The 973,044-nt window shown below is 49.1% G+C and overlaps 366 protein-coding genes and 5 non-coding genes across 371 annotated transcripts; 169 read left to right on the top strand and 202 right to left on the bottom strand.

Moving 5' to 3' along the window:
- Nucleotides 1–491: 491 nt before the first annotated feature.
- Nucleotides 492–3,866, top strand: Pdw03_3450 (Autophagy protein Atg13, putative; the record flags this gene model as incomplete). The annotated part of the gene is made up of 5 exons (XM_014676691.2): nt 492–575; nt 633–686; nt 753–998; nt 1,072–1,170; nt 1,266–3,866. The coding sequence occupies 5 exons, from the start codon at nt 492–494 to the stop codon at nt 3,864–3,866; spliced, it is 3,084 nt and encodes a 1,027-aa protein (XP_014532177.2).
- A 1,279-nt stretch (nt 3,867–5,145) lies between these two features.
- Nucleotides 5,146–7,138, bottom strand: Pdw03_3449 (6-phosphogluconate dehydrogenase, decarboxylating; the record flags this gene model as incomplete). Its single annotated transcript, XM_014676692.1, has 5 exons — nt 5,146–5,586; nt 5,647–6,075; nt 6,134–6,585; nt 6,648–6,784; nt 7,122–7,138. 5 exons carry the CDS (start codon nt 7,136–7,138, stop codon nt 5,146–5,148), a joined length of 1,476 nt encoding a protein of 491 aa, XP_014532178.1.
- A 1,104-nt stretch (nt 7,139–8,242) lies between these two features.
- On the top strand, nt 8,243–9,304 carry Pdw03_3448 (RNA recognition motif-related; the record flags this gene model as incomplete). Its single annotated transcript, XM_014676693.1, has 1 exon — nt 8,243–9,304. One exon carries the CDS (start codon nt 8,243–8,245, stop codon nt 9,302–9,304), a length of 1,062 nt encoding a protein of 353 aa, XP_014532179.1.
- A 2,164-nt stretch (nt 9,305–11,468) lies between these two features.
- Nucleotides 11,469–16,118, bottom strand: Pdw03_3447 (Mediator complex, subunit Med13; the record flags this gene model as incomplete). Its single annotated transcript, XM_014676696.1, has 5 exons — nt 11,469–12,106; nt 12,169–12,819; nt 12,868–15,675; nt 15,734–16,019; nt 16,077–16,118. The coding sequence occupies 5 exons, from the start codon at nt 16,116–16,118 to the stop codon at nt 11,469–11,471; spliced, it is 4,425 nt and encodes a 1,474-aa protein (XP_014532182.1).
- A 506-nt stretch (nt 16,119–16,624) lies between these two features.
- Pdw03_3446 (WD repeat protein) lies at nt 16,625–18,875 on the top strand (the record flags this gene model as incomplete). Its single annotated transcript, XM_014676697.1, has 2 exons — nt 16,625–16,841; nt 16,903–18,875. The coding sequence occupies 2 exons, from the start codon at nt 16,625–16,627 to the stop codon at nt 18,873–18,875; spliced, it is 2,190 nt and encodes a 729-aa protein (XP_014532183.1).
- Nucleotides 18,876–24,391: 5,516 nt separating this feature from the next.
- Nucleotides 24,392–25,375, top strand: Pdw03_3445 (Integral membrane protein; the record flags this gene model as incomplete). The annotated part of the gene is made up of 1 exon (XM_014676698.1): nt 24,392–25,375. One exon carries the CDS (start codon nt 24,392–24,394, stop codon nt 25,373–25,375), a length of 984 nt encoding a protein of 327 aa, XP_014532184.1.
- A 3,405-nt stretch (nt 25,376–28,780) lies between these two features.
- Nucleotides 28,781–29,390, top strand: Pdw03_3444 (Thioesterase family protein; the record flags this gene model as incomplete). Its single annotated transcript, XM_014676700.1, has 2 exons — nt 28,781–28,860; nt 28,922–29,390. 2 exons carry the CDS (start codon nt 28,781–28,783, stop codon nt 29,388–29,390), a joined length of 549 nt encoding a protein of 182 aa, XP_014532186.1.
- A 562-nt stretch (nt 29,391–29,952) lies between these two features.
- On the bottom strand, nt 29,953–30,447 carry Pdw03_3443 (pyranose 2-oxidase; the record flags this gene model as incomplete). The annotated part of the gene is made up of 1 exon (XM_014676701.1): nt 29,953–30,447. The coding sequence occupies one exon, from the start codon at nt 30,445–30,447 to the stop codon at nt 29,953–29,955; it is 495 nt and encodes a 164-aa protein (XP_014532187.1).
- A 2,686-nt stretch (nt 30,448–33,133) lies between these two features.
- Nucleotides 33,134–33,494, bottom strand: Pdw03_3442 (uncharacterized protein; the record flags this gene model as incomplete). Its single annotated transcript, XM_066100494.1, has 3 exons — nt 33,134–33,179; nt 33,247–33,355; nt 33,431–33,494. 3 exons carry the CDS (start codon nt 33,492–33,494, stop codon nt 33,134–33,136), a joined length of 219 nt encoding a protein of 72 aa, XP_065955894.1.
- A 1,067-nt stretch (nt 33,495–34,561) lies between these two features.
- On the top strand, nt 34,562–34,915 carry Pdw03_3441 (Alpha/beta hydrolase fold-1; the record flags this gene model as incomplete). The annotated part of the gene is made up of 1 exon (XM_066100493.1): nt 34,562–34,915. The coding sequence occupies one exon, from the start codon at nt 34,562–34,564 to the stop codon at nt 34,913–34,915; it is 354 nt and encodes a 117-aa protein (XP_065955893.1).
- Nucleotides 34,916–37,335: 2,420 nt separating this feature from the next.
- Pdw03_3440 (Amino acid transporter, transmembrane) lies at nt 37,336–39,270 on the top strand (the record flags this gene model as incomplete). Its single annotated transcript, XM_066100492.1, has 4 exons — nt 37,336–38,308; nt 38,375–38,572; nt 38,632–38,817; nt 38,879–39,270. 4 exons carry the CDS (start codon nt 37,336–37,338, stop codon nt 39,268–39,270), a joined length of 1,749 nt encoding a protein of 582 aa, XP_065955892.1.
- A 1,861-nt stretch (nt 39,271–41,131) lies between these two features.
- Pdw03_3439 (Major facilitator superfamily domain, general substrate transporter) lies at nt 41,132–42,750 on the bottom strand (the record flags this gene model as incomplete). Its single annotated transcript, XM_014676703.2, has 2 exons — nt 41,132–42,627; nt 42,681–42,750. The coding sequence occupies 2 exons, from the start codon at nt 42,748–42,750 to the stop codon at nt 41,132–41,134; spliced, it is 1,566 nt and encodes a 521-aa protein (XP_014532189.2).
- A 1,571-nt stretch (nt 42,751–44,321) lies between these two features.
- On the bottom strand, nt 44,322–45,802 carry Pdw03_3438 (Heat shock protein DnaJ, N-terminal; the record flags this gene model as incomplete). The annotated part of the gene is made up of 4 exons (XM_066100491.1): nt 44,322–44,877; nt 44,937–45,586; nt 45,647–45,705; nt 45,766–45,802. 4 exons carry the CDS (start codon nt 45,800–45,802, stop codon nt 44,322–44,324), a joined length of 1,302 nt encoding a protein of 433 aa, XP_065955891.1.
- Nucleotides 45,803–46,081: 279 nt separating this feature from the next.
- Pdw03_3437 (Aminoacyl-tRNA synthetase, class I, anticodon-binding domain, subdomain 2) lies at nt 46,082–48,215 on the top strand (the record flags this gene model as incomplete). Its single annotated transcript, XM_066100490.1, has 7 exons — nt 46,082–46,327; nt 46,375–46,447; nt 46,510–46,547; nt 46,611–47,027; nt 47,090–47,347; nt 47,407–47,573; nt 47,642–48,215. The coding sequence occupies 7 exons, from the start codon at nt 46,082–46,084 to the stop codon at nt 48,213–48,215; spliced, it is 1,773 nt and encodes a 590-aa protein (XP_065955890.1).
- A 1,316-nt stretch (nt 48,216–49,531) lies between these two features.
- Pdw03_3436 (Microtubule associated protein (Ase1), putative) lies at nt 49,532–52,032 on the bottom strand (the record flags this gene model as incomplete). Its single annotated transcript, XM_014676706.1, has 4 exons — nt 49,532–51,483; nt 51,538–51,752; nt 51,806–51,858; nt 51,916–52,032. 4 exons carry the CDS (start codon nt 52,030–52,032, stop codon nt 49,532–49,534), a joined length of 2,337 nt encoding a protein of 778 aa, XP_014532192.1.
- Nucleotides 52,033–52,595: 563 nt separating this feature from the next.
- On the top strand, nt 52,596–53,656 carry Pdw03_3435 (COP9 signalosome complex subunit 5; the record flags this gene model as incomplete). The annotated part of the gene is made up of 2 exons (XM_014676707.1): nt 52,596–52,620; nt 52,680–53,656. The coding sequence occupies 2 exons, from the start codon at nt 52,596–52,598 to the stop codon at nt 53,654–53,656; spliced, it is 1,002 nt and encodes a 333-aa protein (XP_014532193.1).
- A 1,141-nt stretch (nt 53,657–54,797) lies between these two features.
- On the bottom strand, nt 54,798–58,833 carry Pdw03_3434 (Cell division control protein Cdc25, putative; the record flags this gene model as incomplete). The annotated part of the gene is made up of 4 exons (XM_014676708.2): nt 54,798–54,825; nt 55,062–55,329; nt 55,407–55,623; nt 55,681–58,833. 4 exons carry the CDS (start codon nt 58,831–58,833, stop codon nt 54,798–54,800), a joined length of 3,666 nt encoding a protein of 1,221 aa, XP_014532194.2.
- Nucleotides 58,834–66,405: 7,572 nt separating this feature from the next.
- Pdw03_3433 (Zinc finger, C2H2) lies at nt 66,406–68,840 on the top strand (the record flags this gene model as incomplete). Its single annotated transcript, XM_066100489.1, has 4 exons — nt 66,406–66,538; nt 66,597–66,824; nt 66,885–68,646; nt 68,699–68,840. 4 exons carry the CDS (start codon nt 66,406–66,408, stop codon nt 68,838–68,840), a joined length of 2,265 nt encoding a protein of 754 aa, XP_065955889.1.
- Nucleotides 68,841–69,673: 833 nt separating this feature from the next.
- Nucleotides 69,674–70,718, bottom strand: Pdw03_3432 (Uracil phosphoribosyltransferase; the record flags this gene model as incomplete). The annotated part of the gene is made up of 3 exons (XM_014676712.1): nt 69,674–70,107; nt 70,377–70,476; nt 70,545–70,718. 3 exons carry the CDS (start codon nt 70,716–70,718, stop codon nt 69,674–69,676), a joined length of 708 nt encoding a protein of 235 aa, XP_014532198.1.
- Nucleotides 70,719–70,954: 236 nt separating this feature from the next.
- Pdw03_3431 (Chromosome condensation protein (CrcB), putative) lies at nt 70,955–72,193 on the top strand (the record flags this gene model as incomplete). The annotated part of the gene is made up of 1 exon (XM_014676713.1): nt 70,955–72,193. One exon carries the CDS (start codon nt 70,955–70,957, stop codon nt 72,191–72,193), a length of 1,239 nt encoding a protein of 412 aa, XP_014532199.1.
- A 1,007-nt stretch (nt 72,194–73,200) lies between these two features.
- Nucleotides 73,201–73,509, bottom strand: Pdw03_3430 (uncharacterized protein; the record flags this gene model as incomplete). Its single annotated transcript, XM_014676714.1, has 1 exon — nt 73,201–73,509. One exon carries the CDS (start codon nt 73,507–73,509, stop codon nt 73,201–73,203), a length of 309 nt encoding a protein of 102 aa, XP_014532200.1.
- Nucleotides 73,510–74,412: 903 nt separating this feature from the next.
- Pdw03_3429 (uncharacterized protein) lies at nt 74,413–75,207 on the bottom strand (the record flags this gene model as incomplete). Its single annotated transcript, XM_014676715.1, has 1 exon — nt 74,413–75,207. The coding sequence occupies one exon, from the start codon at nt 75,205–75,207 to the stop codon at nt 74,413–74,415; it is 795 nt and encodes a 264-aa protein (XP_014532201.1).
- A 2,979-nt stretch (nt 75,208–78,186) lies between these two features.
- Nucleotides 78,187–79,926, bottom strand: Pdw03_3428 (DNA-directed RNA polymerase III RPC4, putative; the record flags this gene model as incomplete). The annotated part of the gene is made up of 1 exon (XM_014676716.1): nt 78,187–79,926. One exon carries the CDS (start codon nt 79,924–79,926, stop codon nt 78,187–78,189), a length of 1,740 nt encoding a protein of 579 aa, XP_014532202.1.
- A 911-nt stretch (nt 79,927–80,837) lies between these two features.
- Pdw03_3427 (Fungal transcriptional regulatory protein, N-terminal) lies at nt 80,838–82,835 on the bottom strand (the record flags this gene model as incomplete). The annotated part of the gene is made up of 2 exons (XM_014676717.1): nt 80,838–82,028; nt 82,098–82,835. The coding sequence occupies 2 exons, from the start codon at nt 82,833–82,835 to the stop codon at nt 80,838–80,840; spliced, it is 1,929 nt and encodes a 642-aa protein (XP_014532203.1).
- Nucleotides 82,836–86,110: 3,275 nt separating this feature from the next.
- Nucleotides 86,111–88,057, top strand: Pdw03_3426 (G2/mitotic-specific cyclin (Clb3), putative; the record flags this gene model as incomplete). Its single annotated transcript, XM_014676718.1, has 4 exons — nt 86,111–86,122; nt 86,297–87,166; nt 87,221–87,760; nt 87,815–88,057. The coding sequence occupies 4 exons, from the start codon at nt 86,111–86,113 to the stop codon at nt 88,055–88,057; spliced, it is 1,665 nt and encodes a 554-aa protein (XP_014532204.1).
- Nucleotides 88,058–88,944: 887 nt separating this feature from the next.
- Pdw03_3425 (DEAD/DEAH box helicase, putative) lies at nt 88,945–93,102 on the bottom strand (the record flags this gene model as incomplete). The annotated part of the gene is made up of 3 exons (XM_066100488.1): nt 88,945–89,207; nt 89,271–92,787; nt 92,872–93,102. 3 exons carry the CDS (start codon nt 93,100–93,102, stop codon nt 88,945–88,947), a joined length of 4,011 nt encoding a protein of 1,336 aa, XP_065955888.1.
- A 254-nt stretch (nt 93,103–93,356) lies between these two features.
- Nucleotides 93,357–94,240, top strand: Pdw03_3424 (Aprataxin-like protein; the record flags this gene model as incomplete). Its single annotated transcript, XM_014676720.1, has 2 exons — nt 93,357–93,432; nt 93,489–94,240. 2 exons carry the CDS (start codon nt 93,357–93,359, stop codon nt 94,238–94,240), a joined length of 828 nt encoding a protein of 275 aa, XP_014532206.1.
- A 455-nt stretch (nt 94,241–94,695) lies between these two features.
- Pdw03_3423 (Translocon-associated protein, alpha subunit, putative) lies at nt 94,696–95,615 on the bottom strand (the record flags this gene model as incomplete). The annotated part of the gene is made up of 3 exons (XM_014676721.1): nt 94,696–94,981; nt 95,043–95,464; nt 95,544–95,615. The coding sequence occupies 3 exons, from the start codon at nt 95,613–95,615 to the stop codon at nt 94,696–94,698; spliced, it is 780 nt and encodes a 259-aa protein (XP_014532207.1).
- A 1,560-nt stretch (nt 95,616–97,175) lies between these two features.
- On the top strand, nt 97,176–98,771 carry Pdw03_3422 (CCCH zinc finger protein; the record flags this gene model as incomplete). The annotated part of the gene is made up of 4 exons (XM_066100487.1): nt 97,176–97,250; nt 97,306–97,449; nt 97,513–97,855; nt 97,909–98,771. The coding sequence occupies 4 exons, from the start codon at nt 97,176–97,178 to the stop codon at nt 98,769–98,771; spliced, it is 1,425 nt and encodes a 474-aa protein (XP_065955887.1).
- A 378-nt stretch (nt 98,772–99,149) lies between these two features.
- Nucleotides 99,150–101,052, bottom strand: Pdw03_3421 (Telomere end binding protein; the record flags this gene model as incomplete). Its single annotated transcript, XM_014676723.1, has 3 exons — nt 99,150–99,802; nt 99,853–100,744; nt 100,795–101,052. 3 exons carry the CDS (start codon nt 101,050–101,052, stop codon nt 99,150–99,152), a joined length of 1,803 nt encoding a protein of 600 aa, XP_014532209.1.
- A 369-nt stretch (nt 101,053–101,421) lies between these two features.
- Pdw03_3420 (Karyopherin alpha subunit, putative) lies at nt 101,422–103,353 on the top strand (the record flags this gene model as incomplete). The annotated part of the gene is made up of 2 exons (XM_014676724.1): nt 101,422–101,658; nt 101,932–103,353. The coding sequence occupies 2 exons, from the start codon at nt 101,422–101,424 to the stop codon at nt 103,351–103,353; spliced, it is 1,659 nt and encodes a 552-aa protein (XP_014532210.1).
- Nucleotides 103,354–104,434: 1,081 nt separating this feature from the next.
- Nucleotides 104,435–108,037, bottom strand: Pdw03_3419 (Nuclear cohesin complex subunit (Psc3), putative; the record flags this gene model as incomplete). Its single annotated transcript, XM_014676725.1, has 2 exons — nt 104,435–107,511; nt 107,572–108,037. The coding sequence occupies 2 exons, from the start codon at nt 108,035–108,037 to the stop codon at nt 104,435–104,437; spliced, it is 3,543 nt and encodes a 1,180-aa protein (XP_014532211.1).
- A 622-nt stretch (nt 108,038–108,659) lies between these two features.
- Nucleotides 108,660–109,804, bottom strand: Pdw03_3418 (cytochrome P450; the record flags this gene model as incomplete). Its single annotated transcript, XM_066100486.1, has 8 exons — nt 108,660–108,700; nt 108,769–108,814; nt 108,866–108,944; nt 109,119–109,145; nt 109,215–109,273; nt 109,346–109,408; nt 109,546–109,711; nt 109,794–109,804. 8 exons carry the CDS (start codon nt 109,802–109,804, stop codon nt 108,660–108,662), a joined length of 492 nt encoding a protein of 163 aa, XP_065955886.1.
- Nucleotides 109,805–113,268: 3,464 nt separating this feature from the next.
- Nucleotides 113,269–114,468, top strand: Pdw03_3417 (Urease accessory protein UreD; the record flags this gene model as incomplete). The annotated part of the gene is made up of 1 exon (XM_014676726.1): nt 113,269–114,468. One exon carries the CDS (start codon nt 113,269–113,271, stop codon nt 114,466–114,468), a length of 1,200 nt encoding a protein of 399 aa, XP_014532212.1.
- A 632-nt stretch (nt 114,469–115,100) lies between these two features.
- Pdw03_3416 (Nucleic acid-binding, OB-fold) lies at nt 115,101–116,498 on the bottom strand (the record flags this gene model as incomplete). The annotated part of the gene is made up of 2 exons (XM_066100485.1): nt 115,101–116,166; nt 116,230–116,498. 2 exons carry the CDS (start codon nt 116,496–116,498, stop codon nt 115,101–115,103), a joined length of 1,335 nt encoding a protein of 444 aa, XP_065955885.1.
- Nucleotides 116,499–116,816: 318 nt separating this feature from the next.
- Pdw03_3415 (RRNA biogenesis protein RRP5, putative) lies at nt 116,817–122,336 on the bottom strand (the record flags this gene model as incomplete). The annotated part of the gene is made up of 3 exons (XM_014676727.2): nt 116,817–117,362; nt 117,420–121,817; nt 121,866–122,336. 3 exons carry the CDS (start codon nt 122,334–122,336, stop codon nt 116,817–116,819), a joined length of 5,415 nt encoding a protein of 1,804 aa, XP_014532213.2.
- Nucleotides 122,337–133,576: 11,240 nt separating this feature from the next.
- On the bottom strand, nt 133,577–134,994 carry Pdw03_3414 (Sucrose/H+ symporter, plant; the record flags this gene model as incomplete). The annotated part of the gene is made up of 11 exons (XM_066100484.1): nt 133,577–133,626; nt 133,690–133,797; nt 133,857–133,908; nt 133,962–134,015; nt 134,064–134,223; nt 134,276–134,346; nt 134,399–134,452; nt 134,506–134,587; nt 134,640–134,719; nt 134,769–134,846; nt 134,905–134,994. 11 exons carry the CDS (start codon nt 134,992–134,994, stop codon nt 133,577–133,579), a joined length of 879 nt encoding a protein of 292 aa, XP_065955884.1.
- Nucleotides 134,995–137,775: 2,781 nt separating this feature from the next.
- On the top strand, nt 137,776–138,231 carry Pdw03_3413 (NAD(P)-binding domain; the record flags this gene model as incomplete). The annotated part of the gene is made up of 1 exon (XM_014676728.2): nt 137,776–138,231. The coding sequence occupies one exon, from the start codon at nt 137,776–137,778 to the stop codon at nt 138,229–138,231; it is 456 nt and encodes a 151-aa protein (XP_014532214.2).
- Nucleotides 138,232–139,308: 1,077 nt separating this feature from the next.
- Pdw03_3412 (WD40/YVTN repeat-like-containing domain) lies at nt 139,309–141,539 on the top strand (the record flags this gene model as incomplete). Its single annotated transcript, XM_014676729.2, has 3 exons — nt 139,309–139,927; nt 139,978–140,091; nt 140,143–141,539. The coding sequence occupies 3 exons, from the start codon at nt 139,309–139,311 to the stop codon at nt 141,537–141,539; spliced, it is 2,130 nt and encodes a 709-aa protein (XP_014532215.2).
- A 371-nt stretch (nt 141,540–141,910) lies between these two features.
- Pdw03_3411 (UPF0653 protein C607.02c) lies at nt 141,911–142,969 on the top strand (the record flags this gene model as incomplete). The annotated part of the gene is made up of 2 exons (XM_014676730.2): nt 141,911–141,951; nt 142,015–142,969. The coding sequence occupies 2 exons, from the start codon at nt 141,911–141,913 to the stop codon at nt 142,967–142,969; spliced, it is 996 nt and encodes a 331-aa protein (XP_014532216.2).
- Nucleotides 142,970–143,145: 176 nt separating this feature from the next.
- On the bottom strand, nt 143,146–145,140 carry Pdw03_3410 (T-complex protein 1 subunit alpha; the record flags this gene model as incomplete). Its single annotated transcript, XM_014676731.1, has 6 exons — nt 143,146–143,529; nt 143,590–144,624; nt 144,686–144,790; nt 144,845–144,930; nt 144,990–145,037; nt 145,098–145,140. The coding sequence occupies 6 exons, from the start codon at nt 145,138–145,140 to the stop codon at nt 143,146–143,148; spliced, it is 1,701 nt and encodes a 566-aa protein (XP_014532217.1).
- Nucleotides 145,141–145,371: 231 nt separating this feature from the next.
- On the top strand, nt 145,372–147,407 carry Pdw03_3409 (Prolyl-tRNA synthetase; the record flags this gene model as incomplete). Its single annotated transcript, XM_014676732.1, has 5 exons — nt 145,372–145,901; nt 145,971–146,101; nt 146,154–146,214; nt 146,268–147,328; nt 147,397–147,407. The coding sequence occupies 5 exons, from the start codon at nt 145,372–145,374 to the stop codon at nt 147,405–147,407; spliced, it is 1,794 nt and encodes a 597-aa protein (XP_014532218.1).
- Nucleotides 147,408–148,443: 1,036 nt separating this feature from the next.
- Nucleotides 148,444–150,567, bottom strand: Pdw03_3408 (uncharacterized protein; the record flags this gene model as incomplete). Its single annotated transcript, XM_014676733.1, has 1 exon — nt 148,444–150,567. The coding sequence occupies one exon, from the start codon at nt 150,565–150,567 to the stop codon at nt 148,444–148,446; it is 2,124 nt and encodes a 707-aa protein (XP_014532219.1).
- Nucleotides 150,568–152,917: 2,350 nt separating this feature from the next.
- On the bottom strand, nt 152,918–153,925 carry Pdw03_3407 (3' exoribonuclease family protein; the record flags this gene model as incomplete). Its single annotated transcript, XM_014676734.1, has 2 exons — nt 152,918–153,735; nt 153,790–153,925. 2 exons carry the CDS (start codon nt 153,923–153,925, stop codon nt 152,918–152,920), a joined length of 954 nt encoding a protein of 317 aa, XP_014532220.1.
- Nucleotides 153,926–155,967: 2,042 nt separating this feature from the next.
- On the bottom strand, nt 155,968–159,147 carry Pdw03_3406 (Phosphatidylethanolamine N-methyltransferase; the record flags this gene model as incomplete). Its single annotated transcript, XM_014676737.1, has 4 exons — nt 155,968–156,030; nt 156,095–156,185; nt 156,249–158,853; nt 158,973–159,147. The coding sequence occupies 4 exons, from the start codon at nt 159,145–159,147 to the stop codon at nt 155,968–155,970; spliced, it is 2,934 nt and encodes a 977-aa protein (XP_014532223.1).
- Nucleotides 159,148–162,188: 3,041 nt separating this feature from the next.
- Pdw03_3405 (Nucleotide binding protein Nbp35, putative) lies at nt 162,189–163,270 on the top strand (the record flags this gene model as incomplete). Its single annotated transcript, XM_014676738.1, has 2 exons — nt 162,189–162,273; nt 162,324–163,270. The coding sequence occupies 2 exons, from the start codon at nt 162,189–162,191 to the stop codon at nt 163,268–163,270; spliced, it is 1,032 nt and encodes a 343-aa protein (XP_014532224.1).
- Nucleotides 163,271–164,785: 1,515 nt separating this feature from the next.
- Nucleotides 164,786–165,553, bottom strand: Pdw03_3404 (FluG domain-containing protein; the record flags this gene model as incomplete). Its single annotated transcript, XM_066100483.1, has 3 exons — nt 164,786–165,194; nt 165,258–165,279; nt 165,418–165,553. The coding sequence occupies 3 exons, from the start codon at nt 165,551–165,553 to the stop codon at nt 164,786–164,788; spliced, it is 567 nt and encodes a 188-aa protein (XP_065955883.1).
- A 1,656-nt stretch (nt 165,554–167,209) lies between these two features.
- On the top strand, nt 167,210–167,650 carry Pdw03_3403 (putative mitochondrial carrier protein pet8; the record flags this gene model as incomplete). The annotated part of the gene is made up of 3 exons (XM_014676739.1): nt 167,210–167,327; nt 167,380–167,492; nt 167,552–167,650. The coding sequence occupies 3 exons, from the start codon at nt 167,210–167,212 to the stop codon at nt 167,648–167,650; spliced, it is 330 nt and encodes a 109-aa protein (XP_014532225.1).
- Nucleotides 167,651–168,052: 402 nt separating this feature from the next.
- On the bottom strand, nt 168,053–168,859 carry Pdw03_3402 (SNARE complex subunit (Syn8), putative; the record flags this gene model as incomplete). Its single annotated transcript, XM_014676740.1, has 1 exon — nt 168,053–168,859. The coding sequence occupies one exon, from the start codon at nt 168,857–168,859 to the stop codon at nt 168,053–168,055; it is 807 nt and encodes a 268-aa protein (XP_014532226.1).
- Nucleotides 168,860–169,350: 491 nt separating this feature from the next.
- On the top strand, nt 169,351–170,771 carry Pdw03_3401 (Zinc finger, RING-type; the record flags this gene model as incomplete). The annotated part of the gene is made up of 2 exons (XM_014676741.2): nt 169,351–169,881; nt 169,944–170,771. 2 exons carry the CDS (start codon nt 169,351–169,353, stop codon nt 170,769–170,771), a joined length of 1,359 nt encoding a protein of 452 aa, XP_014532227.2.
- A 735-nt stretch (nt 170,772–171,506) lies between these two features.
- Nucleotides 171,507–171,579, bottom strand: Pdw03_tRNA6. The gene has a single exon. It is a non-coding gene; the product is annotated as a tRNA-Lys (tRNA).
- A 720-nt stretch (nt 171,580–172,299) lies between these two features.
- Nucleotides 172,300–172,677, bottom strand: Pdw03_3400 (Multicopper oxidase, copper-binding site; the record flags this gene model as incomplete). The annotated part of the gene is made up of 2 exons (XM_014676744.2): nt 172,300–172,543; nt 172,592–172,677. 2 exons carry the CDS (start codon nt 172,675–172,677, stop codon nt 172,300–172,302), a joined length of 330 nt encoding a protein of 109 aa, XP_014532230.2.
- An 871-nt stretch (nt 172,678–173,548) lies between these two features.
- Pdw03_3399 (Heterokaryon incompatibility Het-C) lies at nt 173,549–176,082 on the bottom strand (the record flags this gene model as incomplete). The annotated part of the gene is made up of 3 exons (XM_066100482.1): nt 173,549–175,592; nt 175,648–175,806; nt 175,859–176,082. 3 exons carry the CDS (start codon nt 176,080–176,082, stop codon nt 173,549–173,551), a joined length of 2,427 nt encoding a protein of 808 aa, XP_065955882.1.
- A 499-nt stretch (nt 176,083–176,581) lies between these two features.
- Pdw03_3398 (Phytanoyl-CoA dioxygenase family protein) lies at nt 176,582–177,532 on the top strand (the record flags this gene model as incomplete). The annotated part of the gene is made up of 3 exons (XM_066100481.1): nt 176,582–176,656; nt 176,713–176,783; nt 176,839–177,532. The coding sequence occupies 3 exons, from the start codon at nt 176,582–176,584 to the stop codon at nt 177,530–177,532; spliced, it is 840 nt and encodes a 279-aa protein (XP_065955881.1).
- Nucleotides 177,533–180,075: 2,543 nt separating this feature from the next.
- On the top strand, nt 180,076–181,631 carry Pdw03_3397 (Oleate activated transcription factor 3; the record flags this gene model as incomplete). The annotated part of the gene is made up of 3 exons (XM_014676749.1): nt 180,076–180,147; nt 180,240–180,843; nt 180,901–181,631. The coding sequence occupies 3 exons, from the start codon at nt 180,076–180,078 to the stop codon at nt 181,629–181,631; spliced, it is 1,407 nt and encodes a 468-aa protein (XP_014532235.1).
- A 468-nt stretch (nt 181,632–182,099) lies between these two features.
- On the bottom strand, nt 182,100–183,387 carry Pdw03_3396 (Methyltransferase type 12; the record flags this gene model as incomplete). Its single annotated transcript, XM_066100480.1, has 3 exons — nt 182,100–182,378; nt 182,430–183,143; nt 183,349–183,387. 3 exons carry the CDS (start codon nt 183,385–183,387, stop codon nt 182,100–182,102), a joined length of 1,032 nt encoding a protein of 343 aa, XP_065955880.1.
- Nucleotides 183,388–186,395: 3,008 nt separating this feature from the next.
- On the bottom strand, nt 186,396–189,627 carry Pdw03_3395 (Importin beta-5 subunit, putative; the record flags this gene model as incomplete). Its single annotated transcript, XM_014676751.1, has 3 exons — nt 186,396–188,166; nt 188,222–188,751; nt 188,812–189,627. The coding sequence occupies 3 exons, from the start codon at nt 189,625–189,627 to the stop codon at nt 186,396–186,398; spliced, it is 3,117 nt and encodes a 1,038-aa protein (XP_014532237.1).
- A 3,928-nt stretch (nt 189,628–193,555) lies between these two features.
- Pdw03_3394 (Mitotic spindle checkpoint protein (Mad2B), putative) lies at nt 193,556–194,389 on the top strand (the record flags this gene model as incomplete). The annotated part of the gene is made up of 1 exon (XM_014676752.2): nt 193,556–194,389. One exon carries the CDS (start codon nt 193,556–193,558, stop codon nt 194,387–194,389), a length of 834 nt encoding a protein of 277 aa, XP_014532238.2.
- A 2,299-nt stretch (nt 194,390–196,688) lies between these two features.
- Nucleotides 196,689–197,840, top strand: Pdw03_3393 (Acyl-CoA N-acyltransferase; the record flags this gene model as incomplete). Its single annotated transcript, XM_014676753.1, has 1 exon — nt 196,689–197,840. One exon carries the CDS (start codon nt 196,689–196,691, stop codon nt 197,838–197,840), a length of 1,152 nt encoding a protein of 383 aa, XP_014532239.1.
- A 192-nt stretch (nt 197,841–198,032) lies between these two features.
- Nucleotides 198,033–199,485, bottom strand: Pdw03_3392 (Sister chromatid cohesion protein DCC1; the record flags this gene model as incomplete). Its single annotated transcript, XM_066100479.1, has 4 exons — nt 198,033–198,185; nt 198,241–198,407; nt 198,481–199,238; nt 199,367–199,485. The coding sequence occupies 4 exons, from the start codon at nt 199,483–199,485 to the stop codon at nt 198,033–198,035; spliced, it is 1,197 nt and encodes a 398-aa protein (XP_065955879.1).
- Nucleotides 199,486–200,348: 863 nt separating this feature from the next.
- On the bottom strand, nt 200,349–201,994 carry Pdw03_3391 (Anp1; the record flags this gene model as incomplete). The annotated part of the gene is made up of 4 exons (XM_014676755.2): nt 200,349–200,693; nt 200,744–201,063; nt 201,118–201,800; nt 201,921–201,994. 4 exons carry the CDS (start codon nt 201,992–201,994, stop codon nt 200,349–200,351), a joined length of 1,422 nt encoding a protein of 473 aa, XP_014532241.2.
- A 442-nt stretch (nt 201,995–202,436) lies between these two features.
- On the bottom strand, nt 202,437–203,555 carry Pdw03_3390 (Short-chain dehydrogenase/reductase SDR; the record flags this gene model as incomplete). Its single annotated transcript, XM_066100478.1, has 2 exons — nt 202,437–202,859; nt 202,923–203,555. 2 exons carry the CDS (start codon nt 203,553–203,555, stop codon nt 202,437–202,439), a joined length of 1,056 nt encoding a protein of 351 aa, XP_065955878.1.
- A 1,724-nt stretch (nt 203,556–205,279) lies between these two features.
- On the bottom strand, nt 205,280–205,840 carry Pdw03_3389 (Basic-leucine zipper (bZIP) transcription factor; the record flags this gene model as incomplete). Its single annotated transcript, XM_014676756.1, has 2 exons — nt 205,280–205,590; nt 205,642–205,840. 2 exons carry the CDS (start codon nt 205,838–205,840, stop codon nt 205,280–205,282), a joined length of 510 nt encoding a protein of 169 aa, XP_014532242.1.
- Nucleotides 205,841–207,853: 2,013 nt separating this feature from the next.
- Nucleotides 207,854–208,546, top strand: Pdw03_3388 (Cyclin-like F-box; the record flags this gene model as incomplete). Its single annotated transcript, XM_014676757.2, has 1 exon — nt 207,854–208,546. One exon carries the CDS (start codon nt 207,854–207,856, stop codon nt 208,544–208,546), a length of 693 nt encoding a protein of 230 aa, XP_014532243.2.
- Nucleotides 208,547–210,155: 1,609 nt separating this feature from the next.
- On the top strand, nt 210,156–211,490 carry Pdw03_3387 (Nucleic acid-binding, OB-fold; the record flags this gene model as incomplete). Its single annotated transcript, XM_014676758.1, has 1 exon — nt 210,156–211,490. The coding sequence occupies one exon, from the start codon at nt 210,156–210,158 to the stop codon at nt 211,488–211,490; it is 1,335 nt and encodes a 444-aa protein (XP_014532244.1).
- Nucleotides 211,491–211,714: 224 nt separating this feature from the next.
- On the bottom strand, nt 211,715–213,139 carry Pdw03_3386 (Putative aspergillopepsin A-like aspartic endopeptidase; the record flags this gene model as incomplete). The annotated part of the gene is made up of 3 exons (XM_014676759.1): nt 211,715–211,842; nt 211,910–212,673; nt 212,799–213,139. The coding sequence occupies 3 exons, from the start codon at nt 213,137–213,139 to the stop codon at nt 211,715–211,717; spliced, it is 1,233 nt and encodes a 410-aa protein (XP_014532245.1).
- A 2,477-nt stretch (nt 213,140–215,616) lies between these two features.
- Nucleotides 215,617–216,331, bottom strand: Pdw03_3385 (uncharacterized protein; the record flags this gene model as incomplete). The annotated part of the gene is made up of 2 exons (XM_014676760.1): nt 215,617–215,931; nt 216,053–216,331. 2 exons carry the CDS (start codon nt 216,329–216,331, stop codon nt 215,617–215,619), a joined length of 594 nt encoding a protein of 197 aa, XP_014532246.1.
- A 4,193-nt stretch (nt 216,332–220,524) lies between these two features.
- On the bottom strand, nt 220,525–221,557 carry Pdw03_3384 (RNA polymerase II holoenzyme cyclin-like subunit; the record flags this gene model as incomplete). Its single annotated transcript, XM_014676761.1, has 3 exons — nt 220,525–221,069; nt 221,125–221,334; nt 221,398–221,557. The coding sequence occupies 3 exons, from the start codon at nt 221,555–221,557 to the stop codon at nt 220,525–220,527; spliced, it is 915 nt and encodes a 304-aa protein (XP_014532247.1).
- A 477-nt stretch (nt 221,558–222,034) lies between these two features.
- On the top strand, nt 222,035–224,231 carry Pdw03_3383 (Mitochondrial substrate carrier; the record flags this gene model as incomplete). The annotated part of the gene is made up of 9 exons (XM_066100477.1): nt 222,035–222,164; nt 222,222–222,302; nt 222,386–222,593; nt 222,668–222,792; nt 223,063–223,284; nt 223,335–223,396; nt 223,456–223,559; nt 223,622–223,654; nt 223,712–224,231. 9 exons carry the CDS (start codon nt 222,035–222,037, stop codon nt 224,229–224,231), a joined length of 1,485 nt encoding a protein of 494 aa, XP_065955877.1.
- Nucleotides 224,232–224,848: 617 nt separating this feature from the next.
- Nucleotides 224,849–226,114, bottom strand: Pdw03_3382 (Cell wall biogenesis protein/glutathione transferase (Gto1), putative; the record flags this gene model as incomplete). The annotated part of the gene is made up of 5 exons (XM_014676764.1): nt 224,849–225,445; nt 225,504–225,682; nt 225,736–225,822; nt 225,879–226,047; nt 226,109–226,114. The coding sequence occupies 5 exons, from the start codon at nt 226,112–226,114 to the stop codon at nt 224,849–224,851; spliced, it is 1,038 nt and encodes a 345-aa protein (XP_014532250.1).
- Nucleotides 226,115–226,544: 430 nt separating this feature from the next.
- Pdw03_3381 (Ubiquitin-activating enzyme E1) lies at nt 226,545–230,297 on the bottom strand (the record flags this gene model as incomplete). The annotated part of the gene is made up of 7 exons (XM_014676765.2): nt 226,545–226,683; nt 226,744–229,525; nt 229,587–229,672; nt 229,735–229,823; nt 229,879–229,932; nt 230,061–230,067; nt 230,239–230,297. The coding sequence occupies 7 exons, from the start codon at nt 230,295–230,297 to the stop codon at nt 226,545–226,547; spliced, it is 3,216 nt and encodes a 1,071-aa protein (XP_014532251.2).
- Nucleotides 230,298–230,463: 166 nt separating this feature from the next.
- On the top strand, nt 230,464–233,056 carry Pdw03_3380 (Gamma-tubulin complex component GCP4, putative; the record flags this gene model as incomplete). Its single annotated transcript, XM_014676766.2, has 3 exons — nt 230,464–230,612; nt 230,666–230,674; nt 230,734–233,056. The coding sequence occupies 3 exons, from the start codon at nt 230,464–230,466 to the stop codon at nt 233,054–233,056; spliced, it is 2,481 nt and encodes an 826-aa protein (XP_014532252.2).
- Nucleotides 233,057–235,624: 2,568 nt separating this feature from the next.
- On the top strand, nt 235,625–241,350 carry Pdw03_3379 (DEAD/DEAH box helicase, putative; the record flags this gene model as incomplete). Its single annotated transcript, XM_014676768.1, has 4 exons — nt 235,625–235,650; nt 235,713–236,370; nt 236,423–238,194; nt 238,248–241,350. 4 exons carry the CDS (start codon nt 235,625–235,627, stop codon nt 241,348–241,350), a joined length of 5,559 nt encoding a protein of 1,852 aa, XP_014532254.1.
- A 1,199-nt stretch (nt 241,351–242,549) lies between these two features.
- Pdw03_3378 (Integral membrane protein) lies at nt 242,550–243,821 on the bottom strand (the record flags this gene model as incomplete). Its single annotated transcript, XM_014676769.1, has 5 exons — nt 242,550–242,887; nt 242,940–243,004; nt 243,061–243,440; nt 243,504–243,571; nt 243,626–243,821. 5 exons carry the CDS (start codon nt 243,819–243,821, stop codon nt 242,550–242,552), a joined length of 1,047 nt encoding a protein of 348 aa, XP_014532255.1.
- Nucleotides 243,822–244,414: 593 nt separating this feature from the next.
- Pdw03_3377 (Isoamyl alcohol oxidase, putative) lies at nt 244,415–246,115 on the top strand (the record flags this gene model as incomplete). The annotated part of the gene is made up of 1 exon (XM_014676770.1): nt 244,415–246,115. One exon carries the CDS (start codon nt 244,415–244,417, stop codon nt 246,113–246,115), a length of 1,701 nt encoding a protein of 566 aa, XP_014532256.1.
- A 1,460-nt stretch (nt 246,116–247,575) lies between these two features.
- On the bottom strand, nt 247,576–249,346 carry Pdw03_3376 (MFS transporter, putative; the record flags this gene model as incomplete). The annotated part of the gene is made up of 4 exons (XM_014676771.1): nt 247,576–248,212; nt 248,266–248,333; nt 248,388–249,043; nt 249,115–249,346. 4 exons carry the CDS (start codon nt 249,344–249,346, stop codon nt 247,576–247,578), a joined length of 1,593 nt encoding a protein of 530 aa, XP_014532257.1.
- Nucleotides 249,347–249,979: 633 nt separating this feature from the next.
- Nucleotides 249,980–251,058, bottom strand: Pdw03_3375 (major facilitator superfamily MFS_1; the record flags this gene model as incomplete). The annotated part of the gene is made up of 3 exons (XM_014676772.1): nt 249,980–250,512; nt 250,570–250,944; nt 251,028–251,058. The coding sequence occupies 3 exons, from the start codon at nt 251,056–251,058 to the stop codon at nt 249,980–249,982; spliced, it is 939 nt and encodes a 312-aa protein (XP_014532258.1).
- Nucleotides 251,059–251,478: 420 nt separating this feature from the next.
- Nucleotides 251,479–252,501, bottom strand: Pdw03_3374 (Gamma interferon inducible lysosomal thiol reductase GILT; the record flags this gene model as incomplete). Its single annotated transcript, XM_014676773.1, has 2 exons — nt 251,479–252,001; nt 252,089–252,501. 2 exons carry the CDS (start codon nt 252,499–252,501, stop codon nt 251,479–251,481), a joined length of 936 nt encoding a protein of 311 aa, XP_014532259.1.
- A 2,774-nt stretch (nt 252,502–255,275) lies between these two features.
- On the bottom strand, nt 255,276–255,737 carry Pdw03_3373 (uncharacterized protein; the record flags this gene model as incomplete). The annotated part of the gene is made up of 1 exon (XM_066100476.1): nt 255,276–255,737. The coding sequence occupies one exon, from the start codon at nt 255,735–255,737 to the stop codon at nt 255,276–255,278; it is 462 nt and encodes a 153-aa protein (XP_065955876.1).
- A 491-nt stretch (nt 255,738–256,228) lies between these two features.
- On the bottom strand, nt 256,229–256,487 carry Pdw03_3372 (uncharacterized protein; the record flags this gene model as incomplete). The annotated part of the gene is made up of 2 exons (XM_066100475.1): nt 256,229–256,271; nt 256,324–256,487. 2 exons carry the CDS (start codon nt 256,485–256,487, stop codon nt 256,229–256,231), a joined length of 207 nt encoding a protein of 68 aa, XP_065955875.1.
- A 515-nt stretch (nt 256,488–257,002) lies between these two features.
- Nucleotides 257,003–259,540, top strand: Pdw03_3371 (Protein kinase-like domain; the record flags this gene model as incomplete). The annotated part of the gene is made up of 2 exons (XM_066100474.1): nt 257,003–259,173; nt 259,234–259,540. The coding sequence occupies 2 exons, from the start codon at nt 257,003–257,005 to the stop codon at nt 259,538–259,540; spliced, it is 2,478 nt and encodes an 825-aa protein (XP_065955874.1).
- An 810-nt stretch (nt 259,541–260,350) lies between these two features.
- On the top strand, nt 260,351–261,056 carry Pdw03_3370 (Tyrosine-protein kinase, receptor SEA; the record flags this gene model as incomplete). The annotated part of the gene is made up of 3 exons (XM_066100473.1): nt 260,351–260,389; nt 260,455–260,538; nt 260,619–261,056. The coding sequence occupies 3 exons, from the start codon at nt 260,351–260,353 to the stop codon at nt 261,054–261,056; spliced, it is 561 nt and encodes a 186-aa protein (XP_065955873.1).
- Nucleotides 261,057–262,971: 1,915 nt separating this feature from the next.
- On the top strand, nt 262,972–264,951 carry Pdw03_3369 (Hexokinase family protein XprF, putative; the record flags this gene model as incomplete). Its single annotated transcript, XM_014676774.1, has 2 exons — nt 262,972–263,609; nt 263,709–264,951. The coding sequence occupies 2 exons, from the start codon at nt 262,972–262,974 to the stop codon at nt 264,949–264,951; spliced, it is 1,881 nt and encodes a 626-aa protein (XP_014532260.1).
- A 941-nt stretch (nt 264,952–265,892) lies between these two features.
- Pdw03_3368 (uncharacterized protein) lies at nt 265,893–266,324 on the bottom strand (the record flags this gene model as incomplete). The annotated part of the gene is made up of 2 exons (XM_066100472.1): nt 265,893–266,146; nt 266,207–266,324. 2 exons carry the CDS (start codon nt 266,322–266,324, stop codon nt 265,893–265,895), a joined length of 372 nt encoding a protein of 123 aa, XP_065955872.1.
- A 59-nt stretch (nt 266,325–266,383) lies between these two features.
- Pdw03_3367 (Transcription initiation factor IIA, gamma subunit) lies at nt 266,384–267,045 on the top strand (the record flags this gene model as incomplete). Its single annotated transcript, XM_014676776.2, has 4 exons — nt 266,384–266,499; nt 266,553–266,594; nt 266,652–266,799; nt 266,899–267,045. 4 exons carry the CDS (start codon nt 266,384–266,386, stop codon nt 267,043–267,045), a joined length of 453 nt encoding a protein of 150 aa, XP_014532262.2.
- A 372-nt stretch (nt 267,046–267,417) lies between these two features.
- Pdw03_3366 (Transcription initiation factor IIA, gamma subunit) lies at nt 267,418–268,643 on the top strand (the record flags this gene model as incomplete). Its single annotated transcript, XM_014676777.2, has 3 exons — nt 267,418–267,577; nt 267,636–267,681; nt 267,740–268,643. 3 exons carry the CDS (start codon nt 267,418–267,420, stop codon nt 268,641–268,643), a joined length of 1,110 nt encoding a protein of 369 aa, XP_014532263.2.
- Nucleotides 268,644–268,694: 51 nt separating this feature from the next.
- Nucleotides 268,695–269,198, bottom strand: Pdw03_3365 (uncharacterized protein; the record flags this gene model as incomplete). Its single annotated transcript, XM_014676778.1, has 2 exons — nt 268,695–269,051; nt 269,124–269,198. 2 exons carry the CDS (start codon nt 269,196–269,198, stop codon nt 268,695–268,697), a joined length of 432 nt encoding a protein of 143 aa, XP_014532264.1.
- A 93-nt stretch (nt 269,199–269,291) lies between these two features.
- On the top strand, nt 269,292–270,300 carry Pdw03_3364 (uncharacterized protein; the record flags this gene model as incomplete). The annotated part of the gene is made up of 5 exons (XM_066100471.1): nt 269,292–269,307; nt 269,365–269,482; nt 269,584–269,706; nt 270,203–270,232; nt 270,285–270,300. 5 exons carry the CDS (start codon nt 269,292–269,294, stop codon nt 270,298–270,300), a joined length of 303 nt encoding a protein of 100 aa, XP_065955871.1.
- Nucleotides 270,301–272,350: 2,050 nt separating this feature from the next.
- Nucleotides 272,351–272,839, bottom strand: Pdw03_3363 (Dimeric alpha-beta barrel; the record flags this gene model as incomplete). Its single annotated transcript, XM_014676779.2, has 3 exons — nt 272,351–272,506; nt 272,577–272,687; nt 272,774–272,839. The coding sequence occupies 3 exons, from the start codon at nt 272,837–272,839 to the stop codon at nt 272,351–272,353; spliced, it is 333 nt and encodes a 110-aa protein (XP_014532265.2).
- A 745-nt stretch (nt 272,840–273,584) lies between these two features.
- Pdw03_3362 (nonribosomal peptide synthetase TdiA) lies at nt 273,585–276,351 on the bottom strand (the record flags this gene model as incomplete). The annotated part of the gene is made up of 2 exons (XM_066100470.1): nt 273,585–273,635; nt 273,688–276,351. 2 exons carry the CDS (start codon nt 276,349–276,351, stop codon nt 273,585–273,587), a joined length of 2,715 nt encoding a protein of 904 aa, XP_065955870.1.
- Nucleotides 276,352–276,667: 316 nt separating this feature from the next.
- Pdw03_3361 (uncharacterized protein) lies at nt 276,668–278,053 on the top strand (the record flags this gene model as incomplete). Its single annotated transcript, XM_066100469.1, has 3 exons — nt 276,668–276,880; nt 276,942–277,456; nt 277,657–278,053. 3 exons carry the CDS (start codon nt 276,668–276,670, stop codon nt 278,051–278,053), a joined length of 1,125 nt encoding a protein of 374 aa, XP_065955869.1.
- Nucleotides 278,054–278,360: 307 nt separating this feature from the next.
- Pdw03_3360 (Rad4 transglutaminase-like domain family protein) lies at nt 278,361–279,326 on the bottom strand (the record flags this gene model as incomplete). The annotated part of the gene is made up of 2 exons (XM_066100468.1): nt 278,361–279,146; nt 279,198–279,326. The coding sequence occupies 2 exons, from the start codon at nt 279,324–279,326 to the stop codon at nt 278,361–278,363; spliced, it is 915 nt and encodes a 304-aa protein (XP_065955868.1).
- Nucleotides 279,327–279,704: 378 nt separating this feature from the next.
- Pdw03_3359 (Sterigmatocystin 8-O-methyltransferase) lies at nt 279,705–281,189 on the bottom strand (the record flags this gene model as incomplete). The annotated part of the gene is made up of 4 exons (XM_066100467.1): nt 279,705–280,394; nt 280,459–280,509; nt 280,581–280,862; nt 280,956–281,189. The coding sequence occupies 4 exons, from the start codon at nt 281,187–281,189 to the stop codon at nt 279,705–279,707; spliced, it is 1,257 nt and encodes a 418-aa protein (XP_065955867.1).
- A 356-nt stretch (nt 281,190–281,545) lies between these two features.
- Pdw03_3358 (mitochondrial 54S ribosomal protein mL38) lies at nt 281,546–282,359 on the bottom strand (the record flags this gene model as incomplete). The annotated part of the gene is made up of 2 exons (XM_014676784.1): nt 281,546–282,111; nt 282,185–282,359. The coding sequence occupies 2 exons, from the start codon at nt 282,357–282,359 to the stop codon at nt 281,546–281,548; spliced, it is 741 nt and encodes a 246-aa protein (XP_014532270.1).
- Nucleotides 282,360–283,855: 1,496 nt separating this feature from the next.
- Nucleotides 283,856–283,927, bottom strand: Pdw03_tRNA5. Its single transcript has one exon. It is a non-coding gene; the product is annotated as a tRNA-Arg (tRNA).
- A 546-nt stretch (nt 283,928–284,473) lies between these two features.
- On the bottom strand, nt 284,474–285,542 carry Pdw03_3357 (RNA ligase/cyclic nucleotide phosphodiesterase; the record flags this gene model as incomplete). Its single annotated transcript, XM_014676785.1, has 3 exons — nt 284,474–285,087; nt 285,166–285,409; nt 285,474–285,542. 3 exons carry the CDS (start codon nt 285,540–285,542, stop codon nt 284,474–284,476), a joined length of 927 nt encoding a protein of 308 aa, XP_014532271.1.
- Nucleotides 285,543–286,082: 540 nt separating this feature from the next.
- Nucleotides 286,083–287,616, bottom strand: Pdw03_3356 (Aldehyde dehydrogenase family protein, putative; the record flags this gene model as incomplete). The annotated part of the gene is made up of 3 exons (XM_014676786.1): nt 286,083–286,196; nt 286,256–287,140; nt 287,200–287,616. 3 exons carry the CDS (start codon nt 287,614–287,616, stop codon nt 286,083–286,085), a joined length of 1,416 nt encoding a protein of 471 aa, XP_014532272.1.
- A 186-nt stretch (nt 287,617–287,802) lies between these two features.
- Nucleotides 287,803–290,640, bottom strand: Pdw03_3355 (Sulphatase-modifying factor; the record flags this gene model as incomplete). The annotated part of the gene is made up of 7 exons (XM_014676787.1): nt 287,803–287,869; nt 287,923–288,004; nt 288,058–288,293; nt 288,345–289,242; nt 289,303–289,518; nt 289,579–290,258; nt 290,342–290,640. 7 exons carry the CDS (start codon nt 290,638–290,640, stop codon nt 287,803–287,805), a joined length of 2,478 nt encoding a protein of 825 aa, XP_014532273.1.
- A 3,511-nt stretch (nt 290,641–294,151) lies between these two features.
- Pdw03_3354 (uncharacterized protein) lies at nt 294,152–295,516 on the top strand (the record flags this gene model as incomplete). Its single annotated transcript, XM_014676788.1, has 1 exon — nt 294,152–295,516. One exon carries the CDS (start codon nt 294,152–294,154, stop codon nt 295,514–295,516), a length of 1,365 nt encoding a protein of 454 aa, XP_014532274.1.
- Nucleotides 295,517–295,826: 310 nt separating this feature from the next.
- Nucleotides 295,827–295,918, top strand: Pdw03_tRNA54. Its single transcript has one exon. It is a non-coding gene; the product is annotated as a tRNA-Val (tRNA).
- Nucleotides 295,919–296,203: 285 nt separating this feature from the next.
- Pdw03_3353 (Sodium/phosphate symporter, putative) lies at nt 296,204–298,127 on the bottom strand (the record flags this gene model as incomplete). Its single annotated transcript, XM_014676789.1, has 3 exons — nt 296,204–296,496; nt 296,560–297,990; nt 298,049–298,127. 3 exons carry the CDS (start codon nt 298,125–298,127, stop codon nt 296,204–296,206), a joined length of 1,803 nt encoding a protein of 600 aa, XP_014532275.1.
- Nucleotides 298,128–299,206: 1,079 nt separating this feature from the next.
- Nucleotides 299,207–300,040, top strand: Pdw03_3352 (uncharacterized protein; the record flags this gene model as incomplete). Its single annotated transcript, XM_066100466.1, has 5 exons — nt 299,207–299,268; nt 299,342–299,362; nt 299,435–299,439; nt 299,589–299,804; nt 299,862–300,040. 5 exons carry the CDS (start codon nt 299,207–299,209, stop codon nt 300,038–300,040), a joined length of 483 nt encoding a protein of 160 aa, XP_065955866.1.
- Nucleotides 300,041–300,626: 586 nt separating this feature from the next.
- Pdw03_3351 (ATPase, P-type, K/Mg/Cd/Cu/Zn/Na/Ca/Na/H-transporter) lies at nt 300,627–303,938 on the bottom strand (the record flags this gene model as incomplete). The annotated part of the gene is made up of 4 exons (XM_066100465.1): nt 300,627–300,912; nt 300,962–301,344; nt 301,409–303,832; nt 303,885–303,938. The coding sequence occupies 4 exons, from the start codon at nt 303,936–303,938 to the stop codon at nt 300,627–300,629; spliced, it is 3,147 nt and encodes a 1,048-aa protein (XP_065955865.1).
- Nucleotides 303,939–304,675: 737 nt separating this feature from the next.
- Nucleotides 304,676–306,061, bottom strand: Pdw03_3350 (Tetratricopeptide TPR-4; the record flags this gene model as incomplete). Its single annotated transcript, XM_066100464.1, has 1 exon — nt 304,676–306,061. One exon carries the CDS (start codon nt 306,059–306,061, stop codon nt 304,676–304,678), a length of 1,386 nt encoding a protein of 461 aa, XP_065955864.1.
- Nucleotides 306,062–306,776: 715 nt separating this feature from the next.
- Nucleotides 306,777–308,191, top strand: Pdw03_3349 (Sodium/calcium exchanger membrane region; the record flags this gene model as incomplete). The annotated part of the gene is made up of 4 exons (XM_066100463.1): nt 306,777–307,142; nt 307,198–307,281; nt 307,349–308,094; nt 308,155–308,191. The coding sequence occupies 4 exons, from the start codon at nt 306,777–306,779 to the stop codon at nt 308,189–308,191; spliced, it is 1,233 nt and encodes a 410-aa protein (XP_065955863.1).
- An 85-nt stretch (nt 308,192–308,276) lies between these two features.
- On the bottom strand, nt 308,277–309,622 carry Pdw03_3348 (Sodium/calcium exchanger membrane region; the record flags this gene model as incomplete). Its single annotated transcript, XM_014676792.2, has 4 exons — nt 308,277–308,349; nt 308,417–309,192; nt 309,252–309,335; nt 309,392–309,622. 4 exons carry the CDS (start codon nt 309,620–309,622, stop codon nt 308,277–308,279), a joined length of 1,164 nt encoding a protein of 387 aa, XP_014532278.2.
- A 377-nt stretch (nt 309,623–309,999) lies between these two features.
- On the top strand, nt 310,000–311,503 carry Pdw03_3347 (Sodium/calcium exchanger membrane region; the record flags this gene model as incomplete). The annotated part of the gene is made up of 4 exons (XM_066100462.1): nt 310,000–310,455; nt 310,517–310,600; nt 310,666–311,384; nt 311,440–311,503. 4 exons carry the CDS (start codon nt 310,000–310,002, stop codon nt 311,501–311,503), a joined length of 1,323 nt encoding a protein of 440 aa, XP_065955862.1.
- A 2,245-nt stretch (nt 311,504–313,748) lies between these two features.
- Nucleotides 313,749–315,217, bottom strand: Pdw03_3346 (signal peptide-containing protein; the record flags this gene model as incomplete). Its single annotated transcript, XM_066100461.1, has 3 exons — nt 313,749–313,918; nt 313,982–314,851; nt 314,905–315,217. The coding sequence occupies 3 exons, from the start codon at nt 315,215–315,217 to the stop codon at nt 313,749–313,751; spliced, it is 1,353 nt and encodes a 450-aa protein (XP_065955861.1).
- Nucleotides 315,218–315,702: 485 nt separating this feature from the next.
- Nucleotides 315,703–316,966, bottom strand: Pdw03_3345 (DUF92 domain protein; the record flags this gene model as incomplete). Its single annotated transcript, XM_066100460.1, has 4 exons — nt 315,703–315,969; nt 316,030–316,390; nt 316,469–316,683; nt 316,781–316,966. The coding sequence occupies 4 exons, from the start codon at nt 316,964–316,966 to the stop codon at nt 315,703–315,705; spliced, it is 1,029 nt and encodes a 342-aa protein (XP_065955860.1).
- A 1,032-nt stretch (nt 316,967–317,998) lies between these two features.
- Nucleotides 317,999–320,900, bottom strand: Pdw03_3344 (C6 transcription factor, putative; the record flags this gene model as incomplete). The annotated part of the gene is made up of 3 exons (XM_066100459.1): nt 317,999–318,142; nt 318,196–320,483; nt 320,546–320,900. 3 exons carry the CDS (start codon nt 320,898–320,900, stop codon nt 317,999–318,001), a joined length of 2,787 nt encoding a protein of 928 aa, XP_065955859.1.
- A 1,803-nt stretch (nt 320,901–322,703) lies between these two features.
- On the bottom strand, nt 322,704–326,625 carry Pdw03_3343 (DNA-directed RNA polymerase; the record flags this gene model as incomplete). The annotated part of the gene is made up of 2 exons (XM_014676797.1): nt 322,704–326,057; nt 326,113–326,625. The coding sequence occupies 2 exons, from the start codon at nt 326,623–326,625 to the stop codon at nt 322,704–322,706; spliced, it is 3,867 nt and encodes a 1,288-aa protein (XP_014532283.1).
- An 813-nt stretch (nt 326,626–327,438) lies between these two features.
- Nucleotides 327,439–328,537, bottom strand: Pdw03_3342 (DNA-directed RNA polymerase III subunit Rpc5; the record flags this gene model as incomplete). Its single annotated transcript, XM_014676798.1, has 3 exons — nt 327,439–327,651; nt 327,715–327,983; nt 328,051–328,537. The coding sequence occupies 3 exons, from the start codon at nt 328,535–328,537 to the stop codon at nt 327,439–327,441; spliced, it is 969 nt and encodes a 322-aa protein (XP_014532284.1).
- A 1,759-nt stretch (nt 328,538–330,296) lies between these two features.
- Nucleotides 330,297–330,771, bottom strand: Pdw03_3341 (uncharacterized protein; the record flags this gene model as incomplete). The annotated part of the gene is made up of 3 exons (XM_014676799.1): nt 330,297–330,355; nt 330,410–330,489; nt 330,551–330,771. The coding sequence occupies 3 exons, from the start codon at nt 330,769–330,771 to the stop codon at nt 330,297–330,299; spliced, it is 360 nt and encodes a 119-aa protein (XP_014532285.1).
- A 591-nt stretch (nt 330,772–331,362) lies between these two features.
- Pdw03_3340 (Alpha/beta hydrolase fold-3) lies at nt 331,363–332,490 on the bottom strand (the record flags this gene model as incomplete). The annotated part of the gene is made up of 1 exon (XM_014676801.1): nt 331,363–332,490. The coding sequence occupies one exon, from the start codon at nt 332,488–332,490 to the stop codon at nt 331,363–331,365; it is 1,128 nt and encodes a 375-aa protein (XP_014532287.1).
- A 487-nt stretch (nt 332,491–332,977) lies between these two features.
- On the bottom strand, nt 332,978–337,750 carry Pdw03_3339 (Transketolase, C-terminal/Pyruvate-ferredoxin oxidoreductase, domain II; the record flags this gene model as incomplete). Its single annotated transcript, XM_014676802.1, has 4 exons — nt 332,978–333,004; nt 333,061–337,446; nt 337,502–337,638; nt 337,720–337,750. 4 exons carry the CDS (start codon nt 337,748–337,750, stop codon nt 332,978–332,980), a joined length of 4,581 nt encoding a protein of 1,526 aa, XP_014532288.1.
- A 1,549-nt stretch (nt 337,751–339,299) lies between these two features.
- Nucleotides 339,300–340,391, bottom strand: Pdw03_3338 (Putative UPF0596 Golgi apparatus membrane protein c; the record flags this gene model as incomplete). Its single annotated transcript, XM_014676803.2, has 2 exons — nt 339,300–340,292; nt 340,350–340,391. 2 exons carry the CDS (start codon nt 340,389–340,391, stop codon nt 339,300–339,302), a joined length of 1,035 nt encoding a protein of 344 aa, XP_014532289.2.
- A 902-nt stretch (nt 340,392–341,293) lies between these two features.
- On the top strand, nt 341,294–341,615 carry Pdw03_3337 (MmgE/PrpD; the record flags this gene model as incomplete). Its single annotated transcript, XM_014676804.2, has 2 exons — nt 341,294–341,529; nt 341,600–341,615. 2 exons carry the CDS (start codon nt 341,294–341,296, stop codon nt 341,613–341,615), a joined length of 252 nt encoding a protein of 83 aa, XP_014532290.2.
- Nucleotides 341,616–343,209: 1,594 nt separating this feature from the next.
- Pdw03_3336 (Ras-related protein Rab-6B) lies at nt 343,210–344,139 on the bottom strand (the record flags this gene model as incomplete). The annotated part of the gene is made up of 5 exons (XM_014676806.1): nt 343,210–343,268; nt 343,328–343,730; nt 343,830–343,918; nt 344,002–344,027; nt 344,087–344,139. 5 exons carry the CDS (start codon nt 344,137–344,139, stop codon nt 343,210–343,212), a joined length of 630 nt encoding a protein of 209 aa, XP_014532292.1.
- A 352-nt stretch (nt 344,140–344,491) lies between these two features.
- Pdw03_3335 (V-ATPase proteolipid subunit Ppa1, putative) lies at nt 344,492–345,342 on the top strand (the record flags this gene model as incomplete). Its single annotated transcript, XM_014676807.1, has 5 exons — nt 344,492–344,549; nt 344,609–344,643; nt 344,706–344,797; nt 344,857–345,165; nt 345,234–345,342. 5 exons carry the CDS (start codon nt 344,492–344,494, stop codon nt 345,340–345,342), a joined length of 603 nt encoding a protein of 200 aa, XP_014532293.1.
- A 739-nt stretch (nt 345,343–346,081) lies between these two features.
- Nucleotides 346,082–348,382, top strand: Pdw03_3334 (Molybdenum cofactor biosynthesis protein; the record flags this gene model as incomplete). The annotated part of the gene is made up of 4 exons (XM_066100458.1): nt 346,082–346,342; nt 346,395–346,435; nt 346,493–346,530; nt 346,605–348,382. 4 exons carry the CDS (start codon nt 346,082–346,084, stop codon nt 348,380–348,382), a joined length of 2,118 nt encoding a protein of 705 aa, XP_065955858.1.
- Nucleotides 348,383–348,730: 348 nt separating this feature from the next.
- Pdw03_3333 (DDHD) lies at nt 348,731–351,823 on the bottom strand (the record flags this gene model as incomplete). Its single annotated transcript, XM_014676809.1, has 4 exons — nt 348,731–349,203; nt 349,277–349,414; nt 349,464–350,745; nt 350,798–351,823. The coding sequence occupies 4 exons, from the start codon at nt 351,821–351,823 to the stop codon at nt 348,731–348,733; spliced, it is 2,919 nt and encodes a 972-aa protein (XP_014532295.1).
- Nucleotides 351,824–353,052: 1,229 nt separating this feature from the next.
- Pdw03_3332 (uncharacterized protein) lies at nt 353,053–355,748 on the bottom strand (the record flags this gene model as incomplete). Its single annotated transcript, XM_014676810.2, has 3 exons — nt 353,053–353,631; nt 353,695–355,422; nt 355,503–355,748. The coding sequence occupies 3 exons, from the start codon at nt 355,746–355,748 to the stop codon at nt 353,053–353,055; spliced, it is 2,553 nt and encodes an 850-aa protein (XP_014532296.2).
- Nucleotides 355,749–357,936: 2,188 nt separating this feature from the next.
- Nucleotides 357,937–359,955, top strand: Pdw03_3331 (Aromatic-ring hydroxylase-like; the record flags this gene model as incomplete). Its single annotated transcript, XM_066100457.1, has 3 exons — nt 357,937–358,584; nt 358,642–358,935; nt 358,993–359,955. 3 exons carry the CDS (start codon nt 357,937–357,939, stop codon nt 359,953–359,955), a joined length of 1,905 nt encoding a protein of 634 aa, XP_065955857.1.
- Nucleotides 359,956–360,296: 341 nt separating this feature from the next.
- On the top strand, nt 360,297–361,188 carry Pdw03_3330 (Putative DUF866 domain protein; the record flags this gene model as incomplete). Its single annotated transcript, XM_014676813.1, has 5 exons — nt 360,297–360,331; nt 360,481–360,595; nt 360,669–360,734; nt 360,873–360,995; nt 361,048–361,188. The coding sequence occupies 5 exons, from the start codon at nt 360,297–360,299 to the stop codon at nt 361,186–361,188; spliced, it is 480 nt and encodes a 159-aa protein (XP_014532299.1).
- A 531-nt stretch (nt 361,189–361,719) lies between these two features.
- Nucleotides 361,720–362,313, top strand: Pdw03_3329 (Small nuclear ribonucleoprotein SmF, putative; the record flags this gene model as incomplete). Its single annotated transcript, XM_014676814.1, has 4 exons — nt 361,720–361,725; nt 361,840–361,877; nt 362,007–362,162; nt 362,247–362,313. 4 exons carry the CDS (start codon nt 361,720–361,722, stop codon nt 362,311–362,313), a joined length of 267 nt encoding a protein of 88 aa, XP_014532300.1.
- A 1,904-nt stretch (nt 362,314–364,217) lies between these two features.
- On the top strand, nt 364,218–364,469 carry Pdw03_3328 (uncharacterized protein; the record flags this gene model as incomplete). The annotated part of the gene is made up of 1 exon (XM_014676815.1): nt 364,218–364,469. One exon carries the CDS (start codon nt 364,218–364,220, stop codon nt 364,467–364,469), a length of 252 nt encoding a protein of 83 aa, XP_014532301.1.
- A 1,426-nt stretch (nt 364,470–365,895) lies between these two features.
- Pdw03_3327 (RTA1 like protein) lies at nt 365,896–366,832 on the bottom strand (the record flags this gene model as incomplete). Its single annotated transcript, XM_014676816.2, has 4 exons — nt 365,896–366,311; nt 366,390–366,615; nt 366,672–366,694; nt 366,781–366,832. The coding sequence occupies 4 exons, from the start codon at nt 366,830–366,832 to the stop codon at nt 365,896–365,898; spliced, it is 717 nt and encodes a 238-aa protein (XP_014532302.2).
- Nucleotides 366,833–369,902: 3,070 nt separating this feature from the next.
- Nucleotides 369,903–370,382, top strand: Pdw03_3326 (DASH complex, subunit Dad1; the record flags this gene model as incomplete). Its single annotated transcript, XM_014676817.1, has 3 exons — nt 369,903–370,001; nt 370,079–370,141; nt 370,194–370,382. 3 exons carry the CDS (start codon nt 369,903–369,905, stop codon nt 370,380–370,382), a joined length of 351 nt encoding a protein of 116 aa, XP_014532303.1.
- Nucleotides 370,383–370,988: 606 nt separating this feature from the next.
- Pdw03_3325 (Rho GTPase Rho4, putative) lies at nt 370,989–371,981 on the bottom strand (the record flags this gene model as incomplete). The annotated part of the gene is made up of 3 exons (XM_014676818.1): nt 370,989–371,366; nt 371,441–371,644; nt 371,697–371,981. 3 exons carry the CDS (start codon nt 371,979–371,981, stop codon nt 370,989–370,991), a joined length of 867 nt encoding a protein of 288 aa, XP_014532304.1.
- A 1,416-nt stretch (nt 371,982–373,397) lies between these two features.
- Pdw03_3324 (Phosphatidic acid phosphatase type 2/haloperoxidase) lies at nt 373,398–375,222 on the top strand (the record flags this gene model as incomplete). The annotated part of the gene is made up of 5 exons (XM_014676820.2): nt 373,398–373,449; nt 373,527–373,743; nt 373,818–374,579; nt 374,632–375,098; nt 375,155–375,222. 5 exons carry the CDS (start codon nt 373,398–373,400, stop codon nt 375,220–375,222), a joined length of 1,566 nt encoding a protein of 521 aa, XP_014532306.2.
- Nucleotides 375,223–376,061: 839 nt separating this feature from the next.
- Nucleotides 376,062–377,486, top strand: Pdw03_3323 (Ulp1 protease family protein; the record flags this gene model as incomplete). Its single annotated transcript, XM_066100456.1, has 2 exons — nt 376,062–376,182; nt 376,237–377,486. 2 exons carry the CDS (start codon nt 376,062–376,064, stop codon nt 377,484–377,486), a joined length of 1,371 nt encoding a protein of 456 aa, XP_065955856.1.
- A 1,015-nt stretch (nt 377,487–378,501) lies between these two features.
- Pdw03_3322 (Endo-1,3(4)-beta-glucanase, putative) lies at nt 378,502–379,851 on the bottom strand (the record flags this gene model as incomplete). Its single annotated transcript, XM_014676822.1, has 1 exon — nt 378,502–379,851. The coding sequence occupies one exon, from the start codon at nt 379,849–379,851 to the stop codon at nt 378,502–378,504; it is 1,350 nt and encodes a 449-aa protein (XP_014532308.1).
- Nucleotides 379,852–380,161: 310 nt separating this feature from the next.
- Nucleotides 380,162–381,504, bottom strand: Pdw03_3321 (Zinc finger, HIT-type; the record flags this gene model as incomplete). The annotated part of the gene is made up of 3 exons (XM_014676823.1): nt 380,162–380,894; nt 380,957–381,400; nt 381,461–381,504. 3 exons carry the CDS (start codon nt 381,502–381,504, stop codon nt 380,162–380,164), a joined length of 1,221 nt encoding a protein of 406 aa, XP_014532309.1.
- A 399-nt stretch (nt 381,505–381,903) lies between these two features.
- Pdw03_3320 (Oxidoreductase, short chain dehydrogenase/reductase family) lies at nt 381,904–382,846 on the top strand (the record flags this gene model as incomplete). The annotated part of the gene is made up of 4 exons (XM_014676824.1): nt 381,904–381,951; nt 382,008–382,303; nt 382,406–382,706; nt 382,757–382,846. 4 exons carry the CDS (start codon nt 381,904–381,906, stop codon nt 382,844–382,846), a joined length of 735 nt encoding a protein of 244 aa, XP_014532310.1.
- Nucleotides 382,847–383,350: 504 nt separating this feature from the next.
- On the top strand, nt 383,351–384,613 carry Pdw03_3319 (Endo-1,3(4)-beta-glucanase, putative; the record flags this gene model as incomplete). Its single annotated transcript, XM_014676825.1, has 1 exon — nt 383,351–384,613. The coding sequence occupies one exon, from the start codon at nt 383,351–383,353 to the stop codon at nt 384,611–384,613; it is 1,263 nt and encodes a 420-aa protein (XP_014532311.1).
- Nucleotides 384,614–385,208: 595 nt separating this feature from the next.
- Pdw03_3318 (WD40/YVTN repeat-like-containing domain) lies at nt 385,209–390,240 on the bottom strand (the record flags this gene model as incomplete). Its single annotated transcript, XM_014676826.1, has 5 exons — nt 385,209–388,477; nt 388,533–389,308; nt 389,361–389,669; nt 389,726–389,849; nt 389,913–390,240. 5 exons carry the CDS (start codon nt 390,238–390,240, stop codon nt 385,209–385,211), a joined length of 4,806 nt encoding a protein of 1,601 aa, XP_014532312.1.
- A 2,967-nt stretch (nt 390,241–393,207) lies between these two features.
- Pdw03_3317 (DNA breaking-rejoining enzyme, catalytic core) lies at nt 393,208–393,583 on the top strand (the record flags this gene model as incomplete). The annotated part of the gene is made up of 2 exons (XM_066100455.1): nt 393,208–393,351; nt 393,404–393,583. The coding sequence occupies 2 exons, from the start codon at nt 393,208–393,210 to the stop codon at nt 393,581–393,583; spliced, it is 324 nt and encodes a 107-aa protein (XP_065955855.1).
- Nucleotides 393,584–393,983: 400 nt separating this feature from the next.
- Pdw03_3316 (uncharacterized protein) lies at nt 393,984–397,505 on the bottom strand (the record flags this gene model as incomplete). Its single annotated transcript, XM_066100454.1, has 1 exon — nt 393,984–397,505. One exon carries the CDS (start codon nt 397,503–397,505, stop codon nt 393,984–393,986), a length of 3,522 nt encoding a protein of 1,173 aa, XP_065955854.1.
- Nucleotides 397,506–398,003: 498 nt separating this feature from the next.
- On the top strand, nt 398,004–399,260 carry Pdw03_3315 (DNA breaking-rejoining enzyme, catalytic core; the record flags this gene model as incomplete). The annotated part of the gene is made up of 1 exon (XM_014676828.1): nt 398,004–399,260. The coding sequence occupies one exon, from the start codon at nt 398,004–398,006 to the stop codon at nt 399,258–399,260; it is 1,257 nt and encodes a 418-aa protein (XP_014532314.1).
- Nucleotides 399,261–400,376: 1,116 nt separating this feature from the next.
- Nucleotides 400,377–400,902, top strand: Pdw03_3314 (Protein kinase-like domain; the record flags this gene model as incomplete). Its single annotated transcript, XM_066100453.1, has 2 exons — nt 400,377–400,786; nt 400,845–400,902. 2 exons carry the CDS (start codon nt 400,377–400,379, stop codon nt 400,900–400,902), a joined length of 468 nt encoding a protein of 155 aa, XP_065955853.1.
- A 452-nt stretch (nt 400,903–401,354) lies between these two features.
- Nucleotides 401,355–402,795, bottom strand: Pdw03_3313 (uncharacterized protein; the record flags this gene model as incomplete). Its single annotated transcript, XM_066100452.1, has 3 exons — nt 401,355–402,214; nt 402,354–402,539; nt 402,606–402,795. The coding sequence occupies 3 exons, from the start codon at nt 402,793–402,795 to the stop codon at nt 401,355–401,357; spliced, it is 1,236 nt and encodes a 411-aa protein (XP_065955852.1).
- Nucleotides 402,796–403,109: 314 nt separating this feature from the next.
- Pdw03_3312 (uncharacterized protein) lies at nt 403,110–403,408 on the bottom strand (the record flags this gene model as incomplete). The annotated part of the gene is made up of 2 exons (XM_066100451.1): nt 403,110–403,120; nt 403,186–403,408. 2 exons carry the CDS (start codon nt 403,406–403,408, stop codon nt 403,110–403,112), a joined length of 234 nt encoding a protein of 77 aa, XP_065955851.1.
- Nucleotides 403,409–404,074: 666 nt separating this feature from the next.
- Pdw03_3311 (FAD dependent oxidoreductase superfamily) lies at nt 404,075–405,328 on the top strand (the record flags this gene model as incomplete). Its single annotated transcript, XM_014676830.1, has 3 exons — nt 404,075–404,103; nt 404,216–404,802; nt 404,898–405,328. The coding sequence occupies 3 exons, from the start codon at nt 404,075–404,077 to the stop codon at nt 405,326–405,328; spliced, it is 1,047 nt and encodes a 348-aa protein (XP_014532316.1).
- A 509-nt stretch (nt 405,329–405,837) lies between these two features.
- Nucleotides 405,838–407,045, bottom strand: Pdw03_3310 (Zinc finger, CCCH-type; the record flags this gene model as incomplete). Its single annotated transcript, XM_014676831.1, has 3 exons — nt 405,838–406,282; nt 406,338–406,888; nt 406,971–407,045. 3 exons carry the CDS (start codon nt 407,043–407,045, stop codon nt 405,838–405,840), a joined length of 1,071 nt encoding a protein of 356 aa, XP_014532317.1.
- Nucleotides 407,046–408,196: 1,151 nt separating this feature from the next.
- Nucleotides 408,197–409,137, bottom strand: Pdw03_3309 (Hsp90 binding co-chaperone (Sba1), putative; the record flags this gene model as incomplete). Its single annotated transcript, XM_014676832.1, has 4 exons — nt 408,197–408,262; nt 408,318–408,557; nt 408,612–408,937; nt 409,113–409,137. The coding sequence occupies 4 exons, from the start codon at nt 409,135–409,137 to the stop codon at nt 408,197–408,199; spliced, it is 657 nt and encodes a 218-aa protein (XP_014532318.1).
- A 553-nt stretch (nt 409,138–409,690) lies between these two features.
- Pdw03_3308 (Snf7) lies at nt 409,691–410,453 on the top strand (the record flags this gene model as incomplete). Its single annotated transcript, XM_014676833.1, has 2 exons — nt 409,691–409,738; nt 409,803–410,453. The coding sequence occupies 2 exons, from the start codon at nt 409,691–409,693 to the stop codon at nt 410,451–410,453; spliced, it is 699 nt and encodes a 232-aa protein (XP_014532319.1).
- A 574-nt stretch (nt 410,454–411,027) lies between these two features.
- Pdw03_3307 (Nucleotide-binding, alpha-beta plait) lies at nt 411,028–412,886 on the top strand (the record flags this gene model as incomplete). Its single annotated transcript, XM_014676834.1, has 5 exons — nt 411,028–411,243; nt 411,297–411,326; nt 412,264–412,428; nt 412,486–412,556; nt 412,610–412,886. The coding sequence occupies 5 exons, from the start codon at nt 411,028–411,030 to the stop codon at nt 412,884–412,886; spliced, it is 759 nt and encodes a 252-aa protein (XP_014532320.1).
- A 418-nt stretch (nt 412,887–413,304) lies between these two features.
- Pdw03_3306 (EF-hand superfamily Ca2+-modulated protein) lies at nt 413,305–414,053 on the bottom strand (the record flags this gene model as incomplete). Its single annotated transcript, XM_014676835.1, has 3 exons — nt 413,305–413,671; nt 413,787–413,998; nt 414,051–414,053. The coding sequence occupies 3 exons, from the start codon at nt 414,051–414,053 to the stop codon at nt 413,305–413,307; spliced, it is 582 nt and encodes a 193-aa protein (XP_014532321.1).
- Nucleotides 414,054–414,592: 539 nt separating this feature from the next.
- Pdw03_3305 (Thioredoxin, putative) lies at nt 414,593–416,513 on the top strand (the record flags this gene model as incomplete). The annotated part of the gene is made up of 4 exons (XM_014676836.2): nt 414,593–414,628; nt 414,680–414,694; nt 414,742–414,963; nt 415,014–416,513. 4 exons carry the CDS (start codon nt 414,593–414,595, stop codon nt 416,511–416,513), a joined length of 1,773 nt encoding a protein of 590 aa, XP_014532322.2.
- A 158-nt stretch (nt 416,514–416,671) lies between these two features.
- Pdw03_3304 (uncharacterized protein) lies at nt 416,672–416,929 on the top strand (the record flags this gene model as incomplete). The annotated part of the gene is made up of 2 exons (XM_066100450.1): nt 416,672–416,805; nt 416,854–416,929. The coding sequence occupies 2 exons, from the start codon at nt 416,672–416,674 to the stop codon at nt 416,927–416,929; spliced, it is 210 nt and encodes a 69-aa protein (XP_065955850.1).
- A 1,180-nt stretch (nt 416,930–418,109) lies between these two features.
- Pdw03_3303 (D-isomer specific 2-hydroxyacid dehydrogenase, catalytic domain) lies at nt 418,110–418,535 on the top strand (the record flags this gene model as incomplete). Its single annotated transcript, XM_014676837.2, has 1 exon — nt 418,110–418,535. One exon carries the CDS (start codon nt 418,110–418,112, stop codon nt 418,533–418,535), a length of 426 nt encoding a protein of 141 aa, XP_014532323.2.
- Nucleotides 418,536–423,460: 4,925 nt separating this feature from the next.
- Nucleotides 423,461–424,069, bottom strand: Pdw03_3302 (Putative OefB; the record flags this gene model as incomplete). Its single annotated transcript, XM_014676839.1, has 1 exon — nt 423,461–424,069. One exon carries the CDS (start codon nt 424,067–424,069, stop codon nt 423,461–423,463), a length of 609 nt encoding a protein of 202 aa, XP_014532325.1.
- A 4,856-nt stretch (nt 424,070–428,925) lies between these two features.
- Nucleotides 428,926–429,930, bottom strand: Pdw03_3301 (MFS transporter, putative; the record flags this gene model as incomplete). The annotated part of the gene is made up of 1 exon (XM_014676841.1): nt 428,926–429,930. The coding sequence occupies one exon, from the start codon at nt 429,928–429,930 to the stop codon at nt 428,926–428,928; it is 1,005 nt and encodes a 334-aa protein (XP_014532327.1).
- A 721-nt stretch (nt 429,931–430,651) lies between these two features.
- Nucleotides 430,652–432,745, bottom strand: Pdw03_3300 (Ubiquitin Carboxy-terminal hydrolase, putative; the record flags this gene model as incomplete). Its single annotated transcript, XM_014676842.1, has 1 exon — nt 430,652–432,745. One exon carries the CDS (start codon nt 432,743–432,745, stop codon nt 430,652–430,654), a length of 2,094 nt encoding a protein of 697 aa, XP_014532328.1.
- Nucleotides 432,746–432,975: 230 nt separating this feature from the next.
- Nucleotides 432,976–433,612, top strand: Pdw03_3299 (Ribosome biogenesis protein Alb1; the record flags this gene model as incomplete). Its single annotated transcript, XM_014676843.1, has 3 exons — nt 432,976–432,991; nt 433,049–433,341; nt 433,397–433,612. The coding sequence occupies 3 exons, from the start codon at nt 432,976–432,978 to the stop codon at nt 433,610–433,612; spliced, it is 525 nt and encodes a 174-aa protein (XP_014532329.1).
- A 50-nt stretch (nt 433,613–433,662) lies between these two features.
- Pdw03_3298 (Vacuolar protein sorting vps16, putative) lies at nt 433,663–436,464 on the bottom strand (the record flags this gene model as incomplete). Its single annotated transcript, XM_014676844.1, has 7 exons — nt 433,663–433,911; nt 433,964–435,234; nt 435,285–435,379; nt 435,431–435,924; nt 435,983–436,111; nt 436,166–436,272; nt 436,323–436,464. The coding sequence occupies 7 exons, from the start codon at nt 436,462–436,464 to the stop codon at nt 433,663–433,665; spliced, it is 2,487 nt and encodes an 828-aa protein (XP_014532330.1).
- Nucleotides 436,465–436,680: 216 nt separating this feature from the next.
- Pdw03_3297 (GTP-binding protein rhoC domain protein) lies at nt 436,681–438,135 on the top strand (the record flags this gene model as incomplete). The annotated part of the gene is made up of 7 exons (XM_014676845.1): nt 436,681–436,824; nt 436,873–437,016; nt 437,076–437,222; nt 437,275–437,397; nt 437,457–437,612; nt 437,698–437,852; nt 437,919–438,135. The coding sequence occupies 7 exons, from the start codon at nt 436,681–436,683 to the stop codon at nt 438,133–438,135; spliced, it is 1,086 nt and encodes a 361-aa protein (XP_014532331.1).
- A 309-nt stretch (nt 438,136–438,444) lies between these two features.
- Pdw03_3296 (Bestrophin-like) lies at nt 438,445–439,841 on the bottom strand (the record flags this gene model as incomplete). The annotated part of the gene is made up of 4 exons (XM_014676846.2): nt 438,445–438,847; nt 438,915–439,471; nt 439,524–439,665; nt 439,720–439,841. 4 exons carry the CDS (start codon nt 439,839–439,841, stop codon nt 438,445–438,447), a joined length of 1,224 nt encoding a protein of 407 aa, XP_014532332.2.
- An 804-nt stretch (nt 439,842–440,645) lies between these two features.
- On the top strand, nt 440,646–441,146 carry Pdw03_3295 (uncharacterized protein; the record flags this gene model as incomplete). The annotated part of the gene is made up of 2 exons (XM_014676847.2): nt 440,646–441,005; nt 441,057–441,146. 2 exons carry the CDS (start codon nt 440,646–440,648, stop codon nt 441,144–441,146), a joined length of 450 nt encoding a protein of 149 aa, XP_014532333.2.
- A 465-nt stretch (nt 441,147–441,611) lies between these two features.
- Nucleotides 441,612–443,381, bottom strand: Pdw03_3294 (Zinc finger, RING-type; the record flags this gene model as incomplete). The annotated part of the gene is made up of 3 exons (XM_014676848.1): nt 441,612–442,187; nt 442,240–442,336; nt 442,390–443,381. The coding sequence occupies 3 exons, from the start codon at nt 443,379–443,381 to the stop codon at nt 441,612–441,614; spliced, it is 1,665 nt and encodes a 554-aa protein (XP_014532334.1).
- A 1,673-nt stretch (nt 443,382–445,054) lies between these two features.
- Pdw03_3293 (Vac8p) lies at nt 445,055–447,168 on the top strand (the record flags this gene model as incomplete). The annotated part of the gene is made up of 6 exons (XM_014676849.1): nt 445,055–445,228; nt 445,352–445,472; nt 445,532–445,645; nt 445,711–445,956; nt 446,018–446,767; nt 446,837–447,168. 6 exons carry the CDS (start codon nt 445,055–445,057, stop codon nt 447,166–447,168), a joined length of 1,737 nt encoding a protein of 578 aa, XP_014532335.1.
- Nucleotides 447,169–447,676: 508 nt separating this feature from the next.
- Pdw03_3292 (Exosome complex subunit Csl4, putative) lies at nt 447,677–448,417 on the top strand (the record flags this gene model as incomplete). Its single annotated transcript, XM_014676850.1, has 1 exon — nt 447,677–448,417. The coding sequence occupies one exon, from the start codon at nt 447,677–447,679 to the stop codon at nt 448,415–448,417; it is 741 nt and encodes a 246-aa protein (XP_014532336.1).
- An 882-nt stretch (nt 448,418–449,299) lies between these two features.
- On the bottom strand, nt 449,300–452,918 carry Pdw03_3291 (Translation elongation/initiation factor/Ribosomal, beta-barrel; the record flags this gene model as incomplete). Its single annotated transcript, XM_014676851.2, has 6 exons — nt 449,300–449,679; nt 449,790–450,103; nt 450,169–451,689; nt 451,745–452,685; nt 452,767–452,787; nt 452,856–452,918. The coding sequence occupies 6 exons, from the start codon at nt 452,916–452,918 to the stop codon at nt 449,300–449,302; spliced, it is 3,240 nt and encodes a 1,079-aa protein (XP_014532337.2).
- Nucleotides 452,919–453,299: 381 nt separating this feature from the next.
- Pdw03_3290 (ribosome assembly protein 1) lies at nt 453,300–453,829 on the bottom strand (the record flags this gene model as incomplete). Its single annotated transcript, XM_014676852.1, has 2 exons — nt 453,300–453,745; nt 453,802–453,829. 2 exons carry the CDS (start codon nt 453,827–453,829, stop codon nt 453,300–453,302), a joined length of 474 nt encoding a protein of 157 aa, XP_014532338.1.
- A 463-nt stretch (nt 453,830–454,292) lies between these two features.
- Nucleotides 454,293–455,962, top strand: Pdw03_3289 (Cell cycle control protein (Cwf8), putative; the record flags this gene model as incomplete). The annotated part of the gene is made up of 5 exons (XM_014676853.1): nt 454,293–454,305; nt 454,380–454,424; nt 454,478–454,913; nt 454,974–455,437; nt 455,496–455,962. 5 exons carry the CDS (start codon nt 454,293–454,295, stop codon nt 455,960–455,962), a joined length of 1,425 nt encoding a protein of 474 aa, XP_014532339.1.
- Nucleotides 455,963–456,459: 497 nt separating this feature from the next.
- Pdw03_3288 (Zinc finger, RING/FYVE/PHD-type) lies at nt 456,460–457,578 on the top strand (the record flags this gene model as incomplete). The annotated part of the gene is made up of 4 exons (XM_014676854.2): nt 456,460–456,504; nt 456,597–457,406; nt 457,467–457,495; nt 457,554–457,578. The coding sequence occupies 4 exons, from the start codon at nt 456,460–456,462 to the stop codon at nt 457,576–457,578; spliced, it is 909 nt and encodes a 302-aa protein (XP_014532340.2).
- Nucleotides 457,579–459,192: 1,614 nt separating this feature from the next.
- Nucleotides 459,193–459,898, bottom strand: Pdw03_3287 (Tyrosine-protein kinase, receptor SEA; the record flags this gene model as incomplete). The annotated part of the gene is made up of 3 exons (XM_066100449.1): nt 459,193–459,630; nt 459,711–459,794; nt 459,860–459,898. The coding sequence occupies 3 exons, from the start codon at nt 459,896–459,898 to the stop codon at nt 459,193–459,195; spliced, it is 561 nt and encodes a 186-aa protein (XP_065955849.1).
- An 810-nt stretch (nt 459,899–460,708) lies between these two features.
- On the bottom strand, nt 460,709–463,099 carry Pdw03_3286 (Protein kinase-like domain; the record flags this gene model as incomplete). The annotated part of the gene is made up of 2 exons (XM_066100448.1): nt 460,709–461,015; nt 461,076–463,099. 2 exons carry the CDS (start codon nt 463,097–463,099, stop codon nt 460,709–460,711), a joined length of 2,331 nt encoding a protein of 776 aa, XP_065955848.1.
- Nucleotides 463,100–463,614: 515 nt separating this feature from the next.
- On the top strand, nt 463,615–463,873 carry Pdw03_3285 (uncharacterized protein; the record flags this gene model as incomplete). Its single annotated transcript, XM_066100447.1, has 2 exons — nt 463,615–463,778; nt 463,831–463,873. 2 exons carry the CDS (start codon nt 463,615–463,617, stop codon nt 463,871–463,873), a joined length of 207 nt encoding a protein of 68 aa, XP_065955847.1.
- Nucleotides 463,874–464,364: 491 nt separating this feature from the next.
- Nucleotides 464,365–464,826, top strand: Pdw03_3284 (uncharacterized protein; the record flags this gene model as incomplete). Its single annotated transcript, XM_066100446.1, has 1 exon — nt 464,365–464,826. The coding sequence occupies one exon, from the start codon at nt 464,365–464,367 to the stop codon at nt 464,824–464,826; it is 462 nt and encodes a 153-aa protein (XP_065955846.1).
- A 2,016-nt stretch (nt 464,827–466,842) lies between these two features.
- On the bottom strand, nt 466,843–467,382 carry Pdw03_3283 (mitochondrial 54S ribosomal protein mL43; the record flags this gene model as incomplete). The annotated part of the gene is made up of 3 exons (XM_014676858.1): nt 466,843–467,134; nt 467,202–467,284; nt 467,344–467,382. 3 exons carry the CDS (start codon nt 467,380–467,382, stop codon nt 466,843–466,845), a joined length of 414 nt encoding a protein of 137 aa, XP_014532344.1.
- A 252-nt stretch (nt 467,383–467,634) lies between these two features.
- Pdw03_3282 (Nucleotide-binding, alpha-beta plait) lies at nt 467,635–469,081 on the top strand (the record flags this gene model as incomplete). The annotated part of the gene is made up of 4 exons (XM_014676859.1): nt 467,635–467,896; nt 467,960–468,087; nt 468,147–468,240; nt 468,339–469,081. 4 exons carry the CDS (start codon nt 467,635–467,637, stop codon nt 469,079–469,081), a joined length of 1,227 nt encoding a protein of 408 aa, XP_014532345.1.
- An 849-nt stretch (nt 469,082–469,930) lies between these two features.
- On the bottom strand, nt 469,931–470,814 carry Pdw03_3281 (60S acidic ribosomal protein P0, putative; the record flags this gene model as incomplete). Its single annotated transcript, XM_014676860.1, has 2 exons — nt 469,931–470,477; nt 470,621–470,814. 2 exons carry the CDS (start codon nt 470,812–470,814, stop codon nt 469,931–469,933), a joined length of 741 nt encoding a protein of 246 aa, XP_014532346.1.
- A 251-nt stretch (nt 470,815–471,065) lies between these two features.
- Nucleotides 471,066–472,599, top strand: Pdw03_3280 (Mitochondrial distribution and morphology protein 10; the record flags this gene model as incomplete). Its single annotated transcript, XM_014676861.1, has 2 exons — nt 471,066–471,162; nt 471,236–472,599. The coding sequence occupies 2 exons, from the start codon at nt 471,066–471,068 to the stop codon at nt 472,597–472,599; spliced, it is 1,461 nt and encodes a 486-aa protein (XP_014532347.1).
- A 263-nt stretch (nt 472,600–472,862) lies between these two features.
- Nucleotides 472,863–474,061, bottom strand: Pdw03_3279 (Triosephosphate isomerase; the record flags this gene model as incomplete). Its single annotated transcript, XM_014676862.1, has 6 exons — nt 472,863–472,891; nt 472,959–473,173; nt 473,241–473,353; nt 473,465–473,539; nt 473,643–473,922; nt 474,024–474,061. 6 exons carry the CDS (start codon nt 474,059–474,061, stop codon nt 472,863–472,865), a joined length of 750 nt encoding a protein of 249 aa, XP_014532348.1.
- A 3,289-nt stretch (nt 474,062–477,350) lies between these two features.
- On the bottom strand, nt 477,351–477,499 carry Pdw03_tRNA4. The gene has a single exon. It is a non-coding gene; the product is annotated as a tRNA-Tyr (tRNA).
- Nucleotides 477,500–478,457: 958 nt separating this feature from the next.
- Nucleotides 478,458–479,249, bottom strand: Pdw03_3278 (uncharacterized protein; the record flags this gene model as incomplete). The annotated part of the gene is made up of 1 exon (XM_066100445.1): nt 478,458–479,249. The coding sequence occupies one exon, from the start codon at nt 479,247–479,249 to the stop codon at nt 478,458–478,460; it is 792 nt and encodes a 263-aa protein (XP_065955845.1).
- A 1,120-nt stretch (nt 479,250–480,369) lies between these two features.
- On the top strand, nt 480,370–482,231 carry Pdw03_3277 (Tyrosine-protein kinase, active site; the record flags this gene model as incomplete). The annotated part of the gene is made up of 3 exons (XM_066100444.1): nt 480,370–480,572; nt 480,735–480,832; nt 480,898–482,231. The coding sequence occupies 3 exons, from the start codon at nt 480,370–480,372 to the stop codon at nt 482,229–482,231; spliced, it is 1,635 nt and encodes a 544-aa protein (XP_065955844.1).
- Nucleotides 482,232–482,567: 336 nt separating this feature from the next.
- Nucleotides 482,568–483,495, bottom strand: Pdw03_3276 (SNF7 family protein; the record flags this gene model as incomplete). The annotated part of the gene is made up of 5 exons (XM_014676866.1): nt 482,568–482,696; nt 482,761–483,021; nt 483,093–483,153; nt 483,218–483,432; nt 483,490–483,495. The coding sequence occupies 5 exons, from the start codon at nt 483,493–483,495 to the stop codon at nt 482,568–482,570; spliced, it is 672 nt and encodes a 223-aa protein (XP_014532352.1).
- Nucleotides 483,496–483,758: 263 nt separating this feature from the next.
- Nucleotides 483,759–486,726, top strand: Pdw03_3275 (Transmembrane GTPase Fzo1, putative; the record flags this gene model as incomplete). Its single annotated transcript, XM_014676867.1, has 4 exons — nt 483,759–484,068; nt 484,143–484,191; nt 484,254–486,307; nt 486,362–486,726. The coding sequence occupies 4 exons, from the start codon at nt 483,759–483,761 to the stop codon at nt 486,724–486,726; spliced, it is 2,778 nt and encodes a 925-aa protein (XP_014532353.1).
- A 608-nt stretch (nt 486,727–487,334) lies between these two features.
- Pdw03_3274 (BRCT) lies at nt 487,335–490,090 on the bottom strand (the record flags this gene model as incomplete). The annotated part of the gene is made up of 6 exons (XM_066100443.1): nt 487,335–488,542; nt 488,591–488,867; nt 488,920–489,545; nt 489,597–489,873; nt 489,946–490,007; nt 490,069–490,090. 6 exons carry the CDS (start codon nt 490,088–490,090, stop codon nt 487,335–487,337), a joined length of 2,472 nt encoding a protein of 823 aa, XP_065955843.1.
- Nucleotides 490,091–490,849: 759 nt separating this feature from the next.
- Pdw03_3273 (Mitochondrial DNA helicase (Pif1), putative) lies at nt 490,850–493,109 on the top strand (the record flags this gene model as incomplete). The annotated part of the gene is made up of 3 exons (XM_014676869.1): nt 490,850–491,794; nt 491,844–492,262; nt 492,311–493,109. 3 exons carry the CDS (start codon nt 490,850–490,852, stop codon nt 493,107–493,109), a joined length of 2,163 nt encoding a protein of 720 aa, XP_014532355.1.
- Nucleotides 493,110–493,437: 328 nt separating this feature from the next.
- Nucleotides 493,438–495,632, top strand: Pdw03_3272 (NAD(P)H-hydrate epimerase; the record flags this gene model as incomplete). Its single annotated transcript, XM_066100442.1, has 4 exons — nt 493,438–493,552; nt 493,609–493,932; nt 493,990–495,327; nt 495,385–495,632. 4 exons carry the CDS (start codon nt 493,438–493,440, stop codon nt 495,630–495,632), a joined length of 2,025 nt encoding a protein of 674 aa, XP_065955842.1.
- A 490-nt stretch (nt 495,633–496,122) lies between these two features.
- On the top strand, nt 496,123–498,039 carry Pdw03_3271 (Peptidyl-prolyl cis-trans isomerase-like 2; the record flags this gene model as incomplete). The annotated part of the gene is made up of 4 exons (XM_014676871.1): nt 496,123–496,132; nt 496,190–496,206; nt 496,290–497,473; nt 497,529–498,039. The coding sequence occupies 4 exons, from the start codon at nt 496,123–496,125 to the stop codon at nt 498,037–498,039; spliced, it is 1,722 nt and encodes a 573-aa protein (XP_014532357.1).
- Nucleotides 498,040–498,510: 471 nt separating this feature from the next.
- Nucleotides 498,511–499,762, bottom strand: Pdw03_3270 (Aminoglycoside phosphotransferase; the record flags this gene model as incomplete). Its single annotated transcript, XM_014676872.2, has 3 exons — nt 498,511–499,291; nt 499,353–499,439; nt 499,509–499,762. 3 exons carry the CDS (start codon nt 499,760–499,762, stop codon nt 498,511–498,513), a joined length of 1,122 nt encoding a protein of 373 aa, XP_014532358.2.
- Nucleotides 499,763–502,111: 2,349 nt separating this feature from the next.
- Pdw03_3269 (Protein phosphatase 2C, putative) lies at nt 502,112–503,909 on the top strand (the record flags this gene model as incomplete). Its single annotated transcript, XM_014676873.1, has 2 exons — nt 502,112–503,383; nt 503,442–503,909. 2 exons carry the CDS (start codon nt 502,112–502,114, stop codon nt 503,907–503,909), a joined length of 1,740 nt encoding a protein of 579 aa, XP_014532359.1.
- An 848-nt stretch (nt 503,910–504,757) lies between these two features.
- Pdw03_3268 (mitochondrial 54S ribosomal protein mL67) lies at nt 504,758–505,878 on the bottom strand (the record flags this gene model as incomplete). The annotated part of the gene is made up of 2 exons (XM_014676874.1): nt 504,758–505,486; nt 505,609–505,878. 2 exons carry the CDS (start codon nt 505,876–505,878, stop codon nt 504,758–504,760), a joined length of 999 nt encoding a protein of 332 aa, XP_014532360.1.
- A 312-nt stretch (nt 505,879–506,190) lies between these two features.
- On the top strand, nt 506,191–508,127 carry Pdw03_3267 (UV radiation resistance protein/autophagy-related protein 14; the record flags this gene model as incomplete). Its single annotated transcript, XM_014676875.2, has 4 exons — nt 506,191–506,253; nt 506,310–507,951; nt 508,032–508,050; nt 508,103–508,127. 4 exons carry the CDS (start codon nt 506,191–506,193, stop codon nt 508,125–508,127), a joined length of 1,749 nt encoding a protein of 582 aa, XP_014532361.2.
- A 444-nt stretch (nt 508,128–508,571) lies between these two features.
- Pdw03_3266 (C6 transcription factor, putative) lies at nt 508,572–511,862 on the top strand (the record flags this gene model as incomplete). Its single annotated transcript, XM_066100441.1, has 5 exons — nt 508,572–508,680; nt 508,742–510,574; nt 510,624–510,671; nt 510,724–511,037; nt 511,092–511,862. 5 exons carry the CDS (start codon nt 508,572–508,574, stop codon nt 511,860–511,862), a joined length of 3,075 nt encoding a protein of 1,024 aa, XP_065955841.1.
- A 1,816-nt stretch (nt 511,863–513,678) lies between these two features.
- Nucleotides 513,679–514,993, top strand: Pdw03_3265 (Aspartic protease pep1; the record flags this gene model as incomplete). The annotated part of the gene is made up of 3 exons (XM_014676877.1): nt 513,679–514,007; nt 514,070–514,593; nt 514,656–514,993. 3 exons carry the CDS (start codon nt 513,679–513,681, stop codon nt 514,991–514,993), a joined length of 1,191 nt encoding a protein of 396 aa, XP_014532363.1.
- Nucleotides 514,994–515,628: 635 nt separating this feature from the next.
- Pdw03_3264 (PalH) lies at nt 515,629–518,027 on the top strand (the record flags this gene model as incomplete). Its single annotated transcript, XM_066100440.1, has 2 exons — nt 515,629–515,737; nt 515,863–518,027. The coding sequence occupies 2 exons, from the start codon at nt 515,629–515,631 to the stop codon at nt 518,025–518,027; spliced, it is 2,274 nt and encodes a 757-aa protein (XP_065955840.1).
- A 433-nt stretch (nt 518,028–518,460) lies between these two features.
- Pdw03_3263 (extradiol ring-cleavage dioxygenase) lies at nt 518,461–520,689 on the top strand (the record flags this gene model as incomplete). The annotated part of the gene is made up of 2 exons (XM_014676879.1): nt 518,461–518,568; nt 518,620–520,689. 2 exons carry the CDS (start codon nt 518,461–518,463, stop codon nt 520,687–520,689), a joined length of 2,178 nt encoding a protein of 725 aa, XP_014532365.1.
- A 4,516-nt stretch (nt 520,690–525,205) lies between these two features.
- Nucleotides 525,206–525,799, bottom strand: Pdw03_3262 (uncharacterized protein; the record flags this gene model as incomplete). The annotated part of the gene is made up of 4 exons (XM_066100439.1): nt 525,206–525,221; nt 525,292–525,445; nt 525,503–525,559; nt 525,739–525,799. 4 exons carry the CDS (start codon nt 525,797–525,799, stop codon nt 525,206–525,208), a joined length of 288 nt encoding a protein of 95 aa, XP_065955839.1.
- Nucleotides 525,800–526,227: 428 nt separating this feature from the next.
- On the top strand, nt 526,228–526,498 carry Pdw03_3261 (uncharacterized protein; the record flags this gene model as incomplete). Its single annotated transcript, XM_014676880.2, has 2 exons — nt 526,228–526,332; nt 526,385–526,498. 2 exons carry the CDS (start codon nt 526,228–526,230, stop codon nt 526,496–526,498), a joined length of 219 nt encoding a protein of 72 aa, XP_014532366.2.
- A 918-nt stretch (nt 526,499–527,416) lies between these two features.
- Nucleotides 527,417–529,542, top strand: Pdw03_3260 (Phytanoyl-CoA dioxygenase; the record flags this gene model as incomplete). Its single annotated transcript, XM_066100438.1, has 8 exons — nt 527,417–527,496; nt 527,543–527,626; nt 527,678–527,910; nt 527,963–527,993; nt 528,053–528,520; nt 528,582–528,656; nt 528,711–529,292; nt 529,341–529,542. 8 exons carry the CDS (start codon nt 527,417–527,419, stop codon nt 529,540–529,542), a joined length of 1,755 nt encoding a protein of 584 aa, XP_065955838.1.
- A 628-nt stretch (nt 529,543–530,170) lies between these two features.
- Nucleotides 530,171–530,878, top strand: Pdw03_3259 (Zinc metallopeptidase, putative; the record flags this gene model as incomplete). The annotated part of the gene is made up of 1 exon (XM_014676884.1): nt 530,171–530,878. One exon carries the CDS (start codon nt 530,171–530,173, stop codon nt 530,876–530,878), a length of 708 nt encoding a protein of 235 aa, XP_014532370.1.
- A 580-nt stretch (nt 530,879–531,458) lies between these two features.
- Pdw03_3258 (Putative Hydroxyindole-O-methyltransferase-related SAM-dependent methyltransferase) lies at nt 531,459–532,166 on the bottom strand (the record flags this gene model as incomplete). The annotated part of the gene is made up of 1 exon (XM_014676885.1): nt 531,459–532,166. The coding sequence occupies one exon, from the start codon at nt 532,164–532,166 to the stop codon at nt 531,459–531,461; it is 708 nt and encodes a 235-aa protein (XP_014532371.1).
- Nucleotides 532,167–532,779: 613 nt separating this feature from the next.
- Nucleotides 532,780–534,389, top strand: Pdw03_3257 (putative sugar phosphate/phosphate translocator At3g17430; the record flags this gene model as incomplete). Its single annotated transcript, XM_014676886.1, has 8 exons — nt 532,780–532,868; nt 532,927–532,994; nt 533,063–533,068; nt 533,141–533,258; nt 533,353–533,452; nt 533,545–533,695; nt 533,753–534,009; nt 534,060–534,389. 8 exons carry the CDS (start codon nt 532,780–532,782, stop codon nt 534,387–534,389), a joined length of 1,119 nt encoding a protein of 372 aa, XP_014532372.1.
- An 879-nt stretch (nt 534,390–535,268) lies between these two features.
- Nucleotides 535,269–536,863, top strand: Pdw03_3256 (LPPG:FO 2-phospho-L-lactate transferase CofD/UPF0052; the record flags this gene model as incomplete). The annotated part of the gene is made up of 2 exons (XM_014676887.1): nt 535,269–535,458; nt 535,512–536,863. 2 exons carry the CDS (start codon nt 535,269–535,271, stop codon nt 536,861–536,863), a joined length of 1,542 nt encoding a protein of 513 aa, XP_014532373.1.
- A 257-nt stretch (nt 536,864–537,120) lies between these two features.
- Nucleotides 537,121–537,804, bottom strand: Pdw03_3255 (Zinc finger, RING-type; the record flags this gene model as incomplete). The annotated part of the gene is made up of 2 exons (XM_066100437.1): nt 537,121–537,329; nt 537,399–537,804. The coding sequence occupies 2 exons, from the start codon at nt 537,802–537,804 to the stop codon at nt 537,121–537,123; spliced, it is 615 nt and encodes a 204-aa protein (XP_065955837.1).
- A 57-nt stretch (nt 537,805–537,861) lies between these two features.
- Pdw03_3254 (uncharacterized protein) lies at nt 537,862–538,110 on the bottom strand (the record flags this gene model as incomplete). Its single annotated transcript, XM_066100436.1, has 1 exon — nt 537,862–538,110. The coding sequence occupies one exon, from the start codon at nt 538,108–538,110 to the stop codon at nt 537,862–537,864; it is 249 nt and encodes an 82-aa protein (XP_065955836.1).
- Nucleotides 538,111–538,476: 366 nt separating this feature from the next.
- Pdw03_3253 (DNA polymerase gamma) lies at nt 538,477–541,962 on the top strand (the record flags this gene model as incomplete). Its single annotated transcript, XM_066100435.1, has 2 exons — nt 538,477–538,639; nt 538,709–541,962. The coding sequence occupies 2 exons, from the start codon at nt 538,477–538,479 to the stop codon at nt 541,960–541,962; spliced, it is 3,417 nt and encodes a 1,138-aa protein (XP_065955835.1).
- Nucleotides 541,963–542,744: 782 nt separating this feature from the next.
- On the top strand, nt 542,745–544,855 carry Pdw03_3252 (CorA family metal ion transporter, putative; the record flags this gene model as incomplete). The annotated part of the gene is made up of 5 exons (XM_014676890.1): nt 542,745–544,380; nt 544,435–544,508; nt 544,554–544,606; nt 544,656–544,709; nt 544,762–544,855. The coding sequence occupies 5 exons, from the start codon at nt 542,745–542,747 to the stop codon at nt 544,853–544,855; spliced, it is 1,911 nt and encodes a 636-aa protein (XP_014532376.1).
- Nucleotides 544,856–545,180: 325 nt separating this feature from the next.
- Nucleotides 545,181–546,447, bottom strand: Pdw03_3251 (Squalene/phytoene synthase; the record flags this gene model as incomplete). The annotated part of the gene is made up of 2 exons (XM_014676891.2): nt 545,181–546,186; nt 546,278–546,447. The coding sequence occupies 2 exons, from the start codon at nt 546,445–546,447 to the stop codon at nt 545,181–545,183; spliced, it is 1,176 nt and encodes a 391-aa protein (XP_014532377.2).
- Nucleotides 546,448–546,794: 347 nt separating this feature from the next.
- Pdw03_3250 (DNA repair protein rad5) lies at nt 546,795–550,457 on the top strand (the record flags this gene model as incomplete). The annotated part of the gene is made up of 1 exon (XM_014676892.1): nt 546,795–550,457. The coding sequence occupies one exon, from the start codon at nt 546,795–546,797 to the stop codon at nt 550,455–550,457; it is 3,663 nt and encodes a 1,220-aa protein (XP_014532378.1).
- A 359-nt stretch (nt 550,458–550,816) lies between these two features.
- On the bottom strand, nt 550,817–551,714 carry Pdw03_3249 (Solid-state culture expressed protein (Aos23), putative; the record flags this gene model as incomplete). Its single annotated transcript, XM_014676893.1, has 3 exons — nt 550,817–550,962; nt 551,037–551,447; nt 551,561–551,714. The coding sequence occupies 3 exons, from the start codon at nt 551,712–551,714 to the stop codon at nt 550,817–550,819; spliced, it is 711 nt and encodes a 236-aa protein (XP_014532379.1).
- Nucleotides 551,715–552,346: 632 nt separating this feature from the next.
- On the bottom strand, nt 552,347–554,335 carry Pdw03_3248 (Translation elongation/initiation factor/Ribosomal, beta-barrel; the record flags this gene model as incomplete). The annotated part of the gene is made up of 3 exons (XM_014676894.1): nt 552,347–552,660; nt 552,708–554,226; nt 554,285–554,335. The coding sequence occupies 3 exons, from the start codon at nt 554,333–554,335 to the stop codon at nt 552,347–552,349; spliced, it is 1,884 nt and encodes a 627-aa protein (XP_014532380.1).
- Nucleotides 554,336–554,920: 585 nt separating this feature from the next.
- Nucleotides 554,921–555,387, bottom strand: Pdw03_3247 (U6 small nuclear ribonucleoprotein (Lsm3), putative; the record flags this gene model as incomplete). The annotated part of the gene is made up of 4 exons (XM_014676895.1): nt 554,921–554,955; nt 555,009–555,045; nt 555,111–555,203; nt 555,262–555,387. 4 exons carry the CDS (start codon nt 555,385–555,387, stop codon nt 554,921–554,923), a joined length of 291 nt encoding a protein of 96 aa, XP_014532381.1.
- A 464-nt stretch (nt 555,388–555,851) lies between these two features.
- Pdw03_3246 (ATPase expression protein 2, mitochondrial) lies at nt 555,852–558,140 on the top strand (the record flags this gene model as incomplete). The annotated part of the gene is made up of 1 exon (XM_014676896.2): nt 555,852–558,140. One exon carries the CDS (start codon nt 555,852–555,854, stop codon nt 558,138–558,140), a length of 2,289 nt encoding a protein of 762 aa, XP_014532382.2.
- Nucleotides 558,141–558,537: 397 nt separating this feature from the next.
- On the bottom strand, nt 558,538–559,461 carry Pdw03_3245 (N-acetylglucosaminyl-phosphatidylinositol deacetylase, putative; the record flags this gene model as incomplete). Its single annotated transcript, XM_014676897.1, has 1 exon — nt 558,538–559,461. One exon carries the CDS (start codon nt 559,459–559,461, stop codon nt 558,538–558,540), a length of 924 nt encoding a protein of 307 aa, XP_014532383.1.
- A 5,268-nt stretch (nt 559,462–564,729) lies between these two features.
- On the top strand, nt 564,730–566,388 carry Pdw03_3244 (LDB19, N-terminal; the record flags this gene model as incomplete). The annotated part of the gene is made up of 1 exon (XM_014676898.1): nt 564,730–566,388. The coding sequence occupies one exon, from the start codon at nt 564,730–564,732 to the stop codon at nt 566,386–566,388; it is 1,659 nt and encodes a 552-aa protein (XP_014532384.1).
- Nucleotides 566,389–567,785: 1,397 nt separating this feature from the next.
- On the bottom strand, nt 567,786–568,966 carry Pdw03_3243 (Ribosomal RNA methyltransferase RrmJ/FtsJ; the record flags this gene model as incomplete). Its single annotated transcript, XM_014676899.1, has 2 exons — nt 567,786–568,724; nt 568,781–568,966. The coding sequence occupies 2 exons, from the start codon at nt 568,964–568,966 to the stop codon at nt 567,786–567,788; spliced, it is 1,125 nt and encodes a 374-aa protein (XP_014532385.1).
- A 656-nt stretch (nt 568,967–569,622) lies between these two features.
- On the bottom strand, nt 569,623–571,658 carry Pdw03_3242 (Cell division control protein Cdc6, putative; the record flags this gene model as incomplete). Its single annotated transcript, XM_066100434.1, has 3 exons — nt 569,623–571,250; nt 571,305–571,547; nt 571,610–571,658. 3 exons carry the CDS (start codon nt 571,656–571,658, stop codon nt 569,623–569,625), a joined length of 1,920 nt encoding a protein of 639 aa, XP_065955834.1.
- Nucleotides 571,659–571,892: 234 nt separating this feature from the next.
- On the top strand, nt 571,893–573,777 carry Pdw03_3241 (Uncharacterized conserved protein UCP037991, UAS, UBX; the record flags this gene model as incomplete). Its single annotated transcript, XM_014676901.2, has 4 exons — nt 571,893–572,031; nt 572,102–572,107; nt 572,167–572,643; nt 572,702–573,777. The coding sequence occupies 4 exons, from the start codon at nt 571,893–571,895 to the stop codon at nt 573,775–573,777; spliced, it is 1,698 nt and encodes a 565-aa protein (XP_014532387.2).
- A 2,772-nt stretch (nt 573,778–576,549) lies between these two features.
- Nucleotides 576,550–578,746, top strand: Pdw03_3240 (Ste20-like serine/threonine protein kinase, putative; the record flags this gene model as incomplete). The annotated part of the gene is made up of 5 exons (XM_066100433.1): nt 576,550–576,601; nt 576,669–576,699; nt 576,754–577,070; nt 577,137–578,101; nt 578,237–578,746. 5 exons carry the CDS (start codon nt 576,550–576,552, stop codon nt 578,744–578,746), a joined length of 1,875 nt encoding a protein of 624 aa, XP_065955833.1.
- Nucleotides 578,747–578,877: 131 nt separating this feature from the next.
- Pdw03_3239 (uncharacterized protein) lies at nt 578,878–579,508 on the bottom strand (the record flags this gene model as incomplete). Its single annotated transcript, XM_066100432.1, has 6 exons — nt 578,878–578,899; nt 578,978–579,050; nt 579,152–579,158; nt 579,225–579,238; nt 579,284–579,289; nt 579,349–579,508. 6 exons carry the CDS (start codon nt 579,506–579,508, stop codon nt 578,878–578,880), a joined length of 282 nt encoding a protein of 93 aa, XP_065955832.1.
- A 1,944-nt stretch (nt 579,509–581,452) lies between these two features.
- Nucleotides 581,453–584,524, bottom strand: Pdw03_3238 (Fungal transcriptional regulatory protein, N-terminal; the record flags this gene model as incomplete). Its single annotated transcript, XM_066100431.1, has 7 exons — nt 581,453–581,487; nt 581,619–581,632; nt 581,877–582,596; nt 582,654–584,028; nt 584,084–584,200; nt 584,256–584,290; nt 584,358–584,524. 7 exons carry the CDS (start codon nt 584,522–584,524, stop codon nt 581,453–581,455), a joined length of 2,463 nt encoding a protein of 820 aa, XP_065955831.1.
- A 2,187-nt stretch (nt 584,525–586,711) lies between these two features.
- On the top strand, nt 586,712–588,105 carry Pdw03_3237 (Mandelate racemase/muconate lactonizing enzyme, C-terminal; the record flags this gene model as incomplete). Its single annotated transcript, XM_014676907.1, has 3 exons — nt 586,712–586,798; nt 586,856–587,078; nt 587,141–588,105. The coding sequence occupies 3 exons, from the start codon at nt 586,712–586,714 to the stop codon at nt 588,103–588,105; spliced, it is 1,275 nt and encodes a 424-aa protein (XP_014532393.1).
- Nucleotides 588,106–589,077: 972 nt separating this feature from the next.
- Pdw03_3236 (Alcohol dehydrogenase) lies at nt 589,078–589,999 on the top strand (the record flags this gene model as incomplete). The annotated part of the gene is made up of 3 exons (XM_014676908.1): nt 589,078–589,146; nt 589,207–589,472; nt 589,531–589,999. 3 exons carry the CDS (start codon nt 589,078–589,080, stop codon nt 589,997–589,999), a joined length of 804 nt encoding a protein of 267 aa, XP_014532394.1.
- A 91-nt stretch (nt 590,000–590,090) lies between these two features.
- On the bottom strand, nt 590,091–591,229 carry Pdw03_3235 (Amidohydrolase 2; the record flags this gene model as incomplete). The annotated part of the gene is made up of 2 exons (XM_014676909.1): nt 590,091–590,509; nt 590,572–591,229. The coding sequence occupies 2 exons, from the start codon at nt 591,227–591,229 to the stop codon at nt 590,091–590,093; spliced, it is 1,077 nt and encodes a 358-aa protein (XP_014532395.1).
- Nucleotides 591,230–592,056: 827 nt separating this feature from the next.
- Nucleotides 592,057–594,968, bottom strand: Pdw03_3234 (Fps/Fes/Fer/CIP4 homology; the record flags this gene model as incomplete). The annotated part of the gene is made up of 5 exons (XM_066100430.1): nt 592,057–593,066; nt 593,120–593,305; nt 593,363–593,458; nt 593,516–594,668; nt 594,738–594,968. The coding sequence occupies 5 exons, from the start codon at nt 594,966–594,968 to the stop codon at nt 592,057–592,059; spliced, it is 2,676 nt and encodes an 891-aa protein (XP_065955830.1).
- Nucleotides 594,969–596,192: 1,224 nt separating this feature from the next.
- On the bottom strand, nt 596,193–598,057 carry Pdw03_3233 (Amino acid permease (Gap1), putative; the record flags this gene model as incomplete). Its single annotated transcript, XM_014676911.1, has 3 exons — nt 596,193–597,255; nt 597,311–597,728; nt 597,787–598,057. 3 exons carry the CDS (start codon nt 598,055–598,057, stop codon nt 596,193–596,195), a joined length of 1,752 nt encoding a protein of 583 aa, XP_014532397.1.
- A 3,976-nt stretch (nt 598,058–602,033) lies between these two features.
- Pdw03_3232 (Like-Sm (LSM) domain) lies at nt 602,034–602,667 on the bottom strand (the record flags this gene model as incomplete). The annotated part of the gene is made up of 6 exons (XM_014676912.2): nt 602,034–602,072; nt 602,127–602,190; nt 602,353–602,380; nt 602,436–602,474; nt 602,534–602,590; nt 602,643–602,667. The coding sequence occupies 6 exons, from the start codon at nt 602,665–602,667 to the stop codon at nt 602,034–602,036; spliced, it is 252 nt and encodes an 83-aa protein (XP_014532398.2).
- A 363-nt stretch (nt 602,668–603,030) lies between these two features.
- Pdw03_3231 (Ribonuclease H-like domain) lies at nt 603,031–606,853 on the top strand (the record flags this gene model as incomplete). The annotated part of the gene is made up of 3 exons (XM_014676913.2): nt 603,031–603,155; nt 603,211–606,623; nt 606,687–606,853. 3 exons carry the CDS (start codon nt 603,031–603,033, stop codon nt 606,851–606,853), a joined length of 3,705 nt encoding a protein of 1,234 aa, XP_014532399.2.
- Nucleotides 606,854–607,286: 433 nt separating this feature from the next.
- Nucleotides 607,287–608,414, bottom strand: Pdw03_3230 (Peroxin 10; the record flags this gene model as incomplete). The annotated part of the gene is made up of 1 exon (XM_014676914.1): nt 607,287–608,414. One exon carries the CDS (start codon nt 608,412–608,414, stop codon nt 607,287–607,289), a length of 1,128 nt encoding a protein of 375 aa, XP_014532400.1.
- Nucleotides 608,415–609,280: 866 nt separating this feature from the next.
- Nucleotides 609,281–610,785, top strand: Pdw03_3229 (Protein-ER retention protein (Erd1), putative; the record flags this gene model as incomplete). The annotated part of the gene is made up of 5 exons (XM_014676915.1): nt 609,281–609,365; nt 609,432–609,481; nt 609,548–610,233; nt 610,288–610,604; nt 610,712–610,785. 5 exons carry the CDS (start codon nt 609,281–609,283, stop codon nt 610,783–610,785), a joined length of 1,212 nt encoding a protein of 403 aa, XP_014532401.1.
- Nucleotides 610,786–612,059: 1,274 nt separating this feature from the next.
- Pdw03_3228 (Cyclopropane-fatty-acyl-phospholipid synthase, putative) lies at nt 612,060–613,816 on the bottom strand (the record flags this gene model as incomplete). Its single annotated transcript, XM_014676916.1, has 4 exons — nt 612,060–612,266; nt 612,344–613,095; nt 613,146–613,632; nt 613,709–613,816. The coding sequence occupies 4 exons, from the start codon at nt 613,814–613,816 to the stop codon at nt 612,060–612,062; spliced, it is 1,554 nt and encodes a 517-aa protein (XP_014532402.1).
- Nucleotides 613,817–614,519: 703 nt separating this feature from the next.
- On the bottom strand, nt 614,520–615,875 carry Pdw03_3227 (Cyclopropane-fatty-acyl-phospholipid synthase; the record flags this gene model as incomplete). Its single annotated transcript, XM_014676917.1, has 3 exons — nt 614,520–615,289; nt 615,348–615,581; nt 615,659–615,875. The coding sequence occupies 3 exons, from the start codon at nt 615,873–615,875 to the stop codon at nt 614,520–614,522; spliced, it is 1,221 nt and encodes a 406-aa protein (XP_014532403.1).
- A 449-nt stretch (nt 615,876–616,324) lies between these two features.
- Pdw03_3226 (Tropomyosin, putative) lies at nt 616,325–617,012 on the top strand (the record flags this gene model as incomplete). The annotated part of the gene is made up of 3 exons (XM_014676918.1): nt 616,325–616,342; nt 616,490–616,794; nt 616,850–617,012. 3 exons carry the CDS (start codon nt 616,325–616,327, stop codon nt 617,010–617,012), a joined length of 486 nt encoding a protein of 161 aa, XP_014532404.1.
- Nucleotides 617,013–617,332: 320 nt separating this feature from the next.
- Nucleotides 617,333–618,041, bottom strand: Pdw03_3225 (Protein required for cell viability Rrp17, putative; the record flags this gene model as incomplete). The annotated part of the gene is made up of 2 exons (XM_014676919.1): nt 617,333–617,803; nt 617,853–618,041. 2 exons carry the CDS (start codon nt 618,039–618,041, stop codon nt 617,333–617,335), a joined length of 660 nt encoding a protein of 219 aa, XP_014532405.1.
- Nucleotides 618,042–618,259: 218 nt separating this feature from the next.
- On the top strand, nt 618,260–619,362 carry Pdw03_3224 (BIG/ATPase V1 complex, subunit S1; the record flags this gene model as incomplete). The annotated part of the gene is made up of 5 exons (XM_014676920.1): nt 618,260–618,354; nt 618,408–618,706; nt 618,777–618,881; nt 618,930–619,169; nt 619,223–619,362. 5 exons carry the CDS (start codon nt 618,260–618,262, stop codon nt 619,360–619,362), a joined length of 879 nt encoding a protein of 292 aa, XP_014532406.1.
- Nucleotides 619,363–619,964: 602 nt separating this feature from the next.
- Nucleotides 619,965–621,047, top strand: Pdw03_3223 (vacuolar membrane protein KLLA0F03465g; the record flags this gene model as incomplete). Its single annotated transcript, XM_014676921.1, has 1 exon — nt 619,965–621,047. One exon carries the CDS (start codon nt 619,965–619,967, stop codon nt 621,045–621,047), a length of 1,083 nt encoding a protein of 360 aa, XP_014532407.1.
- A 556-nt stretch (nt 621,048–621,603) lies between these two features.
- On the bottom strand, nt 621,604–623,825 carry Pdw03_3222 (Copper amine oxidase; the record flags this gene model as incomplete). The annotated part of the gene is made up of 4 exons (XM_066100429.1): nt 621,604–621,839; nt 621,900–622,808; nt 622,871–623,450; nt 623,511–623,825. 4 exons carry the CDS (start codon nt 623,823–623,825, stop codon nt 621,604–621,606), a joined length of 2,040 nt encoding a protein of 679 aa, XP_065955829.1.
- Nucleotides 623,826–624,492: 667 nt separating this feature from the next.
- Nucleotides 624,493–626,450, top strand: Pdw03_3221 (Fungal transcriptional regulatory protein, N-terminal; the record flags this gene model as incomplete). The annotated part of the gene is made up of 4 exons (XM_066100428.1): nt 624,493–624,662; nt 624,709–625,521; nt 625,581–625,787; nt 625,853–626,450. 4 exons carry the CDS (start codon nt 624,493–624,495, stop codon nt 626,448–626,450), a joined length of 1,788 nt encoding a protein of 595 aa, XP_065955828.1.
- Nucleotides 626,451–627,229: 779 nt separating this feature from the next.
- On the top strand, nt 627,230–628,750 carry Pdw03_3220 (MFS allantoate transporter, putative; the record flags this gene model as incomplete). Its single annotated transcript, XM_014676924.1, has 1 exon — nt 627,230–628,750. The coding sequence occupies one exon, from the start codon at nt 627,230–627,232 to the stop codon at nt 628,748–628,750; it is 1,521 nt and encodes a 506-aa protein (XP_014532410.1).
- A 1,868-nt stretch (nt 628,751–630,618) lies between these two features.
- Pdw03_3219 (Peroxin 23) lies at nt 630,619–632,503 on the bottom strand (the record flags this gene model as incomplete). The annotated part of the gene is made up of 3 exons (XM_014676925.2): nt 630,619–631,170; nt 631,226–632,436; nt 632,491–632,503. 3 exons carry the CDS (start codon nt 632,501–632,503, stop codon nt 630,619–630,621), a joined length of 1,776 nt encoding a protein of 591 aa, XP_014532411.2.
- A 415-nt stretch (nt 632,504–632,918) lies between these two features.
- On the top strand, nt 632,919–633,386 carry Pdw03_3218 (Cochaperone Pam16; the record flags this gene model as incomplete). The annotated part of the gene is made up of 2 exons (XM_014676926.1): nt 632,919–632,921; nt 632,982–633,386. 2 exons carry the CDS (start codon nt 632,919–632,921, stop codon nt 633,384–633,386), a joined length of 408 nt encoding a protein of 135 aa, XP_014532412.1.
- Nucleotides 633,387–634,228: 842 nt separating this feature from the next.
- On the top strand, nt 634,229–635,647 carry Pdw03_3217 (Aldo/keto reductase; the record flags this gene model as incomplete). Its single annotated transcript, XM_014676927.1, has 1 exon — nt 634,229–635,647. One exon carries the CDS (start codon nt 634,229–634,231, stop codon nt 635,645–635,647), a length of 1,419 nt encoding a protein of 472 aa, XP_014532413.1.
- Nucleotides 635,648–636,586: 939 nt separating this feature from the next.
- Nucleotides 636,587–638,855, bottom strand: Pdw03_3216 (Topoisomerase family protein TRF4, putative; the record flags this gene model as incomplete). Its single annotated transcript, XM_014676928.2, has 3 exons — nt 636,587–637,285; nt 637,343–638,033; nt 638,095–638,855. The coding sequence occupies 3 exons, from the start codon at nt 638,853–638,855 to the stop codon at nt 636,587–636,589; spliced, it is 2,151 nt and encodes a 716-aa protein (XP_014532414.2).
- A 4,835-nt stretch (nt 638,856–643,690) lies between these two features.
- On the bottom strand, nt 643,691–645,579 carry Pdw03_3215 (Protein kinase C substrate, putative; the record flags this gene model as incomplete). The annotated part of the gene is made up of 3 exons (XM_014676932.1): nt 643,691–644,343; nt 644,402–645,352; nt 645,480–645,579. The coding sequence occupies 3 exons, from the start codon at nt 645,577–645,579 to the stop codon at nt 643,691–643,693; spliced, it is 1,704 nt and encodes a 567-aa protein (XP_014532418.1).
- Nucleotides 645,580–645,742: 163 nt separating this feature from the next.
- Pdw03_3214 (Zinc finger, RING/FYVE/PHD-type) lies at nt 645,743–646,829 on the top strand (the record flags this gene model as incomplete). Its single annotated transcript, XM_014676933.1, has 3 exons — nt 645,743–645,762; nt 645,824–646,310; nt 646,365–646,829. 3 exons carry the CDS (start codon nt 645,743–645,745, stop codon nt 646,827–646,829), a joined length of 972 nt encoding a protein of 323 aa, XP_014532419.1.
- Nucleotides 646,830–647,189: 360 nt separating this feature from the next.
- Nucleotides 647,190–648,488, bottom strand: Pdw03_3213 (Thiolase, C-terminal; the record flags this gene model as incomplete). The annotated part of the gene is made up of 3 exons (XM_014676934.1): nt 647,190–647,537; nt 647,600–647,990; nt 648,091–648,488. The coding sequence occupies 3 exons, from the start codon at nt 648,486–648,488 to the stop codon at nt 647,190–647,192; spliced, it is 1,137 nt and encodes a 378-aa protein (XP_014532420.1).
- Nucleotides 648,489–648,909: 421 nt separating this feature from the next.
- Nucleotides 648,910–650,151, bottom strand: Pdw03_3212 (3-ketoacyl-CoA thiolase (POT1), putative; the record flags this gene model as incomplete). Its single annotated transcript, XM_014676935.1, has 1 exon — nt 648,910–650,151. The coding sequence occupies one exon, from the start codon at nt 650,149–650,151 to the stop codon at nt 648,910–648,912; it is 1,242 nt and encodes a 413-aa protein (XP_014532421.1).
- A 651-nt stretch (nt 650,152–650,802) lies between these two features.
- Nucleotides 650,803–651,796, bottom strand: Pdw03_3211 (Polynucleotidyl transferase, ribonuclease H fold; the record flags this gene model as incomplete). Its single annotated transcript, XM_014676936.2, has 2 exons — nt 650,803–651,552; nt 651,653–651,796. The coding sequence occupies 2 exons, from the start codon at nt 651,794–651,796 to the stop codon at nt 650,803–650,805; spliced, it is 894 nt and encodes a 297-aa protein (XP_014532422.2).
- A 638-nt stretch (nt 651,797–652,434) lies between these two features.
- On the bottom strand, nt 652,435–653,191 carry Pdw03_3210 (uncharacterized protein; the record flags this gene model as incomplete). Its single annotated transcript, XM_066100427.1, has 2 exons — nt 652,435–653,087; nt 653,137–653,191. The coding sequence occupies 2 exons, from the start codon at nt 653,189–653,191 to the stop codon at nt 652,435–652,437; spliced, it is 708 nt and encodes a 235-aa protein (XP_065955827.1).
- A 783-nt stretch (nt 653,192–653,974) lies between these two features.
- Nucleotides 653,975–655,225, top strand: Pdw03_3209 (Phospho-2-dehydro-3-deoxyheptonate aldolase; the record flags this gene model as incomplete). The annotated part of the gene is made up of 3 exons (XM_014676938.1): nt 653,975–654,017; nt 654,085–654,140; nt 654,230–655,225. The coding sequence occupies 3 exons, from the start codon at nt 653,975–653,977 to the stop codon at nt 655,223–655,225; spliced, it is 1,095 nt and encodes a 364-aa protein (XP_014532424.1).
- A 1,014-nt stretch (nt 655,226–656,239) lies between these two features.
- On the bottom strand, nt 656,240–657,196 carry Pdw03_3208 (cytochrome oxidase c assembly-domain-containing protein; the record flags this gene model as incomplete). Its single annotated transcript, XM_014676939.1, has 2 exons — nt 656,240–656,736; nt 656,884–657,196. The coding sequence occupies 2 exons, from the start codon at nt 657,194–657,196 to the stop codon at nt 656,240–656,242; spliced, it is 810 nt and encodes a 269-aa protein (XP_014532425.1).
- A 528-nt stretch (nt 657,197–657,724) lies between these two features.
- Pdw03_3207 (ATP synthase subunit beta protein) lies at nt 657,725–659,316 on the top strand (the record flags this gene model as incomplete). Its single annotated transcript, XM_014676940.2, has 7 exons — nt 657,725–658,140; nt 658,207–658,246; nt 658,299–658,572; nt 658,980–659,000; nt 659,060–659,120; nt 659,188–659,211; nt 659,259–659,316. The coding sequence occupies 7 exons, from the start codon at nt 657,725–657,727 to the stop codon at nt 659,314–659,316; spliced, it is 894 nt and encodes a 297-aa protein (XP_014532426.2).
- A 221-nt stretch (nt 659,317–659,537) lies between these two features.
- Pdw03_3206 (Aflatoxin biosynthesis regulatory protein) lies at nt 659,538–661,407 on the top strand (the record flags this gene model as incomplete). The annotated part of the gene is made up of 2 exons (XM_014676941.2): nt 659,538–659,750; nt 659,800–661,407. 2 exons carry the CDS (start codon nt 659,538–659,540, stop codon nt 661,405–661,407), a joined length of 1,821 nt encoding a protein of 606 aa, XP_014532427.2.
- A 1,330-nt stretch (nt 661,408–662,737) lies between these two features.
- Pdw03_3205 (Cysteine dioxygenase type I) lies at nt 662,738–663,516 on the top strand (the record flags this gene model as incomplete). Its single annotated transcript, XM_014676942.1, has 3 exons — nt 662,738–663,019; nt 663,094–663,352; nt 663,410–663,516. The coding sequence occupies 3 exons, from the start codon at nt 662,738–662,740 to the stop codon at nt 663,514–663,516; spliced, it is 648 nt and encodes a 215-aa protein (XP_014532428.1).
- Nucleotides 663,517–669,811: 6,295 nt separating this feature from the next.
- Nucleotides 669,812–671,428, top strand: Pdw03_3204 (Hexokinase-1; the record flags this gene model as incomplete). Its single annotated transcript, XM_014676943.1, has 1 exon — nt 669,812–671,428. The coding sequence occupies one exon, from the start codon at nt 669,812–669,814 to the stop codon at nt 671,426–671,428; it is 1,617 nt and encodes a 538-aa protein (XP_014532429.1).
- Nucleotides 671,429–672,349: 921 nt separating this feature from the next.
- On the bottom strand, nt 672,350–675,441 carry Pdw03_3203 (Polyketide synthase, putative; the record flags this gene model as incomplete). Its single annotated transcript, XM_066100426.1, has 5 exons — nt 672,350–672,712; nt 672,771–673,013; nt 673,078–674,223; nt 674,344–675,351; nt 675,406–675,441. The coding sequence occupies 5 exons, from the start codon at nt 675,439–675,441 to the stop codon at nt 672,350–672,352; spliced, it is 2,796 nt and encodes a 931-aa protein (XP_065955826.1).
- Nucleotides 675,442–675,669: 228 nt separating this feature from the next.
- On the bottom strand, nt 675,670–676,077 carry Pdw03_3202 (Polyketide synthase, putative; the record flags this gene model as incomplete). The annotated part of the gene is made up of 1 exon (XM_066100425.1): nt 675,670–676,077. The coding sequence occupies one exon, from the start codon at nt 676,075–676,077 to the stop codon at nt 675,670–675,672; it is 408 nt and encodes a 135-aa protein (XP_065955825.1).
- Nucleotides 676,078–676,239: 162 nt separating this feature from the next.
- On the bottom strand, nt 676,240–678,399 carry Pdw03_3201 (Mycocerosic acid synthase; the record flags this gene model as incomplete). Its single annotated transcript, XM_014676946.1, has 3 exons — nt 676,240–677,174; nt 677,225–677,637; nt 677,705–678,399. The coding sequence occupies 3 exons, from the start codon at nt 678,397–678,399 to the stop codon at nt 676,240–676,242; spliced, it is 2,043 nt and encodes a 680-aa protein (XP_014532432.1).
- Nucleotides 678,400–679,405: 1,006 nt separating this feature from the next.
- On the top strand, nt 679,406–679,889 carry Pdw03_3200 (Serine hydrolase FSH; the record flags this gene model as incomplete). Its single annotated transcript, XM_066100424.1, has 2 exons — nt 679,406–679,664; nt 679,711–679,889. The coding sequence occupies 2 exons, from the start codon at nt 679,406–679,408 to the stop codon at nt 679,887–679,889; spliced, it is 438 nt and encodes a 145-aa protein (XP_065955824.1).
- Nucleotides 679,890–680,726: 837 nt separating this feature from the next.
- Pdw03_3199 (Cutinase) lies at nt 680,727–681,655 on the top strand (the record flags this gene model as incomplete). The annotated part of the gene is made up of 4 exons (XM_014676948.2): nt 680,727–681,083; nt 681,172–681,262; nt 681,316–681,398; nt 681,458–681,655. 4 exons carry the CDS (start codon nt 680,727–680,729, stop codon nt 681,653–681,655), a joined length of 729 nt encoding a protein of 242 aa, XP_014532434.2.
- Nucleotides 681,656–682,579: 924 nt separating this feature from the next.
- Nucleotides 682,580–682,952, top strand: Pdw03_3198 (uncharacterized protein; the record flags this gene model as incomplete). Its single annotated transcript, XM_066100423.1, has 3 exons — nt 682,580–682,595; nt 682,664–682,852; nt 682,909–682,952. The coding sequence occupies 3 exons, from the start codon at nt 682,580–682,582 to the stop codon at nt 682,950–682,952; spliced, it is 249 nt and encodes an 82-aa protein (XP_065955823.1).
- Nucleotides 682,953–683,028: 76 nt separating this feature from the next.
- Nucleotides 683,029–683,658, top strand: Pdw03_3197 (Uridylate kinase Ura6; the record flags this gene model as incomplete). The annotated part of the gene is made up of 1 exon (XM_014676949.1): nt 683,029–683,658. One exon carries the CDS (start codon nt 683,029–683,031, stop codon nt 683,656–683,658), a length of 630 nt encoding a protein of 209 aa, XP_014532435.1.
- A 475-nt stretch (nt 683,659–684,133) lies between these two features.
- Nucleotides 684,134–685,596, bottom strand: Pdw03_3196 (Eukaryotic translation initiation factor 3 subunit M; the record flags this gene model as incomplete). The annotated part of the gene is made up of 2 exons (XM_014676950.1): nt 684,134–685,248; nt 685,356–685,596. 2 exons carry the CDS (start codon nt 685,594–685,596, stop codon nt 684,134–684,136), a joined length of 1,356 nt encoding a protein of 451 aa, XP_014532436.1.
- Nucleotides 685,597–686,138: 542 nt separating this feature from the next.
- Nucleotides 686,139–686,851, bottom strand: Pdw03_3195 (Glucosidase II beta subunit-like family protein; the record flags this gene model as incomplete). The annotated part of the gene is made up of 3 exons (XM_014676951.1): nt 686,139–686,549; nt 686,603–686,679; nt 686,731–686,851. The coding sequence occupies 3 exons, from the start codon at nt 686,849–686,851 to the stop codon at nt 686,139–686,141; spliced, it is 609 nt and encodes a 202-aa protein (XP_014532437.1).
- A 967-nt stretch (nt 686,852–687,818) lies between these two features.
- On the top strand, nt 687,819–688,514 carry Pdw03_3194 (Thioesterase family protein; the record flags this gene model as incomplete). The annotated part of the gene is made up of 1 exon (XM_014676952.1): nt 687,819–688,514. The coding sequence occupies one exon, from the start codon at nt 687,819–687,821 to the stop codon at nt 688,512–688,514; it is 696 nt and encodes a 231-aa protein (XP_014532438.1).
- A 1,664-nt stretch (nt 688,515–690,178) lies between these two features.
- On the bottom strand, nt 690,179–691,981 carry Pdw03_3193 (thioesterase-like superfamily-domain-containing protein; the record flags this gene model as incomplete). Its single annotated transcript, XM_066100422.1, has 4 exons — nt 690,179–690,367; nt 690,588–690,791; nt 690,919–691,820; nt 691,879–691,981. The coding sequence occupies 4 exons, from the start codon at nt 691,979–691,981 to the stop codon at nt 690,179–690,181; spliced, it is 1,398 nt and encodes a 465-aa protein (XP_065955822.1).
- Nucleotides 691,982–694,037: 2,056 nt separating this feature from the next.
- Nucleotides 694,038–696,952, bottom strand: Pdw03_3192 (Alpha,alpha-trehalose phosphate synthase subunit TPS3, putative; the record flags this gene model as incomplete). The annotated part of the gene is made up of 3 exons (XM_014676955.1): nt 694,038–694,105; nt 694,164–696,871; nt 696,930–696,952. The coding sequence occupies 3 exons, from the start codon at nt 696,950–696,952 to the stop codon at nt 694,038–694,040; spliced, it is 2,799 nt and encodes a 932-aa protein (XP_014532441.1).
- Nucleotides 696,953–697,505: 553 nt separating this feature from the next.
- Nucleotides 697,506–698,697, top strand: Pdw03_3191 (Serine-threonine protein kinase 19; the record flags this gene model as incomplete). Its single annotated transcript, XM_014676956.1, has 2 exons — nt 697,506–698,058; nt 698,111–698,697. The coding sequence occupies 2 exons, from the start codon at nt 697,506–697,508 to the stop codon at nt 698,695–698,697; spliced, it is 1,140 nt and encodes a 379-aa protein (XP_014532442.1).
- A 305-nt stretch (nt 698,698–699,002) lies between these two features.
- Nucleotides 699,003–700,104, top strand: Pdw03_3190 (Serine-threonine protein kinase 19; the record flags this gene model as incomplete). Its single annotated transcript, XM_066100421.1, has 2 exons — nt 699,003–699,498; nt 699,569–700,104. 2 exons carry the CDS (start codon nt 699,003–699,005, stop codon nt 700,102–700,104), a joined length of 1,032 nt encoding a protein of 343 aa, XP_065955821.1.
- Nucleotides 700,105–700,301: 197 nt separating this feature from the next.
- Nucleotides 700,302–700,856, bottom strand: Pdw03_3189 (polyamine oxidase; the record flags this gene model as incomplete). Its single annotated transcript, XM_066100420.1, has 4 exons — nt 700,302–700,498; nt 700,550–700,574; nt 700,651–700,740; nt 700,794–700,856. 4 exons carry the CDS (start codon nt 700,854–700,856, stop codon nt 700,302–700,304), a joined length of 375 nt encoding a protein of 124 aa, XP_065955820.1.
- Nucleotides 700,857–702,157: 1,301 nt separating this feature from the next.
- Pdw03_3188 (C2H2 zinc finger protein) lies at nt 702,158–703,732 on the bottom strand (the record flags this gene model as incomplete). Its single annotated transcript, XM_014676960.2, has 1 exon — nt 702,158–703,732. The coding sequence occupies one exon, from the start codon at nt 703,730–703,732 to the stop codon at nt 702,158–702,160; it is 1,575 nt and encodes a 524-aa protein (XP_014532446.2).
- Nucleotides 703,733–704,730: 998 nt separating this feature from the next.
- Pdw03_3187 (uncharacterized protein) lies at nt 704,731–705,820 on the top strand (the record flags this gene model as incomplete). Its single annotated transcript, XM_066100419.1, has 3 exons — nt 704,731–704,759; nt 705,565–705,632; nt 705,780–705,820. The coding sequence occupies 3 exons, from the start codon at nt 704,731–704,733 to the stop codon at nt 705,818–705,820; spliced, it is 138 nt and encodes a 45-aa protein (XP_065955819.1).
- Nucleotides 705,821–707,971: 2,151 nt separating this feature from the next.
- Nucleotides 707,972–709,540, top strand: Pdw03_3186 (DNA-directed RNA polymerase II subunit RPB1; the record flags this gene model as incomplete). Its single annotated transcript, XM_014676961.1, has 2 exons — nt 707,972–708,448; nt 708,503–709,540. The coding sequence occupies 2 exons, from the start codon at nt 707,972–707,974 to the stop codon at nt 709,538–709,540; spliced, it is 1,515 nt and encodes a 504-aa protein (XP_014532447.1).
- Nucleotides 709,541–711,721: 2,181 nt separating this feature from the next.
- On the bottom strand, nt 711,722–714,424 carry Pdw03_3185 (Condensin complex subunit 2; the record flags this gene model as incomplete). The annotated part of the gene is made up of 3 exons (XM_014676963.1): nt 711,722–713,677; nt 713,733–714,303; nt 714,351–714,424. 3 exons carry the CDS (start codon nt 714,422–714,424, stop codon nt 711,722–711,724), a joined length of 2,601 nt encoding a protein of 866 aa, XP_014532449.1.
- A 576-nt stretch (nt 714,425–715,000) lies between these two features.
- On the top strand, nt 715,001–718,169 carry Pdw03_3184 (Sodium/calcium exchanger membrane region; the record flags this gene model as incomplete). Its single annotated transcript, XM_066100418.1, has 3 exons — nt 715,001–715,204; nt 715,281–716,903; nt 716,967–718,169. The coding sequence occupies 3 exons, from the start codon at nt 715,001–715,003 to the stop codon at nt 718,167–718,169; spliced, it is 3,030 nt and encodes a 1,009-aa protein (XP_065955818.1).
- Nucleotides 718,170–719,045: 876 nt separating this feature from the next.
- Pdw03_3183 (Cyclic peptide transporter) lies at nt 719,046–723,060 on the bottom strand (the record flags this gene model as incomplete). Its single annotated transcript, XM_066100417.1, has 5 exons — nt 719,046–719,769; nt 719,814–720,295; nt 720,362–720,861; nt 720,920–722,870; nt 722,944–723,060. The coding sequence occupies 5 exons, from the start codon at nt 723,058–723,060 to the stop codon at nt 719,046–719,048; spliced, it is 3,774 nt and encodes a 1,257-aa protein (XP_065955817.1).
- Nucleotides 723,061–723,833: 773 nt separating this feature from the next.
- Pdw03_3182 (Actin cytoskeleton-regulatory complex protein PAN1) lies at nt 723,834–728,369 on the bottom strand (the record flags this gene model as incomplete). The annotated part of the gene is made up of 4 exons (XM_014676966.1): nt 723,834–724,962; nt 725,021–725,551; nt 725,603–727,712; nt 727,781–728,369. The coding sequence occupies 4 exons, from the start codon at nt 728,367–728,369 to the stop codon at nt 723,834–723,836; spliced, it is 4,359 nt and encodes a 1,452-aa protein (XP_014532452.1).
- Nucleotides 728,370–728,837: 468 nt separating this feature from the next.
- On the bottom strand, nt 728,838–729,989 carry Pdw03_3181 (DNA-directed RNA polymerase II subunit RPB11; the record flags this gene model as incomplete). The annotated part of the gene is made up of 4 exons (XM_014676967.1): nt 728,838–729,035; nt 729,099–729,208; nt 729,264–729,322; nt 729,973–729,989. The coding sequence occupies 4 exons, from the start codon at nt 729,987–729,989 to the stop codon at nt 728,838–728,840; spliced, it is 384 nt and encodes a 127-aa protein (XP_014532453.1).
- A 1,563-nt stretch (nt 729,990–731,552) lies between these two features.
- Nucleotides 731,553–734,435, bottom strand: Pdw03_3180 (RPB11 subunit of Eukaryotic RNA polymerase II; the record flags this gene model as incomplete). Its single annotated transcript, XM_066100416.1, has 4 exons — nt 731,553–731,950; nt 732,020–733,742; nt 733,797–734,193; nt 734,254–734,435. 4 exons carry the CDS (start codon nt 734,433–734,435, stop codon nt 731,553–731,555), a joined length of 2,700 nt encoding a protein of 899 aa, XP_065955816.1.
- Nucleotides 734,436–736,076: 1,641 nt separating this feature from the next.
- Pdw03_3179 (Mannosyltransferase PMTI) lies at nt 736,077–738,562 on the bottom strand (the record flags this gene model as incomplete). The annotated part of the gene is made up of 3 exons (XM_014676969.1): nt 736,077–736,537; nt 736,609–738,250; nt 738,335–738,562. The coding sequence occupies 3 exons, from the start codon at nt 738,560–738,562 to the stop codon at nt 736,077–736,079; spliced, it is 2,331 nt and encodes a 776-aa protein (XP_014532455.1).
- A 39-nt stretch (nt 738,563–738,601) lies between these two features.
- Pdw03_3178 (uncharacterized protein) lies at nt 738,602–740,175 on the bottom strand (the record flags this gene model as incomplete). The annotated part of the gene is made up of 3 exons (XM_014676970.2): nt 738,602–738,616; nt 738,686–738,732; nt 739,260–740,175. 3 exons carry the CDS (start codon nt 740,173–740,175, stop codon nt 738,602–738,604), a joined length of 978 nt encoding a protein of 325 aa, XP_014532456.2.
- A 332-nt stretch (nt 740,176–740,507) lies between these two features.
- On the top strand, nt 740,508–742,879 carry Pdw03_3177 (reverse transcriptase; the record flags this gene model as incomplete). Its single annotated transcript, XM_066100415.1, has 4 exons — nt 740,508–740,598; nt 740,654–741,046; nt 741,115–741,971; nt 742,352–742,879. The coding sequence occupies 4 exons, from the start codon at nt 740,508–740,510 to the stop codon at nt 742,877–742,879; spliced, it is 1,869 nt and encodes a 622-aa protein (XP_065955815.1).
- A 149-nt stretch (nt 742,880–743,028) lies between these two features.
- On the bottom strand, nt 743,029–744,153 carry Pdw03_3176 (uncharacterized protein; the record flags this gene model as incomplete). Its single annotated transcript, XM_014676972.1, has 1 exon — nt 743,029–744,153. One exon carries the CDS (start codon nt 744,151–744,153, stop codon nt 743,029–743,031), a length of 1,125 nt encoding a protein of 374 aa, XP_014532458.1.
- Nucleotides 744,154–744,907: 754 nt separating this feature from the next.
- Pdw03_3175 (Fungal transcriptional regulatory protein, N-terminal) lies at nt 744,908–745,204 on the bottom strand (the record flags this gene model as incomplete). The annotated part of the gene is made up of 2 exons (XM_066100414.1): nt 744,908–744,962; nt 745,020–745,204. 2 exons carry the CDS (start codon nt 745,202–745,204, stop codon nt 744,908–744,910), a joined length of 240 nt encoding a protein of 79 aa, XP_065955814.1.
- A 1,355-nt stretch (nt 745,205–746,559) lies between these two features.
- Pdw03_3174 (MFS transporter, putative) lies at nt 746,560–748,263 on the top strand (the record flags this gene model as incomplete). Its single annotated transcript, XM_014676973.2, has 4 exons — nt 746,560–747,609; nt 747,660–748,024; nt 748,077–748,176; nt 748,240–748,263. 4 exons carry the CDS (start codon nt 746,560–746,562, stop codon nt 748,261–748,263), a joined length of 1,539 nt encoding a protein of 512 aa, XP_014532459.2.
- Nucleotides 748,264–748,469: 206 nt separating this feature from the next.
- On the top strand, nt 748,470–748,721 carry Pdw03_3173 (uncharacterized protein; the record flags this gene model as incomplete). The annotated part of the gene is made up of 1 exon (XM_066100413.1): nt 748,470–748,721. One exon carries the CDS (start codon nt 748,470–748,472, stop codon nt 748,719–748,721), a length of 252 nt encoding a protein of 83 aa, XP_065955813.1.
- Nucleotides 748,722–750,179: 1,458 nt separating this feature from the next.
- On the top strand, nt 750,180–752,297 carry Pdw03_3172 (Beta-N-hexosaminidase, putative; the record flags this gene model as incomplete). Its single annotated transcript, XM_014676974.1, has 1 exon — nt 750,180–752,297. One exon carries the CDS (start codon nt 750,180–750,182, stop codon nt 752,295–752,297), a length of 2,118 nt encoding a protein of 705 aa, XP_014532460.1.
- A 2,379-nt stretch (nt 752,298–754,676) lies between these two features.
- Nucleotides 754,677–755,895, top strand: Pdw03_3171 (uncharacterized protein; the record flags this gene model as incomplete). The annotated part of the gene is made up of 4 exons (XM_066100412.1): nt 754,677–754,770; nt 754,816–754,865; nt 754,915–755,365; nt 755,417–755,895. 4 exons carry the CDS (start codon nt 754,677–754,679, stop codon nt 755,893–755,895), a joined length of 1,074 nt encoding a protein of 357 aa, XP_065955812.1.
- A 118-nt stretch (nt 755,896–756,013) lies between these two features.
- Nucleotides 756,014–757,121, bottom strand: Pdw03_3170 (oxaloacetate hydrolase; the record flags this gene model as incomplete). The annotated part of the gene is made up of 3 exons (XM_014676976.1): nt 756,014–756,636; nt 756,707–756,854; nt 756,912–757,121. 3 exons carry the CDS (start codon nt 757,119–757,121, stop codon nt 756,014–756,016), a joined length of 981 nt encoding a protein of 326 aa, XP_014532462.1.
- Nucleotides 757,122–758,195: 1,074 nt separating this feature from the next.
- On the top strand, nt 758,196–758,642 carry Pdw03_3169 (EKC/KEOPS complex, subunit Pcc1; the record flags this gene model as incomplete). Its single annotated transcript, XM_014676977.1, has 2 exons — nt 758,196–758,239; nt 758,321–758,642. 2 exons carry the CDS (start codon nt 758,196–758,198, stop codon nt 758,640–758,642), a joined length of 366 nt encoding a protein of 121 aa, XP_014532463.1.
- Nucleotides 758,643–759,296: 654 nt separating this feature from the next.
- On the top strand, nt 759,297–760,365 carry Pdw03_3168 (DUF1275 domain protein; the record flags this gene model as incomplete). The annotated part of the gene is made up of 5 exons (XM_014676978.2): nt 759,297–759,429; nt 759,491–759,520; nt 759,587–760,123; nt 760,174–760,184; nt 760,282–760,365. The coding sequence occupies 5 exons, from the start codon at nt 759,297–759,299 to the stop codon at nt 760,363–760,365; spliced, it is 795 nt and encodes a 264-aa protein (XP_014532464.2).
- Nucleotides 760,366–761,969: 1,604 nt separating this feature from the next.
- Nucleotides 761,970–763,633, top strand: Pdw03_3167 (Aldehyde dehydrogenase, putative; the record flags this gene model as incomplete). The annotated part of the gene is made up of 4 exons (XM_014676979.1): nt 761,970–762,018; nt 762,065–762,515; nt 762,581–763,286; nt 763,349–763,633. The coding sequence occupies 4 exons, from the start codon at nt 761,970–761,972 to the stop codon at nt 763,631–763,633; spliced, it is 1,491 nt and encodes a 496-aa protein (XP_014532465.1).
- Nucleotides 763,634–763,892: 259 nt separating this feature from the next.
- Nucleotides 763,893–765,434, bottom strand: Pdw03_3166 (FAD linked oxidase, N-terminal; the record flags this gene model as incomplete). The annotated part of the gene is made up of 3 exons (XM_014676980.1): nt 763,893–764,032; nt 764,091–765,252; nt 765,303–765,434. The coding sequence occupies 3 exons, from the start codon at nt 765,432–765,434 to the stop codon at nt 763,893–763,895; spliced, it is 1,434 nt and encodes a 477-aa protein (XP_014532466.1).
- Nucleotides 765,435–766,523: 1,089 nt separating this feature from the next.
- On the bottom strand, nt 766,524–767,846 carry Pdw03_3165 (Oxidoreductase, 2OG-Fe(II) oxygenase family, putative; the record flags this gene model as incomplete). The annotated part of the gene is made up of 6 exons (XM_014676981.1): nt 766,524–766,628; nt 766,679–766,858; nt 766,917–767,303; nt 767,353–767,433; nt 767,495–767,647; nt 767,706–767,846. The coding sequence occupies 6 exons, from the start codon at nt 767,844–767,846 to the stop codon at nt 766,524–766,526; spliced, it is 1,047 nt and encodes a 348-aa protein (XP_014532467.1).
- Nucleotides 767,847–768,879: 1,033 nt separating this feature from the next.
- Pdw03_3164 (Pectin lyase fold/virulence factor) lies at nt 768,880–770,093 on the top strand (the record flags this gene model as incomplete). The annotated part of the gene is made up of 5 exons (XM_014676982.1): nt 768,880–768,990; nt 769,057–769,283; nt 769,335–769,420; nt 769,484–769,569; nt 769,629–770,093. The coding sequence occupies 5 exons, from the start codon at nt 768,880–768,882 to the stop codon at nt 770,091–770,093; spliced, it is 975 nt and encodes a 324-aa protein (XP_014532468.1).
- A 651-nt stretch (nt 770,094–770,744) lies between these two features.
- On the bottom strand, nt 770,745–772,150 carry Pdw03_3163 (Salicylate hydroxylase; the record flags this gene model as incomplete). The annotated part of the gene is made up of 2 exons (XM_014676983.1): nt 770,745–771,104; nt 771,164–772,150. 2 exons carry the CDS (start codon nt 772,148–772,150, stop codon nt 770,745–770,747), a joined length of 1,347 nt encoding a protein of 448 aa, XP_014532469.1.
- A 1,479-nt stretch (nt 772,151–773,629) lies between these two features.
- On the bottom strand, nt 773,630–774,119 carry Pdw03_3162 (Major facilitator superfamily domain, general substrate transporter; the record flags this gene model as incomplete). Its single annotated transcript, XM_066100411.1, has 2 exons — nt 773,630–773,665; nt 773,727–774,119. 2 exons carry the CDS (start codon nt 774,117–774,119, stop codon nt 773,630–773,632), a joined length of 429 nt encoding a protein of 142 aa, XP_065955811.1.
- A 1,344-nt stretch (nt 774,120–775,463) lies between these two features.
- On the bottom strand, nt 775,464–775,850 carry Pdw03_3161 (nuclear transport factor 2 family protein; the record flags this gene model as incomplete). The annotated part of the gene is made up of 2 exons (XM_066100410.1): nt 775,464–775,765; nt 775,826–775,850. 2 exons carry the CDS (start codon nt 775,848–775,850, stop codon nt 775,464–775,466), a joined length of 327 nt encoding a protein of 108 aa, XP_065955810.1.
- A 20-nt stretch (nt 775,851–775,870) lies between these two features.
- On the bottom strand, nt 775,871–776,170 carry Pdw03_3160 (uncharacterized protein; the record flags this gene model as incomplete). Its single annotated transcript, XM_066100409.1, has 2 exons — nt 775,871–776,007; nt 776,077–776,170. The coding sequence occupies 2 exons, from the start codon at nt 776,168–776,170 to the stop codon at nt 775,871–775,873; spliced, it is 231 nt and encodes a 76-aa protein (XP_065955809.1).
- Nucleotides 776,171–778,068: 1,898 nt separating this feature from the next.
- Pdw03_tRNA3 lies at nt 778,069–778,150 on the bottom strand. Its single transcript has one exon. It is a non-coding gene; the product is annotated as a tRNA-Ser (tRNA).
- Nucleotides 778,151–780,140: 1,990 nt separating this feature from the next.
- Nucleotides 780,141–781,405, top strand: Pdw03_3159 (Purine nucleoside permease, putative; the record flags this gene model as incomplete). The annotated part of the gene is made up of 2 exons (XM_014676985.1): nt 780,141–780,278; nt 780,329–781,405. 2 exons carry the CDS (start codon nt 780,141–780,143, stop codon nt 781,403–781,405), a joined length of 1,215 nt encoding a protein of 404 aa, XP_014532471.1.
- A 141-nt stretch (nt 781,406–781,546) lies between these two features.
- Nucleotides 781,547–783,029, bottom strand: Pdw03_3158 (Extracellular GDSL-like lipase/acylhydrolase, putative; the record flags this gene model as incomplete). Its single annotated transcript, XM_014676986.1, has 4 exons — nt 781,547–782,123; nt 782,176–782,286; nt 782,353–782,789; nt 782,859–783,029. The coding sequence occupies 4 exons, from the start codon at nt 783,027–783,029 to the stop codon at nt 781,547–781,549; spliced, it is 1,296 nt and encodes a 431-aa protein (XP_014532472.1).
- Nucleotides 783,030–784,223: 1,194 nt separating this feature from the next.
- Nucleotides 784,224–785,850, top strand: Pdw03_3157 (MFS transporter, putative; the record flags this gene model as incomplete). The annotated part of the gene is made up of 3 exons (XM_066100408.1): nt 784,224–784,428; nt 784,474–784,536; nt 784,592–785,850. 3 exons carry the CDS (start codon nt 784,224–784,226, stop codon nt 785,848–785,850), a joined length of 1,527 nt encoding a protein of 508 aa, XP_065955808.1.
- A 1,180-nt stretch (nt 785,851–787,030) lies between these two features.
- Nucleotides 787,031–787,369, top strand: Pdw03_3156 (Alpha/beta hydrolase, putative; the record flags this gene model as incomplete). The annotated part of the gene is made up of 1 exon (XM_014676988.2): nt 787,031–787,369. One exon carries the CDS (start codon nt 787,031–787,033, stop codon nt 787,367–787,369), a length of 339 nt encoding a protein of 112 aa, XP_014532474.2.
- Nucleotides 787,370–787,397: 28 nt separating this feature from the next.
- Pdw03_3155 (catalytic protein) lies at nt 787,398–787,655 on the top strand (the record flags this gene model as incomplete). Its single annotated transcript, XM_066100407.1, has 1 exon — nt 787,398–787,655. The coding sequence occupies one exon, from the start codon at nt 787,398–787,400 to the stop codon at nt 787,653–787,655; it is 258 nt and encodes an 85-aa protein (XP_065955807.1).
- Nucleotides 787,656–789,164: 1,509 nt separating this feature from the next.
- Pdw03_3154 (Cupin 2, conserved barrel) lies at nt 789,165–789,731 on the top strand (the record flags this gene model as incomplete). The annotated part of the gene is made up of 1 exon (XM_014676989.1): nt 789,165–789,731. The coding sequence occupies one exon, from the start codon at nt 789,165–789,167 to the stop codon at nt 789,729–789,731; it is 567 nt and encodes a 188-aa protein (XP_014532475.1).
- Nucleotides 789,732–789,799: 68 nt separating this feature from the next.
- Pdw03_3153 (Alcohol dehydrogenase superfamily, zinc-containing) lies at nt 789,800–790,966 on the bottom strand (the record flags this gene model as incomplete). The annotated part of the gene is made up of 3 exons (XM_014676990.2): nt 789,800–790,269; nt 790,326–790,772; nt 790,828–790,966. The coding sequence occupies 3 exons, from the start codon at nt 790,964–790,966 to the stop codon at nt 789,800–789,802; spliced, it is 1,056 nt and encodes a 351-aa protein (XP_014532476.2).
- Nucleotides 790,967–791,375: 409 nt separating this feature from the next.
- On the top strand, nt 791,376–792,565 carry Pdw03_3152 (Glycerophosphoryl diester phosphodiesterase; the record flags this gene model as incomplete). Its single annotated transcript, XM_066100406.1, has 4 exons — nt 791,376–791,427; nt 791,478–791,665; nt 791,713–791,892; nt 791,972–792,565. The coding sequence occupies 4 exons, from the start codon at nt 791,376–791,378 to the stop codon at nt 792,563–792,565; spliced, it is 1,014 nt and encodes a 337-aa protein (XP_065955806.1).
- A 506-nt stretch (nt 792,566–793,071) lies between these two features.
- On the bottom strand, nt 793,072–794,862 carry Pdw03_3151 (Paxillin-like protein; the record flags this gene model as incomplete). Its single annotated transcript, XM_066100405.1, has 2 exons — nt 793,072–793,646; nt 794,238–794,862. 2 exons carry the CDS (start codon nt 794,860–794,862, stop codon nt 793,072–793,074), a joined length of 1,200 nt encoding a protein of 399 aa, XP_065955805.1.
- Nucleotides 794,863–795,023: 161 nt separating this feature from the next.
- Pdw03_3150 (Zinc finger, LIM-type) lies at nt 795,024–795,536 on the bottom strand (the record flags this gene model as incomplete). The annotated part of the gene is made up of 4 exons (XM_066100404.1): nt 795,024–795,053; nt 795,109–795,281; nt 795,336–795,449; nt 795,503–795,536. 4 exons carry the CDS (start codon nt 795,534–795,536, stop codon nt 795,024–795,026), a joined length of 351 nt encoding a protein of 116 aa, XP_065955804.1.
- Nucleotides 795,537–796,771: 1,235 nt separating this feature from the next.
- On the bottom strand, nt 796,772–798,860 carry Pdw03_3149 (Zn(2)-C6 fungal-type DNA-binding domain; the record flags this gene model as incomplete). Its single annotated transcript, XM_066100403.1, has 9 exons — nt 796,772–796,902; nt 796,962–797,061; nt 797,145–797,251; nt 797,341–797,784; nt 797,841–798,102; nt 798,163–798,482; nt 798,540–798,692; nt 798,744–798,772; nt 798,832–798,860. The coding sequence occupies 9 exons, from the start codon at nt 798,858–798,860 to the stop codon at nt 796,772–796,774; spliced, it is 1,575 nt and encodes a 524-aa protein (XP_065955803.1).
- A 2,391-nt stretch (nt 798,861–801,251) lies between these two features.
- Nucleotides 801,252–803,406, top strand: Pdw03_3148 (Myo-inositol-1-phosphate synthase; the record flags this gene model as incomplete). The annotated part of the gene is made up of 4 exons (XM_014676994.2): nt 801,252–801,315; nt 801,374–801,379; nt 801,607–801,615; nt 801,674–803,406. 4 exons carry the CDS (start codon nt 801,252–801,254, stop codon nt 803,404–803,406), a joined length of 1,812 nt encoding a protein of 603 aa, XP_014532480.2.
- A 159-nt stretch (nt 803,407–803,565) lies between these two features.
- Pdw03_3147 (1-aminocyclopropane-1-carboxylate deaminase, putative) lies at nt 803,566–804,663 on the bottom strand (the record flags this gene model as incomplete). The annotated part of the gene is made up of 1 exon (XM_014676995.1): nt 803,566–804,663. The coding sequence occupies one exon, from the start codon at nt 804,661–804,663 to the stop codon at nt 803,566–803,568; it is 1,098 nt and encodes a 365-aa protein (XP_014532481.1).
- Nucleotides 804,664–805,522: 859 nt separating this feature from the next.
- Pdw03_3146 (Formaldehyde dehydrogenase) lies at nt 805,523–807,418 on the bottom strand (the record flags this gene model as incomplete). The annotated part of the gene is made up of 9 exons (XM_014676996.2): nt 805,523–805,737; nt 805,800–806,437; nt 806,487–806,622; nt 806,721–806,835; nt 806,924–806,938; nt 807,019–807,054; nt 807,115–807,158; nt 807,238–807,269; nt 807,414–807,418. The coding sequence occupies 9 exons, from the start codon at nt 807,416–807,418 to the stop codon at nt 805,523–805,525; spliced, it is 1,236 nt and encodes a 411-aa protein (XP_014532482.2).
- A 1,244-nt stretch (nt 807,419–808,662) lies between these two features.
- Pdw03_3145 (Mitochondrial import inner membrane translocase subunit tim9) lies at nt 808,663–809,165 on the bottom strand (the record flags this gene model as incomplete). The annotated part of the gene is made up of 3 exons (XM_014676997.1): nt 808,663–808,857; nt 808,986–809,055; nt 809,158–809,165. The coding sequence occupies 3 exons, from the start codon at nt 809,163–809,165 to the stop codon at nt 808,663–808,665; spliced, it is 273 nt and encodes a 90-aa protein (XP_014532483.1).
- Nucleotides 809,166–810,875: 1,710 nt separating this feature from the next.
- On the top strand, nt 810,876–813,821 carry Pdw03_3144 (Rho GTPase activator (Sac7), putative; the record flags this gene model as incomplete). Its single annotated transcript, XM_014676998.1, has 3 exons — nt 810,876–811,032; nt 811,273–811,428; nt 811,486–813,821. 3 exons carry the CDS (start codon nt 810,876–810,878, stop codon nt 813,819–813,821), a joined length of 2,649 nt encoding a protein of 882 aa, XP_014532484.1.
- Nucleotides 813,822–815,198: 1,377 nt separating this feature from the next.
- Nucleotides 815,199–817,107, bottom strand: Pdw03_3143 (Major facilitator superfamily domain, general substrate transporter; the record flags this gene model as incomplete). Its single annotated transcript, XM_066100402.1, has 10 exons — nt 815,199–815,346; nt 815,396–815,538; nt 815,600–815,733; nt 815,785–815,876; nt 815,928–816,028; nt 816,083–816,220; nt 816,271–816,730; nt 816,782–816,831; nt 816,886–816,966; nt 817,021–817,107. 10 exons carry the CDS (start codon nt 817,105–817,107, stop codon nt 815,199–815,201), a joined length of 1,434 nt encoding a protein of 477 aa, XP_065955802.1.
- A 522-nt stretch (nt 817,108–817,629) lies between these two features.
- Nucleotides 817,630–818,613, top strand: Pdw03_3142 (Peptidase C45, acyl-coenzyme A:6-aminopenicillanic acid acyl-transferase; the record flags this gene model as incomplete). Its single annotated transcript, XM_066100401.1, has 3 exons — nt 817,630–817,769; nt 817,819–818,463; nt 818,544–818,613. The coding sequence occupies 3 exons, from the start codon at nt 817,630–817,632 to the stop codon at nt 818,611–818,613; spliced, it is 855 nt and encodes a 284-aa protein (XP_065955801.1).
- Nucleotides 818,614–818,989: 376 nt separating this feature from the next.
- Pdw03_3141 (Transcription factor) lies at nt 818,990–821,025 on the bottom strand (the record flags this gene model as incomplete). The annotated part of the gene is made up of 7 exons (XM_014677002.2): nt 818,990–819,748; nt 819,807–820,142; nt 820,198–820,233; nt 820,320–820,329; nt 820,397–820,793; nt 820,859–820,907; nt 820,960–821,025. The coding sequence occupies 7 exons, from the start codon at nt 821,023–821,025 to the stop codon at nt 818,990–818,992; spliced, it is 1,653 nt and encodes a 550-aa protein (XP_014532488.2).
- Nucleotides 821,026–821,571: 546 nt separating this feature from the next.
- Nucleotides 821,572–822,558, top strand: Pdw03_3140 (GPI-anchor biosynthesis protein (Pig-F), putative; the record flags this gene model as incomplete). Its single annotated transcript, XM_014677003.1, has 3 exons — nt 821,572–821,991; nt 822,057–822,343; nt 822,405–822,558. 3 exons carry the CDS (start codon nt 821,572–821,574, stop codon nt 822,556–822,558), a joined length of 861 nt encoding a protein of 286 aa, XP_014532489.1.
- A 180-nt stretch (nt 822,559–822,738) lies between these two features.
- Pdw03_3139 (Crotonase, core) lies at nt 822,739–823,320 on the bottom strand (the record flags this gene model as incomplete). The annotated part of the gene is made up of 2 exons (XM_066100400.1): nt 822,739–823,182; nt 823,258–823,320. 2 exons carry the CDS (start codon nt 823,318–823,320, stop codon nt 822,739–822,741), a joined length of 507 nt encoding a protein of 168 aa, XP_065955800.1.
- Nucleotides 823,321–823,689: 369 nt separating this feature from the next.
- On the top strand, nt 823,690–825,733 carry Pdw03_3138 (C6 transcription factor, putative; the record flags this gene model as incomplete). The annotated part of the gene is made up of 4 exons (XM_066100399.1): nt 823,690–823,725; nt 823,780–823,844; nt 823,895–824,702; nt 824,753–825,733. The coding sequence occupies 4 exons, from the start codon at nt 823,690–823,692 to the stop codon at nt 825,731–825,733; spliced, it is 1,890 nt and encodes a 629-aa protein (XP_065955799.1).
- Nucleotides 825,734–826,249: 516 nt separating this feature from the next.
- Pdw03_3137 (Acyl-CoA oxidase/dehydrogenase, type 1) lies at nt 826,250–826,777 on the bottom strand (the record flags this gene model as incomplete). Its single annotated transcript, XM_014677005.1, has 1 exon — nt 826,250–826,777. One exon carries the CDS (start codon nt 826,775–826,777, stop codon nt 826,250–826,252), a length of 528 nt encoding a protein of 175 aa, XP_014532491.1.
- Nucleotides 826,778–827,179: 402 nt separating this feature from the next.
- Pdw03_3136 (Acyl-CoA oxidase/dehydrogenase, type1/2, C-terminal) lies at nt 827,180–828,475 on the bottom strand (the record flags this gene model as incomplete). Its single annotated transcript, XM_066100398.1, has 7 exons — nt 827,180–827,517; nt 827,568–827,758; nt 827,813–827,875; nt 827,928–828,020; nt 828,092–828,145; nt 828,200–828,219; nt 828,467–828,475. The coding sequence occupies 7 exons, from the start codon at nt 828,473–828,475 to the stop codon at nt 827,180–827,182; spliced, it is 768 nt and encodes a 255-aa protein (XP_065955798.1).
- Nucleotides 828,476–828,705: 230 nt separating this feature from the next.
- Nucleotides 828,706–830,011, bottom strand: Pdw03_3135 (Class V chitinase, putative; the record flags this gene model as incomplete). Its single annotated transcript, XM_014677006.1, has 4 exons — nt 828,706–829,352; nt 829,418–829,652; nt 829,717–829,741; nt 829,824–830,011. 4 exons carry the CDS (start codon nt 830,009–830,011, stop codon nt 828,706–828,708), a joined length of 1,095 nt encoding a protein of 364 aa, XP_014532492.1.
- Nucleotides 830,012–830,687: 676 nt separating this feature from the next.
- Nucleotides 830,688–831,075, top strand: Pdw03_3134 (uncharacterized protein; the record flags this gene model as incomplete). Its single annotated transcript, XM_066100397.1, has 3 exons — nt 830,688–830,718; nt 830,779–830,813; nt 830,878–831,075. 3 exons carry the CDS (start codon nt 830,688–830,690, stop codon nt 831,073–831,075), a joined length of 264 nt encoding a protein of 87 aa, XP_065955797.1.
- A 1,380-nt stretch (nt 831,076–832,455) lies between these two features.
- On the top strand, nt 832,456–832,805 carry Pdw03_3133 (NAD-dependent epimerase/dehydratase; the record flags this gene model as incomplete). Its single annotated transcript, XM_066100396.1, has 2 exons — nt 832,456–832,690; nt 832,750–832,805. The coding sequence occupies 2 exons, from the start codon at nt 832,456–832,458 to the stop codon at nt 832,803–832,805; spliced, it is 291 nt and encodes a 96-aa protein (XP_065955796.1).
- A 182-nt stretch (nt 832,806–832,987) lies between these two features.
- Pdw03_3132 (Reductase, putative) lies at nt 832,988–833,308 on the top strand (the record flags this gene model as incomplete). The annotated part of the gene is made up of 1 exon (XM_014677008.2): nt 832,988–833,308. One exon carries the CDS (start codon nt 832,988–832,990, stop codon nt 833,306–833,308), a length of 321 nt encoding a protein of 106 aa, XP_014532494.2.
- Nucleotides 833,309–833,903: 595 nt separating this feature from the next.
- On the top strand, nt 833,904–834,668 carry Pdw03_3131 (Zinc finger, CCCH-type; the record flags this gene model as incomplete). The annotated part of the gene is made up of 1 exon (XM_014677009.2): nt 833,904–834,668. One exon carries the CDS (start codon nt 833,904–833,906, stop codon nt 834,666–834,668), a length of 765 nt encoding a protein of 254 aa, XP_014532495.2.
- Nucleotides 834,669–835,594: 926 nt separating this feature from the next.
- Pdw03_3130 (NADH-quinone oxidoreductase Pst2, putative) lies at nt 835,595–836,540 on the top strand (the record flags this gene model as incomplete). The annotated part of the gene is made up of 5 exons (XM_014677010.2): nt 835,595–835,621; nt 835,677–835,762; nt 835,821–836,217; nt 836,274–836,360; nt 836,421–836,540. The coding sequence occupies 5 exons, from the start codon at nt 835,595–835,597 to the stop codon at nt 836,538–836,540; spliced, it is 717 nt and encodes a 238-aa protein (XP_014532496.2).
- A 1,675-nt stretch (nt 836,541–838,215) lies between these two features.
- Nucleotides 838,216–840,376, top strand: Pdw03_3129 (Endoplasmic reticulum and nuclear membrane proteinc Npl4, putative; the record flags this gene model as incomplete). Its single annotated transcript, XM_066100395.1, has 5 exons — nt 838,216–838,308; nt 838,384–838,514; nt 838,578–840,036; nt 840,100–840,211; nt 840,372–840,376. 5 exons carry the CDS (start codon nt 838,216–838,218, stop codon nt 840,374–840,376), a joined length of 1,800 nt encoding a protein of 599 aa, XP_065955795.1.
- Nucleotides 840,377–841,066: 690 nt separating this feature from the next.
- On the bottom strand, nt 841,067–842,735 carry Pdw03_3128 (Mitochondrial integral membrane protein; the record flags this gene model as incomplete). The annotated part of the gene is made up of 3 exons (XM_066100394.1): nt 841,067–841,833; nt 841,930–842,494; nt 842,565–842,735. The coding sequence occupies 3 exons, from the start codon at nt 842,733–842,735 to the stop codon at nt 841,067–841,069; spliced, it is 1,503 nt and encodes a 500-aa protein (XP_065955794.1).
- Nucleotides 842,736–843,208: 473 nt separating this feature from the next.
- Pdw03_3127 (Aldehyde dehydrogenase) lies at nt 843,209–844,863 on the bottom strand (the record flags this gene model as incomplete). The annotated part of the gene is made up of 3 exons (XM_014677013.1): nt 843,209–844,664; nt 844,720–844,761; nt 844,811–844,863. 3 exons carry the CDS (start codon nt 844,861–844,863, stop codon nt 843,209–843,211), a joined length of 1,551 nt encoding a protein of 516 aa, XP_014532499.1.
- A 1,344-nt stretch (nt 844,864–846,207) lies between these two features.
- Pdw03_3126 (RNA exonuclease, putative) lies at nt 846,208–847,083 on the top strand (the record flags this gene model as incomplete). The annotated part of the gene is made up of 1 exon (XM_014677014.1): nt 846,208–847,083. The coding sequence occupies one exon, from the start codon at nt 846,208–846,210 to the stop codon at nt 847,081–847,083; it is 876 nt and encodes a 291-aa protein (XP_014532500.1).
- A 5,506-nt stretch (nt 847,084–852,589) lies between these two features.
- Pdw03_3125 (NRPS-like enzyme, putative) lies at nt 852,590–855,861 on the bottom strand (the record flags this gene model as incomplete). The annotated part of the gene is made up of 3 exons (XM_014677015.2): nt 852,590–853,000; nt 853,065–855,527; nt 855,577–855,861. The coding sequence occupies 3 exons, from the start codon at nt 855,859–855,861 to the stop codon at nt 852,590–852,592; spliced, it is 3,159 nt and encodes a 1,052-aa protein (XP_014532501.2).
- A 1,902-nt stretch (nt 855,862–857,763) lies between these two features.
- On the top strand, nt 857,764–865,515 carry Pdw03_3124 (polyketide synthase; the record flags this gene model as incomplete). The annotated part of the gene is made up of 11 exons (XM_014677017.2): nt 857,764–857,822; nt 857,889–857,934; nt 857,992–858,174; nt 858,234–858,378; nt 858,441–858,709; nt 858,774–859,136; nt 859,210–860,149; nt 860,216–862,587; nt 862,774–864,561; nt 864,618–865,284; nt 865,349–865,515. The coding sequence occupies 11 exons, from the start codon at nt 857,764–857,766 to the stop codon at nt 865,513–865,515; spliced, it is 6,999 nt and encodes a 2,332-aa protein (XP_014532503.2).
- A 693-nt stretch (nt 865,516–866,208) lies between these two features.
- On the top strand, nt 866,209–867,775 carry Pdw03_3123 (Protein phosphatase methylesterase 1; the record flags this gene model as incomplete). Its single annotated transcript, XM_014677018.2, has 5 exons — nt 866,209–866,396; nt 866,500–867,038; nt 867,097–867,187; nt 867,243–867,496; nt 867,567–867,775. The coding sequence occupies 5 exons, from the start codon at nt 866,209–866,211 to the stop codon at nt 867,773–867,775; spliced, it is 1,281 nt and encodes a 426-aa protein (XP_014532504.2).
- A 533-nt stretch (nt 867,776–868,308) lies between these two features.
- Nucleotides 868,309–871,714, bottom strand: Pdw03_3122 (LisH dimerization motif; the record flags this gene model as incomplete). The annotated part of the gene is made up of 5 exons (XM_066100393.1): nt 868,309–869,347; nt 869,402–870,216; nt 870,267–870,310; nt 870,365–870,503; nt 871,526–871,714. 5 exons carry the CDS (start codon nt 871,712–871,714, stop codon nt 868,309–868,311), a joined length of 2,226 nt encoding a protein of 741 aa, XP_065955793.1.
- A 422-nt stretch (nt 871,715–872,136) lies between these two features.
- On the top strand, nt 872,137–872,736 carry Pdw03_3121 (Mediator complex, subunit Med11; the record flags this gene model as incomplete). The annotated part of the gene is made up of 2 exons (XM_014677020.1): nt 872,137–872,217; nt 872,272–872,736. The coding sequence occupies 2 exons, from the start codon at nt 872,137–872,139 to the stop codon at nt 872,734–872,736; spliced, it is 546 nt and encodes a 181-aa protein (XP_014532506.1).
- Nucleotides 872,737–873,035: 299 nt separating this feature from the next.
- On the bottom strand, nt 873,036–874,173 carry Pdw03_3120 (F-actin capping protein beta subunit; the record flags this gene model as incomplete). Its single annotated transcript, XM_014677021.1, has 5 exons — nt 873,036–873,109; nt 873,164–873,211; nt 873,283–873,552; nt 873,622–874,001; nt 874,145–874,173. The coding sequence occupies 5 exons, from the start codon at nt 874,171–874,173 to the stop codon at nt 873,036–873,038; spliced, it is 801 nt and encodes a 266-aa protein (XP_014532507.1).
- A 377-nt stretch (nt 874,174–874,550) lies between these two features.
- Nucleotides 874,551–875,258, bottom strand: Pdw03_3119 (HD superfamily hydrolase, putative; the record flags this gene model as incomplete). The annotated part of the gene is made up of 1 exon (XM_014677022.1): nt 874,551–875,258. The coding sequence occupies one exon, from the start codon at nt 875,256–875,258 to the stop codon at nt 874,551–874,553; it is 708 nt and encodes a 235-aa protein (XP_014532508.1).
- Nucleotides 875,259–875,929: 671 nt separating this feature from the next.
- On the bottom strand, nt 875,930–876,622 carry Pdw03_3118 (Metal-dependent phosphohydrolase, HD domain; the record flags this gene model as incomplete). Its single annotated transcript, XM_066100392.1, has 3 exons — nt 875,930–876,105; nt 876,160–876,441; nt 876,505–876,622. 3 exons carry the CDS (start codon nt 876,620–876,622, stop codon nt 875,930–875,932), a joined length of 576 nt encoding a protein of 191 aa, XP_065955792.1.
- A 929-nt stretch (nt 876,623–877,551) lies between these two features.
- Pdw03_3117 (DEAD box helicase Mph1, putative) lies at nt 877,552–880,878 on the top strand (the record flags this gene model as incomplete). The annotated part of the gene is made up of 3 exons (XM_066100391.1): nt 877,552–879,482; nt 879,546–880,462; nt 880,526–880,878. 3 exons carry the CDS (start codon nt 877,552–877,554, stop codon nt 880,876–880,878), a joined length of 3,201 nt encoding a protein of 1,066 aa, XP_065955791.1.
- Nucleotides 880,879–881,772: 894 nt separating this feature from the next.
- Pdw03_3116 (WD40 repeat-like-containing domain) lies at nt 881,773–885,147 on the bottom strand (the record flags this gene model as incomplete). The annotated part of the gene is made up of 2 exons (XM_066100390.1): nt 881,773–884,893; nt 884,963–885,147. The coding sequence occupies 2 exons, from the start codon at nt 885,145–885,147 to the stop codon at nt 881,773–881,775; spliced, it is 3,306 nt and encodes a 1,101-aa protein (XP_065955790.1).
- Nucleotides 885,148–885,248: 101 nt separating this feature from the next.
- Pdw03_3115 (uncharacterized protein) lies at nt 885,249–886,046 on the bottom strand (the record flags this gene model as incomplete). The annotated part of the gene is made up of 3 exons (XM_066100389.1): nt 885,249–885,310; nt 885,371–885,391; nt 885,839–886,046. The coding sequence occupies 3 exons, from the start codon at nt 886,044–886,046 to the stop codon at nt 885,249–885,251; spliced, it is 291 nt and encodes a 96-aa protein (XP_065955789.1).
- A 413-nt stretch (nt 886,047–886,459) lies between these two features.
- Nucleotides 886,460–886,840, bottom strand: Pdw03_3114 (Dolichol phosphate-mannose biosynthesis regulatory protein Dpm2, putative; the record flags this gene model as incomplete). Its single annotated transcript, XM_014677026.1, has 3 exons — nt 886,460–886,645; nt 886,706–886,786; nt 886,838–886,840. 3 exons carry the CDS (start codon nt 886,838–886,840, stop codon nt 886,460–886,462), a joined length of 270 nt encoding a protein of 89 aa, XP_014532512.1.
- A 262-nt stretch (nt 886,841–887,102) lies between these two features.
- On the top strand, nt 887,103–889,646 carry Pdw03_3113 (Initiation factor eIF-4 gamma, MA3; the record flags this gene model as incomplete). The annotated part of the gene is made up of 1 exon (XM_066100388.1): nt 887,103–889,646. The coding sequence occupies one exon, from the start codon at nt 887,103–887,105 to the stop codon at nt 889,644–889,646; it is 2,544 nt and encodes an 847-aa protein (XP_065955788.1).
- A 369-nt stretch (nt 889,647–890,015) lies between these two features.
- On the bottom strand, nt 890,016–891,707 carry Pdw03_3112 (Protein phosphatase methylesterase, eukaryotic; the record flags this gene model as incomplete). The annotated part of the gene is made up of 1 exon (XM_014677028.1): nt 890,016–891,707. One exon carries the CDS (start codon nt 891,705–891,707, stop codon nt 890,016–890,018), a length of 1,692 nt encoding a protein of 563 aa, XP_014532514.1.
- Nucleotides 891,708–893,067: 1,360 nt separating this feature from the next.
- On the bottom strand, nt 893,068–896,522 carry Pdw03_3111 (WD repeat-containing protein; the record flags this gene model as incomplete). The annotated part of the gene is made up of 5 exons (XM_014677029.1): nt 893,068–893,076; nt 893,124–893,246; nt 893,301–893,557; nt 893,607–896,266; nt 896,365–896,522. 5 exons carry the CDS (start codon nt 896,520–896,522, stop codon nt 893,068–893,070), a joined length of 3,207 nt encoding a protein of 1,068 aa, XP_014532515.1.
- Nucleotides 896,523–897,030: 508 nt separating this feature from the next.
- Nucleotides 897,031–898,746, bottom strand: Pdw03_3110 (WD repeat protein; the record flags this gene model as incomplete). The annotated part of the gene is made up of 3 exons (XM_066100387.1): nt 897,031–897,090; nt 897,147–898,595; nt 898,699–898,746. The coding sequence occupies 3 exons, from the start codon at nt 898,744–898,746 to the stop codon at nt 897,031–897,033; spliced, it is 1,557 nt and encodes a 518-aa protein (XP_065955787.1).
- Nucleotides 898,747–900,998: 2,252 nt separating this feature from the next.
- Pdw03_3109 (uncharacterized protein) lies at nt 900,999–905,204 on the bottom strand (the record flags this gene model as incomplete). Its single annotated transcript, XM_066100386.1, has 4 exons — nt 900,999–901,058; nt 901,129–901,907; nt 902,559–904,693; nt 905,005–905,204. 4 exons carry the CDS (start codon nt 905,202–905,204, stop codon nt 900,999–901,001), a joined length of 3,174 nt encoding a protein of 1,057 aa, XP_065955786.1.
- A 267-nt stretch (nt 905,205–905,471) lies between these two features.
- Nucleotides 905,472–905,699, bottom strand: Pdw03_3108 (uncharacterized protein; the record flags this gene model as incomplete). The annotated part of the gene is made up of 1 exon (XM_066100385.1): nt 905,472–905,699. The coding sequence occupies one exon, from the start codon at nt 905,697–905,699 to the stop codon at nt 905,472–905,474; it is 228 nt and encodes a 75-aa protein (XP_065955785.1).
- A 3,235-nt stretch (nt 905,700–908,934) lies between these two features.
- On the top strand, nt 908,935–910,351 carry Pdw03_3107 (Sarcosine oxidase; the record flags this gene model as incomplete). Its single annotated transcript, XM_066100384.1, has 4 exons — nt 908,935–909,742; nt 909,793–909,878; nt 909,933–910,036; nt 910,087–910,351. 4 exons carry the CDS (start codon nt 908,935–908,937, stop codon nt 910,349–910,351), a joined length of 1,263 nt encoding a protein of 420 aa, XP_065955784.1.
- Nucleotides 910,352–910,893: 542 nt separating this feature from the next.
- On the bottom strand, nt 910,894–911,694 carry Pdw03_3106 (6-phosphogluconolactonase, putative; the record flags this gene model as incomplete). Its single annotated transcript, XM_014677033.1, has 1 exon — nt 910,894–911,694. One exon carries the CDS (start codon nt 911,692–911,694, stop codon nt 910,894–910,896), a length of 801 nt encoding a protein of 266 aa, XP_014532519.1.
- A 3,412-nt stretch (nt 911,695–915,106) lies between these two features.
- Pdw03_3105 (uncharacterized protein) lies at nt 915,107–915,697 on the top strand (the record flags this gene model as incomplete). Its single annotated transcript, XM_066100383.1, has 3 exons — nt 915,107–915,154; nt 915,358–915,408; nt 915,563–915,697. 3 exons carry the CDS (start codon nt 915,107–915,109, stop codon nt 915,695–915,697), a joined length of 234 nt encoding a protein of 77 aa, XP_065955783.1.
- A 53-nt stretch (nt 915,698–915,750) lies between these two features.
- On the top strand, nt 915,751–917,105 carry Pdw03_3104 (Nucleotide-binding, alpha-beta plait; the record flags this gene model as incomplete). The annotated part of the gene is made up of 4 exons (XM_014677036.2): nt 915,751–915,828; nt 915,883–916,039; nt 916,091–916,283; nt 916,343–917,105. The coding sequence occupies 4 exons, from the start codon at nt 915,751–915,753 to the stop codon at nt 917,103–917,105; spliced, it is 1,191 nt and encodes a 396-aa protein (XP_014532522.2).
- Nucleotides 917,106–917,441: 336 nt separating this feature from the next.
- On the bottom strand, nt 917,442–918,848 carry Pdw03_3103 (Cytochrome P450; the record flags this gene model as incomplete). The annotated part of the gene is made up of 1 exon (XM_014677038.1): nt 917,442–918,848. One exon carries the CDS (start codon nt 918,846–918,848, stop codon nt 917,442–917,444), a length of 1,407 nt encoding a protein of 468 aa, XP_014532524.1.
- A 591-nt stretch (nt 918,849–919,439) lies between these two features.
- On the bottom strand, nt 919,440–920,877 carry Pdw03_3102 (RabGAP/TBC; the record flags this gene model as incomplete). Its single annotated transcript, XM_066100382.1, has 3 exons — nt 919,440–919,563; nt 919,617–920,374; nt 920,431–920,877. The coding sequence occupies 3 exons, from the start codon at nt 920,875–920,877 to the stop codon at nt 919,440–919,442; spliced, it is 1,329 nt and encodes a 442-aa protein (XP_065955782.1).
- A 382-nt stretch (nt 920,878–921,259) lies between these two features.
- Pdw03_3101 (Calmodulin, putative) lies at nt 921,260–922,284 on the bottom strand (the record flags this gene model as incomplete). The annotated part of the gene is made up of 3 exons (XM_014677040.1): nt 921,260–921,684; nt 921,752–922,223; nt 922,282–922,284. The coding sequence occupies 3 exons, from the start codon at nt 922,282–922,284 to the stop codon at nt 921,260–921,262; spliced, it is 900 nt and encodes a 299-aa protein (XP_014532526.1).
- An 842-nt stretch (nt 922,285–923,126) lies between these two features.
- On the top strand, nt 923,127–925,595 carry Pdw03_3100 (Protein mesA; the record flags this gene model as incomplete). The annotated part of the gene is made up of 3 exons (XM_014677041.1): nt 923,127–923,737; nt 923,786–923,846; nt 923,904–925,595. The coding sequence occupies 3 exons, from the start codon at nt 923,127–923,129 to the stop codon at nt 925,593–925,595; spliced, it is 2,364 nt and encodes a 787-aa protein (XP_014532527.1).
- Nucleotides 925,596–926,135: 540 nt separating this feature from the next.
- On the bottom strand, nt 926,136–927,005 carry Pdw03_3099 (C6 transcription factor, putative; the record flags this gene model as incomplete). The annotated part of the gene is made up of 1 exon (XM_014677042.1): nt 926,136–927,005. One exon carries the CDS (start codon nt 927,003–927,005, stop codon nt 926,136–926,138), a length of 870 nt encoding a protein of 289 aa, XP_014532528.1.
- A 1,049-nt stretch (nt 927,006–928,054) lies between these two features.
- Pdw03_3098 (Phosphomethylpyrimidine kinase type-1) lies at nt 928,055–929,451 on the top strand (the record flags this gene model as incomplete). The annotated part of the gene is made up of 6 exons (XM_066100381.1): nt 928,055–928,102; nt 928,152–928,162; nt 928,237–928,316; nt 928,371–928,583; nt 928,638–928,755; nt 928,815–929,451. 6 exons carry the CDS (start codon nt 928,055–928,057, stop codon nt 929,449–929,451), a joined length of 1,107 nt encoding a protein of 368 aa, XP_065955781.1.
- Nucleotides 929,452–929,742: 291 nt separating this feature from the next.
- On the bottom strand, nt 929,743–930,472 carry Pdw03_3097 (Deoxyuridine 5'-triphosphate nucleotidohydrolase; the record flags this gene model as incomplete). The annotated part of the gene is made up of 3 exons (XM_014677044.1): nt 929,743–929,826; nt 929,882–930,054; nt 930,163–930,472. The coding sequence occupies 3 exons, from the start codon at nt 930,470–930,472 to the stop codon at nt 929,743–929,745; spliced, it is 567 nt and encodes a 188-aa protein (XP_014532530.1).
- Nucleotides 930,473–930,851: 379 nt separating this feature from the next.
- On the top strand, nt 930,852–932,076 carry Pdw03_3096 (Protein kinase-like domain; the record flags this gene model as incomplete). The annotated part of the gene is made up of 3 exons (XM_066100380.1): nt 930,852–930,950; nt 931,020–931,315; nt 931,383–932,076. The coding sequence occupies 3 exons, from the start codon at nt 930,852–930,854 to the stop codon at nt 932,074–932,076; spliced, it is 1,089 nt and encodes a 362-aa protein (XP_065955780.1).
- A 2,606-nt stretch (nt 932,077–934,682) lies between these two features.
- On the top strand, nt 934,683–936,245 carry Pdw03_3095 (Zinc finger, C2H2-like; the record flags this gene model as incomplete). The annotated part of the gene is made up of 4 exons (XM_066100379.1): nt 934,683–934,791; nt 934,882–935,818; nt 935,871–936,068; nt 936,128–936,245. 4 exons carry the CDS (start codon nt 934,683–934,685, stop codon nt 936,243–936,245), a joined length of 1,362 nt encoding a protein of 453 aa, XP_065955779.1.
- Nucleotides 936,246–937,885: 1,640 nt separating this feature from the next.
- Nucleotides 937,886–939,044, top strand: Pdw03_3094 (GPI inositol-deacylase PGAP1-like; the record flags this gene model as incomplete). The annotated part of the gene is made up of 3 exons (XM_014677047.2): nt 937,886–937,941; nt 937,989–938,051; nt 938,141–939,044. The coding sequence occupies 3 exons, from the start codon at nt 937,886–937,888 to the stop codon at nt 939,042–939,044; spliced, it is 1,023 nt and encodes a 340-aa protein (XP_014532533.2).
- Nucleotides 939,045–940,532: 1,488 nt separating this feature from the next.
- Pdw03_3093 (Zinc finger protein GLI2) lies at nt 940,533–941,669 on the bottom strand (the record flags this gene model as incomplete). Its single annotated transcript, XM_014677048.1, has 1 exon — nt 940,533–941,669. One exon carries the CDS (start codon nt 941,667–941,669, stop codon nt 940,533–940,535), a length of 1,137 nt encoding a protein of 378 aa, XP_014532534.1.
- Nucleotides 941,670–943,512: 1,843 nt separating this feature from the next.
- Nucleotides 943,513–944,601, bottom strand: Pdw03_3092 (L-cystine transporter, putative; the record flags this gene model as incomplete). The annotated part of the gene is made up of 4 exons (XM_014677049.1): nt 943,513–943,881; nt 943,964–944,402; nt 944,474–944,491; nt 944,561–944,601. 4 exons carry the CDS (start codon nt 944,599–944,601, stop codon nt 943,513–943,515), a joined length of 867 nt encoding a protein of 288 aa, XP_014532535.1.
- Nucleotides 944,602–945,248: 647 nt separating this feature from the next.
- Pdw03_3091 (Cytochrome b561/ferric reductase transmembrane) lies at nt 945,249–947,632 on the top strand (the record flags this gene model as incomplete). Its single annotated transcript, XM_014677050.1, has 3 exons — nt 945,249–945,396; nt 945,451–945,818; nt 945,869–947,632. 3 exons carry the CDS (start codon nt 945,249–945,251, stop codon nt 947,630–947,632), a joined length of 2,280 nt encoding a protein of 759 aa, XP_014532536.1.
- A 2,442-nt stretch (nt 947,633–950,074) lies between these two features.
- Pdw03_3090 (uncharacterized protein) lies at nt 950,075–951,520 on the bottom strand (the record flags this gene model as incomplete). The annotated part of the gene is made up of 1 exon (XM_014677052.1): nt 950,075–951,520. The coding sequence occupies one exon, from the start codon at nt 951,518–951,520 to the stop codon at nt 950,075–950,077; it is 1,446 nt and encodes a 481-aa protein (XP_014532538.1).
- Nucleotides 951,521–951,754: 234 nt separating this feature from the next.
- On the bottom strand, nt 951,755–952,598 carry Pdw03_3089 (ATP synthase delta chain, mitochondrial, putative; the record flags this gene model as incomplete). The annotated part of the gene is made up of 6 exons (XM_014677053.1): nt 951,755–951,787; nt 951,842–951,931; nt 951,989–952,077; nt 952,162–952,292; nt 952,374–952,396; nt 952,467–952,598. The coding sequence occupies 6 exons, from the start codon at nt 952,596–952,598 to the stop codon at nt 951,755–951,757; spliced, it is 498 nt and encodes a 165-aa protein (XP_014532539.1).
- A 2,057-nt stretch (nt 952,599–954,655) lies between these two features.
- On the bottom strand, nt 954,656–956,259 carry Pdw03_3088 (LisH dimerization motif; the record flags this gene model as incomplete). Its single annotated transcript, XM_014677056.1, has 2 exons — nt 954,656–955,893; nt 956,001–956,259. 2 exons carry the CDS (start codon nt 956,257–956,259, stop codon nt 954,656–954,658), a joined length of 1,497 nt encoding a protein of 498 aa, XP_014532542.1.
- A 310-nt stretch (nt 956,260–956,569) lies between these two features.
- Pdw03_3087 (Nucleotide-binding, alpha-beta plait) lies at nt 956,570–957,965 on the bottom strand (the record flags this gene model as incomplete). Its single annotated transcript, XM_014677057.1, has 2 exons — nt 956,570–957,805; nt 957,870–957,965. The coding sequence occupies 2 exons, from the start codon at nt 957,963–957,965 to the stop codon at nt 956,570–956,572; spliced, it is 1,332 nt and encodes a 443-aa protein (XP_014532543.1).
- A 2,631-nt stretch (nt 957,966–960,596) lies between these two features.
- On the top strand, nt 960,597–962,497 carry Pdw03_3086 (Glycosyl hydrolase, putative; the record flags this gene model as incomplete). The annotated part of the gene is made up of 4 exons (XM_014677059.1): nt 960,597–960,607; nt 960,673–961,105; nt 961,275–961,404; nt 961,476–962,497. 4 exons carry the CDS (start codon nt 960,597–960,599, stop codon nt 962,495–962,497), a joined length of 1,596 nt encoding a protein of 531 aa, XP_014532545.1.
- A 4,056-nt stretch (nt 962,498–966,553) lies between these two features.
- On the bottom strand, nt 966,554–967,501 carry Pdw03_3085 (MYB family conidiophore development protein FlbD, putative; the record flags this gene model as incomplete). The annotated part of the gene is made up of 1 exon (XM_014677060.1): nt 966,554–967,501. The coding sequence occupies one exon, from the start codon at nt 967,499–967,501 to the stop codon at nt 966,554–966,556; it is 948 nt and encodes a 315-aa protein (XP_014532546.1).
- Nucleotides 967,502–973,044: the final 5,543 nt, after the last annotated feature.

Genomic DNA, 973,044 nt, shown 5'->3' with positions numbered 1-973,044 from the left:
TTTCCTCCATAGAGACATTTTGATATCACGCCTTGTAAGTCGTGATCGGGTGCTTATCGGGGGTACCTTGCCCGGGCATGGCGATCCTTGCGACCGTGCATAGTACCCGGCTTGTGCAACAGCCTGTTTCTAAGTAAAAAAAAAAGGCAAGAGATATTTCAGGAGAGATTAGACGAAGATCGTGTGAAAGAGGCAGCAAACCCCCGTGTTTGCATCATCTGTGTGGCGTTCTAGGCGGACTAGGACAACTCGAGACCTGTCGAGTCACCGGATGTGCGTCACGAACTATCTTCATTATCATCACCCTTTCTCTCTCTTTCTCAGCATCCATCTTTTTGATCTTTGTTTTTTTTTTTTTTTCAACTGGCTTTCTCAAATCTCTCTCGCTTCTCTACGCCTTACAAGGCGATCTCAACTAACTGCATTTGCCCGTGCGGAGAAGCTCTAGACTTGCTCCGAAGGTCCCAGGCCGGAGAGTCGCCCCAGACCACATGCTGGCCGTCCATTGTCCTATCGTGAATTTCTTAGCGTCTCAGATTCAGGAACGCCCCCAGAAGATCTCATTCTGCTCTTCTGTTAGCATGGCATTCAGTCCTGGACCTATCGCTGCCCGATTGCGTTCCTGATAACAGATTCCGGCGGTGATAACACTCCTATCCAGCACTCCTTGGGCCCGCTTCATCAGGGTAATACCGTTCTTTTCTCTTGTTCGCATCCGTGTCGATGATCGCTAACCACGCCTTCGCAATTAGCCGCCCACCATGCACCAACATCCCCGATCATCGGCGGTGCCGTCTCCGGCGCCTAACTTTCCACTCAGACCGACAGCTCGGGACGACCGCAGAGAGCAGGAAGCTTCCCCGAGCTCACCAACGGTCGATATGGGGTCTAATTCTGCCAGAGGGTTAGGGATAGAGCCGGGAAATCATCCATCCGAGCAGGGGAGGAATGCGGCACTGGGCAAGGAGGCCCTGACCCGGTTAAATCAAATAATATCGGTATCGTCATTCAGGTCGCCCCTCCAATGGCTTATCAGGACGCCTTGTTGATGGCTGACCCATCTTTCAACAGAATTACCACACAAAAGCCGCGTTGATCATCCTACATTCACGAGTTGCACTGCCTCCCTCCTTCAACAAGGGCTCCGAGTCCCCTAGAGTCAATCGCTGGGTACGTTTCCATCTCATGTTCGGATTTGCGATGCGTTTTGGAACGGCCAACCATATGAAAGAGGGCAGGCGCTAACTCTATTTGTTTCACCCCAGTTCAACGTTGAATTAGATGATACCGATGTCCTTCGGGAACCCCTGCGACCTTGGAGAACGTGCGATGCAACGGACAATCGACCACCACCACTCGTTATCGAAACATACTTAGACACAAAGGGTCTCACAAATAATCAAAGTCTGGTGGTTCTTGATGAGAATGGGAAGCGGTGGGATGTGCGTGAGTCGCTCGCGGAACTTCAAGGCGCCCGTGCAAAGCCATACCAATCGGAAAATGACGAGATTATTTTGGAGCGGTGGAGAATCGAGTTGGGAGGGTCGTCAAGCAGTCCTCCGGCAGATTTGGGCTCTATCTTGCCGACTGTGTATAAGAAAAGCATTGTGCTTTTCCGATCCTTATTCACCTACTCCAAGTTCTTGCCTGCATGGAGATTCTCTAAACGCAACAAAAAGTTACGGCAGAGTCCAGCTCTCCAGATCAAGTACCGTGTGGTAGATGGGGGCGTTGCTCGTGATAACCCCTCACTGGATCATTTGACAGCCCCGTTGAGTGAGGGAAGCGAAAAAGTGGTGGACACCTACAGCTTTGGGGTCACGGAGTCACCCGCGGGTCCCTTTTCAGTTCAAGTCACGTATCGGACGAACTGTGATTTCCGCGTTGATGACTCGGAAGCGTTACTGAGCTCGCGGTTCATGGGTGCTGACGATGAGATATTCCGTCCATCGTTGCCTTCAGATGATGTCAACCGCCCAAATCCTGAAGTCGGATCCGTGCCAGTGGAGAGAAGGACCGTTGAGAATCCAGATTGCACCCGTGCATACGGCAGTCTCTCTACCTTCCATCAGGTTGGCCCAACAACAGGTGTAAGTCCTATATCAGCACTTCGTGCAATGAGAGATTCGGGCGCAGGGTCTCCTTCTCCGACAGACTCACCTAAGAGACTCCATCCTTCTGCGAAAGTCGTACCCGTTGGGCGTGCTGCGCAGATTGCTAGTGAAGGTGGCGCTTCAAGTTTACCACGCCGTCCCTCCGTTTCATTCCAACCCTTCAAAGCTCCCCCTCTTTCTGCCTCCCCGGCTTTAGCAGACTCTCCTCTGGGGGTATCCCCCCGCAATATGACTTCACGCATCCCTACAGGAACATCTGCCGATTCACGCATCATGCCGCCTCCTTCTTCTGCTGCTTCAGCGCGCAAACCTATAACTATCGCATCTGAACAAGCTATATCATCGTCTAATTCCGCATCCCCCAAACCGGCTCCTATCTCCCGGTACAGCAGCTCCTTTAGCCACCGACGAGGACGCCTTTCTGCAGGGGCAAACAGATTGGAGGACGACAATTCCGGCGGCCGAGCGAGCGCAACATCATCCAATGCACAGCCCGGGTCCGGGCTCCTCACGGAAGCTACAGGCACGAGTGCGGAGTCCATCCACGCAGATGACGAGAATATCTCCGAATTCTTAAAGATGCTTGACTCAAAGAAGGATTTAATGAATTCATCCACCTCTGCATCTATTCAGCCTGGCCCTAGGCAGCCCAACCCCACCGCAGCAGCTCTGGCTCGCTTTCGCGGCATGCGAGATTCGAATGCCGCGTTGTCCGACTCAATGTCACAGTCTATGCACATGCATCGCTCTTCCTTATCTTCGAGCAAACAACTGTCCGGAGTCCCACCGATGGTTGCGGGCACCTCCATATCCACAGCTTCTTCTCCGGGGAAACCCGTATCCCCCCACACTCCCCACACCCCCCATACCCCTGCCATCCGCTCTCGTTTGAGCTCAAACAGCGTTGCTGATGAGATTGAAATCGACCATCGTTCAAGAATTCCCCGCACACGGCATGACTCGACACTAGAAGAACGTCCCGGTACAGAAAATTCGCGAGGAACTTCCTCTGCCGCAGGTGCTATTGACATCCCAACCTCGCCGCGGATCTTCAATCCAGCTTACCGCCGATCGAGCTCCGCAGCCGTGCGCCGGCCGATCGTTACAGGCGAAGACGACGAAATCTTCCCATTCGGCATGCGCAGCCTCAGTCTGGGGGCCGATGAGCCTTCACACGCTACCCTGGGTGCCACCCAACGGCAGAATGAATCCCAGAAAAGCCCCCAATCACTGGCCGAGCACCCAAGCGGCCCATCCGGCTCTGCAACAGGTCCGTATCGGGACAGTACATCCCTTCGCGGGCAGATGTCTGGACCAACCAGTGCCTCAGCCTCCTCTAACCCCCATGTCTATCAGCCCCGGTTCGCCAGCTCCCGCGGGCGCGGCTACTCGGGCGGGCATTCTCTCAGTTCAGCATCCAGCAGCCTTGCCCGGGGTGCCAATCTCGCTCCTCACTTGGCGGAACGCGAGCAGGACCGCGATGGCAATGCCAGTGGAAGTAACAGCGGCAACTCTACGCTAGAGATTCGTCGGGGTTCTGCGCAGCGGCCAAGCATGGGTCGGGGGCTGTCCACACAAGCGCCCGAAGACGACGAGCCGCTGCTCTTTGCTATGAGCGACTTCGGCGCCTCGCGGCGCAGCCTGGATGAAGGTAGGAACGGGAACCACGGTGGGGCTGAAATGGTTGCCGGATCCCGGCGTGGCAGTGGGAGACGGGGAGCAGGGCTTCCGGGCTTCCATGTTTGGTCGTGAAAAATAGTATACATGGGCATCCCAACGCTGCTCTATTTTGGTTTTTCGTTTTATATTAACCGCCTAGGCCCCTCGCACTTCCCTTGCCTGTCTCTCGACCGTTCGTCTTATACCTTGGCGATTGCTTAGGCGATTGGACCCCCATTCGATTCAATTTTTGATTCTTGCTTTGCCTTTACACCATTTCCTACTTGCGCGGATGGCTGATTCTAATAGACTGAATACTCCACTCACAGATTGATTACTGCGATTTGCATAGAGATTGGATCTTTCTGTTTTGTTTTGGGCGTTTTTGATTCTGTTAATTTTCTATTTTCTTTCTTCACTTTCACTTTCACTTCACTTTATTTTCCGAAGTTCTGGGGTTGCTTTGCTCATTTAGCATATTCCCTGCATGACTGATATGACTTGATGGTTACTTGGGGACCAACGCTTTTTTTTTCTCTTACGACTATATGATTCTTGATCTATTTGATCATATTGGTGGATTTTCACTTGCTAGAGTTGAATTACTTATTAAAAAAAAAAATTGAACCCATTGTTCGTATTCACTACTGGGTGAGACAAAAATGTTAGCAAGACAAGACCATGACTAGCATAGCAGCGGACGGACAGCGCGAGTGAAGCGACATCTGAACCAGAATGAGTATGTAGGGGCACTTTCAGGGCCTTCCACGCCCAGGACCGCGCTGTGGAAGGTGGCGGGGCCGACTAGGTCAGAATGAAGGGGTCCAGGACTATCTAGAGATGACTCATGGAGATAGCTTTGGAGACCAGGGGGAGGAAGAGAGAAAGAAACGAAAACCCAAGCCCTTACAAGTCCCAAAGCCAGATCTTAGCCCCGAATTTAGAATTTGGGCAAACAGACATCCTCACGCTCTTGAATTTAGCAAGTGACAAAAATTGATTTTCCCGAAGCTCGAAAAGGTGAGGGTCTCGAGTTTAGTGCTCTTGATTGCGGTAGACAACGAATGACATGCAAACATATGCTATGGGAGTTGAAGTTGAAGGTCGGTGAAATCGGTGATAATTCTCATGAACCGGCCTCGAATACTGTCATGAGACATAGCCAGTAGCATGCTTGTTGGTTTGAACGCGCACCTTGTTCCTTGTATTGGCCCGCGCTGAGCAGGGGCTCACTTAATCATAGACCGCAAAGAGATGTGTTGAAGGAAAAAACAAGTGACTTCGTTACGGATCATGGGCATTCCATGGAGACTTCTAAATACATTGAACATCCAAATTTTTTACCCTGCTAGGAAACCTCAACTTAACACGCTCATGCGATGTAGGTCGAGGCCGACACATCACCACCACGGCCAGTCCAGTTAACGTGGATATCCTTGCCCTCGGGGAAGGTCTCGCTGGCGTTCTCGGGCTTGATGCGGAAAGTGTGGGCACCGAAGTAGTCACGCTGGGCCTGGAGCAGGTTGGCGGGCAGGTTCTTAGAACGGTATCCGTCGTAGAAGCTGAGAGCGGTGGAGAAAGCCGGGGCGGGGATACCCCACAGAGCGGTCTTGCTGATCACGTTACGCCAGCCGCTCTGGGCATTGTTAATGGCCTTGTTGAAGAAGTCGTCGAACAGCAGGTTCTCAAGGTCGGGGTTGTTGCGGTAGGCATTGGTAATGTCCTTAAGGAAGACGGAGCGGATGATGCAGCCACCGCGCCACATGAGGGCAATGGAAGGCTTGTTCAGCTTCCACTTGTACTCCTTGGCGGCCTAATTTGGGGACCAGAGTTAGAAACTGACTATCGGTGAACCTGAAAAAAAAAGACTCACGTTCTGAATGAGCATGAAGCCCTGAGCGTAGGAGATAATCTTGGAAGCGTAAAGGGCCTGCTCAAGGTCGTCGACGAAAGCCTGCTTGTCGCCCTCGAACTTGGGAGTAGGACCGCTCAGGATGCTGCTGGCGCGGCCACGCTCGTCCTTGAGAGCACTGAGGCAGCGGGAGAAGACAGCCTCACCGATCAGGGTAACGGGCATGCCGAGATCCAGAGCGTTGATGGCGGTCCACTTGCCGGTACCCTTCTGGCCAGCCTTGTCGAGAATCTTATCAACAAGGGGAGTTCCATCGTTGTCGTTGTAGTAGAGGATATCACGGGTGATCTCGATCAGGAAGGAGTCGAGAACACCGGTGTTCCACTTGGCGAAAACATCACCAATCTCCTTGGAGGAGAGACCGACACCGCGCTTCAAGATATCGTAGGCCTAAAATGATCTCAGCAGTTGCCCGAGCATGTTTTTTCAGCTTTGAACGTGGCCTTACCTCGCAGATTAGTTGCATGTCACCGTACTCAATGCCGTTGTGGACCATCTTGACGTAGTGACCAGCACCCTCGTCACCAACCCAGTCGCAGCAGGCCTCGCCGTCGCTCTTGGCGGAGATGCTCTGGAAAATGTCCTTAATGTGGGGCCAGGCCTCCTCGTTACCGCCGGGCATGAGAGAAGGTCCGTAACGGGCACCCTCCTCACCGCCGGAGACACCGCTGCCAACGAAGCTGATGCCCTTGGAGGTGAGGTATTGAGTGCGGCGGTTGCTGTCGGGGAAGTGGGAGTTACCGCCGTCAATGATGATATCACCCTTCTCGAGGAAAGGCAGGAGGGACTCGATGAAGTCATCAACAGGCTTGCCGGCCATAACGAGGAGCATGATACGACGGGGGCGCTTGAGCTTGGCGCAGAACTCCTGGATGGAGTGAGCACCAACGATGGACTTGCCTGTTATCATAATGAGCATTTTTGCAAAAGGGCCAGAACCTGTTATTCTCTGTGGAGCTTACCCTTGGCCTCGTTCTCCAAGAAACGGTCAACCTTGGCAGTTGTACGGTTGTAAGCGCAAACGGTGAAACCGTGATCAGCAACGTTCAGGATCAGGTTCTGGCCCATGACGGCCAGACCGATGAGGCCGAAATCAGCACTGGGGGAAAAATGCGCCGGAGCGCCGACATTGATGCCGGCGAGACGGGCGCTATAGTCAGCGATCAATGTCTCTCTTCAACAACTGGCTAAAAAAGATCACGATGGGAACCAAAAGAAGGAGAAATCCGCGAGCTTCCGAAAAGTGATCAGACTCGCAGTAGCATAGCTCCATTGGTATAACTTGCACGAGCGTCTATAGGGATTTGGTGTTCCATATAGCATGATGCCTGAGCAGCATAGGGGATCGATGCGCCCTGGTATCATTGCAATATGCAGGGACATGTAACCGCTGGGATGCTGGAATTGGTGAAGTGGGGGCAAGGTAGAGAACTTACACAGCTTGGTCAGCCATAACGATTATATGTGAGATATGAGGGTATTGAGGAAGGGAACTGTGAATCTAGAGAAGGGAAGAAAATGAAGAAGGAGAGGAGGGGAAGAAGAAGAAGTAGCCCCAACCGGCTGACGGAGCAACTCTTCCGTCATCGTTGGTGGGACATGCCGGCGGGGGTACCATGTACAAGCGTTGTTCTTACTGTCTCCGGTGTAGTGCCAAGTATTGGGTACAGGAGCAGAGTCGTCCGGTGCCAACCCACTCGGGTTCTGTTAGAATTTGGAAAAGCAATATCCGACCCGGTTTTCGATTCCCCATGTGCAACATTCTTTGTATACGATGGACTTTCCTTTAATAATATACAGGTGTAGTTGTGATTGGCATTGCAGCTTTTACTTGCGTATGATAGCGGGGCATAGAGGGGTACTTGGACTGAAGAATTTGTATATATCATAGCAAGTATGCATATTGTAGGTATCGAGTAGACAATGATGAAATAGCAGAAACCCAACCGAAGCTTCTTGTACCATCGAAACCACCCCAACCCCCCATCCCACCTTGTCCATGCATCGGTGAACTGTTCTGGTGGACGACGGAGAAATCACTTGCCGATGCGTTCATACCCGGCTGCACACGAGCTAGGCCTTTTTGGGACTAAAGTGGGGGTCACTGAGCCCCGGGGCCGGCAGTAGGAATGACTCAGCAGGTCTCTCTGCTTATGTCATGACTGAGTCAGGAAACCTCACACGAGTCATGTGACACAGCCATCGCCAACAGCCTAGCCAGCGCATTCAGAGACAGAAAAAAAGTCATCTCTGATATCTCCTCCCCTTTTAATTAAAACAATAACAATTTTGCGGTCCAGTGTAGTGTTTAAAGGCACGCATTTTCAAAGTCTTCCACGCTTCTCACTGTGGCCATTTTCAAGCTGCGCAACGAATCGCCTCTTACAAGTGCTCATCCTTCGGGTGCCTCTCTCAAGCGTGACGTCTGGCGAATGACTGCGGCGTCAGTCAGGCCCTGAAGGTACGTTTGCTATTGCTACTTTGCATCTAGCACTATTGTCTCTTGCATCACATCTCTCTCTCTCTCTCTCTTCCTTATTTGAATATCCCATTCATCATGTCCCTTCCGCCTCCTCCAGGTCTCAGACAGACTCCCTCGTCACTTCCGCCCCGCCCACCTCCATCCGCCAACGCCGCGCAGCCTCCCATCGTAAATCCTGCAGGCCATGGCGGTAGATCCCGACAAACAGGCTACAGCGCCTTCACAGCGTTCCAGCCGCGCGCGGTAGCCTCCAATCAACCGCATCGCGCTAATATCCACTCGGTCTCAACTCCGCCAGTCTCTGCTGCAGGGTATGCAACCCCCACCAACAGCTATGTCAACCACTATCAACAACCTCAAACATATCAGAGTGTGCCTTCCTATTATGGTCAACCTCAATACGCTGAAAACACATACGGCCCGACCGTCCCACACATTGCGAACCCGTTCGGATCTACGCCCAATCAGGCAAACACAGGGTTCCCACAGAATGGCAACGCCCCCGGCTTTGATGCAGAGACTGAAGCTCAAATTGCGCAGTGGCAGAGCGCCTACAACAAACCCACCGAAGACTCCAAAAACCAACCTGGTTCAGGCGTGAACACGGGAACTGGAACCCCAACCTTCGGCACCAGCACCCCTGCCCCGCAGTCCGATTCACAAAAAACTGTCATTCGTTCTGGTGGTGGTGAGACATGGACCGACTCGACCTTATTGGAGTGGGACCCGGCACATTTCCGCCTTTTTGTGGGCAACCTTGCAGGCGAAGTGACGGATGAGTCTCTGCTGAAGGCCTTTTCTCGCTACACATCGGTCCAGAAAGCGCGTGTGGTCCGAGAGAAACGAACTCAAAAGAGCCAAGGATATGGGTTTGTCAGCTTCAGTGGAAGTGATGACTACTTCAAAGCGGGACGAGAAATGCAAGGAAAGTACATTGGTTCGCATCCAATCTTGCTGCGCCGAGCCATGACCGAGGTTCGTCCCGCTTCAAACCCCAAGTATGGAAAGCATGGGAAGAAACAAGGCAAGGGCAAGGGTCCTAAGGGAGACAGCGCCGGTGGAGCTGGTGGAAAGGTGAAGCAGGACGGTATCAAAAAGCCAGCCAAAACCAAGGGAGGATTGAAAATTCTAGGCTAAGTCTTTGGATGTAAGCGGTGGTTCATGTAGAGAACGATCCTATCTTTACATAGCAAGACTAATTACGATACTTTTCCGTCATTACATACGCTATTACTGAATTCGAAATGGTTTCAGATCTGTTTGCTTCGTCCTCGAATGAAGGCTTTTCCAGATGTTGACGATCGTGGCCACGTGATGGTATTGGTGGCCTTGGGCAGGTTTGCCTCCTCAGCATCACCCGTGGACTTGTACTTCCAAGGTATTAGGTATCTTCCATCGAGCACCTTGTAATGAAGTGCTTTAGTCAACTTTTTCTAGCCTGCCCGTAATGCGCATACCATGCACAGAGTATTCCGAACACCTAGCCACATTACAGAGTACGTGGTTAGTCCATTGAGTTCCCAGCCCCTCTAAAAGCACATGGCTGGGGGAAAAAAAGTCCAGTTTAAAACCCATGCACATTCCAGCTGACCCTTATTTCTCACTTTCCCTTCTCACATTTCGATCTTCCGTTTCATTCTCCTTGTAAAAGGAGAGTTGTGTGTTGCGCAAAGAGCCAGCCCGACGAGGCTGTTGACGTCCGTGTATACAAATCCCCAACGCATTGCTGCCTGCATACGGCCTCCTGCCCAAGCCTTCACGCTTTATTTTGGGCTTTACCTACCCTGCCATCAGCTTAACAACGATCAAAGCTCTCTACACATCTCGTCAAATCATTCACCTCTCTGCCACGATCTGCTGATCGTCGCCACTCAAGATGGTTAAGCGCAACATCACCATCGCGATCATCATCATCATCCTCTTCCTCCTCTTTGCTTTTGCTGTATATGCCATTTGGGCAGTAAAAAACAACGTCTCGCTGTTCTCCAAGAAGAAGGAGGTTGACATGGAGAGTGCCGATGGGTGACAAGGCAAGGTAGCAGCAGCAAACGCTGCACCCTTGGCCTTGGGCTCTCTTGATCTCGGTTTTACCGACATTGATGGCTTCCTTTTTCGAGGCATACACATGCATACGATCATGTACATCATCACCTACGATCACGACATATTCTGCAACACGATACCCTTTCTGTTGGCATTATTATCTGCCACAATGACGAGCTGCGTTACGAGATTCTTACGTTGAAACACGGATTTTTTTTTTAAACCACTGTTGGCGATTGAAAGCTGTCAGCACATATGTTGCTTTCGGTGCATCTTTCTTTCTGGGAGTCTTTTTAGTGTGGAATTGGAGGTCTTTTGCCGAGTCCTTTTCTTTCTTGGGTATACTTTAGATGGCTTTATTCGGGGTACATTCTTTGCCTTTTTGGAACTCGATGGTGCATATTTCTATTGATAATTTGAAAATATTCGAAGTTGGTAAAATGTAAAAAAACATTGACCTATCCCCTACATCTTTCCAAGGCCCTAGAAGAAGTGAGTGTCTAGGGTAGTTTTCTAAAGACGCTTTTTTTTTCTTTCCTGTGATTCAAAATTCAGTACATTTCGTGCTCGTGGTATAGTAGCGGTTTCCGTTTCTTCTTTTCGTGTCAGGCAGAGATGTGTCACTACTTCCCTTCCTCGTTTATCCAGACCTTTCTTGCTACACTTTTTCGACCTCGCTACCTATCTCGATGCTGCGTCAAACCCACTAGAACGAGATTTAGTTACAACTTCAGGTGCGGGGTTCTTCCTCTTCTTGTCGAAATATTTCAAATCCCGCTAGATCTACAGAAGTTCATCGGCGCCGCTTTCAAGATACGCAAGTTCTCGTCATGGAGTAATTTGAATCCAGCCCATTGATCCTCTGAATATTGAAGATGTACATACTTATGGCCAACAAAAGTGATGATATCCTCCAGCTACCCTCTCGTTTGATGTGCCGTCGGCCCATCAGATATGGATGAAAGAAAGAGGTATATTGTAGATTATCACAGTAATAAAAGTTCCATAATTTGAAACTCTGAATGTAGAGACTTGGAAAATAGAGAAGAATCGTCAGCCACGAATGGCGGATGTCAAGAGATGTGAGAGGTATGATTCTAACATTCTCGCTACTTTGACAACCATGCACAATTAACAAGGGTATACATATCTACCCAAACTAGGTACTAAAACATCCCACCACTGAGGAAGCCTTAACATACATGAGATCCCAAGTAGACAAAGAAACCACAACGCCCCAAGTAACAAAAAAATTCGCTCAAAAAACATAACTCAAAAGCTCTTGTCCACGGAGAGCCGTGGCGACATGCCAAGGCAGTGTGTTGTTTTGTACACTGCATATGCCCTTGGCCCGGGCAAGACAACCCAGGTCCCGATACATACTTAAGGTATCTTTCAGGACGTTATCGTAGGATGCGGGCGGACGCGGGGAATAGATGAGATTGACCGTGATTGCAAACACACCGTCGCCATCAGCAGCTCCCCTGCGGCGGAGGAGGTACCCGCTGGAAAGGGCGGGTCGGAATTCGGTGAGGTGTGGAGAACTGTTGAGGCGGTGTGATAAGATGGCTAGCCAGGAATCGTCGCAGATGTCAGCAAGGACGGCTTCTGAATCTGTTTCAAGTGACAAATCCGTTGGCGTCGGAGCAGTGCAAGCGGCCGGACCGGCGCTGGTTGGCGTAGCTGCGTTGCCTGATTGTTCGGGGGATGCAACGCTGGCACTTGCATTAGGAGTCGAGACAGGGGTAGAGGAAGACAGTATATTCAGCATTGCCATCGAGATAGGTGGGACTGGTGGCTCAAGGATCAAGTCGGGAATAGTGTTGACTGCCAAAATGGTCAATTCCAAGGACCCGGGGTTTAACTTATTGTGATGGTCTGCTAGACTAGACCAGGCTGTAAATGTCTTAGCAAATTTGCCCTCAATACTAAAAATTTCGGGATTTTTTGAAGAGTACCTTCAACCTCATCGGTTTCTATAGGCTCGGTGGTTGCAAGCTGAACTTTCCAGCGTGCTTGGAATTTATCCATAATATGTTTCGTCGTAGCCCAGATTTCATTCCTTATCTCGGAAATCGGTCTGGCACCACCCGACTGACGATACCGTAGGCAGTATGACATAGTTCTTTGTATCGAACCTGGCAAATCAGACCATGCCACCGATATCCAGCGTTGATCAAGACTTTTGGAGTAAGCAATATGAAGACTTCGTCCATCTTGAAGCGGCGAAGATCTTTCAGGTGCAAGTCGGAAACTAATGGCTCTAGGAAGAGCGTCGGCCAGAAGCATTGGTGGCGCACAGAGCAGGGGGCTCATATCCACATCGTTTGGGCGACATCGACTGTAGACTTCTAGGGCCAAATTTAAATAGTCCGTCTGGGGAGGTGCAACCATCGTTTCACTTGACATGATAAACTCCAGCGGGATTATCTGCAGAACAAGCTCGTTGGAAATTTGAGTCTGTCTTCGTTCGGAACCAGCTACCAATTGTTGGAAGAGGTACCAGAAGGCGGAACAAATGTCTGCTAGTGCCGCAGCGTGAGTAAATGGGTTGATGATATAGACAACATGGTTATCAGTAGTCGCTGGGGATTGTGAGAGCTCCGAGCCTTGAGGATCGTTAGTAAAAGTATGTGGCCGTCAGAGAAAACACGTACCAAGCTGCTCGCAAATTCTCTTCAAAACCTGCATCATAGATTCGTAACTAGATGTTTCGGATTTCCATAGCTTCAGTCCTTCTTCAAATGCCACAGAATCTTCTCCTCTGGCATGAGTCCCAAGACTGCAACTTTGGTAAAGAAGACCAAACCGTCTCAGAAACACATCTGCCGCTTTTGACGCAGCTTGTGGGTGAATGCAATAAGCAGAGATGTTCTTCGGTCCGTAAGCAGGCTCAAGACCAAACGTCTCCCAAAAGGATACAGCTGGGGGAAGAGCCTCTAGGTATTCTTTCCCTCGACGCACACGAATGTGAGGCGCCGGTAACTTTGAAATAATGCTTTTTGGGGTGTCTTTGGGCGGCGGCGAATGCTGTTGCAATTGATTCGCAAAAAATTCATCCTGCAGTGATATGTATCTCTTGAAGTCCATTTTCGAGGCCTCACTCAAGAGCGTTGTGTCGTCGGGGGCTTGCAGTGACAAGGGCTCGCTCTCGAGATCAAAAAGGCCAATTTTTCCATCAAGTGGATGCTTAAGAGAGGACTGCGTGATTTGGTCAACCAGAAGTTGGGCAATTTCAAGTTGACCTTCACGGCGAATAATTACAGGGTGTTGTTGAGGTGGAAGAGCAGAGAAATAACCGGTTAACGTCCAATCGGAAAAGTTGGCCAAGAAGTTACCGAGGAACGTAGAATTCTCGGCTGCGTATCCGGGAGTTGCTTCTGTGCCAGGCAATGACTTCTCTTGGGACGCAACCGACATGATATCAGATTCCGAAGAAGCTCGTTTGCGCTTTAAAGAGTGCATCGAGGGCATGGCTGCCGGTGTTGGGACGTGCTCCGAGATAATATCGATGCTCTCATCGCTGCTGTCACTGCTCACCGAGGCTGATCGTAGTCCATTTTCTGACGGAATCAGAGATAGGCTGGTCTTGTTAAGTTCTTTGGAGGAGCCGAGTGCGTTGGCACTGCTTCGGGCGCGGCGAGGAATGCCAATAGTGGGAATTTCAGATGTGTGATTCAACGCGTCCAATGAGCCACCACTGGAGAACCAGAATTTGCCAGCTGCTCCGTACTTCTGATCCCAATCACCAAGTTTCTTCTCGAATACCACTGGGTGGTAATGCCCTTGCCCCCGGTTGTCTGTAGATTGTTGATGATCGCCTGCCTCGGGCCCCGGGAACAAAATCCTTTTCACTTCTACTGGGCTCAAAGGCGGGCTTATTGTTTGGCCTGCGCGATCCGTAGGTGAATGAGCTGGTTCTTCGGGGGCCAAGAGCTCTTCTGATAACTGTGGGGCTTCGAGGTATATCGGAGAGGCGTGTACCTCAAGTGCTTCGACATGAGTTGAAATTCCCGGTGGCTGGTTGGGGGAGTGCTCTGCGTCAACCATGGCTTCCGCCTCCGGTTCGCTCTGAGGATGTAAAGCTTCAAGGGCTTCATCTGCATCATCTACACGAGAGCCACCCTCCATGCCATCGAAATCAGGGTCATCAAAAAAGCTGAAGTCCGCATCGGTGATACCTTTCGACCCGAAATCTCTTTCATTCATTTCCCCAAAGAGATCTTCTTCATCACTTGCATCATATCGGCCAGTGCCAATTCCAATGCCACTATTCTGAACAGGCGAAATATCAGATCCTGGCGCATTTCTTCTCGAGTTTCGTTGCAATAAATGGGGTGGTCCAAAGTCAGAATCGTCGGTGAAAGCCTCGGGGGGATTTGAATTGTTCAATCCGACTACAGCAGCTCCATCTGGGGGAGTCGGGTAAACAAGATTTGTGCTTTGCAAATCAGGATATTGCGCAATTCGTGACAAACTCTCTATGCTATCGAGAGGTTCGGCCTTGGGTGACAGCATTTCTTGGTCTTTTGATTGTGGGTCTTGAGTGATAGAGGTGTTTTGAGCAGTGTGGGCAATTTGATCTAGCTTGAGAGAGCTCGCCATTGCAGACCATCGCTCTGCAAAATCTAGGGGTTCGTCAAGAAGGGAAGGTTGAGCCTCGGAAGAGAGATTTGATGAGCTAGCCCTTCTGAAGCAAAATCGAGCTGGCCATAGCATGCGCTTCAGCGGCAATGCGGATTGACTGTCATCACTCTGTCGCCATGCTTCCCCAGCAAGCCTCGCGAAAAAAGGCTCCCAGACCTCCACTTCAACCCAGTGTTCTTCATCAATTGAGTCAACATTCAACCCAAAATTCCGCAGCCACTGCACAACATCTAATTTCCACTGTATTCTTTTTGCAGACAGATTCCCAGGGGCTGGGTAGCCCAAAGAAAGAACATTTGACGAGTCAACATCAGCCGTGACAAGCCTAGCGATAGTCCCATTCGGACAAAGCCAAAGATCAGTCCCAGGCTGCGCGTCAATTATTTCGGCAGTGTCTTCGCATGGACTGCACAGTCGAATTATACCCGTTTGAGGTACAGTCTGGGCGGAAACGGTTATTGTTCCGCTCATAGTTAACTGGATATTGAGTGTGGTCAAGCAAGAAGTGGAGAGGATGCTTTCATTGTTGATTTGGGGACTTTCGTATCCCGACTTTTCGATGGCAGTGAAAAGGGTGCGTGATCCAAGGGGTAGAGCAGCATGGCGTCGAATAATCTGGAGGCTGATTGAACCAGCAACAGCAGATATAAATGATGCATAAATGGCCGCTGAACTGCTATAGCCATCTTGACGGCGAGATGGCAGTTGGCTCTGATGTGGCCGTTGCTGCCCAGCGGGTTGGGTACCGTGCTGACTCTGGGTGTCGGACGACAGCCCTTTCACCAAGTCCAGTGAGGAGACACTTCCTAAAGCAGACACTATAATAATAGGATTAACCAGGTCCAAAATAACTATATGAGCCGGCCATAGACATACCTTTCAAAGTTGTTGTGCCGACGACAATCCTACTTGACTCTGGGTCACTTTCCCTCACATACAGAGCATTCAGGCTTTCGAACTCAGGGGTAGGGGAGAACACCCAAAGCCCTAGACGCCTCGGACATGATGCCAGACAATTTAAACCTCTCAATCGAGCCTCTAAATCTTTGAGACGACTCAAGTGCTTGAGAATGGTGTAGCCATTGGCGGGGCTTTCCTGTGGATTGTTTGCGATACTAGCTTCTTCTGTGTAGATTCTCCAGTAAATATTGGTGAATCCATCCTGATATGATGCGTCAGTATAGACGCGAATGCACTTCAAAATATTACGATAACTCACAATAAGATGTATGTTGGTGTTTGCGCCGCCAGGGAAGTCCATAATTCAACGGTCGCGGACAGCCCCGGGAGCCTTTAAATATAGAAGAAATTTTGAAGATGACTCTGAAAGTCATTTCCAATCATAGGTTGCATGGTCTGTGACAAGGAGTGATAGCGCATAGCAGAGAGATCAACAAGCAGCGAATACATTAGCTGATTGATACCATGATGGGCGGAAGTGATCAACAAAGACTAGAAGGTCTGGCACAACACTCTCACTTAAATGAAATCAGCGCACCAAATGAAACAGTAATGAGTTTAACCACAAGGCTTATTGCATGAAGTCAACAGAAAGTTGAAATGCGTAATTCCGGGGGACGTTTGCCAGGGACACTTGGGCCAATCACCAGGCCCAGTTGTCACGTGATCGCTATCAGCAGCTTTTTATCGCAATTTTTTTTTTAATCTTTTGCAGGTTTGCTTTCGCCGACACTGATAAGTTGCAAACAAGTTGCAGACTACCTCAAAACAACTGGCTTCGCCTTGTTAACGCCAGAATATACCAGCATGAAGCTGTCCAATCCGTCTGAAGTCCCGGTATATACCATCTCGGGCTCAGACAGTGCTCGCCCGCTTCCCGAATGGCTTGCTAGACGGCGAAAGCGCAGCTTGAAAAATGATCCCGAGTATGCCAATCGAGTTGAACTACTGCAAGACTTTGAATTTGAGGAAGCGAGTCACTGTGTTCGGGTCAGTGAGGATGGAGAATGGGTTATGAGCACAGGTTCGTACTAGTGATCCTCATCTTTTCTTGAAAGCGCATGCCCTAACAATATTGCTTGCAGGAACTTACAAGCCACAAATTCATACTCATTATCTTCCACAATTGTCCCTTTCATGGGCGCGCCATACCAGTTCGCTCAACACCACATTCATCCTACTGTCTTCCGATTATACCAAGTCCCTCCACCTCCAGTCTGATCGATCTCTCGAGTTCCACACTCCCTCGGGCTGTCACTACACCACCAGACTTCCCAGATATGGACGTGACATTGTCTACGACCGCCAGTCGACTGAAGTGCTTATTCCTGCAGTTGGTGTTAATCAGGATGGCATGGGAGAGGTATACCGATTGAACTTGGAGCTAGGTCGATACATGCGGAGTTTTGAGGTTGATGTCGGAGGTGACGATTTTACATCCACGGGTGGTGGAACTCTCCAAGGTGGAATCAACACAGGCTCTGTTAACACCGGTGCTATTGCGGAACAGAGTCACAATTTGTTGGCATTCGGAACTTCATTGGGGACAGTTGAGCTGTGGGACCCTAGGGCTAAGGGACGCGCTGGGGTGCTGTCTACACCCACCCAAGTTGGACTTTATGATGAGCGCTCAGAGATCACAGCTCTAGAATTCAATCGCTCCGGCATGAGCCTCGGAACCGGCTCATCTAATGGTCTCATTCACCTCTATGACTTGCGTTCCCCCGTTCCCTTCCAGATCAAGGATCAAGGATACGGGTTCCCTATTCACACTCTCCAATTCCTCGAACAGTCGTCTGCAACACAAGCTGCGACAATCGAACCCAAGTTGCTCTCGGCCGATAAGCGTATCATCAAGCTCTGGGATATCGAAGATCAAAAGCCTTGGACCTCTGTTGAACCGGCGGTGGATCTCAACTCGGTCGCTTGGTGCAAGGATAGCGGCATGCTCCTCACAGCCAATGAAGGCCGACAGCAACACTCATTTTTCATTCCGCAGCTTGGCCCCGCGCCGAGGTGGTGCTCATTCTTGGACAATCTGGTTGAAGAGATGGCTGAGGATCCAAACGACCCCAGTGCGTTCAAGTCTGCCCAGTCTAGTTCCGTCTGGCCCGGATTCACGCTTGTGCCCAGTGAGGAGGTCGCTAAATGGGATGCCAAGCTTATCAAGGCAGGCGGAGAACCCATTGATTTGGCGTCCTACATGCAGTCAGGAAAGATGGTACCTTACTCGAAGGGTTACCAAGTATCGAACTTTGTTTATAACTCTATAACTGGGTTGTTCCCCGACACAGAAAACCCCAGAGCGAAGAAGGTGGCAGAAATTATGAACAAGGAGCGGGAAAGCCGCATCCGCGGCAAGAAGAAGGTTGCCGTCAAGGTGAACAGGAGACTGGCCGAAAGGATGCTGAACGCGGAGGAGAAGAGAGAGCGCAAGCATGCCAAACGCCTATTGGAAGGCTCGGGCGACCAGGAAATGGTCGATGCCACTTCTTCCGCAGCCGTGGACAAGAATGTATTGGGCGGTGGCCGTTTCGCCCAGCTGTTCGAGGACCAAGACTTTGCTGTCGACGAGACTTCACGCGAATTCCAGTTGCTGAATCCCAGTACGGTTCCCCAGGCTGCTGCCCCATCTGCTTCGAGAAAGGAGCGTGGCTTGACGGCAGTCGAGCAAGAAGCCATCGACGACGTGCCCGGTTCAAGCTCCGATTCCGATTCCGACAGCGAGACGGAAAAGCCTACCAAGACAGTGACTTCCAAAAAGATCTCTTCTGCAGACTACAAGCGGACGAAGCGCCCTCCGCCTCGGATGCAAGTATCGTCTTCGAATCAAGCCAACTCCACCCGAGACCGCTCCTTCGGCTCCCGCGCGCAGAATATGAAGTCGAGACAAAAGCCTGCACGACGAGTTGGTGTCGTCGGCGAGCAAGAGATGAGCTTCAACCCGGCCGGGAAGCCGAAGCGTGCTGCCCCCGAAGTGCGCTACGACAAGACCGACACATCGTTCCGGGCCAAGGAACGCCGCAGTGCTTCTGGAAACACTTTCCGCAAGATGTAACATGTCTTGCCAGTTATGGCCTTTTCTTGTGCCATGCCCTTGATGCTACTTTCGTGACGCCGTACAGTCTTGTCCACCCAGGAAGTTTTCCCGCTCAACTACGAACCGTTTTGTTGGCTTTTTCACCTTCCTCGTTAGGCAAAGCCTTGATACGGGCACACCTGTCTTCTTCTGACTGAAGCACTACTGAACACCAGCCAATCTCATTGGCAGCCTTTGTTGCCCCGATGTGCAATTAGGTGCCGTGCGAGGTGCTGCTGTTGATTCCAGGGCCGCAGGTTTTGAACCTACGGTAACTTTCTCAATACCCTATTTGCACACTTTCTCATCATAGACAGCTTTGTTGTGATGCCGCCTGAGATTTCAAAGCTCTGGTGCCCTTTTTTTGAATGACCACTCTGTATCCTAATGTCTCAAAAGCGATGCCAACAATCTTGAATCTCTTTCAGCAATTTTTTCCCGTTGCTCTTCAGACCCCCTTTCAAAATTATTCCTAGTCAGACATCGTCTGGCCTTCAACCCATGCATTGCTACAGAGGTAGTAACGAAGAAATTGATAGATTCCCATCTCGCACCAGTAGACCCATTTTTGATCTGAATGCACATTTTCCCAACCTCTCACTCTGCACCACTCCACTTCTTGTCGCTTTCCACATACACACATACGCCATATAGATGGGTCAACCCCTGCAACCTCAAGATCAAATACCAGCTGATGATCCACATACTGTAAACGTCTAAATTGAACAAGAAGGGCCCATGACTCGTCCAAATACCGATGAGCAGATGGCAACACTAGCAACGTAGAGGACATGAACATGAACAACGAAATATAGGTTGAGGTCTTGCATTACCAAACTGAGAAGCTTAGTACTATTTATACAGTAGAATTTCCAAGGGTTCAAGGTCAAGGTTTTGTTCAAAAAAAGGACCCCTAAAGGTCTAATCCTTCTTTAGGAACTTCGATCGTTCTATCTAGGTAACTCGTCAGAGGCTTCCGAGGTACATAGATAAACACTGCCCGATGTATTCCTACACCTTTAACACAAGGATGTCTCTTCTTAGCCGTCTTGAAGTGTCAACGGTAGCAATGACCCTTTTTACCATCTTCTAGTCTTGCTCGTCAATTCCCCCGCCCGCTGTTTTTGACTATAGAGATCCTGCTTAGTGAGAGGGAAACGACACGCAGAAACGGACGCCAATATGGCCAATTCGAGACAATTCTCTACTTCCCCTGATAACGATAGTCCTTTGCGAACATACGAGGCTCGTTAAGATTAATAAGATAGGTCAAGGAGTACCCTTTCCTCCATGCGCCACAATGTCCCACTGCACCCTTACCTGAGATTTCTTTGGCGAAGATGGTCGTGTGGACATGCGAGTTGGATTGCGACTCAGTAGCAGATTTAAATAGCCGATGGATACCCGGTTGGCAACATATGCCAAATTTGTTTCGTTCGTGATATCAGCTGGACTGGGGTTTTACCCGATCGGCCGAGACCCTGTTGAAATAATGTCTTACATGGTGCGCAATCCGAGCCTAGTTGCGCGCATAAATAGCCTGCTGGTGGACGGTTTTTTTTTTAACAGAAGCGAGCTTCGATGGCCGAGATCCTAGAAGGTTGCTGGCGGCCACTATCGACCTCATTGCTTATGCCAATTAAGACATCTATCGCTTCATTGGGGCTAGGTCGCGGAACTAAATTACTAGACAGGTGATGGATACAAGATGGGCTGAGACAGAGAGCGTCATGTGGATGGACCCTGTGCGCACATGCGGAGTAGATGTCTCCGTAGCGGATTTGTGTTCTTTGTCTGATGGGTTCTAGGCGTGTAGCTACATTTGCACCTGCATTCAGTGTCGCACCATTCTTCCTATCTTTTGCAACTTCAATCCGCTGGTATTCAGACGAAATTCAACCCTTCTCTGTTGTGTGGAGAAGTGCAACCGGAGAACAAGACTTTCAAATCTCCCCTACATGACTCGGCAGTACCGGGGTTCTCACCTCTTTCCCCGTTACGTTTTCCCAACAATAAATCACACATCGGCTGTACTGGTACTTTTGATGCTGATGGCTTGTAGGTGTGTGTCCCTGGCTCTCAATGATTGGCCACACGTGGCCTTCATCTCAGAGGAGCCTGCATTTCTCCTGTAGGTAGCAGGTGATATCAAACGGTGCTAATAATAAAATTCAGAAATTTTTCTCTAGGGATTTTCAAGAAAGGTTACTAACTTAGTATAGTAGAGCACGAATGTCACGGCGATTTCACTACTATTACAGGGGTTAATCCTGGAAGTGAAGACTACCCGAGCACCTATCTCTCAACCCAAGTGTTGTTTCTCGTGGTATCACCGTCGTAAAGAAACAGAGCCCCTTAACCGCCCTAACCATTTAGTGCTTCTATAATTTACTCTATACTCGGTCCTATTTAAATTCTCCGTATTACTACCTCTAAATATATAAACTACAAAACCTAGATTGTCAGGGTGCGGGCTGGCAGGACGGTATGATGGGAGATGACTGGCAGGGACAGGTCGTAACAGATCAGATTCTCATTGACAGGTACAGGCACAGGCAGGGGCAGGCTAATATACAAGACGTAGCTCGAAGAGCTACAACAGGATCTAGAACTGAAGTTCAAGATAAACAGGTCGGAGATCACGTGCCGTGATCTTCCTCTAACTAAGCATCACGGTTCGCACCGTGACATAGATAGGGCTAATTTACTTAGGTGAACGAAGGTACCTATAGTGATAATTTTATATATCTAAGCAAGTAGCTTATTTAGACTAGGCTAGAGAGTATAGAGGTATTATATAGAAATCTATAGAGTAAGAATAGTTATTTCTTCTAGTATTATTCACTAGAAACTTTTAGCTAATTTACTATGAGTAAAAGGAATATTTATAATAATAACTTTTAGCACTCTATCCTTAGTATTATAGCTCTTCAGGAGATCTATTAGGATCATTTACTAAAACACTTTAATTAAGGTTTAAATACAAGAAGTATCTTGTTAAACTTTAAGTTATTATCGATAAAATAGCTAGAGTTATTGTCAGGGTGCGGGCTGGCAGGACGGTATGATAGGAGATGACTGGTAGGAACAGGTCATAACAGATCAGATTCCACTTGACAGGTACAGGCAGGGGCAGGCTATTATACAAGACGTAGCTCGAAGAGCTACAACAGGATCTAGAACTGAAGTTCAGATAAACAGGTCGGAGATCACGTGCCGTGATCTTCCTCTAACTAAGCATCACGGTTCGCACCGTGACAGTTATTCTAATAAAAGCTTAAGCGAAAGATAAGGTCTAGTAATGAAGGATAACTAATAGTTTTATATTAGAATAGAATCTCTAAAGGATACTCTTTAAACTAAGTTTAAAGCTTTAACCAAAAGAGATTAGAATCAATAGACAGTTTATTAGGACATAGAATTTTAATCATAGGACACTTAGTTAACCTAAGTAAATTAGCCCTATCTAAGTTATACAGTTTAATAGAGGCATTTTGTCAGGGTGCGGGCTGGCAGGACGGTGATAGGAGATGACTGGCAGGGACAGGTCGTAACAGATCAGATTCTCATTGACAGGTACAGGCACAGGCAGGGGCAGGCTAATATACAAGACGTAGCTCGAAGAGCTACAACAGGATCTAGAACTGAAGTTCAGATAAACAGGTCGGAGATCACGTGCCGTGATCTTCCTCTAACTAAGCATCACGGTTCGCACCGTGACACATTTTATTTAGAGGTAGCAATACGGAGAATTTAAATAGGACTAAATATAGAGTAAATTATAGAAGCACTAAATGACTAGGGCGCTTAAGGGGCTCTGTTTTTTTTTGCGACGGTGATACCACGAGAAATAACACTTGGGTTGAGAGATAGGTGCTCGGGTAGTCTTCACTTCACCAGGATTAACCCCTGTAATGGTAGCGCTCTACTTTATCACAATGTGGCCAGAAGCAACGAAAGACGACGGAAAGGGGTTGAGCAAAATAGCAGTTTAGACTATGCTGCCTAAAGGATGTCAATTGAAGGCAAGTTCTTGATACAATTTCTACTAGATCGCTAGGCTCTAGATTGATGCTGGGTATGGTTATTTGATAGGTGGTAGATAATTCTACCTCCATTCTACAATGTAACCCTCCTCCTTTCTCTGCTTTTGGCCTAGTGTGTTGTAAGCTCGACATTTTTTCAACTTTGACTACCCGACATCGATTGAATTGACTCTAGATGCTTATCTGGGATTAAATTAAACCTTCCTTATAGCTTTCGAGCTTTCGATGCTATTGAGATTATATAGTTTGATTTTAAACTGACACGCACTTCAAGGGCTTCAAGGCTGGCCTCGAAAACGACTTGATTGAGAGTCTGAAGGGCCGCACTCGTAGGGTGGCAGGGTTTTCTGTAAATCTGAAACCTAGTGATTATGTAGATATTTTCTCTTACGAGGCTCTCCTTCTTGATCATACTCGAATTATGATAATCTCCAAGAAATAATACTAGAAACACTACGGAGTTTGCCCGTGGAAACCCACTTTATTATGTTGTAGACAAGCATTTGAACTTGGACGACATGTCACATTCCTCTAATATCTTTTCCACTGACGCACCTGCCCAATTTGGAACTGCCTCATGTGTAATGGTTGTAGCCTTTCGTTTTGTTTTTTTTTTCTTAGCGCTTTATGTGGGCCAGGACTGCAGGCAAATAATAAAGGTACCTGACCAGGGTTCGATCGAATCTAGCAGCCTTCCGAGACCCAGGGTTTGGGCGTTTATCGCACTCGTATTTCCACACTCCTGTTACAGTGGGGCTGTGGCGCAACAGACAACACTTGGACATTCACTTCTCACCTTTGTCTATGTAAAAGTTAGCACAATTGCAAGCCTCGATTGTACAATGGACACGCTAGATGACCGGGTTGAAAAAGAGAGGGGGGGGGAATGGAACCACGACAAACTCTCGCCTGGTTTATACAGCCGATTCCGGTCAGTCTGACACCTTCAGGTGTGGATAGCTTGGTCTAGCTTGGTGGATTGGGGAATGATATTACACCTTTGTTATATGGCTGCCTTAATGCTGATGGTCCAGCATGTATCGACTGAACAGGGGATTTCTTTCATTGAAGGGTCGGCCTTAAGATACTCTCAAAGCACTATAAATTAATTTGTGCACCCTTTGAAAGCACAAAGAGGTCATTGCTTGAACTGCGTGACACGCCTCAATCTTCTCTGTCGCGTTTCCATAATCGAAGATGAAGATGATCTATACAGTCGAGGTGGCATCCATCGATAAAATCCCTCCTTTGGTGGTTGGATCCATTCAATCCTTCTTGTACAGTCCTATTCTTCCGTCTCTGTTATCTTTATTTTATCTCTTTTGCACAGGCTCTTTGTTCTTCGATGCAGTCCATTACATGCTACATCAAACCAACAAATCATCTCATCCTCTTCTCCGACGTCTCGCACACATTCACCATTTCCACCATCTCTATTTTACTCGGCATATGAACTTCGATAATAAATATGCCTGGCAAAATATGACTCAAGCGCTGCCGCTTGAGTTGGGCCTTCAAGTCTCTGGGACCGCACTAGGTTATGTCTTCGCGACTTTGGTGACTCCTATCGGCCTTGTGTGGACAACACAAAGTCATCTCTGGTCAATCATTGGCATTCAAATCCTCAGAACAACCTTTGTTATGCTTGCGAGTGGCCGCGACTCGAATCATGTGGTATATAAAACTGCCCCCAAAGATCCGAATTGGATATTTGCTGGCCCGGAGTACCACGCCCTCCATCATGTTTACCCTGATCGCTACATGGGTTCATTTATCAAACTATTCGACTGGGTATGGGGTACTGCTTACTCCGTTCGAGGGAAACGATTCGTGATTACGGGCGGAGGCGGAGCTTTGGGTCAAGCTATTGTTGCAGAGCTTGAACAAGAAGGAGTACAGAACATTCGCAGCTTGGAGTTCGGCGTCGATTGGGATCATCAGCACTTCGCAAAGGCTATCGCAGCGCTTTCTGCGTGTGACGTCCTCATCTTAGCCCACGGTACCCAAGGCCAAGATGCAGTGGAATCGAATTGCAATTCAGCAGTCCAACTGGTGCGGCTATTCAAACAGAACAGATCTTTCAACCAAACCAGTCCCACGCTTCCGGAAGTGTGGTACATTGGTAGCGAAATCGAACTTCATCCATCTTTTGGAAAAGAACAGTTACAACGTTACTCCCAATCCAAACGGCGCTTTCTCCCACATGCTCGCTCTTTCTTTGACGATCCTGATATTATTTATCGCCATATTGTCCCATCAGTTTTTCAGTCACCCCTGGGGCTTGTTCCAGCAAGCTTGGTAGCTAGTTATACGATGTGCTGGATCCGGAGAGGTGCCCGGTACATCCCTGTTACATATACGGGAGTTGCATATCTGAACTATTTCAAGTTGATGTATTGGGTTCCTCGCGCGCAGGACACCGATCAAATGTGAAAACGCAGTGAAATTTCAAACCTTTCTCATGTTGTTCTATATTTTGTTATTAGAGGTTTTAAATGTTCAAATTTCAGTACAGATGCCATTTACAGCATTCTATCATTCTATCATCATGTATCTACACTTGTCTTTTTTACTGGATCCTTCATGGAATTACACAACGAAGTGGCTGCTTGCAAAGAGCTGTACCAGGTCTACTAGGGCTGTGATGTCAACTTGAATCATGCTGTGTTGAAGATGGTGTATGGACTCAGGATTGAAGTATTCAAGTTCCGGTGGCAAACAGGGGGAGAAATCGGATGCCCTGCTGTGATAGCCGAATGTTTCCGCTTGTTAAATATGTATGAATCCCTTTAAACCCGAGGGAATACAGGAGAAAGTGCGGACCGGACACATTAGAACCAATTGCACTTCGGTTGAGTCCCTAACGATCGCCATCAAAAATGCGCGATCAACAGCAGAACCCACTGTATCCAATTTCTCCACGTTCCTGTTCCTCCGATTTACAGATAACATCCAAACTTTAGGGGGCTGAAAGATTCAGATCCTGGTTTGAGCTGGGTTGATTCGTCTCGATGACATCAAACTAGAAAAGAGGGCTGTTATTAGATTTATGTAAGGTTCAATATATGAACATCTTCAAGCTCCACCGTCGATTGAATTGTAAGTCTACCCCCATCGTAGCAAGGCGTCAAATGGAAATCGCACGCAGAAGTGGTGTCCCTTTCACACCCAAGTGGAATCATGCACTAGTTGTCGGCACGTTGATTAAAGATCATCTACTCGGAACACGATTCTTTCTGCAGCGGGCTTTTTCATATTGAACAGTGCGCGTTCGGAAAAGCAAAGTCCCAGATCGTCCTATGAGTAGCACCTGTAACCACGTATTTGACCCGAGCACAAAGTTATAAATTCGAGCAATCTCAGCGGCTATGCTCTCATTCACTCTACGGGCGATCTATACATCCAGTCTTCGCAGTTGCAGCTTCTACAAGCTGTAAATCTCACCCAATATATCAAGCCGGTGTTTTGCAGACAAATGGCAGGCACTCAGCCAGCCAATCCAGAGGACCCTCATAAAAACTGCCTCTGCAGCCTCGTCGTAGGTGGTGAAGACTTCATGTCTGGTGAGAGCAATGACAGCTTCTTGAGATCAAGCGCAAGTAAGACATGAAAGTATGTTTAACTGGAGCGGTCTGAGTAGTGATGTGTGGAGCTTTCACCTGAAAACAGATAAAACTTTCGGACAATCTAAATTTGAATCTGCCACTTTATCGAAGGGGTTTGAGACTTGAGGAAAGTCTGGGTCCTAGTCTGTTGCACTCAATACTAGCTGGCACTCTCTTCTCACGGATTGTCGATTCCTATTTTCTCTCCTCTTTGATCTTCTGGGATTCATAGTTGGTGTTATAACTAGAATCGAAGAATCAGACATTCTAGCAACTAGTCGCAAATTTGCTAGAGATGTCCGTATACTCCTCCCTAAGATCTTCCAAGAGTGGCATAAGCTTCTTGTTCTCAGCCTTGGTTTGACCAGGAACAGTGTTCCCTTCTTAAAATTCACAGCCCTAAGCACCGAGTCATCACCGATATAACTATGACTCCCAGCTATATATCCATTTAACACACAGCAATCTCCAATAACAACGTTATCAAGAATGATGCATCGCGTGATCCGAGTACCGCTGTAAATCTTGGAGTTTAGGCCAATGCAAGATGCCTTAATAACAGAATTTCTCTCAATAATCACATTAAATCCAAGGAGGCAGTCTATTTTAAATCCATACCAGTTTGGACTCACAAATTCAGCGGAGGTGATCGTTCAGTCGTGGGAAAATGGAGACCGAGAAGCTCCATGTTCAGCCTCCTCAATGGATTGATTCTATTGTGGCTAGACGAAGAGATGTAGATAAAGATATAGCGGGGTGGTCAACTCGACATACAAGTACCGTAGATCCTGTATGAAGATATGCTAGGAGAGGTGGTGCGTTCGGGATGTTGTTTTGTGGTGGATGGTGGGTGATAGTACTCAATTCTCGGTAGACTTTCTCTTCGTGGCTTTCGTTCTGCTGGCTCAAGCGAGTATCCAGTCCTAGCTTCTCACACAGTCCCCGCTGCCATGCAGACTTGGCCCCGAACCCAATAACGTCTTCGCTAATAGGCAATAGTCTTTACTGACGCCGTGCGAGATCCGTGACCCAGAAGGGGAAAATGTAAAGGTGTGCATCGCGGTAGCCAGTCAACATTTTGGCTTGTGTGGATGGTCGCTGGGCAGCCGAATGAAGAAGAAGAAGAAACCCCTTTACCATGTTCGAGGTTTCTTTACACAGTGTCCATCTCGGTAGACATGAGCAGCTTCAAAAGCCTGTGACTCGATCTTGCAGATACCTTGGTCTGCCGCAGAAGTTCAACGGCTATCGGATCCAAGACCTTGTCCTTTGTGGCATCTCCTGCATGACAATACACACAAAGATCGCCTCGTTGGTGCGTTTTTTTTTTCCTCGGTCATTACGGTCTGACCTTGAGGTGATATTCACATCTGCAATAGGTATGTGCCCTCGATTTCACAGACGAGATCACAAGACAGGAGGAAGAAGGCGGTTTCAATGCAAGACTGCACCTCGGGAAGGCGAAGCAACTGTGCCGTTGCCATTGTGGCTTGCAGGTCTTGAGGGGCGAGGACTTTTGGCATCGGAAGTGATTTCTAACATGGGGTTTACAACAAAGTAGACTTGATATGAGGAAGGGCAGAGGGGTGTATAATCAGTGTGACATCTGAATTAACGAGCCAACACTGGAAATGATCAGAATTTTGCGGTTCCAATAATCTAAAATCACCACTTATATCTGATATCTCACAGAACTTCAGCAAATAATGTATCAACGGTCTGTTGGCGATTAGGACTAGATATTTCGGGGTCTTGTCCTGATCAAGAAGAGTTCCAAAGGAGGCCCTAGGACCGCACAAGATCAGAGCTTGAAGCCCAGCTCTAGGTGGAAGAGCTCCCATTGTCTTGTCGATAGACTATAGCGAGATTTCTCGACGCACGTAGGATTACACGGTTGCTAAAAAGAGGAACAATTGTATGACGAAGACCGTTCTCCAAATGAAACTCCATACGCCCTGGTCTTCATATAGAAAGAGACACAAGTAATGATATACGATGAAAGCCTCGATGTTTCTCTACTTCTTTGTCGCTGGAGGTGGATCAGATGAAAGACAAGTGGATCACAGAAGCCCTGGGGCCCCGCCTGCCATCAAAGTTACCTAATCACCAACAGACCGAGGTCCGCGCAGAGAACCTGGAGAACCTTGGAACATTCCTGCTATATCAAGCTTGGAAGCATAAACAAATCTATTTGAGTGATCCAAACTGACCATCCCATTAAAAAGAAAAGAAAATGGCCACCCCAGAGTCCCAGGTCATGAGGCAACGCAAGCGCAGCGACTATGGCTTCCACCAAGTACACCAGACCCGATGGTCAGTAGCAGGACCACCGAACGGGCACCCGCCAACCAGATACTAACACCCACACTCACAGGTTTGATAACGATATGTATGCACACCTCAACAACGCAGTGTACACCCACCTGTTCGACACAATCGCGAATACGTACTTGATCCAACACTGCGGCATGGATCCCTTTAGTGTGAACAACCCAACTCCAGCGCCAACTCACGGACAGCCGTCCCATTTCCCCTCCCCATCGAATTTGACAGCTGGTACAGACCAAATTGGGTTGATTGTCTCGACACAGGCGCACTTCTTCGCCTCGGTGCGCTTCCCGGATCTGCTGGAGGTCGGGCTGCGCGTTAATAGGCTTAGCAAATCTAGCGTTACCTGGGAAGTGGGTATTTTCCGTAAGGGTGAGGAGGATGTTAAGATGGTTGGGACTTATACACATGTTTTTGTGTTGAGGAAGACCATGCGGGTTGGGAAGATGGGGATGGAGGAGCGGACCAGGCAGGGCTTGAAGAAGTTGCTTGTTAGAGCTGAGGCGAAATTGTGAGGCAAAAAATGTGAATTTCGGGCGATGGGCTGGGCTTGTAAATCATTTTCTTATCGGGATATGGGTAGCAACTTGCATTCCATGACAGTCGGATTAATTTCGGGTAATTGTTAGAAGGGATCCTAGATTTCAGATTGATCAAATGATCTTTGACAGAAATTCAAGAGAAAGTAAGCGATGTATAGCTCAGCAAAACGCTCTATCAATTGGTATGGAACAAATCACCCTAGGGATGCGAGACGCCGATGTGAGAAAAAGACAAAACCTTGCGCCTTGTCGATCAAGTAGATCATTTAAACCCCTGAATCGTTATAAGTCTATTCTAACCTTGGATCTATGAAACAAAAAGAACCCTAAAAAAAACGTATCCATCACCATGATTTAAAAATACAAGAACCGAACCGAAAACTTTTTGTGAGTTGTCATAAGAGTAAAAGAGACACGCTAAATCGCTTCACAATATCGAAAAGCGCCACAGAATGGGTATACATATATGATGGAATTTCCAATCATCATTTGAGGGATTGCCATCTGACAATTTCAGGGGTAATTTGTGACAAGCTCAGTCAAATTTGCCAGCGATGATGCTGCTGCAACGGGACACGTTGATACTGGAGGGAGGTGAGGCACCACGGCGCATGGTGCGTCCATCTTCATCGAGCCACCATTTGGGATAAGGGCCAAGAATTAGACTGCCCTGGGCATCCCAGCCAGCAACCCAGTGAATGCCGTCATCGAGGAGGAAAAAGCGCAGCTTTTCCGGACGGCCGCCCTTGTGTAGCGGGGTATCGAACCAGCGACAGCGTTCTTCCAGTTCGGATTCGAACATGTAGCGGTGGAGGATGCGGCAGTAGACTAGCGCAGCAGGGACTTTTTCATCTTTTTTGCACCCATCCCGACGGATGAGGTGCCATCCACGACCAGGAAGGAACTTGTATGTTCCCGGCACGGGGGATTGCCAGTGTTGTTCCTTAAGATCGCCATCGCGATGGCCTTTTTGGAACCAGTAGGTTGGGCAGAAAATGGCTCGCGCACAGAGGAAGAGGTTGGGGGCCATGATTGAGGATTGTGTCAAGGTCGAAAAGGGTATCTGGAAGGATGGTTTGTCCAAGAAGATGGAGGGGGGATGTCCAAGTTGATATAGAAACAGCACTGGAGTACAAAGGATCTCAAGGGCTAGAACGGTCTACAAGTCGACAGTCATGGTGAAAAGTCATGAAAATATCAATTGGTCAAAATCCAAGCAGAAATGGGAATTCGACGGGTCTCCCGCGTTCACAAAAGCTCGGTGAAGGCCCCCTGAGAACCTTTCGGGATGCAAAGAATGTGGAACGGCAGGCACCCGTGGCACGGGGTTGTAATCTGAGGCAAGGACTGGTTGAGAATGTCCAATTCAAATAGCACTGACCAGACAGCAAGGTGTATTCGTTATCGATGCGGTGAGGGGGTGGTGTGTTTCTAAGTCGGGAAAAGGGGGTCGTGATAAGATTGGAGGATTGTAGTTTTGGAGCTTGGGAGCCTTGAAGGGACAGCTTTATCCCTGGTCGCGGGAAAAGAGGATGGGAAGCGAATAGGGATGAAAAGGGCTTTGACTTGCGTCAATCGGCAGGACGCAGTAGAACTCGCACGGCCGGTGTTAGAGCTCAACGAGAGCGTGTGCTATAGATGGGGCATTTAACTGGAGGAATGTCGCCATGGTGATTCGTAGGCATATATGGAGAAAACAAATTAAGAATGTGTGTGATATATATTTGGCGGTCAGATGGTGGAACAAGAAAAAGTCAATCGACCCGCTCAGTTTGATCCGAGAGGTTGAGCCACAACTACGTAGCTCTGGGACTTTCCCGCGCCTTCAAGTGGCTGAGATGACTGAAACTGTGGATTATCTAACCGCTGACCTGAGAGATTTTCAGGTGCGGGACCTGCCGAGACTTAGCACTACCATCCTTTGGCTCGCGGGGGTTTTTTTCCTTCTCCCCTCATTATCCCGTTTAGGGCTGATCCCTTTCCTTTTCGTCATAGGCCCCCCCCCCCCCCCCCCCAATTGATTTCCGACAGTTTCCAGAATCTTTTCTGACTCAAAAACAAAAGCCTCGAACACTTGGCACATATTCCCCAACGGGGAATCTCCAGGCTGCAAGATTTTTTTTTGTGGCGCAGCTATTCTTGAGGTTCAGCCCTATGTTATGTCTGCTTGGCCTTGTCTCAGCTTGCAAGACTGACCGAGTTCTATTCTAGCCTGGTCTATTTGAAGCTGATGGTCTAGTTTCTCATTCCTCAGGAAAGCGTTGTTGTCACGATCTTCGATTATTTGCGATGTACCGCTCGCTATGACCAGCATCACTGATTGGTGGTGTGTTGACTGCGTGCCGCATTTTTACAAGTTCATTATTACCATCAAGGCTTATTGTAATTCTTTCTACAGATACTCCGTATGCATGATCGCAATTCTGACTGTCGTGTCAATAAAACCAAAAATCATCGCTGTGCCACCTGGTCCAGAGCCTCGCAGCTACAGGCGATCGTCATGCCAACCCTTTCCAAATTTACAACATAACATGACGCAAGGCGTTTACAATAATCGAAACCTCTACTCCGTAGGAGCACGGAGTAGAGGAAAAGAGAGTTGTCTCCAAAACTATCTCCTTTAAGCAAGATAATGTGATGCCAATTTCTGTGATATCCCAAAGACTACTTCGTAGTCTTTTTTTGCTCTCCATCCTTCGAGCCCTTTCGAGTCATCAGGCTTTTTTTTTCAAACGGCCCAGCCCTGAACACAAGATGGATTTATCCCATCCAATGCATTTACTTCTAGTACTACGGTTGGCCCTTTTTCCTTTCCTACATGGGCCAAGAGTGCTCTAAACTCATTAAATTGAGTGCATGGCCAAGTCTAAAGAGGAATTCTAGACCACCACCATACTAGAATAACAAGAAATCCTGCGCCAAAACAAATCACTAGCACCTTTGTCAAGAGAAACGACCGGTCTGACTATCGTAGTATCACTGTTCAGCCAACCCTATACAACCCAAAGTTAATGTGGTGCAAATCGGTGTTGCTGTGAGAGTATAAGATAATATACGCACCAGATTTCAACGAGGCGCAAGGAAATGGGGCCCACTTTTGTTGAAGAATCCCACTCGACTAAAAAAGCCTACGTGTACAATATACGGAGTAGAGTCGTGTGAAACCCTGTTTCACCGTGCGCTCCCATTGACACATCAATGTCTCACTCCCTTTCGATGGAAGCCCTCGAGGGTCCAGGACGCCTCGTCTCACTTCCCGCAAGATTCTCCATGTCATCAGCCGAATACCAGCGATACTTCTTGCCTCTGAGCGGCATTTCTCTGCCCACGCCGTCAACCCCACCACCCTCCACACCAGTGGCGCCATAATCCATCCGGACCGCTTGTCGAAATCTTCGACCCCGTCTGGGCTATGCGCCAACCGGAGCGGAAATCGACCCGGTTCATCCATCGTGGCGTCCACGCGCCATACAGGGGCCAGCCCCAGAATGCAAGGTAGTTGCCTAAATGTGGATATGAGGACCGTGCCGGCGTGAGGTATGTGCGGAACCTGTTGGTCAGCGCCCATGTCCCAATTAAGCGTCACACCCGTCTGCGGTCCTGCGATGGATCCCTGAATTCACATGTCGACAGCTAGAAACCTCGCGGCGCCGAAAGCATCCTGTATTTGAAACCATCTTGGGTCTCGAGGCAAGGTTAGAGCTCGTCAGCGAGGCTCAACCCGATAGCGAAGAAGAGAAAGAGCGAGACGTAGCCCTGCAGCTAGAATCTTGGCGATGAGCACCAGGTCATTCCAGCCCTTGGCGGCCAGCGCCATAGTCTGTCTTACAGACGGCTCTCACCGCTGCCTCGCCCGCCGCTAGAAAAAGGCGATGACTGCACATTGGCGGGACCGTTGGAGCAAGTGGGATGAACACCGAGGCCATGGACTGGCAGACCTGAGTTGCCCGGAGACAGCGCTTGCTTTAGACTCATGTACTCGTCGTGCCATACGGGCATTTTGCCAAACTTGCCTCCGAATGAAGCTTGACAATGTAGCTTTGAGTGCCGATGGGCCAATGGGCCAGTATGCAACATATACAAGATCGCCTAAGAAAGGAGCGCAATCGCTGTGTGGGCCAAGGTCAGGAACATGACATGTGGCGTGCCGGAGGGTGCCGGAGGCGGATTTGATCTGTCTCAATCTTTTCTTCACTTCACAATTTCTCCCGGTCCTTCATCAAGGAATAATTAGAGGCATGACCATCTGTCGGGTCTGGTTCTCCTGTCAAAATTGGTTTTGGTCCTTGAAAATCGCTTGGATATGGAAGACCTTAAGTCGTCTAGGGCGAGAAGCATTCTCATGTTGCGTGCGGGTGAGATTGCGGGGTTTTATAGGGCGAACGTCATCATCTGCGCCTTGTTTGGGGCCATACTTTAAAAGCTTTCAAGTTGATATGCTCAAACTAGGACACATTAAATAGGCTCCGCATGGCCGTAGCGCCCTCTACATAGTGCCCCTGAACTTGTACAAAATTCCCCACATTTGGCTCATCGTGGTAATTCTAGGTCCTGCGGTTTTACTCTCATCGAAATAGTCTGTTTATGCTTCGTTATAGATGATTGTTTTCTTCATGCGGGAAGAGATAAATATCCCGAGGTCGTCTGTCAACTTACCCCAAAGAATGAAAGATATACTGACCATTATCTATTTATTTCTTTCCTGGCTTCATCCTGACTTTATACTGACTTAGATCAAGATAGTTGGTATGAGCCGAATCTACTGAATAGGAGCCACCAGCCTATGACTGTAATGTGAGTAAATCACGGCAAAATGTCATTTTTGCTGAGTCGCTGAAAGTTCTATACTTTTTCGCGAGGTCACAATCAAGAACCCAAAGCGAACCCAATGGGAAAAAATCTTTGAAAGTCAAACTCGTCCATTTCATCATGTGCCTCACCTTTGAAAATATCCTCTCACGGTCGAAGGCGTTAGCCTCAACCCATCAACGACCCATAGCCTCAACTTCAACCGGCCAATTCTCTGCCATCGCGGCTTTGGTTCCAGCAAAGAAGATCTCACCGATCTAACCATTCAGCCATAAACAAAACACAATGGCTTAATCGCCTAGGATGCCCCTGGCTGCGGCCACTCAGCAAGCAACATGCTTTCCGCAACAAATATCTCATTCCTTGTGGTGACCACTGAAGCCTTGCTCGCGCGCTTCAAGATAGGCAAATTCCACCTGCTGGGCCACTCAATGGGCGGGTTAACAGCCCTTCTCCTCGCTGATCAGCATCTAGACCATGTCCACAGCTCCGTGAACATCCAAGGCAACCTCGTACCAAAAGAGTACTTCCTCAGTCGTCAGATCTTCATATCATCAGCTGATTACAACGAGGCATTTATGGATGCTTTTGACGAGCGCACGCGCACCTTGGGCTCGCTTGCTAATGTTATTTATACAAGCACCCTGCGCGCCCGAGTCCGGGCTACTGCGGTCTGCCGGTATCTTTGAATCTATGGTGGAGATGACTGATCACGGGGACTTTATGGATAAGTTATTTGCATTATCATGCCCGTATAAGATTATGTTCGGGGAGGAAATGCGTGTTTTGTTGCCTCTGCCGTTACAACTTAGGGAGGGAGGGTATTGAATTGGCTGATGTTGTTGGGGGCTGGGCATTCCCGTGTGTGTGCTAACCCGGTAGAGATGTATCGCCGCATTTCGGTGTTCTTGGACCGGGACGCAGAGTGAGATCACATATACCGGAGTGCTCCGTATTCCGTCCCGTTGATTGAATTGTAGTAAAATCGGGTTCATCGTGGTAAGCCCACCACACCAACACCGGGTAGGTGTTGGTGGGCCCCAGCGGGTAACAAATTCTCACCGGATCACAAATTGCATATTAAGTTTCTTTTGTATATTGACTTCATATAAAAGATACTTATTCGCAAACAAGTTATCCTCTCGGTTTGCTTAACCCTTAGACTAATAAAGGATAATTTAAGAACGAAATACAGAGTAGAGTGTCAAGGAAATCTTAACAATATGGTATTAATCTTAGTAAGAATAATCAACTATGCTTTCAGGAAGAGAATAGTTCACCTCTGGTATAAAAAAAATTCGGATAAATCGAATTTTCACAAGACACTATTTCGACCTCTATGTTGTATGTAATTTTTTTTACAGTCTCTAAGATATCGATAAAAACTAATCTATATAAGGTTCTGGTCTTCTTATTTTACCTGAGCTAGTCTGAATCTTGAGCAAACCGAGAGGACAACTTATTTGCGAATAAGTATCTTTTATATGAAGTCAACATCCAAAAGAAACTTAATATGCAATTTGTGATCCGGTGAGAATTTGTTACCCGCTGGGGCCCACCAACACCGGGTAGGTGATGATGGGCTTGGCATTTCACAAAGAATTGAGAGCACGGTGAGATATTCGTCAAATCTAGATGCCATATAAAAGATCTCCATATTTTTGGAATCTTCCTAGCTTGCATAAAAATTTATGCTCCAAAGAGGGCTCTAATGCCACTCTATTTCTCATCCTTATTTCTGCTAACCCTTTCTGTCTACGGAGACCTAATCCCATTAATTATAAACTACTCTCGTAGAGCCACCTTCTAGAAGGTTAAGATCGATCGGTAAGGTATTTTTAATTGGTTGTGTGGTCCCTTCCGAAGGCTAGGGCCTGATGTAAATACGGCAGCGTGTGGTTACAGGTTGAAATTGACATAGTGTCACGTGTTCAAAGCAACCCGGCATTATGATTGGATCAAGAGGGGGAAAATTACGTGACAAACCCGCAACATGACGAATTTATGGGGAAGGAATGGTGCAGTGAATTTTGAACTGCGGCGGTATTGATGTGTTAAAACCGAGTGTTCGGGTATACCGTTGAAGCCTTGACCCAAACGAACGTTTCTGTTAATCGTCCTTCGTGGATATGCCAAGGGATCCGTGGATACTAAGGTTGCTCCTGAAGACTTTATGCTCTGGGTGAAAAAGCTTTTTTTTTTTTGAGGCCTCAGGCAAGGCACTGTACATGATTCAGGATAAACTTGACGTTGTAACTGGACATCCAAAGGTGTATCAGTCCGAGTGCCACCGGGGCATTTTACGGATATTTACATAAAAAGATTTGTTAACTTGGTATCTTTCGGCTGAATTCTCCTCCGAGGGCGGCACTTGAACAGAGTGGCCTACGGCCTGTGCAGATACTCTGTATTACCGAGTGTGACAAAGATCCATTCGCCAAGCCATCATGGTCTGATTCGCCATTAAAAAGAGACTATTCAAGTGGATCGGCCCCGACACGGTACGCCGTAGGTTGCCCTCACAGCCGCACATGATACCGGCTCAACCGGAATCGATGAATCGTAAGCGTTGGATCCGAGTGCAAATGAATCACCAAAAGAGTCTCATAAGCCAAAGTAAGATAGACGGTCTCCGTTGGACCTCCGCAGCTGAACTAGCCGCAATCAGTGCGGGGACATCACGATTGGGCTTTCAGGTGCATTATCGCCAGTTTGGATTCTGAGACAAGCTTTTGCCGAGTTCTGGGTGGAGCCCCGGTGGAATGAGGGCTAACTTCGTAGCCACTTGAGGAGGCCGCACATTGACGAAGCTTTGATTTTTGGTGGCAGATGGGGCCATGTTACATCTGGCGTGGAGTGGGTGGCTAATACCTGATAACTTGCCTTGGAGGTATTGGACGGACCATTTGCTCACGGTCGTGAAAATGGTCCACGCAATTTCCATGTCCAATCGATTCTTTGGGCACGCGGTATTGCCACTTCCGGTTGGACAACATGATGATTCTGTTTTTTCTCTGTATATGAACAGTATTCCGTACCGTCCGGGACTCCCACTCTTTTTCCTGCATCTTATTTTTTTACATTTTGTGAGGTCTGTCGGATTCTCATCATGGCAGACAGCATCTCCGGCTATACTTTAGATGCCGAGGCCGATGCTCATCTGGGTGACGAAAAATCGTACAACAAGGAGCGTGCCGTCTCGGTTTCTAACGAGGATCCATCTGCCGTTTTGGATACCAGTCAATCGTTTTACGTCGATTCTAGCATCACCTTTGAGAACTATGTCCACTGGGCCAAGCGGTCGCGCGAGGTTGAGAAGCACATTCGGACCGACAATGTGGGATTTGAGTACTGGTTTAGGAAGTTTTTTGATAAAAATTTTGATCCTTCAGTGACACCGACAAGTGAGGCCCAGGGACAGGGTTCTCCTGTCACTGACCCTAACGCCAACCCTTCCAGCAAAGCAAACGGCGAGAGCACAACCGATGATTGGGGCATCACCGAGACAGAATGGGAACAAGCGCAACGGGCCGCGCGAACGGCAACCTGGGGTTCGATCTTCTATCTCATTTCCACCGACATCTTAGGGCCGACCAACGTCCCTTGGGCAATCAGTCAGATGGGCTTCGGCCCAGGAGCTGTGCTTTACACTGTCTTCGGAGCCATGGCTTGTTACTCCGGCATGCAACTGTGGAGGATCTTCATCGGTCTTGACTCCACTCGATTCCCGATGCGCAACTATGGCGATGTGGCTTTCCGCATCTACGGTAACTGGGCTCGCATTTTCGTGAACGTCCTGCAAAGTTTCCAGTTCTTCCTCAATGTGACCCTGCTCATTGTAAGCAATGGACAAGGACTCGCGCAGATGGCTCTCGGGTCCAGTGGCCATGGGTACCTGTGTTTCATCGCTGCCGAGGTTATCTTCATGGTCGCCGGCTTTTTGTTTGGGCAGATCCGTACCCTGCAGCGCCTTTCTTATTTGTCGAACATTGCGGTCTGGCTGAACATCATTGTCATCGTCATGACGATGGCTGTGGTGTACAAGTATCCACCCAACTACGAAGCCTCGCTGGCTAGTTATGGTACGCCAAAGGGACCTGTGAAGACAACCGGGTACTGGCCTAAGAGCTCAACTCTTGACGACAAAGTGAATGCTATGATGAACGCTGTATTCGCGTACGGTGGCGCAACCCTCTTCAATGAGCTCATGGCTGAGATGAGACGGCCCTACGATTTCTGGAAGGGCTTCATCATTGCCGAGGTCTTCATCTACGTTTGCTACCTTATCTCGGGCATGGTTGTGTACAGTGCCCAGGGCCAATTTACTTTCAATCCTGCCTATCAAGGTAAGCAACGTAACATCCAAGGGAGATCTTGAGATTGCTCACCATTTTTTTTGTAACAGGTATTCCCAACTCTGCCTACAATTTCCAGACTCTGGGCAACGCTATTTCATTTATCACCGGCATCATCGCAGCACTGCTGTATGGTAACATTGGTATCAAAGTGTTTTACTCTGCCGTGTTCCGCGATGTCTTCCGTTTCCCCGAATTGAACAGCCGAACTGGAAAGTTGATGTGGATTGGGCTCGGTAAGTCAAGATCTAGCTTCCCAATGCTCCATTTGTAACTAACCAGTAACAATCCCTCTAGTGCCGGTGTACTGGATTCTTGCCTGGGTGATTGGCGCCGCAATCCCACAAATCAGTAATCTGACTTCCTTCGTGGGAGCCGCCTGCATCCTGCAGTTTTCTTACACCTTCCCGCCTCTGCTTCTGGTTGGGTTCAACGTCCAGAATGATGCGATACTCCCCGAAGAGGAATTCAATCCCACCACTGGCCAGGTGCAGCGCGTGGACAGTGGAATCAAGCGGATTATCAGAGGATATAAAAAGAAGTTCGTTTGGAACACTTTCGATCTCATCTACTCACTAGCTTCCTTGTCCGCCGCCGGTCTGGGAATCTGGTCTTCAGTTACTGCCATGAACACGAGTTTCAATTCGGGCAAACTGACCCCTTTCACTTGCAAGAACCCGGCTGGATAAATTGGGGTTCGGAGGATGAGTTATGTGTCTGGAGGCTTGTTTTTGAACCTTGACAAGTTTTGTAGGTCAATGGGTGCTTATGCGAATGATTTTGTTTTCCTCTCCCTCTTATGTGTGAAATGAAGATGTATAGATTTTTGTTGAGACACCCACAGTGGTTGTGAATGCCTTGTTTGCTAGGCTTCCTATAATATTTAGCTAGTTAGCCCGCTTCAGTTTGTAAAAGAATACAAATTCTTGGTATACTTCACTCGTGTCTGGTCCTGAGCTCTAAACGGCTCATTCCTATACTATATAGCCCTTTGGTTCTCATCCGAATTTTCATCGTTTTCGTCGTTTGAATGGTTAGCTCGCCTTATAAGCGGCTGCCTTGACGAACCATATCTCTCGATGAATGACGCATGGAGCACCACCCCTCCTTGGGGAAAGCCCAATCGATCGCTCAAACCAGTGGGCTCTCAAATTCCGGCACTTGCACCCTTTGCAAATTCGATAACATTCTCGAATGCAAAGATGAGCACGGAGTAGAAATCCAGCACTTTCTAAAGAAGGAGGCGTTGCAACAAGCCGATGAGTCCTTTATCGGACGCGATGGGGTATAACCACACGCTATGGTCTTCTATTTCCTAATTATTTCCTTTCGAGATATGAAGTATCTTTCCCGCCTACCAGCCTTCTGGCAGTACACCGGTGAGATCTCATCTGTTCACCCCCAAGTAAAGTACTGTATTGCCCCAACTCCCAGGCGCAGGCCGAAGTATCGAGCATCTTTCCTCTATGCAGGTCGGGAACACTATATTTGATACAATTCGACAACTGATCTCGAGGGAAATTTACAAAATGGGATCAAGCTATCAGGCGAAGGTTACCCCTTTTACCGCTATTGTGTAAGACTGTCACCGCACCTTACAGGGGAAGACATTATGTAGACTTGAAAAAAAAAAAACGGCAATTCTTCGCGCCACTTTTGCAGGCCTCGCCAGGGTGAAACGGACATGTATGTTGATTGGATGCCCTATAAAAACTATGAACCCATACAATTATCGTACACATCTTACTATTCAGTTGGCTAGCCGCTTAGATCCCTCTAAACCGGTGACAATATTAGGGATGTAAGGGGGAACAATCCCTGGGTGCAGCCGGGGAACTTTCATGCTCTCACGTTGCATTCTATCGTCTCCTGGAGGTGTCCCGATAATTCCCTGTCGCCAATCCCGACGAAAGGGTCTTTTACATCTTGATAACTTAGTTCACTTTATCTTTGGTGGCTTTCTTGTTTACCACAGACAGGATTCGGATACATTCGGCGCGGAATAGCTTGTCGCTTAAGGCGGGAAAGATATGTAGACCTACTCTGGATTTTTCTTTTTCTCGCGGGAAATAAAATTGGAAGTGACGAAGGAGCTAGGGATTTCATCTCACCCCCGTCGGGTAGCTCGGGTAGAAGTTAATAAGGAAAACGCTACGGAGAACTGGAACCGATGACTTTCCCAGCGGTGCCGGGTGTCTCACCGTAATTCCCACATTCCCACTTTCCGATTGCCGACTTCCGTCGGCTGCAGGGAGTGGCCAGTCTAGAAAGGGTTGCCGTTTTCATTTTCGCTAGAGATACACACAGACTCGGACTTTGATTTCGACTTCAAAGTTGGCGTGCTTATTTTGTCTATCAAATGGCAAAGATGTTGATTCACACACGCACATGAGGAGAAGATGGTATGAGAGCCGAACACCAAATTGTCACGTAAATTCTATCAAGATAATTAGCGAGGCTGATGTACAGAAGGGAAAGCGACCCTTACAAAATAACTAAGATGCAAGATGCGTATCCGAAAGATGCCACCTGACAAGTTCTAAAATCTATCTATCTCGCACCATTCTCAGCTTCCACACCGTGTACTTCTTTGTGATACGAGGTGACAGCGCCATCAAAGGAACGCTTGCTTTCGTTTGCAGTTTCAATATCACGCAATCGGCCAAAGGCATGGAACTTCTCAAAGAGAATATCCATCTCCTCGAGGGAGCGACCCTTGGTTTCCCTGACGATCAGGAAAACCCAAAGGGCCATGGCAAAGCAGAAGCAACCGAACATGATGAAGGTTCGCCAGCCAAGGTTGCTGATGGCTGCAGGAGTTACATAGGTAACTACAAAGTTGAAAAGCCATTGCGTTGCCGATCCGCAACCAACACCGTACGCACGAAGGCGAGTCGGGAAAATTTCAGAAACGTAAACCCATGGAATCGGTCCCCAGGAGGCGGAATATCCAATGACGTAGAAGTAGATCATGACGATCATCGCAAGGGATGCCGAGGAAATACCACCGTGGCCGCTAGGGTTCGGAGGATAGGATACCAGAACACCACCCAAGATGAACATCATCGTGGACATCCAAATTGCGCCAGCAATAAGAGACCATCGTCGACCAACCTTGTCGATGCCAATGAGGAGGAAGATTGCGGTAGTCACTACCTTGACGATGCCATAGATCCCCGTTGTGAACAGACTGGTGTTGCCTCCGGCCACTCCGACGGTCTGGAACAACTGAGGAGCATAGTATCCGATACTGTTGGTGCCGGTCCACTGCTGCCAGAACATCATCAAGACGCAATTGGCAAAGCGAATGCGGTTGCCAGGTAGGAAGAGTTCTCGCCAGGTAAGTCCCTGGGTGGCCTCAACTTCGTGTTCAACGGCCGCTTTGATTTCCGCCATCTCGATCTGGACCTCAGGGCTCGTGGTTGGCTCGGACCGCATGTATGCAAGGGCTTCCAGGGCTTCCTCGAAGCGATTTTCTTTGGCTAACCAGCGAGGAGATTCGGTCAAAAAGAATAAGCCAGTCATCATAAGACCGCCGGGTACAAGCTGGAATCCAATAGGGATGCGCCATTGCTTGGTTGTGGGGGCGATGGTTTCAGCTACGCCATAGCAAAGCCAGTATGCAACAGTGACACCGATGACGAGGAATTCTTGGAAGAGACCAGCAACACGACCGCGAATCGCCGGGGGGCAATTCTCAGACACGAAGACCGGAGTGATAGCTGACATGCCTCCGATCCCGAAGCCTGCAATCACGCGTCCACCATACAGATATGACAACGAGCCATGCGCGGCGGTTTGGACAGCAGAACCAACAAGGAAGAACATCAGGAATCCCATGATGGAATAGCGACGGCCAAATTTCTCGTTGGCAAAGGAGGCAAGGATTGCACCGAAAAAGCATCCGGCAGTGAGAAGCGAAACGACATTCGACGAGACTTTGGCATTTTTGGCATTTGAGAAGCCAGAACTTCCTTCTTTCAGTCCAAAGTCGGCCTTGAAACTTGAAAGCTCCAGAACACTTCCCATCACACCTGTGTCATATCCTTGGAACATCTTAGCATACGGTATTTGATAGCCAAGAGAGCTTTGGTCTTACCGAATAGGAATGAACCCGTATATGCTACCGTGGCGAGCACGTAGACGCGACTATTTTTGAAGATACTCATTTTGCAATTCTCCCCGAGCATATGAAGTGAAGAGAAGTCTGAGGGGCACACCGGATTGAATAAATAAAGCCCTGGAAAGAATGTAGCACACCCCTCATACAGCCAAATCTTGGAAATGTGCTCATTAAATTCCACTAGGGACTAAGCACTAGGGACTAAGTACCCCGGACCCATTATGCCCTGGGGTTCAGATGCCGAAATGTGGGGAATCGTGGAGAAATGAAGTTCGCTGTTTGGTCCATCCGATTGCATCCACCTTGCATAAATGTCGACGGAGAAATTAAATCCACGGCTAAAGACGGTTGGACACTTTTCCCACTAAACACAATGAGGATCCCATGGGGCCCTGGAAGTGTAGCTCGACAAACCCGGAGTCAGGACAATCTGTGAGAGCCGGAAAATTTGGGGATTCGCTTTGACGCTCTTGAATCATCTTCATTGAGCTCCTTGGCTTCTATTCAACCATTCTCCCAAGTATCATAATTCTCCACGCCTTGCTTAGCGGTTAAACCAGGTAGTGACTTCCCAGATAGACTTGATGTCATTCCTTGGCATCTGCAAAGGTTCCAGGGTCAGCTTCCCGGGGGGCTCAATTCCAAGGCTGCCGATACCCATCCCCATTCCACAAGGCAACACGGGGATCCCCAGGCCCGTGGATGGACTCAAATGTTAAACAAATCCCTTGGCCCGAATGGCTTGTACGGCTTGGGCTCCCGGCATTGTGCTGTTCAGTATCTCCGCATTTGGCGTTCATTTCCCCACATCCGCTTGTTTCATTTACGCCCCCCCCCCCACATATCCAGTTGGAACCTCTATGGTGATACCGGGGTTCCCCACATTGCGCAACACGCTTCTACTGAACAGTCTACTGAACAGCATCAAGCAAAGCAACGGCCTCAATAAACTGATCAACCTCGCCAAGGTCTCTTGCACGGCGTTTGGCTCACTCGGAATCTTTAGATCACGACTGACGCCGGATTTCCTTATCTCCAATCAAAATAACAACTTGACGCCCATTTGAATCTGCTCAAATCCGACCACCATCACAACGAAGCGTAAGGCTCCCTCCATATGTTGCTTCGGGGCTATGCACTCGGGGCAGAAGCGGACGTGCTGGAATGGCGGCCGTCACCGATGCAGGGAAGTGAGGTGATTTGATATTGACCTTTTAGTTGAAATTTGTGTAGTGGAAGCTATTGACTCTACTATAGAGACTGATGGTATATCTTGGAATGATTCCAAGTTAAAGAGATGAGGGAAGCCGAAATCGAAGCCGAAAGGTGCCAAGGCCGACCCGGAAGTCCTGCATCCCGGTCTCGAATTTAGCATTGGGGATGGGTTAGATGCCCCTATTTATCCGAAGGACGAATAGAGATGAGTGTGTATTTGTACTTTGTGTACAATGTCCACTGCACGCTATCCACACCGATCCACTCATTCTGGGGGTGGAATTGGTTCCATGTGCCCTACATTAGTCCATTATGTGTTTTGCAGTCAAGAGCGTTATTCTATTCACATATCCCCTATTAATAAAAAGCCCCAGACGCCATGCCATCTATGCAAAAATAATTTTACTGAGCTGCGCACTGCGCCGGTTCATCGTCATCTTCCTCGTCTTCCCATGCTGATGCGTTCTGGCCATCCTGCGCCCCGAATTCTTCCATCTGACCCTTGGGGTCGTATTCAACTTCGTCCACAGTGTCAGCCTTGATGGGAGGACTAGGTTTGGGGAGGATTTCCTTGAGCTTCTCCAGCATCTCAGGGGTAGGCTTCCACTTGTGATCAGGAAACTTGACGTCAACAACCAAGTACAGGTCGCCACGGGCATCGGTACGCTTCATCGGCATTCCCTCTCCGGGAACCTTGAGGACCTGTCCGGGTGAGAGAATAGCACCGGCGGTGAGAGGGTGATTAAGCTCAATGCCACGGCCATCGAGGTGCTTGATCACGACACGGGAGAACCCGGTCAAGGATTCAGCAAGAGTGATGTCAATAGTTGCACGGAGATCCGAGCCCGCACGTGTAAACACAGGGTGTTCCTCCTCGATGATTTTGAAAATAATGTCGCCGGGCTCTTGATCGGGCACCTGATCGGCCTCGCCTTCCAACACAATCCTGTCTCCTTCCCTATAGCACAGTAAGTATGTGATTTCGTTGAATAGCACCAAAAAAAAAGGAGATCTGACCTCGCGCCTCGGGGAATGTAGATCTCCAGGATCTTCTTCGCCTCGGTCGTCCTCGTGCCCTTGCACTTCTTACACTTATCCTTCGGGGCAAAGTATGAGCCTTCTCCGTTACATGTGGTACAGATAACCGTCTGCTGAGTCACAAACTGCCCCATGCGCTGCAAGACCTCCTTGTGACCATGGCCACCGCAAGTCGAGCACTTTTTGGCAGTGGCCTTTTCCTTGCCGCCCTTGCCCTTGCAATGTGAACAAATGATGTTCTTGACGCTGGAAAACCGAACAGTTTTCCCCTTGTAAAGATCCTCCAGGCTGACTTCGTAATCTTGCTCTTCGCTGGGGCTCTTGCGCGGTTTGTTAGGGCGACCACCAGGCATTCCTCCCATGCCTCCCATGCCAGGCATCCCGCCCATACCCCCCATACCGCCCATGCCACTACCGAACATCTGTGCCAGCAAGTCATCCAGGTCAGGCTGTCCTGCCATACCCGGCTCACCCGAGCCGTTGAAAGCAGACATTCCGTGTGTGTCGTAGAGGTGTCGCTTGTCATCATCGTAGAGAATGTCATAGGCCTCTTGCACAGCTTTGAACCGGATTGAGGCTTCTTCACGCTCGGCTTCAGGGACTTTGTCAGGGTGGTTGGTCAAGGCCGCCTATTGGCAAACCAACTGTCAGTATCGCTAGAATATGGATACGATCGGGGTTTGTCTTGCCTTGCGGTATGCCTTGCGAATGTCCTCTTTGGTTGAGCTCCGATGGATCTCTAGGACCTCTGTATGAATGCAACACTCATCAATACGGATTTTTTATAGTTGAAGCACCAATAACGTACCGTAGAGGTCGACTCCAGCTGTAGCCACTAAGAACATTGTTAATAGAGTCTTGAAAAAAACACAACTTTCCAACTTACTTTTCAGCGTTTAGTTGTATAAAGTACGATCGAACTTTTCTTCGGTAGGACGAGGCCGTCAGCTCGAGCCCAACAGTGAAAAACGAGAGGTTGAACGAGAAGTGAGAGCGGGAGTTGTTTGATCCAAAAAAGTTGAGAAATTTTGTTCGGGAGCTCCGCGCCGCAACTCCGCAACTCCGCAACATCTCAAAGAGATCGGCCATTCCTCTATTTCTTTAGATAATTGGACCGTTTCGCAATGAGAAGTCCTCAAGGGCTATTTGCCAGGCGATGGATCCTTCAATGCAGAGCATTTTCTTCATCTCCAGCTACTCAGGCACCTAATTCGAAGAACAAACTGCCCAATGGCCCTGCGCGCACCCGTTTTGCGCCCTCGCCCACCGGATACCTCCATCTAGGCTCTCTACGGACAGCACTCTTCAACTACTTGCTGGCAAAACGCACCGGTGGTCAATTCCTTCTGCGCATTGAGGATACGGATCAGGTTCGTGGATTGCGCTCCGTTGGATGGACCACGACTGATTACAGTAGAAACGGACGATCCCCGGAGCGGAACAGCGACTTTACGATGATCTCAAATGGGCAGGATTAAATTGGGATGAAGGTCGGTTTGAAATACAAAAAAAAAAAATTGAGGAACATTGCTGACTCTCAATATCCTGACAGGTCCCATCGTTGGTGGTCCCTATGGACCTTACAGACAAGTAATTTAAGACACTCCTTTGTCGCAAACACAAAATTATTCCTAACAACTTGTTCCCGTGTAGTCTGAACGAACAGCTTTATATCAGTCCTACGCCAGTGATCTTATATCCAACGGCCATGCATACCGATGCTTCTGCTCCGCAGAACGGTTGGATTCAATCGCTCGTCACCGCAGTCAAGCAGGACTGGCGCCAGGCTATGACCGCAAATGCGTCGATATATCTGCCGAGGAATCGGAAGATCGAGCAGCCAAGGGAGAGGCACATATTATTCGATTGAGAGTGGAGGAATATCCCATGTTCAACGATCTGGTTTATGGCAAATCTGGTCAGAATCGACCAAACAACTCGAAGTTGGATTTCATCGACCGTGTATACAACGACCCAGTTCTGATCAAATCGGACGGACACCCCACGTACCACTTGGCAAATGTTGTGGATGATCATTGCATGAAGATCACTCATGTTATCCGAGGAACAGTGAGTTTACTTGGCACATTAATAACCATCTAGTCACAAGGTACTGAACTAGCATCTATTAGGAATGGATGGCATCCACACCTATGCACATGGCGCTATACAATGCCTTCGAATGGACGCCACCGAGCTTTGCTCATGTCCCTTTGCTCGTCGACCGGAGTGGACAAAAGCTTAGCAAGCGCAACGCAGATATCGACCTCTCGTCATTCAAGGATCAGCAGGGGATTCTCCCATCTACCTTGGTGAACTTTGCTTCGCTCCTTGGCTGGTCTCATTCGGAGAAATCTGATGTGTTAAGTCTGAATGAGCTGGAACAGATTGTGTGTTCTTCTCAGATATCAAGGATTCATCGGTATTCCGCTGCTAACGATGTTAACAGTTCAATTTGAAAATCACTAGAGGCAACACTGTCGTCTCCTTTGAAAAACTTCAGTTCCTTCAGAAGGCACACATCCAACGGTTTGCCAAAAGCGGTGGGCCTGAGTTCGAAGAGATGGTGAAGAAGGTGACCTCTGTGGTGGAAGAAAGCCACCCTGTTGACGAACTGTAAGTCGTTCACCAGCCGTGATAGAACTCACGCGTGGATTACGTACCAAATGACTAACACCTAGCAGCACCACGATCCTCAAGGGTCGCACGCTCTCCGAATACATCGCGCCCCTCATCCGCGCAGATGCCAACAGCTATACAAATGCAAAGGAGTTCGCCCAACGTAACTCCATCTTCTTTACTCCAAAACTCAACAGAGCCCCTTACAAACCGGCCTCACACCAACCTTCCCCAGAAGTCCCAATTCAAGCCCTGCACACCGCAGCAGCTGCTTTAACCCTCGTCCCACCCGCAGCCTGGAACATCGACACGCACCGCGACAACATTAACAGCTATGATGGCTCGGGAAGTGTAGTCCTCTCCGCATCTGAGTCAGAGACGCCGGTTGGCTCCAATAACGCAGAAAAAGCGTTCAAGAAGGAGCTGTATCACTACCTCCGCTGGGCGCTGTCAGCTTCTGCGCCTGGACCTGGAATCTCAGAGACTATGGTAGTCCTTGGGAGAGATGAGACGCTTCGCCGAGTGCAGGACGCCAAGGCATTGACACAGTCCCTTGTTCCTCCTGCTGGCCAGAGAGTGCCTAAGGGAACTTTGCCTGAGGATCAGAGTTGGATGGGGACTCTTGCGACCAACCGTTAAACGCAGAATGGCAAAATCGAGTAACTGTGCCATAGCTGTCTCGGATATAACTCAATTCCAATGTGTATTTGCTGAAGCTAGAAATTTTTGCGTACAACTTGATGAGATCGGATCAATCAGAGCTCCTGTGAAGTTACCATTGACTACTCCAATTGATGCAGGCTTGTGAACACGTCTTTGTTCGCCAGCAATTCCGAGGGACGTCCCTCTGAACTTGCTCGCAATGTCGGCATATGTGGAGACTGCCCAGGTGCCCAGATACCGGAAACATGTCCCTGTAAAGTCGAGCTCTCCACGACAACCACGTTGACTAACCACAGGCCCAGATAGGCTGTCACATGTGTCCCGGGCGGATGCCATTGCACCTCTCGAGCTTCGGTGTGTGTTGAAAAATCTTGAAACTGGATTAAACGGATGAAATCAAGCCGCCTAGAAGGCGAGAGGCTTATTCGGTAGTAGCCCTGATAACGGATACCCCAACTCCGTACGAAGTAGTCCGTCATGAGCAGGGACATTATTTGTCCTGCCTGGTTGTTCATGCTGCATTCCAAGCACCTCAGTTCAGCAGACGGCTAGGCTAGCCCTTAAGTAGTCAAATGTCGCGGCAAAAGACATACATAGGTATCTGTCGATGATATTATTTCCAAGGTTAAGACAGTTCAAAAGCTTCGAGAATCAGAGAATAAGATTAACAACACTATATCAAAATACTGGACTTCGCTGACGATTACGCAGAAAAACGGTGAAAATCAAGGACAAAATCCGACTCCCAAAACCGGAGATCGAAGAGGGAATAATTGAGCCATAAGCACCAAGCCAAGGAAAACCATAAGTGACAAAGAAATAAAGGCAGAAATAACACCATGCCAAAGAGACCAGAAAAAGGCGAAGATTAAGCGCAGTGTGAATTGAAACAGCGAGGGGAGTAAGTCAAGTAAGGTGTGACTGACAGCAATCCTCATAAGGAGGCAGCCTGACACAGTCAGGCGCAGGGTTTGGCTCAATAACATCAACATATGAAGGAAAGCATGAGCAAGGATGGCATGACAAACTCGTAATTTTAAACAGGAAGAGAAGTTGGAGTGGACCCCTCGGGAAATAGCGTTTGTGGAGATGGAAGAAAACTGCCCATAAGGTGTAGAATTCAAGGGGGCTCAGTCGTGATAGGGAAGCCAAGGTTTATCATGGGCCGTGCAGAATCCAGTCGTAGGACCATGAAAGATCAACAGTTGCGGAACTGTTAAACATTCGAGGCGCCGAGAGGTGAAATGCAAAAGATGAGATGCATTACGGGAAGAGAGGCGATGTCAGGACGTTTAGTAAGTCTCGTAGTCATCGGCCCACTCGTGGTCACTGCCAGCAACACGCAGGACCTGCCCGGGATGCGGACCATCTGGACTGACACTACGAATACCCCTGGCTTTCTTGCCAGTGAGATCGGACCCATCCTCGGGTGCAAATCGCTTTCCTCCGTGCGCATCACGCAATTTGGAATAGTAAATGTCACTGGGATCGGCTTCTGACCCCGAGCCGTCCTCAAAGGTCTCCCAGTTTTCGGACCCAGAGGTTGTAGTGTTGACTGTGGAGGAGTTGGAGACCTGACGGGCAGCTGGGGGCGGAGCTGCATGCTGCAGGTACGGGTTAGGTCGGGGGAAAGTCTGGCTAGATGAGTTCAGAGACAATGAGGACTGTGAGGATTGAGATGAATGAGAAAATCCGGTGGATCTTTGCGAGTTCGAGAATCCTGAATTGCTCATGAAGGATCGCTGCCGGTCATCATAGACATCTTCTGGGCTAACAGGCCGCACATAAGCACTAGACATAGCGCTGTTGCAGCGAGGGGGGTCCATAAGGTGGCTGAAGCGGTCTTCCCTTGATTCAATCGTTAAGGCACGCATCCGTGGAGGGGGTCCACGTGGGGGCGGCATCTTTCCAGTGAGTGTGCTAGACGAGTACGCGCCGGGTTGGATACGACGCTCAGGGGAGTTGTTTCCATGGGGCATGTTTCCCAGCGGGACGCGGGCGGGAAGCTTTGAAGGGGATGTTGCACCAGCTCTTGAAGTAGCCCCAGCTCTAGAGGCCCCGTAGCCAATGGTATTGTGTTTAACTGGGCCGCTGCTAGTGGGGGTCTTGATGGCTGAGCGGGGGGTAGGCAGGCCTCTCAAGGAACTTGCGGGGCGAAGAGGCGGGTGTTGTCTTGTTGTGCTTGCTTTAGTAGATGAAGGTGGTGCAGATGGTGTCTTTGAGCGTGGTGGAAGCATTGACTTGACAGGTGTCAACGAATCAAGATATCGTTCTCCATGAACCAGGAATGGACGGTCGAATTCATCTTCCCAGTGTTCAAGCTCTTTCCGCAGGTCAGCTTCAAGCTTCGGCAATTCTTTGGCAATTCTCTTGCGCAGCTTCTCCTCTCTCAGCAGCTTTCCAGGGTCTCGCTTCTCTCCTTTGCTCCCGCGGCCCATGAGGCGGGATGCATCTTGGCTTGACGTTGCAAGTGCCTCGCGGTCTGCCAGAAGAGAGCGGTGTCTTTCAATCATTTCGAGAGTGGGAGCGCGCTGTTCCTTAATGACCTCCAATCGTGCAATTTCGGCCTCATGAGCCTCGAGCAAAGCATCACTGCACACATCTGAGAATGCAGGTGTGAAATCAAGCATATCCTCTTCGGAGAAGAGAAGAGTGTCCCAAAGTTCCTGCAATCGACAGCGAGCATCTTCCACAAACAGGTGGAGGTTCTGTCTCTTCAGTTCGTTGAGGCGTGACAACTCCTCTTCGAGGTCGTTGATTGTACGCAACCCGCAACCACGATTTGCAGCCAAGAATGCCTTGCGATCAGTCTCCTCAACACCGAAGCGATCCCAAAGAGAGATCACAGTATTTCTGAGATCATTGATCTTGCGCTCGCGACTCTTCTTTTCTTCTACCAAGTTATTGCGCTTGGCGATAAGGTTGGCAACATCCTCTTCATGCAGCCCCAGTTGCTCAGGCGATTCGCGATAACACTTCAAAATTGTGGAGTCTGTTTGCGCCTGGGGTGTCCCGAGCTCGGCCCAGAGCTTGATCATTTCTTCGCAGGCAGATTGGACCTTGGCGATGCGGCGATGGTACTCTTCGTAGACGTGGGTGAATTCGGCATCCAGTGCTGTCACATACAAGGGCGAGAGGTCGAAGCTCGGAGGAATTGAAGATCCTGGCGCAGTGGGAGGAAGTTCGAGCTTGACAAATGATGGTTCGAGGTGTGAGGAATATGATTCAAGCGCGTCCACAAGTTCTATTGGATGTCAGCAAAGGGGCGTCAGCGACACATTCCACAGATGACACTCACTCTTAACCTGCTCGAAGCGCTCACGATGCAACTTGCTCATCGAGTCGTTCTTCTCGCGTAAGAATGCAATACATTTGTTGAGGGGGTAGGTCACACAAAGGTCATCGCGGTTAAGCTCATATTGGCCATTGGCCCGTTCGTCGCTCAGGGACGACTCCATTTGTTGAATAGCCGTAATTAATCGTTCCGCTTCGTGCCTCATATCCTCTCTCTCCCTGAACACGGGATTAGCAAGCCTCCAAATGGTCTGTTTGTGGATGCGACTCACTCATCAACAACCTTGAGATGGTTGTTTAAGGTCTCTGACAGGGCGCTGAAGAGCTGTATCACTATTTTAGCCACGCGACAATGCCGTTGTTACAACTAGGTCAAGCTAACCTCCGCTTCGCGGGACTCGCGCTCGCGCGCAGGAACTCCAATTTCGTCGTAAATCCCATGGAGCTGGGCGACGATGTTGTTGACCTGAGTGGTTAAATAGCCGGTGTCTACCGCCATTGTAAAGTAAACCCCTTAATTAGGGTGACAAAACTGGAGATTGATAACAAAGAATGGGTTGTACCCAGTCCAGTGACACAGTGCCGAGCGAAGCTGCGGCAGGGTGACCTATGTCGGGATCAAAACAAGAGAGCCTGACACACAGGGTTCTCAGCACACAAGGTGCGACGGAAATAAACGAAAGTAAATGTTCGCCAAAACACTTAAAGCAGCGACATGCGACAGCGAGCACACTGTTGTTTATGAGGGGGTGGGGGGGGGGGGGGAAGTCCTGTAGTCGCAGATGATAGATGACACCAAGTTTCCGAGGTCGCAAGTGGTGTTTGGACGCGATCGTCGTCCTGGGCAACGGCTGACTCAGCAAGTCCGACCGCCCAATACTGCCAATCAATGATCAACCCCACGGCCTACTTTGCCTCATGCATTTATTCATTGACTTTTGATACTATTTGCTCTCCAGTCCTTGCAGGACTCTCATTCACTTAAGCCTTGCCTCAACTAGTCTGATCACTTCAATACATTGTTCACCCTTTTACTATCTGCCCCATCCTCATCTATCCACAATGCAGGCTGCCCAGCAGGCCTGGGGTGAGTCCCTATAACCCCATATGGCCTCCAGATTGTAATTAACCAATGTCCACGCACAGAGCTCGAGAACGCGATAAGCGTCTTTGATCCTCAACGAGACGCCCTCTACGAATACAATGCCGACACAGAAAAAGCCCTCAACGACACGCGACCATGGGCTACCGACCCTTACTATTTCAAGCACGTCCGAATCTCCGCTACAGCACTATTGAAGATGGTGATGCACGCCCGCTCGGGTGGCTCGCTAGAGATTATGGGTCTGATGCAAGGCTACATCCTACCTAATACCTTTGTGGTGACAGATGCGTTCCGGTTGCCAGTCGAAGGCACCGAGACTCGAGTGAATGCACAGGACGAGGCAAACGAGTACATGGTATCATATTTGCAGTCGTGTCGAGACGCGGGCCGGATGGAAAATGCTGTTGGATGGTATCACAGTCACCCTGGCTATGGGTGCTGGCTGTCTGGGATCGATGTGGCCACCCAGCAAACACAGCAAATGACTGGACCGTTTGTCGCCGTCGTCATTGATCCGGACCGCACCATCTCCGCGGGTCGTGTTGAGATCGGTGCTTTCCGCACATTTCCATCAAACTTTACCCCGCAGAAGGAGGCTCATGAGGACGACGAGTATCAGACCATTCCCCTTGGAAAGGCAGAAGACTTCGGTGCACATGCCAATCAATACTACTCTCTTGATGTCAATCATTTCAAGAGCACTCTTGATACGCAAATACTGTCCCTTCTATGGAATAAGTACTGGGTCGCGACTCTCAGCCAGAGTCCGCTGTTCACCTCTCGTGACTTTGGTAACAAGCAGATCATGGATCTCAGCCAAAAAGTGCGAAAAGCCGCGCGTGGAATGGAGATCACTGGTCCTCGTGTTGGTGGAGCCAACACCAAAGATCAACATCTGGACAAGGCTATCCGGGGCGGACAGCGGATTGTTGCAGAGGAAGTAAAGGGCCTACTGGCATCTGAAACGAAGATGAAGCTCTTCCACGGCATCGGAAATCAGACTCCTTTGACAGATTGATTCGGCCCAAGTGACGAGGGGTCCTCAATCCCATACATTTTGACATGACTGCACGCTCTTTCCTTTTAGCTTAAACTGTTGTATTTGGCGCTCAGCGGGTTAACGTTCCTCTATTTCTTTTCCTCGCCATATTTGCTGGCATTTCTTGGGTCTTGCCATGTGCAGCCATCTTCCTCGATTCTCAGGATCATCGAATATCAACATCGCTTTCTGTGAATGAACAAATTTTATGACTTCATGTCTAGCCGTTTGTGCACCTCCCCAATAAACGACAACTACTGTCCCCCTGGGGCAAATAGCAACTTCGCTAGGCCAAGCAGTTTAAGATAAATCAAGAGAATCAACCTCTATTGGCGCGGAACGCGACATTCCGGGCAAGAATGGAACAAGTAGTGGAACACTGTATATAATGAAGTGGAAAGGACTGAGCCAACTCCACCGGACAACATCCATCAGACAGGAACAAAGTCTCGAGTCGTTCGTGACGTTCATTATTCAGAAAATGACGTGGAGGACATAAGCTTGAAAGGGAAAAAAAAGATCGCCCAAACCTGGCGACAACACAAGGGGATATGTTGAAAGATAATCGAAAAGAATAGAAGCGAAATTAGGGCCAAAAAACGTACGCCGGGAAGTTGGCCAGAATATGTCACAGTCAGTACAGAGAAGAGGTGAGTTCAAGGTGGCCAAAGAAGCAAGTAATCTCATCTGAGAGATAAGAGATGGAAGAAGGAAAAGGGGGGAAGATACAAGAAATGCCAACCAATGGAACAGGTCTATCGGGAAAGTGGTATATCGAGAATCAAGATACGGAACACTCCGTATTTGCCGGTGCAATGAGACATCCACCTAGGGGGGCTGCAACGGAGATTGTTCAAAGATGTGGGTCTTGGACAGACATTCACATGCATGCGAGGAGTCGATCTCCAAGTATCCTTGCTTTGAAGGTGAGAAACAGAGGTAGGGTGGAGACCAGGATAGCCTAAACGAGGTCACGAGACCTGCAGATATCCCAAAAGGAATCGGTTTAGTCTCCGTTGGTAAAAAAAAATCAAACAGTGGCGCCGATTGGAGCGCGAATCGCGGGTTTGTCGAACCCAGTTGGTGGGCGGGGACGTAACTTGACAGGGATCTTCATGGGTTACAGGAAGCCGGACTCAGATAGTAATCTACGAAATTCAGAATCAAAATTGGTTAGTCTCAACAGCCGAACAGTTTTGAGAGGGAAAAAAATGCAGAGTTGTCTTGGCCCAAAAAAGAGGAGAATAGGAGGTCAAATTTGGGTATCGCCGATCAAGTGCCAAACGCCATTTAAACAAAACAAAAAATCCAAAATTATCGCAAAACAGCGACAGTGGACGCAAGCAATAAGGAGCCCTTGTCTCTGCTTGTGGTCTCAGCATACCTTGCAATCTTTTCATCCTCGCGCTCCCTAGGCTCGATTTCCAAACTTCGTTCGTACATGTCGTGTACATCGCCAGCGCCTTGGAGATTACTGAGAATGTAATCTTGAAGTTCACCGACAGGCTGCAAAAGATACGGCACGTTCTGGTATTGTTGGATATCCCGAATGACTTCTGCGGTCTTGGCCCGCTTATTGAAGTTGATCAATTCTGAAGGCGTTAGAGACGGAATACCGTCTTCAATGAAGGTCAAATCCGTAAGATAGACACCTAGGATATGTGTTAGACACAAATAAACTGAGTGGGACACTTCAAGACAAATTGCTTGAAATGTTCGTGATGCGCACCGAAAAAAGGAATACAGGGCGGGTTAGCGAGATGCAGGGTTTCTCGATATTCGCCAAAGTTCTTCGTACTAGCCATAAGCCGGCGCATCTGTTCCAGAACTGCCGAGGTGCGTCCACTGACCTGGCCCCACGTCCTACCCAGACGATGGATGGGTGCGGTTCCAAGAGCCGAGATGATGGATGTCAGGGTAGAGTAATTGTTCAGATTGCGACATTTCTGTATAATCGAGTTAGCAAAGTCAAAATGTTTGAAACAAACACAGAAGACACATACATCAGCCACGTTCACAAAGTGTTTGATCACTACAACACGCTTCTTGACATCCCCTTGAGCAAGAATCATTTCGGCGACCCAGTTTGTAAGCTGGTTCGAGTGCAAAATCAAGGCCTTGACATTAGGAGATGGTTCCGGCTCATCAGGCCCGACCTTCTTCTGCCATGTCTTGTTCAAACACTCGGTGGGTCGGATTTTGGAGTACAGACGCGACTCGATAATGGTCAGCTGCCGAGCAAACTCCGTTGGATCAATGTCGAGGAACTTCAGCTTCTTCATATTCTTAGGGACGATTGGTGTTGGTGCAGCAGTACTCTGAGTCGGAACAAGGCGCTTGACAGTTGTGTCTTGTCCCCGAAGTCGTTGTTCGATAACGGCCAATAAAGTAGGTGTGCCTGGGGTTTTTGTAGTAGCGATCGAGTCGCTGGTAAAAGTATGAACACGTCGCAGGAGATCCATGTGCAGTTCGTCATTAGGCTCCATCCAGAAATGATCGAACCAACTCTTAAGAATGTTGACAACACGGAATCTAATCGGCCTCTGTTTCCGATCGATCCACATTTGCATGTCATCTTGATTCAGACCAAAGGGAGGCTGAATGTTGAACCGCTGAACAAGCATTTCAAATAATTCGGTAGCAGTAGTGAAAGAGCGATAGGTGAGGAGGAAGGTGTTGTTGAAGGATGCATCAAGCTTATCGTGCCGGGTTAGGTGCTCAACTAATCCTGCGAGTGTTCCACATTTGAGGATTGGCAAGTCTCCCTTGGTGTCGTAGAAAACTTCGCTTTCATGGGCCATTTTCAAGAACCAGGGAGTCTCTTCGGGTTCACGCACTGGCTCTCGGATTGGCTCCCGGGTGATAGCTGTTGGGGGTGCCTGGCCGAAGAATCGTTGTGCCTTGTCCATATTTCTTCGCACTTTATCGGAGCCACTTTCCTTTTCAGGGGCGTAGGAGGACGGAATTCCGATCGATTCCGTGGCAATCTTGGCCTTGGACTCGGCTCGCTTATGCATGCTCTTGTACGACTCATCTTCCACTTCTTGACGGGTCTCATGTTGTGGGGATGATACTGGCTCGGTGGGAATTTGCTCGAGGAGCAGCGACAGTGAGAAGCCAATCTGGGAGACGTAGTTCTCCAACTGCCTGGCGATGCCTCTCACAGCATTCACACGATCGTCAAGTGAATTACCACGAAGCTCGGCCCACTCATCAGCCAGAGGGGCAGAGACCGCCTGACAGCTCAGCACGAAATCTCCAATAGCATCGTAGACTCTTTGCTTTTGCAAGCTGAAGTCTACTAGCTGGGGGTTCTGAAAGCTAGTCCCCAACGGAGCTAAATTGATCGACTCAACAGAGGAGATCCATGGGCGAAACTGTTCAATGACCTTGATTGCAGCAGCTGAGATTGCATCTGCAATACCTCCATGCTCCTCCACAGTAACAATCTTCCGGTTTACAACCAACCGTTCCTCTAGTCGCCGAATGCTACCAACAAAAGATCTCCTGAGAATGTCAATCGAATCCAAAGACGCAATGTCAAGGGAGACCGATGGCTCTGCTCGCGAGTCGCCTCCGTCTGGGACAAGGAATGATGTCGGAGCAGAAGCACTCACGGAAACACCGTTGTTTTGCCAGCCACCACCCGAAGAGCTACCACTGATGAAGCCAGGCACAATGCGAGGGATCGTATCACCGCGCTGTTGTTGAGCCACTTCCACGTAGCCATACACACCCTGCATAACTCCGTCGGCCTCCTGCAGACATTTATTGGCCGAGTCGGCACCAGGCCAATCAGCGGCGGCAATGTGTGATGAAAGAACCAGTTTGGAAAACTTGGACATCATGTCCCGGAAGTGAGGATAAAGGGCTTTGTTCGTGGAAATGATAGATGGGTTGCCGGAGTGATTATCCGTCGTGTCAGATCCAGCAGCCAGCAGCATGCGAAGATGGTCGGATATGTCCTCAGCCTTTCTTACATACTCTGCACGCTCACCCTTGAAAAGTGTCTGGCGGTAAGCTTCCACAGCAAATCGCATATTGTCGACAAGCAAAGGCCAAGTTATTGGTAGTGAGAGGCCATCGTCGACAAAGCGCTGATGGGGGTAGGAGGAAATAGAAGGTCTGGATAAGCTTTCGGTCACAGATGTGCTGGCACTGTTCCCGCCCAGGCTGTATTTTTTTTGCAAGCTCTTGCTCGGGGGTTGCGACGCTTTGAGATCTTTAGATCCCGGGGCGTACAAGGAATCCATGGACGTGGCAGGGGACACTCCATCCATCACGGACGGGCGTCGGCGAGAAATCGAGCCATGCGATCCTATCATCAATGACTCTCCTTCTGCCTCTGATGCAGATCCATCGTACTCGTCTTCATCTCGCTCAAAGCCACGCGCCATCAGCTCCGGGGGTGGCCGTGTCTGGTCGGGAACAAAGAAATTATTTCGATCTCGTGGGCCAGGTTCGATGGTTGCGGTCGGGTTCTCAAAAGGGAGCTCCATGGTGGAATATCCGGTGAGGGTATTGAAGTAGAACAGACGGCCGTCGGGGGTCGCCTGGGGGATCCAGAATGCGGCCTCTTCCTGCTCCTTGGGCGCTGGGATACCCTCAGTGGGGAGAATCGGGTGTGATTCTCGAGAGTTGTTCTCGGAGTTCACTTCATCCTCTTCGTGTCCATCTCCATAATCATCTTCAAGTCCGGAGTCCGCGCTGAGGTCGGTTTCGTGGTGGGCGTGGGCTAACTGGTTGCTGAAATCGTCTGTTTCCGTGATTGGGGTACAATAGTTACTTGGGAACCAACCTCGAACGTCATCGATGACTCCATCCCACCATCCGGTTTCTAACTGGTTGAGGACCTGGATAATGTCGCCACGGCGGAAACTCAGGCTAGTGTGATCGTCGGCGTCATAATCGTACATGGCCCGTACGAAGAGCGCCGGCGGCTCCGGGCTGAGTGCATATCCAGAGGCCATTTTGACCGGGGAATGATTGACGTGATTATGATTTCGTGATACACTATTTCCCCGACCGCGATAGTGGGATAGGGCTGTGGGCGTGGTCACTTGTTCGTCGGTATACTCGAATGCGGTCGCAACAGTCCCGGACTTGGCTAGCGCAGTTGTTTCGACGGCTAAATCTGCCGCACGGATATCAAACATCGAGGATTCACAGGGCCACAGTCCAGAGAGCTTCTGGAGGGGTTGAGGGGGGGTGTTGAGCTCAATATCCGCTCATGGCTGTGCATTCGACGTTGAGGAGGGGGAAATGTGGGTGGGGAGTCACTTCTTATTCAACCAGAAAAAAGGATGCGTAGTTTCAACGATGATTCAACACAGCAATTCTGCCATCAATAAGTTATAACAAAAGAAACCCTGGAGAAATGGTAAGTGGGATTGAATTAGGGGGAGTTGCACCAGGTGGAGGCGGGACGGGCGCATGCAATACCGGTATTAATACCAGATGGAGAAGGCTTTTTGAGGGGAACCAAGAGGGATAATACAGTAGATATTACAATACCTTACTGAACTGCCAGTGGTTTCATGAACACGATGTCCAATGACACCAATATCAACACCAATGAGATGAGGTCTTCAAATGTCATGTAGTTGGATATCCACAGCCTTACAGATACCGCAAACCATTTGGCATTTAAGTACTCCGTAACTCGACTTGCATATGGCATTGATCTTTCAAGTCCTCCGGAGCCCCTCAGAATAAATGGGGCTAGCTGTCCCATGCCCTAGAGACATCTAGAGCCCCAGGCCACTCAACATTATTATATGCTTGATTTGGTGTCAATTTTTTGACGACATGGTGTTCCCCACTGTATATGTGTCTGTGTGATGAAATAACCGCTTACCACCCGGGCATGCCCAGACATACTTACACGCTTACGGTCTCATCTCCTCATCCATAACGGGTTGAAGCAGTCAGCCTGGTAGGGTTATGACACATGTAGTTCGATGGATGACCTCAAGGTTGGTGACAAATGCCAAAATTTTAGAATATGCTCCGTACTCCATGCAAGACTGTGGTCTATGGCCCACAAGTGCAATTTTCAACCGCGGTTATTGGACCTTGAAGACATGTATCTATCAACTTTACAACCGTGAAGAATGACATGAAATATCCGAGCTGCAAGCTTCCCGTATTTGAAAGATTACATGTACCTCAACTCCATCCACAACTCACCATCATCTTCATTCTTCAATAATTGATCAAGGGCATCCTGGCTTGAGCCAGTAAGGGGTATCAAAGCCTCACACCCTTAGTTTGCATCTCGGGGAGCCGATAATGCGTAAATTTGGGCAAGATGGTGTCTCAGCAAGAATGGGGAGTGGCCCATGTGCTCGGACCATATCCAACGAGACCAAATGCCCAGCCCCAATGGAGTGTGACAAACGGCACTTATTTTCCCTTTCCAAGGAAGTTGTTTCGTGTCAAGTAATGTACGGAGTATATATCCATAGAACTCTTTCGGATGACCATCAGAAAAGACGACTATCCAATCAATCATTAGGGCTAAAGTGGTTCTAGAAGACGGTTTTTAATCTATTAAATTGGAGTTCCCACTTTCCAGGCTCGGGTTGGATCGTGCTAATGCTCGCCCCAGTACAATACATGGTACATGGTATTGTACGGAGTACAAAACACATGTTCTACAGATGATATACTCCGTACATGTATTATAGTTGAAGATAGGTCCGCGCGTGGTTGATGCAAGCATGGGTAGATGCAGAAGCATCACTTGAGCGTCTTTTGGTGATCTTGCTGGCATGATACAGCCTCGTTCCAAACCCCGGCTTTCAAGATCAGTTTGACACGAGATCATCGCGTTCAACGTACACTTTGGTAGTTCTGTATAATTATCAGTACGGGCGAGCTTGACGAGACATTCAATGTTGTATAAAAAACCTTGGGCCCCTCAAACGGGGCGTATTGGCAGCACATGGCATGATCTCGAGAACCAATCCACACACATCACCGCGGCCCACTCAGTCTTCCAACTTGAACCCTGGTACTATTCCGTACGGAGCATCGTACATCTCCACCAGGGCAATTTCCAGTTTCGCATGAAACTACCTAGGCATCATGAACCTTTCAAAATGAGCACTCGCCCCTGATAGGATTTCTATTGTATATAAAATCGCTGGTAATCAGCACCCAGAGCCATGCACAATGGACCCGGGGGCTTGGGAAGCTATCTGCTTAGCAACGGACCGTTTCTCCTCGTGAGGATGACCATCATTGAAAGAGGTGTGGACTCATGAGCGGCGCGCAATGAGTCTGCAGAGAAGGTTCGTGTCTCAGGTAAGATAAAGGATTCATGCATTCCGGTCAAGCAATAGCATTAAATCCATTGCAACACGTTGTTAAACTCGGCTCGGTTCCATGTAGACGTGAAAAGGAAATGTAAGGCTTACAAAACGTGCATATCAGGACGCACCTGAAGAAAGTCCTCTTTATACCGACATCAGCATATTCAAACTTTCAGTCTTTCATTGCGACGAGCCAACGTGGAGGATAAATTGGAACGCCAGTTCAGAAATCGACTCCTGATTAGCTTTGCACGATTTATTTAACATCAGGGCCTCGATGTGGGACTTGCCTCTATGTGATCTTCACTCTTCGCTAAGGATATAGTAAATTCAAGCATATTATGAGGTTGTTGGTAGAAAGTCGTTCGTATGGACAAGAGAATATGTAGACGAATACTTGGGTTGATGGGTAGCTAATGTGTATACCTCACAACCACAGTTTGAGAAAGTCCACCATAATCTCAATGTTGCTATTAAATCCCGAGTAGCAGTACCTCATCCTCTTAAGTTCAACATCTCTGCATAGTCTGGAGCATTCGCTGTTGACTAAAGCAAGTCAGACAAAGATCAAGAGATTTATTACCAAACGGAGAGGTGACTGGCCCAATTGACCTTGGAAGAACTTCGTATACTGCACACGGAGCAACTCTGGGCAAACCGGATGGCAAACCACACGGCCTTCAAATTAAAAAAAAGCCGCCACCATGACCCCTTGTTCCTTGCAGTCGGACATTGCGCGAGTCGCAGGAACCTAGACAGAAGACAATCATCACCGGTCACAAGCCGCCCCAACTGGAGAAATTCCCACTTGCCGAGACCCAATCCTACCGTTTGGTGCAGGACACATCCAATCGCGACCCCATCCCCATTTCCTTGTTTAACCAAAATCTCGGGTCTCCGATGATCTCCTACTCCCCCTTTTCTTCCTTTTGCCTTCAAATTTTTTTTTTAATTTCCACCTCGATTTCAATGTAACACAAGACACGCCCAGCTCCCAACCTAAATACAATTCCCGCCTCAATTTCTATCGTATGTTGCATAGAGTAACACGCCCCTAGTCAACCCGATGATGGAAATCGATCTATTGGTAATTCCATTATTCTCGAGGTCGGGCGCGTCCTACGTTAAACCTTGATGAATTTCAAGCAACCAAGTCGCGATACAAACAAAGCAAGTTCTCCGGGCTCTCCGGGCCCTCTGTTCTTCGTCTCTTTCCCACATTAGCCCTCTGAGCCCGGTGTCCACATTTTTCGAGAAAATTCCGCGGGAGCACCTCCACGCGGGGGGAGGAGAGGACCTTCTCCGGTGGATAAGTAAGAGTTCAGCAATATTACAAGCCCGGCGAAATGATATTGAATGTTATTGCCGATGGGATGAAGTCCTGCTCTCGTGTGTGGTGTGTTCCCTACATCGGAGGGACTGTCCAATGAACGCAGCCACGTCGCCACCGCGACAGAAGGGGGAGGGGTTGAGAGAGGCATTTGCGCTATATGCACGGCACTATATGTATGTACAGACACATATAGAAGATGCAGCACCGACTGGCTGAATCGAGTGTAGCTCAATCTGTTTCGCAGGCAAAGTGGCGCAGAACAGAATTATGACCCGTCCATCTGATATCAGAACGTGAAGTTCACCAAGATCCAGACGGGAGGTGAACCATGGACCAGAAGGTCTTCCCCGGGCCATCCCCTTCTGTCACGATTCAGGGGTAGGGCGATCGCATCTGCAATTGACCATGTTTCCATGGTTCAAAACAAGGTCCTGGATGAACAGGCCTGTCATGCAATCGCTGATCATCGACATGCATGTTGTGTGTTGTAATATAGTTCCCTGATTTTTCTACAGATTGCCAATTGTCACTTGGACCACACAGTGCTCCGCACAGAGGATCTAGATGAGGGGGTTCAGTTCCCTGCTTTCAAGTTTAATTCAATATCCACACGCTGTACGCTGCACGAAAAGCTTCGGTTAACCCGTGTCTCTGGATATGGTTAGAGGATGTGGGCGCCCGAAGTCTAGACTCATGTTCCTCGGGACGGCCGGTGCGAACGCAGGGTTCAGAAGTGGGCTTCTTGGATCAAGTACTCCATAGGCAGGCTCCTTTGACACAACACACTCCGTAAGAAGCTTCAACATAAAAAGCACGCGTTAAGTGGAGAGGAACTCGAGTGGTCCTTGTCTGTGGGTTGCCGACGCTGGGATGTTGGGGGTCCTCTTCGAGGACCCATTATTTAGCGAAAGTACGGAGTAAATCGGTGATAGCGCACACAATGGGGACCCTCGGTTTCAGGGCGAAAATTCAATTTTGATTTACACGATCAATGATGCTCACACCGTCCAGCCAGTTGAAGTTGAAACCAGTTGAACCCGCTTATTTGGTAGATTTCTTCTCTCTTGCAGAAGCGGTGAAGATAAAACGTATTGACACGAAACAGGCTTCACCGACATCTTTAGCATGGAGACGGCTGGGTTGGGCTTACTTACAGAACACAACACAGGATCCGAGTTGGGTGATTCCAGACCGTAATCCTGGCGTCCGCGGCGGAGACACCGGACCTTGGCCATGAAGTTTTCGGGACGATGGGCTCCAGCCAAGCCCGTCTGTCGGCGTCCACTAGCTCAAGGGCGCCGGGAAAGAGGTTCCTGAAATTCTTGTTCCAGTAGCGGGCTCGCTAGTGTGGAGCAGAGCCCGAAGGGAAAATGGTCGAAGAGGTCTGATTCGTAACTGGTCCGATTGGATCCTGAATGCAGATCCATAATTGGGTGGGTTTTCGATAGACATGGTGCTTTTGTCCAGCGTGCTTTTGACCGCTTGGAGGGGTATGGAATGAAAGACATATCCGGGGTTTGCGGCCCAAGGGATTGGGAATGGTGGATCGTCTGGTGTAATAGCTTTCGAGGCAAGGAATCAATCAAGTTATTTGCCAGGCGTTCAAGTCACCGATTCCTACGGTATAACCGCCATGGGCCTGGTTTTAGGTTCCTGAGTCGAGAGCGTTAGACAGGGTCGGTCCGTTGTATCGGGAAGCGGACCGAGCAAAAGCTCGAAGGATGTCGACTGGTTGGGTTTGCAACAGGAATCATGGACTGTAGGGATCTCTTTGTAAAAAGTGCAAGCCGCCCAGATTTACCGTCGCTGGAGCTTGAAGCGCGCTGATAGTCTAGATCGAAGTCCGGGAGAGTATTTAGAGACTTTGCTTGCGCAAATCAAGGGGGTACTCAGGGACATAGAGGTTAATATGGAGCGGTATGGCCGAGATTGATTTGTCCCGATGTATATCAAAGGCGATCTTGCGCCGTGTTCCACGCGAAGCGCGTTTCCCAAGTAACCGCGTCGGTGCTCCGCGCTCGGGATCTTCGGGCTGCAATGATGTAAGTGGTGGATTCGTCCCACCGATAGGACCCGGGAACTCGCGATGCTCAACTTGCAGCTCCGCAGTGATAGGAAACGGTGTGCGAAGTACAGAGTACCCCGTACGTTGTACTTTGTCAAATGTAAGGACAACTGAGCTTTTGCGGTGCATTAAACTGTAACTTCATCTGGGTGGAGCCTAGATGGCGTTGAAAACTACAACATACAACATATACGGAGTAACTTCATGGGCATTCGGTGGTATCCCGTTTGTAGCACAGTCAGGCGTCTTCTTTTGTGCTGGCAATGCATAAACTTAAAGAAGCAAATCGAAAGTTGATCTCTGATCCAATGCTCCGATTTGCATTTTTGGTCTGCACGCCAATCTTTCCTCCATGCAGTTCGGCAGGTGATTCCTCAAGGACAACACAGGGTACATACATCGATCCTCTGCATTACTAATGCAGTCGTCCATGGCGTGATGGGGGCACATACAACATCCTCTCAAACGTGGCACAGTCAAACAAATTTACAGCCACACGGCGGAGACTATCAGAGGGTCAGAGGGCCAGAGGTGAGACTAAATCTGGACCAGTCAATTTGTGAGGCAACAAAAGTACCGAAGGATGATCTGTCAGGAGATGGGACTGATGGGCACCCCAGTATACTTCATACATGGACAAGTCCCTGATTTGATGCCATCTGGATCGATCTACTCTTCCCCATTGATAAAACTATTCCAATAGTGGGATATACTGACCACGCAGTAACGTCCTCATTCTCAACTTTGGCATTCTCACATTCAAGGCAAGACCAATGCAACTCTCGATATGAGACTATTTATCCCTGTCCCATTCCCTAGCTCTACGGTCGGAGATGTTGTGACCAGACTTTGATCTTGTCTACCAACAGGTCTTCTAAAAGGGTAGAAATCAAAGTGATGCATCTCAATGGGAGATTTGTATTTACAATGTAGATCTTGGGAGGAGGGGAGGAGGGGTAGAGACGGATGTGAACCATGGTTGAGATCTATCACGACCTTCGCTTTGATATCAGAAAAAGACGTATGGCTGCGTTGCAGATGAGACGGATATCATCCCCCTGTAGGGGGGGGGGGGGAAATCTGAAAGTAGAGAGAATCAGGGGCTATCATCACAGCCTCTCCAAGTGTGCCACGATCGAATCACCCACCTCACATGCCACATAATTAAAGAACTTGAGAAACCAAGGGCTTTCCCCTCCGTCCCCATAATCTGAGCGAGGGGCACGATTCAATAAAAATAACCCACCAGAGGACATTGAAATGCACCCTCGCAGGAAATTCCTAATTAAAACATTTCAACGATCGACCCTGTCGTGTTTAATTATCTAATTAAGATCCAAGGGGGAAACCAAAATTGAACCATGTGGGCTTGCGATCGGGACAAATCTATACAACTTAGGGCTTTTCATAATTACGTGTCGATTTCGTATGGTAAAGTGCGTAAAGAAAGAGAAAGGGGAAGAAAAGTGAGTGGTTGAAGGAAGAAAGAGTGCGTGGCCGGATAGGGAGGCTGGGTAGAAATTCCCTGTTAGTTCCGCTCTGATGGTCTTTTGAGCTGTGATCGGTCCCACTTTCGCCCCTCTGTTGCCCAGGTGGTCTTTGCTTTCAATCAAGGGAATCAGCTTAGGTCCACGTCCTTCCCCCCCCCCCCCTCCCTCAATGTTCCCCTCCCCCAAAAACCAAAAATCCCAATTTCCTTCTTATTCTACTCATCCTCCTTCCCCTCTCTTTTTCCCCTCCCCTTCCTTCATCTAATCGCGGTTGATCATCCCGCCCTTCTTTATTTTTTGGTTTTTTTTTTAACAAAAAACAGCGTTCGCTTCTTTAATATTTCCTATTTGTGGCTGGTCACCACTTTCTCAACACACTTTACTTCCTTTCCCCCCCACTCAAGGAATGATCAGACATCCAAACGAACTTCTGTCATCGACACGCCTACAGCACCGGTGCGAGCTTACCCAGGGGACAATACCACCGTCACTTTCGTCCTTGTTATAAGAGACAGCCCGCACATATGGCTCCTTCCGCACCCGGGACGGCCAATCCACCGGCCAAAAAAACATCGGCCCCAGAGAAGAAATACAAATGCCAATTTTGCAATCGTGCATTCAGCAGAAGTGAACATCGCAGTCGGCATGAGCGCTCACGTAAGATTTGAAGAATCCTCCGACGCGTCTTTTCCTCTGATTAATTCGAAATATATAGACACGAAAGAAAGACCCTTCAAGTGTTTAAAATGTCGTAGTACCTTTGTCCGTCGGGATCTTCTTCTGCGACATGACCGAACCGTTCACGCCAAGGACGGTGGAATCCCTCTGGTCGCAGAGGGGCGCAGACGTGGTGGAGGGGTTCAGAAAAACTCATCTGCTCCGGCTAAGCCGTCGGTCACCATTGACCCGACGACGCTGGAGCAGATTGAGGCAAGCAGCGATGGTATGGTCGACCTTGAAACTGCAGCCATGTTGATGACAGATTTCCAACATAAGGCTGCAGCAGCGGCGACCGGTCAGGTCTCCGAGCGTTCCGAATCGCTTTCGCCAGGACGCGGCTCCTTCGATCCCTACCTCTCGGGTAACGCTACTCTACCTCAGATGCCTTGGGACACACTCGTCTCCCCCGCGGAACCGGGGTCAATGCCCACCCTCGTCGATCGCCATGGCCCCGTCGGGGACGTTCTCTTGTCTAACTCGCTGTCTATGTCTGGGCACTCTACCCCGAATGCTCTCTCGCCCTACCCCTCGATGATGGGCCCCGTGAGTCCGGTTAACTACCGCCGCTCGCCCGGCCCAAGTCAGGCGCTGACTCTTCCCAAGGCCCCTCAGCTGGCCAATGATATGGAACGTAACTATGTAGTGGACCGAGTTCAGGGATCCGACAGCCTTGGTGCGCTACCCGATACTTTCCAGCTTCCTTCCACGGTTGCGCTGAACCGGTATTTGTCTACCTACTTTAATCTGTACCATCCCCACTTGCCGTTCCTGCACCAAGAATCATTTAAGCCCTCCCAAGTTCCGGCACCACTGTTGCTGGCAGTGTTATCCATTGGTGCTCTTTACACTTTCGAGCGTGAGCACGCCTTCATGCTCCATGTCGGCTCCAAGGTCCTGGTCAACCAATTCTTGCAACACAAGGATAACTTCGATTCCCGCAAGTGCCCCTTGTCGCTGATGCAGGCTACGTTGTTGAACATGGTATTTGAGAGCTGGAGCGGTGACCCGAAGGGCCTTGAATGGACTTGTTCAATCAAGAGTCTCCTGGCCAACATGGTTGCCGGCAACCGCTACCAGCTCAAGTTGCGGACCCAAGCTCGCCAGAATGTCCCGCCATCGCGCGAGGAGTGGATCGAGGACGAATCCTGCCGTCGTACATATTTCGCCGTGTACATTTTCTTCGGCTTGTTGACGCTCACATTCAACCACACTCCCGCTATGAGCTTCGATGAGTTTGACGACTTGGAGCTCCCATCTTCAGAGTCTCTCTGGAACTTGGACGCGGCTGATGATGAGTCTTGGCGCCGTGGCACAGTCTCGAGTGCCTTAACTGTGCGCGAGGCCCACGACTTCCTTTTCCAGGGCGAACAGACCCGCTACAGTGCTTTCGCAACTCGTGTTCTCATCAACGCCTTGTTCCTTCAAGTCTGGAGCCACAAGCGCAGCTTTGAAGCGCTTCAAGACGTGGTTACTGAATACAAGCTGCGCCTGGCTCTTGAGACTTGGGAGAACTCTCTCGAGGTTTGCGAGCCGGAAACAATCGTCGTCCCGCTTAGCACTCCTCAGAAGGGTCACCCTTTGATCTTCAACTCGATGGCGGTCTACCGCAACACCCGCGCGCGCCTGGAAGTTGACCTTAAGTCCATCCAGGAGGCGATGCGGTACCACTCTTCATACGAGGTTGCGGCTGCCATGACCGTCGCTCGTGAGAAGGTCAAGCGCTCGCAAGAGATGAACAAGGTCATCCAACAATGCTTCGAATGCATTGAGATTGCCGCTATCCAAGGTATCAATTGGGTTGCCAAAACTTCCGCTACCAACTGGAGCGTGGAGCATCCTCTCTGCGGCCTGGATCTGATGGTCATTCTGAGCCTTTGGCTCTACCGCCTGGAACATGACGATGAGCCGGCAACTGAGGCTGAAATGGCCCTCTACAACAAAGTCCGCAATCTATTTGACGATGATGCCATCGACGCCTTTGGGAAACTCAGCTCCACCGTTGCCCGTGTATGGGGTAACATCCTAGACGGCGTGGTTGTCTGGGGGTACGTTTTTTTTTTCCTAACTTTGATGACCCAATTACTAACTGCTTTACAGAATCACCAAGTTGATGGGCGAATCATTCAAGCTTCATTCCCAGGCCCTAGTCGGCTACGAAGATTCTCTTCGTGTTGGCAAGGATCAGCCAATCCATGCGGTGCCACATAAGTCGCTTGCTAGCGTCGGCACCGCATACTGAAACTTTCTTTCATCAATCTCCTTGAGTTGATCTGCTTTTTTTCTCTTTCTTTGCCTTTGTTTTTTTTGAATCTCGCATTTCGATTTCTTACTCTCGTTTTTTTGGACGCTTTCATTGGGACACTACGGAATTAGGACTGGACATGCCAGTGGGCAGGCGGGGTGTTGGGCTTTTCTGGAATACTTCGCCTTTTGATATCCCTCTCGGTCGTTCCTGGTCTTTTGCTTTTGCTTTTTTTGTTTTTGTTTTTTCTGCATCTTCCCTGCTTTTTTTATTGCACCAGGGAGTCCAGTATGGTGTTTCTGCTTTCCGTCTTCGACACCTGGCTGGTCCTGTGTGTACTTTCGCACTCCGTGGAGTTTGACTTTGTGGTTCATACTAACCCCTAATCGTGCCCCCCGTCCATCTGATTTTGATGCTTTCGATACCTTTTGACATTTTCATACGTTCGCGTTGCGTTTTGTTTCTTTTTCTCTTTTTTTTCTTTTTCTCTCATATCTTGCCATCTGCTTCTGCTTCTTTGGTTGGTTTCAACCGTTGTACTTGACGTTAATTGCCTGCATGCTTCGCCACCTCGTTTTTGCTTTCTATGGTTTTTACGCTCATCGTTGCTTTTGAAAGTTCTCGCATCTGTCTCACCTGCACATGTTTTATGCCGTTTCCATGTACTATACGTTATCGATGAATTACCTGGCGGGGACAACCTCTTTTCCTGAACCCTCGTTGTAGCCTTGATCATTCATAGCCAGTCTGTAGTTGTTGTCGGCACAGAACCATCTCTAGTATCGAAGTTGGAAACAGCCATGCCTTACTGCTGATAGTAATGCCCAGGCCTACTTTCCAACAGCAACAAACAATCGATCACCAATATCACCAATACCGGGCACGATCATGCCTTTCTCGTCCACGCCCTTGTCAATACCACCAACCCAAACCTCAACCTCACTCCAAGTCCCCGCTGCACGCTTCACCCCGTCTTCCGATGCAAGCAAACTAAGCATAATTACCTTCTTGACACCCCAATCGCGCAGCAATTGAATCGCTGCCTCGGCCGTTGCACCAGTCGCGATAACCGGGTCCAGCAGCACAGCCAGGCTTGCAGCTGCAGTGTTGGTGGTAGGGTTCAGAGAGGCTGGTGAAGCCGGTGACAGCTCCGACCGGTGGAAGGGGAGGTTATTGTAATATTCTACGGGTTGAAGAGAGACCTTTTCGCGGAACAGGCCCAGGTGGTAGACTGGGACTGGGGTAGGGAGGAGGTCATTTAAGGCTGGGGGCTGTGTAAGCGGGGTTTTAGATGGTCCACAGGTTAGGAGTGGGGGAGTGGGGAGAAAGGGGGGGGGATAGAGATAGAAGACGATAAACTGGAAATACAAATCGAATTGTAACTGTGAGGTTTGGATCTGGGATTGGGGGTTGGAAAGGAGAACTCGGGAATAGAAGAGTACATGATAAGGTCACATCGCAGGGAATAACATGGGTTACAGTTGCAGTGGTTTGCGGGGGGGGCTTTGTGGAAATCGATTGAGAATCACCTACCGTCAACCATTCCTAGGCCGGATCGGAGAATTGGCACTAGAGCTAGGTCTGCTGGAACAATGCCCTGGGTTTCATACTCGATTCCGAGGGGCGTTGTGTCCTTGGAATGAGGATTAGGAGATCTAGTACTGGTGATAGATAGAGGCTTAGCCTTGGGGATGTATTTACCGTTCCTGTTTTAACCGTTTTCAGCCCTGAGAAGGCTTCCACGCCGAGGATGTTGGCAATGTCATGGACCAAGCCTCTTGTCTCACGCGGTGTGGTGGAAGATGAGCGGATTAGGGAAAGCTTGGCTTGGAGACAGGGGTGGAAGGAGACGTGGACATTGGATGGAAGAGACATAGTGAGATATAGATTATGATGTGACGAGGGAAGAGGATAAAGGGAAGAGGATAAAGGGAAGAGGATAGAGGGAAGAGAGAAGAAGAGTCAACAGTTAAGTATCAACTTGGACTTCCCTTGTTATCTTCCCCTCATATACAAGACCCAGGCGCTAACCGAATCGGATAGATCTCCAGTCTCCGGTTTCTTGGCAAACTTTTCCCTTGATCTTATTCTCCATGCTCTCACCCTTCGCAATGCTATCAACTACCGAAGATGGAGATAATCCCTCAAAGGATTCCGACCCTTTAGATGAGGCCCAAGCGAACCCAAACGGAACATGGCCAAGCTCGGGTGACCGCGTAGCACCTGCACCACAACCCGCATGTGCTGCGCAACCCCTCTCCAAACGCGTAACCCATATCTACACCGGCTCCTATTTAATCCTCTTCTCGCTCCTGGGAACACTGGCCCGCCTAGGCCTACAGGCACTGACATTCTACACAGGCGCTCCTGTCGTGACAGGGGTGCTATGGGCAAATGTAGCTGGAAGCCTGATCATGGGTTTCCTGAGCGAAGACCAGAAGTTGTTCCGCGAAGAGTGGGGGTTAAATCCAGCCAAGGAACCAGCTATAGACGCAGTTGGGGACGAGTCCAAGATCAAGAACAAGAAACACATGGCTGTGAAAAAGACCATCCCCCTGTACATTGGGTTGACGACAGGGTTCTGCGGTTGCTTCACCTCCTTCTCGTCCTTTATACGGGACGTCTTCCTCGCTCTGGCAAATGTCCTTCCCGATCCGTCGCGGCCTACCGGATCCCACCCGACCTCCCGCAATGGCGGGTATAGCTTCATGGCGCTGGTCGCTGTGATTCTACTCACCGTATCGCTGAGTCTGTCGGCGCTTATCGTCGGTGCACATCTTGCCCTGGCTCTACAACGCGTGACACCCACCGTGCCCTTTGCGTTCATGCGACGAGTCCTCGACCGAGTTGTGGTCGTGCTGGCCTGGGGATGTTGGCTTGGAGCTGTGTTCCTAGCCATCTGGCCGCCAGACAGACATGATGGCCCAGATGTGTGGCGCGGCCGGGCGGTATTCGCTCTCGTCTTTGCGCCCCTTGGCTGTCTTCTTCGGTTTTACGTCTCGCTGCACCTGAATAGTAGGATTCCCACCTTCCCACTCGGTACGTTTGCGGTTAATATCTTTGGAACTATTATTGAGGGTCTTTGCTATGACTTGCAGCACGTTAATGGTCTTGGGGCGGTGGGTCCTGCTGCTATGACGGGTTGCCAGGTGCTGCAGGGTGTTATGGATGGATTCTGTGGGAGCTTGACCACTATCAGTACTTGGGTTGCCGAGTTGAAAGGACTGGCTCATCGGCGCCATGCGTATTTGTATGGAAGTGTCAGCATAGTTGTCGCCCTTGGGTTTTTGGTTGTTATCATGGGTTCGTTGTTGTGGACGCGTGGGTTTGCCGAGCCCGTGTGTGGATAGAGAGCTGGTGATCTTATGATATAATGTGTAATAATACCAAAATGACTCACAATGATTCAAAAATGAAACAACCATGTGAGAAGACCGGAATAGCCGGTTGACGTGTATAATTTCGAGCCCTTGATACAACACAACCTATATCATCATAAATCCCATCATACCTTCGCAGATGAAAATGAAAGATCCCTCTTTCTACTCCGTAGTGGTGGTTCCAAAATCAATGTGGAGGGCAGACTAGGAATCTGACGGCTCTCGAAGTCTTTGCCTCCGCCCTAGTAGTGAGCTGTTTGCTCGCTGGCAGTCAAATGGAAACGGAAGAAAAAGGGAGTTCTTTCAACCATTCAACCAATCGTCACAGTGAGAACGAAGATCACAACATCCCCGGATGTTCTTGGAGGGTGGAACTTTGAATCTCGAGCGACAAAGAAAGCCACCCCTTGCCCGAGTCCCACCATGAAAAAGGCGTAGACTAACGAAAGCAAAGTCTGAAAGAAGATCCAGAGCAGTGAAAGTCAAAAGATTAAGTCAGTTCGTATTGGCCATATCTGTATGTACTAATTAAGTAAATCCCATGTGCTCCGTACACACGGGAAAATCTGCATCAGCAACAAGAAGGTATCATGTACAACGTGCGACTCTAGTTATACTCCCAACAGTACCAAGTGCATACGGAGTAAGGTACCTCAGCAATTCGGGGAATACAGTAGAAAAACAGGGAGCTCAAAGATCCTTTCCCACGGCGGAACACACGGTCAGGGATGCAAAATTATCAAAATAGCAAAATCTGCAGCAAGAGACCGCAAGAAAATGAGGAAGGGTCGCAGACATATGTCGAGCGGAGAATAAGAAAAACAAATTTCGAGCGGTGCTCGGCGTTTCACGTGTCGTATCAAGAGTAAAAAGAAGTAGGTCGAAGCGGAAATAAAGGTGTATGGGTCGAAGGTCAAATGGCGGAAGAATCTCAAGCGGGGAGGGGGGGTTCGTTTCAAGGCATGCCAGATCACCAATCACCCTAGCATCACAGCCGCCAGAGCAGTAAAGGTCAACCCGATAGCCATGCCAATCCACGGGGTCTGGCCGAGGGAACCCTCACTGCGCGCCTGGAGAATATAGTGAGAAGCAAGCAAGCGCATCTCATCCAACGGTAGATCGCGGTCCGCGGACGGAGCGAACGGTTCCCGCGCAGCGAGTTCCGGTAATGAAACGGCGGGTGAGTTGTGCGCGAAGTCGGAGGAGAGGCTGGCGCCAGCGGCGGATGGTTGTGAGTCGGCTAGAACGACCGGGGCGAGGAAGGCCAGGAAGATGGATGGTTTCATGGTGAAGAGATTATAGGTGTATAGTATAGAAATAAACTGGCGCGCAAATGCTTTGCGTTGTTGCTTACGAGGAAATAAGCAACGCCAAGCTGACTGGTGTGGGGACCGGGGATCTGGAGTTGGCAAGGCAACAGTGCTGCAGATGGAGGTGGAGAAGAGGTTGGAAGGATAGGACACGGATAAATGGCTTCACAAATAGGAGCTCCGAGGGTCTCAGAGCATGGCACTTAAGTTCAGGTGTTCGAGTGGGTTGTATTGGATTGTCGCAATCAGGCAACCGGGGGAATAGGGGGCCAAACACGGGGAGAGGGCAATTTCCAGGGTTGCCTCTACTCTCTCAATTGTCAAAATCCAACTCACACTTAGTACGGAGTAGAAGAAAGAGAAAAGAGAAAACAGAAAGAAACAAAAAAGCCCCCAACACTCGAAACAGCCCAAGGGGGGGAAAGGGAGATTAAAGGAAAATCAAGATGAAGCCAGTCAGGGCGAGGGTTTGATTGGCCACTCGTTTTGGCTCCGTGGGGACCTCGGGACTGTCCCTGAATTCTGCGGGCTCTGATTGGCTACCCGGGTTTCCTATGAGAGGTCTAGGTCATCGTCATCTCCTGGATTTAATTTCAGACTCACAACAGATGCATCTCTGTAGTATACATACCTTACTCTAAAATTCAACTACATAGAATCACCATCCATTCCATCAAGTTCTAATTAGAGCCTCAAACCCCCCCGAGGCTTAATTGGATGGCGCCACAAATGATCATCAATACAAGCGCGAAATTAGAACGGATAGGCGAGCACGCAGGACGACGACGCGCATGTATGGGCGATACCCCATATCAAAATTTTGAAGAACCCTTGCTCTTGGCATTGACTAGATTAAGGGAAATCAACCCAACTTTAGCTTTAGGGGCCTGGCGTGTGTACTTCGGTTTTACAGAGCGCGCAAGTGTGTGCGGTACTGTCCGTGGGAGTTTTCATTGGTGTAGCTTCTCCATCCTGCGGAGTGACCGGGGACGGCGACATTTTTGATAGATTGGCCCGCAGGTTTTTCAGCCTGACCTGCTCTCGCGATCTGCGAACTGCAAGGCGTATCTCACTCGGCAGGGAATCGGTTTGCACCAAACAATCTGCACAGGCGCGGCAGTAATACCCGGCGTAGGCGTTCTTCGACTCGACGAGTCGACGCTTGCTGCTGGGGGCGGTAATTTCCCCGCAGTGGACACAGGGGCTTTTCAAGACTCGGGGATTGTTTTGCATGCGGGTCGCTCTGAGCTTTCTAAGCGCTGCGATTTTGACGGTGCTTGGCAGGGAGTCGGTTTCAAGTAGAGACCGCGTACATGGCTGGCAGTAATAACCTGCCGCGGGATTCTGAGGCTCAACGAGCCTACGTTTGCTGCTGGAGATGGTTATGTCGCCGCAGTGCATGCAAGGGTATTCATCGCGGCTCTGTTTCATCTGTTTGGTAGATGAAACAGAGCCGGAGGTGTGGTGAGGCATTGGTTCTCTCTTCCAAACGTCTGATGCACTAGGGTAAGGACGTCGTTTCCGTATCCTTTTGCGGTACTCGAACGCTGCAAGATCCTGCTCGGTTGGAAGGCTGCCGTGATGATTGATATGCCGGACGCACGTGCGGCAGTGAAACCCAGCGGAAGGGTTGTTGGCATCAACAAATTTACGGCTGCTTCTCGGGGCAGTCATTGTGCCGCAGTGCCTGCATGGGCTCATTTTACTGGCCTCTCCGCTCGCCCTCATCCGTCTTCGCCTATAGATCGATTGAAGCTGCTCCTCGTTTGGCAAATGGCCATAGGCACGGGTGATTCGAACACACGCTTTACAGTGCCAGCCGCTGGAATTGTTGCCAGGTTCGACGTGTCTTCTAGCCTTGTGGGTCGTTTTTCCACCGCAGTGCACACAGAGCTCTAATGGCTTGGCTGCAGAGGTCTCATGGCGGCACTGTTGAGTCTGTGATCCCTTCCCATGACTGTGGAGAGTACGTGCAGGTCGCAAGAGATCACTGAGAAAGCTCCGAAGCGAGAACGAAGCTTTGCTGGCATGGTGTGGACTTGTCGCAGACCAGCGATGTGCGCAATGAGTGTCGCGTGATCGAGAAAAGGATCTTAGGTGTTGTGTTATGGTATGTCTTGTTTGGGGTCCAGTGCGGAAGAATTGCGCGTAGGATATGTTGCATTGATATCCGAGAGGACGCAACGCCATGGCTAAGGTTCGTGTGGCACCGGAGACACTCGATGTGGCCTATGCAGGCATTGTTGAGGGAAGGCGTATAGTTTAGTTGGGCCGACTTGTGGCTTGTGATCGACCGTGATTGCTTTTGGGCATGGAGGATGTAATGGCGACCAAATACTCAGAATTCAACATGCGCAGACAAAATTCGTAGTAGCTTGGCCAGGGCAGATATCTAGGCCTTGGCATTGTTGGTGCCTTGATTCTCAGGCCAATAAAGAAATTAACGTAATTCCCAAGCGAGCTGGCCACCCAAGCGAGCTGGCCACCCCAACCAAAACACGTCCATGAATTAGATCTTAGTTAGTTCAACCACCCACCATGCCACCAATTCGTACTCAATCCTCTCGAAATTCAATAGAGCAGGAGGGCAGGATCTTACTAGCTATCCAGGCTTTTAAGAATCAAGAAATCTCTTCAATTCGTGAAGTGGCGCGCCGTTTTAACGTCCCAAGATCCACCCTTTCAACCCGCCTGAATGGTATACAACACCGCGCGATTTCTCGCGCCAACTCTCATAAATTGACCGATACTGAAGAGGAATCTCTTCAGAAATGGATACTCTCTATGGACGCTCGTGGTTCAGCTCCACGACCTTCAATGGTGCAAGAAATGGCGAATGTTCTACTTTCGCATCGCGGAATCAACCCATCATCTACAGTCGGCAAAAATTGGGTCACTAATTACATTAAACGACATCCCAATCTATCCTCGAGATTCTCCAGACGTTACAATTACGAACGTGCTAAATGTGAAGATCCAAAAATCATTGGTGAATGGTTTACACTTGTTCAAAAAACGATTCTTCAATACGGCATTGACAACGATGACATTTATAACTTCGATGAGACTGGTTTTGCAATGGGATTAACCGCAACTGCTAAAGTCATTACGAGATCTGAATACTACGGTCGGCGATCACTTTTACAACCTGGAAATCGCGAATGGGTGACTGCAATTGAATGTACAAATGCTTCAGGTTGGGCACTACCTCCATGCATTATTTTCAAAGGCAAAGTATTCATTGAATCTTGGTTCGACAATCTTCCAAATGATTGGCGCTTTGAAGTCAGTCCCAATGGATGGACCTGTGATGAAATTGGCCTTCGATGGCTTGAAAAACTATTCATTCCATCGACTTATTCACGGACAAAAGGTCAATATCGACTTTTGATACTTGACGGACATGGAAGTCATTTGACCCCGAAATTCGATGAACTTTGCGAAAAAAACAACATCATTCCAATCTGTGTGCCTGCACATTCATCTCATCTTTTACAGCCACTTGATATTGGTTGTTTTGCGGTATTAAAACGCTCTTACGGTCAACTTGTTGAAAAGAAAATGCGTCTTGGCGTCAACCATATCGACAAACTTGATTTTCTTGAAGCATATCCAGTTGCACGACTTGAAGCTTTCAAATCAGAAACTATTCAAAACAGCTTTACAGCTGCTGGTTTAGTTCCTCTTTGTCCAGATCGAGTGTTATCTAAGCTCAATATTCAACTTCGAACTCCGACTCCCCCATCTAGTCGAGGTAGTGAATGGGAGCCAAAAACACCACCAAATCACATTCAATTATTGAAACAAGCATCCTCAATCAAAGCATTACTTCGTCAAAGATCCCGAAGCCCGCCAAGTCCACTCAATTCAGCGATAAACCAGGTTTTGAAAGCTTGCCAAATGACGATGCAATCAGCAGCGATTCTTGAGAAAGAAGTTCACGATCTACGATCGGAAAACGAGAAAAAGAAGCAGAAAAAAACTCGATCTCGAAAGCAGATACCTGCTATAGAGGGCTTATCAGTTCAGGAAGCTACTGCTTTAATTGTGCAACCAGAGGAAGTGATTGAACCTCCCCGCCCCCAGGTCCGCGCGCACAGGGAAGCACCTTTATTACCAAGAACAAGGGCATTACCGAAATGCGGTGCATGTGGAAATCAGGGCCATAGAAGAGATGCATGTCCAGATAGACCTAGAATTTAGCTGATTGAATTTGATGGAGTTTTGGTTGAAATAAATGCGTTTAAAATTAATAGGCTGGTTGGGGTGGCCAGCTCGCTTGGGAATTACGTTAACGTAACGTAACTAAATAACTAACTATTGACCTTGATCAGGCGGCCATTGGGAGTTAGTACACAACGCAAGAGATAGAACGTGCAGTTCATGGGCTATCAATGAGAGACTTGTCAGGAAAAGAAAGAGGTGAGAGGATGGACAGCTAACTATCTCTACCGAAGTCCTGCACAAATGTGCAGGGTCGCGTGACTACGTGTTCAAACAGAAAGCTTGCGCCTCTTTGATATGCACTTTTTAATCTAAAAGACCCCGGTCTAATTTTAGTTGTTGCCAAGGTAATCCATAACCAAAAGGAAAATTGCAAAACTTTGGTTCGATTTTCTTTCCGTTCATTATTAGGTCCCGTTGGTGTAGGATTCAAAGCATCTCATCCCAGTTCGGTGTGACTGTGAACTTGCCAGACAACTGGCCCATGGACCAAACATGTTTTGGTGTGTCTTCCTCTGACTCCAATGGCACCTTTGACAGGATGACGGCTTCCTGGACGAAACCAACTGGTGCTCCACGATCCAATTCCATACTAATTCCACCCCAGTCTAGAGTCACACGGCCTGACTGGTGTACGTTCAATTTGCCGACACGGCCTGTGGGTAGAGACCATGGCTGGCCAGCTGTGATAATGCTGTTTTCCTTCAATTCGGTTGGCTGCGTGTTTTCAACAATCTCCACATCGTCACCTGCTTCACGCTTGATCTCGTTCTGAGGAGGTGCAGTTGCGGCTGTGACTGCAGCTGAGTGTTGGTTGTCTGGGGCAGAACCGGCGACCCTGAGGTAGGGAGTCATTGGCGGGAATTGCATGAGGAACATTTGGCCATGTAGAGGGTTGTCCTCTTCCTGTTCTTCCTTCTCTTCACTCGCTTGGCCACCTTCCTGTCCTTCTACTGCGGCCAGTTTGTCTTCGGCAGCTCCTTCGGTAGATTCTGCTTCTGTGGTGGCCTTCTTTGGCTCCTTGGGAACAAGAAGATCCCTGATGATAGCCAAATCTTCCATGTGCCGGTCATATTCGTCGATTTCCTCTTTGGTGTGAAGTAGGCTGCGTGGGTCAGGGATTTCAGGCTCAGGAGTGGGTTGAGTTGATCGTAGTTCTGTTGTGCTCCTCTTTGTTGGGCTCATGCTCTGAGCCGAGCGCACACGGACGTTATGCTCCGGGAGGAAGTCATCGTCATCTGCATGTGGAATAGCATCTGGCATGGTTATGTCGTCGTCTTGAGGTTCGGGTTTGACCTTGGTAGGCGTACGGCCAACATCCTTCGCGGCCTTCTCCTTCTCCTTTTGTGCTTTTATGCGGAGATCGGCGGTTCTACTTGTGCTGGATTCCATGTTGACGCTGATGACTCTTTCCTCGTGTTCATGTCGCTCAACACGGACAGGACGAAGTCCACGTTCGCCGCTTGACCTGCTAGGTTGTTTGCCCTTGAAATCTTTTGGCATATCCCAGTCCTCCTCGTCGCTGTCGAGGTTGATATGATCGATGCTGACTCGGAGCGCGTTCTCTTCGTCGTCTGAAGAATCATATGCACGCCCGCGGTTGCCCCCAGTAAGGCCAGACCGATTGTATCCAGAACCTGCACCGCCTGGACCTCCTCCATATCCACCGCCTCCGCCGCCACCATAACCACCACGACCTCGCTTGCCGCCTCGTCCACCAAATCCACTCATACCCATGGCCATGGGTCCACCACGGCCACGGAATCCACCACGACGAGCAGTACCACCACGGCCACGCTGAATAGCGGCTGCCTCCTTCAGACGCTCATTGTATCGTTCTTGTTCAAGTCTCTCGATCTCATCTCGCTCCTGCTTGCTGCGACGCCCAACGGCCTTCGGTTTGTGTTTCAGGATTGGTTTGGGCGGCTCGCCACCAAGCGCAGACGGCGGCCGACTAATGGGCGCAATGCTGCCGGAAGGTGTGCGTTTGTTCAGTGTTTGAAGCCGTTGCACTGAAGCTCGACTCGCAGGACTAGGCGCGCCAGTTGTGGTGGGAGCATTTTGCGCAGTGCCCCCGCCAGCGGGAGTCGGAGTAGTTGTGTCAGTTCGGGCACCACGGTTGGCGGCCCCTTCACGGGCGCTCCCACGAGGGGCGGCTTTGGGGGGCATTGTCGCTGCTTTTCAGACAAGGCGCTGAATGCGGCTTGCCGGGCGGTTGGAGAAAAGTTCGTGTAGAGGAGCTGGTTGGCACACCGCGTTACATGCAGACTCAGTGTTAAAGTTGTTTGGTTCTGCTACTGTTGGCACACGACAATGCGACTGAAGTTAAGCAAAGCGTCGTTTCGTAGAGGAACTGTGAGCGTTTTGAGGTTCGAGAAAGTTGAGCTCTTCAAAAAAGTTGCGGGGCCAGCTACACCGCCCTTGTCAGGTGACTCGTCCCACCGGATATCTATCGCTGATCGACATTGTCCTCTGTAGCTATGTAGACGATGATGATTTGACTAAATGATACCTTGAATGATTGAAGTACACGGAAAATTTGAACCACTTTCACTGAATCTTTAACTACTTAGCGGACTAAGTTGAGCAAGATTGGAATATCTTCTACAAATTTTCATGCTTTGACTCCTTTGTCCTGGGATACATATATAACTTTTGCTACTAGTCGACCATACACCACAAACATGAAACCGACATATACAATGATGAATAACCCAGTAGCATTGATTCCTAATGAGCGAGTGGATGTGACAAGAAGCATATGGCCCACAGAAACACTAAGACGCCAAAGGAACACAACAACAGATCAACCGCTTGGCAGTGTATGATGGAGGGAGCATGGCTTGTAACCAGAGAAGGGAATGTGGTGTGAAAATGGCAAATGATGTTAGTATGCTAACATAAGGACTGACTCTGGCGCTGGCCAGATGAGGGCGAAAGGAGAGATTGAGGGCAGATGAGATTGGCCCATAGTGAGGATGGCAAGATGAATGAGTGATCCCATGGTCATGCAGAAAGTTGGAGGTGCGAAACGGTTCGGCCCTTAGAGATAGCGAGAGCAATCGCATCCTGCAGCTCCACTAGCGCTTCCGCTTCTTATTCTTGTCTGCTATAGATGAAGAGATAGGAGGGGTCGTGGGCGTTAATGAAAACTCCTCATCTTCATCCATCTCTTCCCCGTTCTTCTTCACGGGGACACCCATATGGCGACCATAACGCCCTTTGCGGCCATTGCCCTCATCCTCACTGACACAGCCGTCAATTCCAATGCCTGCATCCTTGCAACGTCCACAGGGGCGCTGACGGTCACAGCCCTTTTTGCTCTTGCGGCACCGCTGGCAACGAGGCTTGGTAGAAAGATCTTCCTCATCCGCACCGAGCTGGTGCTGGAAGTTGACCGAGCCACCCGAGACCTTTCGGGAAGACGCCGGGCTGAGAGGTGGACCAGGCGCGGCTGACTTCTCGGATGGTTTGCGAGGCGCTGGCATAGCAATCTTGCTTTTGTTCGGTTTCGCAGCTGCAGGCTTCTGGCTGCGAACCTTGAAAGACGTGGGGCGGCTCTTTGGCTTCTTTGCCTTCGGTGCAAGCTCTTTGTAAAGAACATCCTCCTCAGCTTCACTTTTGATACCATCATCTGCACCATCGGAGCTGTGATCACTACTATCAGCGCTGGGAAGGATGTCATCCAAGCCCTTGAGGTGGCGCTTGATGGTTCCGGGTGGCAGCATTGGGCTTGAGTCCAACCTCTGGCGACGAGCTGGCAAATCATCCTCATCCTCGCTAAACTCTTCCCCATCGCTAGTAGCACCAGTGGAAGAAGCAGCGTCAGCGGCACCACTGAAGGCATCGTCCAATGTCGAGGCAGAGGTGCGTCCATGAGAGAAATTGGACGCATCACCTAGGCGTATCAATTGCATCGCCACATCCTCATCGGATATGCAGCTTGCGATAGTGGGATCAGGTGTGGGCAATATACCTGAACCACTTACTCGGCTAGCCGAGTTGTTATAGACTCCTGTGTCGCGCATGCGATTTCCATGGTCCGGAACCACGGGAGTCGCATAAATCGTATTACGCCCCGAGTGCACACCATATTCGCTGTGGCCATAGCTTTGAGGTGACGGAAGCGCATGGTGATAGCTATATGGGCGTTGCGGTGGGCGTGCAAAAGGCGACCCAGCGCCTTCCTGGCCAATCGATCTACGTTGGGGAGAGATGGAGGAGGTGGAGGTAGTGAGGGGCACTTGTGGAGGAACGAACAGCGGTAGTTCCTAAGGGGAACAGATTGATTAGCGACAAGTCTTTATCAAGAGGAGAGTCGTCTCGCATGAGTCACTCACGGAGCTATCGAACTTGGGTCGTTTCCGACGACCATCTTGTAGTATATTCTCCATGCTAATGTCAGAGCTGGCAAATAGTTCGTTGCGAGCCCTGCGAGCATAGGCGCTCTCGGTATCGCTATAGTCATCATCATCATGGAAACCGCCATGGGCGCTCGAGGCCCGGCTTTTGTTGCCTGCACGAGAGGGGGGCTTGTGCTGAGAAGCGCTGCGGAGACTCCGGTTCGACGGAGAGGTGCTGCGCTTTCTCGCAAGACGAGAGGCTGGCCGTGATGGCTGATCCAACACCGGCACCGCCCCATCTACCATCTGGAAAGGCTCTGCCAGACTGGGCCGCTTGCGAGGCTCGACATTGAAGCCGTTATAGAAGTGATCCCCATATGGTTGAATAGGAATGACTCGCACGTATACAGTCCTATTGTTCTTGAGATTCTCGTACCTTGCGATGAGGGTGGTCCCATGTTCATCCTCGAAGCTGACCCCACTGGCAGTACCGTCATATATTCCATAGAAATTTTTGACCGTTGTGACGATCGAATCCGTGGTATCATGAGGATAGATTTGAACGCGCATTGGAATACGAGCTCGGACTTTGGAGTTCTCATCAAGAAGCAACTCAAAGGCGATGTTCTTGGGTGCTGGGCCTTTAAGCGACAGATCTCGAGCTACAGTGGCAGAGTCTGCCAGACCCGCCTGCTCGACCAGGCCAGAGAGCCCTTCATGCTGAACCGCTTGCATATCAAAGTGTTCTAAATTGAAGAATACTCCACTGCTATACCAAAGATTGCATCAACCCACTGCTTATGTGCCGTAGAGGGCGGGAATGTGATCCATGGCAAGACACAGAGGAAGGGCAGATGTAGAGGGAAGAATCCATCAAACCTACCACAATTGTTGAATTCGAATTATCAGGCTGGTGGATGGACCACCTCCGGGTCTTGATGTGTAGTAACTGTCAAGGAAAAACCTTCGATGGAGGTGGGAGGGGAATCTGCCGTCGCAAGAGCCGGAAGCGACTCAAAATGGGAAACGTGGGAAATCTGAAGAAAAATGGATCATACGAGTTAGCACAACCGGGTTCTAAGCGCTCGAATATACAACAAGGATGGGACTTGTCTTGGAAGATGATATATGAATGTGTCGCTAACCGAGTCCGGCCGACCTTGGGAGCGAGCAGGCTTGGGGGGAAGCAAGCGAGATGACCCGGAAAAGATTGGAGAGACTTGAACACACCTAATTCAACTCAAACAGAGTCCTCTAGTATCGCAGATATCTGGATTGTCTAGGACGGGGCGAAGGGTCGAAGGATGGGTCGGTCGAGGCCGAGAGGGGATTGTCGATTCTACGAAGCGCTGAGGCTATGTCAGCGGTGGCATCTCCAGGATTGAAACGGGGCCAGGGGAGTAAAAAGTGAGATTGAACAAGAGCAGAGATACATACCCAATACTGCTGATGGCGCTGATGGCGATTTGTTCGAGGGGTTGTTGGATGGAAGGAAGAAGGTTGAAGTGGGTGCGTACGATGGTTTCACCTAAAGCGAGAAAACGACCTGCCCGGGTCGGTGACATGGCGATTTGCGCTTCCGGTGCCCATCGCAGCAGCCATCACATTCCATGGCATTTATGAATCTATATAAAATGTTCTATTGATTTGCAACTATTCTATGCATCGAAAAAAGCTGTCTGTGAAACCATTCCAGTGCTGTCTCTTTTCGCAGAGGCGCAATGCAATAGCTGTCGCAAGCCGGATGCCATTGCGCCGAGTGACGGAGCACTTTGTCTAACCCTCCTTCTTGCATATGATGTACGAAATTGAGATTATGATCCGATCTTTAAGTCTTCAGGGATCAAGTGTAAGTGAATGTGGGCTACCTAGGACTGTTGGGTGGAGGATGCAGCGCTTCACACAAAACAGGTAGCTTAGGTACCTCGGTCGCTACAAGTATTTAGAGTGTCGAGGGCCGAAGGCGCAAAAAGAGAGAATGAAATAGCACCCAATAGATTTATGGGTTTGCAGCTAGTTTTTAGCTTGACCACGTAGCAACCCATACCTTTTTTTGGTCTGTTGTGGAGGTGTGCGCTTGGACAGAATTGACATTGTCCGGTCATTTTCCCACCACCTCTCTTGTCGCATTGCTCATTTACTATGCGAATTGGAAAATACTAGATACTGCGACACTTTTGATGTGGTTTGATATCAAAATCACCAGCGTAGGGTGATTGCTATACGTTTTGTTGCTGCGCCTTTAGGGCCGGACCTGGAGATTTATACTCAACCGAGAAGAGATCACCAAGAGAACCAAACCGATTCAATTCCCCTAATAACCCCTTTCATAATATCGCATGACTCTAAGGAGTTGTCTCGCATGATCTGCAACTTGGATTTACCCCTCCTCGGACCTATGTAAGGTTAAAATGGAATCCCGCATCGGCGTTACAGAGCATTCATTTCTCCTTGGAACCTGGCTACAAAAGGGAGATCGGAATATAGCAAATCCGTGATCCCACAATTTAATTGATTTCTTAAGAAAATAGCCGATGAAAAGGGGGGAACATTTCTGCTTGGTGGAGTCAGGCGGTGATGCTGAGAGACTGGGCGCAAAAGGTCCTTTAAATGTGAATTGACGATGAAGATCACCGGATCCAAGAACATGGGTATTGTCTATATAGTTTACCCCAAAACTGTCCATTTCCTCTGATCTGAAGCCCCGCATCACCCGGCGAGACTGAAAAAGCCGACAACCGTCGCAGCGATAGGAGTGGGTTTCGGTTGATCACAAAGCTGCCAAACAGGAACCGCTTGATTCCGGGTGTCCCACCTCTTGTGACGGCGGTGTGGCTCTCACGTGGTCTCGTGTTGACAGCGCGTCAGATCTTGATTGTGCCATAAAAGGGCGATCGAACTCGCAAATATGAATTGTTTAAAGATTATTTTATCGGAGTCTATAGAGGAATGGTAAATATACCAATAGATAGTTTTGTGTATTCTTTCATCTTGTTTGGGGTGTCCTTGAATCTAAAATAATGTTCAACGGACGTCGAAGGAGACGCGCCGATAAGGTTAATGACGTCAAATCATCAACAAACAGTGCAAACCCAACCCTTTATCAACGTCCCGAGTCCCGACCTCGGGATGCCCCAACCTTGGAACCTTGGGTTGATATCAACTTGGCAAGTTACGTATATCTGGAAAGCCTCAATTACATACTCTCACTACCTGTAGCCAAAAAAAAGCAAAACCAAAGCCCTAGAACTGAACAAAGTCAGACGCTAGTTGGAGGTGCAATACTTTGTCTTACGGATCGATCTACTTGGGTTGTTAGGCCTACTCCAAAATTTCAATCAGAACGCCGGGAAATCAGGTTTAAAAAATCCATATCTTAATTCCTTCGTCAAGCGTAGTACATTGAAAGGTTGCTTGGTACATCTTGAGCCGTCTTTTGCACCTATTTCTGGCTTCAACACTGACAAGGGGGAAATACCTAAACGAACAATTACTAAAAAGATCACCAAAAAGATGTAACATGGCCAAACATGCGGCCAACTATCCTTGTTTTGTATAAATCAAAATTTCCGTAAGACTTTGAGCCTAGCACAAGATGAGACAGGCGTATATAGGGTGTGCACGGTAGGAAGGTATGCACGACCGTAGCTTCCGATTTAGGAATAGCGTACATTGCCAAGAAGGCACATCTTCAAGAACAAGGGACAACGCAACCTCCCTTCATCGCGGTAACTGTCACTTCGGATCTCATTCATTCATTTTCTTTCATCCAGTTCCAGCATCACATACTCTGCCTAGGTAACAAATCTCAACTGACGTTCAACTGACGAGCTTGGGATAATTCGGGAAGGGACGACTGAGCGGATCCAAACGGACTGTTTGTTTTGCCTGGGTCAGCCAATCACGCAGGGCAACTCCGCTCCCCCAACTGAGCAAAAAGTAAACAACATCCATTTACCATCTTCAAGATAGATTTGACAGCACGTCTTGCAACTTCATTTTCCGCGATCATGAATGCCAAAGTGAGTTAGGTTTTTGCTGATGCTCTGGTTTCCCCAATTTCTTAATTTTTACGCGTCAATTGCGCGTAAAACGGCACCGCGTTCAATATCACATCATCATGTATTTTCCCACTCAGTCTAGAGTTGCTTGATTCCTTACAAAATTGAAGATATTGATGCTAACTCGGATTGTAGCCACAGCGCTTTCGAGCTATTGGGGATGAGAATGTGCCCCCTCCGTCCCTGCATCAAACCCACAAGGTCATCCATCAACGAAACAAGTCAAGCCCTGCGCTGAGTATGGCGGCTCAGAACAATGCTGGCCGACGCGCGTTTGTGGATGTCAGCAACACCAAGGACATTAGCCGCGCTAGTCGGGACGACTCTGGCGTTAGTGGAAAGCCTGCTCTAATGGAAGTTAGGGGTCCTGGGCTGTCCCAGCCAGCCCAGCGCCGCATGACCTTGTCAGGAACCAAGGGCCCTGTTGAAAACGCTACCACAACAAAGCCTATGATCCATGCTGGCAAGGCACCACTGACGTACAAATCGAAGCGAAACAATGCGATATACAAAGACCAACTGCACACTGTTCCCGAGAAGGTCCCATCCAAGGAAACCACCAAAGATACGGAGGCCAAGGCCAGCCACAAGGGAGCGGAGAAAGGACGCCACGCGAATAACATTGTGGCAGAGCCTTCACATGGGCTGAACGTGGATATCGCCAGCCTTGTTGAGTCTGATGCCACCGTATCTGAGACCGAAGATATGAAAGAGCACGCACATGCCAAGGAACTTGTGCCAGCGGTATCAGAGCCTGAGGAATGGGATGGGGATGATACCGAGTATCATGTTGCACCCACCTACTTCTCTCGTGGGGATAACACCGACGGAACTACTACCGTCATTTATCCATTCATGAACAATGTAACCACTCGTGAGATGTTCCGGGCGAAGGACATTGTTAAAAGCGAGCAAGTACAAGAAGACATTGATGAGGAATGGCTGGATACAACCATGGTCGCGGAGTATGGCGACGAGATTTTTCTTCATTTAAGGAAGAAAGAGGTATGTTTTACTTTCATTGCCGGTTAATCAAATTGAACTAATCCAAGTCTGTAGATTGAGATGCTTCCGGTCCCCGATTACATGGCCCGTCAAAGCGAACTCCAGTGGTCGATGCGCTCAGTATTGATGGACTGGCTAGTTCAAGTTCACCAGCGCTTCAACTTGCTCCCTGAAACCCTGTTTCTCACGGTCAACTACATTGACCGTTTCTTGTCGTACAAGGTGGTTTCCATGGGCAAGTTGCAGCTTGTTGGTGCGACTGCGATCTTTATTGCTGCAAAGTTCGAGGAGATCACAGCTCCGTCTGTGCAAGAGATCGTTTACATGGTTGACAGTGGATATTCCGTCGACGAGATTCTAAAAGCAGAACGGTTCATGCTCACCATCCTCGATTTTGATCTTGGATGGCCTGGCCCTATGAGCTTCCTTCGCCGCATTAGCAAGGCTGATGAATATGATCTTGAAACTCGTACTGTTGCGAAGTACTTTCTTGAGCTGGCTATTATGGATGAGCGCTTTGTCTGCACTCCCCCCAGCTTCATTGCGGCAGGTGCCCATTGCCTGTCTCGCCTGCTGCTTAACAAAGGCAACTGGGTACGTTTGGCTCTCCATTTACTACATTGGAACACTGCTAACATTCAGCCATAGACACCGGCACACGCCTTTTACAGTGGCTATCTCTATTCCCAGCTGATTCCGGTGCTAAGCACACTGATTGAATGCTGTGAGAACCCTCGCCGCCACCACGCCGCCATCTTTGAAAAGTATTCGGATCGTCGCTTTAAACGTGCTTCGATGTTTGTTGAAGCAGAACTTGCCATGGATTTCGTTCTGCCCGAAGCCTCTGCTCTCAATGATCCAGATCGCTTGGACGGCTATGCAAACTACTAATACCTTGCCTCAGACTAATACCTCGGTGCCCTGCAAATACCATGCATAGCTGGCTTTCATAATTGCTGGTGCTAACCACCACCCACGATCTCTAAACTTATTCATCGTTTTTTTCCCGGTCAACATGGCGTTTTTTGTCTCTCGGTGTGGACTGGCGGATCGGTTCTTTTAATGCATGGCGTTTGCGCGTTATTCCGGTCTTTTCCACCATCTTCATTCTATCACTTGTTTTGTTCCTTTTGATTTCCTCCTAGCTCTACTGGGCTGACGACGAGATGACTTGACGCCACCAATTTCCGAACATGAGAGCAAATGATCGGAAGGCGTTGACGATGGTCTGTTTCTCGCCGGGCGTTCCAACTGCCTCTTTATTTTTGTTCTGGGGACACGGCTTGTTGGTGGTAACTGGGCTAACCGTTGATACACTCTCTATCTACACAAGTCACCTGACTGGCTCTACGCCACCTTCTGTATGTTGTACTGTCCTAGTAATAGTCTAATATGACGTCATATTTCTACAACTACATAACCTGAGTTATGGAGTATAATCCCTTAGGTAGTAGCTACCTGAATTTGTCCATATGATACATCCATTTTAATAGTTCTCTATGTGGTATCAAATCTAGCGATATCTACTTCCTTGGTCTGAACAACAAATTTCAAGCGAGATCTATATTTTGCAGACCTCTTTTCGCAACACAAGAATGGAAACCCTTCCACGTGGGATTACACAGCATCGATAGAACCATATCATACCTAGATTTCCCTGGAAATAATAATATCGAATACACATTCAAGGATGCCTTGGAAGTCATTTCGATTGTCTATCCATCTAAAATGATACATGGGCTGTATGTGTTTTCAACCCAAGACTCCACCAGTGCAGATCACTGATCAAGCCCATTAAACTCAATCAACTTCTTAACAGCCTGAATCACCCTATCAGTAAGACTGCTGCCATCGGAGATAACCGAGGGATTATCAAATCGATCCGTCAGGGCCTCATCCAGCATGGTGCGAAGCCGCGAAACGAGCACGCCGATCCGGGCCCAACCGCGTAGACGGAGCCAGCCGTCCACAACTAGTCCGCGACCTACAGTGTCAAGTTCTATCGAGCCGCAGAAGAGAAGTAGGGAGTATGCGTTGAAAGCTATAAGAAAGAAAAATCACGTTAGGAGCTGGTGTCTCGAGGGACAAAAGAGGAGTAACTCACGGGTGAGATCGCGAATGAAGACCTTGCTGGTAGCCATCTTGGTAAAGTAGCTGAGATACGTCGCGGAACTGGGGTAGCCAGCCGCAGAGAAGAGGATGGAGCTTGGGTGAATGAACACACGGCCGTTCTCCTGATTGAAGTATTTGATAGTGCGAGCATCCGGGTCGACCTCGACGGTACCAGTAACCGAGCTGGCGAACTTCTTATCTGGGAATGAGATCTGCGCGACCTGCGGCTGGAAGGCTCCAGCAACAAGGGCGCGGATCAAGTTGCGATTGGCTGCGTTGCGGTTCCAAGCCGTAGCCGATGAATCAGAATACTGGACTGGCAGAATGCCTGCATCTTTGAGAGAGGTGATGAACTGCGCGCGGTTGGAGGAGATATCGCGCAGCGTCTGATGGGAAAGGAAGTTGGTGGCACACCATGACTGGGTACCCCAGTAGCCACCCTGGGCGCGGGTTAGTTCGGACCAGGCCTGGTATGCCGAGAGGTCGGTGAGGAGGTCGCCGTCACCCGGGCGGGAGAAGCTTCCTTTGGCGGCGTTTGCTTCGTCGCGCTTCTCACGCGGTGAGACGAAGGGGCTCTTGACTGTTAGCATGGCTGCAATTGTGAGGCAGGGTTCCATGCAGCCGAAGATGGAGCCATAGATCATGAGCTTGGCGCAGCGGAGGTCTGCCGGAATCATGGAGAGGTAGCGGCCCAGGGCTGTTAGTCTATCGTGGTCTAGAGCGCCTACGCGATGCAAGAAGTTCAGTGCACCTTCAACGGCTATGCTTTCTGGTGGGGTGATGGTGTTGGCTAGGAAGGTGGCGACGTCCTCGATTCCTTTCATGGATTTAACGGATAGGCACAGCTGCTCCAGGGGAACACGGCGGATTTCTGGGTCTGGTCGTGGGGCCATGTTTGCTTCAGCTTTACGGGTGTATAGCTTATAGCAGATACCTGCGCGGACACGGCCTGCCCGGCCACGACGCTGTTTGCAGGCGGCCTGTGATGCCCATACTTCTTGGAGACGGACCATGTTGTCCTTGGGGTCGTAGCTCGTTTCCTTGACTCGACCGGTGTCAATTACGGCAACAACATCCTCGATTGTGATTGAGGTTTCTGCGACGTTTGTAGCCGCAATAACCTTTCTCTTCCCTTTTGGTGCGGTCTGGAATACTCTTCGTTGTTCGGCTGGGAGCAAGGAGGCATGTAATGGCAGTGGATGCATGTCGGGGATCCTCTTGACTGCGTTCAGACACCTATCAATCTCTAAAGTACCAGGGAGGAAGATCAATATGCCTCCTGGCTGGTCTCCTAGCTGAGCATCGATGTATTCGACAGTTGCTGCGATCAAATCGTAATTGATTCCCATACCCAAACTTCGTAGTGCTTTCCCAAGTGTTTCTTCACCCCGTGAGGGTTCTTCCTCATCCTCATAACCTTCGGCAAGTTCTGGCGCAAATGATGTGCACCGAATAACGTCATCCAAGTAATAGTCTTCGACAGGGAATGTTCGGCCGGGAATGTTCACCAGTCCAACAGATCTCTGACCGCCAAAATATCTCATGAAGATGCCAGCATCGAGAGTGGCACTCATGAGAATCACTTTCAGGTCTTTACGGAAATTCAGAACATCCCTTAGCAGCGCCAGTAAGAAGTCTGTATCCAGACTTCGCTCGTGGACCTCGTCGACCACCACATGGGAAACGTCTGCAAGGGAGCTTGCGACGTTGCCATCTGCATCGCCACCCGATTGTATCCGGCGAAGCAAGACACCAGTAGTCACGAAGGTAATCTTTGTTGAACCAGGCTTGGCTTTCGACTCGCCTCGGATCACATATCCGACTTCATCACCGACTACGGCGCATCGCTCATCACTGACTCTGTCGGCAAGACCTAGGGCTGAGATTCGCCGTGGCTGCGTGCAGATGATGTTGGCAGCACCTCCCAGTCCTCGCTGGATCATGTCGTCTAGCACAAACTGTACGGATTGTGTACTTTTACCACTACCAGTCTCACCTGAGATGATAGTCACCTGGTTTGAGTTGATAGCGTGGATAATTTCATGTTGGATGTTCCATGCAGGAAGCGCTTTCCTTTTGCGGATCATCTCGATCTGCGGCGCAGTATCTTGTTTGGCCTCCCAAGCATCGCGGATCGCCAAGCTTCGCTCTGAGTCGACCGTCCAGTCTATACCTCTACGATTCTTCCGAGCTGACCGCAGAGGAATTTGGTGCGTCTCAGCTGCCGACGAGACTGTCACAGCGGAAATCTCTCGCAATTTGCCCGGGTTCTCCATGACGCTCGGCAGGTTGACTTCCAGCCAATCCATAATGTTGAAAATCATGGATTCACCTTTAAAGTTTTCCTCGGCATACTGCACTGCCCGACGGATTGCACTCAGACGTATATAAGCTGGGACACCCTTAGCCTGGATTGATATAATAGGGGGCGTAGTTGGGTAGTGGGCGGTGGGCTTTTGGAAGCGGAAAATTGTGCTTTGTGGAATGTCCGGTGCCTCGCTATTGATCTCGCAGACCTTGGCTGATATTCGGTGGTAACGTTCTCCGAAGATGGCCTCCAGCGTAATTGCTTCTTCTGCCCAAGCCTCTTCGTCTTCGTCCGCCACTGATGGGGCCGAAAATTGAGTTCCATGAACTAAAGTGCCCTGCAAATGCTCAGCAGCCGCCAATTCGTCGCCATTCTTGCTGTCCAAAATTCGAGAGCACATGTCGGCTGGATAGCCAACAGATGCCAGCCGTTTGATTTTGCCCTCACGAGCAAGATCACCGGAACCAAGACTGACTCCAGCTGAATATCCTTCCGGTAGAGACCACCGTGGGAGGTCATCATCAGGAACATAGATAAGAAGCCACTCCAAGACCTCTTCGCGGTCTTTGCATTCCGCTGTAGCTTCTTCCACATGGCTGCGACGGAACCCTAGACCAGTAAATTCGTCCACGATGATTTTCTTTTGGGTTTCGGGTATCTTCACGCCATATGGATTCCAAATCGTATGTTGCCGCAAAAGGCCTTCAATGTCTCGCCGAATCCGTGTGCCCATGTCCACCTTGGGCGCTTGCGACCAGATCCGTTTACTCCTGGCATCTCCATTTCCTAGCCCTAGTTCTGCACTTGAGGCCTTTTCCTTTGCCTGGGCTTTTTCACGATCTGCTCGCTTCTTTGCCAAATCGGCGGCCGCGCTCTCTCTTTCTTGCATGGCTAAGAATGGATCTGCCTCGTACATCCAGCCCTTGCCTTCCCGAGTCTCTGCTGCTTTAATTTCTCCAAAGTCCTCCTTCCATAATTTCTTGTATGTTGGGGGCATCATCATATGGATATTGCGCATATTGCATACTCGGAACAGGGCAAACGCTGCACCGAAATGGCGCGCTTCGAGGGCTGTCGGCTGCCCAGCGAGTTGCTTATGGGAAGGAGGTAGCTTAACTGGTGGGATCACAATCAATTCCTTGGTCTTAGGATCTATCTTTTTCATCGTTACGGATGAGACAAAGCCGTCGGCGGTTTTAACCTGCAATTGTCGCAATCTATCAGCATGTGGGTTGGTAAATGTGTTTATAGACACGCGATGAGCGCCATGAGAAGTTTTGATTACCATGCTGTACTCAGGCTTTTCCCATTTTTGCTTCTGACAGTGCTCCGCCAACATATTGACTGGTAGCTTCCCTGTCCATGATGCGCCGCCAATGACATCCTTTACGGACGGTTTCTTGGGCTCCTCCGGCGTTTGCTTCTTTACTTCGCTGGCTTTCTCTGCGAACGCTTTGGCTTGTTTCGTACCCGGTTTGGGACCGCCCTTACCATCGCCTTTCTTCTTAGGTGGCATTTCGTGTGTGGTAAGTGTTTGCGCAAAAGATAACTTTCGGAGCTTCAGGCAAAATAGTGACCCGCACTAAACCGCTTTGGGATTGCGGGGAGCATACGGAGGAGTGCAGCGACCATTGGAGACTTAACTCTCAACAGGCGGATGACCTGCACTCTTACTTGGTCCACCGATGTAAGGCTTTGACTTTATTGCTCAAAGGCAATGCTGCAGCTAATATCTATTGTACAACGAGTCAATCTTCTACACGAACCATCATGTCCGGGAAGCGCTCCAATCCGAGCAAGGGTGACCAAAAGGTGAAAACCGGGGCATCGGAGAAGAGGAATGCCTGTAAGGCACCGAGAGTCTTGTTACCGAACACTATCACTGATCTATCGGTTTGACAGTTACCGAACTTCTGGCTCCCAAAAGCAAGCAACCCAAGCACGCGACCAAAACCCCGTCTGATCGCAATGCGGCAAAGGGCAGGACTGCATTTGGTGTCCGCGATGGACTGGGCGCCTACATCTCAAAACCTGAGACATACTCTCCTGATATCTTAGTTTACCATAATGACGACTTCGTGGCGATCCATGACATGTTCCCAAAGTCATCGCTACACCTCCTCCTTCTCCCCCGCGACCAGACCAAAACGCGCATGCATCCATTTGACGCTTTCGAGGACGCCAAGTTCCTAGCAAAAGTGAAGGCCGAAACTCGAACCCTCCGCAAGTTGGCAGCGAGCGAGCTGCGACGCAAATATGGCAAGGATTCTGTGCAGGAGCAAGCGAGACAGGCGGCGCTGAGCGCTGATCCGCCGCCCGATAAGCTACCGCAGGGTCGGGACTGGGAACAGGAGATCGAGGTCGGCGTGCATGCGGTACCATCTATGAACCACTTGCACATTCATGTATTGTCAGTGGATAGGTATAGCGAGCGCTTAAAGCACCGGAAACACTACAATAGCTTTTCAACACCATTCTTCGTGCCAATTGAGGACTTCCCGCTGTCGAAAGATGATGTGCGACGGAATCCGACGGAAGAGGGGTATCTAAAGCGAGATTTTACTTGCTGGCGCTGTGGCCGAGGCTTTGGGAATCGGTTTGCAGAACTGAAGCAACATCTGGAGCAAGAGTTTAAAGAATGGAGAAAATTGTGACCTATAGGTGTGCTTGTGAAGATATCCCTGGTTTTGTATAGAAAAGTCCATTTCATATAAGATGCCTCTTTTCGGTTATTTTTCTGTTGGCATCCGGACAAAATATCTGCGAAATAAAGTGCAGAGGGACACCCAGAAAGACTAACTTACAAGGCGTCCCAAGGCCGCAAACGCGGCCTCCAATTCTTGCACCAGTACTGCCAAAACAGGCACAGCATAGTAAACAGTGGATCGGTCTCTCCAGAAGTGATCCTGTTGGGCATCCATGGAAGCTAAACTAGGCCAAAATCTTCTATTTGGTAGATATACATGTCCCTTATGACAAGCAGCAGCGAACGGTGCATTTTCAGCACGTGCCCAAGGCTGCTCCACACTAGACAAAACCTCACACAATGATGTCCATTGAAAAGAATTGTCCCTTTCCCCTGTCCAAGATATAGATGTCGCGTGTGCATTTACGCTCGGGCCTTAGAGCGGCCCTTGACCTTGCGGGCCTCGGGGCGGTTGATGTGGTGAGAGGGGATCCAATCAGCGTTGTAGGCGCTAGCAGAAGAAACCGCAGCACCGGCGGAAGGCTCCTCAGTAACCGGGGACTCAGCGCGTTTTGAGCTAGTCTGGGCGCGCTTTTCGCTGATCTTTCCGGACTTGCGCTTCTGGGGGAAGTAGGGAGCGACCCAAACGGTGTAGAAGAAGTAGCCAGTACCAGAGACACAAGCAAGCAGGAAAAAGTAGAGGAAGATGCTGATTGTAATTGTTAGTCCAATTGTCCTCACATGACTAAGGTAAGAGGGGGGTGTCATACATCTGGGGGTCGAAGATGCTGGTATCCGCTTCCACGATGCTAACGGTGCCATTATGGGCAAGGATAGGAATCAGGTGGCCCTCGCTGTCTGTAACGATGGCAGACAAAATCATCTGGAGATCCTGGGGGTGCATCTCGGTGGTGAAGCTGTAACTGATTGTCTCCTTCTCGCCAGCGGGAACCTCGATAGCATAACGAGTCGCAGTCAAATTGCGGACAATTTGGGCCTGGTCATCGGGTTTGCGAAGACTGCCACCGATAAAGTTCACCGTGATAGGGTTCGGCTCATCATTGGAGATGGCGATCAGCGCCTGTGTAGGGTGACCGTTGACAAGCTTGATACCGAAGATCTCAGAAGCAGGGAAAGAGGCCTGGGCTGAGATAGCCAGAGTGGGAACCTCTGCTTCAGTTTTCTCAGTATCCTGCATGTTCAAAACCAAATAATTAGTCAATTGAGTCATGCGACGCAGTCCTTGAGACAAAGGAAGACGAAAAACATACAGCAGCAATGCCGGTGCCAATGAAAGCTTGGAGAGAGAGTAGAGCCACAGAGAGGAGACCAAAGCGAGTCATCTTGATACCTTGAATGAGATAACAAAGAGAAAAAGAAAAAAAGAAATGTCAACGTCAACTTGAGGTGAAGGAGAATATTTGGCTCCACGTATGCAAAACCGGGGGCTGACTCAGCCAGACAAGAGGACCTCGCCTCGGGAGTTTCCATGGACAACTAGCACAGACAATCTCCTCCTTTCTTATCCATTTTAGTTCAACCATTTTAATCTCATTAGATTTCTATAATGTTCTTATTGAGGAATAGAGCAATGACTGGTCTTTCTGGCTAGAGCAAATTTCATCTGCTCAAACTCTGGTTCCGGCCTTCGACCAGCGGTCATCAACCTCACTCAGGTTAAGGCTTTGGAAGTGTCATCTATTTTTGTCCAAACTTTCGATTAGAAGGCCTGGAAACCAGGCCAAATTACATCCAGATCTTCCTTCCCTTTTCGAGGGTAACATATAGAAATGTCGTTTGGCACATTTTGAGCCGTTTAAATCGCTTGTTTTCTAGCCACAACACCGATAAGGGGGAATGTCTACTAAACTGAGTGCTTTTAAAAATCGACAGTTCAAAAGTCTACTTGAAGATCACCAAAAAGGGTGTAACAAGGTCGAATTCGCCCTAGTCTGTCAGGAACTTTACGGTCTTGAACTTGGTGTTTAGAGGGACTGTGCCCCCGTTTGACAGCGTTCAAGGATGATCCCAGCGAATGCTGAATGCAAACACCATCCAGGACAATGCCGAAGAACGAGCAAATCATGTTCGCGCGGCACTTGCCGGGCTGGGTGATGCGGCGTAAGCTATTTGGCTGGAGCATGGTTAAGAGAAGTGGATCCGCTACTTCAAGAGCATCCACAGCATCTTTCCATTGCTGAAAGGGCTTGCTGCAAAGCTCTGCGCACTGTTTACGGATTGCAGTGTTCTTCCCTAACTTTCTTCAAGCGAGCATTCACGCCTTGGCTCGGGTTAGGAGGCTAGCCGGATCCTATAGCAGTCAACAGGCAGAAAATCCGCTGAAGGTGGAGAAAACTCACTTGCAACACCAAGTACAACATACAGGGATAGGTTACCTAACTAAGGCTATGCAACTGAGGCAATCAATACCTAAGGCAGCACTTGATGGAACTTAAAGTTAAGCGAAGGGCCTTGGCGTCAATTATGTAATCATCTCGTATGTCCACGGGTCCACTATGTGCTCGCTGTCAAGGGCAACCAATGAAAGTATCTCAAAAAGGATTGAGTCACGTGATGAAACTAATATGCTGCATTGGGGCTCGCGGTCTTGGATTTTCTTTGAAGCAAAGAAGAGTGACTATAAATTCTCTATGTCAATTAATTTAATAGAGGCAGGTGGGCACTGATCATTGGCGATAACATTGATTTCAACACTTGACACACTTTGTAGATTGTCACCTCCTGCAAGAGCCTGCCCACCGGAATTTCCCTGTTGTCTTTGATCAGACTTGAAACTTGCTTCTCTCCCTTACTTTCTTTCTTCCTTATTTTCTGTCGCATTCATCCTCTTCGCGATTTCAACCATTTTCATATCTTCAGGCAATACTTATCGATCTACAAAAATGGCGACCCATGCTTATTTAGAGCGCTATCGCCAGCTAAGTGCTCTGGACCAGCAGAAGAATGACTTCATTGAGGTACCAACAATCCTTCCCTTAGTCCCTGATTCATTCTAATCAGACCCATGATTAGGAACTCCTTCAACGTGTGACCGCCCTAGAGAGTTCGTTCCAACAAGAGAAACTCGACCATGAGCGCGAAACCCGGTTCAATCGTGAGGTTCAGGTGCATGAAATGGAGCTGATGGACCAGATATCAGTTGTCAAGAAAATGATGGTGAGCAAAGTTGTGGACACATTGTCTGAGCTCGGGCTAACACATTCTTTTTTTCCCTCTCAGGACCGCGAACCATTCGTCGTATTGCTTTTAGACGGCGAAGGAATAATATTCAAGGACGAATTTTTGCAACTAGGAGAACAAGGCGGACGCAATGCGGCCAAGCAACTTTGGAAATCTCTCCAGGGCTATGTTACGACAATTCTTTCCACTATCACCGAGCCGAAGATAATGACCAAGATCTATCTTAATGTGAAGGGACTTGTGGAGACTTATTTCCGGGGCGGAATCGCCCTAGAGGCCTCCACAGTCAGTGAATTTATCCGTGGATTCAATGAGAGTGCATCATTCTTCGAAATTGTGGATGTTGGAACTGGCAAAAACAAAGCACATGATAAAATCAAGGGTATGTGGTGCAACCTAACATAACAGAGGCCGGTGCTGATTCGCTCCCTCCAGAGGCATTCAAGCTTTACTTATACAATTGCCACTGCCACCAACTCTTCCTTGGCTGTCCCTCCAATGAAGAATATGCCCGGTCATTGACAGAACTCATCTCTGGTGCAAATTATAAAGGCCGAGTCTCGCTGGTTGAGGGTCTTCCACTCGAGAAGGAATTTGATTATTTCCGAGAGCAGGACTATCGAATCACTCAGTTCCCAGATGTGTTCCGAACCACCAAGATTGCTCCAATTACATTGACTGCACAAATCGCACCAAATGCACCGTCTTGGGCTGCTCCCTGGAAAAGCGCAATCCCTTCGCGGACCTTGCTGACACCATCGCCAACCCAGCAATTCCAAACACCTGCTCCACCGTCACGAACCTCTACGAGTACCAGTGTGTCAAACTTGGGTGCCCCATTGGCCCCAGTCACAAATAAACCGGAGTCCTCTGATTTCCAGGTTGTTCGTTCCAAGCCGCCTGGTGCATCCCCTCCGAAGACGGTAGAGCGGAATAAATTTGGCCAACGTGTTGATCGGCTCGATTTCAAGAGCATTCCTCGCGATGATCTTAACAAACTGAAGAAGCTCAAGCTTTGCAATTATCATTTTTTGCTCGGTGAATGCCCTAATGAAGAGAATTGCTATCATGACCACGATCGCAAATTGACCCGCCAAGATCTGCATATTCTGTCTGCCATTGCTCGCATGACACCCTGTCGCTTTGGTCTAGAGTGCGATGACGTCGAGTGTATCTATGGTCATCGTTGCCCTCAGAGCGAGCCTGGTAAAAAGACTTGCTTTCGAGGCGACAGCTGCCGCTTTGAGCCCGTGGCGCATGGTATTGACACCAACATTGTCAAAGTTACGAAAATTTGAGTGGCCATCTGGCAATATTAAGCTCACCTCGGGCGACCTGAACCTTTTGCACTTGCAACAAGGTCCCAAAAATATTGTCCGAGTTTGGCGTGACCGGGTTTGAGGTTTCACGGGAAAAGGTTCAAGGGAAGCACCCATGACATTATCAGAATTCGGGAGTTATGGACGGTGCAAGAGAGCAGGCTTGCTATACGGCCCTTGAGAATTAATCGATGTTTTTTTTATCTTTTCCACGGGAGTGAAAAAGACGGTTCCAGGCGCAAAAGACTTAACTATCTATCGATTGATTCGAAAATTTTAAATTGTATTAGTATTAAGGATCAATTCATACAAGATTTATTTAGTGGTATTACAAGACCTTCAAGACTGGGCTAGAATTCATGTGTGGATAGTCGTACCGAACATGGCAAATCGTCTCTCCCATCCAAAGCAATCAGAGTGAGTGCACGCCTCGCTATCGACATCCATGACGTTGGGGTTTTTGCCATGGGTGCACTGAACGCCATATTCCTTAATGCAACACTCGAATGGGCACGACTTTACTGGTCCCCAATTCTGTTGACCAGAAGCCATGGCTTTCGATTTTTCCTCTTCGAGATTGCCCCATAGGAGAAAAAGCTTCTCTTTGATTGCTTCTAGTCTTCGCGGATTGTCGCGGAGGTTGAATGCATTATCGTCAAGAAGACAATCACCATCTTCACCGCACACATAGAGCTTCATCACCTCTCGAGGCTGTTGCTTGGAAGATTTGGGCTCAACCCCTTCCACAAGAAGACAAAACCGCCATTCCCAACCAAATTTAGGATCGATGGCACCTTTTCTATTACTGAATAAGGCAGCGCTAGTGGTTTGGACGGCGAAGTCTTCTACCCTTGGGGGAAAGAAATCGACCACTCTGACTTGAGAATGATAATTGACGTTTTGAAAGGGAAGCCGGTACACAATTCCTCCTGGAGCATTATTTATGTGGGTTTCTGCCAACAAAATCTTTTCGAGAGGGAGAATAGGCACTGTGTAGTTTCTAGTTTTGACTAAATAATTATCAGCTGATGGGCTTTTCTTATGCAGATAACCAACTCACCATGTTGATTCACCTTGATTCGTGATGCTGCTGGCATGGTCAGTTGGCCTTCTTCTGTCCGAGCCTCCTTTTTCTGCTCGACTCTTTTGTTCTTTTTTTTGGCCTTTCTGGTTTCTGCCTTGGGTTCGCCGTGTATCTTCCAATATTCTGTCCGACGGTTCATTAATTCGTGAACACGATCGTCATTTGCACCATTCATATTGCGGACATGGATCTTCTCCGGGAATCGTCTGTCTTCATGGACGGCAGCTTCCAAGCCACCACGGCCTTCCTTGATGCGGGCATAGGTCAATAAAGCAATGTCACCTGCCTTGAGGTGTTCCCGAGCATAGGTGGCATGCGGTTCCCATAAAGTCACCTGAATGGTCAATTTGCCCCATGGGCCTGGCCAGTTCTTTGCCTTCTGTACATAATTGAATCGATCCCCTTCAGGACCTGATTCCTCGTCATCTTCTCCGGGTTTCTTGTAATTGACAAGGTCATCATTCTCAGTAAAATCAGTCAAGTATAGTACGGATTTCTCGCTGTCATAAGTATTGAGGCTCACAACTTGGCCAAGTAACTGGCACAATAGGCGAACCTTGGCAAACTGAATAGGGATACACGGTAATCCTCCGGGGTTTGAAGCCGGGCCGGATGCATGAACGTGAGAAGACTGCTGAAAGGCGGATATACTGGCTGGCTTGGGTTGTTGCACAGAGATTCCTTTGGCAGATACACGATCCAGAAGTGTTTGTGCCTGGTCCTTTTCCTTCAAACTCGGCTCGAAAGGGAAAGGACCACTGGTGATGAATGGGCTGGAACTCAAACTTGGTTCTGGTCGGAAAATCACCCATGGCACATTGGAGTGCTGAGAAACAACCCCTGTTGGCTTGTTCTGGTAAATTGCCACCTGAATCGTATAAGCTTACTGTGCTGCTGCATTCATGCAAATTCACTCACCGGGATGTTTCGTAGTAGGACTGCATCATTGAGCTTGACATTGGGAAGGTGACTCTCATCATCATTGAAATATTTAACTTTGAGACCACCTTGCCAGGTCGGACCATCAAAATCGGAGTCTTTTATGGTGAATGTGATGCAAGCCGACGAGCCTCTGGTCCGATAGAGTGGTAAAGTATCAACCACCACTCCTAGAACATTGAAATTCCCTTGTGAAGAACATGCAGTGGTAATATCCACTAGTTCACCTGAAGCCATGTCTTTAGTATAGAATAGCTTGGGTTGGACGTCTTGCAAGCTCCCGATGGGATACTACAAGCCGCTCAGAAGTTGTGTACGTCTTTGTTAATGGAAATTCATGAATTATTCCTAGGAATGAACGTCCAAAGAAAGAGAATACCAGAGCTTAAAGAGGAAGAGGTCGGTGACAAAACCTATGGATGTAAATAAAATGAAGGAGTCACGTGATAACACCGTTTCCCCTCCCACAGAAGTCTTCTCCCCCACATCAGATCCCTCTCTCTTCTTTCTTCCTACTCTCCTTCCATCCCCCAGCGCGCCCACTTAATATCAACTACAAACAATCGATTACCGCGGCGCGCTTAATTTCCTCTTCTTATCTTCATCATGGCGGAACGCTATATTCCCGAACATCGCCGCACGCAGTTCAAGGCCAAGAACCAGTTCAAGCCCGACGAGCTCCGCCGCCGCCGTGAAGAACAGCAGGTTGAGATTCGCAAGGCGAAGCGTGATGAGAACTTGGCCAAGAGACGTGGCATCCAAACTCAGGATGGTAAAATCGGTGTTGGTGGCATGGCTGCCGCCACTGAGAGTGATGATGAGGCCAGTGCTATTGAGAGTGAGGTACGCCGTTGAATTTTCTTCGAACCCTTTAGATTTCTTCCATTCTATATCCCTTTTGAAATTCTACGGGCTTATGGTGTGGTTGCCACCCCCTGAGGTTCTTCTGAGATTTCTTTGTTTTTATGATGCGATCATCAACAAGGAATTTTTTTCACCGCCCTGTTGCCATGGCCCACGAAGCCCCTCCAACTCGGATCTTCGAGCCCGCGCCCCACTGCAAAAAAAAAAAAAAACAATGTGAAAATTACCAAGCTAACATAATGGATTCTTTAGCTCAATGTCGAGCTCCCCCAGATGGTGAAGGGAGTTTTCTCCGATCAGGTTGAGGAGCAGATTCAGGCCACTACCAAGTTCCGCAAATTGCTTTCCAAGGAGCGCAACCCGCCTATCGAGCGTGTTATCGAGACCGGTGTCGTTGCCCGTTTCGTCGAGTTCCTTCGCTCGCCTCACACCCTGGTTCAGTTTGAGTCTGCCTGGGCTTTGACCAACATTGCCTCCGGTTCCGCCCAGCAGACTCAGGTCGTCATTGAGGCTGGTGCTGTCCCCATCTTCGTCGAGTTGCTTAGCAGCCCTGAGCCCGATGTTCGTGAACAAGCCGTGTGGGCCCTCGGAAACATTGCCGGTGACAGCCCTCACTGCCGTGACTTTGTTCTGGGTGCTGGTGCTCTGCGCCCCCTTCTTAACCTCATCAACGATGGCCGTAAGCTGAGCATGCTCCGCAATGCTACCTGGACTCTTAGCAACTTCTGCCGTGGCAAGACCCCCCAGCCTGACTGGAACACCATTGCCCCTGCCCTTCCCGTCCTTTCAAAGCTTATCTATATGCTGGACGACGAGGTCCTGATTGACGCATGCTGGGCTATCTCTTATTTGTCCGATGGTGCCAACGACAAGATTCAGGCCGTTATTGAGGCCGGTATCCCCCGTCGCCTGGTGGAGCTCCTTATGCACGCTTCTACCTCCGTCCAGACCCCCGCACTCCGTTCCGTTGGTAATATCGTCACTGGTGATGACGTCCAGACCCAAGTGATCATCAACTGTGGTTCTCTTCCTGCTCTGCTCTCCCTCCTGAGCTCCACCAAGGATGGTATTCGCAAGGAAGCTTGCTGGACTATCTCCAACGTCACTGCTGGCAACTCCAGCCAGATCCAGGCAGTCATCGACGCTGGCATCATTGCTCCTCTTATCAATCTGCTTGCCAACGGTGACTTCAAGACCCGCAAGGAGGCTTGCTGGGCTATCTCCAACGCCACTTCCGGTGGACTTCAGAAGCCAGATCAGATCCGCTACCTCGTTTCCCAAGGGTGCATCAAGCCCCTATGCGATCTCCTGGCCTGCCCTGACAACAAGATCATCCAGGTTGCTCTCGATGGTCTTGAGAACATCCTCAAGGTCGGAGACATGGACAAGGAGGCTGGTCAGCCCGGTGAGGCTCGCGTCAACCGCTACGCTCTCTTCATCGAAGAGGCCGGTGGCATGGAAAAGATCCACGATTGCCAGAACAACGCCAACGAGGAGATCTACATGAAGGCTTACAACATCATCGAGAAGTACTTCTCTGACGAGGACGAGGCCGGTGGTGACATCGAGGAGCTTGCTCCCCAACAGACCCAGACCGGATTCTCTCTCGGCACTGGCCAGCAGCAACCAGGTGGCTTCAACTTCGGCAACGGCGGTGATACCATGGATATGTAAAGACTCTTCTTTCCCATGCACTACTTTCTGTATCTTCTTCCTTTTTCCAACCATATGTCGAAGCTGCGCCCAACGCATCCTTGCATGGGCAGGGCACCACAGGCTATCACGAGGCCGGGTTGCTCGCACACAGCCTCGACGCCTCTCGTGCGCTTCGACCAAGTTACTTCCGTCTGGCGTTGCGTCCAAACAGTTTCTGGTGCTCATTTGATTCCCTCATCTCCTCTTGTCACGAATTTCACTTCCCAATTCTTTTTCTTTTTTTTGATTTTACGATAAACAAGATTCACCATCATGTATCCCCTCCCCTACCCCTTTAGCATCCTCATACAGGCGCAATTGTTTGCCGGATCGGTTTTCTCTCTCCAGTTACGTTAATGTCCCCTGACTATGGTGTTCCTTGACGGGGCATTGGTCTCCTGAGCGGGATCTTCCTCACTCACTGGCAACAGGGTGTGTGATGGCACATTTTGCTCGTACACCGCTCATAATCTGCTCAGATCATGCCTTTGAAAATCTTATTACGTTATTCTCGTAGTACACTTTGCAGTTCGCCAGGAAAAATGCCAAATTTCACTCGAAAAATATTTCTTCCTGTAGTATATTAGTACCTTTCTCATCTTGGAAATTTTTATTTTCCTTGTTTCCTCTTTAAAGGACACCGATTTGATGCCAATCTTGTGAGCTGCAAGTGTCTAACATAATACAGCAAGCCCCAAGGCAGTGAAAAATAAAATACAATCAGTCTACTCGTACAATGCTACAAATCTATAACAAGATTCCAAGAAATTATAACGAAAAACAGAGGGGAATAGATTGCGGTCAAGTCAGCGAAGTAGCAGCAAAGCAAAAATCATGAGAAGTGTATAAGATACAGGTTGAAAAGAAGTCCATATCCACGCAAACGGGAGCAAAGAAGAAAGACACAGCTAATTCAAGCCATAATCCATGAGAGGGCGAATAAAATAGAGGGAGAAAAGAAAGGAACAAGAAAAGAAAGGAAACAAGCATTAAGGCGGCAGCAAAAAAACGAGATCATATTGTTCAGGCGCACGTTAAATGTCAAATAAGGCGGACTAGATCAGTCACCCATCACCTCATCTTCATCAGCCTCAGGTGCAGGAGTAAGTTCCTCGTCCTCGTCCCCATTCTCATGTTCAACATCCTCTTCGACAAGTCCACGCGCACGTAGATCTTCCTCATCATCTTCCTCAATAGGCTCAGGCTGGTCATGCTCATCGTCATCATCAATTTGCTCAGCAGACTTGGATCCCTTGGCAGGGGAAGCAGCAGGCTTTGCAGGTTGCTTGCCCTTGGAACGAGGGGCATTGCGGGCCTTGCGCTCTTCCAGAAAAGAGAGGACCTCTCGGTAGTTGAGGCCGAGGGAGGCCTTATTGCGGAGGAGACGCTTTTTCAGCGCGCCACGCTTAGAGCCGGAGGCATCGATGGTGCGGGCTATGATGGCAAGGACGAGCTTGCCTGTCAGCTCACAGAGGCGCTGTTCGGCTATAATGCTGCTGCGGAGGCGATCATTGATGATTGCTTCGTCTTCGGAGTCGCTGGCTTCATCCTCAGAGTCGAGCTCGTCTTCTGAGGCTGGGGCGTCGTCGTCTGCTGGCTCAAGGTTGAGTCTTGATTTCTTGGCGAATGTGCGCTCGGCTGTACCGTGGATCTTGGTGATGAGGGCTTGGATGTCAGGCCCGATTTCATGGATTAGGCCTTGGGTTTGAAATAGTACGTCTTCATCGTTGCCGTTGCCTTGGCCGATGTTGCGGAGCGTGCTGAACAGGGTTTGCAGATCCAGGTATGTTGTAGTTGCTGCAAAGCAGATGTCATTCAACCCGGGGCGCGTTTCCATGATGTTGACCAACGTCAAGGCGAAAGTTTCTCGGCTTTTTGTCAGTGCTTCAAAGTAGGATGTGCTGAAGGAGGCCTTTCCGTCATTTAAAGCTGTGGACAGTGCCTGCACCTTCCACATAAAATAGAAAAGCAACGACCTGATGCTGCTCGATACCAGCTCGTTCTCCGCCTTGGCGGTATCTTCATCGCCATCTTCGTTGCGCAGACCACGTTTGGCAAGATGAATGAGGGTGTTGAATGGGGCCTCAGTGTGGTCCTTCTTGGATTGCGATCGTGAGTTGGGGGCAGTCTCTAGAATGGAGGTGCAGTCTGTGATACCGGCGAGGTTCGAAATTCGAGAGACAGTATTGGTCAGGTCGGTGAGAGTGGGATCGGATATTGAGCCACCTTCCTGGACATCCTTCTTCCGAGAAAAGACAGCTAGTGCATCCACCATATCGTCCCATAGCTCTTGGACCTTGCTCTCTAGCGCCTCTCGCATCTCCTCGGAGCTCTTGGCATGCAAGAAAGCCACACTAGCTTCAGCCAGGACATCTTGATCGGAATGAGTCAAGAATTGCTTGTTGATATCATTGAGCAAAGATGTATAGGCCGTAGCGTCTTTTTGGAGATCCTGGATTGTGTTCAGGTCGACAAGGTGTTCTAGTCGCAGAACGGCAGAAGCAGCTTCTGGCGTGGAACCAAATTTGTTGAGAAGCCCTGGGATTATCTGAGCAAGGTTGTGAGAAAGTTCCTCTTGGAGCTCGGAAGTCTTGGCTGACAGAGCCTTTGTTTTGCGCCCACGCTTGTCGATATCAAACTTGGCGATGTCAAGAACACGGAGCTTGACTGCAGCACAGAGCACCTCTAGAAGGATAGTTTCTTGCCCCTCTTGCATTTTGTACGTGTTCTTTACAACCCCGGCAGCATCATCTTCAGATGGCGTATCGGTGATTTGAGAGTGATCATAAAGCAGATAACCAGCCAGAGATGGCCATTGAGAAAGCTCTTCCAGGTGGGGGAAGACAGCCTCAGTCGCGAGGGCAAAGCGCGACTCTACAGCTGTTCCCAGCAGTGTGACCCGAGAAATTGGCTCTGGTTGCTGTTCGGCTTGTTGTGCATCGTAGGCCTGGAACAGCTCGGTGAGGCATTTGAACTTGATCCATGAGTGCTTAGGCAATTCATAGTCGTCTTCATCATCATCGGCCAGCAATTCCGTGATCTCCTCTCCCAACCCTTCAGTGATTGACTCATATGCATCTTGAACGTTGGCAACAAAGAAGCGTCCAGCTGTTTTCCGAATTCGGGGATCCAAATCAAACACCAGTCGACCGACAGCATCAATATCGTTTGGCTCAAGTAAGCCCCCTTCACGAAGGTGGTTAAGCAGCTCAATCGCAGCCATGCGCACCGAAACATCAGCATCTTGAACAGCGATCTCCACGATTCGCTGCCGGAATCGATCAGTGAAAGAGTGTAAACCAGCGAGGTTGTCACGGTTCTCATAAAGACTCAAAAGCTCAGTCAAGGCAACCAGTCTGGTCTGCGCAATGACATCGGCGAGGGTCCATCCCAGATATCGCAGATACTGGCCCTCAAAGAACATTTCTCGGTATGTACGAATCCATCCGCCTAGGGCTGTCAGACACTCGGCACGGATCTGACCGTCAATGTCCCGGTAACGATGGACAAATACAGTGTCGAATCCATCCTGCAGGAACTCGTCTAGTCGCTCCACCTTCTGTTCACCCTCTGAGACAGCCGTTTTAATTGCTTCCACACGACCCTTGTTTACCGTCTTCTTTTTCTTTTCACTTTCAAGTTGTTTTCTGGAAGTAGATACGCTTGTCGTCACCTCACTTGCAATTTCACATAAGGCGTTCATGATTGCGAGAGAGATCAAGGTCGCCGTGTGCCGGAATGGTCGGCATTTTGATGTTGACATGGAAGAGATCCATATCTGAATGTTTTCGAGCAGGGTATCATCGGTGTACAAGATGGAAGAGGCATGGAAAGTTTGGATCAGTGCGACAGTGAATTCTTCAAGGAGGACCGAGAACGCTCTGAACTTCTTCGCTTTGGAGATGATTGGGTATTCGGTGATGCCTTGCGCTTGGTAAAGGTTCTGCAAATCTCCGATTCGGCCCGGAGCATTGTCAATGTCTTCCACTTCATTAATGTCGATCTCAAGATCGGTACCCGTGCATCGTAGGATGAAGTTGACGAGGTCCCGCATAGCCTGCCCATTGTTACGCTGGTATTGAGACAACCACTGAGCGGCCACTGTATCGGCATCGCTGCTTTTTCCAAAGACCTCAGCTAACTCTAGTATTAGCCATGGGATTTGGGTTTGCATGCACAAAGAAATTTATCACTCACCGAACAATCCGCGTTCACCCGCCGCGAGACTAGGCCGTACGTTCGGTTTCCGGGGACGAGCAGCGGGTAGTCGGCTATTGGTGGCTGGTCGGAAGGCGAGCTGTCTCCCTAACCCGTTACTTGCAACCTTGGCTTTCTTCGAAGCATGCAATCCCTTGGTCTTAGGTTTAGATTTGGATTTCTTAGCACCAGGTCGACGTGCGGCGCGTCGCTTCTCTTTAAATTCCTCCTCATCGGCCTCGTCGTCGCCAACATCATCACTGTCGGACTCAGACGCGTCCTCATCGCTATCCTCGCGCGCCTCGCCTCGCTTGCGCTTTCCACCGGCAGCTTGTTCTTCGGCAGAATATGTGGTCTGTGAGAATACTTCGGGCCGTCGCGTCTGTCGACCGGATTTGCGTCGGTCTTCGGCGGGGGTTGATGACAGGCCACGGGGGCTTGATAAAGGTGGGTTGTCGATATCCATGATGTCGTTCAGGTGTATTATATTGGTATGCGATCGGATAGATAGGCCTGCTGACCAGATCAATGGCTTTGAACCCAGTTGGCAGATGTCGCTGCAGTTCAGGTCGGGGACGCGCTCGTGCGACGCGCGGGTCTGGTATGACCAAGCAAAACAAAGTTGGTAGTTAGTTATTAAGGAGGCCTGCAATTCCAGACGTCAAATTTTCACGATACGCGCTCTGACCGTGTTGAGACGATGTCAATCAAACGGAAGCACTTGGGTAGAAAACGGTCCGGCGTGGGGGAAGACGCGACATCGTGCCTTGAGGCCTGAGGTTGGCAGGATTACGTAACAAAACAGGGCAACGTAACTAACGTAGTTCAGGAGCCTCAAACATTTGATTGTTGTCGAACAAAACCTCCCCCCCCCAATACTATGTTCTTTTTTCTCCTCTCCCCTGTCAGTTTTCTCCATCTTGTGACCTCTCTAAATGCTTAAACACATATGACTAAGAGCAGTATTTCTGCCAAAAGTGTTCGGCCCTGGAAATATACCCACACCGGCTGATTCTCCCAGATGATGTAGCTTTTGGCCTTATCCCAATCCGCGGCATGGGGATCTAGGCGGATATCAAAGTAGCACATTATAAGGCAGAGTGGTAGACGCATTTCTGCGTATGCGAGGCTAGTTAATTCAGAAGATGTTCTAGGAGAACGAATTTAGCTAGTATCGGGCAGTGGCAATGAGCTTACTTGCGACCCAGGCACGAGCGTAGACCCATGGAAAATAGTTATAGAGCTTCTCGCATGTCAACTTTGAATCGTAGGTCTGCATTGACAGGAAGCTTACGCTCAGGATAAACCGATTTTGGTTTTGCAAAGTTGGACGTGCCGCGGATGCTTGAGTTGTGGGCAACGGAGACGGGGGTCTGGAATGTGAGACAAGATGCAGAGTTAACACCCACAGGATTCTCGATTCAAACTTATTTGAGACAGAAACATCTATCCTCTCCCAGAATGACCTTCTCCGGCAGGTGTTGGCTGCAGACCAGGGCTCCCCCTGCACCTAATTTAGAAGAGCGATGCACTGGAGGAGCCATGACCGATGAGGGTGCGAGAGAAACAGGTTTCTGGGGCTGCTTTTCAGCTTGGTCTTTTATTTCACCAGTTCGTGGCTTTGGTGGACCGGCCAAACTGACTGAATTCTCAGAAGCGGGTTGATTTTGAGCTCCCGGGGTCCACTGGCCGGCACGGGGGCCTACGTTCGCAGGCCTTCTTCGATTACCGCGTTCAAATACGGCAGTCAAACAACATTAGATAACCTCCTCACATTTTTAGAGCTGAAAGAGATGCGGACTTCCTTGGAAAGTTGTCGATAGCAGCCTGGGTTCGTCTAAAAGATAGAATTAACAAAACTGCTAGTGCTGTGGCGGTGGATGATACTGTGAGTCTTTCAGGCACCCAAAGGGCTCACCAAAAGCCAGATCGCCAATGATGTCAAAATTTCAAAGGTCAGGAAGTTCAACCTACTAGATTTATGGGTTTACCCTCATTCTCAATGTTGGCATATTCTTCTAATCGGCGAATGAAGATGTCGATGTTCCCAAGAATCGGCTTCTCCTGGTCGCGCAACGATCGCTCCGAAAACGCATGAGCTAACAGCCGCTTCTGCCGTAAATAACCTGTATCACCGGCACTAATTAGATTAGCAGCACCGCCACTAGAGGGAGGAATGTAGAGATGAGGATCCTAGTTAAAAGAAGGAGCTCTGGACTTACGATGCAAGCATATGTCCATGATCAATTCGCTGGTGGTCTATTTTCAGTGGCCTGTTTTCAATGCCGTAGGCAAGGCTTCTGGGGAGGACCAAAAACTGTCTTGCGCATGCTGTATTCAGCCTAGCTAGGATTATCTTGACCAGAGTATCTGTCTATCACCTAGTATTATATGTGGGTGAGACCTCAGGACCTTGTACATAGTAGTGGTAAATGCTCTCATAAACGTTGGACAACCAACGGTTTATTTACATGGGCATGACAATAGTGCAATAATGTATGATATACCTTCCAACAATCCTAAAAATGTAGTACCTAATATTTCAATCTGTACCGACGTAGTAGCTTCCTGGGGACTTTTTATTTATAGCTGCAATGAAGGGGCAGGAACCCCCTCTGCTGATTGGGGAGGAGGGTTCCTAGCCTTTGTGAAGAACAGAACCAAGCTATTATTTTCTGAACATGGATGATTTTTTTCCCCGGAGACTCTGTCACCGTTTCACCGATGTAGTGATTCTATAGAGCTACTTACTGATCTGTTCTACCAGCACCTCTAGCGTGGTTAGAATAGCCGAGAAATTGCAGATACCTAGCCTTTTTTTCAGCAGGTACTTCACCTAATCAACTGCTTTCAGCCTCAGAGGTAGTGCTATCCTTTGGCCCTGACACTGAAAATTTCCCTCACCGTGGCTCTGGGGCATTGGGCGTGGCCTTTCTGGTGGGCAAAGTTCACTAGCTACGTGGAGGTTGAATCCGAAAGTCCCTAGAATGGCATTAAAGCTGCGGCCCCCTAGTGACCCTAGAATTAGGAGGACACGTAGCTCTCTTCCTCGGGAATCAGATAGTCCGGGGAAACTGACCGAGTATAGAAGAAAATGGCCGGCGTCAATCCTACATTGGGTTAAGCATGTCCGCTCGCTCAAAGCTGCTGATGAGGTGGATGACCACGAATTCTTGTTCATCATCGGAAGCATCTGCCATGCCGGCGCCGATATCATCACCACGTATCTTCTTGAGAGAGATGATATTCAGTCTACAAATGAAGCTGTAGATGAAACTGGAGATCTCTGGATGCGCTGTAGAAGAGAGAAGCTATCTACAGGTTTAGCTAGACTAAGTACTAGGAGCAAACAAAGAAGTCATGTGACTACTAACACTTCTTCTATTCCTGATGGCAGCCATTTTGCAGCCGGCAGATATTGAGACTGCGCAGGTTAAGTTGGATCAGGTCTTCGGCCAAAACAAAATCCCCGGGCCTCCAGGACTTTGGGAACTTGCCATGCACTGAGGCTTTTCGAAGTGCTTCGCTGGCGTCCGCTTGCCGCTCAGATTCAGAGGCCAAGATGTCTCTCCTCCGGGACCGTTGAATATCCCTTTCATTGAAAACCTTCACTGATACCCTAAGTATTCACTTCGCTACGTATCGACGCAATGGCACAAGAAATATGGCCCAAGCATCCGAGTTCAGTTGGGCTGACCAACGATGATCAGCCTGGGAAGACTGGAGGTTGCCATGGACCTCCTGAGGAGACGAGGCCGTGTGTATAGCTTATATCCTCCATTTCTCATGGCAGCAGTCTACTTGACCCGTGGAATTTATACTGGACTCATTATCTACGGCCCTCGGTGGCGGGCACACAATCGGATTGACCTGTCTCTCTTAGGCCCACGCAAGACTCAACATTACCAAGAAGTTATCGATAGAGAATTTACCCGCACCCTTCATGATCTTTTACATGGCACCGACTTCCTATGGCCTTTTATCTGCTTTTCGTCGAGTGTCATCTGGGCTTTGCCATATGGAAAGGAATTGGCTGGTGATGAGGCTAACTTTCAGGAAATGCGAGCGGTTATAAATCAATTCACCGGCGCTGTTTCTGTAGGGGCGTGGCTATTTGATATGTTTCCGATCCCGAACATTCTTCCTAAGTGGTTAACCCCGTGGAAACGCACGGCGATGAGTTCCATACCCGCGCATCCCGGCTATTCAACAAGAACAATATGGCTGCCTTGAAGATTGACTCCTGGAACTTTGCTCGGCACATCATTGAAGCGGAGGACACAACGGGGTTGTCACGAGAGGAAGTACCATAAATACTGGGCGTTTTGCTGAAAGGCGGAATCAACACACCGTCTACTGCCCTCTGCAACGTCGTTCTCGCATGCATCTCTTGCCCTAATGTGACTCAACTGGCGCAATCAGAGCTTGACCGTGTATTTTGGCACGACGTGGCTCCCTTGCGCGGACGATTTATCGCATCATCGCTTTGTGAGGGCCTTCATCCGCGAAGTGCTGCGCTGGCGTTCGTTGGTCTCAAACGGCGTGCTGCGCTGTATCTCTGATGAAGAAAGATCCTTGCCGAGGGTATCACAGTAAAAAGAGTCCGATAGTTATGTTCAATCACTGGGCAGCTCATCTAGACGAAGATGTCTACTCGGATGCCACAGTAGTAGAACCAGAGCGCTGGATTCAACCCCCTAACCTCCCACTTCGGCCATTCGGTGTAGGTCTAAGAGCACACCCGGGATAACATCTCCCTCAAGCCTCCCTTAGTACTATGATACCTCCAATTCTGTGGGCGTTCAATTTTGAGCATGGTCGTATAGATGGCGTGCCGATCGATTTTGAGCCGTTAAACCTGACGCAAACAGGGACTTTGCTCTAACCGAGTCCATTCAGGGCAATCACTAACACTTCGAGATGAGCACGCTACGGCAGTGCTCCACCGTAAATTCCATTCCCAGGACAGGAACATCAACACTTTCCTTGATCGTATTGGGTCAGTAGTTGGCTATCTATTCCACAAGAAAGAAAGGCACGATAATTCCCAGTCGATCATATAACATCAGTCAACTGGCAAATGTTGAATTTGAAGTTCTTCATCAGTCACCTCAATAGACAGCTGATGATGACCAGGGACGTTCATAGCGAGTTTTCCGCTCTCCATTGACTTGTTCTATCTTACCTTTTATCACGTACAGAAGTATCGGTTCAACAATGTCATATATTACTCTCACTCGAATGACCCATCTGAGAATTTCCAAAGATGCCAACTTGTAAAAGCCCTACCCCAATGGCTTAAAGGTCATGGCCGTGCAGATCAGGCTGACATAAACGAGCACTGCCAAGAGGTGACCCTCCGACACCACAGAGATACTCTTTGTCATAGAAACTTCAGCCCTTCATTCTCTGTGATCTGATGTTATGCTCCGGAATTCTCATTCAGAAAGCCAAGGGAAGGTTGTTCGGGATTATTCCCCTTGACAAGTCGGGATGCCTGTGACTCAGGAGTTGTCATTTTCCCTTTCTATAGACCAAGTCCCTCTAACAGTCCCCCTCTAACTCGGACATGGCCTGGCTTCATTGCTCAATACAATCATTGTACGATCAAATGCATTCTTCATATTTCCAACCCTACTAGCTCATCACACTGTTTGCTATTCCACCTTTGCGCTCCAAAATCCCACATCTATCGCCATGCGACAACCAGCAAAGCCCATTCCGTCGCCCTTCCAGTCTTCCATTGCGAAGCCAGGGCAGGGCACAGTCGTCCTTTCTCTCCTCCCACCAAATAACCCAACCTTCACAACCCTCACCTACAAATACCCCTTGAAACTAGTTCCACGCACCGGCGGCTTCGTCCCATCCCCAGACTCCTCCGCCTTCTCAGACACACGTCCCTCCAACCCCGTCCACCTTTACCTCCTCACCTATGGCGGTGGGCTTCTGCCAGGTGATCAAATTGCAGTATCCATCAGGCTCGAGCCCAAGACACGAATGGTGGTAACGACGCCACAAGGCAGCACCAAGATCTTCAAAACAACACCAAACAACACCGGCACCGCCCCAAATGTCATCAAAGGCCACCGTGATCCAAGGCCCGCAAACGACCACCTCTTCAACATGAGCCAGCAAACCCTCGACGTCAATATCGCCCGCCAAGCAGCCCTCTGCTACCTCCCAGACCCCTCCGTCCCCTTCCAACACAGCCGCTACGCCCAAATCCAAACCTTTACTTTAGACGCCACAGCAAAAGGCATCGAGCGCAGCAGCCTCTGCGTCCTAGACTGGGTAACTCAAGGCCGCACCTCGCGCGGCGAAGACTGGAATTTCCACTTCTGGCGTGGACGCAACGAAGTCTGGGCCGAAGATGACAAAGGCAAACGCCGACTCCTCCTGCGCGACTCGGTCATCCTTGACGATGAATCCGGAGACCTGAAAGATATCTCCAAATCCGACGAGATCGGGATCAAAAACGACAAGACCACCCATACCGGTCTAGAAACCCCCGTCAACATACCGCCGCCGGCGCCGGCCGGCCTAACGCCGCTGAATCTCATTGCGGAGCGCACGCGCCCGCACGGCGTCATCGGCACGCTTATCCTCTTCGGGCCTGTGTTCGAGGCGCTTGGTTCGTTCATGCTGAATCTGTTCCAGTCGCAGCCGCGCATCGGCAGTCGCAATTGGTCAGACCATGCGCCGTCGTCGGTGCCGGGGCCTTCGATTGGCCAAAATGCTGATGTTACGTGGACAGCAGCGCGCGTGCGCGCTGGCTTCGTGCTTGTCAAATTCGGTGCTAAGGAGTTTGAGACGGCGAAGCGCTGGCTTGGTGGTCTGATTCGGGAAGAAGGGAGTGTTATCCGCGAATTCGGTGAAGAGGCGCTCTGCTGTCTATGAGATCTGATATCCACGAGTTTTTTCATGTCTGATGTGTTTCGTTGCTGTTGAGATGCCTCTCCGCTGGTCGAAGGCCCTATTTTTTATTTTTATTTTCTATTTTTTTCAAATCTCAGATTAGTTTCAGGTTATGTGGGGATTGTGTCCTTTGGTTCATGTATGTTAATTTGATCTTGCTGGAAATCTACAAGGCGTCAATACTGGATATTGGCCATCAAGGGTATTGGGAAACACGACCCGGATTGAGGAAACAACATCATCGCTTATGTGCTAAATGCGACAGACACCAAAATTGAATTTTTAGCGAATTTGAACTGAAGAATTGTTCCCACAAGCTATATTCTCTTCTGTCTCTTTTGTTTACCAAACTAGCATCGGTACCCGAACTTGAAAAGCTGCATCTACATTTTGATTGATGCGTAGCACCATTGAGAGATGAAGCAAGTAGTCTATCGACAAAATGAAGCAAGAACGCCGAAGAAAAAAACAGGCGAGGTATCGTAAATCGGACAAGAAAGCTCCAACGCTAGTTGAATCCAGCCCATAATCCCATATTTTATCAAAAGTATGAGCAAAAAGAAAGGAAGAAAATAATTTAAAAAAAAACGTCACCACCTATCAGTGCGTAGCCATCATGGCCACCAATCTAAAACCTTGGTATTCCAATCCCCCTTAGTAGCATCAACCAGATCATCGACATTTAGAATATCCACACCCTCCTGCGCAAGCACGCGCCAGATATGATTCCGCAGACTGCGAGGCCAGCTTGGCAGCGCCCAGTAGCGCACTTTCAACCCGTGCTGGTGCGCAACGCGCACCTGGCTGCGGATGCGGTCCATCTGGCGCTGGGTGAAATGGAAAGGCCAGGGACGGCCGATGGCTTTTTTGAAAGACACAGACGCATAGAAGCTGTTCGAAGTGTTGAAGGTAGATGCAGCGATGATAGCCGGCATACCAGATTGGCCTTGGCCTAGGTCTGTGCCCGGGATGAGGGCTGCGTCTAGCTGGGGGTGGGTATCTGGTTGGTCAGCGTCGACGAGTTTATCGAGCGGGGCGTCGAAGAAGATATCGCGGTAAGTGGTATTTGCGGTGACAACATTGAAGGGTGTATTTCCTGTTCCGACGATGGTGACGGGACCTTGGATGAGGTCATCGCCGTTGAAGTGAGTTAGATAGCCGCGGTCACGGAGCGGAGCGAGCTGCTTCATGACGGCGCGCCAGGTTGCCGGGCCTTCGGTTTTAAAGTCGATTAGAAGGATGAGCGACTGGGCCGGGTCTGTGTCGAAGACACCGTGCGCAGGGCTGGTGCCTCCTTGGCTGAATTTGTTGGTTGGATTCTGGCGCTCGAGGATGGTTACTAGCGGGTCAATGTACATCGATTGTAGGGTTCTGCGTTCTGTCAGAGATGAAGTACTGTGACCGACGTAGAGCTCGTCGTCGAAGAGCCAGACATCGGCTTCGACACCTATGCATCCCGCTTGCAGTGCAGAGTACAGTGGTACTCGGCGCCAGTAGTCGTTATGAGAGTGGCAGCCAACAGGAACGATGTCGCGCGTGAGGTCGGTCGGCCAGCGCGTGTTATCTACGGTGCTGATGCTGTCGGCGCTAGCTAGCCAATACTGAACTGCGCGGTCGTATTCATCCGGGAAGAACGAAAGGACGATACCACAGGTAATGGAGATGAATTGGATGATGCCTCTGTCATGACAGATTAGTGGGTGGGTTTCATCGATACGGTCTGCCTAGTTCTTGAAAACTCACAGCATGATCAAGATTCCAATAATTGCACGCCGTAGACTATGCAAGTATCGCGATCGACAAGATCGCTTGCGCTTGGATGGGTCCGATAGCACGGGTGTAGAAGACCAAGCCAAGGCCGTCCAGACTTGACACCATGAGCGGGTCGGATGCCCCACTCGCTCAACAGGGTCAGGCCCATTGAGGTTCGGGACTGTATCCAATGAGTCTTTGTATGGATCGAAGTGCAAACTAGAGACTGAATGGCTCTGAAAAAGGCGGAAATAGGACATCGTGAATTTGAAAGCTAGAAAGATTAAACCAAAAAAAAAAAAATTCCCAAAATTTATAAGCAAACGAAGGCAGCCATAATTAGCGGGGGGGATTCGGACTCCAGGCAACCTTGGATTGTGTTTTGGTTACATCTACTTGACGATAGTACACGTGTTGGATAGTTGATGCTGATTGACCCGTTGGGGAATTAAATTCCCCCCCCCCCCACAAAAAAACCCCCGATTTCCCTATATACAAGTACACAAGTACACAAATTCAATCCCCCCAAAACACCGATGGGTTCAGATGAACACACTTTGTTTTTTTTTTTTATAGATTTACTCCTGAAGAGACTTGACATAGGTAACAGCCCGTGCCTTGACCTCCTCAACCATCTTCTCATCTCCATCGGTAGCCAAACCCTCCTCAAAGGAAAGCCATTTCTTAAAGAGGAAGCGGGCCTGCTTAGGCTTAAGCTTCTTGCTAGCGTCCACGCTAACGGGACCCTTCTTGCCACCCTGTAGGCCAAGAACGCGCTCGAAGAGACGGCGGACTTGTTCCGCATCTCCGACCTTGATCTCTAGGTCCAGAAGTACGTTCCACAAGTCAATACGTTTGGGGAACGAGGACAGGAGACCCTCGAAGATGGTACGACCGCGTTCGACATCTCCATTAGCGGAGCGGAATTCAAGCTGGGCGAACTTGGAGGTTGTCTCGACGTGGGTGTGAGCAGGGAGGGACTGAAGGGCACGCGGAAGCAGAGCCCGAGCGCGGTCGGGGGAGGCCATGGTGTCGAAGAGGAAGCTGGCGTAGTTGTAGAAGAACTTGGGGGACTGGGAGGAAACCTTCTTCTTGAGAGCGTCATAGAAGAGATCGCTTGCTTTCTGTAAAAAATCGTGAGCATTTGGAAAGAGTAAAAGTCGAAATAGATGTAGTCATACCTGGTTCTTGCCGGATTGGATGTAGATACTGATCATCCGCTCGTAGATCTCCTGGGGGTCGTTGTACTGGCAGGCACGCTTGAATACCTCCTCCAGACTGTCGTCGTCACCGTAGGTGTTCTCCATGTTCAGCAACGCAACCCAGATGTTCAACTTCTCGGCATCCTGGCCCATGGTGATAGTGCGCAAAGCACGCTCAGCAATGGCGCGAGCCTTCTCGGTCTCACCCAGCTCCAGCTGGAAAGCCATGTACTGCAGCCACAGCAGCGAGGAGTCGGGCTCACCAAGAAGGAGTCGCTCGAAGTCGGCAACAGATTGAGGGCCATTGGCGTCCAAGTCGCCGGTCCGATCCACCTGGATCTCGGCCTTGCGGCTCTTCTTCTTCTTCTTATTGGAACCCTCATCGTCGCTATCAGAGCGCGCGGCGGCATCGATCTGGGCGGTGCCGCTCCAGTCGAAACCGCTCGAACCAAGACCTCCGTTCTTGCTAGGCTTCTGCATCGGGACATCTTCATCGCCATCCACAGATTCGTCGTCCTCACTGCTATCCTCCACATCAACACCCCCCATGGACTCATCATCATCATCTTTGTCTTCGCTGTCGTCCTCACCAAGTTCAACACCCCCAAGACCGTCAATGCTCATGCTGTCCTCATCCTCGCTGTCCATTTCCTCTTCATCCTGGAAGTGAGAAGCCTTCAGTGAGAACGAGATCTTTTTAGACTCAAGGTCGATCTTAATGACCTTGGCCTTGACAGCATCCCCTTCGTCATATAGCTTGCGAGCATCTTCCACACGCTTCTCGGCCATCTCACTGCGGTGGCAGAGACCGCTGATGTTTGAAGATCCGTCTATGACAATGAAAGCACCGAACTCCTCAACCTTGCGAACCTTGCCGGTTACAATCTGACCGACCTTGAGGTCCTTGAGGGCGATGGGAGCCTTGAAGTTGGGGTCTAGAACGGACTCCTTCAAGCTCAACTGCAGCTTGCCTTGCTCGGCGTCAACAAACGTGACCTTACCCTTGACGAGCTGATCCGGCTGGAAGGAGTCCTTCCATTCCTTGAGGTACGAATCAGAAAGATCAGACACGCGGACGTAGGCGGTGATATCGTTGCTGACTGCCACAAAGAGACCGGAATCGGTGACCCGTCGGACGAAGCCGCGAATGATGTCGTTGAGCTTGACATCCTTGAGCGATGAGATCTCACGGTCCTGCACGGGGAGAGAAGAGCTCATGACCTTGGAGGGGCGCAGCGACAAGGCAATCTTCTTGTTGGACTTGTCAACTGCAATAACGCATGCTCGGAGAACCTCGTTCTTGTTGTGTACGGTAGGGTTGGCCTTGGAGTAGTCATCTGCGATGTCGGTCAGGTTGACCGCGCCGACAAGTGACTCGCCGAGCTGCATAATGAGTTGGCGCTCAGTGACCTTGGTAATGCGACCGGGCAAGACCATGCCGACGGAGATATCTCCAAATGTAAGCTTGTCATATCCCTGCTTGGCGGAGAGATTGAGGTGGCCCTTCTCGGTGTTGACAGCGGTAACCTGGACCTTCAAAGCAGAGCCGATGGGGAAGTTCTTCTCGATTTCAGTCAACAAGGACAGGTCGTCTGATGCATCCATGAAGCGGAGTCTGCCACGCACGTTGGGAGACAAGTTGACCCAGAGGCAGTCATCAGCGACATTGTTGACGAAGCCTACCCAAGAGGATCCGACTTGAACCTGCTCCATATTGAGAGGAGCAGGGTTGGTAGCCTTGACGTAGCTTGGCTTAAGAGAGAGCTCGAACACAGGGTACTTTCCAGTGCGGTGACTGATGGGGAGGAACTTGTGGTTACGGGCATCGTGAACACCAAGAAGGATTCTGGCAGAGAGGGTCTGCTTGGCCTTGAAGAATCGCAAGGGCTGCTTGCGATCTTTGATGTCTTTCCAGTCGTCGAATATTTCGGACACATCAATGCGACCCTGAACGTTGTCTGCGAGCTGAACATTGATCTGGGTTGCCTTGATGGAGACGACCTTGCACTCAACGATTCTCCCGAATGTGAAGTCAGACATGCTCTCGATGCTGTCATCGATGGGGTTGACGACAGTCTCGTCAGTCTGCTTGGCCACTTTTTTGGGAGCGGCCTGGGTAGCCTGAACGGGTTTCATGCTCAGAATGAAGCGCTTGAGATCCTGATCTACAGACTGCACATTGACAACAATCGTTTGCGCCTTTGACAACCCGTAGTGAGGCTGCTCAAGGTTAGCGTCTTCGATAAGACGCTTGGGGAGCAAGCCAGTGAGGCCGCCGAGGAACTCAACAAAGACACCGTCGGGTGTGATGTTGCGGATAAATCCTGTGACAAGAGAACCCTCTTGGACTTCCTCGAACTGCCCCGGAATGTTCTTCTGCTTGGCAGCTTTCTTCAAGCTGGCCCTGCTGGAAACCTTGATGAGACGGTGGGCGCGCTGGATGTTGAGGACCAAGAGGTCGTTCAGCTTCTGGCCCACGCGGAGCTTAGAGAGCATCGAATTCTGCTTAGATGGAGGGCCGTCGATGAGGTGCGCAGCATCGAGACGAGCGACGAGGCCGGACTCGTCAAGTTTGAGAAGTACATCATCATTGGACTTCTCGAAAACGACACCGGTAACAAGGTGGCCAGGATGAAGGTTTTCAAAGGCTTCGCGATACTTCTCGGTAAATGTCGAGGGGTCCTTACAAGAGACAGCAAGTCTTCCAAGGGATGCATCCACGCTCAAAGCGTGAACATTAACGACCTGGCCAAGTCTGAAGTGCTGGGCTGGATCCTGGATGTAGGCTTCACTCATCTCAGAGACAGGAAGGAAGCCACGGACCTCACCGTAGAACTGCACAACAGCACCATGACTCTGAAGGTTGACAATGGTACCAGGAGACTGAGCTGAAGGGGTGATATCTTTGTAGTCCTTCCAAATAGTAGACTCGCTGTTGAGCAAGCTTTTCTTCAGGGTCAAGCGAATTTGGCGTTTTTCGAGGTTAACAGAGAGGATTCTCAGCGAAAGCTTCTGACCCTCGCGGAACTTCTTCTCTGGGAACTGGAGCATGGTATCCGCAAAGTGCATGGAGGGAACAAGACCAGTGATTCCATCGGCCAGGTTTACAATCAATCCATTCATACCATCGGCACCAATAAGAAGCTTCTCGACCTTTCCTTTGACAATAGCACCCACATTGACATCCTCGACGCGAAGGAAAGGCTGCTCGATAACGCTTTTCTCGAATGAGAGAATGTAGAGGTTGTCAATCGAGTTGTACCCGATAACTCTTGCCTCGTGAACAGCATCCAGCTGGAAAGCTCCAGAACTTTCATCAATTGTTTCGACCTTTCCATCAGAGAGTCTCGACATGTGAACGAAGCCCATATGTTTGGTTTCTCCAATACGAGCATACACACCCAGGCCGTGATCAACCTTCACGACCTTGACCTCGGGGATGATTGCGGAAATGGCAGGCGCATCATCAGAAGAACCAGGACCGCGAGCATCGGAAGAGAGCTTGAGGATGTGATCGAGCATAGAAAAGCTGACCTTGAGCGGCTCAGCAGCCGGGAAAGTCGAAATAATACGGCCCTTAATTTTGGCGCCAATCTTGTATTTCTTCTCCAGATCAATCTTGCCGTTAATGCTAGACTGGACCAGATCGACGGTTGCGTCGAGCATTCCCATAATTTTTCCGATCATTCCGTTCGATGTGACTTCCGTGAGGAGAATTTCTGCGGCGGTACCGGGGAGGAACGTGTTGATGGTAGGCGCCGAGCTGAGGTAGTTAGACTTCTTGATCGAGGCGGATGTTTGGAAGTTGGAGGACAGCTTGATGACATTGCCGCTGGCGTTCTGACCAGTGACCATGCAAAGAAAAACAGAGCCTTCCTTGATGCTAGAATAATCCACATTGGGGTCGGTCTCCTTGGAGGACATAAAGCCCTTCAGCTCTGAGCCTTCGATGCCAAGATCCATGACCACACCGTGATCTTCCACACTGACAACGGACGCTTGGACAGCCGAGTTCACAACAAGATCGGACTTCGAGAAGCCTGTGTTTGTTTGTCTAGGGTCGACCGAAAGCTCAATTCGCTTCTTGCTCTTTGCCTTGGGATCATCGGGATTGCTGCCAGTAGACACGACGAATGCCCGTAGATATTGACCCAGATAGAAGTGGTCTTTCAAGTCAAATGACTCGTCGTCGGAGCTGTCCTCGGCATCGTCGTCTTCGCCTTCATCGTTCAACATTTTTTCAAGTCTGTCTTCGAGGCCCTTCGAAACGGATGTGAGAGGGACGTAGCCGGTTAGGTTGTTGGGCAGCGAAAGGCCGATATCGTGGGCGTTGATACTCGAGACCTGACCCAGAATCATAGCTCCAGGTACAATGCGCTGCAATTGTTAGAGTGATGCGAGATGGAAACTTTTTCTAGCACGTACCTTGAAGCTAAGACCCTCGATGCGAACATCTTGCTTGTCATTAGCTTCCTTGTCTGCGGACTTCTTGCTCTTTGACTTCTTCTTGCGCGACTTCTTGGTAGTCGTGGTGGTTTCTTCGTCCTCCATTTCAACATCGTTGTCGCTCTCCTCGGCGAATTCGTTGGAAGGTGTCTTCTGTGAAGATTTCTTGTTTCCAGATTCTTTCTGTTCGAACAAAACATCTCTGTTGGCCTGGATCTGAATTTGCTTGCGCTCCAATGGTGTCAGGACACTTGCCCCACCACGAGGGAATGAGGGCTCGTCATCGCGCAGCACAGAAAGTTCCGAAACTTTCCCAGCAATGGATGTAGTGGTATCGTTTGACTTCTTATGGTCTTTCTTGACCTCCTCCGCTCCCACTTTAGCACGTTTTTGGGGCTGGCGAGCAGTGTTTTCTTCGGGAGCATTCCCCTTGCGCTTGATCGGCGCCATTCTTTAACTGGCAAACCCGAATCGTGCAGTTGCAGATTGCGGTCTAATTCCTCAAGAGAAGAGATTAAAAAAAAAATTCCGCGGACGCGGCAGAACCTTCTGAGCGGTGTAAAGAGATGGGCTCATGAGTCAGCAAGCTTATGCCTGAATTCCAAGGACAAACACCCTGAATCCCGCCCAGATCTCCGAACCCACCTATTTACTGCATCGACCATCCCAACTACGCCCTTACAATATCGCCCAGAAATAGAAAAACCGCGCTCTTAGACCGACTCACTTAATATTTCTCTTAAGCAATCTTTGTCCAAAATTTCTTCGAAATGCCGTACAGATTCGTAAGTGTCTTCACGACACGTTTCCCAACGCGTTGTAGCAGACGCCTTTGTCGGACCTCACCAAACTATACCGAGTCTATAGACGATAATATTTTCTTTCCACGACACGACAAGGCCCGAAATTACAGGAGAGTCTCTTCGGATTATTGCAGTTTTCCCATGTTGTTTTGAGGCTTCCTTTGCTCATCAACAATGTCTGAGATGAATGACTTCCATCATAGGTCGGACGACTCACCGCGCTCAGCCCTCCCCTTCCTCTTTTCGCACCTCGCTTGCCATTTAAAGATAATAAAGATGCTAACAAAAAGCACAGAAGCTAAGACAGAAAGACCAAGATAGAGCTTTGCGCCAATGTGCCAATGGGGTGCTTGCGCGGCAGGATATGCGGCAATAGGTAAGAATGCACTAAACAAGTATGAGAACAGAGTCCCGGTCGCAAATAGAACCGTTCGAACTTGAGGTTCTTTCTCGAGATGTGCAGACGCCCAAGCGCAAAGGAGCATAGTTGAAACCCTGTCCCAGTCAGAAGGAATGAACTACATTTGTATCGAGAGCGTTGTAATACTTACGCTCCAACATAGTTCATATACCAGCCAGCCATGTAGGCACTCTCACTTTCAGGTCGTTTAATCAAAATAATCAGCGACGTGATGTTTATCACCTAAAGCTTGAATCAGTATCGGGCTCTTTACTCTGCTGTAATGCCTTACTGAGTGAAGAAGCAAAAATGGCAACCGAGAGCCAAGATAGTTGTTAGAGATACTAGAGATCTACGATGAATGTAGATGTAACTGGAAATCTCTTGATGCGTTGAGAGAGAGAGAAACTATCTACATGCTATGACTGAGACTAAGTACTGGGAGCAAACAGTGGTGGTCACGTGACCTTCCAACACCCCCCACGACTAGCACTATTAGTCGACAGCATAGTTTAAACAACCCCAATTCTCCATGTAAAAAACCAGTTTTTGACCTTCATTAACCCCCCATTTGTAGTATGCAAACCGTAAATTATCCATTCAGCGCGTTTTTATAGACCGTGAGGCCCATTTGGATGATCCAGCGCTTGAATAGCGTTTTGCCAAGGGGTTTTGTCAGTCCATCCGCTGCCATATCAGCAGTCGGGATCTTGACGAAAGCCACGAGCAACAAGCCGTGCCTTGTAGGTACCGTCATGCTTAACTTTGAACACCCATCGGAGGGTAAGAGGTTTCTTCTTGCTCTTAGTCCTGGACATCACTCTCCAGGTGCCGTTAACAAGATGACGATGTAGTTCTTTGTGAGCAGCGACTAGCCATTTGTCTTTCTCGACACAGGACATAGCTTGTTCCCAACTGTTAGGTTCAAAGCCTATGTCTTTAGGCGTCAGTTTGGATACAGCGTACTGCTCATTCGAGGTAGCATTTGCGAAAAGACTGACTAGGATCTCTGGCTGTTCAGCGAGCAACCGAAGAACATTGGAATCAAAGAATGACTTGCTAGCCAGGCTTTCAATGTAAGCTCTGCTAGGATTCTTGATCCGTGTTGATCGTCGTAACTGGCCAGTTTCTGGCTGAATGGGCTGAATGGGTTGAACATAGCTTTGATCTCGACTCCTGTCATCCGGTACCGGATCTAGGCGAGAGAAATTATGTTCAAAAGTTACTTGATCATGCTGTAATGGTGATTGATCATGATCCTCGTCATCTTGCAGAGGATTTTCCTGAGATAGATCAATGGTTGTTTCCAGGGGAATGTCCATATTAACAACCTGTCGGGAAACAGGCTGTGGTTCGACGAGAACCCCTCGCCCACCTGCTTCAAAGTGGGCACCAGTATCCACCCTTTGTTCCACCACACACCTGCCAAAACTGCCCGCCATTTCATCATTTGACCACGCAAGATCTTCTTCAAAGAGCGCGGGATTCGACGGGTCGAGAGCATTCGGAGCCCTCGTTTGATCCTCGGGATCATCTTCGACCGTAGGAGAGGGTGGGGAGGTAGATCGTATGTTAAACGGATTCTCGAGGTGAGGCCGTAGGAAATCGATTGGGATATGACGATCCTGCGAATCATGTTCATGTTCTTGGTTCATGCCTGTAATATTAAGATCATAGGCAGGGTCAGGCAGATTTGCCGGAGAAGGATTCTCATTGAAAATGACGTTCCGTGAACGTTCAATCTTCTTGGTACGGACGTTGTAGACCACATAGTTGTCTCCTTCGTCGTACGCGAGCAGCCTTGCCTCCTCCATGTGAGGATCTAGCTTTGTATTTCGCTTCTCTTTTGGGATGAGAAACCAGCATTGACAACCGAGAGCACGAAGGTTTGAGAGATTTGGCTTCTTGCCGAACAAGGCTTCGTAAGGAGACATGCCAATCTTCGACGCGTAGAGGCGATTCATGGTGTAATTGATTCCACCAAGAAGAAGTCCCCAAAGATATTTTGGAAGCTGATACTCGGCCATAACAGCGACTAACGGCTCAACAAGATGACGATTTTTGATCTCGGCGACACCATTCAGTTGCTTGGTGTAGGGAGGAGTTGGATCCCATACCGTTCCCTTGCTAGCAAGGTAAGCAGCAAGTGGTTTATGCTCTGGAGCATCATCGCCGTGGACCTTCTTGATGACGTAGTTAAACTGAGTCTTCAAATAGGTCTCCAATTGTATGTAGACCTCGGTGACTTGAGATCGTGATTTTAGTAGAAACAGCCATGTAAATCGGGTCGCATCATCCGTAAACGTCACGAAATAATGCTCACCTCCGTGAGACGCGATAGAGATCGGTCCCCAGACGTCTAGATGAATGAACTCGCCAGGCTTTGATCTAATAGATCGTTCTTTGCCAAAAGGTAATGCGTGGCCCTTACCCTTAATGCAAGGAGCACAAGGAAAGGTGACGCCGGCGCCTTTCTTTAGCTTGACGCCGTCAGCAAATTTCTCCATCTTTCGTACACGCTCCTCGCCGGCGTGACAAGCTCGACGATGTGCCAGATCGATGGAGATAGGTATGATCTCTCTCTGTGTAGCAAAGACAGAGTTTGGAGAGCCAGTAACAAGATTACAGTCAATCATATGATCAATCTTGTCAATGCCAGCGCAGTTCAACCAGTAATGTTCTCCTTCACAGGTAGCAAAACCAATGGTAGACTCTGGGCCATAGAAATCTTGATGTTTGAATGTCATCATGCCATTCTTTGTCCATGTGCCAATGTCTGCCTTGTCGAGAGCAGACATAGAGATCAAGCTGGAGCGAAGATCTAGCGCAAGCCACACTTTCTGGAGAGTGAGAGGGGCAATTTGTCCTGATGAATATTGATCCAGCAGGTGTAGGATTACATCTCCATATCCCTCAGTGTAGAAGACATCCCCAGTGGCTGTCGAAACAGGCAATACACACCGTCTAAAGTTGACAAAGACAGATCTGTGGGGAGTCATATGTGTGCTAGTACCGGAATCGATCATCCAGCGGGTAACATCATTGTTGTCGTTAGCCAATAGGCCTTCCTTCGACACAATATGGGAACCATGAACTGCATTTGCCTGGATACCGGCAAAGAGCACATTCGTAAAGAGATTGTTATACCGCGCTAGGGGATCCCCCGATGGAGGGCCTTTTTGCGGTACGGTGGGGTAGGATGCTGGCGCAAAGATTGCATTCGCTCCCTGGCGAGGCTGTTGTTGCGGTAGAGAAAGGATCCGACCTTGGTTGTCAACCTGGCCTATGATTTGGCCTGGTTGAGGGACTGCAACCTGTTGAAAAAGAGGTTGCTGCTGAGGTTGTTGAATGGTAGTGGCGTTTGCCGAATTCTTTAGCAAGGGACACTTGTTGGAGTAATGATTTCCAAGAGTCCCATGATGTCTGCAAAGGATGACGTTCTCTTCTCTGACGAAGTCGGTCTTCTTCTTCGAGGGTTTGTCCTTGTTGTTATTATTACTCGATGAGTTATTCGAATTGGATTGCTTGTCATTGCCTCCTTTCTTTGTGTCTTTCTTCTTGTCATTGTGCGACGACGACGAGGTTTGAACAGTAGTCGAGTTTGCGTTGTAGGAAGGGTTCATAGACCGGTTATGGATGTCTACCTCGAGGAATTCGGCGTAGACTTGGTCCATGAGATTGACATCCTTCTCATCAACCCTAAGGTTCTGGAGAAAGGCATAACACTTGGGGTTTTCATTAATGGCTTTCTTGAACTGGCATAGTACATATACCGAGTTTATCTTGCCATCAATAGATGTGAGATCACGAAGAGTTTCCTGGAACTTGCGTACAAACTCGCTAGCAGTTCCATTCTTAAAGCGAAGATCAGTCCACTTGGTATAGCGGGCGAATGAATGTTGATGGGATGTAACAGCGTACGTCGCACGCAGTTTCTTAAATGAGTCCCGTACATCAGTGTTTTGAGCGATATGAGAAAAAGGCTCTGGAGAAAGAGTGCCTCTTAGTAAGAGATTCGCTCTCGAATTGCACAGATCCCAGTTTGTACATTTCAAGTTATACTCTTTTCGGAGTACAATGTTTGACTCGATGACTTGCTTCACACGATCACGAATTTCAGCAACAGAGATGACAACTGTTGTAGTATGATCACCTGCAAGATCCTGAGCTTCTTCAATAAGAAGATTGCGAACAGCTTCAGGACTGGAGTCCTGATACTCGGGGATCTTTGGGATTGGGATCCCATTAGAAATCATGTATGTGTAGTAACGGTTGTTAGCTGCAAGAGCTATGTAGAGAGCGGTTTCCCAGTCTCTGAAGTTGGATTGTCCCTTCAATTTTGGGACGGCAGATGAGATGTCAATCTCATGGCTGTTGATGGTAAAGTCCTCAATATTGTATGAGGCCTGCATGACGTCTTCTTCCGCACCGATGTGCTCGTCAAGAGAGGTATGTGATTGGCTCGCTACAGCGGGTAGCGAGTGGAATGTGGGGTTCGACGGTCCGATTTTCGGGTTGTCGAGGGTTGTCGGCGACGTGATTTGACGGCGACGAGGTAGGATCCACCTACAATGGATGAAGATCCCAAGGGGTAGGCGAGGTGTTAATCTCGTCCAATAGGGTGATGAAAACTCTGGTTTGTGGGGTCAAAACGAGACCACAGAGGTTCCACAGTGGGGTGGTGCGACGCAGTACACCAATGGGAGGAAAACCAGGGTTTCGAGTCTGTACAGTTATGTAGAGGACTCGAAAGCGCGAGGCTCATAACCTGTTAGAGATACTAGAGATCTACGATGAATGTAGATGTAACTGGAAATCTCTTGATGCGTTGAGAGAGAGAGAAACTATCTACATGCTATGACTGAGACTAAGTACTGGGAGCAAACAGTGGTGGTCACGTGACCTTCCAACAATAGTCACTGAAACCGCTGAACAAGAGCTCCGCAACTAATTGGAGTGCTTGGCCTGCAATTGGCAGATAGTTGAGCATACCAACCGAGCTAGATGCCTAATCAGTGCTAGCGCTTAAGACATGATGTAGTACTCACTATTTCAAGCTCCCATCGGCCTTTTCTAGGGACTTCAGCCAAAGGTTAATGTCGAGATGTGTGGTGCCACCCTGAGACATGAACAAATGCCTCAATGGCGTCATGCCGAGACAGATAAACTATATGTGATGTTTAGTCAGCATTGTCCGCACAGATTGCTTAAAAGGCGCGGACCTTGTCATTATTTAGAAGAAATTCAGAGTATTTTTTCATACCATTTCAAGTGTTCTACAATCTCTTTCAGTTATGAGCCCGGCTTTGTTCCATTAAAAAGAAAAGATCATTTTTCCTCCTCGCCCTCGGTACACATAAGAGAATTCATCTCAAATCACCGAGGCAACCCCTGAAACCGAAGTAAAGAAACGGAGATAAATCAACAACAACGACGAAGACATGGATGATCATCTCTCCGCGGGAGTATCCACCCGCGTCATCCTAAAGGATACAACGACGTGGGATTCATGGCTACCCTACATAAAGTCAATTGCAACCATATACAATGTGTGGGAGTTGTGTGATCCATCCCAAGAAACGGCACCATTGCCGTTGACACCACCTGCCGAAGTGCTCTCCATTGACGAAGCAAGAGCAAAGTACAAAGATGACTGGGTCGACGTGAAGAGACTTCTTCAAGACGAATGGGTCGCAAAGAATGCGATCTATACCCAAAAGAAAAAAGGGTTAGGATTGGTAGTCGCAGCGATTAGGAGCACAGTTCACCCAACATATCAACCCATGATTGTCGAGTATGAAACTCCATGGGATTTGCTTCACAATTTGTCTCAAAGATTCGCTCCAGAAAACGATCCGACGTACGTCGCTGGGCTTCGTCAGCAATGGCGCCAACTAGACCGAGGACTAGATCGAAACACCGATATCGACAAGTGGCTTACCAGTTGGGAGACAATGCAAAAGTGGTGCAAGCGAGCCAAAATGCCAGAAGCAAACGATGTTAAGAACCAATTTCTTGATGCAATCTCCGTCATGTCACCTAACTTTCATGAGACATGGGTCTTGAGATTGCAAGACAAGGGTGACATCGAATTCACTGAGCTTCTTAATCGGTATAAAGCTCATTGGAAGATCACATACGGCAAGCAAGCTAGCCAAAGGGGGATCTCAAAAGCAGTCTTTGCAACATGGCAAGGTCATGAAGAAGTGAAGCCCAATGAAACAAAGCAAGAAGAGACACCCCTAGGAGACAGAGCATGCCCTTGCGGAAGGGGTTTCAAAAAACACCAACCATGGAAATGCTGGGAAATCTTTGAAGACATACGACCAAAGAACTACAAACCAGTAGCGTCAGCAAGACAGAAATGGGAGAAAGCTATGAAAGCGAACCCTACCTGGAAAGCTCTTGTTGAAAAGGAGAGAACAGAAATGAGCCAGAGCAAGAAACCCACCGAACAAGCAAATGTTACGCTTGGAGGAGAAGCTTTTGGTTTTTTCACCACCCCGGCCATACCCACCAAAATCAGTGAGATACCAACCGAAAAAAGGTGGGTAGTCGACACCGGCGCACAGGTTCATGTGTGCAATGACCGAAGGTTATTTGTGACTTTCGAGGACGCCCAGAGCGTAGTGAAGGTAGGTGACACAGAAACAAGTGTCAAAGGAATCGGCACTATAGTCATCTATGGTGTTAGCCCGGTCACAAAGAACCCAGTGAGGATGGAGTTGTATAACACAAGATACTCTCCGAACTTCCACAGTAATCTGATATCCCATGGATTGATGATGAAAGCCAGCTTGCTCGTTAATTTCAGGAGCAACTGCATTGAAACCACTGAAGGGAGACAGGTATACCAAGTGTACCAGGACCAGAAGTTGACTTGGCTAACACAGCCAAAGGGTTTTCAATACCCTAAGTTGTCACCTGAAAACTTGATCCTCGCCACGAAGAAATCAGCTCAAGAACCAAGATCCGAAGGATCTATTCATACCTGGCATAGACGCCTTGGTCACGTTGGGACCGAGCGTATCGAAAAGCTTGCAGAGATGACTGAGGGCATCACCATTGAAAGCAACCCTGGCAAGAAGAAGCAGGTATGTGAAGCTTGTCAATTGGCAGATGCGCCAAAGCAGATCTCTCGCAGGAAGATAGGCCAAGCATATGGTGTGTTCGGAAGGGTACACTTCGACTTGGTACAAAACCAAACAGCACACAATGGTCATATTTGGTTAACGCACTTCTATCTTGATGGTATTAGATGCCACTTTGTGTTCACACACACAAAGAAGAACGAGTGTCAAATGGCCGTCAGAAAATTCATAGCACTAGTGAAAAACTGGTTAAAGATTGAAATCAGGGTCTTTCACTATGACAATGAAAGAAGTGCTGGCAACGAAGTGGAATCCATGATAGAGGCCGAAGGGTGTACCATTGAACACTCACCACCAGGCCTACCAGAGATGAATGGTCCCGCCGAAAGATCTGGGGGAGTGGTTGTACGAACTGCAAGAGCCCTCATCAATGACACCGATCTTCCCCGACACCTTTGGCCTGAAGCAGTGTACGCAGCAGCGTATATACTGAACAGAGTACCCACAAAAATGAACAACAAGTGGATGATTCCATGGAATGAATTGCTAAAGCATGCCGCACCAGATGGTGTTAAGGATCAAGTGATTAACCTCTCGAATGTGAGGTTATATGGCTGCTTGGTGTACTCGAGAATCCTAAAGCGAGTGCAGTCAGAAAAAATGGCGCCAAGAGCGGAGATAGGATATCTTGTCGGGTATGTCTCGAAAAATCTATACAAGATCTGGTTTCCACACAAAGGAAAAACCGGTATTGGAAAGGTTGAAATTGTCAGAGATGCTGTGTTTGACGAAACAAGACGGTATTCAAAATCGAGGCCACTACCTGACTCAGAAGACGCTATTAGTACCATGTCACAGGGACTAGGCGTGCAGCCAACCGTGCTTACCATGGAAGAAGCACAAGTTGAAATGAGCATCCAATCGAGGATGCCAAAGTCAATAGCAAGGATAGCTCTTCATGATGAAACCGAGCATACCAATCAAGGAGAAGACACAGAGGTGGTGGAGAGAGAAAGAACCCCAGTGCTAGCAAGTTCAAAAGCAGCATCCGATCTCCCATTGACCCCGCAGTCCACTATGAGACCAAGGGAGCAAACAAGAAGTGAGGATACACCAAGAGATGCCTCACCACATCTCTCACCACTACAACCATCACCGCCATCATCACCAATAGTTTCAACCTCTCCAATTTTGTCAACCCAAATCCCAGCATCAGTGCCAGATCCGATCTCTGTTCCACAATCAACCGGATCTGGGGGAGTGGAGACAGTCGATGAAGAAGAGGAGATCGAGAGACAACTCCAGAGAGAGATGATATACTCACCAACACCAGAGTTGTCATCTCAACAACGAGCACCGAGAGACATCTCAGCGAGCATTGAAACATCGAATATCGTCACTGGCACAAGAAGCAGGAAGCCGAGGATCGATCCAGACTATGCAACATACCTCTCACTTGCTCAAGAAGAGCCACCAAGCCTACTTTATGCATTCACAACAAGCATGAATCAAAGGTTTAAAACGAAACCACACAGAGAGGATCTTCCACCACCACCTGAGAACTGGATCCAAATGAAGAACCATCGATTTGCCAAGGAATTCATGGCAGCAGCAAGCTTCGAGGTACAGACATTGAAAAAAAAAGAGACATACACAGAAGTTCAGACACCGAACCGAAAAAACACACAGGTCCTACCCTTGAAGTGGGTGTTCACATATAAATTTGACGCCAATGGTGTGCTCGAGAAGTTCAAAGCACGAATCTGTGTTCGAGGTGACTTACAATGGTTGTCTACCGACGAAAAGAGAGCTGCCACACTAGCAGTTAAAACTGCGAGAGCTGTATTTGCACTGGTCGCTGCCTTCGACCTCGACATGAGACAGCGAGATGTGGTGACGGCATTCTTAAACTCGTCCCTACAAAGTGAAACCTACACCAAGTGCCCCCCAGGATTCGAACGGGAAGGGCACTGCTGGATGCTTCACCGAGCACTGTATGGTCTTCGGATGTCCCCAAGACTATGGCAACAGGAAGCAACACGGGTACTAGTCAACCTAAGGCTTACCCCAGTACCAGAAGACCCCTGCATTTTTACAACAAATGGCATCATTGTCTTCTTTTATGTTGACGACATCATCATTGTTAACCATCCCAACTTCGCCAAGCAAGCTACGAAGTTGGATCAAGATCTAAAGAAGGAATGGGAAATGCGAGAATTGGATGCCACCTGGTTTCTGAATATCCGCATTCTCAGAGACAGAGATCAGAAGAAGCTATGGCTCTGCCAAGATAGCTACATTGAGAGCATGACGAACAAGTACAACCTCGTCACCACAAGAAAGGTTGGCTCCCCACTAGGAGTTGAACCTCTTGTCCCATATGATGGAGTGGCTACACCGAGCCAGATACATGGATACCAAGCCAAAGTTGGATCTGCTCAGTATGCCACTACCATTTCAAGACCAGATGCCGCAAAAGCAACATCCAAAGTGGCAGAATTCCTGACGAATCCCGGCCCCAAGCATATGGATGCTATCGATCGGATCATCCAGTACCTCTATGAGACCAGGTATTGGGCTATTGAGTACGGTACTCGACCACGTGATGCTTATCCAACACAGTCCGAAAACAATCCTGGCCTATCCCTTGCTGCGAAGTCAATTGAATTCGCAAGTGATGCTTCTTTTGGTGACAACCGAGACCGGAAGAGCTCGGAAGGTTACCTTTGTAAGCTGTACGGGGGCCCCATTGACTGGAAAGCGTCTAAACAACAGACTGTTACGACATCGACCACAGAAGCAGAACTTCTTGCCCTCGCAGAAGCAGGAAAAACCATCCAATGGTGGCGCCGAGTCCTCCATTCATTAGGATTCGAACCAGATCACCCACTCTCCATCATGTGCGACAACCAGCAAACCGTCGATCTATTGACAAAGGAGGGGGCAGCAATGCATACGAAGCTTCGACATGTGGACATTAACCGATGCTGGATGAAACAAGAAGTTAGTGAAGGCCGAGTCAATGTGGACTGGGTTCCCACTGCAGCTATGCCAGCAGATGGGCTCACCAAGGTGCTACCAAAGCAGAAGCAACACGTGTTTCGGGAGCTGCTTGGTATGCGTGAAATTCGCGACAGAATCATCCCAGAAAGTGATGGAAGAAGCAGTTCTTGAAGCTCTGAATAGCTTCAAAAACTGGGGGGTGTGTCGAGATGTGTGGTGCCACCCTGAGACATGAACAAATGCCTCAATGGCGTCATGCCGAGACAGATAAACTATATGTGATGTTTAGTCAGCATTGTCCGCACAGATTGCTTAAAAGGCGCGGACCTTGTCATTATTTAGAAGAAATTCAGAGTATTTTTTCATACCATTTCAAGTGTTCTACAATCTCTTTCAGTTAAAATAATTTGAAGGCGTGGTGTTGGTTCCGATAGACCAAGCAACTATGAAAAAAACGTGGTTAGATCATCCGACTCTCCTTCAAACGAGATCCTGAATTGACTCACGTGAAAACAACCAGATATGCCAAAACTTGAAGCAGCGCAGGAAAGTTTTGATGTTAATTCCAATCTGTGGATCACGGCCTATCCTGCGAGTTCGCGCTTCAGCGACAGCTTCAATGGAATATTAGCAAACCCTTGCTGAATGCAAATCTCAGAGTGTATTTCCATACCGATATCGCGAGGCCTGAGATAAAATTTGGCAAGAGGGTTTGGGCGGTCCGGCTAGATATATCCTGTCAGTCCAAAACAGGGGATGACAAGAAGTCGGTTCGTACAAAGCCCGGTAAAAGCGTGAAGGCCAGTAAGGCGATGAAGATAGTGCAAACCCCCTGTAGAATTAGTACCATTCTATCGAAACTCGCTAATTTTATGCTTACATCGATGATAAATGCCCATCGCCAGCCGGTTCGACCAAGGGCACCTTCCAGGTTCGTTGAAAGTGCGCCTTGCATCGCGCCAGATAACATAGCCCCAACAGGTTGTGCAATGTTGTAAAGACTCATTCGGAGAGCCATTTCATGAGGCAAATACCATTGGCTACAGCGCAGAGTTAGCATGCGTGCTTCTTAGAGCATTGTGGAGAATTGACCTGATAATGGTAAAATAGCCTGGCCAAGTTGCGCCTTCAAAAAAGCCGATAAGGAAGCGAAGGCCATAGACCTAAAGGAGATACCGTCAATTGAGATGGAATGAATGGATCTGTTTTCACTACCTGTTTTGCTTTGGTGACCGTGGATAAGCAGCAAGTCAATATACCCCACATGACCTGAAAACTTCGTTCAGCGTTTTTTGAATAGCATAAACTGATTTTAATCTTACCTCGCAGGTGGGTAGCCAAATTGAAGGTCCAATGTGAGAAATAATGATGCATGAGGGATAAAGCATGATCATGTAGCCAATGCTGTTGTTACTGTCAAGAAGAGTGTCCCATAAATAGAGCACTGACGACTTACTTGAAGAAAGTGGTAAAGTAATTCAGCTCATTTCCATAAAGTTCCAAATCAGTTTCCATTCCAGAAACATAGGCATTGCTCTGATGGGCCATCAGAAAGGATGTTTCTCGGGGCTGCAAAGAAACTTACAATGTTGGTTTGATCTAAGTATTTAAATGTATAGCCCAGAAAGCCAATCGTCAAGAAGAATATATCCAAGCGCCATACCTGTGTTAAACAAATCAGAATTACAGTTGTACGAATAGGAAAAGGGTGATAGAAATACCAAAGACCTCTCTTCTTTGGGGTCAATTTCTGCGAATGGAGTAATGGTGCTAGTAGCGTTCTTCGTGTTAGCGACTTTTTGAGTACTCATGTCTTGGTCTTTCTATAAGGTCTGCTATGAAAGGCACATTGAGAAAGCGGAATTATGCCTGTGACGCCAAGGGATGAAGGTTCCCTTTAAGAGAAATGTGAAACGATTTTATCGGTGTACTTCTGCACTATTGCTAGGAAGACTTCCTTTTCGCTCTGCAATCTATTGAGCATTCTTGTAGACATTGATATGGGGGCGGAATGGCATCATCCAAATACCTAAAGGCGTTTCTGATGCTTGTCTTGATTAAGACTTAGCGCTTGTACGCATTAACCTCAAGATCGTTTTAAATAGATTGTAAGCAATTTCGAAGATAGAGCAGTAGCCTACATTCGCCTCGTTTCTTTTTGTCCATTCCATTCATCTATCTAAAGATTCCAAAAGTGCGTAGCGGTTGACATCGGCTGAGGAGGTGCATGGCACCATAATAGTCACGATGGTGAGGTCGTGGAAGATAGCCTAGCGTCACTTCATTAGAGCAGCAGTCTTACACTCATATTACGCCATAGGACTGTTCATGCGCCTTATGCCTGGTTTACTACTAAGATACCTACAAATTAAATTGCAAACATTAAAAATCCCGCACCCGATCGCCAAAAAAAGATGATACCTCTTAAGGGTCATCTGAATATGCTCGATCCCTACAAATTCTTCGGCGTCTTATAAAGCCATGGTTTTGTAGTAATTTACAAGTCACATCATGGAATTCTCCAACCTACAATCATTTGCTTTCACTATCAAAAGTAAGACCCATCCGCTATCTGCCGAAGACGTAGTAAGTGAGCTAGCCGGTGTGTAGTGAGCTTTGTCCGCACATCTTTAACGCATTTGTCCAGGGAAATTAGTGGGACTTGCTCTCTAGACTACAAATAAAAATCACCTACCAAGGGCGGCATCGCATTACGCCGAGTCCACTTTTTAGCTAGCATGACAAACCTTGCAAGTGCCCGAATTATGGAAAGAATGAGATTGGAAAAGTTCGGAATTGCTCGCTAGCATGTACGGTTGCGAAAGTTCAACTAATCGGGAAAATCGAAGTTGGCAAAGACTAACCTCCTAGGAGTGATTCCGAGAATTTGATGAGGGACACACTCGGCTTTAGCCTAGAACAGGATCGTTGGGACAACGCTGTAAGAGCTATGGCGAGATTAAGGCCTAAGAGACCAAGACTTGCACATCGAACCAAGGTTTCTGCGATTTAGTATGATGGTATGAAAGCAACAAGTTGCTAGAAGAGTGACGACAACTTTGATCTTGTGAGAATATCATCTTGGAGTAGATTTGAAAGAACTTTCAGGATGTTAAGAAAATTGCGAGAAATCTTAGGAAGACACAAGAATGATCGGTAGAAACATATATCATTGGCGTAACATAGCAACCAAACTACATGTTAGGAATTATAGCACATTTCTAAACGCAACACTTACAGAACTTCAACATGCTCAGTTTAGTCGACTTAAGCAACCTTTTAGCTTTTTAGGTATCCTATGATATCTGCCTTACAATCCAGCGAATTTCGTATCTTCCAGAACAACTAGTCAATCTCTTCGAATGATCTCCCCTCGACATCCAGACATACAAAATTATACCAAAGCACTCGAGGGGGCTTAATGAGATTTCCCAACTTTGATGACCTGATACATGTGAATATTGCCCTGTGTAGAGGAAACCTCGGCATTGTGACCACACAACGGCTTGCAGAGGATGAAAAAGTACCATCGGTGAACTAACCTTACATGTCCTTTGGCATACCACTTTTAAAAAAGCTGACGATGACACTATCGAGTTTGGTTCCTGGTGACTACCCATTTTGGGGGTATTCTGGAATATACCCACCGCGAATTATAGTCGATTGGCTAATACATCCGCGAGCTGCTTCGGGAAGCTCGTTCTTGTCATGGCGGAGTCAAGCTTTTGCGACGAGGAAAGCCCCTCGAAGATATTCGCACGAGCTTCTGTGGAAGTTGTAATGACATGACGGATGGGCGAGTCGATCATAATAGAATGAAATGAGCCCATATTGACCAGGGTAATCACAGTTAAGAGTCACAATTGTATTGAGTGGAATTGGTATTAATCATCTCGTCACTATTCGCAGACGACGGGATATCGGCAATAATTTCAGCTCGGGTTGTAGCCTTCCTGGGTAAAAGCATGGTATGCTTTTGTGGATGCATCTTGAATAGACTGGAAATGATAGGTCGCATCGCTATTTGGCTGATTTGCACGCCTTACGAGACTTCCACCGCGAAGCTGTGCTTTGAGCTTCAGTGAGAAGCATCTTCACCTCTTAGAGACTTCTGCTTCTCGAAGGAAAGGTGGAGGAAGAGAGATGTTCCAGGCCTGTTAGTGGGTCTGGGGCGGAACTCCGTCAGTGAGGCTTTGGTTCACCAATCAAAAGTCGCTCCTGGATACAGTGGCGAACCGAGTGGAGTTCTATATGCATAAAAGTGTCAACTGTCAACGTGGACATAGTGTGGTACATAATGTAGCACAAATTCAATGTAGAACTTGCAAGCTAAAGGCCTCACCATACTCTTCGAATTTCAAACGTCTTCTCCGCCCATATTCGTCTGCGGCGCCACCGGTACTCAGGGCGGCGCATTGGTCGACCATCTGCTCAAAACTGATGTCAAAATACATGCCATTACGTGCACCCCTGACTCGGCTGCTGCTCATTATCTCAAATCACTTGGTGTAATCATCACGAAAGGCAATCTTGACAACACTGATCCCCTCAGAAGGCCCGTGGCCAATTGCACAACCCTTTTCCTAGACTTGATGCCAGCGTTGACAGATTTTAACACAAGTTTCGAACAAACGTGCCGACTTCTCAAAACTGCCAAGGAAGCTGGCATCAAATTAGTATTTTACGCTAGTGCCTTGTCTGCCAATGATCCCCGACACCTCAAATCATGGGATCCGACCAGCATCATAAGCACCAAGATGCTCGACAAATCGGCTATTGAAGATATATTTGGCAAAGCGGGATTCAAAAGCTGGACAATTTTGCGCCCGGGGAGCTTCCTGAACAACTTCTTGTTCCCAAAGACAATGATGTACCAGGGCTTCACGGAAACCGGTGCATTAGCCACTGCTTTCGCTCCGGAAACTTTGTTGCCCATTGTTGCTCACAACCACATCGTCCAGTTTGCAGCAGCAGCAGTCTTCGATCCTGTCAAGTTCAATCACCAAGACATTGAGGTCGATTCGGAGTTTTGGGGGTCGACACCGTAATCCACTCTTTATCCCGAGACACTGGAAGGGAGATGAGCATTGTCTAAATGTCAGACGAGGAAATCGGCGAACAGAAGGCCACCAATCCCTTCATTGCTGGTCAATTCATGGCCTACGAGCTAGAATCATTTGTGAATTTGGACAAGGTCAAGGCTTGGAATCTTCCGCTAGGGATCTTTGGTCAATACGGCGTCACGTCAACTTTATCATCTATGTATTTTTTTCACCTCCTCTTGTAAGACTATCACAAGCCCTGAAGATTAGTCCTCCCGGTCCCAATCGGAGTCAAACAAATAAGAGCCTAGCATTAAGGAATTCTCTAAGAAAGGGAGAACGTTCGTGGAACAAGCTACGTCTGCTCTCATCGAAGTTCCATCCCACACTGAGGAATAGTGCATATAAGGTGTATATTGTATGCCCTTGCCTCGAGAAACAGTCATCCTTCCCAGACTCTTATTCTGTGTTACAAGAAGCTTCTTCTCCTCTTCGACACCATCTACACTTTTGATAGGTGAAAGGTGACCCTCGTCTCGACCCAAAACCACCGCATTACATAATCTGCTATTTTTACCTCGGGGCCGGATTTGGGCAAGTTAGAAGCCTGTCTGGGAGTACCCTATGTACACTAAATGAAAATTGTTGGGCTGCTTGCTTAAGAGCACTATAGGCCATTTCAATTTGTAAGCCAGGTGAAATGTCTGATGTTCTTTATGTTCCATGAATAGGTAATTTAGCATATAATGTAGTTGAATGGTGTTGACATCAAGATTGTCCAGATACGTTTTGAGATAAAAATCCCAAAAGATTTGAGCCAAGGAATTATTCCAAGCCAATTTAGGCGCTAGGTAGCCGTTGAGGGAGGAATAGTTTGTATTGAAGGAGTCCCAGACGACATTGAAAGTGGAGGGAGAGGTGGGTAAAATGCCTTGCCTTGACACGATCGCGTCACGTCGCGACACGAAAAAAGATCCTACTTCCCCGATTCATCTCCGATCCTCTTTAGACAGCCCGTCCAGACCTCCACCCATGCATCCATAGCTCTTTTTTTTTCCTTTCTGCTTTTTTGTTAAACGCACAATGGACATCTCCAATCTCCCGGAGGTACCCAGGTCGGAGCCTCTTTTTCCTCCTCCAGAGCCTCCCTCATCCCCGCCGTCTACTGCTTCCGATACTCGCAGAACCAGAAAGCCACCCACTGTAACGCCTCGGTCATTCCGTCGATTCTTTACCCCGCGTTCTTTACTACCAACTGGGGATATTTCTATCACACCCTCAACCAGCCGCCAGGCATTACGGGCATTAACATCGCCTGCGGTAAATCGTCTGGGACCAGCCTTTTCGAGAACTTCCAAGGCTGGCAGTACCAGAAGCCCTTACGATGGCTTACCAGAAGACTTTATTCGTACTCCGAGCAGAAAAAGAAAAAATTCATTCTCCTCAGTCGTTTCCCCGCAATCCTCGCCTCTGAAGAGAGTTCGTGTCCGATCTCCGATGCAGGATGTGGAACAAGATCTTAAAAGTCCAAACATCGACATCCGTCCTGGTGCATTAGCCCCGCCGAGTCCACCCAAGCGAAAAATACCCGTGGCCCCTGTGCGCCGCTCCCAGGCATTGCAATCACCTGGTGCTTTGTTTATGCGAACTGTGGGGGGGGCTCGGGCAAATAAAGTGACCCTACGATCTAACTCTGGCGTTGGTTAGTATTCATCCCATGGTTTAGTCGTATACCTCTAATCTCCTCTCTAGGCTGGCAAGATCTTACTTCAAACTTCTATTCCTTATCCCAAGATCGTCACATGTGTAGTAGCTACGCATCGGAGGGTTCAGTGGCCCTCCCATTCTGTAATGCCTCATGCAACAGTAAGTCATGTTGTAATTAACCGCTCCCCATACTTGCTAACAAATGGGAAGCAAATTCTCTAGTTGCAGTGGGCGATGAAGAGGGTGGAATTCGGCTCTTGGATTCATCGATGGATGAGGATGCCGGGTTCTGCAACGCATACCTTGGTTTCCGTCCACACATGAATTCGATCATGGACCTCGAGTTCTCATCGGACGACATGCTACTGGCTACGGCATCTGGCGACCAAACGTCTCTTATCATTGATATGACAACACAACGACCCATCCACTGCCTATCAAATCACTCATCCTCCGTTAAGCGCGTCCAATTCCAACCGGCGTCAAACAACAAGGTTCTTGCTACGTGCAGTCGGGATGGAAATGTCAATATTTGGGATCTCCGCTGCAAAGGATTTGAACGGCCTGCGTTGCAAGTCCAATGCTCCCTGGAATCTGAAACCGAAAACGCCGCGACCACTGCACCTCGAAAGATGTTATACCCACACGTTCTGAATACCATTGAAGGCGCCCATGCATATACAACCTCTCATAAACCCACCATGGATAAAAACGATACGCTACCAATTGGTCGGACCGATATTACCGTCACTTCCCTCGCTTTTCTCTCGCCTGGCCGCGAAAATCTTTTTGTTACGGCTTCTGAGGCTAGTGCAAGTGTCAGACTTTGGGACTTGCGAACAGCACATAACAATCGTCGTGGTCGACCCGTCATCCCTCTATCTACAACACAAGAGCCAGAAAGCCATGTGAAGTATCGACGCTTTGGCCTGACTTCTATGGCATTTGGAGGAGATGGCTCTCGATTGTACACACTTTGCCGAGACAACACCATTTACGCATATTCGACATCTCACTTAATTCTTGGGCATGCGCCTGAACTTTCACTCAATAACAACCGTTCTCGAAGGACTGGAGGCTCCGACAAGGACGGTCTTGGGCCTCTCTATGGATTCCGCCACCCTCGCCTCCAAATTTCCTCATTCTATGTAAAGTTAGCCGTGCGCAAAGCAAACCACGATCATCCAGAGATGCTGGCTACTGGGAGCAGCGATCACTGCCCCATTCTTTTCCCTACCGATGAAAGGTACCTCACTTCTCCCGTTATAAAACCAGCCGAATCTCTGCCTAGCAGAACTTCCCTCTTCCCTACCCGCTCAGCACTTCGTCGCACCAACTCTGGAATCGGCCTGTCTGGGCGTCTCGAGGATACCATCCCAATCCACCAATCAGGCACTCCTCTTATTGAAGGTCATCAGAAAGAGGTCACTGGTCTGTCCTGGACCCCATCTGGCGAACTTGTTACTGTAAGTGATGACTACTCCGCTCGGTGCTGGCGTGAGGGATCTGAGGCTCGCGAGCTTCGAAACGGTGGTGAAGCTGAGGGCAAACGCTGGATGTGTGGCTGGGCTGATATGAAAGACTCAATTGATGACGAAGACGAATGATTCCCTGGCGTCTGCTGTGTTTTTTTTAATTGTTTTTCATTTTCCGAGGTGTCTGAATGTTTCTATTCTTTTTTTGCCTGTGGGCATCTTACTGGCGTTTAGGAAGGGCATATTAACTGGCGTAGCATACCCTTTTTTTCGGGCCTATTTGTACTATCTGACTGAATCAAAAATATCCCTCATTCATCGAGTCCAATGCTGTAATAGATTTCCTCTAGAATGGGCTATTAAACTGATACTTTCAAAAGCGAATTTGAAGTAGACTTGCCCGAGGTCGCCCATGTGAAGCGATAAGATAAGGCCAACCTCAATGAAAAAAGTTCCGCCAACAACGCCAATCCTCCAATCTTCCACTGCAAAACCACCCAAAAATGCCTCACAAACACAAGAGACGCGGCGAAGCCGACAAAGCGTGAGCACTGGAAATACAATATATCTTTTCAATGCCCAAAACTAACGACTTCCTTCGTGTCAGCCACTTCGATCTCCCACCCTCAGAGATCGCAAAAGCACTTCCAGTCCGTGATCTAGTCAAGCCCAAGCTAGGCAAGAATGGCAAAAAGCTCAAGAACCAAGGCAAAGACCAAAACCAAAGCGCCAACAAAGCACCCACCCACCGCCTCAAGAATGTCACCGAAGACGACACCCCGAGAGCATTCCGCCGCCTGATGCAATACCAGCAGACAGGGCGACGGGCACCATCAGGACTAGAGACGGGCGAGCGCCCGAACAAGCGCAAGCGCAATGCCACAGAAGACGCAACGACGTCATCGAAGAAGCCCGCGGAAACGCAAAACCCCAAACCCGCTGCCATGGAGAAGACTGAAATGCCCAAGATCATGCCTGGCGAGAGGCTAGCCGAATTTGTAGCACGTGTTGACCGCGAAATGCCATTGTCGCAGATGACCAAGTCGGTTAAGACTGGCGATGCTAAGAACAAGGAGCAGCACAAGCGGACGAAGCATGAGAAGCATCTGCTGCGACTGCAGAAGGGGTGGCGTGAGGAGGACGCTAGGATCCGGGAGAGAGAGCAGGAGGAGCGGGAAGAGCGGGAGGATGATATGGAGGCTGAGTTGCGGCAGTGGAAGGAGTGGGAGATTGAGGCTGCCGGCGGGAAGAAGAAGGCCGCTTCAAAGAAAAACAAGAAGAAGGGGACGAATGCCGATGATAGTGGAGATGATGATCCCGACCCTTGGGCCAAGCTGAAGAAGCGCGATGAGGAGCGGAAGAAGAATCCGTTTGAGGTTGCGAAGGCGCCGCCTCAGTTGGTTAAACCCCGGGAGATCTTTAAGGTGCGTGGTGGGGCTAAGGTTGATGTTGCCAATGTGCCTGCTGCGGTTGGAAGTTTGAGACGTCGTGAGGAGTTGGCTGGTGAGCGGAGGAATATCGTCGAGGAATACCGGAAGCTGATGGCCGCCAAGCGGCAGTGAGAGATGTAGATCTAGTAGAATGGATGTTCAGGGCTACGGATTTCATGTATCTACTTTGAAATTAATTGGTTCATATGCAGTTGCAGCAGAAATGAGAATTTACTACTGCTGATCATCTATGTCACATCATATTACTGCCTTTTTTGGGGTTTGGGGTAGTCAAAATGAGATCAGGCTTAGTGGCCGTGGCCATCATCCTGCGGCTGTTCGGGGTCCAGCTTGATGATCGTGTCAATGCGCATGATGGATATGCAAGCCTCCACAGCACTCTTGAGCTGCTTGATCTTGCTCATGCTGGGCTCCAGGACACCGGCCTTCAGAGTGTCGTGAACCCGTCCCTTTGTCAGATCCAAACCGTAGTTGCGGTAAGTCTTCTTCTTGGCAATCGCCTTCTCCTCCTCGTTAGCATCCCCGTCCTGCACACGCTGTGACAGGGCGTGGCGGACACGAAGCTGAGCAACGAGCTCAGATGAATCCTTAGCTGCGTTGACTGCCAGAGTCTTGGGGATGACAAGAAGAGACTGTGCGAACTCGCCAATGGCCAGTTGCTCACGGGAACCCTGTAATGAAAATGTTAGACACCGATATAAAAGAAAAGAAGAGCGAACAATGCTACTTACAACTGTGACTGCAAATTCTTCGAGGTAGATGTGAAGTGCGGTTTCCACGGCACCACCACCAGGAACAATACTTCCGCTCTCCAAAGTGCGCTTGATGGCACAGAGAGTGTCGTGAACAGAGCGCTCCATCTCGTCCAAGCTGTACTCGTTGGCACCACGGAGAATAATGGAAGCCGCAGTGTGGATCTTGGTACCCCTGATCAGGATACATTCGTCGTCCGAGATACGTTCTTGCGAAACCGACTCTGCGTGTCCAAGGTTTGATGCATCGAACTTCTCATCTCCATTGAGATCAGAGAGAGTGCTGACCATGGTAGCACCGGTGGCCCTAGCAATGCGGCGCAGGTCCTCCTTCTTGCAACGACGGACAGCCATGGCTCCCTTCTCAACGAAGAGCTTGAGAACCATATCGTCGATACCCTTAGTCGTGAGGACGACATTGGCTCCAGACTTCAGGATCATATCAACACGCTCCATAACAATGCCGGACTCCCGTTGACGGATTTTCTCCAATTGATCGGGGTCTTCCACTGTAATCTGAACACCAAGCTTCATCCGCTCCTTCTGCAGGTTCATGTCGAGAATGGCGATCTTCGCATCCGCAACGTGGGTTGTCATGGCCTGGGAAGCAACAGTGCAGTTCAACGCGTAGCCGTCCACGAGTACGGACTCGTTGCCACTCTTTCCGTGGGCCTTAAGAAGGTTCACGGCCTTGACTGGGTATTTGACCTCGCCTCTCTGGTTCACAGACTTCACCTGCAGCATTGCGTCTACACACATGTTCGCAAAGAAATCGGAATCGGAACCGATGATCTTGCTGGACATGGAAGTCTTCGCAATGTTGACCAAGCTTTCCTTTCCGATATTATCCACCTTAGTTGTAACATTTTCATTCATATACTTGACGGCTTCGCGCAGAGCAAGTCGGTATCCGTTGATGATCGTGGTAGGGTGTATGCGGTTCTTCATCAACTCATTACCTCTCCGGAGAAGCTCAGCGGCGATCAGAACAACTGAGGTGGTACCGTCTCCGACCTATTTTAATTCGTTTTATCAGCGTGTGTGACTGTAATTTATGTGTTGTAGAGCCGTGTACCTCCTTGTCCTGTTGTTGAGCCAGATCAACGAGGATCTTGCCCGCAGGGTGCTCAATGTCGAGGAGAGACAGAATGGTAGCGCCATCGTTCGTCACAGTCACATCCTGTCAGATATTAGAAGCTGCAACCAAACTCTGCGGAGTTTATCGTTTCCGTACCCCTATGTCGTCCACCATCATTTTGTCCAAACCAGACGGGCCGAAGGAGGATTTGATGACATTGGCGATCGCCTGTGTTGCCAGAACTGCAAGGAATCAGCTACCAAACCCTAACGAAGACAAATAGATCATGAATTCAACATACCATTTTGCTCACGGACATCAGCACCGGTGATTTTCTGCCCACCCAAGACTGTGCGAGACTGGTCAGTTTATTGCAACGGAAACGATAATCAATCAGATTAAAACCTACAGAGCGTATCCGCATTCCGCGGCGCCTCAAAAATGCCTGCCATATTTAAAACAGACGATGTAATATGAGCTGTTCGAGTGCGATGGCAGAGCTGTCTGGCTTCGGGGGGGGGGTGCTGTGGGCACTAAAAGTTCTGCCGGGGCGGTGTGCTAGTAATTTTCGATATCGCATCCCACTTTACGGAGGGAGTCATACTCCGATTTCGCTTGCTTCCAATCCTTTTTCCGTCTTGGGTTTCCCTTTCATTGTCTAGTCAGACACTTGCTTGTTCAATATGGCTAGCCAGAACCCCAGCGATACCCCCGCCTTCGAGGGCACTGCCCCCCAGACCCTGCCTGACCGCACTCAAGCCCCCGCTGATGGCGAGGCGGGTGAGTCAAAAAACGCCGCCAAAAAAGCCGCGAAGCTCGCGAAACTGAAGGCGGATAAGGCCGATAAGAAGGCCTCGAACAAGGGAGAGAAGGGCATTGGCAAGCAAGAGGCCAAGAAATCTTCTAAGAAGAAGGTTGATGGTGCTGCTTTGATTGGCATTGATGTCTTGAAAGAGGAGGACTTCTCCGGCTGGTACCAGCAGGTTCTCACCAAGGGTGATTTGCTGGACTACTATGATGTCTCCGGTTGCTTTATTCTCAAACCTGCGTTGTTCTTCATCTGGGAGCAGATCCAGGAATACTTCAACAAAGCCATTAAGGGAATGGGTGTCAAGAACTGCTCTTTCCCTCTGTTCGTGTCCGAGGATGTCCTGCAGCGGGAGAAGGACCACATCGAGGGCTTTGCCGCTGAAGTCGCCTGGGTCACGCATGCGTACGCCGTCCCCCAACCTTGTAATACCTTCGCATACTACCGCTGAACTGCACTAACAGATACTTATAGTGGTTCGACCCCCCTCGAGAAGAAGATTGCCATTCGCCCTACTTCTGAGACTGTCATGTACCCCTACTATGCCAAGTGGATTCGCAGTCACCGTGATCTCCCTCTTCGTCTCAACCAGTGGAACTCTGTCGGTGCGGCCTCCGTTCTGTCTCCATGCTCTTGAAATGTTACTAACATCAACAGTGAGATGGGAGTTCAAGCACCCCCAACCACTCCTCCGGTCACGAGAGTTCCTTTGGCAAGAGTATGTTTACGACCCTATTTTCGGTTTAAAACTGACATGCTAACAATGTGCAGAGGTCACACCGCTCACCTGACTGAAGGTGCCGCCCGCGAGGAAGTTCTGAGCATCCTTGACTACTACGCCAAGATTTACAAGGAACTTCTTGCCGTGCCTGTCGTCAAGGGCCAGAAGACCGAGAAGGAGAAGTTCGCTGGCGGTAATTACACCACCACTGTCGAAGGCTACATTCCCGCCACTGGCCGTGGTATTCAGGGCGGTACATCTCACGGATTGGGCCAGAACTTTAGCAAGATGTTCGGCATCACTGTTGAGGATCCCACCGCTACAATCGATGAGAAGAAGCCCCCTCTGCACGTCTGGCAGAACTCCTGGGGTTTGTCCACCCGCTCACTAGGTGTCATGGTCATGATTCACAGTGACAACAAGGGTCTGGTCCTGCCTCCTCGTGTGGCTGAGGTCCAGGTTATTATTGTCCCAGTCGGTCTCACTGCCAAGACCACCGAAGAGGAGCGCGAGAAGCTTAATGCTGAGGTCGACGGTCTCGTCGCCGTCCTCGTCGCTGCCGGTGTCCGTGCCGACAGCGACAAGAGCAGCTACTCCCCCGGCTGGAAGTTCAACCAGTACGAGCTCCGCGGTGTGCCTCTGCGCATTGAGTTCGGCCCCGGCGAGTCTGCCGGCCACTTTGTTACCACCGCCCGCCGTGATATCCCCGGCAAGGATGGCAAGGGCAGCATCCCAATCTCCGAGCTGGCTACTGGCGTTCCTGCTCTCCTTGAGACCATCCAGTCTGACCTGTACAAACGCGCTGATGAGCAGTTCAAGGCTCATCGCATCAAGATCACCAAGTGGGATGACTTTGTTCCTGCTCTGAACAACAAGAACATTTGCGTCATTCCCCACTGCTTGACCGAGGAGTGCGAGGACCAGATCAAGGACATGAGTGCCCGTAAGGCTGAGGAAGACTCCGGTGAAGCTGAGGATGCCAAGGCCCCCAGCATGGGTGCCAAATCTCTGTGCATTCCTTTCGAGCAGCCCGAGGGTCTTGAGCAAGGTGTCACTCCCTGCTGCAACCCCAAGTGCCAGCGTCTTGCTGAGAAATGGTGCATGTTTGGCCGTAAGTTTCTAACTCCCTGTTTCTCCCCTCTTATGACTCCCGACAAAACACTAACTAACTCGATATAGGCTCTTATTAAGCTGCTACGTTGCATTCATATCAGGTCTTTCATCTGCTGCCGGTAAAATCACCATGCATTCTGAAGCACTGGTGGTCATTACTGGCGAGTACTGAAGGCATTGCTTTCCAGTGCACAGTGAAACAAGGTTGAAGTATCAGACTATACGGCATTTTCTTCTGTGGATTCCAAGGCGTCCCTTCAATATGTTGATTTGTCAATGTGGAGTTTAAGGGGAAAGGGCAGGTACTCCGTAGTGGCAATGATATAATGAAAATGAGACATGTCATTAGTATTTATTTTTTAAGATCTCGTTTCCTCTGTCCATGTCGTGTCTGTGCGGTTTTTGATATCCGCAACCCCGTAAACTAGAATCGAGCTAATCCTAAATAGCACACAAATAGCGCTAGATGTCCCCCCTAGCGGATCTTAGTTCCGATCACTGAGGGCAAAACGCGGAGCCTCCATGCCCGACGATAACCAAGAAGCAACAAAGAGATCAATGTAGTGAATATTATGGTGTGAATTTATCAAAGTACGTATAGAACTAGGAGGTAATCTAACCAACTTCAGAGTGCTAATTTTTTGAGGAAATAGACAGCTGTCTGAAGAGCGAGTAGCATGATATTGATACATAAACACAGGATAGAGCCGTCACCACGCAGCTTTAATATACAATGCTGATAATAATTACAGTATCTCCGACCAAATGCAAGCGTGATATTGATACAAGAGAAGAGAATAGTTGGATAGCAGGGTCGGAGATACAAAACAAAATGAGAAAGGGTGAGATAAAACAGGGATATTAAAGGCGATCTAAATGGATACAAAGTGTATGAGCGTGACAGAGAAAAGAATTGACAAATGCCACATTGAAGCGTAGTTCAACATGGCCAAGGGGAAAAGAAAAGACTGGAAAGGATTGAAGGGCTCTATTGGAGGAACCAAGAAGGCGAGCAAGAGGAAGAAAGTCATGAGAGGATCGTTATCATGCGGTAAAATATAAACATTCCCGGCTGAGTCGGCGAATCGTCCCAAAAGAACGTTGAGATACTAGTCAGTCAACTGAGCGCAAACCTCGAAGCTGCATACGAGCACGAGACAACGGAGAAAGACTACTCCCGTAAGGACTGGAGGCACGGCCACGGCGAAACTGCTGGGGCCAATGCAAAAGTTTCTGCGCCTCATCCGGCGAAGCAGCATCGATGATATAGCGGATGTTTTTCTCGTCGACACCTTCGATCTGCACACGCGGCGTGGGACTCGGGTTAGGAAGTTCAATGATTTCATCGTCACTGTCTTCATGCGAGGAATTGCTCGAAGGAGCCGAGTGAGCTTGCATGCGGTGGACGGTCCCGGGGACAAAAGACACAACAGGGCGCGAGCAGGCCATAGCGGCGAGGTTGCCGACGGATTCCGAGTGTCCTCGTTTGTGAGATGCAGAGTGGCTTGCGCAGCTGCCGGTTGAGATAGGTTGCTGTCCACTGCTGGCGTGCAGCACGTCCAAGTAGGTGATTGGCTCTTTAGATCCGGCACGAGTGATGACGGGCTCTTTTTGGGCTTGGATTTCGGCCAGGAAGCCTGGGGTTGGGGCTGGGGCGTCCGTGTGTCGGCGGCGAGCGGAGGCGCCCGAGACTTTTCGTAGGAGGCGGTCGTAGCTCACGCTTGTTGAGATGCTACGGCGGGTTTCGGGGTTACTTTTGTGCTTGGATGAGCTCTTATTCATGAGCCGGCTCTTCGCTGAGCGGCTTCGGTGGAGTGAGTTTGCTGGTCGGAATTCGTTGCTGAACTCGTCTTGGTCCGACACGGGCGTGAATGGAGGCCCTGGGGAGGGCACGGGGACTCGGCGGAATGCCTCGTGGGAATTGACATCGCGGACTATGGCGTCCTGCAGTGTCTCGTGTGTTGGGTGGAAGCTCTGAATGGATTTACAAGCCTTAGTTAAAAAGTCCATCACGTCTGAGGCTTTAAAGCGCGAACATGATTCTGTGAGACTGATTGGGGTGGAAACTGGCAGGGGACTGTCCATCACTTCTGCGATGCTGGGAGCCCGCTTCAATTCGCTGGTGGAGGGTGTTGGCGGCCGAATGGCACGGTGCGCATTTTTGGGGCGTCCTTGAGTAGCTAACTGTGTATTGATTGAGAGACCTCGCGCATTCTTTTTGGAGCTTGGCTCTCGTGACTGTACCGGAAAGAGCGATCTTTGTGTGCTGCGAACTATTGTATCAGGTGGTCGCACCGCAGGAGTCTCGGTGGTGCTGTTACGATTACCCATGGGGATAGGAATTGTAGGGCTATCAGGCAGAGGTGTGTTGCTCCACCTTCTTCCTTGTTTATAGGCAGGAGGAACACCTAAGCACTGAACAGAAGCTGGGGGTGCATCTTCTTCTGGGACAAAGTCTTCGTCTGCAGTGAGGCTCGGCGCTGATCTCTGTGGTCTCAGGCAATTGCCAAGGTGGGACTGCGATCGTGGAGATAAATTGCCCGAACCATTCTCTGGGGAGAGCTTTGTTCGTAGATTTTCTGCTGACGCCCAGCTTGGCTTACCAGGAAATCGCTTCCTGGCATTGCGACGTTGGCTTTCTGGAATCCGCACTCCACCGGGCGCAGCTGGCGAAGACCGAGAGCCCAAGTGAGACAAAGAGCGACCAGGGCTGCTATATTTCACAATGTTTCTGTCGGCCACATCCTCTTGGTATAGGGCCGAAAGTATACCCGACTTGGCAAGTCCATTCCGGTATTGGATCCGTATAAACCGGGTCATGTTTCGTTCCGCAACATCTTCGTTGTATGGGCTGACAGGTGGCGAAAGTGGTTCCGAGGCGGTCGTTTGATAATGCTCCGTAGAGAACAGAGCATCCATCAAGTCGATATGCCGGCCATTTTTAGGTTTGGGCGCGAAATGGGAGCTACCAGGCCACACTTGGGACTTGGAAGATGTCGACCGTCCCAGTTGATCATGTAGATCTTCGAATTGCTTCTCAATCTGATCAAAATGATGGGCCACATTTAGTGACTGCGAGTCTCCGGACGGGAAACCACCCTCGAAGTGACTTTGTGTCGGCGAGTCAACCGCCATGTGAAAGTAGGGTTGATCTGCGCCACAGTCCTCGGGTCCCAGGCTGATTGCCGGACGAGAAAGAGCCTTCTCCGCCGACAATAGTTTCTTCAACCCAACCATTTTGAAGATTTGAAGTAGATATCAACCCCAAAACAGACGCGCAGTTGGAAAACGAAGGGTAGTGGCAGTATCGACAAGGGGGGGGAATAGAATAAAATGGTGTCAAGGTAATGGTCAAGGTAGCGACGAGATCAGCGGTCATAAAGATTTGAGGTTGATCTCATAGTATCCAAGCTCGAAGAATTGAAGGCCGTCACACGCTTCAGGTGTCAAACCACAGTTGAAAAACGAGAGAAAGAATAAAGTCAAGTCACAAAGCCCCCCAAAGTACGGAGTACGGAGTTGACTAGGGCTCCAAATTGTCAAAGCAGAGTGCAGATCACCGGTCTTGTGCCTCGGTCAGGGGAAATGACCCTTCTCCATGATCCTGAGATGAGGCCGGTCCCAACGCTAAAAGGTTAAGAAGATCCGCACACTGCCCTTTTCTTTGTTTTGGGGGGGGGGGGGGGGGGGTTTCAGCACTCTTCTTCGGAAATTGCATCTCCAGTCTTTTTCTCCTTTTCGAGACCCTTTTGGGGGATTTCCTTTACCCAAAACACTGCTTTAAGAGGTCCAGAGCTCCATCGGAATGGGTCGATCCTGCGGCGAGTGGAAATTTCCTTGCTCTCAGGAAACTGTCAGGCTGCATCATAGGCTGAGAGCTTAAGAGCTGCCCCATCCGAGGCTGTGATCCACATGAAGTTTTTTTGACAGGATCTATATTGGGTGAAAGACGATAATTTGTTCTGGTGATTTCCCTGTGGCATCCACCAGCGGTTGTGCGCCAATCAACGATTCACCGAGGGGCTCCAATGTCTAATTACGTCGAACAAGAGAGAGCGATAGTGGATTCGGGGCTTGAATTGTGGCATGCGATGGAGCTCCCAATTTCCGCGCGAGCCGGTAATTGGTACGGCGAGGTGATCGCCAGACCATAAGCCGTCTACTTAGCGCACGAACCGAACACCACCGTTTGGCCGGGCTCTGGTTATTTGAAGGAAGCAAAGTGTGAACAACCCGGTATGGAGCCTTGGATTCAAGAGACAAGGAAAAAGCACACGTCTTAAATGGATCTCGTATTCATTTGCGCAGTGCAGAGTAATGTGTGGTCACTTCATAAATGCTGACCTAGATACTCCGTACAACAAATGGTACTACGGAGTATCCATACAACTTATATCGTACTCTGTTCACTACTCTCAGGGGCAAATTGCACACACTAGTATACCTATCTTTCACGTTCGACCTTGGAAACCACTGTGGAGTTCTCGACTCCTTCAACGTCAAATGTTGTACTCCATTGTCCGTACTTTGTGCGACACACTGGACGGAGCACGATGTACCCATATGTGGTATATCACGAACTCCTTAGATCCGATATCCCACGATCGATCGATTTCCTTTTTCCTCGATTCCGATGGGTCTTGCACTAGATCGGCATAACTTGATTTAAGGGGAAGCCGGGCATTTAAACGTCGAACGTTCAACTTTATCTGCCCCCTTTTTGGACTTTGACCGAATTTTTTTAGAACCATCAAATGCAATCTCGCGATTAATTTGACTTATATTGTGTATTGAACCCCGCACGGAATGTTTTGTTCACAAGAAAAGGAGGAAACAGACAGGTGTTTTGCCCAACTCAACGCTGTGGCAGTGGCATATCGTGTGTCTGAATGAATGTTAGTGCCACTCTGTCTCTAATTTGATATCCAGGTAATAGGTGTAAAATAGATTGCCTGGTGATATGAGAAGCAGTCCACCCGTACCCGGTAGTTGGACTTCTCCACTTGTTGGCGTTTTGAGAAGCAAAGCACTTCACAGCCAGTCTTGAAGGTCGAGGGCTGCCAAGCATTTTACTACAACATTGATTATTCTGACCCGAGTGCAGAACCCCCTTTTGTTTGTTGTGTACGTATCGGTGTGACACATTGCTGAAGAGATAAAAGCCACCAAATGTTTCATTCTGTGTGCTTGGCATTATGTGTGGTATACGTAGTCAAAGGGGTCCTGATCATCAAAAGCCCCTCACTCCACCTTTTGCACAGCCCAGGAAGCCAAGGGTTCATGTCCGACAAGTTTTTTGTTTCTAGCAAAACAATAGACGAGTCATAAGAGATACAAATAGGCGGCAGAGGTGAGTTATATGAAGGGATTGCGGTCACGGCAGACATCACGAACGTTGTCAAAGGGTGGTGATGCTGGCTGCACCTAGGGCCAAATGCTACATCTTGCTTTTTAGGGCACCATCTAGTCCTGTGACACGGCTTCAAATTGAGCTTTCAACCGATTCACCAAAACCAGCTTTGATACTACATCAGATAGATCCTGTACGGAGTAAACTTCATTCAATCGTTATGGGGTGTGACTATCTTTAGACTGAAGCAAAAGACCTGGCAATAGATTCCCTCACAGCCTCAGCCAAGACAGTGTTAGCGCCACGAGCCGCATCCACAGCGCCGTCAATCAACGCTTCATGGCCCGTACGCCCGTCGTCCTTTTCAAGAGCCGCCCTTGAACTATCACCCTTGAGCCAGAGTTCAGTAATCTCATCGCGCGCCGGCATGTATGCCACCACACAAGCCGACAGAATCGATCGATGTTCCGCGGGATCAATGTCAAGCATGAGTCGCGGGGCAGATGATGCGGACTGATCTGGGTCATCTGAAACCAGAGCAGCGACACCACCAGATACAAGATCAAGACAGTCAATGTGGGCATCTGCAATGGCAGCAGAAGCCGCTGTGATACACCCGGCGAGAACGTTCATCATTCCCCATGACGCATCGTGTGAGTCTGGGGCATCGCCCCACCAACGGTCGTCTTCTGCTTCAATGATTGTAAGAGTGATATCCAGACCACTCTTGGGCCAGCGGTCGGCAATGATTGCGCCACGGAGGGCGGTCTCTAGATGTACACCAAGGTCACGCTCGCTGGCATCACGGATATGTCCTTTCCGCTTGCGGGCGGCAAATGGCGCATACTTGACATGAGTGGTGAGAACAAGGTTCGGTGAGAATGCAGCAGAGCGGGGGAGTGGCTTTGGTCCGTGGACAGTACAAGCCAGCTTCAGTGCTGAGGAGGGTGGGATCAGAGATTTGGGGTTGGAGCGGGCGGCGGCGAGGGAAGCGGATGGTTCAAATTCAAGGTATGAAGAGCCTGAGGCAGTTGGAATCAATCCTGTTTTGAGAACTAGAGCATTGAAGGTTAGCTGTGATCAATAAGAAGCTTGCCGGCGATTCATACAGATTTTCCGTAATTCGGTGGGTTGGCGCTGGCGCTGGGCGCGATTTGCAACGCCTGTCGAGGATTCTTGAAGGGATGCAAAGACTGGGGGTCTTGTACCACCAGGTGGCCCATTGATACGTCTTCTATCAGCCATTTTAGGTAATTCGACGCAACACTGAAGCTGTAGAGAGATCGCAATGGTTGCAAGTCCCAGAAACGGAAATCTTGGGAGTTTGCACTGTTTGGAGGCCCCACCGCTTAGCGCCGTTTGGCGACTTTTCTTCAATTTTTTGCTCTTCCCCTTCCTCTCTCTTTTCCACACACATCCTCTAATCGGGAAAACTCCATTCAATGTCAATGGAGTTGACTTTTGATGGTAGTTGATATCTTACCACCAAATCCACAACTAACTTGCTACATGTGAGTGCCCTTCAATCCCTCCAACCCTGTCTACATGATCGAGAGAGTTCCAACTCCTGTTTGGCGACGAAAAATGGGCCATGAACAAACATGCATCACCATCTGATAATGACAATCACTTCAATATTGTTTTGCAACATTCCACTGCTATTCATCTGGAACTAACAGTTAGTTTAAAGACAGGAAGAAAAGCCATCTCTGTGCTTGTTTTAGAGCACACTGGGAGGCCACATGAAAATCCGAAACTAATGGTAAGACAACACCTATCCTTTTGCCTTTGCCATCTGCACTCTTTGTGATGAGAAAACATTTTCAGTTCTGCTTCTGCAAAATTTTTGAAGATAACAAAATACCTTACCAAAAACTCCTGATCCTCCTTGAGTCATTATCAATGTCTTTCAATAATCCTGTCAGTGACATGCATGCTGACAAGTCAAAAGATCTAGCTGTAATCCATGGCATTGATGCTCTGTCTCATCTATTTAAAAGGTACATCGTTGTCTTACTTTGCACTTCATGTTCCCCCCCAGTTATTATGATGACAACCAGTCTATCCATTCAACGACCTCTCTGAGGACCGCCCCTCAGGTTGCACCCAAGCCGTACGGCATTGTGAGGAATACAGGCGTCGATCCAATGTTTTCCACATCCCTTATACCAGACCCTTGTGCCTTCGGGTGTGAACGGGAGGAAGGTTGTGGAGCCTGGAGGCTTTGGGCTCGTCGATGTCTGATTCCGTTCTTTGCATTGTTGTCTTGTCCGCGGCATGGTACTGCTATACTTGGCTTGTGTTGGTTTCCTAATGCTGAGCTGCTTATCCGTCTTGGGTGACAGTTTGGTGCGAGGGGCCAACAGGGGATGGGATGAGTTAACCGGCTTGACTGAATACTTTTATATGCTCCCACTTTTGCTTACAATCGTGGAGCTAATCGTGCTTGCTTTGATCCTCCGGGTCTTTTGGACTTTTGCTGACAGCATTCCAAGCTTTACCTAGGTCTGCACATGAGAGTACCATGATATAATTAAATATGTAATTGATCATGTCTGCATAAAATCACACTGTTGCATCACAATGAACCTGTTTGTACGGAGTAGTACGTACGTGTAGAGATCGAGCTTGAATGTTAATCTGATGAGGACGCTTGACTAGCTCTTGGCTGGATGGGGAAGCTGCATCTCTGTGGGACGTATAACTGATAGAAAGGTGGGAGAAGATGGTTTAGTTTGCTTTGAAAGCCCTTGGGTTGTAGGTACTTGGTAGTCCTCTCGAACTAAGAATCATACAAGCCCGGATGAAGATGGCACGTTTACGAGTCATTCTCCCAAAAGGCCTGGAACACAAAGTCAATCAGCACAATTTAAGAAATCGATTTCTCATAAAGCTATGTACGACGAAGTAAATAAAAAAATGTAATCGGCCTATAGCCAAAACGTCCCCCAAAGTCAAGACACATGAAAATCACCACTGCCACCCAACCCTGGAAATCGAAACAAAACCATCATGGGAATTATTACTCCGTACCTTGAATCTCGCATGGTCAACTACGCGCAAAGCAAAGAAAAGTAAAACAGGACAACTCCTCTTTTCTTCAGAACATGATTTTTCTGAATTGTGACATCTTTCTTTCTTGGTGATTTTGATTTTGTTTTTGCTGTCAAGCATCAATCGGCGAGGGCCAAATCCACTTGACATGTGTCGTTCAACCCAGGTCATTTCTTGCCATCATAAATGTATGTATGACTGGGTTGGACATATCGTGAATCTGCCTCGAGGAATCATTCTTTGCTCTCCTCAAGCGGTGTCGTCGTTCCATTGGATCTTGACATGCTATAGGGAGCCTGCATCATTGACAAGTTAGCGTTGATCCGATCATCAAACTCCAGTCAGCATTTTGATACGTACGAGTACTTTCTTAGCATTGCAGATTCTCCAAGCCAGATTCCGCACGTTGCCATCAGCTTTCACAACCTCAGGGGCTAACTCGATACCGAACCTGCGTGGCGAAGGAGTCAGATCTGAGATAGAATCGGAAGGACCATCAAGAAAGGGAACTCACATCTGATGAACAGCAAAGACGACTCGCTTGGCAAACTTGCCATCCCGTTCCACAAGGCTACCAAACTGCTCATCAACAGTCTCCGGAGCGATTTCAGGATCACGATCGAAACAGTTACGAACGACGGGCAACAGAGCATTCTCAACAGCCGGTTCCACGAGAGAATCCACATTGGCAATAGTTTCATCCTCATCCGACCGGCGAATGCGAATCTCAAATGGTCTCGAGATAGCCATGACATTGTGCATGCCGTTGTGATGATAGCGAAGTTCAAAGACACCCTGGGTCCAGAAGAGCTTGTCGCCAGAAAGAAGAATCTCGCCAGATGCGAACTCGCAGGGCTCCTGGCCGTGACGCTCGGTCGATGGGATAACAACATCACTAGTAAGGATCCCCTTTTCACAGGTCGAGTTGTCATAAGCGCCTTCATTGGTTGCGACCCAGCGGCCTTGCGATGATACACGAGTGACCTCTCGTGATGTGTTGTCTGTGACCCGGTAAAGACCAATCCAATCCTTCTTGCTGTGGTGGAGCGGGGCAGTCCATTTGACCTTGATCGGGGAGCCGTATTCAAATGTCAAGTCCTTTAGATCACCACGGCGGTCCAAGGGCATACGCGCGTTTACACCTTCACGGCCCTTGTTCTTTTCGCTCTCCTCGAATGGCAGAGCATTCGTACCTTCCACGGATAGAGAATAATCGCGGACATCGAATCCAGCCAGGTCCGCATCAATTCGGGAAATGGTGACGCGAGCGGGGTACTTTTGGAAGAGCGCAGTCGTATCTTTAACAAAAGTGTTGACACCCGCGGCGAGTTTGGGTCGGGCGTTGTCAAGCATCTCCTCAATGAACTCGAAGGAGTCGTCGAACATCTTGTCCACACTTCCGTGCAAGTGCTTGAGAGAGGGTGGCAGGGACCGCTTCAGACTCTTAACGAGACCCGCATCCTGGCGAAGACTACGACCGTACAGCTTCTGCATATGAGGACGTTCGACGAATTGAATGAAAGCCAGACTAAGGATGTGGCTCAGCAATGCGAGGAAAGTGACAGCTCCGCTACTGGTGATGAGAACAGCACCCCACACGCCTGCAAGGCCTAGAACGCGCTCTGGGTTGTTGAGAAAGCGGTAAATGCCATTATAGGTGAGCTTGGGTGAGTCGTCAAAGAAGAAATCCCCGTAGAACCAGCCAAATTCACCGAGAGACTCGTAGATGCTGACCGAAGTCCAAATTTGCAGACTGATCAGGCCAGCTCCGAGCACATGTCGGAACAGAACCAGGCCATATCCCCAATCGGCCGGGAGTGTGTACATCTTCCACACGGCAGCTATGAAGCTAGAGTAACACAAGACCATGCTGAGATGGTAGGTGCCCTTCCATTGGTTCCACGCTTCCTGCGGCGTGTCGCCATACTTGACGAAGTGCCTTGTCCAAGACTTGGTGTTGGATTGGTTCCGAAGGATACACCCAACGCCTACGGAATACCAGATTCTGGAAGCAGCAGCAATGACCACAAACAGCAACTGATACCCCGGTGTAGACGGTGTCAAAGTTGTGATAGAGAATACAAGAAGCTGAACCAGCACAATCGATGAATCCGTGGTTCTATACAAATCCAAGTTGTGCAATCCCAAGAGGTTGTGCACGGACTGCGGCGGCTTGGCCGAATACGAAAATGTCGCGTTGGGAGCCTGGTCTTCAGACGGAGTTGGCGCTGTCGGAGTGTCTAGATCGGTGGGCAAGTTGGAAGAAGAATCCACACAGGCAGGTGAGCGCTTTCTGGGTGGTGGCGGATTATAAGTTTTGTCAATGTGTGGATTCTCCACAAGAACGAGGAAAATGAATTGTGCTGCATGGGCAATGATCGAGATGAGCAGCACTTTATAGCTGGCTGCCATAAGGGAGATTCCGTAGTAGCCCGCATAGCCAACCGAGTACATGGGATGAGGTGCCATTTCGAACACGCCGTCGAAAGTCAATTCTTGGTCAATCAGGTAGAAAAAATCACCCCAATACCAGGCATAGTCCTTGACCACTCGATGCGCATCTAGTTTGACCCAGAGGTTAAACAGCACTAACACAATACCTGCGGACCACCGGAGGACAGTCATGAGCACACTCTCATCAACGGGTTGGTGGCCACAAGCTATCGCGAAAAGGCAGTAAGAAGTGAAGTCACACATGAGAATCAAGTCCACCAGACGTCTAAAGACAAGCCAGGTGTTGTATTCAATTGGAGCATTGTCGAACGAGTAATCCTGCGGGATCTTAGTCTCCAGTTCCCGCTTGATCCAATTATACAATTTAGGGTGGGGGTTTTCCCCAGTGGCTGGGTTGACAAAGACTTTGGTCTTCTCTGCCCATCGAATTAGTGTCTTGTGGTGCGACTGATTGTGAAGCAGCCACCCGATTCCTGCATTGTAAGCCAAGCGCCAGAAGAGGTAGGTGACCGCAAAGACCGGGATTTTGGCGCCTGCGGGGAGTGCCCAGAGAAACCAAATATGACCCGCCAATAGAATCAACACCACAAGATCACCATAATTCTTTGGTTCGGAAGGCAAAAGCAATTGGGAGACCATGTCATGAGTCTGGGGAACTGTAAACACTATGAACATGCATCGAACCCGGTTAGCAGCGGGCTCTTGACAAGATACGGAGGGTTTTGGTGCATCCAATTAAGTCCTCTATTCAATTCTAAACGTAACTAACACAGAACAAGCTTACCTGTTCCATCGGGAGTTCTCCCAAAGGTCTTCGATTTTTTGCCATCTTTGTCTTCAATCTCCACTTCGCCAACGGCTGGTAAAGCCTCGCGACCGACTGTTGAATCGACGCGTGTGTTTCTCTCACGTAGTCCATCAAAATCTTGATGGGCCCCTGTTGAAAGGCCTTGATCCATGGTATGCCACTTTACAAAGGTGTTGAGTGAGTGAAAACTGTTGAGACGGAATGTGACGACAGAAGCATGTGATAGTCGAAAAGGCGGAACTGCGCTTAGTCAGTGGGGAAACAGAGGTTCACCTTTGTGTCCAAGGGAGGTCTCTCTCTTTAGAAAGACAAAGAGAAGAAATTACTGAGGAGATCAATCTCTTTTTTAAATCAATCCCGAGCAAGAGTGGAACCCTTGAGACTCGTGAGGCCTTTCAAGAGATGCGCGCCTTCGAATGGAGCGGAAGAAGAAAGAAACGGGGGCTTGATCAACCAACGCCAAGTAGCTCTAGTCCGCTTTTTCGATACGGATTGTTGGGAAAAACTCTCTCCAAGTGCGGCAGCCTGTGCAAGTTGTGCGCTCCAAAGGCACATCCTATCCCATGTACACTTACCGCCTACATATAAAATGCATTGTGATCGTGTCCGTAGGTTCCACAGGCGAATGGGATGATCCACGACCAGTGGGGTACTTGACATCATCCAATTCAAACCCCTGGTTGATGATCGGGGTCAGAACTGAAACCCTTTGTGTGGCGTGTTGCGTGTTGTACGATGTACGGGTTGATAATGCATAGTTGTACTTCTAGTAGCGCACTACAATATCCCTACCGCACTAGGTTGTGTTCACTACGCGATATGCGACAAGAGGTGATCCAATCTAAGCTGCAGCCCAGAGACCCCGCTTCTTGTCCTAGCAGGGTCCTGGATGCAGCCTTTTGATCTGTTCCACGATGATGATGATGATGAATTCATTGACCCGATTTAGCTCGCTTTACATACATGCTGCTATGCGGGGGTTGCGTCCCAGAGCCCGCTCCCGACGATAAATGGTGGTGCATTCCCAGTATGCAGATCCACCCTGTGAGCAGGACTCGATTTCTCGAGGTCCTGCCACCTGAAAAGTAAGGCCACAAACCGGCCGGCGTAATGCAAACAAGACAAAAGAAATGTAAAGAAAGTCAATCCATCTGCCCGGTGTAGATGGTTTCCCGTAGTCCCCGCGGGCGCAGAGTGTCCCCTTCTTTCTCTGCAATGCACCTTCCACTTCTTCACTTCTCTACCTCCACTTCTTCATCCAGCTCCCCGAGTCACCGAGTCCCTGTATCACCAGGACTGCCAGGTCTACTTGCTGCATCACTCCGGCAGGTCGAACACGAATAGGTTCGGGTCATGGGGTCTGTTCCACTAGGCCACGTCTATCCTACTGCAGTAGAGGTTCTAGATCAAGACTCTTGTCCCCTAGTTAAGTGCTGACAGGGCTCGGAAGCCTTTTAACCCTGTGGGGCTACTTGTTATCGAGTAGTTTCATGTTTTCACGGGTAAGACTTGGATTCCCAAAATGTAAATTAACCCGCCTCGGCCTGAACAGGCGTACAAACGACAACACATGTACTCTGGCGTCCTCTAAGACTTGTTTAGTGCTTATTTCAGCTTTGTGGGATCCATCCCAGTGTCATATACATAAAACCAAGGAAGTCACAACGATAGAGACTTCAAGACCTGGCTTAAACGGTCCCGTGTTGATCGAACTGATGCCTTGCCCCGCTGGAAGGTGCTGCCTTGAGGCCCCGAGGCAGACCTGGAGCCTATATCCTCGTGTTTATTCGCCTTCAAACTCCAGAGTACTCACATGTAAGGAATGTGAATGTATAAAGTCTGGATGAGATGGCGACTTCTCAATTCGAGCGAGGCCGAAACGGGAGAAGTACAACGGGAGTATGGCCAGCATCACAGCAATTGATCGTCATGCACCTCCATTACTTCACCTTTGCAAGCTAAAAGCACTTTATGTCCGAAAAAAATCATAGAAGAGTGGATCCATATTTGATGGGATCATTGAATGGGATGTTGAAACCCAATTGGTATTCAACCGTATTGTTGCGCCAATCATCTCACAAATGGGAAATTGGGAGTCTGAGCAATTGCTACGAAGACGTATTGGAGGTATGAAGAACTGCATAGGGTACTTCAAAAAGGCTTAAAACACCGCAACACTACGGCATCGACAGTGAACGATCAAAGCTCGCGCACGCATGCCATGATCGAACTAGAACTCGTTTCCAAGGAGCTTCTCAAGGCGCGCGACAAGGTGTTTGAGGGGCAATCTGAGCTTGTTCCTGCGAAAACATGCAACAGATGCTTATATCGAGGAACTACATCGCGCAATTGTCCCGACAGAAGAGGGAGGACTCGTTCCAAATCCTGAATATCAAGTGGATCAAGCAGCCGTAAATGCTGCAGAGGCATTAAAATGCCGAGTTTGAAGCTCACTTAAAAGACTCAGAGAAACTTGTGTTTGTAGATCTAGCTGGCGCTGAGTTCCTTGCCAGTTCGACCGGGTCTGCGCTTGAACAAACCCCACAGGAGAAGCAAGAAGGGGGGCAGACAAAATCCGACCTTCTTAGGTTGAAGAAGTGATTTGAGCTCGACTGAGCAAGAAATTCCATATATCATACTGTTCCTCTCTGTTGACTGTGGTGCTGCGGGAGCACTTCGGGGCATCGGCCGATGCTCATTCGGCCATTATCTTAAATGTCTCGCTGGAGGCCAGTCAATGTACTGCAGGTATGAATACACTTAATAATGGAGATATGATGGGCTTGGCAAATGGACACAAGAGATATTTGGGTATGCATCATCCATAGTGGTTGGTTATGCATGTTGGATTCTCCACCCATCCTTAATTCTTTACTTCATCTCTCCGTTAATGGTACGATATACCCGTGATTCTTGACTGTTACAAATCTTAGCCATATAGTATAGTGATGATGTTGAAAGGAGTATCTCACTTTCGACTTTCATACACTTTGCTTTGCTTGCAAGGGCTCCGACACCGCAGATACGCCTTGCCCCGCCAATCGCAGCGGGTTTTTAGTCATCCCCGCTTATCAAGCATCAATCCGCCACCGGACGTCGAATTTCTCTGTTTCTTGCGACTACGTAACATCCATTTTCTGATTTTCCGTCGCTTGGCCTCATTTGCTTTGCCACACGGAGCCGCAATCTAAAATGGCGCCCTACGTGGAGGAATTCGCTGAAGAGTCCCTAGCAGTGTCGTCCAAGGTGACACCCAGCCTTGTCGCTCCCGAACCAGGTAAGCATGCGCAGATTCACTAACAGAACACACACACTCATTCTCTACAGAACACTGCCCAGGCCCTGAATCTGAGCAAGCTGGTCAAGGCGATGCCTGTGCCGGTTGCCCAAACCAACAGATCTGCGCCACTGCGCCCAAAGGCCCCGACCCCGACATCCCAATCATCACCGAACGACTCTCCCAGATACGACACAAGATCCTTGTTCTCTCCGGAAAGGGAGGAGTGGGCAAATCTACGTTCTCAACCCTCCTCGCACACGCCTTCGCCGCCAACCCAGACTCCACTGTCGGCATCATGGACACCGATATCTGCGGGCCGTCGATCCCCAAGATGATGGGCGTGGAGTCAGAGACTATTCACATTAGTAACGCCGGCTGGAGTCCCGTCTGGGTGACAGATAATCTGGGTGCGATGAGCGTGCAGTTCATGCTACCCAACCGGGACGATGCGGTGATCTGGCGCGGGCCCAAGAAGAACGGACTGATCAAGCAATTCCTCAAAGATGTGGACTGGGGCGAGCTAGATTATTTGATTGTCGATACGCCTCCCGGGACCTCTGACGAGCATCTGTCCGTCAACTCTTTGCTGAAAGAGTCTGGCGTTGACGGTGCCGTGGTCGTGACTACCCCGCAGGAGGTCTCATTGCTGGATGTTCGCAAAGAGGTCGACTTCTGCCGCAAGGCTGGCATCAAGGTGTTGGGCTTGGTAGAGAACATGTCTGGATTTGTCTGTCCTAACTGCACCCACGAGTCGCAAATCTTCCGAGCGACAACTGGCGGCGGTCGCCGGCTTGCGAAGAAAATGGGCATTCCTTTCCTAGGCTCTGTCCCTCTGGATCCTCGCGTTGGAATGGCATGCGACTTTGGTGAGAGCTTTGTGGATAACTTCCCGGACAGTCCCGCATCCAAGGCAATCAAGCGCGTCGTGCGCCTGGTGGGACAAGCGGTTGGGGAGAACCCGAATGATGTTCTCCCAGAAGATATGATTGATTAAAGGTCTCTTTCTTTTTGGCTTCATTACACAACGCGATGCATAAGGGCAGATTTCTGAGAGATACCACGGCGTTTGGAACATACCTAGCATAAATCATGACTTGACACGATTGGCCAAAATGGCAAAGGAACACATGAATATTCACCACAAATTTGGATTCACACGTAAGGTAATCGCTTTTCATGTTCCTTGTTATGCTGCGTATACCAAAGCCAATTGCTCAATCTCGTCCTCGCCTTGTCTCTTGAAACCCATAACCGCAAAGCCATCCGTGGCAGTAAACGTCTGATAAGTATCAGTTGAGGTGCCTTCCCGCAAGGTGTTACCAGTACTGGTAATAGCCTTGATGTAAAAGTTGCGATTATGGCTATGATACTGTCGGGTACAGAGCTTGGTCTCTGTCCAATACTCCCCGGCGTCCAGGGCAAGGGAGACCCTAGTGCCACCAGGTCCTCCAGGACTTTACCAAGTGGACAATCTCATTTCGGTGATGATGCCGGCAGTGCATGGACATTTATTCACAATGTGTTTTCAAAAAGGGCATTGGACTCGAAAAATTGTGACAGTCATTCGTTTTGACTTAACAACTAGTAGCCTGGTTTGGACTAGTGGCACTCTGAATGCTGAACAGAGTCTCGCTCGCTCTCGGCTAGACTAATTTCCGGATAGCCCATGGGAGGGGCGATAAATGAAAATAGCTTCCTAAACCAGTATATCGTAGGTTAACCAGGAAAACAGTTGGCTGGGTTTAGACCAGAACAAGACGAGCAAACGCAATTAAGTGCGGCGGTGTTGAAGCATTGAGAGGCCGCTCATTTTCGGCGGCGTTCGAGGCCGGTTCAACGTGTTTGAGCTCTTGTCATAGTGGAGTCAGGAAACGAAGTGCCCTTCAAGAAAAAATGATTGTGGAGTTCGGGTGTATTGGTTGGTCCTGGAAGTGTGTTAACCATTGCACACGACGAACTCGAATAATGATGAACCAGTAGGAAGTCAAGTTGTTGGCAGTATAAATGTTTTACTTGTGTAGGGAAACCTATTCTTTTCAATAATCACCTTAGTAGAAAGGAAAGATGGTGTTTATTAGATTTTATTGGCTTATTAGTCTCCACTTGCTCCAATGTCCGTGCATTCCCTTATACCCCTGTCGCAACCCCACGTCTACCAGTGAGAATTTCATCTTTGCCTTGTTATATATCCTGGCAGATTTTCAGCCATGCCACTCGTTAGCATACTATACGGACTAGCCAAGGTATATTCTCACCTAGACTTAAGAGCCCGGTTCTAAAGTCGCTCAACGTTTCTTTGTGTGTGCTATGTTCTGCTGCCCTTTTCGCTATTCACCGTATGTTTGTATTTGACCGGGCGCTTTGATAACTCGTTCGAGCCACATATGGCTGTTCCTCTTTAATCCTAAGAGGAACGATTGTCTAAACTGCGAGCTAACCCGATTCCAAGATTTAAGCTTCAGCGGCGAAGGATTTTACAGATAGTTAGCTCTGTTGCAAGAAATTCCATCTATAGTAGCGAACATGGATCCATCATATCGCGTTCGGCATGTAACATACTGTTGACTTCATTTGCCGTCCAGCGGCGGAAATTGTATTGTCCAACATCGTCTTCGAATCTAGCATCTCGACCCAACTCCTTGAGCGCATGCCGATTTGAATCATAAGTCATTGGCAAAGATCCATCGAGTCCGTAGCCGTATGGGGTGCGTTCAATACATCGAAGGAAGGGTACATTAAGAACTTCGGGCTTCCACCGGAGGGGAAGAGATGGAATGCCCCTTGAAACTCGTAGCCGCCAAATGAGCTCTAGTGTGAGGTCGGTATTGGCAAAAGCCCCATCGTGGAAAGCGAAGGCAGTGATTTGAGCTATCGGGCAATATGCCAATCGATAATCGCCGTGCATGAAGAATTTGGTTCTATTGGCAAGGATCAGTATTGACGTTGCTCCATGAGAAATTCAAATCAAAATTTCAACTTACCCGTCCGCACCTTCCGGTCGACCTTTGAGATTGCGAAACTCGATGATGGCACAGAGCACATCGCGTTTACTTTAAATGTCTTTCAAGTAGAAAATTTCAACATCGCCATAGTAGACCGAGTCCGGAAGATTTTTCAAGGAAATTTGCTTTGGAAGATCACTCTGGAAGGTGTTATCCCGTTTGCGTTTGCCCAAAACTGGATTGCCCGGCGACGAAGTGTCTTGAGGAAGCAAGACGCCAGGCCGCGTGCCTATAATGGCGGACCAGAGCTGGACTGTAGCAAACTGAACAATCATGCTCCCGTGACGAAAGAATCTCGAATGGACCGATTATCAGTATGGCGAACGCGAGATGTGGGGACACTTGCGACAAAGATGGATCGATGATGCAAACGAGCCTAACTGTACAGTGCAGCCACCAGATTTTGAATTTGAAAGCTTGACCCATGCCAAACACCGGTTCGAAAGATGGACAGTAAATTTTAACCGCTGGGTCCCAAGACCCCCAGCTATTCAAGAGGACCTCGAGGGCTGTGGTCTCCCTGTAGGTAATGAAGACTATCACGATGTCAAGATCTCAAAGAACTCGGTCTTTGCGCACCCGAAAAGTGGAACTAACTTATATCATATCACGACTGCAATGGGAGTTATCATCCTCAGAAACGTTGCCAGATATGATGGACCTTGGTGGAGCCAAGTCGCCCTTGCACAGTACGATGTTCATGTTGCCCGGAATCTCTTGAGACACATCTACCTCGAAAATTTCATCAACGAAGATACCAGGAACGTTATACACACAATTTGGGCCAAACCCCAGCCACCTGGTTCCCAAGGGTTTCAGCTATCTCCTACATCAGTAAATCAAGTAATCTGGAATTTCGATCCCCCCGAATATAAGGCCATTCTAGGCACAGAGCTTGGTAAGGGAGTGGCTGCTATTGTTTTATCAGCATTCCCCAGAGGTACATATCGTATCCCCAGCATCGTTGTCTGGAAGAAGTCTAGCATGCAGATCCGATTTGATATTGAGGAAAAAGCTTAGCTGTAAAATGGCGGAGGCCAATAGGAACCTCGTGCATCCATTCAGCAGCTCCCCGGTCTACACAAGCGCTCTTACCGTGCATACAAACAGAATCTGTTAGCTTTATGGATATATGGAGCTGCTTCTCTGTGCCTGAGATCCAGTCGCTAAGTTAGTCTTCTAATGAGTCATGAGTTTTTTTTTCATGGAGCGCTTCAAAATGTAGATAATTGTTTTTCCCCGAACTAGGTGCATCCTCCAATGCTGCCACATCAGCGACAATGTGCTCACAACCACCCTCCCAATGTATAGTCCACGGTTTTGAAGTTTAGACGACTATTTCGGCCAAGGAAACCGATTAAAACTAACACGGAGGAAGCCATTTTCCGTAGATTTCTAGATCATATCTAAAGCATATAGATCGTTTCACCTATGATGTTCCTATCTCGCAATTAAAGTATTTTTAACGCACTATGAAATTTTTCTGTCTAGAAGGCTACCACTTGTATTGACAACTATTTTGTTAAAATCAGGAGAATCAAATTCAGTTCAGAAAGTGCGCAAGTCTGAACACTTTTTACGCGAGATTCTATGTCGACGTAGAATATCCAAAACAACAGTTCTCACGGAGCATGTCAAAAGCCCCAAGGCTTTTGAAAAAGCGGAAAGAATAGTCTTGACGAGATTCTCTAGACTGCACTAGTACAAGCTGTGTACTCCATATTTGTCCCGTAGATCTACCAACCTGATGATGTCATCTAGCATCAGGAGCCCAGAACCAGATGAAGACCTGCTCTCTTAAATTTGCCGGAAAGAACTTCCAATTACTTGGTCTCAAATACTTTTCTTCCATATTTCAAAATCTACCTTGGCTTGCACAATCGTTACTCTATCATTCTATCCATACTCACCTCAACATCAATACCATCACTATGTCATTCCTCGCCACCATCCGTGTCTCCTCCCGTCAAGCTATCCGAACCAACTTCGCTGTGCCAGCTTCCACATTCCACTCTTCGGCAGTTCGAAACTTGAACGAGGATGATCGGAGTCAGTATGCCACTATGGCCGACTTGTCCCAGTCACACTAACCCTCAAACAGGCCGTGAGAACCTTTCCTACCACTATGAATTCCATAAGCAAGAAGGCATCAAGAACACCAAGGAGGGCAAGGGAAAGTGGAAGTCTGAGTTGGCTAGTAACAGCGAGGCAGGCGTAAGCATTGAATCCTAGAACTCCTCTTGAATCGGTGCTAACATGTTTGATTTACTCAGGTCAAAGCAGATCGCGGTGAGTTAGACGATGATATGTCTTTCCGGGAGATGCAGGAGAAAACAAAACATGTGAAAACCGAGAAGATCAACAAGCAATAAGTAAAGCCTATCGGCGGTTTGCAACTTTTCGATCACAGCCTGAGTTTATTCCTCGTGTGTACTTTGTTGGGGCAGTGGGTGCGGCTGCTGGGGGGTCTTTGGTGGTTCAATCTAGTTTTAACGCATTTCCTCAAATGTCAATTGAGACTATCCACATTTTCAGAGCAGAGAATTGGATATGAAAGGAAGCTTATGATCTAGGGTAGACTTGTATATGTATGTTCAGGTCCAACCAAGAGTCTAGGAGCGACTCCATTGCCTTTAAACGCCTCAAGCCACTGTAAAAAGACAGAAGAATCAATTGTCCCGTGCTCAGTAAATTTGTAAACGCCCGCTTGCCAAAGAAAGTAAAACATGATAGCGATAAAAGAACAGCCTCCCATCATCCACCCGTCGGGGGTATCATTTCAGGATCACGATCAAGATGACCAGAATTATGATCAATCCAACAATAGTCATCATGCTCCAGTTGTCTCCCGTCTTTCGACGGATCCTATCTATCCGCCGTCTGGCGCCGTCCAGTCGGGTCTGATGACGCTCGACGTCCCCATCCATTCCATCCAAAAGTTGAACATGGCCATCCAGCTCATCTCCAATCTGAATACTCAGCTGGTGTTGTCTGCCAATTGATTCACCAAGACGATCCAACTGGTCATCCTGATCACGCATGGTTTGAGCATGGTGGTCATAAATCTGCTGGTTGTCCATGTTTGACTGATCCGGTCGCGGCGATGGTTCATCGCGGTATGGGCGGAAGAGATTGCTGCGGTTGCGCTCGTTTTCCTCGTCGATCTCATCTTGCACGGCTGCGGCGGCGGAGCTGTCCATAAAGCGGACTGATTTGGACGGTGGATGTTGTGGGATGGGCTGCTTGAGATCGGGAGTGGCGGGTTTCGACGCCTGCGTCATGTTGTTGTCCGATGGCTCACCGCCTGCGCCGTAGAACTGTGTCGAAAGTTCTTTGTATTGGGCTTGAAGGGGGGTGAGTTGGTCTTTCAGGGCAGCAGCGCCTGCGCTGTCGTGCGAGTTGGCTAGCCGGGTTTGTTCGGCTACTAGGCCCTCTATGCTCTCTCGGAGGGACTCGAGAGACCAAGAGATCTCTCCATCTTGGGAATTGGGCTCAAGGTCAAGTGAGATTGCCCTTTCGCGCTCCAAAAGGGATAATTTGATGTGATCGGCGAGTAGGAATAGCTGGGAAGGGCTCGACATGATGAAGTGCGTGGAATCAATATGTCAGGCTGTTTAGATGTATAAATCGCAGGCGTTTGGACGGTCAGTACGAAGAAAGACCTCCGATCAGCCAAGTAAGGTAAAGTCAGACTGTTTGAGGTGTTTACGAAGTTGAAGGTGGAGATTGTAAGACGAGGAATCTCGAGCGGAGGCAACAGTGCGGATCAACCGCATTCCGCCTTTGGCCTCCCCTTGATCCCCCGCAGTCATCCCGTTTTCTCTTCAGCTTGGAAATCTTAGTATGTCTATGTCTTGCAATCTTCTGCTTCCGATCGCTCAGCTGATTGTTTTCTGAGTGCCATCCTCATGGAACAAGACTATTCAGTCTTCCTTGCTATCTAGCGCCAAGCTGCCGGAACCCGCGCACCGATTCCGCATTCCAAGAAAGCAACAACACAGAGAATAAAAAGTCCATTGGTACCTTGCATATTATTTTGGGGGCCTCTTGACAGGCCCCAAGTCAGCGCAAAATGAATCTACAAGACTTTCTGGCTATGGAGGAATGCCGCGACCGCAACGAGCTAATCGATCTCCGCAGCCTTGATCTCGTCTCCGAGTACGACTCGCACCTGATGTGCCCGATCTGCCACTGTCCCTTCGTTGATCCCGTTCGTCTCCAATGCGACCATGTTTTCTGCGGGAGTTGCCTCAGTTCGGCCATCACTAGCTTCCGCTCAGCCGACTCGGGCGAGTTCCCATGTCCCTCTTGCCGAAATCCCACCCAGAAAGTGTCAGCTAGCGTGCCCCGCCTGCTGATCAATATGTGCGACGAGATCCGGGTGCGATGCCCGTTGATTACGGAGGGATGTCAGGAAATTATACCCCGAGGTCATGTCCAGTCGCATGTCGAGAAGTACTGTGGATACCGGCTATTGCCGTGCCCGGATAATTCATGCGATCAGATGACGCGAAGCAAGGACATTGGGGTGGATCGGAAGTGCATTCATAGAGTGCAACGGTGCTCTTTTTGCGAAGGGGACGTCCTAGAGCATGAATACGAGGTTTGTTGCCCTTTTGAGTCTCTTGGAGTTTGATAGATGCTGACCAGAAACGCCCATGTTAGGAGCATGAGAAAGAGCTTTGTCCAGTTCTCGAAGTCGCATGTGTTGACTGCGGAACAGTTGTCACTAGAGGGGCACTGCGGGAGCACACAGAATCATGTCCAGAGGTCGCAATTCCTTGCGAGGCATCCAAGTACGCATGTCCTGTTAAGATACGACGGGCAGACATTGCAGCACATGAGAAAAGCTGCCCCATAGTCGCAATGGTCCCGTACTTTGAGATGCAAAACACCCGGCTCAATTCCCTAGAATCAAGTATGCGACATCTACAGCAGCGGAATGAAATCTTTGAGGATGGGCTCGCCAATATTCGGTCCACTCTCGTTGAGTCCGCACGCTTGGGTGCGAACGGTCATAGTGGTGGACAATCTACCCAATCTGGCCGAGAACAGCAACCGTCCACTCGCGTTGACGTCCACTCAGATGATCCTGCAGACACTGCTGCGAGTGTATTTTCTTCTAATGCCACGACCTATCTACTTTCTCTGCACGAATCTCTACGGGAAGAGGTCAGCCAACTTTCGTACGCTATCACAGACCTAGATGCTCGCGCCAGCATGGCTATCATGAATGAATGCATGCGTATCAAGGAAGACATGGCCCACACGAATGCAGCAGTCAACAGTGTCCGCATGCAGGTTCAATGGCTCATGAACCCTCGCCTTCACCAGGGGACGCGCGGGAAATCTGTGCGCACTGCAGACAACGAGGGAACACGGACACAGTTGATGTCGTCAGCGGCTGGGCCGAGCCATGCTGCTGGTCAGTCCCTGGGGCCTCTTCGGCCTAGACGTCCCAGTGATAGTGGACGCGAGGGAACGAAGTTGTGAAAGTGCATTTTAGGTGTAATTTGGAGTGCTGTATTTTCCCCGTCTGGTACGAAGAGGATAATGGCCTTCATGTGTATCTTGTAGCTTATGATATGACTGATCTTTGAGTTGTCTTGGTGTAGGGCCGTCATAGTTGACAGAGATAAACGGCTTTAGTTACATCAATGGAGGAGGGGTATTGTTTATTATACCTCCTTTCTGGATGCTCTCACCTCTCCCCCTCCCTTTTCCCCTGCCCGAAATTCCAGTCCCATCTTCCTGAATGGGTGCGACTATAACTTCTGCCTTGCATTCTCTGCCCACTCCAATTTCCGAATGTTGTATATAGAAAAGTCCATTTCACGATGTAAGAGATCTATCTGCTTTTTACTGCTGTCTACCTACGTAACTGACGGGGATAAAACATTTATAGAAGAAAGCCATCTTGACATGCTAACCAAAAATACGTTACCCGACCGCAAGCACGGCGGACTATTCTTGTGTATAGTACAAAAAATCGTATTGTCTGGGTAGCTCAGTGCTTAGGGACACGATAATAGAGCTAGTGCTTTATACTAAACCACCATCACCTATGAAGATGATGGAAACTAATAGATTGGGAAGAAGTATGTATCAAGGTGGGATTAGCACCTTATTAACAAGGTATATTTAAAACCCTTTGAAAACCCTCTTTCATCAAAAGAATTATCCAACAAGAAAGACAAAAAAGAAATCTCAGGTTTGGTTTGTAGGAATAGCCGAACGCGGGGGTCGAACCCGCAGCCTTAAGATTAAGAGTCTTACGCTCTACCGATTGAGCTAGCCCGGCTGGGCTGTTGAAAGGAAGAGCAAACTAATGTAACATATGGCAAGTTGGGTAGTGCCAGTTACAATGGAGTCAGTATCAAGGTAAGTCGTGGTTCAGACTATTGGAAAGAAAGTCTTGTTGTAGTAAAAAGCGGAACTCGAAATAATTTCTAAATTCTCAAAGTCCAGTCTCTTAGCTAGGGCTCGGTCGTTTGGTGACTAGGAAGTTGTCACCTAGGGGCAAAGAGCTGCAGTCGTAGAGGAGAACGGGGAAAGGAGAAAAGAAGAAAGTACCACATGGGAAGGCGAAGAGAAGATAACGGTGAGGAGAATTATGCAAAAGAGAAGGGGGGAGAGCAGATGTATACTTTTACAACGGGGATTGGTGGAAAGCTGGTCGGATAAACTGGGAACCCCTGAGATAAATATATCTACACTTAATATATTTTATGCTAAGAAACATTCATTTTCAAGTCTGAACATCCAGGGTAATTCTTCCTAATTAATATGCCTTTGGAAGCTTTTAACGCCAAACCCCAATTAAATTCATGCATACGCCAAAGCTCTCACGGAATTGAGATTAGCGGCGATGCAGTTTAATGCCTCTATCAGATATTCAACCAGGCCTTCCACTGACTCTCGATCCATGCTTGCTTTAGCTCGATACGATTTATTAGCACCGGGTGACCAGCAGGAACCGTTCAATACCCTGGGTCTGCTTCACAGTCTCCTGGATCTGAATTTACTGGGAGCTGTAGTGGGTGTTGAACCCGCGCGTCCAATCCTGGTCGGCGTCAGACTCTGCGAGGTCGGCGCATAAGGTCCAGATGAGGTGGTTCTCGTTGATCCACTCGCTAACCATCGTCCGTGGACAGGCAGTACTGTGTTCTCTGCTCACATGGCTCCGCACAGATGCCCGAGGAGTGATCTGCAGATCTTCAAGACCTTCAATTGATCTGCCGCGGAGCACTGCAACCCGTGCCCACCTGTGAAGCTCGTCAGTTGACATAATGGTATACGGCTGTCAGGCTCACGCAACCGAGTGCAGCTGGGGATTGGGTTGAATGTGGACTTTTGACTTTGAAGCAGTGTAGACAAGTATATTTTCGGTGAATTCCATTTTAAACACAAAGAGGGAAGGATATATATGGCCTCCGGCAGTCTGGCACTAGACTCGAGACAAAATGGCTTCCTAAGACACGAAAGAAATCAAAGGCATCAAAATGATTCTTCATCTGAAGTTGTGTCAGGACATTCGATGATATTTTCATTGCGAATGAACTTTTTTCTTTGTTCGACGAGGCCCAGAATACCCAACAAAGCCTTGCGAGGAATGTAAGAATCTTTTCTACACGACTATGTCCCTATCCAGAAACCAAGAAGAAGGGAATACCCAAGCACCCCGACCCATCAGCGAGGTTGCCTCCTATCACCAAGCCTGGGTTGTTGATCATCGCGAAGAGATTCCTGATCTCTCTTAGCCGGGTTGTGTAAAAGCATACGATCTCCCGTGCAAATGCTTGTTTGTTTCCCAGGCCTCCCCTACTCCAGATGTTTGTCAAAGGCTCCGAGACCTGACGTCCAAGGGCTCTTTCCGATGTGTTCTTCTCTTCTTCCATCCTAGATATTTCATTGAAATGAGAAAAGCCACGATGAAGAACAATATGATATGACAGACTCCCGGCAAAGCATACAGATAACCCGTGCTATTGGCTGGGGAAGAATCCAACAAATTAAAATCAATCACCCCAGTGAAGGCCTGGTTTCTAAGACTACGAGATGAGGAATCTCAACAGCCCATTTACGTCCAAAGAAAACCCAAGTTGATTCAAAGTCACGAATTCCACACGCGCTTTTATAAAAGAAAGTGTAACTTCCAATTCTCTGAATCCATCCGATTTCAAAAAATACAACACAATCTTCCATCCCACATTCACTTGCTCTCTGCATTTTCAGCCAAATCATTTAATTTTCGTCTTTTCATCCGATCTTCAAAAGCCCGGATGACCATGTTCATACCCGTGACCATGTCCATATTCCTGGCCCTGTCCAGATCCATCATGCCAGCCTGGATGCGAACCATGTGGTGGGCCATGCTGAGCACCATGCGGCTGCGGATGGCCGAAGGGGTCATCCTGTTGTCTATGGGACGAAGGGTTCTGCGAGCTGCCATAATGCTGTTCATGATGTTGATTTGGCTGGTAGCCGTGACTTTGTTGAGGTACGTACTGAGGCTGGTAGTAGTCTCCTTGCTGTTGTGGGGGAGGGTACGAGGCGTCGTACCTACCCCCTGCCTCATGACTTGGGTATGAGCTGGGCTGGCTTTGTTGGGTTCCTCGGTCGTTGAAATCGCGTGACAAGCCGCCAGGAAGGAAGTTGGAGATTTTGCTTTCGAGTTTGCTCAGGTTTGACAAGCCGGGGATGCTGGAGAGCTTGTCCCAGGGCAAGCCAGAGGAGCTGCTGTTTGAGTGTTGCTGGTGGTTCTGGTTCTGGTTCTGTTGAGGGAGAAATGATGACAATCCACCAAATAAACCTCCGCCATTGCTACTGTGTCCGTGGCTGTGGCTTTGGTTGTGACTCTGGCTTTGGCCGTGGGAGGCACCACCCAAGGCCGCAAATCCACCATGACCACCGCTGTGAGTGTGACTCACTCCACCAGTGTTACGACCGGATCTCACGCCCTCGGAACTGAGGATAGAGTCAAGGGAAGCGCCGCGGTCTGGGCGGGCGTGGGCCCATTTTTCAACGGCCTCGAACATTGTACGATGAGCATCATTGCGCATGTTGCGCAACACTGGGTGGTGGAACACTTGCATGCAGTCATTGAGGACCTCGTCCACGGAGACATCGGTATGTTGCCAAGCGTAAAGAACACGAGGTGCGATATACTCCACGATTGCAGAGGCAACCCGTCCAGCGGGCTCATTTAGGATGTTGGCAAAGTGATCCTTGGATAGCAACGAGTGGGTGGGGTCTGTGCAGTGCGGATCGGTCCATGGTTCGTACTGGTGCTTGCCAGAGGCATCAATAACATCTGCTGATCCATTTTGCATGGACGTGGAAGCGGCTTTGATCAGAGGTCGAATGAAAGGCGACAGGAGCGACATGACGACAACGGTCAAAGTCTCAGAGATCTTCTCGACAAGTGACTCCAAGCCTGGGACCCTTTCAATGATCGAGTTCAAGCTTCGCATTACTTTATCCCGGAATGCCAGGATAGGATAAATCTTGGCTACTGTCGCCTGGGGGTTGAGATCAGGCATTCCGTTGAGTCCAGAGCTAGGCTTCGAGCCACTGCCTGACGACTGAGTTGGCCCGGCACGGGACCGCTCGTGGCTGTCGGAAGAAGACTGCGCATAACCGGTCGCAGCACTACGGCTCCGGTTGTCCATTTCTTGTGCCGCCGCCGACCTCCTGAGACCCTCGGCCTCGTTGACAAGCTCCTTGGTACCGGGGATCTTGCCCAAGAGCCCAGTCAAGGCGTCAAGAGAATTGTTCGACTGCGCATTTGATTCGGCATTACCGAGCGCAATATCCATCTCGTTGACCTCGGTTTGAGTGACATGATCATTTGCCTCTCCCATCACGGAATGGAAGAAATCGACCATCCCAAAGGTTCCCGTCACCAACGGGAAAACGCAATGTCCTTGAAGGTTGATCTGGGTGGCAGTGCCTGTGTGCGGGAATACGTTCTTCAACCCCATCTCGCGCAATACCAGCTCAACATAGTTGGTATGTGCGGCAAAATCCTCCAGCGTGTGTAGTCCCTGGCCTAGACATCGGAGTGCTTCACACAGGTCCTCTTCGTTGCCCTTCCTTTGTCCACCATTGGTGTAGGTCCGTCCATAGTGGATACTGCGACTGAGACTGAACTTGACAAAGCCGGTGCTGGTGGCCCAATCGCCTCGCTCATTGGCAATATAGTTCTTCATGCCGGTGTTGGGGTCGATTTCAAGCTCAACAGCACGTACAGGTGGGCGCAACCGCTTGTCGTATTGGCGTGCATCTGCGTTGTCGGCATAATCCTTGGGGTTACTGCGAAAAGGAAAGCATTTAGCACCATCAAGAATAAAGCTAAAGCCGAACTTACTCGATATGTTCCTCGGGACGGTAGACACCCAATCGATCCGAAGTTACCTCAAATTCACCCGTAGCGTAGCCGAAGCTCATGAACGAGAGGACCCACACCAAAACACGGATCGTATCAGCCTGCAAATTTTTAAGAGTTCCAACGTCCATTGCCTGCGAACTACAGAAGTTGTCAGAATACTATTCCATCGTTTGTTTTTCGGATAACTCACTAATCACGCAACCAGTTACCAAAATAAACGCGCTGGATCATGGTGGAGGTCCATTTGTGGCCAGAGATAAAAGCCAGCGTCTTGAGGACATCTTCGATATCACCATGGCGCCAGTTCTTGCCTTCGACAGCGGAGATAGAGGCGATATTTCCAGCTCCAAAGGCTTGAACTTGTGGGAGTATCAAGAGCAGTACTAGCAGGGCGGAGCCCGCGTGGAGGGGCATGGCGGGGTGATATCTGCGTGGTATTTTCCTCGCAATGTGAGAGGATGATATGGAAAATGCCAAACGACCAGAAGCCAAAAGAAGCAAGTGCAAGTAAAAAGAGTTTCAAAAGGGAAAAAAAGATGAAGTGCAATCTCAAACTGTGGCAGAGGACTTAGCCCTCTGGCTCTTGGCTATTCTTGGCATTCGGTGATCCCCATGACGTCCATGGGTTGAAACTAAGGATTGCATTGAATTTGTCAAGACCTTTGAATTCGTTGTTTGAAATCAAAATCATAACTACTAATTACGATAGCATGATGGATATAGCCATAGATATCGAAGACCGGTCACATCTACAACATAGAGATCGGCAGCATCGTATGAGACACTGTTGCGTTGTTTCTGGGGGGTTTTAGGCTGTTTCAACCCCGCAGACATAAATTTCAACCTTAATCCTCAGATATTTCCCAGATCTCCAGGTACTCAAGATCTCTCTTTCAACTATTCCTCTAGTTAAATGTCCACCCCAAATCTAGACGCCCTCAAACGCGATGGCTTCGTAGTAGTCCGCAACCTCCTAACCCCCACCGAGGTATCGCAATACCGCGAAATCGCTACAAAAGCAACAACTCTAACTCGCAACGGCAGCTGGCCACACTTTCGCACTGTCCCAAAACAATTCCCACCCTGGCCGACAATCGCACCGCCCGCCTCGGAGGGTGGCATCTGGGGCGTGCAGCACCTCCTGCACCCCGAGATGCCAGGACGGGACAGTTTCGCACGATGCTACTTCTCTCCCACAATCCTCTCCGTAGCGGAAGAGCTAATGGGCATTGCAAATACCACCGGCGGCGAGACTGAGCCTCTCGTCATGGAATTATTTAATCTGCTCGTGGCGCCCGAAACCAAAGACTTCGAACTCCGCTGGCACCGAGACGATATCTCCGAGCACGCAACTGCCGAGGAAGAACTCGCTCAGCTTGCAGCGAAGGCGCCTGAAGGCCGTCAGTCACATTGTCAGTATAACTTAGCGCTGTGTCCTGATGCGTCGTTGATTGTTATGCCGGGGACGCATGCGCGCGCGCGAACGCAGGTCGAGCGTGAGGCTGATCCTTATGCGGCTGAGTTGCCAGATCAGTTGGTTGTTCAGTTAGAGCCTGGAGATGCTGTATTTTATAATAGTAACATCTTGCATCGCGGGGTTTACCGGGGGAAGAGTGAGGGTGGGACTGAGACGCGGTTGACGTTGCATGGAAGTCTGGGGTTGAAGGCTTGTGGAGGTGGGGGGGATGATGCTGAGGAACAGAAGAAGAGGGTTAGATCTACTGCTGTGTTACAGCATGGAGTTGGGGCTTGGGTTAATCGTGAAGATGCTGCTTTTGGGCTTGGGGAGAGGGCGGAAAGAATGAGGGCTAATCTTGTTGAGATGGGGACTGGTGAGGGGGTTGGATTTTCTTTACAAGGGTAGGCTTTTTAAAGTCTTTTTGGGAAATTTAGGCTGTTTGCATGTTTCTACTGCTGGCTATGCTCATCTTATTTGTAGGGCAGAATGTACAACTGAAGAAGCTTTGCCACTGCGGGCTTTCTATCACTGCTAGATGAAGGCTCAGGTGTCTGTTTCTTCCAGTCTATTGTTTAAGTCTCTTCATATTAAGGACGAATTTGCTTCTTGTCTTTTAGATCTTTGACAAAGATGTTCTCCTCAGGCAGGGTCGCACCTGCACCTCTATATTGTATACAAAAGTACAGACCCACAGTTGGTCACGTGTATTTAAGCTCAGGTGTTGAGTTACACGCTAACCCATATCTAGTCTAGCTCAACTCTTTGTTTGCCAGACGGACTCCACTCGGCCATCCAAAGATCTGCCCTAAACTTCACACATTCCTCAATGATAGCTTTGTCCTTACTTTGAGTTAAGCGACTCCCTGCCGGATTGCTCGAGTGACCTAAAGTGTAATGATTCCAGGTAGTATCAGCTCCACCATGGCATTTAGCATGCTAAAGCCCACACTTGGCAGCAAGACTAACATATCCGACAGAGGACTCAAAGTCAGCTTAGCACCATCGCCTGTTGCCACCACATGTTCGACCTGGGAGCCAGAGACACTACATTCAGTCACACAAAAATCAGACGGAGTATCAAAAACTGTCCCGATAGAGTTAGTCTTAGTGCAGCTTTCAGGCTGCGAATTATGGTAGACCTTGGCAACATGAGAATCGAGCTGGATCTCGATAGTAGAGTCGATAGTTGAAACCTCGTCAGCGACGATATCGTGTGCACCATACTTGCAGCCAGGTCACGATGACAGACCAAGGCGCGAGGGAAACGGTCGTCGTGGCCGCATTGGCTCCGCCATTCAGCATGGTCAGAAGTCTGTCTAGATTATCCATGGACCAGAACAAGACGGCGAAGGTGCCGTTGCGACTAACGAGAGGAGATTGCTGCTCCAAAGGGCCCTAGTTCATGGCGACGAGGGCCTTGTTGTTGGGGAATGTGATTTTCTCGTCCGAGGGGGAGCGAATAATAAAGCTGAAAACCAGTGGCGTGCCAATGGAAGCCACGAGCACGAACTGAGATTCTTCTCGTTCTGAGAAAGGATCGGGTAGTCTGAAATTAGTGATTCCGGATCGTTGTAGTAGTCTGGTTGTTGGTAGTACAATAGACGCGCGTAAATGTCGTAGTTGTACAGTACGCTATGCCAGGCACTGCCATCTTTGGAGTATACAAGCACAGCAGCCGAGTGGGATCCAGTCCATGACGATTCCCTAACCTGTCGTATCCCCTTTGAAACCGTGTATGGGCGGAATAGAATAATACAAGCAGATTAGGCACGGAACCCAGCACATCGTGCCACGCCGTGAGCGGCCTTTCTCGGCATAGACAGTGCATCTATCGGGCTTAAGGTAGTTGATGCCCCAGCTATCAAACAATTCGGCACTCTGCATCTCGTGTCCATGAGAGCCTATATAGCCGCCGCAAATCCAATTCCTGAGACCTTGATAACTGCCGAGGTGAAAGACTTTGCATTTCACGTAGTCGGCGAGCCAGGGGACGCCATGCGAGAACTTGGCGATATTCTACTCTAGGGGTCATCATCGGTACGGTCGTGGAGCATCCAACAGTAATCCAATGCGAGGCGGCCATAGCCTATGTCAAAAAGACCGCGCTTAAGCATTGCTTGCGCTGTTTCGGTAAAGGGCGTCTTGTCTGAATTGCACTCAAAGCACGCCCAACTGTTGAAACCCATTTGGGGCGCTGGGCCCAGCTTGAATTCTCAGTGGAGGCTTGTAATTTTAGCAGTGAGAATATCGCCAGGCTGACCATGCCCCGGGCAGCCCGGCTTACGGGCGAGAGTGACTTCGTGGTGTCTTTGCAATAGGGGATGATAGGCAAGGTGAGATATAATGTCATGTGCTTTGATGGCGCAGGCTTATGATCGGCTGAGGCGTAAGTTGCACATCACACCTGGCCATTTATGCTATGCTGCACCCCTTCGCGTAACTTCACTTCCTTCACTGGCTCACTTTCAAGGATTCCCCGCACCGACGTCGCATCTACAACGCACTTGGATCTGCTGTAATCGCGGTGGACATGCTAATCATTGCAACGGTACCCTCGGCAGCATATATCTGCAGACAACACAAGAGTTGCTCGAAGGGAACACTTCCAAGATCTGCAAGACCCGCCGATCTTCATGAGAAGACAATACCAGAATGTATCCAACCAGAGTGCGACAGAGCTTCGGCGCAGAGCCAAAGAGAGATATAAAAAAAAAACTGGATCTGAAATAAGATCCATCACATTTTCCTCTGGAAGTTAAGTTGTGGCACAGCTGAGTATGCATGGGATAGGATGCAAAAATCCGGACTTTTTTTGAGTGGAACCCCTCCCCCCCGCGCGCCCTGAACTTCAACGGTTTCTTCGATTTCTCTGATTTTCCTCTGGGGAATTGGTCATTTATACATCATTGCACCTACAGTAATACCACGGGTAGAGTGGAATTCTTGCAATGCCCTCGGAATCCAAGACAAAGACACGCCCGCAGCAGTCGTGCCTCAGATGTCGCGAGCGCAAAGTGAAGGTACCCGGATAGCTCTATCTCTTGACACTCTTGCTATCTCGACTCGCACCTTTTAATTAACCTGCAAGCCACTAATCAACCCTCCATCGTAGTGCGACCGCTCTATTCCATGCCACGCCTGCATTATCCGCGGCCTCGAAGCAGAATGCACTTACCTAACTTCGGCCGAAGATCGCGCCCACATTAGCCAATCCGAGATTATCAACCAACTCCGCCGCGAAGTCGCACAGCTGCGGGGACGCCTAAACCAAGCCTCACGAGAGCCCGGTCATAGTCAGAGCCAGAGTCAGCGTCAGCGCTCGCACCCGGACCAAGCGGCCGGGCCTTTCCCGGAGAACGGTCAGAGTTGGACACAATATGCGCCTGCGCACACGGGCTGCAATTACGACAGCCATGGCTATAGCAATAACTCTGGGTATGCGACCGGCGCTGGCGCTGGTTCTGCCTCAGCTAGAGGTACTCCAGATACTGTTGAAGGCAGCGGGAGCGGGTCGTCGCCATCCTCATCGATCACGACCATGACAAACTCTGTGACTGTTACGAGTCCTGACAGCACGGGGAGTGAGAGTGGGACTGGGTCAATGTCTACTTCGTCGTGGTCGGCTTCGGCTTCGGCTTATCCCATCGCAACGGGGTATGCGACGCAGGTTGCGGAACTAGACGGATCGACTACAAGTGAATCGTATGCTTTTGGAAGTATGTCTTGCTTTCCTTCCACTTGCTTTTTTTGGCTCTTGTGTTAACCTTGGGTAGATACTCTAGGAGATGCGACGATGCCAGGATATTATACAGGATGCACGACCTTTGCTCCGGACACGCCCGGAACAATCCCAGTACCGATGCAAAGTCTCCCAGTGCATGGCTTACACGCACAGGATGCAATGTTAGGGATGCACCACCCGCCGGTATACGGAGCTAATAGCGATGTTTATATGCTTGACGAAGGCAAAGCACTGACGCACTTACAACACACTGGTTATCCCGCGCCCATACCAACGGCAACACCTTATAGGGAGGAGTCTTCAATCTTCAATCAAGATTATAGACCTCATGCAGATCATCAATGGGAGCAGGATGCATGTGGGAATCCAAATACAAGTCCGAACCAATTTCCGTACATGCAGATATACCAAATCCCGTCTCATTATTCAACTGTCAACACCGCCACCACCATCACAAAATTCAACGTCTATGCAGATGCACCCTTCTCCCTACCGACTCCAACCCCTATGGCAGGCGATACTTCCAGCAATGCCAGCCCCAGTTCCCAGGACCGACCTTCCTCAACAACCATCATGAACTCATTGCCCAGCTCCTGGAAAGGCGAGGGGAAACAACAACTACTGGAGATATTGCTGGAAACAATTGCCAGCTGTGACGAGCTATTTTTACCTCAGGTGATTCAGGTCTTGCGAACAAGTCCTTCACCCGAGGAAGCTGTTTCAGGAGTCTGTCAAGTTCTCGGGATCGGGACTGGGCGGTGACAACGGCGTAAAGGCACACTTAACCCGGGCACCGGAAATGGATCTAGGTCTGCTGTTGTGTGCATCAGCCGAATTCGTTGGAATCGAAAGGTGTGGGACAGGGCCAGAGCTGGATCTCTGGAAGTCCCCCTTGGTGGATATGTCCACCGCATAGCCCGGAGCCGCTGGTCGATACCAGGCAAGTAAAGTCATTGTAAGATCGTCTGAGGCAGAATCACTGCGGTGCACCACATATCAGATTCCCATCCTGTCATGCGTCACGATATCGTCTTATCGCCCACATGAATGTGAACAGAAATGGAGCAAACAAACTAGCACAGATCAGCCTTTATTAATGCGCAGAATTATAGTGGTCCAGCTGTGTTTCATGTCGACGGAGATTGGAGAAGTTCAAGAGGGACAAAATTGTTCTCAATCTCAGCTTTATCTTTTAGGTCGTGGGGTTTCATGATCTCATAATCATCGTTATCACAGTCCCACGTCTGAAGATGCCTCGGACCCAGTGTAATCATCGTCGAAAGGCCGCTGGCCGTAGACAAAGTGAAAACGCACATAGAGATGATGCGAATTGCTCATCAGCTCCGCCCGCGCCCTCTCCATGTGCTCCTGTGCATCCTGATACGAAAGCCCCAGGACACGGGTGAAGAGAGCCAGCGAGTAGGGCTCGATAATTTCCATGGTAGACACCTTGGCGATGCGACCGATCTCTTTGTAGCGGCGGTTCTTGGGCCAGCCACCAACCGGACTCTGAACGTAAGTCAGCAAGGGAAACCACAGCCGGAAAAATAGTGACTATGCCTTATAAACATCATCGGTGACATTTGCAAACCCCTGCCCAACCATCCACTGCGCAATCTTCGCTGCAACATCCATTGGCTTCCCAAACTTCTTACTAGACTGAGTCAACAATTCCGCCCAGTTATTAACAGACGTAGCGCGTTCGTGAGTCCCATCGTCAGAGCACAGACAGCTCTCAAACTCCTGCGCTTCAAACCAGCCACCCGGTTTAAGATGCTGATAAGCCTGCTTCAGCAGCCTCGGCCAATCCCCAATTCCACCGGCCAAAGTCCTCGCATGGATATAGTCGAATGTCTCACCGGGCGAGAAAGTCCAATCACTCTCGGCATCATCAATGAAGAAGCGGCAATTGGGCGGTGCCCAGTTCGGCTGGATAGGGCTGAGATCGGTGCCCATGATATCCGCTTGCGGGTAGTTTTCGGCCATTTCCAGGGCCCATTCGCCAGAGCCGGTACCGATGTCTAAAATATGCCGCGGATTGGAGTGACGTATTGGTGCGCGGTGTAGATCCCCGCCCGTGAGTAGTTTGAAGAGGTGGTGCGTAAGTGCTAAGCGGTCTTGTTCTTCTTGGTCGTTCGGGAAGGGGTATTGGCCATGACGGTAGGCATGGTAGCGTCGGCCGTTTTCGTAGTAATAGTCGCGGACGGATGAGGCAAAGGAAAAGTTTGAGCCTGACACGGTTTGGATTTCAAAGAGAGAGTCGTCATCGCTTGTCTGGGGATTGTTAGTTGGTGTTGGGGATTTGGAGATTTTCAATGATTAATTTGGGAAGAGTAGCAAGTGGAGTTGGGAGATCAGTGGGTGCCCTGGTTTTTTTTTTCCTGGAGGGGGGGGGGGGGGGGGAAGGTGCTGGCAAGATACAGGGGGTATGGGGTAGGAAGGGAACCCAAGAAGAGATGAGATGGAATGACCTACTTACGTCAACTTGAATGCGTTCATTGAGATTGGGTTGTGACATGGCGAGACAGGGGTAGAGAGAGTGGAAGAAGAGAAAGGGGTAGAAAAAGAGAGAGAGAGAGAGAGAGAGGGGGCAATTTCTCCCCGTGACGAAAGTCGAAGAGGGGGAAATGAAATCAAAAGCTATCAAAGCCCAACAAATCCAAGAGACCCAAGGAAACTAAGAAAACCCGAGAGAGAGGATACCGAGCCCTAGCGTAGCCACTTAATTTTTTTTTTTCTTCCACCTGGCCGGTTCCGTACCTTTGCTTTTGCTAACCCCGCAGTGGGAAATCCGACAGCCTGGGACGGGGAAGTTGCCCATTCCAAATCGGTCGGTGGCGGGATTTAAATCGTTGATTAGCGCATTTCTCATTTAGTCCCCGGGAGTTCACTCCTGGTTGACTGGAGTACCGCTGATCAGGGCTATACCACAGGATACCTTGATAAGGATCCGGATGTTGGATGATTTGAAATGAGCGGATGGAAACGGTTCAAGGGAGAAGTGTGGAATTCGGTAACTCGACAGCCGTTGGACAGGGTTCTGTAAGAGGGGAAATTTTTCCTGGATATTAGCAATCTAGATATCACTTGACTATTCAAAAGGAAGACCCTGCGTGAGACTTCACATTTTCAGATGCGTTGATGTCATGATGATCCGCTTATCTACGTCTCCACAGAGGTTCTGCCCCGTGTGTGGAGAGACTGACCGCTGGTTATCCACAGGAGCTCATAGTGAGTACAACATAGAGATCACGTCTTTTTTCTAGAATGGTTACCTCCCCAAACACCAAGTGATCTGGAAGATCTGAATAAAGGGGAGGTGGGTCATATTCTGGTCTGTCGATCACCTCAATTCTGATCACTGGTCTTTTTTGTCGCTCGGAATCCTTAAATCACAGGTCTCCGATTCTTTCCGCCATGCCATGGATAGCCCCGCAGAGCCCCCTCTACGGGCGGGTATTCCGAAACATGGACCTGCCACTGCCTATATTGTGGATACGCGATCAGCTATCGTTCTGGACAGCAAGTTAGTGATGTGCGGGTAAAGTCGGTTTGAGTACCTTGGACCCCCAAAGGCCCCAAGTTGTGAGCTGTTGCGGTCACCAGGGCTTGATTGGGCCCAATCAGCTTTCAACATGGAAAGCGACAGTGATGCTGAAACCCTCCACGCTTGGCACAGAATAGGGAATGAAGATGCTCAAGTCCCATAATGATCCTGCGGTCCTTAGGAGGCACTCAATTCAGTGGACTCTATACGACTGGCTCAGCTAACTAGTCACCTAGTCAGTGTGGGTATGAGTGCATTTATTTACGCCGATCCCTCACAACTACGCGATGTGCAGGCGACCACAACTCTCTAGATCCTTGGCTCTATGTATAGTCCTTCAAAAGACTGGGATCCTCGCCAAGGCCTGTTGTGGTATTTTTTTTTTTTTACCTTTGTGCGCTTCTCTTACTTGCAGGTCCTCATAGCTGCGATTGCTAGGGAAGGCTGCCGAAAGGAGCGACGTGGGAACTCAGATGCTTCTCCCGGAGAAAGGCGCAGGGACGTTCCCAGGTGACTCTGCGTGAGATCTATGGAACAAATCGGCTTGAGGCGAACGGGTCGATCCTCTCGGACCACACCGCCAAGCTTGTCTTTTCCATGTCCATATTTTTTTGAACAGCTGTTAATTTCTTGAACATCGTCAAGATTCCCACTACAAGCAAGGTCTTTGCGTCAATGCAAAAATTCAACGTGTCGGAGCTATGGCAATAGATTGGGGGAGACGCTCCGGGCGGAACAACCAGAGAGCTTCTCAAACCTTGACGGCTAACTTGATTTAGTAAATATAACATCCTTGAAAGTCAAGAGCGCGATTGATAATTGATAAACCCACTGTAATTTGATTCATTTTCGCGGTGAGTCGTGTCGCGTTTTCTTGTGAGTTCACCCCTCAGTCATCCAGTCTAGAATGCCTGTCTTGATCATCTCATATAACTTTTGTTATATTGATGAAGAAATGCATCCTCGCTAGCAGGGAATGGATAGGATCAGTTGCCACACCAAGATACGATACAGACAAATACCCTCTCATTCTGGGGAGATCAAAAGTGCTGGAAATTGTACAACACTGGAGGGGTGGTGCGTTGTAGTTACCTGCCCAGTCCTATCGAGGCTGATTGACTAACCCAGCATCATCTTCAGGGCTGGAGCCCTGACGGGAATGGCGTGCTCAGTTCTACCAAATGACTACAAAGTAGTTAAATGTGAGCCTTGACACAAAAAGGGAAGCCAAGAGACAGATACTGTAGGTATGCCCAAGCTAGATAAGTTAGAGCCCAACTCAGCAGGGAATAGATCCGTAAAGAAAAGGAAACAGTTGCCAGAAGAAACCGAAAAAGAGGCAAACCCACAAGCAAGAATCATCCCTGGACTTGTTCCTGGCCGTCTGGTACACCCCCACACGGGATCCATAAGCCCTGGGTGGTTGTGACTGGAATGGGGAGTGTCTGCGGAGTAAAGGGTGTCCTAACTCTTTGCGTCGCCTTTCTATAGGTCTATAGGTACCAAGTTAATTTCTCTTTCCAGTGTTGTGAATCAAGGCAGTAAACCTTGGAAAAGTCACTATACGTGTCTACATATATTAAAATAATGATAAAATCCCCTCTAATTATCTGTCAATAGCTCTTGTCAGAGCCTGAAGAGTTCAAATGGCTAGACCTCTAGCCCAAAGTTGCTTTTGGGCTTGGGAGGGGCAGGGGCGCAGACAAAAAACCGGCATTCGTGGAAATCATCAATTCGGTCCAAACCGGAACCTTTCAATGTCCCTACCACCATGGTTGCTAATACTCATTCTACAGTACGATAGATAACAAGAGAGAATTGAAAAAAAAAATGAAAAAAGGGGGTGTTTACGCCGTACAAGCGACAGATACAAGCCCTTGCTTGTTGTATTGACATCCATGCATCAAACCATTAATGACCTGGGCCCCGGGGAAGGGTACTTGCAACCACAGCCTTGAGTAAAATTTCTCGCGCTTTCCTCACAGACTTTGCAGTTTAGCCTGCTCATCCGCATTTAGTGCCGCATACAATTCCTGGAAACCAGGCTGCGTGAAGGCCTGTCGGAAGAAATCCGCCAGGAAGCCCTGCGTTTCATCGTCTCGGCGTCGCACACCAAAGACACTCTCGGAGCCGCCCTCGCCGAAGCTCATCAGTCCCTGTTTTGTGGCTCCGATGCCGAGGTCCAGGACCTGCCCGGGGAGATCCTCCCAGTCGTCATCACCGTCGTCACTGTCAGCTTCGTCCAGGGCTGCCGCGGTGGCGGCGTCGATTTCCTTATTTCCGGATGCTGCGCCCAGCTCTTCGACTAGAACCTTAATGATCTTCAGTGGTGCGGGCACGGTGGTGAATTGGTCTGGGTTTTTGCGTGCCTGCGAGCGGGTCTTGATTCGGCCGGTGTCCTGAATGATGAGGTCGCCTTTGACAGGCACCTCGGCCACACGTGCGTCGGCGAGCTCGTAAAGTCGTGCCAGGGCGAAGATGTTCTGTTTGATCTCGTCGTAGCCGGCGAAGTTGACAGAGTTCTCAAGCCACTTGCTGAGGACCACGGTGAGTCCGCTCTGGCCGCCCAGGTTCACCTGGGCCAGGAAGTCCACCACCTCGCGTGCGCTGATAAGAGTGAGTCGCGCGAAGACGAGGATAAGACTTTGAATGAATTGTGCTTGCTGTGCTGTCGCCAGTCGCTGCGCCACGGCTTGCAGGAGCTGCGGTAGGTAGGGTCCGAGGCGCTCGGAGCCGGCTCGTTCGACCAACTCTGCTGCTAACTGGCCGACCTCTGTGGCTGCGTTGTCATTCACGCCCGGGCCCAGCAGGCGGTCAATGATGATCAAAACCACTTCAAGTGCTTCCTTTCCAGACTGAGGATCACGCCAGACAACAAACTGTGCAAAGTCATGAGAGAGCATGTGTCGTACGGCCTCCGTGGCGGGCCGGATCAATTTGGCCTCATCAGAGTCCAGCAGCAGGCGATTCAACTTGGGCATCACCGTCTCCACAAAACCAGCGGGCATCGGCTCGGGACTCCGCTCGGCTAGAGCGCGAAGAAGATCGACAGCGAAGTTTGTCAAAGCATTTTCTTCAGTTAGGTTGCCCACATCAATCGCACCCATCAACGATGGAAGCACCTTCTCGCAAAGACGCATGTAAGAGTCGGGGCCGTTGTCGGTAATTTGGTCCACAATATCCTCAAATGCCTCTGTGACTGTTAAGGTCAGTTGGAAGTTTTCGGCTCCACTACTAGCAATGTTGAACAGCACGTCAATGGCGGTAGAAGATAGAACCACACTAGTGTCAGCCATAATAGTGTCCCGGAGGGTTTCTGCCAACGTAACCTTGAGATCATCAGAATCAGTCTGTTCGCGAAGGTCGTGTGTAGAGATGAATTCTGATATGGCCGCAATCACCGCAGGCTGGAAGGGGCGCGCCAAGCTCGTCGGCAAAGCGGGCATCAGATCTTGTAGCACTCGGATACAAGCCACTTGGACCACTTCAGTGGGGTCTTCGGCAATCGCCTTTAGAGTAGCCTCCAAATAGGATGATGTGGTCTGGTGGAATGCCTCGCCGGCGACTTTGGACAAAGCGCCAGCCACAAGGTAGCCTCGAGCGCGCAAGAGCTCCTGCTCTTGTTGGGTCGCATATTGCACGAATTGGGTGAAGTGGGATGACAGCTCAGGTGAGATCTCTTGGTCCACTTCTCCAAAGTCTCGAAGCAAACAGTTGAGAATGTAGAGAGAGGCTTCCCGTGATTTCCACCTATTTGAGTCAAGGTCAATAAATTTCCCCGGCCTAAATGTAGAGTGATACTTACGAAACAGACGAATCGGCAAAGATGATATTCATATGGCTTAGGAGACCCTCGGCGGCTGTACCCTTCAGCCATTCTCCAGCCTTGATCGCTAGATCTCCACTGCAAGTTCGAGGTGTGTAGTTGGCCGTGACAGAAGTCTCCTCCGAGAGGAAAAGGTTCACATCAATCTCCCATAGAGCCTCCTCCTCTGCTGTAATCTGTGCATAGGAACTGGCGAGCTTCATAATTTCCGGAAGCCAGCTGGACGTGCTGGCAGTCGCACCAGCATTTTGAAGTTGCTGCTGCAGCTCTGCCTTCACCGGGGGTGCCTTCAAGAGAGCCTGGATAATATCAAGCTCCTCCAAAACAAGGAAATCGAGTGAGTGGGGAAGTCCGTCCCCATCCTCCAAACGACTCTGCCTCCCCCCTTCAATGTAGAAGTTCTGGTAGATCGGCAATGCATTGGTGAGTTCCGCCCAGACTGTTGAGAAAAAAAGTGGGCTTTGTGCTGTCAGAAGAGCAGGGAACACCATGCGGATTTTCATGAGAGTCTATTAATCAAATATCGTGTCAGCGAAAGCCTAACGAAACCCAAATGAAACACCAGATACCTTGACGACTTGCAACTTTAATCCAACAATTCCCCTCCATTGGGATGCAATCTCCCCCTGTTTGTGTTCCTCTTCCTCGCTGGGTGGCTGCGGCAGGGGTGCCTTTAAAGCTGTGCCGAAGAACGGCGACCATGCACTTAGTACCTCATCCATGAATTGCTTGATCGCTGTCTTGTGTTGTTCCAGAACCATTTCAAGAGTATCAAAGCAGGAACGGAAGACTGCAACAGCCAGAGCGCGCAGCATTGGCCGTCTGGACTCAGAGGTAGCCACGGCGAAAAGGGACGAAACGAGATCACGGGCGACATTGAAAAACTGCTCCTCACTGAACCCTGTATCGACAAGATCCAAGAGAACCTTCAGCGCACCGTGCATCTGGCCATCAGTACTGGCAGAGTCATTGATGATACGGAGCAGTGAGGGGAGCAGCTCGGGCCAATCGTCCGGGAAGTCGGCACTAGCGATCTTGCTGACAGCGTAACTTGCAGAGTTCTTCACCTTGCGCTGAGGAGTATCGTTTGTGGCGAGGATCAATAGCGCCTGGCGGACGTTGGCTTTGTTCGCATCGTTGATGAGGATTTGTCCTTTAAACTCGTCGAGAATTGGGGACCAGGTGGCGGCAATGAAGGTACGCAAGACTGAGAGGGCAGACTGGCGTAGGTTGACCGGAACTGACTCGTGTGAGGCGATTGCTGTGAGTGAGATTGCGAAGGAATTGTGGGAATAAAGGTTTCCCAACTGTGACTCTGCGGCCCTTCTGGTATCAGCCTTCGGTGACTGAGTATCTGCCAGGAGCGACAGGAGTTCTTGCTCCATGGCGAAAAAAGTGTAATCAATGAGGCCTGGGGTCTGGGATGTCTTTCGGGAAGAGACGAAAGAGAGTTGACGGAAGGGCTTGAAGCCAATGGGTGTCACGAAATTTGGGAATCCAATGTTTTGCGCGCCGACAGATAAGGAGACGCGGAGGAGGGGCAGTTCGAAAGGCGGTCGGACCAACAATCGTAAATCGTCCCGGTCTTCACACCATTGTAAGCTTCGTCTTTTATTGGACTTGGTTTACTTGTGTGTGTTATAAGAGCTATTATCAATTACACTACTACTTTATTCCTGTTTTGGATCATCTTTAAATATGTCCCGTATCCTCGAGTGTGTGTTTAGCATGTCCCGTTTCTACAGTGCGTTTTATACATCTCGTACATCGTAGAGGATAGGCCCGGCACGTCAACTGTTCCTGGCGACGTTGTAGCTTACTGTTATCCTTTGGCTATGAAACTGAGAGGAAAGAAGTTTTGATAACCCCCCAGAAAGCTATCTAAAGAGAACTTTCAAAAAGACACTGGCGTGTTACCCTTAACGTTTAAATGATACCATCTTGAGCGAGATGCACTGACTTCGTCAAGGACAGAGGCAACATACGCAGCCTACAATTCTTGTCGCAAATCATTGCATTTCTACATTCACACGTGCTAGCCTATCTAATGTGAAAATGCTTGAGGTCTTAAGATGTCAAGATCTACATCAAGTGTATCTATGCATGTTATAGGAATAAACCCAACTTGCGGAGTACGTTGTAGTTTGATAGACACCATTGCCCATTTATTAGAGAGTAAAAATTCTCTGACACTCGGTTGTATCAAGTATGTACCTATGCTGTACAAAATAAATGCTTAGGTAGGCTCATTTACATTGAAAATCTATCTCTACTGCCGACTCAAATCAAGCTCGAGAGAAAATTTTTAGCCTCCAAAATTGAACACAGCCAATTCGTCTTCGAAGCAGGATATCACCCCGATCTGCAATGGCATCCAGGCAAATAGATATATCAGGCAGCAAGGTCAAATGGAGTGGACAGTGTGGAAAAACGTGAATTTGTCGACAAGGGTCGACCTCAAAATCCACATGCGTCCTTTTCCCTCTTACTTGCTTTCTTGCTGGCAGAGGCTTAAGATGTCTATTGTATGTAGGGCACATTAGGAATTGAGAGACCTTCGGGTATTCATAGTTTAACGCTTAATTTAGAATTCAAGCTCAGTTTTCTCTCCAACGGCATCCCAGAATAGTTCAACGCCGGGAAACTCCAGAGATCAGCCCTCTGTGGAGGTCGATGAGACATCCAGTGGACATGACCCATTAAGGAGTAGTGGATTACCGTTCACAATTTCGGGGCCTGTGCCGAATGTGGAATTGGTAACCGGATTGAACTAGCTCGATCTTCCGTTAAGATCCAAATAAAATCTAACCTTTTTTGTCAATTATATTGGGTCATACGGGAGTCCCACTGAACTGACTCCGTGGCGTTTTGGGGGAACTATGGGTTCGAAGTTAAAACGGCCACACAGCTCGGGAAATGAGATCATCAAGAGGACTAAAATTCAGAATAGATAGAATGTGCGGAGTATAACATGGTTAATAATCAAGTGACCTCAAGAGGGTGGTTTTACCTGTAGTAGCTACCAATTAGTGTAGCCCTAGAGTCTAGCATCCCATATTTATGCACATATATCCATCCCATCGTAAAGCTCTGTGAAACGACAAAGAGAAACACCCGTGGACATTGTACAAGTAAATGGAAGAAATTGATATTCTAGCACAAGAAAGATATCTCGTACGCTGAACCTGCATGAATTTTTAAAGTACAAATGACGGAGCATAGATGACACTGTCCCCGGGGAAGTGTACCCTGGTCCTATGACCGCCACTGCCGTCATTGTAGGAAGGTTATCGGATAAGCCAGCGAAGAGAGTGGATAAGCGTACGATGTAGTACAGTGTACCCGGTACTTCGCTGGTACCCCAGGTAGGCTCACTATTATACATGTCAATGTATAATGTACGAATTAGATCAACCAACTAGTTTTATGTGCATACATATTAAACTTGCCACCATCTACTATATGTGCTACAGTTTTCTTGTATATTTGTCCACACAACATTCTGTAATCTTCAAAGGTTGGTGAGTAAGGTGCTGGAATATGTTGAGAATCCTAGTTAATTCTTCATAATTGACATGGCATTGGGTTTCAACGCTAACCCTAACTCGATAATCTCTGCATACTAAGAACCCCGAGGAGATACGGAATCGAGATTAGCGCCGTTAATTTAGTTTAATATCTTTATCACTAGTTTCTACTCCGTATATAGAAACCATGTCCTTCCGAGTCATACGTTGGCATTCTAATTCGGCCTACTTTGAGTCAAATCGAAGTTGATAGATTAAGTGATAATAATTCTTTATATTTCTCTTATAAATAAATGAGGGATTTTCATGTATCTTATAGGGGTGGAAGAGAAGCTGTAAATTTAGCTTCAATTCCATGTCTAAAGAGATTAGATAGTTCACAATTTTTATTGCTGGCACTATTCACATAGTTCCAATTAATTCATGGAAGATTTCCCAGATGTTTCCATACTGCTTAGTATGCTATTCGAGAGAACGCAATATGACCAAATTCTGCTCAGCTATTCGTTGCTTCTTCGGTCTGACACCATAGCAGTTACATGGGGGCTTTTTTATATACTACATAGGTACACTAGCTTATGTGTAGGTATTTCCGCCTTTCTCTTGCCCTTTTTTAGTCATGATCGTCCCTCTCATAGTATTCATCCACTTCATAGTGGACAGTGGGGAAGAAAAAAGAGCGGCAAAAAGCTGTGTGCACTTCTTTTCTCCATACAAATATGGTGAAATGCTAAAAATTGTACACTGCATACTGCACACCGTATTTTTCAATTTCGGGGTTTTTTTTCTTCACTTCCAGCAGATATTCTGCTCTGTAAGCCATGCTGAATTGCGGCGCACACAAGATTCGGGCAGGCAAATATTTACACACTGAGACATGTATGAAAACACATAATACAAAGCTATACACATTCCTAAACAGCCAAAAGCGAACATTGACGGGATTCTGCAGACCCATGACGCACGTGACAGGAACCAGGACCCTTCCAACTTACGTCCGTCTTGTCCGCCTTTCTTCTGCTTTTCCCCTCGATGAGCAAGAGAGTGAGGTACATCCCATCAATTCATCTCTATAACCTCTTGCTTTTCTCGTTATTTTTCAACTTGGGCTCAGCCCCTTTTACCCCCTAAAATCATTCCTCTCAAGGGTTACTGTCTCTCAAAACTTCTCCTCTTTCCCTTCGCTTTAACACCCCTCCTCGAATTCCCCTCCCCAAGGGTTCTTGAATCTAAAAAAGTGATCACGCTCTTGCACTTGGATCGTCGCTCAGAGGTTAAATGGTTTTTCTTTCCCTCGTGATCTGAGGTTTGCTTCTATTCGTCGTTTTGTCCACCCAAGTGTGCGTTTCGGATTTCCTTTACAACACAACAAAACCCCCCTCCAACGCATTATATACCCAACCATCTTTCTTTCCCTCATAGACCTCACTTCCATGCCGCTTCAAGTGACTACTTTCTGTTATTCTAATCACCCTGACCTAATCGGCCACCCTTATCCTGCGGATCATTGCGTCCGCCAAACCGCTGGCCGGAGTTCGGGGAAACCAAAAAACTTTGACCGATTCTAAAACACAACAACTTTTGACACTTGATCGGACGTGACGTTGACCGATGGCTTAGAAAGGCAGAGCGATGAATAGCTTTAGGGTGGAACATCATTCAGATTCTTCGAGACCCCGCCAAAATCACCCTCACCGCGGAAACGAAACCGGATCGTTCGACGGCAATGCCGATTGCCAGTGAGAGCAGTAGCACAACCACCACAACCACCACCACCACCACCACCATGACCACATTCTCTGCTCCGGTGCCTGCTACCAAATCGCTGCCTACAAACCAGTCAGCGTTAGCAGCTTCCTTTACCAATTTCCTCACCGTCTCCGTCCATCAAATCTTGTTTCTGCGCTCCGTCTATCCGCGCGCAACCTTTCTCCCTGTGCGGGCATACAACTACCCTGTCCGACAATCGCGTCACCCAAAAGTTTGTGATTACATCAACGATGCTGCAATCGCAGTTGGAACGGAGATTCTCAAAGGCACAATCACCGCAGTCAGTATCATAATTTCATCTCTTCGCACAAGCCAACCCCTCGAACGATATGCCTTTGATTTGTCGGGCTTTCCGCGTGCCCCTACGGGAGAGGTGAATACTACATTTGAGGACAGAAATGAAGATTCATCTGATACAGGTGCCCCTGTCCCAGACCAGGGCCCCGCACCAACCTCAGTTGACCTCGAGGCACAATTCCGGGCATGCCTAGCAAGACTGGCCTCAGCCTGTGCCCGGTTGACCCCACTTCCCCGTGATGATGAGTTCAGTTTCACCGTCTGCATTGAAGTGCGGGAAGATGCTTTACCACCGGCAGGGACCACCACGGAAGAACAAACTTGGATTGTGGCGGAACCGGGCAAAGTGCACCTACGATCGTGTACCGCACCATTTTCCGTCTCTAAAGTGCGGAACGGCGAATCCCAGCAAGCAGCCCCCAAGGTCTCGAATGGTCGTGCCAAAACAGTACCTGTACGACGTGTCGAAGCCGGTGAGCTTCGGTTAGAGTTGTGGGTGGAAGAGGCACGGCAGAAATTCAACGAACCGGAGGACTCAGAGCAGCCTTCATGACCTCGAAATTCTCCTATCCTATTTCAGGCCATGGGGGGAATTCACGCTCTTTGTTTTTGTGTTTTTTTTTTTTTCAAAAACTCCCTTTCTCTTTTTTACCTTCTCTTGTTCCCCCCTGATCACCCTCAAATTCTGTTTCATTCTTGATTTAGCGTGACCAACGATCGAACATACATTATGGACGAAGGAATTTCCGGTACTGCCGTCCACAAGACGTGGCGCAAATACATAAAACGGGGAGCGGACGACTTTTGAGACTTGCACGGCATTTATTTACATAGATCAGGTTCATTTCTTTCCTTTTGGTGCTTCATTTCCAAGTGCTCATTTTTCACTACTCTTCTTTCCACTCTTACTCTTATGCCGCTCCTTCTTCATCCTTATTTTCTTCTTTTTCCCTCGGTTTTTTTTCATAGCTTTCCATTTACTTCATTTTGCATCTCGTCTGGTTGCCTGGGCTCTATCTCTTAGCTTTTTTTTTTTCTCACTACGGTCCGGCCTCTTTTTTTTTCATACCATCTCCCATCTTTCCGCTGAATTTCACCTGTCTCCTTTGTTGAAATCAACTACAAGATTCTCTTTTCTAGCAAATTCGACTATAATAACAACTAGTTCCCAATATCGCTTCGTTGTCTTCTCATTTTGGCGTTTTTCTGTGTCTGCTCTCATGCTGATGAGCCGAGCGAAAAGATTGCGTTCAAAACGAAGGTCCCCTTATGCCATCCACAATGTCTGGTTTGCCATAAAGTTTTGTTTGATTTGGGATTTATGTTCGTGTCATTTGATTTCCATTTCAACTGCTCTATGTTTGCTACACTTCTGCTGGATATCCTGATCTGCCTGTTGAAAACAGGCCGCTAGGCCTTCGGGGGCGACTTTGTAAGAGTGCTAGTCAAATATCCAATGCAGGTGAGAGGATACCGTTGAAGGAGAAAGATAGAAAACTATGTTATTGTGCTTGGTCTATTTCTGAGAACATATCTACTTTGTGGGATGAAAGTAAAGAGAGAGAGAGAGAGAGAGCTCTGGCATAAAGGTGAGACTGAGCAAACATTCTGACAAGATGAATAGGGCTAAGACATTTGACAGCAACTATTTGAATCATATGTTTCTCGAGACGCTACTTGGGCTTCCAGTGAGGTTTTCCGGATGAAAATGCGTGGCCGCGGATGTGTGAGTAGAGTAAACCAATATTAAAAAAAATCACAAGAACTAGTGGGGTTCACCGGGGGAAGTAAGACAACGAGAAACTCAACCAACCCTATGCGAGCTGACATGCCCTATTCACCGCTCAATAGGGCTTTTAAACTACCGGTGTATAATTACCGTGCGAAGTCTAGCTGTGTTTCTTGATCTTTAGTAGAGAGCCGTGAGTCGAGGGATGATTAGAAGACATATCCCTATTTTGGTAAGTGAAGGCAACATTAAATCCTATTATAAGGTTCCAAAATTCTGATCGAAGTAAGAAGGCTGTTGGGTTCGGGGATGGAAGACAGGTCTAACTCGCCGGTATAGTTCTATGATCGAGTTACCAAGGAACAGTAATATATAAAAAAAAATTAAAAATAGTCACATGAGCTCCAGCCCCCCACTCAGGGAAGCTTCATATGCAATCTCCATCTGGAACGTCAGAGCATTAATTTAAATGGAGATCGACACGACAGTTACGCGTGTCCTTGGTATATAAATAAAACATTGACATAATCGCTAAGGCTCACATGACTCGTTGAAACTCCACCAAAGACCGGTCCCGGGGTTCTTACGTCAACCTTGGAAGGGTCCTAGTAAATTAGTTAGTTATAAGGACTAACGCAAACCCTGTGTCGCTTGCCGTCGCTTTGCTTCGGGCCATTAACAAGGAGAAACACGGGTCTTTTTTTTTTTAAAAAAAAAAAATTTATTTGCCAGTATGAGGCAGGCATATCCGGCCCTGCTCGTGATGAATGCACGAAGGTGAGAGGGAAATAGGAATGAATGGTGTGTGATTGGTCTGTAATGATTTAGATCGGGAGAATACACTCCGTACGATCATAGAGGTTCGTGTGACCCAAGGTCATAATCTTGACCAGATGGGAGTAGAAAGTTCGAAAATGACCGGTCTATTATGGCATCGGGGCTCCGTCGGTGTTCACGGGGATCTTCCAAGCTGAGTTTTGTTGTGTCTTCGGAACATCTTTTAATTTTGGACTTCATAACCCCGGATTTCACTTTTCTCCGATATCGTTGCACCTGCACTTGGGGGGTTTTCTCATTTCTGCATCCCCAATTTCGAGAACTCACACTTGAACCTCAATTCAATATGATTGCCGCAGAAATCCCCACCCTTCCTGCGGGGGAATCACCAGATCTGATTCTAGTCCCAGCCACAGCATCAGAGCGCATTGCCTCAATCAAGCTCAACAGCGTCGCCTGGAAAGGGCCACTAGACGTGGAAACATATATAGAACGCGAGAATCATCTCCTCCAGCAACGACTGACGCGCGACGGCCTAACCTGCTGGATCTTAGTGGATCGCAATGAGCCCGAGGATGAGCGCACAATCCTCAGCTCGTGTGAGTCATACCGGAAGACAGCACTGCTCGCGTACGACGGGCAGGTAGAGACGGTTTCCACGCACGGCGTGGGGAGTGTCTACTGCCGGCCTGATTTCCGCGGGAAAGGATACGCGAAGCGAATGCTAGAGGAGCTGAGCACTAGACTCGAGAAGTGGGAGATGGAGAAAGAGCCACGACGGATGTCGTTGTTTACGGTACTTTTCTCGGACATTGGGAAGAAGTTTTACGCCCATTTTGGGTGGCGGCCATTCTTGTCTTCCCATATGTCGTTACCGGCTACTACGGGCGGGCTAGAGAAGGCTGTCACGAGGGATCTATTTGCTGAAGATGTTCAGAAGTGTATGTGCAGTGAGACTGTCCTTGCCAAGCTGCGCGACCAGATGCGTCTGGCGTCGCAGAAGACGAGTGGTGCTAAGATTGCCATTTTACCCAACTTTGATCACTTTGCCTGGCATTGGGCTCGAGAGGAGTTTTATGCCGAGAACTTGATTCCCGAACACTCCCCCCCTGTAGTCAAGGGAGCTGGTGATGACCAGGCTCGCGTGTATTGCGCTTGGAACCGGAACTTCGGCGAGACACCCGAGGACAATGTCCTCTACATTCTTCGGTGGGTGTATGATGACCCCACATCTCCGGCGGAGGAGCAGGCCACTGTCCAGGCTATGGCTGCTATCCTCCGGCGAGCACAACAAGAGGCGCGCGAGTGGAACATGAGCAAGGTTGAATTCTGGAACCCTACTCCCCTTTTGCAGAAGGCGGTGGCTTTGATAGACCCAAAGGCTGAACTCGTGCACCGTGAAAAGGAGAGCATCTCCAGTTTACGTTGGACTGGCGAGGAGCAAGGATTGGGCAAGGATGTAGAGTGGTGGTTGAATGAGAAGTACACTTGGTGCTAATCATTCCTTCATTGGAGCAGTGTGTCGAGGTTTGTTTCTTTGATTGCTCGGGATTCTTCGCATTCCTTTCTGAAAATGCAGATCGAGGCAAGTTTGGGCGGCAGATATGATCGTGATGCTTCTAGAGATGCACGCATCATAGAATAGATGCTATGGCAGTCCACGAAGCAAGTGGGCTAGTTCTTTTCGCAATCAACGACGGCTTTTGAGCAGTTCGTGCCAATTTCTAGCATTCTTGGCCTTCGCAGCTGTGGCAGGTGCAGAGGCGGATTTGTTCGTTGGCTGTCGTTGCAAGGGCTCAACAAAGCAGATAGTCGTGGGGTCAGGACTGTTGTAGCAGCCATTCTGTAGTCAAGGTCAGCTATTGCGCCACAGCTCATGTGGGGAAAGAGCGACTTGCCGGTAACTTTGACAGCGTTGCTTCTCCTCTCCATGTCTCAGGTAGACAGTCTCTCCATGCGCGAAGAAATTCACTTCTTCCAACAGCAGACGACGGAGTCGGAGCAGTGGCAGCCAAGTAAGTCTCGCCAACCCACTGTGTGCACTCGGTCTTGTCAAAGCTCGCCCCTAGAGAACAGCACAAAAGGCATTAGCAAGTTCAATACCTGCAACCAGATCTCACCGTCCATTTTGGACTCACATTGAATATCATCCGACAAAGGCGGCCGTTCATCTGAAATGCATATGCGCCTCACAACAGCCTCTAGCAACGCGCGTGGAAACGGCGGCTCCATCTCATCATCATCATCATCATCTAGGACGGACTTCCACAAGTCCCCAACAAGAAACTGCTTCTCAAGATCAATGCCCTGTAAAACAGCACCCTCGACCAACCGCTTCCAAACAGCCAATCGAGACCGCGCCGAGGGCCGCCAACACGCCACCTCCTCAGTCCCATCTACGAACGCGCAAAGCTCCAACCAGCCCTGCTCACACTGCGCCGTTGACACTGGAATATCCTGACACAAATTCTCCCTGGCTGTGCGCATCTCCTTTGATCCCAGCAGGCCCGTGGATTCAGCGATACCGCCCATTGCGAGATCCCCATCATCGTCACAGCGCCGGTCATAAAGCCGCAGACTCTTCTCTAAAAACGGGACGGCTGAGAATCCTCCCGGTGGGACATGCAGTTCCAGTGTGGAGGAACACTTTGCAATGTCCGTTACAGCTTCATCTGGAAGGTTCAACGAGCCACTTTCGCCGGCTTCCTCTTCAACAACTTTGATGTCCGCTTGAGAGATTTCTCCGCGGCTTGGACGGAGGATATGCAGGGAATTTGAGGATTGGACTTGGCGGATGCGGTAGGTTTGTGTAGGTGTGCATAGGTTGACGTAGTCGTGGGCGGTGGGATCGATTATTGCTTGTGCAAGGGCTGTAGAGGGCGATTTGAGTTCAAGTCTGATGGGCGTCGCGAGTTAGTGGAGGGCTGCTAATTAAGGACGAGGGGGGTCTGTTTTGAAAAAAAAAAAAGCAGCGCATGGGTTGCTTCCGGTCTGCTTGAACCCCTGTTCATTGCATCAACTTACGCCGGTGCATCTTTCGATGTCAGTAGTTCTTCCAACTCTGGGGTAAGTTCTAGCAACCGGAACCCTTCCTGAGGGCGAGTATGTGTGAACAGAATCCCGCGTGAGTCTTGAGTAGACATTGCAGGTTACAATGTGAGCAAGGTATGTAACTCGAAGCAGAGTACGATTCAGGGAAATGAATTGGCTTCGGACGCGTTTGAAGCGAAGTGGCGACACACGGACCACGGGCTAAGAGGGATTCGGCTTCATCCGATGTACATAGTAGCCCTGAAGGGTTGGAAGGTCTTTATGTTACAGTTGGATAATTAGGCCGATTTAAAAGTTACCGACTAAATTATATCGCATGCATAGAAAAATTAGTTCTCGCCCGTCACATCCTTTTTACCGCGTATATTCTACTCCGTTCCTTGTGCGGCTAATTCTTTCTGTACGGAGTGCTTCTAGCCACAACAACAAGGGGATGAAACAGTCAATAAAAACGATAAGCCAAAAACAAGCACAACTGAGAAAGGATCTAAAAGGACAAGGTAAAGTGTCTTAAATGTAAAGTCCTGTATATAATCTTAGGCTAAACAGGTCTAATGAGAACTACCTCGTCAAGGACAGAGTCCGTCTAAGCGGCCAACTACTCAGTACTGTGTAGTAGACATTAAAATCAAGACTATCCGTGGGTTGCGCTTGAATGGCCAAACAATAGCTCTCCATGACACGTCAACCGCTATACTTCGTTGTGATTCCGTGAAAAAAAAAAAAAAAAAAGAAATCCCCCAAAATCATAAAAAAAAACATGTGCAAGAACGGAACAAAAATGAAAAAGCAAAGCTCCTACACTCCTAGAGCTTGGGCATATAAATGCCCCAGTCTAAACAGACAAATAGTCTTCCCCGACAGGGATATGAGACATTCAAGGCGCAGGTGAGAATGCAAATGCCTAATCCAGCCGGCTGGATCAAAGAAGCGAGGAGGGAAAGCCAGCTAAGAATCAGAGTTTGGCTTTCTTAACTACTTCAGCTTTCTCGGCGTGGTCGACGGTTTCAGCTTGGGCTTTCAAGTGACCTTGGGCCTCTACGGTGTCTTTCATGGGCTGGCCAACCGGGCCATCAGCAGAGCCTTGCACTTCTTCACCGTTCACAATGTGATCGGTATCGAGTGGCATGGACTGGGTGCTGTCCTTTTGCTCAGCTCGCTCTTGTTCTTCTTTTTCGCGAGCCAGTCGTTCTACCTCCATTTCTTCCATATGCCGGAGGTCATCGACACTGGGCTCGTATAGATGCCAAATGGTGTAGTGTGGTAGTCCAATTACCGAGAACTTCATCCGTTTAGCCATCTAGGAAATTTTAGCAAAGGTAACCACCGCTTCGTTGATAACCGTCTTACCTTGCCAAACCCTTCCGTCTCGGCATGCTTCTCGAAACTAAAGGCTGGGAAGTGCACACCAGCACGGAAGACCCGGGCTTTGGCCAGGATACTAACACCTCCAATCCCGTCCAGCTCCATCTCCATGTCTGGATCGCCGTAGGGGTCGCGGAGGTAAGCAAGGTGAGGTCTCCACGTAGCGTACTCGGCATATCCTTCCACAATGACAGCATCCTCGTCCAAGGTATCCGCAAGTGCCAACGCCGTCTCGGATTCTTGCCAGGAATTCAAATCGTAAGGCTGCTCTCCGCCAAGCCAATCTGGAAGCGGGCGCCAGACATCTACAAAGTCCGTTAGTAGATAACCGATACACTCGGGCAATAGCCACTACTCACTAGGGACTATAACATCCTTGTTATGCCGCATGAGATCCTCAATTATGGTGAACGGAGCAGTCTCCACGTCCGCATCTCTCCAGTAGACCCAGCTGTGGGTTGGACGCAGCGTTGCGCTCAGCAACCAATTCCTGGCCTGCGCCATCAGCTTACGTCGGCTCGCCTGCGCCTCGAATCCATGTCGACTTTCAACGTCCTGTTGGACTTTCTGGCCGAAATCCTTCTGAATCACGGAAATCTCCCCAAAGGGCATTTTAGGGTCCGGGTCTTTTTGTGTATCCTCCAACATGCGTGATAGGATGCCTAGGGTGTCATCCCGAGAGTCTGATACCAGAAAGGCCAGATCGATGAGGTGGTGCGGGTATGTGAGGTTTCGAAGGTGCGAGAAAAACATCGGGAGGTGCGATGAGGCATCCCGGAGCGGGGTGCACATCAGAACACGCTCTTCACGTTCCCAACCCTTCTCCGTCCCTTGCACTTCAGATAAATCATAATATCGGACCGTCTGTAGGTGTAGATCTCCGGGGTAAGAGAGAAGGCCGAGTGAGATGGTGGGAAGGATGGCGGCGCGCCAGGAGGGAAAGATCAAGAGGAATAGCACTAGCGACACACCGCCAAGGAGGCAGAGGCGCTGGAAGAGCTGCCGGCGTCTCCGAAGGGCAGGTGGCGAGCGAGGCTGGAACCTGTGAGCGAAGGGAAACTAGTCAGTCTCGATTTCAAGCTTGATGAGCTGGCATGACAACGGGGCTCCGAGCTCGGACAATGAGAAGCGAGCTTAGCTCGGACTGGGTACTCGGCTTTACCTATTCGGTGAAATTGAAAATGCAGAACCCCTTGGATAGGCAGAGTGGCCCTTTTCGAGGACGTGTCGGTTCATCACTGCGGGCGCTGTCACAGGCCGTCGAAGCGCTTATGTCGGGGGCCAAGAACTGATGCAACGGCCAGACCCCTAGTGACAGCCCCGAATTTGTAGGGGTTCAAAAAAAAAGAGCCAAATCGTAGCAGGCTCAAGTACAGGAAATGAGATTCTTACGGGAATATTGGAATAGCGAAAGGAAACAAAAATGAAAGAAGCAAAAGAAGCTGACAGGAACCTCCGAAGACTTGATGTGATCCAATTGTCTTAGATTGTGGTCACCAAATCCGGTCATCCGCTTGCAGTGCCTGGTTTCTTCTACATGAGGTTCTAGGCACTATTTACCATAAATGAGGATAGACGTACATAAATAAATGCAGTACTGTTCCAAGAGGCTTTGTTACTTTGATTAAAGTAGTTTTAAAATTCCCCCCTGCTAGTATTACTAGATAAGTTCCTCCCTTCATCGGGAAAGCATAGGAGGCGAGATCATACTCAGTTGAGGTCGAAGAGGAGCAGGAGAATCCATCTGCTTTGTTTCCACTTCAATCATTTGCATCATCTGTATTAAGAGTTTGTTCACTTTTTCCCCATCACGCAAGCTCAGCAAGACGGATGCGGCCTCATAATCGCTGTCGAGAATAAAATAGTGTTCCTTTTGCCAGTTCCCCACCGTGTCGATGTGGAATGCGACTCTGGCGATCGCCTTAGCTGGACCCCTCGCCTTATTCATGGAACTTCGGGATACCATGCGCAAGAATGGCCGAAGCCCGGACCGAGTCTGATGTGCGACTCTGACCGACATGGGCGCCTTGGTCCGCAGAGTACTCTGGCCAGTCATGCCTCCAGGATCCAAGGTGAAGATATCAAGCGATATATTGCCGGTCTATAAATAGATTTCTTAGTTGGCAATCGGGGGGGGGGCTCTAACTCCGAATTGTCAACTTACCCAGATCAAGCTCCGCCTCAATGCATACAATGCGACACTCGCCATTAACTTGCTGCTCCTAAACCGAAGATTCTCTTCCTTTGCGCTCAGCGTAGTGCCCGGTCGCCTGCCGTTTCTTCCATAGTCGCGGTCGAAGTAATCCAACCTCCCGGAAGACATTGCAGAACAGCCGATATTGATCACCTTCGCTCCGCTTTTTGGTGTACCATCTCCGGCCCGGAATGCCTCGAGCAGACCAATAGTCAATAAAAAGGGAGATAAGCAATTTGTCTGATACACAGGATCGTAGCCATCTGATGTGAGATCCTCAATAACGTAAGATGTCGCCACAGCAGAGTGGATCAGACTGGTTACAGGCGGAATGTCTCTGAGGCGAACACGGTCGACAGTGGCTTTGGCGAAGGATGCGACGGATTTCAGATCGGTCAGATCAAGGGTAAGAACCTCGATCGACCTGGGGCCGATCAAGCGGATCTTCCCCATCACATCGCGGACATCATCGGTTCTTATCTCCTTTGCCGTCAACAATAGATGGACGAAAGGTTGCTTCTTCGCGATCTCTATAGCGATCTTTGAACCCAACAATCCATCTCCACCCGTGATAATCACCGTTTCTGTTAGTGGCGTACCCATCACGGCGACCTTTTGTTAGGCAGGAATTCCCAAGGGTCTGGGTGTAGGCAGGGTTGCACAGTAGAAACAAAATTGGCCAGAAGAGAACTTATGGTCCAGGGTGTTCGATTCCAAATATAGAGATGAGAGAGATAGTGGGATATTGGAGGACAAGGGGATTTAGAACTGAAAAGGGAGTTGTCACAGCGTAGTCCAAGTGAAAAAAAAGGCCTTATATACCTAAACGGTGGGATCTAAACGTCCTCCAACTCGCCCATGCCTATGGATCCAATGCAGTAGAATGGGCCAATGAATTATATCGGATATGGACGGTGTCACGTCTCGTCTCACAGCTAAGGCGTGGGGTTTTCCAGAAAACGACGACATGAGATGAATCAGATTCGTGCACTGACGTGATGCGTTGGTGTCAAATTATGAATGGCCAACCGCCCCCCCCCCCCCCCCCCCCCTTCCCCCTACGATCTTACTGCTTGATGCGTGGCATGACCAAAAGTTCCTCTACGGAGTACCCTTGGAGTAAAGATCGCATAATTCGAACAAAAAAAGGAGGGGAAGGGATCGATACCTGATACTGAGATAGGTTGGCAAGTTCGCATTGACCTGGGACTTGTGCGCAACTCCATCTACAGATCTAGGAAATGTCTCAAATGGAGGTATAACTACGTTGCAGCACTCCGTACTCCATAGTCAACAGTCGGGAGTCGGGATCTTTAGCCGGGTGTCAAGTAACAGACTCTCCCTATTGTCCGCAGTAAGCATCTTTCCCCAACATCACTCAGGGTGGCCATGGAATCACCCCACGTTGTTCGCATTCCTGCGGCCAAGTAACAATAGGAATGCACAACACTGCCAGACCCACTCGAAAGCGGCTGCATCAACGTTTTAAAGGAACACAGAAATGAAAGAAAAAGGAAAAAGGGAGAGGAAATGAATAGAGATGAAACAATGGGAGTTTCAAGACGAGATCAATCCAAAAAGAAATGGTGCCACTCGGAGCTAGTACAGATTGAGTCTAATGTGCGCATTGTTGCGATCAGGGCACCTGCGGTTGTGAGAGTTGCTCAACATTTTGCAGTGGAACAACGATGCACCAAGTTGAATTTTGTGAGATGGAATTGGAATTACCTGGTTCTTAGGATTTTACAACGTAAGGCTAAATGGCGATAGAATGGAGCTAGGGTTGTTGGACCAACAGGCAGCCATCTCGGTCCGTAGCGCAACGATGACAGCGCGAAGGCAAAAACGGCCAAGTGCCGGCAATGAGACACTTAGAGCCGAGTTTCACCAAAGTCCTATCTGAACGATTCCTATATCATTGTGTGGTTATGGGTGAAATATGTTGGGTGGAAGGCCAACGATTGTACCACCATGTGATCAGATCAAAAGCCAGACAATACTTCAAGGACAGAAGTTCTGTCGATGGCTCGGCTGAGCTGACTGGATCCCTACTGCATCTCAGACAAGATCCGACTTGCCCCGAAGTACCCGAGCGAGACTCCCCCGGTTTTATATCGCATAGCTAGCATGTGCAAAGCTTGGTGCGTAGTTCGGATAGTTAGTAGAGTATTGAGTGATTACAGGTGATCAAAACTAAACATTGAAAATCCCCTGCAGAGACACTCAGGAGCGAACCCGGTGCTTCATGCAAATGTGTCAACCCCGCAACGCTGGGGTCGACCGCTTTAACTGCATCACTGAACTCATTTCAATTCTCGAGGACCCAACTATGTATCTTTGCTTTTGCGGGTGAGAAGACCCTTCAAAGCATCCGTTTCACCTTCAAGCTTTGAACACCGAAGTTTCCAATCATCTCTTTCCTTCCGGACCTTCTCTAACTCGGCTTCGAGTTCCTTCATCCGATCCACACGTCTCTGTCGACATCTCCGCGCTGCAAGGGTATTAAGTTTGCGCTTTTCCACTCGTGACGTCTCAACGCGGCTTATATTATCATCGCCTTGGGAAGTAGAAGGGCTGGAGAGAGAAATGGAGACGAGAGCAGGGAATGGAGATAGAGGGGAATGATACAAGTGGCCATCTTTTAAACGGTAAGAACAAGACCCCTTCAAATTGGAGAGCATGATCATACCTGGCGAATTGGAGAAGCTAGGAGCTAGAGGCACATAGCTTTGGTGCTCGATTGATCCGGAGTCCGAAAGAGAGTTCGAAGCCGAGACAGACCCATACCCAAGATCCATGACGGAGACATCGCCACCGTCATGGCCAGGAGGGTACGGCATCAGATGATCAACAGATAAGAAATTCCAATCGGTATCGGCAAAGAACATATCGGGTTCTGCCCAGAGTGCCGACTCGTGCGGGGGGTCCTCAAATGATGGACAGACTGGCACAGCCGAGGGAAAGCCTTCCAGCGGCGGCGCCAGCGTTGAGAAGAGGTCGTTATCACTGTACGGATGAAGACTCGCCCATGGCGAATATTCAGCAGGCCCTTGAAGGCGTTCCTGCGTGCCAGTGCTGGGCGGGTTGGAACTAGTAAGTGGAGATCTGGATCGCCGCCGCGGCGCTCGAACAACTGCAGGCGGACATCGCTGGATTGCTTAGACGGGCCTTTGCAGACCCGTGACGCTTTTATCTCAAGACAAAGAGAGGAAAGCCTAGGATAACTGTCGATAGAGGCCTAGGATAACTGTCGATAGAGGGTCGACTCTGTAGGAGTCCTAAGGAAGAAATTGAAGGGCATGGCCAGGCCATAAATAAGAATCGGAAGACCACGGGATGAACCGCAGCACCACATGGGCCCACAGTGAGCATCATGTGATTGGTTGTCCATAGATCGTTGCCTCAAGACTCGCCTCAAGACTCATTATGACTCATTTTAGTGTCACTCAATTGACCAATCACAGAATCTCTGGAGTCCGCTGTGTGTATAGGTAGGACATGATTAGCGAACACCCCCAAGGCTGACGGTTACATTTTAACATCCAAGCTCCTTGGGTTGAACTTTTGCATAAAAGATTCACTAGTAAACATGCTCGCGAGATGGACTGCTGAGAATACCTGAATCTACTGTTGAACAGCTGCCATTGAGATTCAATCATTACAAGATTGGATAAGTTCAGAGTGGCTATGGTAGTCCACAATGACCACCCACACCACAAGGTATCATACCAAGGTAAAGATCGATTATTGCATAATGATCAGCTCTAAAGCTTCCATATATGTGATACCTATCATCAATACCTCCCTTAAGCACGCATCCACTACTGGGGGGTAAACACTATGTTGTTCAATCCTGCTCCGTTGGAGTCCACGAGGATTACGACAATCGAAGCAGCATGCAGATTTTTTGGATACCTCCATGCAAACCCTCGGTGGTCCCTCAAGATCACGCCCGATGAGGTGGAGCTGATCTATTTCATTGTTCTGAATCATTCAGGCCCAGGACAGACTGGCACCGACGACTCTGTGGTGTCTTTTTCCACCCATCTAAACCTTGTGTCAACCCACTTCGCTTTCCCGAGGTCATGGTTGACTATTAAAGGACGAGCGCAAAGGGCAGCGCAAATCTTTCTCCAAGACGCCAAGCAAATGTTCTTCATGACAGATGCTTTTCATGATTGGAAAAAACAACTCTTCACAACATCAATACTTAATCTGCCCAATGAGTTATTGCAGCGCATTGCAGCTCTGTTGCCGATGAAGTTTCTCGTTAGACTCTGTCGACTGAATCGCCGTCTCTCTAACGTGATAGGATCTGAGCTCTGGAGACCGCTAGACAGGGCTCTCAAGGCACTGGCGTGGAGCTTGAAACACTGCCATGTGACAGTTTTGAAAAGGCAGTCGAAAGACTCTCGAATGTTCCTGAAAGTATGTCCAATGATTCTACGTGGGAATTGTTTCCTGCGACGGACACCAACAATATCCACATGTTGGAGTGTATGGCTTCAAAGGGCGGTTTTGTTGGGAAATTGTATCGCCAATTCCTTACAGACACGCTACGTTACAATCTGGAATGGCGAAACCCCGGATTTCTATCCGTTGAAGGGCTCCTTAAACTAGGGGTGGATCCGAATTGTCTAACTGTCATTGGTGACCCCGTTCTTCGCGAGTTAAACCTTGGGCGTGTTCCAATACTGTTGCTGGCAATCTGTGGTTGCCGCAATCTTTGCGCTGATATCTTGAAGCGGTTGAAGGGATATGAGCACAACAAATACAGTGTTTCAAAGCAAAGAAGAAGCGTCAATTATGTTCACCTTTTGCTCGAATACGGGGCTGATCCAAATACCCACTTATCCGACAGAACATCGCCACTTCATGTGGCAGCCTCCCTGTGCAAGACCATGGGCAAGCCACAAATTGTGACAAAACTGATCAGATATGGCTCCAATGCCAACGCGATTGGCCCCCATGGTAAAACACCTCTTCACGTGGCTGTCGGTCGAAATCATTGTTACAAGTCCCACGCTCCCTGCAAAGACACAATCAATGCCCTTCTTCAAGCTCCAGGGATTGACCTCGACCCACGTGACGAGAATGGGCGTACGCCCTTGAGCATTGCTGTTGGCCTTAACATGTCCGTCTCTGTTTGGTTTGTTGAAACAATGCTTAACAACCCCAACGTTGATATCAATTCCCAAGACATTCATGGGAAGACGGTATTATATCATTCGGTGGAGAGCCGAAACATCAGAGCTGCTGAGCTGTTGCTATCGCAGAGTCACATCAACCCGAATCTAAATACTACGTACTTGCCCTTGTTTTTCGCCGTTTCGAATCGGATGGAAGCGATGGTGAAGAGTTTGCTAAGCACAAAGGCAACTGACCCAAACCGGAAAGACAGCAGAGGGCGTCTCGCTTTGACGCTGCCAACATCAAATGAGATAATCAAGCTGCTTATCAAAGCCGGTACCAAGCTGGACATTCCAGATAGCACAGGTCTGACCGCACGGGAAACAATCTTCCAGGCGGGCATCGATATTGAGCAGCTAATGCGCGCAAGTGAAATAGGGAAAAAGAAGAGTCGACGTTACTAGCTACATTCGTACCCCCTTTCAGTGCTATGTTGTTTTGGGCTTCAGTGTAATGGGTGCTAGACGGTTGCTGGAATTGTTTAGGTCTACTTTCTCAATTGAATATTTCGCAATTCCAGTGTTCTCAGAGGAACAGGTATCAAATTACCACTTAAGCATAGCTCTTTCCCTAGTATTCTCCTCATTACTGCCTCATTGCGACCGCAGCCTCTTTAAAGAGTTCAGACCGAATCGTACTTAATTCTTATCTCCCAGACCTACCCAAAGACGTGATCCGTTTCGCCCACCTTCTCGGAGCCTTCTTTCAAACAGAGAACTCATGGACCGCATGCCAGACAAGGTCGATTCAACCCTCAAGACAGTGAGGGGAGAACATCGCTTTGGGCCTGCATCGCCGTCAGCCAGTTTGAAATGGCTCGTCCCCTCCTATCACAGGATAGACTTGATCCAAGTCTTGGTCCAGCAGAGGCTTTTCTATAATTGCTTGCTGTTGGTCTTAATCAGCAACAGATAGTGGAGCATTTGCTAGAATCGAGGCGACTCGATATCAACAAGCAAACTAGCACGTGGCAACCCGCTCTGTTGAAAATTATTGATGTAGGCAATAAGGAAGTCATTAGGATGCTTGCTAAAGCTGGTGCCAGCCCGAATGTTGGAATGAGCAAAGGCAAAACAGCACGACAGCAGATTATGGCCGTAGGTGTTCGTGTCAAATGGAAGACTCGCCTAGTATAAATTGAAGTTCAATAGCGCCCTTACTCCGTTGCTTCGTTGCTTCGTTACTTCTGGTCCCTTTTTTATTCGTGCTTTGTAGTTGATGGATTGTGATGAAACAAGCAAAACAGAAGAAAGAAAAAAGAAATTCCCTGTTAGCTATAAATCACCTATCATTGTGGAAGTGTAACCTATACTACCCCTGGTCAATAGCTCTGAATCTCTCTTGTTTCCAAGTCAAAATTGGAGCTTCACCGCACAGTTCCTGGTTGGTGTGCATAACAAGTGGGGCATATCCTTTTGGTTCGCTTTGTCGATAGAGGTGTAGACATTGAGTCTGCCGTGTGACAGTTGATATGTTTTAGAAATTTGGCCGATCCCTGTTCAACATAAGCCAAGGTTATATATAGGAATAACTGCTGAAGATGGAGACCTCTAGACCTCTCTCCGTTGTTGAGGATAGTTTACTCTTGCTCTTCTTGAAGGCTACATTAGGCACTTCGGTCTTCTAATAGTGGGATGTAGTCATCGCTTAGGATTTCATGACCAAAATGCATTGTATTAAACCCAGACAATGAGAGATCAAGGTCAAATCCTCTTGTGACAGGCCCATGGTCTGACTACTGGGCAGCGGCTGAGTCAGCCAGCACAGCACGGCCATCTGGGTAGAAAATGACAAAATCCAAAGCCCAGTACTTTGACTGCAAAGAATTAAAAAAAAAGCACTTAATTCTCACCAGATCCCTAAAGAAAAGGGATCTTCGTCAAGCTGAATTCTCTGAGGTCGACCCTATTGCGGGCCCGACTAACAACATCGCGGGTCCATTCGTTGACACAGATCCGTGCCCCTCCTCGATTTTCTCTTCTTCCACTCTCAACCCCCCCACGAACATACACCATGGCCACGGCAGCAGCTCCCGAGACCTCTCTCCTCTCTCTTCTTTACCGGTCGTACCCTGCCGTCATCTCTTCCGATTCGACCGAGCCTGACTATCTCCACGCCTCCGCCAAGATCTTCCCCCAGGTCACCTTCAATGAGGCAGAGGAAGCTGACATCAAGCAATGGCTCAACACCGTCTCTGGCCTGAAGAATTCTCTCGCTCATGACCAAAAGGATGTCACCGCTGGAATTCTTGATCAGCTGAACATCCACCTCGCCACTCGCACCACCCTCCTCGGCGCGAAGCCTTCGGTCGCCGACGTTGCCATCTACGCTCTCCTGGCCCCCGTCGTTGAGAAATGGACCCCCGAAGAGCGCACCGGAGAGAAGGGTTACCACCACATCGTGCGTCACCTCGACTTCGTGCAGAACGGCCGCCTGTTCTCGCTCCAGATCCCCGAGGAGGAGAAGGTCGCCATCGACCTGAACGACGTCAAGTTTGTGCCCAAGCCCGTCGACCCCAAGGAGGAGAAGGAGCGCAAGAAGCGTGAAAAAGCCAACGCCCAAACCCCCGATGCCAACAACGAGTCTAAGCCCCTCGTGATCGGCCAAGGCAAGGCCGAGCAAGCCGCCAAGGCCCAGACACAGGCCGGTGCCGACGGCGTCCCCGTGAAAACCAACAAAAAGGAAAAGAAGGAGAAGAAAGAAAAGGCCCCCAAGCCCGCTCCTGCCCCCGCTGCACCCCCGGCCCCATCACTGATTGACCTGCGTGTCGGACACATCCTGCGCGCGATCAACCACCCGAACGCGGACTCGCTGTACGTGTCCACAATCGATTGCGGCGATGCCCCCGGCAGCGAAAATACCTCTCTTGATGAGGAGACCGGCAAAACCGTGCGGACCGTGTGCTCAGGACTGAACGGACTGATCCCGCTGGAGGAGATGCAGGGCCGCAAGATCGTTGCAGTGTGCAACCTGAAGCCTGTGACCATGCGTGGCGTCAAGTCTTGCGCTATGGTTCTCGCTGCCTCCCCACGTGTTGCAGAGGGCGAGGACTCGCATGCCGGTCCCGTCGAGCTCGTTAACCCACCTGCCGATGCTCCTGCCGGTGAGCGTATCTGCTTTGAGGGCTGGAATGATGGCCAGCCTGAGAAGCAGCTTAACCCCAAGAAGAAGGTCTGGGAGACTTTCCAGCCGGGTTTCACTACCACTGCGGACCGTGAGGTTGCCTTTGACAGCAGTGCTGTTCCCTCTGTCCATGGACAGGAAGGCAAGCCTGCTCTTGGAAAGCTGGTTGCTGCCTCTGGTGGTATCTGTACTGTGAAAAGCTTGACTAATGCTACCGTGCGGTAAGGGTTGTGAAGGTGTTCGGTGTATCTGAGAATAAAACTAAACGCATACCCATGAGAATATGAAGAAATCAAAATTTCCAAGTTCATAAGTATTATTGTGCATCTTAATGGAGCTTCGTCTTGTGTCGCTATGGATTTTATTAAAAAATTGAACAAGATGGATTTGATTTTTCTAATCTGTACATCGCACCACTTGGGGAGCTGATAGATCTTAGCCTCTGTTGCTTAAGCAGGCGCCGCGAATCCCAGAGAAGGCCCTCGTTGATCAAAGACCACAAACAGTGCCTTCAAGAATACATCGCCATAGATCGCCATAGTTGAGCTTCCGCTCGACTGAAGGCCACCATAGCACACTATCCCAAAAAAAAGGTTAGATCAGATCTCACGCCACAAAACTTGGACGAGAAAGGAAAAACTCACCTGTTTCGCCAGTGGTTGTGTTGGTTCCGACCTCGGACCACTTCATGAACGATCCAGGGATGGTAACCAAATATCCGCTCCCAATCGCAATGGATAGGGTGGGCAAGCTCGAAGTGCAGGGGAAGATATACCCGTTGGCATTACTCGCGTACAATCCGCCATCAACTTGCTTATAATACGCGTCCGCAACCTCGGGGCTAACCATCATAAGCGAGGTGCCAGTGTCAGCGATGGCCTGGGGTGCCTGAGTGATCGGGTGCAAGGGACCTCCCCCTACGGCGTATTGTGCCGAGTCGAACTGCCAGAATCCATTGGATGAATCCACGCTGACATTGGCCAAAACGCCTTGGTATTTTTGGGGATCCACGGTTCCAAATTCGTACTCACCGACGCCGTTGCTGAGCAATCGAACGGTGAAGACCGGCTCGTCGAGGTTGGGGGCGACGTTGTCGAAGAACGTATTCTGTCGCTCTGGCGTGACAGTGTTGATTGAAGAAAAGCCAAGACCGACGAGTCCGTCAGACTTGATGTCATCGGCAAATGTTTGCGAAACATCCGTCGGAAGGCCGAATGATTGCCCGATGACTTTGACACCGCCAATCGAGACAACATCCTTCCCTACTCCACCATTGGCATATGACGAGTCACCGTATCGTATCTTGAATGTGCTGTTGACGAGTTCTTCAAATGTGCTGGAGTTGCTTGGTTCGTACACTGTTCGGCTATTTCGCAGTGGCTTTGGAAGTCTCGAGCTCAACACCCACCTATATGGCAATTGATTAGCTCGGTATATTCCTTTCGTCGGCTGGGGTATGAAGATCTATCGCTAGCCAGCCAATCCTCCAACGTAAGGAGCAAATTGGGGGAGGGGAGGGGACAAGAAGCTTACATATCAGCAGAGCCACTGTCAAAATTCATATCGAGGATTTGGCCTCCTATATTCACCGGCGAGACAAATTCTACGTCTCCATCAACAGAAGTGGTATCCACGGCACCGATTTGTTCAGAATCCGCCACATCTTCCTTTTCGATTTTCACAGAAGCGGTATGCTTCGTTTCGAAGGGCTGGAAGTCGGACACGTCCACCCCATTGAGGGCTGTTGTGTCAATTCCGAACTTGCGGTATGCCTTGCGCAATAATGCAGGTCCGTGGGCAATATGGTCACTGCGCTTGACTCTCTCCACCTTGAAGGACCGGCATTGAAGGTGTTTCGGAGGAGCCACGGGCATGGAAAGAGCGTTAAAGCTCAACGAAAAGAAGACAAGAAAACAAACGAACTGCATCTTGCCCCAAGCCCCAACTGGGGATATCAGAATCGAAAAAAAAGGGAGTGATTAAATCAGGACCAGCCTGAAGATTCGATATTAAGGAATGCAATGGACAAGAAACACAAGGATGATAGACAAGACAAAAGGAAGGTAAACTCTCAGCAGACCCTCAGATCTGCTAAAGGCAGGCTTGTTCTGAATGAATGGGAAGACAATGCCAATGTCTCAAAATGAAAGTCAGCAGGCAGTGGTCCAAACTGGAATACCTACATCCAATGGAAAAGAAAAGCGAATAATGCAATATGAACAATATGGACGATATGGACAATGCAGAAGAGCAACGACGAGAACAATAAGACCAAAAGCAACTTGAAGAGCAATAACAAGACAAGACAAAGTGAAACCTCATTGGAAATAACCCCCAAGGTAATAACGACCCGAACGCGGTACGTATATTGAAGCATAAGCGTTTCTGCTCACCTTGGGCACATCCACCTATCGGAGGCAAGTGCGGTCCTGTCCCCTGGCCCAGGGCATGGTTCACGGCAGACTCGGTCCAAGACCTATCCTCCATAGACCCGGGGATATGTCAGGTCTAGGTAAGGGGGCTCGTAGCGCCGGACCTGAATGGGACATGGTATGGAGTAGAGTACGTAGATATCTATATGTGGATTACCCTGCTACTCCGTAATTTGTTTGTTACGCAACGTCTTAAATTAGTGGGGGGATTGTTCTGCTGGTTTTGATGTATGAGACCTTAGGCCCTTCATCTTGAAACAAGGGCCCGCGGGTAGAGACCCAATCATGTATGCTGTCCGACTTACTTGAAACATATTGGAAAGGTTATAGAGATTGCTCATTGTGGCAGTGTGGCTTGGATTTTTTTTTTTAGCTTGGCTTTTCCGGTAGTCTGGAAAAATGGCATTGCGTTGGCATAGAATGAATGGCATATTCGCCTCACATTGATCTGCAGGCGATCGAGCCGTTGAGACAATTGTTAATCAGAGTTCCGATCCTAAATTGTGGGTAGCACATGTTGACGGGTACCAGTTTTTCTGCAAGCTATTTGTTCTCTCAGCCAGACAAATGTATCTCCTTACACTTACAATCATATCTTTCTGTGAAGACAGGGCCAAAGAAACTTCAAATCTCAACACCTACTAGCCTTGGCATACTGCCCAGCCAATGCAAAGATCCGAACCAGAGTGACATCGAGACGCGAGTGAAGGACCATATGTTTGGCATTGAATCGGGGCAGATTGCGCGGAAACACATCTAGATGGCCAGCAGCAAAGAAAGCAAATCGGAACGCATTCTACACCCTAATCATGCCAGAGTCGCAAGATAAAACGAATTAGAGATGTGATTGAACGTGATAGTAGGCAAGAATCAAAGTAAATCAACTTCATACAATGTCATAACTCTGCGAGAGTTTCCAATAAAAGTAGTAACAGAGATAAGAACCAAAGAAGAGATGAAAGGAGAGTAGTAATGAAAGCATTTTAGGTGCATGATGGTCTAGACTCGCATACCGCGAGAGACCCCAAGGATATCGATTTCAAACAGAAACAACTCCACATCCCATGGTTTCACTACCATACCCAACCAGCCACATACCAGTAAGCAAGGAAGTGTTGTTCACTAATCCCCAAATTCCATGTACAGAGAAACAATCCGTAAAAGATGAGAAAAGTAGAAGATAACAAAGCAATAAAAAAAAGCAACCCAAGATATTCAACAGTGCCCAAGCAATGCAGACGTGTATCGTTTCCGCCTCTAGATCCTTGAAAATGATATCCATTCCCGCCCCGGTAAAAAAAACCCCCCAAAGAAAGAGATCATAGAAAGAAAATAAAAAAAAGGCGCCGCAGCATAAGTGTATCTGGCAAAGTCATTTGCACGCAAAACCCTCACAAGAAAAAGGTAAAATCAACTCCAAAGGTCATGAACATGCAACGTCAAGTAGCAATGTCACTGCACGTGTGTTCTGTACATCATCGGTGGCCCGACCGGAAAAAAGAAACATGGGCCGAAGAAAGTATTCGTCCCTCCCTGAGAGACGAAAGAGGTATCGTAGGAAATGGTATTGAATCGCAGGCGCCGTCGCTCGCAACAAGCTAAGAGTGTTGCAAAGGATCTAGAATATGAGGCGAAGGTGGTCGTAATCGGCGAGGAGGAGTGGGTATGTACATGTCGGTTTTTTGTTTTCGAATTTTTGAAATTTTTTTGGTCGCCGTGTTTGTGGAACAAATTATTTTTCCAGGTTGTGTGTCGTGTCGAATGCAATAGACGTATCGAACAAGAATGCAAGTGGAGGAAAAAAACATTAGGACCTGCGAGTAAGGGACCCTGATGATGCAGAACAGCTGTAATAACGGACGTGCAATAGACAGATGGAGATGTAGGGTGCCGGCCTACGACTTTGGCAGATGGCACCCTTACCATCGACGCTGAGCAGTCTGCATCATCGCAGGCGAGATCGATGAAGGTGGGCTCGACAGGGTCATTCCGGTCGAGGGGTTAATGATCGGAATGACCTTACGGGTCCGGTTCGCAGGCTGCTGTTGCTGGTAGTTGACATGATTAGGGTTGCCGGCAACACCAGGGTGAACATATGAGTTGGTTTGGGCCGGGGACAAAGAGATGGACGGGGTCACCTGCTGCACCGGTTGGATTTGGTGCTGCATGGGCGAGGTGTCCGGTGAGCCGCTGGAAAGAGAAGAGCGGTCGGAAGCAGAGTGGATGGAGTGCAGCTAGAAATAAGAACATGTCAACAAAACTGGCCCCCTTGTGGTGTATCCGAATTGAGATTTGTGACGATCTTGAAAGGGGTAGACGAATTAGGGGGTTGAAAATTCGCCAATAATGACATACATCATCCTCAGTCAGGAGACCAGGGCAGAACTCCAGGTCGTCATCTAGATCAAAGGACCGACCAGCCTCGAATCTTGCACGGAAGGCCGTCACAGCCGGAGCTTCCGCCAATTCCCGCATACTTTTGACTCCTCGGAACTGACGCTGAGCATTCTGCGAGGCCATCTTTGGGGCACGACGAGAGCGCCCATGGTGGGTATTTGATGCAGATTGCATATGAGCACCATGGTGAGGGTGTTGCTGGTGTTGCTGGTGTTGGTTATAGAAGTAGGCAGACATTGTGTTGTTGTGAGAAGCCAGCAGCTAACAGAGAGAAGAGGGAATATAAGACGGAAGTCGAAAAAAAAGATGAATATAGAAAATAGAGGAAAGAACGATGGGATTGAAAGATGAAGGATTAGTGAGAATGGGAGTGTGTGGGAAGAGGCGAAGGGAAAAAGAGGGGAGGGGTGTGCTATGGAATATGGTTACTACTATTACCATTCAATACCTTTCAATACCATTTTAAAGGGGCATGGAGTGATCAACCTTAATAATTACCGTTATGTATTGTCCGTCATAAAAAGACACTTACATCGACGCACCAACCAGACCAAGGCGCTGACAGAGTGGCAATTGCTTCATATCCAATGAGAACTCGCAGATCCTCTTAAAATGGGACCTTCAACGGCCCACCAAAATACTGGAAAAACGTGACGTCGTCGACAATTGGAACGTTCCCCGATTAGGAAAATCTCTTAGTGATGACCGCCACTGCCTACATACCAAGGGCCATTGGGCGAACTCTACCTAAGACTTTACTTAGGCCCTAGAACAATGATGATTGTTGCATTTTTTGGGGGACTTTTGTTTTTCATCCAGATCCAACACTGCTGAATTGCCAACTTTTACTTGAGGTCTGATCGACAATAAATGCAGTGAAGCTATCCGGAAAAGTAACTCCCCAGACTCCCGTTCCTCATCGGGGGCGGTTGGGGAAGTTGAAATATTTCTTAGCCCCTCGGGTCCCCTTTTTGCTGTAGGCTGTGCAGGGCATAGCTCTCCCAGGCACATTCCCCTCTATGCCTCCTATAGGGTGCCCGAATCGGCAGTGGCTGCTGATCTTGCGTTTATCGGCTCCCCGTACGGAGTACGGCGTATGAAAATCCCAATCCTTCGAGACGTAGCGCAAAGACCCCCGAGACAAAGAACCTTGTTGGTCTCGAGACACACCCACGGCACTAGCTGCAGATGAACCCGCCTATCATTGGCAGGGGGCTTTGAGATCCTACCTTGTCAGCTCCCACCATTTGAAATTGAGTTCATCAATGCGGAATCCGGACTAGGATAGGGGGGCCTCAGGCGCCTTTTCGCTTTTTCGCTGGGTAGCAGTGCCTACCCACGACTCGCTACATTTTCCCGACCGAATAAAAAATCCCCTGTGAGTTTCCACTCTTCAACGTGTGGTATTTGACGTTAGACCTGGGACCTATTTCCGTATTATCTATTTATCGTGGTACTTTGTTCCTGAGTGGGATATGCCCTCGAACAGGAAATGCGCTCTCAGCGCCTATGTTGTACTGGAACACAACCCTGTGATATTTGAGGTGCCGATCTTCCATCTCCCACCAGTGATAACTTTCAGTCTATTCAACGGCGCCAAAAAGGATCAAAGCCCAAACTCTCCTAGAAACATCGTAGCACAGTAGGCTGTCTCTCGAGTGTTCGGCTTCACCGCCCCTTTTTATCTGGGACACAATCTCACGAGGCGCAGTCGCACGCACCTGCCGAGGTCGGATATGTCACATGTAGTGCCCCGTAAACGTTGCCCCGAAGCTTGAATTATGCAGCTGATCTATCTAACATCTATGCAGCGTGTATACTTTGGTATGTGCGTGAGATCTCGGGTCCCACTGCATGGAATATGTAATTCAGTGAGGGACTACTCCGTACTTTGTACAGTCTCCTGCGATCCGATCCCCAGATGCGCTGCGTAAGGGACTTGCACACACGATCTTCAACCATTCTAGTCGCCCTGGTTGGATTACAAATATGTGAGATCTATTGCATCGTGGCAAATGTTTCTGTGCTTCAAGTCGGAAGGTGGTTTCGGACTCTGGGCGATATTGAAATCGCGATGAACGGAGTAGAGGCCACCCTTATTGTACAGCATGACAGCATGACAGCGTGACAGCAAGATAAACAGACAAGTCTAGATTCTGACTCTCTTTCAACAGTCTTTGGGTTGAGTTTATCGTTATTACACTTGAGTAGTCTTGATATCTGAAGGGAGTAGTGCCATTATCAAGATAGAATCTCAGGTTGGAATGTGCATGCCCAATTTGTCAGGTCACACATGCGAAATCTAACTATCTTGATCTCTCTAACATTTCTCCCCATATATACCCATTGTGGCAAGTTGATCTCTTCATACAAAATCGTTCAAGCTAGCGGTTGGTATTTGGAATGTAGACTTAAGGATGGGTCTCATGCTCTTGCCTCGAGAGTTCAACGGGTTTCTACCACCGTACAACCGTTTTCTTTGTCTAGAAACTCTTAACCTAATCTTGATAATGCTAGGGATATACCATCCATGCGATACTGGGAGAACAGTACGCCGAGGTTTTAATTTCCTCCTAGAGCCATGCCACAAAAGATGAGTAGTTATAACAGCCAAACACACTGAAACAGATTTATGTATCCAGTAAACAGAGGTCATAACACGCTGGACGACTATGGGAACTCCTATTCGACGTATCTCAAGCGACACCAATCCACGTAATATATGTAAGGACCATGTCGCTGTACCAGCATCAATCATCGAACGGTATCATGGTGGCCTGAGGCTCCATGATGCTGCGATCCATGGATTGGGAAGGCGCTACGTCTCCACCTGCAAGTCTAACCCCCCCCCCCTCTCTTTCTCTTCACCTTTCCTCGTCCGAATGTGTATCGTTTTGGATCTCAAGAAGTTTTGTATTTTGTAAAGAAGTATAATAGAGATGCATTTCGTTCCGAAAGCCGCCAGGCGATCCGCCTCTCATGTCTATGAAGCTTGGTGACAGGTCAGCAACGACCATGTATGAGGACAATTGAGGACCTTGACGAAATCCGATTTACTACGCAAAGCCAAATGATACAAGGACGGGAAGCTAACTCTGAGTACCGTCAGAGCCCTTTTAATTCCCCATGATGCATCGTTTCTTTGGATTGGTGCCGATGGCTTGAATACGGGTGGCCGGCAGTGTCGAAGTAGCCGTGTCCGACTTCTCCTTAGTTCAACATCCATGTCACGGTGCGAACCGTGATGCTTAGTAAGAGGAATATTACGACACGTGATCTCCGACCTGTTTATCTGAACTTCAGTTCTAGATCCTGTTGTAGCTCTGGGAGCTACGTCTTGTATAATAGCCTGCCCCTGCCTGTACCTGTCAAGTGGAATCGGATCTGTTATGACCTGTTCCTACCAGTCATCTCCTATCATACCGTCCTGCCAGCCCGCACCCTGACACGTATACTATTACTTTTTTTTAAATAAACGCGCTAATTACCTTAGATTAGGTAGGAGAGAAACCAGATATAGAGAAGGTAGGGTTTATTTCTAGGGGCCTTAACTAGCGTTAGCTAATTCGTGGTGACGGTTAGGGAGGTTATAAGAGTGATCGCTCGTTCGCCTATACCTAGAGATTAAAAAGTATCCTATATATCGGCAGCGTCTTGTATCTGCCGCAGCCGAAGCTGACCAAATCGTTATTCGAGAGAGCAACCGCAACCGGCTTGGTCACTGTGGATTTTGAAGAAACTCATCAGAACTGAGCAAAGTGTGTTAGACGTCAGGGTAAAGACTAGGAGAGGGGATACTGAAACATCATTGCAAGCAGACTACTAGTCAGGGGGTATGGGACATTCAACAGACCCGATTGATTATGAAGTCCTATGCGATATCCTTGAGATGAGTGTACTTGAAGGGAAGTCATCCAACCTGTTAGAAATATATGCAAGCGAGAGAGCAAATGCATTTCGAAAGTTCATTGACCCTCAAAGTACGCAGAATAAACTTCGAGTCCAAAGTGACCCAGCATTCGCCCGCGAGATTTGATTGCTCCAGCAGCTGAACAACGCGTCTCCCAAGTTTCCGGAAGAATTTGGATTGCTATTTTTCCAACAGTGGAGGGTGGATATAAAGGAGGCAATCGTACAGAGACTGTAGTGTTCTTTATTGTTCTCAAGTTTGGCCATAATCACACATTGCAACGCTTGTCCTCATGCTGAAAGTTGATTGCCGCTGCGATCATTCCGGTCGATGCCTTGTTGACCTGGAACCCTTATTAGCAGCCATAACTAACTAGGTCGATAGGCAGTAAAAAGTGTTCACAAAATGAGAAAAAGATCCAGTCAAAACTATATTAGAAATATATGGACCAGCTGCGCATCTGGAACAACGAGACACCGATGCACAAGGGTCGTATTAAAGTACAACATGCGGGACGGTATCACTTGTCCAAGTTCTTGCTCTTGACCATCCTCCCAAGCAACTCCTTGCAGTTCTTCTCGCTATATTGCTCCCAAACCTCGTACAACGAGACCAGCTCTTGTGTACATTCGATGACAGCTTTGATATCGACTTCACTTTCCGCTAGCCAGCTGACAAGCTTTTGAATTTTAGGAGGCGGACCAGATCCAGTTTTATCCGATAAAGCGGTCAACATCTGCATGCCGCCTCCATCTCTCATAGAGCCTGCCAAAGCCGATTGGCTGGTTCCAGGGTAGGCGGATGGATGGGTAGGTTTGAACACAAGAGCAACGATGATTGCCATGATTGCAATAACGTGAGGCGGGTGTAGAAGTGGCAGATCTGTCAGATAATGATCGTTGATAACCGACCAGGCTAGAGCGACCTCATCCGAGGTGAGTGATAGTTCGGGTTGGAGTTCGGCCAAAGTCCGATAAGGATGATGGACGATAAGTTGCGAGCTCAGTTCGGATATTAAGGAAAATTCGCATTCTCCGAGCTTTGCCACATCCGGGGTAATAAATTCTGTGAATAGTTGGTATTTGGTTGCTTTGTAGCTTCAATACACAGATGCACATACCTGGCCACAGACCGCGTGCTTCGCCGACCACAAAGCGGATATGCTGTGGACACTCTTCCATCTTGCAAGCGAGATAAAAGGCTGTGGCGAGTACAAGGTATGGACTTGTCTGTCGAATCTCATTCTTGGTATAGAATCTCTTGAGATACACCTGCGCTGTTGCAATGGCCTGCTGTCTGGTGGACATACGTTTGCCAAGCTTGATGAGCTCTTAAAATTTGAATTAGCCTGAAGTTATTCTCGAAACAAGCGGTATATTGAGAAAAAACCTACGCTGGTTAAAGTAGATATTCAGTAGTCGTTGATCCGGCAGAGGGAACTGCGCATGGGCAACTTTATCCTTCTCCCGCAATCCCTCACGGATATCTGCTAGCTTCTCTCTGGAGAATAGCCAGTGTCGACGCTGGGTTGATGCCCAGTAGTTGGCTGCCATCTTGAAAGTACGATGATGCAAAGCTCACAAATCAAAAGCTGTCATGACATGGTCCGAAGTCCGGCGGGGGCTATATAGCTGACTCCGCAGATCACGTATTAAAATGAAATGCGATGTAGACCTAACACAACAGGAATAAAACCAAAAAATGTAACAACTTAATAAATTATAAACGAATCAACTCATCTAATGTGAAGTCAGGTTGTAATTCCAAAAAGGGATAGTAGGGCTTGGCCCTGGTCCCGTGCAAGATAATCCGATGGCGTCAAAGCCCTTGGAAGGTCAAATCGCCGGGCGCCGGTTGATCACCTGGCTTGTCCAGACCTCGGGAGCTTTCAGATTCATAACTTTCACCTCACGTCATCCTTTTATGTTCCCCTCGATCTTTTTCCCCTCAACTTCCAGGGGTCTCGGGTCTTCTAAATACCCCTTATAACGAGCATCAAAGATAATGGTTGCTCGGTAACAACTTTCACTATGGCATCCGGAGAGTCAAAAGATGAGCGCGACGAAAGAGTCGCCAAACTCTGGGAAACCCTGGACACCCGAAAAGAGGGCCATATCGACCTAACTGGATTAAAGAAGGGTTTAAAGAAAATCGACCATCGTGGGTTTGACCTGGTTCGTTGCTACATATTGGCGCCCTTGTCTAATCTCTTCTTAGCTCTAAAAAATGCAGACGATATGGTACTCAGTGTCGTGCGGGAAGTTGACACGAATGGCGATGGACGTATTGACCAAGCGGGTAAGCTCACGAGAACTGCCTAGGCGCATGCTCGGAGAAGGGGTGCCCTGGCCAATCTTTTGTCCAATTCTAATCGCCACCAGAATTTCGAGCATTTCTCAACCACACCGAGGACGGGTTATGGAAAATGTTCCAGAGCATCGATCGAGATCACAACGGAGAAATTGACAAGATGGAATTGCGGAATGCCTTTTCACGTTCCGGAGTAACAGTCTCGAGCGCCAAGTTGGACCGATTTTTCGCCGAGGTCGACAAGAACAATGACGGGGTGATCTCTTACACAGAGTGGAGGTACATGCATTCTCACCGGTCAAGTTCAGTCTGAACAGCTGAGGCTGACATATACTCTCTTTTGTTCTCTTTAGGGACTTCCTTCTTTTCCTCCCTCTCCACTCCCCATCCGACCTACACGCAGTCCTTTCATACTACACGGCCACGGGCAATCTAAACCCGGAAGGAGATGTCAATATCAATGACCTGCAGGGTTTAGGTACAGACCATCCGTTTCCTTCACCTTACATTCTAGCAATCCAACATTTTTTGTACAACATTTTGTCCCTCCCCGCTTTGGCCCCCCTCCTTCCCTCGGCGCACGCGCAAACCAGCCATATCTCAAAGCTAGGACCCGTTTTCGAGCATGGGTTTGTCTCGCTTGACGCCGATTTGGAGTTGGAGTGGTTGGCTCTTCCCCAGACTACCGCCATGCGGATGTTTTTCCGATATTATGGACGGAAGTTGACCGAAAATACCCCTCAACTAGGCTACTTCCTTGCGGGTGGAACTGCGGGTGCCGTGTCAAGAACGGCCACCGCCCCCCTCGATCGTCTCAAAGTTTATCTCATTGCACAGACTGGCGTCAAATCAAGGGTCCAGGCGGCGAAGGAAGGAGCCCCGCTGGCTGCGGCGGGGAACGCTTCCAAAACGCTGTTCGACGCGCTCAAGGAATTATGGCGGGCTGGAGGAATACGGAGTTTGTTCGCAGGTTCGTATTGCCGACCAGGAAACAAAGCCACAACGACTAACTATAATTAGGAAATGGCTTGAACGTGGTGAAGGTTATGCCTGAATCTGCGATTAAATTTGGCGCCTATGAGGTTTGTACTCGACATCTGATTTCATCTACACAACTGGACGAACGCTGACTCGGGAGCAGTCTGCGAAACGGGCATTTGCACAACTCGAAGGGCATAACGATCCCAAGCGACTCCTTCCCACTTCACAATTCATGTCGGGTGGATTTGGTGGAATGGTTGCCCAGTAGGTCTTGCGTATCATTGCACATCATTGATGAAAGGAAACTTGGTTCTGATTCGGACTAGATGTTTTGTTTACCCCCTCGATACCCTAAAATTGTGAGTACATCGATCTGAATGAAGTTTTAGAGCATCGTGGCTTACACTTCTCACTAGTCGCATGCAGTGTGAAACTGTGAAAGATGGCCCGAAAGGTAATCAACTCATCGCAGCTACCGCGAGAAAGGTTTGGAACAAGAATGGCTTGGTTGGCTTCTTCCGAGGGCTCCCGCTTGGACTTGTAGGAATGTTCCCCTACGCCGCAATCGACCTATCGACATTTGAATACCTCAAACGGACACTTCTAGCCAAAAAGGCTCGTGACTGTGGTTGTCATGAGGATGACGTACCCCTCGGCAACTTCGCGACAGGCGCAATTGGCGCTATGAGTGGAGGATTTAGTGCTTCGATTGTCTACCCTCTCAATGTTCTCCGCACTCGACTTCAAACTCAGGGCACGATCATGCATCCGCCCACATACACAGGGATCGGCGAGGTCCTAAGGATTACACTCAAAACCGAGGGACCCCGTGGTCTTTACAAAGGTCTCACACCTAACCTTCTCAAAGTCGCACCGGCCATGTCAATCAGCTACGTAGTCTACGAGAACGCGAAACGGATCCTTAGCCTACGATGATCTGCCAGTCCAAAGAAGTCCTCACTTCCACTTTCTCCTTGCATACCCCCGCGGACACTACACAGCTATTTGCGTGCATTTTCGACCTTCGCCCTGGCACATTCACTCTGGTGCCTTGGATCGATCTTTCCTATTTGCTGGCTTCACATTTAGAGGCGTTGTCCCCAAGATACCCACAAAAGCCATTGACAGGCATGGCACACCCCCTCGCTCATGGATGCATCTCAAATGCACCCCATCATCATTTTTAATATCTTTGCCACGTCATGAGAGATCACAACATTGGCTTCTTTTTTGCATTCACCTTGGTTGATTTCTACCAGGCTTCACTGTAATTTTTTTTTGCTTTCTACTGCTTATGTTGCGCTCACTTGAGACAACTATACTTTTGACCCACCTTTGATACAGGGCACTGGGAAACCCACCCTCAACCACATCAGCATGGCAAGGCGTCGATACAATACCACGGGACTTTTTGATTTCCATTTTGCTTATTACCACAAGATGATCTTCACGATTGGATATTACAAACTGGAAAATTTCTTGAATGATATTCTGATTGCTCTTAAATTGCCCAGTTCGCAAATTGCAAACAGGCATACATGGTGATTACCCTTTCAGGGACCAAACCCTTTTTTAGCCTCCTGCACAGCCCTAACCTCCTCATCCCGAGGAAGGATATCCGGCACGGGTCCCAGAGGAGTGATACCAAACTGATTAATCTGCTTGTGACTTTTAGTGTAATGGAGCTTGATATGCTCAAAGTCCGTGGTATCCCGGAAAGCAGGAACATCCCAATACAGCCTGCGCACCCATCGGTGGATAGCCGGGAAACCAGAGCGGATATCACGCAGATTACACTTAAAATGCTGCACGTAGACGGGGTCAAACCGAACGATGGTGGTGTAGAGTCTGATATCAGCCTCGGTAATCTCATCGCCGAAGAAATATTGCTTCGAGGCTGCTTCCTGCTTGGCAAGGTGAGTTTCGACCTTGTCAAGCGAGGAGAAAAGCGTTGTTACGGCTTTCTCGTAGGCTTCTTGCGTGGTTGCGAAACCGGATTTGTATACGCCATTATTAATGTCGTTGTAGATCCATTCATTGGAGGCATCGATCTCGGCTTGTAGAGCCTTGGGGAAGAGGTCGATGTTCTTGTATTGCTCGGGAAGGATATCGTCGAATTCATGGTAAAGCATACGAATGATTTCGGAGCTCTGGATTTGTAAGGATTTGGAATTGAAGGTGGCTTCGTTTGGAAAACTTGTTTCGTACCTCGTTGCTTACGATCAGCTTGGTCTTCTTGTCGAAGAGAACTGGGACGGTGAACCGGCCCGTGTAATCTGGGTCGTTGGAGAAGTAGATCTGTCGGATATGGGTGAATTCCGGGTGTAGAGGATCCGGAATGGTGTTTTCCCCGGGCAGTTTCTCATCGGGGGTAGCAAATCGCCAACCTAGAAGAGTCAGAACTATACGATAATATCACGAATTGTTGGAAAGCTCTGACCTTCCGCTCCAAGATGCCAATGCACCGAAGAGAAAGAGATGAAGTCCTCCAGACCCTTGAGCTTTCGGGTAATTAAAGTCCGGTGAGCTAGTCGATAATTAGTTGCTGACCGAGTGAAAAGTCAACTGGAAGCTTCCTCATACCCCAAGGACAGGCATAAGATACATAAAGATGGTATCGGCCCTTCTCCGGAGGGAATTGGGCGCCGGCCTCTCTAGAGATCCAGTTGCGGAAGACAGATTGCTGACGTTTGAATTCGCCCGACTTGTCGCCTGGCTTCACCCAATCGGTGATTTTCATGGAATTTCCGGTCTTGAATTAGAAGTCAGCGTAGTCACTGGAGCCATTGTAGGTGACTTCTTCTATTTCTTACGGCCATATTGGAGTTGATGATTAGTGATGTGGGGAACACAAAGCTCCGATAAGCTGCACGAAGAGGCCCGGGAAGAATTGGACGTGAAAGATGCCGTAATAATTGAGATCTCAACGGAGCAAAGAACATAAGCGGCAGATATAGTGAAATAGATACTCTTATATAGAGGCACGAATTTAAAATGTCGTCTTTGCGGGGTTGTGACAATTCATGACCAAGTGCTGAGTCATATTTACCTATCGGAAGCTCAGCTTTGACAAAGCAATCTGGACCCTGTAGACCTCGGGAAGGCCCTGACAAAGCCTATGATTTGATGTTAATTGGTACTAGTCTACGTGTATATCCGTGAGGAGGCTATGGAGAGTGGAATAAATCATGAAATCTAACTGTACTAGCAAATATGTAGCCGATTGGCTTTCCGTGAATTGTGATAGCCTTAATGTGTGAGCTTGACCATCACGTAAGGAATCTCGACATCCTCCTCTGTCTGATCCTCGGCGGTCACCTCAAAGATGATGTTTTTCTGGTGTTCAGGGACTGGCTTCTTGCTGACGTGCTCCACAAGCTTGCTCATACTGCAAGGTATAATATTAGTACTTGAGTTGCCACATGGGGTTACAGAAGAAGACACTCACGGAAGAGGAAGGCGATCCTTGACCTTCGATGGGGGATAGAAGCTGGCATACAACAGGCTGACTCCAGAGCTGACCATCGTGATTTCCAACCCCTTTTCGGCGAAAAAGTCCAGGAAGTCCTGGAGGGGAAGGTCTTCCACCTCAAATCGGTCCCAAAGCTTGTCAATTGTGACCTCGCCTTGCTTGCCTTGATATTTGCCCTTTTCGCTACCGATCGGCTCACTGAAGCTAAATAGCGGAAGGGCCAAATTAACGAAGCCGTTTTTGTATTGCTCGATGTCGTCCTTGCCGTCAACAATTTTGTACATTTCGAGGGCAACAAGACCGGTGGCCAGGGCAGTAGTGGTGGCAATTGCCGGGATGATCTTTCCAGCGATAAATTTGGTCTTGTGTCGGTCAGCCTGAGGAATCTCGTAGTTATCTGCACGGAGGTTGCTAGCCGCAGTGATGAAGTCGATGTGGTGGTTGGTGTCATCGTCCTTCTCAAACTCAACTGGCTGCAAGCGGAATCCAGCAAGAGACTTGGGCGAGGGAAGAGACGCCACCAGTTTCTGGATTTCTTCCTCGTCAGTAGACGAACCAGCTGGCTGCGCATTCGGATCAGGATCGTTTTCATTGGCCTGAATCTTGACATTCGAGCTCGGCGTGAACTCGGGAACAATCATGTCATCAACTACCCTACGGTAGTAGTCCTTGTCCGCACCGGGGTTCTTGATACCGTAGTTGAACGCATGGAGGTTAGCACCAGCAACAACAAATCCGAGATGAGTGGGATTAGTGCTATCGAACTTTAAGGGTGTAGGGGCACGCTTAGGCCCAGACCAGAATAATTGACCGGTTGAAGTTTTGGAGTCTCGGGGGAAGTTGTAGAGAAGCTGCTGGATCGCGTTGTTGTACTGTGCTTCAAATTGTTGGCGAGCCCACACAATACAATCATCGAAAGTCAGAGGTTTTTCAGTGACCAAGAAGTCACGCAGGTGCTCCAAGGTTTGCTTTTCGTTACCCGCCTGCTTAAGGGTCTGCTGAATGTAATCGGATTGCGAGAGATACATGTTGACTGATTCGGGTGGGCCAACGAAGTAGGTTTGGAAGACATCCCGTGCCCATGCAATGGTGTGCTCAATTCGGTTCGGGAAACTCTTCAGGGTACACATAGGGAATGACTTTTCTGGGGGATCCTGGGAGCTGGAGTAGGACTCCGTGATAAAAGGAAGCACGACCTGGGTGTTGCACTTGGTGCCCAGGGTACCACTCTCTAGCAATGGCTTGCGGAAGAAGACACAGCGGCGATCAACATATGTCCGTGCATCCAAATTGTCCAGAGCGTTTGTCACACCATCCAGGCCGTTCCAGAAATCCTCATTGAAGACGTGTTCAGTGTCGGCACCAACGCGATCACGAAGAGTGACAATCTTATCTTTCAATTCTCGGTTCATTGCTTGAGCGGCTGCAGATGCGCATTCACTCTTGAGTCTACCGACGTCTTTGGGACGGAAGAGGAACTGGCGGTTGAGGTTGCTCTTCTCAATCTGGTCCATATCGGTGACGTAAAGCTTTCCTTTAGGACCCGTCCCCAGACCCATCATGGCCCAATTCTTCAGCGTCTCGCAACCGATAGCACCGGAACCGACCAAAAATTGGGTGACATTAGCAAGTTTTTCTTGGTATTCCTTGCCAAATACCGCAATTTGACCATCGTAGCGGATACCAAGAGGTTTACAGCTTTCTTCGGATCGAGTGACCGATGTAGGCAAGGACTCCAAAGAGTCAAAGTACAACCACTGATGCACAGGACTGAACTTGCCGGAGACAGCCTTGAGAACTTCCTGGGCGGCGATGCCACCGAAGAAAGCTGCTAACGGATTCAGATCACCGCGGGCCTGGTAGCTCAGCTCCTTGATAATCTTTTCATCCAGTTCAATTTTTTCCTCACCGGCCGCAGCAAGATCGTTAGCGATCTTTAGGACCTCCTGGGCATCGCTATCACTGTGGGGACGAGGCAACTGGCCATCATGAGTCTCCGCAAACTTATGAAGAGCCTGGATACCAATGTGTAGTTGTTGTGGTCTGTCAAACTTGGCAGAGTCAGAGATGAGAAGCTCAGGCTTTTTAAGTTGGTCCTCTAGTGGCTGGAAATCAATAAACTTGGGCATCTTGACCTGAGTAAATAGACCACCGCCCTTATAGGATCCTAGACTAGAGACGTCGCCAATAGTGAAAGTGTAGGGACCTTTCACAGTGACTTTGCGAGGATCACTGTTATTTAGGCCATCCATACCCTTGACTTCAGTGAAAGTGACAAAGTCTCCATCCTCAAGTCCATGTCTTGTCTCATCGAGCGCCGAAACCAACCCTTCGTCATTGATATCCGCTACAATCCCACCAGCTGGCTCTTCGCCGTTTGGATCACCCACAGTGAAGTTTTTTCCAAAGTCATTGAAGATATAGCCAAAGAGACCGAAGGTATCCGTTATTGTGAGGTAAATTTTGTTCTGGTGGCAGAAGTCGGCAATCACCAGTTGCTCCTTCAAAGGAGTCTGTGTGAGCACCACTGCCTGGTAGCGCTTTAGTTGTTCGAGATCGCCCACGAGGCTCTTGCTCTCATGGACTGTAACGGGGACATAGGAGTTCAACTCGGCAACCCTTGGGGCGGTAACTTCAGCACGGGGCTTGCCGACGTCCTCTGGCTGAAGGAAAAACTGCGAAGACAGATCCGAGATAGCGACTGGTGCGGGATCGTATAGGGTCAGAGACTTGACGCCAGCGAGGGCGATGTTCTTGGCTAGTAAGACAATCAGACGTTGCGATGAAAGCAAATTTTGATTAATAGTTGAATCACATACCGATTTCCACACCCAGGCCCTTGAGGCCTACAATCAGAACATTGGAAGATCCCATACGCTTCATGGCCTCGTGGCCAAGAACATATCTCTAATGTGTCAGTACATGCTCGGGATTTTAATGTTATAGAGGGATGCCGGGGGGACTTACAGCTGCCGACTATACAATGATTCGTCGATCTCCCCATGCTTGATTGCTTCGATGGTTTCTTGCGGATTCTCAACCTGCATCTTGATGTCCTTCGATGACACAAATTAGTGATAATCTTATCTCTAAAATCAAGAATAACCATACCGTCATGGTTCTTTTCTCTGGCCGAGCTCCGACGTTGTCTTCAGAGGCTCTGCGCTTTCCGGGCTTAGCCGCTTCTCGAACAGAAATGTTTGAATGAATGATGAAAGTCAGGAGTTGAAAGCCTTGCGATAAAGCAAGTCTTTCAACAGTAATGATAAATCAAGTTGTAACGCCCAGCGTACCAGGTTTCTAGCTCAACGAGCACGGAGAAGAGTAGCAATCCGAACGCAGTCGACGGATAATAGAGTATAATAGAAAAGAAAAAAAATTGAACGGTGTGTGAGGTAGGAGGCGCGAATAGGTAAAGGACAAGTCAATACAAAGTAGGAGAGAGATGGAGAGAGGGACACCGACACCGACGTAAGAGGGGGGCCAACAGCTAAGAGATGACTAACGGGCGGTGAGAGGGCGATTGGCATTTAGCCCCACGATACTTCAATACACTACTTGGAGCTGTTGTGCTCGAGCCACAGAGTGTCTTGTTCAGAGTTGGAAGCTGTGATACATCTGGATGAGATTGGGGTCGACTCTGGAGAATGAAAACAGCCCATTTCTTCTCCGATTGGTTCTGACACCTGCTATTCCATGCGCGACGTTTTATGCATCTCGGTATCAACGCGAAGCTTGGTGCCGTCAAACGACCTACTTCATATGTGTCGCTTTGAATTTGTGGGGCGCGGTCTATTATACTGGCAGCGCACTAACTGTTCAGTGGAGGGAAGACGTTTCTCTAGGTGAGTTTTCTGCATTATACGCCTCTGATGAACTCGTGACTGATATCCGATAGGGAACTTTCGTCAGAATGCTCCATGAGATCCTACTCTCCCTCTCCGGCCAGCCATCCCCCCTCTTCAGTATCCAAAAGGGGGAGAACGCTGTCACTCAAGACGACTTTCCCCTTCTTTCACCTCCGGAGAAAGCCCTCCTCGCCTCCGTTGCCCATCTGAGCCGATTACACGCGCAGCTGCGGAAATGTGCCTCCGACATATCCTCCACGAGCCCATCTGTCATATGCCGCTCGGTCTCTACGGCTATTGTTGGAACACATCTAGCTCAATTTCAAGAGAAAATCCTGGAGGTTGAGAGGGCAATCCTTGCTGAGGATAGTGAATATGTCGGAGGGTATGGTATAGTCCCACTGTCGACCATCGTTGGAGAATTTGCACCATGGTCTCGGCGCATGGAGTGGCTTTGGGCTGTTAATCGGTTCATTCAACCCGAAAGGAAAAGCACCGACATGTTGCATGGTTGCAAGGGGGCAGCGCTCATGGATCATCTGCGGACCGAAGCTCAGACAGGATATCTCGATATCAAGGAGATGGCCCTGCAATTGGCTACAGCGGCTGAGACGGCATGGATGAAACAGCTATCGATGTGGTTACTTTATGGGAATCTTCCAATCTACGGGAAGGAAGACTTTTTCATCCAGGAGGATGCTGAAAATGAGAATGACGAGGCACGATTCAGCGTAAACGTCCGATTGCTGCCAAATTTTGTCACGGCACAAACTGCAAGCTCAATACTATTCATTGGAAAATCCCTAAATCATATTCGGACGAAACGGAAAATTTCAATAGCAGGAACCTCTACTGCGCCGGTGACGTTATTTCGGGAGCACATCGAGCAACTTGCGGGCCTGAAATCACCAATCTCGCCTTCAAAATTGACTACCGCCGTTGACTTCATTCGCCTGTCCCTCTCTCAATCAACCTTGTCGAAATTGCTGCCCCTCCCGAAAATCCTGGAAATTCTCACTTTACTTCACAATTTCCTTTTACTAGGACGAGGGGAATTTGCGGTGGCTCTTGTAGCACATGCAGATTCCCGCATCGAAGAAAGTCGACGCCGACGCCTATCAACGACTCGACCACAGGGAAAACTTGGCGTTCTTACCGTCAAAGAAGGTGATGTTACAGCATCTCTAGCTGAAGCATGGGCAGAGCTCTCCTCACTACAAAAGGAGGAGGACCCAGCCGACGAAGAACTTGAACTTGCCCGGGACCTTCTTTGTCTGTCCATCAGTGGCCGCAAAAGTGGCCGACCGATGACCCCTGCTCAAACTCCCAATCTGATATCCCAAATCTCCAAGGTCTCATTTGAAGACCTGCTCTTCCCCACGGCCACAAACCTCACCGCGTATATCCGAGCTCCATTAGACCTCTTCATTTCGAGCTCTGATATTGTCATATATTCTAAGATCCATTCTTATCTCCTGGGAATACGGCGGGCTCAGATCAGGCTTGGAGATCTCTGGAAACAAACTCCGTTGCGGCGAAATCACCCTACACCATGGGGACCCCCCAGAAGCAGCAGTGTCTTTGGCCAAGCTAGGCTAAAGGCTAGAAGAGATAGAGACAATGTTCGTGTTCGCCAAATGCGTCATATCTGGGCCACTGGAAGTGCTTGTTTGTTTATGCTTTCCGAGATTGGTGGCTTTTTCCAAGGGGATGTCGTCAATGAGTCGTGGCAGCACCTTCGCCAATGGATTGAAGGATGCTCTTCGTCCCCAGCATCAGCCCCTGTATCCCGACCTGGAACTGCATCCTCTGCTAAATCGCGTCATATTTCCAACACAGTATCTCACGATCGCATGTCCATCAGAGATTTCCCAGGGGCAGCCCAGCAGACCATGGGACGACACGATCCCGAAGCTCTCACGGTTGCCCATCGGCGGCACTTGTCATCTCTGGTGCAATCTCTCTTTTTGACTGAACTGCCCTTCACAAACACCATGAGAGGCCTTCTCACAAATGTTGACCGCTTCGTCGCCCTTGTGATTCGGCTGGAAACCATCCAACGCAACATCGATCTGGAAACAGACGAAGGCGTGGAAGACGCCTTGGTAGATTATGCCCATGAAGAACGCGAGGTATGGGAAGAACTACGTGCCACTCGAAATGATGTCGAGACGGGCATTAAGAATCTTATTGGTAGCCTGCGGGACATTGACGACAGTCGCTCGGGAGAAGGCCAGGGATATGTGGAACTAGCAACGAACTTTGGTCAGATGTGGCCTGGCTCCCGTCGAGATGACAGCGTGAGCCCCGGCTTCAGCCATTACGTGCCCCACAAAGTCGCCGGGGTAGATCGTCTGCTCATGAAACTAGATTTCGGCAGCCTTCGCAGCGGATTTGGACCCGAAACAACTGCGGGCTTAGCGGGCAGGCCATCTGCGTGAGTCGGCGGGGGGTTCTGTCATTTTCTCGCACTATTTCTTTATGGCGCTCTTCGCAACTTCTATTTTCTATGAAGTCGAATTCGGCACATCCATTACTGCGAGATAGGGTCATGTGTCTGCCTGGCTCTTCATTTGAGAAATAGCCGCAGGAGTAAGGGATACATACACCGTGTGGCTCGCACATTGCGTTGCTTGCTTTTTTACTATTAGAAATACCACCCACCCCTTAGTTATCTGTACTAAGTACTCTACAAGCAACAGGTGGCCTGAATTTAGTACGCACGCCATCCAGCAGGGCGTTTGAGATCACATTAGATCCTTTAATAGCCCTTGTCTACTCCGTAGTGGCACCTGCCTTCCAGTCTTTTAGTTTCCGGCGATAGAGAAAGCTTGAGAGAAGGGACGCAGTCCAACTCCCTTGCCGATTATCATAATAAGCACAAAAGAAAGACATAAAAGATCTTAGTCAGGGTGAAGAATCTATAGAGCTGTTGAAGTATCCCTTTGGCGAGAGTCGGTGCAAGATGTGAGAAAGGATTACCGGATTAGGAAATCCCGGGCTTGAATGTCTGAGATTTCATTAAGCTCATGGCGGTCTCTCCTATCCTAAAAATAAGACCAAAAATGTCAATTAGAGCTCGGGACTGGTCACCCTGTGGGTTCAAGTGGATTTCATGTGGAACTCGGAGGGTCTAGAGGCCCGGGACGCCGGGAAAGAAGAGAAACGAATTATCGCACTGACTGGTCACTGGCTCGTCACTGCCCACTAATTTTCTGCGGAACTCGGAGCCTTTTGGTTCTCTTTTATGTTGTATGGACTGGTGTCAAGCAAGAAAATCGAAAATGCATAATCCTGCCAATTTGCCGTGTAAAGCCGAGTGTCTCATTGGGCCGGGTGGGCCATTTCATCGAAGCCCCCGACGTTCTCGGTCAATTCATAGGCTCTCCAAGTACCGGTCTAGCTCCTGGGCATAAAACAATTTTATCACCTGGACGCCGTGGAATGAGTGCGGTGAACTCGTTGATGGAATCAGTACTTATTGGCACTTCTTCTTTCACGGCTATTGGTATCCATGCTCCATGCTATCTCCTCCCAAATTTCTCTCACTCTATGTATGCCCTGATGTCTTGATTCACCATGGCTGTTATTCCCCACGCATTGGTTCCCGCTCGTACACGGCTAGCTGGGATTGTCGTCACTGCCCCTCGTGTCCTTTTGTCCTCATCAATCAGCTTGTACTCTAGCTCTACTAGCTCGGCCCTCAAGATTTCCACAGTAGAACTCACAGCCCGGACCATATCCAATCAAAGACGCCGGTGAAGGAACTTTCGCACAACAATCGCCGTTTCGGCGAATTTCCAAAGCGGATTTCTCAACTGGCAGATCATTCGCACCAGAGCCAAGGTTGAGTGAACAGTACGAATATGTTTGGCTAAAAGGTTTGAAGAAAGCGGGCTGGCATTGGCGGTGAATTCTGCACAAAAAAGTGCACTCACCATCAGACAATGTCCCTTGTGCATTAACCACCTATCTTAGTCCGGAATGTTTTTCTAGCTCTACTACACAAGCATGAATTGAACACTATTGACATGGCATTTGTCTTGTTGGCCTCACAACCGGACCAAGAAGTCTCTAGCGATTTCGCGTCCATCTGGGTGTGGTTTGATACCTTCAAAAGTCCTAGTAAAAAGCCCTTGACCTTCTTCGCTCTACAGACATACCTAAGCATGTCCTACTGTATCATCCATTACTCTCGAACGCGATATCGTTCGTGAAATGATACCCACGTTGGCTATTCATAATCTAGAGCCCCCTCCGGCAAGGGGGCATTGCAGTGCATAGCGACCACTCAGGACTTTTCTCCTATTGGCTTTTGTTGCTAGCAGAGAATTAGCCACCTGCCCACCAAGCTTCAAACAATAGTCCCAAAAAAAAAAAAAAAAAACCAGGTATTTTCCCCTATAAAAGCCTCACAAATTTGTATTTTCAATGGGAAAATGCACAAGAACATACATAAGCTTTGCATACAAATGCTTGCCACATACTTCAAGTCTTCATTCTCACCAATTTCGGATGTCTGCTCCGATCTGATCCATCATGGATGTTGTATACTGCCGTACATCGTATACTGGATAAGGCGGTCGTCGACTTTTCTGCCCGAAATCCCTTCACGATTGTGAACCCAGATGTATCAAGAGCCCACCTTTTTATTAACTAATTGAGATTCTGTACGCCACGAAAAGGAATAGGAAATGAGTCAGAGTTCCGTCACACTGCACAATATCCTAGGTAAGCTGTTCGTTGGATCTTGAATTGACCAGTACAATCCCCACATATCCTGTTTGATGCCCCTCCTCTTGATTGCTCGCATTTCATTTTCTCCCTGGCCATCCCAATCTTCGATTTCACTCACTTCTTGTCCCCTGTGCTGCATGTTTTCTCTTTGCTCTGCTACTTTAGCTTATCCGCTTCATCATGTTCGTGCCTCAAAACTTCGATCCTCCGGTCTTGATCCTAATACTCTATATCTAGCCATCTAGGTGAACTACCGAAATATTGAGAAGAGAATGGATCGTCATGTTGTACTAGATTGGTGAGCTCTGGCTTTGCAGCTCTTGGAGCCAGCTCGTTTTTTTACTAATGCTTAAACAAAAGGTACAATAACCTAGACTCTCGAGTCGTTGACCTCGTCGGTGACTTTGTTGGTGACGAGCTTTTCATAATTGAAGGCGATTCCCTTCTACTTGAATGCTTTGCCAACGAGAAACTGGATTTCAACCCGGGCTTCCAGGTCTTGCATGCGACTTATCTTGCAGAAAAGTTGTTACAAAAGCTTCAGCAGCGCAAATGTTTCTTCGAGGTTGTCTTTTTCGCCGAGAATGCCTCATTATGCATTCCGAGAGGAGTCCACAGAGATCTTCACGCGAGGTACCTCCTTGCTCGTGAAGTAATCATACAGCATCTTATTTCTGTTCGCGTCCAGCCATCGAGATTCTTCCAGGCTCTGAGGTTTGATAGCTTCCAGTCCGATGCGTTCAAAGCTCATCTGATAAGTTCGGGAGCCTATTTGTTCATGTGTCATGACGGCGCTTCTTGCGAGCAAAACAAGGATGATGCTGCTAGTGATCTAGACAGCAGCGATGATGATAGTGATTCTGACAGCAGCGACCACGAAGATGATGACCAGAAAGGTTCTTTTGTCGACAAGCGAGGCGAGATCTCAAGATTCAAGCTCCGTGCGATGATCTACTGGTTTGTTGTCCACGGATACAACCTTGCGCTCATGAATAGTCTTGAGTTCCGTGACACAAAAGTAGGTTTTTTAAAACGCGGATGGCTAGACTCTGTACTCACAATAAACGCAGGTTATGGCAATGGTGATTGAAAGCTCCATCAAGACGAATCCCTTGTCAACTGGCCCAGAAACAGACGATCCAAATCAACTGTGGAATTCCCTATCCCAATTGGGGATTGAAGACAGCCAAGACCAAGCGGAGGATGCGGTGGAATACGACTTGAATGAATCGGCAAACCAGGCACAAACAGGCAAGTTGCTTGAACAGGTACTTCTTGAGAAGCCGGAGTTGTCGCAACGCCAATGTCTTGTGGTTGCTACTCTCAGCGCCATGCTGTTGGGCGGCGAGGCAGACAACCTCGAAAACAAGATTGGGGCACAATCTATGCTTTTACACATCGCACTTTTGCAAAACACCCAATTGTCAAATCGGTCAATCCAAACAACTGCGCCCAAAAACCTCACGTTTTTCAATGAATTCGTGAACACCGCGCAGGCGTTGCTAAGCTCAAAGCATTGGGAGAGAGCAATGAGAGACCATAACCTGCCTTGCGATCTATCTGACCTTGTGGATGGAACATTGTTTCTCCAAGTCCGGCAGATAGTTGAGAAACTGGGCATCCAAACAGTAATCTCATCAGTCACACAACCCCCTTTCAACGCTCTTGCGTGTCTGGTCGACCGCATTTGTGGCACAACACTGCAATGTGAAGTGATTGGGGGAGCTGGCGCTGCTTCTAAAGATTACATTCATAAAAGCATCTCCAAGCCTCATCAAGGCTTTGAAAAGGTGCTTCCATTTAACAATGCAGTGTTTGATAAACTTCTGAAGCCTGTTCATCTCGCAATTGACGAATCTGCCGATGCGAAGAGTGATTCCCAAGTTTTCAAAGAGTTCAAAGAAGACAGCCACTGGCATAGCTCCAGGCCCCTTGATCAAAAGAAAGTCATCCTAACACCCCAAGAGGTCGAGCGAAATCACAAACGGAACCAGCGTTTTATGGCCGAGATGAGAGATTATGCTGCAAGTCTCTCAGGATCACTGCCGGAGCCGATTGTCGTTGAATCTTCCAGCAGTTCACGTCAAAAGTCTCAACAAAACCCTCCAGCAAGCAGAGACATTGGAACACACTTGACGGTCTCGAAGCCAGAAAAGAAGTCTCACTCTAAATCCGGCAAACAATCCACCAAAGAGAAGGCCGCAGCTTTCGTTCACCAAAAAGCATTGGAAGTCACCCAAAAACAGAGACAGAAGTGGAAAAATGTGTACAACGATGAATTCGCTCTCATCGATGATCTGGTGACTCGTTTTACAAAGCTCAACGGATACTTGAGCAGTCTGCCCAAAGACAGTCGACAGGTTCTGGAACCTGAAATCCTGACTTGCATGATCGATACATTGCTACGGCTTCTTTTTGTTGAACGCACAAATGTGCAGAGTGAAAAGCACATGTTGGTCGTGACGCGCATTTGGGAGATCGTCACTTGCCTCGTGAAAATTAAGCAAGGCATCTCATCCGACATTATTGCATATGTTTCAACAGTCTGTCAAATTCTTGGTTTGCCGGCGGCTCAGCTTCATGCCGACAGTGAACAGAAATTATCTTTCCCGTCATTCAAGATTCCCAAAGCAGCACCCAGCATGAGTATCGAGATGAGCCCAGTTGAATTCCAGCTTCTGCACGGTGGCCCCTTCATGGAGCGTAGCATAGACTCATTGCCCGACTCCCGGACGCCGGATTTTGCGCCCGATCGTTGGCAGCGTGAAGTATTGGACCAGATCGATGCAAAGAAGAGCGCATTCATTGTGGCCCCGACGAGTGCAGGAAAAACATTTATCTCGTAAGTCGCAATGTGTCCTGACTGGAAATCACGATCATGCTAACCTTCGTCAGCTTCTATGCAATGAGACAGATTTTGAAAGAAGACAACGATGGAATTCTCGTTTATGTTGCCCCCACAAAGGCTCTTGTCAATCAGATCGCAGCTGAGGTGCAGGCCCGATTTTCCAAATCTTTCCCTGCCAAAACCAGTGGGAAATCGGTTTGGGCCATCCACACAAGAGACTACCGCATCAATAACCCCCAGGGATGTCAAATTCTCATCACAGTTCCCCAGATTCTTCAGATCATGCTGCTCAACCCCTCAAACGCCAATGCATGGACTCCCCGCTTGAGACGTATCATCTTCGATGAGATTCATTGTATCGGCCAGGCCGAGGATGGTGTCGTTTGGGAACAACTGCTTCTGATGTCGCCATGCCCGATTATAGCCCTCTCGGCTACCGTCGGAAACCCCCAGGAATTCTACAACTGGCTAGATTTTGCCCAGAGAACCAACGGATTTGACCTTAGGATGATCCAGCATCAGCACCGTTATTCAGATTTACGAAAGTACGTGTATCAGCCTCGTGGTGACTACTCTTTCAAAGGGTTTTCCAATACTCCTAGCTTAGCCCGTTTGGGCCTCGATGGATCAGATGATATGACATTCGTGCATCCTGTCACCAGCCTGCTGGACCGTACCAGATCGATACCCGATGATCTTGACTTTGAACCACGTGACTGCTTCACTTTGTGGAAAGCAATGAAGGACCTTCAAACAGAGCAGTTCCCTGTTGATCCATCTCTGGATCCGTCCGTCTTTTTCTCGAATGTTGTCATCCAAAAAGTGCACGTCATAGCATGGCAGACACAACTGAAAAATTTGTTAGGAGAGTGGATGAAAGACCTAGAATCTCCATTTGAGAAACTCTTGCTCAAACTTGACCATCCAGCTGGGTTTGTAGTTGAAAAGGAAAAGGATCTGTCGAAACAGGTATCTCGGATGAATGGCTTATCTGACACCCTAAGCGGTAACTTGGTCGACACAACCCTCCCTTTGATATCCTCGCTACACGCTCAGAATGCTCTTCCCGCGCTATTCTTCAATTATGACCGCGGTAGATGTGAAGATATATGCCAAGAGCTGTTGACACAGCTACAAAACGCCGAGACCAAATGGAAAGAAGAGAGTCCAGTATGGAAATCCAAGATTGCCAAATGGGAAATTTGGAAGACGTCAAAGCTGTCAGCAAAGAAGAAGCTCGAAAGGGCTACCAAGAAGAAACCAAGTGGAAACGCCGACGAAGAGCCAACTTCTAAGGCAGAGCAAGCCAAAGAATCAGCATCGACTGATTTCGGCTGGCTGGATCTCTTTGACCCGAAGAGGCCGGTGGATGGATTCCACTTGGCTGACTTCAAGAAAGTTCCCGCTTCCGAGTTCCTTGTCTATTCTAAGCAGCTGCAGTGGCGCTCGGTGCCTCAGTGGTTAATAGATGCCTTGGAGCGAGGAATCGGTGTCCACCATGCTGGTATGAATCGCAAGTACCGTCAAGTTTGTGAGATCCTCTTCAGGAAAGGCTTTTTGCGTGTTGTGATTGCAACCGGCACTTTGGCCTTGGGTATCAACATGCCTTGCAAGACAGTCGTTTTTTCGGGTGATTCTATTTTCTTGACAGCCCTGAATTTCCGACAAGCTGCCGGAAGAGCAGGTCGCCGTGGATTTGACGTCCTTGGAAATGTTGTTTTCCAGCAGGTTCCACCATCCAAGGTACAACGCCTGATGAGCTCGAGACTCCCAAGTCTCAGTGGACATTTCCCCATAACAACCAGTTTGGTTTTACGGCTGTTCATCTTGCTACATGGCTCAAAGCAAGCTCCATCTGCTGTGAAATCAATTAACTCGATACTCTCGAGTTCTCGCATCCACCTCGGTGGCCCTGAGATGAAGCAAACGGTACTCCACCATCTCCGAATCTCTATCGAATACCTCCGACGAAACAATCTTCTCGGCGTTACAGGTATGGCTTTAAATTTTGCGGGCTGTATCTCTCATCTGTACTACACGGAGAATTCCAGTTTTGCCTTCCATGCCCTCTTGCATTCGGGATACCTCCAAGATCTCTGTCAAGACATCGAGACTAAGCCTAAAAGGACTGTTCAAACTCTGATGCTGGTTATGGCCCATTTGTTTGGGCGTATTCCCCTGCGGGTGTCCACTTTGGAATGGTTCCAAAACGCAGAAAAGAAGCCTTCCTCGATCGTGGCCCTTCCTCCTTTACCAAGAAAGGCCGTATCCGCCTTGCGTGCTCACAACAAGCAGGTGCTTGACATCTACACTGGCTACGTCTCCAATTTTGTCAAGCAGCATATCAACGAACCGGATTGTTTGCTCCCATTCAGTGGGATCAAGTGCGGCGGGGAAAGTACCTTGGAGAAACTCGGTTTCTCGCAGTTCGACCACATCTCTCCATCAATCGTCTCTCCGTTTTTCGCTCTTTCAGGAAATGGAGACCAATGCAATTCCGTCTTTGAGCTCAGTCAGATGGTTCGCAGTGGCGTTTGGATTGAGGATTCCGTCATTCCATATGTGGCTGTTGATCCCAACGAGAACGCGGTCCCTCTCAATGCGTACCTGTATGACTTCTTCAAGCACGGAAATGTTTCTCAGTTGGAAACTGCAAACCGCATCCGCCGCGGGGATATCTGGTTTGTGCTTAATGACTTCTCATTAACCCTGGCCACTATCAAGACTAGCATTGAGGGCTTCCTCAAGCCCGGAGGCAACATTGGCGCAGACATGCTCGATGTTGCTGGCGGAGGTGACGACTATGAGAATCTTGTGGACGACAAGGCCGTTGATCGGATTGAGGCTGAAAATGCTGGAAAGTTGGATGTGAAGCTAGATAAAAAGCAAGCGATTCCTGCTGCCCCCCTCCCTACCTCTCGCCCCCGGGTGAAGAAGGTTGTGATGGATAGCTGGGAGGATGAGATGGATGACGAAGACGATGAAAGTGAGGATGAAGTCATCAGTGCTGCTAAAGACACGACCACCAGCTCCAAAACTCCTCAAGAACAGCCAGTGGACAACTCTCACAGATCCATGTTCTTGGTAGCCAAGGCCTTCAAAGAACTACACAACGAATTTGATGGCAAGTTCAAGGCTATGTGGGCTTAACAATAGCTCACGCAGGGTGAGATCCTAAAATTCAATGTCAAATTGAGAAAGATTACAAATGAGAGATTTCTGAAGTAAGAGAGATATCTCATAGCATTAAACATCAGACGGGTATAGTGACCCATCCTTATAGATATCAGCCCCAGCAGAGTTATTTGAGTCCTTGCATCAATCATGTATAAAGACCCTTGGACTTCATAGCCACAATCAATTTCGGGCCGGAGACAGGTTGCTTTCCACCCGTGGACAAGGGGTAGAAACTGTAAGCAAGCGTGTGGACCTAGAGGGGAAGGTTAGACTTCTCATATGTTGTCGACTAATCTAGTGTTGACTGTCTGTCACAACTTGTATCATCACACAAGAACTCCTCTGAATTGAACATCCATTGGCTCAGTCTTGTCCCTGATGTAACGCCCACGCGTGGGGTTTTGCTCATGACAGGCTCGTACAAGAGAGAAGAACATGCCCGATGTGTCTTTTGCAGCGACAACGTAGATCAACACACGATCATATACGTAGTATACTTACTGCAGGATATCCTTGACACGCTGCTATTCCATTCTACCATGTGGTTGACTTGTGGACAACGCAGATTTGACCCAGCCCCGAAGCAGCGAGACACGTCACTATGGAAGACTGCTGCAAGATGACCTCCACGAACCTGATCTTGATTTGAATTCGCCCTCAGGGGAATTTTGGGGGGAAATTAAGGAGTCATCAGAGGTCTGCTGTGCCTTATAATCAATCCTTCGCTTCGTTCTGAAGCTGGATGTTTGGGAGGCATTTCATTGCTTTCCAAATGCGGTAATCCATCCTCAAGGCCTCACTCGTTACCAATCACACCAACACCTTTCAGCGTCAATCTCAATTATGTCAATGCCTCGCACTCCTTTCCCTCACATCCATGGCTTTGGCCGGCTCTTCCAGGTTTACCGACACCGGTCAAGACATTGATGGCGACGGACCAACTTTATGAGCACAGTACTAAGGGAGGTAGAATGGCCAGCTCAGGTTGAAGCGCACTTGACATGACCCGGTGCATCAAGAACAACAAGGACAAGCTGACGGTAAAAAGATCAATCCGAAAGACTCGGACAAAAACTCTGGCAAATTTTGGAATCAATCTAGGGGGGAGTTGGGGGGAATTGGGGGGAGTGGAAATAAGTGTTGCCGATGAGCATTAATTGGGTATTTAAGAATTACGAGGCCATGATATTGTTGAACCGCCCGTCCACATTACGCCGATTATTCTCTAAATCGGAGCTCTGTTGATTTGCCGCAGCCATGGCCTTGCGGCCATGTTCGTGCGCCGACTCCCCACAATCACTATCGAGCTCTCGGAAATCGCCTTTATTTCCCCGCAACGTGTGTAAATAGAGGTTAGATCCAGTCGAACGTTGAGAATGATATTTCGATGCCTCACTTCTGACTTTGCTGCGGACCCCTTGGACAAGTGGATTCAGAAATGGCAGACAGCCACAAATGATGGCTACATCGAGCTCGAGGCAAGTCCAGATGGACTCTTTGGCGCTGGAGGCTGTATGAAGTTAGTTGGGCGTCATTGCACCAGTGGAGGATAGGGTACGAACCCGCAAGGTCGGTGAGTTGAAATTCGCGGAATTCAATCAGGCGCATCAGACTGAAGATACAGACACTGCGAGATGTCATTAGAAGGACGCACTCATCTCATGTTATGAAGGGGTCACGCACAGTCCCCCCAGCGAAAACACCAGGGTTAATGCTAATTTCTGCCGATTGTTGATCTGTAACCTCCAAAACACCGGAATTGGTAGACAGAGAATGATCACGTCTTCAACCAATGCGATTGAGCCCATAGCTTGGAAGAATTGAACCTGTCCCGACATACAGTGTCCTTTCAAATCTTTGTTATAGTAATACTGCACCGGTATGCATTGGAAGATATTGGTCAACAGGGCTGCGAGGGCCCATGCGGTGATAAATCCGATGAGGCAGTAGGAAATCACAACGTATGCCCGGATCGTTCCAAAGAGCCGTTTGACAAAGATGACAATGGAGATCTTGACAAATGCCATTGCAGGAGCCCAGAATTTTTGTATCATCCATGATCCCTGCGAAATGTTAGATCCTCCGATTCACAATCCTCCGATTCACAATCCTCCGCTACTACATACGAATTGAATCCGCTGCCGTTCATGTTTGGGGAGCGATGCGATCGGTAGACCAACGCCATTGAATGCGGCTGTTCAATTAGCCTCGTTCGAGTCCTTGATCTAGAAGTAGAGAGCGTACTCACTATCTACCACAAACGCCGTCACTGCGAAGGAGATGATCAGACCAGCTCCCATTAGATAATCTTCCAACAGAAGCCCCACCGCTTTCATCCGCCGGCCATAGAGACGCAACAGGTAGGTCATGGTAGCCAGCCCAGCCCCTACGAAGGGTACAATGATCAGGACGTTTTTCCAATATGTATTGACTTGATGCACCATCTTGATATTTGGAAAACCAAAAGAAGAAACAAAAGAACCAAAAGAACCAAAAGAACCAAAAGAACCAAAAGAACCAAAAGAAGAATCGAATCACCTCCCAAAAAAAAAAAAAACCGCAGAATCTAAAACAGAAAACATCAAGAACCGAGTAGCTTTGTATAGCGAACAGGGGGATCGGCGTTCCCATGTAACCTTGAAGTCACCACCTCCAGTCCCTTTTGACCCATTGGATCAGCTTCTCCAGGAAGTGGACTGAGTCAAGTAAAATTGGCGGATTGGGTGGAATTGGGGAAATTACCCAATTCTATTCTCGATCATCGAGATTCAAAGTTTGTAAGATGACTCCATTAATCTATGTATTGGCCAATGATATAGATCAGGGACCGATATTCGGGGATCTGTTACCTAACTCAGTCTCTTTCTTAGTTCTACGGAGATTGGTTCATGCGTCCCTTTTCTAGTGCGTCTGAATCGATCTTAGTGTGTCTCAGTCCTTTCGTTTAGGATTTTCCGTCTGGGTTATACTTTTTGGGGGGGGGGGGGAGTTTTTTTTCATTTCGTGCTTTGCATCCTTCATTCTGCAATCGCCAAGAATGATATTGGTCAAATTATCCGGTCTGGTCCTATTGGCCTTGGTAAACTTTACCGCGGCAAAAGATTGCACTTTGGATAGCTTCAATGCAACAGTTGGAGGGCGTGCCAAGCTTTTAACCCCTTTTGCCTTGCCCTGCTTCTCCAGCTACAATGGGGAACCGGTGGCTCGCGACGATGCTGCCTGTGCTGCCATTCAGGCGAACTACTCGGATCCCTGGCTACGAACAAATGCCCCTAATGGGTATATGAACAACCAGGATGAGATGTGGGCGTCCGATCCTAGGGATCAGTGTCTCCTCGACAGCGGCAACCCCAGGGATCCCCTAGCGTTCGTGAATACCACTTGTCGTCAGGGCAATCTACCCTCTCACTATCTGGAAGTGCAGAGTAAAAAGGATGTGATCAAAGCTTTCAAGTTCTCCAAATGCTCCGGCAAGAAGCTCGTCATCAAAAACAGTGGCCATGATTACCTCACCCGCAGCAGTGGCCGGGATACGCTAGCCCTTTGGACACGAAACCTTCAATCGATGCACTACAGGGCAGACTTTGCTCCCCACGGCTCCAAACAGGCCGATCGCAGATACAAAGCTATCACCGTCGGCGCCGGAGTTAACTTCGATGAGGCGTACGAATTTGCACAGAGACACAACGTAACTTTAATCGGTGGCTACTCCCCCACCGTCGGCGTATCCGGTGGCTGGATCCAAAACGGCGGCCATTCCATCTTGAGCCCCGTGTACGGTCTCGGCGTTGACCGTGTCCTCGAGTTCAAGGTCGTGACCCCTGACGGGGTCTACCGCACCGCCAACGAATTCAAGAACCCCGACCTCTTCTGGGCCCTTCGTGGTGGCGGTGGTGGAACGTTTGGCGTAGTTCTCAAAAGCACGCATCAAGTCGAACCTGCGATCCGCTTTGTCGCTGCCATCATCAAATTCCCCGCCAACTCCACCAACATGCTTCCTTTCATGGAGCTTGTCGTCAACAATACTCTGAAATGGGGCCAGGAAGGATGGGGTGGCCACATCACCGGTAATACCCTCGTCAATATCTCTCCTTTCCTCTCCGTTGCGGAAGCCGAGGTCTCCCTGGCAAGCGTAATCACCTACGCCAACGCCAACGGCGGCTCCGCCACTGTCGAAGAGTTCACTTCTTGGTACCCCTTTTACGAAAAATACGTCAAGACCAGCTCCGTCGCTGTCGGCGTCACTCGCTTCCCTGGAAGCCGCCTGATTCCCCGCTCCATCTTCGAAACCGTTGAGGGCCGCAAGAACCTCATGGATTACTTTGCAACCATTCAATCACTGGGTCAGACGCCGTATATCCCCGTCGTCGGACCGGTGTTGTACAACTACACCGAGGGATCGACCAGTGCGTCTCCCGCCTGGCGTGAGGCTATCTGGGAGTTGGGATCCGGTGCCTCCTGGCAGTGGAACGCGACCCTTCCCACCCGGAAACAGAAGATCCAGTCCATTCAGAACATGACGGCCATTATTGAGGGCATTACCCCTGGCAGTGGTGCGTACAGCAACGAAGCCAACCCGTTCACGACTGATTGGGTCGAGGCGTGGTGGGGTGATAACTACGAGCGATTGGTGAGCATTAAGAACAAATATGATCCCAATGGTTTGTTGAGTTGCTGGAAGTGTGTGGGCTGGAATGACTCGCAGGTTGCTGAATCGCCCTTTGCTGCGCTTCTTTGATGCCAAAACGGCCCAATTTTTTCCCCTTGAGCGTCCCCCCCCCCTGTACATATCATATATCCTGTATACACCATGTGCACATTCGGCGCGACTATGACTCCATATGCAATTCTCGCCTCAATCAAAGTCTCGGAGGTTTCCTACTCTCTTCTTTCTTACCTTGTTGTGATTCCTTTTCATCTCTTACTATTCCACTCGGCCTGGCCAGGTGAGTAACAGGGCATTTGACGTTCCTCTTCTTCCCAACCAGCAGAAAATTGGATTTTCACTTGTCCTCGCGTGTCAGATTCTTTGATCCCCTCCATGTCGAATGATTTTAGTGGCAGGCTTGTTGACATTCGACCACGGCCATTTCTCCGCGGACCCCACGGCTTTCTACGCCAACCATCTTTTAGTCTATCCTCCAAAGCTACCCTGTTAATTTCAAACTAGGTGGCGTAGATCGGCTCCTCACGGCCACACTAGAGCAAGATCCGTGGAACCGTGCCCCGCCATGGATGCAGGCAAAGCCTCCGCTTCTATTGAATGACGGCAAAATGCTGGAGGAGCTCGTACAGGATCTTCAGACCAAAGTCCTTGCAGCAAAATGACGGACGACAATTCTAAGCTACTCAATGAACAGGCGATGATGATAGTCTAGGAGCATATATCTGTGATGCATCGTCTCCTAGGTACCATTTTCGAGGGTGAAACTCCAAGTGTCCCACATAGAGAGGCTGACCAAATCGCGGCATCTGCGCGGGCCTACAGCCGAGCTGGTCGCAGATAGAAGTGGGTCGAAGCAAGGGTCGGAAACTTTAACTCCACCGGACAATCAACGTTGTGGGAAAGTCTGTACGGAGTATACGAGGTCTGAATTTTAGGAAGACAGAGTACAGGCAGAAGAGGAGATCCTGGAATATGGGTTCATTGGGTGTGGGCATCGGAAGAAGCGCCAAGACTGCTCTCCTCGTCGAAGCGAATGTGTTCCTGTCAGTTAGCCTCTACTTGGACCTACGTGATACATGGATAGTGGCTACTGCGACCACAGAGGATCCCCAAGACGACGAATGATACAGAAGCATCCAATGGATGGGATGGGCAAGGAGAGGCAAGATCATCAAGGACAGCGACGCAAATTCACGGAGTCCTACTGCAAGACCGCAAAGCAACTCTAAAAGCGGCCGATTGTACAGCAGCGGGATAAAAGGAAGCGGGATCGGTAACGACAAAAGAGAGCGGCGGCGACACGTGAAAGAACGAATGATCTGCGTGGTGATATATGATATTCAATGGAGATGAAGGACAAGAATCCCTTCCAAGGGATTCAAGGCCAACACCCCCCCAAGAGAGCAAAGTGAGAGGAGAACATGCTGAGTCAAGCGCTGCGGACATAAAAGAGGAAGGGAGCTTAATCGCAACCCTGGTAGGGTTTAATCTTCCCAAAGCGGAGGAACCTCAAGCGGTGGTTGCTGTATCAACTAGATGATGTACTCCAGTCTTCTATCCCCAGTAGAATGCTCTAGATCACCCCTCCTCCCACCACCCATAAGCACATCCCGCTCTTCCCCCGGATCAACAGGACCAGCCTGTTCAATGGTATAGGTCGAGTCCACGGCCGCCCGATTCATCCTCCGTAGAAGGATCCGCAGTCCCACTGCCAACCCCGCTACAACAACCATGAAAAACGAGCAAGTTGCCATGCCCCGAATGTACCACGGCCCATCAGTCTCGGGATACAGTCTCGTCCCGAGCAAGGGCCCACACTGTCCGATGATATTGAGAATAGCAATGCTAGCGCCCTTGCCTTCCTTTTCGACGCGGTTATCCATTGACCATGTGATGATGAGAGTGATTGCGGAGAAGAACCCGGCCGTGGCCGGGTAGACGCACATGTAGCGAATAAATGTGTGAAGCCATGGTGACAGGTGTGAGTGGAAGTAACCCGTTACTGCGATCGCGAAGTAAGCGAGTGATGAGATAAGGGCGTGGGCTATCAAATATGGGCTTCTGGAGCGGCTGCGGTCTGACGCGTATGCGGTAAGCAGGACCACCGCAAATGCGACGAGATAGGGAGGTGCTGAGAGGGCTTGGGCTTGTAAGGAGGAATATCCCATGCTGTGAGGGATGTAAGTTAGCTGTAGATGAATTGATTCTTGGAAGGGACATACTCTTTGATGATAGTGGGCAAAAAGACAGGCATTGAACTGAAAGCAACGTTACAACTGAAGAACATGAACTGTAGTGGATGGGTTAGAACCTTTGCACAATCTCAAATAGAGATCATACTCACGGCAGCCATATAAGCCTTGGGATCAGATGCAGTCTTCCAAATTTCTCGCCAGTTGAATCGACTTCTGTACGATTGCCGATAGTCGGAGGTGCTCTCCTCAAGGCGCTGCTGAGCTACCACCCTTTGCCGACGATTCAAAAATCGAGCCCGACCAGGGGAGTCCGGAATCAGGAACCAGGCAAATACCGCAACAATTACACTTGGGAACCCCTCCACGAGGAACAGAGTTCGCCACGGCGAGATCGGGCCGTCACTGCTAAACCTGACAATCAAGTAGGCCAAACTGCTAGCAAAAGATGTCGCCAGCGGCGCCGCTGAGATAAACAATCCGTTACGGAAAGCCAGCTCATGTCGGCGATAGAACAAAGACAGGTAAAACGGAACACCCGGGCCAAAAGCCGCCTCGGTGATGCCAAGCAATGCTCGGAGAACGACCAAGCCCCCAAAAGAAGTAGCTAGACACTGGAAAGATGCGACGAGACCCCATCCACATACACATAGAGAGATATAAATATGCGGGGGAACAACGCGGTACATCAGCGTCATCCATTCGAAGAGAATGTAAGTGATGTAAAATGCAGTAAGTAGCCCTTCATATTGCGAAGATGAAAGTTGTAGATCGTCTTTGAGTCCTGCTATCTTTGCATTTCCAATGTCTGAGTAAACTATCAGTACCTGCATGCATTTACAGGGGAGACGTTCTGCTGTGGGAAGTAGCCGAACATACTCGAGCGGTCCAAGAAGGAGAGCAAGTAGAGAAGGGCCAGAAATGGAACCAGCCTTCGATCAAATCTCCTCACCACCTCGCTCTCCTCCTCTAGCGTGTATCTCGGTCCCAACCCGCCGCGCGGCTGTTTACCCTCAAGCTCCCTGTTGGTATCAAAGTTGCCGTCGTTTTCGAAATTGGAGATAGGGTCGCCGCCGTCTTGGTGGTCATCAAAGTTGGTCTGCAGTCGCATTAGGCCTGTGGTTAATTCTATAGGCCCTGACACTGCATTTTCTTCGTCTGAGGCATAGGATACTGGAGTAGATCGTGTGTTTGAGGACGTGCTGGAGCTGGGGGAAGATACATTCCTCCCCGCGGCGGAGGAATGAAGGTCTACCATTTCCCAGGGGAGACACGTTTTGTAGTCGTTCTAGATGCTTGATCAAGAAGGTGTTCTCTCCATGGGGACAAAAATAACTGAATCCCTGAACGAAAGGAAAAAAAAATCACCACTCTATTCGCGAAACCGGATGACCGATGTTGATCCCCTGAGCATATATGTCTTTAGGGGCCCCCGGGGCCTTCTGGGACTGGTTATGTCATGTGTGCACGCGGGTTTCTAATTTGCGCTAAGATGAGAGCGGCTTAGCGCGAATCTTAGTTTCTATTGTAGATGCTGGGCTGCGATTTCATACTTCAACTGTCAACTGATCTACAAGTAGGAGGTTCTTGCTTGTGGAATTGAGTTAGTGAATTGATTTGAGGCTGATATTTTAGTTTTCTGGCACATGCAGGTGTGTGCTTTTCCGAAGTAGGAGTGTGGAAAAGGCTGCCCTTGCAATTAAGAGCGTATCCTTTGACCAGGACCTCAGAACCCGCAGCGAGCTTAGGGACGGTACGAGTCTAGGGTACGACTATCCCATCCACCCTTGTGGCTATGATCCCATGTGACGCTGTCAGGGACATATCGGTCCCGACGATTGTGTCTTCCGCGCTGGTCTCCATAGCATCCGTAGGGTTTGTAGGGGCTGAGGCTTGGGCTGCCCCTAGAGTCGTTTTCCAAGTGCTCAAATTTTCGCTTGCGACCACCGGCTAGTTGGTTTGCATGTGCCTGGCTGACCTGAATGATGTCCTCAATTTCAGGAATCAGATCGTGGTCTTTGTCGGCTGACATCAGGTATCGCAGGAGATTCTCGGCCGTGTCACGGAGAAATCGGACACTATTGGTTCGCTCGCGGTGGCTCTCAGTGACCTCGAGGATGTAGTAATCGGCTTTGGCCTTTTGGTATACCTGGATGAGCTTGTCGAGATGTTGTAGCTTGGATGTGCCAGAGCTTTGTGACGACTTGCTGGTCTGGATATCTTCGGTGATGCCTTCCATGTTATCGGTTGCAATGATTGGAATTTCAGACATAGGGCCTGCAAGGTCATGTTAGAATAATTGAAAATTGATTTTATCAAGACGCAGTGACAGACCATTGTCGAGAATGCGCTGGGCAGCAAAGTGGGCAGCAATGACAGAGTTGTTTTCCCCCAGTGAGTGACAGTTCTTAGTTCCCAGATACTCGGTCAGGTAGAATTCAAGCAGACCGTAGTGTTGCATAGTGTGTCCTTCATCATAGAGACGAAGCAGAACACGGTCGTAGATTGTGACCTGGCCATCGTCGTAGGATTGCGAGCGGTGGCGGATAGACTTGACTTGGCGCCTCAATCCATGGAAGAGGGTTCGAGCATGCTCGCGGTTGCTGACAAGCTCTTTTAGGAGTTCGCTTGGATTCATCACCACACTCCACTTGAGGTACAAGTTGTCCTCTTTACCACGCACCCCATGCGACATGACACGCTTGGTCTCTATGAAAGCCATTCCGTTAGCATGATAGGGTCATGGTAATGAAGTCGAATACGAGTGGGCCTCGGGGCTAGAAGCAACTTACCGCGCTGTTTGGGATGAGCAAATGGCGGCATTGCGAAGCTCCACGCGGTTGAAGAAAGATGGCCGCGTGGTGTTGATTAAAGCGGCTGAAGGAGGGAGAGAGGAAAGAGAAGGAAGAAGTTCTGAGAGCTCACCAAACAAAACAATGGCAACGGAAGCGGGTAGATGGCCACACTGTGAGTGACTCGGCTAATAAGGATCGTTTGTCAACTACGCGAGAGAGGAACATCGTTTTCAATACATGACGTGGAGTCAGGTTTACCAAACGTAGGAGTCCTTCTGGGGGTTTCATAGCTTTAGCATTAAAGTGGAATGGAGAGAATTTCTATGGTGCGGGTGCACTCTGATAACATGTAGGGGACTATTAGTTGCATTTATCGAGTCTCATGGGCATATGTCCTATAGGATTGGAATGAATGCATGGTACACACGATGAAGCATTCATCTTGAACTCAATTTCTCTCCTTCCAGAGCTTTTCGACTTGGTCGACCAGCGCCGAGGGTTGGCTGCCTTCTCCATTCTGGGCGCAGTTTTTCCATTCGTCGCTATCACGGATGCACCAGACATCATCATCAAGACGCACTGTGCAACTTATCTTGACGCCAATTTGTTCGCCGTGCATAGCGCTTTCGCGTAGTAGCGCAATGCCACTGAGTGGTGGTCCGCCGTCATTGCCATCGTTCGGGTCATCATTCTGCTGGCTTGCACATTTGTTTAGAGCGTCAAAGTCAATCCCATGCTCCAATGCACAGTGATGTACGAATTCCCGGTCTGGGATCCGGGAAAATTCATTGATCAGACAGTTTGCAAATCCTAGCGACCGGATAATCGGGGTCCGGGGGTACTGAGATGGAAGAGACGCTTCGTCCGCAGTGGGAGGGAAAGGAAGGTTGGCCGCACAGAGCATGAGCATGTCACCGATGCATTCACCTGGGCCATGCTTGCATTCTATGTCTTCGGAATCTTTAGACACGCTATGGTTCAAGTATCAGTCAAATGTTTAGGATAGAACCTGGTGCGGAATACCATCAGTTCTTCTCCACAGATATTTCAATGCTCACCTAGCAATAAATGATAGTTTGAAGTCCACCTTACCGCTGATTCTTTCCATGGCTGGTAGAACCAGTTTTTGCAAGCAGTCCTGGGCATCTGGGCATTTGCTCATGATGTGGGCCTCCAGCGGTATCTTTGTTTGCTCAGGTGTCTGGTGTGTATCAGAAGCAACGCGTCCCAGCTGTAAGTAGTTTTCATACTCTTCTTGGACCTCAGCTCTATAGCTCTCCATTTGTAGAGCTATGCCGGTACATCGTGGGGAAGAAGGCCTTAGAAGCAAAATGTAACCGATACAGAACAACGCGATGACACCAATGCGACATAAGTAGGTAGGTGTGCCGGGACGCACACGACGATGAGGCTTGTTCAGGTCAAGGGTATCCCCATATCCCTCCTTGGAGTGGATCGGTAGTTTCTCCATGCTGAGATAAAACCAGAAGGTGACGTTATTTTGATAAGATCATGAGTTCGGGCGGAGCTCTGGAGGGGTGCCAAGGCCATTATGTAAGATCCACCCTTGGCCCTTTGTGGATAGTCAAGGAAGGTGCTTCGTACACATATCTAGGTGGGATTTAGCTGGGCTCCGACTTCGGAGGCGATTTGGATGGGGCATCGACTACTCCGTAGCTTAAATTTCAAATAGGCCCAAGTCTAGAATCACTGGCCTTGGTTGTGGTCTCTGGAAAGACCGTACAGATAAGTTACAATGGCTTGGGATCGCGTGCTTTCAAGGATCGTACATGAAACCTTCGTTAATCAATTCCATAGTAGATTTTTGCCACACACGAGAAGCTTCTGACCATTTGCTGATGGGCAAATGAACAACTATGGGCAACACCCAGCTAAGGTATTTTGAACTGGCGGCAGTCATCTCTGACAGCTTGTGGCGGGTGACAGCGAATGATCGAGACCGAGAGTATGCAAACAGGTTCGTTCCTGTTAGGTCAAAAGATAGATGCGCCTGCATCTGAATACGGGCATGTCCGGTCCGATCACCACGCGAGTGCCACGAGTAGTGTGTATGTGTGTCGAACTTTGGCGAGTCTCGTATTGAAGGAATAGCAGCATTGGAACACCATCCACTGCACAGAGTACTTTGACGCATTATCCCAAGCCAACGGCCATACTCAGCCACTTCCTTCGAAGCAGTTCTCCCATTCTCCCAAAAGGGCCCACAAGAGGCATTGACATTGGCACGGATATAAAGTAGCCTCGGGGTTATTCTGATGAAAGAGAGCCCTAGACTGCGGCAAACTGTACTATTGACCTGGGTTGTGTTTTGTTTCCTCATTCTTGTCTATTTGCTACCTGGAAGCCAATGGTGTTTTCAGTCCCATATTTTATGCATACCACACTCGAGCCTACATCATCATTTTGAAGATGATAAAGCTGCAATGATCAACTCATCCTCAAAATTAGCCACATACAATCACATTCAAGTGTGCCACTCTTTGAATTTGTGATGTGTTTAAGAAATTTAAGTCATGGATATTGCAGGACCTACCTCTCTAAACTACATAGTTGGGTATTTACATTGTACTGAACCTCGGGCTAGTAGTTTTTTATTACCATCTTTGAATGATTTTGATCGTAAATTATGACTGCCAGCAAAACGCACACGACAACTGACACTTTTCATGACGCCGTCTATAGTTTGAAGTGGACAGCAGCAGCGGCTGCTCCTTGCCTTTGTTTAGAAAAATCAGGGCATACAAGGTCTTTGATTTTATCCAAAACCGGAAGACCGTGAAATTGAAGAAGAGAGCAAAGAAAGTGACTCTCAGCCGAGGGAAAATGGTTGAGAGAAATAGTATCCAAAATCTCCCGAAGTGATGGGGTCATTTCGCTCTTCACCTACTACATTGATTTGGCCGGTAGGCATTTGAACTAGCGCTGGTATTGGCAATTCTAGGCGTTTTTTTTTGGTTCTTTCCACGTGAGTATGCCCATCACGGACATATGAGGAGAGATTGTTGCTTCATGCCATTGCAAAGGTCATGCTTAGCTGGTGGTGTGGCTCAGTTCCTCCAAAAAACTACAGTTGGCATGATTGCGAGGGGAGTATTTGTCTATAATGTTTGAAACACTACAAAGCACATATATATCAAGTCATCTCACCCATCTTAGGGTCTTTTTTTTTGTCTGGACTATTCCCAGGTTGGCTGTTGAGCCGTATAAGATTTTCTTTGGACACGAGTATGATGGTAGTAGTAGAGACTCCTTTCATGTTAGACTAAGCTTGTTGCTGACGAGCTTTTGAGACAACTTTGGCCAAGCCTGACTTTTATACCGGAAGCCTGATCAACTAGTAAGCCAAATTTTTGAGACATGCCAACGTTTAGATCTAAATGAACATAACTAAAGACTTTGCAGATCTCCGGATTAAGCCAAGACATGTCTCTTCTCGATATGCAGCTTCCTTTTGCCTGTGGCATGACTCTTCAGAGTGCAATATCTCTTTCCCTCCACCGTTAACATATCACCAACTGCTAATTACCGACTAGACTTCTTGTCTTGTTTTGCCCCAGGGGCCTCAACCGCTACGGGATCAGGCTACTTGTCTGTCATACTTCCCTTCTGTATCATTGCAGTATGGACTATCCAGGATTTCTACTTGCATGGTTCACGACAAATCAGACTTCTCTTCACACCCAATTTATAAACCACAGAGGGTCTCACTACAGTGGTGCATGTAATTGGTAATATCGATTTGCAGAACAAAACACCGAGCTTCTCAACCCGTTCCCAACGAGAAGCCCCATTCTAAATTTCCCATATCTAAAATTCACTTAATTCTTCCAGGCTCTGTCCGTGAAGATAGTCCCTTACGTTTCCTTTGAAAAACCATATCAGCAATTGATGATTCGGAGATTAGATCTGCTCTGAAGGGCGTCGAACTTTGGAATCAGATTGGCAACCATGGTGGCCTTACGTGCGAATTCTGATTCAATCCGTCTTTAAACGACGGAAAGCAGATCTTCCATATTGCCTGTGCTCTTCTATAACCTAGTGAAGTTGTTATCATGGATGAGTCTATGGATGGGTTTGGTGAACACACAGCCACATGATGTCTTCGTATGCGGCTGAAAGGTCAGACTATCATCTCGATAACCCAGGAAGTGGCATCAACAGCCATGTCGGAGCGACTGCTGGAACACCTGCACCGCAGACCAACAGACTCGATACAAAACGGACTCAGAACATGGGCACATCAAGCACTTCGACAGTACATGCGGTAGAGCTCAGAGGATTAGTCCTGGCACTGCAGATAATTCTCGACACGCCGCCGACGTCTGTACCGCCGAATAAACGCGCCGTTATATTCACCGACAACCAGGCTGCATCCAAGCCATCCGAAACCCCAAGCATTCGTCCGGCCAGTACAAGTTGGTCGAAGCGGTACAAGCGCTTGACGAGGCCCAAAGCCAAGGATGGCAGGTGCGATTTCGATGGATCCAGGGACACGTCGGAGTGCACGGTAACGATGCGGTGGATCAAACTGCGAAAGATGCTGCTAAGGTTGATTTGAACGCAAGAGCGAACGCCAAACTGCCACCAGAACCAGACTCCCTGCAAACACTCACAGCAACCGCCAAGTCTACCATTCACCGAGCGATGAGAAACGAGTGAGACCTGGCTTGGGAGAAATGCAAACATGACAGAGAGCTCTTTAGGCTTTGAATGCGACCGGGAAAAGCGATATTCGATACACAATAGAGTAATTAGCTCGGCAATCACACAGATGCGTACAGGCAAATGTCAGTGTGGCCATGGGCAGGCAAGCCTCAATGCATTGACATCAAGCACGTTCTCTGTAGCCCACCAATGGCAGTACAGACAGCTAAGGTGATCCCAGGGACAGAACTACTAGGGCAATTCCGGGCAGTGCCGTCCACGGTACTCACATACACATAGCGAAGACGCAGACGAGTGATTTGATTTTTGGTATATCTAAGTAGAGCGGGGCCAGGAAAGGCCCGACAGGCACATAGAAACAGAACGATCACTAAGATCACGAGGGGGGAGGTAACTTACTGGATCGGACGGAGAAGTCATTCGTGCCAGCAACGACACCTGTACCTATAGTCACACGCTGCATAGCTGCCAATAATTCGGCGGCTGGGACTGTCTACGAATAGATCAATCAATCAATCAATCTGCTTCGGAATCCTTGGACCGACTGAATTGACTCTAGGAATGTGTCAGTCAGCCCTGGGAGCCTTATTCTCCTAGAGCGCTATACCTAGAGGCAGCTGTACGCTCCCCCGGGATCGAGTGGAGTGTCTGCCAGGTCAGTCCCTTCATACATACAGAGCAATTGCCATGAGGCGTAGAAAGTTGGGAGATGGTATCCAGGCAAAGTACTATCCGGGTTTCATTTTCCTGCTTAGTCCATCTCCGAAGCATGTTGGGATATCGCACGTAGTGTAGTAAGCGACAGCGATGACGCTCAATGTTTTGATGGTACTGCTGCTAATCGGTGGTGGCGCTCGCTGGAGGTACAAAATGTCAAATCCAAAAGAAACACACGCCCTCAAGAATGAAAGGACATGAATTTGATGACCGTCAGCCCATAAAGCCTGTTCCGGAAATGACCGATTCAGAGAAAGTTGTGGTAGGAAGAGCTTTTTTTGATGGAAGAGATTGTCTTGCTTGCCATCTTGACTAAATTTTTTTGCGATGATGCTCGATTCTACCTGTCCACGAATTATCATCAAGCATCAAGATGGGATGGAGCGATAAAATTATGACTCTAACGTTGTACAACATGGTTGAAATGTTTTGAGAATCAACACTTTTGTGGGGAACATTTCACGGAAAAACACATCTACCGGGAGCCTTGATCAGCTGACCTCATTCTCCTGGATGAATTCCGTCGAGCCCAGTCACAACAAACTACTATTATCCCCTTTCCAACCGCCATGGCCGACCACAACTCCCCAGACTACAAATTTCTTTATCTTCAGACGGAAGAGAGACGGAGGCAGGCTGAAGATGAAGGCCGACAGGAGAAAGAGAGACGAGAGCGAGCTGAAGAGGAAGGCCGACAGGAGAAAGAGAGACGAGAGCGAGCTGAAGAGGAAGGCCGGCAGGAGAAAGAGAGACGAGAGCGAGCTGAAGAGAGACGAGAGCGAGCTGAAGAGAGACGAGAGCGAGCTGAAGAGAGACGAGAGCGAGCTGAAGAGGAAGGCCGACAGGAGAAAGAGAGACGAGAGCGAGCTGAAGAGGAAGGCCGGCAGGAGAAAGAGAGACGAGAGCGAGCTGAAGAGGAAGGCCGGCAGGAGAAAGAGAGACGAGAGCGAGCTGAAGAGGAAGGCCGGCAGGAGAAAGAGAGACGAGAGCGAGCTGAAGAGGAAGGCCGGCAGGAGAAAGAGAGACGAGAGCGAGCTGAAGAGCGAACTCAGCCAACCACTTTCGTGGATTTCTTGCGACTTTCCCACAACTTGCTCTCCCGACCCTTGAGGGTCGAGACACCATCTCGCTCGACTAGAGGGAAAGTCCCCTTGCCCACTGGCAAATACTGCCCGACACGATTAGAGCATTGGACGGACTGTTCAGAACAACAGTCGGTTCTCTATAGGACCGTCTGTAGCTTCCTACAGTTGGTACCGGGGGGGGCGCCGCGTCTATTCTCTTCTTTGCAAGAGCTAGAAGGGTTAGCTCAACAATTTAGCTACACACCTATAAGCAGCGAGCAAGAACTGGAGGCTTATGAGAGACTCGCAGTGGAGAAACACGTCTACCATATTATAGCGGAGCTATGCAAAATACCTGCTGCTTGTGAAGAGTTCGGCCTTGGCCATGGCATTCGGCTCAGCAACCACACCAACTCCTTGACCGAGAATACAGCTATTGAGACGGATACGAGCCAACCTTCAAGCACATACCACCCAAGACCCGATCAAATCTATATCCATCGTGCCGATGGTATCACCGAAACTATCCTTACGACAGTCGAATATAAGCCACCGCATAAGCTTCCGGTTGCAGCCCTTCGAACCGGACTTCGGCCAATGAATTTATGGAATGATTTAGTCCGGTCGAATAAGATACCCACAAACCAGGAAGCAAAATTGAGGTACAATGCAGCTCGACTTAGTTGCTCTGCTCTTGTCCAGGAGTATCATGTGATGATCCAAGAAGGGCTTGAATTTTCCTACGTGACTAACGGGATCGCTCGGGTTCTCCTCCGTGTTCCCTATGATAATCCTAGCACGCTTGAATACTTTTTATGTGATCCTAATAGCGAGATAATTTCCGAAGACGGAGATTTTTTCCAGCAACCGCGAACTTCCGTTGCACGGACTCTATGCCTATGTTTGATGGCTTTCCGTTCGCCTATTCGCGACCAGGAATGGAGGAATTCCGTGCGACCTCGTCTTCGTACTTGGGAGACTAGTTTTAACCACGCTCGTTCTCAACTTTCCAATACAGAATTAGAGCAGATTGCTATACATTCCGACAGTACAACTATGGATTTCCCGAGTCCAGAATCTGGCTCATCTTACGCGCTACCGTCATCTTCACCGGATTCGCCCACAACGGACGGCCGTCGAGTGCCCACTAGATCCTATGCTACCTGTGCACCTCCTAATGAGCAACACCGCTCCCAGTCGCCGGAGCTATCTGACTCCGATCCGAACCACGCAACGGGAAGGAAGCGCGGATTCAGTCAAGTCATGTCCTCACCGTCTGCCCGACAAGCTACAGGTCGTTCCGAATCCAGTCAATATCAGTGCAATCAGTCACAGCGCCACAATGCGCAGTTTTGCACACAGCAGTGCTTGCTTGGGCTGCAGACTGGAGGCATTCTGGATGACCGTTGCCCAAATGTAACACTCCATCGTCAAGGCGGAGATACCTTCAAGCATCTTATCAAATCAGAGGATCTGGTGAACCTGATAAAAGCAGAATTAGACGAAAACATTGACCGATGTATACCCTTTGGAAGGCGCGGATCATACGGTGCTCCCTTTAAATTGACCTGTGCCGCATATGGCTATACTGTTATCGGGAAAGGAACCACGTCTGGATTGTGGAAAGAGGTCTCCGGGGAAGCGCAGGTATATCATATCCTACGGAAAGTTCAAGGGTCGGCCGTCCCCGTTTTTTTAGGCACAGTCGACTTGGCGAAAATTTACTTTCTTCATAGAGCCGGGGAAATCCGTCACATGCTTCTCATGGGATGGGGTGGCGAAAGTATATCTACGATGGAGCTATCGCCTTTGCTTCGCGAAGAGATCCGCAAATCTTGCAAGGAAATCAGATCTTTGGGAATTATCCACGAAGATTTTCGGCATGACAATGTCCTTTGGAATGAGGAACTAGGACGGGCCTTGATCATCGACTTTCACCGTATTTCTTTGAGAAATCGGCCAAATCGGCATCGACTCCAAAACTCCAAGCGACGACACTGTGGAACGGAGGCGAAACCTACGAAACGTCTTCGTGTCCCCTGAAACGTGACGATTCGCGTCTTTTCTTCTATTTGTTTCATTCCAATATCTTTGTACTCGCTACTCGCTTCTAAATGCCGTTCCCCGCCTCCTTCGACCTAATGTCGATATTTTCAATGACTTGTTGTTCTCCGTGACAGATTGCTTCTCTCATATGCTATATGTTCTTATCAAAGTCGGGCTTTCTTTCGAGCCACAACTGTTTACGTAGAAAATGGCATGTACCCAATGTGTGCTTATTCCCGCCTGCGTATTCAGAACATAACCCTTGAGCCAGCCTCAGGCAACACACGGCATGTCCATCGCGTTAGCAGCTCGATCAGTAGCTCGATTAGTAGTTATAGTGGAAGGTCAATCGAACTGACCCCTGAAAGAACATGCGTTTACTTCCAAAAGAATTCATTATACATCCACAATAAATCCACACCGGGCCGCCCCGCTGCCAGCAGTGCTCTTTACGGGGCTCATTTTGGTGGGCTGTGCCTACTAATGAAGTACTCTGTCCAAAATTGGACGTTCGCTCCAAACAAAGGAAGAGATATAAAAGATTTAGGGGCCCTGGCTTCAGCTGAGGGAGACCGATTAACTCACACAAGGTGGAAGGCTCAGCTAATCAGGAAGACGCCCAATGACTGGGCTTCGTCGGATTAGTGGGAGTGGGGGCGGGATTTCACCAAGTTTATCGGGTTTGACATTTATACTCCTGAATTATGATCACCCCTCGTCCTGTATGTCATTCGATCTCGCCTTTTTATGACCTGTCTCGACCTGATCCCATTCCCCCTCATTGCAGGAAGCCAAATGGCCGGCATCATGTCCCAGAGTTTGAACTCGTTCCAGCAACTGGAAAAGGTTCGCACCTTCCTAGATTCCCTGTGTGAATCTTTTGTCATCATATAGGGGGCGTGAGAATTCAGAAAATACCCCAAGAATGGTCCATAAAGGGTCAAGTTGACCCCGCCAACCGTGGCCCCAGCTGGGTGAAGGCACCTATGCAATGGGTGGGTATCCCCCATCAGTTTGATACCCCCGGGAAAAGCTTCAATCGTACTGCGAGAATATCTATTCATAAGAAGATTAGGTCCATAAAGGTCGAAACAACCAGATTAATGAGTTGGTTGCCTTGAAGGAGATTCACCTCCACACCGAAGAAGGGACGCCATCCACTGCGATCCGGGAAATCTCCTTGATCAAGGAGCTCAATCACGAGAACATTCTGGCCTTGTGCGATGTGATCTCCACCGTGGAAAAGCTCATCATGGTGTCGGAGTACAGGGACAAAAATCTCAAGCGCTTAATGGACGACCGGGGTGATGCCCTTGATCTCCCTACCAACAAGCACTTTGAATACCACATAACCTACTGTCATGAGAATAAGATCTTGCATCGGGATCCAAAACCTCAAAATCTGCTGAATAGCCGGGGCGGAGGTCTGAAGCTGGCAGATTTTAGCCTTGCCCGCGCCTTTAGCATTCCCGTCGACATTTTCTCGAACGAGGTGCTTACTCTCTGGTCTTGACCTTCAGTTGTGCTCTTGGGGAGCCGCTCTTACAATACCAGCCTCGATATCTGGTCAGCGGGCTGCATCATTGCCGAGACGTACACCGGCCACTTTTTGTTTCCGGGTGCCACCCATGATCAACTGCTCAAGATCTTTCAAGTGAGAGGCACCCCATCCGAGGAAAATTGGCCGGGAATCAATCAGCTACCAGATTTTGAGCCTGGTTTTCCTGTCTACCCAACCCAAGACCTGCGATATCTGATATCCGGGCTGGAGCCTCTCGGGGCGGGTCTGCTAGAGCACAAGCTGCAATTGCGACCAGAGCTGTGGATCAGCGCCACCGATGCGCTACACCATTCATGGTTCCAGAGTCTTCGTTTTGACAGTCATGGCGCTACTGTATCAGAGCCACCATCAAGCGAACCAGAGGGAAAATGACAGGAAGAAATCAAGCTTCCCTGGAGTGTATTTCCGATCGATCCAGGGAATACTCAGATAGTGAAATGTAAGATTTGCATGATTGAACGCTCCTATTTCTCGAAAGAATGTTCTGCAAGTTATAATTACAGCAGCATGTTAAGGGCTACAGTGCCGAACCATGGGCTTGACTAAACCTCACAGGCCATCTTCGTTGCTTAGTAATAGCAACCGGATTGATCAGCCCGCTCGCGAGCTCAAATAAAATGCAATCTACTATGACCCTCAATCCAATCTCCTTGCGGTCAGCAGCAAGTGTAGCATGTCAACGCAGCAGAATCCTTTGACCTCACCGACGTTCCTCGTAAAAAAGTGTGTTGGTCTCCAATCAATGGGAACTCCCCTCGAAATACCGCATAAGCTTGTGTTTAGTCGAGTCCCGAGACTGCCAAGAATGAGGAAACTGGCTTGGCTCTCTGGGATAATACTCTCTACTCGTAAAAGGTTGGGAAAGGGGATTTAGCCGGATGGGGTTTAAAGAAGGGTTACATAGACCTTCAGAGTTGATTTTAGAAATATGCGCAAGAGGGGGATATCAAAAGTGGCATTTTCTCCAATCGAAAGTTGTAGGGAAATTTAGCTTGCCCCGAACAACGTCGTATCGCCTCGTGCCGTCCGATGGTCGCATCTCATCTCTTCTATATTCTCACTATTTTTCTTTCTTAAAACTTTTCAAGCTTATGATCCGTGTTTCTGGATTTTTCGATCTAATCACATATCATATCTGATATCTGATCGGAAGCATACATCCCTCTCTCCCTCCCCCCCCCACTTCTGACCTCCGACTGTTCTCCGACACTATTCTTCCAATCACCGCAATACTTACTCCGTACTTCAGCCAAAACAGAAAAGGTACTTCCGAACAAATTCTCTAGAACCTTTCAGTTATTTCTGTTTCCTCTTTTGCTTTTCCTCCCATCTTCAAGCAGGAAGCTATATAATTCCATTCTTCAACAACTCCCTCGAGACCATCTAGGGATATTTCCCGTCAACATAGCCCAAAGATCCCCCGCATAGTCTATCATCTCCCCCCTCTTCCCTGAGAAATATTATCTCCGTGATCAGCGCAATCAGTGCGGACCAAAATTCCAGGGTATGTATGGAATAAAGCATAGATGAAGATTCCCCCTTCTGGCATGACCATCATGATTTTTTTTTTTCCCCGCAGCCCAAACGACCTGCGGACCGCGTCACCGACATGTTCCCTTCCCCTTATTGCAACCTCGCTAACACAACAAGTCTAGCTCTTGGGGCATGGGATTAGCTTCCTCGGTAGCTTTGTCCCCGCAATTCAAGGATTTCAAAGACATGCCGCCCTGCCTCTGTCCCTAAACATTCCAGACCCCCTACACGTCACCACTGACATAGCTGTGTTAGCTCAATTTGCCTGGTATTCTCACCCCATTTGGCCTAGTGATTGTTTTTTTTTCTTGGGATTTATCTTCCATCTTCTATCATGACTTTGGTGGATTTAAAATCGTCCGAGAAGGATGAGGACGAGGAACACGAAACTATGCACGACGATTTGATTGAAGATGAGGAACATGAGGATGACAGTTCGGAACTAGACGCCATTCAACAAGAATATTTGGCGCACCATCAGCAATTGGAAGATTTCTTGTCACCAATGTCCCTGGATGAGGCTGTGCTGTACAAACTGGCCCGGCGCTTTTCCACCACATACCGCAATCTGGCCCTGACATCGGACCAGCAGTTTTTGCCAACACCCGTAACTCAACTTCCTACTGGTCGGGAGACGGGTCGCTATTTAGCGATTGATGTAGGTGGTAGCAATCTTCGGGTTGCTTTCATCGAATTGCTCGGAGAAGCCGTGGATTCCGATGTTCGACCTACAGATGCCACGGAGAGATCACGGGACACCATCCGGAAAGCCCAGCGCCAACGAGTCAAGCGAACGCTGGAACGAGCTTGGCCTATTCAAGATCATTTGAAGATGGACAAGGCGGAAGATCTCTTTTCTTGGATCGGTGATTGCATTGCGGAGGTGGTAGCGGAGAGTCTATCATCAGATGCCACTAAGAAGGATATGCCGGCCGAACTAGATATGGGAATTACATTCAGTTTCCCTATAATGTGAGTTATTTTTTTCCCAAGGTTGTTGTGTTGCTGAGTTGTCCTGATTCTGCGGCTCCTGTTACGAAAGTCAGTTAGTTTTGTGCTAACTTATCCCAGGCAAGAATCATTGGCAGAGGCCACATTAATGCCCATGGGGAAAGGCTTCGCTATCTCATCAAATCTCAATCTTGGCAACATCCTTCTGAATGGATATGAAAAACACACAAGGCGGCCGGATGATGAAGACGAACCCTCAACCAAACGTCGAAAGCTCTTCGCATTACCAAAACTGAAAATCCAAGCTATCACCAATGACACAGTGGCCACGTTGGCTTCCCTTGCATACAAGGTCAAATCTCTACCAAACAGCAGAGTCGCCATGGGCATCATTGTAGGCACTGGTTGCAACGCGACCATCCCGATGAAACTCAGTGCACTGCACAAATCTAAAGCCAAGAGTGTGAATGTAATGGAACCCAGCGCTGTGGAGACTATTGTTAACACAGAGTGGACTATTTTTGGTGCTGCGCCACCACTCAAGGAGCTCAATGTGACCACAAAATGGGACATTGAACTGGACCGGGCCTGTGCACGTCCAGGCTTCCAGCCATTCGAATACATGACCGGAGGCCGCTACATCGGTGAACTGATTCGCTTGATCCTATTCGACTATCTCACAACAGTCGCTGAGTTATCAAAACGCTCCCTGCCTGCAAACCTCATCCAAGAATACGCCCTAACAACAACATACATCTCCGACCTTGTCGCCAAAGCCCGATCTGACAGCGAACTCGCCAAAGCCTTGAATAAATCCCTCCCTCCACCAGAGAGCAGTGACTGGCGCTGGGATGCCCGAGCTGCAGGAGCATTCCGAAAGATCGCCCGCGCGGTACAGAGACGGTCAGCTGGGCTGATTGCCGCTGCGGTGGTTGGCCTCCTTGCCTGTGCTCGCGAGATCGAGCTGAAGGAAGACAGCAACAGCAGCTCACCCGAGAATCCCGCTTCACCTCAGAGCAACGGCGACGCCATCACCGAGTTCGTTGGTGTACCGAACGCTACGGCTGTAAATCTCAACTCTGCCGCTGTCGCTGTCAACCACGCCGCCCAGGAACATGTCGTCCCTATCCTCAATCCTACGCCAATAGATTGGCAGTCCGGTCCTGAAGAACTCGTCGTGGCTTACACTGGTGGCATAATCCAACATTACCCGCAGTTCAAGGAGATGTGCCAACAATATATAGACCGTCTCATCATGCGGACTGGTCCGCAACGAGGTGGGAAATCGGTTTTCTTACGGGAAGCCTCCGACGGTGGTGTCATTGGCGCCGGTGTTTTGGCTGGCATGGTTGTGAGAAAATGAGATTCTTGTGAAACGCTAGCAAGCATTTGTTTGTTTGCCTTTTCTCCCCCTTCTTTGGGTGGAATTCGTCAATGCGAAAATATTTCGAAACTAGGAGTTAATTGGGACAATGTCTGTTTCTTTTTGAATTCGAGTTGGGGCTCACGGCATAGAAATGAGACATGATTTCTGCCACTGAATTCCTATTTTGGGCTTTGGTAATTTCGTTAATCTACGCTTTGATTGGGGTTGGACAAGTCCATTTCAGGTCCCCATAATATGGCTTGCTGTGTTCATGGTCTTGCACATTTTCCGGTTGAAGTCCAGCCCCGAGCGATGTTTCACTGTCGATCAAAGCGTGATGATTGAAGCCTAACCTATGAGGCATTGCTACAAGCATTGACATGATATACACGCAGCGCTATCGCTATCGCTGTCACCCAGGACCCTGCGCATTGCAATGAAGTCGCACCCAACCAGGAAATGAAAATGTTCCAATGGCACATACCTAGGAATGTTCCAATTATCGAAAGTCAAGAAGTTAAGATGAGAGCACCATGACAGATTGCGCGGCTCGAACCAAGGAAGCGCAATTAGAGAATGCAGGCGCACCCGGAGAGTGGAATGCATTCGATTAGGCATGGCCGTCTCTTCTTATCAAAGAAACGTCACATGCAAATGCTCGGAATACCAATTAGGCAAACTCAACCAAAGCCAAGCGCGAGAATTCTTGTCTGTTGTCGGAAACGAAGTTTCAAGAGTCTAATCTTGATGGATGCCTGCAGCTATCGGGGGCAGAAGAGAACGATGAGCTCACAACATTCCTTCACCGCGTCCATTGCCAAAGCATCCGGAGCCAAGCCTGCATTACAGGATATGACGCCTCGCTCGAATTTAAATATGTAACATTTGAGAGATGATCAAGGTTTGTTCTTGTGAATGTTGATGTCGAAAAATTGTTTTCAAATTAATCGGAACATGTTGTTTCGCACGCCGCGCTTCATTGCATTCGGTTTGCCGTCTTCGTACTCAATTCCACAGGCTCCTCCTGCTCCAGACAATTGTTCGAGTCGCTCGCGAAGCTCAGCGTCGGCTTGGGAGACAGTTTTGGCCTTGAGTGGAAGCGTGTGACGGTTGTTATCTTGGTTCGAGGAGTTCTCTGAAATTTGATTGGCTTCCTCTTGCTTCGATTCGGTATTTTGGCTACTTTGGAGATCTATAATTCCAAGGCAATGCACATTAGCTTGAGGTGGGCTTTTGGGCGGTACTGACCAACCTTGAGCTTCTAATGCCCTGAACAAGGTTGTTGACAAGTATCGCGCACCAGGGACATGCAATTGACTGGATAATGTTTTATTTAGGATGGACGGAGGTCCGAAAATCTTCACATTCATGCTGTGATATTTTTCGAGCTTGTTGTATGTTTACTGAGGAATTTGTGAGGTCAAAGAACATGCATTCAATTTATCTGACTGACGCAATTCAAGATAATGATTCACACGTGACTTTTGTAGATCACGTGCTGACGGCCGCCCCCGCGATTTGGCCGGCGATCTTGAACTTGCTCTTGTAATTCACACCTCCAATACTCTTTCGACGAGTCCGCTCTCATTTCATCTCAGAATGGCATCTGTAGCTTACTATGAGCTTTACCGTGGCAGCAGGTAATGTACCCGATGAAGCAAACCCAAAGCTCCAAAGTTGACTCAAAGAACATCCAGCCTCGGATTATCCCTCACCGACACCCTTGACGACCTGATCAATGAAGGCCGCATCGAGCCCCAACTGGCGATGAAGATCCTTGGTACTTTTGACAAGATTGTGACTGAAGTCTTGGCGGACAAGGTTCGGGCCAGACTCACCTTTAAGGTAACTCATGTCACATTCAAAGCACGCCCTTGGCCAAATGGGCCATGGTTCGATCATTGTTCGACGAAGCTAACCTGTACATTCCTCTACCGCTTTTAGGGCCACCTGGACACCTACCGATTCTGCGACGAAGTCTGGACCTTCCTAATTAAAGATGTCTCGTTCAAGCTGGACAACCAGACAACTGTGTCCGCAGATAAGGTGAAAATCGTGAGCTGCAACAGCAAGCGGCCTGGCGAGGTGTGAGGGGAGCCTTGCATGGGCGGAGATACTGGCGTTTAATTTTTTTTCCCTCAAATGGTTGGATGGGCGTTCTACCGGCAGTCCGTTATTGATTTCGATGAGATGTCCTGCATGAGGCGTTTGAGGCGGTCCCAGTTATTTTCATCTTGTATTACGAATATCGAAAATGGCATTAGATACCCAAATGAACGAGGTTAATACTTGCAAATCTTGTACTTTGTAGTGGAGCCCCAACTTGTGTTGCGCGGAATGCGGATGACCTCACCTTATCGGCCATGGATGCCTATCTGCAGCTCTCTTTCGCTCGACATAATCTTTTGCTGAGATCACGACACCAAGCCACGTCTTGGTTTTCCTCTTTAATAATCTTAAATAATGCCTAGGACATTGCCCTGGCTTCTTACTAAGAATAATATCCGTGTGAAAAAAGAGTCAACACCACGGAAGCGCATGAAAAAGGAACCCAGTCCTGATCGCAACCTCACCCCCAAAAATCTTCGAGCTTCTCCCCCAAGGCACGATTTCTTCAGATCCTGTAGGTTTTGAACTTGGAGAATATCTGACCTCATCCCCATTCTGAATGCTTTTTACAGCACAAAGCCCGCCGACCTCTCCTATCAGACGCTGTCCCTCCGAAGAGTACGATTGCAAGCAGGCCCCGCGCAACTAGAGGAAGTCGCTAATTGGCACCTTGTAGATTCTTAATCGAAGGAGTTCAACGCGATGATGGCTGGGTTATGGTAGAAGACGAATTCTACGCTGTCGCGCAAGCATTCACTCAACATCTACATCATGCGGAGTACCTGCGACGGAGAAAGCAAGTGAAAGCCGAAACTGCAGCCGGAATAAGAGAAATTGAGAGACCTACAGACAGCCGTACTTCAATTTTAAACGAAGTTGAGCAACGAAGAAAGGCCGAAACGCTGAGGGGGCGACATAAAGCTGGACTCGCGCAGATCGGACACGGAGGAGACGACGAGAAAGATGAAGCTGAGGATGATGAGAGATGGGTTGGAACACATCTTCATGATCTGATGACGAGTCCACGAAAAATACGATCCTTAGCAGGAGTTCACGCACCCAAGTCCTCTACTAGAGCTGCTGCGGGCTTCGGGCAGACGCCTACTTTAGGTACTGGACGAGCCCGGGTGGACAGTATAGGGAGTGTGACTGCATCATCAAGAGTATCAAAAGTTCCATGCATTGAACAGGATGAAGAGACGGCCTCGGGCTCAGATGACGACCTTGACTTGGAAACCAAGCCAGTCGTGCTGCCACCGCCCAAAAGAAAAAATGCCGCTCTACGAACAAGGCTGGCTCACGGTCAGGCAATGCCACGAGCCCAGCAGCAATCTAAAATACAAAGCACTTCTACATCAAAACCGGGACATGGGCGACCCAGTCCAGCGAACGCGTATAAATCACGAGTTCAATCGCTTTTTGATGACCTCGATGAACTACCAGAGTCATCTCGGCCAAAAAACCCTATTTCTAACAGGTCCAAGGAACCTCCTTCGAGTCTCTCACCACCAAAAGGCGGAGGGAGTGATTTAGATGCAAAAAATTCCCGGCGCAGTGAAGTGCCGACTTTCTTGTTGTGACCATTCACGGACCAATCCACAATCTTTCTGTCAACCCGACACTTTGGCGATTCACATTTCCTGCACCTTAATTGACTTGGCCGAGGCCTCAATTTCATAGCTTGCAACTGGGCTCAATTTCCACCACCGGTGTAACTTCACGCGGTCTCGGAAGCGGAGGACAGTCTCACGCTCATCCTTCGAGCATGGGCCCGCACCTTGCCTTTCGTCAACGATGGTAGAGCTACCATTTTGATCATCATGCTGTCTTTCTCCGCGATCGGTGTGCGACTGTCCTGGGACGTAACCGTCCTGTGATTGATTGGTCAGATGTGATCGTTCTGTCGGAATTTGACAAGGCGAGAGAACTGACTCAGCATCAGAGAAGTAAGCAGGCAATTCTTCTTTTCGGAAGTCAGTGGGAGGACCCTGTTTCATAACTTTGTCAGCGACAGTCTTTTTCAAACGACCAAGCCTTTCCCGGGCTTTTGCTCAACTTACAATTTCAATGATCTTTCCCTTGTCGCGTCTGAGAGGTGCCTTCAAGCACCGGAAAATTTGCCGAGGGCATTCCATGTCAGATCGATGGCGTTTTGATTGATCCGATCGGCGGACACGAAGCTCTTATGAAGAGCTGGGGGGGGGGGGGGTTCACAGAGTATTTGAATAATGTTGATTCCAGCTAGTATGTCCTTGATTGTGAACAAGGAATTGAAAGGAACAAAGGGTAAAGCTTGGATAGGAAACAAATACTATACAACGAGTGACAAGGCGAAACGAGAGGATGAGGATGACAGCACCCAAATAAAGGAAAAGAAGCAGGAAAAAAAATCCGGACACAACTGCTCTACACCATTGAGGTGTGTTTAGGGAATGAGGGTGTCAAACGACAGGTCGGGCGAGAGTGCAAATATTAGTATGTACGGAGTTATGCAAATCTACGCTACTCCCGGCGTGTCAGGGACAACCCGATCCACAGTCTCGCCCCAGTCGAACTAGGCGACAGCTGTACCTTTGGCATGGACAGGATGACAGGCTCGGCAGGACGCCAATCTAGCAGCAGTTCGCTCCCCTGGCGGCAGCAGTGGGTCCTCCCTGGGGGGGGGGGGCCTGGATTGCTTGGGATTGGCTAGGACAAAGAGTCCCGAATGCTTAGAGTCTTTTTTTTTACCTCTTCTGGCTCTACTCCATACTGGGAATTCAAATGTGTATCACTCGACCCGACCGTTTTTACGGGTGTCTATCTATCTCTCTGTGTGCGGACAATATACCCCACGATCTGCTGCAACTCATCGGATGCAACACAGCAGATGGGCATTACAGGCGGCAATCATGATCTGCAGGCTGCAGGGAAGATGCTCTGGCATTGAAGGCCCATGGAAATTAGGTATACGACCCTCAGTGGATCGAGTGGAAAGCGGCCCAGACCAAAGGGGTAAAGGGGAGAAGAAGCAAAGAGAACCCTCGTGGTCTGGCGAACCATATTTCATTCTTAGTGTTTCTTTTTCTATTTAAGGGACTAGAGAGTCATCTCTAAAGTTCTTTATAACCTGTTTTGTCCCGAGTACAGGATGTTTCAGTCACACTAAAGTCACCGTTTACCGGGTCGGGTAAGTGCATATATTTAACCCTGCGAGGGTCTTGGAAGCTCATGGGAAACAGGATTCCTTGTCCCTAGCTCTGGGACAACTCGATTTTTGTTTTCTTGTGCAGACTCACTAGCTCAGTTGGAATGTCATTTTGCCTCGCCTTCTTTGTCAATGTCTTGGAAACTAGGCGGTCATGAGACCCTGTTCTCGGCAAGCGATTTTAGACATTTCTTTCAAGGATGCATCGTTAATCACCGATTAATTCTGTAGCTGTGTGGATCGTTCATGAATTTGAAACTGACAGGGGTGATCTTACAGGTTATTATGTTAATCAGGGGGGGGGGGGGGGCTACATCCGGAGTAGCTCCTCCAACTACGGTGTATTTGGTAGACCTGATCTTGGAGGTCAAGTGTATACCCTATCTCAGAGACAATTAAGACAGATTCAAGTCCTTTTCTGTAATATTATGAGTGAACTATCGCTACATGCACAAGTAGCAGCCACATTGGCAATTCCGAAACAAGGCAGGCTCCTCGACTTGATTTCCTTTGTTTCACTATATTAATAACTCCGGGCCTAAAAGGTTATAGAAATGCCATCAATTCAATTGAAACAGAAAGACCTTGCGGGTGGCTGCGAGGCTCGGGAATGGTTGGCGTGTTTTTCTTATTTCGCGCCTCCCTTGCATTGGAACAATGCCGAGTCAAAGAACAGCTTACAAAGGCTAGTGTAGCTTCGCACCTGTTTGGGATAGTATATCGTACGTATTCTAATATTCTCAATCTCAAGGCAGAAGACACAAGGACCTATTCAACTCTACTTTTTGGTTTCTACCGTCTCTTCATGTTGAACAATTGTTGTTGATTGTTATATCTGGGCCAACGGAGTCGAGCCCTAACTTGAATTGAACCGTAGGGATAGGGAATTCTCGGACCTTTGGCTACGTCTGAGTAGAAGCATGAATAGCATAAAGATACCGCCGTCGAAATACACTTACAGGAGCTCAGTTTAACTATTTGTCGAATCCTAGTGTGTCCTAGGTTTCAAGTGTATGCTATTCTGGTAAACGTGAAGCCCACGAAGAAGTACTACAACTGTACCAAGTTTGGCAGTGGTATGCATCACCGTCCTCGCAATGTCTGAATCTGGGGTTTTCATCCAAAGGGCCCAATAGCGTTCTGAATAAACATTACTATTGACGTATCGGCCAGTTCCGGTGGAGTGCCTCTCTAAGCCTGAAGCTTGGCTTACATTCCTGACTATTAAATTTACTGGCAAATTGAAGCATTGCAATCGTATCCCGGAATGTGTTGCCATACACTGGAGATCCATTCTTATGGGACCTTTCTACACGAAGGGCGTGACACATTGTGGAGCAACCCACAACCGCTCCAAGTTCATGATCTTAAAAGCTCAGGTCTGCATACTCCCTTGATTCGAGTGAGCGCCTGAGCGGCAGCTGACTGGTTGGATGATTTCGCAAAGGATGACCTCGGTTACATGACGGAGCCATGGAGGGATAGATAAGGTGGAGAAAGGGCACAACCCACGGAGAGGTGACGGGCCATGACATTCGTTCTGGTGAAGTTTTCTATGTGTTGAGTGTATTTTTTTTTCTTCATTTCCATGTACAAGGGTCTGAACCCCACTTTGCAAGTTTCATAAAACGGCCGGGCTAGCAACCTTTCTAGTTGTCGGCGGGCCTAACAGCACTCCCTTATGGCAGCGGAGCAGCATACGTTCGGAGCAAGCTACAGTGGGCGAACGGATTTATCCAAAATGTCTTTCTTGTCCTGTTGACTCGTTTCACCTGCCATTTTGTCTGAGCTGAGGGGCTTGGCCCAGAGAAAATTCAATGCATTGGCGCCGTCAATGCAGTCTGACATTCCCAGCACCACTAAAGAGATTAAAAGGGTTTGTAATTTACCCTCTGGCGTTATTTTTTACAGTTTTGTTCGGCATCTTTCGAGAGGAAGATTGAAAGACCAGGATATAGGTGACTGTAAACTGATCTGTGGGTATATGTTTGCATCGAGTATGACACACGGTCGATTCTCTCCCAGATTCTATAAAAGCCAAGACTCCAAGTCCAATCCAATTAGCCGATGTGTGGGCACTTGAAGTTATGATTGTGATGTTCAGAGAACTCCATCAGTGAAGTCAATGACTTGTACTTTCTCCACGAGTCCATCAAGAGTTTTGACGAAGGCCAGATGAGACGGATCGCTTTGTACATAATAGTCTCGATCTGCAGCACTTTCAAACTCTACGATAAATGCGTGTGTCATTCCACTCTATCCGGAGTGAGTCAGATTTTCTCGAAAGATTCTGTCCTCCAGACTCTCAAGAGAAACAGAAACTCACTTGGATGCCTTCGGGGGAGTTATCCTTCCCACCGGACGTCGACTTGATATAGGGCTGCTTAGAGGTATGGTGAACGCACTTGTCCTTGAGAGCAAGCATACGCTCACAGGTCTTTTGGGGGTGATTGTTAACATCCACTATGAAGTTCTTGCTCGCGGTCAAGTCCATCTGCGTTGGAATCTTTTGGCAAAACGTACATCCTGGACAATCTCCGCGGTCACTTCTAACTTGAACTGAAAAAGAACGATATGAGTAATCGACATACTGGGCCCTTCTAGGTGACATATAATCTTGGAAGAGAGTCAAAAAGGAAGGCCGTTGTTGGGAGCGGGGTTAGATCACAAGTTGGATCACATGATCGAGTAATTTTTTTTTTTTTTAGTTGGCGGTGTCTTTCAGAAGATGCAAGAGGATATGATATTGGTTGACGGGGTTGGAAGAATAGAGAGAGAGTCCTTGACAAGAGCACAAGTCCAAAGGCACTGGCACCCCCTTCTCAATTACCGAGTAACGACTTGCGAACTATGAATTCAACCATTTCTAAACCCCTCGATTTTGGTCATTGTCATCTCTACAAGATCAACCCTGTCTCATTCACCCGGCCTGTTAAATGAGGTGGACCAAAAATCGAATGCTGCCGAAAATAGCCCATGTCCCGCACTTCAAATTATCAGATCTGTCATGCGACTGAAGAGCTTGGCCTTGCATCCTTTGGATTATGGGCCACAAGTTTAATTCGGCTGTCTAACAGAGAGTGGCTTTGAAAAACCATAGAACGCTATATCAGTGAGATCAAGGTATGAGATTTCCCTTCTATATCCGTCAAAATAGTTAATCTTCTTGATCATAGCAGCTGAAACCATCAGACCAACCTTTCACTTCAGTCTATTTATACTCCCCTTTCAGACAAGACCCTCCTCAAAATCAAACCCAAAGAATTAACATGCTCCTGCCCCAACATATCTGCATGTCGGCCCTCACACTGATGCACCGCCATTCCCAACCGACTTAACTCCTCCCACTGTCCCAGATAATCCCGCACCCATACCTGCCTTTGATCTGTCACCGTCAACAATGGCTCGACGACAAAAACATCAACCACAGCCCCCACCTTCCCACGGGGCACGTATCCTCCCGCTGCCCGGCAAAATCCAGCCGTAACCTCCGTCACCTGCGTCAACTCTCTCTTATCCAACCCCAAAACCTGGACTCTCCGTTGATCTGCTTCGCCAAGAATAACATTCAGCGCCATCTCGGCCTCCTTGACTCTCAATTCCGGCATAAGCTCTAGAGACCTCTTCTCCGAGATCAATTCATAGAAATGCCCAATCATCACCAAAGCCTCCGACCAAGTTAAATGTCCCACCAGCGGGGAGATATCAGGCGGCCCATCTAACGCACCCAGAAACCGGACTTCGGCACCGGATGACTCCAGCCTCTTCGCAATCTCAAAAGCAACACTGCTCCCGAGCGAATACCCTGCGATGGCATACGGGCCCTGGGGCTGGGTGCGTAGGAGGGCAGTAGTGTAGAGATCAGCCATTTCGTTCATGCTGGTGAAGAGGGGCTCGCCAGGTCGAGTGCCGCGGGCACGGAAGGCGTAGATAGGGCGGTCGTGAAAGGCACGCGCGAGGGCAGTGAAGATGAGGACGTTTCCTGACGCAGGGTGGACTAGCCAGAGCGGAACCGTGGAGCCGTGTGGCTGAAGGGGGATCACGGGATCGTATTCTGCGGTTCTTGTGGTGATGCCAGTGGAGATGGAGATCTGGTGGGCGAGGCCAGAGATGGTGGGGTCGGAGAGTAGGTCTGGGAGGGTGAGATGGGCGTGGAAGATCCGGTGCAAGTCCTGGGTGATGGTGTAGAAATCAAGGGAGGAGAGGCCGAGTTGGAATAAATTGGTTGTGACGCTGACGTCGTTTGGGTCGGTGGAGAGGTGCGTGCAGACGAGATCTAGGATGGTTTGCTCAGTCGGCGAGCGTGGCGGCTGTCGGTGAACCTGGCGATAAGCTCGCAGGTGAGCCATATGGAAGGCTCGCTCGGTCTCGAGTGTGCCGTTCTCGAAGAGACGCCGGAAATGGGCGCGAGATAACTTGCCTAGGGAGGTCTTTTCGAAGTAGTGACGAGGGATAGGAAGGACTGCGGCGGGCTTGACATGCACTACTAAACTCGCAATACGCTCGATGGCGTCGGTGGTCTGGGCTCTGGTTTCGTCGTCATCTGGGTCATAGCTGGCAAGGTACACGACACAATACGACTCCGTGAATGCGCCAGGAGGCCGGTGGGCGAAGACCAGCGTATAGCTTGGCGTGAGGCCCGGAATACGTGCTTGCTCGAGGCTGTGTTCGACCTCTACGGCAAAGATGGTGAGCCCGTTAATGAGCAAGGTATCCTTGGTCCGTCCAGTGATGTACAGCCGACCATGCTCGTCTATATAGGCATTGTCACCGGTGATGAACCAGCCATCGGCCGTAAATGCTGCACGCGTGGCTGCAGGGTCACGATAATACCGATCGAACATGACAGTACCACGCAATTCCAGCATACCCTCTTCACCCACAGCAGCCGGCTTCATTCCATTTGTCTCATGCACAACGCGCATCTGCACTCCGGGAATGGGCAGGCCACAGGCGAGGAATTCGCCAGAAGCACCGTCCAGGCTCTCCAGCGTGTGGTCGACAATATCCCAGACTATACCGGCGCACGACTCGGTCAATCCGTAGCCAGCGCAGATAAATGGTCGAGCCCCGTGGTGTTGCAGTGAGCGCATGAGATCCACTGCTGTCTGCCGTACGGTGGGCTCCCCGCCGGAGAAGACGCAACGCAAGCACGATAGATCCCAGACCGGGGGTTCTCTTTCAAAGTCTGGATGGGACACCCGTTCACGGAGTAGAGTGAGGAAGAAATTTGGAGCAAAGCTGAGGGATACTCGATGCCGGTCGATCAAGTCAAGGAATAGGCGGGGGTCTGTCAGTACCCGTTCCGTGGCTACCTGGATTTGTTCTGCTCCGAGGAACATGGCATGCAGGTGCATCTCGACCAGATTGACCACATGGTCTAATGAAATCCAGCTTAGAAACACATCCTCCGACGTGGCCCGACAGTGATACGCCTTGCCAGCTACCGCTGCCAGCATCTGGGGTTGTCGCAGACACACGGCCTTGGAGAACCCAGTGCTACCAGAAGTGAGCATCAGAGCTCCAAGGTCATCGTCGCGTTGATTTTGCACCACTGGCGCAAGACTAGGACTAGAGAATGTGGAAATCGGTATGAGATCGTCCACGCGATACAGACTAGGAGTCTCTACGCCATTGAAGGCGCATGCCATACGGTCGTTGGTGAGGATAACTGGGGAGTTGAGCAACCGCAGGATATGCTCTGCTTGGGCAATACGCCTGTCACTAGAGACGGCAAATTTTGGCACAATACAGGGAACATAGCCCGCTGCCGTCGTAGCCCAAAACCAGCGGATATTCTCCTCGTGCGTGTCAAAGTGTAGCAAAATAACAGTCTCCCGCTGTAAATCTAGGACGGAGTTCTGCAGCCATGCTGCATCACGCCGAGACTGGTCGAGCAGCTCTTGGTAAGATATACGCTTTGGGTTGCTTTTTCCAGAATCATGTGCATTGTAGAATGTGATCCCAGCTGAGGTTGCTGCTGCTCTCTGAAGAAGCTCTAACACACTGGTTAATGGGGGTTCAGTTTTGATGATTTTCCGGTCTTTTCCTGGCCCTGGATTGGTAAAATTGAAAGGAGAAGCAACTCTGGATTGGAACATGGCCAAAAAGAAAGAAAAAAAAGGTCTTGAAGAAACAAGAACGATCAAATCTCACGCTGACTGAAATAGTTTTTTTTTTTCTCCCCCTCTTCTCCCATTTCCAGTGCTGACTGAACCAAGTCTTTTCGTTTCTTACCCCATCCTCCATGGGAGGCTTCACTAATTCTGCCCCCACCCCCTTGGGGTCACGGCCATGCAACATGGCATCCCTGCCATCATCACCTGCTTTGACGCCGGTTAGGCAAAGGGGGTATTTATTATTGTCTGATCTCGCCTATTGTCTTTCTTCAAGAGTCTTTCCACGATTACCTTCAACATGTCGAAAACGATGACCTCTAGTTCCGCTTTCTTATACTCCCTCACGGCGTCCGAGAAGGCGGAGTGGTCCCAGTCCCTCAAGGCCGTCGTGTTAGGACTAAGCATCACAATGCTGGTGCTCGGTAATCTTGGCGTCGTGCTGCGTATTTGGGCTCAATGGCGTATCGAGAAGCGTCCGATGGCAGAGGATTATTGGCTGGTTGTCGCTGTAGTATGTTCCATATTCGTGCATGACAATTCTCCCTCTGTCCTTTTCTGACTGATCGATTCAGCTGTTTGCCAGCGTGGTTTCGGTAGCCACCATTGTGGCCGTGCATTATGGCCTGGGATACCATTTATTCCGAGTGGAAGCCTCGGATGCTTCGGGGCAGGCTCTCAAGAAAATTTTTATGTGTGTCTGGCTGACGGCCACGTTCAATGGACCTTCCATGCTGGCCACGAAGATCGCTCTCCTACTCTGGTATCGCCGATTGTTCATCGTCCAGCAGATGTGGTTGAAGATCTTCTGGTGGGTCAACGTGGTATACATCGTCCTCTGGGCCATTGGCTCCACTATTTCCTACATGTTCTCCTGCGTCCCCATCAACTATTACTGGGAACGTTTCAACCCCCAATCTACTATGCATGGCATCTGCCGCAATACCACTAATGCAGACGGTCTCCCGCTGATCCTGGATCTGGTGTCCGATGTGGTCATTCTGGTCCTTCCGATTACTACCATTGCCACTCTGCAAATGCCGCTCGCCCGCAAGGCAGCGTTAATGATTGTTTTCTCTGTGGGGTTACTGTACGTTTCACCCCACTCCCGGCCTCCCTGTTTCCCATTTTCCCGTGAAAAACACAGATATCATGAATAATCCAAGGAATTTCCGTCCTACGAGCTTGAATCCATAATTCTAAACATGGAAACATGGGGGCTTAAGGGGGGTTCTTTCCACTCCCCACCCCCCAAAAAAAAATTTACTACGCACGACTAACCCATCCCAGCGCTGTCGTGTCGGCCGTGGCTCGCGTCATAGTGCTCTACCTTGCCACAGATCTGCACTCCGACTTCACTTACGCCGCCGCTCCCTTTGAACTACTGGATGTAATTCAACTCAACATAGCCATTATTTGCGCGACTGCCGTCCCTATTTTCTCTCGCATACGCAAGGCTGTACGAGATTCCCACACTAAGAATCAGTCCACCACCGGTCTGAGCTCATGCAGCCATTCATCCAGACCGTCCTTGCGCTGGGCCCGAGCTCGGCTGGGGGAATCATCAAGCAGTACGGAATTGGTGCAAGTCGGCCAATCTAGTGCCAACTGCACTTCGGATATTAAGTCGCAGGGATCCATGGAAATGAAGGGGATCGTGGTTAAAATGGATGTGGAAATTCGCTAAAAAAAATTCGTTTCCGGCAATGTCTGTCATTCAACTATGTTAACTACGTTGCATGTTGTACGGAGTACACACTGATGATCAACTGGTTCCCAATTCCCCCCCTCCCCCTTATAATGCTCAATTGACCTGCAGTAATTGAAGTTTATACATTGCATGATGCAACAGTGAAACGTCGGCATCCATGCCTGTTTAGGTTATCCAGCAATTTTAAGGTATTCAGTTTTCAAAACAAGATCATATGGTGTCCACAGCAGATTGATTGATTTTTTTTTTATTTTTGCACTTGAGCTGGCAGTGGAAGAAAATTTCACCCAGACAATCTGGTGGCACACCACCAGATGACTCTAGCATTCGAGTCTACAAAACTCATTCCCTGCATCTTGGTCGTCGTCTCGCCAACCTCCAAACTCCCCTCGATGTCCCACTTTTGTCCTGTCCTCTGCTGAATATCAAACCACAGACCCTTCAGGCTCTCAACATTATGCCGATAGTGATGCGTCTCCAGTAAGCCGGTCATCTCATACTCCCCAGCCAATACACTTCCCATTTGTCTGCCACAGAGAATTACTCCCTCTCCCTCACGACACAACCCAATCAACCGAAGGAGTGACTGCACCTGGCCCTCATGATCCCAGAAATGCAGCAATGAGCCCGCCCACACGACATCAATTTTCCCCCGCATAGTATCTACAACCGGTGAGGTTTCCCATTCAGCATCCTTCGTCCCCAGATCCGCTGGCAGCAGAGTCGCTGGGAATTTCGTAGCATCATCGCGGAAAAGTTTGTATCCGAGATCAAAAAACCCGGATTCTAGATCAAACCCATACAGGTTCCGAGCCGGGATGTTGGCACGATGTACCATGTAGCGGAGCTCCTGGCCGACGCAACATCCTGCATCGAGGAATCCTGCTGAGGCGTGGGCCTGGAGGCGAGCGAGCACCCGCGGATAGAACGGAAGGCGCGCGAGGTGACAGCTCAAAAACCGCATTTGCCCGATGCAGGGGTACGGGAAGATTTTGAATGCCTCATCTCGCTGATTGGGGGTTTCTAGTGCGTTAGTCTGTTGCAGAATCATAGATTGCATTGTTCCAACCTAACTGAACGGGATCATGGGCGCTTCTACACCCGCAGGGGGCGAACTTACTAGCGCCAGAACATGGGGCAGGACCTCATCGGATTGAAACCCACTGTATTCTTCCAGAAGCGATCGGGCCTCAGGGTCGATGGTTGTTACGTTGGATTGGTACCAACCTGGGGTTGCAGGATCTGCCATCTTGGGATGAAAGAGGGGATCACTGATCTTTGAAGGAATTCACTGTGCATACCCCAAAAAGTCTACACGATCCATTATCAAAGGTGGGAAACAAAGAAACCTCCCCCTCCTCCCCTTTTTATAAATTGCAGGACCTGAGATCTTCACTAGTGAGGACTGGTCTGCAAGGCTTAAGCTGATAAGCCCCGTCTACCCGCTCTGGCCACACTGCACAGTCACCTGGACTACGCTTCACTGGGCCCATCGTAGCCCAAACGGGCTCCCCACGGCCATCTAGTCTCACAGCTTACCACTAGCGGCCGTCCTTTCAGAGATAGAACGAGAAGAAAAGGATTGAAATTGGCCCCCTTTGCCCCTTCTGACGAGGCCCCACTCATGTTACCCCTCCCAGATCGCCTCCACCACCGCCAACGAACTCCCCGCCGGCCTCCGCACCCCAACCCAAGTGAACCGCGCATCCGCACATTGTAGCAAAGTCCGCCACATCACCTCATCCCTTTCCTGTGCATTCAACAATATCAACATATTCAAATTCATCGCACTCTCTAACCTCCGCCTCCACATCGGCTGCTTCTGGCGCTCCAAAACATGCTCATGAATCAGCACGCGCGTCCCCCGACGCATCCCTGGTACTAACCCTTGAAGAATTTTAATTGCATGCACGTCCCCCCAGTTATGCAAGACGTGTCTGAGATAGAATACGGCAACCTCGCGGAGCGGCTGTGGAGTGAAAAAGTCATGCGCCTGGAACTTCACGCTTCGGTCCGGGCACTGGTCATGTGGGGCGCGTGCGATGACGTCAGGGAGATCTTGAACGACATAGCGGAGGTGCGGATAGGTTGCAGCAGTGGCAATGGAGCATGATCCGTGTGCTCCGCCCACGTCAACGAAGAGGGAACCCGGGGAGAGGCCAGTCAGGGTCGGGCGATAGGCGTCAAGGAAGGCGGTAGGGTGGAAAGCAGGACCGGAGGTGTAACCTCGTTTGCTGGCAGCGAATGTTGCCGCTCGTTGGGGGCATTGGGCGAGGGCGGCGTAGAGAGTGAGATTGTTGTTGGCAAGAGCGAAGCCCTATTCATTGGCTCCAGTCATTAAAAGGGGGCCGTTGGGTGGGGGTGGTAGGGCGAGAACTCACCGATTGAGTGGGATCTGAGGAGCCGGGAAAACGTTTCAATGATTCCATTGTCTATGTTGAGATGTGGTTTTTTTTTTTAGAGAGATGATAAAGATTGTAATGGGTTAGGAAGGAGCACTAACCTTAGTTGCACCAGGCCAGGCATTCTCGCAGGTTGATCCAATCCAGCCATGGATGCCTTCTTCGCGGAGGAGCATGCTGGCTCGCGTGTGCACCACCTCATTGTCGCGAGGTTCATCGAATATTCGGATGGTCATTGCGTGGCGGAGGAGACGGCATACGTCCGCCTCGGGTAGCCCACATTGATCGGCAAGAGCCGCGAAGGTGATGGCCCCACCGCTAGTGGGCACAAGCTGAGCGACGTTGAACTGTTGGATGAAATGCAACGACACTAGATGGGCATGCTGTTGGTAGAATGTCTGGTTAGATGTTTGGAGACCAGGGTATCTTGTTCCCCCCCAAAACGCAGAGAGGGAAAAAGGACTCGGTTGACTGACCGTAGCATATGTTCGCAAGAGATCCGCCGGGTCGAGAAGAAGATCCTGGATCTCGCACGCTGCATGCAGAAGAGCATTTCGCGCGGCATCTACTGCTGGTGGTAGGGCTATCGAGATTGGGCAGTCCGCAGCGAAAGAAGGCTCCTCAAGGCTATGTTCCGCTAGCAAAGTGCGGAGCTCGTGGGCCGATTCGGCAATGACGCTTGCCAGAGACTCAATCCGCGATGAGACCATTATCTACTCAGCTGTGGGCTTCAGGTGGTCAAGACAATCAACAGCCATTGAGAGAGATAATAGACGAAAGGCAAAAATGCCAACAGGCTACGTTCAAGGGATTTGGGGCTAACGTACGGTATTTCTTGCACTGCATCTCATCCCGAGTACCAATGGGAGGCACTGAAGTCTTGTTTAATTTTCCCAATCTAGGCTAAGCATGGATTGTAAGCCCTATGTGGGACTACGCTGGACTAGCTGGTTTAGTGCAAATGACCGAATGTAACCACGACTCCGGTACTCCGTGCGGGGGGGCCTACAGGTGACATTCAATTAGCTGTACTGTACATTTTGTTCGATGACAAGCATAAACGGACTTAAATAGTAAGAACTGCTGCTCCCACTAGGGCCAGTGCACCCGCCAGATAATGGCTGGCCACTATCTTGATGGCTGCCCCACTAAAGGCGCTACTGGTGGTGGTGCCAGTGGTGATGGTGCCAGTGGTGGCACCAGTGCTAATAGTGCCAGTGCTTGTGCCGTTTCTCGCCATAACACGAAAGTAATTGGCTGCAACCGGTGTTCCCAGTCCCGTCTGGTTGATGAAACTCTCTAGGGGCAGGTTCAATCGGTTGATTGGGGTTTGATCGGTCGTCTCCATGAATGATTCGTAGTAGACGGGCATATTAAAGTTGGAGGGTTGATTGAAGAGGAACAAAGTGTAATTGTGTGTTCCGGACTTGGGCTGGGGAGCAACATATGTCGCGATAACGTTCTCCTTGCTACTGCTGTTGATACTTCTGGTCAGGTTGGCGACAACGGTGTGCACAATTACCGATGGAGGAGTAGTTTGATTCCAGTCGGGATCAACCATCAGCAGAAGGTAGCGACTGGTTCTACTCGACCCCAACTCCTGCAGGTGCGGCTTGGGTGCATTCTTGGAGACTGGAGTTTGGAAACTTCTAGTCAACTTGAATATTTATACCTTGGAGGAACCTCGGAGGCTTTTCTTGCATACCGGTTGTATTGAGGAAATCACCCGGCTTGAAGCTGACTTCGGATGATCCTACAGAATATGTCACATTCAAAACGGTGGGTGGCTCGCCGATGACTGCCAGTTCGGGGGGGACCGTGCTAGCAGATGCTGCAGTGATAGCCGCTGCAATCGCGAAGAGAGCAAGAGCCAGACGCATTCCGGTTGAAGTAATAGTCAGAGAGGGATTAACGGATTAATTGAACACCAAGACGCAGGAGGAAGAGAGAATAAATGACCTGACGTGGTAAGGTGGGGGGGGGGGGGATTCGTTTAAGTAGAGACAGCTGGCCCCTTTCTCAGTCGCCAAACGCTTTGCCAACAATCCATGGCCAGACGGAAGAATGTGGTTTGATCATTGTCGGTCTGACTGGCTAGCGGTTGGGTCGCTTGCCCGGGGGACAAAGCATACAACAAATAGAATCAAAGTACAAATCATAGAAAGATAACGAATAGATTAGATTCTCCTGGTTGAGTGCTTTGCTACTTTTGCTACTGTATTTTCTTTGTTCACTAAAAGGGGCTGTGGTCTCTATACAGTTTCAAATTGATACAACTGGTACAGCTTCAAGGTTATTTAAAGGTGATTTTATACTATTCTTAGTAATTTGACAGAAACCAATCGGTATTAGATACTCCCTAGGATCGCATCTGTCACGATTATAGCTCTATAGGGCTTCCGAATCCCTTCATAGAAATGTAGTTGTTATAATAACCCCCGTACTCATAGAAGTACAAAGAACGTTATAACAAAGGACCCTAAAGCACTGATTGAATCGTGGGCTTAGTAGGGGCCTAATAAGGGCCCATGATGGGCCGAAGGTCACACTTGGGCCTGAAGGTTCGACCCCTGGCCTGCCCCGTGGGAGGCTTTTAGGCCCGGGCCCCGGGCCCGAGGTTGGGCTGTGCGGAAGCCAATTTTCGGCCATGAATTGCATTTGATGATTTGACAAGATAGTCGTGTAACAAGGCCATTGATTCGAACAGATTGCTTGTATAAACAGAGATAATATAAAAACCTAAATGGTCAATGTACTCCGTCACATTCGATAGTGCTTCCTGCCCACAACCCGTTCCAGTGCTCTTACATAACCGTGACTTGTCAATTTCCATAACTAGCAACTACCCCGTAGAGTATAAGAAGGTAAAGGGTTTCTTATGCACTCTTAGCAAATTGAAGGTCTTAGGGAAGATCAAGGAGTGTAGCATGAATAGTATCGACTTAGCTTGAAATACACAGCATAAGAATGGCTAGAAGCATTGATCCAAGCACAAGCTCGCCATTCCGGAAATCGAATACCATTCATCATGACGATACTTGCTAGTTCCCTTGAAATTTAGCATACCATATATCAGTACGAAACAAAAACAGCCTACATTCCACACTGCTACCCTGTCACCAAGAACAAATTTGGCAGCGACGAGCGAACGGAACAGACTTGCAGTTCCAAAGAGAGTGAAATATATCGGCATTTGATCTCCTAGCCTTTTTTGACCAAGATTCAACGGATTTTTAATCTCTCGTGGTTAAGGGCAGTCCGCTTCGTTCATCATAAGAATATCACCATCACTTTTTAAAATCAGCCAAGAGACTGGCGTTTCAGTAGTTTCTACTCGGGTTCTTGCTCGGGTAGACTTGCACTGAACAAAAAAGATTGACCGACGCAGGGATCGAACCTGCAATCTCTTGATTCGTAGTCAAGCGCCTTGCCATTGGGCCAGCCGGCCTTACTTATTGGAAAGGAGATTTTGTTTGTGCGCTAGAAGCAAAAGCCTGAAATAGGACAATTCCACCTGCAATCTGACGACCGCTATGGTCAATGATTTGACTTCAGTAGGCGTGGGTCGGCCCTTTTTCCATCAATCTTAACCCGCCATTGGAGCATGTCACCAAAAATAGCGTTTGCATTGGTTCTTTTGCTTCAATTTCGAGGAATCGTGGCATCATGTGACTTCCATAATCTGGCCATGCTGGGTGCCTCAGGCTCTCGATCACGAATCTGTTAGATAGGGAGAGTGGTGGCTTTGAGGAAGCATACAACTCTACGATGATGTCCATATGTCGCCAAACAATTTTGATCTGAGTCTAATTTTTTTAAACCATCTATGCATTAGGTGATAATTCCTACACTGGATGCAAAACCTGGCAAGCGTTAGAACGACTCGCGCAGGGGAAGGTCTGGTTAAGGACAGTAGCGTCGGCGCGCCCAGAGTCAACATGCAAACCCCTTCTAGAACTAGGAGAATAGATCTTGATCTGCTTCAAACAAACATCTAGTCAAGCGGCACATACTCGCCGCCTCCATACCAGAGACGGCCTCTCCGAATGACTAGGCCCTCTTGCCCAACAATCCATTCCCCCCCCTTCCCGATGGCACCCTCTTTGGGCCAGTACTCATCTTCCAACTTCTGATTAATTTCCCCAATTTTATCAATCAACAGTTGAACACGCGAAGGATCGATCTTCTCTGCGCCATCTGATTCGCTGACCAGAAACCCGTCCTGGGATATGAACCTTGCAATGGTGAGATGTGCCGAGGGAACAATGTAACGCGAAGCAACAGGGACCTTGGTTTGTCGCACCATATCAAAGATATCTCGGCGAAGATGGTGGTATGTGTAGTGCTCATTATCGCTACTGGATTGCGCTTCTAGGCACTCACCAGCAGCCGGAACAAAGCTGAGCGCTAGTGCGGCGGAATCAAAGCTTACCATTGGCTTGATAAGACGTGTAGGGTGACTGCGTGGGTATCCTGCAATATCTGCCGTGGTGACATCCTTTGATGACAGGAGGATCTGGACAAGTTCCTCGATTTGTTGTTCTGTCAGGGAATGAGCAGCTTCCAAGACAGTAATGTGAAGGTTTTCAGGCGGCATTAGCCAGAGCGCTACGGCCACTCATGTTAATGACATAGATAGCTACATGGGAAGTTCCTCATCAGAGAATTTCATTCTGGTGAACTTACAAGGAGAAATGCTCTTTAACTCATTTTGAATAAAGCAGATGAGGTCGCGAACTTGAGGCGAGGGTCTGGCCCAAATGACAAGACAATTTCGAGGATCGACAAACCCATCTTCCTTTTCAGGGCCATCAAGTCGCTTCAGAATCTCGTCAAGGGACCAGCCAGGAAAGCTGTCGGCTAGGATCTTCGCGCTTTGCTGGCTATTGCGAGCCACTCGGTGGTTCTCGTATCGAGATTGTAGTTTCGCCTATCATTCGAGCAAAAGATGGTTAAGCTGCTGATAATATATCACAATTCGAGCATCCACCCACCGAATCGTCGTTTGCCTCCGCAATTAAGGACTGGAAGGAGTTGTCCTCTGATACTGGGATTGGAATCATGACGAAGACGTGGAAAGTTGATCGATTTGTATTAAAAGGTTGATATCAGGGGGTGGGGAGTGAGTCAACTACAACCTTGGCAGTCGGGAGGCTAAAAATACACATCTCATTCAAGAATCAAACAGGCTAAAATAGCCGGCAAAAGGCAAAATTTGCCTGTTTAAGACAAGGAGGAGAACATCGAGCCCGAGGCGACGGGTTAATAAATCGAAGCATTGAATGATAGCATTTGGTTCCGAGGTGCAACTGTGATTGGATTTTTGAGGCTGGTGCTTTTCATGCCGAAAGGACCTGAGCACCCCTGAACTATTTTATAGAATCAGCTTGAAATGGGCTACAGAGAATAGCGGACTTTCCGTAGATTTAAGGATCGGAGTAAGATCACTGATATACAACATACAAGAGAATTAGAACGCCACCTGGCACATGATGACATCCGGTCGTCTAAGCTCATGTCATACTCATGACTTTAAAGTGGTGATATATAACAAAAACCATTCCGCTAGCTGGCAAAATCTAACGTATTTCACATGCACATGTCTATTTGGGGTAATCCTTGATGTGGTGGCTCTTCAGTTTGACAAACTGCTCGAACCCGAATCGACTTAGGGTAACACCGCGGCCAGAGTTCTTCCAGCCTGTCCAGGCGAGGTCCTACAAGATACTTCGGTTAGTGAAAGGCGACAATAGTAGATGGAAGGAACAGGACTTACAGGGCTGGGGTAGTCAGATCGGTTGACAAAAACGGTGCCAGCCTCAACCCGCTCAACCAGCTTCTCGGCCGCAGTAACATCCTTGCTCCAAATACTGGCAGTAAGGCCGAAATCGCTATCGTTCATCAGACGAACGGCCTCGTCGTCACCCGAGACCTTCATTACGGGAATCACAGGCCCAAAGGTTTCATCCCTCATCACGGCCATATCATGATTAACGCCGGTCAGCAGGGTAGGCTTGACGTAATTTCCATTTGAAGGGAAGTTCTCAAAGTTCTGATTGGCAGGGGTTTCGTTCTTCGCACCCTTCTGCACAGCGTCTTCGATTTGCGCGATGATGGCCTCCTTTGCACGCTTAGATACAACAGGTCCAATTTGGGTCTTGGGGTCAGAAGGCTCGCCAACACGGTAATTGCTCAAGACCTTTTTCACCTCAGTAATGAAACCATCGTGGACCTTCGCATGGACATAGACACGCTCGATCGCGCAGCAGCTCTGTCCACTGTTGAATATAGCGCCATCCACGACTTCTTCAGCGGCCCAGGCGAGATCTACATCATCTCGCACGTAAGCCGGGTCCTTACCGCCAAGTTCTAGACCAACATTCACAATCCGATCGGAGGCTGCCTTTTGCACTGCAAGGCCACCAGCTTCGGAGCCCGTGAAACAGATATGATTCACTAGCGGGGAGCGTATCAAGGTCTCAATGAATGTGAAAGATCCGCAGTGGAAGAATTGAAGCACATTTTCGGGAAGACCGGCCGCAGCAAAAGCAGAGGCAAATTGCTCAACGATTGTTGGAGTCTGGGGAGAGGGCTTGAGAATTACAGCGTTTCCAGCGAGAATGGCGGGAATCAAGCTGTTGACAAGGGTGAGGTAAGGGTACTATGTATCGACTTATCAGCGTCTGCAAGTATACCAACATCTTGACAAATTGGACTCACGTTCCATGGGAAGATGATCAGCACCACACCGACAGGCGAACGCTTGATGTACCGTCTAAATCCCTTTTCCTCTTCTCCAGGCACAACTCCTTGCTCGCCTAGCACGGAGCTACTAATGCGGATCAAGTAACGACTACGCTTGATGGCGGTCGCGACTTCGGCACCTGTATAGGCGATGGGCCGGCCCATCTGCTCAGTAACTTCACGTGCCAATTCATCCTTCTTTTTCTCCAAAACATCAAGAGCACTTTCCACGATTTTCTGTCTCTGTTCCAATGTTGTGGACTGTGAGAATAGCCTGAAAGCTGCTTGGGCGGCCACCGTAATCTGTTTCAACTCATCCGGCGAGACACCGGTGCGGGTTACAACAGGCTCATTGGTGACAGGGGAGATGGTTGTAATAGTTTCCAGCGACATAATGCAAGGTTTTTATGATTCAACTTATACAAAAAGAAGAAAGGAATTGGAGAAGATGTTGGGGAGGGATGAGGGGCAGTCACGTTACGCTCCAGCGGTTTATCTCTTATCGCGAGAATGAGGTCATCGTCATTGAGCACTCCCAAGGCACATCTCCAGGGCTCATTACGATTGCTCAAGCTCTGTCTAAATATCTCTAACTAGTCGTGCACCCGCCCATGCATAGCGGTAGTTATGCTGGTACCAATTGACACTAAAAACTGTTAGTTGCTTCAGCTTGCTTCACATTACAGGGCTTGTGCTCACAAAGTAGTCCTGCCAGCAATGCGAGGCAGAGTTGCCCACGAGCCACCGAGAACAATATTGTGTTTTCCATCAAAGAAGTCCGCTGTCAAGATCGATGAGTTTAAGTTCGGATTTGATGCTCAAGGTATCACTTACATGTGTATCCAGGGTAAATGTCCATAGCTTTGAAGTCATCGTGCGGCATCAATGGTGTGCTGGTCCATTCCCAGACACCTCCCATTTCACCCTGGCCAGCTAACTGATCCCCATTGGATGTGACAGGGATAGGGTGCCAGTTATTGAAACCAACATTACAACCAGTGAGATCACGGAAAACAGTCTGATCGGTAGAATTGGGCTTGCTATCATTAGCAAGCCCGTTGACCCCATTCCTATTTGATAGATTAGTTTCTGCTATTTCACAAATACGTTTCTTCCCATACCTGTGATCATTTGTTACTCGATCACCTTTGAGTTGGTCCGAGTAATGATAGATACTCCTGGTCTCTTCAAACGTCGGGATCCTGCATTTCATGCACTTTGCATAGCTCGCCACCTCATCGTAGGAAGCAGCCAATGGCCAGTCTTGTGCAACTTCAAGAGCCACAGGCCCGAACACAGTTCGAACTGTGATGTCTTTCAGAGAGAGTCCTGCGGGACTGGAGCTCGAACCGGCCTGAGCATCTGAAGAGCTGATTCCCTTGGAAACGGGATTGTCTTGGCTTGGCTTGAACACCCAAGACGCGGGATAGGTTTTAATGCCCTTATCCTGTATATACTTGGCATACTCACCATTGGTGATGGGCCGAGCTTGAGCTTCAAAGGCATGCACGGTGACTTTTCTTTGGGGCTTCTCGTTGTCCCAGCCAAAGGATTGATTTGGCACAACTTCTTCATTGGAATCATTCAATCCAATTTCAATAGTCTGCCGTGGAATTCTGAACCACTTGTTTGGCTTTTTGTTTATCTTCGCTTGGCGATTGATTTGCTCAAAGTCCGGGCGATCAACACCTGTGGGAGGAAGAGTCTTATCACTCTGGATCAGCATGTAGAGGAAGGTCTCGAGGTGCATTGCTTCGTGCTCATAGCCAATCCAAAGAGCTTCTCCAAGAGCACGGTCTTGCGACGCATATCCCTGTTGTAGGATTGAGAGCGCACGATTCCGCACTCTATCTTGGTAATCAAGAATTTCGTCCAGTGGCGGCCACTCATCGGGTATCTCGCTGTGGCTGTGGCATTGCTGTGGATCTTCAACGTCCGGATCAATGCCGCGCTCAAAAATTGTTTTATAATTACTAGGCTCAGTTGATTCCTCTTGCAAAGCCCGCGTCAGGTGAATATCTGGGTTCCAATTTGATTAGCATTGAGCACGACAAGCAAGATGCAAGATTGAAGACACACCAAGAAATGTCGGAATATGACCAAAATAAAAGATCAACGCATTTCTGAGCTTGATCGGTTGAGACAAAAGCTCCTCGTGAGGGACCATGGTTCTAGTTGCGAGATCCCACGCAGTCCACAGAGACTGAAAGTTTTCAATGCTCGGGATCGGTTGGGCTGCATACTTTGAAGGGTTCATAGACAGATCGAGCGCAGCAGGTGATAGCAGATGCAGGTCTGTTCAAACACAAGTCAGTAGGTCCACAGGAAAGGTTTGACTGAAAGATCAAGGCTCACGATAATCATCTGTCGAGTTTCCGAATTCGACCTGAGAGATGAGGTTTGCATTACGCCACAGCTGATCCCGTTCGTTGCGACCGTACTTCCATGCCTCTTCAAAGATGAGCTTTTCTCCTTTGCGAATCTTGATCCCATTGATGATCACATCAACTTTCGAAACATAAAAGGCTTGATGCCGTCCCTCGCGGTTATCGTAATCGGTCAAAATCTCCCATTCATCAGCTTTGAAGGCCTTGAATCCAAGGACCCTGTTGGCATGCAGGAGGCCATTCTCATAGAATTTTCGAGTAATGCCCTTGCTGTCGTTATATGCCCTAAACACCTTTTCCGGGTTTTTGCATGCATCCAATCCGACAAGTAGAAAATCGGACGGGCCTAATAGCTTGGAAAAACCACCAAGGAAGTCTGCAGCATCCGGGGGACTGAAATTGCCCATGGATGATCCCATTGACAATACCAGTGTCGGTCGCTTCCGATTTTCTGGGCTTTTTAGCCAGCCGACAGCATCATCGTACGTTCCATGAAGACCATGGAATCCTACATGGATGAAGCTTTCGGGCGAGATTTCGGAAAATGTTCGCTGCAATTCCCCCAATGAAAGGTCCAAAGCATAGTAATCTACTTTCTTTTCACTCCGTTCACATTCTCGAAGTAGAATCTCGATCTTGCGCAGGTTTCTAAAAAAAAGATTTGGTCAGAACTTTGCACAAAATTATTTAGGCGCGCGAAGCGACGGAGACAGGGTGTATGGGTCACAGACCCACTGCCGAGCTCCACCAACTGTGCATTTTCTGGAATATGTGCGACTATCTTCTTCGCATGCTTTTTCAATATCTCGATTTCAGTGTTGGTAAGGTAATACTCATCCAAGTAAGTGATCTCCTCAAAGAGCTTCAATCCCTTGGCGTCGTAGAGTAGGAGGGTAGGGAACGTGCGCTGTTTTCCAGCTGGTGGGTCCAGATTCTTGTACACATCATCCACCAAGGAGAATTCCATGTCACATTGGTGGATGTTCACAATTTCAACTGTGTCGACATTCCTGAGCAAGGTAGGAGACATGACTGCGAGTGCATCAATGTCAGTTCGTCAGTTCAGAAGCGGAAGCAGTAGAAACAAAGCAGGACTTTTTTATATCGGGAATTTGTCAAACAAAAACAGGTGGAAGAGGTCAAGCCGGCGTACCTGCCAAAAACAATCTCTATGACAAATAATTAGAGAACGTAGAGAGCGGGTAAGGCCCACAAGTTATAGGTGATGTGACGAATTGATCGACAAGGGAGTAGGAAAATAAAGGAGATACGTAACTGCATAGAGAAACTACGCAGACTTTATAATTGACCTTCCAGGAGCAGATTGGCTTCTAACCCGGTTTTGCCTGGGTGAACATGTTTGCAACACCCCCACAAGTCTAGATTCATGGCCTAATCTCATGAGTGGATAATTGCGAAAAGATCTGTAGTCTTAGATTGGGCAAAATTGGATCAGACAAATAGTTGACTCACCCTACCCGTGCCATTTTACATCGGAGTCCGAGTTAATCTACTTCGAACTAATTTTACTTGCAGCACACTCTGCCGCTAACCCAATTCGAGTATGTCCACTGCAGCCAGCTGTGGATATTCCCAAAGTAGCTTCTCAACTTTCCCGTAGTTCTTCTGTTCCACTTCATGTTTGCATCTTGCCAGTCGAGATGCTGTAGATACAGAGAAGAGTTACAGGAGCAGGTGAAGTCACAGGTGAAGTCATAGGTGAAGTCACAGGTGGATGTTTGCCTTGTTTGTGTTTGTTGAGCTTGTCTGTTTGCAGCCTTTGTTCAGTTTGCACTTAGTTGCTAAAGAAATCAAGCGATAATAGTGGCAAGCCCACACAAGGCGATAGTTCAGCTGAGCCCTGTGGGCCAAGCTGAGGTGACCGGTGGCCCACCAAAATCCAGGACGCAGTTCAGCTGACCTTTGTGGGCTGGGCTGAATTGACCGGTGTGTGCTCCCGAGAGGATTGCAGGGTTGCATACTCTCGGCGCCTGAGGCCGCTACTCAGCGGCGCTCGGACCAAGCAATTGGTCACAGGAAAAAGGGGTTTCATGTTGGATAAGCGAGGGCTTGGCATGTTATGTAATAACTCTACATTATAACTGGTGTTTAGCACTATCCAATAGAAACCATGCGATCCTTACAGAATCTCAGGTGTGATCGGAAAAACCACGTGATCTAGACATTTCTTATCTCCACCGGTCAGTTTCTTTCAGCCCACAGGAGTCCGCTGAACGGCGTCCTAAGCCTACACCAATACCTTCAGACCCGGTGTTGGTGGGCTCCAGCAGACAACAAACTCTCATCGGATCACAAATTGCGAAATCAAGTAGCTTTTATATGACAACTTCCATACAGAAGATACTTTTACATCATGAATCGTACTCTCAATTTTCTCAACCCTTAGACTGGTTAGACTCAAAGAAGGGATATATGTTGTAGGACATAAATAAACTCTTGATCATAAGACATCAAATTAAGTGGGCTTTGAAAAAAAAAAACTGTTGAAATTTGTATACAATCCTTTGACATGTGCCTAACTAGTACTCTTCAAAGACGCCCTTTATACCTCTATTTAAAAATTTCAGCACTAACTCTAGTAGTAGATCAATAAACGCTAACCCATATTAGGTCTTTGTTTTCCTCCTTAAACTTGAGCTAATGTTAGTTTTGAGAAAATTGAGGGTACGACTTTGTCGCACAAGAATCGTCTGAATTTAGTTGCCATATGAAAAAGCTTTATTTTGCAGTTTGCTATCCGCTGGGGCCCACACCAACACCTAACTACCCGGCGTTGGTGTGGGCTTGCCACGATTACTGAAGTAATAGCACAGTAGTTACGTGGTTGAAAACAGGGTGTAATACCCGGAAAAATACCCGGACTGCCATGATGGCGTAGTCTATACAAATTGTATGTTGTGTTTTGTTAGCAATTGTCCGTACAGATTGGAAAAAGCGCGGATTTTGTCATTTAGTTAGAGAACCCAGAGAGCTTTTTTATGCCTACGCATTGAACGTCCCAAACAGTGTTGCACCAGAAATTTCCGTCACTTAATTAACCTTCGACACAGCCTTGCTTTTAGTGTTGCAAGTCTATATATCTAGTACTCCGTAAAAAGGTATAGGACAACACATGTTTCGAAAAAAGGTCTTTTTGTGTTCAGCATTACAACAAAATTGCTTTTCTAAGAAACAAAGATTGTTTCTTCATCAGTGTTTGGGGGGGGGGGGGGGGGGGGGGGGGGGGGGGGTTGTCCTTCGAAGCCATCCCGGCAACCGCTCGACGGACATGTATACAAACCCTGAAAGAATCATCTTAAATCAACTACCATCAGCTTAAGAGCATCATAACAAGCTATTCCTATACCAAAATGGCCAACGTTTTTCGACGTCTCCGCCAAGGCATCAAGTCTTGCCAATATGCCAAACTTTTTAATTTAGATCAAGAGTTGGCTTGAGCCATCAACGAACTGTGTGACTTTCAGATACAACCCGCGGTGTACACTTTCAGAATCGACCACACTACCTCAATTGACACTACTTCCGCAATTTCCCTTTCTCAATCTGATCCCCAATCTCTATCTAACATGTCTAGAACAATTTCGCTAACAGGAACAATGCCTACCTGTATCGGTGATATCTGGCTCTGTTCATACACTGACTCATTACTGGTAGACACCGAAGAGCGATGGCGACATGATATTTGGAAAGGATTTATAGCGAGAGTTGGATTATTTGGGGGGGATTATTTGAGAGCATGGTGCTTGGGCGCTTTGCAATGTCATACATTAAGGGTAATAGATAGGTCCTCGGGTTGAGGAAATTTGTTCTTGGAATGTCTTGGGGTGATATTCTCAGGCTGGTGAGGCGCCCTTGGGCAAAACGGATCCAAGAACTACAACTTCACAATTCGAATTTCAGTTCGAGTAAAGTGGGACAGAACTCCAGGGAATTTTGCCTACATAGATTACTTCCCATCGTGACTAGTATAACTGCCACAGTTGTATCTACCTGAAACATTCGTCTTTACCGAGCCAAAGCCACACATCTTGGGTTAGGTGAAAGATCTATATGCACAGTCGTACCATTTAGTTTATTCAGTTCTTACTCTTTTTATGCATATTGGGCCATAAATTGGACAAAGCGGGAAAAAAAAAATGATAGGGCCGTTTTAGTTTCAGCGAGGTTAAACCATGAGATTGGGAGAAACAAAGGAAAGGACGACCTAAGTCTCGGTTTCCCTTTTCAGACGAAGATCTTTGTTTCGAATTGTCTTTTGATCTAACTCCCAATCTCTTTTTCAATGCGTTTGTTGTCTTTCTTGTCGTGTCTGTGAGGTACTTAAGGGCCACTGTTTCTTGCTTTGCCATCTTCCTTCAACATCCAAGATACCAGATGCCAAAATTCTCTTCCTTCTCTTTCTATCCCATAAAAAGTCTTTAAATCATAGCAAGTCCACCTGCAACCAGATCGCAACTTCTTCACGGATTTACCTGTATCAATCCCCACGACTTTGTTGGGAGCAAGACAGTATTTCGATCATGCCCATCGACATTGACCACGCGAGAAATTATGCAAGCTCCAGGCAGACCACGACTCCTCTCTCTTCTCAAGAAGAGAAAGATCTCATACTGGAAGCCCTCGCTTTGCGAAAAGAAAAGCTCAGAGCTCTTGCAAGTATCGTTAACAACATGTCTGCCGAGCTGACTGATAGAGAGATCGTCCATATGTACTATCGGGTGGAGGTTGGCTCTTATCTCTTACCAGCTTCGAACTTCATCGCCAACGAGAATCCCTCCGAAGCCGAGGCTATGGTCAAGCTTGCTAGAGAATCTGCAAATAAATCCAAAAATCCGCTCCTGGTTGCCAAGTGTGAATTCTGGATGGGTCGAGTTGAGTTTCTACGCGGAAACATGCGCAAAGCTCACGAGCACTTCGTAAAAGCGAATCTTTGCGCCATGGATCCGAAAGAGGGCGTCGAATGTCAGGACTTGAGCTTTTTTCTGGATATTACCAGGCATGGAATTAGTGAGCAAACTCGGGCTGCAAGACTACGTGCTCATGAGGAGGCTATCGCTGCGCACGTGCGATTTGACAAGACTACGAACAACTCTGTCTCGACCGAAGTTAAACGCAAGCGACCATTGAGAACATGGAAAGGGGCTCTCGTCAAACTACAGCTACCATTGGTCAAGCAACGCCCACTTGCTAAAATCAGAAAGCCCCGGTGTAAGGTGCCGACTCGACGAAAGGTGGACGAGAAACATCTGCAGCAAGAGATCGACGATGAGACAAGCTTGAAGAACGAGGTTCTTGGAAAGGTCCTTGCAGAAGAGCTTGGGTACGAGACTTGGAGCGATTCTGAGGATGACACCGATACCGATACTGATAATGAGTCTGATGACGATCACAGCGGAGACCCTGCAGATGGTACAGATGACACCGCAGATGAGAAAGCAGAAAAATCTCCAGATGCTCCTGATAAGCCCCGAGAATCAGAGCCCTCCATTGACCCACCCACGGCCCCGGTCAAAGTTCCGTCTGATCAAGCCGCGTATGAAATGCCCAAGCCGGGATCGGCCCGGGCCCGGTTCAGACAAGAGTGTTTCCATATGGGCCTCACATCAGTCCTCAACGGAGAACCCTATGAGCGTCCGAAAGAACCATTTGTGTTTGGAATCCCCCACGAACCGACAAAGCAAACCCAGTTTCGGCTTGGGTTTTTCAAGGTTGGCCTCGCAAAACGCTGCCGCCCAATGACCATTTTTCCAAAGCAGGATGGTGAAATCACTATTTCTCCCGAGGAATGGAAATCTATCGAACATGATGCTCGTAATAAGATTGTGACCTATGAATACTTGCGGAGGGAGAGATATGAACTAATTAAGGTTGCCGAGGAGATGTGACTTGGGGGCTGATGGAAAACTGCAGATCTCTGTGTGGCATATGTGTCTAGATGTATGTGGGAATATATGTATGAATAGATTGGTTCAAAATTTTTTTTTCCCTTTCAACACTGGTTCAGACGGTATAGTATCAAGTAAGGGGCTGAAAGAATAAAGCAACAAAAGAATCCCTGCAATTCAATTCATCTCTAGGGTGTGCTACTGTTCCAAACCATAGCAGCTGGTGTGAGCGAAGTCCATTAAAAAAAACCTTTGAGATATAGATTTGATTCCAGTCCTCGATTCCATCAATTGGCCTAAATAGCTGAACAGTTTCCTGGTCTAGCGGTTATGATTTTCCGTTAACAAATGCGATAAGCATGTGTTCCGGAAAGGTTCTGGGTTCGATTCCCAGGGAAACTATTTTTGGACTCTTTTTCGGGTTACCTTTTTTTTTTACATCAAAATCAAACTTGTTCATCTCAGTCAAAGGCACTACTTTTGAGTGAAAAGTGTAGGATGCATTGTTTCGATTGAATGTCTTCTATCTCCAAAATGGCATGACAGCGCCACTGAACCTTCTAAAACTTTTGTCTGAATAATTCGACCCACTGTCCAAGATTTAAAAAATTGGGATTTCAAATGAAAAATTAAGTAAAATAAGTGCGCTTCCAAAGAATGATCATGAGGGAATCAAAATATCAAAATCTAAACAGTGAGGAAATGGGGAGCGTTAAGGACCAATCCCATCAAGCATCCACCGATCGTTCCAGCGATGGGAATGGTCATGATCCAAGCAACCAACAAAAGACCGACACGCTGGAAGTTGACGGCCTTGTAAGTTCCATTGCAAAGTCCCACACCGACTGTAGCGCCAGTAATGCACATGGAGGTGGAAACGGGCAGGGAGAACTGCGAGAAGACTAGAACCGTGATGGCAGCACCCATCTCCATGGAGGAGCCACGGGACGGGGAGTGGTAAGTGATCTTGTTGCCCATGACTAAGTGTGCAGTTAGTAAAAAAAAAATTGAAGAGTGGCAAAAGGATAGAAGGGTGTGCTCACCTTTCATGATGTTGTAGCCGTAAGTGCACAGGCCGATGGAAATGCAGATGGCTAGGACGGCGAGCTGCCAGATAGGCACGGGGGACTTGGATGCAGCGGGGGTTCCGGTGGACCAGGCCGAGTAAATGGCAGCCCAGGGGCCAACGGAGTTGCCAATATCGTTAGCACCGTGAGCGAACGAAGCAGTGCAGGCAGTGATGATCTGGATGAAGGAGTAGGTGTGCTCAACCTCGTTAGGGTATTTTATGGCATTGGCGTAGACACGCTTCATGCGCTCACCCTCCGGAGTACCCTCATTACCACTCTGGGCAGTGTGAATGTCGTAGTGGAAACCATAGAGAAGGCCGACCGTGATGATAGCGGGCAGGCGCTTGGCCATGCGCTTCATGTTGCGGAACTCATAGATCTCTCCGGCGCCCATGGGGTTGTCGCGGAGAAGACGCATAGCCCAACCAATGGGACCACGGCTTTGGAGGAGCTTGGCGTTGTGACGTTCCTCGGACTGCGCCATAATTTCACGGTAGGTGAGCTGGTTGGCCTCGACCCTATCAACGGATCGCTCCTCCGTAGAGCCCGGGATGGAGGCAACACCGGTCTTGGCCTCCTTCTCATCGACAGGCAGGTGAGACTCGTGGTACTCGTCTTCCTCTTGTACCACAGCATAGTTGGGGATCTGAGCGACCTCGGAATCGGTAGGAACGGGACGGTTGAAGAGCAGAGGGCCCTGGATGACCGTCCACCATTTCACACTGGGGTCCTTCTTGATGATGCGGGCGTGGAGGAAAGGAACGAAGAAGATGGCGGACAAGAGGCAGACACCACCACCAGTGCCCATAGTGACAGCAGCAACGTACCAGCCGGGCTTCTTGTTCAAACCCAGCTTGGGAGAGCCCTTGTACACAATGGAGAGGGTGCAAATGGTAGCAGCAACCAGGAAGAAGAACGGAGCACTCCAGACGGCCCAGGCGATAGGGTTTCTGCGTACATGTACGGTGTACTTAATCAACAGGAAGATGATGGCAGCGAAGCAACCGGAGATGACAGGAGCCATGCCAAGACCAGCGAAAATGGCACCGAGACCTTTGCCATCGTTCCAACCCCACTGAACCTGCGAGGCACCAACCGTTGCAACACCGACACCGGCGACAGCAGAGATAAGAGAGTAGGTGGAGGAAACGTGGGCGGAGTTTTTGGTACACCACATTACCCATGAGGATGCAGCGGCAAGGGCACATGTGAAAGCAAGCATTTGAACGCCGGCATTGCCTTTGAAGGCTGAGTTGGGAATGATGCCGTTCTTGATAGTATCAGCGGTGCGAGCACCGACAGCGACAGCTCCGACGAATTCGAAAATGGTGCCGAGGACCATGGCCTGTCGGTAGGAGATAGATCGAGAAGAGACACTGGTGGCCCATGAATTGGCAACATCGTCTATGAAGATTCAAAGGTTAGAGGTCAACCCGTCGAAGATAAGCTCTGTGCTACTCACTTGCACCGTTGTTGAATGCATCTAGCATCGCGAACAACGTGCCGATGGCAAAGATGTAATCATATTGGTGGAGATACATCTTGATGGCTTGTACCAATTCAAATGATTCCCAACCAAGTGAAAGCTTAGCGTTAGACTTTCGGTTGCTCTGATAAAAGAAGAGAAACAAAAGGGTAAAGTGAGAAGACAGCCTTCTTATGTATGCATCGAAGATTTTCAAAGGTTGATACGGGCCCCTCTGCTCTCTACGCACGACAAGCCCTGTGGCAAGTGTTCTACACCCAGGAGAACTTCCCGTTTGGGATACTCCGACCACACGTGCTGGTCCTACTCGCAATGGAAGCCCATGAATCACCGTTCGTGGGCTTGGCACAAAGTAAATGTAGCAAGGCCTAGCCAGGAGGGAAAATATCACGTTTCCGCAAGCCTGTGATCTCAAGCAAATTGGACGATGTCTTGGCAGTAACCTGGGCGGAACTTTGTATGTTGAGATATACTATGGAAGAGATCCAGATTCGGTCTAGATCCAGTGGAATTCGATGGAAATGACATCTGATTGGCTCAGAGGACACGGCCATTGGAGGGTTGAGGCTCTTGGCGGGGGTGGGGGTATACGGCCCGCCTCTGCCTATGAGAGCACTGTAAGTCCACACGTGGGTGTGCAAGAGGCCTGTCCCCGGAATATCTCTCGAGGTCTCTCGCATGGCTTGCTTATCTTCTAGAATTTATCCTTGCTGTTTGCAGGTTTTACTCTTGCCAAGCTGGTGGATCGGGTGTTCCGAGGCGAGCGCACGTGCCCTTCGCGTTGTAGGAATCTACAACGGTTGACATCCAGAAGCAATTTGTAGCGATGAAAAGGAAAAAAAAAGGACCAGTGAGGTATCTGACTCTCAGTTCGGTACCCCAATTCCAAGGTATTTGCCAGCCCAATCCAATTTCATCTGCAAGATAACCATCTGTCCACGTGCAAGGTACATAGGACTACATATCACGAATGAGAACCGAAATATTAATAATATCAAACGATGGAAGATAACAGAAGAGAGCATACGATAATCCCTGCGTGAATTTCTATGCTTTTGCCCCACTCATTAGAGGCGTTCGTACCTGTTCAATTCTCCGACCTAGAGCTGGTCGACCTCAGCTATGCTTTTCGCCATGCTGGATTTTGGTAATCCCCTTAAGAGCAACAGAGCAGAGGGCTCAGATGGCATTCCCAAGTGATTCAAACAGAACACCTTGGCTAGCCTCAACCAAAGAAGCGGGCAAACCGAACAGTTACGCATTTGTTAGATCATCATTGAACAGTGGAAAGTATGGCAAGATATTGCTTCTTGTGAATTCAGACACATCGAAGCATTTCATATTGGGATTGACTCAATACAGGCTGAGTAAATATGCTTTGTCAGCTCTACAGCCACACTCTCGCTCACCGGAATGGCCCTTCTCAACACCCACGCGAACCGTATTCTTAACTCGATCCTTCCCGTTGTTCACATATCAAATGTCGTCTCATGAACATCACCTTCGTCACGTATAGGCTGCTTTGCCGACCGAGGAATCGACCAAAGGCCAATCGTCCAGGTGTCGTCTGAGCATGATTCAGATCTATCAATTTTTGCCGCAGACTTCGAAGCTCGCAATGCTGGGAGTGAAAGAGCAACAGAAACGGCGCTAATCTCTGACCACCACAACGTACGGAGAATGAAGGTGCGCCCATCCGAGTGTTGGAGGGCGACTAACAATTCTGTGCTCTGTGAGTTAGCAGGCAGTGGTCGAGAAAATGGCAATTGCTTACAACATTGCACTAAAGGGATCGATGTTACCAATTCCATTTCGTTCCCTGCCCATGAAAAAAAGAACAAGAACCGACGCACAGAGCTCCCACGCAAAGTAAAAACGGCAGGGCTGGCTCTCTTGATAGCTTTTCCAGCAGCGAGAAGACAACGCAATCGAGTCGCAGACAACAGTGAGCACAAAAGTCGAAACTGAAGAAAATCACCGAGCTCGTGCATTTGCCCCCTGCGCCGCTTCACAGAGCAGCGAAGGGTACACTATACAGAGCGACAATTATTGTCTGCAATACAGACACATCCGTTACAAAAGCGAAGTTAAAACGAAGATAGGAGGTGAATCGCGAGATGAATCGCGAAAGGAACATACACACAAGTTGAGCTCCGACAAGCTACTTGGACAAGTGCACCAAGGTTTCCCAGTATTTGTTTATGCTGCAGGATGCTGGCCAGAGCCGAAGGCGTAAGACTAACTGAAAATGCTCTTTATCGATTGATATTTGATCTAATGCTGTCTCTATCGATCGGTCGTTCTCAGAGTCAACATTTCCATTGTAGTGGGGAGCTGGGTACAGAAATGCCCCAGCCGCAACCTTGCTCACTCACTTTGAGCGACTCAAACTAAGAGTGATCCTGATAAGGGACTACAATATCGAGAAAGTGAATGCTAGAAAAGAGTGGGTATTCAAAATCCAGTTACGGCTATTCCGTCCGAATGGCCTTGCAAGATTCAAAAATGTTCGTGCAATTAATCGAAAAAAGGAAGAAAGGAAAAGAAAGGGAAATCACCGACCGCGCAAGCGGTCCCGCAGCCTCCCGCAGCCTGTCATTGGTTTCTCAACAACGGCAGTGGGAATAGCTTGCAAAAGGAACCCGATGGGAATAGAGATTGCACCAAGCACGATAGAATATGCCCATTGGTCGCCAGTCAACTGCGTGATTGAGAATGCCCGCCCGCCAACGAACATAATCAGGATTTGAGCGCCCATCATGACAGAAGTAATTGCTATGAAGAGCCAGTTGTGATGAATTCCTTCGACGAGGTTAAATGATCGCTCAACTTGTCGATTGCTGTTTTTGTGTTAGCAATGCCCCAAAAATTAAGGCAGTCTTAGCATACTTGTACATGTTGAATATCTGCATCCAGACATATGTGTTGAAAACAGCAGTATGTAACTGTGATGTTTGAATAGTGTTTTTATAGGAGAAGATAGAAGAGCCCGCGAAGTACAGAACGAGTGTTACTATCATCTGATACACAGATTGACCAATGATCATCTTCCACATGGTAGGAGTAATCAAAGGTGTCGATATTGGTTCAGGTTTACGGTCAAGGATCCGGCGAGGAGGAGGGTCGGTTGCTAGTGCCAGAGCTGCTAGCGTGTCTTGAAACAGGTTTACCCACATGAGCTGCACTGGTGTCAGTACCGACTCCTGCGATGAGTTGGCCACCGCCGAGACAAATGCCAGACCCACGGAGGTGAAGGTGATGGTAATTTGAAACTGAAAGAAGGATATCAGATCAACCGGATAATTCTACGATTTGTTGATAAAACTTTTAGCTTACCTGCAAAAACTTTTTGACGGCATCGTTGACTGCCCTTCCCCACATGATAGCCTTGACAATCGAAGAAAATGTATCATCCATCAAGACAATAGAGGAAGCTTCGCGAGCAATTTCAGTGCCAGAAATTCCCATCGAGAATCCGACATCAGCAGCTGCGAGGGCAGGGGCATCGTTGGTGCCGTCTCCAGTGACGGCAACGATTCTTCCAAGATCCTTCAGACGCTGTACCAGAACCCGCTTATCATCTGGACGAGATCGAGCAAGGACCTTGAGACGTGGAACTAGCTCCCTCTGTTGTGATTCATCGAGCATACGGAACTTATCGCCTTCCATCACAAGATCATTTGGACTGCTGATGATTCCACATTCTTCTGCAATGGCTCTTGCTGTAAGAAGGTTATCACCGGTAACCATGCGCACAGCGACACCTGCTTTATGACTGGTCTCTACGGCGCCCAAAGCCTCTGCCCGGAGAGGGTCTCGCAGGCCCAGAATTCCTTGAAATGTAAGCCCTTTCACCAACTCCTCGAAGTCGACGGTTTCTTCCTCGCGTCTGAAGGGCAAAAATTCCACATCCCGGAAGCAAATCGCAATTGTGCGCAAGGATCTTGATGCATATTGAGAAATCGCCTGGCGTATCTCGTCAATGCAATCTTCCCTAACAGGAGCGGTACTCAGCCCTTGCATTGGCTGTACAACTGTGGCTGTGCACTTTTCAAGGAGAATCTCAGGAGCACCTTTCACATATGATCGATATAAGCCACTGGCCAGTTTGACAACTGTGATCATATATTTGCGAGAAGTATCAAAAGGTAAAAGACCAACAACGTCCGCACTAGCACGATCAAAGTCAAGCTGACCTAACTCGAGATAATCCCGGGAGAATCTCAGTAAGGCGGCCTCAGTTTGGGATCCAAGAAACTCCCGGCCTCCATCATATTGGCTTTCAATTGCGGTTGAGTTGATCGCGATAGACTGCCTCAATAGCGACTTCGATTGACCAGAGAAACGACTCATGCACTTTGCCACAGACGAGAACTTATCTTCATCAAAAAAAATTGGACTGCTAGCCCGATCAGTATACTGCAGGGTAGCACCGAAGAAACCCGAGACGACAGTCATCTCATTCTGTGTCAACGTCCCCGTTTTATCTGAACAGATATCCGTGGCTTGTCCCATCGTCTCGCATGCTCGGAGCTGTCGAACCAAGTTGTTGTCTCTCATCATTCGAGTAGTGGCAAATGACAACGCAAGTGTAACTGCCAAGGGAAGTCCTTCCGGGACTGCGATCACAACGACGGTCAAAGCCAGAATGAAGACATTCAAAAAAGATTGTCCCCTTTCCGAGGCGGACTCGGTGCTATTCCGGAGGCCAACGCAGAATTTGATGAACAAGATTACGAACAATACAAGCGCCGCAAGTGCACCAAAGCGGGCGATATTCTTTGCAAGATTACTGAGCCGTACTTGAAGCGGAGTGAACCCTGGATCTGTGTCAAGAGAGAGAAGGATTCTTCCGTAGCTTGATTTCGTGCCTGTAGCCAAGACGAGGTACGCGCCGACGCCTTCCACGATCTTAGTGTGAGAAAGAATGAAGGGATCGATCTCATGAGAGTCTTTAGGGAGAGCTGTCTCGACAGCGCTCTTAGCGACCGGATCAGACTCGCCAGTTGCCGAGGACTCATCGCATTTCACCTGATGACCCCATATCAATACCCCATCAGCAGGCACGATGTCCCCTGGACTGATGTGGACAACATCACCAACAACAACCTCAGAGATGGGAACTTCATCAACCCTCGCAGATCGAAGGACCCAAACATTACGATCTTGCTGCTTCTTATTCAATTTCCGGAATTTGTGCTCCTTTTGGAAGTCATTCGCGGCACCGGCGAGAGTAATGACGATGATGGCGACAAGGATGGCAACACCCTCCACCCATTCAACGGGCGGGTCATCAGCAGTATGCTTGGTTCCGAATGTCTGGTACAGTCCCAAAGCAAGTGAGATAACAGCAGCCCCAGTCAGAAGAAATAGGACGTGGTCGTTATAGGCTGCCCACATCAATGACAGGAAGCTCGGGGACGGTTTTGTAGGCAGGCGGTTGTCCCCGAAGAATTTCTTTCTATCGACGAATACATCATAACAAAGCTCTGTCGGGATAGAGAGCTCAGCGGCAGTAGTATTTTCTATTGGCGCAGTGCTTGTAGTACTAGCAGCACCTAGGCAGGTCTCGTCCAGGCTCAGGCCGGTGCGGATGTCGGTTCGCAGTCCTTCCTCCAAACCTTTTATCCCACCGAGTGAATGAAACTTCTGGAGATCTTTGGATTGTACAAGGTCGCTTAACTTCTCAGGATCAAGGGAAAATGCCGAAAAAGTCGACCGAGTGGATTGTTCCGTGACACGTTCTGATCGCGGGCTCTTCTGTGTATGGTCAGTAAGATGAATTTTCAGGTCTCATCATCGTTGAACTTGCTATTCGTGACCAAAAAGGCATAGAAGACCCATTGGTCCCTGAAGCCGGCATCATTTCATTGAGAATGTCATCGGGGGGAACTAGATAGATAAAATGAGATAGGATATCTGGAAGTGAATGATTGCTCTGGCAAAAATACAAATACGTGTTAAGGGAAAGACATCGTAAAATACAGCTCGGTGCATCTTGGGGGATTTCAAATTGGTTGCCATGTACAGATCAGTAAGGTCTATAATAATTATTAACAATGATCCAAAGAACATGATACAGGTTGTCAATTTTGGTTTCAATTTTTTCATGATACGTTAGTTTGTGCTCATACAGTGACATCTGGGAGACATGCTACGCTACCTGGGGTCCACACCATTCTGTGTATATGATCAAGGGCGTATATCAACCGGAGATCATTCAGTCGGTCATTAAGTTAGTGCCTTCCCTTTTAGGTCTTTTGACTAGCCATGCCGATGTTCGGGCATGCAGCTTGACTATCTACCAAAATCCATTCCAAGGTAGGCAACTAGGTATCTCACAGGGATATGCTGTCTATTGCACGTCCTTCAGGCAAGCCTCAGAGATTACACAAAAGGACAGGTCTTGGCAAGGAGGCTGTGCAAAACAGAAGACAAGTCAATGCCCAAGGCTAGCTGACCCCCTCAGCCCAAGTGGATCAAAAGCTGACATTTTGTCCTTGAGCTCAAATGATTCAAAATGGACAACATTGGTCAATACTGGCTAGGTATAGACTAGGTCATTCGGAAACGCGCCTCCACATTCCAAGCCCCAGAAAGAGTCTAATTCAACGTGCGCTGTGCATTCTGATCTGCCGCCTTTACCCACGCCACTCTCCTTAAATCCTCCAGCGCCGCTATGGTATCTGGATGGTCTGTTCCAAATGCTCTTTCCCTGCGAGAATATACCGTTTCAGCCATTCTACTAGCGATCTCCCACTTGCTTTGCGACTGATATATGAAGCCCAGATTGGCCATCGCGCTGAGTGTGTGCGGATGGTCTTTGCCAATCGTCTCTTCCATCAAACGCAGAGACTGAGCGGCGAGGATCTCGGCATCTGGCGATTTTCTCATCATTTGGTATGTGACTGCAAGATCCACCATAGCTACCAGTGTGTGTGGGTGACGTTCCCCAAGGACCTCTTTCATCCCAGCTATTGCTTTCCCTCCAAGATCTTTGGCTTCTTCTAGGCGACCCTGATTGCGATATGTTGAGGCAAGGTTGCTGATAGACATTAGGGTTTGGGGGTGTGTTTCGCCGAGCACGGCCTCACTGCTAGCCACAACTTCTTTCTCAAGGCGCTCAGCATCCGACCACCGGGCTTGTTCACGACATGTCGATGCTAGATTGGCCATAGAGGTCAAAGTGAAGGGATGGGCTGTCCCAAATATGTCACGACTGACAGCAACGACCTCCCGTTCTAGCTGTTCGGCGGAATCCAGCCTCCCCTGGTCTCGGTAGGTCGACGCAAGTGTAAGTTTCCAGTTTAACAGCGAGGCATCGGTCGGAAATAGTTCTCTTTCCCCAATTTCGACCAGTTTGCGCGAAATTGACTCAGCCTCTTGATACCGACCGAGATTGGCATACGATATAGCCAAGTTAGACATTGACCCCAAGGTGGATGGATGCCTAGGACCAATAGTATTCCTCTTCAACTCGACAATCCTCGCATCAAGTTTCTGAGCATCCAGCCAAAGCCCTTGACTCCGATACGTGCAAGCTAGATTCGTCATCGAAGTCAATGTCTGGGGGTGCGTCTCGCCAAGAGTCTTTTGTCTCAACTTGGTCACCCGGGCAGAGAGAGCAGCAGCCTGATCCAGGTGCCCTCGACCCCAATACGCCGAAGCAAGATTGTGCATCGCTGTCATAGTCATGAAGTCTTGTTCTCCTTTTAGGCTCTTGCAGGAGTCCAGCACCAGAGTGGCCAGATCTTCGGCAACAATCCATGATTTGGCTTGCATCCACGTTTTCACACAAGCTGCTAGCTCTTCGAGTGTTATTGTTGTTGCATCAGAACCCGTTCCTGCTGCGAGTATCCTATTCCCCGCTGTTGTCATTGCCGACTCCAGGTCTGTGGCCTCGGTCGTCCAACTTCGGCCATGGTAGGTGGCTGTGAGTTCACTGACCTCCCTCTGGAGCGACTCGAGGGAGGGAGGGCGGTTATCCATAGATCACAGGCAGGGCAGCAAGGAGTTTTCAACTCTGGGGCAGTTTGATGGTTTTTTTTTTTTGTGTGGATGGCCTGATAGGCGGGTTCTTGATCACTTACCCGTAATGGAGGTTCTTTGGGGTTGTCGATTGATTAGATCGTGATGAAGACAGGCTTGCGCGACCGATCTGCGACTCTTTCAAAGGAGAATAACGATTATGAGCCGTAAACGCATTGACAAGGTGGGTGTGGGGAGACACGAACGCTCCGGTTAATGACAATACAGAGCAGAGAGGGGTCAAATGGAGACGGTGTTCGCCGAGTAATCATTGTAAGGTAATGTAGCGATCGTCATTCCACATAATCGAAACATTTATAGCTCAACCCTGCATAGTATCTTATAAGGCTGAGAACTGTATTCCCTATAGGAAATGCTGTTGCCTGACAGCTGCATACCGTATGTATACACAACACTGCACCAAACGGGCAAATGCCGGCTTCAGCCCTATCAGGTAATCCAAAGTCCACATGTGGAGACGAGGTAATTCAGTTTCGCGCTAGTAATAGGGCTGTAACTTCAATTAAGGCTGAAAGTAACTAGTACCCGATTTTGTACCGTGGTAACGTTTGAAACAGAACTGTCGGGGACGAACATCTGAACTCAGGTGATCCCCGGGTCGCATCTTACTCAAGTTTCAGCATTCAGAGGTTGCCCGGATTCCTTCAGATTCATCATGTCTCGCCGAGGCACCCACCCAGAGTCTTGTGGACCAGAGTCCAGTCACCAATCGCGTCAACAAATTCAAGATGCAGAGATAGACCCGTGGACTCACATCCAGGGGTTCTTCAAGATGCCATTGCAAACAGGACTGAATACACTGAATAAAAATCATGGATGGCTGGTGATGGCCCTGGTACCTCTGGCTGGTCTTGCAAAGATCCTTCATTGGAACCCGATCATAGTTCTCGTGGTGAATATCGTTGCCGTCATCTTTTTGTCGCAGGCAATATCTATCTCATCCGATGAGCTCTCTGCACATCTCGGAGAGCTGCAAGGGGCACTGCTCAGTGCTACATTTGGAAATACAGTAGAGCTCACGGTGAGTCGCAATTTTGCTCCGAATGTCGAAACGCCAGAATGCTCACTCAGCCCAGGCAGGAATTCTGGCTCTGGTTCATGGAGAGATTCCATTTGCGCAGTCTGTTATGGTTGGCAGTATTCTCTCGGACATTCTACTTGTAAAGTCTCAACAATTTTGGATATCCCAATGCAGACCAAGATCATCCGACTGACAGCCAAATCTAGGTCTTCGGCTGTTGTCTCGTCACAGCTTCGTACAACAAGGAAGTTTTGGAGTTCAACAGCGCTCTTGCAAAGACCCTGTCTTCTTTGATGATGATCACAGCCGTGGCGATGCTTCTTCCAACGGCTCTGTACTCGACTTTCCCGGCATCCGAGATCGATGACAGAGTGCTATCTTTCTCACGAGGAACGTCATTCGTGATGCTTGCGCTCTACGGAGGTTACCTCTACTTCTACCTCGGGACTCACAAGCACCTCTTTCTTTCCAATGAGAGCGAATCTAGTGATGCTGATGAAAACCACGGAGATTCATCCCCCGCCGCCAGCCCAGCCGGCTTGGCTTCATCAATGATCCGATTGATAACTGCCGTGGCTGCAACCGTCTTTTGCACAGAGCTCCTGCTAGAAAGTATCGGCGACATGACACAGACGCTCGGACTCTCTGAAGTTTTCATCGCGATCGTTTTAATTCCAATTGCTAGCAATAGCACCGAGGGAGTTACTGTCGTTACGGCATCCCGTACAGGAGACACAGACTCTGCAATCCGGGTTATCATTGACAGTCTCCTGCAGATTGGTCTATTTGTCATACCCTTCTTGGTGATTATCGGCTGGTGCATTGCTGAACCGATGACGCTTTTCTTCGACTCGTTCCAGACGGTTGCCATGTTCCTTGCAATTCTGGTAGTAAATCATCTACTTCGTGATGGACAGTATGCTTCCATCCATGGTGCGATGCTAATTGCACTGTAAGTCTCCCTAGATTCTTTGCCGAGGTCTAATCATCCTTTGCTCATACTTAATTATAGATACTCTAGTCTAGTTGTGGCGTTCTACGCGCGCTAGATTGGCCAAGGGGTTTGCCATCTCAATTCAACTTTAGGAGATACGCCAAGTAACGAATGATGTAATATATCAGGACTGGAGGAGCCTAGGCGCCTAGGAAAATCACATTGACCGGTACCTCAGGCCTAACAAAGAACGAGAAAGTGATGATTATGTATCTGTTAAGAGAAAGCCAAGTTAGAATCGACGAACACCAAGCTCAACAAAGCGATACGAGCGACTCACGTTCCAATCAACATCAACCCCTCGAAGTAATTGCTCCGCCCATCAGACATGAGATAAGTCATTACCACAACACTAAGTAAAAGCGTCGTAGCTTCAAATCCATCAAACCTGAGAATGAGCGGCTGGTCGAAAGCCCAACCAATGAGAACCAACAGCGGAGCAATAAGCATTGTGACCCGCAAAACATTGTTAATAACCGCTCTAATCCCAAGTTCAATCTGACTGTAAGACCGAGATCCCACCACAATGGAGTGATACTTGACCGAGTTCCCGAGTAGGGGAACAAGCGTTACAGCAAGGAAAGACTGGTTCATACCCGTGATTGCAGCAGCCCCGTTCAAATTGACGACTATGAAATAAGTGCACGCCAGCGCAGAAGTGGACGCAGCTACTAGGAATATAGCTGCTGCACCCTTGGCGATATACGGCTGCGGGATCTGGACCTCGACGATCTGGCTTTGGCGAGACTGATGGCCGCTGTGGGTGTGATCTCGCTGACTGAATGGGGTGCTGGCAAACATGACTGCATGGGTGCCGAGCCGGAAGACGAGAAACGTAAGGTGTAGAAGGGTGAGGATAATGGCTGTCACGCGTTGCGTTAAGAGGAGTTGGTCTTCCGAGGTGGTTTTGGCGGATGGAAAGACGTCCATGATGGTTGGGAGCGCGAGGAGGATGAAGACAACCATCATGAGGGATGAGAGGACTGTTGTGAGGGTTCGATCAAACCAGAGACGCTTTTGGTCATAGCCCGAGACGAAGATGGTGCTGCCAAGCACCTAGATGCACAGTTTGTATCAACATGGCATCAGTGTTTAGATTTGATGCCGGGATTTACCAGTAATAAATTGCTCAAGACACTTCCAAGTATCACGGACTGAGAAATATGTGGTTGCTTCTGGAGGATCGCATTGATTCCTATCTGGAGAAACGTCGTCAGTCTATGGTTGAATTGAAGATGGAGTTCCGGGGCATCACCATCAATTCGACTGAGTTTCCCAGTGTTGATTTCACTACTTCAATGACAGCTCGGCTACCACCTAGAGCCAGCGCATTGACTGATCTGTTAATCCATAATGTAAGTGGAATTAGAGAGACAATGTTGAGAGTGAAGATGGCAGCACTGTTCCACTTCAGGGCTCCTCCAGTGATACCAATGAGAGGCATCAAAAGTGACAAGAGGCCTAGGTGGTGCTGGACCTGTGCCATGATGGAGTTGCAATATACCATAGTTGAGCCTCGATTGGGAGACATGATCCATCGAGGGAAAAAGGTGCAGTTGAGAGAATTCGCCCGTCTTTCCAAAGTGCACACCAGTAAATGAGGCCCGGTGTATCACCGTAATATTTCCAACCACATCCTGTCACGTCTTGTAATAAATGGTAATAATCCGTTACCGACCAAAACATACCTGTATTTTAATCTGCAGGGGTCTTGAAGTAGAACAATCTTACGCAATCCCCCAGTTACACTAGTGTGTACGCAGATGCCTAGGACTCAAAAGGCAGGGGAGTATTACATGTACATCATCCCCCTCACCCTTCCGAGGTCGACCCCGATGTTTCTTAGTCTCTTTCCTCACCGTGATGAATAACACAGCTCACCCCCGGCTGCGAAAGTCAACCAAGATGGGCACCGAAATCATGGCTGCCTCTCTGGAATCAAGTATGGCAGCCCATGAGCAAGATGCATTACTCAGAGACGAGCCTGGACGCGAAAACAATGGAGAGGAACCTGCAGAGTTGCGTGACACAAACGACCCCGACTCGAAGCGCGTTCTGTTCGTAAGCAACTCTGTTTTACGTGTGATTAAGACTACAATGGGATGCAGCTATTCCAATTTGCTACTGCCGTTTGTGTTTTTAGGTTTAATTGCGGGGAGTCAAGGATGGGGTGACTCGATTTCCTTCGTGTTCAACTTCCTGGCGATTCTTCCTCTCGCTGCGTTGCTGTCATTCGCTACAGAGGAACTAGCCAAAAGCGTCGGACACACCATCGGAGGGCTTATAAATGCGACGTTTGGAAATGCCGTCGAAATGATTGTAAGTGTCTGGACATTTGATCCGCTGTTGAAGTGCGAAATTGACGTTAGCCATTGCACAGGTGGGAATCACTGCGGTCCGGCAAGGAGAAATCAGCATTGTGCAGTCAAGTATGGTGGGCAGTATCCTTTCAGGAAATCTTCTGGTAGGTTTGGTTTTTTGGTGCATGCTCACTGCCTCGGTTGTCTTGTCTACTTACCCGACATTTAGATCTTCGGTGTTTCCCTGTTCTGCGGCGGCTATGGAAAAGATGTGGTGAAATTCAACGTGGATGTCAGTGGGATCCTATCCTCCTTGATGGTGGTCTCCTCTGCAACATTGATCATTCCATCTGTCCTTTATTCAACCATACCGTCCAAGTCCCACGACGTGCAAGCCAGCGTCCTGGGTCTCTCCCGTGCTGCTTCCGTGGTCCTACTCATATTCTACCTGGTCTACCTCTACTTTCAACTGAGGAGTCACTCCGAGCTATTCCTCGACGATACACAAGAAGAGGAAGAAGATCGAGTGTTGGGTCCCTGGTCGGCAAGCCTCATTTTGATCCTTGCCACTCTTGGGGTCACAGTCTGCTCTGATCGTCTGGTGGACAGTGTCGATGGCTTTGTAGAACGGTGGCACGTGAGCCGGGCTTTCATCGGCTTGATTGTGGTTCCCATTGTCGGTAATGCAGGAGAGTTCAATACTGTTGTGAATTCTTCGATCAAGGGGAACATGGACCTCGCGATTGGTGTGATTGTGGGAAGTACGTTGCAAATCGCATTGTTTGTGAGTCCATTCCTGGTCATGTGTGGCTTGGTTATCGGGCAGCCCATGTCCTTGCGCTACAGTCCCTTCGAAACGGTGGTATTCTTCATCTCGGTAATAATCATGGACTGTTTGATCCGTGGAGGTCGATCAAATTATTACGAAGGATCTTTATTGGTTGGAACGTGAGTGCCTGCAAGAGTGTTCTGGATGCCCTCAGTCCTAATGGTTTTCTTCTAGGTATCTGATAATCGCAATTGCATTCTACGTCCACCCAGACGCAGTCGATGCACCCTTTGTTTAGCATGCTGCAGGGTGGTTACGATAAAATCTTCCCAGACATATCACATTCGGCCAACGTAGGAAATCTAAACCTGTCGCGAATGCCCCAAATATCAGAATATAGAAGCAAACTGATCTTAGAGCCACGGGCATCGACAGCCAAAGTGGAGTCACCTCGTAGGGCTGAAACTTGGCGCTGTGACCAGATGCACCATCTTCAATTTAACCAATCATCTTGATCGGCCCTCTTGACTCGGCTTTTGTCCGGATATTCCGGTGGAGACCGAACCGGAAATTCCAGGTGCAATGCCTCAAATACCTTTGGTATCAGTTCAAAGAAGCCTATCTTCAAGAGACATTCGAGCATCATTCACATCTGCAAGGATAAATTCCCCGGCTCACCGAGGGGGTGATCGGGCTGCAGACTTCCAGTTTTGTTAATTCTCTTAGACTCGTCATCTTGTGATCAGCTGCAGTAATTTGGTCTCACGAAATTATTGCTTAAGATGTTCAATGTCACATGCACCTCAGCTTAAACAGATCCATTTATAGAACTGCATCGCACGCCTTCCAAAGTACTGCCGAAACTTCAGTCAGGTACGATCAATCACAATTGCAGCGCTTAGTGTGGACTCAGAAAGGATGTTTTTCATTTAGGAAAAGTAGTCAACGGCCTGGTGTTTCCATATCCAATTTAGTACACCCCATAGGCTGGTCACCAACCAAAGAGCATCATTTAGCGCTGCGAAATGGCCCAGAATCATGTAGAATGCACCCATGGCCGAGTCACACAGAGTCAGGGCCTTGAGCAGGTCGGGGTATAAGAGTCCCTCCACTCACTCAGTCAAGGTATGTTCCTTTATCCCCCAGGGACCCGTCGACACTATTTTCTGATTGTAATCACATTCTGTGGGATCTCGATCTCTGCTCCCTATTCCTATTCCTACACTCCAGTCTTTCTCATCATGGGTCTTGTAAAGATCTTACTCAAAGTGATCCTCGTCCCAATCGTTATCCTCGTTGTCATTGCTGTCATAGTTTTCCTTCTCATAAAAATGCGCTGCGATCGCAAAAGGAAAGAAACAGAACTGGAGAAATCTTTCCAACCACCCCCTATACAGCAATGGGTGCCGTACGCCCCAGTCCGGCAACCAGCCCCAGCATATGTCAAAACACCGGGAGCGATGGAGCAAGGAATCGGAAATAGACCTTAATGGACTTTTCTTTTGTTTGGTAAGGATGTATTCAAAAGGATATTGATTATATTTGCTAACTGAGTGCTGGAAACTATTTCAGGCAACACACCATGGATGGACCGCCTCTACAAATTGAGGATTTTGTGTGAATTCTTGTCATTGAACGTTTAACTATTGATTCAAAATATAAGGGCAGATACATTGAATGCATTAGCAGTCATTGCACCTGTGTGGGTGGCTCTGTTTCACACTGCTGAAACTTGCACGACCTAGAGAGAACACCAATATTAATCCATGGCATCTTTGCTGTCGAAATGCAGCCTGTACATGGAATTCTGCGCTGTGTGATTGTGCACCTGTTAGGTTAGGAGTGTAGGTTATACGCGATATACAACGCCACGAGTCAGCAAGTCCAAAGGCCATTACCATCTTATGGCGTTGGTATTCTCCAAGTGGCGGGTACGGTACCCAAGAGTCTTGAGGCGAAAAATGATATTTGCCTCCGGGGATGGTGTCATTTACGAGACCAGTCAGGCTACTTTCACTGGCTATTTGCCCGAAGCGCTAGTCTAGAGGGCTCACCAGGTGGCCCTTTCCCCGTAGATTGTGTCAACTAAGCCTGGGCGCTCTTATGAAAGTGGCGGTAGCTCAGATATCTTACATAGATTTATATACCCCAGATGTAGAAAAGTGACTCCAGACTTTGCATCTCGTGGGATCCGCGTGTGGACCAGCCAGATAGATTCAAGGTACAAAGAACCCCTTGATGAATGATGCATGGACGAATAAGGATTTCATGTGATCATTGTAATCATTATGGGAGAATCGCAGAGTGCATTACATTGACATGAAAGTAGATGTTCACGCGGTCCTAACTTAAGACATTAAAGTCGCAAAAGAGAAGAGTTGATCTCAAATTCAATCCAACAGAACTAATGGCGTCCCAAGGTACAAAAGACCTGCTGGTCACCACAATAGTCTGCCCCGACCATAATTTCAGGTCCCCAAGATCCAAACCACAACGACCGCAAATCCATGGTGAGAAACAAGCAGGATCGAAGCAGGACAATTTTAAAAGGAGACTTGCTCAATGGTGTCACGACGCAGAACCTCGGCGTCTTCAGGCAACAAAAATCCGGCTTCAATCTGTCGCTGGATAGCTTCTCCCGCTTGACGACGATAGTTGGCTACCGTTTTGTAAATAGCCCACAATTTGACATCTTTAAAAGGGACCTCGGTGCCTTTCAATATATCAACTAGGTTAGACCAATTGAAAAGGAATATCGGGGACATGAGAGAATTACCAGTGTGCCAATGCGGATGTGGCTGAGGGGTCACATCAATGATCTTGGCAGTAGGGACGTCTGTATGAACGGTTCTGACTCCAGCAAGCGCATTTCCATACTCATCTCGCTCAACCTCCCCGGAAACGTCGATTTCAATCGTGGTACCACGCGGGGGAGCAACGCCCGTCGTTATCCATTTGTTCATAGCACCGAAGAGAGCATGGTAAACAAAGGAATTGGCAAATGTGCTCCACTGGGCGCCTTCCAGATCAATAACCGACAGACGCTTCTTGTCGGCCATGGAGAGGTATCGAGTCTCGCGATGAGACATACCTGAAACTTCGTAGAGCCGGAATGATCTGCTATCGGCACGGCGATGGGGAAGGTTCTCGCTTCCGTCGTAGAGTGCTTTGATATAAATGAGTTCGAATTCACCTAAAACCTCAATAATCTTTGCATCGCGCAAATCTGGAAGTGGGTTTCCACCATCGCATTGGCATGGCATGAATCCCTCAAATGGGGTGCCTCCATCGGGAAGTCGGAGATGGGTAGACTCGACGATGAACTTTCTTATCAAGTCTGCAGTTTGTGAAAGACCAGTCAGCACGACGTTCTCGGCCTTGAGACTTAGCTGTCCTGATCTCAAGGCATGTGATGCAGCTACAAGAATCTCCGGCGACTGCAAAGTGGCAGCCCACCACCTTTCCTTGAAGATCCTGTAGTTATCCCACAGCTCTTCGGCATTAGAGAAGGTGGGGATCTTGCTAGAGAACTCCTCCAGGGTACGACAAGGGATAAAGTGCATGTCTTTGTAGCGTTCGGGATCAACGTTTTTGATCTGGTCAATTGCCGCGGGTGCCTGCGAATCAACTTCCAGCCAGGCATGGCCTTTCGACTATTAGCTCAGAAAACGGGTCAAACTAGAACGCATGACAACTCACCATTGCGCATCAGCCATCGATTAATGAGGCGCCATATGGTTGTTCCACCCCACAGATGAGATGGTTCCGCGATAACGAGACCGGAAAATTTGCTAGGATCCGCAGGGCGACGAAGAAGAAGGCGTGTGCAGTACGAGTTGGCAACGGCAATGCCGGTCATCAGATATTCCTGGGAGACGAAATCATACACAGGAAGCAAGTCACTGTGATGGAGGTCATATGTGACGATCTTGGATGTTTCGGTCTCGGGTAGGAAAGAGACACTTGGCTTTGTAACTCTCACGTGCATTCCGCGTTCTTCCTCAGTTGCCATCTTGCCCGGCGTAATCTGTTCGTCTCTATTATGCTAAGGCTGCTGTTTTTTAGTTCTCCGAGTCTCAAATGGAGCATAGGGACACTCGGCACGTGTGATGCTTAGACGGACTCACGAACTAGGGTCAACAGTGACACGTGATGAATCGCGTCAGTTGGGTCAAGCTCGTGTTGGCCTTGCCTGAATAGGCCGGTGTCATTGAGAGTCGAAAGGAACACCGAAAGAAAAAAGAGGGAAGTGGAAGAGAAAAAAAAACCAAACTCGTCGATGAGGAAAGGTGGGAAGAGGACGGGTTGGAAGCTGGGACAAACAAAAAGACCACACCTTCCTCAAAAGCAGAGATATTCAAAAGACCAGGAGAGGTAAAGACATGTGTTCGTCATTTTTTCATCTAAATCAACACGAATATTTAAACTGCCAGATGGAGCACGTTCGAGAATTGGATTAGTTCAATATTTTACCAGACCGAAGAATATCTGCAGAATTTACACCAGCAAATCGAGCACATCCAGCCCCCAGAACCACTGTGAAATACCCATAGCCCCAACACTCATAGTCGCAGCCATGAGGAGGTTGACGCCATTGTTATCTAGCCAGTCGTGACCAGTTTCAAGACAACGACTTTCCTGAGTTTCCTCGGGGACATGTGTCACCTGGATGCCACGCAATGCAGCGTTGTGAATGCTACCAGTGGTTTTGGCAGTGCGATCACCAGTAAGAACCGACTTACCAGTGGAAGGGTGAATGAGAACCTAGAAAACTGGATTAGAACGTTGGAAACAGTGACCAGGGACACACAATCGTGAACTCACCTTCCTGCCACCATTCCCCTCTACAACCTTCCCGCTCCTCTTATCGACAACACTAGCCTGCAAAAGTCCACCAAGAACACTATCAAGGACACTACCCAATGTACCCCAAAGAGTCAAAGCGACGGTCCACAGAGCCCGATCCTTTAATCCGGCACTAGCGCAGAACGGAAGTACTGCAGCAGATGTCGCGGAAACAATGAACGACCCCAGAAGACCAGCCCCAAGACCAGTCGCGGTAACGCCACCATTTGTACCGGGAGGGACTTGACGTAGACTCAACGAAGTAATCAGGCGGGGTTTAGATTTCGAGAGAATGCCGAGCTCGGAGGAGAAGGTGTCTGCAGCGACAGCGGCGTAGTTTCTGCGGAGAGGAACATATTAGTTACATGATCTAGAAGAGAGGGAGTGCAGATATGGAATGTGAGATTGAGTGACTTACGCTACAATTCCGACGATTAAGATGTCAGCTGCATTCTGGCCGAGTGAGAAACATGATTTAGGGCCCGCTGTGTGGGCCAGAATAATCGCATGAGCGATTGACAATATGGTAGCGACAATGGAGTTTGCCAGAACTTGGAGATGGTTCCGGGGGCCTTCGCCGCCTGCTGTGCCGGTTGCCGAAAGTGTCAGACGAGACTTGACCTCTTGTTTTACCTGTCATCGCGATCTTGTAAGCTGCGCCCACGACATAGGATGTAGGCCGAAAATGTGACAACATGCAGCTTCGCTCGACATGTAGGTAGCTTCATACCTTTGTGACCTTAGTCCCGCCAAGATAGAATACTGCAAGAAGCGCGACTGGTGCCGACCATGGATGGAGAGCGTGTGCAAAGGCTGAACATCCCGCAACTACCAAACCGAGCGAGGTAAGGGACTTGCGCGACCAAGCTCGATAGACGAGTCCAAGCACAAGAGGTATAGCTATATATGGTTGCATTTCGTTGGTCTTGTGAGCTCGAGTACCGTCATCTGTTGGGATAGATGGTGAGGTTGAAGAGGCGTAAATGAAGAGGCACGGAGCTTGGGTGGAGTCCGAGATAAGACCATCCGCGAAGGGGCCAAAGGTCCAATGCCTGATTTGCAGGGTTGATGCCTTGAAACGCCCGAATTCTAGACCGCCTTCGACACCGCTCTATGCCGTGTACTGTGAATTGAAGCTATTTCCTACCACAGATACAAACTGCTATTCCTGCCCTACAAATCATCAATTTCTTCGAATCCCCGGCGCTAAAAATCCGATCCTGGAATTCTAGGATTTATCTAGCGTCAATAGCTTCATTTTCTCACCAGAGAGATTTGGTCGATCGCAATAGCTTCAACGCCTAAAAGTAGGTATATATAAGGGATTTGTGTGGGGGAATATTAGCTTTGATCTGTGAAAAGAGAGATTTTGCTTGTTAAGCCTCCTGTCATCGTGATTCAGGTATTTTTCTGACAGTCTAAAAGTGAGGCATAACTCAGGCATCAAACCCTGCAAATCAGGCATTGGACCTTTGGCTACTCTGCCCTTCGCAACCATCACATGATACCTTACAATTGAAGGACTGGACAACAGCAACAAAAGCAAAACTAGAGATTGCGAAGATTGTGTGGCTCAATTGTGGGCTATGATCTATTGGAGTTGGATGAACCCACCCAGCAAAGAGCGTAAAGCTCTTGATGGCGTCCGAACAAGGAAACAAGCCCCCCTGTAGGCGGAATAGAAAAAAAAAAAAATATTCTACCAGAAGGATGTTCCCCAAATCAATCAGTATCAATATTTAAGTAGGTATGGTATGTTCCGAGTCAATGTATAAACATCAAAAAAGTGTGCGCCTTTTCGCTCCTCGGGGTATGTCCAAAATCCAGGAAAATTAGTATACAGAACAAAAATCAAATCAAAATCAATGGCCAAGAAAACGGTAGCAAATCCAAAAGCGAAAAGAGAAGTTGCAGCTGTAAAGACCTCGGCATTTACTCGGCGGTCTGATCAAAGTGCGAGGCCGCTGCCGTCGCCGCTCCAGCGGTAAAGGGCTAGCACCTCGCGCCTCCGGGACTGTTGCTCGCCGAAATCCTCTGGGACACGGCCGCGGACTTGAGCCAGTGCCGAGCGCATCACTTTTCGGAACGTTCTCTGTAGAAAATTAGCTTCTGCGAATGTCAGCCTTGTTCAGGGGGAAACCATACCTGATATTCAGTGTTCAAAGTCACCACGCAGGCCTCATGCGCTCGTACGATTGTTTCGCAGGCTCGAACAACACTGGGACTGGCATCTCCTTGTAGTTTATCTGCAGTCAAGAGTAGCAAGAAGCTACCTTGCAAAAGATATATGCCAAAGAAGAAGGGCATGAAGCTCAAATCGGGGTCATATTCCAAAATGTCCGAGGCCGCCTCAGCAGAGCTGACTGCATGGCCCATGGCAGTGATAAACGACTCAGAAGAGATCCAGAGATCGTTATCGTCAAGCAGGTTGATAGGATCCCACTTTCCAGTCAGCAGAATGTGGAGCACATGCATAATGTGAGTGCCATAGGCAACCACCATCTTCGTATGAACAATGGACTCGCTCACATGTGATCCTACTGTGCTACTTGAACGACCCGAGGGACTGACGTGGTTGATATTGGAGCCTTCCCTTGTGGTGTCAGGCTCACCAGTCCCGAGAGTGATAGAGCTGGTACATCGAGCCTCGAACTCTTTCAGGCTCTGGGCGTAGACATCGAGCTGGCAGCTGATTTCCATTGCCTGACTTTCCCACTCGCCGCTGTTCCGAAAATGAAGACCGAAGCGAGGGTGGTTACGGGCATGTTGTAGATCCACAATCTCACCCAGGATGGACATCAGGGGCAAAAAATATCCAAACATGCTATGGCCAGTGCATTCCGATGATGGGCCAGCACGGCGATAGTTGAGAGAAGAAAAGTCGCCCGCTTGCCAGATGTCGTCGTTCATCGGCTGCAACAATCCCTCGCACTCTTTATCCAGCAAAGTCAAGGGTCGATTGTAACAAAGCGCCAGATGGCGATCTGTCGCATACAATAGCCACCAGATCCGCCGACGCTCCTCGCGTTCTTCCTCTGTGAGATTATTCACAGAGTTGCTTGGACCGTGGCCCAGTAAAGAAGACGGTTGCCTTTTGTTGCCATTCACATCAATATCCCCCTCACTATCCATTTCGCCGTCTTGACGGGTCGTCGCATTAGGCGGTAGTTCGCGGCCGAGTTTCAACTCTCGCGCGAGAGACCAGGCAGCTGTCCACCATCGCATACTTGCAGCCTTATATTCACTAGCAGACACGACAGTCGCCAAGTGAACATATGTAGCGACGTCATCCACTGCGCCAGTGGCACTACTCTGAGCACCCAGTTGATCCATGGAGACCCCAAAGCCACCGAGAGCCACCCCGTTGATCACCATATTAGCTGGATAATTGGGAGATGTTTCTCCAGTGGCAGGGCCATGGATTAGTGGCCGTAGTAAGCCAATAGTCAGCTCCAGAAGCTTTTGGCAGACTCGGCCTCGAGCTGAGGGGGGAGATGTCAAAAAAGCAGCTTCACTTGTTTGAGCTGCAACCCACAGCATGCTGGCAAGAAGTCCAGGGGTGCACGATCGCGGCTTTGTGGGATGTAGGAACGATTGCTTGCGGAAGACATAGCCAACCACATAGGGCGATGACGGAGAAAGATGTGAGGATGATGAGCTAGTGAAAAAGACATCAAGGAGATCGCAGGCGAGAGATTGAGGGATAATAGACATGATATGCGGAAGGACTGGTTGCAAGACCGGGTATCTCAATGAGCTGGAGAAAGGGGGCATACTGAAGGAAGGGAAGTTTGCGGGTGATGGGGAAGGGAGTGGCAACCAGCTAGGCGACTGCGCTGGAGGAGAGAAGCCCATAAAAGAAGCAGATGCGTTATCCGTCGAGTTTCCAATGCGGAAGTGGTTCATGGAGCTCGGATTCGCGTCTTGCGCATTCATCAAAGGATATGCACCATCGCTATACCCCGCAAACCCTTGAGGTTGAAGCATTGAAACCGGCGACCGAGGGTTCCCAGTTGAATTTTGCATCATTTGTATGGAGCGCATATCCGACACGGACATCAAGGGTCGGTGGGGTTCTTGGAGTGTTGCGTAGTTATTAAATGGCATGCCCGCCATGTTGGAACCCATCTGCTGCTGAGAAGGTGGTTGGACAGACGCTTGATTTTGTCGCATGGAAGATAAGCCAGCCATCTCCGTGTTGTGCAACCGAGATTGTGCGCCTTCAGCTAAAGTCCGCGCGACATCAAAGGCGCGATCGTAATGCTCGTTGGATTCATGCAGAGACTGTCCATTCGAAGACTGTCCTTTGACATACGTATTGTTTTTGTCGCCGCCTGCATCACTTTCGGTAATTCCAGTAGCGGCTATATCCTTTTTCGACGCTTTCCCACGCTTCTTGCGCTCGCGGGCGTACTCGCAGCTTAGTCCAAACTCTGGGAACTGTCAGTTCAACCAATGCGCAAATAGAGAGAGTCCGCTGGAAGGAAACCCGTACCAACACAATGCGCACAGGGGTTATGGCCATCACATTTGGTTCGCAATTGATTGCACTGGTCGCAGGCCCGGCTAATTCTTCGACGCGCCGGTGTGGCAGATGAATTTTTGCGAATAGCGGAGCGCGCCTCAGCAAGGGAGTCACGCAGTTCAGGATCCTTCAGACCTGAGTTGGAATCGTTGTTTTCGCTAAAGAGGACATGATGGGAATGTTGTAACGTCTTCAAGGCGAGATTGTTACTAGGGTCGGTCGGTAGGTCGGCAGCATTAGCCTCACGTGCTAGCTGGAGCCGTTCCAGCGCATATTGCGACCCCTCCGCAAGTGTGTCCAGCCCGTGTGATTGGGATTGTGTCATCCGTTCGGCTTGAGACGAAAAGGGAGAGTACAAATTGGCAGAGGAGAGGGAGGTCATCGACATGCTTCTCCGAGAAGGCGAAAACAGGGCTATGGAGACATAGAGGTACAGACCAATGGCATCTGGAATCTCTAGTCTATCAGATACAAAATTCCTGAGTCAAAGGTAGTAAATAGGGCGACCGAGAAGTCACAACGGCATTGCAGAAAGATGCGGAGAGAACGGCGAGTCGACCTCGGGCCTTTTTTTTTCTCCCCTCAGCGCTGCAAAGCTAGAGTTTCGCACAGTTTAGAAAGCCAGAGGCAAAGGATCAGAAAGATCAGACAAAACAAAAAGTCCCAACAAAAAACGGGAAGATCAGAAAAGTGAAGATTAAAAAAAAAAAAAAAAAACAGAATATCCTTAGAGAAGATCTGGGGAAGTTGCAAAGGCGGGGGGGGGTCAGCGGCACGTGGTACGATGTCACGATGTGGTGTATAAAAAGTAGCTCTCTCTTTCTTTCTTTCTCTCTTCTATCCATATCAATTAAACCCTTTTGATAACGTATGTTCAGACCTCAAACTTGTCTCTAGCCCCATAGATGCCTTTTGTTTCAACTGAAATTGTAGAGTCTCGTTTCGGCCTTCGCTTATATCCGTGATCCCCACATTTTCTCCCGAACATCCTAGTTGTCCACGACTGTAAACACCGCTGCCTCTGTCTTCCAGCCCCAGAGAAATTCGAATGAGTACAGGTAAATCTGTTGTGAAACTAAGTCTGATTTCGGACCTGAATCCTTTCATCTGGCCACGGTTATGTCGCCGCCCTACCGCCCCATGCCTTTTCTAGGTATCGGTCCGTCGCGTTGAATAGAAACTGCGAGATTTGGGTATCTTTTGCATCTCTTATATAACATGTTCACATTAAAGGGGCCTACACCCAATACCTTCTTTTCTTAATTCCCCCACTAGCCAAATGATAAATAAAAGTAAAAAAAATGATAGAAGACGGGTTTCATTGATTTCCTGCTAACCTCGATTACAGATTTCAAAGATGGAGATTCAAAGACCTTGTCTGAAAAATACTAGAAATACGAGATTCAATTATGTAGTTATGTAGAAGCAAAATTGCTCTAGCACTTAAACTATACTTGATGCTTCTTCTTTACGCTATTAAATTAAAGACACCTCCTTTATAGTAGATATGATAGGTGGAAAGGTGTCGGGGCAGGACGGCCACCCCAGTCTTGGCACGGGGGGGTCAGAGGTCATCAAGGTACAGGGGCTCTGGATATAGTCCTCATGCAGACCAGGTCATTCGCATGTCTATAGGGTACAAGGTGCAATCTTGATTGTGCGTGAACCTGACTATTCTGATATTCCTCGGCGTCTGAAGCCTATGGATTGTGCATCAGGCTCTTTTTCTATAGGGAGCTTTGAACATCGTTGCACGGCTAGATTCGCGTTTTTTGACCGATTAAATTTTGACTAAATTCACTTGAGGAATTCTGCAGGTATTTGCGTTGAAGTTGGTCATCTATAGAGTTGTGAAGAGCCAGAAAATAGAGAGGGTAGTTCTAGAAGTTTGATATCATATTCATACAGGTAGTATATACTGTTTCTTCTCCCATGTGGTAATAATGTACAGATGCAACCATTGAAGCCCGGAAAAGAAACCGGGTAGAAAATATATAGAAAATTTAAAAAGTCAGCCACATGAATCCCAAAGTCACTCCTCCACAGCACTCCGGACATGAATAAACAAAGACATAGAAGCATGCACAAGCGCCAGCGGAATGCGGTAATTGCCAGAGAAATAAGAGCATCATGAGAAGAAGTATTCACTTTCACGAATTCGGGTCAGGTCCCAGTCGCCCTTTTTAGGAACGGGACGGAAGTTCAGAGGCATCCATAACCACGTGGTTAAGTGGCGCGACTTGCTGTTGTTGGACCGCGCAGAGCTTTGGGACTGTTCGTTCTGCTCCGGTTGCTCGGTCTGATCGAAGGGTTCACCATGGATATCGTCCTCGACTTTGGACATCTCACCACGGGATATCTGCTTCGCCTCAAACATCTCGAGGTCGCCAACCAGGCTCTCAATAGCCGGGTCGTTGGTGTCGATTGAACATCCTATCGGCATCCGTTCTTGATCTGGAATGATTTCTGGAATGTGCCCAATCGCGTTCGTTCCCATGGTTTTGTAGGTGGTGAGGTCAGAGTCTGTACCCCCCAAAGATTCAAAGAGACTGCAGGGTGTCACCATAGCACGACCCTCGGCCTGATCGTCCGGATCTTCCGAGTTGAGTAGAGTCTGCCGTCGATGTTCGTTGATCAACTCTTGGAGTTTGGTAATCCTGGTGCGGCTGCGATGATTGAAGATCGCCCGACCCAAGGGGCCGAAGCGAGAAATTCGTGCCAGGAACATATTCTTGCCATATCGCACTTTGAATTCAGCGCCAAGGCGCCCAACAACATCATCAGAGTGCATGCGAACGAAGGCATCTCGAAGGATGAGGTTCATCTGGTCGATATCGGCAGCATGAGTCCAGAATGAATCATGGACAGCGGAAAATGTTAAACCCGCTTCATGGCATGCATTGGCGGACATGATCATATGTGTGGCATCAAGAGAATGGATGAAGTTCGGCGGGAAGGCCTGAAGCTGCTTGCGCTTTGAAACAACATCATCAGAGCCGGGATCAACGAGACTGATGTCTTGTAAGCTGGTCTGAACACGCCGTGTCTTGCGAGTGCGATAGGGCTGGACTACTGGGAGACCCAGGGGGGTCGTCCAAATCACAGTGGATCGGAAGGATTTCTCCGGGTCAGTAGATGTCGCAAAATTGTCGTCGCGTTCATCCTTGGGTACTAATGCTGCTTGCGTGAGCTCCTCAATTTGCTCTGGTGTCACAGACTGTGTAATGCGTTGGGCACAATCGCCAAGCCAATACTGGATCTCATGGGCTCCATTAAACATGGACCCGAGAGCGCCAAAGATCTTTGTTGCGATGTAAAAGGCCGCCTTGTTCCTCTCTGTGTTGCTTAGATCAGGGAGATAGTCGATAAGCTGCCTTTTAACCTGTCTGGTCGCCCCCAAAAAGGTCACGCCGTAGACGTTAGTCATGACCGTCTGCTTTACAATCTTTCTAGTGACTCTGCCGTCGAGACGCTGAGCTAAACGATCGCCATTGGCTGCGTCCTGCGCAATGGCTTCCTTAACGAACTCGCACACACCGGTGTAGACGTCTGAAGGGCGATCGGATGGTTCAAGATTGACCTGCTGGGCGCCGACACGGTCACCACCCAGAGCGGCATAATGTTGAAGTCCATTGCAAGAGCCATCTTGGTGAATTGGAAGATGGGAGACATATTCCGTGGGCTTAGAGAGCTGCAAGGCGTTGCGTAGCTCGCAACACGCTGCCAAAAGCTGCCATGGATCCTCAGCCTGGAGCCACCACCGTCGTCCATGGAGTCCTGCATTGGCAGAGTCGAGAACATCGTCCAAATGGTTCATTGTGAATTGCTCCCGTTCAGACATGCTCGCTTTATCAAATCCAAACAGGTTTGCAATCTGAATTTTCAACCAGCGCATGCCGGATTCCCCAAGTGCCTTGCCCTTATCGAAAAGAAGCAACCCTCTTGAGTTATCAGCCCCCATCTGATTCATGTAAGGAGGGAGTGGGTAAGCTCTCCCGCGGAAATCCATGTTGTGAGGCAGATAAAAGACCTCTTTCCGGAAGGCTCGCGCTACCTCAAGCTGAAAGTTCTGGAAGCATCGAACAGAATGGAATCCGGAGCGAAGATTTTCAATTTCACGAACCTTGTGATGCCACTGCTTTTGGGTTGCGTAGTCGGCGTCCGGGCTTGGTTGTTCTGGCACCTGCAGGTCTGGATTCAAGGGGGCGAGTTTTCCCACAGCTCCACCGTCATTCCAGGCTTCAAGCATCACGTCAAAAACCTGTTGATTGATCTTCCATCCAGTGGCACCAAGAACATCAAGGCCTGCTCGGATCTCTTTCAACCCATCATCTTTCAAGACAGCTTTGAGGTACGCTGGTTGCAGTAGTTCACCAGGAGTAGTGCGCACTAGGTTGGACTCGTAAACCTTGTACCCGCCAGATCTTGGCCCTGTCCATGGTCTAGGTTTGCAAACCATGGGGAGGTGGCGGGCCAACAGCTCAGCGGGTGGCTCCCTGGCAACAATCTCCACGAGTTTACTATTCATGTGGATATGACCGGATCGTTTTCCGAAATTGATCTGGTAAGAGTGATCGAAGGCAGGTTGCATAGTGAGGATCCTTTTTTTGGTGGCAGGATCCTCGGTCCAAACTGGGGCTTTCGAAACTTCGACCAACATGCTCATCAAGACAGCACCGATTTTGACCTGTGAGCGAGAGCCCCATAGGATTGATTCATTTTCTGCATTGATCTTTTCAACAAGCGAGCGCCATCGAAGTCGGCCTTGTTTGTCTTTGCGGTTTGCGAGAGTCTGCTTCAGTGCCTTGAGGCGACTGGAATCCATAGACTTGTTCCTTTTCAAAAAGGTGTCGGCAATGAGTTCATCTTGCAACTCTTTTCCGACTACCGAAGCGAGGATAGAGAGTTTGATTCCCTTGTCCATCCCCTGGCGACTGAAAGTAGACATCACAGATAAGAGAGTGAGTGCAGCTAGTCGGTCGGGATCGAGGGCTTGCAAAAAAACCCCATATTCACAGCGCTCTTTCTGCTCCAAACTTACGATACGGGCCGCAAGTGCCTCTTTAACGAGCACCAACTCCTTCTTGATTCTTGCCACAAGGTCGGTGTGCCACTGGCTCATGATTCCATTGAGCCTTTTCTCATCGGAGGCAACGTTCAGCCCAAATTTTTGTCTCTCTGCATTGTCTTCTCGCCAACGCCAGAGGGCCGAATCGAGACTGTCGGTTTCCAGTCGTTGTTGCCTCAGATCCGCAAGCAGTTGCTTTCCTTCATCCTCGGTACCTGTGAAATTTTCGGGCAAACGGACTTCGAAATTGCCAGAGAAGAGGGATAGAGACTGTTTCAGAGATGCCAGTCCCAATCCCTTTTGGTCGGCAGCTTGCACTTCGGGGGTATTATCGATGACGGCGGAAGACGCTTCAGTAGCTTCGGGGAATTTCATATATTTCGAGACCAAGTCCAGCATGTCTGAGGAGCAAATCTAAATTGGGAACATCAGCATGATTTCAAAGTACGGGCTAGACGTGTAAACTCACCTTAGACAGCTCACCAACATCAGAGTCCTCAAGAACCTCAATGCCGACAAGCTCTTCCTCCAAGCCCGCGTTTTGAGCAAGTTCCCAGTATCGACGAACGGTTCTGTCGCGCTTCGATCCATGTAGCATACGCAGGGCCATTCGAATCATAATCGCGAAACTGCTGGCATCTGGGGTCACGCCACCGGCAGGCATATCAACTTCGAACCATTTCTGCAAAGGCAGAATCATGTCTTGCTCTCGGTGGAGGATCATGTGCGCCACCATGTGTCTCATAAAACGGTTATGAATAACGAGATACTCATCCGAGCCAGGCGGATGATAATGGCCAAGGCGAGTGATCAACGCAGAGGCTCGTTCAAATTCCCCAATTTTCAATGACAGCTCTAAGTTCGCCTTCATCTCCATTTCATCACCGCCAACACCATGCCTCCTGCGGAAAATTTTTGATTGCGATTGTGGCGTCGAGTCGAGGATGATCAGGGATGATGCATCGAAGCTCTCGTATGGCATGTGCACGAAGTGATCATAAGTCTCGGGCGAATGTCCATCGATGCTGGAGTGGTCGGCGGCTGTAGCAAGATGGCGTTCTGATTGCGGAGACGGGTTGCGTGGGCGATCGTGAATCGAGTTGCTCGACAAATTCAAGAGTGGATTTCGATTACTTGAATGAAACCGTGTTGTTGGCAAATGGAACGATGCTCGGAAGGCCCGCGTCCTCCGCAAATGAAGGAAAGCATTTTTTTGACAAGCCACGCGAGATAACATCGTGCATGAAATCGGCGCTTTTGGGGGGTTTAAATCGAAAGTCAGAGGTAAAGCATGAATGAGAAGATAATGAATCCAAAAAGAAAAGATATTAAGGGTAAATTATAAGATAGATGCTTTCAACGATGATGGCCAGAAAAACACAACACCGCAATGATGGATGTTATGTTGGACCAATGCGATTGTTCCGCTATAGAAGAGGGATAACAGTCGCCCTGACACGCTGTCCTGCAACCCTCGACTGAACTGAAAAAAGGGAAACGGAAAAAAAATATGAAAAACACGAATACAATGTGAGAGAGAGGGAGATTTATCGGCCCTGTCGCGATGAAGCGGAGATGGCAGAAAAACCGAGCAGGCACGTGACCACGTGCAATCTCTTGTCATGATTGGCGGACAAGCATGAGTGGCATAGCCTGGGAAAAGATGAACCTTCTCATGGTCTTTGTTAAACTAACGTGAAGTAGGCGTGACCTTATTGTATTTGATTACTCTCAAATATTATGATAAGCGTCCGCTATAAATTGACTATTTGGTATCGTACAATATCACCTCCCGCTATTGAGCCTCGTTACCTGCTTGACCGTCTCTTTGTCTCCGGCGATTTTCCTTCATAGCCCAACCAGTCAGGTCGGGGCGGGCAGGATCAATCCTAGGAGCGCTCATTTTATCGAGGTAGTCTTCCGAATCAATGATTGATTCTAAGGACGGGAGATCTTCGGTATCCTTGTGAATCATAAAGCTCTCATATGTGTCCCAAGAATCCTCGGCCTGCGATCGGTAACAGTTAGCGAGAAAAACGGACCAAGAAGCCCTATTAAAGAGAGAACATACCTCGGCGTCAAACCAACCGAAGGTTTTCCATTTCTCATCTTGCATTTGCTTAAGAAGGTCTAGATTGCCAGCGTTTGCAGCCGCTTCACCATCTTCAGCGGCCTTGACTTTAATATCAATTGCACGTGCTTCACTCTCGATAGGACGGTCATCGTCATCCTTCTTAGCACGTGCGCCTTTTCCTTTTGGCATCTCATCCAAAGCATCGAGGTGGTGAAGTTGAGGGTGAAACTGGACAACCGATGTGACAGGTGAGAGATGCAGGTTTTCTAAGAACGCGTATTAGGATCGAACGTTGCCACCAGAAAAGAAAGCGATGGAATAAAGTCAACGTACTATCTGTGAAGGTGGCCAGCATATAAACGGGATCGCCTTCTTCAGAAGGCTTTATCCGACCTCCGAGTGACTGCACTCGCATCAATGATGCAGAATCCACGGCCCTCTTATTATCCAATATCTCCACATCCCCATTTGCTTCCATCTTAACTCTTCCCCCTGCAGTTGCAGTTCCACTACCAGCGGTGAAGCCACCTGCCATACCATAAGCGCCTCCATCGCGCGCTGAACGGCTCTTCTTCACCGCATCGCCGTAGCGCATTCCCTTGTTAACGTCGTAATTTTCTCGGGTGCTGATGGGTACTTCTATTTCAACAAGCCCGGTGCGCGGTTTGAGTCGAAGTTGAATCGGTCGTTGATTTTGTTGGTCATTGTAGGGACGGTCATGCTCTCGATCAACGTATTGGAAGACATAGCGAGAAATATCCGAGTCAGTGAGGAGAACGTCGTAGGAGGCGACGACAGGATCATCATCGGAGCAAGTCATGCTGAATAGGCAAAGAAGTATATTAAATGAGCAAAGGATCAAAAAGAGAGAAGTAGCAATAACTGTAAAAAAGACTTGAATTGACAACTTTTTTTTTTTAATCGAAATTCATCGGCGGGGATGTGGCAGAAAGACAGCTATCGGTTCACCGCCATTTTTTGCTCCCCGGTCCCGGGCGCTGGTACAAAATCAACATCGCCCGCTTGTTCACTTCTTTTCTTCTCGAGGACTATTGAGTTGTGCGGAGAAAGCTACCATGCTATTCGTTCTCTCATGACCAAGCACTCTCCCCTGAGGTCGAGGCTCTTCCAGCTTCCGTCATCATCGAGCACGCCAATTCGACATTGATGCTTTCCTACAACATAGCGTGAGAGACGTACCCCTTGCTCAAATCTTCCTGTATTCCATCGATTTGCGAACCATTCGTTCATCCTCACATCAACCCGCCACTATGACTTGAGGGCGTCTGAATCATTCGTGCCAACAAGATGTCTGAAACAGTTTGAATTGCAGACACTCGCGGTTCGTTTTAATCAAGGTAGCCAATAAGACGTAAGTCGATATTGAAATGCGCCTGAATGGGGTAGTCGCAAGAAGAGGGATGTCCCGGCCACCCGGAGCGGGCAGGCGGATTCGTCCCATCGGGACCCAGTCGGTCACCATTCAGCATTGGAAGCGGTCACGATGACCAACCAACCAGACAGGGGTTTCTCACCCTTACCTAAAACCCTAAAGAGCGCAGCCGGCATATATGAATTTACAGAATCTACATAATGTCGGTTGCAATCATGTGAGAAATGATACCTTAAGAGGCTAACGTGGCCCGGCGCACCTCACGAAGAATCCTTCAGGAGGATCTCATGGCGCGGGTCAGGATGCTTGGGGGTTGGATGATTGGTGCGATATCGATTGATAGAGATGGTTGGGGTTGAGCAGGATTGCGATGCAGTTAGCTGACTCTCAGATCTCTGTGGGATTTGCACGTCAACATAGAGTTGTTTGACTAAATCCTCGTTTCCCGTATGCTTTTTAGGGTTGCATCTGGCTTGATACAACATAGGTCCGTCGCCCAGAATCAGGTCTGGTAGATTACACATGGCGATGCTGTCTGCTTAAGATTTTCATAGCAATGGCTACAACTAAGAGTAGTCAGGCACAATTAATCTGGGAGGATTGGGGTTCCACCTTGACACAACGAAATAACAGTCCAAGAAGTGCCGTCCGATCATGATCCCCTATTCCTGGAACTGTAGGGTGCAAAAATCGATATGCAGATACCCTCACAATCCCACGTAGACCTCAACATGTTCTATCACCCTGGCTAGGAAAAATCCATACTTTTTTTTATCAAGTTTTGGCCCTTTTCACCTTGCACACGCTACAGCCAAATTGTCCCTATGTCTGCTTGCACAAAGTAGGACAACGTCCGGTGATGTATAGTATGTTATAGAACTAAGATGCTTTACTCTTGATGCCGACTTACATTGCACATAACTTCCTCCACTTGGTTTGTGCTGAGTTGACTGTTTTTCTTCAACACAAAAATCTTCATTCCTAAAACGCCCAAATCCATATTTGACCCAGTCTCATTACAAAATTCGTCACATCAGGCTCAGACCTCAAGTACCAAACTTATAGTCTGATCTACCAAGTTTCACATAACAGCTACAATCCCATGAAAAAGTTGATAGCCGACGAGAGAGCAGGGGGTATTGGTCTGACTGTCCTGTTCCCCAACAGCTGTATATGCTCCTCCGTGTCAGACACCACTGAGGGTAATGGCAGCATGGCAGGCCAGAATGAAACAAATCCAACCATCTATGTTGATCATGAGTCGGGTACATAGCAAGACATATGTATGTCTCCACATACCTGAGCGGGGTTCCTCAGCCGTATCTAGATACTCAGCGTCCTTCATCTTATCCTCGGGAGATGTAATTTGCCGCGGATACCTGCATGACCAACTCAAATCAGTGACCCCGCGCAATCACAAATAGGATAGTTGTCATATACCTGTGTCTTCCCCAGAAACAAAAGTGGGCGATGATGCCCACCACGATAATCGCAAAAAGAACACTGGCAATGACCACGAGCAAAAAAGTCCACTCCCGGAACTCGTGAGAGATGTTTTCCTGCTTGCTGTAGTTGGCGTGCGCACCGTAGTCTGTCCAGGATATGCCGTACTGACTCTCAAACTCAGCTGCTTCGCGAATCATTACTGGGATAGGTGCCATTTTCGACTGCGACGGTGCGTAGACGACTACCTGATGGCGATAAAGCTATTGGCGTCTTCAGAATCTCAGGGGCTTTGCTATTGCTGTTAACGTATTAACGCACTGAGGGTTGGGGTTGATGGAGGTCGATGGCCGATAGCGTCGGCGATTTTGCATGAGATCACGGTACTGATCAACGTGGAGTCGAATCTGATAGTAACGAGAATAGGAGTCTCGGTATAGGTTGCAAGTTGTGATGGGTACGGGAGTCTGCTTTGATGAGAGGAAAGAGATTGAAAGAGAAGAGGAAAATGGGAGAGATTCATGTCTGAAGAAATTGGAGACTGTCTGGTCATTGACAAACAAATCATTTCCAGTTGAAATAAATTTAATGGAAGGCGGTATTGGTCATTTCGACCAAACGTATGTCGAGATGAAAAGAAGCAGTGTTCAGATGGAAGTGGCTATCATGAGGCCTTTCTAATAAGCCCGAGAGAATCCGTAGTCTCTCTCTCTAAAAAGCAGTCGTTCTGTCAGGTTGTCAGAAAATTCATCTCAAATAGCAATACCTAGGTAGCATGAGGGTGCACCCAAAGGGCATACATAAAAACATCATCGTGACTCAAAAGCCACAGAAGGGACATCAGTCCCATCCTCCTCTGATTGAGACTGCATCCTCGTCAAGAACATCCCAGCGTTAACTGCACACTGATCAGCCTCTTTTCGAAAGTTCAGAATCCAAGCTACCATAAGTATATCATGCGGCAAATGATCCTGTACGAAATACTCCACTCGACCTTCATTTTGCTGTATTTTACTCAAATGTCTCGACAACCGATCATGTTCCTGACACATAACCTCTCTGCCACCAGAAACAATCAAAACAGGCGAAGGCAGGACGAAAGGATGCCAGATTGGCGCGAGATACGGCCCGACCTCGCTAGTAATCTGCAGGTTACCGATGAAATGCTTCGCACCCCATGCGGGGAACGAGGGCGGAATGTAATCCGTCCGTACATTTGGCGTGTTATCCCAGAGATGCTTGTTGCGAGAGCCGGGGATATCGCACCAGGGCGAGAAAAGCCACGAGCAGGTGGGTGGGGGGAGGATGGTCTCGTCGTCATATTCGGTGATGTAACGCAGGAGTGCGAGGGCAAGGTGGCCACCTGCGCTGTCGCCACTGATAACAATGCGAGATGCCGGGATGTGCAGCGTGTAGAGTAGGTATGAGTAGGCAGAGATGGCATCTTGGAGTTGGGCAGGGAAACGGCCATTGGGGTTGCAAGCTAGACGGTATTGTAGGCTGAAGACATGACTTATTGGGGTGTGCTGTAGCAAATTGTTGGCGAGGAACTTGCAAGATGATGTGCGGCCGTCGCCAAGTATGTAAGAGCCGCCGTGGAAGTGGAGGACGACGTGCTTGTCTTGGGTAGTTGTTGTGCTGTATTGGTAGAGTGATGGGAACCAGGTACCTCCTACGGTCACTGGCTGGATTTCATCGTCTACTGTGATGCCGGTGTAGAGCTCCGGTGCCCCGGGTTCTATCACAACGAAGCGGTCTCCATCTAGACCCGGCTTGAGAGAAAGTGGTGGTCTTGTGCGAAAAACCACAAAAATGCGTAGAAAGAGTTTCATGAAAGTGTTTGCCAATGCTTGTCGATACGACCAGTCTTGGTCTTGACGAAACCGAGGGCGTAGATAGAGCAGCGGCGCAAAAGGTGCGGATAGAATCGAATTCATATTGATCATAGAAACCCGTTGAAACTGAAATGGACGTTAACGAAAGTGTTAGATGTGACAAAGTTCAAGTGAACATCGAAACTTTGAATGTTGAGGCCAAAGAGGCACGAGGGGTGATGTCAACCCTACATCAGCTGCCCGAGGTCAACGCCCCCCTGGGCTAATTCCACGGTTGGCCACCTTTTGATGCCCAGATTTAGAGGATTGGTTCAAGTGGTTTGGAGATGATTGGAAAAATGATATCATTTGGAGTGTAATTGTATGAGCAGACTGGAGCCGTCACTGAAATTCACATGAAGAAAAGGAAGAGAAGAGAAAACGAGATCTAACATTTTTGCATAAAATCAAACAATCGCCAAGACATCAATGCATTACGACGTGGGACAAAGACGTAAGAATATCCAATTAGAAGGGTGAGATGTCAAAATTTTGATCCCATGAGAGTCATAAAAATCCGAGACTATGTGTAACTGCTGTGTTCAGCATTTTACTCTTCTTCCTCGTCTTCGGCAACCTGTAGAAGAACTTGTTAGAATCAATGGTGTGGACATCATGGAAGGAATTGCTTACGCCATCGTGGAAGTTCTGTCCGTCAGTAGTGGCTTTGATGACACCAGCGCGGATACACCAATCACCGAAACGCTCGGGGGTCTCGCCGTCGGTATCGCGCTCAAGAGAGTATCGCTTGAGGAGGCCTTTCATGATGTCAATGATCTCATCCTCCTTGATGGAAGAGCGGTAACGCTTGTTGAGGCGCTGGCCGTGGTAGCCACCGCCCAGGTACATGTTGTATGCACCGTAGGCCTTTCCGACAAAGGCAACCTCGGCGAGCCAGGGACGAGCACAACCGTTGGGGCAACCAGTCATACGCATAACGATGCTGTCACGAGCAAGACCACACTCCTCAAGGGTGGACTCGAGCTTGGAGATCAAAACGGGGAGGTAGCGCTCAGACTCTGCCATAGCCAAGCCACAGGTAGGGAAGGCAACACAGGCAGAGGAAGACAGACGCAAGCCGGAGAAAGCAGTGTTGTCAAGCTTGTACTTGGCCATGTGCTCCTTGATCGCAGGAAGGTCTTCGTCGGCGATGCGAGAAATTATGAGGTGTTGATTACCGGTGAGACGGAACTCGCCCTTGCCCATCTGAGCAAGCTCGCGAAGACCAGTGCGCATCTTGAAATCGGCAGAATCCTCGATACGACCGTTCTCAATGAAAAAGGTGAAGTGGTTGAGACCAGCATCATCCTTGATCCAGCCGAAGGTATCAACGTTCGACTTGAACTCGAAGGGACGGGGTTCGCCGAACTTAAGGCCGCCCGGAAGAAGCTTCTCAACTTCGCTACGGAAAGTCTCAACACCCATATCGTCGATGGTGTACTTCATACGGGCGTGCTTGCGGTTCTTGCGGTCACCGTTGTCACGCTGAACGAGCATGATCTTCTCGCAGGCGAGGTGAATCTTGTCGGCAGGAATGTATCCGAACATACGACCAGTCTGAGGGTAGGTCTTGGTGTTGTTGTGAGTGGTACCCATACCACCACCAGCAAGAACGTTGAAGCCTTCGAGGTGGCCATCGGCGCCTTTGATTGCAATCAAGCCAATGTCGTGGGCATATACATCAGTATCGTTGCGAGGAGGAATGGCAATGGTGATCTTGAACTTGCGGGGGAGGTAGGTTGGGCCGTAGATGGGTTCGTGGTCAACGATAGCATCTCCAGCAACTTGAACTTTCTTGTCGTTGTCATCCTTCAACCAAATCTCGTGGTAGGCAGAGGTTGAGGGTAGCAGGTGCTGACTGATCTTGGTAGAGATGGCCCAGGTCTCACGGTGGAAAGACGACAGCTCGGGGAGAGAGCTGCACATGACGTTACGGTTCACATCACCGCAAGCAGCGAGTGTGTCCATCATGGAACTGTTGATGGCACGCATGGCACTCCGAAGGTTGCGCTTTATCACACCGTGGAACTGGAAGGTCTGTCTGGTGGTGAGCTTCATAGTCTCGTTACCGTATGAGCTACTAATGGCGTCCATCTGCAACCACTGCTTGGGGGTGGCAACACCACCAGGCAGACGGCAGCGAATCATGAAGCTATAAGCAGGCTCAAGACCTTGGGCCTTGCGCTCATCACGGAGATCACGGTCATCTTGCATGTATGTACCGTGGAACTTAGTCAGCTGTTGGTCACTAGCTGGGATAGAGCCTGTGCTCTCATCAAGAAGAGCCTCAGCGATGGTGCCGCGTAGGAAATTGGAGCCAACCTTAATATCCTCGTTGGTGATCGGGGCAGGCTCCTCGGGAAGACCTTCCACCTTGTCAACACCCAGAGACTTCCACAGGCGAGGCTCCCATTCGGAGTACCCGGTCTGGTAGGCATCTGGGTCCTGGTCATCACCGAGGCCAATGTCAGTCAGCTTACGACCGCCCAAGAAGGCGACACGATCATCAAGGTCCTTGCCAGGCTTGTTGTAGTAGATCTTGTCCTCCTTGCGGGGCCAGTAGTGGCTGTCACCAAGACCGAAAACGGAGTAGTTGATGGCGGACAGATCGAGATCACCGGTGTTCTTGACATACTCCCAAAGAGCACGACCGTTCACGGGGAATTCACCCTGGCCTGCAGTACTAGTTATGAATACCACGTTTTCCTCAGTAGGCAAGTCCTCAAGAGGGAATTCATCCATAGCAATGACCATAGTCTTCAGGCCTCTGGCACGACCACGGTTGCCAAGGCGCTTAGCAATGTTTTGGGCATTACCACCGTCTGACGCGAAGAGAATGGTAAGGGGAGCACCGAATAGACCATCCAAGAGCTTCTCGTAGGAGTCCTTGGCGTTTCTTTTCTGCAGAGCACGAACCTCGGTGCCATAGGACTCAGATAGGACAGGGGCGTACTTGGGGTGGCGGTTCATGAGCTGGGTAAGCTGGTTGTCCCGGCGGAGGAATTCTTCAAGATCACGCTTGATACGTTCGGAGTCAAGGGAAAACTTTGGCTCACCCTTCTCCTCGTTGTCAGGGTTCCAGCGGTACAAGGGCCAGTAGCCAAGATCGATGGCCTTCTTGGTCTCCTGCAGCACGGTGAGTGCTGAGTCGTTTTCCTTGTTGTAGGGCAGGTAAGCGACAACAACCGAGGGACCCTTGAACTGCTGGGCCTCAGACATGGCCTGAAGAACCTGGGTGTACGAGCTGTAAACAGCGACCGAGGCGACGTATGCGTTACCTCTGTTCATGGCATAGAGACCAATGTCCTTCTTGCGGCGAGTGGCGTCAGATGCAGCACGCTCAGAGAAGGGTTGAGAGTCGATGATGAGCATGTTCACATTTGCACCCGAAGCGAGAACGTGATGAACACCGGAGTTACCAAAATCGTAGGCCCAGGCGTCAGAGCCGATCAGCCAGTCAGACTCCTCGTAGAAGAAGTTCTTGGACTGGAGGAGTTGGCGGGAAAGCGCAGAGCCATCGGTAGAGAGACGACTAATCACATCAGGAGCCAGTTTGTTAGCCTTGGCGGCTTCCTTCACATTCAGAGCCCAGCGGGACAACCAAGTCTTGGGGGCGTCAGTAGCAAAGGCGCTGGACTTGGTAGCTTCCTCAACCTCCCGAATGAAACGCTGGCGGTGCTCCTGGCGAGCGAGCAGCGAACCAAATCCAAACTCGGGGCTTGCAGCAATAATGCTTGAGACACCAGCGTTATTGGATCCAAGCTGGTTGGCAATATGGAGGCGCTCACCAAAGAGCTGGTTCAAGATCTTCAAGTAAGCGTTCTCAATGCGAGGCTGCTCGAGAGCCTGTTGAACGGTAGGAACCTGAGAGCTTCCGATGTCGAGGTTCTGGATGGGAGAAGCGGAGTTTAGGTTCTGCAAGACACCGCGAAGGGCCTGGACAGCGGTAGAGGACTCAATATATCCGAGACAGTATCCGACAAGTTGAGGAGCCTGAACGCGAGCGCCAGAGGGCGTCAGGCTGGACAATAAGTCCATGAAGGAAGGACCCCATCGGGTGGTCTTGCGAACTTGCTCGAGAACGGCGATCTTTTCAATGGAACTAGGGATAGAGTTGGAAATCTGTCCACCGACCCAGGGGCGGTAGAGGCGAGCAGTGATCAAGCCAATGTTCTCCAACTCTGGGTTGGCACCGACGTTGGCGAGAGCATCCACGAAGACTCCGGTAGAGCCAAAGACGAAGATAGCAGACTTAGCATCGGAAACACCAGTGTACTCAATGGCATTGTATCTACGGCCCACTTCCTCGAACAGAGTGTTCCAAATCCGAGCCGTCCATTCGAAAATATCGCCCGCGTGAATAGGCCGAACGACGACGCTGTCAACAGTCGTCGCAGTCGAGCTCGCGACGTCACTGCCTGCACTGCTGTCTCTCCGCGAGGAGCCAACTGAAGAGTTGTCGACGCTCGCGTTGAAAGGAGTTTGAGGTTGAGATGGCACCGTCAAATTCGCTGGCTCGGGCTGGCCCGTGGGTGAACTACCTACGGTCTCCTCCGTGACAGTGGCCACACGACCGGAGTCGGCGTAGAGAGTTTGGGTTCCAGCAGAGATGGCCGTATTTCCACCAACGCTGAGAACCTTCTTCACGACCTCGACATCCTCCTCGGGAATAGAAGGGTCCTTGGCGGAGTTAAAGGGGTCGAAGAAGTGGATGACACCCTTCCCAGTCTTTTGAGAAAGCGCGTGGGCTGTGATAGCAATGTCCTGGGCCTCTTGTACGGTCTCTGAGTGGAGGAATGTGAAACCGGACTGGCGGATGGAGCTAATCACGGAGTAATCGGGGAATGGAGAGGGCTCCAGAGCAACGTGGATGACCACAGGGCTGTTGGCGAGACGGTAAAGGTGAGGGACGGCGGTAATTAGTACAGAGGAGCTGGTGACGACAGAGGTGGTCTCGCCGTTCTGAAGGGGAGTGAAGGCGGATAGAAGGGGATCTTCATTATAGCGCACGGCTTGGACCTGGATATAGTATCAGTTGGGCTCCGGTCTGGCAAACCTAACAATTCCAACTCACCTCGGTGGCTTTTGACGAGAGGCTCCTCGTCTTTTTGGCCTTGAGGGCCTTGAGTGATTTGGAGAACAATGAGTCATCTTGCAACGAGGGCTGCACGGAGATAACGGTATCACTGGTGAGGTATGCGATTCTTGCCACTATACAATCGCTTGGTGATCAGCCATCGCCCTCACTTTTCAAAGACAATAACCAAAAAGTTTTAAAAGTAAACAACGTACCTGCCTCAGCAGCGCTTGAAATGGATGCCATTTTTGTGATAATTGGCTGTAAAGTTCACAGCACAAGTGGGATGATTCAATCGCGATATATCTTATCAGTATGTATGCAGCGATCTCCCACTCGCAGCACAGAACCGAAGAGAAATAGTAACGAGTGAGAGGAGACAATTAAATATGATGTCTTTCAGCTCCCTTAGAATTCTCTTTCTAAACAAGAAGGGAAAAAAGCCAGTAGTTTTCTTTCCCTCGCTCATTTCTCCGTCGTCGGGGGTTAGATCAGCAATCTGCTGATTGGTGTTCGATCACGACATCAATGCAAACACTCAGAGTTGAAATTGCAAACCTTCCGTTTTGAGCCCAGCGCGGGGGATCCCGTGATGTTGTCGAGCACGTCAGCGCCGGGGTTTGCCTCCAAGATACTCGTGCGGTGCCTGGCAATCAAGAGAACCACGTCAATCATCTATGAAATACATTAAATCTCGGGATTCTCAAGGGATCTGCTTGATCCACGGGATTATGTGAAGTCCAAGAATCCCGATTTATCCTGTGATCAACCCACAGCGCATCGATTAGGGCAATTTTCTTTATGCTTTCAGCGTACCAATAACGCCACGGCAATTACCCATGCCCAATAAATGCATTTCACTCGGGATATTCCCACCTATTCTACTCCGTAGAAGGAAATCCCTGCTTGAACAAGACTACCGGTCAAATGCCGAAGGTTAAGGGGTTTCACCGATCTCGCTCGAGGATAATACAACTCTAGCCAATAAGCTTTATCATGATAACTCGGCCGAGTACGTCGAGGTTTGAGTCTTGTCAAAAAGAAACCTTCTAAAAGGAGAACTTCATCTACTAATCTCATTTCGGACCACTCCGTACGGAGTACGGAGAACTTGAAGGATTAATGGACTCTTAACAATTCAGTATTACTGGCCACCTTCTCTTGACACACCACTAAGAAGAAATTATGCTGTAATTATGTGTGAGGTATATCCAAAAGCAATTGTGTACAAAACAAGACATGAAACGTCGCGGGGAAATATGCAGAACCCCATTTTAGATGAGCAATATACAGATCCATGTCCCGACGCCAAAATCGTGGATGTCAAATGGATGACTATGAGCGTGATTATCAACCAAGACTCATTTTGAGTTAAAGCGCCCCAATTCCCATGAAGGGATTCAAAACGCCTTCCAGACCCAGACGGGAGGGATCCAGATATCGATTAATGGCACCGAGCGGTTTGATCATTGCCATATACCTGGACCCTTTCCAAATTCATATATGCAGTTTATCGTAAGTATCGAGCCAAAGGGGCTCGGGCTTCGTGATGGTGGAGGATCGAATGAAGGCAAAGGATCGGGTATCCGATTCAGTGACCTCATTATAAAGATGGGACAGACACAAGAGCCAAGATGGATTGTGTCCCCTGGCTGGACACAGTCGACTTCGTTGCATTCAGTGCAGATGGCCAGGCAGAAGATAAGGGGGTTGAAGAGATTGAGCCGAGTCCAAGCAAGGACTGTACATTAGTGTGACTGATATTTTTCAATAGCCGCTAAGACAAGCGTAAAGATTATCGAGGTGCGTTCCAATCTTGCATCTTCACATTCATGCCACCAGGTGCATGCTCAGAAATTGGCTGCTGAAGGACAGCAGATCGAACAATAGATGGCGACGGTGCTGGGGGACCCGTTCCAGAGCGTCGTCTCCTCTCTCTTTCCAGTGCACCGGGCAGCTCCGTATTATTCGAACGGTGGCGGAACTTGTGGTTTATGCCGCTGAGCCAGTTACCGTCCTCCTCTTCGCCCAACCAGTAACTGTGGCCGATGCTGATCATCACCCGACCCAGCTTGCCTTGCCAGCCCTGGCCGTCGGGGCTATAGGGCGAGAAAGGATCCTGATCGATGTCGGCGACGCTGGCGACTGAAACGTTACGACTGTGAGTCGGAAGTTGGGTGTGCCGGGGAATCGCAACCCAAAGGCGAAGGGACTGGCGTGCAAAAGCGAGCATCACCAGAACAAAATAGACGCGGATCACCCACAAAAGGCAGATGAAGATGATGCTCGGGAGACTCTCGGGCTGAAGGACGACATTGCTGAGATCTTCGGCGGCACGCGGGGGATGAGCGACGAAGTTGTTTCCGTCTTTTGTGTTCTGAATTTCGACGTAGGCCGTATCGTACTTGGGGCTGGTGAAGCCAGCCGTCTGGGCAATCGTGTTGCCTCCCGGCCCCGCGGCTTTGCCACTGTCGTAATGTTGCGATACCACCAAGAACCAAGTCACACCGAAAGCGGCGGTGTACGCGGCGTTAATCAGGCTGTCGAATACATAGAGATAGGTGAGGGCGAGACATTGTAAAGGCGACTGTTTGCGAATGTGTGGGAACAGGAGTGCAGCGAGTCCGAGGGCGATGAGGGACCAAAGGTACATTGACAGTTGGACGGGGGACAGGTGGTAGCCTGTCAAAAGGGCCAGCAGGCCATAGAGACCACTGATTTTATTCAACAGCAGTGAAAGCGTGATCAATGAGGCACCAGTCTCTAAGCTCATCACATAGAGAAAGGACTTTGACAAAATGAGTTAGCTCCAGAGGGCAATGGATAAGATTCGGTCTTGACTCACCTCTGGCCGCGGAATGCGGAGAAAACGGGAAGCAAACCCCATGAGTGTGTGTTAGAGCCTCTGGCCAAGAATGTGCGTTATCGAGATGAAATTCGTGATGGAAATGTGGTTGGCTATATACACGGGCAAAGCAAGGGAAGAGGAAAAAGGCTGGGTGTATGGCACCGCAGATGGCCCAGGGGCGCCATTTTCCGGGCGATCCGCCCGCAGATCAATTTCCGAATTCCGTTTCGGATGGGATGCATTGTTCTCACTTTTTAAATGACCTCATCTTAAATCCAAGTCTTGAATCCAGTGTGATTCTTAACTATATCTCTATTGATTACATCTGGTTTGGTCAATACTTATATATATATATATCCATGTGGCCTAGGTAATGCGCAACAGAAAACTGCATTTTCATGCCTAAGTGGCTTGCCCCCTTACCTGACTGATCCTTTTTATGCAAATTTATGAAGTTAATCATTGCCTTACAGCCAAGGCATCAATGCTTGTATTTAGGCAACAGTCAAGATGTACAACATACAACATATGCTTGCCAGTTCGGATTTGAACTTTGAACGGTTTATACAAAAAATTGGAATGATTACCGTTCTGATTGAGGGACATTCTGACTAAAGGTCCATCCAACACACTAAAGCCCTTTTTTTTTAAAAAAAAAACTCTCTCATTGGCTTCATGGGCCTTTTGTATACCGTGGGAATTAGCATGTGACACACTCTTGGAAAACAGGTACGTAAATGACCAAAGTGTCCCCTACCCATCATTTTTTCCCACGTATACTTGGAGGTCAAACATCAAGTTGAGTATCAAGACATTTCAATCCCTCTGTCATGTAACCCGTCTCTTGGAATCTGCGCCATGACCATCCGATCGCCAAGAGATTGAAACTGATCGATCGGTAAAATGGGCCGCCAGCCTCAAGCACAACCACTTTTCTGATAATGTGGTCCAAGGGCACCGGTGATTTCTTCAAAGATACCCTGGGCTGTGCCATGGCCAGTCGGAGCCACTCTGCTGTTTCCGCAATGGTGCGCTTTGCAGCTCAAATGGACCCATCGAATGGGAAGAGCGAACTAGTTGATGGCTCCCAATCCCACACCACTAGTCCGGCATGTGCCATTCTGATTAATGCTGCTGCATCCTATGTGGTTGAGTGCGATGATCTGCAAAAATCGAAGTATCATCACAATTCTTATTTGACTTTTCGGCAATTGTAATTACTCCAGCTGTTCTAACAGCATCTCAAGACATCGGGGCAAGTAGTGACGATTTTACTACTGCTTACGTGGGTGGTTAGGAAGTCGGTTGTCGCGTTGATGAGTATCTGAGGAAGAGCAGTTATGAGGTCAGCTTTAGCGGGAGTCCATGAATATCCTCCATCAAAGCAATTTAAAAGTATTAAACTGCGCCATAGAAACTCCATCTTACCGAGACAGGCGGAGACCTTGGAGTTGCAGCAGCTGTAGCCCACCTTCTAAAGCGTATGCAAACCAGACACCATTAGCAGTTGGAATCAGCTGGAACTCAGGCCGCAGGATCATGGCAATTCTTGATGAAACCTACTCAACGTCAATGCACACAGCAAAGACCCGCTTCAACGGTGTATTCGCTGCCTATTCTGCTCATGATGGCTTTCAAGGCCTAGATGCTTGGAACGACCGTATGCAATCAAAGCTGCTCTAGTGCCGGGTAAAACCCTTGCTGTTGTTCGTTCGAGCGTTAAATGACATGCCAAGAACTAGGTTGCTTTCGACGACATTGACTCTGTCCTTGTTCTCGCATACTAGGCTGCTATTAATGCACTTAGCCTCTGTGGGAATGGCGACACAATTCATCAAAGCAAGTTATCCATGGGCTTTATACTGGCCAATGCGGCGAAAAAAGGCCAAGTTATAATAATCGATTATACTGAAGCAGATCTGAGGCAGCCTCTCTGCGCGGACTTCAGAATCGAGTGTAGAGATTGATTATCGGTTGCCAGAGAGGTGGCAAGGGACTGTTGCTTCTACCGGCAAGTCTGGAAAGTCTTTGACGGAATCAGTCACATTTGCAAAGGGAGACCCGGACTTTCCCTTGGCAAGGTATGCTTTTCACATCTTCAAAAGACGATTTAAATACATTCTGACCGGAAATCGCCAAGTCTGAAATCGAGGCAAAAACTCCTGCGCTTGCGAAATATGGCGAAATCACAGATAACAACAAGCTCGACTTCTTGACCATGATAGCGTATAGTTTGGAGCACGAGAAGGATACTCAAGGGCTTGTCTTCTAGGGCTTGCCCCTTTGAAGCCATCAGATGAATTGGAAACCCGTCGAGATGAAGTATACTTGGGACGGATGAAGCAGATTGTGGCTATTTCTGACAAGCACACCAGAACACCACATTTGTCTGAATTTTGAAAAAAGGGTCTAGTTAATGAGTATGATAGTGTCGAGTTCAAATTTCATTGATATCGGACATGCAGTTCGTTATCCAGAAGGGACATGCCACATTATACAGCTTCATGAATTAAAGTATATCAGGCATATCAGACATGTAAGCCAAAGCTGCCAGAGCGGTAATCAGAAGACCCCCCAAAGGAAGTCAACCGAAGTATTTTCAACTGCCACAAAAAAAAACGTATGATGCTGGTTAAACGGAAATCAAAAACACCTAGTCTCCTCCCACAAGCTCAGAAAATAAACAGGATACAACCGCATTCGGCACTGAAAGATCTAGACACACGCTATCGTCTCAAGGAGCAAGCAAAGGAAAGAAGAAACATGTACATCTTCGAAAAATTGTAGGATATCATGGACGGCCTCGACTTCATCGAGGCAGGGCACTCAGGGGCGGCAGAATGGACGCAGGGAAATCTTAACAGGCACAACCATCGTTGGTGGTGGTCTCCTTGGGACTGATGTTGACATCAATCACTAGCACAGGCCATAGTCAGTATAAGAAGTCCTTGGATTAAACATGAGATTGAACATACTTGTGCTCTCGCCTTGCTTGGCCTCGCCTTCCATTCCAGGAAGAGCCTGAGCGATTCTCCGGAAAAGCTGCTTCACGTTGTGCCCGACCTTTGCGCTGGTCTCGATAAACATCAATCCGTTCTTCTTTGCCTCTTCCTCGCCCTGTGCAGTGGTGACTTCCCGCTTGTCGTTCAAATCAGTCTTGTTACCCACGAGCACAATAATCACATCATTCCCACGCTCTCCGCGCACATCATCAATCCATTTTCGCGTGTTTTGGAAGGATTTAGCATTCGAAATATCATAGACCACCACGGCAACACTCGAATCTCGGATGTAGGAAGGAATCAAGGAACGGAATCGCTCCTGGCCGGCGGTATCCCAAAGCTGAAGACGGACAGTCCGATCTTCAAGGTACATAGTCTAGATACGATGGTTAGCCATGACATTTATGTATAGATAGCTTCCCAGGGTAGTGCCCAAATTCATTGGAACCCCTGTGCGGGGTATGAGGTGGCGTACCTTGGACAAAAAGTCAATGCCAATAGTTGCTTGGTATGTGTTGTCAAACGAGTCATACATGAATCGAGTGATCAATGATGTTTTGCCGACTGCAGTTATGTTAGACATCCTGAGCCAGCCTCTCGTTGACCAGAGCGCATGAGGTAGAGGTATGAAGTAATGAGATACTTACCACTCTGTTCGCCTAGGAACACCAGCCTACACATCACCATTAGCCATGCATTCTGAATTCCAAATTGCGCTGTCCAAATTCTTACTTGAACTTTTTCAAGGGGTTCGAATACGACCCAACCCCGGAGGAAGACGCCATTGTCACGGAGATGTTGATGCGGTTGAAATTCAGGGGCAGTAAAGCGGCACAGAATTAGGCCAAGGATTTGAAACTGCGTGAAAGACACACGAACAGGGCAGATGAGAACAGGGAAGGTAAAGACAAGCGTTTTCCCTTAAAAGAACAGTTGGAAACAGATCGTCCAAAACGTCTGGGGAAGCACACACCGCAAGGTCACCGCCTGAACGGAGCAGTTAATCCGCTCCGGCCACCGAGTCCCCCATCATCTGCTTCCATCCCAAAGCTTCAGCTACCTTATCGGCTGCGTTTTCTACGTCTGCGATCATCCTGACCTTATCATTCACTCGTCATCAGGCTCATAGAGGTTGCCATGGCTTACCTCTATCCGGCCGGTGTCTCCACCATCGCTCTCATAGTGGTAGGATTGTGTATGTTTCAATGAATCTGAGGTGCGATCTGGCAGCTAATGAGAGGGTCTGGATTCTAGATCTACTCTTCCATGGAGAGGGAGAAGCGTTCAATGTACGGAGCTCACGCTCATTCAAGCGATTTGCTCAAAAATTTTCTAACCTGATATGCAATAGGTTGGCCGTTTCCTGGAGGAAGTTTCTCCTTATGCTTGGGCAAATTTCGGAATCGCTTCGTGTATCGGCTTCTCAGTTGTTGGCGCAGCATGGTAAGCCGATCCCCGTTGACGCAATCCGGCATTGCGATATTGACTCCATGTTTTTCTAGGGGAATTTTCCTTACCGGCTCATCGATTGTTGGCGGCGGTGTCCGAGCACCCCGTATTCGAACCAAGAACTTGATCTCTATCATTTTCTGTGAAGTTGTCGCTATCTACGGTGTCATTATGGCCATTGTCTTCTCCTCAAAGCTCAGCCCGGTACCGGAAGGCGGAATACACACCTCTAGCAACTACTACACTGGATACGCGGTCTTCTGGGGAGGAATCACAGTGGGTGTCTGCAACCTTATTTGCGGTATCTCCGTTGGTATCAATGGAAGTGGTGCTGCCCTGGCCGATGCAGCCGACCCCAGCCTGTAAGTGATTCTCGTGGCAATGTTAAAAAGATATTTAGAGCTGTTACTAACATTGTTTGCCTTTACAGATTCGTCAAGATTCTTGTCGTCGAGATTTTCAGCTCAGTCCTTGGTCTTTTCGGTTTGATTGTCGGTCTTCTCGTGGCCCAAAAGGCGTCGGTGCTAGAAGCGGCCTGAACCTGAGCCTTTGAGAAAGAAGAGCTCCAAGTTTGGGCGGCAAGCAGATATTGGCAGCTCGAAACATATGCCCCAGGCGATCCGCTTCGTCTATCATTCTCGAATTCATTTTTTTATCTTCATGCTTCGATATACTCCGCATTGTGGCGTCTGGGGTCAACCACGTAGAGCCACATTGGTTTTGCTAGATTGCATCAATCACCTGGAGATCATATGTATCAGATTTGAGGCTGCGTGAGCTCGTTCTAGCTTGTTACATTATGGATATGAACAAATCTTTGTAGAAACCGTTACCAGAAGAAATAACTCTCACCTTACATTCACATGTGCTTAATGTAATCTCCAGTTATTTAGCCTAACTTTTGACAATCTCACTAGAACATGGAAACCTGTCATTTCAACGGGTTTAAAAGCCAGACTACATATAGTCACATAAGTCATATAGATTTCAATACAGTTGGGCTAAGTTGATTGAGGTTGCACTCACTCGTTGGCCTACAAGGACGGGATAATTCGAATGAAATAAATAATGAAAATTTGGGCAAGAGACTAGCATTACAAAAAGGATTACAGTTAGCACACACGAAAAGCAGTATTGGCACTGATTTCATCAATCGCACCATACAGCTTAATTGACATCGGGGTTTGGTGATAGCCCGATATTTTGCTCATTTTCCCATGACAGAACTTTCCCCGCCAAAACATCCACTTCCCCAGACTTATATGCACAGCGCACATCATGGCGACAAAACTAAAAGCTGCAATCCTGATTGTCTCAGACACTGCCTCGAAAGACCCTGCTTCTGACAAGGTTGTCGATGCACTTGCGCCTATCTTGGCTGCAGAGGGGAAGTGGGAACCCCCCGCATACAGGATCGTCCCGGACAGCGTGCTGGAGATCCAGCAATCGGTATACGACTGGGCCGACAGCTCTAGTTGGTACAACCTCATCCTACTAAGTGGAGGGACAGGATTTGCCGTCAAGGACAACACCCCTGAAGTTTGTGATTCTGATCTGCTTGACCGTTACCTTTTGCTCATGAAATCACCAGGCCGTGTCCCCCCTAATCCAACGCCATGCGCCAGGACTAGTGTGAGTCGGATACCCTGGATGCCCCATTGACACTAGTAAACTAACCAAGACTTTAAGACACGGCATGATTGCTGCCTCCTTAAAAGTAACACCTTGTGAGCATGACATCAAGGGCGCTGCCATGGTGCTTCTCTTTGACTATGTTTGCTTCGGCTAATTCCCCGTGCAGTTGCTATGATGGCAAGACCAGTTGCTGGTGTTCGTAATAAGACTTTGATTATTACCTTACCTGGTTCACCCAAAGGGGCTATGGAGAACCTCGAGGCTGTTATCAAGCTTCTTCCACACGCCTGTCTACAGTCTGCTGGGGCCAATTCAAGGGACCTCCATGCTGGAGGCGTAAAGAAGCTGGAATCAGAGGCCGGTGTTGGTGTGCATCAGCATCACCACCATAGTCACCACCATCATGGCCATGGCCATGGACATGGGCACAAGGTCCCCAAAGCGCACACGTCGCCCTCTGAGAGACCACAGTCTAACGACCCTAGCGCAGGCCCTAACCGGCGCTATCGCTCCTCACCCTACCCGATGCTATCTGTGGATGAAGCTCTTCGGCGGATAATTGAGCAAACTCCCGAGCCAGACGTCGTTGAGGTCCCAACTACCACATCCTTGATTGGCTCAGTGATCGCCGAAGACGTCTACGCCGCAGAGGCTGTACCAGCATACAGAGCTAGTATCGTCGATGGCTATGCTATCATTGCACCAGATTCTAGCGCTTCCGGCCAGTTCACGAAAGGGATCTTCCCCGTAGCATCAATAGCCCATGCCAATATCGGCGGGAATCTAGAGCCGTTGCAACCAGGGACCATCGCTAGAATTACCACTGGCGCCCCTCTCCCCCCAAATGCAAATGCCGTAGTCATGGTCGAGGATACGACGTTGGATTCGTGCACACCTGATGGGAAGGAGGAAGCGACAGTCGAAATCCTCGCTGAGGATATTGAGCCCGGTGAGAATGTGCGCGAGCCTGGCAGCGATGTCGCGTTGGGCTCCCAAATTGTCGCCCGCGGCGACCTGATCTCTCCCGTTGGCGGAGAGATTGGCTTACTGGCATCAACCGGCACCAAGACTGTCAAGGTCTACCGAAAACCACGCGTAGGCGTTTTGAGCACTGGCGACGAGCTCGTGGAGCACAATGACCCACGTCCTCTCACGGGCGGCCAAATCCGCGACTCCAACCGCCCATCTCTTCTCTCATGCCTGAAGTCATGGGGTTTCGAAACTGTTGACCTTGGCATTGCTCGCGACACACCTGCCAGTGAGCTCGAGAACGCCCTCCGTGACTCCCTTCGCGGTGTAGGCCGAGCCTCCACCGGTGTCGACGTGATAATCACAACCGGCGGTGTCTCAATGGGCGAGCTTGACCTCCTCAAGCCGACAATCGAGCGCTCCCTCGGCGGCACCATCCACTTCGGCCGCGTTGCCATGAAACCGGGCAAGCCCACCACCTTCGCAACCGTCCCTTTCAAACCAACCGGCGACGCCACATCCTCTCAGCAGGAGCGCCAATCAAAACTCATCTTCTCGCTCCCTGGAAATCCGGCCTCTGCCCTTGTCACTCTCAACCTATTTGTCCTCCCTTCGCTACACAAGCTCGCCGGCCTGGGACACAGCTCTCAGGCCCTCGGCTCTAAGCCCTGGCTCGCGCCCCAGCTTGGTCTCCCGCGTGTCGCTGTCGTTCTGACACATGACTTCCCGCTTGATCCCAAGCGCACAGAGTACCACCGTGCTGTGGTTACGGCATCGCGCTCGGATGGTCGGCTGTACGCGACGAGCACGGGGGTCGAGGGTGCTGGACAGCGGTCTTCGAAAGTAGGTAGTCTGGCCAAAGCAAATGCATTGGTGGTTTTACAGGCTGGACGGGGCGTTGAGACCAAGGGTGAGACCGTGGAGGCTTTGTTGATGGGGGCCGTTCATGGCTCGGATACCCAGGTCGTTTGCTAGAGATGTGACACGATGTATGATTTATGCCCAGACGGAGACTATATCTCCTGAAAACTACTTGTCTCTTGGTTTCTTATCTGCGTTCTCTGAGGTTTGTGTATCTCTTGCCCTCTCAGTCTTTTCTTCGCCATTTTTCGATCCTCTTCTTGAACAGACGATATGTGGTGGTCAATAGCTGTAAGTTTCCATCTTTGTAGAGAATAACATCACAATGTGGTTTTCTACATAGAACGAGCCAAGTTGTATGTTTGTATGCGAATATTACAACTACGCAAGGTACCCATTCTATCTTCAGAGCACAAAAATAACAGAAAGCTATAGTAAAGCAATAGATAGCCCGAAATTAAATCACCCTTTCAAATTCTTCCATCCCTTCTTCTTCTCAGACCGGAAAGCAGGCAGCGTCCCTTCTCTCCCCGGCTTTCTCGCAATCTCCACTACCAAAAACCGCACAAAATCACCCAGTGTCCAGTAACTGCTATGTGCGCTCAGCATGTTGAGGTACTGGATATTCAACGGGCCGCCACCACCCGAGAGATAGTAATCAACTTGCCCGTTGTCATTGAGTAGAAGCATGCGTTTTTCAGCGATCTCTTCGCGAGTAAAGTCGTGGATCTCGAGTTCAACATTAGATGGGAGCTTGGAGACTGCTGCAGGGCGGGTAGGGGCTGTGGAGGACAATGATGTTGACGGGGTTGTGCTCCAGCGGAAGACGCTTCCGATGGATTGCCAGAAGGTGGAGGTGGAGCTGGGGATAGAGCCCATTTTGAGGGAGTTGGAGAGGTCTGAATCTACAGTTGCATTGACTCGGTACGCGATTGCTAGAAAGGGTTGTTAGCACAGAAGGCAAAGATAATGCAGAAATCGATTGAGGAGGTTAGACAATCAACTTACGGTCCGTTGTGTGCATGATGTTGTAGAGATTGTCTACGGCGAGACAGCCGTATTGACCAGCTTCGCCGGCTACGCCATGAAGTAAATCATCGCCATTGCTGCCCGGCTTGTCTTTACCTTTTCGGGGAACAAGACTAGCTGCGAGGATGTTAGATACAAGGCAGAATGATGTAACAGTCAAACATACCCTTATTGAGAAGTAAAAAGAAGCCGACTGGACTTCCGCAGAGAAATAAATGTCTAGTATCAAACTCGAACACATCGCTTTGTAAAGCTGTATTGGAAAAGTCAAACCGAGGAACATGTGTTGGCTGATTGCTAAGAATGTCTACAGCCATCACGCTTCCGAGCGAATGAGCGATGAGATGTACGCGGCCATGGTCTTGGAACCCCTGGTTGTTTTTACACCAGAGGCGATACACACGGTTCGCTTCTCTAATCACCGCCTTGACCATCTTCGGCTTGTGGTGTGACAAATAGTAAGGGATGTCAAGCATCACATCGCTGATCAGGGATCTAATCGCAGGAAGAGTCTGGGGCGTGATATCTGTAAGTGAAAATTTGTTGGTAGCTGGGTCTTCGATACCAGTCTCAAGTTCGGGGTCATCCAATGACAAGTTCGTGCGCCAATTCACAGGAAGTACCATGATTCCTCCATGATCTTGGCGCACGTGCGGCCAGACAGGTTCATTATTAAGCTCCATGTTCACCTCTCGCCGAAACGCATTGATAGCATGAGTGAAGTGGAAGCTTTCCATCCTCTCCGATAACTTTTGCCCGATGCCGTGTATAACAAGAACCAAGTCCGTTGGACGTGGCCGGGACTCTTCCATCTTGCATGCATAGCAGATTTGTTCACCTCGCGCAGAAGGAACGTTCGACTGAGCCTTGCGAATATAATGGCGCACATCAATGGGATTCGGCTTTGATGGGTGCAGTTGTTCCCATCGTTTTCGACTAAAGCCGCGAATCACAGGTATGCCTATCTGACGGCCTTTCCTGATTGCACTAAGGGGCCGTCGTCCCCTCGACACCGAGGGAAGTAAGCTGGGGCGAAGCACTTGAGCATTTGTTGCATCGACATAGATGGCACTGGATGTGTAGTATGTCTTGATACTTTCAGATTGAACAGAAGTGCCACCAGCAGCTCGATTTTCGGCGAATACAAAGGGATCCTCTGCCTCATCCACAGGCGAATCACGACTATGTGGCGCTTTTGCAGCTGTAGGCCGACTGTCTTGTTTTGTCCATAGCGGATGAACAATTTTCAACTCGGCATCGGCCCCGTTTTCTACGCAACTATTCAGTTCATCTTGCCAAGTGTCGCTCCATGGCTTCAAGTAAACGTAGCCTTCCTCCAATTTGTTCGCAAGTTCAGTCTCCACAGGCAGCATGGTATTCTTGTAGAACCAAGTAGCTCGGACCACACTTGATATGTCTTGAAGAGGGCTCCAGTAGATTGGTTTCATCTACAAAGGGCGTTGTTAAAACTTTAAATCCCAGCATAGAAAGTGTACTCACCTTGAGACTCGGCAACTCGACTAGATGAAGCCGTGAGACACCAACTGGAATCTTTGACTGGGTGTTTGGCTCCTCTATCCTCTCCCGCTGCAATTCCTGGGTCACTTTATCGAGGCTCACAGTCATTCTGAGGCCCGAAAGTTTTGGAGCACCTTGAAAAGCAGCACCGGTTCGGAGTTCTGCCTGCCCTTCGCCTCCTTCTCTTGACGAAGACGACTCCAGTGAGCGACCAAGCGGTGTTTGAGGCTGAGATGCCGGCGCCCGTATAAAAGGAGAGCCACTCATGCTTGCATCGTGAGAACGGTCAGCTCGTAGACTTCCAATCCCCTCGTCGCCTTCGCCCACGTTCTCGGCTTCCAGTTGAGAACTGCCTCTTCGTTTGGTAACACTGGACTCATTGATGGAAGACGAGCGCACTCTTTTCCGATCGATGGCAATTTCCCTCGTAGTGTTGTAGATAGACCCATCACCCAGTGGAGAGTCCAATCGATTTTCCTTGCCGAGTTCACGGGTTCTGATTGCAGCACCGCTGGTAGCGCAAGTGAGGTGCCTCTTGTAACTGCGATAGGGTAGGTCATCCGGGAATGATACAGGGTTGCTCAGAGTGCTTCCTCTACTGTCAACCAATGAGGGGTCCTCTTGGTTGGCTGCCTTGCGGCGTTCGACGTTCGAGACCGATTCATGACCAGGCACCTCTATCTCAGGGGGTCCCGTCGACGTATTTGGCCTGGATCTGTAGTTCCCAGGGACTTTGGTCTTTCTCGCTTCCCGAAGATCACGCCAAGCTTCCTCTAAGGCGATGTTATCCCTGGCCGAGAATGGCGTGGGAGAATGTCTCTCATTGCCGGTACCCTGGCTTGCCGGTGGAGGTAGAGGAGCCAGTGGATCATCGATCGGTAATGATGACATATAGAAGAACTGTGCCCGGAATTCTGGTGGTGATTGAAGCGATTGAAATCGGGTGAGGTCCTGCTCTTCATCCACAAGCAGGCAACTCGGACCATAGGTGTGGATCAGGCCCGCCATTCGGATGTTTGTACGGAGCCGGGCCCCTGTATTTGAGCTGGTATTGATCTCCACCCCCTAATATGGAGGCTAAACGCGGGATTAATTGACGGTCATTGGGGGCCGGACTGTTCCAGTCCACAACACGTTCTGTCGGAAACACCCACACAGAAGTTCTCTCATTTACAAGAGGTGGTTCAAGAACTTCGTCCAATGCAGAGCGGTGACTGCCTGACACCCGTGATCCTACAAGTCGATGACGTCGCCCCACGTGTTTCGTGCACAACTTCCCGTTTCTGTCAAGTTCTTACAGACCCTGGACCATGTTGAATTAAGATCGTTCGAAGATTGATTCATCGATGATTGGCAAATGCCAAGAGATCAAGTAAAAAACATGCAGGAATGCATAACCTCCATTGTTTTATTGCATGGCAGCTCGAAAGAGCGATTGGTTCGGCATGTTCCTATTGTGCAACCATCTCTAGCCCCATACTAACAATCTGTAGAATCAATCTTCTTTGGAGGCGGCGTCTCATCTGCCAGCCATCGATTTGTGTTGGGATATTCTCTTTGGGAAATTAACCTAAATCAAGGTAAAATCTAGTTGAAATTGCTTCAATCGATGTATACTCCGTTGGCAAATACAGCATTTCAGGTAACACTAGCTACAGGATTGGCCAGGTTAGATTATAATTTTATCAGCCAGCACAGCTTTACCTCCTATTTACATACGAATATTGGCATTCTCCTTGAATTTTTTTTTTTTAAAAAATCCATGGTAACAATGCAACCCCAGCAAACCTACTCCTGGTTTCCTCCACGATGAAATTATGTGTGAGAAGTTGTATTGAACATGTACGTTCTCTCTATCTATAATTTTCATGCAGTATCACAAGGCACCGTTGCACGAGATATCCCACCCTGGTCCGTGTGGAAGAGCACATAGCTATGTTCACGCGTGCTGTCAGTTGATCTATTAAGAAAAGTAAAGGATGTATTTGGGATCAGTAGGATTTGAACTAAGCTGGACTGAACTAGTTGATCCATTAATTACTGGTAAAACACGCAGAAAAGACAGAAACAGAAGAGCAAAAGCGAAAACGAAATTGGCTCAAAGCGAAACTGATAACGGCGAGTTCCTGGAACAGAACAGTCGAGATAGAATCGCAAAAAGCGAAAACGAAAGCGAGATAAGAATGGGGAATAAGCCAAATCAAACATAGGACAACTTCAAATAAGCAAAGTAGAAATCAAGAGCGAGAGTTTCCAGAGGTCTGAGTATCTCGGTAGTGTTGCATCACCTCATGTTTCTTTAGCTCTCCACGAATGTGCGCATTGAGGGCCATAATCAACTCAAGGTGGCATCGATCAGCATTCAAAATCTCCAAGAGATCCAGGATATCGTGAATGTGCTTCTTGACTACCGAATCGGGGGCCACAAAGGTGCGGATGCTCATGTTCTTGCAGATCTTTTTCCAGTTACCCAGAACGGTGTTCGGGCCAAGGCCGTTGGTGGTTTCGCCGAAGCTGAGATGATTGCGGTTTGCGCTGATAAGACGATACTGGGTAGTTTGGTCGAAACGGAATTCCGGGACACCAGGCATGTGCCTCTTCTCCCATCTTCGTTTCACCTTGAGGAGAGAACTAGTGCTGAGGTGGCCTTCGTAATACTCCTTCATCAGGAATTCATTGGCTGCGTGGGTAATCATGTTTTCAATCTCGGCGTACAGAATTGACTGTACCCCGGTGTTCAGAGTGATGGAGGCAGTGTTCTCAGTGACGATGCTGGGCTTGGATGAGCCGATCAAAGCTCGATTCTCATCCCAAAACTATCAAAAAAACAAAGTTAGTAACTGTATCATTTCTCAAAAGCCACGTCACGTAGCACGTACCATTCCCTTGATATTGCCAATGGTTGAATGTCCCTTTTCGAGAGCCTCCTTCAGAAAGCGGAATCTCTTGTCGCGTGGCCCCTCGTTGTCTTCTAGATATCCTTTCTTCCCAAAGAGATTCTTGGTAAATCGCTTGCGCTTGATTCCACGCGAGTCTTCAGAGCCCTCAGAGCTACTGACATCAGGACTTTGGGTGATACGACTCGGAGTTGCGGTGGTGGGGGTGTTGTCGACATCATTGTTGACGAAGGAAGCCGTGCGGCTATGTCCACCATTGGTAGACTCAGGCACGTGGATGGCTGTCTGATGCAGAGATACTTCGCGGACGGGGACATCCATGGTGAAGGTAGTTTTGCTCTTGTTCACGTTCAATTGCTGTGGGACAAGAGATTGCTCGACGTTGCCAATGTTGGCTCTATCATCTCTCGGTCGTCTCGGATAGCTAACAGGAGATGAAATGTAATCTGGGCGGAAAGTAAGCGGCGTCAGCCGGAGATCGTGGGGAATCTGAGATGGATGAATTCCAACCCGAGGCACATCGGCATGGGAATATTCACGAAGATTACTGGGACGACGCTCGGGAGAAGGATCAGCTGGAGCAGGAGGTAGAGGTGAATCCAGTAGAGGTGAGCCAGGAGTAGTGTAGTCCCAAGCAAACACATGCTCAAAGGGTACAACAAAGTCAGCGTCAATCTCGCTGGCATTGTCCGAACGCCAAGTGAAATCTTCTTGCAGAGAAGCGGCCTGGGGAGGGGACGAAGGCAACAGAGGTGATTCATGCAAAGGTAAATTGGAATCAGACCGTTCCCGTTCAAACTGGGGCTCAGGAGACGCAGCAATTTCAGTCTCCGATTCGTCAGAGGACCAATAGCAACATCCTTCGGGACAATAAGATGAAATTTGAGGCGGGGACCACACAGGCGTTGCAGGTGTATCTTCGTGAATGGGACCGGGGCTCACAAATAAAGGACTCTCAGCGTTACGAATGAGGGAGCCAGGGGGCTGGGAACCAGGACCAGAGCATTGGTCCGCGTGGTAGATGTCCATAGATGCCGAATTTAGGGGAGCGAGACGGTAGGTAGAATATGAACCTCCTGGGTTGTGATTTTCATTTGCAAGGCGATCGTTTTCCTTTTCCTGATTGATTAAGGCGAGAAGTTCATCTATGGTTACTCCCACTTCAGTGAATTGATTTTCTTGCTTGATTTCGGGGTCTAGAGTCGCGTTGGAAGCCACTGCAACCTGAGTGTCCGGAGAAGATTTGTGGCCATTGGGTAAAGCCTCGTACCATGAAGTTGTGCTGCAACCATTGTGATGAGAACTGGGATTGGCTTGAGCATGAGGAGCCTCGAACGTAGGAGCAGCATGATCCAAGTGGTGGGAATAAGAGGAGTCACTAGTGTCGGAGGCTTGCGCATTGTAGCAGTGATGCGAAAGGGGTGATAGAGTCGGCTCAAATTCTCTGGGTTGAGTTGAAGAAGTCTCGTCATCGTATCCTGGAAGCTTGCATTCCTTGAGAAGCGCCTTCTGGTCAACCTTGGTAGCAGGCTGAGAGACTTCTTGTTGAGCAAAAGAAGTTTTGTCGTGGTGGCCTTGCATGTTTGATCTGTCAAGGACATAATAAATGCTCATCTTGTTGATATCGCGATCAGAACGTTGAAAAAAATCATCCTGAGTAACCGTAGTGGCCGGCTGAGGATCTTCCTGTTGAGGAATTGGTGGCAATGGCTTGAAGAATCTGTTCCATATTAGATTTTACGTTCAGCAACTTTAGGTAATGATGGCACTTGCACATCGTTTTTATTCACAGCAGTTCCGTTCCGACGAGCTGCACCGCGTTCCGCAATACCACGAAGGTCTTTAGCCATGCTGGGACCCCGGTCTGTGAAGACATGTTGACTCCTATTACGACTCCTCTTTTCCGTTCGAGGAACAGTATTTGGATGCTGTCGAAACCATTGCTGGCGTTCATCTTCATAGAGGATCCCTGACTCGTGATCCCGGTCAATGGCACTGAGAGTTGCCCAGGGACGGACTGGTGGATATTGAGACATTGTTGCGATTAAAGTTTCAATTCGCAGTCCTGTTCAAAGAAATACTTAGAAGCGCAGAAAAATAAACGCAAAAGGACCGGAAACAGAAGTGCAAGGAATATCCAGAAGTATGGGAAGAAAGAAGGAATTGGACAGGGGAAAGAGGATCTTTATGCATCGCTGTCGTCGGAATCTATGGCTACAATGTGCATCATTACAGTAGCAGTTTGATTCTTATTCAAGACTGCCGAATGAAGCATAGTGTAAAAACCAAGGCTATTGTTGTGACTGAAAAGAGTATGTTGGGACCACACGGCCTGCAACAATAGGATCAGTCCTATTATGTGGCCGGCAATGTCTCAAGACAATAGAATCGAGTATGGTAGAAACCAAGAGAGGGCAAAATAAACAATATTGGAACAAAGAAAATACATTGAAACCTATGATGAATGAACAATGAATGAACAAACGCACAAAAAAAAATAAAATGTGTTATTCCTGATCAAGGAGGTTGTTGATAGACCGACCAATCAAACACCCATCCATCACATGTTCCTATTTGCATGAGTCAACTCTAAAAAGACGGTGTGATGTTACAGCATACATTCTATGTAGGCATGTAACTACATAGCGCTTTAGCATGAACATCTGGATAGGCATATTGCAACATCACAGAATGCCGATACTCGCCCACCCGCCTAACCTGCGAGAACTATCAGACAAAAAGCCAGGCGTGACTGATAGTACGTGAACTCAAGACTGGTACTATGCCTTTTGTGTATAATCCCCCGTCTATCACTCTGGCAGTAAGAGCATTACATGATGTGGCGAGACACATTATACTTACCCTATATGCAATGCCTACTTAATGAAGTGTGGACAAAAGGTTCAAGTTATTTCCCAGTGCCAGTTTTTTTTCCGAAGCTCACGAAAAACTTGTGTGTTCAGTCCTAATATGTTGTCTCCATTTTAAGCATGTGGTTCATGCACATAGCATAGTTCGGAGCGGTACAACTTGTACCCGACCCAAACTCTTTCGTCATTGCTGCCTCAGGTGTCAACCTTTTTAAGCCAAGAGATTACGGATCACTGAAGCTGTGCTACCTGTAATACTATACATAGAATTGATATCAAGCACATAAAGTGCTATTGTTATGAATATGTAGCAAAGCTTCCAGATTTGTTTTTGACCAAATGATGGAGGGAACCGATTCATCTCCGATGGACCAGTCCGAGGAAACAACATTGGAAAAGAGGTCAGACCTGGTGGATCTTTCTTATCCGCAGGGTAAGTACCAGGTTGAACTACGAGGCCTTGGTCGGGGAGATAAGGCGGCATGGCTTCAGTAATCTCGGCAGAATAGAAGGGGAAAAAATTGAACAAGCAAACATGTAAACATGTAGACAATGATACTGGATATGGCAGTCAGCTAGCTAGTTCTCTACTTGGATTAGGCAATTTCCGCCCAACGATTTAGTACGGAGTATGGACATTGGAGGTACATAGCCAAGCCCTTGAGGGTCTTCTCCGTACTGCGTACAAAGTAGAGACATAGATCCCGGCCAAGGATGTAATCCCGAAGACAAATCAGGCCGCTACTTGCAGCGGCGTAGATATTAGGCCCTAACATCCGTTAGGGACCACAAGGATGCCGAGGCGGGGTCACGTGACCACTCGTCCGCTTACCGAGATCGTTTCCGGGTGGAGCAGAGGAAAAGGAGCAATCCAGTTAGACAAGAGCCCTACGGCTACCATCTCGGGATCAACGACGGTAGTATGGACATTATATTGACTTTGCGAAAAGCCAGTTCTTCCCCCCACACGGCGCTTGCTTCTCCGATTACAAATCGTCCATGACTCCGTTTCTGGCGAACCTGATTGGCTGCCCCAACCCTCCAACCGGTGCTCCCCATGATTCCGCCGACTCTGAATGCCGTGGATGTTCTCCGTTGCTTCAGTTGAACACCAAATCCGTCCCCTTAGCCCAACTCCCGGACAGTATATAGAGGCAGCCATGGCCCCCATTCCTTTTCTTTTGGCCATCGTGCAGGGAGACACTCTGATCTATCCTGCCTTTCTTTCGGGTTGTACATACAATTATTTACGCTGATATTAACTCCATTTTCCATTTAATCCATACCTGCACCCCCCCCCCCCCCCCCCCACACACACACACTTTGATCCCTGTGTTTGCTTTTAGCCGCCAGCATGGTCCAGCAAGAGAATTATGACATTGTCATTGTGGGCGCCGGCCCCGTCGGTCTGCTCTTGTCCCTGTGTATGTCACGATGGGGTTACAAGGTGAAGCACATTGACAACCGCCCAGTGCCGACCGCTACTGGTCGCGCCGACGGTATCCAGCCGCGATCTACCGAGATACTGCGCAACCTAGGGTTGAAGCGCTCGATCATGGCTTACGAGCCTGCCAAGGTGTACGACGTTGCCTTCTGGGATCCAAGGGGTGATGGCTCTGGCATTGGCCGTACCGGCAGCTGGCCTAGTTGCCCCCGTTTCATTGACACCCGCTACCCTTTCACTACCCTGGTCCACCAGGGCAAGATCGAGCGTGTGTTCTTGGATGAAATCAAGAAGGCCGGCACAACCGTTGAGCGGCCATGGACTATCGTTGGCTTCAAGAACGATGGCGCGAACGCCGATTACCCTGTTGAGGTCAACTTGAAGTGCCTGGATACCAATGTCATCGAGAACGTACGCGCAAAGTACTTATTCAGTGGTGAGGGTGCCCGTAGCTTCGTCCGTGAGCAGCTTGGCATCAAGATCCACCACAAGGATCCTATTGCCTATGTTTGGGGTGTCATGGACGGTGTTGTGCGCACAAACTTCCCCGACATCGAGGTAAGCATACCCGAAAATACCTACTCTCACATCCTTCTCTAAAGCATGTATATATAGACAAAATGCACCATCCACTCCGACGCTGGCTCAATTATGGTCATTCCCCGCGAGGACAACATGGTCCGCCTCTATGTCCAGATCGCCTCTTCCACCGATGCTGATTGGAACCCACGAAAGACTGCCACTGCCGAGGAGGTCCAGCAGACTGCAAAAAATATTCTAAAGCCATACTGGATTGAGTGGGACCGGGTTGAATGGTACTCTGTCTACCCAATTGGACAGGGTATTGCTGAAAAGTACACCCTTGACGAGCGAGTCTTCATGGGTGGTGATGCCTGCCACACTCACAGCGTAAGTTCTTCTTTTTGAGGCCTTTGTTGTTCTGAAAACATAGCTAACACCCTAAAGCCCAAGGCTGGCCAGGGAATGAACACTGCTTTCCATGACGCACTCAACATGGCCTGGAAGATCCACGCCGTGGAGAGTGGCTTTGCCAACCGTTCTATTCTCAGCACCTACGAGAGCGAGCGCAAGGATATCGCTGAGACTTTGTTGAACTTCGATGCCAAGTACGCAGCACTGTTCTCCAAGCGCCGTCCTTCTGCTGGCGAAGTTGGTTCTGCCAGTCACACCACTGTGGGTGCTGGTGGGGAGGAGAACGAATTCGTCAAGACCTTTAAGTCATCTTGTGAGTTCACCAGTGGATACGGAGTGGCCTACCAACCCAACATCTTCACCTGGGACGCAAGCCACCCTGCCAAGTCTGCTCTATTCAAGATCCCAGGCGTTCACCTGATTCCAGGTCGCGCTTTTACCCCGACCACCGTCACCCGTCTTGCGGATGCCAACTTTGTCGAGCTTGAGCAGGAAGTGCCCGCCAATGGTGCATTCCGCATCTTCATCTTCGCTGGCAACCAGTCCAAAACCAAGAAGGCCATTGCCGACCTTGCTGCCAACCTAGAGAAAGAGCGCTCGTTCCTTTCGGTGTACCGCCGGTCTGACATTGCCGATGTATCATTCTTCGAGCGCCACAACCCTCACTCCAAACTCTTCACCCTGTCGGTGATCTACGCAGGCTCCAAGAACACCATCGATGTGGACTCTATCCCCCAGGTTCTGCGTGACTACCACCACCACCTCTATGCCGATGATATCCCTGATGTGCGTGTTCCCCTGGCTCAATTTGCAGCTCACGAGAAGCTAGGCTTCGATTCCGAGAAGGGTGGTGTTGTCGTCACCCGCCCCGATAGCCATGTAGCTTGCACTGTGCAGCTAGTTGAGGGAAGTGGCACTGTTGACGCTCTCAACGACTTCTTCAACGCGTTCTCGACGAAGCCGCTGGGCCAGGAGTCTCAACAGAGCCGTCTATGAGGATGTTGGCTTGTTGTGAGTCTGTATTTTACCATCGAGATGTATGTAGCTCGTTTGATTCGTTCGTTGCGGGCGACAGATAGCTTGAGCATGGCCGGCGTTTATTTTTTAATTCTAAATGAATCAATTTTCAATTCAAACACACAACTTCCTCCTCGCACTTCAATTCTTTGTATTTCATAGTCTGGATGACCTCAATGTTTATAGAGTGGTCACATGCCAAGCCTCGATCTACGTTGGGTATTTTCCATCTCCACCCCGCATCACCTGTTGAAAATATCTTCGACTTCTGCCATCACAACTCAGGATCAAGGTCACCCCCTTGATTTCAAAAGCCAAGAATGCTCACTCTTTCGGTCGAAGCTCAGCTGGAGGGGTAAGTGCCCCTACCTTAGATGTCTGATTATTGAGCCTTTGCAGGCGCCTGGATCTCCCCGCACTGCACTCCAATTCCAGGAACGCCGCGCGGGCAGATCCTTTCAGCCACCATTATTAAATATTCAACTAGCTGATATCATGATACAGCGTTACTTCCCTTCTTCCCACAGACACTGAGGAAAATCCCTACTTCTACACTTTCCGAGTGCAATGCACCTCCTGCCACGAGACACACCCGAACTGGGTCAGCTTCAACCGTTTCGTACGTGGAACAACTACAAACTGCTCTCCGTTTTATTCTGATTGAATGGCTTATTAAATGAGTTGATGTATAGGACGTGCACGAAATCCCTGGTAGCCGAGGCGAGGCTAATTTCGTATGGAAGTGCCGCCTATGCACGGTAAGTATGCTTTTTTTTTCTAATTTGACGTGAAATCGTTTCATGACTGTCTTTTTCGCGAGTTACTTCCGTTTTGTCGGCATCAATCATTTGGGCCTCCGTGACTTTTCCATGATTACACGGCTCATGACCTTATAGAAAACCCACACTGCCTCCATCACTAGCGGACCTAAGCCTTATGAAGTCCAGGAAAAGCAGAACTTCCAGACGATTATCGAAATGGACTGTCGTGGCCTCGAGTTCATCGAGTTCAAGCCCGATGTGAGTGAATCCCAACTTCTGGTAATTCTATGTGCTGACGAAGACACTCCAGGGTGAATGGGAAGCCAAGGCTATTGAGTCAACCACCACCTTCTCTGGCATTGACCTTTCAGAGGGTGAGTGGTATGACTACGATGAGAAGAAGGGTGAGGAAGTCAGCATCAAAGAAATCACCTGGACCGTTGGCCGTTAAGTGAAGATCTACTTGACGGCGATGATTGCCAAAGGGCTGAATCTATGAAACTCCGATGAAATCTGATTATGTACTTCATTGTATTATTACTGGTGTCTGTTGATGAGCTTAATTTGGGAAGCTGTGGTGGGAATGAGGGTACGGAGCATGTTGAAAATGGGAGATATGCCAATGATGAGACGATGAGCCATAAACAGAATTGAATTCCTTTATTCCCTTCATCTTAGCTGTGATGAGTTCCCGCGGGGCATTCACCTACCGCAAAAGCCATTGCGTTCATCCAAACACTTTGCTCCCCACTGCCCATCTGTTCTTGAGCTCGAGGGCGGTGAGAGGTTACGGACGCTGATTGGCCACCGGCACCGCCCCGTTCACCTCACATTTTCGCCGACTCCGATGTCAACGTAGCTAACAACACGAACAGCACGATCAACCAGCAGAGTCAAAGACTTTGCTTGCGCTTCTGCTGTCATCTAATCCTCAACTTCTTCCTTAATCCAACAAACCAAAAAAAGCCACACTCAAATCACAATGAGTGTATGTCTCTCTCCCCTCAAGCTCAGCTCGGTTTCAAGCTCAAGATCTCGCTCACTAGCACCTGAATCTAAGCGCTATTCCCAGAAGAACAACAGCTAACTTGCACTTTTGAAGGTTCAACCGGTTAATCCCCGTCCCTTCCTCCAGGCTCGGTATGCGACCCGCTCACAGCCCACTCCGGACCCCATCAAGCAGCCCCAAGCAGCATCTCTATTTCTCAAGACATATGCACATTTGTATAGTGGATGTCATACACTTTGCTAACCTCTCTGTCTCTACAGCGTGGGCACTGAAGTCCTCATCCGGCTGAAGTGGGGCCAGACCGAATACAAGGGCATTCTCGAGAGTGTTGATTCATACATAAACGTTCTGCTGCGCGACACGCAAGAGTTTATCGACGGAAAGCCCACCGGCGCATTGGGTCTTGTTCTGATCAGGTATGTGATACGCGCTTGAACCAGCTCGGCGTCGGGCTGATACTTGTGATCCTACTTTGGCTGACTCTCTACCCCCCCGCATAGATGCAACAACATCCTCTGGATGGGCTCTGCCGATGCAATTGAAATGACGGATATGGAATTTAAATAATATGTTGCACACCCTAGAATGGAGATATGATGCAGTGCGGTACATGAGGGGGAGTGGAGGGAGATGACGACCGTTCTTATGTGTCTGGAAGTGAGATGTGCTTAGGTGCTGTGTCTTTGAAGCAGTGTATCTGGCACAGTCGGATTCTTGTTCCCCTGAATGGATGAGTTACTTGATCTGGGGTACGTACCCTCAGATTCCTACGGTGCCTGCCAGGCACCCGGAGACGCGACCCCTACCAAGCTCGGCGCTGCACAGATAGAGACTGGGGATCGATCTACTGAGTGTAACAGGTCTGTTGGAACTCGGGTGTGTGTCCCTACAATTTCAAATTATTACGCGGCGTTTGTTTATGGCTTTTCAAAGAGGGGAATGTGCATTGGCCTCTGACCAAAATTGAATCACTTACTTTCTGCACCAGTCTAAGAGGCACACGTAGTTGGGTTCTTTCTTCGTGGGTTTGAGAGCAGCGCGAGAGTCTGCTGTGCCATAAAGTGTCCAGTGTGATAGTGGTTTATGGCTCAGGCGCGGCGCAGCGACCTCGGGTTACTCTCCTCTGTTCAGCCCAAAGGCCTCCGTGAGAAAAAAGGGGAACCACAGCCGAAATCCAATGGGGATCGACAGATTTCGAATGGCCATGTACGCCGATGCACTGAAGGAGTGACAAGACACTATGACCCAGGGCGATCAGTTTCTCAACAGGAAATTGGTTGTAATAGCTTTCAAGTGCTGCGGTGATTTGTCTTTGGGGCCGGAGTATGGTCCCCACTCTCGACGGGCCTCCCCTGGAGATACCTGTCTCGCACAGTCCGTGCAATGATCCGGCCCTGAGCAAATCTCCGATGGGGGCGAACCCACTTGCGACGAACCCACTTGCGTATACGAACACCCCTGTTCCTCTTGACGCGGTTCCCTGTTGTATGTACACACTTTTACCATATTAATGCTATTGAAAGAGATTGAATTCTGTGGCAGTTCTTTCTTATAGACGGACCACATGGCGCACTTCCGACCTTGTGGATGCAAAACACAGACTTAAGAGCCGATCACCCATGGACCTATTTGCCCCTCTACAGTGACCACTTGGTTTGTCAACCCATAAGAAAGATTGTTTTACTCTCAACGTCATGGCGCGTAAAGGATGGCATCCACAATGGTAAGCCACGACGAATAATGCACCGCCGGGTTATCAAAATCATTTCAGAGTCGAGGGGCCTTGTCCACAGAAGGGGGGGACGGAGCATCTGATCTTCGTAGATCATAGACCCAATTTGTGATCCGTTCGTATCAGGTGCTTCCCCATATGTCTAGACGAATCATCATAGTTCTTCATCGTGTTCGAACGCCACCAAAGTAGTTGCCGATCATCCCCGCAGCTAAATCCAAATCGGGCTCGTGCGTTTATGTACGGAGGACGGAGCATGCACTCAACTTAGGGGGGGATTTCGAGCCGTGAGGGGGAAAAGTTGCCTTGGATAGTACACAGTGACTCGTAATTTTTCTTCTACAAGGAAAAAAAGGGGGGGGAAAATCGAAGAAACACAACGATCATGGTTCATAGGCCAATTGTATAGACGAAGCACTATTTTGTACTCCACTGATCTTCGGTACGGCAGACATTCAGATTTCCTTTTTGGCTGTCGGAAGCCATCCCCATGAATAAATTTTTTTTTATAAAACCCCTCTCATGTTCTTCTTTTGTCGTTCTCTCCAAAACTTGAAACATCCAAATTTCCACCAGTCTGCAGTCTGCCTAAAACTGCAACGCTCTTTGTCTCATCTGGCGCTTGAATCCAAATTAAGTCATACATCCTCGTGACCTCTGAACTTCCTACTACTAAATTCGACATCAAAAAACTCCCCATCCTCCGCCAGATCACCCCAAAAAAGCCATCGTTTACACAATGCGCGACACAGCCTCCAAGTTCGTCGAGATCCTCGATCCTAAGGACCTTTCTCTACGCATGTCCGCCTCCGACGTCCGCCTCGAGGATGTCCTCGCCGACCATGAAGCAACCATCAACAACCGAGTCCGTTCCTCTACACAGTCCTCCACAAAACCAGACAAATCCATGTCTCGTGGAATCACGACATCCCCCACCCCGCGCTGGAAACGTTTGAGCAATATTCTCGCGCAACCCCGCCGGAACTCTTAACAAACTACTCCGTACACCCCCGCCCTACCGTGATGTGTCTCGGTCTTACTATACTCCACTCTACTTTTATGTCTCAGGCACCTGTTCGGATCAGGGTGCACGAGGCCGAACACACTTCTTGCCATGTGAAACCATGTCAAAATGATGAGAAAAAAGGAAAAAAGGAAAAAAAGAACCCCCCCCCCCCCCCCCCCCCCCCACAACACCAAATGAATTTCATGGCTACATTTACGACTTGACCGGCGAATTTGGATCTATGTTTCGTGCCCGGGGCACGGTGACATGGACTGAGAATTATGGATTGCAAACGAGATTACGAATTGAAATGATACAAAGTGATATGCGCAACGACGCTGGCTTGATTGCTACTCGGGTGTTATCGAAGGTTGGCTTCGGACTGCTTTTCGTCTGCTTTGCTGGCACTGGCCCGGTTGACAAGGGGGCATGATTTTGACCCCGCTTTGATGATTTGATGATTTGATGAGTGTGCACCTTGTCTAGTTGGGGATTTGGATTTGGATTGGGGTCTGGATCTGGCTCTGAGATGTATGCAATTAGGATCTGGATTGGTCCTCTCTAGCACATGTATAGAAACCAAATTCCTCAAAACACGAAGACCGCGAACGGTCTGAGACCTGCGTCGATCTAATATGCGCTTCTTAACCTCCTATGGTGTATGACTTCCCTGCTACTTGTCCCTGCCGCTTTGAGCCAGGGCACCTTTGACGCCTGATGTAGCCCTAAGTGGAACCCGGTATCTAGTCTGAATCTTGCCTCGGAAGCGACAACCACCGAAATTCAATTTGACCCGATGGTTTGTCCTAGAACTTTGTACCTGGAAAATATTAAATCTGACGGGGTCTTAGGTCGGGCCCTGGAATGAAAGTACTCACTACCTGTCCGGCTTGTATCATTTAAAGCACAGGACCCTGGACCCTCGGAGTGGAACATTTGTGCTACGAGGCCAATCTCTCTTGGACTGGCCCAATCAAAAGAGCTTTGCTGGAACTGTTTCAAAAAATTAGGAACGCATGTCGGTCAAGCTGGGATAGCTTTTTCATTTTTCCCATGGCCGAGCACAACAGCTCTCGGTGCCAGGTAATACGACTGGTGACTGGGTGCTGTATCGGCCTCCGTCCCTGCGCCGGACCCTTCGGACCTTCAAACATGAACTAAATAGCGTGCACCTAGAGCTATACGCGAGACCTGCGGACGTGGATTGAAATCTAAATAGTCTCAAGTTGAAAAGCGAACTGTAGCAAAACGACAGAGAATGTCGGACAGCCTTCAAAACTAAGAGCGTGCCCTTTTTAATTTGGATGAAGTGGTATGAACCCTAGCTCGATCTATCCTTTTGAGACAGTGTGAGTCGGTCCGATCGACTATCCCCGGAGATTTCCCGGCATCCTAAGCCCAGTCATCTCAATCATCTAATCAGCTCCATCCCATCCCTGCCTTTCCTCTCTTCTATCAACCGGCTAATCTCGGCCGGATGTACCACGTTAAACGCGGCCATCACCAACAGCATAAGAGTGGCATCAAACATGTAACTCCAGAGCTCATGCTGGAGCAATGCCCCGCTACGTCCCTCGTTGTACTCGATGTATCGGAAGATGGAACGGACGAAAATCAACAGACTACTGGTGTTTAACACGGTCTGGTGTTTTTGCCAGGGGACTTCCTGCTGCTGCAGCACCCTTGACCCGTTTCTCCCAAGTTTGACGTGAAAAATGACACTGGTGATGATGAAGATTCCAAAAAAGACAATCTGGATGATCAAGCCGACTTTGATCATCTTTCCGCCTTTTGCTGCTGTGCTGGCTCTGACGAGCATTCCGGCTCCTACATTGTTGCAATACCGCGTTAGTCAATCGGGAGATACAAGATAGTGTGGACTCGTTCAAAGATCATGGATCTTACCTCCTGCCTGCACAAAAAATGACACCATATCCCCAACCACAAAGATCTTCGTCAACCACGAGCGTCGGATTGGCGACAAACGTTCTCCGCCAGTGACAATCATGATGCGGCCAAGTTCCATATAAATACTTGCGGCGAGCAGTGACGGTGCGACGAGGACAAAGATGGCTTGGATGGCCAGAGGAGGAATGGTATATCTCGGGTATTCGTTGGAAGAAACGGCACGCTAACATGGTGAGCCTTTTCCCTATCTGGCTTGATCGAGCATTGACATTGGCTTACGCCTGTATATCCAATGATCTCGACTGCAGAAACATTGTGTTAAAAAGACCCAGAAACTAGCCCGACGAAAGGTTCCAACAGCAAGTGGGTGCATTGAACTGGGACTCACATATTCCTCCGAATATGAAAGCAGTGAAGAACCAGGTCCGACCACGGAACATTTGCCAACAATGCAGGAGGGTTAAGATCCCAAATAAAACAATGAAGATCACTGCAGCTGGTATTGATGGTATGTAGTCATACTCTCCCATATACTTAACTTCAACCATCTTTGAGCTTGTCTAGATCAAGAAATAGACTACAAGATCAACTTGAGCAGGGCCCACGCAAATCACCGATCAGTTAGCTATCTTCATTCTCCAGGGAATTTCCCACTGATTCGAAACGTTGAAGCCTATTGTATATTTGGATATAAGCTCCAGACATCTGAAACAGTGATAGTGCTCGTACAACGTTCCCGGCTGGACTTGTCATTTCCATGTGTCCCCAAAGTGCTCGTTTATCTTCCACTCGGCTCAACTTGCTGCTCCTTCCAAAACAACTATCACGGTCCTCTGTATGAATGTGATGAAATTCCTTTCTTATCGAAATCCAGTTTTGGTGATTCAGGACACCAGGACACGTTCAGACGATTCTGGGGATCCTTTTGCTAGTGTCAATACAAAATGCATGTAGACTGCCATTTTCAGACATCAAAGCAGACAGTAGAGCAGGTTGTCGAAACCTATGCCCCATCACTCCGTCCGTGCTTGAGAACAGGGGCATAAATTCTCAGAGCATACTCGGGCTGTCATAATAGCGCAGTCTATACAAAATTGCCTATCCCCTGATCGTCCCCTACCTTGTTGGACCATCGATTTCGGTCACAAAAAGAACCCCCTTTCTTACAACACCTACATTCCACCGACTCTGTCCTTTTGACTCCGTGACTTTCACCTCTTCCCTGCTCTCACAATTGTCTGGAGCTCATCATGGAAGCGAAACCCCCTTCCGGTTCCTCTTAACCAGACCACCCCTATGGGTCGCATACTGGAACCCACAAGGTTCTACGAACATTCACTCTGGTATGCCCGCCCGTTTCCAACCCTTAGATGTTAATTGCTAACCCGCAAGGTGACGGTTTGCGCTCGGTGCTCTCGCATCTTTCAATCTATTTGCTTTTGTTTGTCATCACTACTGTGATGCAGATTCATGTCGATAATACCGCCGGAGCATGATGTTCCTTACATTCTTCCTTTCCTTCAAGGATGGGATTTGGGACCACGGCGCCAAAAAGCATGCAGCGTAGAGCAGGCAACGAGAGAAACGCGCGTTGCGAAATGAGAAAACACCGATATCTCCCTCATGAAACAGCGGGTGGAGAAAAGATTTCCGGATTCGAGCCTGTGTTTATCCCTTTCTAGCCACGTCCTTACAATGCATTTTGACCGCCTCTTTATCACAATCGTGCTCTCCTTCGGGTGGAAACCAATTGTCAAATGAAGATGAGAACAACCGCGAAAGGGCATTGTCAGTGCCGAAGAATGACTTTGACAAATAAGGAATGCCCCGGTGTGTAGTAGACGGAGGCTTTCAGCATGATTGTCAGATCCTCCAGGGCCCTGACACATGTGATTTCAAAGCAACATCAACTCGACAGCCCTCACAGTCAACGAGAATGCTTTCAGTCATTCCCTCAAGTTCTGGGTCTTTGGCCTGCCTTTTCGACCCGGTTAGGTCGACTATTACGGTCGGCCCAGTTCGAGCATCAGTACAGACGGATGACAAAAAGAAAACCCATGATGAACCTGACCTATAAAGGTTTCCATTTCGGTGAGACCGTCACCCCCGTCAAACTGAAACCCTAGGAACCCGACCGTACCTTACAGATCGACTTTGACAAATACGAGTGGGCACAGTCTGAATTCCAACGCTACGCGGTGCCACCTCTCAGATCATTTCTTTTGGAAAAGATGCGAGGATCGTGTAACAGGACTTTTGGCGTTGCCCGGGACGTTTCGAGGACGGAAAGACCCTGTATTTTCTTCACTTGAGGGACCTTTGGAACCTACTTGTGTCCTACCCATATAATGGGAGTGATGTACGTGCGTTGGAGGTAGAATAACTCCACCAGCGACCATTCTATGGCAAGTCATGATCCTTGCCTGTCATCAATTCACCTCTTCTTTTTTTTTCGCATTCCACATAAGCACGGTCTCGCGGGCGTCGTAGCTAAGAAACTCACAGACACTTCGTCCCTAGGTTCTATGCGGTCTGAGCTTCTCGCCCCAGTACCCGTCAGCATCGATTTCTCTCTTGTTTTTTTTTTTTTTTTTTTTTTTTGATATTCCCCCACCCCCAAACTCTCCGTTGGAATAAGAAGGCAAGACATCCTGGATCGTTTCATTGGAATTCTTCATTCGACGCGGTTTATTCTCAAACATCACCACCTGTTTCTTTGCTGCGGTATCTCTTCCATGGCCGTGGTAGAAGGGTCAGCCCCTGGTTATGTACCTGAGGACCTGTGGTTTCTAAATCGCCGAGGATCAAGACAACAAAACTCGAGCTTGCCACAGAGTAGTAGGCTCTGTGGCAGTCAAATACCATTTTAGAGAACTATCATTCCTAAAGGCTGCCAATAGTGTTGTGTTGGGCGCTTGACACGGCTAGGAGAAACGAGGAGAACAACTGTGCAAGTCGAGCGCCAACATCAGGACCGGAGGATGACTAAAAAGTGCTGAGGTGCAGGACAGTGGGTGTTGTAGGGCTGTGGGCGGTCAAGGGGTAGTACAGTCACGGGGTGGCAAGGCGGTCGTTTGTGGCCTCAAAAAGGCGGTCATTTGCGGCGTTGAATCCATAGGTCCTCATGTTCGAGTTGAATGAATTCCTCAAGTTGAACAGAGTGATGGCATACAACGCATAAAGAGAAGTTGTTACATTGAAGCTCTTCAAAGTCGATCTCTTATCAAATCTGCCCCACATCAACATCCCCCATCACCTCAAATTATCCCAAATCCCAACTGCAGCAACTCGGTAGCTGGGACGGTGATAGGAGATTCCCCTTCAAAACACCCGCATCCAGTCCAAAATCGAACGCCAAGCAACTAGCTTCTGCGACGCTCTTCGAAACCCCAACCGTCGCGTCGGTGAGCGCGTGTCCGAACGTGCCAAGTCGAATCATTCCACGCTTGTCACCTCATCTAGCCCAACCCGGATTCCCAGAAGTCCTCCCCCCCCCCCCCCCCTTCCAAAATGGCTTGGCTCCAGCAAACACCGGGTACGGGTGATCGTGCCGCCTCCCCTACAGTCTTTGAGCAGCAGCGCGAGGAACTTGTCCGGGAGATCGCAGTGGTATGTACCATGTCTACGAACTCTCCCCTCGGGAATCCTCATCAGTCACCACAACCGATGTTAACTGATTGGAGCAGGGCATGGAGCAAGTACTTCAAAACATGAACCGTTTGAATCGGAATCTAGAGAGCGTGATTGCGGTAAGCTTGAGTCCTCAATGATGAAAAGGGCAGCTGCTAATGATTTTGGTAGGTGGGGAATGAATTTGGATCTGTGGAAGCTCTATGGTCCCAGTTTGAAAACTTTATGGGCCGACCCGAAGAACAAGGCGTGGGGGCTGGCAACGGCACTGGGAAGCGGAAGGTCAGCGAGGAGAGTGATGCGAGTAAGTCAGGAGTAAAGCGTGAAAACGACGAGGGTGACTCAATAGTCATGCAGTGATGGTTTACATTTTGGTCTGCATGATGGGTTTCGGCGTCGGGCGGGGTTTCCTTTTTTTTCCTTAGATACCCTTCAAAGTTCGAGTTACGTTTACCCGGATATAAAAGAAACACGAATTACTATGGGCAGATGTTGATAAACACAAAAGGTCAAATGTATTCAGTAACACATAGAACGTCGCTTTCGCCAACGGAACAGATCAGATAACATAATCGAGAACACCACTCCCATGCATGCCAATGGAAAAGGGCAAAGGCCCGAGTCATGAGAGACATCAGATGGAATAAGGGGGACAAGGGCTGTGAAAAGGGCCAAAAAGAACACAGGGGAACAGAGGTGGAGTAGAAGGAACAGCCTCCAGCAAAAAAAAAAAAAAAAAAAAAAAAAACGAATCAGGGTCATTGTAAGGGCCGCACAGCGTATCGATACTAATGAAAAGGGTTAAGAAAGTCATGTCTAGCTTTGCCCAGCTTGCGGTGACATGTCACATACACAGGCGAGCGGGCAAGCAAGCCGACGAAGCAACCAGGCTTATGGTCCGGCCAAGAGAGAAAGGAAGCAAAGGGGTTCGAGAATGGAAGAAAGTACAGATCGAGAAGAATCAGTCTAAAGAATCTTGCAAGTACGCTTCTTAACCTTCTTGCCGGGGCGGGGGCCTCCTCCTGAAGGCGCGGCACTGGCACGATTGTTGCGGTTATTACGGCCGGCCGGTTGCTGGGCTGTCCCGCCTTGTTCTTCGATTGAGATGACCGAATCAACGGCCTTGGCGAAGACTTCATCCACACCCCGCATCTCCTTACTACTGCATTCGGCGTATGCTGCTCCCATCCGTGTAGCGACATTTCCACCTTGCTCTGGTGTGATGGGTGTCAGACCTTGTGTCTTGAGGAGTTCAATGCAGGTTCGCTTATTGCGCAGGTCGGACTTCAAGCCAACGAGAATAATGGGTGTGGTGGGACAGAAGTGCAAAACCTCAGGATACCACTAAAAAAAGAGAGAGGAAAACGATGTTAGACAAATCGAGCAAACGCAGATGTGGTTCTCCGTTTAGGACTCACTTTGTCAACGACATTCTCCAATGATGCGGGGCAATCGATAGCAAAGCAGACAAATAGCAGATCAGTCTCGGGATAGGACAGTGGACGCAAACGGTCATATTCCTCCTGTCCAGCAGTATCCCAGAGGGCTAATTCAACGGTCTTGCCAGAAGCCCGATGCGTCGTTTGGGTAATATAGTTCTCAAACACCGTGGGGACATATTTCTGTCTGATAATCAGCACCAGGGACACATCATCTTTCCTAGGTTGAACGTACCTCTGGGAAGTAACCTTGGGAATAACTGATCAACAAACAGGTCTTGCCACATCCGCCATCGCCTACCACTACAAACTTCTTTGAGAATGAGGGTGGCTGAGTGATATTTGTTGCCTCAGACATCCGTCCACTGGAGACACTAGTGTTGGTGCTGGCTGTGCCGTGGCTGACTCGGATGCTGTCGCTGCGCGCACGACTGTGACGCGGTGTTGAAGATGGAGGAGGGGGAGTGAGGGAGTGGCGGCGCGATGCTGCATGGCATTGATCTTCGTACATAGCACTCATGGTGAGTGGGTAGAGGAAGGGGGTGGAATGTCCCTTGTATGTAATGTGATTCTGGGAAGAACGAGGCTTGGAGGTCTGCTGATAGGATAGAATTGTTGATCGGGAATGAGAGGTAAGAGTGAAGAAAAAGAGAAGATAGATCTAAAAAAAAAAAGATCTAGAGGATCGATAGAGCAAGAGGGTCTGGCGAGACCCGTGAAACCCGTGTTTACATGGGGGCTACCATAGCAACGGCCGTGCCTCCATGACGCCAGGGCTCCGCTTCCTACGATCAAAGGCCTCGATATGCTGTATCCTGACATTTACTGGTTTTACCTCAACCCTGTTTTGGTTTCGACCCCACTAATCTATTTCTTATTCTCCACCGTTCAGCTCACTGTGGCACAGCTTTTGTATGTAATTTCCCCCGAGGTCATGTGATTTGCAGATCTTTCCTGAGAGATGAGGTCTTCTCTAGAATGGGGCCTGGATATCACCTATCTGTGGTTCTTGTACGGAGTATACGGTTTATACCTACGAAGTATATGGAGAAGGGACGGTTGAACATTGCGGAACCAAGTTAATATAAAATGTGAAATCATAGGGGCTTTGACCACGCTAACTCTGCATCTCATCCTTTTCGGCATTATTCAACGAAAAAGACCGACATCCCGGGCTAAACAGCCTCAGCTACCAGTTGACAATAAACTTTTCTCTCTTTTTTGAACCGGGATTCAATCATCGTTAATGGCTTATTCCTTTGATTTTCTAGGAGATTTCAGTTTCAACCCTGTATCAAGATTGGAAGGAGAGAGAAACGGATTCGTCTCAACCAAAGTCAAGAGCTGCAATGTCTCGTACAAAATGTAGCATCCCCAGGTCAGAATGAAAGGAGGAGGTTGTACGGAGTAAACTGCTCAAAGATCTCAAGCCGTACAGTCTGCCAGGGATGATCAATCAACAGTGGCGGTACATGAATGTTGGCGACCTTGAGGACTACATATATCTAGTCGATGACAAAGGCATATGTTGTAAATCTCTACATCGAACACATTTGACTCCATTAAGAGAAAGCAGCTATATAAATGAGAGAGTGTATCTCAATCAATCAGTAGAACCGTTTTGCATGTTGCAAAGATGTAAAGCACCCACCTGGGCATTCATGGATGGCCCCAATGCAAAATGACTAAGCACACACATGGCGGCCTCGGGTATAGGGGTTTGAGCCGCAGATGATCTCCCCGTCAACTTTGGAGGATAATCCCGTTCGACCTCGAGTTCTCCATTATATCATTTGTCTCGATCTAACTTCAATTCGCTCTTTATGTTCTGAACCCCCTATAACCCTAAACCACTCACACGGACCGGCAGGCAGCGGCCTGTCCGTCCATGGAATTTATCCGATTGTGATACTGCCTGGACCGAGAACATTGCATCATGGGCAGCAAAAAGGACCAGCCCGATGCTGGACTGAGGAGTCTGAATCACTGTATGCAAGAGGCTTCTTTTCTAATCCACCCGTGGCTTATCGGGATGTCCGCTAACCGGTACGCGTTTGCGACATAGATTCGAACCGATTGCCTCTCTGGCGATATTGGCCACGACAAAAGCTCATCCCATTGATCCGATATGAGACGCCCTATTTGGCTTGGGTGCAGGAGAAAGTCCGCACGCCAACTCTTGACTCGTATTTCGCGTTTACGGCCAACCTCGGCACTCATACCTTCTTTATGGTCTTCTTGCCCTTCCTCTTCTGGTGTGGTTCTCCCAGTATGGGTCGAGGGTGGGTTTCATTTTTTTTTTTTTGGAATTGACATCGCAGGTGGAAGTTTGTGGCTGACCAAACAACGTCCATAGATTGGTACACATCCTAGCATCGGGCGTCTTTTGGAGCGGCTTCCTCAAGGATCTACTATGTCTTCCTCGGCCTCTGTCTCCGCCACTCCAGCGAATTACTATGTCCGGCTCTGCAGCACTGGAATATGGATTCCCTTCGACACACTCCACCAACGCTGTCTCCGTTGCGGTCTATGCTTTGGCCCTGTTAGGTTCACCCGATTTAACTCTTAGCGCGCAGGTCACTCTCTTACTCCAAGCAATCACCTACATCTACGTCGTGTCCATTGTAGTGGGTCGACTGTACTGCGGAATGCATGGGATGCTGGACTGTACTGTTGGGTGTGCTTTAGGTGCGGCCATCGGCCTAGTACAATTCCATTACGGACCTGCCTTTGAGGACTTCATTTTATCCGCGTCGCTGAAGGAAATTTCCCTGTTGGGGCTTCTTATTATATTCCTTGTCCGCGTCCATCCGGAGCCGGCGGATGATTGCCCATGCTTCGACGATAGTGTTTCATTCGCAGGAGTTATGCTAGGCGTGGATGTGTCTTCATGGCACTTCGCCGATATTTGGGTCGGTTATCCTCCTGGATCAATTCCCTACGATCTCGAGACCGTGGGCTGGATTAAGACTGTCATACGTCTGGTCGTGGGCGTTTTGTGCGTGTTTGCTTGGAGAAATGTAACAAAACCGGCTTTGCTGCGCATACTGCCACCTATCTTCCGGACCCTGGAGAAGCTTGGTCTTTTGCTCCCTCGACGTTTCTTCACCACCGCATCGTACGTTTGAAAGTACTTCCTGTTTGTGGAAGTTATGCTAACCTGTCCTTAGTGAATACACCACCATTCCCTACAACCTCAAGGATCACGATGTGCTTCCCAACTTTTCTGAAATCCCAGACATCATAACCACAATGCGCCATCCTCGCCGCCGAGCCGTTTCGATTGGCCCTCAGTCCGAAGCTGATGCGTATGAGACACTGGCGTACCGGGAAAAGCGCCGACGCGAAAGTCAATCTGGGAGCAATCACCCTTCCCCAGTCGTCGAGGATCAACTCAAGCCCAATGGAACGCCCGCCTTGCCCAGAAAGACGGCATCACTGGATGATTATGAAGGCATGATGGGCAAGGGCAGCCCCAGTTCATCCGCAGTGGATGTCAATTTTGACACGCCGACACCTTTCCCTTCGCTAGATTTCGAGGCTGGGGAGCGGGACGAAAAAGAAGTGTTCTCCCAGATCAAGAAACCCCGCGTGCGGTACGACGTGGAGGTAGTGACAAAACTAGTTGTATATGCGGGCACGTCAAAACCTCAGATTTTGACACTACACTTGCTGATACCGGTCTCTTTTTAGGTATTCCATGGGTGGTCATCGAAGTCGCACCTCTGTTGTTCGATCTAATCGGGCTTGGAACCCGATGATATCGTGGATGAGAAACGTATTGATAAAAGTGTGACTCGTCTTGCAGCCTTTCTCTGCTTAGCTCTACCAACCCCTCGGCCTGCTTCTAGCTCAGCGGGCTGTGCTTGAACAGGTTGCCCTAGAATCATGCTTTACGTTGTTCATGTGCATATGCATTGAAAGCAGTAGGTCTCCATAGGTCTTCTTCGGTCTGGTCAGACATCCTGTTCAAACACAGGTAGGGGACCAGCTTCATGAACCACGACATACAAGACACTGAATGAAAGAATAATAGCGGGCAATCAAGCAAAGAGGTGCAATAGCAACCTTCTCTTTCAAGTTGTCGCGTTGTGATGACTGTTCTTTGTCTGTCACAAGACAATGATTAGATGAAACACAGCACTTGAGGCCAGAGTAAAAGATAACTACACATAGCAGAAGCTGAAGAATAAAATCAAAAGAAAATCCTCTCAAAAAAAGGGCCGACAAAGAGTGGTAATGTATACACTTGTGTATGTCAAAGCGACAACAAGGGAGGCTAGGCCAGGGAAGATGTGCTGAGTCAGCAGAATGATGAACGAACCCAGTGTACCGCGTCGGCTCATATTGTTCCCATCCCATACCTCTTCCACTGCGGGATATCTGCCTTCGATTCTGGGTTCGGGATAGATATTCCAGTCATGCCCAATGATGGATCTTTAAGTCTTGTCTTCATCTACCCTCTCATTCCTCCATTTTCACATCCTCAACGTTCATTCAACCACCGTCAATCTACTTGAAAGCGCGTCATCGGACGAGTAGATCGCTCTGGACTTTCTTGCCCCCACTTGTTCGGCGTGGCTTTCTGTTTCGCAATAATATGGGGTTCTTCCGTTGGCCTCGGTGCAAGCGACGCGCCTCCCCTCCGAAGCCCACGGAGTCCTCGTTCAAGATTCCCAATCCCTTTGAGGCCTCAAAGCCTTCCTTTGACGTCCGCGACAGTATGGCAGCACCTACTTGGATGTTCAAGTCGCGTAAACTAAACTACAACCCAGCCTTAGAACCTTTCCAGTTGCCCATCCCAGGGGCCTTCCCATTAACTCCTCCTGAATCACCTACCCTTGTTGTGTCACAAGGCCCGACCATCGAGGAGGAAGATGTCCCACCGAAGGGGTGGGAACTTATGGACATGGATGCCCGCACAACACCAGCACTCGTTACGGATCTCGGCATACATCTCCACCCTCGATTACCGCCATACCTCCCTCCCCCTCCGAGTGCCAGGCGCATTCTATCGCCAAGACCAACCAAAGCCCTCAAGCCTGTTGAAGACGATCTTATGGACATTGATGACCCATGGGATCAACAAGCTCAACAAGATGCAAGGCTTCCTCATGGACCCGTTTCCGCTGTACAATTATTTTACCCCAACAGGAGGCCGATTCCTGCCAATCGCTTTGCATCGTGGTACGAGGCGGAATTCGAGAAGCGGGAGAAAGAAAGATTGGCCCGGGAGCGTGATCTCCAACGCCCAACCAGAGTGATTCCAACGGGTTATCCCGTACGTCTGATTTCGCCCGAGTGGCTTGCCAAACTCCAACGCGCCGTGCAGAGTGGACAAGGACATTCCGTCGCCAAGTCATTAGCCGGAGACGATCTGTATCAGCGGGATATCATCACATGTATTCGACCTGAGGCCTGGCTCAATGATGAGATCATCAATGCCTACCTTAGTTTGCTCGTTCATTACCTCCGTCAATCGCATGGAAACCTCGGACCTGGTGATCGGCCACTCTTCCACGCCTTCAACACCTTTTTCTACTCTACCCTCCGTGACAAGGGCTACGAGGGCGTGCAGCGGTGGGCAAAACGGGCGAAGATCGGTGGCGAAGGACTGCTTAATGTCGACACCGTTTTTATTCCTGTCCATGAGTCAAGTCATTGGACTCTCATGGTGGTACGACCCGCAGAACGTACAATCGAGTATTTCGACTCCCTGGGTTCCCGTGGTCCTCGCCAAGTGAAGAATGTCAAGCAATGGCTCCGTGGGGAGCTTGGGTCACAATATAACGATGCACAGTGGACTGTTCTGCCATCCGTCTCTTCTCAGCAGGATAACGGAAGTGACTGCGGTGTCTTCCTTCTCACAAATGCCAAAGCAATTACTGTTGGGGTTGAACCAACTGCCATTGGTCCGAGCCACATTACGCTTCTCCGCAGAAAGATTGTTGCAGAGCTTATGAATGGTGGTCTTCATGGCGAGTTCAACCCACATGACAAAGGAACAGGTGCGGTGTTGCTCTGAACGAACACACAAGGACCGGATGCCCAACGACAGAAGCATCGCCTTTTCTTGTCGATCTCACACAGTGAAGTTGGGGCTCTGTTCATCCTCCTACCTAATCTCACATACCCTTATCCTCCCTCAACTCACAAATATCCATATCAAGCACCACCAAGGCGTTTTCGGTCACTATTACACGGTATCTGCTATTTTGGCGCGCAAGGCGAACAACACGGAAAAGATGAAAAAAGGACAAGGAATTTTCTTTTGGCGCGCTCTTTCGATGCGATGTTTGCAATGAATCTGAATGATACCCCACGGTCACCATCATCATGGTGACTTAGTTGATACAAAAAATCCCTTTCTCACGCACTGATTTCATTAATTTTCTTTGTTTTCCTGGTTCCTTCTTATTTCCTTTTGGGGTCGTTTTATATATCACATAGCATCTGATTTCTCTGCTACTTGCAGAGTTCTGTATTTCTATTGTACTACTGTTCTGCTCTTCCATCTGACTTTGAGATTCTACTCTACCCATTAGCATTATACGTACTTGGAGCAAAGCATGGGCCAGTCACCCGAGCAACTTCGCCGAAACTGGCTATTTCAGCCCTCGAATGATCGATCTCATCAAAGAGCTCCAAAGGAAGGTGGGCGCCTTTGTGAAAACCGGTTGCATAGTTGCCTCTGGCCCCAGAGTAATCAAGTCAGGTATCCAAATTGACGCCCTCTTACAGCAGGCCTTGCGGTTCACCCACTAGAGAAAGGCCCAGAAGAACAAAAAGAGTAAGTACTAGACTATCCAGGGTCGAGAGTGGAGAGTTCTTCTTTCATCGTCGTGACATACTGGCTTACAGAAGATTGGACTGTAAAAATGATACCAAATCCTGGGTAACATCCATTTTCTCTGATTAAACCATGTCATTCTGTCCAAACAGTAGAATGCACCATTTCAGGCAAAGCCAAAAATTCACAGCAAAAAAAAAAAAGGACTGCCCTAAACTGATAATAATACCCAAGTCTGCTAGAATAGCTCTTAAAGTTCATCAATGTTGCATGGTCTCTGACATGATTCATGAAGAGGCCTGTTCCTCCACTTCTTTCTTCTGCACTCGCGGCCCTGCCTACCTGGCTTGCACTTTTCATGGTTTTGATCTGGCTCCAAAGGATTCCAATTACCAAGAGAACCATTTTTTGGTGGATCCCTTTGATGGCCGCCATGGTTTTGTGAAAGAGACACATAAGGGCCCCTGAAAGCATCAGAAGAACGGTTGTAGATCAGCTCGATGTATTCAATGCCCATGTATATACTGTCACCAATTCTCATGTCGCCAGTCCAGAGTCCACCGTCACTCCAAAGATTGAGAATAATCATACTCTCTAGGTCAGGAACCCTGTATGATTTGGCATCCTGTATCTGATTGTTGACATACCACCGTGACATGTCCGAGAGCCAGTCTAAGCGATGTGTGGACCACGTTGTCCACGGAATAGGAAGATCGGCAATGGTACTCGCACCGGGGATCTCATGATCAGCGGTAAAATCATAATCGGGCTGATTGGCATAGTGCACGCGATGAGATGGGTCCTTAGTCAAAATCTCAATGTCGGATTCACAGGTTTGGTCATGGTAAGTGAATATGCCAGCACAAGCGCCGTCAGGTGGCCTGCCATCACGGGGCGGGGTTGTCTTATTCAAAGGCACGGTGGGATGTCGTTTTGGGTCCCGCGGCGGCCATTCTTTATGCTGAGGTGGTTGAGACACGACGGAGCCAGCTGGCAATAAACGCAGCCGGACACGTACCGAGCACCGGTAGATATTGCGTATGCGAGTTTCGATCTCCGCGGTGGAGGTGTATTCTGAAAAGCGGGTGGTGCGCAGAACGAGATACGTCGCATGGGGATCATTTTGCTCACGGTCCCGGGTGAGAAAGACGTTGTGCTTCGAATTTACCATGAGGACCGGGGCTATAGGAGTGCCTCGGCGTTCCCAGTTCTGACTGCTCCAGTCTCTCTCAAAGGAGGACTTGTAGAATACCAGTGATCTAGGATCCGAGTCCTTTTCATCATGGACTCCGGACGAGAGGTGGCTGTTTTGCGGATCTTCGTCGTCGCCCACATCGTCATCATCCCAGTCCTCGTCACCATAATCAATGGGTTCTGACAGATTGAGATTGGCATGCTTCTTCAAATCCACCGCCCGAAAGTCCCAGAGCTTGTAGTGCTGGAAGTATCCTGGATCGGGCCCGGATATCGTGTAGCAATCGCATCCGTACGGACGTTTCTTGACCGGTAACGGCGGCGGTGCTCTGGCAACTGATACAGCTGATGCCACCGTGCCGAGATAGATCACGGCGATTCCGAATGATAAAACGTTGATTCTCATGGTGGCACTAATAGCCCTGGAGGATTTTACATTCCCAAGATGGACCTGGATGAAGTGAAGGTGTTCTCGGAAGGTCTTTGTCTCAACAGGAAGCCGTGATGGTTGTGATTTCCTCTTTTGGTCGCTATGTCACTAGCAAGCTCTTTGTGGCTTTCAGTAAAGATGCCTGCGTCTGAGCCTCGTATTTCTTCCGAGTAATTGACTCTTTGTACAATTGACTGAAAATTCGCTGTCCCTAGGTATTGTACATTGTCTTGTAGATGTGCCAATTTGGTCATCATCTTTTTTTTTTCCTTCTTACCAAAGCCATTCATGCCGCTGGTCCAGTCTCCGGCACTGGCTCAAATAGGTCTTTCTTCAAAACCTCCAACACCAGGTTCTCGTCGACATCTTGAAGATTCACCGAAGAACCACGGAGCGCATCATTTCCAGCCGCGTCATCATTGTCCCTCGTGGTCAAAGACTGGCCGATCTCATCCGGCCCAGCGGTGCGAAGATAGTCTTCCTCCAGTATGAATTTGGAGTTCTCTTTGTCTGCAAACAGTGTCTCCGCTGACTCTGGTAGTGCATAGATCGTAGGGAATTCCAGGACCGTCCGATTGCGCAGAACAGTACTGAGCGTTGAGGTTTGCAACAGAGGAGTTAAGACTGGCTTTTTGGTTGTGGACCGTGGACGGTGAAGATAGAAATAAAGACCGCGATGAGGTGCGATGGTCTGATTTGGTGCTGTATCCGTTTGCTCAGTTGAGGCATCCACCAGATCCTTTGCTGGGTCTTTGGTCGGAGATGGGAGTGGTTTTGTATCTGCCTCTTCAACCACTGTGGTGACAGGATCACCGGATGCAGCGGTAGTTATGTTGAGGGGGTCCAAATCCTCTTTCTTCTCTTCTCTAACTGGCTCGATAGCTGCCTCTTGATCCTTCGGGCGTGGGCGACATCGGTTATACGCTTCTGCGATAGAGCATGTATCGATGACAGAATCACGAATAGTCTTCACTCCATCAGCCGTAATCCACTCTATGGTCCAAGCAAGACGCTTATGCCTTGAGAAATGGCCAAGTCAGTAAATTTCTGAATCAAAAGACATGAGAGACCTCCAACTCACTTGGGATGCAAACGCGAACCATTTTGCTTATTCCTTGACATCCCCTTGGGAGCTCGAAGAACTTTCACACGAGCAGTCTCCGCACCACGCAAGAACGCAGCCTCGCCCTTGGCAAGGCCTTGGTTCGGGTGCTTCCTCTTACAGCCAGCACTCGAATGCTGGAAGCCTTCGAAATTGCCATCGTCGGTCTGGGTACTACCTGCAAGATCAATCCCGCGGTTATCGATTTCTCGCTCCGCGCGCTCGAGGGTGCGCTCGATGCCGGTAATGAAATTAAAGTCGCGGTCGAACGCAGATTCAGTGATTAATTCATTGCGCTTTAGATAGGCGGCAGGATCGCGCACGCCGGAGCATTGTGACCAGAGTTTATGGCGACGTGTGCAAGGTAGAGAGCAGCTACGTGTTGAACAGCGTGGGCAGCGGTATTTGGGAGGATTGGCATGGCTGTACGAACACAGGTTAGATTCAAGGTACACCGGAGAGTAGTGTTTTTCGTGGGCATACCATATTGAGCAGAGCTCACTCAACAAAGGATCTGAGTCGGCCATCTTGGTTGTTTGATTCGATGAGGAGTTCGAGAGTCGGAGATTCGATGGGAAATTTATGTGTCTTATCGATAACGGCCTGAGGCAGAAATTTGGAACCAACTATACTAGTCACATTTCCCTAACAAGTTTGGTTTCTCCAAGCTCTAGGGGACTCTGCTGAGCCATCAGGATTATTCATCTTTGGATGGTCTAATTTTCACATGGATGTTGTCTTTGCGGGGAAACACCAGTCCCGTTCTCTGCAGATGATATCATCTGTGGACGTGATGATCAATTCCCGTTGCATTTCTAAGCTTAGGTGATATCTTCCGAGCCGACTGCCAGTATTTAGTTGTTCGGATTCCTTCATTTTATTCTGACTTAAAAAAACAAGACATTCAAATTCTTCTCAAATCAAGCATGGCTTCCAAAGCACTCGCGATCATTGCTGGCGTTGGCCCCGGCACAGTACGGTCTCGATCCCTGACTCTATGCAAGGCAGGTCTGGCTAACAAAATAAACAGGGTGCCTCAATCGCCAGGAGATTTGCAAAGTCATATTCTGTTGTGGTTCTTGCTCGAAACCCAGACAACTACGACCCAGTCGTTCAAGAAATTAATTCCAGCGGTGGCCAGGCCTTCGGCATTAGCACTGATGTCTCCGACTCGAAGAGTGTGAATGCTGCTTTTGACAAGATTCGGGTTCAGTATCCTTCCTCAAAGGTAGCTGTTGCTGTTTTCAACTCAGGTGGCGGCTTCGTGGTCAAGCCATTCCTCGAGCTCACGGAAGAAGATTACTCGAATGCACTAAAGTCACAGGCGTAAGTATTTGCTGGCTTTTGTATCCACCCGATCCACTTCGAGGTTTAAGATAGTGCACATCATCCTTCAGGATTTTGCTGGGTTGTTGACACCCACATCAGACAGGGCGCCTTCAATTTTGCCCAACGGGCTATTCCGCTGCTCCTAGAAGCTCGCGAATCTTCGGAATACCCGCCCACTTTGATCTTCACGGGAGCTACCGCTAGTCTCAAGGGTTCTGCTAAATTTGCTGCGTTTGCTTCGAGCAAGTTTGCACTGCGTGCGTTGGCGCAATCACTTGCTCGTGAGTTTGGGCCGCAGGGCGTACATGTCTCGCATACTGTCATTGACGGTATCATTGATATTCCACGTACCAAAGCCTGGGTATTTGAGCATGAAGATGCTAAATTAAGCCCCGATGCCGTAGGTTTGGCTTGATTGGTTGATTCGTTTCGGACACTTACTGTTTATAGATTGCGGATTCATATTGGCATTTGCATACTCAACCTCGCACGACATTTGCATTCGAGTTGGACCTCCGACCTTATATTGAGAAGTGGTAGAAGGCTTCTTCTCCGACGCTTTCTGGGGTCTTTTGAGGCATTGAACAGGATCAATATACTTTGAAGATCAGAATATGCAGAATAAAGATAGCTAGAATGCACCATCGCCACATCTACATTAGAGATTTAATTTATTGAACGATTCAAATTCAAATTCAATATCTAGTGGCCCATCAGGTAGATATCGGTGACACCCTAATGTTGCTTATGCATTTGAAATCAGGTAGGATGTGCTTTGTACATAATATCAACTTTTGTGTCTAGCTCATAATCGAAAGATGGTACGCTACTCAAGTCAACATCGCTGACAGCTAAATGTACACCCATGAGTAGGTAGAAAGACTGTTCCCACAGGTTTGGCAGCTGATGGATAAGGCTTTATGCAAATGATGAGTCAGCATACAACGTCACCGTCTGGGGTCACTCCAGAAGTCGGCACAGCCAAGCTCCCCCGAGCTCTCTCACCTGTCACCCGAACCTACTTCAACATTCGCCACACTTACCATGAGCTCCGAAAACGCTTTGCCGCAGGCGGGCCAAAATCATAACGACAGTTCCTCAAACAACTCCTCCCGAGCCCTCCCTGGCCACAACCCCGCGATCGCGAAATACAACAAGGTCCAGCTCCGACCAGAGTCAATTGTGAAGCCTGATCTTTTCACATTGTACTTTGGATTTTTCGGCACAGCAGCATGGACGCAAAAGGTCTCGCGCACGGTGAACGAGCGAGTGGAGAACCACTATGTGCTGACAGCACGATCCCCGACCCAAGATGAATTCGATGCAATTGTCGAGCACGGAACGCGATGCTTGTACTACGCACGGACAGGTGTGCCCGTAAGCTCATTTCTCGGAACAGCATTCCTCTACAATCAAGCACGAAAGTCGCCAATGTTCCCGCGCAATCCCACGCCTGCGACACTGTTCAACGCGGTGCGTACTATGTGGAGCGATACCGCCTTGAGAGGCAACATCGGATCCGCGGCATTCAAAATGCTCTTCATCATCACTCTCGGCGGCATGGCATCGAGTGCTTACGCCGTTTCCAAAGATGCCATGTGTATGTTGACGGATCCGCGATTGAAAGGGTTTATCGAGGACGTGCGCAAGGCGAACCCTGAGGATGTGCGCAAGCGCAAGATCCAGGCCGCTAGTGAACGTCTCCGCAGTATACGCAGCGGTGAGCAAGATATCGGATCCCAGATGAAACAGGCTATCGGCACGTCTAGCGGATATGTTAGCGGCGATGAGTACCAACAGGAGCAGGCGCCTGATTCTTCCCCGCAAACAAATTCGTACTCTGAATATTTGACCTCAAATGATACCCAGAGAGAATTTCAGTCCGCTTCCTACGAGTCGTCTACACCGAGTTTGAATGGTGGTGCGCTCTGGGCACGTGGCAGGGGCACTCAACCCGAGTCAAAATCGGCTTTGGATTTCATGGATGAGGATGATGCTAGCCCCACAGCTGCAGAGTACCGGAATACAAACATTGAGGGTTCATCGACTACTGGTAGTGCTTGGGACCGGATCAGACGACAGAATGCCGGAGCGCGCTCTCAACCTGGCCAGCAGCCTAGCATGTCAAGACCTTCACCAAACCCTTACTCTTACTCTGCTGAGCTAGGTCAGAGTGATCAAGAAAGGTATGATTCCAATCAGAAGACTGAAAGGGATCAAGCACAGGCGGATTTTGATCGGATGATTGAGGCGGAGAGGAACGTTGGCAGTGACGGATCACCTCAAAACCGAGGTTGGGGATCTTAAGGATATCTCAGGATTTTTTTCTATTGACATTTGCATGTACAACCATGTGATTTTCAGCTTTTGAACATCTACTCCCAAATCAAAACATTTAAATTAAGCAACAACTGGTACCGTTATCATTAAGACTTTACAGGCATATGTGTTTAGCTAGTGGGCCCTGATAAAGAGAACATAAGCCAATGGAAGCGAGGTTTGAAAAGGCATCGATGTCTGCAATCTTGAAATGGAAAATATCGAAATCAGAGACTAGGAAATTGTGCATTCAATCAACCGTAGGATTAGGGATGGTGACAGGATACGGCATTTGAAATATACCCTGGGGCATAGAATTCGGAAAACATCAAACAAGCAGAACGAGAGAGGGTATGAGCCCTTAAACAGGGGTAGTATCAAACGGAAGCCAGTGGGCAGCGAAAACATGATGCGTGAAGCGTTGATATCCCAAACATTGCAATTTCATGACAAAACCAAGAACGATCAGAAAAGGGGGCTCATGGTGCAAAAGAGAGGCGAGAAGAACAATAACAAAAACCAGCAAAGGACAAAAAAAAAAAAAGGGAACCCTTGTTCTCATCAGTCAGTCAAGTCCAAGGGCTTAAACATAGTTCGAATCTGGCGGGACATAGCTCTGACTTGGCAGAACATAGTTCGAGTTCGACCCAGCAATATGTGGGTTCAGACTCTCATAGAGACCCATCTCCGCCTCATGAGTCTGCATCCAAGGCTCGACACTGCGACTGTTGTTGCGCATCCGAGTCAAGTTGCGCAGCTTGTTCGTGAAGCTCTCGTTTGAGCTACGGTTTCGGCGATGGTCAAAGGACATACGCTGATCACCCGATTGATGGGAATCCGTCCCATGACCGCCTACATTGAGAGCCGGGGCGGCTGTCATGGCGCGAGGGAGAAGATGACCGAGGCCTTCATTGTTGTCGATGGCGATATCGATTGTCGCAGACGACTCACGGGGCGAGACGGGCGTTGCGGAAAATGGGAATGGGGGGGGTGGTGGTGGTGGGGTGTTGAGATGCTGCAGTTCTGGGAGGATTGGTGGGGCTGGTGGAAGCGTTGTCTCATACTGTGCTGACGTTCCTCCTTGCATTGCGTGCTCGATTGTCTCTTCGATGCTCACCTGGACGTGGGGGGAAGTGCCAGAGACGTAGCTGCCGGAGCTGGTGCGATTAAGGCTTTTCGCGCGGCTGCGGCTGCTGGACCGGCTCCGGGGGAGGGTTGGGTTAAACCGGGGATGCATGGGGAGGTCGTTGGGCATCGAAGGGGTGCTGTGCTGTCCTTCTGGTACGGGGACGGACATCGATCGTTCGATCATCTCGGCATTTCCTTGATACCGGACATTGCTAAGGAACACACTGTTGTCTGTGGGAATTATAGGCACAGAAGGAGGGCGGTCTTCGTCTTGTGCGGTTCCTCCGTACTTGGGATGCCGCATGGCTCGAGGAGTTGCCGGAAGCCCACCGGGCATTCCAGAGCGTGAGGAGTTCGAGTCAGAACTGCTGAGGTAGTCGATAGATACTTTGTTCTGGGACACGTTGTTCCGCGATGGAGCCCGTTGGAAGTATGAGCTTGTACCGGAGAAAGGTGGGGAAGCTTCATGGGGACTTCTTGCGCTTTGTAGCTCGCCAGGGAAGGGGATGTTTGGCGCTGATGGATTGCGGGCGAGTGACAATCTGCGTGCTTCTAATTCAGCAGCAGCAATCTCTCTTCGCTTTCTCTCCGCGAGGGTGACGAATGGTGTCCTTGGGGACTCATTGCCTTGCGAATCAGTGGCTATCAAGCTTGGTTGTTCATTAGAATATCCATTAGACGTGTCTCCTTGGCCAAAGACCTTGCTGCTCAACTGCTCCGGCACCGATTCCTGTTGTGCCCAGGGGTCTAATGTCGGCCCTGTTTGGATCACAGAAAGACTCTGCGATGTTTTGTGTCTAGTTTCTGAAGAGCCCTCGCTTTTGGAAGTTGTTCCTTTCTCGGTACGACGGCGACTAGCACTTCGGTGGCGAGATCGCAGTCTCTTTTGGTTGCCTTCGACAAGTCTTAAAGGGTTGTCAAAATCCTGGGAAGATTCCGCTGTGGGATATTCCATTGGAAGAGGCGATGATGGCGATCGAACGCTGGATCCCTGTCTGTCATTACTGCGACCTCGAATTGAGGCGTCTAGTTTGTCTTTTCCGATGCGGCTTGCAGTATGTCGACTTGAAGAGCGCTGACGGTTTTGAGAACCTGGTCCTCTCACCTTGCTAGAGCTTCTAGTGCGAGACTTTGACTTCCGTGTTCCAGCTGGGGTTTCAGCCTCTACGTTGTGGTATCGAGCCAACTCTTCAGGAGACATAGGCACCGGCGATGAAGGAGAGCGCTTTGCGGGTTGAATGTATCGACGCTCGCTCAGACCGCGGGCATCTCGGGAGGTATCACGAGATTGATTGACCCTCGAGCTCTGGCTGGCAGTGTCATCTGGGTTCCGTCTTCCACGGCCTGGGGTATGTGGATGGAGCTTCCGCGCATGGTAGTTTGCTTCATCAAGACTACTGATGTATTGATCGATACTACGGCCACTAACACTGGGGCTTCTAGCCACAGCATAGCTATTCACCGTCGATGCGGTGCTTTTGGCACTGGGAAGCAAATCGGAGCGGTCCTGTGGATTTCTTTCACCTTCCAATGTCTCGATTTGAAGGCCGTTGGGTTTTCGATCTCGGGACCCGTTGCGATGATCGTCATTTGTGAGATCATCGAATACACCAGCAGCTGGTGATGGAAGCCCTTTGATTGTGGCAAACTTGTCTGTCCCCTGCACTGCAGTCTGGGGACTGGGCTTGAGAGAGTCTAGACTGGGGTTGTATTTCGCGGCTGACAAAGTGAGAAGACCGCTGTTGCTCTCCTTCTCATCTTGACTCTGCTCGTGTCCACTCATTTCGTTTTCGGAGGTGGAAATATACTCATTCTGGCTGTAAGAGTTCGACCGTGAGAAGCTTGGAGGGTGCACATCCACTGGTGTCTCTCCTATGGAGGGTAAACGACGCCGATTGAATGATGGAGTGTTTGTTCGAGAAGCCATAGCGTGGCTCAGGCTTTGTATGTTGTTTAGTCTATAAGAACCAAACCCACCAGGGGACATTGCAGACTCAGGAATAGCGGATTCAGCAATCGGAGTAATTCCAGGTGCATTTGTTGGCGTCCGATCATCAGACTTTAAGCCAGGGAAGCGGAAACGCCCTGGCTGTGCATCAAAGGAAGTAATGAGCTTTAGGGCCGGCGTTTTCACTGCAGGTTTCGAGTTCGATGTAGATCTTGGCCGGATTGGTGGTAGTATCATATTGGCCTGTGGAAGCTCCGACGAGGCGAGAGGAGACTTGGCACGAATCATCTCCGCAAAAGATGAAGTTTGTTGAGCAGATGGGGATGCCCATGGCTCTGATGGTTCCGCTCCCGTGCACATGAAACAGCGAATGGCGAGCTGTTGCTGGGAGTGAGTAACGACATGTTCGCCCCATCGACGAACTAGATAAGACTGGCGCTGCCAGTCCGAAGGAAATAAAAGACAAGTCACGAGGATAGCTTCCATGAAGTGATTGCGAGAAACGTAAACCTCGATGGCATCGTTGCTGTCCCCAAGACCAAGTAAGATCGCGGCCGAGGTGTGTATGTCCCCGATCTCAAGCAGCTTCTGTACAAATGCCTGTCCGACCTTGTTTGCCTGTGCTTGGCCACTCATCTGACTCAAAGCAAGAATCAACCAGTCAGAGGTTGTTACCTGCCCAGAACCAATCATCGAAGCCATTTCATCTGTGTCGTTTTCGCCAAGCCATTGCGTTAAGAGAATGGCGCTTTGGCTGCCCACAGCGTGGCGGCTCACTAAAAGCTGTCAAAAGCTGTCTCTGTGGGATAGAAGATGCGGGCTAATACATACACTCATCTGTGATCAATTCTTGAATGTCTCCATCCCAGCCAAAGACCACGTTCAACATCTGCAGACGAAGATCATCCGAAGTTAGATTCTTCTCATCAATAGTCGGCTGCTGTTTGTAAGGCACATCCATCAAGCGAGCCCGAGTGAATGGAAATAGATCCACAATGTTCTTATCGGCAGGGCTGAGATGAACCTCATTCCGTAGTCGTGATGCCGCTCTCGAACTTCTCACAGATGACATTGAGACCGAGGACGGATACGCGAATGAAGCAGAAGCCTGCGGTGTATCACGACCACCCGACGTCATGGAAAAAGTCGTAGCACTCTGGCCAGAGCGACTCGGCGGAGAGAAGGGTCTTATGTTATACTTCCCGGAGGATGCCTTTGAGCTCACCGATTCTGTCCGACTGCGCGATGAAGCAGGGCTCGTCAGATCTGCCCTCTGTCTGAGACTCTCAATGCTGTTTGCGTCAAATGGCGTTCGCCTAGCTGCGCCTGGTGGCTCTCGGATATCAGGAGCATCCTGTAAGCGCCGCGGGGAGATTGTTTGTGATCGACTGCCTTCCACTGTGCCAGGCCGGGGGATGATTGGAAGGTGTTGCACATTTTTAACCAATGCTGGGGTTTCCAAATCATACTGTTGGACAGAATGCTGAGGGCCGAGTGTGAATAAAGTGGCAGTAGGACCGTAGTTTGCGATGCCGCGGACACCATCAATTGTAGGAATTGGATCGTAAGTAACATGCTTTGTTCGAACATCCCAAGACCAAGTTTCCCTATAATTAATTGTTAGCAAATTCGCAAAAATTCTCTCAAGGCGTTGCACACCCTTCCAAATATTGTACTAGTCTTCCATTCTTCGACCAGCCCATCCATTTGGGATCAGAGGAGTTTGAATCAGATCGTTTCAAAACCCTAATCACTCGAGGTGACTCTTTCCCTGGAGGCTTTGCCACACTCCAAACTCGTAGATCGCCATTCGACGATTGCGTTGCCAGCATGTCTGACTTCTGTTTCGATGAGGATGCATGCCAAGCTAAGGAAATGATTGGCGATGGTCCCCGCGATGTAGTCAAAGTGTGAAGAATGGTGAATTGAGGAAGTAAAGTCGCGATCAATATTGAACCATTTTGATATCTGAAACCCGTTAGCTTTCAAGTTCTAGAACCACTTCATCGAGCCATTTCACTTACCCAATTGCATAAGTGCGGCAATCAGCGGCGGGTGCAAGAGCAGTGATTGGGTCGAAGATAGTGCGTGCAGAGATGTGCTCTGACGTGGGAGGTTCGAACAGGATCACCTCACCCTTGCCATTTCCTTATTTTAATCAGCAAAATTAAGTCAACTTTCGTTAGGGATAAGATGTGATGATTCTCTTACCAAATGCAACGTTACCATTACGCATCCACGAAGCTATTCGCAAGTGATCAAAGGAAGCAAAGCGGGCAATCTCCGTTCCTGTGAAGATATCCCAAATAATAGCCGTCTGCCCTACATCGTAACTCACCACCAATCTCCCTGCACCCCGCTCACTAACATTATCGACCGATATGAAGTCAATATTTTCCTGGTGGCTCTGGAAACGTCGCTCGATTGCCAATGTGTCATGATGCAAACACAGGATTGCTGAGCCCTGAGCATAGAGGAATAAGGATGCTGTTGAAGCACAGGCCTCGAAGTGAGGCTGGACAGCTGGTGCAGGTGCCATTACTATGACGGTTCTTGAGGGTCGTGATTCTGTCCACAAGCTCCTATTCCATGTCAAATCAACCATTACATTTGCCAAGATGCATACGAGACGATTTGCGGGGAACTTGATTTGCTAGATGGGGATTTGTTCAAGACAGAAGCCCCAAATGAGATGTATTCAGGACAAAAAGGAAGACAAAAAACGTAAATCTAAGCAATTTTGGGCCACTGACCTCTGTTTAAGCCAGATATCTTTCCAATCGACCACGACCCTGAGTGCCAGTCAAGGTGAAAGAGGGGAATTTCCAGGATATCTCAAGGCACATTTGGGTCGGAGGAGAGTTAGCGCCTGACAAGGAATGTGACCAAGATGAAAGCAGGCGCGAAGATCCGAGCCATTTAAATGAAAAGGGTGAGATGTAAGATGTGTAAGAAATATGCGAGAAGGCAAGGGAAAAAAAAGGGAAGATGCAAGCCGTTAGAATAGGGGGGGGGGGGAAGAGAAATTGAAAAAGAGAAACAAGATATTATAGTGTGGCGATTGAAGCTAGGAAATTGAAATGACTCGCTTGCACGCTCATCACATAGAAAACGTGACGGAGGGGGCTTAAGTTTGTGATAGGATGTAGGACTGGTTTTTATAACACTAATATACACCTCAACCCTATCTGTACAGTAAATAGCAGAGTAAAATGAGTAAAATGAGTAAAATGAGTAAAATGAGTAAAATGAGTAAAATGAGTAAAATGAAGAACTTTCCCCAAAAAGAAGGGAGCATCGAGGACTGCTAAGTACTGGTTGGCGCTCGGGGGGTTTGTTAGACGCTTTCATTTCCTAGCCGGACCATACATCTATCTCGTTTCTGACGTTCCAGACGAACTGGAGCGTGACCCGGGATTAAACCCACCATACGGATTATTCAACACAAAATTAGCGGAGATGGTGAGATCGAGCCTTCTTGGTGGCTGGGTTATCCTGCGGGATCTGCACCAACGAGCATACAGAACCTGAGTAGAGAAAAAAGACTTAACCCAGGCTAGATGCAGACAAGTTCCGGAATCACGGGCTTCATGAAGAGAATCCCTGGCACTTGCACTATCTTTTACTGCCCTGTACGTCGATCACTCGGAGGTAATTCAACGGGCTACTAGTACTTCACATAGTTGAAAGTACATAACCCTAGCACCCACTTGTTTTGATATCTTCCTAGCTGCAAGGAACCGCCCAATTTCCAAATGATAGAAAACTTAGTGAGATGCAAACTGAAACTACTCATAATGTGATCCGAAACAGCAGTGTGATTGGGATCCGTGCCGTCGTTCTCCAGCTGCAGCTTCGTCACTTCACCTGGCCAATCACCATCCATCACTGCTGATCCCTCGGCGCTTATACAACCACCCCTCAGCCAATACCTGCACTCATTTAGCCATTTTATAACGGTCTGCAGTCGACCGAAAAACGGTCTAAAATGGCTGTACTGGCCTCTAGCAGCCCTCTTCTGGGCTTGGGTTCAAAGAATTCCAAGTTCAGAAGTTTCATACTTGAACTAGTGTTTCCGATGTCTATCCATAACCATTTCCTTTTCTTTTCTTTTCTTTTCTTCTTCTTCTACAAGAATTGGATTGAAAAGCGGAGTACTTCAACTTGGCTCTGCACTTTGGTTCCTGTGATGTGACTGAAATGCAAAGATATGCAGTTATCCCTGCACAAAAAGACATCGTCGAATATCCTGGAGCTTGGGCCCTGTGATAGTATCGGGGGCACGCCGGTTAAGTTTTTAATCGAGCTTGGGCAATCAGAAGGAGAGTTCAAGTCGTACTGGATGCACTAGATCAATCCCGATCCGTGCAATGATGTACGAGTCACAAGAATAGTGCAGGCCAAGGAAAGACTGCAAAAATGGTGAAAATTGGAATCTAGAGAGCAAATCATACGATTCTATTTCTAGAGCTGTATACTCCGTAGAGGAATTTATATATCGATCCTAATCCTCGTGCTACCCGCCCTATCCCGTTTCCATGTATGGGCCTGTCCCACTAAACATTGCAAGAATTGGGTATCTTTTGTATCGCATGTTCATACAAAAGGTACATGCACCCAACACCTTCTTTTCCCAATTCTCTCACTAGCCAAACGACAAATCAAAATATAAATACTAGAAGTCAGGGGTTTGTTGGTTTTCAGTGAACGTCGATTTTGGAGATTACACCACAACGCTAATTGACGGTAAATCGGCTGCCGTAAATGGCTACCTTGGACGCCGGTTTAAGCTCCCTTTTTACCAAAATCTTAGTCATCACAACATCACGTGCGCATAATGTACTTTTGATCACTGAGCACTCAGGGCTGCTCAGTGATCTGCTCACCCTTCGCTCAGTATGCTCAGGGCAATTGATCAGTGATGACGTGATGCTCAGTATCCTTCAGTCCGTTTGTAGCCGCTCCAGACAAAGATGATAAATCGTCTGTCTTGCGGAGCCATCAAGACCGGTTCCCAATATTTAAATGGTCGCCCCCTCCCCATCAACTCGTAGCCATTCTACAGTCCACCTCACCAGCAACAGTCTTTTCTACATTGTATCTCTCCAACCTTTCTTCTGGGCAACTGTCATTATCGCCATACCAACCAGCTTCTTTCCCATTCAATTTCCTGAAGTGTGCCACTATTCTCTGGCATCTGCTAGGCTTATTGCTACCTGAAGCCATGACTGTTTCAGACTCTTACGCTTCCCGCATTAAGGCAAAGATAGTACCTAGCCCGGAGTATTATGTTCAGCGCCGCCGACAACTAGAGAAGAGCATAATTCAAAAGCGACATGCTGTATCCACGAAGAACAACATTGAATACATCAAAAGAAGATGGATTGAATAGGCGCCTTTTTTATCATATCCAGGAATACCGCGCTGATCAAAGCCCAGGCATTGTGACTTTCTAGGGAAAAAGGAGTACTCGAAGTCCCTCCACGCAGCAAGGAAAGAGGACGTGATGATATTTCTTGAGTGGATCCTGCACAACTCTAAAATAAAAAAGCTCAGCAGCCTGCACGAAAACTGGCGGTTATGGTGCCAGCTCTATCGCAAAGCGGTGGGGCGTAGCCTCCACGCGAAAAGCTGCCAGGATATCAATGATGTGGGTTTTTCTTGCTCTCTGCTCTTTTTATTTTCTGACAGAAGGGTGATAGTACATGAACAAAGACCTGGTTGAACGTTTCAATCTGGATAGGTCTGTTGAGGAAAAGCCTGTCATGAACGTCGATGATTTGTACATTGTGCTTCATTACCACTGGACGAAAGATAGTACGCCATATCCGGACGGCCGGCAAATCATCCAGCTCGCTTTCGTCTTACTCGTGTCGGCTTAAACTGCAAGCCGACCGGGGGCATTGGTGTATGTTGAAAAGAACGAGCAGACTAATGTCCAGCACTTCTTTGGAAGTGTTAATGAGGTTGACGCCACTGAAACCGATAAAATGGATGAATGGGATCTCTGAGACGAGAATCTCAAAACACTTTGCTACGGCCAGATAAGCCTGATACTTTGATGCAAATACAATGATAGTATGTATGCAGGTAAAACAGTATTCAATTGGATGGACGGGGAGAGAGAGAAGGTGAGAGTGGAAGGAAGACTATCTAGTTGGTCTATCCTACATGTGATGCCTGAGGCATCCAACATCCCCCTCATAGACCATGTTCCATCAAACTCCCCGAATTCTGATTTTCATAGTAAAATCCTGCAAATCATGCATTTCAAATATGCATTTAAATCATGCCGATCAAACCAACAAAAGTCTCAAATTGCTCCTTTGCCAATGCTTTTGTAAAACCGTCAGCTGCGTTCTTCTTCGTGTCCACTCGTCTAATGTCCACATGTCCCTGTGCGACAGCATCCTTAACAAAGAACCATCGTAGATCGAGCCATCTATTCGCGGATTTGCCACCTTTCTTAGTGAGCAGCAATTGCGAATTGATATTGTCTGTATGAATCTCAATGGGACGCTGCTCTGGCAGCATAAACGAGCGAGCAATCTTGCCTAGCCACATTGCATCCCGAGTAGGTTGATCTAGTGCACACCATTCTGCGACAGTGGTCGAATTGGCAGTGATGGTTTGCTTCTTTGTAGTCCATATGACTGGAGAGCCGGCGAAGTACCATATACTTCCTTCGGTTGACTTGCTATCCTCCCAGTCCGCATGAGATGCGTCCACATGCGCATAGAATCGAAGTTCTGGCGTACGACCAAGTGTAATGCCAACGTCAGGCATATGTCTCAGGTACTTGACGACGTGTTGCATGGCGTGAAGGTCTTCAAATGTAGGGTTCGCCAAACGATGTTGCAAGCGAGTAACTGCGAAGCGAATGTCTGGCCTAGTCTTGACTGCTAGCCAGTTTAACATGCCGACAACTGATTGATATTGATCAAATGAATCGTCATCTAGCACATTGGATGCATTGGCAGGTGACTCTCTCCATGCGGCTGGCAATGGTGTATCCTTCCATCCAGAACCTGCATTTGCAGTACGTAGAACCTTCTGAATATAGGCTTCCTGAGACATAGTGATCGTGCAATTGTCATAGTCTCTGTGTAGTGCACAGTTCAGATACTGCTTTGGTTCTCCGAGGTCCTTCAAATCAGTAGGTACTCCGTTGACTAGCATTGATCCCGTATCATCGTTATCGTCATCTCCGGGTTGTGGAAAGCCAACATCACGAGATACCACTAGTTTCCTAGTAGCTGGATCCCATACTTTGTAAACATGACCACCGTCCCCCTCATAACCAACGAGCTTTCCTTTCCATGCTCTGGGTGCTGCTTTCCTAGCCTGAATCCTCTTAGGCTTCGGAATATGAACGTATGCAGTTGTTCCCCATGGTTTAAGGTGCTTCAAAGAAGGCTCTGCGTTTGGAATCTCGAGCTCTTGACGCCAATGTGTTAGCGGCGAGATCTTGGTTTTCGGATTGATCAGTCTGTTGTAGATGTAGATGGCTGTGTCTGTCGCATATGGCCACATCTCTTCCGTCATCTTTGCATCAATAATCATCGTTCTCTGGATGTCGTTGATATGTCCACCGAAGCGCTCCACAGTGCCATTTGGTTCAGCAGTGTATGGTGGTGTGATCTCGAAAGTCATACCATGCTTCTCACCCCATTTGATGAACTCTTTGAACTCTGTGCCACCATCCATTCGCCAGATGCCTGGGTATCTGCCAGTGAGCAATTTGATCTTCTCACAGAACGCAGTAAGCTTATAGTAGGCATCACTTTTGTTCTTCAACATGATTCCCTCGATCAGTCGAGATGCATCGTCGACGACTGGCAACCAGTAGTTCTCTCCATTTGGTCCGGTAGGCTTCATTGGTTGTGTATCTACGTGGAATTTCCATGCCACATCCTGCACCCTTGCCTGTGGTTGACGAGAAATTTTGAGCTTTGATTTACCTTGGAAACAGGCATCACAGTCGAAATGCTCCGTGCCGTATTGTTCATCATCACCTAGCTGTTCAGCATGTTGTAATGTGGAGGCAATTCGTGCTTTTCCAGCATGTCCGAGACGTCGGTGGATCTCGTACGCAGTCACTTTGTTCACGAATCCAATTTCTTCATCATCAGAATCGGAATCTATGTCAGATTTGACCTCATTGGGGTCATCGTCGTCTTTTGGACTGACAAGGTACGGGACACCAGTTGATGTATCTCCATACCCCACAATGTCACCCTCACCATTTGTGAGATACTTAGTACGTGTGTCATAAGAGATGTCTTGCTCTTCAAGAAGCTTTTGCATGCCTAATAGCTTGCCGTGTCCTCCTTGAGTATAGTAACCAGTTGTCATAAACGAGTGCGTCTTACCATTTCTCCCTGGCAGAGCAGTTCTCACAATGATTTGACCATGACCTAGCGTGACAACTCTATTGCCAGAGTAGTCTTTGTACGCATAGGCAGTGTCAGGATGATCCAGTTGGTATGTGTGAAAGTCTTCGATGTCATGCGTCAATGTCTTGTCAGATCCAGTGTCAAGCAACCAATCGTTCCTCCTATCAACAGAATTGGCAGCTGCAACAACCATATTGTTTTGTCCATCTTGACGTTGGGCTCTCTGGATTGCCTTTGAATAGGCCCAGAGGTTGCCGGACGGTTCCCACGAAACTGGAGGGTTCTCACTGAGATAGGCACATCTCTTCGCAGTGTGTGGTCCAAAGCCACAGAATGAGCACATGTTGTTGTCATCCTTTTGTGTGCCATTACGCATCTCATTTGCGTATTCATGAATGTCTTTGCCATCGGCAGGCTGCTTGCGAAGACCCTTCTTCTTCTTCTTTTTAGCAGTAGCTGTATCATCCTCGACGGCATTGGTATCTTTGTTGGATTGGGTGTTGTCGTCATTGTGACCGTTGTTGTTTTGACCACCTCGGCCACCTCGGTTTCCTCCACGACCACCTCTTCCATTGCCTCGGCCTCGGCCGGCATTGTTGTTGTAAGTAGCATTAGCGACACCTTCCATGTCAGCTGCTGCTTGAAGTGCTCTCCAGTACTCCTCCACCTTGTCGAGGGTGAGTTTCTTAGGCTCCAGACTTGCAACTTCCTCCCTAATGAACTGTACTTTCATGACTTCCAGTTCAATGTTTTGAAGAACTTGTGATAAGCCGTGTGATGGGTGTGGTGCTGCTTTGAATCTAGCTAGCACGTGGTACTGTCGCTGGTATTCCTCAATGTACTCGCTTGCCGAGTTGTAGTCCGATCGTTTCATCTTGTCGAACTTCCGCATCTCGATAAACGCTGTCTGCATCCGATCACTTCCTTGTGTCATTGACATGAGTTCGTCATACAGTTGATCGGCATATTTAGGCATCTTGGACAGGTTGCGTAGTTTGTTCTGTAGGGTGACGTCGATCTGGTTGTACATCCAGCTAGCAACCAAGCGAGACCAGTACTTCCATCTTCCGAATGAAGCATGCGACTTGTGAGGTCTGGGAATGTTGCTGTCTAACAACCATTCCAATGCATATGGGATCAGCTGGTAAGCCAGTGCCTGTTTCCAACCACTTGGATCAGTGTCATTGTGTTCCAGTGTCCGAACTTTCTGGATTTTGGTCATTGCAATCGCTGGAAGACCATGTCCCTGATGGGGCGGTGTGTTGTCCTCATCCTCACTATCACTGTCATCCTGTGTGAATTGGATCGGATTGGTAAAGGACGGGATCTGGGGTTCCAATGGGTTGGTCGATGCATCAAGCGGGTGAGGGTTGGTGTCCCCCTCGTTGTCCGTCTCGGTGTCGGCCATGATTGGATGTTAAAGCTAAACGGAGCTTTTGCCGGCGGGGCTCGAAGGATTTCCTAGATGTTATTGGCTGGATCTGAATGTTGTGTCACACACAGAGGTGGGTCCACAGTGGGGTCAGATCGTCAAAAGTCTCCAGTTGAAAATGGCTTCAGAGAAAAGAGTTGCTAGTGGTCCAGCTAGCAGAAGAGGCTCATAACCTGATGCAAATACAATGATAGTATGTATGCAGGTAAAACAGTATTCAATTGGATGGACGGGGAGAGAGAGAAGGTGAGAGTGGAAGGAAGACTATCTAGTTGGTCTATCCTACATGTGATGCCTGAGGCATCCAACATACTTCTACCGAATCCTGGTGGTATTCGTGATCATCTCGTGATGGAAGTTGATTTAAAACATACCAAGGCCCATGATAAAAGACCAAAAAAGTGAGTGCAGATCCATTAGGTACCCTGCCTTTCCTATGCGAGGCTAATCACAAGGTAAAGGAAAATATTCTTAATGTCTGAAGTGAAACAGCCATTCTTTGACATTGTCATGCTTGTGGTCGCTATGGCCTTCCTCGATGGAGCGTTCGAGAGCAAAATTCGCTCGATCGAGGACATTTTTGCCTCCCGGGTAGAACCGCCGCGCTACTCCTTGCAGTTGAGGTTTGTGAAAGAAAAGCTCAATGTGCCTATCTGTCGTCAGCCGATATCGACCCATTGTGGTATCAGCACCCATGAGATCAAACCCCTAAAATACCACACGTATCTATATTATCTTGAAAGGTTGAGTTTCGCAGTGGGCATTCCCCGTGCTATGAAACCTTACGATCTCCGGCGTGGCACCGGTGAGGCTGTTGAAAGTAAGTTCCTATACAACATAAATTGTAATTCCCAAGCTGACGCAGGCACTCTGTTCAGAAACTGCACCTCTTCCTTTGCTCCAACAGGTGATGGGCCATGTAATGCTAGCACCTTTCAGACATATATGAATCAGCGTGTCCAGTCCCATGTTCAAGCCGCATTTCTTGGGATACCTTCGGAGGACACATTGATGAACATTCTGAGTCACCAAAGCCGCTATATCGTCCCTCGAGCTCCTTCTCATTACGACGATTTGCCTGCCACTACGCGAGCTTCACTTTCAACTCACCCTGAGATAGTTGGCCTGCAAGAAATGCGCGATTCTCTTGCCAAAGAAGCCAAAGAGATGTATGGATCTATGAAGAACGCGGCTGGCACCAAAATTGGAGAGCTCAAAGCCAAGACGGAAGCTGCATTGCGATGTGCCAAGGCAAAATTGAAGAAAGACACATTTGAAGAAGGAGCTCGCGGTGAATTCTTTTCCACGATCGATACTCTTGAGATCAACAGACAGCTCGATCCCTCGCTTTTGGATATTGACAAGCAGGCTTATTTGCCCGAGAAGAACGTTTATCGTTTGGATGAGCGTCGCCAGGTAGCGGAATTGATGCAAATCTCCATGCAAGATCTTTCAGAGAAAAATGATATGGCACAGCGAGTCACTCTGGTCAATGCTCTGATTGAGCTTGGCCGCGTTCGGAAAGTACCACCCGAAAGATTTAACCCTGAGAGACAAACCGAATATGCCATCAGCAGCAACATAGTTTCGCTACCAAAAGAACTGCCTTCGGCGGAAACAGAGTCTTCTTCATCACCAGAACCCCAAGGCTGTCCCATCTCGCTCACCAATCGACATTGCCTTTTCTGTATCTTTGAACCGCAGTACCAGTGCTACTTTGCCTCATCCTGAAAAGCTCGAGAACATTTCGAAAACATCTTCGGAAATACAAGCCAACTGAGCCCATAACCTGTCCTGACAGATATTGCCAGCTTGTGATGAGTGGACATAAAGCGCTCAAACGCCATACGGAAGATGTTCGCCATGTTCGCTACTTTACAGAAGCCCAACGTATTCAGGCCGGTTTCTAGGTTTTCTCGGGATCGAAGAAAAAAAAGCCTTTGAGTATGCTTTACTGGGAAATCGCGCCATAGCATAATTGCTTCATATACCTTTTCTGTTCAGTTCACAATGTACATCGGATAATTTCTCTACAAATCAGGGCGTAGAAGATGATCAAGTGGCAGTATAATGCATGGGGTTTAGCACCTTTCTACCCAATCGAAACGCCCGCGTAGTAAAGACATTCTAGGTTGTCCTTTTCTTGCTCTATAGTCGACCATCTCCCCCTCCAACAAGCCCAAAGCCTTCGATCAGAAAAATCATGACATGAACTAGGGGTCTACAGTATGTTCAAAATTTCTCAGAGATGATATCTGTCAGGGTGCGGGCTGGCAGGACGGTATGATAGGAGATGACTGGTAGGAACAGGTCGTAACAGATCAGATTTTACTTGACAGGTACAGGCAGGGGCAGGCTATTATAAAAGACGTAGCTCGAAGAGCTACAACAGGATCTAGAACTGAAGTTCAGATAAACAGGTCGGAGATCACGTGCCGTGATCTTCCTCTAACTAAGCATCACGGTTCGCACCGTGACAATAGTCGATGGGGCGGCCTCAAGCACCCGCCTTCTCGTTTCAGTCTTAGAGGGCGCTTACATGCAGCCACTGAAACCGACCCACTCTGAGATTTCCTCCCACCAGCGGCAGCGTAGTGGATTTGATTCGCGAGGTCTGGGATTTGGGATCCACATGACCCAGAGTCTAACTTACATAATCCGGCTATTAGTAACCAAGACCTATCCCTTTTTGTTGCCTGACCTGCTTCAACCTCTTTGGAAAGGTAACTTTCCAATAGGACAACAATGCATCTAAGAAGTGCTTCCTTAACGGACATGGATCCCTCCAAAATCAATATAGTCAGGGAGATTACGTGCTCTGATGCGTCTTCAATATTCGAGGCAGATATGGATGGACAAAAGTATGCTTTGAAGCTTTTCCACGACAACGGCGACCCTGGATATACCGAAAAAGGTCGTGATTTGAACCGATTTCGCTGCGAACTCAATGCACATAAGAAGCTTTTTGCCTGTGGTGTTTGTGCGCGCAGTTTCGTTCCAAAATTCTACGGCTACATCAATCGAATGGATCCCGCAGCATTTCATCCTGCTTTCCAACATTTCTCTCAAGACAAGCTCAAGCCTAGAGCAATATTGCTAGAGTACCTCCCAAATGCAGAGAGTTTAAACTGCATTAACTACTCGGATACGCTCTATCCTCAGGCAATTGAGGGCATGAAGGAGATACACAGGGCGGGCGTTCACCACAGAGACCTCTACCCGAGAAATCTTCTCCTTGTTCGTGGACAAACTGATAGGTTGGTCTGGACTGACTTTGATGTTTCAACGACCTTCACCGACTTTGGGCCTGAACAGTTGGCCCGCTGTGACTACGAAATTGCCCTCGTGGAGGGATTTGGAGAAGCACTGGTAAGGACTCCGCTGCTCCCTATGTTGGAAGCAGTTAGCGTGCTAGAGGTTCCAAAAATAGGATTATCTGGGTCGCCTTGGTCGAACTTTCATTCTGCGCGTTACATCTCGGTAGAGATAGTCGACGATATCTGCTATTATTGGAAGCTAATAAAAACACGTGAGAGGTTCACGGCCAGCTCGATTGTCACCTTTCAATGCATATACATTTCGTTTGCTGCATAATTCTTTGTAGTCAATCGCCTTCCAAGATCAGTTCGTAGGTATAAGTCTCTAGCGCCAATTTTGGAAGGTAGAAGATTTTGACCTATGTTTGATGTGCATATTGAAGAGAAAATACCAGTCTCTACACTACGTAAGCTCTAGCAGGTCTCTATACGGACTTCTACTTCACCAAAAAACTGTATCATGTAATCGGTGCAAGAAGTCTCAACTCGCTGAATATAGGCTCGGTATCTACATAGAGAACTCCTCAGAAGAAACACAACCTTCTGCTCTAATGATATTGTAGCATTGACCGTCTTTCGCATTTGCAGAAGATATATTGCCGCCCAAAGACCCTATGCCGGTCTTACCACCAGAAAAAAATACAGTGGGGCGGACTTGGGCATTACCGAGGTCACGGAGTCGGGGATCAATGGAATCCAACTTTAATGCATTATCACCGCAATGATTCCTTGCACGCGAGGGGTACCTTCGGTGGTGCTCGACTTCGCTCCTCATATTTTTGACCTGGTGAGGTTGGCCTAGCCTAGGGCTTCTTCGGATCTTTGATGTGTACTTTGGTTGCCGACCAGCGCTGACCGATTGGCTCCCCTTACTCGAAAAAGCTTCCAAATGCTTGGAAGTCTCCCGAGAGTATTGGCTCCTGAGTGCATTCATAGTTCTTTCGGCGAACGAATCGCGAATACTACTCCATGACAGCTTTTGAGAGTCTTTCAACCTCAAGAGTCGACGCCCATCTTCGGGGGTCCACTTCCTGCGGGTAAAACCTGGCCGTGGTTTTACAGTCGTAGCCTCTCGCACTGAATTTTCCATTGCTGTGGTGCTTGTTGCGATGATGCCGTATGCGTGTTGTAGCGTTTTTGTTGCAAGCTGAAGCACTGCAAGGTTCTCTTTGAGAATTTCTGCACCCGCGAGGTCGTCAGAAAATTTGGCCTCAGCAGTGACTACACTGTAAGCGCGCTTCAAATATCCGATCGAGTTCCTTAGGCCTGCGAGATTGCCCGCGGAATCGCCCTCTGTGATTTCGCTTGGCAGATTTCCGGCTCCTGATTTATGTGCTCGTCTTCCTCGCGGCTTGTTCGCATTTGTGACTGTAGAAGTCCGGTGCCGGCGTCGTTTCGGAGAGGATATAATTGAATATTCCAAAGCTCGCTTCCTTTCGTTTGGATTACAATCTCTGTAATTCCCCCCCCCCCCCCCCCCCCCCCCCCCCGTCGCTTTGTCTGGTACCATCGTCCTCAAAGACATCGAAGACTCTCGTCGTGCCAGGGCCTTCTAAGCCAGTCACGGAGGCAGTATCTCGGGAGGAAGGATAAAGAGCGACTTCCTCGGGGTAGTCAGGATAATTTCCAGCGGCTGATGCTGCATCATTGAGATAGAGTTCAGGCGAATTGGCTCGAGGGGGCTCGCCGGGTTCTAAGATTGGAGAGACCGTATTAATTCCAAGGGGCATGGGAGGAGGGTGTTTAAAATATGTCTTACCGAGACTCAATGTACTGCGTTCTTCTTGTGGCACATTATTCCCCAGGGTGTAGTCTACTTCATTTCTTTCTTCTGGGGCGTCCGATTGCCTCACTACATCGGTAGTCTGGGTTTCTGAGCCGGTGGAAGAGCGTCTCACTGAAGCTCTTGGTAATGGCTGCCAAAATCTTTGATGGTTCAGCGTTACCATGGTAGGTAGATTCAAGAGGTTCTGAATGAATGGGAATCAAAGCAGGAGGCAGTAAAATTCACGTTCGATGATATTTCAAACAAATGCTGCAAAGGGGGGATAGTTGGGACTATTTTATTTGTTTCGATTCATCGTTTCAATCAGCCCGTGAGATAGAGCAGCGAATTGTCGACAGAACCGGCATAGATTCTGGATCTATCGACAAGGCCCCAGTATTCGCTGCAGCCAATCGCAGAGCCATTTCTAGCTGCGAGGGATCAGTTATAGGAAAGGGTTCCTAGGAATGCTAGCTTAATTCATTCAGTGGCAGATCTCTAGCCCGAAACTAAACTAGATCCGTCAGCCGATGTCGTCGACTTGCGTCACACGGCGCGGCGAGTTGTTCGAGACCTAGGTATACCACACAAAAAGAGGTTGCCCGAAGGCTGGTGCGAATGTTGTTCCTGGGATCAAATTGGCACAGTAAATGGAGGAACGAGGACAACGGTGAATTTTCGTGGATCGTTTGCTGGGTGGTGTCGGCAGCGTTAGCGAGAGAACGTGTAGCGACGTGGGAATACGTCATCTCCAGACCAGAACTCCCAGGAACACCGGTAGGCAGTGCGGTTACCATCGGAGCAGGCGAAAGCTAGAAGGCAAGACGGAGGGTGAAGGGGCTGATCAGGGGAGAGCACCGGGGTGAGCACCGGGGTGAGCGATCAGGTCGCTCAGTGGGCAGCTTAGGGCGGCGGGGTGACTAACTCACCCTGGAATCCGGGAGCCGATCACTTCCCGAGGCGGCAATGTTACCGTCAACATTATTACAGATGAAAAACACTAGACGACATCCGATAAGCACTGTCCATGAAAGATCTTGGTAGAAAAATAAATGATCAATCACTTAGATCTTAACTACACAATACTTTTTCTCTGCACGAAATTAAATAAAAAAGGCTCTTCGTAATGAATAACCACTTAAATCAATTTTAATGGTGAAAAAATTCCTACTTCAAGTTCCAAGATTTTAGGTACGATTTGTATAGGCATGTCATTTCAAAGGTACCTTTTTTTTTTAGAATTTAGTCCATACCAGGAAAAGGTATGGGAGCGGTAGGACGGCTACACTTCCTGGACGCCGGTTATCATCTGAGCGCGGGGGTCTTGTCGCCTTCCCCAAACCCTTGACTACATACATGGTTACTCATCCAATAATCTCCTCAGACAAATCTTGGAGCTTGTCTATATGTTGTTCCTATAAATTCTGTGTTAATCTCTTGCGACAGCTTCCAATACTATCAAAATGTCAAACGACACAATTGTAGTGATCGGGTCAGTCTAATACTCCCCGCACATATAATACATTGGAACACATCCATCCTCAAAAGAGAAGGGGGGGCGGGGAAACCATCACAAGACAACATAAATCAGCTGACAATACCAGAGCCGGCGTCATTGGCCTTTCCACCGCTCTTTATATCCAACACCATATCACTCCGACCCAATCCATCCTCCTCGTAGCTCGCGACTTCCCCTCAGAGACTTCCGTCAACTATGCCTCACCATGGGCAGGAGCCCACTACCGCCCGGTGCCGGGCTCCTCGCCGCAGACCCTGAAGGAGGCGGGTCAAGCGCAGCGCACGTATGAGTTCATGAAGCGGACTGCGGCTGCTGAGCCCAGCGCAGGCATCAAGTTCATCGAGGGCGTTGAGCACCTCGAGGCTCCGCCACCCGAATACTTAGATCAGCGGAGTTTGCCCAATGTCTACTCGCATCTGGATGGGTTTCAAGCTCTGGGGAAAGAGGAGGTCCCGGCTGGCGTGGTGTGGGGTGTGAAATACGCGACGTATGTGATCAACCCGCCTGTCTACTGTGCGTATTTGCTGCGCAAGTTCATTCTCAGGGGTGGTGATACGAGGCAGTATACGCTCACAAATTTAAAGGAGGCGTTTACTATGGCGGGAAATGTGAAGACTGTGGTCAACTGCTCTGGAAGTGGGTTTGAGGATCCGAAGTCTTTTATTATCAAAGGTATGTGTGTGCACATATGTGTGTGTACAATAAGAACGATGGTGATGGTTGTGTTTGAGATGCGCTTGAACGGATGCGTTCTGAATGTCCTTTAGGTCAAACCTGTCTCGTCCGTAATCCCGTCTCGAAGACCATTACTCGACAGAATGCAGATGGCTCGTGGTCCTTCTGTATTCCACGCCCCCTTCAAGGCGGAACTATCATTGGAGGCACGAAGGAGCCGAATAACTGGGACCCGAACCCGTCGCTGGAAACCAGGCAGAGGCTCCTCGCCAACGCAACCAAGTGGTTTCCTTTCACGCCCGAAAGCGGCGGGCAGTTCGATGTGATTCGCGATATTGTTGGTCGACGGCCGGCCCGAGAGGGCGGTCTGCGTATTGAGGCAGAGAAGCTCGCCGATGATCAATATGTAGTCCATGGATATGGTGCTGGTGGTCGCGGGTTTGAACTGTCTCGTGGTGTAGCGGAAGATATCGTCTCCGTGATGCTCGAGAAGAGGCTGCTGCAGGCCAAACCCTTGCTGTAAACCTATTTGTTGGCATTTGCGAGCGCATGCACTGTTTATAGAGAGCATTTTTTGCACAAATTTCTTGAGTTTGTAGATCTTACTGTGCAATCCGATCCATGGAAAATTAAAGGCTTCAGGATCATTTGAATGAACGAACTTTTTGCTACCAACAAAGTAATGAGGTGCTATCATAAGGTATCTCGGCCGTTGATTCTTCCGTCACATGGGACACAAATGACTCCTAAAGCCTTTGTGCCCCCGTGGCTAGCCAGCCTTGCCCTTTCCCTCTACGCATGACATTTTTAGAACACACGTATAGAGGTTGGAAAGAAAAGGCGACCAGCCGAGCCCTCAGTGATGAGCGAGGTTGCATACAAAGCAAGCAGTTTGGGCAAGCGATTGCAGCGATCGCTCGAAATCGAGATCCGACTCCATGGCAATACGAAACAATATTAAGATTGTATGTGGCCGGGGGAGAGAGGTCCTCAAGGGCCCACGAATCTAGTATCGTGAAGATATGGAGGGACTCAACCCACAGCTTCAGGTGTGACAGCTTCGGGTATACTAGTGGGTATGCTTGTGGGTAGCATACCACCACCGAGCATGAGCAGACGTTCTTCTTCCTTCTGTTCACGCAACCGCTCGGTCTCTCGCCGCAGGGCTAACAAGTTCCAGGTTCCATCCCCATCCTCGCCCTCCTCGGCCTCACTATCCTCCTCGTCCCAGTTGCCGCTCTCGAAGAGTGTACGACCAGTAGCCTCCTTAGCCTGCTGTGCTTGAGCCTCGGCGGCCTTCTTGTCCATACGTTCCTTCTTCCACTTGGCGAAGGTCTCCTCGTTGACGGGCGTAAGCGTGCCAGTGAGTTTGTGACGCTCAGAATCGAGCCAGTCCTCTAGAGTGAGGGCGTTCAAGGCCGATTTGTCCTTGAGAGCCTTCTCAGCGGCTCTCTGCTCCCTGGTCTTCAGAATGAATCTATTCAGGCTGTTAGTATTGCGTACAAGGTAAACATCAGTGGCAGAAAACATACCCTGCTGGTAAGCTGTGCTTGTACATGCACTTGTTTCCTCCATTTGGACAGGCCCAGAACCAACCGTACTTCTGGTTCTCCACTGCTTCAATGAAGAATTTGCACACCTTGTCGGTGGTTGTGCGCGGGTTGCCATGTTTGCTCAAAACGACACTGCGTAGCTTTTCCTCGTCCCAGTCATCCATGGTATCCTTTTGCTTCTTCTCGTCTTCGTCGACCTTCTCATCACGGGTGTCGGTGTACAGATCCTTCTTGGCTGCTTTGCGCTCGACATTGGGGTCGTGTGAGAATTTGCACTTCCGACCCTTTTCGCAGTGACCCTGCTTAAAGAAAATGCATAGTACAGTTTTCGGATCAACACCAAAGGCAACCTTCTGGACCTGCACGGGCTTGAACAGCTCAAGGTTCTCTTTCCTGGCCCGTTCAGCGGCGGCCTTCTCGGCCTCACGCTTCTGTTTTTCGGCGGCCTTCTTCTTCTCATCTAGATTCTTGTTGCTTGCGGCTTGTGCTTGCAACTGTTGGATCTGCTTCTTGGCGGCACCACCTTTTTTCTAGTTTAAACATTAGGACATGTTGGGGTATATCGCGAGCGGGTTCGCTTTTCGAAGGCTTCGAATCGAGGGTATGACGTACATTCTTCATACCAAAGGACTTGTCTTCAACGGTGGCCTTCTTCTTCTTAGGCTGATCGACCTTCTTTGGAGGCATTGCGACGGTTGGGCGGACGTAACGTCGCGGTTTCGGGGAAGAATAAAATTGTGAAAATGCGCCTGTCCAATGTGCGCCTCAGTTGGTGGCGATGATATAAAGCAAAGACGCTGATGAAACCCGAAAGAATGACAGGGAGATCCGAAGAAGAAGATGTCGAGTGCTGCGCAGTAATGCCAGGGTTGTTGTAGAGTGAAATGTTCTCGAAAACGAGGGGTGTGAGAGTGTGACGGTAATTTTTGGTTAACCAATGACGGTGCGGGTCCTGTACTCCGTTGGCTGCGACTCGAAATGTAAGAGACTGAACTGATGTTTGTAGAATTGTCTTCGGGTTCAATGTTTTAATGGAGAATCACGATTTCCTTCAACTTATATTACCAGTGTATACAATCGAGTTCGAGCAGGTGCTCTTCATCGTGGCATGCGTTCTGTGCCGCCTAATATTTGCCACACCCACAATAGGGCCCTCGCCATGCAAATATCAGTACGGCCTGCAAGAGTCTTACATGGAGCTCCATCGAGACAGTTTACCGGTTGAACTCCTTTATGGATGCATAGATGTTAGGCTTTCGCCACCCATCATTTTAAAAAAAAAGATGGATAGATGCCAAACAAGAGACATTCGACTTGCCAAATCCACCTGTTGTAGGGAGAGTGTGTCCTGAAGGAACACCTCCGTTACAGAGGCCACTTTCTATGAGGTTGGTTTTTCATTGCTTTCTTTTAAGGATTAACAACTCACATCCATATAACCATCATCGCGCCCCGGGGCCGCCCAAGAAGTCTAATCACAATCGTCGAGGCGTCATCTGTATACCTTCATCTACATTATACAAACTTACCGTGGAACCTACATACGTGTGTAGGGAGGTGAACCTACTGGTAACATAACTCTACGCGGGCACCTGGGCGCCTGCAATGACCACTCCTCACGCTTCATCAATCATTGGGATGTTTTCAATGAGATAGATCTACCATGTGTAAAGGTTGGCCTTGAATCAAAGCTGCCTGGTCAGAATAGCCTTGCAGTCAATGGGCGGCGAAAACTCAAGCAAATCCCTGTCTCAAACCATCATCCCGTGGGCGTCTTAAAGCACCCTCATTTTCGTTTCTGGTCGTCATAGATTTCACAGAAAGCAAGCTTCTCACATTCAAGAAACCTCCTGGATCTTGGTGGACTTTTGGCCCTCGGCCTCTTCGAGCTCGGGGAGATCCTCCTGCAGTATTGTATTAGTAGATGATAACAGATCCTCGATAGGAGAGTAAACTTACATCATCTTCTTCGGCACCCTCATCACCGGGGATGCCGCCCATACCGTCAGCCAGAGCACTGAGATCGGGCATACCACCCATGCCACCCATGCCGGCCATGCCGCCAAGCTTGGAGAAGTCGATGTTGCCTAGGCCACCGGCACCGGCACTGGGGTCACCACCACCCTCGCCACCGAAACCACCGAAGTTGTTGGCGTAGTCATCCTCACCAGCCTCATCCTGCTCATCCTCGTCCACCCACTGCATCCAATTAGTCAACATGCATCATAGACTAGAAAGAAAGCGCAAGCATACTTTGTCAAAGTTGGTTTTCAAGAAATGCATCTTCTGCTTGTTCTCGAGAAGGCGGGGCCAGAACTCCTCCTTAAGCTCCTTCTTCCGGAGAACAAGCTCGACGTCGCGGTCAGTGTGGTTGACTTTGGAGTTCTCGGGGTCGATCTCGGCAAAGAGGTCCAGAGAAACGTTGTATGTTACGCCCTTTCTGGAGGTGCCCTTGAAAGAGACATTCTTCTCCGTGATGCTGAGAGTAGCGTCGGCCTTGGGAACCTCGGCAACCTTGATGTTGACGTAAAGGAAGTTGCGCTCAGGGTCCGAGTCGGATGAACGCTGGGCCCATGTAACTTAGAGAATGCAGCATGTCAGCGCCTCGATCTCACTTAGAAACGAAATTGTAGAATTGCCATAGTGGATATTTCAAAACAGTCTTAAACATTGGATAACGTCATAGTAGATTCCATGCAAAATGTGCAGTCCCGCGTTCGAGAGTGGGGAAGCAGTAGAGCAGTCACGACATACCTTCGGGAGTCAAGGCTTGAGACATGGTGAATTAGAAATGGAAAGATAATTGGTAGAACTATGGAAAGGAAGGGAGATAGAAAGTGTGGTCAAAGAGAGGAGAAGAAGTGTAGAAGAAGCTCGTTCACGACCTATCCAAGTGCCGTGTTGTAGAAACTGGTAGAAGCGTGCCTCAGGCGCGAATTTTGTGGGACATCGTATTACGTCAGAGCTGACTCAGTTTCCGCTCCCGGCGGCTAGACGCCGAGCGTGGCACTTCCAGGTACCACTAGGCTTGAAATTTGACAGTCACATCAGTGTGTACTGATTTGAAGGCTGAGCCGAAGACCTTGCAATTCTGGTCTTCAAGAAGACTCTGCCATACATTACCTCGAGGGGTTAAAAACCACGCCAACATAGGCAACGAATTAGCCTTGCCCCACCCATCTCAAAGACGATGTCCTGGGCATGAGCCTTAATCGCTGATCACACCTCATTCCGAGACTGATCTCATTTTTCGAACACTCCCCACGCTTTTGATTTGCTTGGTTGTCTTTTTTTCCGCCGCTTTCAATTTCTATAGCCGCAATTTTACATTCATGGAGAGCCTCAAGGCGGTATTCTTTGGGCCCGACCCGCAAGCCCAGGTAGGCAGCTGGTGTAGCTCGTTAAGGATTGGAAATAAGACACTGACGAAGACTTACCTGTCAGATGAGAAAATGCAATGCTTTAATACGCACAAACACACGGCAACTCGACCGCGATCTAGCCCGGCTAAAACTCAGTGACAGCCAGACTCGCCAGCACATTGTCAATGCCTCGAAACGGGCCCAGCGAAACCCATCCCAGGCCAAGCAGGCTAATAATGACACCAAAGTCTTTGCAAGGGAGCTGGTGCGCATTCGGAAACAGACCACACGGTTAAATACCAGCCGGGCCCAACTACAAAGTGTGGGAATGCAGGTCAATGAAGCCTTCTCGGCGCGCAAAATCCAGGGTAGTCTTCAAAAGTCAACCGGGATCATGAAAGATGTGAACACACTGGTCCGACTGCCTCAATTATCTGCGACCATGCACCAACTATCTTCGGAACTTGTCAGAGCAGGCATTATCGAAGAGATGGTTGATGACGCCACTATGGACCCTTCGGTCTTTGAAGATGAGGAAGACGAAGCAGAGTCGGAGATTGAGAAGATCCTGCAGGAAGTTTTGCAAGGCAAACTTTCTCAGGCACAGCCCGTCACGGCACCACCTTTGGCCAAAATCTCAGAGCCAGAACCTCCCCAAGCCGAGGAGGAATTCGAAGACCAAGAAGCCACCCTCGCGCAGATGCGCGGCCGGCTGGAGGCTCTCAAGAGCTAGTACATATTACAAACCTAAAGCGTTATTCTTGTTTTTTTTGTTACTGAGTCGTCTGCTCCACGACTGTCGCGTTTGGAGTTGGGTGTGTGTTTTTCCATAGGCCATTCTCCAAGGCTGGGCCTGCACATAATGAATTTCCGCTTGTTTTAAAACAGTGCACAGTTGTATTCAATCTCACATCAATCTCACACGCAATAGGACAGCAAGTCAATTTAGATAACAAGAAAAACAAAGATGAGATCATTAGGTACTTTGGATCTCTTTGGGGCTCAGTAGCATTCATCCCGTCAAATTTGTTGATGTTGTTTGCACTGGGCCTGCCACAAAGGGTTTAGCGCAAAATCAGGCTACAACTTGCCCCCTCTCCTCACTCTCTCAATCCTTCCTTCTTTCAAGAATCATCCTTTTCAACTCCATAAACATACCTGCTTCATCCCGTTTTGAGAATCCACTGTGATCTTAAATTTTTCTTTGCACGCGACTTGAAATCCTAGGTTGCATACCATCCACGACACGTTCACCTAGTGACTTTTGCCGAACTTGCAAATCGCCAGCTTTGCTATTAGTCGCAATCATGTCTGCCAACCTTGATAAGTCCCTTGATGATCTTGTCGGCAGCCGTCGTCAGACTGCTCGCCACACTGCTCGCCGTCGTGGTGGATCCCGCCGCGCTGCGACCAAGCCATCCGCCGTTGGAGGTGTGAAGAAATCCACCAAGGCTGCTCCCAAGGCTGCTCACCCAGCCCCTGTCGCCCAGACTGGTTCTAGCAAGATTCTTGTCAGCGGATTGGTAAGTTGTTGCTCTTCTTGCGTATGTACTTGTCCATGTGCTAATCTCATCAGCCTTCCGATGTGTCCGAGGCCAATGTCAAGGTATGTTGATCTAAAGGCTCTCATGTTGGCTTCCACCGCCATCTCCTTTCTCGAGAACACTGCGGCGCAAACGATTTTGACCGGCCTTCCGACCTCTGTCTACCTCTCCCATCAATGGATATTCCTTGATGCATGGCACACACAGTTCGCTCCTACGTGTCTCTGCATATTATTCACATTGCTGGCGCTCTGCGAGACAACAAGACAAACTGTGTTGTAGTACGGTGAAAGGATGTACATTGCTCGTGTTGATTTCCAAATGGAAATTTACGCGCCTTGTGCTCTGAGTACGGTGCCGAGGATGATTGATGGACATTCATCATCCTGACCTCTCTTCAATCCCGCGCATTTTCTTCATGTCATTATTCTTTGAGATCCATACGGGCATCAGCGAGCGCATCAGTGGAACAGTGGTCAACAGGTTCAGAGGGCAGACTGAAACCTACCTACTTGAGACACCAATCTCAAGTCTCTCCGTTAGGAGTTTTGCTGCTATGGGGTGATTACCCATTTCAGTGACTTGGAGAAGACTGAACTATGTCTGGCATGGGCCTATTTTGTTTAGATGACACATTCATGGGCACAAGGATTACAGTTGACAAACTCTGCCTAACGGCAGCGACTTGAAAGGCTGCTTTTGTTGAAGAACTTGTTGTGGTGGTTTGATGGATTAATGGATGGAATATATACCTCATATCACTATGGATGTTTGTTGGTGTATTATATTCCATTGCGGGGAGCCGGATGGGGCTACAATTCCGGGGTTACATGATTCAATGTCAGGATGAAACAGATGATGGATTGATGCTGTGTGCTCGCTGATGCTCTCTCACCTTTGGCCGTGGTCGTTTGCGCCACCTTACGTCCGACACTCGAGAACCGCGCTCTCACTGAAACTTTCTGACGAAAATACTGATCGTCTTTGTTTGCGCTATAGGAATACTTCAACAAGTCTGCTGGCCCCGTGAGACGGGTCATGCTCACCTACAACCAGAATGGTACTAGCCGTGGCATCGCCTCCATCCAGTTCAACAGGGCAGACACCGCTGCCAAAGCCACCAAGGAGCTCAACGGACTCCTCGTCGATGGCCGCCCCATGAAGGTAAATCCTCTTGCTCTGGCTAACCACCAATGTGACATTAATTGACCTATATAACAGATCGAAGTTGTCTATGATGCGTCTCACGTTCCTACAGTCCCTGCTTCTAAGCCTCTCACTGAGCGCGTTGCGTGAGTTGATGTCCATTCTAGCTGTCCGCATTCACATACTGATTCATCTACAGTCAGAAGGCTCAGCCCAAGTCCGCCGCTACCCCCAAGACCAAGGAAAACAAGAACGCCGCTACTGACAAGGGAAGCCGCCGCGGAAAGGGCCCTGCTCGCCCCCGTGGCCGCAACGCTGGCCGTGGAAAGCCCAAGACTGTTGAGGAGCTGGATGCTGAGATGATTGACTACTTCAACACTGATGTCCCCCCAGCTGAAGGCACTGCTCCTGTCAGTGGCACTGTCTCTGCGGCCAACGCCAGTCAGGACATCGGCATGGCCGACGAGATTTCCTAGACGGTTCAAAGGCTATGTTTTTACTTTCCTCCATTGCGGCTCCTGCATGACACAAGTTTCGCAAATATTCTCGGGAGTTCTTTATGGTTGATGCGCGGGTCATATCTCCTTCTTTGCTTCTTTTGTTTACTGGCTGTGTTTCTCTACTCCTTTATCTTCTTTTTTTTTGCTAGTACCAGCAGGCTTAATTCTTTCATGTCTTTCGCAGAAGCCGGTGGGGGAAAGCATGTATCTACACTCACAATGGAACATTACAAATGATAGTCGATTTTTGAACAAGCTTGGAATCCCTTCAAAAGTTCCAAACCTCAGACTCCCTGCTAAAATAAAACTGCCATGCCAAACGCCGAATCCGACCCTTATATCCATCAAAATTAGAAATGCTGTTCCATCATAGATCTACACAGATCCACCACCTTTAAAACACACCAGCTCTGGTCATGACATCATGGAACTGCTCCAAAGTAACTCCAGCGCTCAACCCAGCACCCCCATTCCCTTCAAGAATCATATCCTTGAGCAGGTCATCACCCACACTATCCTCCTTCAAGTCGCGCGCAATGCGCCGCAGATGCGACAGTGTGATGGGGCCATCCGTGCCGCGCGTAAATAGCTGATACGCATCGTCCACCTCAGCAGCAATGGCGTCATCATCGCGCGACCGCAATTTGGCCGCTGCTATTGAGATAAAGGGACTGTAGGGCACGTATCCGCTTAGAGTTGGATCGAGGGCGGAAAGGATTTCTGCGAGTTCGGTTGAATCGGTGGGTGGGAGGCCGAGGGCACTGTTGAAGGGAAACTTGTTAGTGCGTTATATTCATAGATTGAGGGTAAGTAATTAAGGAAAGGGGCAGAGTAGCAGGTAGTGTCGATTGTCGTAGAGGTTAAGGGAAATCCTACACCAGTGCCTTGCGCACATCTTCGCGAGGAATGACTCCCTCCTTCTCGTCTGGGAAGTCTGTATTCTTGGCGGAGAATAGGTGGAAGACTTCTTTGATTTCGTTTTCTTCTTCAGCCGTGATGTTGTTCTCCTTGGCGAGTTTGGATGCGCGCCCGCGCTTTGGCGCTGCCGGTGCGGAAGAGCTAGCTGTGCCTCCGCGCTTTTTGGGAGGCTGCAAGGGAGTCAGATTTGGTTGGGTATTGAGGATATCGGGTTTTTCTTACCATGTGGGTATCGCTGACAGAAATTATGACTTTACAAGGATGTTGGCACGGACAAATGAGGACTTGTCCCCGGAGGTGATGAAGGGGATGGTGGCGATTGGGAAAACGATCTACGGATGCAGCACTTCAGCTTCACAGCTTTGTTATACACAATTTTGCGCACAACTGCTTCTTGAACGTTTTTGAAAATTGCGCACTCCTTTTTTTATCGGACTCCTAATCTACTAAGTATAGAAAATTCTACGATTGAAGCAGGTCAACATTCACGGGTATACGATCAGCGACTAGTCCTGTAGGTAGCAAAGCAAGAAATGAGATCGCGTCAATGAACAATTCTATACTCCTTTTGACGAATTAGAAAGATCAAGTGCCAAATATCAAATCCATACAAAGTGTAATAGAACACGATCGAAGGTGATGGCAGGCATCTTGCCGGTGCTGACGTTATCGGATTGGAGCCTACCCAGGTCGCACTCCAAGGATTCTTTGATCTCAATTTTCACTTCGAAGGGCTCTCTTCTATATCAGATACCTGTTTCATCATGGATGTCTCACTATATGTCTACGACCTTTCTAAGGCAAGCTTTCCAGTTCGGCAAGCGTTAAATGTCAACTAATGTTGAATATAGGGTTTGGCCCGAATGGTATGGTCGACGTGCCACTGAAAGCGAGCATTCTCTAATTTGTACAGTACTCCCTTACCCTGACAGGGACACAGATGGATGCCATATATCATACATCTATTGTTCTCAACGGGGTCGAATACTACTTCGGCCAGGGGATCCAGACCGCTGCTCCAGGGAGTACCCATCATGGACAGCCCATGGAGGTCGTGAAGTTGGGCACCACGGAGCTTCCAAATGACGTTATTGAGGAGTATCTGGGCTCATTGGCAACCATTTATACGCCTGAGGTTTGTTCATGAACAACTTCAGCAACGGAGCTATGGCTAATCAATTTTAGTCATACGACCTTTTCCTTCACAACTGCAATAATTTTACTCAAGACTTTTCAATGTTTCTTGTAGGTAAAAGTATCCCGGACCACATTATCAATCTGCCTCGCACTTTTTTGGAAACCCCATTTGGGCAAATGATGAAACCTCAAATCGAGATGGCTCTCAAAGGCGTCACTCAAGGCACTGGAACGGGTCCTGCTCCTGGGCCATGTGCTCAACCGACCACAGCGAAAGCTGTCCCTTCCGCACCCCAGCCATTGGCACATCCAGGAGCGGGCACAGTCCGCATAGTGAGCAATCTCAGTCAGCTACAAAGCGAGTTGTCTGGCGCTTCCCATTCCTGCGCTGTCATTTTCTTCACATCATCAACATGTCCACCATGCAAGGCTGTCTATCCAACATATGACCAACTCGCGGCGGAAGCGGGTGAGCGAGGTACTCTTATCAAAGTCGACATCGGCGTAGCTCGCGATGTTGGCATGAAGTACAGCGTGCGCTCGACCCCTACCTTTATGACCTTTTTGAAAGGTCAAAAAATGGATGAATGGAGCGGTGCGACCCCGGCCAAACTAGTGGGAAATATTCGTATGTTACTAGAGATGGCACACCCTGCCCACCCCCATCGTCAATTACGACTTCCTAGTCTTCAGCGAGAGATTACGACCTTTGTCATGTATAAGAAGGTTCCACCAATCGAAAAACTCCTCCAAAAACTCCCTGTCGCATTCAGGGAAGCCCACGGTGTCGCACAAGTCATTGAATTTGTGAAACTGCGCCACTCAACCACCGGACCTGTCGCCGATATCAGAGTCCCCGACTTGCATACATTTGCTACAACATTGACCTCCACGTACTCGACGCTTCCCAGTGGCAGTCATTTTGCTGTGGTTGATCTAGTTCGTCTGCTTCTGCTTGACCCACGTGCAAGTGGCTACTTCGCCGAAGAAGCCCAACATGCAACCCTTCTAACTCTCCTTGCACCGCTATCCCAAGACGATCTATCCTCATGTCCATACAATCTCCGCATCGTGGCCCTCCAACTAGCCTGCAATCTTTTTAGCACACCTCTATATCCGGAGCAACTCATATCCTCCTCATCCCCACTCCGCGAGACCTGCCTGCGTCTCGCGACCAACTCCCTCCTAGACTCACAAACCAGCCTCCGCGTTGTCGCCGCCTCTTTTGCATACAATCTTGCCTCGTTCAATCACAATGCTCGTTTCGACGGAAAGCCTGATCCTCTGTCTGAGGAAGATCAGGTAGAATTGACCGCGTCATTGCTTGAGGCTATCTCGCGTGAGGATGAGAGCGTGGAATCCTTGCGTGGGTTGTTGTTTGCTCTTGGCCTTCTTGTTTACGAAGCTCCGATGGATGGGTCTCTAATTGATCTTTGTCGCGCTATGGGTGTTGCGGAAACGATTTCCCGAAAGAAAAAGGTTGAGGCTGTGCAGAAGGAGCCGCTGCTCAAAGAGATAGGAGGAGAACTTTTTAGCAAGGGACTTTAAATATTGAATGCGTCCATAATGTCTAATCGAAATACACATCAACGCGAATTTCTCGAAACATCGGCAACAAAGTACTGAGCCACATCTTTGATTTTTCTTTCTAGCAACCTGTGTGCTGTTTAATCAACAAATAAACTCCCTTCCGCTACTAATGCAGCATGGGCAGCGAGTTTGATAGTGGACATCCTCTTCCCGTCCTCATCCAAGAGCATATCTACAATGATAGAGATATCCCCTCCCTGATCAATCTAGATATGATGACTCCACCCTTCTGGCCATTCGATAGTGCAAGGTAAGCCCCAAAAGAACATCCACCCCTACCACTAACAGGATCCTCTAGATTAATTACGCTCATGCACACCCGAAGATCTCAAAGCACCAAATCTCCCTCCGTACGTGATACAAGGTGCTGGTGATATGTGGCCCCGGTCAATGACAATGACCATCCCTCATCGAGATCAAGCTCTGGATTTCCACCGGGCACCACACTGGCGATGAAGCTTTTTCTTTCAGTCAGATATATCAGGGCATGTGTGACAGTGTCGACTACAGATGCTACTGGTGACATATCTGCAAAGCCCTGCAGATCCGAACCCGAACTCAGACTTGCTTGAACAGACAGGGTATGGCTGGCTGTCGCATCCGACCAGTGTATTTGAATCTTGTGTGGAATCTCAGCAGAGACAACCTCCTTGGCTGTATCATCCATGATATCGGAACCGGTCCTGCTTTGGTAATTACAGTGAGGGTGTTTGAGCGATTGGGAGCATCGGCCAATACCTAGCGGAAGAGAAAGTGGTCAGCGCTAATGATGGGATTGCCAACAAACTACATCTCGTTGGCACGTGAGAAGATGTCTACATGGTGGTTCCTATCCCCTGCGACGAGATATAAGAACACTGTGTCGAAGAAGTTGGGGTCCTTGGCGATTAGCTGTTTTTGTTCTTGTGACAAATTGACATCGCTGAGCTTCACAATGGCCACAGGGTTGCTTTTGAACCTGATTAAGTCGATTAGTTGCCATTTGTTCACCCGCTTTAATCCGACAAATGGAACTATGCCTCTGTGATTTGAGCACGTTAAGGGTGAGTAGAGAAGAATTGGCGCGTACCAGTTTGGCATCATTCTGGACTTTCATACCACATGGTGTCTTTTCGTCCCGAGATGATGGCAATTATCTTACAAAAGAAAAGCTTGCCAGAATAGTTTTAATAAGAATTGCTTTGAAGGATTAGGGCTGCAGTTGTGATTGCCAAGCAGAAGAGTTGATGTCGGCTATCATCGGTCCAGTCTAAGCTGCATACAACGTCATGCGGGGAGCAATAGTTCAACTCCGACACATGCTCATTGCTGTATTGGACAGGGCGCAAGTCAGCTTTTCAAATTCAAGAGCACAAGCTTGGAGGAATCTTCCCGGATAAGATCATTCGACCCCTTCACCGACAACATCTCGGTATTGTCCTGAGACCCATCTCGGCTACTCTCGGTATCAGTCATCACACACTGGACGTAGCCCTCAAGAGATCTACGGCGGGGAAACCAGTTGAAGATCTTGAACGCCAACAGCACATGCTCTGTCTCCCCTTATCCATGATCATGGCAGAGAATCTAACCCACCATATCGTTGCCGTTGAGGCTGTCCATTGCCCAATCCCTGAATTTGATCTGCCAGGCCCACATACTCGCGCAGTCCACCGATGGACCGATCCTGTTGATCTGCCCAGCCGCGTCAAAGATGCTACAATCATCGCGACAACGACGACGCGCCTAACGGCGGAGACACTCAGCGCCGAAGTCACCCCCAAGCTCCGCCTCATAGCAATCATGGCGACTGGCACAGACTGCGTTGATGTAGCAGCTGCGTCCGCACGAGGAATCACCGTGTGCAACTGTCCCGGCTCGAACATTGACAGTGTCAGTGAACACGCCATTGGGCTTTCCTTCGCCACTCGACGGAAGTTCATTGAGCTCCATAATGCCACAGTTGCAGTTCATGTGGACTTATCGCTTGATACTGAGTGAAAGACAAACGGCTCATTACTCAGTCGAGTTCGTGCACCTGATGGAAAGGCTCTGTTGTTGTGCAGTGATGAAACCATGTGTATTGTTGGATACGGATCACTAGGCAAACGAATCGAGGCCCTGGCAAAGGGCCTTGGTATGAACGTGATTGTCGCAGAGCGTAAGGGTGTATCTCCTCGAGCGGGCCGAGTTATGTTCGAAGATGGCTTAAAAAAGTCGATTGTGGTTGTTTTGTGCTTACCCCGAAGCGTGGAGACGCTCAACATGATCTCTACAGCGGAGTTGCAAAATTATGTCCCCCCGTGCTGTGTTGGTGAATGTTGCAAGAGATGGAATTGTCGATGAGCAAGCACTGCTCGAAGCACTCAAATGTGGGGTGATTTCAGGTGCGGCCACAGATGTTTACACTACAGAACCTGCTGGGAGAGGCGATTCCCCATTGTTAAGCCCAGAAGCAGCCGGGTTGAATTTGGTACTGACACCTCACCTAACCTGGTATTCTGAAAGGACGTTGCAAAACCTGCAGACTTTGCTGAAGAGCACGGTTGAGAAGTGGTGTGTCGGTGAGATCATCAACCAGGTGCGATGATGACCAAGAAACTTCGGCCATTTGTGAATACATTTGGCACATGGATTATAATCGACTACCCTGTACAGAACTTGGAGATCTGGGGGAAAATTATACCGGTCACCTTGGATGAATGAACACAGAACGCTATACGACGGCCTAAGATGCAAACATAGAGAGATATACCAATGACACATGTGATAGACGGCATGAATCCAGTGGCAACCTCATGGCAGGACCAGTACAAAAAACAGCCCACACTTAGTCAACTTGGGCACCTAGGAGTGATTTGCTTCAAGCACTAGGAGGACTAAAATATCTGCCTGAAGTCACGATACTACAAAAAACGCACCCATGAATATTGACAAGATCGAAGGCGCACCTTCATACCAATCGGGGTAATCCAGGTGCAAGGGCACTTAGACACCCCGGATTATTCCAATGAGCAATGTAGGGCTATTGCTTTGAGAACCCTACCAAGATATGGATTGATCGGTTCTGATGATGGTAATCTCCGCTGCATACTTTGTCCGAGCAACCAGGTGTTTCATGAAGGTCAAATCTGTGTGCCACCATCAGGTGCACTTGGTTAATTGTAAGCGATTGACTGGAGACGTGTCGTAGCGGTGGTCGAGTGCAACTCCCACTATGTTCCATTTAAGGTAGGGTCAGATCATACGCAAGCTGGCCCCGTCGCAATCGTTCCTCCTCACTTGCATCCTCAAAGGAAGTGAGAGAAGGTATCTAGATGATATGCTATGAAGTTGTATATGAAACTTGAAATCTTTGTCATGCGTGGAGAGAGAGAGAGAGAGAGAAACTATCTACAGGCACTAGCTAGATAGACTAAGGTACCGGGTCCGGGAGCAAACAGGGAAGTCACATGACTTCCAATAGTTAAGATGGCGAGCCAGATCTGCAAAAGCGATTCCATATGGCTCTGCAGTATTGCAGTACTCTAGCAGTGACTCAAGTATCATTACCAGAACGGTTCTACCGAAATAATGAAGTGGTGAGCTGAAACGGATTGCCTACACCCACATGAGTCAGCTCATCACATGCCTCCACCATCTTGCTCGCCCTCACCCCAAGGCTTGCGAGTTCCTAACGATAGCGACTCACCGTCACCAGTCCTCCCTAGAAGGTTTTTTGGACTTCTCAATACCATTGTCATTAACACTTAAACAGCATGAGTTGGTAAGGAACCTGGTGATCACGCTTGTACGGCATTATAGCTCCGAGAAGAACATTCGGAAGGGCTATCGGCCTGCGGCACTTATCTAGGCTACTCTCGAGCACGTTACATCGCCCGATACCTTTATGACTTTCTTCCTCACTACGGGGTCGTCGGCCTTTAATTGGCGGTGCTTTGACACTTCTAAGCATTCTTTAAATTGGAAGAGATTCGCGAGATGGTACTCTTGTTACAACCAGCGGCCTATACCATCTTAGTTATAGATAGTTCGCCACTGTGGATCATATCATAGATAAGCTCATGGAGCCATCTTTAGTTGGACCACTCGTGCTAGATTGTCAAGTGCGCCTCCCGAGGAAAGCTACTTCGGATGAGGGGCATGGAGATGTCGCATGTAATGAATTTACAAGGTAATACATGCTTGAAATTACTATGTGCCCTACGTACGAGGAAATACCCATCCAACTGTCGGAATAACTCCCAACATCGACTAGTGTTTCTTGGCAGTAGGGCTTAATAATCAATAATTAGTGTAGGCGGTTGCACCAGTTTCGGGACGTACTGTATCGTGCAGTAGATGCTTAGATATGTAGTTGTATACACGGAAATCCAAAAACATAGAAAAACATCCTCTCATATACTGGCAATTTTGCATAGACCAATCGATAAGATTCTTACAACATAGTTGAGTAATCCCTACATAGATTCTATGCTTACGGGCTAACTTATCACGCACTGCATTCTCACTATCATTTTCTTACAATTTACTTTCGTCTGTTTAACGATATATTAAAGAATTAGAGATTGCGACACGCCACCCCCTAGGTCTTTGTCCTATCTTTATCCGACCTTATAACGTCTATAGGGCTTGGGACGAAGTCAGCGTATCCAATCCATTCGAATTGCCTCTCGCTCTATAACCGCTCGCTTCCGGCGCGGGCCTTTTTTTAGAACCCTTTCTTTAGGGTCTACCTAGCTATCTATCTAGGAGCGTAACGTATAAGCTATAAAATCGATAATAACTCCTGAGTTTAAGGATTTTCTTAGCTAACCGCGAAGAAAGTGGGCTCGATAAGTTAGTGCGAATATTATAACTAGTCTAGTGAGTGATAATCTTTGATGGTAGAAGCTTTAAAGAATTAGATAGTAACAGCGTTAGGTTCTAACTACTATCTAGGCGCGCTATCATCTGGTAATTGATGTGTGATTTCAATTATAATCTGCCGAGATAATTTGGAGTTGGTAAACCAGAACAGCAGAGTAGAATCGTATGCCCGACCAACCTCATAAAATGGGGTGCCCAGCCTACTTGACATCGAATCTTTACCCTATGGAGTGGCGTAACACCTCCACGACAAATAGCATTAAAGGCAGAAGAAATGAACCAAGAACGATGGCAACAGCGGATAGCAATGTTAATAGCGAGGCGGCTACTGCGGGCAACCCGGCTTTCTCGAAAATCCCACAACACCGGACTTGTACGGAACTTCTCCTTGTGATAGATTAGAGACCAGGAGCGGTAAAATCCAAGCTATCAACCAGTGCCATTTAGACTTCCAGGCTAAGTGCCAACTCCGGATGTACATTTCTTATTTAACCGCAGCCGACTAATCCCGTCCAGAGGGTGAGGGTGCCAGAGGGTGAGGGTGGAAGTCAGCATGATCGGAACGGTGAAGTCGGGTAATGTTGGGAGGGCCCTAAATTGGACGAAAACAACCGAACCCCAACCCCAACCGTAACTGAGTGGTATTCTGCGCTCTAATTAAACATTAATGTACAGGTACACAAAGTCCATGATTATCAATCATTTGGCCCCGTCGCCGATTGACAAAGCCGCCACAATCTCACTGTTGCACTGTTAGTTTAGCAATGACGATGGCCAGTGGGGCATCATGGTATACATAGGCAGCAATAAGCTGTTAAAGCCTCACAGCTCGGGGTTCCGGGCTCGACGCTGACCGAGGTGAGGCGGTTACTCAAGCGGGGGGACACGAGGCGGGCAGGACTGGCGATCGGCTATTGGATTGTTCTGTGTCAAGGGTGTACGATTTTCGGGCGATAGGTTACATCTACATCAACGTGGCAAGGACTTGGCTGGGGTAGAGAGAGGAAATTTGATGTGTAGTTGGATTAAGGGATGTTGGATCAGATTGCTACTTTGGCTTATTTTAGGCTGCTAGGTTTATGTGGTGATTCGGAATGATACTCTTGTTTCAAGATATGGTCAATGGGCTTAGTTCAGGCTACCTAATGTACTAAGAACGGCTACTGACAACTGTGATATGGTGCATATGGCAATCTTCCGAGAGTAGATCACAGAGGTCTGGAACGCGGTTGAAAATTGCAAAAGATCACAAAACGCCGATAACGAAAAACAAATGATGGGGTATACAAGGCGGGGTATCTGAACAAAGCGCTGGGAAAGACAGGTTCATAAAAAAAAAAAAAAAACACCCGAGAGCAATCAAAAGAAAAGAAGAAAGAAACACCGGGTCTCCATGGATGCAAGCCTGAGGGTAGGCAAAAAAAAGGTAAATGATGTCTGAATCAGGCGCTGCAACTCCATGCGAAAACATGATCCTCGTGGGTTGGGGGAGATAACGGATTCGCTGAAAAGGAAAAAAAAGGAAGGAAAAACAGAACACAAATGAGAGAGTTGGAAAATGAGTCAGAAAGCCAAATAAACCAGCGGTGTGTGCAAAGGGCAAGATGGAAGTGGCAAGAGGTGACAACCTTGGAAGTGCCCAGGTGGGATTTCTGGAAGCGCCGACAGCGAGAAATTAGGTAAGCGCGGGGGGGACAATGGACCCATGGATGACCAGATGGGTCCCGAAGTCGGCCCGTGCAGGGCCTAGGTAAGGTCGCATTCAGAAAATACCACCCGGTAAAGCTTAGATGTGGCTGACGATCGACCGTGGCATGCTGTGCTTGGGAGATTGGGATCCCAATGTGATTCGTAAGTTGGAATGAGGCGATTTCGCGGGTATCACGGTTGTAGGAGAAAAATGAATTGGAAGTAGGCACCGCTTGGTGTGGGTCTCTGCAACCCTCGGAGGGATGCGGGGTGAAATTAAAAGATAAGGCGAGGTAATGACATGACTGTGAAGAGAATGTGGCGTTATTCGAAGAGCGCCTGCGCTGCACCGGGAATCACCGGTGAGCTTATTGACTGAGCACCTTGGATGCCGAGTGAGCACGTCGTTTCGGAGTGGGCGCGACGCGGCGCTTCTTGCGCTTTGACATCTCGCGCTCTACCACAATGCCCTGCTTTGCTGTACGGAGGGCTTGGGTTGCACGGGCGTGGGCTTCAACCTTAGCGAGGAAGTTGGCCCGATCTTCTTGCTCGGCGATGGCGCGCAAGCGCTGAAGTTGCTGCTCCATGGTTACGGAGCAGATGGTAGCGGCGTCCTGGTTAATGACTTCGTCCACTGCCTGCTCAGCTGCCGAATTCTCTGGCATCCATAGGAGGTCGTCGTCGGAGAGAAAGGCGCTGGCACATGAATCGGTGGAGTTGTTGCTGGAAAGCGAGGGACGGTTGGGCCAGGAGGGGAAGGCATATGCCGCTCCCATCTCGCTAGAGGAAGAGGACTTGCGTGGGCTGATATCGAGAAGGGAGTCGCTGGGAGTTGGTGGAGGAGCGAAAGGACTTGACATGGACGAAGAGGCGCTGCCAGTCCAGGTAAAGGTGGGTTGCGCTGGATCTGTGCTTGCGATAGGAGCCGCTGCCTTGGGGAGCGACATCTCAAGTAGACGTGACTGAATGGGAATCATGGTGGCGGATGTGATAGGTAAATATTGGAAAAGGGTTGGCGGTACCAGGGCCCAGTGGGTGAGAGAGACAACAGTGTGATGGTGCAAGGCAAAGTGAAAATTTTGCGGAAAGGTCGAGGGGGGTTGTTTATCAATGATCGGTGAGAAGGGTAATAGATATCAAAACCCAAAGCCGGGGAAAGACTTCTTAGACTTCCCGATACCCTTGCAGTCGAGAAATCAAATTGCCAAAATGAAAAAAAAAAACCAAAAAAAAACAATGGGATGAGAGTTCCAAATTAGGAAAAAAAATAATGAAAAAAAAGATAAACGAGTGAAAAAAAAAAGAAAAAGAAAAGAAAAGAAATCAGAACAATCGGAAGGAGATTTCCGCAAACCAAGGGCTGTCGATCAACCTTCCAACCTTGGAACAACTGATCCTAAGCCCAAAAAATAAAAATATAAAAATAAATTCCCCTTTTGGGAATTTATTTGTATTTTGATGTGACAATTTCCAGATGTATCGAATCCCTGGATTTCTGACACACGGGGACAGAACGGATCCCCGGTTTAGCGCTTTTATCCTGCCTCCGACTCGGACAAGTCTGACACAGAGATTTGTATGAATACAAGAGCAAATCTGATATCAGCAAAAAAACCGAATTTCCACAATTCCCCCTTGCGGCAGGAGATCGAGGTTTCCCCGAAAGGGCTGCCCAACAATCTTAGAAAGCTCAAGATCTGGTCTGATCTTAAAATCGGATTGTTTGGAGTGTTTCCCAGTCCCGATGATAATTCTCCAATGATCATGCCTCGGATTCACCGCTTCGTGCTGGAAAAAGTTGCGGGAGCTGCAGGGTTATAGGAATTTGCAGCCCTAATCACCGGTTTGAGGAATCAGGTTTGTTGGGCGTTTGGCGGTCACGATCCAACACGTCAACACCGTTGTAGGTCGAAAGTAATTGTGGTCAGTTGAAGAGAAATCTGCCCACGGGAAAATGGACTATCCACAGTCTTTTAAACAACGGAGTTGGGTAGAAGGAAGTGTGTCTCCACATTCGGGCCAAGTCCTCCGTGGATTCGATTTCAAGTCTAGAAGCAATTAGTCTACAGTCTAAAAAAAAAAAAAAGGAACCGCCAAAATGAAACTAACGGCTACTACTCCCTTGGCACTTCTCCTGTTTGCCCAGCTTTGAAGCGGATAAATACAGTTCGGCATTTTTTTTTTTTTTTTTTTTTTTAATTTACCACCAGTTACCATTCAATGTTGTACACACCGCACGAAGTGCTCCTTAGAGTTCTAGAGAATCTATTCGATTCCATATCCCGAGTCTAATTTTCGCACAAATCATAGGCCACCCCACAGTTGCACCGAGGCTCTGGCTCTTTGTTCAAAAAAGTGTCGAGTCTAGATCGTCCAAGTCTAGACTCACATCATCTATCAACTGCTTATCAAGATCTGTTCCCCCGGAATTTCATACTCCTGTTCAATCTGTCAATTGTCACGTCGTTGTGATCTTTCGGATGCACCAGATGACTTGCCTAATGCAAGACTAGCGCCTACGGGGAAGACTGTGACGCTCTTCCCCGGTCCAAGTGGATCAATCCGTGATCCTGGGTGTCCCATCGACCAATTTCCACTCCCCCCTCCTCCCCCCCCCCGTTCGGATGTTCGTCCGATGTTCCGTATCATACTCATCATATCCAAGGGGGCGTCAGATGTATATGTTGTATGTTGTATTCCATACTTCGTACTCTTTACCTCTTTGAAGCTTACTAACGACAGACAAGAGTACTTTGGCAAATCTATATATCTCATAGTACCACCATTGGACTGTGATATGCAAATACCCCCCACGCCGCCTGCGTCCTCTCCCTCCGTAATTCATGCTTCCGTGTCCCGGCCCGCCGGGGAACCTTGGAAATTTTTTTTTTGGAAAGGGGTCAAGCGGTGGGGGGCCAAACGAATGGCCCAGGAAATCTAATTCAGATCGAAATGACAGCTTCGTGGTACGCCGTTGAACTGAGTACTCCGTACTCCACTCGCAAATGAAACCATATTGAACATACATGCTCCGTAGTTCACGCGGCATGTAAGAAGCGTGTTGGATGAGGGGCGGACCGCGGTTCACGATCAAGCACATTGTGTTCAAACCATTGCCCCCTTTCCAGGTTCTCGGTGCTTCCACAGATTTTCAATGCAGGACCTGTTACCTGTCTCCTGGGTTTCATGGTGGAGATCGATTATTCGGCGCTGGAAGACTAGTGTGTTAAAGCTACTGTGTTAATTTGACTTAAAAGCACGTTAATCTCCCGGAGAATGCTCGGTCTATTGGGCACAAAAGCCCTGTTTCAGTGAAAGCTCGGGCTCAGTAAATCGGTTCTGCCTTGGCTACTGGGGGTTGTTTCGCCGTGTGAGATTGAGCTCAACGACTGAAGGATACGTAGGTTTGCATGCACATCTTTGTGGATCGGTCCTTGTAGACGAAATCCACATCCGGAGTACGAAAGTAAATGCAAAGGTTGAAGGGAGGTTAGTTCGCAGGTGGAAAGATGCCTGTTCTAGCCCCCTTTGAAAACCAAAATCCAATATTGGAGCTCAGACCCATAGCCCCTTCCAGCCCCGGGTTTCCCTGCAGTTAAGACGACGCGCCTCGTATGCACTTCACATGCAGTTCATCTGCAAGATCTCTTGCAAGGGCACGGATCGGGTCTGCTTTTTACATACATAAATAGCACCAAGGAAGAGTGGTTGACAATTGAATCCACACTGTCTACAGAGTAGAAGGGACCAATTTTAATCCGTTTCACTCCGTAATTCGTATTTCGTATATCAACTCCGAGGTCGAACTTCTGTAAACAGAGGAGTAAACGCAACGTGACAGAATCGAGATCCGACTTGATTCACCGATTCAGTCCTTCGACTTTAGTTGAGTTTGCCACATTCTGCACGAATTCTCGAGGGATGCAACCCATCCAGGGTTGTCGGCACTTGAGATGAAGATCCTTTTTTTTTTTGGTGAATGGAAAAGATATCCACCCCATGGGGATCCGACCCACATTTCGCCGGAGGATTTGAAGAATGTGAGATGGCACATTTCGTCGCTATGGACACGGTCCTTTTTCCTTGAACCGTGTGAGTAACCCAAGGTCCTTCCGGGACACCGTCCGCAGTCTCGGCTGCATTGATCAACAAAGGTGTGATGACAGTGGCGGGTTGACGGTGTACCCGAGACGTGTCCATAGGGCGTGACTGTCGATTTGGATCAGATTTCGAACATATCCCAGAGCAAGCAACGTCCCCTTATTCATCACAGGGACTGGGCTCACAGGGATTAGAACCGCACGGATAGCACAATCGCAGGCCCATCATCTAGACCGACGCCAACAGTGTGATGGTTGCGAGATCAGACAGCCCATCTCTTGAGACCGCTACAGCAACCATCGCCATTGGATACAACCTGTAGCTATTATCTTTTCTGCTGACTCCAATTAAAAATCATCTTCAGAACCTGAGACCTACTCACAACCTATAGACCAACATTTGCCTTGACCGATATTTGAGACCGGGGTACGATGCGGTCACCACGGTCGCCTTCCCGGACACGATTTAGGAAAGACAAAGAAACAAGTCAGGCGGGGGAAGAGTTATCTCCATTGAACAGAGATCATTCTACCTCCAGTTCAAAATCTGTTTTTTTTTCCAGAACGTTTCGACACACCACAATGCACCACGGCTTATGTCCCAAGCCGAAGAACCTGCGGTAGGCCGTGAACCCGCGTTAGCATTGTAGACACGTCTTTACTATAATTCTTTGACTTGCCTACTTGGGCGTAACCAGCAATCTCTTTGTCCGATCGAGCCGTTGTTCCTGTACGATGCCGAGCATGAATGCTTCGGGCGTATCGTTTCAATCTGCGCTGGGTACATCCGCGCTCGCGTCTAGATGCTACGGTGAATCTTGACCGCCAAAAGTAATATCCTGGTCGTACAGGCTGGCAACATCGTCTGCCCGACCGAGGATGGACCATATCCGAACAGGGTCGTTGATAGTGTTATCCCGTGACGATCCTAGTTGTGCTAAAGTGACATGGGTTCGTTGCCTTATCCCCGATGCACAGGATAGACTGGCGGTGAATTGTGTTTCCTTCCTATTTGGCTCTTTCGATATGCACCTGAAATTTGCGAGGGGTTGACGAGGTTGGGACTGCTATTGGGATTTGCGATATTGTTTGCTTTGACGTCGTTGTCTCGGATCCTCCCCTTGTACACTGTGTTGTGATCTGGGGCGTGAATCCAGCGGGATATTTTGCCATACAGAGCTGGTCTGTTGAGGCTTTGATAGTCCCTGTTCTCTATTAAACCCTAGAATCTGATTAAAAAACTAAACTGTTTCTAGCTTCGAATTCCTCACACAAGTATCATTCTTGAACCCTTTTACTACATCTGATTACTCCACAGAGCCATAAAATTCGTTGCGAAATAGTAGGGGACTCACTTCTCACACTGGAACCCGTAATGGAGTTATAAATGAGCCCTGAACCCGAAGAAGTCTCAAGAAGTTGACGCTGACTTGGTGAAGTGCTGTGCAAATTGAGCCTTAGTCCAATCCTAAGGACCCTAAAGACAACGACTCCCTTTCCGTATACGGGACCACAGCAGTCGCGACTAAAAGAATCAAGCTCATCGATCGGACGGACTAGAGAGGATCCTGAGTGCGTCTAATAGAGATTTGACTGTTTTGACATCTTTCTGATAAGCAAAGGCAACAGTGGGAGGTTTTTTTTATTCAAAATCTCTCTGAAAGAGTTGAACTACACGCCTGTTCGGGCAGAGCCTTCCACTATAACCCCCCCCCCCCCCCCCCCCCCTTCTCCTAGAGAGACAACGAACCCGAAGACACGGAAGACGAATCTGAAGCCTCGGATGCGTCACTCAACATTGGAACAAGAGGAGTAGCAGAACAAGGCCTAAGGATCCATCGCCGATCAGCACCAACCCCTTTGATGGGAATCCAAGAGTGATTGATATGCTTCCGTCCAACCTCCACCCGACATTCCCCAAACGCTTTCTGCAGTCGACGATCGAGTTTGCTCTCCCTATGAACTCGATCCGCGCCCTGGAAAAGCATCTGTCTCCGTTCAGATACAATCACCACGCCGCAATCAAAATCATTTAAATACATCGATCCCACCTCTAGCCGGAGACTATCCCAATCGATATTTTCTGGGATCCATTCCTGGACTGGCCGTAGGGTACTTGGTTCATAGACCCACTTGGGCGTCCAGCATTCGAAGTTCAAGGGCATTACACGGGATCGCCCGCTCCACAGGATCCATTTGTTGCGGGTTGGAACGAGGGTGCTTCCCCGTTCGAGGAGGGTCAAGAGATGACCCATCCGCAGGAATTGATTGGGGCTGACGGATAACTTGGTGAATTCAGAATCTGATTTTTTGATGATTTCAATGACTCCGATTGATGCTGTCGGTGGTTGTTGAAGTAACATTCGTTTCCAACTGGCGTCTTTTCGCAGGTAATTCTTAAGCTTGCGACGCTCAGGTTCCCCGAGCGGAAATCTGCTTACTTCGGTCTTTTTTGACTCTGAGGTTCGTTGTTGTTTGAGGAAGAATTGAGCCCAGAGAATATCTTCTAGGAGCGGATTGCGAAGACGCTGTGAGGGATCCGAGATCTCGAATTTGGAGGGTTTGAAGAAGAGGGACTCTTGGAGTTGAACTGATGTTCGTATCATGGTGTTCCAGACACGAGATACGCGTTGAGCAGAGGTTAATAGAGTTCTCATGTCTGTATGGAGAAGAACGTTCTCCAGTAGCTCATTGATGAGGAAGATATCATGTGGTCGTGAGGATTTGCTGATAGACATTATTGAAGACCTTTAAAATCGAATACTGCTGAAGTAGATTAGGAACCATCAACTGTGCCAAGTATGGGAGACAATATCCTACCCTATGACGATCAGATACGAAATGAGGACCCCGGGGACCTTCGGGATCTATACCGACTCGGGTGCAACTCCCAACGATATCCAACGTCAATCTGAGAAGTTACTTCTGTTGGAGTTACAATTGCTTGCCAGTAGAGCTCACGGAATGGATAAAGAGGGTTCAAATGTAATTTTGCGAGAAAGAGGGTCTTGATGTAGTTTTGTGCTGTGGTGGCCCCAAGGTACTTGATGAGGTGATGCCGGACCACCACCCGTGCTGTGTCGCCTTTCACAAGGTGCTCATGTCTAAATGCGGGGATCCTATCTCCAGAAGCTGCATCTTCAACGCGCGCTGTCACTATTCACCTAAGAGATTGACGGTGACTGAATTGCGATGAACGCACCTACGGAATTACATGTAAGTCAGGCCGAAGCCAATCGAAACGGGAATGTAACAAGTCATCTCTCGCATCACAATTCTCATAGTGGTACAATAATTTACACAAAATACTCCCCAAACACAGTGGAGCTCAAATCAACGCCTCAGATGGAACGTGGTATCGGGTATCATGATGATGCAGTAGCCGGTCACAGGGCACGGCTATGCGGGCAAAGACAAAAGAAAAAAAAAAGAGTAAGAAAACATATGATGCAGAGGTGATCATGCAATGATAGTAGAGAGTGAGTCAAGTTTATCATTCCGTTCAGCATCAGTGTCAATCACGGTTGAGATCTTCAAAGGCTGGTCGACAGGAAGGAAGTCATCCATCGGCAACGAGATGCTGGTTTCACGGGAGGTGGTAGATTCGAAGTCGGTGACAGTGGATGGAGCTGAAATGGTATTTGGCATAGCTAGGTTGCATGAGTCTTCACTTCCAACCCGAATAGACTCTGCGCATCTGTCGTGTAAGTCATTTTCTGGAGTTGCAGATCGAGTCGAGCACGGCGAGAAGGAATCATCCATAGCTTCGTAGAACAGCATAAAAGCACCTCCTTGGGCCATCACATGGCCCTCACTAACCATCTGCACGTCATCGTCGCTGAGGCGCCACCAACGTTCGGGCTTGTCCTCATCACCCTCAGCTTGAAGGATTTCGTCCGGTGCAGGGGCTGTGAATTCCGATGTCGGATACTTACGATAGCAAATATAGTGCCCATTCTCATGTCGACCGTAATGGGTGATGATTGCGCGTAATTGATATTGTCTGCTAGGGACATGAATTAATTCCCCAGGTTGCGGAAGCATGGACCGCGAGGGGTTTGTTTCCCAATGCTCGGAATTGTCGCCAGATTCGTTGGGAGCTTGGGTGCCAAGACACCAATTGTTCAAATCGATCATTTGAGGAAAGGAGACTGCTGCGAGATTCTTCTCCAACGTCCCAGTGTACTCGTCGAAAACACTGCGGTTGATGTGGATGGCAAGACAGCGGGGAGCCCGCGCTATGACAGCTTGTCGAGATTTTGTGGTTGAGATTCGGTTCTTTGAATTGATATGGCACTTACTTGCCAAGGTATTTTCGCTGAAATCATTGCCATCCAAAGCTGTCTTGACAGCCTCTAACCGCGAGTAGGCTGACAGTTTCACAGCATCAAATGGTTGAGGTTCGTCGGAGCTGTCTGACCGACTATCATCGGCTTCGAATCCCTTGATCAAATTGACAAGCTGCTCCTGTCGATGCAACAGCGTGCACTTCGAGCATTCCACGCCTTCAATAGGCTCAAGGGTCATGTAATGGTCCAAACATTCGCGAACATCATACGAAGATCTTTTGCCCAGAGGAACTGTGAGGCAATTGAAAGGTATCAACGAAAGCCCCTCGCTCCATCCGCATTCCATGCACCCAACCCGTTGAGCAAGTAGACCTTCAAGAGGATTACAAGATGAAACCCTATCAAGATAAAGCTTATCTGTCGATGGAAGCGATTCGGGTTCACCGGGTGTCACCGGGTCGTCACAGTCACTGTCTCGAAAAATGTTTTCATCGGGTCCTGCAATTTTCAATCCCATGTTCAAAGTCTCTCCACGTGAGCATAGCTCGGCCTCGTGGTCAATTTGATTGAGCAACTTGGAAAAATACTCTTGCGCATCTTGCTGTTGCCAGCTACTCATGGACTTGAGCGGCCCAGAGATCCACAGCTTGGTTCCACTTTTGGGGGCGCTATTCAGACGGTCGATGAGGTCTAGTAGTGCCCTGTGCGTCGAGACGGAAGCCTTACCCGAGAGATTGTCCACGTTGTGTCCCAGAAACTCAGAAAGATATTTTAAAGAAGCCAATCCCTGTATTATGCTGTTCTGAAAACATGAGTTATTCCAGTTTCCGAGCCCTGGGGGTGTGACTCCTTTGGTGTTTCCTAGCAGCGCATTTCCGAAGATGGAGAGTGATCTTGACCGGGAGAAGAAGGGGTTGTTGTCTAAGCCAAGAATCCGTTTCATCGCGTCACTTTTATCCTGGGAGGACAAAGGCAACGAGGCTAGGGAGTTAGGGTCGGAGGTAGATGTTCGAGGATCCAAAGTGACTACAATTCGAGAGGGTGTAAAATAGACAAAGAGTTCCCAGGGGAGCTGGAATAGCGATATGGGAACAAGTCCGAGGTATCCAAGAAAGATTGGAATCGAGATGAGCGCAACAAAGAAGTACACTAGCGCTTGGTTGTTTTGTAAAGTTGTGAGGGCGGTTTCATAATGACTGTTGTGACTTGCGTGTTGATCGGGGCGGTTGGAAAAGATCGCGGAGCGCCCGTCGCGGGTGTTCATTTTCAATAAAACCCGGACAAAATTATGTGGCAACAGAAATCTTCCAGCATGAGCAGTAGCATGGATTGATAGAAAGTGTGGGAATGTCAAAGCGCGTGTCGAGCAAAACATGAAGGTATACATGTTTGCCCGGAAATGGTGCACCTTTGGTCATCGTGGTCCGCCGTAAATTTTTTTTTATCGATAGCGATTTCACCCCACGAGATTGACGAATCTTCAAAATAACAACCATGGCGAAGAGCAAAAGTAGGTTGACTACAAATTTTACATACATTGATATTTGAGTATCTAATACTTGAACAGACCAGTCCCAGCGTTCCCGTGCAGCACGGAGGGCAGCGTCCCCGAGTCTCGACCTTGACAAGTCGGTGACTTCGCTACCCCGAGCGGAATCTCCTACCACAACAAGGCCTTCAGTTCTGGCTGACCGCGCCACTTCCGGGATCCAGAAAAAGCAGAAGAAGAACGACAAGCTTTCAAGGGCGCAGCGATTAAGGCAACAAAAGGGAATGGATCGAGCCGAGGCCGTGATGGATCAATTGGAAATCAAGAAGGCTAAAAGTGTGGCTCGCGGCAAGACTGTCAACTCCCGAAGAGTATGAAAATAGATGGCCGCCTCGTTTTGGCGTACAGGTGCTCACACTGAACTAGGCTGATTGGGAAGACACAAATCGCAAAACCTTGGCGTTCAGCGCTCTTCAACAAGATAACGACGAGGAGGATGACGAAGATGACGAGGTGATGGCCGAAGATTCCGCACCTACCACCATTACTGTCGCAAATAACGTCTTCCAAATCGCAACCGAAGGCTCTAATCCCGCAATTGATGACTCTACAACTGTCGATGAAGCCGACGAGATCACCTGACCAATTTTGGAGCGGGCCTGTGTGGTATATGTTAAACATTGTTGGTGGGCTCATTTCCTTGGCCTTAGTTGATTGATCATGCGCTCGATTTCTGTGACTGCGGGGCCAGATGCTTTAGTGCGGAGGATTTCCAGGGTGTTAAGGTCCTTGGTCTTTTGTGCTTCTTCTCCGGCCTTCACGATCATACCGCACTTCACCCACATCTCGATTCTCTCAGCAGGTGGCAAGTGGGTGCACTTTGGCACGAATCCTGAAGCAAGTTTTGTGTTTCCAGCACCCAGAATTTCGTTGTAGAAAGGCTGCCTTTTGTGAGCGTCCATTCCAGTAGCTTAGGATTATCGACGATCTTACCTCCCATCCGATTGGGGATTTCTTGAGTTTAGCGATTTCCTCCAATTCGCCCCAGTCACGTTTAGCCACCAAAGCTCTCAATCTCAACCACCAAAATGATTTTTCGGGCATTTTGAATTCACTTTGGATTTTGTGTGCTCTTTTACCGTAACCACCTCGGACAAGTCTGTAGACTGTCTCGTTCAGACTGAGACCCAGGAACTCGCTGTGGTCCGCCAAGTCTTTATCCAATGCGTCTTGCGCTTTCAAAAGTTGGGAGGCCTCAGAGACTAATTTTTGGTTTAGTACCACTGTCGGTTCCTTAGAATCAGACAAGAGGCGAGAGGCTAATTGGAGCTTCTCGGTTTGGCGTGTCAAATCCGTATCGCGCAATGCTTCTGACAGTAGCACATTAGCGCCATCAATGGGTCGATCGTCTTGGTAGAACAAGTCTTTTAGTAACTCGATGTCTTCGCCTCGTGCAGCAGTCTCCACAAGTGCAGAAGCCATTGGGCGGGTGTTGATCATTCGGAAGAAGCTTGCCAAAGGAAGCTTGCTCTTAAGATGTAGAAGCACGTAGTTCACCAAGTCATCATCACCGCTCTCAATCGCCTTATCAAGAGCGAGCTCATCTTCCTCCATGTTCAAAAGCAGAGGAACCTGCTTGCCGGCCCGTGGTTCATAATTGAGCAATAGGGTAGCCAGGTGAGACCGACCTTCATCAAAAGCCGCCTGAGCGATAACCTCAAACGAAATTCCTGGTTTTCCATCGAGTCTTTGGACAATAAGCTTGCATACAGCTTCGTCATCAACATTCGAGACCTTCACCTTCTGGCTTGCCCAATGAACATAAATTTTGTCTGCGGGAATCTGTAGATATTCCGAAATCCGTATCGCAAGCAGATATTCATGTCGGCTGATTAGGCGTTCGATAAGTCCTTCTGGTGTGAGGCGCAGATATTGTTCGTATGATAATGGCAGCCCAATCTTATAGTCTCTCAATGCTTTCAGAACACGCAGTTTCTCGGTCATTTCAACGAACTCATCGCTATTGTAAAGTTCAAGGACAGATTTGCCAAATGATGCAGCTTTCAACAGGCGTTTCTGCCAGTAGGCGTCAAATTCTTGGCCCGCTGCTTTGATGCAAGTGTCAACTGCTGATGGCAAACTCGATCGGATGCGCTGAATGTTCTCATCAGCCTTGGGCGATTTTTTCTCCAGTTGGTCTACCGAATCCAGTAGGACAGAAGCGGGAGAAAACGATCCAAGACGGAATATCTCCTCGGTGACATCTGGAAATGATCAATGATAGTCTGGCTGTTTCCTTGGAGTGGCAACTCACTGGCAACCTTGTGTACAAATTCGCATGTGTCATTAGTCATGAGACGAACTCCATCAAACTCAGGGATGACATGAACGCGGCCTTCGTAGTAGTATCTAGGATTATTAGATTGTGCTTGCAGATCTTGCACAAAATAGACAACTCACTTTGATGCGACTCCGTTGGGTCCAACAAGATGAATTTCATCTTCCCATCCAAGTATGACAGCATCATCGCCACACCAATTCACGGTATTTGGCGGAACCCGGGATTTTGAATCATACTCGCTGAACTTGTTTTGGAAGTCATTGCTGACTACCCATAACTTTCCTTCTGCGGTGAAAAGTGCAACAAAGCGTCCTGTTGGGGACACACTAATGTGTTTGAAAGGACCATCCTGCAGAATCTTATCTTCAGCTTCTGTTGGGTCGATTAAAAAGACTGTCTTGTCAACAGCTAGCAGAACCTCAACAGAGCGTGAGAGTGTATGGGCTGGTGGAATTAGAGCCCATGATGATACCTCGCCTTCTGGGCACGTTGCCAAGAGCCGCGGACGCGGCTCATCATATTTGGATACAGCAATTAGCTGGTTATTGGACAGCAATGCAACGAGGCCTGATGACCAAAACTGGCAGGCTCTCACGCCATACTCTTCAGCACTCTGTCACATTGTCAGATTTTGCACAGTTTGGCCAGGGCAGACAGTCACTCAGTCTCACATTTCCGAGAGAGAAGGATGTAAACTCGCCGTCCAATCCGAAGTAACGTCGAACTGTCCCGTCCTCAGAGACGACCAGGAGCTCTTCCTTATCAGACCAGCCTATTCCGCGAATGGTGGCTTTTTCCCACTAAAATGAGTTAGTAATCATCCAATCTGATTCAACCACAACGCGTAAACAAACATTTATACGATTGATTTTCTGCCCAGAGCATGAGTAAACATCAATTGCGGGACGGGAGCCCTGTCCATCCCGAAGCCTGAATGGCTTGCTTTCATCGCGATAAAGCGCTGGTTTTCACATTAGCCCAGAACTGCGGTTCTCCAAAATGAGGACTTACCAATAGCTCCTCCGTAGGGTGCGCCCGCGACAATGTAGTTCTCTAACTCGACGTCGTCGTCAAAGATGGCGTCATACACAGCGATTTTGCGATAGAAGCTGTTTCCGACCTTTTCCCAGTTTGCGAGTGGATTGGGTGGCATGACTGTGGATCTGATCAAAGAGGAGGCACTGAATCCTCCATCTAGGCAGTTGTTGGATGTTCGAGTTGTTGATCGGGAGGACGGTGTCACACATGCTAGACCTGATCGGGTATTATTTTCGCCTTGATTATCAGGCGGCGATTCTCCACTACAATCCTCAACTTCGCCTGATAGTTGCTGCATCTTCATTGGCCAACTTGGTCCTCTTTTCAAAGCATGGATTATACAGATCTCGTTGATATTGCTCGACAACAATCTGACCTTGAAGTGGCCATTTTACTTTGCCTTGCTGCCCGCGAACATTGCTTGATCGAGACCACCAGCCACTGTATTAATGACCTCGCTAAAGAACTGGCCTTAGTATGTCAATGCACCCAGAACATTGAGATTATATCTAATGCAAGACAGATTGGCTCAACTACATTCAATTACTCATACTGTATCCTTGACTGTTCATCTGCAACATCTATTGACGACATCTTCAACGATGTCCTCACGCCGGATGCACGCGCAAACTATCTCCCATCGCGTCCATGGCTGAATACTGGATCGGTATGTCAACATTTCAAATGTTGGCTATCACTACCATTCTTATAGACTAATGAAATCAGCCAAGCAAAAATTCTTCCTATAAAAGTCTTGGGGATTACAGCAAATCACCAACTCCCTTCTCACTACTCAGCAGTAACGTTGTCAATGTTGTAATCGCCAAGAACTTCAATTTTGTCAGTGATGATATCCAAATGCACATGCTGCAGGTATGCATTCCGATCGAAAGCTTAGTGCAGACAATGCTGATATGCGGGATAGTTAATGCGAGTGGGGGAGTTGGTAACTGAGAGTGGGACGCTGAGTGCGCCTCAAGACTTTCTTTTCATCCCCCTTGTAGCACGAGATTCCAATCAGCTTCAACCACCTTTGAAGCCACATATGGTAAGTGCTTTGTACACGCCCACGTTTTGGCTGCTTTGCTTTGGCTGACGCTACGGTAGAATGACAATCTCTTCATTTCTCATTTCCATAGCCAGGAGGATGGGTATACGTACCTCGAAGAGAATGACTGGCTTTCAAATGGAGAACTTTCGGCTTCCTCTGTTATTCATAATTCAAAGGGCAAGCAAACGAAGAATACTACGATCAGCCCGTTGGTAAGCTCGATATCATCTCAATCCATTACGATTTTGGATCATGGACTGAACATAGCAATCTAATACCGGGCTCATGGACTTACAGGTGATTGACCAACTCCGAGAAAAAGGTGCGTCGGTGAGCACTAACGCAGAAGTTATTCGATACATTCAGGATATCGTTGTATTTTTGCGGCTCAGTCGCGCTGTTGCGGGTGGTGTGTCTGCCAACGCGAACGTTCAATTTTCCCGGTTTGCACGGTGAGTCCGAATTTGTTCTTCACCAGACTTTTACCTTCAGTCTGTCTTATTGATTTTGCTCTGCAGACTTCTAGCTCCTCTGCATGGTATCGATTATCTGACTCCATCCATCGTGGCCCTAGCCGCCAGGAAAGTCTTTCGCCATCGCATTATTGTCACACCCCCTGGCGAAGACCGCAGTCTGCAGTATGGAAGTGATTTACGTGCGGTGTCTGTTATTCTCGCCGATGTGACGCCAGACTCAATTCTGGATGGCGTTCTAGCGCTCGAGCCGCCTTTATAAGATTTCAATGGACCTGCTTGGCTATTCTTGATTGCCGCATTAGATACCCAACTGATTTAAATTCAAAGCTGCGTGCTTATAATCATTCAATTCGTGGCGAGGCGCATCCCATCATGTCAAATTCAGTATCGTAGCCTACAGTGGAACCAGCGAGACTCGAGCGGCAGTCGTGGGTATATTCAGACCATGAAGAAGACTACCCGGGCTTCTAGTTCTCAAGTAGATTGAAGTTTCTAATTCTCAACTAAGACTATTTATGTACATACTCATGCCATTTTTACACCCGATAGGTATTCTATATCCAGACTTTCACCTGCTATCACTCGGTCTCAATCTCAAGAACAAGTCTGGGGGCGTATACTTCCCGTCCACACATCCGTTTGCAGATTCATTTTGATCAGGCATTAAACATAAGTCACCATGAACTGCACCAGCGGGCTGTTCTTTCAATGCCTCCATGGCTTTCGAGTGCGTGCGCCACTCAGACAAAACAACATCAATTTCAGTTTTGGAGTCACCGACGATAGCATCCATCTTGATGTCATTCCTGTCGTAGCCAAATGGATCTTCCAATTGCGAGCCTATTCCCTCAATGCCATAAAGTGTGAAGATGACAAGGCTGACAATGGGGATGGCCCACCATCCCATCTCATCGACCATGGCAAACGGTAAAACACAGCCAAACAGGGCGAGGACTTGCCTTTGGTGGATCCTGTTTTAGAGTCAGGAATTGACACATACAAACCGAACTTGAGATGCATTAGAGCCATTAAACTTACAGGTGGGCCACTGGCATCGGAGTCAACTTGATCGTTTCCATCCTCCCATATGCATCAGTCAAGGTATTCAACTGAGCCTGCATCTGACTAGCACCAGGCGCAGGATACCATCCGCGCTCTTCGCCACGCTTGATAAACCCATCGACGAAGAAAGTTAACTGGAAAGGAAGACCTAATCCCTCATCTTCATGGCCTTCAAGGCCTGCAGGTAACAGGTTGGCATATTCGGGGTTGTAAAGGGTGGATGGATGCATGTTTAGATCCTCATCGACGGCATGACCAAAAGCCCAAGCAGCGCCCCACTCGGCACGTAAATGGTTTTTTACGGCATACGGAATAGCCATAAGAATGCGAACAGTGCGCTCGATATCCTCGCGCTCTGCGGCAGTGGGTGGTCCCCGCTTTGAATTGTAACTATTTGTTGCGATTGTGCGGACGAGGTTACGCACACAGGTGTTGAGTGTGTTCATTCCGTTCCGCCCATCCCAGAATCGGTTGTAGGATGTTTGGTTGCGGAAGACAAGCATCAGACCTACGACAATAGATAAAGATGGGATCTGTGGGGCTATGTTTAGTTGCTGTCTTGTCTCATTAATTGGAGATACATACGATTGTGGTAGGTAGACCGACAGTCTCGAATACGTAGTTATCCAGGTAAACAACAAAGGCTGTGAATAAAGCATGCAGAAAGACGGGTACTAAAATGGCACCATGGATTGCACCTTTGATAAAGCGGAAGACAAGTGGCCATCTACTCAATATTAGTACATGCGGATGATTAGCAGATACCGATTAGTTAGCTCACCTTCTTGGCTTTGCCCGCGTTGATAGCCGATGGGGATGAGTGCCACGCCTTTGATGACCTTGTATGACAGTATTTTGGCGACTCAAGGTCGGAGTAGGTGACTCGCTAAAATTCAACCTCATCTTGTTTAAGATCTGAACCGATCGCCTTCAATCTGTGAGGCTGACCCCTGTCAGTGGATCTGGGAAGATGGTGTCTCTTTTTCCACCAAGCCCTCAAATCCGGGGGGAATTGAAATCGAGTCCAGGATGGTCAACATCCCAAAGGTTGAAAGCGGGTCCAGCGAACTCTTTGATTCCGGACCCACTTGGCATCTCTCGCGCCATCGGTCACGTGGGAGTATCTACACTAGTTGGCCATTTTGGATGTCACACGTCGGTGTGGATTAAAAGGGAAACTGAGTGTTTAAAGGTGGTTGATTAGAAGGGAGTTGAGGACTGTTGAGGAGTGGGTGAAGCTTTCATTGGGAGGCTACTCTCCCTCCAAGTTGTGATAACTGTCAGGTTAAAAAAATATATATATATATAGGCAGTCCGTTGGGGTAGTTGTATGCAGTCAACTTCCTGGTTGTTTCGATAACTCCCAAAAAAATTTAGAATTTCTGTTTTTCGTTAGGATGACAATACAACTTTAGTAGGCCTGGATTGTCCCAGTGGTAACGATTGCCATGAGCGAGAGAAGAGACTGTTGTCAATTTCCATCACAATCCAACCACAGCCAATAGGGCCTCGAGGGGGCCATCGAGAGACCCAAAAGAGGGGTAAGTACAGACAAGACAAGGACCTTTCACTTGATGATTCTAAATTAAGATGGTTTCCTTACTTGATCTACCAGCCGAGATTCGCCTGATCGTTTACACTCATTTACTCAAACCAAATGAATATGTGAAGAGCTATCGAAAGCTAAGGGACCCCGGGTCATTAGCCATGGGCGGTCCTCTTTGCGTCATTCCTCGACCTTATGTGAAGCGATGTACCCAGTCCATTCTTCTCCTCAACAAAGAGATTACCAAAGAAGTTCTTCACCATCTATATCGAATACCCCTCAACCTCTACGGCACTCCCAGTGCACATATCATCATGTGCCAGATGGATATTACAGAATTCATCAGCAAGCATTACCTGCAGAGAATCCATCACGGTGTCCTGCGGCTGAAGCATGCCAACAAGCAGTTTGTCCTTTCGCTCTTAGACATCTGGGGTGCCGAGAACCGACTAGAACGACTTGATGTGTATCGTCCCAGGACCGGCCTTGATAGTCAACACTGGAAAGTAGTAGAAAGCCGGGTGAGTCATGCTGCTCAGAAACATAGAAAATCTTCTGATGACCTTAAATAGCTCTGGGACTTCTCGAAAGGGGTTCCAGTCGTGTTTCACGAGGTCGATAATCCGCTTATAGTGGGGGCCTCCGAGGCTACCTGGGTGTGAGACAGGCAGGGAAAAGAATGCGGTACCAGGAGATGAGCCAAGAACGTGTCATTACCGAGTTGTAACTAAAAGGAATCAAAAGCGTTCCGAGGCTAACGAAAGAGTGTTCCTGGTTCATCAGATGTGCCGATATTCAAAATAACAGTCCAGATCTCGAATGGGTATCAGTAGGTTATCGGACAGGGGATAAAAGAAGGAGAAAAGAAAAGAATTGCGGGGACTGCCACGATGAGTCAAATTAGATAATAAAGGTGAGCGATATTGAACAATGCAAACGGTGTATATAGGGTGTGTACCCGGAGAAGTCAACGCAGGCTTGCTTCCTTGCACTTGTGATATTGTAGAATGCGCAGATGATAAACCCCTACAGGAGGGTAAATTTTGAGGCCAAAACAGAGGATTAAGATGTATTGGGATGCTTAAAGCCTTCGTTTCCCAGAAATTAGTTCGATCCGAAGCGACGCATTACGGCATTCCTGCTCTGCCATCGAAGGCCAAAGGCCCCGAGTCATTTCGCGGGGTCAACGGGTTATCATCAGATGTTGGCGTCTCAGATCTTAGTTGTGATGGGCGACCGGACGGCACATTGACTGGTGGCGTCGGTTGCCACCCGGGGATGTTGACTGTGGCGCTGCGGGCGAGGTCATCGGTGCTTGAGTGAGGGGCTGGCGAGGCTGAGCTTCGAGTGTCATCCGTTTGCTGGTCATCTTGTAGATGCAGGTTCTCAACATTGTTGACCAGGTTTTCTTCTTCGGGAAGATCTCCGAGCTGATCTGAGGGCCGTTCCATGCCGTTTGTTTCGACGGCCGAAGGCGCCTCTGTTTCAGGCCGTTCGGCAGAGGATGTCCGGTTTTCTACCGGCTCCTTCTCTCGTTTTTCCTCCACGTCATTCGAGTCATCAACTTCGGCGCTGAGATCGGTGAATGCACGACAGTTGGGGCATTGGAACATTGGGTAATCGGGGGAGTGGAGTAAACGACTGATACATTTGTAATGCCAGACATGCGCGCAGGCCGCCATAAACAAACACTGATAAGGTCGCTTCATTATAGTTAGTAGATGAAGAATTAACGGGAAAAGGGAAGGAACGAACCAAGACCGAGCCAAGGCAAATCGAGCATTCACGACAACCCGAATAGTCAGCCGTCTCACCCTTGCCCAAGTTTTTAATAAGGCTTTCTGTATTTTTGCTGGAATGATTGTTAGCATCACAAGACATTTGGGACAATAGGTAGGATCCCACTTGAACTCGTTAGGCTTCTGCTGCCACGATCGATTGCACTCAATTCGAATCCGAACGCATCGGAAGATCATTTCTTCTCCCCCTCGGAAGTCTATACCCAACTGCACGATGTCGCCGTCTTTGATGGAGTACAGACGAGACACCATGTTTGGCTGACTCAAACGCATGTGGTTCAAAAAGGTTCCCGAAGAACTACCAACATCCTTAATGTGCCACTGTCCATTCATGTATAGAAACTCGCAATGTTTCCGGCTAACGACCTTGGATTTGAACCCTACGGGAGAATCTGAAGGTTCGGTCGGGTTAGGGCGGGGCACACCATCACGCTCCGAGTATCGACCGACGCGAATAACACAGCTCTCTGATGGAAGGGTACGGGCGACTGGGACGAAAGGCAACGAGGGCCTCGAACTCTGAAGGGCATCCTGGTAGGGGAAAAACCGAATAGTCGCCTTGGTCTCCGATTTGGGAAGAGTCACCTGTCCATCGGCAGCAGCGCTGGTGGGTTCGGTCGCATTGCTTTGAACAGCGCCCGGTTCAAGGGACGGGGTGATCTCTTGAGAGTTGTTTGTGGCACGATCCAACGTGCGAGGTGGCGGACGATGGGCGGCCGAGGTGCTCCTCAGGCGCGCCATGGGATTGGGCGATTGAATAGGGTCGTTGGAAGGTGTGGAAGCGGCGGAATCGGTGGATGACACTTGACTATTGAGTTCGGTACCAAAACCGTAACTCGGGGCGGGTGCAGAAGTGTAACGAGAGAGAATTGGGTGGTCACTTTCCGGACATGGAGCTGGGGAGGTCGCTGTCGGAGAGATGGAGCCCGGATTCGAGAGCCGCCAGTGAATTCGGCTACTCAAACTGTGTCTATACGAGTGCTGCCCGCTGGGCGAGGTGGGTGGATTCTGATTGTAGGTTCGTAGACTGAAGCGGCGCAAGCGACTGGGGCGAGGGCAGTCAGGGAGGGAGGTGGAGGCGGTGACTGAAGTAGACATGGATTCGGATTTGGCGACCATGAAAGAATTCAACAGAGAAATTAAATAATGCCCAGAGATGGAGAAGGGTACGTCACAGGTGGGATATGCAACTGGGCTGATGCTATTCAATGGGTTTACCAAGACATCATATGATGAGGATAAAGGGATGAGATCTTGAAAAAGAGAGGAGCCCTTGGAAAGTCCAAAAAAAAAAAAAAAAAGGAACGAACAAAGAAGTGAAAGAAGATCGGAAGATGAAAGAAGAGTCGGAAAGGTTAGCCCTTTGTGATGGTATATGTTCTCTCTTTGTCTCTATGTCTCTTTCTCTCTTTCTCTCTTTCCCCCTGCGGGACTGTCTGGGTATTTGCCCATTTTTCCATCGGCTACTGCCCAGTCAGCATTTCTTGGCGGAGATGCTATTTCCCCGCACAGCCGAGCACACTAACAGATATAAATGAAGAGAATGCGATATTAAATTACCATTACTATCTAGATGCATAACCCACGAGAGAAGCACATGATTATATAAGGATGGAAAATTGGAAGAAAAGAACGTGACTATGTACTGACTCGATATGCAGGCCATAAACTGACAGCCTCGGTCTGCACATTTAAGCGTCCTTGCTTCATGTACAACATAAAACAGCATAACTAGATTGCCAAGTGGTCCATGCTTTCACATAATCTGTATTCCATACTCCATGTGTGTTATGCCGATATTGAAAGATGAAACAAAGGGTATTTGGCAAGTCAGAATTCGGTTAATACGTTTTGACCTAAACGGAACTAGTCTTTCGGAAAACAATATCAATTTCCATCTGTGTACAGAGTACTGACAGAGTGCTCCTGGAGTACTCTGTAGTATTCCATATGATACTTAGTGCCCATGTCAATCTCCGAAGAGTACTGACGTGCCCCCACTCATGACTTTAACTGGTGATCATCTGCATCACTTGGGAAATCACAAGAGCAAAAGTGATATGCCTTCATTGGTCGTGTGGTCACGGACCCTCGGGAGGCTGGAAAGTGCACTTCCGACGGCCCGAGTAGGTAAAAAGGCGTTGAACCCGATCTGAGAATATCGAGTAAGTGATATAGTGATATAGACGGTATTCTCACCTCTAGAGAGTAACAAGTAGTGTAGAGATATAAGGTGTGGAGTGCACGATGGTGAATTACTGTACTTTGTACTCCGTAGATGCAGTTGATCTCCTTTTTCGGATTGGTCAGCCCAGAGCTATCCCCGGGATGATGTATGCGTTGGAGCTCTAAAAAGAATTGTTACAAAACCTTTACTTGGAGATAACGAAGATGATGCAAGAAAAAGAAAAAGAACAAGATTGAAAGAGTCAATTCAATCACAGAGGGTTTACATATCGACATCGATATATCTCTAGGTTATAGAAAGCCATTGAATCCAAAGTTTCTGCCTGAGGAGACTAGTTCGATCTCGATCTCTCTTCCCCCTCCCTTGATGAAACGCTTGGAACTTCCTTCCTTCAAGCATCAGGAGGCTTCTCTCCAAAAGTGCCTTTTTTTGGTTTCTCACGCACCAGCCTTCTCTTTGTGTTTCCCTCCGAAGCTTTGACTTTATTCGACTTCCTTAATCTCACCTCCCCAGACCGCTCATCTTTTGCCTCTATCTCCGACCTCACCGTAAGACCGTGCCCGATGCGGGCCTGCTAGCCAGCATGAGTGGAATTGCGACTGTCTGTCTGTCTTGCCTTTCAGTAGTGGACCGATGGTGTCATATTACAGCTTGTCTCGGTCCCATCGGAGCTCGTTCTCGAGACGGTATCTACGAAACCACCTTGGCCGACAATGAGCGAGAAGCGGTATCAGACCTTCTGGGCTATTTGGAGAACGTACGTGCAAGACAATTTATCATTCTATATCGCTACAATTCTCTTCCCTGAATCAGAATATTGAGACTTGGATTATCTGGATACCGCGATACCTCAAGCATACCGCTAACTTTTACTTGACAGCGCGCAGAGACCGACTTCTTCCACGGCGAGCCACTACGAGCCTTAAGTACTCTAGTTTACTCCGAAAACGTTGACCTGCAAAGAAGCGCTAGCTTGACTTTTGCTGAGATCACAGAGCGAGGTGCGTATCGCCGTCTGGGCGACAATGATGCAATAGCTGACCTTTCGTCTGGTCTGCAGATGTGCGCGAGGTCGATCGTAATACCCTCGAACCAATCCTCTTCCTACTTCAAAGCTCAGATATCGAAGTTCAACGGGCTGCTAGTGCAGCGCTGGGCAATCTCGCCGTGAATGGTTGGTCTCAATCCCCGTCATCTATCTGCTTTCCTGCGTCCCACACGGTCGCTAACTCAGTGCAGCTGAGAACAAGGTCTTGATCGTCACCCTCGGGGGGCTGTCTCCCCTGATTCGTCAGATGATGTCGCCCAATGTAGAGGTACAATGCAATGCGGTCGGTTGTATTACCAATCTCGCGACGCATGAGGAGAACAAGGCCAAAATTGCTCGCTCTGGCGCTCTAGGTCCTCTCATTCGCCTGGCTAAGTCGAAGGACATGCGTGTCCAGCGAAATGCGACGGGCGCACTGCTCAATATGACCCATTCGGGTAAGCGATTTCGACTGTTTCACCGGGGGAAAAAATTGCTGTTCTCTAACACAAAAACCAGATGATAACCGGCAACAACTTGTCAATGCCGGCGCCATTCCCGTGCTCGTGCATCTCCTCTCATCCCCCGACGTTGACGTTCAGTACTACTGCACAACCGCTCTTAGCAATATCGCCGTTGACTCGACCAATCGCAAGCGACTCGCACAAACCGAGTCGCGCCTCGTGCAATCATTGGTTCATCTTATGGATTCATCCACCCCCAAGGTCCAATGCCAAGCGGCACTCGCCTTGCGTAACCTCGCCTCTGATGAGAAATACCAGCTTGAAATCGTTCGGGCGAAGGGTCTTTCCCCACTTCTACGACTGCTACAATCTTCCTACCTTCCTCTCATCTTATCTGCCGTCGCTTGTATCCGCAACATATCTATTCATCCTCTTAATGAATCCCCTATTATCGAAGCAGGTTTCTTGAAGCCGTTGGTGGATCTCTTAGGCTCGACTGACAATGAAGAGATTCAATGCCATGCCATATCCACGCTTCGCAACCTTGCAGCTAGCTCCGATCGCAACAAAGAACTTGTCCTGCAGGCCGGAGCAGTACAGAAGTGTAAGGACTTGGTCCTCCGTGTTCCCCTCACAGTCCAATCTGAGATGACTGCTGCAATCGCTGTCCTGGCCCTCAGCGAAGAGTTGAAGCCGCATCTTCTCAATCTAGGAGTCTTTGACGTCTTGATTCCTCTAACCAACTCCGAAAGCATTGAGGTGCAAGGCAACAGCGCGGCTGCTTTGGGCAATCTGTCCTCGAAAGGTATTCTACTTTCCCCTTGACGCTCCTTGTCTTTTGGTGTCCTGTCATCATCTGCTAACAAAACTGCAGTTGGCGATTATTCGATGTTCGTTCGCGACTGGGCTGACGCCAATGGTGGCATTCATGGTTACCTTCATCGCTTCCTTGCCAGTGGAGATCCAACATTCCAGCACATTGCCATCTGGACTCTCCTCCAACTGCTAGAGTCCGAAGACAAGAAGCTCATTGGGTATATTTCACGATCCGAAGACATTGTGCAATTGGTCAAGATCATCTCCGACAAGAATATCGAATCGGACGAAGAAGATGTGGATGACAGTGATGGAGAAGTTATTACGCTTGCTCGTCGCTGCCTTGAGCTGGTTGGAGCTGGTCCTAAACAGACCCTGGTGGAAGCTTGAACCCTCTATTTCGTCTGATCATTCCATTGTTTTATTATTTTTCGGTTATGTGCCATGTCAGCCTTTCTTTGTGATCCTCTTTCTTTCCCCACCAAGGGGTACTGTACGGACAATAAATCCACTTATTCACTATCGTCAGCGGGAATTTGGAGTGATGCGGACTTTTCTTTATTATCTCTTCTCTTGTTGTTACATGTCCACGTGATTTCTGGGCCGGTGCCGCTGTCTCTGTTGTTCCAACGCATACTCTGTTTTTTCATCTTAGGTATGGGCTCTATAATTAATTTCCTGGAAAAAAGACGGAATTTTCCATGGACAAATTGTAATCGAGCCAAGTAGATCAAGTTGTTTGAAGGTGTGTTTGAGAGGTGTGGATATAATCTATTTCGGGATAACTTAAACCCGGGCCGCAGAAGAGCTCCCTAAAAAAAAAGCTCCAGAAATCTCGCTGCCTTTGCAAACCCAAGAACTCTTCCACTCTAAATTGGCCCAACCCCAATTTTGCAAGATGGCTTCTCTACCTCCTATCGCTATTCCTGGGCAACGCCTCGGCCCTTTATCTACATACTGTGCAGGCCCCGGCACACATGTTCAGCAATCCTTCATCTACGCGTCCATTGCCGGTCCCGTGGTTGCAGACCCTGCACAGCCGAAGTCACAAACAAGACCAACCATCAGAGTGTTACGAGTGACATCCCCCAAGGCCCAAGCGGGCTCAAACCCAGCTGTTCCCGCCGCGTCGTCCACGACGCCGAAGCCCCGCTACAACACCCTCCCCGCCGTAGACTCCATCGTTCTCGCTCGAGTGACCCGCGTGCAGAAACGGCAAGCCACAGTCTCCATCCTCGTCGTAATAGATGAATCAAAGTCACAATTGCAAGACCCATCACGAACAGACTCAGACAACGACAACGTCGCCTCCATCCTCACATCTGCGGCTAACCCAGAGAACCATAGCAGCACCGACGAGCTACGCTTCCAGGCACTTATCCGAAAGGAGGATGTACGGGCCGTAGAGAAGGATCGTGTCGTCATGGATGAGATGTTCCGTGTCGGCGATATTGTTCGTGGCTCTGTTATCTCGCTTGGCGATCAGAGCTTCTATTACATCACCACCGCGCGCAATGATCTCGGTGTTGTCATGGCTCGCAGTGACGCTGGCAACATGATGTTCCCTGTTAGCTGGAAAGAAATGAGAGATCCTGTCACTGGAACAAGTGAGCAGAGGAAGGTCGCCAGGCCGTTCTGAGAACATGAACTTGTTCGAACTCGGTCCCCTTCCTTGCGTGGCTGTTGGCTTTCTATTCGAATGACCGATAGTTTACCTCAAAATATAACTGGCCATATAGTGGTTCAGCAAACAGCAACAAAGCAGACTCTGCCCCTACACCCATGTGTCAGTAACAGAGCTGCTCATCCCCCGAGAGCAGTGTCTTTCTACCTCCGGGATCTATGGGTGTCTGGGTGTCAAACAAAAGTTCACTCCCAAAACTCGCTGCGAAAGACGCTTCTCAAGCTCCCACACTTGTTCCATGCTCTCAAGCAGCAGGATCCCGCTTGGGCATGACGACTTCCATGTTTCACAAAGCTGGGAACCCGTCCCCATTTGACACGATCAAATTACACCAATGTGTACTTCTGGACATGTGTATCGTTGACAGTGATAACGATTTCAGAATAAAGATTCCGAACGGAGACAGGATTGAAAAATCCATGTCATTCACGCCCTTTCTTTTCCTTCGATCCTCGACCACAGTCTGCCATGCTGTGGTCACTTTTTTCTTCGCCTGGCGTTCCAAGTAGAGAGGCGTCACCGCTGCTACTCGTAGACCCTACTGGGTAACCCTCCTTAGTATACACGGTCGAGACCTATGCCATGTCGGACTGTGTTTGTCAAGAGAGGGAGATTGAAGTTTCTTTTTTGAAGAGCACGCAGAGGACTCTCATCTTCTGTGAACCTCCAATTTTTCATCTGTTGTGCCGAAGTCTACTCAGTGCGACTCAACAGATGTTTTCGGAGTGACATCCCCAATCCATGCATCACATCCATGGCAATCCTAGAAACCCCCCAAAATGAAATGCACTTAAATTTCCCATTTTTGACTCTACCAGAGTAAATCCTACACCGACTTTACTTCTTCAATGTCTTCTGTTTCTCCGCGTCAATCAACTTACGTCCTTGAACAACCAAACCCTTGCGATTGCGCACAGCATCCATATACCGCTTAGCAACATTCTGCTTATCCGCTAGTTCACCCAGATCCTCAAGTTCTTCTTCGGTAGCAGGCACCCAGAATGGATCCTCGTCGAGAGCCTCGAAGCCTGCAAAAATCAGTTGCGGTTGCGCGGCGCCGGACGTCCGCTTGCGGATCTCCTCGGCGAACCCGAATGACTCGGCGACGGGGAGGAGAGCGAGAATTGTGAAGAATGGCGTGCCTTCTTTCATGATTTCGGAGAGAATGCGGCCTCGGCGGCGGGTGATTACTGCGTAGACGCGGCCTAGGACTTCGGCTTTGGTGGTGAAGATGGCGTGTCAGTTGTGGGTTTGTTTTTGCATGTGGGGTATAGAATGGTGTGAAGGTAGGTTAGGCAATAAGAAGGGAAAGATAAAAGATACTGACTGGTAGCTTGGATCTCGCAACTGTACATTGCGAGCATGATGCGAGGACTCCAGTCTAGGAAACCAGCCGAGATGCCTTCACGGACCAGTCTGATTGACTCGCCCGTCAATCGGCCCATGTCAAGCTCATCGCTTGCATTAGACTGAACAGATAGGTCTTCCAGGAACACGGCCACACCTTGCATAGGCTCCTGGCACAAGGGGCCTTGGCCCGTTGCGAGCTGGAAGGCATATGCGATCTTGTCGTTGAAGTCCCGAACGAGTAGTGCTTGTTGGTTTTCAGCATCAATCTGTTGCTTGGCGTCATCAACCAAGCTAGAAAGGAGATGTTAGATTCGAATGACAAGCGCAGTGCTTTTTGAACCTCTCTATATACTCACAATTTCTCGCATGTGTTGACTGCAGTTGCATCAACAAGAATGTTAGGACCGACTCTTCGGGGTCCAAAAGCGGTGATTCGGTTGACGACGTTCTTCCATAGTTCCTTGTCTTCCTTGACCTCCTCGTTGAACAACTTGTCTAATCCCTCGCGGAAGTCCTGCTTTGAGAGAATTTGGCCTTCAGGCGCCTCGCCAGTACCGTCAACGACAGCTTCGGCTGCGTTCTCGGTCTCTGTCTTGCCTTCAGCCTCTGAGCGCTTCTCCAATTGGAGCTGCTTAATAGTTCCGACTTGTTTGGTCAGGAATTCCGTCACGGCCTCTGGCATCGGAACCACGCGCAGACGAAGGGTCATTTGCTTAGAAGCGGAAACCGTCAAAACGGCTCCACGTCCTAGCTCAGGATTCTTGGGTGCGGCCATCTCGGGGCCATAAACAATAGTTTCACGGTAGGGAACGATAGCCTCGCCGGTCTGGATTTCGCAACGCGCGAAACGCTCCCGTAGATCTGTCACACAACGCTCCAAATGCAGTTCACCTGCTGTGAGGATAACATGTTCACCGCTAGGGAGCACTTCGTACTGCGCACAAGGATCACTCTGTTCCAGCAAGCGCAGACCGTTGACCATTTTGCTCAGGTCTGCTGGATTGACTGGTTCCAGCGCGACTCGGACGATGGGCGGCATACTCAGTGAAACGCCGGCCAAGTTGATACTTCCATCCAATCGGCTGCAGAGGGTACCTGTCTTCAAGACGTGGCCTGCAAGACCTCCAATTCCGAACACCACACCGGCTGGTACGGACTTAAGGGGCTCGAGAGCCCGGCCCATCATCAGGTACAAGTCCGTGACTGTGACTTTCTTTGGCTCCGGGCTGGCGTGCGGGTGGGCTGGGGAGAACTTGGGCGGGAGAACATAGATCTCATCACCAACTGAAAGAGTTCCAGAATAGAGTCGGGCGAAACCAATGAGATGGTCAGGGTCGTCCTTCTCCACTGGCTCTTCTGGTTCCTCGGTCGTTTCAGTGATCAATGAGGTGGTTTCGAAATATGATGTCATGCGCTCAAAGTCATCCTCCTGTCCATTACTGCGGGCCTCTGCCTGCATCTTTGCAATTTCCTCTCGCTTCCGGCGCGCAAGCTCAAGGGCTTCGGCCGCAGTCATGGCACCTTCGCTACGCTTCTTGTTAGATAGAAGCTCGCTCTCCGGGATCGCAACCATCTTGCTGACGTATGCCACCACAGGTTGTTCAGGTCCTGTCTTGAAATCCACCATGGCAGTCTTGATATCATCGGCAATGAAAGCAGCACCGGGGGATGTCTTGATCATTTCCGGTAGTCGAGCAGCTTGCGCAGCGGGGGGACTGGGGAGATACTCAATGACGGAAACCAGCAGGGCAGTAGATAGTGGCAGCCATTGAGAGAACAGTGCATTCATAATGTTCCTCGGATCACGTCCGCGCAAGACATATACTGGGATGTTAATGTTGAGTGATTTGGTGATCTTCTCCAACAATATTGGGTCGCTAGGAAAGGTCAATATCAGCGTAGACACGATGGCTAGATTCATTATCAACTTACCCTTTGCCCTTATCACCCCCTGTGGTGGCTTGGTAAGCTGCCCAAATACTATCCAAGACCAATTGAACGAACATGGGCTTCAAAGCACGTCCCTTCAGATGCTTCACACCCAAGACACGCTTCGTTTTGGGGTCCAAGTAATAATCACCCCAAAGCACTTTTTCCAGAACTGTTCGTTTAATCCCGAGTTTCCTCTCGTAAATAGAGGCGAACTGCCGGATTGTGAAAGCCCAGCCATCGACAGCACTGCAGAAGATGACGTTGTTTTTCTCGGGTGCGAAATAAAGATCCTCGTCATCGCGCTCCTCAAATTCAGTTCCTTCATTGATGCTCTGTGCAGACTCATCCTCTGTCGACGGCTTTTTGCTGTCCTGGTCTCGAGCAGCTGCAGCGTTGAGACGGTCTTCCATACGTTCACGCCACTGCAAATCTTCTTCCATGCGTTCACCCTGGTAGAAACTACCGATGACAGCATTGACCTGTTCCAACAGTCGACTAAGATGCGAGAAAGCCTCAGCAGGGCTCATCTTCAGCTCTGTTACCAAGCGGTCCATCTTGTTTATAACCAGGATCGGCTTCAACTGCTCGACCCAAGTCTGTCGCAACACAGTCACGGTCTGACTACAGACACCTTCGACTGCGTCAACGAGCACAACTGCACCATCGCAAAGACGAGATGCAGTTGAGACCTCGCTGCTAAAATCAATGTGACCAGGCGAATCGATCAGGTTGATCAGATACTCCTTGGGCACTGGCTCTGCGTCCGGGCTTGGACGGCGGAGCATCGAGAAGAACAGTGAGATGGCTGAAGACTCCATTGTGATCCCTCGAAGCTGCTCATCTGGACGAGAGTCCAGATAGCGGATCTTACCGGCCAGCTTTGGTGAGATGATGCCATTTGTGGCAATAAGACTATCTGTCAATGATGTCTTGCCGTGATCCTAGAAATGCAAAAGAAAAGGTGATGAGGATTTTTTTAAATTCGTGTAGGACAAAAATCGGTGTGTAGTTCTCTGACTTACAACGTGTGCCAAAATGCAGATCTGGTGGCTTGAGATTAGTATAGGGCCCTGACATCAGAGATCAGAGTGGGATGGAGGGGCACACGCACATTTCTTATGTCCTCGGGCTGCCGTTGTAGGCGGACCAACTGGTCGACATTAACAACAGGCATCTCGGCTGATACTGAGACCCAGAGCAGGTTTGTAAAGAAGAAAGGCGACTGGATCCCGCAAGAGAAAAAAAAAAGTTGCAAAAAAAGTTGCTGATAAAGATGCATGCGCCCTTGGCCCAGACCGTCAACAGCACTCTAATTTTTTTTTTTCAGTCCGATTCTTGAGCTGGGTGGATTTATATCTTGTAGACTGGATATTGACATTACTACCAGGGTATTCTTCTACGTGATGACATTGACCTTAACAGTACATAGAATCTCCGTTGTGACTGGATCCTGGTTCTATTGACTCATCATGAGTCCTCAAATATTTCCACTGAGTCAAAGGTTCAAGACCTGGAAACTGGGGCAAATACTCTGATTCTCAGCTTCGCTCGGCTTTCATTCCTCGTCGAAGGATAGCTTGATCTTCTTAGGCTTCTTAGATTTCTTCGAAGCCGCCTTGGGCTGGACTTCTTTAGCTTCGGCCTTGTCCTCACCCACCACCTTGGCCTGTTTTCGTTTCCTCTGACCCCCAATCTCAGTGAGATTATTCTGTTTGCTGATGGAAGCTTCTGTTTGGGATTTCACATGATCGCCAGTGGAGTTGTCCATCGCTGAGTCTCCGGCCTCCCCCTCTTCTTTTGGGCCACTTTCACCAACCATTGCCTTGTATTCCTCTTTGGAAATCACTTCGTTGCTGTCTTCATCGATGTAGGTAGGCTCGTCATCATCGTCGTCATTATTGACTTTGAGTCTGGTCGGTCGTAAGGCAGGTCGCTCCAAGCGACCGGTGTTGTCTCCATACTGGCCCCGGAGTTTCTGGAGGAACGCAGGCTGCTTTGCATCTGTATAACAGATCAGATTGATATAGCATACACAAGAGAGGCGGGAAAAGACATACCATATTCAAACTTTGGGTTCTTAGGCATGGTGGGAATGTTGCATTCGACTGCTAGCTTTCCAGTGAAGCTTTGTACTTGTGCTGCCCTGCACCTATCTTGTAGATCATTGAGAAAAGTATATTTTGCCCATGAAAAAAGACAAGTAGAGGCTTTATGTGCAAAAGCAAGAATTGGATGATTGCAAAAGTCGATAGCTGCTGGCCTCTACAGCGGGGTTTTGCGATTGTCCAGATTCTGAACCCCGATTGGTTCGAAACTCTCACCGCGGGGCTCTCCGCCTTTATACCACTTACATTTCGATACGAAGCGCTCGATTTCTCTGCCGGACAGTGTTTGCCAGACTTACGTCACTGCTGGTCGGAATATCCCATCCTACTACACCGCCCTCAACTCAAAACGCTAAACCGCAATAGGACACATCAAAAAGTCCAAGGAGCCGCTCCGCGTCAAGTCCTCTCCATCAACCCTCATCAATCAATCTCAAATAACTATGCTTTGTGCTAGTGAGTGACTTACAGTCAATCGCAATTTGTCATTCTTCTTTGAACAGAGTTTTCTAACCAATCTTTTCTCATAGTCTCCGGAGAAGCACCCCAAGTGCCCGTCGTCTCTACCAAGAGTGGTACGTACTCCAAGTCACCTTGCGCGCACGACATTAATCTCATAATGAAACAGGCAGTGTGTTTGAAAAGCGCCTCATTGAGGCTTACATTACTGAGCATGGCAAAGATCCCGTGAACGGCGAGGAGCTTACCACCGACAATCTGATCGATCTCAAGTCGCAACGCGTTGTCCGACCCCGACCCCCTACCCTCACATCTATCCCGTCTCTTCTCGGCGTTTTCCAAGAAGAATGGGATGCTTTGGCCCTAGAAACCTTCACTTTGCAGCAAAATCTGGCACAGACAAGACGTGAGCTAAGTTTGGCGCTCTATCAGCACGATGCCGCAGTGCGGGTGATCGCGCGCCTGACGCAGGAGAGGGATGAGGCCCGCGAGGCACTTTCGAATGTTTCCGTTGATACTACTCGCGCTGGAGGCGAAGCTATGCAGGTGGACTCCACGGGCTTGCCCCAGGCAATGTTGGAGCGGATTGAGAACACACAGGCAGCGTATGTGGAACTGCTCTTTGACCTTGTGTACTTTTGGACCAACGGCTAATGATTAGACAGGCTACAAAAGACCCGGCGTAAGCGTGCAGTCCCTGAGGGCTGGGCCTCCAGTGAGACTGTTTCCACATTCAAACCAACTGAGACCTCCGAGCCTCTCTACCCCGGTGGCCGCACTTTGGCTATCAACTCGACTGGTGAGCTGGCCCTCGTTGGTGGTGTTGATGGTGTGGTTGGTGTATACTCGCTCTCCCAGAAGAGTGTGGTACAGACCCTCAAGACAGATGGCCCAGTCACGGATGCGACATGGGCAGGAAACAAGGCTGTTGTGGGCTCCTCCACGGGCTCCGTCAAGGTCTTTGAGAATGACGCCGAGGTTGTGAGCTTCGCCTCCCACGCTGGTGAGGTTACAGCTGTCACAGTTCACGCTACTGGTGACATTGTTGCCTCAGTTGGTGTCGACAAGAGTTATGTGCTTTATGATCTCACCACGAACACTGTGGTTTCCCAAATTTTCTGCGATGCAGGTAAGAGGTCACCGTATAGAATACATGTTCAAGCGTGAAACTAATCACTTTTGCTCAGCTCTACTGTCTGTCAACTTCCACCCCGACGGCCACTTGATCGCAGCCGGTGGCGCAGACGGACAAGTCAAGATCTTCGATGTCAAGACTGGTGGCGCTGCTGCGGACTATGCAATGTCGGGCCCAGTCAAATGCTTGTTCTTCTCTGAGAACGGTACATACCTCGCTGCGGTGGCCGCGCAGTCTACTACTGTCTCGATCTGGGATCTTCGCAGCTCCAAGGAAACCAAGGTGCTGGACACAGGAAGCCAGATTGACTCGATCTTCTGGGACTACACTGGCCAGTTCCTCTTGACTGGTGGACCCAGCGGGGTGACTGTCCAACAATACTCCAAGGCATCCAAGGCGTGGTCAGAGCCTCTGCGGAGTGCAGTCCCTGCTACCTCAGTTGCTTGGGGATCAGCTGCTCAGAGCATTGTCGCATTGAATGAGGCGGGTGTGGTCACAGTGCTGACAGCACAGTCATGATCACCAGGAAAATACTGTAATACTAGAGCATGCTATCTTCTGGATTTTCTATGGTGTTTGTTTTGAAACTGCAGCTCTTAATGCGACACAATTCACAGACAGTGGATCCATGGATATTCCAAGGTCACAGGTATACTTAAGTCATGAATGAAAAGCCACATCGTGAATTCTTTTTCTCACTCACATATTGCTATAAAACTATAAAACTTGTGGAACACTCCTTATGGATAACCACAAATCTCTACAGAAACGAGTTAAATATCTGCTGCCAGAGCCACTTCGTCTTGTCAACTTTGGAATGCGCTCAACACCACCCGTCAGGCAAACCTTACTAATGAGCCTACACCGCATTATAGCCCTGGCAGAACTCGACCGCCTTGCGACTCGGCCTAGAAACAAAGATGGGCTCTAATCTTGCCATTTTACCTCCCTGGTGGCCTCCAATTTCTCCTTTGTCTGTGAACCCCCATTCTTTGACTTCAGGAACAGGCCCTGAAATGAGTGAAAACTCTGGCGTCCAGTTTATGGGCGCCAGGACCAAGGTAAGCCTTCATCCATCGTGAAACGGGCGGGGCACCTGATCAGATCACCAAGAACCTTGGAACCCAGCTAACGAGATTCCTATTTCTCTCAGCGAACACATCGCCAAATGGCCAGTGAAAACGATGGAAGTGGCGATGCCGCTTGGGAGCAGCATTTTCACCCCCGTCGCTCCGACCACGCTCGATCTGAATCTACCCGCTTGCCACCCAGAAGACATCGAGATGGGTTCGATTACCGACGGCCAGCGATACTATCCCCTGGAAACAATGTCGTTATCGACTTGACAAATGACCCAGACTCTCCTCCTTCACGAAATGTGACATCATTTCCCGGTCCTCTACACACCCCACACCCGCACCGTCCGAGATTACGATTTCCACGAGATTTGATGAACCACACGACCCCTGCGACTGATCGCCCGACAGTGATTGATCTGGAAGCGGAGACAATGGGTGGATCAGTAGATTTTTCGCCGAACAATGGAGATGTTCAGATTGTCGGCTCTTCTTCCGTCAGACCGAGACCAATAGAACCCAGATATCTCGACAACAATGGTATTCCAATGCACTTTCGTCCTCTCATACAGCCTTCGAGAGTATTGGAACTTGGGCGAGCTAGAAGAGGAATGCCCGCAAGGTCGTACTTTCGTTCGGAGGAGGACCTACTTTCGCTCGTGTCTGACACTCTTCGTTATGGAGTACCCGCCCTTGACTATAATCCACCTAGTCAGCCGGCACCCCAGTCTCGCCGATCATCATATAAAGGACTAAGCCCAGCGCCCGAAGGATTTACTCGCCTCTTGGCAGAAGATGACGTGCCTCTCTGCCCGAACTGCCAGGACGAGTTGGGAACCGGAGAAGGGCTGAAACAACAGATTCACATTGCAAAGCCGTGTGGCCATGTGAGTATTTTTCATCTTGAGTTGATGAAAACCATCACCTAAACTAACGTTTTCAATCAGGTCTATTGTGGCGAGTGTGCTGGGAATCGGTCCATCTCCAGGTCCAAAAAGAGAACTTCAAAGACTAAGCCGTTCTCAAGGTGCCAGGTTGCAGGTTGTAATAAACCTGTAAGCAGCCCGACAGCCATGTACCACCTTTATCTGTGATTTACCCTGGGCATTGATTTTTCGGGCACTCATTTGCATTCCGGTGTTATGGCCATCTTCTTTTCTCATTCTGTCGATACCCAAAATGCATTGAACTGGCAGGCGTTTTTTTTTTTCAACAATGATTTGTTCGGGTCTCCCGTGACTTACACATGGCGTTATGACCTCAGGAGTTTCGCAACTCATCATTCATCTTATGCAGAACGTTATGAATTCCGTCGTTCAATCGGGTACCTGGTATATAGGCACCTCTACAATGCTGTACATAGCATAATTCTTCTGCTAGGGCTTTCCATCATCTTACTTTCCATTTTAGCTGCCTCAAAGTCACGGCTCAGTGCCATCACGTGACGGATCCATGACCTAAATCGTTGTGATGGCGTACCTGGGCCCAAGTTCACTTGACCGCTTCTAAACTTAGGTAGAGGTCAAAGCGACATCATTTGGTGATACTGAACATTTGCAATACTTTTCCCCGAGCTTTGCCACTTGCGAAGTAGACGAATACGTGAAAGCCGTGTCAGAACGTTGTCCTAGTTCCGTGTTGGAGAGTACGCGGTTTTCTCTTAAGAAAGTGGAGAAGTAGGTCATTGACGATCCTATCAAGAAGATAGCGATAACCTGAAACCCCTACAACGAGAGAGTTGATGACTACTTGCATCAATATATGCTCGATATCACCACCTGTGTGCTGCACAGCGGGTCACATCATTACAGTTTGCCGCAGTCTAGGGCTCTCTTTCATCAGAATAACCCCGAGGCTACTTTATATCCGTGCCAATGTCAATGCCTCTTGTGGGCCCTTTTGGGAGAATGGGAGAACTGCTTCGAAGGAAGTGGCTGAGTATGGCCGTGCTGCGTTGACATGCTACACTTGCTGCTGACCGCAAAGAGATTGGATTGAGGGTCATAGTAGATTGCAATTTATTTGAGCTCGCGAGCGGGCTGATCAATCCGGTTGCTATTACTAAGCAACGAAGATGGCCTGTGAGGTCCCATGGTTCGGCACTGTAGCCCTTAACATGCTGCTGTAATTATAACTTGCAGAACATTCTTTCGAGAAATAGGAGCGTTCAATCATGCGAATCTTACATTTCACTATCTGAGTATTCCCTGGATCGATCGGAAATACACTCCAGGGAAGCTTGATTTCTTCCTGTCATTTTCCCTCTGGTTCGCTTGATGGTGGCTCTGATACAGTAGCGCCATGACTGTCAAAACGAAGACTCTGGAACCATGAATGGTGTAGCGCATCGGTGGCGCTGATCCACAGCTCTGGTCGCAATTGCAGCTTGTGCTCTAGCAGACCCGCCCCGAGAGGCTCCAGCCCGGATATCAGATATCGCAGGTCTTGGGTTGGGTAGACAGGAAAACCAGGCTCAAAATCTGGTAGCTGATTGATTCCCGGCCAATTTTCCTCGGATGGGGTGCCTCTCACTTGAAAGATCTTGAGCAGTTGATCATGGGTGGCACCCGGAAACAAAAAGTGGCCGGTGTACGTCTCGGCAATGATGCAGCCCGCTGACCAGATATCGAGGCTGGTATTGTAAGAGCGGCTCCCCAAGAGCACAACTGAAGGTCAAGGCCAGAGAGTAAGCACCTCGTTCGAGAAAATGTCGACGGGAATGCTAAAGGCGCGGGCAAGGCTAAAATCTGCCAGCTTCAGACCTCCGCCCCGGCTATTCAGCAGATTTTGAGGTTTTGGATCCCGATGCAAGATCTTATTCTCATGACAGTAGGTTATGTGGTATTCAAAGTGCTTGTTGGTAGGGAGATCAAGGGCATCACCCCGGTCGTCCATTAAGCGCTTGAGATTTTTGTCCCTGTACTCCGACACCATGATGAGCTTTTCCACGGTGGAGATCACATCGCACAAGGCCAGAATGTTCTCGTGATTGAGCTCCTTGATCAAGGAGATTTCCCGGATCGCAGTGGATGGCGTCCCTTCTTCGGTGTGGAGGTGAATCTCCTTCAAGGCAACCAACTCATTAATCTGGTTGTTTCGACCTTTATGGACCTAATCTTCTTATGAATAGATATTCTCGCAGTACGATTGAAGCTTTTCCCGGGGGTATCAAACTGATGGGGGATACCCACCCATTGCATAGGTGCCTTCACCCAGCTGGGGCCACGGTTGGCGGGGTCAACTTGACCCTTTATGGACCATTCTTGGGGTATTTTCTGAATTCTCACGCCCCCTATATGATGACAAAAGATTCACACAGGGAATCTAGGAAGGTGCGAACCTTTTCCAGTTGCTGGAACGAGTTCAAACTCTGGGACATGATGCCGGCCATTTGGCTTCCTGCAATGAGGGGGAATGGGATCAGGTCGAGACAGGTCATAAAAAGGCGAGATCGAATGACATACAGGACGAGGGGTGATCATAATTCAGGAGTATAAATGTCAAACCCGATAAACTTGGTGAAATCCCGCCCCCACTCCCACTAATCCGACGAAGCCCAGTCATTGGGCGTCTTCCTGATTAGCTGAGCCTTCCACCTTGTGTGAGTTAATCGGTCTCCCTCAGCTGAAGCCAGGGCCCCTAAATCTTTTATATCTCTTCCTTTGTTTGGAGCGAACGTCCAATTTTGGACAGAGTACTTCATTAGTAGGCACAGCCCACCAAAATGAGCCCCGTAAAGAGCACTGCTGGCAGCGGGGCGGCCCGGTGTGGATTTATTGTGGATGTATAATGAATTCTTTTGGAAGTAAACGCATGTTCTTTCAGGGGTCAGTTCGATTGACCTTCCACTATAACTACTAATCGAGCTACTGATCGAGCTGCTAACGCGATGGACATGCCGTGTGTTGCCTGAGGCTGGCTCAAGGGTTATGTTCTGAATACGCAGGCGGGAATAAGCACACATTGGGTACATGCCATTTTCTACGTAAACAGTTGTGGCTCGAAAGAAAGCCCGACTTTGATAAGAACATATAGCATATGAGAGAAGCAATCTGTCACGGAGAACAACAAGTCATTGAAAATATCGACATTAGGTCGAAGGAGGCGGGGAACGGCATTTAGAAGCGAGTAGCGAGTACAAAGATATTGGAATGAAACAAATAGAAGAAAAGACGCGAATCGTCACGTTTCAGGGGACACGAAGACGTTTCGTAGGTTTCGCCTCCGTTCCACAGTGTCGTCGCTTGGAGTTTTGGAGTCGATGCCGATTTGGCCGATTTCTCAAAGAAATACGGTGAAAGTCGATGATCAAGGCCCGTCCTAGTTCCTCATTCCAAAGGACATTGTCATGCCGAAAATCTTCGTGGATAATTCCCAAAGATCTGATTTCCTTGCAAGATTTGCGGATCTCTTCGCGAAGCAAAGGCGATAGCTCCATCGTAGATATACTTTCGCCACCCCATCCCATGAGAAGCATGTGACGGATTTCCCCGGCTCTATGAAGAAAGTAAATTTTCGCCAAGTCGACTGTGCCTAAAAAAACGGGGACGGCCGACCCTTGAACTTTCCGTAGGATATGATATACCTGCGCTTCCCCGGAGACCTCTTTCCACAATCCAGACGTGGTTCCTTTCCCGATAACAGTATAGCCATATGCGGCACAGGTCAATTTAAAGGGAGCACCGTATGATCCGCGCCTTCCAAAGGGTATACATCGGTCAATGTTTTCGTCTAATTCTGCTTTTATCAGGTTCACCAGATCCTCTGATTTGATAAGATGCTTGAAGGTATCTCCGCCTTGACGATGGAGTGTTACATTTGGGCAACGGTCATCCAGAATGCCTCCAGTCTGCAGCCCAAGCAAGCACTGCTGTGTGCAAAACTGCGCATTGTGGCGCTGTGACTGATTGCACTGATATTGACTGGATTCGGAACGACCTGTAGCTTGTCGGGCAGACGGTGAGGACATGACTTGACTGAATCCGCGCTTCCTTCCCGTTGCGTGGTTCGGATCGGAGTCAGATAGCTCCGGCGACTGGGAGCGGTGTTGCTCATTAGGAGGTGCACAGGTAGCATAGGATCTAGTGGGCACTCGACGGCCGTCCGTTGTGGGCGAATCCGGTGAAGATGACGGTAGCGCGTAAGATGAGCCAGATTCTGGACTCGGGAAATCCATAGTTGTACTGTCGGAATGTATAGCAATCTGCTCTAATTCTGTATTGGAAAGTTGAGAACGAGCGTGGTTAAAACTAGTCTCCCAAGTACGAAGACGAGGTCGCACGGAATTCCTCCATTCCTGGTCGCGAATAGGCGAACGGAAAGCCATCAAACATAGGCATAGAGTCCGTGCAACGGAAGTTCGCGGTTGCTGGAAAAAATCTCCGTCTTCGGAAATTATCTCGCTATTAGGATCACATAAAAAGTATTCAAGCGTGCTAGGATTATCATAGGGAACACGGAGGAGAACCCGAGCGATCCCGTTAGTCACGTAGGAAAATTCAAGCCCTTCTTGGATCATCACATGATACTCCTGGACAAGAGCAGAGCAACTAAGTCGAGCTGCATTGTACCTCAATTTTGCTTCCTGGTTTGTGGGTATCTTATTCGACCGGACTAAATCATTCCATAAATTCATTGGCCGAAGTCCGGTTCGAAGGGCTGCAACCGGAAGCTTATGCGGTGGCTTATATTCGACTGTCGTAAGGATAGTTTCGGTGATACCATCGGCACGATGGATATAGATTTGATCGGGTCTTGGGTGGTATGTGCTTGAAGGTTGGCTCGTATCCGTCTCAATAGCTGTATTCTCGGTCAAGGAGTTGGTGTGGTTGCTGAGCCGAATGCCATGGCCAAGGCCGAACTCTTCACAAGCAGCAGGTATTTTGCATAGCTCCGCTATAATATGGTAGACGTGTTTCTCCACTGCGAGTCTCTCATAAGCCTCCAGTTCTTGCTCGCTGCTTATAGGTGTGTAGCTAAATTGTTGAGCTAACCCTTCTAGCTCTTGCAAAGAAGAGAATAGACGCGGCGCCCCCCCCGGTACCAACTGTAGGAAGCTACAGACGGTCCTATAGAGAACCGACTGTTGTTCTGAACAGTCCGTCCAATGCTCTAATCGTGTCGGGCAGTATTTGCCAGTGGGCAAGGGGACTTTCCCTCTAGTCGAGCGAGATGGTGTCTCGACCCTCAAGGGTCGGGAGAGCAAGTTGTGGGAAAGTCGCAAGAAATCCACGAAAGTGGTTGGCTGAGTTCGCTCTTCAGCTCGCTCTCGTCTCTCTTTCTCCTGCCGGCCTTCCTCTTCAGCTCGCTCTCGTCTCTCTTTCTCCTGCCGGCCTTCCTCTTCAGCTCGCTCTCGTCTCTCTTTCTCCTGCCGGCCTTCCTCTTCAGCTCGCTCTCGTCTCTCTTTCTCCTGCCGGCCTTCCTCTTCAGCTCGCTCTCGTCTCTCTTTCTCCTGCCGGCCTTCCTCTTCAGCTCGCTCTCGTCTCTCTTTCTCCTGTCGGCCTTCCTCTTCAGCCTGCCTCCGTCTCTCTTCCGTCTGAAGATAAAGAAATTTGTAGTCTGGGGAGTTGTGGTCGGCCATGGCGGTTGGAAAGGGGATAATAGTAGTTTGTTGTGACTGGGCTCGACGGAATTCATCCAGGAGAATGAGGTCAGCTGATCAAGGCTCCCGGTAGAGGTGTTTTTCCGTGAAATGTTCCCCACAAAAGTGTTGATTCTCAAAACATTTCAACCATGTTGTACAACGTTAGAGTCATAATTTTATCGCTCCATCCCATCTTGATGCTTGATGATAATTCGTGGACAGGTAGAATCGAGCATCATCGCAAAAAAATTTAGTCAAGATGGCAAGCAAGACAATCTCTTCCATCAAAAAAAGCTCTTCCTACCACAACTTTCTCTGAATCGGTCATTTCCGGAACAGGCTTTATGGGCTGACGGTCATCAAATTCATGTCCTTTCATTCTTGAGGGCGTGTGTTTCTTTTGGATTTGACATTTTGTACCTCCAGCGAGCGCCACCACCGATTAGCAGCAGTACCATCAAAACATTGAGCGTCATCGCTGTCGCTTACTACACTACGTGCGATATCCCAACATGCTTCGGAGATGGACTAAGCAGGAAAATGAAACCCGGATAGTACTTTGCCTGGATACCATCTCCCAACTTTCTACGCCTCATGGCAATTGCTCTGTATGTATGAAGGGACTGACCTGGCAGACACTCCACTCGATCCCGGGGGAGCGTACAGCTGCCTCTAGGTATAGCGCTCTAGGAGAATAAGGCTCCCAGGGCTGACTGACACATTCCTAGAGTCAATTCAGTCGGTCCAAGGATTCCGAAGCAGATTGATTGATTGATTGATCTATTCGTAGACAGTCCCAGCTGCCGAATTATTGGCAGCTATGCAGCGTGTGACTATAGGTACAGGTGTCGTTGCTGGCACGAATGACTTCTCCGTCCGATCCAGTAAGTTACCTCCCCCCTCGTGATCTTAGTGATCGTTCTGTTTCTATGTGCCTGTCGGGCCTTTCCTGGCCCCGCTCTACTTAGATATACCAAAAATCAAATCACTCGTCTGCGTCTTCGCTATGTGTATGTGAGTACCGTGGACGGCACTGCCCGGAATTGCCCTAGTAGTTCTGTCCCTGGGATCACCTTAGCTGTCTGTACTGCCATTGGTGGGCTACAGAGAACGTGCTTGATGTCAATGCATTGAGGCTTGCCTGCCCATGGCCACACTGACATTTGCCTGTACGCATCTGTGTGATTGCCGAGCTAATTACTCTATTGTGTATCGAATATCGCTTTTCCCGGTCGCATTCAAAGCCTAAAGAGCTCTCTGTCATGTTTGCATTTCTCCCAAGCCAGGTCTCACTCGTTTCTCATCGCTCGGTGAATGGTAGACTTGGCGGTTGCTGTGAGTGTTTGCAGGGAGTCTGGTTCTGGTGGCAGTTTGGCGTTCGCTCTTGCGTTCAAATCAACCTTAGCAGCATCTTTCGCAGTTTGATCCACCGCATCGTTACCGTGCACTCCGACGTGTCCCTGGATCCATCGAAATCGCACCTGCCATCCTTGGCTTTGGGCCTCGTCAAGCGCTTGTACCGCTTCGACCAACTTGTACTGGCCGGACGAATGCTTGGGGTTTCGGATGGCTTGGATGCAGCCTGGTTGTCGGTGAATATAACGGCGCGTTTATTCGGCGGTACAGACGTCGGCGGCGTGTCGAGAATTATCTGCAGTGCCAGGACTAATCCTCTGAGCTCTACCGCATGTACTGTCGAAGTGCTTGATGTGCCCATGTTCTGAGTCCGTTTTGTATCGAGTCTGTTGGTCTGCGGTGCAGGTGTTCCAGCAGTCGCTCCGACATGGCTGTTGATGCCACTTCCTGGGTTATCGAGATGATAGTCTGACCTTTCAGCCGCATACGAAGACATCATGTGGCTGTGTGTTCACCAAACCCATCCGTAGACTCATCCATGATAACAACTTCACTAGGTTATAGAAGAGCACAGGCAATATGGAAGATCTGCTTTCCGTCGTTTAATAGACGGATCGAATCAGAATTCGCACGTAAGGCCACCATGGTTGCCAATCTGATTCCAAAGTTCGACGCCCTTCAGAGCAGATCTAATCTCCGAATCATCAATTGCTGATATGGTTTTTCAAAGGAAACGTAAGGGACTATCTTCACGGACAGAGCCTGGAAGAATTAAGTGATTTTTAGATATGGGAAATTTAGAATGGGGCTTCTCGTTGGGAACGGGTTGAGAAGCTCGGTGTTTTGTTCTGCAAATCGATATTACCAATTACATGCACCACTGTAGTGAGACCCTCTGTGGTTTATAAATTGGGTGTGAAGAGAAGTCTGATTTGTCGTGAACCATGCAAGTAGAAATCCTGGATAGTCCATACTGCAATGATACAGAAGGGAAGTATGACAGACAAGTAGCCTGATCCCGTAGCGGTTGAGGCCCCTGGGGCAAAACAAGACAAGAAGTCTAGTCGGTAATTAGCAGTTGGTGATATGTTAACGGTGGAGGGAAAGAGATATTGCACTCTGAAGAGTCATGCCACAGGCAAAAGGAAGCTGCATATCGAGAAGAGACATGTCTTGGCTTAATCCGGAGATCTGCAAAGTCTTTAGTTATGTTCATTTAGATCTAAACGTTGGCATGTCTCAAAAATTTGGCTTACTAGTTGATCAGGCTTCCGGTATAAAAGTCAGGCTTGGCCAAAGTTGTCTCAAAAGCTCGTCAGCAACAAGCTTAGTCTAACATGAAAGGAGTCTCTACTACTACCATCATACTCGTGTCCAAAGAAAATCTTATACGGCTCAACAGCCAACCTGGGAATAGTCCAGACAAAAAAAAAGACCCTAAGATGGGTGAGATGACTTGATATATATGTGCTTTGTAGTGTTTCAAACATTATAGACAAATACTCCCCTCGCAATCATGCCAACTGTAGTTTTTTGGAGGAACTGAGCCACACCACCAGCTAAGCATGACCTTTGCAATGGCATGAAGCAACAATCTCTCCTCATATGTCCGTGATGGGCATACTCACGTGGAAAGAACCCAAAAAAAAACGCCTAGAATTGCCAATACCAGCGCTAGTTCAAATGCCTACCGGCCAAATCAATGTAGTAGGTGAAGAGCGAAATGACCCCATCACTTCGGGAGATTTTGGATACTATTTCTCTCAACCATTTTCCCTCGGCTGAGAGTCACTTTCTTTGCTCTCTTCTTCAATTTCACGGTCTTCCGGTTTTGGATAAAATCAAAGACCTTGTATGCCCTGATTTTTCTAAACAAAGGCAAGGAGCAGCCGCTGCTGCTGTCCACTTCAAACTATAGACGGCGTCATGAAAAGTGTCAGTTGTCGTGTGCGTTTTGCTGGCAGTCATAATTTACGATCAAAATCATTCAAAGATGGTAATAAAAAACTACTAGCCCGAGGTTCAGTACAATGTAAATACCCAACTATGTAGTTTAGAGAGGTAGGTCCTGCAATATCCATGACTTAAATTTCTTAAACACATCACAAATTCAAAGAGTGGCACACTTGAATGTGATTGTATGTGGCTAATTTGAGGATGAGTTGATCATTGCAGCTTTATCATCTTCAAAATGATGATGTAGGCTCGAGTGTGGTATGCATAAAATATGGGACTGAAAACACCATTGGCTTCCAGGTAGCAAATAGACAAGAATGAGGAAATAAAACACAACCCAGGTCAATAGTACAGTAGGCTGCAGTGGGGGTACCTGATAGTCGCCACCGCGGAGAGAACAAGAACCGTGAAAAGCAAAACACCTCCGTCTAGACACCCCGAAGATCACCGTGGTATGGTGACCAGATACCACGCACACTCTCATTCAAACTTGTGACTGGCTTCTTGACCCGCTTCAACTTCTCTCCACTGGCTTCCTTGAGAAGATTTGCCTTCTTCAGGATTTCGTGAGGCTCCATATTCCGTACACATACGGGTTTCTCACGGCCGTTGATGTAGAGGCCCTTAATCAGAGGGTGCTTCTGGGGTCGGGGGGAGACTCGGATCTCAATCTGAGGGTTTTCGCGAGCGAAGGCGGGGAGGTTTTTCTCCAAGAAAGCACTGGGACGTTCCATGTTAGTACGGATATTTCTGGAAAGGGAGTTTCCACCATTTAGGAGACACCTACACCATGCCCTTTGAGCTGCCCGCCCAGTTGCAGTAATGGAAGTCAAGGCGTTTGCATTGTAGGATGAAGGCACCGGCGCCGTTCTAAGCAGATCACCTGGGTCAGCTCGGCAATTGATTTCAAAAATCTGGACTTCACCTACCCTGGCTGCCGTAGATGTTCTAATTCCACGCAACGGCATCGTTCTGGTCGTCAACAGTTATCGTCGGAGTTCACAAGTCGCAATGGCTCTCCGGGGCATTTTGTGGTGCACGTGACTGGCAAGGGCGGTGAGTCACACGCACCAATGGGATGGATGTACAGCGATTTCCATCATTTGGCGCTAAGACCAGAACTGCGACGCGAAGCTCTCACTCCTGAGGTTTCACTGAACTTCCACACATCATCTTTTCTTCACGTCCTGACTCTGTCTGCCTTGGGTTCACAACTCAGCATGACAGATAAGCTACCCCCGCCACTTTTGGCGCTATTCCAGCCCCGCCCACCCCTTCGATATCTGCCTCCTAGCGATCGTGCACCAGATGACTGCCAAAAGAGCACTATTTCTGGAGTGGCCCAGTTCCTTGCCGACGCTAAAACTTTCGCCGATGAAGTTCCCTACAATGCAACTGAAAGCTGGGTGCATCGCAAATTGCGCGAGAAAACCGAGAAGAAAGAGCAGCTAGAGAAGCAGATAGCGGAAGGACTGAAAAACTGTACGTTTTACATTTCACAATTGGACTTGTATTCCAAGAGGCTAACCTAGATATGTCTTACAGACAAGCCGAAAGAAAATCCTCAAGCTCGAGGTGACCCATTCAAGACTCTCTTTGTTGGACGTCTCAATTATGAAGCCAAAGAAGCCGACCTGGAACGAGAGTTCGGCCGATTTGGCCCTATTGAAAGAGTATGCCTTATTCTACCTGTGCTTCGTAAAGACAACCAGCGCTAACATCATGGTGACAGATTTCTATTGTCAAAGACACAGTATCAGACAAGAAAAAGAAACCCCACCGAGGCTATGCATTTGTCGTGTTCGAGCGCGAGAAGGATATGAGAGGTATCACTACCATGCTGATTTACTTGGCACTTAACCCATTTGTTTGTTCTGTTTTACGGTAAGAAAAATGCTGACACTAGTTCTTTCCCCCATATCAGCGGCCTACAAAGAAACAGAAAGCCTCAGAATCAAAGGACGACTAGCCGTGGTGGATGTCGAACGTGGCCGCACCACCAAGGGGTGGAAGCCCCGTCGTCTTGGTGGCGGTCTCGGAGGGCGCGGATACACCAAACTCTCGGTGCCCCCTCGCGGTGGACCCGGTGGTTTCAATAACGCACCATCTGGACCGGGTGGGTATGGAGGATTCCGCGGAAGTCACGGTGGCAGAGGTGGAGGTGGTGGTTTCCGCGGTGGGGGATTCCGCGGTGGCGGTGACCGCTTTGGAGGTTCTCGCGGTGGTATCGGATACCAGGGCAACCGTGGCGGCTTCGGTGGACAGGCACCTCCTAACGCGCCCTCCGGCCCTGGCGGTGGACGCAGCGGAGGTTTCAGAGGTGGTAGCTTCGGCGGCGATCGTGGTGACCGCGGCGGTGGCGCTGGTGGTAGATTCGACCGTGGTGCAACTGGCAGCAATTCGGAGCCTGTGCGGCCTCGAGATAGCTATGCTGACCGTGACCGCCGCGACTATGACCGCGAAGACCGTTATAGAGATCGTGACCGTGACCGCATGGCAGACCGAAATGGAGACCGATTCCGCGACCGGGATCGTGAACGTGGTGACAGGTATGGTGGCAGCAGCCGCGATGGTGGTCGTGATGGCGGTCGTGAAGATTATGGACGCAAACGAAACCGTGAGGATGAACCTGGACACGATGATCCCCGTTCCAGGAGAAGGTACTAGGCCTTCACTTATCCCCCGAATCTCACCTCTTTCCTATAAAGTCTGGGTTTGCTAGTGGGTATGACTGATCTACCCAGTTTTCATCGCTCTTTCTCAAGGGTAAGGGGGTAATTCCTGGATTGGCCCATGTGCAATTCAGTCCGTTTCAACGATCACAACCGTCAATCTTTTCCACCTCATGCCATGATATCAACATCGGAACTCGATGTCAAAGTGGTGATTCTATACATCCTCTGCTCGGTCCACCTAAACTCCCCGGCAGACGAAGACTCTCATGAATTGTGCTTGTATTCCCCGTTCTATCTATCTTTCTATCCCTTTGTGTCTTCTTTCTTCACTTGTGTTCCTAAGTTTTTTGTTCTTTTTTCCTCGTCTTCCCTCTTGGTCTGGATGAGATTTGGTTCTCTCTACAGGGGTAAGTATTTGTATTTTAGTCGGTCCTCTTCCGATCGAAATGGAATCTGGTAAACCATCAGGTACGACCAGGTAAGGCCCATGTGAAATGACTAAAAGCAGGTATCTTGCTAGGTAGATGAAGGTCTAGGCAATACAGCTAGCAGCTCTGCACTACGGTTGATCAACGTCCAAGAATGAAGTAAATTTATAGACCTTTTTCGACCTGGCATCCGAATCTTGTCATAGGCTCATAATCCAGCAGGAGGGAGGGAAAGCCCCCCATTTAAGGACGGGAGAAAGAGAGATAAAACACACAAGTCTTCAATATATTTGCAAAGAAAGCGCCCTCACCAAACTCCATAAGATGCCCATCAGAGTTCTTTTTTCAACCACACGGAAGCCGAATGAGAAAGAGAAGAAATAAAAAAAACGGAAAAACATAAAGATCCCCATCTATGCATCAACATCCATTCCACCCTCAGTCTCGAGGAGCTTGACCTCCCCAGTACTCCGCGTCCAGTAGGCCTTGAGATCGACCTTGAACTCAGACGAGGTGATACCGAACATCTTCAACAATGTAGTCTGTCGTGAGTCCAGAGTCTCTCCCTCTTTGCATACGGGGTAGCCCTCCTGACCCTCAGTCAATTCAAGCATGACCTTGCCCTTCACCAGACGGGTGGGGACACCAAGCTTGCGGAGCGCGGGCTCAATGGTGTGACTGACAGGCTCATCCTGCTCGGCAGGAATCTCGCCGCCCCGAGCAGTGACCAGGCCGTTGGGGATGGTGAAAGAACGGGTAGCTTCAGTTCCAGCGCGGGCGAAGTCCTGGGGGCGGAAGTTCTCAAAGTATTCGATCACAGATTCCGGAGTGCGGGAGGTGAAGAGCAAACCGACGGCGCCGGCGAGGAAAGGAGTGAGTTTGCGCACATTGGGAGCGGCTTCGCTTTCGACATCAGTGCCAAGGGCTTTGCCCATGACCTTGGTCTTACCGAAGAAAACCCTGGAATAACGTGATTAGATAACTGATCTTGGATTGAAGGATTTGCATATATCAGTGATTGATATCAGATCCACCGCTGATATTCAAGCGCTTTTTCCGATTCAACATCTCAAGCAAATTCCAATTGGAATGATTGTGCTTACCGGCTATCGCCGAATTCAGTGCGCACATCCTTCAAATAGGTGTTCCGCATGTTATCGACCGCAAAGACAAAAAGGTGATCATATTCCTCGATACATTCCCGGATGTTGGCGAAGAGCCGGCGGGTCTGCTCCTTGTGATCTTTCTTGGTAGTCTTCGACTCGTGGACGACGCGCGCACGCTTTGAACGAGGCATGATGAATGATGGTTTTAGAATCGGTGGTTCAATGAATTCAGACAGAAGGTTGGATGTTTCCCCCACAGACATTTTTTCTTCGCTGATAACCGGATTAACCTACCGCCGGGCTTATCCAACGCTAACCTGAATGGGGAAATCAGCTGTGATCTCTCAGGGTCGGTTCACCTCGATTGCATTAGCTTCAAGTATCATTTGTTTGATATTACAGTGCTACTCCTACTGTCGTCTGCAGGGGCAGAGTCCGGAAAATGCTGGACTTTATGGACTACATCCAGCTATCCTTCGCCGAGGCGACCCACTGGAATCGCGACAACTCGTACTCGTCACTCAACACCACCGCCCAGTGTACGTAATTGATTTATCACTGAAAATCTCTTTATGCGATAGAGATATTGCTAATCTAACGTATTTGGCACAGCGATTTTGGATTTCTCGACCCCTGAACGATTGCGCGTTCACCTTTCGTCACTATCCACTCCCCATTTTGCGACCAGTTACACACTCGGCACCGTTGGACTACTCGATGGATCTGTCTCGTACCTATTTAGTACTGTGCCATTCAATAATCTACCAAGTGGAAGTGCGTCAATCCCACTTCGAAAGATATGCCCGGGATACCGCCAAGTGCAGGCCCCCGCGGCCCCGATCCAGACCTGGGGAGGGGACTCGCTATTAGACGGCGTGAGCAGTCCCGGGCTCAAAGATGGGAGTCGTCTACAACCACCAGACCCAAATGCTGGACAAATTGCCATAGAAAGTGAGGCAAAGCAGAAAGCTACTCTGCTTCATGCTTCTCTCCATCTTCCACCTCCCTCCACTCTATATGCGCTGTTTCTACGCAGAATATCAACCAATATGCAACTATCACTAGCAGTCTGCTCAAGTCAAGGACCGCCGCAATCTAAATCTGCGCCACAGGCCTCTGTGCTCACCCAGCTATCCCACGACACCGGCAAGTACAGCAACGAGTACCTCTTCAGCACAGATAACGCCCTGTTCGGTTGGCGCGGACTCTGGAACTTCGGCCCAGATCCTCGATACACTCGTGACGTTCCGCCGCCGTTGTCCCTCCTTTCCGCAGGCGCAGAAGCATACTATTCCCCGGTCTCATCACTGATCGGCATGTCAACCGGCCTGCGATTCACCACAATACCCGCGGCCGCCGTGGCCCAGCAATCATCATCACCTTCCAACACTCGAACACCCATCTCAACCTTCCCCTACACTCTAACACTAACACTAACCCCGCTTGTGGGCTCTATGTCCACAACTTACTCCCTCCGTGCCTCGCCTAACCTCGCCTTCAGCTCTCGCTTTGACTTTAATTTCTACAGCTGGGAAAGCGAAATGGTCGCTGGCTGCGAGCTGTGGCGTCAATCCAAGAAACCCGGCTCCCCCAGTGACGACGATCTCGAATGGGCCCGCCGCAAAATGCGCATGCATGACTTCAGCGTTTCCCTGCCTGGCTCGCCGGGCTCCTCGCTACTAGAGGATCCGGCTCGTCCTAGGGGCCCGGTGCGCACCAGCGCTCACAGCGAGGCCGAGACGGGTGACTCTGTCATTAAGCTACGCATTGATCAGTCTTGGAATGTGCGGCTTCTTTGGGAAGGTCGGGTTAAGGAGCTTTTGGTGAGCGCGGGCGTCGGGCTGGGTCCGGGTTCGTTCTCGTTGTCGCCTTCTGTCTCTTCGGCTTCAGGCAGTGGCTCGGCCCAGAGTGGAGGCGGGAGCCCCGGGATGTCGTATTGGCGTGGGGTTGGGGTCTCGGTGCTGTACTCCTCATAGATTATGTGCTATGTAGGACTACTTGTGTCATCTAGGCGTATATCATTGGGCAGTCTGCTTGGCCCTGGAAACAAATGCTGCGCGGGAGTAGCAACGATTATGTGTTCTCGGAACAAACATACTTTAAAAATTGTACATAGATTCGTGATCATATACTGGGCATTCCAAGCAACTGTCTTCTATCTGATGCCTCCCTCCATCACAGAGCTATTTACTCTGACGATCGGGGCACTATGGGGGTATAAATTTCTTTCGGAAACCCCTTAGATGCGGGCGTTGATGATGTCGACGACTATGGATGTTGGTTAGTGCCAACTTTGTGACTAGTTTCAGTAGATGGGCATGTGAGAAGAACTTACAGGCAGGCTTCAAGCTGGCACCGCCAACCAGGAAACCGTCAACATCGGGCTGGGTGGCGAGCTCGCGGCAGTTCTTCTCGCTGACGGAGCCACCGTAGATGATGCGGACGTTCTCCTGAGCCTGGGCGGAGATGGACTCGGCAAGCCACTTGCGGATAGCAGCGTGGACTTCCTGAGCCTGCTCAGTGGTGGCGACCTTTCCAGTACCGATAGCCCTACACATGCATGTCAGATATGTCTAGGGGTATGTTGATAATAGAAAGAATAGGGTGGGGTTCATACCAGACGGGCTCGTAGGCGATGACGACCTTCTCCCACTGCTCTGCGCTCAGCTCCTTGGCGACAGCGTTAAGCTGGCGGGTGACCACCTCGATGGTCTTGTTGGCCTCGCGCTCCTGTAAAAGAAATCGGGTGTGAGCGGGATACATTAGAAAACACATAGCCGGTCTTGACCCGATGACCCACTATCGGGACGAAAATGGGAAAACCGGGTAGTAATGACGTACCTCGAGGGTCTCTCCGATGCAGAAGATGACAGATACACCACCCTCAATGGCGGCCTTAGTCTTGCGGGCAATGAACTATTGAGATTTGGTCAGTCTATGCTCCATTTGCGTGTAGTGTTTGTGGATAGTTGGGAGTTTGGGGAGGGAGGGAGGAGGGGGGCACAGCGGGTATGCATACCTCATCAGTTTCCTTCAGGATCACTCGGCGCTCGCTGTGGCCAATGACAGCCCAGTTAATCTTGATATCGCGGAGCTGCTCGACGCTGATCTCGCCAGTGAAAGCACCGTTGGGCTTGTCGTAGACGTTCTGGGCAGCAACACCGATCTTGGAATCGGCGAGCTCGCGGGTCAGAGCGAGGTAGACAGCGGGGGGAGAGATGACGACCTCGGTACTGTCGTCGAGCTTGGCGGTGTTGAGGTTCTTCACGATGTCGGTGATGCTTTGGGCAACACCGTTCCTTTATAGGGTTAATTGCGCGGTCTTTCATGAAAAGAGTTGGAATAGGTAGAAGGATTGAAGGGCTCGAGACCGCGGGGTAGTGAAGCTCGAATAACGTACATCTTGAAGTTACCACCGACGAAGAATTGGCGAGGCATATTGAATGATTATGTGAAGATTGAAGAGAGGAAGAAGGAGTCTGAGAGAGATGTTGATAGCTATGGAAGAGGAAGAAGACAAGGAAAGTAAATGTAGGAGGGGCACGATGGTCTGCCTGAAATATTAGGTGTCACTGATGACATCGGTTTCCCTCGGGGCTCACCGGGGGAGATCTATTTACAACGTACGTTCTAATTTCTCAATTTGACCGGACATCATATGTTTGGACTTACATTCGTATCAGCTTTTAGCATTTATTATTCTATCTCTTTTCTACTTCCGGAAAATCCGTCTTCTAAATCATTCCCCTACCTGAAACCCATCTCCTATTCTTAGCCAAGCTTCTCTAGGACCGGTGTCATTTGCGCTATTTAACGATATGACTGAAAGCACCGCGTTCATTTGCGGCATATTAGCAAAGGGTTTCTGTTACTTCCTGTCTGACTTTTCCTTATGCCATTCCCAGTATTTCAAAGTTCTTTACTGTCGAGACAACTGTACGCTACAGACCGGTCAACTTTCGTCTTTGTTCGATAAGCAGTGCTTTAGCCCCGGAGGTACTCAAAGTAGTTATAGATCTGATCACATTTAGATTGTGTAGTCATTTACGCCAATTCCAAGAGCAGTTGATTTATCTGGTGCTGATGTTTATCAACGTTCATACATTCTCAAAGACGGAATTGAATGTATTTGAGTCAATTCTGCAAAGTAAGTCTATATGATGCCGCCTTTTCTCTTTTACGCAGTTTTGAAATCATGAATATTCTTTTTTTGCCTGCATGACTAGTTCCAATGTTTTTTTTTGAGGGGGGGGGGGGGGAACTGGGTTGGGCAAAATTTCCGGGAGCTTGGACAGTTCATCAGGCTGCAACCAACTTCTTTGAGATTTGTCAAGGCCGTATATAAGGAATCCTCGGTCACGGTCGGAATTCGGGGATCAACAGCACGAAAGTACGCAACTCTGTTGTCACAAGCGCTGCAGGTAAAGTGAGGCAGTGAGAACCGAGGAGGGTTGTGAATCGTCCAGCGCGCGCGATTTTCTCTCACTTGCATTTCGGACACTTTACAAGGACTATTGAGGCGCTATCATTCAAGTCTGAGACTAAACGAAGCAAAGCAAAGAACACGATCGCACCTTGTTCAACTCTAAGCGCTTTATCAACTCGTTTTTGGATCGGGGCCACACAATCCTGTCAAGCATCGGTAGGGATAGTGGACAGGATTCCCTTACAACCAAGCCACCCACAGCCATTTTTTTGAGACTTGATTAATGGCGATGACACATCTCTCTGGCTTGTCTTTGCACAAAAGCGGAATGGCATCATCAAGAGCGAACACGTTGCATACACTACATTTCCATTTCAGCACCTACCCAGGGCTTCCCGGGATAGTGATATCCGCGATGAATGGTGGTTAGGTGATTTAATTGCCTGGGTATATCTAGATACCACCTTAACCGCACCATTTACATCAAGAGAATTGGCCACATCAAAGGATGCAATGGCACTGTTGCTCCCGTTATGGAAAAGCCAATAGACCATTTCAAGCATGCCTCGGTTTGAAAATGTCTCTAATTCTCAAGCCTTCTTGGGATTGAAACTAGTTCAAAATCTCTTTAGGGAAAGCCTTCCCAGGTGAAGCATTCTCGTTCGATTTCCTGAAGACCATGCTCACTGGTGAACCAGTTTCCTTGGAGAAGTTCCTCAACGTTTGTGGTGATTTCTAATAATTTATCCTGTCTCTGATTATGCCAAGATTCTAGTATCCTATCTCTGATTATGACAAGATTCCAGTTAATCCGTTGGTGATTTTGCTTTTGTTTGGAAAGGTTTCAGGAAGTAGGAAAGCCTGAACTACTTACCGGCTCATCCTGCGAGATACTTCCCGGTGAGTATCTAACCGTGGGCTTCAAGGAATGTTCGGCCAATCCTCAGAGGATACTTTGCTTTCTTGAAGCCCTCCTTTTCGGTTAAACACTACGCTCCATTTACCGCTGTGGGAAAGCTGCTTGCAATGCCTTCCTGGCGTGCAAAAGGTTTTTCTTTTTAGGACATTCCTGTTGGCGGAAAATTCAATTGTGTTTGCAAGATGGATGATCTGTCTGAAGAAAATTGACATGTAAATTAGTTCCAATACTAGCCAACCGCCTGACAATAGTTGACGCTTGATCTTGGGCTTTTCTGAAGTTCCTGCAGGCCTCGGGCCCGACCTTGGCTATTCCACTTCTCATAGAGAATTATGGATAATAGACGGGGAGAATGAAACTTGTGATCTTGAGATAGAGGTAGGTATTGATACAGCTCAGAGAGTTCAGTCTCACTTAGAAACCCACCGTTTGGGGTCGTCAAGGGAAAGATCCCGAAAAGGTGAAAAGAGAGACTAACGGGTTCTGACTCTCTTGGTTTCATGATGCAATGGCCTTGGAAAGTAGCGTGTAAAAAGAGTCATGTGGGAAAAACTCACAGGAAGCCTCTAGCGGCGTCACAGTTCAAATAGACAGCCCTAGAGTTAGCAACTACTTGAGGGAACTGCTCGGTCAACGGCGGGCAACGGAAAGTCAAGGTTGTCATTTCCTGAACCAAGACACTAGCTTCCATAAGCCGTTGCACTTTACTTCGTGAAAGTCTTGAAGAAATTCTGGAACCTTTCTCGGGCCTAATAAGCAATCCTTCAGAGAAGATCCTGTCTGTAAGCAAGTGGGTGGAAAAGTCACCCACCCAATCTAAGTCCCTAGGGTAGCACATACATCCGATGGACTGCCATTGATGTGGATGGGTCGACTGTTCAAGTCGTTTATACAAGCTATTTGTACGAGTTCCTACGTGACATATGGATGTTACGTATGTGTATACTAGGTAGGTAGATTCTGAATGTTCTGAATGTTGTTGTGTGGACTCGCAAATGCGGACTACATAGGCAGAGTGATAGATACTACTCTGTTATGCGGAACCTGTTTAGAATTGACAGTTTAGCTTTTCATTTCAAGCAAAAGAAAAAGAAGGAAATAAAAAAAAAAGTACCATTGAACGAATGAAATACGTTTTGGGAGAATCCCATCAAGGAGATTTCGTCAAAGCGGAGCATAACTACGTGGCATTTGATAGTAAACACATGTTGTACATAGCCTCCAGAACCATAGTATTTCATCCCAATGAGTAAATACCATTGAATTCTAGGACCAGGATAGCTTTTTTTGGGTATTTTACATCAATCCTGGCCGCTGATTCTGTTTGATCGTTTTAGCTGTTTGAGTCGAAGAGAGAGAAGCAAAAAACAAGAAAAAGATAACGTCAGCACTAGGGTTCGAACCTAGGATCACGAATGAACTAGATAACTCGAATGGATGTTCACTGTCAGGAGGTTAGTCGATGATTCGAGTGGAGCTTCACACGAAGGATACATACAGTCTAGCGCGTTAACCACTCCGCCATACTGACTTTAAGGCTACCATAAGTGACGAGCTATTGTCTTTCATATCAAATGGCCTCAAGAGACGAAAACCACCTATTTAAATAGCCAAAGCTGCACAAATAACTCCCACTTCTATGCTGTAGCATCCATTCCGGCGGCTCCAGCTGGGGGTGGGGAAGTGACCAATTCCAGTTAGAAGTTCCGTAGCATCCATGGTATTTTCAGAGTAGAACTCCATCGATCTAAAATCTTATTTCCACCTTCTGTTGTGGTTTTGTTGGAGCACAAGTACACCATTGGCAACGATGACATCCGTTTCTAATCTCCATGCCCATCTCTGGACATATCTTAGTCCCTTAACAGATCGGGGAAGGCATGTCATTTCTTATTAGTCTACTTCTCTGCCTCGTTCTTATTGTCCGAGAGTGGTGGTTACAGAAGTGCTAGGATGGTCCCGGCATAACATTTTGTGTCATCAGGCCCAGAGCGCTCAGCAACATAAATCTATGGGTAGAACAAGAATATGGGATGATCACTGGATGTATGTGATTCTCTGATTTGAATGACAAAACCGCTTTTTTTCCAATCGGGACAAAGCTGACTAAAACAAAACATGCAACTTAGATGGACATCGTGCCGGTCCGAGTATTTTCCGGGGTTTCCTGTCCTGTTTTCACCCCTATCGTATCAGATTCGACACTCAGCCCTAAAAGTCATGGCGCCCCAGAAGGTGCCGGGATGAGTGGATGGAAAAAGGGATCTAGTTTAACATGGCTGGCACTAAAAAAAACATTCTGCTGATATTGAATAACTATTCAAACTGCGCAATTGAAAACAATTCTTCTGATGGTAGGGAGAAACCCGTCGTCATCGAGATCCAATGTAAAAGAACGCATCAGTCACTGAGCTTCTTTCTTCTCCTTGATCGCACAACGACAGGTATTACTACACACTGCAAGCGGATTCCTCACGGGCAGAAGAAGCTCAAGTTAATGCATCTCGGCAAAAGGTTCTCTTCAGCCATTGCTCCCGATGTCCAAGACTTGCTTCACGGTGATCAAGGATTCGGCTTCGGATCTCATTGTCGTTCATCAACTGCAAGAGATATGTTTTACCAGTCACTGAGCCTGATCGAGCCCTCTCAGCCAGTCTTGGTCTAAGTATCCTGGCTGGAGGTACCTCAAACTGGTCGCCAATGGGATAATTTCTGTCCTGTCTTCTGTCAAGGCGATGGCTGTGGGACTTACGGCGAGAATAAGGCCCATGGCTGGAATCGCGATGGTAAGGACAAGCATTCTGTTGTCGGAAAGAGGCCTGATTCAGCTGCGGCTGTTGACGCTCGGCCTCAATCTCAGTCTCCATGCTTTCTGTGTCGTCTGTGGCAGATGTTTCGTCGGATTCGTCAGAAATCACAGATGCATCATCTGAGTCGCTGTTCATTTCCAATGGATAGTCCGAAATATCCTTAAGACTCATGTCGCTGCTGTATGTGGCACCGGAGGCTGGACTTGCTGGTCTGTCGTTGATGGTTGCGGCTGACCGGGTGGATTCACGCAGCTGATCCCGCGATCCTGCGGGGTGACCGGTCTCAACGTCTGGATATGTAGAGAAAAATTGGTCATTTGAATACTTATAGGCAGGGCCCTGGGTTGGATTCAACCGTGCAAAGGGATTCATTGCTTGGGTCAGTTGGGAAGGCAGCTTTTGCAATGTGGGCTGCAAAATATGCTCATTTTGATCTGGCGTGAGATGATGGCCTCTGCAGTCAGACCACATAGTTGCAGTCTTGGTTTCCAACCGAAAGGGCCTCCCCAAAGCCACCAAACCACCCATAGAGATCCTGCAATGTGCTTGGGTCTTCATGGACCTTTGCATGATGATGACGTCCATGGAGATTACTTCATAATCCCTACGACGAGAATGCCGAGCCTTGGATTTCTTTGTGTGTTCTTTGATGTGAACGCAGCTCCACTCAACAAATGGATTCTTGTGCCTTTGTTCGTCAATCAACTGGTTTATATGAACGCGCCTGATGTCAGAGGACCCTGGTATTGCTGCACGGGGGATGTTTGATCTGCCCTCGTCTGAACCATTTTGACGTATTCATCTTGGTTTAGATGCATGACTGTCCGTTTCACACAAGTCCAGGTTGCACCTTGCTTGGGCATAGCCTTGGAAAAGGTGAAGCCCTCATAAACAGGACTGATTGATTTGAAGCCAGGATATTTCTGGACAGATTGAAAAGGATCGACCGGAGACAATGGGATTGTGTTTTGGTTGTCTTTTGGGAGCTGCATCGAATTGTTGTCGGGGTTTAGGGCAGACATTGTTTTGGAGGGACCTCTTTATTTCTTTGAAGGGTTAGTTGGCTATTAGAAGGAATCTGATGATTTGAGAAGAAGACCCGTCGCTATTTATGAATCGGTTTGCTCGTATGTGTGACCTTTATCTGGATTCCCACAGTTCACCCGGGTGCACTGAGGCTGAAATCGGCCCCGAATGCGGCACACCATGAACTTCCAGTGTTGTTCAGCCGTACAACTGGAGTCGCCCGGGTGAATTTTATTATGGACACATTAATTTACTAATACCTTTACGTGTGTCATCTGATAAATATAAGAACCGAGCGACTTTGATATAATTCGTTGGGTTTTGCATGGGTCGGTCACTTTGGGCTCATTGTCCATTCTAAAAAAGGGAACATCTCTTTGATGTTCAGTAGAGTATCATTTCGGGGGATTTCTTTCATTTCGTAGAATTTTAGCCTCTCTTTTCTGAGGACAACACGTCGAACCTTTCTTTGAAGGCTGTACATAAATGACCTTCTTCGCCCTTGGAGCCTTTTTCGTACATTCCCACACCACTTTTCTTCATTTGACTAATTTAATCATACATAATGACTGAACAGATAATCGTTAATCCGCAGGACCCTTATGCTTTTGACCATCTCCTAGGGAGAGATATGGGCGCAATCAAGGGGAATCACACATTACATCGTCAGTTGTCGCAAATCCGCGAATTCAAACACAAGGACTACAGCAACAGCTTCTCTTATAATGCTGAAGAGCTTTTAGACCCCTCGAGCCAATTGTTCCAAAGGTATCCCCAAGTGAGCCAGGTTCTTCGAGATCGTCTAGGGGTAGCATTTGCCAAGCGGAACAACGAGGAATTCTCAAGGTGTAATTGTCGGGACGATTTAGGTCATAGATGCGACAGTGAAGTGTTTCAAAAACGCACTCATACTTCTTATGACGATTTCAGACGTTTGAGTGCTGATGGGAAGACCACTGCCAAAGCAGTGTGCCTTTGCCCGGACCTTAACGAGCGAGTGCAAATATATGGATTCATAGGCGCAGGAAGTAAGGCCCTTCCCTCCTCTTAATCAAAAGTCTTGTGTCTGGGTAAATTACTAATCTGATAACAGCATTTGGAGCTACGTTCATTGCTCGCGAGAAAGGTGTTGCGGGTGCTTCCCTGGATGACCTTGAACAATACGCAATCAAATCTCAAGTCCACACAACACAGTGGATGGACAGGGTATCACGCACAAATGCTCAGATGGCGCCCTTTTGTGAGCCTGGCGGAGAGAAACGATATATGCCAGAAGAAGCACTTCTTCTGATCTATCTCGATGAGAGCAAAAGGTTCCCGCGGCTCAACTCGGTCTACACTCACGGAATGCTAACAGCGATTCTCATGACTCCCTGTGTTGATCCTAGCTATGAAGCCATTTCAATCATTGATGAGGGCCATTTTGACCGAATCAAGTTCAAGGGACCAGTCCCGCCGCGCATCCGGAAGAGATATCCTCCATTTCCAGCCTTTGATGGCAGTTATCTCATGTCCGCAGCCACCAAAGAACCTCAACTGGGGGAAACAGAAGGCAGCAAAGTGGCTTCACAGCTTCTCCAAGCTATGATCGAATTAGCTGATATGAAGGTCTGCCATGCTGATATCTCAGTGACAAATTTTCTAATGGACCAAAACCTCAACGTTCAACTGATCGATCTTGGAGTGCTCACCTTCTCGCTTGAGAGCACAGATATACTTGACATAGACCATTTCATCCCCTACCAAGAGTACCAGATGATGCCTGAGCGAGCCATTGAACTGGAGAAGTACGATATTTGGAGGGATCCATCCCACGATGATGTCTGTATTGAAAGTATCTACTTGCCCGTTGACCAGCGGGAAATTTGCCTGTGGAAATACTCAACGCTCATATACGGGTTTCTGCATGGCTTTTGGCCCTGGGATGAGCCTAAGCCAGTGCCGAGACATTTAGATTGGCATGCTGGGTATGATGGTCCTTACAATGACCCGTTATACCCAGTAGTCAAACGCAGACGAAAGAGAATGATCAATGAGGATGTAGCAATCAGCGAATCACTCTCCCAGGACTGCAGGGATGTGTTACAAGCCACACTGTCCAGAGAAAAGTTCGAGCGGCCGTCGTTGGAAGAGTTATCGTCCTTTCCTTGGTTTTCTCGCTGGTCTGCTGAAGAACTCGAGTCTGGTCGCCCTTTGAAAAGACCGTTTGTCAAGGATTTCCATGATAAATGCCGTGCAAATGGTCGAAGGGGTTTCCCGTGGCCAAGTGTATCACTGGACCAAGACATGTCGTTTCCGATTCTTAAGAACCCAAAAACTAATTCCTCTGATTCCTCTGAATACTCTTCTGATTCTTCTACATATTCTGATGAATCTGACAAGAATGGATACGAACAAGTCTCCCCACCTTTAAAGGCATCACTTTGAGGCTTCCATCTTGTTTAAAATTACTATGGGAGTATTAGAGTCGGGAGTTGAATTGAATTTGATAACAATCCAAGATTTTGACATGTGAATACTTTCATGCCGCTGAGCGTATTATGTGGTTTTGTGTAAGATTATCTAGTTCACGGCTAGACGCCCTTGGCATGTTGAAAAAAATGCGAAGAGTTGAAAGGAGATGGATTGGCATGTAAGTAGCAGGAATATCTTGCAAGGCATGCTAATAATAACAGCAAGACGGGTAGACTCAATTAGGGCTCAAGACAGCAGGTCAAATTATCACCATTGTTATCAGTGGCATATAAGAAAAAAAAATCGTAATCATCGCCGAAGGCTGTCAAGCCTAGCTTGGAGGTCATCATCACTTGTATTGCCTCCGCCTCCAATGGCTTGCGCAACTCGAGTTTCATTCACTGGTGCTTTCTGTATGTGTTCGGGTGTGTCACCAAGCTGTTGATGGAATTTGTTAGTCTGCTGGGTCCATCTTTTGATAGTTGGGGCCGGGAAAACAAACCGCCTGGTTCAGATCGACGCCTATCTCATCCAAAATCTCCTTCAAAATATCTTCTCCTTCCTCCTCTTCACCTTCCATTCCTGTGGCCTCATCGATCGCATCATCCATCATCTCTTGCCGTTGGTCCATAACGTCATTTTCTCGTTCAAATTCCATCGCAATCCGTTGCAGTGCTGGGAGATTCATCTGTCTATTCATACTACCCAGAAGCATTGTGGCTCCTTTCATCGATTGCATCATCTGCTCATTGCTTCGGACGGTCTTGGAAGCAGGCAACAGTCAGCGCATCATCATAGGACTAAGAGGGGCAGTGAAGGACAGCTTGCGCCTACCTGGATGCGTAGGGAAATAGCCTGTAATTGCGTGCGCATTTGATAGAACTTCTGAATGTATCTGTTGTTGCCCCATCCAGTCAGCCAATGCTGCTGCGATCAGTAAACAATCAAGATAAACCGACCTCCGTGTCCGAACCAGGTCCTTGGCCTGGATCTTGCAGGCTCCAACTTGTCCATTTTTGGCACTCTTCTTGATGTCTTGTACCAGCTTCTTCTCTTGGTTCTCCAGTTTCACTCGCTCTCGGTCAAGCTCCCGCTGTGTTCGGTCCAAGGCACGCTGGTGTTTACGCAGACGCTCCGCGGGGGTCATGCGCTTTCCGAAAGCCCACTCAACGATCTGGGGGAGCTCGTGTGAGTAAAATGGTCATATTCAAGGATTTGATATGCGCCTTACATTCATGATTGCGGGTAAAAATGGGTTGTGAATTCAAGACAAGAAGTAAATTCAAGTACAGTGCAGGAGCCTGAGTAGAAACAGTGACATCAATGGCAGTATGGTAAAATTACGTGATATTACTTTAATACCAGGTCACATGTGCGCTAAACCACTTTTGGACCGACGTCATCTGAAACCTTGCAAGCACGATCATTTCATAACCAAACTACCAAAAACACAACTTCTCTTGGATGGAGTCGCCCCCACGTTGAGGGTTTTCATTCGTCATGAGTCAGGAATATCACCCTGTTGAAGGCTCGTCTTCCGGAGCTGGTTCGTCCAGGTTCTCAGGCGAGGAAGAATTTCCCGAGAAGAATCCTTTTTTCCGTCCCCCGCCGACCTATATGACAGTGGGCAACGGTTCGACTTCAGACAGCGCCACAGCCTTGATGACTTCGCTGAACCAAGATTCTGGCTATGGAGGCAGCGTTGCCAATACGGAGGACGATGCGAACTCTGCTTGGCGTGCAGGATTGATGGAGGATAGGCCGACTCCGGTGCACACTCCAACGCGCCCTGGAGAATGGAATCCCGCAGGTAGGTGGCTGGTGTCTATGCAACGGCTTGATTAATAGGGGATAATAATTTACCTAATGAACCTTGGGATACAGCTGAGCATGAGAAGCAAGTGGTTGCAAGTCATGTCTCTCAACTTCTCTAGTATGTCTCGCCTGCCCACAAACAACCCATTCATTGAAATCCAAGGCTAACAGTATTTTCAGCAACTCAAATCGAACCAAACTCGCTCGTGCGATCTCCCGGACGATCGACACACTGAAAGAGCTTCAGGACATGAACCGCCAATGGCCCGCCCACTATCCCTCCGTGCAAAGCACATCTTTTTCTCCCATGGACCGACGACCATCCCTGAACCAAACTCAATCCGAATTTGGAGACAATAATAGCAGACCTAGCACACCGCCCCGACCAGAGCTGAGGCGCGCAGCCACCTTGATGGGTAGCGATGAAATGGGAGAATCCAGTGCCTCGGCCCAACACCGCATCACATCAGAGCCTAGATTGATGACTCCGCAGATTGCGCAAGAGTTCTCTATTCTTAAATTGGATCTAAAGCTCGGCGCACTTTCGCAGGCAGAGCTAGTGCATTCGTTGGAAAAGGCATCGATTGCTGCCCTGCTGGATGGAAAGATCAGCCAAAGCATGAAGCATCTCCTTTCGCTGCGAGACAGAATTGAGGATACCTCAAGTAAGGTCCTGATTACAGGAGACTTGAACGCAGGCAAATCGACATTCTGCAATGCTCTCCTGCGCCGGAAGGTGTTGCCAGAGGACCAGCAGCCTTGTACCAGCATCTTCTGCGAGGTTCTCGATGCTCGCGAAAACTGCAGCGTTGAAGAAGTCCACGCCGTTCACAAAGATACGCCTTACAACCGCAATGACGAAAGCACTTTTGATGTCTACTCTCTCGCCGAACTCGAAAACATCGTTGTCGAAAACACGAAGTACATGCAATGCAAGGTGTATGTCAAAGATGTACGGTCCATTGACGAATCTCTGCTCAACAACGGCGTGGTTGACATCGCTTTGATCGATGCACCGGGCTTAAACTCGGACTCGTTGAAAACCACGGCTGTCTTTGCTCGGCAGGAGGAGATTGATGTCGTTGTATTTGTGGTTTCCGCCGCAAATCATTTCACGTTGTCTGCAAAAGAGTTCATCTTGAATGCTGCACATGAGAAGGCATATATCTTCGTGGTAGTCAACGGATTTGATCAAATTCGTGACAAACAGCGCTGCGAACGCATGATCTTAGATCAGATTGGCAAACTCAGCCCTCGCACGTACAAAGAGGCTGCCGAACTAGTTCATTTCGTTTCAAGCAACGCTATACCTGTTGCACCTGCTATCTCGCAGTCTGGCTCAGGTGGTGGTGACGGTGGTGGCTCAGATCCTCATGATGACGATGATGATAGGGACCCGAAGAATAAGGGCAAGGGCAAAGAACAGGAGAAACTCCAAGACTTCGAGAACCTTGAAGGCGCCCTGCGACGTTTCGTCCTTGAAAAGCGCTCCCGGTCCAAGCTTGCGCCTGCCAGAACTTACCTTCTGAATCTTTTAGCTGACCTTAGCTCTCTTGCCACGGTAAACCGTGATGTTGCACAATCGGAGCTCACTCGAGTGACCGATGAATTGGCGGAGATTATACCGGCATTCGAGAACGGCAAGAAAAAGAAGGGAGAGCTTGCAGAGGGTGTCAACAAGGCCATCGACGACTCATGTGATGACGTCTACGGTCATACTCGTTCGACATTGACTAACACAATCGCGCGTGTTTCTGATGCAGACCTCGGTGTTGAGTATCCCGGCATCTTTTCGGCGTTCCAGTACGCCGAGGAATTGAAGCTGGCGATGCTGGATCAGATCGCCTCATCTGTTGCCGACTGCGAGGACTACGCCCGTGAGAAGACAGTTCAAGGAGTTGGTTTCATCCAGAACATCGGTCTTCTGCACATTGGTGAAGACAAATTTACTCCACTCAATTTCCGTGCGGATGCTATGTTCCGCCGTGGCCGTCGCCACACGTTCGGCCGACAAGTCGACACCGAAGTTGAGCTGTGGGATTTCTTCGACATTGCTGGTCTCTGGGAACGCCAAGAGAAGATGGCAGGAACAGGCGTTGCAATGACTGTGGTCACTGTTCTTGGTAGTAGGGCATTGGGCGGATTTAGTTGGTTGGATAGTGCCTTGAGTGCTGTCAAAGTCATTGGACCGAACAATATACGCCGGCTATTCATCCCTGGACTCCTCGCTGCGGGTAGGTTTTTCGATTTTTTCGCTCAAAAAGAACAGCAAACTAACTTTAAACCAGCTGTTCTGACTACAGCTTATGTGCTCAGCTCCATCCCGACAACTCTTCCCCCACGCCTGTCGCGGAAGATCGCCGCCACTCTTGCCGAGATGGACTATGTCCACTCAAATGCCAATCGAATCTCAACTGAAGTTCGCCGTATGCTGCGCATGCCTGCTAACAATCTTCAAACCTGTCTCTCTCAGGATATCGAGGATCTCGGCAGACGCAAGCAAGAGGTCACCAAAATTAAGCAGGAGAGCGATGTTGCCACTAAGTATTTCTCTAACCTGTTCCGGGACAGCAGCGAGAACCGCCGTTCTATCGAAAACCTGGATCTTGATGCTCCCTTGCCTGGCGGAATGGCTGCAGCAATGCAAGCATAAGACTATGTCCACCTTTGTACAACCACTCATGATTCCTACGATTTTTCGTTTTCACTCTTTTTCTTCTACCTCCTAACTTGTACAGTTCACATCTTTCTCTTCCCCGTTCTCCATATTCCTACTAAAATCCTCACGTCATGATCCCTCACGTTGGCTTAACGGTCCCTTCTGCCCTGGGTTATCTTGCCTCGTCGACTTCCATTGTATTTCATGGCGTGATGGTGTGCACCAGAGGGAGTCTAATCCTTACCCAAGATTCCCCTTTGAATTAAGATTGCATCTAGTTGAAATTTTCTCTTGCTAGTAGCCTCAGAATCGCGAGTTTTACTTCGTCTTTCTTTTTGCCCCCAAAATGTCGGGTATCAGAATGCAGCTTCCACTCGGGTTCTCGAGACAATACATCACCCACCCACCACTCCCATCATAGGCCTGAGGATATGTAGCTTGTTTGATCTTGAGCTGAATTGGATTATCACTTCAAAATTTTAGATATCGCTTTTTCAAAACAATAAAGAGACCAAATAGGGCGCCATTCGCAATGCAGTGTCATGCCTTCGCCGCTGAAAACCAAAAAAAACGCCCAAGACCTCTGTGCCATGTGCAAAAAATTAAATATCATCCACTTTCACGGGCTGCTTCCTCGTCCTCCGCCCAGATCCCCATCCAACATCTTCCAGCTCCCGCACTTCACCGACAATCAATCCCGAGCTATCGGCCTTCGTTGTCTTGCCAGACAACTTCCCAGCATCCCTCAGGAACTCCGCCCTCATGGCAGCCGCATCAGGATCTTCATAATCCAGCTGCGTCATCTGCGGTGCTTGATTTTCCTCATCTTCGTCCTCGGTATGAGGTGGAAATTTATCGTTTAGGAAATCAAATTTCCCACCGCTGAGCATGGATGATAGACTCTGTTCGGCACGGCTGTTACTGCGGGATGTGGAATTGTCTCTAGTCGGGTGAGCGCTTTCCAAGGCGCAGCCAAGGCCGTCGTCATTTAGTGTGTCGATCGAGCTGGCGCGTGAGACGGGGCGCGGGCCTTCTAACACTTGAGCTGAAGAGTGGGAGGGGGCGCGTCCGAGGAGCGGCTTGCGCTTTCGTCGGGGTGGAATTCCGTCATCATTGGTCGTGATGTTCTCGGACTGATGTCGTGACTTGGCGGCGCGGGCTTGCTGTAGGAGCCCGCTCAGGGCGGTATCCAGTGCGGATGGACCAGTGGGTGGTGCTGAGTCGGTACTTGGCGTGGTGTGTTTGGTATTCGGTTCCTCCGAGGTTTGTCTGTCGAGTATCCTGGCCGGGGTTGGAGATCGAGACTCTGGGACAGAGGGTTTTGGTGCATCGGTCTCAAAGCCGTCGCCAACTATGGGTATTGTTCGACTTGCGGCGATGTTCCCTAAACTTCGCTTCTCGCTCCTACCACCATTCGTGGACTCGGTAGAAATGTTATACGGGGAACCCGCTTTGCGTTCATCAACATGTCTGTCCGGTTGCTTTCTTTTAGCAGACGAGGAACCTAATTTCTCCGTGCTGTTAGCATTTTGGGGTAATTGTCGTCGGACAATGTATGGCTCGAATGCTTTCTTTTGGCCGGTTTGGATAGATATCCAGAGCCAGTCAGCAGACACTGCTGGAACGCCCCACTCGGCAGTATGCCGCAGTTTATCCACACTGGCTGTTTGGGGGTCATTGCAAATCAAAACGGATGCTTTCTGCGTTAGGAAATCTCCGTATGTGGCACCCATCAACTCTACCAATTTGCGTAGATGTAAAAGATCAATACGCCCAAAGCCGGTGGAAGAAATCCGCAATTCCGAAAATCCTAATATCATTAGAACATGTCTGAATCTTGCATTTAGTTGGGCATCACCTGGTATTGGGAACTTGGGGAACGGAGTGCTCGCCACATGAGACTCGGGTAGAACAAAAGCTCGAGCATCAATGCATCTTTCCAGCCACATCTCCGTCACGACCTCACATTCAAATGCCATTTCATCCGTTGACGGAATTGCTGTAGTGGGAGTCTGATATGGCACCATAATGAATAGCCCATGCCCTGTTTTGGGAATAGTAGGGCTAGAAAACTCATTCAGTGAATCCACCAACTGAGCTCCGTTGTAAGTGAGATGCTCACGCAGAACTTTAGACTAAAGGTTGCATTAGTTTTAAAGTACTGTAGACAAGAGAATGAGCACAAACCTGCTTGGAAGTGAATCCATTAATGAAGAAATAAGTCGCGTGTAAAAATCCATGGTCTTTTGATGGAGCAGCCGGTCGTGGAAGACGAGATTGGGTGCTTTCAGAAAATGTAGTCTCGCTGGCGAATGACTGATATGCCTGTATGACAGGCTTCGACGCTTCGGGTGGTTCATGTCCGTGTGTGTTCCTTTGAGGCCCAGTCGTTTCGTTATTATCGAATCCTGTTCCGACAATGTCTCCCCATATGCTTTCGTTTTGATCTACCAACTTTGTACTTGCAATCCTGCGTAATTTTCGAGGTCGTGGGTTCAAAGAGTTCTCTTTGGTAGTGCTATCCCTTCGAAGAGGCTCTCTCTCTGTCGGCGAGGATCGATTCCACGCCCCAATACCTTGTTCTGTAGGGGGCATCAGCGGATGATATTTTTGCTCGTCCAAGATCATTCCACGCTCGATACTGTCTGTAAACCATTTTACGGAAACAACTTTGATGTTCCATTGTGTTGCGAATTTGTACTTCTCGCCCTCCGAGTTGCGCGCAATAAGATGCGTCACAGTTTTGGTCAGGTCTTTCCGATATTCGGCCCCATTCTCCTCGGTTGTCTTCTGCATGTAGGCTCGGAAAGGAACTGCGGCGAATTTGTTAACGTTGCTCAATTTGTGAAAACCAGCCAACTCACGGTCCGAGAACCCAGTGATGCAGATTTTGAGGCCATGCAATGTTGCCAGTCTGAATTGTTTTTCCAGCACCTGTATGTCTATGTCTTCTCCCTGAGTCCATGAGTGTCGCACGGCCTCAATCCATTCCGGGTTCATTGCCACCACGTCGTTCCGTTCTCTGGCAACAAATTTATACTTGTCGCTGTTTGTATCGCCCACAAGCAAATGGGTTACGTCCGAAGTAAGATGGATGCTGTGCATCGCGCCCATTTGTTCCGCCATTTTGGTCAATGGGGTCTGTGAGATGGAAACGCAGGTCAGCTTGCGCTTGAGGCTTCACAGGTTGATAAATCTCTATCTGACACATACTCTCTTCTCAATTTGTACGGATGTAAAGCAGATGACTACACCCGTCAGAGGGTAGTCTTTGTCTATAACATTGCCTGTTAGCTAATCGTGATCAAGGTTCAAAATAAAAGCTACTTCACATACTCAAAACGGCCATCCCTGCCATCCCGCATGATCGCAGGGTGCAAGTTGCTCCAGTATTGTGTGATTGGCAAGAAAATCTAGCGACTGGTGGTTGGTAATGCCTGGGTTCTGCATTCTCGTCCCGCGTGTTTTGCGGCGCTTGGTGATCACGTGACGTGATGTCCCTCGCATGCTTTTGAGCATATTTAAACGCCCGTATTAAAACCTACACTTAAGTAGGTTGATAGTATGATTTGTTGTATCTGATTGCATGGTTTTATGTAGTAACTCGTAGGTTAAGGTTGTTTGGGGGTCAGTGTGTTGTGCATATGCAGATTGAACGATTGATCCGAAGTAAATAATTAAGACGAATTGCCATAATGCAATCACCAGTTGTCAATAAATGCTTTACTGTTTCGTACATAAATTAATCAATTCAATCCAGTAAAGTCCATAACATTCCATAACATAGGATAAATACAAACCTACTAGTGAGACAATTGCTTGATCAATATTGTTTGAACATGGACCTCGGTGGAGCTGTTATCCTTATCAATGCCCGTCACGTGTAGATAAGCGCGTCCGTTACGCGTTGCAGAATTTCGATCTACGTCCCTGTCGGAATTGTCTGGCGCGAGCTCAATGTCTTGGTTAGCATTCTGCATTTCATTTTATGCATGTTGCCAGAATTAGGGTGCGGGGCATACACATAATTCGATCGCTCTGTTTGACTTGCCCAAGGAGACCCCCGAGTTCATTTGCGTATTCATCCTCATCTCGACCCGCTACAGCCCCCGAGAAAATGTTCAAGAAAGCCCTCCAAGACCACCCGGGTAGTGGGACAAAACCTCTTCGCCAGACTGACTTATTGCGTGCCAATGCAACAGCCCCTTCGAAGCCAAAACCACAATCACAATCCGGTGGAGTCAAGCGAAAAATCGAAGTGACCGAGTCCTCGCTGGGGTCCCTTCATAACGCGGTGTATTTCGATGAAAATGACTTCGACGATGATCTGGATCTTGATGAGCCACAGCCATTGATTGCCCCGAGTGTGATTGGCTCCACCATCTCCAAAACAGTCACATATCCAAGCCTTGACACTACGTCAAGAATTGGCCAGTCTGTTAACAGCAACGAACATCCAACAGATGTCAATTACCCTGATCTTCCATCCATATCCCAAGAAGAAGCAGCTCCTCCTAGTAGCATGCAGTTACCGTGGTCCTCATCGCCGCCTTCCCATTTCCAACCACCCGTGAGGAAACCTCGTACCCTTCCGTGGACCATAGAAGAAGAGGACCCCCACGAAGACATGAAAAAGAGCTTTGTGGCTCCTAAACGTTCAAGGCCCACAGAACCGTGGAACAAGTCCGAGAGCACTATCAAGGCGGAACAGAAAGAGTTGCGACAAGAATATAAGAAGACCCAAAAAAGCGACGGGAACCCGAAACCACAGGACAATTCGAAGATTGCCTCTGTTTTCTTGAGTGACGAGCAAAGAGCTGTTCTTGAAGCTGTGGTAGACCGCGGGAAGAGCATGTTCTTCACCGGTTCTGCAGGAACGGGAAAATCGGTGCTCATGAGAGAAATAATTGCGAAGTTGCGCAACAAATATCGCAAGGAACCCGATAGAATTGCAGTCACAGCATCAACAGGTCTTGCGGCCTGCAATATCGGGGGTGTGACTCTCCACAGTTTTGCTGGGATTGGTCTAGGCAAAGAGCCAGTGCCCGAATTAGTGAAAAAGGTAGAGGTTTTCAACTCTCCCAGGAGTCGCTGATGCTAACAAACCCCAGATTAAGAAAAACCAGAAAGCTCGAAATCGCTGGCTACGTACGAAAGTCCTTGTTGTTGATGAAGTCTCCATGGTAGACGGGGATCTGTTCGATAAGCTCGAAGAGATTGCCCGACGGATTCGCAACAATGGCCGTCCCTTTGGGGGAATCCAGCTTGTTGTAACAGGCGACTTCTTCCAACTACCTCCCGTGCCAGACGGAAGCAACCGAGAAGCTAAATTTGCATTTGCAGCTGCTTCCTGGACGACTTGCATCCAACATACCATTCTTTTAACCAACATCTTCCGCCAACGAGATCCCGAGTTTGCTGATATGCTGAATGAGATGCGACTTGGAAAAATCACTCCTCGCACAATCGAGGCTTTTAGACGGCTGTCTCGGCCCCTTGATGTCAAAGACCAGATTGAAGCAACAGAACTGTATGTTTTACAATATAATTATGCTGTACTTAAGCTAACCCTTGACAGGTTCCCTACGCGCGCCGAAGTGGATGGTGCCAACTCTGCACGGATGGCGAGACTTTCTGGCGAGGTCATGAGGTTCAACGCTGTGGATTCTGGGACAATCCAGGACCCTCAGCATCGCGAGAGACTGCTGGCAAACTGCATGGCCCCTCCTATGATTCAGTTGAAGAAGGGTGCTCAAGTGATGCTCATTAAGAATATGGAAGATTCGCTCGTCAATGGCTCTATTGGAAAAGTGGTGGCCTTCATGAGTGAAGACTACTTTGATTCCTACAAGGAAAACGACAAAAATTTTGCCGACGATGCGACTGCAAGCGATAATGAGCGGGCTCATCGAGCTCGGAAAAAGCTCAAACCTATGGGGTACAAGGAGGGTCCAGCCTCAATGGCTCGGAAATGGCCGCTAGTGTCTTTCCTTCAGCCTGATGGCTCAGAGCGTCACTTATTGTGTCAACCGGAGACATGGAAGATTGAGCTCCCTAACGGAGAAGTGCAAGCTCAGCGTCAACAAGTTCCGTTGATATTGGCGTGGGCTCTGTCCATCCACAAGGCCCAGGGCCAGACTCTCCAACGTGTGAAAGTTGATTTGGGCCGAGTGTTTGAAAAGGGCCAGGCTTACGTTGCACTGAGTCGAGCGGTATCGCAGGAGGGACTGCAGGTTACTCGATTTGAGCCTCGCAAGGTGATGGTGCATCCGAAAGTGGTGGAGTTCTACTCCAACCTCATCACGATCACAGAGGTCAACCAGTACAAAACGTCAAGTGCTTTGAACCCAGATGACTTTGATGACGAATTCTTTTGATATATATAAGATTGCGAGATTTCTCATTCTTTCACATTCACGTCAGAAATAACATCAACTTCCAAGACATCAGATTTCATATCCATAATACGCAAACTACTTCAAACCACGTACCCACGGACTTTGATGGATTTGCATCGTAAGTGCTCCCCACGGCTCGTCTCTTATCTCTTATCGATAAATCACGTGACACGCGATTGAGCTGTGTTTCACAGCTCTTTCGTCCCGCCTCCGCCGCAAGGTCTTCTGAAGTTTGACGCGCCTTCCAAGCAAATACATTTGCACACTTAATGGCTGTTTAGCTGGACTCAGAAATCTCGAAATTATCATGGCTTCCGAATTTATTGGCTACAATGTGCTTGTGACATTGAGAGAGCCACACGGTGGAAAGCTGGTTGGCCAGGTCGCTAATGTGTTTGGGCAGCGCTTGCTGCTCCAGGATGGTGAGCTGTGAATGAGTTTAACATGCATCTTATATTACTAACCTTTTGAATTCCAGTCACATTTTTCTGGAACGGTCAACGCCTACCTCAATATTCTATTGATGCCTCTGCTATCATCGACCTCTCTCTTGAAACCAATACTCAGGCTCCCTCGCAGCGTCAGCAACTACCCCAGCACCAAATTAATCCCCAGCTTCAACCTTATGCAGCAATGCCTTTACCCCCAGCTCCCACTCAGTCTACTCCAACACAGCAACAATTTAACGACCCGGCTATTCTGAGTTTTTCAAAGGCCCCTCTCGTTTCTAACCCGTTTATTGAAACTGCTTCGACAGCCGTGCCCGCCAACCAAATCCCTGGGGTAGTTTCAGCCTCTCTGAGTGAGCCATTTAGCAGCCTGGAATTGAATGCAGATAGTGACAAGGCCGGAATACAAGGGACCTCCCACAAGAAATTACCCCGAAGCCCGCAGGAATTGTCACCTTTAAAGCAGACACCAAAGCGGAATCGACGTGGCAACCAAGAAAATATACGGGAAGAGAGAGGATATGTGGCCAAACATGGCGCCGCAGCAAGCACCAATCCAAAGAGCAAAGGCTGGCGCCAAACTGCATTCGTAGAGCCAGCTGCTCCTGCACTCCAGGATTCACCTGAAGCTAGGAGCCGGTCTGGAATTAAACTTCGCAAAAAGAAGTCACGCCGTTATGCCGAGGATCCAAGTGGATGGGCAACTGAAGATGCTACCGATATCCAAGAGCTGGGTGAATTCGACTTTGAAAGCAACCTGTCCAAATTTGACAAGCGGACTGTGTTTGAACAAATTCGAAACGACGACACTACCGCAGACGAGGAGCGTCTGGTGAGCTTCAATCGAAAAGTCAAGCCAGGCACTAACGGCGGAAAGAACCTACACTGGACGGAGAATGTGCTCGATAGCCCACAGAACAGCGATACCGGGGATGATATTGAAGGAATGAGTGAGATTAAACTGAGCAGCGATACCCTCTCTACACGCGAGCGGTCAAGGGCGCCTACACACACACAACCTCCTCGCAAAGACAGCGCGATACAGGCTCCGCCAATGGTGCCACAGCTCAGTGCGCTTGGTCGCAGTCAGCTTCACGTCAACATTTCTCGCACAACCAGCCCTCGGCCAAGCCGATCGTCAGTGTCGCCTATGATTGCTCCCAATGTTTCTGGCTCTGGATGCCTCCGGCTCACAACCACGAATCGTAGCTGTCCTACGGTAAGCCCCTTGCAGACTCTGGAGATCGAGCAAATCTCGGTCGCCGAGTTTGGATTGGCCGATGAAATCATCACAGAGAATGCAGGTCGGGGAATAGCAGAAGCTGCTGTGGCTCTTCTGTCCAATGATGCTGCTGCACCCACTCTGCTTATCCTTACTGGAAACCATCGTACTGGGGCAAGGGCTATTGCTGCTGCTCGCCATCTACGTAACCGGGGTCACCGGGTTACGGTCTGTTTGCTCGGGCTCGAACACGAAGCTGAATTACTGGAGAACTGTCGTAAACAACTTGATATTTTCCGCAAGGTCGGGGGACGCGTGCTTAAATGGGAAGATTTATCCGCTCGTTTAGCCACCTCAGACCTGGGCCCCGACTTGATTATTGACGCCTTATTTGGCATACATCTGTCCTTTGACGATCTTCGGACCGACGACCAAGGCGTGGCTTTTGAGATGATTTCCTGGATAAACCGCAGCAATGTCGATGTGTTGTCTGTGGATGTCCCCTCCGGACTTAATGCTTCTACTGGTAAGTAGTTACGGAAATCAATCTGAACCGATTTGACTAACACAGAAAAATCCACAGGCGAGGTTACCCTGGCTGAAGGTGGCCGGCTTTGCGTCAATGCCACATCCGTGGTGTGCCTCGGAGCGCCCAAGACCGGTGTGCTGAATGCTCTTCTGTCTGGTGAAAGACTCTCCTGGAATTTGGCAGTTGCCGACATCGGAATTCCTCAGATCGTCTGGAGAAAGTACGGTACCCGTCGTCGGCATGGAATTGATTTCGGAAACAAATGGGTCGTGCCATTAAAGTACCAGCCCTTGCTTTCCTAAACACAACAACTCTTTTCAAATAATATGAATTACCACGATCTACATTGTCACCGGAGGCGTTTTCAATTTACGTAACTATTCGGGCGGAGCTGGTAGCTCCGTCAACAGCGTTTGTTTTGATGATGCATGGGCTTCCGGGATTTCCAACGGGGAGGATAGCACTTGTACATGTATGATTATCCACTGGCCTTCTTCTGGCCTCCGGATCAGGACATCGTGGCCCACAAAACTAGTCGAACTCAGATAACAAAAATGGAATTATAAGCTCGTGCTTTGTAAAAGTTGGTGATGTGCGTACTTCGGTTCACTCGAGTGAGTCAATTGACCTTACCGACTTTTTCTCCGCCTGATGATGTGTGTGATTTTCTGCGGCAATATTCTTAGCCTGCACAGTCTGCCTGTGCTCTATTCTCAAAGCGGTAAGTGTCCTGCCGTCATATCATTTCCGCGGATTGCGCGAAAGTTGCTGGAAACAGCTTGATCTTCAATTATGGGAAAAGGTATGTCTTGTGTGAGCTTCTCTTTGGAAGTAATTAGACTAAAATCGTTGGCTACAGGAACTGATAAGCTTTACGTATGCGACATCACCTTCTTTTCCACATCCCAACACTCCTCTATCGCATCTTGAATCCCCACTGATTATCAAGATTGATTTAGATCACACACTCCGAGTGGGCATCCGAAGATGCTTTCTCGGCCAGTGCTGGCGCTGGTGTTTCTAAGGCCAAGAAGGGTGGTCCCCACGCTGCGTTCAAGCGCTTGCCGTTCAATTTCTGTTCTCTATCCCTCCAGCCATTTTCACACCCGGTTTGCACGCCCACAGGAACACTCTTTGACCTCACAAATATTCTACCATGGATCAAGAAGCATGGGACCAATCCTGTCGACGGGGCCCCGTTGAAGAGCTCAGACTTGATTAAGCTGACTCTCGCCAAGAACGAGGATGGCGACTACGTCGACCCGGTGACCTACAAGATTCTTACAGATAATACACACATCGTCGCTTTACGGAATACAGGGAATGTATTCTCCTGGGATACTGTGGAGCGACTTAACATCAAGGGAAAATTGTGGCGCGACTTGGTCACGGATGAGGAATTCAGCCGAAAAGATATCATCACCTTACAGGACCCACAGAACATCGAATCGCGCAACCTCAGCTCGTTCAACTACATCAAGGAGGGGGAGACGGGAATCCTGGATGGCCAACAGACCTCTGGGAGCGTCAACACCAGTGCGCTTGGCAGCTCAGCGAAGATCCTGAAAGCGAAAGAGGCAGTTGCAAAGGCACGGTCCGAACGCGCTCAGCAGGCTGGCTCTGCTGCGACCGGTTCGAAAGCAGTTTCAAAGACTGGAGCTACGAATGTGGCTTCCAAGGCGCAACCGGGAAAGCCAACACCCTACAACGCTGCACGATTCACCACGGGCAAGGCGGCTGCCTCGTTCACTAGCACAGGGCTGACACCGCACACGTCTGCCGAACTAGCGGTACTGTCTGAGGAGGAATACATGCTCAAGCGGGGTCGCGTGAAGGCCAAGGCTTACGCGCGCATTGTGACAACCGCCGGGCATCTTAATCTGGAGTTGTATCCTGAGCATGCGCCCAAAACCGTATGGAACTTCCTTCAGTTGGCCAAAAAGGGCTATTATACAGATGTGCCATTTCACCGTAATATCAAGGGCTTCATGCTCCAGGGTGGTGATCCAACTGGCACTGGACGAGGCGGCGAGAGTATCTGGGGCAAATACTTTGCAGATGAATTCGAGGGGCCTTTGAAGCATGATGCCCGAGGCACGCTGAGCATGGCCAATAAGGGCAAAAACACAAATAGTAGTCAATTGTACGTGAACCCTTGCGATTCACTTGGCTCTATGAGCGCTAACCTGTGCTTTCAGCTTCATCGCCTATCGAGCCCTGCCTCATCTTAACCTCAAGCACACCGTCTTCGGCCGTCTCATCGACGACCCAACTCCTTCATCCACTACTTTGAATACTCTAGAGATCCATCCGGTGGAATCAAGTACGAACCGTCCTACTCCCGACATTCGCATCAAGGAAATTACGGTCTTCGTAGATCCCTTCGAGGACTTCCTGGCCCAGAAGCGCGCCGAACAAGCGCGGGCCACAGGTGCCACGGGTCCTTCTGCAGAAGAGGAAGATGAGACTGCTCGCCGCGCGGAAGATGACCGTATCACTTGGACTGGAAAACGGGTCCGCGGTGCTGAGGCAGACTCAAGTAACGGCGGTGCCTCGGGTGTTGGAAAGTACTTGAAGGCAGTACTGGCAGACCGGGATGGACAGGAAGAGGATGAGATTGTGGAATCTCCGGACGAGGAGGTTGTGCCTGAGCCCGCTCGCAAAAAGGCCAAGGGGCCTGGAGGCTTTGGAAACTTTAGTTCGTGGTGATCTATCTACTTGTCAAATGCCTTTTTCGATCTCAAGTTTTGTTTTTAGTCTAGTACGAAAATTTGTGATCACCCCCTGCAACATATGATCCCATAATTAAATCCACTGCATACGAATCGGAGGTTAGGCCGCACTCAATACCTAGGCGGGGGCACTTCGGTGGATGGCCCCGGATGACTGAAGATGATGTTGACATTTACCATGGCCTTTTAGATAACTCAAGACTTAAAGGGCGTGAGATCCTATACGGTAGTATTCCCCTTTTCACAAATGTGTCACTACAGAAGATGGATGCCGACAGCTTTTTCTTCTAGATGTCCCTTGGAACACATGTATACCTTGCACTGTCTCTCACTTTGGTATAATTCATCACGTTGTTCGAATCTCTGCCTTCACTGGAATTAAACGGCTAATCTTGCAAACTCCGTGAACACCATATCTGCACCAGCCTCATCCACTTCAACTTGTATATTACCCGATCTCCGTCCCCTTGATCTCGCTTTCTTCCGTTTCAGCCTTCTTTCTTGCAATATCTATTTGGCCCAGTGTATATTCGTCCGGATCCCACGCCAATACTCTGCTCTTCATGTTTTCCAGTTGCTGGGAAACAACCTGTTCCATGTCATGTTTCTCCTCGGCATTCAAATACTTTGGTCTCTCCCTCCATGCATCCGCAGGGTCAGAACATCTAGTTGGTCCGAAAAATCGCCTATCGATCTTTTGCCAATATATCGCATCAAAAGCAAAATTGTTCCTTGCAGCGTACGCAACCCAGAAATCTCCACTCTCCCAACTCTCTCGCATGGGGCCGGAAAGTCGCCGATTTTCTTTCAGTTGACACTTCCTGATCGCTTCGTCCTCGCGGCTAATCATAGCTCTTAGGAATGTCTGGAGTTGACATTCATACTCTCCACACCAGTCTTCAAGACCGCCATCTGTGGGCCAGTATTCGGGCTTTTCAATAAGAAGCCACCAAGGTGGCGCGTACGAGAACTCAACAGGGGCGGCACATGTGAACTCCCAGTCCACAACTGCGGCAATTTTGAAATCCTTGTTGAGAAGGACATTACCTGGTCGGAAATCGTCGCACCAGAATTTAAAGGGGCCATTTTCAAAAGCTGCCCACCGCTCTGTGAGTTTTCGCTCTCGGGTGAGCTTCCGGAAGAGATACCTAGCGACGAACTTTCGTCTGCAGTCATCGGCTGAGTCAATAGCGTCGTTTCTTTGGTTCATAGGATGTACAATAGCTCTGCTAAGCTTTCAAAATATGATAACGCTGTGTCGAATGTGGTATCTAAGCTCGGTAAACATACTTAAGGTAGCGACCCAATCGAATAAGTTCATTCATAGGCATCGAGAGAGGTCGGTGTGTGACTTTCCAGGTAAAATCATCAATCTGGCTAAGTGATCCTATATGGCAAAGAGAGGGTTAAGAAAGCTGAAGTAGAATATATGCTAGCTCTCCGTACAGCTGCTCGAGTTCATCCTCATCAAAGTCTGGGTCAAGAATGCCACGGTATGCCCGTGAGCGACCTAGCATATTGAGGACATCGTACATGTTTGTGTGGTGATCCATGAATTCCATGATCATATACTGACCTAGCTCGAAAGGGCTATCCTTCCGAGTCCCCCAATCCAGGACGAAAGGAGCTGGGATTGAAGTTTGGTCATGAATGTATCTTATAATAGCAACCTCGTTACGGACTTTTTCTTTGGGAAACATAATGGCACCTGGTTGTGGGAGACGGATGATAGCGGAACTAGAATTTTTTGGATGCCATCTCAAAAGAAATATTGAAAGCACCTTTTCCCAAAAAAATCAAATAAGTCGGGCTTGCCGGGTTCGTGGTGTCTAACAAGGAAACGTCCAAGTTCCCTCAAGATGTTGAGGTCGGTGAACTGGGCGATCCAGGCTTCAGAGATTTCTTCGCTTTTCTCCCAAGCGGCGTCATCATAGCACATGCGTGGTTGCATATTTGGTACAAAATATGTGATTTTGGAGGCGGTCCACATTATCGCGGCCTGTATAGATCAACTTGGGGGAAATAGGGGAAGACCCAAAAATGAGCCCTCAGTTAGGCCTGATCACATGATTTCTAAAAAGGTCCGGTGAGATTCTGTAAGGATCGCATGGTTTCTATTAGGTACCCGGTCCTCGCTAACGCATTTCACCAGTGAGTGGACCACCCACCCCGACCTACGAATTTCAAATGTAAAAATACACTAAAATCATCTATCTAACCGGGTATCTGTTAAATCTATACCCGGTTTCTCTACACCCACTATACCTTAGTGTGGCCTATATATATATGGTTCTAAATGTCACGGTGTGAACCGTAATGCTTAGTAAAAGGAAGATCACGACACGTGATCTCCGACCTGTTTATCTTGAACTTCAGTTCTAGATCCTGTTGTAGCTCTTCGAGCTACGTCTTGTATATTAGCCTGCCCCTGCCTGTACCTGCCTGTCAATGGGAATCTGATCTGTTACGACCTGTCCCTGCCAGTCATCTCCTATCATACCGTCCTGCCAGCCCGCACCCTGACAACAGGCAAGTATAATCAGGGAAGCTCCAACATAACTGTGACCAGTTAGGCAGTGCGTAACATAGATGAAACTAGATATCTCTAGATGCGTTATAAGAGAGAGAAGATATCTATAGGTTAGCTAGACTAAGTACTAGGAGTAAATGAAGAAGTTATGTGACTTCTAACAGATGTATGTATAGATAAGATACGCGCAGGGTTAGGGGGATCACATGCAATACAGACCGGATCCGGATAAACGGCCCGTATTACGGAGGTCACGTGTCAGGTAAATTCTGCCACCAATCAGAGGCCAGATCTCAAATCTGAAAGGCGGGGATTTAGACCTAGTAATTAAGAAATTGAATGTTTAGTATATTTGCTTCGCTTCGTTCAGCAAAATTAGGGAGTAGCGGCCTGATTTATCTTCGGGATTATAGTGGGGGGTGTGAGAGTCATGTGACTTCCCTATTTGCTCCCAGTGCTTTAGTCTAGCTAGTGCCTATAGATAGCTTCTCTCTTTCACCACGCACATATATAGAGATTTCTAGTTTCATCTATAATTTAATTTGTAGATAGCCTACCATCTCTCTCAGCAACATACAATTTACGTGGTTAAATCCACCACTGGTTAAACATTTACACACACATAAATAAAAGTGGCAACGTTGAACGACAAGCAGAAACAAGTCCATAGCGTCATCGACCAAATGCGGAGAGTGAGAAGACGTTTACTGCAAAAGTCCTCAACTGGGATCCTACACACTTCAATATTCTCTGAAATAAAATATCGGCAACATATGCAACACCCCATATATCAGATCTAAGATTTCCACCCCGATAGTCTTGGCTCTCTCCGCCCAGTGCCGTGTGAGCCGTCAGCGGAAGCTGACTTGGGTGATCTTCCTCTTTGACCTTTTTCGATCTTTCATCTTTCACCTCTACTCACAATCCTATTCTATGTCAATCTTCACTAGTAAGTCTGTTCCTTTTTATAAATTCCATCTGATACCAACTACCCTCTCTGTTGCTTTGTTGGGAAGTGTTCAGACCATCAGATGCGCTACACATGACCAATGGTGCAAATTTGCATTATACCTGTTTTGCAGGATTGATGCGTTTCAAATATTTGAATCGCTCTGATTGGCCTTTTTTTTCTTAATTGTGGTTTCTGTTTTATGTATTGGAAGTGAGATCGCTTCCCCTCGTGATCCTACTATGCGGCCCCCCAATGCTCTGTGCCGCTCACTGCCTAAACCATCTTCCTCCTGTACTTCTGCTTCCTCTTACTTATCTCTTGTTTCAGGCACCTTTTGCGCCTAGAAATATTCATCGCTAATCTCATCAGCGCTTACAGCCTAATTCCTCCCACTTCCGCCTTGACCGACTGAATCCCTACGTCAGCCTCGTAGCGCCCCCCTCCGTGTTCGCCCCGCCCATCACTAAACCACCACCCCGATACACCAATTCCTCTTGAAGGGATACAATCAAGCTGGCAGGAAATAAGCGCCGCAGTTTTTCTTCTCAGGGTGGGTTACTGAGCAGAATGTTCAGTGGCTCCTCGAGCCCACCCAAAGATAGAGTGGACGCACTCCCAGAGGCTGGCCTCGACCCCAACTCCTTGACCCTCCAAACTGATACAATCGGTACCAGTCCACGTGAGAAGAGGTTCTCTCCGCCTAGCGCTGGATTTTTCAACCGTCGGCAAAGTGAGGAACAGGGTACCGTTGGCGAGAAGAAGCGCAGGAGTAGTACCGTCACCAAAGCGGCCAACTTCTTCAGTAACGCCAAAAGCTCCCTGAGCTTGAACGGCCGAGATAGTTCTGCGATTAGTACCAGTCCCTCGATCTCGGAAAGCCCGCTACACAAGCTTGGAAAGATGGACCCAGCTCTCAGCGTCCCTCAAGGGTCGTTCAATAACTCCGCCGGTGAATCCGCGCCGACTGCTCGGTCATCCTTCCGTGTTGGTGTTACGGAAGACCGGAATCGCAAATGTCGCCGGACAATGGAGGATACACATGCCTATCTCTACAATTTCCTAGGCACCCCTGCCCCGACTGCACTAGAAACAAATGGTGCTAGTTCCCCTAAGGGCAGCCCGGCGCAGTCACCAGAAGACTCGTCTACCGTTGTAGAAACAGATAATGGCTATTTCGCAATTTTTGACGGACATGCCGGCACCTTTGCTGCAGAGTGGTGTGGAAAGAAGTTGCATTTGATTCTCGAGGAAGTCATGCGCAAAAGCCCAACCACTCCCGTCCCGGAACTCCTTGATCAGACTTTTACCAGTGTGGACCAGCAGTTGGAGAAATTGCCCGTCAAGAACTCTGGGTGTACAGCCGTTACGGCCGTGCTTCGGTGGGAAGATCGTGTACCAAACTCACAGTCGGCCACTGGTTCTTCTGCCCTTGGCCCGGCAGCCGCCGCCGCGACGAAGGCGGATACAAATTCAGAGAATATCGAAACCCCGACTCAAGCTACCCCAGGCACCCCTGCCATTCTGCCTAAATTGCAGGACAAGGCTATTCGGCAACGGGTTTTGTACACAGCCAACGTCGGCGACGCACGCATTGTGTTATGTCGTAATGGGAAAGCACTCCGTTTGTCCTATGACCACAAGGGTAGCGACGAGAATGAAGGGAGGAGAGTTGCCAACGCTGGTGGGCTAATCCTGAACAACCGCGTGAATGGAGTTCTAGCTGTCACCCGTGCCTTGGGCGATGCATACTTGAAAGACCTTGTGACTGGGCATCCCTACACAACAGAGACAGTCATCCAGCCAGATGCTGATGAGTTTATCATCTTGGCCTGCGATGGTGTAAGTTTGTGATCTATTCAATGTCGATGATACAAGGACACTAACTATAATTTAACAGCTGTGGGACGTTTGCAGTGACCAGGAATCTGTCGATCTTATTCGGAACGTTCAAGATGCCCAACAAGCCTCAAAGATTCTTGTCGATCATGCACTTGCACGGTTCAGCACCGATAACCTGTCTTGCATGGTGATTCGCCTTGACTCCAACCGTGTGAAGGACCTTATCAACAATCATACGGGACTGATAGGAGTGGACGGGGATCCGCATACCAAAGTCGCTGGGGGCGTGAGTGAAGCTGACAAGATTGTCGAGAGAGCACAGAAGAGCCTTGTCTCTTCCGGTCTTGCAGATAATCAGGTCGCGGCAGAGAAGGCCAATGAAGAGACTATTCATAGAATGGCCTGCAGCAATCGCAAACAAGAACCCGGGCCTGCGATGTCAATTAAGGAGAGTAACGACCTTCCCTCTGTGGACATTCTGAGTCCGAATCAGAGCCCTGATGACCCTTCAGGCTCGACTCAGTGATTTTACGACATGTTATGAAGCCGAAATACCGTTCTGAAGCTGTGAAAACGAAATGATAGAACGTGTCGATTTCTTTCTTTTCGTCTACTATCGACCTCTGGTGCTTCTGGGAGCAATGTATCCAACCCGGAATATCTTCTGGAGTTTCCCTTTCTGTCGCTTACTTATTACAATGGCGTCAATGGTGCACACCTGTTGCCCGTTGTCTCCAATTTTCTACCTTTTGTTTATTACGAGATCAGACTTGGTGGTCTTGATGTCTTTTGTTAGCATAAGTCTTTCTATTATTAGGATCTTTGTCCTGAATTTGGCCTCTGAGAAATTAGGCTCTTATGTTGTTTTCTATCCAATTATTGTTCGAACTAAAGACCTGTTTTGTATCCATCTGTTGTATTCGCTGCTGCTGTAGGGTGACTATGATCAGTGATGATGAGGCGATAGCCCTGGTTTTCCATCTTAAAATCAACAGTCACTTTTTGTTCGCTATAAACTCAATGAAGACATTGGTTTGAAAAATTCCGTAATCAGTCGTCGAAGCCACTTGTGTTTTATGTTGTATCCAAAAGATGAGATGGCTTGAAAGATGAGACATGAAGGACCACAAAGAAGATGTCAAAAGAAGAGACCACTTCGAGATGGCCGTATCTTCTTGTGTTTTGATATATCTAAAAGTACAATTTATGAATGCTAGGATAAGCTAGACTTAAAGACAAGAGAGAAAATACAAAAAGCACCAACCATCAGGCTAAAGCCAGAGGGAAGTGGATATCAACACCCCCAAACGTCCCGTCTCGGTCTAGAATGAGCAACGGACAGAAGAGAAGAAGAGCCTCAATGACGCCAAACGTCTACGCCTGCTCAAACGAACCGTTGGCGATGATCTCCTCACTAGGAACCGGAAGGTCCTCCTGGCCAATCGTGTGGTTTCGAGTCCAGCGCAGCTGACCGTGCTCAATGTAATCCGGCCAGTGCTTCGCGAACTGCGCATCGTATGTATCCTGCCACAAGATCTTGACAGTATGCTCCTTCGGAGCGTTGTGATCCGTGCTGATCTTAACCTGTAGCTGCTCCTCGAGCGACGCAACCTCGCCCGCACGTGCCTTGGCCTGCTCAGCCTCCTGCAGGAGAGCCGCACGCCTGCGCCTACGGGCCTTGAGAGTCTTGTACCCAGACTTGGTGCTCTCCGGCAAACCCTCCACGATGTGGTCCCTGTGCTTCTGCAGAACGAAAGCAATGTCGGCAATCGCGGTGGCCTTCTGGTTCATGAGGGCGTAAGCACGCTCCTTCTTCATCATTATCTGGCCCACTCTTCCCATGTTCTCCTTGTCCCATTGTTTCTGGTCCCGGAGGTCTACCGGCCGCTTTGAGTCGAGGTACTCTTTTGTCACAGTGATCATTTCCTTGGGCGGGGAGAGTTGGCGCAGCAGCGCGAATTGTCGAAGGTGATTATAGACGTTCAATCCGACTTGCGCCTCGTTGAAGTGCACGGAGAAGTATGGAACCCACATATCCTTGCGGACTGTGGCTGGGATGGTCTTCTTGCCGTGGTTGACACATTGCTTGAGGAGGTTGGTTTTCTAGAGGTCCGACAAATTAGAAAATTGCGACATGACGGGCTGGAAGAATACGGCAACATGGTGTGTTTTTGCTAGAGACCGAAGCTCTCCAAGTCCTCCCCCGTATATGGAAATACACTCACCTCCAGATAACGAGTCAATGAGTACACGACCTGTTTCGTACGGATGTTGTTGTACACGAAGATGTTCTTGCCGTGGGTGACGGAGTTCAAGGCCTTCTGTAACCGTCGACCCTCCTTGTCCTGGTGGTCTTTGAATGCATTTGAGCCCGGTACTCGGGGCTTCCCTTGAATTGGTGTTTTCGGATCAATCGGTGGCCGGCGGATGAATTTCGTAGCCGCAAGTGCTGTTGAATCCAGCACTTTCTGGAAAGACTTGGCGTTGGAGGCCATTTCGGCCGGACCGAGGCTGCGTACAGTCGATCTGAGAAAAATTGGGGTAGCAAGAGATGCGGGTTTATTGCATTGGTGGGAGGCGCCAGACGATGTTGATCAAGAGAGACGGGAGGTCGATTTTTTGACGGGGAACGCTGAGGTCTTGGCGCTTGCTCTCCGCATCAACTCTTATCAGCTCACTACTCTCTCTTTCGCCATTGCAATTGCTTCCAACTGTGCTTTGTCTATTTCTGTTCTCTTTAATATGAACGGCTTGATCTATTTGTGACGCACCAACTAACCACCGTGCTCTCCCGCAGCGCTGGCGTTATGGACAAGGAGACGGAGCATGATACAGGTGCCCGTAGAGAGAGGCCATGGCTTTATGCATGGGTATGTACAGAAAAAGAAAGAGAACGCGATGGTGCTAGATGCTGACAAGATACTAGAACCGTAGGCTTCGTCATCTGCAGGGAATTTCCATACGAAACTTGGTTGTGACGCCTCCCCCGACTAGAGCTCGTGGCAAGACCACTGATGACGACGATATCCCGAATACCTTAAAGACACCATCGAAGACCCTATCGCAGAGCAACAATCACACCTTGCATCCCTCACGATCATTCACTGATCTCAAGTCGCATTCGAGTCAACATGACATTGCAAATAAGCCTGCGATGCGTCCGTCGCGTCGCAAAAGTACATTGTTCTGGAACGACCCCAATCCTCGAACTAGGCAGGTAAAACTAGAAGATATCACCAACAGCCGCATGGCGGATACGTTTTTCTCACTTCATTGCGATGGCCTTGATGGGCCGGTGTATATTAGCGAAACGGTTGACCGTGCAAACAATCCGAGTTTCCAGTCATTCGACTTGAATCTATGTGGCCCACATGTCTCTCGAATGGATGAGTTGACTCTGAGGGTCTGGACAAAGATTGGCGACGTTACCGAGTTTATTCTACTAGTTGAACTGCATCTGCATTTGCGATCACTTCAGTTCTTGGGGAGGACATTGGAGAGCTTCCACCAACCTCTTCCTGCGAACTCGATCCTTTTCCACTTCCCAGACGGAGTGTATTGCAACCTTACTGACCTTCCACCGGTCGAAACATCGCTCCAAGCCGCAGGACAGAAGGTCACTGCAGACGGTACCGTCTTGCCATCCTCGTCGTATGACGCGTTGATGAAATTGGCCAATTTGGACGAATGTGTACAGGATGCATTGGCTACCAGGGAGAAATTGGAAGCTCAGATTGGCTCCATTCTACGGCAGAATGAGCGCTTACTGAATGTAGCAAGCGATGCAGCTGCGGCACAGGAAAAGCTTGCTCTTACCAAGCAGTATGTCGCCACGGAGCGCAAACGCGTCCGCACCGCTGTCAGGCGCAAAGAGGAGCTCATTGCCAGTATCAAAGCTCGTCAAGAAGCCATGGAACAAGGTCGTAGTGCTCAGGAAAAGACACGCAGTCATCTTCCCGAGGCTCAGGAGAGGTTAGTTTCCAGCGAGCAATTGCTTGGGCAAAACGAGGAGGACACCAAAGGTCAGCTCCGACGTATTGCTGAAGACCTTCTCGCGATCTACCCTATTGAACCCATCCCCGATCAACCCCTGGTATTCACCATCGCCGGGCTAGCCCTTCCAAACTCGGACTTCGAGGGTATCGACCGTGAGGTAGTCGCAGCGGCATTGGGACACACAGCTCACTTGGTCTATCTGCTCTCATTCTACCTGTCGGTGCATCTCCCATACTCGATCAACGCGAACGGGTCAACATCGTTCATACAGGACCCCATCTCCGCATCACTCCCACAGCGCACCTACCCGCTCTACCCAGTAAGTGTGCAGTACCGGTTCGAGTACGCAGTCTTCCTCCTCAACAAAGACATTGAATACATCCTCATCAAACAAGGATTACGCGTCTTGGATATCCGACACACCCTTCCCAACCTCAAGTACCTCCTTTATGTTCTTACATCTGGTGACTCGGTGATCCCCGCCCGTAAAGTTGGTGGTGTCCGAGCTCTTGTTGCTGGGTTATCCACTCCCAATCTATCACGACGTGGTAGTGTGGACAGTGGTGCATCTGGTGAGCTGGTGCAGCCACGCAAAGCTTGGGAGTCAATGTCCCGAATGAACGTCAGCCTCGCCTCACATAAGGTGAAATAGTCATGGTCCCTGCCAAGAAGTAAATATCTCTCTCTCTCTCTGTTTCTCTCTCTATTATTGATGATTTTCAGATGGTTGAAAATGTCTTCTAAGTGAACATTGGCCCCGATTTTGGACAGTGACATCGCCCTTGATTTCCTCGGTTTCAGAAGCACTGGACATAAACATGAACATTTTGATCTCTCACAAACACTTGTAAATTTTCAATTTCGAAAAATCTTGTTTGTAAGGTAATCATATGTACATGCACATAGTGTGGATAGTTATCTCTAGATTCCGTGTCTTACCCCGCAGAGGTCTCATTATACTCGTTGAACGAAAGCCATCCGGTCCAGTGACAAGGAGAAAACTCTGACATCCATTGCTATTTCGACTGAGATATCTTTTGGCAATTATAAGTCCAATTCCATCTACTATCTCCATTCTATTCTATTGTGCTTTTGCCCGAGTTGTCGGAGTCAGAACACCCCCACCGCCTTTTTAGGCTTATCTCGCTTTCCATCGCTTTGTATCGGGGATTTCCCTATTGCTATCCACGAAATGGGGGATAGTAGTGTGTACAGCAAGGCGGAGTCTGATGCACACCATCGCCGAGGATATCAGGCCTGTGATCCATGTCGCAAACGCAAGGTCAAATGTGACCTAGGAAGTATGGGCCCATTCCCTTTCATCATGCTGCTTGACTGATCACCACCCAAAAATTTTTTAAGGTGTCGATAATCCTCGCCCCCCACCCTGTGTTCGATGTCGTCGCGAAAGTAAACGATGTGAATTTTCAGCAACTCGCCGTAAGCGCAAGACCTCCGATGCTGAGGAAGATGAAGTGAAGGCAGCGGCGATCCTCCATCGCGACAAGCGAATGATGATTGGGGAGGTGGCTAAAACTGAAAGTCCAGTTGAAGGCCCGCCATTTGCGCCTTCCGATCCGCCTCCGTTCGGACATGAAGCCGTGCTTGCCCAACAAAGATGGTCCGAGGCGCCTGCACCTCACGCACCTCCAGCACCTTCAGCACCTCCAGCCCCGCGTTACACGCCCAGTGTGCCAACAACACGAGCTCCCACATACCCCGTCAGCGAACGCCCCGCGCCACCAAGTTATGGTGGACCTCCGATGATGAACCGCACTGCGGTGGAGTTGCTGTCACCTGCAATTACAAATACCCATGACGCTTTGCATCTTCTCTCTGAAGCTGCGGGCAGAACAGAGGACCTCAACCGCCAGAGCCTCGAGAATCGGCTTGCTGCACGGCAGTCTGTCTCGTCTTTTAACTCGGGGCCGTCCCCTCTACCTCAAGGCAGCTCGCCTCGGAGCTTGGGTGGGTCCTTTGTGCGGACACCTCGATCAGGAATGTCTATGGGCGGGTCTACATACTACCCGGCTGGTGCTTCGGGGCCGGTAGATCCTCAGATCGCCGATCCTGGTCTCCAAAGGGAAAGCCCAGTCAACAACTCTCCCCCGGAGCCGAATTTCCTTGATGCAATTCGAGCTTGGTCGCGATTACGATTCGTCCGTGCCGGTTGGCTTACAGTGGAGGAGGGCATGGACTATGTGGAGTATTACTATGAACACCTCGCACCGATGAGCCCTGTTGTAATCCCTGATTTCTCTCATCCCTCAACGCACCGCACAATGCTTACCGATGAGCCGGTCTTGGCGGTTACAATCCTCACAATCGCGTCTAGACACCTGAAACCGAAGGGTGAGGGTGCTAATACGCGGGCGTTCTATATTCACGACCGTCTCTGGGCATATCTACGCAGCATGATAGAACGCCTGTTCTGGGGCCAAGAGAAATTTGACGCTGGGACATCGGGCATTGGCCGACCTCGATCGCTTGACTTGAGTTCATCAATGTCAGGCAAAGGTAGTGTGGGTGGGCAACTGAGGTCGTTGGGCACTGTAGAAGCTATGCTACTTCTTACAGAGTGGCACCCACGAAACCTGCACTTTCCACCGGGGGACGATGAAAATTCTCTTTTGGACACGGATCCCCAGACATACAGCCGGGCCGATAACCCCTTGGATCAAGACAGCGAGAATACCAGCAAAGGCTCAGAGGGAAGGGTCGCGTTTCAAAAATGGCTGGAACCGGCCTGGCGGTCAGACCGGATGTCATGGATGCTACTGAGTACGGCGCAAGCTCTGGCTTTTGAACTTGGCGTCTTCGACCCTAAAGGAGATGCCAAGGTGACCAATGAGCCACTATCCGAGCAAACACGGAAACGTCGACTGCGGCGTTTGATCCTTGTGTTTATTACGCACAGTAGTGGGCGCCTAGGGATTCCATCTATGCTCCCATTGCCTCAATGGGGGCAGGATACCACGCCGACGTCTGCCGATGCGAAGGATGCTGATGCCAATCTTGATCGGATGCAGGATTGCTGGATCAGCATTTCGAAAATTGTCTATCAGGCCAATCATTTGTTGTTTGCATCCAGCGATCAGACTATGGATTTGATCCGGAGTGGAAGATATCGTGAGCAGATCGACCGCTTTCAACCGTATCTACGGGAGTTCCGGCAGCAGCTGGACAGTGTTACTCGTAAGTCAACTGCTCGTTAGTAGAGGATAGGGAAGCTAACATAAAGAAGTCTCACCGGCTATGCGGAGTGTTTTGCAGATTGAGCTTGAGTACACCCGTAAGTTGACCCAGCTTGATCTGCCGAAGTCAAATTGCTAATATGGCCTTAGGCCTTTATATAAATTCCCTCGCTCTGCAAGCGGTCGTTGACCGATGGACTACCATGTCCAATGAGTCCGCTCAGAGTCAAAACCAGACACAAAATAGCCAACCAGTATCGGGGCCCTCTAACAGCAGCAACAGTTGGTTTCAAACGTTGAATGAGCTCTACCGTGTCAATGAGCATTATATTCAGGAAGTCATCGATTCCTCGCGCAAAATTCTGCAGACTGTATTGGAAGGCCTCGTCCCCGAAGGTCGTCTGAGACACGCACCTATTCGAACTTTTTTCCGAATCTTGTCTGGAATGATCTTCATCTTGAAGGTATGTTCTTTGGCGGAACCCCCCAGGAAGCATAATTCTGACTCCCAATTATAGACTTTCACTTTGGGTGCTAGAGAAGACGATGTGCGAGTGTCTCTAGACCTGCAGGACCGTACGGTGGAGGCACTGCGCAATTATGTCGTGGATGATGTGCACCTGAGCAACACGGTAGCTCGGCTTCTCGAGCTTCTCACTAGCAGCATTCGGACGCGTTTTCTGCGCTTTGCACCGCATGACCGGGGCGCAGACGGAGAGGGACATGATCGTACCTCGGGGCCTCATTCGCCATCGCGTGACCATTCAACAACTCGTCGTGACGGCCCGAATGCACCTTGGTCCGCTAACCAGGGCCATGATACAACGTCGGGCGGGTCGGGCCTAGGATATACGGACACTCCTAGCACTGGCCACCCGATAGTGTCAGGGCATGATCCACTGGCGAACATCCCTGCCCAGCCGATCAACTCATCCAACCTCAATGTATCCTTCATGCCGCCTCCGCCGTCCGTGTACCACAACTACTATGAGTCAAACTCGACATTTCCCGCCAACGAGATGGACAGATCATCGCCAAATCAAGCCACGTCATCACAGACCATGGGCGACAGCCACCATTCTGCCTCCGGTGCGCTTCCGGATTGGTTTGCTCTGCCTCTTGATCAATTCTTCAACAGCTCCACGGGGGTTGTTGACCAGGGTCTGGGTGGGACTGGACCCATGCTTGGTGAGTTCGATATGCTCGAGGTACTCCTCAATGAGGGGTATGATGGGAACACTAACGGTGAGGGTGAGACCGGGGCCGGACTATCGTCCCAGTATCTGTGACGAAGATAATGATGATTACGAATATTTTGGTGGTAACTTTTTTTTTTAATGTCTTACGCTTTGATCTTGGAGTCTCTTTGGAGTCTAGCTTATGGGGCTGTACCTTGGCCTCTTTTTTCCTACAACATATACCCTTGCGGGATTCGCTCGGCGGTTCTTCAACATACAACATACGAAATCACTCGCAGTTTGCTTGAAACCGATTCCTGAATTCTCTGATTGCCTGACAAGTCTGCCGATGGTGTTATCATTGCAGCCCATCGTCGACAACATAGTCCATTGCGAATCACTATACGGGTTAATTCCGGCGGTGTCCGTCGGGGCATTAGATTGCGGGGTCTCTACGGAGTAGTTTAATGAAGAAAGTAGGTCCTCTTTGCATTCACCTGGTATTTTATCAATCTCTTGGACCGCAGAGGAAGCTTTTGGGTGGTGGCTTTGGCTCTGGAGTACAACATATGTTGTACTCCGTTCTCCGTGCTGACGATGTGTGGATAATGTAAATTTAGTCCCCTGAAGACAACTCCCGCATAGGGTTACTGTGTGTACTCCGTAGTTCATTCAAAGAGATGATTACCGGACTTTCCAGTGTCTCTAAGACAGTCACTTCCCTGTACAGCATACTTTATCACTACAACATACTGGACTCTCTTCCAAGGAACGGAAGTTTTAATTATTAAATTTTTTTTGACAGCTGATCCTCGCGTTGAACTGCTCGCCATATCGATAACCGTTAGATCCTTCGATTCTTTCAATGCAGGCAACAAGAGCCGCTATTGGATCGTTCTCCGGGGGGGAGGAGCCACATCTTCTGATATCGAGCACGCGACGTTAATGTTGCAGGGATTAGTAAAACATGCAATACAGGGACGGATCCCCGTCGGAGATTGTACTTTTATTTCTCGTTTTCATTGAGAGCTAACAGAGCCAGAATCTCGGCGGACAACCCTTCTCGACCCAAGTTTAAACCCAAAAAGGTTCACCCACCGAATGTCTCACCTAATGAGGCCCGCTAATTGCTTAATAGAGCGATGTGACCTTGTTTGCGCCCTCGAGCAGATGATTGGCCGACGTGGAGATAACGGTGATCGTCAGGGCGCTTAGTGTCTCAATGGTCCGAACAATTAGAACAATCCCATGCAACGTGACTAATCTGTCAACAAGACAATCTTTTACGGAGTCGTGGGATTACTCCGTACTCGCTATCGGGGTAACCCAATGAGAGCCTAGTGTTCTCTTACACAAGGATCACCAAGGATGGCGATTGGCCAGCCTTCACCCAATGAGTACCAAGATGCAGTCCTCCAAAACAACGCTTTGCCTTGGCTGGACTTCTCCATTCAGATAGCTTGTCATAACCAAGCTCCCTAGGTATCTTGCTTAAATCGTATTGCGTGCATCTTCTATCCCCCCCCGTGCGCTGGCCACGCTAGTCCTCTCATGTCCATCGACACCCTCTAGGTTTTTGAGACTTGGTTACTATGTCGCTTTTGGCTTGACCCCTCAATAGCCTGCGTGGCGGACTCCGTTGCGCAATCCTGGATGGCCGATGGCTTTCATGACGATCTCGAAGTTTCCCCTCGACTTGACTACATTCTGCTGGATCGTCATGCTTCCTTCCTAGAAGAGCAGTGTCACCTTTTCCGGGATGTTGTGATGGTCAGCCCTGTTGATGTCTTCCACTCTCGGACGCCGGCGGTTGGCTTCTATGTAGAAAAGCTATAAAGGAGGCCTTCCCTCCAGCGGTTTGTGGAATCCATCTTCTCCTGCATTGGCTTCATTCCTATAAGATCCATCCTTCTCTACAACCATCATCATGGTTGTCTTCAGCAAAGTTACGGCCGCTCTCACTTGCTTCTCGGTCGCTGCCTCGGCTGCAGCTGTGCCAGTCAAGAGCCCCCGTCAGGCCTTCACTGTAAGCCAGGTGAAGAAGACTACTACCGGCGCTAAGACTGTCAACTTGCCCGCTTTGTACGCCAAAGCACTGTCCAAGTATGGTGCACCGGTCCCGGCCGCAGTTCGCGCTGCTGCTGTGAGTGGCTCTGCCATTACCACCCCTGAAGGCAACGACGATGAGTACCTCACGCCAGTCAAGATTGGCGAAACCACCTTGAACTTGGACTTCGACACTGGCTCTGCTGACCTGTAAGTTGTTTTTTTTTTTTTTTTTCATATTTCCCTCCAGGACCGCAACTAACAGTTGATAGCTGGGTTTTCTCTTCCGAACTCAGTCCATCGGACCAGAATGGCCACGACGTCTACCAGATTGGCAGCTCCGGCACTAAGCTGTGGGGTTCTAGCTGGTCTATCTCTTACGGTGATGGCAGCAGTGCCAGTGGTGATGTCTACAAGGACACTGTCACCGTTGGTGGAGTCAGGGCCATTGGCCAAGCCGTTGAGGCTGCCCAGCAGATCAGCGAGGAGTTCGTGCAGGACACAAGCAACGACGGCCTGCTGGGTCTGGCTTTCAGCTCCATCAACACCGTCACCCCCGTGCCTCAGACTACTTTCTTCGACACCGTCAAGTCCAGCCTCGACCAGCCCCTGTTTGCTGTGACTCTCAAGCACGGTGCCCCTGGCACCTATGACTTCGGTTTCATTGACGAGAATAAGTTCATTGGATCTGTTGCCTTCACCGACGTTGACAACTCCGATGGATTCTGGTCCTTCACCACCGACAGCCACAAGATCGGCTCCGGTTCTACTGGCGGCCCTATCACCGGTATTGCCGGTGAGTTACATCTTTTCTTTGGACATCCATGACTGGTTCAGCACTGATTGTTTGAATTATAGATACCGGTACCACCCTTCTCCTGCTCCCTGACTCTGTCGTCGACGCCTACTACAGACAGGTTAAGGGCGCCCGGAACAGCGACTCTGCGGGTGGCTATGTCTTCCCTTGCTCTGCCAACCTGCCTGACTTCACTGTGACCATCAGTGGCTACGACGCCGTGGTTCCCGGAAGCCTCATCAACTACGCTTCCGTCAACCCTGGTAGCTCCTCCTGCTTCGGTGGTATCCAGAGCAACACTGGCCTTGGCTTCTCCATCTTCGGTGATATCTTCCTTAAGAGCCAGTACGTCGTTTTCGACTCTGAAGGACCTAGTCTTGGTTTCGCCGCCCAGGCATAAATCTCTTGATGGAATGGTACCCATGGAAAATCAGCGTCTCCTATGTGTGATGAATCTTGTACAGACAGTGAAGAGTGATGTGATACATGGATGATGGACATGTTTTCGATCAGCTAGTGAATTTTTAGCCCTTGACTTAGCCGAGCTTACATAAATCAATCTAATGGGCATGCAAGCTATGAAAGAGAGCAGAGAAAGTACGGAGTAGAGTACAGTAGTGTGCCCATTAGCGCCCGGAATTTGTGGAGGAGCCAATGCCGAGCCTTGAAATGGGCGGAGCGTCCCTCCAGATTTCCCACCTTAATCCTTCAATGCTCTTCTCACGTAGATTGTCACCCTTCTTTTGATCTTCACTTTTCTCTGTGATGCAAATTAGGGGAAAAAAAAAACAGTTCTCGTCTTGTGCCTCTCATCTCACACCGCCGTGGCCATTCCTCCAACTCCAGACATCAATCGCCACCCCCCCCCCCCCCCCCCCCCAGTCCTTGGATTCGTAACGTCTGTACGCGACCAAAGCCAAGAATGGAAGTCTAAATAGTGAAGGGTCTTGTGACACGGGCGCGTCGGTGGAAATCGCGCTGTATATGAACTGTTCCAGGGACGGCGATTCAAGGCCGTTCACATCGAGTTCGATCATGGAAAATGATTTCCATTTGCTTCCCCGCCAGATCTGGGCGAATCCAACACCGACTACGACGAAGACTTATTTACCCGGTTGTACGCCTGTTGTCTTGCCTAGTAATGGTATGTGGTCTCCCCCTTTCCTCGAGATCTTGGTCGTCGGGCCGCAGGCTGCAGGCCGCCGGTCGCGGACTCGGTGAGGCCCTCCTTACAACCGTGTCTAATTCCGAGTTGCCAATTCTTTGCAGGACTCGTATACCTCAACAAATCATTTGCTATTACCCTCAGTGAAATCGCCATCTTCGAGCCTACCTGCACAGGCTTGCCAACTGACGATGTTCATATCTCCGCTGTCCTCGATACCCGCGATCCATTCTACTCCTCCATTACCCCACAGCTATATGCAATTGGCTGTGCAACTGTCGTTAGCTATCTTCTTGTCATCATCCTTTTTATCACACCGCGCACTTTTTATGTCGGCGGCCCCGGCGGCGGCGCTAATTTCCTCGGCCGCCATGGGATGATCAGCGGCTCATATACCGGGAACTCGTCGGTGGTCGGAGTCGGTGGGCGACCGTGGCTACAGAAAGTGGCCGCGATCTTGGTTGCGGTCTCGTTGACTATCGCCACGGTCGATTCCTTCCGAGTCGCCGAGAGGCAGTATGACTACGGGTTCTCCGATGCTGAGGCGCTTTCCCAGGAGGTTATTGACGGACTGGAAATTCGCATCGTGCGCGTCATATCGAGCACATTTCTGTGGCTTGCGCAGGTTCAGACATTAATTCGATTGTTTCCGCGACATAAGGAAAAAGTTATGATCAAATGGGCTGGGTTTGCGTTGATTGTGCTGGATACGACTTTCAGTATCATGGATAATTTTTGGGCAAGGAGCTCTCCGACACGACCCAGGCTATACGAGGATGCCATTCCTGCTTTAAGTTACTTGTTTGAGCTGTCCCTCAACCTTCTGTATGCTGCGTGGGTGATTTTCTACTCGATATCCAAGCATCGTTATGCGTTTTTCCACCCGAAGATGCGGAATATCTGCTTAGTGGCTCTTCTCTCGCTATGCGCCATTCTAATACCCGTCGTTTTCTTTGTTTTAGATATTGCGAAGCCAGAAATCGCTGGCTGGGGTACCTATATTCGATGGGTAGGTTCTGCCGCGGCCAGTGTGGTGGTTTGGGAGTGGGTGGAACGAATTGAAGCGCTGGAACGAGATGAAACCAAAGATGGGATTCTCGGGCGAGAGGTTTTCGACGGCGATGAAATGCTTGAGGTCACTCCGTCTGAAGAAGTTGACTGGCCACGTTTCTCGGGCCCAGGACACGACCAAGGTGGTGGCAGTGGCGCATCGTCTGGATGGGGCGGTGTCATGGGTTTAGCCCATCGACCTCTACGGGCCCGGGCTGTACTGCCTCGCGGTAATCGAAACAGAAGAGCCGGAGCACCACCATATAACCAAGCCGCTACGTCGGCACTGCAGGGCCCAAACAATGACCGGCCCACTCCACCCCCAGCGGCGATCACACCGATCAGCCGTGCCGATACTACTAGTGCAGCAAGTACAGTATACAATGTCCGGTACCATTCGGTGGCGAGTCCTACGCCTCCCGCCGCAATGCCAAATATGCACGAGGAGGAGGAATTGGATGAAGATAAGGAACTGGAAGGCAGGGTGACACATGCTCCTAATCCAAATGGTCCTGCCCTTTCTATTCAAAATACCCGAGAGCAGTCACCGCAGATTATCCAACCCGATCCGCGATGGCATGTTCTCCTGCACCCATTCAAGAGGCGACGTGCATCTCTGCCAAAAGAAGTGGCATCTGCACAAGCTGGGGAAGAATACTCAGAACATAGACCATCTACTGCAGCAGAAGAAGCCGAGGCAGAAATGAAAGCTGCGCGGTCTCGAGCTGACCACTTCTTTTCTCTCCATCGGAAACCCCGACTAGGCACGGGACCACAAAATGCCGACGGCGCCTTACCAGTTACCGTTATTCCAGCACGCCGCCGTGGCCAGCACACATGGTCACCGCAAAACCGACTGCTAGAGGATACTCGACCACCGGGAGAGAGCCGGCCAATAGAACCCCTTCACCACGAAACGCCCTCTAGTCGTCCCAATTTACCTGTGCGGGTGATTCCTTCTCGACCGCAAGCGTCTGCTCCATGGACGGAGGCAGATGTAGAGCGAGGAGGCGGAGACTATGTTCTACACTATGACCCCGAGGCTGCGGCACTGATCAATGAGGCCATCAGCCATCCTGATCGCAATAATCATGTCACAGATGACGACCAACAAAGTTGGACAGATACGACATACGAAGAAAGAGGTGATATGTCAGCGGAACCAACGGAACCATCCCACCCTGAGCACGGGCCCAACACACATGGCAACTCTTCTTAAAACGCCACTTTTAGACGTGTACGTTACCATTTGGGCATGGCTGAATGAGGCTAAGAAACTTGGCCATTGGGTAGGCAGGCATATTTTAGTCAGTTTTGGACATTGTTATTGGATCTTTTCATGGAGTACATATGGATTTGAGATTATTGGAAAGGTGTGAGAAATTCAACACCCTAGAAAGATACCCCATTATAAGTTTGAAATTGAATCTAATCATCGCAATACGCTGCTACTGCATTACTGTATTAAGAGCCAATGATGACAATCAGTGATCTCTACTTGGTTCTACGGAATGGAAGAGTGGCTGACCAACCTTGTGAGAACAAGGATTACCAAAGTGGAGACGAAATTTCACTCGGAAACTAGCGATCCCGGTGTCTTTTCCCCATATTCTTTGTATCTCCATGTGACAACTCGCTATAGGCGTCGCATCATGGCGGCCGTCAATCGAAATATGTTCGAAGTGAGCATAACACAACCGCCTGGCGGTGCCCAGTTGATGGTTCTGCCGTTGAATCTCATCGCGGAGATTGTGTCACATGTAAGAGGGAGAACTCCGCACACCTCACTTCCATCTCTAACATGCCCGTAGGTTGACGACACAGGAGATCTCGCCCGGCTATGTCGGACATGTCGGGTCCTCAACTATATGGCGTTGCCACAGCTATACCGGAGCCTAACGCTGACCTCCTACGACAAAATTCGTTATCGCGGTGAACAACCAGAAGGAATAGGGAGCGCCAGTCCCTTCACGATGGGGTTGAATGCGATCATTACGCGATCCTATGCAACACTGGTACGATCGATGACACTACGCGGGGAATGGAAGGGACATGAGCTGGAAGAGCATGCCCGAGTCGGCCGGGTGCCCGACGCATCAATGCTGTTGAACATTGCCGCCCGTGCTGCGGTAGATCGCATGACTAATCTGGAGAGCTTCCACTGGGAACTGAACACCAAAATGCTCGACACGGTTTATACAGGGCTGACCCAGCTGCCGAAGCTCACATCCTTGACGATCCGGTTTCCATCGAGTCGTCACCCACAGCCCACTTTCGTGATACCGGGAATGCCACATTTGCGATGTCTGAAAATCACCGATATCGACCCGCTATGCTACCCCGATGACATAGCGACTCTTCTTTGTAAAAGTAGGAACTTGTGCGATTTGAAATTACATTGGTCGCCACGAATGCGAGATGCGCACGAGCCGAGTGTCTCTCTGCATGATTACTTCCGCAAGCTGATCGCAAGCAAGCGACCACTGACGGTCAAGAAGCTGTCATTCCAAAATCTGTATGCCTTCCACACCGACGATTTCAACTACGCTTTCGATCCGACTACCGTCGAAGATGTTACATTCCTCAGTGGTGTTGAGGGCTCTAGTCTGGTCAACACATTCATCGAGAGTAGCTGGCCGAGAACTCCACCCCATGCAAAGCTTCACATGAAATCCGTTCGGGTGGATGCAGTGTCAAAACGGAATTCGGAGTTCATTGGGAATTTCTTTGGCCTCGAGCGGTTATACTTCGTCAATGTCACATCGGAATCAAGCGATCTGCTCAATTGCCCACGACCCGGAGGAGGTGCAGTCTCATCGGCGCTCACGCCCCCAACATCCGAATACCCTTTGTCTGGTGCGCCCAACGGAACGGCAACCAATGCAACCAACTCCCCTATCGCTTCTGCCTCTCCAGTTAGTCAGCTCAATGCTATGGCTAGCATGCGAGACCTCTATCTCTCACACATTACCACAAATCATGGCGCATCGTTGCGCCATCTACTTCTCCCCTCTAGATGGCCTCTCTCCACTGGGATGATCGCGCGACTCGTCCACAGCTGTCCGAATTTGGAACAGCTCGCCCTCGCAACAGAATTTACCAGTCTGGAATCACTTGGTCTACTAATACCCTTCCTCCGGAATTTGAAGGCGCTTCGACTTCTCATTCCCCAGTCTTCCGGACAATCTGCTAGTTCTTCTCTGAGGACATCCCCAACTGCACGAGGAACGGCAGTATCTGATCTAAGCAAGGCGATGCAAGAGACTTTGGCGAATGCCAAAACACTCGCAGAGGTGGTGGACATCGACGACTCAATTCTAACGGAAATGCTGAGTTACGAGCTTGCCAACAAGCAAGTCTTCGGAAACGTGAAGGTCATCAGCATGGGCTGGAAAGCCTGGGAACTGCGGGATTTCTACAAAGCACCCATCCCACTCGGGATCCACAAAGGGTCCCCAACACCAACCAATAACGAAAATGCATCCCCGGAGACAACGACAAATAGCCCTGTTCTCCCGCAAGGCCCCAGTGGCACTGGATTCAACACACCGTATCAGCCTATTGCCACCTACAAATCACCCGATACGCAGGCAACACAAATTTCCTCTTGGACCAATCCAAGACGCGGCGTCCTACCGCCATCAATACTAGGGAAACGATCACGAGACCGAGATGAAAGCGAAACTCCCAGACCACCAACTGGCTGCCCGTTTACCTTCGATAGGCGTGAAGGTAGTGAAGACGCGACGGCTGCCTACGCCGGCTGCTACCCGTACACTCTAACCGATGATGGTTTTGTGTGGAGACGGCGTGCACGACGGGTGGGATGGGAGGTGTTGAAGCATTGGGAGGTGTGGGCGCTGGATACGCAAGAGATTTGAGATTGTCCTTTGCATTCTCGCGTCATGATACAAAGGAGTTTGGCATACCAATGAGCGATGTTTACTTTTTTACCCCACGGCTTGGGATTTCGGGAGGTTCTAGTTTAGAGTCAAAGCGGGTTATGTCCTGTGCTCTCGGCGTTGGAAAAGTATATATATATATAAAACATAGGGAGACATCTCCTCTCCATCGGGCTTATGTCCCTCTTATTTATAAATTGTATTCTAGGTTAAAATGCTAATCGAGGAAACAAGGGAGGTTGGTCCGTCCAGTCTTACCTAGAGTTGTTATTCAAATTTACAGGGCCGTAAGGATCTTGTAGTTTAGCAACATCAAGAACCCTTGTAGGTGCCTTCAGAGCACTTCCCATTCATGTGTTTCCATCCTTTGACGACGATTTAATGTGCCCGGAGTATTCTGCAAAAATTCAGCGGCGAATGAACGCGCTTGTCCGCTTGGTCAATCGATGTTTCATAGCGAAGCGAGGTCTTCAATAGTCCAAGCACCACTCCACTGCTGGCGAGAAGTCTAGGTGTTACAAGATATTGCACTTGGTTTCAGTACCTTCTGAAATGCCTGGGAGAGTCTCATGATTGTCGAGGATTTCCCAAAGAATTGGGATGTTGATGTTGTACATCCCCTGCGCGTCCTTACACTTCAACAATGTCATTGAGAGTTCCGTCATAGGACAAAAGAGCCAGATTTTCCAATATGATTACCGCATTTCAATTCCGCATGTCTAAGTATGTTGCAATTCATTTGGCCATGACTCAAAATTGAGGCTGACGATTGTGAGGACGCTTGCGGGAGCGGTGGCGAGGCCACCCTCCTTGCTGTAGGCCGAGCGCAACAGCCTTCCGGCTGTCTTTGACCCTCGCATAGGAGTGTCAAAACCTGTTCAAATCATTATGAATCACACATTATCTAATTGGGGTGCGAGGGACTAGTCAATGTCGTGGGTTTGGTAATTGGACGAATCGAATTTCTGTGGGTGGTATCCAGGGGATTGAGGTTTCCAGAAAGAGCGTGCTTTTTTAAGACCTGGAAAGGCAGGAAGCTAAACGACGACGAGCTCATAATGTCGTCAGCTCTCTTCACAAAAGCCATTAAATGCTTCGTACTAGAGACTGTCCTCCACCTGACCAGAGAGCGTAGATATGTGTATCCACCAACCCTTTCCGCAAGACGGGTTTCAAAGCAACGGTTGTAGCAACCCACCCTCGGAATGGCCCAACTGTGGCGACCTCAGATCCGATAAGGCTCATCGTGGAGGTCGAAGGCCAGAACTGAATGCTCCGACCAGCGCTGCTTGAAGGTCAGTAGGGCTGGGTACCGTCGTGCGAAACTTTTTACAACCTCGTCGGTGACAACGTTTTCGTGTCCAATCTCGACTTTCTCGAGATTCGGAAAGAGAACCGATGAGAAAGCCCGGGTTGATTTTGGTGTGGACCTACATGGACCTCAACAACCTTGGTAATGTTGATGTCTCTATGTATAGGTGATACACATTCCTCTGCCTGCGCTGTCCCGGGGGATACGGAGAGATGGTGGTCGAGAGGGCTGAGGAGAAAGAAAAGAAGAGGAAGGGAGTGTCCTTTTATACAACCAACACGTACCTTCCTAAAATGGACACTGGCCCTATGCACTTTCCCTAAGAACTCCGTGTCACATGATATCTGCCAAGGATTCTTTTCACGATGCAGATGTGAGGCAAACATCATTCTGGTGGATGTCGATTCTGATCATCTTGCGGTCTTCCCTAATTGCGCTGCAAGTCTGCATGTCATTTTGAAATCTGCAACTCCGAGGAGAAGGGGGCGTTATACATGAATCAAACACCAGTTTGGCAGCCATCTGACAGCTCGCACTCTAGAGCAAGCTACTATTCAATTTTTTGCAATTCCTCGGGGCCAATCAGAGATAACAGCAAAGCACTTGCAAAGGAAGCCAACTGCACGGCCACACATTCCCAGAATCTTATCCCTGCCTTTATCAAACTGAGGATGTTAATCTCGTACCCGTTATCTGAACTCGATGAGGACTGGTGGAAATCAAAGGGCTGTTGAGCGGTTGGATATCGTTGAAAGAAAGAGGCGATTGACAATGGAACGGGAGCAGCCGAGACCCACCAGTCTACTTCCAGGAGGTCCATATATTAGGTATGAATACTGGGATCGGAAGTGGTAGTTGGGGGGGGGGGATTGATCTTCAAACGAAAGATGTCTGAAATACTACGTCCTTACCCCAAATCAGCAAGTTCCAGCAATGTGCAGTCAGAAAGTGGCTCCACTCCTCGGGTCTTTCCCACTTCGTTCAAAAGGGCCGGGATAATAGCCACTGTGAGTCGACATATTTCCTCCTTGCAAATGCGTGTGTACACATGCAGGCCTCGTGTGAGAGAGTGGAGATAGTGAGCGTGCCAGGACGAAAGCAGGAAATGGCGAACACAAGTTAAAATTGCTACGTAGTCTGTATTTCAGTGTTACCTCGCAGACTAAAATGTTGGTCGTCTCAAATGCATATCTGTGGATGATATAGCAATTCGTTATTCGTTGGTAACAAGTGTGGAGGCAGATGTTGACGTTGGTGGCCTTGCAATCGAGGCACCAAAATGTCACGTCAAAACCCCCTGGTGTCTACATGCCATTGAAGCAAACCCTTTGATGAGGAAATTAAGGTCGAAATCGATCTTTTGGAGGCATTTCCAAAAAATATCAGAATCCAGGTCAGAAAATCTGGCTTCGAAAGTGGCCCTTTGACTTGAGAGCTCAGTCGGTTTCTGCCAGCCTATATTTTCCTCGCCCCAACCACCTCATGCACCATACCAAGAATGCTATGGCGTTCTGGTTTGAGACCGGGCAAGGCATCCAACTTATTATCTTTCCTCAATCACCCGCAAAAAGCTTTCAATGCCTGGTTTCAATGCGTTGCTGAACTGTTTACCTTAAGTCAGACTTGCCCCTTTTTGAATACAGTACATCCTGATTCAATCAGCCCAAGGTTTGCGAGAACCTTTATGGACTACACGGTTTATTCGGCTTTCCAAATGTTTTAGACGCAAATCACGCGGGATTTTAGAGTAAGCTCTGGCTACCAAATGCAGTACCTTGGAAGCTAACGTACGTTCTCTAGTGACCTCGTGACACACAGAGAAGTTTCGATGATGCGAGTAATGGACACCGTCACAGACAAGTTCTGGGGTGCAAACTGATCTGTGCTATACGTAATCGCATTCACCGTGTTAACTTCTTCCCGGTATTCGACAAGCACATCACTTCCGAATGGCGCAAGGGAATCTCCAAGAGCGGACAAGATGTGACATCAAAGAGCTGCGGTGGAAAGCTGGAGTTTTACGAAAGACAAAAGTGTCGCTATTTTCGATTAAGGCGTCGCCAAATTTGTAAACGCTATTTCCAGTCAACTACGGCAGGGCTTGAGATAAGCGGCAGCTCTTTTTTTGAACATGTACCTGCGGCCCAAAAGGACTACTATCTTGGATCCGATCAGAAAGTTGTGAACCTGTTTCATCCTTTATTTTAGCAGTCGTCTAGGCTCGAACTCGAGTTTCCCCTGACCTAGTCATCGGCGTTGATGACTGTCTGAGCAGTAAGACAAGGTACTTTGATCCCAACTCCCTAGGAAGAAAAGAGAGCTCGATCGATTTGGAGCATGGCTCTCATGTGATGTAGTTATCAAGAAAAACTCCCGATGTGAAAAAACAGATTACGTCGACAATGCTCATGCAATCGACTATCGAGGACTTATATGCTACTATGGAAGGCATCGTTCCAGAAGAAAAGAACTTTGGGTGTAAAATCAAGCCCTTTAATCAACAATTTTCATACAATTGAGCATTGGGGACTGAATCATGTGGTCGAAAGGGTTATCGCGATAGTGAGTCTGCTTTAGGATCTGTCCATGAACAGAAGGGCGTAATGTTAACAAAGAATCCTGTATACAAAGGTTGAGTGCGGGGATCCCGTAGGATCAGAGCCTATGCACCCTCAAGCGGCCGTCGATGACTTTGTTGAATGTGGGTACCTGGAGCAGTACGAGGGCTGGAAGTTTTCCCGCATACTGCTCCTCGAGCCAAGCAATTTCGAGTTTCTTGAAGTTTGTGAAGAGTTTTAGGTCAAAATGAAGGAGCATCGGCGAAATTGGACTACGTGTGAATGTAAAATCGGCAAATATCGAACCGACCCCCGAAAACCTGACTATATAGGGGAATCTGGCACAAAATGGGTCAACTGCTGAGCCCCATTTGCTCTTTTCTTGAAGTAACGATTTACCTAATCTCAACTTAGACTGAGCGCATATGTGCAACGGCAGTCTACTCTCATGGCAATCAAAACATCACTGAAAGCTTGTTGTCATTCCGGCAAAGAGGTAGCCAGATGGACGACACGACGTTCGGTACGAACAAGATCGACACGACTTGCTCCAACATGTTTACTGCTTAGGTTTGAAGGACTTCAACGAAACTGAAGTTATGTAAGAGCATGGAGGCGTGGCTTGTCAAGAGGGTCGACTCCTGACATTTCACAATTCCGGTCAGCATAACGTATCCCCATTTTCGTCAGCCGACAGATCAAAAAGCGCACATCGCAAGATCCTCGCACTGTTTGTCGTCAATCCTCATAAAATGTGTGATCTCATCTGCCAGTGTTCCTCCACAGCGAGAGGACCGGCTGCCGGAAATATCGAAGATTGTGAATAGCATACATTCACATGCTTGAGCAAACTCGCCGGATACACCTGGTCAAGATGTTCTCAGCCCGGTGATGAGCGCGAAAGGGGCAGAAGCTTACAGACTTGAGCTTAGAGACAAACGCAGTGCCAAGGCTGTGGAATACAACAAACTCTTTGAGTCTGGAGAATTCAGCCTTTGTGAGCGTTAGGGGGTTGTTGTGTACTCAGGAGAACACATCCGGTACCCAAAGGGCTGGACTTGAGCTGATATGAAAGCAGAAAAAGCAGTGACAAATGAAGATATCCGAAAATAAGGGGTATAATCTTCTGCATTCGACCTCTTTTGGTTGCCTTTTTACCCAGTCCGGCGACTTGGAAGTTACTGCGGTAGTGTCGGCAACCATCCACGTGGTGGCCCATTTTGATGTATCCCTGAACAACCTCCATGAACCAGAATACAGGATTGCTTCGAGACGTTGTGGGTCTGTTCGAACTGGATTGGACAAATTTTCAACCTTTAAGATGTCCGAATGGAGCGCGATGTGATCGGCATTTTTACCTGCTGTGGGGAATGAGGCATCACTCTGGAACCTTACAAGTTCCCCTCACAGATGTTTCTTTTTGCTTTCGGTTTCATTTTCACAGCTGATTGGTTCAGATTTCACTGGAGAGGGTGGCGGTTAGACCGGCTGAGACACCTCCGCTCTTGCGACTTGGCGGGGTCGAGCCCCCGCTTATCCGCCCCAGAAGGCCCTCAGATTGGACTTCAGAGACCTTCTGAATTTCCAGATTTTCTGGTGTAAAGTGAATAGCAGATCAAAAACTTCAAGGTTGCAAACTGTCTCATGATGTCGTCGATCAAGTGGAATTCAGCCCAAGGCTTTACGGTTCCAATTGGAGAAACAGCTACCCCTACCACTACCAATCCCATGGCTCCAGCAATCTTCCTTGGAGTGAGCTAGCTATTTTGCCCGTTACGAGACAAAAATTGCTTAATGGCGTTAGGTGAATTGGTTCATGGGGAGATTGGAGAGACGACCGTCATCATCAAGGCTAACAACCAAGAATGCAATCGACCCAGCAAGGGCCCAGAGCTATCAGCACAAAGCCTTGGAATGACTCCAATCTTTCGGAGCCCTCGACCTTGATGATCCTTCTACTTGGACCGAAGAAAACTGGCCTATCCAAAGCAAAGTGAAGAAGTTCAATGGGTACTCTGTCACCCATGGGGAAATGTAGTTGGGATACTGGCATGGAGGCACAGATCTTCAAGGCATTCGCCACGATATGGGGTACGAATCACTCGTCTCGTTGTATTGAATATCCGTCTGCCAAACCAAAAACACAAGCCTGCTCAAAAGTCATGGCCCCACGTGGACCAGTCTCCGTTCCGTCGCGGGCTCCACTGTATTCAGGGCAATATCAATCTAAGCCATGCGGGTCCCGACGATGGATCCCTCATGGTGTTCCCGAGGTCGAACACAGTAACCAAGAATTTCTTCGATACTGAGACGGATCCATCTACCTGGGAGTCGAAAGGACCTACGCCTATTTAGGAAGGACTCCAGTGGTTTGCATATCGTATGACACCATCCAAGGTGCTTGCGGGGCCTGATTTAATTCCGTAGGATTCACGTACTGTGCACGGAGGAACCATCAACAGCAGTCTCCGAACGGTGATTTATACATCATACGCCTCTGTGTCAGTTAGCCACGAACGAGAGGTTGAAGAAGAAAGAAGCTTCCAAGTGTCAGACTCAATGGCCACACACTGAGATCGGGATCTGAGTTATAGAGAGGCATCTCCCGGATGCCAGTGATCCCCACAATCGATTTGTACCGAATTGCCAGAGCATACAGATCGGTCGCTTCAACTAGCAGGAGTGAAGTCTTGTCGGTAAATAAATGTCACTCTTTTGTTTTTTTCTGTGGTGATTCAGGCTTAGCACATTTGATTATTAAGGGGCCAGTTTTTGGACGTTAGGCTGACCCCGCAGCCTCTTGACGTCGATCTTCCGTCTTGCTCACAAGGCAAATATGAAATCATTTGAATCTCGCCCTCCCGTGGATTATCCACGGAAGCGTGCATCAATCGCATGTAATTTCTGTCGACATCGGTACGGTTTCAATTCCTCTTGGTGGACGGTCACTAAAGTAGACCAGGAAACGAAAGTGTGATGGTCAAAAGCCGACATGTGGCCTCTGCGCCGATGCGGGGGCTCAATGTGTCTATCAAGAAAGCGACAGGTAGAGAGTGTCACCTCGTGAAAAGAGTTCCTAGATAGTGACGATCCATAGGGTGCAGGATATCCCGGCTGAGATCCTGCTACGCTTGACCCATCTGGAAACCCTGATCGAGCAACAAAAGGACGCCATCACCGAGCTCTCAGCCCGAGTAGCCTCTTCATCGGATCATCCGGGTCGGTCGGCCTTCTCTATCTATCCGTCCCAGCCAAAATACGACTGGGATCCATCATCGGAGCATGTATACGATAAAACCTTTGTTCTTTTTTCACCGGAGAACACCTACGGTCATGAATATGCATTTACTGTTCCCCTCGGTCATCATCCACCCACTGGAAGCCTATTTGCGTTGGATCGAGTCAAAAATTTGGTTGGCAACTACCCGCAAGACTTTTTCAAGCAGATCGAGAAAAACCGACCATTCAACAGCATTCAGGCCGCAGGCATACCTCAGAACTTTGAGCAAATCGACAGATCTCGACTGCATCCCCAGGTCACCAAACCCCTGATCACGGAGTTCCTCCACCATGTCCATCCATTCTTCCCAATTGTCGAGCCGCAGTTGTTACATATGCTCTTTGACACCTTCTCAACATACACCAAGGTCAACAGCATCCAAACGTCCCTCTATCTCGTTATTTTGGCTCTAGGAAAAGCATCTTCGAATCCTCAGCAAATTTTCGATATCGAAACGGACCAAGATTTGAATGGGATGGAATATTTCGCCTGCGCATATCACTACTTGAACAATATGTTGATAACGTCCTTCACAGCGGACCACTTGCTGCCTTTGGCTTTATTCTACGGCTCTTTATATTTGCGTCACATAGGACGCCCGATCCAAGCATGGCAGATGATTCGGAATGCGTCCGGCAATGTGCAGATCATGATTGCCGAGTGAGTGTCTTCTTCGCTGATGCGTCTTTCCCGCCGGGATACTGATATACATCGAACACAGACTACATGACATGAACACACACGAAGAGCGAGCTAGTCTCTACCGGATTGCTTGGGGTTGCTTTATTCTCGAATGGTTGGTAGTACTCTCTAGGGATTATCTTAGATCCAGCTAACCGCCCCGCCCCAGTGACGATCTCGCCGAGTTCCATTTCCCTTCCAGTGGCATTGAATTCCTCGTCGATCGATTGCCCTTTCCTCGAATTTCGGAAGATAGCCGAAATGGCCACCTGGTCTTCCTCGCCATGTGCTCGATTCGAAAGCTTCTCAACCGTGTGCATAGTGCTCTGTATTCAAAATCCGACCAGGAGAGTTTCCATGCCAGCCCTCCGCCTCAACAACCTAGTGACACCCCCAGTGCGACTTCCCAAAATCATTCGATTACATCTCTCAAGACAATCAGCGAGGAGCTCGATCGGCAATTGGAGGACTGGTTTGGTTCTCTCCCAAATCCCATCAGGCCAACCCTCGGCAATACGATATCCGCAGATCACCCTTACGATACGTACATTCTCGCCCGGTACTATGTCACAAAACACATCATCTGCCGCCCGAGCCTGGTCTTTGCCGCCCACACCCAGAGCAGTACGGTGTTGCCGGAGTTTGTTTTTGCGAATTGCAAGAAGTGTGTCGACGGCTGTCGCAAATTCATCTGGGCGGCATCGATTCTGATGCGGCAGAGGATGCACTCGAGCTGGCACAGAATGCAGGCGTAAGATCATCATCCGGCTTCTGAAGTCCACGTAGTTAACGAATCTAGAATCTTGGCTGCCATTGTCACTCTCTCGACTGCGAAAACCACGCCGGCTCTAGAGGCCCTTGTTCCGGACTTCGATGATCTAGTGAAAGAAGCAATTCAATGCGTTGAACTATGGGCGCAGCATTGCGAAACGGCAGATACAGTTGTCAGCATGCTGAAGACTATCCGCCAGAAAGTGCGAGTATTGGTTCGGGGATCTTAGTAGAGGGCCTCTCGATCTATGCTTGAATACATAGCTATACAAATTTTGTTGCTTCGCCATGGCCTGTATATTTGTTAACCTGAATGCGCCGAAGATCATGGAGGCATTCATAGTCTACTGAATATATTGGTTGTTTCACAGTTGTTCATGGTGGGATTGTTATCAGTATCCCCCCCCGCGCTGCGGGGAACTGGGGACTTCGGGAAAGGGTTCAACTCGGACAACTCTCTAATTGCGCAAAAGCATGTCTCCACCACGACTAACGAGCTAAATTAGTTTCATTCATGGGGTTCGGCTCGCAGGGGAGATGTCCACCTGGGACATCCAGATTGAATACCCCGCAGACTCTCCACGGGGCACAATCACCTCTGTGACCCCGCGTGAACCCTCTACTAAGGAAGATGTTGAGTCTCCTCTAGCATTACCAGCCTTAACACACTCTCACATTCACCTTGATAAAGCCTTCATCCACAGTACACCTGAATATGCTCCATTTCTGCCTACAGCTGGCACTTTCCAGGAGGCGTTGTTCTCCACAACCAAGGCCAAACAACAATTCAGCCATTCTGATCTCATTAGAAGAGGGGAGTGGCTTCTTTCTGAGTTCGTTTGATCTGGTGTCACGGCAATGACAACGTTTGTGGAGGTAGACCACACAGTGCAGCTGATTTGTCTAGAAGCTGCTGTTGTGTTGAAACACCAATGGGAAGATTCTTGCGACATCCGAATCGTCTGCTTTGCGCAAGATCCTATATTCTGCAGCGAATATGGAGAACAGAACATGATCTATCTGGAAACTGCTCTTGACACGTATTCGCAAATCGGTGTTATCGGGACAACCCCATGCGTCGAATCCAGTGCCGAAGCTGCAAAGCAAAATATCGAATGGGCAATTGATCGTGCCTTGCAGCTCAACAAGCACGTCGACTTCCATCTCGATTACAGCCTTGATTCAAACAAAGAAACTCTAGTTTGGCATGTCTTACACACCCTCAAACAACGAAGATGGACTGCCCGCTCAACAGACAAGCGTGTTATGCTTGATCATTGTACGCGACTGACCCTACTCACTGAGAATGAATGGGCCCAACTGGCAACCGAAATCCACGAGAATGAACTTTCAGTCAGCTTCGTGGATCTCCCAACAAGCGATATGTACATGGCGTCCCCTCCTGGAACGAGCGGGGACTGCCAACCACCACAAAATCGCCCGAGAGGCACTCTACAAGTCCTAGAGATGATCCGGAAACACAACTTGGATGCAGTGATTGGGGTGAACAATGTTGGCAATCCGTTTACCCCATGGGGCTTGCCCGATCCGTTCTCATTAGCTTGACTCGGTGTGGGAAGGAATCTACCAGGCTGGAAGCCAGGCGGATGCTGAGCTACTCTATGAATGTGTCTCTACACGAGCCAGGGCGGCTATTGGGCTCTCGCCAGCCCATTCGGGTCTACGTGTAAAGCAGGGGTGCCGACCGGACCTGTTGGTAGTTTATCACAGGGATGACATTGGGTGCGGTGTGTCTCGGCCGCGAACAAATGTTGCAGAGGCTGTGTGGACTCCGCCAGGGAAATTGAATAGAGACGTGATTTTGGGCGGACGACTTGAGATTTCTCCTTTTGTTGTTACGGATTCAGATGCTCTGTATCAAATTTGATTTTTATGTTATGCGGCAGTAGGCATCGAAGAAAGTAGTTGTATATACATAACGGCCAAAGGATAGGATCAATCATCCATGCGAGTTAGGGTGATTAAAGACATGAAACAACGCATTTCAGCGAATCGCTAATTTCAAATTCGTGCAAGCATCCATCAACCCCGCCCCCTTTTCGATTAATAGAAGTCTGCAGGAACTCGTGGACCACTCCGGCATTCTGAATCTTCAAATCTCACAAAACAAAGACGCAAGGCAGGGCTAATTGGTTGTCTTCGGCCGCAAGGCATAGAACTGCACAGGCATGAGATTCAAAGACTTAGGGAAGCCCTTCTGGAGTTCCGACTTGATGATCTCCATACCAGCTGCCTCGAAGACCTGTCTGAACTTGGCATCTGTCCTTGTGACACTGCTATCTTCACTGTCGTACATATCCTTTCCAGAGAAATGGGTAGACAGGTTCTCCTTGACAACCATAAGGCCGGTTGGAGTCAACGCCTTGCGACACCGCACGGTATAGTCAAGGAGCTGTGAATCGGTGAGATGGCCCGCACACCACTGGACCCAGATCAAATCGTATTTCTTCTCCGGGGTCCAATCTTCCAGGCCACACGTGTAGATGGTTCCAATTATGCCGTCTCGTTTCAACTGGCTGTCTTTCATCACTTGTGTGAACTTGGCTACCGGCTCTACCGCATCTACCACCTCACAGACATGGCTCAGGAAGCCCTCTGTCACCCGGCCGATACCGGCACCGCAATCCACACCTTGGTGGAATTTTCCCTCGGATGGAACACCTGGCAGTAACCGGCGGACCTTGGCTAGGAAGGATTTAGACCCTTGTAGGTCAATGCGTGTTACTGACGGGAACTCGCCCAGCATGCTGCCCGTGGTGGCTGGGACACTGTTCCAGTATGCCAAGGAAGCGGCATGGTTGATTTTGGAATCGGCGGGGATTGAGTCTGTCATGTTGGAATTTGTGACAATACTGGCCCGAGGACTTGTTTCTCGGAACGATTGAATCTTCCTTCGAGGCAGGACTGTCTTGGGTGATGATTGTGTCACAGGAAAATCTACGCCCATTTCCATCACGTGACCACCAAATGGCAACGCATCTCGTACGTTTTAAAAAGACGTTCGAACAAAGCTCTCGTTCACTATCTTCGTGCTTAAATACAATCATTTATGGTGATTGGTTTGATTTGTCCTCGCCATGTTAAAGTGTTTCCCTGAATTCTTGGCAGTTCGACTTTAATTGACCCTACTTGACAGCAAAGATGTGATACGTTGGAGAGAGAAGAAAAAAACCAAAAAAAACACACGGGCTGTACTTGTGATCGACAGGGATAGAAGTAGAAAACTCTCCATGTTAATTGAAACTTCTTAGGGAGGAATTACGTGTACCTGCTGGGGCCAGTTGAAACGACTTTTTGATTGGAAGTGCCCATAGCGTCTCCATAAGGGTGTAAACTGCCGATCGTTCATAAATCGTGTCTTTCCCCTTATCTCCCCGTCAAACCACTTTTTTTCCTACTCACCACAGTCATTCCTTTATACTGTTCTTTTTTTTTTTTTTAACACCATGGCAAACGATCGGACGGATGAGCGTAAGCTCGAGAGTGGTTCTCCTGCTCCAAAGGACAACGGCCTCCACCCCGGCTTCTACATTGCGTATGTACCTGTGCCGTCAAGGTCTTGTCCAGAAGTAAACTAAGATTCGACCTTCTAGCTTGTGGATTGCTCTGAGTTCCAGCGTCATCCTGTTCAACAAATGGGTTCTTGCGAGCGCCAAGTTCAGTATGGACTCCTTCTCTCTGATCCCCTTTATTCGTGGACGTTGCAGCTAACTTTGAGATTGATTCTAGACTTCCGTGAGTCCCTTCGCCGCCAATTCAAGATTGAACTGTGTCCGGGAGAACTCAATTACTGACATGAGATACCAGCGCTCTTCTTGACGACCTGGCACATGGTGTTCGCCACGGCAATGACCCAGATTCTTGCCCGGTTCACCACCGTGCTTGACTCCCGCCACAAGGTTCCTATGAACCCGGCCACCTATGCGTGAGCAATCCCGTTGATTCAATCTGGAATAGCTAGCATGGCTGTAATCCGACCCAAATGCTTGATGACTGACCGGTGGACTTGTGTAATACAGACGTGCCATTGTGCCCATTGGTGTCATGTTCAGTTTGAGTTTGATCTGCGGTAACTTGGCATACCTCTATCTGAGTGTTTCCTTTATCCAGATGCTTAAGGTGCGTTTGAACCAGGAGTTTCGGCCTCAATTGCGATCTTCGTCCCCTCTCTCGAAGGCTATGCTCGACTTCTTGCTAACACCACTTTTCAGGCTACCAACGCTGTCGCAACCCTTTTGGCTACCTGGGCTTTCGGAATCGCTCCTACCAACTTGAAGACTCTCGGCAATGTGGCTCTCATTGTTGTCGGTGTTGTGATCGCCTCGTTCGGCGAGATCAAATTCGAGATGGTCGGCTTCCTTAGTATGTGGCAGATTATCGTCTCGCTTTTTTGACACTCCAAGCCTAACAACCATACAGTCCAGATTGCCGGTATCGTGTTCGAGGCCCTTCGTCTTGTCATGGTTCAGCGTTTGCTCAGTTCCGCCGAGTTCAAGATGGACCCCTTGGTCTCTCTGTACTACTACGCCCCGGCCTGCGCAATCACCAACGGTATCGTCACCCTCTTTGCCGAGGCTCCCCGTCTGACCATGGGTGATATCTACGGTCTTGGTATCGGAACTCTCGTTGCCAACGCACTGGTTGCTTTCCTTCTTAACGCATCCGTTGTTTTGCTGGTACGTTAGTTGATCTCATTGTCTCCATTCTGTCACTAACACCCCACTAGATTGGCAAGACTTCTGCTGTGGTCCTGACTATGGCTGGTATTCTCAAGGATATCCTCCTTGTCGCTGCCTCCATGTTCATTTTCCGCGACCCCGTCACTGGCCAGCAGTTCTTCGGTTACTCCATTGCCCTGGCTGGTCTGGTGTACTACAAGCTCGGTGCCGACAAGTGCCAGAGCCTTGCTACCGATGTGCGCCTCCAGGTTGGGGAGTACAACCGCAGCAACCCTGTTCGCGCCAAGGCCATTCTCATCGGTGTGCCTTGCGCTCTCATTCTGTTCGTTCTCTACAGTGGTAGCTCCGCTCCCGTTGCTGCTCAGGTGACCCACTAAGCACGAATGCGCGTACATTGGCGAATTGAAGCAATCGATGGAAATCTGGAACACGCGGAGTCCATTCCGCGGGGGCCTATTGTTTCACGAATTCCAGCTCGGGTAATTAAACCCGATGCTTATGTTAAATTTTTTTTTGATAAAGATCATGTCTTGTCTTGTCTGGACAGGACCGAACATGCATGTAAAGTTAAGGGACGTGGACGATATCTAGCTGTTCTTATTGGGGATAGGATTTTATAATCAACGGCTGTACGAAATTGATATCCTGTGTCAAATCGACATTTCTTCCTAACAATTCCATTGTGCGGTACAATCGTTCCATTTCAAGATGTCGGGTGGATCTCTTCCTCGGCGATGAACGACGGTACGGTGTATCACCATCTCACCTCTCGCAGGGATAATGCGTGAACCAAAAATCTTCGTTGGGCCATTACAAGCAGCCTCGACAGCAAAAGTAACAGCATAGGCAGAAAACCCGACTGCAAGTCTTCTGCTGGCAACAGGGGCCCATCTAACTGCGCCAAAGCCGCAACGCCAGACATCCACGCGAACATGATCGTACGAATATCACGAGTAACCAAAGCCAAGTAGTCAACGGTGTAAATAGCCGATAGCAGAGACGCTGTGTAATAGAGCTCAATGTGAACCTGTCAGCTTGTTGTAAAAGCCGTTTCAGAACTGTAAAAGCCCTAGTTGTGCGTAGAGGGGGCTGTTTTTGGTGTGGCCGTGGATGGAAATGTGTCATTGTTGCGCGGGGACCTGTCAATGTCTGCAATTTCCATCTTTCCAAACATTCAACCTACCTTTGATATCTGTCAGTGGCTTCGCGTGTGTTTGAACTCAAGTGCTGAAAGCGGCAAAAACAACATTTTGTCCATGGCAATCAATCGAGGGATTGTTGTCATCTCAGGCGGGAGTGCGGCGAACAATCTGGTCGATGTATTCAACGCCGTCCGTGAAAGCAAGAACTGTTCACTTAGCTATATCATTCCAATCAGTGATAATGGAGGATCCTCTTCCGAATTGATTCGAATCTTCGGCGGCCCTGGGATTGGTGATGTACGGAGTAAGTCCAACACCTTGAATCGCCCCTAACTCGCCTGCTAACTTGTCGGACAGGTCGACTGGTACGCTTGATACCGGATTCGCCAGCAAATCCTGAGAGGTCAGCAGTCAAGGCATTGTTTAACCATCGGTTGTCTGCGGATACAGGTATCGCAACCAATGAATGGCAGTCCATCGTGGACGGCACATCTGGGCTATGGACAGCCATCACCCCCGCAAAGAAAGAGTTGATACGCTCATTCTTCAATGTGTTAAACCTGGAGATTCTGAAACGAGCTCGACCGCCATCATCCACCTTTGATTTCACCTCTGCCAGTGTGGGGAATCTTTTCTTGACTGCCGCTCGGCTGTTCAGTGGAAGCTTCGAAAGTGCCATCTATCTACTCGGGAGCATTTGTGGCGTCCCGTCAGACCTGGTGCGCGTAATCCCAGCAATCAACTCCAATTTCTCCCACCATATCTCTGCATCGCTTGCGGACGGAACTGTCATTGTCGGCCAGAACAGCATCTCGCACCCAAGCGAGGCAACAGCCCTTGAGCAAAACTCCCGCTCTAGAAGACCGAGTTTGTTGCTTGCCGATGGAGATGAGGTGGATTACACGGATTCTGAAATGTCAGACCCGACTACATACGAAGAAGATCATCTTCCCGGCTCTCTGGCAACTCTCCGCAACAAGAATATCAAGTTCAGTAAAACCGAGAACGAAGATTTGAGTTCCAGGATCACTCGCATCTGGTACATCAACCCCTACGGCCAGGAGATCCGACCGCCCGCCAATCCGCGAGTGCTGGAAGCAATAAACGACTCCCAGGCTATTATCTACAGTATTGGATCTCTCTACACATCAATCATCCCTGCTATAGTCCTACGAGGCGTAGGCAAAAGCATCGTCTCCAGTCCAGCCCGGCACAAAATTCTCATTTTGAACGGATCATTGGATCGGGAAACGGGACCTCCATCCGCACCCTTTGCCGCGTCTGATTTTGTGGAAGCGATCGTAAGCGCCGGAGAAGAAAGCCGTGGACGGGGCCCGATTGTTCATGCTCAACGTCAAAGTCAATCCCCTACGACGAGCTCAGTGCAAGAAAATGTTCGAACTCATAGAGCCCTTCCATATACCAAATATGTGACTCATGTCTTGCATCTGGATGGCCCCGGGACACCGCATGTGGACCGCGAGCGGCTCACGCATATGGGCATTGAAACGCTTCGTCTTTACGGACGAAAAATCTTTGTCAAGGACGGGGATAAGGAGACCGTTGTGGGGATGCAATATGATCCCACTGCCCTGGTGCAGGCCATTGAGGTAGTGCTTGGGAAGAAGGGCGATGCAATGATTCGAGGCGGGTTGGGAAATGCGCTGGGTCGACGGAATACACTCGATCCTGCAAGAAGGGACCGGTAGGATATGCAACCCATCCGTTTAGAAGCAAATGTTGTACAATAATAAATATCCAGATGCAACTACATCTACCCATCATGCAAGATAGTGGAAAATGAATCTCATTCGTTGATCCCAAATCGTTAACCACAAGCACAAGTCGCTCATGCAAAATTTCAACTAAATACCAACCTTTCCCAGACTCCGATTCGCAATGCCGCAATGATCAAGTGAACAACAAAAAAAAAGAATGGCCGAAAAAAAAACCCGATGTAGATGCTCTATGAGCCAGATACGGGAAGATCACCTCGCTTTTTCGTGAGAAACAACAGTGGAATGAGATTCTTAGGCCTCCCAGGCATCTCCTTCCGCAAAATCGGTGTACGGCATACCGGGCAGGTACCCTTATGGTGTTTCGAAGAGTCACCTCCGCGTGTATGTTCGCTCATCTTCAAGCAGTCGATGATGCACTTGTGACAGAAGAGATGTCCTAAACATGAGGAGTCAGCAGAAGCCCTGGCATAGAAAAAGCCTATGCGGTAGAAAATTAAGAACGTACCGCATGAGGTGCTCGTTGCGTCCACAGGCGTCTCCATGCAAATGGGACATTTGTAAGCGAGTAGAGCGGAGAGATTTGAGTCCCTCTCCGCTGATGCTTGCGCTTTGATGGCATCCTCCCTCTGTTTGGCCACTGTTCGGGCGAGTGCAGCCGCGCCTGAGTCGTCCGTCATATCAATCGTTTCGATGGGCTCGTTTTCGGAAAGAGTCGAAGAGGATGCGACGGCATCGCCACGCTCGTCGCTCCAGTTGCGACGACGTTTGACACCGCGAGCAGTAGCCAATTGTTCATGGCGGGAAGAGGATGCGTGGTTTGAGGCGTTTGGCGGGGAGGAGGATAAAGAGATAGGACTTTGCCGGGATGATCTGGTTGTCAGGTCAACAACTTCGGCTCTATTTCGGCTCATTGCAGCAGACTGGGAATGATATTCTCTCCAATATGATTGCGCCGGGGTTAAACGAGGTTAAACGAGGGGATTAGTCTGGTTTTGGAAAGGAAAGTCGTCTGCGGCTCTGTGTTGCAGTGTAGGGGAGGACGTCAGACGATCTAGAATTGGTGGCCGACGAGCAGCCTCAGGATATGAAGAATCTCGTTCAGACACAAGGTAGCTATTATTTGTTTGAGAAGAAGAATCGGTAGCAAAACTGGGGGCCTCTTCAGCAATCAAAGCAGGTGATGGCGACAATGCCGGACATGGACCTTTATCGGACATGGTCACGGGGCGATAAAGAGTCCGATAAGCTTTGTACGTCTATATTTGGAAGGCGGTCTTTGAGTTGGTGGAGGGGTGCTTATTGGAAGATTGCAATTCCACGTGATCGAGCCCCGCCCGGAACAACAGAATTCTCACCAATCTGCACATTGTCTGCAAGAAGAAGGCGGTCAGCAACATAGGGAAAATAATATTCCGACCTACATGACGCTCAGATCTGAGCGATCGCGATAGGCGATGGTTTGGAAATGCCCTACGTTCTCGAACACTTCTTTTCTGAAGATTTTCTTCGGGCTACTAGTGCAGCCTCACGGCTGTGGCCATACTTCTAACATGACCTAACATTGCCTAACTCTTATCTTCACAATGTTATCTTGGAAGCCCTGTTGCAGAGGTGCCTTGAGGTCTTTCTTGCGACCGAATTCGCCGCTTTTGGTTAAGCTGCAATCACGGTGCCAATTACACAGAAGCCATACCAGACTTTCCTCTACTTTCGCCGACCATGTTACCGTAACACGATCTCTTTCTGGTGGGTGCCTTGTCTTTTGCGCTTTTTTGATAAGAAAACAACCAAGTCGCAATTACTGATCCCGCGCAGTCCCTTCCTCGCCTAGATTCAATGAGATCGGAGTCCAACAGCTCAGCGATCATGTTCATGCTCAGGTCTTCCCAAATAAAGGCCGCATCCCGGACCCAGAATTAGTCGCACTTTCAAAGGATCATTTGGCTAGACATGAGCTCCTGGGCAAATCTCAAAATGGCGCCGCTCCTGTCGCATTCGATCTTCCTACTCTCAAGGGGCAAACATTGGATGAGCATTTCTACAAACTCGGAATGGATTCTTCCGAGCCCTACCTGTCATGGGCTAAATCATATGCGGCCCTCAACTGTCCGGCCAAACCACGGAAATGGGTCAATCGCAGTGGATGGACGAAATATCATACAGATGGTACTTCCGAGCCTGTCGATGCCCCCAATGAATCAATGTTAACGTTCGACACCGAGGTCATGTACAAAAATAATTCGTTTGCCGTCATGGCTTGCGCGGTAAGCCCGACAGCATGGTATGCATGGATATCACCGTGGCTGCTCGGCGAGACAAAGAATGAGGTACAGCTGGTACCCTTGGGAGACCCCACTCAACCGCGCATTGTAGTTGGCCACAATATTGGTTACGATCGAGCCCGAGTCCTCGAGGAATACGACATGCAGCAGTCTCAGAACTTCTTTCTTGACACCATGTCTCTTCACGTGGCAGTCAACGGCATGTGTTCACAGCAGAGACCAACTTGGATGCGCCACAAAAAGAATCAGGACATGAGAGATAAAATCGCGAATGAACACGATTCCGTGGAGCTTGCCGCACTTCTCGAAAACAATATGTTGAGGGAAGAAGAAGAAGAGCTTTGGGTTGGGCGAAGCTCGGTGAACTCCCTGCGGGATGTGGCGAAATTCCATTGTGATGTAACCATCGATAAGGCGCAGAGAGACTTCTTCGGTGAACTTGATCGTGACTCTATCCTGGGAAGACTAGAGGAACTTCTCGACTATTGTGCCGCTGATGTTGCCATCACGCACCGTGTCTACCGAAAAGTTTTCCCCAACTTTCTTGAGACTTGCCCGCATCCTGTCAGTTTCAGCGCTCTTCGACACTTGTCCTCTGTCATTTTGCCAGTCAACCAGTCCTGGGAGGAGTATCTTGCAAGAGCAGAGGAAACATATCATAAGCGACTTGATGATGTCCAAAGTAAATTGCTAGCACTATGCGACGAGGCATTGAAGTATAAAGACCAACCAGAAATTTACACGAATGATCCTTGGCTACAACAGCTGGACTGGTCCGGCCAAGAGATCAAAATGGCGAAAGGAAAGAAGAAGGGCGATCCTCCTCGGCCGGCAGCCAGGCAAAAGAAACCAGGAATGCCCAAGTGGTACAAAGATCTTTTTGCCTCGAACGCTGCAGAGATTAATTTAACGGTCCGAACTCGCATTGCACCGATTCTGCTAAAACTGTCATGGGACGGCTTCCCTCTTGTTTGGTCGGACCTGCACGGATGGACTTTCCGCGTTCCCCGCGATCAAGTCAAACAGTATGAGAACCAGCCAGTCGTCATGTGCGACATGGCCGAGGAAAAGAACGCCAAGTTGCGAGATGATAGAAAAGCCGTATACTACAAAATCCCCCACAAAGATGGTCCACAGGCCAGGTGTACCAATCCGCTTGGCAAAGGGTACATGCAGTATTTCGAGCGTGGAATCCTGTCTTCTCAGTATGAACTTGCCAAACAAGCGCTGGACATGAATGCGTCATGCTCCTACTGGATTAGCGCCCGAGATCGAATCATGGGTCAAATCGTGGTCTATGAGGATCAAGTGCAAAGAGGCGGAGACAAAAGCGAAGCAAGCGAAAATCGTCTGGGATTCATTCTGCCTCAAGTTATTCCCATGGGAACCATCACTCGACGTGCCGTGGAAAACACTTGGCTGACTGCAAGTAACGCGAAGGCCAACCGTGTCGGGTCAGAGCTAAAGGCTATGATAAAAGCACCGCCAGGCTACTCATTTGTTGGAGCCGATGTTGACTCCCAGGAACTATGGATTGCGAGCCTTGTCGGGGATGCCCCATTCCAGATCCATGGAGGAAACGCAATCGGTTTCATGTGTTTAGAAGGGTCCAAAGCCGAGGGGACGGATCTTCACTCACGAAGTGCATCAATTCTGGGAATCTCGCGTAATGATGCCAAGGTCTTCAACTACGGCCGAATTTACGGGGCAGGCGTCAAATTCGCCGCTACTTTACTCCGCCAGTTCAACCCGTCTCTGACTGAAAAGCAGACTCAGGATACCGCCAAGAATCTATACAAAGAGACCAAGGGAACGCGCACTTCTCGTCGCCTCTTGAGTGAGACGCCGTTCTGGCGAGGTGGTACTGAATCGTTTGTGTTCAATAAACTTGAGGAGTTCGCGGATCAGGAACGACCTAGAACCCCTGCTTTGGGTGCTGGGATTACTGAAGCTCTCATGCGACGTTTTATCAACAAAGGCAGCTTCATGACATCCCGAATCAATTGGGCCATTCAGTCGTCGGGCGTAGATTATCTTCACCTCTTGATCGTTGGCATGGACTATCTCATCCGACAATTTAACATCCAAGCTCGCTTGGCCATCACTGTTCACGATGAAATTCGCTACCTTGTGAAAGACGAGGATAGGTACCGCGCTGCAATGGCTTTGCAGGTTGCCAACGTTTGGACTCGTGCCTTGTTTTCGCAGCAAGTGGGGATTGATGACCTTCCCCAATCCTGTGCCTACTTTTCAGCCGTCGACATTGACCATGTGCTTCGCAAAGAAGTCGACATGGACTGTGTGACTCCTTCGCATCCCCACAAAATTCCGCATGGTGAAACGCTGGATATCACTCAGCTCTTAGAAAAAAACCAGGAAGCTTTTTTGGACCCTTCCGTCACACCGCAGTCGCCTCCATCCCCCGAAAAATACCCATACACCCCACGGGAGTCGGTCATGTCTGCCTTCGAAGCTTCCAACGACATTGATTTCATCAAAGCCCAGATCACCAAGGATGACAAAGAGCTCCGCGATATCATCAAGGAGAAGACGCGGGCAGCTGCCAGCGCCAGCGTTCCCAGCTCCCGCGCCCCTTCGACCAAACCGAAAGGCAAATCCACCACTTGGACCTCAGCAAAGCCCCAGCGGGCGGTTCTGATGGACATGGAGTCCGGCCTCTACCCCGATTTTCACAGCTCCCCTAGGCCTAGTTCTCATGGGAACAAGCAGCCTCAAATGGGATTCCACCGCCCTTCCTGGAAACCACGGGCAACAGCCCGAGCATAATGCTGTTCTCCCCCCACTTCTATCACCCCCATTCTCTCTGTATTCTCTTTGTTAGCCTTTTTGCTGTAATCATTGCGCTACTTTCCCGTCTTTTTGAACTATTGTGGATCTTGTTACATCTGGAGTGATTGGAGGCCAGCATTGGGACGGCGTTACTGTACAATGCATAGTGATGTGATGGAGTGGAAACCGTGTATCTATATGTATTTGTACGAATCAATTCTAATGATTTCAGGAGTCCTAAATATGGTGCTTCGTAGCCTGTTTAATATAAAGTAGAGTACGTACTTCGCCGGGGCTGTACCCGTCTCCCTTTATTGAGAGGTGTCGTTGTACAGCAAACTCCGTTGGCACTCTCCCCACTTGAACCCCTTGTGCAGCGAAAGCCCCTGTGCCTCCTCGTTATTCCCCCTGATTTTTCCTACCTGTTAATTATTCCTGGCTTTCAGTTCTTGATTTCCATGTTCAGCCCTCGGATAAAGCCTTTCCCTTTGAGAAGGGGTTCGTCTTGATTTTCTCTGCAAGCGCGAGAAAAAACGCCCCTTCGACGTCAATAACCCCCCGCGAACGCTAGACATGTTCTCCCCTGAGGCTATGGTGTCCCAATGAGAGGTGCATCGATTATTCTAATATACTGGGTATATTTTGGCTAGGCATTGACTAAAATATCCCCTAGCTCGGGATTTATATCGTTGAGTTGCAACGCATTGAATTTCGGAGCCGATGAAAGCCCGTCGTCCCACCGAAGCGATTGGATGTGCGCGTCTAAATGAGCCGTGAAAATGAGCGTGCACTCGCTTGATTATGCACAGCAGGGTACCCCACGACTTGATCTCGATATCGAGGCCGCTCGCCTGTCGGTCAGCTCCCAAGTCTCTCCGACAGGAAGGGAGAGAGAGGAAACTTCGTCTCCCGCATTCACCACAGCAGCACGAGTGAACTCCACCGAGACGACAAAACGCCGAGCTAGACGCAATACTGCCCGCTCATACCACCCCGAAGGATTTGCACAAGATCCCAACTGGCAGCCAGGAACCGAGCCTGGCATTGACCCAACGAAGCCGCTACCGCCCTTCACGTCGGAATGGGCGTCCAACATACCCGCAGACCTACACCGACGCTGCCAGATTACAGTGGTGGATTTCTCACAACATGAAATGCGGCAGTATGAGCTGGACAATGACACACTGGAGCAATTTCTGGAGCGGGAGAGAGAGCCCTGGGTGCAATGCCGGTGGATTAATGTCAATGGGTTGAGCTGGGATGTGATCAAGATTCTTGGAAATCATAAGAGATTGCATCGGCTTGCAATTGAGGATGTTGTCCATACTACCAATCGCACGAAAGCGGATTGGTACTCAGACCATGCCTTCGTCGTACTGACATTGCAAAAATTGGTGAAGATACAAGAAGAGGACTCCTCTGATTCGGAAGATGAGGAGGAAACTCCCGTCAGTCGATGGAAATCAAGGGACCGGAAAAGCTCCGTGATTAGTGAAAAGAGCTCGATTTCGTTGAAGCGACCCACGAAGTGGAATGTAATCATTGCGGCATTGAAGGACATTTTCCGCTTCAAACCCTCCGGAAGACAGGAGTGCAAGGAGAAGGCGACGTACGGATCGAGTGTTCGTCCTGGCCTTGGAGAAGTTCCAAAACAGAATTCCCACTTTGGAAATGTTGGGACCGCCACAGAAACGGCTGCCAGGACTCTTCAGCGATACCGCGGTGGTCCCAACGAGGATCGAATTGAGTTCATGGAACGCCATGCTGCACTTGCTGCCAAAGGACTATGTGTCACCTTGGAACAAGTTTCGATCTTCCTACATGCCGACAATACGGTGACGTCCTTTTTCGAAACGAGCGCCGATGACATCGAAGCGCCGATTGTCAGGCGTCTCACTTCGCCAGAGACTATTCTTCGACAGTCATGCGATGCCAGTATGCTTTTGCAGGCTATTCTCGACGCCGTGATTGACCTTGCGATTCCGGTCACGATGGCCTATCAAGATGCCATCGGAGACCTCGAGCTAGAAGTCCTGACTGATCCTGACATCGAACAGTCAAAATCTTTGTATATTTTGACATCTGAGATTGCTGTTCTGCGAAACTCCATGCAGCCTATGGTGGCTGTGATCAATGCTCTCCGCGATCACCGGTCGGAGCCTGTCGGCACACCAGGCTTTGGTGTGCTGCGGAATCCCCTTAGCCCAGGCGCTGCAGACCCCGTTGAACCCCACCCGAATGGCGGAATTGTAACGCCAAATCTGAAGAGTGTTGGAGGCACAAGTGTTACGATCAGCTCCATGTGCCATACATACTTAGGCGATGCCCTAGACCATTGCATTACTATTGTTGAAGGGTACGATCAGATGCGGCGTAACGCTGATAACATGATTGACCTCATCTTTAACACCATTGGTACGTTACGTTTGTTTGCGACTCATGAAAAAATCAAACTAATATGCTGTGCAGGTGCCTATCAGAATGAAAGTATGAAGCAGCTTACTCTCGTGACCTGTCTTTATCTTCCTATGACGTTTTTGACGGTATGTTTGGCTTGAATCTACTGAGAAGGTATCTAATAGTTGTAGGGTTATTTCGGAATGAACTTCACGCATTTCGGGGGAATCGATAACAACGAAGGGTAAGCCTTTCAATGCTTTTCATTTTGGACGTATTGCTGACTTGGGTAGATATTTCTGGAAGATAGCAATACCGTTCGTCTTTGCTACGATATTCTTCCTGATGTGAGTTCTGATCTATCCATCCAAAAAAGCCGACACTAACCTGCATCTTTAGGCGCGACAAAATCCAGCGCTACGCTGTCATGCTAGCTCAGCGACGTCTGATTGTTAGCTCGCGGAAGCAGAGACGAGAAAGGAAGAAGAAGTAGATCATGAACGTCGTGCAGTTTACTGTTTCTAATGTTGCACAAAGACTTTGCCGCGTACAAGTGCTTTGGCTTGGGCTTTCTCACAATTTACATACATACATAATCACTCGCAGACCTAGTCAGGCCTTGTATCAAAAGATTCCTCCATATGAACACTATTTCTAAATCCTGTGTTGACAATACAATTCCTGGGATCAGTGTAGGCATCATTTACCGTTCATTTTTGGATGGTGACGACTGTTTTTCTTATCTAGTGTACAAAGAAGCCACGAACGGTCCTGGTCCGAAGTGTGTAGGACAAACATTATACACGACCTACATGCCATCACTCTAAAGACTTCCGCCGATAGGCCGAGTAAGCCTTCCACGGAAGTCTCCAGTCTGATCGAAGCAACTCCGGACTGAAAACATCGAAGTCGTGCTTCTCAAGGCGATCCAACCACAGGCGTGTGCCAACTGCCGGCAGGAAAACGCCAAATGCCCTGTTGACCTCATCGAGCGGCGACTCGCCACTCCGAACACCAGGGGAAATGTCATATTCATGGCCCTCTTCCCCTTCATGCTCAAAGTCATGACCGACATCCTCACCGGCCCGAAGGTTGCTCAACATCTGCTGCACAGTAATCAAGTGATCACTCGCCCGGGTCGCAACAGTGAAGACTGCATCCCGGAGACCCTCAGCTTGGGCTCCATACCGGAGGACATCCTCTTCCCGAACACCAGCCTGTGCCATAACATCTAGAGGCAACATCACAGCTCCCTGCTTCGCACCCCCTCCTATCGCAGAACCCGCAGCCCCGCCAGGAGGTGCTTGGGCAGACGGCGCAGGAAACGCAACAAGCGGCAGTCCACGCAACACGGCCGCAATCCCCACTGCCTTTCCGATATGTGACGCAACGTGGTCTGCAGTGACCGAAGCCATGGGCAATGCCGAGAGAGTGAGGTACATGAGCGTTGAGTACGTATTCTCAGCGTAGGACTCGAGCGCCGCGATATTTGGGTATGGGTCGTTTGTAAGGGTTTGCTCCCGCGAGTTAATAAGACGTGTTAGCCAATTTTTGCTTATCCGCGCGCGGCCCTGCGTGCGCTCGTGGAGCTCGGAGATGGCAGATGCGAGCAAGATAGCAATGGGTTCTTTTGGTGGCGTGCCGGCAAGGATCTTTGTAACCGAGTCGCGCCAGAATTGGAGTCGCATCAGTCCTATTGTAGGAGAAGAGGTGGTTTCGGGGATCATGGAGAGAGAGACGTTTAATGCGCGCAGCGCAATGTAGAAAGATTGCGCATGTCGTGGGATGAAGGTGCTCATTGTGTAGGAAGGGCGGTCGTATTTTCTTTGGGAAGAGCGATATGTTAGCGTTCGGACTTGTTTCCATTGCCGGAGCTTCAATAGGGTTGAAGGGCCACAGGGACGGTGATTCATACGAGAGAAGAGCAACGCAGTATTTGTGAGCGCCTTGTACTTCTTCTGCGGTAATGGGTGCGGCAAGGGATTGTGTGCAGCTGAGGTGTCGCTTTTGTGATTGAAAGCTTCTTAGGTACAGCCTATAGGCCCTTCTTGCCTGGCATGGCCGAGCTATCTCGAGCAAAGACATCTTTTTTTGTGAAGTCGACAAGCTCTGAAGAAAAGATTGGATGTGATTGGGGCATAGGCATCGGCCGGCCAATCTTTGTCAGCGATGCCCCAGGCACCTGCAGGGTAGACTTGTTCGAATTTAGAAGAACGTTCTTCTTGTATTTGTTAGAAATTAAATTGAAAAGGTTTAAAGTGAAGGAATCTAAAGAATGACGATTTTTTTGTCTTCAAAAGTGCAGATATCAACCCCAATTTCCAACTTCCCTCTTATTACTGACGTCGATCCACCTGACTTCGCGTTTCTCGGCGCGTCTCCCAGAACCTAACTCTTTTTTCATCTCCACGAAGCTTGATGGTACAGCCAATATGAGCGAGGATGTAGAGCAACGCCCAGCAAAGAGGCAGCGTTTCTTCACTGATACTCCATCGTCACCTTTACCCACCGAACCCCGAGATGCAGACGCGTCCGTGCCTTATTGCCCGGAATACGAAGAGAATCGGACAGACCGTGGCACCGCACTCGAGATTCCGCCACCTGAACGCACCCTAAAAAGCTCAACTGACTTGAAAAATGAAAGGGATCCGCCGCATAGACGAATTCGAACGACAGAAAGCCTAGGGTTGCCCATTGCAGACGCTACCCATGCTTCCTCTTTGCACCAGAATGGAGACCTACAAATCGACGAGGAAGGGACTAATGATGCCACAATAAGCGCACTTGCAAATGGCTTCGATGTCGACCTTTTCACCAGTATCGTGGGAGAGCAACTACCTGCCGATGCAATCAAAACCATTCAATCAGCTGCTTCCAATAATCTTGAGCGAGCTGTTAACATATACTTTGATGGATCATGGAAGAAGCCGGTCCGGATAAATGGCAGCGCTCCGGCCAGAAGCCGGAAACTCGCTCTTCGAGAACAACCTAGCCCTGAAACGACAGTTGAAAACGAATCGGTGTTGCGGAATCAGCCACCAGCAAGATATGTTGGCGCATTTGGTGTGGGAGGATGGGCAACGAGAAGTGGCTTGGGATTTCTCAAGCATGGAGACCCCGTCAACATCGAGCGTGAACGATCACAGCCAACCATGAAACGTGGCCGAGGAGGCAAAGCATTTGCCAACAACAAAAGTGATGTCTTGACTAGGTTCACGAATACCTCGGGGCAAGAAATCGGAAGGCTGCCACATGAGACCGCTGAATGGGTATCTACGCTGATTGATCAGAAGATCTGTCGGTTTGAAGGAGTCTGTGTATTTGTACCTGACAGGGTGCGAGTTAACGATACCATATACTTACAACTCCGAGTTTACTTGCGAAAGGAAGCCTTCCAAAGCGGTGCACTCGCTGCTCTGAACAAAAATGATAACAGGTCCACTGGACTGTTTGAAGAGAAGGAGAGCACCGAAGAGAAGAATCTGCGACTACGCCAAGTCGGTCTAGTGAAACTGTTTCACGAAATCAGTCTTCATCCTACCTCGACTAACCCAACTACTGAAAAGCACAAAAGAGATGGCATTCTTCGTGCCGCTGAAATCGCAGAGCAATATGACAGCACGAAGAAGGAAAATAGACCCAAGTCAAACAAGGACTCCAACGATTCCTCAGGCGAAGATGATGGCGAAGAACTAGAAGAAGATCAACTCGACACGCTGTATCAAAAAGCCCAATCATTTGATTTCAATATGCCAGCGGCAGATCCAGCACCTAGCTTCATCCTTGATCTGCGCAAGTACCAACAACAAGCCCTTCATTGGATGCTGTCAAAAGAGAAAGACTCGAAGCAAACTCGAGAAAAGTCAATGCATCCACTGTGGGAGGAATATACTTGGCCTATAAAGGACGTTGACGACAAAGATTTGCCAAAAGTCAAAAACATTGACCGTTTTTATGTCAACCCGTATTCAGGGGACCTCAGTGTGGACTTCCCTGCTCAAGAGCAACACTGCCGGGGCGGAATCCTTGCCGATGAAATGGGCCTGGGGAAAACCATTGAGATGCTCAGTCTGGTTCATTCGCACAGATTTGAGCCTGATCCACGGGTTTCGAATGGTCTCAACTCGGTGAATGACCTCGCTAGAATGCCGAACTCTTCTGGGGTGGTGCCTGCGCCGTATACCACTCTGGTTGTTGCACCGACATCTTTAATCTCTCAATGGGAAAGTGAGGCACTCAAAGCTGGGACGTTGAGAGTTCTTGTTTATTACGGGTCGGACAAGGCTGTCAACTTGAGAGAATTATGCTGCGAATCCAAGTATGCGACAGCTCCACAGGTAATTGTGACCAGTTATGGCGTGGTATTGTCGGAATTCCGTCAGCTCGCTCTCCAGTCTGCACTAGGACCCAGTACCAATGATGGTCTATTCTCTGTGGAATTCTTCCGAATAATTCTTGATGAAGCCCATGTGATCAAAAACCGCCGTTCTAAGTCTGCTAGATCATGCTATGAGCTGAAGGCAGCCCATCGGTGGGCACTGACTGGCACGCCCATTGTCAATCGCCTTGAGGACCTCTTCAGTCTGGTGCGTTTCCTAAAAGTCGAGCCATGGAGCAATTTCTCCTTCTGGAAGACGTTCATCACTGTGCCCTTTGAATCCAAAGAATACGTCCGCGCCCTGAACGTCGTGCAAAGTGTACTTGAACCACTTGTTCTTCGACGGACCAAATCGATGAAAACCCCGGAGGGCGAGCCATTGGTCCCCTTGCCCAAAAAGACAGTCACTATTGAGGAAGTGGAGTTACCAAAGCAAGAACGAGAAATTTACGACTACATCTTTACCCGAGCGAAACGAACTTACAACGACAATGTCGTGGCCGGCACACTGTTGCAGTCTTACAGCACCATCTTTGCTCAAATCCTCCGTCTTCGTCAGACCTGCTGTCACCCTATAATGACACGCAACAAAGCAATCGTTGCGGAAGAAGAGAGTGCAGCGGTAGCGGCTGATGCAGCCAATGAGTTCAAAGACGATATGGATCTTCAAGAATTGATCAACCAATTCACGGCAGAAAACGCCAACGCCAACGCCAACTCTCAAGATACGTCCGGGACAATGATTAAGTTCACCACCCATGCTCTTCGGCAGATCCAAACCGAGTCCAGCGGCGAGTGTCCTATCTGTTGTGAAGAGCCCATGATCGATCCTGCAGTAACAGCTTGCTGGCATAGTGCATGTAAGAAATGCCTAGAAGACTTCCTGCAACACCAAATGAACAAAGGCGTCGAGGCACGATGCTTCAACTGTCGTGCTCCAGTGGATGCAAAGAATACCTTTGAAGTAGTACGACATCCGTCCGCAACTTCAATTTCCTTTGCAGACGACACGATGAGCGGCCCACCACCAACCAGCTCCCAACCTGCCCCACGTATCTCCCTCCGTCGCATATACCCCCTCTCTCCTTCCGCCCACACTTCAGCCAAGATTCACGCCCTTATCAATCACCTCGGACGCATCCCTCCAAATACAAAATCCGTTGTCTTCTCGCAATTTACCTCCTTCCTGGACTTGATTGGCCCACAACTTTCCCGAGTTGGAATCTCGCATCTCCGCCTGGATGGCTCAATGCCCCAGAAGGCCCGTGCCGCTGTTTTAGCCGAATTCACAAAAGCAGACAGCTTTACCGACGATGAAATTGTCGACCTGAAAGATGATACCCCAGGGACCAGTGGTCCAGCGAAGACTACCGCTCCCTCGCCCTCGAAATCAGCCCCTACAGTCTTACTCATCTCCCTACGTGCCGGTGGCGTAGGTCTCAATCTCACAACCGCCAGCAATGTCTTCTTGATGGATCCATGGTGGAGTTTCGCAATTGAAGCACAAGCCATCGACCGCGTTCATCGAATGGGCCAGATACGCGATGTCCATGTGACGCGATTTGTGGTCAAGGATTCCATCGAAGGCCGCATGCTACGCGTGCAAGAGCGTAAAATGAATATTGCTGGTTCACTTGGTTTGAAGATTGGCGGCGATGATGGTGAAGCTGACAAGGGGAAGAACAGGCTTGAAGAGTTGAAAATGTTGTTCGAGTAATTTGTGAGATGGCTTAATGATTGCTTGCTTCTGTTTACACTTGGGATACCCTACTCCGGCGCGTGGATGTGAGATTGAGATTGAGTCGGTCAAATGCATGTGTTTCCAAATTATAGTCTTGGAAAACTTGTTTAGATAGTTGGACTTTTCCACCAACAAGTTAGAAAGAAAAAAAAGGGTTGGATACTTCCAGCACAATTGGATCATGATACACTTGAAATCAAAAATGAGGTGTGTTAAATCACCAATCCCGTATGATACATCAAAGCTTCAAACAAAAGCCAAACCCCATGCCTAGACATCAGAGGCTTCGTCGCAAGCACACCCGCTCTTAGATCCGATCTAGACAAAGACACGACTTATTTGCTCGAATGATGAAGACGCTTCTTGACACTCTCCTTCACCTTCGACACAGTACCGTGCCTTCCACTGCCGTGAGAAGAAGACTCAGACATGTTGCTCAAAGGCGAGTCGTTGCTCTTCTCGCTAGATTCACTAGGAGAACCTATGAGAAAAGGTCAGCATCAATCAGTAGTAATATCGCCAGATGGATATAAGTACAGGAAAATGGAAACATACTCTGCTCAATATCATCGTCTTTACCTGCAGACTTCTTGCCTCTATACTCCTTCTCAAAGTCCTCGGCAGGTCTTGGCGCAGGACCCTGCGGGCCCTGCAGCGCCTCTTTGCTCACATCCTGAGGACGGGATGGGTGGGGAGATTCACTGCTCGCGCCACCTTCGACCTGCGAGATGCTGCGCTGTTCTCGATTGGAGCTGGAGCTATTGTCGTCTTTGCTTCTGCTGGCTTCAGTAGAGCCACTGGAGATAGGTAAAGCGGGGGTAACGCTGGTGCAGGCACTGATGGAGGTGGGGGCGTGTGGAGTTGTGATGCTAGTAATTTCTTTTCCTTGGGACTTTGATCGTTTGTTGTAAAAGATGGGATACTGGGGTGCGGTGTTGACGTCTGATTGGATTGCGCCGGGTTGTTCTGCGGGGCGAGGTTAGATAGTTTGAACATTTTTGTGTTTTGGGATTCTTTGATAGCGTTGTGGCAATCGAGTAACTGGGGCTTGCGTAAATCTTTGCTATTATTGTACTTACCATCGCGGTTGCCGCCATCATAGGGGTCTGTGACACATCCTTTGCCTTGGACACCGGAGATGGGCTCTTCGCCGTGCTGTTGGGTCTGGGGAGAGCCGTTCTCGCCCCAAATGACGGTTGAAGCAGAGTTGACGTATTTGTTGACTGTCTCCATGGTTGTTTTGCTGTAGTATAGTTCAAATAAATATAGAAGGTAGGAGTCTGATAATAGAGGAAAATACGACGGCAGATGGGGTATAATGGGTGAAGGAAGAGAATGATAGTAATGCTAGATACACTCGAAATGTAAGTGGCAAGTGGATTGGATCCTTGGGAGTTCCGGGCAGGTCAAGCTTTAAGAACCCACAGACTGATGCCCTATTCAATACGTCAGTGGTTTTGGGCCATGGTGGACTGCAGATGGATCGTGGATCATCCCCGGTCTTTCGTAAGACCGAGTTTGATTCCACCAATTGCTCAATGGCTTGCGAATGAGAATCCAGTGATATAAATTGGATCGACAGAGCGGCGATCGTCTGGGCCTGTGTCATTGAGTGACGTCATGTTATGTCCATCATGTGACCTCATCCCACAGCAAAATGTAGCAACGAAGATGCAAAAAAATGATAGAACTCATATAATCAGCTTGTAGTCAATTGGAATTTATGAACAGGGAAACAAAAGCACCAAAATAACAAAACTGACTTCCAAGGTTGATGTCTAGTGCTTCGCAGGCGAAAACAAAATCAAGCTTGAAGGAATTAAAAAAAAAGAACAAAGCAACTCCCTAGAACGTAAGAAAAACAGTTAATCATGAGGTATCGTGGGCGTAGGAGTAGAGGCTCCATCATTTGTGTTTGGGTTCAAAGGCTGCGTTGGGTCATAACCGATGCTCTTAACAATACCCAGTCCTTTTGTCTTGCCCTCACGGAAGAGGACACGGTCCCCAGGAACTAAGAATTCAGGACGCTGTACGAACCTGAACGCGACTAGCGCTCGATCTCCAGTACGAATGAAAGGGCGATCAATATCGATGACCGAGCATGTCTGACTGACTGCCCCGACATGAAGCATGGCCTGGTATTTAGGCTTGATGGTAGTTGCATGAGAAAGAATTAGAACTATTTCTGTTAGCAGGTGGTCAATAAAGCCCAAATAAGCGACTTACCCTCCGCAACGAATTCTCGATACACCTTTGGAGGCTCCTCCATCTTTTTCAACACTACCATGCCTTTGCGCACTTCCTTCCGGCGGACGCGCTTCAGGGCAAAAGATCCAGATTGGCCGGCAAAGCAAGCATTCACCTGGATACGCTTGCGCTCAATGGACTTGATGACGGTGGTGGTGAACTGGCCGAGCGAGTCTGGTCCCACCATGACCGTGTCTCCGGCATGGATGACACCAGACTTGACCACACCTGCGACGACTGTACCAACATGAGGAACAGAGAAGGTGTCGTTGATCAAAAATTCGAAGGCTCCTGCGACGTCGTACTGCCCGCGGTGGGGCAGAATGTTTAGGAAGGTCCGTACTAGATCGAGGTTCTCTCCTGTGACATTGGACACTTGAAAGATAGGACATATCCGCTGGCTGACGAATTGAGTGGCCGTGTTAATTGTCTCTTCCATATCCTTGACGAAGATTGGAATCTTGCGTGCGCCAGGCGATTTGAGAATCTTGGTCAGCTGCGACAAGGTCTCCTGCAGAATATGAGACGGGCATATGTCAATTTTGGTGACAATGACCATGACAGGCACATTGAGGGCCAAAGCAATGCCCAAATGCTCTTTGCTCATTCCAATAAGACCATTGTTGGCAGCGACCATCAGCAAACAGTAGTTGGGGCTGCTGCTCAGCATACCGAACACTGTGGTGCGTAGATACCGCTCGTGGCCTGCTAGATCGGAGAAGGCGATGACCTTAGCAGAGCGCTTGCCAATATCCTCCCAGGAAAGTTTCCGGCCCTGCGAATTGCTAACTATTTCGCCTCGGCTATCGAAGCCCATGATCTCCAACCCGACGGAGCTAGTACGCCCGCTCTCGATCTCGTGCTTGTGGCGGAAGAGATTTACTCGCGCACGACCACGTCCATCGTCTAGACCACCTTTCACCAACACTCCCAGCATAGTGCTCTTTCCAGCATCGACATTCCCCACTACAGCAATCCGGAGCTCCGCCATCTCCTCGATATTGTCAGCGTGGTGGCGCACGAGGACCTTGCCCCAGGCGCCCTGGACCCGGTCATTTGTGACATGCGATTCTTCCGAGCCTCCGACGTTGTAGGCCAGTAACACTCGGCAGTAGGCGGGAATGGTCTCGGCCGCCTCGCGCAGGCGCTGCAGCGCCGTCTTCCATTGATCGACATCGAAGCCCATGGATTCGCCGCCATCCTCCAACCCGAGATCGAAGATAGTTTCGCCGTGGCCTTCATCTATGCGTGTTTGTAATTTTCCCGCTAGCACTTGCAGGTTGTCCTCGATGGCATCGCCTGTACCGAGAAGAAGCTCCTTAAGCTTGGCTGTTTGAGGGGCGTCGGATAGCCCTAGCTGATCAAGAATGTCGAGCTCTGCATGGTCCTCAAGATCGCATGATACGCTGGCGGTGGAATATCCGCTGTCGCTGGGTGCGACTTGGCCGGAGCGGTGGGCTTGCTGTTTCTCGGCATACTCGGCAAATTCACCGAGAGCCTAAGTTGAAGACCATGTGAGATGAGAGACTTGTCACTTGTTCCCTGGAGACACATACAACTTCACCTCGTTTTCGCTCCGCATGGCTTAGTTTCCCGGTGGCAGGCATGATGTGGAGTTGGTGAGTTCAGCCTTGTCAACTCCTCGCTGTGCCGCCGTTTTAGGGTAGTGACGTTATTGGTCGGTGGATCGGATCGCCGTTACTGTTGGCGAATGTGGAGATGTATTCGAGTGATCATAGTTTTTCTTTTGCTCAATGAACAAAAGATAAGAAGAATGTTTAGGCGAATGTTTGAAGGAGTGTTCCGGTCGAGAGTACATGATAGGGGACATGGGTAGCTTTATCGATAAGTAGTCACGATGTAGTTGAGTCATCGACCATATGTCATGGATCAGGCCAGGTGGATAGCGGAGGGCTGCCCCAGCCACATTTCATCAGCGACTCAATATAAACATACTGGGAAGAATGTCGAATCATAAGGAATACCGTGACAAACAATTGCACAGCCTGCTCAGGCTCACAAGGCGATGTATGTCCAACTATATCCAAGGGACTAATACGGATGATCATAAAACCAATTACCATGGTATCGTTATCTATCTATGTTGACTGCATTTTGTGGTATCTTGTGTCCTTCCTAGTGTTGTTCCCGTCGCCGGACGCCTTCTCTTTATCAAGGGCACATTCCGCCCATCATGCCTGCGGGGAGATCAAGACGACGGAGTCTCCTGGACAGATATTAGCAACGCCCTCAAGACATTCCATAATTACTTGAACTCACCTCGCACAAAAAGCATCTCTTCTTGTTTCTTGATTGTCTGTATCCGAGAGCCCATATTAGCCCGCGCTCATGTAAATTTCCCAGATTCATCTGATCCCATACCCGCAAAGTCTCCTCTTCGTTCTCATCCTCTTCCACCACGTAGATTGTCTCCTCCACATCGCCGAGGACTAGATTACAGTGACTGTCATAGGCCTATGGACACATATCATAGTCAGTGGATGTTCTGAAGATTGCCAGATGGGTAGCTCACATGAAGACGGCCCTTGAGCTCACGGTCGCCGCGCAGCTTCACGAAGACGGTCTCATCGAGGGAGAGGCGAACGAGATCCAGGGGCTCCGAGACGGATGGACCGCCAGTATCCTCAGAGTCAGCCATGATAGAAGGGTGTTCGGATTGGGTTAAATGCAGGTCCACACACACGCAGAATCAACGAGCTTTGGCAGATACCTAATGTGGGTTAGCGTTGATCTTGGCAAGAAGTGAGATGAGTCAGCAATTTACCCCAGGTTCTCTAATTAAGTCTCCACATGGAAATCTTGACAGGTAGATGGTGGAGCAATAGACAGAACAAATTGGATATCTGCCTAGGTATACATGTGTAGGATAAGCTGTCAATCACATAGCATAACCATAAAATGAAGGATTCCTAAACCGTCTCGCCTATTTCTTTGTGCAGGAGTCGTGTGCTTAATTGGTTTGAAGTACAACCACAACCTGCATGAGAGTACCTTGTCAAATGATCCGGGGTCGAAACGCACTTCCCCTCATGCAGGCCCCTGATAGCTTAGTGCTGTTTTTGTTTTGATTCTTTGACGCTGATTCTTTGCTACAGTTTCCTCATGCGAAGGTTCTCACTTACCGAGAAGTTCGCTTCTCGCTGGGGTGCCTCGTCTCGTCATGGAGACAACATCAGCAAACGCAGACAATTTCCTCCCCACTGTAATCTCAGTCACGCGAGGCAAGTACTTTGCGTCGCAGCCTCTTCAAATACAACAGCATGCGATGTGGCTTCGCAAAGAACGCATCAAACTTGCTGTCGCAATTCCATACGGCAGTTGACGACAACAAGTCAACGATGGAACAACGAACTCGCTGTTCCACGTCCTATGACTTTTGAAAACGAAGTCCAAGTGCCTCTACCAGAATGGAGCTCACCCGCAGAGGAGGCACGATATAGGACGTACTTCTTTCGAGTCCTTGAAAATGGACAACCGAACCAAGTGAAGGAAGCCATGGTCGATCCTCGGTCGGTCGAGCTAGTTGGATTGCTACCGCCAGCCGTGTTTATCAAAGCTTTGCACCTCCTCTCTCCGGCTCATTTCGTGATCCCCTACCGAGATCTCCACCATACGCTGCACGGGTGGGGCGTATTGATGCTAGGGCTCAAAACCTTGGAAGCGATGTTCGACGACTTCACGAGGGATTTGCTCACGATCATCCAATATAGAACCGTAGCTGGGTATCCACCTCAGTTAGCCGAATACACTCATCTCTTCAACTGCGCTCAGGCGATGGGAAATGGTCCCCTTGTCAATGCTCTTTGGGATGGGATGTATGCCAACGATGTCACACCTGACACAGTGTGCTATAATCACTACATGTCAGCACTGGTCTGGAACCACTGTTACGTGGGAAAGGAAGCATACCATACTCGCATCATCCCTCACAGTTACAAAAAGCGGCGCATGATAGATCCGAATCCTGGATGGCGTGGCTACGCAACGGCGTGGAACAGTGTCAAAGGAACTGTGCTGGATATCTTCAGTCAAATGAGCCAGGATGGGCTTACTGGGAATGAGCAGACGTACATCAATATCCTCCTCGCAGCCGCTCGGGTTGGGGACATGGAAGCTACCAAGAGCACCCTCAAGACTGTGTGGAACGTCGATGTTGATGCCATTTCAGCTGAAAGAGATAACTCTATGCTGCCACCAGTTACGCCCTATGATACATGGTCCGGTTTGTACCCAACTGAGCATCTGCTTTTCGCTGTAGCCCATGCCTTTGGCACGAACAACGACATGTACGCTGCCATGAGAACAGTCGACTTCATGGCTTCCTCTTACAACATCAACATTTCTGCCAAGGTTTGGTCCGAGTTGCTTGAAAGGACGTTTACTCTCTCCAAAGAACACAAGCGGAGACAGGCAGAAGATGGGCGAACAGGCCAAGTCCCAAGAGACATGGTCCGCGACCTGTTTGAGATATTGACGACAGAGCCGTATAATGTTCCTGCGACTCTGCAAATGTACAGATTCCTGACCCAAACCAACAAATTGGACCGCAATCTAAAAGCTTGCAAAAGAGACATGCGTAAAGCATATAAAGTCTTGAGCCAAACAAGAGCAAAAAGGAAAGAAGCAAGAAACTCCGTTATGCAATGCCTACAGCCAGTCTTGGACAGCATGAAGCCACCGGCGAACGGTGGCAGGAAAGTGCGAGATGAAACCAAGCACCAACGACAGACTGGTATGGAACCAGACCTGTTACTACTACAGTGTCCCCTGCTCGCCGAAGCCATCAACACATACGATCTCCTCCGGCTCGAAGTGTTCCAGCAAATTTATCAACTGCAGCGCATAGCCTATTCAATAATCATCACAGATAAGTGGAGTGACATATCGCCCAAAGCCTGGGAGCTCCAAGAGCGGCCCAAGCTATTGGAAGAATGGAAAGACTTTCTGCCAGAGCGTAATAGGTACGAATACAGAGACGGGGATGTTGGGATAATTGATTTCCAAGGCGAAACGAATGCCAAGAGCCGCCACATGAGCCAGCATGGCCGCATTCATGCACGGCGGATGCCAGATGAGTCGGAATTGTTCCATCCAATTGAGCCCAAGGTCCTTGATGATAGAATATTCTGGGAAATCTTGCTCCGCGAGTACCCCCAGCTGGACCCATCCGTTTCGCCGCTCAATCGCATCTACTCCTTCCAGGTCGAGCACACCAAAGAATTAAGGGAGAAGCTCAGAAAGCTCAAGACACGGGTTGACTACCCAGAAGAACATCCTTTGTCGCAAGAGAACAATTCTTCTGGTGGGTTTTATGGTCGCATTCATGCACTGGGCTTTGATGCCAAACCCCAGAATTCTATCTTCTGGCGAGATAGCAATCCTTGGTGTTGATGAGCAGAGCGTTTTCTTTTCTTGTTTCGTTTGAATCATTTGCGCTTGCACTTGACGTCAATCAGACATGATATCCCATTTGTACAATTTAATGAGCAGTGCTATCTTTGCCCTTGTCCTTTTCCCCCCAATTTTTCTCGTACTGAGAAATTTGTATGTCCATTGTGAAGCCCCTCGAGTAGATGCGCTTTGTAAGTTGAATAGTAGAGATGAGTTTACAACAAGGCACAAGGCCTTGAAAAATCATATTCAGACGTGAAGCGTTAGATATCAACGCAAGCAAGGAGCGACCAGCCAAAATGATACAAAATCTGAGCAAAAGCAGCACAGATCTGAAACTAGCCCTTCGTCCAGGGCATATCAGTTCCTAAACAGGAAAAAGGCGAGGACCGGTCACCTAGACCTGCTCCCGCTGAAGGTCATTGACAGTCATATATCTCCCAATAGTGATCCACCCCCACCGGAACCAAACCATCTGACTCTTGTGACAGTTTACCATAGCGGACTGTGCAGTCAACCACTCATTTATCGAACTAACAAACAGCAGCCGCACAGGACCAGCTGCAGCCCCCGCATCCTTCTTTCTCGAGCCCATTAACCCAGCAACAAGGTTACTCCACACACCGAGGAACATGGAGACTGGGGCATCAAGAACACCCGCATACTTGCGGAACATCGACGTCGTAGTGAGGGTGTACAGCGTGACCGGACAAGTAAACCCCGCCTTATCTTTCATCAGCGCGTGGACGAAGTTCACAGCGCCGTGGTACAGCGAGCGGTGATTAGGATGATTACTGATGCCATGCTTATCAAAGGTAATGATGACATCGATGGTGGCGGTAGGAGCCTTACTACGATCGACCGGCTTGCCAGGCAGTTTCTGCAGCGCGGCCATTTCCGGCGCGAAAGCCGACGCCAGCAGCGACGAAATCTGGTCCTCGTCCCAGTTCTTGTCCATTCCATCCGGGAAGCGGCTTGTGTCGTCGACAATAAAGACGTCTGATTCGCTGCGCAGACCGAGCTGCTTTGCGGATTTATGGAGCTCTTGTTTGCGCGTCTCGCCTAGGCCGTCTGCGTCGCCGCTGCTGAGACAGAGAATCTTTAGGTGGTTCCCGAGCTCAGGTTTGGTGAGGGTTAGTACGCTTGGCGCGAAGAACATGGCTTCGTCGTCTGGGTGGGCGATTAGGAGGCAGATGCGCTTGTTTTCGAGGCGTGGGAAGGACCGTGTGAAGGGTGAGGAGGAGGTTGAGGAGAGTGTCCAGAATAGGAAGACTGCGGTTATGGCTACCGCTAGTGCGGTCCAGTTGAATGAAATTGACATTGTGGTGTTCAATTGGTGTGGTTTGCGGGTTTGCGGAAGTTGTCTGGAGATCTCGTGGGGTTACACGCTTCGTTGCTTCGCGTTCCGAGTAGGATCGAGAATGGACCTATGGTGGCAAAAGTGGTTGTGTAGCTCAATTAGATTATTGCTGAGGCTGTGGTAATAATTTTGGTCGAGACTGGCGCAATGCGTTGCTCGTTTGTTGTGTGGAATTGTTTATCAGATGGATCAGATCTAAGTCGCAGCATGTGCATGGCGGGGAAATACAAATCATCCGGTCCAATACCTCTGGAATGCAGTATCAGCCAAGCTCATGACGATGTTAGAGCAATCAACAAAGAACACGGTGGCTTGAGTTGCTATCCGAAATAGGGGAAGCTCAAGTGTCCTCTAACGATCCATCTCCGGATGGGGTCACGTGTTGGCTTTTACGTACGATGCCTCTTTGGCCACATTTTCTCATTTTGATTACATGATGATTGAAATCACAATGAAACAAGTCTGATAAGATGTGCATGTGAAGTATTCAAACTCTCAATTATGTTATATTGCAATTCTAAAAGGTTATGCACGGATCCTCTGTCTGTAGCGATCTAGTTGATGTGAAGTGAACCTTGATCATGATGTACTTCCGGTCAGTCATTAGGTGGCATTTAACCCACATCAAGCATTCTATCCTTAATGTCTATATGTAGAAACTTCTGTGTGTCACCGCTACATATCAAGCCTTCTTAGTATCATTTTCTGCTATGAGGCCAAGACTAAATATCTAGTCAGGAGGCACATGTGTAGTTAATCCTGGTGCAAATTGTAGAGCTCTTCCTTCATATTTAGCCTAGCGGCTGAAAAGACAGCATGGGAGTTTCAGAAAACAAGCCAATAGAAGATAAGAGTAGATTGAACCATCAAACCTATGAAAATCAGCTCGTGTTTTTTCAAGTGGCGATGGCTTGTAAGGTTAAAAGATAATAGAGGAATTATAGATCTCAAGCCAGAAGACAAGAAACAGCGGATTGGCCGACTCTCAGGCACCGCAAAATTATACAACTGGTCAGATCAGCTCGATGGAGCGTCGTTGCCAAGGAAACAGTTCCTAATCGCTTCACTTGAACTGATTCCTTCTAAGTTTTCCTTTTGGTTGTGATGTTGAATTTGTTGAAAAATTTAGATCACCCCTTTTTCTATGGACTCAACAATGTTTTTTTCTTCTTTGTACGGAGTACCCAGCATCGCTTATGAAAACCTGGATGAATGAGTTGTGAGTCTTCAAATGTCTTAAACTCACCGTCGTCAATAAATGGACGGCGGGAGCTCTTCACTCTCTATAATACCTCCCTTCCTTTAGATCAAGGATGCAACGCCCGATGGAAGCATATGTATGATAGAGCAACCCCTCAGAGACGCTTGGAATATCTGTGTTGCAACAACCCTAGAAGCCACTAACTGCTTATGCTCCACGCCAAGATCTGATAAAAAGTCTTAATTCGAGACTATGTTCGTGTCACAAAAATCAGAAACGAATCCGGATTGAGGATTGAAGATACTTTTTTTGGGGGGTTTTCTGTTAGGTACGGAGTGCTCCGTACTCCGTACGTCGCGTCCATTTTGTCAGCTAACTACTCCGTACAAAACCAACATACACTCCGTATAACTTCCTTGATTTTAATAGACAAGCCTGGCCCATTACCACACGAATTCTTTTCACACCGCCAAACTAAAAGCCATTGCACCATTAAACCGGGTAACGGGCCGGTTCTCATTACGATCATCTTATTGCCAAGCTGATGGTTAGCTAATTGTTACCCCAAGAGATGAGCGGCGGTCTCCGACGCATGACCTACGGAGTAGAAAAAGTCGAAACCACTCTTTTCCGCCCCATCAAAAGTGGATGCGATTCCACAGCGTGTAATCTATTCTTTAATAAAGCCATAGAAGGGAGGAAAACATCCAGAATACGAGAACCAGGGATGAGAGTGACCATAGCGGGCCGTGAGAGGTGAGGCTAAAAAGGTCAGGTTGCGACGGGCCGAGTATAAAGTTCTGAGTGGATGACCGACAGAAATTTTCTGCTTTCCCGCGCCTAAGCGGACACCCGACCATTTTCCGTGCAGAACTATTTTTTTATGTATTTTTAGGGAATTTCAATGAGTTTCAGCTTCAGTTTGGCGGTTTTAAATGGCGCTATTTTTAAAATGTTGGAAAATGAGAAGTAATTTCCCAGATATGGAGGAGGGAGTACTCCATACGGAGCACAGGGTTACGCAACAAACATCACCTGTGCCAATGTAGCTGAGGACATCACTATCACTTGTGACGATACTGAGATGGCGTTATTCTAACCGGGTATTGTTGTATGGCTTATGTGCGGAGCACGTTTCTCCACGATGGAAGCCGTACTTTGTACCCTTCTCAACTCCGGATAATTGAAGTGAAATTCGGCAAGGAATGAAATGTCGAAAACTAGTTTTAAAAAAAAGGCGGATCAAATGCCGGCGGAAAGAGATCGGAGGGGCAATCCGAGATCGCCCCGAAAGAGGAAGTTCGCCTGAGACGCTTACCGATGTCCCTTTTACAATAATGGCTAGTCCATCCGAAGAGCCACCGGCAGACGACAGCCACTGATTTGCGATCGTGACTTCCGAGCCGTTGACAAAGGGTGAAGGAGATTGACCACAACTAGCCTCAACCCTGGTATTCCTCCTGTAGCCTGTCCGTGGAGAAGGAGAAATAAAGGAGACAGTGTGGACCTACTACGTATGATGTGGTAAAGGGGATAGCTCTATCACGACTTGGTATGGACCTATATTGGGAAGAATTTTGCGCGATATACAATATAATTGAGGTATTTACGGAATACAGAGTAGATCGATCGACTTAAGGCACATCATTAAATCTATGCTGCACCAGAAGCTGACGTGCCAGGGATTGCAAGAAGGAAGCGGAATTGCATCACCGCATCCGCGTTCCCAGCCCAATTCAGCCACAACACATGCCGTGGCGTGATCAAATCCCTCATCTTACTATAGAGCTCTGAGGAAACCTGTACTTTTAACGGCTCTGTAGTGGATGAGTTAGGGATCCGGACCCGACGCACGAGCCCAGACAAGCCGCAATTCTTCAAGCTCCCTGCATGCACATAACATGTCTTGTACTGCAGCTCCAGTCCTTGGACATCCTGCGCGTGAGGCTGACGCTTATAGGTGAGTGTGAGCGGTTAACTGCTGATGAGTGCTGTTACTGTTAGGTAATTCGTGTGCGCGGCCGTGATGGTGATTCGTCAGGGGGGCGGACCTTGGGGGAGCACGGTGCACACCTTGACAGTGGAAGGGCTAGAACGTTTATTTTAGACGTTGGGCTATATACATCGTACTTTATATCTGTTGGCATATTTGATCTGCTTCATATCTAATGCTTTCTGCTGCTGCTGCTGCTCTCTCTCTCTCTCTCTTTTTTTTTCCATCGTTCGGAAAAGATTTTACAGACCTTGCAATTGCTCAGACCTATGCCCCGCATAAGTGCAAGCCTTGCAGTGCGGGGGTATAGGCGTATGTTGCACACATAAGGATTGGCGAGCGCCGTGGTCTTGATATGGCAATGCGTACCCCCTGAGCGTAGAACTCCTATAGTCCACTTTTATAGATCAGACGACCCGAACTTCTTTTCAGGCGGTCAACGAGAAAAAACAAGAAAAGAAAAATTTTCCGGGTGGAGCTCCGCGAAGGGTCCTTTTCCATCGCGTTTTGTTGTCCCAATGCGGAAAAGGAGACTTATTTAGGGGGGGCGCTAGTCGAAGATCCTCTGGAAAGGATGCTGGCCGGTATTGTAATGGCCCAGTATGGTATGGGTTTGTCATTTACCAAGGTCTGGACACTCCACCGTGCCGGTCTATTACTGTCATTCTACGCCATCACGCCACGTGATGGCTTTGTCTAACCTTGGATTCGGCCTATGCTGTATACTCCGTACATCGCTTTGTAAACGTGTGAAAAGGTGTATTAATAGACAGCTGATGAAATTACGTTTTAAACATTTGGTAGAGCAGTAAATGAAGTAGTGAGATTTGCCTGTAGGCCGTCGTGCCAAGATCAAGATGTTCAGAGGCAAAAGACACACCTCACACGTCTTCGTGTGTCTGATAGGGTGAAGAGCTTGATGATCTAAAGTCAGGGTGTCTTCCAAGGTTCCCTGCAACACAAGTACGGACGATCTCATCATTGGTCACATTGAGTACCTACATAGCTAGGTTTCAAGGCTGTAGATTGAACCCCGCGACCAAACATGAAGCAAATCCAACACTCTGTATATCAAGCCGAGTAGGTTGTATGCGCAAAGCTATCCGACCGGCTTGGCCGAACCGGTACATCGTAGGTACGTGAGTCATTGCGTTCGGTAATTTTGCATTTTGTTGTAGGGCTGGAGCCAACAGTGGCATCATGTGCTCCGAATAACTGCCCTGATAGGGTCTAGCCTGGAATTTCCTGAGGGTTCCTTCGTGATCGAAGCATGATGCCGACACTATCATCTGGGATGTGGGGTAGACGTGGACAAGTCAGGCGATAGTAAACTCCCGAGGTCTGAGAAAGATATACGGAGTAGTAGTTTGTCTCGTTTTAACGTACATTGCAACCTCTCAAGTACATCAAAGATGTCTAATAAAGGTTCGGACTCGTTGTCTCGGCATCTAACCCGCTACGCGACATATGCAGATGAGATGATGCCATGTTTGAATGAGACGACCATAGGTAGAATTGCGACTTGATGGAAAAGGATGATCTCAGAATAACAAATCCATCCAACTTGGGACCTTGGAGGGGTAAGATCACGAATGCATTGTATTTTTTTTGGGTGTCATTACACGGTATTTGTTTTGTCAGACTCCACTATGACGCTGTGTCACACCCCACTACCTTTTCTTTTTGCTTTTTTTTCCCTTCTAATTGAATGCGTTCTCCGTACCTGGCGAGTGGACACAAAGGAAAAAAGAAAAAAAAAAAAAAAGAAATTCTTTTTTTTGGTTTCATTTTTTTTTTTAGTTTTCCACGGGTTCAGTGAATTGGCACATGATTGTTCTTGCCATTCAAAAGCAGCGGGTTGCGCACTTGACAGTTTGGATTTCTTCTGCAGATCATCCTCCCCTACATACGACTCATATTATGTGCTGGATTGCTTCATCGGCTTCTCAATTATTCCATCACCGTACTGCGTCTTGAACCATTGAAGTCCTATCACATCCTCTAATTGAGCGCCTACAAAAATATCACAGCCAAGATGCCGGGCCGTTTAATCCCCAACCTGATTCGGAACGCCAGTTCGCTGCACTCCTCCGTCACATCGTCTCCCAACCACTCCAACTCCTCCTCAACCGTCTCCGTGAATGAGATCCCTGGACATCCAAAGAAGTCAGCCAAGTTAGAGCGCGCACGCTCCCCCGAACGCCGTTTATCCTTCACCATGGATCACTTTATCCACCCTCTTCGGGACCACAGCAAAGAGAAGCGCCGTAGTTTAGGACGCGGTGGACGTTCTAAGGAGCGTTCCAGCCATGACACGCACTCGCCCGCGGCCAAGCTGGATGTCCTGGTCGAGTCACCGCCATTAGTCTGCTACGGACCACCTGCTAGCTCTACTGGTGCATTGTTCTCTGGGCGCTTACGCATTGCTGTCTCTGAGTTGACTGGTGGAGTTACCTTGAGCCAGTTTGACGTACGCCTCGTCTCCAAGACAAGCACCAAGAAGCCTGTCTCTCACCACTGCTCCAACTGTGCTACTCGCACAGAAGAGTTGACTCAGTGGAACTTCATCACCGAGGACCTTCACCTCGATGGTGGGGATCACGACTTCCCTTTCAGCTACTTGTTCCCCGGTCACCTTCCTGCTTCTTGCAATGGTGTGCTGGGCCAAATCGAATACTTCCTGCTGGCCCATGCGCGGAGCGTCACTGGAGAGGAATATAGCCTCAAACTGCCTCTGGACCTTGGTCGTTCTCTGCTCCCCGGGCCCGACAAGTCCTCCATCCGCATCTTCCCTCCAACCAACCTCACTGGCCGTATTGTGCTACCCTCCGTCATTTACCCTATTGGACACTTCCCTGTTGAGATGACCTTGAGCGGCGTGGTCGACAAGGGCGAAAAGACTCAGACCCGCTGGCGTCTTCGCAAGATGATGTGGCGCATTGAAGAGCAACAGAAGATTGTGTCCACTGCATGCCAGAAGCACGCTCACAAGATTGGCGGTGAGAGCAAAGGTGTTCTTCATCAAGAGACTCGCGTCATCGGACACAACGAGGAGAAGAGCGGCTGGAAGACCGACTTTGACACCGCTGGTGGTGAGATCACCATGCAATTCGATGCGAACATCAACCCGGCTGCCAACGCCGTCTGCGACATAGAGGCCCCTGGCGGTCTGGAAGTCAAGCACAACCTCGTCATCGAGCTTATCGTGGCCGAGGAATTTTGCCCTAATGGCAACACCCGTCTGATTACTCCAACTGGTGCTGCGCGTGTGCTTCGCATGCAGTTCCACCTCCATGTCACCCAGCGTGGTGGTCTTGGCATTAGCTGGGACGAGGAGATGCCTCCAATTTATGAGGATGTTCCTGCCAGCCCTCCCTGTTACACCAAGCCCGGTGGCGCTCACAGCTTCATCGAGGACTATAACGATTCTCCGCTCCCCGACCATGCAGACCTGGAGCGCATCGACTCTTTGCGATTGGACAGTAGTTCTACTCGCTCTTCCGCCCTCTCCTCCAATCAGTCTTCTCATGGCTCCACACACGGCCGGTTGCCGCGCTTTACCACTGACGATCTCGTCACTGGGGAGTCGCCTGCTGCCTCGCCCATTCCCTCGCGCGCTCCTTCTCGCGCTCCTTCTCGCGCTCCTTCTCGCGCTCCTTCTCGCGCCCCTTCCATTGACTCCTCCCGCGAATAAAATTACAAAATTTCCATTTTCAATCAGCTATCTTGATTATCGTTCTCCTTTACGACTTGACGATTCCTACGATCAACCAAAAAATTACCCCCACATTACAACGCTTTTTCACATTCCACCATTATTTCCTTTTCTATTTCTTTCTTCAAGGATTTGATCCTCTTCACTTGTTACAGTCCTACTTAAACGAAGGGCTTCGTGATACTAGCGACGGAAAGGAAATCGGCCACGCAAAACAGTCGGGCTGCCACGCATTTTCAGGACGGGTCTTGTTCCAGCCAATTTTGCAAGATACCCAATTATCATCACTTGTGCATAATACCTTTTTTTTCGCTTCTACTTCCTTTCTTCCACCTTCTGCCATACCTATGGATCAGTTTGGTTATGGGCTCACCTGCATCATGTCCACATCTTCCTCGGTTTTCAGGGTTATGATTCTCTTCTTTGAGTGTCCTGATTCTTCCAAATTTTTTCTCCTTGACACTTAATCAATTCACGATAACGATCTATGACACATCTCAGTTATTGTACTGATCAACTGTAAATACCTTTCACAAACTGTGCATATCGAAAATGTCCGGACTGGGCGATACGTACCAACTTTGGATGAAATACCAATAATCAGGGCGATAATATAGCCATCTTAGATGTTGAAGTAAGAGTAACGAAGAGATTCCTATGCATTTGTCTCATCAGCAGCTCAAATCCTCTATCTATACTACTCAGTTCTACCAACTTCCCATGCAATCTCAAGCGGGACACTGGTCTTGCAGGAGTCTCTCATCTTATGGGGTTCTCTAATCCTATCCAAAGATCAACGACAGCAGCCACTCTATAACCATGTTAAAGCCCCCAACAATGACCACCCCTTCCATGGAACTCACGTCTCCCTAGCAAGATTCTGCTCAAGAACAGTATTATCAGCACCTTGAATCACCGCCGTAATGCAAGTATGCTGAATGAACAGCAAACCCTTGCCTCCAGCCATAAACGATGGGTCGACAATGAACATGGGAAAGTGCACGTGTTTTTCTGCCATATCAACCAGTGGGCTCTATGTAAGTGCGACTTGACATCATCTAGGCAGGATGGATTCGGAAACAAAAAGGCAAGTGAAATGAAACCGGAGATGTTGCGCGTGGGGCATTTGTGACGCCCTGGGATTTGGACTGTAATATTTTAAGGGGTGAGTATGGGGTTCACCTAGATTTACCTTCATGGACCTCATGGCGTTTCCGCTGGAACCAAGTCTAAAGCTACAAAGCCTTTACGCTGCGAGCTAGTAGCAACACTCAATCCCATTAATCGTTTGGTGATGACTTGTCCATCTCAAAACTTTGCACCATCTCTAGGGAGACATCGATTTCATCTCTGTTAAACCCTTGTTTCTCCATTGATCACTCTGGCTTCTTCATGAATGGCGCTTTAGCCAGGGCATCCGCCTGTATCTTCCATATTGCCGTGCCCAATTTCACGATTTCGGACCCGAAGTCCTCGACCAATGTTTCTACGGAGGTGTCTTCATCCAATCTCACCTTGCCCTGCTCTTCATCAGAGCCAAACGTGGCAATCTGCCAGATTCTCTTCCACCGCTTGACCGCTTCGACAGCCTCTGGGTTTTGACTATCAAGATTGGTAGCAACCATGTAAAAGGACGAGCGCTTGGCATGGCATTTCTTCGGCTTGAAAAGTTGAACCGAGGAGATCTTGTGAAACTTCCAAATGAGATTAACCGTGTTCCACGATTCAAGCCCGTGAAGAAGAACGACCATAGTGCCACCAGATCTTAGGTGCTGGAGACCCAGAGCAAGCTGCACAGTGGCCAGCCTTGTCGCTTCCCGGCTCTCTCGATAAGGAGCGCGTGGATGTTGCCTCAATACCCGGCCGTCACAGATCACCAAATCAAAAAGCCGACCTTCTGCAAGTTGTCGGGGCAGAAAGTTCTCAGCATCTTCATGGCCCTCGGGTATCTGGTCCAGATCCATGTCGGCAGCAAGCATAGTCACATCGAGGAATACTCGTCTGGCATTCAAGCCGCTTGCCAGATGGCTTCTATGTCCTCCACGGGAGACAGGCCGGCTGAAAGCCAGGGCATGTGAGCCTGGATTCTTTTTCAATGCTATCTCGAGGAATGCACCGGGGGCCATGCACATGTCAAGAATGGTAGGCGGGGTTGAATCCACCTGTTGGATTTTGAAGGCACGTGTGGCCGCGTCAATTTCGTGTCCGATTGTGAGCATTAAGTTATAAAAGTAGGTCGCTGTCTTTTCGTCGGACTGGTCCGCATTTTCACAAAGGTTCGCAAAGTCTTCTTTGCCCTCCAGGGCTTCCCATCCCTGTAAATAGCATGGTTAGAAACATGTGTATGACACTTGGATTCGGTGTGGTTTACCTGCTGTCTCAAATCACTGAGTTCTCGGAACTCTGGACACTTTTCTAACAGATAGGGTACAATAGACCTGATCTTTTCGGCACGATCTTCGGTAGCGTCCTCTGTCCGCTGAGGGTCGTTGAGTTGGCGATCGTGTGGGAGAGCAGAGGCTTCCACCTGTGCTTGACTTAAATGAATTGCCGCCATGATTTGGTAAATAGACCCGAGGTGATTCTCAGAAGGTCCAATCGTAGGTCGATGACAGGATGTGTAGGTGAAATCATGCAAACCAAACTTGAGCTCATGTGGTTCACGTCAATGTCCTTTAGCGAGATAATGCCGTGCCTTCCTTTGTTTATTTCGTTTGTCTGTCACATTGCATAATGCCTGATTCAATGGGATCAGATCTAGCCTGGTCAAACAGATACTATACACCCAGGGACAAGAAACCGTGAACTCAAAGCCATTGGCGTTATGAAGCATGTATACTCTGGGTGGTCAAGATACTTTGACCTGCCAAGATGAAGTGTAGTAAGGGTAGAGTTACAGAGAAGATCTCTTTTGTTTCAGTTTCATTGATGAAAAAATTGGTATGGTTTGTCTGTTTGTATGTAGGAGATCACAATTCACATCGAGGATGAGCGGCCATGGAAAGACAAAGGAGAGTTGACATCAAGGAGAGCAACATTGTAAAACGCTAAAGATGATGAGACAAAGGATATTTCCAACTCCGGAATGAAAACCCCAAGAATGTTATTCGTGATAAAAATGCCCTCGCATGGGACTCGACGATGTAGTTGTGGGGAATGCGAAATGAAAAGTGAAAGTGCAGCATGACGTGAGGATGCGCTTGAGGAACAGAATCATAGTCCCTCACCACGGAGAAGGCGCCAAAGGATTCCTTCACCGGGACCAGCAATCTGGCTCTCAATTTCTTGCTGGGAGACAAAGCAGACAAGAGCTTGCTCGTCAAGGGCTTTGTGAGGAGTCGAAGGTACATGGCCGGATTTTGAAGGTGTGCGGCGCAGATCTGTGCCACCTGCAACAGTTCCACCTCGACCACGACCCTGATATTCTCCAACCAAGCCCATTGTTTCCAAATTACTGAGAACGTCCTTAAACTCAGTGGCAGTCAAGGGGTGCAAAATGTTGTCATTGCGACACAAAGCACAATATGTATCAAATGCTTGCTTGATGGTGGGTGCAGATGTACGCGACTTGGAAGGTGTGCTTGGGACCTCGAGCTGGCGGCGTTTGCGTTCAAGCGCAATTAGAGAGCAGATAGCGGCTTTCTGTTGCAGGTTCAAACTTTGAAGTCTTTGAACAGTGCCCTGACCGAAAGCTGCGGATGTGATTCGGGCAATGTGGGCGATGCTGGCTCGGGGTGCCGTGATGACTGTGTAGCTCGACATGGAGGTTGGCTTCGGAATACTGCCGACTTTGGCAGGCGAAGACAAATTGGTGTTCTCTCCTAGTATCAAAAGATTCTCAGACTCCTTCGCTTGCTTTTCCAACTTTTGCAAAGTTTCCTGTTCAATGACGTCGATTGCCCGCTTGATCAACTCAAAGGCCTTGCGGAGATCACCTGTCTGCGAGGCTACCTTCTTGGAGCAAAGTTGGATGGCGGCCGGTTGAACAAAGGGGACAAGCTTCGGGTCGGATTCTGCCCCCGCAGGGAGCAACGAGCGGAGACGATTGGTCATGACGTTTGCGATAGATGCAGCACTGTACGGCAAAAAGGGAAGCAAGCAGGGCTTCAGGTTCTTCGCCTTTAACTGTGGGAGAGATCGGTCGGTCAAATCAAGGGCGTTAGCGATGCCAATCAGCATCAGCTTGGAGTTGCCTTGCAATGACCATTCGAAAAGTGACTGCAAAACCCCCGAGTCGCCATTGAGCAGATGGTCGATTTCATCCAAAGTGACCAAGAAAATATCGTCCCCCTTCTCAGATGGAATGAACGTAGATTTGAGGCGATCCCCCTCGCTCTTCTTGAACATATCCGAGTCTTCGCAGAAATCTTGGATGAGTCTGCTGTAGACATCGCGAGAGATTCGCATGCTTGCGCAGTTCACATGGGAAACTTTGACTTTAGAAAGATCGAGATCTCCACATACTTCCTGGACCATGGCACTCTTTCCAGTTCCTGGAGGACCGCTGATATAGAGGCACCCTCCTTTCCGAGACTCCACTCCTTCTGTGATAAAAGACACCAGCTTTTCCCGCTCCGCATCACGTCCCACTAAGCGGCCCGTGTTGAAGCCCCGTGCAAACAGTTGCCTAGCTTGCGAATACACCGAGTTCACAATTTTCGGAGTGGCACTCTGTCGGGGGGTCGGGGGAAGATCGGCATGGCGGGGAGTGCGTGGTGTTACTGCCTTTGCTCCGACCTGCACACGATGCCTAGGGGTGATGGGAGATCGCGGAAGATCATCTCGGAATCGTGATTTCGAAGGTGTCTTGAATTCGAACTCGAGAGGTTTCGTAATTTCTTCTGCGTGTCTGATCAGCGCTGCCTCAGGCACCACATCCAAAACTTCCCACCTACCTTCCACTGGTTTTGAGACGGTGAAATGTGAATTTGTCTTGACCGGAGATTTGAATTGATCATCGCTTAAGGCATGTTTAGAAGCCAGATTCTCCGACAATGTCTTGCTATCGCCATTTTCTTGGTCGGGTTGTTCGACTGCTTTCTTGACATTAGACCTTGTTCGTCGTAGTGAAACGGTTTCCCGTTGGTGAACTCGAGGAGCATCTGTTCGCCGTTTGCTCGTGGCTCGGACCGGTAATGCTAGAAAGGTGGGTGAGAACTTAAAGATTAGGACCAGAGGAAGGTGGGATGGCTGATCTTACCTGGGTCCACAGCACCGTGAGTGCGCTTTCCTAAGACCGTTCCTGACATGACTTTGGACATAAAATAACAAAGTAGGGACGATGGACGAAGTTTCCGCAGAAGTTTGAAACAAATATCAGGAAAGAAGGCCCAGAGCTTAGTTAGGAAGTGTAATTGGCAGCTCCACTACTGGCTCCTTCCACGCGCCGGACGCGTCGCGCGTAGAGCTACGGCCAATCATTTTCACCACACGTGCAGTTTTCAAGACTTAGTCAGCTGCGTCACTGGCCACCTCAGGTGTCTATGATCGTCTCGAATCGAGATGACGGAATCCTTTCAGCCTACGTGAAGCTTGACATTGTTTTTCTATTTCTGTTTCTTTTTCTTTCTTACTTTCTGTCGACCTCTTTTTTGGGACCTGGTGGTCTTCTGGTTTGCAGTGGTCTGCACCAAATCTCGCCCCCACATAGCACATCCTCTGAGTCTTTACCCCATTTCATATTACGCCTAAGCTTTCAGTGGGTATCCAAAGTCAATCCTTCCAACACTCTTTTCTAAAATTGAGACACTTCTTAAGGAACCTCATTCGATACACTGCCTACCATGGATAACGACGTGGTAGCTCAGTTCACTGAAATTACCGGCTCCACGCCGGAGCTGGCTATTCAGTACCTGCAGATCACCGAGTTCCAAATCGAGCAGGCCATGCAGCTTTACTTTGAAAGTGGAGGCGCACCCTTGACTGCTGAACCTTCTCGGCCCTCTCATCTGTCTGGAATCCCACACGATTCCGAGGTGGTGAATATTGACTCGGATACTGATGACGATACCCCCCAACACATCGCCCCGCCAACATTCGATGACGACGAGGCTATGGCTCGACGCCTCCAGGAGCAAATGTATGGTGGTACAGGTGGCATAGAAAATGAAGTTGAAGTGAGAGCGCCGTTAGCGCGGACAACGGAGACTTTGGTGGGCCCCGGGGCGGACTATGACAGTGGTGAAGACATGCACGCCAACATCCTCAGCCAACTACGAGCTCGTGGTAGATCAGGTGGGTGCTATCCATGTTTCCAAAATTTTCAATAACTTGAACTGACACTTGACTCTAGGCCGAGCCGGAATCTTCAACCAGCAAGAGTCATCTTCCATATGGACGGGCAGTGATGAATCTCGTCGCGAAGCGCTTTCTGCCGCTACTGGGGGCGCATCGGAAGCATCTTCCAAATCAAATCTGCTCGCCGAAATGTACCGTCCTCCATTTGAAATCATGTCACGACTGCCTTGGGATGTGGCGCGCGAGGAGGGAAAGGACACCGAGAAATGGCTGCTTGTCAATGTCCAGGACGCATCAATCTTTGACTGTCAGGTTCTGAACCGTGATTTGTGGAAGGACCGTGGGGTGCAAGATACCGTCAAGGAGCATTTCATTTTCCTGCAGTACTCGAAAGATGACCCCCGTGCCTCTTCCTACCTCCAATACTACTTCCAGGGAAGCGATGTCTCCGACAACTACCCCCACATTGCTATCGTCGACCCTCGGACTGGTGAACAAGTGAAGGTCTGGTCTGGACCGCCTTTGGTCAAAGCCGCCGACTTTCTCATGCAACTTCACGAATTCCTCGATCGTTACAGCTTGAACCGCAATGTGCGCAACCCTATTGCCAAGCGCAAATCCGACAAGAAAGACAAGAGCATTGATGCCATGACCGAAGAGGAGATGATGGAGATGGCAATGAGAAATAGTCTTGGGGCCGCAGCAGAAGCTGGTCCAACGCTCGAAGACCCTGATGAATTGACGCGCAGTACAGACAATGTTAAGGGCAAGGGCCGAGCTACCGACGAGGAAGATGTTATCATGGATGAACCGGAGGCAGCTGCCGAAGCCTCCCCATTTTCATCTATCCCCGGCGACCAACCACACACTGAACCCGCTGCGGACCCGGCCACAACTACACGCATTCAGTTCCGACACCCGTCTGGCAGAGTTATTCGGCGTTTCTTATTGGCAGATCCCGTTCAGAGAATCTATGAATGGCTCAAGGCCGATCCTCCTTTGGAAGACAAGGCTGGTGTCGAGTTTGACCTGAACAGCATGGGGCGCAATCTCATTGATCAACTTACTACGAGCATTGCAGATGCGGGACTGAAGAATGGTACGGTGATGATTGGATATCTGGAAGAGTAATTCTCTTGCTTTGTTCTATTGGTCTTATCGTCATGCTGCAACGTTTTGTGGATTTCTGCGAGGCGTTGATGGAAATGAATTAGATCCCGTGGGATCTCACCTTTGTTTCCAAGCTGGGTTTCGTCATTTCGGAGATGTCATTCAACCTACCAGGCTCTCCAGTTGTGCACCTAGATGTGAGAGTGTACATAGTACCAAAGCTTGCCTGGAAAGCATGGAATGAATTACGATTATCAAAACGTAGTCACCACTAGGAGCCGAAAAACAGTGATCCATAGAAAAGAAAGCTGAGTAATGTTGCCTCTGCAGTAACAGTGATGGAATATCCGCCAGGCTATGCGTTAGGTCTCATTCTTGGTGTTGTTCTTATCAATACCATCGGCTGGCGATGGGGGTTTTATATTACCGCCATAATCGATGTCGTACTCTTTGTTGGTTCCATCTTAATCCTTCCATCAGACGCGAATTCGATGAAGCTTTGACAGGCTACATGGCACAAGCTTGCTTATCACATTGATTGGATTGGCGTAGCAGTTCTCGCCTTGACATTTATACTCCTATCCCATGTACGTGCATGAGCCATTCTTGACCTTTGTATTTTGAGTCCTTTTCCAGACGTTGCTTACATTTTTATAGGATGATTGCATATGCCTACAGGAACATGTCCGAGCCCCAACACGTTGTGCTGCTGATCATCTCCATACTACTTATCCTTGCCTTCTCGCTTTGGGTGAACTGGCAGGTAAACGCACAACAGGCCAACCTTGGTTCCAACCGTTTTATGGTAAAATTTGCTGTTTCTTTTCATCCGCGTGGCCATGTTCTTCACATGGGCGAGGTTCTACTCTTTCCAGTACATATCAATCTTGTTCTTTCAGGACGTCCAGGACATCTCAGCCCTCCAGGCTTCCAATCGCTTCTTGCCTATGGCTGTAGTGGGCGTGGCCACCAACATAGTCACTGCTTATCTGGTGTCAAAGGTGAATGGAAACCTGCTGCCGGGGGGGATGAGTGCCCTGATGACCGCAATTTCCCCTATCTTAATGACAGTCGCCTCCCCCAACTGGACATGTTGGGCTGCAGCCTTTGTTGCTATGACTTATAAGTGCAATCAACCGCGATGGTGAGTAACTTAGTCAACTGATGAATTTAATAAGAATGACACAAATGCTGACTTGTCGTTTGCCTATTGCTATGGACTGTGTCTAGTCTGGTAATTTCTCGGACATTCCCTGATGACTCAATGACCCTGGCTGGAAGGGGGGGGGGGGGCGGCGGCGGGGGGTTCTTCGATACCATCTCCCAGCTGGGCAACTCTATAGGACTGGCTGTCACTAATGTCATAGCCGCTTCCGTTATTGCCCATGATGATGGCTCGGCAGACGATTAAAGTATAACTTCTCAAACGGGCGGTCAGCTTCTAGAGGGATGTCGTATCGGGTATTGCCCTATATATGCTGGCAAGGTAGTTGTCTTCCTAGTGAGCTGTCTGGGGCTTCGTCGTGTGAGAAAAGTTGGTAAGAAGTAAGACTAAGAGCTTGTAATGGTCAAAGGAGACGGCAACTGGTACAAGTACCTATTTTTGGCCTTGAAAGTGGGGTATGTCTCCCAATTTTTCTTCAAATTGGTCTTTCTTTGTTATGGATTGATTCTATCGATATAGGGTTTTGGAACTGGATGTATATAGAACGTTCGAGTACTTGTGCCTATTTCCCGGGAAACAAAGCTTGGCTGGATTATCAGTCATCCTGTGAGTGATTGAAGGTACTGGTCACACCCATCGTCTCATCAAATGTGCTCTATGATTCAAATGGCGGCTTCATTGTTCGTCGTATGACACCGTCCATTTGCTCCAGAATCGCTTTCAAAGATAGGGAGAGCCTTCATCTGAGAGGGAAAGCCAAAAGATCCAAGTTCACTGCCGATGTTAAGAGTGTTTTCCCATCCCGCAGCAAGATAGTCCCCCCTATGTACGAGGACCAACGTCAAGGTTAGAAATTTTCCGAAGGGAGTCAGATAGAGCTTTTAAGGAGCCACCAAGAGAGATAATCTCATCTCTATAAAGCTCAATCTCAACGGCTAGTGCTTAGTTGGTTAGAAAGAAAAGTTTAGAAGAGGCGGGAACCCCAGCGGTGAAAGTTAAGATATTTAATTAATATTAGAGATTAATAAGCGGAATCAACTGTGGCCTACTGCCGTAGAACATTCCAATTGGACTCGAAAAGCCATTAGAATACACCGCCCCCAGATAAGCGGCGGCAAAATAAGCCCCCCCCCCCCCCGCGTCGATAAACAAGGCTTACAACCTAAGATCTCCCTGAGAAGCCTGGGGAGTGATAAGAAATGATCGTAACGTGAAGAGCATGACACAAACGATCTGGAATCCCACGATCACCATCGCAGCACCTGCTCCGACTGAACAATTGTCTTTGTTTACCAGTTGACATCTTATCCATTGTGAGCACCCAAACGAACAACGCCGTCTCTCCTCTTCCTTCTCTCCTTTTGCAGTCCTGAAATCTTGCGATCCTGAGACATAGATCGCCCATCTGATCTAATCGAATCAGCTTGATTGGATAACAACGTCATTTTACCCCAGACAGCCTTCTCGAGTCCACTCTCGAGCACCGTCACGTACGGCCTCAACCCACACACCATCCTCGTAATAGGCGACTGCCGGTCGTGGATCTGACAATTGAACAAAAGCCTCGGCAGATCCAAGCTTGATTAATGTCCATTGTTGCCATCCAGTGACTTGGATAATCTGCCAAAATGCCGCCTCCCATCGATCCGGAAACTATTTATACCAAGCAAACTTGCATTGGTAAGTTTTCCAACACTTGGGCCTTGAAGAGCTTCATATGGTGGCTGACTGCTATGTGATTCCGTAGGCGGTGGAAGCTTTGGCAAGGTGTTCAAAGGGTAAGTCGAGGACCATCCATATCAACAAACAGCTGACCTAATTCGGGCAATTAGTCTAGATAGACGCACTGGAGAATCAGTGGCAATTAAAATCATTGACGTCGAGAATGCTGAGGATGATGTCGACGATATCATCAAGGAGATTGCCATCTTGTCTGAGCTGAAGTCGCCCTACGTCACCAAGTACCATGGCTCATACTTGAAGGGGTCCAATCTGTGGATCATCATGGAGTTCTGCGCTGGTGGCAGTTGCCACGGTCTCTTGCGACCTGGTGTGATCCATGAAGAGTACATTGCCATTATTCTGAGGGAGCTTCTGCGCGGGCTGGACTATCTCCACAGTGACCAGAAGTTGCATCGAGACATCAAAGGTACGAAGATCTCAATTGGTTGAAAGGGAGATAGGATTGTATGGCGACTAAAATTTTCGACTGCAGCTGCCAACATTCTTCTCAGCGCGAGTGGACAAGTTAAATTAGCGGACTTTGGCGTGTCGGGACAACTGTCGGCAACTATGACCAAGAAGAATACCTTTGTAGGCACTCCGTTCTGGATGGCCCCCGAAGTCATCAAGCAATCTGGATACGATTACAAGGCCGACATCTGGTCCTTGGGTATCACGGCAATTGAACTGGCCTGCGGTGATCCTCCATATGCCGACATCCACCCGATGAAAGTGCTGTTTTTGATTCCCAAGAACCCGCCCCCCACATTGGTAGGCGATTTTAGCAAGCCTTTCAAGCAGTTTGTCGAACTGTGTTTGCGTCGAGACCCCAAGGAGCGACCATCAGCCAAGGAGCTTCTTGAGCATCCGTTCGTGAAGCGCGCCAAAAGAACAACCTACCTGACAGAACTCATTGAGCGCGCAGAGCGTTGGCAAATAACACATCGAGGCCAAGATGACGAGGATGAATATGATGACGGGCATGATGATAGAGAAGCCGATCTAACCGCAAACGCCAGAACCCAAGAAAAGGAAGACCTTTGGGATTTCGGGACCGTTCGTCCTGTGGGAAAAGCATCTGCACCCCCGTTGCGCCCTATGAAAGGCCCTGACCCTAATGAGCGAACAAATAAGACAGAAGAGTGGGATCTGTGTGATGAGACACCCCGACAAGCCGGAATATTCCAAACCCAATCACACGTTCAAGTGACCTCAGCAAGCCCTGCTTGCAATGTTTCTCCCACCAAAATCCCTCTACCTCCCTCTGCTCCATCTTCCCCTCTCAAGCAACGTTCCTCCCAGACTGCACTTCCTCCACGCAAAGTCGTGTCTCCAGTGGCTAGCAAATTTGTAGTAGACAATCTCCCCACGAGAGGATTGAACGAACAATACGCACAGGCAGCGACTCACTACGCTGGCAAGCTTGATACTGCTTCTTCAACCAAACCCAGATCCGCGGTTAGTAACCAGGGCATTCTTGCCAACCAAATATCCAGCATTCCGCTCCATGATCAATATCGCACCCCATCTGGTCAAATTTTGAACAAACCAGCTCAACTTTCTTGCACCGTTGCTAATCCTCTGAGACACCAGCCACAATCTCCGCGCATCCCTCTCTCAAGACACACAGACCCACTGCAACACGCAAAGCCAGTTCCTGGACTCAAGTCCAAGCGTGCACCAGCAAACATGGATGACCGTGCTATCTCTCACCGCTCTACCCCTCCCACCCCCACTTCCAGCGACCACAAGCGCTCCACCCGGCCTCTCCCTGAGCCTGAGCGTACAACTGCCTGCGGAACTGTGATTCTCCCGGCCCTCCGTGCAGCCATGGACCGCCGCCGCAACCACCTCATCCGTCTCGAACCCGGACGCAATCCTAACGAGCCCCCGTCTACTCCAGAAGAAGAAAAGGACTTCGACCGCAGCGTCCGCATCCATCATGGTCTGGAGAAGGTTGCCGAAGATATCGCTCGAGCTTTCAACAGCCTCCACCACTGGGATATGGAGAGACCTGTTGACATGGGCGGTGGTGTTGATGCTGTTCTCGACGCGTTCCTCGAGGAGATCCTCGTCCGATTGCAGCCCCGTACCGACCCGTAATGAACGCGTTTGAATTTTGTTTGAGTATAAATGAGTGTTCTCAATGGAGTTTCTAGGACCTGTCCTTCGTGCTATTTCACTCCATGCTTCTTTGTTTCGTGAGGCCTAGGTCTCTTCTTCTTTCATATATGTTATGTGTAGGAGTTAACATTTCTAACGGAATTGTCATCTCTGCTCTCAGTTCTCGCATTGACTTGCATGACCATATGAAATTATTGCGATATCGCTCACCTCTCAGCAAAAATCTGCTCACTGATTGGGGCCCGTGTGAGGTGATCAAATGCTGACCTGATATTGATCTCGTCTGGTCATATCTTTTGTTTTCCCACTTTCAACGGTTGGCTAAATCTCACTCCCAGGGACCTCAAACTGCATGTTTTAATCAGATGAAAAGAGATATCTAACCCTCAAGCTGCAACTCCAAAGTTATAATCGAACAAGAACTCTCCAATCCTGTCTCGGAAATTTAGAAACTGACACTTTTCAGTCTTCCTTGCCCGTTTCTTCATCAAAATCACTAAACTCATCGTCTAAGACTCCGCCCTAAGATGGTTCTGTTAGTTACACTGATTCTCTTTCTGTTTCCTACATGACATAAACACCTTGACTTTTGTTATGTTTGCAACCTCCCTCGTTCTGGGCGTTGTAGTCTGTAACATGTTTTCGTGGGTTCGCAAGCTTGTCCAATTCCTTCGGACCCTTCAGGTCCATTGAGATTCCCAAGTCCCACCAGTGTGCTATGTTGTCATCAACTTGGATCATGGGAAAGAATGAAAGTCACAGATGTAAAATCGGTGCAAGTTATACCACCTCTAGTCTTAGAGTTGCGAATTTCTCAGACCCAAAGCCGGTTTATGTCACTCCTATGTCAACAAGCAGATTGAAGGCCACATGCTGGGTTATGTGGAGAGAGAGAAGACGAAGTAACTAAAGGGAGCATGCTAAGGGCGGACATCCTAGATGCTTGGTGTATAAAGATGCTAACTCACCTTAGAAACCGAATGTCGTATTACGGATGTGGGTACGATGTAGGTACGAAGGTACCACGGACACCAAGGTGTGTTCCAAGGTTCTGCTGAAGTCTTTCATGAGTAAGGTTGTTTCAAGTGGGTCACATTGAGTGGGGCATTTGGTCACGTGGAGTGTATTTACATAGCATGGCCCGGGCAGTGCAGTAATTAGGTAAGAGCAATGAGCTTGCAAGGTTGCCCGTAGCAACACACCCATCCTGGTCGTCCCCTTCAATTTTAATTACGTGGATGGTCATCTAAGTGATGAATTGCTCGGAATCCCCCTCTTCCTTGGGTTTGCCTTTGGATACAATGTGGGGAAAATACAGCCAATTTTACCACTAGACCATAACAAAAACCTCGGTTAATGTTTAGGGCCTACTCCGTAGTGGGGGTTATATCCAAGTCTGACATACAACGGTCTACTCGCCCACCTCCACCCGGATTTTTCAACTCTTCAATAGAGCAGTAGATAATTCAGTATCTTCTACAAAGTCTAAAGAAATTCTAATTTGATCGATAGGTCCTTAAAATTCCTAACTTAATAGATAGCAGGGCCCCGGAACATCATTGAGCCTATCATCTGGCTGGCGTACCATAAATTAGTAATTTAGGGAATTGAAGAACATCGAAGTGAGCAATTCAATAAAATTCGACTACTTCGACAAAAATACAAAATACAGAGTCATTACTAAAGACTTGGAATCAGTAGGGAAAATTAGGCAGTTCCCTGCGCCAAAGGAGAAAGTGGATGGGTGAATCCCGCAGGTATAGACCGTTGTGCAATATTAGAAGAAGACAATAGGAACTGAATTTAAGCAAAAGATTCAACTTTAGAATGCAGCTTCCTAGGCTTTAGGCAGTTTCATCTTTGAAAATTTGATCTCGGTACACCGGTGGACTGAATGAACGCGCTACTCTAGTTCTGGTCATGGTCGGTTGCTTCAACTAGTATAAGCCCATTAGATCACTGACAAGACGATCCATCAGACCACAGATCATGCAATACATTGGATATAATTTGGCACGGTGCTGGGTGCCCATTGCTAGCTAGACAATATCTCAATTCTGCTTCTTAGTGCAATGATTGCAGGCACAAAGGTCTCCTCGTCGGTTCACACGAGGAAAAAAAAGCATTCGCCCATATTTTTAACATTGGAGCACCCAAAAGTGGTCCATAACAGGACGAATTCTTTAAGGAACTTGTTGGGAAGAACACCGGTCTCAGTCCACAGGCAATCTTCTCAGACATTTTCAAAGCGATGAAAGCCCATAGCAGATTTTTCTCTCTCTTTGGTCCTTTCGTCCCATGCCCAGGATCTCGCGAGAAAGTGGTTCAAGTTACCAAAGCGAGATGACGTCTCTTTTCGACTTTCCATAGACGTTTAGTGCTTGATACAAAATAGAGTGAGAGGATTCATTGAGCTTGACGGAGAATGTAAAGCCAGTGGAAGAACGTAGGCCGGTTACAGATGTGTCTTGAGATAAATACCACCTGACTAGCGGGATTTCTGTCCAGATTAGCACAAGCAACAAATCCTCAAATGAAATCTACCTTACCAATGAAAGAGGCTGTGAGGATAGGGATGCAAAACTCATCCACACAGGGTGATGTAGTAAGCCAAATCCCCTTGACAGGTTTTGCAAAATATGTGACGACACAACGTAGCACAGATTTTCATCAAAGCAGTTGCCTCTAGCCACTGGAACCATGTTCCTTCATTGCGTGCTCTGTAAAATCCGAACCAATCTCAGCACCCGTAGAGGGGAATATATTGATCCAACAAACACTCAGCGGTGGGTGCAGAATCCAGTATGGTGCGAAGCCTTTTTTGGTTAAGTTTATAGAATGATATGCATACCAGGGTTGTTCTGCCTAGCCAATATCCCTGCAACGGGTATGAATTACCCACGTCAATCAGTCCTCACATGACTTCAGGATTGGCTGGAGGTGAATATTTTCTTCAGTCTGAAGGCAAGAAGCGACTAAAATGGTGCAAGCGAGGAAGTAGTGCCTTTAAGATGGTCGGAACAGCCAATCCGTCTCTGGCGTCGGAATCAAGTAGTTTGTGATGTTGAATTCATTTGCATTGGAGGGGTGGCCACCATCATCTACTGACCCAGTTGAAGGCGCGGGGCCAGCGTCCGTCAATCCATGAACAGACATCGGATTTGGTCCAGGCTCTGGGATCTCCAAATGAGAGGGGTTAGAAGTAGACAAATCAGAAGCCCGGGCAGGAGGAACACGGGGAACATTGAAGAAACCAAAAACATCGAGGTATTCGAGTTCGTTGGGGGCGAAGTTGCGGGCGGGCATTGTAGTGAAGCGTGACTGGGGCTGGTGGCTCTCGCCAATGCCATTGTCAGCAGGTGATTCTCGTGGTTGACGCGAAATCAAAAAGTCCAGATCGAATGCACAGCGACGCATATCAGCGAGAATTTTCACTGTTGATGGTGTGGATCGTTCGCCATCTGTGGCGATGGATTGCTGATACTCGTTGTACTCATCCAGGACGCGCTGAAGGATACTGCTGTATCGCTCGGCAACTTTCCAGAATTTTCCTAAATGAAATAGAGTATCCACGAAAAATGTGATATCGGGGCTAACGGTATGTGCAATGGTTGAGCCGTGGACGAGAAGTAGGCGTGCTGAGACCCAGAGGGTGAAGGCGAAGGGTGGGCCCATCTTGTCCAGCAGATTATGCTCTACAACAAACCTAGTTACTAATAGAATGTTTTCGACGGCTAGAAGGCATCGCTGGCTGGCACTATATGAGGGTGTGAAGATTGGAGATCGGGTTGTCGGGTATGCTGCCGAGGAGTGCAGCCGAATCACAGCTCTATAGTAATTGACCCGTTAACTAGATGGAACAACGATTAAAACGAGGCCCACTTACGTCTGGTAGGTTGCATGTAATTGTACCCAATCGCTGTGCAGAGCCCGGCCATTCCTGGGCCCACTGAAGATTCGAGACGAGTTTTCGTAGGCGTATTCCGCTGGGAGATTGAACTCCCACGATGTAAGCTCACTGTCGAGTTTGCGATAGGTAGCCTGCCATTCTGCAACATCGGAGAGAGCCCCGATGTCCACGGGCCGTTTTAAGAACACGTGAATCCGCGAGAGGATGCCCAAGATTTCAACATAGAGACCGAAAGACCCAACGTTCTCAGCTTTGGTGAGATAATCCGCACGATAACTAGAGCATTGGAACCACCGCGTCTCAACGGGCTGGTTCTTAATAAAGTAATCGTCTTTGCAAGGGAGTTTGCGGTCGATATCTTTGTCGTCCAAGGCGAAATTGAACGCAGTCGCCAGGGTAGAATATCGGTCCAGCAAGTAGACCATCCAGAATAAACGACGTCTACTCTCCTCCTCAATCCAGCAGTCTGGCTCCGAAAGAGTGACAGCTCTCAGAGTATAAATTGAGGGATAGAGGGGGGTGACAAGAGAAGACTTTGATTCCACGGCCAACCCTAGCTGAACTACAGATCGGGTAATCAGGGCAAGGAGCTTCCAGCCTGGCGGCCCATTAGAGGATCCAACCAGATCAAGAGCTAAAATCACGAGTGCCTGAAGTGCCTTGACAGAGGAACTTTCTAGGCCATGGAGGACGACCCTTTGCTTGGCCGAGTCATGATAGCGCTTTCTGTTCTGGTCATTAAGCCTATTGTCGGAGGAAAAGCGCAGAGTTGTTGCCACAATTGCATATAGCACCATTCGGTCTGCCTCATCTAGTGGTGACGGGCCAAAAAATGTATCCAGCGTTGTTCGCCGGTGGAGGATCGGGCACCAGGAATTGATATGCTCGAAATACAGATCTACCAAAGCATAGAGCAAATCATATGGTGGCAGATCTAGATCAGGATTATTAAGAGATTGCTCTTGGTTTGAGTATATGTTGACGGGAACCTTCAAAGACGATTCGTTTCCTGTGTAATCATGATGTGCGTTTTGAGCATGTAGCAACTGAACAACTGGTGCCGTTGACATGTCCCGTTGCGGATGATTATGTGAGGCATTCTTCACAGAGCTATCTGATGGACTGTTGGTGGACATATCCGCACAACATGAGGGCATCTTAATAGCAGACACAGGGTCATTGAAGTACAGGACGGTACTTGGACTGGGTCCGTGGGCTGCCGACGGCTCGGACGGAGAGCTACATGAAAGACGCCCAGCGTGGGGTAAATCAGGGCCCATTGAAGACTGGCTTTGCAGCAGGTGCATCTCAATAAGCTGAGCTTGCGATCGAATTATATCCTCCAATCTATCTAGAGTACGGGTGAGATAACAAGTTGACGACGAGAGGACTGTAGAGCAACTTACCAAGTCGCTGTTCCAATTCCTTGCCATAGCCAGCTCTCAGCCCTGGCTTCTTCCGTTCTTTATATTCACACAGCTGGCCATTTCGGGTGCACCAGCCACAACTCGGTTGGACTCGGTCTGGGTTGGTCAATGTTAGAAACGGAGCATTTGCCTAGGTGTTTTTGCACCATACCACATTTTACCTTTCGCTGCTTGCATAGTTCACATCTTGGTAAGGTTAGCCGGGGTTATTTTTCATACAAGCACGGGTGGCCAAGGTGATTCAGATACGCACGAGACAGTGAGGGGCCGTTTTCGCTTCAACGCTGTTGTGGAGCCATTGAGTCTGATGTGATCATTGTCAGAATCCGAAGAATATTCTGCACTCTGATCTCTGTTTGGATCGCCGAATTGCTGAATGGAGGACGGGGTCTCCTGAGCGGGAAGCGCAGTGTTCGGCATTTTGATTCAGCGAGATAGCAATTCGCCCTATCAGGGACCGAGCATGATGCAGCGCTGATTTACGGTGAGATAACCGAATAGGCTGGGATAGCCTAGTATATTGCTTTATAACAGGAGGGAGCTTTAGAGTGTTCTCCACAATCGTCAACATTGAATCTGAGGGAAAGAGAAGGAAGAGACAGAAATGGTCGGACACATGGATCTAAGGCCTCAGGCAGAAACCGGGGCACCCCGCATTCTCCGCTTTTGGAATCCCCCGGCTTTCCTTCGATTGGCATGTACTTCCGTTTCTTCTATTTCTTATTCCTTTGATATCTAGCCAAAATTCTGTAAAAAAAAAAGAAACAAAATTTGGAATAGCATCAGCAGTCATTTGATACCCTACAAAGGGAGTGCACAAACGGTCCAACAGAATCCATAGTCCACACCAGTTCGTAGAAGAGGTGCACGGCTTGCTTTTCAATATGTTGAGCACTTTTTTGCCTTAGACCCTATTCGTCAGCTTTACTGGGAGCTGCACAGACATAAAAATACCATAGAGTCTTATGCTTTCACAAGATGTGTATCAAGCTTTTCATTGAAGGTCGGTAGCTGCTAACTGTGTGCAACATCCATTATCCCAATATTGTCAGCTTGTCACTGGAGTCTTAATCGGGGGAAAGGTTAGCGTCATCACCTCTCTTAAAGCTAACAAAAGGCGAGTTGAGGGGCTTAATCAAGGGGAATTCCAATTTTCACATTCCTTAAACAGACTGCTTTACTTGTACATGCTAGTCCCATTTGTTTCCCCATATCCATTGCAAGTCAGAGTAATCTACTTACCCCAAGTAGACAAATACAGTCACCCGGAGTTATCGCAAGTCCGCACCGGTAATGCAGTGATAATTCCGACGAGTGATACTTAAAGCAGAGCTATCGATGCTTTACACGTGTAATAATATTACTTTTTTCTTGGCTACTATCAAACGCACCTGGCTATGGCCTTTCCTTGACCGGCGCAGCTTAGGCTGGCGGACAAAAGGTTGCGACCTCGCATAACCCATTGTCGACACCCGAACTGGTTGCCGAGAATGAGTTCAAGAAGGGGGGGGTTCTAGCTTGATATGGATAGTCCTGGTAGCGGCGATATTACTGCTAAGATTGAAAGCGATAGTGACTATATTAACGTCCTAGTTAACAATGCCGGCTTTTCTATTTATGGCCCCACAGAAACTTTCGACGAGGAGGAGGTAAGGACCCAAGTGGAAACCATATACTTTGGTCCCTTACGTCTCACCCGGAGCGTCTTTACCTTATATCCGCCAGCCAAAGTCCGGCGTGATAGTTAGTCATTTCAAGTAACGGTGCTTCGCTTAACGGTATTCCCCCTATAGAGGGTTACTTAGGTATAAAAGACTTACTTAGATAGTATTCATTACCATCCTAACTCTAAAAAGTATAGTTAACTGTTAGTTCGACAGCCCTTACCAAGATCCTCGATAAGGAGGTTACTTTATTCAATATCCGTACCCTGACTATCGTTCTCGAAACCCTTACCACGCAATATACCCAACTCAGTGGTTCCCGTAAAAACTCCCCTGTCGGAGGACTATAAGGCAACATTCACCAAGTAGGTTCAGGTTTATCTAAACCGTGGGAAGATCAAGCCCAACGGTGACAAGGACAAAGCAATGTGGGCTGTATACTAGGTTGTTGCTAGCGAAGGAGTTAGTGAACGCCGTTAAACCGAGAAGCTTTTCCCACTAGGGAGTGATATCACCCCACGACTCGTAGAGGTCCAGGAATTGCTTGGCCATGCCTTGGACGTGCTTGTCCTTGTGACCAACAGTGTGAATGTCGATTGGTATATCATTCTTCCCCGCCAGAGCTTTTCTGCTCCACCCCCCTGTTCGAGGCTTTGAAGTTTGGAAACTATCACCCATAGATTTTGGAATATCAAAAGCATTTAGCCCGGCTCACATGAAGCCCGACATAAGTAACAGAACATGTGTTGTCGCAAAAATTTCTCCGAGTCGGCCTTTTTCCGTCTCTCGGGTTAGCAATGCCCCGAGGTCGCCTCATCACGTATTCGTTGAAATAGACGTGGATTCCCCGCAATTATTGGTTTTCTGCTTTTCTTTATCTGTCTTTTACTGTGGACAATTGTTGAGTCCCTTTTCTCTTGAGACTCGTTCGTTTTCATACATCATGGGTTTAACAACGGAGTTTCCCCGCATCAAGGAAGTGCGCACCTTCATCATTGATGGTGTTGGCTCTGGCGGTGATTACCACAATGTAAGAGCTCTGAGATGTCAATTGGCTTGATGGTTTACATGCTAACTATGGGCACAGGTCAAGGGAGGCCACTGGCTGGTCGACAGCAATATTTCCACTCCTATGACCAAGTGGGCACAATTCCGTGGCTCGCGAACGTCGTGGGGCATCAATGTTTTGGGATCATTCTGCGTAGAGATCGAAGCCACTGATGGCAGTAAGGGCTTTGCCACTGGTTTCGGAGGGCCACCCGCATGCTGGCTGACCCAGCAACATTTCAACCGCTTCTTGGTTGGCGCGGGTATGTGCACCATCTCACATACATAGAACAATGGATCTTTCTGACAAACCATATTTGTACAGACCCCCGCGACACTAACGATCTCTTTGAGAAGATGTACCGTGCCTCGATGTTCTACGGCCGCAAGGGTCTACCCGTCGCCGTGATCTCGGTCATTGACCTGGCTCTATGGGATCTGCAGGGCAAGATCCGCAAAGAGCCCGTCTACAAGCTGATCGGGGGTGCCACTCGAGCTCGATTGAACTTCTATTGTACTGGTCCCCAGCCTGGCTCTGCAAAGGCCGCCGGCTTCATCGGTGCCAAGGTGGCCTTGCCACATGGTCCTGACGAAGGTACCGAGGGCCTTCTGAAAAATGTTGAATATCTGCGTCAGCAGCGTGAGAAAGTCGGTGCTGACTTCCCACTACGTGTGGACTGCTACATGTCTTTGACTGTTTCCTACACAATCCAGCTAGTCAAGCGCTGCGAGGCTATTGGGCTCGACATTGATTGGTGGGAGGAGTGCCTTTCGCCCGATGACTTCGACGGCCACGCGCTCCTCAAGCGTGCTCACCCCACTGTCACGTTCACCACTGGCGAGCACGAGTACTCCCGCTACGGCTTCCGCAAGCTGATTGAGGGCCGGAACGTTGACATCCTCCAGCCCGATGTGATGTGGGTTGGTGGAATGACTGAACTGCTCAAGGTCTCTGCCATGGCTGCTGCTTATGATCTTCCCGTTGTGCCCCACGCCTCCGGTCCCTACTCGTATCACTTTGTCGTCTCCCAGTCCAACAGTCCCTTCCAGGAGTATCTTGCCAACTCTGCCGACGGCCACATCGTTGAGCCTGTGTTTGGTAACCTCTTCTTAAACGAGCCCATTCCTACCAAGGGTTATCTTGACGTCTCTGTCTTGGACAAGCCCGGATTTGGTCTGGAGCTTAACCCCGCTGCTCCCCTGATCCCGGCTGCTGCTATCCTTACACCTGCACCCCAGAAGTCCCTACGGGCACCCGACAATGAAGAGGCGGCCAATGGCTCTGCGTAAATGTTGGCGATTTAGAATTACTGCTCCTTTTTTTTTCTTCGGTCTATTTCAAATATGAGATTCATGTACATATATATCGGATTTTAGGATCCTTTCAATCTCATCTCATGCCGATTACCATTCGGAAAGTACGGTGGTTGCTGCACTCTCTGCGGTATCGAAACAATTCAGTCAGTCATACTTTTTGGTCAATCTTCGTATGTTCAATTTAACCTCCACTCCATCTCTGCATATTCTCAAACTTGGGTCTTGTGGAGTGGTAAAGACAGATATCTGCAAAAACCGTTTAAGCAGCGGGAGACACCCACGTCTACAATGGGGTAAAGTGGTGTAATGAATCTCTTCCGCCTTGTTACTCAAGTTCTATCATAATCGTGTTGTGCCCGAATGACGAAATGAGTCTACTTTTGGCATTTAAACCGAGAGACAGACTGAAATAGCAGGAAATCGGAACTGCGAAACTGTTCGATTTGTTTGGAATCAAAGGCCTTTTGTGTGCGTTTCTTCCACCGTTGTAGAATACCTTACCTTTTGAATTCGAGTTTGTCTTGGAATCAGAAAGAAATGTGATCCAATTATCAACTGTCAATAGATGTCCCACAGGTGTATATTCTCAACGAACCAAAAGATGATCAAGTCACTATTTAGATAAATTGCCAAACATGAAGAGGCAGTCGCAAAATAGGACGATGTTATTTCGCGAAGTCCAGCACCAACGAATTCTACTTGTATTTCGAATCAAACAATCAGAACCATCAAAAGCAGATCTTTCTAAGAAACAGGTTGACCCTACTAAGTAGTTCCTTTCGCAGAATTCTGCCCTATCTCTGCCAAATTGCCGGAGATGCGGGGTTTCCCCCACACTCGGAGGAACATCAAGACGAAACCCCGAACTTAGTGAGAAATTCATCCATTTTTGCCCCAGGTGATACTTGTGAGAATTGCAAAAGATCCTTATTTCAAATATCTTCGATGGCATTCCCACGCTTACTAGTTGGCAAAGTCGCCGCCATCACTGGTGGCCTCACAGGCATTGGACGGGTAGGATTTCCCATCTCCGAAGTAAAATAGACCCAGAAAGAAAAACTGACCAAATAACAGGCAATTGCCCTTGATTATATCCGTCATGGAGCCAAAGTCTCCATCAGTCACCTCGGCGGCGCAAATGAAGATGCGCTGCTAGAAGCGCTACGCAAAGAGGTGAACGAAATCGAACCTGAAGCTGCCACCCGATTCCTCACGGTATCGGGGGACATTTCGCAGCCAGAGACAGGCCAGAACTTCGTCGCAAAGACCGTGGAGGTCTTTGGTCGGCTCGATGTATTCGTCAGCAACGCAGGCGTGTGCCAGTTTGCTGAATTCCTAGAGTGAGCTATGTCTTTTTTACCATACCACCCCTCGTCTCCTCTCTGACAACCCCACCAGACTCGAACCCTCCCTCTTAAATCACACCATCTCAACAAACCTCTCAGGCGCATTCTACGCTACCCAAGCTGCAGCCCGCCAAATGGCACTGACCCAGTCGCCGTCGGGCGGCTCCATCATCGGCGTGAGCTCCATCTCCGCTCTGGTCGGCGGGGCCCAGCAGACACATTACACCCCTACCAAAGCTGGTGTGTTAAGTCTCATGCAGTCGTGTGCGTGTGCGCTCGGCAAGTATGGTATTCGATGTAATGCGCTGCTACCGGGCACTATCCGGACGCAGCTTAATGAGGAGGATATGAAGGATCCGGTGAAGCGGAGTTATATGGAGAGTCGGATTCCGCTGGGTAGACTGGGTCAACCTCGGGATTTGGCTGGGCCGGCTGTGTTCTTGGCTTGTGAGGAATTGAGTAGTTATGTGACTGGCGCGCAGCTATTAGTTGATGGTGGGCTATTTGTTAACCTGCAATGAAGTCTAAGCTACCTTGGGTACTCCTGCACATATCTCTCATACAAGCTCAGATGATCTTGCGTTTCCATCCTTTCATAGTACTCGAATTTATCTAGATATCTATTCCATAGGCATCCAAAGCAACTGATCCCCAGACACCCCTCTTCTGTTCCTCAGACAATCCTCTCCGTTCCAAAATCTCCTCTACCACACGTCGCCATCGACCCCAAGAGACATCATTCCCACCGCCGCCAACATTGCACACTGGCCAGTCCGATCCAAACATAACACGGTCTGCTCCGAAAGCGTCAAAAACCACATCAGTCCATGACTGCAGCCGTTCAATGATTTCCTCCAAATCCGGTTCCGACTCTGCCTCTAACGGTCGAAGCTCAGAAAAAGCCCCAGAAAGCTTCATATAAGTCCTGGAATTAGCCCTCGCCATCTTAGTCACAAGGTCCTTCCACTCAAGGAACTCCGGATGAGACCGAACATCATTCACCAAACGAAGGTTAGGCTTGCACAAATGATCTATAGCAGTTAGCAAGTAGAACCCCGGCCTCACCGAAAGAAAACGAAACCGTGAAACCTACTAATAACAATCGTAACCACTCGATTCCCCTCCAAGCTCCCAGACACCAATCCCATCATCTCAACTGCCTCCCTCAACTGCCCCAGTCCCCCAGTCCTTGCATCAACCCCCAGGTCAAACACGAACCCCTCCCTCCCCAACCACCTCAACCCCGCAATAAACCCATCTCCAAGCATTGTCCCCGCAACCTTATCCTGCACCAGATACCTAACCCCTCTGACCTTCCCCCAAACCTCCTCCCCCGTGCGGCCACGCACCTGCTCCATGTACGCTTTCAGCACATCCGGTCCACCGGGCACAGGCGCCCACGGCACAATCCCCAGACACAGCTCCTTGTCGTGCGGGACATGGCCCTCGCCTGGGATGGGCGTGCCGAGGGCTATGCGTGTTAGGAGGGAGACTTCGTCCAAGGCATGTTTCCAGCCGTGGTTGGGTGGGGTTGAGTCGGTGGTGGAGGAGAGGCGGTCTGTTTCGAGGAAGATGAAGCCTCGGAGGAGGGGGCGAGCGTTGGCCTGTGTTGTTGCGAGGCGGTATTCGTCTACGCTGTGTTGGGTACCTAGTGGGTTGGTGGCATTGTGCCAGGATAGGGTTTTTAGGTGCGTCGCTGGGAAGAGGTGGATATGGGAGTCCACGATTGGGATGGGGGTGGTTGGTGTCATAGCTTTGGGTTGTGTGCTTGGGGTGTTCTGGTTTGGCCGGTGTGGGGTTTAGCCAAGTTATAGATTGCTTCCAAGGGTGGAAGATGGGGATGTGAGGTTGGTCATTCGGACAAAGTACTCTTAGTGTCTGGTTCTGGGGGTGTCTTTTTTTTTTCTTTTTGCGAAACGTTCATAGACAGTGGTGTTTTCGGGGGAATGGGAAGAATCTCCAGTCCATGGGAGCTAAGACTCGTCGGTGTTTCTTGTCCCGAATCCAAAGCTTGGTGGAGACAATATTTTCCAGGCATTAGAAAGAATTTAAGCAGTTGTCGGCTATTGAACTCCACGTTAATTCTACAGCACTACACCATCAGAGAGTAATGCTATATATATACGGACAAGAAGAGTTTCATATGCACGAGAAAGAATCAGGAGTATACGTACACCAAGTGGACAACACCACGAGGGCAACAAAGGGGATGCATCAGGGAACATAAGAGAAAAAGCACAGCAACAGAGGTAAGGTAAAAGGCATGTGAACAACCCCTTCTGCAGTAACACGGCAGAAAGGACAGGGTATGTATGCATGCATGTCCGAGAGGCATGCAGTAAAAGTTGAAATTCAAAAGGAGCAACAAAAGACAAGAAAAAATAAAAGCGACGTTCCAAATTGCAACTCGCCAGGTCGTCTTCGCCATGATCAGGGAGCAACGAAGATGTGAGTAGAATGTGACACAGATATGCATGTTCCCCCCCCCCCCCCCCCCCCCCCCCCCCCCAGCAAGATATAGATAGTGCTCCCAGTTTGGTCTATACAAGGTTTCCTCTGCACTCACAGATCCTCAGAGCTAGTCATCCATGGGCTTGTCCTCTAGAGTGACTCTGTTGGGTTCACTTTCGGCGATACTGCTTCGGTTGCTGTCCGTGCCACTGGCCCCGACAGCTGAGCCAGTGGCGAAGCTTGACAAGCTACCCAGGCCTGACTTGCGGTTGGATCGAGCGACAGAAGAGCGGGACATGGAATTACGCTTATCGAACTCGGCAGATGCTACAGCCGGGGTAGGAGTAGGAGTTGGAGAGTCATCGGAGGCTGTTTCGGGAAGAGAAACAGGAGGGGGGCTAGGGGAGCTCGAGCGGGCACTGGTGCTGGCAGCAGCCGAGATAGGCGACTCAATGTACGTGCCGTTGGTAACAGTCTCGGTTATTTGAGTGTTCACGACAGGAGCATCCTCAGATCCGGCCTGGGGAGCCTTGTTGGCAGGTACATCTAGACTGCCGCGGGTGGATCTGCGATCCGAAGGACTGTTGACATTGATCGGGAAACGGCCGTTCTCCGAAGCGCCGCTCGAGCGGTCGCGTCGATGCCGTTGGCGATTGGCGGGACTGGTGGCCCGGCTGCGGTTGACAATGGCTCGCTGACGGGCCTCCATCGCCGCACGACGGTTACTCTCGTCCGTGCTGATGGCGCGTGGACGGTTGGAGCCGGAGTTGGTGATTCCGAGTGCACTCGATTGGCGCTTCAGTTCGCCAAAGATGGAATCCTTGTAAGCAAATAGATCGCGGATTAGGCGATAGCTGTGACGCTCGTTCATCGTCAGGCTGCTCTCAATGCGAGGGCGGAGAATGCAAGGGGAAAATGCCTGTGCCAACGAATTAATGTATTCTTCGTCAGCCGAGGTCAAATCAATCAAGCGCGTGAAGTGAGTCATAATGGCATCAAGCGTAGCGATATTGACGAGGCGAAGTTGTCCAAGAGTACTTTGCAGAACCTTGATCCGTCCTTCTTCCGTGGTCTCATGAGCGGTGGTGGAATAGATCGTCTTCACGATTTCGTATACTTGTGAGGAAACCAGTGAGTCTATCTTGGGATTAGTATAACCCTATTTGAAGGCACCGGAGTGAGCGACAAACCTGGCAACTCAAGAAGGTACAATCTTAGAACGCTTGCAATAACTGGGATTTCGAACTGAGGCAACACCTCGGCATAATCAGCCTTGCTGTTGTTCAAAACTTGACGAAGCTTATGTGTCGTGCTTAGATCAACCTCAGTTAGCCAGATCATTCGCCGTATTTCATCGCCTTCAAGTTCAGGGTAGCCTGTAGGATTTGTGAGCACCGATTCATGAAACTGGACATATTCCAAGAATTTCTTACGATTGTCTAGGTAAGTCAAAATGGTGGTCACCAGGATCGGAACCCGTTTGCGGTCGGCACGAGCTCGAGCTTCAAGGTCGACGCCAAAGTTTTGTTCTGGTGGGAAAAGAAATTAGCAACGGGTTTGTCTCTGGGCATTAACCACGGCTGTACCTTCAACGGAACCATAGTAGTTCTCGTATGCTTGGATCTTAGGGACGAATCCACCAGTGCGGTAGTTCTCCAGCATATATCTCAAGTCGCCGAGGGGCTGAATTGTCTCCTGGTACAGCATCATATTATCCACTGTGCTCTGCAGGTTTGGAATGACATTGCTGATTGCGCCCGAGAAGTCGAGAACCACGGCTTTGATGGCCTTGAGGCGGTCCAGCTCGCACTGCTCCATGTATTTGAGCTGGCCAATGACTTCTTCCTCCAGCCGGCAGCGGATCTGGTCAAGTTTACGAACGGCAACCTTGTATCGTTCATCGGCTTCCGAAGCCTCCCTCCGGAGCTTCTCCGAAGGTGTCTCGTTCGGATGAGGGTTGTTGAGAGGATTCCAGCCAGATAGAATCTCAGAGACAGACGCAATGGGCGAGTCGCTATTGTTGCCGTCCTCGCTTGATGCGGCCGAGGTGACACGCATAAGAGCCTTCTTTTTTTCTGGGATACCGGTGAGTTGGAAAACTTTGGGACGCCACTGATAGTTCATCTTGGAGCTATTGGCAAACACACTGCCCATATTTCCAACCAAGCGAAGAATACCGTTGTCTACCATATCTTGGCCAATTATCTCCACCTGGGCAAGATTATCGGCCTCCATGTAGGTTTGGATATATTGCGCAATATCCGCGCCGGTGGATACATTCAAATAGGTGCCGATAATGGGAACCTTCGCCTCGCCAAGCTTGATGTTATCAAGCATATGGGAGAGGAGCTTTTTGAGATGGTCCGGCGGGTATATCCGCTCGCCTAACTCGATGGGGTCTTCCTCGGGCTTTTCCTCGGTAGGGAGAATGATCTTTGGGGGAGCTTTGATCTTGGGGCTCGACTCAGGGTCTTGGAAAGCAAGCTTGTTCTCTTCTTCCAGATCCTCAACGACACGACACTTGTTGAAGTAAGTACTGCGCAACTTCCTTACCAACTCCGCTTGCTTGGTGTGTTCCTTGATGCGGGACTGGAGGAGGTCATGCGAATACTGAACACGCATGTCGTGCTGCTCGCCCCAACGTCGGAAGGGAGATACGACCAATTCACGGATATTGTTGGCGATCTTCTGGTGGTTCTTGGATGCCTCGACCATCTCCGTGCGGATTCCTTCGTATGCCTAGAACAAGATTCGCACGACGTCAGTCTTTCTTCACTCTCTGGTCCATTCCACGCGTGTGAAACAAACCTTTCTGACACTGGCACCATCGTCCTTGCCGAAACCTGTCGCCGTCATCTTATCCACGCTCGGGGCAATGTCCCCCATGCGGAGTCCATACTGCTCTTCTGCGTCTGCACGCATGGACGCAATGGCCAGAATCTGTTTGTTCTCCACAATTCCCTGCTGCAGTTTCCCATACAATACCCCCAAGCCCGAAGCATAGTCGGGGGTCCAGAAAGAGTCCGCAAAACCAGGCATTGTGGCGGCTAAAAGGCTGACTGAGGCCGTCAAATGGAGACACGTTGTGATATGCGGAAGAAGGGAGAGTGATGCGGCAGGTGACACCGGTGAACACGTATGTTCAGAGGAAAATTCAAATCGTTAAAAGGCGGAGAAAGCGCGAATTTTAAAGTCAATCGGAGCGAGTTGACGTTGGGCGGCCACTTGGGCTCTGGGTTTGCGATATGACCAAGAGCACCGAGAAAAGACCAGCTGTCTAGGTAATCAATTCAAAATCCAGTCTGGACACTGGATGGGACTGCGCATAGATCGAGACACCTATGACGAGGGAGGGAAGATCACTTTGGAATGCGAGCCAAGTGAGTGCGCAGGGTGTCAAGCGCCGGGTCGTAGAAAAATTCGAGGCTAAAATGAGTGAAAGCCAGGCCAAGCAAAGTTGCGATGCAAGTAGGCAGAAAGCTGGCAACAAAAACAAAGAAACACAGAAATGAGAAAGGTCAAGATGGAGATGGAGTCGATGAAGTTCATGGATTTCCAGATCGTAGGGCGTCATGTGGCTCGTAATATTACGGAAATACGGGGGATTCGTGTACGGAGTACGGAGCACATCTGAGACCAATACAGCCCAGCAAAAGTCCTTTGGGTTACCCTTGTCCCCACCGTCTTCAAACCCACTTGGGCTATTTTTGGTATTGAAAATTACACCGGGGTGGTAATTGGCTGCAAATCTTTAAATTTGGGGGGGTTTTTTTCAGGCGATGCAGAAAAAAAAAAAGGGGGCTGGTCCACGGGCGTGTGGCTTGTCTCTGGGTTTGTTTACAAATGAGTTGCATTGACATCAAACGTGGCTGTGAGCCTTGTCTGAGGGTGATGGTGTACATTCAATCATTATATGTTACAGGAGATAGTGCAATAGCAAAACAATATATATGTGACACCCTACCCCCCTAAGTCATTGATCATGCCTGACTCCCTGGGTCAAACACTCCTCCGTCTGTATTTTTGTGCCAAGGCTGGAGGCTCGAGAGGATGATCTACAATAATTCAGTGTGTTGCAGGTTATTCAAAGGAGTGTATGTCCATCTTTTAAAATGTAGGAACGGTTTGTATGGAATTCATGGAAAAATTATGGTATCGTGGTTATCTTTGAACAAGCTTTGAAGGTGAGATGGCCTTCATACATCAAGATGTACACAAGGGGGATGCAGTTTAGAGCCAAAAAAATCGAAGAAAAAAATTCGTTTAACAGAAGAAATTGTAAACCTTCTTCCACTTCGGCCATTGTTTTTGCTCGGCCCGCTCCTGCTCAATCAAATGCTGGACATCAAGGTCGCGACGACCGGTAGCCAAATCGGCCTCGGAGGGGAGAATAAACTTGGTCCTATACACAATCTTATAACCGACGTAGGATACCAGAACCACGGGGGCGGCCAAGTAGACAGAGAAGAAGTTGTAGGCAATCTGCTGGGAGGTCATGTCTGCGTAACCAATGGGGGCGAAACCAACCCAGAACTGCGCAATCAGCACGAGACAGTTGAAAATAAGACCGACCCACGAGCCAATGATGCCGGGCTGAGAACGGAAGGCCAACTCGTCCAGGCTGTGGCCCTGTACCTTCCACGCGCGACGAAAGAGGATGTGGGCACCGCACACAGAACCCCAGGTGAAGACAGACGATAGACCCGAGATGGCCATCATCCAGGCGAAGGCAGTAGTCTGCACATCTGAGGCAGCGAGGTAGCAAAGCAGACCCAAGGCAGATGCAACCAGAATGGCGGGTAGAGGACGACCCTGGCGATCGATGTATGCGAGGAACTTGGGGGCTTGACCCTGGTCGGCAAGGGCAGCAAGAGTACGCGAAGATCCGTAGACGGAGGAGTTGCCAACAGACAGGACAGCAATCAAGATGACAACGTTCATGATCGAAGGCAGGACTTTGATTCCGGCATTCTCAATGGCAATGACGAAAGGAGAGGCCTTGGCATCGGCGGAGGAGGTACCACTGATGAGTTTGGGGTCGTCGTATCTTACGAGGAGGCCGACGATAGCAAGGGAAACGACGTAGAAGAGAGCAATACGCCAGAAGACCTGCTTAACGGCAGTCGGAAGGGATTTGCGGGGATTTGTGGTTTCAGCTGCGGCGAGACCAACAAGTTCGGTTCCAGAAAAAGCAAACGCAGCGTTGACGAAAACACTGCAGAGACCCTTGAAACCGTTTCTGAATGCACCAGGGTCATGCCAGTACTTGCCGCCGATATATCCACCTTCGGGACCACCGCCGCAGTTGAGGATAATCCCAAGGATGCTAACATCCAAGTCAGTTGGACTTTCAAGTTGTAGCAAACAGTAGCATAACTTACATGAAACCAATAACGGCAATAACCTTGATGATGGAGAACACAAACTCAGCCTCACCATATCCTCGCACACCAAACATGTTGATTGAGACAATCAGAACCCAGAAGATGGTTACCCAGGCAGCATTGGAAACACCTGGGCTCCAATAATCAACTGTGATCGAAGCAGCGACGACCTCCAAGGGTAGGACAATGAGCCACTGAAGAGCGTAGTTCCAGCCCATAGCAAACCCCCACGCAGGATCCACGAAACGAGTCGAGTAATGAGCGAAAGAACCGGCAACTGGGAAGAGAACTGCCATTTCACCCAAGGCGTGAACTGTGCAGTAAAGCATGCAGCCAATCAGAACATAGGCAATCAAAACTGAGGCTGGACCGCCGGCGGCCAAAACAGATCCGGAACCAACGAAGAGACCAGTACCTAGATGGTAAATGGAATTAGCAGGGTTGAACAAGAGAAGAACTGGTGGAGAACGTACCAATAGAACCACCAATCGCAATCATCTGGAGATGACGCCCCTTCAAGTGACGCTTGAGGGGGGAGTTGGCAGTGTTGTGGGCGGCATTTTCGAGATCGAAGCCAGCGCCATCAGCTCCAGAATGGCCGGAGACAGTTTGGTTGGGGTCTCTCTTGAAACTGTCGATTATCCGTTGGCCCATGCCTCCCCGCGTTGGAGATGAGTCGCCATAGGCTGGAGGACCGTCCAAGGCAGTCTGGACGGTGCTCTCTTCGACCTTCTTCTCCTCCATGGTGCGTGTGTAGAAAGGTGTCTCTTTCAAGAAGCGTAGACGAAAGTACTGATTTGATCGATCTGTGGATTTCAGAGGTCTATGAACCAACACTCGGGGGTGAAACAAAGGTTAGTTCGACGGTTTAGGAGGGGGCGAGGGTTTAAATACAACCAGTCCAATGTCAGAAAAAAAAGGGATATAATCATTTTTTACGTTCCAGGTAATCAAATTAAAACCAAAGCACCGACATCTATCTGCTTTCATGCGCTTAGACTAACTAGAGTTTCGCACTAATAGCAGTTCAGACTCCAATCTTCTGTTAGTCTTGGCAGGCTCTGGGCAATGCTTGAGCCCGAGAGTTGGCCAAATCGTCTTCCTTTTTTTTTGAATCTGATTTATTTATGATGCGTGTACTCTGTATCTGTAAATATGTGAAAGTGGTATTCGAGGTTGTGAGTTACATTTGATCATGGTGCATAGTCGCGGCCGCAAACGGCCATGTCCCCAGAGCTTTTAGTGGGAGATAAGCCCTTGAAGCTTGGAACATGGAATTTCAACTATTTTGTTTAAAACTAAAAAAGGTAAAATTGAAAAAGGAATTGCGAGTTAAGGATGTGCCAGGGTGGAACCCTGTCTGTTAGACGCCACCTGAGCTTTACTTATCTGTGTTGTATCTCTCGCGTGATTGAGCCTGTCACAACGGGAGAATCTCACCTCAGGTGGATGTTCCCTTCACCCAGTTCCCGAGCTTGACTATTTCCACGACCTAGCTGACTCGTATTGCATAAACATGCTGACAACTGAACGACTTTGTCGGGCATGATCTTCCTTGTCTAGGGTGAAATTGAGAGAAAAAAAAAAAAAAACTAAGCTTCTGGAGCCCAAAGACGGCAAATCCCCAGATCCACTAACCCCATCTGTCGCTCTCCGCACTCTACCCGTGCGCGATAGTCGATCATTACCCAATCAGTGAACCTCGGGAGATAAGAGCACACAACCCTTCCCAGGCTTCCTCCGCGCCTCCATCTGGACCACACGTCCACGGGTGTTTCCTAATCTTTCTTCTAGAATCCGATATCTAACAGAGCTGACATTGTGAGTTTGGATAATGTATCCTTAAAAGCATACTAACATTGCTCTGCAACATCCCAATGTACTGTCCATTGGATGGAAGGGGATGATCCTTTTCGTCCCCCCCCTTGCCTATGGGAAGGCTTCCCGACGGACCCCGTTCTTGTGGGATGCGCTAGGGGCCAAAGAGATGTGTGTGCAATACCGTACGGCTGGAGAAATTCGCCCCACTGAGGCTTGTCCGCAACCTTTCACCATTGAGTTTCTCTGGCCGTCACCTCGGTACGGAGTATAGTCTCTTGGTATGGGTGATGGGAAAGGAAAATCGAGAGCTGTGTCCTCCGTACAGTCCAACAAGAAACACCTCGGTTGGGTTCTCCGCTACCACCTGACATGAGCTTCAGTAGTCCACTTGGAAAAGGGATGGCGCCATGAAACTCTATGATTAGGCGTTTTTGAGGCGAGAGTTTTACCTGCATGGCCCGTGGCGGTCTGCCACCAATATGCATGGAAGCACGGGAGAAGCACACCAGAAAGCCAAAAGGGTGTGCTGGGGAGATATCATCATGTGGTATTCTGAATCCATTGGAGATTTGTGTAATGATTAGCCTGGTATCGGTATATTTAGCAAGACTGTTTTTTTTTTCACAGGGCAAACATATCAATCAGCAAACTCTGGTAAGTCCAAGATTAAACCCTCGCATCCTGGGGTCTGCCAATAGATTTTCGTGGATCAGTGGCTCGATTCGGGCATCCCCGTCAAAGGAAAGACTAAACACATTTGTTGACTCACGAACGTTGAGATCTCAAGATGTTCGTAATCGTGTGACATCTCAGCTCGAATGAGGGAAGCCCTTTGGGGCAAAATCAAAATGTGAAAACGGGCCCACAACTCTTATCTTTCGTGTCAGCACTGCGGGTCAAGCACATCACCAGTCCGCATTCCACAATGTGAGACTTGGACCCATGCAACCTGGCCAGGTTATGGGCAGGCGAGAAAAAAGAAGACGCAAGGTTTTCGGCCTCGAGCTGAGTTGGACTGATGCTTGACTATCAGCCACTTAAGCCTTCCCCAGCTGGTGGCGCGCAGTGGCCAATTTTACTGGCCACGCTCCCGCAACAGATAGCGACGGTAACATCGGGCTGGGTTGGCATTTGTGTTTCGGTGACTACGTCCAAGCCGGACTGATTGTATTTCTGAGGCGATGCTAGCGGCGTCCGGATAATCGGACGTTAGGGCAATATGGCTACCTATAAAGACAGGTGACCATGTGAAATATCTCGTTTAGATCTGTAGCACCAATTTAGCTTTTCTGCGGACACACCCGTGGACCCTTTCAAGGTTATTTGTGTTCCAAGATTGAGTGTCAGAAGCTCCCGGGTAATACCCCGCAAAAATGTGGTCTGTACGTTGTTCGGAGTACTCCGTACTTCGTAGCATTATTTTGCTCTGGAGGTTACCCAAGTCGACAAAAATGGAGGTCCCCGGAAATGAGCACAGCCCGGGTCAAATAGCAAGCGACACGCATCAATATTCTCTCACCACTACGGAGTGGTCCGGCTACGCCAGATTGATGTACAAAATGCTAGTTACATGTTCGAGTATTCCTCAGCAAGTTAATGTTTCCGGCAGCCAAGTCGGAGCTCCCCTTTAAGGTGCCTGAGGCACTTGGTATTCCATGGTTTGTTTCACTCCAAGACTCGGCTTAGAAAAACCCCCCCCCAATGAAGAAAACCAGAATTAATCTGTCCAAGTAATCAGGCCCCAGTGTGAATATGGAGTCGATATAAGCTACTTGTGAAATGTGGGGGTGACAATCTGTTAGGTAACAGTTTCCACATAGTCTACTTTGGAGTCTGGGGAAAGACGGCACAAAGAAATACCGATATTTTCAATGGGAAAATCGGATTAGTGAAAGTGTATACCCAAGTAATATCCATAATTATCTGCAGATAGATCGATCGTCCTGCATCTGCAGCCCATCCCTGGAAACCCGTGTGCACCGCAACCCCCTTTCCCGTCCCTGGCCAAGGCTAGGCGGCTTATTTTGCTTTAAATTTGTCACTGAAAGATCTGCAATATGCATGTTACCATGAGCTAGGGATGAGCTCTCGGGGGCTAGTTCTATAGCATATCGCTAGTATTGGGCGGGTCTATGTCCCGATCTACAGAGTAGGTAGGGGTTAAATATAAAACAAGGCACCCTCAAAGATTATCCCATCCTAGTCAGCGATTGATGTTCTCGTTAAGGTTCGCCACCATCAACAAATCCCACTAAAAGGTAGTCGACTGACTACAATCTGGAAATTTAACACGCTGAATTTGGGGTAGTCACGGCGATTTGGAGTTCGCCTGTCTACATCGCACATCATGATATTCATGGTGAAGAATTCTCCGATCAGCATGCGGCAGCGACCTCTGCTTATATCGATGGATAGGCTCTAGACATGGCTAGTTACCGGCTGTTAATTGTAAATAGCGACCGGCAACCGGGGTTAGCCGTTGATAGTCTGATTTCAGGTGGTGGAGACAACTTGTGGTTGGAGAGCTTACTTTGGACGCCTGGTTACCTGCAGGCCTTTGGTGGGCTAGTAGTCCCTGCATGATTTACCTCGCACATAATCGGCGGCTGCAGCTGCTCCCTTTCGGCTGACTGAATTGTGGTTAGCCATAACTGCGATGAATATCCGGTCAGGAGAACAACATATTCTCTTACGTTTTGTTGGCAATAGCTTCTTCTTGATCTTACTTCAATGCTGAGATACGCGCTACCCGAGACACGGGATAAAGTGAGAGAAACCAATAGCACGCTTTGCCATGGCGGTTCATTCATTCAACGATTTTAACTCTATTTCGTTGCATTCGGTATCATTAATACACAAAGTTTTATTTTCATCAGGGCAGTAACTGGTTATCCCAAGCTCATGAGCTTGCTACTGGGCCTTCACCACCAGGAATCAACTGGTCGGAAAGTTAATCAAACGCCTAGTTGGCCTCAAGGTAAGATTATCTTACCATGCAGATATTGTTTCCATTCAACAAGAGCTTAGGGAGCTTGATTTGGGCACCGGTGTAGTCGCTGGGAGGAAGTTAGTCTAGGACACAAGCACCTCGACGGATATTTGCAAATTCAGAGAAAGATTAATGAGCCCTGCTCAGGGGCTTAGGAGCCAAGGCAGCCAAACACGGCCACGGAAGGAAAAAGGGTAGCTCGAAGCTAGAACATAAATCAAGCACGTACAATTCTGTCACGTCTTCCATAACCATGTCTAATTCGAATTTAGTGCCTGGTGAGGTCGTCACTTCTTGCACAGGGATACTTACTGACGTAGTCATCGAATCCGAGCAAGGTCCCAGAGAACTCTTCATAAGCATTAGTACGTTGCTTTAGTTTCATTATCAAACATCGAACTTTAGCTTACCTTTGTCACCCTTCATAACAACCCAAATTCGGGAGCCAACACATTTATCAATGAGCTCTATCAAACGAGTTAGCGGGGTCATGGCTTTCTTGTGCTATTGGGCACGGACCAAGAGGAAGCAACTGAGAAGCCATGATGTTGAGAGACACAAAAAAATCTTCGCTGAAGTGATTTTTCCTTGGGAAGCGTCTTGATTTGAAAACGAAGGTGATCGAGCTTTCCGCGCGGGCAAGAATATAGAAAAGGACGTGATCGTTTGTCGCTCGGCACTTCTAATGATCCGGCCCGAGAAACTAAGCCAAATAAGGTTTAAGGGCAACTCTGAAAGTTGCGCTTGGAGCTCCGCAACATGGGGTGATATCTTAACACTGAATTGATTGTCTGCTTGCAATTTTGTTGGTTGCCAAAAGACAAAGCTACCACTTATTGTCCGCCAAGCCGATCACATTCAATTGCTTCGTGGGGCTCCAGGTGGCCCACTATGCTTGTCACACATTATGCCAATGCGGCCGAATCTTTTAGCAAGTCGGAAGACCCCATCTTCGATTGCAAAAAATAGCGGTTACTTCGATAGGTCCAAACCCCATGGGCCACTGCGACGGGGAATTTTCTGGCAGTGCCGGTAAGCATGACTTATGTGCCCAGCTTCAAAGGCTATTTTATTAACTGAACTACAGTGGCCTCGACACTTGCACACCAAGGCTCCGACATGTTTTGCCGAACACCAGCTTAACGTATATCCCGCTCGTGACCTCTCAATCAAAGCGCAACTTTTTCAATACCACTCGCAGAGAAGGCATATGGGATGATGACGATGAAGTCCCGGAGCCAAAACCTGTGCAACGACTCCCAGGGCGGCCAGCCTTTGTGCGCCCTACCCGACATCGAGACTTGGGCAGCTTGGTTAGATCAAGAGTAGATGGGAAAATCCGAGTCTCTCAACGTCTTCACATTGAGAAGGGGTTTAATTCGCTGCCTCCAGCTCAAGAACTTGTCAAGAGTTTTATCCAATTGAAGTACAAACATGTTGATGACCTTCTCGATGAATCCTTCAAGGCAAGCCTAGCCTATGAGGCCGAATGTGGAGCTTTCTCTTCAATTTTTCGAAAGCGAATCAACGGTGTGGTGTCACAGATCTCGAAAAAAGTGCTCCATGCCGAAAAGACCACCCAAGAGTGTGTGACTGAATTGGAGAAACTGTCAAACTTCATCACCGTGCACATTGTAACTATGGTCTCAGAAAACACGAAAAAAGTTCTACAAGCAGAGAAGATTACTCAAAATTATATCACTGAAGTGGTAAATCTGTCATCTTCTATCTTGCGATTGGACCAAATACAGGCTGCTGTCAGGACAGCAGAGAAAACCAGTCGAAAGATTGATCATGATTTCTGCTCCGTTGCTTTTAGTAGAACTCCAGAATGGGAGAGAAGGCTGGAAATATCCACCCAGAAGATCCACGGTTGGCAGAAATGTCTTCACACGGCTCAAAAAACACTCCTGCCACATCTGGTCAACCTTTCTGAGCTTTCTATCTTTCGACTGAGAGACACTCTCAACAATGATTACCTACGACCCCGGAATACTGCAAGAGCCCGAATTGATAAAGTTCTTCATCAAAGTAAACTGATTCAGAAGAACTACGTTGAGCTGAAACTGAAAAGCCGCAACGCAGGAGTTTTTCACATCAGAGACCTTTGCTTGGAGCTCCAAGAGCACTCGAACTTTCCCCCAGGTGACAAGCAAGTGTTTGGCCAGTACAAAGATATTCTCGAACTTAGTGACCGTGAGATTAGTACTTGTGCACACCATCACCGTGCATTCTGGCTCAGAAGGCAAGAGGCTTTGCATCCACTTCGACAAAGTGAATTATGGAATATGCAGGATTTCATGGCGGCAGCCTCGTCTGCACGTTCTCCCCAAGCTACTGGCAAGCGAATCTTACTCGCGCTTGCACTGGGTGCCCGAAAAAACTCACCGGCAAGTCAATACTTGCAAAATAATCCCCTCATAATATCCAACAAAATCTATCTCGAGTACAAACATCTTTGGATGCGAAAGCCCGCCCGCAGCCCTGAGTTACATATATACTGGCGACAGTTGGATGCAATTGCGCCACTACTCATGACTGATGTTCTCACGTGGGGGCTTCAAAATGAAGTTTGGTACCTCCATCACAGCCTCAAAGGTGATCTCGGGGTATTGTGGAATTGGGTACCTGAGCAGACTGTGACGCATGCTCTTCCAAAAATAGCCGACTGGTGCATTGAATTCCAGAAACATCGCAGTGCTCTTCGACAAATGACCTCCGAATACAAACATTTAAACTGGCTGCGTCTTCGATCAGAAACCTTACTATACTCAATGGGAGACCGTGCCTACCTTGCTGGAAAGTTTGAAGTCCTCAATCCAATGAGCCAGGATGTCCACAGATTCAGAACATGGGCCGCTTGCATGGGCCAGCTCACTTCTGACGCCTACATCCCCGTGATCGCCACCCGGCAGACGCGAAAGGATTGGGAGTGTATCCACCACGAGGTTGAGCGCAGAACTGGGCGGGCTGCTTCCGTAAACTCCCCCTTTTCAGAACTGGGTTCTTCGACGAAGAAGCTCAAGCGTGCGAAGGGAAGAGAAGAATCTGCATCTTTCAATGCAAAGGCCGCTTTTATCAAATTGTTTCAAAGCCGTCTTTCAAGATACATGAAGGGGAAATTGTCAGGACTTTCCGAGTCTTCGCCTGCCAGCCAGGACAATCAAGAGCCCGGTCAAGCTGTGATACCCATGAAAGGTTCCTTGGGAAGGATAAGGCAGCAACTGAAGAGCAAAACTGGGCTACAGCGTGCAGCTGAGTTGACTGCTAATCAAGGTAGTCAAGACGGCAGTCGCCTCAGACCCAGACTATCAGCTGGTCCTTCGACAGTAAAAACCGAGGAGCGCACAACAGAGGGCGATCTTGTATCCAAACAACATGTCCCAGTCAATGCGCCTATCGACCAGAATAATCAGGAGGCCAGTGGCGTCATCTACGAGCCATCACTCACACTCCAGAAAAGAACATCTAGAAGCCTCGCCGCGCCTGAGCTCAACCCGTTCCTAGTCTATGCGCCTGCTGGCCAGACAAACCAGGACGGGGACCAGAAGCTTCATAGGCCACCAACAGTACTCCCGAGGAGCAAAGAGGTGAGCCTCAGCCCGGAGCCTTGTATGGATGACCTCCGTTCACCAATTCCAAGAGAAGCCAGCAGTACGTTCCCAAGCACACAGACACACAACGGACTACGACCGGCATTGATGCTGCCGAGGAAGCCATTCGCTAAACCAGGACAAAACCATGGGAGAAAGTATAGTACGGATGCAATCTTCAACCAAGCAAAATTTCCACAAAGCAACAGTGTCAGTGATGATTCCCCGTCTGAACGGCCAATCGAAACCCAAATATCCTCGGTTCCAGATACTACGACCGGACATAAGCCAGGATTCTTTGAAGAAACTGACTCCGCGGACCAATCAATCCCATCATCAACACCTCAGTTTTGGAGCCACAGTGCACAACAAAGCCCCGATGGCCAGAAACTCATCGTGCATTATTGCCGGACCCTTCAAAGTACCGAAGAAGCTGTTCAACACTTTCTCGGGAGCAAGGTCATTGGATTCGACATGGAATGGAAGGCTCAAGCCTCCGGCTGGGACAGTATTCAGAGCAATGTCTCAGTGATCCAAATCGCAAACGAGGAGCGTATCGCCCTCTTCCAGATCGCGCTCTTCAAGCCCGCACGCTCTCTGGAGGACTTGGTTTCCCCATCATTGAAGCGCCTTGTAGAATCTCCCGATATCATGAAAGTGGGAGTTTCAATAAAGGCAGACTGCACGCGGCTGCGCAAGTATCTCGGCATCGACGCTAAAGCCACTTTCGAGCTTAGCCATTTGTACAAGTTGATCAAGTACGGCAAAGACAATCCCAAATTGGTGAATAAGAGGGGCGTTAATCTCAGCGAGCAAATCAAAGAGCATTTCGGTCTTCCTCTTGAGAAAAGTGATGATGTCCGCTGTGGTGATTGGACCCGGGCTTTGAGTTATCGTCAGGTACAATGTAAGTACTTAGAGACCTGTGCGTTCTATCTCCTGATATGCTAATCTTTCGATTTTTGTCTAGATGCTGCTACCGATCCCTATGCTTGTGTTCGTCTGTTCCATACCATGGAGGCGAAAAGAAAAGCCATGGACCCAATGCCGCCTTGTCCTGCGTTCGCTGAACTCAACCAGCCCATTGTTCTCCCACTTGGACAAGCAGTCAACAGCGACGAGGACCCGTTGGTCTGACCATGTAGATATGCATGCATGTAATCAAATTTGGCTTCCCTTTGATACCCTACTCTTTTTTGTTTTGCAAAGCTTTCGGAGCAAATGTTTGTACACTTCTGATGAAAGAAACTCTTAGCTTTGTTTCCTTTTTTTTCCCTTTGTTGTGTATTTTTTGTCTTGCATTCTCAAATGGCGTGCATGTGGATTCGATTTAATACCTGCATTTTACACTAAACCGGGAAATGTACGTTAGTCGGTTGACGTACGGCAAGATTCAATTGAACATTACAGTCCATGAAAATCATGGTCGAATGAAATCAAAGAAAGGGGGGTATATTTGTCCAAAACAAGCGTATAAACTTGTGTCGGCCGCGCCAATCTCTTCAGCAATATACGCGAAGATCAGGAAAGCACTAGCCTAGAATTCACATCGCATCAATTCACCACACAGCTACCCTCTTAGAGGTAGCACCTTAGACAGTAAGACCTCCTGTCGGCAGAGCGGGCACTCGGGCTTTTCACGAACCCAGTCCCGAACACAAATCCAGCAGAACACATGTCCACAAGTCGTAACACTAGGATCCTTGAACATTTCCAGACAAAGGGTACATTTCCGCTGCTGCCCTTCGGGCATCCATGAGACAGCGCCAGGATCATCCTCGAGATCATAAAGTGGTACAGACGCAGGAAGAAGAGGAATAGTAGACGGGGTTTGAATCGAAGCGAGAACAGCCCCATCCTGCCCTGGAGACTGGCCAGCGTCCGCAGAGTGACTCTCATCTTCATTCAAGCTCGCGCCGAGTTTGCGAGCATGCAGGAACCCCTGCACGGCAATTTGGAGAACAAGCAACACACCCAGGACCTCATATCCAATGCGTTGCTCATTGTCATCGATCTTCTTAGTGAAAACGTAACGCAGACGCCAAAGCCGCTTGGAGAGATGGTAATAAGAGCCTGTGAAATAGAAGGTCGCAATGCTCAGCGCATAAATTGGCGACAGGGATGTGATGGAATCCAAGTGTTCAAGGAGATACTGCTGGATGCGCAGTTTCGTAAACAACGGCCGTTTAGTCGGGGTAGTTGAGAATTGGGGCTTGTGGAGCAGGCCAGCTTGCTTCGCCGCTCGTAACTGTATGCGGGCAATGTTGCGCTCGAGCTTGTTGCGGAACTTTTGTCGCAGCGTGGGCAGTAGTCGCTGCAGTGTCCACGGTACCAGGATGCTACTTAGGATGTACCCCACGCGACGGCCGATTGACGGCAATTGAAGTGTGTCATCTTCTAGTTGAATAAGGTCGCAGTATTCTTCACCTAGGGTGCGGTTGCCGATGGCGGTTGTTAGGGTGAAGTAGAGGAGTTCGGTGAGGTGCTTGATGGCGTCGGAGTGGGTGTGGGCGTATCGGGCGCCCCGAAGAGCTCGGACGATCCCTTGTGATTGTTGAATCAAGCTGCCTGTGAGGTATGCATCCTTCTCATGTGAGCGAATGATGTCTGGTGAGGTTGCGAAGGGGTAGAAGTGTGAGATGAATGAGCTGGGGGGTGAGTTTGAGGTTGGTAGAGCGATATGGGAGTCGTCCGCCATGATAGATTGCAGGGTGTCAATTTAGGGAAAGTAAGCTTAAGTGTGACGGTGAATAGTATTTTGATAACTTAAAGTATTCCCAAAGACGAGTCCCAGGCGAGTCGCGGGCGAGTCACAGGCTCAATTCCCCAGCTTTCGTACCTAGAGATATCAAATTCCCCGGAGTTGTCCTCGGATGTCATGCCTCGGTACAGAAGCTTCATCATGTGACTCTGATGGATCACGTGTGATCAATCAGATTAGTTAATTACCACAATACGCCTGTTGTTACCCAAAAAAAAATACCATCTTTACGAATTTACCATACGCCGCAAACGTCCCACTTGTTCTCCGTACGTAGTACTTCAAAGGTACCTGGGCCTATTGCAGATGAATGCGGGAGGCTTGCAGTGGCTGAATGTACCTGAGTTGGTGCCCCCTTTTTGTGCAGAAAGGGGGGTTTGCACGTTCGTGGTCCATAACTTTCTCGTCGTTTATCAATTTTGGACTGCAGGATGATGCCATGATGCCATGCATACGTGGTTAAGCTTGGACGACGTAACTAGTTGGGTTTGATCTTCAATCTTTTTCCTGAGCTGTGCTTAGATGTGCTTCTAGTTCTAGTTATACCCAATTCGTCGCTGTGTGGGGTTCCAGACAATCGGCAGACTGTGACTAGTCCAGGGTATTTCTCTCTCCAGCTCCGCTCCGCTTATTAAAGTGCTCCGGCTTCAAAATTGGGAAAAGTCTCAACTTCCGGAATTTCAAAGACGTCGCCCCTAGCCTTTGCCTTTTTTTTGGGATTTCAATATCCGAGGGGTCTTTGTGGTTTCTTTAGCCTTGTGGTTTTCCCGGTGACCTCCTCCTTCCCATTGATCAATGGAATAATGGCAGTTGATCAACATGCTCAATTGGATGCCTTTGGGCTGATCTTCCCATTGCCGCTACGTATAGCTGCCATCTTGGTCGCTGGTAGGTGACATTCCTGTCCGAAGGGGGTTGAATCCCAACTAGGCGTGTGTTAACACAAGGGGCTAGGTTTTTGGGGATGGGGTATCAACCTTCAATATCTGGCCAAAGCCAACATTGTAAGTGGCGCCCGTCACCTAGCTATAGTTACTTGCAACGGCTAATCGGATTTCATATACTTCTAGGACGTTCCGGCGCTCATCAAATATCCTGCCCGCACATCCTCCTCGCAACGCCCACATCATATCGCCGTCTATCGCCTGGCCACATGTTTCACCATCCCACTTGCTCTGTGGCTCATTGTCTTTTGGCTAACCACCCGCCGGTCCGCTGAATTGGTGGAGCAACTGGACTGGATCCCACAGTCGGTGTTCATTATTCTTCTCCTCATTCTGATCTGGCCTTTCAACCGCGCCTCCCGTTCCGGTCGAATCCGATTTCTCCTTACTCTCAAGCGGATCAGCATCGGTGGTCTGGCCGAGTCTCAAGATGGCAAGTTTGGGGACATCTTGCTGGCAGATGCTCTCACTAGCTATGCTCGCGTGATCGGAGATCTGTATATCAGTTTCTGCATGTTCTTCACCGATGGCTTCGCCGCTACGTCCAAGCCAAACCGGGCCTGTGGAAGTGAAACGGTTGTTCCGATCATTCTCGCTTTTCCCAGTTTGATTCGGCTTCGTCAGTGTTTGACTGAATACGTTCGTGCGCGACGCACAGTCACGCGGAGAGAGACGCACAAGGTAAACCAGCACTTGGCCAATGCCCTTAAGTATGCAACTGCGTTCCCTGTCATATGGATCGCCTCCAAAATGCGCAACTACAGTCCTTTGGAGCTACGTGGATATAGCGAGGTTAGCATGATGCGCCTTCTGTAAGATTCAGGTCCTCAAATGTTGTGTCCAAGCCTTTCTCTAACACCCCACAGATTTATTGTCTCTTTCATCAACTCCGCCTACTCTTTCTGGTGGGATGTTGTTAAAGATTGGGATATGACTCTCTTTTCCCCCGAACGTCACGACAGCGCTCACCCATACGGACTCCGCCGGCATCGCTGCTTCGCATCCGATAAGATGTACCACTACGTTATCATCGCAGATCTGGTCCTTCGTTTCTCATGGCTATGGCGGATTCTCCCAGGCCTTGGCTGGATTTCGGAAACAGAGAGCGGATTCTGGTTGCTCATGTTCCTCGAAGTTGTACGACGTTGGATGTGGATATTCTTCCGGACTGAAGCTGAATGGAGTATGTCTTCCCTTTGTGCACTTGCAATTCACCCTAGTCCCAACTGTGTGACCCATGCCCCTCTATCCTGGGTTTTAGACAATTTCACTCATGCTTTTGTGTACTAGTTCGAAATACCCATGGCCCAGGCCCAGATGACGTTCTCCTCGGCGAATTCAACCACAAGTTTGACGCGGACTAACCTATTCCCTTTGTCTTTGATCACTTCCAGCGACTTGGAACGAGAATGTGACACAGAAAAAACACTCCCTCTTAACCCAACCCTACGGTTGAGTGTTCGGGCATCTTTTGCTCTCCCTAACAAAACTTCGGATGTCCCTACCCAATCCAAAGCTAGAGCAGCGATAGATGAGGCTTGAGCTTTGACTCTGGCTCTTTTTTTTGTTTTTCTGGCGTGTGTGGAACCAACCCATCCCACGCCCTTGTACGCCTATTGTCCTCTTTTGGGGGCTCGATTCAGCTATTTGTGTGTGACCTGATGCACCATGATTTCCTAGATTCCTTGGACTGGTATCTCTGAGCCTGCTGGAAGCAAGACTCTGATTTTCTCCGAATTTCTGTTTACTCTTCACTGTACCTATACTTACCTAGGGTTGGCCTGGTCTGACATCTCCAACTACCCTGCCTTTGTTTCCCTTTTTACATATACCATTTTTCTCCTTTTGGATCGCAATGCTGGTCTTTTCTTCCTTCTCCTTCCTTTCCTCTCGGCGTTTGGCTGTTAAGAAATCTAACTGGCGTTCGTGACTTGTGTTAATGGTGATTCACAAACCTAATGATTGAAGACTTGAATTCGGTTTCTAAACCGACAATAAGATTTTGTCAGACGATGCCAAGTAGGGTTTGATGCCAGCAGAAAGTTGAACAACCAGAATTCCGTTGCATACTCTTGCGAGCTTCCCGGAGTTCATGGGCTTATTTAGAACTCACTACCGGATTGCTAGGTATGTGTGCAACGGGTATAGTTGATGTTACAATCCCACTGGTTTGAAGCCAAGGGATAAGCTACGAGGGTAGGTCTGAAGAAAATCGTCCATTGACTTCTAAAAAAAATAAAAAAAAAATAACATGACAAAGACAGATTCATTGACTTCGTGCAAATTTTCTCCCTACACCCGGTGAGACAGTAGAAATAGAAACACAACCACAGATAAATGTTGTGACAAATATCCAGGCGGACCAGCCAAACAGGCTGCTGACCTGTTCATGCTTCTCCTTCGCTGCCATCTCCTGCCCTTTTTCTTCCACGACCATTCATGAAATTTAGGTTCTCTTCACTTCACCTCATGTCACTCATGTCACACATGCTTCCTAGACATTTGAATATGTTCACAGTGGAACACCATCCACAGATTGCCGTGCCCCTTATTTTTCATATAACCTCATACTAGTGCGAGGGGGCCTGATATGGACCCCCGAAGAAGCAGATGAGGGCTGGGATTGTACATCAATCCTTCAAAGGTCCTTCTTGGCGATGTGGGCCTTAGGAAGGGAACCAGCGCGATCGATGGCGCTCTGGCGAGCTCCAGCAAGACCGTACTGAGTGGGGAGTCCTTCAATTCGGTGAGTAGAGTTGATATTCTTAACAAGGGTGAGCTGCCAGCAGGTGGCACCACCCTGGCGGGAAGTGATTGTGGCTGAAGCAAGGAAGTACTCCCAGATCTAAAAAAAGTAGTGATTAGCAAGAAAGCGAATCGACCTCCGGAAGACCAAGGACACGGAGAGAAAAAAAAACTTACGCGGAACCAGCGCTTTCCGTACTTGGCCTCGACCTTGTCGCGGTTGCCCATCCAGTTCCGGTACCAACGCCAGAGGGTAGCTGAGTAGTGCACACCGATGGTGTCAACACACTTGACCTCAAAGCCAGCGCCCTCGAGACGGTCCACAACGAAACCGAGGGGAGTGCTGGCGTCAGCACCGGGAAAAACGTATTTGTTCATGAAAAGGCCCCAGATCAGGTCCTCATATTGCCAGGACTTGCGGAGACCAGCGATCTGCAGGAAGAATGTACCATTGTCCTCAAGCATGTCGTAAACCTGAGCCAAGAAAGTAGACAGGTGGCGGACACCAACGTGCTCAGCCATCTCGAGGCAAGTGATGTGTTGGTATCCACCCTCAACACGAGGAGCATCGCGGTAGTCACTGCACAGAATACGACTCTGTTCCTCCTCAATACCAGCCTTGCGAAGGCCATTGTTACCCCACGCCGTTTGGTTGCGGCCAAGAGTGATACCGGTAACGTGAGCTCCGTAGTGGACCGAGGCGTATTTAGCAAGAGTTCCCCAGCCACAGCCAAGATCAAGGATCTTGTCACCGGGCTTAACACCAATCTTCTCACATACAATGGCCAGCTTGTTGTCCTGAAGCTCCTCGAGGGTCTCCTCCTTGTTTATATCACTGATGACACCAGAGGTATAGATCATGCGTGGGCCAAGGAACCAAGCGTAGAAGTCGTCACCTCGGTCGTAGTGATCACGGACTTGCTCCTCATCTAGAATTCGTGTTAGAATTGCCACCGAAGCTGCATCAAGACTTACTTACCCTGAGAGCGAGTGTGCATCAGCATCTCGGGGATGAAACCAAAAAGGAAGTGCTTGAAGAGACTAGAGGTGAACTTGAAGTTGGCCCAATCGTGACGGTACTCGAGACATTCCAGAGCATCGCCCTTGAAGTCAACCTCGCCATTAAAGTACTTCTCGTAGAAAACCGCCATGGGGATCTTCCTCTTGCCATGGTAGGTAGCACGATCGTACTCGCTGTGGAACTGCAGGTAGTGCTCGACGGGACGGCCACAGTACTTGGCCTTCTCGGTCTTGCGAGGAGAAACAGAGGAAGAGACAGCCCAGAATGCCACCAGGACGGGGACGGAGGTGAAGAGAGCAAAGAAAATTGTGGTGTAGAATCCTCCACCAACCTGGCGAGCCAGCCACCAGGGCACAATGATCTCCAGAGCGATCATCAAGCCATTGGAGAAACTGTCGCTGCCTGGCGAGTCAGCGGGGACTGGAGCATTCTTAATAGTCGGGTACTGGATAGTGAAAGAAGCAAATTAGGACCTTGAATAATCAAATATTCCTCATGGATAGCTCTGACCGTGCACTTACGAGGGTAGTCGGCACACCACAGTCGAAGGCAGGCTTGGTCTGCTCGGGGGCAGCCGGAGTCTGGATGTATTCGAACTCCTCGGTGGAGTCCGGATGAATGGTCGTCATGGCGGCGAAGCGTCAATTGGGAGGAATAGGAAGGGAAAAGGAGAAGCCAGAAAGTAAACAAGAAGACATGAGCAATTCCGGGGCGGTGAAGGCTAGGCCAAGGTACCTGGGAAGGTACGTGATTGGTATCTGCCGTTCCATGGGCGGGCTGAGGATTTGGTATCTGCCAGGTTGTACTCCGTGCTCCATGCTACGTACACCGAGTTTACTCTACTTCGTTCGATTTCGCACTGACATGCGTTGTCAACTAAATCCCTAAGCCCTTAGTTTTGTTACGAGGATTAGCTAGTGGCTGGTGAACTGGTATCCATAAATTTTTTTGTGAACAACTTTATGCATCACCTGACACCCATTAGCATTGGATGACCGAGGTTTCACAAATCCCAAGAACCTGGAACTGCCTACGTGGTCCTCTGACGGAAATAATGCAAAGTGCGACCTCGCCTGTCTGTCGCTTGGCAAAGGATCAACATGAAAGTGGAGTATGCCTGAAACAGTATGATCCGCGGTTGACCTCGGACGGGCTACAACCTATCCAGTTACAAGTACCCCGTACTCCGTACATGAAAATGGTATTCCATAACGCCAGGATCCTTCAGCTTGTAACTCCTATGATGTCAATCTCAATATGCCAAATCAATAACCATACTGAAGTAAGATTGTGATGTCCTTTCGATAATGAGTATCGTTCGCAAGGTACCCCCTACAGAGTGAGCTGGAAGCTCTGAGCCTCATCGTCTTCATCAAATGTGGGCAGTGGCTCTTCTGGTTCCTGAGTGGTCTCGTCCGGGGTATCAAAGCATCCAGCAGCTTTGCAACGAGTCCACATTTCCGAGTCCAGCGGAGGGGGCCCATAAAGCTGGATATAAGTTTCGGGTGACAGGATCTGAGAGCTTGGCAGCTTCTGCGTTTGTGGATGTTTCTCCCGTAGGGTGGATGAAACACTGCGTCCTTTGGAGTAGCCAACGGTTGTCCGTGAATTTATAGAAGCAGCAGTGTTGCGCATGGAAGAGGGGTTAGACGGGACCCTGGCGTGCCTCTTGGGCATAACCAGTGACGATGCCAACAACGCAACCCGTGGTTTCGGAGTTTGAGCCACTTGAGGTGTAGAAGTTGGTCCGGGTCCAGCAAGCGCAGCAGCTGCATCACGAGCTAAAAGCGTCGACACACTGCGAGTGTGCCTTTTGGTGGTAGGCCTTTCTGAGGGGATGGCATTTGGCTGAGGTGCTTTTGTGGACTCGCTTTCACCAGAGCTCTCAAACCCAATATCCTCAAGTTGTTTCATGATCAAATCATCCACCATCTTGTCGCACGCCGCCGAATCCTCCTTAAACTTACGCTGCTTTGCTGTGAGTCCATCCCTGCCAACTTGTTGCTTTCCGTAAACACTCTCCAAACCTAGAGCTCGATTCTTAGGACGGAATTGGGGGAATGTGGTGTCATAGGTCACATCGTCTGGAAGGTCTGGAAGATCTGTACCTCATTGGAAATAAGCCTTTGGGGTTGCAGCTTTAGTTTGTTCTTAGCGTACCTCTAGGCTTCGGCGGCATGTATTCAATCTCCGGTACGTCGTCCGCAGAAGTGTCTATGTGGACTTGGGTTTGAGCTTGCTGTGCCACTGGAGCAGCTTTTCGGATCTTCTGGGCAGTCGACTGTCTGCGATTTGTCTTCGCTTGCTTGGTGATTCCACCGAAGGGCGCAGGCGTCTGAAGATTATTCGCTTTGAGGTTGGTGGTTTTCATACCCAAAGGAGCGCGATCCTTCACTATAAGCGAGAAAAGAAGAGTTAGTCAAAATCAAACAGTCATTTCCAAGTCTCTAATTTTTGCAAAGCACGCGTACCCATCGGAGTCATAAACGCGTTGCCTGCCTTTCCATTCTCCTGACGCTTGCCATTGCCCTTCACGGTGCGATTTCCGAATGCCAACGGGTTATTCTCGTCATTTCGTGGCTTGCCTGGTGTCTTGGGTGCTAGCTGCTTGCTTTGGTTCAAGGGCTTTGCTGCCGCGGCGGTTTGGTGGGAGTTTACCAGGTTTTCTTGGTCGCGAAGAGCCAACATGGTGGCGAACTAAAGCTGGTGATTATCATGCACCGTATCAAATAAATCAAAGTCGCGTTGGCAATCCGGTCAACGGTGGTAAAAAGCCAGAACGAGTTCTAGACACAGGTGTTGTCTAGCGGTTGCCCGTGGAGACGCGGCGATCCCTGGGCGGTGATTGGCGTAGAGCAGGGGCGGATTGTGTACCTAACCATACCACGGTTACGCAGTTGGTACACAGTAAGTATACGGTACTTCCCCTGTAGTGGAGCTCGTGCTTGTTCTGCTAGTACTGTCTACTTATTTACGAGTCAGCCATTATTCCCCCCCTTCTCTCCCAAAACTCTCCCTATATCATCTTCCACACTCCATCCAACATTCGCCCGGTTTCTCGCTGAGCGAAAGCCCAACTACTTTTTCTTTCAACCATACATATTATCTCCCTTACTTCCTTTTCAATAACCTTTAAAATGGACAAGATCAAGGAGGTAAGTCACCAAGACCCCTGCCGGCGGGGTAGCTCGATTGCTTCCCAAAATCACACAGCCCCTCGTCATATGCATATATGCATACCACCCCAACATTCCATCGCTTTCCCACTGGGAATTTTGCTAATACGTTTGTAATTATTTCAGCGCATGGTCGCCCTCCGTGCGGAGGCTGATGAGGCTCACGAGCTCATCGATGAGCTCAAGGCCAAGGTCAAGACCTTGGAACAAGAGAACTTGTCTAAGGAACAAGAGATCACATCGCTCAACCACCGCAACCAGCTTCTAGAGGAGGATGTTGAGAAGGCAGAGACCGCCCTCAAGGAGGCTAAGGATGCTGCCAGCCAGAGCCTCCAGCATGACACTCAAAACGAGGCCCTGCAGCGACGGGTGCAGCTCCTTGAGGAGGAGGCCGAGGAGAATGACAAGACCTTGCGGGAAACAAACGAGAAGTACGACTAGCTACCAGTTCTTTCACGGTTGGGTACTAACATTTTGGACACTCAGACTCCGCCAAACCGATATCAAGGCTGGTCACTACGAGCGGAAGGTGCAGGCTCTCGAGGAGCAACACGCCAAGCTGGAGCAAAGATATGAGGATGCGATCAAGGAGCACAGCACTGTGAAGAAGGAGCTTGACGATCTTGCATCCCAGATGGCCGATATCTAAACTGGCCCAAACCAGCGATCGGTGCAAGATATCGGGACACATTTGGTTGACTACAAGCTCCATTCTCTAGGTTGTCTGCTTTTTCATGCTGTGACTGTTTGTGTTACGATGGTCCCAACTATAAGGGCTTGATAAAGCGCTTTTGAGAGCAACAACTTTTTTATCATGTAACATGTACTACAGTGTGTACCATTTCCTGCATCTTCTTTTAATATCATAAACATGAAACGCCTGTGATCCGTAAAATAGACTATCGAATGATTGCTTTAAGCCGAGTATATGCACAAGTGATGTCGTATCTCTTTGAAGATATGGTCTCCTCATTCCTCTGCCCCCTTTCGCGCCTTCGCTTTCTTTGCTTTCACAGACCGTTGCTTTAACATTGTTTGCCTGCGCTCAACCTTGGTCTCGTAGCGGAAGTTCCTCTTCTTCTTCCTGGCTGCTTCTGAGGCTGCACTCCGGGGCTTTCTCTTCTTAGCCTTTGTGTCGGCCTCCGACTCGACCGGATATTTTTTCTCTTCCTCATTCTCTGAGTCCTCCCCCTTGGCAGCCTTGAGCAGACCCTCACGGGATGCATCCATTTCTTCAACCGTGACTGTTGTGTATTTGTCCTCATCGATGTACTCGGCTTCGTAGTCCACCGCTGGAGGCTCTTCAATTCCCTCCCAATCTTCCTCCTCTTTCTCGCCTTCCATTTCGCCGAGATCCCCGGCGTCCTCCTTCATGCGCTTGAGTACTGCTTTATGCTCCGCCATTGCCTGTTCGAAGTCTTTCTTGCGATCCTCTCGAATCTAGAAAAATCAGTGAAAGTCTTTGCGCACAAATTGAAGCCTGCCGAACCTTTTTTCGTGCTTCTCTCTTCTCCTCTTTGTATCTCTTGGCAGCATTTTCTTGCGCATGCTTAGCGCGTTGCACCTTGCGTTTGTGAAACCCAGTCAACCATTCCTGTCGGGACTCGCTGTCGAAATTGACCTCCTCAACTTTAGGCCCGGCAACAATTTTGCGCTTTTTCAAATCCTTGGGGCCCATGATGAATGAAAAATCACAATCCTATAATAAATTGGAAACAAAGAATAAAGAACCCGTTGAATATCGTAGGTTGTGTTGAAACTGCATCCAAGGCCAAAAAAAAGTTGCTATGGAAAGCTCACGCGGGTCGGGGCTTTCGACCGCCTCCGAGACCCAAGTCGGACACCTTCCGTTGCCAACATCATCACCAACCTGACCACATCCCCACGCCAAGCACAATGCATCTCAGCAGGTTTGGGCTATTGACCATTGGCGCTGCTGCTGTAAATGCTTTCAGAGATACTTCGCCATTCTTCCTCGCCTCAACTTCTGAGTATGCTTGATTCAAACTCTCCACCTGTGGTTAACTAACCGCTCCTCCCTTAGGATCCTGACGAACTCCGCCTACATTCAGACTGGAACTTCCCTCCTCGAAAACCTTTCCTCATCTCTCAGTACCTGTCCGTCAGATTACTATGTTGTCGTGTACCAGCCTGGCGTGCACAGTTCCGACTTCTCTACGCGCAAGTCAGCACCCCGCTTGGGTGCGAAGATGCTCGGGAAGGACAGCTCGATCCGGTCCAAAATGAGCATTAACGAGGTCGTTGGCATGGTTGAACCAAAGGATATCAAAACCCTTTTGAAGACGAAGTGCAAGACCCAGACTACCGCCGTCGACGCTTCGTGTAAGTTGCTTCGATGGCCAACGACAGCCTTAGCTAACCCGCGGAGAACGTCAGAGCTAACATTGTGCAGCTGGATCGTACCCCTCCTCCTTTGAGAAGGGCCCTCGGATTATTGATGTTGAATTTCCCATGCTTTCCCTGGACTCGGATCGCGCGCAGCAACTTTCTGGATTCGGTACGCAGGCAACCGACCTTTGCACTTCATTTTTACTAACCCAGCTAGATGGTTTCCTTGCCGATGTCATTGAGCGACTTCCTTCCTCATCCAAGTACACTATTATCTACATAACCTCGCCGAGAGAGTTCCCCGAAACGGATTCCGTTATCTACGACGCCTCTGGGGATTCGTACCAAGATTCACTCCACATGGAGCTAAGGCGCGACTACTCCGCGCATGGCAGCGCCTCGGACTCGTCAGGCAATTCCACCTCTCTCTTTGAAGAGTATCAATACTTTACTCCAGGTATACATCTACCAATATCACATTTTCTCTAATCACTACTCACCCTTTTCCAGGTATTTTCATGGGACTTATGGCTACCTTCCTGTTCCTCGCGATTTTGTATATTGGCATCAGTGCCCTAAGCAGCCTCGAAATTCCCTATGCTGCATTTGAGAAGGACACTTCAGCTGCTGTGCAAAAGAAAGCACAGTGAATTATAGCGCTTTGTTGGATTATGAATTTGGAATACACCTCCATCGCTGCAATTGATTTTCTTTTTTTGTCGAGGGTTCAGGGACAATTTGTCTCGTATTTCCATGTATGATAACTCATATTCTCCCAGTCTTCTAATGTAAGATTTGCCAACGTAAATGTGCAAGTCCTTGTATCTTTTTTTGGGGGCTGTCAGGTGACGGTCTCAGTTTGCCTAAGGCACCCATCTTCTTTAGCTTTGGCGTTTTTCAGTTTCTTCCAATTCTCGGTTAAGGAGTCACTGTCTTTTGGTCGTCTTAAGACACCCGTTGGCCTCATTTGAACAACAGTCATTCGTTTATGAGAGATTTTCCCAGGGCCTCATCAAGATTCGATGATTATGGATCCGTGGCCTGCAGCTTGAAGTATCCGCCAATCTTTCACAAGAGACAAATTGCAGTTATTTTGGAAATCAGCAAGGACCTTAGCCTTGATACCCAGATTTCATTGATGAACTGACAAGAATTGAGAATCCTCTTTGTTCCTCGCTGTCGTTGGGATCGGCGCTTACTCCAAGTGACCCGCACTTTGTGGAGAAGCAGCTGATCGATTGTTAACGCCGCCATGCGAGTTCTGCCGCAAGGGCTTGGGAAAGCCAAGCCATCATTCCTCCTACTGCTGTTTCTTGTCATCGCTATCGCTGCTCAAGTATTTGCTGTGCCGGCGGACACAGCACTAACGGATACCGATGCCGCTAAGACCACCGACGATCCCTCCACCACCTCTGGCGTGAGGGAGACCACCACTTCATCAACCACTTCCAAATCGACGTCAAGTTCTACCACCAGTACCTTCTCCTCATCTTCCTCCTCTTCTTCTACAAGCACAACCATGGATACAACCACTTCCTCCTCTTCCTCATCCACGATGTCTGGCGGCAGCACAACAACATCATCCGTCTCCACGACAACGAAATCATCAACATCCTCCTCCACCACAGCCAACGGCGCTATCGTGACAATTCCACCAATAGCCAACGCCCCATATATGCAAGAGAGCAATGCTCCAGAAGGCACGGTGTTCATCGCGGTCGGCGCGGCGCTAGGGCTGATCGGCCTAACTCTGCTCGCATGGCGCGCAATGGTCGCGTGGTCCGTAAACCGATCAGTGCGACGCGCCGCCATAATTCACGCCTCAGAATCCAAGCGCCTCCTACGTGGCAGCAGAAAGAAGCGATCGGCTCCCTACTCCGCCGCCCCGACGGTCGACGTTTCCCTCGACAAACTCGCCGCTGCCACTCGCGCAAGCTACAAGCCCAAACGGGTCCCGAGCACGAGCAGTGGTCTTTTCTTTTCGCCTACTGCAGGTGGTCCTACTGGACCGCACCACAATCGGAACGCTACAGGAAGTACGGGAAATCGCGGCTCAACATACCTACCTGCTGGATACTACGCTGCTGCCGGTGGCTCCAACCCCGCGCCAAGTGGAGAACCTCCATACTCGCCCACCGCTGGCCTCTCGTCGCCTCACCTGTCTCCTGCTGGTGTCTACCATGATTCGCGTAATCAGCGCCACTCTTATGCGGGTGGTGCCTCAACGAGTTCCTTAAACCTGAACCAGGCGCCGCAGGGTCGTGCCCCTAGCGCGTACCTTGAGGATTTGTTTGAGAGCCATGCTCCTCACAGCTCTGATTCTGGTCCTCGGTAGCGCCCCTGACTTCGGGCTCTTGGCTAGTCATCACATGAAGGAATGATGTTGGCGAGCTGTTTTTGTTTGATCTATATTGAGATTTCTTCCCCTTTTTCTTCGCTTTCTGCTTTACATCTATTCTCTTGTCCATTTTCATCCCGGGTCTGTTATAACTCTGCGCTCCATACACCCTTTCACATGTGGTGATCTGCTACTCTCTTTTTCTCCGCTTATTATTAACTACAAGTCCCTTGTCACTACAAGTCAGTTCACTCATAAAGAAATTCCACCATGGATACCTACAACCCTACTGGTCTTGTGCTGTTCTTGGAGTCAATATCTATTGCGCTAAATGTAGTGAACGATTGATCAAAACTTGTGTTCCATTGAGATGTTAAATCGGGAAATATCGCTAAGCCCAACTGAAAAGGGCGAAAATGGTTAACGAAAAAAAATGGCAAAAGAAGTCACTAAGCCGATTTGATCGACAAAACACACGCGCTGAAACCAAGGACATGTGCTTGAACCGCGGGACGTGGGTATGGGGTTATCTACGGATTGAAAAGAAAGCGAACTAGCCAACGCGCTTGTACAGCTTGGCCTTGGAGCCAGCAGACGAAGCTCCAGCACAACAGGCAGCAGGCAGCTCCTCGGGATGGAGTGAAGATTTGTTGAACATTTGGGAGGATTGTGGAACGTCAAGAGCAGGGTTTTTATTGAAGAAGCCATCGGGCTTCAGCATGATGCTGATGCGCTCCATTGGCATCACGGGGAAGTCCTCAATGCGGGGATTGTGGGTAAGACCGAATGCTGCAGGAGTTTGTTAGTTATACAATGCAGATAACGTCGCAGGGGGGGGTTGATGCTTGCTGTGCCAAAGGACGACGTCTTCGTTTTCTACGTTGTCCTTACGCCGCACCCAAGTCTCGACTCCCTCGGCGCGGCGGCTTTGGTTCGTGAACTCGCCTGCAGCGTACAGTTCATCGTCCTGGTACTTGGTGACCCAGATCGGCTTTGTGCCAAACTCCGCACGGCGGAAGCCGTGGGCATTCTTGCTGACCAGAAGCATTTGGCTGGGAGCAGCCATCAGCTTGTATGCAATAGGCCTATGGGTGATTGGGTTGGTAATGTTGTCGTTGCGGATTTTGAAGACACGGTGGCGGTCAACGCTGGTGTTCGCTGTGCCTGCCGTGCGCATCACCGTTGACTCAGAGGTATAGCCCACAAGGTAGGGGTTCTTCTCGTCCTCTGGCATAGGGACGCTGTCTTCATAGTAGATGGTGTTCTTGAATCCATCAATAGCAGGGTCAATTCGCAGGGAGAACATATGCTGGTGGAAGGGGGCCATAACACCAGGACCAACGTTAGTACCCCATGGGACGGTTTCACCATTCTCGTTGTCGAACGGGACGGTGGAAAGAATGCCGGTGGCCCGGACTTCTAACTCAACATTGGCGGCTTGATCAAAGATGTAGTTGAAGATATACTCATAGTTGGCCACAGTGCAGATCATCTGCAGAACCAACTGGCGGTTGCGCACCACGGTAGCAGCACCGGACCGGTAGTTAGTGTGCTTGTGCTGCAAACCGTTATCTTGTTCGTGCATGCAAATTACATTCTTCAGCTGCAGTGGGTTTCCTTTGGAGTCGTTGCGGTAACCATCAAAATACTTGATATGGCCGAGACAGTCACATCCAAGAGCCAACTGATTGGCATTCATACCAAAGCCAGTGTCACCAACATCAAACGCCTGCTTGCGGTGGTAGGGGGCTCGAGGATCTAGATTTTTGTTAGTCAGATCTGTTGGGAGTTAAAGATGATGGGGCTCCGATCCCACTTACCTCCATAGGGAACAGTCATCTCAGAAATAGCCAAACGATAAAAGACGTTTCTGTTGTCATATGTAACGTTGTAGATGATCAAGCCTTCGCGAGCGTTGAAACCGACCCTGAAGCGCCACTTCTGCCAGTAGACTGAGTAACCATCCACCGAGAATGAAGGACCCTCGGGCTGTTGTACGATGTAGGGCTTGAGGTCGGTGCGAAGGGGCTCGTTCAAGAGGTCATGCGCGTACTGAACTGTCTTGACAGGCTTCCAAGGCTGGGTAGAGGTAGTCTCAAAATCAGCACCGCCGGGTAGGTAGTCCATACGGATCAACTCATGAGTTAGACCGTCAAATACCGGTGAGAATTTGCAAGGCAGAGAGTAGTGATTGTTCTGGGGGTGATCCACTTCGACCATGTACATGAAGCATTGAAAGAGCCGTCGATCCTCGTTACCACTATCTGTGCCATACATCCAAGGGTCGTTACAGACAGTGATGCCCGCGGGTAGTTGCAATTTCTCGATCTCTGCCAATACCGCAGGGTGCTTCATGCACATCTCTTCGATTCCGGTAATTTCATCGATATCAATGGGACCCTTTGAAGTAGAACCGTTAGTCAAGTCTAGGGCTCGCTTCAGGGAGAGGACTTCACTTGCCTGAACCTCTTTGGGAAGCTCCTTGGCATAGACAATGGTACGCTTGCCGGCATTGAGGATAGCTTTGTAAAATGCGCCGGTGTCCAGGCGGTGGAACAGCACATAGAGAAGACGGGCCGGAGGTGGGGGCAGTGGTCGCCGTAGACGCTCTGCTTCGATATGTGCGATAACATTCTTCTTGATAGGCTCATTGACATCAATACGCTTGTAGCGCAAAGAGACGCCCGGGAAGGTCGCCTCAAGGATGCGCACGGCGAGCTTAATCTCCTCTGGTTTTATTGGATCAAATGGGTGCGGGCCGTAGTTGGTCACCATTTTGGCGTTGTTGGGGTGCACTTCCGAGGTAGAGATATGAGGCTGATGTGAGGTACTAAGGAGGAAATAACGCGAATCCACGGAGAATGGAGAAGAGACAAGTGAAAAAGGCAAGGGAATTATTGAATGAGATGATTGGATCCGATGCCGGCACTTAAATATCTGGTCCCAATGTGGCGGTTCTGGGGCCCCGGGGATCTTATCGGGTTGCACAAGATCGGGATGGACTTGCTTGATTGGGAAAGAACACAGTCGGAGAAGAGTTAGCTCTGAAAGATTAGGGCAAAATGTTTAAAGGCGGGAATACACAATGCGACATCTATAGCAAAATTACCCTCTCAATTTATTTAAATTTTTCTCCGAGAAAGATCTCAAAGACTCAAGGCCCTACACTTGGATGTTCTGTTTTTTTTTTCTAGATGCTAGCAAGGAGATCTTTTAGAGTGCGATATCACATGACCTTTGACCCATAGCGTTTCACGTGAGTGTGGGGTCAGTGTGAAATTATCCCAATTTGGCTTAGTGAGCTTTGCTATCTTCCAGAAATCGAGCGGGTTATGACTGCAGCAGCGCATGCTTGACGGAAATTGTTCAATATCTGCGATAAGCATGCCGTTACTAGTACCCGTTAGAGCATCTCCATATCACCCAGGCGCTCCTTGACACTATGAATGGCCTTCTTTTGAATGGCTCAACGCAGTCGTCTTCCTTCACACCTCGCCAGCCCACTTCCGATCCGAAGAAGGGTAGGACACGGCAATCTGGCACGGCATGGACTCGCTCAGGATGTGTCACCTGCAAAAAAAGACGCAAGGCCTGTGATAAGACCAAACCAAGGTGCGTGCTAGAATTTAACTTTGAGTTTCATAATTAATTTGATCAGTTGCAACAATTGTCTCAAGCAAGGTCGGACATGCGAGGGCTATGGCTCTATATGGGTAGAGCCACTAAGTCCATCGGCACAGGTATTCTCGCAGACGGAGACTTCAAAGCGCCGACGGCTCAGTGCATCCTCGCCGTCTCAATTTTCCTCGCCTGCGCCATCTCCGTCCTCGGGTGCATGGGTCAAGACTCGTTCATCTCCCGCGCCAGGGACTTCCCTGGGCTGGTCTGTTCCATCTTCTCCTTGGGAATATGTACCATTTGAGGCGGCTGTCATTCCGTTCCAGGATGTAGAGGAATACAGTCCTGGCCCGGACATTGATTTGCAGAGCTCTGTCGCGATGATCCCACAGCATCTGGGATATACCAGCCATCTCTCAACACATGAGACTCACTACCTCCAGTATCACATGGAGCAGGGATCTCGACTGCTAGCAAATCTAGAGAGCCATGATAATCCCCTTCGGTCGACTCTGATTCCCAGGGCAATGTCATCACCTTTGCTGATGAAGGCCGTATGTGCCATCTCTGCTCTTCATCTAGCAAATCGCTCCCAGGGCTTTGGGGCGCATACTGCTGCAGTTAAATACTATAGTGGAACACTAAACGGACTCCGTACAGCTTTAGACAGATTTTCAGCGGAGTTGTTCCCTGACGATGCCATGCTGGCAGTTGGTCTACTATGCAAATACGAGATCGTGCGTGGTAGTGTTAAGCAATGGGTTGTTCATCTTAATGCATTGCAACGTCTGATCGTTTCCCGCGGTGGCTTTGCTTCAATGGATCGAGATGCAGCCGAGTTCCTGCGTGGACTGTATGTGGACAACCTGCAGCTTACATTACCGGACACTGACATAATCCATCAACATCTAGATTCGTATATGCTCATTACATGGCCCGGATCTGCAATCATAACTGCATCACTTGTATGGATTTTTCTGTCGACAGTGACATCGGTATTCCAAAATTGGACATATACATTGGGTACACGGAGGAAATCCTCAAGTTATGTGCGCGCATCGCAAAGCTGCCTTCCCTCCAAGTCGATACGTTAGCTCTTCGACTCAGCGTTGCATCCATGTTTGTCTCTCTCTGATGCCACAAGATGATCCCTTCAAATGTCCCATACTAACACGCCACCTCAGAAACGAATCCCTCCTCACCTGGTCTCACACCTCAATCCCCTACATAATTCCCCAAGGGACATCACCAGCAACCATAACTCGACTTCAACTCGTAGCTGAATGTTTCCGCGACGCAGGATTTGTCTATCTCCACTCAATCATGGAGCGCATTAGCAGAGTATATCCAGATACTTCTCCCACCGTCGGCCCTGGTACCACTGTCAACACCCAGCTAGAGGAGATCCCATCTCTCTCGGCACTAGACTGGGTTCCCCTCATCTCCACGCCGAAAAGTGTCGCAGTCTACCGCTGTCTTGGCCGCATTGAAACTTTCCCGCTGGGTGACCACTGCGAGTATTCGGCGCTCACGTTCCCGCTCTTTATATCCGGGTGTGAGAGTGATAACGTCTTGGATAGAGAGATTGTACTTCGTTCATTGGGCAAGCTACAGGATAACTTTGGGATTGGGAATGTTAGGCGTGCAAAGGAGTTATTGGGGTTCTTGTGGGCGAGGCAGGATGCTAATTTTGATGCTCAGTGTGTTGGGATGGGTGAGCAGAAAAATGTGCATTGGTTGGACATTGTCGAGGAGCTGGGGTGGGAATTGATTCTTGCTTAGACAGTCCACGGTAGTGGGCTACATTGCAGTCTTCTTGTCTATTATTTGTAGTATCAAAGAGAGAGGCTCTATTTCTGGATGGATGTCACGAGAGTGTGATTGTTGTACACATTGGTGCGTGGTGTTTCCCAAAGTGCTCTGTAAACTTCCATATCATGAATTTTGAATTAGGTGTAGCAAGTGTAGCCGTAGTCTAACCTGAGTGTATCCATACAATATACCTTCCAAGTTGAAAGTTGAGGACAAGTATACGTATGTACCTTTGCAATTTCCGTACAAAAGATACCTGATCTTTGCAAATTACAATGTTTGGTAATGTTCAGCCCCACCCATGGGTCCTGTGAACCCTGTGTGGGCTTGGCACAGTCAAAGCGAACTTGCCGGGCGGATAGCCCCGAAGCACTAAAAACTAATTCCGTAAAGGGCAAATGCCATAAAACGGTCTTGAAAGCTCCTTTCATCCTAGTGCTTTTTAGTCTGCATCTACATTCTCCAAAAATCCGAATCGAAACCCCCTAACTATTTCCTACTTTTTAAGCTTGTTATCTTGCTTGCGTAGACGACAATCCAGCTCATGATCAAGATAGATGCCCTCGCTTGCATAGTCCCCACTATGGCCCAGCAAATCGCCACTGGCGATATACCATTGTGACAGCTTGGGGGGTGATGGCGTGCTAGGTTATCGATATTAACGGCCAATTCCCCAGCCTCTAATTAACTAACAAATCTCCCCAGGCTCTTCTGTGGATTGGGAGGGATACCTTGCTATTCGCGTCAAGATGACAGCTCCAACTGCTCCAGTAGAGAGCATCCCCGCCAAATTCGACGAAAAACCCCCCCATGTCCAATCTACAACAGGCGATGGAGCACTGCAGTTACTGGAAGCCGGTTCGCCGAGCGTCATCGATCCCTTAGCATCTAGGCGACTGTTGCGCAAGATTGATCTGTATATCATGCCACTAATCTGCATCGTATACTTCCTACAATATCTGGATAAGATCGCTATCAGCTATGCCAGCGTCACCGGAATGCGAGAGTCGGCGCACCTTCAAGGCAACCAATTCAACTGGGTGTCGAGTATCTTCTTTTTCGGCCAGCTAGCGTTCGCCTTCCCCACAATGCGCGTGATGCAAGAATTCCCCCTGGCAAAGTACGTCGCCGTTAATGTGACTATCTGGGGCACCATTCTGGCCTGCATGGCCGCATGCAAATCATTTGCCTCCCTGATGGTCTGCCGCACGCTTCTTGGCGCCGCAGAGGCATCTATCGTACCCGCCTGGGTAGTCTTCACGTCGCAATGGTACCGGAAGGATGAACAGGCTTTCCGTGTCGGTCTGTGGTTTTCCATGTGTGGATTCGCGCAGATGTTCGGTGGGTACGTCGCATACGGCGTTGCGACTCACATCGGCGGGGATCCTAGCGCCTCCCTGCGGGGTTGGCAGGTCATTATTCTCATCCTGGGTCTGCTCACCGTGGTGACCGGTATCCTCTTCTTCTTCCTCCTGCCCGATTCCCCTCTCACGGCAGGCTTTTTGTCCTCGGAAGAAAAGGCAATGCACGCGGAGCGTCTTCGGGGTAACGGGCAGGGTATCGGAAGCAACGTCTTTAAGAAAGCCCAGGTTTACGAAGCCCTGACCGACCCGCACACCTGGCTCTACGCCTTCTGGGTCCTGGCGGCAAATGTACCGAACTCTATTGCCACGAGTTTTGGAAATATCATGGTAACGGGCATGGGCTTCTCGAAAACGAAAAGCCTTCTGCTTGTAACCCCCATGGGGGCTTATGAGGTGGTGGCACTGATTGGCCTGACCTATCTGGCAATGAAGACACAGCGACGACTCTTCTGGTGCATCGTGGGTCATATTCTGGCTGTCGTAGGTGCGATTTTGATGGCAGCAACCGACAAGGTGCCGGCCCTCATTGGATACTACCTCACGGGAGGCATTCCACTCGGATGGACAACAATTCTTGGTCTCACTAGTACTAATGTGGCTGGCTCAACCAAAAAGATCACCGTGTCCTGCATCCAGACGATTGCCTACACTGTCGGCAATATTATCTCGCCACAGACCTTTCAAGCCAAAGACGCCCCAGGGTATTTGCCCGCCAAGATCTCTATCTGCATCTTGTACTTCATCGTCACACTAGATCTGTGCTTAATCTGGTGGATTTCGCAACGGGAGAACCGCCGCCGTGACCAGGAGAAGGAGGCATTGGGTGAGGCGTATGTGGTTCCAGAGAACCATGAATTTTTGGATCTTACAGACCGGGAGAACCCGGAATTTCGGTATGCGATATGAAGATGATTTTGTGTCTTTGAGGTGCGAATTTCCAACAGGCCCGGGACACATTCCAGTGCTTTGCTTCATCTGATTTTGGGCTGCCTTTTATCACTATGTCACTACAATTAGTCAAAATTTGTACATTTTTCATTAGTTATACAAGAGCAACACACTCATTTTAGAAGCCGTATTATAGAATAATTTCAACCCACTGCCCAGGTGATGTCGATCACATCCAGTCCACCCTTCAGCCCTGGACGATTCCAACTTCTTTCCCCTCGAAGCAGAACTCTCGTTTATGGCTAAAATAGCCTAGAATGCACCTCCTAATCCGTTCTCTTACAAATAGCGCCGGTAAGCAGGTGCATTTCTAGCCCGAAATGCAAGGCAGAAACAGACAGTTCTGTTCATATTTGATCAGCTCACTTCGCCCTGGACCTGACTTGTTGACTACAACTATATAGTACTTCTCTCTATATATAGAGGCTAGTTGCTTCTATCCCTTTTTTTAAAATTCCGCTTCTCGATCTTACATAATCCTTTTCAACTATGGATATCGAACGCCAGTTTCCTGGAGTTCACTGGATTTGGGGCGGAGGCATCTCTTTCGTGTACGAGGTTCACCCTCGCATCGAAGTCAACGTTCCGAAGTCTGGAGAATTCGAAAGGGGAACAATTCCGCAAAGAGCTTGAGATGTATCAACTACTCTCGCAATATCCGCCTGGTCCCTCTACTGTGCAGTGTTTTCTCTTTTCCGGCAGTCGTATCTTCCTCAAGCATATGAGAGGTGTGACCTCTATTGGTAGTTAGAAGATTGTCTGCTGTTTTGATTCCTTGCGATGTCACTTTCTTCTAGGATGCCAAAAATTCATACTCGGGACTAGCAAACTAGGGTTGTTTCTATAGTGGAAAAGTTAGAACCTCTACCCCAACCAAAAGAATGAATTAACGATCTCGGTCGTCGCTTTCTTAGGATCTATTAACCTTACGCTTGGTGATTTACGACCTAAAGATGATCTACTTAACCGCAACCGCAGCTCTCCGATTTCGACTAAACAGCGACAATTAGCACAAACTACGAAGCTTCTATAGCCCCGTAGGATAGAATACTCAACGATAGCGAGTCAGACCAAGGAGAATATGGGACATTTGGCTTTCTTGGCCCTCGAACAGTGCAATTTGGCCTCGGCTCTTTATACTATTTAATTAACCACGGCTTAGCGGCTTATAGAGATCGTTGCCTTACCGATCACCCTTTTAAGTATAGTCCTATGGTTGTGGACTTATACTGGAGAGAAGAGAATTTCCGAAATTGAACAGTAGTCCCCTGGTTGACGATATCAACGATCATCGTTAGTGTTATAGAATTATAGATATATAGAGAGGTTTTTAGAATAAGCCGCGTATCGAAAACATTTAGGAACGACGGATCCGATCCGATAGAAAGTTACGTAACGTAAATAAAGGGAGGGAAAGTAGCAAAGTGGCAGCCCTCGTCAAAACAATATTCAAGGAATGATAGCGTATGGCTTTATGTCACACAATATATCGGGTACGTGATGGCCTTGGAGTATAGTGGGGGTCGTTATTCAGAACTTCTACGGCAAGGCACAATCGTCGAGCGAGCTAGTGATGACAACCGTGATGAGCCGGATCAAAAGTACTGGGAGGAAGAATTTCTTTTGAAAATAAAAATCCGGCAAGGACTTAGAGAAACGTGGGCTTCTTCGCACTACGGTAGGTGTTTGAAAATGTATTGACACATTACCATGAATTAATGAGCAGTTGCTAGTAAGGAGCAATTAATAAAAGATATAAAAGTCGATGCCTTGGGAGTAGCAAGTTACGGAATTCGAGAAGGGATGATTGCAGATCGAACGCACAATCAACTCAGCCCCATGTTCACCTCATCGCTGAGCCCCCATTCCCTTTCCGCTCTTTCTGTCCCGCCCGCAGCTCGAGTTGACCACTGATCGAGATGGTCTTGCGAGTTCGCAATCTCCTTCTCGCGCAAACTGGCGCTGTCACTAGTGGCCACACTTCCTTCGCGAATGTAAGACGGCTTGCGGGAAATTTTGATATTGATGGGTCGCGAAGCGTCTGCTTTGTTGACTACTTTAGATGCATTTGAGCCCGTTGCACGTCCAGTATCAGCAGACAACCCACCAGGGGAGGTCTGTTCCTTGTTGGTACTGATGAACCATCGCCGACGATTGGATTTGGAGGGGGTGAATGGCGCAATGCTTTGTGAATCGGCGCTGTCGTCGCTCTCTTGTTCTTTTTGTTTTTCAAGGGCTAGCGTGATTCCGGAAATGGTTTCTCCAGAGCCATTCTGGGTGAGTTGAGGTGAGAGGTCCGCTAATTCAGCGTCACGGTACCACTTGCGTCGACGGGTATAGCGATCCCATCCATCTTGACCGCGGCGACCATCATTCCACTAGAGTTATGTTAGAAGATGGCACAACAAAAGCCGACGGAGAGAAAGCACCGACCTTATTATCATAGTAAATCCATCCTTCGCCGATTGACCCCTTCGAGTCTGATTTCCCACTGAAGTTGTCCGCTCCTTCGATGCGCCATTCACTTCCATCCACCCAGCGCCATTTGGCATCTCCGGTTTGAACGTCTGGCAACTCGAATGAATCTTTGGGATTCACCTCGTTCATATGCTCGTCGGTCCAGGGAGCACGTTCTGCCGGGAACAATGAGTAAGTCCACCCGATACCCAGCCAACGGCGCTGATTCTCATAGACAACAAACGTGAACCGCACACCCGCGTTGTTTCTGCGCCGCCGAGTTGTAATATTTAAGCCTTGCTTTTCGCCCTGGGCTTGGGCCGGGGCCTTTTGTGGACTGCTCGGGGCATCGGCGACAGAGAGTCCCGTGGCTGCGGCACATAGGCGACGCACGGCTCGAGACCGCCACAGAATGACACGCGAGACTCTAGCGGGCCGAGAATGATAAGTCAGAAAGATGGTGCCGACGGCCATGACGACCCGGCGTGTGGTGATTATGTAGAATGGAGGGAGAGTTAGACCGATCCAGACAGGAGTAACTAAAAGGATGCGGATGAACAGAGCTGTCAGCGCAGGTTTGGTGGTCGCCGACGTAGGCGTACGCTGCGTTGATAGGAAATCCGTGAGATCAAGCAGAGGCTCGAGGAGAATATTGCATCTGATTGTGAAGATGCGAAGTGTCTCAACAATTTCATCAAGACTCTTTTGATGACGTAGTGAGCTATCTGGGGCAACTTTGGTCTTGTGCTTTTCACCTGTTGATGTAGTTGATGACAGAGGCGAAAAACGGCGTCCATACATGCCGAGGATCAACGCGACTACGACCAGGATCGGTCCTGCACGAAGAATGATGGCATCGCTATATAGCACTATGGACCAAAAGGTGGCCACCAGCAGGAAGCTCTGCCACGGGTCTCCAGAAGTCCATGTTAGAAGACCAGCAAGTTTATTTAGAGGAAGTAGGAACGGGTGCGAGTAGGCTAGGGCTCGAGTGATAGCTGGTGGTGTGGCCACTAGGAGAGGTGATTTGCGATGCACAACGACACTGGAGCGCTGGCGCGAGGTCAGAGCCGAGCCGGTAATCGTCGATGGGGAGAAAGCAGCGACCGTCGGCGGTTGAGAATCCGACTGGCCGTGATCTTGTGCGTTCGATGAGGGTGCCATGGAGTCTATCCACGGAAGGTTGTCTGTTTTCCTATCAGTGATCGGATTCTAAGGAGACGTGTCATCAAAGATCATGCCTAAAGCTGCCATCCAATCATGGACAGGTCATAGAGAGACAATGAACTCATCCTCTGGGATAAGAGAGGATTCAATATGATCGTTCTTATATTCGGTCCAAAGAAGATTTGCGGGGAGATCGAAGTTGTGGACATGTGACTCTCGGTATAGTTGTGGTGTCAAGTGTTCTGATATTCGGATTGTTGTTGGGTTCCTTTAATTTATAGAGTAGATGTCTACATAAATGATACTGGATTAACGAAGACTACTTGGTCATTTTATCTCAAATCTCAAATCTCCGATGAGATAGGCTATAAACTGTCCTCCATGCTCATTCCCGTGCCTGGAGCTATCCCGACGCTAAAACCCGCAGCCGAAATTTTCCCCTTCTCTTCTTTCTTCCTTCAACCTAAAACATCGTGATCGCCTCCTCAACGGCACTTTCTCAATGGTATGTCTATTGAGCTTTTCATTCTTCCCATTTTCAAAATTTGAACTAATCATCTCCTAGGCTCACCGCATTGTCTCTCAAGTCGTCGTGACCGGAGCCCGGGTCTTCGGCCGCGCCTTCGCCGAAGCCTACAAACAAGCCCAGGCGTCTGGCAAATACGCTGGCCAGCAAAAGGCGGCCGGCAAGTCCAGCACCACCTCGACAGTGACCATCGATGAAGCCTGCAAAATCCTGAACGTCAAGCCTCCGGCCTCCGGCGAACACGACCTTGAACACGTCATGACCCGATTCAAGAAATTGTTCGATACCAACAACCCCGAAAAGGGCGGCAGCTTCTATCTGCAAAGCAAGATTTTGCGTGCACGCGAGCGGTTGGAAATGGAGTTCCGCGAGATTGAGCGCAAAGCCGCGCACGACAAGGAGTTGAAGGAAGGCTGGAACCCCAAGGTGTACAAGGATAAATGAACACGACAATAAGTGCGGTTCTCCGGCTCTCCGGGCCTCCGTCTTTCCTACGAGCACATCTACGCTTTTCTGCGACAAAAGACTTGGACTCCAACCGGCTTCTTTGTTTTCGATCTGCTTGTCTTTCTCGTTTTGGCATAGCATGGCGTTTTGGGTTGTTGGAGAAAGACGCCTCAATTTTCTAGATTGAGGTCTTTCTCTATGATATTTCAAGATGGTTTCCGAATTCCCGACAATATCATCTCCGGTCAGAAGTGGAAGGGCTACCTCCATCTTCGACCCATCGACCTTTCGGTCTGTGTATATCATCTGTGATGCGCCGCGTTCCATTGACCCCCTTCTCCACTCTCACTCGGAAAGGATTGTACTATAGCTATATACTTGCATTCACTTGTGTAATGTCCGATCTAGATTTATTTACTGTGTATTCTTTGCAGGTGTAAAAAGTACATCGTAGTTTGTCGGAATCTGCCACTGAACCTTTTTCCCCTTTTAGCCAACGCCGCCGCAGGATGTCTCTGCATCTATATGTATCAAGGGGTCATTCGATCTTAAGAACCACACAACCAAAACTTACAAACAAGAAAATGTAACGCAAAGCCGATCGGATCGTGGCCACATGTCCCGATCTGGGGGGAATCCCCCGCCATGGCGCCATTCGGAGCGGAGCCGACGGGGGGGCTTCTGCCTTTTTTTTTTTTCCAGAGAAACTATAAGCACTATACAACATACTTGCTATTCGAAGACTTCAGACTTACCCAGTTAACCGATCTCCAAGAGATACCCCCTTCATCCATAGCTGGCTCTTCATTGACAACTTTTGACCTCCCAAACCACACACCATGCGCCCCTCCACCCCACTGTCCGCGGCCCTGCCGCCGCTGATAATGGGCACCGCAACCTTCAACAACCAATATAACGCCGACCCCTACGCCCTCCCAACAACAGAACTCGTCCAGCGCGCACTGTCGCGCGGCATCCGCGCCTTCGATACATCCCCCTACTACGGCCCCGCAGAAGAACTCCTCGGCCGCGCCCTCGCATCAGAAACCGTTCAAACCAACTTCCCACGGGAGACATACCACCTCCTCACCAAAGTCGGGCGCATAGCGAGCTCATCCTTCGACTACTCGCCACAATGGATCAGACACAGCGTCCGACGTAGCCTACAACGCCTACACACAGACTACCTGGACGTAGTGTACTGTCACGACGTGGAGTTCGTGACGGCGGCGGAAGTAGTCACGGCGGTGCGGGAGCTGCGTCGTCTCCGCGATGAAGAGGGCGTGCTACGCTACGTCGGTATTTCCGGTTACCCAGTCGACACGCTCAGCGAGTTGGCGGAGACGGTCCTTCGTGAGACGGGTGAGCCGCTAGATATTGTGATGTCGTATGCCAACTTCACTTTGCAGAATACCCGGCTGCACTCGCATGCCCTGCCTAGGCTGATTGCTGCTGGCGTTGATGTTATTCCTAATGCATCGCCCCTGGGGATGGGATTGCTTCGTCGTGACGGTGTGCCGATTGGCTCGATGGGCGATTTCCACCCCGCCCCCAGTGCCCTGCGCAGTGCTATTCGCAGTGCTTCAGATTGTGCTTCGCAGCATGACGAGAAACTTGAGGTTGTTGCAATTCGGTTTGCGCTAGAGGCGTGGCTGCGTGTTGGTGCTCGGGCTGGAGGTCATGGTGCGCCGCTTGCTCGTGCTGCGGACGCTGATCCTGGATTCTTGTCTGTGGCCAGTGTGGGTACGGGGAGGAGGCTCGGTGTTAGCGTTATGGGCGTTAGCAATATCGCGGAGCTGGAGGAGACTTTGCGCGTGTGGCACAGCATCGTCGATGGACTGGAGAATTGGAATGAGGATGACGACGCTTCTTATTTCGATATTGAGTTGAAACCACCTGGACTGTCGACTTCTAGCCTAGACATTTCGACGGGCGATATTCCCACGGCGGCGAATATCCTCACGCCCCAGGAGGATCTTATCACGGACCGTGCTTGGTCTCATGCACGCGGAGCTCATATCTTGCAGCTGGCGCGAGAGATTCGAGGGATAATAGGTACAGAATGGGTTGATTATGCCTGGGCCAGTCCGTCACCAGATTTTGTGAATTCATTGTCCGAGGAGCATATCGCCGCTGTGCAGCAGATCGAGGCCGAAGAGAGGGCAGGACGGAAGCCTTCTCTCTCCATATCTGATACTGTTATCACGGAGGAACCTATGCCGACACCGCCGTCAGATGTGGAAAAGCAGCTTGCATAGAATTCAGAAACAGAATTTTATGAATGTGTCGAGAGACAGTTTTGATGCCTCCCAACCTTTTCTCGTATCTCTTGTATGTATTTCTATGGATCTGGGTTAGACAAAGGTTGCCCAGGCAGGCGGGAAGGGACTCAGCAACCCGTGGAGATGGGCCCATCGTCCAATTGTAGAAAGGCAAGCTCGGCCTTTAGTCCTAAGCCCGGGCTCCGGCTACTCCAGTCCTCTCCCAGAAGTCGCATATAGCGCTATCAGGGTGAGAAGGAAGGCATGGGAAGGAGAGGGCAAAGGAAAAGCAAGAAAGGTAAACGCCAACAAACATGGATCCACGTTGGGCGCGAATCCACGATCATCGGGGGGTTTCATTGGAATCACTAACAGCATCCCATGTAGGGACCAAGGAACTGCAAGAACTAAATGCTCGTCGAGGGGGACCCGAGAAAGCATCAGACATTGAGGCGCCGGGTCGACTTGAACAGACGGTTAAAACCTGATCATCCAAGGGTTGAGATTGTCGAGGCTTTTCCATGTTGAGACTAGCTTTCGATCAAATAAGTTCAAAACCCGACTTCAACATTCAGATAGCCTTAATCAATTGTAACCGAGGGACAAGTCAACAGATTCTGGCGAAATCGAAGTCCGGGAGATAATCCTAGATAGTAAGTTGCTTTTTTCGTCTCAAGCTCAAAGAATGCTTGTTCTTGATATTCCACCAGTCATTCGCTGCGCTTCTCGCCATCGAGAAGTAGAAGCAGACGGTTTTGCCGAAGCAGACGCGAAGATATCACCAACCCCCACCATACCGCTAGTGCATACATCCCTCCTCTCTTCCCCGTGCAAATCACCAAACCGTTCGAAGTAAGGGGTATCATCATACAAAATAAAGCATACAAACAGAAACCAAAAGGAAGTCGTTGCGGGCGTAAAAATTGAGACTTAAATTTATGCCGAAGCGAGGAGTTTCTGCTCTCTCGTGTCCAGGTCTGCGTTCATCTGCTCATCGGTCTCGTAACCTCCATGGCGGCGAGCTTGGCGGAGGCTGAGGGTATTAGGGAGTTTCTTTAGGTCGGGCCTCAGGCGTTTGAGTCTGGCAGCACGCTCCTGACACAACTGACGTCTTGTCTCACCTTTCCGAGCTTTCGCAGATTTAGCTTCGGGTCCGCGCGCTTCATCAGAGGATATATCTTCTGGCTCCGATTTTGTGCCCTTCGATTTTGCCTTGGGCTTTTTGGCAAGCTTGCCGACCGGTGGCGCCGGGGGCGCTGGCTGGGGGGGAAGAGCTCCGTCGACAGGAGGGGGAGGAGGAGGGGAGGCTCTATTAGCAGGAGGGGATCCCGGCGGCGGAGGCGGAGGCGGAGACTCCCTGTAACGAGCAAATCTCTCTTCTGTCATGAACACCTGACGGAGCTGGAAGCGTTGTTCGATGTATTCATCGAAATTCGCTGCAATGATAGGTTCAAGGATGCTCTTGTTCGATCCTTGCACAAGTGCAAGATATTCCATGCGATTCTTCAGGGCAGTATGGGCATTAGAAAAAGCTCGGAAGATCAATCCAATTTCCTTCGTGCCACCTGAGATGTCGTTATCTCGATTATTGGGATCTTCAATCGTGAGACGATCGGGATTGCCGAAATAATAGCCCTTTTTGAAAAAATTAGCTCACTAGTTGGCCAGTAACGCAACCCTGAGTCCGCTCACCTTGTTAAAATAGCCTGGAGGGTCCATCCGAATTGCCAGTTTATCGTAAGAAAGTTGCTTCCCATAGAAGTTGAAAAACTCGAGCAATATGGTTCCTAGGTTTGGCTGCATATGGCCCTGAGGCAAATGCTGGAGAATGCTTGTGACCAAGCAAGTGATGGAGAAACCTCCTAGTCCACCAGTCGGGACTTCATTAAGGCCGCGGATCAACAAGAATTGTTTAATCACAGCCAGGATCACAGGCATCGTCGGATACTCGGTTTTCCATTTCTGGAATGTCTCGTTGGCGATCAAGCCACTGTCATTGTCGAAAGACAAATCCACTCGTAATCCAGTCAGCTTGTCTACCCACTTGAGAATCGGCACACGGGCGGAGGCAATGCACTCGATCGAGTTAGGAACAGCAAGATTTGTACTCTTGAGAAAAGCCGAAAACGCGTAAATTTGGCCTTTCCTCTCTCCGAACGTTCGAACTCCCGTGCGTAAAAATGTGTGAGAAAGTAACACCAGATCAACATCAGCTGTGGGGAGATAGAGGCCCGAGGCAAAAGAACCAAAGGCTCGAATTGAAACGTTATGGTATCTTTGCTGGAATGCAGTCTCCAATCGATTGACAAGATCTGCGCGGACAATGTGTTCGAATTCTTGTGGCTTGGCCCAATGGTAGAAGCTGAGAATCTCATTATGTAGCCTGGTTTAGATGTTAGAGAAAAGTGAGTGAAAGCAGAAAGAGCGCGAAGGATAGTACTGACTGGGTTCCCACGTGTAAGGAAGTGGGGGTGCCCTCGAACCAAGGTGTGCCTGTCTCTTGAGAAAGTGGTTTCCATTGATCGATAACGGAACCATCGTAGTTGAACCTGCTGGCAGGCTTTCCGGTTTTTCGGGAGTATCCTTTGATCTCATCGTCACGGGTTCGCTTTCGACTCGCAATGGCTGAATCTAAAACTTCATGCGCCTTTGGCCCTCTGGGGGCATTATCAGGAGCTTTGCTTTGAGGAGCCTCTGGTTCGATTGCCATTCCAAGAGAAATGAAGTCTGAGTTTTGCTTGACTGCATCCGTCTCGTCTATCTTTGCGGCAACGTCAAGTCTCGCCTTGCGAATCAGCTTGACAACATCCACTCTTTTGTTTGTAATCTCGGCCGGAGGAGGTAGCGCGGTGTACGGATCGGGGTTTGACCATTTGGGAGCAGGAGGGGCTGAAGTAGTGTCTTGAGGCCCATCAAGAGCTAGCGCACGTCTCTTACGGGGTCGCTCAGTGTCGGAGTCATCGGACATGTCCATTTCTGCCTCCTCGCTGTCGCTCAAAGTAGAAAGTTCGGCGAACTTGAGTCCAGGCTTAGAGTCGCTCTCAAGCCGTTCGGGCATGCTTTCCCTCTTCGAGGACAACAACGGTCGGTCCGAGGTAGCTGGTTTCTGGTACCGGAACGTGAACTCATGGCGCGGATTAGGACGCGAGTCACGATAGTTAGAACTTCCTCTGAACTGGAAGGGGGCGAATGGAGGCATTGGCATTTGGAACAGCTGCGGTTAAGCAGCAAAAATGCAGACGCGTGGAGAAAAAAGAATCAAGACTGTCCGGTTTCGACACGCGAAAAAAATATCTCCGAAAAAGTCAGGCGGAGGAAAGGCGGTGACGGACTCGATCGCGCCTTCCACGTGTGTGTGCCGGGCATTACGGAGTATACGAAAGGACATTCATAGATGTCGACTTTAAGTCTCTCTGAGAATATGTCTAGAGGCTCTCCTCTGAAAAATCAATGAAATCGTGCTGCATCGGCATCTCAACAAAGCTGATATGATTTGTTGCCTACATTCGCATCAATCAGCAGTGGTCGTTTATCACAATTTCAAAAGGCAATAGCCCTACAGCAGCTGCAGAAGTCTCTATATACCCCTAGTGAACTTCCATGCCACCGTATGGTCCCTTCATTGAAAAACAGAAGTGACCCGTCTGCGTTGTGTATTAGACATGGGCACAAATTCCTAGGTCTGGACGGGAAATCCACTTTCCAGTCGACAGCTATTGCAATAGGTTTTGGAAGCTATTTCTTAACATTATTCCGTTACCGCCGTTTAAGATCATCAAGATTCGCTCCAGACCCGGTGTAACTAGTATGGAACTAGGAGATCTGGTCATGGCAAGGACGTTTGTAAGAACGATGTATCTGGCTTGGTGACATAAAACTCAACTCCTCCATAGAGGCAACTTACCTGTAAATTCTGGCTTGTGGATATCCATATATATGTTTCCACTCGGTTTACGGATTCTCGGTTTGGGCTCTTACTACATATTGTAAGCATGTAATCTGCAACCTGTGACGGTGGACCCCGTTCCAGGAATCAGTGCACTGAGTCCACTGTCACTAGTCTAGCTGCTTTGCTAGTGCTCAACCGCTCAGACCGAGGGAACATTCTTTGCTGCCAACAAACCCAGGGTAGCCAGAAATTGACTACCAGATTATAAGCGAGCAAATACATGGGCACCGCATGTCTTGCAGAAAAAGCAGCTCATGTGGTTGGACTGTTGATATTTATACAGCTCATCTAGGTTCGGTAGTTCGTGCTAGAGGAGATTGTACGATGAAGATAACTGCCAATTCACTATCCGACAATCGTTGTACTGGCATAATTGGAGATTGGATTGGTCGGTGACAGAATACAATTGGGCAGGTGAAGCCACGCTTCCGCGTATCCAGTCAATCGGAGTAGACATGGTTTGAGGCCGCAAATAATTTCGAGATCCTCAATATTCTCAAAACCAATGCGTTGGCTATGTGCGTAAGCGGGGACAGTAATATCACAAATGTAACGTGGACCGAGATGCAAGCAATGAGAATTCACTCAAATGTCTGACCCTCTCGACGTAACTATCCCGGAAAGTCACGAGTGTATAAAGTCCCGGCCCCATCCCTCTTCTCTCTTCCCCCCACCTCGCCTCAACAACACAACTTCAAAAGCTTCACCAGTTTTTACCACTCCAATCCTACAAAATGAGTAAGTGCATTCATATCTCATGCTATATGCTACTTCACAATATGGTGAAGAACCGCGCTTTGCCTGGCCAGATTTTCGAAATGGCGGGGTCATAGCGGGGTTGTCCCTCGTCGTGCTTCACTTTTTTTTCTTTCAATGCTGACCACTGTGATAGCCGACCACGGATGCAGCTGTGGCTCTTCTTGCCAGTGCCCTGCCGGCTCTTGCCACTGCCCTGTATGTGTTATCCTCTTCTTCGATGACGTCTGGCTGACCACGACCTCTCCATCTGTTTAGAAGAAATAAATCACCCAAGTGGGTACGATGATTTGATGTGAACCTCTCAGTGGATATGAACATGCAGTGAGACGGAGGATTTTTGGTTTGGGGTAGTTCCCGACTGGGTTCTTCGGAGCTGCACGCCATGTCACAAAATAAGGGGTCATAGTGAATGACATGCGGTTACTCGATCACTTTTATTCTTTGTAGAACAAGTACCTTGTGGGCATCAGATCCAAATTCTCGGTCTTTGGATCGGTATAGATCAACCTTGGGGATTTCTATCAACCTTGGGGGCTCAACGGTCTGTCCGACATATTTAGATGCCCGAAAAGCTCCCTGAGCAGAGAAATAGTAGACACATCTAGCATGCAACGTGGGGTACCTCAGTACATACTTAGATCAGGCCACTCCGTTCAATCAAATAACCCCCCGAGGCCGAGTCAACGAGAATTTCGTGTTGACTCCCGCACCCAACCACCCAGTCCACCGAGTGATCATCCCATCGTGATGTCTACCAGATACGGAAATACCCTTCCCACTAAATCTAGCCTATGCGGCATTTTCGCTATCTTCCAACATCGAACAACCCAACAACTTGTCCCGCGTAGATTCGGATGCAATGAACGATAAAAGCGGAACTCGATGCTGCACGAGTCCGAGAACAGTAGTATCAGATCGGAGCCAATCATAAACATACATGCACCGCGGAGAGGGTCTGTGATATCTGCTCTGGTAGCTTCCAAGATGCAGCCTCTCCACTTTCTCGTACCTCGCCAAGGAGTCTGTGCTCGTATCCAAATGAGGTCCAAACGCAGACAGTCGTTTCTATGTCACGTAGATTGTACCAAGTAGGATGCCTCTCCAAGTCCATGTTGTTTGATCTCACCCCTTGGGAGACACACTACACGGTTCGAAGTAGATTAAATGCAAAAACGCAGTGACTTGATCTAATGCCGGTCTCAAACTGGCTTCGGGAGCTAATACAAGCCCCCCCGCAGGTGCAAGTAGAGCGTCTCGCCCGTCATACGGTTTCCATACACTAACATTCCCCCGAACGCAACAAAGAAAGACACGAATACAGAAACACCCTGGCATGACCTCAGGTACTCCAGGGCTACCAATGAGGGCCAATAACACCCCTCCTTAAAGGTCCAAACTTCGCCTCATAGGCTGCCACGAAAATAGTCCGCCCCGAAACCGCTGCAGGCGCCAGAAATTGCATAGTTGGCCCTTGGTTGCTGGGCCTCCACAATTTTTTTGAATACAACGTTTAGCCTAGTTCATTCTAGTCCTTACCGTCCAAGTCTCGTACGCATATTATATGACTGTATTCATGATATCACAAAGAGCCCGTCTCGAATTCAGTGGATCAGACATGGCTTGCAGATCTACGAAACGTAGCCGTCACCGTGGCCTGATGAAGGTCTTTCAATTAGACTAATTGGGAGTGTTTGCCACTGCTTCATATATTTACTCTCTTCAATGTCTTATATGCAGTTACATAATAGCCCCTTTACAGAGCAGGTATCATATGATCAATGAAAACAAGTATCCAAGTTCAATCGAGACCCGAAGGCAAGCATTCCACAACTATGCTATAAGAAACGATGACCATATCTGGCAAAGCATAAACAACGCATGCAACTGCTCCACAAAATGAACCCTGCACGATTTTTAGTCTTCAGTCTAAGTAAGATAGTCTAGCCATACTCTTCGCAGGAACCCAGTCCGAGCACTAATCTGATCTACTCCATGCATAACCTGATTAACCCGATCATGGTTTACTTAGGTACGCACCATTAGCACCAAGCAAACACCGATAGATATCACATTCAGATGGAGGAAAATTGGAACAGACGAAGTTTGTTTAAGTGGTCTCCGCACCATATCTGGCCAAGAGAGCTATCCGAATTGAGAAGTTTACATCATTGGCAGGCCCCGATAGTCTCCGCGTTATTGGCGAGCGGGTAGAGAAAGCTGAATCTGGTACTTTTTACAGCGGATAGCGCGTAAAAAAAAAGGCAAAAGAACTTGATAGGTGGCAAGCTGATTGGGGTCGGGGAATCCTAAGTGGAATGCAGGACTGGGCTCATTTGACTCGACCACACGATACGATGAAGTGTGGATGGGGCGCCACAGAGACGTTACTACGTCTTGGATTGGATGGAAGGCGCATGATAGACGGGGAAATAGAATCATCTGCCTTGTTGACTTGGACAAAGTAGCAATCCTAGATTTCAGAGCTATAAAGCAGGCCTCACATCCCTCCCCCGTTCGACTTCCATTCTCTATCCAAGCTTTCTACCATCCAAACACTACTCTCAGGCTTTTTCCAAGGTTCCTCGTCTGCCAAATCTATTCATCATGTCTCCCTGCAACTGCAACTGCTGCTCCGGCGACTGCAAGTCCTGCTCTTGCTCCACCTGCGCTGTATGTCATTGCTTGATCCCCTCTGTGTCTTATAAGCATCGTCACGCAGGAGTGGGATGCATTCTTGGGGCAAAAACATCTGCTAACTACTTTTCTAGCACTAAGCCGGCTAACGAGCCTTTGGCACCGCCCTCATCCTCCAATGCAACCCCATGCCAGACCCGGGCTCCCACTGCTATCGAACTAGCTAGGGTACGGATTTCCTCACTGTCGAGGTTATGAGATCATTCTATTGTGATTTGGTCATGATCGAGATGATTGTTTGCTAGGATTTGGGAATAGGGCTTGGAGTCTTATGGATGGGGTGTCAAGTCCATATCGGTTCAGATCCGACTCTTGTGATTTAGTTTCCAGGCAACTATAAACCTGGTTATAGTGCTCTCTGTGATCTCTTGTAGTATTCTATGTATGCTCCAGTAAATGTGGGTTGATCCTAGTTATGCCATGAACCGTCCGTCTAGCTACATAGGCACAGTTGACAAATGTTGTGTCAAATCTCGATCACCGAGAGGCAAATGCATACTGTGATACTACATATCTAAGAACTAAAAATGGCAGTGTCAAAAAGCGCTCAAAATGCAATTCAGTCTACCCAATGGGATGCAAGTGGAATTATAATTCAATGCACATGTATCAACACATCTCTAGATCTAACATAGCCGTCATAGCTCGTCTTTCGAGCGAGGTGCAGCATTACCTGCCTCCTCACCACCTGCACAAACAGCCGGCGAGGTAACAAGCATAGAGTATACGCACTTCTCCTCTTCCGCTGTCTTCAAGATCTTGTTCTCTTCACCGCACTCCAAAATGACCTTGGTCGACCGGTTAGGTCCATTCCAGCAAGACTGGCCGCGGTTGTACTCAATCGTCATCTTCTCGACATTGACAACCTCGCCAGCCGCGTTAACTTCTTCCACGCTCGTGGTTCCAACATGCGAGAATTTGCCCATGGACACGGAATTTCCTCCCTTCCGCTGGTTCTGCTTGGTGGAATCAAGGAAGCAATGCTCGTACGTGTACTCACCCGCATCCTGAGTGATACACACCCCCTTGAGGGCGCGGAAGATGGAGCTAGGGCCATAATCTTGCTCAAGGTCGGCACGCTGGTCGCGCAGCTTGTTCTTGAGACTTGTAACAGATTCTTGCGCGGCTTTGAGGGCTTCGCGTGCCTGTGTCACGGCCTTGGATTCCGAGGAAGAGTTCTCATCGGCTTTTGGCAGAATGCCCTTTTCTTCAAGGAAGCCCTTAGCAAATACGATCCTGTCTTCAATGAAGCTGACAAGGGAAGGCGGGAGATAAGCAGCGAGCTTGTACACTACAGTTGCCCGTTAGTGAGCTGTACTAGGTGCCACAAGGAACCAAAGATAACTTACCTAGATCCGAGTCATTGCATCCATCCTCCTCACTTTCCCAGTGCTCCCAGTTGATACCGCTATCCTCGTCGTCGACCTTGGCGATCTCGTCCAAGTCGCGGTCCACGGCACCATTCGCAACCTCGGTGCCTTGCTCACGAGCAGCGTAATCCTCATAGCTACGGACCGCACGTTTGACACCCTCGTCATTGAAATTGGGGTTATATTCGACCTTGAACTTGGCCAGAATATCCTCAAGCTCCTTCACCCGCTCGCGGGCTTCATTCCGCTGGCGACGCACATCAACCAACGCATTGCGTAGTTCATCAACACGGGCCTTGGCCAAGTTGGAAAGGGCATTGACTTTGCCTTTACCCTTTCCAGTGCGGACTACTTTACTGTCCTGCTCCTGGGCGAGCTTCAGATCAGCCTCAAGGTTTTGTTCCTTGAGCTCAGCGCCCTGAACCTCGGCCTCTAGCGCAGCAACATGATCCTCAATCTCCTGCTTTTGGCGACTAGCATCGACAAGAAGATCCCTCTTCTTCTTCAGGGCCGCGGTCATCGACTTCTGGGTCTGCTCCTCCTGCTTCCGCCGTTGCTTGCCAATCTCCTTGCAACGGTCTTCACACTTTGTGCCCCCAACGTGAGCCCACTCATCGCTACCATCACAACACTGCTCATAATCACAGATGCCATCGTTGATACGCTGGAAAGGTACGTAGGATGGCCGGTGGCCCTTGTTTTTGCAGTAGAATCCCGGAAGGGCGAGTGCGGTGTCCAAACCGCTATTCCCGGGCCGGTCAGCTACCGTTAGCGGCGAATTGCGTGAGATATGTGCGCAGGCTGACGTGCCAGGCTCGTCGCTTCCATCGGGGCAGTCACAGTAATCATCGTTGACAGCCGAGAAGGGGATTTTGATCGAGGGATTCGAGATACAGGTGAATGTCGTCGAGTCCTGGTAGAATTTGGCAACTGAAAATACTACATTAGCATAATACCCAAGGGGGGGAAACGATCAATTGCCTATCATAGATCACTGCGACATGAACCGGCTGCAGGAACACTAGTGGAGATCTAAAAGACATGTTCAAATACTCACATTCTGGGCCCAAGCCGCGGGGACGTGCAGGCTTGTCACTACTAGCCTGGGCCACCGACCCAGCGGCAGCTAGCAACAAGAATGACTTAGGGAGTCTCATGCTTGATGCATTGAGCTTTGTTTGTGGAGGTGCGGAGAGAGCTTCTGGCCAGCTGTTGATAGCGGGCCCGGGCTGGATCTAATCGGCGCTGAGTCAGCACGCTATCTTTCCAACTTTATCGTGGCAAAGTGGGAGAGCATCCTACATCAACTGCATCGCAAACATGGGTAATGACGGTGGCAGGTGAGTGATTAAATTATATATGTGCCTTAAGACTGAAGATTTTTAACACAAGGATTAATAGTATTCCGACTCGCCGAGAGCTCGTCCGCGAAGCAGCCCGCGCCCCAAGCACAGCGCAAGTAAAAGAAACCCAGCGCGAGCAGCAAGAACACTCCTGGACTACCTGTCCGCTCTCACACAGGTTCCTATCGCGGCCAATAGTATCTGACTCTGTTGGGAATCTTTACAATAAGGACGCTATACTCCAGTTCCTGCTCCCGGGCGACGATATCGAGGGCATTAGCTCCAAGGCCAACTGCGAAGAGATCCTGTGTGGACGAGTGAAGTCGCTCCGGGATGTGGTTGAGATGAAATTTGAAGTTGATACAGAGCTTACTGAGCACCCGTCAGGCCGTGCTTATGCGCCACGTGAGCGCCGTGAGGGCTGGATCTGCCCGGTCACCGCAAAGCCGCTAGGCCCGAGTGTGAAGTCTGTATACCTAGTGCCGTGTGGACATGTATTTGCAGAGGAGGCTATCAGGCAGCTCAAAGGTGACAAGTGCTTGCAGGTAAAAATCACACCTTGTATACAAAGTGGAAACTGTGGCTGACATGTGTGCTAGTGCAATGAACCCTACACCGAAGACAACATCATAAACATACTTACTACCAAAAAAGAAGATAAGCAACGTCTGATAGCACGAGGCCAGAAACTTGCTGAACAGGGCCTCACACACTCGCTCAAAAAAGCTCCTGGCTCAAAGAAGCGCAAGAAGAACGCCACTGCCGAGGACACCACTGATGCTCCCGGTACCATAGAGCCTGCTGGCCTGGTAGTACCGAAGAAATCTTCAGATTCGAAAAGCCGAAGTAACACTTCCACGCCAGTGCCTAGCACTGCTTCTGGCAGTGGAATCAAGAACGCTGCTACCTCTTCGCTCACTGCCCGCGTGTTGGCGGAGGAGAATGAGAAAAAGAAGCGCCGGAAGATGATGGGTCAAAATGAAAATCTCGACAGTCTATTTACCAAGAAGGACGGCGGGTCCAATAATCGTGATTTCATGACCAGAGGATTTTCAATATCATGACCCGAGGCTGTTCCATCTTCTGCTGCGCAGAGATAGATACTGGGCCTAATAAAAGAAGTGTCTTTGTTCTTCAATCTGATAGATGGTCGTGGGGGAGTTCTATCTCGGGAGTTCATAGTGCTTTGATTTTTTTTTTTTTTTAAAATGATTGGCGGTGACTACAGCGTTGTATGCTGGAGGGTTAGATTGCTAGAGATGCCGTACATTCCTGAATTAACATGTATAATAATGTGAACTCACTTGACATTATGGAACGAAACAAGGACCAAAAAGCAATTCAATCAACAACTCTAATGTACAAAAGATTGCTCTTATATGAGGGAAAGGAATGCATCCAACAATCTACAGATAAAGAAAGGCCTAGGCATTCAGCTCAGTCTTCTTAGCCTGCTTCCAGGGCGGTGATTGTTTCTGACCCAGGCTCTTGGTGATCAAGCCACTCTTGTAGAGCGTAGAAACAATGGCCTTCTTGCGGCCAAGATCTTCATCATTGTCATGGCGAGTCTGGCGGACGTCGGAGATCTTGACATTAGGCAACTCAGCGGCGCCGTTCTTGTCCATAATCTTGTGGAGAAGCACAGGTGTCAATCTGGTTGTCTTTTTGCGAAGTGCCTCCTGTGCGCGGAAGACATCTCCAGTAGTGGCGGAAGAGGTGATAGTGTAGTCAGAAATGTGCTGAGACATCAGTTTGGAGAGGCGGGCGAAGAACTGAAATGTGGTTGTTAGTCATGGTGATGTTGAATAGAAAAGGTCGAAGAGGGAATACGAACAACAAACTTGACGTTTCCATCAGCCAACGAAAGTGAACTGAGGCTATTCTGAATCTGACCCTTGGACTCTGCACCATATAGGCGATCTCCCTGCTCGGTAGCTTTCTTCAACTTCTCCTCGAACGCGACCTCGCCGGCTTTGCCGTCCACAGCCCCGGCTGCATTGCGCAGAAGTGATTCCATTGTCTTAATGTCGGGGAACCGGAGACGGTCACCCCAGTTATCAGATTGACCTTGGATCTTAACTGACTTGAGCTGGGCTTCGATCGCTCGGCTGTTGTTCTTGCTAACAACGGTGACCTTTTCGCCCAACATTTGCTTCAAACCAATCTCCACGGCAGCTTGATGCGCAGCATTCATGTATGGTAAAGGTCGTGGGTTGTGGTACCACCTATTTGATCAATCAAGAAGGACATCGTCAGCAAAACCATCGAGACATCAAACCAGAATGAATGCAGAGGCATCGAATTGGAAACTTGGATCAATCGTACGGTTTGACTCTATCGGCTTGTCCTTTCGAACCCTTCAGACGCCATTCTTTCTCCTTGAGATAACCAATCCTGGGCATTCCCTCCCAGGTCAGGTTCTCATCAATTTCTTCAAATCGCGCTTGACCCTCTTCAAGATTGAATGCCTCCTCTGGAGCCGGCTCTCCGGGACTCATTCCTGCCCCAGGCATGATTTGACTTCCAGTGTAAGGGTCTGCTAGACCTGGGGGGTTGTCGGTGCCCCAAATCTTGCGCCGAGCGCGCTCGAGGATTCCGGGGGAGGAGTCGGAGGCATAGCGGCGGGTTGGACCGAGCGGAGATATACGGGGAGTGGCTTGAATTTTGCAGCTGGAACAGATAAAGTTTGCCTCCCGCAGAGGGAGGCGCATTGAGGGTCGCATTGTTAAGTTGGGCGCGAATGCTGTTTAAGAGCGTCGAGCTGGCGGAGTTGGCCCGGACGGAGAAACAAATTCAAGAAAGGCACGGGTCACGTGTGGGGATCTTGATGCTTGGCATTTTGGTGTTTTCTCTCCGATCTCGACTCCGATGCCAGGACTTTGACATTGGAAACAAATTATCGAGCGTAAATGAAACTGCGTCAGGAGCTTTGCTGTACTCTACCAATTTCTTTATTTGGGGGTTTCGCTTAAAATCCACGCTTGATATTGAATGAGCATCATTCTTCAACTGTCATTCCATGTCTAAACAAAAGGAAAGAGAATCATTCACAGTATGCAAACTGTATATACACATGCACCGCTGGTATCACACTACTAAGCAAAATCGACCAAAAGAACATTTGCGCAAAGCAAGCAAATCGACTTACTCACGGACAAACATGCCCGCCATACCCATACCTGTACCAATGCACATACTAATAACACCGATCTCCTGGCCACTGCGCTCCAACTCAGGCAACAGAGTAGCCAGTTGGCGAGCACCAGTTGCACCAAGGGGGTGACCAATAGCAATAGCACCACCATTAGGGTTCACCTTAGCCTGATCGATTCCAAGCTTGCGAACGCTGTATAGAGCCTGCGAGGCGAATGCCTCGTTAATCTCCCAAATACCGACCTCGGAAACTTCAACGCCAACGGCCTGCAGAAGCTTAGGGATGGCAACAGCAGGACCAACACCCATCTCATCAGGGGCACAGCCCGCGACAGCAGACGCGATCCAGCGCGCCTTAATAGAACCAGACAGACCCAGCTCCTCGGCGGTAGAGCGACGCATCAACAAAGCAGCAGCGGCACCGTCGCTGACCTGCGAACTGTTACCGGCGGTGCTGGCACCGGTAGGTGCGAAAGCGGGCTTGAGCGCGCCCACCTTCTCGAGGGACAGACCGTGGCGGATACCGTCGTCCTGGGAGACTGTCACTTCCTTAGCGGGGGCATCTGGATTCTCGGAGTCAAGTGTCTTAGTAGTGACAGAGACAATCTCGGAGTCGAAGCGGCCAGCCTTCTGGGCGGCAGAGGCCTTAGCGTGGGACTCGACAGCGAAAGCGTCTTGGTCTGCGCGGGAGATACCGTAGCGTGATGCGACGTTCTCCGAGGTAATTCCCATGGGCATGATACAGTCACGGGCATCTTGGGAGTAGGACTCCTTTAGTTCGGGCCACAGGACTGTGGGGATGGCGCGAGAGCCGTAGTTTCGGGTCATAGATTCCATACCGCCGCCAACGCCGACGTTAATGGCGCCGGCACGGATACCGTTGGCAATAGTTGTGATAGCTGCTAGACCAGATGAGCATTGGCGGTTGATCGTGTTGAACGGTACGGAGTGAGGGAAGCCCGCGTGGATCTGGCCCATGCGGCCGGCTTTGGCGCCGCCTAGTTCTTGTAGGACGGAGCCGATGAGCACATCGTCTATCTTCGCGGGGTCGAGGTTCGGGTTTGCCGTTAATGTGGCTTGCAGCACGCTGGCGAGTAGCTCTTCTGGGTAGGCGTCTTTGAAACCACCTTTCTTGGCGCGGGTGACAGGCGTGCGCAGCGAGGAGAGGATGACGATGTCATTGGGGGACTTCTGAAGCACATGGCGGAGCCCGCGGGGAATTGGAGAAGTCATGATTTTGTAGGTTCGTTGGATTGTTCGAAATTAGTGGAAAATTGTATGCCGACGGTCAAGGGTATTTCCAGTCTTTCTGGGATCTGTCAGTCAAGTTGAATATCATGCTCTGGGATAGTAACTCACATCTATACAATGGGTGAAGTATGCAAGAAAGAAAACAAACAGAGGAACCGATAACAACTCCATCCAACCCTCCCCGGGACACCAAAATTACTTATAAGCAGATGCCGGGCAAAATTCCGGGGTCGGAAGTAGTTTGGTCCCCAGTACCGTTTTTGAGTGGCCGCGGCACTGAAGATCGGCTAAGCGGTTTCCCGCGAAATGTGGGGAGAAGTCGTTGGATGTTCCAACTTCTAGTGTAATTGCCAGTCTTTCGGTACTAACTAATGGCCTTGACCAGACATCTCTGACTGTTCTACAACATCGAGTAATCCTTACGACAGCCACTCACCTCCGAGCTGTCCAGGTGGACGTCGGGAGCTCATCGGATGCTTATGTCAGCCATTTCGGTTCGGCACTTTGGAACCGGAAGCCAAGCCGAGGACAATGAAGACATTCCCGAATTCCATATCTTTTAAATTCATTTAGGGACTCTGTGATAAAGTGGTTGACAGCCTCGGTGAGGGGCACGTGGATGATTTCCCTTGCTCATCCCTCTATGAACGCCATCTTTGCCAGGCAAGTAGCCTCCAGGTTGTTCTCCTTGGGCACGAGCCAAAACTTAACCTGAACGACCATCTCAACCATGGTGATGCCAGTTTCAGCCAGCTTGAACATATCAGAATTAGCAACTGGAACACCCTTGCAAGTCTTCCACCCGTTCTTCTTCCACTTGGGCAGCCACTCCGTCAAGCTGCGGACGAGGTACTCGGAGTCTGTTTTGATGACGAAGATCTTTAGCGGCATGAGGACCTTTCCCTTGCGCATCATCTTGCGGCGTTGCTCGATGATAGAGGTTGCATTTCGCAAGGCCCGTAGGCAGGCGGTCAACTCGGCGATCTGAGTTGTGTGGCTGTGGTCGTCCTTGCCTGGAATGGGCCAGGAGATATTACCATCGTTGCCGCGGCCGTAGAATACTCCGATTGCCGATCGCTTCTGAGACCTTTCGGTGAGACATTCTCCATGGATGGCGATGATCTGGGAGTCTTCGTGGCCTTGGTATTGGTTGCAGTCCAGGCATTTGCGGATCGAAGTGGGACATGCGAGACACATCCAAGAGCCGATGTCGATTTCAATTTCCTGCAAGGCGAAGCGGGCGGAATATTCGTTCTCGGTACGGAAGCGGCGGTCTGCAGGTGAGATCTCTCCAGTCCTCTCGGGAGAGCCAGCTACGTGGTGACGGCTGCCATTGACCCTTGTACCATGTGCAGTGGAGCTGTGCACGCAGCCCTCCATTCCCTGGCCATTAGTATCAGTATATAGAAGACGATCTTTGTACGGCGAGCATAGGTGATATAGGTCATGCCAGTGTGACCCCGAGGCCAGGATCAGTGCTTACCTGAGACAGATGATGGGCTTTCTCTTTCTGAGGTATCCGTGACTCTCGCAGCACGCGGGCCAATTCAGACACTTCAGATTCCTTGAGTCGTTTTTTTTTGGTATTAATGCGAACAGGAACAGCGGCTGCAGATGTGCAAGGCATCGTGGCTGAAAATGCTTTTTGAAGAGAGATGAAAAGTGTAGTCAGCAAGAGAGTAGAAGAAAAGGAAAAAGGTAAATAGAAGATGGACAGAAAGAGAAGGACAATCACAGTTAAAGCAGGTAGAACTTAAAAGCAAACTTGAAAGAGAACGTACCTGCTTCAACGCTTCATGTGGTGTGTGTCTACGAAGTCATTGGATGTTGTCCACTTACTACCAAACAAAAGAATGTAAACAAATCAAAACAAGAATCAAGGTACTATAGGCGCATTGCGAGCTAGGAACCCAAGTTGGCCCAACAGATCACTGCTGTGTTACTAGCGGGTTGGTGGTCAAAGGTTTTAAAGGACAGCTCGCTCAAGCATAGATGAAACGGATAGACCTACCGAGGGCCCATGACGAGGTCTAGAATTGGAGAGATCGAGGTGCATAGTGTAGTAGAGAGTGAAATTAGTATTTCAAGAAGCAAAGTTCAAAAGCACAGACTATGGAAATTGACCACGAGACCTTGAGCATCGTTCATGTCAATCACAGGCGTCAAGTCAAAGTCATTTCGTTCATAGAAGCCATCAGTCGGGCGACTCAAGAAAACACAATGTGGCTTATGTAGCCAGGGTCCTGGTGATAACATTGAGGGCAACTACGACGAAATCCTAGAATATAGCGAGGCTTCTTGCGAGGTCTTCCATCGGGCCGGCCGAAGTACTGAACTCGTGTGCGGGTTCGAGGAGGGAAGGATTGCAGGTTGAAACAGAACGAGCGAGGCGATCCAGAGGACTGTGAGTCCGAACTCCGTCATGGGACGGAAATCATACCAGGTCTGAATAACGATGGCGAAGCCATCCTCGTTGACTGGACCGACAGAGCGAATGTGTGGAAGTGGCCAGTTCACGTTTACGGCGTTCGACGCACCGTCCCTGGGGGGGGAAGGACGAGGGCTCAACTTGACTGTGGGATGGATGTTTCCCTGGTGGCCAGAGAAGAGGAATGGGCCTTGAAGGGGAGTGGCCTCGGAAGTTTCGTTGATGCTCAATGACTTGTTGATTAAGGCGTGAGGAATTGGCGAGGGCTGGTCAATTTGTTGGACCAGCAGGGGAGACAGATCATCGCCATTGGCCAATTTGGTGAGCGCGGTCTTAATTGATTCCTTGATATTCAGCGCCTGGCTGAACAATTTACCGGGGATTGGTGAGAGCTGGTTATTCTGGACCACAAATGGAGACAAATTGTCCCCATCGGCCAGATAGGTTGGCAGGCCGAGAGATTTAAGGTCCAAGGATGCAGGACGGCAACCTCTCTGTCTTCGATTAGAGGGTAGGATAGGTGTTCAAGGATGACTGACTTGCCTTTGCCCTTGAGTACTCCGGGCCCTTAAGGGCTCGCTTGGAGGTGCACATCATTGCCTGGTGCAGAATCTGATAGAGTTCCATGTAACAAAAATGCAAGGGAAGGAGGAGTATAGGGTATCTCCATTATGCATGTGGATATAGAGTCAAAGAGTAAGGCTTCACTCAGACTATTCTGAGAGAATCAATAGTCACCTAATTGAATCATTTATCCCATGTCATCAAGCAACATTGTATCTCATTCCTGTCCTATTGTATTCACTATTCTATTAATCATAACCCGATTGGATCCCCTCTATATGATACGTCAACACCCGCAGTTTGACCAATCATATAGTAAGAGAATGAAGGACCAGTGTGACAATAGAAATACATGATATGATATGCAAGTCGGAGAGAGAATAATTCTATCGGTGAAAAAGCAGTGGGACTTTGTGTATAACACAGCTACTGTAGGTCTGTGGTCAACCCCGGTGATTGGATCTCTCAGAATATGCACTCGACAGCCAAGACTATCTATTTTCCCCCGTACAGAGTACAGAGATGCAGTCAATATCAAAATGCAGTTTAGTTGTATGTTTAAAATCAATTGTACACCGGTAATAGTAAATTAGAACCCAAAAGTCCATAAATAGGATCCGCAATACAAAAAGCCTTCCCGCCAAATCTCTCGGCCCACTTTTTGCCTTCATTTTTGTCCCATTCCCCCCCCCCCTTCTCTCGGCCCAAATCTGTGAGTCATTTCTGCTGTTTTAACCTGGGATTTTAGTCCTGAAGAATCTTATTCCATTCTAATTTATGCTAATTACCACTAGCGTTCTGTGAAATATCATAATGCCTCTTATCAGCACTACTGAAGTCAACGAGGACTCTCGCGGTAGGTGGAATTGTGCTCAGAGCCAATTGCAATTGCGTCTGTGATACTGATGGTCTTTTGTTAATAGTCCTCGGATACGACCCATTGCTGTCGCCCAATTTCTTGCAGAATGAGATTCCCGCGGTGAGTCGAATTTTTTCTTCACCCCGCCCTTTGCGGGGGGACATGGCAAACCTTCCAAGCACAGCAACTGACAGCAATTGTCTCTTCAGCCCGCTCGTGCAATCGAGACAGTCCGTGCCGGCCGGAACCAAGCAATCGAGATCATCGAGCAGCGCGATGACCGCCTACTAGTCGTTGTTGGGCCATGCTCCATTCACGACCCCGACACCGCACTGGAGTACGCCCGCCGGCTCAAGGAGCTTTCCGTAAAACTGGAGAAGGACATCTGTGTGATCATGCGCGCCTACCTCGAGAAACCCCGTACAACAGTCGGCTGGAAGGGACTGATTAACGATCCCGACATCGACGAGACCTTCAACATCAACAAAGGTCTGCGCGTGTCCCGTAAGCTGTACACCGACCTGACTAGCACGGGACTCCCCATCGCCTCTGAGATGCTCGACACCATCTCCCCACAGTACCTGGCAGATCTGATCTCGCTAGGTGCGATCGGCGCCCGCACCACCGAGTCTCAACTTCACCGCGAGCTCGCCTCGGGCCTGTCCTTCCCCATCGGCTACAAGAACGGCACAGACGGTAATCTGACCGTCGCCGTGGACGCCATCGGCGCCGCTTCGCACCCCCACCGCTTCCTCGGCGTCACGAAGCAGGGTCTAGCTGCCATCACCAAGACCTCCGGCAACGAACACGGTTTCGTCATCCTGCGCGGTGGAAACAGAGGCACCAACTATGACCGCGCTAGCATTCAAACTGCCCGTGAGGTTCTCCGCTCCAAGAAGCAGCGTGAGGTCCTCATGGTCGACTGCTCGCACGGTAACTCCAACAAGAACCACCTCAACCAGCCCATTGTCGCCAAGGAGGTCTCCGACCAGCTCCGTGAAGGTCAGACTGCTATCATTGGTGTCATGATCGAGTCCAACATCTACGAGGGTAACCAGAAGGTTCCCCCCGAGGGACCGGAGGCTCTTCTCCGCGGTGTCAGCATCACAGATGCTTGCATCAACTGGGAGATGACGGTTGATGTGCTTGAGGATCTCGCAGACGGTGTTCGAGCTCGTCGTACTGCCCGGAAGACGCAGCAATAGAGAAATTCTCGTTTTTCTCTAGATGATGCACTTCTTGTCTCTGATTTTCGCGGCCCTTCTTCCGTGGAGGGGAGGGAGAACGGGTCTGGCATAGATAGATATCTCGTTTCGGTGCCTGTTTGTTTCTTTTTCTCGATTTTTCAGCGGTTTTCCTTTGTCGCTTTTTTTTTCCTGCTTGTTCCTTGGGAAGCCCCCGTGGAATTCATGTGTGAATTTGTAGTTGGTGCCAAAAATCATTTAAGAGCGTTTTGTGTTTCGCTGGGACTGTTGAGGATATTATTAGTATGAGTGGCCCAAAGTTTATAAGAATATGATCATAGGCTGAATCTGCTTTCTGTGTTTTCAAATTATTCCAGGGTCTACCCTCTGCTTATAAGAATCCCCTTGTTTTTTCTCAGCTCCACTATACGCGGACCTTGTGTGGTTCCTGAGCCCGCGGCAAAGCGCTTCTCCGGTGTTGGGAATGGGTCCCTCCCTCTTTGGGGATTAGTGCGCAAACTTGGGTTAGAACAGTCTGTTATAGGTGAAAATCAGTGTTAAGAAGTGAGCTACTAGGAAGTAGGGATAGCAGGTGGTACCTACGTGTAGTATATGCACCATAGTAGGTTACATTATCGGGATCTGAAGATGGACACGGAGTAGAAATGAGAGCAGATAGAAGCAGATCTATGTACTGTACATGATATACATTGAAGGCCACCCGTCAACTCTCTTCAGAGTGTGAGGGAAACCATACTGACTAGGAACACATTCCAGAAAGATAAAAGAAGAAAACGCCGTGAACCCCCTAGGGAAATGGAAGCAGGCCACGGGAAAAGATCGCGGCTTGCCATGCAAGAGAAAAAAGTATTGCAAATGGCGAGAAGTGAAGATCGGAGCAGAAGATATCCGCTGGCAGATGATGAAACAAATCAGCATTGCATTTGAGGATAGGTGTATGGCACTGTGCCAATCAGCCCATCCAATCCGTCCTTCTTTCTTTTTTTTGCTGGGAGGACTAAAGATCACACCCATCTATCGCCCCGTCAACCAGCTGGTCCAGCTAGATGTCTTGGTCTTTGCAGCTTGTTCGACATTCTCAGCCAGCACATCCAACTGACCGGGCAACGGAGCACCGGTTTTCGCCGCAGCAGCATTTAGAGCTTGCTTAGCCTGGACGGCCTCCATCACGCTGCCTTGGGTATTGTCGACACTGTCGATAGCCAAGCCTGATGCGGATGCAGGTGCAGCATTGGCACTGCTCTCTTCCATGTTCAGCTTCTCGAAGAGGAATCGCTTTGCCTTGGCCCAGGGCTTCTGTGCCTTCTCCTCCTCGCGCTTCTGTTTCATAATTTCACCGATCTTCTCCTTCTTCAGGAGCTCCTGTTGCTCGATAGTAGCAGTACCGTTAGCGTAGGCGATCTCGGCATCCTTAAGAGTCGCGAGTTCCTTTTCGATCCAAAGAGTGCGTTGACGACGGTTATAGAGGGTGAGCGAGATCATCGAGTAGACTGTGAGAACACCGCAGACACCTAGTATAACCCAAAAGGATTAGCACAGTTCCAATAGGGGTGAATTTGGGGGGCCCGTTGATAGTCATTGTTGACTTGGACTTCGAAGCATCGTGTGTTGTGTTGCTAGTGTTTTGCTCATCTTGTATCACGGGGCAGGAAACGTACCGGACGCAGCAATCAAAGAATAAACCATTCCCTTATGCGCTTTATTGGCAAATTTCCGCCCAGACTCAATCCATCGATCCGCTCCGCTTCCAGCTGCCTGTGTCTTCCGAGCAGCCCGTGCCTGTGCTCGCAGTCGTTCCACCTTTTCCTTGGGTGTTTCCGGTTTGCCATTTGGGCCAAGCTGTTGTGGTGATGACTTCGTGCTGGACTTCTTCTTCCCAAAGTCTGGGGCCTGGTACGCGCCGCCAGTCTTGGAGTTGGCGTAGGGCCCGGTGGCCGTGAACCGCGTTGCGTCTGCGGCGGATCGGGACATGTTGGGAGTTCCCGGTTTCGAAGGGCAGACCTCAATGTTGGAATTGAAAATCAAATAAATTGTCGGAAATTAGCTTGAGGCAATTAGAGGGGCGTGGTGGGGTGATGAAGCTGGAGACAGTTGATAGACCGGGGATTTGCAGGTTGAAGGTAAATTTTCAGCACGGGTGATGCGCCAAGACATTCAAACAGCTTCAATTGAAATAACTTCAATCTTCTTTTAGTTCTTTCTGTCTTCTAAGGTCATTTTCTGGTGATCTCTAATTCATGTGTTATCAGTAAAATAAACTACTTATTCTCTCTGCAAATATTGACTTGTCTCTCTAAACACACCCTTCTCTATCCTTTCTCTGCACCCATATCCTCTATCGACCGCGTCTGGAACACTTGACATCTACACCCATCTGTATTCACCCTTTTCAATCTTTATTTATCAATCAGTCTACCGAATCTGATATGTTGGTTAGAAATTTGAAATAGCGGGCATTTTTTCCAAGGTTCCCCCAGGAGGTTCTACTACTATTCCGACATGGAAGACGGCTTCTACAATGCTTCGGACCTGAACTCAGTCCTCAGCACACTATCTAGTCTAGCTTCACAGGGCCAGAGAAGCTCTAACCAGCATATAAATACACCAAACAGTCTGCCAAAAATTACTTCATCTCAATCCAAGCCCTCACAGGATCCACGACCGCCGCAGCTAAGGATAACGAGACCGTCCACCACTTCTACTTCTGCATCTGACTCCTCAACAATTACCACTTGGCCTGCAGCACTAAAATATGTGATGCGCACCGTGGGTCAAAATGAAGAGACTCAAGCGCGCATTCGCGGTCTGATCCGAAGTCAACACCGTCATGAACAGCAATGGTTCCAAGCTCGCGAGGCATTATTGAAGCAGCAACAGGGTCGCCCTGAGAAACAGAGGGAGCTAGACGCAGTACTGTGGGTTTCTCTCTATACTACTTCTCAGTAGTGTTGTTCTATTGACTGATGACTAACGCAAAAAAGGAGGGCAATCGGTGCCCCCGTAAAAGAGGAGGTTGGCACGGTATGTTCTTAATGCCTCTTTTATTTATTCGCTTTGACTAATTGCCAAATAGACCGAAAAGGAGTTAGCCGCAGAGATCGCAACCTACGACGGAAAGGTTCATAGGGCAGCCGTGCAAATGGGAGATGCTATTATTGCCGAATTGCGCAGTCTGTGTATTCCATTCTTCACGCTTCGGAAGGACTTGATTCAAGATGCGCCACCCATCATAGAGGACTCACAGCTACGGAGCCAGACCGAGTTAACTGGAACCCCCTCATCGCCAATATCCAAGTCTGAGCTTGTGAAGTTGCAGCAACGCATGTTGGAATTACTTGAGGACCTGTGTAAATAGCGAAAATAGATCTCAGCATCTGCGATCTATTTTCGCCACTCAAAGTGAAATTTCGGACTGATATACTTGGGCTATCATTAATTCATTCTCGAAAAATTCTGTTCTCTAGCCGCACTCTATTTTCAAACAGCATTCTTTGCCTCTTTGGGTAGCATCATGTGATTCCATATCAGTGGTCTGACTTCGAATACTTCAATTGGAATGGAGGGTCTACATAGTTAGTACATGTTTTCAGGACTGCAACACGTTAATTTTGAACGTTGAATGACTGAATTTGCCCGGTTACTTGTTCAAATTCCGAACTCGACCAAGTGTGGCTTCCGATTTCGATCTCTAAACTTGTCTCTGTCGCTCTTTGATACCGTTCCCAAGACCGAACGCATACCTGCCCTCATCCAGCACCAGTTTATCCCCTACCCAGTGAGCAGCTTCCCGCTTTGGAACTAAAACATTAGTAGTGATGCCTTCGGCATGAGCAGTGGCGTTTTTCTTTTCAAAGCCGACGAGGAGAGCCTGCTTTGTTGAGGCTGTTGGCCAGTTGTAAATTTGTACAAGTTCCTGGCCATCGACCGCACCTATGTTCTTAACCTGCACCACGACTGACCAGTATATCCCTATACCGTGAACACTGGTGAGACTACTCGAGTACAGAGTGAACTCAGGCCATAACCAAACCAGCAAGAGACAGCACATCTGGGTGGTGATTACATCATCTGTGGCCGACTTGGGTAACTAACTAACCTTGAGAGCTGTGGCAAGTGCTTCTGCATTTGTCCATCTATCCAATAAATTTGAGCTTTAGGTGAACATTTCCAACACCGTGAAGCAACACTCACACTAACTTGCAACGAATTTTCTTCGACCTGGCATTTGTCGGAATGCTTCGGCCGACCGCCCTTCAAACGCCGATAGCCCCGGGGATTGAAACGTCAACCCTTCACTCTATCATTTCTTAGCATGACCCCGACACGATCAACCAAAAGCGGTCTAGCCTCACTGGCTTGTACCGAGTGCAGAAAGCAACATCTCAAATGTGATGCCAGCAAACCATCATGTTCGCGATGTGTTCAAAATGGGTTACTCTGTCAATACCTACCCTCTCGACGGGGCGGACGCAGGAAATCACGACTTGAGACTCCATATCAACGCCATCCGCAAACCCATCTCAATGTTAGTACTCCTTTCTCTTCGTCATCGTTCTTTATTAAATTAGTCCTAGACCCGATATCAATCTACGGACCCTGTTCTGCCAATAGCTCCTGCACAGGCTACACCAGAGAATCCTTCGGTGCAGGCAGGCACGCAGACAGGACTTGATATTCCCACTGGGCCAGTCTCTTGGCCAGTGATGCTCTCGGGAAATGCTCCTGTTCAGCAAACTGTGGAACCAGCAAGCGAACTGTCGCTCTATGACGAGCGCTTGCCTCGCTTGTACTATGAAAATTTCCACGTCGCCCATCCGATCTTGGTGCCCAGCTCCTTGTATCACGACCAAAATTACCCTCAGTTCTTACAGCTAGTTGTACATTTTGTGGGGTCCCATCACATTGCCTCTGTTTCAAGCCAGCCGTATAAGGACCAAGTCGTTGCTGAGCTGAAGACAAATTCTGATCGATCGGCTTCCATGGTTCAGGCTTGGCTACTATATTCCATTGCGCTGTACGCCCGCGATGAATGGACTGAGGCCCAAGATGCCCTCTCTCGTAGCATTGATATTGCTTTGGAGCTTGGCATGAACCGTTGGTCTTTCGCTTCATCCACCAACCCCGAAAGATCTCTTGAAGCCGAAAGCATGAGACGAACATGGTGGGAACTGTATGTCACCGACATCTTCATGGCAGTCCCGCTTAAGACCACCACATTTCGATGTAGCACCGTGTCACCGGAGGTGGCCTTGCCCTGCGAAGAGTCAACTTATAATTGTGCGGGTGATATCTCGAAACCACGTATGATGATCGAGTTTAAGCGGAGGATACTCGCGGCAGAGGATACTGTTTTTTCATCCTTCAGCTACCGCATCGAGGCTACGACCATCTTATGCCGGGTTCTTGTCTTGAATCGACTACGTGATTGTCACCGCGATCATCTCCAAGCTGTCGAAAATGCACTAGTGAGCTGGATCAACCACCTACCGTCCAAAAAGCTCGACATTGTTGATTCATACGGCAATGTTGACGAGATGATGTTTCAAGCGCATTTGACAATAGCCTATGCCGCCATGCTCCTACACTTACCCCGAAGCGACCTTCCATCTGTGTTGTCCCAGTCCCAACCAGATGATCGCTTCTGGCCTGGTCTGACTGGCCAGCTCTCATCAACCTTCACCCGTCTAGTCCACAGCATAAAAGCAACCGAGGCTTCAAGGCGTATCTCAGACTCCATATCTGTTTGTCCAAATGTGTCGAAGCACACTCCCTTCATCGTCCCCGCCTTGACCCTCTGCGGACTCATCCAGCTCGCCACGTCCACTAGTCATTCCGAGGAGTGTTTCGACCATCACTGCAACCGTGTCACACTCATTCTAGGATGCCTCAAGAGCACCCAGCGGACATGGAAACTGGCCGAGTCCCTATACCATGCTCTTCGGTCTTCTGCAGCAGAAGTTCTGTCGGATTCGATGGAAAAATGGAATGCCGAACCACTACAGCGATTCACCTCGGCAGCCACAATGCCTAACGACCAAGAAGGACATAGCTCCAATGCCAATCCCGCCCCAGTCATGCCAGACGGCCATGATTTGCCGCCGGAATTTTCCCCGCAATTTATCGACCCAACTTGCTACAACGCTTCGTTTTTCAGTGCTATTCCTGACTTTGATATGCATTAGAACGGTTATACCCGGGAGCCAGTGTAGCATTCAATATGTTGCAGAGAAAAAACAAACAACTCACTAAGTTAGATGTCATATTTACCTAACGATTTCTGGTGTAAACATCAGCCAGCTTCTTTGTGCAGTGTGAACTAGGCCTTGGGCCATAATTAAGTCTATGCTGATGCTAACGATACGTAATAATGATAGGGGTCCGAGCATGAATTCTTGGAAGGTGTCGCAGATGACCAAACGCCGATTGGATTTATTTCGAGTCGCCGATGGTGCCGTCGACCCAATATTTGATTGGCCTGTTATACTCACCGGGTGTTTCATCCTGCCACGCGTGCATAGCACCGATCTCTTGTGCTACAAGGGACATTTCTTGTGAAGATAAATATACGTCTCTCTGAGAATTATCATTGCTGCGAATGGTAGCCATCCAATGTATTACACATTCTGTCCGATGTTCTACCAGGAAGCACAGTAACAAAGTTCGATACTACGGAATACAATCCTTTGCGCTTCTCAATCAATCATACATCGGAAAATAAGGCCAGAATATCCACCGGCTATTTCTTTGTTGGGTCTATTTTGATCGAACATCTTGTGATAACCGTGATAGCCATATGCCTATCTAAATTCGTGGTTCATGACATAGGAATGCTTCTCGCTTAACTTGTTCACCGATGCATTGACCTGCAAAGCCACATTAGTACACAGTCACACTGGACTAGTAACCCTTGCGTCATGAATTATACGAGAGCCTAAGGGTATCAGGTGGTTGAACCGCAGCTGCTTTTCTTATGCGTTGGATGTTCTCGTAGCGGCGTCATGTGTGTTGATTTTCTCCTCTCTATAGGCTTTCGGATTGAAATTTAAAACCCCGGAAGAGATTAAAGAAATTGAAATTTGTTTACACCTAGGAACCTGAGTCTAAGAAATGTGAGCTATGTCTAGGTTGTTTCAAGGCTTATTCAATAGCGGAACATACATGGTTTTGACGGGAGTAGAGCTGATTTTCCGGAATGCAGATTTTCGCTTTCCGGATACCTTCTCCCTTTTTATTTTATATAGATTATTCTTACTGGCAAAGAAATAAATGTTCAGGCCTCTGGGTAATATCAGGTGAGACTGTAATCGGTCTGGGGTGCTGGAGAGCAGGGCATTGGATCAATCGGCGATTGAGATCATATTTTTGTGATTCAGCTCGCACGGGGAAGAATCCAGGGGGAAATAGATGCGAATTGATTCCGGAGATATAACTCATCCGTGGATCCCGTTTATAACTTCTCCTAGCTTTCTAAGAATACACACTCCTCCAACATCACTATAACTTCAATCCGCCATGCCTGCTGTCATCCCCTTGCTCCCTCTTGGCACTAGCCGATCACTAGGCAACAAGCACTACACCCCCCAGTACAGCTTAGATGATCTCGTACAAGACATCAAGGCCTACCTAGGCGAGAGTGGTGGCATTTCTTCGGCAGATGTGGATAACGAATACCTGATCTCGCTGGCGCAGAAGTACATCTCTGATCCGAACGACTGGGCCCGCTTTTACTACAACGACACCAGCAAGAATTACACTCGCAATGCTATCGAAAACATTAACCAAAAAGCAAACATTGTGAGTTTTCATTCTTATGCCGGCTAGATCCTGTCAAAAGAGGATCCCGAGACTTGGATACTAACCCATCCCAGCTCCTGCTCGTGTGGAACCCCGGGAAAGGCTCCCCCATCCACGACCATGCCAATGCACACTGCATCATGAAGGTCCTGGCTGGCACGCTACAAGAAACTATTTACAACGTCCCCAATCAGGACTCTGATCTTCATGGTCCGTTGGAAATCAAGTCTGACACGAGGCACTCCATGAATGCCGTCGCCTATATCTCGGACGATATTGGGCTGCATCGCGTTCACAACCCGAGTAGTGACCAAGTTGCTGTCTCTCTGCACTGTAAGTTTTGGATGCAATCTTTTGAAACAGTAATTGAATACTGATGAGTAGTTCCAGTATATACCCCGCCTAATGCCGCCGACTATGGGTATAACATTTACAACGAAATGACAGGCAAAGCGAGCTTTGTCCAACAGGCTCAAGCTGTTTCTCAGAAAGAATGAGACTTTCAGAGATGAGACTACGGACCAGATTATAATTTGCTGCCATCTACTTCCTTCTATTTTGTATGCGCCGTTAGCCTGTCAAACCAGATATGATGAATGATGTTCCATTTCGCTCGGTGCTGGCGCCGGCGAGGTGATTTTCTGATTGACTCAAGATCATTAGAAGTCATTCGATACATTTCTAATGAAGGTGATGGAAATCCCAACAAGCTAGCCAAGTTATTGCGAGTTGATTTGAATGGGGTCGTTTCATCTGGACGATCCCATGTGTAGCCCCAACTTCCCACGTCCGGAAGAGGCCAACCTCCACTCCGCCTGTTTTGGAGCATTCAAGTGTGGATCAGATGAGACTCTCAGGTCTATAGCATGAAGCATGAATTCTCTCATGCCGGTGGTCGATGCACATCCGCGATGTTCCCGGGGTTTTTGCCGGGTTCGGAAGGAACTCGGCTTTCGAGTTCAGGTCAGTAGAGTAAATTATTTTAACCTGGTTGATGTAGGCCTAATTCAAGTGTTCAAGAATTGGATTCTCGCCATGTTCATGTTCAGACTTCGACTGCCTCAGTCCATGACAGCAAAATCGGCTACGGCCGTCACTTTACTACGCGTTGGAGCTTGTGACAGAAATCTGACTATATGAAATGTGTCAGAATACCAGGTGCAATGTATAGTGGAAACCATTTATGACCTCAGTAGGCTCGGCTATCCCACAACAAAAGTACAAAGATCAGTCATTTAGATCCCACATAGATTGTATAATAGGGATTTTAATTATTTTTTGTTAGTTGGAGAATTTGATACCTATCGTTTTAACCGATGTATTTTATTAGTTAGATTTCTATTAGTTATAAGCATAGAATCGTTCAACTAAAGAAACAATATTACTATCGCCGAAGAGAGGTGTCACGGTGCGAACCGTGATGCTTAGTTAGAGGAAGATCACGGCACGTGATCTCCGAATTGTTTATCTGAACTTCAGTTCTAGATCCTGTTGTAGCTCTTCGAGCTACGTCTTACCCTTGCGGAGCGCGAAGATCCAGGCGCTCCACGAGATACCTGTAAAGTCCCGTCCGAGGAACCTGCGTGCACGACCAACTGGTCTCGAGAAACGAGACATAGCAGCCGTATCGCTAGCTGTGTGTGCTGCGTATGCAAGAAAGAAATACAGCATGTTCGCAATTACAACCGCGGACATCGAGACTGCACTGAACCTGACCCCGTGTCTGCACTGCCTGAAGAGTTTAGAGACTTCGCCGAAGTGTTCTCACCCAAGGAAGCCGAGCGCTTGCCACCTCACCGATCATACGACCACAAGATGGTCTTACAAGAGGACAAACCCTTACCTTTTGGGCCCCTCTATCCCATGTCCCGAAATGAGCTCGAGGTCCTGAAAGACTGGATCGAAGATAACCCGAGGAAAGGGTTCATTCGGCCCAGCTCCTCGCCCGCTGCCTCGCCTGTTCTGTTCGTGAAGAAACCCGGCGGAGGTCTCCGCTTCTGCGTGGATTACCGTGCACTGAACGCAATCACTGTTAAGGACCGTTACCCGTTGCCGCTGACCAAGGAAACCCTGAATAACCTGAAAGGGATGAAGTTCTTTACGAAGATTGATATCATCTCCGCCTTCAACAATCTGCGAATTGCGAAGGGACAAGAATACCTGACTGCCTTCCGTACGAGATTATGACTGTTCGAATCATTGGTGATGCCATTTGGTTTAACTGGAGCCCCCGCATCCTTCCAACGATTTATCAACGACACGTTACGAGAGTACCTGGACTGTTTCTGTACTGCTTACCTGGACGATATCCTGATTTACAGCCGCACGCGTGCGGAACACATAGAACATGTACGAAAAGTCCTCCAGCGCCTCCGAGAGGCAGGCCTGTTCGCAAAACTATCGAAATGCGAATTCTGTGTGTCCGAGACGAAGTTCCTTGGTATTATCATCGGTGAAGATGGTATCCGTATGGACCCCGACAAGATCGAAACGATCGTGAACTGGAAAACACCGACCTGTCTGACTGATGTGCAAGCCTTTATTGGGTTCGGCAACTTCTACCGCCGCTTTATCAGAGACTTCTCGAAAGTCATCGCCCCGCTCGTGAGACTCACGAAGAAAGACGTCCGTTTCGAATGGACACCTGTCTGCCAGCTGAGCTTCGAAGCCTTGAAGAAGGCGTTTACATCTGCCCCGGTTCTGAAAGCGTTTGACTGGTCCAAGGAGACAGTCCTGGAAACAGACGCGTCTGATTTTGTCTCTGCCGGTGTACTGTCTCAGTACGATGACGCTGGAATACTGCACCCTATCGCATTTTTCTCGAAAAAACACTCCGCCGCCGAGTGTAACTATGAGATATACGATAAAGAACTGCTAGCCATAATCCGCTGCTTCGAAGAGTGGCGTCCCGAACTGGAGGGCACACCCTCGCCCGTGAAGGTCATAACTGACCACCGCAATCTGGAATATTGCACGACAACGAAACTCCTGAACCGCCGCCAAGCCCGATGGTCTGAATTACTGTCCCGGTTTAACTTTAAGATCACGTACCGTCCCGGAAAACAAGGTGCAAAGCCCGACGCCCTGACCAGGAGGTCAGAGGATATCCCTAAAGAGGGGGATGAGCGCTTAGCGCATCAGAGCCAGACTGTTCTGAAGAAAGAGAACCTACAGATAAACGTCACAACACGACAGAGAAACGGAGTCACTACAACCACTCCACCTGAACTGCCAGACCTGCCAGAAGAACCGCCTGCTACCGCTGAAGTCCCGCCTATTATCACCGTTCCGCCCGACATTGCCGATCCGCCCATCACCGCTGCTCCTGAAAGAAGAGTCCGATTCATCGAGAACAACCTGCCCGAACCACCATCTACGATCAAGGATTTACTGCTGGAAGCCTACAACCAAGATAAAGTAGTACAATCTATCCTGGAAGCGTTAGACAAGAACGCTAGCCGTCACCCTGAGATTACACTTGCCGACTGCGAACGAAGAGGCAACTACCTCTACTACCGGAACCGCTTATACGTCCCTGACAACGATGAACTGAAAGCTGAAATACTGCGCCTGTGTCATGACAAGCCCACCGTGGGACACCCTGACCGGTCGAAGACCTATGAACTGCTGTCCCGAGAATACTACTGGCCTAGAGTATACCAGTACGTGAGCGACTGGACCAAGAACTGCCATACCTGCCGCCGTATCACCCCCGCCCGAGAAGTCCGTCAAGGAATCCTGAGACAACTGCCCGTACCTGAGAGAGCCTGGCAAGATATCAGCATGGACTTCATCACGCACCTGCCCCTGAGCTACGGTTACGACGCCATCCTAGTCGTGGTAGACCGTCTGACCAAGATGAAGCACTTCATACACTGCAAGGGAACCTGCAACGCTGAAGAAGTCGCCCGCCTGTACACCCGTCATGTCTGGAAACTGCACGGCCTGCCGAATACCGTTGTATCTGACCGAGGACCCCAGTTCGTGGCCCAATTCTGGAAACACCTGACAAAGCGCCTGCGAATCACCAACCTGCTGTCAACCGCTTATCACCCGGAAACTGATGGCCAGACTGAACGCGCGAACGCCGTACTGGAACAATACCTCCGAGCGTATGTGTCCTACTTACAGGACGACTGGTCTGAATGGCTCCCGCTGGCCGAATTCACTGCAAACTCTCATTACTCCGAGAGCACCCGAGTTTCTCCGTTCTACGCGAACTATGGGTTCCACCCCCGCATCGTAGATTTGGTCTGGTGGAAAGTGTCGTTTTTCATGCCGGATCTCCCATCCTGATTCGGTCATGTTCTGCATGGTGAGTTGTGAGGGGCCAATTGGATAGTTTTGTGTGGGGTCCCTTATCCATGAAGCCCTCAGGGCCTTTGTGGTTTGGAGGCTGTCACATTTCAAGGGCAATCAACGCGACAAACATGACCAATGAGAGTGAACAGTTTTTCAGAATGTTAGATTGAGTACTGCACTTCTAGGGGGAGCCGATATTTGCCGCTGAACGTGTGATGAGAAAGACGATAGATGGGACGGTGGACTGGTGTATCGTTTGTCCTTTTCCTTTTGAAAAAAAAAGTCTACATTCAGGTGAAACATGCTTACCACAAGAAATAAGGATCTAAAAAAGGGAACTAGATATTACTACTCTGTGGTGAGAGCTCATAGGCACACAAAGAAGGCGACATAACCGAGACAACACTGTCTTGATGCATATTTAAGGGTATTTTAAAGACACGCGTGACTACGATAATTTGCCGGTTCGATGATGCCGACAACGAAATTGTGGATAAAGAACATCACATCCAATCGAACTATGGGGGCTATTGAGCATTGGCTATCGACATCGACATCCATAGGTAGCAAGACTTTGTTGGGGCTCAGAATTATCCGAGTGGCCGTAATCTGTCACAAAACCCCTAGCGTGCAGTGCATCAATTGTGCCAGGGTGGATCTTGACGCTGACCATATATTCCTAATCCCTCAGATAGTCTTTTTGTTTTTTACTTGGTGGAAGCGTTCGGACGATGAGTAGCCCGGAGGCTATGCTGATCGACGTAGATGACCTATAACATGCACAAACAGTGGGGTTAGTCAAGAACAGCGAGTGCAACGACATGGGGGATCGTGGCTGGGAAGGATCTTTCAGACCGATAGAAGCATTGCCGCGCTATTGTCCAACTTGCTAGTCATATCCTCGCGTTGGGCACTAGCTTGATCCTCCTTAACAATCGTTTCGACCTAATGACTGATCTACTTATGTTGTAGGACTCTAGCATATATGCAAGATCCGCCATAGATTCTGGAATTCCCAACTTCCCCCGGTGACACCCGCCTCTTGCACTTGGTGTAGCCGAGGTCGCATTCAAAGATCTCGGTGCCCTTCTTGTCGCGAATCCCCTAGACTGATATAATTCTGGCCTTAATGAGACCTACAGATGGTGCGAAGAGCTACTCAGCTTGGCTTTTGCCTTTGCTTTACCTAGATCGGTATGATGTGGTGCTTGCAGCGTAGATGAATGCCATGGCAGTTCCCTGATACATCGCCAGCAAAGTCGGATTTTGGTAATCTGACACGAAATGGAATGTTGACCCTTTTCCAAGAGGAAGCGGATCATTGAGATGGTTGACCCCTCCCCCTCCCCCGGGGCTATGGACAACACGATCAATTTGAGGCTCAAAGGGTGGACCCTGTTTTCTGCTGTGACAGGTAGAAGGTTTAGTTAGATATGTTGTACACAAAAGTACTCGAGACACTATGCTTTGACAGGTTTAGCGTAAGATAAGCTAAAAAAAAACAAAAAAACGAAGCATTTCTGAGAGATCCATCGAACAGAATGTCCTCAATTGGGATCGCTTGGATGTTTCAGAATCACATTAGCCCGATAAGAGAATGAGAAAATCAGAAAATGAGACATTAAGCCGAAGCAGTGATATCGAGGGGGGAAGGGGAAAAAAAAAAGAAACGAAGGTACTCGGTCAATGATTCAGTTCCACATGTAACCCTCCGACTGCCACCGTTGCACTCAAGGGGGTCTCATTGAATTATGTATGGGTACATTGGGAATGCCGGTGCTCGGTCTCTTGATGATCGTATGTTCTCCATCATTTAGGAATGCTTCTTAATTCTATCTGAAACCATATATCATCTACCATATTGACAAGTATTCCTCTATTTTATCCATGCAATTACACCATTCTAACCGAGGCTATAGGGAGCCCTCCATAATTCCATTCCACTTATGCCGTACTACTATACAGATCTGAAACATAAAGTGTTTTCGAATGGTGGCTTTTGGAATGGCTTTCTTTAATGTTACTCTATAGTATCGGAGTCATCGTAGAGTATCTGCACAACATCGACATAAATTACCGTTACAGTACCATACCTAGTGCATTGCAACACCGCAAGGGCTTCTTCTCCCAAACCGTTGCACTTGCGGTGACACTGTCAACTCAAGAATGGGCCAATGTTGATCCATGCGTAGGGGTCGATACCCTTATTGTCCCTCTGCTTTTCTTCCCTTTCTACTTTCTCCTGGTGGGGATTATTGCTTCCACACTCCCACCGATCCACTCACAGACACAACTCCAGTGGGAGTGTCACATCGGCCTGCCCCCTCCCCTCCCCTCTCTCTCTCTCTCTCCAAACCTTGGTTATAACTTGAGATCTTTCTTCCTTGACCTCAGTTGCTTCATGATCATCCGCACGTCAACGTAGTGAATTTCGATCCCTCGCTCCCGGCTTGCGAGACCTCGCCTCTCCTTCATTTCCCTTCCCCGACTATGTCGGCACCACTGGTCAAGGTGCTACACCGATTGCGAGAGTTGTTCCATAACGTTCTCGCCACACTCGAAAGCATGATCCTGTTCCCCTCATTCTTCCGTGGCCTCTCGCGACGGCGCCAAAAGACGTTCCTCGGCGCCCATGGAAAACGCCGCAGCCTCGATCACTTCGCCGAAGAAGTGGAGACCTTGTGCTCCACGCCGCTATCAACGCGCAACATGGTCGAGATGTCTGAGAAGATTCGCGCCCAGTTTCGGGAATGTTTACAGACTAGCCCATTCTGTATGCTTCCATCCTACAATACTACACTTCCTGCTGGCACGGAAAAGGGCACTTATCTGGCATTGGATGTGGGTGGATCGACGTTTCGCGTAGCTCTGATTGAACTAAATGGCCGGCATGAGGAAGTACGCATCTTGAAAGTGTCGTCTGTACACATTGACGAACAACTCAAGATGCTCGAAGGGACACAATTCTTCGATTGGATGGCAGGGCAGATTGAGACCATCTTAAAGGAAGTTGGGGCAGACTACGGCCGTGGCGATGTACCGCTGGGGATGGGGTTATCTTGGTCTTTCCCCATTGAACAGATATCGCACAACCGCGGGTTGGTGATTCACATGGGTAAGGGATTTAAAGCCTCCGTTGGCACGGTAGGCCAGGAACTGGGTGATCTCCTCATCCAATCATGTCGCAAGCGCAATTTGAACGTCGAGGTTGCCGCTATCGTGAACGACAGCTCGGCAGCTCTACTGTCGCGGGCCTATGTCGATCCCAAGACTCGAATGTCTCTCATTTTGGGTACCGGTACCAACATGGCAATTCACTTCCCAGTGCATGAGATTGGAACGTCCAAGTTCGGAGTCCGTCCGGAGGGTTGGTTTGGCCACGCCAAGCATGTCCTCATCAACACCGAGATGAGTATGTTCGGCGGAGGAGTGCTTCCTACGACACGGTGGGATGACATGCTGAATCGCACGCATCTGCGTCCCAACTATCAGCCGCTCGAATACATGATCACAGGTCGGTACCTAGGTGAGATTGTGCGTCTGATCATTGTCGAGGCAACTGAGACTGCCCGCATGTTTGGCGGCGAGCTTCCACACTCCATGCGTGAACCTTATTCCTTCGATACAAGTATCGTCGCTTGCCTCGAAGAGGACTCCTCTCCGTCGCTTTCCACCTCGGCCGCCCTCCTGCAGAAGCTGCATGCCTTCCACAACCAACCCTCCGTTGACGATCTGCGATTTCTGCGCCGCATCTCGCAGACAGTCTCCCGTCGTGCCGCCGGATACCTGGCGACAGCCATACACAGCATGTGGTGCCTTCGTAACGAGGCGGAATTCCCCACACCCCCTTCTACTGTCGACTCTTTCGATAAGGAATCTCCTGAAATCACAATTGTCGAGCACGGAGACTCGGATAAGAGCCTTTCCATCGCCTGCGACGGCGCCGTCATCAATAAGTATCCTGGCTTCCGCGCTGCCTGCCAGAGCTATCTGGATCAGTTGACGGAGGAAACATCACCGGGTGCCGGATGCTCCATCCGTCTCAATCCGGCCCCTGAAAGCGCCATTCTCGGTGCGGCAGTGGCAGTGGCTATCTCCGTTGCTTGAAGAGCCCGCCTAGCTATAAATCTATTGGTAAACAGGAGTGATACACGAACTCAACGCTGAGCATAGACCTTTTGCTATCTCTTTTGTTGTGTTTTTCTTTTTAGCCATGTCTATCGGTCCATTGGCGCATGGAATGTGATGAGCTTCCGTGGTCTTTCTGATTTCTCATCTACATGGGCATTCCCGGAGGGGAGTTGTGGAAATGGTGTTTTTTGTTTTTTTTTCCTTCTTTGCCTCTTCACTTTCGACAGTTGAGTCGTTTAGCATCAACAAGGAGTTTCTGGATTCTGGAATTGACAGGAGTCTCTCAATATGGGTTTCTACTGGGTGAATGGTTATGGAGTTCGGTCTCGTTCATTCATTTTTTTTTATTAACGGGTCCTACGTTTCCTCAAATTCACGGAGGCACATTTGTTTTGGTCCATTCTTACCGTCTATTACCCACGTTCGTGCGTTCTATTACTTTGTCTCTATGTGGATCAGGCCTATGGTCTCCAACCGCTAATGCGCCATGACTCATTTTCCCATAGCAAATTGTGACTGTCTAGCTCACCGCTGGTTTTTCGTCATCTGCTTATTACCAACCTTGTACAAATCCTTTCACTTGGCTCTTTAAATCTAAATCTAATACTTCTCTCATTAGATGAGCATTACATTTCAACTAGTAACCTGCTAAACAAACCAAACAGAGAGCCATCATACCGAGAGTTAGATTTACATGCGGAATTTGTCATCAAATGTTGTAAAAGAGTCCCTGGCACAGAGCATTTAACATCTCCCTCGAAGGATCGAGAACCGCCTAGGTAGATGATCGAGAAAACAGTGACAAGAATTGAACTTCATTGATAAAACTGGCGTGACATTGAGACATTCAAATGTATGAAAGACTTTGCTTACGAAGTTTCTTATAGGCAAAATGAGCTAGGGCGCACTGGCGGTTGGGGCCGTAATAAGTTCCCTAACGTGCACTGGCTCTGTTATTCTCATGAAAGTTGCCCTACAAAGACTTATTTGCTGGTAAAACACAGTACAAGCCTCGACAGACCCCTGGCTGCTGACATTGCAAGCCTTGACGATAATTTGTACTCCCAGCGGAGCCACAGTATCAATCAAAGATCGAACTTTCTCATCAATCGTGGCTTGACGAGACACAGGTATGATAGTCTTTGCACCTTTCGAGGACATCCACTTGGCGATGCTTCTGCCTAGGCCACCTGCGCCACCAACCAAAATGTAGGATGCATCAGGTCGTAAGAGAGTTGGACTGGTCTTGGGAGCCACGGCCTGAAACATGAACGATCAGACTTGAACATCTGAACCCAGACATTGTGTTTTTGTTTACCTTGACTTGATCACCTTCATGGGGAACTACCACAATCTTACCCATGCTCTTGCCATTCTGTAGTGTGCGGAATGCCTTCTCAATCTCAGAAATCCGATAAACCGAAAGTGGTCGGACGGGATGCACCGATCTCTCACTAAGCAGTCGACCAACGTCACCCAGGAGGCGCTTCATCAGCTGTGGCTTGAACTTGCCAACCTTGGTGAGATCAACCGACGAGAAGTTGACGTTGTGCTCAAAAGGCTGCATGTCAAGGCGAGTGTTTTTCGTGATATCAGCCTTGCCAATCTCAACAAATCGCCCGAACGGCGCGAGACACTCCCAAGTCTCGCGCAAAAAGATCACCTGCCAGGGAGTTGACGATGACGTCCACGCCAAAATCACCGGTAGCTCTGCGGATGCTGCGGGCAAAAGATGCATCACGACTATAGAAGATGCGGCTTTCGGGAATATCGTACTGGCTCATCAAGAACTGTTTTTTATGGAGGCTTCCAACTGTAACAAAAATGTCTGCGCCGATCGTCTGCGCCAGCATTATTGCGGCTTGACCGACACCACCAGCACCGGCATGGATCAAAACCCGCTCTCCGGCTTGCAGCTGACCTAGGCCAAACAGAGAGTAGCATGCAGTACAGAATACAACCGGCACTGATGCTGCCACCTCGAATGACATGTTAGCTGGAATTTCCGCAGCGCTGGTCGCAGAGCATCGTGCATAGGTCGAGAAACAGCCTTCTGGCATGGCCATGACTCTTTGGCCAATCTTGAAATTCTTCACATTGGATCCTATATTGGAAACAATGCCACTGTATTCAATTCCAAGGTAGGACTGTGCAAGCTGGCCCATGGAGACCACAATGTCTTTGAAATTGAGACCGCTCACTTTGACTCGAAGTTCAATCTGGTCTTTCCCTAGTGGCAGGGGATTGTCATTTACCAAGTGGAGGGAATCAAGAGCACCTGGATTGCGGATCTGGATCTTGAAACGGCGCCCGAGCTGCCTGAATGGTTGGGTCGAGATTGTCATATCGTGAGTCTCATTGTGGACGAAACTATTAGCAACACCATCTTCCACAATGCGTTGAACAAAGAGCTCTGAGCCTTTGGCCTGGAACTCGAGATCTTTTGAAGGCTGTTTCCCATCGGTGGGCCATAGAGCACTGATGGCTGCCTGAATAGACTTCTCGGGAGTTTCGATGTCCACAGGACACAACCCAAGAGTAGCTATTCTAGCCAAGGTCTCCGAGCGCAAGGTGCGAGTCAAGCCGACTGTCATTTGAGCATCGGGAGAATCAGCCCAGTAGACCCAGAGCACAGTCTGAGCTTTGAGCAGCGCCGTCTTGAGCCCTTCAAATCCATCTTCGGTGAGGTATCGCAGAGAAGTAGCTTCAGTCTGAAGTAAAACAAGTTGCTTTTGAGAGAAGTCAATGTCACCAAAGTCTCGGACGGAAACCTGCCACCCAGGTGTGCCGGATAGAGCAATGCTCAATTTCTCAGCAACGCCATCTGCTTTACCAAAATGGGTGATGAATAGATCGTGCTTGGGCTATACAGAATTCCTCTGAGCGTGTACTTTGCCTTTCTGTTCTGTTTGTTCATTTGTGTTTGCATCCTTGTCCTTGTGGATATAATCAAGATCAAGATTTTCCGTAGCACATCTGCGAATTTGAATATCTCCTTCAACGGTGTTTTCAACTTCGGCCAAGGGGTGCCAATCAATCTTATAGCACAGTTTGTGAGTGTCCTCACGGCGAGTGTCTGGATTTCTGAGGGGGGTCATCACCAGGCCATCTATTGTGATTATGGGCTCTGTGGAGCCCTCTTCGGTGGCAAAAAGGTCAAATTTGGTCGGTTCGGGAGAAGGCAAGCTGAGACTGCCACTGCAGTAACCTTTGAGAAATTGACCAGCTTTAGTTGGGACGTTGAGACCGACTGTCACACGCTTAATCATCGTCGGCATGTAAAGTGTGTCAAGGTCCATTCGGCCTAAGCCCTGGCCAAGGAGAGGCCATGCAAAATGTAGAAGTCCGTGGAGGAATGATGGGTGGATAGTCAACGGGGGTTCAAATCCCTTCGGCATCACACTTCGGGTATCTCTAACGTGCAAATCGCCGAACGAGTTGTGAGGGCTGGAGTAGCAGTTACCAATGTCCTGGAAGATAGGACCATACCCGGCCCCTAGATCACTAAGAACTTGGTACATGTGGGACATATCGAGATGATGAGTAGCCGATTTCTGAATTCGGGCAATTTGAGCTTTTGTGTAAGCGATCTGAGTGTCGAACGGGCTCGAGATCGCAGCCGACTGCTGTTTCGGATCTGAGCGAACCCGCACCTGGCCAGTGCAGTGCTCTGTCCATCCTCTCTTTGAAGTCCATGAGCAGACACGGAACTCATCCCAAACATCGGATGATCCACGGGTACCCTCAGTGTAAGGACGGAGATTAATGGTAGTCTCTGCATCTGTGTCATCACTGAGCACAAGCGCCGAACCGACAATGACCTCCCTCAATTCATATTGGCAGATTTCGATATCAGCTTGCTCCGCGCGTCGTCGAGCGGCCTCAATAGCCACCACTAACTATTGGACAGTCAGCAAGCATAACTTAAACTAAATATCATTTATTGCATTCACATAGCCTGCCGTGGGGTAAACGACCATCCCCTGCATCTTGTGGTCCCGGAGATAGGGAATCTCATCTAAGCGGATGATGTTCCGCCACGTTGGCTCCAGATCATTTTAGTAATTTGCCAAAACCCCCAAGACATCGTTCCTAGCGCGGTCTCTGATCCTATGCTTCTGTGAGATACGGGCAACATGCCAGTACCGCGCTCCATGTTGCCAAGGGTAGCGAGGCAAGTTGCTCAAGAACCACCGGTTTCCTGCACTCGTCTTGGATTAATTTACTTCTGTCATATTTAATGTAGCGCCTCGCATGTAGACAGCAGCAGCGGTATCTAGGACCGACTTAGCTGCATCTACTTCGCGAAGAATCGTTGGTGTATATGCATTCTTGGAGACAGTAGGACCCAAGCTTCTAAGATTGTCCATGATAGGGCCCTTCAATGTGGAGTGTGAACCAATTTCGACCATAAGATTGGGTCGTGTTTCATCCTCCGACATAATCTTGCCAAGAGCATTGGAGAACAATACCGGCGATGTCAGGTTAGCGATCCAGTATTCTGGACCAAGCTCAGAGGGTTCCGCAAAGCGTCCAAAGACTGAAGAAAAGAACGAGGCTTTTGCCAACGGGAAATGCTGAATATTCTCAATTGCAGTGAGGTAAGCCTCAGAAACCTTCTTCATATGGTTGGAATGATAGGCTACGTCAATCTTCAATTTTCGGCTGAAAAGTTTCTTGTCTTGGAGAACGCTTTCGAGTTTATCAATCGCGGACGCCTCCCCAGACACGGTCACGCTGGAAGGACTGTTCACGCAAGCGACGGTGGTGTAACCAGATATAGCCTTTCATATAGGCTGAACAGCCTCGCAGCGGATGCCAACGGCAATCATGGCGCCTTTGAGGGACAGGAACGAGGATTTGAGCAAGGAGGTCATTTGACCACGCCAGTAAGCCAGAGCCATTGCCCCCACCAAGTCATAAATTCCCGCAGCGTAGGCTGCACTGATTTCTCCAGAACTGTGGCCAATTACTGAAGCAGGACAGACTCCCCAAGATTCCAGAAGATTAACTAGCGCAGTCTGAAGCGCTGTGCAGGCAGGTTGACTTAGATGAGGGGAGTCAATCTCAGAGGTGGTGGAATCCTTTTCCAACTCTTCGATCAGTGAAAACTTAGCTCCGAGATTCCGGAGGCATAGATCAGCTCGTCTTATGGCCAACTCGTAAACAGGGTACTCATGTATGAGAGGAACATCCATCTGGGCCCACTGAGCCCCTTGGCCGGTGAATACAAATGAAACTATTGGAGCGCCTAGAACTCTGGATGGGTTGATCTTCAATTGAGCAAGACGGATTCCAAGGTCATCTAGCGAGGTAGCTGACACACCAACACGGTACGAGAGTTGGGACATCTTGTTACCTAGTGTATAAGCAAAGTTGCCGAATAGAGTCTTTTCAAAGACTTCTGGATGTTGCTCAAAGTAGATACCAAAGTCTTTGATTCTAGTGCGTAGAGACTCCTTGTCGTTGGCAGAGATCAAGAACAGCTTGCGTTTGGGGTCCACCTCAACATCCTCAACAGCTTCGTCTGGGGCTTTGGATAATAGCGGTGCCTTTTGAAGAACAGCATGTGCATTGGTTCCCTCAAAACCATAGTTGGACACGCTAAGGTATTTCATGCGAGAAGGCCAGGGCCGCGTCGTAGTTAAAATTTTCATATTCCACGCACTCATAGGAATGTCAGGATTCGCTTTGTTAAACTCGGCTTTCGGAAGCATCAAATCTAATCTCTATTAAGCATCATGGCTGCTTTAATGATGGAAATTATGCCACTGGCGCCCTCCAAGTGCCCAGTGTTGGGTTTGACTGATCCAACGTAAAGCGGGTTCCTCGGAATCCGGTTCTTTCCAAGTGCCGCATGGACTGCTGTAGCTTCGATAGGATCGCCGGTCTTTGTTCCAGTTCCATGCATCTCTACAAACCCGCATTCGTCCGGGTTGAGGTTCGCCTCTTCATAGACACGCCGAATTAGCTCCTCCTGGGCCTGGCCATTTGGAAGCGTAATGCCTTGTGTTCGTCCATCTTGATTGACTCCTGAATGTACAATGACAGCTCGCACGGGATCTTTGTCGCGCAATGCGGTGTCTAGGGGCTTCAGGATGACGACACCAGAGCCCTCGCCTCGCGCGAAACCGGATGTGGCTCTCTCGTCGAAGGAGAAGGTTTTACCCTCATCATTGAACAACCTATATGACTCAATAAAGTCAGATAATATGGTCCTAAGCTTGGCTTGGAGATCACGAGAATACTCACTGTGACATGGACATAGAAACCCAGATATCTGGTACAAGATTAAGGTGACAACCAGCAACGAGGGCTTCCTTGGACTCCCCACTTCGCAAACTCTGTACTGCATAGTGGAGTGCAACAAGTGAGGAAGAACAAGCCGTGTCCACTGTGATACTAGGCCCTCGTAGGTCGAAGAAGTATGAGATACGGTTGGATTGCAGTGAGGCCGCACAGCCAGTGGCTTGATGCATGAGAATCGTCTCGATATCACGGACGTTATTGAGTTCGTAATCAGAGAAATTTCCGCCGGCAAAGACACCCACCTTTTGGCGGGCAAAATTCTCTTTAGGTATGCCAGCACTCTCCAAAGCTTCAAACGCACACTCCAGCAGCAAGCGCTGTTGGGGGTCCATGGACGTAGCTTCTTGAACCGTAAGATTGAAGAAAGGAGCATCAAAGCGTGCGATATCCTCGTCAAGAAAATAGCCCCCCTTTGGGTTGAAGGAACCCACCTTGGACGGGTTAGGGTGTTGGAATGCTTCGACTGAGAAACGCTCTTTGGGAATGGGTGACCAGCCACTTCGAGCTCGTGTGCACAGTTCCCACAGATCACTGGGTGATGTAACTTGCCCCGGTAACCTGCAGGCATACCCGATTATGGCGATAGGCTGGGGATTGCCCTGCTCGCCACTAGGCGCACCTTCAAAATCACCGTTCATGTTTAATATGGTGAAAATTGCAGAAGGTGCAATTGTAAAGCGAGTCTAATGAAGTTCTGGGGGCCACATAGACGACACCGGGGAAATCGGGGAAACGGGCTGCCGAGATGGTTATAGTGCGCTATATAGTGTTGCAAACACCCAGCACTCCTGTTGTGAGTTATCTTGGGGGTTCACAGCTGAAAGAAGCTGTCTCTGCACCTACCATCGATGCTCTGCTAGCATTGGGTGATCGGTGGTTATTCCTGAATTGGTGCCTTTGAATGAAATTTTGTACCGTCCTACATTATAAGACAAAGCAATCGGTGGTAGTCAGGAAGTTGATACTCGGCAGAAATCCCGTGCTTCGGATTCATTTGCTTTAAACTACTTGCACTGCCCGAGCGGTGATTTGCCTATTTCCTACTATGCACAGATAACATATGTTCAACGTTGATGTCTATATCTGCTCGTTTCTTCTTCTTCCCTATTATCAAGTATATAGGCTCATATCTCCTATCAATAGAAAGTTACAGGTTGATTTAAGATGAGGTTCTTATGTCTTCATGGTGCCATTGGTAACATCGACGTAGGTGATGAGAGAAATTATAAGAAACATCATTACTAACCTTGTCATCGCAAAATATTAATATCCAGCTTGGTATACATCATTTGAATTTGAGATTTCAAATTGAGTGTTCGTTGACAACTTTGCAGATCCGTTGGTGAAGCAGATGGCCATGGACGGTTTCGCTTCATTCCACTACATCAACGGTCCTGTTCCTGTGTCTCCACCGGCAGGTACACTTTCCCCGAGCTTGAATACTGATAAAAGCCGACGCTGTCTCTAGGGTTCGCGGAGTATTTTGGTCTCGGGCCTCATTACCGGTGGCTGGAAGATGGAGGAGTAGCAGAGGACTCGATGATCTCTCGTGTGCGAAAATCTCCGCATGGTTCGTCTCCGGAAGATGTGATGAGAGCTTTGGGGAAGGACTGGAATGGTCATTGGAACAGTCACCATCAAGTCATGGAATATCTTTATGATACATTGGAAAAAAATCCTGATGTCGAAGGCATCGTCGGATATAGCGAGGGAGCCACGATGGCTGCAAGTCTAATTCTGAATGAGGATAGAAAGGCTCAGGAAACCGGCCGTCCTCGACGCATCAAGTGCGCGATATTCTTCACCGGCTGGCCTCCTCTCTCCCCCGAGCAGGACGTGGTCCTAGCAGATGAGAGCGAATATACTCTAGACATTCCGACACTTCATGTGGTTGGTGCGGATGGTAATTTTGATATCTACTGCTCCCTTTCAAACATTCAACTCGCCAGGAGTCTTTGGCACAGACCCCTACCGATACGGCGCACTAGCCTTGTTCAACATTTGCGACCCTGATACCGCACCAATGTTCGACACTGGACGGTGTCACACCATTCCTCGATCCGGTCCGGTGATCACAGAATTGGGAAATGTCATTCGAGACTTGATCGATAGAGCGTATAAAACGTGATGAAGGGCTCTGGTACCTGGGAAGCACAAAGCTCTTCTGTGTACCGTGTGACAGCAAAAATGCCATGGAAAAAATACACAAACTCGAACCTGAGGTGTTCCAGATTCTCACAGGCCATATTTGTGAGCCTTGATACAAGTAGTTGGTTATCTAAAAGTTATCCAACGTTTCCTCTTGCCCTTTTGATAGTATGAAGCACCGACCTGGGCATCGACCCATTAGGATAGTGTGCTATCCAGAAGCTATTATTGTAGCTTGTCTGAGCAAATGAATCTTCTAAAAAAAAACACCTCACATCGCAGTTGCAAACTTCCAAGCTACAATTTTAGTCTCCCAAGGCCTTGGTATGGTTACGGGTGTACTACCGTTCTCGAAATCCTAGAAACTCTTGCTAACAGAGCTCCAGGTCAAATGCTGACCTCTAATATCCAGCCAACATGATACGCTCAAAGTTTGGATGGCGCTTCAGCTGAGCTATGACAGGCCAAGTTCATAGCTCACAAGCTAGAAAGGTCTAGCTCCACATTCTAACCCGAAGAGATACGAGAGACAGCAAAGATAAAATGTTATTCATATAATCACCTCCTACTACAATTCAGAACACTGCCAATCAAATATGAACACTACACGAAACTGTGGCCTAGCCAATCCACTGAAGTAACGGTACTACGTGTGCTCGGAGGGTTAATCAAGTAACGATCAAAGCAGTCGGGCATTTTCTGTTCGACGCAGAAGTTAGAAGAAAGAAATAACAAGAAAGAAGGTCTAGCAGTGGCCCCATCTTTCTCCAAATCTTCAACGACTCTTGGATCCCCGCGTGTGATTTGGAAGTCAAAAATGGGTGGCATGATCCTGAAAATCGCTTGGGCACTCTTAGCTGCTATCTCGGGGTTGACCGCGACCTATGCGCAGTCTATGCCGGAGGATGAATGTGCGACAGGTGTTCATGCCATTATCGCTAGGGGTCAAGGCGGGGGCGATGACTTGAATGTGATGAGCACTCTTTCAGACCTGATCTTGAAGCAGATCCCCGGCTCGACCACCCTCGGCTTACCCTACGATCATGAGAACGTCCTAACTGACTTTGCAAAACTGCACACCGTTCATGACGGTGCTGTTTTAATGCAGCAGTTCGTACAGGAGTACAGCGAAAGCTGCCCTCAAGCTAAGATTGTGGTAGTCGGATATTCAATGGTGCGCCATTATCAAACCAACATGTGACATTCTATCCTCATGGCAGGGCAATCAACTACGCAAAACTATGAGGCTCATTGCTGGATAGGGAGCAGTTCTCATGATGGATTCTCTATGCGGAACCAGTGAGGTGGGATTGATCTTCGTCGCCCCTCTTGCGCGGTTCTATAACTCGACTAGTACGTGTTTTCAAAGCGCATGTCAGAGAATACGAATCTGATCCAACATCCAGTCATAGCTGCGATTGCATATGGTGATGAGACATACATTCCTGGTATGCCGTGGAATGTGGGTAGTTGCATACTGGGTATAGGTGTGAGTACTGCAAACCCCAGATTCGAGTGCCGAATTGCAGGCTAAAGTTAAGAGACCAGCTCCTTCCCCGCTTAAATTCAGCCTTGTGTGGACCCTTTGCCACCTCACTGCACAGTTATTGTGACTACGGTGATGCCCAATGCTGTTCGCCATACCCAGAAGACGGCAATGCCGCACATCACGGCTATATCTGGAAGTACAATCAGGATGTCGTGGACTTTATCAAATATAGTCTGACCACGATTGGGCAGTATTAATGCCCACTTTTTAATGAAGACCGTCAACTAGGATAAAAAGAAATGCTTGCCGGTTTCAGGTGTTGACAATCTTCAATTCAGGACTTGGCTGCTTTCCGAATTTACAGATCGAGATGGTATCAAGCGTAGTAGATGCTCGGAACGTACCTCGGTTTATTTCTTGAGCCTCTCTAGGCGAGTTGGCACAGTCGATCGTCTACATAACAATCATTATGATGTCATAATACTGAGATTACACTAGTTTGAGATATCCTAGATTCAACCCCCTCCACCTAGGGTAACAATAGTAAACAGCCTCAAACTACCAAGTATTAGAGAATAGTTATATGTTAAGGCTGAAGCTTTGGTGTTCCATTTGTTCCAAGTATCAAGGTAAGCCTTGGAATGATTTCAGGTCTGAGTTTTCATGTGTGCATCCAGCTGAATTCTAGAGCTTCTTTAGTCTCGTACACATTATCAATACGTACGTGATACTGATATTAAATTCTCCAACCCTAGTTTACAGTCCCATCAACCAACCACTCATGATCCCCCAGTCTCAAAATCCCGGCCTCGGAGTCAGTTTAATCTGAACCTCCCTCGAAACGGAGCTGTTCTCGAACCCTGGAGACTATATAAAACGCCAATTCAAACTACTCCGGAGCGTCTGCAACTACAAAGGTGACCATCGGTATTTTGCAAGGTGCGTGAAGGATGACGCCTATGGCCGTGGAGGAATTGAAGTCCACCCTATTGGTTATGTATAGATTCAAAGCCATTATTAATCTTACATAATCTCACTTGCCACTGAAGCGGAAGCCGAAGGTGCAAAACACACAAGTTGTTCACAACCGCATTGAGGTATACAAATCAGCTAATCCCATTTCGGCATTCCCCAACTCCTTTTTCTTTATCCCTCTTCAATAACCACAAGCCTATCTCTCCATGTTCTCTCTAGCCCGTCAATTCTCCGGAGTCCGCTCCAAGCCTCTCGTACTCACCAGCCAGAAATTCACCCGATCGATCCAGGTACCCCACCGCCTGTACTCGAACCCTCCGAGATCTTCGCCGCCACGCGCACCCTCCGCCCCCCAATCCAGCCGCTCCAATTTCCCGATCATCCCGATCATCCTCATAACCGCCGTCAGCTCCGGCGCCTACGCCTACCTTGTGAAGACTCGCACCGGCGTCCGCACCTCACGCCCAAACTAGCTTCAAGTAAGCAAGGCCTAGCCCGTACCGTAAAAAGCCCCCCAACTAACTTCCGTTTCAAGTCAAGTGCTGCCCCTCCACACGCCCCCACAAACAACCATCGTAACCCCCTCCCCCCCCCCCTTATAACATCACCTCACCTCTTTCAACCTCCCAACCACCAATACAACCAACCACCCACAATGGCCACCCCTCGCTTCTCCACAAATGACGTGACAGTCGTCTTCTTCCTCGGCGGCCCAGGCAGCGGAAAGGGAACACAATCCGCGAACCTCGTCAAAGACTACGGCTTCATCCACCTGTCAGCCGGAGACCTCCTGCGCGCCGAACAAGTCCGCGAAGGCAGTCAGTACGGCGAGCTGATCCGCGAGTACATCCGCGAAGGCAAAATCGTGCCGATGGAAGTGACCGTTGCACTACTGTCGAATGCCATGGCCGATTCGCTGGCAACCTCGCCGCCTTCGGCTGGCATCAAGGCCCGCTTCTTGGTCGATGGATTCCCGCGCAAGCTTGACCAGGCCGTTTTCTTCGAGGAAACTGTTTGTCCCTCCGAACTTGTCTTGTTCCTTGATTGCCCTGAGGATGTCATGGAGGCTAGATTGTTGAAGCGTGGTGAGACTAGTGGTCGTGATGATGACAATGCGGCTTCTATTCGCAAGCGTTTCCATACTTTTGTTGAGACGTCCATGCCTGTTGTTGATGATTTCCAGAAGAAGGACAAGGTTGTTTCGGTTAAGGCTGATAGCTCGATTGAGGAGGTCTATAAGCAGGTCAAGGCTGGTATTGAGGCTCGTGGGTTGCACGCTCGTTAAGCCGTGTGCTTGTGTTCATCTCGATGTATATAGAGTTGGGGTCGGTTTTAGGGGGGAAAAGCTGTGAGATTTCCTTCGACTTGAAAATAGACCTCGGGTGCATAGAAGAAGAGGAGAATTTCCAACCCTGAGATCCTTGTCTAGATGGATACTTGGCCGCCCTGAAATCAATGAAGTTGTGAGTTGACTACAGATATGACCCATGACCAGTCTAAAAGAGATGTGGTATTCTTTAGGCCAGAGTAATAAATAGAACAAAAGAAAAGTCATCTCTCCGGAAAACATAAACAAGACTAAGATTGACATGACATGACTCGTGGGGTCCAAACATCCAGCGGGGGCAATAAAAATCCAACCCTACAATTGGCCAGGGAAAAAGAAATGCACGAGGAAAAGACAGCAAAATTTCCCCTCTATTAACTGAAAGATTTTTGTGATCTGCGAACTTTTCCATTCGTAAAAAAAAAAGACACATCTATTCGGCACTAGCCTCAACCTCACGCACCTGGGGTGCGGATTGAATGCGTCGGCGGTCACCGTTACCGTTGCGGTTGGTGTTGATTTCTTGATCAGCCGCAGCCTGGATACCCTCGCGGGCGAAACGCTCACGCTCGGAGCGGATCACGCTCAGAACGTTCTCAAGAGAACGACGCCAAACCATCAGGCGGCCTTGGACCTCGGACCACTGCTTCTCGCCGAAGACACGGTAGGTGGCGCGGTGTACAAGGAACTCGGACTTCAGCTGGGACAGTCTACCCTCGACAAGGCCGGCACGAATGGTGTCGATGACCCACATCTCAACATCAGAAGCGGGGACGCGCAGAGCAGAGGCGATGGTGGCGTAAGGGAGCGAACGCGAAGGGGTGGAGGATGCCAGCGAGGTAAGGGTGAGGAGACGCATCTTGGTCTGCAGGGCATCGGCGGACTCGGCGAGCACACCGCCAGAGATGGAAGCGAGCGGGGTGGCAGCGACAAAGGTCTCGTAGGCGTCAAGGGTGTCAGAGGTGAAGATCTCGAGCAGCTCGAAGAGGGCGCTGTCGCTCGAGCGCAGGGCCTGCACGGCGTCTGATGCGGTCAAGGGAGTGAAGTCGAAGACGGTGGAGCGACGCAGAGCAGTAGCGAGTGCGCGCACAGCCAACTCGCGGCTTTCCGGCTTGCTGACGTTGGCAACGTCGATGGTCTCGAGCGCTTGCACGATGTGAGTCTGGGCCAAATCCTCATCACCGGCAGCGGTGGCGGCCTCGGCAATGGCGATGTGCAACTTCCGGGTGTCATCGCTGCCCAACTTCCACGCAGAGAGCCATGTTGGGAGCTGCGAGGTAAGCTGGGGCTTGAGGGCTTCGAAGGCAATTCCAGATCCAGACTGGCGGATTACGGCCACAACAGCGAGGAGAACGTGGTACCGGCTCGAATCGTTGGAAGACAGGGTGTTGAAAATGGTGGTGAGAATAGAAATGGCGAGAGTAGGGCCGAACTGAGGCGAGGTGGTGATGGGCTTAGCAAGATAGGTGCAGATGCGAGGAAGGAACACGCCGGCGTCGGAAGACTGGTGAACGAGGTGGACCAGGAGGTTGTAGGCAGAGGTGATTTCTGCATTTGTGTAAATCTATGTTAGTTTTTGTCCATCCAAGATTCAAGTGCAGCCAGATTCCGACTATCTGCAGATCACTCTTTGTCGACACTTTTCACCCACTTACCCTTCTCGGGGGCACTGTTCAAAGCAGTGGCAGAGGACACAAGCTTCTTCAGGACTTCATCGCGCTGCTTAAGGTCGGCCTCGCCTTCAGACTGTTCCTGCTGGCGGAGAGGTTCGAGGAGCGGGGCGATCTCGGACTGGAGGCTACCCTCTTTGCGGAGGGCATCGATGTACTGGGCAAACTCGTCGGCGAGCTCGGAGAAGGAACCCTCAATGAGGAGGGTATTGGTAGGGGCGGGCATGATGTTGGATGTGGGAAAAGGAGAGGAAGAGAGAACGTGAAGTTCTTGATGGTGGAGTCTATCGATAAGTTGAGAAATTTCAGTGTGTGCCAAAAAAAGTCTTGGCGAGAGGAACACCACAGTACATCTCAACTGCTCTCTGCCTGGCACTTCATTCACTTCATCTCTAATCTCTTACGTAGGTGAAAAATTTAATACTCACGCTACAGTTTTCATTACGCTGATTTTTCCTGTCCACAATGGGTCGGAAAGAAGGGGTGATATTACTTTTTGATCGAATAGTTCCTGCGCGAGATCATCACCTGCGCAGATTAAAAGGAACCCCAACCTAGAGCGAAACAAGAAAGGACAGGCGCCACGTTCATAGACATGGGGATATAATGAATCAAAAAACTATTCAGAGGGGAATCGGATCTCCGGGAGGGAAAAAAAATAAAGCAAATGGCATCGCGATGAGTTTAGTGAATACAACAAAGAGGACGCTATGCGACCCAACCATCAAGTAGTGAATAACTGCCTAAAGGCCGAGGAACACCGTTCTTTTACAGAACCATGCGCGCAGCCACGAACATGAGACCAGCCATCAGACCAGTAGAGTACTGAGTCAGATCACCGAGAGCGACAGCGGCGTTGGTGGTAGTGCTAGCAGGAGCCACGGAGGAAGTTTGGGAGCTGGAAGACTCGGTCGCAGTGGCCAAAGCCAGAGTAGTCGAAGACATGGTCGAAGACATGGTTGAGGATGAAGAAGAAGCGGTGGTGGTCACCTCACTTGCATTCTTGGAGCCACAGGTGGCGGCCTTCTTGCAGCCGCGCTGACCCTCGGCATCGTTGGGGTGCGAGGCGACACACTGGATATATGTATCCTGGCAGACGAAGAAAGGAACGGTCTGCGCGTAGGGCGTCATGTCGGGGACGGTACCATCACTGCAGACACAGCTGAATTGCAGGGTGCTCTGTCCAACCTGTTAATCTCCTGGTTATACAGACGCGATACATAGACACGAACCGGGTCGCACGAGTTGAGCTTGGTGCCTTGCTGGCAAATCTGGGGGCAGGTGTTGCGCTGGGCAGAGCAATAGTCGCCTTACTTCATTAGCATTCTGGTCAACGGACTGTGAGAATCAAAGTACATACTACGCTGGGTACTGGCTACCAAGCCAAGATTGAAGCCGGCGGGGAAGGTGTAAGTGTCAGTGGCGTTGCCAGCCATGACGGAAGTAGCCAGAGCCGAAATGAAGACAATGGAAGAACGCATGATGAATGAAATTAGAGATGCAGTGTGTGGGAGAAGAAAAGAGGAGTGAGGGAGAGAAGAGAAAAAGAAAGAATGGACAGGTACTTTGTATCCCAAGGTATCCCAGGTATTCCAAGGTTTATTTTGGTTCAGAAAAACTGGAAAGAACTTCCCCTACGACAGGTATATTTTTTGCCAGGGTAACCCTCCCCCTAATTTGCATACCAGGTGGAGAGTAAGATCACTAGCTAACTCTTTCATTTGCACAAGCCCTGTTTTACCTTTTTTTACCAGTTTTGATCATTTATTGCCTGACCTAAAATAGTCGACCAAAAGGTTACCTAAATTGGAGGATTGGCTGCGTGCAGCTAAGCCTAGTTAGGCCAAGTTGCCCCTGCCGCTCGAGTCCGTACGAATCAGAAGAGGTTGAACGGAGATTGCTGGGTGCACTACAGTGCACCACAGTGATACCAGGACCCTCATATGGTAGAAAAGTCGCGTATGGTTCCAAGGGTTCCAACCTTGGACGGTTCCTTTATTTGCAGAGTACATTGTACATTGTACATTCTTGCTCAAATTCCCCCATGTCCCTTACGACTACCGGTCACATGCCAGAGTGAAACAATGCATTGTCTGTACGGAGGACTTGGCCACATGATTGGTTCTTCAGTTCAAGGGGAACGTCTTCAGAGCTTTGGATAGTTGCTCCACAAATCTATTGTCCAAGGTTCGCAAATTCATTGGACCGTATTAAAAGATTTGACCCAATGTATACACGTGACTGTCCATCATGCCCTGATCCGTCATGGCCAGAGCCGAGGTTCAATGCTGTTGACGCCGTACCCTAAAACACTACTACTACTACTACTACTACTACATGCTTACAGTGCTAGAACAGTTTGCCAGCTCTTCATATCCCTCCATTCCGCCTATAAATTTGACTGCAGTGTTACCCCCCTTCCCCTCCCTGAAAAAGATAACAAAACAAATGGCAGACCCGACCCTCGCCATCGCGCACCTCCGCACCAACTCATGGGCCAACAATCTCATCTCCTCGGCCGATTACAGCCCAGTTGAAACTGACTCACGGCGCCTAAAGCCTACAACGGGCGAAGATGGCTACTTCGCACAAACCCTTAACACAACCAGCACAATCCCTCACTGCCTGACCCTGCAACGGCGCAACCTCACGTCTGCGCCTACCGAAGTCCCCACCTGGCTCCCCGCCACAAAACAAGATGCCGCGCCTGCCATGAAGCCCACCCCGGGCACGGACCCTGCAGATATTATTATGATCTATGATCTTGGCAGCCCTGGTCTGTCTAGCCATCCGTCCACTGTGCACGGCGGGATTGTCGCGACGCTGATTGACGAGACCATGTCCCTCGCTGTCGCAGCGTTTACCAATACGCCCACTGCGCTCAGTACAACCGAGCAAAATCCGCGCGGAAAGATATTTACAGCACAACTAGATGTCAGATATAAGCAGCGGGTGACTACACCTGCTTTATTGGTTGTCAAGGCGCGAGTCATTGGGAGGGTCGGGAAGAAATTTTGGGTGCGGGCGCAGGCGCTGCAGGAAGATGAAGAGAGTGGTGGGGGACAATTGGAGTCGGCTAAGAGGAAGGTTGTCAAGACTGATGCGATGGCATTTTGGGTTCAGACTTCTGACTCGAAATTATGACCGTCATCTGTCTTTTCTTTTCGGGCTTAATGAAATTGCAAGCATACACTGGAGGATCTTTTTCCCTAATGTACATGTAGGGGTTTTGATCTCGCACGCACAATACCCGATTATGCACGCACGGTTTTTGTTGAATAAGATACCACTAGGGGTAATATCCTAAACAGCATGTAGTACCATAGGATCTTCACAAAAGGATGAATTGAATTGTAAAAACTGTCTATCTTTTCATGCCTAGGAATGAAGCCATACATGGCTTCAATTCTACCCTTGTAGATCTACCTGCCCCTCACCCCCACTAGCTGATTATGCATTTGTAACAAGAATTGAGAGACAGGTTTAAGAAGAAGAAGCTGCTTAAAGAGTGGTGTTAGTACTCAGTGTTAAATTCCTCTCGATTCTATTGACTGAATGTAGCCTAAATTCAAATCTTGTCCTAAGATGTAGGATACTCGACTTTGTATAGCGGAATGTGTAAATAGAGGCGTTAAACTACGTCGATAGCGCTAATCCCGATTCTAGAAAAGTTTTAGAAATAGAATTTAGCGTATGTATAAGTGTAAAGGACATCCTTCCTTTGCAACCCAAGGCCCTACTTGGTGCCTCAGTATACTTATATATACAAGGGCAAGGACAGTATTATTCATACTACCACAAAAGGTTATAGAAGTACAGAAGAAGTCATGTTATTGTAATAATATTTTGGGGTAGTATCTATAAAGGATCGAATCCTAGAGATAACTTCTTCTAGTAAGAATTCATCGATATATAAAATGATAGAGTTTTTCCACTCCACTACTAAGATTACAATGTCCCTCAACTTCTCTACTGTTTTGTAACGGATAACTAAAGAAACCCTCTAGTATGTAATAGGGATCAACTGATCAATGACTCATTAGACCGACGATAAGATCGAACCGAGCGTGCCGATTATTTTCCTTATAGTCTAGTGTCACGGTGTGAACCGTAATGCTTAGTAAAAGGAAGATCACGGCACGTGATCTCCGACCTGTTTATCTTGAACTTCAGTTCTAGATCCTGTTGTAGCTCTTCGAGCTACGTCTTGTATATTAGCCTGCCCCTGCCTGTGCCTGTACCTGTCAATGAGAATCTGATCTGTTACGACCTGTCCCTGCCAGTCATCTCCTATCATACCGTCCTGCCAGCCCGCACCCTGACATCTAGGATCCTCCTACATCCCTCTTAATTCCAATAAGACTTGGTCTCAGCACTCATAAGATAATACATTGACTTCTCCTCTCTCGACAGTGTGTCTTACCTGGTTGATAGGCCTTACACCTGAAAACTGTATATACTCTTACAAGTTTCTTTCCGGGTTGATAGATGCTGGCCTGACAACTAAGCATTCTTTTACAATAAGGCGACGTATCTATAAAACTTAATACACCCCCTTAATCATAAACAACGTAGATTAGCGCTAAGAATTAAAGCCTATTTGTCTATAGAGTTTTAACTAATAGAATTTGTAATAGTCCCCCCCCCCCCTCCTTGGGGGGGATAAAGAAGGAAGGAAGAAGAAGAAGAAGAAGAAGAACTACATCTAGTCCTTAAAAGTGATATTAATGTAAAATGAGAGTGAGAGATAACTCAATAGAAAGAGAGTGGATACTATTTTCTAGTTACTTTAGTAGTACAAAAGCTACTTAGAGATAGTAGGTTAATCTCGAGTACCAGGAACGGACCGACTCCTCCATAATACGCAATCGATGAGATTGTGTACTCTCAGCAACAAGCGCATCCCACTCAGATTCGTACTCGGTACCAGGGGGTGGCGGCGGCGAAAGGAGCGCGACACGGACGGAAACCCATTGCGCATAGGCATCCTTAACCGTCTATCAAAGAAAAGTTAGTCTGACGAAACGTTTTTAAAGCTACATTTATCCGCAAGTAGGGACACCCGCCTAGAAGTGAGGGGATAATTGTAACGGATCGGCACCGAACAACTGCCGATCAAAGAGGGGCTCGGGTTAGATTCATTGAATCTTCAATTTCGAACTAGGGGATCGACCCAATAGCAGCTCATAGAGGAAATTCACGAGGATTGGCGTGTACAACACGTGAGTTGTGATTTTCCAGGAAGGGTGTTGCAACGTCAAATCCATTAAGATTGTGAAGATCCGCTAGTTTCGCACCAAGCGGCTCATCTTCTTGGGGCCATCTCATAAGACCCCAGCCCCGCCGTTTGACCTGTTGAAGCACATAGACTGGAAGAATGGACTTGGTTTTGTGGGCTGTGCCAAAGTCGTAATCATGGTGCTACCTTGGGGTTTCGATAGTTTTAACTAGCTAGATTATACATAAATCAGAACCTTAGCCTCAAAATCTAGTTGAACACATATATATATATATATACATGAGAGACAACTATCTACAACTTCCCTACCTTCCTAGTTCCGACGTTCCGACTAGCACCAACAACCAACCCAATCTGCGTACCTATTGCGATAACTTCCCCATCCTCATCAAGAACCGTAACCTCTATATCCGTACGCCCATCCCTAACAACCTTAGTCTCGATCCGACTATAAAGCCACTCGACTCCCTCGGCAGGAAGGTGCTTCTTAATATCCACATTGAGCGTAACAGTGGGATACCAAAACTTTGCCTTCTCTTCGGCAAGCGAAGTCCCACGCTCCTTCGCCGTAGCAGTGGCAGACATAGCATCGAACCCATCCAACATCATGGGAAACATATCGATAAGATACGCTACCGCAGCCTCCGTCCAGCGCCCGCTCACATCACCCCCCGGGCGGAACCTAGCCCACTGATCGATCAGCATGTTCTCAGAGCGCTTCTGCTGCGTCTCAACATCACCAGGACCAAACAGCTCGATCTGCGCCGCAGCCTTACGGAACGCCGTAAAAGGCGCCTCGAGCTTCCTCCAAGCGCCGTCTGTGCCTGTTCGACCCAGCGCCGTCAGATCAACGGACCCGTCCGCTCGCGACCCCGCCACCGGAGCTGGGTGAGGCTTCCACCCTGTGTTTGCGCTAATGCCGACCTCGGCCTCCGATGGGCTGACGGTGACATAGCCAGCGACCATGATGTCCAACTGGCCAGGTTTCTTTTCCGAGGCTTGGAATAGCTTGACGTGGATTGTGCTTGTGCGGGCGCCAATCTTGACGTCTTCAACTTCGAAAGTTGCGGGACCTGAGGCAGTGCGTCGCAGGAAGGACAGTTGAATTGAGATTGGGGACGCGGCGCATTTGTGTTGCTTTGGGTGGGCGTATGCGAAGTGCGTTAGAGTTAGTTGGTAGATTACGGCTGTTGTGTAGCCTCCGTGTGGGACTTGCGGGGTGTTAGCTTCCGGTCAGTGCGGGTGAGGTTTACATGGGCTCTGCTATACCGGTTCCAATGCACCATTCTGGTCGGAGGAAGGCGCTGTATTTGTTGGGACCTTGTGGGGTGACCTTGATGGCCTCCTGAAAGGACGGGTTCACGGTGGACATGACTTTGGTGTTTGAAATGTACAGGATCGAAAGGTCAGGGTCTAAAGGGCTAAGTAAGATCTATACGGTTGATATAGAACCCTTTTCCCAGAATCGGCGAACCTCGGCTTGTTCCCCAGACGACCGAAAGGCTGAGTCAGCTCACTAGCCTGCGCAGGTGGGTATTGGCAAGATTCCATGGACTTGGAAGTCAGAAGTATAATATGCCATTTATACTCCGACCGATTTGTGATGCAAGAGGGCCGTTCGACCAAAATGAGATCGAAGTGAGAAGATCTCTGTGATATAGATTAGATTTGACGATTGATCCGATCAGGAAACGATCCAACGATGTCCATGAATTTCGCTACGCGACATAACTTGGTGCAGCATGGTAGCTCGCGTAAAGGGGCCTGGGCTACCCTTTTCACATGAGATCCAGAATGCAAAAACGAGGTACGCAGTAGATTGCACTATTGGCACCTTGGTTGCTATTACCTTCATATAAAACATCCGGCCGTGTTCTACAGCGAATCTGAAGGCCGAACAGATGAATCACCACCACACAGGTAGTGCACTTGAACGCAATTTTCCAAGGCCATAATTTTAGATCACTGACAGAGAAAGTGTACGATCTTTGGCTATGTTGATCCCAAATTTCCAAGCCCGGGTGGCGAAAGGAACACCCATCATCATAGACCTTTGAGATTGTGGAAAATGCAACGTGTATTGTTTCCTCAATAGTCGCATTCACTTTCATTTCCCCTTCACATTTAACAAATGCCAAAACAATAAAGCCCTACCCGCATTTTGATACCTGCCTATCTGGGCAGAGCGGGACCATTCCTCGAGGAAAGCAATGCAAGACAGAAACCTTCACCAGAAACTCACTTCTCACTTCATTTATTTCCTCTTCATTTCAATGATTTCTAGAGCTGAGAATTCACAGCACTCAGTCAGAGATACATCCTAGCCACCTAGCACCTCACCCTTTTTGGGAGCGATGACAACTTTGGAACGCCGTCCAAGTACCCGAATCTCGATAGAAGAACGCCAAGGATTTGACAACATCGTGGGAACACAAAGCTACAACGTAACCAATCGGATACCCACGCACTACCCGTGGCTGTTCTAGTCATGATGGTGGAGAGTAGGAGAAGCAATGCAAATGAACTCTCATACGCCTTACACCTATGACCTTTGCACCCAAAAGTTCGAGGCAGATCTTCTTCTCTAGTCTTCTTCAATGGGTGCGTGTCTACCCGCTTATGTATGGCCTTTGGACGGCAAGCCGCAGACATGTCCTCTAGCTGGTTTGAAGCCAAACTCTACCTCGACATCATCCTGATAGTCGACAAGAACACCACCCGCCCCAAAGTTCAACCAACACAAGCGATAGATCTGCAAGGTGGTCGACCGATGAAAAGGCGATCAATGAATTGAAGGATTCTCAACGAGCGCTTACTTGACCTCATCTACTTGAAGATCCTTACTAAGGAGGTTGGCACTTCCCTCACAAATTCAGGACTTCCAAGGAAATTCTCCCAGTCCTGACGGCAGCCGAAGATAGGGAAGGGGTAGAGGTGATTTTGACGTGGTAACAAAGTTGCCCCCATCTAACCCAACCGTGGCCTAGCGGTGATAGCTGGTTTGGTTGACATGGATTCTTAGATGCTTTACATCCGACTTCGAATGTTTCAAGGTGTTGGCCCATGGCGTCTCTTATAATGAGATTATTAAGAGGACTAGTAAAATGACTGAGATTTGGCTGCTCATAAGGAACTGCCAGGAAAATTTCCTGATATCGAACGTCTTTAATTTTTTTGGCTTTTCTAACTTTTTTACCCGAAATTGTGAGAAGATACCAATGCAAATGCCCTTCCTGTAGAAGTCTTCATGTATGTAACATCTCAACTGGATCAAAATGTGCCGCAATAGATGTATGCCAGCACAAAATCATATTTGCTAAAGAAAAAGAAAAATTTGAAAACTCCGGTCCTTTTTGCTAAATTCGTGTATTCGTCTTCGCATGTTCATATCCGGGAAATCCATGATGGAAATCAAGTTGCTCACTAGATCATTCTCGCAGTGGCAATTTAGGTTGGCCCTGGTGTGCTGCCAATTGTTGCAGACAAGAAAGGACGCCTGTAGGAAATTAGTCAACTGACCTAAAATAGAAGGTGGTCTATGTTCTCCAACTTACCAGTAACTCCCTGTGTCAGCGTGGCCTTAGCCTCCGTACTACGCGAGCCCAATGTGACAGTCATGGCATAGTCGACGGCCTTCGCGCTATGCAGCTTATTAGCCCACCGGAACACCGGTTCATCCTCACGGTTATCACCGATGACCAGTAAGAAATCAGGCCTGATGACATTCTCGTTTTGATCGGCGTTTTCCATGAACCATTTCCAGACCAGTTCAGCCGCAGACGCCTTGTTGGTGTGAGTGGTCTCCACGATCAAAGCACCCTCGACGGGGATCGCATGCACATCCTGGTTAGCACATGCATCGTTGACATTGCCTGCACATTCAGCAGCAGATCGAGCGGCAGCTTGACGGTCTTCTGCGGATCCGTGGTGGAAGACGAGCGAGCAATGACGCTCCTCAATCCAGCTACCCTCGACTCGAGCGTGGAAATATTCCAGGATATTAGACACAGATGCCTTCCACGCTTTGACATGCAGCTTGTCTGCAAGGTGTGTCCAGGAATCGGCGTTCGGCTCACGCACAAAGCACCCGTTCTCGGCAATCAGGCCCAGATTGTTGACTTGTCGGAAGAGCCTTTCCATTTCCTCTGGCATGCGAGCGCTCATGACGTAAACAACGTTGGCGGGGTCTTCGGTCAAGTCGTTGAGGGTAATGATTGCGCGCTGCGGCGTGGTCAGAATGATGCTGCGCGGTGATCCCCATGAGGCTAGAGTGTCTTCGTAATCGATGATCATGAGCCGTTGCTTAGATTGGCGATACTGCTCGATGAGTCGGGATACGGACAGGCGGGGCACTGCCATGATTTCTCGCGAAGATTGCTCGTTCCAGACTCGACTGAGAGTTTCACTGAACGATTTCACCCAGTTGGCAGTCGAGTTCTTCAGGACTGCACAGAGGAGTCCCTCCCAAACCTGCTTCCGTTCCTTTTCTTCGCGAGTCAGTGCTGTGTGAATTGCTTCGCAACACTGGCGGTAATCCCAAGGGTTGACCAAAAGAGCAAGGTTTCCGAAGACAGACGCACTGCCAGTGAACTCGCTAAGAATCAACGACCCATAGGCTTTGTCGCCGCAGCGACCATCTTGGCAGTAGACAAACTCGTGACTCGTCAGATTCATTCCCTCGCGTAGGCTGGTGATCATCAGGGCATCTGCCACAGTGATTAGAGCGAGGTACTGCGGGAAGGCCAAGTCTTGCTTGAGGAACACCAAGGGCTGATGAGCGAGGGTCGAGTGGGTGGAGTTGATCCGCATGGCGATGTCAGAGATAGTCGCTTCCAGCTCTGGTTGTTCCGTGGTGCTGGTTGCGACTTGAATTAACACAACCTTATCAGCCCATTCTGGGTAGGTATTGAGGAAAAGCTCATAGCTAAGAAGTTTTTGGCGAATCCCCCGAACGGAATCAATTTTATCCCGTGAGACGATGAGACGCTTTCCTTGGTAGCGCTCTGAGATTGTACCGACCCATCGCTCCACGTCCGTTGCCTTGCGGCGCTTATCCCATGAAGTTGGGTCGATGCCGATGGGGAATGTGCCGACGTTGACAAAACGGTCTTCCAATTGGATTCCTTCGGGTGTTGCTTCCACACACAAGATCCGACTGCATGTCTGCAGAAAGTGTCGGCAGTATTCATCCGTCTGGAAACCAACAAGGTTGGCACCAAGAATGCCCTGGAGGAGCTCCTTGCGTGGTGCCAAGCACTTGAAGACCTCAGACGAGGGGAAAGCAATGTGCAAGAAAAACCCAATTTGTGCATCTGGCACCAACTTGCGAAGCATATCTGGAACCAGTAACAAATGATAATCCTGGACCCAGATCGAATCACCCCGCTTCCAATGCTTAGCAATGCGCTCTGCAAAAGCCTGGTTCAACTTGACATAGTAGATCCATGAATGGTCCTCGTAGGCTTTGCTCTTGGGGTTATCTGGGATCTGATAATGAAATACCGGCCAAAGGATGGTCTTGCAAAAATGCGTGTAGTGCCCGTCGAAGTCGCCGTCATTGACAAACACGGTTAAAGACCCATGCTCATTTTCCAATTTCTCGGCGATGTCACACCGAGTGTGATTTGCCAAGGCGTCAGTAGGCATACCCAAGGTGCCCACCCACATCATGTTGTCCAATCCCCCAGCGTCTGTTGCGGATCGCACTGCATTGCGCAGGCCACCATTTCCCTGCTCCGCGGTCTCGATGGTCCATTCAGCTTTCGAAAATGACAATTTCCGGCTCGCTGTGCTGGCCTTTCTTAGTCTCGCATGGGTAGCAATGGTCTCGGCCGCAGGAGGTCGATGCGGGACAACTTCCTTGGCGGGGCGAAGATCTTGGTGCTTGAGAATAGATGGAGACGGCGACAAGACCGCTACTGGCTTTGGTTGATTGAGTGAGGTTGTGGCACCCCATATCGGGGAATGACCCTCACTCTCCGTGAGGAGCCGGTTATCCTGCTCGGGGGCCAAAGGGAACGGGTATCCATCTTTCTCTTGCTCTGCCTTGGCTATCTGGGCATCAAAGATGCGCTCATGATCCGTTGTAGCCCCTGGTGTAAGACTCGTCGTTTTCCTTGGAGATTTCTTTTCGAACAGGCTAGCTGTAGAATTGGGAATGGGTGTGATGCCCTCAGTGGTGGGGTTTGCGGGCGGAGAACTTAGAGGGGGAGAACAAGCGCGCGGGTTGTTGATATGAAAATTGACGGTGTGGGGTAAAAATCTACATGAGAAATTCAACAGTTAGCCAATATGTAAACCATCCAGTAATAGCCACATACAGAGATGCGATGAAGACAGTCATCGTGATTGAGCCCAGCCTAAGCGGATAGGCAGTGGAATGTAAAAGCACAGTGTGAGAGAAAAGATGTAGCTTTGACGATGCGACGAGTAAATTAGCGACTGGAGTCTTAACAATCGGGGACAAGATGAGAAAAAAAAAAGGTTAGTTACACGATGTGTTTCTCATGACTACGTCATGTGAAGGTGCCAAGTGATGGAGAAGCACGTTTGCCTGTGGATTGCTAGGACAAATAAGACCAAACAGATAGGACTAGATGCTGCATTCAGAATAGACTTGAAGATAACTTGGAATGTTCTTGCAAACCAAAAGTGATATTGTAGAACCACGGAAACCCAACTGATCCATCGCCTGACGTGAGTTTATGTTGTACTGCCTCGTACCGGTTTGACCCCACTTGAGCCACTTTGAGGGTCAGGGTGTTCCCCGTACCGGTAATTTATGTACAGAGCTATAACAGACTTTGATTGGTGGAATATCTGTCTGTCACCTGACATGAGGTAATATTTCTCCCCGAATCCGTAACGTCGGGAAGTTCATCGACCATGACCTTGCCATGACCCTGCGTCTCACATCCGCTCCGGTATCAGGTGTCAAGAAACGCAAAGCCTCTGCTCCCAAACCCCGCCCCTCGCCTTTTGCTGCCCACGTACGCCGCAAACTTACATCTGGCGGCCTCAATCCGACTGGCCTAAAACCGACTGCAGATCCAGGCTTTGATGATCCGCTTCCAGATGTAGGCGGATCTCATTTCATAGCAGAGACAGCACCGGCGCAGAATGTCCTGCAGGCTATTCAATACATCCGTGATGGCATGTTCGAAGAACTTCCGATACGGGCCGGGATGAACAGCACGCGCATCGCAGAAGTTCTCAATCTGCGCCGATCTTTGCCTCCACTCGCTTCTGTGGCCCATATCCATACCCTTCTGGAGGCACCAACACAGGTGGAAAGGGAGATCGTCGAACAGATACAGACAGGTCGGATTCGGCGACTCATTATACCGGGTCGAGGCAATGATGCGGCCGGGCTAGGCGACTGTTTGGTGCTAGCAGAGGATTGGGACAAGCTGGTGCAGGAAAGCCCTGCATTGGAACAACCACTCAAGGGTGAATTTTGGTGTCAGAATCTTTCAAGTGTCATGAACTGACTGGTTTGCAGAGAAATTCCTTGATATTTTGAAGCGCATTGGGACCTCCTTGGCGATATCGCAGGGGGTCTTCACGACGGATGAGTACAGGGCCTTGCTCCGCGCCGGTTTTATTGTCTCCTCGTCATCTTATACACAGGGCACATTAAGTATTGCATCACTTCCAAATCTACCTCAAATGGCGACTTCATCAGCAAGTCGAAGCGAGTCTATCTCGCACTCTGAGCGACCCGTGCAGTCAGCCGCTCAGGCTCGTGCGGCAACTCTGTTTTTGTCTCTTCCTAACACTGGAACATATCTCCGCTTGTTGGGATCGGGTCGTGCACATCTACTCGCTCTTCTCCGGCGGTCCGCTTCTGGTGAAGCCCCTCTGAGTCTGTTGAAAGATCGATGGGATGGAGCTATTGAGACCGATAAGAGTTTCCATGTAGCGAAGCGAGCCCGTGGCGAGTTTGCCGGGATTCTGCCTGGTAAGACTAGGAAATGGAAAGAGCTGTATGGGATGCATTTTCGATGGGTGCTAGAAGAAGCACTAGGCGCGGGACTTGTGGAGATTTTTGAGACTGGCAGCGTCGGACCTGGGATCCGCTGTCTATAGTTTTGATACCGTTTGCCCAACGTGTTGCCCTAAATTGATCTATAGGATCAATCATATGCTTATTTGATAGATGAAAAAGTGATCGGGTCGACCAAAAAAAGATATAGCTGTGTTCATTAAACCCTGGCAACCTTCAAATTCTCTCTTAACAACTCAGGTAGACCTATGCAAACAAATAAGACAAAATCTCCATCAGCAATTTATTATGCTTTCTGACCTCTGGCATTTTCTTTTTAACCCTCCACCTCTCTTCACCTGTCTACTTTCTCTATCGCCAAGCCCTCTTCCTTCCATCTCTCTCTATCATGCCGCTCATACAACTCGAGCCACATCTGTTCACCAGCCTCCCTCGACACCCAGATCTTCAAGGGGACGACAACACCCCAGATCTGCGGGAGTTCATCCAGGCCATCCTTCTTGAAGCCCACCCTCTTCTCAACCAGTTCCCGTCAACATTAAAACCAGATTGCAAGCTGCGCTCTTCTTCACCTTCACATGCAAAGGTGAAACTTTCGCGGGGATGGCGAACACTCCAACCCCCCCAAGAGGGCCCAGCTCCCAAAAAGGAGTTCTGGGTATGTCGCCAAAGCGACCACCAAGACTCTGATCGTCTACCTGGGACAGTTTCCCTATGGGAATTCCACGACGGATTGCGCTACAGGCATGCTGAGCACGAGATGGAGTACACACCCAGCGTGACGAGCGTAAAGCAACTGCTGAAATGGAACGAGCCTCGACAATGGGATCTCAACCAACCAATAGCTATTGGAAACATGACCTACAAGCATTTCGAAGTCGAACGTATGTATGAAAAATTGCCTAGAACATTGCTCAAACACACAAGGAGACAGCCCACTGAAACTCAAGCCAGTCAATCTCATTGTCCATACCTTCCATCCACAGGCGCTAATCCGGCCGCGGGCCTTCATATCATGGACTATGTCGACAACCTTCGCCAGCGCCTGCCCAGTGTCCCAAACAAACCCAGGCCACGGCTTTATGACTGTACAGATTCCTTTCTACTTGACTAAACCAATCATCCCAGGATCCCAGTACGAGGGACTCTACGCACAGATCATGGATGCTGTCCCGCAGCGTGCAGTCTTTGCTTACTATGCCAGTCTCGAGCGGGTTGAGCGCGTGCTAGCTCCTGCCCCGCCAGCTTCGGGTCCGTCGGCTTCCGCGGATTCGAACACCCCTGCTACGAACCCTGGGCGTTATCTTCGCTGGACTATGTTGACGACTTCTGATGCTGGTGGGAAGATTCCTCAGTGGGTTCAGCGAAGCTGGACGCTGGGTGGAGTGCCGCGGGCTGTTGTTTCTGATGTGGGATTGTTTATTCGGTGGACCATCAAGCGGAGGGAAGAGAGGAGGTTGGAGCAAGATTCTCAGATGGGGGAGGGCTAAATGTCTTTGTCGGTCTACACTCTACTGTGTCATCTCGGATGAGTTCAACGGCTCAGGGTTATGATCAACAGACAAAAAACCTCCAAAAATCGAAATCCAAAAATGTACAACAGCAGGATTAAATCTTCTTACTTTACTCGAGCTCATCGGATCATACTGTACATGTGTCTTTCAAGCATGTGTCCTGGGTGATTGTTTCACAGGCAAGCCTTTCCGACACCGAAAGCCTGCAACGCAGCAGAGATAGCAATGACAACAGCAGTATCATTGATACCATACTTACTGTACCAGGCAGAGCTAGCCCATAGCAGAATGTTCACGATCCCGGCCATTGCTTTGTTCAGTGGATCTTGGAGGAGACTAGGATCTCGCGACCATTGCCAGTGGAGCAGACCTGTTGATCATGATTAGAGCTTGACAATGAAGGATAACACTGTGAGCGCACCAGTCAACAAAAAAAAGCCACTCCCCTGTCGATAGAAATCGAATAGAATTGTCAGTCTAACAGCAAGATAGGCGTGATTGCTGTCGAAAACTTCAACGCACCTGGTACCACCCCAGAGTCCCACAGGTCCACGAAGTAGTGCCTGCGATAGCTTTGAATCTTGTGTCGGCTGTCCATTGCCTGCCTTTAATCTACGCCACAATCAACGTGTTGATTCAGGGGCTTCTGGGATTGGGGATACTACCGTGTGTCCAACAGAAAGCAACGCAAAGGCTGCAGCTGATGCCTGCAAGAGTGTGAAGGACATGGTCCAAATTACAACGCGCGAAAGGATAGAAAGTTCCGAGGGCTTTCGAAGGGTTTTCGATTCGAGATGTGTGTAAAGTATTGGTTGTGGAGTACATGACTTGTATTTCAAGTGCCTCGGCTCAGTTGCATGGTTAGGGTGTGAAGATGCCCCTTGTGGCGCAATGGGGTGGGGACATTCACCACAGCTAATATATGTTGTTCTACGGGGTTCTCCATACTTTATATATACCACTTCATCAAAACCAACTTTCAACCAAAATTCAAGTCTTGATAATTAGAATATGAAGGTAAGGGAAGAGAGGTAGAATGGAGCCCATTGCCGCCTAGGGTTGTCCGAAAATGTAGACGAGCAACAATTTGAGTACTACCAGTTATTGCTAGAAATTTTTGGAGCAAAGTACACATAGTATTCTAAAGTCTAGCTTTCTTCCTATTTATTGACCAAGTACGTTTCCAATGCAACATCGCATGACGACCTTTGAAGAATGAGTTGGTGAAATCGATCTGAAGCTCGGTCTGTTTGAGAGCTATAAACACACTAGTTCTTGCCTAATCTGGCAAACCATGTATTTATAACTCCTACAACATAGGGCAGACGTCGCTCAGTCTAGGGCTAATCCTCACCAAGTGTAAGTGCCTTTAGTTTGCTCCTGTGTTGCGGCAACATCTCGATGATGAGGCTATAAAAGTTCAAGGGAAAAAAAAAGGGAATTGAGAAAGACTACAGTGCATATCGTAAAGATGGAAGAGTATATTATCACTAAGTTGGGAATAGCAGATTACGAATAAAAACTCCAAATCCAGCGTAATCCATGCACATATCCAAACACAATCACATGACTCCATCTTTCACATAGAATTGACACCAGGAAACAGGGGGGTCCAGGCCGCGGTTCGGTGAGAAATGATGTTCTCCATTCCATCGTGATGTCAGACCATTTTTGTATGACACGCCAAACTCCTTCGGCTATTCAAAAAGGAAGCGAGGAAAAAATAGGCACGCTCTGTAGCGCACTCCAGGTATGAATAAAGTAGGCTAGAACGGAAAGGCTCTCCCGGGTGATATGATTCCGGGAAGTAAAGGGGAAAAAAGAAAGGAAAAAGAGCAATGGGGCATCGAAAACACCGACGCCGGCGACTGTCGGTATGGTGATCATGAGGGCATCAAGTTTGACCCCCGAGAGAGGATGGGATAATCAAGACGTATGAACAAAGTGAAGGAGGGGAGAGCGTAACAGCCAGTTCACGTGGCTGACGGTACGCCATATCGTACACATTGGAACCACACCCACGAATGGATTACCGCGGTCCGGCATTGTTGAGGTTTAGTTCCACCGGAGCCGGGGGCACTGAGTTGGACGAAGCAACGTGCGCCCGCAAGGCGGCAACTTCAGTGCGTAAGCCTGCCAACTCATCATGCATTGTCCGCACGTATGCCCAAAGCTTGTCAATTTGGCTAGCGTCACTGGAATTGGCATCCGGCCCATCGAATCCCTTGAGGTGAGATAGACTGTGAGAACTGGAGTGGCTGTGCGAAGGAGTGTGTTTGGTTCCGGCCTGCATCCCAAATCGAGCATCCGGGGAGGCCATGCCCGGCGGCGGAGGCAGCTGGGGCGCGCCTGGCTGCGGCAGAGGCAAGCCTAACGTAGGTGGTGCATGGTTTGAGGATTGAACCGCTCGCCCAAAAGAGGACTGCGGGTGTGGCAAGGACTGTCCCATACCGGGAGAATGTGCGCGATGTGGCGGTGCACTGTCATGTTGCGAGGAAAGAGCGTTGGGGGAAAGCGGTTTAGGGCTGTCACTAATACTGTTAGAAGGGAAGATGGACGAGCTCGAGGTGAGTCCCGCGGGCGGGAAAGTCATGTGTGTAGACGGCGAAGTTGATGTTGACACGCTTGATCCACCATGGTTGGCTGGTGGTGGGAAAAGGTGGCTGGGACGGCCGGCGGCAATTGGCGGGTAGGTATTTGACTGGCGCGAGTGAATTGAATCAGACCGAGCAACGGTTTCTGCCTCGTGCTTGCGGATGCTCGGCATGGTCATTCGTCGCTCGTCTTCTTCATCCATGCGCTCAGGCTCTGCTGTGTACATCAACCCATCCATGTCGTCGTGTCCACCGGTTGCGCCATCAACATACTCGTCGTCTGCCGCAAAGCTGCCCATACTCGCGCGTCGACCCGCGCAGCCTCCCTGTCCTTTATTGTGTCGAGCAAGCGCATCACCTCGCGCAAAACGACGTCCACATTTAGGACAGATGTGTGGTCGCTCGCCGGTATGCAGCTTTGAGTGACGCTTCAAATCGTGAAGTCTTCGGAAACGTGACTGGCAGGTTTGACAAACGAAAGGCTTTTCCTGACTGTGGGTGAGCAAATGGCTCTTGAGATTGTGTTGCCGCGTAAATTCTGTCGCGCAGTATGGGCAGCGATGTTTCTTCGCTGATGGAGAGCGAGGGCTGCCTCTATTGTAGCCTGCGGTCGGTAGGCTCAGGCCACGACGTGGGTCGTTAAGATTGCCCGTAGGCATCGGGTATGAGAATGATTTGCCATCGTGGTCGATCTCGGAGTCATCGCGCGACCGCCGATCCCCGTCCTGAGAAGCAGATTCCTCAATGGGACCAGGGCTGGCTACAGTCGAGGTATGCATAAGAGAGTTGTGGTGATGATCGTTTGATCCATAAGGGTCCGATGGCGATCCGGTCGCGTGAGAGTCGATTTGCATTTGCTCCGGGGATGCATGAACTGAAGGCTCATGAATCGGGGCACCTGGCGACTTTTCGCTTGCACCCAGAGCCTCTCGGGCCACCTGCGAACTGTTTCGTTCAGCTTCTTTCTCATTCTCCGGCCGATCCGCCGGTGCTGGTGTTGGACTTGTCATCGGAGGAAGTTGATCTCTCGATCGCGAGACGTGTAGGCCGGCGCTGGCAATCGAACTCAGGCTCTCGGGTTTGGAGGATTTAAACAAAGAGAGGGGTTCAGAGCTAGTGATGGAGTTTCCAGATAACGAGTTGGAGGCGGCGATGGGCTCGTTGTTCGACATCAACGTCGCCATGGAGAAAGAAGGTTTCGCGCCAGCCTCAAAGGGTGGACGAGCAAAGGCGACAGCGACTGTAGATGCCATGTTAGGATAGGGTAAGGAGGATTGGTGGGGGAAAGGAACTTGACTCACTTTCATCCACCGGGATATATCAAAGATGTCAAGCAGACGAGGTTGGGGGGGAAAGAGAGCGAAGACCAGGACGTGTGGGGCGTTTCTCACGAGTGTGGCGCAAGCTGACGAGTAGTTTCAGCTTCAAACTTGTCAAGATCCACCGGAATAATCCCAGGGGCTTAGGCCTTTAAAATCGCGATCGGGGAATGAGTGGATGAGAGTCAATGGCCATCTGAAGTTTGGAACGGTTGAGCGGAACAAAATGCAAAAAGATGGAGCAATCTGAGTGTTAAATAGAGGAAAGTGGATAGTGATGAACGAGTCTCATCCCATTTCCAGCTTTTACCGTACAAGATTCGAAGGCAAAGAAAAAAAAAAAGAAAGCACAAAGAGAGTGAACGAATGAACAGAAATCGGGCAGGGGATGATATGTTTGGTGGGGACTGGAGAGTCGAGGCTCTGGAGAAATGAACCCTGAGGCAGTAAAGTACTGAGTACTTGATTTTGCACTATAGACATGTGTACTCACAAGTACCCGATACCTTTTTGTGATTGAGGCTGTGCAGACCACTAACACTTTGTGGCTGGCTCGTGGGGCACTTTCTGCGGCTGACCATCTCTGCAAGAGCACACGTTGCCTCACAATTCACTAACAATTCATTTAGGTGTGTACAGAAACCTGGTATGTTTTACATCTTGATAAGCCTTACAACCAGTATGAGATCATGTCTTTTCAACCCAGTATTACCATGGTGTTTGTCGTGCAGGGCGTATGGGCAAAATGATGTCACCCCGGGGATCTGCGTATATTATATCGTATATGTTGTACAATACATTCCAATTTCACTTTACAGGAACGCCTGGTCTTTGGGAGATCCTCAGATCAAGTGGATATACTTGTATTGAAGGCTTCCGACGTGCAATTTTCGCCATCCAATCTATCTACTAGACAGTATAAACACGACTAGATGGAATGCACTGCCTCTTAAACTCAATTCTTACTAAATCTGATTGTCCAAGTATACATGAGTATAAAATACAAAACACGTTTGCTACGTTTCAGGCGGCGTAGTTACTTGCACCGTACATTGCATGCGCCTCAGGTGGCTCACGGGATCGACCTCCACGCAGAGCCACGCTAGTCATGCCATGTGTAGACTATGTAAATAGTCTCTAGGACATGGAGATCTGATGCACATTTAGAGCCTACCACTTCTTTAAGCTTGCAATGTGATTGAAAACGCTACAATCCATCACCTCCAGGAACTAAGGAAGTCCTAAGGGCAATCCAAGGTTGTTCAACCCTCTACGGCTGCTTACTCCACTCCCAAAAATAGCCTGTGGCTGACACTTGTCTTTCCCTATATATCAGTCTACCTGCATCAGACACAAACCTTCATAGCCAAGTCTGCAACTAAGTTGGAATTTTTTTTTACTCCAGGAGATCGATTTTCCATCTACGGTGGTTTCGATACTCTTCATCAAGCATTGTCGATGTTACAACTCTCAAATCAGATCTCTTCTATGAACAGGCATGATCATCTGTTTTCGTCATCTAGATTTTCACCCTTAAACCTTTGCTCTGCTTGGAAACAATATGTCTATCATTCTGTTGCCACCCCCAGAAGTACCTACCCGATTTGTTGTGCTGGTGATCATCCTCTATGAACCGGTTTAAAATTAACATCAGTATCTTCCAGATTCATTCGTATTGACAAAAGGCAGGTCACCTATGACTGCACGCGATGAACCAAGTCACTCACAGAGGCAACAGGATTTCAACAAAGAAACCTCTTGAAGCGAATTTGCACTTGAAAGTTGCTTTAATTTCAAAGCTCCACTGAAACGTTCCTGATTATCGAAGTGTTTGGAACTCTCAGATGACTACTATAGTATCTTTCATTCTTTGGGATCATTGTTTCTCGAGTCAGCCGATTCTATTAGAACATCCATGGATACATTACGAACGGGGTACAAGGCGGCTAAACTTCAACACGGACACTATGATGATGATGATGATGATGATGATGAATTCATTGACCCGATTTAGCTCGCTTTACATACATGCTGCTATGCGGGGGTTGCGTCCCAGAGCCCGCTCCCGACGATAAATGGTGGTGCATTCCCAGTATGCAGATCCACCCTGTGAGCAGGACTCGATTTCTCGAGGTCCTGCCACCTGAAAAGTAAGGCCACAAACCGGCCGGCGTAATGCAAACAAGACAAAAGAAATGTAAAGAAAGTCAATCCATCTGCCCGGTGTAGATGGTTTCCCGTAGTCCCCGCGGGCGCAGAGTGTCCCCTTCTTTCTCTGCAATGCACCTTCCACACGGACACTATCTTCGATCATATGAAAGCCCCACAAATTTTGACTACATAACTAGTAACATGAGACGACCTATATCTATGTGTCAGAAGATCGATGATGCTCTTGTGATTAATATCTCGGCGGCATTTCTCTGACTAGTCATGATACCAGACTCCTTCAAATTCAGATGATCATTTCAACCATGGCTTCTTTTGGTCAATCGGTTATCGTGTAATATAGAAGGACGAAAGAGACAGCAACCAATGCTTGTGGGCTTATTGCGTTTCTCGTCAGCGGTAAAACTCATTCGTTGACAGATATTCGATGTATGGCCGGTGACTGACTGCTGCAAAGGATGAGCTACTGGACTGTTTCCCCCACAAGGTCGATAGAAATGTTAATTAACGGGAAGAAGCTGAGGATAATTAAAAAGAGAAGGTGAAGGGGAATGAAGGATACTGATACCAAGGTACCTCTGGACTAAAATGGCATGCTATGCATGTCTGCAGGCTGGGTGGCCTCCTTGTCTTGAGCGCTTACCAATCTTAAAATTCACGCATACAACGATATAGAGCCTGGGAAAGTCTTGCACTCATTAGGTCTAACTGGGTAGATTTTACATTAGGATGGCAACCATGGGCTTGGTGATCAGAATCGGGCATGAGAATCTGTGAAAGTAAACCAAAGTGAAGAATGATTTACCTTGTGTACTGATTACTGAAAATTGGAAGCAATGTTGGAGAGATCCCTATCCCCTGAAAAAGCTGGTGATGAATATGCGCGAACTAGGCACTATCACGAGTGTGACCTGGTCTGCTTCACAGCAATGGCCTGGTGCACAGACCCCCCTCTCCAACTTCTCAAACCAATATCCAAAGGGTGCTTAATCGAGCTGTATGACTGGGCCTTGAATTTGGGTTGACCGGGTACTTTTGCCCAGTCACATTTTTTCCCTGTTTCCCTCGGACCACTCATTCGTTTCACGCACTACGGAGTAGAGCGGTTCTGTATCCCGTGTGGTTGGACAATCGGCGGATTAGCGCCGGGCTGGGGTGATGGAGGTGCATTGTGAGGAGCGAGCATGGCCCCTCGATCTCACTGGCCCGTTACTCCAATGTGACAAGCTTGGCTGATCACTCCTGCCGGCCAGTCGTACTCCCCTCTCAACGCCTTGAGGTACAGAGCACTTGCAGCCAGAGAAGTTGACAGGCTTATGGATCTTCCAATCATGTCCCTGGTTGATGCTGCAAATTCCCCCTCGGCGCTTACTCTGGCCCGACTCAAGTGACGAGAATCAAAAGCCTGCATTTTGGTCCCCCCCCCCACCTCTCTAACCATGCCAGCACTCGAACATTATTGATATTCAAGGTGCCCAGGCCGGTTCCTGGCAGTTTCTGATCATCTACTTTCTTTCTGTTTCCTATCCGCCATCTGCTGTTTAATACCTGTGAACTCAGGCTTCGCACACGGTATCGGTGATTGACTGCAATCCCGATATAGTTCAGCCGTTGTCCTACCACACTTGTGGTTCTTGGTGTATTTTCTACTTGATTGTGGATCGTTATATTCCCAGAAGCCAGTTTTGTGGCCGTCAAGTCAAGAGCCGGCTCTCTTGACCTAATTGTTTGATTAATTTGCCTGTGTTGTTCATCCATTCAATGGCGGTCTCAGACGATAGCCAAGATAACTCTCCTGTGACCTACGAGCCTGTGGTTCCTGCAGATCTCACCCGTGCCTCTTATCACAGTGCAATGAGTCCCCCACCACAACACACTGTGCGAGAGACTGGCAGCGACTCTGATACGAGCAATGCCTCGCTCAAGACTCCGCGCACTGCTCGATTTGCCGAGGCTACATCAATTCACTCTCCCATCGGTCATACAGAAACCGGACGATCACCTTTCGCCGACCCTCCCATGACTCAAGTGAAGGGAGATGTGGGAGATGTGGGATTCGGTTACGTGGGAGCGAACAATGAGCATGCGGATGACCAGGTGCCAATGTCGCCTTTCCGACCTGACCTGAAGGTTCCCCAGACAGCCAAGTCCTTGAACCCGCTCAGCCCAACTTTCCGCGAGGAGTACCTGCTTGAGAAGCAAGAAAAGAAAGCCGAAGTCGAGAATGCCCGAGACCTGGTACGAAAAGTCGCGCCACGATGCCAGTAAATGCAATTTGCTAATTCACACCAGAGGATCAAACTCCGTGTCCGGATCGCTAAGCTCTTCCTGCGTTTCATCAACTTCAGCTGCAGTTTGATTGTGTTATCTCTGCTAGCCGTGACATTGTCCGTCTTTAACGCAACGAAGCACCTGCCCGCTCGCAATAGCCTTCCTGCCTGGGCAGAGGGCACCAACCCATGGGCCCAATACCTTCTTCTAGGTATGGCTTGCGTTTCCTTGATCGCCTGTCTAATCGTGCTCTGGGCCTACCGAAAGGGTGGCCACGGACGCGCCGAGAAGGTCGCTGTCTACTATACCGGCTTCTCGATCGCCTTCTTCGCCGTGAACCTCATTATGTGGATAGTCGGCGCAGCGGTGTACCAGCACTCCAGAGCCACGGGAAATAAAAAGGACATGTGGGGATGGTCCTGCGCGCAGAATACCCGCGAGCAGCTCTACCACAACAGCGTTGACTATGCTCTTCTTTGTCGTCTACAAGACTGGGGCCTTGTCTGCGCCATCATCGAGGTCGTCATCGAGGTCCTAGTGATCCTAATATATGCGGTAGTCTTCTACCGCGTCTGGAGCAAGCGCAAGCTGATGAAGTCCATGGACACCCGCGACAACGCCCGTTCAAATCTATATCTCGCCCAGCTGCGCCTGCAATCCGCTCCAAACACCCCCGGCTTTGCAGGCTTCGCTTCCTACCCTCCCAAGACCCCCTTTAACGCCGCTGGCCCCGTGGACTCCTACTCAGCCGCCGAAAAAGGCATGGCTCAACCCCAAACTACTCAGTATGCCTCACCGCGTTCGCCTACTCGGCCGACCCCATCGTTTCAGCTTCAGCCGCCTCCTATCAAGGTTCAACAGCCAACGCCACACCCTGCCCAGCAAGAGTTTGCTCTTCCTTTTAATTTATCGCTGTCACCACCCTCTCATAGCCAACACCAGAGTCCGCCTGTGAACAGGGGTGGTGCTCCCGGCGAGCGCACCTACGATTCTGTGTCGATTCCTGGGGCTTATCAGAGTGCCATGGTGCCGGCGTGCCCGGCCCCTGTTTGCAAGTAAATTAGAACGATGAATGACTGCAAGGTTCCCTGTTTTCTTCCTTTTAACTTGGGGTGTTTAGGTTCAATCCATTTTTTTTTTCCTTTACGGGAAATGAATGTGCTTGATTACAGTGAAATGACATTTAAACAAACGTGAAAATTCCGAACCCGACTTTTCAGGCCGTCAATTTCGATCGATCTATTTCCAAATCGGACACCTGTTCGCCCTTCTTGTATTTATCATCACCTTGTTGTGGAGTTCAATGTACACCCTAGGTGGAGTTTTGGTGTTAGATGCACATAACGATTTAAAACACTGTTCTCGGTTCTTGGATTTCGCAGGGCTGGTGGTATAACGATTTGTCAAATCGAGGTAGATCTGCTGGTATTACGATCCTGCGACGTGGATCAAATTTCCAGCATAGCTTCACAGCGTTCCAGTCCTCTTGTTCATATATAACGGAGGGGTTTGATGTCAAATTCTTCCCCGCGGAGAGCATTTAAATGTATCTTTTTCCGGCTGACCCTCCTCCCCAACTACTATGCACTGGCAAAATGTGGGAAAGCAGAGGGAATCGGTTGAAACACAAGCCGTGCAAAATCATCGCAATTCTACATCACATCTTTAATTTGAGCAGAAAAATTGATTGTTCAATTCCTCGAGCCTTCGTTCTTCACTTTCAACAATCCGATACTTCGCGAATCTGTACATCACAACACACGGTGCTGTAGAGCCCATGGCAAACATACAGAAGACGCAAGGACTCATTCCAGAAGGATCATAATTACTACACCCAGTGGAATTCCTAACATCGCAAATTCACGCCACTGCGATAATCTGCTTGTGTTACAGCGATATAATGGCTCGGTGGCTACTATCACCTTCCCAAATGGTGCGTCTACTTTATGTTATGCTAGCTCTATTTGCTAATGATGAGTACAGATATAGATATGATACTACCCGGCGCCCATCACAGTGAAGTCTCGATCTCTAGAAAAAAACGTCTTACTGCATAATTTCAAACATCCAAATGTTAGTTCAAGACTGAAGTCTCCAGATTGTGTTGGGTCCGCCCTGGCTGCAAAGAGGAAGGAGGAAGGGTAATGCAACATTGACTATGTATCCAGAATATTTATGAAAGAACTTGGTATTGTATACACTGCCGGGTCACCTAACGCCTCATATTTGAGCTGTAGGGTCGTTTCCCTCAGACAATAGTTTCAACGCCATCATGCGACAGTCCATCCTAATGATGCCGACATATCTGTATCTTGGAATTTTGGGACAGCTAGATATCTTACAACACTTTTGTCAACGGGGAAAGATGGAAGATTTTGCCGACTTGAATTATTCCGTTAGTGCACGGTTCTCGGTTCTCTTTGGCTATTAGTCCTTATTTAGTGAAACCAAGTCACGCTATCACTGAAACTGACCATTGCGTATGTGAAGCTGAGAACTGACGCCAACTGACGCCAACTGAAGCACAAAGAGCAAGTGCTGTCTTAGAGAGACTTCTAACCCTAGGGACAGGGACCATGCCCGGCGAAACTACAGATATTGGGGAGCAGCAGGGACACATGACAGTAAGAACATTGGCCTAGGCATCTGCTCCCTCCGATCTCTATAGTGGAGACTGATCACAAGCATAAGCGCCCGGGAGCAGTACCTAAACGGGATTTTGAACCCTGAGCGCGATACATCTGCGTACTTTCGTCAACTGGAACCCGCACTTTGGCTGTATCACTGTATTTGGCCTTTGGTACATTGTTGGTGTATTTACCTTCTTGACAGTTTGATATGTTTAATCGATGAATTCGTAACAATTAGATGTTACAATTGAACGATTGAACTGAATTTCATCCCTGCACCCTAGATGGAATTTTTAGCATGCGTTTGTGCCGGCCTTCGATATCTACCAAGGTGACAGACTGATACCATAACCTAGGACTACTTGGATGTTGGACAAGAACATATATGTATGTGAAATCGCTTGAATTTGTCCAAGTAAAAAACGTAATTCGAAGAGGCAAACCCCCCCCCCTAGAGCGCCATTCACTGCGAACAGGAAAAAGTAAAACCGTAACGCCACAAGGATCTACCAAGTCACACCGTCCTGTCCATCACTCATGACCAACGTGCATATCGTAGTGCTTCTACCCGTATCAACTGTACATGTAACTAAGAACAAAAGCGAAGCTATCACATTCCACCCTCTTCAATGATAGCGCGCGCATCCCTACTGACGAAGATCTCTTCCAGGGTAGCCGCATCAGCGCCCACCTTGCTAAGGTCGCTCTCCAGTACGAGGCCTTGTTCGTTGGCAAGATGGAGAAGACAAATAAACCCGAATGAAGTGCTGATATCGCGTAGAGTTTCAGCTGGGTAGACTGCCTTCAGGGAGTTCATGATTTGCGTGAACCGTAGCCGGCCAGTATGTTTGTCACCGACAGGCTGCTGTGGGCTCTCGGCCTTGGGTGTGGGGGGGACAGGGGCATCGGATTCACTCTCGGGTTCCGTCGGAGCCTCTATGGAGACGGCCCCAGGCGGCGAGACCGAGGCGAAGTCTACAGCATCAACTAAGCGGTCGCCCATGCCCTTCCACATCTCTGTTTTGAGGCGTCGAACGTCTACCTTCTTTGCCACACGTGCATATGCCACGTAGTCTGGTCGTGCGCGGCGACCACCTTGGGTCACTAATTGTGATCCGTAGCCGCCAGCCCCCGGTCGGCCAGGGGTGGCGCCAACCATGTTCAAGAGCGCGCTGAGTCCAGTTGCTCCAGCTGCTTCCCCGGCTGATGTGCCTTGACGCCCGTCTGCTGGCGGAGAAAGCATCTCACGGGCATCTGTGAATGGCAGATTGTCGTCATCGTCGAGATCCATGCCGTTCGGGAATGCAAGACCGTCGTCATCAGCAAAGAAGTTGGCATCGTAGGCACCCGCAGCACCTTCCTCGCCGGCGTTTTCTTCCGGCTTGCGATTTGCCCAGAACGCCTCGTCCATGTCTCCATTACCAGACGTCAAATCTTGCCGACGGCGTTTGCCCAAAATCTTCTTTGATCCCATCTTTGCCTTCGGCTTAATGAACAATGTGAGTAGGTTGCGCGAGTTGAAATGCTTGTCGTCAGGAAGGAGGTTGCGACCCTTTGTCTTCCACTGCGTCTTGGGTAATGAGACAGCGGAGTTGGAGCTGGCCGGAGTGTAGATCAATTCTGCGACAGCAGAATCCAGAGGGGCAGTAAAATCAATCTCGAAGGGCTCTTTCTCTTTGCGCTGCTTGGGTGCCGACGTAGCAGGTGTTGCATGCTCTTTGATTCTTCGAATCTTCCAGTGTTCTGGGCCAGCCCAATTCTTCTGTAGCGCGTTGTCGAAGTAGCTCAGAATGTTTTCGTGGTCGTGACTATTGGTTTGATGAGACATTGAGATGGCATACGCGTCTTCATCGCCATCCTCGACCTCACCATCATTATCTCCATCGTGGGCAACCCGGTGAACATTCAACATTGGTTCCAGGGCGGCTTCCCGAGCCCATACCTCTCCTCCTTCACCAAACCCAGCATCGTCGCTGAGATCAAATCCAGCTAGGGTAGCATCATCGTCATCAAATCCGACAGCATTATCGTCGTCGAGCATGATGCCAGATGGGTCGTCAGGTGCTCGTCCATCTCCGTCCATCTTATCTTGTCGCCATTCCTCTGGCACTTTGAGTAGGGGGAGATCCAGCGAACCGCTGGGATCACCCAAGTCGACGTTTTTGAGCGATGGGCAAATGTCTTGTTCTTCGAGACCATCCAAATCTGGAAAAAATTGGCTCGCTAACGCGGCAAGGTCGATTTCTTTGTTATCTTCAAATGTGTCGCTTACGGGATTGTGGGTTGGTTTTCTTTGGTTCTCAGTCTGCTGGTCGGGATCCGTAGACTCGCGGTGGTCTTCTTCGGGAATTTTGGCACTATCATCCACAGCGTCGTCGCTGCTATCGAACACAATTCTTCCATGGCTATCAATGGCAAGGTGATTCAGAAGCAGGCCCTTGGCGCCTCCTTCATCAAAGTCTGCTGATGCTTTCTTGAATAGCGGGTCCACGGCGAACTCTAGCTCGAACTTCTTCAGTTGCAACGAAGAGAATGACGGCGCGAGGGTAGCCTCATGGGAACGTGTCTAGATAATATCCAGTTAGTCAACTGCCAGATCTATGACACCGTACAGACCATACCTTTTTCCGTGATTTGCGAGGCTGCCCATCCTCGTCTTCCTCATCCTCATCGCCATTTTCTGCATCCTCCTCCTCTCCGCGCCCTCTTTTGTCGCGGCTATCAGCCAGTCCACTGAGAAGTTTCCCTGTCTCCGTTGCGACACTGTCTACTCGGCTGGTGTAGATCTTAACACAACCGTCAAGGGTGCAGCTGGCCTTTTGAAAATTTACACCATCTCCCTCCTTCAGCAATGACATGTCGTGAAAGTAGTCAATCAGCGCAAAGTTCCAGGAGTTGTTCGCATTAATTTTATTATCGGTCGCCATCTTCATCCACTCTTCAAAATTGGCCAGAATAGGTACGCGCTTCATTGGTGTCACTGCGCGGCCATTGACATCGCTAGTGCGATTGCGATGACCGGAAGGTCGAGGTGTTGCGGGACTGTCGCTCCCTTCGTGATCGTGGGTGTATCGACGAGGTGGCATGGGCGTCTTGACTGCGGCTTTAATCTGACTCATTTGGCGATCGTAAAGCGCTTGACGAGCCTCCATGCGCGCTGCCTTTTCGCCCTCATCATCGTTGAGGGGAATCCTAATTCAATTAGTTGCAAATCACAACTCAGAAAGCCAGATACGTACTTAACCGGAGAGTTCTTGTGCGGGGTCGAGGTGCCATTAGAACGGCGATGTACCTTGTTTGCGACACGCGGCATGGTTGCGGTTGCCCCCGATAGGGGATGGCGATAACGGCGTTGAGATGGAAAGTTCGAGGGAGAGAGAGGGGTTGATGTCGAAGCAAAACAAATGGGGAAGTCAACAAACATACGGCGGTTCAAGCGCACCAGTGATGCACAATCTGTACGTAATCAATCAGCTTGGATGCCTAGAATATCAGGTGTTTAGATCGTACCCTAGTCCTTTTGAACCTTCAACATCCAATTCTCCCATTCTTATTTCCATCCCCTCCTTCTTGGCTATGCTTTGTTGTTCTAGTTACACTTATCTTATCTGCGATCAACTCCGCTAACCTGTCTACTCAGTGCAACAGCGATCGGCGGACTAAGCGCATTGGCCCACTCCCGAGGCCCGCCACAGCTCCTCCAAGTTGACATCACCACACTACTCACCGCACTCACCGTGCTGGGATATACAAACCGACATCCGTTGGACGCGTGAGGTATATATTGTTTATGCATTGAGTCTTGAATGCATATTTGATTATTCTGGTATAAGTTTGTCAACAGCATTTTAAGTCTTCGGCCCACGATGCCGCCATATTTCTCGTCATAATGAATCAACTGCCGTCCTTCCTGCAGCCTGCCATACAGAAGCCACGATATTCAATCCGACCATTTTACACCACCTTTTTGGTGTTTATACTTATTGCAACAGCGAGTTGGTTTCTAACTGGTACTACAATTTTGAATGGTCAGTTTGCGCAACCAATCACAGGGCCACGTGCAGACTTATTTGAACGAGAGGGCGAACTAGAGGTATCTAACCATCTCCTATCCCTCTCTGTGAGATGGTCCCGGAGGCTAAAAGATGTTCTGTCACACGACAATATAGTGCCGCTTGGTCCGTAACGTCAAAAATCAGTGTGCATACGTCCGCGCCAACTGCCCCGATCACGAGGATGGCCTAATCTCCTACCTTCAATTTTACTATTGTGGGCTGGCCGATGCAAAACCGGTAGCATTCACGATATTGATTCTCTGGCTCTCGTTGCTCTTCAGTACTATCGGTATCGCGGCAAGCGATTTCCTGTGTATTGATCTGAGTACATTGGCTAGCATTCTAGGATTGAGCGAGAGTCTCACAGGCGTGACATTTCTTGCATTTGGCAATGGAAGCCCTGACGTGTTTTCAACATTCGCAGCCATGCGGTCGAATAGCGGGAGCTTGGCGATTGGAGAGTTGATCGGCGCTGCAACTTTCATAACCTCCGTTGTCGCCGGCTCCATGGCATTAGTTCGGCCCTTTAAGGTCGCACGAAGGAGTTTTATCCGAGATGTGGGCTATTTCGTAGTGGCCGTCGTTTTCAGCATGTTCATGCTGGCTGATGGGAAACTCCATGTATGGGAGTCAGCTGCAATGGTAGGCTTGTACGCCTTCTATGTCGTGATGGTGGTGACCTGGCACTGGTATCTGGTACGACAGCGCCGAAAGAGTGAACGAGACATTGCAGCACGAGCTCATTTCCATATACCGGAAAATCAAGAGCTGGAGATCGAAGAGACCGCCGAGGACGATGATCCCGGTGTAGCGTCAGAATCACGAAGTCTTCTCCGTGGAGCCTCGACTGAAGATTTTGATCTTTTGGAACGCGCTGACGCTGTACCTCTATGGAAACAAGAGGATGACGAAGACGACGAGACACGCAACCGTTACTTAGCCGAGATTCGTGATAACATGCACGTCTATCGGCCGGTGAACTCGAGACGTAATACGATGAACCCCATTCGACCGAGTCTTGTCGGTGCACTAGAGTTTCAATCTGTTCTTCACTCGCTGCAGAAATCTAGAAACACTCGTCACAATCCGACAATAAGCCTCAACATCTATTCAAATGACGGTGAGTCCGATTTCGATACGCGCTCGGTGGCATCGCATCCCCGCGCCAGTCGACCATCTGCCAGTACCGACCGCTTGTCGCCGTCTAGTGCAGCGGGTTCCTCTCGAGTTCGAGCAGTGTCGGCCAACGATGCCTTGGGGTTGAAATTCGACTCCAGCATTTTGGAGCCCCGGCCAACACAAGCTCCACTGCTTACAGTGAGTAAACCTTCTTTTGAGGATGCTTCGGGGCAAGAAGCCATGCAGTCACGCCGGCTCCCTCGAATTGACACTGGCATGGCGCTTGACGTGGCTTCCGCGAATCAGTCGCCGAGCCTGAGTCCAGTCACCACAAGTCCTCGAACTCCCGACCGGCTTGCTCCGTTGGACGCGTTTAATTCCCCCAATTACCGCAACGGAGCGACGATACATGACCGGTCTCCAATGTCGGTATCTCCTAGGGGTACTCCAGCCCGTCGTCTATCGGGCTTCGGGTTGGAAAGCCCATCAGTGCCGTTTCCATCGTATACTGATTTCCCCCCCATGGCACTGTCACGACCACCAAGCCTTCGACTTCCAAATTCAGCCAGCCAGTTAGAACAACTACAAATCCACGACGGGTATGATGAATTCGCTCATGTAGGCCTCCCTTTCAGCAAATCCTTGAGGAATTGGTGGCCTGACTCGATCCCCCATCCCCAGCAGATTGGTTGCACCCTCTTTCCGACCTTGGTGGGCTGGACGTCTAAGAATGTCTGGGAACAATTGCTTGGTATTATAGCAGCTCCCAGTGTGCTGCTTCTCACCATTACAGTCCCAGTGGTTGAGCCTGAGGCACCGGACTTTGTGGAACCGGACCCCATTCCTTCGGTCATCATTCAGGATGTCGACAACGGAGATAATCCTTCCCCAAGGGTTAGACTTCCAGCCGATAGTCCAGTGATTGTGGCTCAGACACATGACTATGCCGAGTCACCTTCTAATGTACCGCCAACGCATCCCCATCGAAAGTCCTCATGTGAACACACTGGTCGCCCGCGATGGGACTCAGAACTCCCAGCCGTGCCGGTGCCAGCTTCACATCCTGTGCATCCGGTGCCAACAAAGGACTGGAATCGCTGGCTAGTTTGCATTCAATTGTTCACAGGTCCCTTCTTCGCGGTTCTTATCGCCTGGACCACCGTGGACGAAGACCGTCAGCTGCGCAACCTCGTTCTTCCCTCCCTCTTCTCGCTCTTGTTCTCATCCATCTGTCTCGCAGCTCTCATGATAAGCACCCGTCGTCAACGAAATCACCGACGTCCCAGTGCAGATTTGTCCATTCCTCTCCTCCCCCATGAATCCCGACCCAACATCAGCACCCTCCCACCGCAATGGCGGCCCTTCCTCTCCTTACTTGGCTTCTTAGTCGCCATATCCTGGATCGCCACAATTGCTACAGAAGTTGTCTCCCTCCTCAAGACTATCGGCGTCATCCTCAATATCTCTGATTCCCTACTCGGACTGACGATCTTCGCCGTCGGGAACTCGTTAGGCGATCTAGTCGCTGATATTACAGTTGCCCGACTCGGGTATCCGGTCATGGCTCTGAGCGCCTGCTTTGGTGGTCCTATGCTCAATATCCTCCTCGGCATCGGACTTGGTGGGTTGTACATGACCCTCAACAGCGGGAACCAGAGACACAATGAGGCGCTGCAGGGAGCCGGCCCTATGCAAGTCCCGTATGACATAGTCATCTCCAAGGTGCTTGTTATAAGCGGCGCGACACTTTTGCTAATCCTGGTTGGGCTTTTGATTGTTGTTCCTATGAACAACTGGAGAATGGATCGCAGGATTGGGTGGGGTCTTGTTGCTGTTTGGTGTGTGGGTACCCTGGGGAATGTGATTGCGGAAGTTATCTTGTGAATTACAAGATGAACACACAACTTGGGAATGGTTGGTATTCGTCTATGTTTTTTTTTGGGTTTTTTTGTATTAGTGTTGATTTGGCATCGTGGCGCTCGTTTCTTCTCCGTTTTCCAGTTTTGTCCTGTACAGCTAACAGCATGCTAGTACAACATGGTACAGTCTTGTTGAATGTGAGATGCCCTCGAAAGGATGATGAAAAACGAAATGCGTCCTCTATCCATTCTGAGTTTCTGCATAGATCTACTTTTAATTTATCAATGTCATCAATGGATGACAGCAGAACAGCAAATGCTTTCGTTTCGATGAGTTCCTCAGAGCTTTAGGTGTATCCCCATGCATCTTCCAGTTCCCTCGACTTCATCAATGATCCCATGACGCGTGGTGGCCCATTTAGATTGGTCCCATAAGCAAGCTCCATCTCCACTGCCGCAAATCAGCTATCGGCCATGGCCACAATTCTTGTCTTTGTAACAAGGGTTCTTGGAAGCTCTCAATCTCAACAATTTTCCGTTTGGCAGGGTGTACAGAGAGATATCTTCGGTTGGGGGCGCTTTGAAAACACACTGGACAGCGCCTCGTTGGCGGCTTCATTGCCAGAGCCTCGGATCATCGTGTTTGTCGTTTAAAATTGTTTTTTTCCATCCTAACCTTGCCTACATAAGTTATCTACGACTAATTGCATTTCAATTTGCCACAATTCCATTAAATACCTGGTGGTTTTGAGATGGAAAAGCGCATCTCTGGCCAGCACAAAGCGACCGAAACATGATCAATAAGAAGCATCTGCAAAAAACATCGCTATAGCTATATAATGCCCAACAGTACAGCTAGGAAAGAAAGCTCCAAAGCCGAAGGTAAGATCACCGATCAGGACTAAACAACATCCTTGCGGGTGATGTAATTGAGCTCACACATCTGGCGGAACTCGGCATTTGAATCGAACAACGCAAGTGGACTCTGGAAATCAACAACTCTGCCTTGATCTACAATGCAGATTCGGTCATATCGTATAATTGTTTGCAGTCGATGAGCAATGCAGATCACTGTTCGGTGCTGAAATGCCTCTAGCAGGGTTTGCTGCACCGCTCGATCCGTGTCTTGATCGACGGCAGAAGTGGCCTCGTCACAGACGAGGATGCGAGGGTCTCGCACCAAAACACGTGCCAACGCCAGTAACTGTCGCTCGCCCAGAGAAAAGTTCTTACCATCTGGCTGAACGTCTCGATCAAGGTGGACTTGCGGATAAAGGTTGGTTTTGCGAAGTGCATGGCAGAGATCATCATCTGCGTATTCTCCAGATGGATCTAGGTTTGTTCGAACCGTGCCCTGGAAGAGAGTGGGGTCTTGAGGGATAATAGCTAATTTGGATCTCAAGGAATGAATGTCCAAATCTGCAATGTTCACATTGTCAATGAGAACCGACCCATGCTCCAGGGGGAAGAGTCGAAAAAGGACGGATACAATTGAGGATTTGCCTGCACCGGTACGCCCAATGATACCGATCTTTTCTCCGCTACTGATTGTAAAGCTGACGTCTTTTAGTGCTCGAGGATGATCACTTTTATATCGTAGGCTGACTTCTTTCATGTTATGGTTCCTGTTTCCGGCCACGTTGAGGGTGGCACACTAGCCGACACGGACATCTCTGTCGGAATTTCATTGCCATATTGTATCATTCGCTCGACTGTAATAAAGGAATTCTCAATCTCAGCGGTTTGAGATACAATCCCAGGGATGATTTGCACGACAGCCAGGGCATAAGTCATCAACAACCCAGACATGCTTGCCGGGATGGAGTTGTCAGACATGACCATCAAGGCCCCGACAAACAGAATGAGAACATTGCCCAGTGTATCCAGTCGGAGATTCAACCACTGCTGGCTTGCGATCATCAGATATGAAAAGTTGCTTGCTTCATCGATGGCGATACTCAATCTGCTTTGGAAAATATGTTGGACACCGAAGCTTCGGATAGTCTGACGGCCTGCAATACACTCGACGGCATTCCCTGCAACAGTAGAGCGTGATACTGTTTCAAAGCGCTTCAGCTCTTGCCTCGAAGCGCGATAGTAGGCGGAAGTGTAGGATACAACTGAAGCAATCACCGGCAATGATAACACAAACTGTGAAGATCTTACATTAGTTCAAGGCCAATGTGATCACACCTCCGACTGGTATGTTCCACTTACAAGAGGGAACTGAACAGAGATGAGTAGGAAGGTAGAGAAAGCAATGCCCACTAGCACGAAGAACGCCTGGACTGAGCCACTCACACCATTGTCCAGCTGATTCACATCACTAGAGAACAGGTTCATCAGCCGGCCAACAGGATTGGCAGTGTGGAATGACATGGGCGCATATAAGACACTCGAGAGAGCTGTCTTGAACAGATTGTCACTGGCTCGCAAACCGGTGAATGAAGCCTGGCTGAGATACACCCACGCGAGAACGCTCTGCACTACCCCCAAGAGGATATAGCCAACTATATAAGCACGATTATCCCACCCTAAGGTGTTATCCACCCACCATGATAGCCAAACGCCAGTGAAGATTCCAGCTATTTGCGAAACAATCAATATGGAGAATAGAATAGGCCAATGGAAGATTGAGCCCGAAGCAGAAAGATATGTTTTGTAAACGGATCCGTGGACCCTGCCCGCCTTTTGAGTCTCACTGTCTATCACCGTGTCTGTAAAGAAGATCGTTAGTTTTAACGACAGGTCTTTTTTGCCATGATTATTACTTACTCTGGTCTTGGTCGCTATGTACTGCTTTATCGTCTTCAGTAGTCAATGCACCATGCTCTGCATTCTTCGAGTCATTTGGCTGGTAATTCTTTTGCGCGGGAATCAAATGTGACAGCAATTCATCACCAGACGATGGATTGGATGGGTTTTCAGAGGCTTTGATATGGCCCTTTTCAAGCCATAAAACACGGTCGCATTGGGTGATTATGTGCCTTTGGTGGGTCACCAGAAGACAAGTTTTCCGACGCAATAAGCCAAGAATGGCTTTGTTGAAGATGTGCTGGCTAACGTCCGCGTCCACAGCTGATAGAGGATCATCAAGAAGCAATAGATCGGCGTCTGCGTATATGGTTCGCGCAAGACTGATACGTTGTTTCTGGCCACCGGATAGTGTAATACCTTGCTCACCGATGTAGGTAGCGTCGCCATGCTCCCATGTCTTGAGGTCTTGCTTTAAGGCACACGCCTCCACCACCTCATCATACCATGGTTGTAGTAAAGGTTTTCCAAACAGAATGTTCTCCTGGACAGTCCCACTTTCAATCCATGGCACTTGAGAGCAGAAGGATCGTGTAGCGCCTAGGACGATATGGCCTCGAATTTGGCTCATCTGGCCGGCAAGAGCGAGAAGAAGGGCACTTTTGCCTGCGCCTACGGGCCCCGCGACTGCGATAAGCTCTCCTGGCGTGACCTGCAAGTCAACGTTACTTAGGGCCAACGACGAAATCCTACTGCCCGGCATACTGAATTCCTCATGTGCGGACAGCAGACTGGTCTCCTCGTCAATTGCAGAAGACGAGATATTGTGTTCGGCAGCATGATTCCAGGAAAAGTAGCCGTTGGTTATTTTGATAACATCGACGGCGTTCATGTCCCACTCGATGGTCTTCTGTTGATCGTCCGCTTTCAGGAATGATTCAATGCGTTGTATGGAAACCCATGCATCGATGAGTTGGTTAAGCACAATGGGCAAGATATTAAGAGGCTTGCGAAGACAGTTGAACAGTGCCAGGGAGGAAAACGCCTCGGCGGCAGTCAGCCGGCCATGGACTGTCATGAATACAATGAACGATAACATGGCCGCATACGAAGGCAGCGAAGTAGACAACGACATGATCGTGCTCTGAAGGCTTAATAGCTTGTGTTGCTGTTGGACCTCGGCTGCTCTGACATCAGAGATCCGACGAAGGAAGTATGGCTCCCAGGCATGGAATTTGACAAATTTCATATTGCGCAGTCCTTCGAAGAGGCTCAATATTCTGTGATCTACCGCGGCATTGATTGCCATGCGCCTTGATACCAGCCAACCCATGCTGAATTCCAGGCCTTTTGCACCCACTCCAAGGAGTAAGAGACCACTCAGCGCGCTCCAGGTAAGATTATAGAACAGGATTGCCAATGCCACGACCACGGCCACTGGCTCACTCCAAATCATGTTGGCATATAGCAGAGCACTCTCAATACGCTGCGAGTCCACTGTGAGGAGATTCGATATCTTTCCGTCAGGCCACGTGGTACTTTCATTGTTAGAGAGCCTCAATGACTTCTCAAAGACCATCGCAGTAAGAACGGCCTTCACCTGGCCACCAACCACTCCGCCCAGGTAATGATAGTGTACAAGAGCAAAGCTCATCCCCATCTGGGTGGTAAAGAGCAAGGCCACAAACTTCAAGGAGCTGCCGTGGGATGACGATTCATCCGATAGACTGACGAGAAAATACCTTAGCAACAAGGGTGCCATCACTTGCAGGAGGTTCGCAAACAGCATGGCAATTCCCGCCAGCCAGAATTCGAATCTGAAGGCCCCATGCAGGGCCCAGAGAAGTGGAAAAGCTCGCTGATAAGAGAGGTCCTGAAAGGATTCAAAGACAATACGTTGGTGCACCGCAACCGCACGAGTGGGATTTTGATTCCGGGTATCATCTCTTGTTAGAGGTCGAAAGTATCCGATCTTGATGCAAAATGGTGATGAGATTTGTTTGTCTTAAGTGTCGATAGATACGTCGGGAAATCCAAAGACTTACAGATAACAATGGAAATATCCATTGGAAGGTCAGTCGACTTAATAGCCCGACACGGTCCTCATGGATAATTTGAGCGGGATTCAATCCCTGCCCAGTGGTAGAGCGGCGAAACAGCATTTTTTACTCGACGTCGTTCGCATCAATGCAAGATGGAGAATTGGAAAATCTAACAAGGTTCTAATATGAGACAGGAGGCCTGGTGGCTAGCGCGTTTATCGAGGAAGCGGATTTGGGGGGGGGGGGGGGGGGGGGGGGTGGTTTAGATGTCGTAGATTCCCACGATCTATTATTCTGGAAAACTAATCAATCGGCTACGTCAGTACGGAGTCAATTTAGTAGATTGGAAAGCAAAATGTTCGTAAGGCACTATCTACTGAACATACGGAGTAGACAACAGTCTAATATACGGAGTACCGACGGAGCAGGGATTGCGCGTCGCCATCGCCAGGGGATCTAACGCAATCGCATCTCTTTTTCAGCTGGAGGAAGTAACTTCTGCACTAATTTAATAATCCCAAAACAGATAGCTGATAATGCTTTAACTTACGGTCGAAAAGCGCTCGATGGGGATTTACCCTCTCGGCTTCAAGTGAACCTTCGAAGCTCTAGAATGAGGGAGGAGCAGTAGATGAAGCCCTGCAATTTTCGGTTAAGTCCGTCAAGTCCGGGGGTAATGATGTTAATAAACAAAGCCGATCGGTATTTCAAGACAAGTACAGAAACACAGCTAACTACTCGCGAACCACTTCTCCTATTATCCATAGACCTCGTCAATTTACCCTCGAATCAGGTAAGAACGGGCATGGTCATATCTTTCCCCGCCTCTCTGCATCTGTACAGTATGTACTCTCAAAACAAAAATTCCAAAAAAAGACCCTCCAATTTCATCTTCACAGCACGCGTCCAGCCGACGAGCTTGTACTGCGGTCATTCACTTGAGTCTTCCTCAGGGTCATACCTTGCTGGATAGACGCGAGGAGGGCGCCTCGGCCGACAGCGCCACCGGCCACGGCTGGGGGAGCAGGTGGAGGTGGGATGCCAGCTGGAGGGGGTGGCGGAGGAACTGGAAGAGCACCGGCTCCTGGGGGAGGAGGAGGTGGAGGAGGAGGTACAGCAGATGGCGCGAGTGATGGGGAGATAGTTTCGCCAGAGCCTGGTACAGCAGGAAGAGGAGGCAGAGTTGCTGGGGGTGGGGGCGGAGGTGCAATAGGGCTTCCTTGTACCGGGGTTGCGGATTTCGAGGCAGACCTGTCTTCGCCCATAGCACTCAGAGGACGTGGGGGCGCCATCGTGCCAAACAGGATGCTGGCAAGTTGTTTAGCGCTACCGCCGGTTGGACGGTCGTCTTCATCATCAGACGAATCAAACTCGGAGCCGGCAGCGGACCAGTCATCGTCTTCCTCGGGGCGGGCTCGAGTCTTGCGTTCCAGGGGAGCTGCCCCGGTGAAGGTGGATTTGATGGGCTCTTGCTGCGTCAAGCGGTGGAAAGGATTCGTAGACTGAGCAGTGGCAGACGGCGAGGTCGCTTGGGTGGGGTCGGATGGCTGTCCCAATATCTTGAAGTATGGATTCTTGGACTCAGCATCGAGCGTGGCGGCAGGAACACCACGGCTGCTTTCAAGGGAGACCACTTCGCTAGGCACGCTTTCGGGGGCGGGAGGTTCAGGGATAGCTATTGTGGGCACGGGAGGCGAGGTGGGGAGAATTTGGCTCTGCGTCGGGGTGCTGTACTGAGGCGTAATATCGGCAGGGCCTTCGTCATCGGACGATGGCTCGTCAAGTCCCTCGAGTTCACGCTGCAGCTGTCGCTCACGTTCCTTGGCCGCCTCCAATTCGACACGTTGAGCTGCAAGAATAGCTTCCTGTTCTTTGGATTTGCGACTAGCTTCTTCCCTACGGCGTTTCTCTTCCTGCTTCTTGATCTTGCCCTGGCGGACTTGTTCCTCAAGTGCACGAAGGCGAGCGGCTTGGGCATCCTTTTCCTGTTGGAATTCCAGCTCGCGTTGACTGGCCTCGCCCCTGTAAATGTATTAGCCAACTCCAATTATTTTCTCTTTGTCAGCAGTAGATTACTCACTCTAGACGCTTGGTCTCCGCCTCCTGAACTTCTTGCTTTTCCTTGATGGCCTGCTCACGGGCAGCCTGATCCATTTTAGTGAACTCATCTTCCCTCTTGCCATCGGCTTGGCCGGCACTATCCGCCCGAGCCCTGCGGGTGGGCGGCGCTGGCGGTGGTTTCTTGCCCGCAGTCTTCGAAGCTGCATCACTAGGCACACCCCGTTCCTCAGCTAGGCGACGCTGTCTTTCTTGTTCCCGCTTAGCATCTTCTTCTTCGGCGCGTCTAACACGGTCTTCGCGCTCCTTCCTCTCGCGTTCCTGGCGTTGCACAAGAGTTTCACTGGAGTCGTTGGGCTTCAAACCAGCAGCAGCCATGCGCTCAGCAATGCGCTTCTGCGCACGCTCTCGAGCAGCCGCCACACGATCCTCATGTGTATTACCAGTAAGAGAGCTTGATGAGTCCACGGACTGGGGCATCGACGGGCGAGCAGGAGCAGATTCAGCCGTTGGAGATTCCCGAGACTGCACCCCAGAGAAAGATCTCTCTCGCCTAGGAATTGTCAGCATTGAACAGCTCTCCTGATTGACAAGAAAAACTTACTCTTCTTTGCGAACATTTGCAGTTCGCGCGTTACGACTCAGGTCGTAGATAAAGTCGCGGATGACGTCCTCAACCCCTAATGCATCTTCCCAACGACGCTTTTCGTGCTCACGTGTGGAATTTTGGCCTTGGTCCCGAAGACTATCCTCCAAACTGCGAGCGAAATCACGCACACTTTCCTCAACATCGTGAGTCATGGTCTCGTTGCGCTCCCGCTCAATCTTCACGTTAGTGCTCTCGGACTCCAGACGACGAGCCGCTTGGCCATCGTCATCTTCCGTCACGGGCGCGGGGCGGCCGGAGAGCTCCGCAGCCCGAGCTTGCATGCGCGCACGTGCGCGGGCCTTAATTCGATCTGCTTCGGTCACAGTACCGCCAGGGCCAGTGCCGACGATGTTAGAGGCACCACCGGGGTGTGCTCTGGCATCCTTGAGACGAAAGAGCTCAAGCTTCGCATCCGCGATCTCACGCTCAATACGACGTACATCAGATGCAACCTGAGGCACTTGATCTTCAAAAGACTGTAACTGGCGACGAAGAGCTCTGCGATCTGCCCCACTGTCCACTTGACGGAATGAGGCATTGGGGTGGGTATCGATATCGTCCTGTACACGACGGATACGGTCCATCAGAGCCTCTGCCTCGCGGCGATCCTGGCGATCTAGAGCATCGTCATCCTCGGCCCGGTTCTCGTCTTGAAAGTCGGCAGCGTCAATCATGACTTTGGCTTCACGGATCTTCTTCCGCAACTGTTCCACGGAATACTCCTCCTCTGACGCGCCAGAGGCGGCTGGTGACGGAGTACGAGCCCCATTAGCAACACGACGGCGAGCACTAGAGCGGTATCCACCAGCGGAGTCATTGTTCTTGAACACCGTAGCATCCTTTCTGTTGGCCTCAGCAGAGCCTGCTGCACCACCACGGAAAGAGTGATCTTTGAGGTAGCTGACACCAGTCTTCTGCGGCTGCAGGAATGCCCCAGTAGCTTTACGAGTCTCAGCATCCTGGGAGAGAAGAGACTTGACTGTACCGATTGAATCGTTTAAGTGTCTTGTAGAAGGAGGAACAAGCTCGGGTGGTAGACGGCTTGGAACTGGGTATCCGTTCAGGGCACGGTAGATCAGGTGCATAGCCACAGCGAACTCATCCATGTTCAGTCGGCCACGGTTATGAGGATCAGCCAGGGTCCAGATTCGTTCCAGGTCTTTTCTATTCAGACCACTTTGACCCATGATCTCGATGGCAGTCTCGCCAGTAATGAAGCCCTTGCGGAAACCGTCCCATGCGCGGAAAAGATCATCGTAAATCTTCTTTTCCTCCTTGGTAATTGCCCAGGCAACTTTAGCATTTCCTGAAAGGCCAACAGCACTAAAGCCACCTTCACGCCCAGGCTGCGGCATGAGTTGCTGCTTCATAGCATCGATATTGGGCAAACCCTGCGCCGGTGTGTTGATAAATCCCCATTGTCCGGGGATACCCGTAGGTTGCGCCACCAATCCCGTAGGCTGCACACTCAGACCTTGTATTCCACCGGTCTGGGCGGGGCTAAGGTTCGACCCGTAACCAGTAGGCATCGGCGGCATTGGAGGCCGAGGGCCTGCATATCCAGTAGCCTGCGGATTGGTCATGAACCCGGTCTGTTGCGACTGAAGGAATTGGGACTGGTTCTGGCCTGGGAAGCCCGTCGGGTTGGGCTGGATACCTGTCTGTTGAGGGAAGAAACCAGTAGGTTGTGCTGTCAGCTGTGACAGGAGCTGGGCGTTATTCGGTTGCTGCGGGACGGGCTGTTGAACGATTGGAGGCGTCGACTTGTTCTCCATGAAAGGAGCATCGAAGCTGGGCACGTTGGTTCGCTGAACCGGCGCCGGCTGTGTGTCGGGGACATCGAACGAGATGATGTCGACCATACTAGAAACCTCGTTCTTGACTGTCTCGGGTAGGGCAGAAGGAAGCTCGCGGCCAGTGAGACGAATGTTGCAAAGGTACATGGCCAAAGCAAACTCGGGGAAGAACAACTGTCCGGATTTTGTGGTGTCAGACAAGACCCAGATTTTAGAAAGATCAGCGCCTGTCAATTTGGAGCGCAGCAAAAGATCTTTTGCTTTGTCGCCTATTATGACCGGTTAGTACTGCTATACAAGCCATTACACGTAGCCCATTGGGTGTATAGAAACCCACCATTCATTGTCTTGCTATCGCCAACCGCTGCCTTAAAAAGCTGCTCGAACCTCGCCTGATCCTGCGCCGTTATAAAGGAAAGCCGAATGTTTGGGATCTTTGATCCTGTCTTTGGTGGTACCTGAGGAGGGGTCCCAGAGCCAGCAACATCTTGGAAGGAGTTCGCGATATCGCTTGAGGTCTTGAATCGTGTTGGTATCTGCGGCACCGGAGGCGGCTGCTGCGCCTGGTTCTGGGGAGGATATCCGGTGAATTGGGGTTGGAAGTTTTGCGCTTGTTGCTGCTGGGGTTGCTGGGGCACGGTGCCGGGGAAGCCAGTAAACTGCGGCTGTAGCTGTCCCGCGGGGAATCCGGTGGCTTGAGGCAGTAGCTGCGAGTTGCCGAACGGGGAGGGCTGCCCGGCGAATCCGGTCGGCTGTGGAGCAATACCAGTAGGCTGCGGAGCAAATCCAGTGGGCTGAGGTTGTTGAATTGATGGCAGCTGCTGGCCTTGAGAGAATTGCGAATAGGGGGGTTGTTGTTGCTGTTGCATGAATGGTGCCTGGCCGGGACCGGCACCCCCGAGGAAATTATTCGACGAGGAGTACATCACAGAAACCACGCTCGCATGAGCAAAGGATATGCAGAAAGGCCAACAAGGGTTTGACGAGAAGAACGAATGTAAAATAGCAAAGAACTTAAATCTCAGGAGGATGCGAATGACGCCGTTGCCAAACGCGGACGTGCGCTAAGGGGCGAGGCCATTTGGTGCTTAGTCATTTGTCCGAGATATTTTTGGATCTACAACTCGAACTACTAATTGATGGATAAAAGTGATGATTTGGAGCTTAGAGCTCGAAAGTTGTCAGTGTCAGCTAGCATGGTATAGCTGAGTCTCTCAAAAGCAGTAGAAAGCAAAAATGAAATGGGCCCGCGAAAAAAGGGGCCTCCCATAAATGTCAAAATCGAAAATGAAAAAAAAAGCAAGGCATTAAAAGACCACGACTGCTCCATGCGCCAGATTTGCAGACCTACTAAAAGAAGATAAAATTGAAGGCTTGATGTCACTGATAACCATTTACTCAGCAGTGTTCTGCTGTTGCTGGTTAGCGGCGTTGGCAGCCTTGCGGAGTTCGTACTCCTTAGTGAATTCCCGAGACAAGATGCCGAGGTCCTTGATCAGAGCCTCGGAGGCGTTGATGACCGCCTGGCGGGGGGTGACCTCGCCGTCAGTCTGGATACGCAGCTGGAACTCGGGGGTCAGCGGGTGGGGGACCTAATGGGTCTTGTTAGAATATTTCCAAAATGGAAAACAATGAGCATGTAGCAGGTTGCTTACGCGATAGGCAGCAAAAATCACATGAGCGGTCTTCAACAGACGGTGGCGCAGCATGTTGCCAAGGGTGTGGTCTTCTTTGCGGAAAGTAAATATGGCAGCAGAAGGGAGGCCTGAAGAAATACAGTCAGTAAGATTATGCGATCTCTATTGACCAGCATAACTTACGGGTATCGATCTCAACGTCAATCTTGCTTTCACCAGGAGCGAGCAGGATAGCTTCATACCTATAATGATAACCTGATCAGCTGAAGGTTTCCTCGGATTTAAGAAAAGAAATTTTGAAAATGCAGCAGAAGAAGGACAGAAAGAAGGGAAATAGGAGATTGAATCCGTGATTTGATTCAACTGACACGTCAGGTGCATCATCAGGAAGCAAAGGGCGAGGATGGCGCGGATGGGGGCCTTGGCCGCGGCGACCAGCACGCTCTCTGGCGATGGCCGCAGTGGCCGTGACAATGGCAGGGCTCTGAGGCATGACTGCACAAAGTAGAGATAAAAAAAAGGTGATGAACGGTGAAAAAGAAGATGACAGTGCACAGCAAGATGACAGTCCACGAGTGAACAAGAGAGTGACAGGGAAAAAGACAGTGAGAGGGAGGGGGGATAAGTAGACATGATGCAATGCTCCCCATGGCAGGAGCAACGGTGCGAGGAAAGCGCGATCACCACTCTCTATATCCTTCCCGCCTTCCCATGTTGCAAATTATGGAAATAGGAAGGCGCGTTTACCCCGGAATCCGGGGGAATATGTTCTGTGGTGCACATGACATTCAACCGAATTCGAGATCCAGCATTCAACGCACAACGAATTTCATAGGAGCAGCTCCAAATAAACAGAATTTGAGAGATTTAAGAAATGCTGGCATCCACTCACCTATCCGGAGCATTCATGGTGGCGAAATAACTTCTTTGAAAAAGCCAAAGGGTTTGAAGGCAAGACACCTGTCTCGAGGATATGCTTTTATGTATGTATCCAAGAGTTCGAGGGGTTGCAGAAGAAAGAGGTTGGTAACAAATCAAAGGCTGGACGTAATTTCAAGGCCTTTTATAGGTGACCAGCTCGTTTTGATTTGTTAAGACAACAGCGATCAGATGCGTGTGCCTTCGGAATACGCTTTTAAGGGTGCTTATTGATAGCAAATGAGTTCAAAGAGATAAATCCAACGAGCCAGTACATCCCAGAAGGTTATTGGGGCCCTGGTTTTGCAAAGGTCTGTTTGCTCGATGTTGACGTTGAGTGATGAAGATATTGTGCTGCATCTCAACGTCGATATCGATTTGGATCATGTGACTGATTATTTTTGAGTGCCTTGTCACGTGACCCTTTTCTGATCTATGTGCTTTGGACCAGTTGCCGGCGGTTACTTTCATCGTCGTCTCACTTTAGAAAGACTTTGTTTGTGGGGATGCTTCTAATAATGGTTACGTACAACACCAATTGCCCGTTAGGAGGTAGAACGCGATCCCTCGGTTTCTAATACCACATAGTTTATGTGGACTGAAGTCGGTCTAGCAGGCAGTGCACAGATAGACATACATAGTTTTTTCCCTACGATTTTTCATCCAGTGGATTGCAATGTAGGAAGCGGAAGCCCTTAGCGCCAAAGTCATGGTTGCACGCCATTCGTACCAAGTAGCTTTGTAGGTTACAAAACCATGATCTTATGTAACATATATTAGCGGTGGTGTATGGGGAACCCCCGTCTCAACCCAGATCTGTGGCATGCTAAGGTATACATGCACCTCTGTTCAAGCAGGAAACACAAAACGCAAACAAAGGAAATAGCGAAAGAGAGAAAGAACCTTGGGAAGAGCCGCAATAACGGCCACAAGGCCTGGAATGTATTAAAGGAGTCGAGTAGAAGCAGAGCGATCTGGCAAGAACACAATGCAACACACAAAGACACAATAAAGGATGAAAGGAAAAAAAAAAGATAGAAGAACCTATCAAGTAAATAACGCCATGTCTCTTCCCGCGCCGATATCATGAGAAAGCAAGAGAAAGAAAAACAGAGGACTGGACTGAAAAATCAAAGATTGACTCAAAGTCAAAGCACAAGGAAAGCATATGTATTCATACTTGTAAATGTCGAGCCCCTCTGTCCAGACCGGAATGACCTTGAACACGAGGAGGCAAAGAAACCCGGAACAGGAAACGAGAAGTGACATACAAGATGTGAGATAAGGGCTAGGGATGCATTATCGAGCCGACATATCCAATTGGCACGGCAAGCCCTTCTCTGAGTTGATGGTATGTGCGTCATATGTCATGTCGTAGAGGGAGCGGGGGATATAGGAAATCGAAGCGGAAAAGGAAATGCAGTAAAGAAAGAACCAGGCTATACAGCATAATGTGGACATGTTTCTTTTCAGATGCAATGCAAGCACGCTTTCATGGTCAAGCCGAGGAAGAAGGAAGGAAGGAAGGAAGAAGAAGCAGACAGAGCTAAGAATTTAGTGCACAGCGCTCAGCAGATCTCCGAACGAAGACGTCCCTCGCTTCATCTTCCAGCTGCTCTTCTTCTTCTCGCGTTTCTTCACCATGTCAGCCCAGGCCTCATCGTCGTCCTCTTCATCCTCGGAACCGGGCTTTTGATTTTCAACACCAGTACTCTGCGAAACGGGGCGGACGGTCACAGTGGCAAGATGCGATTTTGGAATATGAGACTGAAGCATTGGCATGGACGGGTTGTTGTTTTCATCACCAAAAGGCTTGTTTGACGATGCCACCGCGTAGTTGGATTCGGACTGCATGGTTGATACCGGCCGGTAACGAGGCGCCAGGCCGACGGTGCTACGCTCGGACGGAGCGATTGAAGCAGCATATCCGGTGCTGGGGCGGAAGGGGGTGCCTGATAGATTTGGCATGGGTGAGCAAGTCCTACGGGTTGAGATGTTGGGGTCCAGCATGCTCATCGTACGCTGATCAATGTGTGGGAGCGAGGGTGGGGCATTGAGAACAGATGTTGCAGGCAGGGACGTCGGCCGGAAGCTCAGGTTGCCAGCCACGGACTGGGGTCCTGCTATAGAAGGAGAACCCATTGGAGGCATGGCCATCGCTCCACCAGGCATCATCATAGAAGGCATTGGCATGCCTTGCATCATTGGTTGACCCTGCCCACCTTGCGCTTGCATCATTTGCTGCATCCACTGCATTTGCATCTGCATCATGGTGGCCATCTGCTGCGATAGCTGGATAGAAGCTTGCTCTCCGGCGGTAACGTTCTGCTGCGGCGGCGGCGGGGGCATCATCGAATACGGCCGAGGTACTCCTGCCATCTCGTGCATTGCTTGTGTGTTTGGGCTTCCTCTGCGCATTGCCCGTGCCCGCTCCTCATTTGCTATGACACCAACAAGACCTCCAGGGGGAGGTGCGGGGGACGAAGATCCTCCATATGTCGAACCACCTCCGAACGCCAAGGATTCGCGGTTGGTGGTGTTAACCAGACCTGCACCGAAGTAAGGGTCTCGCGGTAAGTTCCTTGCAAAAGGTGGCAGACTACCCCGGCTGGCGTTCGGATCGGCACCCGAAACAGAGTTGGACGATGATATATACGACGGTTGCATGGATGCACGAAGGTTGGGGTTGGAACTGACATTGTTCAGGCGGGTTGGTGGGCGGTTCTGACTGGGGAAACCGTGCGCTGCCAGAATACCAAGCGGCACATCATCATCCTCCTCCTCTGTACTCTTCCCACTGTTCGACTTCTCGCCTAGTACCGACAGGCGACTGGGGTGCAAATTGGGCGTGCTGTTGCTAGCCCCACTCATGACCGGGCGATGCGATTGCACGGGTGTTTGTTGACCTGTGATCTTCATCATTTGCTGGCGATACACAGAGAGATGAGCCTCCTGCTTTCGTCGTTGACGTTCCGTCTCACGTTGCTTCTCCACCTCATCTTGTTCATCGTCAAAATCTTCGTGATCAGACTCGTCATCGCTCTTAGTCGCATTGCTATTGGAACGTAGGAGTTCTTGTTGCTGGCGATAGTGCTCGAACTGAGATGGAGTCATCACCTTGTTACCCGGAGAAGATGACTTGGGGAGACTATCCGCGTATTGCACAGCCAACCGCGCGTGATCCGCAAAGGAGGGGTCCAATCTGTCAGCTGGAGCAGGCGAACGGCGGTATTGAAACATGTCGTCAGATTCCGAGTTCACCTGGCCAGAGTAATTGGGTGCTTTGCCCTTATCAATCAACGAGGCTCCACCAGAGGGGCTGCCCTCAGCCCACGGCGAAGTACTTTCTTTGCCATAAATGACAGACTTTCGGACCATATTGGCATCTTCGTCATCAAAGGGTGCGGATTCCCCCTTGGCCGAATATATCCCACTCCTCCGCAGTGTTCCTCTATCCGATCCTCGGGGGCGCTCTAAGGAACGGTGTGAAGTGGTGGCTTCGGTGAAGTGATTGGGAGACGGCGAAAGTTTCCGGGAAACAACGACTGTATCGAGGGTAGACTGGCTCTGATTCAGCGGGGGAGATTGCGGGCCACGTAGCAAGCCCTCCTCGGACGGGCGACGATCCCAGGAGTAAGGGGGTGACTCGACAGCAGTCGATCGATCTGTATTAATCGCAGCGGGGGCTGCAGCTCTACTGCTTTGAAAGTCGGAAAGAACATGCGTCGGGGGAGCCGAGGAGTACTGCGGTACTGTAAGTATTGCATCCTTGTCTGGACTAGCGATTGCAGGTCTTACCTTTGCCGGGTTAGGGGATGATCCCCGGATTGCTGAGCCCTGTGCTCCCAGATTCTCAAACATCTTATTGAAATCATCCTGCGAGCTAAGCGCGAAATCTGTATCGGGCAGCTTGGGTGGAGTGGCTGTGCTGTCGGTGTTCCCTGTCACAGGGCGATTCTTTGCGGCATCTGGTGTTTGTTGCCGAGGAACCTGTGGTCCTGACCTGCTGAATCGACCACCGAATGAGAAAGTCCGTCCTGCGGCGCGCAGCGCACTTGTAAGCGGTGGTGGAGGTGGAACATCAAGGATTCTGGCATGCGGGGATTGGGTCTCGTCGGGCGGCGGGACTTCAGTTGATGATGGAAGGGTGGATGACGAGCTTAGCCTGGTTGACGTAGAACTTTCGTAGTTGCCACTATCGCGGTTCCCAGTCAGCCGTCTCCTGAGAGAATCCATGGTCGAAGGGCGATCGTACCGGCTCTTGTCCAGGGGTCGCTCCCTCTCTGCAAAGATGTTATCGGAATCCTCCATCGACGGCACTGTTTGACCCTCACTCAGCGGCTTGGTCAGTCCCTCTCCACTCGTCGTGGACCGATGAGGCCCCGGGCGCTCAAAGACGCGGAAGGAGGATTGGTGAGGGGGTTCCACGTCTTCCATAACGTTGCCGGACGATTTCCGCCTGGTAAAGCTCTTAGGTAGTTTCATTGGCCTGGAAGTGGCTGTTTTGACAGATCACGCAGGTATTTGAATAACCGGCCAGGTGCGTTTTTTTTGCGAAGCCGCTCTCTCATTAAGGTTTGGACGATCCTATTGGGGGGAAGGGGTCGTCTTTTGAGGGTGATGTGTCGACTGTAAGTGATGCCGAAGAAGCGATCAGTCCAAATAGATAGGTATAACGATTGACCGAAGATTAACAAAGCAACTTTGAAGAGCTTAGGGGTTAAGCTGAGTAAGAATTGAAGTCAGTCAGAAGCTTCCAGGGTGAAACGAAGCACGACACGGGTTTATCTAGCGGCCGATCAAAGGCCCGGCAGGAATCCACAGAGTGGGTTGTCTTGCGTCTGTCCGATCTGATGGCATCTCACAACAAGTTGAATTATTATTCCCGAATTCCTTGCAGGCCCTCGAATATGTGCGTTTTTTTTTCCTGGAAAGAATTGAACCCACCATAGGTGTCGGGTGAGACGCGGAAATGTCCGTTTCAGTTCTCTCAAAGTAAACACCAATAAGAACTGGAGACGGGGGGAGTGGAGAGACCCTGAAAATAAGACCCTAGAAACCACCAAGGGGAGTAAAGAATGAAAAAAAAAGAAAAGAGAAGAGAGAGAGAATGTGTCGAAGAGGCAAAAAGAGAAGACGCTACTGACAGCCTAGTCCCTTTGGTATCCGTCCAGAAATGGGCTGAGTACTTTGTGTACTCTGAGGATTGATATTCTAATTTTTGGTAGGTCTTTTTTTTTGGTTATTTTCCCCTAAACTTTGGGGAACTTGGGCACTTTCATGATCTCAGAGGTCAATGTGAAACCCTTTACTATACATAGTAAAGTATACGGATGAAAACTCCCTATGTAAATCAACAGTGGGCTGGTTTTTTTTTTTTTTTTTTTTTGGCCGTCTAAAAATAAAAAATACAGAAGGCAAAAATCAGTTGGAATGTTGAAATGTAAAGCGTTGGGTCTGGACATATGTACCTAGGGGTAGGAAACAACATATAATCTTAAGACAAAGCCCAGATTTTTTTAAAAAAAAAATTTAAAGAGGACTAGGTGAAGTACTCCGTACTCCGTAGATGGAATGAAATCCCATCTGCTCCAGTGTATTACGCACATGTTACCGATCGTAAATCACGTGAAGCCGATCCCGATCAACGTTGGCATATTCGTCTCGCATCTCCTATGCACCTGTCCACATCCATCTCTACTCCAATTGAATCCTACAACAGCCTTGGATGTATAGGCTACTTGGCACGATCGGATAACCCGGTACCACCAATAGTGATACAGGACTCGACTGACAAATTTTGATGGATACGGAAGATGTACTACATCGGGATGGGACGAAGAGAAAGAGAACTCGAATGACGGCACATACGTGCACCATACATGATGGTTTCACAAGGTACCAAAGGCTGATATCGATACTCCATCATCTTTCCAATCGCACAAAACCACCTTCTCACCCGCCTTTTATCACAGAGTATAAGTTATCGTACAAAAGTTGTGACTGGGCAATTTCAGTTCGGCCCCTCGACTTGAAATGAATCCTCTAGGAATTGGACCAAGGAGCCCACCGAGGGGCTTATTTGGCAAAGTGCAGATCGTAGTTGAGCCACTTGCGCGCATTGACACCCGCCACATCGAGGCCGGGAGTACCGTAGGTCAAGGGCGCATAGAAAATGAAGCCCGAGATGGTGGCAGCCAGAATGACAAGGGTGGCAATCCAACCCGCGATGAGAGACTTGCAACCCATACGTTCCTTGGCCGTGATAAACCGGCGCAGGCTGCTGACCGACCGCGCCTTGGACTTGCCCGAGGGGTCATCCACAGGGGGAAGTGCAGTGCGGGGATCAAGCGGCTGCAGGTTGAAAATGAATTCAACCAGTGCGCCACATACCATGGTGGAGGCCAGGTGTGAGGGTAGGTAGTGATGCAGGAAGCGCTGGCGACCCATCAGCCAGAAGGGGAAGTAGTGTGCAGCCCAGCATAAGAACAAGAACCCGGTGCTGTTGTACAGACGCGAGCGCGTACCGGGACCCCAAACTGGTGAATGTGTGTTAATAACCATCGTAAAAGGACGGGAAAAGAGTTGGATATTCTGTTGTTCGACTTACTTTCTTCCAATGCATCAACACCACGGCGAAGAGAGAGCTGATCAGCACCAACAATGCCCGCAAACACGGCAAGAATACTGCTGGCAATCCACCATCCAATGGGATTCCCCAAGAAGTAGATCTGCTCACGAGTATCGTTCTTAGTCCAGAAACTCACACCCCGCAACAGGAAGGGCCACTGGAAGGGCTCGGTGGCATAGGGGTGGCTGCTGGTCAGAGCGTTGTTGTGGTGGAACATGGCACCCTGCAGCTCCAAGTACTTGCGGAGGAAAGGCAGCGTCTTGACCTTGCGCTCCTCCTTGACAAGACGAGGGCTATCCTCCTCCAAGTTCTCAATGTTCTCAACGTACCACGCGTTGCTGGACTGGAGGATATTCTTGTTACCGTTGATTTCGGCCTGCTTGTAACCCCACTCTGGCAGCGGAGTTGTGTGTGTCCACAAAGCGACTCGAGTCGGAACGTGGACCAACTTGAACAAGCTGGCAAGAGTACGGAACTCCTGGGCAGCCTTGCCCGACTCAATCTTGAGCTCGAAGAGGGTGTCGTTGTGGCGCTCGCCATCAGCCAGTTCTTGAGAGACTGTAGTGAACTCTTGGTTGGTGGGGAAGAAAGGAGACGCAACATCGTGAGTCAGGAGATAACTCTCAGTTCCAACATGGCGGAGCTGGATAATGTCGCCGTTGCGCACGCTAGCGGGCTGAGATGGGTCAACCAGAGGCTCGCCCGGCAGGATCTGCCACTGGTTGTTAGTGTCGTTGTGGGGATAACCAGTGACTTGCTGGCCCTGGCTGGAAATACGGCCATCGTCATAGCGCAAGGGGTATTTGTCCCAGTGGCTGTGGAGGAAAACCTTGGTGTCCTTGTGGCGCATGGTAATGGTGTCGAAGTATTGAATGCTCACGGACTGAGCGGTCATCTGGTTGTCGCTAAGAGTCTCCTGGAACTCGGGAGTCATAAAGTCGTCTCCGGGGCCAGACCGATTGAGAATAGCAAAGTGGACTTGGAACCAGAACAGGTAGAACATGAAGGGGATAATAACCAATCCAACAGCGCGAGCAAAAAAGTGCTTGCCCCAATCGATCATGCTCAGCGCTCCCTGCTCGCGGTTGATATCCAAGAGGTTCCACAAGTCAATGAGGACTGCCGCACCGATGGTCACAAAGGTAAAGAAACCGACGTATTTGGTGGAGATGACACAGCTCATGCAGAAGCCAGTCAGGAGAAGCCACTTCCACCACTTCCGGCTGAACGGTTGGTGACGCAATTTATAGAAACGGACGTAGCACAAAACGCTGAGCGCCATTGACAGCACGAGGGTTGCGTCCAAAAGGATCAGACGATCCTCGCCCACATGGGCGTTGTCAAACACCATCAGACCGGCAGACAGCACACAAGCTGGCAGAGAGTAGCCAGACTCCCACATGATGAGGAACACCACTGGAATTGTCAAGGCGCCGAGAGTAGCCGGCATGGCACGGAGGGAGAGGTAGGGCACATTGTTTTCGATGTAAGAGTCACCGATGTTCTCGAATAGGAAACCTCCATCGAAGCCCACAAGCCAACCCACAAGGGCAAACAACAGCTTTCCAAAAGGTGGGTGCACATCGAAGAAATAGGTACGTTGAAGGTAGTAAGAAGCGAACTAGCCAAGAGTTGTTGATGTTAGTCAAAAGGCGCCCCTTTTTGGTAGCGATTGTGCCACCACCAAAGGCATTGAATGTCGTACCTTGCCGAAATGAACCTCATCGAAGACAACCTCGTTAGGGTAATCGAGGCGGTAGAAACGTGTCACAAAAGCCAGAATGGTGAGAATCACTATGGCCAGCCAATAGTCCCATTCCGACTTTTGTTTGACTGGCACCGACACAGGAGTCGAGGCAATATCAGAGGGCAGTGCGGTGTGAACATCCTTCTTTCCGCCTCTCTTCCGCAGAGAGGGCGAAGGTGACGACATCTTGAGAATATGAAATGTAGAGAGCGACCGAGAAACTACCTATAGCCAAATAGACTACCGGGGTTGTCAGTAAACATCAACAAAGCAGAAAAAGACCGCAAAATAATGTCAAAGTAAGCTCACTAGAATCACCAAATAAGCATGACACCCAACAAATGTGGCCAAGAAAACTATGAGAAAGGAATGGAGATGTGAAGGGTGGTTGACACCAGAACGTTGCGTGTCTTCTTGGTTTCCGGGTAGGGCGGTGGCCTAGGCGGATCTACGAATACCATGCACAAAAAGGGTCTTCTTTGCACGAATTCCCTGTTTCATTGAACTCGGGAGTCGAGTATTCAAAAGATTGAACCTGGGAAGCTTCAGTTCAATGTTTATTAACATAGGTGGTGTACTGTCAATATTTTCATGTTGACTGGTGCATACAATGACCTTGGAACATTGATCTCTCCTTTGACCAACTTGGTTTTTCTCACCCCTATTTGGAATTGGATACAGATATATCGCGTAAAGTTCTGGTATGTTCACTGAAACTTTACGAATCCAATGTCTTGCTAGTTAACAAACAGAATTCTTCGTTGGCCCTTGTCATGGCCAGCCAATGTTACCGGCTGTTCGTAGCTTACTATCTCTGCGTTGGACACATCATCGTCGATGAGGAATTCCTCATCGAGTCCAGAATATGATTAAGGCAACTGACGCCTTTCATCCGTCTCAGCCTCGCGAATCACAAGCCACAGAGCTTTTTTAAATGGAGCATCTTCCTGTTTGGTCTCTTGAACGAGAACCTGGCCTCGCCTGCCCATGCCCCCTCTCTCCTCATTCATTGGATCATTATGCTTCTTCAACGAGGCGTTGAACCGCGTCAACTTAGACTTAGAAGACCAAGGCAAAACCTCAAACTCAAGCTCGGCAATCCAGGGCTGTAAAGTTCTAATCCTCTGCTGGAAATCAAGTTCCTGCTGTTGCCGTTCATCAGCCCTAGCGTTGGCCATGGATGCCTCGTACTGGAGTTGTTGAAACAGAGGCGCCAGCCGATTGATCTTGCCCTGAGAATCTAACATGGGGAAATTCGCGACATGTGCCAGCGCATCCAGCTTCGCAATTTCAACTCTCAAGCCGCGCGGACCGAAAATGTCCCTATTAGCTTGTTTGATGGAGGAGTCTGTCCGGCTTTTGGACATGCCTTGGCTGCTTAGGGTTGCGAGTCTGCTGAAAGCGTTCCCAATCCAGTGCAGCGGGAATAGGATCGGGACGGACTTCAGGATCCCGCCTGTTGCATCCAGGACTTGAAGGGGTGGACTGGCGGCTATGTCTTTGTTCAGTTGGTCGAGGAAGCCGAAGAAGGATTCCTTGGGGAGTTGGAAGTTCATTAGAATGGGTGGATATGCGCGAATGAATGGAGAGTCAGAGGAGGAGGTGAGGGCTGGAATTGCGATTGGTTTGCGGTTTGCTTCAAAAGGGGTTTCTTGTACTGGTGGTGATCGGCTTGGTTGTATAGAGGGCCCTGCTGGGTACGTTGGCCCTGCTGTATATACTGGAAGGTGATCTGCTGCCTCTCTCTCATCAGAACGTCCCAAATTCTCGAGGGGATGTTGCCTCTTTTCATCGGCCATTGTGGTTGAGTGTCAGATAATAAGCTGGTCCTTCTAAGCGTCTCGCGGGGCCAACATATTTTTAAGTCTGAAAGTGGGAATAGAGCAAGCTCAGCCTCGTATAATTCTAGCTGCATGAATTGGTTAGAACGATGCATAGAATGTAAAATAAGCCATTGACTTAGCCCGCATTGAGGGTCTTTCATAGGTTGGGTTTGGGCTGCGCTACGCCTAATCGGGTATCCTGTGCGAGATGACGTCACCTGTGCAGGATTTCTTGAACAGCCTCGATTTTAGTTAGGGCGCAAAGAAGATAGATGGCATGGAGTGATTTCATTGTAGCTTTGTTGGTTATGTGTCAGGCAAGGAAGATTCTCAGATGTCCAGCACAAACAATTCACTCCCAAGAATGCTATCAACATGTGCAAAACGGATTGGTCAAATGTAAACCCGAAAACTCAAGCTGTGAGGGATGGATGATGACATACGTATTATTAAGCAGCGTACTTATCCTACGAAACCGACGACGGCTTGCTGTATTCAACGCAGGCCGACGGCGACCGGTGGCTGTGTATTCCTGAGGCGATCAAAGATGATATCTTCGAAATGGCACACGGTGACGGACACCTCGGTTTCCATCGCGCCTGGCAGAAGATGCGAGGCTTTGTCATACACAAGGGAGCAAAAAAGCTCCGGGTGTATATCGACCAGTGTGACGAGTGCAAGAAAAACGCAGTACATCGTCACAAACCATACGGATCACTTCAGCCGATTCTCGCGCCACCGATCCCGTTTCATACGCTGACAATTGACTTTGTTACCGGCCTGCCACGCACGAACAAGGGTTTCGATGCGGTGGCAATCTACACATGTAAATCCACAAAGCGTATCGGTTCGACGCCCGGAAAGAAGACCTGGAGCGGTGAAGAATGGGCTATCGCGGTCCTCCGTGACCTCTAGAAGGGCGACTGGGGATCCCCGTGGTGTGGATCTCCGACCGGGACAAGCGCTTTGTTCAAGGCTTCTGGAAGGGTATATTTACTGCCCTACGCACTGAGCTCCTATATAAGGCGGCGTATAACCCACAGGCGGACGGCCAATCGGAACGTTCGAACCAAACAGGCGAAATCTGGCTACGCCACTGGCAGAATATCCACCAGGAAGCGGATTGGGACGAAGGTCTCGCGCCAATGCAAGCCTCACTGAATGCCTCAGTCAATGTATCCACTGGCGACCCACCACACAAGCTTATGTTCGGTGTCGATCTACGTATGCCGTGGAATCTCCTCCGTCAGGCTTTCGTCGGATCTCCCCAAGCGAGCCGACAGGACGCCGACGAATGTGCCAAGTACGCGGCTATGGTGATGAAGAAGCAATACGATAGCCGTCACAAGCCTATCTTTTTCCAGAAGAGTGACTTCGTATACTTACGTCTTGCGCAAGGGACTGAGCCGGGTTATGTATGGCCATCGCGCAACATCACAAGGAAACTTACCCAGCGACATATCAAGTGCCGTGTCATTGAACGCGTCGGACGCCTGGCGTATCGCTTACAGATGCCGCCAGAGCTTGCTGGAGCTCACCCAGTGGTATCATTACAACACCTAGAACGTGCCCCTCAAGAAGGCGATCTCTCTTCAGCTGAACCTCCCTCCACGTTCGACCCACGCTTCCCAGAAGACACAGATCGTGCAGGCGTAGACGCGGTCCTGGACATGCGACACAGAGGCCGCGGACGGGGTCGACGAAAGCAGTACCTAGTCCGGTGGTCCGGAGTGGGGAATGAACACCTGGAGTGGCTGGATGAGGATAACCTGGTGGGAGCAGAAGAAAAGGTCCTAGAATACCTCCAAGACTTCCTGCATCATACGCAGGAGTCCACAAATTAATCATACATCTGAAGCGGGCTTGTTTATATTAGCGTTCATATTTGATATACCCTTTGCTGATGCCCGCTCCTTGTTTGTTTGTTTTATTACTCTCATGTGTTTCTCTTGCTACTTCTTCTTCCATTCACATCTCTCAGTTCTTCATCGGAACTATCACTGTTTCATCAATTTTTATCCAGATCTACCCTCAACATAGCAGACCAACCCGTTAACCAACCCCCAATGCCTCCCCAAACACCTCAGAAGCCAACCCTGGCTCAAACCCCCCAAGCTCGGCAAGGGGATCTCGTCGAGGTCGCCCATGTCAGACACGAGGACGTGGACGCGCCCGCAGTCTCGCTACCACGGACTCTGACGGGGACGCGACAACTGATGCTGGTGATAAATCCAGACTAGTTGAGGATCACAGCGGTTCGCTTACAGATGATGTGGCTGATGACAATGACCTGGGCCTACTTGCTGCGGTACTTAGCCCACCGGATGGTGGTTGGACCACGGACAACCCAAAGCCTAAGCTACCCGGCGCACCGAAGACTAACGTGACACGGTTCGCGACCCATACCGAACAATCCTTTGCACTCGCAATCTGCTGGTTCTACGATGACTCTACCCTATACGCCCTGCGTTGGGATAGATCTAACATGTCTCATCCGATTGACGGACAACGCAATGGAAAGAGACCAGGCCCGTCGACCGGCGGGAAGATCGACAGCTACCTTGATCCGGCCGCCACCACAGACGCCCCTTTCCCCGCACGACCAGTTTGCAATGGACTTTTATGCACACATCCGATGCTACCGAGGGCGGCAGCACGCTTTCGACGGGGGCAGTTGTGAGGGATGGATGATGACATACGTATTATTAAGCAGCGTACTTATCCTACGCAACAATTCTGTAGTAATAAGATCATCTTTACCACAACCAGGTTAATTCCATAACACAAGCAAAGATCATGGCTCATGGGTATCACAGTATCTTAGAGGCCCTAATCATCATCTGTAATTTTCAGAAGCTCCAATTCCATCGAGACCAATGCCTGGAACTCTGCCCGGGAAATCCCAGTGGCTTTGGCCAAGCGGAACAAGCTTTTGATGCTCGTACCGATATGTTGTTTCACTCCTACTTCGTAGGTGGACTGGCTCTCTGCCTCATGTTCCAGTTTGGCGATAGCATCAGAGCTCCCGGAAGATGCAGAGGCCGGCCGCGGGTGACTCAAATCTTGTGCGGCCTTATCCCTGGGGACATGGTCTGGAGAGTACCCATTGGTACGCGGCTCGTCGTCTAAATTGACTCCATTCACCTGTCGTCGCAAGAGACTGGCCAGCATATCTCCGTTGAGCGATGATGGACCAACTTCCGGTTGCTCCTCTGTGGGATCATGATTATCCATGGCCGGCTGCACGTCGCTGTATTGCGAGAAATATGACTGCTCAGATAGGCCAGATGGACCTGGCCTTGATGAACCAGAAGGCGGTGCGGGGGTCTTGGCTCCGGGTGTGGAGTCGTACTGAGCCCAGTAGTCATCGTCGTCGTCATTCTCCATGCTGTTCACTTGGGATTTCTCTTCTTCGGCAGCCTTTAATGTCTCAGCTAGGAGCGCTTCCTTTGCCAAGACGTTTGCCTCCCCGATGGAAGAAGCCCAGCCGTTGTCATCCTCAGCAGGTCCCTCACGTGGCAAAAGCTCCCCGACTCGCCAGCCACGGCCACCTCCCTCTTCGTCTGTCGGGCACCATAGAAAGACCACCATCAAGCTGTATTCAGTGAGTGGAACTCGTGCTTTGAGGGTCTCATCGTCGATCCGTTTGTATGTCACCGGAAGTTCATCCGGAAGCTCGATTTCGCCCGACACGGGGTGTGGTTCAAAAATGGCACCGTCAATGACGCTCTGCAGACGCTCTGCTTTCCCGGCATCCCAGCACAGTAGCTGCAGCCATGATTCGGTGGAAGATGTGGATAGTGAACTGAGAACCCCGACTCGTTGGCGCAGAATTGGGGAGAGTAGTGGTAGCAGAGTTGGGGGTGCGCGGGGCGAGACAAAGGCTAGTGGGAGGCATGCAAGGAGGGGAGGGAGTAGTTCGCGAGTTTCCGGTGGGTTGATGAGTTCGACCATAATGAGCAGTATAGATCTGATATGCGGAGAAAGAGAGAAAGTCGAAACCGTGGGGGGAGGTCATCGGCAGTGTTTTGCAAGCTCCTCCGGGCTCCATTCGACCGAACGTGGGGCAACACACAGAGCAATCACCGGGCCGTAAAGCTTACTGCGTCCACGGTTCAATCGGGTCTAGGGCTCAATCTTCTTTGTACCTGGATCTTCTTTGAGAGTTGGCTATTTTCCATGTCAGTTCTACTTGGATTTTGTTTTCCACCTTAACCCTTGCACTGACTGCAGAGGCTCTAACTTGGATATTCTTCCTATTGGTTTTTTCGGACATTATACAGCATCAACCTGAACATCTCATACACAAACTTACCGGCTGCCATTCTAATCTCGGACGTCCCACATTCCACATCCCAGATGTAAGATTTCAACCCGGGGCAATTTCGGAGCAGAATCAGCCACCGGCCAAATTGGAATAGTTTCAGTGCTCCAGGAGGTACAAAGTACTAGAACACGTGCCAAACCAATTGGTGAACCTTTGGTACCTGGTAAGAAAAAAAGAGAGGAAGATACAATCTTAGGATGTAGTGTAACCGCATGATCAGGCATATACTTATGAGCGAGATAAAATGAAAGAGAAGAAGCGGAACAAGAGGAGAGTAAATGGAGCTAGGGAGGGCGCATAATGCGAGAGGGGTCAGACTTACATAGGGTAGAGGTTTAGATACATGGTGGAATGTAAAAAGGGGTCATTGGATTGGGGAAACTAGAACCCTAGACTATCCACACTGGAGTCCTCGGAGATGCGGATATTTCGGCCACTAATAGGTAGATACAAATCTTAAATGACCATTATAAGCATTCCCGCAGCAACATACTAGTTTGTTTGCATGGCACAGGTTTCGCGATTCGATGCGAGGCCTAGAGCATTTAAGGTAGCAATCCTAAACTCGGCGGCCTCTGATTGCAGCACAGAACGGCACAGCGAGGACGACGCGAACAAAGAGCGCAGCACTGTAGTGGTCGATGGGGTGTGGTTGACGAGCGCTATGCGGATGAGCATATTGCCCATTGGTCGGGTCCTAGCCAAAGGCCGTCAAAGAGCAGGATACAGTAAACTAAACTATAATTATGGTGGCCCGTTCCATATAAGATTCGATCGATAAACGGATTGCGTTCCACGTACAATGTTATTGTAGAAAACTATATACCCATTGTAGGTGAGACGCCTAGATGGTATCGACGACCGGAGTTTCAGTCGGTGGGATTCTGTAGCATGTCAGAATTCTGGTTCCTTTGCTGGTCACTTAAACGAGCTGTGGTGGAAGGTATGACCACTTGATACGAGACTGAGAAGACAGCGGTGCATCTCAGTGTCTTAGGTGGATATACATACCAGTTGTTCATTAGAGAAACAAGGCTGCACACTTCTCTGCCAGAGGGATCAGTGTGTTACCATGTCACGCCGCTCATCATTGACCTTTGGATAAGAATGAAACTTAGAATGCTGATCACTATCTGACTGTGATGTTTACGAGTCCTGTTCAAGGCTGCCTGTGGATGAGGGCTCATATGAAGCACTGCCTAGCGTTTACCTATTAGCAAGCTAACGATTGGAGGCGGAATTATTTCCCTCAGTATAAAAGAAACTAGCCTTGGAGATCCCACTATGATCGTTAAACAAGCATAAGCCTCACATCAAGAGCTTTCTGATTCTTCTTTACAGCCTCCATGTTCTTTCTCTCGTTATCCATTTGCCTCTTTGCCCTGTTTATCTATTTCCTCGCACTTCCGTTAGTTTCATTGCTTGTGTGAGATCTTTCGTGGCTTCCAAGCTGTGTTCAGTGGCCCCAGGGCCTCTCCAATCTAGGTCCCCAAAGTTGATTAAATAGGCTTTGGTTCACAAGTTCCAAAGCCCATGGTTGTGTATTCATGATTTAGCGGAGTTTTTTTGACAGAAAACTGCGTGCACTGGGGGAATCCAGTTATGAGTCAAAGCCCCGGTGTATGCAACTTTTCGTCCGAGTTCACCGAAGAACCGGTCTAAGTTGAATGTCAAAAGAGGGGTCTGTTTATCTCGCGGGTCGCTATTCGGAATGTGCAGGGTCACATGCTCGTGGGAATCCTTCAAATGTTCATGTTGCGTCTACGGAGTTCTCCGTACACGTCTGATCAATTGATCTATGCACTGACTTGCCTTAATTCTGTGACCCCCTGCATGATGAAAAAAAAAATTAGCCGAAAGATTTGGATTGATAATCCGAGGTCCGACGTGCGCGCTAAGAGACGCGCTACTCGACCGGCTTCTGTCACGTTCTTATCTTGGAATACCTGAGAATAACAAAAGGAAGTGCATCATCAAGTTAACCTGTGACACATCTGAATACGGAAACTGGGCTGATCGTGCAGAAAGTCAACATGGTCAACTCAGAGAAGGGCCGGTTCTCGTTCACTTTGACACCAACGGCCCAAGAACCGCACATCCACGAGCCAGTGACAGGAGATACCAATGCACAGTCCGACGGTGGGGTATTCGATCGAAATCCTTTTGAAGATGGTCAAAGCAATCTCAATCCGGAGCGCGGGGAGGAGTGGGCCGCTCTAGAGAAGCGGGTACGATGGAAAGTCGATCTCCGTCTTTGTAGCATCGGTGGGCTCTTGTGCAGTCTCAATTTGTTAGACTCGGGTATTTTGTCCTCAGCCTCGGTAACGACCATGCTCAATGATCTTGAATTAAACCAGGGAAACCGGTATTCTGTCTCCATCTTTATTTTCACAATCTCCAGTGTGATCTTTCAGCTACCGTGTACAGTCGCAGTTCGCTTTGTCGGCCCACGCATCTGGTTTGCCACCATCACATTCGTATTTGGGCTGTTGACACTATGCACTGCTTTCGTCCACACCTGGCAGCAGATGATAGTCCTGCGTGTGCTACTCGGAATTTCTATGTCCGGCATTTACCCTGGTCTAACCTACCTGGTCAGTGCCTGGTACCCGCGAGGAGAGCAACAGCTCCGATTTGCATTTTTACAGTCCGGGGAAGTTGTGATCCTGGCCACTGGCAATATTGTAAATTTTGGTCTCAATCATCTAAACGGCGTGGCCGGGTTGGCGGGTTGGCGTTGGATGTATGTTGTCCAGGGTCTCATTACTTGCGTCCTGGGTATCATTACCTATTGGTGGATGGTTGAATTCCCCGAGAACGCTCAGCGTAGCTTTTGCTTTCTTTCGGACCAGGAAGCGTGTCTCGCAATGCGCCGAATTCAGGACGATCGAGCTGATGTTATCCCGGAACCGTTTTCCTGGGGCACGCTTCTTGCTAATTTCAAGGATCCGAAGATCTATGGTTTCGCGGTCATGTTTTTCTTGCTCAATCTCATCTCGACTGCCTTGTCGTATTTTCTACCCATCATCTTACAATCTGGTATGGGTTTCAGCGCAAACAAATCCATTCTGCTCTCCACGCCGGTAAGTTGATCCAGAGTATAAAGAGCCACATTTCTTAACTCCTTCAATAGCCTTACTACTATGCCGTCATCCCGGTTATTCTCACATCACTTATTGGTGATTTCTACCGCGTTCGTGGGCCGCTGATCATCTTCAATGCCCTAGTCCTCATCGCTGGTTTTCTTATGCTCGGTCTTGCCGCATCCACCCTGGTCACAGTGCGTTACATCGGCACCTTCTTGGCTACCGGCGCTTATATCTCGAACTGGGCTGCCCTCAATGCTTTCCAGGCCAACAATATCGTGGGCCAGTGGAAACGAGTGGCCACTGCAGCGGCGGTCACTGCATTCAATGGACTTGGAGGTGTGGCAGGCAGCTATATTGTTCGGCAGCAAGAAGCCCCGCACTATCAAACCGCAGTTTGGGTATCAGTCGGGTAGATTTTCATAAATGATTGTACATTTAGCTCTTGCTGACAACATTGCCAGTTCCCACATTCTTCTCATTGCGATCGTGGGCGCATTCGCAATTCACTTTTACGTTGCCAATCGCCAGCAAGGGCAGGGATTTAAGATCCTTGAGGGTGTTGTGAGTGCTTCTTCTCAATGACCGGTCAACTGTATGGTCTTGCTAACGATCGAAATTCAAAAGTCTGGCTTCAGATACACCTACTGAACAATTTCAAATACAAACGCTCAGTCGTGTTCAGTGAATGCAGACATCGCTTTGAAAGTCTTCAAGCTATGGTATGCAGATACTTTTGGGGTTATCAAAATCCAAACGATGTTTTTCGGGGTTTTCTACATGTCGACTTTCTTTCGTTACTTATCAATGGATCTTGATAAAAGTGCTTTCATTAATGACTCGCTTCAACAATTTCTATGAGCGACACCAATGCTCCTCGTCCACAAGGATCAACCATCTCTGATCCTCTTACGTCCGCCAACGAGAAAGACAAGCACGGCAGGCTCCTCCAAACCTTCCCTGGGAAAGAACTTGCGGACTTTCACTTTTGGTGGGTGTTTATCTCAAATATCAGGGCCGGTGTTGCCTTCCGCTGCAAGTTCAAGCATTCCTTCGATGTGAAAAATGCTACCACTAAGTATATCAAGACTGAGCTGCTATCGCGGTGACCGGCAGCCCAGAAGCCAACTTCAAGCGTCTACCGTTCGAGAATCTAGCTCTATAGGCTTTGGAAGCCCAAATTTGACCTATCTAGATATCCAGATAATTTATCGCACTGCTTCAGTTAGACCTGTACCATTCCAACCTTGGAGTCTAATACCATAAATAGGGCCTGCAACATCCGCGGACGTCCCTTGCTCCGCTGAACTAAGATCGGCTTACCCGCGGAGCTCGGCTTCTCCGCAGTTCTCCCTTTGGGTTCTTAATGCACATTGGACTTCAGTAATCCAAGTGGCGCTAACTAGGTATTAAGTGCCGGTTGTGGTGAAAGGTGCAACAGAGTTGTTATACAACCTTGAGCCGATGAAGAAACCAGGCCCGAGTAAGGACACTAGATATTTCTAGGTCTGCTTCAAAGCAACAACTGGCAACGCCAAAAATGTTCCAGCCTCTTATACGTTATACCAATTCACGATGTTCGAAATAGGTAGATTGCAGTGGGTACATTCTTGACAAAAAGGAAGATGCCAAAACATGACAGCTGAGTCTTTCATAGCTAAAAGGAACCTCTTACTTGAGCCACTAATTAGTCTCGATCACTGTTCTCGACTACCGACTGTTCTTCGTTTATACAAAAAATTCTTCCATTCCTTCACTAGTATGACTTGATTCTTACAAGCTCATCACCACCTTGGATTCCACCCTCTCAAACGACTCGGTGCTAACATGATACGGTCGTGAATTGGCATTGCCGCAATTTCAAAAGACGTCATGTTGGTACTGGTATAGGCACCAAATGTGGCACATGAAAAACAGGGAAAGCATTCAATCGGCTCGTGGTTACCGGTTCTGCGATTTCAAAGCCAAAGCTTCCTACTTGCGAAACTCGGCCTTGCAAGACTAGATGTGCTTCACTGGTGACCTCGTGGCATCTTCGAGCAGTTCCTTTCTAGTCGCATCTTTCGAGTGTCTCTGGTGACTGAACTGGCTGGATGGCGGGAGAGAACATTGTCCTCTGTGTGCATGTTCAAGTGGCTATAATAAACCCTGACATACCAGAGCCTTGAGCAGATCACCTAGCGCCACCTTTCCTTGAGTACATATTCACTTACATCTATAGTTCCTCATCAACCGTCTCATCGGCGATTTCCATCCGAGATATCACCCGGATCCAAGCACGATGGCGGAAAGACAGACGGGCCGGAAGTGGATGTTGACTCCATATAGTCAGATGCATAGTTCAGTAAAACTTGATATTGTGGATTTTCGTACTTCTCACCAAATAGAGTACTACCCTGCCCCCTGCTGATATAAAGCCCCCCACAGGTATATCAACTTCACACTTCCCCGCGACACTCATCTCCCACGCTCGTGTACAACTAGGAATGTAACACCGCCAGATGCAACCCCTTGCTTTGCAACAAAAAGGTCAGCTCACATCGCAGCCAACCTCACAATTTCCAGACATGAAGTGGATTGTTCTATCCCTTGCCGCAGTCGCGTCTGCGCTGCAGATCCTGCCCCCGGTTCACTTTGAAACTGGTTCTGCTCATAATAACGGCTTTTCGTTGGCAACCACCGAACGGATAATCTACCTCAATGCCGATTTTGCTAGCTGGAAGGATCAGAACGGGTTAACGCTGCTTCCACCATCGGCATCTGAATTCGCAACCACCTTTCGCGACGACTTACGGGAGCTGACGAATAGTTCATGGGAGCTTCGCAAGGTCAAGCAATTTCCCAAACACGCGTCGGGAATATTCCTCGATCGTGTAGACCACCCGGACCTGTTCACCTACGAGAATGGATGCAAGACCGAGGAGGGATATGAGTTGGAGATCCACGATGACAGCGTGTCAATTCGAGGCTCCGGGGCGCGAGGTATGTGGTGGGGGACGCGAACACTTCTCCAGCAGCTCGTTTTGACACCCTCATCCCTACCACCCGGTCGCGTGGAAGATGCGCCCGCCTATGCGACTCGTGGATTCCTGCTAGATGCTGGTCGTAAGTGGTATTCGCTGGAGTTTTTGAAAGATTTATGCACTTATGCCTCGTTCTTCAAGATGTCCGAGTTTCAATACCATGCAACCGACAACTACCCATTGAGTCGCGGTCAGAATGAGACATGGAATGCGGTTTACTCGCAGTTTTCTTTGCACCCCGAAAGCGAGGCTCTTCGCCCTCTTGTCCAACGTGCCAACGAAACGTTATCTCGGGCTGACTTTGATGACTTCCAGCATCACTGTGCTCAGCGAGGTGTTACAGTGATTCCCGAGATCGAAAGCCCCGGGCACTGTCTTACTGTTACAAAATGGAGACGTGAGCTCGCGTTAGACTCGAGGGATCTGCTCAATCTCTCCCATCCGGACACTGTTCCTTTGATGAAGTCTATCTGGACTGAGTTCCTTCCTTGGTTCCACACAAAGGAGGTGCACATTGGCGCCGATGAGTACGATCCTGACTTCGCGGATGACTATGTTGAGTTCGTGAACGAAATGTCCCGCTTTGTGCAAGAAATGTCTGGCAAAACGGTTCGTATCTGGGGGACATACGAGCCGTCACACCTTACCATCGATAAAAATATAACGATTCAACACTGGCAGTCTGGACAATCAGACCCAGTGGATCTAGTTCGCAACGGCTATCGGGTTATTAACTCTGAGGATTGGTGGGCCTATGTATCGTTGAAAAGCAACCATGTGCCCATCTCCCCAGCCCCCTATCCTCAGTTCTTCAACCATGCCCGTGTTATCAACTTCGCCGATCGTGACGGGTGGCAGTGGACGCCAGAGCTTTTCAATCCGGTGAATACGACCAAACAACCAGATGCCAAAGCTGTACCAGGCGCTCTCTTGGCTGCCTGGAATGATAGCGGCCCGGACGCCACTACTCAACTTGAAGCCTACTATGCAATCCGTGACGGCATTCCAGTCGTCGCTTCGCGCGCGTGGTGTGGTGCACGTGGACCTCGCCTGCACGAACAAACCCTAGCCAAATCCATTGCCAAGTTGTCCCCTCAGGCCGTGGGGCAAAATCTTGACCGACGCCTTCCAGGAGAAGGGAGTCATGGATCAGGACCATTGCTTTCATGGACAAGGCCAATCATGGAGTCCAATCAGGATGAATACAACCTTGGCCATGGCAGTAAGGGTATGAATTACACCCTCCAATTAGATGTCACGGGTCCCTTTTCTCTGCAGTCTTCCGATGCGACACTTACCTTGTCATCGGACGGTAAATTGACGTTTGTTTCTGATGGATGGCCCTATCCACTTCGCTCTGTTGCCGAAACTGATGGCTTTGACCCAGATCAGCCTGGACGAATTTGGGCTAACAAGACCACCTCAAGCCACGAGGTTGTGACTATCCCCCGGGAATCGCAAGTCATCATCTCCACAAATGGGGTATATGGAAGTCGTGTGTGGGTGGATGGAGCCTTTGTCGGTCGCTTTGAGGTCTTTATCTATGGCGGAAAGAATCAAGTTTTCTCATGGAGTCAGATGGCTTTTGTGGCACCGTTGGATGTCTTGGAAGGCTCAGGGTTGCAACGTTTTGCTGTTTTTGAGGATATTAGGGTTACATGATATAGAATCTCGTCCACTGCAGCCTGTCGTGCGAGAATTCCTCTATTATCTAATCCCATTCAATACGCTTTGCTAGGTTGTGGACACCTGGCTGGCCCAGATCATCTTGTGGAGTTCGCCTCAAGGAAAGCAAATACATGGTCCGAGTTGCTAGCTAGCTGTTTATGTCTTCTTGACTGTATCAAAAAAATCAAATTAATTCAAACAAGCGATTGAGCCTACAAGAAGCACAACCACGCCTATTAAAGGCATGGGGTCCCTTTCAATCAGCCATCTTAAAGCATACAATCCCCGGCTCGCCATATTTACTAGCGAGATCTTATGCTCCCATCGGAGACACCATTGAATTGTAGGTCAAGCAACAACGATGCAGAAGTTGGCGTTAGAACCATATCGTGGCTGAGGTGGAAAAATCGGTTGCCCTTGGAGTTCGTTTTCTTTGTAAAAATCTTTCTTGGGATTCTATTAACGTCTGCCTCGAGCTCACACAGTTTCCCGACACCTTGTAATGTCAGTTAAAGGTTGCCTTTTAAATTGTGGCAATACGGGGACATGCTGGAATTCCTTATTTCAGGAGCTGTGTTTGATTGACAACACCACAAAGAGCAGCGAAATACCAAGAACTTGGTAGAAGCTCATTCTAATCGGCTCTTTCTCAGCAACTGGGTTACCCTAAAAGTCTCTGTGGTAAGCACTCATAGCTCCTGGTGATTAGTGGTAGAAATTGCAGGTCACTCACTTTTACGGATACACCAATGCAAGCAGTTATGCACATTCCAAACTTCTTCAAATGGACACCGTTGAAGATCTTCATCTGCGCGGTGCTTTTTTGCAATCAAAGGGGACATTCATGGTAATGCCATAACTGCTTTGGGCAATGTGTCTCTCTACTTGGTTGCCTTCTTACCCGCGTACAACAGCGCCCCTGGACTTGTCAAGTACAACTCAAGTGTAATAATTGCTTCAGATACATACCGAGCAACAGCAGACCCCCTGTTTCTTGTATCAGTATTTAAGATCGGTTTGAGTTAGCAAGCCATTGAAGATTTGCGCGTTTAGGGCTGCCTGATTTGAATGCCGTCGGAAACAGCCTGTAGGCGCTTGAATGGATACCACGAAGCACCAAGGCCGCCGACCAGAAGAATAGCCTGATTGAAATTAACAAAAGCTTTTCTTAACACAAACATTGGTTTGTGGGCTCGCCTTAGTCGAGAAACCTGCTGCCTTGACGCTCGTTCTTTGCTCGGCCACAAGTTTCTCAATCTGCCGAACGAGAGGATCGAAGATTTTCTTCACTTGCTCTCTGTATGTGGGTTAGAGTGGGCCACAGCCAAGACAATCAAATCAAGATATATCAGGAAGTGCCTGTCTAGATTTAAGTGCCCCTCACTGAGATTGACGTTTGAGATCCCTGAAACCCCAGAAACCGGGATCTAATTAGATAAAAAGCAGAAAGCAAAGGATGGGAATATCCTATTCAAGGATTTAATAGAACGCTCAGCAAGCCGATAATATATATCCCAGCTCACACATCTCATCTTCGTCGACAGGGCCTGTAAACCCACGTTCGATGTAGTCTTGCCACTAATTTCTTGCAGCCTTTGCAGTCGACTGGGGGAGAGGCTGATGCGACTGTTTTCCAATGATGTCTTTCACCAATGCACCAAATCTCTCGTCCAACATCACCGAACCACAAACAGCACCTTAAATTGCTAGAGAGAAGAGTGTTAGCAAGCCTTTAGTATATACCCCGTTCCCTTTGTAGCTAGTTCAAATCTCAGCGGTTCGGGTTGCTTAACACAACAGGTAAAATCACCAAAGTGTGTTCAATCAGTTCTATACAAGAAAGACTCACAACTGTTCCACCCCCAGCATCACAGACAACTACAGCAGTCGTCTTCCTGCATGGTAGTATATTCATATTCCAAGTCCATGGTTTGGAGCGCAGTACCAAAGCAACGTGTCAAGACATCCTGTGTGTGCGTGACTAGTTTTCCCAAGGTGTGTAGCGGAATTTCTGACTTTCATCTAGCAAAAGCTTGCCTCCTTGGAGGAGCCGCTGCTGCTTTCCCGGATGAATCGACTGGTCGGTCTGATAACCCCATTTCATGTGTTTTTCGTCGTAGGAGCATAGAGTCGGGACTTTCTGGCTTGTAACTTTTCAACAGTAGAGACAGGGAGGGAAAACTGTAACCAGGGATCAAGAGTTTTCTCATTTCGCAAGTTTGATATCATTGACTTTGCGCTTAGCCGCAACGAGCGTCGGCGTAAGGTAAATTCCTACACTTTCAGCTAATGATGGTGTCATCAACTAGTCGAAAAAGTGAACCAATTCTCTTGATTATTTCAGACTTTCCATCACTCAACTATCAGTACGCAATGTGGCGTGACGACAGCCCTGAGCCTGAGCAGGCGAACAAGAGTGCTGAAACTTCCCCAGATCGATCCTCAAAATGGGGGCAAATAACTGTTGGTTCGTTTCTTTCTTGTCATAAATGGAATCCACTAAATTCCATAGCTTGTATGGATAAGAAGGCTACATGTGATGAGGTTGAGCGGCTCCGTCAGGTCGGTGAAGGTTTCCCCTACACTTGTTTCTATCTAACAGACGAAACAGCGAATCAGAGTCGCAGAAAAACAAGTCGAGTTCTTTCAGGAAGGTCGGCTTCTTGCAGAGGAGCAGGCTCATCAACGAGGTGAGCTGCTCGAAAATGCCATTCGGGAAACAGAAGTCGCCAGAAAAGAGAACCGAATCCTCATGACCAAAATCGCAAGCCTGCAAGCTGGGGTTGAGAAGTTTTCAGTTGAAGAAGCTAAAAGCGAGATGTGTCGACTCTATAACGATCTTGCATACTGGAGGTTTACTCATTTTGCGGCAAAGCCAACAACTCATCAAAGAAACGATGCTACACCAAGACCAGACATCCTTGATATTTCGACATTGGACATTATCCAATCCGACATTGCCGCCCTGATCTATCGGTCGTTTTGGAACCGATTTATGGTAGGAACCGAGCCAATTTGGGGGAATTATCTCTCTAAGCTGGACTCCGAAATTGATAAACAATGTAAGCGCTCGGAAAAGAATCATCACTGTCACTCTTCTCTAACCTCGGAAGTTTCTAACCTGATCTCCCGGCATTGGCGATGCGCGATGAGCACTGCTGTCGTGTCATTGGGAACCCCCAGTTTACAAGAACAGTGCAACTTGATCATCGAGAAGGTGGAAGCCTGTTTCGGTCGCTACGCTACTACCGACAGGCCGAAACGAATGCAACAACTACACGACATCATTGCACGCTGCATCAAGTTAAAGCACAAACTGGACTGTCAGGAAGACAGATACATCTTCTGGGGCAGTTACCAATACGGGCTGCCGTTCCGGGATGAGAAAATGCGCACCCTCAAAGAGGAGGAGAGCTCGGATGGATTGGTTCAGGCTAGCCTGTGGCCTGGTCTATACAAGATCGTTCAAAAGGGCGAATGGTCTATTGTTGAAAAAGAAATTGTTAAAAAGATTCCCCCAGTGACCCCTTCGGTGGAAATGAGCGATGAGATGGAATCCCACAAAGGTGACCCAAACTTGGATGAGGTTTAAAACCATGTGAAGTTGTATATTAAAACCGTTGCTTCCAATTTGAATATCTAGCTATAGAAACTCCGTTGCTTCTCCAATGCAAAACATTCATATATCCAAACTAGTTCCCACGAAGTTACTAGACTCCCTCGGCAAAACCATCATTTCCGGATTCTGTGTCAACCTTCATGGAATCTATCAACCCACAGACCTCGAAGATCGTTCGTGGTCCTAGTCCGTCAGGTACACCGACTACTCCATCTGCCTTGAGGCGCTCCAGAGTGGCCTTGATGCCCATGTAAGCGGGGGTGATCGTAGCGAATGAGAAGATCATAATTCTAAAGCCCATTTCCTCGGCCTCCTTGGTGGTAATGAGAGGACTCGCCCCATTCTCCACCATGTTGAGAAGAAGAGGCCAAGGTGCCAGATCCTGGACTGCCTGTCGGGCTTGCTCCTTTGAAGTAAAGCCCTCAAGAAGTCCAACATCCGCTCCAATATCCCTGGCAGCCTTGAGTCGACGGATGCACTCCTCGTAGCCATGTTGTTGAAGTGCGTCGGTTCGTGCAATCAGAACAATATCCGAGTGCAAGCGATCCTTGGTCAACTTGGCAGCACGAATGCGCATGAGGTACTCCTCCAGGCTGACGACTTTCTTTCCATTGAGATGACCGCAACGCTTGTTTTGGATCTGATCTTCAATATGGAAGCCAGCCACGCCCGCCTGGATGTATTGCTGAACAGCCTTTGATACCATCAAGGGGCCTGGAAGAAAGTTAGACGTCTTTCCAAACGAGCGATAGGAACCTATTGCTTCGGAGTGCGGAGCACTAACCTCCGTAGCCAGTATCCATGTCTGCAATCAATGGAGGGCCAAAAGGATCCAGGTTTGCAATCATTTCAGCGTTGGTCTTCATGTCGTGAAGCTGAGCCAGGCCGAGATCAGCCATTCCCAGGCGTGAGGCGGTAGTCCCGGCACCAGTCTGTAAACACCGTCAGCGTACAGTGGATGCAGCGTTAGACAACATCAGAGTTCTTACCATGTACAGTCCCTTGAACCCGACCTGCATGGCAATGCGAGCAGAAAGGCCATCATACACACCAGGACATACGATGAGCTCTTTGGTGTCTTTCAGCATACGGCGCAACTTGGAAGCTGCAGGAATCACATAAAGAGAGACAACAGGCTCCTGCCGGATCCCGTTGACCTCGTAGTATCCATCCTTCTCGACAGTGATTGTGATCGTCATTGTTTGAACTTTGGCAAGGGAGATGTCTTCTTGTTTGGATAGTTGGATTCTTGTACTACAGTCCAAGGGCTACGCTGCTCTTTATATTACCTAGCTCTATACCCCGCAAGCAATTTTGCTAGATGCAGACGCCAGTCTCAGAGGAGAACTGTCGACCTACTCGTAGAGGACAAAGGCATCTGACCACAGGCACAAGCCTCAGTTTCTTGGGGATGTAACATTCCACCATCTGCCAAGACATCCAGATGGCTTGTCTTCCTTCGCGTCGTACTGATTCTAGATGACCTCAGCTGAGTGAGTCCTCAGAGAAGACTAAATGCGCGAGATTAACAGCGCTAGTTGCGGAGCCGGTGTTCGGATTATTCCCATCACTCAAACGCCCGAATAGTGTTGCATACATATATCTCCGTATGAAAGATCACGATCTAAATATTGCATGTTTACATTGGGCCTCCCAGGTTGATTGGGATAGGTTTGCGATGGGAGAATCGACCCACAACATTGATCCTGATGACTTGCTTCACAGAGATATTTAATCTATCTGTGTATCTTGGCAAGATGACTGCATATTGTCAAGTGTTGCAATGCATTTTGCACCCTTTTCGCCGGAGAGATCTTCACCACGACGGCTCCAGAGGGGTTCCGTTTCTTGGCTGAATGCACCGTTCCACAAAGACCCTCGTTCGCCAAGCTCTTCAGACCGGGAGATCATCACCCAAATAAACGCATAAGATACTATTTTGGTGCTGTGTAGCGAATCAACGCGTACTGTAGTGCAATTCGTACTTTGTGTACACAAAGTGCCAGGGTTGGTAAGTGAAGGGTATGTTGTAAATGAACGTCAGTGGGGACCTCTTCCCTTGTTGGGCTATCACCGTGGGGCTGAGTCAGCCACACAGTTCTCACCAGGGCCGGAGTTCCTCCTCTGGGACTCCGAAGTGCACTTGGGCATCGCCAATTTCCACCTAGTCATCCTCACCCCAACAACTCATCCACCCCTGTTGCTTGGAAGACGCTCTTTAGTATTCGCAAGGACTATCCTCTTTCACTCTTACGAACTCAATTACGCTTATCATGGCTCTCACACAACCAATCAATCCCGAGTTTCCTTACTCACTGTAAGTCGTTCCCCTCACCACAAACTAGTTCCCCAAAGCCAAGATCCGAATAGACCAAGTGATACTCACCATTTGAATCAGCACAATCTCTCTCCCTCTCCCAACTAGTCGCCTCGCATCATGCGCTCTACGCACTTTGGAAGTTGACGCTGAACTATCCCCTCTCGTGCGACGAACGTTGAGCATCGAGGCTCCGGCGGTCGAAGCACCATCCCAGCCGCAAGAAAAAAAACAAAAACAGGACCCTGATGAGTCTAGAACCGTATTGAAGATTACATACATTGCGACGACCAACCGAATGCTCCGTGTTTCTGTCAATGGATTTATGGAGAGTCTAGGTGTTGTGCTTGGGGTGATGGCAGAATTGGATGTCGACGTACTCAAGGCTGAGATGGAGAGTTGAATGCTGAATATGCCCTGCAGCAACATGCACCATTGTCCCGTCCGTCTTGGCCTTGTCGTTTCTGGTATTATCCTATCGGGAGGCTGTGTCTGTAAACCTGAGACGCTTGGCTGCCACAAGGATTGGGGATAATGCACAGCGGGTCGTACATCAACCCCTCCTTGAGAATCCACAGTGACACAAGTCCTGCCTGCGGATGGAGTTTAGGGGGAAACTTGCCGCCAAGAAACTGGCCAGCGTGCATCCACCGGGTCATCCTTGGCACTCTCGGCGTGCATCGGGGACTAAGTTAGTAGGAAATGGGCTTGGTCTGCTGCCCCTCCAACAAGAAATACCAAGGGCACTATGCAAGACATGTGATAGTGGCTGCCACCATCTCGCTTCGAGTCTTGCAGATTCCTTAAATTTTCACGGAGCTTCGGAGTTTTCCACGACCCTTAGCCCCGTCTTAGGGTGCATCAACTAGGTGAGATGATGCGATTGACCAGGGGGAGGGGAAGGAAATGCTGGTACATCCTATAATTTGTTCCCCTGTCCTTTAATCGCCGCGGAAAAGCAAAATGCCTCTTTCGGTAGTGTTTAATTTCAATGGTTCCGGTGTCTCTTTGGCTTTCCATCCTCATTTCTCTCTGCCTGTAGTTAATTAAATACAGCATGGACCATGAGAAAGGTGCATTCGATGGACTTGCAGCATCTCTGAAGGCTGAGCTCGAGCCACAGCATGCGGACCTCCTACTGTTCGCTTGTTGTTTGACATCGGGACTTGTGGATAGCACGATCTACAGAGGTAGGAACAAGCCCAAATCCCGTCTACGTAACTGCGATACCTCCCACCCTAACATGTTCAGCCTACAACACCTTTGTGTCTATGCAAACAGGTATGGATCACAACCTCCCCTGTCCACAATCCTAGCTCAGGGTCGGCTAACCACAGTGGTTTGTAGGAAACACCATCTTTGTCGGTCTGGGTGCATCGCACCAAAACCTCCGTCCATATGGCTGGGCGCGCTCGCTCACCTCGATTGGATGTTTCATCCTAGGATCCTTCCTGTTCGCACGATTACATCGCGTGTTAGGTGCTCGGCGACGAGTGACATTGATGCTGTCATTCCTAGTGCAGGCCAGTATAATCCTGCTTACGGCTGGGCTGGTTCAAGGGGGTGCCGTTTCTAGTACGCTAGCCGGTAAAGGTTCGCAGGTGGCACCGCCATGGAATCAGGAAGTCCCGATCGTTCTCCTCAGCATGCAGTCTGCCGGTCAGATCGTAGCAAGTCGTGCGTTGGGATACAATGAAATCCCAACCGTGGTGATTACCAGTCTTCTCTGCGATCTCATGTCGGACCCCCAGTTGTTTCTTATCAGGAATGTCAAACGCGACCGGCGAGTCATTGCGTTTGTGCTGACCCTTGTGGGCGCCATCGTTGGCGGATGGATCACGAAAGTGACCGGGGGTGTTGCTCCCATTCTCTGGTTGTCGGCTGGTGTCAAGGGCTTGCTGGTCTTGGCCTGGGCCTTTTGGAAAGCTAAGTAGTGGAGATCAGGGTGAGTTTATCCGTTCAGTCTTGGGGCTATCCAAGGCAGACTTGACACAACCGCCAGGATTTATAATTCAAGTATTCAACAAGTTAACCGGACCCAGTTCATTATAGAGTCTTACGCCGTTGATCCCCGGCCGCTGCAATCACGACTCCATTGCGATCTTCGAAAAGAGGTGGAAATCTAGAATGGGTCTGTTCGGGATGGGACACGATGCTATGATGAAAGCTTTGTTTGAAGGTTTTATCTACGGGAGAATTCCCTGCGCTTCAACCGGTTCTGGCATCATCTTCTACTCTGGTTACTCCCTAAACCTAGAAGATAAACCCCGTAGATTGTCCACAACAGGAGCGCACTGGTATCCATCCGTTCTGGCTCATATGTGATCTCCTCGTTCTCAAGGATCTGGGTCAGATCGTCCAAACAACGCATTGTCCCCTCTTTTGGCACATTACAATGATGCACATGAGTGGGATTCAACCTACGCACTTTGAAGGCGATCGAGATTAACACTGTGTCATCCTATCGCATGGGACAAATTTTCTAGATGTTAAGCAGCCCACTGACGCTTACAAGGGGCCTATTAATTGTTAAAGTAGCTGGTATACAAGTTAAATGAGTTCTAACAAATTGAATTGGCTGTTTTGTGCTAGAGTATACACAAACCATGCACGGAGTACTCCGTTAAATGGTTATATCTCTGTACTACCTTATTAGCGTCGTGCTGCAACATTACTAATTAAATGCCGCAGAAAAGGGTTTGCACCAATGCATGCACGAAAGCGGGTTGGTAAATCTACCCATACAAATCTTTGTACAGTCAAACGCCGTACAAACTGACGCCCCCCCCCCCTTTTTTTTGCAAACCCCGGTCTCTTCTCTTTCAAAGAGTTTGCTCCCAAGTTTTCATGGACAGTGATGGGCCATAAGTTTTCAGCACTCCTTGCCTACCTCCTTCAGAAAAGGTCTCACCGCCTACGGAAATAGTCATACCCCTCACACTTCTCGGTCTTGGATGAGATTGTAAGTGGCAGAAAAGAGGTGCTGAAACGACTCCGTACAACCAATGGACCGTCATTGTTTAGTGACGCAGCAAAAGTATTGACACCCCACCAGCCACATCGCTCGAATCCTGACTCTACCGCCTATTCAACGCTCAGCTAATTCTCTAAGGCGCCCAAGAAATCTGAACCACCGATGGAAAATCTGGTCTAACACTTTTGATGTTTTGTTTCTATTCGGGTAAAAGTTAGCAAGATAGCTAGGCCATAATAGCCTCGGAAATCTCAGAGAATTCATCTGGCAGAAATCTTATACAAAGTACACGGTGGGCCAAGTTGACACTTTTTTTTTTTGCGTCACCCAACTTTAAGAGCGCCAAGGCTACCAAATTGGGTTTAGTCCCTCGGGTTGACAAACTTTCCTGCTGAAAGTGAGTTTTCTGCCCACGCGACTGAATCCACAGGCTTAACCCCTCCCATCTTTTTTACAACGTTCTACCAGTTTGAAACTCCCCTCCAATGTGATGGAATGTAAAAGTCCATCTTATACCCCCGAAATAACAAGACCCTCGCTTACTTAGAACCGGCGATTAATCTCACAGAAGATGCTTTCCGTTCTTCGAAATCAACGGGGGGTGGAGCAGTTATAGTTTCGATGCATATGTAAGGGATTGTGGGGCCTACGACGGAACACTCCGAGGATGTCAAATATAAAAGTCATCCATCACATCTGCAGCGTGAAAATTTTTGCGAATCTGCCTTTCGAAATATTTTTTTTCTTTGACCAATAATGTCTTCAAGTTTGACTGTTACGGGCATTTACGGCCGCCAAATTACAAGTCAGTCCATCTTAGCCGTAGATGGGACTATTGCTAACACTCTCAGTTCCGGCGGGACTCTTTATCCACAATGAATTCGTCCCCTCATCGACCGGCCAGACGCTAGGTGTGGAAAATCCCTCGACTGGCACACAACTTGGAAGAATCTCCGCCGCAGGCCCGGATGATATCAACAAAGCTGTTGAGTCCGCCAAGTCAGCCTTCAAAACATGGAGAAACGTTCCAGGACCTGTCAAATCCCAGCTGTTGCTCAAACTTGCAGATCTGCTCGAACGCGATGCGGAAGAGCTAGCATCGCTGGAGGCCATCGATGCCGGCGTGCTGTATACCGATTCCATTGGAATGAACATCCCTCAGGCCGTCGGCTGCTTGCGATACTATGCAGGCTGGGCGGGAAAAATTGATGGCAAGACACTTGATATGGATGGCGGAATTGCCTATACTCATCGTGAGCCTTTGGGTGTTTGTGGCGCGATCGTGCCTTGGAATGCTCCACTGTAAGCTGTCCCGTAAAATCTAAACCCCCCCTACAACCCCCTCACGACGTCTCACACGTTCTCAGCATGATTACAATTTGGAAGCTGGCCCCTGCTCTGGTCACTGGTAATGTTTTGATCATCAAGCCTTCCGAGCTATCCCCACTATACGCCCAGAAGCTTGCCGAGCTGGTGAAAGAGGCAGGCATTCCTCCTGGAGTTGTGAATATCGTTGCTGGAGAGGGTGCCAGCGCGGGTCAAGCTCTGTCGGAACATATGGATGTACGCAAGATCGCATTCACCGGTAGTGATCTTTCCGGCCGCAAGATTTTACAAGCAGCATCCCGGACCAACCTCAAGAAGGTCAGTCTTGAACTCGGCGGCAAAGGGCCATCGATTGTCTTTGACGACTGCGATATTGAGAACGCTCTTCTCTGGACTCGCATTGGAATCACAGCCAACAATGGGCAAATCTGTGCGGCTGGGTCCCGCATCTACGTCCAGGCCTCTATTTACGATCGATTTATCGAGGCTTACAAAAAGGCTGCCATGGACGCTCCGACAGTCGCCGGTGATCCTTTAGATGCGTCTACTACAAAGGGGCCGGTGGTTAGTCGTGTGCAGCATGAGAAAATTCTCGACTTCATCCGTCAAGGAAAGGAATGTGGAGCTAAGCTTCTATTCGGTGGTGAGCGGATCGGTAATACGGGATACTTTGTCGAAAATACTGCTTTCGCGGACGTTGGTGATGATGCAACAATCATGCGAGAGGAGATCTTCGGTCCTGTTGCTGTAAGCAAGCGCCCATGTAATGCTATATGGGGTTTGAACACTAACCAGATCACCAATTGCAGAGTATTTCCAAGTTTACCACGGAGGAAGAAGCCATCTTCAAAGCCAATAACTCCCATCACGGCCTCAGTGCGGCCATCTTTACCAGCAATCTGAACCGTGCCCATCGCGTGACCAAGGAACTCGAGTCGGGCCAAGTGACGGTCAATGCGTGGGCGATGCTTGCTCCCAATGTTCCATTCGGGGGAGTGAAGCAAAGTGGCTTTGGTCGAGACATGGGTGAGGATGCTCTTGAGGGCTGGACTACTGTGAAGGCCGTCAAATATCACATTGCTTCACACCTCTGAGTATGACATGTCGCTAAATAAGTTCCCCATTCCTCACTATGTTGCGATTTTTTCTCGATGCTCCTAGTTGTCAATAAAACTACGACTTGGTCCATTTTTGTGCGATCCTTTATCTTTGCATCCTCGTAGTAGGGGGCAGCAAAACGCTAAGAACAAAACACCGTTTTTTTTTTTTTTTCAGGAGAGAAAGACTCAGAAACGATTTGAAAAAAAAAAGAGGCCATCCGCCTTTATTTTCATTTTAAGGTCCTCGCTCATCCTATTCCTTCTTGCCTAAGGATGCGCCCTTTGAAATTGGCTGCATTTTGTGAAAAACGTTCTTTGGGTCGTACTTCGACTTCACCTCTTCCAGTCTCTCGAGGTTCACGCCGTAGATATTGCTTACCACCGAGTCACCCGCTGCGTATGATGTTAGTTTCTATCAAGGTACAACTATCCGGGGGCCAGTCGAACTCACGTTCTGCGTAGTTGATGTACTGAGGAACGTCCAAATCCACACCCCGGTCTTTGGTTCTGGCATCCAATTCCACTTTCCACTTGGACTGGGCTTCTCGTGCCCAAGCGCGATGCTCCAGATCTTTGGATGAGTCGGTCCATCTTAGAAAAACGATGCCATTCTGAGTCGAATTTCGGCTTGCCATCGCGGTTGCGGTCAGCGGCACTTGGCAAATCTTGCGCATATCAAAAAACTCGAGGATGATGGCAGACGCCTTGAGATCTGGTTCACTCTCAATCTTGGCTATGAAGTCATTGAAGATCACCCTCGCAAATTGAGGATCGAGTGGCGGCTCGTAGAAAATACCTTTAAAAGACTTTCGATCACCGTATGTCACAACGGGGTTCTGTAGAGCGTTTACCATAGAGTATGGGATCATATCAAGGGTGTTCAAAACCGGCTCAAGGGCTGTGAAGCGAGCGAATTTCTTTTGGCCTTCCTCGCGGGGACCATTGAAAAAGCCAATCACAATGACCATCGGCCCCGATCCATCTGGCGCCATCGTTAAACTGCAAATCGCACCAAAGCGAGAGTCAGGATTGGCGAGGGATTCATTCAAAGCCTCGATAATTCCTTCCAGCTTATCAGGAGCGAATCCAAGGAGGCCAGAATACACTGGGTCTTTCTGGTCATGGGCTTGGTAGGTGAAGTCTGCCACAACGCCAAAGTTGTATCCTGCACCTCGCAATCCCCAAAACAGGTCGACATTCTCGGTGGCAGAGGCCGTGACAATACGACCATCGGCTAAAACGACGGTCGCCGATAGGAGATTGTCAATAGCAAGGCCATACTCTCCGCTCAGCCAGCCATAACCACCCCCTAGCGTGAGTCCTCCGACGCCGGTGTGGTTCACGGTCCCCCCCACGGCCGCCAAATCGTGGGCTGCACCGGTTTCGTCGACTTCCTTCCAGGTCGCTCCACCTTGGGCGGTGATAGTCTTCTGCTCGGTATCCACCGTCACTTGGTTCATGCGCGACAGGTCAATCACCAGACCTCCCTCACTTGAGCTTGTGCCAGCGACTGAATGACCTCCACATTTCACAGCAAGATCAACACTATGCTGCTGTGCCCACAACAGCGTGGCCGAGATGTCCAACGCTTCAGTGGGTTGGACTACGACACCCTGAAACTTATCAGTCGGTTCTCTGGTTTGAACGGTTCATGGTTCCTTACCGCATATTTCATTCCAGTGTCGGACCAGCGGACTAGGACATCTTTGTAACCCTCTGATTCAGGTGTGTAGATTGTTGCGGCCTTGAGGTTACTCCGTAGAGCCTCGAGAGCCGTCGCTTTGATTTCGGGCATGGTTGAAAGTGGAAGAGATGGTGGTCACAACAATTTACCCCGCAGGAGTGTGGGTATTTTCCGTATGCTGTATTTCCCTCAGGGTGATCCTTGTAGTTGCACTTGTCTGACAGAAAAGGGAGAAAGCTGAACTCGGTCAGAATGCGAACGCTGCCTTGGAAATGGTCTGGATTATGGGATTTTGTCGTTCCACGCAGGACTTTATGTGAGAGGTGTTGTTCTACACGATGTCTCGGTTGCTTTGCCGTGGTTCTTTGCCGGCCTGTTGAAAATTGTACGGACGACAATAGTCCACTTGGAAAGCGGGGTTAAGATGATCATCGGATTTCCTATTCAGTCGTGGCTTTGTCGATTCGACCCATTTCTGCACAGCTGAGTGTGTTTTTATAACACCAGAAATCTTCAATCGTACTCCTTTGCTCGAAATATCGCCCTACTGCTTTTCCCAGGGGACAATTCCACCTAACATCCGGTTTCTTTTTTTTTTATAGTCCAATTAGGGGTAAGATCAGAGTGTGGGTGATGGCATTGTTCGATGCTTAAAAATACGGGTTAGCACTGTTGACGCTGGCAGATCCACTGTGGAGGGGGGGGGTTAATCCCATCCAGACTGTAGTCTTCATCGAACTGCACTAAATATGATCAGATACTCCATTGTTGCAAAGATGCTGGGTATCAGGAACAGATTGTAAAGCTCTCTACGGAGCCAAGCCTAGATGAAGACATGTCACATCCTCGAGACCCCTGCATTGATGAATTGGTGATGGAATTAGCCAGAAGAAGAACCATGCTACTCCGTACAATGGCAGTTCTTACGTTCTAGTACCAAACCAAAGACCAAGGTAAATTAGACCTCATCGATCTCGAGCACAAGTCGCACATCTGGACATCTTGCGTTATCTTAAGACAATGCCTAGCCTGGTGTGGACAATCATGGAAAGGCCAACAGACGCGATGTCAAACTGCATCAGTATTGATGATCTTGCGTCCGTTATTATTCCAGATTCTTGGCAAGCTGGAATACCAAGTCGGTAGCCGATTCCACGGTAATCACGTCCAACTGGAATCCTTCAGCTTTGCCTTACGGGATTATTTGAGGACCTGCTGAGAATACTTGGCATATAGCTCCGAATACCACCGCTGGCCCACATCCGGATGGCTTAGGATACGATTTCTCAAGTGAGCCTCGCCGAACTGCGATTCGTCAGTCCTCTGCAGAAAATCATTAATCTAGAACCACTCACGCAAGAATATAGGGGAGAAAGAAATTCACTCGGCACATCAACCGCCCGCTTCTTCTGGTCGTCAGAGACTGGAATTCGCTCCACGATGTGGGCAGCGGATTCCTTCAGCTGATCTAACGTCAAGTCTAGTCTCACACCCTGGAAGAACGGGATGCTATAACGCGTTTGAGAAGTGGGCGCCTAGGAGTAACGAGGGGTTAGAGCGGTCGCTCAGTGATGAAAGGGATGGTAAGCATACGATAACTCGATGTGTCGTAGCCGCGCAAATGCCTCCAGTAATTGCTTCGAATCCCTGTTGGATATTCACAACTAGACTCCCCTCAAGGGGAGGTACATCGATCCATTCTCCATTCTTATTGAGTACCTGTAGTCCTCCTGTATTATCCTGGGACAGGAAGGTAAAAAGACCGGCTGAGTCCTTGTGAGGGCCAACACCTTGGGAGTTTTGCCGGGCGGGTGGGTATTTGACAAACTTGAGTCGGCTCATATTGCCCCTGAACCCATCGAATGTCTTCCGTGGGAGGGACAAGCATTCTGCGACGAGGCGTACGAATGCTTGCGCCAGGCTATCAGTCTTCGCGATATATGCGTCGACCAGGTCTTGAGCCGCAGGGTAATCTGGATACTTTCGGGAGTCAGTAGTCGAGACACACGTCGAAAGGGGGTACCTTTACCTGATTAGGCCCTTCAAGCCGTTGCCAAAACGGGTCCTGTTCTGTCCAGGGTTTCACGCCAGGGGTGCCAAAGTCAAATTGCTAAGGTATCGAAAGTAAGTGCTCGAGAATAGCAGAAAATCTCACAGGGCAATTGTCTCACCTCGCGGAGATCTGTTTTTGCCGCAGTGGTCTCGGCACCGAGCCGAGTATAGCCAAGAAACGATGGCGAGTTAATCATATTACATTTCTCCTTGGCCGCTGTCGACAGGGCAAATAGTTTGGGTAGATATTTATGGGTATGATGGATTAGGCTCTGTCTCAGTTTTGTGTTAGTATATTGGTTACCCAGAGTGTATTTGAGTGATTCGCACCTCCAATCCCGTGTTGGTCAAATATAGGAAGCCAACGACAAAGATGGCTTCACGCAGATTTGAAAGCTCCTCATTTTTCGTCACAGGGTCGTTCAGCCGAGCGAAGTCGACGATCGGCACGGATGAAAATGTGTCTGTCATTCCTCCGGTTGCAAGGAAGTGAAGTGTTTCCTTTGTCGCGACTAGCTTTCCCCGCAAACCCAGTACCTAGGTAGATTACTCAGCCACGAAACACGAGGGAAGAATTTGGGAAATCTTCTGAAGAATTTTCGATCTCAAAGTGGAGAAGTCAAATATGTGACGGTCTGAACGTGTGAAGATTGGAATATCAAAGACTTCATTAACTAATGCAATCACGCCATTTACCCCGTAGTATTGAACCCATCATGAACATCCAGGCTCGAAAAAGAACATCCAGAGTCAATTTCTATGTCCAACTCTGACTCTCAAGTCACATCAGGGAAAGGATTCCGCTTCATAAAATCAGATTGAGAGAATCATAGCATCTCCGACAAATCTGAATGCCAAGATCGGGAGTTCGTGTTGAAACCTCGGAACTCTTGGCATGAAGTCACTTCGGGTGATTGGAATCAGTTGTGGAAGTTCTTCCGGCCAAGAGATTCATATAATAAATTAACTAACAGCTCACCCTTGGCCAGTGTTTCTCCATCCAAAGGGCCCCCCGTCCAGTAGGGTGTGCACGGGTGTTGTGTTCTTGGCCCGGAAGCTTTCCATGTCGTTCTAGACTGAGGGCTTCGATGAAGGTACGCCAAGCTTAGTGTCTCAGAGGAACCGTGATGAGATCTTGGCTGTCCCAAGGGAACCCCTGGAGCGTCAATCTGATACTTGACGCGTCGGAGAGCTGGTGCCATCACGTCCATCTCGGTGAATCTTCGGTTCAGCTAGACCAGATGATATTATCCAGCATGCGAATTCTCGAACAATCATGGTAATAGTGGATGTGATTTGTTTCAGGAGCACCTGTAGTATAAGAGAGCTCTTGAGTGGTATATAAACCCCCTTCGTCGACCATGATATAGTCTTGATGTCTTGATATCAACACTCACTCACTCATTCACTCACTCACTCATTCACTCACTCGGGCAAAAAAGCATCCTGGCGATTCACTTTGCTCTTTCACTCCTTTAAATTTCTATTTCTTTCCAAATCCGAAATGGCTCCTTTTAAAATCATGGCCGTTTCTCTGCTTGGCTGCTTGTCCAGCCTTGCACTGGGAGCCCCTACTGCAACTAGCTATCTGGGAAAGCGCGGAAACATCGATGATGTGAGTCTCCATACGCAATTCGTTCAACAATCTTCAGACCAATAGGCTAAGCTTGCACTGAATTAGGTCGCTACTGGTTATGCCAGCCAGAATGGAGGCACCAAGGGGGGTGCTGGTGGCACTACCACCACAGTCTCGTCGTATGCTGCTTTCACGGCTGCAGTCACGGGCAATGATGCCAAGGTTATCATTGTGGATGGCACCATCACGGAGGCAGCCAAGCAAGTTCGTGTTGGAAGTAACACTAGCATCATCGGCAAGGACTCCAAGGCCATTTTGAGCGGCTTCGGCCTGTACGTTTCCCATTCCTACCATCGATTTGAGGCGAAACTAATCCCATGTAGTCTGGTCAAGGGAGAGACCAACGTCATTATCCGGAATCTCGGTGTACAGAAGGTGCTTGCCGAGAACGGTGATGCCATTGGTGTTCGTGAGTACATCGTGCTAAAAGGATAACCATTGAGGAAACAGGACAAAAGCTGACGGGGCTTAGAAAAATCAACCAATGTGTGGATTGACCACTGTGACGTCTCATCCGACATCGAACACGACAAGGACTACTACGATGGACTCATCGATGTAAGTTCAAATCACAAGATGGGGAATCGGAAGTAAGCACATATGCTAATGGGAACAAGATTACCCACGCTTCCGACTTCGTCACTGTTTCCAACACCTTCATTCACGACCACTGGAAAGCCTCCCTGATCGGACACTCCGACAGCAATAGCAAGGAGGATACCGGTCACTTGCATGTCACCCAGAACAACAACTACTGGTACAACATCCACTCGCGTGGTCCTTCCTTCCGTTTCGGCACTGGCCATGTCTACAACAGTTACTACGAGAACGTCTCCGACGGCATCAACACCCGCCAAGGCGCCCAGCTTCTGGTGGAGTCCAACACCTTTGTCGGCAGCAAGAAGCCCCTCTACTCTACTAACTCTGGCTATGCTGTGGCCAATGACAACGACTTTGGTAGCGGAAAGAACGTTGCTGCGGCTGGAACCCTGAAGTCGGTTCCCTACGGCTACAACCTGCTTGGCTCAGCCAAGGTCAAGGCAGCAGTGGTTGGCACTGCTGGTCAGACACTTGTTTTCTAATCGAAGCTGCTAGGAGAAATCTTGGAACCAAAAGTGAATCACTCTTTGGACAAGCGGAAGCTTTGTCTCTTGGGTTTGAAATCGTTTCTGTTTAGTTTCTAGGAAATTACTACCATTACTTTTTGCTTGCAACACTGCCCCGTATATTTCAGTACGCAACCTTGCGGGATTCAAGATCCACTAGAGCAATGCAGCGCCAATCAAATTCACATGAGGGTGAGAAAAGATGGAAATATGACGAATGGGATGGAGGACCCATAAATTATCACCCCATCCGTCCAGCATTGGTTTAATATTTCTACTAGTGAACTAAAGCGGGAAATAAATATCAAGATCAAAAGAAATCTAAACCAGTTTGGCATTGAGATCGACCTAATGTCTATTTCGTTCCAAAGCTGAGTGAACGGCACATAGGTACCTACCTAAATAGGTAAAGTGTGACTTCGGCCACCCCGATTAACCAAACGTAAGGTTGAGCATCAAGTCCAAATAAATGGAGTCATATTTTTGGGGAATCTTCCACGAACGTATCGATTAGATATATTCTGGGAGCTGATTACCGGGTATCGATTAATTAAAAAGATTCACGCTCCAGTCCATGCAGGCCAACCCAAACTCCGCCACTGCTTTTTTAAAAATGCCATGTCCTCTTCATAGGGTCTTCTCTCTCAAAAATGAATCCAATGAAACCAAGTCTTCACTGGGTGCCGGTGTGGGGAGGGCCATCTTAGTTGCGTCAAAGGCCCACGCGGCCTCACGTGCGTTTTCGTTGCTTTTGAGATGGAAAGCCATCATCCACTCTTTTATCCTGCCCTCGAAGAATCCCATCTCGCGGTTCCGTTCCCACATACGACGGGACTCTTTGAAGGCATGGTTGATCGTTTCACGACGAAGAGTCTCATAGGCATCAAAAACCTCCGTCAAGGGCTCCGAACGATAGCTTGCCAGAATTCGAGAGAATAAGATTGCGTCATCTAGTGCGTATGCAGCTGATTCATCTCGTGGGGGCATCTGTCGAACGTGTTAGAAATAAACAGAGGGACTTGGGGGGGGGCTTGCATGAGACATACCGCATGTGCTGCATCGCCCAGTAGAATAACTCGGTTCATGCACCAACGCCCTCCAGGGGGAACTTGAAAGACAGGATAAAGCATCCACTCTGCTTTACTCTCAACCATTTCTTTGATACAGGGAATGACACATTTGCCAAAACGGTCTCTTATCTCCTCGCGAAGGGCGCAGCGGATCTTGTTCTTGGTGGCCCAATCTTGACCGGGCTCCAGTCGATAGCGGCTGAGCGCTTCCTGACTGAATTGGACGATAGCAGCAGCAAAGATCTGTTCGCCCTCACGGTCACAGTAGCTAGCCAGCATTGAGCCATGACGGGAAATATTGAGCGAGGATGTGCGGAAGTGAGGACGCGATGAAAGTGAATTCGAGTCAATCGTGGCCTGTAAAAACGACAGCCCCGTGTACTCAGCAGGGCGATCGACATCCACAAACCGGGTCCGGACCGCGGAGTTGACGCCATCGCAGCCAATGATCAAGTCTGCGCCTGCCGCTGTGCCGTCCTGGAAATGCACGACGGCTCGATCCTCGAGTTCCTCACCACGGATCACTTTTTTGCCGAAAACAATCTCTACATTTTGAGTCCGCTCCGCCACGGTCAACATGGCTACAGACAGCGCAATCCGCATGACTCTTCGGCCTTTGTATCCGCCAAATCCTTTTCCCTGGTTGTCTGTGAAGTTGATGGAACCGATCGAACGGCCCGACCGCATGGAGAAGAGTTCAATGGCGTCGACATCGGCACCACCCTCGGAACCCATTCGGTCCAATTCTTCGAGCACACCCAGCTGGGCAAGATGCCGCTGGGCGACGGGCGTCAAATTGATAGCACCACCTGAGGTTGATAATACATCATGTCGCTCATAAACGGTAATTTTCAGGTTCGGGACAAAGGGAGAGAGTTCGCGGGAGATGGACAATGCACACGCGATGCCAGCGATACCAGCACCGATGATGGCGATATCCTGGGGAGGGCGAATTGGCTCCATTGCGTGTGGTTTGAGAGCGGATTTCCAAGAGAGGTGGAAAGAATCTCTGGCATGAGCTTATAATTGCAGATACTTTTTTTTTTTTTTTTTTTTTTCAAGCGACGATCTGAATTAATAACTAGATTCCAACCACCCCCAATGAACGGGCTAGAAGCCTCTAGGGTTCGGCCGGGGAAGGAAATCATTCGGCCTGTGCATATCCGTGGAATCCGAGGTGGAGTCTTAAAGGACATAACCATGGTTGTGACAAATTTGAGTGTATAGCTCACATTGAGGGATCTCATTCAAAACGGGGAATAGGGGGTCTCTAGGCAGTCATTGGCGAGTGATGCGGAGTCTGGGGGGGAACCTGAGAAGGTCCGTGGGAAGTTTATACAAAGAAAATAGATGAAAATAGATGAAAAACAGATGAAAGATGAAAAACAGATGACCTCACTGTCATTTGTGGAAGGAGACTAGGGGAACTAAAGCGGATGAAACCCGTCCCCGATTAAAAATGACAGCGGCGTTCTTTGTCTTACCTTTTTTTTCTGGTTGTTTTTTTCTTCCAACCACTCTCCTTACATCCTGGGACTTGATAAGCTCCAGGTCTTGGAATTGATAGGGTCCACTTGCACTGCCCAACTTTTCGTCTGTTCCAAGTCTGGGGTTCGTGTTCAATCTACGGAGTATCTTCTACGGAGTGCCTCGGCAAGAATTGAGTGGCCCCATCTTATCTTCTATGCACATTCTAACGGTATAAGCCCCCCTTTTTGGTCCTTTTGCTGCGCTTAGTGAAAAAGGTATTGCTTTTCTGCCGTTTCTTGGTTTGGTGTGAGGGTTTTGAGGGGGCGATGTTGGTTAAGCGAGATGAACCTTCCAACCCCAAACAGTAGTGAAAACTGAGCAATATGGAACGCGGGTTATTCTGTGGCTCTCATCTCAAAACTCCACCAAGTGTCTGATCCTTTGGACGCGCTGCGGCACAGAAATTCCAGAAGGCGGTAAAGGAGCGAAGTCCGCACATCCCCGCCTCGTTAGCGTTGAAACATGAAGAAATCAGACAGGGGGAGACGACCCCAAGACACAATTCATTTCAGGTCCGATTTGTTCCGTCCCATATCCCGAACGCAGTAGTCTAATCTTTGCCTACTGAGACTAGAGACGGTCGGAATATCCGCCATTGGGACCGAAGATTCCGGGGTTCTTTCCTTCGATCTCGTCAACGGCTTTGGAAACATCGACGTGATCCACACTTCCTAATATGACAGTCGTTAAACAACTTACGAGTGGCTTCCATTCTTTCCCCCTCCCGTGGAGCAAGCATGTCACAAACCCGAATCTAGTGACGGCTACACTGCATCTGACCGAGCCCCCGTCATCACCTTACAGGCCCCGGGAAATTGCTCGTCCCCAAGAATATCGATCAACCATATTCAAGGTACCAGAAGAGCAAATTCCGATCGTGGTCGGGTATCGAGTCTCCACCTGATCCTTCAGTCAGCCGACAGCGACGCTAAAGGACACCGCGGGGCCCTGGAAAGCGGCAATTAACAACCCAGCGGGGGAGTCTTCTTGAATGAAAGGCATCACATACCTGGAGGGAAAGTGTGATCTCAAAGCTGGCGGTGAGGACGGCGTAGCAGAAAGAACTAACCACAACACCAACGACATGACCGTGGCCACACACGCAGAGATAGAATTGCATACCTGTTGTCTCGGATACGGCTAGACTGCTTACCTGTTCCGGGTCATGCAATGGTGACAAAAGTGCCGGCCTCTCTAGATCCTGCCCGGCCCGATCCGCGTGAACAGGTCCACTGGTGTCACGCGACCGCTCTAGCATCAGACACAGGATGACATTAACCGCATTGACGAAAAGTACACTCGACCAAGCCACCCAGTACCCACCTACATCGAGTAGAACATCAGCCACAAGAGGTCCGCCCGATGTTCCTACGCCCACGGCAACGGTCACAACCCCATCCATTCAACCATTTTGTCCAGCTCGTCAGCAGGAACATTCTCCGCCAGGGTAGCAAAGCCTACCACCTAGAGAGCAGTGCTGGCAAGAGACTGTACAAGACGCCCAGTAGAAGAGAGTGAACACTGCACTGACATTGATCGTCTCGCTGGAAAGGTCATCGATTGTTAATCACCACTTGCATGGAGTCGCCATGGCGAGCATCAAAGAGCCTAGCAAGGCGCCCACAAGTCCACATAACAGCCAAGCATATTTCGCGCACGGGCGATCAGCATGAGGCCCCATCAAAGCACTTGTCATGCCCATCACTAGCGCGGTCTGGGATAGCAGCGCTGTGCTTATGCGCTAGGTGAGCGAGGCGTCAAGTTCCAGTCGGTGCTCCAGCACGAATGGAAGAAGTGGGACGAGAAACTCATCTAGAGACATATCCATGAGCTAAGTCAATCTGTGCCTTAATCATGCTCTATTCGCGAACCTACCTGTGAGCAAGGCCACTGCCACTGTCGTGACAATGTAATAAGTAAATGGTCGCCATTGAAACCCCCAAGATTTTTAGTGGTTTGATGAGGCTCTCATTGTGTCCGCTGGTCGTTGCATGAGCTTTATGATTGGACCAGGAAAAAAGGGGGCTGTTCTTGGCTTTTACACAGACCACCTACCTAGATCCGCTTAATCACGTCTCTATTGAAATCCATACATTACCCCTGTGGCAGGATTTCAGATGATTCTAGATGTCACAATACAGATGACAACTGTCTGACATTTTCCGACTCATGATAAGCTGAACTGGGGTGGTTGATGGGCTATATCACTGGCATGTCAAAATCTGCCGGCAGAAGAAGTAGACTGGCGCTTTCGGAAAACTGCGCCACGGCTGAAACATTGAAATAGATCTCAGCCAAGATCAGCCAAGATCAGCCACAAAAAGCAGAGAAAATCAATGAATCATAATGCATTGACCGTTGCTTCCAATCAAAGAACTAGATGGTACAAAAATGCGGTGTAGACATGGACTATTTCGAATGTAAATCGCAGTCGATGACTACAACACGCGAACTACGGTGTAGAGGCTGATCATCGCCGGTACACCACTACAAACCTTTAGAAGCCACTCATCTACCAGGAAACCCATTCATTCTTGGGATTTCAAGGATTCAGATGAATTCGATCAAGCTTCGTGGCATTGAAAGATTGGTTGACTCATGATACATTGCATCAGATCACTGAAAAAACACAACTGCCTCGCTTCGATCACTTCCCTTCCCACAGTCCGCATCGCAAAAAGGGATAAAAGAAACGGGGTGTATCCCCCCCCCCCCCCCCCCCTAAAAGAACATAACCATGATCCCGTCACATCAGAGTTTCTTGATGACAAGCCAGCGTCCACTCTCCATCCGATCCTTGACTCCAAGTCGTCGAGCCCGAGGCAGTGTATTCTTTCTTTCCGCGCACAGCGCGGACCTTGTATGTGACGACACCTGCCATCAGATCGACAATAATAACTCGTACCTCCTCGAACTGGTAGGCGTCAAATCGGTGAAAGGGTGGTCGGACGGCCTTCTTGAAAACGTCCTCGTCCTCGAGTGTGATGATGCGCATTTGAGGGAATAGGAAACAGGCTTCCGGATTACTGAGTTTCCAGATGGCTGGTGCTGGATCGGCAGATGTGAGAGCTGTCCAGAGTGCACGTTCTTTGTTGAGGAGGTCCTCACGGATACGTTCGTGCATGGAAGGCATGGTGGGTATGTGGTTCTGGGTTATGCAGGACTTGCGGGTATCGGAGAAATACGCTGCTGGGACTGTATTGCGATGCAAATGCGAACGGAATGGGGTTCTCGCAAAGATGAAACTCGAAGCCAAAATGTAATCAACAATGACTTTGAGCGTCCCTGGCCTTGATTTTTATTGTTTTCCATCGGCACCTATCTTAAAAAATGACGTCAGATGACGTTGGAGCACCAACCAATTGAATCTCCGGGGATCATCATGTCCTGTGCTATTTCGATATCTAACATCCCCGAGTACCGTGCAGAGTAGATATGCTTGATATGCATCATGCTCCAGGTTTCAATGTCTGGCAGTCAGTGGCTTGGAGGCGCTGGTATCACTGGGCCCGATCCACTGTTCATCCATGAAAGTGCAGTTTGGCTTTTACTGGATTGGTGCTTTGTCATCAACAGTATTGCTGTTATATTAATGGAGTGATTCTTGGTGCGATACTTGGATACGGACATTGGCACACGGACACGTTACACTTGGATAGGTACCTGATAGTCTGTGCTTTCCTATTTGAGCTGCTTTGACGAGGGCGCTTAAACTACCCGCATAGCCACGTCGATGATGACCGATGGCATATAAATGCTTAGATGCCCACTAACTACTCGGTGATGCGCAGAGTCCAACTAGCAACACCACTTAGTTAGACCACTACAGACTATCTTTTCTCAATATAACAAATAGCCCTACAGGGTCGCAGGGGGTTGCACAGGGCTGTTGACATTATATCGGGTCGTTCGTTGACAGCTTTCCTTCGAGCCTAATGTTAATAAGCATCTCAGTGCTCATCTTGTCAAGTTTCTTAATGTTGACACCTAGATATATTATCCCATGCTTTTGCTTTGCATGTAATTCGGATGGGCGGATATGAGTAGATGCCGGTCATGAGGATTTCCAACCGATGTGAGGTATTTTTCCTCTGGAAATATTGTAGCGCCATCAGATAAAGTGATAATCGGTACTCCTACAATTTATTTGTTATTAGCGGCGGAGATGGCGGCGGAGATAAGCGGCCAGATTTCGGGGGCCGGGTACCAACAGACGGAGTTGACCGCGGAAGACATAATTTGGCTATTGAAGAGTCGGTTTCGCACTGTTTTACTATGAGAATCTCAGAGCAGAGATGTTTTCCTTTTTCGTCAACGCACACTATGATCGTTTGCCCATATTGAAACCAACGAAATGGCACCCTTGGGTAAAAATGGCCCTACACTATCTAGGTTGCAAATGGACCCTTTTGTTCCTCGACTGGGCTTGGGATTGATGAGGGGGAGTGGAATTAACAAAATGCCCTTGTCGGAGGCTGACCACCTCGCTTTCACGAAGGAAGTCTACAAACGAGGAGAAAGGTTCTGGGGTACTAGCAAGTGCATTCAAATACAGACTACAAATTTAATGCTGGTATACACGGCACGTCCGAGATACTGCCGGGAAGCCATCGAATTCTCTCTCAACATTCGGTCCCAATCGACCCTACGTCAATTATTTACAATATTCACCGGACACATAGATCGGTCGGAGAACATCAGACTGTGGAACTGCCCCCAGAGTCATGCATAGTGATGCACATGATGGACCGACTCGGTGTTTTCCATCATGAAAACTTGTCCTACCAGATGTAGCCGTAGTCGGGGAGGCGGGAAAAAGGAAGAAAACCCCAAAAATCTATGATATGCCGCATTTGGAGGGTAGATTCATCAAAGGCACTGGTTCGGCCATTCTGGATAACCCCAGTAGGGATATTCAACGGATGATGGATACCTTGTCACGTTCCTCTGTTACTGTGACATTGATCTATAGCAATGCCATGACGTGCATGCAGCTAACGGCCGAAACAAGAAAATTGCTGTTCTCTATCAATGCTGTACCAATACTTGCATGAGAGGCGAGCGGGGTATGTGGTTGTACCGTGAGTGATTCAGAAGTGTCTCTAGTTTTGTGCATGGGCCCTTCTTCGATGCCAAATGATTCATAGCTGAATCGAAATGTAAGCAATAAACGCCAAACACAGCCCGATGTCCTCTGGCAAACACCCTCTTTTGTCGCTGTTCACGTCGCGATAGAAGAAAGCCTGCGTTGGAAAAGCATTTGACTAGCATTTTTCTTCTTTGCGGGAAATCCCGAGAATGCCTGTGGCATTCAGTTGTAGCATGATTCATGAAAAAGAAAAAAAAAACAACGACGGCTGCATGATTCGAACATGCGCCCGCGAACGGAATTGATTTCTAGTCAATCGCCTTAGACCACTCGGCCAAACCGCCAATTGAATGATAAAGAATCCCTTAATGTACAATATCAACAGCCCAAACCATTTGCACAGGCTTGTCATAATGCTGCCAGTCAAAGTTGAGTGCCTGTAATTGACGTCATTATCTGCATAGACCGTTTGTGATGGCTTGCTTCTTCTTCGCGGCAATTCCAGTTCTGAGCAATGTGAGGTGAAGAATTTGCAGAAGCCTAGAACCGATCTTGTGGTCGGGATGCCCGGTAGCCATTTCGGAGTCTAGTCTGCCTCGGAGGGCGTGGAGTGTTGCTTCATGCAAATGGTGTGGTCATGGACACTCTACCGTGGATAGCCCTGTAGCAGGATATGAGTGTCATGTACAACATAGTGTGTCAGCTAGAACGTGTGACGTGTTGCAGCAGACGCGAATATATACACACACACGAAAACAGATGTTCGGCCAACCTAGAGCATCCTCTCATCTCTTGACGATGATGCGCGGGGTAGTTCAATATGAATTGATTATTACAACAACTCCTAGGTGATTGGCGGCTATAGCCACCTTGTTTTTAAGTACTTAGGGTACACTGCTGCTCAAGCCAGGGAAATCGTAGGCCTATCGTATTAAACATTAGGTTTAATAGGGATAATCAAAATACTACGGAGCATATGTTAGTTGAAATTACGAGATATAATATCTAAAAGAGTCAAAAAATGGATACGCCCAATTTTGGCTATGCCCTGCGGAATCCGCGGCTTCGCACTTAGTTCCGCTCTACCTGATCTGGTGCTCCGTGCTCCATACAACATCGCCGATGTAGTGACATGCAGCTAGAGCAGAACTACCGTATGCGGTGCGGGAGAATCAAACCAATTATAACTCCACATGACAAAAGGCGGTGTATCGACCACAAATACAAAAATTCTAATTCAGCCATGTGATCTATGGATTTGTGGAGACCCGCGGAGCTTTGGACGATAATCTTCAGGCCGCGGAGAGTCAAGTGTTGTCAGGCCAACCTGCACGAACGCGTAATTTCACTTTCAGATTCGAAAAAAGGTGCATCCTTTGAGTATATGGCCTCCAGAGATGTCATGCTACTCCTTGGATGAAGGATTTGTCGTATTCCCTGCAGCTGGAAGGATGTGGGGGATCAACCGAAGGCTGTCAAGCACTGCTTACGTTCTCTTCTGGTCAGGATTCGGTGTTTCTTGCCGATCAGAGAAAATTCAGGGGCCAAATCTTTGGAGCCAGGAGCCAGTGAGCTCTCCAGAGCCAGTCGGGATACCAGGCGTAGTCAGGATCCACAACTTAGTCCCACTACACATGCCTAGACTCAGAATGGCAGGTATCCCAACTCTCCCACTAGTTTTCCAGAACGTTTTCGGAAAGGTAAGCCCATCTTGCACTCTATTAATTTCCTCTTATCGTCTATCACGGAGTACAACATAAGCCTTCGACCAGGTGGATGCCGGATACGGCATGGCGTATATGCCGAGTCCGATGAACAAGATCTTTCGAGCAGAAGGTGAATAGGCAGTGATGAGCTCAGCTAGTACACTGCGAGCACTAAATGTCTCTCAGTCATTTCCAATGGCAAGAAGCTCAGGGCCTGAGAACCCATCGAGCTGCCCTTTCGCTGAATTTCTTCCCATGTTTTACCATGCAGAATCCTGTGGTGGACCCCGGCAAATGCTTAAAAGCAACAGTCGTCATGATAAATTGCGACCCGCATTCGAGTGAAAAGGACCAATTAAAATCTAGTCATCAATCTTTCATGTTTTCCAGATGTCTCGCATGAGTAAAATTTCACCAAGAAGGCCGATAGGAGAATCTCCGGGGATTTCTGGCCGAGTTGCTCCAGCTTGCTCCACGTGCTGATGTTGATCATGCCCCAATCAGGTACCGAGACATGCATTGATCGGCGAAAAACGCAAGGGTTACAAATTTCTTCACGACTTTACAAATAAAAGGCCTCGGCGCATGCCGGAATAGAACTCCAACTGCAACTGCAAAATTTCTCACAATGCGTTTCCTTCAGACTTTGACAGCCTCGTTGCTGCTCAGTGGCAGCTCATTATGCGCCGAAGCTACTAGGACCGCTCTGAAGGCCCAGAAGGCTCACAATGGAGCAATTGCTCCCAAGGTCTTCATTGTGTCAATGGTATGCACGTCCACTGCAAGAAATGTGATGTCGCTAATCAAGCAAGGCAGTTTGCACCTGAAGCTGCCGCTTGGTGGAACAACCCCGAATTCGATTTGTTCGCCCACAATATCACCATCCCTGGTCTCTCGCCTCTGTTCCCGGATGTCTACTGCACCGAGAACTATGATGTTTGCCAGCTCGTCACCGGAGAAGGCGAGATCAATGCTGCTACCACTGTCACCGCCGTTGCTTTCTCCCCTGTATTCAATCTCACGCAAACCTACTTCTTCATCGCGGGTATTGCCGGCATCAGCCCCAAGAGAGCCACCACTGGATCCGCTACCTTTGCTCGGTACGCAGTCCAGGTCGCACTGCAGTACGAAATTGATATCCGAGAGCTTCCCAGCAACTTTTCCACCGGGTACATCGCGCAAGGCACTAAATTCCCAGGCCAGTACCCGACCAACATCTACGGCACAGAGGTCTTTGAAGTGAACGCCGAGCTGCGCACAATTGCTGCCAATTTCGCGCGCCAGGCCACCCTCGTCGACTCTGCCACAGCTCAGGCCTACCGCGCCAACTTCAAGACCCCCAGTGGGAAGTACAAGGCTGCCACCTTGCCCCCTAGTGTTGTTGAATGCGATGTCGCGACCTCCGACGTGTACTTCAGCGGCAACATCCTCGGCTCGGTGTTTGAAAACACCACCAAGGTGTTGACCAATGGAACTGGCGACTACTGCTCAACCGCACAGGAGGACAACGCCACCCTTGAGGTCTTGCTCCGGTCCTCGATGCGCAAGTTGACGGATTTCTCCCGCATTATCGTGATGCGCACTGCGTCTGACTTTGATCGTCCCTACCCCGGTGTTTCGGCGACCTACAACCTCTTCCAGTCTTCGAAGCAGGGCGGATTTTTACCCGCGATTGAGAACATCTATGTCGCTGGTATCAAGGTCGTCGAGGGTATCCTGGACGGGTGGAACACCACCTTTGCTGCTGGTATCAAGGCCAACAACTACGTCGGTGATATCTTCGGTTCTCTGGGCGGTGTTCCGGACTTCGGTCCTGGCCCCAAGCAGGCTAATGTCGCCGGTGGCACTTACAGAAAGCGCAGCCTTCACAACAACTTCAAGCTTCGTGTTTAAAAAGATTGTCTGTCTTTCGGGCCAGAAGCTTCGAGGGTTTGACATGTTTACGATTTGAAAACGTATGTAATTATATTTGCATCTATAACAATCTTGGAAACAATTTCCTCTCGTTAGCCCTTGAGAATGATCATGTTAATATCACTCAAATACCCCAAGAGGGAAAGAATCCGCCAACTCTTGATATCCCGCCACACTGGGATGCAGGTGGTCTCCTGAGTCATATTTTTCCAGCAACTGAGATGGCGCCTGCGGATCACTCAATATGCGGTCAAAATCCAAAACTGCATCAAACACGGCACTTCCCCGGATAAATTCATTAATTCGTTGACGGGTCCTCTCCCGCTCGGCACTTGAGTAAGGTTGCACATAGTCAGAGCTCGTCGACGAGCCAAATGGCGTGAGAGTGGCTCCAAATACCGGGATGCCCAAGGCATGCACCCTTGCCGTGATTTGTTTATATGCCGCAACCAGTTTCTTCTCAATCTCCGCCTGCGTGGCTGCATCGCTATCAGCACCACCAATATCGTTGACGCCTTCGAAGATCATCGCATATTTCACTCCAGACTGTGCCAAGACGTCTCGATCAAGACGGCTGATCACATTCGGACCTAGGCCATCTTGTAGAATACGATTTCCGCCAGCAGCCTGGTTGAGAATGGCGAGAGTTGATGTGGAGGGATGCTTTTGCATTCTTGCCAGCAACAGATCTGGCCAGCTAAATTGGTTCACCCTAGATCTAGACATAGTAGACGGGACGGTCCACTTACCGATCATTACCATTTGTAGTGCTTCCTCGCCCATCTGTGATGCTATCGCCAATGAGAACGAAGCCACTAGACCCAGAAGGGAGCAAAGCCTCTACCCCACTGATAAAATACCTGAAATACAGGTTAGATGCAGATTAGCAACCGAGCTAATCAGACAGCTTGCGGGAGAACACTTACCAATGCTCCGTACTTTGAACAGATACGTCGGTGAGGTTCTCTGCTCGAGTCCAATCCCCCAAAGCCAGGTATGAAGTCGTTCTACTTCCAGGATGGCCAGTGATGGAGAATCCTGTCTGTCCCTCTGCGAGATAGATGTTGATCATGAGAGCTGATTGGGCCTCAACAGGGAATTTTAGTGGGTCTGACACAACCAGTCCACGGTTCGGGATCTCCACATCTGGGCTTCCATTGAAGAGCACCGTTTTCAATGTCTCTGTCTGTAGACCACTGACTCCCACCCGCTGGCTCACTGGTAGGCTGATAGTCACATTGGTGATCTTGAGATCATGTGTCCCGAACGCATTAGACAGTCGAATACGGATCTCCTGCGCAGCTAACGAAACCTGGAGGGTTTGGCGAATGGTAGTATTACTGAAGACAGCGGTGGATCCATTCTGTGCCCCAAAATCAGTATTGGGGCAGTCTTTTTTTTTCTTTTCCCGTGGCAAGAACGTCCAACGTACGAATGGAATAGGGGGTAGATTAGAAGGTTCGACCAACTGGGGCATAGTAGTCCATATGTTCACCCAGTGCGAGTCTGCTTTGGTGTCATATGTTTCTCGGGCTAGAAAAGGGTAGGACGATACCAAGTGGGCGCACAGAGCGATGAGAAATACTGATTTGAGGCGAAGCATCTTCACTGTTGTGGCACGTAGTTGACGACCTGGAACAAGGGGCACCTTTCCCCCGGGATTCCAACCCAATTCTCGCCCTGCAATTTATAGTCATTTATCTGACAATTTGTCTCCGGATAATCTGGATGAATTCGGTCTGAAAGTTGGCGTCTCCATTTTCCCGCTGCATGTCCTTTCCGCAAAGACAACTTGCGGGGGAATGGGTAAATGCAGCCACTCTTTTGGGCGGCACCTTGGATAATTGGGTAAATTGCACCATCCTGAAGAACTAGAGTAGCAGATGTAGAACACAACTTTGTGTCTGTAGTCTATGCGGTCATGGCTCGGCTCAATGCTATTTTTGTCAAAGCCGTGATAAAAACCCACGTGCCCTTAGGGGGCTGCATGAAGACAAAAGCACTTCTTTTAGGTTGGCTAACACTATCAGAGATGGGACATTTCAAGATCACGATTCTAAAGGCTAAATGCTGCTGCCCAATAAGAAAATGATTCGAATTTGATTTGAAAATGGGATCGACAATACTGGAAGGAGTACGCCGTCTCATTGGGAGAATTTGCTTCTCTCCAAAGATATGGATATGAATATTCCGGTAAACTGTGAGCCCATTAAAAACGGCTTTCTGAGGACCTTTCCTGTCTCAAATCCGCTATAGGCTTCAATGTGGTGAGATCATGCGACGGATGCAACCCTACTTGGTATGCCGGAATGGGGATCCAACCCTGATTTTACCGATTCGAGATTGTCTAGTGATGCATGGAAAGGATCCAGGTGTTTTTAAAACGTGAATAAGCCACTAAGACACGATCCGCATGGGATCTCAAGGGAGAAAAAGGGACAAGATTTCTTTCTGGAATACAAGCATGGACGATCTGTGACTTGAGATTCAAATCAAGCTCGCAGGAAAGAGGTACCTTCCCCCACAGATGAGCCTATACACAGCCAACAGTAGAGTCCGGATGCGACCATCTCAGGCGATCTTTGCCGATTCAGCCAAGCTCATCATGATGCGGAGAAACGGGTGGGGGGTGATATTCATGCATGGGTGATGCAACCTTCTTCTTATCTAACAGAGCAAGGGATGTCACCTCTCTTTCGATAAAAGAGAAGCTTACATCTAGAGCCTTAAGACTTTTTAGGAAGTCCATCGACGCGGTCTTTCTGTGTTTCGTTGCCTCCAATACTCTCCACAGAACATGTCGAGTCCAGCGCGCGCGTCGCCCGATGGGACGGCGAAGAAACCGGACACCTTGGGCCTTGTGAAAGATTCCTATACACTGAAAGGCTATGGATCTGTCCCGGGTGTGATGGACGAGGGGACCCGAGTCGTCGATCCCAAGGCTGAACGTCGTCTCTGTCGGAAGTTTGACTTTCGCCTGCTCCCTATTCTAGCGGTGATGTGTACGTCTGCAATCTTGTCAGTAGCGCAGAACTGACTAGCGACAGATCTATTTAATGCCTTAGACAAGGGAAATCTTGGAAATGCCGAAACTGATGGAATGAGTAAGGGTATGGGAAATCCTCGATTCACGCGACTGAGACTTGAGACTGATTGAATGATTAGACTTGAACTTCAAGCCAAATGAGTATAATCTCCTGTTATCGATATTTTTCATTCCATTTGTGATCTTTGCACCGCCATTCTCGATGCTTGGAAAGAAATTCAGTCCAGCGCGCGTACTTCCAGTTCTGATGTTCTCATTTGGTTCTTTAACGATGCTCTCCTCCGCCGCCTACAATTTTAGTGGTCTGTTCGCCTTGCGCTGGTTCCTGGGCATGTCCGAGGCTGCATTCTTCCCGCTGGTCATCTACTACTTGACCACATTCTACCGTCGTGGCGAGCTGGCTCGTCGCCTGGCTGTTTTCTACGCTGCGTCGAACATTGCAAACGCCTTCTCTGGACTCATTGCGTTTGGAGTGTTCCAGATCGAGGGGTCTCCGATCCCCAATTGGCGCTACCTCTTCATTATTGAGGGCGGCGTCACTGTTATCTTGGCCACATTTGCGTTCTTTTATCTTCCACGGAGCGCGGCCGAGGCGAAGTTCTTAACCGAGGAGGAGAAGGCGCTAGCTTTTCACCGAATTCAGGTCGACTCCAGTGCAGTGGTCAACGAGAAGTTCAGCTTCCGCGAGGCCCTAGGCATCTTCAAACATCCCACGACATACGCCTTCTTGTGCATTGAAATCTGTCTCGGCGTGCCTTTACAGGGTGTGGCGCTCTTCATGCCGCAGATCGTCGGAGGGCTGGGTTTTCCCACCGTCAAAACCAACCTATACACCGTGGCACCAAATGTGACAGGAGCAGTGATGCTGTTGCTACTCGCATTCTCTTCAGATTGGACCAGACTCCGATCGCCATTCATTGTTCTGGGTTTCCTGCTTACGTTCTCCGGGTTCATGATCTATGCATCCATCGACAATGTCCAGACTGACATCCAGGTCGCGTACTTTGCGACTTTCATGATGACTTGGGGAACATCCGCGCCATCCGTGATGCTTAGTACCTGGTATAACAACAATATTGCCCATGAGGGTCGCCGTGTACTGTTGACTAGTATCGGCGTGCCATTGGCCAACTTGATGGGCTTGGTGAGCAGCAACTTGTTCCGGAAGCAAGATGCACCCAAGTATTACCCTGCGCTGATCAGCGTTGCTGCATTTGGTGCTACTGGCGCTTGTCTGACGGCTTCCCTGGCACTCTACATGTGGCTGGACAACAAACGACGCGACCGTAGTGATGGAGTCACCATTCGGGCACGGGACATTCCAACGGAGCGAATGAGAGATGGGCCGGCGTCTGCTGATTTCCGATGGTTTTTGTAGAAGGTCGAAATCTCACATCTGTATCTAGTTATGCGAAAATGAATGTCTATCCCTCTATACGCCTCATGTTCTCTAATCGCGACACCTACGAGCGACGTCCTCCAGTAGGCCACCCAGGATTTAACTCCGATCGGTAGATATTCTCCCAGGCAGAGTTCTAGCTACTCACTCTCATTTCCGAGTTATCGAATTGGTTAACCTACCTAGATGTTCCCGAACATCGTACACAGTCATCCTACCTCCAAACTCCTCAACTTGTCGACCACATGTATACTCTAAGTGCCTTGAAGTGGTACTTCTTACCTTAAAGGGTACTCCATGTAATTATATGGTACTGGTCAGTAAAATTTGACCTCAACCCCCTTTGCTTGCTTTCAGGATGATCCAGGGCCGAATCAATGGTGACCTCAACGAGCAACGACGTAGTGTCCCTTGGTAGTATCATAATACCTGCATTATCCCACCCATCGCGACTTCGGCTCCTCCGTATTACTAATAATGAAGTCAATCAAAGGTTGTTTTGCCTACAGTAGCGTTGGGTAGAGTACATATGTGAGTCGTTCCCTCTTCAATTGGGAGAATCGTCCATTCGGGGAACATCAAGGGGCGAGGAACCATAAAAATCATTGCTATTCCCAGTGATTTCGTGTAAATTGTGTTTGGTGCAGCTAAACACTTAGCTCATGTAGCATGAGCCATTGATGTTAGGCCACCTAATTCCAAAATTTCAAAATTCGAAAGGCGACTCCGCCGTTAAAAGAATCCCCACCCTTTTGAGTGTTTGAATTCACTCTTCTCGAATTGAGATTAAGTTGCATGCAGCTTTTCATTCCCAAAACCCACCTGTCGCTTTATACCATGGAGCACTTCCGGCAAACCGCTCACATCGAACCCCACTCCTTAAGCTATGCGTTGTGAGGGATCCCTCGGCAACCCGGCACTCCGCTAGTGGTGGTAATCACTGGGATCACGAGCAGCACACTAGAATGGAGCGGAGTGTGTCGCCATCTTGAGAAAGAGGCATCCATCCTACTATATCAACGGACCGGCTACGGCCAGAGCGAGGCATGCCCAACAGCGGAGCCGGACTCCTTGACGATCGTCGAAGAGCGTGTCTAGACTGCTACTTGCCGCGGCACTTCCACCCCCGTACCTAGTAGTAGGCCATTCATGGGGCGGGATGCTCGCGCGGGAGTTTCTGGCCACGCGCAGGCCAGAAGACATCTGCGGCATGGTGCTTGTGGATGCCGTGCAAGAACGGATGTTCACCGAGACGTGGCCCGATCCCAGCATCGCTGCCGTCACGGCGGGGTTCGACTATAGGGAGGTTGTGGGTCTGAACCGCGATCACCGACTGACCGAGTCCGAGTGGGCGGAGCTGATAGCCGAGGAGCGTAGCCCCCACCACGAGCGCCAGGCCGCCCGGGAGCTACCCCAGTTACAGATCAGCCGCGACGTCCTAGCCAAGAAGCAACAACTCCGCCCGGGGTCGGGATCTGTTGCACGGCAAGCCGCTTAGTGTGCTTCGCGGGAACTCTCTCCGGGAAATGAGGCGGATGTACCACCAGGGTGTGGAACAGGGGTTGGGGACTGACGCTCAGCAAGCGACCTTTCGTGAATATCTAGCCAACTTGGACCACAGCGAGGAGGCGTTTCAGCGTGAACTTCTGAATCTGTCGACTAATGCACGCTTCTCCACGATGTCCCAGAGTGGTCAGACCATTCAGCTCACCGAGCCTGAAAGAGTCGCCGATGAAGTTCGTTGGGTCCTACAGCGGATTCCATCCGTCGATACCACCATCTGAGTGTCGGTCTACATGTAGATGTATCTAGACCTCCGCAAGGCCCATAACGCCCTTAGCCCAGCCTAATCTAACTCAAAAAACGGGCTGGACTTTGAATAGGGGTCCAATAGGGCCTAAAATGCACTAAACCGTGCAAATATACCAATTCGTAGTAGCTACATGTGTAATGTAGAATTTCCCAGTAACTTTGGGTATAATGATTACTACTTAAGCCCTAAATTGTCCGTTATATTTTGATCCCTAGATACTACAGCAACAGAGAGATTTCAGCGGACGAAGAAGACGCGTCGAGGAGATGAAAACATACAACGGCCGAGTGAGAATCGTTTTTTGCGTTTATCTCCTTTCACGGCCTTAGGCCTCGAGATCTCTAGTACATATAGGCTGCTCTATGCAGGCTGAAACATACGTAAAAAACAGAGATTGTTCAGCCATTTTATGTATGCTAAGACTGTGGTTATGCGTAATCATGGGCTTTACCATAGGGGCCTTGTGGACCCCCATCAAAGGGCTGCGGGTTGGGCTTTGCGGAACACTATGTTGTAGATGTATCTATAACAGGCCGGAATATTTATCACCTTTAAGCTGACCGCGCTGAAGTACCATCGGTTCAGCACAACCAATTATGCAGACTATCTGTAATTCACTCTATTCTTGTACCTTTGAAAATTATAAAGACTTGCAGTTGTCGCTTATAGGACATAGCATACAATGGCCGCTCACCCTATGGTTCAAGAAGTGAGATTGTGGTAATGAGCGATGCAAGATGTGTTTAGGATTTATCGTTTGATCTGGTGCAGATGTTAGCCTTGAATCCCGATCTGACGGAAGATGCAGTAGGAGCACGCGTCCTGGATGAGCTATCCGTGTTACGCTTAATGTATTTCCCACGGCAATGTGATATTTTCGAAGTGCATGACTCGTCCAGACACCACGTTGGACACGTCGTTGAGGGATTCTTTGCCGAATATGTGTCCCAATTTGCAAAGACCTGGCGCAAAGCAATCGAAGCTCTGATAGACCAAACAGCACTCAGTTGAGATAATCAGCGAAGCTAAAAATTCCCTTAAATGCCTAGCGCCGTAAGAAGGATGGTGCTTAGCCGTGGACCTGGGCAAAGAAAATCCCGATTCTTCCTGGCGTACTTTGTACATCGAAGCAGCTGAAAATCGCTGCAACATTCATCTCCGTTATCTTTCCTGTGTGTGGTCGATCTCACAAGTATGGGCCATTGAGCAGTCCTCGTCCAAAGTGGCAACCGAGTTGACAATCTTTCAATTAGACCTGTCGATTGCTTCTGAATATGCCCACATCGATCGGCAAATACCCGCGAGCCAATGTGACTCCCATCCAGCTCACCGCTGTCCGGTTTCTTGACATCCATGCAACATGCCCGCATCACGTGGATCAAGGAATATAAACACAGTCCTAGGGCTCACATTGTTCTCTGGACATTTGCCTGATTTTTACAGTGTCTCGCCTCCGATTACACTCCTCATCCGATAAACGATGGCTTCCAATACCAGCCAGCTATCATCTCTGCGAGCCATAACACGGCATGTCACAGGCCACAATGAAAACGGAAAAGCAGTGATCCATTCCTCGACACCGGCTGAATGGGAATCACTCCAGGAAAAAGGGATGGCATTTAACGTTGTTTACACGAACCAATTCTATCCTGATCTCAACAATGACGCGGACGTGAAGACCTACGAGACATTGAAAAGATCGAACCGGTTGGGCCTCGTTAACCCTGGTGGAACCGTTTGCCGCATTGTGGACTTCGCCCCCAACAACCGGGCCGTGGTTCACCGGACGCAGAGTCTTGACTATGGTGTAGTGCTCGAAGGACAAATCGAAATGATCTTGGAAGATAGCGACCCAGTCATCATGAACCGAGGGGGTGTTGCGGTACAACGGGCTACGATGCATGGGTGGCGAAATACTAGCGAGACAGAATGGGCTCGTCTCCTGTTTGTGCTGCAGGATTGCAACAAGTTGACGGTGGCCGGGAAGGAAATGGGAGAAGATCTGGGAATTGCTGCCGGAGTACTCAAGCCGAGTGGAAACAGTTAGAAGTGAATGTTCTCGGGGTTTCTGAACTATTTGACAATGAAATTCCAATTTTTTAGAGCTTGAGGGCTCTATTGAACCTTGATAACTACCTTGCCGAAGTGGCTGCCGCTTTCCAGGAATTTGAATGCTTCTTTGGAATCGGCAAACGAAAAGACTCGGTTGACTACCGGCTGAATCTCGTTAATCTCATAAAAACGGATCATCTCTTCAAACCGATCCTTAGGACCGTTGATAATCCCTTTGAGTGTCACAGTTCGACGGAGAGTCAATAAATTGACATTCAGGCGGTCCTCATCGGCATCTATTTTGCCTGAGACATAGCCAATGCAGTTGATCAATCCCCCAAAAGCGATGCAATCGAAGCTCTTTCGCAAGGTTTTGGCACCGCCAACTTCCAAGATGATATCAACACCGCGATTATCAGTAATTTTCATCACTTCGGCTTCCCAGTTGGGGTTTGTGTGGTAGTTGATAGTAAAATCAGCACCTAGCTTTTTAGCCTGGTCCAATTTGACATCGGACGAGGAGGTGATGATAACTGTTTGCAGGGTCAGCATTTTACTCCTATGAACGTTAATAAATTCGTTTACCCACCCTTCGCTCCAGCGGCCTTTGCAATCTGCAGCCCGGCGATAGCCACGCCACCAGTTCCCTGGAGCAAGACGTATTCGTCCTGTCCGCCACTCTGCCCTATCGGTCGCATGCCATTGATAGACATCCACGCCGTGACTGAAGCAATGGGAAGCGTCGCCGCCTCCTCATCTGACATGAAACTAGGCGCTTTTACCAGGCCATAGTCAGGGAACATGCGGTGAGTTGCAAGGACACCATCCTGCGGCAGCCCCAGGCTCTTGGCAAGTTCCTTCTCAGTCACCTGGCCGGTTTGATGATCGGGCAGAAAAGTCGAAAGCACCCGGTCACCAACTGTCCACTTGGTCACGTCAGGCCCAACCTGTGTCACCACTCCACACATGTCTGAGCAGGGCACAATCATGGTATCTTGTTCGGCGGTTTTGTGATGTTTATATTCGCCATTAGTCACTGGAAGTCTCGGTCAGCATAAATGCTGCACAGACATTCTTGGCAGTTGGCTTGCCTTCCACGTCGCGGTAGTTCAGAGAGACAGCATGGATCTCCACCAATACTTCGCTTGGCCCTATTGCAGGCATTGGAGCTTCGGTCTGGCTAAGGCCGTCAATACCCTTTAAGGACGAGACCCATTGTTTAACGGCCATTCTTAACCACTCTATTTGAAGAACAGGCTCAATTGAAAAGAACTGCAACAAGGTGAAATTAAGAACTGAAGCCGGTCACAAATCGAGTTGGAGAAATTTGGAGATTTGGATCCATCAAGACCTTGGAGGTGCTGAGTAATCGAGGTGTTCGACCAACATCTTCAACGCCCCAGGGCTGCTTTCTCTCTGACAATCGATGACAACATGGATATCACTTAGTGCTGATACTAACCATTTGGTGTTCTCCCACAGGAGAGAACGGCAAGTCCGGCAAGCAAATATGCACCATCCACCGTAGGCTGTGCAGTGCAGCGGGGCCTATCTCCGCCAAACTCCGACGGCCCTGTTCGATCAACCCATCTCCATTCTTCACTCCTTCACTTCTTCAACTCTCACAACTCCTTTCAAAATGGACGACACATCACCAATATCTCCGGAAGAGCATTTCCAAGAAATTCCAGGTACCTTCACCTCCATCTCGACGTTGTCAAGTTAACTCATTCCCGGCAAGCTCATTTCCACCACTCCGCGGTTGCCCACGCCTCCCCGCGTTTACCCCAAGCCATCGCCCACCGAGGCTTCAAAGGCCAATATCCCGAGAATACTCTATTATCAATCGATGGTGCAATCCGGGCTGGAGCTCAAGCCCTCGAGCTCGATCTCCATATCTCCCGTGATGGGATCGTGGTGTTGTCACATGTAGGTACACCCAACCCGCGATCTAGGACCACGCTTATATCTCCAAGGATGCAAGCCTCATGCGCTGCTACGGTATCAAGAAAAAGGTCATCGACTGCGACTGGGAGTATTTAAAAACTCTGCGAACCTTACAAGCCCCCCACGAACCAATGCCCCGGTTGATCGATGTGCTGGAATACTTAAGCCAACCGGGTCGGGAGAATTTCTGGATCTTGCTAGACATAAAGGTAGCGAAGCTATTCTCCCCAACTCGGACATTGTCTCTTTCTCTCTCTCTCTGAAGACTAACCTTAACTCTAACTCCAGCTCACAAATGAACCCTTCGATATAATGCAACGAATTGCCAAAACCATCGAGTCAGTCCCCAAACCCACGGACGCGCCCGACTGGCACCGCCGAATAGTTCTCGGCTGCTGGTCTGCACGATACCTACCCGCACGAGCAAAGCACTTGCCACGGTACGCAGTTACGCTCATCTGCGTTGACTTGAGCTATGCGCGCCAGTTCCTCCAAGTACCCCTAATCTCGTTCAACGTCAACCAGATGATCTTGATGGGCCCGCTCGGGCGAGGGTTTTTAGACGAGGCGCGCGCAGCCCGACGTCAAGTGTATGTTTGGACGGTGAATGCGCCGAATCTAATGCGATGGTGCATCCGGCACGGGATCGACGGAGTTATCTCCGATGAGCCCGGTCGGTTCCGGCAGGTCTGTGAGGGGTGGGAGAAGGAACATACGGGTGTTTTGGGTGCCCCGAATCCCGAATTAGATCGGATCCCTTTGCGACAACGGATTCAGATCATCGCGGTGGCGCTTTATGTGATTTGCTTTGGTTGGATCTTGAAACGGATGTATCTTACCCCGGTTGAGCGACTCGAGTTTGAGAAACACAAGTCGAAATAGTTGTGTAGTGTCGAGATGAGGGTGGGGGTGGCACATTGATGGTTAATGATGATATAATGAGGCATGACTTTCGGTTGTTGGTGACAGATGAAACTTAGAAGCGACATTAAATCTTGTGTCCATTAAACTTGTTAATCCTGTAAAAGAAATAATCCGCTAATAAAACACCTAGCCGAGAAAGAGTAATTACATTAGAGCATTTCGGCATGAGGAAGAGATCAACAAAATATACCACCCCGGATGGTGGCCCCCAAATCACAAAAAAAAAACATCCCCATGAGGCGTTTTCAATGGATGCAGACTGAAGGATGGGCCCGATGCGAGGGAAAAACAGACGATAAACGCCATTGCCAGCGAAAGTCAGATGGGTAAGATAGCAAAGGGTATATCGCGATGTTTAAAGGAACGGAGGAAGTGGGGAGTGAAATCCGCGGTATGCGGACAAGAGGAATATAAAACCCCAGTGCTTCCCAAGGTTCCCAGAAGAGAAGGTGCTGACGATTTTCTCAAATCATCATAAGCCTAGTAGTCCGTCGTTCGGGGAACCGCCCTCCACCTCCAGTGGGGAATCGGGAACCAGGGTGGAGTCCAGGTCCATGCGCTGGTCCAAGTCTTCCACCAGGCATAGGGTACGGACCGGGAGAGAATTGGCCGGACTGGGCGAGGGGAGACGGGGGTAGGTTGGGCCGGCGACGACCAGGAGGACCAGGAGGTGGTGGGTGGGAGGCAGCAGCGGCTCGGCGCGCATCTCTTTCGCAAAAGACTTCACCATTCCACTCGAAGTAGTCGCCCTTGAGAAGGACATGACATGTACGACATTGCAAGCAGTGGGTGTGGAATCGACGGCGATCTGGCCGTGCAGGGTTCCGCTCGACGGTTTCCAAGTAGTGACCCTCGATGCCGGTGTTGCAGCCGGCGCAAAGGGACCCGTTGCGCTCGTGGTAGTGTTGGGCGCAGAAGGGTCTGTTGTTGAGAACGTAGAAATCGGCTGTTTGGAAGGGAGAGTGGCACTCAAAGCAAACGAAACAACCACGGTGGTATCGACCTGTGAGACGGCCGTCCGAGGATGACACCGATTTTCCTGTAATCGTCTCGTTGCAACCCTTACACCTCCCCTTTGAACGTGTCCCGGACCGGGTTGGTGTTGTTTGTGTTGGTGACTTTGGGGGAACAGGTTCTTTTGGTTGTGTTGGTGACTTTGAACGAACAGACTGTCTTGGTTGTGTTGGTGACTTTGGGGGGATAGATTGTTTTCGCTGCGTTGGTGAATTGGGGGGGATAGATTGTTTCGGCTGTGTTGGTGAATTGGGGGGGATAGATTGTTTCGGCTGTGTTGGTGACTTTGGGGGGAAAGATTGCCTTGGTTGTGTTGGTGACTTTGGGGGGATAGATTGTTTTCGCTGCGTTGGTGAATTGGGGGGGATAGATTGTTTCGGCTGTGTTGGTGAATTGGGGGGGATAGATTGTTTCGGCTGTGTTGGTGACTTTGGGGGGAAAGATTGCCTTGGTTGTGTTGGTGACTTTGGGGGGATAGATTGCCTTGGTTGTGTTGGTGAATTTGGGGGGATAGATTGTCTTGGTTGTGTTGGTGACTTTGGGGCGGTTGGTTGTTTTGGCTGTATCGGGGTCGGAGTCGGGAGCACTTCTTTCCTTTCGGCAATTAATGACACACCACCTCGGTTGATTGAAGGGTCGGTGGGTGAGTCAGGGCTGAATAACGCAGCTGGCATGTGAGGGACACCCTCCACGGAGCTCCGTATATGACCGGGTATTTCTAAAACCGTCTGTCGAGTATGGGCGAGATGTTTTAGATTGAGCGGATCGGTGGGTTTGTATCGATTGAAGCTAGCAACGGAAGGAAGACTAGACATTGAACTACCGCTGCGAGCATCAGAATATGATGAATCAGAGCCAGAGCTTTCAGAGCTATTCATTTGGTCATCCAGACCGAGAGCCCGGGCGAAGCTGGTGACGGAAAATACACTCGTCATGCTTGCGTTGGAGCTTTTCCTTGGCGCATCGCTACCAGGCTCTGTTTCCTCTGTCACAGGGTGGAGGTGTACGGGATTAAAAGCGACGTATTGTGTTTGATCTTGGAATTGGGCCGACGAAGGTTCTTCGGGGAGAGCTTGTGGTCCGGAAGTCGGGCTTTGGCCTCTGAGAATACCAAAGTCGAATCCACTGGCTTCCTCCTTGCTAATCGGGGATGGAACCACCGAAACATCGGAATCACGGTGGACAGAATTCTTCTTGGAAGTGCGGAGAGGTGCCGGTGGGACTGGCGGTGTGTCGTCCATAATTGACCGGAACCCCTGCGAGACGCTGTTGACCGATGACCTCGTTGTGGAATTACCGTAGCGACTGCTGGCGAAAGAAGACACCGACTCCTCCCTTTGGTGATTCGTATCCGGAGACTTGGACGGCATTGGACTAGGTGGAAGTTGTACATTCTCCGGCTTCAAAGCCACCGCTTGTCCCGACGACGAAACTGGGGATTGGGATTTAGACGCCGTCTGAGCCATCATTGTACTTTGTGTCCTCACTTCAGTCGGTGACCTATTTCCTGGCATGGGGAACGAAAAAACCGAATCATCGGTCAGACTGTGCGTGGACGGGCGCACCACCGTAGATGCAGGTGCCGGATTGGCAGGGAGAGGTGATGACATATGCACACTGCTAACCGGTGTCGGCACATTTGGCTGTAAGAATGCTCGATCTATCCGTAGGATTAGTCGTGGATCCCATCAACTCCCCACATGACGAGACATACTTGCAGCGGAGGGGTCTATGGCCAGGGGAGGGCCCCGGCTAACCTTGGCCTCTGCGAATCGGTCCGAATCGAATCCTGCCGATGGAGGCGGTGATGGGATAGGTGCAACCGGGGCTATACAGTTAGCCATCATAGACTCGCGCCCACGTTGATTGATTGAAGCCTACCGAAATCATTCCGACTGCAAGTGTGATCCCCCATAGATGAGATATCGACATTGCACCCGCAATTGGAGCATTTTATGGTGGGCAAGAAGCCCATATCCATTGAATCCATCAGAGATGTTGAACATCGAATTCCGTCATATCCCCTCGAGGTATGAGAAAGACTATTCTAGAGCAAGTCTCAAGAATTGGAAGATGAGAGATCTCTAGGAGAATTGATCTTCCTTTGTGCCAGACTGGGAAAAAACACGCTAGTCAGGTTAGCGTCTCCAGTGCGGAAAGGGGGTGCGTAACTGTGTTCAGGGGTTACAGGACTTTCTCTGGGATTAATATAATAGATTATTAGATTACATGATCTTGTTCTATGTTATATTACTCACGGAGCATAAATAATTCGATGTGATACACGGAGCAATATCTATGTTATAGATACATGGATTATTCAGTGCTCTATTTCTATACTTCGTACCATCTCCACCATATCACTAAATTCATCTACGGACTACAACCTATTCTCCTGAACTGTCAGTGGATCCCCAAAATATTCTGTGCACAGGGAACCTATGCACATCATGGAAAAAGTGACCCAGAGCTTGCAATGCGACTGGTCCGTCTGATCCTCCACTAGCACCAATTAGATTACCCAGGGAATGTTGTGCTTGCAATCTTTCGATCAGTGGGGGTGAACACAAAGGGGGGTATCTCTCGATCTGGGGGGGGGGGGGGGGGGGGGGGGGGGTTTGAATGGAATTTCGAATGACCCCCTGAGATCATGGAAGGGCCTTGTCGTATTCTTAGAACAGCGAAAAAGAATCCAAAATCTACTCGGTGCATTTTACCCGTGCGATCCACGGGGCCATTTTTTCCACCTCCGAACCCGCTTCTATTACTGGCCACTTCCCAACGCCACACATCATGCAAGACTCCGGGGCACTTGGCCGAAAGCAGAAATCCTCCCTACACACTTCGTCCATTTGTAGATATATCTCTACATACAGAGTATCGTTTGGGTGGTTGTCAGAATTTCATGCTCCGAGCCCAGGTGGTTTGGTCACTGATTGAAAATTCGCCAAACGCACACGATGACGGGAGAATGAGACAAGATGCTACCCCGTATGGGGCGTTTAATTACGTGCGGAGAGAAACGATAATATGTCGCACCTATGCCTCCACTGCCGACGCAGCCCAGGTTGGAAAGAGGCGAGACATGATCTTGTCCTCTTTCTCGCTCTCTCCTACCGAGTACTATGCGCTTACACTATAGCGCAAGGGTCAACGCATGCCCCACGTCTCCTGAAGCTGTCGCTGGAGCGCATGAGTTGGCCAGCCATGGAGTCTATCGGTTTGGATAAGGACCTGGATCAGATGGCCCTGTTCATGTGGGTCCGTGAAGCGATCGCCGCCTGTGATCCTGGTCAGTCTCATGTATACTTTGAACATATTGCCAGTTTCCACTGCTTACAGAGATGGATGGCCATGCAGCCGACAACCATGGCTGGGGGCACCGAGGCATTAGACAAGGACGCGCCACACACTTTCCAAACCCCGCTGCGGACCTGATTCTGAACCTCCTGTCAGTCTCAGGTCGAGTAGTCAATGTAGATTGAAAAAGAAAAAAAAAAAAAAAATCTACGCAGACACTTACATCAGCCTCCTGAATCAGACGCCGGCGCAGAGGTCCAACTGTAGGCAGAGTTGGGTCATGCACAGAAAGCAGAATCTGCGCAAGATCAATATATTGATTGCCGATTGCTATAGTCCCAAGCGATTAGCCTCAGTTCACATCCCTAAATTGGCTTTCTGGTTACTCCAATGCCTGGAAGATCGCCCGATACACATACCATGCCAGGGACACCCGTAACGAATGTCGGGGAACTTGGTTCCCACCTCCCCGTCCTCACCCACAAAATATGGATCGAAAGAGTCCGGCCGATTCTCATTCCATTGCTGATTATGTGCCTTTAGTTCCGCATGCACAATCGCCGAGCGAGGCCCGTCCCCAAAACAAAAAACTAAAACGTGGGCACAGTGAGTGATTGCTTGATTCGCCCATGCGCAATCGCCTGCATCAGGGCCTAAAGAGTTAAAGCGGGAATTCAAGTCCAGGGATATGAGCTCATTGTCGGGGGTTTGGTGAAGGCTAAGGGAATTGTAAATCTCCTGGCGTAGGCCACTCCAATAGACGGCCTGTCGTAGACTTGGGGTTGTGGTCATCAATGATGGAGACCGTATGAAAGCCTTTGTCCCGAAGGAGTGGCCTCGAAGATCGGACCCAGCGAGTGGGACTAGGATCGTGGTCAGCAGGGTTCTTGACACACGTGGAAAGAGAGACCCTGCTCACCATCAAACTCTTCCAGCAAGCGTAGAATTACAGTCGCAGCCAGCAAATCATCATCCATCGTCACGCCGTGGTCATCCAGCGCGGGGATCAACTTTTCTAGACATGCTTGGTAATAGCGGTCTGACTCAAAAGGGTCGAAATTTGTTGTGCGATTCAAATGACGGGCTGACATTGCCAGTATTGCATTGAATAATGTCTCACAACGGCGGGCCCGATTAGGGATATGGATGGCAAAATGCCGCTGGCCATCCGTGCAATCGAACTTGATATCAGACAGTCAGATTACACTATTGACTCTTTAGAACAATAGATCATCACGTACGAAGGGTGCAACTTTTTCCACAAAATGCTGCAATAAACGCGCCTCCTTGGGGTCTCTCAAAGGCCATGGCCGCTGATTTGAACGTTCAGGTGTACCCCCCACCGGGAGTGTTGGCGAAACAGCACTACTATTCGTGTGTACTTGATGGGTTGCGAATCCATATTGCGGCAAAGGGGTTGGATATGAGGACCCGGGAGACAGCCTTTCCGGCATAGGATTAGACTCAAGACTATGCAAACTCCCGGCAGGTGAAAGCACCCCGGTTGCCGCCTGAGTCGAGTTGTCCACGTGACCGCTTCCACTTTCGAGCACAAAGTCAACTAGAACAGGGCCTGGTGTCAGACTAGATCTCACGGGAATCAGGTACAGAATCTAACCTCTAGATGGTGGTTGGAGCCAAACTTGGTTGCTAGGAAACTTGGTACGCGTCATCCGACCCTTTGCCTGTCGGAATTTGGTTTCCCTTTGACCTCGAGTGCATTCGCGACCTGTGCGGATACATCGGCTGCATTGTGGCAAAATGCCGTCGCCTATGACGGTTAGAGGAGAGCTGGTTCTGGAGGGGGGATAACCATCATTACACTTGTGATGAAGTACACGGCATGGATCACTGAATTAAGTCAGATGCCAAGTCTAAAAGTCACTCGGATCATCTAGGCCGTTACTTACCAGCACTGGGGGTTTTTCGCACCGGGCATGACGGAGATGTTGATTTTCCTCACCACTTCCGTCGGGGAAGTTCCCCACTGCGGGGGATTTAATCCGGTGCCCCAGCGTCGCGATATCGTTACTTTCGGGGATGGTTTGATGACTATGTGTTCTAGGGTGATACAATTTAGAACAGTTAACTGCGCACATTCTAGAAAAAGAGTGGAAACATGCAGATGTACCGGAAAAGGGTTCTGCATGGTAGAAAGATGTGTCATGCAGCTACTTCTCAAATCTTGGTTTGCCGACTGCAACCTGTTTGAAGTCCGCCGCGGCTTCGTTGGTTGAGAAAGAATCTTTGATGGGTGGAAAATTATTATCGTAACCACACCCAAAGGATCATAAATCATCTAAGCCCAAAGGTTTCCAAAGGTTCGGAGTTCGCCTTGCCGCTGACTCCGGCTCACCTCTATCCACCGCTATCCAGATATCAGAGATTCGAAGACCAAAAAAAAAAGGCAATTAAATTCACGGTCAACTTCTTGCTTCTCTAGGAGTATTATCTCAGATGTGCCTATTAAAATTGTTGCCAAAAGTCCAGTCAAGCTTGAGTTTACATATCTGGACCTAACACTCAGTCAGTATACCACCATCAACGGTATCGAGTCTAGATATTGGGAACTGAATGTTTTGATTGGCGAGGTCATAGCAATCGCCTTCAATGCCATTGGATGGAAGTTGTTTCTCATCTTTGTTTGTTTGAACTTTGCGATCATACCGGTTGTTTCTCTGTTCCCCCCCCCCCCCCCCCCCCCCCCAAATTGTTAGGACTGTCCACAGGTTGGTAAGATCCTGTTTGTGTGACCAAGCGGTTGCCCGAGAAGTTAAGTTGTCGCAACTCCGATGGAGATTGTCCTCTGGAGAACAAAAAAAAAACGGAGACCCGAAGACTTGAGATTATAATAAAACCGAGCTCGGGCTTGCAGCAATGCTTGGTCATCGAGAACTGGCAATGCTATGGACAATGAATACCGCATTACTTGAAAAACACAAAAGAAACGAATTATGGAAGAAAACGTATGAAGCTACACGACTGGACGCACTGATACCAAGGACCATAGGGTTTGACCCTAGAAGTTAAAGTTAGGAACATCTTTCAACAAGTCCTCCGGCATCCTCAGTTTCCACGAAAGTCATGAGCGTTCTCGCTGCTGGAGTACCTCCTGAGAGTTGGCAGTCTTGTCATCATCGACCTCCTCCGGTGACGACCTGGGGACAGCTACATCGCCCCTCACAATCCATCCTGGGTATTGACTCGCAAGCATATTCTGGGGGTAGTTTTGACCAGCCGATTGATGCAAAAGAGCAGAACAATGCATCGGTATTCTTCTGAAGATCCAGCTAAGTCTTTCTTTGAGCTCCTTCATTTTGAGGCCCTAGGTTCCACAAGACTCAAGGTGGAATGACTCGATAGAAGCTGCAGCAGGCTGGGCATCGCCGGAAATAGGAGAAGCCCGGACCAAGAAGCAGTCATCAGGGATTAGAGGCGCCCGCCTGAGCTTATGGCCTTTGAAGACGGCCTTCTGGCGTTCTCCGCTGTAGTACCGAGCTTTGGCTTGGGGTGGCTCACATCCTGCGTAGACCCAAAGGCCATATTGGCACAGCCTGGTGCGAAATAAGCTTGAATGGCAGTATTAATAGAGGTCGTAGCGTAGGTGGACTGGGGAGTTGAAATTGCAAAGACATTGCCGCTGTGGAGCTGATAGCATTTTAATATACAGTCTCACAGTAGTTGAATGGAAAATATTAGATAGTGCCTTGAGTGGTAAGTTGAAGTGGTTATACGTGGAGGTTATTCATCGGGGCCCACGGTCTTTCGAATATCAGCATGTTTGTACTTCCAAGATTTGTACTCTGCACTGTGTAAAATCCCTTTTTCTTCCCTTTCCCCAACGCAATAAAGAACACCAGTTAACAAATTAAAAAATAGACCAGAATCCCAGTCCGCCATACGTTGACGTGAAAATGTGGGCTGACCGCCACATTTGGCCCCTCCGATGTGCAGATGTACAGATGTACAGCACAGTTCAACCGAGGGCTCGTGGTCTGAGGCATACTCCACGACTACTCTATATGGCCAATTACAATTGCAACTGAAATGAGTTACTCATGTTGGACTAACAACTATACAAAACACAGAGCTCTGAACCCGGGATAAATCACCCGGAGTTCGTATTCAACAAGGAAAGCACGGATGGCCAGACACCGGAAACCCCCGTGGAAGCCGCGGAAGTGGAGCCCCGGTAATTGACACAAGAAAAAAAAACTGGAGATTTGTGAATTGGATGTGCAAAGTGATCCTGTGTTGACTGTGGATCTGAGGAGGTTAGAAACGGTTCGTATGGAGTATTCCATGGACTACACAGGAGTTGTGCTACACTATGCAGGAACACCGAAGAGACAGACCTGTCACTGCAGTCTCGGCTCGAACATTGAGAATCGACGGTGAGATGTTACAACTTCTGAACCAATGGCAAGAGGAATACCAACAACTTGGAAATAGCTCGAAGTTAAAGAGGGAAAATCGGAAAAAAAGGGGGGGAAGCCGGGGGACTGGAGACCGGTGGATGACGGAGACAGGCGGAGAGACATAAAGTCGCCCTCCTGCCTCCTCTCTTCTTCACCAAAATCATCATTCTCATCCATTTTATTTTAGGCTACAAACCTTGCCAGCAGGTCAGATCACTTCTCGTTGAGACAGTGGTCACAGATAACCGCCACCATTTTCGCGACAAGTCTTAACTCGTGAGTTTCCCTACTAGAAGGAGGCAACCATGAACTCCAATTGCTAACTCCTCCCCAGGCGGCACCACCCGTTCAACGGCCGACGCTCATCCAACCGTGGAGGAGTATCGGACTGCGCACCCTTTGTCCGTTAAAGCTACGCTATCACACACTACCATTCATTCGCCTATTCATCCCGCTGTGAACGCAATGGCTCCTCACGCTAGCTTGGATGCTGCCAATGGCGCGCTGAACGGGTCAGTTCGCCAAGAATCTTCCTTGTTTACTGTCCAGTCTCCCAATGTCGTCTATACCGATGACGAAATCAAGTCGAAGTACGCCTATCAGACTACTGAGATCACCCGCACCGCGGACAACAAGCTGGTTGCTACTCCCAAGACCACCAACTACAATTTCAAGGTCAATCGCAAGGTTGGCAAGGTCGGTATGATGCTAGTCGGTTGGGGTGGAAACAACGGTTCCACCGTGACTGCTGGTATTTTGGCCAACCGTCGTAAGCTCTCCTGGGAGACCCGCGATGGCCAGCAGACCTCCAACTACTACGGTTCTATCGTCATGAGCTCCACTGTCAAGTTGGGCTCTGATTCTAAGACCGGCGAGGATATCAACATCCCCTTCCACGATCTGCTCCCCATGGTCCACCCTAACGATCTGATCATTGGCGGTTGGGATATCAGCAGCCTGAACCTCGCCGAGTCCATGGACCGTGCTCAAGTGCTGGAGCCCACCCTCAAGAACCAGGTCCGTAAGGAAATGGCCGAGATGAAGCCGCTGCCTAGCATCTACTACCCTGACTTTATCGCTGCCAACCAGGAGGACCGTGCCGATAATGTCATCAAGGGCGACAAAGCTTGCTGGGCCCACGTCGAGCATATTCAGAAGGATATTCGCGACTTCAAGGCTCAGAACGGCTTGGACAAGGTGATTATCATGTGGACTGCCAACACTGAGCGGTACGCGGACATCATCCCTGGTGTCAACGACACTGCTGAGAACCTGGTCAACTCGATCAAGGCCGGTCACCTGGAGGTTGCTCCTTCCACCGTGTTCGCTGTGGCCGCTATCCTCGAGGACACCCCGTTCATTAACGGCTCGCCACAGAACACCTTTGTCCCCGGCGCCCTTCAGTTGGCTGAGCAGCGTCGTGCTTTCATTGGCGGTGATGACTTCAAGTCCGGCCAGACTAAGATGAAGTCGGCTCTCGTTGACTTCCTGATCAATGCCGGTATCAAGCTCACCTCGATTGCCAGCTACAACCACCTGGGCAACAACGACGGCAAGAACCTGAGCTCCCAGAAGCAGTTCCGCTCTAAGGAGATCTCCAAGTCCAACGTTGTGGACGACATGGTCGCTGCCAACCACATTCTTTATGAAAAGGATGAGCACCCCGACCACACTGTCGTCATCAAGTACATGCCTGCTGTTGGTGACAACAAGCGTGCTCTTGATGAGTACTACGCCGAGATCTTCATGGGTGGTCACCAGACCATCAGCTTGTTCAATATCTGTGAGGACTCGCTTCTGGCCTCACCCCTGATCATCGACCTGGTTGTACTTGCCGAGATGATGACCCGTATCAGCTGGCAGTCTGACAGCGACGGTGACGAATACAAGGGCTTCCACAGCGTTCTGAGCATTCTTAGCTACATGCTCAAGGCTCCCCTGACCCCTCCGGGCACCCCAGTCGTCAACGCCCTGGGCAAGCAGCGCTCCGCTCTTATCAACATCTTCCGTGCCTGCGTCGGCCTCCAACCTGAGTCGGAGATGACTCTTGAGCACAAGCTGTTCTAGATGACATTGCCCATGCTTCCCCTAGTTTGATCATCTTTACGCGCCAACTACAGTCACTCGTTTACTAATACACGCCTAAATTGCTACACACATACATTCTATTCGTAAAGCAGTAGATTTTTGTTAGGGTATTCTCATTCTCTAAACACACTCATACATCTATTCATTGGTCCGACCTAGCTCGGAGTAAGCATTCAGAGCCAACTGCCCACCAAGGTGCGCATACAAGATGTTTCCACCTTGTATCTCCCCACGACGAATCATATCCATCATACCCGCAAAGCTCTTCCCTTCATAGACTGGGTCCGTGATAAACGCCTCCGTCTTCGCCGCATATTCAATCGCATCCCAAGTCTGACGATCAGGAATACCATACGTACCGGCATGGTATCGCTCATCAAGAATAACATCTTGCTCGGTAATGTCATCCTCACTAAGCCCAATCTTCGCAGCCGTGTTCTTTGCAATGCGCAAAACCTGCGCTTTGGTTGCCTCAACCGTTGCAGAAGCATCAATCCCAATAACCTTCCTCTTCGCGTCCTCAGGATACAACCTCTCCAACAACTTAAACCCAGCGATCATACCCGCAAAGGTCGACCCAGTCACAGCACAAACAAGAACCGTATCAAAGAAAACCCCCATCTCTACCTCCTGCTGCCGGACCTCAAACGCCCACCGCGCAAACCCAAGTCCACCAAGCGGGTGATCCGATGCACCAGCAGGGATGTAGTAAGGCTTTTCCCCATCGGCCTTCGCCTCCTCAACAACCGCTTGCGCGGTGTTCTTGTGCTCGATGCCGAACCCAGACGGATCGAGTCGCACATCCGCGCCCATCAGTCGTGACAGCTGAATATTGCCCGTGCTCTCGTAGCCGGGATCAGTCCAGTCGACCCAGTGCTCCTGCACGAGACGGGCTTTCAGTCCGGAACGCGCGGCGACGGCTGCGACTTGGCGCGTGTGGTTGCTTTGCACGCCGCCGATGGAGACGAGGGTCGTGCATCCCTGCGCTTGGGCGTCAGCGAGGAGGTACTCGAGTTTGCGGGTTTTGTTGCCGCCATAGGCGTAGGCGGAGTTTAGATCATCGCGTTTGGCGTAGATGGTTACGAGTGGGTGGGGGTTGTTTTTGGCGAGATCGGCGGTGATGCGGGGGAGGGGTTGGATTGGTGAGGGGCCTAACAGGAGGGGGGTTCGGGGGATTGTGGAGAAGGGGGCTGGTAGAGGGACCGGGTTTGGGTCGGTCACTTTGGAAGATGACATTGTGGGTTGGAGAGGTCTAGAGTGCGGAGGAGAGAAGTAGAGTAGAAAGTGATCGACTGAATGGCAAAGGAGATTTGAATCCAGTTGATCCCATACACCATGATTCATCGTGGCCTATATACCCCCTTCCTAGATGTCGCCGCGGGCATCGCCGCGGCGAACTGAGTTGGGGGGGGGGGGGGGGCATGACAACGAAGGCAGCCCCTCCAAGACCCATCGGCACAATAATAACGCTATGTCACGCTATACACAGGAGATATACGACCTATCACAAGTAGTGACATTATTCCGAAGTAGAACCGAGATTGGCGTCTTTATCAACTCGTTGGTGCAGACATGGTGGAGATTTTCGACTCTCACCGGCAGAATCATGGACTGCGCGGCGTCTGTGATTCTCTTCCGCGGCGATTGATAGAAGGGAAGAGGCTGTATTTCGTATTTGGAAGTCTGGGATCTACCCATCAAAAGAAGAAGAAAGAAGAAGACCGGGAAAAATCAGCAGCCGCGGGCTTCAGGCCGCCCTGAGACCTTTTTGATGCCATGATGACGTGACTTGCAATCGGCTCCAGGGCTTTCATTTGATTTACGGCGTCAAAGCTGGACCATCGTACCGTTTGTATTCACTTGAAAGCTCTAGGAGTTTTGTCTTTGACAACGGATTGGGATGATATCACTGTTTACATGTACTCACCCTCAAGGTGCGCGGGGTTGAGGACCTTGATGACAACCTCAGCCCTACAAAGGACACATCCTCCCCCATGGATTGTATTCTTTGGAAAAAAAAAATCGATTTCAAGAAATAATTAAAGTCATATTTCACATCAGTTGTTCTTTTTTTTGGCTGTCAAAAGATTTGCATCTATTGCATGTCGACAACACAACGAACACAGTCACCCTCCTTCATTGTTTCGAAGGCAATGTTAATACCGTCCAGCGACTGGCGGTGAGTGATAAACTCGTCCACCTTCAGCTCGCCGTTGAGGTAATCGTCAACGAGACCAGGCAGTTGTGTGCGACCCTTGATGCCACCGAAGGCACATCCCTTCCAGACACGACCAGTGACGAGTTGGAATGCTGCGATATGGGTCAGACCAAGAGAACAATTGTTGGACAAGACAGGAATGGGGCCAACTTACGGCGAGTGGCGATCTCCTGACCAGCAGCAGCAACGCCGATAACAATACTCTCCCCCCAGCCCTTGTGGCAGGCCTCGAGGGCAGCGCGCATGACACCGACGTTACCAGTGCAGTCGAAGGTGTAGTCACAGCCACCATCAGTCATCTCAATCAGGTGCTCCTGAATGGTCTTACCGGAGAGCTTGGTGGGGTTCACGAAGTGGGTAGCGCCGAATTTGCGAGCCCAGGCCTCTTTGTTATCGTTGACATCAACAGCAATGATCTTCCCGGCCTTGTTCTTGACCGCACCCTGCAAAACTGACAGACCAACACAGCCGACACCGAAGACAGCGACGTTGGAGCCCTCCTCGACCTTGGCAGTCACGACAGCAGCACCGTAACCAGTGGTGATACCGCAGCCGAGCAGACAGGATCGATCAGTGGGGATCTTGGGAGTGACAGCGACGACCGAGATATCGGCAACGACAGTGTACTGTGAGAAGGTGGAGGTACCCATGAAGTGCAAGAGGTCCTTGCCACGGGCCTTGAAGCGGGATGTGCCATCAGGCATAACCCCCTTACCCTGGGTAGCACGGATCTTGCCACAGAGATTCGTCTTGCCAGACTTGCAGAACTTGCACTCGCGGCATTCCGGGGTGCTACAATTGTCAGTGGACGCTCACACCGAGAGCGGAGCCGAAAACGTACTAGAGAGCGATCACGTAGTCGCCGACTTTCACGGAGGTCACGCCCTCACCGATGGACTCGACAATACCGGCACCTTCGTGACCGAGGACAACGGGGAAAGCACCCTCGGGATCCTTGCCGGAAAGAGTGTAGGCATCTGAGACATGTTAATAATTGTCTTGATAGGTCGGGCTTTCCTCGGCCTTTTGTTCCTTTTTTTCCCGTGCAGAGGGCGGGGCTGATGGCGGGGCTTACCGGTATGACAGACACCAGTGTGATGGATTTTAATGCGCACCTCACCAGCCTTGGGGGGAGCGACTTCGATGTCCTCAATAGACAGAGGCGCACCGGCTTCCCAGGCGACGGCAGCCTGCCAATTGTTCAGTACTATTCATGACTCACAGATGCGAACTGTGCTGGGCGACGTCATATGTGCGGGGCGGTCGGATCAACCTTACCTTGCAAGTGATTGTCTGTAGATTTCCGAGTCAGCAAGGTTATCCAGTGTTTTTTTGTGTTTAAAGTGAAGAAAAATTGCAAGGGTGATATTTACCTTTCCTACTGTGCTAGCCATTGAGTATGTTGATCTCTAAATTCGAACACTGTTAGCCAAGTCGGAAAGTGCCAAGATAAAAAAAATTCAACTCACAAGAATACGATGGCAGAGGAAGAAGAGAAGGGGAAAATGACGGGCTTTTGAAGGGTGGGGGGTGGATCCGGTATGAGGGGAAAGATAGCATCACATTCAGAGTTGGAGATCTGGACAGCTTACAAGTCCCCTCATATGATTCCCAATTGTCCCCACTTGGAGAAATTCAGTAAGATAAGCCATTCCCGTTCAAATAGAAATATGCGTGATCGGGAATGCTCCCGAGTTCCGCGGGGAAATCCCACAAGGGTATACATCCTACCTTATATGCCTAGGTACACAATGTAAGCGTAATTTACTTCATAATTTGCCTAGTTCTACTATCCATGTCCCATATTCCAATCATGAGATGAACGTTGAGTCAAAAACGGCATATTAACAGCATCTCGCCGACCTCGGAAAACCTCACAAGTCGCGGGATCTCAGGGTTGAATTGGTTTGCAAGATTTTACTCTTTTCGAAGTTTCATGGGTTGTTCGCCGCCCTCCTTCGTTTGTTATTTCATTGGTTGTTTGTGCCTCACCGTCTACGGGTAGTTCTGCCTGCCGTATATCTCCATCTCAGCTACGGGGAGCATAGGGCACCAGATCAGGTAGGGCACCCGAACCGGGTCCGAGGCCGCGGATTAGGTAGAGCGTGGCGAGGATACGGTCTATCCTTTTTTTTCTTTCTATTTTATTTATTTAGGATGCTTCATTATCTCAACTATCGTTGGGTTGATCTTGGATTTTCTGTAAAACCCTATGTTTGACCCGGCCTGTTATTCTCGTCATTTAGGCGGTATTACACTCTGGGGACTTGGGTTGGGTGACTATTAACTGCTAGTCATCTAGTCATCTAGGGGTTGTTCCCACTTTGCTTTTATGTTTTGCTTTTGTATTGATTCATTGATTCATGTTGAAGTACTCCGTACGACATCCTAAAAAGATAAGAATGCCCTCGGGCGGCTGAAAATTTTGCATTGTCATCACATCCACCATCCGGTAACTCGCCGCACTGACCATTGGGAGGTATAGTGTGGAATCGGAAGCAAATTGACTAGAACAACAACGGCAGCAAATTTCCGTCAGACTTTAATTCCGAGCTTGTACGCCCAAAGCCTCCCCTTCCCAAAAAGGAAAGTGAATCCGCCCTCGGGGTTCCCGACCTCGAAGTTGCTTGATCACAGCAAGAGATGAACATCGAGTTTGAGATGAGAAAGATAAGCCAAGTTAGGCTATTGTCTGTGAACCCGTTCAAAATACATCGTCACATCTCATTTCCTTGATTCGGTCACATCTTTTGTATTTTGAGCCCCGGGAGAGGAGAGGTAGATATCTCCCGTGCTAGTCACTATGGTACACGGAAAGGAGCCGACCCTGTCTGCTTCCTCGCCAATTGGTCATCGACCACGCTGTCATCCCTCTAAATCTCGATGTGAAGCCACTGTCGGGTCGGGGACAAAGGGGTCGATGGAACCGCCTCGCCAATCACCCAATTCATCGAATGCATGTTGCCAAAACCGAAAATGGTCGTCGACAATGGGGTTCTTCGTATCAAAATAGATTTTTAGTTGCCTCCCATAGAGCCACTCTGCATCATGGCGGCATTCTGCTCCTGGAAGCGCTCGTTCAACCGGGCGGAGCTCTTGAGGTTCTTGTCAACACAGCGCATGATGCAAGTCTCTTCGCGGTTGATGAGAGACTTGGTGGTGAAGTCGTTGACACAGTCATCGAAGCAGCGCTGGACCATCTTGGAGTACATCTGAAAGAGACAATGTTAGATCTTGAGCATGGAAGAAGAAAGATTGTTGACGGTCAAGGACACGGGATCATGGGGAGGGCGATAAGCGCTACGTCGAATCTTCAATGGAGAAAACAAGAGGTACATACGGTCATGAACTCCTTCATCTGCTTGCGCTCCATGCGGGAGGCGAACTCGCGCTGTTCCGATGCGTTAAGTCTGTGACTTGGGTATTAGCGGTTTGCTCGGAGAATGTTCATGAGGAACATTGGGATAGGAAAAAGAGCAGGAAAGCAAGGAGAGGGTAAATAAGTTACTAACCCTTCCATTGGGATAGATGAATAAAATCAAGATGTTTCGATGGTAAGATGCTTTCCACAAGTGTTCTCCCAGCTGCCAGCTCCGATGGTTCTGAGCTTCTCGGGTACCGGAGAAATATTAGCCCACACGACTCAAACATCATGCCTTAACTAACAGGCCACAACTTAATCACCATCTCATCTTCTGTTAGTTGTATAGCTAGTAGGATCTTCAGTTCAAAATTTTCAGTTCACATAAACAATAGAGCAGAGATAAATCGATTTCGATAGGTAAATCATCTGAACAGCTTCCGATAGATAGGAGTATCATAATGATGCTTTAACTATCAGCTCTAGTTAACTAGTTAGTTACCTACGAAGCACTCTGGGACTGTTCCGTAGGAGGTTTATCCGATCGGAGAAACCCACCAAAGCCGAAAAATCCGATGCACGTGATATCACAACGTCACCAATATTTCTTCAACCTCACTTCATGACGCTATGAACAGCCGATCCCACCTCAGTGACTTTTTCTACATGTAGTCAAACGGCCTTTGTACCCGTGGATAGAAAGTTACATTCCATACGTGAGGAACTTTTGGCTTACTAGTGTTATTTACACTTTTCGGCGATCTAGATGACGCAAAAGATGTCGAAAGCTGCATGCAGTATATGCACACTAGCATGATCTCTCAAGAGTATGGAAAAATCGCCAAAGATTCAAAGGTAAATGTGATGCTTTTGGCCTTTCGGAAGACGATAGAACCTATGCCGATGACATTTATTCCCGCAATGCACCGAGTGGTAGTGGACATGCTCCAAAGCAGATAACCTCGGAATGGGTTTACTTCGCCAATCTCATTGGTCAACATGTTAACCCCGAAGCCAAGCGAGTTGAGGAACCAGAAAAAAGAAGAAAATCGGTACCTGGTCCGGAAGATAGTCAACCAGAAACAAGACATTGATATCCAAAAAAAACAAAGGCCTCTAAAAGGGTCCAGACACCTTCCAGATAATCCAGGACCCGTTGGTTCCAGACTACGTACTCCCAAGCGGGGGCTCTTCTTCGGGTTTTGCTTAATTTTAAGGAAACTCCCAATATCTTTTAGTTTGACTGCGATGTTGTAATCCATACATGGGTCGTTCTATGTAGCAAATGAGATATCCAAATCCAAACCCCCCTAGCATGGTGTACCTGTACTCCGTACTCCGTACTCCGTACATTGATCCAATTTAATCTACATGACAGGCCGACCCTGACCCATCTTTTACTGGTCCCGGGAACCTTGGGTCTTAAAATTGTGCTATTCATAGTCGCCCGTTCTCAAAAAAGAAAGAGACTTCCCCTAAATCATACCCAGGTGATCAAAAGACACAGGCAATAATCTCCGACATATGCGTTCCGCTCTTGGCTCGTGCCCCCGGCTCATTGACCCTTTCGAAACCCTGACCTCTTAGCCCTTTCGCATCCCTTTATCCATCAGTCTTACGCAAGCCCTCCCCTTTTCTTCTCAACCATTTTGTTCACCCTCTCTTGTTCTCGAATCTCTTCTTTGCTCTTCTTCGCCTCGGAAACGTGCCTGTGCTAGTTTAGGCCCAGCCCCAGGATTTCACACACGAGGGCGGTGACGCAGGGCCCCTTCAACTTTCCCGAATCCCTCGATCGACACACCCACTTTCTTGCGCTTCTTCGATTTCCAGCAGCTTCGATTCCATCTCGAGTCGCCCTCCGGACTCGCCATGGTGACGGTCGGCAAGTCGCACCCGGGTGCTGACCCCGTCCACCCTCTCCCCACCTCACCCGATCCGGTCGGCGCCAATTCCCCGCCTTCGAAGCGAGATTTAGCCTCATGGTGGAAGCAGTTCAAACGAAGCACCAGAAAAGAAGAATTGAAAGGTACGCTGTTTTTGGTGAATCCGGTATTAGAAGATGCGACCCTGTAAACATTCCCCGAGGCGCTCCAGCTCACGGCGGTTCGCAACACCCCCCCGAAGACTTCGGATATACTCCCCTCGTCGCACAGGAGAAAGTTGCTATTTACTCTGTCGGAGCTGGGGATTTTGCTCGGTCCTCGATTGAATTTGTTTTGGGAGTTTGATTATTTCTCAAACTGGTATGCTGACCCGTTTATTGCAGAAGAGGCCCCCCGCGGCATCTTCGGGATTGCGCTCAATGTTAGTATCAAGTATGCTAATGTGGCAATCTCCTTGACCAACGACCACGGCGAGAGCTTCATTTATGGTTACGTGCCAATTGTCGTGGCAAAGTGTGGAGTGTTCCTGAAGGAAAAAGGTTAGCATTTACGTTGCTATACTCGATGAGGTATCACTGACTTTTTTTTCCCCAAAGCAACGGATGTGGAGGGCATTTTTCGTCTTAACGGATCAGCTAAGCGTATTAAGGACCTTCAGGAGGTCTTCGATTCTCCCGAGCGATATGGCAAAGGACTCGACTGGTCAGGATACACCGTCCATGATGCAGCAAACGTGCTTCGCCGATACCTGAACCAGCTTCCCGAACCCATTGTGCCACTAGAGTTTTACGAGCGCTTCCGTGAACCCCTGCGTATCTACCAGCGACAGGTTCTAGAAGGCAAGGACACATCTGATGCCGACAAGTTCGACCATGCAAAGGCTGTCGAGACATACCAGAACCTTATCATCGAGCTGCCCCCATTGAACAAGCAACTGCTCCTCTACATCCTCGATCTTCTCGCGGTTTTCGCCTCAAAGTCCGATCAGAATCGCATGCCGTCGGCTAACCTGTCCGCGATTTTCCAACCAGGCATGCTGTCCCATCCCCAGCACGATATGTCGCCCGAGGAATACAAATTGAGTCAGGATGTGTTGATTTTCTTGATCGAGAATCAGGATCACTTCCTGTTCGGAATGAGTGGCACGGCTGCCGATGAGCAGACAATGAAGGAAGTGGAGGCAGGGATTCCACGACCCGCAACTCACCCGACCGTTCGAAGATCGGTATCCAACGCTAGTGCGAACACGGAAAGCCATCGCAAGTTGGACGGGATCCGACGAAATGTCTCCGTTTCATCCCGCAACTCACGTCATTCTAGCAACGCTCAAAGTCCCGCAACTCCCACCTCAATCACTGGAGGTGGTAGTAGCGGTGGCGGTGTCGGTGTCCATCGAAGCAACACTCTGCCCTCAAAGATGGGCCCCATATTGACCTCTGCCCGTTACACAAGAGCCAATGACACTGGCTCGAACAATACCCCCGGCCTCTCTGTTTCCAATCACGGTTCTCGGTCGACTAGTCGGACACCCTCGGTGCGAGAAGAGCCCGAGCAGCCTCAGCCGATCCCTGAGTCGATCTCTCATCCAGTTCCTCAGCCAGTCTCTAAACAGACTTCCGAACAGCGTCCTGAGCAACTTCCTGAGCAAATTCCTGAGCAAACTCCTGAGCAGCGGACCCCTAGTCGATCAACTGCCTCATTGACTCCAGGCAACGTTTATGTGCACACCTCAACCCATGGCCCATTGCCTCCCGCAACTGCTGGACGTCTGAGCAATAGCGAAACTACCAGGCCGCATGAGAGCTCCAACACGGCGGTCCCCTCCACCCCGGCCGCTTCACCTCCACAGGTCGTGACCCCGAGCCGTGAGCGCAAACTTTCAAATTTCTTCACAAAGTCACCGCCACCCGATGGTGAATTGAGAGAACCCCGGCAGCCGAATCGCTTGAAGAAGAAGCGCATTCCCGGGAGTGCAAGCTTGAGCGCGCAAAGCTCGGCTAACTCACTCCATGCTCCGAGCGTAGATCCCAGTGTGGATCTTGAACCTAAATATGAAAACCGGTCTATGGAAGCTGCTGTTGGTGACACCACTCCGAGACCGCCAACTGCTGCCACACTAGGCAGCCAAGAGAGCCCTTTTGATTCCAACCCAGCTCTTGTAGAGGGTACTTGGCAACCTCACACTGACCACTCTCTCCGACCTCACAAGTCACGCACGCCCTCCATAAACTCGCGTTCATCGTTCACTGATCAGTCTGATATGGATCAGCCTGAAGACGTCTCTCGCCATGAAAATCGCCGTAGTTGGCTGTTTCATCTATCGTCCAAGCGTACCAGTGAGCAACTTGGCCTAGGTTTCGCGTCTCCGCCCCTAGTTGCGACGAATCCCCGAGCCGGTCAAAGCACCAGTTCATTCGGCAGTGGTCACTATCAAAACACGGATCTCTCCAGCCACCCACTGAGCTTGGATGCTGGTGTTCAAGGCTCTTCCTCTATAGGATCAGATCCCGAGAAGAAGAGTTTGTTTGGAAAGTTCAAGGCTAAGGTAGCTCAGGTTCGGGACGGTGTTAGGGATGACCGTGAGCACACACTGAGCCCTACACGATCGGAGACCGACCCTTCCCTCGCCAACCAGCCTCTTCCTCCCATTGCCACGGAGTCAATAAATGGCAACCCTGCTTCAGTTGAACATCCAAATGAGCAGCCCCAAGAAGAGCATCTGCGTTCGCCTGTATCTCCCTTGCCTGGTGCTGGCTTTCCTCCATCAATCCCCGAAGAGCCGCACAGTCCCGAGATGTCTACGGCTGTGCCTGTCGTTGAACGGAAGGAGTCAGCTCAGCCACCTGCTACTGAGTCGGTGTTGGCACCAGAACCAACAGTGTCCCATGATCTCGCGAAAGAGAGCGCAGTGCTGCCCACCTCCGCTGCATGATCTCCTTCAGCGTGTTCTAACAAAGTTCTTCCATTTTCCCGCCCCTATTAATTATCTTCACGAGTGCTCTTCCTTCGATTGCACCTTTTATCTTCTATCCAGTTGTGCAAGATTTGTTTGGCTATCTGAGAGGGTATGGCTTATTCACGGAGCATTGGCGTCGCCTCAGGCGTTTGATGACGTTGTTTTCTCATCCTAATTTTCGTTCATGATGAATGGGCATTGCCCTCATGTTCGTGCCTCTCTTGCTCTGTCCTCCCTTTGCTGCCCATTGGATGGCGTCGTGCCATTTCAATGACCCCTTGTGTATTCTTTATTCCGTTGCTCTCGCCCTCCCCCGTCTCCTCCCAATGGTCCGAAGCTCTCTTCAAATTATTAGCCGGTTTCCGGATTTCAGTTGATCACGTTGCCATGTGGAATGAATGTACGTCTGCCTCTGCGATTGCAGCCCGTCTGGTCTGTCTTGGTCATTTTTCGTTTTTTTTACCGATCTCGTCCCATCCTTAGGCTCAGCTTGTGATATCGGTCTGATGTTATTGTTATAAACCTGGTGACAAGAATAGGGATGTTGTTCAAGAATCCTTTCGCACTTCTTCTTCCGCATAGGTGTAGGGTGTGTTCACGGCGGTGGTTTTGCGCCGGGGAAATCCAGGGGAAATGTCAGTTCACGTCGTGCCAATGGTGTTTATCAGATCAAAAGTCGCCGACAACGACGCAATCGCTTTTATTGTGCGTCTTTGTTGATGATGGCGACGTTTTCGCCTGACAGACCCGGGGATGTGAAGTTCCGAACTCACCGACAGGTCAGCAAAGCCCCATATGGGGTAGGTTCACGACTAAGCAGAAATCTCACACCCTTGGAATGGCCAGTGGTATTCCCTTGCAATGATTGTGGTAATGATCCCTTGTCTATATGATACTGAAGCCCATCATACAGGTATAACTGCTTGCTGTGATGCTTTGAGAAGATAATCGAGTCCATTTAGGGCACTCTGGTCACCTGCCTATACATGCATAATGCATCCAGGTAAACAAAGAGATAAGATTTGAAGGCGCTTTGGGGATCATCATTCCATTGCAGTCTCGAATCGCTCTCTTCTGATGAATGACAAGAAGGAAACATGTGGTTTCGTACCTACACACACACGTTTGACCACCTCTTGCTAGGGATGTTTATTCTGATTATTAGGCACCTCTCATCCATTTCAGCTTTGGAAAAATCTGCGATAGGTAGTGTGCAATTTCACGAATATGAACTATAAATTGAAATCTGTGATTTCTCTTTCCCCCATCATGTGAGGACTGTGCATCTGTCCCGACAAATTCTACTCCTCTACTTGCGCTCAGGAAATTGATAATGTCACTTCATGAACATCGTCACCAAGTGTATCGGAAGTTCGGCTGCTCCCGATCTGTCAAATCCATCAAATCAGTCTCCAAGATATGATGTTGGTTAGCTTTGTCTGCGATAACCATTCCTTTGCTGCGTTTATCACGGCATCGATTCTCGTTTAGATAATAAATCCTGCAGAAATTAGAACCTGATAGCCTCTAGAAATTGAGTGAACACTTACATCAAAGCGGCTTGAAGGACAATCATCATCGACGCGGTAACGAAATATGCCCGGAATCCTGTGGGATATGTCGGTGCCTCGGAGGAGATGAAGAACTGCGGTGTAATAATTTGGCCAACACAATAACCAACAAAAACCATGACCTTAAGATCACTATCAATAAATATCGATTCTCGTAGCGTATATAGATGTGCGTGCACTTACGCTTGCTGTCATCTTCTTGGTGAATCCAGCTATGTTAGACGAGATTATTGATATGCACATGATGTATGAGACAGTACATGTGAGGAGCGAGTAAACGGCGCCCAGACGTGACATCTTTTTTTCGGCGGGAAGAGCTGCAAAGATTAGTATAGTCTAATGGGAAAATGATGATTGCGGCCACTCACTGTAAAGTAGGACACTCCCAACCAGCACGCAAATGTTGCTCAAAATCATCGCGATACATCTTCCTTTGCCAATGTAGGAACAGATCCCACCCCTGGTTTGTTAGAAATAGAACCATGTGAAGTAAAAGGTGAAAGCAACATACGCGAGCAGTACTGAGACGAGCTGAATCACATGCTCGGGCATCGCAACCACTGTAGATTCGACACTAGAGTAGCCAAGGCCCGTAAGAATGATTTTGTTGAACTTGGAAAAAGTTAGCTATCAAGATCAGGCATCAGTGTTGTATTGTTCACTTGCAGCAGTCAATCCTCCACCGGGAATACACTGAAGGAACACAATGGCAAATAGCATCAGGACCTGGGGGTCGCGGAAGCATTCTATGACCTGGTATCTCTTGTATTGCCGGTTCTGCATTCCAGTATGGTTTTGCAAGACCTGAGAGATTTATCAGCCACGATCTTGTCTTGTGTGAAAAGGAAACTCACCCTGACAACCGCGATGTGCCTTTCCCGGGGAGTTAAAAACCAGGCAGTCATGGGCGAGGATGGCATGGCGAAAAAGAGGAATATTCCCCAGGCCATTGTAATGGGACCGAAGATCAAGTACAGATATCGCCATCTGCTCAATGCGCCATGGAAATGGCCGATTCCATTAGACACGCCGTCACCGATAAATGCTGCGATAGGACCACCAGCCCACCATAAGCATGCCCGCAAAGGATGTTCCTGTCGGGTATAGTACTGGCTGACTAGGAGGGTAAAGACAGGGTTATTCGATGCCTCGAAGACGCCCAGGAAAAATCGGGCGACGGCCAGCGTAGCAAAATTGGTGACTCCTGCTGTAGCCGCGACGCAAACACCCCAGAAGAATACCATGCCTCCTATCCAGCGCCCGATGTGTAGGCGCTGCATGAAGATTGAGTTAGGGTACTGCCAGATCAAGAATCTGTGTTACGTTAGACCTGGGGGTGGATGAGAATAAGATTGAGCCATATACCCGAAGTAGAATATGGAGTTGGACCAGCTGTACTGTTGACCTTTAAGGCGCTAGAAACGTTAATTGGTGGAAAACCTTGAATCTCTGCATGGGCATGTGCTTACCAGATCAGTTTGGAGCCCATACACTGCGGCCGTCGATAAGATTCCTTTGTCGACAAAAGAGAGCATATAACTTATGAGCATCTACACAAATTTAGTATGTGAATTCCCTACGGGGCTTCGGAGTTTCATTCTTACCATGGGGGCGAGCGACAGATCAAGCTTCCAGCGAACGATACTCTCTTCTCTTTCGCTGTACTCCAGCACCAAGTCGCCGTTGAACATCTTTGCGACATCGTCACATCCGTTGTCATGCATAGTCTTCTCTCCTTGGGGAACAGCGGTCGCCTGTATCTCGCGTTCTCCTATATTTGCAAGCTGTTTGTGGCTTTGAGGGCACTTCGGAGAGTCTTACTGTTTAGCAAGAAGCCCTGTGATACTGGCGGCCGACGGTGAACAAGCACTTCGCGGGTTCCCATTACAGCAATTTGGGGGCAGCAGAATTCATCGTTTAATCTTTATCAATCCTGCTGTTTCACTTGGCCTGGGATAATGATAGTCGTGATACTAAAGATGTGATAGGGGTTCATGACCGAGAGTTGAGCGTCGGCATGCCGACATTTCGGCTCATGCCGACATCTCGGTAATAACCGAAATCTCGGAGATAATCTTACCCTAACCATTTGCAACACCGGGAGACTGCCGAAGTAAACAGTTCATAAGGAACGCCAATCATTGGGACAAGTCTCCTCAGTAGCAAATTGACTCTCTGGTAGACTGGCAAAAAGATCCAATAGCTGTGGTGAGATGTCCGTGCATCCGTTTTATCAACATGTGGTGGTCACGGGGTTACCCTATGACCGCGGATTCTCCTATGGTGAGCAAACCAAGGAGAAGATCCGGCTCAACGTCGCGTACTATAAGCAGCCGGGAAAGCTAGGACCCTGGTATGTCAATCGGGTCTCAAACATGTGTTGAAGGGTGCTGAATTTCCAGGTTTTCGGTTTCGAGTGTCATTAAAAACTGCTACATTCCCGGGCTGCAGCGTTACTGGCCATCGGGATGGGAAGAGATGCGTGGTGTTGCCGCTGGCGCTGGTGTTACCGTCGAAGAAATTGTCATGTTGAATGCGCGATATGATCTCTCGCATGTAAGGTTCGAGGCTATTCCTGAAATTCTTCAGGAGGCGCCTGCCGTCGAAGTAGCTGTGGAGGAATTTAAGGCAGCCGAGGTTTCCGAACCTACCGAGAAGCCTCCCGCTGAGGAAAAGACCATCTGCAAAGACCAGCAGGTTGAAGTCGCAGAAGAATGTACATCCGTAATCATTCTAGCCCCTGCCACAAGGGACCGGGAGGTCTTCACTGCGCAGAACTGGGATATGTCCCACCGACTTTTCACCGAAGACGCCATTATCTACCTCGAGATTCATCCAGATTCCTCCGAAAACATCCCGTCAATGTTCCTTGTCACTGAGGCAGGTCAGCTGGGCCGCTCAGGGTGCAACAGCGCCGGGCTAGGACTCACAGCAAACTCCCTGCAGAGCAACATGGACCTAGCGCCCGACTGCTCAATCCCTATCCCCCCATCTGTGGCGTTGAGACGGCTATTTCTTGAGCAATCTAATTACTCAATGGGACTTAAGTACATCGCCCGGACCCCACGCCACGTCGCATTTAACATCATGGCCTCATCTGCTGACGACATTGGCATTTGTCTGGAAGTGACACCGAGGACGATCTTCAGGTCCGTCATTTCATCGGGTTCAAAAAAGCCGTACCTGGTGCACAGTAACCACTTCCAGACTGGGCCTTTCCTGTCACAGACACAAACTACTGACGCATACATCGGAGGGAGCTCATGGTATCGCGGTCATCGCCTCGAAGCAGGCCTACGTGGAAAAGCACAAAATGAAAATTTGGGTACACAAGATATTGTAGCAGCATTTCAAGACCATGCAGGTTATCCGCATAGTCTATGTGAGCACGCTGTTGAGGCGGAAAGTTCCAAGGAGAGGAGTCCTGGGCCGTATTCTGGGCCCACGTCGACCGTCTGCTGCGTCGTTTATAATCTGTCTAAACGCACGGTGCGAGTCTGTAAAGGTTGCCCGTGCGAGGGAACGTTTCAAGATTTCGAGTTGCGATAAAAAATGTGTCTGAAGTGTAACAATTTAACTCATCGTTCCCTCAAGCCTAAACTGATCGCGAATGTAATCGTCTTCCACCAAATCGTCAAAAATCGACCAAAATCCCTCCCCCCCAAACGCATTCGCATCCACTGGAAACGATCCAGTCCAGTTCTGAGCTTGGCTGAGTTTCAAAATTTCCATCATTTCGCGCGCCATGGCTTCAAAAATATCCCTGAATCGTTTTGTCGACGGCCATTGCTCTGAAATGGCAAACAAAACACACGAACAGGCTCGAATGTCTTCCAATGCGACGAGGTCGGGCCTGTCCTTCCTAATCCAGGTAGAATATAGGAGTGTGAGTCCAGCCGTAAAAATAGAGTGTAGGGCCAGGAGATTCCAACCCAACGGCCTTCGCTGATGGAGCACCTTGTAATGTTGGCAGATGTCTCCGGCTGCGCGAGCACTCAGTGTGAGATACTCTGATGTCTTCGAAACATCTCCTTCTACTTCTTTCTTTGCAGCAGTGATACGTCGCTGGAGGAGCATACGTAGTGCCTTGCTGTATTGTATATCGAAGAATTCCTTTGTGTCATACAGCGAGTAACCAGGGAGAACAAAGGAGGCATCTATCGAGACCGGGACAGCGAGTCTCCAGGCATCGAGCTCATACCGGAAACAGTCAATCTTTTCATCAGAAGCTTCATGCACGTCGGCACCAAATATTTCACGATGTATACGGCTTTCAAGCCGTCGCAAATGGCACATATGGATGAATGATTGGTATTTTGTCGAGTCATGTACCTGCTCGTTTGTAAGTATTCAGCAGCATGGTAGCCATTAAAAATCAAATGGAAATTACCGGAACGTCAATCTCATGTTCTGCTAGAGCAAATGGTCTGCCAAGGGTCAATGAGACCGCTCTATCCAAAATGTATGCACTCCAGAAGACACGATTACGCAAGTTCAGATCGTTCGTATTCAATCGTCTCGCCCGAGAATCACGAAGGTTGCGGTGAAGACCCATCTCAACCGCATGTCTGATGGCGAGCCCGATAATGTGCCAACTTCCAAGGTTTGACACATTACTGGGAGTTCGGAGAAGATAGAGGGCAATTAAAAGGAGGGCTTGGATCCGTTCCAGGCTCTGGCTCGCTAAAGCCGAATCGATATGGCGCAGGGCACGTGTAAAGTATGTCTAGACGCGTTTTAGAATTGAAGATTTTTTCTGGAGATCCTGTGGCGTAACATACCTCTGGACTTGTACATTGACGCATCTCAGGGTGTAGCTGAATGGTCCTCGCAGCAATAGCGTAAACCATATACAGTATGAAGAGGTCGGGGGTATTATGATTGTCGTCCCGGGTTGACTGACGGAATACATTCTGAAGGGAAGCCTCGTCAAGAAGTGGATATCGAGGATGTACTCGTTGAAAAAAGGTATCAACTAACACATCTTCTTGGTCTGTAGCCACAGACGACTGCTCTCGCATTGGTATTTGACCAGACACAGTGGTCTCATTATCTCGAACCCTTCTCGTCAAGATAGACTCGGACAAGATTCCTTCCACGAGCCTAGAAAGCGAGAAGCCTGACGTTGCACCGATAAATGACGGCTCTGCAGCGGCGTTCATACTCAAAAGCACAACATCCGTCGATAGCTCGCCATGATTATTAACTGGTGAGATAGATTGTGGGGCCACTTCCTGAGTGCAGCTTTCATTCTGGGACTGCAGGCGATTTTGTAGCTCGGCAACTTGTCTTTCTAGTCTACTAGCATATTGTGCCAGTTGCGAGTGCTCTGTAGTGTGGAAGGCATCCAGCCCAGGCAATTTTGGCCACGTACAATCTGCGCGTCTTAGAATCTCCAAATAGATTTCCACATCTTGGGAAGCAAAGATTTTCAAAACATACTGGATCCTGACCGCTCGCAGGCCGAACACACGGGGAGCTCGCCATTACACTATCTCGCTGTCAGTAATTGTCGCTTTTTCAAGGCATCATCATCTTCTTGCTTTTGTCTTACGGCGCTTGCATCGCTCACAAGCAATAGATGCCCGGGTTCTTCGATGTGGTGGCATCAACAAGATGGGAAATGATAGCTGGCGGGGAGGTCAAAGGGGAGAACGCTGTATCTACCCCGTCTGCGATAGACTAACCTAAATAGGCAGCTAGATACAAGACGATTTTAACATTCATCCGGACTATCAGCGAGAGAGCTAGAATCTCTATTTTTACAACGACATAATGCTGGGGAAAAACATGCCACGACGATGTTAAAATAGGTAACTAGAAGCCAAAAACCAATCAAGACAGAAAGCCTCCGAAATCAAGACCCGCTTTGAGCAATAGCGGTCAGTTTTGAGGAATTTGAATTCTGTTTTTATGTCCATAGCTATTGACAATGTGGGTAGTTGACCAGTACAACATACAAATCCATTCATGAACAAAATGATCGTTTTGCCTGAACGATAAGGCAGTCATATTTTGCCTGAGATATCGGGGGACACGGCAACAACGCTACAACCAATCACCGTCGAGCTGCCATCCCCCCCATTTCGACCCCGAATCAGCCGGGAGCTGTTCAAGGTTTGTTTTCCACTTAAAGCTGCCATTTGAACTACGCAATGGCCCCAGAGACCTCTTCTGCACCAGGAGCTTCATCATTGACATCCCAGGCCTCTGACGAGAAACCATCCGCCCCTCCCGTCAATGTCCTCCCCTCGCTGATAGCCCGGATCTACTCAATTGCGCACCCAGCTCTCCTTTTGGCATTGGGCGCTACTCGTTTCGAAGCATTAGTGGCGGACCCCACAAAAGAGCTGCTTTCAACCTTACCATGGCTCACCATTGTACAAATTTTCTACGTGATTGTTTGTCTTTCGCCCGCCGGGTCGACACCGTCAACAGAGACGAGCGCGTCCGCTCCGGCTGATGGCAAATCAAGTCCTCGGCCATCTGGGTCTGGCGGTGCCGCACGTCATGTAAAATATGGAAAGCGGAAGCAGAACGCCAACAGCTGGGCGAGAATTTGGTCCCGGTTACTGGTGCGCGATGTTTCTTGCAAATTGAGTGGAAAATGGTAGTCATTAATGCTGACACGATTTTCTAGCCGGCTCTCCTCTCGCTCTCTCTGACATTCGCACTGGCCACTCCGGTTCTTGCAGTTATTCTGGTTCTGTTCGGCGCTCCGCTCACAACGCATAATCTCGAGACCGTTCTGTGTGCGGCCCACATGGCTGTTCTATCCGCAACGGCCCTGATCTATGCTCATGGGGCGGACCGCGCCGTCTGGAATGAGGTTTGGGGAATTGCCCGTCCCGTCGATGCGGTCTGGGGTGGTGCGCTTGGCACAGCCTTGGGGGCGTGGTTTGGCGCTATTCCTATTCCTCTTGACTGGTACGTTGTACGTTCAAGCTGTTTTCAAATGCCAGATAGCTGACAAACTCGGTACATGAAGGGACCGACCTTGGCAAGCATTCCCGATCACGATTCTCGTTGGAGCCTACATCGGGTATGCCGTTGGTTCCTTGCTTGCTCGTACTCCACTGGTTTACGGCAAGAGCGTCAAATTCACCTCTGAGGTGAGCGAGACCGAGAAGAAGACCAACTAGGGACTTCTTCGTGGAGTCCTTTTATATTCGCGCAATGCAGCATTTCCCTGAAGATACATATCTGGCTTATACTAGCATAAAACGCTCTTGCATGACTACCACCATCATTTATAATTGGGTTTAGATATCCAAAGAATTAATTCGATAATGCAAACTCCTTTAATGGGAGCCTCTTTCTAGTTACAGGTTGCTGTGGCCCTTGAAACTGCCGTGCCGTCCTGAGCCATTGCTAAACTTCGTTGCAACTGCGATGGTGTCCTGCGAAATCACCTTGCTCCCAGCATTGGACTCTTGGAATATTGCATTCTGGAAGGAGGATGGATGCCTCCTATGCACTGTAGTAGCATCATCGTTGATCTGTGTTAAGACAAGCTCGGGGAACGTGATTAGCTGTTTTGCTATCCCAATAGCTTCATCTGAGGATTCTCCTTCAGGAACCACCCGGATGGCCAGTCCCATAGTCAGCGCTTCCTGGGCGCCCACAGGCTGACCGGACAATATCATATCCAAGGCATGACCAAGCCTGACAATGGCTTGCAGCCGGACAATCCCTACATCAACCAAAGGCACCCCAGCGTCGACAAAAGACCACGAAGACTTCCTCCTCTTCAACCACGCGTATATCTGCAAGTAGGCTCAGCTCTCGGCCTTCTGCAAGGCTTATCCGGATATCTCACAAAGGACTGGATTTTCCTATACCGAGTCTGGAGGGACTCGTTTGCCCAAAGCTGCGGCAGTTGATAGGTTGAAGGTGTGTGCCATTGTTGTCATTGTTGCCATTGTTTGACTGTACAAAGCTACAGAGAGCGGATCCTACGCAATAGCTACTACCGACACCTGCCAGGACACACACTTTTGATTTCGGGCCATCCTTGAAGACAAGAATAGCTTTGCAGAGCGCCTTCGCAGTCAAGGGATCCACATCATCCTTCAAGATACCAGAATACGAGAAAAATTTGTGGTCACTCTGGCACGTTCCGTCTAATCCGAAAACAACGAAGCTACAATCGAAGAAGGTGGAGAGTTGCTGGTTGAGCAGTTTTGTGGACTTCGCATACGTCGGCTAAACCCCACTTTCGACCTCATCCAACCATCCCCGTCAGTCGGATATCCACTGCTGGGCATAACGCCATGTCTTCTGCATGTATAATATGTCATAAAAGAAAGGTATCGCATTAACAATCCTTTGGCATGTTCTCGGGTAATCGCTAATGGATATAGGTGAGGTGCGATTTTGCGACGCAAGACCCTTGCACCAACTGCAAAAAGTCAGATGTGGAGTGCAGGTAAGTGGACCCGAGAGAATTTCGAGTAGTTGAAAATTGACACCCTTCAGACCATATTCAAGGAAGCGCAAGAGGTTCACCAACAGCCTATCGCCAGATCGGAATGCGCCAGTCTCTGCTCCCTTGGGTCCGACGCCGCGGAGCTCACAGGTGCCTCCCGAATCACCAGAGGCGCAAGTGGCTTCACAGCGGAATTCTTTAAGCGAGTCTCATAGGGCGATTCCAATTGAAACCAACGCAGTCGTGATTGCCAATCATGGTGACCCTTTCATTAAAGAAGAGAGCTATCGCGGCCGTAGTGAATATCTGGGTGGCAGCGTGCCGTTTGATGAAAATATGGTCAAACCCGGTCGCGAAACTACATACACCAACCCCAAAGCATCAGAAACTGACATGCAAATGCTCCGTGACCAAGGAGCCTATGAGCTACCGCCATTGTCAGTTCAGAAAGAGCTAATGGCCAGTTTCAACATGCACTGTGCACCCTGGACACCCATCGTGGACCCAAAATGGCTGGATGAGAGTGCGCCGCGATCAATGCTGCTCCTCCAGGCTATCTTTCTCGCTGGAAGCAGAGTTTCCAAAGCTCATCTATACTATGGGTCTAGCGAGGTGTTCTATCGACGAGCAAAACTACTTTTCTTTTTCGGTGGTTGTGACAATCCTTTGGTTTCTATTGTGGCCGCGTGTCTCCTGCATTGGTATAATCCGGTTGGTCCCGAAGATGTCTCTACCGATACTAGTGGTTTTTGGATTCGGACAGCTGGAGCCATGGCCTTTCAGATTGGGCTACACAAGGAACCCTCGCCGAGTTCTCGAGATCGGGGGTTCCGGAGAAGGCTGTGGTGGTCTCTTGTGGTATGTATATCATGCGGAACACACAAAGCACTATGCACTGACAGTCTTAGGTGCGAGACAACATCATTTCTGTTGGTGTCGGCCGACCACGAACCATCAATCTACGCGACAGTGATGTACTTCCACCATCACTTTATGATTTTCCCGTGAACAACTTCAAATCTCAATTATTCCTAGCCTACTGCGCGATATCCCGGCTTCTAGGAGACACGGTTGAGTCCCATCTACGAAAAGAAATATCTCGGCAACGGCGAGTTGATCTTGAGAACGCCGTCTACCGGTGGGCAAAACAAGTCGTTCCAAGATTACGATCATCGGTCGCGGCTCAAGACGATGCAATTGTCTGTAACCACGAAGTGCAACAGTTGCTGGTAATGTATTTCGTGGTGCTCACTATTCTTCATCGCTCGCCTACGCCAGGTAGCGTACCACCCGCAGCATCGCTGGTTGCATCTTCGTTCATTGCTGGGATTTACGAGGAATTCTTGCTTCGGGATGAGCTTCGATATCTGGGTCCTGTCTTTGCATTCTATCCACTATGCGCTGGACTGTCGCTCCTTTCCAGCTGTCGTTATGCCAACCTGCAGAGTATTGCCGAGCATGAGTTAACAGTCATGAAGCTCTCCCTTCAAAAGCTATCCGAACGGTGGCTTTCAGCGGTCGGGCCATTGCGTGCGCTGAACAACTTGACCGAGAAAGTCCGGGAGCTGGGTCACTTCGGGGGTTCATCGCCTACTCTCGATGCGGACGCAACATCTTTCTTTCAAGGGTTCGACTCAAAACTTTGCAAACAATGGCAAATCATTGGACACTCCCCCGAGCCCACAAATGGAAATACGGGTCTTGCGTCTACTTGCACTATGGCGGACCTTCAAGACTCTAATGATGCTATGCGGTCTCAGGACACTCCGTCGGGACAACCAGAGGACACTTACGACCTTGCCTCTCTTGACATTAGTTTAGACCCATTCAGCAATAACTGGGAAGGTGCTGGATTTGACTGGAGTGGCTCCTCGCCACTAAATGCATGAACTTAAGAAAGCGTGAGAATTGCCATTTTTACCAAAAGTGGTCTTGGATGACGTCTCGTTTTCCTTTTAACGTACAAAAGTTCCTTTCTCGTTTTTTTCCTTTTGAGTGCCTGAAGGATTACAAGAGTAAGTAAAAGCTTCATTTTGTGGAGCAAGTAATTGTATTTAGCATCTTGTTTTCATAAACAAATGCTGTTTTGTTGCTGTCAAAAGAGGCGTCTACCTTTAAAACACTTGACTGCAGACGAAAGATTTATCTTTCTTACCTAGAATCGGAGAATCCAGTGACCTCTGATGAAAGATTTCAAAGAATGTTCTGATATGAATTCATATTCGACAGGTCACAAATTCCACAATCGCTAGAGGCTCTTGCACAGGATCTTGTTGGAATGCAAAGTGCTGATAGGGTGTTCACATGCACAATGATCCGAGAATCGCTCAGTAAACACACAAACTACAAAAAGATTAGCTAGGGCTGCATTTCAAATAGAGCAGCAACAGTGTTGAGTGACTTGCTCAAAGCTTTGAGCTCGCCTTTTGCAAGGATCGATGACCAGATGCCCGGTTCGGCGGCAAGTCGACTCCCCAGGCAATTCGGCAGTCCCATTGCAGATGTTCTTCGCCTCTAGAGGAAGTACTCGCAGTGTCACTGACTGTAACAATATCATGGAACACATACTCGCCCACGCCACCCTCATCACTCAAGATCCAGCGACGAGCGATCTCCGTAGTCACAGGATCGTCATCACGTTCAGAATCAAGCGCCAGAAGTGTACCGGATATAACCCAAGCCAGCGTAAACATAAAGCGCCGACCATCAGCGACAATAGAAGCGGGATCCTGAGTTGTGAAACAAGCACGCAAAGTTGACCACGCAGCTGCCAGGGCATTCCGCAGACCTGCGCTCCGAATCAGCATCAAGGTACGGTCAAGCCATGTTCCAAATATCTTCAGGTTATCCTTCTTGATAAGGAAGCGGACGAATTCGCTAGCGAGCACGTTGATGGTGCCCTCCCAGATAGAATTGACTGTGTTATTGCGCATAATCCGAGAAGTGTTGAACTCGGGCTCGTCAGCCTAGTCCATATAACCGACTCCACCCATAGATTCCTGACATTCTTGAATTCCTATAGTAGCCATTTTACTGATAACAGCCTTGGCAGTGGCAGTCAAGGTACGGAAAACCACCTTGGCTTCGTTGCCAGGTTAAGGTAGATGCCCGAGCGTATTAGACGGTGTTTGATTCTCAACTACCCCGAACAAAGCAACCGTAAACCATGCGAGGTTCATTGCACCCCGGTGCTTTACTTTCAAGTCTGCGAGGAGTCGCAAATGCATTGGGATCAACCAGAGCGGTTCGCCAACGGTGGTCCTCGCCTTTGCAGAGCCTTTAGTGATGCTGATAGCTCGAAGCCAACCAGCCAGCGAGCCAATCAAGGTATGAATTCAGGTGACATTGAGGAGAGGTGCGATAGTGGCGATAACTTGGTCAAGTTCTCCGAGGAGATGCGCACGCATGTCCTTCAGTTCCAATTCAGCCGTTGGCAATTCTTTGGTGCCGAGTTTATTCTTTAGCCGGTGGATCCTGACACCATTAGAGACAATTTTGGAGACGCCGTCAGCTCCTACTACGGTTCGTCGCAGTGGCGCGAGAAATGTGCTTAGCTTTCCAGATGGCGTTTTCGCTAGCAAGAGAGCAAGGTTTGCATCCGTTGCCGATGAGAAGAACTTGAATCCGCCAACGAGGTAGTCGCCATCGCCCAGGGAAACAAAGCTGGAGGTAGCTAGAGGCGAGTATGCAGCCCATGTTTGGAGTTTTGGACATCGCTGCCACCGGCTCTCTCAGTCATCCACTGGCTCGAGGTCCAGTGATCATCTTTTTCGGAGATTAGTCTCTGGAACGCAACATGAAAAGGTGGCGTAAATGGCAGTTTGTTTATTCTCGATGAGAGAATAAAAGCAGCACCATCGGTCATGCTAATCGGACAGGAGTAGAGCCCCGAAGAAGGAGAGTACAAATAGGTCCTGGAATCAATGCCTGAGTGATAGCGCAGAAAAATCAACAATCTGATTACCTACAGCGCATACTGAACTGTTCTTCGATCAACTCCCAGACGCTGGTCATAGCCTGCTGAGATGATCCTAATCGGATCAAGTTAGATCATGCACTCTCAAAAGCGATCTTAATAGGTACCTATTCCGAGCACCCCATTTGCCCAACTGCTTCCAGCATTCCGTAGTAACCAATCGATCATAATCATATCGCTTACCCCAAACGTTATGGGCTCTTTACGTATGGCATATTGCGCTCAGCATCGGCACTCCATTCACGGACCTGCTCGGAAATAGCCTCGGCACCGAGCTGGGTGAGATGCGATTGTACGGATTATAATGTAGCGGATGGTAGGTACCCTAACAAAGATTTAGGGATAATTTATTATGCCTATACATGAATGGGAAACTCACATGCTAGTGTCCGCTGAAGACTAGGATCCGACGTGTTGGTATTCTCCAACGGGCCGGGGTCTATAATGTAGCCGCTATCTGCAGTAGCGGGCTGTTGTGTAAACTTGGTGTGATCTTTCGAAGCGATTAAAATTGGAATGTCACAAAGGGAGGCACAGAATGATATGGGGGGGGCAAAGCGGTTGAAGATGCAAGGGAAATGGACCTCGGCTGTCGGTATGGAGTATGTGAACATCCAGTCTCACATCAGCCCATAACAGCGCCTACTGCCGCCATTTTATTGACTCTGTAGCATAACATCATCGATATTTACGGCTTCTATGCTGTGCTAGATAGTCTCTATAGCCATAGCCTAGTGGTGGCGAGCTAATACCAGAGAAATAATTGACCAAACATCATGATGGGACTAGTCAAGCTACAACAATCCTTTCCGAAGATATCGACGGGGGGAAAGATCTGGTTTTAATTTTTTTTCTCGTCTTGCTTTTGTAAACAGCTGACAACCATCACATCTCGTGCAACGTGTTGTATCCTGTCTCGACTAAGCTGCGAGGTCCTCGGGCATCAGAGCAGACATGCCAGTAGAACAGCCCACCTAGTTTCGACGTGGTCACATATTCCGCCTTCTGTTTAACTGTTTCTGGAGTATCGTATGTGACAAATCCACCATCGGCTCCGACACAGAATGACGCACCGATATTCTTGTCATAGTACTCCTGTGTCCCTGGTCGGGGCAGATCGCGATAGTCAAAAACGCCATCCTCACCACCGTTTCCAGTATACTGCTGACCGGTGCCGTTGCTACCCAAGAAGGATCGTCCGTAAACTGGGACGCCCAGAATGATCTTTCTAGGAGGCACTCCTTGCGCTACGACGTAGGAAACTGCCGAATCACCAGATACACCTGCACCATAGAGCTGCGCCTGATGGCCAGTCTCGGATTTCCATGGTCCAGCAAAATCATAGGTCATGAGGTTGATCATATCAAGATAATTGTGTGCCGCAGCAAGGTCAATGTTCCGTAATGCCCACTCACCAGCAGGAAGCGCGGTTGTAACGACGTATCGTGGAGCGGGTAGCACTTCCCGCAGACGTTCGAGGAGACGAACATAATCCCTTCCTTGTTCGTAATTAGAGGGATGTTCCCAATCGACTACATATATAGTAAGTCATGTGCATCCAAATTGCGTCGGGATCAGAAAGATAAAGCGGTCTTACTGTCAATTCCATCAATTCCAAATTGATCCACCAGTTCTCGCGCGGTGTGAACGAAAGTTTCCACTCCAGAGCGGCTGTTGGCTACAGCGGCAAAGTTCTCACTGCCTTTTCCACCACCGCCAACAGAGAGAAGGACCCTCATCTTAGAGTACTGTTGCTTTAATTGAACGAAAGCTTTCAAGCAACCTTCTGCGCCGTCAACGGGCATCTGGGTGTCAGCCCACTCATCACTTAGCTATGACACAGCGTCAGTAAATCTTTCTACTTTGGAGAACATTCATACTTAAACACAAACTTACATAAACGGTGCCATCATCTTTCACCCTGCGTGAAACCAAATTGAGTTAGCGCGTCAGCCATCTACTCGAACTTGGGCCTTTCAATGGCCATGATTGGTTGTGTTTACCAGGCAAATGCGTAGAACACGTGAGAGATAAATCCCAAGCGCAAAGATGAAGGAGGCTCCTTTCGATAGATTCTCCAATTCGGATAGTAGGCCGCATTTGTATACAGTGGCACTTCGTATGAGACGTGGGACTTGGCGGGGTCACGATCCGCGCCCCGTCGGCGGAAGAGCCTGGAAGCTGAGAACATGGTCAAGTTGTCAAGGTCAGGTATGTGAAAGCTCCTGCATTCAAGGGAGTTGCGGAAAGGACTGAAACTGAACGGAAATCCAACAAAAGCGATTTAGTGAAAAAAAAAGAAGAGAAAGAGATGAAATGAAAGTTGGAAAGTACCAGATCAAGGCTGTGTGTTTCCTTTTTTGGCATACGTCACGTGGAACTTCGTCTCGTTCCTTTGAATCTCCTCTTTGCACTTGTACTAATTGGGTGGAATGGGAGTTGCATGATCAGGCAGTTTGCAGACACAAATATGAGGTAAGTTCACTAGGCTTCTTGGCGTAGATGATCAAATCAACAATTGGATACAGAGAGATGCGGGGAATGCAGGCTAAGCATATGTACAGCTTTTTTTTTTTTTTTCAACCAAAGTATGTTGTACGTTGTAGACAATGGCTGATGTCTGCATAGCTAGATGCGGGGTCAAGCTTGCTGACCGGCCTACACTGTCTCGGAGTTCGGTTAACAATTCTAGCCCCAAGACACACCAGATTTCCGTATGACCTACGATCCGATCTAACCAGTGGATGTAGTAAGGTAATCCCAACAGGGAAGCTTCCAACTAAGGCACGAATGTGGATCATCATGCATGACCAATGCACCCCGTGTTGGAACAGATTGTTGTCAATGCGGTGCCAAATTGTCGAATCATGACTCGTGACAATTCGAATTCAGCGTCAAGTTCGTTTTGGATGCCCTGATGAGAAATTTGTTCTTAGTTCAAAGCTAAAGACCTGTCAGGGAGAGTGGCGATGCAGGCTTGTCATTGTGCTGTTGTATGCTTTTTCAGTTTGATTCGCCGAGAGAGGGTGTTAATGGGATGACGCTGGGTCATTATAGGTATCGATGCATTTTGCCCCGGTTTTGAGAGTCCAGAAAACTCGCTGCATTCTACAGGGATACCCTTTGAATACCTACATCGCACGAGAAAGGCCTCCCCGAATTACCTTGAGAAATGAAGAGGAAGAAACAAAGAGTGGGATTTCCAGCGGCCAAATGCTCTCGTTGCGGTGGACAGTCCTAAACAACCAAGTTTAAAAAGGCTACAACCTTTGAGGAAACCACATGAAGCCCCTTGATGTTCTTGGGTACTATTTCGGCTGTACGGCAGGTTAGCCTTACTTCGGCTCCTTTCGCGACAAAAGGGATGTCTTTGCGGATCATATCGCGAATCGAAAAATTAGTGGGCGCAGGACTTTATAGTGTCAGCCGTGTGCTCCTGTTAGCCCTGGTTTTGTCGGTAAGATCAGGGTTGTGCCGTGGTGAAAGCATCGCATGCAGTGGCAAGCAAGAGTCAGTAGAGTTACAGCCATCGGAATTGTTGAAAAATGACAGTCAATAAACTAATAGATCTCCGAAATATGCATAGCATGTCAGATAATCTTGAGGTATCTAGACACTGCAGAATCTCTATTCTCAATTCGTGCTTTCGGTACCTCCATGCGACATTAGAGCTTAACAGCCTTGTTCGGTTCAGCCCATTTCTTCTCTCCCTCGGATTCAGGCTGTGGTGGTACCAGACCATTTATTTTTCCACAAATCTCTCGACGATTCCGCAATGAAATACTCCCATTCCATTTCCTTCAACTCAAATATTGGATTGAAAATCTCGTCAACAGCAGCCATGAAGTTACGCTTGGCTTCATCGATCTTGAATGCTCGAGCTATGTGATAAATTTTCAAGCTCACAAAGTTAGGGTGAGGTTCGCCGCCAACAAATGCAGTGCCGGGAATGTCCTCGATGGAATGGACTTGGAACGTAGAATGCAGGTAGACCATAGGAGACCTACAACCTGGTGATTGACTTCGCGAGCTGTTCTTTTTCAGGAGCCGCGAGGGTGTTTGGACTGTGTTTGATGTACCAGGAAGGCATTTTGAAGGAAGTCGTTTTTGGTAAGATGTGTTCAGGATGAATTCTGATTGAAGATGTGGTTTGTTCTATTACACATTTGTTGGGATCCTTTTCATTCTTATACCGCGCCGAAGATCACTAAGCACGAAATAAACCTCGCAGATTACTGATATCAAATACTGTCATATCATCATCTATATGCATGATCGGCTTTTTTTCTCGGTCTCACAGTATTAGTGTGTCGGAGAGATAGTGTAATAGAAAAGTCTCGAATAGAACAATGGGTCCGCTTGTGACACTTAGTTTTTTGATTATTCCATCAGGCTCGGCCTCTGATTTCATTGATCACCATAACTACTCCATCATACGGCTTTCCGAACTTCACAAGAGTAACACTAACAATTGCTCGGGTCGTATGCTAGTCGAATCGTTGGAAGTGCCACTGCACTGGCTGCTGTCTAGATGGGGGGTATTGATTGTTATTTTTGTCTTCGCATGCAATCTGAGTGGCAAATTCTGCTGTCAAATTATAATGACCAAATTGAATTGTCGCTATTCCAGACCTCATGGACGAAGTGGCCTTCGACTGCAAATTGAACGATGTGGACTTTGTTCTTCATCTCGCATCCCCTCTTCCACATGGAAAAGATAAACAAACTTACTTTCCCCCGGCTGTGAAAGGAGCCACTGCCTTGCTGAAAGCAGCAGCGAAGGTACCAACCATCAAGAAAGTCGTCGTTGCCTCGTCCATTGCGGCCTTGATTCCAATGTCTGGCATTCCTACTGGTGGTATTGTGAGAGGTATCTTATAACCCACTTTGTGATCCTCGAGAAAGAACTGTATTGACAATGTACCCTAGAGGACAACATTTGGGTCTTTTCGGTTGATGAAAATGGAGATTTTGAGGACACTTAAACCCCGTCTGCAACACCAATGCATGCCTCCAAACTTCGTGCAGATAACGCGACTTAGGAGTTCCGTGCAACAGCCAAGCCACAATATGCAATTATTGCATCCCGCGTTTGTATAGAGGGCGCAATCTTGTTCAGAATTCTGCAAACGAGATCAACGCGGGGTCTAACACTGGTCTGTGGGTCATGGTCAGGAAGGGCGATCCTAGCAGAAACATTGTAGGAGTGCATGTTCAAGATATGGCTGAAGCGCACATCAATGCACTTGATTCTAAGATCGTGGATGGCTCGAAGTATCTACTGGCCGGACCGAAGCCAACGGGCCTTGAGATTGCACGCATTGTGCACAGACTCTATCCGGACTCTGGAGCATTGATTTCCGAGGATTTCCAGGGTGTCTCGTTCCCAGTTGATGTGACTAAGGCGGAGACCGAGCTAGGGATTCAATGTTGGTCATTTGAGGAGATGATTCGGGATCTGATGGACCAGCAGCTCGGGTTCGAATAACAAGATGGATGCCTGTCAGAGCACGTGCTAACAGGTCAATAAGAATGGATTGAGATGTTAGTGGTAGCCTCGATGTCCAATAGATAAACAATTGGATTGGATATTGGGGCTTAGTTCTTAATGGTCCTAGTTGCTGCTTCGTTTCCATCTGTACTCGGATTCTAGCTCCTTGGTCTCCCTTTTAACGAATGTTCGTATGTTTTCCAGGAGACAGGATGAGACTCAAATAATATTTTTGTTAGCCAGAATTTTTTTTCTCATGTTATTCTGTAAAGATCTAGAGTGACTCGCCCATGGGCTGTCAGAATGCAAACGAGACAAACACCGTACTGCCACCCGATTTCTAAGGCAACGACTGGAGAACAACCCAGACAGCTCCGCAACCTTTTAACAACTAGGACTTTTCCCTCAAATCTCGTTCTCCATGTCAATTTGAACTAAGAGATACCGAGAAACTGTGATTTATCCTGTCTCTTCAAACTTTGCAATTTGATTTGCAAAGAGGTGGGTATAGTCAGTCGAATACAGCACCTGACTTGCGACGACCACCGATCATCTTTTTACCCTCCACGCTTCGCCCGCGCTTTATTTAGCCATGGCTGCTGACACTGAAAGTGCAACTGCATACATCATTTCCGCCGAACCGACGCGCGATCCCAGCTACAATGACTTTTCTTTCACACCCTTCCTGCGCAAGAGCTTCGGCTTCGGACTTGCCAGCGATGTACCTGTCTGCAAAGCTTACAGTGAAGGACACTGCCCTTTAGGACCTGCTTGTCCAGATCGTCATCCCACTCCGTCCCGTGTGACAACTTCGACTACCACAGCCTCCGGGATGGCACCATCCACAACCCACGGATCGCTGGTTTGCAAACATTTTCTCAAGGGACTATGCAAGAAAGGGCTGAAATGTGAATACCTCCACGAATACAACCTTCGGCGAATGCCAGAGTGCCAGTCATTTTCGCGATCCGGATACTGCACCAATGGTGACGATTGCCTTTACCAGCATGTTCGCGAAGAGGCACGCCTACCGCCTTGCGAGCACTACGACCGCGGATATTGCGAATTGGGACCACTATGTGCAAAGCGACACGTCCGCCGACGTCTATGTACCTTCTATCTGGCCGGATTCTGCCCTGATGGAAAAGCGTGTGCCGATGCTCACCCTCGCTGGCCAGAAAACCTACCACGTCCTACAATGCGCACTGAAAAGACGGAAGAAGAGCTTGAGCGTGAAAGAGTCCTCATCCGCGAAGAACAAGAACGGGAAAAGGAACGGGAACGAGAATGGCGAAACGAACGTGGTCGGGGTGGTGGCTTTGGGCGTGGTCGCTTCCGCGGGCGTGGAAGGGGTTAGGTGGATTCTTATCGCAAGGGTCTTTTTTGGCGATATTGCATGGCATGGAGTGAGGTGTGGCTTCGGTAAGGGGTTCACGGGCTTCTCGGTTTCTTTTCATTTATGGTTCTTGCGCTAGTCCCGCGATACCCCAATTTGTTTGACGCAGAAACATTCACAAGAAAATTTCTCATTGCACTCGACGTGGCAGAATTGGTGTTACTAGAAAGGCATCTCTATTCCACCCTTGCTGTATCATGTCTGCCGTTTGCTACACTGGCTTGGCCTGGTAAAATTAGACCTGTAGTGTTGTGAGACAAATTCCCTTCTCGTTTCAACATTCAGCCACCGGATTTAAGTACGCCGGAGTCGGCATATTCCAATCTAACTCATACGAAAAAATTGGGAGGCCTATGTCGCAAAGAATCTATATGTTGTAGGGAAGAGAGATGTTTAGACATCTTAGGCGACTCGATGACATCATCGGTACTTTCCAACACGAGAGACCTAGTTATTGTCTCAACTCCGATTAAAATAACCATACGGGATGGAACATGGAATAGAATCTGAAAAAGTGCCCTTTTTTTTAATAATGGTTTCGTAACTCTCTCACATAGTAGGAGGCCCACTCTTAGCGCGTAAATTTTCATTTGTCAGTTCTCTGTAAGAATCACCAAAGCCAGAGCTTTATCCGAGTGGAACCTGCTCGGCCAATCAAATTTCATATTCAGATGCTCTGTCATCGGTGACTGATGCTTGGAAGGTTTGTCGTGCTGCTGATAGTTGGAGGTACTTGAGCCACCTACATATCACTAGGATGAGGTAGGTACCTTGGATATCCCCCCCCCCGTGGGGGGTTCAACCTTTATAATTAGCTCCCCTCCCCGCTCTCACTCTCTCTACTTTTTCCTCTACAACGTTCATTCTATAATCTTCAAATCGTCATCATGGCTCCCAAAGTTGCAATTGTCTACGTACGTTTTCCAGTAGCAATACATTCCTCTCCCATGTCACTAATGGCCCAAACAGTACTCTATGTACGGCCACATTCAGGCCTTGGCCGAGGCCGAGAAGAAGGGCATTGAATCCGCTGGTGGTCAAGCTGAGATATTCCAGTCAGTCATACCTTCATTCTTATACTTCAGGTCATTCAACTAATTTTTGCGTCTTTAGGATCGCTGAGACCCTCAGCGAGGAAGTGTTGGGCAAGATGTACGCTCCTGCCAAGGCCAGCTACCCCGTTGTTGAGCCCGCCGACCTTCTCGCCTTCGACGCTGTTCTGTTTGGTATCCCCACCCGTTACGGTAACTTCCCTGCTCAGTGGAAGACCTTCTGGGATAAGAGCGGTGGAATTTGGAGCACTGGTGGCTTCTGGGGCAAGTATGCCGGTCTCTTCATTTCGACCGGTACCCAGGGTGGTGGTCAGGAGTCCACTGCCCTTGCCTCGATGAGTACTCTTGCTCACCACGGCTTCATCTACGTTCCTCTGGGTTACAAGACCGTCTTTGCTCAGCTCAGCAACTTGGACGAGGTTCACGGTGGTAGCGCCTGGGGTGCTGGTACCTTCGCTGTAAGTGTACACGACTCTCTCTGATATTTTGCTCTTGCTTACCGTCCCGTCTACAGGGTGCCGACGGTTCCCGCAAGCCCTCTGCGCTTGAGATCGAGATTGCCACCGCTCAGGGCAAGGCCTTCTATGAGACTGTTTCCAAGGTGCAGTGACTGCATGGTAGCACCGAGTCGAAGCCGGAAAGCTCGACTCCTGTTGCTCAGCAGGCCGCTCAAAATACCGAGCAGCCTGCTAAGGAGCAACGGGGTACTCAGGAGCCAGCCAAGAAGGAGAAGAGCAATGAGGGGCCATGTGGTCTGCCTAAGAATTGTACCATTCTTTAATTACGGCCGTGGCTCTTCTTGCGTTCTCTGATTTGTGGCCGTTCTCCCTGGGGCGTTCCTTCGGCGTTTCTAATTCTAATGACGATACGGACATACTATTTTCATTTTCCAACAGAACATCATCACTGGCCTAATGGAAGATGTCTTTGGGAGAGTTGCGAATTGCTTTTGTAAAGACCCAGTAGTTCGTAGATGTTTAACTTTCTATATCCATCCATGGTTCCCATCCGTGGTTCCCTTCCATGATTATGTTTCTGGGCACATTGTGTTGGGTCATCTGGGCACATGTCCAGAAGAGAACGAACATCGAGACCGTCAAGCAACATGAACAAGGCCGCCATAGGTCCCGGGAAGAAGCCACCATAAGCTTTCTGCGGGGTTTTCATAGCCAATTCAAACTTGGAGTTTCACTCAAGACATACGATACTGTGTAGTGCCTCCCACTCGGAGTTTTGGAAGAATGCCCGAAGGATGCCCCCTCCAAGTTGCCCAGCAAGGCCTTGACAACCTCATTCCGGTGTGATGTATGTTGTAGTCATTTCCATATAGTCACATAATTGGCTGTTATCCGGTGTACGGCACATTTGCAAACGCGACTCTTAACTGTGAGACGATCGCTCATTGGCGCGCTTCTTTCTCTCACTGAGCCGCAACGCGAATTTAATACTGACGATCGGAGTTCTTGTATTAGCAACAAAACTGTTTTTTTCTCGTGATTTTTAGTCTAATATATTTGTTAGACTGAAGGTTGTACACAAATTTTCAAGCAAAACAGAGACTGCGATATTTCACGTGGTATGAGGGCAGAGTTCCCTCGCAGAAGCAGGAATCCAATGCGGTTCAGTCAGTTATGATTCAGCTGATAGGATTAGCGCAAGTCTGTCTACTGGCTTTCAACCCTGTCCCTTGCGCTTGCGAAGATCATAAAGCAACCAATAGTGGTTTTCTACCTTTTGTTCCCTTGTTTTGCTCCAGCCAGACAAGCGATTTGAGTTTCTTTTTGTGGCTCTGTCCAAAGCCCTGGGCGAGAGCGATGCAATTTCTCGCTTTCAGTTGACATATATATATCTGCAAGCGCAAGGCCGGCGAGTATCAGCAAAGATTAGTTAACAATCTACCGCGGCCAGTTAGTTCTAGTTACTAATTGACCAGATTAATATCAACCGGTTGACAAAAAAGTGAACCTAAGTGCTGGCAAAAAAAACCTCCCCAAAAATGAAAAACCGTCCGCTGTGTAGTGTCCATAATGCGCTGATCAATATTCCACTACATTTCTCAACAGTACTTGGATACTTTCAAGGTCGATGACTAACTGTGTGCTTGATTTTAAAGTCCCAAAGACTAACAGCCAATGATTTTCTTTCAATAAGTATTCAATTTACGGGCTTGTGCAAATTTACTCCCAGTCTCGCTATATTCATCAGGCTCTGTATCCTTGGTAACGACCTTACCGAGGCCTCCCCCAAAGCTACACAGCCGACCGCGGGGTGTTTTGTCAGCCAGGTACCATACCGCCCGCCAGCTGTGACGTTACCAGGGAAGCTTCGAATCGAGCTTCTCTTCTCAGTTGCATGTACCTTCTTTGTCTTCTTCTTCCAACTGTGTGCCTCGGAAATTGAAGGCACTACCTCTCAGTCTTTATCTTTGACAGTGCTTTAGTTTTGCCAGGGCCAACATGGTCTCCATTCTTCTGCGATTCGAGAGTCGAAACGGCCAGTTTCGACTCACGGTCAGCCCGGAGGAACACTTTCCATCACTTCAAAAAAAGGTATTTCTCCGCCCTTGGTTAGAAGAGAGTGACAGCAAAATGAAATCAAAAACCTAATCTAACAACCGGCATTAGATTCTACAACACCTCCCGGCAAATGTCGAATCTTCGTCCATTGCCCTCTCAAATAAACCGATCGGCACGGGTGGCGAGGAGAGACTACTGGAAGCCTTGCAAGGAGTGTCGCTTCAGCAGGTTGGCCTAAAGTAAGTTTCGAATGTCATGTTGGCCTATACAGATTGAATTACTCACGCGCCGCTGACTTGAAGGCATGGGGATAAGCTCTTTATTGGGTACCAGGAACAGACACAACAAAATGGATCCTTGAATGGCACAACATCTACCACTACAGAACACCGACTCAATGGAGCACCGATTCCCAAGCAACGGACAGTCCCGATTCGACCACAGCCAAGTTCTTTGGCTCCAATCAAGAACCCGTGGGAGCTAGTGCAGCAGTCACCGCTAGACAACCTGCTAGACAAGAAAGATGGAAAGATCAAGCGTGGAATAGACTACAAGATGTGCAGACACGGTCCCCGAGGCATGTGTGACTACTGCATGCCACTCGAGCCTTACGATGCGAACAACATGACAGAGAAGAAGATCAAGCACCTTTCTTTTCACTCATACCTTAGAAAAATCAATGCCGCGACTAACAAGCCCGAAATGGGAACCTCGTTCATGCCTCCGCTCAACGAACCATATTACCGAGTGCGAAGCGATTGCCCATCGGGGCATTCCCCTTGGCCGGAGGGCATTTGCACCAAATGTCAACCAAGTGCAATCAGTCTTCAACCCCAGGAGTTCCGCATGGTTGACCATGTGGAGTTCTCATCCCCGGATTTAATCAACTCCCTCCTTGATTTCTGGCGAAAGTCAGGTGCTCAACGACTGGGCTTCTTGTATGGAACATATGAGGAGTACACCGAAGTACCACTAGGTGTCAAGGCTGTCGTGGAAGCAATCTACGAGCCCCCGCAAACGGGTGAAGTCGACGGTGTGACACTCCATGAATGGCAGAATGAAAAGGAAGTGGATGACGTAGCCCGTCTGTGCGGATTGCAGAAGGTTGGTGTCATCTTTACTGACTTGATTGATGGTGGCCGAGGGGACGGTTCAGTGGTTTGCAAGCGGCACATTGACTCATACTTTTTGTCTTCACTCGAAATTGCCTTCGCTGCACGACTCCAGGCCCAAAATCCTAAATCCACGAAATGGAGCCGAACTGGACAGTTCGGCTCGGATTTCGTAACCTGTGTGCTCAGCGGAGATGAAACAGGTGCGATAGCTATCAGCTCGTACCAAGCATCCGTGTCTGCAGTTGAGATGGTTCGAGGAGATATCGTCGAACCCTCAGCGGACCCGACCGTGATGCTGGTGCAATCAGAGCATGACGAAGATCTTGGAAGCAGGACACGATACATCCCCGAAGTCTTCTACCGACGAATCAATGAGTACGGTGCGAGCGTTCAGGAGAGCGCCGAACCAAGTTTCCCAGTAGATTTCCTACTAGTTACCCTGACCCACGGATTCCCAACAGAGTCATCCCCGTTATTCACCAACAGTCGCTTCCCTATCGAGAACCGTGAAGTCATTGGCGAAAGCCAAGAGCTTCGACACGTTGCCCAGAAACTCATGTCCCACGGTGATCCGGATAAAGCTATCCAAGGAGTTTCCGACTTCCACATCCTGTGTTTCTTGCACGGAGTCGGCACATTTAGCAAGGTCGGTGTTCTACTGCGCATCTTTACCTCGGTGCATGTGACGCTAACTCGCATTCTCAAACAGGATGAGGAGTCTCTCCTCTGCCGCGTCGCTAGAACGAAGTCCCCCGCCGAGGGCATGCAGCTTTTGAATACCCCAGGATGGGCCACGTTGATGACAATTCTTCAAGAGAGTGGTGAGCGCCCCCCTAAGCGCCCCTGGCCCACACCGGCCGAGCCTTCTCGCTCGGATTCCCAAACCCGGAAACGTCGCAACCCCCCACCCTCCACACTACCCCGGTCCATATCTCCAAGTCCCGAGAGTGACCAGCTTGCTAAGAGGTTTAAGGGAGCTAGTTTAGAGTGACGAGTTTCGTCGTTTCACCGTTCGGTTTTCATCGCACTCCCCCTAGACCCTTCGGCTCAGCTTTCCCCGCCGTGTTTCCCTTCAAGTTACGAGGACGGCACCAGTCACTGTTCATCACGTTTCCCCGATAGATTGTGGATTCCCGGACCCGAGATGGAGATTCGATGGAGCGGGAATGGAACGGCCCTTGGATTGGGCCCCTCGGCTAGTTATAGCAGGCTAAGGCTCTGCCCGGTATCACTGCATTTTCGACAAATATACCACTCGAAATCCAGCTTGCATGTTACGTGTCTTACGACGTGGAATGTGCTGTAATAGAAAATTCACTGATTTTCTCGTCTCAGGGGCTTGTTTTATTGAATTTCTTCTTGGACAACATAGATGTGAGTTAAAATTTTCATTGTACTACTGTGTCCAGATTGCTACAGGTAAATGCTGAGAAGTAAAAAACCTATGTAGATGGGGATGTAGCGCATGACCTCAGACGAGGAAGTCTCATGTAGCCCGAGTCTACTACGCACCGTGAAGCATAGCCTCAAATCCCCTCATCATCAACTTCTCGGGGATGCATTTCATAGCGCACAATATGACAAATTCCCTGTCCTTTCCACTATTGCACTCCCCATAAACGCCCGAAAGACATGTCAAACTTCCAACTGATACAAGTTTCAGGCGATGATCGCCCTCATGGCGCATGCGCCTGACTTGTTTGGACAAGCTCCTTCAACCGTCTTTCCAAAACCTCCCTTCCCTGTCCGGTAGTCCATACTTCATGGGGTGCTTCGTCGACAACATCCCACGACAAAAGGTTGTTCGTAAGGCGAGACAGATCCTCCTGTCGCGCTGCCCACTGAGATTTCTTTCGAACCTCTTGACCAGAGCTCACAACGACCACAGGAGCATGACCCATCTGGATATGACGAGAAGACTGTATCTCAGCAGCAGTCATGGTGACAGCCACGAGGCTTTCCTGCAACTTTGCTTTGATGTATTTCCCAGACTGGTTAGCCGCACGTCCGACAACGCGATCCTGACGAGAACGGCCGCGTAAAATGGCGCCTGCAAGTCGATCCAACCCCAGCGGAGAAATAACACCACGAAGCCAGAGCAAAAATCCACGACCAGGTCGTCCAATGTCTCCCAGGTATGCCTCGTGGAGGGGATCGATCATGAAGATGCCGCACACTTTGAGAAGATTGCGACTGGCAAAAAGCCTCGAAGAAAGACTGCCCACTCCCGCGGACACGACAATCCATGGACCTGTTTCGCCTGCAAGCGCCAAGGCCTCTGATAGCACGTCGGCTGACATACCCGCGGAATGGGGCGAGGGTGCGTTGTCGGACCATCCGAATCCTGGTCGGTCCCAGTAACAGTATCGGTTTATACCGCCACGGCTGTATACATCGTCAATGAAGGGTTGAAGTGTATGTTCGACTGGTCCATTGCCACCCTCTAGAAGAATGGTTGGTGCATCATCGTCTGCAGTTTTGTTTCCGACACATGCGAGATGAACTTGGTAGGTATCCCCATGCACCAAGTATCGCTTACCTGGAACTTCGAGCCCGGCGTCAAAAGCACGCAAGATCAGAGTTGCGGTGAACAGAATAGTCGCGATCGTCATGACAGCCAGTAAAATCGTTTCAGCGAGAACCGCAATCCATTCCAGCAGGGAGCGCCGAGTCTCTTCTCGGCCAGTGAGACGCTCTTCCTCCTCCCGCTTACCCCAAGCCACCGCTCGGTTCTGAATTGCTTGGTAGATGGAGGTCAGAGTTACCCAGACGACAGAAGCAATCCCCACCCAGCCCTCTTCAAGGCGGATTCGCGGCACAGCGAGGATAATGGTCATATCCACCAAAAGCAGAGCGGCAAGCGTAATGGCCAATATGGTCATAGGCTTGGAGGGCACTGCGAAGAATAAGAGCCCAAGGACGAGGTATCCTGTCGCCAAGGTAGTATATGAAAAGGCAAAGAAACCCGACCCCCGTGGGTGGATCATCGGTGGACTGACAAATATGGAGACAAGCAGGAATGTCCACCATATGAAGCTAAGCGCCAATGCGATGATTGACACGCCGCGCACTGCGCGCACGCTCCATAGATTGTAGGGTGAGACCTTGCTTTCGCATTAGCTGTAACGTGTCTCTAGTGTGTTATCGATTGCGGTCTTGGTTTATTTGACTTACTGCAGGATCGTCTGGGCTTAGAAACCTCTCATTTCTATCTGCCGGGAGCAGTCTTGAGCGCTCATTAGGTTCTTCGAATCTTAGCTCTGGAACATGTCGACCTTCTTCCCCATTTTGGGTGTGGGGTGGCCCCGTGGACTTTTGGTCTTTTTTGCGACCCCAGAGGGACATAGTGATGATTTACGTCGATCTTTGATTGAGTTAGTATCGTATTAATCAATTAAGAGATGGATGTATGTTTGAAGAAATGGACCAAGGCCCAACCTCGTCGTATCCAGGCTGATGGGTATGACATCATGCACTTCCCTTACAGGTTGTTGGCGGGTACCGCAGATCTATGTCGTGGATCTTCAAGTAGCACAGTCATTTATTTTTATTTTTTGTTTTTTTTTAAATCTCCCTATTCGTGAAAAGAAAATGAAATCCAAATGTTTCACCAAACAAAATATACTAGATACTAGAAAAGAGACTGAAGTGGCATAATTTTTGTTGGAAGTAGGTTGGTATGGACATACTCTTCTACAACTGGCACATGACAGCCTGTGGATGTTTGGTTTCTCGCAGATATCAGGCACCCACCAATTTTCATGCTAATCCAGGACTTGAGCAACAGAACCAGGAGAAAATCAACGACATGACTCCATTCAACCATATCTAACATTGCCGGAGCCATCTCCAAACCAGTCATCCTCAGTCAAAGACTCATCAGAAGAAGCATAATTTATGATTGTGCTTTTCGATGTTGTATAGGCATTGTAAGCCTCGACCCCGTTCTCGCTTCCGACTCCACTCGCAGACTTTACACCTCCCCATGGACTACTAGGGTCATTTCGATGATGGGTATTCACCCAAGTAATTCCTGCCTCAATCTGCTCCGACACTCGGAAAGCCTGAGAAAGATCGAGTGTCCATATACCAGCTCCCAATCCAAACTCACTATCATTTGCCAATCCAATTGCCTCTCTCTCGCTATCGAAACCGGCAACGACAATGACAGGACCGAACACTTCCTCGCGCCAGATGGATGTCTCCACAATACTGTTGTTTTCGTTGCTGGATACAAGTAGCGTTGGTTCGTAGAAGTATCCCTTCTCGAAGTTGAATCCATCGAGCGGGCTTGGGGAAACCATTCGCTTTGCGCCGATGAGAGAGACTGCATTTCCTCCATCTAGAGCGCTGTTGACTAAATGTTCCACCCTTCGCAACTGCTTCTCGGAGATAAGTGGCCCCATGGTTGACTCTGGGTTGCTCGGAGCTCCAATTCGGCGCGTAATGCTATTAATCTTGTCCTTGAGCTTGGTCAATAGCTCGTCCATGATCGAGTTTTGCGCGATGATCCGGGTGCTGGCTACACACGTCTGTCCGCTTGCGATAAAACTTCCAAAGACGATTCCGTTAACCGCTGTATCGACGTTGGCCTTCTCAAATACGATCAAGGGCGCCTTTCCACCTAACTCTGCAGTGTATGTTGCCAGATTTCCACCAATGATCTTCCCAATTGCCCTACCTGCCTCGGTGCCACCAGTCACATCCACCTTTTTCACCAATGGATGCTCAACCAATGCTTTGCCGGTGATAGCTCCATAACCAGGTAAGACACTCAACACACCATCTGGGATCCCAGCTTCGCGAAGAAGTTTGCCCAAAAAAAGAGTTGTCAATGGTGTCAGCTCGCTAGGCTTAATTATGACACTATTTCCGGCGGCAAGTGCCGGAGCAAGCTTCTTCACGGCGATTAACAACGGGTGATTAAACGGGGTGATCTGAACGACCACTCCGAGAGGCACTCGATCGACAAAGTTATGCAGTTTACCCACCGTCGGCAGAACAGAACGTTCCTCGACTCTTAGCAGGGAGGCATAGTATTTGAACCATCTTGTCAAGGACGGGACCTGGGCCTTCATTTCCCGAATCACACGACCTGTCTGCTTGGATTCTGTTGAAATGAGTTGCGGGAGGGCATCGGAGAGAAGCACTGCGCACTTGTCTAGCACATCAGCACGATGGTGACGACTCGCACACGACCATACACCGGACTTGTATGCTGCGTGAGCGGCTGAGATGGCGGTCTCGACATCTCCTGGCGAGGCTGCGTGACATCTGCCAAAGGTTAGGCTTGGGTCATGGGTTTTCCGATGTCGACGAATTAGCGTACTGCGCAAAGATGTCTCCGGTTGCGGGGTCTTCAATGGGAATCCTGTAGAGTTGTCAGTGTTGGTTGGAGTCTCAAGATAGCCGTTGCCCACAGGTCTGCATTCCCATCTTGCTCTTTGCCGGCCAACCACAAGCGGTATTCCATCTTGCGGATAGAATATCTTCAGGTACCTAACACACCCCACAGAATCAGGGGAGAGTGATTCTTTATACATAGCGCTTATCTAGCTTATCTCCAGTCTGGAAGGAGCGGGGCGCCCAGATGAGGGGTCAAGCTTGGAGTAAACATTCGATCTTCCGACTTTCCATTCGGAGAGGGGTTCCCCTCACAGTCAAGTTCTGTCAAGAAATGGATTGCCTTACTCAACAGTCATTAGAATAATTGCGACCTGCACTATTTTCAGCCTCAAACTCTCCACCATCTACACAGACTACAAATACACCAGTGACCAAGAATGCCAAAATACTCTCCTAGTCCGTTGGAATCAGACCAGAATATCTTGCCTGGAGAGAAACACTCCACCTAACCCCTGAATACGACCTCGAAAAGCGAGAGCAATCAAATGGCCACAGTCGAAGTTTGAGAGATAGGCACTAATGCGTGGCAAGGATTCTTGGCTAGTATTGGGGACCAGAAAGTGGTTGATGTCCGTGAGAGTGTGACTACGAACAAGACACTGCCCAAATGTACCTCTCAGGGTGGTGCGTCCTTCATGCCTCGACAAGTGCTTGATCTTCTAGTGGCTAAGAGTGTGAATTTTCACTAGTGAGAGTTTGTCTATCTTCAGAGGCCATTTCCACAATCAATAAGCATCAATAATGATCTCCTTGTTCTAAGCTAGTTCAAGACCATATATCCCTCGTCACCCTATAGCCTGCAAGAAGTATGGAGAGCAATTATCCTCCAGGATTCAACTGCCTAGGTATCGTCGCGATTGGTTAAGGTGCCGTCATTTACTGCACACTCTTTAGTCTAGAAGTTTCTCGGCGCAATATCATTGCCTCCAATGCTCTCTTTTGGATTGTTAAGATACTCAATCTCGCCATCTAGTTTCTTACGTTTATTTATCATTTCCATGTGGTATACTACTGGTGTCTGTTTCAAAGTTCACTGGTCTTGCTAAACACGATGGAATATGTCGAGTTATTGTGCAATGATGCCCCTCTATGAATCTATAAATGCGTGTATGCTTACCTGAATTATCATGTAAGCGAGCTCGCTGTCTACGATGTTTGATAACTTCGTTTTTTCCCGAACAACAGCGATGCCTGTTCACAAGCCAAGGGATATTTGAGCGTTCGACTCGCATCGTTTGGTTTTGATTTCACTTTTTCCTTCCCTCCCTCGAAGATCTTTCTCTGTGTCATTGAAATCGAGACTCACATTCAATTATCATTACCTACTACGGTACGGTCCGCTTTATCATCCCCATTGTCGCGGACGATCGCGATCATTACCATCAACTCTGGGAGTAAATCTGCAACCACGATGGACGATCCAAAGCTCACCCCAACGGACGAGCGGGAGCAGCTCTTCAGTCATCTTCTGGAGAAAGTTCACACAGAGGAGGAATTGCAAAAACAAAAATTCGTCACCATCTCTACTCGTTTCTATGGTACTCATTGCCCTGCGGGTGGAGTGATCAAATATCATGAATTCATCCAGAGTCCAAGAAACAATGAAAACAAAGCCAGACGAGAGGCGCTCGTCCTCGATTGCGAAATGGTCGGCGTTTCAGAACGCCGCAAAGAGCTAGCCTTTCTAGCAGTCGCAGACCTACTCACCGGAGACATTCTCATCAACAAGTTCGTGAATCCGACCAATATCGTCCAGAACTGGTACACCAGATCGAGCGGCGTAACCTGTGCCGGCATGAAGGCTGCGGTGAAGAACAACGTCGTCCTTTCCGGGTGGAGAGCGGCGCGCGCTACGCTTTTCGAATTCATGGACAGGAGCACCATACTTGTTGGCCATGCTCTCCAAAATGATCTCAATGTCTTGGGGGTTATACACCCCACGATCATTGATACGGCAATCCTCACCGCTGATGCGGTGTACAGACCACTTGCAAGACCCTTTCGGAGGACCTGGAGCCTTAAAGCCCTGGCCATAGACTTGACTGGTCACAAGATCCAAGCTGGCAACCGTGGGCACAGTGCGCTGGAGGACACTTTGGCCACTAGGCAGGTGCTGATTCATTGCATCAGAAATCCTCTCGACTTGGAGGCTTGGGCAGATAGAGCACGAAGCCAGGAACCAGTCAAGCCTGAGCAAGCGGCCGAATCTGAGGAGCCGCAAGTAGATTCTTGGTTGGAACCAGTCAACGATAGTCGCTTGGAAACAGTTGACGATGGTTGGCGATGAGTAGGCCGGTGATAGAATAGATCGAGCTCATTTCTCCGGCGCCATCTCTAGGTTGGCCTATTCTTCTTTCTTTTCTGTTCTCTTCGTGGGATAAGCCCTTTCATTCGGACCAAGGCTTCATATCAATTTGATCTACACTTAACTTCCTCTGTGAAACACTAGGTTTACATGACGTTTGTATCTATAGGCGATGGTAGTCTATAATTTAATTTTTTAAAAGTAAGAAACTAAGTATAGATTTGATTATTTTAAATACTTAATTACTAACTATGATGTTAGTTGGTATTAAAGCAGGGATACTTATATCTCTATAAGTAACATTAAAATGACCGATCTGATCTCTTTAAGCCCAGGGATAAAGCCGTATTTATGGCTTTAACTCTACTCTGAAAGATATATCTACCCATTACTAGTTGATTATTGTAACGGATGATGATCCTTATAACCGGACCGGGATACCACACTATACCTATATAATCCTGTAACGGATAAAGATCCTTACAACCCAGGAACAGGGATTATGTGACAGTGCCGGATCGGTACCGAACAACTGCCGATCAAAGAGTGGCTCGGGTTAGACTCGTTTAGTTAGCACCCGAGGACGGGTTTCCCTATAACTAGTCTAGGATCCCCCGGGATTCCTGTTAATTATGGCAAGAATTAGTCTTGGCACATTAGAGACAATACAGTTCCCCTTCTCTCCATTGTATCTTACCTGGTTGACAGGTCTTACGCCTGCAAACAGTACACCTTTACAAATCCCGTGAGCGACACAGGATAAGTTCGGCATAGGCTTGATTGGAACTCTATAGCAGACTCATTTTTTTTCCATAAGAAATAGGATTCCCTAGACCGAAAAATAGGATAAGAGTTAGTAGAATTCCAATCAGTTCTCATTCTTCTACCCACCATTGTATCTTACCCAGCTAATATGGCATACACCTGAAGATTGTATAGCTTTACAATTAGATATTCGTAACATATTTAGGCAATAGAATCAGGAAGAAGAAATTTAAAGAGTGGCATTAGCACCCAGTACTAGATTTCTCTAAATTTAATAAACTTAATGTAGCCTTAAATAATACATGATTTGTAGACATAGGATGCTCGACATTGTATAGCAGAATACATTACATGACAGAGGCGTTAAACCGCGTCAAAGGCACTAATCCCGATTCCATTGGAGTTCTATGTCTAGGATTTAGCGCATCTATAGGGCGATATCTACAAAAGAAATCAACAGGGGTTTTAGCATTGAATGAGACCCATTTGCAAGGCAATTATCGAGAATTAACTTAGTGTTTTCAACAAATTATAGTGTTTTATCTTTTGTCAGTTTGTATAGCTAAAGTAGGAAATCCTTGGCAAAACCATATTAGTGTGGGACTATGTAGGAGTCCAATTAGTCCTGTAGAAGGAGATAGGACTAGGATATGACCAGCAAAATTTTTTTCCTATAGGAGTTGGCAAGGTCTAGCTATAGGACAGGGTGTGTCACCACTTACACCCATAAATTTATGTAGCTTTGAAAGAAGGTTGCACAAAAATGCCAGGTCAACGCCGAGTCATAGTACGTACACACCACCTCTGGAAAATTGCTCTCATTAGTGTATTATTTAAATTTTCGGGTTCATAGCATCTTTCTGCTTATCTTGCTCGGACCTATATAACCTCTTAACCTTAATGTTTAGATCTCAATTATAATTTTCTCCCTCCTAGCTCAGAATCCTTGGCTTTCTCCCCAACCCAAAAATTTTCTCTCCCTCTCTCTCAAAAGATCGATCCTTGCTGTTTCCCTCTAATCAGATAACGGCAAGCTTTGGAGCAAGATGAAAATTCTTTGTCTCCATGGCTACGGAACTAGTCCCGACGTGATGAGATTTCAGATGTCGAGTTTGGTGAAAGAGGCTGATCCCATCTGGGAGTTTTATTATGTATGTGGCGAGGAGACCTGCTTGCCGGCTCCTGGTGGGTCAAAATCCATTCTTTGACATTTGTCGACTGGAAACAAATGAGCTAATTTCAGATTGTTCTATCCAAGGAATCGGTGACACCTTCCCTGGGCCATACTTCTGCTTTTCTCGCCTTTTCAACACTGACAGTGAAAGTGCAGCGCATAGTTTGATTGATGATACCATTGCTGAACATGGGCCATTTGATGGAGCATTTGGATTTAGTCAAGGCGCAGCTATCCTTGTAGCCTACCTGATCGAGCACAAGATGTCCTGTCCAAATGACCCTTCTCCATTTCGTTTTGTAACTCTGTGTTCACCTACCCCTCCTCTGGCAAGGAATACGGATTATTGCCAATTTTTATTCGGATCTCTCAGCCCCCAGGATGAAGCACGCATCCGATCCTGCCAAGAAGAGGAATTCGCTCATCTACCGGGACAAGCACGTGCTGCTACTACCACTTTGGTTGGGGTTCTTGATGCCGTTCAATCAATCATTCGCAAGCCAAGAAACTTCTATTTCGACCGCCCAATGTCAGAGCTCCCATCGCTTCTGCATCCTGAGCTATGTAAAATCCGGCTTTCTATTCCTACAGTTCATGTGAGGGGGAAAAATGAGCTATCCGCCGTGCGGTCGTGTGGCGCTTTGGTCGAGGGCTTTTTTGAGCCGACAAAACAGCGATTGGTTGAACATACAGCGGGGCATGAAATTCCACGCTTGGGGTCGGAGGTGCGGCAGATCTTGTTGGCCATGGAGTGGGCGATAGGGCAGAGTCAACTATCAATCTGCTGAAGACACTGTTGCCTTTGTCTTGACCGTCCATCCAGCTCAATTACATCGACATTTTTCAAGTCTAGCACAAGTACTAGGAGATTGAAAATGATGGAGAATAGCAGTCATAGCAGAATCCTTGCAAGCCAAGTATGATGATTTAGCTTCATCTTATCCATTTTCCTTGCCACTTCCTGTTGTGGTTTCTGCCCGGTGATGATTCTGGGTGACTTTGCCCGATGGAATGAATTAATGATCCATCTTCACAAGTATCATGGCACAGAAAATTGCACATACCCTTGAAAATAGTTCCAGCACAGGTCAACTGATTTAGAAAATACAGTGAAAGAGCCTCAAGGATCATTAGTAGTGTTTCTAAACACAAAAAATGGAATAAATACATGGTAATGCGACACATCAATCGAATCGCCAGAAAAGACAGGAGTCAATTAACCACTTGTTCTATCAACTGGTCCCGAAAGGTAGTCATACCTTGTAATAATCCGGTTGTGTCAATTTATGACATTGGATGCTAGATCGGCCTTTCACTGTGTCTATAATAAAGGCTTAAATGGAAAGGTTTCAGGTGGATTCTTTCATGCGCTGACAAGATTTATGATTCCATTATTTAATTAGTCAGTTATCAAACATAGAGTATGTCCAGTCAGTTTGGTTGAACAGCTCTTTAAATGAAGCCTTGCCGCCTTTTCTGTAACCACCCTGGCTATTAATAGGCCAGCCACGTCGAAGACTGCTTATTCTCATCTTGTGGCTAGGAGTTGCACCCTTGCCTACCAGAGCATAGTGATAGACGGTGCCATCGTTGACATAAATGAAAAGTTTCGAACAACTTTCGTGTCAGGTTGTGTTAAAATCAACCCCACAACATTCTGAATTCAGAAGAGATAAAGCCGATTAGAACTATTAACGCCACGGCATTTTAAGACTATGTTTACTTGGTTTTCCTCAACCCTTTTGAGCTTAGGCTTAACCCTTACTTACTAGGTGGGTGTGAGCAAGGTTGTCTCAACCCCATGGTACAATACATGGTTGAAAACAGGGTGGAATGCCCAGAAAAGTACTCGGTCCGCGCCATAATGGTGCAGTCCACACAAATTGTATGTCATGTTAAGTCGGCTTTGCCCGCATAGATTGGATAATGAGCGACTCTTTCATTTAAAATACAATATCCAGAGCATTTCAATTCCTATGTACTTGTCGTCCGATACACTGTTAAACCATAGATTTCTGTCATAATATAAAACCGTATTTAGATCATGTGATATTGAGACACTTAAATATAGGGGACTGAGATTATCTACGATGTGCGCACGAAACACCAATTTAATGTCTGTTCGCACTCACTTATCACAAGATAAGTTTCAGCAAACAATAAAAGTCGTAATTGCGAGTAGGCAAGATGTTTATCGTTGTACCGGTCGCCGTGATTGGCAGAGACTATCTTGTGTAACTACACCGAGAGATATTAAAAAGAGGGCTGCGCGCCATTGAGCAAGCTCTGGAGAGAGAGATGATAAAATTTTGTTTCTAAATTTCAGAATTTACATGAAGAGGTTACACAGTGGAGAGCCAAACTTTGAACAGGAACCACACAACACTTCAAAAATGCCGAATCTAGCCGGAATTGTGTGACACCAATATGTGGTACAACAAGGTATGGACGATCAATAGATAAAGATATTTCTATAACTAATTAAAATGACAAGATCCAATCTTTCTGATCTCTACAGACAAAGCTAAATACATCTAACATACAATTTGTGTACTTCGTAGACTATGCTATGTTGGGAAATATAGATTCTCCAGCACACTGGTGGGTCAGATCTAAACTTCAGCAGAACCCATTTTGGGTCGGAGCACCCAACCCAAAACCGAACCTAACCTAAAACCTACTAGGTTAAACCCGATAACATAAGAACAACCGATTTAAACTCGTTTTTATACTAAGTTGTCAAAATAAACAACTTTTTTTGGACCAACTATTCTAGTTTACCCGCTTAAGAATATTGTTAGTATAGTAAGCGTGATATTTTTTAACAATTACTCTCAACATAAAGCTAATTGGGTTTGCTGCAAATGATGATCCTTTGTGCAAGTGCGCCCTTGCAGTGTTGGTGTCAAGGATATGCCTGGGCGCACTCCCTTCCGCTTGGCCAAAAGACCATTACATCAGAGCTCTCGCTCTGACATGCCCAGGACCAATATAAATAGTAGCGCACATAGTTTATCTGTGACATTAAAGGTCCCTATTAGGCCCTAAGATAGGCTGTATGTTGTAGGCCTAAAAAAAAGCCCAAAGCCAAACCTATCCGTGGGTTGGGTTAGGTTGGGCTTTAGGCTTTGCGGGCTCTGCAAACGCCTACCAATTAGGCTAAGCTTAGTATCCTCTACATAGTTACTATTCTACTTCTTTACCAACTGAATCTTAGCTGATGTAAAGAGCTACCAAATCTACTTTACCTTTGTACGCTTAAGACTAAATCTTATCATTTTGCTAAGCTAAGCGAAGCAAATGATGGAAGTTTAAATTTACCAACTCTACCAAAATTCAAAAAAAACGATCAAGTTGTAGAGAACTACTAATCAAGTGTACTAGATATTTCAAAACGAAGTCGTTTCCTGTATGAAAAAACTGGGAATGCTTACGTGAGCATTGACCAATGGGCTAAAGCGAGAGAGGTCAGTCGGGCCCCCCTGGTATAATTTCTGCCATGCAACTTCGCATTCGACACTAAGCTGAAACGTTTCAAAACCTGACATTTCAAATAGCCAGTTCTGGGATCCACTCCTTCCACTGGCTTAGCCACACCTCCATCAACTCCTGATCGACAGGGCCTTGGGCACACATTGTTGTGCTGTCCCTTTTGGTATTGCTGAAATCTAGCCTAGGCCTTGGAAGATCCTCTTGTCTGACGAGCATTTGGAAGAAACTTAAGAGGCCGGCGGCGGGAAGGCGGCGGAGATCAGTGGCACCATTAGCAGCCTGCAACTCCAGCATTCGAACCCATTCAGCGAGTGAGACTATGTTGGCCTCGCATGCCTTAGCAACTGTACCGACCACTTCCTTCCAATCTGTCGTATGTGGATTTAATATGTGATAAATCGTCATTTCAGAAGGCAATTTGCTGCGCTGAGTTTGGACAATCTCATTCATTATACGAGCGGCAGCATCCTGTCAAAATTGTCCATCTTTGGTGAGTTTCTACGGGGCTGCGTGGCGATTAGGGACGACTTACAATCGGCAACCAGTCCACCTGGAACGGACCCAAGCTATCAGGAATTGTGCCCATAGTGTGTGATGACCGTACAAGAGATGGTAACCAATCACGTGGATTCCACATGCCTGCTTCCAGGTTGGAAGGACCACCGAGTTGTCCAACTCGGTGGATAGTGATCCGAGATACGCTGCGCTGAGAAGAAATACTACAGAGAGCTTCACCCACATACTTCGACTCACCATATCCCAATCGAAGTGGTTTGTTCATGCTCTGCAGGGTTTCCATGATGGTCGATCCTGGCACCGACGACTGACCCAAGACAGCGGAGACGGATGAGACAAAATGAAAATCTGCGTTGTGAACCGAATTTTCAACGAGTGTCAGAAGTCGCCGGACCCCAGTGATTTGAGGTTGAAAATTAGCGATTGGTTGGTTAAAGTCCACAGGCCAGGCATTGTGGATGATCACATCAACATTTTGTTTAAGGAAGTTGTACCTTTCTGGCGCCAGACCTAGGTACTCTTCATCGAGATGACTAAGCCAGAACTTCACGCGAGATGTTTCTGCCAGCCAAACGCTGGACAAGTGCTTCTTTTCAAAACTTGCCAATTGCCGTTCCGCAGCGTCACCTGAGCGATTCAAACAATAGATCTGTTTTATTGAAGGATCCTGGACCAATGTGTTCAGGAGATAGCTTCCCAGCTCCCCAGTTGATCCGGTCAAAGCCACAGTCAATCCACCGGAGCCAAGGAATTGTGCTTGTTCCCAAATCAACTTGGTTAAGAGATCTTCTCGTGGCCAAGTGCGAGTTTCTGTTGCATCTGTCTCCGGGGACCGGCCATGGATGCGCCGGTAGAGAGTGTTAGCCATATTCGGGATACTCGCTAGGTCATAAATCATCTCGCTGGTCCATGTTACCGGGCCTTCGACCAATTGCATGTTCTTCTCGGCATTTTGCAGGACCTGAGAAAGCCGGACGACTTGAAGTGAGTCCATTCCCAGGCTGGCAAAGTCACTCTGGCGACCAACAGTGTTAAGAGCAAGAATATGTGCTACTATTTCCTGGATCCACTCCTGAATTTCAGAAAAAGTTGTTCCTGGTGCTTCATTGAATTGACCAGTGCGCTGTGGCATCGGTTTCTGGGGCTCATATAGCTCGTCTAGAATGGTTCTATACGATCTCGCAATTTCGCGTCTGCGCAAGGTTCCTTTTGGGGACAGGGAAAAAGGGTTATCACTGGATGCAATGACCATATGGCTTTCAAAAATCTTTCCGTGACCGGGCAAGAGGGAATTGGCTTTTTCAACCAAGGGCCAAAGCGTTAGTTTCAGCCAGTCGGGTGTCCATGCCGAAGGCAGCTGCTTCCACTCAGGCTCAAGCAGCAGAGTTGCCTGGAAACGGTCCTGACCAAATATAGCCGCGTGTTTGATGAGATGATGGGATTCCACCAGCTTTTCAGCGGCAGTAGGGTTAAATTTCTCCCCATTTTTCAAAACAATGACATCATCGCTTCGCCCTTCATAATGCCACAATCCAGGCTTGGATGGATGGGGCCGAAACAAATCACCGGTTCGATATTGTGTAAGATGTGGAAATGAGTGGAAGATTCCATGATATTGGCGTGTCTTTGGACGGGGCAAGATCAACTGCCACAAATCGTCACCAACGCTTTCCATTCGCAGTTCAAATGCTGGGTTCCATTCAAGATAACCCCAATCGGCAGGATCTTCGCAGAGTAGTGTGGGCGTATAGCTGGTTTCGCTACTCCCAATCAAAGTCTGCAATATGACTATGGAAGATAGCCTCTCTCCAGTAGCTTGTCCCATGGGTGCACCGCCATAGTTGACTGCGGAAAGCTTAGCCAGAGCTTGCAACCCTTCCTCAGAGGCAGCCAGTGTCTCAAGAGTGTATGGTGTGAGCAGCCCCCATACGGGAGGATTTTCTTTGTTCATGATGTGAACAAACAGACTCGTGGTCAGTGGACGATCCGGTGCCAGTAAAAAGGGAGTTTTGAAATAGAGACACTCGGCGATACATACCAGTCCCATGAAGTGAAATAGTGGACTGTGGAAGAAACGTAGTTGGCCTTGTTGGAGCAAAAACATTTGAGCAGTCTGCCGCCCTTCAGGCACAGGCAGTGTCTGCATATTATCGATGGTTGCCAGGTACCCATGGGTCACGACTACGGGCTTGGGATTCCCCGTAGTACCGGAGCTGTGGATGATGATAGCGGCCAGATCCTCAACATCTGCGTAGTTCACCGTGTGTGGATAAGAAGGAACAGGATCTGATGCAAAAATATCCCACATGGGGCCAATCTGCCAGCGTTCAAGCGGGGAATCGGTACAAGCTGCTTGCAGCTCGTCAAGCATGTATCTTAATTGGGATTTTTCGCTTCCATCAACGAGCACGGAGCACTTGGTGGCCGCTAGAAGATGCCGATGCGCCTGTAGAGAATTCCTTGTCGAAAGCATCAAAGACTACAGTATGGGATTAGATGATGCAATCCAGGGGTCTAAGTTATCTCACTGTATGTCCGGTCTTCATGCATGCTAGCATGAATGCCCCGTATCTCAAGTCATTGGTGCCAATGTAGGCCAAAACCGTTCGCTGCCCCTGGCCACCCAGCTTTTGGGTAATCCACCAAGCCAGTCGATTGACTGCTAAGGCAAACTCCCCAAATGAAATTTCACGCCAGTCTTCTTTGCTGCCATATGAGACAGGATGAATGCAATAGAGAGAATTGGGGCTTTTCTGGGCGAGGTCGTCCAAGACTTGGGTGAGAAGCCTGCCTTCCACAGGTCCCAACGCCATTTTCCAATATGAGATCTGGATAAGATCAAATTAAAGGTAGATCAGATTGGACGACTTAAATCCAGAACTGCTAAGAGGTCAATGATATTGGTATTTAACCTTTGTTGGGAGTCCTGGGAAATGCACCACGTAGCTAACAATATCAGGCTGTGTCACATTTGTCGTCGATCTTTGACTTCCGCGTGATTTATTGCATTAGTTTTGATGTGTGAGCCAACTCTTATGGATCTCAGGGATCTATTTTATGTACTTTCATACGGATCAACTTCCGAATAGGCTTCTAGTCTCTGGTGTGAGTGAAACCCTGACCATGACTTCACAGAGGATTGAAGACTTTCAAGCCCCAAAAATAAAATTGAGGATTTTGAAACCATTGCCACCTCCAAAAGTTACATTTTCTTAATTTGTGATTTTCAAGTCCTTCATAGAGAATAATAGCACAACAAGTACCTAACCCGAAACGACGCTAAATGCGCTCCGATCTATCAAATAAACCCGTCGGGAGTCTGATAGTATCTAGATGATAAAAACCCTATCTCCCGATTTCTGGTCTAAGAACGGCGCTCTAAAGCGGTTCGCTCCGTGTTTTTGCTGTTTCATCCGCGCAATAGACCAGTTTGGATGCTCGCACCTTCCCATCACGCAGCAGCAGAAGCTCATCGGAAATCCCCTAAAGTAAAGGCTACGGAGCATTATTTGGTAGCGGTGTGGATGATTGCGGCGATCTTAGAGTTAGATCTCGACAACATTGGCCCACTGGACTGCAAAATCAAAGTCCTTTGCTGCACCTTCAATCTGTGTCTTACCCATCGAATATCTCTTCCCAATCATTGCGTAATAAGCCATCGACACTTGGGTTTCGATATCTGTGCGGGGGCAACAAATGTCCAGTAGTGCTGGGTTACTACCTCCGGTGGAGGAGATCGCGGTGGCGCAAATGGCGGCCGATTGTGGAGTGGAAACAATATCCAACACCAGGTCTAGGGAATCATCCGTCAAATCACGAATTGAATCGCCTACCTGTGGATCGTGATAATCTAAGATGATTTCTGCGCCAAGGTCGTACATGTACGACTGGTTCTTCTGCGAGTAAATCGTCACAAGATATAATGGTTCGGTTATTCCGGAAATAGAAAGGGGCGCAGCTCAGCATGGCCATGTAATTGGACGGTGATAGCTTGGATAGCAGTCATATTGCTTGTTTGTGGCATGGTTTAGCTTCCTCACTAAACTGTGATATTCCAGAACTGGGTGTCAAGCCGGCCTCATAGATACGCGAGATGACGCTGTTTCACCGGACCCGATTCAACCATTCATGCCGATGGCTCAATCATAAAATAATAGTCGCGAAAATCTGACGATTCACCATCTACAGATAACTCATGGAGTGTACACCACAACCCACGACGTCCGTCTATAAATGCAGTGGTTGTTGACAGACCAAAATCTGCCCCACATCTGTGGAACGAATCTTCCTGCAGGTCTACTGGTGCGAGGCCAGAGGCGAGGAACTCTTTGTAGAAATCACAGGTAGAACCCCTTTCCACTGGATGTGATGAAAAGAAATCCTCTATCGTATGGAAATGATTTCAACAAGAGAGAGATGATGTTCAGTCACCCGATTTATTCCTCTCAGCTGTCAGATAGTCCTTCAGCCACATAAGATCACTATGATGCCGTGGACAAAAATTAAATCGTTCTGTACGACCCTCAGTTTACCAAGCATGGTAACAGGATGAACCCAGGACGTTGATCTGGTCGCCTTTACAAGGAAACGTGGCTCAGATCTCAAAGACGCTGCGCACCCATCATCTGTTCACTCGCGCAAATGGCGGAAACAAGAAAAAGGGAAGTTGTGCAACAGCTCATATTACTGAGACTTTTTTAGTGGTTCTGATCATGATGTTACAACTTTATGGCATTGGGAAATTTTCAGCAGTAGCTTGGGATATTAATTCACGGTTGGTCCAAATCCACTATCCTAGACACCTGTATAAAGGATCACCTCGGCTGATTCTGGAATCTAGATTTTCATCAACGCTGACAATTCATTTGATTGTACATCGCCTTCAAGTAAGCTTCTATCAAAGGGGTTTCAACAAAACCTGTGTAATCATGCCTGTTGAACAGCCAGAAATGGGCCCTGAGCCAATTGCAGTAATTGGTATGGGTTGCCGCTTTTCTGGACAAGCCTCTTCTATAGATGGCTTTTGGGATATGCTACTACGAGGACGGACAGGCCACTGCAAGGTCCCTTCGAGCCGATATGAGCCATCGGGCTGGCACCATCCGAGCCACGATCGTAAAGGGGCAGTATGTCAATACAACGACAAGTATATTCGGCGTTGAGAACTAATTCAAGTGACTTCAAGATTAACCATGATAGTGGATTCTTCTTGGAAGAAGACCCATCCCGGTTTGATGCCCCTTTCTTTTCCATCACTGCCAAAGAAGCGGCTGGCATGGACCCTGCACAGCGCCTGCTCTTGGAGGTAGCTTATGAAGCCTTCGAAAATGGTGTTTATCTCAATCACTCAGTGAAATTGTGAGGCAAGAAGCTTCTAACGAATTTCTCATAGGTGGCATGCCCATAGAGACTCTCTCCGGTAGCCGAACGGCGGTCTTTTCTGGCTGTATGACAAATGACTATGAATTGCTATCAACCAGTGATATCTATGATATGCCACACAACTCGGCAACTGGAAACGGGAGGACAATGTTAGCCAACCGACTATCATGGTTCTTTGATTTGCGGGGCCCGAGCGTGATGCTCGACACTGCTTGCTCCTCTAGCTTGACAGCTCTTCATCTAGCTACTCAGGCTTTGCATGCTAGTGAGTGTGATATGGTAAGTTGCTTTCTCAATTCTTCGGAGATTTTGATAGATATCTGATAAGAACATTGCAAAGTAGGCCCTTATCACCGGTGCTAGCCTTATTCTTCACCCAAACTTCACGCAGCGCCTCTCATATATGCATATGTTGAGTGCTGACGGTATTAGCCATTCTTTTGACAAGAAAGCGAATGGCTACGGGCGGGGCGAAGGGCTGGGTGCAGTCTTGTTGAAGCCCCTTAGCAGAGCCTTAGAAGACAAAGATGCCATTCGGGCTGTCATCCGTGCCACTGGTACGAACCAAGATGGCCGCACTCCGGGTATTACAATGCCAAATCGCGCAGCACAGGCTGATCTGATTCGAACGGTCTATGGCTCAAGCTCACTTTCTATGCGAGCGACTACTTATTTTGAAGCTCATGGGACCGGCACCGAGATTGGCGTAAGTATTCTACTGGATTTTCACCACCGGAATATTTTAGCAGGCTGTTGACACTGAGCCTTCATCCCTATAGGATCCAAATGAGTTGTCAGCTATTGGAGACACCCTAGGAGCTGCTCGATCCATCGATGACATGCCCATTTATGTCGGATCTGTCAAGAGCAATATCGGTCACACGGAAGGCGCAGCCGGTGTGGCAAGTTTGATCAAAGCGGTGCTCTGTGTTGAAAAGGGCTTTCTTGTTCCAAACGCAGGGTTTTCTCAAATTAACCCAAAGATTCATCTCAACGAATGGAGGCTTCGACTCAGTGATGAGACTATTCATTGGCCTCCGCATCTCCCCAGGCGTGTCAGTATAAACTCATTTGGTTTTGGTGGCTCGAATGCCCACGCAATTATTGAAAGCGCCTCCGAATATTTTGGCTCTTCTAGGAAAGTGACTGCTACTTCAGAGGAAAAGATTCCGCAGGTGATTGTCTTTTCCACATCTGACAAGGATGGTATCGACCGGATAATCCGGAAATGGACGCCATTTCTTCACACTCTGAGTGATGCTGGAAATGGTGAGTCACTGCGGGATATCGCCCATACATTGGGCACCCGCCGCTCACAATTGGCTTTCCGCAGCTTTGCAGTGGCCGATTCTGTAACCGAGCTGCTTGATGCACTAAACCAGGGACTACCACATTTCTCGCGGGCCAGTCGGACCTCCCATGCTAACTTGGCTTTTATCTTTACCGGACAAGGAGCTCAGTGGGCAGGAATGGGTCGAAGTCTCCTTAGAGTCCCTATTTTCGCGCAGAGCGTGAAACGCAGTCAGCAACTTCTCTCGAGTCTCGGTTGCACCTGGGAATTGGTCGAGGAAATTGAGGCGGATGGCGCCTCTTCACACATAAATCAGCCCGATAGGAGTCAATCAATATGCTGTGCCTTGCAGATTGCCCTAGTGGATCTTTTAGCCAGCTGGGGAGTGCACCCAAAAGCTACCGTGGGCCATTCCAGCGGTGAAATAGGTAAGAAAATGAATCCTCATCTGGTTTTCTAGCCTATCAATGCTTTGGGACTCACGAATTGAATAGGCGCAGCATACGCGGCTGGCTTCCTTACTCATGAAGACGCCATCCGCGTTGCATATTTCCGGGGCATACTATCTCTACGGCTATCCCAAAACGGACGGAGAGGAGGCATGTTGGCGGCTGGAATATCCGCTGCAAATGCCCAGGAGTATATCAACACCATGCCTCTAGGATCTGTTGTAATAGCATGTGTCAACAGCCCCCAAAGTGTCACTCTCTCGGGAGATACTGATCGGATTGAACAGCTGGAAAAGCTGATTCAGGCTGACAAGTTATTCGCACGTAAGCTACGGGTCCAGACGGCGTATCATTCTCCACATATGTACGACTTGGCCGATGAGTACAAAGAAGCACTACAGTGCATCCTACCGCAAGAGGGTCGCCAGGGCACGATTGCTATGTTTTCATCTGTTACGACAGAGCGCGTGCACGCGAAAGACTTGGGTGCAGCCTACTGGGTACAAAACATGGTCAGCACCGTAGAATTCGCCTCCGCGGTCTCAAAGTTAGCTACGATGGCCGAGGCCCGCAAGGGACGCCGTCGCCTAGTGCCTGTGAAGTGGGGCGCTTTCCTTGAGATTGGCCCGCATGAAGCATTAAAGGGTCCTTTCACCCAAACCCTACATTCCGTTGATGGTAGCTTGGCAGCGTTACCTTACCAAGGTCTCATTCAGCGGGATACAGATGCCGTCAAAACTGCTCTACAAGCCGCGGGGCTCCTCTGGAGTCTTGGTACCACGATAGACATTGCAGCCGTTAATTCTAGCATCAGCTGTTCGACCCCAGGTCTCGTCACCGACTTGCCATCGTACCCATGGAATCACAAATCCTCCTTTTGGCACGAGCCGGTGGCATCAGCGCGGCTCTGGCGGCGTAAAGAACCTCGTCATGATCTACTCGGTGTTCCGTGGGAGTATCAGAATGACATAGAGCCACGTTGGCGCAACTTCCTTCGGGTTTCCGAGATGCCATGGTTATCGGATCACGTCGTCGCCGGCTCCATCATCTTTCCAGCCGCAGGAATGGTTGCACTAGTAGCCGAAGCTGTGCGTCAGCTAGCAAGTAGCCAAGAAATACTAAAAGGGATCGAATTCAACGACCTTTCGTTCTTACAGGGTGTCGTTATTCCAGATGACGAACGCGGCCTTGAAATAGTCCTTCACGTGGCACCACATCATGGTGTTCGAGGTTGGTATGAGTTTGGCCTATTCTCGTTGCCCAAGGGAGCCTCGTGGATCAAGCATGCAGTTGGCACATTTGTGATGCATCACGATTACCAGGGTATCCCTATAAGCACGAGAGACTGGAGCCGAACTACAGAGCATTTCAGCAACATGGAAGATGCTGTATCCGAGACCGAAGCTGAAGCTGTCTATGAGTGGCTCTCTAAGACCGGGGGTGTTTCTCTGGGACCTACCTTCAGGTCTATCTCCAGAGCTTTGTTTTGCAAGAGCCAGCCTCGCCTATGGATTGAGGGTGTCGTGCCCGATACCAAGCGGCTGATGTCCCATGAGCGGGAATCTGCCTACTTCATGCATCCAACCTCACTCGATGCCCTCTTTCAGGCTGCGGTTTTGAGCTGTTCGGGTGGACTCGGCAACCAAAATGCCAATATCCCGGTCGGCGTTGAGAAGCTCTACCTGCCGACTGACATAGATTTTCAGGCCGGGGATCGATTTAACATTTATACTACAACTCGTTCTCAAGATGCGGGTGGATTACGTTCAGACTCAATGGCTTCAGATGCCTCTTGGAGCCGGCCAACTGTTCTACTACAGGGCATTCGGCTCGGTCGGGTTCCAATAGCCAAGAAATCGGCTGGCGCTACAGACCAAAGCCAAATCAGCCATTATTCGTCTATTTCCTGGATAGAGCATCCGAGATTCTCGAAGTGGGATGCGGTAGGCGGCCAAACCGGCAACGATCATCTATCCGAATGGCTGCAACGCATCTGTCACACCTGCGGTGATGTCCGAGCCCTCATTATCGCTCAACCAGACCAAAGCAGCCGGGTTATAAAAGCTGTTCAGCCCTTAATGCCGGCTAAATGCCACCGGTCCTGTCTGCAGGAGCTCACCGTAGTCCTGTTAGGCACAGATGCACTTACGCAGGCTCAGACCGTTGCAGTTCAAGAACTACTTCCCAGTGCCCAAGTGCTACAGATTGCAACACTACAGAACCTTTCTTCAGCCTTGGCGGATGAAAAATCTTTCGATGTGGTGTTGGTAGATACACCAAGTATCCGGACTGCTGCAGATATTGAAACGAATCTTGCCACATTTAGTTCCATCGCTCAGTCTGATGGCTGGTTGGCTCTGCATACCTCTGCTGCAGAATCGGATATTTTGAGCCATGTCGAGAAATCCTCGACCTGGGTATGAGCGGGTCTCACGCGGCGTGGAGGGTTCGTTCTCGCTCGTCGAGAGACTAGACCCGTGTCCTTCGATTCGACGGTATACCTGCTTACGGTGCATCCGGAGCAAATGCCTAACACTTTAAAACTCGACTTGGAGCAGATATTTGACACCATTTGCGTGAGAATATGTCACGTCAGTGTGCAGGACGTCGGAAATCTCGTCGGCAAAACGATCATCTCATTACTCGAGCTTGAACATCCATGGGTTTCATCCTGGACTGCAGAATCTATGGCGCAGTTCCAGGCCCTTTTGGATGCCAATTATGTCTTATGGATTTCTCCTAGCACTGCTTCAGCCAAAGATGCTGGTGCTGCTGCATTTGGCGCTACCACTGGACTCCTTCGCACGCTGCGCAACGAAAACCGCGGTGTAATTTTACCACAGCTGCAGTTCGAAACTCTGAAAGCTGGTGATGAGCACCTTTTTGCCCAGAGTATCTTACACGTAATGCAACTGACCCTCTCTCCGGTCAATCGGTCCAGCCATGACCAGGAGTTCCGGTTCCAGGATGGTCGTATCCTGGTACCGCGGGTGATTGCTGCCGAGCAGGTGGACAAGGCAATGGATACTTTACTCTATGGTCCTCAGCCTATTCTGGGCCATCTCTGTAATGATGGACGCCCTCTCCGTTTGCAGCGAGACCCCCAGGACACCCAGCGTGGCCATTGGGTAGAGGATTCTGACTTGGTGGCTCCGCTACCAAACGATCAGGTTGAAGTGCAAGTGCAACTGCAAACTATCGCACTGCCAGATGAGTCTTCGGGCAAAACGCCTGAAGCGGGAATAAACGCTCTTGAAGCAGTCGGAACCATAAAAGCTCTAGGAGGTGCGGCAACCGCAGACTTCGCGGTGGGAGACACGGTTGTCCTGCTGAAGCCTGGCAGTGAATTAGAAATCGCGCTAGCAACCCGTGTGCGAGTCCCTATATCTGCCATTGCGAGGCTTCCAACGGGACTGACGTTGGAGCAGTCAGCGTCAGTCCCTCTGGCCTATACCTTAGCGTTTACCTCTCTGTTTGATACCGCACGCCTCGGCCCGCACGACTGTTTCCTCGTGGTTGGGCCCCTTAGCCAAACACTGCGGGCAATCCTCAACTGTGCTCTCATGGTCCCAGGAATGCAAGTTTACGTGGCGACAACAACTGTGGTGGACGCCGACGAAGTCATTTCTCAGTATCCAGTTCCACCCCAACGCGTCATGTGCGTTGACGGCGCCCTTCATACGACAATCGGTCACTTGTCGGGCGGCAAAGGTGTATCTGCTGTTGTATCATGTATTGGTGGCTCCACTGGCCGACTCGCCGCTCAGAGCTTGCGCCTTGGGGGGCATTATGTTGATATCAGCGGGGACATGACACCGGCGGCTTTACCTAACTCATTCCTAGAGAAAGGCTGCACCTTCTCCTATTTAAACTTGAACATCCTGTTCAAGGAGCAAGCTGATCAGGTCTACTCCACTTTCCGTCGCGCTATGGCTGCCGTGTGCTCCCAACATTGCCTCCATCCCACCAGCGTCTTCCCCGTTGCCGAATGGACCGATGCAAAAGACCATGCTCACAATACCGGTTCAAGAGCAACTATAAATCTCACTGTTCCTGGTGATGTGCTCATTGAACCCGCTCTACCAATGGATGATGTATACCTGCCCCGTGAACATACCTTCATTCTGGCCGGTGGAATTGGCACGCTGGGCTTGGCCTCAGCTAGCACTCTTGTCGAAAACGGCGCACGTCATCTTGTGTTTCTTTCGCGTTCAGGTGTCATACAAGATGCTTTCAGACCGGCTATTTACAAGCTCACGAGCCAGGGCTGTCAAATCGACGTCATACGCTGCGACATTTCCATGGAGAACAATGTTCGGAAACTCGTTGCCCAAGTTCGCGAGAATAAGTGGCAGGTCAAAGGTGTTTTACAGTGTGCAACAGTGCTCAAGGTAAGTTAACTGCTTTTTTGTCTTTTGTCAAGGGCAGGCAGGCTGACATACGAAAGGATGCTATGTTTGAGAAATTGACATTCGAAGATTGGAAGCTCTCCACTGAGGCCAAGATTTCTGGAACCCTCAATTTGCACCGCCTCCTAGCCGACGAAGAATTGGATTTCTTCGTCACCTTGTCTTCTGTCGCTAGTGTGGTCGGCAACATAGGACAGTCCAACTATGCTGCGGGCAATGCGTTCATGGATGAGCTGATGAACTGGCGACGAGCTCATGGGCTCCCAGGAAACAGTATCAATATTGGCCTGGTTCCCGACGCGAGTGGAGTGGGTGATGTTACTGAGTCGCCTGAACAGCGTCGCCGACGATATAGTCATTTGGAAGGCACGGAGATCCTTACTCACGAGCTGCAGACACTACTGCGGTTGATTCTGCATCGCCAGGTGCCGGTACCGGCGCAGATCATTGCAGGATTGACCGACAATTTGTCTCGGGAGGGAGGTGCATCGTGGCACTACGACCGCAAGTTTGATCATCGAATCTTGCCGCTCCCTGCCAACACAGGTACTGGCTCCGTTAAGACTAGTTCCCTGCTCAAGAGGGCCGGTTCTATTGACGAGGCTATACACGTCGTTGTTCAGGGGTTGCAGGAGTATCTAGCGAGTGCCATGGCTGCCTCGTCTGACTCAATTGACCCAGAATTGCCTCTATCTGCCTTGGGAGGTGAGTCCAGTGGACCTTTTTTTTATTCTCTTTTTGTGCCATTCAGCGATCCTAACTCTTCTAGTCGATTCCCTCAAGGCAGTCGAAGTCCAAAATTGGGTTTCACGCGAGATGGGGGCTGAATTATCATCCTTCGAGTTTCTAGGATCGCAGCCCTTGAGGGCTTTGTCGGAGAGGATTGCCCGAGAGAGCTCATATGTGACTATTTCCAAGCTAGAGAACATGTGGTAGAGTTCACGGCGAAGGTATTGACGCTGTAGCCTTTCCTGTTCGGGCACTTTTATTTTTGATGGGAAGAGACGTGAGCGAAGCGAAGCATACAATAGAATTTTTGTCGAACCTGAGCTGTGTCCAAACTTGTGCATTTAGTTGAGGGAGGCCTTCCTAGTGCTAGCCACATTTAAATTGGTTACTGCAACTCCTGGCATCTGTTGCCTGTCGATTTTATTTTCTCTGATGTTTTTTTGGACATAAGCTTCTCTCACTTTTGGTTGGCCCCCTATTTATCTACCACCCCGTATCTATGTTAATCTCGACAGTTCTCTACTCCGTAACTCTGTTAGGTCATTTAGTGTATCTAGATTGATTTCATAGACCTCTCGAAGTGTAGAAGAAGAAGGGCTAGGGTATACGCCCGTCAGATCGCGAAGCGTATGGCAGCCGTACGACTCAGGCCAATCGATGAATGGCAACGCTAAGATGCCCATCAAAGGGAATTGACGGCAGGGAAGACCAGCGATGAGATTAGTCAGCAGTAGCTGCCGACACAGCAGTCATCCGATGTGAATGAACTCGATTTTATTTCTACCAAAAGCCATTTCGCGTTGAGAATTTGATGGTACTAAACGGAAACGAACGCACATCCAACAGCCCTCTGCCGTGCACCCCTCCTTTTGATCGACATAGCCGCGGTATCCACTTGAAATGAGTGACTTTCAGAAATCATTTGTCAAGTCAAAACTGGCCAAGTTTCCACCAGAAGCACCAAGGCCTGAATCAATGAGCCAGTCAGAGGATACATGGGAGGACGACTCGTCGACGTCGTCGCTGTCGTCAACCGGGACGATGGTCCCGTCCCACACGCGACAGCTTTTCGCCCGAACGGGCCGACGGTTCGTTAACTCCGGCAATTTCCATGGGTTCGAATTGGAACCAATTGGCGACTTGAATCATGCCGGATGAATGTTGAGAAATAAAGCTAATGTAAGACCATAGACTATCATCTCAACCCTCTTTGACATGGGCAGACTTCTTTGACCAGGAGCTCTTCCTGCCAGAGGATGTGGATAATCTTCATATTGTGCACCATGTCTATTTAACACCGCCATCTGAATCAGGCCCTCTTTTTATCATGCACCATGGGGCCGGTTCATCCGGGCTTTCCTTCGCGACGTGCGCAGAAGAGATTCGGAAGATCCTCCCAAAGGCGGGGATCTTGTCACTGGATGCTCGAAGCCATGGCCGTACCGTCGTGACCACACTGAATAGTAAGGCGGGCGATGGAACTCCGTCTACATCAGCGGCAGCCCAGGCTGAATCCTCGGGGCAGGTTGAGCTTGACCTTTGTCTTGAGACTCTGAGTCGGGATCTAGTCCATGTCATCTACCAAACACAGACTAGGATGGGCTGGGAGAAGCTACCTGATATCATTCTAGTTGGGCACAGTCTAGGTGGTGCGGTGATTACAGATGTCGCGAAGAAAGGAGAGCTGGGCCCGAAGCTATTGGCGTACGCGGTACTTGACGTAGTTGAAGGTATTCTCGCCGTCTGGTTGATGTCTATCATACGCTAATATCTATATTTCTTCGATAGGGTCTGCGATAGATGCCCTCCAGAGTATGGAGAAATATCTTTCAACCCGCCCAACCCGATTCTCAACCCTTTCATCTGGAATTGAATGGCAGTACGTCTCCATCTCGACTGTGCTTTTTTCCATCATGGCTAATCAATGACACAAGCACTCGCTCCCGCACAATCCGGAACACCATTTCCGCTCGCGCCTCGGTTCCTTCCCTCTTATTTGAAGAAAACGAGCCTAGCGACCCGTCCCGTCCGTGGGTGTGGCGCACCAACCTCTCCGCAACGAAACCTTTCTGGGAAAACTGGTTTGTTGGCCTGAGTAGAAAGTTCCTCGATGCACGAGGTGGAAAGCTGCTACTACTTGCTGGAACCGACAGATTAGACAAAGAGTTGATGATCGGGCAGATGCAAGGTACGGGGTTCGAAATCTATCTGTTAGCCATCTGTAATTCTCGGACGTCATGCTCACTTCAGTACCATAGGCAAATACCAACTCCAGGTCTTCCCTGAAGCAGGTCATTTCGTTCATGAGGACCAACCTGCGAAGACCGCGCAGATTCTGGCGGACTTTTACCGACGAAACGACCGGAGCGCATTGGTGCTTCCGCCCAAGGTGGCAGATATGCAGGCATCAGCGGCGATGAAGAAGGGGACTGGTGCTCCTGGTGGCTCTACAGGGCACATGAGATAGTATCTTGTGATTTGTCTCGGTGTTTTGAGGTGAGATATAATATCCAATGAAAGGCCATTCATAGATGTCAACATGTCCTTCTTGGGCAAAGGCCTGATCTATTAGCAACTTTCTTTAAGGTGATTACGCATACAATGGATGGAATTAAGCGACTCCCATGTACGGAAATAAAAATTAGTTAGGCAGAAAGCGTTTCAATTTCGTGCTGGTTGATATTATCCCTGGGCCCGGGTGGGCAGCCAGGAGTCCAGCCCTCAGTCCGAGGGTTCATGCCACCACGCTGTAATGAACATAGAGCAAAGAAACAGGAGAAAAAGAGCTGCTGGGCACGGTACATGGTTCGTGCCTCTCCATAGACAAACACCGAGAATCAAGTTTTCGAGATTCCGAACGCCACCGGGATTCCATCAAACGGAATCGTCATGCGCGGATCGTGAAAAGAGATATGATAATACAAGGAGGAGTAAGGGTATTCTGAGAGGGGAAAAAAAAAGGCGGGAATGACGGCAAGAAAAGCGGACCTAGGTGCCAATTCAAGGCAAATAGGCACCACCAGCAACCACCAAGTTCATATTGGTGAACTTGACCTTGTAGACAGGAGACTTCTTAGTCGGGAAAGCGCTGATTTGGTCGGCTGTGACAACGACGTCTTTTCCCTTCTTTTTCTTGGTTTGGCTTGTCGAGGGGTTTGTTGCTGCATCCAGTCTGGTTCCAGTGCCCGTTTCACCGATGATACGGCCACCTTGAGTAGTTTCCTGGGAGCCTGCAACATCCCAAACTCGCACGGTGCCATCAGCTCCACCGGAAACCAGCACCGTAGACTCCACGCTCCAGCTGATTGACCAGATTCCGCCCTTGCCGTGACCACGCATGCGCTTCAGCAGTCTACCAGGAGCAAGATCCCACAAGAAGATGCAACCCTGGTCATCAGCAGATGCTAGAAGCTTTCCATCACGACTGCACTCCATGGCGGTGATGTTGCCAGTGTGGCCAGTGAACATGCGGACAGCATTACCAGTTGAAACAGCCCACATGCGGACAGTGTGATCAGAGCTGGCGGTGAAAATATAGGCCGAGTTGGGATGGAAGCAAACAACATCCACATCATGATCATGACCGACGAAGATACGTTGTTGGCGGATTTGATCACTAACCCACAAACGGGCGGTCCGGTCAGATCCACCGGAGACAAAGTAATGACTAAAGGGTCCCCAGCTTAGGTCCCAAACAGGGTGGTCGTGCCCTTTGTATACGACCATACATTGCCAGCTGTCAAGAGACCAAAGGCGAATTGTTTTGTCCATGGATGATGAAAGCAACCAGCGCGCATTGGTGGCAACCTTATCATTCCCCGAAAGGCCCTCGCGAGCAGACGCGCACGGCTGGAATGCAACGGCAGTGACTGGACCAGCATGGCCGATAAGACGGCGCGAGCTGGCAGGTGGCGAGTTATCAAAGTCAGGGTCGGCAGCTTGAATGTTCGTGCCATCAAGGCTCCAGATTCGGATATATGACTGCTGGAATCCGACGGCAACAAGCTGGCTGTCATCTGAAAAGTCCATGCAACTAACTCTGTGAATTTGTTAGTGAAGCTTTGTATCGCAAGGACAATTCGGGTGAAAATACCCATCGTAAGTGTTGTGGAATGTGAACATGCACACACTGAGTCCAGGACCGACACCACCTGTGCGAGCCTTGATCTCGAACCGGTCGCGATGTTCCATGACTTTCTTCACCTCAATATGGACGTCACGAGCAGTGGATTGAGGGAAAGGAAGATCTGCTCGATTAGGAGCTTCGTCGTCGTCTTCATTTTTAATCATTTGGTCAAACTCCTGAATGAGCGTGTTACGGCCAGCGGCAGGAGGTTGTTTCATATCTTCCTCAGCCAGTTCGGCCCGCACGTCCTCCTCTAGAAGTTGCTCCATAGCGAGTCTTCCGAGCTTCAAGCGGGGAAGTGTACCGGCCATGGCCGGGTTGTCACCGGTATAAGCTGACCCAGGGTGATGTCCCGGAATGCCTTCATCCTCAGCAGGGAAGGTCTGGTCAGCATTAATCTGGTTCAACATGGCAGCGAAACTGAATCGGTCATCTGCTGCTCTGTCTAAAGTTTTCACTGAGCAAAAACTGCTGAGAATTGCGTTCATGACAGAACCTCCCTCTTTATCCTTGCTTTCCAGGAACTGGAGAAGATTGGTGTAAGCGGGGTTGCTCAACACAACGCGGTATTTGTTGTTTCGGTAAAGCTTAGCAACGGAGTTGTCCTGCAGGTGCTCCGGTAGGCTGATAGGCTCGAAATGGCGGACGTCATCGGTATGCTCAGGAAGGAACATGTTCTTGTTGGTTTCAAAGAACGATTTCGCATCCTGGGGATAGAAGGAAGTGACCATATTGAAAAAAGAATAGACAAAGAGCGGCCATAGAACACGCCGAAGTTCAGGCTGTGAGAGAATTAGCGTCGAGTTGTCAAGTCGCTCTTTGTTTGTCGCACCTTGTACAGATCAAGATTTTCCTCAACCCAATTCTTCAGTAAATCTAGAATTGGATTAGTGGGTATGTTGAATCACCTGGGTGGACTACCCAGCTTACCAAAGCCTTGTCTAGTCTTGGGACGAGAATCTTCCCCAAGCTGAGGGAGTGGACGTCCATCAATCTCCTGGTTGGCAGACTCCATGCGCAACATTGCTTCTGTGCGGCTGTAGCCCTTTTTGGCCAAATAATCAATAACCTAAAAACGATGAAAAGTCAGCGTAAGACTCTAACAAAACTTTTTAACGCAAAAAAAAAACGCAAGACAAGTAGGGCGTGATGTGAGGGGCCTGAGTGAGCAAACAGACAGCCTGTTCACGTGCGCGTGTCTCCTCGATGGTGAGAGATTTCAAAGGCTTCGTAATGGGTGGACGCAGCGCAGATTGGGCTGGAGTCACATCTGCCGCCACCGGCTTATCATAATTCTTGATATTCTGGGTCAACGAGGTCGGGTGTCGCCGGCGAGGCGGCCGCCGGCGAGAAGACTGCCAGTCCTCGTCCCGAGCTGGCATAGCAACAGTGGTTCCGGTGACGGGTTGCAAGCGGTGGTGTGTTTTGAGTGAAGATGAAATAGATGTTTGGGTTGATAGGTTATGAAGCGAATGACTGATAGTTGTGGAAGTGTGAAGAATGTTTTTTGGGTGAGAGCCACGTGAAGAAGACGGTGGATGAGTCTGAGTTGTGATTCCCTGGGTACTCAATCGCAGGGCTTGATCGCAAGTCTTGAGTTGGAATACGCAATAACAGCTAGCTGCCAATGCTCTTTGAGGTCTGTGAAATGAACCAGACTGTCGGCATTGCAAAGAAACCCGTGCGGTCCCCCGTCATAGACTTCTGCCACCATCCACAGGCGGCAGCAATGTCCAATATACGAAAGGTGCCTGGCCTTGTCGCATCAACCAAATCACGGACGTTGTGATGCGCTACCTTGAGTTCTCAATCATCGACCACGATCATCATCCAAGGGATGCAATAGCTAAGGAACAGGGTAATCAAGGGCTCGTAGCATCTTCAATATTGTTGATGTTGATGAAAAATGCCTTAGAGTCCTCTGTATTGGATCTCTTTCATCATGTTCTGCGGGAAATCCGGTGGAGACGTCGCCATACATCAAGAGTCTCAAACTCGGCAGATTCCAAAACACAATCATCGCAAAGGGACAACACAGTGGCACAAAAAAAACCGTAAGATAACGCACAAATAAATCACAATGGTACCTACTATTTGGTTCAAATTCTGCTGTGACATAGCACCACTTGGTGGTGCACTGGGTCCTGGAGTTGGTGCAGAGTGAACGGGTGTTCCAGGTAATGGTTGCTGGGAAGGCATCGCCATTCCGTTGCCGTTTACACCTGGTCCCATACTGCCACTGCGAGGTCCAGGGCTTGGGGCTCCGCCAGGTGCCGACATAATCGACGACTAATCGATGACAACTTCGAGACAGATCCTCAAACTGCGACGGAGGATGGATGGCAACGGAGCCGGGTTGCGTACAATCGTCGGCGATTTATACGATGGACTTAGGTGGTCAGATATCAGTGTTTTTTCTAATGTATATAGCGCCCAAAGTTATATGGGACTTTGAGCGTTCACCGATAGAATAGTGGATTTGATATCTTGAATTTGATATCCCGACGAGCTGGGCTACCTCACCGCTTATTAAGACCTTCCCAGCTTCCAACACGTGACTGCAACCGTCAAGCTTCCCATCTCTGTTGCGATCTCGATCTCTCATCCTACAATCAAAAATTCGGTGGAGTTGATTTCAATGCGGACACAACTATCTATCTTCTTCTTCATATAACCCCAGATAAAACCCCAGATCATTGAAAATGAGCGAAAAAGCACCGGCGCAAGAGCTACCTATCTTTACCTCTGCCGATCGCATTCGACAGCTGAATGATATGGACAAGGTACTACGGTCATGTAATTTATGCAGGAGCAATTTTCTAAATTTTCATTTTCAGGATGTTACGAGACTTCTTCATTCTGCTGGTCTCGCGATCCAAGCCTTGACCAATGCCAAACCGGGCCCCTCCTCCGTTGCGCCAGATGGATCACTCGACTCACACAAAACGCGGTTCAAAGAAGCAAGCGCGAAATACTTCGCGCTTCTATCCTCAGCTGACGTGTTCCTCCGCCGCCAGATCTACTCCCTGGAGGAATCATCTCTCGTAGGTCCCGAGAGGCCCTCGCGTGCAGGAGAGACAAAAGCTGCAGCCAGAAACGAAGGAGTCGCAGGAGTGAAATCGCGAGCTCCAAACTCACTGGATATCAGTCGGCTCAATAGCCGGAAGGATACAGTTGGAAAAGATAAGGAGGCCGAATTGTGGGCGGCTGCTCGTCAATTCGTTGAGCAGATGCAAAAGCCATCCGAGACAAGCAAGGATTCTAGGCCAGTGAATGGACTGGAGGACATGCAGGTGGATTAAGTGATGAGATATTCGTTCATTTGGCGCAATTGGTCGAGCTTGCTTCATGCGTTTATGATACCCCAGGCTATATGCTGCCACTGGCACTGAAGTTACAAATACAACAAGTCCCATTGGAAGATGATACGTATAATTAAAGCGAGCCAAGTACATCTGTAGCCAATGCTAAGCACAAAGTGTGTATGGATCAGTGTTCGAGCATATATTCACAAAACTGCGCTATACAAAACGGAATCGCATCGACAGGTATAGTTCGTCGGCGAAGTCGAGCAAGACAATTGTCGGGACAGTTAAAATGACTACTTCTGCATAGACATGATCATTTCCCGCTGGGTTTCCCGGTCTCTGTTCGCATCAGACAGGGGGCCCAAGCCTAGATTCAAGTTAGCATATTGTAGTGGCATGGGTACTATGTGCATCCACTTACTTCGGAGCTCGCCAACTACATCCTTCGCCTTGCCGAAGTACACCTCCTCTGTGATATGAAAGCCTAGGTCAGCATAAACTCCTCAAACCAGTACATGACGACGAGAGAACGAAACATACGTAGCAAGTTTCGCATCTTCAATTCCATATCTTCGACCAGCCTGCCTACATTGGCGACATGACTAGCATCCGACTCCACAGGCAAATCAACTTCCACTTGGCGAGTCATGTTCCCGCTAAGGTCCATATCACCAAGAGCCTCGGTTTTGTTGGCCAGGTGGAGGATAACGGTACTAGTGAGTTTGTAGTGGGACATGCGAGCGCGGTCGGTGGCCTCGAAAACATGAATACTGTCCCATTCGCCGGAGCTCTGGGAACCCGGGGTGACACCTAATCGAAATTGAAAGTCAGTCGCAATGTAAAGCATGGAAAGTAATCCGCTGTCAGTTCGTAACGCACCCTTCTTCAATAGAATTACACCAGCAAATCCATCGTCCAAATCCCAGAAATAAACACTCCCCACACCTCCTTCATAGTACAGTTCGCGGTAAACATCGAACGACTCGTTGGCGGCAACCTCGAGCTTGCGCACTCGTTCACTGGGCACGGTGCCATCCTCAAGTGGAGGATAAAACTCATTGCTCCATGGTGACCGGTAGCTATCACCGTCGCGGTTGTAGTCACAGAGCAGATAGTCACGGTTGCTTTGCGGGCAGCGACGAATCTCCAGGGGCTGATCAACAGAGGAAAGGAGGTCTTCTGTGAGCTCGGGGACGATTGAAGTGATTGCTTGCAAGTTGGTCTTGGTGTCCCGCGGGTTTAGGCGCCGAAGGAGGTCGCTGCAGAAGGGGATGGTCAGCTCACTTGTCTCCGACTGCATGGGGCGGGGTTGCATCGGGGTCTGGGATTGTCATGGCGAGTGACATAGTCGGGGGGCAAAGGGGTCTATAGTGTCATATGGGTAGCGAGACAGGTTACTCACAGTGCGCTGTCAAATTGTGCATCAGCCATGGTTGCGAAGGTTTGTTGTATATCTGTTGCTTAACGAATGGCGGTGTTGATCTTGGGCAGGTGAGGTGCGTGCGTATTTCGGGCTACATGCGTGGCAGAATCCAATATCTAACTATAGCCATTGCATTGCAATTTATCAACTTCGACAGCACCCATAAGAAGACGAGAATAGACTACACCACTGTATGGCTACCGACTTTCATTTTCATCTTCTGCATTCTTTGGCGATCTTTAATTCCTTATCCAGCGTATGAAATTGTCCCACTTTCTACAAGGTCTTCATGGAGAAGACAGGCGATTGTTGGATCTTCAGGGGGTTGGCAAGTAATGGAGAAAATCAGAGACATGAGATGATTCTGTGCTAGATTTGTCTGTTTTTAAGGAGAAGCAGTAGCGAGACTCATCTCCTCCTGCCACCACCCCGCAAAGACATTCAACCTTTCTGTCCGTACCCTAGCCATCTTCCTCCCCGTGGCAGTCTTCATCATCCCCTCCAGCTTAACCAACTTGTCCCCAAAATGCTCAATAGAATTATCCATCTCCCATTTCCCATCAACGCAGTACTTTTTCCCTACAGCTCCAAGGAAGGTAAAACACCTGCCAATTCCAACAGCCCCTATAGCATCAAGTCGATCAGCGTCCTGGACAACTCCAAGCTCGACAAACCCATCCTCTTCAATCATCCTCCGGATCAACACCGGGTCCTTGCATTCAGTCGTATAAGAAACATGTGACACGATCGTCTGCACCCTGGATGCGAGTTCTGGCGTCGCACCCCGCGCAAGGAGCGCGTGCTCGACCATTGTCATTGAGTTGAGCTCTTGGCTTCTAGGAGCTGCATCCATTTTGGATAGGTACTTTCTGTCACCAATATCATGCAACAGTGCTGCAAGTTTGACAACTGCCCCGTTGTATTCCGTGGTTGGGTGTAATGCCCGCTCTGCTTCCAGGATCTTGTTGGCAAGCGCTCCCACTCTGTGGACATGTGCTGGGTTATGAGATGGGTCGTGGCCTGACATGCAATCAGTCACGAAAGCGGACATCTTGCTGAAGAGCGCTTGGAATTCTTCGCTGGCATCATCCATTGTGGGCCCTTTGAACCCAGTTTTGGGGGGATTGGGAGGTTTTTTGCACGATGATACGGACTGAATGATACCCAGGACTTGTGCCAATGGTGTAAGTTGGAATTTTATAGTAAAGGGACTCTTGGATGCTATGTTTCTAGGCAACAGCACCACATTCTGAAGAAAATCCCCAATTTCCACCCCCCCCCCCCCCGGCAGTAAATAATTCTTGGCGGTGAATATTTGACTCGTTTTTTTCGCGCCAACATATGGCCACGGAGATTACCCCAGGATGCATTTTGTAATCCTGAATTTTGTAAACCGTATGTTTCCATGGAATTGTGCGAACAGCTCCATATTTGATAGATAAAGACAGGCCCCTTAATTGTGCATGTGAGGTGCCAACTTTGCGGGGACTGGTCCGCAAAGAAAGCGTTGTGACTATAATGTTGAGAGCTCGCTATGCAAGGTCTATGATTGTATTCTAAGAGAAAGTTGATTAAAACGGTCGAAAAATCTATCGGGCCTTTTGGAAAAAAGCTCGTAACTGATATCCAAGACAACATCATACGGAAGAAAGGAAAATTATGTTACAGGGCCAACGGGGCTACCCCAAAGATCCAGACCGGGGATAGTCCTATACGACCATGCCAAATTACAAGATCGTGGACCGATGACTTAATTCGATCTGGTCACAGAGCAAGGGCAGCAACAACCAAGCCAAAAAGACCAGCAGCGGAGGCACCGAGCTTCACATTAGCAGCGGCGTTGGTGGTTTGCTGCGAGAAGCCCGAGGAGCTAGTAGCAGTGGCCGAGGAGGTAGAACCATTTTTATCGATGTTGTCATTGCTGTCATTGTTGCTCAAAGCTGAGGGATGATGTTAGCAGGGTTCCGTATCGACCAAGGTGAATGTGGACATACACGTGGAATCAGTGCCCGACGAGTCAGAGCTAGTCTGTGTGGTAGTGCTGCCCGTGCTGGAGGTTGGGGAAGAGTAGGTTGTAGTTGCACCGCTACCGTTGCCGCCCCAGAAGTGGGAGTTATAGCAAGATTGCTCACACTCGGCATACTTCTGGGTGTCGGCCGGAGAGCCGTTACCCTGAGGGCAGGCAGAGACACACTTGTTGGTGTCATTTACTTGGTTATCGCTGGGACAGGGTACATGGTAGCACTTGGCTGTGCAGCAGATATCTGTTGCATCGCCTACAGTTGAGGCTGGATTAGTAACAAGCTAGGGACTAGAGACCGCGAGAAAAGGCAACTCACAGCTCTTGGCGCATTCAATCTCGGCAGTGGTAGTAATGGTTGAAGGATTCAAGGTGGTAGTGTCTGCGGCCGCGACGAAGGCCAGCAAGGCCGAGAGTGCAAGGATGCTGAACTTCATGTTAAGTACACACAAATCAAGGAATGATCAGATCAGTAAAGGAAAAAGCGATGGGAAGTAGAGACAGTTTATTGAAAAAAAAAGAGTGGTAGATGTTGGGTGGGAAACGGGCAAATAGCGAAGTATTAAATATCATTGACAACAAGCCCACAAGGCAAACGGATACCCTTGGCACTGACTTCTACTTTGCCTCAAAACAAAACCTAGAGACAAAAACAGGTTCACCATGGATTCACATGTGTGATGTCTCAGATTCATTCTGAGGATGTCAAGATTTGGCGCTTTGGTTTTGACGGGCCAAGTCCATTCATGATGCACGGCGATGATCTTACTTCCCCGGGAAAGGGTACTGTGCAGGACAACTCTCCCTTAGAAATGAAATCTCTTTTTTGTCTCAAATTGAGACCATTGGTGACACCAGACTCGTCAAGTTGGACAAAATTGATTGAGTTCAGGCATTAGCTTGTGAGCAAGGGACCAGTCCTTTATTCGCTGCGATATACTGCCGTTCCCATTGGCCCTCAGAGCTGGGAAATAGAAAATTGAAAGTCACAAAGAGCAGAAAAGATAGACGTAAGGTTGCAGTTGGTACGGAATACATCATCCATTGCACGCAACCATGGGGCTACTGATTGTGAGGTGGGACATCAAGATAGAACGGCGATTATAAAAGGGGCAATGGGACCAGGCACATGTGAAATGCGATGGATACTCATGAAATAGGAATTCCGCCAGCACCTTTGTAGGTAGTATATAATCCGTAGCTCGTCTAGGCTTGGCCATTTGGGAAATGAAGTGCTTTCAAAGATTTGGCGCACCTGGGCAAGGGTCAAATGCAAACTTTACAAACACTACTTTATCACCTGACTACGCGACGCGACGCGAGAACATGCGAAGTGCACTGGGAACGCCTTTCAACTACCCACGCGATGTCGACTAACTCCGAGTCAGATTACTTCGATGATGACGACTTTGTAGTCCCTGGAACCCCCGATGGGTCCTCGCGTCCCGCAAAACGCCGCCGCATTCGAAATCGTGGGAAAGAGCGCGAAGGTGACGATAACGGCTCTTCGATCAACTCGTTCTCTGATATGGAGGATGACGATTTACTCTCCGGGTACCGAGAATCACCTCCTGGATTTGATGAATACCGTGATCGCCCCAAAAATAAGAGCTGTGTGTTGAAGCAAGCCACCATCCAAAATAACATGTTCGTCACGCAACTCACGCAACCCTCCTCAAGTCCGGAACGAATACGGGGTCCGCGATGGCAGAAGCCTGTTGCAAAACCATCTCAACCAAAATTTGAAACTAGAGAACAGGATAGTGGTGGTGGACAGGAGGGAAATCATTTCCATGACGATGAGGAGTTGATGGCCGCTATCGCAGCTTCCTTGGATTCATTTGAGGAGGAGAAAACAACAAGAGAGGCCTTCCGGTCCCCAAGTTTATCAAAAAATTCTGTCACCAAAACGCTTGCCCCGCTGGAGAAGACAAACTCGCGTGTCTCGGTGGATATCCCGTTTGAGCTGGAGGACATACCTGAAGGTGCATTTGATTCTTCGCCATCATTGTCACCAGTAGCACGGCCAGTCCAGCCTGCAGTTCCGCAATTTAATCAATCCCGAGGCCCAATTCGACAACCTCATCTAAGACAGAGCACACTATTTGGCATGATTGCCCCAAGCTCCGAGATCTTGGGACCGCGACAACAAGACTGGGGTACACCAGAGAAGACTGAACCACCGACCCATCACAAACTTGTAAAAGAGGCTTTAGAAACATGGGTCTACCCCACAAATTTGGGCAAAACCAGAGATTACCAGTTCAACATCACTCAGGCAGGCCTGTTTCACAATCTACTCGTGGCCTTGCCAACAGGGTTGGGAAAGACATTCATAGCGGCTACAATTATGCTGAACTGGTTTCGCTGGACGAAAGATTCACAAATCATTTTTGTAGCACCAACGAAACCCTTAGTTTCGCAGCAGGTTTCAGCCTGCTTGGACATTGCCGGGATCCCACGCTCGAAGTCGACCATGCTCACTGGAGGGGCATCTCCTGGCATTCGCGCCGAAGAGTGGAAATCGAAGCGGGTGTTTTTCATGACACCCCAAACACTGATCAATGACCTGAAGACCGGAATCGCCGATCCAAAGCGAATCGTGTTGTTGGTGGTTGATGAAGCTCATCGCGCGACGGGTGCCTATGCATATGTGGAGGTGGTCAAATTCCTTCGACGCTTCAACAACAGTTTCCGCGTGCTCGCGCTTACAGCAACGCCGGGCTCCACGGTCGAATCGGTGCAGGCGGTTATTGATGGCCTGGACATAGCGCGTGTCGAAATCCGTACAGAGAACTCAATTGACATTCGCGAGTACGTCCACGCTCGCAATATCGAAATAGAAACATTTGAGAATTCAGATGACATGGTTTTTTGCATGGACCTCATGTCTACGGCCTTGCAGCCTTTACTTGACCAACTCCGGACCCTCAACGCCTACTGGGGACGTGACCCCATGGGGCTAACAGCATACGGTCTCACAGTGGCGAGACAACAATGGATGCAGTCCGACGCGGGTCGGAATGCCCATTTCGGCTTAAAAGGCAAAGTCAACTCAATCTTCACTGTTCTTGCTAGTTTAGCCCACGCTATCGATCTGCTCAAGTATCATGGCATCGTGCCTTTCTATCGCCATGTCGTTCATTTCAAATCAAACTCCGAGGGACAAAAGGGCGGAGGTGGCAAATACCAAAAGCAAGTTGTACAAGATGAAAGCTTCAAGAAATTACTCAGCCATCTTGAACCATGGAGTAAGAACCCAGAGTTCATTGGTCACCCGAAATTGGAATATCTCAAGTCAGTAATTTTGAATCACTTCATGGATAGGGGGGAGGGGAAAGAGGTGTCTGACGGCACTAGTCAGCCTGCGACTCGCGTCATGATCTTTGTGCATTTCCGCGACAGCGCTGAAGAGGTCACGAGAGTGCTCAAAAGATACGAGCCCATGATTCGGCCTCACGTTTTTGTGGGTCAATCAAGCGCTAAAGGCTCTGAAGGCATGGACCAGAAGACGCAACTCAGGATCATTGATGATTTTAAAAAAGGCACATACAACACGATCGTTGCGACCTCCATTGGCGAGGAAGGATTGGATATTGGAGAGGTTGATCTGATCGTGTGCTTTGACTCGTCGGCATCGCCTATTCGCATGCTCCAGCGCATGGGTCGAACTGGCCGTAAGCGGGCCGGTAACATCACTTTGCTATTGATGAAAGGCAAAGAAGAAGACTCCTACAATAAGGCTAAAGACAATTATGAAAAAATGCAGCAGATGATTGCCAGCGGCTCAAGATTCACGTTCCACGATGATCGTTCTGCACGCATCTTACCCGCGGGCATTCGTCCAGTGCCCGATAAACGACAGATCGACATCCCCCCAGAGAACTCGCAACACGAACTACCCGAGCCGAAGCGCAAAGGGCGAGCACCGAAGCGACCTGCCAAAGTGTTCCACATGCCCGACGATGTGGAGACAGGGTTCACTCGAGCCTCGACTTTGGCTGGCGACAAAAATCAGAAGAAAAAAGCCACTGCATCCAAAAAGGCAGCAACTCCCAAAAAGAGACCCCGGACCCCCACGCCCGAGCCTGTGGATGTTCCATCGGTGGAGGATGTTGTTCTCAGCAAGAGTGAGCAAACTGATCTTGAACATCATTATCAGAATATCGGTGCCACTTCTCCGCAGTTCATTCGGTTCCCCCGCAACGACGCCTTTCCACGTTTGCAGCTGATTGAAAGGCCCACAAAGAACGTCAAGCATGGCTCCCTCACGCGACGTATGGTGACTGCCCTGCAGAAGATGCATGAAGCCGGCCCTAACTGCGACCATCGATTCAAAGAGATTCTGGCCCGCGAACCCCCTTCGTCGGACGAGTCCAGTCAAACGCTTTGGCCTGATTCAAAAGAGAAGCATCAACACAATGCAAAGCCCTTGAAAACGCCATCTAAAACGACCGCTCGACGAGCTTCCACCAAGGCCACTACAAACCCCGCTGGCGGGGGGGTTGTTTCCTTGTTATCTCCAGATCATCAACCCAAGCACAAGAACGATCGTTTTGCATCCATAGATGATGACTTCGGAGATGATGACTCGGATTTTGAGCTGATGGATGCTAGCCTTTTGTTTAGTAGTGGGTCTAAACCCAAGGGCCGGAAACCAAACAGACCAATTATTGAAGATAGTGACGAGTGATGGAATAGAGACAGGCGGTAGAAGCTATTGGGATATAAGGGGGCTCTTGCCACGTTTGAACATAGAACGCCATTGGATACACTTTATCATATTTATTCCCATAGCTAGACCTGCATAGGTCGTACAATAAATTGGTCACTGCTATTACATGTACAATCATTCCTGGTTATACACAGAGAAAGTCCATTTCATAGATTGGCCTTTTTCTATCGCCTGGATTGTGGCTAGAACACCAATTTTAGGAGAAACGTCCAAGCAAAAATCCTTCAAAAACACGTCTTGAGGCCGCACATACAGCCGAATTTTCTTATGGAATATTTTATGGAATGTTATGATGGAACGTATCCAAACCTGCCTACCTCTTTACCGTTATCACTCCTACACTATGTGCATACACGGAACACGTTATATGTTTTTTTGGTGCTTTGCAGCTATTTATTTCCTGGTGGTTGTAATCTATTCTAGCTTAGGGCTTGTTGAAAGGGTGCATGTCACTCCCACTGCCCTAAAAGAGAAATTAACCTGACTGTGAATCATCGTCAAACCTCCCATCTATCAGAAAATGAAAACTCCAGGAACGTTCGGGGCTGGATCTGGGTATTTCGGTATTTGTGTGTTTGTGAACGATATCAAACGTGGAACGTCAATTCGAGAGCAAAGAAATCCGAGAGCCGAAAACAACCCACCTCGAAAGAAAAACAGATAGTATGGGTTGTGTATGTGTTTAGAATGTAGATAGTCAAGGCGAAATAAAATCGAAAGGAGGGGAGAGAGGAGGAAATAGCAAGTACCAGACTCCAGTTGCGATCGGCGACGGCGCACGAGCAAGACTTCTAAACCAATGCAATGAGTGCAGAGGGAAAACAAGACGATTGAGAGGAGATGTAGAGTCAATCAGACACGATCCCTAGCAAAGTCAAGCACCTCACAATCATCTTCAAAGAAACCGTCGTCGGCTTTCAGTGGAGTGAAGTGTCTCTTCTTGCGACGAGTGGTGATAACAACTTCCTCCACATTGGCTGTGCTGTTTCCAAGAGTAATGAGGTTTTCTATATCTCCCCCAGCCCCAAGCGAATGTCCATGGATGACGGCATTCTCATCCTCGTCATCGCCATGTTCATCGCTAGAGCTGTTGAAGGGCCTCAAGTGTACTTTGGTTAGCGGGATATCGTTGCCAAAGACCCATTGTCCACTCGGTTCACTTGCATCGCTGCCAGAGGAGAAGACACTCAAGCCAACTCGCTGGTCCGTGTGAAACGGCTGATATGGGGTATTTGTCTCAATCTCCGCCTGGGAAAGAGGCTGACAAAACGATCTTGCAGCACTAGATGGCTGGAAAGTGACCGAGGGAAGAACAAGAGAGGCATGGACTTCTAGTTCTGGATCAAAGGCAGATAAAGGAGCCGATCCACAAGGACCCTGGAGATTGTCAGGTAGTTTGATCTGAGACTCTTTACCGCCGACAACGGAGTGAGGTTGTCGGTTCTTGTGGCCGGGTACATTAGCCCGCTTGAGGCGGTACATCTTGAAATACCCGCCATCCACAACACCCAAGAATATGAGACCCTTGCTGCAAATCCATGTCACCCGGGAGGGTGCAAGGTCTCGAGCTAGCCCGGGCAAGTGTAAACGGTTCTCTCCGACATGGCGTAAAGTATTCACAGTACCTGTTGCAGCACCCATCGACTTGCTCAGGCCTGCAGCGACAACCTTCCCGCTCTTTACACTGGCAGCAGAAGGTAACGCAAATCCACTCATATTGGGAAATGCAGCGCCCGTAGATGGGACACGACCCCGGACAGCGGAGAAGAATGGCTGCGTTTTACCGCCTACCAACTTCATGGCTGCTGACAACGGGTTGCCACCCACAGCTTGACCAGTCACCTCATCTGTCATCGGGTCGGGAGCCGGCGGCTTGTTTGTAGTAGGCTTTGCACGGCGAAATGGGGGCCATTGGAATGCGCTTCGGGGTAGATCGAAAACGTGGACGGTGCCTTTACGTGTAATTACAGCCAATCTATCGCCCACCGGCGCAGTCCAAATCACATCAACTATACTAGATGTAGTCAACCGTGCGTATCTAGCAATCTGGCGCACATTGGGATTCTGCCCAGTCTGGTCATCAGCCATAAAAGCCATAGACCGACAGTGCTTGAGTTGCATGAGATCCCACACGTATTGCACATCGCCCTTCTTGCTCGCTGTGAACAACATCAAGCCATTCGGAGAAAAGGACAAGAAGCTGCAACCATTAGGAACCTGAAACGTCGAGACTGGGTGGATAAACACGTTTCGCATATCTGTGCCGTCTTCGAATCGTCTCAGGTCAATGATGGATACGGTGTCTGGCTCTGTGGCTGACGTTTGGGTATCCTGTGCATGGGTTGGAGGTAATAAGCCATATCCCTGTGTCTGTGGGTCTTGTGCCTGAGGTGGCCGTCGTGGAGAGGTGCCGGCTGACTGCTGGGTATTCCAGTAATTGTTCCAGGCCTGCATGCCCTGATCACCCATCCAGCGGGCACCTCTAACGAGTTCTTGGGCAACGCCTCTTGCCATTTTGTCAAAGAAACTCTCCCCTTCTCCTACATCTGTTGTGCACGACACTGAGGGTACAGCAGGAGGATTACGAGTTTCAATGCCCGCAACCTTGCCAAGAATCAGACTGGAAGGAACAGTGCCCTGGATCGATCCTCTGTAGGCCGAGGATGGGGGAGCGAATGCAAGCCACCTTCCTTGTACGGCTAAGATGGGACTTTCCAGGGTAGAAACCCCATTAGGAGAGTCAGTGCGAGTCCCATCTGGATCAGTTGTAGAACTTGAAGAGGCCGAGTAACGCCGGGTTTCTTTAAACTGAACCCCAGTCCATGTCTTACCCAGACACTGGTATGGAGTGGTATCTGGGGATAGGAGATGTCTATAAACATAAACTTCCCCGCTGACGCCGGATGCTAAGATAATGTAGATACCGGTTGTGAAGAGCTTCAATTTTCCAATAGGCGATGGTGCAAAGGATGGGACGCCAGGATAACTTTCCAGACATGGCACAGGCTTGCTTGCAAACAAGGTAGAGATATGTTCGCCGGTTCGGAAAGAGTAAACTTCAACTCGGGTTTGGTAGAATTGGATGTCTTCTCGCGCTGAGCGCTTGTCGTTAAAGTGACCGCGAATAGTCGAGGGAGGAATTTCATTTGCATCCGATGTTGCAGACGACACTCGACCTTCCTCCTCATGTGGCGGCAACGGCCCATGAACAATGACAGCTACATGCGGCTGGGACGATGAAAACGGGTCGCTGATTGGGCTGCCATATAAGAGTTTGGCTTCGATTACACGGCCATTTAGCCCAGTGATCTGCCCCACGAGCCGAGTTCGGCAATCTTCGATGGCGAGGATCTCAACGGCGCCATCTGTCCCAACCAGCAAAACGTTCATTCCGGTTCGCGAGCCTTTAGGTGACAAACTAGGCAGTGTATCGAAGCTACAAAATGAGTAACTTCCGTTGGTGGTTGATCGATTTTGAGTTGGAAGGACATCAATATCCGGTGCTCCGAAGAAATGTGCTTGAGGGAGGTGGGGGGGAGGTGCGTGATTATTCATTGGGCCCCCGTAAGAGTGGCTCTTTCTTCTGTCTACAGACTGTTGCCTCGAGTTCAGACTGCTTCGGTAGCTATGACCATAGCTAGATGGTAAAGTCCGAGTCTGAGGAGATGCCGAGGAAGGGTGAATGAAGCAACTCCTTTCTTGAATCGTTGGAAAGTTCAAGGGCGATGCACTAGGCAGCGATGCACTTGGGATATCCCCATCCATTAGATCGGTGGGCGGGCTCTTTCCATAGGGCACCGACTGCGCCCACGTGTCGGTGCGGCTAGTGAGGTCGTCACCCGCTGGCTCATCGAGAGAGTCGAAGACATCCAAGACAGGAGACGTGATAATTGGGTTCACATGACGTTCAATAAGATGTTCAGGATCTGGGAATGAAAGAGACTCTTCTGGTATTGGGGCAGAGGGTTGTAGACTATCCATGCAATCTGGCGTTAATGGCGCGCATTCATCAGAAAACAGGCAATCAGCGGTGGGCACATACATATCACCCAGTGGGGTTTCGGTTAGAGCTCTGGCCACCTTGTTCTTCTTGCTCTTCTTCTTTTTGCCTTTCGCACTTGGTTCATGCTCTAAAATGGTCCGATTCTGGTCCGGTTCAAAGGAGTTGTCGTCTTCGGGTAATCGGTTATGCTGGCGGATGAGATCGTCAGATGCGGCCGGGAGCATTCAAATAGATGATGCCTCGGTGAGAGGCGATAGAGAAGTAACAGAGTGAAGCCGCTCTCAGGACCTTATTTGTGGTCTGAGAACGGATATGCAGGATCGTTTTAGTCGAGATCCTGAATGGGCACCGGGACTGGGACCTTGGGAAGTGACACTAGAAGAGTGGCTTTCATGGAATCAATCAAGTGATCGAACATCACGGCCGGAAGACACTAGGAATACATACTGATACTGTACTCACAGTACCCTTTTAAAAAAAAAGGGAGTTGTGGCGAACAGAGACACCACTAACAGCGTATCTAGAGCGGAGATCACTCTAGTCACGCGGGGAACCTTTAATAGATAAGCAGCAACACAGCTACAGCTTGAGATGGTTCAAGCTGGTGCAGAAAATTGTAGTCCAAAATGACTTGCATGCACAAGTTACAAGGTTGAAGTCCGAGGATGAGTCAAGGAAGAAGGATGATGTTATGGTTCGCGATAAGAGAAGAGGGGGAGGGGAGGCGACCCCAGGTCACCAGTCAGGTACGGGGGCTACTAGGGTGTGATAGTATGTAAATAGGGGGGCCTAAGTCAGAGCACGGAATAATCCTTTGACAGCGTCATTCCTAATGAAAGCATGATATGGTCCTTGGTCTCTAAAGTTTTGTCTATCCATGATTTTTTATGCACCAACCCCGACTCTACAATATACCTTGTGGCCTGGTGGCATACATGAACAATGCACGCATGAGGGGAAACCTGTCAAACCATGCAAACTCCGATAAGGCCATCTTAGTCATATCTTGCGGGTTGCGGATGTCATTGTTCTTGTTGCTGACATTGCCTCCTTGCTTTTGACATGATACTGCATGGTTGGAATCAACAGCCGAGTCTACCGTTCTTTGGATATTCCCGACCATTCCTTGTTTGTTCTTTTGGTTTTTCTTTCCAAAAAAATGGCCCTTTCAAGGAGTGGTTAGCGTTATGGTTGAGTCGATGTCACAGGTCCTTTGCGGCGCAGGCAAAAATGACAACTGGTCTAGGTTTTGATGACAAATAACCATGAAGCCGGGAGACTCAGGCTCATGTGTTTAGGCTATGTGATGATTTGGCCATGTTTTCACATACAGATGGCCGCTTTATCCTCCACTGTTCTTTCGGACCACCCATCTCCAAAATACATCCCAAATGAACGTGTTTGCAAGGCACTTAAAAAAATTGAATTAAACTTAATGCTTGTTTTGCTCACAGCCATCGAGCTTCGGGAATGTTGGTGGTACAGAGTGCTGCCATAGAGAGTTGCCCTCTCTCCTGGGATGATGTCCACGGTCGCTTAGGTCTTCTTCTTAGCCGCAGCCTTGGCCTTTGCTGCCTTCTTCTTGTTGCTTTTGATCATGACAATTCCGATGAAGGTGCCTACGACGGCAGAACCCAAGAGTGTGAGGATGACGGGGATGCGGATGGCCCAAACACGGGGCGGGAAGATGTCGTGGAGAGGGTGGCCGGGGTCAACAAAGGGCTGTAAAACAAACATCAGCGTGAAGAACCAAATAATACATCTAGATTATAATCTGCATACCATCAACAGGGTCCACGCAGTGTAGTAAAGAAAGATCGCAGTCGCGACCAAAAGCATGACGGATCCCACGAATTGGCCCAGCTAAAGCACAGTCAGTGGGGCATATCCATTGAATGGGACTAGATGATTTACCATTCTGATAAAGAGCGGTAATATGAAGAAAGAAAAGAAGTATGAAAGAACGTCGATGAATTCTGGGCTGGACAGAACAACCCAGGAATCTCAGGAGCTCCCGCTGTTCCTAGTTGGCCTCTGGTCACGTGTATCTCGCTAGAGCTTTCTCCTGCTGCGTCCTTGAATCATCTTGTAACCTCAGTCCGGCTGAGATCCGCAACCACCGTCCCTCCGGTGTACATCAAACTTTCTTTCTATCCCGGAGGCCTCTTTACTTATTGAAATGTCCGATTCGGATGTTCTCCAGTCTGCGGTGCGCGTGCCCACGCCTCCGCCGGGCGCGTCGTACTCGCCAGCCGCAGCCTCTCGAAAACGCTCACCTCCGTCTCGTTCCCCCTCTCCTAATCGTCGCAGATCCCCTCCCCGTGACTCCCTTCGAGAAGGGTTCGATACTCTCAATGTCAACGTAAAACATGCCGACGACAGAGAACGGCAACTCGCCGAGCGTCTTCGCGAACATGAGAAGCGCGAGGCGGCGCGCAAGCCAATGACCGAGGAACAAAAGCAGGCCTCTGCAAAGGCAGAATATGAAAAGCTGCTCAACATGCGATCTGGTGGCACATACATCCCTCCGGCCCGACTCCGTGCGTTACAGGCGCAAATCACGGACAAGACGAGCAAGGAATACCAGCGCATGGCGTGGGAAGCTTTGAAAAAGTCGATTAACGGCCTTATCAACAAAATCAACGTTTCCAACATCAAGTTCATTGTTCCGGAACTCTTCGCGGAAAACCTAGTGAGAGGCCGAGGATTATTCTGTCGGTCGATTATGAAGGCGCAGGCGGCCAGTTTGCCCTTTACTCCAATCTACGCAGCGATGGCTTCAATCGTCAACACCAAGCTTCCGCAGGTTGGCGACTTGCTGCTTACACGGTTGATTGTTCAGTTCCGCAAGGCCTTCAAGCGAAATGACAAGGCAGTCTGCATTTCCTCTACAACTTTCATTGCGCACCTCTGCAATCAACAGGTGGCCCACGAGATGTTGGCAGCTCAGATCTTGTTGCTTCTTTTGCACAAGCCAACGGACGACAGCGTGGAGATTGCTGTTGGTCTAACTCGGGAAGTTGGTCAGCATCTGGAGGAGATGAACGCCCCTATCGCACTCGCCGTATTCGACCAATTCCGAAACATTCTACACGAGGCTGATATCGATAAGCGTGTGCAATATATGATCGAAGTGCTCTTCCAGGTGCGCAAGGATCGGTACAAGGATAACCCAGCAATCAAGGAGGAGTTGGACTTGGTGGAAGAGGAAGATCAGATCACACACCGTGCCGGCTTGGATGACGAGCTGGACACTCAAGACACTCTCAACATCTTCAAGTATGACGCGGAGTGGGAGGAGCATGAGGAGGCCTACAAGAAGTTGAAGGCCGAGATCCTGGGCGAGGAGAGTGACGAGGAAGATGAGGGCCGGTCAGATGAAAGCGAAGAGGAAGAATCCGATACGGAAGAAGTACAGATGGACATCAAGGATCAGAGTAATACTGATCTGGTCAACCTTCGACGAACAATCTATCTCACAATAATGTCCAGCATTGATTTCGAAGAATGCTGCCACAAGCTGATGAAGATCAACCTGCCGGCCGGGTTGGAGCATGAACTTCCATCCATGATCATTGAATGTTGCTCTCAGGAACGGACCTACTCCAAATTCTACGGCCTGATTGGAGAGCGATTTGCCAAGATCAACCGACTTTGGTCAGACCTGTTTGAGGGCACCTTCGCCAAGTACTACGATACCATCCATCGTTACGAAACAAACAAACTGCGCAACATCGCCCAATTCTTCGGCCACCTTATCAGCAACGACGCGATTGGTTGGCATGTCTTGTCTGTAGTTCACCTCAATGAAGAGGAAACCACATCCAGCAGCCGTATCTTCATCAAAATCCTATTCCAAAACCTGGCAGAAAATCTTGGTCTGCCTGGGCTGCAGGCCCGCTTCAGGGATGAAATACTGCGACCGAGCTTCGAGGGTCTCTTCCCCACGGAGAACCCACGCCACACTAGGTTCTCTATCAACTACTTCACCAGTATCGGTATGGGTGTATTGACAGAGGACATGCGTGAGAACCTTAAAACCCTTCCCCGTCCTACAGTGCCCGCGTTGGCTGCACGAGCCGCCTCTCGATCCCCCTCTCGCACCCCATCTGATCGATCCCGTTCAATGTGCTCGACATGCACTGGATCTCCTCACTCGCCCCGTTCCCGATCACCTTCATACTCCCGCTCTCCTTCTAGAGACCGCGGCCGTTCCTACTCTCGTTCTCTCACTCCCTCTTCCCGGGGCCAAAGCTACACGCCTTCACGCTCTCGGTCCCCAGTGCGTCGCCGTCGTGGCGAATCAAACAGCCGCTCCCGAACTCCCGCAGGACGATCCCGATCCCGATCCATCTCCCGCACACCGGCTAAGCGCAGCCGAGCACGTTCTCGCTCCTACGACTCGCGAAGTCCAAGTCGCAGTCCCTATCGATCTCGTCGCTCGGTTTCCCGATCTGTCACACCGCCGCGCCGAGGCCAAAGTTCCCCTAGCCGGAGAAACCGCAGCTACTCCAGATCAGTTTCCCGGTCTGTCACACCTGCGCCTCGTCGTGAGACGGCGTCCAGAGGCACAAAACGATACTCTTCGGAATCTGTGTCTCCGCCTCCCCGCCGACGACGTGAGGCTACAGACTCTGTCTCTCGCTCTCGCTCGCCTACTCCCAAGCGCCGGGCAGAATCGCGTGGTCGAACCCATTCGCGGACACCGCCCCGCCGTAGATAAATCAGAAGCCTTTGACGATTTGATCCCGACTTCTTGTGGATAGGCTGAACGGTCCGTGTGTTGCTGTTCATAATGAAATAGTGCCTATTTGGAGCGAACAACATGACATTCTACTTCTTTTATTTGGTTTGGTGTCAGGAATTTGAAACTTGTGGAGATTTATCAGGAGCAAATGGATTATTCAGGGGGCATCTACGCTTTTTTTAGGATTCCAATCCCTCGACTTTCAAAATAAACCACATTGTACCCCTCCAGTATTAAGTTTTTAGCTCCTAGGCGCGCTTGGTCATATTGTCATTTAGTGCTGCAGTCAAAAGGGTATCTCATCATGATCTATCGCGATCTATACACCAACCCAAAAACACCAACCTATTCAACCTCCCCAGCCTCCCAAACGCACCTATCACATAAACAAGTCCCCCCCAAAGCCCCAGAAGCCCATTCTCTCCTCTTCTGAACCGGCAACCCAATATCACAATAATGATTTAAAATCTCCGAGTCCTTCGCAATACCCCCCGGCCGGAGCTCCTTCATCTCAAGTCCGCGTGACCAAACAGCCGTCTCATCGTCTCTCCGCGCGCGGAAATTTATCTCGCTACTCCATTCCCAGGTCACATTTGGATCACATGAGTGGTTTGCAAGACACCACAGCGGATGGACAGCGCACAGCTCCGGGCCTCCATCCCAAGTCGACAGCCGGCCCGATGCCGTACCGCGGAACTTGGCAAAAAGTGTGTTGAGAACCCAAGTATCGTAGCGGTAGAGCACCGCATAGGGATCCAGACCCATTTCATCGAGGAAACGCTCCGGCTGCAGGACATTGAGCTGGAAGGAGAAGGGCAGAGTGGCGGTATCGTCTGTGGTGGGTGTAGTCTCTGCTTCTGCAGAGACAGACTCAATATTAAAGTCGTGGAAATCGCCCCAGATGTATTTCACTTCGGATAGCTCGAGCGCGTGCTTGTCCTGTGTGGCAGACATCGCGAGGGCTCTTCCAAGCAGAAGAAGGTACAGGTAATCGGCCTTATCCTTGGGATCGGGGACATCCTTCCCGATAGAGTCGAGGCCATCCTCGAGACCGCAGATCGCACCGTGATACACCTCCTGCGCCGTGTCGTGGCATTTCTGGCTGCAGAAGATAATGTCGACGCAGCCGCCCTCGCAGGCGACAGGGGGTTCGGCGGCGTACAGTTCTGGGAGCGGTGCGTTGCAAGCGTCGCAGAGATCGTCGTGGAGACGGTTTGTTGCTGTGAGCAGTGAAGACTCGCGGAGGATAATCTCATCTGGAGCGATATCTTCCTTTGCGAAGAGGCCGAGCTGCACCGAGACTTCCATGCTGGACGAGTCGTCGTCTGCTGGGGCATGCAGCACTGGCAAGGCCACCGCGCGGACCTCACACTTCGGTGCAATGAAGGCTAGTCGCTCGTTGAGCATCTTAAGGGTCTCTGGCGAACATCGGTCAGGCTCGTGTTCGTTCCAGGGATAGAGGACACGGCGGGCGAAGCCCTGTGCAGGGAGGACACTGGGATTGATTGAGTCCAGGTCGATGTTTTCGGTTTCTGAGCCAGAGCCAGAGCGAGAATTGTAGATTTGCTTAATGCGATCCATCTGCACGTTCAAAGCAACTAATGATGCTGTTGCAGATCTCTTTTCGAGTAGGGCTAACCCGCGCACGCCGAATTCAAATGCATCGCGGTAGCAGCCACAGCGGACGAGACTGCGTACTAGAAGGACGTACACCTGTTCAATGATAGCATCATATTCCTCTTGGGTGATGGGCACAGTGTTGTCGTCTTCGTCTTCATCATCTGACTCATTCGCTGCTTTCTGGGGTGCCTGCTGGGAAGGGTCTATCTTCCGCCTGGCATGGAATTCGCACTCATCTGGCTCCACCACCGACTCTAGTAATGCCAGTGCACGGTATGCATCTGCAGAGGCGAGATCCGGAAAGCCTAGCTTTTCATACTGAATGCCTCGTTCAAGGTGAAGGTGGGGGTTGTGAGGGTCTGCATATAGCCTGATGGTTGTCTCATTGCGAGCCTGGAGTACTTCTGATGCAGACATGTTGCGATGTGTTCACTCTTCCTGTTTTCAAAAATTTGACCACTCTAAATAAACACCTTGGTTTTCGACAGGGAACAACGCAGTATAGAATCGAAAGCAAGCTGTGATATCAGGTTGCAAGATTTAGGGTAGAAAAGTAGCAGGCCATGGACTTCATCGGTGCAGCCTATAGCATTAGCACAATACCAATTGATTCTTGGCTTTATAGATGAAGTTTGTGGTCTGCCCCCCTGTAGATCGAAGATATTCGTGCGGGCAAGATCTTTTTATCGCAAAAAAAAAAATCCACGATAAGGACCATCACGTGAATGTATGGTTCTCTTCAGCGGAGGCCTTGTAGCCTTGAATAAAGGTGAATGTTGCTGAAATTATGTCTAAAGACAATTCACAGAGGAAGAAAATGCTGACTTGGATAGTATTATTGGCGTTTCAGGGTGAGAAAACTTCAAGACAATGCAGCAGATTCTCAGGAGAAAGCTGCTTCTACCAAGTCTTCTTGCAACGTGTAGACCATGCCATCACCACCTATATCTTGGGTATATCGACTGGTTACAGAAACTACGTTCTCGTAAAAAGATTCTTTGAGTAACTTCATTGTTATAAAGGACCAACGAATATCTCGTTCTCCAAAAGCTCATCAGCAATATTACAACCTGGGCTTATCAAGACTACTGACCTTGTGAGATTGTCGTTGAACCAATTATATCTCATTATCCTGGATCGACATAACAGACGAAACTGAAAAAATTAGAGAAACGTCGTTCACTTCCAAGTAAGGATCTGACCAGCAATGCCACCAGTGTCGGCAATTCTTATATGAGTAGCACACACATCGCTGTGCAAGATGACGGAAGGGCAGCCAAGAGTCCACATGTCATGAGGTCTACAGGCATAGGTTTGCGTGGGAAAATTTCACCCACATGCTCCCAATTGTTGGGGACAGCATTCACGTGGAGCTTAGGATGGAAGAATATTTGCTGGCATATGACTCGGACAATTTCGTCGTCTGACTTGGCGTTACATGTGGTTGATAGCAGAGCTGGTTGCCGTTGAAGAAGATCCTGTTGTATTCTGTAGCGTACCACTGGAAGTTTTGTAGCCATCTCTTCCTCTAGTGCTTTCTTTTTCTGTGCGTTTTCGTAACTCTGCACTCGACTCTCTGGCACAGAATATAGTTGGCAACGTCCAGATCCATGCTTTTCTAATGTACTCTGCCCATCAGGGCATATCCAGGGAGCTTTCAGTTCTCCACGCACTCCCGCATGTCAACCTGCCATGTGAACAACATAAGGGCGATGGGAAACTAGTGAGTATTTTTCACACTGTGCAATGCAGATATGCAGTTCTGCCTGTTCGTCCATTACATAACCTATCGAATGGTTAGTATCATTTCCTCAACAAGAACTCCAAACATACCGAGCAATTATCGTCGATCACTACAGTCCGATGTTCACCATCCCCAGCAATATTTTCAATTCCGACCCCGAGGCCGCCATGTTGGCCCCTCAAGTTAGCAGCAAGACGCTCGAGCATACTCCGCTTTTATGTACAAGTTAGCAAAGACTATAAAAAGATCCAGGACAGGTAATTTACAGTGATGTGTGCCTCACTCACGCCACCACGACGGTCAACATCGTTTTGGCTCATGATGCGATAGCTTTCATGAACTCGCTTCCGGCTCTCGAGACCGCCGATGTTGGAGATGCTTTGTCCAAGCTTGTTGGATGGATTATCAGGGTCGAGAATGTTTACACCATTGCGGGCATCATCTTGAGCGTTCTGGTCTGGCGAAAAGATTTTGATGGTGTTATCGATTCCCGAAGCGGCGATCATGGGTTCATGGGGGTGGCCTGAGTGAAAAGGTTAATTTTTCCCTCTCTAACCAGTGCAAGAAATTACCTTGAACAACGTTGACAACTTCACTGTCACCTTCTAGGATATTGACCAGATTTGCCGTCTTGCGGTTCCAGATGAATATATGACCAGAATCACAACCGCTGACCACGTACTCATCATCCAGTCCGAAATAGTTGACATCCTTGACGGTCTTGACGTTGCAATGACCGCGATAGCTTCGCATATGAGGTACACATGGAGCGTGTCGCTCGACATCACGTCGCGCCTTTCGGATGGCATATCTCTGAGGCATGTTGCTGTCAGAATCAAAACCCTCTCCGTCTTCATCCGAAGATTGAACCGTAGGCCAGCCATCAAGATCTTCATCGTCGCTTGACTCTTCTGCTCGGCTGCCATCGCTATCGTCATCGCTTGTATTTACGTCCGTGTTTGCTGAATAGTTTGCATCGCCTTGGGGGCTTTCAGGTCGAGGATCATTCTGCCTGGAAACAGAACCACCGGCCCTGGTGAGCTCATTGTGTTGAGTTCGTTCTCCGTCCATGTTGGAATCGATATCATCCTGGATTCTCTCTTCATTCGAAGCCCCCTCAGAATCGTCCAATGTGGTGTGAAGTCCACCGAAGGCACTGTTGACAAATCTGTAGTTTACTTCATTACCTGCCTCCATCAAAATTCCTCTACCTACGCGCAAAATCCAGAACCTCTTTGCAGAGGCGCGGTTGAGAGAGCGGATTTGCGAAGCAGAATTAGAAACACGGCGCTCGTCGAACCGAGTGGCTGAGTCCCCGAGGTCCTCCAAGGGCAGTCTAACAGCATTCCCAAAAGCAGTCACAGCAGCCCGCTGGGTTGGGAATAGTATGCGCGTACTATCATGCTCGAATCTGGAAGCATCCACATTCACGATCGGAGTGTCACGCGCCAGTTCCATAATATAGGGTATCAAAATGGTTTCAATAGCATCCTCTGCGGATTCATCTGGGATTGGGAATCGGCCCTGTAGTCTTCGAGGAGCATTGCAGCGTTGGAACCCCTCTAGAAGACGCTGCCTGCCTCCCTGTAGCCAGAGAAGAATTGCTCGGAGGAAGTCATAGCCAAAACGAGCTACTGGGTCGATGGGGTTATCTTCGCCCGGCGCAGGCATGATCATCTGGAAGCTTGACTCTTCTGGAACTTGTGTTTGATCTGCCAACGCATGAGCAAGTGTGCCGGCAGCTTGGACAAATCTCCACGCCGATTGGCGATTACGGCGAAGTGTTTGCTGGAAATTAACAGTCTGCTGTGATGGATTCATAGGATAGCTCCATTCGCGCATGACCTCGCCCATCTGTGGGAGAAACGTAGACGCAATTTCCAACGTGGATGAAAAAGACCTTGAGTACGATTCGGGTCCCACATCTTCAGACCCTGCGGCCTCCCGGACTGTTGTTTCTGAAAACAAGGTCTTTCGGAGTTTTACTAACCCTTTCGCGATCTGCATACTCAATCGCTGGGCATCATTCAGCACAGAATACCGAGCCTGTTCGAGCAAATTTTCGGGGTTGGTATCTAGGACACTATCTGAGAATGGGGGGAATGTAACATTTTCTGCTTCGCCATTCTCATACTGGATCCTGTAAGAATCTGGGTCTGCTGGACGACGATGGGACTGATGTCGCCCACCGCTTTCCTGCGACGAAGGCGTGGCGGGCTTCTTGCGCTTCCGGCTCCGTGAACTGCGCCGAGCCTGTCTATTCTTGCCCTTGAAAGTCGACGAATTCCCCGTCTGTGTCTCCCGGGCATCTGGACTGCGAACTAAATCAAAACTGTAGATATGATCTCCAGACCAGCTAACAACCATTTCATTGGGGTTAGCGTCACTGATTTTGCAAGCAGTGATGTGTCCATCATCATCATCAACATGTCTCGCATGGTGCTTGCCACCCGGTGCGAATCTTCGCACGCATCGCGTCGCCTTACTCATCTCCTCATCATCATTGCGACTGGTAGCGCTTGATGTAGCCCTACGTCTTGCAACAGAGGTGTCCTGCCCAAGCATCCGTCTGTCATGCAAAAAGCAGTATAGGTGCGCACCACCCAAGGCAATGTAATGCGGCTGACTTGATGAGCAGGAAATGGTGTTCAGGTCCAGGCGGTATGGCTTGTAGGATATAAGGGGAGGTGGAACATTGGAGTCATCACTTTCTAACCCTTGTCGGTATGCCATCAAGCCCTGGCCACCCCGTGACGGAGGGTATGCACTAGATGGTAGACGCAGATCCCACTGGCGGACGTCACCATCCTCAGAGCAAGTGAGAAAAAGGAACGGGGAAGATTCGGTGACGATGCGCTTTACGCTATCAGTGTGGCTTCGATACAATCTAGCGTTGGTATTGCCGTCACTCAGATGCCGTGTACTACTGAAGAACTCATTGAAGCGTCGGCTCCGAGTGGAGGCCGCAAATTCAGAGGTTGCAGCCTCATTTCTGCTTCCGGTTGAGTATTCGATGTCGAAGACACGAACCTGTGAGTCGCCGGCACACGTAACCAGAGTCCCATCATTCGAGTGTGGCATGAACTTGACGGAGAAGATGTTGGCTTTGTGGCCGGTGAAGACGGTGGTGTTGAGCGCGAATGGAGCATTGGAAGAGTCGGGTTGGTAGGAGTAGATATTGAGGTGCCTGTCATCAGAGCCTGACGCCAGAAGACGACCCGACCTCGACCAACTGCGGTACCGTTAGCATGATAAGCATCAGAAATGACAGAAGTGTTTGCCAGTCGATTAAACCAAGTGTCTCGGCCTAGGTAAAAGCTTTCAACATACCTGAGGGCATTGACACATCCAGTATGCCCACCTAGTTCATTCACAATGTCGAGTTCATTGACCCACTCCTTGGAGCCGTAAATTCCCCGAAGCCCAGCACGCCGCACTTGCTCCCCGCATTCACGGCGCCAAAGGCGATCGTAGAGCGAGTTTTTCATGGTCACTGGGTCAGATGAACGAAAAAGCTGAAATGGGTTGCTAGATACAATCGGCAATCATCTTGAAGGGTACTGAGCAAGTGGATACCGTCTCTTTGCGGGTGACTTTTAGCTGTCAAAACGGAAGCTGCCGTGGATGACGTCAAGAAGAGTACTCAGAGATGACTTTTCAAGGGTTACATCACTTCGTATGAGAACAGATCATTAGATATCTATATTGCGTAAAAAGTGATAGTGGAATGAGAAAGACATGTATAAAGTAGGTATGAGGGCAAAACGAGCGGATTTGCGATACTCCAAGATCTAGATCACCCCCGGGAGGTCAGGTTGACATGACGCCAGCTGACTCATCGAGTTACTGCACCGTGCAAGCTGTGGCTGCCAAGTGCTTGAGGCAAAGTACCACCACTCGTGTCATTTTCGTCTCCTATTCATTTCTACATAATATGCGCATGTTTATCCGGGCGGTAGAAAACTAGCTGTGTGTATTTGTAGGCTCGATCAAATATTAATATAGACCACAGACTAGCTTCTCCATGCCCCGATCCGGGGAGCCCTTATTTCGCTTCTAGAGCTTGCCAGCTGCATCGCAAGAAGGCTGACCGAATCTCTTTCTGAACGCACCACCTCTGTCTCCAATGTTTGTATGGCACGAATCTCCTGCGTCATGAGTTGTATCAATTCAGCCAAATTCCTAGCTACTCTGACAAGAGCAGACTGTTCTAGATGCTCCATTTGTCCGAAGCCCAGAATATCAAGAGCTTGTAGTTGGCGTACACAGAGCTCCAGCCTCGCATTTAAAGCACGTGATAATTCTTTCCAGCTTTGCCCCAGGGGATCAATGAAGGCGTCAATATGAAGGCACCCTAGTCCACGGTTGTGACGAATAAGCTCCGCTTGGTCCAGCCAGTCTTCAAAAGTCTTCACAGCCTGGTAAAACTGTGCGCTCTGGCCAACGATCATATCCGAAACATCTTGTAGAACCTGTGATAAAATTTGAATCTGCTCGGAGAAATCATGTGGGCCGCGATGTTTGTGACAATTAGAAAGCCAAATCTCTAGGGCCTGCACATTCAAGCGATACTGCCGCTGCGTTTCATCTGCCAGTACCAAGCGATATTGACTAGCAACACTGTCGTACTTTTTGCGCAGACGTGTCTCGGAATCAGAATTCCACTCAGAATGGCTTTGCTGTGAGTTGGAATGGAAAAGACTGAGCTGAAGAAGTTCAGTTTGTAGTGCTGCAATATCCGGCCATGATGAAGAGATCGGCATATTTCCAGGCTGAGATTCGCATCCAGGGGTAGGCGTTGGGGGGTTGGAACTTTTCTTAGGGGATGCTGGCTGCTGGTAGTTTGAGAGTGCTCGTGCACGTTGGCCGATTGCTGGGGTTGATTCAGCTTGTTTTGTATTTTGTACCACCTGACTCTTGTTCCGCACATGGGCTTTGGCTGCGGCCGGTGGTCCTTTACTGGCGCTGACAGGTTGCTTTAAAGAGAGGGACCGTGCGGAGCGTGGTGGAGGTAGCAATTCTGTTGTCTTGGCCGAAGAGGGCCGTCTGATCGTAGGAGGTTGTGCCGGGGATTGACTTTCGGGCACTTTGCGGGATGAGGATGCCGAGATTGATGGCGCTAAGCTCTTTGTCGAAGGGACTGTAATCTTTGCCGAAGGCATCTTCAACGCACCAGGTCGCATGATGCTCTGACGACGGCTAGGTGCTACCCCGGCCTTCTTTGATGCAGTGTCCGACTGTGTTGATTTTTTAGACGGCGATATCTCTTGCTGTCTACTTGGTGACAGGTCCCTGCGTAATTTCGGCTTGCTGCTAGGTGGCTGAATACGCCCCTGTCCCATTCCACGACCATTGTCTTCAGAAGCATTACTGCGCTGGGGGAGCAGTGTTCTTCCTCGAGCAGTGAGTCGATTGTCTTTCAGAGCTACGCCTTCGACCGGCAAGGGATTTGATGGCGAGCGGGTCTTATAATTCGTCTCTCGGGCAGAGTCCTTGCTTAGGTTGGCCTTGGTGTGCAGTGGAGTGGAGGGTTTTGTAGCAGGTCGTGCTATATTTGAAGTCTGCAGTAATTAGCACGGCTTTGTCTGTAGCTGTTGGTATGGCAAAGGTAGCACAGTGAGGGATGCGATAGCTGCATGGAGGATAAACAAATGGAGCACTGACTTGTTTACGGGGGTCGCGCAGCGAAACCGAAAGTGTTGGGATGGGCATGATCGTACCAGGTCATCAGATGAGAATTGGCATGATGCATTGGGGTCAAGAGCTGGGCGTTATCTGGTTAATGAAGAAACGGGGAGGTGTTGTATTTGATCTCCTGTTTCGGTTGGAGGGCGCTTAGGCTCGCTGATGTGGTCCCTAATGGATATTAGGTCCTAATATCCATGCCGCTGCAATGACAAACAGACGTTCTTTTTGTCTTTGTGATCTTTTGGCCTAACGTATTCGGTAAGCGAGCTGGCCATGTAAGCGAGCTAGCCGCCCCAACCAAAACGCGTCCATGAATTAGATCTTAGTTAGTTCAACCACCCACCATACCACCAATTCGTACCCAATCCTCTCGAAATTCAATAGAGCAGGAGGGTAGGATCTTACTAGCTATCCAGGCTTTTAAGAATCAAGAAATCTCTTTAATTCGTGAAGTGGCGCGCCGTTTTAACGTCCTAAGATCCACCCTTTCTACCCGCCTGAATGGTATACAACACCGCGCGATTTCTCGCGCCAACTCTTATAAATTGACCGATACTGAAGAGGAATATCTTTAGAAATAGATACTCTCTATAGATTCTCGTGGATTAGCCCCCCGGCCCTCTATAGTACGAGAAATAGTAGATCTTCTTCTTTAAAAGCGTAGAACTACCCTAGTTCTTTCGGTCGGCGAGAAATAGGTATATAACTTCGTAAAACAATATCCTCTCCTCTCCTCCCGATTCCCGAAACGATATAACTATAAGCGCGCGAAATATAAAGACCCTAAAATTATTAGGGAGTAGTTTAATCTTATTTAAAGAACTATCCTTTAATTTAGAATCGATCCTAACGATATTTGTAACTTTATTAAGGGTAGTTTTATAATAGGATTAACTATAACTATAAGGGTTATTATAAGGAGTGAATATTACGGTCGGAGGCCGGTTTTATAACCTAGAAATCGCGAATAGGTGATAGTGGTTAAATATGCGAATACTGTTGTTACCAGCCAGTTCTTCAAGTAAAAGAGTGCATTTCAACGAGAATACTAAGTATGTCACGGTGTGAACCGTAATGCTTAGTAAAAGGAAGATCACGGCACGTGATCTCCGACCTGTTTATCTTGAACTTCAGTTCTAGATCCTGTTGTAGCTCTTCGAGCTACGTCTTGTATATTAGCCTGCCCCTGCCTGTACCTGCCTGTCAATGGGAATCTGATCTGTTACAACCTGTTCCTACCAGTCATCTCCTATCATACCGTCCTGCCAGCCCGCACCCTGACAAAGTACAGAGAAAGAAGAAGAAAGAAAGAAAGAAAGAAACCTGCGAGACAGGAACCTTTATGGGGTCCTGTCACGATCCAACAATCAAACAATACAAACCTCGTCAAGACGGAAACTTCCGGCAGAAATCCTCCCAGATCGTCCTCCCAGATCGTCACAAATACTTCTAGGTAGTGTTACGCACTGCCTAACTGGTCACAGTTATGTTGGAGCTTCCCTGATTATACTTGCCTGTGCTGATCCTCCAACGTCAACGATCTGCCTCTCAACCGAGCTGTTGCTGCGCACAGTCTTATTCCAGCCTAAGTCCTTTTGAGGGTATCGAGGAACGATGCCAGGTAGAGCGCCGAGTAGATCTATACCGCAGTATTGGTCTGCTCGTAGGTGTTGTCAAGTGATAATATAGTAAGTGAGTCAACAAGGTCGTAAGGTAAACACAAGTAACAATGTATGTGTTAGAGATACTAGAAATCTACGATGAATGTAGATGTAACTGGAAATCTCTTGATGCGTTGAGAGAGAGAGAGAAACTATCTACATGCTATGACTGAGACTAAGTACTGGGAGCAAACAGTGGTGGTCACGTGACCTTCCAACACCCCCCACGACTAGCACTATTAGTCGACAGCATAGTTTAAACAACCCCAATTCTCCATGTAAAAAACCAGTTTTTGACCTTCATTAACCCCCCATTTGTAGTATGCAAACCGTAAATTATCCATTCAGCGCGTTTTTATAGACCGTGAGGCCCATTTGGATGATCCAGCGCTTGAATAGCGTTTTGCCAAGGGGTTTTGTCAGTCCATCCGCTGCCATATCAGCAGTCGGGATCTTGACGAAAGCCACGAGCAAAAAGCCGTGCCTTGTAGGTACCGTCATGCTTAACTTTGAACACCCATCGGAGGGTAAGAGGTTTCTTCTTGCTCTTAGTCCTGGACATCACTCTCCAGGTGCCGTTAACAAGATGACGATGTAGTTCTTTGTGAGCAGCGACTAGCCATTTGTCTTTCTCGACACAGGACATAGCTTGTTCCCAACTGTTAGGTTCAAAGCCTATGTCTTTAGGCGTCAGTTTGGATACAGCGTACTGCTCATTCGAGGTAGCATTTGCGAAAAGACTGACTAGGATCTCTGGCTGTTCAGCGAGCAACCGAAGAACATTGGAATCAAAGAATGACTTGCTAGCCAGGCTTTCAATGTAAGCTCTGCTAGGATTCTTGATCCGTGTTGATCGTCGTAACTGGCCAGTTTCTGGCTGAATGGGCTGAATGGGTTGAACATAGCTTTGATCTCGACTCCTGTCATCCGGTACCGGATCTAGGCGAGAGAAATTATGTTCAAAAGTTACTTGATCATGCTGTAATGGTGATTGATCATGATCCTCGTCATCTTGCAGAGGATCTTCCTGAGATAGATCAATGGTTGTTTCCAGGGGAATGTCCATATTAACAACCTGTCGGGAAACAGGCTGTGGTTCGACGAGAACCCCTCGCCCACCTGCTTCAAAGTGGGCACCAGTATCCACCCTTTGTTCCACCACACACCTGCCAAAACTGCCCGCCATTTCATCATTTGACCATGCAAGATCTTCTTCAAAGAGCGCGGGATTCGACGGGTCGAGAGCATTCGGAGCCCTCGTTTGATCCTCGGGATCATCTTCGACCGTAGGAGAGGGTGGGGAGGTAGATCGTATGTTAAACGGATTCTCGAGGTGAGGCCGTAGGAAATCGATTGGGATATGACGATCCTGCGAATCATGTTCATGTTCTTGGTTCATGCCTGTAATATTAAGATCATAGGCAGGGTCAGGCAGACTTGCCGGAGAAGGATTCTCATTGAAAATGACGTTCCGTGAACGTTCAATCTTCTTGGTACGGACGTTGTAGACCACATAGTTGTCTCCTTCGTCGTACGCGAGCAGCCTTGCCTCCTCCATGTGAGGATCTAGCTTTGTATTTCGCTTCTCTTTTGGGATGAGAAACCAGCATTGACAACCGAGAGCACGAAGGTTTGAGAGATTTGGCTTCTTGCCGAAAAAGGCTTCGTAAGGAGACATGCCAATCTTCGACGCGTAGAGGCGATTCATGGTGTAATTGATTCCACCAAGAAGAAGTCCCCAAAGATATTTTGGAAGCTGATACTCGGCCATAACAGCGACTAACGGCTCAACAAGATGACGATTTTTGATCTCGGCGACACCATTCAGTTGCTTGGTGTAGGGAGGAGTTGGATCCCATACCGTTCCCTTGCTAGCAAGGTAAGCAGCAAGTGGTTTATGCTCTGGAGCATCATCGCCGTGGACCTTCTTGATGACGTAGTTAAACTGAGTCTTCAAATAGGTCTCCAATTGTATGTAGACCTCGGTGACTTGAGATCGTGATTTTAGTAGAAACAGCCATGTAAATCGGGTTGCATCATCCGTAAACGTCACGAAATAATGCTCACCTCCGTGAGACGCGATAGAGATCGGTCCCCAGACGTCTAGATGAATGAACTCGCCAGGCTTTGATCTAATAGATCGTTCTTTGCCAAAAGGTAATGCGTGGCCCTTACCCTTAATGCAAGGAGCACAAGGAAAGGTGACGCCGGCGCCTTTCTTTAGCTTGACGCCGTCAGCAAATATCTCCATCTTTCGTACACGCTCCTCGCCGGCGTGACAAGCTCGACGATGTGCCAGATCGATGGAGATAGGTATGATCTCTCTCTGTGTAGCAAAGACAGAGTTTGGAGAGCCAGTAACAAGATTACAGTCAATCATATGATCAATCTTGTCAATGCCAGCGCAGTTCAACCAGTAATGTTCTCCTTCACAGGTAGCAAAACCAATGGTAGACTCTGGGCCATAGAAATCTTGATGTTTGAATGTCATCATGCCATTCTTTGTCCATGTGCCAATGTCCGCCTTGTCGAGAGCAGACATAGAGATCAAGCTGGAGCGAAGATCTGGCGCAAGCCACACTTTCTGGAGAGTGAGAGGGGCCATTTTTCCTGATGAATCTTGATCCAGCAGGTGTAGGATTACATCTCCATATCCCTCAGTGTAGAAGACATCCCCAGTGGCTGTCGAAACAGGCAATACACACCGTCTAAAGTTGACAAAGACAGATCTGTGGGGAGTCATATGTGTGCTAGTACCGGAATCGATCATCCAGCGGGTAACATCATTGTTGTCGTTAGCCAATAGGCCTTCCTTCGACACAATATGGGAACCATGAACTGCATTTGCCTGGATACCGGCAAAGAGCACATTCGTAAAGAGATTGTTATACCGCGCTAGGGGATCCCCCGATGGAGGGCCTTTTTGCGGTACGGTGGGGTAGGATGCTGGCGCAAAGATTGCATTCGCTCCCTGGCGAGGCTGTTGTTGCGGTAGAGAAAGGATCCGACCTTGGTTGTCAACCTGGCCTATGATTTGGCCTGGTTGAGGGACTGCAACCTGTTGAAAAAGAGGTTGCTGCTGAGGTTGTTGAATGGTAGTGGCGTTTGCCGAATTCTTTAGCAAGGGACACTTGTTGGAGTAATGATTTCCAAGAGTCCCATGATGTCTGCAAAGGATGACGTTCTCTTCTCTGACGAAGTCGGTCTTCTTCTTCGAGGGTTTGTCCTTGTTGTTATTATTACTCGATGAGTTATTCGAATTGGATTGCTTGTCATTGCCTCCTTTCTTTGTGTCTTTCTTCTTGTCATTGTGCGACGACGACGAGGTTTGAACAGTAGTCGAGTTTGCGTTGTAGGAAGGGTTCATAGACCGGTTATGGATGTCTACCTCGAGGAATTCGGCGTAGACTTGGTCCATGAGATTGACATCCTTCTCATCAACCCTAAGGTTCTGGAGAAAGGCATAACACTTGGGGTTTTCATTAATGGCTTTCTTGAACTGGCATAGTACATATACCGAGTTTATCTTGCCATCAATAGATGTGAGATCACGAAGAGTTTCCTGGAACTTGCGTACAAACTCGCTAGCAGTTCCATTCTTAAAGCGAAGATCAGTCCACTTGGTATAGCGGGCGAATGAATGTTGATGGGATGTAACAGCGTACGTCGCACGCAGTTTCTTAAATGAGTCCCGTACATCAGTGTTTTGAGCGATATGAGAAAAAGGCTCTGGAGAGAGAGTGCCTCTTAGTAAGAGATTCGCTCTCGAATTGCACAGATCCCAGTTTGTACATTTCAAGTTATACTCTTTTCGGAGTACAATGTTTGACTCGATGACTTGCTTCACACGATCACGAATTTCAGCAACAGAGATGACAACTGTTGTAGTATGATCACCTGCAAGATCCTGAGCTTCTTCAATAAGAAGATTGCGAACAGCTTCAGGACTGGAGTCCTGATACTCGGGGATCTTTGGGATTGGGATCCCATTAGAAATCATGTATGTGTAGTAACGGTTGTTAGCTGCAAGAGCTATGTAGAGAGCGGTTTCCCAGTCTCTGAAGTTGGATTGTCCCTTCAATTTTGGGACGGCAGATGAGATGTCAATCTCATGGCTGTTGATGGTAAAGTCCTCAATATTGTATGAGGCCTGCATGACGTCTTCTTCCGCACCGATGTGCTCGTCAAGAGAGGTATGTGATTGGTTCGCTACAGCGGGTAGCGAGTGGAATGTGGGGTTCGACGGTCCGATTTTCGGGTTGTCGAGGGTTGTCGGCGACGTGATTTGACGGCGACGAGGTAGGATCCACCTACAATGGATGAAGATCCCAAGGGGTAGGCGAGGTGTTAATCTCGTCCAATAGGGTGATGAAAACTCTGGTTTGTGGGGTCAAAACGAGACCACAGAGGTTCCACAGTGGGGTGGTGCGACGCAGTACACCAATGGGAGGAAAACCAGGGTTTCGAGTCTGTACAGTTATGTAGAGGACTCGAAAGCGCGAGGCTCATAACCTGTTAGAGATACTAGAGATCTACGATGAATGTAGATGTAACTGGAAATCTCTTGATGCGTTGAGAGAGAGAGAGAAACTATCTACATGCTATGACTGAGACTAAGTACTGGGAGCAAACAGTGGTGGTCACGTGACCTTCCAACAAAGAGAACCCATCGCTGAGATCCTGTGTGAACTTCTCTGACTTGTGTGCTTTAATGAATGATTGTTTTGGATGAGTGCGTCCCAACCAGTTGATCAAGTTCGGTCTGCTGTAGGTCATGCTTGCAGTGTCCGTGTTCAGCCCAATAGCTTGCATGCTGCTCATGCTAGGCTGTGCGGTGCATCATTTTTCACTAGAGTCAATGGCAGAATGGGTATGGTGCATCTATCTAGTGTGCATGATCTCAAAGCCAAGTTCGTTGTTGTCCGGAGCAGGGGAATGACTGTTCGAGTTCATGTCGATAGAGTCGACGTCAGTCACGATACCAGACGCGTCATCTTCCGAAGAAGATCTTATGAGGTTGACGCTACCGGCAGGACGACAGATGGGAAGGTCCCATAGATCGGGGTCGACTCTCGGCACAAGGGGGGCCTAGATTTCCGTGGAAGGTTCGATCCAATCGACCTTCACTGCTGAAACGAACACACCAGTGTCCAACTTCAAATCAATGGAATCGATGGCTGGCAGCAGGTTGGTGGTACTAGTGTCCGAGTTGAAGTTAATGCGGTTAGGGTTAGCCAAACGGCGATCTCGCATTCCGATCTCGCAGTCCAGTCTCCTAGCGCTCAGACGAACGTTTCGCGCGACAAGATTCACCATCCTGCTATTTCAAGTGTGAAAGTCGTTTTTGCGCCGTAGTTAAGACTCACTGAAGTGTCCGAACCAGAAAAATTGGTTCAATGTTGGTGGCGCCGACGGAGAATGAGTGTTCGTGAAAAAGATCGAATTATGGATTTCCTAACGATTGGAACAGCACGCGCCGAGTCCAAAAACGAAATTCGGCCATTCTTAGATTTGAGAGCGATACCGTTGTTTTCACTTATTCCTGGACGTTTGCTTGGGTCATTTACATGGCACTAGTGAACTTGACACACAGAGCCCTTTTGGCGAGAAGATCTCATCGTTCATCATTTTTCAACAACATCGAGTATTGAATTCAGATAGTTAAATGCTCTAAGGAGGCATCACGGTGTTACTGGTACAGTGGTACGGTGTTTCTTCGACCAAGGAGATATACTAGCACATAAAAATGTGAAGAGCTTGATAATCGAGAATCGTCATTTCAACTTTTAGGCCCGGAACACACCATTGAGAAGCTTGTTGAACGAAATACAGCGTACTTTTCCACTAGACCATAACAAAAACCAAGGTTCCTGTTTATGGCCTAGGGAGGCCGTATTTGAGGTTTGACAAAGTTTATTGAACGCCGCTATCCTCCACCATGCATTAGAAACAAGATGGTGTTCTACTGAATGTTTCGTTTAACCACCAACTTCTATCTAACCTAACTTGATACCAGGCCAGCATAGGTTAAGAGCAGAGCTATAAGAGAGCTTGGGAAGTGGATTGCTCACAAATAGCGATCGTGTCCGCAAGAATAGTTTGTAATTCTCAAATCAGGTCAATAACTGGATTTTATCTGACATCATTACCTGTTGTACTTGTAATCAAACGTTATGCCACTGGCTTCATTGTGTAAAGACTTGGGCGAGCAATTTGCATGAAATCTCAACCAAATTCTTGGCTTTGATGCGGATAGATATTTTTTTCATCGATCGCCGTTCCAAAGCGGCCCCACACCGCGTAAAAGCACCCTGGATTTTGACCCACGAGACATCCCTGGCACTCTGCTCTGATGCATAGGATCCCACACCCTAATGCGGCCTCTGCACTCCCTTGGTAAACGGTTGCTCATTTGCACTATATCTCATTTTAGCCTACTATGTTTAACAATATCTAGTTCCAGAAAAAGAGCCGAGGCACACTTACAACGTTTCCTTTACAACTTCCTTGTCCTGGACAGCACAGGAATGTGCCGCCGTTGCAGTATTTCCCCTTCTGGGAGCATCCAGCTCTCACTTCCAGGTCTGGACTGGCTTCGGCCATTGTGAAGGCGGTTAGTGCAAACAGGATAATGAAAAGTCTCATAATTTATTGGTTTGGAAAGATTGATCAAAATTGTGAGGTTTGAAAAGATAATGCACTGCTGGGAAAATATTTCCATAATCCTCGTGGGCGTTGGGCTTTTGAAAGGGCGCATGTTAACTTGCTCTTTTTTTCACATATACGAGAGATTGACTGCAAATTGTTTAGGATTGGACGCCCAATATGCCTAACCATGCCTTGATGGTTCGCAATTTGAGGTTACATTGCAGGGTTAGATCAGTTGATGCTGTAGTGCCTTCGCATTGAAACAGAAACATTTCACACAAATTGCAGGTCCTTACTAAAACAGCATATTCTCTATGTAGATCAATCTTGGCTTCGAGGGAATACGAGTGAGCGTTCGTGAGGGATATCCCCTACACGATGGAGATCATGCACATAAGCCTGCACAAGTCGTGGTGCAGAGGCCCACAGCAACGAAAGTATGACTGGAACAATTGACATCACATCCATGGATAGCATACCATGGGGAACAATATGTTATAAAAGGCAAGCACTTCACCTCCGAGGTAGCTAAAGAAACCATCATCACTCTATCATATCCTCAAGAATAAGTTCCCACCAGAAACCCAACTATCTATCCCACCAACTCCTTCAAAATGCGTTTCTTCATCTTGGCCCTCGCAACTGTCATGAGTCTGGCCCTTGCCTCGCCCATTGAAGCCGACAAAGGAACAGCACTCTCTTCGCAGTCCAACTACTGCTTCACACTCTGCGTTGCTGATGGTGGAGTAAGTTCATTGTTTGTGTTCACATAACTGTGATTTCTGGCTAATTCTATCAACTGTAATAGAGTGGCTCGGATTGTCTCGAGAAATGCAAGGACAGCTAGGAGCTTCACAGTGTCGCGGAGAAATGAGGACAACCCAAGGTTGACAGCCAGAACGGCCCCCGGGTCCACGGGTCTCAGCCTAAGTGTTGACGAATTGAGCCTTCTCTATGGACACATATGGGGTCCAGAAGACTACGATTAGTTGCCTCGTTCTAAGTTCGTTGGTTGGTTTGACTGGCGTCAGGTCATTTGTTGCATCCAGCAGCCAAATGATGAGCGTGACCCTAGTCTAGTTAGTCTCCAATGCTCCAGATCCAAATCGTATTTCTCATTTTCCCACTTAAACTCAAGCTTACATGCATAGTTGCCTACAACAGAAGCTATTAAGGGGGCCCAGTAGGCTAAGCTGCACTCCGTAAGTAAGCCAAATCCGGGGTTGCAGGGGCTGGACAGAAACGGGAGATCGACACGCCTGGCCTGCGTAGTCAAGCGCCCTGAAATATGTAGGGGAAACGACACATCACACTACCCAAAACTGAGTCCTTAGCATGTACACATTCAGTATCTTGGTACTCTGTATGCATAGGGCAAAATAGAAAACTTGAGATAGTTTGAAGGAATTTGGGTGTCAATAAATCGTCCCCTGCGTTCAGTTCATGCTCTCAGTAGTGCTACTTGGAATATGTAGTTAAACAAATGAACGTTAACTAGCTGGGAGTAGCCCACGATGATATATCCGTTCACCATCCAAGTATCATTTGGGTAGACCCGACATCGGACCCCCGAGTCACGGACCATGGACGGACCGTGAACCGAGATCGAAAACACTACACCCCTGTCGTGTTGGTCGACCTTGTCAAGATTCAATCCAAAAACATCCTAACGAGTAGTTGGCATGATTGGTTACTTTATACTGCATTTCTTTCTGATTGGGTTGAAGTCGAAGTGTCTGAACCCAGGGGGCACTGGACTCCATGTGATCGGTTCAAACGGAACCCCCGCCCGACACAGACGGACCGTCTATTGGAATCAAGATGACTCTCCGTTCGTAGATAAAGACCTAGTTTAACCTTGGAATTTGCAGGGATAGAGAAAACAATACGTTGCAATTTCAAAATGACCTCAAGCAGCCCTTCATACCTTATAATTGGCGCAGGTGTCTTTGGTGTATCAACCGCCTACACCCTCATCCAGAAGTATCCCAACGCATTCGTAACTCTGGTTGATCGAGATGCGTATGATGCCGAGTCTCGTGTGGCTGCATCATGGGATTGGAACAAGGTTATTCGCGCCGATTACGATGACAAGGTCTACTGCAGACTTGCACTCGAAGCTCAGGAAATTTTTAAATCCGACCCTCTTTGGCAGCCACACTTTCACCAGACCGGCGTTTACTGGACCTGTCGCAGCGACTACGCGCAGGATGTCATCGCAAACCACAAAGAGCTCGGTCGCAACGACGAAATCATTGCTCTTCCTGTTGCTGAAGCTAGAAAGCTTTATGGAGGAATCTTTGACAATGCCGACTACACCGGCGTCAAGGAGGTTCTGGTGAACAGGGCTAGCGGCTGGGCTGCCGCCGGAGATGCTCTTCGAGCAGTGACCAAAAGATGCGTAGAATTGGGCGTCTCATACGTCACTGCATCGGTTACGAACCTTGAGTTCGATGGTCGTGGCTCTTGCACTGGCGTGAAGACACAATCTGGGGAGATTTTGTCGGCCACGCATGTTCTCGTCGCGACCGGGGCTTTCACACCCACATTGCTAGAGTGGAGTGCTGCGAAGAGTGGCAACGCTGGACTACGAGCCGGGGAGCGAATTCTTGCAGCTGGTATCACGACCGGAATGGCGCAACTCAATGAGGAGCAATACGAAAAGTTCAAAGAGATGCCCGTTGGCTTCCAGGGCTATACACCAAATGAAGGTATATTTTTGCCGGGTGCAGTCGCCTGATAGCCACTAATCATTCCCCAGGGAAACCCTTCATTGGTACTCTCCCGCCTACGAAAGATCGAGAGCTCAAGTGGTGGGGATCGAAGATCTTCACCAACACTCGAGAGGTACTTCCTGGGCATTATATCTCTTCTCCTCCCCCCACACATGACTACAACCAGTGGACTGTTCCAGGTCCTCTCCAGCAGGATATTGTAGAAGCTAGGAATCTGTGGTATGGACCCGAAAGTGCCACATGGGAGATGACGAAACACCGCATTTGCTGGTTAGTGCCCTGACAACGCAACAGTTGATTTGTTTAGTAACACTTGGTAGGGACGCTTTCACCACGACCTCGGACTTCATCATTTCGCCTCACTCTGCCTCCAAGGGGCTCTACATCGCCACTTGTGGTTCGTTCCATGGATTCAAGTTTTTCCCCGTGCTTGGAAAGTACATCACCCAGATGCTTGAGGGAGAATTGGCACCTGAATTGATGGAAAAGTGGGCATGGGATAGACAGCGACCTGACTCCTCCGAAAACGTGGAGTTCCCGAACTGTGAGATGAAGCATTTACTAGAACCCGCAGCGAAGCTATAGAGGGAATTGGACGGGCTCTTTAGGTCAAATCAAGCATGGAATTTTTGGTGTGGTTTCAAGAGGCATGGTGTGATTCGAAGTACATTCCACAGATTGATTTATCTCACTGTGACTGTCTGGCATTACAATTACCCCAAAACACTTGTCCTAGAACGCCAACAATATCCAGGGGAGCTGTCGGTTGCTATGTGCTTTGTCTCTTGACTTGTTCAAGCGATTATTTGCACTATCCCAACGAGAAAGACGTGGAAGACCATCAAGAAAAACATCAGTGATACACACAGTAGAACGTTCCAAGGTTGGAACCTAGATTCAGAGGAGATCATCTGCTTTGTACAGATTCAAAGACAAAATCGATGGAATAAAAGGTGAATTCTATAGCAAGTATGGTCTACCGGTTCTAACACGAGATCAAAGTAGAACATCACTTTTCATCGCAGCCAGTGCATTCAATGACACACTAGGCAGTTGCGAACTAGGAAAGGGAGCCATTCCCCTATCCTCCACCATACATCTCAGATCCATGGAGGAAACCTCGCATCTCAAAGACTCCCACGACGAGGGAATGAGACACCATCCACTGCCGGGTCATCAGTAAACCAGGTAACCTTATTACCAGCACCCTGGTTGACCAAAGCCGAAGGAAGGCTGGAACCCTCCTCAAGATCAAAGATCTGCTTGAGGATATCCTTCTTGCCCGCGCCCGTCGCGACAAAGGCAATGTTGACAGCATGGGTAACAACGGGCAGGGTAAGGGTGATGCGCTTCGGTGGGGGCTTGGGGGAGTTGGTCTCAGCCGCAACCCACGCATCCTTCTCGCGGAGCAAGGCGTGACCGGGGAAGAGCGAGCAGGTGTGACCATCGGGGCCGCAGCCGAGGAGGATGAGATCGAAGGCGGGCAATTTGACGCTGTCCTTGGCAGCAAACTCCCGCATCAGATCCTCTTGGTAAAGATCTGCAAGTTCCTGGGGATCGTCATCCTCAATGTGGTTCTTGTCGATGGGGTGGATGACGGGTGAGCCGAGCTCGGCGGGGATCTTGGAGACGAGCTCGTCGTTCAGCAGACGGTAGTTACTATCCTCGTGGTCGAGTGGTACGGCGCGCTCATCGGCGAAGAAGATGTGCCACTTGGAGAATTGGGCGGTATCTTCCGGGGAGCCATTGCTGGTGGCGAGTAGGGCTTTGGCTAGAACGGTAGGCAGGGAGCCGCCGGAGACGGCAAGGCGGAAGGTGCCGTGCCGGGCCAGGGCGGAGTTCTGACAGCGGAGGACGTAGCCTCGCAATTGCGTGGCTAGATCGTCGGAGTTGGCGAAGCTGTGAAGGTTGGGGTGTCCGGTAGCCATGGTGATCTGTGGATGGGACAAGAATGAGGGGCAGGAGAGATTTCTTTCTTTCTTTTTTTCTTTTTTTTTGGGGGGGGGGGGGGGGGGGGGCGGGGCCAGGGCCGAGATCTAAAACGCTTTTGGGGTTTGGTCTCGGCTTAGAGAAGGGGAATTCAACGGTCTGCACTGTACGGAGTTGCAATTGAGAGAAAGAGACGAAGGTGATGGAGGGGTGATGACGTCGCTGGCGAATCTAATCGTGGCCCCGGCTCGATTCGTGGAATCCATCGGATTTCGCCGTCATGGGGATGTTTTCTACCCAACCAGTTTATCGGTTCATCCGGCTCTCCGCTTCCCTTCCTAGGATTGCCACACCTTATCCAACTTCCTCTCTTCATGGCCAAAATTGGGGCTCTTGTTCTAATGGCTCTCATTCTGGCATGTAAGCATTGTGTCTCTACGGCGACGGGCTGAAAAGTCGGTAGACCGATCGGAACAATTTAAAAGGGGTTGAACATATGAGATATGAGATATGAGATAAGAGATAAGCGGCATCTTGAGAGAGTGTGAAAATGGAAAGTGTGTCTCCATCGGGATGCTGGCGCGAAGCCCGAGATGCCGACGTAAATGTACATGAGAGTCTTAGAATGTCAAAATAGCTTATATTCCCCTTTCTGATTTAGCTTTGTTTTGGATCAAGTGGGGGTCATTAATTGGACAATTAATGTCATGTCTCCTATCTTCGACGGTGAATAATTTCCTTAGAAATGAAATTCTTTACGGAGTAGAACCGAAAATGCCAAGGTATTTATGTCCGACGGCGTTAGGTAGCAGCGTTATTGGAATGAGCGCATCAAGCCTTGGCAGCCTGCAAGCCCTGGACGGATGATCGGCAAAAGGATGCGAAGTACTCCGTACCTACTCGGGAGAAGGATAGAACGGAATTGGGTATGAAACCAATTTAATGACCATTGGATGTTTTCCCTGTTTCATATTCCGTATCCCTTTTTTTTTTTTTTTTTTTTTCCTTGATCAAGTCAAATCATCATTGAAAGAAAACTGGGGTAAACCGAGAGAAATCACGGGGCTCAACCGCTTTTCCGAGTTCGACTCAAAAACATGCGATTCCCCCCCCCCTTCCCCCCTTCAAATCCTCCCTCGGAGTCATATCCAAAAATGAGTTCTCCAGTACAAATCACTCCTCAACCTCAGACTGGCAGCGTTGCTCGTCCATCTGAGGCCACTTCTCCACAGACTCTCGACATTGTCCGATGTTCCCGCTGTCAACAATCTCTCAGCCTAGGCCAATCAAGCCGTAGTATCGTTCAATTCGGCATGAACTCTTACTACTGCAGCCGCTGCGCAACCAAAGTTGGCTTCGGGGGGTGAATTGAGAACAATCAACAAACCACGATGATTATGATACACCAAAACCAAAACCAAAACCACAATAAACTGGAGGATCTGAAAAGTCTAGCGAGTGGTTGATCGGATCAACATCACAAATCGTCTTTCAAACCATCATAAAATTGTTCCACCCCCCCCCCCCCTCATCGCAAGGGCAGATGCGACTGGCCCCGAACAGAACACCATTCTTTCCTGTCTCTTCGATACTTTCCTTTGTTCCCGACTTCGCCTCGGACCTCAGTTCAAGAGTTCCTGTGAGATTGTGTGGTTTATGCTGGCGCGGCCTGCCCTTCACTGATCATGAGTCAAGAAAACCGATGAGAGGGGAGGATTGCACAGATTAACCTCGGTCAACTGCTTCTTGGGTGTTTGGGACACTGAGAATGGCACTTCGGGGATCGGTGGTTCACGGTGCAAGAACCACGGGACTTCGGACCGAGCTGCGCTTGGGGAATTACCGCATTTGGATCATTCCACTCGGTCGGCATTGATCGGATACAATGTACGGAGGACATTCCACGTTGCATGTTGCACTCTTGCGCCTTGATTTGCCTATCACCTGGGTTCACTTGCTCGTTGAACATCTTTCGTAAACGGCGGTGCTGTATGCCTCTCCCTTTTCTATACGTTTTGCATCGAGTTTTTGTACGACACGGAGTTGGTCTTCGATCTGGGTTTTTTTTTAATCTCATTCCGTTCGAGCCACAATATCTGATAATATCTGATATCCCAATTGAATCTGTCTAAGTAGAAAGCTTCCCTTCCTCGTTCGTTTGTGAAAGGTAAAATCCGAAGATGATTGTTTGCTTCCAAGTAGACTCGCGAGACTTTTAGTACCCCAGGCGAATCATCTGTCACATGAAGAAGCCTCAACATCCCCATTTGGCATCCGGGGAATTCAAGTCCCCGTGAATCAAATGATCCTTTTTGATTACTCTGAGCGCCGAACTGTGTTCGAAATCGATTTCTCGCTTCCTTTCGTCAACCAACGAGGTCGATATGCGCATTGGCCCGGTGATCTCTCCCCTGAGGCCCAGTGCTTTGGCCGCGGATCGTCATCGTACAGCTTCGTCTCACACCATGTGAATCCCACCTCACTTGGAATGTGCGTAGCTGTGTGGATGGTTATCTTGATTCTGTCTTGGTTTCCTATCAACAGTCACACATGCCCTGTGGCATGTCTATTGTAGTTCTATGTTCCCCCCCTTCTCGGACTGGTCCTGATTAAAGGAAGGGCAACACAAATGAAGATCTCGAAGATCTGTAAGACACTAGATTTTTCACACTCAATCTGTGCGGAAGTAGACGTGTACAATAGAGGTAGGATATAGACTACATACGGAGTAGTAGCTCACATACCTGACTCTGACTTGCTGGGACCAGTGTGACTCGAGAGATATCTACGTGTCCGTGCTCATGAACAAGAATGGGTTTGAACCGGAGTCACCCTGTTTCGATACTGCTCCTTTGTAGATTTCCATGTCTGCAGGCCCCGTATTTGAGACTCAAAGACGCATATGTTGTAGACATGTTGTAGACAGCAATAGTCGATCTCATTCCAACAAAAAAACTCCAGAACTTATGATCCCGCGACCCGCTCAGATCGTAGATCCCTTTAAAAAAAATCGTTTCTTTTTTTTTCCTTTTTGTGCTTTTTTTTTGCTTTTTTTTTTTCAAGGGATCCGATCTTACAGATACAGCAGTCAATGTGATGAATACAAGTCTACTCTGCATGTCACTGCATGTCCGATCCGGATCTAGCGGTGTAACACATACGGAGTACTCTGTATCGAGTCAAGCCCGTTCCAAATGATGTGACTCGGTGCACGGGTATAGCCGGTATTTGATGGAGATGAATATTTTGGATCGCAAAAGGGGGGGAGGGAGAAAGATTACAGAGTGGCCACTTCAAGTGGGACTACACCCGGGGAACAGAGCCACTTGCGTTCGACTATTTAGCAAAGCTGAGCTCATGGCGAAAATGACATATCTCAGCCTGAAGGGGAAAGGGAATTGCGTAGTGGTTATGACTGGCTACTCACCTTCTGCCGTTGCCATTCGTCCAGATTGTGCAGTATTCCGGGTCCCCATGATTTCTACAGGCAAGCCATGAACAAGACTAGAGACTATTACTAACCCTAAGAGATTAATCGACTATATCCTACACACTATCACCATTCTTGTGAAACCTCAACACACCCTCCTGGTTGGAAGGCTTTATAATCTGCTCGACCTTCGTCCAGCTGGAGGGGTTGATCTTTTTTCTCAGCTTGTCAGTCAGACCAATTCGTCAACTTGCATTTGTCCGATGGGATAAAAATTAAAAAGGTATGCTTGTGCACTTCCGTTTCCTCAGAATGGCACCTTGATTGCACCTGGATGCTTGGTCATGTCGTTCCTGTAGTCACGGCCCAGGCAGAGTGAGAATGCAAAGGCATCGCCATATTTATATACCCTAAGCTAACATAAACCTCTGACAAAGAGCACGAGTATCTATGTTCTGGACTCAACCGAACATTTAGTCGGACAAGTCGAGCCCCGACTATTTCGCAACGGCAACGGACCGGGCTACTTACAAGCATCGCCATCTATCCTCTATTTACAGCCATCCGTCTGAGCGGGTGCGCTCTCGGTACTAAAATACCGGGGTGCATTGAGAGATTTACAGCCATGCCGAGTCTTGGTCGTAATAAAGGTCATCCCAGGTCGCGCAAGTCGGATGATGAGTTTGTAATATTCCTTCAAGGCGTGAGTTTAATAAGGAGCATGTCAAATGCATTCAAAAATTAACCCGGATTTCAGATTCCACCTCATTGCCGCTGGCAAGAACTCAAGGACCTCGTGCGCCAAACTGCACTGCATATTCGCCAGGCAGTAGTATACGATGATAACCATGGAACCCCCACTGGAATCGGCCAAATCATCGTCAAAAATGAAGACGAGGCCTGGCGAACGTACCGTATGTATTAGTACCCACGATCCCCAATTATCCATCCTAACACCGCCACAGATCGACTTTCAACGAGCGGATGGGATGGCCAAAGCCTCGTTGTCACACTCTCGCGGACCAGTACGCCCACAAAGCCCATTGCTGGACCTACCAGAAGCCCATCAATGATACCCACAGGCTACATCTCTGGCCACTCCACGCCTCCACTGGTACATGGACAGATGGCGATACCCCCGTCCCCAGTATCACCGGAGTGAGTTCACTACATTCTCAACAATGAGATGTTCAAAAGCTAATTCCCCTTCACCCCAGATCTTCTCACCCAGCCACTCCACCATATCCATACCCAGAGTACGGTGTCATGATGGTACCTATACAAATGCCACCAGGATACATGCCCATGATACCAGATCCACACACACAACCAATGCAGTGCTACCCCCCATCCCCAGTTATGAACGGCTCTATGTACGAGCCGCAGTGGAACATGATGCCAGGCTATCAGATGTCCCCTCCACACCATATGCACCACGCACGCGGCGACAATCCACCGCACAACTACCAGCACTACTACCCTTGCGCCACGGGCACAGACCCCAGCTCCCCATCTTTCTACCCAGATCAACGAGCCGTCACAATCGAGAACTTGAACTCGACTACTACATGCACCGATCTAAAAGCACTTCTGCAAACAGCCGGCACTGTCGAGCAATGCAGCATAGTCGCTACGGACTCGATCGATGAACATGGCCAGCTGCGTGGCTTGGTCACGATGCGAACAGCGGAGGATGCTCAGTGTACTGTGACCATGTTCAATAATTGCAGCTTCATGGGGTCGCGGATTAGTGTGAAGATTAATCGTGGCTCGCTTCTCGTGAGGGCCGTTAGCTTTGATGGGGTTTGTGATGGCTCAGATACCGCGGGATCGGTGCCAGGTTATGGGGATGCGTGTCAGTCGTGGGCTGATGAGATGACTGCAGAGGCGAACACTGTTGATAAATGCAAGCCGCTGGTGATAGATGGGTCTGGGTTAAATAGGTGGAGTGGGGGTTTGTCGACGTCTGCGCCTCCATGATAGAGTGGATCTGTATTATTCGAGGTTGAAGGTGGTAGATATTTACATATACATACGTTTTCCCTGTGCCTTGCTTCTTTATGAATTTTTGCTAGAGGTTGTTTTGACCGTGTCCAATGTGATCTATTTAGTGCTTCATAAGGCGTCTAGATCCTTTTAGCTCCAAATACCCTGGTAAAAAAAAAAAATAAAGCTATCTCTTCGCTGTGATGCCCACCATTAATCTTCATAGACACTCAAGCTTGGCGAGTGGTTACGATCTCAAGCCCCTGTTCACTTCATCTTTGAATTAGAACTGTACTTGCATTCTAAAAATGAATTTGCCTAGATTTCGATTCACTCTTCCCTAGTCCAAGACCGCACTAGATACAGTTCCGTGTAGGCATTTCTATGCGGGCACAACTTCCTCCCAGACGTGAGGTGTCCCAACACTCTCCCATCCTCACAATCCAAAGTCCAAGAACTCAATTGGTCCTTGTCCTCCATGGCTGCTAGAAGAGCGCCAACCAAAACTCCAATCATCCTCGGCCCGAAAATCGGCTTCGCAGGACATTCAAAGGGCGGACAACCGAATGGCATAAAAGCATCTCCCTGTGCGGATGTAATCTCAGACCAGCGATCCGGATTGAATCTCTCTGCACTAGAACCCCAGAAATCAGACCTCAAATGACATCCCTCGATGTCAGCAGACTTGATTTCAAGCGATGTCGCCACACCCTGGTCCCACTGATACGCTCGATGAATGTGCCTTGTAGGTACGTACAGGCGAAGGGATTCACTGACAATGTTCTTTGCACTGGGTGAAGTCCAAACACCTCGTGCATCACCCAAGTTGGAGCCATTGCTGGATTCGGGCCTGGAGCGACTGGGCAACAACGTGAGGCCTGCCTCAAATTGGGACTTTGTGGGCTGAGAAGCAAAAGCAATCATCGTCCGCCGCCACGCAGGTACTTCCTTCCCAGTTGCAAATCTGATCTCCAGGAAAGCTCGCAAGACGACGCGCCACATGGTCTCGAAGGAAGGCAGGATTACGTTCAAGGGGTTTTCCTCCGGGTGATCGTGAGTACCAAAGAGGTTAACCAGCGATGTCTGAAGCAATGCATCGTCTTCAAATCTGGGAACATCATCCTCCGTAGCTTTCAGCTTGGAAGATATCCAGATTCGATTTATGGACTGTGCTAGGCTCAGTAGATTCGCATCACATGTCTGGTCTTGAGTCTTGTGGTTGAAAAACAGCCATAGCACGACCTTCAATGAAAGTAACTGCACCATACTGGCGAGGTTGATTCGATTGCAGGTAGTACTGATATGATTGCGGGTGCCCTTGCTCTTTTCTTTGTGACAAGTGTTGCTGCCGTTATGATCCGGTCCGGGAAAGCCATGCTCGATCCAGTAGCTGGTCGTGACTCTGGCGAACTCGGATACGCTGTACCACTGCTTTGCCGATAGATTGATTAACGGTTTGACTTTCTCGACGAACATGGTGGCATGGGCACTATCTGGGCGTGTGAAAGCGTTGTCGATTCCAAAGGCGATTGGAAGATGTCTATTGGCCATCGCTTTCGCTTGATGCGGCGACAGGGTATTGGGTTGCTGCTTTTCTGTGGATTTGAGCACGCCAGCAATGATCTGGCGGCATATTGCTGGGTCACTTGATTGGGAATGGGCTTTCTGCCTCTTGCCCCAGATCACAATCAGAAGAAGGGATATGGCGAGGATGATAGTTGCCGGAGCTGGGGACATTTTGAATAGTTGAGCAATGATAGATTGACGAATAAGTTTTCAGTTACAGAGCCACACTTATAATGTGGACGATATAAGTAGTCTTAAGTCTTCCCGGTTGTGGATGAAGATGTCTTCTTTGTCTTGATCATCTCCAGTCTTTCAATTCTTTTTTGGAAATGACAATCTTAGAAGTAGTGTACAAAACTGATCCCATGTTCCGCGCGAACGTGTGCAAAATGAGGCAGCGACAAACAATTTTCGGGTTGTTCTCAGAAAAAGTAGGGTTTCTCCCTTTAACCAAGCAGGGAAGCAACATGTTCCACAGCAAAGCATTATAATTCTAACCGTCTAAATCAGAGAAAGATATCTCAGTTCAAGTGCATTCTCTTAAAAAAAAAAAGGAAACGAGCCAAGATTTGTGTATAATCATTAATTCATTAAAAAAAAAGCGTATTATCTTGGGTGTTCGTCAATGTAAGTCTCATATCCCATCCAGCCACCATACCCAATTGTTGCGATCAATCATCTCAAAAACGCCACTCTGAAACCCAGGTAGTTTGACAATTATCTCTTTTTCGGTAAGAGTTTCTCTGTGAGCTTCGATTATGTCTATTTTGCATGGCTGATCATCTCTGCGTAAAGGTCCTCTGGAATCTTACGAACGAGAAGAACGGTCAAAGCAATGATCTCCTTTGCATCAAGGGGAGGGAATGAGCGGAGGATTTTGTTCGGGCTATACTCAAGTTAGCTTATGATAACGAAATCCAAAGAACAAGCTGTAACTACCTCGGACTATCGAAAATTAGGTCCCGCATGCGGATTAGTTGGGCAACAATGCACAGAATGTTCAGATGTGATCCATAGGCAAATAAGAAATCCCATAGATGCAATACCTCTGGCAATGGAGGCGTACAGGCACAGAGAGTCAATACCGAGGGGAATGCGTACAGCTCGGCGTGCATCCCCTTCGAGAATAAATATACTGCAAGCTTGGGCTCCACAATCTCAAGGCATCGGTCGACCAAACGAAGACCCTTGTGGACTCCATCCATAGTATTACGGATGTAGCCTGGACATTCGCGTGTGACAAAGTAGTGGAACAGAGCGAATGCTTCCACCTCGCTGCGGGCAGCATAGAGGAACGGCGCACACAGGACATTCATGCCTTGGACGTACATGGTCGAATCAGTTGTGGTGCTATTAGAGACTGTCTCTAGCTCCCCACCAAAGGGGGACTCCTCTTCAACGCTGGCTGGCGCGTTAAATAGAAGCTCCATCTCACGGGGCCGAGAGGATGTCTGTCGAGACCGAGGTTTTGGCCTGGAATCGTGGAGTTTCCATGCCACAGCGTTCAGGAGGCGAATCAAGCTTGCTTCTGTAACTCGGCGTTTAAAGAGAGGGTCTGTGGCTAGTGTGCGGAAAGTGTCATTACGAATTTTGGCGTAAGCAGGAGAACGGCCGCGGTGGATGAGAGCAAGGTAGTCATCGGTTGGCATAGGAGGAATGTCGAGGAGGGCCAGCCAGAGGTAGATTCGGTATGGCGACTATAGTTGCGAAGTGTTAGACATTAACCTTGCAAACAAGACTGGGTTCTCCTCACCATGCCATCTCCGTCAGCATCCACTCGGCTGGATAGGACGAGGTATTTGAGCTCGCGCAGTCCCTCGTGTGGATTTGAACTCTGCGGTCCATCGCGCAAAAGATTCTCCAGAAACGATCGCTTTAAACCGATCCCAGACCCTGTTTTACGCGCGGGTCGTCTCTGAGTCACAGGTGGTGTTGCTGCAGCTTCACGAGAAGCATCGCTGTTTGATCGAGCTCGGCGATGCGCGCGCACTCGCGTTGCAGCACCAGGAGTTGCTGCAGATTCAGGATCAGCTTCAGGAGACCTAGCTTGACGAGAGGTCCGGGTCTGGGCAATGAGAGCGCTAGAGGTTGACAGCACTTGGTGGGATTGGATCTTTCGGAGGGTTCGCATGGTTCGCGGCGATGCGGGTGAGTCGGGGCCCGGGACGCCAAGGGCCCAAGAGGGCTGAGGTTTGGCCATATTTCTGTGGTCAGGTCTGCATTGGAGGGCCAAGATCAGACATCTTTAGGAAACGGGGTAAGAAGAGCGCAGTTGGCGGGGTGGAGTGTATCAGATCGTGGTGGCTGGAGCTTTTCTGCCGATGAAATGCGGAAGGCGTTTGCTCCGACGTATACTTCTACCTCCACTTTCACTACTTACTTATTTTACTGCTTTTATCGAAAATTCTCATTGGCAATTGAATGTCTAAAAGTACAAGATCCTTCATGACAAGCTTTAAATAGTCTGATTTTAGCTGCTACAGCCTTGGAATCTGTCAACTGCCCAAAACCTTACCAGACGCAACACCCTCCCCCCCCCCCCCAACGCCAACTCAATTGAAACCCATATTCATGATAGCAGTTCATACATTTGCGGCATCTCCTTCATGCTTAGCACTATTTCCGTTCTCCCCACCCATGACGCTGCGCACAAATTCCTGATACTGGAAAACCTCTCCCCTCTTGCCGATCCCGCCTGACTTCGCTCCCCGACCAATAAATGCTGGGCGCCCTACAAACCCACTGAAGACTTCATCGATCTGTCTTTCAGTTAAGCGTTCCTCCCCGTCTTCTGGGGAAGTATGTAGCAGAGCATCGCGTAGTTCAGTGGCGTCGATTTGCCCGTTGTCATCGTCATCAAATGCGGCAAGAGCGTTGAGAAGCTCTTGCAAAGGTGACATTAATGCCATTAGCCCAGAAAGTGTATTCAAAAAAGTTGGGAAGTTCATAGTTTGTCCGGATCCTGGAGGGAAGAAGCGCGAGAGCGTAGAGGAGGACGAGTCTTGGCCTGTTCACACACTCCTATTAGTTCCTTATGCCAACTTCAAAAAACAATGTATAGATATTCTTCCTACCCAATGTTGTCAGCACATCAATCACATCATCTTTGTCCACAAGCCCATCATTATCCCGATCGAGAACCTGGAAAGCTTCTCTGATCTCCCTCACTTGTTGCGCTGATAGGTTCCCAGCTGCATCGCCAGCCGGGGCGGTAAATACACCCGTCCGTATCCCAAGAATCGGGGATGAGCTGCCTGGCGACTGCGCTTCTTTCGTGGGGGAAGGAGAGAGCTCTCTGCCAAAGTTCGGCTGGGGAATGGGCTGCTCGCTCTTCGGAGAACGCGATTCACCATCCTCTACTGTATATGATTGATTGAGCTTGCTGGGAGATACCATAGGTGTATATGCCCGACCGGGAGAGCTCCCTGGGGTGCCTCCTGTGCGACTGGCTGAGGGCGGGGAGCTTGGAGTGGATGGGCGCCGGAATGGGGATGCCCTCGGCGAACCAAAGGATAAGGGCGATGGTTTGAATGTGGGGTTGTTGGCCTAGGTAATCGTTGATTAGTCTTGAATAGGTAGATCATCGCTCAATATTCTCACTTACCATGATGAAAATTGCGTGTGAGCAGAACTGTAAACTTCCTATGACGACGGCTAGCTTATCGAAGTAAACAAACCCGGCACAACAACATCATTTTGCCACCGTCTTTCCCACCGCCCTGTGCGATCTATATCAACACATACACTTCGATCTTCTGTGGTATTTTGTAGGTACCTTATCAGGGTTTAATACATTGAATTTTACCCTGTTTGATAGGTAGATGAAGTCTGTTTTTGGAATCCAATTAAGAATCTGGCTGGCTCGGTGTTGCAAACTTTGCATGCAGTGTTCATAGATCTAAAAGGAACCATGCTCGCATATCAGCCCTCGATGGGTTTCTAAGGGTTCAAGTACGAAGCATATTTTGTGTGCAAACTATGTAGTAAATTAAACATCTTTCCAGGTGAGTTGCTTTTCGCTATTCTACATTGGGTGAGACATCCAGACGTGGCGAATATTTGTTTCTGTAGACGTTCTACTCCGTACTCCGGGTAGAACTGGAGTAATTTGATACGTCAGTTTTGTGGCAAAACATATAGAAAAGATCTACAACGAGCGGCATAAAAGAAAGGGAAATTTGCATCTGATAGATCATCTTCCTTCCCGGGGGCCATATTTATTCAACCCTGGACTGTTGTATGGATCCCCTTATCGGCTTATCGCCTCTCCACTGTGGAGAAATCGTCCTTTTTCTTAACCCCTCTTAGCCCCTGAACAGTTAAGTCAAGACAATTAAATCTACTATTATTATCATTGGCCCTTGACGGTGTGCTCTTTGTGCTCCCCGGTATGCGACTCAATTTATAGTTTGGCTCGGAGCAGTCCTCTATCCCCAACATCCCCAGAAGATGGCAACAATACTACCGTATCGACCGTCGAACGACTCGCTCTCCGCCTCGAACAACCGCCAAACAATCGGTCTTCCTCGGCTCTCGCCTGCGGCCTCCTTCATCGGACGTTCGCCTAGCAGCTCACATGGCTCTTATCGAAGAAGATCCACAGAGAATGCGGCCTCGAGCTCCAGGCCACGCCGCTGCAAAGCACAGTACCCACTCGACTCGCCGGAGCGCCATGTGGAATACATCCTGGTTGCGTCCTTCCACATTGATCGGGGCCCGATCATGGAGCACCAATATCCCGCTGCCATCAGCGGTGATGAGAGTATGCTTGCAGAGCTGATGCTACCCGATCAAACGCATGTGCGGAGTCAGGACTGGACCATGTTCTTCTTACACAAAGACACTAGTGGTGACGAAGATATAGATTCAGCAGTTGGAAAGAGGAAAAGAAAGCGGAAATCACATTACCATGGAAGCCCGGAGGAAGCTGATATTCAGGACGAGAACTTGGACGAGATCTCCGATGACCCTGAGAGCAGCGATGATGAGAGTGGTGAAGGGCCACCCCTGATGTATGTGCTGAATCTTGTCAACACGAAGCAAGATAACACTGTCCGAAGGTAAGTTGTCCTGTTGTGTCTGAATGTGCGAGTGCTAACAGCAAACAGAGGCGCAGTAGTGAAGGCAATGGCAATTTGTACTCGACATTCATTCCTCCACATTTACAAAGTAAGCTACTATGCTACATCTAGCCCTGACACCCAGGCAATTCTGACTATTGTACAGCCTTTACTACTCCTAGCACTGGAGGACTACTTCAAATCTCCTTTCCCCGAAACTCTGGCATCTCTCTATGACGCGGTAAACGCTATGGACCTTTCGTTAATGCCAAAAATGTCGATACTCGAGCGACATATCCTGCAATCTAGCAACACTAAAGATATGTTCCTGGAGAAGTTCGAGCAAATGATCCGCCAGCGGGAAGAAGAAGAACTCCAGGATGGGGAATATCCGCCGTCACCAAAGAAAATGAGTCGATACGCCCTACCGCGGGATACACATGAATACGAGTCGAAAGTGGTCTATAATGACATCCCCATTCCAGTCAAAATTCCGACGGTGATTTGGCCGGAGACTGTTGGAGACTTCTCCCTCATCCAGCTCATTCAGACGTTCGCTGTACCGCATGCCGCATCTCCCCAGGCTTTCACAGCGCATCCCCATTTGACAACCAGCGGACCATTCACACACCCCGTTATTGTTCTTGTCAACGCTATTCTCACCCAGAAGCGGGTGGTATTCCTAGGACACAACCGGCCATCAGGAGAGGTTGCAGAGGCGGTCCTGGCGGCCTGCGCTCTTGCATCCGGTGGCATTCTGCGTGGATTTACTCGCCATGCATTCCCTTATACTGATCTATCCAAGATCGACGATCTCCTGAAAGTACCTGGGTTTATTGCAGGGGTCACAAACCCTACATTTGCCAACCATCCTGAATGGTGGGACGTTATGTGCGACCTCCCGACGGGCCGGATCAAGATCTCAAGTCATGTTGAACCTGCACCGGTAACAGAAGGGCTTCTATTCTTCCAGCAGCAAAATTCCCTCCTGGCCAACAATGCATCCCACGCAACCCACGACCCAACCGGCGACACATTGTTCATGGAAGACATTCTCCGTAGCATCAGCCAACGCCACGGCGAGAATGTCATCCGCGCAAAGTGGCGCGCCTACATAACAAAATTTGTCCGCGTCGCTGCAGCCTTTGAAGAAACAGTCTATGGTGCGTCAAATCTCTACGTCATCGGCCCAGGCGAAGAACTCTCCCCAGACAGCCCGACAGGCCACCAAAGCGACGCCTCGGATCCAACAACTCTCCGGGGGCACGGTTATGTATGGACAGACGACACCGCCAAACAACGCGAACTCTCAGCCTCTGTATCCCGAATCGAAGGCTGGCGCAACACCCGCTCCTACTACTCCTACATCCAAGACATAGCCGCAATGTACTTCCCCGCGCGCCCAATCCAACGCCCAGATATTCACCATCATCACGACCGTCTCCGCGCCATCAAACTCACCCACTCCGAAGCTGCTTCCATCTACCTCGCTTTCTCCCGCTCCGTTCAGGACTACGCGGGCATCTGCCAGCTCTTAACTGTCGCACCGGAGAACCAGGCCGGTCTTTTCTATGTCAGCATGGGCCTATTCCACCCGGACCAAGCTGTCCGCGAAGCGACGGCCGATCTTCTCGATCGCATCGCCGTACACCCAGCTGGCCGCCATTTCTGGGCGCATGTTAGCCGCTTCGCGAAGCTGGGGCATATCCGTGTGAAACGGGAACGAGATGCCGCTACACAGAGTCCTATCTCTGGTGGCGGATCGCCCGTACCTACGAGTTTTGGGGCGAGCTTTGGTGGTGAGCCCCAGAGTCTTGTCGGCGTTGCTATGGGAATTGGGTTGAAGCGGAGGAGCTGATGAATAAATGCGGATTCAATTTTTTTTATAGCAATGCTTGTCAGTGAGCGTTTTTTTTTGCTTTTTTTTCTTTCTTTTTTTTGTTGCTATCCTTGCCAGATTCCTTTATACGTCACGACCTATGCGTACTCGACTCATGATTCCAGATGCGATTTCTTTGTTTTGGTTATCTTTCCTCTGTTATGCTGGCGGTGGATATGTCTGTGAATACTTACAAGCTGACCAAGGAATCTATTTTATGACCCAGTCCATTTTGGAATAGACGAATTTCAGTTTTTTAACAAAGATGATGGATTCGAATCTAGCCAAATCCGATCGGACACGAGAGGGATTAAAGAAACGAGTGAATTACTGCTACAGAGAGAAATATGGACATTGTCACTAGAAATTACATACAGATCAGAGGATCAAACCAGGAAGCTCAAACACGCTCGCTGACATCAACCATGGCCATACCCAGCCGGGCAGACGGACCCCAAAGGATGAACAAGAAGAGAGAGTGTAGGTATGAACAAGAAAGAAAAGGAAGAAGAACCCAGATCAAAAGACATCTGTCAGCATGACACCAAGAGCCAAGGCCACGACAGAGACAATTCCAAATTTAGGCAAGGGGACGGCAAGACCCGCCCCAGCCATGACATCCGCCGATCCAACAGTGATATTAGTCGACACAAAATCATCACCACAATTGGCATTGACAATCTTCGCCGAGGGGAGATAAGTCGAATCAAGAGACTGCCCATTCCGTCTCGCCCACCCCGAAAAGAGATCCATCGTCACCTTTAAGCACCTATTACAAGTCGGCACAACTCCGACGGTAAGCGGGGTACCAAGGGGCAAAAGGTAAACGTTGTAATCATCGGGTGCTGTGGAATTTGCCACCGCGTCGACGAAGCAGTAGTCCTTGGTAGATGGGTTTGTGAGACAAGTGGCGCGATACACTGGTTCGTAAGCGACCAGATCGCGATACATGCCCTTGACGACAGAGTTCCCGTTTTCATAGTCGTCGCCGCAGTTTTCAGGTTTGACAAGATCGGCTGCAAGGGCGGTCATGATGGACGCGCATTGTGTGACATTCGCCGAGCAGGATGTATCCAGGATGCGGGATGTTGCGGACGCTGAACTGAGGGTGTGGAAGAAGGCGTTGGAGTTCTCGATCAGAAGGGAGATGGCGTTGCAGTTTGAGATTGTTGTGTTTGCGCGCCATTTCGCGAAGAAGTTGATGCAGGTACTTTCGTTGGCGAAGTTATACGAGAGAGTGTCATAGGGCTTTGGCATCCCTGTTGTGGTAGAGGTTGATGCTGTGACGATTGTTCGTCGGCGCACTGTTGTTTCCTCTGTGGGTACTTGTAGTGATTGACGCTCTGGAATCTTGATCTCTCCACTTGGGTGCCAGGCCGATCGTGGCATGGCCAGATCTGTGGGTTCCACTGATTGGGCCCATGTGGGTGATAGACAGAGATTAGTAATTAGGATTAGGAGGTTGTAGATATGACAAAGACGGGACATCGTTAGAGTGTCGACTTGAGATCGCGAAGACATTAAACGGTCAAGTCTGAATTATTATGAGCAAGGACAGTCTTTGTTAAATGAGTGACAGAGCTGTTGGTCGGCAAGGGAAACAAAGAAGTGCTTCTTCCAGCATTGTAAGACGAATTAAGAATGATGTTTAGGACATCATTTGAAAGGAGTGGCAGAGGAGTCTCCCCTGGAGGTGAAGTGGTGAAGTGGTGAAGTTGAAGTTGAAGATGAAGTTGAGAAAGATCCGTTGACCCAAGTCGCCGAAAAGCCTAAAATGGGCCTTTTTAGAGTTCAAGGCATTCGGATCCAAGGCCAAGGCCAAGAACCTACCAATCCGCTAGACTCCCGAACTAGACCGGTGGAGCTTTGGTTCAGGATATTCTGTTGAATTATTAGTGCAAGAGCATCGAGAGTAAATCCATTCCCCAGTTATGAAGTCGAGACCACTTAGGAAAGACATACTCTGAGTGTCGTCTTGTGATATTCGGTTTTTTGCTTTTCCCCCTGTTCCTATTCCCGTCCGATTGGCATATCATCATTTGGAGAGTTCCGTGCTCGAAGCATGAAGGACAAGGTAGGATAGACATGAAATTTAGTCCGGTCAAGTAAGATCGTGTAGCCCGAGGTTGGGATGTGGAAGATCATTCCTGATTTGGGCATTGATTTGGGAACTTGGAAATTGTAGTCCGTACTCCATAGCATCATTGATTTTATAGTTTGATCCTTTAATATTAATAGATCACACGTGTAATTAGTACGGAGTACTCCGTACAATCCAATGATTTCTTCTTTTCTCCATGTCTGATTCTCTGATAACGGACTCGGTTCTTGGAGCCAATTAGGTAAGAGGAATTTCGGTAAATCATCCCCTCTGACCCCCACACAGAGACAACATACTTGATAGACTCTTTTTCAATTCAGCTTTACTTGAACTGATCATGGACTCATTAGTACCTGAGACCAGAGTTCTGGCTGTTGCCAGCCATGTAAGTAAAATTACCGACTCCGACGGATCAGAAACTGACGCTCCACTAGGTAGTCTACGGGTAAGACTGATAACGCGGTTTACCAAATCTAGAAGACACCATTGAAGTCAATTTACTTACACCTTTTTCTCCAGCCATGTCGGAAACACAATGGCAACGTTTGTCATGCAATCCCTGGGCTGTGAAGTCGCCGCCTTGAACACGGTCCACTTCAGTACGTTGCAACCCGGCCGTCTCAATCCGAACCCTGACTCACAGGCAATTGCAGGTAACCACACAGGCTACCGCCAATTCAAGGGAACTCGTGCCACCGCACAGGAAATTTCAGACCTTTACCAGGGGTTGTGCCAGAGTAACCTCACGGACTTCGATGTCATGCTATCCGGCTACGCCCCGAGTGCAGCAGCCGTGGAATCAGTGGGCACCATCGGCATTGACCTGCAAGAGAAAGCAGAGAAGAAGCCCGGGTCATTTTTCTGGGGTAAGGAACAGTCTTGCTATCTTTCCCAGATACAGAAGCTGATACAAATCTTAGTCCTGGACCCAGTCATGGGCGACCAAGGCCGACTCTATGTCAACGACGACGTAGTCCCCGCATACAAAAAAATCATCCCTTTTGCGGATTTGATTTTACCTAACCAGTTTGAAGCCGAGTAAGTCACCCAGACCTCAACGTCATACCCCAGGCAGACCACTAAACCAGATATCAAAGGACCCTCTCCGGCGTCAAAATAACCTCACTAGAAACCCTCGCTTCGGCTGTAACGGCCATCCACAGGCTCTACTCGGTGCCGCACGTGATAATCACCTCAGTGCAACTCTTCAAACTCTCCCAATCAGGCTCAACCCCACCCCCACCAGAAAACTTCCTAACAGTCATCGGCTCAACCACTCGCTCCGACGGGTCACCGCGACTATTCCGCGTCGACGTCCCAGCGCTGGACTGCTTCTTCAGCGGGACGGGCGATATGTTCGCAGCGCTGACCGTCGCGCGTCTAAGCGAGGCCGTTTCTGCAGTGGATGGGTTGCGCACGACCAAGTCGTGGGTTTCGCCCGACGACGTTGCGGCTACGGATTTGCCGCTGGCTAGTTCGACGGTCAAGGTTCTGTCCAGTATGCATAGTGTTCTGGAGCGGACGCTGGAGAGTCGGGATGCGGAGCTGGCGGTTGCTGTTCCTGCGTTGGATGGAAAGGCGTCAGCGGTGGAATTGCAAAAGAGAGATTATTTGCGCAGAACGAAGGCTGCCGAGGTTAGACTTGTGAGGAATACGCGGGTTTTGCGAGATCCGAAGATTCTGTTTGAGGTGCAGGATTGGAAGAAGGAGGATCTTCCTAAGGATCTGCGCTAGTATTTGACTGGGGGTTTGAATATCTTTTGCATGTGGCATGAATAGATGATAGACGGATCTCGGGAGAATTTAAGACAAAGCCGGGTCAGTGGCCATTTCTATAGAAAATCCGGTTCGGGTTGTAAATAGATTTGATTGGTGAATCAAGCATGTAAATTTTAATGCATCTTTTGTTCATTCAGTCACGCATAATCTCGAATACATGTAATCATAACTAAGTTTTTCTTAAACCCAGAACCCAACTAATTTTCGGCTGTCCTCCCAACTTTGTACTGAGGTATAGCCCGGCCCTTAAATACCAGTGCTACCGAATCCACCCGCACCGCGGACACTCTCCTCTAGTTCCTCGACAACGCTCACTTCAGGGGTGTAGATCTAGAACTGGTCAGACAGATACACACAGACAACAACACTGATAGCTGGAACTCACCCGCTCCAGAACCAGCTGGGCAATACGATCACCCGCCTTGACCGGGAAATCGACGTCAGAGTGGTTGAAGAGAAGCACCTTGACCTCACCGCGGTAGTCAGCATCAATGACACCAGCACCGGTGTCAATGAAGTGCTTAGCGGCAAGACCGCTACGGGGAGCAATGCGGCCATCTATTTTCATCATCAGTATCGCATTCACAATGAGCCCAACTCAGCCTCAGCAAAGAGCTTCGCCAAAGTTCCCAATCTCAATCCCCATCACAGATGATAGTCACATACAAGTTCCTTCAGGTACAGCAATAGCAATGCCAGTATCAACAGCGCTCTTGCCCTTAGCGGGGATAACAGTCTCCTTCGCGGCGTAGAGATCATACCCAGCCGCAAAAGCCGAGCCGCGAGTCGGAGCCTGGGCCGACTCAACAAGCTTCTTAACAAGCAGCGGGGGCAGCGGCTGCTGAATTGAGGTGACGGCCGGGGTAGTCATAGTGTCTGGCTTGGATCGTTTCGGCAACGGAGAGGCAGGCAGGGAAGGCGGATTGTGCGCGGGGAGAGATTTCTCTTGGAGTGGTGGGGTGGTCTCTTTGGTCATGGTAAACACAAAAACGGTTGGAGGATCGGAGATCGAGTTGAGTGGATAGAGGGTTAAAATAATCCGGTCCCACCGTGAATTGCCTAAAAGCAAGTGACGAATCCCCCCTCGCTTCACAAAAATTGCGGTGAGCTCCACGCTCGACTGCGCGTTTCACCGCTGGGACGCGCCGGATGTTTGTTCTGTTTGTTTCCTCCCCGCTCGAGGGGGAGCGGTGACGCCGAGGAGTTGCTGGGGCCGAGGTCCCCCAGTCACGCCGAGGAGATGCGGTGCTGGGGCATTTAATGCATCTTTCTACGTATCAGTTTTAAGAGTATCTTTTAAGTTGCAAAACCAATACGCTTTTCGACCAGTCTTTTCCTTATCCCATATCGATTTCATGGCGGGGGAAGTGCGCCAGCCTATAGATATTCCCTCGTTGGAGAAGTACATTGACCAGAATGTGCCGGAGATTAAGATTCCACTTGGTGTGAAGCAGGCGAGTCTGGGGCTGTCAATCAAAAATTCAGCAAGATCAAACAAATCAACTAATCTCCTGGTACTGTAGTTTCGCTTCGGTCAATCGAATCCTACCTATCTTCTTACTGCCGCCGATGGCAAGCACGTCGTTCTGCGTAAGAAGCCCCCTGGCAAGCTGCTCTCAAAGACGGCTCATAAAGTCGAGCGCGAGTACAAGATTATCCGCGCATTGGGGGATACCGATGTCCCCGTTCCCAAGGCATTCTGTCTCTGCGAAGATGACAGCGTGATTGGAACCGCATTCTACATCATGGAGTTCCTCGACGGGCGGCATTTCACCGACCCAGCGATGCCCGGTGTGAGTGGGGAGGAGAGGAAAGCACTGTATGTCAGGCGACTGAGGATTCAACACCCCTCAGCCAGTGACTCTGCATTACTGACAAGCCCGCAGCTGGAAGAATGCCGTCCAAACGCTGGCGAAGTTCCACAGCGTAGATCCCAAAGGCGTCGGACTCGAAACCTTTGGCAAGCCGACAGGGTTCTTCGACCGTCAAGTCGCCACTTTCAAGACAATTTCCAAAGCACAAGCGGCAGTCGTCGATGCAGACACTAAAGAACCCGTCGGCGACCTCCCGCACTTCGATGATATGGTGGCGTTCTTCTCACAAAAGAACACACAACCACTGGACCGGGGCACACTCGTGCATGGTGACTACAAAATCGACAACATGATCTTCCACAAGACGGAGCCGCGCGTGATCGGAATTCTAGATTGGGAAATGGCGACAGTAGGACACCCGCTCTCGGATTTCTGCAATCTCACGAGCCCGTACATAATGGATGGTGGGGACAGTCAACTATCACAGTTCGCACCGGGGGTTGTTGCGGGGCTGCCGCGGCGAGAGGAGTGCATTGGCTGGTACGCTGAAACGTCTGGGTACGAAACGAGCTCCGACGTGGCGTGGGGTGATGCGTTCTTTGCATTCCGGGGTTCTGTCATCATGCAGGGCATTGCGGCCCGGTTGGCCGGGAGGCAGGCTAGTAGTTCTCGGGCTAGTGACTATGCGAAAAGGGCAAACCCGTTTGCCGAGGAGGCTTGGGAGAGGGTAAAGGGGGTTAAAAGGGCTGCTGAGGGGAAATTGTAGTCTTCATACACTCTGTAGGGAGTCGAGTCATATTCACTTCGTACGTGGCTTTTCCTTGTTGACCTTGTTGACGGTACTTGTGGGGAGGTTTGGAGGGTTTCCGGCTTGGCATCGTACATACTCTGAATCGAGGCCTGGACTCTCATTAGCTTCATTGTAGCGCCCGTCTGTATGTAGATGGATGCATGTATACTGTCGCTTGACATGGCCCGATCTAAATCTAAATCGGGCTCTTCAGCTTAGTATGTTGCATGTAAGAATGGCCCAGAACCAACTCTCCACAAGGAAACAATCAAAGCCCCTCCAAGAATCGCTAGATTACAGTACTTTTGGCACCTGACGTGTGGATGTAAGCACTTAGCCCAATGGGGACGAACAGGCGAGAACGTATAGCATCCTGCGACCATATCACGTTGATGTACGCCATTATATCCGATCACCACCGGAAGTGAAAACCTAGGGAAACATCGCAAGACCGTGCATTGGGGTATAACAACTGTGACAAGACCACACCCACACATGGATGTAATAAAGATAGAGTCGTGAAGATTGAATTCAGATTGGTTGATATAAAGTGGTAACGGGGGTTGAGAGAGAGAAGAACAGTGCGCGGAAAGGTGGGATACCGCGTTGTGTAATGTCCGTTGAGCCCATCGGCGGGCAGACGAAGTAGTCGGATCGTCCATTATAATTGGCCACAAAAGAGGGGGAAATGGGTGAGGCTTTTTTTCGCCCTGCGGCTCTACGCGTAAGTGAGGCTGAGGGGGGTGAAGAACCCACTTGGGTTTAATTTTTTTTTTTTTGGGGACTTCCAATGGATTTCAATCACAGGTCTTGGTAGGATTAACTTTATAGATACTCCGTAGGCAGTTTCAAATTGACTAATTTATTCTCTGCCATTATCCACACTATTCACTAGTGTGAAGGGATTGAGGGGAATGCGGCTGGGGATAGTCAGGGAATTCGAGAGTTTGGGTCTGACTGGGTTGGACAGCACATCTATGCAGGTAGTATAGCGTAGTATTATAGTGAATCAAGGATATGTTCATGGACTAGAATAATCGAACTAGAGAATCGTAAGAGACGGTTCCGTCTCTAACGAGGCTCTGAAACAACGTGGGCCGGACGGTCTCCTTGCTGACAGCGTGTTGACAACTAAACCACGAAAGCCTGAAGATCCTTCGGGTTAATGCCTCGAGGCTGGTGATTAGCGTGCCAGCGCAGACTTGAGTCTGACGTTGCAAAGGAGGCAAAAAAAAAAGGACCAAAAGGCGGGACCCAAAAAAGAGGAAATGGAAAGTGAACAGACCGTGTGGGCCTCTCTCTGTGCAGCTTTCCTACCCGGGTATAACAGTGACTGGGGGAGTGGAGAAGGGGAAACGACTCAGAGTGAGTTACACCCCCCCCCCCCCCCCCCCCCCCCCCCCCCGGTTGTTGTCTCCGAGCTCAACGGTGGAGCCTGAATAACAGAAAGTAGCGGTGGAGACTTACTTGTTTTTCCAAGTTTTTTTTTTTTTTTTTCCCTATGGCTTTTATGTGCGACCAGGTTCAAATGCTCCGAGTAGGGGATCAAGTCAGGGGAGGGTTAGGAAGTTCTCAAGTGAAGGTATAGTTGAAGGTAAATAACAGAAAATCGAAAACCGAAATATTTCCAAAATTACAAAATCAACCCTGAATAATTTTAGAATTTCCGTTACGATGGTAAACCAGGTAATCTATTATGTGGAGCTCCAAGTCGAGAGAGCCGCATGTCTTTCACTTCTCACCCCCCTCGAAGATTCTTTGAATGTTTATCTTCCTTCTCTCAATTTCCCTTCTCTTGGATTTTCTTCTTTTAATTTTTTTCTTCTTACATCTGATACTGACATTATACGGGTAGAGAATGCTGGGTCCTAACTTACACGTGTAGAACGTGGTGTGTTATCGTACCCTTGAAGACACCTTTTTTTTCCTTTTTTTTTCCCCGAATCCTGCAACTTCTCCCTTAGTTTTTCTTTCTTTTCTTCCCTTGAGACAAGGCTGTACAGTTTCCTGCCTGCACGCGTCCGAATGATATCATTTATCTGCAGATGGCGCAGTGACAATCGGAGCTTTTGAGCCTCATCCCGGGACCCATTCACTACCCGTCCACCTTTCCACTTGGGTAAGTGCACACTTTCTGCAGACTTCGAGCCTGAATGGTCTAGAGCCTCAAATCTCTTTGCTTCTTTTTAAGGTCAACTTTTCTTTTCTGGCTTTCTTTTGTCTTAATTGTTTTTCTTGTTTCCTACATATCCTCTCAGGCTCTGTTTGGTTTTCGTTTTATTCTCTCCGGGTCATCCTGACCGGACAACCCCTCATCTGCCCATCTCGACGCTTTACAGTATAATCACGGACAGCCGCATTATATCGGAATTGCGATTCTACTTATCTCCTCTATGTACTTTGATCAGTGCTTTTTTCAGTCCTCCGATCAAAGTCACAATTCTCTTACCCCATCTCTAACCATATCTTACAGGCTACCATCATCCGTTCTGATGTGTGATCGACTATCCAACCTGTCAGACAAAGAACAAGTATAAGACAAGGTTCCCGATGCACCTGTCAATCTATTCATGACGTCCGCTATGTATGATTCGGATGATGCTTCTAATCGATCGCCTCCGATGGAGGCGGTGAACCCGAACTATGGAAGGAGTGAAACGCCACCACCGTTTGTTTCGACTAACGAAAAAGGTGACAATGCAGCGGGTTCTCGTAATCCCAACCAGCGGAAACCTCAGAACTCAACCCATGAGGGCGACCGAGTGCTGATGGGGTTACTAGCTCCGAACCACCCTGAGATTGCTGCAACGGCAAGGATCTCGACATTGGAACCATTACCTGGAAATCTCAAAAATTATAAACAACCACTTGACTTTGATCCCCGAGGAAGGTCCAATACATTCAGGGATGATCCGTCACGAAAGCCATCTTTGGAATTCAAGACAAACTCAGGCTCAGGCTCAGGCTTGGCTTCAATTAATGACATCGGCACCAAACCCTGCCAGAAGAAATTGACCCCAGCCCCGTTACAGCCTAAACAGCCAGAGGTTGAGGTTAAACATAAGGTTCAAAGAGGGCGTGTTCAATCAATCTGTGGCCTGAGCCAACGATCCCCACAAGGGTTGCTCTATCTTAGAACCTCTTCGGAAATCAAGCCTGAATTTCCACCTCTCCCATCACTAAACTTGATCCAACCACTCGAAAAATCCCCAGAGAGTAGCAGCAATAAACAAACGCTGCCATCCATCCACAAAGCTATCAGCGAATTGTCAGACTTCTGCCCACCGGTCAACACATTGCCATCACCCTACCCCTTCTCCTCATGTCCCGGATCAACTACATCAGGGAACGACTCCCCATTTGACCGCACTTTTCCGGGAAAGTTTTCTATCCCTCCAAGTCCCTTCTCTCACTTTTCGCCAGTGAGCCTGAAGGACTCATCAACCAACCCCTCGCCGGCCTCACCGTCGTCCTTCTGGCGCGGAACACCCCAGGCTGAGATGCTGTCCGTCCAGACCCCATTTGAGGCTTTCCCTATGACCGCCAAAAGCCCAGCGACCAGCTACCCTACGCCCACGGAACAGGTTGGCGTTGGTATGGGTGATCGGCATTTGCTCGCTGCGTCCACTCCCCAGGCCAATGGGGGGCCTGTGGGTAGTTACAAGTGTACACATCCTGGATGCACGGCTGCGCCCTTCCAAACTCAGTACCTTCTCAAGTAAGACCACTAAAGACGAACCGAACGAAACTCCCACCTAACGAACTAGCAGCTCTCACGCAAACGTGCACTCACAAGACCGCCCACACTTCTGCCCAGTTGAGGGCTGTCCACGCGCATTAGGCGGCAAAGGCTTCAAGCGCAAGAATGAAATGATGCGCCATGGTCTCGTTCACAATTCCCCAGGCTATGTCTGTCCCTTCTGTCCAGACCAGCAACACAAATACCCGCGACCTGACAATCTTCAACGGTTCGTGCTACATCTAAGCCTCACCTAATCTGACATCCGCTGAACTCACACTCCCACAGACATGTCCGTGTACACCATGTCGACAAAAACAAAGACGATCCCATACTCCGACAGGTTCTCGCGCAAAGGCCGCTTGGTAGTGCCCGCGGGAGAAAACGAAGGATGAACAATACATGAACATTTAGCCTCTCTTGTTTTTCGATCATAATTTCTGTTTACATGCATTCTAACACTTTTACTCTTCGTGCCCGTGTTCTTTTTATCCCACCCGTTCCGACCGGCGTGTACCCTCTTCAACCCTCTCCCTCTCCCACATTCAACCCTGTGTCCCCCCGGGTGTTCCAGATTTCCAGATTAGCGCCTCAGTATGACAAGCTATTCCCCCTTCGAGGCAACTTCGCAACCTTTACGCGTGACGAATTTCTCAGCTGTGATACCTTTCTGCGGTTTTTCTATTTTGTTACCCTTTGGGTACTTTTGTTTTGGTGCTTCTGCAATGATACCACCTGTCCATTGTTGGAAATTCATGATGTTACATGGGGCATACGTTTAATAGGAGCGTCGTGGGTCTTGACCATTTTTTTTTCTTTCTCGATTTGTCTGATCAATTCGATTGGGGTATCATGAACCCTCCATCTACTAAAATTCTTCCTTTACCTCAGTTGGGACATGTCAAAAATCAACTCTCCGATAGAAGTCTTTCAGTTAGTCCACCATAACTTGAGATGAGTCGGGTCCGCTTCACTTGAAATGCGTGTTTGATCCATCGGATTTGATACTTCCTTTCTTGAAGTTCAACCTTCTGGCCCTTCCATCCCCTGGTGTAAATTCAAATTATGTCCGGATGCTGGACTATACCTGGACCCTTCAATTCCACGCACTTGTTCATCAGTTCCATGGCCTCCTCCCTACGTCTATTAGAGTTTCCCACCCAAATGGTGTATGTGTGCCGCGATAGTCCACGCCTATGACCGTCCTTCTATCTATCAGTTGCGTCGCAATCGAGTCAGCATCCTCCGCCGCACTAGTTACATGGTCACTACCTCCCAGATGATGTGGTTGGTGGTTTGCTAGCCGCAGTGAGCTTGCCGATTGTACGTGTAAATCGAGCACTTGGCATCGGTCGTATTTGTAGAAATCAGGAGGCGAAATTGGCGATGGCAGCCTTTCCATGTAAAAATGGTATCCAATAATCAAATCCGAAGACAAGCCTGCAGTGGCGGCAGGCTCTTGTCAAGGAAATCAAAATCGTTCAACAGAAGAGCCCGGCTATCCCCACTATCTCGAGAGCAAATGCAGGGAAGCATGAACAGGTCGGTCTAATGACGTCGTGAAATCCTAATTCAGTCTACGACATCTTAGCAGCCCTGATCTAGACGAGCCTAATCATGCAACGAATAACCCATTCTTTCATTTCTTTTATCGACATAGAAGTTCAGCGCCCGATCCTGTGGGGCTGCCACGACATTCCGGCCCGACATCTCATGAAAATGCGTGTTCGCAGCCATCCTAATCGGAAATATTCAGTGTCATCTATACTGATTTCAATTTGGACGGATAATGGACAGTATTCAGACGTGTGGTTAAGACATTGTGTAATGCCGTACGGTTCGTCAGCTCCGGACAGGGATGCCCACGTACGCTTTCACGGAAAGGGCGCTTAACAGGCAGTATTAAGAATTTTAAATCATCCTACTATTGACCGGGTTCATTTCTGGTTTGCCCTCTCTTGTTGACTTTCTCTTGCTGAAATTTTTTTTTTCTTGGTTTTTGTTTCCTTCGCGCATTTTGCCGAAGGTAACGTATACTTCGCCACTATGAGGCTATCCCTATTCAGAAGCAAGATGAAATCCGATGGTCTAGAACACAATCTGTAAGATTTCGTGATAGAAAATTACTGACCAAGCTAATTATGCCGAGGTACCCTACAGAGGGTGCAATCGGGATGAAGGTGCTATCTGATCCCTCGAATGCTGACCTGGAGTAAGTTTTGTCTCCTACTCCAAGAAGGAGCCCAAAAGTGGGATGAACCAATAACCCAAAGATGCCCAAACTAAGATACCTTCCACTAGCATTGTTTTCGTTCATGGATTGACAGGCAACCGTGAGAAAACATGGACACATGAAAACGGAACCCTATGGCCCCGAGATCTTCTTTCGAAAGACTTGTCCACGGCACGGATCATGACCTTTGGCTACGATATCGACATATTCAGTTTCACCTCGATTACCTTCTCAGACCGACTCTGCGACCACAGCCAGTCCCTAGCCTACGCTATAGTCAGTCAGCGAATCGACTGCTCAAGCAGACCCATCCTATTTATTGCCCACAGCCTAGGCGGCTTGGTTTGCCAACAGGCCTTGATCCTCAGTAACTCCATAGACGGACTATGGGCGATCTCATCAAGCGCTATTGGCATAATCTTTATGGGAACGCCGCAATGCGGGTCTTCGCTCGCTTCGTACCGGGAGAAACTCGCGAAGGGAATGAACATAGTCCACACCGCAGACAGAGATATGGTCGGGGCTCTTCATTTGGGTTCAAACAGTGTACAACTGGCTGGAGATGAGTTCCAGGCTATGCTCCGTCGCGGCGATCTCACCCTCAAGGTTTTCTGTTTCTACGAAGCGAAGAGCATGAATAACATAGTGGGAAAGATCGTTGAAGAGCACTCGGCTGTTCTGCAGGGCTCTGAGAGCGGCAGGATCAATGCGGATCATTACAACATGACCAAGTTCGGTAGTCATACAGATGGTGGCTATGGGCTTGTTCGATCGATCATTACCGGATGGCTTCATGAGTCCGGTGGTGGTGATAATGTTGTAGACAAGACGGCCATGTCCGCGTCTATCTCTGGAAACCCTGCTTGGTTGGGGTCTTGGGCTCCAGGGCACTTTTGCTTTAATGGGGCTGCAAATTTGCAAAACTTCACTCAGGGACATTATACGCATGGCGAGACCTTTGCTTTCGACTGACGAAATATCTGCACAAAGCATGGATTGTGTTTCTTGCAATCTCCTATTTTTAACTTATTGATCAAGCCCCGTTACTTCCCAGTCATGAAAGACCGAGATTATATTATACTGCCTTTGGTTCTGAATGACCGAGTGCACGTCTTAAAATAAAGGTAAGATTTAAGCTTCCGGACCAAACTTGGGATCTTGGAACACGTGCGAGGCTGAACCCTTTGTTTCCCAAGTTTCAGATATCTGACAAGGTTGTGATTTTTCTTTTTGAATGAAAAAAAAAATTGCCTTTGAAATGCTGATTGATTGATGTCCCTAAACGAAGAGTGTTACAACTGGTAGCAGCTCCTTGTCACCCAGGATTTTTGTGGATGCTCAAGGCACTAATTGGTGTAGCGTATTGGCTGACCATTCGCGTAATCTGTCACTGGATTGGCGCTCGCCCTGGGCGTCGTTGTAACACATTGGACTCAGGTTTCTCCTGGTGCTCGGAACAAGGCTAATGACCTCCGCTGCATCTTGTCCATCTTCCAGGTGTAGGCGTGTTTCCCGAGCCTGACTGTAGTTGGTTTCCCTGCGAAGGCCCTGGTCTGATCGATGCGAGCCACATTATTCAAGCTGCATGGCTGGTGGCACTATCAACCCGAGGAGGATCGTGATTTCGGACCATTGATTCGTTGCGCAGATGGTATTTGGCGGAATCCAACGCGCAGAGGTAGGGCTCTGGGTCGGCAAAGTACACATCGTGGCATAAGTGTGGCATTGACATCAAAAAGCGAAATTTTTCGTCCTGCCTCACCAGACTTACAGACCCCAAGGGACCTTGTTACCAGGATACCCTGGAAAGAAAATGCAATCGGGTAACCCCTGCATTCATGTGAATTTTTGGACTTTGTACCTGCTCTTCGCCACTGTATACAGCTTTGACCGAGTAGCAGTGGATCCGCATAAATCGCTTAGACACAATTTGTTGATAGAAACTTTTGAGTATCCTGCACTATTATTAGAACCTGGACATTGGTGTTTCATCTGGTTTATTTCTGCGTAAACGTCTCGAATACGTGAGAAGATCGCGGGTAGTTTATTACACAGACCTGTTTTCAACGACTCCTCTTATCAGATTTGGGATGATATAAATCTATCCTAGGACTTAATTTGTCATTAAAATTAGAACCAAGCATTTTGAGTTGCTCCTTGCAGCAGTAGACTGCTCGGCAGTGCTCGAGTTTAATTCTAGACTTGAATATATACATCATGTGCAGGTCTAGCATTTCTCTAATCAAACTAGCATAGATCTCTGTATGATTTTGTGTGTGGAAGAGTTGACAGAACCATTTATTGTCTGAATTCGCCATGTCTTTTTTCCACTTTGCCTACTAATATTGTACATAAACGAGCCAATCAAAAGTCACGAAGTACAAACACGATAACAAAAGACGACAGAGACCAAATAAGCATAAACCGCCATCAGAGTCATCATAGTAATCTGACCGACAACTAAGCCCTTCCAGCCTCCCCTTTCCGGTGAATCCTCCTCACATGGTCCTTCATATTGTCGACCCGACTGAATACCTTCCCACAGCCTTCCCACTCACAGAAGACACCGGGATTATGCTTTGCCTCGTGACGAGCACGGTCCTTCTTGCTGCTGAAGCCATTCTTCGTAGACTGAGGACATCCCTCATGACGACAGAATAGGTGCTTGAGGTGGCGGTTGAAGTGTTTCCTCAGATCACAGCCTCGATGGAAGACAGACTGCGAGGAACAGCCCGGGTAGGCGCAGCGCCAGTTACCGTCGCCCGTTGGGATGCCGTAGTTGCTTAGGTCGCCTGAGCCTGCGCTGGAGGCCGAGCCTGGTGCGGCTGGTGGAGACTCAAGATCGGAGAGGGAATGCGGTGATGACGATGAGGTTGAGATGGTCGTAGCCGTGGATTGGTGGAGATGGGTTGCTGGGACTGGGTCTGATCGAGGAGCTGAGACGGATCGGGAGACTGAGAAGAAAGTTTCTGGAATTGGATCAGAGGAATGTGGTGGAAAAAAGACCGACAGCTCGTTTTTAGCGTTGAGTTGGCTGTTGAATGTTGAGTACGGCACTGGCTGCACTTCTACTGATGGTGAAAAGCGCATAGAGCCCATAGTTGAGAACGGCTGTGACTGGTACAAATCTCCAGCTGGTTGACTCCCAATGCACCATTTGTCAATTTGCTGAGGAGTATACCCCAGCAGACCTGGGTCGCTCATACGGAACTGCGGAGATCCCGGGGGATAATAGCTTTGAATGAAGGGTGCTGGGGTGAAACTGATGGAGGTCTCAAAGGAGGGCAAATGAGGGGGGTTTGAGGGGATTTCTGCGTCAGATGTAGTGGACCATGCATATTGAGAGCCAATCGTATCAGCGTCTGTTGATCCTCTTCGTGCAGTGGAGTAGTTCCCCGGAGCTAGGAAGACCTGCGGGTCTGGCTGGGCATCCATAAATTCCATCTGCCGTAGAACGGATGGGTGGGAATTGGATGGAATGCTAGTGGTAATATTGGCCAGGCCCCAAAACTGTTGGAGCTCTGGAGATTCCGCGTAGCCAGCACTATCAGGCACAGTGCCGTAGGTGCTCTTAGACTTCTGGTAACTAGGATACATGTTGCCGGCGTTGGGAAAGTCGAGAATGTAGATGATGTTGCAGAATGGTAGTTCTTCAATGGATAGAAAAGATGATTCCCAATCAAGGTACTCAGAGCTGCTTTGGGAGTCACACTACTCTGGCATATCAACCGGTGCTTTGTATAAATTCGCTCTTGTAAAGGATAAATGACCAGGTATCCATGCACTTGAAACTTGTTGCTCGATTAGACTGAGAAGCCAAAGAGTTACAGCGCTTTGGCAGATTTAGAGCTGAAACTTGTCTTTCAGACCAAGATGTAACAGGCAGTGGAGTATTTATGAATGATGGCCATCTCATGTCGAGGAGGCAGTGCTGTAATCTTGAACTTCTAGGCGTTCCGCAATACTGCAATTCTTGACATGAAATTTTTTATTATACTAGGCAATTATGATTGGTAATCTATCGAATCAGCAGTTAAAACTGTTCCCCAGGTTTGAGGGGGCTTGACTCAAGGTGATTCAGAATGGAATCGGATTACTGGTGCCGGTGGGTCTACTGGCCTGCCCAAGAGAGATGATCTTCGACCCTCATCGCCTGCAGGTATTGGTTTCTCATTTGTACAATTATGGCGCAGGCATTTTCAAAGTAGGGCTGAAAGATGACGACATGGCTCTGCACATCATACATTCCCAAGACCAACGGCAGATTATTTTGCGAATTGTGAGATTCCAAAAGGGGATGCATAGTGCACTCAGATTGTTGACTAGTAAACCCCCACGAGACGTCCAGGACGCCAGGGATGACTAGGACCGGGGTTGTGGTATTCTGTAAGATCTTTTTTTAATTTTTTTGGTAGTTCATGGGTAGATATCAAGAGCCTCCCCGTGGCTACATGGTGCAAGAGATGCCCAAGTTCTATACAAAATCCCCGATTGCTATGCTGACGTTTTCCAATTCTTTGCCTCCATAAGTTTAATTCCAAATTCCTGAGGTTGAGTCAGCTTGGAGGCAACGTTCACGCCAAAGGTAGTGACTCTTCGCGGGGTATCTTACGGATAGGGAATTGGGATTGAAAATTTCCAGATATCTCTCACTTCCGAGCGGTTCTGTCTTGTCGATCGTTACGCAAGTCAGGTATTACAGACAGGAAGAAAGTGAGCGCATATAGAATCTGGAATCTGAACTTCGGGGTCAGCTATAGTGCCAAAGGTCCTTTGGCCAGACACTGTGACCAGACACCGACGGCTAGCACCGTTGGTGCATTGTGGATAGACCGTGTTCTTTTTCTTGATTGGCCAAATGATGATAAATTTGTGCCTATCCCTTGACTCAACCACTCACGTCATTCGGTGTGGGCCAGGTGCGGGGGCCGTTCAAAATGAGGAGCGGTGTCCTCTCCAACAGGATCAATAAGAGCCTCACTGTGGCTTCAGGCCTATTGTGCATTCAGTGTCTGTGAATTGTAACCAGTGCATTGAGAGATAGGGTTGTCTGGGAGGGTCCCGAGGAATATAGCAAATAATGGCGTGGATGCTGATAGAATGGTACGTTGTGCGTAAGCTGGTTGTGAGACCGGATATCTTCCATCTAAGAAGAATACTTTATGTGTTTAAGATCTGAAAAACCCAGCATCACGTTTCTAATAGGACGGTCTATCATGGATCTAAATCATGGCTCATACCAAGCCCCCAAATCGTCAGATCGACAAGAGCTCCCCAGGGCTGCCATGCTGGGTGGTTCAAACTACCGCCCCCACAATGTCTCAAATCTCCAAGATCAGACTGCACGGCCGCTACAAAAATAGAGACGTATCCTCATGTCTCATAATAGGCCCCAAGATAACTAGGTTCATGTAATGCATCTGTCTGTGTGGGCTTGGGATCACACCTGATCTCTCCCAGAATCATCTTGTTCAGCCAAGAGGGGCGTTTGCTCACCCGGACCAGGTGTTCTCTTCAGATCTGGGGTGTCTCGGTATAAGATGTAGTGTTGGATGCAGAAGATCGCATCAAAAAAGATAGTAACATTGCCCAGCAGTAGCTTGACCGGGTTTCCAGTGATGCCGCTCCAGTCATTTTGAAGGCTGGAGTCAAGTACCAGTTGAAGCATTGAAAGTACACCGCCAGCCAAATCTAGAAGGATAGTTCCAATGTTCCATCCTACTGTAGATTGGCGCTTGTAGTTCAACGCCACCTGAGGCATATATTTCACAATGGTGATCAGCAGTTTGATGTATGAAAACGAGTAGATCTGGAAGGAATTTAGCTTTGTTTTGTAATGTTATGGATAATGTAAGAAGTTTGTTGAAGCAGGATAGCTTGATTTCACCTACCACATCAATCCACGCCCAAGTGGAAGGATCATACCCTCCATCCGGACTTTGCACCAACACAACCGCCATAACCAGCAGAGGAGTCAAGAGAGACCCCGCAAAGATCCCTGCCATTGTCCAACTGACTCTTTGGGAGCGGGAAACGTGGAACCCCCAGATGAAAGGCCAGAACTGTGTATACAATATGACTGTCAATACCACCGCGTGGGCGGCAAATGCGAAATCGTTGAACCGGACGGTGGGGTCGATCGAGGCCGGGTGGCGGGCCGCATACTGCGATCGAATAACGGGCGAGAATAGAAACGCAGAGGTATAAATCGCATAGCAGACAAAGCCCAGAGGGTTGATAGTGGACAAATCAACAGATAAACCGACTGTGGACTTGCGGTTCCAGTTGGTGATAGGCTGTGGATAGAAAGACCCCGACCAGCAGAGCATACTGTGCTCAAGTTAGCCATCAATTCAAGTGCTATATGAGATATGACTTTAAAAATCATCACGTAGACTTACTATGCCCATCCTAGACAGCTAGGAGATGTTGGTCAGTCATTTTCATAATGCCCGGTGAGACTCGGGTGCAAATAGAAGTTCACAAACCGGGATAATGCGTTGACTAATATCTCTAGTTGAGAAGTCATGTTGGAGGGCCCTTATTCCAGAGTGTCAGGAGGGGAAGAGAAGGTGTGGATGTATTGATTTGTAACGATTCGAGCTTCATTCAGCACAGCACGCAATCTCAAGATAAGATCAGTTGAGGATAAGACGGATAAGATAAAGAGTCAGCAGCCTAGCTGACTTTGGAAGGCGGTCACAATGTCGATGCTGAGTCAGTGGCTGGTTGGCCCGGTAATGTGTTGTAGGAAAACACATGACTAGGAATCGCTCAGCCTCTTGTTGTGATTCCACTCTGCCGGAGGTCCCTGTGCGACGTGCATTTTTTTTTATTTTATCTCGATTGCGTTGTCGGACGCTATTTCAATTTCATCTTAACTTCACATTCTGAATTTGTACGACTTCCTTTCCTTCCTCTCCTTGCGCTCCGCTTTGACTTCTGCTCTACGACCCTCCGAACCATACTTGGATCTTGGCGACACGATCCATTTCGCGCCATTAACTGGTGAACTTACAGTCAACAGGGCCATCTGTCATCTGGCATTTTAGTTGAAACTCCGATCCCGTTATCGCATGGTGCATTCCTCCGATCGGGAGATCTCGAAAGATCTCCTTCGGTAAATCCGACATTCCAGACTTAAGATTGCATGGTCGTTCAAGAATTATCCACAAAATGTCAAACTCAGATCTCGCTGCTGCGGGGAGCAGCACGTACGCATCCAATACCCTGCATGTCGGGGATGGCACCTGGGACTCTGGGCGGGATACCTTCCTGCTGCCCAATTTGATGGGAGTCAACTTTGAGACGATGCGATACAATGGTTAGCCTGGTGTATATTCTTTGCAATTACCTTGTAATGACTGACACATTGCAGGCATGGGGAACCGTTTCAAGGACATGGCCGGGTACCATTCAATGATCATCGCACATGGCGTCATTGCAACCATCGTTTTCTTGGGCATCGTACCAACATCTACTTTCCTCATCCGATATTACTCCCGATGGAATCCTTACTGGGCATTCAAACTGCATGCTTGGTGTCAGGTACTTACCTTGCTCTTGACCACGGTCGTGTTTGTGCTTGGGTGGTTCGCCGTTGGGCCGAAAAGAAGCCTAACGAACCCCCATCATGGAATTGGCCTGGCAATCTATGTTATGGTCTTTTTCCAGGTTCTGTGGGGCTGGTTCCTGCACAAAAAGGAGAGCAAGAGACAGCGACTACACGTTCCTTTGAAACTGGTGGTGAGTGATGCCCCAAGAAAAAATCCGTGGGCTCTTCTGACATATCTTAGTTTCACCGGTGGCTGGGTCGCGCCGTTGTCCTTCTCGGCATTGCTCAAATTCCACTGGGACTCACGCTCTACGGCTCGCCAAAGGTCCTGTTCATCCTATTCGCGCTGACCGCTTTCGGCTACTTAGTTCTCTACTTTATACTTTCCTACCGATATGATGTCGACGGATATCACATGGGAAGTGATCACGGTGGTGGCCACAGCCAGTATACAGGACCTTCAGAAGTCTCGGAGTACCATGGTAATGATGCGGGACCAGCTCTCGCTGCCGGCGCTGCAGGTTCTGGCTTGGCTTCGATGTTTCGACGACGTGCAAGCAGTCGACATCCAAGTCATGCTTATGAAGAATCTCGCACATCTATTTCGGATGAAAAATACTCCGATGAATCCTCCCGTCATCATGGTGATGGGGGTGGTGGTTTTGGCAAGAAACTCCTCGAGATTGGTGCACTAGCCGGGGTTGGTCTTATGGGCAAGAAATTCTGGGACCGCCGAAAAAAGCAGGAAGATGATACTGAGTCAGGTCGGTATAGACCTGCCCTTTCGCGCAGTACTAGCCACACAGATGATTCTCTTAGTAGGATGGAAGATGGTCGGCCGGAGCCGACTCACCACACGCCTCTTAATCGACCGCCGAGCCGTGCACCAAGTAGGTCCCAAAGCCCGGGCTCGTCTTACTATTACAACAGCACATATTTCACCGAGCCGCCTGAACGAAACCCTTCTCATGGGATTAGAGACGCTGTTTTGGGTGCCGGTGCTTTTGCTGCCGTAAAACGACTGCTCAGCCTCGGTAAAAAAGACGATGCCGAAAAACAGCGACTGGAGGATATCAGGCGGCGAGAAGATGAAGATGAGGCGCTGCAGAGAGCAAACAGCAGACGACGACCACAGACGAGACCACGAAGAAGGGCCAGCTCATGCAGTGAAACCGATCTCACTGAAACCGACCTATCTCGTCCCCCACGTCGACGTGCATCACATGGAGAATCCCTTCTCACTGCAGAGCCGCCTCTTGCCTCCGGTGCTGTCCATAGCGCTGTATCGGAAATGCCGTCTAGGCCCCCTGGCCACCGGCAGTTCTCTGGTGACTTGAGGTCTGAAGCCCCTCCCTCACGTCCCTCCCGCGCCCATGATGAAGCAGAATTTGCATTAGGTGCTGCGGCTGGCGCAGCATTAGATGCAGCTTCCCGTCGCCATCGCAGCAGCAGCCGGCGACGAGGGGACGAGGCTGCCTCCCCGCCAGTATCGGTGAAAGTGAAAATGCACAATGACGGACGACATGTGACACTCCGTAGGCTGACTGAAGAAGAAGCGGCTGCGAGCCGTGAAGCCCGTCGCAAAGAGCGAAGAAAATCTCGACGTCGCAACAGCAGTGCAGGCTCTTTTTCTGGCAACGAAGACGCCGGCTACGACCGCTGGCGTCGTGTCGAAGAACTCGAACGTCGACAAGACGAGCAAATGCGACGTGAGCAGGCTGCTGCTGCTGCCCGTCTTGCTCCGCCACAGGCATCTATGGCACCTTCGGGCAACAAGCCCACATCCTCGTGGGCGGCCCCACCCTCCCAGGGCAACCAAATGCCCCAACCACCTCCCATTCCTGCGCCTTCCAATCTCCCATATGGGGCAGGCAGTGTTACTTCACCTACATATACTGGTACTGAAATGAGCGGCTCATACGCAAACAATCGCCGCCGTAGACGTGCTGAACGAGCCCGTACCCGACAAGAGAGGCAGCAGCAACACGGCGTGGAATTCACCTGATCGCTTTCTTGTTACCGTCGAGCATTTTCCGTTTTTTCTCTCTCTTTTGTGTCTACAACAGACCCAGTTTACGACATGTACAAAACGATTTATGTGCTTCAGAGCCGTGTTGATATAAATGATCCCCCCTGTTACGGTGCTATGCCCTTTTGATATGTTTTTTTTTCTTGAACGTGATTTTGAGGCGACGAAATGATTCTTTTAGCTAGCCTTTCCTTTCCCATCTCTTGTTTTTTTTTATGCCAGCGATTTGACGTTTTTTTTGGTTGGGTTGTTGGTTGGATTTTTTTGCTGGCCTTCTTGTCTTCACCTTTGTGTTGTATTGAGACAAGGCTCATATTAGCGCATTCCGTATTTGAAAGAGAAACAGATTAGATCAACACACCTCCAACATAAGCTCTTGGTATCGTAGAGCTATACAAGCGTTTTCTTCCCACATTGCCGCTATGGCTATTTTCTAGCTTCTAGACCCAAAGCCTAGACAGCACTCGGATCAGCTGGATTTAGTTATTAAAGCACCGCTAATCCTCCCGCCTAAGCAGCCCTAACCTGTTTTAATAAGTGGTGTTCGAATCTACGTAGCTATCATAGATATTTCTAGTTAAACTTAGAATTATCTATAGAGGCGGATTACTATCGCCCGTAGAGAGTAAAAGAAGATAGGTCAAAATGAATGCTTAATGTGGCAGTTGAAGTGGGCATTATAGACTTTTTTACTCCGTGATATAAGAGCCCGATGTGGCCGGCACGTCTGGCACTGTGCGGCTCAACTGTGAAAGAAGAGACGCATGAGCTAGCGAGGGCAAAGCAAAGTATTACTTCAACCCTCTGCCATCCTCAGCCAAAGCCGCAACTTACAACTCCTCACTCTCTTAATGATGTATCCCCCACCGGTCGCTCGAACACCAGATATCATTCTCACGGTGAAACTTCGCCGCCACAGTGTGCAGATTCATCATCTGTAATGCGACAATCGGATAAAACTCTTGTAAGAGAGTCGCCATGGCCACATTTAGATACCCCTTAGATCCGGCGCCGGCCATATCCTCATCACCGAGCGTATGTAGAAGGCCCGCTCCCCGTGATACCGAAACAACAAAGTTAATTTTGTGACGCTCGCGGCGCGGCGCAGAAGAAGGAAGTAGAAAGGCAAGGACAGACTCCATGGAAGCTGGTGTTGCCAGAAGACAAGCGGAAGTAGAGAGTCCCAGGAAGGACGTCTGCCATCTCCATGGTTCATCTTGATACATCAGTCCGGTGAAGGGATAAAACAAAGAAAAGACTATATACCTAGCCACCTCGGCTGTATCTATTTCCCTCTAACTCTTAGGGCTTTAGGACTTCCTTTTTCAAGAACCCTTCGAAAGAGAGGATAGTGGCATACTAGTCTCTTCTTCACTGTCTCTCTCTCTCTCGGCCTCCCAGCCATCCTGGTACAGGGGTGTCACTCTCTCGGGCAACACAACGCATACCCAATACTCCCCAAGCTCGGCTAAAGATGTGATGGCATGGCCCGGTTCAAGGCTGTTTTGTATTCATCACTTTTTGGTCGAATACTCCGCCGAGTGGGAAGGCTGGGCGGGGGGGGGGGAGTGCGAATTTATCTTACTGCAGTTGACACTATTTAACACCACACAATTAATGCACTGTACCCCCGCATAAACGTAAACTAATTGATAAATGTACTGCCTCGGGCTACTTTCGGGTATAAGCAAAATGATGAGGCGCTAATCAAAGCTCATCTTCAGCCCATCAAGTCTTCTGGGAATCGCAGAAACGACCTCTCTGAGCCATTCTGTGCCGATGGTGAGGGCCAAAGCTACTAGATAAAATAAACGAAAATGATGGCTATAGATTGTGACAAAAGTTCTGGTCAATGTGTGTGAAAGACTACGCCCCCATCTAAGAGTCTGTAGCAACCATAGCGTGCTGGCTTGTGGCTGTGGATGTATTTTACAAATTGTATCATCTAATCTTATATAGACACCAGACGCCCCGGGTAAAACTTCCAAATGTTAGTTCTGTGTACATATGCTTCCTCATTTTTCTAGGTCAGGAGCATACGAAGATGGGTGGAACCATGTATGTAGAAGTAGCTCCGTTAAAGTCATGGCTATCAAAAGCAATACCACTATGTGTAACTTGGTGTTTCTCTATTTTTGTTAGATTCTAGAAGGCATGGTGGAAAATCTCCGTGTTGCAGAGACATGGTACAGTGCTTTATAATGGCTTAATTGCTAAAAATATATTGTTTTCATACTGATGATTTGGCTCTCAGCCACAGAAGCATCTCAAATGGAGCAAGACTAAACTCATCTGGGCGGCGCAAAAAGATACTCGTAGAGTAGGTGGCATACAAACTGTGTTCAGAGACAGTACGAACGGAGTTCTCCCGTCCGTATGTCACCTCCATCTTGTTCACCACCCTAAGGATGTAGCTACTCACTTCGAATGGACGGGGTCCGGATTCCACTGACAGCCGCATGACACTCCGCATTTAGATAACACACGAATGATGGTGTTCATCAGTAGATACAGTAAAGCTCTGGCAAGGTAGAGCATTGCAGCACCGGGCCGGGTGTTGACCAATGGGTGTGTTGCAACGAAGATGACACTGAGAGGTAGCAGTACAACTAGCGCGGGGATGATGAAGCAAGTGTGGAATAGCAAGTCATCGATAGTCGGGTGGCAACTGGTGTGTTCGAATTCAGTGGGGAAATGTGGAGAGGGTTGTTGAGGGAGATCGGTTCGAGTGATTCGAAATCGGAAAGCGTATTTTGGTTCTTGCTCAGTGGATGGAGTAGGCGCAGGTCGGTTTTTGTAAAGCGAAAATGAAACAGCAAAAAAAGCAGGGAGATTCTGCTCAGTGTGAATCGCAATATTGGAGCCATCTGCATCAGGAGTTTCGCCCACATTATCGGCTCGCACTTCTCGAGCACCACTACTCAAGCCTACACGAGCGAGGAATGATGTTTGACGTGTTTCACGATAAGGCAAGCTGGAAAAGGACGAGCCACACAAATCATGGTTCTTTGGGATGCGGGGTGCCAGAGATTGCGTTCTACTGGCAGAAACGTTGCATGCTGAGCTTTTCCGAGAGTTTGCGCAACCAGCAACCTTCCATTTCCGGTATTGTTTCTTCTGTCGATACAAGGCAACATAGTCCTGCCTTCTTTCAATCGACGGTAGCGGATGACGTATCACACGAGGAGGTGGAGACGGAGAGGCCGGAGGAGGAGAAAATCGAACACATCGCAGCGGTGAATCTGAGTTCCCAGGTTTGTTGAAGTTGCCGGCATTTGTGCCTGGCTGATGATAAGACAGGGCAGCAACAGTGGGTTTGATCCACTGTTGGCGACCAACGGAGAGGCGTCGCAATTTTGAGGGTTTGGGGGATTCGCTTCCATTCTCTTTATGGACAGAGCTTGCCTCTGGCGAATCTTGGAAGCAATCGAAATTGAAGTCCTCGATCTGAGGTACAGGACTCGTCTGCAAGTTCTCCAGTTTGTAGCAACGAAGGGGTTCGATAGATTCCTCCGCGCTGTCTTGTTCGCTATTTGATGCTGGTGTGTTTTGGGGATTCAACGGCTCGGCGAGGCCGTCAAGAGTGTGATACTTATCCACAGCGACATCCAGCTCAAGTCGAGGACATTTTCGGCTGGAACCGAAACCACGAAATGACTCGCGAAATTCGAGGATTCGGTGGGCCTGCTTTGGGCTTGCTTCTGTTTCTGTCTGGCCACCGGGCTGTCTTTCGTCAGTTCCGCCAAGCCCGGTGAATGGCGCAAAGAGAGGTGAAAAGAAGCAATCCGCATGTGACTCCGTCATCGTCAGTCGAGTATCCACGATGCCAAGAGGGTCTGACTTGAGGGATTTGGCGAATACCATGTCTGCATGCTCAGCTGGAGATAAAGTTGATGGTCGTTGGAGAGGAAGCGTTGGAGATGAAACGGGGAAGTCATGTGCTCAACTTCCAAGCGTGGAAGGTGCGCTCCCACCTCTACCGCACAAAATGTAGATGGAAGAAACGATGCAATAGACAAATAAAATTAGAAGAAAAGTGAGAATTGCTATAATTCTACAGGTTCATGGTTGGGGCGATAATGGTTATGTACATCAAGTCTATTTGACATGAGCCTGGAGGGTCTCGAGAACCTGTTGTAGAAAAAGTCAGTTTTTAACCAGTCCAATACTCCCCGGGATTCATACCTCAAGCTCAATCTTGGCCTCGGCGATATCCTGCTCGCTGCCGCTGCCGCTGGCAATCTTCTGGGCCTCGGCAATCTGGGCGCGGATGGCCTAGCAAGAAATTTCCAGTTAGCTAGAGTCGTGACGTCGCAAAGAACAATAACCTACATCGGCGCTGAAATCCTCAAGGGCAAAGCCCTCGACAGCGTTGATGCTGAGCTGGGAGTCGGGCTGGACAACGGCGAAGCCACCAGACACTATACAGCGACAAGGTTGTTAGTTCATCGATTCCAATTGATGCGAGATTGCTCAATGTCCTAGGGCGCGAGGTTCGGACGTACGGAAGTACTGCTTAGTGGCACCGCTCTCCTCAATGATCTCGACGAGACCGGGCTTGAGCTGCTCAATGGCAGGAACGTGGTTGGCGAGGACACCCATCTCACCGGAGGCGGCGGGAATGTTGACCTGGGTACTATGATATCGGAGGTTGGTCAGTTATTAGGAAAAGAGCGCAGAAACCGTTGGAGCGGGCGCAGTTCGAAGCATTACATACACGCCAGTCGAGCGGTAGATGGTCTATCAAGCAATTATCAAATTAGTACTTAGGCTAGGACGTTGGGATGCCGGCCGGAGTTCGTTCACGCACCTGGTGAGGCAGGGTCAGGGACAGCTTGATCTTGTCGGCGACGGCCTCAGCGTAACCACGGCGCTGGACGGGAGCACCGAGGAAAGAAGGGCGAGCCCGGAGGGCGGAGCGAGTGAAGCGGAAGGAGCTCATTTTGCAGTATTGGATGACGTGCAAAGGCTGGATTATCCCTCTTGAAGTTGCGTTGCAAAGGTCAAAGTCGGAATGCCGGTTGTTCCCTAGCGGCAGATCACGTGCCACGGGAATTCAATGGCCGGACTATGGCCAGCATGAGCTGTGTTGGACTACGGTCATTCTATGCTAAATTTATGGGAACAGAAGGAGAAAGCAAAAGGTTTCATTATTTCCATATGCACTTCGGTGTTTTTCTATTTTTGAATTCAAAATATTGCCAGAAGTCCGATTCCCGAAGGCGAAATTTTGACGCCGAGAACAAGTTTTTCTGGAAAGTCTTGCTGAGAGTTGGGTACAATGCATTGTGACTGTACACTGGATTTACTCCCTTAATTTTGACTTCCAAAGTCAAGCCTTCTTTTTCCCCGTAGACCGCAGTATTGTCTAAGGCTACTTGCCCATGGGGAAGTGTATATATCACGTGGTGTTAAAGGGCCTAGGTCACGTGTAAGTGAGTGGCAGAACCAAGTGGGAAAAAAGTCACAGACTGAAGAATTGGTAAAAGCAAGCTGAAAGGATCAAATCTTAAATCATTTAGATCAGCCCAACGAAAAATTTTAGATGAACTACCACATTAAGATATTATCACGTTTTCTAAGACAATCTTGCAAGTAACAAACCATCTATTGACGCTCTAGTATGTACACCGCCCGATAAGCGAGATCCCACAAACAGGACGAGCCCTAGCCGAGCCTCTAAGGCCTGACGTCCCTATTCCCACTCCTCTCCATCCATCATACCGTCAATCAGAGACAACATCCGACAAGATGGCCAGTACGTTTTTATCACGATCCTATGACCTTCGCTCCCCTGCAAGCTGGCAAGTGGGGGGGAAAAAGCGATGGCGCTGACATGAATTTTACTCACAGAGTCCAAGAACGCGTCCCAGCACCACCGCAGCCAGAAGGCTCACCGTAACGGGTACGTCTACCCGTGAACTTGCTCGATCACCCTACCCTTATACTCGTCCGACATATTTTAAGAGGCTCAATGGATATGGTGGAAGAAGTGCTAGTGTGCGAATGGTTTAATCCGTTGTGACATTTTCGAGGCCACGACTTGAATATTCGCTCGGGCCATATCTTCGAACTGTTGCATTCAACCACCATCCATGACACGAGCTCAACCAGAACCTTATCGCTGATTACACTCCTCGAATAGTATCAAGAAGCCCAAGACCAACCGTTACCCTTCCCTCAACGGTGTCGACCCCAAGTTCCGCCGCAACCACCGTCACGCTCTCCACGGCACCATGAAGGCCCTTGTACGTTTGCCACAGCTCGAACCCAACACCCAATACCTACCACATAACCCGGATTACTGACCCATTAAACAGAAGGAGCGCAAGGAGGGCAAGCGTGAGGTCGCATAGATTATGAACTCAGTCTTAAAAAAATGGGAAACATGAAATGCAACTCGAGCGTGCAAGAGGTTCACAGAACATAACGTGTGCGATGATCAAGGACGGTCCGCTGTGTCGAATAGGCCTGGTTTTTGCTTATTCCTTGCGCGACGAGCCTCGAGTTGTTTGATACCGAGAAATCAACAGGCTTAATACGATGTGCACAGCGGTGCCATTTTCCCAAGCGGAATGTCTTCTGCTAAATCCCCTTTTTTTTCTTCCAGACTCCCAGACTCGAGGGCTCGACTTTTGTCTGTGTTGCGGCCCTTGAGCTTAGGCTCTTCCCCCAATTTCCTCCAAACCCCCGTCCGGCATATGTGTGTACAGCTGCGTGCTTTTCTCATGCGCGATTGCTGAAGGATTTTTTCTTAACGTGCCAAGAACAACCCCCAAGTCCCCGATTGCTATATATCCTGTCTTGATTCTTCTCGATCGCGACAGGGTTCATGGTTAGGGGGGCTACATCCCGTAAAATAGTAACAATCGTTTTACTACTTGGCTTTATTCGAATTGATTCTTGTACGTCTACTTAATCTGCGCTTTCGCACTCATGATTTGCACATCAATAATTCATCTCTAGGCACACCACAGATGTTAAGCATAGTCACAATGGTCATACCTTCCAAACAACCAACTTCTTGTCAAACCCACCACTGATAACCCATTCCTCCCAAATTGGGCCACCCTTTTCCTGGGGTACAGCAACATACCCCGACCAAACAGCCCTCACCTTGAATCCAGGCTCATGGCCACCCTTCAACGTAGCAATCATCTTGCCTGTCTTCGTCTCAATGCCACGAACTACACCATCATCTCCATTAACCCAGACCCCAGTCCCATTAGGTCGCCATGCCACCTGCGGCGTGGAGTAAGCAGTTTGCGGCGCGAAGGTGTTCGCTTGCACGAGGATAGCAGCATCCTCGCGGTTCTGTAGATCCAGCGTTGCCAGTGCCTGAGACGCCTGTGTGACCGGATCCTCTGGAGCGGGCGCTGTCTTTGCTTCAGGGAATAGCAGACGCACGATAATCACTTTCATATGGGGCAATGTCGACGTCGCTACAGCCAGAAGACCCGGGTCTTGTGGACTTAGCGCCATATAGGCCGGTGAGAACGCAACCCAGGCATTGGAATGAGGGGCCAGATTCTGCTGTCCAAGGAGGCGAGCTTCTCGTGGGGACTTCTCAGCAGTAGCACTATGATTCTCACTAGGAGTATCGGTTTCTTCCGACGCCGCTTCTACCTGGTAGTAGTAGATATAAGTCGAGTCTCTGCGCGAGACGACGAGGAGCAGTTCGTCAGTGTCCACATGTGGGACGAACAGCAGTGATTCTGGGTTTGAATTGAGTTCAATGCGTGTGACGGGCTCGCCGATCCTGAGAACTGGTGCGTCTGCTTCGTCAGGAATATGAAGGCAATATAGGAAAACACGCTCATCCCATCCGGCGGTGGCAACCCACCACTTGGAAGGATCCGCCTTGTCCTCGTAGGATACCACTTTCACCGCATACTTTGCATGGTCCTTTCTGCTGTCCAGAGTTTGGGTACCATGCTGGAGGAGCAGCTGGCCGGACATGTTGGTCATGAGGATGTACCGGCCCTTGAGGATGGAGATAAATGATAGAACAGGTGAATCAGAAAGGCCCGGGAATGATTTGATAGCCGCATTGCCTTCTGCGTTCTCGAACAAATGGACATGTCTGTCTGCGCCCGTAGAGACGATATAAGAGTGCGCTAATGCACCGTCTGCAACGGCTTCATCGTCATCGCCACGGGGTTTCTGCCATTGCTCTACCGACGCAGCAAGGATGTTTGATGATGTCGGTGTCTGGATGATAACAGGTCTTGATGGTGCTAGGGGTCCGTCAGGTAACAGAATAAAAGCAATCGCAGATAAAAAGCTTGACATGTAAAAGCCCAGTCCCAATGGCTTTCAACCTCCATGTTAGGATAAAACTCACCTGGCTCACTCCACAAAGCCGATTGCTGATTGCTCGTACCATATCTTTCAAAATTCACAGTTTGGTCGTAGGTGTTCTTCTCTTCGAGCAAGCTTTGGATGGTCCAGTTGTTGGTGTCGTCTCCCGAGCTCTGCCCCACGTCGGGAGCAAGGTCAGCCTCGCGGAGAAAGGCTTTCAGAGTCTCGGAATAATCATGGCTGCGCAGGAATCGAGCAACTATAGCACTTGATAGTGCATTTATTGTTGTGGAGGGAGGCATACTTGTATCTGATCTCTCGGAAAGATTTTGCTTGGGGAGAGGTTACTCGTGGTATGCGACGTGCTTGTATATGTACTGTATACATAAGACGGATAGTTGATCTACAGCCCACATTCAGTCATTGCTCAAAGATTACAGAAGCATTTAGGCATTCCACCTTTCAGCAGAGCAGAGGATGTGTCATTATAAGATTTTTATCAGACAATCGATTTCCCAATTCCATTCGTAAAACGCCGGATATCCATCATGCTCCTGTGAAGCCCCCAACAATCAAGCAAATGCACAGTCATTGACCTATCGCTTCGTCTATTTAGCTGAACATATCCTCAGCCCGGCGCCGACGACCACCACGTCCTTCAAGTGTATCGGAAAACAATTCCTTGCCAGCGTTGGCGTTGTTGCTGGTATCACCGTCGTACTTGGAAGGAAACAGCTCGCGCACCGACGCACCCCTGCCTTTGATCGACATGCCGTTTGAAGATCCTCCCCGGATGGCAAACCCTTGGTCCTCGGTGGCTGTGGCTGCTCCCCGAATGCGGGCGCCATTGTTGGTGGACTCGGGGAAGAGCTCAATCTTGCTGTTGCGTCGGTGTTCAGAAGTGCCTGGGATAGAAGCATCGAATGCATCTGACCGGCGATGGTTACTAGCCTTGCTAGGATGCACCTCCTTCTTGATGTAGCTGGATGTGGTCTTGTTTGGGAAAAGCTCGCGGTTTCCCGACTCGCTCTCGCCCGCGCTCGCGCTTGGGAAAAGCTCTTTATCCTGGTTCTTACGAATGAATCGAAGCGACCTCTCGCGGAACCGCCTGCTGTCATCACGGCCGCCTCGCTCGACTCGAAGTTCCTCCTCCAGAGTGTCTCGTCCCGGTGACGCACTGCGATTTCGGAGACGTCCACTTGATCGCCCGTCGTCATCTGGAAACAGGTCTCTCTGGCCACGACCTCTGGGCTGTACCCGAGCGCGCTCGGGTTCAGAGCCAGCATTGTCATCGTACATGTCGGCGTTGAAGCGGTCGACCTCGTCGCGGTCTCGGCGGCGTCGGTGCTCCCGGTCATCGAATCTGCGCCGCCTGTAATCTCCTTCACCTGCGTCATCATTGCGTCTCCGGTCTGCAAACTCTTGTCGCAGGCGTTCTCGAGGATCATGTTCAGGGTGCATGAGGTAGAAGCGACTCTTCTCATGAGCGCGTGCTTGCTTGCGGTCCGACTTGACAGCCGATCGCACTTGGAGGACGGAGTCAGGATGGGAGGAGAGGAGCTTCGCCGATCGGAGACGCAAAGGTGGCAAGGTGGACGCGTCTTCTTCCTCGGCGAGTTGTGTGAGAGCTGTGAGAGCTTGGAGGCCGATTTCGGCGGAGGAAAAGACGATGTTGGCGGATGTATCGTCGATCCATTCAACGCGCACTGGGTCCTGTCCAGAGCAGTCACTGGCAAATTGCTTGATATCCTCTGTTGTCAATTCATCGACGCCGCGAATATGCACTTTTTCGTAGACCGCTTCATCGGTGAGAGGGTCGTTTGTGGTTTCCAAGTTCGGAGTTGCTTCCTAGCACTCGACACATGTTAGTCGGTAATCGATTGCGACTCTAATGACAAAATAAAGCACTCACCACCTGAATTGGCTCTGGTTCTGGCTCTGGTCCTAGGTCAAGGTCCATGTCGATGTCGATGTCCGCGATGGGAGCTGAGGCCCCACTGAACGCCATGGCTCTGGCTTCGCTGGATAAATCAAAAGATCAAATCTGATCTCAGCTAAAAGCTCCAATGGAAGTGAAAATTGAGGGAGGTTGAGGTAATAGAACTGGGGAATGCAAGGTGAAAACCGTGCCCGCTGGTAGCTTGAATCTCTGTCCTGATAAGGAATAGCGTCCTTTTTCCGGGGAACACCAGTCGGTAATTTCAACTTGGACCCTCCAGTGGACGTCCAAACGGCTATCATTGTTGAACGCTGAGCTGGAAGACAAATTGCGGAGGAACTAACAGTTTTTCGCCTTGATAGTTGCCGGATCATAAACAAAGAAAGGGTTGGAAGGACAAGAATGGTAACATGGTCTCTTGGATGTCTTGTAGGCACGGAAGTGCCACATGGGCTGGCAACAGGCCCTAGAAAAGCCCAATTGAGAGAAAGCTGGTAGTCGAATTTTGACTATGGCCATATATCAAACAGACACACTGGCACAAGAGGGTGGGAGCCATCTTCCAACGACGCTTATAGCCATATTATCTCAGTGGATGCGGACTAGCTCCGAATAGTAGTATCATGGTGGAGCAAATAAAGCAACGAAGCATAAACATGGGAATCCCGGAACCAGATCCACTCACTTTCAGTAATTTGGTCCAACGCAGCCTGAGATTCTGCTGTAAAATCATCATCTAACCTGACTTCCAAGGAGCCAGCTGATGACGGTTCCGAAGTAACCGAGCCCGGTGTCTCTGAGAAATCAGAGCCTCTAATTGAAGTGCGCTCCCTTTTGGTAGAAGCCTCTACTCTCTCAGGCAAAGACTTTCTCTTTGGAGCAACACAGCCTTCTGGAAAAACGACCGACGAAACGACTGACGGGGGTCTGGTAGAAGGACCCCGCGTTGAACACAAGCTTGTTCGAAGGGGGGAATTTGCGACTGCCTGTGCTTGTGTTATCATATGGGCTAACGTATTGGCGATTTCTTGCCAGCCGAAGACCTCTGATAGTATAATTTTTGAGGACCAATTTCCTTCCAAGTCGAGGAAATAAAACCGAAAATCCCAGCCGTCACTTAAGCATCCCTAAACAGACCAATTGGACTGGCCACGTGCCTTTCTGCTCGCTTGAACCATGGCCATCTAAGCCAACAATTGTCCAGTTCCAGCCAAACCATCACGCTTTTGGGCCTCTAGTGCTGCCAGATGACAAGCCATATGATTTCTGTATCCGAGAAGGACAGCATAGTCAACGTTTCCAGTGCATGTGTATGGAATTCCGTCAATGAGCACGGGACTCCACTTGAATGGAGTCTCAAAGGAGAGAGTGGCTCTACTGTCTCCGGTGCTTGGAACTAGGCCTTGCTCCAACAAACTTCGATATACGACGAATATCAATGCGTCAATGCGACAACGCGACTTGGCCTCATTGTTAACTCCAAGCTTGGTCAACGTGTCGTATTGTTCTAGACAACGATCTGTTTCTAATCAAGTCTCGTCCAGGCCGAGGGATGAGGCTAATAGGTACCAAAATCTGCCGGGAGAGCAAAGAAAATGTATGAGATCATCCAAGGCTGAGGTCCCTTGGCCCCTTGAATTCCCAAAGCCATTTCTGTCTGCTGCAGTGTCATCTCGGAGGCGGCTATTGTAGGGAGCTCAAAGGATTGGAGATCCTCGACATGTTCGAGCAGGGGTTAGGGGATGGGGTCGGGAGATTGTTGAGCTATTGCAAGCAGCTCGTCGTACCAGGCCTTGAAGCCTTTGGGGATTTTGATTTTGCTCATATTGTTGGTAAAAGGAAAGAAACCAGCTAAGGGAGCTTTGAATTCATACAAAGTCGATTTAATAATTAGGTCAATGCCGCCTGAAAGAAGGAAGAGGAAATAAGCCAAAGTTTATCTGAGCATTGCTTAGTGACCAAAGGTATGTGTCCAAGGTTATGCACTAGCTTGGATAGACTAATCTACAGCCTTCTAACCACATTTCAAGCTCAACATGCGCTTAATGTGGCTATTATTCTCGTCGGATCGGGGTTAGGCATACCTGTTGCTGGTCGAATCATTTAGATAGGGCATTGCTATTCTAGCAATTAGAGCAATATTAGCTGCTGTACCTATACATAGGGGCTATAGTCCACGAGGTCATGTGATAGAGCATTCCCTTTCGGGCTTGTCTATTAAACATCATTGTACGAACCGGGTTGATCTTTTGGAAGACGCGGGATAGTGTCCTTGCTCTATCTGGAAGGTCGTCTTTAGGCTAAACTCGCGAAGGTTACCTATGATTTCGAGGCGTTTAAAGGTACACACCTCCACCTCATCACCCCACGAGACCTCTCCAGAAACTCTCTGGGATAAATGAGTGTTGTGACTGGTACTGCACGCAGTGGATCTGCGGTAAATCCCATCGGAAATAGCCATGGCATGGCATCAAGATTTCATGGTGAGGGGTATCATGCCATTCTCTCAATACTTGATCTTAATGCCCAGCTGTTTGAACTAGACTGCTCATCTGGTTAGCACAGATCGCCTCTCTCTATCAGAATACAACAGATTAACCACCGCCAACAGTCTGGCGTGCAAAATGCTCTACGCCGAGGACGACAAGCTCGTCTTCCGTTTCGACGACCACATCCTCTGGGTACAGCCATAGGGCGAGAATGCCTTGCGGGTGCGTGTAACGAGACAAGCGTCATTTCCAACGGAATATTGGGCCCTCTCCTCCAAACCATTTAGTCCCAGCCCAGGCATCGAGATAATTGCTGACCACGAAGCGACTATCACCAACGGCAACATCAAAGCAACAGTGTCACGCAGAGGCAAGATTGTCATTTACGATTCGAAGGGAAACAAACTCCTTGAAGAGTATGTACGTCACCGCCAGGACCCAAAGGACTCCAAGTGCAGCGCGTTGACTGTCGAGGCTCGTGAGCTGCGTCCAACCCTGGGTGGCGACTACCACCTCACCATGCGGTTCGAGTCTCTCGATCATGAAGAGAAGATTTTCGGCATGGGACAGTATCAGCAGCCCTACCTGAACCTAAAAGGCACAGACCTTGAACTGGCGCATCGTAACTCCCAAGCCAGTGTCCCTTTTGCGATTTCGTCGCTCGGCTACGGCTTCCTCTGGAACAACCCCGGCATCGGACGGGCGGTTCTGGGAACAAATGTAATGAGCTTTTGAAGCTTACTCGACCAAGGCATTGGACTATTGGGTTGTGGCGGGCGACACCCCGGCGGAATCGAAGAAGCCTATGCCAAAGTGACAGGATGTGTTTCCCATGATGCCAGAATATGATCTTGGTTTCTGGCAATGCAAACTCCGCTACACAAACCAGGAGCAGTTGCTTAACATTGCGCGCGAGCACCGGCGTCGCGAGGTTCCTCTGGATTTGATTGTCATCGACTTCTTCCATCGGAAGCACCAAGGAGAATGGAGCTTTGATTCGGAGTTTTGGCCAGATCCAGGTGAGTTAACGTTGCTCGTTTTCGTCTCGCTTCCAGATCAAGACCCACTAACAGACAACCTCCGGTTCCAGAGGCCATGGTCAAGGAGCTTAAAGAGCTCAAAGCCGAGCTCATGGTTTCCTTCTGGCCTACCGTCGAGAATGCATCCGAGAACTTCCCAGAGATGCTCGAACAGGGCCTTCTCATCCGCCACGACCGCGGTATGCGCATTGCGATGCAATGCGACGGCGACATCACACACTTCGACGCAACGAACCCGGCAGCCCGAAAGTACATCTGGAGCAAAGCCAAGCAAAACTACTACAACATGGGCATCAAAACATTCTGGCTCGATGAAGCCGAGCCCGAGTTCTCAATCTACGACTTCGACATCTACCGCTATCACGCCGGCAGTAACCTGCAAATCGGAAACACCTTCCCGAAAGAGTATACACGGGGGTTCTACGAAGGCATGACTGCAGAGGGCCAAACGAACATAGTCAACCTCTTGCGATGCGCATGGGCAGGCAGCCAGAAGTACGGCACGCTCGTGTGGAGCGGCGACATCGCATCGTCGTGGAGCTCATTCCGCACCCAACTCGCAGCAGGCCTGAACATGGGTCTAGCTGGGATCCCATGGTGGACGACAGATATCGGCGGCTTCCACGGCGGCAACCCCGACGACCCTGCGTTCCGCGAGCTGTTCACGAGATGGTTCCAGTGGGGAGCGTTCTGTCCAGTTATGCGGCTACATGGGGACCGTGAGCCGAAGCCGGCGGGACAGCCGACGGCTACCGGGGCGGATAATGAGATCTGGTCGTATGGAGATGCGATTTTTGAAATCTGTAAACGGTATATTGGGATTCGGGAGCAGCTTCGTGAGTACACGCGGGGATTAATGCGTGTGGCTCATGAGAGGGGGACTCCTGTGATGAGGACTTTGTTTTGCGAGTTCCCGTTGGATGAGCGGGCTTGGGAGATTGAGACTCAGTATATGTTTGGGTCGACGTACTTGGTTGTGCCAGTATTGGAGCCAGGGCAGCGCAGGATCAAGGCCTATCTGCCCGGTTGGAGCATCGTAGAAGCTCTGGGACAAGAAGGATACTGTGTATGAGGGCGGTCGCGATGTTGAGATCGAATGTCCGACTGAGAGTATGCCGGTCTTTTGCCGCCAGTAGATAGCGGACTTGGGATGGAACACTTGGCAAGTATCTCGTTCTTCGGCCATACCGTTCTCTCCATGCTACGTTGCTTCCAACAGTACTGGGCTATGGTGAACTGGCCTTTACCTTTTATTTTTTTTTTCTCTCTTTTTCCCCCTGGTCCAGGTAGCAGCTGTTCTCCCCACCCAGTCACCAAAGTACCATATCTCCTTCCAAGTTTGTCCTAGATATCAAACATCTGACATGCCACCGTTGCCACCGTTGCCACCGTTGCCACCGTTGCTAGGTACTATATTAGCAAACCACCAACCAAGGTCATTTTGGAGATCACATCCCCTAACTGCATTAGGAAGGACTACATGAATTTTACCCATCTGCCGCGATACAGAGCCCCTGAGGTTGCAGGTTGTCCGAATACAAGCGCGTACGGAGAGTACTAGATCTCGACTGTCCGAGATTCCTTTGAGCCAAGCCGCCGTTGCCAAGAGTGTCGCCCAGCAGAGCTACCCACAGACAAAGCAAGCCCCTTACTGCATTAGGAAGGACTACGTCAACAATGACCATTTGTCGCAACATCCCCTGAAGTTGCGGTATGTAAGATGCCCAATTATAGCAGCAGTCCAACTCCACTTATGCATAGAAGTCCATCGGAACTCAAAATCCCGATTAACAACAATACAACCGTTGGAACCCTTCCCTGAAAGAAACAAGACCCAAGAAAGAAAGAGTTTCCCGAGCAAGAACGAGACCTGCAACAACCCTGGAATCTGGACTATCGCCCTGCGAGCTACCACATCCCCCCCAACAAAGCCTTGGTCACCACCAATGCCACGGAGCGAATTACCCAGAAACGGAAAGCAAGGCCTGAATCCATGGTTAGGTGGGATCACAGCACCTGCAAAGTCGGGATTTTGTTCCGGGAAAGTCCTGACCGGTATTTGCAAAGCCCTCGACTTTGCCGGTACGGTCGGGAACCGAAAAAAAAAAAAAAAGGGCTCACGCGGCTGAGCGTACCGACAGGCGGGTACCTTTCTACGCTAGAGCTGTCTGAGGGCTAGTGATGGATCGAGAGTCTCAACCAATCAGGGCGTGGTGTGTGACGTAGGGCGGTTCCTGACGGTGGTTTTTCTGTAGATTGGAAGTCTGGAGGACACGATGCGTTCGCAAGATAGCGTGTCATCATCAAGAGATCGATGGTTGATAGTAAGCAAGAGGTAATGAAGATCTCTCGGCAGATGAGGGGAGACGTGAAAATTGTACCGATGCAATACCGAACGTCAAGATCCATAGACGCTAGTATTTTATCAAGGTCTAAATCACAATCTCGATCGGATGCAGATCCCACCCTTGAGCCCGGCCTATTAAGGATCGATCACTCACGGCAGCTTGGAACTCCTAACGGTAGGAGACCGAATCCATGGATTATGTTGCAACGGGTGCATATTGCACCTCTTCGAACCATCACAAGAGGGTGGATTGTATGTAAACCCCTGATCCCTCGTGTCATAGCCAGTGGACACTCCAACGGCTCGTTTCGATCTAGCCGTTTTTTTTTTTTTTTTTTTTTTGCCCCTGTGCCTTGGAATTAGAGTTTCCTGGTCTTTCTGTTGGGATTCGAAGCCACTCTCTCCTTGTCAGGTAGGAAAAGGATCAAATCCGAAATCGTTATATCGTAACTAGTCTCCCGGGGTGAGTTCCCATCTTGGCTCCACAAAAAAGCAGGTCAACCCAAGTACCGGTGAGGAGAGAAAGCCATCCTCATCCGGTGCACAGTGTCAATGTTGACGCCGTGGGTACCACCCAGTGTCCTATCACACGAAAAGTCAATCCCCGGGATCTGCTTCGATCGTAGTGTGATAGTCTCGAACTGAAGGAGTGTGGAAGCGAAATCAGCCTGTCACCCCTTTCGCCCATGTGGGGCTTGAAACGAGACTGGTATGTGTTGAAACAATTCGACCTGATCGACGATCAGACGCCTGGGACGGCGAAAAGCCCAAAAGGGAAACAGACTCGAACTGAGACAGCACCAGAACCAAAAAGGAAAACCCCAATGACAACTCCAAGATGACATTGATGACCCCAACCTCACCTCCAAAGAAGAAGAAGAAGAAGAAAAAAGGGAAAAAAAAAAGGCCAAATCTCAACGGCCAAAGCCCAACACTCAAAAGCACAACCCGATAAAAGAGAGAGAAAATTTAAAAAAAAAAAAAAAAAATGTTCCGACTTCCATGCACGAACACCTCCACGATCCATGCATCACCAAATCACCACCTTCAAGCCCCGCCGTTCATCCCGTCAGAACGTCACCAATCCGTCCTTGTGCATCACGACCACCGCATTGATTGGCTCAAGACTCGTCCCAACGCTCATGCCGTCCTGGGCGATCGGAGCGACATCCACCAGAACCCGCATCAACTCGCTACCACGGTAGCCAGTAGACAAAGAGCCCTCATCGGGCGGATAGGCGGGACCTCTCCAGGCCCTAACGTTACAGAATTTGGACTAGTTGTGGCGGAACCATTTCTAAACCCCCATATTACGCCTGGAGATGGTTCTTCTTCCGATTATCCTTTCCTCTCGCTCTCGCTCCTGTATTTTTGGTGCCTTATACACTAGACTGTGGCCTGGTCCGTAATCGATTCCCGTTCCATTCTTTGGCTGTGAGTGGGGGATTGCCGTGTCAATACGATTCTAGATCGGGAGGGGAGAGGGGGGAGGGGAAGAGACCGGTGCCAGATCGTTTGAATTTGTCGAATGTTTTCTCCTGCAGGCGCGGACGAACCTCTCAACACGACTTCGTTTTCCTTTCTCGGCTTTCCTTTTTTTACTTCCTGTGCCAGGTCTCTGGTGTCTGGGTTCAGGGTCTAGGGCTGGTCTAGTTCCTGCCTGTCACTATGCAGGGAGGGGGGGGGGGGGGGGGGGGGGGGTTCTGCAGCATGGACGGAGAACTCCGTAACATCACGTCTTCTGGTTCCGATCCTGGGTCTGGATAGAAGGCAATGCAGAAGCATTCACTAGCACCAGCATCGGCGTGGGCAGTGTGCTTTCCCTCAGACTAAATGCTCAATCCTACCTCCGTCGTGTATACCCGACCCTCCCTAAGTCTAGTGTGCATGTGCGTGAACTTGGTCCCGATGTAGTCATCTGCAACAGCTCCTAGGGGTACCACCTGGGCACTCTAGATTTCTATCGACAACCACGTCGACTCTCTCTGGATATCCAAACAATCCTTGCCTTGTCTGACAAACGGGTGGGGTTCCTTACTTCCGTGCTTGGGCCGCCCTTACCAGAGCCAGGCCTTTCTCGTATCCCTTGCGTCCATCCTCGTGTGCACAGCGTGTGCCCGGTGGCGCATTCCTTATGGGAACCCATGCAAAGGGAAGAACGCAACGGTTGGAGGCTGCAGATTGGCATTCTCTGTCAAGGTCTGCAATACTAGAAGAGGAGAGGCTGGCTGGAACGGGGTCGTGTGGGAGTACAAAAAGTCTTTTTTTTTTTCCTCTTGCATTGGTATATGGACGACTTGTTGTCCGTAGGAATGCGAATTTGCGTCAGAAATCAAGGACTTGTATGTATTGGAGAATCTCGTTTAAAAAAAATTACTATTCAAAATTAGATCATTGCTATAAACAGGGTATTATGCCAAGCAGAAATGGGAGAGCCGACTCCAAATTTGCGTTCCAAATAAATGTGGACCAAAAATTTAAAAAAAAAAAAAAAACCGTTCAACATACAAAGTTTCAAGATCAGAACCATGATTATACAGATTAAGATTATACAAAAGAAAATCGCAACGCCCCACAGAACATTGACAAAAAAAAATTGGAGATTATGTGACGAAATGTAGAAGGGTTCCATCAGGGGACCCGAGCGCGAAGGGGAATCAGGAGTATAGAACAAGAGAAAACCAGAGAGAAAAGAAACTCGTCAAAATCATGAAAGATGATGCATGGTGTGTTGTTGTTGTTTTTTGGGGGGGGGGGGGGGGGGGGGGAAAGGGGGTTCTTTCAGTTGAGCAAGTTATTCACTCCCATGCGAGTGTCACGAACAGGCTCAGATCTGGAGATCCAAGATTTGGGCACGTCCATAGGTTGGTGCCACGAAGCCAGAGTAGGCTGGTGACCTATCCAGCGCTGTGTGGACGCGATCTCGGACAGAGACTCTAGAGAGCGAGCCGGGTAACTAGGCGAGTCCTCGAGAACATGAACGCTGGGCCTCCGGATCTCGTACTGCGAGCGCAGGTCGACAGGGAAGGGTAGGAGTTGCGGGGAGGGGAAAGTGCGGGGGGAAGAAGAGCAGACGGAATTATGGTCGGAGACCATAGAAGGTGGCTCGCAAGAGGTCCCATGTGAAGCCTCTGAGAACGCAGGCGAGGTGAGGGGTGTCTCGATGGGTCGATTGATCGAGGGGAGGGTGTAGATGGGGGAGAGCTGGCGCGCCAGTGATTGTCGGCGGGAGTGGGAACATTGTTCCGAAATGGCGGACTCGATAGACTCCGTCCATGACGGGCGAGAAGAAGCCGAAGAGCTGGAGAAGCGGGAGCGGGATGGGCTCATCGCTGAGGCGCGGGGGTACGGAGCCTCGATGCGGCCTGAATAAGTGCGGGAAGTGGTGGGGGTGGACAGGCCGCGCTTCTTGCGGTTCATGCTCCCGTTCCACCAGTTCTTGACTGCGTTGTCGCTGCGGTTGCCGAGGCGGCGGGCGATCTCAGCCCAGCGCTTTCCCATTTCGTTCACCATGCGCTCGATCATCAGGCCCTCGTCGGCGGAGATGGGCTCTCGGTTAAGTGAGGGCTTAAGATTTTGGTGGAAACGCTCCCGACATTGCTTGGGCGAGCGGTAGTGCATGTGTTGCGAGATACGAACCCAGTTGTTTGGGCCTTGTTCGCAGACCAGTTGGGTGAGGAGTTGATCTTCCTCTGGGACCCAAGGACCACGACGGTGTGAAGCAGGCATTAGGAGAGTAGAGAGTGGAGTAAATGGTAGAAGACGTGGAGGATATGGAGGAGGTAGAAGATATAGAAGATACAGAAGTTGTAGAAGATATAAAGTATGGATGGAGTTGAAGTATAAAAAAAAAAATGTGTACAATGAAAAGTAGAGGAAATGGGTATTAAAGTATCGGACAGTGTCAAGTCTTAAGTACCAGGGGGACGGGTCCAACAGAAAAGAAAAGAAAAGAAAAAAATTAAAAAAATTAAAAAAAAATTCCAGGTCCCGCTATGGAAGATCACGATCCAAGATCTCGGAGCTGACAGTTCGGAATAATACCGGTGGGAAAATAATTAAATCATTAAATAATTCAATTATTACAAGAATAATTCCAAAAAAATAATTCCAAAAATAATTCCCAACTCATCCAAAATCATCCAAAATCATCCAAAAAGAAAACCAAATGATTAATACCGACTATTGTAATCTATAGATCGTGGGGAGTGGAAAATTGCTCCGTTAGGATCTTCAGTACCGGGAATTCGGGCTGAGGAAAGACGAAACAGAAAAAGATCGGAGTGATCGACCCTGAGCCCCGTTGCTGGAATTTCAAATCACCCCGTGGCGCTTAGGGTTTTTTATTTGATACATGCTTGATTTCCTGGTAATCGAGAAACTGGCACCCTGCCGTTCGAGATAGAGTACGTTTTGTTTCAACCCTTTCATAACCTAAAAAATAATTATAGCTACCTTCATCGACCAGGGAGCATCCTCTATATCAAACCACAGAAAGGGGTCACCCCAACTGGGAGAGATCTAACGTCCGAGAGGCGGTTCGACGTCCCCGATTCCACTCAGCCAGCCATGCGCAACACTTTTCCTGGATTTATGCCTGACCCATGCTCGATGATCCACGGACTGGTGGACCGGTGGGCCGAGTTTGACAAATTGCTGCATCGGGCAGAGAGAACCTTGGTAATTCATTTAATCCCTTTTTTTTGGGTTTCAATAATATGGGGAAATCGGCTTAGTTCGATGACAGCTTCAGCCTCCCCGAACAGCCCCGAGTTCGCCTTGAAGACCTAGATCGGAGTATCTCTGTCATCCATTTTGGGATGCGAGGAGATGTAGATGTTGGGAGATGTTGGGAGACCGGGGGAGGGATTTCAGATCTCGTTGATACCACTGGGACTGTGTAGATTTTGTCGATCGTGTACATGGTGTAGACCTGCCAGGCTTGAGCTTGAACCCATCATGAACGCGGTTTGCCTGGATTTCAAGATCTAGATCGACGCGCAAGGTTAAAAATGGTACCTCATTTGAAATGGAACAAGCCATCCCAAAAAAAACTCCCTTCCCCTCCCCATTGAAAATGAAAAATTAGACACTGCATGGGCCACCCGTCACTGACAGTCGGCCGATCCACAGAACGAGATGCGCAGTGCAATAAAACCGAATTGGGGGGGGGGTAAGACGCCAAGGGAAATGCACTTTTCAACACGGGATGTGACGTTATCCAATCTGGTTCTGGATATCATCCCCGCTATACCGAACCGGCGCAAGTATAGGGCAATTTTTCCCGTCCCTTCGTTCACAGACTATTTCCTAGGTACTGATGTACCAGACCCGGGATGGATACATCAAAAGAGATCTGGGAGCGAGATCGACGAGTGTGAAATTTCCTACTCCGTCGCAGCTGAGATCTCCACCGGAAACCGTTGAAACGTAAGCCACACCTTTTTTTGGCTTTTGGACCAGATGGGATGCTTGGAACCCAACGAGGGCAGATAATCCTCGATGATTACCGTACGAAATTAGTGGACAGATGGGTAATTTAAAGTCCCCAGGGGTAGACCTTACATGCATCCGGATGTAGGATGGTGATTGGTCCCCCAGATATTTGTCACGGCGCGACTGCCAGTTCGGTTAAGGATAAGCGGAGGGGAGTCCTCCTCCATCTTTAATCTATTCCACACACGAGATTGGAAGGGAAACAAAGTCAATGCAACGTGTCCAGGTGGATTAGTTCTGACTTAGTGGTATGTTTGAACACGGCTATCTATAGATTTTGGTTTTTTTTGGTCGTTATTTTTTTTTAAAAAAAAAAAAAACACTACCAAAAAGGCGTGGAGAAACAGACCTTCTTTTGGGGGGGGGGAATTCCCCTGTCATTGTCTCGTCTGAGGGGTGAAGCAGGACCTTCTTGTGTAGCCATGTGGACAAGACCTCGTGTGAACAGCCAGATCGGATTTCCGTGCTCCTGGGAAAAAACCGTTTCTGGAAGGATGAACCCGTCGTCCTGGAATGCAATATTGACTAGGGTGCACCCGAGATTGGACCTGTCAAATTTTCTTTTTTCCGTTTTGTTTTAATTTAGTTTTGAATTGTTTCCCGTTGACTCACGGTCGATCAAGGTAGACTATTGTTTCCCCCCTCTCCCCCTTTGGTCTACCAATCAGAGACACGGCAAGTATTTGAGATGAATCCCTGTCAGCGCTCAGGGATCACCGCTGATCACGTAGCCCCGTGCACTCGAGCTTAGATATTGGGTGTTTGAGGGCTGGTATTGAAGGAGGAAAGCTGTGTATCAAGTGTCAGCGAAGAGAGCCCATATCCTTTGATCACAAGAAATGAGAAGATCTTCAGATGACCATGGTCCACCGACCTGACCGCCAGAGATGGAAGCTCAATGGGGGGTCTCCGTCACGAAGAAGTCTAAATGTGGAGCGAACGGTCTCGCAGCGGTTTCCTGACTGTCGGGCCTGCCGCATGGCTTTTGCAGCCCAGAAAGGGTCCATGCACGGCGTTCTTGTGGCCCCCTTTTTCGCCGTTTGGGTCACGTGAGGGTACTATATTGCATGCCCGTTTTGGTGCCATTTCGCGATTTGTCTCGCTTGTAAAAGATTTAAATTTTGGGGGGGGGTGGGGGGGCGGAGACGGGGCAACTAAGTTGTATTGTTTACAACTGGATACAACTATGGTTGGTACGGAGGCCGGAATGCGGAGTAAGACGTGATTCGTCGTTCTAGATTCTCATCTATTCTCGCTATTGGTGTCCAGGAATAGGACTAGTCGTTTCCAGTCCGTTTTAGGCCATGGGTTGTCCCGATGTGATCTGTTCATCAACACGGGGTGGACCATGGATAGGAACGGAGTGCAGATTCACGGGAAATAGTGTCAGGATCCCATGGTCTCCGGAGTTACGGAGTACAGGATAGGCAAGTACAACATAGACTGGACTCCAATGAATAATACATCGACGGGGACGGTTGAATGGAGGTCCTCCGTCCTCCGTCAAAAAGACGGAATTCATTTTGACGTGGAGCTAAATTGGAAGAGGAAAATAGGTTGGACTTGGCCACCACAGCTTGGGTTGGGATGGGTCGCCCGTCGTCTCGGGCTTTAGATTTCGGGGACCACTTGCATGGAGCCCGATCTGTGGGAAACCGTTTGGGCCTACGCTGTCATACTTGCTGTAATATTCCTTTGTCAATGTTAAACACGGTAGATCCCAGTATGGTCACACAGCTTTGAAGGTACTCTTTCAATGGCGCATCTACTAATACGAATCCATCCACGTATGTATCGACTATTGAACCTCGGTTGTACAATGAGACCAAGTGCTACAGATGTTACAACCCAAGAGGTTGATCCCCTTGGAACGGCTTACGATTACGTCGGACTGAAAACGGAAACAGAGAGCATGAAGGCCCCGCAAACTGTGACGATCCTGGCGTGAACCAGTATGGGAGTACCAGTTCCTGATCCAGGTCCTGATCCAATTCCTGAGTTCCCAAATTCGAAGCTAAGATGTGCAAATAGCAGGAACGAGAGCAAGTACGGTGTCTGTATCCAAGCAAAGCGTAAAAAAAACACCACGTACAACATACTCCATACTCCATACCCCATCCAAGGCCCGACTTGCAAAATCCAAACAACCCTATCTATCCGGTCCAAACTCAATCGTTCCCGCAAAGGTACAAAGGTATAAAAGACAAAGAAACAGTCACTCGGGATTACACATTGTTGTCGCTATTTTGGGGCACTGAATACCCCCAGAAATCCTTATTCCCTGCACCGTGATCTTGAAACTTGGGACACGTCATCTTGAACATGCTAGTTTTTCCAGTCAAAGGCGAAAAGGGCCGTGAGAGAGAATCGCAGTGGAACCTGAACGGAGCAGTTCCTGCCCTCTCACGGCAAATACCACAAAATTTTCCATCTCTCCACCAGACGCTCCACCCGAATTTTCCGTAGCGTATCAAGACACGCAAAATGGGGCGTAACTTATATCGACTCCTGAGACAATGGTTCCATTTCCTTACCCCCTTTTTTTCTACTTTCAGCCTCGTTTCAGGGGAAAGCTGAGACTAGGACTTGTGGACGAAAGAGGTGGGCGCGTGACGCAACGGTCACCCCGTTGTTTGGGCTTGTTGACTTGTACGGAGGGGTGTTAGTCTCTTGAGAGATTGGTCTTGGCTTTCGGTCTCGGTCTCGCTGATCGTCATTGTCAACGATGCAACCTTTTCAACGGAGTCTCCGACGCAATTGGAGGAGATTGTTTTTTTTTTTTTTTAGCTGTGATCGGCTCAATAGAGTTATGTGTACGGAGCACGAAGTACTCACATCCATCCGTATATCCGCAGTGCTCGTATAAGGTAACCGACAAGTTCTGAGTAAATGAACGCTCAACATTCTATCTAGTTCTTGGTCAAAATGTATACAGCATATCATTTCTGAACGACCAAAAAAAAACTTCCCTATCTTCAATTCAAACAAAACCTACCCACGAAACCAATACCCAATTAGGCCAACGACGCCTATTTACCAAAAGTCCGAGTTTCTACAACTCCACGTGTCTTCCGTACTTTACACCTCGACATACCTAAACATAGTAAAGGACTTTTTTAAATATCTTAATATTCAACATCCCTTAACACCAACACTGAGCCAATGATGTGCGGCTAATCGACCGATCCAACGCCCCAAATCTCCGTGGCTTGCATTCCCGCCCCCCAACCCGCGCCACACCACTCACCATGCACCCTAACCGACTCAGCCAGGTCGGTATCCTCCATACACGCCAGAGGCAAACCCGGGTCGTCTACTCCGTAACTAGGACTGGTAGATATGATACCGCACATGGGGCCAGTGGATTCTCGGCTTGGTTGATCGCTCTCGTGGGAATTGTGAAGCAAACGGGCCTACTTGGCTGAGACGGGAATTGATTATTGGTTTTGGACCATGAAGGCGTGGCCGATGCAAGGGGTTCATAGGGGTTGTTTGGATTTTGATGTAGGGATATGCGGGCGAGGGGATCCTTGGTGGGGTAAGGTGGGATTTGGGAGAGTGTTTTTTAAAAGAATGGAATATGAATTCTTGAGTTTTGAGTGGTGTGTATATATATCTCAAAAAGGGCGGATTTAGGTTCGTCGTCTAGGGTTGTGAAGATGGTTGATCTGCACGGTATGAAGTAAATCACCCCTCCCCCCCCCCCATTTTCATCTTCGGCTATCCTATAGGACCGGTCACGAATCCCTCCTTGGACATGCACGTAGATGGTGAAA

The sequence above is a fragment of the Penicillium digitatum genome, chromosome 1 (assembly GCF_016767815.1).
Source record: "Penicillium digitatum chromosome 1, complete sequence".
Classification (NCBI taxonomy): Eukaryota; Fungi; Ascomycota; class Eurotiomycetes; order Eurotiales; family Aspergillaceae; genus Penicillium; species Penicillium digitatum.
The sequence above is the reverse complement of the archived record's forward strand: the minus strand, read 5'-3'. Positions and strand labels throughout refer to the sequence as shown.